The 1,153,433-nt window shown below is 41.2% G+C and overlaps 10 protein-coding genes, 5 long non-coding RNA genes and 3 pseudogenes across 40 annotated transcripts; 7 read left to right on the top strand and 11 right to left on the bottom strand.

Annotated features, from left to right (window-relative positions):
- Positions 1-28,823: 28,823 nt before the first annotated feature.
- LOC128930135 (uncharacterized) lies at positions 28,824-37,121 on the bottom strand. The gene is made up of 3 exons (XR_008477821.2): positions 36,999-37,121; positions 34,708-34,824; positions 28,824-33,032 (listed from the first exon to the last, which is right to left on the bottom strand). It is a non-coding gene; the product is annotated as an uncharacterized LOC128930135 (long non-coding RNA).
- A 10,983-nt stretch (positions 37,122-48,104) lies between these two features.
- On the bottom strand, positions 48,105-48,616 carry LOC118149208 (small ribosomal subunit protein eS24 pseudogene; annotated as a pseudogene).
- A 34,898-nt stretch (positions 48,617-83,514) lies between these two features.
- Positions 83,515-106,551, bottom strand: TSEN15 (tRNA splicing endonuclease subunit 15). The gene is made up of 5 exons (XM_008984853.5): positions 106,385-106,551; positions 103,830-103,911; positions 103,391-103,526; positions 85,436-85,577; positions 83,515-84,911 (listed from the first exon to the last, which is right to left on the bottom strand). The coding sequence occupies exons 1-5, from the start codon at positions 106,517-106,519 to the stop codon at positions 84,891-84,893; spliced, it is 516 nt and encodes a 171-aa protein (XP_008983101.1). The 5' UTR covers positions 106,520-106,551; the 3' UTR covers positions 83,515-84,890.
- Positions 106,552-106,590: 39 nt separating this feature from the next.
- On the top strand, positions 106,591-217,218 carry COLGALT2 (collagen beta(1-O)galactosyltransferase 2). Of its 8 annotated transcripts, none has more exons than XR_013529000.1 (14): positions 106,591-106,679; positions 170,926-171,036; positions 174,599-174,716; positions 176,061-176,195; positions 180,107-180,311; positions 185,850-185,969; positions 195,037-195,113; positions 199,066-199,172; positions 204,579-204,711; positions 205,806-205,933; positions 208,954-209,160; positions 210,971-213,482; positions 215,552-215,865; positions 216,809-217,218. XR_013529000.1 is itself a non-coding variant. In XM_008984851.5 (12 exons), exons 2-12 carry the CDS (start codon positions 171,023-171,025, stop codon positions 211,245-211,247), a joined length of 1,521 nt encoding a protein of 506 aa, XP_008983099.3. In that variant the 5' UTR covers positions 106,591-106,679; positions 170,926-171,022; the 3' UTR covers positions 211,248-217,218. The 8 variants fall into 8 exon arrangements, 4 of the variants coding, with proteins under 4 accessions (XP_008983099.3, XP_008983098.4, XP_008983097.4 ...); XR_013528999.1 differs by lacking the exon at positions 106,591-106,679 and adding an exon at positions 120,844-121,450; XR_013528998.1 differs by lacking the exon at positions 106,591-106,679 and adding an exon at positions 120,844-121,450 and having other exon boundaries at positions 215,552-217,218.
- A 1,281-nt stretch (positions 217,219-218,499) lies between these two features.
- Positions 218,500-522,192, bottom strand: RGL1 (ral guanine nucleotide dissociation stimulator like 1). 6 transcript variants are annotated; one of them, XM_054247899.2, is made up of 19 exons: positions 522,152-522,192; positions 396,582-396,745; positions 337,884-337,994; positions 295,435-295,643; positions 277,018-277,095; positions 265,821-266,005; positions 262,714-262,838; positions 261,612-261,827; positions 257,373-257,476; positions 253,789-253,873; positions 248,031-248,120; positions 245,737-245,823; positions 243,546-243,578; positions 241,208-241,329; positions 238,998-239,087; positions 233,358-233,544; positions 229,039-229,293; positions 224,373-224,487; positions 218,500-220,935 (listed from the first exon to the last, which is right to left on the bottom strand). In XM_054247899.2, the coding sequence occupies exons 2-19, from the start codon at positions 396,711-396,713 to the stop codon at positions 220,748-220,750; spliced, it is 2,412 nt and encodes an 803-aa protein (XP_054103874.1). In that variant the 5' UTR covers positions 396,714-396,745; positions 522,152-522,192; the 3' UTR covers positions 218,500-220,747. The 6 variants fall into 6 exon arrangements, with proteins under 6 accessions (XP_054103874.1, XP_002807750.1, XP_035136118.1 ...); XM_002807704.5 differs by lacking the exon at positions 522,152-522,192 and adding an exon at positions 521,670-522,072; XM_035280227.3 differs by lacking the exons at positions 337,884-337,994; positions 522,152-522,192 and adding an exon at positions 521,670-522,072.
- APOBEC4 (apolipoprotein B mRNA editing enzyme catalytic polypeptide like 4) lies at positions 492,755-506,241 on the top strand. The gene is made up of 2 exons (XM_008984847.5): positions 492,755-492,977; positions 503,692-506,241. Exon 2 carries the CDS (start codon positions 503,722-503,724, stop codon positions 504,829-504,831), a length of 1,110 nt encoding a protein of 369 aa, XP_008983095.3. The 5' UTR covers positions 492,755-492,977; positions 503,692-503,721; the 3' UTR covers positions 504,832-506,241.
- A 228-nt stretch (positions 522,193-522,420) lies between the features above and the next one.
- On the top strand, positions 522,421-531,695 carry ARPC5 (actin related protein 2/3 complex subunit 5). The gene is made up of 4 exons (XM_054247904.2): positions 522,421-522,659; positions 524,967-525,038; positions 527,491-527,667; positions 530,328-531,695. Exons 1-4 carry the CDS (start codon positions 522,516-522,518, stop codon positions 530,388-530,390), a joined length of 456 nt encoding a protein of 151 aa, XP_054103879.1. The 5' UTR covers positions 522,421-522,515; the 3' UTR covers positions 530,391-531,695.
- NCF2 (neutrophil cytosolic factor 2) lies at positions 527,489-598,203 on the top strand. 2 transcript variants are annotated; one of them, XM_078355111.1, is made up of 17 exons: positions 527,489-527,667; positions 537,486-537,542; positions 562,587-562,790; positions 565,758-565,840; positions 572,745-572,853; positions 578,890-579,024; positions 580,208-580,315; positions 582,585-582,644; positions 584,175-584,218; positions 585,956-586,097; positions 586,312-586,380; positions 587,476-587,551; positions 589,226-589,248; positions 589,662-589,813; positions 589,934-590,045; positions 592,909-593,086; positions 596,601-598,203. In XM_078355111.1, the coding sequence occupies exons 3-17, from the start codon at positions 562,617-562,619 to the stop codon at positions 596,711-596,713; spliced, it is 1,578 nt and encodes a 525-aa protein (XP_078211237.1). In that variant the 5' UTR covers positions 527,489-527,667; positions 537,486-537,542; positions 562,587-562,616; the 3' UTR covers positions 596,714-598,203. The 2 variants fall into 2 exon arrangements, with proteins under 2 accessions (XP_078211237.1, XP_035136124.1); XM_035280233.3 differs by lacking the exons at positions 527,489-527,667; positions 537,486-537,542 and adding an exon at positions 562,186-562,323.
- A 220-nt stretch (positions 598,204-598,423) lies between these two features.
- On the bottom strand, positions 598,424-679,034 carry SMG7 (SMG7 nonsense mediated mRNA decay factor). Of its 12 annotated transcripts, none has more exons than XM_008984855.5 (25): positions 678,898-679,034; positions 651,853-651,989; positions 650,755-650,893; positions 639,510-639,541; positions 636,730-636,847; positions 634,906-635,038; positions 626,259-626,430; positions 625,008-625,079; positions 624,008-624,158; positions 623,510-623,645; positions 619,622-619,784; positions 619,117-619,273; positions 615,772-615,842; positions 614,577-614,637; positions 611,865-611,984; positions 610,470-610,896; positions 608,500-608,644; positions 607,672-608,054; positions 606,625-606,993; positions 605,716-605,865; positions 603,690-603,770; positions 603,053-603,212; positions 601,714-601,884; positions 601,444-601,589; positions 598,424-600,819 (listed from the first exon to the last, which is right to left on the bottom strand). In XM_008984855.5, the coding sequence occupies exons 3-25, from the start codon at positions 650,856-650,858 to the stop codon at positions 600,706-600,708; spliced, it is 3,636 nt and encodes a 1,211-aa protein (XP_008983103.1). In that variant the 5' UTR covers positions 650,859-650,893; positions 651,853-651,989; positions 678,898-679,034; the 3' UTR covers positions 598,424-600,705. The 12 variants fall into 12 exon arrangements, with proteins under 12 accessions (XP_008983103.1, XP_035136110.1, XP_035136111.1 ...); XM_035280219.3 differs by having other exon boundaries at positions 610,608-610,896; XM_035280220.3 differs by lacking the exon at positions 605,716-605,865.
- Positions 678,613-711,059, top strand: LOC144580091 (uncharacterized). The gene is made up of 3 exons (XR_013529001.1): positions 678,613-678,704; positions 681,740-681,891; positions 710,860-711,059. It is a non-coding gene; the product is annotated as an uncharacterized LOC144580091 (long non-coding RNA).
- Positions 700,289-709,379, bottom strand: LOC144580093 (uncharacterized). The gene is made up of 3 exons (XR_013529003.1): positions 709,266-709,379; positions 701,918-702,014; positions 700,289-700,418 (listed from the first exon to the last, which is right to left on the bottom strand). It is a non-coding gene; the product is annotated as an uncharacterized LOC144580093 (long non-coding RNA).
- A 1,584-nt stretch (positions 711,060-712,643) lies between the features above and the next one.
- LOC144580092 (uncharacterized) lies at positions 712,644-716,955 on the top strand. The gene is made up of 4 exons (XR_013529002.1): positions 712,644-712,784; positions 715,594-715,691; positions 715,942-715,989; positions 716,827-716,955. It is a non-coding gene; the product is annotated as an uncharacterized LOC144580092 (long non-coding RNA).
- Positions 716,956-732,485: 15,530 nt separating this feature from the next.
- NMNAT2 (nicotinamide nucleotide adenylyltransferase 2) lies at positions 732,486-904,420 on the top strand. 2 transcript variants are annotated; one of them, XM_002760262.7, is made up of 11 exons: positions 732,486-732,653; positions 858,737-858,825; positions 859,640-859,707; positions 863,005-863,083; positions 866,454-866,580; positions 868,746-868,826; positions 869,511-869,555; positions 875,464-875,540; positions 891,414-891,515; positions 891,650-891,717; positions 900,005-904,420. In XM_002760262.7, exons 1-11 carry the CDS (start codon positions 732,569-732,571, stop codon positions 900,105-900,107), a joined length of 924 nt encoding a protein of 307 aa, XP_002760308.2. In that variant the 5' UTR covers positions 732,486-732,568; the 3' UTR covers positions 900,108-904,420. The 2 variants fall into 2 exon arrangements, with proteins under 2 accessions (XP_002760308.2, XP_008983113.1); XM_008984865.5 differs by lacking the exon at positions 732,486-732,653 and adding an exon at positions 847,778-848,154.
- Positions 904,421-907,854: 3,434 nt separating this feature from the next.
- Positions 907,855-969,404, bottom strand: LAMC2 (laminin subunit gamma 2). The gene is made up of 23 exons (XM_002760282.7): positions 969,187-969,404; positions 945,533-945,721; positions 938,192-938,327; positions 935,435-935,533; positions 932,668-932,804; positions 931,471-931,593; positions 930,388-930,577; positions 927,996-928,108; positions 926,807-927,025; positions 926,040-926,222; positions 925,125-925,370; positions 922,591-922,733; positions 921,356-921,512; positions 920,843-921,048; positions 919,179-919,258; positions 917,892-918,047; positions 917,024-917,168; positions 915,810-915,962; positions 914,716-914,830; positions 913,126-913,325; positions 912,488-912,646; positions 912,295-912,394; positions 907,855-909,251 (listed from the first exon to the last, which is right to left on the bottom strand). The coding sequence occupies exons 1-23, from the start codon at positions 969,263-969,265 to the stop codon at positions 908,998-909,000; spliced, it is 3,582 nt and encodes a 1,193-aa protein (XP_002760328.5). The 5' UTR covers positions 969,266-969,404; the 3' UTR covers positions 907,855-908,997.
- A 43,074-nt stretch (positions 969,405-1,012,478) lies between these two features.
- LAMC1 (laminin subunit gamma 1) lies at positions 1,012,479-1,132,873 on the bottom strand. Its single transcript, XM_002760283.6, has 28 exons — positions 1,131,984-1,132,873; positions 1,054,176-1,054,480; positions 1,049,775-1,049,905; positions 1,047,664-1,047,830; positions 1,043,367-1,043,555; positions 1,042,442-1,042,559; positions 1,041,986-1,042,084; positions 1,041,756-1,041,892; positions 1,040,907-1,041,029; positions 1,040,626-1,040,815; positions 1,040,212-1,040,324; positions 1,036,418-1,036,639; positions 1,036,119-1,036,307; positions 1,033,528-1,033,773; positions 1,032,867-1,033,020; positions 1,032,150-1,032,292; positions 1,031,013-1,031,191; positions 1,029,791-1,029,947; positions 1,026,990-1,027,195; positions 1,026,779-1,026,858; positions 1,025,661-1,025,798; positions 1,024,971-1,025,115; positions 1,023,586-1,023,735; positions 1,023,239-1,023,353; positions 1,021,556-1,021,755; positions 1,020,310-1,020,468; positions 1,017,644-1,017,743; positions 1,012,479-1,015,523 (listed from the first exon to the last, which is right to left on the bottom strand). The coding sequence occupies exons 1-28, from the start codon at positions 1,132,396-1,132,398 to the stop codon at positions 1,015,267-1,015,269; spliced, it is 4,827 nt and encodes a 1,608-aa protein (XP_002760329.4). The 5' UTR covers positions 1,132,399-1,132,873; the 3' UTR covers positions 1,012,479-1,015,266.
- Positions 1,085,189-1,085,303, bottom strand: LOC118149326 (U6 spliceosomal RNA; annotated as a pseudogene).
- A 4,513-nt stretch (positions 1,132,874-1,137,386) lies between the features above and the next one.
- On the bottom strand, positions 1,137,387-1,139,473 carry LOC118149212 (uncharacterized). Its single transcript, XR_004736533.3, has 3 exons — positions 1,139,361-1,139,473; positions 1,137,895-1,137,978; positions 1,137,387-1,137,521 (listed from the first exon to the last, which is right to left on the bottom strand). It is a non-coding gene; the product is annotated as an uncharacterized LOC118149212 (long non-coding RNA).
- Positions 1,139,474-1,143,606: 4,133 nt separating this feature from the next.
- On the bottom strand, positions 1,143,607-1,149,048 carry LOC128930063 (nucleophosmin pseudogene; annotated as a pseudogene).
- Between the last annotated feature and the right edge of the window lie 4,385 nt (positions 1,149,049-1,153,433).

The raw sequence follows: 1,153,433 nt of genomic DNA, 5'->3' as shown, positions 1-1,153,433 counted from the left end.
ACTTAGGCCTTAAGAGGTCTTATGTGTGTGCTCTCTCTCTGGCCTCTCTCCCTCTTTTTCTCTCTCTGACTCTTTTGCTGCTGGAGGATATGAGAAACAGAGACATGGAGGCAGACTTAAATCAACCCGGTCATCTTGTCAAAAGTCTCAGATATGTAAGAGAGCTCAGACAAGATCAGCAAAGCTGTGCTGTCTTGCAGCTGACTGCGAAGGCACCAATAAGCCCCGCCAAGATCAGCTCAGATCAGCAAAACCATCCAGCTGATCTTGAGACTCAGAGGAAAACCTAAAAGTTATTATATTACACCACTGAGGTTTTGAGGTTGCTTGTTACTCAGTATTATTGTGAAATTGATGACTGATGCATTCCTCTTGCCCATTATTCTCCAGCCTTCTGGAATACACCAGTCACCTCTCCACCTAAGAGTTTTTGCACTGGCTGTTCCCTCTCAATCTTCCTACCTCTAATAGCTGCATGCCTTGATCCCCAACTGACTTCAAATCTTTTCTCAAATGTCATCATCTTAGTGAGATCTTGTTGGAATATAACATATAATGTAACCTTCTTCAAACACTTCCTATATATATGTATATTAATATATATATGTATATTATATATATATAATAAAATATGTGTACATACTTTATTTTCCTTGTTCATTGCAGAGATTTTTGGACTGTTTTATTCAAGACTATATTCTTATGACCAAAATGGTATCTGGCACATAAAAGACACACAGTACATATTTGTTAAGTAAATATGTGAATGAATACGAATTCTTCACAGAATGGTAGAAGTGATGAGAAGATGTTCTCAATATTTTTTAAAAATTGGTAAAGTTAAAAATAAAACAGATTATATCTGTTTGATCTATATAACTTTTCTCCATCTCCACTACCATGATCCTATCTGTGAACTCCTGTCTGCACGGGTGGAATTACCTCCTAACCAGTATTTCTGCATCAGTCCTTGCTCCCTACAATTTATTTTTCTCCATTGCAACCCGGATGATTTTTTGAAAGGGTGAACCTGACAGACCAAAACCCTTAGCATGGCCCCATGGGCTCTTCCCCTAGCTCTCTTTGCTCATTCTCCAGTCTTCAGGTTTCCTAAAATAGTCATGCCTCTTCCTGCCTCAGGGCCTTTTCAAGGCCATCCCCTTTTCCTGCAAGGAGGATTCTTGTTCATCCCTCAGCCTAGTCAACTCCTACTCATCCATGCTTATGCGGGAAACTCTTCCCTGAATCCACAGGCTCAAGTTTCTCTGTTAGCCTCTGCTTTCTGTTTAGGTCACACAATGCAGTTGATAATTTTGGGTTTGTGCAATTACTTGTTTGAGGTCTCCTTTTTCCACTATACTGCAAGCTCAGTGAAGACCTAAAGTTATTCAACAGATCATTTGGCTAAGTTTGGCCGCAAGTTCAGCTAAACCCTTTGTAGTTGAGAGATCTGTAATGTCAAACAGAAAACAACTATGAAGAAAGGGCTTTTGCATAATGAGTTGCATCTTCCAGGAAAGACTCAGCTCCAATGATATTTTTATTCCTTTCTGAAGCCACAAAGGTCTGTTAACCACTCCTCCCCCACAATCATCATCAGCCCATTAGCAGAAGACAGTCAGAGAGAATCCTGACAGTCTAAGGGGTTGTGTTGGAGAACAGCACCTCTTGTCATTCTTGCGCTGTCATGATTTATGCAACCAAGTATTGCATTAGACAACAGCAATTAGGAACAGAAATGGACACAGCAAGAGCCACAGAAACAGTTGTGTTGATTAACTCTGGGTAGTGTATTAGTCTTCTATTGCTTCGTACAAATTACAACCGACAGTGAATTAAAACAGGATATTTATTACCTTCCAGTTCCATGGATCAGGAGTCCGAGCACAGGTTAGCTGAATCCTCTGCTCACAAGGCTGCAATCACATCAGCTGTGCTATAGTTCTTACCTGAGACTGGAGGTCCTCTACCAAGCTCATTCAGGTTACTGGCAAAATTCAATTATCTGGGGTTGTAGGAATGTGTTCCCCTTTGCCTGCTAGCTGCCCGCTGGGGACTGTGCTCAGTTTGCAGAGACCACTGACATTCCATGCCACGTGGTCCCCAGAGGCTGACAAAGCACGATGTTTGCTTTCCTCCAGGCCAGCGGGAGTGCACCTCTCTGACTTCCTCTCCCCTACACCAAGTGGAGAAAGCTCTCTGCTTTTAAAAGATTCACCTGAAAGGTCAAATTCACCCAAGATAATTGTCCTCACAAGGGTAGTGTGTCATTATATTCACCGGTTCCGTTCACACTGAATAGAACTATACAGGGCATGTGAACCACAAATGGGAATATAGGGGCTGTTTTAGAATTCTACCACAGGGCAGCTGAAAATAATAGCAAAGTGTCCAGTGCTTATTTATTGCCAGCACTGCCTTAAATGCTTTTCAGCATGTAATCTTTAAATAATGCAACATTGTTTCTATCTTGTATTTCTGTTTTGTTTCTATTTCTATTGCTTTATTTTACAGATGGAGAAACTGAGGCTTAGAGGTTGGATGACTTTGCTTCATATCACTCAATTGGTAAGAAGCATAATCTAGACTTTGAACTCTTTCTGACTCCAGAACCCGTTCTTATCCACTTTGCCTCATCAAAGCTGGTTCTCCTGTAACTAGGGGAATGAAGATTATCACTGTTTTCTGGATGCAAACAGTGGTTTGCGAAGATTAAATAACATACTTAAGACCACCCAGTTAGTAGTAAGTAACAGAGCAGCCTTCAATCTAATCTTCTTCTCAGCCCCACACTATAGGCGTCCCATGTAATTGAGGGACACTGCCAAATTGCTTGCCAACGAGAAGAAAATGTAATAAGACACCCTTCCCCAGAGACAGAGGGAACCAGTGTGTTTTCTGGCTCCAAGGCTTAGTAGAATTATGATACACGTTATCAGTTCTATTTCTTTCACCTGTAGTGAGAAGCAGAAGTGTTTTATTCCCATGCTGAGGAAAATAATCTGAACTATGGGCACCTGACAATCACTCCCTTAGACGTTTCATAACACTTAGCACCAGGAGCAGGTCCTCTCCCACTGTGGTAAGAGGTTAGTTAGTGATTATTCACTTCCCCCTCTCTGTGGCTTTACACCTTTAAATGAAAGGTGTACTGGAGTCAAAGGAAATAACTATTCACGGGTGAGAATACGTTTCCTTGGAACTAATATTGTTTTTTTTCATTACTTCTTGCTTGGAGACAAAACGGCTTTGACGCAGAGCTGTTAACTAATACAAATTATCCATTGCCAAGAGTCATCACGTCACACCATCCCCACTTGCGCTTTGGCAGCCAGGGACCAGTTTTCCCCGAGAGTGGTGTCCACCTTGTTCCCCCTGTTCTTTCCCATGACTACAAATGCAAACAGTAAACTGGGTCCACAGACAGACATTAAAAGAGCATATTGTCATTATCCCCAATACCTAATGTCTAATCTCCCCTGTCCTGCAATTGCTTTTCAGGCAAGAAACAGAAAACAGTCATCAGAAAAGTTTTACTTTACATGAAAGTGCCATGGTTTGGGTTATAACTGCACTCCTCTGTTAGCAGCCACAGCTCCCTTCCCAGGGTTGTAGCTAGCCCCAGGCACCAGGAGGACCATTCCTTTCTCTTGCCCCCCTAGATGAGGGCTGGTGATAGCTGATCACTGACACTAGCCGCTGGGACCTTCATGATCCCTTGATGGTTGCTTTAGCCCTGCTCACACCTGAGTAAATAGCTCTTTTATAAAAATACTCTTAAACCAGGAACTCTGGCTGATAATTGCTCCAAACTGAAACTGCCTTGGGAAAAATTCTAACAGTGAGAACGTGATGGCAGTGAAAGAGATCTAACTCACCAACTTCATCTTGCCTTGAACCTTCCAGCTACCCTTGTTCGTTCCTGGGCATAGGCCAAACCAACTTTGTGAGGCATTTAGTTTATAGTTTAAGACAACGACGACAACAGCCCTTTCCCAAAACAAACCTCATTCTTGCCTGGGGACCAGACTGCCTTTGTGGGACTAACAAATTAGCCACATGATTAGAAATTATGGTTTAGAAGTCATGCAGCCAGAGGACACAAGATTCCTAACTTCCCCAGTTGCTCCTATAGATAACATTACTATTTTAGAACCTAAGATTGGTGCTTGAGATATTTTTCAGACCCTGAATTCTGATGGATAAGCTGATACCAGCCAGACTGGCAAACTGAATCATTTGGTCTTGTGGCTCCTACTCAGGAATCAATTCAGTGCAAGAAGACAGCTTCAACTCCCTATAATTTCATCCTCAACCCAACCAACCAGCATTCCCTATTCTCTAGCCCCCTGTTCACCAAACTATCTTTAAAAACCTCTAGCCTCTGAATTTTTGGGCGGGCTTATTTGAGTAATAATTAAACTCCAGTCTTCCATTTAGTGAGCTTGAAGTGTATTAAACCTCTTTTTCTATTGCAATTCCCCTATACTTGGTAAATTGGCTCTGTCCGGGCATCAAGCAAAATGAACCCATTGAGTGGTTACAAATGCTTTCATAAAAGTATTGACTTCAGCAACAAGTCTAAACCTGTTTTAAAATCATTAGCATATTATTGAGGGGGAACTGGACATTGGTGCATTGCCCAAAAAACACCACACAGATTACCTTACAGTCACAAGAGGGAGAACAGAATGCTCCTGTAGAAGAAGACTGTGGTTTGCCTTAATTACTGGTCAGTACTAGAATCTCTAACGGCGAGCCAACCAAAAAATACATATATCATGGCAAAATTCAAGAAGAAGTACATGTCTCCTATGATGTAATCTGGCTAACAAGGTTTACATTGAATCCATCATGCTTTTGCATTTTACTTTCTCTTTTGTTTTGTTGTTGAAGAGATGATGTCTCACTATATTGACCAGACAGGTCTCAATCTCCTGGGCTCAGGTGATCCTCCTGCCTTAGCCTCCCAAAGTGCTAGGACTATAGGCATGAGCCACCACGCCTAGCCACATTTTACTTTCAGTTTATAAGAAATAAGAAAGTCAGATAAACAAGCTAAATGAATCCACAACGAAGCAATTCCTCAAATCCAGAAAATGGGTTGTTCCTCAGGTTAACCAGCCAAATTCATTTAACAAGCCTAATGTCATGTTTATGCTTGGAAAAGGCATAAGAAATGAAGAAATATCTATGCAATGTGTAGGCCTGAATTGGTTCCTGATTGGACAAATGGACTACAAAAGGCATTATGAGGATAATTTAGATCATCAGATGTAGACTAGATATTAGGTAAAATACGGTGACATATAATGACATGGAAAGCTTTATAAAAACCGTATGTAACAATTCATAAAATGGTGTTTTTATCATTTTGTAAAAAAAGATATGTCTGTATATACATGTATTCCTAAAAATTTTAAGGATAAACGATAGGATATTAACAGTAGTAAGCTGTGGATGGTAGGAATAGTGTATTTTTACTTCTCTTATTTATGTTTATCTATACATGGGCTGCTTTGTAATTAGGAGAGGTTTTTAATTTAGTAAGGAGAAAGGTTATCAGCATAAGTGTGTAAGTTTAACCAAAGCCAGGGGAGTAAATTGCATTGCCCAGGGAAGAGCATGTGAAAAACAAGAAGGTGGTTGAGGAAACAGCTTTTGACAACATCAAGATTTCAGAGAGAAGAATGGAAGGAGACCTGGTCAGAGACCGGAAAAGGGAACAGAAGAAGCAGGAAAGCCAGAAGAGGAGAGTGCTCCCAGAAACAGGAATGGTCAGTTTCCAAATGCTGCAGAGAGGCCCGCAGGATGAGGGTTAACACTAGGCCTCTGACCTCACAGTGGGAAATGCATGGAGACTTTTGCCCAGGGAGGGGTGAGGAACTAGAGGCTGCTCTTGTAATAAGTTGGTAATGGAGGGAAGGAGAAACATAGGCTGTTGTGCACGGGGCAGGGATGCCCATCTTTGCACAAGGAGAGCCATTGCCATTCAGGTTGTATTTTTTGTGAATGAAAACCCCTGGATCCCCATCAGGGTACACTGTGAGTGGTACCCCCTGAGGGAAATGAAAAGGAGGACCCTAGGAAGCAGGAGGAGGAACAATTTATTTGGAAATGGAGAAGAGTTAAGCACTTTGCAGAAAGTTCCAGGGAATGGAGAGATAGGAAATCTAGGAGGAGGAGGAAGGACAACCAATGCCACAGGATCCAGGCTTGTGCAGAGGAGGAAGTGAGGTGGAGAGCAGAGGAAGCAGGATGAGGCTTGCGGAGGACTGAGACAGGTGTCCTGTGAATCAGAGGGCAAGGGGCCAGCACCAGAATGTGCCAGTCACGCCTTCCATGGAAGTCGCCAGACTACAGTGATGATTAGCAATTATAAGTAGACTTTGAAAGCAACTTTTCCAAGTGGCAGTGTGCTGCGTTGGGGATTACTATGGAGCCATGCTGGCAGTTCTGAGATCATGTGAACCTCATACGCTACTGGGGAAGGGGGCTGCCAACATGATGGGATTTAAGGGATAGCCAATGACCCATCACCCCCAAAATATCTCCCAGGGGCTTCTCACAGTGACAGGCAATGGGATAACGTGAATAGATCGCGCAGTGCTGAGTCAGTGGACGAGCAGTCCATCTCTGTTATCATGTACCTTTTTTTTTTTTTTTGGCACTTCAACGAATGCAAATCATGTCTTTTTTGAACTTCAGTTTGACTTGCTTCCATGAACATTTACCAAATACCCACTGGGCAAAAAATGGCACCGTTCTCAGTTCCGTCCAGTATGTTTCATTTGATCAAGAATCTATTTAGAGAAGGGGCTGGAACATTCCGGAGTTGTGCCTGCAGTGAGAAAGATACAACAGTTCTCTATGTGCCTGGAACAGAGAAATTGCTCCCCGTTCCCGCCAGAAAAAAAAAAACCCAATAGAATGAAGGTGCCATGTGGACTGTGACAGTCCTCTTCACCCCATCACTGAACCTAAGAGCTCCCGCGTCTTCTGGCTTTCTGTCCCGTGGAGTCCTGCCTTGGTGCTGCAAAGGGTGCCGGGGTCGGCAGGTCTCAGCTGTGCACGTAACCCTCTCAACGGCTCGGGGCTTCGAGGAGACCAGCAGCTTGGCTCAGGGTCCAGCAGCTGCGAGCGCATTAATTAGAGACTGTATCCCGACCGCTCCACTTGCTATGCCGGGCGACTCTGGGACAAGCTGCTGGTAGGCGGGTCTTTTTCTCTGGTGCCTGTTTCTATACACTCATCTTCTCAATTTATCTTTCAAGCAATACCTTGCCGGAGAGGAGTAGTATCCTCCATTCCTTTGTACAAATGTGTACGAAATGTAGAGATTCCAGCCGACAGAGGGGTGGGAAGGAATGCGGCAATGGGAGAGACTGCAGGGTGGGGCTGGGCTATTAATTACAGCTCAGTGGGGATGGGGAAGGAAACGGTAACTCAGAGAGGGGCTCCAGAACTAAAAGCAAACAGGAAGGTTTTAATGAGAAAGTCCCGGAGAGGAAATGACTCAGTCCTTTGGAAAGAGTGGGCTATCCAAAGGGGGGGGCAGTCCGAAGTGGGGGGACCCTGAGGAGGAGCAAGACTTTTTTTTTTTTGGTGCCCAAAACATAGAAACCAGCTTCATTCTTCACTCAGGGATTCGAGGAGGGGAATCCTTGGGGTGGGAGCAGCTGTTGCTACAGGACTAAAAAATACATCTTGACTTTTTCCAGCAGGGCAACTGAGGCCACATGGTGAAGAATCTGTTTGGAGAAAGGACTAGAAGATTCTGGGGCTGTGCTTGCAATGAGGTACATACAACAGTTCTCCCTGTGCCTTGAGCAGAGAACTTCCCTCAAAAAAAAAAAAAAAAAAAAAAGCCAGACAAAAGAAGAACTAAGGTAAGAGAGTTTCCTGTGATCACATTATGCTCTGTGCCTGCACAGCAGAGAGGGAACACATTTTCCTATTCAAAAATCAGGGCATGGCATTTAACAAAACATATTTTTTCAGTTTCTGAATTTGTGTACATGAAGTACCTTAAAATGATATAAAAATGAAATTGTACTTAGTCATAAATTGAAGTAAATGAATTTATTACAATTACAACATTGCATGAAATTGGAAGTGTCTTGGAAAATCTGGAATGAATGAACACTTTTTTTCAACTGAAGCATATCTGACAATAGCTGAGGAACAAGTTTATTAGTTTTCCTGAATCAGTGGTTGAGGGAGGAGGAGTTAGGGGAGAACAAGTTCCCTTCTGAGAGTTGGGGTCAGGGAGAGAGAGGCCCTTGCAGTGTGTTTGAGTGAAAAGGACAAGGAAGCTGGGACCTTGAGGAACTGGCCTCTTGATTTTCAACTCCCTACCTGTGTCTCAGGAGAACCTCAGTTTCCTGATCTGCAAAGTGCTCATGGAATTGCTACAAGCTGATATCCACTGGGCAGCAGTGTCTGTCCCTGATGGGCTGTACACGAACCTTTTCTTCCTTGACCCCATCTCAGGTGATGTATGGAAAGACGCTCCCACTTTTGAAAGGTGTCCTGTCACTGAAAACACCTTGCAATTTTGCTGGCATGTGGGGATGGAATAGACATGGGCATTTGGGCCTCCTTCAGAAGGGCAGTGAGGCACAGTCCCTTCACACAGGGCAAGCCAAGCTTCGGCTGGTCAGTGCCTCTGTGCACTGGTAATGGGCTGGGCCTTTCACTGGCTGGAGAGGAAGCTCTAAACAGTCTGGGAGCAGAGAACTGTTTCTGTTGAACTCGGCTAGACCACAGGCTTGGTAATTTTGGAAGAGTGAAAATCAAGAGCAGTAAAGAAGGAAAAATTGTAAACACAAATGACCCGCAGAACCCCCAGTACATTTTGTCTGACCTGAGAAGCAGCCTTGGCAGGAAGTCTGTGAGAATCTCAATCATGATCACGAGGATCTTCCCAGCCTTGGCTGATCCAGCAGAGGGCTCCTTCTGGGACTTAAAAGGGCATTTTATAAGTTACTCACCAAGGACCTCCTGCCAGGGGTAGGGCAGAGACTCATCATTTCCACCTCAACCCAGCTTTCCATGCTGTCACTTCTGGGTACCCTGGCTTCTTCTAAAGAGGTCTCTGTCTTTTAAATTTTGTCACTTGCACTACTTGCTTCGATGACTCTAAACTTGGCATGCCATTCTGTGGCTTTGCTGCTGACTCACATGCTTTTGACTGCATTACCAAGCAAGGCTTGAAGCCCAGTCTCAGGAGGAGGTGGCCAGTGCTTCCCATTTCAGTTACCAAGGACAGCTGGGGGCTTCTGCCATCACCAGCACACTCTCTTCCTCAAGGTCTCTTTCCTCATTCTAAATTAGCCTTCAAAAAAGTTTCCAAGTGGGGCCTTGGGAGGAGTTCAAGTCAATCCAAATGAACACATTTAAGTACCTACTATGTGCCAGGCATGCTGTGGGATTCCAGGGTGTGTCAAACCTTAGTTTCTACACCCCTGGGCCTTACATGCCTAGAGAGGAAACAGTTCCAACAGGCTGGGAGTGCAGGCAGACTGATGTAATGGGAACAGTTCATTGTTCTCGTATTCATTCAAAAAATGTTTACTGAGCACCCACTATTGCCATCCACCTTTCAGTTCCTTGGGGCTATACCAAAGGGCTCAAAGATGGGATATGAAATCAGACAGAATTGAGTCCAAGCCCAGCCTTCAATATGAGCATGTTCTTGGGCAAGTCCCCTAAACACACTCGTCTCCAGATTTCTCATTTTTAAAATAGAAACCATAATAATCATATTAACATTAGTAATACTATTTTGCAGAGCTCTTGTGAAGTCGAGAGGTAGGTATGATAGGCATGCAATACATGTTGCTGATTGGTTGTTCTAAAGTAGATGAACAAATATGCATAATGGTGGAATATGCAAGTAGAGAGGTAAAGAGAATTAATTTTAATTTTTGCTGCTCATGACTCAATGGATGGGCATGGCAGAAGGAGAAATAAAGCTGCATACAGTCAGCCTTCACATGTGCTGTTTTCACATGTGTAGATTCAGCCAGGCTTGGATTTTTCCACATGTGGATTCAGCCAGTACAACTCAAAATAATGCAGTATGACTACTACTGACATAGCATTCACTTTGTATTAGGGATTACAAGTAATCTAGAGATTATTTGAAGTATACTGGAAGATATGTGTGGGTTATATGCAAATACCATATAAAGAACTTGAGCATCTGTGGAATTTGGCATCTGTGGGGGTCCTGGAGCCGATCCCCCTCAGATACTGAGGGACAGCTGTACAGACAGGTGGCATTCTAGACCAGGGAATGCCTAAAGCCGTGTTCCTCAAGGGTCCATGAGTTTTCTAATTTTTCATTTTAAAACTAGATTCTGATGATTATCTCATTTATAGAGATGCATATACATTTGACCCTTGAACAACATGAATTTGAACTATGCAGGTTTATTTAGATGTCTATTTCTTTCTGCATCTACCACCCCTGAGACAGCAAGACCAAACGCTCCTTTCCTCCTCATCCTCAGCCTACTCAATTAGATGACAGGATGAAAACCTTTACGTTGAGCCATTTCCACTTAATGAATAGTAAATACATTTTCTCTTCTTTATGATTGTCTCACAAATATCTCCTTTGCTCTAGCTCACTTTATTGTAAGAATGCAGTATATAATATATACAGCTTACAAAATACGTGTTTATCAGCTGTTTATGTTATCAGTAAGGCTTTCGGTCAACAGTAGACTATCAGTAGTTAAGACGTGGGGGAATCAGAAGTTATAGGTGGATTTTCTACTGCATGTGGGTTGGCGTCTGTAACCCCCAAGTTATTCAAGGGTCAACTGTATATACTACATATAAATATAATATGTATGTACTTACAAGCTGACACATTCTAAGTTATCTGAATGTCCAGTTTATAAGCCAGGTACTGCATGATTTCAGCCTCTATATATTAACGTGTGTATTACATGTGTAATAAATTAATGCAAAGTAAACTATTTATTTTCAAAGCTAGTGAGGAATGAAGAAAGGTGGACTTAACACAAAAATGTGTTTGCAGAGCAGGGTCCATTTTATACAAAGGAAGGTTTAGAAGTTGTTTGAATAGAGAGAAATAGAGACCAGAGAAGATATTTACATCAGGCACATGGTAAAACGGATGGACTGATGTCAAAAGCTTATGGGCTTGGAGGGTCACTGCATGTGAACAGAGATTTCATTTTACCAAAACAATATTAGGTCACTCTTCATGAATGTCATTAACTACAATTTTACTGGTTTTGTGGCTTTTTGGTATTTAAAACATAAATATGTTAGTTGTATATAAACACTAAAGTAAAATGAGCTAATACCTGGTTTTATATTGTACAAATTTAAATAACATGTGAATACATACAAATAATGTAAGTCTAATCTAGGGGTCCGCTAGAGCTCTAACAGGCAGGCTGTGTTCTCGTTTTAGGACTAGGCTGCTGGATTCTCTCCTCTCTGTAGAAGGAGAAAGCCTTGTTAGAAATGCTGCCATTTTCCAGAGGAGGGCCTGCGTGAGCAGATTCCTGGGAACATTCCAGAAGCGAAGCTATCACAGATGATCTTAGAAGGGTGCAAAGCAGCATGTACTATTGAGAACAGACTCTGTTTCCCCAGCTTTCTCCCAGATGAACTTCCTGACTCACAGAAACCTGACCTCCTATTGCTTTTCTCTACTTTTTTCACCTACTTATTCTACAAGCTGCGGATGTGCCACGTGCCAGCTATTGCACTAAGCACAGAGATGCAGTAGAAAACAACATGGACATGGTCCCTGTCCCCAAGGACTTACAATGGGATGGACCATTGTATTAAACTTTAACTCTCAACTCTCACTTCCTGTTCTTTTTCACAAACCTAAGTCTTTAGAATCATACACCAAATTCCCACCCAACTTTTGCAAATAAACAAACTTCTTTTTATTTATTCAACCACATACCTAAAAGACAGCAGGTGTGACCCAGGTGTGTCAGGGACATTTTCTCTAGGCTTTTTCTTTTTTTTTTTTTTTATTTGAGACAGAGTTTCACTCTTGTTACCCAGGCTGGAGTGCAATGGCACGATCTCGGCTCACCGCAACCTCCGCCTCCTGGGTTCAAGCAATTCTCCTGCCTCAGCCTCCCGAGTAGCTGGGACTACAGGTGCGTGCCACCATGCCCAGCTAATTTTTGTATTTTTAGTAGAGACGGGGTTTCACCATGTTGACTAGGATGGTCTCGATCTCTTGACTTTGTGATCCACCCGCCTCGGCCTCCCAAAGTGCTGGGATTACAGGCGTGAGCCACCGCACCCGGCCTCTCCAGGCTTTTTCTTAGTGCTTGCCTGATTCTAGGCTAGGTAGTTACAAAAAGCAAGGTCATTGGAATTAGGGAGCTGTGGCAACTTAGGTTGGTTCTTTGGAAGCAGAACCTGAGGCAGGGTTTTGAGGACACGAGATGTATTGATTTATTCAAGAAAAACTTGTAACAAAGGAAGGGAAGTGGGAGAGTGAACGGGGAAGAATGAAATAAGAATGTGTTCTCAGAAAAAAAGTCCAGATGTAATCCCCAGAGGACTTTAGAGCATAAATGATGTCCCAGACTTTCTTTGGAGTGTGTATGTATGTGTGTATATTGGAGGTGAGGGGGGACTGGAGGGATAACTTTCTAGCTGACACAGCTCCTGAGAGCTTGAAGGATAATTTCTAGAGAAGGGAGAACCTGTGAGCTGTCAGCTTACCACTCCTGTAGGATGAGCACACCAGCCTGATAAAGGGGATCTGAGTGGGACACCAAATGAACCCACCACACCAAGGTTCAAGTGCAGGGTTTGCCTTCACAAGTTAGCATGACCCTTATATGAGCGGATTTGACCCACTGTTGCTAGCTTTACTGATGGAGGAAGGGGCCTGAGCCAAGGAATGTGGGAAGCCTTCAGAAGATGGGGAGGGCCCTCAACACCCCACTCCTGAACCACATGGAGCAATCCATCCTCCACCTGGCCCTGTGCTCACCATGCTTGGAGCATTAACCCTAAGAATCAGTTTCTTACCTGTCTAGTATTGACACCTCTCAGGCAGTATTTCCACTCTGTATTCCATTAAACTGTAGTTTAATGGGGTGAAAATCACCTAGTGCCATAGCTGTCCCTCCCTTTCCCTTCAGACACTACAGGAAGAAGTTCTTGACAGACTAACCGAATTAGAAAATCTACCTGATTTATACTTGTGTCTTGGCAAGAAGGTGAAATCCATCATGCTTTATCCTTATTCCCTGCACCCCACTCCCAAACCACATGGAGGAATTCATCCTCCACCTGGCCCTGTGCTCACCCATGCTTGGGTCATTACCCTTAAAAATTAGTTTCTTAACGGTCTAGAATTCATACCTCTCGGGCAGTGCTTCCCAAACTGTATTCCATTAAACTGTAGTTTAATGAGGTCAGTGAATGAGGGTTGCTGTAGACAGAATAATTCACCAGCCACCATAGTCCACGTATAATCCCTGGAACCCATGACTATGTTCACTTATATGGTAAAGGCAACTTTGCAGCTGTGACTCAGATTAGGGACTTTGAGAAGGTGAGATTATCCTGGATTATCCAGGTGGGCCCAATCTGAACACATGAGTCCTTAAAAGCTGAAAATCTTTCCTGGTTGTGGTCAGAGGGAGATAAGACATAAGAAGGAGGAGAGATTCAAAATGTGAGAGGGATTTGACCTGCTATTGCTAGCTTTGCTGATGGAGGAAGGGGCCATGAGCCAAGGAATGTGGGCAGCCTTCGGAAGATGGGGAGGGCCCTCAGCTGACAACCTGCAAAGAATGGAGCCCTCAGTCCTCTAACTGCAAGGAACTGAATTCTCCCAACAACCTGAATGACAAAGGAAGCTGATCCTTCTCTTTGAGCCTCAAAAAAGGAACACAGCCCTGTGTCTTGATTTTAGCCTAGTGAGACCTGTGTCAGACTTCTGACGTCCAGAACTGTAAGACAAATTTGTGTCATTTAGCTGTTATGTTTGTGGTAGTTTGTTGCAGCAGCAATAGAAAATGGATACAGGGGCCCTGCAGAAATGTGTCTGGGAAATGATTCCATAGAACATATTGATCTTCTTGTTATGGAAGAGTCAGTAAAAACAAAACCAATAATAAAACATTAATTGAATCAAAGAGCAGCAACTTGTTCACTACGAAGAGAAAAGCTGACATTGCACTGATTCATAATTCTGTGTTCTGATAGCGTCACATGTTGTGTGCAAATAGAAGGCTGTCGCCGACTCACAGCATCCAACTCCGTTGTCATAGTTACGCTCTAAAAAGAAAGATGCCCTGACAAAGACCAGATTGGCTGTGGTATGTGATGGGAAGGTACCCCAAGGTGGCCAGATGCCTCTACATGTATGTCAGAGATGCCTTCTGAAATCTGTATTCAGACAGCTCTGCCCCAAATGGAAACACAGTCATTTAAATTTGGAAGAGGAAGAGTTGTTCTTCCATCCTAAGACAGAGGAAAACAAATATCAACAAAAGCAATATTTAAAAATGGATTTTGCCCCCAATTAAGCATTAACTGCTTTTGGTAACTTCTCATCGTCATTTCCTACCCTTCTCCCACTCAGTCCTTCCTCACTGGACACACTGGGATTCTTGTCATTTTTTTCAACATGCCAAGCTTATCCCTCTACTGAGACTTTGTTCCTGCTCTTCCCTCAGCCTGAATGCCCTTTGTCCAGATGATTGCTTGTTTCACTCCTTCCTTTCCTCCCTCCCTCCCCTCATTCAGGTCTCTGCTCAAATGTTCCCTAAGTACTTTATCTAAAATAGACACCCCTCTCCCTAACAGTGTCACTCCCCTTATCCAACTGTTATATTTCTTTATGGAGCTTCTGTTTATTTGAGCGGTTGTTTGCTGTCTCTCTGCCAGACCGTAACCTACATGAAGGCAGCCACCTTGTCTCTTGCTCACTGCTATTACAGCCCCAGTTTCTGGCAAATGTTAAGTGCCTGGCAAGCATTTGTTGAAAACATGAAGGAAGTGCATGGAGTCTTGGTCCTCTGCTGCTTTGCCTCCCCTCTCCTACTCAAACTCCAGCTACTCTACCACCCCAATTTCTTCACCAAATCCAAGTTCTTCCCCTGGCCCAATGTAATTGGTATGGCAGATTCCATTTTTCCAAAGATGATCGCCACAGTCTTATATCCCATACCACATGACCTTCTTACAAATTAATGTTACTGCCTCTCCACTTGAGAAAAATATTGGTGTTCCCTCTTGCTTGGGTGCTGCTGGTGCGTGATGGTGGGACTGTGCTGCGACACTATGTAACTTCTAAGGCTAGATCACAAAAGGCTACATAGCATTTGCCCCATTTTCTTGGGTCTCTCCCTCTGGGAACACTGCTCCCGTGCTGCAGGGAAGGCAGGGCCATATGAAGAGGCCATATGCAGGTGTCCTGACAGCCAGCCAAGCTGAGGTCCCAGATGACAGCCAGCACCTACTTTAATGTATGTGAGAAGGTCTTTGAGATGACTTCAGCCCCATGCGTTATTTGACTGTAATTCAGGAGACATTCCAGTGAGAACCACCTAGCTGAGGCTAGTCAACCCCTTAACTCTCGAGATGATAATACAATGATTGCTTTTGTTTTAAACCACTAAGTTTAAGTGTGACTTGTTGTGCAGGAATAAATAACGGAAACAGATGGGCTACGGAGCTGGCTATTAAAAGATCTAACATCTAGTCTCTACTATGCCACTCACATTCTTAAGTCCCTGGACAGGCCAAGGATTCAGTTCCAAACCTCCCAAACCATAGCACACATGGGCCATCTCTTCCAACCTTTATCCCAGGGTGATAAAGAGTTGGGGCAAACCTAAAAACCCAGCTCCATCACTGGGCTATTGCTGGGACCAATCTGGGAGGACTTCTTAGGGAAGTCAGCATCATTGGAGAGTGGGAGCTGGATAACAAACCTACGGTCGGAGCTCCTCAAATGCAGTTAGCCATCAAGTCTGGAGAATCAGTTGGAGATCAAAATATATGCAAAAAACATAGTGTCTATAGCTGGGGGAAGGCACCGGGGCTACTGGATGGGAGGATATATAGAGATGGTCATTATGCAGTGTTTAAGATCATAAGACCTGGTCTTCGGTGGACCTGGGTTTCAATTCTGACTCCACCACTTATAAGCAATGTGCCCTTGGGCAGGTCACTGACTCCCTCTAAGACCTGATTGCTTTATCTGTGAGTAAAACTAATAATAGAGCCTCCCCCATGGGGATGTCGTATGGCAGAAACAAACATGCATATCAAAGCAAGCACTGAAAACTGGCACGAGGAGAGTCCTCAGTAAATGGGAGCCTGTTTTGCACTCAGTAGATGAGAGATGGGTCATGAAGGCTCTCCTGGGGCTTGGTTAAGGTTGCAAGAGTCTGGACAATGATCTCAGAGCTGGAGTGGAGAATGCTGAAGGGGATAAGGCCATCACTTTGCCTTGGGGCTGCTGGATAGGAGCCCTGGGCTTTTATATTCCCTTGTCCTTTCCCCAGAACCCCCAGAACCACCTCCGCCTCCTCTACAGCTGCCATCCTTGGGTTGCTTTTGAGCAGCTGAATGTGTGGGCTCCTGGGACTAACACCATGGGAAAACTCCACCTCCCTTCTCTCCCATATCTCATTTGAAGGTTGACTGAAGGGCCAACTCGCAACACTTAACGTAAAAAACAGAAAATCCACTTAATGCCCTTGGTTTCCCACGAACTAGTGGTGGAGCAGTCGCATTTGCACAAAACAGCATGTACTAAAATAGGCAGTTTGCAATATTCCTGGCAGATGGTGCTAAATATAGATGCAGTGACAGATTGGCCCCACAGAACAGCACTTCTCCTCAGCATTAAGAACGTGCTGGAGCCAAGAAGCTTCTCTTCGAGCTTTTCTTTTCCAGAAGATTGTGGCAACAGCCCCAGGATCTCACCGTGCCAGGGAACCGCTAAGATTTAGACAAGTGAGGTACCTCCGAGGGTGAACACCAGCATCATGCTGAGAGCTTCCCAAATCCCAGGAGGGGTAGAATGAAACACGAAAAGGATGCAAATATGAAGGGCTAATGAACTGGATTCTATTTACTGGCCCTTTTGAAGGATCAACTCCTCTCCTGAGAGGTCTCTTACATGAGCAAAAATCTGCTGAATTATACTGCTGGAAACAGCATAGTACAATGGTTAAGGGCAGGTGATTTGACAGGAGTTCAAGCACTTAGATTTCAGCTCTGGTTTTTCCCCTCACTAGCTGTATGAGCTTGGTCAAGCTACTTAACTTTTTGGTGCCTCAGTTTTTTCATCTGCAGAATAGGGATAATAATAGTACCTACTTACTGTGAAGATTATATGACATAACGCATGTAAAGCCATGCACAGCCTCCCTGATCAGAATGATTTTTGCATAGGTAGCAGTGTTTTACTTAATGGACTGTAAAGCAAAGAGAGAGAGGTATCCAAAGAAAGGAGAGAGAGAGGTATCTAAAATGACTAAAGGATTTTAAGGCTGGGAGGAATAATTTGGATAAACATCTTTTTTTTTTTTGAGACAGAGTTTCACTCTTGTTACCCAGGCTGGAGTGCAATGGTGCAATCTTGCTCACCGCAACTTCTGCCTCCTGGGTTCAAGCAATTCTCCTGCCTCAGCCTCCCAAGTAGCTGGGACGACAGGCACATGCCACCATGCCCAGCTAATTTTTGTATTTTTAGTAGAGACGGAGTTTCACTATGTTGACCAGGATGGTCTCAATCTCTTGACCTCATAATCCACCCGCCTCAGCCTCCCAAAGTGCTGGGATTACAGGTGTGAGCCACTGCGCCCAGCTGGATAAACATCTTAAAGACCTAGAGGATTCTCTCTTAAACCTTAATGACAGTCTGCCAGTCTGTGGCAAGTACACAGTGCAGGACCTAGAAGGTGGCCTTGTGTTCAAACTTTGTCCCTGTCACATGTCATGTTTCTTTGCAGCTACGCCTCTGTTTTCCTTCTATCTAATTTTGTTCTCTCCAGAGTTTTGAGTTAGAATTTCTGAGTGTTTGTTTATTTTTAATTTATTTATTTTACTTTAAGTTCTGGGGTACATGTGCAGATTGTGCAGGTTTGTTACATAGGTATACACGTGCCATGGTGATGGTTTGCTGCATCCATCGTCCTGTCATCTGAGTGTTTATTTTATGCTTTGTGTGGTGCTAGGACCATGCCCTAAAGGCTTAAAGAAATGTTGTCTTTTATTTTATTTTATTTTTATTTTTTTGAGACAGAGTCTCACTTTGTTACCCAGGCTGGAGTGGTGTAATCTTAGTTCACGGCAACCTCCACCTCCTGGGTTCAAGTGATTCTCGTGCCTCAGCCTCCCAAGTAGCTGGGGCTATGGGCATGTGCTGCCATGCCCAGCTAATTTTTGTATTTTTAGTAGAGATGGGGTTTCAACCTGTTGGTCAGGTTGGTCTCAAACTCCTGGCCTCAAGTGAGGCCGTCCACTTTGGCCTCCCAAAGTGCTGGGATTATAGGCGTGAGCCACTGTGCCTGGCCAAACTTTGGCTTTTAAATAGTTTGTGGAGAACTAGAATACTCTCGACAGCCTGAGTCCTGCTCCTGGAGTCAGAGGAATCCTTTCTAGACAATTTTTTGGTGTAGGGGATTGTGGTATAGGTAACATCTGCAGAAGATTCATAGAATACATTCAGGGCTCTGGCTCCATAAATGACAAGCCAGTGCATGGTCTCATGGTACAGATTTGCCTAAATTCTTACACTCTGTATTAAAGTAGAAGTAGGCTAACTGCTAAACACCCCAGCATTTCAGAGGCTCAACAGAGTAAAAGGTTATTTCTCTCTCAAGCAAAGTCTATTGGCACTGGGTTGGGGAGGAGTTGGAGCGGGGTGTCTCTGCTCCATATAGTTATTCAAAGACCCAGGCTGACAGAGGCCCTGCCATTTCAATTTGTGACTTCCAGGGTTGCCTGGGAGTCATCATCCAGTAGCAAATGGAGAAAGCAAAGCAGGTTGAGATCCACAGTGGGAAGATTTCATAGGTCAAATCTAGAAGTGGGAGACATCACTTCCACTCACATTCCGTTGGCTAGCACTTAGTCACATGACCATATGTGAGGCAAAGGAGGCTGGGATGTTTCCTTTCTCTGTGTGCCCAGGAAGGAGAGGAGAAACAGGAATTTGGATAAACTAGTACTCTTTGACACACTTCTCGAAGTGTTAATTCAAAAGTAAGTGACATTTTGAAAAGACATTTTGAAAAAATTCCAGAACTTTTTTCAAATTTCCTGTGCTGTTTTCACTCAGTCTTTGAGTTGGACTTGCTAAATAGTTGCTTCTATCTATAGACACCTCTTCCTGTAAAGTCTTGTAATCAAAGCATATCAAAGCTTCCCTACAATGGGACTTGGTTGATCTGCTTCTCACAGCCTAAATTTCCTTGTAAATGCCATGGTGAATGAGTGCCTCTTTTTAAGAAGAAAATAATTATTTAAAAGATGTAGGCAGTGGGGGCGCGGTGGGGGGATGGAGACTGCAAACCACCAGGGCATGTATGTACCTATACAACAATCCTGCAGGATGCAGGATGTGCACGTGTACCCCAGAGCCCAAAGTACAATTTTAAAAAATGGGAAAAAAAAGAAAAGAAAGCTTGTTTCTGCCAATGCAAGACTCAGAGTTTTGCAATTTGCATAATTGCTGAAGTCTTAGTATAAAACCTCTATGAATATTCCTCGAATGCTGTTCAAACCTATTGTATCAACAGGTTGCAAGAGAGCCTAGCAAAGAAAAAAGAGAGAAAAGAACACTTTCATTTATAAGAGAACTAGTCCTATAATGACACAGTAAAGCTTCCCAGAGTTTTAAGCAGGAATTACCAGATGCTTTTCTCATTCTTATCTAAGTAAGTTATATGCATAGATATAATAACATTTGAATTTTTATAGCATTCTCTTACCTTTATGATCATTTTTAGGGACATTAAAAATGTCTGCAATATAATGGAAGTAAATTGTACTGCTAGGGCTTTAAAGCCCTAACAAAATATTCTATTACAGTCAAAAATCACAATAATATTGTTGAGTGTATAGTCTACTACTATAATAAAACACAAATATTATAAAATTTAATATATATTCTACTCTGTGTGTACTTTTGACACCTCTTATATGTGATTGCATTTTATTTTTTCACTAAACGTTTTTATGTACACCAGTAGTTCCAAAACTTTGTTGTGCATCAGAATGACACGGAAAGCTTGCCATAAATAGATTTCTGAAACCCACCCTGAATCTATTGATCCAGAGTGAGATGGGGTCATATGTTTTTTAAACAAGTTCGCCATATGATTTCAATGCACACTCAAACTTGAGAACCATGCTTTATAAGTCTTAACATTTTCAGTGTCTGGCATATAGTAGGTACTTTGTTTGATGGATGAATGAGTGAATGTATGAATCAGATAAAATAGCACTCTTAAAAATAAATTTGTTATTGAGACTACAGCATTAAAATAAAAATTCATTTGTTATTTACTGCCACAAATATTAAAGACTGGCTGGGCATGGTGGCTCATGTTTGTAATCCCAGCTCTTTGGGAAGCCAATGCTAGAGGATGGCTTGAGGCCAGGAGTTCACAGCCTGGGCAGAAGAGTGAGACCTCATCTCTATGAAAAAGTTTTTTAAATGAGCCAGGCATGTATGCCTGTAGTCCTAGCTACTCAGTAGGTTGGGGTGGGAGGATCACTTGAACCTAGGAGTTGAGCATTCCGGTAAGTTAGGATTATTCCACTGCAGTCCAGCCTGGGTAACATAAAAAGACTCTTGTCTCTTAAAAAGAAAAAAGTTAAGCACAAAGATAAATAATTTCATCATGGAAGAGCTGAAATCATAAATTCAATTTATTATTACAATGGTATTGCCACATTTCACTGGCATTAATCAAATTACCACTAGAATGCCAAAAGGTCACAGATGGTTACTGGAGTCATCAAGATAGAGTATGTCATACTTGCAGGGTACACAAGGATTGAGGTAAAGTAATTTTTTAAAGAAATCGAGTCTGGCTGGAGTGTAGCGGCATGATCGCAGCTCACTGTAGTCTTGAACTCTTGGGTTCAAGCCATCCTCTTGCCTCAGGGACTACAGATAGGCACCATAATGTACCATTAATTTTTAAAAACATTTTAGAGATGAGGTCTCCCTGTTTTGCTCAGGCTGGTCTTGAACTCCTGGCCTCAAGCAATCCTCTTACCTCAGCCTCCTGAGTAGCAGGGACTATAGGTATAATAGAAATAATAATTTCACCATGCCCAGCTATGGGGTGAAATTATTTTGATGAAAACACAGCATCTTTGTTTCCTTTCCTTCACTCCTTCTCCTTTCCTCCTTCCCTCCCCACTTCCTTCCTTCCTTCCCTTCCTTCCTTCCTTCCCTTCTCTTTCCTTCCTTCCTTCCTCTTTCTTTCTTCTTTCTTTGTTTCTCTCTTTTTCTTTCTTTTCCTTCATCTTTCTGTCTTTCTGTCTGTCTTTTTACTTTCTGGCTTGCTCCATCATCCAGGCTGGAGTGCAGTGGTGTGATCATAGCTCACTGCAGCTTCAAACCTTGTGCTCAAGTGATCCTCCCACCTCAGCCTCCCAGGTAGCTGGGACTACAAGCAGACACCACCATGCCTGGCTAATTTTGTAGAGACAGGGCCTAGCTATGTTGCCCATAATGGTCTTGAACATCTGGCCTCAAGAGACCCCCCACCCCCACCTCGGCCTCCCAAAGTGCTGGAATAACAGGCACTAGCCACTGTACCCAGCACAGAGTCTTATTAACACAAAAGTCTTCATGCTACCAACTGTTCTAAGTAACTCTCCATGAGAACTACTTATCTAGTGTCAAGAACAATTTCAGGATAATTCATGTAATGAGAGTTTATTATTAATTGACAAGTGCTTTACCTGTAGTGAGACTCCCCCAAAGCAAACACAATTGCAAGCTTTCAGAAAGAGGCTGCATGCCTTCCTGGATACAATATCCTCCTCGTTTTCCTCCTACCTCTCTGGATGCTCCTTCTCTGCCTTTTCAGGCTCATTGTCTTCTACTCAGCCATTAAACATCACTATTCCTCAAAGTTTTATCCTAGGTGCTTTCCCCTTCTCATTCTGTAGAAAGCGTGATGCATCTCCCAGCTTTAATGACCATAGATTTATTCATGGTGCTCAAATGGTTTTATCCAGCCCAGACTTCTCCCCCTGAGTTCCAGTTGGTTATACAGACCATGTGAGAAAAGTTTGTAACCTTTAGGCCTAACTTTCATGAGTAAAAGAAAAATATCAGTCAATCTCTTCTTTCATTTTTCATTGATTAAGCATATAGATTATGTAAAGTAACTGATATGCCAGATACATGAAAACTGTCTTGCTATCATATGACCAGCACTCAATAACAAATAGTGCATGCTGTTTTTTCTCAAGTTGTTGTATGTTACACCCCTCCAAAGCAAGATATGCATTAAATTTCAAAGCTACTCCAAGACTTGTATCTAATGTCAATCATCCTAAAATGGAACAATGCTTGGCTGGGGTCCTGAGCACCCAATCCTGGCCCAGCCACCTATGACAACTTCTCTCAGGTTTAGGAGGATAAAGTACAGAGGTAGGGGAAAACATTTCTGTGTATTGCTCTGAAGTTTTAGCCCATCCTTTCCTTCCTCACTTGTGAATTAATGCGTACTAAGATGTACAGGGTCACCTGATGCCTTTGTCTGGAGAAGGCAGCCAAATAGTCTGGATCAAAATCAAGCACAGTGGCATATTTCCTCGATACCTATATCCAGTTCTGGTCTTGAAGTGCCTACCACTTTGATAACTAGAAAATGCAAGGAGTGGCTGGGCACGGTGGCTCATGCCTGTAATCCCTGCACTTTGGGAGGCTGAGGTGGGTGGATCACCTGAGGTCAAGAGTTCGAGACCAGCCTGGCCAACATGATGAAATCTCGTCTCTACTAAAAATACAAAAAATTAGCTGGGCATGGTGGTGCAACCTGCAATCCCAGCTACTCAGGAGGCTGAGGCAGGTGAATCACTTGAACCCAGGAAGCAGAGGTTGCAGTGAGCCAAGATTGCACCATTGCACTCCAGCATGGGAAACAGGAACAAAACTCCATCTAAAAAAAAAAAAAGAAAGAAAGAAAAAGAAAATGCAAGGAGCAAGGAGCAAGCAGGCCAGGTGTGGTGGTTCATGCCTATAATTCCAGCACTTTGGGAGGCTGAGGTGGGAGGATCACTCGAGTCTGGGAGCTCAAGACCAGCTTGGGCAACAGAGTGAGACCCCATCTCTAAAAGAAAAGAAAAGAACAAGGTGAGCTGGGCAAGGTGGTGCGTGCCTGTAGTCTCAGCTACTCAAGTGACTGAGGTGGGAGGACAGTGTGAGCCCATGAGGTTGAGACTTCATTAAGCTATGATCATGTTCTTGCACTCCAACCTAGGAGACAGGATCAGAACCTATCTCAAAATAAAATAAAATAAAAATGCAAGGAGAGATAAATCCAAACAAAAAAACATGAGGAGAAAGGGAAAATTTCTCCATTTGGCCAAAAGCACTAGCAGCAGTCACCCCTTCTATGTCCCACCCTTTGCACTGAATTTCTCAGGATTTCACTGGTATTGACCCATTTCAGATTATTCCAGATGGTGGGATGAGGAATCTCGCACTCAACCGAGAGACTAGAGGGTGCCATTTGTTTGGTGAGTGTTTAGATTAAAAATATATATATTTGAGTGGCAAATATGTGGCACGCACTGTTTGTGGTGCCAGGCATACATCAGTGATAAAAACTGCCTGACAGCATGGGACCCTTATATTCTAGAATATAAATAAAATATATACTAAGTCAGATGAAGATAAATCCTATGGGAAGAAGTAAAGTAGGTATGGTGGATAAGGAGTGCCAAGCTATTTCAATAACCCGAGCAAGAAATGACAGTGCTCAAAATGGTGCTTGGAGATTTTTATACTTTGCTCTCAATAATTGATAGAACAACTAGATAGAAAAGCAGCAAGGATACAGAAGACTTAAATTTACCACTTGACCTCATTTATAAAACATTCCACTCAAGGACAGCAGAATAGATGTTCTTTTGAAGCATAGAACATTCTGCGGAACAGAACGTATGCTAGGCCATAAAAACAAGTTTCAATAAATTTTAAAGGTATGAAATAATCAAAAATATGTTCTTCAAAAACAATGCCATTAAATTAGACATCAACAACAGAAGGAAGTGTGAGGATTCACAAAAAACTTGAAAACTGAATAAAATGCTTCTATCTAAACTATTTGTCAAATAAAATGGTAGGAAAATTTTTAAATTTTTGAGCTAAACAAAAACAAATACTCAACATATCATCAAAAATTATGGGATACAGGTTGGGCGCAGTGGCTCATACCTGTAATCCCAGCACTTTGGGAGGCCAAGGCAAGTGGATCACGAGGTCAGATCGAGACCATCCATGCTAACACGGTGAAACCCCGTCTCTACTAAAAATACGAAATATTAGCCAGGAGTGGTGGTATGTGCCTGTAATCCCAGCTACTCGGGAGACTGAGGCAGAAAAATCACTTGAATCCTGGAGGCAGAGATTTCAGTGAGTAGAGATCACACCACTGCACTGCAGCCTGGGTGACAGACTGAGACTCCGCCTCAGAAAAATAATAATAATAATAATGGCATACAGCTACAGCAGTGAGTAGAGTTTAGGAAATATAGAATTATTCATGCCTACATCAGGACAGAAGAGGGATATTAAATAAATAACATAAACACCCACCATAGGAAACTAGAAATAGAGAAGCTAATTAAAGCCAAAGCAATCAGAAGACAGGAAATAGTAAAAACAAAAGTAGAAAACAATGAGACAGAAAAGAGAAAAATAATAGAGAAAAAATCAATGAAACCAAAAGGCTATTTCTTGAAAAAAATAAACAAAGTTGACAAATCTTTAGCTAGACTGATCCAAAAATAAAAGAAGACACAAATTACCAATATCAGGAAAAAAAGTGGGGCAGTCACTGCCAACCTTAAAATTAAAGGATTATAGGTGAATACTATCAACAACTTCCTACCAGCAAATTAGACAATTTATAGAAAATGGACAAGATTATAGAAAGACTCAAATTACCTAAAATGGCTCAAGAAGAGATAGAAAATATCAATCGATCTTTAGCAAGCAAAGACATTGAATTGGTAATTTAAAGTCTTTCCACAAAGAAATACACTAAATGACTTCAACCATGAATTCTAACAAATATTTAAAAAATCAGTAATTCCAATTCTTCACACTTTTGGAAAAGAGGAAAAGGAAACACTTCCAAATACATTCTATGAACCCAGTATTACCCTGATACAAAGTCAAAGACATCTCAAGAAACAGAAACCACAAACTGATATCCATTTTTAACACAGATGAAAAAATATTTAAAATTGTAAGATGATAAATCTAGAAACATATAAAAAGAATTCTATGTTATCACTAAGTGGAATTTATCCAAAGAGTTCAAGTTGTTTAGGATTCAAAAATCAATTAGTGTAATATACCATATTGATAGAATTAAGACAACCCACATAATCATCTCAACAGATGTAGAAAAGCATTTTAAAAATCCAACACCCATCAATGATTAAAAAAACCTATCAACAAAGTGTGAATACAAGGGAACTTCTTTAACTTCATCAAAGAAATCTGTAAACAACCTAAAGCAAATATCCTACTTAATATGTAATAAAAATTGAGTGTTTTCTTGTTAAAACTGGGAATTAGGCAAAGTTATCTAGTCTTGCTCCTTTTATTCAACATTATACCAAAGTTCCAGCCAATAAGGCAAGAAAAAAAATTTAAAGTTATTCTAATTAGAATGGAATAAGTAATAATGTCTTTATTCACGGATAACGTAATCTTGTATGCAAAAAAGAAATCCCAATAAATCCACACATTAAAAAAAATCTATTAGTACTAATAAATTTAGCAAGGCTGCAGGATACAGGACCAATCTACAAATATCAGTTGTATTTCATATACAGTTGATCCTTGAACAACACAGATTTCTATTACTTAATACACAGCCTTTCTTCTGTCTCTGCCACCCCTGAGACTGTGAGATTAACTCCTCCTCTTCCTATTCCTCCTCAGCCTACTCATGAAAATGACAAGGATAAAGACTTTTATGATGATGATTCACTTAATGAAGAATAAAGATAATTTTCTCTTCTTTTTTGTTTTCCTAGTAATATTTTCTTTTTTCTAGCTTACTTTCTTGTAAGAATACAGTATCTAATACATATAAAATATGTATTAATGACTGTTTATGTCAGTAAGGCTTTGGTCAACAGTGAGCTATATGCCAATTTTTGAATGTGCAGGGGTTGGTGCCCCTAATCCCTTGTGTTGTTCAAGGGTCAATCGTTTTAGCAGAGAAAAACCCAAAAATGAAATTAAGAAAATTTCATTAACAATAGCATCAAAATGAATAAAATACTTAGAAATAAATTTAACAAAATAAATACAAGGACAGGATTTGTACAGTGAAAACTAGGAAACATCGCTAAATACATGGAGTTATGTTTCATGTTAATAAATTGGAGATTCAATCTTTTTTGAGATAGTAATTCTCCCTAGAATGATGTATAGATTCAACATGATCTCTATAAAATTTCTAGCAGAGCAATTTCTTTGGTAGACATTGATAAGCTCATTCTAAAATGCATATGAAAATGCCAAGAACCTAGAATAGCTGTAATAATCTTGAGAAATAACAAAGTTGGAGAAGTTATGCTCACCAATTTCAAAGTTAAGATAAAGCTACAATAATCAAGACAATATGGTATTGGCATAGGATAGGTACACAGATCAATAGAATAGAATTGAGAGTCCAGAAATAAATTCTTTTATTTACGGTAAATTGATTTTTGGCAATTGTTAGGGCAATTCAATTCAGGCAAGAACAGTCTTTCAACTAATGGTTCTGAGACAGTTAGATATTCATATGCAAAACATAAAGAAAAAAGAATATAGACACCTCATAATATACACAAAAATTAATTCAAAACTTAATGTCTAAGTAAAATCGTAAAACTTTTAGAAGTAAACAGGGAAAAAACAGTGGCATTGATTAGGCAAATACTTCTTAGATAAGAAAACAAAAGCATAATCCAGAAAAGACAAAGCTTAAACAAAATTAAAGTTTTTGCTCTTCTAAAATGTAACATTAGACAATGAAAGGGGAAGGCAAAAACTGGAGAAAAGTTTGTGAATCATGCATCTGATGAAGGAAATTGTATCCAGAATACACAAATAACTAATAAAACTCAATAACAAGAAGACAAGCAGCCTAATTAAAAAATGGCCAAAAGGTTGGTGGCTCACGCTCATGGTGGCTCACACCTGTAATGCCTGTGCTTTCGGAGGCCAAGGTGGGAGGATCACTTGAGGCCTGAAGTTTGAGACCAGCCTAGACTACATAACAAGACCCTATCTCAAAAAAATTTTTTAATTAGCTGGGTATGGTGGCAGGGACCTGTAGTCCTAGCTACTTGGAGTTTGAGGTGAGAGACTGTTTGAGCCCAGGAGTTCAAGGTTTCAGTTAGCTATGATCATGCCACTGCACTCCAGCCTGGGCAACAGAGTGAGACCCTGTCTCTGAAAAATAAACCAAAAAAAACAAAAACTGAAAACAAGAGAAAAAAGAAAAAAAATGACCAAAAAAGTTAAATAGACATTTCTCCAAATAAAATACAGGAATAACTAATAAACACATGGGAAAAAATGCTCTAATCATTAGTCATTATGGAGATAAAATCCAAAACCAAATTAAGATACAATTACACTCTTACTAGAATAGCAATAATTAAAAGACAGACGACAATCAGTATTGATGAGAATGTGGAGAAATAGAACTCTCATACGTATGGGAATGGAAAACGGTGGAGCCACTTTAGAAAATAGCATGGCAGCTTCTCATAAAGTTAAACACATATTTACCATACAACCTAGCAATTCCACATTAGATATCTACACAAGAGAAATGCAAACACATTTCCATGCAAAGGCTTATGTATTCATGGTCTTAGTATCCCGAAACTGAAAATAATCCAAGTGTTCATCAACTGATGAAAGAATAAATAAAATATACTATGTCCATGCAATGGAATACTATTCAAAGAATGAAAAGTAGCAGACTATTGATATATGCTGCAACATAGATAAACCTTAAAAACATTATTCTAGGTTAAAGAAGCCACATACAAAACATACATGCAGATTGAGCATCCTTAACCAAAATTCTTGCAACCAGAAGTGTTTCACATTTCATATTTTTTTTTCAGATTTTGGAACATATGCATATACAAAATGAGATATCTTGGAGATGGGACCCAAGTTTAAACACGAAATTCATTTATGTTTCATATATACCGTATACACATAGCTTAAAGGTACACTGAATCATCAGAAAGCACAGGTGTCACTATCTCAGCCACCCATGTGGACAATCTGTGGTTGTTTGGCATCACTGCGTTTCCTGAGTCTAAATGTAAATGCTACCAACAAGCAATCACGTCCTTTTACTTATTCACACATAAGTACTTAACAGCAAAAAAATATGATTTATCTTTAATACCATGAAAAATGTGTTCAGGGTAACTAAGCATAGTAGCATCACCAGAATCCCTGTAGCAGCTGTCAGACAACAGCAGCAACAAACAACAGGCTTTGAGTCTCCGCCTGCAGTACTGTGTTCTGATTAAAAGGTTACTGTACTCTGTTTTTGTTTTTTTTTTTTTTTTTTTTTTTTGTAAAAAAAAAGAAACATCAGAAGCAGTTGAAGGACCAGGAAATGCGTGCCCTAGCAATGAGGAGGCGTTCTTCTGGATAGATTTTTAAAATGTTTCCTTAAGTCATCGGCCTCACTAACAGTGTTTTTTGTCATAAAAATCTCTCATTTTATAAACTGACATGATTTCTTGTTCTTTTGTGAATGCACCCTGCTCTAGTCCTTCAGTAAGCCCGTTGCATGTTTTCAGTATGTTCTCTTAGACAGTGCAGTGCAGTGTTAGTAATGTCATCTTCGTTGTTATTATTGTTGCCATCACCTCAATTCGGAACCATTTCCGCTATTTCACCATCAATCAGTGAATGAACAACTAGAGGCTTATTATGAATGTCAAAACATCTGAAATATCTACTTCTTCCAACTTACATCTGAAGATATATTTTTTGCATATGTAAGGAGGTTAGATATCATTTTTTTCTCACTTGAAATAGGGAATCCTTCAAAGTCACCCACCTTGTTCATCATCATTACTGAACGTCATTGCAGGCCAGAGGTTGTGCCAGAAACGTATAACTGTGTCTTTAATCACTGCGTTCCAAGCATTGGCAACAGCACACACAGCATCCATCATGGTGAACTTCTTCTGGAAAGCTTCCACGCCGACACCTCTGTTCACTGCTGCTAGCATGCTGTTAAAAAAAAGTTTATATGTTTCCTTTTCATTGATCTAAGGATACATGGTCAACTAATTGTGTCACATCTGGGGGAAAGTCCATGGCATAAACACTATTTTGATGAGAGTTTCAGCTGGAGGATGAGCAGAACAGTTGTCAAGGAATAACAGACGCTTCCAGTTATCATCTAGTCCAGCTTCCCTACAGTGAGCACAAGCTACTGGGACAAAACATTTTGAAACCAATCAGAAAAGATGTTCCTTGCGATACAAGCCTCTTTGTTAGCATAATAATGGACAGGTAAGAAATTCACTTCTTGAAAACGTCGAGGATGCAAGCTTTTGACTATCACAGCAAGTTTATACCAACATGTGCCTGCTTCATTAGCACATCCCAGTAGAGTTATTCTGTTCTTGGCTTCCTTAATTCTTATAGGGGTGTCTCATCAGTCATAGGCAATGTCTTTCTGGGGAAATAACACCAAAAGAGTGGTGTTTCATCAGTATTATCAGCTTGTTCTGGTGTCAGATTTTAATCAGTGATGACATTGGCAAACTTGTCAATAAATTTTTCCACTGCTTCATGATCAGCAGATGCTTTATCACTACAAATCTTTAAAAATACAATGCCACGTCATTTCTTAAATTTCTGCAGCCAGCTTGTCGAATATTCACAATTCCATTCCATTTTCAGTACCCTGATAGAGCTTTGCTTGCTTCACCGTCAGCACAGTTAAGTGGCATGTGATCACTGCAACGCTGATGGATCCACTCTTTCAATACACGATCGAGATCTTCATTTTAAACCGTATACAGGGTTTTCCTATTTTTAACAAATTCTGCTCATCACTTTGAGCATGAAAATTCCACAGTTTATCCTTGTTTTCATACATGGTGATCATTCCAACACCATACCCTTCAGTAAGACATTTCACACTTACACTGCTGTTCAGTGTCTGTTCTACAGACAAACATGAATGTGTTCTTTTTTTCTTATTACTATTACCCACATGCAGACCTTTTGAAATTTTCAACAATATCTTTATACTGCAGAGCATAGAATAAGCGAAAAAACACAGTGAGTTATGCATGTCATCTTGGCTTCCTCTGGGGCATGATGGGGAACTTGCTATTGGAACATTCGGCCTGCACCTGTCAATTTATCACCCTTCGTGAGTGTGCCTGTATGTGGGAATCTGGGCATTGGGTAGAAAAGACATATTGCAGCTGATGGGGGCTGGGTGGCTCTATTTTCTCTTGGGGAGGCTAAATAAGCTGTATGTGACATGCCTGCATTTTGACTGACTGAAACTCATCATGTGAATGAGGTCATGTGTGAAATTTTCCACTTGTGGTGTGCATGTGTAATGAAATCAGGCATCTTTTTTGTTCTTATTTATGGTGTCATGTCATGCTCAAAACATTTCACATTTTGACTATTTTGGATGTTGGGATAAGGAATGAGCAACCTATATTGTTTGGTTCCATTGATATAAAATGTCCAGAAAAGGCAAAACGATAGATATGGAAAACAGATCAGTGGTTTCCTGGGGTTGAAAGTTGAAGCAGAATTGATTGCAAATGGGCACAAAGAAGCATTTTAGGCTGGCAGAAATGTTCTAAAACTGGATTGTGATGATGAGACCATACAACTCTATACATTTATTAAAAATCATTGAATTATACACTCACAATTGGTGAACTTTTTGGTATGAAAATTGTACTTCAATACAACTTTTTAAAAGAGGCTATGTGGCTTGGATCATAGGTCTCAGAGGAGAGATGGTAAGAAGTAATAACAGATGGCAGAGGCTTTACAATAACAGGAAGCAGGTAAATGGGATGATCTGGGTTTTGATCTGGAGTCACTACATGGGTCACTACATAGGTCAATAGACCAATGAAGAAAATTCTTGTGCTTCAGTTTTCCACCATGGACTATTCTTATAAAATACTCTTATATTCTTAACCCTTTATTTTATGAATCCCATGAGGGCAGAGACATTTGTCTGGTTTTTTCACAGCTCTTCACCCAGGGCTTGTCATTTAGTAGGCCATCAATAAATATCTGTTGAATGACTAAAGAGCTGAAGAGCTGACAACCTGGGGATAGAAAAGTACCTGTGAGTGGCACTCAAGCCAGGTAGCTCTTCTAAGGCACTCAGAGTGTCACGCTAGAGACCCTTTAACCTGGATCACTTATGAGACTCAGGATGCTGTGCTCCTACACACCAGGTCGACCCCAGTTTTCCATCCCATTAGCAATACTTCACCACATCTCATGCCCATGTGTTTCAATTGGAGACCAGGCAATATTTCACCCCATGCTTTCCTATCTGAACTTTTTTTTAAAGCTCAATGTTAAAACAAATTAGTAGAAAACACCTCAAACTCACATCATTTGCTCAGCTCTTGCTATCCTGATTGCCATATTTTTCCCTTTATCTTTGGAATTTTGCTCCATTCTTTTGCATTTCTGACAAATAGAACAGAACGTCTCTGGATTGACACCTTGAGAACCTCCTTCTAAAAACCCAGCAATGAAAAGCATAACACAATTTTTTTTTTTTTTAAGAACTGAAGTCTCACTCTGTCACCCAGGCTGGAGTGCAATGGCATGATCATAGCTTACTGCAACCTCAAATTCTTGGATTCGAGTGATCCTCCTGCCTTAGCCTCTTGAGTAGTTGGGACTACAGGTGCTTGCCACCTGTCTGGCTAATTAATTTTTATTTTGTGTAGAGATAGGGTCTCGCTATGTTAGGCCAGGCTGGTCTAGAAGTTCTGGCCTCAAGGGATCCTGCTTTTGGAAGGCTTTAGCCACCCAAAGCTCTGGGATTACAGGTGTGAGCCTCTGTGCCTGACCTAAAAATGTTTTTTAAATGTTTTTAAAAGACCCACCATGCTTTACTGAGAGCATGGTTTCCTTCTATCTCCTGTTGCATTACCAGTCCATTGAGTTGTTTCACCCTACTCTGGAAGATGCATTGTCTACAGCTGCACCTGGCCCAACAGCCCACTAGAAAGGCTCTGATTTAGATCCTGCTGGGGGACCACCTATAATGCTAAGCTTGTTGTCTTGCCAGTGGTCTCCCAGACTATATAAATATCTGGAGACTTGTTTCTCATTAAATTTTAATAAGGCAAGAAAAAGAAAACCAGAACAACCCTAATGTAAAATTCCTATATGTTTGTCCCTTTAGCAGCATCTGGATTTTTATCTTTTAATGTATTTTATATACTCTTACCACACCTCCACACACACACACACACACACACACACACACACACACACACACACACATTCCCTTTTCATTTTCCTTGCCTGCTTGTTTATGTTTAGTTTCCAACCGTAAGTATTGGAGCTGAATTCTGTATTCCATCTATTAGTGTCATCACAGAAGACATCACATCTTCCCGAGCTCATTTATCATTCCTCCTCCTCTCTCAGCATCCTTTTAAATATGCGAAGTCTCTCACAGTATCGTGGTCCCAGCAGCAGTCATAGCCACACTTGTCTGCAAAGGAAATAAGGGAAAGATTGCAAGAATATGATATGAATACATAGTGTGCCTTGGAATCATGGACTCATTCATTTTTCATATGTCCAGAAAATTTTTACTAAATTCCTAATGTGTGAAGGTCACTGTGGGAGTGCTTCAAGGAATGCTAAGATATAAAACACAGTCTTTACCTCCAAGAAATTGCCACCAAGTAGTAGAGATAAAACATATGGAAGAAGAGGGCAGGGGATGACAAATGCTATGCACCAGAGTGGGGCTTCAAAGGAGAGGAAGGAGGTGGATGCTGGAGGTGGACAGGAGAGTGGCTTGGCGGTGGCATTTAAACAGGATCTTAAAAGATGAGTATGGTTTGAAAAATAGAGAAAGGGAGGCAGAGGAGAAGAAATTCTAGGGCAAGGGAGCAACATGAACAAAACCATGGAAATGAAGAGCTTATACTGTGTTTGAGGATAAGACCAAGAGTAGGGGCTCCTCCTTCATCAGAAGCACCCAGAAAGCAGAGCAACAACCCAGGTGTCCAAGTCTCCCCCAGAGATTCTGCTGCAGTGCTCTTTCCACTTCTCTCTGGAGCTGACTGAATAAGTGAATAGTAGAGCTATTAATGAACAAATGAAAGTCAAACATTTTTTGAGATGAGGTTGATGGATTTATTTTATTTATTTTACATTTAATGAATGCATACTTTATTATATGTCTTTAAATCTTTCACCAAAGTTCATTTATTCAATTTATATTTTCTATTGCAGGGGAAAGTCACATGACTTCCATGGGACTTGGATACTTTTGCTTTATGGATCTCTTTGTCCCAAAAATATTAAAATTATGTTATATAACTATGTTGGTATAATTATGAATACAATCCAATTTGGATTATGTTCTTTTTTCTTTTGATTGAAAAAGAAATTAAAACATCCTGGACCTCTAGAAGCATGTGGGACCTAGGTGCTGCACTTCCCATATCTAATGGGTAAGTTGGCCCTGTGAGTAGTAAAAAGTTTTTAAAGATTTAATAGAAAGCAAGGCTAGACAAACAGTATGGGAAAAGATTATAGAAGGCCTTGTACACCAGATTTTGAGTTTAGTAAATTTGAACTTTATTTAGGAGGCAATAAAAATCACAGAGAAAGTCTGAGCTAAAGAATGACATTTCAATATGGCAGAGCCATTATAGGAAGAAGAATCTGCAAGAGAAAAGAAGAAGATGCTGGTCAGGAAAGCTCCAGAATGTGGTCCAGACTCCACAAGATGAAAAGGGATTGAACTGTGGGTGATAGTGATGCTTGTTTTGCTGGAAGAGCAAAAGCTGACCTGAGAAAATATGTGAATTTCTCTTACAACCAACTCTCTGGGGAGGGTGGATTCAAAGATGGCTGTGTTTCTGAACCAGAACTGGGAGAATGTGTGATCAGGAACAGAAATAGCATCATCCAGAGAAGCCAGATTTGGTGGGGAATATGATGGGGTTGGTTTGGGAGATGTTTTGGGGAAGGGATACTAGCTGAACAACCAAATGGAACATCTTCGCAGCCAGGCACTTAGAAACATAAATCTGGAATTCTAGAGCACCAACATTTTAAACAATGTTCAAGTAACTTCAAGGTTCTTTAAATCACAGTACATGAATGATAAATCAACAAAGAACATTTCTAACCAACCATTCAAATATTACCTCCTCTTTGTGCTGGCTGATTTGTCCCAGTAATTATCTCCAGTTAAGGGGATCCCCCAAGTCTCCTGCTTCTTCATTCGTCTTAGCCAAGGAAAAGAGAGATTCAAATAAATTCTTCTGTAATAGAAAGTAAACGTTAGGTTTGATGAGTTCACTCTTATTGTCAATGGGCTCTAGTTAAATGAGCTAACTGGTCATGATGGGTAACTGGTTATAGATGGTTAGCATTATAGTTTTAATTAATAGAGGCTTAAAATATTTTTTTTTTCTGTAAACCTGATTAGCAAGCTGAGGCTTGCAGCATTTCAACAGATCCCAGCCAAAAAGAAGGTTGGGGTAAGGTCAATTTCAGCATTAGAGGGCAAGAAACAATTGGAGTTCATGTCTTCTAGTCTCAATGTTTATACCCTGTGAGATAGATGCAACAGTGGGCAATTTCTCCTAAGCTCCATCCGTACCCTAAGCTACCAGGCTGCTGTGAATTTTTCACATGAGAACCAGGCTACATTATAACACTAGAGTGATGGGAATATATGCTATCCCTCTAGGTGAAATCTGAGCAATCTACCCATACCTTATAAAATTCTTCTGACACATTCACACTTTTACTTTTTACCAGGAAACCAGGACATGAAATCACAGGCGTCAGTGTCTTCTGTTTGTAAAATGGAGGAAATATTAGTGGATAGCTCATGGGATGGCAGTGAAAATTAGTTAATTGCTGTACAGCACTTTCAAGAGTACCTAGTTCATAGTAAACGCTCAATACATGTTAGCTTTTTGGTTTTTATTATGGTCACTCTCATCCAGAGTCCGTCTGGTATCTACTACATTTTATTTCCTGAAAATGGAAATTATACATTATCTGCATCAAAATCACTTAAAGGGCATGTTGAACATAGATTACTGGTCCCCACCCTAAACCAGTGGAATAGAGAACTCTGGGAATGGAGACCAGAAATCTGCATTTGAACAATTATTTTATTTTATTTTACTTTAAGTTCTGGGGTGCATGTGCAGATCTTGCAGGACTGTTACACAGGTATACACATGCTATGGTGGTTTGCTGCCTCCACCCTCCCATCACCTACATTAGGTATTTCTCATAATGTTATTTCTCCCCCATCTCCCCACTCCCACTATCCCTCCCCTAGTCCCCCACCCCCCAACAGACCCCAGTGTGTGTGACAGTCCCCTCCCTGTATCCATGTGTTGAACAATTAAAAAAAAATAATTTCAACTTATATTTTAGATTCAGGGGTACATGTGTAGATTTGTTATATGAGTATATTGCATGATGCTGAGGTTTCAGATATGAATAATCCCATCACCCAGTAGTGAGTGTAGCACCCAACAGTTGGATCTTAGTCTCTCTGGAGTTTGGAACCACCAGTCTACTGGGTTTACGTAAAGTACGGATGGAATTTTCCTCCTTGGCCTCCATGTCCTGCTACCTGGACCAGATATGCCATGTATTCCAACATCTAGAACCCCAAGACCTGAGACCTGCTGATTGCTCAAAGCATGGTGGGGGCTTCGTCGGTCTAACGTCCATAAGAACACTCTGAAGACCCTCTGACTCCTGTTCCACCCCTCAGTCTTGTTCTAGAACCTACATCATGATCTGTTATGGTCAATTCCCAGCCTGCGGTCACTGGAGGAAGCCTGCCACAGTGATCAGTTTTCCTAGAAGGAGCTTTGTTTAGAGAGCCTGCTGATGCTTTGAATTTATCTTTCACCACGTCAGTCATGTCACATACACAACACATATGATTCCTGCTGCCTCCTGACTGTGAAGTATCTGATTCCCTGGCACATCACCATATCAGATGACTCATTTTGAAATGTAACTCCACTGCATGAGACATTTGAATTTAACCCATCAGAGTAAACTCACTGCAGAGCAGCTGTTGCATGTCTCATATTTCAAGTATAAGAATCTTGCCACATCATCATCATAGCAATCACAGTACAAAATAACAAATCCTGAGATGTCTGTAGGACTTTATGGCTGGTTGTCAAAGAACTTCCACACTTATCTGGCATGCTCACAATGGGAGTTAAAAAACATGAGCATCTCTTCTGCTTTATAGAAAATGGAACATGAAGTTGTTATGGGCTGGGTGTGGTAGATCACACCTGTAATCACAGCACTTTGGGAGGCTGAGGCAGGTGGATCATTGAGGTCAGGATTCAAGACCTGCCTAGCCAACATGATGAAACCCCATCTCTACTAAAAATAAAAAATTAACCAGGTGTGGTGGTACATAACCAGGTGTGGTGGTACATACCTGTAATCCTAGCTACTCAGAAGGCTGAAGCAGGAGAATGGCTTGAATCTGGGAGGTGTAGGTTGCAGTGAGCTGAGATGACACCACCACTGCACTCCAGCTGGGTGACAGAGCAACATCCTGTCTCAAAATAATAATAATAATTATTATGAAACTTAATTCAATTTACCTAACAGATTAAAGGCTAACATGGCATGTGCTTCTCAATGCAATGCTCTGACCCCTTGGTGTGGGTTTGTCCTGCCACCCCACACTGCTTCCAGCCACTGTATCACCAGGGTAGAGAGAGATTAGGAGCACCAGCTTTGGGTCCACTCTTCGAATCTTGAGTCCATCACTCACCTAGCTTTGTGATGTTGAGAAAGGCCACTTCATGGGGGTAAGGTAAAGATTCAAGGTAAAGCACTGTGCCTAGCATACAGTTAACACTCCATGGTTTTTACATGTTACTATCATTGCTGTTATTAACTACAGATGTTGCTGCCATCAGTGATGATGGTTCTGACCAAAATGGCTAAGATTCTGGTAGGACCCTGTCTCCTCTCCTACACACCTTTTGTGGGTAAGAGAGAAAAATGGTTATTATGTTCCATATTTGTCTTTCTTTGCTTTGATAAGATAGAGAAATCCTTTGAAACTTATTCTCCAATTGTCAAGAACATTAGACTAAGTTATTACTGTATGATATTATGTTTGACACAGGAAATATAATTTTTTTTTTAATCCTAGAGAACCAAATTTAAACTTTATCCTTGTCCCAACTCAAATGAGTTCAGTTACTCTATTTTGTTCCATTAACTTTGTGGCTAGTGTTAAAAACACTAAGTGCTTAAGAGAAACACTCGATCAAATGAGTGGGTGTGCTATGATCAGGCAAGGAAGAGACGTTGTATGAACTTCTGTGATACCTGCTTGGCTTGATGAACTGGTCCCTGACTGATTTCTCAGTAATAGGTAGAAATTAAGAATGAATATGTTAAATAAATGAATAAACAGAAATGATGGCAACCAGGGAATCATTTGCCTTAGATGATGTAATCATAACTTTTATTTAATCATAGTCCAGAGACTTATGAACAATCATTTATGTTATCACCACTACCTTACATACCCTTTGTTCCACATATAACAACACTTACTGGGAACTTAATAGGCCCTTGGGGGAGGCAGCAAAGGTGGGGAGGAGAATAAGCTCCCTGTTAGGCTAAGGCCACGGAGGTTCTCAGTGCAGAACACACCCCTCATAGAGGCCACATCCTGGAGGATACAGTACAGTAACACAATAACCCCCATTCTCTGAACTCCTAATGAGGGTCATCCTCTTCCTGCCTGCCACTACCCCTCCCCAGCCACCTCCCCAGCAGCAGCTGGTGCCATGGGAATTTCTCACATCTAGGCAAGACAAACAAAGCACCACACCACAGACGCTGTGTGCTGGAGTGACTGTGAGGTATAGAGAAGTGACCCATGAGGGGATGCAACTTACGAGAATAGCTCATAAGAAAATAACACTGTTACAAAAGATATTCTCAGCAGAACTATTTTTCAGAAAAACAGTGTACAGAACTAAAAGCCACAGGAGTGTTGTAGAAGAGCCAGAAATAACATCATGGAAACCATCATGGAATACTACACAGCTATTAAAAATAACAAGATTATGGAATACAAACATGTAGAAATAGTCATGCCAAACAGTGTGAAGTGGCAGGTCACAATAATCAATGTGAAAATTAATTTATATGTCTCCATCAAATTGTCAAACAAAATGCTATAAAAATCTTGCATCCTGAGAGAGTAGAATGTTTACGAATTTATTCTAGCTCAACTTAAATAGACCACGCAACTGTATTATTACATTTCTATAGCAAGGTCATTCTCTCAGTCTGGCAATTTCTATTTCATACCTCCTTCATTAGCCTCAAACTTTTCAGCCTTCTCAAAGCAGAACCCTAGGAGTGGTCTGTGACCTTCCCTCTGATTGCTCACATTGGCAAGATAATCCCTCTTCTTTGCTATGGTCCAGCCACACAGACCTTTTGGATCTTTGGATCTGCTGAGTGCTCTCCTATCTGAAGGTGCCCTATGTGCCCCCGTGCCCCACATCAGTCAAGTCAATTGAAGTTTCATGTTTATGTGCCTCCAGTGCTATCATCACTCCAGGGAGCCTGCACTCTTTCCTTCACATCACTCGGCACATTTTCTCACTATAAATCTGTTTGCATGATTATTGCTTTACTATGTCCTCCTATCCCCAAGAGAGAGCAAGCTCCATGAGGAAGGTGATGATTAGTTTTATGTGCCAACTTGATCAGACTGAGGGAGGGCCCAGATATTTGGTGAAACGTTACTCTGGGTGTTTCTGTGAGGGTGCTTTAGATGAGATTAACATTCAAATTGGCAGACTGAGTAAAGCAGAGTGCCCTCCCTAACGTGACAGACCCCATCTAACCAAGTGCAGGCCTGCATAGAACGAAAGGCCGACTCCCCCAGGTAAGAGAGAATTCTTCCTGCCTGACTACCTTTGAACTGGGTCACTGGCTTTTTTTATCTTGCCTTCAGACTCAAACAGAAACATCAGTGCGTCCTGGGTCTTGAGACTGCTGGCCTTTGCCTACACTGTCAATCCTGGTTTGAAGGTCACCAGGTCAGACTGGAACTAAACCATCAGTTCTCCTGGGTTTCCAACTTGTTGACTCATCCTGCATATCTCAGGACTTGCCCACCTTCATAATCACATGAGCTCATTATTTCTAATAAATCTCTTTTGAGATATGTATTTCCCTTTAGTTTTGTTTTTCTGGAGAACCCTGACTAATACAAGGAATAATATCTTGGCTGTTCACAGTCGTGTATCTACCTAACACCAATACAGTGCCTGCCCTCAGACTGGTTGTCTAATACAACTTTACTGAATGAATGTATGTATGCATGGATAGATGGATGGGTGGATGGGTGGATGGATGGATGAAAATGATATGAATATAATTTAATATTTATTAAGTTTTATTTTTTCTACAAAAAATTCCCTGCAGTGTATGTAGACTACTGAATAATACCTGTACTTACTTGAGTAGTGCTTTCTATTTTTCAAAGCATTTTCATATACAATAATTTTTTTGATTCTTGGACCTCTATGAGATAGATAATATTCCACATTCACATTTGAAGAAATAGGAGTTTAGATAAATTAAGTAATTTGCCTAAGCTCACACAGTGAACTAAGTGGTAGAGCAAGGTATGGTATCTAAACCAGCTAGATTTGGGCCAAGGACTTGGACTCTTCTACCTCTGCAGTTATTTGTATGCCACTATGTTCACTGGTAGGTACGTTGGTGAACATGGGAGGTCTGAAAGGCACAGAAACATTATCCTGATGGGTCTTTGTGCTACTCAGGAATGATGGGAGAAGTTGGTGCTCCAGCCTGGGGAGAGGGTCCTGTCCCTGATCAGGTGGTATTGGAAGAGTGAGGTCGTGTGCCATGGGCAGTGAGCCTCAGACATGGCTCTCAGGTCACTCATATGCAACCCACAGCTGTTGAGTGCCTCATTTTCACTTTACTCTGGTGATCATACAAAAGTCAGATCAAATGCTCAACGAACGATTATTGCACCAGTGACTCTATAGACACCAAACTCAGATACAACACAGCAGAATGGCTAAAGCATGGGATCATAGTCTAAGACCCCGGGTTGAGACCCAAAGGTGTGGCCAGAAAAGGCAAATGACATGGAGAAGTCAAGGAGAGCCAACATTTATATTCCAGCACTGACTGTCCCTCTGGCAAAGCCATGACCTCATTTATCACCTTGTTTGTCTTATCTGAATATTTACAAAAATACCAGCTCAGAGAGCAGAGGTGTGGTGGGGGTAAAATGATGACTAACCAAATGAAGTTCTGATTCTCAATTTGGATGCAGAAAATCCTTTCCAGTGCCATATGCTTTTAGTGCTCTCTTGTTATCACTGCAATTTCACATCCTGTTAAAGCCTTCATCTTCTTTTCAGCCCCTGTCTACAGCAGCTTTCCATAGAGTTTGATGACAGCTGTGTCTGTTGGGAAAATCACAGCCTCATATTTCTCTCCTCAGAAGCATCCTAGGACTGTGATACATGCCACCACTTAATAAGGTGGGGGTTGCCGGGCCAGCAGTATGGGGGATGGTTATTCCTTCCCTGAAAACATATGAGGAGATCCAGAAGCTGCCTCCAGGTGAATGGCAGGTGGTACTGGAGGTTGACTGCATAGGCCCAATGCTAAGATTTACGCCAGACAATGATGACTAAGAAAAAGTCAGAACTTGGCTGGGCGCCGTGGCTCAAGCCTGTAATCCCAGCACTTTGGGAGGCCGAGGCGGGTGGATCATGAGGTCAAGAGATCGAGACCATCCAGGTCAACATGGTGAAACCCCGTCTCTACTAAAAATACAAAAAATTAGCTGGGCATAGTGGAGCGTGCCTGTAATCCCAGCTACTCGGGAGGCTGAGGCAGGAGAATTGCCCGAACCCAGGAGGCGGAGGTTGCGGTGAGCCGAGATCGCGCCATTGCACTCCAGCCTGGGTAACAAGAGCGAAACTCCGTCTCAAAAAAAAAAAAAAGAAAAAGTCAGAACTTGAATCTCATTGCCTCTCTCAGCCTTTTTGTATTATCAAATTACTAAAGTCCTGTATTATATTAACGATATTATACATAATTATTATATTAATTATATCAATACTTTTATATTATTAAAATAATAACCGTTAATTACTTGAGAGGCCCACTATACAACAATTAGAACAAATCTAAAAATGAAAATAGCTACCATTTTTAGCAACTGGTCTCTGTTACATTTTTTCATGTCTAACAATAACTCATTTTACTAATAAGAAAAATGAAATGTGAGATGCTAAGAGATACTTGCCTAGTAGGGAGTGGAGTTGGAAGTCAGGAGGTGAAGAGTCTTTTGCCAACTATGCTATTAATTAGCTGTGTGGCCTTAGGTAAGTCTCTTTACCTCTCTGGGCTTCAGTTTCCTTTCTGGAGAAAGGAAGTGAGTGACTGACTTGCAGATGGAATAGGTCCCTTCTTGCAACAGGTGTCTTCAGGATGAATGTTATTGCTTTCTCTCATCAATGATAATTTTGGTTCTTGTTGTGAGGTTTTCTTTGTTTTTATTTTTCTTAATCCACATAACTTCTGCATTATTCAGTTCTCAACTTGTCACCTTTCAGAGTTGATTTCTTTGACCAATACTGCTAAAATAGCTTATCCTCTCTCCTTCACTCATTATATCACTTGGTTTCATTTTCTTCATGTAACTTGCTTTCTTTTCTCTCTCTTTCTTCTTTTCTTCCTTCTCTCCTTCCCCCAAGAGAATGTCAGCTCTAGAGGGGAATTATATCACCTGCTCTGCTCATGCTTAAACACTGGTGTTGGGTCTCCTTTACCAAGCACCTCACAAAGTCTAAACACCCTGGCATGCCACACCCTATTGTCACACACTTTTTCACTGCAGAATAAACAATCGATAAATATTTATTGATTAAATTAATGAATCAATCCAGATTGTCACAAGTTCATTCAATTCTGCCACAGAAACTCTAACACTGTGCTGTTCAATGTGGTAGCCATTAGTCACATGTGGCTATTTAAATTTAAAGTAATTAAAACTAAAAGTTCAGTCCCTCAGCCTCACCAGCCACGTTTCAAGTGCTCAAGAGCCATGTGTGTCTAGTGGTTTGCATAATGGACAGTGCAGAATAGAATGTTTCTATCATCACAGAAAGTTCTGTTGGAGAGTGCTGGTCTAGATTCTGGCTCTTCCTCTCCAATCCCACTGTGGTCACTCACCTAGATTCTTGTAAGAGCCTCTGAACTGACAATAGTTTCTTTCCATGCTAGTCCTTTCTCCACATTGCCTTATTTATTTACTTCATGTATTAATGCAGCAAATGTATAAGGAGGACCTTCTATACGCCAGCACTATGCTAGGCACAGAGGAACAGTGTACAAGTTAGACCTAGTCCTGACACAATGAACTCTACAGACGATGTGAGTGGCATTCTCATGTTTAAAAACCAGTGCTGGCAAGACAAGGATGCCCTCTCTTACCACTCCTATTCGACATAGTATTGGAAGTTCTGGCCAGGGAAATCAGGCAAGAGAAAGAAATAAAGGGTACTGAAGTAGGTCGAGAGGAAGTCCAGTTGTCTCTGTTAGCAGATGACATGATTGTTTATTCAGAAAACCCCACTGTGTCAGCCCAAAATCTCCTTAAGCTGGATAGCAACTTCAGCAAAGTCTCAGGATACAAAATCAATGTGCAAAAATCACAAGCAATCCTACACACCAATAGTAGACAGAGAGCCAAATCATGAGTGAACTCCCATTCATAACTGCTTCAAAGAGAATAAAATACCTAGGGATACAACTAACAAAGGATGTAAAGAATATCTTCAAGGAGAACTACAAATCACTGCTCAAGGAAATAACAGAGGACATAAACAAATGAAAAAAGAATCAACATCATGAAAATGCCCATACTGCCCGAAGTAATTTATAGATTCAACACTATCCCCATCAAGCTACCATTGACTTTCTTCACAGAATTAGAAAAAACTACTTTAAATTGCATATGGAACCAAAAAAGACCCTGTATAGCCAAGACAATTCTAAGCAAAAAGAATAAAGCTGGAGGCATCATGCTACCTGATTTCAAACTATGCTACAAGGCTACAGTAACCAAAACAGCATGGTACTGGTACCAAAACAGATATATAGACCAATGGAAGAGAACAGAGGCCTCAGAAATAACACCACACATCTACAACAATCTTTGACAAACCCAACAAAAACAAGCATCAGGAAAAGGATTTCCTATTTAATAAATGGTGTTGGGAAAACTGACTAGCCATATGCAGAAAACTGGACCCTTTCCTTACACTTTATACAAAAATTAACTCAAGATGGATTAAAGACTTAAACATAAGACCTAAAACCATAAAAACCCTAGAAGAAAACCTAGGCAATACCATTCAAGATATAGGCATGAACAAACACTTTATGACTAAAACACCAAAAGCAATGGCTACAAAAGCTAAAATTGACCATTGGGATCTAATTAAATGAAAGAGCTTCTTCACAGCAAAAGAAACTATCATGAGAATGAACAATCTACAGAATAGGGGAAAATGTTTGCAATCTATCCATCTGACAAAGGGCTAATGTCCAGAATCTACAAAGAACTTAAACAAATTTATGAGAAAAAAACAAATGATCTCATCAAAAAGTGGGCAAAGGACATGAACAGACACTTTTCAAAAGAAGACATTTATGTGGCCAACAAACACATGAAAAAAAGCTTGTCATCACTGGTCATTAGAGAAATGCAAATCAAAACCACAAAGAGATACCACCTCATGCCAGTTAGAATGGCTATCATTAAAAAGTCAGGAAACAACAGATGCTGGAGAGGATGTGGAGAAATAGGAATGCTTTTACACTGTTAGTGAGAGTGTAAATTAGTTTAACCATTGTTGAAGACAGTGTGGTGATTCCTCATGGATTCTGAACTAGAAATACCATTTGACCTAGCAATCCCATTACTGGGTATATACCCAAAGGATTATAAATTATTCTACTATAAAGACACTTGTTCATGTATGTTTATTGCAGCACTATTCACAAAAGCAAAGACTTGGAACCAACCTAAATGCCCATCAATGATAGAGTGGATAAAGAAAATGTGGCACATATATACCATGGAATACTATGCAGCCATGAAAAAGGATGAGTTCATGTCCTTTGCAGGGACATGGATAAGGCTGTAAACCATCATTCTCAGCAAATTAATACAGGAACAGAAAACCAGGCACTGCATGTTCTCACTCATAAGTGGGAGTTGAACAATGAGAACATATAGACATAGGGAGGGGAATATCACACACTGGGGATTGTCAGGAGGTGGGGGACTAGGAGAGGGATAGCATTAGGAGAAATATGTAATGTAGATGATGGGTTGATGGGTGCAGCAAACCACTATGGCATGTGTATACCTATGTAATAAACCTGCACGTTCTGCACATGTAACCCAGAACTTAAAGTATAATATAAAAAAAACCAAAACAGTGCTGGATCCCCCTTACCAAAGTCCCTTACAGTGTTCCTAGGACCCTGTGCTGTGCTCTGCAGGATGCAGCCCAGAGTCAACTCTGCTTTCTCAGGAGGGGATCAGCCAAAACAACAGTTCCTGTATGTGGGGAGCCAAAACAACAGCTCCTTTATGTAGGTTGGGGGGCATATATGGTGTGTGTGTGTGTGTGTGTGTGTGTGTGTGTGTGAGAGAGAGAGTGTGTGAGATGAGATGAGGTGAGGTATGCTGGGGGGAGAGTGTGTGTGGTCAGATGTGAAGTGTGGGATGTGTGGTGGATTATTGAGGGTGTGGTGGTAGTGTGTGTGTGTGTGTGGGTGTGTGTGGCAGGGTATGAGGGTATGTGGTGGGATGTGTGGGGTGTGTGTTGGGGGTGTATGTGTGTTGCAGGATTTGGGGGTTGTGTGGTGGGTTGTGTGGAGGGGTATGTGTGGTGTTGGGAAAAGTGGCTACCATCAGGGGGTGTGGTGGGGTGGGATATGTATGGCGGGAGAGTGTGTGTGGGGTGGGTGTAGAATATGTGTGGGGAGGTGTATATGGGAGGTGTGTGTGTGTGGTGCGTGTGTGTGAAGTGGTGTGGGGGTGTGGTGGTATGAAGGGTATGGGGTTGTGTGGGTTGGGTGTGAAGTATGTGTGTTTGCTGGGAGGATGTGTGTATGTATGGTGAGGTATGTGGGGAGTGGGGTATGTAGTGGGATGTGTGAGATGCATGTTTGGTCAGGGGATGTGTATGGGGGTGTGAAGTGGGGTATGTGTATCTGTGTGTGTGGTAGGATGTGGGGTGGGATGGCAGCATGTATGGTGTGTGTATGGGGGTGTGTGTGTGTGTGTGGTGGTGGTGTGTGTGTGTGTATGCATCTGTGCTGGCAGTAGGGGCTGCTGCCCATGGGTTGGGGTTGTGCCTTCTGGTGCTTGAGTTGGGATGCATGGAGTTTGATGGCCTGGTGCCCTACAGTTTCAATTTCACTCTTCCCCATCACCTCTCCCATGGTTCTGTACCAGGTCCTCCACCCACCACCTCACCACCTTCCCTGTTCTCTGCATGCCCAGTCATACCTCAGTGCTTTTGCACAGCCCTGTCCCCTAGCGGGCTATGCTTTCTCAACAGCTTAACCTGATGAATGCGCTCATCCTTCAAAACCCACTTCAAATATCACTTTCTGTGAATTTTTTTCAGCAACCCAGAGGGGCGGCCTTTTCTCTGTATGTCCACAGATATCTGTTATTAGATCTAGTATAACATCTGCCAGGTATACCCCAATCCCCATTTATGTAAGCCTCCCTCCAGCGGAGTGTAGTTCCTCCAGGTGAACAATTTATTTGTCATCATAGCCCTAGTGCATAAAATAGGACAAATGATTTTGGAAAAATGATAGACAGCAAATGGATGAACAAATGAGTGTGAATGTTATGAAAATGGCTGGCTCGTCTGCAGTTCCTTTGTGGGGCTGCACTGGTTCTAGAACTTCAAAATAGAACCATAACTGTCAACTTGCTCTTAACGAAGATAAAATATTATTTTTCTTCTTATCGTTCTTATTTCTTACTCCAAATGTCCTTTCTACCCTGTTTTTTCACAAGGAAACATCTTTTCTTTTTTGCTTCTAAAAGCTTTTCTTTATGATCAGCCAAAACTCTCGGATCAAATACTTCACTTCCAAATGCCATACACCCCAAGACGATCTTTCTTCTAATTGATGAAATGCCTCTTTGCTACCAAAACGCTCACCAGCCCTTCCCAACTTTGACATTAGGAATCCAGTAAGAACTGTTTTACACAAGCTAGAAATTGTTGTCGTTACAATTATTGCATTACTATGTGAGTGTTTAATAAACCAGTCTGAACCAGGTTTAACAGGTCATAATTTTTCCCAAACCTTTAAAAATACAATCAAACCAAAGGAAAAGCTCATGAAATACCCAGAGTTTTTCTCCCAGCTGCCTTGGGTGTAATCCTCTATTCACCCCAGTATGTTCTTTTTTTTTTTTGAGACGGAGTTTCGCTCTTGTTACCCAGGCTGGAGTGCAATGGCGCGATCTCAGCTCACCGCAACCTCCGCCTCCTGGGTTCAGGCAATTCTCCTGCCTCAGCCTCCTGAGTAGCTGGGATTACAGGCACGCGCCACCGTGCCCAGCTAATTTTTTGTATTTTTAGTAGAGACGGGGTTTCACCATGTTTACCAGGATGGTCTCGATCTCTTGACCTCAGGATCTACCCGCCTCTGCCTCCCAAAGTGCTGGGATTACAGGCGTGAGCCACTCACCCCAGTATGTTCTTTCCTTCCTTCTTTCTTTCTTTTTTTGGAGTTTTGCTCGTTGCTCAGGCTGGAGTGCAATGCTGCAATCTCGGTTCACCGCAATCTCTGACTCTCAGGTTCAAGCAATTCTCCTGCCTCAGCCTCCTGAGTAGTTGTGATTACAGGCATGCGCCACTATGCCTGGCCAATTGTTTTTTGTATTTTTAGTAGAGACAGGGTTTCACCATGTTTCTGAGGCTGGTCCCGAACTCCCGACCTCAGGTGATCCACCCGCCTCAGCCTCCCAAAGTGCTGGGATTACAGGCCTTAGCTACTGTGCACGGTTTTTTTTTTTTGAGACAGAGTTTCGTTCTTGTCACCTAGGATGGAGTGCAATGGAGCGATCTCCACTCACTACAACCTCTGCCTCCTGGGTTCAAGCGATTCTCCTGCCTCAGCCTCTCAAGTAGCTAGGATTACAGGTGCCTGCCACCACGTGCAGCTAATATTTTTTGTATTTTTAGTAGAGACGGAATTTCACTATGTTGGCCAGGCTAGTCTCGAACTCCTGACCTCAGGTGATCCACCCACCTTGACTTCCCAAAGTGCTGAGATTATAGGCATGAGCCACCGCGCCCAGCCCCAGTGTGTTATTTCTATGGTTCTTCAAAAGGAAAGAAGGGTCCCTGACACCCCTCAACAAGCCAGTTCAACAAGCCAATATATTTTTTTTTCACACAAAAGTTTTTAGTTTATTAATAAGCTTCTCGTGAAAAATCCACAACGGCCATAGATAACATCATTGCGGCACCTTTTACTCCTTCCGCTTTTTGCCAGCACCAACATTGGCCTTTGCAGTCCCCCTGACTTTCTTCATTCTGTTCTTGCGTTCCTTTCGTTGCTTTCTTGAGGTCTTCTTCTTCTCATACAGGCCATGTCTTGCAAGTCTATGTTTGGGTTCATTTTTCTTTGCATAATCCAGGGAATCATAAATCATGCCAAAGCCAGTTGTCTTGCCACCACCAAAATGAGTTCTGAATCCAAATACAAAAATGACATCAGGTGTGGTCTTGTACATTTTAGCTAGTTTTTCCCGAATTTCTGTCTTAGGCACTGTTGCCTTCAGTGAAGGACATCAATGACCATTTGTTTCCTCTGAAGTGGTCGGTTGGTCATGAACTTTCTAATGCGGATAGTTACTGTGTCGTTCATGATGGCGGCCTATCCTTAGACAGCCGAGGAGGAAAAAAGCAACAAGCCAATATTAATACATCCAACTAACTTGTTAAATTTTTGGGGTTCAAACAGATTTTCTTGATATTACAGGATATTTTAAGTGAGAAGATTCATCTGCTCCGTCATATCAGCAGGCACATGATCAGAGCAGGGAGCTGGATATGTTTACAAAAGCATGCAGCCTGCAGCCCTAGCTTCTTCATGCCCTCCCCAGCCGTTTGAGTTTCATGCCTTTTGCTACCTGTTGAAAAGGGCAAAGTGGGTTAGAATATATCCATAATCACCATTCCTTTGAAATACTTCAGTTAAATTTGCTAGTATTAACAGAACAAGATTTCATCATTACAAATTCCTAGTTGCTAAAATCCTTAGTCACTTAATCAGCAATACTAAGAAGCTAAGCCACATCTAGCCCTTGTTAAATCTAAAATTTTAAATACACAAAATTACAATCCTTGGCTAGAGTGTGCATCGGGTGTGTGTTTGTGTGTGTGTGTGTCAATCATCAGGGTTTCAGTAGATATTAAGCAGCCTCCAAGTGAGTGAGTGTAAAAAATAAAAGCTTGCCAGAGGCTCAAGACTTTTTCTACAGAAGAGAGAATCTTCCCTGGTTTGTCAAACTTTTGCTGTCTTGTAGCCACGAAAAAAACATGATCTTAATGTAAAGGAAGTACTATGAATTTCTCAGGAAAGGGTGTTGTGTAAGTATAGTGGTTCTGCCTCATTATCTTGGCTTAACCTAGAAAATTGAAAGCTACAGTGACACATTAACCTACCTCAAGTATATCTACAGGCTTAAGGAGGACACTGGGCAGTTGTTCTCCATCTTAGGGAAAATCAAAAGAGAAATAAAATGGATTAAGTTTCGACACCAAAGAGCACAATCATACTTAAGACAAAACATATTTGTTATAAAGGTAATTTATGCAGATTTCCTAAAGAAAGCATGAAACTTGACAACTATTTATTGAATGACTGTTGTGTAGAAGGCTAGGGTTGTGGAGAACAGAAAGAAAAGTAAGATGCATATAGTCTACGCTCTCCAAGAGGTCCTGATCTAGTTGGAAAGATTAGACATTTACTCACAAAATGATAGGTAATGTAAGATAATAACTCCTTTGACGTGCTTCTGGATTTGGCTTGCAAGTATTTTGTTGAGAATTTTTGCATCAATGATCAAGAATATGGACCTGAAGTTTTCTTTTTTTGTTGCATCTGCCAAGTTTTGGTATCTGGATTATGCTGGCCTCAGAATGAGTTAGGGAGGAATACCTTCTCCTCAATTTTTTGGAATAATTTCTCTAAGAATGTTAAGAACTATCTTCTTTGTATATCTGGTAGAATTTGGCTATGAATCCATCAGGTTCTTGTCTTTTGCTATTGTTGTTGGTAGGCTATTTATTACTGATTCAACTTCAGAGCTTGTCATTGTTCTGTTCAAGTATCAGTTTCTTCTTGCTTCAGTCTTGGGAGGGTGTATGTGTCTAGGAGTTTATTTAATCTCTTCTAGGTTTTCTAGTTCACGTGCACAGAGGTATTTGTAGTAGTTTCTGACGGTCATTTTTACTTCCACGGGATCAGTAGTAACATTGCCTTCATCATTTTTAATTGTGTTTATTTGGATCTTCTCTCTTTTCTTTTTTATTGGTCTAGCTAGTGGCCTATTTATCTTATTAATTTTTTTCAGAAAACCAACTCCTGGATTTATTGATTATTTAAATGGCTTTTGGTGTTTCCATTTCCTTTACTTCAGCTCTGATTCTGATGATTTCTTGTTATCTGTTAGCTCTGGGATTGATTTATTTGGGCTTCTCTAGTTAGTTCAGTTCCAATATTAGGTTGCTAATTTGAAATCTTTCTAACCTATTGATGTGGGCACCTATTGCTATGAATTTCCCTCTTAATACTGCTTTAGATATGTCCTGGAGATACTGGTGTGTTGTATCTTTGTTCTCATTATTTTCAAAGAACTTAACTTCTGCCTTAATTTCATTATTTATCCAAAAGTCATACAGGAGCATGTTGCTTAATTTCCATGTCATTGTATGGTTTTGAGCTATTTTCTTTGTCCTGACTTCTATTTTTATCACACTGTGGTCTGAGAGTACTTTTGGTATGGTTTTGGGGTTTTTTGCATATGCTGAGGATTGTTTTATGTCCAATTATGTGGTAAATTTTGGAGTATGTGCCATATATGGTGATGATAAGAATGTACATTCTGTTGTTTTGTGGTGGAGAATTCTGTAGAGGTCTATAAGATCCATTTGGTCCAATCTAGCAGCCCATAAAAAAGCTAATCCACTGCAATCAAGTAGGCTTCATCCCAGGGATATGAGGTTGATTCAACATATGCAAATCAATAAATGTGATTTATCACATAAACGGAACTAAAGACAAAACCACATGATTATCTCAACAGATGTAGAAAAGGTTTTTGATAAAATTTAACACCCTTTCATGTTAAAACCTCTCAATAAACTAGGTATTGAAGAAACATGCCTCTTCAAGAAGAGCCATCTATGACAAACACACAATCAACGTTATAATAAAAGCCATCTATGACAAACCCACAATCAACATTATACTGAATGGGCAAAAGCTGGAAGCATTCCCCCTTGAAAACTGGCACAAGAAAAGGATACCCTCTCTCATTGCTCCCATTTAACATGACATTAGAAGTTCTAGCCAGAGAAGTCAGGCAGGAGAAAAAAATAAAGGCATCTAAATATGAGGAAAGGAAATTGAACTATCTCTGTAGATGACATGATTCTGTATCTAGAAAACCCCATAGTCTCAGCTGAAAATCTCCTTCAGCTGATGAACAACTCCAGTAAAGCTTCAGGATACAAAATCAGTGTACAAAAATTGCTGGCATTTCTATACACCACCAACAGCTAAGCCAAGAGCCAAATCAGAAAGGCAATCCCATTCACAACTGCCACAAAAAGAATAAAATACCTAGAAATACAGCTAACCAGGAAGGTAAAAGATTTCTACAATAAGAATTATAAAACGCTGTTCCAAGAAGTCAGAGACACAAACAAATGGAAAAACATCCCATGGATGGGAAGAACCAGTATCATTAAAATGGCCATACTGCCCAAATAAATGTACAGATTCAAGAATATTTCTATCATTCTACCAATGATATTCTTCATAGAACTAGAAAAAACAATTTTAAAATTCATATGGAACAAAAAAAGAGCCCCAATACTCAAGGCGATCATAAATAAAAAGAACAAAGCTGGAGGCATCATATTACCTATTGCTACAGGGCTGCAGTAACCAAAACAGCATGGTACTCATACAAAAACAGGAAAATAGACCAATGGAATAGAATAGTGAGACCAAAAAAAAAAAAAAAAAGGCTGCACACCTATGACCATCTGATCTTCAACAAAGCTGACAAGAACAAGCAATGGGGAAAAGATTCCCTATTCAATAAATGGTGCTGGGATAACTGGCTAGCCATATGTAGAAGACTGAAGCTGGACCCCTCTCTCACATCATATACAAAAATTAACTCAAGATGAATTAAATACTTACATGTAAAAATCAGAACTATAAAAACACTAGAAGACAACCTAGGCAATACCATCTTGAATATAGGAATGGGAAAAAATTTATGACAAAGACATAGAAAGCAATCACAACAAAAGCACAAATTGACAAGTGGGAACTAATTAAATTTAAGAGCTTCTGCACAGCAAAAGAAACTATCAACAGAGTAAATATACAACCTACAGAATGAGAGAAAATATTTGCAAACTATGCCTCTGACAAAAGTCTAACATTTAGCATCTATAAGAAACTTAAATTTACAAGAGAAAAACACACAGCCCCATTAAAAAGTGGGCAAAGGACATGAACAGACACTTTTCCAAATAAGATATACATGCAGCCAACAAGCATATGAAAAAAGCTGAATATCACTGATCATTAAAGAATGCAAATCAAAACCACAATGATAACAGTCAGAATGGTTACTACTAAAAAGCCAAAAAATAACAGATGCAGGAAAGGTTGTGGAGAAAATGGAACACTTATACACTGTTGGTGGAAATGTAAATTAGTTCAACCATTGTAGAAAACAGTATGGTGATTCCTCAAAGAGCTAAAAGCAGAACCATTTTACCTAGCAATCGCATTACTGGGTATATACCCAGAGGAACATAAATCATTCTACCATAAAGACTTATGCATGTGAATATTCATTGCAGCACTATTCACAATGGTAAAGACCTAAATTGAATCCACATAAATGCCCATCAGTGACACACTGGATAAAGAAAATGTGGTACATATACACCATGGAACATTATCTTCAGCCATAAAAAAAAAAAAAAGAATGAAATCATGTCTTTTGTGGGAACATGGATCGAACTAGAGGCTAACATCCTTAGCAAACTAATGCAGGAATGGAAAGCCAAATACCATATGTTCTTACTTATAAGTAGAAGCTAAATGATGACAACTCATGAACATAAAGAAGGAAACAATGGACACTGGGGCCTACTTGAAGGTGGAGGATGGGAGGAGGGAGAGGAGCAGAAAAGATAACTATTGGGTACTGGGCTTAATACTGGGTGATAAAATAATCTATACAACAAACCCCCATGACATGAGTTTACCTATGTAACAAACCTTCATGTGTACCCCAGAACTTAAAATAAAAGATAATAACTCAAAATATGGCATAAGACAGTATACATAGGGACAAGAAAGTGGGAAAGTCAAGTACTCAGAACACTCTGAGTCCAGAATAGAGAGAGAACCTCACGGGCTGGAGGAACCGAAAATCTCGGTGTTGAGCCTGGAAGGATGGAAAGGATTTTGAGGAGAAGAGAGGAGGAAAAGAAGGTGGAGGAAGAGGAAGGGCACATTAAGAGGGGTTACCAAATATCTTTAAATTAAGCTAGATGAACAAATGCTGTGTGATTGTACTTACATGAGATATCTAGAGCAGTCAAATTCATAGAGACTGAAAGTTGAATGGTGGTTGCCATGGGCCGGGAGGAGAGGACAGAGAGCTATTCTTTAATGGGTACAGAGTTTCATTTTAGGAAGAGGAACTAGTTCTGGAGATGAATGATGGTGATGGTTTCACAACAATATAAATGTACCTAATGCAACTGATCTGTACACATAAAAATGGTTAAAATTGTACGTTTTGTTATGTGTATTTTACAACTAAAAAAAGAAAGCTTGAGGTAGCCAACCATCTGTCCATAAAGGAGTAGAGGTGAACTCTTGAGGTCTCTTTTTTTTCTATGACTCCATATTAACCATAGGTGTGGCCCATGCGACAGCAATGTGAAATGATTAAATATCATCTATTCCTGGACTGCTGCACCTTAAGAAGGTATTTAATGGCTGTGGTTGACTACCCCACAGCTTTTCTCCTCTTCCTTCTTTACACATAAAGTCCTCTTCCCCCAGAGAAGCCATTCACTCACTTTCCTAGCTTCACTGAAGGTAGATCACAAACATGGAGCCCTCTCCTGGCCCAAGGTACCTAAGAAAAAAATCTACTAGGGGGTATATTCTTAGAAAACTTTTCCACCCTATTTTAAAAAAAGAGAAAGAGCACTCTAATGGGATGGACTCTTTCCCTGTCTTCTTTTGGATGTAGTTGTGTGAGGATATTCTGTTTAGCCAAATGGCTTAGGCGGCCATCTTCCATCCACAGGGGAGAGACTAAAGGAGACAGATCAATTCATCAGGAATTGCAGCAACCCCTGTGCTGTATTAACCACTCTCAGAAAATAGACCCCCTTATTGTTTCAGCCTTTTAGTTTAATGTTCTGTTTACTGGTAGCCAAAATCATTACAATAGACAGGCTATGGTAGTACAGAAATAGCTTTGTGATGCATCGTGGGGAGTCTATATTCAGCTGGAGTTTACTCTTGCCTCCAAAAGACAAAGGTGTTTATTTCCCTTTTTCTTCACTGCATGGTAGGCAAAAGAAAAAATACGAAGAGCAGGGTGCAAAACCAAAAAGGACATCCAGCACTGGGTTTGAAAAGACACAGGATCATCAGGAAATAAGCTGATAGTAAATGAAGTAAAGAGCCAGTATTTTGCCATGTATTGGAAAGAATCAGATTCTCCTTTGTAATGGAAAAAGGTTGTATAGAAAGGAAACATTGGATAAGAGAATAAACAAAGACTGAGGACTGTGAAGATGCAAGCAAGCACTATCCAGTAGAGAATGGAGAAGGATACCAACAGTGTAGGCTAAGAAAAGGATCAGGAGAGTCCAGAGAGAAACCCAAGGTCTACACCAGACCATTGTTTTTCTCAACTCAGCTCTATAGGTTTCTGTAATCCTCAGCTAAGCTTTTTACTTTTCTTGTAAAAACACAAGTTAAGTGCCGCTCAAGCTATTGGTATGGATAGATATCAGGTCTATATGGGTCTGCTTTGATTCTTGAAATAGAGATTCTGGTACTCTTTTGTCAGAAGATCTTTCTCTCAAGGCAATCATCTTTGTTGGGATATTACAATTTGAATATTTATTAAGCACTTTTATTAGCTAGAAGTATGACTGCTACCTCCAAAGTTGATCAGACAGCCAGAGCAAGAAAGGGAAGACAGCTCCATCTGTCCATTAAAGATGCTGGCAGTCCTGAGAGAGAGGTCCAGGAAGGGGGCAATCTGTCACATCTCAGCTACACATGTCCTGTGGTACTTTAAACAGGAACCAAGATACTGTGCTAGGCAGCTGTCCCTGAGGAACGGCACTCCTTAACTCAAGGCAACTAGAATTAAACCACTTATATTTCCAGAAAGGAAGAGATGTATTCCTTAGCATGACCTACCTCCGTCCTCATGCTCACACACTAGTTTTTTTTTTAAGGGATCCTCAATTTCCCTGACAAGAAGCTAATCTTAATGCTTTACAAAGGAACACGTAAAAAAATTCAGAGCCATGAATGAATGCATACAAATATCCTCATAAAACAGAACCCCCTGTGAAATATGGCTGATCCCACACATCAGGGTTTAGTAAACCTCCCCACAAGGCTCAGCATGCTTTAGGGCTAAAAACAGAATTAGAAGCTTCAATTCATATCATCTGATTCTGATCAGGTGCAGTCTTTTGGCTATTCTCTCTGCATTCAAAGAATGTGATATTATTCCCCTGAGAGCACACAAACTTTACGAGCTTCAGACTCCTAATGGAGATATAAGTGCTTGCCTCTGGTGAAAATCAATTTCCATGGAACATGTGACACAAGCACTGCCTTTTGGGCCTCACATAAATCAAGTTTTTGTTTTTGTTTTAGAGACAGGGTCTCACTCTGTTGCCCAGGCTGGAGTGCAGTGGTGCGATCTCTACTCCCTGAAACCTCCACCTCTTCAGTTCAGGTGATTCTCCTGCCTCAGTCTCCCAAGTAACTAGTACTGCAGGCACCCACCGCCACACCCAGCTAATTTTTGTAACTCTTTGTGGAGATGTGGTTTCACTATGTTGTCCAGGGTGGTCTCAAACTCCTAACCTCAGGTGATCTGCCCCCCTTGGGCTCTGACACTGCTGGGATTACAGGCATGAGCTACCACACTTGGCCAAGTGTAATACCAGAAAGACTTTTCTCATTAAATCTGTTCTTTAGGTAAGTGGTCCTCAAAGGGCTTGTGTGTCTTGATGGTCCTTAGGGTCTTCCTGGGCTCGAGGCTCTGTTCTATTCATGTTTTCTAAAGTGGCTGTATTAGTCTGTTCTCACACTGCTATAAAGAACCACCTGAGCCTGGGTACTTTATATGGAAAAGAGGTTTAATTGGCTCTGTTCTGCAGGCTTAACAGGAAGCATGACTGGGAGGCCTCAGGAAACTTATAATCATGGTCAAAGGCTAAGGGGAAGCAAGCAGGTCTTACCATGGAGGAGCAAGAGAGAGAAAGACAGCAAAGGGGGAAGTGACAGACACACACACACACACACACACACACACTTTTAAACCCCATCAGATCTTGTGCAAACACACTCACTATCACGAGAACAGCAAGGGGGAAATCTGCCCCCATGATGTAATCACTTCCCAAAGGTCCCTCCTCCAACACTGGGAATAACAACTCAAGATGAGATTTGGGTGGGGACACAGAGACAAACCATAGGAGTGGGTGATGTGGAGCAGTGGGAATAGCACAGAGTTTGACCTGGGTTTAAATTAGAAGTCTGCTGCTTCCTCACCGTGTGATATTAGACACATTAACTCATTTTTCTGGGCACTTACCTTGTAGGGTTGATGTGAGACAATATATTAAGTAAAGTACCTAACATAACACAAAAAGATCAGATTATCCAAGTGAACTCACATAATAGAGATCTCACCCAGTATCACACTTTGCTAATAATTTCAATGAAACAAGCAATTACAAATGAAGCAGGGAGTGGCTTTAGGACCAATGCAATGTCCCAAGTCCTTCCATGACACATCAAGATATTCTGTTGCCCAGATTAACACAGATCTTCCAGCCATGTATGTGGCTCATCACCTACACAGAAAAGCACCATCAAGAAATCTCTTCATATTATGCTCAGATAGTTATATAATTTACCTGAACTTTCCTCAGAACCCATGCCCAATACAAATATAGTTTCCAAATTTTTTACAAATGAGCAATCCAGGTAGATCGGGTACCTCCTTTTAAAAGAATTCTATAGATAAGGACCCTGAACTAGCAAATATCATTAATGTGTTTACCTAGAGTCCTGTCATATGTTCATGTGAAGATCTGATTGTTACCTTCCTTCCTTCTTTCCCATGGAATTCCCTTAGGCAGCAAGAAAGAATGGATTGTAGATACGTTTTTTAACATTTCCTACCCAGCACCTAACCCAAACTAGGACTTGATGAACAGTAGTTTTTATCACATTATTAAGAATAATAATGATAATAGAACTATGCTTACACTTTCATTTTCACTGACTTACCAGGTCTTGAAGGATTCAGCCTGACTGTCTCCTGCCACTACCCATTGAGGCTTCACTTCCCCCATTGTGTGGGATTCTTATCTCTGTCTTTCCTTCCTTGTTCTATTCTGCTTTTTACCCATCGTTCAAGTACAGTCCAAGTGCTCCTTCCTCCTGCAAACTTCCAAGCCTATGTACACCCTTTTTGATATCACCCCTTTGTACCCTCTATAATCCATGATCTAACACTGAAACTAGAGTATCCTATGTTTCACTCTTTCTTACTTTTGCAGGCGTAATATTCTTTTTTTCTCTCTGAATAGATTATGAGCACCATGAGAGCTGAGAGTGCTAACTTCATTTGAGTCACCTACACAAGAAGTATCCCTTGAGCCACCTCCCCAACAAATGTGGCCCCCTTGCTATTGGTTCTATCACATTCACTTGCCATATTGTGATGATATAATAATTTCTTGTAATGCTTCATTTAATTATTGTCTTTCCTTATGGGCCGCAAACTCCAGGAGGAAGGGTCTTTTCTCTCTTGCCCACTCATATTCCTAGTGCCTGACTTTGCGCCTGGCAAAAAGTAGATAATTAGTAAACATTTGTTGAGGAAATAGGTTTTCCAGTGGTAAAACGAGGTAAAGAAGCTTATTAATTTATATAATGAACATACGGAGTATCTACTCTAGATGCTCAGGTTGCAAAGATGAGTAAGACATGATTTCAGTCATCTGGTCTCTGGACTGAAAAAGTTTGAGCCAATTTCTTTACCACCACTGTTTATGTCTTCAGATACATACAGAAGAGATTTGCAGATAAAATCAACCAAATCCCATTAATTAAACCCAATGAGTTACTAGAAGGAGAGGAGAAAAATCAACGCTTCTCTGGGAGGGTATGGGTGCTCCCTGGAAAACTTCTCCCCTCCCCTGCCCCGTTCCCCTTCCTCTGGCCCAGCTGGCCACCGTATGTACTTTTCTACTGGCCCCCAATTCATGTGAAAAGCAGTCCTTAAACTGAGCTCTAATTCAGTAGCTACTACATCTTTCTCCTGCCCCTCACCTCCATTTTCCTTGTGGGCAGTACTACATTTGTGTAGCTATATGCTAGGACCCATCTCTGGAAACCTATTTTTAGAATCAGGCAATTAGAGTAGCATTCCAACCTGTTTGTAACAGGTTTGGCCACCAACATAACAAATTCAAAGCTACATGCTAATTTACTACATGTTCAAACCAGATAATAATATATATTTAATTTTATCCATCTTAATCTCACCCTTGTAACAAAAGCCATCTATTTTCATTGTCTTTCCGAAATCAGTGCACTTAAGTGTTTTGTCCAAGGCAAGTCCATTCTTCAGTCTTCTGAGAAACAAGCAAAGCAAAAATTTGGTGGGGTATTTTTGTTAGATTTTATGGAAGCCACAGAGAACCTCTAAGAGACCAATCTCTCAGCTCCTCCTGAAAGAATTATGGAATAGAAACAGATGGATTCATTGATGATATTTTCTCAAGTATACAAAGTGACTTCCTTTCTCCTTCCCTCCCTTCTTTCTTTCCTTTCTTCTCTACTTTTTTTCTTTCTTTGCCAAATAATTATGTCATGCAACTCATCAATACCAACATCACCAGCTGCCTGCAGCCATACAGCAAAAAGATTGATTCTCTCAAAACAACCTGCTGGATGCTTCTTTTTCCCAATTAAATCTTCTTCCTCCTAATGCTCCTGTCTTTTTCTTCCCTCCTGGAAGGTTACTTTCAGGTCCCTGGTACACTCTTCAAAGCCTTTCTCGATACCTTGCCTTCCTCCATTGCCATACGTTAGTGACTATTTCTCTGCCCCTCCACTACGCTGGAGCCCTTGGAGGTAGGACTGGTGTCTCATTTGCCTTAGCATTGCCAGTGCCTTTAAGAGGTCCTGGCACATGGTGAGTGTTCAGTAAGTGTTTGAATCTAATGAATACATTTAAAAAAATGTTAAATCAGTGAACGGTCCAAGAGGTACAAAAGAAGTCAGTTTAATGATTCACGTTTGAGCACTTACTTCATCCATCTGCGATGAAGGAATAAAAAGCAAGGGATACTATAGGCAACAACAACCCATCCTGTGAAGCCAGGGCAGTGGAGAGGCAGTAACAGCAAAGGAAAATAGAGATTCCAACTGTGCCTTATGTAGTCTTTGGGGACAGTTGGGCAATGCTGATTTAAGGAAAAACTTAGGGAAAAACATAAAAAACCTCCTTCAAATGGTTTCAATCAAGCCAATGAAACCCCTTTCCATTTTTCAAAAGTCAGCACATTTTCCTCCCTCTTTATAAACCATTTAGAGCTCTGATCAATGATCCTAGATGGTTCTGTTTTTTTCAAATACATTTTAGGACCATTTCTAATGCATTCATCTGAATGGAAAATCGAGGCACAAAGAATTGCAGTTGCTCAGAGGCCTCTTCTGGCCTCCTCCCTGATCTGTCTGCAAGAGTCTACAGCCCACAGGTCCATGTAGAGGGCTTGATTGGGGTGTCCTGAAGAATGTGAATATTATTGTTAGAGTTTGGCCTAAGTCTCATCTTGAATTCCCATGTGTTGTGGGAGGGACCTGGTGGGAGGTAATTGAATCATGGCGGCAGGTCTTTCCTGTGCTATTCTTGTGATAGTAAGTCTCATGAGATCTGATGGTTATTATAAGGCAGAGTTTTCCTGCAGAAAACTGATGGTTATTATAAGGCAGAGCTTTCCAAGACATGACTTGCTCCTCCTTGCCTTCCGCCATGATTGTGAGGCTTCCCCAGCCATGTGGAACTGTAAGTCCAATTAAACCTCTTTATTTTGTAAATTGCCCAGTCTTGGGTTTGTCTTTATCAGCACCATGAAAACAGACTAACATAGTTATGAAACCAGAACCTCAGAGTTTTGGTGAGCAAACAGTCTTGAGAGGTCCCTCTTCCTGTCGTGCCTATGAATGAGAGTTAGCTGGACTTCTAAAAGTGATGGAATAATTATTAATCAAGGCTAATTTAGACTTGAGGTAAAATCTGTCTTGTACTGTAAGCTCAACACTGTGATTCCTAAAAGCAACCACCTGGCCTGCTTCCAGACTGCACAGCCTAAACCACAGAGAAGGTGGAAGAAATTTGATTATCTGATTTTATTAGTGCCCCTCAGTGCATAGTCGAGCCTCAGGCTCCCAGCTATCTAAGACATTCCCTTAGTACAGCCTCAGGATGTAAACATTTGCCTGATGGATAAGTAGTTGGCATAAGCACATTAAGTTCCTCAGAGGAAAGATGCAGTCATATTACTTGACACAAATCAATATGACGTATATACAAAAATAGGATCAGAAAAATTCAGTGAATGCGGTTTCTTTCTTTCGAATGCTCTCAATTTCTCAACAGAAGCTCAAAGTGGATTTGCACTGTTTGTTATGGGAGTTTCCAGAATTCTTCCTCTTTCCTAGAATGGTGGGTGTTTTACTAGAAGCAATAACAACGGCACTTACTGATAGCACCATTATCAATAATTATTGATATGGTATTATTGCACTTAATGAATCTTTACCTTGTGCCAGCTGCTGTACCACAGCACTTTGTTAGTTTGCTAGGCCTGTCATAATAAAATACCACAGACCGGGTGGCCTACACAACAGAAATTTATTTTCTCACAGTTCTGGACACTAGAAATCCAGATGGAAGTGCAGGAACATTCCATCTCTGCTGAGACCTCTCTCCTGGCTTGAAGACAGCCACCTTCTGGCTGTGTCCTCATATGGCCTTTCTTCTGTGTACAACAGGGGGAGAGAGAGCGAGAGCGACAAAGGGAGAAGGGTGAGAGAGATAGAGATCTCTGGTGTCTTGTCTCTTCCTCATTTTATAAGAACATTAGTCCTGTTGGATTAAGGCTCCACTGTTATGGCCTCATTAATTTGATTACCTCCACATAGGCTCTAACTCCAAAAACAATCACACTGGAGATTAGAGCTTCAGTGTATGAATTGGGGGGTTTGGAGGGGGATACAATCAGTCTGTAAGAACCTCACTGAGTCCTCACCACAAGTGTGGGAATCCAGGGGCATTCTTTACATTTTATCAGTGAATAAACAGAGGGTTAATTAATTTACCCAAAGTCTCATCACCAATAAGTATGTTGTTTTTGGTGGTGTTGCTCTTTCTTCTTACTGGGGAGAAATGGAGTTATGGAGCACTCATCTATAGAAATATGGAGTTGCTCATAGCAGTGTCAGAAGGAAACTGGCAGGAGGAGACTAGGGCAGAGCACTGAATCCACGGGCACTCTGTTCAGTAAAATAAGGCATGGGTTACTCTGCTGAGTTCTGGGGAGAGAGAGACAAAAAGACACAGTCACCCTCTTCCAAGAGGTGAGAGTCTCAGCAACAGTGAAGGAGGTCTTCCTTTGCAGGTCCTGATCTGGATAAATGTGTAAAGCAGGCAAATGGGCCCTTCATCCCCTTCCTTTGCTGAGGGGTGCTTTTGGGTTCCCGTTTGGTGCTACTCTCCTCAGAGGCCATGTCTGCCAGAGGCCACATCCAGCCTGGGAGCTAGCAACCCAGCTCACCCAGGCTCTTCAATGATGGTGGCCCACCTCTTACCCTTCCCTCATCCTCTACCCTACTGTCCGGAACTTTCTTGATCTGTCTTTCCTTAAAACATCTTTGTTTCAAGTCCCATCCCTTGAGGCAAATCTCTCAGTCCCATCCCTTGAAGAAAGGAAAGATGACAGTTCATTCATTACTTCTGGATAATATACTAACAATTTATTGGTAGTCTTTGGAGACTGATGGCTTATAGCACAAATTTCAAGCACCATGACAGGCAGTGTGGTAGAAATCATTTGATGGTAGGTGGGTTTGTCAGTGAACATCAGAACAGTTGTGAGAGAGATAGTGTTCATGCTGAACTTTTCACAAAATAGGCTGTTCCTGCTATGGCACAGAATCATGCTAAAGGGTGTATCACAGACCATGTTAATGCTCTGCTCACACACCCTAAGACAATCAGCAGAGGACAGTGTGCAGGCCAGCTCCCTCATCATGCCAAGTGGTTGGCAGCCCCCATGGGAACCTTCCAGCACCCACCCTTCCAACCTCTGCACAGCCGCTGAGGGAGGGTGAGGAGCCCATACCAGAACTGGTCTGCCTGTGAGGTGGCTGAAGAGGACAGTCCCAGCTGATTGAGTTTTCTTAACTGTAGACTCTCTTCTCTCTGGGTGGAATCTTAATTGAGGTTGGCTCTGCCAGGGCATGTACAGGGTCTTGGGAATTCAACAGAATGATTGGGATTTGATGTCAGAAATGCCTTGCTGATGATACCACATAGGAACGATGTGGCAATTAAACTTTTCTGGTTCTTATTTTCCTCATATGTAAAATGGGAGAATAACTGCCACATCAGAAAACTGTTTAAGATGATAACAATAGCGGATAAGATTCAGAGAGCGGGCATGAAGTGAATGTAGCTCAGCAACCTATGAGGGTTTATCACAGATCCCCAAACCTCTGGAAAGCAGATGAGTTTTGCAACTCAGAATGCAGAATTAGTAAAGACAACAGAGTCCATGACAGACTTTACAGAACACCCAACAGGGTCTGGGGTGGTCCCCTAGAATCAAACCCAACATTTCTGCACTCAAAATAGAAAGGTTCAGATTAGCAAGTAAAGCCTATAAATAGTTTTAATTTGAAGTCACAGATCCAGGATTGTGGCCCAGTGAACTTAAGCAACTGGCTTAATATCACACACCAAGTTTTCAACCCTGAGACTAAAGACTCTGCTTTAATTACTACACTGCCCTTCTGCAGCAATGAAACCTTCTCACCTGAATCAATGAAGATGTTAAGGGATTTGGAAACTATTCACAAGAAGGTAAAAGCTGCTTTTTGTTAATATTATTAATAAATTCATATGGATTATACCTCCCAGAAATAAATTAAAGATATGGTTGCACTTGACATATTAATGCCACAAGTACCTACCTACAATAAAGTAATAGCTACTGTTTCTCGAAAATGTGCTGTTACATGTATTTATCACATTTAATCCTCACAAGAGCCCTAAGAGATAGATTTTATTAGTATCACCCCCTTTTAGAAATGAGAATAAGGAACTTACCCAAAGTCACCCCAAAATAAGTGGCATGGCAGTGGATCCAATCAGGGTCTGTCAAAGCCTGTGCCCCTTTCACTCCACCTCCCTGTCTCCAAAGGGCAACACATGTTGCTGACCATGATTATATGGTTTGCCTAAGGTCACAGGCAGAGCACTCAGCACCTGGGCTTCGTGACCTTAAAAGGCCTGGCAGTGATTGACTTCCACTTAGCAAAAGCTTTGCAACTCAATATCATTTCTTTTTGCTGCCTACTCTTGCCACTCTGAGAAAAGAACAGTACCTAGTGTTCACAAGAAGATGCAACGGAATTGATCGAAAAGAAGATGTTATCTTATTTCAGTCCTGTTCATAGTGTTGTACCAGTCTATATTTAGATAAATGCTCCACACAGCCAAACAGGCAATAAAAGCAAGTTTAAAAGGTACTAGGTTTGTGCCAGGAAACGATAAGAAGATGCAAGTTCTCACTCTTTGCCCAAAGAATGACTATTTAAAAAACAAGAGACAATGAAAACAAGCAGTCTCAGCAATCCCAATGGTGCTTTCAGTTCTGGGGCATCTCATCATCTTGGGGCAGTTGAAGAAAAATAAGGATGTCAGAGCCCTCTTCTGTTGTTAAATAAATGAGGCCCTCAGTAGGGAATCCATCTAGGTCTCAGTTTGAACTACTTGTAAAGTCAAGGAAGAACACTGATAGGAAAGTCACGGGCTGGCCTGAGGGAGCTCCTCAATGTCCAGAGTATCAGCTACTACCCCAGAGACCAAATCTGAACTCTAGTGTTTCAGTAAGATGAAAATGAGTTTGAGAGACAACTGAGGTTTATTCCTTCATTCATGGGTTTCAGGGCTTGATGAGCAACAAAGGTCCAAGCTCCCCAGTCCTTTTGAGAGTCCCTGTTCTGGACTCCCCTAGAATGCTTTGATTCTTGCATTATTTATAGCAATGTATGTTTCAATCATTAACTGTCTTCTACTGCAGTTATTTGTACACATGTATTGTCTTTTCTACTAACTCAGAAACTCCTTGAGGACAGAGAAGAGTTCCTAGTTATTTCCTAGTCTCTGTAGATGCTAGCATCATGGTTTCTATTAAATTGAGATTTTTAAATGGACCTATGTTTCTCAAAGCCTTTTTCAGTGGTATCTTCTATAGATTGAGGACAATAATTCTTTTCCAATCCTGTGAAGCATCAGATTTCTGGACTCTGTCTAGACTTTTTCATTTCTGCACTCATACAAATGAGGTCTTACCAGAGCACATCTGTCTGGTTATATACCTTGCTGAATAGATTAAGTAATAGCCAGCCTCTCCCCTGGAGATAAAGACTTGTCAGGCACTGGGTATGCCTTTTAAATAATCACCAGCAATAGACTTACCAAAGGCTCTGCCATCTCTCTCACAGGTCTCCATCTTCCCAGACTTCAATATCAGTGTCTCTGCCGCCTACCATCCAACTGCTGAGTCAATGCAACATATCTTAGGCTTTTCTTTTTTTTTTATTGCATTTTAGGTTTTGGGGTACATGTGAAGAACATGCAAGATAGTTGCATAGGTACACACTTGGCAATGTGATTTGCTGCCTTCCTCCCCTTCACCTATATCTGGCATTTCTCCTCATGCTATGTCTCCCCAACTCCCCACCCCCTGCTGTCCCTCCCCTATTCCCCTCAACAGACCCCAGTGTGTAGTGCTCCCCTCCCTGTGTCCATGTGTTCTCATTGTTCAACACCCGCCTATGAGTGAGAACATGCGGTATTTCATTTTCTGTTCTTGTGTCAGTTTGCTGAGAATGATGGTCTCCAGGTTCATCCATGTCCCTACAAAGGACATGAACTCATAGTTTTTGATGGCTGCATAATATTCCATGGTGTATATGTGCCACATTTTCCCTGTCCAATCTATCATCAATGGGCATTTGGGTTGGTTCCAGGTCTTTGCTATTATAAACAGTGCTGCAATGAACATTTGTGTGCATGTGTCCTTATAGTAGAACGATTTATAGTCCTTTGGATATATACCCAGTAATGGGATTGCTGGGTCAAATGGAATTTCTATTTCTAGGGCCTTGAGGAATCGCCACACTGTCTTCCACAATGGTTGAACTAATTTACACTCCCACCAACAGTGTAAAAGTGTTCCTATTTCTCCACATCCTCTCCAGCATCTGTTGTCTCCAGATTTTTAAATGATATCTTAGGTTTTTCTTACATTAACCTCCACTTCAAAGTGCCCATATCTAAATTTACCAGGACAATTAACACTAGCTGCTGTAATAAATAAAACCCAGATTTTCAGGGACCTAACCCAAAATAAGTTTGTTTCTTTCTTATGAAACAGGCCAATGCAAGTGTTCCTGGGTGACAGGTAGCTGTCTTCCAGGTAGGTCGAGCTGTCTTCCTTGATTTAAGGACTCAAGGCTCCATAAATCTTGTGGTTTCATCATCTCCTAGGGGCTCTTTGTCTTCTGCTTCCAGCCAACAGAAGTGGAAAGAGACAGTAGAGCAGGCCCGTCCTCTATAAAATCTTTACCCCAGGAGTGACACACAGCTCTTACATTCTATTGTCTCTGTGTCATATGTCCACATTTACATGCAAGGAGAGGCTGGAACTGTCTCTGCCACTACTGCTAATAATAATAATAGCTAGAATATATTATGCATCTTCATTGCGCAAATTGCAAGCATTAACTATATTACATAATATACACAATCCTAAAAAGCAGGAATTATCATTATTTTAGAAATAAAAAATACTAAATATATGTATATCAATTTCTGAGCCTTGGTGACTATATATCCTGTACTATACCATACCATATATATATAAATATATATTCTGGAGCTCAGAGAAGATAAGTGACTTGCTCAAAGTCACCCACTCAGGAAGCAGCAGGTCAAGATGTGAACCCAGACATGCATCACACTTAAGCTCTTTCCCCTTCTTTTGGATCATGGAACAAGAGATACACGTGCTTTGAGACTGGAGGATAGGAAGGATTCAGGACAACAACTCAAGCTGTATTTTGAAAAGTAAGTATCTGACCAGCTAGAGTGGAGCTGAGACTGGAGAATGATGTTCCTGTAGAGGCAATGAGGGCTGTGGCAGAGGTATGTCTATGGAAGGCTTAGAAAGAATTACAATATTTAGGTGGTATTAACCAAGGGTCTTAGGAATACCGAAATCATGTTGTGAACCTCAGCCATCCCTCTCCAAAATGTCCCAGAGGGAGCTGTTCACTACAGAAAGTTGGCAAAGAAAAGAAAAGCAAGTGTCCCATTCTCAGCTGAAGGCAGTCCCCTACCCACAGTGCATGACCCTTGTAGCCGGGCTGGGACACCTGAGCAAGCCTGGAGGATCAGAGACAGAACACCTTTTCTCCCCATAAGCCCAAACTCAACTTCGAGATTTCACCACACCTCATCTGCCATCAATGAGGACAGAAATCCAAACAGATGAGAATGCTTGACCAGGCAAGATAAGAGCAAAATGTTGGCTGGGCACATCCTAAGCAGGAGGGCCCTGGCTTTCTCTCCATTCAGGCCATATGGAGGAAGAAAGGAGAAGAAAAGAGATTTAGGTCTTTAGACTGCTTCTGTAGCATACATGAAAGAGGGACAAGAGATAATACATCTTTGTATGTGACCTTTTTGTTTACATCAATTCTACTGAGGTATAATTTACATGAAAGAATATGCACCCATTTTAAGCATAAGTTGGATGAGTTTTAAAACTGTAACCAGACATGGAAACCCACCACAATCAGCATATCGATCATTTCCATCATCTTTTGCCCAAATTCCTTCATGCCCTTTTGTATTACATACCTTCTATCCCAAGCCTCAAGCAACCATAGACCTGTTTTGTCATTATAGATTAAATTTACCTTTTCTTGAGTTTCATAAAAATTCATATCGCATAAATGCTTTGGCCTCTGACTTCCCTCATTCAGCAGAATGTTTTGTGAGTCACCCACGTTGTGGTGTAGGTCAGTAGCTTGTTCTTTTTGTTGCTGAGTAGGATCCCATTATAAAGGTTACTACTGTCTGTTTATACATTCACCCACTGATGAATATTCAGGTTATTTCTAGTCTGACTGTTATGAATAAAGTTGTTATAAACTCCATGTACAGGTCTTTGTGTGCATATTATGCATGACTTTTTAGTGGGCAGCAACCAATCTACTGGCATACATGGTCCAGTGTCCTAGAATGTCACCAATCTATAGCAACACTGCCCAACAGGATAGGGCAGAGGGCGGAGGACTGGGGAGCATGATGAGGAAGCATTGCTTCTTTTCTATAAACCTAAGACATAGAGCTCGATAACATCCAAGGGGAACGCACATGAATCCCAATGAATTTCATGCATTTCCCTCCTATTTTCTCTCTACTTCCTTCTTGCATTTGATTTTTTTTTTTTTAATGTTTAACTTTGAGCACTGGAAAGAATGACTATGTTTTTGAACATGCTATATGGTACCCTACTGAATGACTTGGATGTTTCTTTCATTTGCTATTAAATATGACATCTACTTTAAGTAACCTGGCACTTATTAGAGGAGTCAACACCAAAATGTGGCCAATTGCACCAGGGTCACTTCTCTCCCACTACCACTGTGGCCCTGAATCTGCCAGGGGAATATGCCATTTTCCATATAGTCTGCTATTTTAAGTGCTTAAAAGAGGGAAGGGTCTCAATATTTCACATAGGTCCGCTCAGCTTCCAGAAGTGGGATTAGTCAACAAATAGGGCCTTAGTCATCATGTTTTTTCATAGGGAATAAAAGCAAACAAACAAAGAAAACACAACCCGCATGAGCACTGAAGGTTACAGTAGGAAATATAACCGAAAAACACAATGAAACATGACACGCACACTCACATAAAGCATTCAGATTGATGTCAAAGACTGGTGGACTGGGGGCTGATTGGAACCCACCAACATGTTTCATTTATTCTCCAGTGTTTAAATAAAATTGACATTTTGTGAAGTTATAAAAGTGGGGAAACTTCACCAAAAATTTGCACACACAAACGTAAGAACATCTGGCAAGTAGGCCCATGTTGCCACTTCACAAGAATCTGCTGGAGCTTCACAACAGCTGCTCCTTTTGGCCAAGCTCATGTGTTGTGTGTGCTTGCGTCACTCTGGTGTCACCTGGCCATGGCAGGCACTTCAGTCTGCAACCCTTGCATTAAGGTATCACCCTATTAAGGAAGAGGAAGTGGGAAGACACACTTTGCTTTAGGTGTGTAAAAGAGAGAAGGGTCTCAATACCTCCCATAAGTCTGCTCCCCTCCAGAGATAGGATTAGTCAACAAATAGGGCCTTTGCCATTACATTGTTTCTTATAAAATAAAAACAAGCAAGCAAGCAAGTAAACAGAGAACAACTCAGATGAGCACTGATGGTTACAATAGGAAACACAAGTAGAAAAACACAAGTAAACATGACATGTGCACTTATATAAGGCATTCAGGTCAAAAGTTCGAGACCAGCCTGGTCAACATGGTGAAACCCCATCTCTACTAAAAACAAAAACAAAAACAAAAAAACATTGTGTTTTTTATTCACCGACAAGGATATGTATTATCTGAGCTAGATAAAGAGCCAAATTCCAAGGCAGGAATTCTTTTCTTCTTTCTTTCTCTTCCTTCTTTCCTCCTCCCTTTCCTTTTCCTCCATCCCTCCTTTTGGCAGCAAAGAATTCCACTTATTGAACATATTACAAAAGAGGTTTTCATCAAAAAGACCGAAGTCCATCCCATCACCAGACAACTCAGAATCTAGGAGTTATTAACTTCTGATACCTTATCTAGATACTACTTCCCCCTCCTACTCCCCTTAGTGAGCTCTGGCCTTCACAACCTGGCCAGGGAGCTCCTGCCTCTAAGATAACTCTGCAGTGCAGTTCTCATGGACCCTCCCTCGCTGCTAAATAGCCAGGTCATTCTGGGCCAGGGAAGCAGGCCTCCCTAGCTGGTGCCCACAGCTCAGAGGCCTCTTCCTGAGGTGACTCCACTCTTTCTTCCTCAGCTAATTCTGCCTCTACAATAAGCTACTGAGAAGACTGAAACTTTCCACAGTGCCTGGTCATTTCATAGCAATATCATAAAATAACAAAAATTTGTGGTGGTTCTACCAGGAGCTTAGGTCTTCCTTAAGCTCCAGATTTATCTATCCAACTGTCCACTACAGATTTCTTCTCCTCCGTCTCCCATAGTATATTAACCGAAACTCTTTTAAATCTACAGCTGTAATCTTACCTTGTCAATCTCCCAAAGCAAACCATATTTTAACTCCTGTATTTCCTTTTCTTACAATTTTCCTCACATGACCTAAGCCAGAAGCCTTGGAATCATTCTAAGTGTCTCTATCTTATTACATCTACTTTCTCACATCCAAATGGCCATGGGACCTACTACAACCCACTTCCTTGTATCTCTCTTACATCGGTTCCTCTCTGTCTTTAGTATAACTAACCTCATTCAAGCTCTCACATGGAATGTTCTGACAGTCCCCCAATTAAGTACTTATGTCTGGGCTTGCCTGCTCCATCTCTACATGTTCTATACATAGAACATTGAGAGTGACTTCTAAACCAGGAGTCTGATCATGGTGCCCTTCAGCTTAAACCCTTTATTGGGCCCTCAGTTTGGACAACGGATACAGATTATGGTTCTCAGTGACCTATTCTTAGCTTCTGGCCTAGTTCTCTAGAACTGCACTGTCCACAGGTGGCTCCTGAGCACTTGAAATTGTGCTAGTCCAAACTGAGGGGTGCTATAAGTATAAAACACACCGGATTTCAAAGAGATAGTACAAAGAAAAAGGAGTCTAAAACAGCTCATTAATAATTTTTCATTGGTTATGCATTGAAATGAAAATATATTACATATACAGAGCTAAAAGCATATTATTAAAATTATATATTTTCTTTTTAACATCTTTTAGTGTGGCTTCTAGAAAATTCTAAATTACATATGTGATTTGCATTATGTTCTAGATGTTTTCCTCATCACATCTTTCTACCCTTCATCTTCCCCACCATATACCCCTCTAAACACTAGGCATGCTAAATGACTGACAGTTTCCTACAATAAGCCGTAGTATTTAGTAACTTTATACAGTCCCTTTTAAGTGAAAATAAAATGCTCTTTATAACACCCCATCCCACCTGTGATGGTTTAAAAATATTATCCATAAATCCTTTGATACTCCTGCTTTCAAAAGATAGACTTGAATACACCTCCGCTTCAGTATGGACTAGACTTCGCAACTTGCTTCCAATGAATAGAATAAAGTAGAAGTGTCAGTGTATGTGTCCCAGGATTAGGTCATCAAAGGTGTTGGAGCTCCCCTCTCTCTCTGGTCATTCACTCTGAGTGAAGCCAGCTGTAATAGCACTCATGCGGCAACCCAAGCTGACCTACAGAGAGATCCACATACCAAGAAAGCAAGGCCTCCTCCTGCCAACAGCCATGTGAGTGAACTATCTTGGAAGTGGATCCTCCAGCCCCAATCAAGCTTTCAGATGATGGAAGCCTTAGCTAATATCTTTATGGTCACCTCATGAGAGACCCTGTGCCAAAAAGCTGCTCCCAAATTTCTGAACCACATAAACTATTGTTTTAAATAGTTGAGCTTTGAGGTAATTTGTTACACAACAATAGATTACTAATACACCATCTATGCCCTGAATCTCCCCCACCCCAACTTCCACAGGAGAACAGGAAGAGAGTAGAGAAGCTGCTGAGAACTCCAACTTATGTTTTGCCTACTTAGATGTCAAGATTTGATTCAAAATCATCTTTATGAAGTCTTTCATCACAAACCAATTCCCATATGTCCATAATATTTTTTAAAATTTAGAAATATTTTAATGCATTTTGAACTTCATGTCTTAACTAAAAACATATTTTCTATTTGAGGTTAACTTTCCAAAAATATTTTTTTCTGAATATAAAAGTGATAAATACACATGGCAGAAGCTTTGGAACAATCTAAAACGGAGAGAATTTAAATCACCTGAAGTGAAACCTCACTGAGGAAAACACTGTTGGTATTTTTCATCCTTCTTTGCATACATTTTCTATAGATAAGAATATATTTCATATGCGGTTTTACATTTTGCATTCTCCTTCTCTCACACAGTGACCTCATCTCTCAGTCCCTTCACCTACTCACTTTAGTACTGACTCCCTGGTCAAACTATAGTCTATGCCCTTGTTACTCAAAGTGTGGTCCATGGACCAGCTGCACTGGCATCATCAGCTTGTTAGAAATGCAGAATCTCAGATCCCATCATGCTCTTACATCAGGACATTTGCACCTGCTGTTCCCTTTGCCCACAAGGCTGGTCCTCCAGTTATTTGCATGACTCCCACCCTCACTGCATTCTGGTCTCTACTCACATGTCACCTGCAGAGAAAAGTCATTCTTGGCCACCCTAACTAAAGTTGCATTCCTGTCACACTCTATCCCTATACCACACTTTACATTCTTCATAGCATTTGTCATCACTTGACATTATTTTATGTGTGTTTATTTGTTTATTTTATTCCACAAATATTTGTGGAATACTCACTATGTCTCAGACACTGTTCTAACCTCTGGGGACATAGAAGGAAACAAAATAAGGTCCCTATATCCCCCACTGTAATATAGGCACGTTTATATAACTATAAGTTGCTAGTTATCGTTTCATGTTTTTAATTGATTCATTCCTTCAAGAGACCTAATCCCTACCAACAACAGAAGGCTCCCTGCCATATCCCATGACTTAAATACACCCTCAACATTCTCCCTTCTCTTTTAGAGAGAACTTTTCAATGTGCTTTTGTGCTGTGCTAAGTTTAACTTGTTTTCAGTTCTAATGAATTGCCCCAGTACAGCTTCCCTGCAGTGGAAATTTCCCTTATTTAAGTCTCCCACTGTATAGCTGGTGTTATTCCCATGAAACTTATCTAAACTTAAAGGATTCCCGAAAGCGAGATTTTTTTTAAAAAAGGTGTTATAATCACCATCACCACTACTGCTAGCAACAGCAAGATCAGGTCTTGAGAAAATTTTCAAGGGGCAAAATTGTCTCCCTATCTTTTCCTGTACCTTTGCTGTGGTTTGAATGTTTGTCCTGTCAGACCCATGTTGAAATTTAATTGCCATTGTAGTCATTTTAAGAGTTGGGACATTTAAGAGGTGATTAGACCACGAGGGCTCCATCCTCATGGGCAGGATTTCTGCCATCATAAAGGGATAATTTGGCTCCTCTTGATCTCTCTTTCCCTTCTGCCTTCTGCCATAAGATAACAAAGCAAGCAAGCCCTTGCCAGATGCTGGCCCCTCAATCTTGGGCTTCCCAGCCTCAAGAAATGTGAGGTAATAAATTTCTGTTCATTATAAACTACCCAGTCTCTGATATTCTATTATAGTATAACAGAAACTATAATGATAGTATAACAGAATATCTGAGAGTATAACATAATATCAAACAATAAAATGGACTAAGATGACCTTCTTCACACCCTGCTAAACATCTAGGTCCCATTCTTTGGAGGACTGGATGTCAGCTAGTTATCATGTATTCCCTCCTAAGGTGGCAACCTGCACATCAATGGGAAGTGCTTGGAGGCTGCAAAGGGAAGGATCATTGATAGCTTATTGTGTGCTGGGCTTCATTTATCCTCACATAACCATTTCCTTGTGTGAGGAAAACACAACCCTGGAAGGATACATTTTGTCCTTCATTTTGCTGATGAGAAACTGAGATTACACAACTGGCCCATGTCGCTGTTGGCTTTCTGAAGTCAAAAGTCTGCCTTACAAGTATCTTCAGCCTCAAAACTTGAAAGGAGCACAATTCTAATGGTGAATGAACAAGGCCCATGATGGGAGGAATATGTTGCTGTTTTTAACGGGGGTAGAGGTGGAAGAGGGTGATGAGAGTGATGGTGAGAAGAAAAGATCTATGTGGCAAGATCGTTCAGTTACAGTATCACCGAAATATAGAGCTAGCGAGGATCACAGAGAGTACCTGCATCAACTCCTTTCATTTTGTGGAAGTGGAACATTAAGGTCCAAAGTGGATGACTTCTATTCATTTATAGCTAAAGGATTTACAAAAAAAGTAACATTCTTGATTATATTTATAGGTGCCAAGTTTTCTAATGATTTTCTTTGGGATGGGAGACGAGATGACCAATTTTTCACCTAATATTCAAAACCACAGCATTCCCATCTGTGGTCATTAACAGAAGTACAATCCACAATAATTGTATCATTATGTGAGAGGCATTACCATTTCTAAGTAGAGTTTCCAAATTTAGCAGCGTTCACATGTTTTCATTCCCCCCCAAAATGTTGAATAAATAAATGCATAGGTTTGAAATAGAAAAGAGTGTATAATCAAATAGTAAGTAATCTGGCCAGGCACAGTGGCTCATGCCTGTAGTCCCAGTACTTTGGGAGGCCAAGGCAGGCAGATCACCTGAGGTCAGGAGTTCAAGACCAGCCTAACATGATAAAACCCCATTTCTACTAAAAATACAAAAAAAAAAAAAATAGCCAGGCATGGTGATGTGTGCCTAAAATCCCAGCTACTCAGGAGGCTGAGGCAGGAGAATTGCTTGAATTTGGGAGGTGGAGGTTGCAGTGAGCTGAGATAGCGCCCTTGCACTACAGCATGGGAAACAAGAGTGAAACTCTGTCTCCAAAAAAAAAAGTAAGTAACCTTATCAGGCAGATATATTTTGTTTAGAAATCCTTATTTTGATTTCCTAAAACTCTAAGGCAAGTGATCAAAATATAAGAGATCTCATTTCAAAAAGCAAATCATGTGGGATGTGATTTGTCTCATGGCCTGAGAAACATGCAGCTCTGCTTTCTGTACAAAGTGGAAAGGGCAGAAAAGCAGCTGGTCCTTGCCCTCCCATTGGAATGGCAGGAATAGGATGGGGTGGGCAGTAGTCCATTTATGAACATTTGAATGCAATCAAATGAGATTTTTATTGAGCTTCTACTCTGTGTCAAGTACTGTGTTATCATTAGGTGGAATGTAAGATGATAGGTAAGATAAAATGTACCCTCAGAAAGTTAAATAAGTCTGTGAGTGTCAATATGAATTTTAATGACAATGAACACCTTCTGTTTGTAAATGTAGCCAGATAATATCTTGATATATTAACTGATACGTTTTCCCTTCTCAGTAATTCTTGTTACCTGTGAACTTTTTCCCATACAGGCTTTCTTGGCACACTGCCCCAGGAACAGGATTATGCTACAGAACACAAAAAGCAAATGACTGACTTTTGAATTCCAAAATCTAAAATCTTGGCAAAAACAGTATGTTTAGAAGGAAAGTTGATCTGGAAATGGTCAGCATTAGTTTTTCCTACCTCTATGACAAAATAAACCTAAGGGGAAAAACCTGTTGGTGGTAAAAAGTAGCAAAAGCAAAAGAATTAGAATCTTGAATGGGTCATGAAGCAGACACCTGTGGTCCATGCCCTCCGCCCTGACCCAAATGTTGCTGGTGCAGAGGAGAGAAAATAGACAGTCCAAAGGAAGTAGAGGAAATGAAAGGGAATCTGGCTGGCATCCACTCCTACCCTATACCGCCCACTGCTGCCTCCAGGCTCAGGGAAGTCTCCACAAACCCCACATATCCCAGGTTCTTAGGATCTTTCTCCAGCATATTATGAAGACAGCAGAGAATAATGTATGTCTGGGAAAGTGTATCTAGATGGAGAGGACCCAAAACAGCCTGAAAGTTCCCCAGCATATCCATGAAGTTCAGAACTAGATCAAAATTTTCCAAGTGCTCAAGAGAAATAGTCACGAGAACCCCAGATGGACCTCAGGCATTGCAGGATGATGCCCAATTCAGCCACTACCAGTGTGACTGGTGAGAAATCCTAAGGACTGATGTCTGTCCCCCAACTCTCTCCCCATCATATACTAATGCACCCTGAAAGTGCCCTAGATCTATACAAACACTCTATGTTCACAATCCCACATAGACAACTATCCATCCCAGAAGAGCTGCAACCAGGCTCCTCATAAACCCAGCTCCACCCATGCATCCATATTTAACCAGCTTCCTTCAGAAATATTCTTATAGATTTCCACTAATTTTCTATTCTTTAGGCACAACTGCTTTCTTTTTCCATTCTTAGGAAGTAAAGAAAAGGCCCAGACAACATAGTCTGTGTAACAATGTGTGGTGCATATGAAGAACAGAAAGAATAAAATTTCCAGTGAACCTAAGTTCCTGATCCATATAAGATCTCCCTTCTGACCTCTAGAACCTGAGCCATGAAATGGCAAAAAGTCCTCTAGATGGCCCATTTCCCCCAGGGGGTGCTTAGTGCCCTTTCCTTCTTGCAATGTCATTTCACTGTCTTCCCATTACAACATGAAACTCACTCCCATTAAAGTGACAGGACTCAATAGTTTGAGGCTTAACGCCGACTCCTCCTCTGTTCATACAGCTATCCAGTTGTTAAATCTACCTACTGGCTCTCTCCTTTCTATTACTGGAAGTGCTGCTCTCTGAATATTCCTTTTCCTCAATCCAGGGATGTGGCAGAACTGCACTTCCCCTCGTTCTTGAGGTTGATTGAGGCCAGTCACGTGGCTTCCTTTGGCAAGTGAAACGTGGGCAGGAGTAACATGGGCTGTTTCCTAACTGCAGAAAGCAACACTGCAGCACTCTGCTTCCTGCAGCTGGAACTGACAGCATTTCAGATGATGGAGGCCCTGTCACCCTGATTTCCAGAGTAAAGGGCATGTAATGGGCCCTTTCAGTCAGTGGGCAGATAAAATGAGCAAGCAATAAACATTTGTTAAATGAACTTGCTGGTTGTTACTGCATAATAATCTTACCCATCCTGACTAACGTGCCCAGGCTATTATTGTGGTTCAGGCTCTCTCTTCTCATCAATGGCTTTTAACACATGACACTCAAAGTGTGGTTCATACACAGGTATCAATCCATAAACTACTGCTGCACTGTAATGATGTAAGTATAGAAATTGAGAATAAACATTTAGAAATTATTGTAACAGTTAAACTAATTTGACATATTGAATCTAATAATAAAATATTTGGAATTGTCTTTCCCCCAGATCTTAACGTGATGTCTTATTTATTCATGAAGGTGCTACCAAAACGTTTGTCAAATTAAATCGCATTATTAAGTCATGATTAAGAAGTAGAATTATGGTAGAATTTCAAGGCCTTGCAGACAGATCTGAGGAATATTTGGGGTACAAGATCCTTCCTAATTGAGGTGAAATGATCATTTATAAATTTCCGTAGTTTCTCTTTGTGCCAGCACAAAATTTAGCGTCAGCAAGCAGAGAAACTTTCTGAGTTCTTCATTTACTATTAAACATTGTCTTAGGTTTGCCAACATAAAAGCAGGAACATGAATGTGTTTATCTTCTGGAATAAAACTCTGTAAATATATTGCTTATGAATATGTTCTTCAGAATGATTCACAAACAGCTTGACATTTTGATACATTTGTTCAAGTAATAGAGGATAATATAACTGATCCCCAAATCACTTCCTAACTCCCTCCAGGACTGAATAATTTCTTGCCTCTCAAAGACTCTGGCACACACTAATATATTTCTTTGCATCATACAAGAAAGAGGCAGCATAAACAATAGTGAAAACAACAGTGTGCCAGGTATCAGGAGACCTGGATCTAATCTGTATTATCCACTCCACTCACTTGCTACTACATGCAGCTATTACTTAACCACTGTGTCCTATTTCTCTCTTATGAGGATAAAAAGTTAATAACATGTAACATCAGCTCTGTTGTGAGCATCAAGATATACGGTTCTGAAGCACTTAGTGGTGAATAAAGTACAATATGATTATAATTTTGCATTTATGTATAATATTGTCCTTATAATGCTCTCAAATTATTTTGTATCTAGATTTTCTCCTTTCAAGGGAGACAGTAAGCTCCTTAGAGGTTCACTGTGCACTTTTTCTTTGTATCTGATCCAATGCTAAGCCCTTTGGGACAAATAATACACATATGATGATCATTTGAAAACTATTTATCATAAGTTGTTGAACCCATTCACCCTTAAGTAAACTACATAAACTTTATATGTCACAAGACAACTATTTCTCAGTTCACAATGAAAACAGGCTTTTAGAATTTTGGCTGTCTGAGTTCCTTGAGGGCAGAGGTCATGTCTCACCAAGCTTTGTATCCCTAGCATGTACCACAGTATCTGAGCACAGAGAAGGAGCCCAGTTTATATGGACTACATTATGTACCCCTCAAATTCATATATTGAAACCCTATCCCACAATGTGACTGGAATTGGAATAATGCCTTTAGGGAGGCAATTAAAGTTAAATGATATCATAAGGATGGGACCCTAATCTGATGGTGCTGGTGTCCTTATAGGAAAATAAAAAGATGCTGCCAGAGAGCATGTACTCTCATGTGCTGACTCTCTCTCTTTTTCAGTCTCGCCATGCCCCACAGAGAAAAGGCCATGTGGGGACCCAGCCAGAAGGCTGCCATCTGCAAGCCAGGAAAAGAGCCCTTGAGAGTCTGCTAGAACCTTAATTTGAAAGTTCCAGCCTCCAGAACAGTAAGAAGATATATTTCTGTTGTTTAAGCCACCAGGCCATGGTATTTTGTAATGGTTGCCCTAGCTAAGATACCAGTTAATGTCTGAAGATGAAGTGATAAATGAATAACCTTTAATAAAATACTTATTATTATTATTACCTCTACTTAGTACCCAGAAATCTAAAAGGCCAATCTCTGACTTTGCTTAAATTGGCTTTGGGAAAATTTTCAGACTCATTTAAACATTATAATAGCACACCCACCTACTAGACATTTGATTTTTCCATCCACTCTATTAGTGAGTACAAGCAGTTCTTATCCAAAGATCATTAAGAGGATTAGGCTGCAGGAATGGGGGTGGTAAGGAACAGAACAGCTATTGGCCAGAAAGAAGGAAAAATTGTACTATTAATTGTTCAGAGGATAACACACGATTCTGCACATGTAAACACTCAAGGTGAAATGTGGCAGATGAAGAAAGAACTTCTGTGTAGAAGAACTATAAGTTTTGGCAGGAATCACCATGCTGCAGTACTGAAGAGGCCTCCTGCTAGGGGCTACAATGGAAAAAGCGACCTCAGAGAGGAATTCAGAACAGAAATGCTCAGAAAGAGATGAAACAGGAAGCTTTGGTTAAGTCATTTGGTTTCAGGCTTATAAAAGTAAAACATTATTACAGCAAAAAATAAAAAATAAAAATGCTGACTACATGAACTGTGTAGATTACTCTTCTATTCTAATTGTAAATTTGAATTCCAAAGTACTTCTTCCTTCATGTTCTTTGCAAGAGATCTTAGGTGTTTAGTAACATTCTTCTAAAGAGGCTCAGGCAAGAGAAGCAAATACTTAGTCTGCAGCCATAGGACCTAGCTTAGCATTCCACTGAGCTGCCCTAACACAGAGGGCACACCAATTAGGGACTCTAGAAAAGAATGGCAAAGGTGGCACCAGAGAGAAATCCTCACATGCAGTTTCCCTCTTTCATGCTCCCAGCTAAAGAGGGCACCCCTTTCACAGAAAAGTGAATACTGGCATACCTGGGAGATACTGAAGGTTCAGTTCCAGATCACTGCAATAAAGGAAATATCGCAACAAAGCCAAGTCATCAATTTTTGGTTTCCTAGTGCATATAAAAGTTACATTTACACAACACTGTATTATATGGCATTATGTCTAAAAAACAATGCACATGACTTAATTTTAAAATACTTTATTGCAAAAAATGCTAATGATCATCTGAGGCTTCAGCAAGTTATAATCCTTTTGCTGGTGGAGGATCTTGCCTTGATGTTGATGGCTGCTAACTGATCAGGGTGGTAGTCACTGAAGGCTGTGGTGGCTGTGGCAATGTCTTAAAACAAGATCACAATGAAATTTGCCAAAATCATCGACTCTTCCTTTCACAAAAGATTCCTCTGTAGACCGTGATGCTTTTTGGTAGCATTTTATCCAAAGCAAAATGTTCACAATTGGAATCAATCTTCTCAAACCCTGCTGCTGCTTTATTAACTCAGTTTATGTAATTTTCTAAATCTTTTGTTGCCATTTAACAGTGTTCACAGCAACTGCACAAGGAGTAGATTCCATTTCAAGAAACCACTCTTTGCTCATCCATAACAAACAACTCATATGTTCATGTTGTCTTATGAGATTATAACAATTCAGTTACATCTCCATGTTTTATTTCCAATTCTAGTTCTTTTGCTATTTCTACCACATACACAGTTACTTCCTCCACTAAAGTCTTGAATACTCAAAGTCATCCATGAGGGCTGGAATCAACATCCTTCAAACATTTTTACCTGCTCACATGAATCAAAAATGTTCTTAATGGCATCTAGAATAGCAAATCCTTTCCAGAAGGTTGTCAGTGTATTTTGCCCAGATCCATTAGAGGAGTAACTATGGCAGCTACAGACTTACAAAATGTATTTCTTAAATAATAAGACTTCAAAATCAAATTAATCCTTGACTTATGGGCTATGGATGTATTCACAAGCATGAAAACAACAGTAATCTCCTTGTATACATCCATGAGGGCTCTTGGGTGACCAGGTGCATTGTCATTGAACAGTAATATTTTGAAAGGAAACGTTTTTTCTGAGCAATAGGTCTCAATAGTGGGCTTAAAATATTCAGTAAACCATGCTGTAAACAGATGTGCTTTCATCCAGGCATTGCTGTTCCCTTTATAGAGTACAGGTAGACTGGACTGAGCATAATCTTAATTTTAAAAGTGCTTGACTTTGGTATACAGGGAACAGGATTTTCAGAATGACAGCTGAACATTGGTTTTAATTTAGTCATCAGCTGCACTGCTCCCAGACAAGAGAATCAGCCTGTCCTCTGAAGCTTTGAGGCCAGGCATTGCTTCTTTCTAGCTATGAGAGTCCTAAATGGCATTTTCTTCCAATATAAGACCGTTCTGTCTAAATTTAAAGACTGTTAGTGAGTATGGCCACCTTCATCAATTACCTTAGCTAGATTTCTTGAGAATTTGCTGCAGCTTCTATATCAGGATTTGCTGTATCACTTTGTACTTTTAAGTTATGCAGTTTCTTTCCTTAAACCTCATGAACCAAGCTCTGCTATCTTCAAACTTTTCTTCTGCAGTTTCCTCACTTCCCTCAGCCTTCACAGAATTGAGGAGAGGGTTAGGGCCTTGCTCTGGATTAGGTTTTGGCTTAAGGGAATGTTGTAGCTGCTTTGATCTTCTCTGCAGACCACTCAAACTTTCTCCACATCAACAATAAGGCTGTTTCACTTTCTTATTCACGTGTTCACCGAAGTAGCACTTTTCATTTCCTTCCATAACTTTTCCTTTGCATTCACAACTTGACTGCTTGGCACAAGAGGCCTAGTTTTTGGCCTATCTCAGCTTTTGACATGCCTTTCTCACTAAGTGTAATCATTCATAGTTTTTGATTTCAAATGAGAGATATAGTGCTCTACCTTTTACTTAAACACATAGCGGCCATTGTAGGGTTATTAATAGGCCTAATTTCTATATTGCTGTTTCTCAGGGAATGAGGGAGGCCAGAAGTAAGGAAGAGAAATGGCAGAAAGGGCAATCAGAACACATATAACATTTATCAACTAAGTTTGCTGTCTTATATAGGCACGATTTGCGGCATGCCAAAACAATTATACTAGTAACATCAAATATCCCTGATAAAAAGATCACCATATCAGATATGATAATAATAAAAAAGCTTAAAATATTGCAAGTTATCAAAATATGACAGGGATATGAAATGATCACATGCTGGAAAAATGGCATCAACAACCTTACTTGACGCAGGGTTGCCACAAACCTTCAATTTGTAAAACACACAATATCTGCGAAACAGAATAAAGAGAATTGCAATAAAATGAGGCATACCTGCACGTATCACAGAAGCAATTTATATCTTTCACCTCCAGCACTTAGCCAGTATAGTGAGTGTTCCAGAGCTGGGGTTTATTGCTATATGATGTGATCCTGAAATTCATTTAATAAATTAGGATTTTACAATGAAAAACTAAAATACATAATTTCATATAAGAAAAAAAAACACAAAATCTATATTTAAAAAAAAAACCCACCCTATCCACCCCTACCCTAAACAGACTTTTATTTCTAAAGAAAGATCTATATTTTAAGCAAAGCATGAATCAAGTCACATATTTAACGTCAGTATAATTGTAGAGTCAGAAAGAAAAAGAGCCAGAAAGAAAAAGGGGGTGTGGGTATGTAAAACTTATTTATATTTTTATTTAAGCGATTTCCCACAGATTGAAAATAAAATTTCAAGAGCCACTTCTCTACTTAATCTACTCCTAAAGTCTGAAAATGCTGTGGTTATCCAGCAGTGCCCTCTGGTGTCCAAATGAATTGTTTTAGTTGCCTTGAGGGAAAAGATAAGCCACTATATAATCAGGTATGTCTTTAATCAGCATTCATTCATTTGTCAAATATTAACTGACAGTTTACTATATGTGAGTTACTGTGAAAAGAGGCAGGATACAGAGATATATTTAAAAATACATGATTTCTTGTTCTGTCCTTAAGTAGTCCAGTCTAACAGGGAGACAAATGTAAACTCGATTACAAAATTACTTAAATCACTTTATCTAGTTTTTTTATTAAAATGAGATCTACACAGCTGGGTGGCCTCCCTTTCCAAACAGTTATGGACCATTATTCATGTTACGATTTATCTGGCTGCCTTTGGACAGAACAACTTTGGTCAAGTACACAGGGAACATTCTGAAATAGAGTAAACATCCCAAGACATATGTGGGATTGAATCCCAGTTTTTAAAGAGTTGAGAAATGCCTTTCACAGCCAATCCCAAAAGATACGTCTGGTTTTGCAGTTATATGGGAGCCCATTGGTCAACAGATCTGACACACAAATCTGATATTCATTAGCCTTATTCTTCTTTCTGAAAATTCTATTTTTCTAGCAAATAATGTAAAACCTCAAAATGAATCAAATGAGAGACTTAAGAAATCAAGAGACTTTAAGAATTTATTATAAACTGTTTTAGGATTATTAGACCTGCAAATTTTCCACTAGAGTCACCAAAATACACATTGTTCTGAATAGATACATCTTCATGTCTTCTGGAGAAGCAGACAGAGCCTGAAGGATTTATGGAGCCCTTCCACCAAGAATAAAAGTGAAATTCAAATACCATCCAAGGAAGGAGTCAGGAATTACTACAGATGATGAATGATGCTTTATACTATTTTGTGATATTCCTAATTTTCATCATTTTCCCATTCTTGTTATTGTTGTTTCCTAATCAGCCATGAAACCCCAGTGTGTAGGCAGGACCTATGACCTGCTTCCAACGGACAGAATATGGCAAAGGTGATGGGATGTATGTGATTATCTTATACAAGATTATAAGGTCCATCTTGCTGAGACTCTCCTTTGCTGGCTTGAGAAAGCAACCAGTTATACTGAAAAGGCCCATGTGGCAAAGAACTCAGGGTGGCCTCCTGCCAAGAGCACGTAAGCATTGAGCACTCTAAAGGAACTGAAGGCTACTAATAACCATGTGGTGAAAAAGCTGACCCTTCCCCAGTCAAGCCTCAGATGAGATGGCAGCCCTGAACAACACCTTGACTGTAGGCTTATAGAAGACCCAACTAATCTGTGCCTGGGTCCCTTACCCACAAAAACTATGAGATAATAAATGTGTGTTGTTTTAAGTTGCTACATTTGTGGTAATATTATCCTGTAATGATAACTAATATAGATTTCAAGACACTTTTTAATTGTAAAACATTTTTATTATAAAAGTAATACAAATAAAAACAAACACTGAGAAAAGACAAAGTCATCCATTTACTGCTTCCCATTCCACTATAACCAGTTAGTCATTTGTCATTTTTTTATCATATGCTTGATATGTTATTTCAGCCATGATAATACCCACTCATACACTTTTGCATCTTGCAATTTTTACTTAATGTAACATTTCTCAAGTTTTTAATAATATTCATTACTAATTTTCAATAAGCACATTATGCACCATTTGTACATATCTCTTTATTGACTATTTCCTAGACCCAGGGATGGCAAACTGTGGCACCACATTTGTAAATAAAGTTTTACTGGAAAAAAGTCATGCCCGTATTGTTTATGTGTTGTCTATGGCTGCTTTTGTGCTTCATACAGCAGTGTTGACAAGTTATGACAGAAACTGTAGATTTAAAAACCTAAAATATTTACTTTCTGGCCCTTTATAGAAGTTTGCCGATCTTCACCCCAAACTTTTAAGTGGTTTACAATTTGGGTTACTAAAAGTAATGTCACTTGGAACATCTTTGTGTATATAATTTTTCATACCTTGTACCATTTGAGAGATATTAACAAAAGTGGAATAACTGGGTCTAATTAATGAAGACATTTTTAAGGCTGATACTGTGCCACACTATCTTTCTTATAATATTTAAGCTATGATATCATAAGGATGGTGTTAATAAGAATGAAAAGGAAGGCCCACAACTCTTGTGGGTAGCATGTTTCTGGTCCCTGTTACTCAAGGCATGTATGTTTACACTCTAGATGAACATATTTTGAGTTTTGATTTAAAGTTAACCAAAAAAGAGAAATAACAGTAATTGCAACAGGAAGACCAATTGAAAGAAAGCTTTTACTTTCTACTGGAGAAGAAAAGGCAGACATAAATAGGTGACAAGGTATACATGAAATGCCATTCCAAGATAGCTGCAGTGGCCAAAACGCACTGAGAGAGTTGAGTAAGAGAAAGAGATGGCAGTCTCAACAATGAGCTAGCAGTGGCAGCAATAAAATGAAGAGGCAACTATGAGTGTGGGATGACAAAAGCAGCACACAGGTTCCACCCATCTGAACATAACCTGGACATAAACCTGTATACAACTGTAATGAAACTGTCTCTAGATAAGAGAGTTTTAAGACACCATCCTATATTTTTTAATAAAGACAAAGTCATCTACCTGGGGAAGTTTTATTCTTCAGAATGAAAATCTTATGGAATGGGGAAATCAACCCTCACTATCTGAGTCAACCCTGACTATTTCTGAGATAAAAGATGAAGCAGTCTGATGGGTCTCAAATCCAATCTTGTATGAATAAAACAAGCATCAGGAAACATAGATGTCATCTTCTAAGAGAAATATTCTGCCAAAAAAAAACACTCAGGATCAGGATGGACTTTTCTCCGATAATGTAATCCAAAAGCAAAATTAGAGATATTTAATGTAATTATCCAAATTATGCCAACAAAGTATGTCAAGAAATTACATATAGCACATTTATTTTATTAAAATATTCCTGTCAAAATGTCAACCAATTTAAGATCTCCTAAAGAAGTGCTTTTCAGTTACAACTATCATTAGCCTTTACATTCTACCTCACTCACGAAATAATTAAATGGATGATGACTTCATAAAATACTGTGGAAAACTATGAAATTCTCCATAGAGTAAGGAAATCATTTTTTTTTTGGCACAAATAACTAGGAACATGTTACTTTGAACAAAATATAACCAATTTTCTGAGGTATGAAAATCAAGAGCTTTTTCCTTGAATTTTCCCTATGGCAAAGGAAGTGGCTGCTCTATGAATGACTTGAGTCACATTTAAAAACATGTCATAATCTTCCTCTTTTTGTACTTCTTGCATACAGTTACCTCAAAACTGACCTGAGGGTCTGGCAGCATAAATCCATCCGTAAGTTTATAATAGACTATTGTAGAATCAGACTCCACTATGGCCAAAGTAAAAGACATCGGCAAATCTGGATCACCTTGCAATTTTCGAGATGCCTTCAAGATCTCCCTTATCCTGAAAATAAAGTCACAATATACTTAGGAGTTGCAGTCACTCAATTAATGATAAGATCAAATACTATAAAATCTTAGGGAAGACACTGGCAATACATTATATCCATAATGCTAAGAAATGTCTGAAGTCTCAAATATAAACATGTAAGATAATGTTTTCTCACAGAGTAAATCCTGCAAATTAGAGACCTTCGGCCCTTCTCAAAAACATTCACCAGTCTCTCCTGATCATCATACCTGAGAGAATCAAAACTGTATTTGGGAAACTACAGAACTGAATAGTTCTCATCTAAATTGTTTAGTGCATCTAAATTGGCTAAGGACCCTAGGCATAATTTCCCAATTTCCTAACTTGGTATCTTATAGCAGAACAATTTGGTATTAAAGTTTGCAATGTTCAAAAATAAACGTTTTCCCCACGTTTTTACATAGAGTTAATAATTACTACTTTTGAATGGTTATATAATATTTCCTTAACCCACAATTTTACTCAATCATTCCCCTATTGTTGTAAAGTTATTTCGGACTTTTGAGGGTAGGGAGACCAGGGGAGGGTGGTGCTAATTAAGATAAGCTGCAAGGATCATCTTTCTCCACACAGTTGTTTCTCTTTAAATACTCCTGTTAAGTCTTTCTGAATACCAGAATTATTAAATCTGAGAAGAGATAGTTTTAGGGTTCTTAGTAGGTATTCTGATACAATAAAAGCTAAGAGAAAAATATAAAGAGAAACAAAACTTTTCTTTAAAAAATTTTTTTTGGTAATGTTAAGATTTTTGTTTTGTTTGCTGTGGAAATCAGTCTACCGAATCTAGTATCTAGATATTTAAAGCACTATTGGCTTTTGTTTATCACTAACTAAAAATCCTTAATACCTACTCAATAAGCCTGTGTTCAACGATTCAGTAAAATGTAAATGTCCAAGGCACTTTTTAAAAAAGGCAAATAAAAAATGATCAGTTGTTTTTTTCATTAAGCCAACCAATTCTCCAGAAGCTGAAAAGATTTACTAGCATATTAACATCCTACAACTGAAAACATAAATAACTTAATATTGTGTTTTCTTATCAAAATGTAACTTGTCCCCTTAACTTCTACTTCTCAACATTAAGTAAAAATTCATATGATCATGCTTTCCCCAGCCTGTTATTCAATCTATAAAGAATCTAAAAAGGAAAGTCTCTGCTTTGAAATATTCTTACTACAATAATTATAATGCTTTTTAAAATCTGTCGGAGAGACTGGAGATTTTAAGCATGATTTAAAACAGCAATAAACTTCTAGAAAAGCTGAAACTAAACTGCTCTTGTTAAGATATCACAGTGCACAATATATTAACATTACAGAGTGATAATTGGTTTGTTTAAACATCAGTAACAAAACCCTGCCAACCTAATACCTATCATTTATGTTTATACATGAATATAATGATTCAAGAAGACAATGAGTTTCCAAGTTTCTTTCCTCATATTCAATCCAATTCTAAAATGCCTTTGAAAGAGTTAAGTCGACAACGTGGTAACACTCAGTTTCCAGCATAACTGTTGAGCAACGTTTACTGGGTCAACAAAATCTGTCTACCTGGAAAAATCTGAATTCTTTTCCAAGAGTTAGCAAAGGATCATTTCTCTCTTAAGTCTTACTACCTTCCCCATCCTCTAAGCAAAGTTACGTATCTTACTCTATATGGAGCACCTTGTGCAAACTTGTCTCACTGTAATCACTATGTTATATTTATACAGCTAAGGGGCTATTTCCACTGGAATGTAACTACTTTGAGGGCAGATTTTTAAAAGAATTTATTAATGCCCAATATGTAGTAGAGTACTTGGGCAGAATGAACAAGGTTTTCTTAATAAAGATTTCCATAGGGCTTTAAATGTAGACTTTAAAATATGTTTCTGGTAAATTGTTTTCTAAAATGTATTACACAACTCTGTTACACTAAATAAAAATTCAACTTGTCTTGACAGCTTAGGATCATCATTTCCAGTATTATTGTAGATACAATGGTAGACGATATGGCACTCGGGACCAAAGTAGACCCTAGAACCTAGTTTTTTAAAAGTATCTGATATTTGCCTGCTTTTCATTCATCTGTTGTTATCGCTTGTTTCTATAGTAAGACTTGGTAAACTACAGTCACCTATTTTTTTATAGTTCATGAGGCAAAAGTGGTCTTGACATTTTTAAATGGCACATTTTTAATGGTCATATAAATACCTACATATAGCTTCAATTTTGTCCCTTGGTCCAAAAAGCCTAAAATATTTACTATCTAGCCCTTTAAAAAAAGGTTTACTAACTCCTACTCTGAAAAAGGTAAGAAGTGTAAAATATATTCATCAGAGAGTGTCCTTTCTTCCCCTAAATTATTGATTCAAAATTCAAAGCAGGAAGAAGTTCCACTCCTAGTTAGGATGGAGATCTCAAAAAACCACCACTCCGACCAAAACAAGCAGAACACAACTGATTAACTTAGAGATACCACATTTTTCTTTAAAGCCAAGAAGGAGATATAAACACAGAGAAATTTAAATGAACTAAATTCCAATGAGAAATGAGCCCTTCCAAGGTGAGCAGAGACCAACAGACACCCACTTCCACCCTGAGGATAACTACTAAGTATGGACACAAGTGGAGGAGTGAGCCGTAACAAGCAAGCAACTTCACAAAGAGGAACCAGTGATAGAAGGAGAAACAGCCAAGCATGGAGCTGGCACAGTGGACTCGAATTCTGAAGGACACCAATCTCTCCAGTTCACCAATTCTCCCCATGGGACTTTAGCTATGTTTACGCAACAGCATGAAAAACTGGGAGAAATGCTGAAAAACGGCAAGCAAGAGCTAATCATAAAGCCCTGGTGAGAAGAGGGGCTTGATTCTGTTTTCAAATCATCTGAAACCAGAAGAGAACTAAAGATGCAGCTCAATCCTGACCTTCCTGATTAGATAAACTAAATCAGCCCCTTCCCCTACTTGCCAGATACAGGAAAGAGTAAGTCCCTGGGGGCAGGAGGTAGTATCAACATCAGTCTCTTATTAAAAACAATGTCTAGTATACTCTGAAAAGTTCTAAGCAATTTGAACAAGCAGGAAAATGTATCGAAAATGCAACAGATCAATACAAGAAGACCTTCAGAAAAATAAGGTTGTAAAAAAATTCATACGTTGGAATTAACAGCTAAAAACTCTAAAATAATTATTATAAATGTTACAGTATTGAGGAAAAAATAGATGAAATGAGTAGCAAGTTAAAAATTTTATACAGAAAAATGAAAATTCTAAAAAAGTAGATAATTCATATATATATATATGTGTGTATGTTGAATAGACTAAATGGTAAATGAGATGTGACAGAAGAAAGCACTAGAAAACTTGAAAATAGGTCACAAGAAACCAAACTGAAGTACAAAGAGAAAAAATAATTAAAAAAATAACAATATCAGAGGCTTCTGGTATAGTATCAAATAAGTTTAACACACACATAATTGGAATCACAGAAGAAAAGGAAAGAGAACATAGAAGTAGTTGATAATTTTCCAAAATTGGTGTCTCTGAATCTGAAGTGTATCTTTTATAGACAGTATATAGTTGGATCTTGTTTTTATATCCAATCTGACAATCTCTGCCCTTTGGTGTGTTTATTCAAATTTAAAATTAATATTGGTATGGTTGAATTCAAGCCTGCCATTTAGCGATTTGTTTTCTACATATCACATGTCTTTTTTCTTCCTTTCACCCTCCTTTATCACCTTCTTTTGTATTAAGTACGTATTTTCTTCTTTTTGTAAAATTATACTTTAAGTTTTCAGGTACATGTGCAGATTGCACAGGATTGTTACATAGGTATACACATGCCATGGTGGTTTGCTGCATCCTTCCTCACCAACAGAATGGGAAAAAATTTTTTCAATTTACCCACCTGACAAAGGGTAATAATATCCAGAATCCACAAAGAACTTAAACAAATTTACAAGAAAAAAAAAAAACATCAAAAAGTGGGCTAAGGATATGAACAGACACTTTTCAAAAGAAGACATTTATATAGTCAACAAACATATGAAAAAATGCTCATCACAGATCATTAGAGAAATGCAAATCAAAACCACATTAATACATATTTTCTAGTACACCATTTTAATTAATTTTACTATAGTTTCTTGAGTTTCTTAGTGGTAACTCTAGAGATTACTACTGCATCTTAGTTTATCACAACTTATCTCAGATTAATACTAACTTGATTCTAAAAAAATAAACTGATCCAATATAGCTTTATTTCTTTCCTCTTCATTTATGCTATTATTGTCACATATTTTTATATATCTAAAACCCTGTAACATAGTGTTATAATTATTACTTTATATAATTTTCTTTTTATAAAGTTAAGGGGAGAAAGGAAAAATATATTAGAGTCTTTTATATTCACATATTTAATATTTCTGGTATTCTTCATTTCCTCGTATAACTCTCTGGTGTCATCTTTTACTCCAATATAGCTTCATTATTTCCCCTATCCTTTTTGTTAATACTGTCATATAAATTACTTCTTAATGTGCTATAAGCCTGGTCAGTTGATTTTTGACAAAGGTACAAAGGCAATCAGTGGAGAAAGTCTTTTAAAGGATACTTCAAATGAAGCTAATACACCTTTATGTCTACACATAAGATTATTAGATGAATCAATTAAATAGCACATATGAAAAGACCTTGTAAACTGTCAAGTAGCCATATTATGTAGTTTATATACCACCTTGCAAATTGAGATATAATATTTATAGATGCCCCTGCCTCCATGATTATTGCTAAAACTGAATACTAACCCAAACATACTAAGGAACACTGTGTCATTAGTGGAATCACAGAAAATGTTTATTTTCTGAAACAGTCTGAATCCCAGAAATTGACTTAGTTCTTAAAAAATTATTTCCAACTATGCTGAACTGCATTACAATTAGCTAGATGCTTATTCATAAGAATGATTTACTTTAGAGAAAGACAGTCTGATAAAGCAACTATAGATATTAATCAGAAACTTCATTACTCAGCACTGATGGGAAGTCACACTATGATAAAAGACAGCATACCACAATTGCTTCATCAATGCAATTCTTTTAGTGTAACTAAATATTTTTCTTCTTCAAAACTGGCACACCAATATCTAAATTAATAATCATAGAAAAAGACCAATTTTTATAGGCTGTCCATCTTGAATTAATTTTTTTCTACAAAGATGGAAAAGAAGACACAATGGATCAACTAAAATTTTAACTTATCTACATCTGTTGTTGTCAGTATGTACTACAATTACTTCCCAGTATTCAATATACATAAAACTCAGTATATAATGCACATAAAGCCACTGCAATGCTACAAGATGAATTTCTCTAAACATCCCTAACTGGTAGACTGTGATAAGAATGGGACACAAACAAGAAGGAAATTTATTAACACAACTTTAACACATTTTCCATTTCTCAAGATATAATGTTATTTAAATCAGAAGGTGTGTTTGTATGTGTGTGTGCGGGGGGGTGTTCCCTAAGATAAGCTATATGGGAATTCTAGCCCATATATTGAAATTTAGAATAGAAATTTCCATCTTATTCACTGCTCTTTTTCCATTCTCAATTTATATTTGTTTCCAGAGTTCTTTGATTTAAACAGCAAAACATTTTCAAACTTACCCCAAACACCCATGCAGGAAGCACTAACATTTGAAAACTAACTCAGAGTTGTAAAGGGAGTGTTGTTTTCAGAGTTGAGAGAAATCACTGTCAAAAACGAAATGTAAGTTCCCATTTCTGAGGTCTTGTTTATAGCACTTGGCGGGGGAAAGGTGGTGTTATGAATTACCAATGAATCTTCTCGTAGTAACAAAATAAAATAGTTTATCTGCCTCTGTTACTCAAAGTATACTCCAGAAGCCTTTCACAGTTTCTTGTTCAGGATCTCTTCTACTTTTCAAGTATGTTTAAAGAAAAGTCATCATCTTTTTCCCAACAAACAAGCAAAAGACCTTTCTTGTTTGTTTCTGTTATAAGGATACTGCATAAACTCCTAAAAATGTTTACTTCTCCTTTTAATCAACAGGTTATACTTTATCAATCTATTAATAACAGTAACAAAAGATTCTGAAGTTCTTCAAAACCCACATACAATTGTAAAGACGCCAAGAACAGTTAAGGATCACCAGAATACTAGAATCTCACTTAATTTCTAACAAGCTTATGGTTTGAAATCTTTAGAAATTACACAATGTTTCCTTATATGTAGAAATTTTAATAGCTCAGTTCTTTGGAAAAATATTGTGAAGATATTGTGAATATTGTATATTTCCTCACATAAATCTGCAACTATAAACAATAAAATTCTTCATAGTTCATATTGGATAGAAATCAACATATGAAAAATATAACCTATGTATTAATAATAATAGTTTCAAGTTTTCAACTCAGTTATATCTAAAGGGAAAAATTCAACCTAATGAAAAATAGATATCAATAATAATAGCTATTTATTAGCAGTAACAACATCTGATGCTCACAGCAGGTTTTTCTTTCTCATAACTGTTCATAGAGGAGCTCTGTGTACTGAAGAAAGTGATCCCAGACCTTCATATAGCTGACTTGAAAACAAGCCTGAAGCAAATACACAGTTAACACTATCTGGCTAATCCCCTTAGTCCAAGCTATTTAAGTGTTTTCCATAAAGCCTGGCACTGATTTTTCTGTAATTATTCTCAAACAGAGACTAAGTAATCTCTGGAGATTTACAAAAAGGACAAGAAATTGAAGACTACATTACTTTTAACTTCAAATGCTATTGAAATAGAACGTATCATGAGTCAAAAGCAGTATTAATTTTAACCCATAGAAAGTCTCTCCTCCTACTGTGGCCAAATAATATATGCTATAACCTTTTCAGTAAAAGGCAGTAATCTCTTGATCTGCCTCATTATGATATAATGGAATGGCATACCATAATGCAACTCTGAAACATAATGCAAAATAAGCTTAAACATAATGCAACAGAAGACTTATTCATCCACAGGCTCAGTCCCAAAGAAAAATTTCAGAGATAACAGACCATCTCCTTGAAATTTATGCCAATGCCTTCCTAGTAAAAAATCAAGGCAGCTAAAATTCTAAGGGGGTTTACTGAACAATCAAGGTATCCACTCCAGTGGGAAGTCATTATGTAATAAACTGCAAGCTTTTTTTTAAGGGTAAGAGAAAAAAAATGCTATAATCAGTTAAACGCAGCTGCCAGAAGTGGGGGTTTCACCAGCAGCAGATTTCCAAGAGGTAAGGTGAGGACACACATCCTAATATGCCAAGAAGCCAAATGACAGAAGTCATTTTGCAGTTATAAGACTTTAGGACTCAAAATAGCAGTCATTAAATGAATTTGTAGTAAGGATTACACTCTCAGAAAGTGGAAACATTTTTTTCTTTCTTTCTTTTTTTTTTTTTTTTTTTTGAGACAGTCTTGCTCTGACACCCAGGCTGGAATGCAGTAGTGCAATCTTGGCTCACTGCAACCTCCACTTCCCGGATTCAAGCAATTCTGCCTCAGCCTCCAGAGTAGCTGAGATTACAGGTATGCATCACCATACCTGGGTTATTTTTGTATTTTTAGTAGAGATGGGGTTTCACCATGTTGGCCAGGCTGGTATTGAACTCCTGACTTTGTGATCCACCCACCTGGGCCTCCCAAGATGCTGGGATTACAGGTGTGAGCCACTGAGCCCAGCTGGAAATATTTTTCAATTACAGGGAAATAATAATGGATGGTCCTTCCGGAAAGTATGGAGCATGTAAGGATTAAATCTCATAACTAAGACTATCTTCAGAAATGTTCTAAAGAGATAATTCAGTTCTAGTAACCCTTTACTCTAAAATTAATATAAGTCCTTTTCCCAAAGCACTAGAGAAAAGAGTAATGAAAGGACAGAGAAAATATAAATGAAAAATAATTCAACTAAAAAGTAAAGAGGCTATTCACAGCATTGGCAGATTGCTTCTTGAGACGTGAGACGTGTGATTGTTCTCTGTTCTCAGATGCACATCATGGTTACAGTATAAAGTATGGAAAATGGTGAAAAATTCTGCAAATGGATGGATTTTGCAGATATTCTTTTTTTTTTTTTTTTGAGAGAAAGAGAGTCTTGCTCTGTCATCAGGCTGGAGTGCAGTGGTGCGATCTTGGCCCACTGCAACCTCCACCTCCCAGGTTCAAGTGACTGTCATGTCCTACTCAGCCTCCCAAGTAGCGGGGACTATAGGCACATGCCACCACACACAGCTAATTTTTTATATTTTTAGTAGACTCACATATGAGTTTGAAGTTCATGTTAGAGGATGAGTTGGAGATAAAAATTGGGGAGTCATCGGTATATCAATGATATTTAAAACCTTGGAACCAGAGGAGGCTGCTTAGGGAGTGAGTATAATGAAGAGAAAAGCTCAGATGACTGAGCTGTAGGTCATTTAACATTTAGACGCCAGAAACCTGAAAGGGTTCAGCAAATGAGGCCAAAACATGGCAAGTAACAAAAGGGTTACTTAACCTCCTCAAATCCTCAAATTAGGTTCTTGCATTAATAGCTAAACATCTCCTATATCCTTACAGATTTGCACACTTAATTTGTATCCATTACAGAAAATAGAAACAAGCATTACAATTCCTAATATTCTGACTCAAGTAATTCTCCCACCTTTGTTTCAGGATTTCCTAAAGACTTCGCAGTGACAAAACTCTTGATCTAACTTTCTCTTACCTTTGACTTCCTTAATCCTTAAGAGGTTGCTTCTCCTGAGCTGTTACTTCCCAGGAGGAGAGCTTTTTTGTTTGTTTGTTTGTTTCATATTTTTTCTATGTCTGTCTCTCCTCCCCTCCCCTCCTTTTTCCTCCATTCTCATCTCTCTTGTATCACACATACTCACTCCTTCCCCACCCACCTGACACCAATCCAGGGCTTTCTCACCAACTGCAGGCAAGTACTCTCTCTGCCATTACTACATACCCAGTCATAATGAACTACTGGTAAATTTCAGGTTCTCTCAGCCCTCAATACCTTGTTCATGTTATTACTTTGACCAGGACGTCCATTCCCATCCCTGATCCATATTAAGTGCCTATGCATATTTCAAACATGCCCTGCAGTCAGTTTTCCCAGACTTTCTCTTTATCCCACCAGTCTCTTCCCTCTATGGTCTTCCTCAGGACCCCGTACATATATGTTATTATGTTTATCACACTGGATGTAAATGTCTGTCCATCACAGCTCTAGACTTGAGCACCTTGTAGGCAAAGTCTATGATATTTTGTACCCCTTGAGCCTAGGCAGGCAATAAATAAATAAGCAATTTAGAAAACACTGGAATAATTTGCAATTTACCTTTTTATTCTATCCTAAAACCAAATTTTGCCTCTAGATAGTATGTAATTATATTTATATTCAATATATTTAAATAAAAAGTATAATTACATGCATTTATAACATTTTTAGTTAAGGGACCATTTTGTGCTCCTAGGGGGCTAAAATGGTCATTGGAGAGGCTCCATTCTCCTACCCACTATTCTTCTCTGACACTGAGAGGAGAGAACCATTTATAATTTAGTCAGATTTGAAAGGATGAATGATTAATGTATTACTAAGGAAGGAACTACAATCCTTTGTTTAAAAAAAAGGAAGATTAATAGTTTTAGAAAGCAGTATCTTAACTGATTTTATAATTGTATATATAAGACATTTCACTTTGCTCAGCTTTTTTAAAAAACTTATTATAACCACAGATGAGCTTAAAATATGTCAACTTAGGTTTTCCCACCTCTTGAGGTTTTCCCACCTCTTGTATCTTACTGAAGAAATAAAATTTACATTGGAATTGGGAGATGACATAGGGTCTATGAGGGAAAAAAGAAACCTCTACCAGTAGTTAAAACACTAGGAAACCATTTTTTCCCTTATGATTTAAGTCCCTATATATGTTCCTTAAGATATTTTCCCATTTGCAACAATCTATAGTACTGCTACTATTACAGAAAATTGTAATACTATTATCCTAACTTTGGTATGGTATACTTCTACCATTTAAGGCACTCAACAAACACCAATAGACCCAAGGTGGTCCAAAGTGAAGTTAATCAAACTATCTGAACATAAATTTGACTTCATTTGCAATCTTAGCACTGAAAAACATCAGAGCAAGATTCCATCTCAGAAAGAAAAAATAGGTCACTAGTTTTAATTAGTACTCCTCTTGTTGCCTAATCTTTAAATTCATCAGATCTCTTTGATCTCTGTGTATCTATGAATATGATTTTATACCATTGCTGTGTCTGAGGAAACCGTACCTCTATAGTCATTTACTGAAGGTGCTACACGGATTCCTTAAATTCACTTTAGCAAAGAAACAATCTAGAATACTCTCCATATGGATACCACGCTTAAGTTGTATGGATACACAACTTTATATAGCATTATAATGCAAACTAAAAATTATTTACGCTAGCTTTAGGAAGTATTTTTAGATCAAACAAGAAATACTAGCAATTAATCACTTCATACTCCATCAGCATAATTTTCCTACCAAATAATCAGAAAAAATAATCAGAAATGGGCACTTTACCAATTTTATTCTCCCATCACAGATAAGGAAATAACATTAAATCAATATTTTCATAAGGACTAGTATACACAAGACCTTCTGAAACTTGAAAAATGTGACAAAGTGTTTTAGCTGTGATCACATATTATATGTAACAGCTTTACAGAAAACGCTAATCACAACCTGCACTTGTGCTCAAAGTAATGCATTCACTCACAGTCATTCAAATACACATTTACCCTGTAATGGGATCTGTCTACACTCTTGTCACAAAGTATGTAAACAAAATCACCAGGTCTAAAGCCTGGGAAAGTAAGTGGGAAGCAGATATTAAAAACTGTTCAGGCCTTCTTAGAAAAGCACACAGATATAACATTAAACAGTGCCTAGAATGATTGCCTTTTAAGGAGGCAGAAAATACATATACACCATAAAGTAAATAATAGAATAAACTATATAAATATATATGCCACTCTGCCACTTAACAGTCAATTGGCACTGAAACAGTGAGATTGTTTGTCATCACTAGGGAAATATTTTATAACTAAGTTGTTAACTATGTAATTGACAGAGTTTGGTTCAGTTTTACAAACAACAGATTATAAAAACTGTTTCCTTCAACAAAAGAGACAGTTATCAGGCCTTATGTGCTATAGGCTCTTTGTAAATAAGAAGAAACTGTAGCTCCAGCAAACTACCAACTCCTCACTCTACAGCTATGTATGCTACCCAACTCTCCTACTAATAAAAATGTTATTTAAGGTTTTTAGAGGAATACAAAGTATTTTTTAAAGCACTATATTCAAGCAGCTAAGCAACATAGTCTAAAATGTTGATTTACAACTGGTGTGCTAAGGTTGATTGTACAGTATGTGGCAAGTAATTTATTTCTAACAATAGAGTACTAAAGTTGGCAGGGTATTTTTAAATATAAAACTAATATTCCTGATAATATATTATCAGTCTCATGGCTGACATTCCAACATTCTTTCTTGACTGAGAGTCAAAAGACAAAGTTAGAGCTAAGAGGTCCTGGGAACAATACATGGGCCAAAGCCCATTATTATTATGAAAGAAAAAATAATGGCTACTTTTTTGGGGAAGAAAGATTATGATTGGGATGGGGCACGTTGAAAAGTTAGTGGGATGCCTGGAAAAGTTCTATTTCTTAACTTGGTTATAATTGTAAGAGTTCTAGATGTTTGCCTTATGATAACTCATTAATCTATATATTGGTATTGTGTGGTTTTCTGTATCTGGTTTCATTTACAATAAAATATTTTTAAAAACCAATAAAGCAAAAGAAATTCCAATAGCTATGAGACTAATTGAGATCTTGGTACAGCTCAATTGATCTTTTATTATCTTTTGGAAAAAGTGGGGGTACAAGTAAAAATATACTTTTAACCTCAGCTTTTCGTATGTAAAGTTAGGAGAAAACAAATACCCTATATACCACTAGGGACTTTGGTGCTGACTTAATGAAAGTCTACTTGTTAAAGTATTTTGAATATTTTAAAATACTTTGAAACTCTATAACATTCTCTGCAAATGCAAAGTACTCTTAAAACCACATAGAATAAACAATAATAGTCTCACTTCCTTGCTTAAAGCCCTTCAATGACATCATGCATTTAGTAGTAATTTTCACAATGTTCTTTGTGGAAACCTAAGGCTCCAGAGACATGCTTCAGGTGCAGGGCATCATGTACAGATATGTAGATTGTGCTCTGTGCAAGGGTACCTGGCACAAGTGGATCTAAAATCTGCCCTTCACTGTTTGCCAAGCCTTGAACCTTACTGAAGAGACATTTTTTCTTTGTACGTCAAGAGAGAGCTCCTTTTTCTAAATTGTTCAAAGATACTCTAAGTGCTAGCTGTAGCTCTGTTCAAAAGTTCCCTATTAAACAGTATCTTGTTTTTGTCAAACAATAAAAACAAACTATCTGAAAATTTTCTTCAAAGTTAAGACAAACCAGACAAACACACATATTTATAATTCCTTGATTTACAAACAGATTTGAGCATCTGAGTTCCTCTTCTGTGAGTTGCCTGTTCATATTCTTTGCCCAGGTTTCCCATCGGGAATTGTTTTGAAGTCCCAGAAGCTATTTATATATTCTAAATTAATCTCTGTCAGTTATGCACATGCTATAAATCTTCTCCCAGTATGTGAAAACTTACACATTGTAAGTGTGAATGTAAACTGGTAATAATCCTTTTGGAAACAATTTAGCAATAACCAGTGAAGATGAAGTGACATGCCAGGTGGATTGGCTCACACCTGTAATCCCAGCATTTTGGGAGACCAAGGCAGTCAGACCACTTGAGGTCAAGAGTTCAAGACCAGGCTGGCCAACATGGTAAAACCCCGTTTCTACTACAATACAAAAAATTAGCTGGGTGTGGTGGTGCATGCCTGTAATCCCAGCTACTTAGGAGGCTGAAGCAGGGGAATTGCTTGAACCTGGGAGGCAGAGGTTGCAGTGTGCCAAGACCATGCCAGTGCACTACTGCCTGGGTGACAGAGCCAGACTCTGTCTCCAAAAAAAAAGTCCCAGCTATTCTACCTCTAGGCATCTTCCTTAGGGAAACTCTCATATATGAGTACAAGGAGGTACTCACAAGGCTATTCATTAGAATACCATTAGCAATAGCAAAAAAGTAAAAACAATGATGGTCTTCATAATCTAAATAAGGTTTCACATCTAATTTTCCATCCTTTCCATCTTTTCTCTGAAATTTCACTCATTAATTTATTCATTTGCTGTCTTAAGGAATATTACTAGATACCTACTCTGACGAGACACCATGTTAGGCAGGCAGTTATGCTTAATTACCTGCAGTTGCCCGACTAAACCATGGTCTTTTACTGGCTAAAGAGACTTTTCCTGTCCTTCCTCTGGGTTTTGATGTTACTTTGTATATGTTCCTGTTAAAGTGTTTATCAGTACTCCATTATCCTTGTTATTCAATTATCTAGCTACAAAATAAGTGAAGGCAGTCCCAAATCACACACTGAATTAGATATCTGAACAAAGGGCAATTCTGTGTTTTTAGATTCCATCCAAAAATAGCCAGAAACAATGTATGTTCTAAGCTAATCTTCAGTGCTAGAATACTACTTTCTTGAGGATGTCATGAAAGTACTTGTTCATCATGGTATCCCAGCATCTAGATCATTGCCTGACACATGAGAGTCACTCAATAAACACTTGTTAAGACCAAAAAGCCCAAGCAATATTATCTGACAATAATATTTAAAAGTGAAAACAGAATCACTAATTTATATAGATGCTTTATCACTGAATAAGTAAAAACTGTTTTCATCTTAAATAAAAAGTATTTTTTCTTTCATGGCGAGTTACCCTTACATCTTCTCACCAAATACTTTTAGAACATGTTCCAGTGAATTTCTTTGCAATACAAGGATATCAAAGATTCAAAGTCAATCATTTTCTTCTCTGTGTTACTAACACAGAAAAATTCCCACATTAACTATGAAAGGCTGGAATTGCAGCATTACTATTAGATATATAATATTTTATAACATAAAGTACACTAAAAGTAAAAATAGACAAAAGAATGCCTACTATCTAAAAAATTGTACCTGTTAAAGACTGAGTAATGAAGTCACACATACACACATATACATACACAAAAGTTATTTGAATAGATTGAGTTGAGAAAATGGTATGCCCTAAAAGGCATAATAAATCTAGTATGCATCAGGCCTCATTTGTGCTATTTTCTATATTAGTGTTCTACTGCATAATATAGTTAAGAATATTTATATAAAAACAAGACAAAAAGATTTAAGCTCTCTCAGTGAAATGTAAGAGCATCAAAATGCCTTACCAAATTATCATTCCAACTAATTCTGCTCAAAGAAGAAAACAAGCTTTAGCCATTCAAGCTAGAAAAGCATTAATTACCACTTGGAAAATACTAGAAATTAACAATAGAAACAAATTTGTACTTCTAGACTTATGAAATGATTTTGATTAAAATAGGCTATTGCTTTCATTTCATTAATTTTATTTTTTAGGAATAAATGCAGGTTAATTTCAAATAGTATCTCTTTGTCCAAACAAATAATATAACATTAATACTAGCTAGGACAATATTTGTTACAGTAATTAAAAGACAGAAAGAATAATCTATGAGGAATGAATTAAGACTCTTGGATGTAGGATGGCTTGGAAATCATGCTAGTAAAAACCAGAAGATACTAGTGATTAAATTTGATGTCAACTCTAACAACTCTCTCAAACACACACACACAAAAACTCACAGTAAGGAGCTCCTCAAAGAAGCATATCAATAGTCTGGTATATTAAAAAACAATTATCATTATGAATCATAAATACAAAAAATACTTCATAGAAATATGCAAGTTAGTTTAATATAGCTTTATGAAAAATGCACAATGAAAATAATCAGTTACATTACAGTAGCTTTAATTTGGAAGGGATCTTACATATACTGGTAATCTAAATCCCTCAACAACAACAAAAAGACAAGGAAATGGAAACCCAGAGAAATTAGGTGTGTTGCTAACCATCAAACAAAATGTTAAGTGTCAGTCCCAAGAGTAGAACACAGGTCTTAAGATTTTAGTTTAGGGCTCTTTCTACCAGAATGCTATGCATTCAGTCACAGTCAACTAGAAAAAAAGTAAGTATTCATCAACACTATTCCTGCTGGAATTTAATAATCATCTTATATGCCACCCAACTACAGCTATGTTTTGATATTTCTTCCATACCCCACTTTTGGAGGTTAAGGCTCCCCTCAACATGCTCAATATTTCTCTCTTCCACTATCCTCTTGAATCCATCCTTCCTCATCTCTCAAGAATCTTGATCCATCAATAACTGCCATCTTTTTTCTATTTTCGGACTTTCTACAGGACAGCTCACATGGCAGGTGGCTTCCTTTATAGCAAGTGCAAGAGAGTGCCCAAGACAGAAGCCAGTCTTTTGTAACCTAATCTTAGAAGTGACATCCCATCATTTTTGCCAAATTTTATTCATTAGAAGGAAGTCACTGAGTCTGGGCCACACTCAAGGGAAGAGAGTTACACAAGGGAGCGAATACCAGAATCATGAGAAGCCATCTTAGAAGCTGCCTGCCACAGCTTCTAAAGAAGAAACGCATAGGGAGGCTTGCTAACCAGATACAAGGACTTCTTATGGAGCAAGCAATTAAGAAGATGTGGTATTGGCAAAAGGACAGATAAACTGACTAATGGAATATAACAGTGAACCCAGAGACAAATTAATGCATGTTTAGAACTTTGGAAAACAGCAGAAGTGATATGTCAGATAATGAGCAAAGGAAGGACTATTCAGTAAATGGAAGTAGAAAAAGTGGTTATCCATATGACAATGGTATCCCTAACCTCCTCTCACACCATTAAAAACAACAACAATGGAACTCTTAGTGAAAATATAGGTGAATATTTTTTAGACCTTTAGATAGAAAATATTTCTTAAACTAGACACAAAGATGTTGATTATAAAAGATGGATAAATATAATTATATTCAAATTAAGAACTATTATTAATTAAAAGACACCTTAAAGACAGTGAAAGATTTAAAAACTGGAAAACACAATCAAAAACTATTAATGTCAAGAATATATAAAGATTCATAGAAGTCAATGAGAAAACTAAAGGCAACCCAATAGGCAAAAGAAATGAACAGATGTTTCTTATAAATAATACATATATTAAGAAATATTCAGTATTATGATTGATGAGAGAAAGGCAAATTAAGACCACAATGAGAATAATCCATTCTGTTGGCAAAATTTAAAAGTCTGACAATACTCAACGTAGAGACAATACAGCTCCAAAGGGTCTTGATTACATTGCAGGTGAAAAGTAAATTGAGGCAACCAATTTGAAAATGTTTGAAATTACCTCCTAAAGTCAAACATTAGCAACACTCCATCATCAAGGGAGTGGATGTGAAAATGGTGGTATAATCACACAATGTAATATTATATGGCAGCCCAAAAAAGGCACAACAATGGATGAATTTTAGCAATATAATATTAAGTGTATAAGTTCAGTCATAAAAGACAAGATTTTTAAATTGAAGTTAAAAATATCTAAAATTTAAAAATTCCCAATAAACATGGAATTCAGAATGACAGTTACCTCAGGTCAGTGAGAACATGTTAAGGGACTTACAAGATTAGATGTTAGTTATAGTCAAGAACCTAGTTTTGCTTCGGGTGATGGGTACAGAGATACTTACAACATTATTAAAAATAACTAAGTAAATAAATAAAAACCAAGCATGAACTAATAATGAGAATACGTCATGAAACAAAGACATGTTTAATATAATGCTGTGTACCTAAGCTTTTTAAAAAAAGGTCCCATAAACTACATGAAACTTTCTTTGATTTCAATTAATGTTAATCATGCTCTTTACCAACTCCTATATCAAGTATGACTTCTATTACATGGTATATCTTATAATATCTATTATTTCAAATGTAATGGTCTTGCTTCCTTATCAAGAATATAAATACTTCCATAAGGCTAATATTTCTACCATACATACCGTCTCTGAAAAAGTACTGACCACAGAGTAAGTGCTAAATAAATACTTGTTCAATCCTTGATATACTTTGTATATTTGTTCCTGCCCAAATCCCATGTTGAACTGCCATCCCCAATGTTGAAGGTGGGGCCTGGTGGGAGGTATTTGGGTTATGGGCGTAAATCCCTCATGGCTAGGAGCTGTCTTCAGGACAATGAGTTCTTGTGAGATCTGGCCATTTAAAAGTGTGTGGAACCTCCCCCTCAACACATTCTCTCTCACTCCTGCTTTTGCCATATACGTGCCTGTTCTTGGTTCATCCCCTGCCATGATTATAAGCTTTCTGAGGCCTCCCTAGAAGCCACATAGATGCCAGCAGCATGCTTACTGTAAAGTCCGCAGAACTATGAGTCCCATAAACCTTTTTTTAAAGAAATAAAAAAAAAAAAAAATCTCAGATATTTATAGTAATGCAAGAACGGCTGAATACAACAGTCATATTTAACTTATTCCTCAAATAGCCAAGAGTAAAGCTATGGTTGCTGTATCCCAAACTTCTTTAAAAATACTGTATCGCTACCTTTAATGTTTCCTACTTCTTTACTTGGGAAAGGAACTTAAACCAAAATCACCTGCTCACCTGTTATGGCTGAGGGAAGCAGTGATGGGGGTAGGCACCACAGTCTGTAACCCTTCCCCTTCTATCTCAGTACCAACAAGGCAGATGAGCTGAAGTTCTGGTAATCCTACACAGTTTACTTCATGCCAGCTTTTGCCTGAAAGAGCATCATTGAATGGACAATAATGTTTATTAAAATCAAAAGATAAAAACTCCAAACTTCTGCCTAAAACTCAGCTGAGCAAATATCACTCATAACACTACCTCCTCTCTTTGCTTTTCTAGTAGTTTCTATTACTCAGTAATTCCCAATGTAAATAAATGAAGAAATTACAAAATTAACAGCAAATGCATATAAGATTGCTTATTATAATGTGAAGAATGCTATATATATCCCAATCCAATCCCCCAAACCTCTACCACAGTCCCAATAACAAAACAGTATAAACAAACAACTTACTTTCCATGAGGTCCAGGTAAACCAAGAATGCTATATAAACTTGGGTGGCATCTCCTATATCTAATTCCATCATTTCTAAATACTGAAAATTAAAATATAATTGTCAAATCGAGAAGGAAGAATTGTTTAATATTTTCTTTCAATCAACAAGTAGTCAGTCATTAAGTATATATAATCCATAAAATTCTTCTGGGTATAGTGGAAGTTAAAAGGCAATATAAAATATTATCTCTGTCTCTAAAGAACTTGCGATTGTTAAATACATGCGTACTTAACATTGTTAGGCAAATAACAATATATGACCGTGATTAAAAACCACGTAAATGGAATAAGAAACATGACACGACAGGTCAGAAGAGCTCTACTCAGAGGGACTGGTGAAAGCTTTACAGCAGAGGCAGGATAGGATACAAGTTGAGCACAGAACATTATCATTTGAGTAAATGGAGAAGTTGAGTAATAGTGCAGGTAATCACACAAAGGTGGGATTAAGTCACACGTATTCAAGGGACTGTAAAGAAACCTATCTCCCAGCAATAGAAACCTTTTTAATAAGATTTACGTTGGGACCTATTAGTAGGTACTGTGTATTTCCCTAGCCTCTTATTTATCTGTGGAGAGAGTCTGCCACAGTATCAGTCCTAGCTTCTCTACCCATTCTTTCGCACTTTAAGAGTACGGAATTATTTAATCATTAGATTTTTAAAAGGGGATTGACAAGAAACTAGAGAAAGCTGCTTCTTTCAGACAACTGATCAGCATAAGGGAAACGTGTTTCAGGGGCCTACACCTGCAGAATTCTGAAGCTGCCCAGCTATGCTGGTGACTAGGTGGATATGTGGGGCTAATGCTGAGGTGAAGTACTAGCAGACCTGCATGGGGACAGGTCCTAAGTCACATTCTCCCATCAGCTTCACTGTAACTGCACAGGTACAGGAGGATATGGGTTATTAGTTGTCTACTTCAAACATGTTGGAAAGTGACACTCAAAACATAATTTTGAGCCAGGCTGCAAGGTCTTAAGCTAAACGTGATTTTTGTCATTGAGGAAACACTGAGGATTTCTAAGCAAGAGAATAATAAAAGTGTGTTTGAGGATAATAAATCTGATACCATTTTACTGGATGAACCTATGTAATTTTTGAATGAACAAAAAGGTGAAATTGGAAAAACAAACACCCCCTATTACTTTATTATTTCTTTTCCTTTTCTTTTAAAAATCATTTTGGTCCTTCAAGAAGATAAATCAAAAGGAGAGATTTGATGGTCATGGTGTATGTACACAGCCATTAACTTCAAAATGAAAAAACTCTACAAGTATGTAAACTGAGTAACAACACCAAATCTAGATAAGGTTTTAAAAATTTGTTACTGGTGTTTAACTTATTAAGTGCTTTATAGTGCTTTCTATATGTTGAATGGCTTACAAATATTAACTAATTTAATCCTGTAGCAACCCTGTAAGTATGGACTATTAATATCCCCATTTTTCAGGTGAGGAAACTGAGGCATAATGGGATCAAACAACTTGTCCCAAATCACAAGGTTGATAAGTGACAGAATCAAGATTTAAACTGAGTCTGATTTTGAGTTCATGCTCCTAACCGTTATGCTGTCTCTCCATGCTATTGTTTCTCTTTCATGGCACTAAGTATTTCCATACTATTGTTTCTTTTTCTCACCTTTTGGAAGAATGAAGGGGACGGCATAGGAACATAAAATTAAGCAAGAGAAGCTGAAAAAGGTTAACTCTTTTCAAACATATACCTTCAAATTTTTCCGTTTTTAGACTATTATCTATGAATTATTGCTCTCTAGGAGAAGAGTACAATTCTAATAAAGTATCAGACCAGACCAGTTTTTGAGATTTTTACAAAACTCACATCTCCATTCACTTGTCTATTTACTGCTTGGAACCTTACTGGGACAAGGCAGTAATGTCTCAAGCAGAAGCACGCAGGGGACTATCTTTATCTCCCTTCCTGCTACTGTAGAAAAATACAAGTAAAATGTGAGTAGCTCTGCTTTGGGTAAGAACCTATTCAAACTTTCAAAGAAATCTGAAATATTAGGAATCTGCACCTTTGCAAAATAAAGGTGTACTCTGGACCCAAAGCTAAATGTAAATATGACTGTGCCTAAATCTTTACCATTATGGACCCCTAGAGCTTATCCATCGGCCACAAACTGTCTTGCATGGTTACTGTGAGGATTAAATGAATTCATCCCGGAAAGGGGATTTACCTAGAGAGCAAAACTAATGGAACGCTTCTTAGGAATCTCCGGCTCGAGAGGGGTGGAGTTAATGTCTGGTCCTAGGTTCCAGAATGGCTTCGGTGGCGGGTTGGGGAAGGTGTCGGAACGAATAGTTCAACTAATTTAAACAAACAAAACCGATGCTGCCTGAGGTTGGCAGCTGTGCACACCGGTCCACCTCGGTGAGGGTGGGGCGCATCCTCAGCTCTCGCGCTGAGGGAGAAAGTAAGAGGGCAGCCCGGGAGTTCTGCCTGGGCTAGGGGCCCGGACGGCGTCCTGCTCCTCTCACGCCTCCTGACCTTAGGGTGGGAGCCCATCCAGGCGTCCTCGGGGGCCCACGAGGGAGCTCCGCCGCCGTCGCCAAAGCCGTGAACACCGCCCGGACCCAGGCCGCTGCAGCCGGGGGTCGGCTCGGAATCGCCGCGCTCCTCCATGCAGCCGGTTTGGCACTCCCGTGGTGCACCGCGACCCGTGCCCGGCCAGAAACAGCTGCGCGCGCGCCTGTGGGTTCCGCTTCCTCGAGACTCGCCGTGGTTGCACGAGAAGGCTCTGAATCTGGGAGGAAAGTTGCGTCAGCCCCCCCTTCTGACCAAGGTAGTAAGAACCTGCGCGAACGCTCTCTAGTTTAGTCTCTAGTTTTGCTCTGCGTTTATTCAAATCCGAGCAAGTTCTAGCCTGAAAAATATTCAAGAGTAGCCCGCGCCTGGAAGCTCTTAATCCTCTTTAAGTCAGTGCTGCCTATAGTTCTTTGAGAAAGTTGGGGGATGTATACGTTCTCTTTGCCTTTAACAGTGGGGTCCTGGTTTCTGATTCCTGAGAACCGGAAAAGCCTTACTCAGTGCCTTGACAAAAATCTTTGAAGTAGAACCGTAGTTACAGGCTGGACCCATGTTTCAGTATTAGAGGAAACACGAGTTGCTGAATGAGTGTTCAGAAAGCTAGGATACAAACTGGCACAAGCATGTGATCTGGAAGCCAAGGATGAGGAGTTTCCGGCAGGCAGAGTAGCACATTTTAAGCATTTTTTATTTACTGTGAGCGAAATGGGAAACTGTTGGAGGCTCCTGTTATGTTTTCATAGGATCACTCTGATGTGTTGAGGATGGACTGTAGGGAGCAAGGACATAAACAGGGACTGGTGAGGAGGCTATCGCATTTACCAAGACAAGGATGACTCAAAATCCGAAGTTCCAGGCAGGACAGAAATTCAACTTTCAACCATGATAGGCTAAGACCCTACTGGACCATCCCCAGCAGAAAACAAGTTGAACACAATACAAAAAGCTGAATATACTGGAGAGTGAACAGCAGACTGGTAGGAAGGGCAAGCTTGCTTAAAGATGAGGAACTCCACAAGAACATTCCCCTCTCTGGCATTTAACTTGGGGCTAAGTGCAGTCCAGAAGTTAGGCTCAGCAGCAGCAGCAGCAGCAGCAGCAGCAGCAGCAGCAGCAGCAGCAGCAGCAGCAGGTGTGTGTATATAAAACTTATTGGTTATTCTTATCTGGGGAAGCAGAAAAGTGAAGCCAGAATAGTTTGAATTCCGAAGAGGTTAAGAAATCCCAAGGAAGGATCAGAGAGTGGATCCCCAAACTCTGTCAATCCACATCTCTGAGAGCTCCTGAACCACTCAAAACAGAATCACAGCAGCTCAGTTAAAGACAAAAAATCTGAACTGAGATCAGAGTTGTCTCCAAAGGGAGAGAGTTTGCAGTTAAAATCTAGCCAGAAAAATTACCTACGAATACAAAGGAAATAACACTTATCAGAGAAAAATAATAGAATCCACACTCTCCACTTAACACTCATAAAGTCCAGTATACTATCCCAAATTATCTGACATATGAAATTCAAGAAAATGGATTGCATACTCTAGAGTTTGACCCTGAGATGAATCAGAAGTTGAAACTGACAGATAAGGATTTTAAAGTGACCATTAAAACAATTTCAATGAAGTAAAACATGTTTTCAATGAATGAAAATCTCAAGAGACAAACAGAAAATCTCAGCAAAAAAAGAAAAAAAAAGATTTTTAAAACCAAATAGAAATTCTGAAGATTGAAAATTATAATTTTAAAAATAAAAAAATTAACTGGGTTAATTTAACAGCCAGAAAGAAATTACAGAAGAAAAAGTAGGGAACTTGAAATAGAGCAATATAAATTATTAAAAGTAAACAACAACAAGAAAAATTATCTTTAAAAAGTGAGTAGATCCACAGAGATTTGATTCAACATGCATGTAAATAACAGAAGTAGAAAAAAACAAGGGACAGAAAAAAACTGTTGAAGAAAGAGTGGCCAAAATTTCCCCAAATTTAATGAGAGACATTTGCCAGTACAAAATGCTAAATATACAACAACTAAAATAAACACAAAGAATTCTACATTTTAATCAAACTATTGAAAGTCAAAAAGATAAAGAGAAAAGCTTGAATCCATTAAAAGAAACAACATATCATACACAGGGAAAAGAAGGGCATCTATTATTGAATGAGATGTAAAGTCACACATGAAGATTCATATATTGCCCTCAAATATATTACATTTGAATGAACCTTTGCCTCCACAAAGCAGCTGCAAAACCCGAAAGAGGAAAATGGCACTGAAATTAATAGGGCCATTGAAGCATGAATCACTGAAACACTTGAATAGTGCTTGGAAGTGAATAAATCTGACTCCTAAAGATCCAAATTAGTTCATATGATGGCATTTTTAGAAGCATTAAGAGTGTTTTGTTGCTAATCTGAGTAGGGGAAAAATTTTATAAATCATTAAGGATTTCCAGCGGGATTAGGGACTATGTGAACCAGCCTCAAACATCTTCAGGAGAAGAATTTCAGCTTATGTTCAAGAAAAAAGAAATTGGAGATAGGAAAAACTAGAAGGATGAAGAAAGAACCATAAATCAAAAAAGCAACAGATAAATGCCATCCTTTGGCAAATAGATTAAATACTGTTGCTTAGAAAAAGCATGATACATTCAGGCATAAATATTACATACTTCTGACTTTTAATGTCCTTGTCTATTTAAGAGATGGAGAATGAAAAGGGAGTGTCTCTTAGCTTCCCTGTTAAGCAATGGAAACTGAAGTCTTGGTGATTGGGAATTGCTAAAAGTGAACACAAAGGATTTGGAAACACTTAGACAACCTAGTATTTACAGTGCAGAATCAAATGACTGTTGCAGCAATCTAGAGTGAAATCCCCTAGAGAACAGAGGAGAGTTTCGGTGTCTGGTAACCTGGAGGATTTCTCCTTTTGTAAAATGCTTCAATAGTTCACTTTAGAGAACCAAAGTAGTGAGAAAAAAGGCTAGATAAGAAACAACGAATAAAATCCCCTGAGTGTATTGGATTTAATAAAATTCATTGTAATCTGGCACTTGCTGACCTCATTTCCCAATGATATCCTGAGCCAGACCATTTTATTCCTACAAAAATCTGTAATGTCTAGCCAGAGACATATTAATTCAGTAAGAGTCTCAAGAGGAAATGCGAACATTAAATTGTGATGTGAATCTCTAGTGTGAAAAAAAAGAAGAAAAAGCTTTTTCACACTATTATATGAGACAGTGATCCCATGCTGAAAAATGTTGTCTAGGATTCTGGATTAGCTTTTTCATTCATTGGCTGTAAGGATGCTCATATATATCTTTTTCCTTTTTTTTTGTAACCGACACACACAATTTCCCATTCTCTGTGTTTCAAGAACAGAGAAAGATTCAAGAAAGAGAATAATTCAATATTATAAAGATGGCAATTTCCTCCAAAGTTATTTACAGATTCTAGCAATTCCAATTAAAATCCCAAGAAGGATTTTCTTAATACCTGATAAGCTGATTCTGAAATTTGGGCATAAGGGACCAAAGATAACCAAGACCCTTTTTATGAACAAAAGGAAGGAAACTCTTATGAAGTTAAAATTCTGAAATATAAAATATCTTATAAAGGTAAAGTTTTAAACAAAATTTAAATTCTTGTAAATATATCTAATTACAAGGATGTGACATTGGCACATGGATAGGTAAAACCAACGAAACAAAGTAGGGAGCCAGAAAGCAGACTCATACGAATGTGGGCAGAAGTAACACTGCAGATGCAAGAAGGGAAGGAGAGAGTGTGATTGGCTACATGGCGTGGAGGCAAACACTTTTAAATCTCTAGGAGAGAATATAAAAGAATATTTTATGACCCCAAGAGAGTGATTTCTTAAACAAGACACAAAAAACACAGACCATATGGGAAAAATTTGGCAATATAACTGTATTTCAGTTAAGAATTTCCAACACAGAGAGTGGGGTGAGGGGAAGACATCTGGAACACATAATTGAAAGAAAAGATACCCAGAATCTATAAAGAGCTCCTAAAAATCAATTAGGAATTAAAAAAAAAAACCACTCCTCGGGTTAAAAAAAAAATGAGAATAAACAGAAAAACAGATTAAAAGGCCAGCAAATATGACTTGATGTTCAGCCACATTGATTAAGAAAATGCAAATTGAGGTAAGAAGATACCTTAATTCACCAGATTAGCAACAAAAGCCAAGAGTTGGCATAAAAGTAGACCAAAGGATAGATGCACAAATCCTATGATCCAACAATTATAATCCCAGGTATATATTCTAGAGCAATTTTTTTTTTTTTTTTTTTGAGACGGAGTTTCGCTCTTGTTACCCAGGCTGGAGTGCAATGGCACGATCTCGGCTCACCGCAACCTCCGCCTCCTGGGTTCAGGCAGTTCTCCTGCCTCAGCCTCCAGAGTAGCTGGGATTACAGGCACGTGCCACCGTGCCCAGCTGATTTTTTGTATTTTTAGTAGAGACGGGGTTTCACCATGTTGACCAGGATGGTCTCGATCTCTTGACCTCGTGATCCACCTGCCTCGGCCTCCCAAAGTGCTGGGATTACAGGCTTGAGCCACCATAGAGCAATATTTTTAAATGAAATGCCAGGACCTGTTAGTGGTTGTGAAATAAATTAAGTGGGTTGAGTACAGTTTTTAAGAAGGAATTATGTAAAACATATATAAAGTTTCAATCAACAACTTGAATGAATCTCATAAAAATCTGATGTATAGTCAAACTGTTAGTTATAGAAGAGTATATAAGACATTTGATTTATATAAAATTCAAGTACAGCAGTTTCATTCATAATAACCCAGAAGTAGAAACAACCCGAATGTCTTTCCCTCTGCTGATGAATATATAAAATGATATGTCCATACAGGGGAATATTATTTAGCATTACAAAGGAATAAAGAACTCTGGCTACAACATCAATAAACCTTGAAAACAGTAAGTGAAAGAAGCCAATCACAAGGGATCACATGTTGTAGAATTCCATTTATGTGTAATGTCTAAATTAGGTAAATCTACAGAGACAAAGTAAATTAATGAGAGAGGAGGGTGAGCTGGGAGATATGAGGATTGATCACTAATGAGTATAGGTTTCTTTTTGTGGTAATAAAAATGTACTAAAATTGATTGTGATCATGTTGTATAACTATTAAAACCCTTTGCATTGTATACTTTAAATAGGTGAATTGTGTGGTATTTCAAATGCAGGCAAAACTAACACACATTTAGGAGATGTACTAGAGTTCTCCAGAGAACAGAACCAGAGAGAGAGAGAGAGAGAGAGAGAGAGAGAGAGAGAGAGAGAGAGAGAGAGGAGAGAGAGAACCAGAGAGAGAGACAGAGAGAGAGAGAGAGAGAGAGAGGAGAGAGAGAGAGAGAGAGAGAGAGAGAGAGAGAGAGAGAGAGAGAGAGAGAGAGAGAGAGAGAGAGAGAGAGAGAGAGAGAGAGAGAGAGAAAGAGAAAGAGAGAGAAACAGAAGACTTTAAGGAATTGGCTCATGTGATTGTGGGGCCTTGAAAGCCTGAAATATGTGCAGCTAGGCTGGCAGGCTGGAGACCCAGGAAAGAGCTTATGTTGCAGTCTTGAGTCGCAATGCCATCTGTGGTCAGAATTCCTTTCTTCCTGGAGAATCCCATTCTTTCCTCTTACTGCCTTCAACAGATTGGATGGCAACCCACATTACAAAGAGTAATCTGCTTTACTCAAAGTCTACTGATTTAAATGTTAATCACAATAGAAAAATATCTCACAGCAATATCTAGACTGGTTTGACCAAGCAACTGGGCATCCTAGCCCAGAGAAGTTGACCCATAAAATTAAGCTCACAGGAGGTAAATGTTCTAAACAAAAGGAAGAGATTGATTAACGCAAAATTCAGTCTAGTATTTATCTCTGGAAAATAGAAATTGTGACAAGAGGGGACCCGCGCAGGGCTTCAAAGTTAATGTTTCTCAATGTGGGTGCTGGGTATATGGATATTGATTTTATTAGTAGTATTTAAATTAGTATATTAGTTTATGGATTATATCTGTTAGTTTATAATGTATTTCATGTTTCATTAAGTATTTTATTAAAATTTTTATAATATCTAGAGTACAAAGGGATAGTAAGTTAGTCAGTGTCTATAAATACACAGTTGCATATATGCAACCTTAAATAATGCCTAGCTTTGTAAACATGAAAAGACATCAAAAGCAATCCATGGTCCAAAAAATATCCCATCTCTATCTCTAGATATTTAGTCAACATCTGCTATCAATGTGGGCATTGAGTCTCACTGAAGAGGACTGAGTACAAACCCACATTGAAAACTTGCAAATTCAAAATGCCTTATTAAAATTACCCCAAAACGTTAATCGTGGTTGTGGTGGGATAGTGGATTGTGAGAGTTTTTCCCTCCTTTTTTTCCCCTCATTTTCAACATTTTTAAAAGTCTATAGTAAAATACACTTTAATAAATCATTGAATTTTAGAGCCTTTGGCCTAGAAGGACTAATCCATCACTCCACATTCATGTTAAAATATCTCTTAACAGCGTATTTACTTGGCTTTAAATGTCCCTCCCTCCTTTCTTCTATTCCTCTCTCCTTCTCCCTCTCTCTGTCCTTTCTTCCTTCTTTCTCTTCCTTTCCTTCCTTCCTTCTTTTCCTCCCCAAGTAAAACATTCAGTACAACATTAAACAGATGTAATGAGACCTGACATTCTTGTCTTGTTCCTTATCACAGGAGGAGCACTCAGCCTTTCACCATTAAGGATGATGTTAGCTGTAGGGTTTTTGTAGATGCCATTTATTACATTGAGGAAGTTCCCTTCTATTCCTATATGCTGACAATTTTTATGAGGAGTGCATGTTGGATTTGTAAAATGCTTTCTCTGTATTTCCTGAGATTATCATGTGCTTTTTCAAGTTTGTTAACAAATTGCATGGATTGATTTTTTTCTCATTTTCTTACTGTGGTGAAATACATAAACATAAAATTTACTATTTTAAGTAGTATTAAATACATTCATAATGTTTTGGAACTGTTACCCATATCCATCTCCATTACTCTTTTATCTTTTTTTTTTTTTTCTGAGACAGAAGCTCTCTCTACTCTCTACCACCCAGGCTGTAGTTCAGTGGCACAATCTCGGCTCACTGCAACCTTCACCTCCCTGGTTCAAGCAATTCCCCTGCCTTAACCTCCCGAGTAGCTGGGATTACAGGCACAAGCCACCACACCCAGCTAATTTTTTTTTTTTTTTGTATTTTTAATAGTGATGGGGTCGTACCATGTTGGCTAGCCTGGTCTTGAACTCTTGACCTCAGGCAATCCACTCGCTTTAGCCTCCCAAAGTGCTGTGATTACAGGCGTGAGCCATCGCTCCTGCCAACTCTTTTATCTTTAAAACTGAAACCTATACCCATTAAACAATAACTCCCCATTTCTCCTACCTGCATCCCCTTGGCAACCACCATTCTATTTTACCTCTGTAATTTTGACTAAATGATTTATATAAGTTGAATCATACAATATTTGTCTTTAATGATTGGCTTATTTCACTTAGCATAATGCCCTCTAAGTTAACATGTTGTAGCATATGTCAGAATTTCCTCTCTACTTGAGGCTGAATACTATTCCTTTATGTGTATATATCACATTTTGCTTTCTATTCACTAGTCCGTAGGCCTCTGGTTTGCTTCCATATTTTAGTTATTGTGAATAACACCGCGGTGAGCATGAGCACACAAATATCTCTTTGAGAACTTGCTTTCAATTTGTTTGGGTATATAGCCAGAAGTAGAAGTGTTAGATTATATGGTAAGTCTATTTTTCATTTCTTGAAGAGCTGTCATACTGTTTTCCACAGTAGCTGTACCATTTTGCACTCCCACCAACAGTGCACAATGTTCCAATTTCTCTACACCTTTGCCAACATATTTTATTTTCTGTGCTTTTCTAGTAGCCATCCTAATGAGTATGAAGTGACAAATCTTACAGTTTTGAATTGCATTTCCTAATGATTAGTGATGTTGATAAACTTTTCATGTGCTTATGGTCATTTGTAGATCTTCTTCGGAGAAATGTTTATTCAAAGTCCTTTGCCCATTTTAAAGAAATGCTTATATACAAAATTATATAAAATCATATAATTTACTAGCTTCCTCTGTTTCTACTTCCCCTCCTCTCAGGCATGCTCTGTCCATTGTATCTCTCAAGTATGTCATGCTGTTTCATTCCTTGCTCCTGCAGTTCCACCTACCTGGAATTCCCATGTTTCCCCTTCTGTCTTTCTTTTCTTAGTCTATGCTACTCATTTTTCTTTTCTTATATTTTGAATCAAATTATTTTTTTTTTCAACTTTAAGTTCAGCAGTACATGTGCAGGTTTGTTACATAGGTAAACTTGTTTCATGGGGATTTTTGATACAAATTATTTCATCACCCAGGTATTTAACCTAGTAACCTTTACTTATGTCTCCTGAACCTCTCCCTCCTCCCACCTTCCACCCTCCAATAGGCCCCAGTGTGTGTTGTTCCCCTCTATGTGTCCATGTGTTCTCATCATTTAGCTCCCACTTGTAAGTGAGAACATGTGGTATTTGGTTTTCTGTTCCTGCATTAGTTTGCTAAGGATAATGGCCTTCAGCTCCATCCATGTCCCTGTAAAAGACATGATCTCATTCTTTTTTAATGGCTGCGTAGTATCCTGTGATATATATGCACCACATTTGCTTTACCCAGTCTATCATTGATGGGCATTTAGGTTGATTCCATGTCTTTGTTATTGTAAATAGTGCTTCAGTGAACATATGCATGTATGTGTCTTTATGATAGACTGATTTATATTCCTTTGGGTATATAACTAGTAATGGGATTGCTGGATTGAATGGTATTTCTGTTTTTAGAACTTGGAGGAATTGCCACACTGTCTTCCACAATGGTTCAACTAATTTACCCTCCCACCAACGGTGTATATGTGGGTTTCTTTCCTCCACAACCTTGCTAACATGTAACTTTTGCCTTTAGTAGCCATTCTGTGTGGTGTGAGATGGTATCTCATTGTGGTTATCCTATAATGCTCAGCCTATTACAGCTGCCCCAGAGACATTTATTTCCTCCTCTTCTTGGCTGTGGTTTTTACTTCTCTAATAATAATGTTGAGCTTTCCTTTGTATGATTCTTGTCCACATCTATACCTCCTTTTGAAAAGTGTCTGTTCATGTCCTTTACTCACTTTTTAATGGAGTTGTTTGTTTTTGTTTTGTTTTTTTTTTCTTCCTGTAAATTTGCTTAAGTTCCTTTTAGTTGCTGGATATTAGACCCTTGTCAGATGCATAGTTTGCAAAAATTTTCTCCCATTCTGTAAGTTGTCTGTTTAATCTATTGATAGTTTCTTTTGCTGTGCAGAAGCTCAGTTAATTAGATCACATTTTTCAATTTTTGCTTTTGTTGCAATTGTTTTTCACATCTTCTTCATGAAGTCTTTGCTAGTGTCCATGTCCTGATTGGTATTGGCTAGGTTGTCTTCTAGGGTTTTTATAGTTTTGGGTTTTACATTTACGTTATAAACCATCTTAAGTTAATCTTTGTATATGGTATAAGGAAGGGGTCCAGTTTCAAGCTTCTGTATATGGCTAGCTGGTTATACCAGCACCATTTATTGAATAGAGAATCCTTTCTCCATTGCTTGTTATTGTCAGATTATCAAAGATCAGATAGTTGTAAGTGTGCAGTCTTATTTCTGGGTTCTCTGTTCTGTTGCATTGGTCTATGTGTCTTTTTTGTACTAGTACATGCTGTTTGGGTTACTGTAGCCCTGTAGTATAGTTTGAAGTTGGTTAGCATGATGCCTCCAGCTTTGTTCTTTTTGCTTAGGATTGCCTTGGCTATTTAGGCTCTTTTTGGTTCCATATGAATTTTAAAGTAGCTTTTTTTCTAGTTCTATGAAGAATCTCAATGGCAGTTTTGGAATAGCATTGAATCTATAAATTGCTTTCGGTAGTATGGCCATTTTAAAAATATTAATTCTTCCTATCCATGCATGCTACTTATTTTTCAATACTCAATTCAAAGATATCTCTTTAATGAAACATTTCCTAGCTATCTCTACTTCTCCACTTCCTTATTTATGCTCCTTTTTCTATCATAACACATAAAATGACTTATAGTATTTGTGCATTTATATGACACATCTTAACTATTCATGCATTTCCAGCACCTATATCTTGGCACAGAGTAGGCACTGAGTGTTTGAAGGAATGAGTTAATACAATTTAAGGGATGCATCTATTCTTAAATGAAATATAGAAGTTTATTTTAAATTTGTATAAGCTTGTTTTGAATTGAAAAACATTCTTCTGTAGTAACTGTTACATGGCTCTTGGATGCAGCCAGAGCACAGATAAAACTTTGACACTGAGATAGTTTAATTTTAGCCTTTCCCACCTCAGTCACTGCTCTTTTCCTCCCTTAATGTTCATTCCCTTCCTAGGACCCAGAGTCCTCAAGCTTACATATCAGAAATCCATAAAACTTGCTTTATCATCAAAAAGTCCCATGCTTCAAATTAGGATCCCATTCAGTTCTCTTTATCAAAGCTTCTTATAGTCCATTTCAGTTTAGGTGCTGAGATTTAAAAATCTAATTGAATTAAAAAGATATCACCTAATGCTCTTCTCTCAAGGATTTTCATGTGTTGAAATTGGCTGGACTGTCAATTCAAGTAAATTTTACGTTTTGGATTTTAAGCTGGATAAGAAAAGTGAGTAAAACAATGCAGGCAGGTAGTGAAAGAAAGATATTTCCGTACAGAAGAAAGCAGCTTGGATAATTCAGCCAAGAGACTCTCTCTGCCCAGCAGGAGTTGTGGGGGGCTGGCCACCTTCTCCCTCTTTTTCCAGGGCAAAACATTCAAATATTAAACACTCAAATGATTGGTATTTAGCAATTTCATAAATATTGTTGAATGAAAAAATGAGGCAAGCATTTAAAACTTTTTTGCACAAGAAGAAATTGATGTTTAAAGAGGTCTAGTTTCCAAGGTCACAAAGAGAGTAAGTGACACAAGTGAGATGAAAATTCAGATCCAAATGTCAGTTACTCTTTCAAGCCTACTGCAGCTGTCCCAGAGGCACTTATTTCCTCCTCTGGTTGGCTGCAGGAGCCACAGACATCTTGAGAAGCTTTCCTGCAAGAAGTCCTCTGCCCACCTGATAGGCCCTGCCCCCACCACATTACACTAAGGGTGACAGTCCAAGAGATTTTGTTGTCCCAGAAGGAAGCCCCCTGTGCTGGAACAGTATGGAGAGGGGATATGAGAGAAAGTGCTTACTTCTAACTTAATGTAGAATCTATTGGAACAGGTAACTGGCAGTGGAGACAAAGAGATGTGTGTGTACAACCCTGACTCCATTCAGCTGTTTTTTCCATGGAAAAAGCATTATAAGCAATGAATATTTTAAAATATAATTGGCTTTTATTTTTAAATTAGTTCTTTTCAAATTAACTGTCTTATAACATCAATCTTATGAGAGAGGAAAACATCCAAATTCACATTACTGATTTCTGAAGAACTTATGGAACACATCTGTTAGTAAGATGGGGACTTAACTTTTCCCAGGCTTCCCCTCCACCACCCTACAACCATATTTACAATGACCTTCTACTGTTGCATACCCTGTCATGACCTTAACATTCTCAGTGACTAAAAGAGCACTCTAAATTAAAAGTTTTAAATAGGTGTTTTGTAAGTTATATGGCTGGGAAACCCTTGATTTTATCCACAGAGCAGTCGGTAATTATTTTAAGAGAACTCCATGGAGCCAATTTCATTATAATGTCATTAGAAACCATACAGTTTTAGATGCTTCATCATTCTTTGAAAAAATAGACTCAGATAAGCTGTTGACTTTAGGTAATTGTATTTGTCTGCTCTCACACTGTGAATAAAGACCTACCTGAGTTTGGATTTTACAAAGAAAAAGAGGTTTAGTGGACTCACAGTTCCACATGGCTGGGGAGGCCTCACAATTATGGGAGAAGGCAAAGAAGGAGCAAAGGCACATCTTACATGGCAGCAGGCAAGGGAGCATGTGCAAAGGAACTGCCCTTTGTAAAACTATCAGATCTTGTGAGACTTATTCAGTATCATGAGACCACCATGGGAAAAACCTGCCCCCATGATTCAATTACCTCTCACGACACATGGGGATTATGGGAGCTACAATTCAATGTGAGATTTGGGTGGGGACACAGCCAGACCATATCAGTAACAGAAGACAGAAATGTGGGTGCCTAGCCTTAAACTCCCTCTGTTTGCAATGAAGTGAACGAATGATAACTATCAAACCAAGTTTGGCTAAGGGGTGAGGTTTTTAGTATTGAAAGATGAGTGGAACATAGTTCAAGAAAGGGAAACAAGGAAGACAGAATGACATGGAGATTGTCTCTGTGAAAGCTTTCTAACAGTCCCACCATCACTACCTCCCCTGTGGAAATGACCACACCTTCCTCTACCCTCCTCTGTACCTGGTACATCTGTTATGGTACTTTTAACAGATGCTTAACTCTCAGTCTCTAAGACTGTGAGCCCCTTGAGAGTGGGGACAATTCCTGAAAATGGATGGAGAGGAAGAAAATGTCCATAGGCCATTAGATATAAAAATATGAAGATTAGAGAGGTGATATCTCCTAAGGTATCACCCCAGGAGACCATACTGAGTGGGAAGACTAGCACACTATAGGGAGGAACACAGTGAAGGGGCTTGGCTCAGACACAAGTAGTATCAGAGGAGATCTAGAGTGGGAGATTATGTAATTGAGGTCCAAGAAGGTGAGAATGGAAGAGTTTACTGAATCCGCCAATGCTGAGGCCACCTGTTGGTTTGCAGAACAGTATCAGTGGGGAGGGCTGATGCCATATTGCACTGTGGTGGGAAAGATAGGAGATGAAGAAGTGGAGAACACAAGTGTAGATCTTTCTTTCAGGGAGCTTGGCCAAGAAAAGGAATTGCTAGAAGAAAGCATTTTGTGTGTGTGTGTGTGTTAAGGATAAGAGAAGACTGACGAAGTATTTAGCTTGAGAGAAGGGAGTTGACAGAGATCAGTTGAAGATTCAGTAGAGAGTGAAATGATAGAGAAAAATCACAGACTAGAAAGGGAGGGGATGGGATCAAAGACCCTGTTGTGAGGAGAGACCTCCAAGTAAGAAAGCTCTTGGTAGGGATGCTAGTTGGAGACAGAGTGTTGAGGGAGTTGGATGAAGGAGACTACTTCAAAAGACAGTGGGGAAAACTTCTAATAGTTGCTGAGAAGCATCGATAACAACTAATAAAAAGAGTAAGGCACAGACCTGAGGGTGAGTTGGGATTGGAGGTCATGAATGAATGTGCACAGGCACCAAAACACCCTACGTCCTCATCCATCAAAGGCTACACAATATATCTTCAAGAGTAAATATCTAGCCAAGCTTGGTGGCTGATGCCTGTAATCCCAACACTTTGGGAGGCCAAAGTGGGCAGATCAGTTGAGCCTAGCAGTTCGAGACCAGCCTGGGCAACATGGGGAAAACCCATCTTTACAAAAAACACAAAAATTAGCTGGGCATGGTGATGCAAACCTGTGGTCCCAGCTACTTGGGAGGATGAGATGAGAGGATTGCTTGACCCCAGGAGGTTGAGGCTTCAGTGAGCTATGATTGCACCCCAAAATTCCACCCTGGGCAAAAGAGTGAAGCCCTATCTCAAAAAAAAAAAAAAAAAGAAAAAGTAGATCTCCTTTAGCACTGTATCTCGGCAGTGTAGTTTTATGTGTTAATTGGTTCTTCCTTCCCCCTTCTTTTCTTCGTTATCTCTCCTCTGCTCTCCAACATGCATGAATTTTCCCTCTTTGTTACTCTGTCAGATTGGGTCGTTTTGGAAAGAGAAAACCAGCTAAGTGAATCTATTTTTTTCACAGCCTTCCTGTGAGGAGGCTTACTGGGTTCACAGTAGAGTGAGGCTTCAGGACAGTGTCTCCCAAGGGCTTTCTTTTAGTTTCGGAGGTCTGATCTGGCTCCAAAATTCTCCAGCTCTTCAAACTTTGTGTTACTGCGTGTCTACTCAGTCAAAAATGAACTTCAGGAGAAGTTGAGTTTATAAGAAAGTACAGACATGCTGCCTTTGTTGGTGGTTAAACTTTTATCATAATCGTGAATAGTTGAGGAGACTTTTCATTTTAGAACTCTACTCATTAGTCAATAGGTGCATTATGAAAAACTGGATACATTGCATCACTGTGAAGAACTTCTGACTGCGGTTTGCAAAAGCAGAATAAATTTTCTTGGGGTTGTACCGTTATGTACACACAGACACACGCACACTCACACTCACACGCCCATTGGCAGACAGGGCCACACCTCACGGCTCTGGGGAAAGCCACAGACCTCAGAAAGCCACAGGCTCTGTACTAGTAGGAGCAGAGCCTGGACTAGAGGAACTTTCCACAGGACTCAGGGCACACAGCCCCACGGCCACGACCGTGTGTGAGCCCGAGGTGCAGGGGGGCGCCGGTGGCTGCAGGTACGCTGCGCACCAGCATCAGGGACTGGGCGGTGCAGCGGCGGCAGCCGCCGGGGCCAGTGTGTAAGCCGGCTTGCCCGGGAGAGCCGCATCCCCCTGCGGCCCCTCGCAGCCTCCTCGCTTCCCGGGAGCCGCTGCCGCTTCAGGGCCGCCCAGCGTGGCGCTCGGGGCAGGACCACCCCGCCGCCCTCCTCGGCCCAGAACATGGCTGCGCGCCCTGCCGCCACCCTCGCCTGGTCGCTGCTGCTCCTTTACTCAGCCCTGCTCCGCGAAGGCTGCCGGGCGCGCTTCGCCGCCGAACTGGACTCGGAGGACGACGGGGAGGAGCCGGCGGTTTTCCCGGAGTCGCCCCTGCAGAGCCCCACGGTGCTCGTGGCTGTCCTCGCCCGCAACGCGGCGCACTCACTGCCGCACTTCCTAGGCTGCCTGGAGCGGCTGGACTACCCCAAGAGCAGGATGGCCGTCTGGTGAGCGCGCAGGGGCCCCGGGAGGCGGGGGCGGCCTGCCCAGCGCGGACAGCGCCCGGAGCAGCAGCTGCAGGGCGAGGAAGCCGCCGGGGGGCATGCGGGAAACCTGGCGCACACACCCCCTCGCTGCCCTCGCCAGCGACGGGCGGTCAGGCTGCGGAGGGACGCGCGGGTCGGTGTGCACAGGGGGTGCTGCTGGGGAGAACGGCCCGCCGGAGCTCTGGAGGGTAGTAGGGGGGTTGGGCGGCTTTGTCCCTCAAGGGAGCTTTCATTCCCCTCCCTTTCAACTCTCAAGGTTTCGTCTTTCCCCACCTCATACTGCTGGCCCTGAAGTGAGAGGATAAGGGGCCTGTGGCCTTGTTCCCCTGTAGACGCGACAGATGGAATATGACTGTGGTGGGCCGGGGGCTCCTCAGTGGCTGCGGCGCCGGAGTGCGCTGCTCTGACTTCCCGGTGTCAGGCTCCTGCTCCAGGCTGGAAATGTGCTCCTGGCTCCCCTAGGGGGACCTGGACCCAGGGGTGGAGATTGGGCGGGGCCCGCGGAGTGTGCCCAACTTCGCCACCGCCGTGAGCCCGGTCTCCTCCGAGCGCTCCGGGCTGTCCCTGCCAGCGCGTCCTCCTGGGTCGCATTCCCCGCCGCAGATGCAAAGCGCGTGGGGCACCCTGGGCTTCCGCGTCCGGGCGAGCAACGAAGACGCCTGGGAAAGATAAACAGCCGAATAAACAAGAATTTATTTGTTTATTCTAATAGGAATTTATTTGTTATTTTAATAGGAATAAACAAGAATTCATTCCTATTAGATACCCTGAAAAGGTGATTATTCTCAATGACCTATTCCAGTGTCTACAACTCCTGTTCTCAGGATATTGGTTTTTATCTATAGTCACTCTCCACAGCCTATTGAGATAGCTGCTGTTGTCTTGCATTATGATATTCTATGAAACATGTGCTCTGTCCTCAAGTACCACTGTTAAATTTCTCTGTCAGTCTTCTTTTTTGGCGCATTGGTGTTTTTAAATCTTTCACGTAAGTCTTGTTTTCCAAATAGCTCAATCATAAAAAAAAAAGAAAGAAAGAAAGAAAGAAAGAAAGAAAGATAAACAGCCGAGTTCTGTTCCCGAAGGAAAGAAGCTTGGATCCCGTCTCTGTGTCTGCTGCGGGGAGGGACAGGGATCAGTGCAGGGTGCTGCCCACACCACCTGCAGAACTCGGTCGTCTCGCACCTTTTATAAATGCGAGGATGGGAGGGCAAGAAGTTAGTTGGTGGCCAGGCGAGTCGCCGAGGGGCTTGTGGAGGACGAGAGGGTGGACGCTGGCCAAGGGAGATGGGCTGTCAGGTATGAGGACAAGAGGACTCTGGCCCCCTGAGGAAGACAGGGCCCAGGTCACTCTGGAGCAGTTTCTGGCTCGTGTTGATAAAGGGATCTGTTTTCAGGTGAGACATATACTTAATGCAGCTGTTGGGCAAACAGAGGAGGAGGAGGGGTAAAAGCACAGCTAGAATTGGCAGCCTCAGAGTACCTGCTGGGAGAGGTGCAAAGGTGCGAAAGCAAACATGTGATATAATACAGCACTATGCTGTACACTGCTTTACTGTACACTCTGCCGTACGTGACCGCCTCGCCGAGAAGGGCATGTTACATGGAAACAGAAAACTGGGACAGCCAGGTTTGAAACCAGAAGGAAAGATTTTTTTTAACCACTTCAGTGCCAAAAAAATGAACAAATATCAGTTACCTTATTTGCTTTTTTCAAGAGATATCTTACAATATGGTTTTCATCTCTATGCACAATTTAGTTTTTTAAAGCATTACAGTGTTTGCCATAAGAAGTTGGTGAGGGGCAAAGCAGTGTCAGGCACATGTTGCTACCCGATTTATAGACATTACCTCTTTTTATCATACAGTAAACTTTTAAGAGGATATTATGATCTTTATTTTACAAAGGAAGAGACAGACTTATATCAGTTCAGTAACTCAAAGTCACAGAATTAATAAATGGTGACACTGGAATTTGAACCCAAGCTTGTCCCCAAAGGCCACCTTATAAAGGCTGGGAACATGATATAAACAAAATTTGCATAAACCTATGAACTGCAAATTAGGAGACTTGAGTTGTTTATCACTGGCTTGATATGTGATTTGGGGCTCCTTGCTTAGGATCCTTAGGCATCAGCTTCTTCATCAATAAAACAAAGGACTTGGAATAAATGATTTCAAAAATTATTTCTGTCTCTTGAATTCCATAGATTTTGCAATATAATTAGGATCCACCAGCATCAATGTACATCCTATGTTCCCCGGAAGTTCCAGATTGTATGGACACTGGTGTTCTATTTAGATGAGAGAATTTCAATTCTGCACAGATCTTGGCAATGTTTTCCTTTATGTCTAGTGTTGGAAGGTTAAGCAAGAAGTGCAAGGCCTTGGTTGCATCAGTTATTGAAGCCTCTTCTTTGAAAAATCCTGGCTCTGTCTTTAAAACACAAAGAAGCTGAAAAAAACCTTTGGAAATAACTTTCATGCACTGTTCTCTCATTTGATTCTTACTACCAGTCTGTGAAGAAATAAACTTATCTCTATTTCCCAAAAGGAGAAATGTGTTTAAAATAATTGACTTACTCAAAATTACATTTATTTATAAATTCCACACATAATAATAAGAGCTCATGGTTCTTCGAAGAACTTTACATTCATTTTCTGGTTTAAGCTTCAAAATCACCCTATCAGATATGCAGTGTTACTATATCACTTTACAGGTGAGAGAACTGAGGTACAGAGAGACTGTACAAGCACATGCTTCTAATGCATTTTTTAAATAAGAACTGGCCAGATCAGGGCTGAAAAAAGTGTATTTAGATGCATGTGTGTGTGTTTTACAGACAAATACGGCTCTTTTCATTGGGCAGTGTAAGGTGATCTGAACAGCATTTAAAGGCTTCGGGGAAGAACCAAATGATTTCTAAATCAGATTGGGGCAGGCCTATGAATATGGATATCACTGGGTCAAACTAAGTGACAAGTTGACACTTAATTTGAACTAAGTTTTGAAGGATGAGTAAAAATCTAAAACCTGGGAAAGAAAGATGGCTCTAGAAAAAGGGGATCAGCAAGGCAAACAAACAAACAAAAAAGATAATAGGGCATCAACCAGAGTTTTCTGTCAGCAAGTTCAAGTGGGTGGCGGGCCTAATGACTGCAAGTCTCCAAATGGAGTGTATTGTACCGTAGGATCTCTCTGGAAACGCTGACTTCTGGCCTGGCCCTAGGGGAATATTTGGCTGGAAAGGGTATGGGATATAACATTCTGATGGGAGGTGGTACCTCAGTTCAGGATGTTACAGCTTTGAGGTGCTTCTGCTGATTACTTGCCTTTAGTTTCTCATTCCCATGCTCTATGCAATATTCCAAGATGCCAAACTGCTTAATATCCATTCTGCAAAGTCAGCACATGCTGCTGTCAAAAATGGCTGTGAGCTACCTAGAACTTCATAAAATAGAACCATATTGAATACAGAGCCACGTGGAATTCAGCTTCCTCTGAATCTGATCTCAGTACCTCACTCTGCAGACTCACTCTTCTCATTCATCCGCCTACGGACTTGAGGAGCATCTGATCTCTGTACTAGAGGAGTCATTGAGAGGCCTGGCTCACTGATCGCATTCAGACCCTGTTACGTGATTTTTTTTTCTTACTTTAAGTTCTGGACCAGATATGTACTGCACATACAGGTGAAATGAGTATCAACAAGTTGACCTGGAAAATTCTGCTGTTGAAGAATGTCTGCAGTTATCTCAGCATCAAGTTTATTCAGATTAGGCTGAACAAGGGAAAATTTTTATTTTAGAGATACTTTGTACAAGCAAAAAGGAAAGCTTTTTTACATTTACCTGTCTGATCTTAAAATCCACCAAACTAATTGTTTCCCTTCAAATATCACAATCCTATGATAAGGAACTAAGGAAGGTATCTATTTCGTGTGTCCTAAACCTGCACTAAGTTTTAGGGAATTGGGAATATGTTGAGATGAAGCGAACAGTGAGGCATTGTGACAAGTGATAGTATACTTCAGTAGCTTCTCTTTAATTCAGTGGAGCCATAAGCAAGTAGCTTCAGCAACAGAGGGAAGGCTGACCTCATCCCTCTTAAATCTATGATTAGGGAGAGGGGGGGTCAAGTACCATGACAGTGAAACCTGAAGCATGGCACAGGGAAAGACATTTGCCCCAAATGAAACATTAAGTTTGTCGTTTGGAGAGCCTGCTGTTGCTTGTGGGAAGACAGTTGGATTCACAGAGTCTGTGCAGGCACAAGGCAATAACTGCTATGTAATTACAGAAAGATTTGGGCATTTTGTTTGCCACAGTTTTGAAAAGGAACATATTAAACTGGAAACCACTTTATGGATTTTTAAATAAAGAGATGAGCTTCTTTTGACATAAACATAAACAATGATGAGCTGCTTGTTCTGGGGGAATGATTCTAACATTTTACATACTACTTTTTCTCTGCATTGTTCGGGGATTATCTTGAATGTATCTTCACCTTTTAATGTCCAATCAGTAGCATTTTCATAACTGTTTAAAAATACTAATATATACTTTCTGTTTATGAAATGTTCAGAACTAATATCAGTGACAGTTTTCAGCACCAGTGGTAAGAATGATGCCATATTTTATCATTACAATCTTGATAGTAAATGTTGCATGTTATCTCTATGGATAGAAGTTTTGGTTTATAGTTGAAAAAGTAGATGATGTTTTAGTCCACTTTTCTCTATTAGTCTGTTTTCCTCACCTTTCTCTTCCTTTCCCCATTTCCCCAAACTGGTAGTTTGGCATGGAGGAAGAAATATATAAGCTTAAGGTCAGATAGACTAGAGCACAAATCTTCTGTGTGATTGAGGACACATCAGTAAACTCTAAGACATGGCTGCCTTGTCTTCTAATGACTGATAATAACATCTGCCTCAAAGAGTTATTGTTACAAGTAAATGAGATAAGGTATGTACAGTGTCTTTTACATGAATGCTTCTAAGTCAGTGATAGTTGTCATTTTCTTTCAATCTTTTCCTTTTTGTCCTATCTACTTTACATTTCCCTTTCAAAAGGAAGATTTTAAAAAATGTTCGAATGGAATCTCATTTGGTTTCTTCTTTCCAACAGTACCAAAAAATATTAGCATAGGAAACTATCATTTGTCTGGGTTCAGTGGCTCATACCTATAATCCCAGCACTTTGGGGGGCCGAGGTGGCCAGATTGCTTAAGCAACATCATGAAACCCCATCTCTACAAGAAATGGAAACATTATCCATGCATGGTGGCATGCACCTATAGTCCCAGTTACTTGGGAGACTGAGGTGAGAGGATTGCTTGAACCCAGGAGGTGGAGGATGCAGCAAGCTGAGATTGAACCACTGTACTACATTCTCATTCTCAACAGAGTAAGAAAAGAAAGAAAAGAAAAGAGAAAGGGAAGAAAGGAAAGGAAGGGAAGGGAGAGAGGGAAGAAAGGGAGGGAACGAAAGAAGGGAAGTCAGGAAGGAGGGGAGGGAAGGGAGTGAGGGAGAAAGAAAACTAACATTCATGGAGGCACTGTTCTGAACACTTCGGTATCAAAACTGATTGACTCTAGACAGCAACCCTAGGTAGGAGATGCCATTACATTCCACTTTATCACTTTACACAGGAGGAAACTGAGGCACAGAGAATATAAATAACTTGTCTGAGGTCACTAGGCTAATGCATGGTGGAGCCAGGATGTGACCCAGGCAGCTAACGTTGCAGACCGAGTGCAGATGGTCTGCTTAAGATCATGAAAAGACCAATTAGTTCTAGTTTTTGCTTCTGTCGGTTGGCCCAACTTGGGAAGATAAGAACGCTAGTGTTTCTTTCAAATAAGAATTGTCGTTTCCACTTGAATGACGCAAGGGACTCAGTGGTTCTCTTCCGCTGTCTTGATCATTTTGTCACTTAGTTCAGGCACTTTTTAGTTAGTGAACTCTACTCTGTTTTGGTATATTTCATAGAGATAGATTATGACTAAATTGTGGGTTGTACGTGAATATGCTGGTCACTTGCTGTGATCATAGCAACATAACAGTAGAAAGAAATTTCTCAAGTATTATTAGTGTCAAATGATCAAGGCGGCACTAATCATACACGTATGGGCTGCATTTTGGATTCATGTTGATAAAATAGTCCATTTTTCAGCCTTTTTAATTAGTAATCTTAGATTTGGCTGTCCCCTAAATTCAGCTTCATTCCAAATGATTGAAGAAATTCTCAGTCGTCTTTGCAACCTCTAATTTCAAAACGTGATTGGACCTCAGAATATTTCCTTTGTGTAAAAACTGAAGTGACTAATAAATGTCACCAATCCTGTTGTTCCAGTCATGACAACTTGCCTGCAGAATTAGAAAGGATGCCTAAATTGCCCTGGTTTTATTTGATTGAGTCCCATGACGAGGGATCTAAAACACAGGACAGTTAAGAGATTTCCACGGTGATTTTGGAATGAGATAACACAGGACAGTTAAGAGATTTCCACGGTGATTTTGGAATGAGATAACTGATTTCTAGATTTTTAGTCCTGTGAGTTGTTTTAATGCTGATTATTTTATAATGAAGATCCTTCTTGGTTTAAAGGAGCATGGGGAGTATTCTTAGCAGAGTTTGGTTTTCCCAGATTTGTTTTTAGCTCCTTTATCGAAGTGATTTTACCATGAAGTTTCTTTGTGACTCCAAATACATAAGCATGTGCTTCTTAGGTTCCTTTTGCTTGTCTGCCTCTGGTGGTCATAGGAATGCACAATGAAAGCCTTGTAACTGAGAAGGCTGCTGGTTGTCCCTTGGTTCTTTTTCCAACACTTAAACGTGCACGTGGGTCATATTGCTGTGTGGCACCGTCTCCAAGTCTATGGCACAGTATAGTAGGACTATTATAAGACTTATATAGGACTATAGTGGGACAATAAAAAGGCTTGTTTCTGCACATTTCTTCACACAGCATAACAACATACAGTAAAGTCTGAAAGAAAATCATTAGCCTATGGTCCGGCCACTACACCTATTCTCCAGTTACCATATCATGAAGAACTTTTACTGTATGTGTTTAAATTATAGCTATTATTCATCAGGAATTATAAAACATATGTATTGTATGTTTTGACATTTTTATTTCCAAAGGGTGACTTGTTCATTTAATTGCATTTAATTGATATGTTGTTAGTATATAAAAAACTGTTAATTTTTTAAAATTTGAATCCCTTAGGCTCTTTGTGGATTTTTAATAGCAATTCAGTTATTTTATGAATTTGCTCTTCTGACTTTTTTTAAGTGGAAAAGTAATATTCTTCCATAATAAATGAAAAAAATAAACAGTTTGAGTGGGAATATAACAAAAAGTAGATCTCCCATCTACTCTATACCACCTCCCAGTGACCAATGTTAACAGTTTCTCGTGTATTTTTCTAGAAAGTTTCTATGCATGTACATATATCCTTTTCATTTTAACCCAGTTATGAGTGTTTTATATATCCAATTCTGAATAAGTGCGATATTTTATCCGTCTTTCTATCCCACGTTCTTTAAACACTGCCAGCCTACCTACAGCCATGCCCTGGGTGGCGCAATAAAAGCCAGCTTCATAGAACACTGGTTCCTGGTGGCTACTCTGAAGGCCTCTCTGGTGACACCATCCATCCTGCTCTCTTGTCCTTGTCTCTCTGGCCTCTAGAAGATCTTGTCCTAATAAAAAATCTTTTTGATAAGGTGTAATATTTATCCAAAAGTTCATATATCACAAATGTATAACTTGGTAACTTTTCACACACAAAACATGCCATGTAACCAGCACCTGACCTTACCAGGCCTGAATTCATACACAGCAACTATTGTTGGAGCTGAGTAGCCACTGTCCCCTGGATTTTGTCCAGGCAGCCCAGTCCTCATCAGGCCCACACTGTGTGCACTGGCAGTTAGTCCCTGCTATCTTTCTTTGGCTTGACTTGCCTGACCCCTGTTGGCTATTGGGTGGTGACCTTTGCTCCCACCTTAGGCTGCTGAAGGAACTCCAGGACCCAAGCCGTAACTGCTTTTGGGAACCAGCAGGCTTGGCAAGCCGCCAGCAAGTGACCTAGTGGTAAAAGGATCAGAATTGTATTACTTTTTCCTTAACTCTCTACTCCTCTGGTAGAAAAGCTGTGCATTAATGTTCATAAAAATAAAAAAGAATCTCATTACAGGTAATAATTGAAAAGTCAGGCAGAATATAAATACAGTGGCTGTAATTAATTGGCTGGAAATTTCTGTAGTTCAGATCCATGAAAACACAGCATTTGTGGTAAGTGGCATTAGCCAAGTCTCCTGCATGAATTAAACCTCAGATTCGGCTGCGGGGCATTTCTTTTCCTCTCTAGGAGCACCATACAGAAATCCTTTCAGAGTCAGACGTTGAATGACAGCTCCATGACATCCTGCCAGGGCTGACTTTGTAACGTGTTTCACTTAATTGAAGCAACAATTATTATTTTAGTGGTTTGTCAAATTCAGCAAGCTAAGGCTTACCCCTGACTTGTTGGTTTAACTGATAAGATTTTGTTCCTCTGTGAGCATAATGCAAAATTATCTCCTTCCCTCCAATGCTTTCTGATTAATGTTTGAAGACCTCTTAGAAGCTATATCTTTCAGATACACAAATAATAACATAAATAATGATCTTGGGCTGTATACCCCCAAGAGTATGGTAGAAGATGAGTCTGGGGCAAGCTGCTGAGCTGAAGCATTTTCATGAGCACCTGCTTTCATTGGCCCATTGGCTTTATTGGAATAGTTTATTACCTTCCACGTTGAAATCATTTCAAGGGATATGTCAAGGGATCCTTTTTGAGGGATATATCAGGCTGCAGAGAGAAGGTTCCTTACATAGAGCTTTCCCCATATGGACTGCCAAGTCCAAAGTGCATACATTTTTGACAAGAGGGAAGTAGGACTCTTTCTTTCCAGCCCCTTTTCTTTCTCAGAGTGATTGTATATGTTTTGGAGATGGAGAGGGCAGTGGTGAAGGCAAGCATCTCATTCTCACAAGAGAGAGACAGAACCCTAAGACAGGAGGGTCTATGGAGGTACCTTGATTGGTATTCTCCCTGAAAGCCATAATAAGTGAGAAATTTCTGCTTTTTAGAGTCTTGGCAAAGGCAGCATTTTCTAGAAACTAACAGTGGAACTTAAATTCTTGGTAAAGTTGTGAAAAATGTGGTTGTGGACATTTGGGGCCATGGCATTCCCGACACGGAGTCCCCTGCTGGACTAATAGACTGCTTTTTAGTTTCTTGGTTGCCAGCCAGCCCCATAATCCTGTCTCAGCTCCACACACCGCAGTGATTATGGTTTATACCCGCCAAGATAGTAGAAAGTTGCTGCCAAGTGGAATCAGGAATTTTCATGTCATCACTGCCCCACTGAACAGTAAGCTTATATGCAGCTCCCACACCATTGCTTTCCCTGTGCTAGAAAAAGGTTGGGCAGGAGAGCATTCAGACAGTCAGACCATGTCTTGTGTTGCAAATGGATTTTGTGGAATTGGCATGTAAGGCTTGAAACAGCCAGCGTACAAAGATGGTTTAGAAAAGTACAGGCTTCTTCTCTGTCTTTCCTCAATCTTTTTAGATTTTAATAAGATTGATGGGTTACATTGATTTCCATTGTAGGCTTTTTACTTAGCAGGACAAACTATGGATTTCTAAAGCAATGGATTTTAAAAATGTTATGTACTTCCTTTTATTTATTCCACTATCGATTGTCTGTGTGGCCAGGTACTCATGTTGAAATTAGTAGTTGAGGTGGCCTAAAAGTGACTTATCCCCATTGGTCTGGTTCATTGGCCATGAGTGGACATGGTCCTTACCATGGTTCTGCCAATCCTTTAGTATAAGGCTGCTGGATTCAACTAGTGTTTCCCAAATACAGGTTCAGAGGTGGGTTTCATCACCATACCTGCAGCATTTGTTAGATACATGCATTTCTGGGGCCCATTTCAGCCGCATTCAATCAGATGGTCCACAGCAGGGGCTTAGGAATTGGTGTGCTAAGCATGTCCACAAGTAATTTGGATGCACTTCTTGGTTTGGGAACCGCAGAAGATGAGCTCCTAGAAGGCTATGTATGCACTTAAAGTACAGATCATGGGATTTTCAGTTTGGAAAATTGGCATACTCTGGAATATTCTAAATTCCAGATTCCAGATGTTTAAACCATTAAAAAGACCAAGGGGTTTTCTTATTAAGAGAAGTAGTAATGTACAGGATTACATAGGAGAAACCCAGCCAGGCATGCATCACTTGTGTGTGTGTGTGTTTTAATTAAGTCAAGCATATATGTTCTATCTCCAGCCAACAGTGGCTATTTTTTGAAATTTATTTATTATACTTTAAGTTCTGGGGTACATGTGTAGATCTTGCAGGTTTGTTACATAGGTGTACAGGTGCCATGGTGGTGATTTGCTGCATCCATCACCCCATCATCTACATTAGGTATTTCTCCAATGCTATCCCTCTCCGATTCCCCCAACCCTGCTATTCCTCCCCTAGCCCCCAACCCCCAGGCCCTGGTGTGTGATGATCCCCTCCCTGTGTCCGTGTGTTCTCATTGTTCAGCACCCATTTATGAGTGAGAACATGTAGTGTTTGGTTTTCTGTTCTTGTGTTGGTTTGCTGAGACCATGGTTTCCAGTTTCATCCATGTCCCTGCAAAAACATGAACTCAGCCTCTTTTATGGCTGCATAGTATTCCATAGTATGTATGTGCCACATTTTCTTTATCCAGTCTATCACTGATGGACATTTGAATTGGTTCCAAGTCTTTGCTATTATGAACAGTGTAGTGGCTGTTTCTAAAAAATATATTTTTAAAAAGAAAGTGTCCCAAATGTTTTGCCCACTACATGAAGCTCCTTGCACTCAAACGCAGTATAAAATGGCACTCCCTCAAACTCTTTCCTTGGTATTATCTTACATAGTGAGTTCATTAAGCCTTAAGTATTGCAGACGAAAAAATATCTATTGATGAACATATTTTAATAGATCATAGGAAAATCAAACCAGTGAATTTCCTTAAACTAAACAGAATTCATTTGAGCCACTTCAGTCCCTGTAGTCCCTAATCTTAGTTTCTTTGTTTCTCATATTTAATTTTCTTTAATTTTTCCCTGTGGCATGCCATTAAAAACTCCTCCCCTCATTTGTGATAAATGTAAACAGTCTACTAAATTAGCCTGTTTTTGGTAACTGGCAGTTTAGCCTTAATTACATGGGATTACAAAGTCCCTAAGCCTGGTGTCTTTACTAGTTATGAACTCAAAATATGGCTTTTCAGAAATGTACACAGTTCTATTCTGCTGTACAGAGGATTGTTCCGAGTTTGTTGCTGCTGCACAAAAGTATTTTTTAAGAAGTCGATATAGTAGCATTATTATAACTGCATGTACAGCAGACAATAAGGCTCTTAAGTTTATGCATCCACTTTATTTTTGTGTCTTTTTTTCTTCTCAAAAATGTGAACTGCATATGACAGCCTAGCACATCCCACCAAGAAAACAACAATCATGTGGGGATGAAGTGAGGCTGGTAGCAGTGGGGTCCCCAGGACAGTTGCCTCTAACCAAAGCAGCCTCTTTCATGTTTCATAGTGTGCAAATATGCTATTTCAGGAGCCAAGGCGATTGACATATTTCGAAAACTTCTCAGAGGGTGGTAATATGCAGTCTTGTCAAAGTCTCTGGATGAGATTTCTCTGAGTCCTTTCCTGACCTAACACTTGTCTCTTCTTGGGGGTAACCATATCTGAAGAACTTTCACATAACTGCATAATCGATGCTTCCTGGACCCTTAGCCCAACTTTCGATCTTTGTGGGGTGGCCTTAAAAAATCCTTTTCTAGGAAGCTTGTGGTATTTCATCCTGTTGAATACTGTGCCGAAGGTGTTTGCTAACTAAGAGTGTTGTCTCCTTGGGAAGGCATGTGCTTGATGATGACTGAATTGCCAAGGAACATGGCAACACGAGAGCTAGCCTTGCAAGGGCATATATTGGACCTTCTTATGAAGGAGCAGTGTGCAACAGGTAGTGAAGCAGCAGCCACCCAGGATGTCTTTCCTTTGGCATGCAGATGGCTGCCTCTTGGCTAAGGGAGCTGCATATATCAAGGCTTCTGAGCACATCTAGCCAGGCTCTGGCCAGCTCAGGATTCCTTCCTACAGTATGTGTTTTGGTGTGTTGCCCAGCTTTGCTTTTAGGTTTCCTATTTCATACTGGTGTAGGGCCTCTAATCATCTCTGGGTATTGAATTTCTGATGTTACTTCTAATGGCTTTGGAGCTTAGCTTCTTTTGTTTCCAGATTTGCATAAACAGTGCTGCCTTTGTCCCGTGGTCTTGACACAGCTTCAAAGCTTTGACTGGGCATCAAAGACACGCTGGATCCTCATTTCTTAGACATCAGATCGCAGCAATGCCAGCAGGTGACTGAAGGTTATAGCCCCACTTCTGGGCCAGTTTTCTGTCTCTCAGAGAAGATTAGGTTAGATTCGGCCAAGTCCTCTGACAATGGTTCTGAATCTTAACAGCTTTCATAAGGCCTGTGCAAATACCGTTGAACTAAAGAGGAACTGCTGCTGTTTGTCTAAAATGGAAAGGGCAGCAACTCCCTAATATTTGCTGAACTCTCCTCGCCCTCTGAGAGGCAGATTATTAAGTGTCCCTCTGGAAAGCATGGAACCTCCAAGCCCACTGGCCAGACTTTGCTACTGATATTGGTCCTGTGAGGGCCAAGACCTTATTTTCCCCATGCATCTAATCAAAATAACAGCGGTATTAGAACCAAGTTATCCATGCATGGATTGTTGGTATGTTGAATATATAGAGGCCAGTTTTGATAACAGTTCAGCTTGATCCCATCATCCAACATACTCTTGAGCTGTATCTGTGTCTCTGTGCTGCCTGATAGTTGTATGTTTAGAGAATGGAGCCTAATTTTTATCTCTGCTCAGAAAAAAAACAGCTGAGGCTGGGTGTGATGGCTCATGCCTATAATCCCAGCACTTTGGGAGGCCAGGGCGGGTGGATCACCTAAGATCAGGAGTTCGAGAGCAGCCTGGCCAACATGGTGAAACCCCATCTCTACTAAAATACAAAAATTAGCCGAGCGTGGTGGTGGGAGCCTGTAATCTCAACTACTGGGGAGGCTGAGGCAGGAGAATTGCTTGAACCCAGGAGGCTAAGGTTGCAGTGAGCTGAGATCATGCCACTGTACACCAGCCTGGGTGACAGAGTAAGACTCCGTCAAAAAAAAAGAAAAAAAACTGCCAAAAGGTATTTAGCAACATTCCATACAGGATATTCCAGTACCAGAAATATTTGATTTCTTAACTCTTTGGTCTTTTGCATTATCTGTGTCATGTACCACTGTATTTTAAGATTTTCTTGAATTCTTTGCCTTGCCTTGGTCTCCCCATCTGTACAATGAGGGCTGCATAGGCTAATCTGTAAAGACTTTTCCAGCCACCACATGCTACATATTTGAAGTTCCACCACTGACGCCATGAAAAATGAAACAATTCACTCTATTGCCACATTATTTGAGATGACATTTTGACTGTTTTCCTTTATTTTTACTAAGATTTGACTTCTTCCATTGTTTTGACTTATCCATGTCTCAAATCCTTGGTCATTAGACTAATGACTTATATCTATATAAAAATTATTAAAAAATTACTTGCCCTCTAACCTGAGTGAAAATACTATCTTTTTCATGAATCACAGCAGCAAATAAAATAAAATAAAATAAAAATAAAAGGCAATAACTTTGCGGTCCATGGGCTGGCAGTTTGTTGATCTTTTAAAGCTTCCCCACCCAGTCCCCATTTTCTGGTAAGGTTTCTAGGAGGTCTGTTAGGTGTATATCCTGCAGTTTATGGACTTAAAATGTACTCTCCTTTTATGTGGTCTCTTTGGGCCGATTGGGAGAAAGAGAAATCAATAGTGCAACTGTTTTGATACTGAATATGGACAAGTGTCTTTTGGAAATAAAAAACCAGTCCCTCAAAAAAAAAGGCTGTGATGAGAAGAAAAAAAACCCAGAGAATTCTATCAGAGGAGATAGTTCCAGGTCTGAAAACTGGGAAACCCACTGCTGTTGACTCTCGGAGTGGAGTATTTGCAGCATAAGTGTACACGTTGCAGGCATTTGTTAAAGATTTAACTTTTATCATGCATGCAAAATAAGTAAGTGTAAGTCTTCCCTAGAATGCTCCCCCCACCCCCCACGCACTTTTGGAATAGGCAAAAACAGCAGTTTGACATTTGCCCTTGTGATGGGAAACAATGTGTGTGTTTGTTCTTTGCAAAAGCTATTGATGGTTTTTGCTCAGTCTGCTGCATAAGGAAAGTGGCCTGCATGTGTACTTTGGAGATTAGAAGAACCTGGCAGTTGGAATTCAGATCTCACCAGGCTAATGGATTATTACAGGGAAGTGAGAGCTGCTCCTAGGGAAAGGCTTTACTTCACAGTGGTGTCATTATATCATAGAAATGCTAAGCACTGGCGATGCCTTCAGAGTCCAAAGGCATGAGTGCCATGGAAGGTCCTTGTAACATGAAGCTGGTTGGGGCTACCTCCCTCCCTCCTTGCTGACACTTTAATGTAGGAGCAAAAGAAAAGTCAAAGGAAGTAGAGATATGGGAGTCTGAGAATCAATTGTCTCCTGAGATTGAGTTTATATGCTACAGAAAAATCAAATCAAGAAGGCAAAAACTTTCCTTTTTAAGGAGTCTTCCCATTAGTATCTCTTTGACTTACAGTAGGGGTTCAGTTTCTAAAATCAAACCCTTCCCTTTCTGAGCTATAACTAGTAAATAGAAAAGCACGTCCTTCTGCTAGGTCAGAATTATCTCGAGAAAATACTGCTCTTTGGCTGACTCCTTCGTCCCTCTCCAGTCTTGGCTTTTCGGCTGATGCTCTCCAGCTGTAGGCCAGCTGCCTCTTTTCCCTGAAATCCGGTGCCAGCTGTTTTGAGTTTCTGAAGGGAGATTTCTCTTGGGTGCCTTGGTAACACCAGGGCTCCAGTATGAAAGCATAAAATGCTCTAATGAGTTTTCACTCTGATATCATGTCAATGTGATTTAATGGACTGAGGGTGAAACCATTTCTGCCCTGAGGTAAAATACATTTTGAAGCTTTTCTCTCTCTCCCTTGTAATAGAGTATCTGAGATTTAGCATTGCTTCCCCTACTCCCTGTATCAGTTGTCAAGTATTAGATAACAAACTGCCTTGGTGTTCTGTGGCTTTGAGCCAGAAAGCAACAGTTTCCCTTTATTATTCTGATGTCGAAAGAGCAGAGGATGAGCCACAGTCTGTGTTTCACCTTCTGAAATAATTTCTCCTGACGTGATTTTTTGTAGTGATTATAGAGTTCTCATTTTAATTTAAATCTCACTCCTCCTTGTACTAATATCATTTATTTGGCTCCATTTTCTCTTTTCTCATTACTTTCTTTCTGTTTCCAAACAGTCATTTTTCTAGGTAGACCTTAAGACTTTTCACTTTGGGGATCAAGTTTCCAACACATGAACTTTGGGGGACACATTCAAGCCAGAGTAGTCACTGAAGAGAAATTCATAGTTTCTTCAGGCTCCTCAGTTAATTTGCTGTTGGACTGATATGTTTATTTACTCATGTAATCAGTTTTAGTCGTAGCGGAAATTCAACCATCTTGGCTGAAATAATTGGGCGAAGGTGTTCTTCCTTTCACCCTGTACAAAATGATTATGACTTTAAAAAAAATCCAGACAGGTAATTCTTGTTTTCAGCAACTTTACAAATGTATTTGCCTTCTTTGGCTTTTGATCCCTGAGAAGGTAAGGGTTACACGTGACTACGGTCTTGAGTTTACTCTGGGTTCCAGAATAATACACTACCCTTTCCAGACTCCTGAACAATCAACTGTTAACAAGTGAGATCATTTTTGGTAGAAGAATTGCGTATGTCATTGTCTCAAAAGAGACGTGGGCTGCAAATCCTGTCTGGGGACCTGCTTCCAAATACTTGTTCACTCCGCCCAGCTTTGTCGGTACTTGGCATTAATCCCATGTTGACGTGCAGAAGGCCTGAGTGCTGCACATTCTCAACGGAATAGATGGTAAAACAAAACCAGTAACTCATTATTAAATATAAAGTGAAGGGGGCAGAAGTCACTTTGTGATTCTTTTCATTTATCCTGTCACTGTCTTAGTCTGTTTTGTGCTGCTATAACAGAATACCACAGACTGTGTGATAATTTATAATGAACGGATTTCACTGGGCTTATGGTTCTGGAGGCTGGGAGTCCAAAACTGAGGGGCTGGCATTTGGCGAGGGCCTTTTTGCTGCATCATTTTATGGTGGTAGGGCAAGAGAGGATGAGAGAGAGCAAGAGAGGCCAAACTTGTCCTTTTCTAAGGAACTCACTCTTATGATAATAAAGCCCCTTCCTCAATAACAGTAATAGTGTACTCATGAGGGCAGGGCTCATGTCCCAATTACCTCTTAAAAGTCCCACCTCCCAACATGACCACATTGGGGATCAATTTCCAACACATGAACTTTGAGGGGCACATTCAAACCATGGAAGTCACTGAAAAGAAATGCATACCTTCTTCAAATGCCTTAGAAAAGTAGAAAGCTTTAACGATTTTTTAAAAGTCCTTTAAATGTTAAAATAATATATAAAAATATAAGGTTTTGGAAGCCCAAAGTCTTGCTTTTTAAGACAGTTAACTGTAACAGCACCCACCTCTCCCGATGGACCCAGTGATCCTTGCCTGCTGGAGGTAGTCTTCACTCCTTCTGTAGTCTTGTCCCATGCTGATCATGTGACTTGACAATATAGGCAGAAGTGAGATGCCGTGACTTGTGAGGCAAGATTACAAAAGGCATTGCAGTTTTTGCTATGGATTCCTTGCTCTGGGGAATGCCAGCCCCAATGCCATGAGAACATCCAAGCCGTCCCAAGCAGAGGCCCACGTGGAGAGAAACCAAGGCCTGCAACCAACAGCCAGTACTGCCTCTAAGTACAACCTCAAGAGAGACTCCAAACAAGAATGTCATAAGCGCGTGACCCATACAATCTAAGAACATCATAAATGTTACTATTTGCGGTGCTGCTGGTATACATGTAGACCCTGCTCTCACGGAGTTTATGGTGCACTGGGAGAGACAGATGATAAACAAATAAGTAAACAAAAAAGATGATTTTAATGATTTTAAAAGATGTGCTAAGGAGAAAGTAAACCAGGATAATGGGGTAGAGCTCTGATAGGAGAGTACTTTGCATACAATGTAGTCAGAGAAAGGCTTTTTGAGAAGGTGCTCTTTGAGCCCCAAGGCCTGAATGACAAGAAGAAGCAACCTTGTCAAGATGTTGCCGTGGGGAGGAATGGAGAGAGTTGGGGGGAAAAAAGTAAAGAAGGTTTGTATGTCTGAGTCTTTTTTGGACTTATGTCAGATTTGCCTTCAGAATAGCATTCCATTCTTTTAGCTTCTTGAGAGAAATATGGTCAGTTTTTAATATCATCCACAACAGTATAATATGTTTTCATTTTTATTCTTACCAATCCATTTAACTATACAATTCAACATCTACCAGTTAGTGGAAAGAAATATTATTTGCTCTATGAACTCTTGTTTGTTATATTAGCAAATCTGCTGCCTTAACACCCTCTGCATCCTTATTTCACAGTGGAATTTTCTCAAACAACTTTTTCTTGGCTCTATAGTCATCAATGGCAGTGTTATTACTAATAGGATTCAGGGGCCAGTACTTTCGAAAAATTTAAGTGCTTTATTTGAAAATAATAAAATGAAACAAAACATACCACTTCAACAATAAATTAAGACCTTCTACGCTGCCATCCAGTGAGTCTAAAATCCAGGTGAGTGCTGGACACCATCAGATCTGCATTGATCTCTTCTCTTACATTACAGGACAGGCCAGGAGTCTTGGAAGGACCTGCTAATTTACAGCATGCATCGCTGCGTTTTAGGTGAATTTTTTGCTAGTTTCCTATGCTTCTACTTGTTTTCTTTAGACATGGAGCAGACATTTGCAGAAATACTTAGATCAGTGTTTTGGATCCTGCTCTGCATCTTCCCACAGAAATCATTTGACTACTGTCCACATTTGATGTTTGTTTCCTTGGTTGATGTCACAGTACATCTCCTCTTCGTTAAAAAGAGTGTTTCGCAGATTGGCTCTGGGCTAAACAGAGCAATTTGTTTTGGGTTTGCTTCAGTTTGTACTTAAGCTCTGAGTCTCAACAATGGAGTATTATTCCTCTGAAAAGCTCTTCTATCATTTTCAGTTGTTTGAGGCTTTGCTTTCTTCATCTGCTAAAATAGGAATGAGGCCACCAAACATTAAAAATGTGAATTAAGAACAATCTGCTTTAGTTGAATATTTATTTTCTATTTAATCTAGTTCATCAGGTAACAGAGAACTTTGTCAGGCCCAAGTACAGGTAAAGGGTACTCATTACTAACTTAAAAAGAGAAACCCTGTAAATCAATATTTGAGTTATGTTTCCTGCATAAACCCATTAGCTCTGTCCTGAGGAAAAGTCTCAATATGTAATTATTTCAAACCAGTGAGCTCATAGCTGTCTGCTTGGCACAGCTCAGCTCTGGTTTCTTCATGAAAAATAAGATAACTGCCAGGATTTTTTCTGTCTCTTACCTGAGCCCTCACAAGTACTGCTTTTCACCTCAGTGGACTTCGATTCTTTAAGTCAATGGCATGCATTCTGCCTCCCATAGACTGAGACTAAGAAGTGAGTTGCTATAGAGAAGCCAAAATTCGGAATAGAAAGCAATGATTCATTTCTCGTTGAAAGGAGAGGCACATTTTTAGGGACCGTGAGAAAGGTCCTCAGCTGTTCAAATTCAACTGTTGAAATTCAAGATGTTTGAAAGTCTAATCTCTACTAAAACACAAATTATGATCTGGTTTGCTTTAAGCAGATGTATGGTCCCACAATGAACCTCATTTGTTTTTTAAAATGCTTCTCCTGCTTCCCTGCATTTGGCATTTTTACTGCTTGCTACTGGCAGGAAATATTTCTTCCTTCTCAGTTTATTCTGATCTCTGCTGTCTGGAGAATCTTATGGCATATTAATTTATGAATTTGAAAGATTACATATTCATTTCTGTAGGGGCTTCTGTATCAAATTTGACTCTAAAATATCTCATGCCTTCTTAACTAGATATTTTGTGCAGTATTACCTATTACTTAATAAATATTTAAGGTAAAATGAAGAATTTGTATAGTCTGTAAAAGTTTATAGTGTTCCTTGATTTTATTAGCAATAAAAAAATTTCTATGAATAAAATTATTGTTAGGATTTGTTTTCCATTTTGTTTACTTTGCTTCTGAAGATGTTTTGAAACCTTGATTTCTGGGAATGGAATTCTTTATATGCTTCCTGGGAAAGGAAATATAACACACCAGTTAGAATAATTATTACTAGAAAAAAAGAACATTCTTCTTTCTTTTAAAATACTACCAGGCAACAAATCACCTACCCCACCCCACCCCAATTTCAAATATAGTGAGATGTGAAGAGGTGGTATTCCATCTGTACAAGTTAAATCTCTCAGATATAATTTTTTTCTTTTTGAGACTAGGCCTCACTCTGCTTCCCAGGCTGAAGTGCAGTGGCACGATCATAGTCCACTGCAGCCTCAAACTTTCGGTTAGCTATAGTTTTTAAAAAGCAGTTTCATTGTTTTCAAATATATACAATAATTTACGGTAATAATACAATTAGGAAATTAGCTTTAATTAACATATGACAGTTGTCTGCTTAATGTCTTTGTTTGTTGGTATATGAATTATTCTAACCAGTTTGTTGTATTGTATCCTGCAATTTATAACATCTTTTGCTTAATAATGAATGCTAATATTTATTAAACATTTGCTGCATACCAAGCATTATAATAATAGTTCTCATGAATTAACTCATTCCGAGCTCACAACAACCCTGTGAAACACGTATTAGTAGTAGCAGCCTCATCTCACTAAGGAGAAACTGAAGTTCAGACAAGTGAAGATTTTTCCACAGTGCCATGCTTAGGACAAAACAGTGACCTGCCCAGGCCCAGAAACAGTTAACTGTGACGCTAATGAAGCTTGCGCTTTAGTGTGCCTGCTTCAGGGGTCCATCATAATGCAGTCACATTTGTTCTGGCAAAATCTGTAAAAGGAAATTTTTTATAAGCAATGCGCTAAGACCACTTAGCCAACGTCCCCTCCATCACACTTCTTTTGGGTGGTACTGGAATGGCCCTGGACATATCTGTGATCTGGTTGAGGGGAGGTTAACTTGGGGATACATTTAGTTTGCAGTCAGTAGAATAATGTGGCTTATAGTTACTTACAGATGTAGATTATTGCTCTTGTGATTCACTTGACACACGGGAAAGGACCAAAGGCTCTGTTGTCTGGCTGGTATCAGAAATAATTGAGGGCCAGAGGAGAAACAACAATTGAAACTTGTCTCGGGAAAATACTTTCAATCATCAGACATGAAAAATTTCAAGTGAATAATTTAATTCTCATTATCTCTTGTCAAAGCAAAACTGCCAGGAACATACTTGACAATGGGTTGAGGGGAGGTTAACTTGGGGATACATTTAGTTTGCAGTCAGTAGAATAATGTGGCTTATAGTTACTTACAGATGTAGATTATTGCTCTTGTGATTCACTTGACACACGGGAAAGGACCAAAGGCTCTGTTGTCTGGCTGGTATCAGAAATAATTGAGGGCCAGAGGAGAAACAACAATTGAAACTTGTCTCGGGAAAATACTTTCAATCATCAGACATGAAAAATTTCAAGTGAATAATTTAATTCTCATTATCTCTTGTCAAAGCAAAACTGCCAGGAACATACTTGACAATGCAGTGAATGTAATTTAATATAATTATATTATATATAAATATATATATTTAATATATTATACTATTATATATTTAATATATCATACATTAATTTTTCTTAATTATTTTAATATTAATAAATAATAAATAAATTAATTAATTAATTAATAATAAGCTAATAAATAAATTAATAAAATAATTAATTAATATAAAACTATTTAATATTATACAATATATTTTATATTATAATATAATTATATAATATATAATATAATATATATAATAATATAAAACTTTAATTATAAGCACATCAGATGCATTTTTTTGGCTATAAAAATCACATGAATTAGAAGATACCAGAATTGCTGTGTTTGAAGAGCACAAACCTGTGGCAGTACTATGAACAGAGAGTATGTCCAAATATATAACATGTTCCATATTACAACACCTTAGGTTAGATTGTGTTCTAGCAGATCAAATGCATTTTAGCTTAACAGAGTTTGGGGGTTCCATTTGAAATGGCACATAAAACTGTCATCAACACAGTGAAATGGTTTGAAAGTTTTCTAAACTGTTGGCAAAACCAAATTTCCGTCAACTTTGGTTGAGGGAAGACTACATTATATTGCTTTTCTTTCCATACAAAAAGATACAGATATTTGTTATCTGAAGAGGTTGAGCATATATAAACAGCAATGTAAGGAAGCAAATTAGCAGCAGTATGTTCTGCAGTTAGGTAATAAAATATTTTTCTGGGTTTTGAATTAAAAGTGTTATAATTTCTTTTCTGTTCTTGTGAAAAATGAGAACACATGGACACAGAAAGGGGAGTACTAAACACTGGGGTCTATTGGGGGGAAAAGGGGAGGGCCAGTGGGAGGGGGAGGTGGGGAGGGGTAGCCTGGGGAGAAATGCCAAATGTGGGTGAAGGGGAGAAGAAAAGAAAGCACACTGCCATGTGTGTACCTACGCAACTGTCTTGCATGCTCTGCTCATGTACCCCAAAACCTATAATCCAATAAAAAATAAAAAAAAAAAAGTGTTATAATTTCTTTTCTCATTTTGAACAAATATTTATATATTTTAATATAAAAGTTCACTTTGAAATTTAATTTTACATTTGGAATTTTGAACCCCTTTTCTTAAAATGGGTTTCCCAGGTTATATAGGCTTCCAGCTCCGCAAGAGCTAGATTCATCCCTGCCCAGGTCTTTAGCTTTAAAGCACAGTATCTTCACCGCGGCCACACAGTGCCACTGGAGGGTGGAAGTATTCCTTTGAAACCTTGTTTTTACTTTTGATTATCTCACATACCAGCTGTTCTTTTAAAGTTCTATGTTAGTGCTTTCTGAATTAATGAAGTTTAGTGTTAACACTGAAATCTCATTGCCGATAAAAAAAATAGCATGCCCAAATTTGTAGTTATACATAGTATTTTAACACCCACATTCATTTCCCACAATAAAGTGCTTTGCAAACATTCCATATGGCTGCTTTTGCCACATTGACTTAGACAATTCTTAGTATGAGAAGTTCCACTCCAGATTTGCTAAATAATTTCCTCCGGGATCTCTGGTATAATTCAGTGAATGATAAAAATTTTAATGACTGATAATTTATAATCAAAGTGAAAAATTCTAAATCATTTCGATTCTGAGATAAATCTAATAACTAAGGGTTATAGTGCATGAAAACTCATTCTGTCACATTTTATTGACGACATATGGCCTCAGAAATCACTACATGGCTATAAATAAAACTACCCATGACAGTTTGAGGCCTGGAGTGAGAGTTCATTTTTATAGCATCACCTTTGACATTTTAACTTCTTCAGCATATTCACTAAAGTTAAGAGTGACCGTCAATAAATTATAGTGAATTAGAATATCTAATATTTAATAGTTTGACCATCACACACATCTATGGCTTCTACAGGTGGGACTTAGGAACTCCTTATGGTTTCACATAGATAACTTTTTACTCAATTTACCAAATTCTCTATGCTGCGAGGTGTTTTGTGAACTCCCTGGCTTGCCGTCTGCCACTAAAGCATCGCTTCTCCTTCACATCAGCCCCAGAGTTCCTTCTACAGCCTTTTTCCTAACTTTCAAAAAAGGACATCAAGGCAGAGGACCAGGGATCTGCTGCATGGGATCTCAGAACTTAGAATACTCCATAGGTACCTACACAGGGAGAGTGAGCACAATAGTCTTCATTTCTTCAGATTAGAAGATACACAAACATGCAGAGACATTCTTTCATTTACTCATTCACTACAGATATCAAGAATGTCCCTAATAGCAGGAACTGGACTCAGAATGAGTAAAATACTGCATCTCTCCCCTTCGGAAGCCCAGCATCTCAAAAGAAGCACAGTGGGTTCAGGAACAAGGTACCATTCTGAGAGCCTGGGGGCAAAGAGATGAGGTTAGTAACGTTGGTTAGAGCACCTGGTCATGCTGGCCAGACCTGAAAGCAACAGGATAGATGTGTATGTAACTTACATTCACATGGAATATCCCTCTGTAACAAACCTTCAGCTCTCATTCTGCCATGCCCTCTGTAATCTCATCTTATCCTCTTGATACTTTACTTGCTTCCAAAGTTTCCTTTGGTCTTTAGTTCCTTCTAGTGTGGATCAATTGCAAATAACTGAGATTCCTTTCCTTCGGCATCTTTCTTTTTTCACCCACCTAGAAAAAGCCCTATCCCAAATCAGTCCTCCTGCAGTCTCTACTTCAGAGGACTGTTCATCCCCCAACCCCACATCCATGCTAATTTTGTCACACAGAGTGAACCCCTCCACCCTCAAGTGGGCCCTCAGCTGCCCAGTGATCTTTCTGTTCTCGTAATAAGCTTGCTATTTACTCTTCTAGATCTACTTACTTCATAATTTCCATTGACATTTTTAGTAGATCACCTTGCTTCCAAATTCATCAATAAAACAAAAGCTAGTGGATGAAAACTATTTCAATTTTCTTTTCTTTTCTTTCTTTTTTTTTTTTTTGAGACTGAGTTTCGCTCTTGTTACCCAGGCTGGAGTGCAATGGCGCGATCTGGGCTCACCGCAACCTCCGCCTCCTGGGTTCAGGCAATTCTCCTGCCTCAGCCTCCAGAGCAGCTGGGATTACAGGCACGTGCCACCATGCCCAGCTAATTTTTTGTATTTTTTTTAGTAGAGACGGGGTTTCACCATGTTGACCAGGATGGTCTCGATCTCTTGACCTCATGATCCAGCCTCCTATTCTACTCCTGTTCTTCTGGAAGAGAGATTTCATCCTGTCTAAAGGAAACTTCTCATTTTTACTCTGAATCTCATCTTTTTCCTTGACCCATCCTCCCAGTAGCCTTTGCCTCATCTTCTTCCTTTGTTTAGAATTAATTCAACAGATATTTATCACTTGTTGGCATTATACCTCGGGATACAACAGAGAATGAGGCACATTGCCAGCCCTCAGGGACTTATGGTCAAACTTCTTGAGAGAATGGTCGACATTTGCCACTTTTGCATTCTCACTGGCATTCATTTCTCATCTGGTTTCCATAATCTAGTTTCCACACTCACCACTGCACTGAAAGTTTCCTTGCCAAGATCCCCCTCATTAAATCCAGTGGCACTTTGACTTCACTTTTCAGTTCTCTTTCTGCTGCATTCCATCATGTGGACCAGTGTCCTTTTTTATAACAGCGCCTTTGTTAAGATCTGCAGTTCCACCTTCCTAATTTTCTTCTTACCTTGCTGTCTTTGGCTCATTTACTCATTTCTCACTGTATGTTTCTTAAAAGTGGTGTTCCCCAGGAATTTAAATTTAGTTTTCTTTTCATTGGAAAATCTCACCTCAAGTAGTCTGGTCCATTCCTGTAGCTTCAGTTACCAAATGTATGCCTATGACTCCCAATGCTTTATTCTCTCCCTGATGGTGTCTCTCAGCTCAAGACCTAGTGACCTCCTGGCATTTTCATGTGAATGGTCCAGAGATTCCTCTAATTTATATCTCATACCGAGCTCTCCACTTTCTCATTTCTTTTCTCAACCAGCTCTATCTCCTACCTTCCCACCACCATGCAAGGATTTGCCCAAAACAGAAACATGGACCTCTCGCCCATCATCCATGCCAAGTTATAATCAATTTGTCCGTTGTTCCTGCTTAATCCTTTCACTTTTTCCTATCTGCTCTGTCACTTCCTTAGTTCAAGCCACTGTCATCTCCCGTCTCCTGATGGATTGCTCTGCCCTCTGTTTAACCCCCACCAGTTCATCCATTATCCACGGTGCAAGCTATGTGACCTTTCTTTAGGTAAAACTTGGCTGTGTTACTGGCTGCAAGGCCCTTCAAGATATAAGGGTTCTGCCAGTTTCTCCTGCCCCATCCTTCCCCATTCCTCTCTCATGCCACAATCGCGTTGAACTGCCTTCCACAGGGCACAGCTCTTTCTGACCTCTGGACCTTTGTAAATGTTCTTTTTTAGATTCAGACTACCTGTCTACTCTACATGTTTTTTAAGGCTTGTAATAGACTATACCTTCTTTGAGTAGATTTTTGCAGGTATTGAAATCTGGGCTGAGACCTATTCTGTGCTTTACCAAATCTCTCATAACACTGTTTTTTTTTTTTTTTTTTTAGATGATATTTGACTCTGTCATCCAGGCTGGAGTGCAGTGGCATGGTCTTGGCTCACTGCAACCTCCGTCTACCAGATTCAAGCAATTCTCCTGCCTCAGCCTCACAAGTAGCTGAGATTACAGTCGTGTGCCACCACGCCCAGCTAATTTTTGTATTTTTGGTAGAGATGGGGTTTCACCATGTTGACCAAGCTGGTCTCGAACTCCTGACCTCAAATGATCCGCCTGCCTTAGCCTCCCAAAGTAGTGAGATGACAGGGGTGAGCTACTGTACCCAACCACCCGTAACACTCTTAAAACTATGTTTAATTATATTTACTTTTTTGGATCTGTCCCCTAGGCTCAGCTTCTTGAGGGCCTGTCCTCTTCTTTTTGTATCCCCAAGTTCTAGCACTGAGGTGCCTCAATAAATATTCGGGAAAAGGCAAGTTATTGTAATAGATTTTCACGTCAATACTCACTTTATTTATTTGTGTTTTTATGATAAAACTGAGATTCTCAAAGACAACTAACGGTTTCCTTCAAGTTCCTCAATGGCCTATCTGGTTACAAAGTTAGGATCAAACCTGAGATCATATGCTTTTTTCAAGAAGCAGAAAATTGGAATTCTCTTCTGTGGGACCCTTTTCCTTATTTTGTTTATTTGATGATAGGAATAGACTGTATATTGAAATGTGCAGTGAAGATGAATTTTATGTTCATTAGAATTTCCATATACACACTGAAAATACACAGTTTTTTTATTACACTAAGTTCAGTAAAAACAAACTGTGGTTCATTTTTGAAAGAGTCATCCACACTTATTATGAAAATTATATGCAGTCTTTTCTCTTTTAAGAAAAAAAAACTGGAAATGTGACCCAGCATCATGTTTTCATTTTGTTTAAAAGAAAGCATTTTTTCCTCTAATAATCCTAGATGCTGTGGGAATACTACACACATGGTTGGCTTTAGATTTGATGACTATCAAAATCTCCAATTAGTTTCTTTTCTGTGTTTGTATTCGCAGTACAATATTTTACAGTGTTTCAAAATACTTTTAGAGACATTAGTCCAAAAAGGCTTATAGATTAGGGGATTCAAAAAATCATTTTTACTCATCATCCTAAAGATGGAGGCAGGAGAAATGTAGGATTGTGGACCATGATGGTCTAGATGCAGGAGAGATCATGGGAAAACTCTATTCTCTTTTGTTTGATATCTTAGTTTTCTTTATTCTTTTTGGGGGAAAAAGAGAAATGCCATCCTCAACAGGCATGAGAAAGGACAAAGAAAAATCGTTCCTTTTCTGCCCTTTTCCTTCCCTTCTTTTCTTATAGTTTTCTTGGAGATTACACAATTATGAATTCTAAAAAGTATTCTATAGTAAAAGCCAGTATGAGTGCAGAGAATGTGTAAGATTTTCATTTCCAGCCAAATCCTGCTGATCAGTTACATTTATTATTGGTTTATATAACAGTCTGGGAACATATTAACCAACTATCCAGACTGCTACCCACTTGCACCCCACATGTAGGTTTTACATATAGGATTTACACCATCTAAAAGTCAGACAAAGCAGACAACCGGGAGAGCTGCCTACTGATCATAACTATGCAATGACATTAAGCAAAGGAGAACTTTAAGATGGTGACCACTTTCATTACTGAGAGAAAGCTTCCTGACCGAGTGTTTAAATGGTGAAGAAGCATGACAGCTGACTGGAACAAGGAAGCTGGGTTTGCACCTACTGGCTGGCTCCTTTAAGAGTAGTGAGGATGGAGGCTGTCTGGGTTACTTATGTAGCAGATATCAGTAAACAAGGAAAAGCTTTTCAGCAGACAGACTGGAAGGTAACTGGAGGTTGGAATCACTCTGGAGTGAGTTGGAAAGAAACAGGAGGTTGTGCGTAGTAGAATGGTCTCTAGTAGCTGTCTCTGGATAATTTCTCTTTCCCAGTTCAGTTGTCAGACAACTATGTTGGAAAACAGGCCCTGAAATGAAAGCTTTACTGGTCCCGATTCCAGCTTTCATTAAATTGGTTCCCAAAGCAAACCGCTGGGCTGGCCCCTGCATAGCTAGCATTCACTTTCCAGCTGTGAACAATGTCTTACGTGCTTGACTAGGTAGGGAAGTGCACTAAAGAGAGAGAGGAAATGTGAATTTTATTCTGACAAGTCTTTGAATTGTTTCTTGAAAAAGCTGAAATAGCCCTTGGATCTCCACTAGCCTCTTTGGTAGATTGCTGCCACTGGTAATTATATGCCAAGTAATGGCCTCCTCCCAATTCAGAGTTCCTCACTGAGCCGCAGCATGATGCCACTAAGAATTAAAAACAGGCCTTCCTCCCCATTGGCCTATTGCATTTGCTTCCCCTGGCTATAGGGCACTACTGGCTTCCTACTCGGTGGCTATCATCCATCTCCCAGGAGCTGATGATCATTTATTTTGGTAGCCCAAAATCTGGACAGGAGATTCCACTGATGCCATTGTGAAAGCTGGCCATTACTTTTTGAGCAAAGGCTGACTGATTTCAAAGAAACCTTGAGGTTCTTTCCCCCAGATGTTGGTCAAAAGCAGGGTATTTGGTGGCCCTTGGTTTGGATATGTAGTTACTCTGTCATGTTTTCTTTCTGTCCTCATAATTGCCACTGTTCTGTGGTCATGGTTCTAGGAGGTTCTCCTACACTCAGGGCTGTGTTGCAGCTATATTTGAAAAGTTCAATATATGATCTTTCCCTCGAAATGTGGAGATTATTCCATATAGATCTCTGAGACTGGCTACGTAATAATGTATAAATCATTTTCACAACCAGTCACCTACTGTTGAATATTTAGTTTGTTTCCTTTCTTTTGATATTACCATCTTTTGATATTTGTATTATATCTTTTAATGTATGTATTTCAGTATATTTATAGGATATAGTGTCATAAGTGGTATTGCTGGGTTAAAAATATGTGATTTTTAAATTCTGGTAGATGTTAAGCCTGGTCCTTTGCATCAAGATTATTTTGGCTGAGAGTGATGAAAAATCCAAAGTAACAATGACATAAAGATAGACAGAAAGCGTGGAGTAAGAATTCAGACCTAAGTCCTTTTTTCACTGTACCAAACTAGAATAGGACCAAATTATAAACTCAGCATTTATCAGCCTGCTCGAAGATATTACTGCTTGTCTCTGAGATCCCAATACGGTTATTTGGTCCTATTTTATTTTTGTGGCATCTGCATTGTATATACAAAGATTAATTTTCTGTATGATAATTATTCTTCAAGTGAAAAATTCTCTTCCTGTCACTACAAAGCAGCAGCCAGCCTAGGAAAAGCTGCTTTTCCGCCTTGATTTCAATGGCTTAGTTATCTCTGCTGTTTCTTCTTTCAGATCTTCTAGCCTCCAGCTCCTCACACAGTAAATCCTTTCATAAAGAATGGCTGAGTCATGAAAGGGAATGTAGATGGCCTTGAGTTTATTTCCTGGTGTGGTGTCCAGCCAGGTTTCTTCTCACAGCCTGGGGCAGCCGTCACCTGACAGCAGGAGTCCTCTCCAAGCCAAGTGGACTCCATTTATTGATGGGCCCAGGCCCTCAAACCCTGCTGGTGATAGAAGCACAGCCTGTGGGACAGACTAGAGAGGAGTCCAGGATAGATGTACAGTGCGCACTGGGCTGGCTTCCAGCCCAGACTTCCAGTAGTCTAGTGTTTGCTTTCAGTAGCAGCAAAATGGGAAAATCATAATCTTCAAAATGGTATGAGGAAGATAAAATAGGAACAAGGGGTAGCAGAGCTAGAGGGTTTGAACTTCGTCATTCAAAGGCTGTACTTGGAAGAGCCTTATAAAACAATGAAATTTTCTGCCAGGAAGCATTAGGCCCACACTTTCAGACCTGTGGGGGTATTCCCAACTACACCTACGGATTTGGCCTTCTAACTTTATATAATGACTATGAGATTCAGGGAGTAAGAAGCAGGAAGCAGGGCGTTTCATGGGATGTTATAAATGAGACAGAATATTTCTATGTGATTTCAACTGACTTTCCTAATAACCAAGAGACCAAGAATAATAGTTCAATAAATATATAAATTAAATTGGTCTGAAATGATGTGCTAGGGAAAATTGGATTATCTGCATATATGAAAATGTGAAATAAGGATATATCAGTCATCTCTAGAAAAGAAAAAAGTATGTTGCTTTAAGTACAGTACAAGAACAAACTAACAAACTGGAAAATGCAGCTAAACAATTATACTGCATGCAGTATCTAAAGTCAAAGAGATGGAAACTATAAAAGAGGTTTAAGCATGTGGAAGAAAACGAGAGAAGCTTTAAAATATGCTTGTTGGAATTCTAGAATTATATTTTTAAAATATTAAGGGATAGGCAGTATTTGACTAAGGGATAGGACAGAATATGACTAAGAATTTTCCAAAATCTATTAAAAATACCAATCGTCAGATTCAGATTCCAATGAATCTCAAGCAGAATAAATAAAAAGAAAGCCACAACTTGATGCATCATAGTTAAGCTGAAAATATTCATTTTTGTGAAAAAAAAGTGGAACTTAAAAAAAGCAGAGAGAAAGGATTATCAAAAAAGAACAACGCAGTACAGCTGACTTTCCAAGAGCAGATATCAAAGCTAGGATAACATCTTTAAAGGACTGAAATACACTGTTCTCTTGGAATTCTCCACCTCACAGCACTTCCTTTCAATAAGGAGAGTCAACTGGAGACATTTTCAGATAAACAAAAATGGAGAGGATTTACTATTAGTGGATAAAGAATCACCTAAATCCATGTTCTTCAGGGAGAAGGTAAATGTACCAGAAAGACTTCAGATTCAGAAAGCAGTGATGAACGAAGACAACGTTAAACATGTGGGTGGATCCTAAATTAATTGACTTTATAAAAGGATAAAAATACTATGTAATTTAAGGGATTACAAAATCAAGATAGAACTAAAATATGATATAACAACATTTCATTTGGGATGGGGTGACTGGAGTTAAATCATTCTAAGTTCCTTGTATTGATCTGGAGAGGGTAACATTTGTATTAAATTTAAACTTTGAGTTTTAGGTATACACATCTAATTTCTATGATAACCATTAACTACTGAAGGGGAAATATAAAATGTGAGGAAAACATTTCAATCAATGAATCCATAAGTTAAGAAAAGAAATATTGGGCTGGGCGCGGTGGCTCACGCCTGTAATCCCAGCACTTTGGGAGGCCGAGGCGGGTGGATCACGAGGTCAAGAGATCCAGACCATCCTGGTCAACATGGTAAAACCCCGTCTCTACTAAAAATACAAAAAATTAACTGGGCATGGTGGCGCGTGCCTGTAATCCCAGCTACTCAGGAGGCTGAGGCAGGAGAATTGCCTGAACCCAGGAGGCGGAGGTTGCCGTTAGCCCAGATCGCGCCATTGCACTCCAGCCTGGGTAACGAGTGAAAACTCTGTCTCAAAAACAAACAAACAAACAAACAAAAAAAGTGAACAAACAACCCATAAAGTGGGAAATTATTTTCACAACAGGCAGAGGAATAGGATAGAGAATCAACAAAGAACTCATGAATAAGAGAAAAATCAAAGACCCTAACAGAAAAATGTGCAAAAATAGAAACAGGTTTCACAAAAGAGGAAGCACATGAATCACCATAAATATATGAAACATTCCACCGCCTGATCAGTAATAAGGAGATGCAGATGAATACCACAATAAGATAGAACTTCTTAGCAGCCAGGTTGGCAAAAAGTTTTAAATCTGACAGCATTCCAAGCATTGCTGTCAATATACAACAGACACTTGCATATACTGCTGATGGGAATCAATTAGTGCAACTACTTTGGAAAACAATTTGACATTCTCTAGTAAAGCTGAACATTTTCAGACCTATGACCCAGGAATTCCACTCCTAAATGCACTATTGTTCATATGCAGCAGGGGATACATGCAGCAAAGTCACTGAAGCATTGTTCGTAATTGTAAAAATCAGAAAATATGCTAAATGTCTATTGACAGTCAAACAGATCTCTAAATTATAGTATAATAATACAGTGAAGTATTGTAGCATCATCAGTGAATTTATTAACTACAGATACAAGTATCAACATGTCTAAGTTTTAAGTCAATGTTAAGGCTACAGAAAATACATGTAACTTGAATCTATTTACATAAAGTTTAAAAACAGCCTAAAGTATAGTTTGTTTGGGATTACATACATATGTAGGGAAACTATAAAGCAAGTTTGTCCAACCTGTGGCTCATGGGCCAGATGTGGTCCAGGATGGTTTTGAATGCAGCCTGACACAAATTCATAAACTTTCTTAAAAGATTATGAGATTTCATTTTGCAATTTTTTTATAGCCCATCAGCTGTCATTGGTGTTAATGTATTTTATGTGTAGCCCAAGACAATTCTTCTTCTTCCAATGTGGCCCAGGGAAGCCAAAAGATTGGACACCCTGCTATAAAGAATACTAAGGAAATTTATAACCAAAAATTCAGAATAGAGATTATTGGCCAAGAAGGAAGGGGAGTAACTAGGGAAGGCACAAAGAGGACTTCAAAGAAATCTACTTCTTAAGCTAGGTGGTATGTACAAGGGTTCATTTATCATTCTCTTAAACATGTATATAATCTTACATGATAAAATTTATAGTAAGATATATAACAATTTATAGTGTCTTACCTATACATAATACTGTTTGGGGAAGCTTTTTATTTTATGTTTATCTTCATAGCACCTCTGTTAAGAAAAACTTAGATTTTTTTCTACAGAAAATAAACTTAAGAAGTAAATTGATTTGCTTGAAATTCCACACTAGGTTGATGGTAGGCCTGTGGGCAGACCTTATGCCTCTTGTTCTATGGAGATTTTTCCACTGTCTGCCCCTGATCCACGTCATAAATTTGTTTATTCACTTATTCACTTGTCCATTCACTCATTCACCTCATATGTATTGACCCCCTTTCTGACTCAGGCACTATACCATTGAAATTCTTTCAAGGATGAGCCCAAGTCTAAGTAGTTAATATTTTGATTGTCTGAGTGGCAGTACCCTCTGGGTGCATATTCACCCCATTTATAATAGGTCATTCCCTCAATCCATGTCGTATTTGCTTTCTTAGGGTCTCAGACACCTGCTGTGTGTCCAGACCTTCAGTTTCCCTCAGTAGGTATTTCTCACTTGAGAGAGAGCTGCAGCCTTCTCCAATTAGCAACCTTGCCCTGTGTTTAGAGAAGGCCACTGCACTGAGTTTTTAAGGCAGATAAACAGTGTCAGCTGACAGGTCCTCACCTCTGGGCAGGCCTTTGTTCACGAGGTGGGGAACTCATAGAGCCTGCAGGAATGTCAAAACGTTTACTTTTGTCTGAGGCTAGATAACTTGGCAGAAAATATCCCTTTTCAGAGCTCCAGAGTCCAAAAAATGTTTTGAGCTCGGTCTTCTTATTGCATCTTCATGGAGTTTTCTGTCCATTTTGTCCCATCAGTCCTGATTTTTAGATCTCTTTGTTCAGCAATGAAGCCCAGTCACTGTCTACACCTTTAAATCACCTTATCTTTAGATGGGCATTCCAGCTTCTAGGGATTCTAAACATTACCACTTCGGCTTTCTGTATTGTCTTTCTCATATATATTTTCATCTTTCATCTGTTAGCCTGAAGGGATCACAGGGTGATTCCCCTAAGGGTTTATCAAAGGTACAAGGAAAAGGTGGGAGAAGCCCGGGTGCCTCCTCCCCAGCATGCACGCCCACTGTGGTCCAGAGAAGAGCTGTTTATTTCCTTACATTTATGGCTTGTCTTTCAGGGGTCTGACAGTGTACAGGGCATTGCATTGGAGGTCAAACCATTTGGGACAGGACTAGAAAAGAATACTATAAGATTCAAAATACAAGAAACACAAGAATCACTGACTGAGATAATTCAGATAAGAGTTTAAAAGAACAACTCAGTAAGTTTAAAAAGTTAAAAACACATTATAGTTGGGACTGAAAATAAGGACAATAAATAAGGAGTAAGAAAATCATAATAAATGGGGTATACATACTTTTTAAAGTAAAACATAAGATTCAGTAGAGAATAGGATAAGATGACAAATTAGAATACCACATAAATGTGTAATTAAAAGTATAAAGAAATACAATAAACGTACATGTATTAAGGTAATTGGAATATTTTAAGTAAATTGGGATATTAAAGGGAAAAAAATGTGAAGAAAACCCAAAAGGTTTCCTTAGAAAAACAAACAGCCAAACCAAAAAAAGAAAGAAAAAAAAAAACACACCAGCTGGAAGGAAACATACAAGGTAGGACACAAGAAGCCCTTGAGTGCTTGCTAGCCTGACGTGGCTCTGGTTTCTGGAGGCTGTGCCTTCACTGGCAGAATGTCCTGCTTAAAGAACTCTCTGGAAGCTGCCTAGGGATTTCTCCTGTTCCTCTCCCTCCACCCGCCACTCACTCAAGAGGATGTTGATTTTATTGAGTTTGACACGTGTGTTGTAGTCTACTTTACTAAGGTTTTAAGATGTTTGTTCATCTATGTTCAGATATGACTGTATTTTAAACCGTTCTTTATAGGTTTTGAGTTCAAAAATCACTTTTGCCAATAAGTTAGATTGTTAAAAAATGTTTGGTTTGAGAGTTTTCTTTTCTCTCAGTCAGGACCGAATGCCTTTTATTGGATTATAGCACTTATTTTATTGATGAGATACCTATATTTGCAATTTTCTTGCTAGAAGTCTGGAAATTTTATGTATTCAAAAATGACTATTGATATGTATTCATGCTATTGTTTTTCTTCTCTTTTTTTTCTAATAATTTCATTCTTTTCATATATGATTTCTTAGTTTTTATAATAATGCAAATATGGAAACTATGGCTTATAGAGATGTTAAGTAATTTAACCAGGATTAAATAGCTGAAGGATTTCAGAAATCACTTCACCACACAGCCTTCTGGATAAAATGGAATTTATCTATGGGCAGTATAGTCAGATATACTTGGCTTTATTTTCTATTTAAAAAAATCTGACTAAATATAAGATCCTTGATTTTATGCCATGTATTTTGTTATTACTGCCCATAAGACCTTACCACAAAGAAATCTCTTCATTTGTTGCTTTTGAAAATTCACCTTTAATTTGCAGGTTAAGGCTAGGCATGGTGGCTTATGCCTATAATCCCAGCACTTTGGGAGGCTGAGGTGGGCGGATCACCTGAGGTCAGGAGTTCGAGACCAGCCTGGCCAACTGGTGAAACCTCGTCTCTACTAAAAATACAAAAATTAGCTGGGCGTGGTGGCATGCGCCTGTAATCCCAGCTATTCGGGAGGCTGAGGCAGGAGAATTGCTTGAACCTAGGAGGTGGAGGTCGTGGTAAGCAGAGATCACACCACTGCACTCCAGCCTTGGTGACAAAGCAAGACTCTGTCTCAGAAAAAAAAAAAACTAATTTGCATGTTAATTAGGCTTGAATTGTGGATCCACTACTTACTAGCTTTGTAACTATTTTCTCGTCTATAAGACAGGGAGAATACCTACTTCCTAGGGTGCTATAAGAATTGAAGGAGAAAATGAGTGTGATTTATTTTATTGAATCCTTGTCTTGAGTGCTACATTGTACCAAAGGACTCCTGTTATGTCTGCATACAAATAACAGTCCTGATGAATATTTTGGTTCCTTTTGGATCCTCTGCTGAAGAAACTTGGGCCATTGAGTTCAAATCTGGCTCTGGTAATGCCCAATTCCCTCTCTAAACATCAGGATGTGGGAATGAAAATAAGAATTTTAACAGTGACACGTTCTGAAATAATTTACAGAAGCAGTTGAAAAATTAGGAAATTCTGGGGATGTGAACTTTGAATGTTGGAAATCGTTGGCTTCCTTCACGTAGCACCTCCAGAAGGATATGGTGGCAGCTAAAGACTAAAGCCTGCCTTAGACATGGCCTGACCTGGGGCTGGGGAAGGCAGGGTATTAAGAGCTGCCCTTGGCCTACTTGTTCCTCAGGGAGTCATTGGGTTTTTTGGGGGATCTGAAAGGGAGGTTGCAGCCTTCTCCCTGCATTGGCTAGAGCTGGACTTCGTTTATAATGATGCACACCTAATCCTCTTGCTGTAATGATGCACACCTAATCCTCTTATTATAATGATGCACGCCTAATCCTCTTACTATAATGATGCATGCCTAATCCTCTTGCTGGATTTCTAATTTGGCTTAAAAGACACACCTCAATGAAAGCCAGGAAGAAGAATTACTCACCTGTTGCCATATTTAGCATCTACCACAATTATATTTGTTTGAACCTCTGTCCTGCCAGATATTTCCTGGCTGCTGCCTTCAAAGCAACTGATTGCATTTCCCACTTTGTGTCACACAGGTTATTGGGCTCCCCTGCAGCCTGCAGCAGCTTAATACTAAACAGCGTCTGATTCCTTCCTGTTTCCAGAGCCCACATGAAAGTCAAACTTTCCAGATATGAATTATGAAAGGGAGAGAAAGGGCCCCGGAAGACATTTTACCATCTTTATCAGATTGTGTGTTTCATTTTTACTGGTGAAAAATACATATTTTAAAAATTTAGAGTTTTTTTTTGTTTAAGTAAGGACAGCATTTTTGCATCTAGTTACTCATTTAGGAAACCTTTACCCAGTGCTGATGTCAGGCACCGTCCTGAGCTTGAGGATACAGTGATGAGCAAAGACAGACATATCTCTGCCCTCATGGAGCTTCTAAACCACTAGAGGAGAGATAATATTCAATATCTCGGAAATAAATGTCAAATTACAACTCCAATAATTACTAGAAAGAAGAGATACGTGGCACCAAAAACCATATAACTGGGGAATCTGACCCATTTGGAGAGGTTGGGGAAGGCTTGAGCACCTTAGAAGTCTAGAGCCCAATATCTGTATTCTACCTTCCAGAGTCACCAGATGAAATCTGGAGCAGGCGTCTAAAAAGCTAGTGTGTCAGGCATCCTTTCAATCTTTGCTGTATTCACAGCAAGAGCAAAGATTCTTAAACCTGGCTGAAACCAGATAAACAACTTAACTGAAAGTTTTGAGAAATATTAACGCGAACAGTCGATCAATCATCATTAGGTGCCATTCACTCTTTAAGGCATCATTGAAGAAAATTATGAGCTGACTATGTTTCTGAGGCACGAAGATGGCCCATGACCCATGGGGGCTCTAAGCTAACTTAAATGTCCTGTGGCTGCAGCAGTTTTAATGTTAATGTAAAGCCTGCTGATATACCCAACACTTTGAAGACAAAGTTAGAATTTACCCTCCACTGTCTTTAAAAGTATTTCCTTCTGTTTTAAACTTCACTCCAAAGGACAGTTTCAAAATAAGCCTCTAAGAGTAGTGGTAGATGGGGCAGTCATGAGTCTAAGTGTCTGACTCATGTCTGTCTCTAATTCTTACTACCTCTGAGACTTTGGGTATGATGTGTCACCTCTCTGGAGCTGACTTTCCTCCACGGCATAATGGAGATGGTAATACTACTACATCATAGGGTTGTTGTGAGGATTAAATGAGATGTTACTAGGCTTCTAGGTCAGTACCTGGCTGGGAATGAGGACATAGCTGAGGTTTGCTCTCACTGCTCCCCTCTCTGCAGAAACGCAGTGGGTAGGCAGTAGCAACACATCTATATACTGTGTATTTATGCAGGTTCTTTCCCCAGGAGCATGTGACAAAGCCACACAGACCCTGGGAATGTTAGGAGCACATGGTGTTCCTTCCCTCTGACAGTAGTTTTCCAGAATAGAAATGGAAAAAAAAAAAAATACCATCAGAATAGCCTCCTGTTTGCCCTGACACCACGACTAAATAAAATAACTCAAAACTCCTCAAAAATTTGACTTGGGACTCTTCAGTTTGCCTGTGGATGTGAGTATAGGATATGAACATGTATCTAACACCTGCCAAACTGTGGTCCCCCCTAAATCCCCCACCATGTGAAGGAACCACAAATGAAGTGATATGGGAAGGCCAGACTGAAACTTTCCCAAAGCAGGTAAATTCAAAGCAAACATTTTTCTCTCCCTCCTGTGATGGGCAAGGAGTGTTGTTACTGGAACCAGGACAACAAGTGTTGGCTAACAGTGACTAACTGGGCTGACATTTTTTGTTAGTCAGGGCCAAGTTCTCATTCTGGGTTACTCTGTGGGAAAACAGCCTTGAATTCAGTTTGTAAGTCGTATACTTTTTCTCTTTGTTCACGTTTCTAGCCCAGCTTTCTCAATGGGGAAACAAATACTATAAGAGAAAAGTGTGATGACTTAAAAAAAAATCAGAATGATTTCTATGTGTCTCATAGTGTTCTATTACAGATTTGCTGTGGCTTTTCATTAAGTAATAGACCCTTAATACATATAACCACTATATTTTCGTTTGTACCACTGATTTATACAAGTATTTGTTCACTTAATCAACAAGCACATGCTAAGTGTTTACTTTGGACACATAGTCTGGGAGGTACAGATGAAATTAAACAGGTCAGAATGTTCTACATCACACCTTTCCTGGAAAACTCAGACTATGTGGCAGCTGCACCTGTGGATGGAGTTGAAACAATTGAATAAAATAGGCCAGCACATCATGCGTATTTTGGGCATTTCCTCTGAGGAATCAAAGAATAAATGCAGGTTCATGCTCAAGGCGATACCTGTCACAATCTGGAAAAACGTGTAATTTCAGAGAATTAGAAATCAGTTTATTTTTTCAAGGAGGGAAAGATGCTAGGGACCCAGGAAAGGTGGGGGCCTCTTCACTGTGTCCTGTACCAACCCCATCCCTGATAACTGCATCAGCCCTGACATCCCACAGCCATCTCACCTCCTTGGCTTTTAAATTCTAGCCCAGCACATTTACGTGGAGTTCCACAAACAACATCAGACTGTTTCATCCCTTTCTGCCTCCATATATGTTGTTCCCTTTTTCTGGAACATTCTTCTTTCTACCTTCCCTTAGTATCTGCTCATTCTTCAAATCCCAGTTCAGGTTTCTGATCCTTTGAGAAGCTTCTCGTGGCCCTTCCCACAACTTTCTAGTCACTCCCTCCTCCGTGGCACTTGGAGTCCATGTCATATATCCCTCGTCAACAATGTCATACCGATTTACAGTTATTTATTACACATCTGTATTTCCTGTCCAGCTGTGAGAAACTGGGTGCACTTTGACATGACTGACAAGGCATTGCCTTCCAGCAAGCGCCATGATCACTGGCACAGAGGAGATGCATAGCTGGTGTCTGTTGAACTGAGAGAACTGTATAGGTGTTTTTATAGTTCTTACTGGGCTAGGAGTTTGATGTGAAAGGAGCCATTCAACAAATATCTACAGAGCACATACTATGTGTAAGGCACTGGTCTAAGTGTTAAGGATAGAGCAGTGAACAGAAGAGACAAATGTCCCTGCTGTCATCGAGCCTAAAGTTTACTCTTTAAGCTGGACAAAGACTCAGCTAAAAAATTCTATTACTAGGGAAAAAGAGGAGAACGGATATTGAGATAATTAGCAGTCCTTGCTGTACATGTCTTTCACTTTCTGTGTGTTTAAGGGGCATGTATTATCTTTTATGCTTAAAAAATGGTAGGCTGTGGTAATTCATTTGATTGCCTTAAATGAATGTGTTGAACATTTTGGCGTATGTCTCAAGAGCCTATTTAACAAGCCGTCTTATTTCTAATTTGAGGATGCGTGTGTGTGTTGGGGACAGCCAGGGAAAGGCCAGCTTTCAAGGAAAATGTTCCTGAAAGCTCCTTCATACACCGTTGGCTCCTACAATAACCCAGTGAGCTAGGTAAATGCAGCAGATGTTACTGTCCCATTTTGCAGTTGGAAAAACAAGGCACAGAGAGTTCAAGTAAATTCATTAAGATTTCAGAGCTAACAGGTGAAAGAGCCGTGCCTCCTGACTTCATAGATACTTGATTAAGGATGTCCTTAGTGAAATAGTAATGTCAAGGAACTCAGAATTAACAGATAGCTAAAATATTTATTACCATTTTTAACTGCAGTTGTTTCCAGAAAGAAATGAATCAACGTATATCTTTCTACACAGAACATAGACCTTTCCTTCAGCTTTCCCCAGTCCTCAATCCGAGAGACCGCTTTGCCTTCACATTGTCAGCCAGTCTTCCTCCAGACAACAGAGCAGCTCCTGGTGGGGAGATCCTCCTGCCAATCATTGCTGCACATAGCTAGCCCAGTCCTTGGGCTGTGACTTGCCCTGTGGTCGTGCTGGCTCCAGTTCCCCGTGACCTCATGTGTCAGAGGCCCCATGTTTTGCTGTAGCATTGCCCAGCCAGGCCCAAGGACTGACTGTTTACACTGACCCAGCTCCTCTGCTGAGACCCGACACTTCTCGCTTTCTTGCAGCTGCCCATGTATTCCTGGACCCTTGCCATCTGCTCGTCTCGTGTACAACCACGATACTCATGGAGCAGAGGAAAGGATTCCTCTCTGCTGCATTGGAACAGAAAACTGAGAATTTCAGAAATTAAGAAAAATACATATCAAAGATGAAGTATAAATGGAAAGAAAACAAGCTTTGGAAGAGAGTCTCTAAGCCTCACATTTCTCTTCTGTAAAATGGGGATCATAATACTTACAGGAGAATTACTTTAAATGTTAAAGTTATATATGTAAAATGGTCAGCTTAGTGACTGGAACATAGTAGGTTCTCCACAAATGGCAAAGAATAAAATAAAATAAATTTTCTTTTTCCATAGTATTTAAAATTGAGCAGCCATAGTCAAGGTAAATGAAAGCATATGTCCGCACAAAAACTTCTACATGAATGTTCATACCAGCATCGTTCATAATAACTACAAAGTGAAAACACCCAAATGTCTATTAACTGATGAATGGATAAACAAAATGTGGCATATCCATACTGTGGAATATTGTTTAGCCATAAAAAGAAATTAAGTACGGATACGTGCTACAACATGCATGAACCTTGAAAACGCTATGCAAAGTGAAAGAAGTCAGACACAAAAGGCCACACTCGTATGATCCCATTGATAAAAAAGGACAAGAATGGGCCAATCCATAGGGGCAGGAAGTAGAATGGTTACCAGGGCCTGGAGGGGTGAGAGGTGACTGCTAATGGGTGTAGGGTTTCTTTTTAAGGTGATGAAATGTTCTGGAATTGGATAATGGTGATGGTTGTACAACTGAAAGACACTGAATTTTGTACTTTAGAAGAGTGAATATTCAGTATGTGAAATATATCCCAATAAAGTTGTTAGAAAGGTTTGTGCAGCAGTGACTATGTCTTAGTTGCTGTGCAAAGAGAGGAGGTATATATGGCGCTTTCAGGAAGTCTGCACTGATGCTCATTCTGTGGTGCCTGCATCATTTTTTTTCTTTCTTCCAATTCTCTTGATATTAGACTGTTGAGAGAATTGCTTACACCTTGCTCAACCTGTGCATATTTGTCTTTTCTTTTTCATTGAAGATGTTTTCTGTCTTGTGAAAGCAGCGAAGCGATATTATTGCTATCCTCCCAGCCATATCTGCAATATTTAATCACTGAAATATGTGCCTTGAGTATGTGTGGCTGGATGGACCTGGGCTATTAAGAGATGAAACAATGTGTTTTTTTTTTTAATGTTGGCTTCCATGGTTTTCAGAGAACTCCTGCCAGGCTGGAATATTTTCATGGCATTTCAGCCTAAAAGTTTTACAGGTTATAAATAGACTTTTATCTCTAAAATGTAGATAGCCAGCTCCTCTTGAAACAATTTGAAAGCCTAGAATTTCTGGGCACACATTCCAGCACAGCAGCAATCAGCTGGGGCCCACATGTGCTGTTCTCAACAGTCCTCCTTTCACACCATTGGCTCAGACATGGTTCATTTCACTTCTTTGTTATGTGCTCAGCCTTTGTAGGCATTTGGGTTGGATGGGGAGAAGTTCCCCTGAAATTGTTCATTCATTCATTCATCAAACTCATGATAAGTGCTTATTTTATAGAGAACAGTTAAGTACTGGGACAGTCCCTGGCCTCAAGGAAGAACGTCGAGTAATGAAGAAAGAAATAGAACCAGTTAATTACAATACAGGAGCAAGCACAGTGCTGGAAGCATGGCAGGCTATGGTTGCATAATTACAGATGGGGGCTGTCCAATCTAGCCTGATGTGTTTGGAGGGTGTAGAAGTTCAGGACTCCTGGAGAAAATGTTTGTGGATCCTGCTATGTCTTCTCTTTGGTACCAGTGCTTCATTTAACTAGTAACTACATGTCTTCAGGGTACATCCACAAAATAAAGAACTTAACAGAATTGGAAAATCCAATGCATTCGAGAGAAGGGGCCATGAAGAGTAGGTGAAAAGGGTGGGAAGAAGAATAAACAAGGGACAAAGGAGAAGAAAAACAGGAAAAAGGTACTTAGACAAATGAGAAACATATTTGTCTTGTCTCAGATGCTCCCACTGATAATTTCATGGAATTCCAAGGGTTGTGACTCCAAGGAGAGTTATGTGAAAATAAGCCTAAGCAAATCTTGTAGATAATGGATGGATCTTCCCATTTTTCTTTTGTTTCTTGCTGGGACATTTCCATCCCGTCATCCTGAGATGATCATATTGGTCATATTGATTAATATCCTTGACAAGGTAGAGAACTTCCAATTTGACAGGTGTTTCCTGGAGTGGTGGGGAGCCTGATGGGGGTGGCCGTTGAGGGACAGATTCGACGGCCTGAGTAAAAAGGCCAAGCCCTAGCACCCACCATTTGCATGACTTGAGCAAGTCATAACCTCTCATCCTCAGCCTTCTTTTCTGTGACAGGGGAAATAAAGATGATGAGTAACTTAGTTAATCATAAGGCTAAAAATGGGATAGTGTGTGACATAATGTTGAGAAGTTCTTAACACAAAGAGAAGAACAACATGGCTCAGAATCATGAGTATCAAAAAATAGCTCAATTATAATATGCGTAAGTTGATTAATTTTATTGAAAGATAATAATGGGCTTTTGAATCGATGGTTAACTGGTCAATCCGCAAATTTTACCATCAGGAAAAATTTAGGGATGCTGTTTAGAGGTGAAATTGATTAGTTGGTTGCTTGGATTTCTAGAATCAAATATTTATTTTTACATCACACATACCCAGCCTTCAGGTGTGCTGTGTCTATGATTGTTTCTGGGATGAAATGGGGCATACTGAGGAGGGATGTTGAGGAAGTATAAGCATTAATGTCGTTGGTGAGGAGGTTTTCATGAGAAGTGAGTTTTTCTGATTCCTTAGTTCATTGGGAAGAATTGCAACTAGTTGACTTGGTATCCATACGATCTAAGAAAAGGCTTTTGGGGGAGGAATTCCCAGGTCCCCAATCCATATTCAATGTCCTTAACCATATGCATATCTAGTTTCCACCCAGAAGGGTTCCAGATCTTTAGACAGAACTCTACCCGATAACCAAGAAGCAAAAATCAATTGGCATATTTTGATGAGTGGGTGAGTATGTCTCTCCTTTTGGCAGGTCTGCTGCTGGGGAGTCTTTCCTTGAGACTGGACACAGTGCTCGCAGTTGGCCTCCACTCTGTCCGGCAGTCCTGGCTTGCTTTCTTTGGAGCTAGTACCTGAAAAGGGAGTGCTGATAGAAACAGGTGCCACATCCACACTGGCCACCTCTCACCCTGAATGCTGCCCGTCTGCTTTCCCTCTGATTCTGCTTTTAGTCATATTTCCGCTTCTTCTTCTTCTCCAGCTGTGCAAGTCCCACCACCTCATGGGATTCAATAATATGACCTTTCTTGAAAATGAATTACAGTGGTTGCTTCCATTAGTGGAATTTTATTTTTAGGTGGAGCTCTTTATTTTCTACACCAATGAGTCTTCTTTGCTGGGTGAAAACAAGAAACGTCTGAGAGGGCAGTTCAGTGTTTGAAGTCTCCAGTTGGAAAATTCACTTTTGCCAACTCACTAGTCATGGTGAGGATTGTCCAGGTGGTGACTAACTTTGTTGTTTATTCAATTGCCATTCTCTTGCATCTCTGGAGAACATATTTTGCAGGTTCTCGGGAACCAAGATCAATAGATTAGTCGCTGCCCAGTGTGGCCATCCTCCTCTTCCACCAGTCGCAGACCTCTTCTATAGTGACAGAGGTCTAGACTTTCTGGGGTGCGGCAGGGAAGCTTAGGATATTCCCTGAGGCTCAGTACAGATGGAAGTGATCAGAAGTTCTGTGTCCTGGCTGGGTGCAGTGGCTCATGCCTGTAATCCCAGCACTTTGGGAGGCAGAGGCGGGTGGATCTCCTGAGGTCAGGAGTTCAAGACCAACATAGCCAACATGGCGAAACATCGTCTCTACTGAAACTACAACATTTTCTAGGCTTGGTGTTGCGTGCCTATAATCCCAGCTACTTGGAAGGCTGAGGCAGAGCTGCTTGAACCTGGGAGGCAAAGGTTGCAGTGAGCCTAGATCGTGCCATTGCACCCCAGCGTGGGCAACAAGAGTGAAACTCCTCCTCTAAAATAAAATAAAATAAAATAATAAAATAAAATAATAAAATAAAATAGTACAATGTCCTCAATTTCTGTGTCCCACCTGCTGAGAGATCCAGTATGCATCTTTCCTGTGATTCCAGTGGCCTCATGCTTACCAATATGAGTTTAGCCCTAACAACCTTAGTAGGACTATGGCAAAAATAAACGAGTCAGTTCTGATTATTTCTGAGTCTTAAGAGGCAAGACTTAGAAATGAAAACTAACTCCTGGAACAAGGAGAAATGTCAGTGTTTTTAGACATTGCCAGATAAATCTCAATTTTTTTTTTTGTCCATAGCCAAGCAGTAAAGCTGTCTGATCCTGCAGACATGCTGACTTCTTGGCCTGCTCTTTGTGCTCCCTTCCATGTAGCAGTGACTGTCCACCTGTTGACCTGAGAGCATCATCAGCCAAGGGGATCCCTACACATACTGTGCTCATATCTCCAATACGTGTTTCCCTTTGTCATAATTTGATTCTGAATCTGAGATTCATGGGCCTTTGCTAACTTGTATAGCTGGAGAAAACGAAGGAGGAGAAATAAGAACTAAAAGCAGAATCAGAGGGAAAGCAGGCGGGCAGCATTTAGGGTGAGAGGTAGCCAGTGTGGATGTGGCACCTGTTTCTACCAGCACTCCCTTTTCGGGCACTAGCTCCAAAGAAAGCAAGCCCAGACTCCTGGACAGAGCAGGGGCCAACCGCGAGCACTGAAGCTGTGTCAGGGCCACAGTGCCCCTAAAAGTGGAAGGGAGAGACCATGGTAGCTGGTAGGTACCAGGGCTCCTTAGAGGTAAAACAAAGTTATTGTCCCAACATGACCTTCAAAGAAAATTAAAGACAGCTCAAGAGCTGAGCTCTCCTCGCTGTCCTTTTTTGTTTTGTTTTTCTTTTGAGGCAGAGTCTCACTCTCTCGCCCAGGCTTGAGTGCAGTGGCATGATCTCAGCTCACTGAAATCTCCACCTCCTGGGTTCAAGCAGTTCTCCTGCCTCAGCTTCCCGAGTACCTGGACTACAGGCGTGCACCATCACACCTGGCTAATTTTTATATTTTTTAGTAGAGACAGCATTTTGCCATTTTGGCTGGGCTGGCCTCAAACTCCTGACCTCAGGTGATCCACTTACCTTGGCCTCGAAATGCTGGGATTACAGGCATGAGCCACCACGTCCAGCCTCTCCTTGCTGTCTTATCCTGAGTCAGAGAGACCCAGGGAAGAGAGAGTGAGTCGAGGTGTCAATTTGGTGTTAATCCACTCTAGTTGGAGAATTGAGGCAAAGATTGAGCAGTGTGAGCCTCCCAGAAACATGGTCACCCGGCCAGCCCATGTTTGTGTTTTTGCAAACTGTGGTTTTCCAGTTTGAACACTGTCAATTACTTACAGATCACCTCTCCAGATGTCTAGCTGTCCTTGCATATCATCTGTTTTCTTCAAGGAATCCACTGGTGATGTCTGTGACCTTTCTGGGTGCCTTTTCTGGTCTGATTGGGAGGAGAATGACAGATCCGTGGCAGTATTCATTTTCCACAGGGACCGTAAGGAGCCTTCAGATAGAGAGATGGGCCACAGTGTCTCAGCTCCTCCTGAGGGAGCTCACACATTCTGGGTTCTCAGCTTCCTAGCTCCATGGAAAAATCCACCTTGGCCACAGAGGTTTTTGTGTCTAGCTGCTTGTGGAGTGCTGCAGCAGGACAAGCACCGCACTGTTGCTGCCTTGTGCTACAGGGCTCTGAAACTAGAACCATTAACACCAGCTTCGGGTTTCCTCCAGAGAGCTTGCATCTGGGCCTTTGGTATCTCTCTCCAACACTCTGAATAGCCTGTGCATCCAAAGGGAAACATACTTTTGTCAGAGCGATTACAAGGCAGGCAGTTAGAAGTGTCTGCCTGGATTTCTGTGGTTTTGACTTTTTTGACAGTAGAGAGGAGAAGCAGAGAAACTTAGTCTCAAGCTGGGGCTGCAAGGCTTCCTTGGTGGGCTGGTGTGGCTTGTGCTGCTCTTCCTCCTCTTCCTCCTCTGGGAACAAGTGTAGGAGAGACTGGCCCTGCACATCAAAGACCAGGATGGATGCACCTCTCTCCAGCCACAACTGGAGAACATTTCATTTCCTCAGAAGCCTGAGAACAAAGAGAACCTTAATTCAGGGAAGTAGCAGTACAGACCATTTTTTAACTCAATAAAGAGAATATTTGAAATCTATGCTTCTGTTTTTAATTAGACGTCTGTACCTCTGTACACTACAGGCAGCTAATTTCTAAGGTTCTTCATCAGGAGTGGATGCTTAGGCAAGTTTTGGAGTTGTTTAATCTGTACACCAGGAAAATACATTTCATACGGTAAGACTAACTTTGTCAAAAGGAGTAGGAAATGCATTGATGTAGGGAAGGCAAAGAGAATTTAAGAAGTCCTGTGTAATGAAGAAACAACCAAGGAAAAAAGTAGAGGCTTTATAAATTCTCCTAGGCTATTTTTTTTCGTTTTTTAGAGATGGGGTCTTGCTATGTTACCCAGGCTGGAGTGCAGTGGCTCTTCACAGGCACAGTTGTACTCACTGCAGCCTGGAACTCCTGGGCTCAAGTGATCCTCCTACCTCAGCCTGCCATGTAGCTGGGAAGGGTGTGTGCCACTGCACCTGGCAAAAATCTCCAATGCTATTTATAAATAATTTAAGCATAATGAAGAATTCTCATGACTTCTGGCTAACATTGTGATAAGGAATTTTTGTTTTGTTTAGTTTTAACTTATTCCTCTTTGTAATGTTTGGAGTGAAGAGTAAGGTGCTTTACAGAATTCTCAGTTTCGGGAATGCTCTCTGCTTGCTTCCTATCACGAGCCCAGTGGTTCAACTCTCATTGCGCTCTTCATGGTCACTTGTTACCCTGGACATTGGTAGCTTGTGGCCGTGTGTCACAACAGATGTGACTTTCGCTGATGTTGTACTTTTTGGCACCATTACAAACTCAATGGAGCCTGTAGTCTTCTTCTGCATCACTTTCCCACCTCTGTGAGTTGCCAAGGGCTCCCCCTACCCCGTATTTGTCCTAAGATGCTCACCTGGTATCCCTCAAAACTGTCAACTTCACACATCACCTCTCTCCCTCTCCAGGCCATGGAATGTCCAGCCGGGCCTATGGGTCTTTTTCCCTCCTAGAATTTGCCATAAAGAGAGGAGCTGGTTCTCATCTAATTTCAAGAAGACACTGGAAAGTTTATCAAGTTGGCCATTGGTGTCATCTGTAGTTATTGAATAATGTTTTTAAGTAGGCTAGTTTTAATTCAAGTATCTATTAATCTTTTATCAAGTATCTATTGTTTAATTCAAGTATCCATTACAAGATAAGATTTTCAAATATTAGTTACATACCTCTATGTCCCACTTTTCTATACCTTATGACTTCAGTTGCATAGTTTTAAGTTACTTGGTGTTTTACAGAAATGTATTCCTTGTCTAAACAGAGTTCTGTTGTGCTTTGCTTTGCTTAACAATGTATTTTTCTCTCTTGAACATTCCCGAACATTCCTCTCTTAAAGATTATTTTTTTAGGAGATAAAAATGTTTTGAATATATTTAGAGGCAATTTAAAACCAAATAACTATAATGCTTCATGTTTAATGAAAAAGACTGTTTTTTATTTGTGCGTTTTATTTGTTTATTATATTTATTGAGACAGAGTCTCGCTCTATCACCCACACTGGAGTGCAGTGCACCAGTCTCAGCTCACTGCAACCCCCACCTCCCAAGTTCAAGTGATTCTCCTGCCTCAGCCTCCCGAGTAGCTGAGACTAACAGGCAGGTGCCACCATACCCAGCTAATTTTTTTTTTTTTTAGTAGAGACAGGGTTTCACCATGTAGACCAGACTGGTCTCAAACTCCTGACCTCAAATGATCCGCCTACCTTGGCCTCCCAAAGTGCTGCAATTACAGACATGAGCCACCACCCTCGCGCCTTTATTTATATTTACTTTGAATTTATTTTAAATCATCCTACAAATAGCAGTGAAAGTCATGATGCAATAGAAGCTCAGTTCTTTCATGTTTACCTCTAATCATTTTTCAAAACTGTTTTATATTTATATATTTTTTATGAAACTTTATTTTTAAATTTCAACTCCATTTTAGATGCAGAAAGTGGATGTGCAGGTTTGTTACATGGTAATATGGGAATTTCTATACTTTCTCTTCTGTCCCACTTGTCTCCTTGTGTCATTACCACACAGTTTTAATTGTAGTGACTTATTTTTTTAGTATCTGCTTTAATTTTATTCTGTGTGGTTATTAAAAACCAGGAATAGGTGTGGAATTTTGTTAAAGACCTTTTACACATTTGCAGAGATAATTGTGATTTTTCTTCAGGTCCATAAACATAGTGAATTATGTTAATGAAATTCCTTCATATTGAACATTTTTAGACCATGCTGTAGTTTCTTATTGAGACATTGAACTTTGTTAGTACTTTGTTTAAGATTTTTGTAGCATATGCATTAATGGATGTTGGTCTGTAGTTTTTGTGTGTGTGTGTATGTGTGTGTGTTTGTGTGTGTAAATCATCAGGTTTAGACATCAATATTATACTTGCAATATTAGAAGAACTTAGAATTTTCGTTTTTTTCCTACACACTGGATAACAAGCTGTATAGCATTGGAAGTGTCTAGTGTAGGGTTTAGTAGAATTTTCTCACAAAAAAACATGAGCCTAGTTGTTTTTTTTCCTCTTTACCGTCTTCATGGAAATTATTTATTTAAGCTTTATATCCCCGCAGGAGTCAATTTTGCTAACATCAATTTTTCTAGAAAATTTTCTATTATATCTAGTTTTCAAATTTATCATAGAGTTGTCCAAAGAGTTGCTTATACGTTTTTAAAATTTTTCTTTCAAATCAATCATATTGTTTCCCATCCTTACCATTTCTTATTGTTTTTTATGGTAGACTAACTAGAGCTTGTCTTTTATTGATTTTGCTCAAAGAAGAAGCATTTTAGTTTGTTTCTACTCTTTTTCTGGTTATGCCTCACAATTTTCTGGGTATGTAAAAATTAAAACATATAGAAAAATTTCCAAGAAGCTTCATCAATTGACTCTTGGTTAATTCATTTTCTGCTTACAGTGTCTTAGTGTTTTCATGTGTTTATTTATTAATACAACCACTTACAGATTCTACCACTCAGTGAGCCCTGTTTAATGACCTAATGACACAAAGATGATTTTAAGCAGTGTCTCTTACTTTAGAAATGTATTGTCTAGTGTGGACTATGAGGGAATTATTTTCATATTTACATTTTTTTATCCATGAGTAGCCATTCTTCTTTCAGTTACTCAGGGGTCTTTTGGATTTCCCTCTCTGTCTTTGGATGACAAAGCTAAACTATATTGTGCTTTCTCTCATGCAGGGCAGCCACTGATCACAATGTGGATAATACAACCGAAATACTCAGGGAGTGGTTGAAAAATGTACAGAGACTCTATCACTATGTGGAGTGGAGGCCTATGGATGAACCAGAGTGAGTAGCAAGAGCAAATTTTGTAAACTCGTTATTTATCCTTCCTCTGTAACCAATTCTCTAGGCCTTCCAGGCTTGGAGGCACATGTGACTTTCCACTGTCTTTAATTTCCGTACATATGTGAGTTCTGAATACCTGCCATTTCTCCCTTTTACGGATCTTCACAGTACCCTCTTCCTGTTTACTCCCACAGCTGCCAGCATGTTCAGGTTTTCATTACTTCATAAATAGCCATTACGGTGTATATTTTAAAATATTGATATTATTTATTCATATTTTAAACATAAACCTTTTGTATATGAAGGATCATAGTGAAAATATGTGTACTTTCTATATACACCTTACTTTTTTCAACTTATCATATCTTGATAATCATTCTATAGCAATAGTTAAGGAGCTTCATTTTCATTTTGTTTTGCTGCATAATAGCTGTTGTATATGCATTTACCATAATTATTTAATCAATCATGTTGATGCTCATTTAGGTTATTTCCAATCTTAACCATAGAAGTTCATTTCTTTCCTTTTCTTTCCCTCCCTCCCTCCCTCCTCCCTCTCTCTCTTTTTCTCTCTCTCTCCCTCTCTCTCTTTCTTTCTTTCTTTCTTTTTCTTTTTTTTCCTTTTGGAGACAGGGTCTCACTCTGTCATCCCAGCCGGAGTGCAGTGGCATGATCATAGCTCCATTGTAACCTCACACTCCTGGGCTCAGGCAGTACTCCCCCTTCAGCCTCCTGAGTAGCTAGGACCACAGGCATGCACCACTATATTTGGCTAATATTTTTGGGGGGTGGGGTGGGGGAGAGACATGATTTTGCTATGTTGTCCAGGCTGGGCTTGAACTCCTGGCCTCAAGTGATCCTCCCACCGTGGCCTTCCAAAGTGCTGGAATTACAGGTGTGAGCCATTGTGCCTGGTTACTATGGCATTTTTCTTTTCTTTTTGTTTCTTTTTTTTTTTTTTTTTGAGACGGAGTCTGGTTCTGTTGCACAGGCAGGAGTGCAGTGGCGCGATCTCGGCTCACTGCAGCCTCCACCTTCAGGGTTCAAGCGATTATCCTGCCTCAACATTCTGAGTAGCAGGGACTGCAGGCGCCGGCCACCACCACATCTGGCTAATTTTTTGTATTTTCAGTAGAAATGGGGTTTCACCATGTTAGCCAGGATGGTCTTGATCTCCTGACCTTAGGTGATCTGCCCGCCTCGGCCTCCCAAAGTGCTGGGATTACAGGTGTGAGCCACTGCACCTGGCCCCCATAGCAATTTCTTAATTGCTTCTACCTCCAAGTCATCCTACATACCATACAGTCAAATCAGTCTACCTCAAATACAAGTGAAATGATGTCCTTTCTTTATTAAAAGGACTTCACTTACTCTTCAGGACCTACAGTACAAAGTTCAAACACTTAAGACTTTAATTTTTTAAATTCCATGAATTTAGCACCAAAAGAAAATGTGCTTTATTCAGAAATGTTCCTTTTATTTCCAAACCCCATGCTGTTGCTTATGCAGATCCTGGAAGATCCTTTCCTTCTTTATAACTAACTCTTATAAAAAGCTATTCTTAACCATTCAGTTATAAATATCTACCTTTGTCTCAAGAATTGTATTGCTTATTTTCTATGACATCCTTTTTGGCACAACGATACACTTAACCAACATCGTTAATTAACTATGCAATTAGTGTATTTTTTAAAAAATAAAATGTAAGTTCTTTGGCAGGGGCTAGAGTATATAAACACTTTATATTCCCCTTCTCCCCTCACAGCCATATTCTTGGCAGGCAATAAGTTCATGCTAGTTGGATGGGCAAATAAGAACAAGAATAAATGTATTTAAAACTTAATATTATAAATGTTCCCAAAGCTACTACAGTTTTACCTTCAGGAATTGTAGACATAGAATGAACGAGTTTCCTGAATTTCTTCCAAAGACAAGTCATTTATTGAAAGTCAAATTTGTATTATAGTAATAATAAATGCTATTCCAGGACAACTTTCTGTTCTTCTAGTCTCTCTATATGTAAGAATTCTTATTTATATTATAAACTGATATTTATATTATAAATAAATACAAATATATTATGATATATATGTATAAATATGTTTATTATAAATATATTATATTATAATCATATTATAAATATATAAATTCATATTTATATAAATATATATTGTTTTATATATTTATATATTATACATATATAATATATTATAAATATTTATAGTATATTATAAATTATAAATATAATATATACATTTATATCTATATAAATATATTTATAATATATATAAAATCTATACCTTTATATTTATATAAATATATGTTTGTATTTGTATTTATTTATAATATATAAATAATATAATTTATTATATAAAATATTTATTATATAAATAATATAATTTATAATAATATAAATTAAATACAAATATAGTATAATATATACATATATATTTCTCCAATCCAAGCCCATGGACTGTATGTCATTACACAATGAAGCCTGAACACTGTAAAAGATTGTAAACACTCCTTTAGAGTGCCTTATAATGGAATTTGGCCTAAGAAAAATGGCACAGAAATACTTTGTGTGCCTTCTTGCATCTTGGTAATGTTCTCTGCCGCCAGGTTTTGACTAAATATATTATATGCCAAGGGCAGTGTGAAAAAATATCAGCGCAGGCATTTTGGAAAGGCAATATATTTAGAAAAATGAGAATTCTACTGATTTTCATTGAAAAAATAATTGGGGAAGACATTCCAGAGAATTCCTTTGCTGTACATAGTTTTGTTAACCTTATTTGTAAGTTATACTCTCATTGTTTTTCCAGTTTTTCGTTCACTAAAACAAATGTATTGCCAGTGCAGCTATGAGATCTTGAAGTGATGGTGGGTTTTGGGTTACTGCAACAGCATCAGTGTCCATGCCAGTTGGGTGCCTTAGAAAGGGTTTTGGAGGGTGCCCCAGCCCACTTGCCTATGTGGCCATTGGCGGAGTCTTGCCCTGGCTGTTTTGTGAATGTTGACAGAGATCCCATGATCTCACTTTACCTAAGATGGATCAATGTGTTAGACTATATGGAATCATTTGTGGAGACTCCAACAAGTAAAGTAAACCTTTGTTTTTCCTGGGAAACTCATGTTTTACACTGTGTACTCTTTAAATTTATTCAATGGCAGGATGTATAAAAATTGTCTGGGAACATGAGCTTTTTGCTTGGATTCAAATCTTGATTGTGCCCCATTGTGTAACATTATATGAATGACTTAACTGCTCTACCCCAATGTCCTCACCTGTGAAATGCAGAGAACAGTGGTACTCACCTGAAAGGGCTCTCATGAGAACTCACTGAAATATTTAATGTAAAGATTCCTGTATGCAGTAAGCACTGAGTTACCTGACCTCTCATTGCTCCAGTTTTCTCATCTGTAATATCAGGATGATGGTAACAATAATAGTATCTACTTTCTGGGGTTGATGAAGATTGAATGAATACATATAAACCTTTAGGACAGAGCTTGGTACCTGTAGGCATTCAGTAATGATGAGCTGTTATTATAATTTTAGGTCTTATCCTGATGAAATTGGACCAAAGCACTGGCCAAGCTCCCGGTTTGCCCATGTGATGAAACTACGACAGGCAGCCCTTCGAACTGCGAGGGAAAAATGGTCAGACTACATTCTGGTAAAAAGAGATGTTTGATTTCTTGACAACTGTCATCTAGAATGTATGCAAATCAGTCGTCCAAACCATGGAAGCAATCAAAACCGCTTTGGCTTAGGCAGTGCCTCCCCTGCTTTTTAAGAAAGGCCCAAGGAAATGTTTGGTGGTTTAAGATTGAGCTACCTGGACTTCATCTTCAGACTCACATGCATTTTTAGTGGGTAGGTGAAGAAGTGCCTGAATTATTTGGTCTCTGCCCTGCAATAGGCAGAAGAACTCTGCATACTTTTACTTCATGGGAAATGCTGTAGGTAAAGCAATACAAATTGTTCTTATAACTTTTTGGAAGAATTTGGGGGATATGAAAGAAGAATTCTGTAAAAAACAGATTGAACTGAACAGCTCTGAAACGGTTCCCTTTTGCTCCTGAATGATCTAGGGAGTAACATCTCTTGCTTGGCTTCCTGGTTGCTCCCAGCAATGCTCTGTTTGGAGATTTTATGTCCATCCCCAGTACTTCAATGACAGTGAAAATCAGCTCAATAATATATCATGCACACTTGTGACACAAATCCTTTCATAGAAGTTTTCAAATTGTACTGACAATACTTAACATTGTGTAGCTGTTTAAATGCCATTGACGTGTACAAATGTTAAACCAGGAAATTTGGGGTAAACAGATGGACTACCATGAAAATGAAGACTTCTAATTTTTTTTATGATCAAACCTACATAATGTAAAATCTGTCAGTTGATCCCTTTTTCAGTGTACAGTTTAGTATGATTTATTTTATATGTTAGAGTCTGTTGTTACAGTCTCTGTAAATAAATCACTGTTAACAGGGACTTCTAAGAATAGGAAATAGCTTCACTGGTTAACAAGGGTTGATATAATATACTTAAACAAAAATTCTACTTGTAGCATTAAAATAAATTGATAGATCTGTTTTGAGCCACTCTGGCATTACTATGGAAAAGCTAAGTAGGTCTGCCCATCTGTACCTAGACTGGGCAGTCAATAAATGTTTTTGAATGAACCTTTAATGGTTTGGGAACCATTAATATCTTGTGTTTAAAATACCAGCCAAAGTGTAGGTTGGGTCCTGGTTGAGGCTGTGCCCAGTGTGGCAGCACCAATTTATTGCTTAAGTGCCTTATGCAAAGCCCATCATACGAAAGTTAGACTAAATGTTTTTTGACTGAATGAGAACCACCTAGCTGCTCTGGGTTTCAATAAAGAGGACATAGATAACTGGTTCCATATGTCATGAGCATGCTTCTGGGATCCTTCAGAAGGGCTGGGTTATTCTCAAACTGGTACTGAACAGTACCTTTTCACCTAACATTATCCTTTTCTTTTCCTAGTTCATAGATGTCGACAATTTCCTGACTAATCCACAGACCCTCAATCTACTGATTGCAGAAAACAAAACTATCGTGGCCCCCATGCTGGAGTCTCGGGGCCTGTATTCTAATTTCTGGTGTGGAATCACCCCTAAGGCAAGTATTTTGCTTAATGAATTAAGGCTTCTAGTATTCACAAGGCAACACCCTGTCAACAGTTGCCCTAGTCACCTTTCTTTTGCTCACTCCCTTGAAACATGCATGTCATTGTGTTCCCAGAGCAATGATTTTAGGAAGGGCAGTAAACCTAGGTCCAATGCCACAACCCAGTGGGGTTCTTCTGTATTAATTAATTATGAAAAAAAAGTCTAAAGAGCTTAACTTTAGAAACTTAAAATTAGCCAATAAAGCATGCTGGAATTTGTACTTTCCCCCACCCAATTCAGGGATTACTATTTTTAATTAATTATTCTTGTCATTACAAAACTAACATAAGTATACTATAGAACAACTTCGAAATTAAAAAAAGTTTAAAAGAAAGCCAACAAAACAGATGTTCAATCCCTGTCACTGTGACAGCACCATAGGTAGAAACTTGCACATTTTTAATAACTGTATTATCATCAAGCAGCTATACTGCCATTGACTTAACCTTTATCTTGGTTTGAAAAGCATTTAAAGTATTCACAGCTTTTAACTATCGTGACCATCATGATTAATATAATTTTTCAGTGTTTAAGATTATATCCGTAGGATACCTTCTTAGAAGTGGGATTACTGAGTCAAAGAGTATGAATATTTTGATGACCTTCGATTTATGTTGCCAAATTTATTTTCAAAGAGTTCTAATAATGAAAACTTCCATAGTAGGTTGTTTTTATAAAATTCAAGTTTGAAAAAAGTTTGAATTTTTATCATTTCTTTTTTTCTTAGTAAAATCTTCAGAGTCTAGAGGTCTGTGTTAGTGAATGCTTAAGGCTGGTTGTATTTTTTATTCTTTAATGAATCAGAGAGATAAATGCAACTGATTAATGTAATATGTATCAATGTAGGATAAAAATGTGCTAAGCGAAAAAAGGTATGTTGGCCAGGTGTGGTTGCTTATGCCTGTAATCCCAGCACTTTGGGAGGTTGAGGTGGGACAATTACTTGAGTCCAGGAGTTCGAGACCAACATGGGCAACATGGAGAAACCTCATCTCTACAACTAATCAGAAAAATCAGTGAGGTATGGTGTCATGCACACCTATAGTTACAGCTATCTAGAGGCAGAGGTGGGAGGATTGCTTGAGCCCAAGACATTGAGGCTGCAGTGAGCTGTGATAACACCACTGCACTCCAGCCTAAGGGACTAAGTGAGACCTTGGTCTCAAAAAAAGGGGGAGTATGTTCAATGTATTCTCATGGCCAAAGGGCTAAAGTTTGAGTCTCCCTTTTATATTTGGTTTTGTTTTGGATGAGAAATAAGGCCCGTAGTGTGCTTATAAATGTCTAATAACTGGTTCTCTGTGGGTAAAACCCTGGTTGGTAGCACTTGTCAATTTTTATGGTTTAAATATTCCCACCATGCAAACAACTTAAATGTTGTTAAGCTAAGGGAAAAGGTTAAGTAAACTGCAATATAGCCACTTGATGATATAGCTATTACAAATATACAAAACTGCTACCTAAGGTGTTATTAGAATGCTGGGGATTAACATGATTTTTGTTTTTATGGATTCCAAGCTCCCAACATGTCAACTGGTTTGCAGAATTTCTGAAAATTTAACAGTGTGTGGTCCAGTACACCACTGGATTAAGCATTCCTCTTTTGTTGTAATTATTTCTTCCAATTGTAAGAGATTTTGGACGTATGCTATTTTTATGTCTCTTTTGAAGGCAATAGGTTCATATTTCTAAAGGCCATTCAGTTCCTTGGGATAAAACATTATATTGGTTCAAATTCATACATTTTCAGTTAATAATCCGAAAAGCATTATATTAGTTTAAATTCATACATTTTCAGTGTTTCACATGGCAGAATCACTTGAGGGTTGCTTTTAATGAGTTATGTTTTGACACCAGCAAAAAGGGTGGGTCATCCTAGTAGTCACAGCCTACACATTTATATTATCTTTTTATTTGTTTTCATGCTTAAAAGCAAATAGGAGAAATGTACTCACTTATTTTGTACGTAAAACTAAATTCTAAGTGACTTAGGGACAATTCTTATTTTCCTCCATTTATTTTTGGCTTTCTACCATCCCGTTAGTCTCCACTAAGGCAGGAATAGGAAGGACCAATGACTTCATAAGTTCAAGGCAGGCCCTGGTTTCCAGAGCCTTTAAACACATTCAAAACAAAATGACCTTGATGTTTTCTGGCCAATGAACAGAAATTATTACCAAGAAGATTCAATTTCTGTGGAAAAAGAAACACATTCGTTGCCTCTGCCTCTTTGCAGAAGACGCATTTATGCTCTCTCACTTTCATTGCTTCCTTCCTTCTCCCCCCGACTCCAAGGTTGTTCAGTGATTCATCAACATCATGGATTTTCCAAGCTTCCCACTCTGGGAATATTGTTCCTAAGCAGTTTAGAACTTTATATTTGACACAAGTCCTTAGTCATCCCTTTTAAAAAACCCGAGTTCCTTTTATCCCTTGGAAGACTGCTCATAAGCTGAAGTGTTAGGATAAGCCATAGAGAATGTTAAAGGATCCTTAAGTTAAAGGCTGATTTAAAAATCATGGTAATAATAATACTTCACCTAATGAATTGCGGTTCCCAAAATAGGTTCATTGGCCTTATCACATGTGATTCATTCTGCTGCCCTATGAGATTGACAGAGCAGCTGTTATCCCATTTTTTCAGGAGAAAAACAACTCAGGCTCAAAGAGGGTCGGCATGGGCTAAGGTGAAATGGCTAGAAGGTGGTTCACATGACTGAGACCCATGTCTTCCAAGTCCTCATTTGTGATCCTCCTCCCTTCTCACGGGGTCAACATTAGGGTTAACTCAGCTAGGGACACTCTTCTAGAATCTGAAGGGAATGTCAGAGAAGTAGATGAAGCCATAGTGCCTTATGTGCGGATGCTTAGTTACAACAGGAAATGTGACCGTCAAGTGATGTGACCGATTAATGAACACATAAGAACTTCTGCATCCAGAGTATCGTGCCCTTCAGAGGTCTGGCCTTGCAGAACCTCACACTCATCCCAGTGCACCTGCCATCACCTAGAACATTTTCCAAAATACCTTGCAAAGCTTCTACAAGTACGTTTTGTAAGCATGTTTTGTTGAGATATATCTTCATCTTTTTGGAAATGATTCGAGCTTTGGAATAAGGAAATTGGTTGTCCTGTGTGCTTGTGCAGAAGGAAGTTTCAGAAGCTGAATCCCCAAAAACTGTGGAGCGGCTGCAGCTTCACCCGAGTATTGACTAAGGAACTGCATTGAAAGAAGACCCTTATTTGTATATCTAAGTAATGCCTGTTTAATTACAAATATCAGCCGTAGTGTAATGTCACTTTAATAGGAGCCAATATTTATTGATACATTTTTGGTGCTGGGCAGTATTCTCAACAATAATCAGGTTTTATCTTACTTAAATTTTACAGCTAACCTTCTGGAGAAGATAGTGCCATCATCCCTGTGACTAAGCACAGCAAGGTGGAGTCACTCGACCCTCACCCGTAGACAATACGTAGCTGAGGTGGAATTTGAATTCTGGGAGTCTAACACAGGAACCTGTGCTCTTAACTGCTCTGCTTACCACTTCTTAATACCCATGCTTCGTATTTAATCATAAGCCAACAAAATACACTTCTATGAAATTCTTAAATCAAGAGATATGCTGAAATCAAAGTTATTTCTTATATCAAGACCCTTTTAGTATGATTTTATATGTAGACAGTATTTCTTGTGCTCACTTGGAAATTCACAGGCCATGACAAGAGAAGTGAAGGTGACTTTGTTGGAAAGCTTCTGTTTAGCTGCTGATGACTTGAAAGGAATCAGTCTAGCAAATGACTGAAAAAGATGAAGGCTTCAGATCAGAAAACACAACTCACCTACTTGCTCTTTTACAGGGCTTCTATAAGAGGACCCCAGACTACGTTCAGATTCGAGAGTGGAAGAGGACAGGCTGCTTCCCCGTCCCCATGGTCCACTCCACCTTCCTAATTGACCTCAGGAAGGAGGCCTCAGACAAGCTGACTTTCTACCCCCCACACCAGGACTACACTTGGACGTTTGATGACATCATCGTCTTTGCCTTCTCCAGCAGGCAAGCAGGTACGGGCTGTCTTTGGTTGTACTGCTCCCATGGAGACACAGCAAAATGACCAGGTCCTTTGTTTCATGCATCTTATTAAAAAACATTACATACACACACACACACACACACAAACACACACACACCCTCACATTTCAGGTAGTGAGAGGCAATAAATTATCTGCAATAACCATACCAGCACCCTCTATATTTGTGTCCCTGGGAGCACCAATGACCATGACCAAGAGCCAGGACTGGCTTCTACCTGGGAACTTACTCTATGTTGGGGGGTAACGTTGATGGGGGGACTGGTGGTGATGTTGGGAGTCATCAGAAGGTGATTGGTTCTCTGTGTTGCTACTGCATTGCAATTGTTTATTATAGAAGTCCGTTTGTTTATTAGGAAACTGTCACAGAGGCCTAACACTGGCAAAGACCACAGACTTTAAAAATAGGAGTTCATTTCTTCTTAAGAAAGTCTGAGCTACTACAGTGGCCTTGTTCCACAAAGTGTTCAGAGTCCCAGGCTTCTTGTGTATTGCTTCTCACTCTCCATGAGGAACTGCCCTTAATTGTGCAGTCCCAGGTGTCTTACCAACTCAGATGCATTTCAGCCAGCAAGGCAGAAACAGCAGGGAGAGCTCTCCCTGTCCCTTGACGGGTGTAATCCAGAAGTTGAATACAGCACTTCCATGCAAATCCCGTTAGCCAGAACTTAGTCACTGTAAGGGAGGCTCTGAATGTCATCTTCACTCTCTGTGGGCCTGCACTCTAATTTTCACCCTCTAGTAGAAGGAAAAAACAGATAGAGGCACTGAACAGTCTCGGCCTCGGTCTCTGTGAAAGGAGAGGGAAAGCCAGACTGAAGTCTTTTGTGAACCACTTGGAAAGCATTTCTGGTGGGGCCTGTAGATTTTTGAGAAAGACAAGTCAATAGGAAGGAAAGTTATTTCTCTCATTTCACCCTACACTTGCCTCAGGAGGACACAATTCGCAAGAGCAGTTCAACAGGAAGATACATGGCATCTGACAGAGCAAAGCTTTGTTAGGATAATTCAAATACTTTCCTGACAGAATTCGGGTCCCATTATCAATGTGCCAGAAATGTGTGACTTAACCACTAGCAAAAATAGGTTCACAGACCAAGAAGATGGTGAATAAGCTCACTGTGGCGATATAACTGAGGGAGGAAAAGATGGTGCAAAGATCCCTGGCAGCTGAGGAAGTGGCCAGCAGATGAGAATGTTAATACAAATTCAAGCTACAATTCACACATCAGACTGTCCGTAAAGCCATAGGCGTCCCATTCATCAGTTGCAGATTTGCTAAGAATGAGAATATTTGGTAGCAGTGGCTCAGGCTGATGTCCCCCCTCTAGCTGCTAGAGCAATTTAGACCCTTTGGCCTGGCATAGGCATTTTGTGACCTTGTGTCCAGACAAAAGCAATCCTCATAAGGATTAGAAGTTTTTTTGCAAAGATTCCTATGTCAGTGTTAATGGAAACTGCTTCTTTCAGTTGGTCGGTGATTTGCTCTGACTTCTCCAGGATGGAGACTCCTTCGAGTGCCAGTCCCTCTCCTTCAGAGATTGAAAGTGAGATATTAACAATTACACAAATGGCACTGCCTAACGAAGTCCACCTTTATAGTCACTGCACGAAGCGTTATTATGAGCCCATGCTTGAAATTATTATGATACATGGTATGAAACCAGTACCTGGATATTTGGGCAGGAAGAGTGATTCAGGCCAGGCAGGAATTTTTCAGCTCTACCCTGTGCTTGGCCTGTTCACCAGGTCTTTGTGTGTTACTGGTCAGACTTTGCAAAGGCTTGTTTAGAACACTGAAAGCAGGTACATACACCCAAGTTGTTTGGTGCCTCATTTGGGAAGAGGAGAAATACAAAAGGAAAGAGAAAAGATCAACCCTCAAGTGTTTCCTTCTGTGCCAGGTACTATGTTGGTTGGAAGTTAAGAGTTTTATGTGTGAAAACACGGCTAATAGTCGTGAAGCAGTGAAAGCTAAGGGCCAGATTGGAGGTGCAGACCATGAACAGTGCAGGGGTCAAGGCAGGAAAGGTGCACTGTCATTTTGGGGAGATGAAAGGTATTTCTTGATAACTATGAATTTTAAGGTAATATTGTACTTATCTCTAAATATCTTTTTTTTTTTTTTTGAGACGGAGTTTCGCTCTTGTTACCCAGGCTGGAGTGCAATGGTGCAATCTTGGCTCACCGTTCCTCCGCCTCCTGGGTTCAGGCAATTCTCCTGCCTCAGCCTCCTAAGTAGCTGGGATTACAGGCACGTGCCACTGTGCCCATCTAATTTTTTTTTTTTTTGTATTTTTAGTAGAGACGGGGTTTCACCATGTTGACCAGGATGGTCTCAATCTGTTGACCTCGTGATCCACCCGCCTCGGCCTCCCAAAGTGCTGGGATTGCAGGCTGGAGCCACCAATCTCTAAATATCTTTGAGAGAAACATGAAGGAGCCTGGGAGTCAAGGGCAGCCCAAGGGGTGTCTCTAGGCACTTCCTTCCTTAGTTCCAAAGCAAAGCACTTTCCCTCTTTTTTCATGAAAGATAATTGGTATTCTTTTGTTCTTACTCTCTGAGCTCCCTAGCTGTATATCATCGATGTCCCAGGCAGGATCATATAACTGCAAACCTTGGTCCTAAATCTTTCACCCCAGACTCTAGCCATTGCCCTGTATGGGTGATGAGGGCCAATCCAAGTGTTCTGGTGAGCAAGGCCTGGCCACCCTTCTAGCCCAAGAAGAGAGTGCCAGGTCATAGACGAGTCTCTGTGGCTGGAATGAGGCCAGGGTCAAGAGTTCACCTCCCATTGTGGCCAGGGATCTGGGTTCTGTGTTATGGCCACAGGAACCATTTCGGCACCAGCCAGTCATCTTCCAAATGTCTGATGGGAGTCAAAAGAGGCAACTGATAAGGGCAATGGGCAGACACATCTTCCTCCTGGACACCACTGGTAGTGAACAAAATTGTCCCCGTGTGGAGAGATGGCAATCTCCTAGTGGCTAATGCTCTTAGAACTGAACTTCCAAATCCTGGGTAGGTCGAAAGCACTTGGCCTTGGCTCTTTAGGGACAAAGATTTGGCACTAATGACTTACTGGGTGACTTTGGGCAAGTGACAGGCTGAGTATGATTTTTCATCACCAAGGATAGGGATAATTATATCAATCTGCAGTGTTAAGGTACTATGTGAGTATAAGAAAACGTTTTATATGTTTATAAGAAAACCAAAGTCCTTCAAAATGTAGCGTAATTCCCTTCTATTTTTCAAAAGAAAAATTGTTTTCCCCAGAAGCAGCTTTCACTGAGAATGCAGACTCTTTCATAGACTTTATCTGATTATTAACATATTTTCTTTTAAATTTTATTTTATCAAACTGCCCATGCACATAGATGAAAGTATTCACATAGTTACCCATGGTTTATTAAGAAATGAGTAGTCTTCTGCACACCTTGCACCATTTCTGTCTTCCAGAGGCAACCACTTCTACCTCTTTTAAATGGTCATATGGTATAATATTTCCATCCATGTTAAATTATATGCATGTATTGCTACTTCTTGATTTTCTGGCTTTACCGTAGGCATTATTTATTGACTCTCCACTATAGACACTGAGGAGTCAGCTCTCTTCCTGCCTTTTGCTCTCTGCATGCAAACACATTCTTCTCATCACTGTTCTTCCAATGTAATTTCAAACCAATCGATGGTCAGTGTTCTTGTTGTTGTAATCAAGGGAGCCTAACAACTCCAAGCTCAGTCATTTATACGCTATGATTACTTCTCGTTTGCCTTTAATTTACTTTAGAGGCTGTTTCTTTAATAGCTGCCTTTTCTTGCTTAGCTTTATTATTACTAGTAAGATCCAAAACTAATCACTAATTACCTCAAACTCCTCTCAGAATGTTCAGATTTGTCAGATGTCCTTTTCTGCACATTTGTGAAGATATCTGTCCTGAGCCTTCTAATATATTCTAATCTGAGTGGTGCTGCAGCTATCATTCTAAGGCTTATTTTTCTTCTCTTACACACTGACTCTCCTGTTCATGTTGTTTGTAATCTTTCTTACTAGTTATAATTGTCCTCCTCTTCTTCCTCCTCCTCCTCTTCCTTACTTCGCTCCTCATCCTTCTCCCACATCATCCAGTAACTTTCCGAGAAAGTATGATGGCAAGTAAATATATTATGGTCTTGCATGCCTAAAAATGCCTTCTTTGTACCCTCACACTTGATGGATAGTTTGGATAGGTATCGCACCATTTTTTAATGGAAGCCTCAGAAAGTTAAATGGTAAAATGGTTTGACTAATTAGGAGAGATGCAACTTTAATATCTTTTTCCTTCTACTTCCTGAATTCATCATGACTTTGACGCTTCCCAGAAGCATTCATGTGGGCAAACAGCAGAGCTGATGAGTTTGCTTGGTGAAGGCAAGAGAAGGAACAGTGCTTGGTAGACCAGCCTTGATTCAAGCCAGATTCAATGAAAGCAGAGAATAAAGGTTCTTTTCTTTTCTGGTTCCTCTCTGTTAATGCCATGAAACAGCTTCACCTGATTTGGCAGATGATGTAGCTGACTGGAGGAAATTTCGTCTGCATAAAGCAAATAATTCCCTCTCAGGAAATCACTGACGATTATAACAATTAACAAATCAGAGGCTTGGATACGTGGACCAGAGCTTGGCGGACTCATCTTTTTCACTAAGCAATTTTTTCATTGGTCAGGAGTGTCAATTGTTGATCAGTGATCTATATGAGACCGTCCTGATGCCTGTATTTCTAGCTTTCTGGTTGAACACAGATGCCTTACAACCACAAGTTATCAGATGGGGCTATGAAGACCAATTTGAATATGGGAAGGGTACTGCATACATATTTCTGGTGTTGCCATACTACACGTTCTTAACAGGGCATTCTGAAATGCTAACTCTTTTGTCTCTATATGAACTGATTTTGGAAGTTTCATGTCTGTTGGTTTGCTCCAAATCCATGCTTGCTAAGGGAAGAAATAAAACCAAGGAGAATCATGGAGAATTTTAGATTTCCTTTGTTTTTTCATTTTTTCTTCTATGTATGCCTAGATTTAGCTTTAATAATCTGTCAGCATGACAGAATTTTCCTGTTTGCTTTCATATCAGATGTGGATTTCATTCCGCATTTTCTCGTTACTTCCTGTAGGTGGATTACGGCGTTCCATTCTGCCCTCTGGAATGGGAATTCCTTGCCTTTCTTTTGATCCTTTCATGCCTTTTGTCTTCATTCCAGGCCATGAGTTTGCTTTTTCTTCAGAGAGAAAAAAAATCAATTTCCTCTGGGCTAAAGAATGGCCTAGTGTTTTTATTAGTCCCCAATGCTCTGTTTTTCTTTTTTATAAAGTAGCATTTTTGAGGTCCATAGACAACCCTGAAACAACTACTTATTTAATTGCAGTGTCAAACTCAGCATCAGACACAGTTCAGGTTCCTTCTCCTCACCTGTCACTCAGCAGTGTTTTCTGATTGTCAGCTTTGTCCCTCTGTTGGACCCTCAGGCATCCAGATGTACCTCTGCAACAGAGAGCACTATGGCTACCTGCCCATCCCCCTGAAGCCCCATCAAACGCTGCAGGAGGACATCGAGAACCTCATCCACGTGCAGATTGAAGCAATGAGTGAGTGACCCAGGAGCGCAGGGCGGGGATGGCTCTCATTCCATTGCCACAGTGACCACACCAGCCACTTCCCTCCTCTTCCACGTTTCGAATCTCACAGCCATCAGTCTCTCCTGGCTGAATACATAGCTATTTATTTGTTCATTCTTTCCCAAACTTTTCCTGTGGGAAATATGAATATGACAAAGTCTCTGCCTTCTGGGAGCTTCCCATCCTAGAGGAGAGCTGGGTACAAAGTAAATACTTTCCAAAGGATCTGATAAGTGCTGTCATAGTGTTTTGTGGTATGGACTTAAATTCTAACTTGGCTGCTTTCTAATTATATGACTTTGAGCAAGTAGCCTTAGTTGTAAAATGGAAATAACGAACACTTCCAGGGTTTGGGGGCACATTCATTATGGTATATGTAAAAAGTCTAATACAGAAACGGTAATGATGACTTCAACTGAGTAGTAGCTCATGATGTAACAGATACCACTGTTACATCAGAAAATGCTAAGCACTTTTTGTACATTGTCTCATTAATCCTTGCAACAACTCAATGAAGGGGTTTTATTATACCCATATTAAAGATGAAAAGAAATGAAGTGTTGTTTTAAGTACCTTGCCCTAGATCATTCTGCTGAACAAATGACAGATTGGGATTTGAACACATCTTGCTATCTCCAAAGTTCATGTCCTTCAACACTATTGTTATTGCCTCTGGGTCTGGCATGATATATGAATTGCTCTGCTCTGTTATCAGTAGGTGTGATGTACAATGGTGGCTAAAAGAGAAAGCAACCAATCCACCTAACCTAGAGAAAGATGTTGAAAATGTCTTTCCAAAGCGGGGACCATTTTCTGTCATTCGTCAGTAGAGCATAGGAGGTGTGTATGTGAGCAGTGGAGGTGGGAAGGGAGGAACAGCAGGAACTGAAGCTAGAGGGTGGACAGGAGCCCCATCAGGAGACTCTAATGTATAAGAAGCTGTTTGGGCTTTAGCTGAAAGGATAGGAGCTCTCAAAAAGATTTTAGCACAGAAATGTCAGGTCGAATTTGGATTTAGAAAGGTCACGATAGTGACAAGAGAAGTGTAGGTGGAGCGTGCATGAGCAGTGGCTGCTGGTCTCAGGCCAGAGGTGAAGAGACCACTGGACATTTCATGGCTACTGGGAAAAAGGTGGTGAGGACCTGAGCTAGAGCAGTAGCAGTGAAAATGGAGAGGAAGGAAGAGAAGCTCAGGATGTAAGCTTGTAAGGACCTAGCCAAAGGTTGGTAGTAGGTGGATAAGCAAAAGGGAGGCATAGAGAAAACTCCCAAGATCTGTCTTGAGTGTCTGAGGGTGATTTTAGGAACTTTAAATGGAATAGGACATGTAGAAAAAAGGAGGGTTTTGAAAAGAGAGACTGTGGCTGGGCACTGTGGCTCATGTCTGTAATCCCAGCATTTTGGGAGGCCAAGGTGGGTGGATCACCTGAGGTCAGGAGTTTGAGATCAGCCTGGCCAACATGGTGAAACCCTGTCTCTACTAAAAATACAAAAGTAAGCCAGGTGTGGTGGTGTACATCTGTATTCCCAGCTATGCAGGAGGCTGAGGCAGGAGGCAGAGGTTGCAGTAAGCCGAGATTGCGCCATTGCACACCAGCCTGAGTGACAAAGCGAGACTCAGTCTCAAAAAAAAAAAGGAAAAGAAAAGAGAGATCATGAGTTTATTTTTAGATCCATTGAGTTGTCTATGAGTATCTGTTTCCCATTCTCTTGCTCCTATGCTATAAATTCCTTTTTTATCATGTTAGTCTCAGGACCTACACATTGTCTGTCACCTGGTAGATACCCAGTAAATATTTGTTGAAGGACTGAATGAATGGTGATGAAATGACTGAATAAGGAGCTAGTTCACTGTGACAGTGTTTCTTGAACCAGTCCTCAGGAATCTCCTTCGTGAATTTCTTTAACACATACTTTTTTGCTGCTTTCCCTATGTTCTAGGCCCTACAGGGTATGGGTAGCATCTTATTGCTTTGTATCCCAAGCACCTAGCACAGTGCCTGGAATGCAGTTGTTACAAAAATAATATCTGCTGAACGCATGAACAGATGAGGAAATGAATGAATGAAAACTGTATTGACAAGAGCACTGACCTCAAAGCCAGAACAATGGGCTCGAACTTAGGTGCTGTCACTTATGAAGAGAGAATCACCTTTCAGGACTTTAGTTTCTGCATCTATAGAGTGGTTTTATATGCTTGAGATGAGAAAATAAAATAATGCATCAACTCCACAAAATAATGAGGTGTTGCTATTATTATGACTCCATTTAGCTCTTGATAAAGTGCTGTCCCATCATCCCTGTTTCATGGCTGTCGGTCTTGACTCCCAAGTAAGGAGAGTCTCTCTGGCCTCAGAGAGAGACCAGCCAGAGCCTTATGTTCTCTTGTTTTCTCCCACAGGGCTGAGAGTACAAGTTCTCGGTACACAGAAATGCACACGTGGTCAATAAAGATTTTAATGATTGCAAATTACAAATATGCACAACACCATGCTAGCCAGGTAGAGTTCATCTGAGAAGAACCTGTAAATTATGCCTTTCATCATTGGTCTCCCAACACATGCCACCTCTAGTGCTAAGCACTTCACATACCACATTTATTTTTATACTTACCTCCTTCTCTGAATTTTAAAAATATAGAACATAATCAAATAAGAAAATGTTGAAAAATAAAATTTTGAGAAATATGGTTTGGAGGTCCATGTAAGATCAATAAAATATTGGTAATGGCAAAATCCTATCAGTCAAGTATCCTTCTCTAATAAAAAATTAACTAAATGTTAGAAACACTTTGCATAGTACCTGGAACCCAATGAGCAGTAAATAAATGGCTGCTAATTGTGTTATTAGACTATATTGATTGAAGAATAGGAATGGAGTGTCTAATATTCTGGCTTCCCTGGGCCATACTGGAAGAAGAATTGCCTTGGGCCACACCTAAAATATACTAACACTAGCAATAGATGATGAGCTAAAAAAAAAAATCACAAAGAAAATCTCATAATATTTTAAGAAAGTTTACAAATTTGTATTGGGTCACATTCAGAGCCCTCCTGTGCCACATATGGCCTGCGGGCCACAGGTTGGACAAGCTTGCATTAGAAATGCATTTTATTCATGAGCAAACACAGAATGCCTATAATGTATGTGTCGTCTATGAAGGTACTGGGGATTCAAAACATTTTATGATCAATTTTCTGTCTTCGGGTACTTATGATTTAATAGGAGAAACAAGATAGATGTTTAAAAAAAACAAACAATGCAGTCTAGCATTTTGAGAAAGGAGAAAATATCAAAGCAATCAAAATTTGGGATAGAGAGAGATTGCTGTGGCCTGTGTGATCCAGGAGAGCCTCAAGTCCTAATGATTCTTTATTTATTTATTGCATTTTAGGTTTTGAGGTACATGTGAAGAACATGCAAGATAGTTGCATAGGTACACACGTGTCAGTGTGATTTGCTGCCTTCCTCCCCTTCACCTATATCTGGGACTTCTCCCCATGCTATCTCTCCCCAACTCTCCCCATGCTGTCCCTCCCCTATTCCCCCCAGCTGACCCCAGTGTGTAGTGCTGATTCTTAAGCTAAGCTTGGGTAAAAGTGTAGAATTTAAACAAGAGGAGTGGTACAGTGGTACAGTCAGAGGAAAAAGACTGAGAAAAGACAAAGTAGTCTCATGAGACTTTGAAGGAAAGCTGACTTAAAACAGTAGGCAGAAATAAAGTCTGGTAGGGTGGGGTGGCTTCATTGCTGTGGTCCTTGAATGCTCAACTAAAGAAGAAGGCCCATCCTAAGGAGCCGATGAAGGTGTCAGAAGAGAGAATCGGGATGTAAGCATTTATTCAAACCACACTGTACCTTGTACAAATTGTTCAAGATACTGGGCACACAGCAGTGAACAAAATAGGCAGACAGCCTGCCAATAGGAAACTTATATTCTAACACGGAGAGTTAGACAACAGACACTATATCTAGGAAGCAGACACATGAATATTTGGGAAAAGAATGTCCGAAGTGGAGTGAAGAGGACATGTAAAGGCTGTTAGACAGGAAAAGCTTGGGGTGTTCCAGGGACAAAAAGCCAGAGTGGTTGGGGTATAGAGAATGAGTTGGGTCAAGGGAGATGAGATCATGGAAGAAGAAATTTCTAGATCATGCAGAACATTCTGGCCATGGTAAGGAATTTAGATTTTACTCAAAGAGTAATGGGAATCCGTGGAAGGGTGGGGGGTGGGGGGTGGGGGTGGCCTGATGTGACTTGTGCATCTTGAAGTATCGTTTGGGCTGTGGTGTGGATACCAGAGTGTAGGGGACCAGTACCTCTCTCCTGGTGAGACATGATGGTAATTGGGATGTGAGCTATAGCAGGGAGGTAATGAGAAACAGACAGATTGAGGATATATTTTGGTGGTAGAGCCAATAGGACTTACAGAGACCTGGATGCAGTCCATGAAGGGAAGAAAGGAATCAAGAATGAGTCCAGGATTTTAGCCTAATATACCATTTACTGAGATGGGAAAGACTTTACGGAAAAAAGACTGGAAAGTGGGGAGGTAGTTTTGGCCACGTAAGCTTAAGATATTTATTAGACATTTAAATAGAAAAGTTAGAAGATAATTGGATATGTGAGTCTGGAGTTCAGGGAAGAGACTCCAGCTAGAGACAGACATTTAGAATCATCAGCATCAAAAGAATATCTGAAACCATGGAACAGTGTGGACTCATGTAGTAAAAGAACTTGGGACGAGAAGAGGACAGATCCCTGGGGAAGACAAACAGCCAGAGAGCTGAGAGGAAAAATTGAGAAGTGTTTCAAGAAAGAGCCAAGGAAAATGAGGATAAAGAATTATTCACTGGTTCTGTCAAGATAGAGGTCTCTGTGATGTCCTTGATAAGGACCACTTCAATGTGTCCTCAATGATGAGGACACAAATCCATTCAAGTGGACTGAAGAGAAGCCAATGTGGAAACAAGAAAGCTGAATCTTGATGGGATGGGGAATGGAGAAATAACATGGAGGCTGTTGGGGGTGAGAAGTCAAGGGAAAGGTTTTCCCGGTTGAGTTTGGTTTGTCTGTTTGCACCGTTTTTTCTTTTTCTTTTAAATGGAAATGTAGCAGTATGCTTGTATGCTAATCACAAGTATCCAATATATAAGGAGATCTTGACGATGTAGAAGAGACAGTAATTGTAAGACAAAAACAATACGGTTTTTGTCCTAGCCTGTAGCCCGGGACAATATTAGAGGCTATACTAGATAGAAACTTCATCTCCTGTGGCAGATTGGATGGCAGAATGCATCCGTACACATGCGGTTTGGTTGGTGGACTTCAGGTCGATTGAAAAGCTGGATCTAATTTGATTTTGAATGTTTTCTTTCTGACGTATATAGTCCAGTCATGAGCTAGACAGAGATTTTGTAGATTTCAGGAGAGAAGGCATAAGACACAATCTCTCAGAGAGTGGGAAAATAAGTTTACTGTGGGAGGACAGTTACATAACTTGGTGGTATCAAGTGCCAACCAATTTGACATCTGTGGTTGTAGCTTTGAAGTGACTCGGTCAACACAATTGTGTATGTTTCTCACAGTAGTCCTCTTGATGCTGAGTAAGTGGGCAACTGGATTTAACCAGGATTAGGGTTTTATCAGGCATCAGTGGATGAGAATTGAAAATGTTGTGAAAAGCATGGTCAGGGAGTTTCGGAGTTGTAGACTGGAGATTTAGAAATCAGAGTGGAAGGATTTGAGTGAGGTGGGAGAAGGGTTATGACAGCAATAACTAACACCTATTCAAAGTGCTCTTCCCATCTCTTTTCATGTGGTAACTCATTTAGTACATTCGAAGCTGTACAGAGAATTCGGGGATGTGCCTCCAATGGGAGATGAATGACAGGAGACCAGATCTTGTAAAGATGCTAGATTTAAATGGTTTATAAACATGAGGAGATTGCTCTTGCAAATTACAGCGTAAGGTGATAGGAAGTCTCAGGTACCTGTTCTCATATTGACATTTTGAGACAACAGCACATCATCTGAATATTACTAAGATAATTGTATTTGAAGTCAGATCTAACAGTGAGTTCCAGTTCTGCTAATCACTCAGTATTTGAACTTGGAGAAGTCTACATCTGGCTTGGTCTCAGTTTCTTTATTTGTAAAAACAATCGCCACAGAAAGTGAAGGTAAAATTACATGGTGACTATGAAAACACCTAGCAAGCTATTTAAGCCCTTAACTGTAGTGCTGAGTGTGCCAGTTATGGTTGAGAACAGAGCTGTGCAGCGGAAGATTATTTTGACAACAGTGTGAATGATTGATTAGAATAGAAAAGACTGAGACATGTGAGTGTTTGAAAAAAATAAAACACAGCCCAGGCACAGTGGGTAAGGACCTGAGGCAGGCTACAGCGATGGAAGAAGTTCAGGAGAAGGTATAGAGAAGAAGCGTTACGATTTGATCCAAGTATAGTCTGTCAAGTACTTTTCCAGATACAACTGGGCTTAAACAACTCAAATGAGCTACTCTGGACCCAGCCCAGTTGCCTGGTTGGCTAGTATCAGTGGCCAGCAAGGACTAGCTCTGGGGGTGATGTGGAGTGTGCATTAAGAGCTCCGGCGCAGGAGCTCAGACCTGTGTTCAAATACCAGCTCTATCAGCTCTGTGGTCTTGGGCAAGTTATTTAACGTTTGTTTCCTTGTCTGTAAAATAGACGCACTCGTACATATCCCATGGTACATGTGAACATTAACTATATGTCAAGTGTCACTCACAGAACTCTGGGTTCTGGGAGTGATAAGATCTCTGTAACAATGGCTGTAATTATTCACATTAGATCCTGAAACTATCCAGAAAGCAGTGAGGCCCATTGTCCCAAGTGGTAGTACAAGGGAAGGATTATTTCCAGGAAGGGATTTGATGACAGACCAGATCAATTATGAATGATGGAGTCAGAAATGACCACCGACAGAAGCCAGGACATACCTAATCTTCAAGTCTGTTGTCAGCAAAGATGCATCCTTCTCCCCGCAGACTGTTTCTTAGGTCCAATTCACTGTATCACTTTTGTTTTCCTCTGTGGCTTACTGCCGCCTTCAGTGGCAAAACTCAAGCACACTTCTCTGATATTTTTGCTCAATGATGACTTTCAGGAGCCACCCACTTGTGGCTTTTGTGCAACACTTCTCCTGTGAATGCCTAAGTTTGATGGAAACAAAGTGGCTAAAAGCAGTCTCTTTGGCTGAAATGTTAAAGCCATGTAGGCCATGTGAGTCCAATGGAGACCAGCAGCCTAGAACAGGTAACTCAAAATATAATGTCCTCCCAAGTCTCAGGCCCCAGGAGGGAAAGCTAGACAGCTTCTCAGATAATATCATGCACAAGAGGAAGCTGGTACATTAAGTTTCTTTCTCTTAAAAACCTAACCGTGTACGAGGTGGACCCTCCCAGTTGATTTTAAAAGAAACTAATAAGGAGTGGAGTGGAGCAGAAAGGACCAGACTATTCTGGGCTGCTCTTGGGAAGAGAAACACGTGCCCTGCATGCTCACAGAAATGTGACTGTGTCAAGTTTGAAGTAATGAGACCAACTCTTGTGTTTGGCCTAAGAACTCCGTCTCACTATGTTCTAGCATTTCACATCATCTGCCAATAAATAAAATTGGATGTCAGGGTTTCTGTGTAGTATCTCAGTGAAGTTAAACAGATCATACCCTTTGGACAGTGTCTCAGGATGGGCAAAGTTATGCTAGAATATAAAAATCTGACTTCAGACAATAATGACTTATTTCTTGCCATCCAAGTCTGCAGAGCTCGTGTCTTTCCTCATTGCTGCCCTCCATGTGTTGATGCGGCATTCCAGGCTGTTTCCAATTCGCAGCTGCTCCATATCCACGTATGCAGCTACGAGCTCAGTGGTGGGACAGGGACAGGGTGGGACAGGGACAGGGTTGGGGGAGCTCTTGGAGACTGGAGCAGCAGCACTGCACTGTAAACTTTCCCCAGAAAGTCACAAAGCCCTGAATAACTTCAAGGGCAAGAGAATGTATTCCTCTCCTGTGCCTGGAATAGAGGTTACAGTAGTAATGGCCATCACCCATACTTCTTTCAACAACCCAGTTACCAGCTCACATTTTAAATTTTCTTTGTATTAGCCCTTTAAGGAAAATCAAATGAGTACTTTGAATTTGTATAATACTAAAAATTCTTCAAGGCCTTTTCTGATTTCTTAACTGATATTACTTCCAATCTTTAAAATACATAGTTTGCAAAGGAAGCTTTTTTAGAGTATCAAGTAAATAAAACTTTCATTGCTTAAGAAGCAGTGTCACTCCCAGCTGGAATCTGCCCATTACCCCTGTCTCCAGTTCTGGGATGTGGGCCAGCCCTCCATGGTAAGATTCTGTTATAGCAGAGGACGTTTTGCGCACCCACAGCTAAACCTGCCTGGGTAGGATAAAAATAGTCCCACACTTTGACAATTTTAAATGTAGAGAAAAAAGTGTTTTTCAGTAAAATTTCTAGCCTATTTCTGAGCTCCGTCATCATGGGCCATAGTAATAGCTATGAATTGTTGAGCATTGACTATGCTAAAATGGTGAGTGCTTTGCATGCAGGTCTCATTTAAATTTTATAACACAGATACACTTATATTATCCCAATTTTACGCCAAAGAAATGAACTTAACAAGGTCCCCTCACTCTCCTACTCCTTCACAAACTAAGATTTGGACCCAGATCATCTGACTCTGGAGCCCTTCCTCTTAACCATTATCCTAAACTGCCTCTTAAATATTCTTGAAAAAGGTCTTAAGGGAAGTGGAGCAAATGTCACAATCTCCATATGAACAAATGTTCTTGAAACCAGTGCCCTGACCAGCAGGGTTCCCATGTGGCCACTCAGTCCTGAAGAACTGCTGCCATCATTCCACGCTCTGTATTTCCAAGTTGTACTCCAGCCTTAGAGGTCAGGCATGCGGATACAATTCTGATTTCTGACCCTTTCATTAACAAAGCACTCTGTATGTTTCTTGTGTCTTCCAGTTGATCGTCCTCCAATGGAACCCTCCCAGTATGTCTCAGTTGTCCCTAAATATCCAGACAAGATGGGATTTGATGAGGTAGGAAAGGTGTCTATATGTGTGTGCATGTGCATGTGTGTGCAGGCTTATGTGTCCGTTTTGGAACACAAGCCTGAGCTTGCATCTGAGACTCAGCAAGATTTTGCTTCGTTGCTGAAATGGCTCTGAGGTCTTGCAAAAACTACTTGGTTTTTGTTGTTCCTTAGTTACTTTATCTTTGTTTTTTTTTTTTTTGAGACGGAGTTTCGCTCTTGTTACCCAGGCTGGAGTGCAATGGCGCGATCTCGGCTCACCGCAACCTCCGCCTCCTGGGTTCAGGCAATTCTCCTGCCTCAGCCTCCTGAGTAGCTGGGATTACAGGCACGCGCCACCATGCCCAGCTAATTTTTTGTATTTTTAGTAGAGACGGGGTTTCACCATGTTGACCAGGATGTTCTGGATCTCTTGACCTCGTGATCCACTCGCCTTGGCCTCCCAAAGTGCTGGGATTACAGGCATGAGCCACCATAGCCGGGCTACTTTATCTTAAAAATAGGAGGATCATGATAAAAGGTAGTTAATTATTTACTCAGAAATAAATTACCATTTAGTAATGAAAGTAAATTTGATATTTTCTAGGAGCAGATATTGCCATATTTTTTAATCAACCTTTTAATCAAAGTTCACGAGTAAGGTGGACAGGATACATGTTTTAGATATGGAGGACTTTAACTTCATTCTGCCACATCGAGCAAGTGGAAACTATTCTGGAACTTTCTGTGCTTTATTTTCTCTCTACTATTCTTCCCTGGGAAAAGGTTGGAGAGCAGGATTGAGAGGACAAAGAAAGAAAAAAAATTGTTCTAAAATTCTGACTTTCAGCAGACAAGAACTTCCTAGTGATATTCTAAGGGTTGTATTATTGAGTTTTAGTTGTATAAGGAATGAAGCAAACATATTAAGAGGTTTCTTTCCTGACGATGTGCATAACAGATACTTGGCAGGAATTGTGACTCCACATCACCGACTCTCTCATGGGTCCCTCCTATAGCTGCCAAACAGTATTCAGAGGAGCTCGGTGGTCTAGACGCTAGGGCGGTGCCTCAGGAATCCACACACTGAGAATTCTTCCGTGGACTCTGGATATGTTGCAGATCAGCCTTTGAGCTGGGTGCTCATCGCCACTGCTTAATCGAAGGAAGATGCCTTGTTTGTCACATGGTAACATATACATACATGTCCCCAAAGTACAGTCTTCTCAAAGGGATTTGACACTGGAACTGGGAATCAAGATTTCTCCCATAAAACTGATTTAGAGCTAGACCTAAGGAATGGGGAAAGAGTATTTCATGAATATTAAATGGAGAAGAGTTAACAGCTACTATGCTGTTTCCACAGAGGGCGGAATGAGAAGAGATGAACTACATGTAGTGAGGAATCAGACTCATTCGCAAATAGTTTTCAAAAATGATCAGGGTTACAGAGAAGGTTGTCCCACACCCAGAGTGGACCAGCTTCCACATGTAACTGTAGCTGTCCTTCCCTGCATCCCTCTCTTGGTTGCCTAGGAGAAAGAACCCAAGTGTCCTTACGCAGATTTATTTTTCCTCCTAAAAACATTCCTATGAGGACCAAACCAAAGAAACAAAATAAGACAAAAACGAAGATCATCCAGGTCTGGTCGTCCTTGGGCAGGACACGGTGTAAGGACCGGGTCACTCCTAGAGCCCTTCAGGAAAGAGCTAACTCCGTGAAGTGGCACGGGCTCAGAGACTCTGCTTTCCTGAGTCTGCGGTAGTCTCCTCTCTATGGAACAGATAGCATGGTGGAGAAAGGGCTTTTCAGGGGCCTTTCTATCCTCCTAGGACTCTGTGACCTCATTGGTGGTGTCTGGGCTGCATTTGGCTGTGAGGCGCTTTTTTCTGTTTACGGTTCACTAAGTATGAGCGAACTGTCTGTGTTTTTCCTTCGTGGCTACAGTTTTATTGCACTTGTCCTGGCAGGGACTGCAACTGGATTGTTATTTACTAAAAGTCTCCCCAGACTAGAGATCTCTGATTTGGGGGACCTTTTTGGATGCATTTTTGTTGATTTTTTTGTTCTGTTTCTTCTGTTCTCCTACAGTGACCCCGGATGGTTCCATGTTTATTCCTTAGAAAATACCCTTTCCTTTCCATATCTGGAAAATTAGGGGATGAGACATGATCCGTCACAGTATGAGTCTGACTAAAACAACACAATCCATTAAGTTATAAAGTCCAAAGTAATGAGGCAAATAGAGTAACCACAGAATATTATGTTTTTTACAGAATAATTACCCAGTTAGGTAAACAAGGAAGGTAATAAAATTAGGATGCACATAATCTACTTGGCCTTAAATCAGGTGGACAATTTTTTCAAAGAGAACATCTTGCTCCTCCATCAGTTTCTATGCCCAGGGATTTATAAATGGATATAAATGACAATATTTTGCAAGGAAGGGTTGAAATTTTAGTTAGTGTAGCTTTTAATTCCATTGAATATATATATATATATATATATATAAATGACTGCATTCAGAATGACATGTGAACCAAACCTTAACACGGTACAATCTGAACTCATGACTGGTTCTAAGACAACATTTCTCCTTTATTCTGGCCATAGCAGAAAGCCTATTTTATTATAAAACACCATCTCAGATGTTTTAATCTGTACTGAATTTGAAGGATGAGTTTGTTCACCTTCCTATTTTTTACAGAACTGGACCCAGAAACATTAATGTCTTCCTCAAAGTCATCCAGATGGTTAGTCAGGATGAAGTCACTACCACCTGACTTATTTCTGTAGTTTCTGCCTTACTATGCTATGTGTCATCATTTCTCACTGGCAGTTAAAGTCACTAGTTTAACATTTAAAGTGAGTTTCTTACTGCTTGTAGCTAAAGGACCTTATTAAAACATTGATTTACCTGTAATGGCATTCACAAAGCTTTAGGTACTTCTGTGGTTCATTAAATCTGGGAATAGTGAGGACATCTTCACTATCTGTAACTCTTGTTGTCCTTATAAAAAATGAGTTGGCTGTAAATGTGTACACTTATTTCTGGTTCTCTATTCTGTTCCATTGGTCTGTGTTTTGTATGTTCTTATGTCAGTACCATGCTGTTTTGGTTACTATAGCTTTGTAGCATATTTTGAAGGCAGGTAGTATGCTGCCTCAAACTTTGTTCTTTTTGCTCAGAATAGCTTTGGCTGTTCAGGATCTTTTGTGGTTCCATGAAAATTTTAGGATTTTTTTTTCTTTTTCTATGAAAAATATCATTTGTATTTTGGTAGGAATTGCATCGAATCTGTTTATCACTTTTGATAGTATGGACATTTTAGCAATATTTATTCTTTCAATCTGTGAACATGGGATATCTTTTTATTTTTAATGTCCTTCCATTTCTTTTATGTGTGTTTTATAGTTTTCATTATAAAGATCTTTAACTTCTTTGGTTAAATTTATTTCTAAGTATTATTAATTTTTTGTAGCTATTATAAATGGGATTGTTTTTTCTATTTCTTTTTCAGATTGTTTGTTGTTAGCATGTATAAATACTAATAATTTTTGTTTGTTGATTTTGTATCATGTAACTTCACTGAAGCTGTTTATCAATTCTAATGGTTTTTTGGTGGAGTCTTTAGGTTTTTCTAAACATGGGATCATGTTGTTCTTTGATCTCTTAAAGAGCAGCTTTTTTAAACTTCCCTATTTCAAGAGAAGGGAGAACATATTTATCAATGAACATCAGAGAAACAAAGAATTTGTTAAGTCATTACAAAGAGTTGAGCTTTGCAAATAATTCAGTTTGAATTAATATAATTTACCTTAAATAAACACTGGTCTGAGACACAAACAAGTTTTCACCACAGTTCTTCCTATCCTTTCCACTTCTTCTTCTATCTAAAACATTTACTAAACTTTTCAAACAGCCTAAAAGAAGACTTGAATAATTCATGTGTCTTTTCCCTTTTTCTTCTTGCATTAGATTTTCATGATAAACCTCAAGCGCAGAAAGGACCGGCGGGACCGGATGCTGCGCACACTGTATGAGCAGGAGATTGAGGTCAAGATTGTCGAGGCTGTGGATGGAAAGTGAGTTGGGTTTCCTCTCCCCTTGCAGATGTGATTGGAGTGGGGATACGTCTTCTCTGACAGACCGTTAGTCCCGGGTGGGGCTCTAAGACTCTTTGGTCGTTAGAGGATAGTCCTGTTTTTAAAACAGCCATGTGCCACCTATAGTAGCATTTAAGTTCATTTAATCCTGTAGAGCAGGCATGAAATCCACTCAGCAGCCAGTGTTCTTTGGTCTACATTAAACTGAAGACTAACATTGGATGTGATTGTCCCATCACTGAGGGTTCTTGGAACAGTTGTGGTGTTCAGCATTCTGCGGTGTCACAGAAGGAATGTGTTCAGAATTGTGTTCAGAGTGGAATTAGAGCATCAAGTTCTGAAACTTGGGCAACCTGAAGAAAATGGATAGAAAAATGCATAAAGGTCCACATGTCCTGTTGCATGAGATGCCTGCCACAGTCTACCTGGATTGATCAGAGTGGCCACTTTTCGTGGAAATATGGCAGGAAAGTAATACAGAGAACCTAGTTACATCCCTTCTTTTTGTTTTATCTTGTTTGGCTCTGCCCTTTTATTTGACACCCTAAACTGTTTCAAGGCATGGAGTTTTACAAAATGTGCCTTTCCATGTTATATGTTGGTTTCGAATATCAGTTTCTTTGTTTTCTATTTGCATACCCCCAACTAAGGAGTATGGCTAGCAGTTGTTGAAGATTTATGACTCCCTTAGAGAATCTCATCAGTGTTTCTCAAAGTGTGATCTGAACACCCACATCAGAGTCCCCAGGGGTGGTTAAGGGGGCATCTGCCTCAGTCCCATCTCAGACCATCTGAATTATGCTCTGTGAGGCTGGACCTAGGAACTGCATTTAAGAAGCCTCAAGGTGATCCTTGGATAGGATTGCCACATAAAATACTGGGTAGCCAGTTAAATTTGTCCTCAACATCATGTAGGGGTTGGTTATACTAAAAAATTATTCATTATTTATCTGGAACTTAAATTTGACTGGGTGTTTTGTGTTTTTAACTTCCTAAATCTGTCATCCCTATTCTTGGGTGCAGTAGAGTTTAGGAACCACTGCTTCACATGCCTCCAAGAGCCTCAGTCCCATTCATAGGCCACATGGACCAGGGAAACTAGTTGAATAGAGAGAATTCTTTATATATTCTGGATGCAAGTCCTTTGTCAGATATGTAATTGTCAAATATTTTCTTCAAGTTTATGGATTATGGATTGTCACACTTTCATGATGGTGTACATTGAAGCAAAAGAGTTTTTCATTTTTAGGAAATCCAATTTATTTTTTGTTATAGTTGCTAGTAATTTAGGTGTCATACCTAAGAATCCATTGTCAAGTTCAAAGCCATGAATATTTAATTAATGAAGTTTTCTTCTGAGAGTTCTATAGTTTTATCTATTACATTTAGGTCTTTGATCTATTTGGAGCTAATTTTTGTATATGGTATGAGGCAGGGATCCACATTCATTCTTTCGCACATGGTTATCCATTTGTCCCTTCACCATTTGTTAAAAAGACTCCTTTCTCTTGTCAAATTGTATTAGCACCACTATAAAAAAAGCAGTTGTCCATAAATGTAAGGGTTTATTTCTGAACTCTCAATTTTATTTGATCCATATGTCTGTCCTTATGCCAGTACTATACTGTCTTGATGACTATAGCTTTTTATGTAAGAAGTCCTTCAATTTTGTTATTCTTTTCAAGCTTGTCGTAGCTATTCTGGGTCCCTTGCATTTCCATATGAATTTTAGAATTAGCTTGTCAAGTTCCACAAAAAAAGAAAACAGCAGCTGGGATTTTGATAGGAATTGCATTGAGTCTGTAGATCAACTGAGGGAGTATTTCCATGTTAACAATATGAAGTCTTCTGATTCATAATCATGTGATGTCTTTTTATTGTTTAGATCTTCTTTAGTTCTTTGAATATTTTGTTATTTTCAGTATACAAGTCTTGCATTTATTTTGTTAAATATATTCCTATGTATTTTGCTCTTTTGCTGCCATGGTAAATGGAAATGTTTCCTTAGCTTTGTTTTCAGATTGTTCATTGCTAAATGAATAAAAATACAATTGATTTCTGTATATTGATCCTGTATCCTGCAACTTTGCTGAACTCTTATCAGTTCTAATAGTACTTTTCCTTTGTGTGTGTATATTCCTTAGGATCTTCTACATATAAGACAATGTTATATGCCAGTTGAGATAGTGTTATGTGTTCCTTTCAAACTGGGATACGATGATTTCTTCTTCATGTCTAACTATCCTTGCTAGATCATCAAGTACAATGTTGAATAGAGCTGGTGAGAGTAGAGTTTCTTGATTTGTTCCTGTTCTTAGAGGGAAAGCATTCAGTCTGTCACTGCTAAGTATGATATTAACTGTGGGTTTTTCATAGATGGCCTTTATTGGGTTGAGGAAGTTCCCTTTCAGTCCTATTTTGTTTAGTATTTTTATCATAAAATGGTGTTGGATTTTGTTAAATGGTTTGTCTGTGTCTATTAAGATGAACATGTGACTTTTGTCTGTTAATATGGCACATTACTTTAATCGGTTTTTACATGTTAAAACAAACTTGCAACCCTGGTATAATCCTGGGATTATTAATATAGATAATAATCTATATTAATAAGTGATATTGGTCTGTAGTTTTCTTATAATGTTTTTGGTTTTGTATAAAAATAATATTGGCTTCATAAAATAAGCTAGGATGTGTTTCTTCCTCTTCTCTTTTTTGGAAGTTTGTGAGGGATTTGTGTTGGCAATTTTTAAACATTTGACAGAATACCCTAGTGAAGCCATCTGGCTTTTCTTTGTGGAAATTATTTTTATTACTTATTTGCTTGTTATAGGTATATTTACACTTTCCATTTCTTCTTGAGTAAATTTTGGTAGTTTGTACCTTTCTATCAATTTGTCCATTTCATCTTTATAGACTTATTTGCTTGTTATAGGTATATTTACACTTTCCATTTCTTCTTGAGTAAATTTTGGTAGTTTGTACCTTTCTATCAATTTGTCCATTTCATCTAGGTTATCTAATTTGTTGGCATATAATTGTTCATAGTATTCTCATATAATCTTTTTTATTTTCATAAAGTATGTAGGGGTGACCCCCCTTTCATTCCTGACTTTAATAGTTTGAGTCTACTTTTTTTTTAAATACATCAGCTTAGGCAAATAATTGTCAATCTTGTTGATCTTTTCAGAGGACTGACTTTTGGTTTTGTTTATTTTATCTATTTTTTTCTGTTCTCTAGTTTGTTTATTTCTACTGTAGTCTTTATCATTTTCTTCCTCCTGCTTGCTTTGGGTTGAATTTTCTCTTTATCCAGTTTCTTAAGATGGATGGTAAAATTATTGATTTGAAATATTCTATTTTCCTATAGACATTTGCCCCTGTAACTATATCTCCAAGTACGATGTTAGGCATCTCCCATAAGTTTTGGCATGCTGTGTTTTCATTCATCTCAAAATATTTTCTAATTTTTCTTGTGATTTCTTCTTTGACCCATTTGTTAGGAGTGTATTGTTTAATTTCATATTTCTAAATTTCCCAAGTTTCCTTTTGTTATTGATATTTAATTTCATGCCACTGAGATTGGAGAACATACCTTGAGTGGTTTCCATCATTTTAAGTATACTGAGGCTTAATTTATGACCTAGATGGTCTTTATGGTCTAAAAAAAATGGAATTTCTTAAAGAATGTTCCATGCACACTTGAAAGTTTGTATTTGGCTATTGTTGGGTGGAGTGTTCTAGATGTCTACTAGGTCTGATTGTTTTAAGATATTATTCATGTCTTCTGTTTCCTTGTTGTCCTCCTGCCTAGTTTTATTATTGCAAGTGACATATTGATGTCTTCCACTATTATTGTTGAGTTGTCCATTTTTCCTTTCAGTTCTTCCAGTTTCTGCATCATGGTTTTGAAGCTCTGTCAGGTGCATATGTATTTATATTGTTATGTCTTCCTGATGGATTGACTTTTTTATCATTAAAAAATGTCCTTCCTTGGCTCTAGCATGAGTTTTGTCTGAGATATATTTTGTCTAATATTGGCCTAGCACTGCCAGCCTTCTTGTCATTACTGATTACATAGTGTGTCTTTTTCTATTCTTTTATTTTAAACCTATTTTTGTCTTTTAGTCTGAAGGCTGCCTCTTGTAGATACTACATGGTTACATTATTTTTTAAAACTCATTATGCCAAATCCTACCTTGATTGCAGAGTTTTATTCATTTGCCTTCACTACCTTTTTTTCCAGATCCTTAAGGTCAGCCAGAGGTTAGAGAATAGGGACTTTTCAAGCTTCTCCTGGGTGCATGGACAGTTCTGAATATGCCTGGGGCCTTCTAGATTCTCAGGGATATTTTGAAGCATTTCAAACTCTCTATGGACCTCTTATTCCTGCTCAAACAACTGTAATGTTAAACAGTTGTTGTCCATGGATTTTGACAAGCGCCCTGCAGATAGTGCTGTTCACAGAAAATGAACTCTGAGTCAGGTCAAATCAAGACAAGCTCTGACAATATAGCTCTTCAGGGAGCTACCAGACAGGTTGAATAGAGATGATTTTCTGGAGGCAGGTCTTTAGGGGAGTCTCAGTCCATTTTGTCCCCGCTGGTGGCTGCTGGGTTGGTGGGTTTTGCAGCTATTGTAGTTGTAAGGCTACTGGTTTTCAAGGCTTTTGTAGGGCTGGGGAGAACAGGTTAAGATTAGGGCAGCTGTGAACTCCACAAAAATCACTGTGTTAGCAGAAATTCAGCAGTGAGTCTTGATTAAACACTCCTTGGATTATTAAGCAATAGTTTAGCCAATTTCCAGAGGTCTAGAAAAGTTAATTTTGGCAGTTTTTTTGCCAGTGTCCTTATTGCCTTTATAGAGGAGTAGATTTTCAGAGGTCCTTACTTCTCTATTCTGGAAATGCTTCCCTGCGTGTTTTGTTTTTCCGTTGTTTTTGTTTTAGGTGCAAAGGAGAGACATAGAAGCAAGCAGTTCCTCTGCTCATTCCTTCCTGTGCTCACCCTTCCAATATTCAATACTCCTACAAACCACTTTTCCTTCATTAGGAGCGTACTTATTAAACACTGTCGAAAAACTCATGATGCTGAGAACTATGTTGGGCACTATGAGGGATACACAAAAATATGATGCCCTCTCATCTTCACAGACCGTGTAATGCTGGTGTGACACATTAACCATGAGGAACTTGTAAGGGGTGAAGGGAAGCTGAGAGGTCTTTGTCTATGTGCATAGAGGCTCTGTTGGGATGGGGCAGGAGGGGGGGCCAGGAGCAGTGGGAGAGGGGTGTTTGCAGAACTTTCTCTCTCTCTCTCTCTCTCTCTCTGGCATCTGTGGTGGGGACCTTTGACTTGTTAATTTTCAGACACGTTTTCTGTGATGCAGGGCACTCAACACAAGCCAGCTGAAGTCCCTGAATATTGAAATGCTCCCTGGCTATCGAGATCCCTATTCCTCCAGGCCTCTAACCAGGGGCGAAATTGGCTGCTTTCTCAGCCACTACTCAGTCTGGAAAGAGGTAAATAATGCTGTGTTCAGATTGCAGTTTTATGATGAGGCGAAAGGAAAGTAGGATATCGTAGGTGAATTAGGGCCAGATGTAAAATGAGCCCGTAACTGTTCTGGAAGTGTGCATGAGAGCTGTTCCTGCCTTGTGTCTCCCTCTGACCCAAGACCAGCAACAGAGGGGCAAGGAGGAGTAGCTCCGGTGCCACTGGGGATGATGACAGGAGGAGACATCATGTCCTTCATGCCACACTTTTATTAATTCATTCTCGTCATTAGCAGGAATGCCTTCTATGGTACCTATTATGTCATCACTTATTAAGTGATTTTATAAACAAATCACACAGAAGTCAAGTGAGGTGGGTTGGGAAGGACAGACCACTTTTACCCAAGAAGAAATTATTAAGTAGCTTGTCTAGGGAAGAAGTGGCAGTGCCAGAACCTGAACCCCTGTCTTACAGATCAAGACATTTCTGGAGGGGGTATTTGTGTGTAGGGTTCCTGATAAAGAGTCAATTTCCACAACAAAAGAGAAAGTTCCTGAAGAAAGTCCTCTTGAACACTGTCCCCTTTAATGATCCAGTCTATGCCTGCCTTTTTTTTTCTTTAAACTTTAAGTGAAATGTAATAAATAGGTATAAAGAAGTATATAGATCAAAAGATACAGCTCAGGGAAATTTCACAAACTGAACAACACACCCATGTTAATCAGTAGACAGATCCAGAAGCAGATAACCAGCATCCCAGAAGTGCTCCCCACCATGCTTCCTTCTAGTCACCAGTCCCCAAAGGTAGTCACCATCTTGACTTCTAAAGCTTTATCTTTGTTTGTACTTTCCTTTATATGAATGGAGTCATACAGTATGTGTACTCTTCCAACATGACATTTAGGAGAGTCACCTATAAAGTTGCATTTAATTGTGGATCATACATCCTCACTGCTGTGAATATGCCACAGTTTATCTATTCTACTGTTGACGGCCATTTGCTTAGATTCCAGTTATGAACCTATACTACTAGACTTGTGACTTTTTAATACACTTTCATCTAATAAAAATTGGGTATCAAACTTTTCATAGGTTATCTTCCTACTGATGACCTTTACAGGTAATTGACCGAGAACTAGAGAAGACTCTTGTAATTGAAGATGATGTGCGTTTTGAGCATCAGTTTAAGAAGAAGCTAATGAAGCTGATGGATGATACCGACCAGGCTCAGCTGGACTGGGAACTGATGTGAGTGACAAGATGATCTTGTGAAAGGGTTCTGAGAGGCATTCAGTACTTTCCAAGGGGCAGAGAGCCCCACCTTTGCAGCCAGTAGGAGATGCAGCTTAAGCTTCCACTTATCTGGTTTTCTTTCCATAAATGTTCTCAGAAACAAAAGTGGGTAGAGGTTAGCCACCGGATTTTGCATCCTTCTACTCTTCAGGGTGGGAAACTGTGGAAGATTCTCTGAGACCTGGAATCTGCCTGCAGATCAGGGGCCTTCAGACAGAGCCAAGGTGTGGCACTGAACACTTACTTAGGAGCACAGCAGAAATCCCACCCTCAAGCAATGTGGCCCATGGAGTGGGTGCGATGCGGAAGGAGAGGCCATTTATTCAAGTGCCAAAGTCCTGTGTCATATTTAAGCCTCAGATCCTGGGAGAGCAGATTGCCTCTGCAGCTTCCGAGAAGGTGAGAGGTTAGAGGGCCAGCCAGGGAGCTCCTCTGTTGGGAAACGAGGTTGCACAAACATGGAGAAAATGGACAACCAGATGTGAGGAAGAGTCTGAGGCTGACACAGGAAAACCAGGCTCACCAAGGGAGTGCTGGCTCTGAGCTGGCATTTAGTTAATGTTCTTTGTCTACTGCCTTGGGAATCTAGTGGTTTCTACCCTTACCTTTCCCTTCCCCTTCCCCTTCCCTTCCTTCCCTTCCCTTCCTTTTTTCTCTCTCCCTCCCTCTTTCTTTTTCTTCTTCCTTCTCTCCCTCCTCCTTTCTCTCTCTGATTTTCTTTTTAAGACAAATGACACTGGGAAGCAGAAAGTTCCCAGGCATTATGTTTGCTCCCAGCTGTGTGTCAAAGGCAATTCATCAACTCAGAGCCTGCTTCTTTCTTTGGAGCAGCTGCAGCAGAGGAGCTGTCCCTGCTCCTCCCACCCTCGGGCGGAGGGATTTAACTATGAGCCCAGGTGAAATACTTGTTTCCTCAGAAAATGGGCCACTCTGAGCTCAAAAGAAACCTAGCAATGGCTCAACTAATGTGTTACTGTGTAATAAGATACCTACACTCTGTCAGATTTCAGTCATGTGGTCATGTGGTTAGACTTGGCATTCTGCGCAGTCCCTTGAGATCACTGTTTTTTCCTATATCCTCCAGAAGTCTCTGCACTTCAGCCTTTCTGATAGATGGCTCCGCAGCCTATGGTTAAGGCCTCTCCCTCATGGAGCCTGGAGGCTACTTTCACTTAGGTCTCATAATCACAGAAGACTGAGCCCAGGGAATCCAAGGTTTAGAGCTGGCATACATGCCTGTTCACATGTAGTTTGGTGGGTGCATTTCTCAGGACAAAGTACCAACAGATCCAGGAAGGAAGGACAGTTGTCTTGATAAGGATACAGGAAAAATATGTTTTCTAAATTTCACAGGTGATTGATCAAGTCAAAATATTCCCTTAAAATCTATTATATTGTCTTAAAGAAGGGTAACAGCTTTAAATTGTACCTGTCATTTTCTAAAGCAAAAAAGAAACAAATGTTACTTAAACCTAAAACGTGAAAGGTAATAAGCTGTCTGTGATTGCCACATTAGATTCTTCCAGAAAATAGTAAAAGGGAAGAATATAACAAGTCACTGGAGTCATCTAGGGACTCTTGCTCAGTAGATATATAATGCAAGCCACAGATGTCATTTTCAATTTTCTAGTAATCACATTAAAAAGGAAAAAATAAATTAAGACATATTAGTTTACATAATACATTTTACCTAACCAAACAGAATCATCATTTTGGTATGTAATTAATATTTTAAACCATTAATGACATAGTTTACCTTCTCTCTTTTTTTTTGGTACCAAGTCTTCAAAATCTGGTATAGATTTTACACCTAGAACACATCTCAATCCCGAAGCTAAATTTTCAGCTGTTAAACTATAGTCCTACCAAAACAACTTGTTTCATGAAAAAAAATAAATATTTCACACAGCTTCAACATCTCAAATTAAATTAATTAAAGTTGAGCATTAACTCTAACTAACTTTATGGCCCCTGTCACTCTAGTACCTCCCGAGTGCTCCATAAAAGTTTCCTTTCCACTGGATGAGACACCAGAAAAGCTCAGACTCTGTAATCCGAAGAGACAGTGGTTGGGGACATGTGTTTGTTGTCCTCAGAAGAACTGACAGTTGAACATATACTTGTTCTATAAATTCTGGGATGCTTTGACAAGAGGGAATCCCTTGAATGTTGAAAGAGGTTGTTTTAGGGTAAAATAGAGGATGTACTGCTTTGCCTGGCAGGCAAGAAGCAGGCAACTCCCCAGCTTGCTCCAGTCAAGCCCAATCCAACAGGTTCCAGACAAAAGTAATGGAGCACAGGTCCACAGGTAGACTAGGGAAGAGTGGCCAAAGGGGCATTGCAGAAGTTATTCACGGAGGACAGAAGGTGGCTGGGGGCCTTTCTTGGAGCAGCATGTCTGGAAGGAAGCCTGGTCACAGCTGGGCGAGTGTGAGGCAGGAGAATGTCTCTCAGGAGCTGTCATTCATATTCCCCGCTTCGGCCGCTCTGGGGTTCTGCAGACTGACGCTTTCCCCCAGCTTTCTCAGTCCTGTTTCTCACCAGCACTTGCAGCCCTGTGCAGAAGGCACCCAACGCTGATACTCTGGGGACCTGAAGACAGCAGGGTCAGGATTCTCCCATCTGGCCTTTTTTGTGCCTTTCCAACCTCTGTAAACACAGCAGGAAACCCCATCCCGTCTTTGATAAATGATCTGAAAGATCTTTTAATCTCACTATATCTTACTTTCTGGCTTGAAAACAGTCCACTAGACAGGTATAGTGGGGGTGTTGATAAATGAAGCCAGCAAAATGGCCCCAGTGATGGCAGATGGCAGTCGTGACCGGTGATAGGATCCACTTTGGGACGTGATACATCCTTTAATGGCAGACAGTCCAGGATTTCAAAGGCATCTATGTAAACCAAAGCTGTGCTCCATCCTCATCACAGCCCGATATTCAAGGTGGAATTTTTCTGCTCTGCTATTTCCTTATAGTTATATTGGTAGGAAGAGGATGCAAGTGAAGGAACCAGAAAAAGCGGTGCCCAATGTGGAAAACCTGGTCGAAGCTGACTATTCCTACTGGACCCTGGGCTACGTCATCTCTCTGGAAGGAGCACAGAAGCTGGTTGGAGCCAATCCTTTCGGGAAGATGCTGCCAGTGGACGAGTTTCTGCCAATCATGTACAACAAGCATCCTGTGTGAGTCTCCCCGAACTGCCTGCCTTCTCTTGGGCACAGCCTCTTCATGAATTATGCTCTCCGATTCTGGTAGTACTTGATATTTTCTAAAGTGTACTGCTTTGCTACATGATCTTTGCATATTAATATTAAGAGCCTGACTCAGGGGATTATCCCTTTGTACGGATGGGAAGGTGAGGCAGAGATAGTGGGTGTCCTGCCCAGGGATTCTTGTAATACCCAGTTTGTAGTTGAACTGAATGTAATGTCCTTGGTCCCCTCCTCGTCTTTGCTCTTCTTCCATAACCTCATACACCTCAAGGTGAAGGACATCTTCCCAGGCACCTCAAAATTTCCAGTTCCTTTGGCTCAGGTCATTGTGTGTACTGTTGGCTAGGCAGAGGTACCCATTTTGGTGGAGCTCACAATCTGGTCAGGAATTGAGACTCATGAATAAATCACAATATCTTGTGATTCCTGGGATCACAAAGGTGTGTAAGAGGTTCAGGGCGTGTGGACGCGATACCTGAGCATGATGTCAGTGGAAGAAGGCACTGTGATGCTCAGGGCTCCCATAGCCCAGGAGCTTACCCTGACATAGCTCTTATTAAAAGGTGTAGCAATTAATGGTTTACCTACCTGTCAGTCTCCCCAGTAAACTACAAACCCTTTGGGGCAGGAACAATCTTACACCTCTGTGTCCTAGAGCCTAGTCCAAATGCTACACATAACAGCAGCTCCTGAATCATTAATGAATGACTCCTAAATTCATTCATGGAGCAGCGCAGGTTCTAACCTTGGCCCCTTCTCTCAGTTGCTGGGTGATCTCTTCACCAGATTGTCTTCATTTTAGCTGTTGAGATTTCCTGCGCTGCCTCCAGTTCATTTTATCTCTTGTCCTCAGTAAAAGTGGAGCTCTTTGTCCTCTTGTATCTAACATGTCAGAGACTCTGTGTCCTGGCAGAAACATGGATGTCAAACCCTTATCCCCTAACCAAAAATGAAATTACTACATTCAGATGTCTCTTCATATTCTGCACAGGAGTATGAGGAGGAGGGAGGCTCCTTTACACCTGCTGGAGCCTCAGCCATGAGCAGGGAGCTCGAGTGCAAAGCCAAGCCTGCGTGCGTCCAAGCCTCCACACGGCACAGCCCCACTGCTGCTGTCCAGATCTCGGGTGTCCTATTTATTAATTCAAGAGCAGGGCATTTTTTGTAACGTGATCATGGTCTAACAGGGCTTACTTTTTAACTTTTGGAGTCAGACCTAAAATTCATCTCTTTTTGTTTGAAATGGTCTTGGTCTGTCACCCAGGCTGGAGTGCAGTGGCATGATCTTGGCTCACAGCATCCTCCTCCGCCCGGGTTCAAGCGATTCCCCTGCCTTCGCCTCCTGAGCAGCGGGGACTACAGGCGAGGGCTGCCACACCCGGCCCATTATTTTGTATTTTAGTAGAGACGCGGTTTCACCATGTTGCCCAGGATAGTCTAGATCTCCTGATCTTGCGATCCACCCTCCTCAGCCTCACCAAAGTGCTGGGATTAGAGGCGTGAGCCACTTCGCGCAGCCTCGAAATTCATCTTTTAAACTAGTCTATCCAGACACCTCAGAAATATCCTGACCTTTGTGCTTGGTAGCTTCTCTTTGGAAAGCTTTTAAAGAAATCTTTGTGTTTGTACGCTAAGGTTTTTCACAAGTGACACAATTTAAATAATGAGACGAACTCATGACAACGTAACAGGTAACCAGCAGAGCTCCTTCACTCTTTGTCCCTGTTCCGTGCGTCTTCTTTCCGCCCCCTCACGTGTCCGGGCACCTTCTTGTTTTCAGAGCCGAGTACAAGGAGCATTATGAATCCAGGGACCTGAAAGCCTTCTCTGCAGAACCCTTGCTCATCTACCCTACACACTACACAGGCCAGCCGGGGTACTTGAGTGACACGGAGACCTCCACCATCTGGGACAACGAGACAGTGGCCACTGACTGGGATAGGACACATGCCTGGAAGTCCCGGAAGCAAAGTCGCATCTACAGCAATGCCAAGAACACAGAGGCCCTGCCACCGCCAACCTCCCTGGACACTGTGCCTTCGAGGGACGAGCTGTGAAGCCTCCCTGGGAGTGTGACCCCCATCGGTGCACATCCTTCGGTTTTTCTAAAGGGCTACTCATCTGGGTGTTCCAGTTTTCTGTTTTGTTTTTAGTGGTCACAGTCATCTAACCAAAGTGATCTAATGTGATAGATCGAAATTAATATATTTTTGACAGTGGAGGGAAATAAGGAAATTCAACCCAAATTTCCCAAGATGGCTAACAGACAGGCTTTCTAGAAACCGTTAAACTGTAATCCAGACACGGAATTCCTCAGTTCACTACCCATATGACACTGATTCCCACACGAAGGTTGAACAACATGGCTTAGAGTCTTGTCCAAGAGAGTGATCACCAAGCTGTCCCATCAGCAAGTGGGTAGTCAAGGCAGCCAGGCCAGCTAGACCACACTTACTGGTCTAATTGGCCATTTTGTGTGACAAATGTGACCTTGAAAACTCCAAGCCAACTGGGCAACCTTTATTGGTCTAGTTTGTCCATTTTATATGACATTGAAAACTTTTATATGCAATGATTGGGAGACGAGAATCAGTCACTTAAAATCATATTAATTTGGCTTTTTATTTAAAGAATTCTATAATGAGCCTTATTGCAAAGTAGATTTTTTAAAAAATCTTAGTCCTTGTATGCAATAGGGATGGGTATATAGGTCTGGCTGAGACTTGGCCTGTGACCATCATGGCGGTTGAAGCTCTCATATAGAGGTGACCAGTTTGCCATGTGGATATAAATTAGTAGATAATTGACAGTTTGTGTAGGTATTTGAGGGAAAAAACTCAATATTTGGCTTTTTTAAAAATTATGGCCACTGAGTCAGGATGCTGTATTTATAAACATAAATGTAATATATAAAGGGTGAGGGCTGTGTGTGCATCCTGCCCCGTCCCGGGTTTGCACACTGCTGTGGAGCCTCACGCTCTCCACTCCACCCCTAGCCTGGGAACCCACAGCAGGTGTGCTTTTTTGAGTCACTGCTAAGAGACAGAGCACATTTTCAGGCCAGCAACTATCCTTGCCTGGCCTTTTCATTATATTTTGAATTATTTATTTTGCAAAATGTGGGGAAGACATTGTCTTTAGGATGAGGCGGAGAAACAGATGTTGCAGACTTCCACCGAGCCCAGGGGAGCAGTGGGGGTGGACATACTGTTCGGCAATCTGATTCTCCTGACTTTCCCAGCCAGGCTCCTGCAGGGAGGCCTGTGGATGGGGCTCTGAACTGTTTTGAAACAAATGATTCTCTATGTCAGGTGAGAAACCTGGTTGGAAACAAAGGGCTGGTCAACTGATTTAGGCCAGCAACCAGGGAAGCTGTTGGAATCAGAATCCTGGGCAGACACCCTCTCTTAAAAAATATCCCCTAAGAGTCCTTTCTGCTTTCTTCACACATTGATTTTATGTAAAATGCAGAGTTGGGCTGCATAATTTCTTCCCACTCCACAATCTGTCGCCCTAGTATAGATCATGGCGGTTTTCCTCTAGTGTACATTCTCACGCCCTCAATCTGTAAATTTTTGTCTCCAGAAAAACCCTCCCAGTCATCCCATACAAGCACCCTTCCTCCTCAGTGTCCATGCACCCTTCCTCCTCAGTGTCCAGGCACCCTTCCTCCTCAGTGTCCATGCACCCTTCCTCCTCAGTGTCCAGGCACCCTTCCTCCTCAGTGTCCATGCACCCTTCCTCCTCAGTGTCCAGGCACCCTTCCTCCTCAGTGTCCAGGCACCCTTCCTCCTCAGTGTCCATGCACCCTGCAGCCACATAGTGGGGCTGTGCACATGCCAAACCTTGAGCTTCACACTTAAGACTCATGGGGAGGGCCCTTCAGAGCAGAGCCCGTGGCAGGCAGTGCTGCATGTACAAGCTTAGTGAACAAACGTAAGATAAACTTTAAGCCAGATACCTAATTCTTCAGTTCACTGCCTATGTGATACTGATTCTCACATTAAGGTTAAACAGCATGGCTCAGTCTAAAGAAAATGATCACCAAGCTGTCCCATCCACAAACAGGTAGTTAAGGCAGCCCGGCAGCCTCACCTCCCCAGGTGAGGGGCGGATCCCCAGATTAGGACAATAGGCAGCTTGCCTTCCACCAGACGCCAGCCCTGACCTTCCTTCCCGACTCACCGTGGATACCGTTGTCCACTGACCAGCAAGCCGGGGCACTGAGGAAAGGGGTCTCGCCCAACTCCAAATGGCACCGCTGAGACTTAGCTGCCAAGAGCATCTGGGGAGTAAGTGGAAAATCCTTAGGTGATTCCTAAGATTTCCTTGGGTATCTGGTTTTTGTTTGCATATGTGAGTGTGTGCATGTGTGCATGGCCTTAATGATTTTTTTAACAAGGTGGGAGGTTGCTGAGGTGCTGGGGGTGAAGGAAGTTTGGGTTGATTTTTGTGTTATTTTGTTTAATAGAGAATTTTTTCTCCTGTTTCTCTGTCAGCTGGTCTGACAGATTTAAGAACTCTCATTCTTAAGAGACATTGGACTTAAATTCTAGCATTTTAGACTAGGACTGTTGTACTGTGAAGAAAGTTCTGGCTCTGTTCGCCCGGTTTGTTTCTCCCTACTCAGGCTTCAAATCCCAAGCAGTGTTCTTTTCTGGTGAACGTTGTGAGCTGCAGATGTGACTTTGTTTTTAAGTCATCTCTTCGGCAATCCAGAGGTTCCTTGACCTCATTAATTGTCCCATCTCTCCCTTTTAGTCCTAAGCCAAGACATTTGACCTTTTCAGTGTCACATGAGGTCATGAGTGTAGAGGCCTTTGCATCTGGCCCTGTCACCCGCTCTCTGCCTCTGGAGGCTAAACCCTGTCTGAATTCCTCTTGGGATCTAACGTGGGATATTCTGGGCAGACAACCGTGATGTCAGCAGTGCTGGTGCTGCTGTGTGTGGACTGAACACCTGCACTTTGCAGGGGACACACTGCGTGGGCCCCACTTGGGGTTCACTCAGGCCTGCTGCAGGAGCTCTGGAGAACGAGAAAGAGCTGACACCCAGCACCCTGCATCATCTGTCTTGCTGTGCTGTTTCAGGGTGAGGAAGTGATCAACTATTTGCCTTCTGGAGCTCTTTGTGAAAAATTAAAAAAACTTAGCTCAACGATATGATTGTCCATTGCTTCCACAGTCACTGATCAATGGCCAGCACCACAGAGAGCCCCAGGTCTGCCCTTGACCAAGGATGCTGGGGTTGGGCAGAACCATCCCTGCTATGTGATCCCCGTGGCAAATGAGGGGAGGGTGGTTGCTGTACACTGAAAAGGATTCCAGGGTATAGGAAGATGGAGGAGGGCCCCCGGTGGGAAGGAGTGGAGGTGTCCAGCTTGCATTTTGTGCCACAGGTCAGCCTATCCATTCATCAAAAGATACTGCCATACTGTGATACTGGTCCAAGGTTGAAGGGCTTTTTCCTGGGGAAAATAGCAGCAACTAAAAGAGAATCCTCGTTGGTCTCAGTGACTACTAGAATTTTTAGATCAAGCTTCTTCCTAATCTCAAAAATCATGCTGTGAACACTGCCTTGCTGCAGACCATGTGCTGGGCACTGAGACGCTCAGAGGAGTAGGTGAGGTCTCTGCTGTGTGGGGCCCGCAGTCCAAAGGGGAGCAACATAAGCAGGTAGCTACCAGACAGGATGGCTTTATTCCAGAGATGAACAAAACGGGCGGAGGAGGACTGTCGGGGCAGCTTTGCTGGAAAGGTGACATTTGGGTTGGTGTCTGGAGGGTGAATGGGAGTTCAGAAGAGGTAAGTGGGTTGGGCACGGTGGGTGGAGAAGCTGGCTAGCTAGGCGTTGCCAGGCGGGACTATGAAAGGACCTAAGTGGGATTCATGGGAACTTGGTAGGGCGGAAGAGTTAGGCATGTGTTGAGGTTGATAACAGCAAACTAGACGGAGATGCCATCAGGCTGGCAAGGTGAGCTGGCCGCCTCCCTCTGTGGGCCGCCTCATCATGAACACAGAGCCCAGCATTTCTGGGAGAGTTATAGGTTTGGTTACCTTCTTGACAGATGATACAGAGGCTTCCAGTAAAATGTTGATGTCCAAAACAAGAAATGTTCCCACTCAGCTACAAACGTGGGAATCTTAGGGTTTTTCCCACAGCTAGAGGAAATCCCTCCCACTGGTAACTATAAAATGAAGAAATGTCTTCCCAGGAGGCTTCCTATAATATGCTCTTGAGACGTTCTTGCCAACTAAACGTCAGAGGAAAGAAAGGATCCAGAAGTGAGCTCCCTGACAGAAGTTCATTTGCTAAGGAGTTAAATAATCACAAAGTCAAGTCCCTGTGTCTTTCCTACAGGAAGGGGTTCTCAGCTCTGGTTCCAGAGGCCCTGTCCTGAATGCCATGCAAGCTTCAGTCCCGCCCGCTTCTCCTTCGTGAACTCCTGTCAGTTGGTGCCTTTCCTAGGAGTTTCTCTTGCCGCAGCCACCCCTGGAGAACACCTGAATCTACAGATCAGAAATGGATTCCAATCCAGCTGGGTGCTAACTCACAAAATCATCCTTATGGCCCTGTTTCCTCATCGATGGGATGGAAATGGTTCTCAGGATAATAGGTGGCAGTGCTCTGACCCACAGCAGAATGCTCCTCAGACACTTCAAAGAACCAACCAGGTGCCCAGCTGAGGGAGGTAGTTTGTGTGAATTCACGTGACGGGAAGGCTGGGATGGAGCCCACAGATCCCAGGGATTCTCTCCAGCTCCGTGAGGCTGTGGGGGTGTCTGTCAGGAGAGCTTCCTCCATTCAGTGCCCGGCCCACTGTATACATTCAGAGTGGGGCTGATGATCCGGAGCTCTGTCCCTAAAACTTGGGCAACTTAACTGCTCTGCGTCTCAGCCCCATATCTGTAATAACAGGTCACCGACTACATGACTTAGAGGAAAACATTACAAACACTGGATTACTTGAAATGTTAAATAAGAAATTGCTCCCACAAAGGTTTCTGGGTAGAGATGTTGAGAAACCATACCCAATAATGGTTACCAAATTCTGAGTCTAAAATAATTTGCCTGGCTTCTATTTGATCTGGTGGTTTCTGTGTAAATTCTTTATATTTCCGAGGTTTCTTTTTTTAACCTGACATACATCTGTAAAGTAGCTCCTAGTTTCATCAAAGTAGGAACCACATCAGAAGAACATAAATTGTTGGTGAGTGGCTGTATATTAAAAATTAAATTAGATTGGCTGGGTGTGGTGGCTCACACCTGTAATCCCAGCACTTTGGGAGGCCAAGGCAGGTGGATCACTTTGAGCTCAGGAGTTCAAGACCAGGCTGGGCATCATGGCAAGACCACATCTCTTAAAAAAAATTAGCCAGCTGTTGGTGACTTGTGTATGTAGTACCAGCTACTCATGAGGCTGAGGCTGGAGAACTGCTTGAGCCCAGGAAGTAGAGGCTGCAGTGAGCTGAGATTGTGCTACCGCAGCCTGAGTGAGACCCTGTCTCAAAAAATAAAAAAATAAGATCAAGGCTAATTCCAGACAAAATTGAATTGTTCTTTCTAGTATTTTCTCCTTTCAGCATCTCTCTTCAACTCTTCCCTTGCTCCGTGCAGCCTCATCTCAAGCCCTCACTGCCATCTCTTCCAAACACTTTCTGACGACTGTGAACGATTGACAAACCCATGCAGCACCCTAGCAAGAAGGCGTGACCCCTCGGTGGCAGAGGCAGTGGTGTGCATCAACTCCTCCAGGCTTCTCCTGCATTTCCCACCTCCCCTGCACTCTCACTGGGGCCGGGGACTGGTCAATGGGCTATGAATGGAAGCGACAGGTGTCGCCTTGGTCTAAGGCAGCTGGGAAGTGTTGCAAGTTCTCCTTGCTCTCTTTACCATCACTGTGACTAGAAGGGAAAACTGAGATGGCAGAGTTGCAAGATGGAAGCTGCCTGGATCTACTAAGGAGTTTCCTGACTGCATTACACCGTCACATCAAAGAAAAATAAAAGTCAGTCTTAAGCTGTTGAGATTTCCTGCTTTGTTACTTCAGTCCAGCCTAGCCTAGCCCAATACATCCCTGAATCTAAGGGGGAAAGCAATGCAAAATGCAATGGAAATAACTTCCAGTGGGAATGTAGGCAGCTACAGGAAAAGAGGTTCCCAATCCCACTGAAATCGGGACACATCACGCAATATTGCATGCCTCCTAATGGTCCTGTGCTGCAGGAAGAATGCACAAATGCTCCAAAGAATACAGGTTTAAGACAATATTCCTCCAGGCAAAACATCCTCAAGCCCAGTTTCTAGAAAAAGGCCAGACAAGGGAAACAGGTTTTTAGAATGATCTTGAAAAAACAAGTACCAAAAACAAAATTCCCTTTTTTTCCTGCCCCTCCCCGTGTTACCCATTTCCTATGTTAAAACATCTACTTGGCTTTCTCTAAAAATTCCACAAGGACACAGAACATTGGATAATTTGGATCCATTTAGGTATCCTTTGGAAAATAATTCTGGAAACTTTTTAATAGCATGATAAATGACAATATTATGCATCTGTTCAGTGAAGCTTGCCTCAGACCTAATAATGCCTTTGAGGAGACTACATGTATTAATTTAAAAGGATTTCAAATGTAATTATTTGGGAATGCCTTTCCTTCCTCCACAGAGGCCCCCTGGCTTCCAGGGCACCATGGGAGGTTTCAAGAATTACGCAAGTGGTATCCATCACAAAATGGGGGGAAAGCCCCTCAGAAAAGCGACAAAATGCTAACTTGGACCCTCACTCTACATTGGATTTTATTAAGTGTCCCAATGATGGGCGCGGTGACTCATGCCTGTAATCCCAGCATTTCGGGAGGCCAAGGGGGGTGGATCATGAGGTCAGGAGATTGAGACCAGCATGGCCAACAGATGGCCATCTCTACTAAAAATACAATAATTAGCTGGGCGTGGTGGCATGTACCTGTAATCCCAGCTACTTGAGAGACTGAGGCAGGAGAATTGCTTGAACCTGGGGGTCAGAGGTTACAGTGAGCCAAGATCACGCCACTGCAGTCCGGCCTGGGTGACAGAGCGAGACTCTGCCCATAAGAAAAGCAATCTAGGAAAAGCATCATTTCCGACCGCAGTTTCCTAAGGATACTGTTCTCTCCTCCAAAGGCTCTTGCCACTTGCCACTTGGGAGGTCCCTCCAAACTCTGCCATTGGCTTTCCTTGTGCTACTCCAACCCATCTGGTGTGCTTCCCAAAAGCTTGCGGACACACCTGGAATCCAGAACCCACCTGGTTAATAACCCAGATACAACCCCTTTGGGTCTGGCAGCACATGCCAGCCAAGTCCCAAACAGTTTATTAGTTTAACCAAAAGGTAAACAGATGATGGAGATGCAGAAAGACAAGCATGCGAGCAGCTAGAAGCATTACCCGGCTGTCCACCAGGAAACAAATTTAAGACATTCAAAGTGGCATTAAATAAATGAGGCTAAGTTTTATCTACTTGGAATTTCCATTGTCTTTAAAAAAGGTAAATATATATATACACACATATATATATATATATTTACATTGCAGTATATAAATCTAGACTCTACATATACAGTATAAATACACAGGGTGAGCACAGGGGCACAACATGTATGTCTTGTTAGCCACACCCTCAAACAGGCCAATGGTTTTATATTTTCTTGTCATCACACCAAGAATACTGGGCTGAGGCTACATATGATTCAGCCTGCATGAGGGCTGCCACCCTGGCCGTCTCTCCTCCAAGCACAGAAGCACAAATCGGACAAGCATCGAAAACAAAGTGCTTTCTGACTAGCTGAAACCCAGTTGCTGTCTTTACAGCATGCAGTCCCATCTCCTGGGAAGACCAAAGGAAATCGGAGGGCTTCCTGGCCCACTCTTCGGTCCATTGCCACAAACCTCTAAACTCTCCCTGGTGTTTCTTGTGGAATTCACATGGCTGTTCACCTAACACCTATCCCGCATAACTTTTAGGAGCTGTATTATGAGACTGGGGGGAAAGTAGCTCCATGTTACAATCTGCACTCCATATTCTGGGTTTGTTCTCTTTATTTTTGGAATAAAAACTGGCATTTTGAGAATTATTTCTTGAGGGACAACATTCTGAAAGTGCTTCTTACACATGTCAATATTCCACATATGGCTTTCAGTTCAAGCCCTAGCCCAGCTCAGACTTGGAAGGAAGAGTGTGATGGTGTTATGAGAGACAAAAATGTCACTTAGCAGTGACGCTGTGATAGCAAGCATGGGAACCTGAACAAAAAACGTTATTGATTCCATCTGGAAGAATGTACCTCTTTGAGAAATGATTCCGATAGTATGTGCAGGCCCAACTCTTTCCTCATGGCTAGGCACAGTAATGCTATAAAAGTTTATAAGTAAAATAGAATGCTGTTACCAGCACGGAACATCTTTTGAGGGGCTACTAACAGGGCAGTCACCGTTCAGAAATCTTTCACAGGCTCAAAATGATCAAATGTAGTCAACCGCAGTAGAAATTTCCACCCCTGAGGAACAAATTGCACATAATATAGAGGTACTTGGATCCAGATGGCCAAAGACTCCAGACACATAGTTTGACATGCAAAAGGCAATCAGAGAAGGCAATGAAGTAGTGACATTCCAAGACAGGTAAGAGTCCAAATAAGTCACCATTCTTTTGCGCTTTCTTTTCTGGCTACGTTACCAAAGAACATGGTTATTTGTGCAGTGATTATGACATGTTCTTTGAGGGAGAAACAGAAATACGAGGGGTTGCCCGAAACTGAAATGAGTTTGTTTCAGGAGCTTGACACTTGACACTTCCAGAGGCATTGTGATGGCTAGACCAGGGGGGCGACGGGCCTCTGAAGCTCCTCCTGGCCTCCCTGGGGTAGCAGGAAGTGGCAGATGCAGGCAGAGGTTGAAGGCCACCGGCTCATCCAAACCCCTTCCAAAGTGGCCTTTCATGCAGCCTGTGGCAGTTCCAGCCTCTGCAGTTGTTTTTATCTGGTGGCACTTGATTGAGAAAGTCATCCTCTCCCTTTATAAAAATAAAGTTTGGGCTTCCTGTAATACTGGCACAAAGGACACTCTCTATCCCAGGACTGACTCCATTTACTCAGAAGAATATGAGACTAGGTTCTCAGTTTCTTCTATTTCCCTGTAAAAAGTGACCTCAGCTTCCCAGGCCATTGTGCAAATTTTTTTTTCCGTAGTCCATAATATCCCATAAAGTCCCTCTTATATATTTATATATATAGACACATACATACCAAATATGTGTGCATATATATTTTTTAAGTGTGGGTAATTCTGCATTTTAGTCTCAAGTAAGTCAAAGAGAATCAGTGAATCGTTCATCCTTTTCATGTCAAATTACTTCCAATCTCCCCACAACGCCTATCATAGTGCTTTGCACACCACAGGAACTCAATAAATATCTGCTGACTTCACAATGATCCTCGAACACTGGATGGTAATTGCAGTCACCGCAGCCTGTTCTCGGCCCCACTCTGCCTTTGGCAAACAAGGGGCCATGGGTCCCTCCCTTCAGAGGGTGATTTTGCTGTGTCTGTTACTCCAGCAGCCCCGTTTAGCTGTCCTGGGCAAAGTCAAGCTGGTCCGGCTACGCAGTTTCACTTGTTCTTCCATGGCGTTCTTTTTGCGCAAAATGAAGTCAAAGTTCACTTGGCTGTTCATGGCATAAAAGACGTTTGCTGAGTCTGGAATCACAAGTTCTGAAAAAGATAAGAAAAGGTAAGGTGGTCAGCCCAGCACTGACAATGGCAGGTGTAAACCTTGCTCAGACACAAGGCCGGGACTATGGCCCTTTGCCTCAAGAACGTGACCTGAACCAGACGGTGACCACCACCACTTCCCCCCAGAATTGGCCCCACCTTCTCAATCCCAATTTTAAAAATGAGTACAAATAAGATTTTAGAAATTCATTCCATGAACTAAATGTTCCAATAGAAAATGTTAAAGCAGAAAAAACACAGAGTAGAAAACAGAGACCAAGAAAAGTTTAAAAACATTCCAAAGACTACAGCTAGTGAGCAGCAGGACTGGATTCGAACTCGGGTTTCATCTCTCCTGTAGTCCATTTTCCACCCCAGTATGCAGATTTTCTCGAAGACTAAGAGAGTCCAACGGCATGGAAAAAAACAGAAAATCTGTAGCACTCCAGAATTCTACTTGGAATATTGAAATATTTTTTGAAGTAATCCCATCAAACCAGGATTTTATTTCCCGAGTAAAAAGTGCACATCTTCTTTTTTAAAATTTGTTTTAAGTTCTGGGATACATGTGCAGAAAGGGCAGGTTTGCTACATAGGTATACATGTGCCATGGTGGTTTGCTGCACCCATCAACCCATCATCTAGGTTTTAAGCCCTGCATACATTACGTATCTGTCCTAATGCTCTCCCTCCCACTTCCCCCAACCCCCGACAGTCCCCAATGTGTAATGTTTCCCTTCCTATGTATCTTTTAACATTTAAACTCCTTTCAACTTCGATGATTCCCAACTAGATATCTGTAATTTTTGAACAAGGATTGTTCCAAGTGTAATATGAAATCTTCAAAGTTATTTTGACTCTTTTCTTTCTTTTCTCTTCTTTTTTTTTTTTGAGATGGAGTTTCACTCTTGTTGCCCAGGCTGGAGTGCAGTGGTGCAATCTCAGCTCACTGCAACCTCTGCCTCCCAGGTTCAAGTGATTCTCCTGTCTCAACCTCCTGAGTAGCTGGGATTACAGGTGCCTACAACCACACTGAGCTAATTATTATTATTATTTTACATTTTTAGAGATGGGGTTTCACCATGTTGGGCCAGGCTGGTCTCAAACTCCTGACATCAGGTGAATTCACCTGCTTTGGCCTCTCAAAGTGCTGGGATTACAGGTGTAAGCCACTGCACCCAGCTTCACTTTTACTTTTTATTTTTATTTTTTTAATTATACTTTAAGTTCCAGGATACATGTGCAGAACATGCAGGTCCGTCACATAGCAATACATGTGCCATGGTGGTTGGCTGCACTCATCACCCCGTCTCCTACAGTAGATATCTGTTGTAATGCTCTCCCTCCCCTGGACCCCCATTCCCAAACAGGCCCCAGTGTGTTGTGTTCCTCTCCCGGTGCCCATGCATTCTCACTGTTCAACTCCCACTCATGAGTTAGAACATGTGGTGTTTGGTTTTCTGTTCCTGTGTAGTTTGCTGAGAATGATGGTTTCCAGCTTCATCCATGTCCCTGCAAAGGATGTGAACTCAACTTTTTTTATGGCTGCATAGTATTCCATGGTGTATATGTGACACATTTTCTTTATCCAGTCTATCACTGATGGGAATTTGGGTTGGTTCCAAGTCTTTGCTATTGTGACTAATACTGCAATAAATATACATATGCATGTGTCTTTATAATAGAATGATTTATAATTCTTTGGGTATATGCCCAGTAATGGGATTACTGGGTCTAATGGTATTTCTATTTCTAGATCCTTGAGGAATCGCCACAAGAAAGTATACAGTATTTAGCACTCAAGTGTAATGAGTTTTTGAAAAAACAAATAAAAAAAGGTAAAATGTGTAAGTCTAACTTTGTGGTAGTGGCATGGGGGAGGCAACCAGAGGCATATGGTTGTAAAACTGGGCAAAGTGAGTCTTAAGTAAACTTCAAACACTGAAATCCAACAGCAAGACTGATATGAGCAGGTTCTAGGTGACTCTGGTACATTCTGTGCACAAAGCCTCAGCGGAGAACAATGTGTCCCATGATGCTGCCCACATCTTAGTTACATATCACTCAGCTCTCCTCACATTCAGGTACATGATTTCCTGTTATTTTCAGAATCACCCTGTGATGCATGAGGAACCAACAGGGTTCTGTGTCTAATTAAGGACCAAGGCCCGGCAGGCCCAGCAGCTTCATTTAGGACCACACAGCGGGTGGGCAGTGCTGGGTCCAGATCACCCCTCAAGGCTCCTGGACCTTTAGACACCCTGGCTTCACCTTAGTCCTGTGTTGTAAGCAAAACGGTACAACTTGAGACCACCTTTTAGGCTCAGAATTGTAACAATAACTACATTAAAAGGTTATAACTGAGAAAGTGCTACCCCTCAGCCTAAGGTTCAGCTGAATGAATGAGAAAACTTCCAAGAGGAAGCTGATTAAGAATTTCGCCAGAGGCTGTAGCTTTTAATCCCTAGGAGAAGGTAGTATTCTAATTTCAGCCCCTCTCCTCTAAACCAGAGAGAGAGCCCTGGGTGCCATGCGGGTCCCATGGCCTCGCTTGTGGAATGCTTCTCATTTATAGGAGCCACTGCTTGTTGGTAAGCAGAGCACTTCAGGTGACCGGAATGGTCACTTTGGGGTCTGGCGGCAGAAAGGGTTGGCTTCGGTCGAGAGTATTTGCTATTCTTTCTTCACTTGGAGAAGAGAACTGTCCTGACAGTCACTGTCTGTGAAGTGACAAGGTACAGAGGAGTTATCTACCAGCCTGCTTCCTTCTCTCAGCAAATACCATCCCCGAATTCGTATTAGCAGATGATGACATGCAAGGGTGATTATTTGCGAAAAGTCTTTCATAAAAGAGATTTATTTAAATAGCACGTTCCCAAGCATATTGAAGCTGTACATAGATTACCAATTCTTTGCCTCAATAAATGTGAGATAAATAACCTTCAAGTTAGAGGTCTGTGTTATTTTTAAATTGATCATGAATAAAGATAATACCTCTCATAAATGATTAATTGAAACGATGAGAAATTACAGGAACTGCTAAATTTTAGATTCACACACAATTTGGAAACAAATTCTTGGGTAAAGGAGGTGTGTGGCCACCAAAGATGCCCAACAGACCCCCCCTACCCTCTGCTTCCTGGCACAGGGAGAGACTTCCTTCTAGAAAAGTGTTTGAAGAGCTCAGAAAGATTGGGTAGAAGAAATGCCCAGCAAAATCACAGGAACAAGAGCTGAGGAATCAGGGAGTGGTTTGAGATTCTTAATTCGACAAGCGAGGTGATGGCATGGTTGTTCATCCTTGCACTATCAAAAGCCACCACTGGGTCCCAATAAAACAATATATATCCACGTTCTGCCTTCTAAATGGGAGCACTGTGGACATGTGCTGGCCACCCGCCCTTAGAAGGAACACGCCTGCCTCGGAAGACGCCCACCTTTGTCCTCCGAGATGACCTGCACCAGCTCATATTCCTCGGCGGGGTCTGAGTCCAGATTGTGCTTCAGCATGGCTCTCTGGATCACCGCGGGGGTTTTATCCTGGCTTGTCAACTGCAAAGACAATGAACAGGTTTGTGAGTTCTCCCGACCCTCTCATTCTTGCTGTCTCGTGTTGTGATGTCTTTCCAAGAACAACGGATTCATGGAATGGGAACTGGACCAAGAGCCAGGATCCCTGGTTTCTAGTCCTGGGTCTACCGTTAGTAGCCACAGATGATGGGCGAGCCACCCAATCTCTGAGCCACCGCATCATCCGCTATTAAACTGGAGAGAACATTTTCCTTGCCCATCTCCTCCACACTGACTGAAGATCCTGTGAAAGAATATGTATGTGGGAATTGTGAAAAATGTGAAGCCTTATTAGCCCTGGCCAGAAATTATCCTCCCATGTTGAACTGCTCCTATGGCACTGGTTACTACAACCCACGGGATAAAAACGGTCACAGTTCTGCACATTGACCATTTCAAAAAGTTCAGGTGACCTGTGACTCAGTAGTCCCACTCCCAGGCATTTCCCAAGTGGAATAAAAACGTCTGTCCATGAAAGGGCTTGTGGATATATGTCTGTCAAACATTCATAGCAGATTTATTCACAATAGCTAAAAACTAGAATCAGTCTGAATCTCCATCAACAGGAAAAGAGAATAAATCATAGTATATTCATAATAGAATCCTGCTGAGCCACGGAAAGAAGCTAAGAACTGGCACATGCAGCAATGCAGACGAATCTCACAAACGTCATCTTGATCAAAAGATACCTGACACAAAACGTTACATACCAGTGGAGTCTGTTCTTTCAAAATAAAGGAAAACCCAATCTGTGGCATTAGAACCTCTAGGTTAAGAGGGGATTGACTGGAAGCACAGGGAATCTGGCGGGCAGGATGGAAATGCTCTTTATCTAGATGTACGGCAGGAGTTACAGACATATATCTAGTCCTCAGAGAATCAAACAAGATCTGTACATGTAATTACATGCAAATTATGCTTCAATCAACACCTGCTTCTAAGTGTTTTAAAAGCACAAGTGAAAGGTCTCCCTCATCCCCAGTTCTGATGTCCCTCCCTGCAGCTCTCTGCCTGCCAGCCATGTACAGGGTGTCCAGAGCAACACGAAAAGAAGGCTGACTTAGCACCATACCCTTGGGTGATTTCTTTAAATCTGAAAGAAGTGAATGAAAATTCAGATTATTCTTACTTAAAAACAAAAGCTGTTCTCACCAGGAGGCAACAGGACTACAGAAAGAAAGCCCCCCATGACTCCCCTCCGCACAAACAGAAGTCTCATTTGCTCCAAGAAACTGCCATTGTGAGCCAGAGCGTGGCAGTGCCTGGATGCCTCGCTCTGATCGGGGGCAGCAGCTGGTGTCTGTGATTCCATCCACAACGTCATTACAAAGGGACCCTTGTAGGCAGCCAAGATCTTGTTCGCTTGTCTTTTACCAAAACATCTGGCACATTCATCTACAGGGGAACAACAGGCGCACACAAAATTCTAAATGAGGAAAATACGCTTTTTGATAGTATAAAGAAAATACTCCCAAAGCCGGGTCACACCGGACTAGAAGCAGAAAGCTCAAGAAGACCTCCCTCAGGGGATGCCTGCCAGGCTCAGGTGGGTAAGTCACATGAGACAGCTGGGCCACCTCCATCTTCCCCACCTTAAACCTCCCTGGGTATGTCCAAATGAGGACAGGATGGCCAAGGCTCTCCCACGGGTGTTTCTTACTTTGCGTCATCAGAGCGATGCTGAATTGAACTAATGATTACAGCGAGCATTCACACTCCGGCACCCTCACGCTGACAGACTGAACTAGCACTCCCAGGCATCCAATGTGAACCACGTTTCATTTTAAATTTCTACTGGCCCCGATTAAAACGTTTTTAAAAAGTTATATTTAATTCAAACACCCCAAATATTACGTCAGCATATATAATCAACACAAAAATTGTTAATGAGATATTTTACTTTTTTGTACTAAGTGTTCAAAATCCGGCATATCTTTTACCCTCACTCATCTCAATCTGGAGCATTCCCATTGCAAGTGCTCCATTGCCACCTGTGGCCGGTGGATGCTGTACTGAAGGATGCTTCGGTGTCACCTTCGTTGACTTTCCTGTGACCAGAAATACTGCATTCCCTTTGTAAGGGATCTCGGGGAGACTGACTCTGTGACTGACATAATGGAGAGAAAGATCACTTCAAAAGAGTGAGGGGTACAGTGGTGGAAGACATTTTTCCGTGGTCACCGAGGAGGCAATTTGACAAGGGCTAACTGTTGTTTCTCCTACTTTTCATGGAAGGACGCTGGATTCCAGGGATATTAGTTGCTGCTGCAGAGCAAGTCCTCTAGGCCACCAGTTCTCAGTGTGCAATCTACAGCCCATGGGGCCCCTGAAATCTGTGAGGGGATCCATGAGATAAAAATTATGTTTGTAGGCCGGGCGCGGTGGCTCACGCCTGTAATCCCAGCACTTTGGGAGGCCGAGGCGGGTGGATCACGAGGTCAAGAGATCGAGACCATCCTGGTCAACATGGTGAAACCCCGTCTCTACTAAAAATACAAAAAATTAGCTGGGCATGGTGGCGCGTGCCTGTAGTCCCAGCTACTCAGGAGGCTGAGGCAGGAGAATTGCCTGAACCCAGGAGGCGGAGGTTGCGGTGAGCCGAGATTGCGCCATTGCACTCCAGCCTGGGTAACAAGAGCGAAACTCCGTCTCAAAAAAAAAAAAAAAAAAAAAAAAAAGATGTTTGCAATAATACTAAGAGGCTGTGTGTCTTTTCTGTGTGTTGACACTTGCGCAGATATTGCAGAAGCTATGGTGGATGAAAGCACTGCACTTAGCACAAAGCGATACTGTGGTTTCTAGCTGCAGCTCTATTAGCTGTCACTGTATTCTTCAGTACCCTGTACTCACAGTAAAAGCAAAAATAAAACAAAACAAATCAAAGTCAGTCTCACTCAGATTTTAACAGACTTACAGAAAAAGAGTAAAAATGGAAAACAATGCCACTCATCTCAATAATTTTTGGAAAAAAATAAAATTTATATTAACATGCAATATGTTCCTTATAGTTATTTCAAATGAATTAACATTTTGAAAGTTTCTCAGTTTAAATATCTAATGTGGTAAATATCAACAGATACAATCCTCATAGTCTAAAGCTCTTAGGAATATTAAATGCTGTTTCAGAGTAGAAACAGGTCCTGGGAACAAAAAGTTGGGAACTGCTAGTCTCGACTGACTTATTTCCATCCTCTGGTCAACAGCACACAGCGTAATATATTTCACAGAGGGACTTCCCGTGGAGCAAACTTTCTCCTGAGAGGCCAGCAATCAGAATGAGGGCACAAGAGCAGTGTGTCATCTCTCCAGAATAAGCCTGTGACATGGGCTGGCAGGATTTTCATGAAAGGTAAGTGGCACCACCTGGTGTAATAGAAAGGGCCACAGGAAAGGGTTGGCAGGAGCGGCGATTCTCACAGAGGCAGCCCATCTGCTGGGGAAGGAGGACTCTCAGGCAGAGGGCAGAGGATCTTCTGCTAATACCCTCCCGACACTCAGACAGCAAGCGCAACCTACGACATGGTCTTGGCTCTGTTATTTAGTCCATTGTGAATAACGCTTTGTGAGCTCCCTTTCCGATTAAAAGTTCCTTAAAGATAGAAATGTCTCACTCATCTCCCTATCCCCAAAGCCTGGTCCAATGACCAGTACGCAATCAATTTTTGCTATTGCTTTTCTGTGGAGCCTCCATATCACTTGTGCCATATTCAGACCTGAGCTCGCAAGTACTCACTGCACCTTCAAAGAAGAGAGTGATACAGATGAGGAGAGATGTGGAATTAGCTGTGGAACTTTGCTCCAAAGGATAATGTGATTTCCAAACATGATTATCTCCCATAAACTAAGGAGTTTATATTCCTGTGATAAACATACCAGACCTGACATATCCAAGGTTACCGCCACAAGAGGCTCTGTGTGTATTCCCAAAAGACTGCCATTGTTACAGATATTTTTGCAATTGTCCTTAGAAACACCGTTTTTACAAGAAGCTCAAAAAGGTCAGTCTCATTTACTTATAAGCATCGTTCTTCATCAACCCGAACTGCACTTCTAGCTTGGTCAGCCACTTTATTAACTAGGTTTGATCCAAGTGACTGAATGAAGTCTGCCATCAGGGGAGTACACTGCTAAGATGTGTGGAAATCCAATTATAAAGCAGACACACAGCTCCACAGGAAGGCTCCAAGAATGCGTGAAGCAGTGGCACCACCCCGCCCGAACACACTTATACAGCCACCCAAATTAATAACTTTGAAAAGGGAAATACTGACCTAAATGAGTAAGTTTTAGCATTTTTTAAGATGTGAAATTATATCCTATATGCCTTGTGTGTACATGTATATGTCTTCTATATAAATACACCATTCGGCATCTGTGCCCAGGAGAGCTGGCGTTTACACACGTGCCTTCTGTGTGAATGCAGATATGTATATGCTAACACCACGTGTGCATACTAAGGGATGGTAGTCTGAGCAGTCAACAGACACACAATCCCAATGGAAACCCGCGCCTGCGTCGGGGTTTGCTCCTCACCACGATGCTCTTGTACATGTTGCCGTTGTTGTCTTCCACGCTGATGCGGATGATGCAGGTGTCTTCGTTCTGTTGGTTGTAAACGGGAGGCAGCACAGTCGAGGTAATGGACGTCACCGAGACAGAGCGCTTGTGGATTTTGGGGTTGTTGTTGCAGGACGGAGGAGAGGAGAGGGGGTTGATTAAGGAAGACATCCCTGAGGAATTGGTGTCCATGGAATGGATAGAAGAACAGGATGAGGAGGACTCAGAGAGCTGGAAGAGTAAACACACCCCACAAGAAAACAGATTAGAACCCTGGCCAACAGCTTTGCAATTTTCAAATTAGAAGTAGATATAAAGACTGACAGACTTCGGTCATTTCCTCCAGGACAGCCCACCGCACATATGTATCTCATCCCTGGGGTAAGTACTCCAAGTCCCCATCAGTGGTAGATGCCTATCAGTGACTCAGTGTGACCTAATCACTCAATAAACACAAGAGGCAAAGCAGTTCTCTTATTTCCCTAGGTTTTAGCTGTTTTATAGAAGTTAACCAGCAGGTGGCAGCAGACACCAGAAATTGGAAGCAATATGGGTTCCTAAAGAAGTCAGAAGCTTATGGGGCTGGAGGAAAAAGCCTCATCAGCAGTTGATTGCGTCCTACTACAGTCAGATTTCATAGTGGGAGAGAAAGTTCTGTATTTTTTAGAAGTTTCTAAGATAAGTACTCCAGATTATATGGCTCTGCATTGAGTATCAGTGCTGGAAAGGCCTTGGACATCAACTGGCCCCATACCTGTTCTGCTGAGGAACCTGAGACCCAGGGAGAAAACGGGGGCTCCAGGTCCACACGGCTAGTTGACAGCACCTCTAGGACAGGAACCCAAGCTCCCTGATTCCCACTGCCATGTTCACAGAGCGAGCTCATGGCCAAGGCTCGCCTGTGGTTGATGACAAGATGAATTAACATGATATGCCGCGACCGTGGTGTGTTTAGCGCTGTGAGGCTTATGATGAGGTTTCATATAGCTTACCCCATTTTAATCCCACAACTGTCTTGTGAACAAAACGCAGAGCATTATAAAGATGAGGAGAATAAGACTCAGAACATAAAAGTGACTTGTCCAAGGGAAATACAGCCTTTAAGCCGCTTCGCCGCTTTCCGCTTTGGCTACTAGAGCCAACTGTACACATTTGCATGTTGTGTATCAAGGACAACCGAAGAGTGAAGAACCACAGTTAATGTGCTTTTCTGATTAACTATACATTTCTCATCCACGCAATGCCAATAACCAAAGAGGTACTTTTAAAAATCATTCAATTGAACAATTTAAAATATCAATTCTTATTGTAGAAAATTATAAATAATTTCCTGGAATGAGTTAGCTAAATTGTACCATGTTAATCCTATAAAATGTTCTGGAAGTCATTTATAAAATAAATAACTTACTAATTTCTTTCATATTTATCTGCCTTTCCATGGAAGTTTGGCTTTCTGGTTATCAGGCTTCTGATTAAAATGGATTCTACTGTCCTATTTCCTGCAGATTTCCTCCCATGGCCCACACATTGGATTCTACTGGACAGTTGGTTTACAGCCAGCAAGCTGATGTGACAGTTCTCATGGGTAGGGGTCTGATTGTGGCTCCATCACAATATGATTTAGTTTTTATTTGGGTTTTGGGGGCTTTTTTCTTCCTTATGTTTCCAAGTGAATCGACCTGAAGACTAAGTAATGATGGATTAGTTAATAGGGCAACTTTCCTTGCAGATATATTAGTCAAAGGGGTTCATTTTCCAATCATTCATTCGACTTTTTTACCTTCTTGTTCCTCTATCTAAACTCTATTTCCTTTGTTAGATTTTCTGTTATTCTAGGGACATTTATAGTTAAGATAAAGCCTAGAATATGCCTGCGTTATAGCAGCTCTAAACAGACTGCCTGACGAGCCCCCAAACTCCTATTGAGAATTGAAGAAGTGTGGAGCAAGTGCAAAAATCAATGTTTAGAAATCATGATGAGGGGAATGAAGAAAGGAATGCAAATCAAATGACACTGCACTTTTAAGAGTGACCTCACAGTGTAGCCTGTGGGAAAGGAAAGGGACAGCCTGGAGGACTTTTGGAGAAGGCGGCTGTCACAGGCTCTCAGAGCAGGAAGGAAATGTGGAGGTCAGCCCAGTCCAGCTATTTGCTAAGCAGGAGAAGTAAGAGCCTTTTCTAGCTAATATGCAGGGATTATGCAGCCCAGGAACTACCTGGGTCCAGGTGAGTTACTCATGTTTAGGTCTATAGAAATTTAAAAGACTCTGACAAAAGTATAAAGAATAAAGAGCCATGACTTCTGCAAGAATTTAAAAAGCCAGTGTGACAAGGGATGGGACAAAAATGAGGAGGCAAGGGGTGTACATGAGACAGCACACTGGGTTTCTGCATAGTTTTGAAAGGTATCTGGACCAATGTACGTTTCCACTGCGCCACAAGGTGTGACTGTGATTCCATCTTCTTCCTGGAGACACAGGAAGAAATCCTACAAAAATGTGGGCAACACCTCAGTTGTTGCTTTCCTACAATGTCCACCATCAGAAATGGAGCCCACAAAGCCTCAGAGGCTGTGAAAAAGTGAATGATGACACTGTGCTCCAGATTTTCACAAATCCAATGTCAAGTCACAAAGAATGACTACATCCCTGGTTGAGGAAAAATGCCTTTTGAGAGCATGGCCAGTCCGGAGGTGTCCACAGAATTCTTTCAACATTTAGATCAGGAATGATTGTATCCCCTGAATTTCAAAGCAGAAAGGTGAGAAGTACAACTAGAGCAGCCAATTAGTCATCTCAGTTTGATGAATCCTGAATATGCGGCTCCTCCTGGAGGGGCTGCATTCTGGCAAAGTCACCTGAGGGTTCCCAGATTACCACTGTTGCTTTAACACCACGTAAGCAACACACGTGTCCCCTTGAAGAGCAGCAGATAGAAACCAAATGAGGAGACTATTACCAACGTTCTACCTTATGGACCTCACCATAAGCTAAGGAGCTAGAAGTCACTATGGAGTAAGCTTGGTTAGCCAGAAACCTTCCCCAAATGCAAATTCTAGTCACATCACAGCTGACTCTCTGATCCAAACTCTTTGACCAACAGATTGAAGCAGCTGTGTCCGGAAGAGCAACACAGATCCTGATGGGATGTGGTGGCTCACACCCATAATCCCAGCACTTTGGAAGGCAAAGGCAGGTGGATCACCTGGGGTCAGGGGTATGAGACAACCCTGGCCAAAATGGTGAAACCCCATCTTTACTAAAAATAAAAAAAACTATCCAGGTGTGGTGGCACACCCCTGTAATCCCAGCTACTCGGGGGGGGGGGCTGAGGCAGGAGAATCCCCTGAACCCGGGAGACAGAGGTTGCAGTGAGCCAAGATTGTACCACTGCATTGCAGCCTGGGCAACAGAGAGAGTGAGAATCCATCTCAAAAAAAAAAAAAAAAAGAAGACTGGTCTTAAATTAAGATTTTAAGATTAAGATATTTTGGTTTTCAAAAATGTTTTATGCAATCATGGAAAATAGAAACTCTGTGGACATTCTTTTATCACCTCTCATCAGTTCTTTTTTCCAACATGGTAGAATGTGTCCTTGCTACCAAGCCCTCATCTTCCCCTGCATCTGTGTCCTTTGCACTGTGATTTCAGAGTTCTTCCCACTAAAACTGGAGCCTATTTCTCTGCCTCATGTACTTATGTAGAATGTGGCCACATGATTGCTTGAGCCAATGGACTGTTGGTAGATTTGACTCAAGTAAAGGCTTGATGTGTGCTTGTGAGCTGGGCTTGCCCTCTTGCTTGTTCATCTTAGCATGCTAAGGGCATGCACTGGGTAGCCCGTTACTCCAAAAATAATGAGAAGCAAGTGGAGCAGATATGGACCAAATCTGTGGCCTAGTGCCAAGCCCAACTCAGATGACCCAACCAGCAAATGCATAAGAGAGATAAATGGTGGTTAAGTCACTGAGTTTTGGAGAGACTTGCTATGCAACATTACTGTGATAAATGCTTAGCTAAGACAAAACATGGCACTGAGAAGCTGATACACCTCCGTCTCTGACTTTTTGCTCTAAGTAGCCCTACTTCCCCTAAATAACTTCAGTGCCATAAGCTGTGGGTATAGAACAGTATTTCAATACCCTGAACTGAACTCTTCTTTTGATGTCTGTTAAAAACATGACTTTCAAAATAACATAGAATTATCCACTTAAAAAGAGGCATTCCTTGCTGTGGTGTGGCAAACAGCATGTCAGGTGCCTACATTAGGAATTATGAGAAGGGTTGTGTATATACCTTTTTTTGAGGCTCATCGGGGGTGTCTATGGGAGTCATGGAGCCCTCCTCTGCCTCGGAGTGGTTTGACTCACAGGATGACACGCTGACAGAGTCCATGCTTTCACCAGAGCTCCCGCTGGCAGTGGACTTCGACTGCTCCTTGGTGGAAGTGGGACTGGTGATAATGTCAGACCCCAGAAACAGTCTGGAAAAAAACAGAATGCCAAGCATTTGGGCTGTTACAAATCTGGAATCCATGATTAAGCAAATATTTTGTGTTGATTAAGCCGTTGATGTTCTTTCAGTCTTGTGTATTCTGTCATGATTATTTTAGGAAGACGTTCACTATAAAGTTTCTAACAAATAGTAGTAAACATCTTGTCCCAAAAGATTATTTTCAACTTCAAAGAACACATAGATTATTTAGTATTAATCTGAACTCTTCCTAGGTCAGTGGTGCTCTACCTAGACTATTCAGCATTAATCTGAAGTCTTTCCAGGCCAGTGATGCTCTACCTTTTAACAGTCTATGGACCACACTGGCAGGATCCAAACGCCATCACCATACCCCCATCACTTCCTACCATAAAATCATCTTCACAGGCTAAGAGTGGATGGCACTGCTTTGGGTAAGAAACCAAGAAGGAAGACTTCTATTTCCAACGATCTGTGAACTACAATATCCTAAGCCCTTCCTCTATAAAACAGCTGGGTAAGAAATATTAAAAACTCTTTTTAGCTGAGCTTGCAAGATAGGAAGGGAAATCCCTATAGGCCTTAAGTGAAAAGGGAACTGAAAACCAGAAGCATGTGAGCTACTTCTGCAGCTGCTCGGGTGGGGGAGTGGGAGGCGCCAATCTTGGCAAAATAGTGATGTGGGTTTTAATGCACACACAGGGCCCAAAGATGAGGCTTTCTGTTTATGAAAGGTGGGGAGTTTGAACCAAAACTATATAGAGCCAGGACCCTCAAAGGTCTGTACCCTTAGTAAAAAGATGGGCTGGAAAAATACCTTTCTACTAGTATAGGAAGACAACAGGGAGCCTCTCTTCACCTGAGCATGGAAAGAAGAGAAATGTGTCCTATGAAGTCATGTGTTAGCTGGGACTGTGCCTCACTCCAATTTGCTCTATATGTGATTTAGGAGTTAAAAACTCAACTCTCAACTGGTGACTCCACTGGTAGACTAGATTTTTCTTAAAAAAAAAACCTTGCTGGAGGGATATACCTTCAGCCCAGGATTCAGAGAACTCCCTGATAAAGATAAACTCATGGTACAAAATTGCAAAATACATACAAGGAAATATTCCACTGAAAGAGAAAGCCAACAGGCATAATACAAAGCAGGCTTAGACTTTTGAGAAGTTCACATGTGATAACTGTCAGAACAAAACAAATAGTGTGCTTATTCATCCAACAACTAGCTGCATGTCTACCACAAGCCAAGCTACAAAAGAAGTGTTCGAAAACATTAAAGACTTAGAAGAAGAAATGGAAAACTGGAGCTCAGAGCAAGACATTCTAACAAAGGAAGAAGATACTTTGAAAAAATTTCTCTTCTAAGTGAAAAACGTGGTGACTTAAAAACTCAGTGGAAGGATTACCTAAGTGTTGAAGAAAACAATCATGAACTAGATGACAGATCTGAAGAAAGCCTTCAAAAATGACCATCAAAGATAAACACACAGAAGGAACAGTGGAAAGACATGGAGGCAACAAGGAAGCCCATATCTGTGTAGGAGGAGCTCCAGAAGACACGGAGAGGGTGGAAAAGGCCTGTATCAGAAGACAGAGTGGCTGAGAAGATTCCAGAACTGGTGAACCATAGCAGTTTTCACACCCAAGAGCCACATCCTAAATAGGATGAGTAAGACTAAACTGTCACTTAAACTAGTATATCAAAGACAAAAGAAATTTTTTAAATCAACAGGGGGCCAGGTGCAGTGGCTCCCAAAGTGCTCCCGGGACTTTGAAAGGCCAAGGCGGGCTGATTGCCAGAGCTCAAGAGTTCGAGACCAGTCTAGGCAACATGGTAAAATCCCGTCTCTGCTAAAATACAAAAAGTTAGCCGGGTGTGGTTTTATGTGCCAGTAATCCCAGCTACTCGGGAGGTTGAGGCACGAGAACTGTTTGAACCAAAGAGGAAGAGCATGCAGTGAGCTGAGATCGCAACACTGCACTTCAGCCTAAGCGACAGAGCGAAACTCTTTCTCAAAAAAGAAGGAAGACAGAAAAAGATAAAAAGCTACCGGGGTGGGAACATAAAACAGAGGAATAATAATTAAGCAGGTATCAGACATCTAAAAAGCAATCACCAAGTCAAAAGACAGTATCTTCAAAGTGCTGAGTGAAATAACAGTCAGTCTTGAATTCTATACCCATTTAGTACAATTCCAAGAAGAAGGGCAAAATAAAGACTTTCTCAGACTAAGACTGAGAGGACTGATTTACCATTAACAGATGACACTGCAAGTAGTAGTGAAAGGACAGCAGGAGTCCGGTGTGAGAAGGAAGGGCGTGCAAGGCAGCAAGCAAGTGTTGACCATAAAGTAACAACAATCACAGAAACGGCAAAAATGACTTGATTCGTTATTAAATATGTTAAGAATTATAGGCTTGAATTCCAAGAGCTCAAGGGCATTTTTGCTCTGCCTCATCTCTACCCCACCATCTCCAGCCCCATTTTTCATGTCTCCCTTTTATGACCTTCTGAGCACTACAGGGACTGTAGGGCTGTGAGCAAAACTCTGATTCTGACTGTTTTTATGGGCATTTGATATTTCCCAGCACTGTCTCCCCACCTACCTCAGTGAGTCACACTGAGACACAGAGGCAGGGCTGGCACATGCCCTCGAGTGTTGTCATGTCCCCAGTGTGACATGTAAAGACCTCTGTTGGATGTGGACAGCAAGGTCTCCCACCATCAGAGGCCACGCAGGCTGCTACCTGCTCTCGGGTAATATGAGGCACTGTGGATGGGCTGGAACATGTGCTTTAGCAGAAAGCATCTGGACGATAATCCTGTTTATCTTCACAGAAGCAAAAATAATGCCTTTGTCTTACTACTCCATGAATTACAAGATAGATCTTGAGGATGTCAACTAGTGGGCCTCCATCCATCATCTCAGAGTCTCTAGCTTTGAATTAAACTGTTCCAAGAGTAAAGGTCCTTCCATTTTGACGACTCAATAAGGTCCTGCTTTGTGAAGGTTCATTCTGGCTCAGCAGTCGGCATCTCTGACTTTCAAACTAGGCCTAAGTACCCAAAGTTTTCTCCAACCTCTTTGGATGAGCCATTAAATTACATTTCCCAGCCTTGTAAACATGCTAAGAAGAAGATCATGAAATCTGAAAAATAATGGTATACAAACACCCTTGTATGTACAAGAAATAAGATGGGGGCATGTGACCTGCTTTCACAATAGACACCCAAACTCAACTGCAGATACCAACAGTCATCCCAGCAAGATTTGACTAGTAAGAGATGTATTGAGTGCCTACCACACTTTGTGAAGGGCACAGCACCCTCGCAGTCCTGCCTTTCCTGGATTTCACAGGACTGAACACTTGTCTGTGTCAGTGAAGAGGGAGGACCCAGGGGTATTGGAGCACCTGGCGCAACACACATAGGTCTCGGGCTTGGAGAGGAGTACAGAGAAGCAGTCTCAGAAATGAGGACCGGGAGGAGGCAGGAGGACAGAGGTAGCAGCACTCAGGTTAGGCCTGCCTGCATTGAGAGCTTTTGTTTTTTTCCTCAAGAACTTCTGACTGCCATAGTGGGTCCAGAAGCTCCCAAATCCTTCTGCTGCCCCAGTTGGCAGAGTGGACACCCAGCACTGGCGGCCTGTCTGGACTCCTCTATCAGGGAGCTGGTTCCCTGTGCACATGCCAGCCTTACCAGCTGACAAGGCTTGGTAGGGCCCCTCAGATTATCTCAAGAGTTCATTCCCCCTTATCTGCAAAGATGAAAAGACAGCAAGATACTATGAAAAATCCTCCTCAAGAGCTGAGTCCAGAAGCTCCTAAAGCTAGAGTTCAGCCCACAGCAGTCATCTGAACAGAGAGGGTGAGCAAAACACAGGATTATCGTCCAGATGCTTTCTGCTAAAGCACGTTCCAGCCCATCCACAATGCCTCGTATCACCTGATAGCAGGTAGCAGCCTGCGTGGCCTCTGATGGTGGGAGATGGGAGACCTTGCTGTCCACATCCAACGGAGGTCTTTATGTGTCACAGGGCATGTGCCAGCCCTGCCTCTGTGTCTCGATGTGATTCACTGAGGTAGGTGGTGAGACAGTGCTGGGAAATAGCAAATGCCCATAAAAACTGTCGGAATCCTGATCCCCGAAATACTCAAAAAGATATTAACTAATTCATTTCACTAAAAATAATGGTGGCTTTTCAGGCGCTTATTGAAAGCTAGGCACTGCTTATATGTATATTTGTTTTGTTTTGTTTTTAGAGACAGGGTCTCTCTCTGTCATCAAGCTGGAGTGCAGTGGCACAATCATATTGACGTTGAACTCCCGGGCTCAGGTGATCCTCCCCCACCTCAGTCTCCTGAGTAGCTGGGACTACATGCATGCACCACCATGCCCAGCTAACATTTTAAGTGATTTTTTTTTTTTTTTGGTACATGATCTCACTACATTTGTCTAGGATGGTCTCGAACTCCTGGCCTCAGGCAATACAACTGTGAGAATGATAGAAAAGGTTCCTGTTCTTGGGATGGCTTACATTCTACTGGAGGAAGCAGCTAACATGAAACAGAATGAGGAGTGGACAGCAGCATTGGAAAGGGTTCTCTCTGCCAGGCACTGTGGCTCAAGTCTGTAATCCCAGCACTTTGGGAGGCTGAGGCGGGCGGATCATGAGGTAAGGAGATCGAGACCAGGCTGGCTAACACGGCGAAAACCGTCTCTGCTAAAAATACAAAACATTAGCTGGGTGTGGTGGCAAGTGACTGTAGTCCCAGGTACTCAGGAGGCTGAGGCAGAAGAATCGCTTGAATCCAAAAGGCGGAGGTTGCAGTGAGCTGAGATCACGCCACTGCACTCTAGCCTAGGCAACGACAGAGTGAGACTCCCTCCATCTCAAAAAAAGGCAGGGAGTTTCTCTCTTGGCACATACCATTTTTGCAAATATTTGAAGGAGCCAGCCATGAAGAAAGAGCATTGCAGGCCAGGCACAGCCAGTGCAAATGTCCTGGACACTGGCGAACAGAGAGCACTGTTGTTAAGAGAGGGAAGGACGCAGGTAGGTCACGTGAGGCCTAGTCAACTAGGATACGGAGTTCAGGCTTCATTTAAAAATAAAAGCTATAGGGGTTTTTACACAAGGAAGCAACATAATCTGGTATACATTTTAAAAGACCACCTAGCTGTTTAGTGGAGAATGAAGGGTTGGGTAAGGGGCAGCCAGAAGACAACGAAGAGGTTGCTGGAGTGATCCAGGCAGGAGAAGATAGTGACTCACAAGAGAGAGGGGAGGGGAAAAGGACGAAGGGTCCACCCACATGACAGAAAGAGAAACACTTAGGCACATGAGCAGAGGGCTCTCCACTTTCACTCGGGCTCAAGGTCACCCTGTTGAATACATCTCCTCTCCCGACTCTGATGGGACCGTTTTGGGGCCCTCAGAACCCCCAGGCAACACTCACAGGCTGAGTCTCTTCACCATGCTCTTCCGAGGCTTTGGCGAGGTGGTGCTGGCGTCGGCAGCTGCTTCAATCTCACACGACAGGGCATAGCTGAGAAAGAGACGGGGGTCCATGAGATGCAAGTCAGAGAATTGAAAAACACATTTAAATTCACGGGACGTGCTGGTTGTGTTTGAGAGAAGGCTCTAATCATTCAAAGTAGAGATATATACAAACGTTCTATCGTAAACATCAGGGAGTACTGACTTCACAGGCCAATTTGACACACTTAGCTTACGTGCCTTCTCACTCACCTCCACTGGCATATGGATTGAGGCTATTTAGTTCTGCAGGCTTCAAATGCAATGATGCATGTGCTTTGGCAACATCAAAAACTATCTCCCTTCTGGGACCTGACCATTCTCATCCCACTGCTAGGCCAGGGGAAAGAATCTTCCTTCCTCTGCTACCTCCCCCTCCTATTTCTTCTCTACTACCTCCTTCCTGCTCTTCTGTATGTATGTGTTTGTGCACATGCACATGTCACTAAGTTTTATCTAAAGAAAATGAAGAGACTTTGCAATCTATCTAATCTTCAATGATTAGATATAAGCAATTACATTACTGATAAAGATCTATCTATCTACTATCTCTATCTATCTATCTATCTATCTATTACTATATCCATCCATCCATCCATCCATCCATCCATCCATCCATCCATATATCTATATGTAGAGATGGGGTTTCACCATGTTGGCAAGGGTGGTCTATAAATCTTTTTTAATTGCCAAAACATCCTAAATTAAAAATGCTCTGAATTCAGACTTCTATCTGCCAGGCAGATACAACTGACACAAGCACGAGAGAAATTTATATGTGATTTGAAGTGCCTTTTACAAAAGCGTGTAGCTCTAGATGGTAGTTGTATTTGGTTACTCAGTAGGTGAGGAAGGGCGCCTGACATGACACAGCCACCTTCACCGCCTAGGCTGTAGAGTCAGGCAGAGCTGAGTTTGAATCCAAATGCTGCCATTAATTCATTCTCACACTTCTCTAAACCTTAATTTTTTTTTTGGTAAATACTTCTTTTGCTGTCAATTTCACTCTCCCTTATGATAAACTTCCAAAGAAATCCCCTGGGCTAGGGTAGGGCTGGGCAAACTTCTTCTGTAAAGGACCACATAGTAAGTATTTTAGGCTTTGCGAGCCATATGGTGTCTGTTGCAACTACTCATCTCTGTCTTTACAGCATGAAAGCAACTGTAGATGAGATGTAAATGAACGGGCTGTGTTTCAATAAAATCTTATTTATGTAGACACTGGAATTTGAATTTCAAATAACTGTTTCATGTCACAAAATACTCTTTTTTTGTTGTTGTTGTTTTTCTCCCCCCAATCATTAAAAAATGTAAAAACAGGCAGTGGGCCACATATGGCCAGCAGACCAACCTGCCAAACAGCAGACTATAGAACAGGGATTGGTGCGCCGGCCGGCAGGTGGGGCACTGGAGTGAACGTGCCTTTTTATGTCCATCCCACTATTTTGAATCTGTTCCTTGTGTCCCAACCACACTGAGTTATTACTGTTCCTCCAAATGCCAAGCATGTCAGGCCACCAAGCTTCTGCTTGTGTTCTCTCTTGGTCTGGAATGTTCTTTTCCAGTTCTTATGGCAAAATCTTCTTTCCCCTTTATAGTCCAGCCTAAATATTAATGCCTTTATGGCTTCCTTATTTTCCCAGATTCTTCCCATAGGTTCTGTAGCAATTTAGTTACCCATCATATTTCAGTTGCTCATGAGTCTGTCACCCCTTCTAGGTGGAAAGCTCCCTGGAAAGGTAACATGAGCCAACGGGAAGGACAAACAGTAACAGTGGTGGTGGTGGTAACACTGAGGACAAGCATTCTAACAAAGCTTTCCCACATAAGATTTCAGTTATGCCTCACAAACAAACGTTCTACAGATGAGCCTCCCAATGATAGGGAAGAACAAATGACTCGTTCACGGTTACAAAGATAAATACGTGGCCGAGCAGGAGTCTGAAAGCACAGCTTGGTGCTAGTGCTCAGCTTTTCCTGCCACACCATCCACCTTTGAAAACCAAGGACCTGGAACCAAGCAGCTGCTCACTAAACAGTTATTGATTAAATGACCCAGCGAGGTATTAAATGCGGCATTTCTCTTGCCAACGCTCCAGTTCTACCCTGACGAACGACAGGCCAGCCCACCTCTCCTCCTCTGTCAGGAGCTGCTGCCTCTGGAACCACTGGATGAACTTGTGCTCTGGGGTCATACAGTAGCTGTTGCAGGCAGACTGTAGGAGCTTTATTTGGGCAATCACTTCAAATTCCTAAAGCAGACGGAATACCAAAAAGGACAGAACAATAAGGCCAACCAAATATAGATCTTTTCAACATGAAAACACACCCCATTAGGATAAAAGACGAAGAAAACCATCTAGGAGGATTCTGAAATAAAGGAGCTAAGTCTTAAAACTTCTAACTCGGAATCTCCAAAGTCCTTGTACGCTTTAATTTTTAATCCTCTTTTCTCCTTGAGAAAACAATTCGTATGAACAAAACGAGCTACCAAAGCAGCCCAAACTAGTGACTGTGTAAAGTCACAGTGGCTTCCTTTTTCTCTTTTTCATTCTCATACTTGGGATAGAAAAGTGATTTTTAAGGTTTTTAAGTACTTCATAAAATATATGAAAAATTTCGATTCCTATTTCTTAAAAAATAAAGAAAACAAATAGTTTAAGTAAGGAAGCTCCCAAGTTTCCCATCTCCAACTTCTTCAACCTTTACCCCGCAACAAATAAGTTTTGGTAGGGCTTAGTATCTAAACAGTCCTGGATCTCATAAACTTGAATGTTTAGATTTCCTGAATCCTCAGGTTTTTACTATGCCAGTAAATCATCTAACTAAGTCTTTTAAAACTCACAGAGAGGCAAGTATGTAATTATGTCAAAAATTATTTATACTTCTTTAGATGTTTCAACAAAAAAATTTTTAAAGTCAGCAATGGGTATAAGCTTTAGGTTTAAGTTTTACAGTCAAACTTTCCAAAAGCTTAATATCCTAGTCTAAAAGGGAGAGAGATTACTTACCAGGGTTATTCTGAGATTAAAGGACAAAGAGGGGCACTGAGGGGGCAATAACTGAATTTTCTAACATCATAGGACATGACAGAAGTAACTCAAGACCTGGCAGATTCTTCAAGACTCAGCTTTCCATCCAGTGACCTCAACCCTTGGTCTTAATATCCTCAAGGAATACTTACCCTCATACTAAAGAGAAAAGTATAGTCTATAAGGGACAGAAAGTTTACGTCTGTCCGGGTTAGTATCTTGTTACTGACGGGCTCAGCTTGGTTTACTCCTCTACACCTTTTTGGTTTTCACTTCAATGTCATTTTCTCCTGGAAGGTTCTCTGGCACTACAAGTTGGAGATAGATACCCACCTATATACTTCTCTAAGCCCCACTACTTCTGCTCACAAACCCTTGTCACGTTGTATTTTAACGGCCTATTTATTTGTCGCTCTTGCTCCTGGATTGTGACTTTATGAGGGCAGAGAGCTCTGGTCTTTCTCTGCTGCAATTCCCAAACCCCTCATGGTAGGGAGACAGTCAGTATTCGTGGAATGTGAAAGTACTAAGGAACAATGAGAGTACTAGAAGGTGAAGTTATTATTTTGCTCACTCATTTTCCTCTGAGTCTTTTAAATATCTATTTAAATATACCATTTGAATACAAAAATCGCCGAAAAATTTCAAAACTGTTTTATCTTGAATAGCACAGTTCAGAACAGTGCTATCCACAGAAAGACTCAAATTGATGTTGAGCACACCTTCCAACATTGACAGGAAAGTAAAAGAGTAACTACCTACACCTAAAATGAAGGCCATTTCCTTAACCCTTCCACGACGTTACTCATCGGAAACCCCTTATCTTTAATAGGGTAAACCTGATTTTTATTTTAACTGGCAAATTAAAAAATTGTTTGTAGTTATGGCTGCAGCATGATGTTCTAAAACATGTAGACACTGCGGAATGGCTAAATCAAGCTACTAACATGCATTACTTCACATAGTTGTCTGAGGTTAGAATATGTAAGATTACTTACATATTCTAAGTAATAAGGTTACTGCTCTCTTAGTGATCTTCAGGTATACAATACATTGTTATTAATTATAGGGGCAAGCCGGCTACTGCTGGAAGTAACTGGAAAGGAGATCAGGAGTGGGCGGGGAAAAAGTGGGGGCCTTGGCCCATCAGGACAGGATGAGAACCCTGGATTCACCACCAAGAGGTTCTGGCCCAGCAATTTAATCTCTTGAGTCCTAGCTTCCCCACCTTTGAACTGAGGACGATAAAACTACCTCACGGGGCTCACGGGGGGACAATGCATGGGAGCATGCCAAGCAAACTGGTATATGATAAATGTTCAGGAGGTGCTAACTCATTTTTTTCTGCCTCTACAAAAAAACTCAAGTCCCAATTTCTTTCATTTTTTTTTATGTTCAAAGGAAAACAGAAAACCATAGCCAACAATTCTACTTACCCTTCTCCTTTTCTCAAAGTTTATCAGTCCACCCTAAAATAAATTAAAAAAAAAAAAAAAAGAGTGACCAACCAAGCTACTTTAAAACACAACCTTTGTGTTGTTTAGGTCACATTAAAACAGATCAAAGGAGTGATAAAGTCACAATTATCAATGATGCTATAATTATGGCTACTGTGGAAGAAGAGTCCTGTTTTGCTTTTAAAAATTTTTAATTTATTATTATAAGGCAGGATAGGCAGAAAGCCTTCTCTTGAAACGTGTGAAACCAACTAAAATAGTAATGATAAGTAACTACAAATCGGGATTCAAAGACATTTACAGAACCAGTAAAGAAAAAAGCTTGAGTAAATATTCCATTACACTTTTTTCCTTTACCAAAAGTAACTAAAACAGATGATCATTGACTCATATGGTTCATCAAAAGGGAAGTCATTTCTCTGTAGCATCATGAAAAGTTAGGTTTCAATTCTTCATCCCCTCAGCTCCTATTCTCAGTAGGCTGAATTTAACTTCTCAATCTTTGGTTACTCCCCAGAATTCCCCGACACTGATGGGTGTTTCCTGAGATAAGCTGAGGAAGAGGATGTGAGGAGACACAGAGGTCGGGAAATGCAAAACGAATAAACATGTCCACGACGCTGTGGCAAGTCCAGAGGCGAGTCAAGCTACGCGAAATAACTCCTACTCTTTCCAATTAAGAGACAGCAAAAGCAGGCTGGTTGCAATGCAAACCAGGGGTAGGATATACTCAAACGTACACGCAATCTTTCAGTCTCATTTCAAATTTGAAATTTCTTCTTCACTTAATATTTTATTGCTGCTATTAACAAGTTGTTTATCTGAGTTTTCATGTATTTTCCCTTTCGGAAAAGAGGGAGATAAGGGAAGTGGGGGTGGAGAGATGGGGGAGAGAAAGAGGGAGAGGGGGAGAGAGAGAAAAACACTTCACAGCAGGCAGCAATACAAAAAGAAAAGCATATTTGAAAAATCACAAATTTGACTAACTCCCTACCCCATCAAGTAGTCCTACTCAACATTAAAGTCTTATGGGTTTTTTTGTTTTTTTTTTTTTTTTTTTTTGAGACAGAGTCTTACTTTGGCACCTAGGCTGGAGTGCAGTAGTGCGACCTTGGCTCACTGCAACCTCCACCTCCTGGGGTCAAGTGATTCTCCTGCCTCTGTCTCCAGAGTAGTTGGAATTACAGGTGCCCACCATCATGCCAGGCTAATTTTGGGGGATTTTTGTTTATTTTTTGAGATGGAGTCTTGCTCTGTCACCCAGGCTGGAGTATGGTGTACGGTGGCACAATCTAGGCTCACTGCAACCTCTGCCTCCCAGGTTTGAGCAATTCTCCTAGCTCAGCCTCCTGAGTAGCTGGGAATACAAGTATGTGCACCACACCCAGCTAATTTTTGTATTTTCAGTAGAGACAGCATTTCACCATGTTGGCCAAGCTGGTCTCGAACTCCTGGCCTCAGGTAATTTGCCTGCCTCGGCCTCCCTACGTGCTGGGATTACAGGTGTGACCCACCACACCTGGCCTTAAAGTCTTGTTCAAACCCAAACTCACTCCTTCATAAGCCCTTCACAATCCCTCATAAGAATTAATTGTAGGCAGGGCACAGTGGCTCACGCCTGAAATCTCAACATTTTGGGAGGGCAAGGCAGGCAGACCACCTGTGGTGAGGAGTTCGAGACTAGCCTGGCTAACATGGTGAAACCTATTTCTATTAAAAATACAAAAAATTAGCTGGGCATAGTGGCACGCCTGTAATCCCAGCTGCTCAGTATGCCGAGGCAGGAAAATCACTTGAATTTGGGAGGCAGAGGTTGCAGTGAGCTGAGATCATGCCATTGCACTCCAGCTTGGGCAACCAGAGTAGAACTCCATCTCAAAAAAAAAAAAAGGAGAATTAATTGTGATCTCCTGTGTTCTCGCAATGCACTTGTTTGAATTTCTCTGACTACTAGCGATCACTGCTTATTTTGCTATACGATTCCTTCTACTGGATTTTGAGCCACTTCTCGAGTCAGTCTCTGGTGTCATTCTTTGCATTCCTCCTAACAGCTAGCGCAGTGCCATGTACTGTTGGACCTTCAAAAGATACGGACAGAAGTTTAAATTACTCTTTGGGCTATCCAGTGAGAAGGCTGCAGGCCCAATCACACCATCCACATGGAACTCACCTCGATGTAGTCCTGCAGGGCAGTGTCAAGCATGGTCAGGTCGGTCAGGAAGGTGCCCAGGTAAGGCACAGTTCCCTGCATCACGCCCTGAAGAGCAACCAAAGCAAAACTGTCTTTACTGTTATTGAAAAGTTGAAGTTTTAGGAACCTTCATGCTGGAGCAAATGGATGTATTCAAGGCCTAACTGGGGGCCAGTGGTGCCAACCTCCATGAATAACATTTTTAAAATTTCTACACAAATAGGATAGAAACTCCATGATCTGGTGTCTACCTTTCAAAGTCATGAAAACTAAGCCTCAAAGCCAGGAGATCATGCACATCTGCTCAAAAATGTTGACTGCGGGGTTTATGTTTTGCTTTGGCTCAAATGAGAAGGATGCGTGTTCTCTTTGAGAGCATGTGGACACTCCTGGTAGTCTGGAATAGCACGGGATGGTGATGGCCTCACCACTGGCTATTGTACATGGAGAAACACATACCACAAGCATATGGGGGCACTCACTATTAAAATGACCCCTTGGGCTAGACTTAGTGACTCACTCTCAAAGAACAGAGGAGGGAAAGAGAAAAATAGTAGCTTCTAAGGGAGAACCTGGCAAACTCTACCTTAGCCAAGTGATAAAGGTCAACATCATTCATGTCATCATCGTGACACCAGATGTCACGCTGAAAGCATTCATTCACTCCTGGATATGATGTGATGAGAAGGGCACTGCACTGTGTGATATTCTTCTAAAAATCCAGAAGCTCAGTCTAATCACTAGAAAACAGCAGACAACCGCCGACTGTGGAACATTCTACAGGGTACCTGGACGGACTCCCTAAGACCACTGAGGTCATGAAAAAAAAAACAAAAAACAAACAAGGAAACACTGTCGTAGACCAGAAGAGACTGGGACGACAGACAACACAACACAGTGTGGTATGCCAGATTGGGAACTGGAACAGACAGAAGATACTAGAGGAAAACTGGTGAAATCCAAACAAGTCTAGATGGTAGTTAACAGTATTATGCCGGGGTCAGTTTCTCAGCATTGACAAATGTGCTGTGGTTTTAGAAGATGTTAACAATGAGGGAAACTACTTTCAGCTTTGCAGCTTTTCTGTAAATCTAAAATTATTACAGAAGAAAAAGCTGGAAATGAAGGTGGAGGTACTTCTGCCTACAACTGCAGGGACACACTATACTCATTTCACTAAATCTCCTTCAAAATCATCTCTCTTTACGAAGCCACCAAGGCACCAATCATCCTGAAGGAAAAGTAAAAACGGGTCCCCATGTATTCCTTATCCTAAATCTCATCAAGCCAACTGCAGGAACACAAAGCCTCAACCGGGGCAAAGCCGGGCTGCTTCCTCAGCCAGACCTGCTTGTGAGGTTCACACCAAAGAGGGTTTTGTCCTTCAGGAACTCACTGTCAGCTGCAGTGTGTCCTTCCCATTCTGTGTACAAGGTCTCATCCTGAACTAAAATAAGCTACTTTTTTGTAACAGCTATTTTTAGCTTGTCTTTGAACAACCAAAAACTTTGTAACACTGTGAATGTTTCATAGGCTTCGTGTTGCAGAAGAGTCCTATCATTCAAAAACATTTCTTATGCTCAGCTTTCCCAAGAAAGAGAAAATCCTCTTAAAGCAGAATATTCAGCTTGTCAGTCTCTAATCTCCTTCCTCTGGTCTTCTACACTTTATGCTAAAAGTCAGGAGTTTAAAATAAATAACTATCTTTCAGTCGTAAGGATGGAGGCATGACGCTCCTTTAAATACTGAAAAATATAAAGATTTGGTTAGCCTTGGGATTAGTAAGGAGAGCTGGGTAAGGACTAGAGGGTTTAGAACAAATGAAAAAGATCTCTGAGTACAAGGACCAGTGCCCTGTGAAAAAGACACTCTCTTTCTCCTTGGTCACCTTGCATCAGAAGCTGACTACAGTAGGAAGCTCAGGAGGCCTTCAGGCCAAGGTGGAACAGCTCCTAAGGGCAGGGGTGGGTGGAAGAGACTGCAAGAAGGAGGGGAATCTACCTGCTGTAGACTCCCCCTCACTTCAGAAAACAACGTTTCCAGAAAACAGGATTAGCAACCCAGTGCTTACTTCCTACTGGGTGAATGGGGGTAATCATCTCTCTCCTCCAGACCTCCCAGGGCTGCTGAGAGCAAATGAGGTAGAGAATGGGAGCCCCTTTTTGAAAGCCTGGGTGCCCTGTAGACTGAAGGTGCCAGTGCCATGTGGGAGCCCAGCCACACATGGCCCTTCTCCTCTGTGAGCTGTCAGGGAAGACAAGGGCCAGACATACCATGTCCTTCTGGAGCTGCAGCCGCCTCTGGGTACGCTTCTGGTTTTCTTTCACACTGCTGTCCAGGTTTGCAAATTTTGAGGTTCCTTCCTACGAAACAGAAGTCCACACAGAGGAAATTGATATAGGGTGCCACAGTGGAGAGAAGTACAGAGGCACCTAGTTTCTCGCACACAACCCTGCACAACTCTTGCTCAGAATGCCATGCAAGATGAAGAGGCCTCCAGCAGGCTCTCATGATGTATATTACGCATATACTTGACTGGCTTGTTGCAAGTTGTCTATTTATAATGAGGCTGGTGGTCGTGTATTATCTTGCTTTTGTTTCTTTTCTTTCTTTCTTTCTTTCTTTCTTTTCGTGAGATGGAGTCTCGCTCTGTCACCCAGGCTAAAGTGCAGTGGCATGATCTTAGCTCACTGCAACCTCTGTCTCCTGGGTTCAAGCCATTCTCATGTCTCAGCCGCCTGAGTAGCTAGGATTACAGGAATGTGCCACCATGCCTAATTTTTGTATTTTTTTGTTTCTTTGTTTTGGAGAGATGGGGTTGTGCCATGTTGGCGAGGCTGGTCTTGAACTTTTGATCTCAGGTGATTTGCCTAACTCAGTCTCCCAAAGTGCTGGGATTATAGGTGTGAGCCACCACACCCAGTCTTCTCCTTACTCTGTAGGAAGATCACTTGATTTGGTTATAAAATCAATCCTCAATACAAACCAGGCAGTTCTCATAAATGAACACATTTTTACAGATCCCAAATTAAACTCAAAGTAATCAGATATCTTGAAAACAAAGATCGACTTCCTCTGTACATTTTGTGATTTCTCGATCTTGGCCTGAAATGGATGTGCCAGCATTCTGTGAAAGAACGGGACTACTTCTGTGGCATTTTTTAGCTAAATGAAACTTTTGCACCGGAAGTTTTCTGAGGAAGTCCAGTATTGTGCTACATGACCAATCCATGAAAGCCAAACTTTCATACGTCCGCAGCCACCAGTCAGTTCTTCTAAATTGCCGCCCATGTCTGGGATGCTTACCAATCAGTCCTTCCTCCTGGTGCCAGAGGACACATGGCTACCCTTTCTCTCCTCCTGCCTGTTGTAACAACAAACTCTTCTGCATAATGAGTAATCACGAGTTTGCTGACTGAACATTGTTTTTGGTTTTGCGGTTTCGGGGTCTTGTTAAGTTCTCATTTTCCAGGAACTGCATGAATGGGCGGCGGCGGGGGGGTATATTTCACAACTCAGTAGTAGATAACTTCTATACTAGTTTTTCCTTAGTCACTTTTTCTCAGATTTATATATCACCACAGCATGTGACCTTCCACTACTGTACAGCTGCAAAAGCATTTTTTTCAGTGGCTTGGCCTTGCTGATAGTGATAGAGCATCAACACGTTCCATCTTTCGCCAGCCTTAACTCAGGTCCCAGGTATACCACTGGGGACAGAACCCACAGTGACTCATTATCTATTTAAGTTCTTCCCATCACAAATGATAATAAGGAGAGCAACTGTTTAATGATCTCCTACTCATAGCCTTTTCCAGGGATGAATGAAAATAGCTTCTCCCAGACATGGTGGCGTGAGCCTGTAGTCCTAGCTACTCAGGATGCTGAGGCAGGAAGGTTGCTTGAGCCCACGAGTTCAACTCCAACCTGAGCAACACAGCAAGACCCCACCTCTAAAAAAAAGAAAGCAGCCTAATATGTGCCTTTCCTGTGCTAGGTAGTTGTGAGTCCTCACAAAATCTTGAGAATTTGCTTAGGGTTAGAAATCAATTCTGTCTGACTTTAATACGAGTGCCCATCTCTTTCCAGTGTGTTGGTCCTTCTGGTCTCCCTCAAGTATGTCAGTCATGGGCAGAGGAATAATGTATGGGAAATTTATTGTAGACATAGCTAAAATTTCTAAAGAGGATTTCTGAAAAGTTAAAAGGCTCCTAAGAATCACAGAAGAGAAGAGATGGAAGGGATCTTAACAGAGCACTTAGGACAACCTTCTCATTAGGCAGGAGAGAGAGAGACCTGAGATGGAGAGCTTGCTGATTTCACGACTTTATGATTTCATGAGCATGAGATTCCATCCCTGCTGGAGATCTAAAGACTGATGAGGGCCAGTTATTCCAAATGAGATGTAACTGAAAATCCACTCATCTCTCACATACAGTAGTTTCAGTTTTTCCTTCCTCCTCCCCAAATCTCCAACTCTGCAATGTCTCACAACACCAATCCCGCGAACCTTCTTGGAAGTTTTCATAGGCTTTTGTGATGGCATAACTCATTTTCTCCCCCTCCTCTTCTGCTGTTCTCAGATCCTCTTAGCAATTCTTCTTCTTGTCAGTCTTGTTTTTTGCTGTACTCACGTCTTTGGAAATACCTAATCTCTTGACTTTAATCATCACCTATGTTCGGATAAATGCCAAATCTCCCTCTTCCTCTATCAGTCTCCTACTCCCTCCTTCTCTCCTTTTGTCTCCCCCTCTGTCCTCCTTTTTCCCCTCTCCCTCTCTGAAATGCAAATGGCTTGGTCAAGTCTCACCTTTTCTTTATAGCCATCTTTAGCAGAGTTCAGCTACCTCATCCATGTCATTCCTGGGCTTCAGAGGACCCTCTTCTACTAGGTTTAGAAGGAGCTTGTCTACTGGTGACTCTGGATCCATCTCGGTAAATGTTGGTTAGCTTAAGCTCAGTATAACTACCAGCAATTACAGCTCAAAACTGTCACACTTGTAACAGGCTCTTGCTCTGACTTTGAGTTTAGCACGTTTTGAAGTGTCACTGAACATATGTCCCCATCAGGGTCGAATGAATTTCTGGGGCTTTCTAGTAGCCCTTTGTATCAAGTCAACCAGAAAATATTCTTGCCAAGAGTCATGAGAACCAAGATTTGGTGGCATTCTGCTTTCTTTCCTGATGTTTTGAAATTTTCAGACTATAATTCACCTGCTTAGGATTACCTAGATTTCAGAAATCATAAGGACATAGCAGATTTAAAATAGTCTTTGAGAAGAAATGAAAACATTTTAAAAAACGATTAAAAGGAAAACCACAGATTTTTGCTAATTATCATGTTGCCTGGGCCATATTATGTAAGTGGCACATTACATCTTCCCGGAAGAAGAGAAGTTAGGTCATTTAAAACTAAGAGCCCAGAAGTTCGAGACCAGCCTGAGAAAAACAGTGAGACTGCATCTTTACAAAAACTAAACTAAAATAAAACCATTGTATTATTACCAAACTATAAATCAGTATAAAACCAGAGGCAACATGTTAGAAACAGAGGCCAGTAGTGTTTTCTAGAGACTCTTTTGAGAACCTAAGTACCTTGATTCCATTTTTTAAAATGTGCTAACAATTAACACTCAGAATCATATACTTCACATGAAGAATGGTTAACAAAGATGACTGGGAAGGAACGCACAGATAGACATGGACGGCCCAAAACATTTCACTATCATTAATGATAATGCACAGACCACATGAATTCACAGCCAAGTTGTTCATTTCTTTGGAATTTGAGCCGTATCTACAAGAAATTTAACTTAGAGTACTGGAATAACTTCTGCATTTAAGAAAGGTTTATGGCATCTTTAATGTCTAGATACAGCTTTGCTTCTGAGGCTTCAGCCAGAAGGCTGCCACCAGGCAATGAGCTGCACAGTATTCAATTTATCTGCTTTGGAAGGATGACTCAGGGCTATTGGGATTTGAATGTGTGGCTCCAGTTAGTCTAGCTTCATACTGCTGACAGGGAGACCATAAGCTGTCTCCTTCCAGCCAGATGGGTTTCCATTTAAAGTATGCAAAGCCAGGGGGATGTGAAGCAGGGAGTAACATGATCTCAGCAATCATTGTTTAGTGTGCAGCTAATCAGGTAGTCCAAATCCAAAGTGAGACATCAGCATACACTGCCCTGCTCATATCACCTACTCCAAGAGAGCTAACGGTGAACATATTGTTAAAACATCATGTGAACGATAAGAGCCATCAATTCATGTAGCCAAACAATAATTTCTGAACACTTACTGCATGCCAGGCACTGGTTGGGCATTAGGGATACAAAGTGAAAAGACATATACAGCCCCTGCCTGCAAGAGACCTGCAGACCAGGAAAGAGACAGGCAATTCCAATACAGCATGTGATAAGTGCCAGGACAGAGAAATGACAGCTTCCCCTGGAGCACAGGGGAAGGCATCTAACCAGACCCAAGACTGTCACAGAAGGCTTCCAGAAAAGGAGGAGTCTACACCGAGACATGAAGGATACGTAGGACATAGGACAGGGACAGTCATGAAGACCATAGCAAATGCCCGTACAGGATCGACTAACCTAAGAGTTATCACCTGGATGCCTTTTCTTATGAACCCCACCTCTGCCTGATTTTCACTCCTACTCCAAATTTTTTCCCTAAGCTCAAATACACAGCTTATAATCTATTCATTTTCATTTGCTATGCATACTTTGGTTGTACGTGAATACAGCTCACCAAATACTAAAAGTAACTTAAATTTGCATAGCACTTTTAGGTATTTTACCATAATCAATCTTCAAAACAATCAAATGAGCTCAAGAGAGCAAACACGATGACTGGCTCCCATTTACAGAAAAGGAGATTAAGGACAAGAATCACATCTTTGGATTGCCCAGTTGAGAACTTTCCCCTATGGTAGGAAATATCACACCATTTTATAAATGTTTACCTCCCCCGTGAGACTATAATCCTCTTGAGATCAAACACTGCCTTTATTATGGTTATACCTCCAACACCTAATGGGTGCTCAACCAATATTTATTGAACTACTAATTTACCTTCTCTATGAAGCTGGACCTGATCCATCCTGTACCCTACTCCCAAAAGGTCAGAGGAAATAGCTTTATGTCTTGGTGATAAAAGCACAGGTTTTAGAGTCTCACCAGAAGGCATTCACATTTTAGCTCCACCACCTATCAGTTGTACACCTCAGGTCACTTTACCAACCCTTTGAGTCTTGACTATCTACAAAATGATGATGATAACATGGACTTTACAGAAAGACTATGAGGATAGTATTTGGTCTATGCTAGTTCCCCTCTGATGGTTGTTCATAACCTGTTAGTTTTCTTTTTGCCATTTATTCTTGTAGTGTAGTGTCTATTTACTGCAATTAGAAGGTAAACTCCAGGAAACAGGGTCTGTGTTAGTCATCCTCATATTTCTAGAGGCAGGTTCAAAGCTTTACAAATAGTAGGCATTCAACAAATGTCTGGAGAGAGAAAATGAACTAAGCTATACCTTTACCTAGTAGTGTGTCATTCCTAAGTCAGCACTTACTCGGTATTCAATAAATGCTGCTGACTGACAGACTGTGCAACTGAGTCCAAATGAAGGAAGTGGAATTGCAGGCAGGCTTGGCCTCTGTCATTCTAGGGGACGTTCTGCTGAGAAGGGGTATTCCAGGGCCTCTCACCCACCCAACTGCTGGCGCTTGGTATTTGCAGAGTAGCTTGTTAAGGAGATACATACACATATGAACTCAAGTTTCACAATCTTCTTGCATAACGGAAAAGCTAAGGGAGGTAGAAAGAAAGAGCTCAACTGGACTTGGAATTTTCTTAGCCCCAGGTTTCTTAGATTCTGCATTTTAAAAACTTTGTGCCTTCTAGTTACCTTAGGCTTTCTTCCGGGTTGAAGGAACTTCAGGAGCCCTCACGCTACTCTTCCTTCAATGAATTCCAGAGCTATGAACAGCGCAACCCAGCACCCTCACTACGAGCCTCACCTTCATCAGTAGCTCTCGGCTGGTCAAATGGTTATTATGGTCTGAGAAGATATCTGAAAGTTCTTCAAACATCAGCATTCGGTCCCTATGAAAAGGGATTAAGAAAATATTAACAGTGAAGCGTTAGGAATAACCAGACACCTTCGGCCCAGCTGTCCTCAGGACCCACGTCTAAGGAGGGATTGTGCTGATCTCAGGGTTGGTGGGTGCTGTAAACACAGATGAGGCCAATGAATTGTTTTATGTGGGTAGCTTATTTCTTTTAAGGTGTGCTTGGCCACCCATGTGGAGAGAGGTATACTTCCTAGCCATGTATGTTATAATCATAAAAAAGGATTATTCAATTAGGGCATCAAGTTGTTCAACTAGGACATATTCTTGTCAGTAAGTTAAAAAAAATTGTTAGCAACATACACAGAGCCCACAGATCTAGGAGGTCATCTTGGCAAGGCCCCTAAGTTTAGAGATGAAGACAGAACCAGGGATTTGCCCAAATTTCCATGAATAACTGCTGAGAGTTGCAGGTATAGAACCCAGATTTTCTGGCTCACAGGCTAGCATTCACTCTCAGAGTCAGAGGAGAATGTTGGAACCAGGATGGGCTCTGCAACCAGACGTGGTGAGTTCCAATTGCAACTCTCCACTCACTTTCTGAATGATCCTGGACACGCTGCTTAACTTTGCTGAGCTTCAGTTTTCTCGTCTCTACAAGGGAAATGTGACAGCGCTTTTATGGAAGTGCTAGGAAAGTGAGTGAAACCACATATGCAAAGCACCTGCTCTGCCCGCTCCCTTTCCAGGACACTACATCTCTGTCAGCCTGATGGTTTTCTCTCCACACCCTCCAGGGTTAATGAGTGCATAATTCTGAAAACAAAGAATTAATAGGGGCAATATCACTATATATGCACATTCTCATTATTATGGAAAAAACCATTATTAAGAGCCTGTTTGTTTTATAGTGAATGTAAGATTACCCTAAATAATAAGGAAAACCATTAAGCTACTCATATTTTAGAGAAAATAATTTCAAAATTAGTTATTTGTGGCCCTATACAAAGAGAAATAGGTATCCTGTCTACTGAAAGCTATAAATGTAAAGGATTATAGAGAAAGTGATAACAAAATAGGGTACCTTTTTCCACTTCTTTTTAAAAATAACAGCTTTACTGCAATATAATCCACATAGCATTGCAGTGTACAGTCCAGTGCTTTTTAGTATATTCACAGAACTGTGCAGTCATCACCATAATCAATGCTAGAATATTTTACCACTCCAAAAGGAAGCCCTCTGCCCTTTAGCTATCACCCTGTGACCCTACCGTCCTCCCAGCCCAGCCCTAGGTGACCACTGATCTACATTCTGTTCCCACAGATTTGCTGATTCTGGACATTTCATATATAAGTGCAAGTATATGACGTGCAGCTGTTGTGGCTGGCTTCTTTAATTTAGCATGTTCCTTCCATTCAGGGTTCCTTCACGTTACACCCTGTATCAGTACTACACTCCTTTTATGCCTGAATAATATTCCATTGTATAGATGCACTGTGTATAGATGCAATGGAGAACATGTAAAGTGGATCTAGAAGTGTCTTCTCTAAAAAACGGTGACAATTCTGTAGTGTCCTTGCTGAAACCAACTAAGAAACAAAGCAGGAACATGTTCTTCAGAATGCAGCTTAGAGGGTTTTTTGTTTGTCTTTAGAAAATGTTTTAAAAGTCAGCTAGAATAAACCTTCTCATATGGCAACCAAGGAGACTAAGATATAAGTTTATTACTTTTTGCTCGTGTTTTAGTCTCACACTTGCTGTGGAAGAAATCTTAGGCCGGTCACATGACTTTCCTTAGTGTTCTTTTTATCAACCACCAAAGAAAGGCAGGATTACCTTTCATGGCAGTCAGACAAGGCTGCAATGAATCCAGTGAGGCTACATTTTAACACTTGACTGTCCCTTTGTTTTTGATACTACAGTTGGGTGCGGAGTGGTGATGAGGGAAAGAAGATGGAAGTGGAGGTGTGGAGGTGTGGAGGGTAGGGACACTGCATGCTTCTGATTTTCCCACCATATTCCCCAGGGCCTACCAAGTAATGACTTTATATGACCTCATCATTCTTAAGGAGAAATGTGTACAGGAAAATCAACCAACTAATCTCTCTTTAACACACGCAATCACCTTGATTATTCAAAATAATAAAGAGAAGAAAGAACCCAAGAAAAGAGTAGTAATCAAGAAAATTGCATTGGACTTTGAAAAGCCTGCTGGTTCTTCTACTGATAGATATTAGCGTCATAAACAAAGCACGAGCTTTGGAGTGCAAGTCGCTGTGGCTTCGTCCGCTCTGTAGCATGAGGCATTACAAACACCCACTTTCATTTCTTCTTTTTACCCGTCAAAGAATCACCTAATAAATAACTCGGCTTCCATCAAGTAGACTATGCCCTGAGTGAGAATATGAGCTAATCAGCAAGCTTGAAGATTCTGGCCCTCAGTTTTCAGCATATATTTGTGAAACTCTGGTTTACCAGCTTGGGGCTCTTGCCAATTAACAGTGTCAGACCCTTAGGGCTTGATCAACTCTGAGCAAAATTAGGAAACTGAGGACGAAGACCTTCCATTCTGCCCCACTAAGGCAGCCTGGCTGGGAAGCCAGCTGGCCTCCCTATCCTAACTGAGAATGACTATACCATACGCAGTATAGACCATGCAGAATTTCTCCATTCTTCCCTGATATATCCTAACTTCCTGACTAGTTCAATCCTGGGCAGACTTGTTGAATGTAGCTGGCTTAGTTGTACTCAGGACACAATCCCCAGCCTCGAAATCTGTAGTGATAGAGAATCAGAATTGCCCCCTCCCTCACCTTTCCTTTCTTTGTACAAAGTTCTTTGATCTACAGTGAAGTTCTGGAAATGGAAGAGATGGCAGTAGTGCAACAATCAGGAGATAATGTTAGTTGTTTCAAAGACTGCACCAAGAAATATGAAGAAAAACAGCACAGGATGTAGTCGGTTAATAATTTCAGGTACTTAGGGAAGAACATTTAAAGGTTTTCTTTTGTTTTATTTTTTGAGATGGAGTTTCACTCTTGTTACCCAGGCTGGACATTTAAAGGTTTTTAATGTCCATAAGATAGCGTTTAAAATGTGGAAACAGAAAAGACAAGTAGTTTTCTACTGAGTATCAAGAACTAATATCCTATCTGCACACATTACCCCTTGAATCCTAAAACAGCTTAGGGCTTTGCAGTGAGGCTGAAAAATAACCAGAAGTAATGGCAAATTGCTATAACTTCATCATTCCACAGCCTTATCCCCCAAAATCCAGATAATAAGCACATCCTTCAAATCATCCCCAAAGCCAATAATCTTGGCTTTGGTATACTTAGAATGAGTGTGATTTTTACAGCAGCCCTGCCTCAAAAGTCACTCATGACTATGTGTAAGATGCACTCTGCCTGAAACACATAGAGGGTTTCAAAGATGTTTCTCTAGTTATATGATTCGAGATTTGAAGGCGAGGACCCATCACAACTAATTATCCCGGCCAAAAGAAAAGTAGAGTAGACACTTGGGAACTTACCTTGGGACGGCAGCCCAAGTCTTTTTTAGCCGATAGATGGAATTAGACTGCAGCGCCGAAACGATGGCCCTCAAGGAAGAAAAATTCTTCAGGAGTCTACATTCCTGTATGGGGAGTGATTAAAACATAAAAGGCATTTAACTATCAATGTTACAGTGACTTGGTGGTTTCCTGTTTTAGAGGTATCACAGCTGCTGTGAATTCTTACCACTAAATAGGCAGCTGTATAAATAGTGAACATCAAAAAGTGGCTCCTTCCTCCCACCCCAGTCATCGAAACACGTTATAGATTTTGGCACAGTATGCTTGTTTTTCTCCCGTCAATATATTTTTGTGTGTTGTTGTTACAGTTTTATAGTTTCCAGCTTTCCTAGTAAAAACAGTAATGGACGTAAGTCTACAGAGCTATGCTGGAATGAGCAACTTTCCTCAGCTGAAAACACACAGACGTCCTAAAAATATGCATGAAAGATCACTTTAGATCTTTAGATCCACAAAATGAGCCGGGCAGCAGCCACTTTGAGGTCAGATGGTACTGAACATCTCATGACCAACCCTTGCCCACAGAGGTGTATATAACTCGGCAATAAAAATTCACCACAAGTTGAACTTTGGCATTTACGCCTTTAGCCAAGGGGGAATATTTTTATACATATTCATTTGGTTTCAAATTGGCTTGTCCTGCAACCATAAACATTCAAAAACACCTTGGTACTTCAATGCTTCTAAAATAACTCGGCCTTTTAAAATAAAATTCATTTTGGCAGTGTTTTAAAACAAAATACAAAGAGAACAGGAAACATTCTGCATGCCATTTGCTGGGTAAGGAGAAAGGTTCGCTACTGAAACTTAAGCTACCATAAGAAGCCTGTAGTATCAGCAGTTAGTGACCTCAGAGTCAAAGTCCTGTGACTGAATAGCAGGGACAGCAAAACAGACAGGGAGAAAGTCCCATTCTTGGCTGGCATAGGAAAGGTAGCAATGTGAGGAGAGTGGACCAGGCCTTATGTCAAAGAAGATGCTTCATATATAGGCATGTGACAGTGTAATAGACCCAGAGTTTACAAGTGAGTACACCGTGTGAGCACGTTTGGCTTTGTGTAGAATATCTCGAGTAAGAGATCTGGAGTGATTGGACATAAATGTAAATCTCTCTGAGAATCATTTCACAGAGAAATGCTAATCCTGAATATGAAGGAAAAACAGCACACTCTAATTTAGCATGCCAAAATCTGGACGCTGAAAACTATGCCAAACAAACCCTCAAATGTTTTCTTTAGACTTAATAAAACTCATGTCTACCCTTTTTAAATGACTCAATGTCCTCCCGTTATTTAGAAAGATATAAAGAGAAAAAGAGAAGGAGAGAGAATGAAAGAGAAAACAGAGAGAGAGAATGAGAAACAAAGGAAGGCAGGAAGGCAGGGAGTCAGAGAGTCAGGGAGGCAGGGAGGCAGGGAGGAAGGAAGGCAGGGAGGAAGGAAGGCAGGGAGGAAGGAAGGTAGGGAGGAAGGCAGGGAGGCAGGGAGGAAGGGAGGCAGGAAGGCAGGAAGGCAGGGAGGAAGGAAGGCAGGGAGGAAGGAAGGCAGAGAGGGAGGAAGGCAGGGAGGCAGGGAAGAAGGGAGGAAGGAAGGCAGGAAGGCAGGAAAGCAGGGAGGCAGGGAGGAAGAAAGGAAAGGAGGGAGGGAAGGGAGAGAAGGGGAGGAAAGGGAAGCAGAGGGGAGGGGAGGAAAAAGAACAAGAGAAATGTTCTGAATTCCAATCTGGAAACTAAGCCTATGGGAGCATGGTTCAACAAAGGTTCATAAAAGCTATACTCTAAAAATCAGGAAACTTGCAATAAATAAAGGAACTCAGGCACAGATATATCATACAAATGGAAATAAACACATGGAACACATTATTCAAAAAGAAGTTTAAACTAAGGGTTTAAAGGAGTATAAAAGGCATCTGGTCCCATTTCTGGGAAAAGAGGCACCTTCCAGGAGATGTGATACAAAAGTAAAAACATACCATGAAGGGCAGTCCAAGAAAATATAGTCATATTAGGTCAGAAAAATTTATTTTTTCAAGCATCTTTTCAAAAGAAATTGACCATGATGAATGCAGGGAAAGTAAAATAAATCTTGGGAGCAAATCACCTGTAAGTCTCATTATTTTACTACATTTCCCTACACAATTTCAAAAGACACAAGGAAATGATATCACCAAGAAAAGTAAGGGGCCTTGGCCTTGTTAGCACATGATATGGGATTTGAAATATACTTCAAATGATTCAACTTGCATTTCTTATTACCACATAAACACACAATTTATATTCAATCTGGACCAAAAGTCATTGCTTGAGTCCCACTATGTCATATTCACTGATGCTGCATTCTCGCTATAGCCGGTAGCTGAATGAATTAGGGGTAGACAGTCTGCTTTTGAGAGGTGCTGTGACATTGATGGCAAAAAAAAAAAAAAGTCCTTATCCTTCTAACAAGACAGAGAAGTTCCATGCTGTATCTCACTCAGAACGTCTTTTTTTATCTCTTACTTGCTGAGCGATAAGCTCGATTTAGAATAAAAGAAATAGAATAAGTTGTTTATGCAACTTATACTCTGTTTCTTGCACCTTTTGTCATACTCTCGTCTGGAAGAACAGACCATCTGAAGACTCAAAACAAGGCAAATTCTCTGGCACAATTGTGTCTCTGTTTTTTAACCAAAGACAATAAAAGAGAATGTAACATTATGCCCTATAAATAGGGGCTTAAGGAAAAATATATTTAAGGGGATATAAAGCAAAATGTGTTTTGGTTGAGAGTTGACCCATATAGCCCAGAGCACAAATTAATATGATATTTACATAATAATTTTTCAGAATCATTGTTTTACTGATGTAATTTCTTCTGCCTAGGAAAAAAAAAAGCACCTCTCTTATCTTCAAATACCAAAAATCCTATCTATTATTCAAAGCTAATTTCAAATGTCAATTCATCCATGAAAACTTCCTTGATCACCCCAATCAGAAAATGATTTTTCTCTTCTCCACTTTTATGGTGTTTATCTCATATGGCCCTACTCCTCTACTGCCTCAGGCTGAGATAATTCCAGTATGTCTTAGCTTTCTTAATTTGAGTACAGGTTCCTGTAAACAAATAATGATGCTCTATCCTAGTATGTCCTCTAAGTACAGAATATTGTGGTTTACACACATTAGGAGTTCACAAAATATCTGGTGGCCAACTGACTGCACACTGTTGACATTTTCTCAGGCATGATATAAGATGCTGAGGGGCCATGTGCGGTGGCTCAAGCCTGTAATCCCAGCACTTTGGGAGGCTGAGGCAGGTGGATCACGAGGTCAAGAGATCGAGACCATCCTGGTCAACATGGTGAAACCCCGTCTCTACTGAAAATACAAAAAAAAAAATTAGCTGGGCGTGGTGGCACATGCCTGTAATCCCAGCTACTCAGGAGGCCGAGGCAGGAGAATTGCCTGAACCCAGGAGGCGGAGGTTGCGGTGAGCTGAGATCGCGCCATTGCTCTCCAGCCTGGGTAACAAGAGCGAAACCCCGTCTTAAAAAAAAAAAAATGCTGAGAAGTAGAGATCCCATGGCATGTAAGCAGTTCATCCAAGAGACTAGACTTCAACACCTAAAGCAATGTAATTCAGGCCTAGAAAGACTCCTCCTCTCCAACTTCAGATTTGAGGCTCTCAGAAAGAACTCAGATTAATGTGAGATCTCTCTAAGTGTCTCAGTCCTTTAGAAAAGAGATTCAGGATTCTGAGCAAGTACCAGCTCTTCAAAACTGCAGATGACGTAATGCCTCCAGGTACTGGAAGGGTGCATAGGTAATCACTCTGGGTGGAAGAGCCATCCGTTTGACATGCAGACTGTCCATTTATATTTACTGATCATGGTGCTGAAACCAACACTCAGTCTGTGGTGAATACAAAGCGAAAAGCAGGCAGAATGTCTTACTCTGGAGAGGTAGCAGTGTGAGGGCCCGTAACTGGGAAGAAGTGAGCAGGGGTCCAATTTTTAAAAAAAAAGGAGGTAAGGAAATAAACTGCCAAGTTTAGAAAGGCAACTTTTTTCTTTCTCTGGAGCAACAACAAAAATCCAGTGGGCTCTCATATATGGTCTTTTGACTGCCTTTTTAACCAAACAGCTAAGGCATTTAAAAAAGTGATGGAGTAGTCTCCTGCGTCTACCAAACACAAAGAATATTTTATAAAAGACAATTACATGGGCGATGTTGATCCACTTCTCGATGATTTTGGCTCTCTGCTGAGTTTTGAGTTCTTTGCCCCCCAGGATGGTGCTGACAACACATTTGGTGAGGGTATTGAACTGAGAGATGGTGGCACGGATTGTAGGAGCCAAGTGTTTGTTCTCCTTCTTATCTCTTCGAGACCAGATGCAGCCCAGGCAGTGGTGAGGCACTACTTTCTTGAAGAGTTGCTAGAACAAGAGAGGAACTGACTTTAAGGACAACACAGGCGTTACATGTGGCAAAGCATATCATCCGGATCATCTGTAAATTGGTATTTTGTGAAGGGCCGAATAACCCTTTTCTACTTGATGTGCCTCATGGTGTCCATTTCAACAGACAAAAGTAAATAATTAATATACCCATGGATCATGTTGATTAGAAGAAAAATCTCCACCATGTTTCATGCTGCCTTCTCAAAAGTGGTAAAACAGAAGAGCTAAAACCACCACGGTAACTCCTCACAGCCTTTTTCTTTCCTTGTATTTACCAGCTAACACCAACCTATGAAATGTGACTGCCATACTCAAATATGTCCAGCTCACAAAAATATTCAAACTTCAAAAGTACAGAAAGCACACACGGAAGTGAAGGGCCACATACAGTCACATGTGGATTCTGTGAATTTATTTTGTCCTAACTTACACTTTAACCCCTTTAAAATCTTCCAAATAAACAGTTCAGATCTTGATATATTTATGAGTGCAAAGGGAGAAAAATACCCAAGGAACAGGGTAGATTTTGTTTCACTAGGATTTGAATTCTTATTTCCCTCTGTGTCTTGAGCTCCAAGGAACAGGGTAGATTTTATTTCACTAGGATTTGAATTCTTATTTCCCTCTGTGTCTTGAGCTCCAAGTAAAAAGCGCCTTCTCCTAGAATTGCAAGAGCTCAGGCCTGAATTATTCAGATGATTGATTCAAGTCACATTTTAACTCTGCATCTGCAGGCTCAGCCTCTCTCAAGGATTCAAAAAGACTTAAATCACATTATTCCACTGCTCTCCCCAGGCTACCAGTGCCATCACTCCCCCATGTTTTAAGTGAAAATACATCTGATCACAAAGAGAAGACATACGGCATCCATGTAGGTCAGCTGCTCTGCCACGAGATCTTCTGCGAAGCACGTGAATTCTGCTGACCCTCCACCCTCCAGTTCCTCTTCCTCTTCCAGGCTGAAGGAGATCGTGTTGGAAAGCCCATCTGTTCACATATGGAAAAGATTAGTAATTGGGTGCCAGGCCAGTGTATATAATCTTATTTATAGAGTCATCAGGCTTCTTTTATTTAGGAAGAAGAGGGCCAGTCCTCCAGAATACTCACGGGGAGACAACCACAAGCACAATACATCTGAGAGCAACGGAGATCTTCCAATCTCTGCTTGTTCTTAGATTCTCTATTAAGATCAGAGCCCTCCATGCTCTCACTCTGACAAACCACTGGCTCCTAGGCCAAGGGCAGAGCCAGGACAGGCAAAGTCTAGAGAGCCCCTCATCTAGGGCTCTTTCAAACTCTTTGATGAGATTAGCTCCAGGACTAATCCAAATAACTCCTAAACCCCAACCATGCATTCTTGGTTGCTGGGCAACTTATAACCAGAAGCCTGGAAGGACTCTCCATGAAGGTGGGCCAGATTTTGGGTGATAAAATGAACCATTATGGTGTTAGAAATGCTGATAAAGCCCTCAAAATTCTCAAAATGTTCAGAGTCACTTTCAACTTTCACCCAAATCTAAGAATACATGAAGCAGAATAGTCTTCAACTAAATGCACCTGAACCTATCATAGACAAGGTCACTGATCAGCAAATCACATAGGGCACAGCCTGAAGAAGAGAAAGTCAGTACCTAGGACTCTGAATAACAAGCGGAAGGGCCCACAGCCGGAACAGGACCACCAGTCTCCATTTGGAAAGACCGGCATTGATGAAGTTTTCCTGACTTAAATCCCCAGCCTTCCTTTCCTGGAACCTCTCCCCAGTGCCGGGTTGTTTCCCAACCTCAGCCCCTTCACATTCCTCACGCTCTGTCCTGTCAAACCTGTTCTCAAGGAAAGAAGAATCTAGTTCCATTCTTTTATACCTTAGCAGAACGTAAATCAGCATGTTACCACCACCCCAGAACGTTTATATTTTGAGCCCTTTCTTTCTTTGTAGGATAAAAGACGATTAGGCATCTTGGATAAAGTCACAGTGGCTTTTCTTCATTTTCTAGGGAAAAGGAGCTTCTGAGAGTGCACCCTACACCACTTCCCCTTTGGGGCAGCATGTGGGTATCTGCCTATGCTGGTGAGAGGTATGTGATTTAAGGATTGCCTCTTTACCCAGGGCTTGAAGATCTAGATGCGAATGGGGTTGGGTTACGACTGGAAAACGTAGGAGGGGATCAATGCCTATCCCCAGAGTCTGGGACACAAACAGGTACAAGCTAAAAACAGCTAAAACCCCATGACATGGAGGCTGTTGAGCAATCTAATTTCATCATTCTTCCTCCATACAACTCTGGCATTGTTTCATTTAGTGGGGAAATTAGAAACTTGGGATCCCAAATAAAGGTTCAGAAAGGGCCTCTCCAGCCTCTTGTCAGCAAATACATAAATATATCCCAATCCCTGCAATGCAGAGCCTAACCCACTTCAACCAAGGAGGAGGGTATGTGCTAAGGGTTGATCTTCCCATTCATTCATTCATTCATTCATTCATTCATTCAGCAAACACAGCAGCCCACTGTATGTCTATAATGTTGCTGAGCACGAAAATTACATGATCCTTTCTCTTCTTCACTGCGTTTTTGCTTTTGATTCTCCTCCAGATGTAAGTAAAAACGTGAAGCACAATTTTACTTTTTAAAAACATATAGGAGAGCTTGATGCTTCTGCAGGAGTAAAACTGGGTAAAACAAGCACATGGGAACCGAGGCAATCTCCCTCTCCCCTGCCTCAGCCTGCCAAGTGAGCTCTGCCTTGCAGTCCCTGGGTTGGAAACAATGAATGACTGGTCCCACCGGTTCCCCAATTAGGCTCAGAGCCAGGGGCAGCCCCAGTGGGGATAGCTGGGCTCCAACATTGTATTTTACACTCCAGCACAAAGCCAGGCACGGAGGCCCTGAAGGGAGCTGAGGTCCGCAGCTGGAGGAGTGCCCCTGGTATTCAAACATTCCTGGCAGATGAAGTCATCTGAGATACAGAGTATTTGGCAGTCAGCGTCCAATGATGCAATTGCATTTCCCTCTCTCTGGTCCCCCAGCCATAAAAAATTCAGCAGGTATTGTTTGGAATTTAGGTCTATTTTCTTTGGAGCTGATTCAGCTTTTCTTATTGGTGCTGAGGAACATTTCCTTTCCCTCACTGATGAAGTCAGGCATCCCTTCAGGGAAATGCCTGTCAGGAGCTCCAAGTGGGTCAGCCACCATGGCAACTGTCACCCAGCACCCCAGTGAGGGGATACACATCAGGTTGGAAGGCTGTCCCAGCTTCTTTCTGACCTTTTCCACAGCCTGATAGTTCCAAGCACCTCATGACCTGCAGTGGCTGTCTTTCCTGTGTCCTTGGAAACAGGCAGTCAATTCCTCAAATAGGAAAACACAGCCACAAAAACTTCCTTTGATGAGGCTCTCAGAGATGCCAAATGATGGTGGTCTGCACTGGCAGGGGACCCGTTACAGTGATGTTTTTCCATACTGAAGGGCAGACACCTTTTCCAAGCTTTCGGGAGGGCAGGATCAGAACTGGACTTAATTCCTTGACCACCACTAGATGGGGGTGCTTGTGATGGAAGGATAGAAGGAGCCATTAAGCAGATCATAAAATGCAGATTCAGGTTCGGAGTGGTACATGTTGATAAAGGAAGATTAAAAATTCATCAAGGAGGCTCTCTTCCTGGTAACAGAAGAAACCCCAGGAAACTACTTAATTTCTCTGAGCTGGAGTTTCCGGAGTTTCCTCATTCATAAAATGAGAGAGCCAGACTAGGTAGTCTTGAAAATTCCCTTCTCTGCCTAAAATTCTAGGCTCCACAATTAACACTTCAGTAACTTTGAGAATTTTATACCCAAGCCAACCCTCCAGCATGTGTCCTTTTGAGGGTACCAAGGTTTCCTATTAGCCAGCACAGGGAGAACCATTCTCCAGCATGGAGGCTGCAGAATCAGCAGCTAGCCTTTTCCCTGTGAGCAAACAAGTACTCACTGTCAGTTTCCACTTCTTGCTTCTGAAACTGCTCAAGAAGATTTTGTGCTCTTCTTTCTGGGTCAGAGCCCGGCATCATCCGTGTGAGATAATCCAGCAGTTTCTGTAAGCAAGGGAAGTGAGGGGGCTCTCGGAAGTCTTCCGCACACTGGTCAAGCCAGGCCCTCAGTATTGAAGCGATTGCACTGAGAAAGAGAAATGGACAGTCACTGCACCCGCTGGCTATAGGGAGGCAGAACAAGGCCTGGACGCCAGGGCAGACCCCAGGGGCACCCGGGAAACTGGGCAGGTGGTCAAGAGATCAATCATCCAAAAGTTCCTAGAAACATCAGTGAATTTAAAGTACTTGAAAACAAACCAGCTAAACTTCATTGCTTTAAGTGGAGTGCTGCAGTGAAGCTGGTAAGGTAGATTTTTCTGTTTGTTTTTTTAAGGAAGCTAAACTTTGGAAAAACACATACAGGGCAGAAAAAATGGAGGTGTAGAAGATTTAGCGAATCCTGAAGAAACTTCAAAGCAATCTGTGTACAATGGGATTATGCTCAAATTAAATACCACAAAATCTGCCACCTACTATGTTAGGAAATAACTGACTGCCAGTAGGCCAGAAATCCATCTGACGAAAGGAGGTGCCTGAGTTTGGAAAGATAAATGCATAAAGTCAGGTTGACAAGGATCACCAGGGCTTCAGCATGAACACTAAAAATGTCCTCATAAAATTATCCTTTTGTTTCCCAAACCACAATGAGAAGAATATGTTTCAAGTGGGAGAAACAGTAGGTAGAGAAGTTATGTCTTTAAAAGATAAAAGAGAAAAACTTGATAAGCAAAGGTGATTTCTTCTGATGGCTCTGTGGGTCACACAGAGTCCACCTTGGGGAAGACACGGTCCCAGCGCACAAAAAGAGACAGGGTCATTTGTGTGTGCACAGCTCCCTCTGGTATGTTCGTAATAACACAGCGTGTTGTCTTTAGGTTAGGGGCAACCACTCACTGAAGGCAAGAGACAAATGGCTGAAGGATAGAAAGGGTAAAGGTTTTGAGAGCTATTATTCTATGCTTCATCTTCAAAGAAGACTTCACCAACACTCCTGGCTCAAGCACATGCCACAGTCAAGGAGAAGAACAGAATACTCTGCCTGCCCAGCTACCGGTCACCTCATACAGCCCAGGCATATTCACGGCTGACGGCTGAAGAACATGACACGAACTATAAATTAATTCATGCATCTTTTGTCGACAGAGACACAACACCTCATCTTTATAAACACTTTACCAAAAGTTTTCAGCCAAAAGGAGTTTTTTAAAGCACATTAAAAATTCTCATTATCTAATTACACTTCAAACACATTCTTTTTTAGTTAACAAACAACTGGACTATGTTATTACCCACGTATGTGAAACTGAAGGCTGGGCTTTCACAGGTGTGTCTAACTTTCTCCACATCTTGATTTCTTTCACACCAAGAAGCTGGCCCATCATCAAAGCACAAGTATAACTAAAGCCAATTTAATGCTTAACTCTTGGAATTGAAGTACAAACAGAAGGAAAATAAATGCAGCCCTGTTTTCACTACAGTGTACATCGCTGTTTCACTAATGTGGAACATTAAAGCATTTGGAACTATAATATTCAATTATCTACGTCTAAAGTAGACACATAAAACCATCCAATAAAAGTCATAGAAATAATTCAATAATCCAAATATTTAGTCCAGATTAAATGAAATTATAAACCATAATTTCATTTCCTTCCAGAAAGCCAGAAGAAATTGAAAACCTGATATTTTCATATTTCAGCTTGACTTATACAGAAAAACAGTTTTGCACCTTTAAAAAGAGGGATGAATTAATCTAATTAATACCACTACTTGCTCAATATTTCTTAATATTTCAGCGAAAAGATACTCTTATGATGACACTGATGGAAAAACAGATATGGAGAGACGATGATTGACATCATACGCTCAAGTCAAGAACAGCAGCAGCCTAACGACAAGAAGTATTTCACTTAAAAGAACACCCGGACAGAAACATGAAGTTACAGGTAAGAGTCAGTGATGGTAATATATAATTTACTTCTTAAATGCCTGTGATCCTTAATTATGATAAAATCCCTTATTTATTGCAAAAAAGTAAATTTTACAAATGTATATAAACTAAAAAAGCAAAAGACCTATTCCCTCCCTTAATCCGAATCCCATTCCCAGGACCTTTTGTTAACTGTTGGAATATATCCTTTTAGGCTTTTCTGTGGAAACATATACATATTTAAATATACATAATATGTGCGAGTGTGGTGGCTCACACCTGTAACCCCAGCACTTTGGGAGGCTGAGGCAGGAGGATTGCTTGAGCCCAGGAGTTTGAGACCTGCCTGGGCAATGTGGTGAAACCCCATCTCTACAAAAACTACAGTGAATTAGCCAGGGGTGGTGGTGCATGCCTGTAGTCCCAGCTACTCAGGAGGCTGAGGGGAGAGAACTGATTGTACCGAAGAAATAGAGGCTGCAGTGAACCATGATCACACCACTGAACTCCAGCCTGGGTGACAGAGTGAGACCCTGTTTCAAAACAAACAAACAAATAACAACAACAATATATATATATAATCAACATGGGTTTTTTTTTACTAAGCAGTATGTTACAGATACGTCATCATTACCTCTAGATCTATATTATTTGTTCTCATGATATGGATACACCATACTTAAGTATGCTTCTACTGGAAGACAGATATTTAAGTTGTTTTCAGGCTCTCACAACTACAGAATATTTGCATCCTTGCTTCCACCTCTGTGTGCTCATGTACTTCTGTAGAGCACACAGTACTTACCTCCATGGAAAGCTGCAGCCTCAGAAGACCTAGGGGAGTCCTAAAGAGGAGTCTTAGTCTAGATTGGATTGCCCTTAGGTGGACATTTTGCATTCCTCAATCTGATGTTTTTAACAAGCTCTGGTGATCTATGCATTTTTTTACCCTTTGTGACAGTGACCTTCCTGTAGCTTAGCCTAAGGAGCTTTGAAAGTTCACCACAAACTCAGACACTGAATTAGCCAGAAAAAGCATTTTCACACAAAAGAGGAATGAAGGGGGAGGAGGAAGAGGAAACAGAGAAAGGGAAAAGACATATACAAACAGCACAATAGAACGCGAGGCAGACCCCTGCCCTCCTAGTCGAAAGAGTGTTTCTCAGCATGCCAGGCAGGGAGGCTTTCTGGAAAGGCCTGGAAACATGCCCAAAGCTCACAGTAGCTTTGTGTGTGCCAGTCCTGGGAAGAAACTTTCTGTTCTTGATAGACTAAGAAGCAGATACAAATGTGAAATTTTTAAGATTTAAAAAAGAAAGTAACATCGCAAAATAATGATGAAGGAAAAATGGGATTACTGGCCAATGGTTTTTCCATCTTGCCCAGCCTGGCTCCACTCCTAAGATCTACCTTATATACTGAGCAGAATTGAGTGGGAGGATATAAAGAACCTTACCGCTGAAGGGAAATTCTAGTTCGAAGTCACAAATATACAGGAATGGTATGTCTGTTAGACTACCGAAGCCACTTGGCTCTGTACACAGACCCAGACAGGACCCTTGGAGACCCGGAAAAAGAAAACTCTAACCCTCATCCTGGCTGTGTACTGGGGAGCTAAGGAAGCCTGGAGAGGTAAGTTATCTCCACTGACCCCCACCCCCACCCCGCTCTGGGGAAGAGACATAATAACACCTTCTCCATCGACCTGACACTCACTGATCAGTTGAGATTTCAAATGATATAATGTCAATAAGGACATTTTGAGATGCCTGGAGAGAAACATAATTGTCAAGTCTTACAACTACTTGCCAGAAGTCAGAGAAGGAAGGGATTGAAAAGGCAAAATGGCTCAACAGGAAGAATGACACCGAATACAAACCATGCTATGATACGTGTGGCTTCAGGCCTGCTGGAAGAAGGTAACTGCTGTGAACACACACACACACACATGCACACACGTGCCCACACACATGTACCTTGAGGTATCCTCTCTGGGATAAATCAAAGGCATCAAACTGTAGTATTAACTGCAAGAGATGATTCTTGAACAACTTGTAGAGACAGAAGGAATTACTGAAGCCAAACTGGATGATTACTATGTTGTGACATAACCTAAACTTAGTCAGGAGAAAAGCCAGTACCTGCTTTCCTTTTCCAAAGTGATCTTTGATAGATGACAGAACAAAACTCCTCCGTCCCAAAGAGAAGTATGCTGGGCAGGTGGCCAAGGCCAGGGGCCCAAAACTCATAGCATGAGAGACAACCAAACTTGAGTTTTCTACCTCAGATATTCTCAGTAACATACAAAACTTTGTAGTGTGTGAGCCTTTTCCCACCGACTGCAATCGTCTGTAGGGGAAGGAAGACATGCTCAGATGTCACTGTTTGAAACATACTAAGACTTTTTCTTCTAAGAAAACAGACCCCTGGGGAGTATTAATTCAACAACTAAACTAATATTTGTTGAATGCCCTTTATTTCCCAGAGTCAGGAAAATAATTTATGTGATGAACATCACAATACAGGAAGTCCAGGGGTCCCAGGGAAGCACTGAACTTCAGAAGGAACTGACCTGGTCAAGGCTTTAGGGAGGGTCTCCCTGAGGAAATGATGTGAAAGCTGAGAGCTTGAGGGTTAGGAGTCCCTGGGATAAGGACTCTGGGGCGGCAATGAAGCAGAGGTCCCGCAGTGAGAGAGCCGAACTCTTGTAAAGGACTTAAAGATCTGTTGAACTAAAATTAGAGTTGGGGGAATGGAGTATGATGATATACTCATTGATTTTTTTTCTTTTTTGAGACAGAGACTCTGTCGCCCAAGCTGGAATGCAGTGGCATGATCTTGGATCACTGTAATCTCCACCTCCTGGGTTCAAGCGATTCTCCTGCCTCAGCCTCCTGAGTAGCTGAGATTACAGGTGCACTAACATGCCTGGCTCATTTTTGTATTTTTACTAGAGATGGGGTTTCACCATGTTGGCCAGGCTGGTCTCAAATGCCTGACCTCAGGTGATCACCTGCCTTGGCCTCCCAAAGTGCTGGGATTATAGGCGTGAGCCACTGCACCTGGCCACTCATTGATTTCTCAGCCAACCAGAAATTATGCCTAATAACACCTGCTTAGAAGACGAGACAGATGTGACTTGGCTGAGAGATAAAAGAAAATGGTTCAGAACCTCTAGACACCCCAGGGATCTTCAGGCACGCAAAGCAGAGAGGGCTGAGGTGAGCATTTAGGCAGCGGTTATGTGCAAACCACAGATTTTTTTAATGAATGCAGATTTTAAGTAAACCTATTAAATCATATTAAAATTCCGTAGCCAGTAAAATACTCTAGAATCGGTCAAATGTTTAATACAAATTTTTCCAGGTATGAAGTCATCTCTCCCATGATGTGAAACCTCTGAGCCAAGAAATAGGATTACCGTGACAAAAAGAATAGCACTATCCATCTAGAGCTCTTTCCCTCCCCAGAAACCTATTTGAAATAATAATTTTTTGTACTTAATCATCAGGAGAAAATAAGACGTGGAACCATTTTCGAAGCAGCAAAAAATGTTTTTCTATTTTAGGACATTCTCTGAGAACTGGATCTTCTCCTCGCTGCAGATAATAAAAAGGTAAGAAGATGTACACAGATGGTGGGCTTTTCCAGCAATGCAGTAGCTTTTGCCAAGCTCTGAGGGTGGGATCTAATACACTTTGTCCTTCAGGAAGACTGAAGCCTAAGTCAACCTTGACACTGACTCTGGGCCAGACCCTCCACCTTGTTCTCTTAATCATAGAACAGTTTTCCTCTGTTTCAGGGAAGGTTGCCAGATAGAGGCTGCCTCAGACCTCCAGCTAGATGATTTTCCTAATGACAAAGAACAAAGGAAGATACTTTCCTCAAAGAGCTTTCCTCTTTTTATTTTTCTGGAAAGGATAAAAATATGATTATCTGGACCTGTCAAGGTTGTCCTGAGTTGCTTTTTTACACTTTACATTGTCACATTTTTCAGTACTATTGGTAAGAAGAGATTCAAATACTGGAGGAGAAGTGAAAGAGGGATAGAGAGAAGACCAGGGAAATAAATGCCAACAAAGCCAGAGTCAGATCTAAGCACTAAGAAGGCAAGCGCAAAGCAGGAGCCACGGCGAAGGAAGAGAAGAGGAAAACATCCTCCACAGCAAGGAGAGGAAGAAAAGGATTATGAAAGGAAGGCATACAGAAAGACAGTAAACGTGAGTAGGAGAGGGCCAGGAGTAGGATGAATGAGCCTGAAACCAGTTACCCAAAGTCAAGGTTATTTACACCCCTGTCTTTCATTCCCAAGCTAAGTACTTAAGAGAAATATTTTCGTTTTTATCAGAGGAAAAATAGTAAAGGTCATGCATCACAGAGGTTAAGGCCTGGGTTAAATCCCAGCTCTTTCACTCATTCATGACGTAGCCTTGGACATGTTCCTTAACCTATGCCCCAGGGTCCTCCTCTGTAAAGTATGAATCATAAAACACAATCATTATGAGGGTTTAACAAGTATGTATAGTACTTAACACAGGGACTATTCCTACCAAGTAGTCAATACATTCTAGCTATTATTAGAAAAGGACATCGCCAGTCACCAAAATTATCTTTCAGGGACCTCAATAACTCATTCTCTAATTCCCCACAGTACAAGAAGGGAGTTTTCATGTTATAAATAGAACTCTATTAAAAAAAATGGCTGAGGCCTTCTACAGTTTTCACCGCTAGAACTGAGTTTCCGTTGGTAGTGACAGATGCTGCAAGGCACAAGGAACAGGAAGCAGGTTCTCCTTTGATGGGCTTAATTTGGTCTTGTTTCCTCACATCCTTCAACCCATCTCCTTCCCCAGGAAAAAGGTCTAGCGTCCACACTTCTAACAGCTGTGTGCAAACCTTGCTCAGGGTATTAATTCAATAATAAAGAAACAGCCAGGCAAAATAGCAGACAGCAATGGAAATAATAACAAACTAAAAGATCTCAGAATAATAACAATCTAAAACGTTAGTCACAATAGTGATACTCTAATCTAGTCCTTCATGCGCTTCCGCAGTCTTATTATTATGATATAGGCAAATGGGGAGGGAAATCTTGAGTATCCAAGATCCCAACACTCTTCTATACATGGCAGGCCTGAGAGCAAAAGACCCGAGTGGGAAGCCCAGGTCTTGGAGTCATTTGGACCAGAGTTCAAATATCAGACCTGTCGTTTAACCAGCTGCCTGATCTTAGTCAAAACACAAAACTTCTCTGAAGCTTCACTTTATATCCTATAAAGTGAGGAAAATATCTCAGCATATTTGTGATGGCTGAAGAAGACACAAATATAGAGTACCCAGCAGAATGCCTTGCACAAAGCATGCATACCACAAATTGTAGCCAATGGTGGTGACAAGGGCGGTGTCATCATTTTCACTGTCTGCAATGCCGCGTGGTGAATCAAGCAACACGGTCTGATTGTGGTGTCTGTTTACCTTTCTAACAGAAACATTCTCTAATGTAGGAAACCCTAGGAGATGCTCATATGACTGAGCTGTCTTCTTTTTGACTCTTCCTCCATTATTAGAACATCAGTTTCTGCTCAGGGTTTTCTACCCACGTCCCAGAAATGCAGATTTGACTTAGATTGTTAATGACTTAAAAACTATGGTTTTCATTTTTCTTTGTCCTGTATGGATATTGTAAAGACAATTCCAGACTCTGATACGGCATATCACTTCTTCATTTCATTTGTTTCACTAAAAACAATCCTCTCACAGCATAACCTTTGATTCTTCTAAATTGGAGCTTTAAACCTTGTTTTTGCTGCTCTTCACCCCTCCTCCTTTTCCCCATTTTTGTTATAATCACTCCAATTAATTTCAATTGCCTTCTTAGGGCATCTGAACTTGCAGGAATGAATATTGACTGCAGACTCTCTGGGAAGATTTTCTAACTTTCCACTATGAAGTTTCTGAGGCAGTAATGTAACACAGCCAACTTGCTTTAACTCCTGTCCTTTTTCTTTAAAGTGTGTCCAGTGTCTCGGATTACTACTCTTTACATGATCCTTAACCAGTGACTGAAATCTGGTGTCCCTGTTTACAACTTCTGGGAAAAGATTACAGAAACAATATTCGTATCTTCTGAACATGTGGAAATAAAAGAGAACGGTTTCAACAATTTGAAGTGCTACCACAGTAGAGAGTTTGAGAAAACAAAACTTGGCATTCCACAAGGAAACTGATGAGATTCAATTAAAGAAAAGAAAACAGAAACAATTTCAACCTTGCAATACTCATTAAGTAAAGAAATAAAGCATCATTTCCTGAGGAGTTTTAAATCTCTTTAAATAAAGTTATATATATATAGCGAAGGAGATATGGTCACCTCACATACACAACTCGGAAAATAAAGATTCATGTTGTAAAGGCTCTATGTGGTTAATATCCCTTCTTTACATTCTCTTCACTTTTGAATTCAATGATTGTAATAAATCTGCCCTATTGACAATTTGTTTTTTCCATCTGGTTCAGATTTTATTATTCAAAAACACAGCATTTTATCGTGTAAAAATGTCAGCAGGAAAAGGGCACAGGTAGAATGAATACAGGCAGAAATGTTTTCTTCTGTCATGGCAAGCGAGTTTCCTAATTGCTAATTAGTGGTCAGTTTAGGGATCCGAGAAATACATGTGGCACAGCTTAAATATATCAGTCTAGCCCTAACATCAGAAATCACCTTGTGGCAAAGATGCCAACATCCAGCAGCCTTGGAAGTTGAATCCTCTGCAACGGAAGACATTCTTGTGTTAGCCAGATAACTTTAGAGGGTCCTGACATTGTACAGAGCCTGAACTCTGGACTGGAATTACAAGTACTCCGCATGTGGGAGTCCCTGCACAATCTGATACTTTTTTAAATGCACCAAGAACACTAGTTGGTTGGGGTCCAAGACATCAGAAACCAACCTTTCATCTTGAATGCTTCATCTGTATTTCCACGTTTTCCTTCTTTAAAGTTCTTTTACCCTCCAAAAGGTTTAAATCTATATTTGGAAATACAGGAAAGATTGTACTTGGTACTTGGGAGCCTGGATAAAATGTAAGTGTTGCTCTATGCCTTACAGCATAGAAAAAAAAAACAGGAGAACAAACAATATTGGGGCATTTTTCTGTTCATGGTTAAACCCAATAGTGAGTCCCTGTCCCCACCCTCTCCTCCACCCGGGTCTGCAAAACTGAAGGCAACTGCCCTAAACAGGATATTTACTTCTTTTATGTCATTGGATTCCTGCTGTCAGTTTTCCACCTGAAATCACAAGAGAACAGATTCATAGCAAAGGAAAACAATGGGCATTTTGCCACTCCTTGCCTTACTCCCACAAGACAATGCTTTAGCTCAGCTCTTTATTCATGGCCCCAGTGAGCAGCTGTGATGCCACCACTGGGAACAAACAATCAAAGCTTGTGTACGTATTTCTTCCTGTCTCATCAAAACCGGTAACACACTTTCCAACAAAGAAAAGTGGTCGAAGGCACCTCTCAAAAGTCCACTCTGCTGTGTAGACTGTACCCCTGTGTCTGCTATTCATTTGAATTTTTTTAGAGAGAAAGAAGAAGCTAAATACATTTTATCTTAGACATCCCTGAACTTGAAAGGACCTCAGTGAGCATTTATTCCAAGCACTCATTTTTCAGGTGAAGAAACTGAAGGGAAGGGAGGTGAAGTGACTAAGCTGAGGTCAGATGACTGGTAAGTGACAGAGTGAGTGATAAAGAAGGAGCAGAATCCAAGTTCTCCAGGCTCCTTAACCAGTGCCTTTCCCTCTCCAAGTGGCTGCCTCTGGATCACTTCCCCATTTGATTCAGCTGATTTTAAGAAGGGACACAGATAAAGACATTTCCAAAAAGGCCTGCTCCTATTTTTATATATGTTAGGTATTCATAAAGACAGTTTCACTTGAGAACTAGAGCCTCAACACTATATAGCAGCGTTGCTTGCTTAGGCACTATTGACACTTAAGGTCAGATCATCCCTTGTAGGGCTGGATGTTCAGCAGCAACCCTGGCCTCTACCCATGAGTTGCCAATAGCATCCCTCCACCAAGTTGAGACAACCGAAACGTGCGCAAGCATTGGCAAATGTGCTCTGGAGGATGGCAATCGCCCTGTTGAGAACCACTGCCATACCTCCTACACATCTACTGATCAGCAGGAAGCCCTCAATCATTGCTGCAAGTCAGATGCCAGAGGTCTGGGATGACCAGGAAATTTGCAATACATTACAAACACATGGGAGAAGGTGCTTCCCTGATTTCCTCTGGAAAAGCCAAACACAAGGCAGTGACCCTATCCAGGCACAGAAATAATCAGGAGAAGGGTAGTTTCAGAAAAAGAGAGCCAACAACTAATAGTGAAGTGAGATGAAAAGCAATAAAAGATGTGGGAAAAAAACAGTGAGAAAGACAGAAGAAAGGGAAATGGAAGGAAGAAAGAGGCACCAGTAAGAAGGGATTTTAACATTCCAGAATCTGTGAGACAGAGCAACCCATTATAAGATAAAGTGGCATATTTTCATCAGGCATAATTTTTTAAAAGGCAACTCAGTCTGAGGAAAAGGGTCATGAACTTTCCACCAAGTCATTGTGAGACTTTAGGAAAGGACCATTGTCCCCAGAGGATGGACCCCTCAGGGGAGTTCTGTGTGAAGCTCTTTGTTAAGGCCTCATATGTTTGAAACTCTAAAACCCTTTAAAACAGTTTAGCTTGGAGTTTCATTCACATTAGCGTTCCTGGTATACAATGAATTTGAATGAGACTTTAAAATAATGAACATGACTCTTCACATCCAGGGTACAATATTCTAAACTGCTACTTCCCAAAAATCTATTTCATCTCAAAACACCCCCTTGGGACAGAGAAGCTCTGGATTATTTATTTATTTATTTTTGAGGCAAGGTCTTACTCTGTTGCCCAGGCTGCAGTGCCTGGCACTCAGTGGTTACTTAAGATACTTTTGCTGGATACATAAATGAGTATTGGTAGGTAATCAAAAAATAAGCCTCTGGATGCATTATGGGAAAAAAATCATGGCAACATTCAAAGAAATCCAAACCTCTAGTAAACTACTTTAAGATATTGTCTTGACTGACAGTTTAGAATGCAAAGAAAGAAAGGCAGACTCACTTCCTGATCACCATTTTGGACTCTGATGAACTTTGGCTTCCATCTTCTTCACAGTTTGGGCTTGTCAGGTTTCCATACCTTTACAAATAATAATGAACAAGCAAGCAAAAACAGTCAGTGGTGGAAAGCACTCTATTCAACTTCAACTACAAAGTGACAGTTTATACTTTTCGGAAGTAATTAAGGGAAGATGTATTTATGAAATAGCATTGAAAATGATGCTGTGTTATTGGTAGTTACTTAATGGATATATCTGCATATTCTAAACAGAAAAGTCATTTAACAACTAATCACACTATTTAAAACATTCTCTTAATATTAACATTTAACATTTATTTTACTTTTTAAGATTACACTAGAGTTTTCCTTTCAGCAGAATTGGCTATTACATGACATGAAGAAGGCAGATCCTCGTGAACTCTGCAGTGCACCAAGCCCCCCAGTCCAACCCCGCTCTGTGTCTATGCAAGGGAGACGTGGCTCCCTTAATCCTAATAAACAAACAGGGTGAGATTTTTCAGCTCTGTCATTGGCCATCATCATAGTTATTATGGAAATCACTCTGGATCCTAAAATTATGGCTGGGATAGAGACAAGGGCTGCAGAAGAAGACTTCTGTCTTAGCAACCAGGAGAGCAGCGGTGTCTCTACTGAGGCCACGTTGCTCTAGACACAGCAACTGCGGAGGTGGGGTGCAGGGGTCCAATTTTTAGGAAAGCAATAGATGCTGAAATTATAAAAGTTTTCTCATTACAAGCTCAAAATTTGCTCAATGATTCATGAGTCCCTACTTACACTGCTCGCTGTTCTCCCAGCTCCACATGGAGCCAACCTATTTCATACGAATAGATCATGTTTTGTTTGGTTTGGAATGTACACCTAGTGAATGTACTCTAAATTCTTAAGGAGGAGTTTTTAGTTAACTCATAATGCCTAGACTGTTTCTTCAGTTTCTCCTTCCAGCAGTACAGAATCCAGAGATTCCTTGGAGTTTCACAAGTGAGTTGTCTGTCCCAAAGTTTTAATAAATTCCATAATTGATGAGTTTATATTTTTAAAGAGCATGCTTTTGTCTTCTCCTAATGGGATTCAAGGCCCCAGTACCCTCACGGTTCCTTGTTCATAGGACTTACAAATCCTTTAAAGAATACCAGCCACCATCTGGTTTGACCCAATGCCAGTGCATCTGGTCTCCCTATCATCCCATCCTGGTAGGTTCCAGTTTGTGTCCTTAGGCACCAGCTCACCTATCCACCTGCTCCTTTCTCTAGCTCATTAGCCTTATGGATTTCTTGGCCTCCCAAAGATATTTTCCACTGGTCTCCACCCTCCCTTTTCCTCTTCATTCTGTCCCACATCTGCTATTTATGAGGCTTCCAGGGCTACCCTTTGCTCTTCCTCAGAGAAGAACTCAGATGAAGATTTACTCCACCCCAGGTGAGCAAGGCAAGGATGGGAAACAAGATTCCTAATAAATAAACAGGGCGAGATTTCTCAGTTCTATCACTGGCCAACATCATAGTAAACTGTGTCCTCGTGCTCTCTCACAGCATGCTTGGTGGTTTATTTAAGTAGGAGATACGGTGGGTGCAATCAGGAGTGGGATGTTGGGAGAGCCACTGTATCTTCCATGTATCTGAGTAGAGAGGGATCCATAAACTCTTCTCCCGCCATCTCTCAATGACTATATGTGGGGCTTAATCTTTGTTTTTGTTACATTCCATGTTAGTCCAATAATTCCCTCTCCAGTTATTGCGGAAATATCACATCTTTTTATCTTTCAAGGGGAAGTGAAAGGTAGAAATAAAAAGGGAAAACACCAGGGAAAGACACACATTTTGCTGCTCCTGATATTCTTCTTTTCAGAGTGGTTTGTGGTTTGTACTAAAAGTTCCAAGATCTCTCTACTCTTTCCTTTTGCTTTGGCTTCTCCTACTCTTCTGCTCTTTTCCTGCATTTTTTAGACTCAGAGCCGAGGTGCAGGTTTGGATGGCACCAACACCTATCACAGTTCAAGAAAGACTACGTAACTCACACTGGTGAGCCAAGTTCTGTCTCATTAACTAACCTGGTACCATCTGCAATGGCTCAGAAGACCACAGAGGTGTTTCTCCTGGCTACCATAGTGTCTACAGGTTCACAATCAGAGCGTCCGCTTGATAATAACCTGGAGACCAGTAAAGGCCGTGGATAAAAAGACACATGTGGCAGAGCACATGATCCAGTTGCTCAGCCTCAAATCTTACAGACGTACCAACTCTTCTCTACCCAACCCGTCAGAAAATCCCTTTGCTCTCCCCTCCTAACATATCCTGAATCCAAACACTTCTCATCACTTCCATTGCTTCCACCCTGGCTCCAACTACGCTATCTTGGATAGTATAAATCAAGTGTAGCCTAAATCAACACAACAGCCACTTAACTGGTCCCCAGCTTCTGCCCAGCAGCCACAGCAATCCTGCTCTGTGTAGATCGGATCATGCCGCTCCTCCACTCCAAACCCTCCCCTAAAAAGCCAAGCATGATGGCACATATCTGTAATCCCAGCTATTCAAGAGGCTGAGGCGAGAGGATCTCTTGAACCCAGAAGTTCAAGTCTAGCCTAGGGAGCACATAGCAAGACGCTTGTCTCTTGAGAGAGAGAGAGAGAGAGAGAGAGAGAGAGAGAGAGAGAGAGAGGGGGGGGGGGAAACCCTCCTATGACTCCCATCTCATGTTGAGAAAAGGCCAAAGTCTTACATGTCTCACAGGGCCCAAAATGATCTGCGGAGACCTCCTCTCACACCTCCTACAATTCCTCAGCCCTCATTCCCTTTCCAGTCTCAGCAGCCTCCTCCCTGCTCCACCCACACACTGGGCATCCTCCTGACTCCGAATCTGTGCCTGCTGCTACCTCTTCCCATACCTGTGGCACGGGCTCACTCTCTCAGCACCTTGGGTCTTTGCTCAGGTATCACGTTATCAGTGAGGCCTTCCCAGACCACTCTACTTAAAATAGAAACCAACTGTAACATTAGCCCCTTCCCTCCTTTATTTTTCTCTATGGCTTTTGACACCTTCTGATATATTGTATAGTTAATTTTGTTATTGTGCTAATTGTCCATTAGAACATAAGCTCCAGCAGAGCAGGATGTTTGCCTCTTTTGCTCACTACCCTTTAGAGCTGGCACCCAACAGGCACGCAGTGGGTACTTGTTGTGAGTGCTCTGTTGGGGTTTCAGAAGCAGATGCAGTAATGGACCTCCCAACTACGAGGTTCAGATTTGCCTCTGCAAAGGCAGCATCTGGCCTTACTTATGCTTCTACATGTGTCAAGTCCTCATTTCTAACGGCCTAGGAGCATAGAAGATTTAAGATAGCTATGATCATTCCAAAAACCTACAATTAAAAAGAAAAAACAGTTTTAAGATTTAAAGTTGAGATCTTAAAGGTATAAACTATTAAAATGCAAAACAAAAGTATGTACACTGTTGTAAAGGAGTCTTTTGGAAGTGAGATAAGGAAAGAGCCTGTAACCCTATGGAACCTAATGGACTGGGATGGAGATGATTATTTGCCCCTGCACATTTCTTATTTTTTTTTTTCTTTTCCCATTGAGAAGGGGTCTCACTCTCTTGCACAGACTGGAGAGCAATGGCACAGTCATGGCTCACTGTAGCCTCATCCTTCTAGGTTCAAGCAAGCCTCCCACCTCAGCCTCCTGAGTAGCTGGGACCACAGGCACTAGCTGGGACAACAGGTGCATGTCACCATGCCTGGCTAATTATTGAATTTTTTGTAGAGATGAGAACTCACTCTGCTTCCCAGGCTGGTCTTGAACTTTTGGGCTCAAGTGATCCTCCCGTCTTGGTCCCTCAAAGTGCTGGGATTACAGGCACAAGCCAAGATGCCAGGCCATCCCTGCAACTTTCTCATTAAGGAGAAGTAGTGCTTTACAGAAAAGAAACTACACCAGTGTTGGAATCAAGAACACTTCAATGTTCAGGCCAGGTCCTTTGAGAGTCAGTCCTATTAGATTAAGACAGTTCTGTTGATGTTTCCCTGGACCCTCTCATCGCTTCCAATCAGAAGCCAAAGTCAAGTTCAATTCACTTATTCCCGGGTAGTAAATAAAATGTGTGTATGAGTGTGTGTGTTTAATTAATGGCCATAGAATAGCTACCAACAAACTTGTCAACAATGTCAAATCCAATTTCTGCAAAGCCTCCCTAGGATTTAAGATCAAAGCTCCAACATCTTAAGGCGGCTTACCAATGAGTAACTGCCCTTCTTTAAATGGTAACTCATAAAACTTAAAATACAAATTATCAGAATGACTTTTGACATGGTTTTCTCCTGTTATCACAAGGCAAAAGAAAGATTTGCAAGTGTCTCCTAAAGTTTAACCTTATGCAATTATTTACTGCAATCTAAAAAGTACTAGGAAAGAGCAATAAAAAAGTCAATATAATGTTTAACTGGTTGCTAGTATTTAAACAAAAAACAGTTATTTCCAGAGGCGATGTCTTTAATTCCTTGGAGCCTATCGGGTAAGATAAAATGTTTAATATGTGTTTGAAGGAGAGGACTGGGTATATTTGTGGTTCAAAGAGACCCTTAGATAAAGCTTTCCCCAGGGATGGTCTCTCTAATGGGGTCCCTTTGTAACCTTTGCTCCCCAACAGGAAAGTCTCAGTAGCCTAAGAGATTCTTCAGGATCACTCCCTTCCTGGTCTGGAACGTGGCCTCCATGCCTCGTTTTCTATTCATGCTCACTCAGCTGTGCCCCTCACTGGCCTCTTAATGTTTCTTAAAAACCTCCTCCTGCCACTGTTCCAAGGCCTTTGCAGTGGGTCTTCTGGCTACTTAGAAGGCTCTTTCCCTGGAGATCTGCAGGGCCCACTTCCTCACATTCTGGAGAGTTTACTTAGTTTTCCCATTCACATTGGGCCTTCCCTAAATACCCAACCTCTGGCCCTCCATTATACCGGGTCACCCTGACCTGCTTTATTTCTCTCCATTGCACTTTTCACTCTGTCTTAATATGCGTTAACTAATTATTGATGTCCGTCTCCCCGCCGCTAGAATGTATACTCCATGAAAACAGAGACTTTGGTTTGTTTGCTGCTGTATCTTCAATGTCTAGAATAGTGCCTGTACATAGTCCTTCGTAATCGTTATTGAATGAGGTCTAAATGACTGAAAGAATGAATGATGGAATAAATAGATGAAAAGCTCACAATAGCTTGTATGGTAGGGTGGTGGTCACTGAATTCTGACTGTCACGGCTAAAATCCCTGCTCCACGAATTAGTTGTGTCTTTGAGGGCATGTTACCTAATTTAAGCCTTTTTGGCCTCATTTTTCTCATCTATAGAATGGGAATAAGAAGAACACTACTCTATAGAATTATAGGAGAACTAAATCAAGCAGTCATGTAAAGCCTTTAGCGTGTGCCTAACACATAGTAGTAAGTTCCCAATAATTATTAACTGCTATTATTATTGGATTATTTGCCCAAATCAAGTACAGCCTAAGAGGAAGTAAAGGAAAGAGAGACCTCACAGGAAGCTGCTGACTCAAGGACCCCTGGGAATCTTTTCTAATAAACCCTGGCCTCAGAACATCTTAGGCATTTTTCTGTAACTGACCCAAAAGAACATAGGTCAGGTATGAAAAAAATGTGCAGAAGCTGACCTTGACTCAGGAGAATGACATGGGTGAAATAGCCTGCAGATGTCTGGCGAAAACCTTAGTGAAGACTTTGGACTGTATTCACAGATCAGTGAGAAGTGTGGTTTTAATTACTCTGAATAATATCCTCCATGGCAGGCACCTCTCTGCCAAGTCTGACCTGAGAGCTGGGTCACGGCCACCAAGCCTACCTTGGAAAGGTCTTGTTACCACTGTGAAGTTGCTTATTCAAGGGGAAAGATAAAGGTCAAAAACAACAAGGCAGAAACTCCTTGTTCTCTTGCAGGAAAGGAAGGGGCCAACAAGACTGAGCCAAGAACTCTATGCTGTGCTTCCACTTAGGAGGGTTATTTCTTTAGGCCATTTATCCATGACTAGGAAAGCTAGAAGACCCTAAAAGAGCTGCCCTCCTCCCCTGCAGGCCTGTGCTGTGAAGGGGACTGTGCCTTCCTTGTTCTTTGACTGTCCACATTATCCCCATAATAAGTCGCCGATACTTAAAGCAGCATTAACAGCAAAATGTAGCTGGTATTCCTGCCCCACTTGACAGTTACAAAATGCTATAATATTTTCCTGGAGAATAACCTTCCCTTCCAGCCCTTAACCCACAACTGTCTAAAGAGGAGATCAAGAAAAGGACACTATTCATCCAAGGGAAAGAAAATAAAAAGGTCTCTCTTGCCACAACATATATCTCACGCAGATTTAAAATTATTTAAGTATGTCGGCTCTCGCGCTCTTGCTATTAGGTTTCTTCTAGTTTCCATTCCAAGCCTCTGTCATCTGTTTCTCTTCTCTGGCCTGTTTCCTGCACTCATGGCTTGGTGGCCCATCAGTAGCTACTCCCTTCCACTTCTAGTTCCTAACACTGCTAAACCACCAACTGCAAACACAGCTTATTAGTATACTGCAGTGGCTGCGGTACAATGATGGACAGCAGAGGAAATGGGTAGATGCGGGTAGAGGAGGCAGCACTCACACTCTTCATGAGTCTAGATTTGTCTCAGGTTTAAGATGAATTAATACATTATTAATAAATCAGTACAAGCCTGTGGCTCAGTTTTCCCCAACTACAAAAAGTTGCTATTGCAGAGCTCTTCAAGAATCTGCTGAAACATGCCTTGTAACATCAAATACAATGAATATGAATTTCGTATCACTGCATCCTTTCATTTTCAAGAATACTTTTCTTTTTCTCCTATAGCTTATAAAAACTCAACATAATATCGATCTATCTAAATGGGTGCTTACTGGCAGCTTTAACACGGGCCACAGCCAACAGAACTGTGTTCTCTAGGACTGGGGGCCTGACTGCATTATCAAGGGCTAAGTTCACAAAAAACAAATGTTAAAAAAAAAGTCAAATAAAAGAAAAGTGATATGAAAAACAAAATTAACTCAAAGCAGCCAGTATCTTCCCCTTTTAGATGTCTCAAGATACTTTTAAAACCATTAAATTTACCTGAATGAACCATGAAGTATAATTTCATTTAGTTAAGTTGATTGGTTTACTTTTCAGAGCCATGCGTAAGATCTGTGCTCCAGTTACAATAAAGCTAGAAGCAGTGCCCGTCTCTGATTCATAATGGCCACCTATGTATCCCCTGTCACCAAGCTAGGGGCACTTTGCCGAAGAGATCATAACCCAGGGTCCCTGGATGAATTTACAGAAGTCTGGGAAGTCCCTAAATTTTATGAAAAAAAAATTGTGAGGTTCTCTTTTTTCTAGAGAGAAGGTCCATAGTTTTTACAGGGGTCCATTCTTACAGGAGTTTGTGATCGATTCCTCCCATCAACTGCTGAAAAATGGTCAAAATCACTGCTTTAAATGATCAGAGCTGAATTCTAAGTGTCCAGTTCCCTACTCAGTTACCACCAATTACATTTCAGTTTCTCATCAGTTTTGTTTTGTAGTTTCCAAATGTAAGCACACTTTTCTTAAAACCTGCTGGGCAATTTTATATTCTTTTCAAAAAAAAAAAAAAGAAAAGAAAATAAGGATATTTGCATGTCCTTGCCTCTCTTTGCCAAGTGAAATAAAAAAAACAAAAAACAAAAAACAAGCTACTTCATGGCAACATTTTTATCTCTTAGGTCTTATAAATTCTATTTCAAGAAAAGAAAGCCAGCCTGGTTATGATCTGCAGCAAAGTCTTTCCAGCATCCCTTTAGAGTCTGCTTTAACGAAAGCATCAACGTCGTCTCCCAAGCTAAGGTTCTGCAGTCACCACATGTTCCTCTCCAGAATTCCCACAGTGCTGGTGGGTGACATTTGGGTCCACTTGCCAAAAGCAGATATTTATCAAAGACCACCAAGCCAGCAGGGAAGAGAAATTATTTCGATTTTCCCTCAAGTGATTATGGTTGGATATAATTCTCACACAGTACCAGATTAAATTTTTCTGGTCAATCCAATGTAACTGGCATAGTTAGAGGGAGAAAATATTAACAATGTCTGTTACATTCTGGCTCTGGCCATGCTTCCTGGAGCTGAGTGTGTGGACCAAAACTGAACAGGGCATGATGTCCTGAACAGAACAAAGATGAAGGTGGACAGCTGACCTTCAACATCCTTAAGCCTATGGCCACCAGATTTTTCAGTCAATCTCTCTGACAAGAAGTCCTTGTTTCTTATCTGTGTTGCTGCAAAAAGTTATCACAAACTTAGTGGCTTATAACATACAAAGTTACCATTTTATAGTTACATAAGTCAGAAGTCCAACATGGGTCTCAATGGATTAAAAATCAAGGTGTTTCAGGGCTATGTTCCTTTCTAGACGTTCTAGAAGGGAATCCATTCAATTCCCTTTTCTAGCTTCAAGAGGCTGCCTGCATTCTTTGGCTCAAGGCCCCCTTCCTCCATCATCAAAGCCAGCAACATAGCATCTCTCTGATCCGATTTCCATCTTCATATCTCTTTCTCTGTCTTCTGCCTCCATCTTTTACATTTTTAAGGACCTTATGATTACTCTGGGCTCACTCAGATAATCCAAGGTAATCTCCTTATTTTCTAGTCAGCTGATTAGTAACCTTAATTCCATTTGCAGCCTAATTCCCCTTTGCATATAACCTAACATAGTCCCAGGTTTCAGAGATGAGGATGTGGACATCTTTGGATATGTAAATTAGTATAAATGTTATACCTCCAATTGTTTTCTAAGCTAAACTGTTTCTCTTCACCTGAGCCTGAGCTTGAGACCTTTTATGAAGGGCATTCCCTATCAAAGTTTTTAATCCTCTTTTCTATGTTATAACCATTTTCATACCCATAGATTTTCATACCCTTTTTATAATCCTCTTTTCTCTTCTACCAACCAATAATGTCATGTTTCTCAAAGTTGCAGGGAATAAGATCTAAGTCCAATTTATCTTTTAGCAATCGACCTTTTTTTAAAAAAAAACCCTTAACACATATATATATATATGTATATATTGTGTGTGTGTGTGTGTGTGTGTGTGTGACCCCATCTAAGTTTTACATTTTTTTGTTTGTTTGTTTTGGTTTTGATTTTTTGACCTGGAAGTCATCAACAACCAGACCTAAAGAAAATCTATTTAAATTCATTTGTTCTAACAAAACCCTTAAATAACAGCCTTCATTTACTAAGAAGTTCTCACCCTAGTCAGGATATTCAATATGACTGTATGTTAAGCTGGAAAGGAAACAAAGCAATGTTAAGATTTCCTGAAAGTTTTTCTATTAAATAAATGGGATGCACATCCTGGAGCCAACCAACCCATAAATCTCAACTGTTCCATGCATGGGGGTTGGGGGAGGCACAGACGCCTTAATAGTGACCCTCTCTACTAGTTTCCATTTGGCCCTGTGGGAGGTTACTAAAATTAATTAAGAGAATGGTATGAAATTATGTTTTAAAATTTCCTATATAAGTAATGGAAGTTAAACATTAATAAATGACTCTTAGAACAAACAAAAAGTTCAGGAAAAAATCAAATTATGAGTTTCATAGTAACAAGTTTTCATGAGTGTTAATGCTATAAGACACCAGCACCTAGAGGTAACTTATGGTCCCAGTGTCACCTCTAGATGCTGGTGACACTGGGACCATAAGTCACCTGAAGATGCTCTAAGACCCTTCGTGTGGGTTCAGTTTCTAGTACGTTTCCCAGTGCTCTCTCTGCTGACAACTTCCTCTCTTTGGACCCGGAAGAACAGAGGAAAGATACTAGAAACCTTGCCTCTACTTAAAGAAAAGGAAGTACAGGAACATGAGCACTTCGTGACAGCATGAATCTAGGAATAGTTGGCAATTACCTAGAGCAATTCCAGCACTAAATAAAAAATTCAATTATTTTTAAGTGAGGTTTAACAAAAAGTAATTTGGAACATATTGTACACATCTCAAAAACACTTACCAGCTTCTCATGCTAAGAAAGCATTTGAGAAGTGAATGGATTTCTATAATGGGCTTTTTATAGAAGGTTTACTATTACCAGCTCCCAGGGGGAAAAGTTTTCATTTAAAGTGCACATTCCTTTGGGAGGCTGAGGAGGGCAGATCACGAGGTCAAGAGATCAAGATCGTCCTGGCCAACATGGTGAAATCCTGTCTCTACTAAAAATACAAAAATTAGCCAGGCGTGGTGGCACACGCCTGTGGTCCCACCTACTCGGGAGGCTCAGGTGGAAGAATCACTTGAACCCAGGAGGCGGAGGTTGCTTTGAGCCGAGATTGTGCCACTGCACTCCAGCCTGGTGACAGAGCAAGACTCTGTCTCAAAAGACAAAAAAAATACAATGCACATTCAGCCTCATGGCCTTGACAGTGATGACACGAGTCTATAGACTTGACTCTCCCACTAAACATAGCAGAGCCTGGGCAACGTTCACTGCTGAACCTTCCAAAGCACCTGCTTGGAACAGGCATGAATAATAATAGCCATTATTTATTTGTTAGACAAATAGTTCCTAAGCACCTACTGCAGGCACCATTTTGAGGGCAGAGCAATGAACAAGACTAACATGGTCTCTGAGAAGAAATAAACAAGATAAATAAGATAATTTCAAATAATAATAAATGCTGTGAAGAAAGAAGGTAATAGTAGTCTCTTAAGCACTTAATATTTTTCAGCCACTATACTAAGAATTTTACCTACATTATCATGTTTAAACCTTACAATAACTCTATAAATTATGTGCTATTTTTATTATTTTATAGATGAGGAAAACTAAAGCTAGTAAGATAAATTAACTGCCCAATACTGCAGAGCAAGTAAGGAGTGCAAAGCTGGAATAAAATTCAAATTTTCTGACTCCTCGGTCCATGTTCTTAACCGTTATATGATATGCCTTAAACCTGAATCTCATGGCTAAAAAAAAGACAGGAAGAATTGCTTTTCCCATAATATATCCTAAAATCCTGAAAAGAAAATGTCTGTTTGACATCTACGACAAAATTCTTGGAAATAAACGAAATTTCTCAAGCGTTATATCTGATCAACTCCTCTCTCCGCTGTGGAAGAACCCACCGCATTAACAAAGGCAGCTCCATTCTGCTGGTCACTGGTATGTCATGTTTTGCATATGAAAATGTTACTACTCCAGGCGACAAAAAGAATGGACTTAAGGTTTCTATTCCCACGGCGGTGCTATACTTACTTAAATCCACCCATGGCTTCTCATTTGCTATCCCTGACCCTTCAGGAAAAGCTGATTGAGGTCAGGGATTTGGCCTGAGCCCATTCAGTACACAGAAACACTCCAAACACAGAGACACAACAATGACATTTATGGCCCATCATCTAAGTGATCACCTAAGATCCTGGCCAACATCCAGTTTAACTTGGAGACAGCCCTCCAAAATATCCTATGTCTGTGTTATAGAACCTTTTATCTCCCAATGGCCTATCGATTTTAATTACATACATGTATTTACACACTGATTTGTTTAATGTGACTCTTTCTCACTAGACATTCAGCATGAAGAAGGCAGGTTTGTCCACCATCAGACACACAGCACCTTGTACAGTACATGGTACGCATAGAGCTGATCAGTATTGCCTGAGTAGACAAACGAAGAAGAGCACTGATCCTCAAGTGAACTGCTCACAACTGTGTGAAGGGAAGAGCCCTTGGGAAATGCAGTTTCCAGGGAAAATCACTTGAGGTAGTGCTGAAAAGGAGAGCTAAGAAGGATTCCTTGCAGGGCACAGTAGCTCATGCCGGTAATCCCAGCACTTTGGGAGTCCGAGGTGGGTGGATCACCTGAGGTCAGGAGTTTGAGACCAGCCTGGCCAACATGGAGAAACCCCGTCTCTACTAAAAATACAAAAAAATTAGCCCAGTGTGGTAGCACATGCCTGTATTCCCAGCTACTCAGGAGGCTGAGGCAGGAGAATCACTTGAACCCAGGAAGTAGAGGTTGCAGTGAGCTGAGATCATGCCATTGTACTCCAGCCTGGGCAACAAGAGTGAAACTCCGTCTCAAAAAATAAAAAAATTTAAAAAAAAAAAGGGTTTCCAAAAAAGGGTTTCTTTAAAGATGATACTAACAAATAAATGAAGGTGATATTGTATTCTTGGAAAGAGCTTCCAAGTTGGAAAGGGGAAGGTTTTAATTCTAGCTCTGCTACTTACTGATTGAATGTTTCTGAGACACAATTTTCTAATTTGTATACATAGGGGTAAAATAAGTGAACTAAATAAGAAAGTCTGTGAAAACACATGGCAAGCAAACATGGGAAGAAGAAATAAGTTCGAAGACCTATTGAATTAGTCTCTTTGCAACATAAGCAAGCAAATTTACATTAGATTATCTTAAAGCATAGTGCTTATAAATGGTTTCAACCTTTATCCACCCAAATGTCCTCCACTGGGAGAATTTGGGAGAATTCATTTGAAATTAAGGGAGTAATTCAGATTACTACTCGGTGCTTTCCACAGTGTGACGTGAGCGCCATCACTGGCTTGGCAAAGGTTTCTGGAGACCTAGTTAACCTCTACTCTGCTTCTTGTTGGCATTCTTTTTACTTTTCTCTTTTTTTTTAGACAGAGTTTCGCTTTGTCTAAAAAAAAAAGTAGTAGAAGGGGGTTTTGCCATGTTGGCTAGGCTGGTCTCGAACTCCTAACATCAAGTGAACTGTCTACCTCAGCCTCCCAAAGTGCTGGGATTACAGGCGCGAGCCACTGCACTCAGCCCATTCTGCTTAATTCTGATATCAGAGTGCATATCACAGAGAGAATGTTCAAGAAATAGCCCAAAAGGGAGCTATTGTGACAGCTATATTTAGAAAACTCTAGATATTTGTGCAAATATTTCATGGTTCTCAGTGAGGGTCACTAGATAAAGTAGGTTTCTCCCTACATTTGAGGTTGGGCATATTCAGTGGTATCTAACACACTTACGTTTAAATGGTATGGTGAAGAGAACAGACTTTTTTTTTTCTGAGACAGAGTCTCAGCATGTTGCCCAGGCTGGCACAATCTCAGCTCACTGCAACTTCCGCCTCCGAGGTTCAAGCGATTCTTTTGCCTCAGCCTCCCGAGTAGCTAGGACTACAGACCCATGCCACCACACCAGATAATTTTTACATTTTTAGTAGAGATGGGGTTTCACTATGTTGCCCACGCTGGTCTCGAGCTCCTGACCTCAGGTGATCCACCTGCCTCAGCCTCCCAAAGTGCTGGGATTACAAGTGTAAGCCACTGCTGCCAGCTAGATTTTTAACTAAGTGAGTATATGTTTGAAGTTAGATCAAAGAAAATTTCAAAGCCCCAACACAAACTGCTAGCCCACAATTCAAGAACTTTCTCTTGGGTTAAAAGGAAGCCAATGTGGTCTAGAGTGAACTCTGAGCCACATTGAGAAGCACAGAAAACAGGAGTCCTTGGGAAACGATCACCCTAAATAAGGGGTAAAATAAACACATGGAATTAGCTAGACATGAATTCAAACCACTGTCTATTGGCCAATCACAAAAGGCTCTTATTATAGCATAATAAAAATTGTCAAAAGATAAAACAGAAAGCCCAGAAAGCAAACAGTTCCATATGAGAAAAGCCACATTACTGGAAGTCTTAAGGGAAGTCAAGCTTGACATCAAATAAGCTTCTCTGGTGGGAACTAAACACTGCAGCATCTGCCTTCAATCCATTCTTGACTGATTATTACATGATTAGCACACGCTGGAATAGCTGCTCAGTGTGTTGATTTCTCGACAGATAAGCAAGCTGCTATTAATAAACCAAAAGAAATTATTTTTAAAATGATGTCAGAGACCCATAAACAAGCCTACCACAATCTACTGACAAAATAATATTTCAAATGCTCATCTTCAGAATAGGCAAGTTTATACAACATAATTGCTTCCTCTTAATTATAGACATTAAAAGTCTCAACAACCAATTTAAGAACCCAGTGTTTCACAGAATGCACATTTTGGTTAAATTTAATCAAGACTGAAGCCTGGTCCAAGATCTAAGTGAGGAGGAAATGAAGGAAGAAATGGTCATGTTGACATTTGTACATATTTGAACAAATCCGAATTTCCGCAGAACAATCAAAATAAATGAGATTTATTTCTCTGAACTTCTCTATCCTGTTTGATCTGTAGAACATGTTAGAAGTTCATCTAATACCATCTTAAGCAGTTATCTACTTGTTTCAGAAATGCAAGCCTTAATATTTTATCTTTTGTGGTAAAATATTAAGTACTGAGGGGTGGATCCAGGTCTTATGGATATGTAATTTGAAGCCACATGTAATCTGAGGGGTCCTCGCAAAGAAAAATAATACAAAATTAAGAACATAAAATTGTGTAGAGGGCATTCCAAGTGAGGGCCCCTGGAGGTTAAGTGCCAGTGGCCTCTTAGTAAAATCCACCTGTAAACTATCTCAAGGCATGAACCAAGTCTCGTATTTCTGAGTTCCATCCGCATGGTGTCTTGCAGAAGCTGGGTATTGTGTAGGCACAGAGTACTTGTCAATTCCATTCATTTCAGAAGCAAGCAAAAGATCTGAGTTTGAGATTTAACTCAAGGCCAAGCCTTGGCCCGTCCAAATGGTACAAAATAAATCCTAACTCTCCATCCAGTTACATCTTACATTACAGCTTGAATTAAATGCAGTTTGATTCATGTTCAATGTAGTTAGTCTTCCAGTTAGTGTTTTAAAAATACAAAAATATCTATCCTTTATAATAGAACAAAGAAAAGATTTAAAAAAATATCAAAGCTGGATGTACATGAGTCAGAGACTAAACATTCCGGTTCCTGTGTGTATGTCCTCTGTTAGGATGAACAGCTGGAATTCACGTGCACTCCTTTATTGACTGTGGACATCTGTGGCCTATTATCAATAGTCAGCCCATAAGCAGAAGAGTTTACCAATTCCAAAGTAAACCTGTAGGAGTTTTTTAATGGTTTGAACTATCTATTCATACCGCCTGCCAGTAGCAACTGTATTTTTTTTTTAATAAACATGAAATGCCAAAGACAAAATTCATAAAATTTTTCAATTTCTACTTATAGGTATGATCTATTACATAAGCAAACAAACTATAAAAGAAATGCCTCACCAATCCAAGTTTATATTCCAGGCTTATTTTGTCCAGCACTGCTATGCAAAAAACTACAGAACTTCCTATCTGTGCTGCAGCTCAAGGTATCACGACCAGATCAATGCATGGCAAAGAACAGACATTTTGTGAGTGTTCTCAAAGGTTAACATATGAATAACCATTGAGCCAAATAATCTTACTCCATATGCATCTATGAGAAAACTACTTTGAGGGAAAGTCCACTATAGTCAATAACCTTACTTATATTGGAATAGAACTTTATTATTAAAGGTATTTCTTAAGACTAATAGATATGACTACACAAAAATGTTAATGTCTTCATGAAAAATATTAATAGGCCAGGCGAAGTGGCTCACACCTGTAATCCCAGCACTTTGGGAGGCTGAGGTGGGCAGACCACGAGGTCAAGAAATCAAGATCATCCTGGCCAATGCGGTGAAACCCCATCTCTACTAAAAATACAAAAATTAGCTGGGTGTGGTGGTGCATTCCTGTAGTCCCAACTATTTGGGAGACTAAGGCAGGAGAATCACCTGAACCCAGGAGGCAGAGGTTGCAGTGAGCCGATATCATGCCACTGCACTCCAGCCTGGTGACGGAGCGAGACTCCATCTCAAATAATAATAATAAATGACTTTTAAAACTAACGGACAGATTAGGAAAAATATTTCTAACAAATGATAGGCTCAAACTAATTTCCTTAATATGCAGAGTTATAATTAGAGGATCGATAATCAGTTAAAAAGAGTCCAAAAGAAAAAACAGACAAAAGGATATGAAAAGACAGTTCACACACACACACACACACACACACAAAACACCACAAACAGCCCATAAGAATTTTAAAAGATGCTAAACCTCACTCATAAATGTAAGAAGCATAAATTCAAAGACAATGAGCTATCATTTGTCAGTGGTCAGATCATGGCAAAGATAGTTTCCAAAGGTAGAGAGAAAATATCCACAGTTCGCATGTGTGAGGGGAAAGTGAGGAAACAGGCACTCCCATTTACTGGGGACGGGAACATCATTAGTGCAATCTGGCAGTATCTTGCAAATCTAAACACTGATGTACCTTGACCCATTAGTGACTCTTCTATGAAATCATCCTATAGAATTCTTAACTATTCAGAAGATACATATTCAAAAACGCTCCTTGCAGTACCGTTTACAAAATTTAAAAAACAAATTTAAAAACTGGAGAGAATTGAAAGGTCTATCCACGTGATAACCTATTCAATAAATATTATAAAGCTATTGAAAAGATTGTGGTAGATTCATCTATAGGTGCTGATTTTGAAACAAGATTTACATTTTTTGAGCTTTCAATATGTCAGCCACTGTTCTAAGCCTTTTATATATACTAATTAACTTAATGAGTAAAAAATCTCCAAGATACACAAATAAGTAAAAATTGAAAATTGGCCAGGCATGGTGGCCTGAACCTGTCATCCTAGCAACTCAGGAGGCTGAAGCTGATCTCCTGAGCCCCAGAGTTCCAGGATGCAGTGAATGTGCCAGTGCACTCCAGCCTGGACAACAGGACAAGACCCTGTCTCTAAAAATAAAAATACATTTTAAAATGGAAATTGCAGAACAGATTGTGTACTATGATTCTATCTGTATCATAGATAAGTACATATGTCATATGATAAACATATAAACATATCATATATGATATACAGTACATAAATGTTCGTATGTATACATACATACTTTTCTATACAGTCAAAAGTGTGCAAAAAATACAAAGGGAATGGTCGGTCTATAGTGATTTCCTGGGAGGAATGGGATTGGAGCTTGGGGAAAAAAATCTTTTACTTTTTATTTTTATAATTATCTGGACTGATGAAACTTTTCACCATATACATGGATTACCTTTATTTTTAAAATGTTAATATGTGTTTCTTGCCTAGTTTATGGCCTATTTAATTTTCTTCTTACTATTTTAAAATCTAATGAATATTATTTGGGGGGAAAGTAGCAATATGAATAAACTTTAATATTTTGTATACTCTTCCATGGTGTAAGAATTGTTAGCATGAGCACTGATTACTTTTTTTTTTTTTTTTTGAGGTGGAGTTTTACTCTTGTTACCCAGGCTGGAGTGCAATGGCGCGATCTCGGCTCACCGCAACCTCTGCCTCCTGGGTTCAGGCAATTCTCCTGCCTCAGCCTCCCAAGTAGCTGGGATTACAGGCACGCGCCACCATGCCCAGCTAATTTTTTGTATCTTTAGTAGAGACGGGGTTTCACCATGTTGACCAGGATGGTCTCGATCTCATGACCTCGTGATCCACCCGCCTCGGCCTCCCAAAGTGCTGGGATTACAGGCTTGAGCCACCGCGCCCGGCCCACCGATTACTTTTAAAATAAAAAATTTAGTTAACCGACATCAATACTCAACAAGCCCAACAAAAAGCCGTATCTCATTTCCTTCCTTATGCAGGAAACCTCCGAATATAAGAGTTTAGATGAGGATTCTCCTGATTCTAAAACAATCGTTTGGCTGACAGTTTTCTTCCTCCCAATATCAGGTTGATTAAATGATATTTTTCTAAAAGATGAAGTTTAATTCTTCATAAACTTTAACAAAACAGAAACAAGGCAGAAAATCTAAAGATTAATAGTGTGTAAATTTCAATGTATAATGCTCTGCTATATGTAATATGTAGCTGAACAATACAGATCAAGGATGATATTTACATGCAGATCTGTAAAGCAGCCAATACCTGGTGACTGTTCATAGCTTTCATCACCTCCGCCATTCATAAGCTGCTTCCTGTGAGTCTAAGAATGTGGGTCTAAGTCTCCACACTTGACACATATTAGCACATCTCCTCCTCACAAGATCCCAATAAAATTCTTGGTCAATTGATTATTTACTGAATAACATAAAATTATAAAAATATGGAGAAATTTAGGGTGGCAAACAGTAAATGAAATCTATAAAGCAACTGAATCTAGATTTACACTATCTACTCTCACCTCTTCTGTAGATCTTTTAGGAGACTTTTTCTCCAGCACAGACCATAAGTGGCTCCTGAATGATCTTCTTGCCATTTGTGCCAAAGGTCATCCCTTCCTGTTAATCTTTCCTCACACATCTCTCTCCGCATACCAAGTGCAGGTGATTCAGAACCTCGTGCTCCACTCTGTAAATGGCCTGCATTTCTATCAACTCACAAAATGCTCTATGTTCTTACCTGTCCAGCAGCAGTTCCAGTACTTCTTTAGTGGAGGCAAAGCCTCTGTACGTTGACAGAAAGATGCTGATATAGGTAAAGTCATTGTCCCCAAAAGCTGTCAGCAGGTTCTCCACAAGCTTCTCCAAGGTACCAGCTTTTATGGTCCTGATCTTACAGGTCTCGTATTGACTGACTGTGTGTCCTGGAGGCAGCTGGTCCCCTTCAACCTGTGTAATAAATTAACGATTACCATAAGGAGAAACAGCTCCCTGAAGTACAAATGGAAGCATTTACATAGTTGAAGGCCACTTTCACACTGCTGGTGGGAGTGTAAATTAGGTAACCACCGTGGAAGACAGTGTGGCGATTCCTTAAGGACCTAGAAATAGAAATACCATTTGACCCAGCAATCCCATTATGTGGTATATACCCAGAGGATTATAAATTGTTTTATTATAAAGACATATGCAAACGTATGTTCACTGTGGCACTGTTTACAATAGCAAAGATGTAGAACCAATCCAAATGCCCGTCAAAGAGAGACTGAATAAAGAAAATGTGGCACATATACACCATGGAACAATATGCAGCCATAAAAAAGGATGAGTTCATGTCCTTTGCAGGGACATGGATGAATCTGGAAACCATCATTATCAGCAAACTGACACAAGAACAGAAAACCAAACACCGCATGTTCTCACTCATAAGTGGGTGTTGAACAATGAGAACACATGGACACAGGGAGGGGAGCATCACATACTGCAGTCTATTGGGGGATGGGGGGCTAGGGGAGGGATAGCAGCGGGTGGGGAGGGATAACATTGGAGAAATACCTAATGTGAGTGATGGGGGGATGGAGGCAGCAAACCACCATGGCATGTGTATACCTATGTAACAGTCCTGCAAGATCTGTACATGTACCCCAAAACTTAAAAAATAAAAATGCCAGTCTTAAAAAAAAAATAGTTGAAGGCCATAGCCTGTTAAGTTTCCCCTCATTCTTACTTATTTATCCCCTTTGTTACCCAGGCTGGAGAGCAGTGGTATGATCACAGCTCAGTGCAGCCTGTAACTCCTGGGCTTAAGTATTCTTCCTGCCTCAGTCTCCCAGGTAGCTGGGACTACAGGCTCAGGCAACCACGCTCTGCTAGTTTTCGTATTTTTGGTTTTTGTGGAGATGGGGTCTTGTTATGTTATCCAGACTGGTCTCAAACTCCTGGGTTCAAGCAATCCTCTCACCTTGGCCTCCCAAAGTGCTGGGATTAGAGGTGGGAGCCACTGCATGCAGCTTACCCTCACCTTATTTAATTTCTCTATGCATCACGTAAGGCAGTGCTGTCCTGTGAGTTTAGTGTGGTAGGGTGGTGGGGGACATATGCATGCTTCCTTCCTTTCTAGAAGTAGAGGTATTACCTCATAATGGTCACATTTGCTTCTACTTGCTCCCCTATCAAGAACTGGCATAGGTTACTGGCATAATTGTACCAAGGACATTTTCAATGATCCCAGGAATCAGGCTTAGCAAGCAAGCATTCCCTTTGTTCTGTTGCATGGGAAGTTTTCAGACTTTTTTTTTTTTTTTTTTGAGACACAGTCTCGCTCTGTTGTCCAGACTGTAGTGCAATGGTGTGTCAGCTCACTGCAACCTCCGCCTCCCAAGATCAAGCAATTCTCCTGCCTCAGCCTCCCGAGTAGCTGGGATTAGAGACACCTGCCACTAAGCCCAACTAATTTTTACATTTTTAGTACAGACAGGGTTTCACCGTGTTGGCCGGGCTGGTCTCAAACTCCTTACCTCAGATGATCCACCCACCTTGGCCTCCCAAAGTGCTGAAATTACAGGCATGAGCCACCGTGGCCACCCAAACTCATTCTTAAAGACAGCTCCTATGGTGGTGTGCGGCAGCTGGTTCATACCGGCTTTGGAGAGAAGATCATTAAATTTTGAGAATTAGTGTAAGCCAGTTGACATCATGTTGATAGCTCAAAAAATTGGCCATGGTTGAAGTATATTCTCGGTGGAAATTTAGGGAGATGGAACCATGATCTGACTTTCTTCAGTCCACAGAGGGCAATGTGCATTTTGATTCAATGTTATCAGCAATCAACAGAGCTGACTGAGAAAATGGTTGTACCAAGCAGTACTGGGTGAAGCTCTGGGGAGTGATGAAAAGGGTGAGTGGGTGTATGACCGACCCTGCCTTCCGGAAACTTGCAAAGTCTAAAAGAAGACATTTACTCATGAGAAGCAGCTAGCACATGAAAATGAAACTGTAAATGAATACTGGTAGATATAATTGTACCTTGGTAGATATAAACCATAATGCATAAAAATTCATTGGTAATAAAATCTTTACAGCTTAAAATTTGAGTATGAGGGAAGAGAATTCAAATGAAGAAAAATATTGGTGTGCCTTACATTCTGCAGTAAATCTGTGCCTAACAAATTATACAGAGATGCAATTTTAAAAGTTTAACTCATCCTCCATAGGTACTAAGGAAACTGCTCTACTGAGTGGAGGTCTATTTCTAAAGCAAAAATTATCCTAAGTGATGCAAACAATCACCAGGTGGTTTATCTGAATCGTAAGTTGAATTGTTTAATATCAGATTTTCCCAAATTTCAATAACCACATGTGAAAATTAAAGAAGAAGGGCAAATAAGAGAGAACTGATCTCTAATGATGACACTGTGCTTACTAAGTAGCATATTTGCTTTTCCTTCACCTGCCCTGTCAGAAATCAAACCACTGGAAGAAAATTAACAGATGGGATTGCTTTCAGAAAGACCGAAGTGGTGTCAACTGTTTTCAGAAGGGGGTTAGAATAGCTTAACGTCATCATGTCAAACTGCTAACAGGAATTAAAATTAAGACCCCAGCTTATGTGGTAGATGGCTTTATCTCTTTATTTAATTTTTCAAAGTTTTCTAGGGAGAGGGATCTGGTTCAGGCAAAATATCAAACGTTTCTTTAGGCCTCTTAGGACTCTTGACTCAGATCAGGTTCTAATAACTCTTCTTTATCACTCTATACATAGTTTTAGAACAAACCTTATAGTACCCATCTGTTCCCCAGAAGCTCCATCTTTACCAGAGACAATAAGTGAAAAAGATATATGGTGTAGAATTCCACATGTTATTAATTATTTGGTTCACTGCTGCTTTTAGTGTGTGCTGTATGTAAAACATTAGTTCCAAAAAAAGGTCCTATGGTCAAGTTTGGGAACTACAGAGTTCAATAAAGTTAACGACATCTCTTTACTGCAGAATTTCTTATATTCTTTAATATGCTAACGTGTGTTATCAAACTCCAGGAGAGGGATGTGTTATAGACATTTCCAAATGGATTTCTCAGGGCATCTAGCAGAACTTCAGAATGCACATACTTTGAAAAGTTTTGGCTTATTAAATTACTGTAATGCACTTAAAAATTAACTCATTTACCACTTTGCATTTAAAAAAAGAAAAATCAAAACATTATAAAATGTAATGTTAATTTCTATTTTCAAATGTTCATTCTTTTGATCTCTTTCTTAATATGAAAATGTAAGGATGTTTTGTGTTTTGTACTTTGTCACTTCAAAATACCGGGCCAAAATAATTGTCAACCTGCATGATATTCAAAAGTAGCAGTTAGAGGCTGGGCGCAGTGGCTCATGCCTGTAATCCCAGCACTTTGGGAGGCCAAGGCGGGAAGATTATGAGGTCAAGAGATCGAGACCATCCTGGCCAACATGGTGAAAATCCGTCTCTAATAAAAATGCAAAAAAAAATTAGCCGGGTGTGGTGGCACGTGTCTGTGGTCCCAGCTACTTGGGAGGCTGAGGTGGAAGAATTGCTTGAACCCAGGAAGGCGGAGGTTGCAGTGAGCCGAGATTGCACCACTGCACTCCAGCCTGGCGACAGGGCAAGACTCCATCTCAAAAAAAAAAAAAAAAAAAAAGTAGCAGTTAGGAAATATACTTCAAGATGGGAGCAGTGGCTCACGCCTGTGAGGACTTTGAGAGGCCAGCACGTTGGGAGGCCAAGGTGGGCGGATCACCTGAGGTCAGGAGTTCGAGACCAGTCTGGCCAACCCCAACTCTACTAAAAATGAGTCAGGTATAGTGGTGTGTGTCCCAGCTACTTAGGAGGCTGAGGCAGGAGAACACTTGAACCCAGGAGGCAGAGGTTGCAGTGAGCTGAGATTGCACTCCAGCCTGGGCAACAGAGCAAGACTCTGTTTCAAAAACAAAACAAAACAACAACAACAACAAAAACACAAACAAAAAAAAACAAGAAAATATATTTCAATGTCAAATGTTAACAACAACAAAAGGAATGGCTTCTCAGTGGTTACAGATAGTCAAACTCTGATTTAAATTCAGCTTCCTTACCGTGTGATATCAGTGTTCCCTTACCAAACAATTTTGAAATTTGATGATTCTTATTTTATTTACAATGGAAACTCTACATAATTACTAAATTTTTCTTATCAAAAGTCATGATTATTTAAAAGAACTAATTTTTCACTGAGTATTGATGTGTCCTAAAATTCAAACACAGAGAAAAACGCCTGTCAAAGGACCTTGATGAAGTGGGTCCAATTTCCTGGCAGAAAGCAGATTTGGCAGAAAACCAAGGTTCTCCCTTGGGAATGGCATTATGTTTCTTATTAACTCAGTTCCTTCCTTTCAGTGCTTTTTTACTCTGAAAAAATTTCCAATATGCATACATGATTCCTGTAAGTCTCTTTAACAGCATTTGTTCCTCAGTGTTTGCATCTGTGCATTAGGAAGAACCACATGTGACCTAACAAAAGGCTAACAAAATATTTTTAAAATTTAAATTTAAAAAATAATTTTCAAAGTGAACACCACTCTTGTGCCTACAATCACTCTCACAAAAAAACAACAATGCATGTTAAGTTATCAGAGCATTTGCTTAATGTAATTTTCTGTAGATTTGCTAAATATCCTAATATCTGCTTATGATGGCAGGCGAAAGATCCGATGACTTCTAATTTGCCAACATTCAAAGAGAGTACATTTTTTATGAAACAAAAAGTTAAAATTATCTGCTTACCACTGGAATTATTTTGAAATGAAACTGTACAGCAGGGAAACACAAAAAAAATACTCTGCCATATAGCCCAATTAGAGAAGCTAAAATGTTAAAAGTTGCATTTTTGCAGCATAAGATTCAATAGATCTTTAAGTGCTTTAAGAGACTAGGACCAGTTTTTGCTTATATTATCTTAGCAACTTTGAATTAAAGTTTAAGATGAAAAGGATGGAACCCTTGTCAGACAAGTGCTTAATGACCCAGACTTAGAAAGCAAGCCACAACGCCTGAGCCTGCCCTGTAGGTTAGCACGCTAACAGGAAACAGCTCAATCTGGATTTAATCATCGACTGTCGCTTTTACTGACAAGATCATGGTACGGAGACCACAAAAATGTTTCATGTTTGCTTTTTTGGTTGATCTTTGTGCCATTCGAATCCAGCTTTTTCTAAGAGAACATGTCTGAGTCCTATGGGGTAAATATCTAATGTGCCCAAGTGTCCTACCAGGTACTTTCCATAATTATCGATTTTGGTACGAGATGGAGAGAAAAAGGGGCATGTGAAAGATGAAATATGCCATATTTCAATTCTGTTTCCAGACATAGAGACATAAACTCTTTCCACCTTCTAACACATAAACTGTTAAGCAGTTGGGTGTTTCTAATTTTAAAAAATCCCTTCAATAAAAATAATATTTCAGTCATCTGACAGTTTAACAGGGAACATGTTAAGTAAACAACCTCATTACAATGGAGACAGTATGGAGTCCTCCATGCCATGATCCCTCTTCAGTGTATCAGTTCTCAGGCGTCTTGGCCTGAGCAGCAAAGTAAATAGTGAGTATTATTCAAGCTGTTAACTTCCAATGAAAATCCAAAACCCATACCAAATCCTTACATTCGTCCCCAAACACCCAAAAGTAAGTTTCATGCTCGCTTTTCAAATGCCCTACAACCACTAACCAGCAACAACAAACTACCACCATACAGGCTGAGAATCTTTTATCTCAGATTCTTGGGACCAAAAGTGGTTTGGATTTCAGATTTTTTCAGAATTTGAAATATTCCCGTTATACTTACCATTCAAGCATCTCCATTCTGAAAATCCCAAATCTAAAATGCTCCAATGAGCATGGATGTTGGAACACTTTGAATTGAGATTTTAAGATTAAGGGCACTCAACCTGTGTAGGAAAACCCACAAGCTGACTCATAAATAAGTTCTGCTCATCTCTCCATCTTACTGAAATGAATTAATTTCCTTACCATGCAAAGAAGTATATCATTATCTCAGCAGAAATACATTACATGTGTGTAATGACACAACAGAGCATGACAAGGCCAGTACATCTGAGGACTACAGTGACTATTTACACACAAGACGTTCAGAGATGTTCAGGTAAAGTCTAGAAAATACTTTAGGGCCCATGATGTCAAGCTCAACATGAGCTTCTGCTTTGTGTGAACTTCTATTAGGTTGGCGCAAAGGTGATTGTGGTTTTGGACATTAAAAGTAATGGCAAAAATCGCAAATCACCTTTGAGCCAACCTAATATTTCTGGTGTGAACTCACTTTTTTGCTAGGTTAGGGCTGACAGATAAATTACAGGATGCCCAGTGAAATTTTAATTTCAGAGAAATAATGAATAATTACACAAAATGTGGTATAACTATGTCCCATTCCATGTCTGGGATCTACGCATACTAAAAAACAACGATTTGTTATTTATCTGAATTTGAAATGTAACTGTGTTCCTGTATTTTTATCTGGTAAGTCTGGCAACCTAATGCTACTGGCATATACACAATGGCTGTCTTTTCCATTTATTCATCTACTTATTCAGCCACACATTAACTAAATGGTACTATGTGCCAGGCACTATGCAAGGTACTAGATACATAAAAGTAAATAGCATGTGGTTCTGGCAACCAAGTTGTCCAGTCTGGTAAAGGAAGCAGACACAAAGGAACCTTTACAATAAGATGTGAGTCAAATGGTGGAGACAGAGGCCAGGTATGGAGGAAGCATCAAGAGGGACCCAGTATAAAAGAGGTGTCAGAAAAGGCTTCCTGAGTAGGTTCTGTCTGCGCTGGGTTGTTTCGTTTTCTTTTTTAGAGATGCAGTCCAGCTCTAGTGCCCAGGCCAGAGTGCAGCGGTACAATCAGGGCTCAATGCAGCCTCAACCTCCCAGGCTAGGCCAGTCCTTCCACCTCAGCCTCCCAAGTCACTGGGACTACAGCCCCCCGCACCAGCCCAGCTAATTTTTAATTTTTTTTTTTTTTGTAGAGACAAGGTCTTGCTATACTGCCAAGCTGGTCTCAACCTCCTGGACTCAAGTGATTCTTTTACCTCAGCCTCTCAAATTGCTAGCATTACAGGCATGAGCCACCATGGCTGGCCTGCACTGGGTTTCACATAGTGAGAGTTAACAATGTTGGGGAGGGCACACCAGGCAGAGAAACAAGCATTAACAAAGTCATGAAAATGACATCCCAAAGTATGGAATTTTGACATGCTGAGACTTTGAACTAAAGGAACTGGAAGGCCTCACAAGCAAATTCTCTCTCTGACCTTTTCCTGCTCTCCTGTCTCCTGCCCTTCTTTCTCCCCTGAAGTGAATCATAGAAACCAGGATTCCTCCTTCCTCAAGGTGAGTCATAGAAACTAGAACCCCTTTTACCCTAAAGCAAGGTTTAAAGCCTGGAAATACTGCTCTAACCTTCCCTCACCTTTCTGTTTAGAAGCTGGCCATAAAGAAATTCTCTGAACTACCTTGTCTGATAGTAGATCTTAAGACCCTACTTCCAGAGGGGTCCTGGCCCCACATCCAGGGGGAAAGAATGCTACACAGAGTAGCCAGGAAGAATCTGAGCAGACAGGCCTTGCTGGGTTCCCCCTTAGTCTATTACCATAAGATCATACTCTTTTCATCCAATCACATTTCCACATTGTCCATTCTTCATTGACTCTAAGCATAAAAACGGGAAGTTTCCCCTGGGTTTTTGGGCCTTTATTTCTGAAGATTCCCATTCATGTCACAAAAAACCTTGACTAAAGAAATCTATTATGCTTTTCTCTCATTAACCTGTCTTTTGTTACAGGAGAGTTACGGATGACCCTTATGATGGGTGAGGAAAGACATCATACCTTTCCACCGCTACAGGGGAAAAATGTGTGGTTGCATAAGCAATATGACAGGGAAGGAATGCTTTGGCTGGAGAGCCAGCAGGAGACTACCTGATTACGGAGGACTCGAGGCTGCATGCTAAGGAGCTTAGACTCCATGCCCTGTAGGAAATGAGAGACCAGTGATGAGGTTTTAAGCATGCTCAGGGAAATCAATGTGGAGGACAGATTTGATGAGGACAGTTGTAAAGTTGGAAAAACCACTAAGAAAGTTGTGGATACTCCAGATAAGCAACTGCAAGGGCTTTAACTAGTACAATGATGACAGGAATGGAGAAGGTGGTAAATGTGAGTGACACATTTACACTAACATCAAATAATAAAAAAGATCATCATGACTTCTGATCAATTGGATGTAGAGAATAAAATGAAGAAAAATAACACGTGGTTCTGGCAACTAAGTTGTTGGGACTGTTACCTGATTTCTAGTGTGGATGGCTGGAAAGATAATGGTGTCACCTATATGAAAGAAAATTGAGGGGAGGAAGTCAGATTTTGGTGGGGTAGGGACTGAATTCCATTTTAGAATGTAGAACTTGAGGTACTCTGGGGGGCATGCCAATGGTAAGTCCAACAGGTGGTTAGAATCTAAAAGTTGGAGAAGGGTCTAAGATGGAAATATGTAGAAATCACATCAATTAAAACAGGAAGAGTAGTTGGCTAAGGAGAGTATCTGGGTGAACACCAAAATTAAGAGGGTTCCAAGTATAAAGATGGGCAGCACTAGAAAAGGCACTTGCACATGTGGCAAATTCATGTGTCATCTGATCTATGACAGCATTTCTGGGCAGAGAAACCAGAAGAAATCTTCACCACCAGATTCACATATATGCTGACATATGTACCTTTCCTCTTACTATGCAAACTCATCGAGGCCTAGCCAGCGGTATTCCGGAGCCAGCTTGAACCCCTGGCATGAGCCAAATGTGCACACTCCTCACCTCCGCGTTCAATGGCATCATGTTGGTAGTGTGAGTTCAGCCATAATGACACTATTATGCCATGAAAATTAGCAATGCTACAAATAAGGGCTTTTCTTTTGAAGGGCCAGTTTATCAGCATTCCCCTGCCCAGAAGTCCCCCTCAGATTGTGTCAATGTCAAGAGATACCTTCACACTGACTAAAAAGTTCTTCCTGTGCAAGTTCCAGTTAAGATATTTGTGTTGTCACTATGATCTTTATCTTACAAAAGATGGAAATTATGCCTCTGAACTATGAATAAAGTAGAAATGTAGAGGCAGGAGAGGCAGAAAAGCATGTGCATGACAAATGAATGCGCTCTAAAAAAAATGCAAAAGCCCCAAGAATTGACCTTGCTTGAAGCCACTTGTTAGAATGAAGCCACATGGTCAGGCTTCTATGATGAATACCCTTCATCCTCAGGAAGATACTAATGGAGCTGTAATAACAAACAATAGGCAGTGTTTTATCACACATAAATCCCATCCCCCTTTGCCATCCTGTCTCAGTAGGGTTTCCTAGATCACCCCCACAGAGTCCAGGAACCCTCCTGAAGGAAACAGGAAGCTCTGTTTCTCATCTCCTGAAAAAGAGTAGTATTCCTGGCGTCTTGGTTCAACATTAATCCATAACAGATTCTATCTTCTCTAACACAGATCTCTATTCCTGACATTCTGGTCACCCTTTAAGGATTCCAAAGTTTCCCAGAAAGCAAATTTAAATATTAAATGGATTTTAAGAAGCTTGCTGACCACATTTTTCAAATAAAATAATTTCACTTTTATCTGACACTTTTCTGCTTGAAACTCAGAAAGCTAATGACTAAAGCAAGGATCCCCAACCCCTGCACCACAGGCCAGTAGCAGTCCGTGGCCTGTTAGGAACCAGGCCACACAGCAGGATGTGAGTGGCAGATGAGCCAGCCTTACTGCCTAAGCTGCACTTCCTGTCAGATCAGCCGGACACTACATTCTCACAGGAGTGCCAAGCCTATTGTGAACTGCATATGCAAAGGACTCTTTATGGGAATCTAACTAATGCCTGATGATCTGAGGTGAAACAGTTTCAAACTGAAATGAATGCCCCTCAACCCCTGTTCATGGAAAAGCTGTTTTCCACAAAACTGGTCCCTGGTACCACGAAGGTTGAGGACTGCTGAACTAAGGTGCTATGAATTAACAGGCTCCATTTCCACTTGGGGCCAATTTACTATCGGACCTAGGCAAAAACTTAGTTTCAATGACTTGGTTATCTACTCAATAAAAGGAATAAATCACATGCAATTTTGAGAAATTCAAGGATTTAGAGTTGCGTGGAGGGAGAAGAGTTTGAACTAAAATAGTCACTGTTGCGTTTGCCAAATAAGATCATGGATTGTCATATACAAATAGTATCTGGAGTGAACTTCCAAAATTATAACTCCCTTTTTCTCTCTTTCAGAGCCTCGAATGTCCAAGGTCTTCATAACCTGAGGTCACAGGTTAACAGGTGCCCTGGCTTGCTGGAGTCCATTCTGTTTTTGTGCAGCCCAGCCAATCCCTGTCTGTAAAGGTCAACAGAGGGTAGTGAGCTTCTGTGTGACCCAATATTCTCTGTGAATGAAGCCTGCTATGAATGGAAAGGTTTCTGCACAGCCCAGAAGCTTTCCCAGTATGCCATAAATCCCACAGACAGCTCCATGGGGCTTTATCTCCTTGTAAGATTTATAAGTGCTCCTTCACCAATCCTCCAAGGACAGTATGGAGAGGGGTGGCAACTGACTGATGTTTCTAAACTTTAAGGTCAAAGTCATTCATTTGATTCTTACTAAGGAATCTTGTGCACTCTCCCTAGACGATTCCTATGGGAACATTTAGTTCCCACTATTATGATTACTTATTATCAGAATGTTAAAAAAATCAAAGCCCCACCATCCAAAATGACAATAAAATCATCACTCCCCTGGAGCTCGGAATTCAAGCAATGATGACTGGCACTGTTTAGTTTGTTCCCTTCCCCTCCAAAATGAAATCTTTAAAGTCTATGTGGACTTATAAATTCAAATGTAAAATGTAGGTTTATGGTTCAACAAAGCTCTGGGCTGCAGGGCCTCTGGCAAGTATTCTATCCCTCAGCACTGTTTTTTGGCACAGGTAATATTCCTAGATCACGGGCTGCTAGAATTGGCTACCGATCAAGCCAGAAGGTATCTTTCAAGCATGTTATCAGGTGATCAAACCTAGGGCAAGGTTCTAAGAAAAACAATTTAGTGTATCCTGAGTACCTCTCTTTGAAAGACACACTGAAGGCCAGGCGTAGTGGTACACGCCGGTAATCCCAGCACTTTGGGAGGCCGAGGCAGGCGGATCGTCTGAGGTCTGGAGTTTGAGACCAGCCTGACCAACAAGGTAAAACCCTGTCTCTAATAAAAATACAAAAAAAAAAAAAAAAAAAATTAGCTGGGTGTGGTGGCAGCACCTGTGAGCTGAGGCAGGAGAGTCGCTTAAACCCATGGGTGGTGGTTACAGTGAGCCTGAGATTGCACCACTGCACTCCAGCCTGGGTGACAAGAATGAAACTCCGTCTCAAGAAAAAAAAAGAATACATTGAAGTAAACTGGCTTTTCTTCTTAATAGCTTTTCTTCTTCATAAGCTATAAATGATTTCTAAGAAAACCATTCTTACACTGTAAATGAAGAGGAAGAAAGAAGGCTAACTTATATTTACTGAGTGTACACTATGGGTTAGATGCTCAACCCTCACCACAACGCTCTGGTGTAGAAATCATTCCCATTTTACTAGAGGAAAAGAGATTTGGAGAAGTAAAGGGTCATACCCAAAGTTACCCAGCCAATTAGACTAGGCATCAAAGCAAGGATATAAAACCAGCCCTGTCTTTCAATTGTGGAGTACTGTCTGAACACACAAAGCAATACGGTATTGTGTACTCAATCTCCATATCTGTTATACCCATGAATATCAGAACTCAATAGCCCAGAATCTACAGACCTCACAGGATTTGTGTAAGAAACAGAGAAAATTAGATAACAGATGTAAAGGCATGTTGAAAGATTACCAGTTATTCAGCACTTTACAAATGCTTTTCACTTTCTTTCCCCTACACCAACTTCTTTTACCCAAAATTAGGTCTTATTACATCAAATCCTCTCTGATATTATCCTTCTGACCTGTTGACACTGAAATCCTTAACATCTAAAGACAAAAAACATTGTTGTAGCACCAAAGACTCTCGTTGGAGTACAACAAAATTCCTCTCATTCAACATGGTGAAACCCCGTCTCTACTAAAAATAAAAAAAAAATAAGCTGGGCATGGTGGCGCGTGCCTGTAATCCCAGCTACTCGGGAGGCTGAGGCAGGAGAATTGCCTGAACCCAGGAGGCGGAGGTTGCGGTGAGCCGAGATCGCGCCATTGCACTCCAGCCTGGGTAACAAGAGCGAAACTCCGCCTCAAAAAAAAAAAAAAAAAAAAAAATTCCTCTCATTATTATAATTTCTTAAATGAATAAATTTAGTCTAAGAAAGATGGGTGAATGACTTCACCCAAGTGTTCAAAGGAAGCCGGGAGAAACTGGCGTCTGGATGAGAAATCACTGGGTAAAACACACTAGGAATCCATGGGAAGCACTCGTGTTCTGCTCTGATTTCCAGATTAATTAATTAATTTTCCTAACTGCTAGGTTTAGAAATCTACTCTCTAGTCAAAAGACAGTTTCTTTCTGTTTTCAGAAAGAAAGGGAAATGGAAGCAGAATTACAATATGATTGATTACGGGATACAGCCAGACCAAAGGGCAGATTTATAAATTCTGCATGTAAAAAAATATATAAAGAAGGTAGAATATATAAAGGCCTGATAGCTGGCAAAAAAAAAAAAAAAAAACGGGTCCAATTTGCCCAAATGAACAGAAACCAAAAAGCAAACATTTTATTCACTAGATATTAATGGTCAAAAATTTATGTAAAACAATAGGCATGTCAGTGGCTCACACCTGTAATCCCAGCACTTTGGGAGGCCGAGATGGGCAGACCACAAGGTCAGATCAACACCATCTAACACAGTAAAACCTCATCTTTACTAAAAATACAAAAGATTAGCTGGGCAAGGTGGCACGCTCCTGTAGTCCCAGCTACTCAGGAGGCTGAGACAGGAGAATTGCTTGAACCCAGGAGGTGAAGGTTGTAGTGAGCTGAGATCATGCCACTGCACTTCAGCCTGGGCAAGAGAGCAAGACTCTGTCTCAAAAAAACAAAACAAAACATAGGCTTGTCATTTGTAAAGAAAATATTTATCTCCTAATAAGATGCTCATCATTCCCAAGGCTCATGACCCACTCTTGGTATCAGTCATTAAAACAGTATTAAAAGAACTTCAGCCAGCCACGGTGGCTGACGCATGTAATCCCAGAGCTTCAGAAGGCTGAAGTGGGAGGATCACTTGAGTTCAGGAATTCAGGACTAGCCTGGGAAACATAGGGAAACCCTGTTTCTCCCATCAAAGTACTAACCAGGCCTGACCCTGCTTAGCTTTCGAGATCAGATGAGATTGGGTGCATTCAGGCTGGTATGGTCATAGACGGGAGACCCTGTTTCTACAAAAAAATTAGAAAATTAGCCTGGGTGTGGTGATATGGGCCTAACTACTTGGGAGGCTGAAGTGAATGGATCTCTTGAATGGAGGAGTTCAAGGCTACAATGAGCTATGATTGTGCCACTACACTCCAGCCTGGGCAACAGAGCAAGTCCCTGTCTCTAAAAATAAAAATAAGAGAAGAGCCTCCATTGTGCCAAAGACCCAAATGAGGTACTAAAGAAATCTATAAAAGAAATAAGAGATTTCTACTCTCTAAAATCCTGACAGTAAAGATGACAGTATGAATGTAAATTTCTTCATTTAATGACATGTAAAGAAAGGGATGTACAGAGCTTAGTACTAGTGCATATGCCACAAACATCAAATGCATGCCAGGCAAGTAAGCAGGAGCCGCACAGAGGGAATTTCAGAACTGATGGGGTAAGGCCTCTTACAACCTTAGGATTCAATGATAAGGATGGAAATCGGGGAAAAAAAAGAGGGGGGCAAGGAACTAGATTATGTTTCTAGTTCCAGTTCAGTTAATTATCAAGTACATGCTAGTACTTTCTAGCACTAGCTAACTCGGTAGTGAGCTAGGATAACTCTTTAATTGGGTTGTTTTTGTTTGTTCCTAAATACACTTGAGTAGATTCATTCATTCAGCAAATATTTGTTGAGTCTGTACTATGCAACTGCTGGAAGCCAGAGATACAACAAAGTAATAGACAGATAAGGTGCCAACTCATACAGATAAATGCACCTCCTCTACAACTAAATGAGAAAGCAGATTCGCAAGCCTTTTACTGCCTAAATCTAAGCTTCCTCTTATGAGGCCTCACCCCCTAGAGACAAAGTCTTCAAAATTACTGAGCCCCCGAGTTTTATGCTGCTGTGCTAAGAAAACATAGAGAGATATGGCTCATTTCATCATCATATGCATACTGAAGCTATAAATATAGGAAGAGCAACTCTTTCTTATCAATACTATATCACCAAAAATACTGCAGATAAGACCATTAACTGAATGGATATAATATAAAGTCCTAAGCCCCAGTTTCTCTGTGACACCTGCAGCAGTGCTGTGGTAACTTATCAATGGAGTCTGTTATTCATTTGTATAGGTCAAATCAGTTCTACTTTTAACCAAAAGGTACCGTTCAACTCCAAAAAGATGGTAAGTCATACAATATGTTCAGAAAAAGGTTCTAAGGTTTTATAGTAGTTTGAGTTTCTAAATGTAAAATATTTTAAGACTTTCTTGTGAAAAAATCACTAATAAACAATGTACATTTATGGATTTATTTGCCTGTTCCCTTAAATACACTAAAGAGTTTTCAAGAGAATGACCTGGAGTGCTGGGTAGAAACACTGATTCCTGAGCCCATGCTCCAGAAATTCTGATCAGTAGACCAGAATAAGGGGTAAGGGGTCTGCATTTTAACTAGCATGCTAGGTGATTCTAAACTGCAGAAGATCTATTGGTTACCCTTTGAGCTATACTATGCGATGTGAAAACAAGGATGAATAGGGTTTGCTGATGGGATAACAGAGAAGTTGATTAATATAAGCTTGGACAAAGGCATCTGACCTCTCTTAGCCTTAGTTTCCTCATTCATGAACTAAGAATATTATCCTCATCTTCCTTAACTCATCTTGATGTTAAGAGAGTGATTCAAAAAAATGCAGGATACACATTGAACTGCTTGAAATTAAAGAACCATATATTAAACTAAGGTATATTAACACTCATGTCAATAACCTGAGATGCTTTCAAGCAAACCATGTGATCTTCCTTGTGTGTTGATGCTATGCAGTTCAATAGGTGTTCCTACAAAAAGGGAAGGTATTATGATTAGCCTACAGAGTTTGCCTCTGCCCTCATTACTCTTTCAGCTGGTTGTCAATCCTATGGAAATATTTTAGCACTTACCTCCTGTGATACCCCTGTAGAATTGGCACTACTGATTGCCTCCTGAAACTCTGTACCTTTTGCTTATAAACATCATTTTCTCAAGAATAACAATTCCTAGCATTTTGTATATATCTCATAACAATCTTATAAAGCAGATACATTTATTATCCCGATTTTACTGATAAGAAAACTGAGTCCCAGAGAGGCTAAGTGACTCATTCCAGGTCACACAGCTAAGAAGCAGAAAAGCCAGGATTGAAATTCAAGTGGTCTGGACCCAGAGTCAGACTTAACCACGCTATCTCATCTTCCTTGAAGATCTCCTGTGAATCTACAGGCTCATCATCAGTTCCTCATCCTTCACTTACCATCAATATGGAAACATTTCTGACTGCAACCTTCTTTCCTCTTTTTCTGTACTCTTTCCAATGATCCCACACATATATCCTCATAGTTTCACTTAACACAAATATTAAACCAACTCCCAAATCTTTATCTACAGTTCTTACTTCTCTTCTGAATTCTAGACTTGAATTTCCAATTACCACATTCACCTGAATAATTCAAAGACAACTCTAATTTAATACATACAAAAGGAAATTCATTTTATTCCTCTAAAAGCTTACCCCTTTTCTAGCCTTACTTCCTTACTCCCTCATCTCCCCAAAATCCAACCTAGTCCATCTCCTACAACATCTTTCCGCTCCATTCTTATTTCTCAGCCTCACTGCCTTTGCCTTAATTTAGATCTCAATCCATAACTGGGTATGAGTAATAAGCACTAACTAGTCTCACTTGCTTGTAGACTTATCACTTCAACCACTCATTCGTATACAAAATGATCTTTCTAAAGTACAAATCCTGCTTTCAGAATAACAAGCTACTAAAGCTTAACGTGCCTATCCTATAATTCACCAATTCATTCTGGCACATTCTCAACAGAAATGAGTGTATATGGCCACCAAAAGACATAGACAGAAACATTTATTACAGTTTTATTCATAATACTCATATACTTCCCACATTAGGTTGTATTTATTTACTTACAGATATCCTCCACTAAACTGCAAAATTTTTAAGGGCAAAGACTATTCATATTTATATCTCTAGAAATTGGCCTATAACCAAGTCAGTAATAAGCTCTTCGTGAATATTAATTAAATATATGTTTTTAATCTAATGAATCTATCTAGTGACATTATTATGGTCCCTAAATAACCTTTACTTGACTCTTTCAAATTCAATCAAATAAAATTATGTACATATAAAGTCTGTACATATACAATAAAAGCATGTAATGCTTAATCCTCACCTCTCAGCTGGACTGCTAAAATAAACACCCTTGTAAATTGTTCTTATGGCATCCGTGGTGATCTTTTAAAAACACAAATCAGATGGTGTCACTTCCCTACTTAAAGCCTCCCACTGGCTTCCTATAACCCTTTGAATGAAATCCAGCCTTCTGCCAGGCCTCACAAAGCCCTTCCTACCTTTCTCCTTGAGCTCACTACCAAAACCATCTCCTTCCCTCGCTAGACCCCAAACACACTGGCCTTCTTTCAGTTCCTAAAACACAGCAAGCTCGTTCTCATGGATGGATCTTTGCATTTGTTCTTTCTCCCTTCAATGCTGCTCAGCCGGAGCATGTTCTCAGGCTGGCCCCTTATTCCCTTCTTTTGATTGAGCAGTACTTACTCAGATAAACCCCCTAAAGCACCCTCTGGTCAGTGTCACACTGCCCATCTTCCCCTGCCACACCAGATCATCTTATCTAGGCTAGTTTCTTGATAGTATTGACTTGTTTACTTGTTTGTTGCCTGTAAAATCCATGAGTGCAGAGCCCTTATCTGTCTTGCTCACCACTCTATCTCTGGTGCATAAAATAATGTCTACTGTATTATGGATGCTCAAAAAATATTTGTGGTAATGAATGGAAAAGAAAGACATACTGTAAATAAACTGTACATTATTTTAAAATCGAAATTCAATGATGTGAAACTCCATGGATACCTTGAAAAGTACAAAAATCTGCTTTTCTGAACTAAAAATTTCAAGCAAACAAAGTTAACTGGTCCCATTGCTTCACGGCAGTTGAGAACTGCAGTGAATTTATTAAAATGACTGTTCCGAGCTTTTTTTCTTGAAGCCCAATTAATTCTATATTTGGTTATCATGATTTTAAAAATTACTGAAGTCATGGGGTTTTTTTCAGCAGGATTCTTTTCCCATCAAGATTGAGACGCTGAATCAAGCTACACATAGCAAGGATCTCTCATTCTCTGGGGCTGACATTGCTCTTATTGTTCTATCTGATGTAAATGCCATTGAGCCAACTGTTTGCTTCAAAAGCAGAGTGGGAATATGCACTTACTTGACTTTTTACAACTTCAAGTGGAAGTATCTGGGGAAATGAATACACAATCTAGTCAACCAGCTACATGATATAAGCATAAATAAATACATTGCAAGAAATTTATTTGTGAGGTGTTCGACTACCTGGCAGCTTCCAATACTGTCTGCATGAAAGATGGCATGCAAAGTAAGTCAGGATTTCATCTGAAATCTTTTTAACTTCCCCTTTTTCCAATACCAGGTTTTAAACTTTGAACACAAAGGGTATTGTTTGAGGCCTCTGAATTTATAAGAAGTTTTTATCACTGAAATAATCATCTCATTCTAGAATGCTAAGTTAGGCACACTGCCACTTTATAAAAAGGCCCATTCGCTGCATCAGCCACTGAACCCTCGTAAGTGGAGGCCTAGAGCATCACTTCTTTGCCACAAATTCCACCTTCACTCATTTATTCAATATTTATTTTTTATTCAATATTTATTTAGAAATATTCCCTGAGCTTCCACTGTGTTCTGAGTACTATGACAGGACACTGTGGATACAGAAATGAACAACACAGACATACTCCCTATCCTCATGAAGCCAATATTCAAGCAGAGAAGATAATTTAACAATCAATTGTCTAATGGCAGTAGAAATCATTGCTCCCTATAAAAAGCTGCTTAAACACATAAGATGAGGGGATCAGGTTTTGTCTTTGAGATAAGAGAAATTTCACTGAGGAAACAGATGGGAATAATGAGCAGGTGTACACCAGGTAAATGGTGAGAGAGAGGATGTTTCAGGGGAGGAAACAGCATGTGCAGATGCCCTGAAGTAACTTGGAATAAAAGAAGGATGAAAAGTTGATGTAGCCAAAGGAGAGTTGAACAAGGGAGAGTGGCGGCAGCTCAGCCAGAAGAACTTTCATATTCAACCTAAACTCACTGTGAAGCTGTTAAAGGGTTTTAAGCAGGTGGGTATATCAGGATGAAATGTGAGCATAAATGTGAGTATATCATGATGAAATGAGTTTATATGAAGAATGAACTATGTGAAAAAAAGAAAATATTCACTTAGAAAACTACTGGAGAAAGCAACAGTGATGGGAGCAAATTGCCTAAAGGTGGACTGTGATCCACTTCTTTTTTTTAAACAGGGTCTTGTTCTGTCGCCTAGACTGCAGTGCACAGCACGATCATGGTTCATGCAACCTCTGCCTCTCAGGCTCAAGCGATCCTCTCATCTCAGCCTCCTGAGTAGCTGGGACTAAAGGTATATGCCACCATGCCCAGCTAAATTTTTAAAATTTTTATGTAGAGACAGGGTCTCACTGTATAGCACAGGATGGTCTCAAACTCCTGGGCTCAAGCCATCCACCTGCCTTAGCCTCCCAAAGTTCTGGGATTATAGGTGTGAGCCACCATGCCTGGCTGATCCACTTTCATCAGAAGCACCTCGGGTACTTGTTAAAGGTAGATTCATGGGCTCCACCTCCAACTTCCTAAATCCAAATCCCTATAACTGAAAAAGGTGCATTCAATCCCGGTTATTATAACAAACATTGATGATTAAGGACCATGGTAACAATACTAGAGAAGTTGCAGTGATGACAAAATGAAATAAACCATGACTGAAGTAAAGTCATCTGCTTCTACTGAGCACGGTGTTATCACTCTCCTCTCCAACTCTCTTCCTCACCCATAAAAAGGGCCCAATTTTATTCTTTTTCCATAGTCATTGACCAATACCAGTTTTATTCCAAGTAGAAGTATACGCTTGCTTTCACTTGTTCTTGACTGCAGCAGATCAAAGGAAATGAATACAGACGTCAATCAGTGTTACAAGTTCCTTTTTGACTAGCAAATTTCAGATTGGGAATTATTATCTTTGGTTGTGTTTAATATTCAAGGCCCTTTTATATACACAATCTCATATGATCCTCACGATAATCCCAGTTTATAGATGAGGACACTGAGGCTCAAACGGGACAAGTAAACTACCTGGTCACATTACTAGTAACTGACAGAGGCGAGAGTCAAACCCAGATCCCTCAGACTCCAAAGCCTCATGGAAGGAGCAGTGCCACATGGCCGAGTAGGTCAGGTCCTCCATTTACTCACTGAAGATGTTCCCATGTGCTGCCCTCTACCCTCACTCCACACATGCTAAGTAGTAAGGACCTACGCCATGTCAGATGCTATGAATGAATCACAAACTCAGGTCCCCTACTCAGCTATAGGTCAAAATTCCATTTATGGGGTGCTGGAAGGGAAAAGACATTATTGTAGGCCAATGAAATCATGGCTGTTCCATGTAACTGAAACCATTTGAAGACAAATATTTAGATTGCATATTAACAGGATAGAGATCACATGACTGGGAAATTATAACTGTCTAAATTAAATAAAACACAGGTTTCTCTTGTAATGGTCATGTCACTGGCAGTAATTGTATGTTTGGATTTTCAAAAATGCATTCTCCTCTCCTATTAAAAAAAAAGTTACAACACTTCCCTTTCCAGGAATGCGATTTAACTTAAAAGCTAAGCTAATAATCACTAGCTATTTATTCGGTGAAAACAAAGAAAGCACTGTCTCTGCAAGTGGACACAATGGTCCTGGATGTGAAATGGATTTAAGTATCTGTTGGGAGTGACCATTATATTATGTAACCAATGGAGCTGCATGAATACCTATTACATAACTCCATACTGCTTCGTCATTCTAATTAAAGTGGGGAGACTTTCCCTTCACATTCAAAAGTTTTCCTCAGTCATTACCATAGATTGCAAAGTTCAAAAACCTATATTATATTGAGCCAGGGAAATCGTGCACACAACTGTGGTATCCAATGTAAATAACGAAAGAGAGGGAATAAGAAAAAAATGTTTTCAGAACTAAGAGGCAACTGTGGAAAAGGATAAAATGTGTACAAGGCCAGGTTAAGTCTATTGTACTGAAGAGCTGTGCTTTGCAGCTATACCTTTATTGAAATACAGCATTTTTCAAATCTACTTATGTGACTTGACAGGCACCTCACAGTCATTTTGAAGCATTTACTCATTCATTTTGCCAAAAAAGACATGAGAGGCACAAACAGGCCACTGGTGTCCTACAATAAAGCCACAGTCTATGAAAGCAAAACCAGTGGGAGCGATTCCAGTCTAATAAATTTTAAGTTTAGCTGCCATATATTTCTCTGTAGCTCCAACATCTAATTCCACACCTTTGGGTTAAAGGTCTCTGAGACTGGGAAGAAAGGAGGCAAAATCTTTAACATTTCCTTCCAGTGGACCCGTAAGAAAGTTGCCCAACGTGTCAATGAGGTCAAGGAAAAATCGAATTTTAAGAAACTGTTACACGGCCAGATGTGGCTTACGCCTGTAATCCTAACACTTTGGGAGGTGAAGGCGGGTGAATCACTTGAGGCTAGTAGTTCAAGACCAGACTGGCCAACATGGCAAAACCCTGTCTCTACTAAAAATACAAAAATTAGCTGGGTGTGGTGGTGCATGCCTGAAATCCCAGCTATTTGGGAGGCTGAGGCACAAGAATTGCCTGAGCCTGAGAAGTGGAGATTGCAGTGAGCCAAGATCATGCCACTGCACTGCAGCCTGGGCAACAGAGTGAGACTCGTCTCAAAAAAAAAGGTACATTTAAATACAATGGTCATTCATGGCAGAATTTAGTGCTCAATATAGGGCTTATTTTCCCAAAGAGGGACCCTTTAAACATCAGCATTCTAAAAGCTTCATTTATTTGATTAAAATGTTACTGAAATATGTCCTTTTTCTGCCTTCAAAAGCAGAACATCTGGAGCGTGGTTTAACCTTTCATTTACAGCTCAGTAGGCCATCAATGCCACAAGGAACTGTAGGGTGTGCCCCTAGAGAAACTGACATAAACAGACGTGCTTATTCCAAAACTAAGAGACCTTATATACCTATCCACTTTTCTAATTTTTATGCCTAGTATTTAATCATCATCTCCTTCTTACATGCATTTATTCCACAAATATTCATGCGTCTTCCATCAGCTAGGTGCTGTTCTAGACTTTGGGAACACAGCAGCAGGGAAAGAATAACCAAAACCCATGTCTTCGTGGAACTTGCATTCTAATGGAGGAAGCAGCAATCAATCAATCAATAAAAAAGAAACAAATGAACAAATAAAAGGGAATATTAGATGGTGGCATTAAGGAGGAAGTAAAGCTGAAATGGAGGATAGGAGTTCCAGGGCCCGGGAGAGTTGCAATTTATTTATTTATTTAAAAAATAAGAGACAGGATCTCAATATTTTGCCAAGGCTGGTGTCATACTCCTGGGCTCAAGCAATCCTCCCACCTCAGCCTCCCAAAGTGCTGGGATTACAGGTGTGAGCCTCCGCATCCAGCCTTCATGGCTGCAATTTATATGAGTGATTAGAGAAGGCCTTACCAATGTTTACCAAGAAGGTGACATTTGAACATAGGCTTCCACTGTGATTGTCAGTTTTTGTTGCTATGAGTGTGTCTGCTTCTAAAACCCCACCTTCTTAAGATCTGCTACTTCTACTCAAGTGGAACAAGGAACTTCATTATGACTTTATATAAACAACCAACTTTTTTATGCATTAAGAATTGACATGATACGCATTAAGAATGATAGCCTCCTGGCCTTTCCTATGGAATGAGAGCTATTTGGGTAACTCAGAGAACTTTCTTATTAATGTTCAGTTTTAAAATATGCTTTGGAAAGCTGAAATGACCAAAAGTGAGGGGACCCTACTTGGTTTTAGAATACATAAGAGTCTAAGCCTATGTACTTAAAACTTTGGCCTCCCCTAAAGTCTATGACAATGAATTAGCCTGTTACTGCTTCTACCTCCCTAGATATGCTTTTCTGACTCCTAGGATAACTACTCTCTATCTTTTGGTCCCCTGAACACGACATTACCCACACTTGGCCTGCAATAGTCTTTTGTTTATCATTCTTTCTTATCGCTTAAAGTATCACCTATGTGTAAATTATACCCAAATGTACTCCTCTAACCTGAAGTCTCTTCTAATCCAGAAACGCTTCTAGCATGATATGTCTAAAATTCAAATAATTTTATCACTACCCTCATACCAGCATCACAAAGAAGTTCTTCCCAGAATCCCTGTTGCTACTAATGATACCACTGTTCTTTTTGTTCAAATACACCAAAAGTCTTGGAATTATCTTTGACTCCTCACTCTCAGTGTATAAGCACTCACCAATAGCTACCAGTGTTTTCTTCTAGGTTTTTATCTACTCTGCTGATAGAGGAATAAAAATAACTGTTAGTCCAGACATAATTATATGCTCAGTTATGAAAAATGGTTACTGCAGGATATACAGAAACATTGGCGGAGAGTGATGATGTTCTTTCAGAGGTGTCAGACACGTATCGCAAACATTAGGAAAGCATTATTATATAAACCTTCTTTAACAGGGAGGAGGCTTCAAGAAAGGGGAGACAAATATTTAAAATGTGCAATGGAAAAAGGCATCTAAAGAGATCAAGGTGGTTGTTCAGGTTTTCCAAATTATAAAAGATAGAAAGCAGGTCCCATACTCAAAGCTGTACATCTAGTTAGGGTAGCACATATTTATAAAACATGGCAACATGAAAGCGAATGGTCATAATGAACTGAGCCTTGTCAAAATTGTTAAGGTCAAGTAAAATGCCTTTTTTCAGCTGTTCTAGTAGCAAAAAATAGGAAGGGAGTGGTTGCTGATAGGTGGGGCAGTGTTCACTGATAACAGAGAAAAAGCACAACTTCTTCACTCCTCTTTTGCTTCTATCCTCCCTATTGAGGAAAATGATCTTCAAACTGGAAAGGGCAGGACCAACATGGTGAAGAGGAAACTAAAGCCCAAGATAAAGAAGGTGATAGTAAGAAAGCACTTAGCCCTTTGAGTGATTTCATGTCTCCAGGGATGGATAAATAACCTGGAAGGGCACTAAAAGGAGCGGCAGATGTGATGAGTGGAATCTTCTTTTGTCTAAAGGGTGTGACAAGAAAGTATACCAATTTTTAGGCAGGAATTAAGGTAAACTGAAAACAATGGGCTGGTAGTTCTGCCAACAACTGTTGCCAAAATCCCAGATTTGGTTTATAAGCAATGATCACTAGGAACTAACATAAAATCACTGAGAAAAACAAAACTGGCCAGGCATGGTAGCTCATGCCCACAATCCCAACACCTTGAGAGGCCAAAGCAGAAGGATCAAACTCCTCGAGCCCAGGAGTTTGAGACAAGCCTGGGCAACACAGTGAGGCCCATCTCTAAAAAAAATTAAAAAAGAATTAGCGAGGTGTGGTGGCATAGGCCTAGCTATCCAGGAGGCTGAGATAGGAGGATCTCTTGAGCCCAGAAGTTTGAGGTTGCAGTGAACTATGATTATATTGCATTCAAGCTTGTGGGACAGAGCAAGACTGTCTCTAAATTAAAAAAGAAAATCATATCAAACTAACTTTCCATCCTTTTCTAATTCTATACAGGTAACATGGAATGCTACAGACATCTATTCATTGACTTCAAAGAACCATCCCTCTCCTTAGATCTCTGTAGGAACTCAGTAAGTTGAGTAATTGTAGAGTTGGCTAGATATGTATCCAAGTCAGATGCCATGGAATGCTGAATGGTGAATGGTGAAAAAAAATGTTAACTGGTAAGTATTGCTGGGAGTGGGAATGTCTCCAGCAACGCATTGCAGAGCTTTATCTTTAGCCATGCCAAGCAAATCATTTTAATACATAGCGTAGATAATTATACAGAACCTTATTAAACTACACTGAAAGTTACAGCTAATACATTGGGTTACTGAATCAATATTTCAGATGATTAGCTAAGACTAACAAAATTAAAGTAAATTTATATTATTTATTATATTTTCTATATTTATTTTTTAATGAAACTTCCAAGCAAAGAGTTTATAAAATTTAGTTTAATAATCTCTCACGTTTTTTAAGAAAAGACCAAAGAATATTTCTGACTATAAGTCTGCGGGTAATAAATTTTTAGAGACCTAATTTAAGGTACACAGAATAACACAGTTAATATTAGGTAGAACTGTCTGAAACTGCCAATATTTAACCATTTTTAACTTATAAAAACGGTGATTTCATACAGTTCAATCTAATAGAACATTATGTGTGGTGTTATAAAAGAAGTACAGAGTGCTTTGGCTTCAGAGAAGAATCATTTACTACCTTTTGAGAAACCAGAAAAGGACTCACAGAAGTAGCATTTGAGCTAGAATTTGAGTGATGCCTGGGGATTTAAAGAGAAAGGGAATTCAGGAAAAGGAGGACATTTTAGACATTAGCAACAGTGAGAGAAAAGACTCATTAACAGGAAAATAGCCCATTTAGCTAAAGTGTGGAGCTGCAAAGGTGAGACAGGAAATCACACCGAAAAGGGAGACTGGAACTTGACTTCAGAGGCCTTCAAATCTACTATGGTAAGTGCTCTAAAATCTTACGATTTTCCTACAAAGCCCAACGACATTCGGCACATAGTAAGTGCTCAAATTTGAGTAAACGAGCGAACAAACAAATTGTCTGCAATAAGTATAAAACAAGAGGTCAGCATAAACACAGCTCCTGACTGCCATGTCAGTCCGTCATGGGAGTCACAGTACTTTTCATCCACAAAGGACCTTGATGATCCTTTAGTCTAACTCCCTCAAAAATTTTGGGTGGTGACCAACAGGACTGGAAATACTCAAGCAAAGTAGAGGCAAAAGGCTGCCTGTTCCTCTGCCAATTCCTAGGGTAATCTAATTCACCAGGGCAAAGTCTCCAAAGGAGATTTTGGTTCGGTAACTCCTAAATGTTGTACTTTTGGATTCCTTCCTGAAAATGAATGCCATCTAAGTCTACAAGTTTCAGCAAAAAAATGTTTGGTGGCTTTTGTGGGCAATTGTTTTTAAAAAGTCAAACATGTCTAAGGTATAATTTTTAAAGAATCTGGCTCCAGGAGAAAAAGCTGAAGCATTAGTCACATGGTTTACATTTCTTCCTCTTGCCTGCCAGACTTTTTTTTTTAATTAAGAAAAGAAAAATGGGTCAGCCCAAAAGAATTTTTACAACTGTCAGAGTAAATACGAGGCCCATGTAACCCCATAAACTTCGTTTTTGGAGCCTTTTCTCCCTTCTCTCTGTGGCTTACAGTGTCATTTATTTAGAACCCAGCCAAAAGCACAGCGCTGGTGACTACTCCTCCATCTTTTGTACTTTAAGGACGTGTTTTCTGTCAGGCAGGAAGAAGACTGGTGTATTCCCAGATTAGAATACAACCTCTTCTGATTTCAACAGGATATGATGCAGAGAGGATCTGAGGGTCACAGGGAACCCTGTCCAATTCATCTTGGCTCTAAGGTCAGTAGGAAATCACCCTGTTCTTAGAAAGAGTGAAATCATTTTGAAAAACTCTCTGAGAAGCAAGTAATCAGGCAAAAGTCGTTCTTGGACTCCAGGGACGTTTTAGGGCTGAGCAAACGGGTCCAGCCTTCAGGAGAGAGAACTCCAGCTATCCTCAGTTCACCCTTCACTCTGGAAGTCTCTTGAGTGGCTACTGCTTTCAGGATGAGCACTCATGTTAAGGTTTACTTTCCTGCAGGGTCTAGTTTGGCTGAAGAGCCCCAGAAGAGCTTTTACCAACCAGACCTAAAATCCAGGAGGCGTTCCTGGTACCAACCTGCCCTCTTACAGAGCAGACCAGGCCTCCTGGTAATGCTTCAGATTAAGATGGACCACCCCAGATTACTAATCTTCAAACTTTTTAGCCATGATTCATAGTAAAAAGAAAAAAGTGCATTTTACATGATTCAGTCCACACATGCACATACATAAACCAAAAAGTTTTACAATAATAACATTCTGATATTTTCTATTGCATTCTGTTCTAATTTTAAAATACTGATTTTTAGTCTACCTAGTTGAATTCAGAACCCATAAATAAACAATAAGCTGCATTTTGAAAAGTAAGGCCTGAGAACAACATTATCTAATAGAAATATATAGCTAGCCACAGGCAATTTTAAATCTGTTAGTTGCCAAATTTAAAACCTTGAAAAGAAAAACGTAAAATTAATTTTTTTTGGAGACAGAGTTTCACTCTTGTTACCCAAGCTGGAGTGCAGTGGTGCAACCTTAGCCCACTGCAACCTCTGCCTCCCAGGTTCAAGCAATTCCTATGCCTCACCCTCCTGAATAGCTGAGATTACAGGCGCCCACCACCATGCCCAGCTAACTTCTGCATTTTTAGTAGAGACAGCATTTCATCATGTTGGCAAGACTGGTCTCGAACTCCTGACCTCAGGTGATCCACCCACCTCGGCCTCCCAAAGTGCTGGGATTACAGGCATGAGCTACCCCGCCCAGCTGTAAAATTAATTTTAATAGACTTTATTTAACCCATTATACCCACAATATTATTATTTCAATATGTGATCACTATAGGAAATTACTGAGATATTTTACATTATTTTTTGGTGTGGATTTTACAAGTACAGAACATTTCAATTAGGACTGGCTATATTTCAACTGCTTAATAGGCATATATGGCTAGTAGTTACCATATTGAACAGCACAGTCCTGGAGAGTTCTGGACCCACATTTCCCAGAGCAAGAGACCTGCAATGATGCCTGGAAGCCGAAGGGCAGAGCACCAGCCACCCCAGCCACCCACTCCAGCTGAATTACATTTCACACTTGTCACACGCCCTCATCTCACATGGTGCTATCAGGGTCCTCATGCAAGCTCCACACCCCTGATAGAGGATGGGAAATTTCATGGGGGCAAAAACCAGAAATGAGGTTTGTTAACCAATAATAGGCATTATCACCTTAAAATTCCTCAAACACAAAGTCCAAACACATTCTTTTTTCTGTGACATCAGAAAAACATGACAAACATCACAAACGATTCAAACTAGAAAGCAACATTCAGAGAATTTGTTCTGAAAAAGATTTCTTGCCTATCACAAACTGAATATAGAGAATTACTGCAACTATATTAGAATGTGTGCCTGTGAACAAAATTGGAAGATAATAAGTAAAAGTCAAAAGAACTGTTATTATGGCAGAATTATATATGATTTTCTTCTTCTTTTTTTAGACAAATGGGCTAGTCATGGCGGCTCACACCTGTAATCCCAGCACTTTAAGGAGACCAAGGTGGGAGGACCACTTGAGGCTAGAAGTTCAAGACCAGCTTCGGCAACATAGCAAGACCTCCATATCTATAAAAAGTTTAAAAATCAGCCAGGCATAGCAGTGTGCACCTGTAGTCCCAGCCACTAGGGAGGCTGAGGCAAGAGAACCCTTTGAACCCAGCAGTTTAAAGCTGCAGTGAACTATGATCATACCACTGCACTCCAGCCTGGGCAATAGAACAAGACCCTGTCTCTTTAAAAAGAAAAAAGTATAACGTTGCTTCATCACTCTTTTAAGAATAGCATTGCTTTAAAAAAAAAAAAGTCTATCCTTCTCTAAAGCAAACATCTATGCCATTGAACACCAATGCAAAAAAAAGGCAAGGAAACATGAAGGAAGGGTCAGAAGCTGTCAGAGCACTTGACTTAATGGAGCCAATTACAGTTGGGACAGTGTACATGAAAGTACTTAAGAACAGAATTCTGAAATTCTAGAATTCTGAAAACCTCCAGGATAAACTTTACATTCTGCCTGAAGTAAACATTTCAAAGTTAAGAATGTAAGACCACAGAATAAAGAAAAATGTTGGCGGGCCAGAGAGCAAGGAAGCTGGGATTTACTAATGAAAATTTAAAAGTGTACCCAAATATTATGTAATTTATGGCACTTATTAAGTCTGTTTTTGCCCATGAGCACTAGTAAGGTGTACCACAGAAAGTACACTATAAGACAAGCCTACAACATAAATCTCAGAGTAATAGTCCTCATCATTAATGGGCATAACCTTCATTACTATGTTCATGGAGATACGTCAGATGCCTTCACAAAAATGTGATATGTAGGGCAAAGCCATATTGGCTTGACACTGGGTCAATGCAGGTTTGAAGCCAATTATAGGCCTCAGATATCAGATACAGTTAGATATATGAAAACCCTAAGTAGAATAACTTCAGAATTCAAAGTAGAAACTGAGTTCACAGAGGTCTAGCCTTAATCCATTACTCAAACCTGTATTTTACTAAGAAATATACAGATTAGGCCAGGCATGGTGGTTCACACCTGTAATCCCAGCACTTTGGGAGGCCGAGGCAGGTGGATCACCTGAGGTCAGGTGTTCGACACCAGCCTGACCAACATGGAGAAACTCCATCTCTACTAAAAATACAAAATTAGCCGGGTGTGGTGGCACATGCCTGTAATCCCAGCTACTTGGGAGGCTGAGGCAGGAGAATCACTTGAACCCAGAAGGCAGAGGTTGCAGTGAGCCGAGATTGCACCATTGCACTCCAAGCCTGGGCAATAACAGCAAAACTCTGTCTCAAAAAAAAAGAGGAAGAAGAAGTATATGGATTAACTCTAAAGTCCAGGTCATCCCATCTATAAAGGTGACCATCATACCTAAGTCACTTTTCATACAATCATGAAATGTGCAGGTCAAGTAATGATGACAAAGATGAGGGAAAAGCTCCGTTTCTTTTTTTATTGTATCAATACTTGGAGTATAAAATATAAGTTCAATTTAGCTGCTTCCATGTTTCCTTTTGTTTCAAAAAATTGAATTTACAATATTAGCAAATGCCAAAAAAGTCACTGAAGATACATGTTCTATAATAAAGATAAGGCCAAACAATTTATAAGATGCTCAGCAAGTACTAACTATGTCTCCGACACCATCCCAGGTTACAGGAATATGATGGTTAATTAAATATGGCCCCTCCCCTTGAAACACTGACATGAATAGGGCAAAGAGAAACACTTTTAAAAAATAGTATGATGAGTGCTGTAACACAGCTTTTGGTAAAATGCTAAGGAAACTCAGATAAAAAGACAGTTAATCCAGAAGAGAGGTGGGGAAAAGTAGAAGAGTAAAGATGACATTTGAGCTGCAACTTGAAAGGTAAGTAAGATTCATCAGTCAACCAGTGAACAGAAAAGCAGAGTAGGCAGATACGATGCCACTACAGTGACACAATGACAACAGAGCTGCACATAAATTGAACTTCACTATGGCTGACGAAACCGAGAACTCCAGATTCTCTACTAAGAACAGGACCAGTTCTTTTCATGGAGACATAACCACAGAGGTTATGTCTGGAGGTCCAGATGGAAGGAAACCTTTTAAAACATCTTTTGCCGCTGAGAAGAGGATCATCATCCTCGTGGCTGTAACAAGCTGCATAATAGTGAGTCCGGGTTGGGGCTGGGCACTGAAATCAGAGCTGCTATCATCAGCCCTTTTCATCCCAGTCACGTAAAGTTTTACAAGCCTTTATCCCTCGAGCAGACATCTCATTTGTGGGTTGTCTAGATCAACATTGAATAGGAAGTCATTTCTGTAAAGAATATCATAATCCTCCAACTCTAACCCAAGAATGTTCATGAAGAAACTCTTAAATCAACTTTAGGTCCCTGAGAAACACTTCTGTGGGAACAAAACAGCAGCAGGTCCCTCCAGGACACTCTTAACAGTATGTTGTCTGAAAGCTGGTTCCTGAGGATCAACTGGTCACAGTATCATTGCTTTGCACAAAAATGAGTGTTATCCACGTGCCTTGAGTCAGTATACAAAGAGTCCCTTCTCCTCTAGCACCACACACAGAGTCAGTAGATTCAGGAGAATTCAGTGTTTGTCAGTAACACTTAAGTAAATCACTTATTAAGCATCTTTGTACGAGAGATTTAATTTTCACTTACAGCTCTGAATACAAGGGTCATTTAGCTCCATAAGTCAGCTGAGTACAGGCACAAAAGAACAGGGAATGAATGATGGGGTTCAAGTATCTTGAGAGAGAAGAAAAAGATCTTTCGACGCTTGGGGGATCCCACATGAATAGAACGAAGGTCAGATTGTGGCCGAGCAGCCAAAGACCCTGGAATCTATTTTTAAGTCAGAAGAAGGACAGGAAGGGAACAGGAACAAAAAAAGGAACTCACACAAGACAAATGGAAAGCAAGAAGGAAGCAGCTATAATCAGCAAAGGGAAAGACAGTGAGAAAAATAGATTTTTTAAACTCTGTTCCTAATAGGGAGGCCAGGAGCACTGCTGGAAACCACTCAAAGAGAGAAGAAAACATAGAAAGCAGCAACAGGACTACTCAAAGGAAGTGTTTCAAATGCCTACATTTTATGAGGGTCAATGTTGGTCAGTTGGTAACATTCCTGTCTCTGGCATTAGGTCATGAGTTCAAGTCCTACATCAGGACTGGGCTTTAGACCAAAAGTTAATTTTCCAGCACCTATGCAAGGCTGGAAGCACTTTCCATTCCTTGGTGCATCCGTTTTACCACCCTTCTCACAGCCATTCAGAGTACCAGAAAGGAAAAGAAGAATACACGAAAAAATAGAACGTTTTCATACACAAGATACCCACTGCAATTGTCTTAAGAATCCTGTGAGTGGGGTATTCTTTCCCACGGCCAATCTACAGAAGGCTTCCTGTCAGCATTCCCAATGCAGCTGGAATCCCAGTGGGGACACGGCGGAAGCAGAGGAAGCACTACTCCTTGCTGAACGGTACCTCTCGTTAGGTAATCAGCAAGTGGGAAGAAAAGAAAGTGGACACGATGGCCTCTGGAATGAGGGAAGAAAGGCAAGACTAATGAGAAGCACTTAGGTGGTGAGTAGAGAGAAAAAAGAAAGGCCTCTAGATTAGCCAGTAAGAACCTCCTTATATTTGTACAACAACTTACACATTAAAAAGTATTTTTATTGACACTAACTCATGTGATCCTCACAAAACTCATGCAGAGTAAAAGCAGATATTATGTGGCCATTTCATAGGTGAGGAAATGGAAGATTCAGAAAGTTACAACCTCACAAGCAATTCAGCTCATCCCTGGCTTGGGGATCAGGCATTGTATTATCTAATCAACATGTGGCACAGTAAGAAATGTTATCTTTATTGCATGTAGTTTAGTCCAAGACTTGAAATTGATGGGGCAAGAACAATTTGCTAGCATCCTAAATTATGTCCTATTAAGAAAGATTAGCATAATGCTTACCAAGCAGTTTTTAGAAAAATTATTTCCTATCCTCTGATTTTTCTGTCAGAAATGGCAAAACAGAAGACAGAATATGGCCCACTGTTAAGCAATAAAATATTTTTAAAACACAAAAATAATACAAACAAATTGAAGGAATTTCAAATGTAAAATGTTATAGCCCAAGGAATAATGCAGTCTTTCATTATTCAAGGAGCCAGAGAAAATACAATAGATGTTACTTCTATTTTTTTTTTCTTTTGAGTCAGAGTTTCGCTCTTGTACCCAAGCCGGAGTGCAATGGCGTGATCTCGGCTCACTGCAACCTCCGCCTCCTCGGTTCAGGCAATTCTCCTGCCTCAGCCTCCCGAGTAGCTGAGATTACAAGCACGCGCCACCATGCCCAGTTAATTTTTTGCATTTTTAGTAGAGACGGGGTTTCACCATGTTGACCGGGATGGTCTCGATCTCTTCACCTCGTGATCCACCCTCCTCGGCCTCCCAAAGTGCTGGGATTACTTCTAATATACAAAGATCACTAAATGCTGTCATGATTGTTCCTGCCTCTCAAATGTGCAAAATGAGAGAGGGATGTCAATGACATGTCTTAAAACCTTGCTAATACTGTTTCTCAAGCAATCTGGGGTTACATATAACCTCAAGCTTCAGGGGACCAAATAAGAAAGCCACCCAGGTCTCTCCAAGGTTCCACGACAGGGTTCAAGAGGGCCCTGTCAGTGAGGTGCTGATGAGAGCCTTACCACTCAGTTAGTGAGTGCACACCATATCTTAGGCACCGTGCCAAGCACCTTACATACATAACTCATTTACTCCTCACAGCCATTCCATCAGGAAGGCACTGCTATTCTCTTTACAGGCAAGGAGCTCAGGCCTAGAGGGGCTAAGTAACTTCACAGTTCAGGCTTGTATAGCTCACATGTGGCAGAGGTGAGTTTTGCATTCAAGTCTGGCTCTAAAGCACAGGTTCTTGACCACTGCACTAAGCTACCTCCCTAGACCAGGGCTCCTGCTGAATATACCTCTGAAAAGGAATAGCAGCCAGGAGGTGCCAGTGTTTGCGAAGTCCCCAACTAGGCTAATTCCCCAGCCAGGCCTTGATGGTACTGGGCCCTAAAATCATTTTTAAAACAGATGTGTTTATTGTGTCATGTTTTTAGAAGGAGTCAACCTTTGGACAGAAAGTAGCAAGTCTTTCTCCCTGTGCTTCACAAACTAATCAAATGCTTCAATTACCTGAGTCTTCTGTTTAGAAGTATCAGTTATCTCAATACACAACTTCAAGTATTGCAATTTAATTTGTTTTTTGAGATGGAGTCTCGCTCTGTTGCCCAGGTTACAGTGCAGTGGCACCATCTCTGCTCACTGCAACCTCCGCCTCCCAGGTTCAGACTATTCTCCTGCCTTAGCCTCCCCAGCAGCTGGGATTACAGGCTCTTGCCACCACGCCTGGCTAATTTTTGTATTTTTAGCAGAGACACAGGTTTTCATGATGTTGGCCAGGCTGATGTTGAACTCCTGACCTCAAGGGATCTGCCTGTCTGGGCCTCCCAGAGTGCTGGGATTACAGGCGTGAGCCACCGTGCTCAGCCAAGTACTGCAATTTTAATTGGAAAAGTCATGACTATAAAGCATTTTATTTTTAGCCAATGTCTAATCCAGTTTCAGTTATTTTTACCTACATACTTAAATGTTCTTTTCTTAGATAAATATTGTCCACAGACTAGCTCTATCACCAGTGGTGACAGAAGTTACAGGCATAAGAACAGCATATAACTAGGGGAGAATTGCTAGCAAGAGGGTTGTGGAGAGATTCAGTTGATACAGCTGACCAAAGACATCCTACCCTTAGAAGAAAAGGTTTGCTTTTTGACTTCAAAGTGTCTTCAGAATTAAGAAACTGGAAATACTCAGCCTTGGCTTCATTTTTACAAAAGATGAAAATGAGTATTTAAATCAGCAGGAAACAAGGGGGAAAAAGTTGAATTGCTGAATTCTTTGCAGGAAAGAAAAACATAAAAAAACTTCTGAGGCAGTTTACATAGGATTAGATTAACTGTGTTGAAACAAATTCAAATGAATGGACCACAGATGGCATAAGCAATTAAATGCTAGAAAATGTAGGGTAATGAGTCTGTGAGAGTTAAAAAAAGATCTAGAACCACCACCAACTCCCCACCCCACCACAACCACCACCACTGTTACCAACAGAAGTCACCCACTGCATCATTTAAAGGAGAAGGTGGCTTTGAGGAAACAGGCCAGCCAGAGGCCCAAAGCATTGGGAAAAATGGGCAGTCACATCGGTGGAAAGGCACAGGTATTTCTACAATGATAAGACAAAAGGATCAGTGGGAAATGACATGATTCTCTCTGTCTCTGTACAAGACTGAGCTTCCTACAAGGTGGTGTCTTCTACCAAATGTTGTAAGCTTGTTCTACTTTTAGTCCTTCCTTTCTTCCTCTGTTTTTATTCTTTTTGCAAACTAAAAGCAGTTTTCAGAGTAAAGTCAAACAATCTCAATAATGACACAATTAAGGGAAACCAAGCAAAGTCAAGCTTTGATCAGCTATGTAGAAGAGGCCATGAGTGTCTTTATAAAGATGAACCAAATCCTAGAAAAATAAAATGTGAGAAGACATTTTCATATATAGGCTGTGTGTATATTTGAGCGAGAGAGTGAGACTGAGAGGTAGTAGCAATCAACGAAGGAAGCACTGGATCTTACTACAATGTTTCTTTTATACGAGGAGTGAGAATTAGCAATCAGAGTGAACCTTCAAGAGCATTAATGTCAGCAGCTAGGACAAAAAGTTATCACTGAGAATTTACAGGCATTGTGTAGGAAGATGAAAAAAGATCAGGACACTAACCATAAAATGTCTTGTGTCCCTAACAACTCAATTATAAGTTTAACTGCTGTTTTCTAAAACACAACTCTGTAATCATAGTCCTGCGGGTTCCATATTTATTCGCGCTCCATGGTCTACAGATTCAATTTGTTTGGTTTGTAGGGAAACAGAAGACTTTAAAAAAAGAAAGGAAGAAAGAAAAGGAAACCACAAGCTCTGCAAAGTTCTCTGGAATCTAAGAAGTCAAGCAGTGCTTTCTGCCTTGTTCATGGTGAGCCTAAACTGAGATTTCATCTCTAGACAGGCCACATCAGGCATGCCTGGATCTGGTCTTTCTGCCGAGCCTTCTGAGAGGAACGCAGGCATTTGCTAGTGTATATCGAGGAAGGCTGACCTGAAGTCTCCCCCGTACATTTCACCCAGTGAGAAGAGGATCACTGACTCCAGAAAGCCTTTTGCTGACCTGCTCTTTGAAACCAGTGTGCCGGCCAGGACTCCTTGCCCTGCGCCCCGCCTACACTCATCCCCACCTACCTTGTCCACTCTGCCGCCACAGCTTTAGTCAGGCTCTCATCCCTCTTTCTTGACCTCATTACCACTAAAAAAAAGCCTCCTCTGCGGTCCGCATGCTCCAGTCTGGCTCCCTTCTGTGCATCTCCCCTGCAGCTGTCAATCATTATTCTAAAATGCAAATCTGACCACACCACTCTGCTTAAAACTCTTCAATGACTATGCTATCATTAAAGATAAAGCAGATTCCATAGCTTAGCACTCCAGGTTCTCCACGACATGACTCATGCCTTTCTCTCCAGCCCCATTTCTTGCCCCTTTCCCATCAGGTTCCCTGACCTCTTCCCCAGGCTGAGCCTCACATGGGAAGCCTCATTTCAGGCCTCCATGCCTTCCCACAGGCTGTGATCTCTGATTGGAATGCTGGCCTCCAGGGCCCTAGCCCTTATTTAACTCCTACTCATCTGTCACTTCTCTACTGATGGGCCCTCTCCTCTGTGCAGCCTTCCTGGACTGCCCACCTGTCACTCTCACTTGATTTAAATGCCCGATTCTGGGCTCCCCTAGCAATGGTCACACTTACCACAATATATTGTAACTAGTTTAACTTTGTCTCCCTCAAGTTCCTCTAGAACAAGGAGCATTTTACTTTGTATTCTCAAGATTTAACATGGTGTCTGACATAATGTAGCTTTTGCTAATAAATGAATAGTATGAAGGAGAGGTTAGCAGGCTCAAATACAAATGACAGAATCATACACAAATATGCAACAGCAGTGAGAGAGTTCACACTGGATGTGTTTACTAGCAAATGACCCAGAAACTGCCAAAATCTCCAAAGAACTCCACATCAACTCTGTGGAGATAGCCACACCCATGGGCAAATCAGACACAGAGCTGAGCTTCTCTGGCGAAATGAAGCAATGCTTCTTATCTTCCACCATTTAACCAATACTTTTCTTGCTCTGTTTATAGAAATTAATGTTTTATGTAAAAAGCATATGACGGTACAAATTAGAATGTTTTACTATGTAGTGTATTTCTGCATATCTTAACATAAAATATGTAAGACACTCAAAAGATTCTGATTATTTAGAAGGGGGAAGCTTAAAGAGATTTGTATACTCCGGACAAAGGAAACTAAAACGAGTGAGATTGGACAGTGACAAATTCCAGCTAAGTTCTAAAGTGAAAAGTCACAGTATTTACCTTATTTCCCTCATTTTCTTTCTAAGAGTAAAACTCCAAGAGGCTTTTTCTTTATAATTTCACAGAAATAAGATAAAATATGTTCATAAAATTGTTTTAACATAATATATACTTTTAAGTATTAAGGAATGAATGTGCCTCTTATATTTATGCCATTATGTATCTGCTGGGTGTTGACACGTATTCTGAACTCAGTTGGGTACTCCCTGGATTGGAGAACTGAAATGGATATTCTTGATTACATGTCACATATTCCTAACACAGATCCCAATAGATTCTGAAGGCAGCAAAAGGATCCAATGTAATAATATCTCAGGCAATTCAAATTACTGTATTTTCTTGATTGGTAGAGGTGACCCTATTATTGGATTAATTATTTTAAAAACATATTTCTAAGGTCAAAATTAAAAATACTAGTTGGCTCATTTACAGATGGCTGCTAAATTTTGAAATCGACTTTCTAAAGCCTAAATTAAACATTCCAATAGACACATATAATGCAACCCAAGGGCCTGTTTTCCTAGATGAAAACAAGGATGACCAACTGTAAACTGAAGGCTCCTCTAGGGCTTATCTCCTTACGGTTCTAAAATGCCACTCCTGCACTTTCCAACCACACATAATTGCAATGCTAGCCAACACTTTAACTCATGCATTGCTGTTCTTCCTTCAACATTCAGCAGCAAGAGAGGTACAACTAGACCTCTTAGTTTTAAAAGGCACTGGGGAATGTTCATTAAAATGAATCATTGATACCTTTGTGTCCTGCTTTGTTCCATAAAGGGCGTAAGACAGCTATAATCATTATCTAATTGATTTTCCTGGCTCCCATGCCCCTCTCTTCTTCTCTGCAAGTGAACATCTTCATGTACACTTTGTTTTAAATGAGAAGCAACCATGCATTCATACTTATAAAGACAATATCAGTCCCTCAAAGAAGGATGAGGCATGATCTACTCATTCAACAAACATGTATTGAGTTTCTGCCAACTAGATGGCCATGGTTGCAAGCTGACAGTCCAACGGGAGAAAACTAAGAAGTAGTCAGGCAATTACAACAGAGTGAGGTAAATGCACAACCAGGAGGCAGAGAATGCCTCTGGAGCACAGAAAGGAGATGCCTCATTCAAAGCTGGGAGATTAGACAAGGTTCCCGGAAATGAAATTAACTGAAAACTCCAGGAACTGTATGCCATTTGAAGGCAACATGGATAGCAACAACACGGAAATGCCGGGTAGAGTCAACCCAAATAGAACATCCAAGTGAGAGTCAACGTCTCAATCCAGATGTGACAAATGGTTATCTTACCACTGTACCTGCACAACCCACGATTGGCCATGATTTCCCCAAAGGCCACATTCTATTACCTAATGTTTCTAGTTTCTTTTATGCCTACATATATTCAACTTCCTCCATTCTGTTTCACTCACTTTACCAGTCTCCCAGCTAGCCTGCATTTCAACTCAGCCCCACAAAACATGGGAAACGGTATGACAAATACTGGACACAGGGCAGAATGGCCCAGTGCCCTACCACAAGGACTGCATGACCACGGAAGTACAGGACTGAGAGGAGCCACATGCCTAACCACTGACCATTCCACTGCCCACAGATTTTGCAGAGGTGACCTAGTACTCACAATCCTGCTTGTAAAATGAATATCTGCACTTGGAACTTATCTTAGGCTTGACATATTTTTGGACCCTGAGTCTGTCATACTCTGAAGACAGCAGCATGAACTCTTGACACCAAAGCCCTTCCCTAACAGTTGAATCCTTTTACTCTGTCCCTTTGAGTATTCATCCTGAAATGGTACACTTCCTGCTTCCAGAGGATACTGATATTTTCTTAACTCATTGCTACATTATCCATTCATATATAACTACAACCCTGGGACCAAAGACAAATAACAAGTTTTGACCCTTTGCTCTTCCAAAACTTGCAAGATAAGTGAATGTCTGGGTCAAATTACTTCTTTTCTCAAAGATGGAGTCTCACTCTGTCACCCAGGCTGGAGTGCAGCGGAGCAATCATGGCTCACTGTAGCCTTGATCACCCCGGCTCACATGATCCTCCCACCTCAGCCTCCCAAGGAGCTGGGACTACAGGTACATGCCACCACACTCAGCTCATTTTTTAACTTTATTTTTATTTTTTTAGTAGAGATGGGGTCTTGCTATGTTGCCCAGGCTGGTCTCAAACTCCTGGCCTCAAGTAATTAGCCTGCCTTGGCCTCCCAAAATTCTGGGATTATAGGAATGAGCCACTGGGCCAGACCCAAAATTGCTCTTTACTGTCTCTTCCAGTTCTAAGATTTTTGTAATTTTGTGACATAATTGAAGTCATTTTTCTTTGAGAATTATCGGTGGGTAACATTATTGCAGCCTAAGATGTTATCATAAAGGGAAAACGGGTCAGCCTTTCAGTAGTATTTGGTTTTTCAAGGTTGCCGACAGAACTTCACTCTCAGTGGGCAAGGATGCAGCAGCATGTGTAAGTCAACTGGGCCTGGGACGCACTTGGTTGTAGTTTTCCAACCAAACACAGAGTTTTACTTCAAAGGATCAACTGAACACACAATTTAACAGACAGAACGGAAGAGAATGACCTAAATGTTTTGGACTGTATAATACTTCACATCTGAGGAGCTGTAAATTATTTTGCTGTCCTCCCCAAAATTGAATCTTAATTATGTTTTGAGATCTGAGTACTCGAAAATACAAAAATTATGTTCCATCTTTTAGGCATTTGGAATAAGCATTACAGACACATAACAAAGCTATGCATACCCTCGTGTGCTGCATACCCTCATACGTATCATTGTATCTTCGACCTGCCCTGTTTTTTTTTGTTGCTGTTGTTGTTTTTGAGACAGAGTTTCGCTCTTGTTACCCAGGCTGGAGTGCAATGGCACGATCTCAGCTCACTGCAACCTCCGCCTCCTGGGTTCAGGCAGTTCTCCTGCCTCAGCCTCCTGAGTAGCTGGGATTACAGGCACGTGCCACCATGCCCAGCTAATTTTTTGTATTTTTAGTAGAGACGGGGTGGCTCAAGCCTATAATCCCAGCACTTTGGGAGGCCGAGGCGGGTGGATCACGAGGTCAAGAGACCTGCCCTGTTTTAAACCTCCAAAATGAGTTAATCAATGAGATACATAGCTTCACAACAAATATCTCAATTTGCAGCTCAAGTTATCATTCTAGACATGAAGAAAGCCACATCTCTCAGGTCTTGCAAAATCTAGGGAAAAGCACACCCAAAGCACCCTCAGTCTTTTGAGCCAATGCTCTTTTCTACTACTATGGAAACAGCCTTAAGGTCCCAGGAAATTCTTCATAACAAGGAGCTAACCATCTGGGTTTGAATCTGGTGTTTACCACTTCATAGCTGTGTGACCCTGGCAAGCAATTTAACCTCTCTGGGCATTAGTTTCCTCATGTTAGAGAGAGAGAGAGAGAGAGAGAGAGAATCATAACACCACCTTCCTCAGAAGGTTGTTGTCATACTGCAGTAATTTCCTCACCTGACCTCATTCTCTAGTATCTCTAAAACTAGTTACTTTGAAGAATTTTGAAAGGGTTACTGGACTACAGGAAAACAAACATGGGGAAGCCACTCGGTTCTAAAGAGAAAGGTTTTGTAATTGCTATGGCTCAATGGGTTGAGTCACATTTAATTAAGTCTGGAATTTTCAAGGACAAAAACAGAACTTCCCAACAGGACACCTTAGACAAGAAAACATGTAGATGAGAGCTGGAGAGCACCTGGGAACTTCCAGTTAAGGAGCAGGCTGGTAGCAGTAAATCACACTTTATTGAAATGGGGGCGAGGGGGACAGATTCCTCCATCAACTAGAACCAATCTTTCCACATTATCCTCCTCAATATTTCACATCTGCTATGAAATCCAGGGTGAACTAACTCTAAACTCTGTATAAATTTGAGAACACTGGGAGAAGGGAGAGAGAAGAAAAGAAGTGAAGTCCAGTGAAGAGAACAGTCCATAGGGATTACCAAATACCTCTGAGCATCGAAATACATGACAGTTTGTAGATGTGGGGCCTATAGCATGAATCCCTCCATTTCCCATGACTTACTCATCACTAGTGTTGTATGTGGCCAAAAACTAAAACAGGCACCCAAGCAACACAGTCTCATTAGGAAGAGAAGAATAACCTGACACCAAAAAAATGTAATAACCCTTTTGAAGACAACTGGTTCAGAAGTTGTGAATCATTCTAAAATAGCTAGAGGCCAAACCACATGGACGCCACATTTAAATGAAATTCATACAACCACCAAAACAAAGTGGTGACTTGTCAGAAGTCTAGTTCTGCTTTCCCTATCCAGGTCTGCTGGTGATGCACATAATTAATCTTAAAATCATATTCTGAGGAAGGTAGGTACTTGGTAACTGAAGACCTCTAGTTCTCACTGAAAGGCTCCTGTCTTTTCAGACCACACCTGTAGATATCATTAAGAGTTTATGGCCTTCGTGGGTGATACCTCAGCCCAAAGTACAGTAGCAGGAAAGGCCTGCACTGAAGCAGCTGGGGAAGCCTGAGGCAATGAATGCCTGTGTCAGCAGACCCACGGCAGAGGAAGTGATTGCTGCCAGCCATCCGCCATCATCCTGCCTTAAATTCCCGGGAGTTACAAGTCACACATTACCTCTACTCTTAACACGAGGTCCTACGCAATTTTGTGCCCGTTCCCTCTTCACACTCCACCTCTGAACGCTGCTCAAAATATTCTGAGTTTTTGGAGACTCAAAGCCGGTAAAGATGAGATGCAAGTGCGTAAATCTTTATCACTCCTCAAGCCCATCAGCCAGAATAAGGCCAGCCAGGTGAAATCACACTTCATCCCCTCTATTCAGCCAACCATTATTTTTCCTCTCAAGGCTTTTTGGGTTGCCTCTCACTGCTTGGTCTGAGAATTACTTCTCTTTCCTGACCAAGAATCCCTTCGTTCTTCCACGTTTGACACTTCCTCAAGTAGTGATCCTGTCACCAAGCTTTCCATTTCTCACATTCCCTTTATATAGGATGTGTTGAAGGATCTACTACGTTACACCTAAAAACTTGCATGACCTGATGCAGTATTTTAGAATCTCAGTGGAAAAGAGTCTTGTTTACAGAAGCAGCATTTTTCCAAAGGCCCACTATTCTACACACAAAGTCGTGGCCACTAAGCATCCATTTGTCTCCTCCCAAAATATAGAAAAGAGATCACAATAGGAAATCTGCCACCCCTCAAAAGAGGCAGACTTGGAATGGTCTGTCTCCTGAGCCTTCTGGGTACCTCCTAGAGCTACAGGAGCAAGGCAGACACTGACAGCATCAACAGAGAGAGGGCAGAGAGAGAAAAGGGTGCCTTTTGGGCAAAGTTGCTTATGGCTCTTGCCTAAGAGAATCCCACTCTCTGGGCCTGTATTCTGTATGTCATTTTCTGCCACCCCACCCCCAATCTATTTGCCAAAGACCTCAAGATGAATCTAAGAGGATCTGAATTTTTGACAAACCTAGGGAAGATACTTTTGAAAACATTAAATACAAAAAGAGACCTGTTCAGCTAGTGCAAACACTTGATCATTAGCATTTTCTAAGGCCGAAAGAGCGGGGGAAAAAAGCCTGCCTCCGTTAAATAATAATGATATTCACAGAACAACAGACACTGAAATTCCCAGGTTCAGCATCTCGCCAGCTTTACTCACCCCCAGCCATCTTGCTCCTTTATTGGCAGCCTGCTGAATCTGGACTCTTTTGAGGGTGACATGGTAAACAGCTCCTTCCTCTACCTCTTCACCCCAGTCCTGAATCGAGCTCTGCCAAGGATGGGATAAAGAGAAAGAAAACGAGTATTTTTTTTTTTTTTTTGCCTCTCTGCTAACCACAATCTATCCCAGCTGCTCTGCTGCTTACAACAGCACTCAGGGCACAAGACGGGCTGTTCGAAATATTACCATCCGAGCAATGCACGACACATTTTGATAGAGGGAATGCTGAGATTTTCTTGGCTTGTAGCCCCTTCCTGTGGTATCGGGATCCCTGGACTTTGCCATTTAGTTATTTTTCCTAGACTTGCTCACATAAATAGTTTGTTTGAAGTCTTGCTTTTTCTTCATAAAGAAACTGCAGTTTAGTCCTGATTAACTTGTCCCTCTTAAGTGAAAGAAAAAATAATTCTTTGGGGGAAAAAAAAAGTTTGTACTTTTTAAAATGGCTCAGTCGTTGAACAAACCAGATTTTAAACTCAGACACAAACAACTGTTTAAAATGCCAAGAGTCCTCACTCCTTTGGAAGTGGTTGCTTGTCTTTTTCTCCTCATTGTCTGGAGCCCACAAAGTTAGCGGGGGTGGAAAGTTTTTATTTCCGTAAAATAATCTGGCAAGTGCAGAAAAAGCAACACATCATCAGGCAGCTTCTACTCAACTCTACGCAGCGACCCCCTGGATTTCTATGCCCCAGTTAAACCTGAGGTTTGTGTTAAAGAGCCGCTGGGACGCAGAAGCGCTCCGCGGTTCACCTAGACTAACAGTTCTTTTTCCTTCCAAGTACTCCCCTTCTGACATGCATCTGCCCCAGACACACCACAGGCAATTTGCTGAGAAAGTGGGTATGGTTGAAAGGGAGAAGATAGCAGAGAGAGGAATACAAAGCGGAGGGAGAGAGCTTTAGCTCACAAGTATGGAATCGGATCACTCCGAGGGAGTCCAAAACACGCCCAGCGAAAGCGGGAGAAGATTCCCCACCAGAGAAGCCTCGGGAGAAGGCAGAGAGCTCTCGTTACCATTTTAGCTTGCCAAAGCAATTTCATTCTCAGTTTTCTCTCCGGTGCGCGAAGGCTGCATGGTGCGCCCTGCTCGGAGGCCAACGCGGTGTCTGCTGGGCTCAGCCCCGCGGCGCCTCGCCCGGGTTCGGGTCCCGAGCGGCCGCCGCGCACAGACACGCGCCGCGCTGCCCCCGCCGCCGCCGCCGCCGCCGCCGCCGCCGCCGCCGGTGCGCGCGACTCGGGCCACAAAGGGAGCGAGCGAGCGAGCGAGCGAGGAGCAGACTCCTCCCCACGCCACTCCGTGATGTAAGGCTTTCCTGTTTGTGCTTGTGAGCACACTCTCCCTTTCTTCAGTCCCATGGATAAAGTTAGCAGGAAAGCGTCTCTCCCGCTCTGAAGGTGATTGGGAAACAACACTTTCAAGTTTATCAGGTTTCCCTGACGGTTACCAGGTGCCAAAATAGAACTGAGTGTGTGATGGAGGATCGGTGTGTGTCTTCTTCCTTCGCTAAAACAATGGAAGGAGAAAGTCCGAAAACTTCCATTATCTGCCTGTTATCTATTTTGATTTTAGAATAAGGAAGTCAGAATGACCCCAGGGAGAGCCCTAATACTAGAAGCCAGGAAGTTTTTCATTACGACAAAGGATAAGGTCAGAGGACACTAGGGTATTCCAAAACCATGCCCAGGGGCTCTACCCTTTCCTGCATCAGCCGTGGACTTCTTTTCACCACCCATTATGATAAGGCTCAATTATCCAGTAACTGACCATGGTGCGTGGGAAGGGAACAAAGCCGGATAAGGTTTTGCTGGGACTGACAGTGTCCTGGAGGTTTTGTGAGTCTTTGTGACTAGCCACCATGGGTTGAGTTGTCTGTACTGTAGGGACACTGTGGGATCGTGGCCACAGGGGAAACCTCCTCATCAGAAGACTACCAGCAGGAATTTTATCATAATGGAAAGATCTGTTTTAAGGATAAAAGATTATTACATTTTTTAGATCCAGTTTTAATAAGTCAACAGCAAGAGATACCAGATGATAATGCAGTTAAGCTTGGCACCTGCCAGAATTCCATGCCAATTGCAAACACCTTTAGGGCTCATGTGTTTCATACTATTCACCCCAGATGAATTTAATCACTTTCAATTAAAACAGGTCTCCCACTAATTGCCATACTAAAACATAAGCCTGGGCTTCAGTTAATAGTAAATATATCATGAGCTGAAATTTAGAAGATCAAGTGTGCCGATGTTCTTAGGAGAACAGAATAAATGACAGCAAGGGCACAGTAAGGAAAAACAAAAGGATCTGTGGACACTTGAGAACATCTTCAAGTCACTCAGCCAGGTTATCCTCATATAACCAGAACCTACAGGCGACTATATAGAAAGGAGATGGCCTTTTAGCAAGCTGAAGTAGTTGTTCTATAATTTAAAAAACAAACAAAAAACAATAGACTAAATCCTTCCGTGACTGTCAGGACAGAAAGTCGCTGGGAACCGCAGGAAAATCATGTGGAGGCCCTACCTCCCTGCTTGTTAAGCCATCCTCAGGACCCCAGGCCCACCACTAGAGGACTTCTTAGGTGAGCTTGGAGACAACAAAACGCAGCTGAGAACAGTTAAGCAACCTGTAAGACTAATTTCAGCACTACTTTAACCTGATTTTTGGCTATACATTTGGCAATAACTGAAATGTTTCAGTTATTCAGTTCAGTTATATTAAGCAGTTTCTTCAACCTCACTCTCCCAGGAAACCTTCCCGGGCAGAGCAGCTTATAATTCACAAGGCCCCACTCAGCTTTCAGATCTACTCACCCTTCGTACTCCACCAATTCCCTGGCTGGCCACCTGGTGTGTAAAGGGAAAAGAACTGGCTTCAAGGCAAATGGATCCAGCTGCACAACCAGCCTTGCACTGAGGGAACCTGAATGCTACTACCCTGAGCCTTAATTTCCTCATCTGTAAAATGGGACAAACATCTACCTGAAAGAGTTTGAAAGAGGATCAAATGAAATCATGCATGCAAATCATAAGCACGTGGTAAATAATCCAAAAAAGTTCCACTGTCTTCTTATTGTACTTTCTCCCAAACCGTATTTATCCATACTCACTGAAAAGCATGTTATGCTGAAATACTAGGAAATCTGAAATGATGTCTTCTCATGGAATTACTTTAACATTTCAGAGAGGTTTTCCAAGAATATTTGTATTTACACCTGATAATGTGTGTTGCAGTTTACAAATTTTTTTATATTCATTTAAAAATACTTCATCAGGGCCGGGCGCAGTGGCTCATGCTGTAATCCCAGCACTTTGGGAGGCTGAGGCGGGTGGATCACAAGGTCAAGGGATCGAGACCATCCTGGTCAACATGGTGAAACCCCTCTCTACTAAAAATGCAAAAAATTAGGTGGGCATGGTGGCACGTGCCTGTAATCCCAGCTACTCAGGAGGCTGAGGCAGAATTGTCTGAACCCAGGAGGCGGAGGTTGCAGTGAGCTGAGATTGCGCCGTTGCACTCCAGCCTGGGTAACAAGAGCAAAATTCCATCTCGAAAAATATATAATATATATATATTTCATCAGTAGGCAGTTCAGTCCATATTACCTTACTACCTAAACCTTTGGGTTAAAGTATTCCTGGTCAATATGTGAGCAGACAAACCAGTAAGCCATTTATAACTCAGTTAGTGTCTATTTACCACATTCGCCTTCCCTTGACCTAACAGAGTCCGAGAGAATAGGTCAAGTTTTGTTAAAAGGAGATCAAGAATGTTTTATAGTTCTTAGAAAGCAAAACTTGTATCTCTTTGGTTCCATTTATTCCAAAGTACTCTATTCTTTGTGATACTATTGTAAATGGGATTGATTTGTAAATTTCATTTTTAGATCATTTGTTGTTAGTATATAGAAACACATTAACTTTTTTTTTGCAATTTACTGAATTTGTTTATAGTTTTTTTTTGCTGCTACACATAAATAGCTATCCCTTGTTTATGAATTGAAATATTTAATATGTTAAAATGTCCATGTTACCCAAAACTTCTGCATATTCAGTGCAATCCCCCCCAAATCCCAAGTGTATTTTTAACAGAAATAGCAATAATAATCTTTAATATGGAACTACAAAGGATCCTGAATAATCAAAGCAATCTTGAAAAAGAAGAATAAAGCTGTCTCATGCTTCCTAATTTGAAAACATATTACAAAGCTACAGTAATCAAAACTTTAATGGCACTGGCATAAAGACAGACATATAGACCAATGGAACAGAACAGAAAGCCCAGAAATAAATCCAAGGATATGTGGTCAATTGATCTTCAATAAAGATGCCAAGAATACACAACAAGGAAAAGATAGTCTCTTCAACAAACAATATTGGGAAAACATTTGCACAAAAACTAGATCACATGCAAAAGAATGAAACTGGACCTTTATTTTACACCATACAGAAAAATCAATTCAAAATGGATTTCAGACTTAAACATAAGAACTGGAACTATACAACTCCTTAAAGAAAATTACAAATTACAAGAGTTTGGTTTCTTTGACCCTCCTAATCTTATGTTGAAATTTGATCCCCAGTATTGGAGGTAGGGCCTAATGGGAGGTGTTTGGATCATGGAGGCAAATTCCCCATGAATGGCTTGGTGCCATCCTACAAGGTATTGTGTGAGTTCTCACTTCATTAGTTCCAGTAAATGCTGATTGTTCAAAAGGAGTATGGCCCCCATCTCTCTCTTGCCTCCTCTCTCACCACATGATCTCGGCACATGCTGGCTCACCTTCCCCTTCTGCCATGAACTCAAGCAGCTTGAGGCCCTCACCAGATACAGATGTTGGTGCCATGCTTCTTGTATAGCTTGCAGAACCATGAGCCAAATAAACTTCTTTTCTTTATAAGTTACCTCCTCTCAGGTATCCCTTTATAGCAACACAAAAAAACTTAAATAAAAATATAGGGGGAAAGCTTCATGATATTGGCCTTGACAATGATTTCTTGGATCTCACACCAAAAGCACAGGCAAGAAAATTAAAAATAGAGAAGTGGAACTACATCAAACTAAAAAGCTTCTGTGCCACAAATAAAACAATCAAGAGTGAATAAACAACTTCTGGAATAGGAGAAAATATTTGCAAATCATGTCTCTAATAATGGGTTAATACCCACAATATTTTAAGAGCTTCTACAACTAAATAGAAAAAAATAACCTCAATTTAAAAATGGGCAAAACACCTGAACAGACATTTTTCCAAAGAAGACATACAAATGACCAACACATACATGAGAAGGTGCTCAACATCACTAGTCACCAGGGAAATGCAAACCAAAACTGTAATGAGACATAACCTCATACCCGTTAAAGTGGCTATTCCTAAAAAAATAAGATAAAATAAAAACTAACAAGTGTTGGTGAGAATGGGGAGCAACTGAAACCCTGATGCACTGTTGGTAGGAAGGTAAAACAGTGAAGCCACTATGGAAGACAGTATGGAGGTTCCTCAAAAAATTAAAGATAGAACTACCATATCATCCAGCAATCTCAATTCTAGGTATTTACCCAAAATAATTTAAATCAAGATCTCAAAGCAATACTTGCACTTCCATGTTCATTGCAGCATTATTCACAATAGCCAAGATGTGGAAGCAACCTAAATGTCCATCAACAAATGAATGGATAAAGAAAATGTATTATTAAGTAATAAAAAGGAAGAAAATCCTGTCATATGCAACAACATGGATGAATCTTAAGGACATTACGCTAAGTAAACTAAGCCACTTACAGAAGGACAAATACTATATGATCCCACTTATGTGAGATATCTAAAATAGCCACACTCTTAGAAGCAGAAAGTAGAATGGTGATTGCCTGGGGCTAGAGAAAGGGGGAGGTGGGGAATTGCTGTTCAGTGTATACAGAGTTTCAGTTATGCAAGATGAATAAGTTCTAGAGATCTGTATATTGTGCTTACAGTTAACAATAATGTAAGTACACACAAAAATCAGTTAAAATGGGAGAAAGATCTATGTTTAAGCATGAGTATGTTGCTAGGAATAGTTTTGTATTGTCATATTTGGTGGGCACTGACAGTAACAACAGAAAAATTCTAGCATATAAGAGGAAAGAGGTGTGGAAGAGCAGCAAACTAGGGAGGAAAAACTTTTCTCGCTTTACAGGTTTACCAGAGCCAATAAATAAAGAGCAAATGCAAGCAGCTGGGGTGCCAATTCTTTAAAAGAATCTGTCTAGAAATTGAAGTATATAATATATATACCCTATTCATTCATTTATTTATGTATTCATTGGTCTCTATGACACCACATTTTTCTACATTTTATTCTACCTCTCTGTCTGCAAGACAAAGTAAAAAATACAAAAATTATGACAGACTGTACTTACATAGGATGACATGGAGTGGTATTTATGTGTCTAGGTAAATGATGGGATATTTGGCATATGAGTTTAAATTCCAGCTCTAGATCACTTGCCAACCAAGAGTCTTACCCTCACTTCTCACAGCCTTATTTTCCTCATTTGTCTTTTGTCATGCTTATCATGAGGATGAAATGATATAAACTACATAAAGTATCTGATAGAGTGCTTGTAACATAAGAGGCATTGAATAAAAATGTATCTATCTCTTTTCCTTACACCATTTCCCTTTAATGTAATTTTGTATTTGTTTACTGCTTTTGGTTTGTAATCTGAGTGTTTTTTATACTTTCGCCTGGGTAAGAGATTACATTGCATAACAGAAAAGGACACAGTGAAAATATAATAGATATTGTACTTGGACATAAGTATGTAATAAAAACTTGTCTTACAAATGATATGTCTGATAAGTGGTTAATATCCAAAATATATAAGGAATGCATACAAGTCAATAGCAACCTAACCAACCTGCCTTGAAAAATGGAACAGAGGACCTGAACGATGTTTCAAAGAAGACCTACAAATGCTCAACAGGTGTATGAAAAAATGCCTAATATCCCTAATCATCAGGAAAATGCAACAAAAGCACAATGAGATATCGCCTTATACCTGTGGGGATGGCTATTATTAAAACACAAATGACAAGTGTTGGTGAGGATGCAGTCGAAAGGGAACGCTGATACGCTGTTGGGGAAATAAATTGGTACAGCCACTGTGGAAAACAGCATGGTGGTCCCTAAAAAATTAAAACTAGAACTACCATATGATCCAGCAATCCCATCTCTGGGTATGTATTCAAAATAATTTAAGTCAGTATCTCAAAGAGATCTCTGCACTCCCATATTGATTACAGCATTATTTACAATCGTCAAAATATTGTGGATACAATGGAGTATTATTCAACCTTAAAAAAAGGAGGAGGTCCTGTCATCTGTGGCTACATAAATGGACCTGAAATAAACCAAACACAGAAAGACAAATACCGTATGGTCTCATATGTGGAATCTAAAATAGTCAAATTCATAGAAGCAGAGTAGAATGGAGATTGGCAGGGTGAGGGGTTGGGAGAAATGTGGTGGTTATAGTCAAAGGGTACAAACTTTCAATTATACAAGATGAACACCTTCTAGAGATCTACCACAGGTCTACCACACAGTGCCTAATAGCTACCAGTACTGTATTATATACTCAGAATTTTCTGAGAGGGTTGATATTGTGTTAAATGTTCTTCACACACACACACACACACACACACACACACAAGAATATGATAATAAAGGAGGAAGTTTTGGGAAGTGATGAATATGTCTGTGGCTTGGATGGTGATGAAGGTTTCATGGGAGTATACTCATCCCCACACTCATGAAGCTGTATACATTAAATATGCACAGCATTTTACATCTCAGGCATACTTCAATAAAGTTGTTTAAAAAAGACTTGCCTTGAAGATGGCAATAGCAACATAAAATGGTAAGAAATGAGAAGGCCTCGACTTTGTCATCCTCAATCTCAACGCTGCACTATAACGTCCTACTCTCAGCTAGTCCTACTGTCCTATGCCCAGTCTTACGCTCAGGAAAGCAGTCCTGAGAGGGCAATAATAATAATAATAATAACCATGCCAAGAAAAATAAGTAAGTGAGAGGGCAGGATTTCCATTCCACACCTTCGTACTACTGAGTACCAATTGCCTCTATTTACCTATAACCACTACCTAAGCGGACTAACGTGAATCTTCTCCCACTCACTGGTAGTGGACTTTTGAATAAAACTGATAATCACCCTTTTGCAATATTTTACTCATAAACTATAATGAACATTATAGATCCATAAAAATTTTGTAGGAGGACCTACGCAAATAAATATGGTCCTTCTTGACTCCTTCCTCCAACAATATGAAAGCATTGTCAAAACACGAGCTATTTAATTCTTCCAATATCCATATGAAATGCTTCTCCCTATTCTTCAGGTTTGCAGGCTGCATTGCTTACCAATCAGCTTTCCATGTTCAGCTTTCCACTCTCACCTGGGCATATTGCTATGGTTGTTTCTAGGTACGATAACTGGGGTTTCACCTGCTTTTTGCTTGAACTTTCAATCTCGCTTTGCTAAGGGTAAAGAGCCAGGCATGTTTGGTTAAAGATGACTAGTCCTGGCCGGGCGCGGCGGCTCAAGCCTGTAATCCCAGCACTTTGGGAGGCCGAGGCGGGTGGATCACGAGGTCAACAGATCGAGACCATCTTGGTCAACATGGTGAAACCCTGTCTCTACTAAAAATTACAAAAAATTAGCTGGGCACAGTGGCGTGTGCCTGTAATCCCAGCTACTCAGGAGACCGAGGCAGGAGAATTGCCTGAACCCAGGGGGCGGAGGTTGCAGTGAGCCGAGATGGAGCCATTGCACTCCAGCCTGGGTAACAAGAGTGAAACTCCGTCTCAAAAAATAAATAAATAAATAAAAAGATGACTAGCCCTCTGAACACTCTGTAACCAGTAGGCAATTGCTTCCATTTTCTGAGGGACCAAGCTGGTTTTATTTGTTATCACAGATACACTATAAGACATGAGTTAAAAATCCTCAATGCTCTGTTATTAGATTTTTATATTTAGGCAAGCAGATTACAAGCCTGCGTTAGCCAGATGTATTACAAGTAAAGAAGAGGCTGCCCTAGGGTATAGAGAATGAAGACAGAAGAAACACAAGCAAATAGCACTCAGCAGATGGCAGGCCAAAGGCAGAGAGCTGCATGATGGCAAACATTTTTCAACCAATAGTTCACCAATTGTTGGCAATTATTCTTAATTGTTGATGATGCTCTCCTGAGGAGGAAGCTGGATACTGAAATACTATTTGTAACTTGGGCTAATGAGCATTATTACCTCATCTAATTATAGATTTCTGTAAAAGAAAAAAGAACAGCCAGCCACAATTTGGTTCACATGGTTGCAAAGATCAAAACATATAACCACCGGCTCAGAAATAACGCCAGGTTGTGTGATATATAACAAAACATGTGCAGAATGAGAGATGGGTGACTGATGCTGTGGAGGCTTTGACCAAGACTGAGGAAGGAGTTCCTGGGCAATTAGCCTAATCATATCTTTTTGTGGGACTGAAGGAATTTCCTTTTTCATAATAGTGGTATTGAAATGGTACTGAAAACCAAGATAACCTAGTATAACAAAGTAGCTAAGAGTGAAGGCTCTGCAGTTAGAGGCAACTAGATTTAAGTCCTAAACCCACTACTTCTCTCTGAGGCAAGGTCTTTAATCCCTCTAAGCTTTTTGTTTTTTTTTTTTTTTTTGAGACGGAGTTTCGCTCTTTTCACCTGGACTGGAGTGCAATGGCGTGATCTCGGCTCACCACAACCTCCGCCTCCTGGGTTCAGGCAATTCTCCTGCCTCAGCCTCCCGAGTAGCTGGGACTACAGATGCGCACCACCATGCCCAGCTAATTTTTGTGTTTTTAGTAGAGATGGGGTTTCACCATGTTGACCGGGATGGTCTCGATCTCTTGACCTTGTGATCCACCCGCCTCGGCCTCCCAAAGTGCTGGGATTATAGGTGTGAGCCACCGCGCCCGGCCCTCTAAGCCTATTTTTAAGAGAATAGGGATACAGGCTGGGCACAGTGGCTCGTGCCTGTAATACCAGCATTTTGGGAGGCTGAAGTGGATGGATCACCTGAGGCCAAGATTTCAAGACCAGCCAGGGCAACATGGTGAAACCCCTTCTTTACTAAAAATACAAAAAACAGGTGGAGGTGGTGGTGGTGCCCACCTGTAGTCCCAGCTACTCTGGAGGTAGGCTGAGGCAGGAGAGTCACCTGAACCCGGGAGGTGGAGGTTGCAGTGAGCCAAGATCGCGCCACTGCACTCCAGCCTGGCAACAGAGTGAGACTCTGTCTCAAAAAAAAATAATAATAATAGGGATACAAACACCTTCCTCACTGGCGTATAGCAGGAATTCATTGAGATAATACACATCGTGCCTTTCGCACAGTACCGAGCAACATACATAATGTTTTCTATTACCTAGACACTAGATACTAGACTCTAGATACTAGCTAATGTTGTCTATTATCATCATTATCGTTATCTGTTACAACTACATGTTAGGTCAATGAATTGCAAAAGCTTAAGAAGCTATGTTAAAAATTAGGCCCCATATTTTGAGTAGCTCAAGATTTTTTAGCTTGAAGCCAAACATCATGATACAGAGATCACAGCAAGAGCTATAAGCCCCACAAACTGTCCAGTCAATGAGCAACACTGAGTTGCTACACAACGTAGAAAAACACCATGTTTGATTTGCTTGCCCTCTTTAATTTATCCTCCACACAGCGATCACAGTGATCTCATCAAAACCCCATACTGTCATTTCCTTTTCTTAAATCCCTCCAGGGGCTCCTCATTGCTGAGAATAAAAGCCTACAGCCTTTTCATATGCCACAGGACCTTGCCCAGGTTGGCCCCTGCCTACTTCTCCAGCTTCCTTCCGCTACTTATGCTCTCTGGGCTCCAGCCACCCAAGTCTTCTTTCAATGTCTTGAATATATCTGGCTCCCTCCCTTCACAGAGCCTTTGCTCATGTGGTTGTCCATCTCTGGGACATCCTTCTCTGTTCTTCTCTCCCACCTCAGATAAATACCCTTATTACATGCTCTCTCATGGTACCATATTCCTCTCTTTGTAGCTCTATCACAGTTGTAATGTTACACTTAATTGTATGATTATTTGATAAATCTGTTTCTCCCATTTCTCCCATTAGACTGTAAACTCTTTCAAGGCATGGGTAATGTCAGTTTTTTCTCATGACTATGCCTAGCACATAGCATATGCTCAATAAATAATTTGATATAGATAGATACCATGCTATAAATTCAGTAAATGTGGCTGGGCATGGTGGCTCATGCCTGTAATCCCAGCAATTTGGGAGGCTGAGGTAGGAGGATCACTTGAGCCCAGAATTTCAATATCAACCTGGACAACACAGCAAGGCTCTGTCTCAAAAAAAAAAAAAAAAAGATCAGCAAGTGCTTAGTAATTATAATTGAATGACATAAATAAATCTTAGATATTGGCTCTACCTTAAAGTTGCTTGTACCTAAAAGCAGATGAAAGGCATAAAGAAAATGACTACATGATGTTACAAAGCCACACATCAGCAAGTACAGATTAAGAACACAGGGCAGACTAACAATGTGGCCCTGAGACACTGAGAAAATAAGTCAGGTGGTTCTTACTCTTAACGGGCCAGGTAATTTCAGCTTTTATTAAGGCTGTATTAACCACTACCTTTGAAGAAATAGAGAAATATATGTTGGGAGGAAGAAAGAGGAGTCTTCCAAATGGCTTGTTCAAAGGAGATGGAAAGAGATTGTATTTGTTTGGAGAAGTGGACTATAGAGTTCAGGTAAATGAGGTGTAAATAAAGTTGGTAGATTTTTAAAAATTTTTTCTTAAGAGATAAATAAACAGTGTGAACAAGAGGACTCTTTATTGATACGTACATATGAGGTACATGTGATGGTTTGATACAATGTGCATACAATGCGCAGTGAGCAAATCAGGGTAATTAGGATTCCATCATTTCAACCCCTCAACATTTATTTGTGTTGGGAACATTTCAAATAATCTTTTAGTCATTTTGAAATATACAATAAATTACTGTTAACTATAATTACCCTGCTGTGTTATCAAACACTAGAACTTATTCCTTCCAACTATACATTTGCACCCATTAACCAACCTCTTTTTCATCCCCCTCCACCTTTCCCAGCCTCTCTGGTCATCATCATTTTACTCTCTTTCATGAGATTAACATTTTTTTTTGGCTCCCACATGAGTAAGAACATGCAATATTTGTCTTTCTGTGCCTGGCTCATTTCATTCAACATACTGACCTCTAGTTCCATCAACATTGCTGCAAATAACAGAATTTCTTTTTTTTTTTTTTTTCCTTTTTGAGACGAAGTTTTGCTCTTGTTACCCAGGCTGGAGTGCAATGGCACGATCTCGGCTCACCGCAACCTCCACCTCCTGGGTTCAGGCAATTCTCCTGCCTCAGCCTCCTGAGTAGCTGGGATTACAGGCACGCGCCACCATGCCCAGCTCATTTTTTGTATTTTTAGTAGAGACGGGGTTTCACCATGTTGACCAGGATGGTCTCGATCTCTTGACCTCATGATCCACCCGCCTCGGCCTCCCAAAGTGCTGGGATTACAGGCGTGAGCCACCGTGCCCGGCCCAGAATTTCATTTTTTATGTCCGAATAGTACTCATGTGTGTGTGTGTGTGTGTGTGTGTGTATGTCTGTGTGTGTGTGATCACATTTTCTTTACCCATTCAACCACTGATGTACACTTATGTACATCGCTATTATGAATGGTGCTGAAATATACATGGAGATACAGGGAGCCCTTGGATATACTAATTTCCTTTGATATCCTGATTTCCTTTCCTTTGAATGGATAAATACCCAGTAGTGACATTGCTGGATCACATGGTAGTTCTTTTTTGTTTTTGTTTTTTGTTTTTTACAAAATCCTTACTGTTTCCATAATGGCTATACTAATTTACACTTCCATTTCAGTGTATTAGAGTTTCTTTTCCTCTGCATCCTATACAAATTTGTTATTTTTTGTCTTTTTGACATTAGCCATTCTTTTTTGTTTTTCCCTGATGATTAACGATGTTGAGCATTTTTTTCATGTACCTGTTGGTGATTTGTATGTCTCCTTTTGAGAAATGTCTATTCAGATCCTTTGCCCACTTTTCAATGGGATTGTTTTGGGTTTTTGTTTTTTTGTTTTCCCATTGAGTTAAGTTCCTTATATATTTTGGATATGAATCCCTTGTTGGATGAATAGTTTGCAAATACTTTCTCACATTCTACAGATTGTCTCTTCACTTTGTGGACTGTTTTCTTTGCTGTACAGAATGTTTTCAGTTTAATATAGTCCCACTTACCTATTTTTGTTTCTGTTGCCTGTGCTTTTGAAGTCTTAGCCATAAAATCTTTGCACAGACTAAGGTCCTAAAGCATTTTTAGTAGTTTTATTTACATTTAAGTCTTTAATCCATTTGAAATTGGTTTTTATATATGGTTAGAGATTGGGTCTAGTTTTATTCTTCTGCATATGAACAACCAGTTTTCATGGCACCATTATTGAAGACAGTGTCCTTTTCCCAATGTATGTTCTTGGTGCTTTTGTCAAAAGCCAGTTGGCTGTAGCTATATGGATTTATTCCTGGTTTCTCTGTTCTGTTCCATTGGTGTATATGTCTGTTTTTAAACCAATATCCTGCTGCTTTGGTTACTATAGCTTTGTAATATAATTTAAAGTCAGGCACTGTAAGGTCTCCAGCTTTGTTCTTTTTGCTTTGGCTACTCTGGCTCTTTTGTTACATACAAATTTTAGGACTGTTTTTTCTATTTCTGTGAAGAATGTCATTGGTTTTTTGGTAGGGATTCCATTGAATCTTTAGATTGCTTTGGGTAGTATGATTATTTTAACAATATTAATTCTTCCAATACATGAGCATGAAAAGTCTTTGATTGGTTTGTGTCCTCTTCAATTTCTGTATTAGTATTTTGTAAGTTTTATTGTAGAGATCTTTAACCTCCTTCAATAAATTTATTCCTAGATATTTTTTGTAGCTATCATAAATGGGATTGCTTTATTTCTTTTTCAGCTGGTTCATTATTGGTGTATAGAGACACTACTGATTTTTGCATGTTAATTTTGTATCCTGAAACTTGACTGAATTCCCTTATCAGTTCTACAAATTCTTTTTTTGTGGAGTCCTTAGGTTTATGTATATATAAGATCATATTGTATGCAAAGAGGCGGAATAGCACTTCCTCTTTTCCAGTTTGGTTCTTTTTATTTCTTTCTCTAGCCCGATTGTTCTGGCTAGGACTTCCACCACTATGTTGAATAAAAGTGGTGAAAATGAGTATCGTCATCTGTGAACAAGATGATTCTGATACTTATCCACAGGTTAGCTTAGAATGGAGAAAGGACATGGGGAGGATATTACAGTAATGTACACACCAAGTAATTAACACCTAGGCTAAGTGAGGCAATATAAGGGTTTTGAAATAAATAAATGAATCTGAGTGATATTTAGGAAAAATAAATGTTGCAACTTGATAATAGGCAGCATGTTGCAAGCAAATGATAGAGTAAAGCAAAACAAACGAACAAAAAAACCCACAAACCTACAAAATTTTAAGACTAGAACACCAGGACTGTGGTGGGGACATGAAAATAAAGAGAAAATGAGAAGTTATAAGGCTTTGAAAAAAAATATCAGCTCAGTTCTGGGGATAAAGGAATTGGATATAGTGAAGAGTGACAGAAAGGAGAGATAAGATTAAAAATGAAGAAAGTGACTTGTAAGATAATACATACATGGGAAATTATTTGAAACCATGAATTCACATGATTCTTCCTTTAGTGGAAGAGAAGCAGTCTAAAAAAGAGTCTCAAGAAGGAAAAACAAAAATAATCAGAGAAACAAGCAAGAGGGAAAGAAGAGAAAGAAGAATTTGAGCTATGAAAATTAATGCCTCAGTATCAGACACATTTAGCATCAGTCTTGGAATATAGTCAATAGACTTTAAAATACTTCAGACAGGAGATTTACTTTCTACCCTTATCAAAAAATGCTTCATATATTTTAAGAGAGCTTACCCTGTTTACAAACATACAAAAGTTTAAAAAAATTATCACCAGTTATTCTGTTCTATGACACTCTTCAATAAAACATAACCAAAGTTAATTGAAAGTCTTCGTGTGGTCAGTTACATAACATTAGAATTGCTGAATAGCTTAAACACAGTGTTTTCCCAGAAATATTTGTCTTTTGGATGAAACCAAGAATGGAAAGTTTCTTCTTTAAAGGAAAACTTTTGAGAAGGTGGAAAGAAAAGAAAAACATATATAATGGAAATATAATTGTAACAAAAATTAACCAAAATTTTACAAATATAACTACTCTTGCAGAGACATATCAAAACACAAGGAAAAGTGAATTTTACCACTTTAGAAAGTCCATCGTGGATTGCATATCAATTAGATAATGTCTTTTCAAAAATCAGAAAATATCTCATATAATGCCTTTGCCAAGAACAAATTTAGACAGATCTTTGGTTTTTGTTATTTTCCTATTAAACTGGCAGAATCAACTCATAATGACCCACACTGATCCTGTTTTGTCTAAGACATGAAGTGAGGTCTACAGAATGAAAATGTTTACTTTGGGAAAGGGGAAGGGCAAGAGTAGTTACTTTGGTTTATTCAATTTCATCTAGATGAGTGAATAACTAACGCTCTAGAAAGCTGCACCCAGCTCTCACCCCTAACCTGATTCTTCTCCCATTTTCCTCTCTCTTCATCCTTCCCTCCAGAGATTGTGTGTATGTGTTGTCTGTGCTGTGTATGTGTGTATATTGTGGGAGGGGAGAACTGATAGAGAGGGCTGGCCTTCATTTCAAACTTTTGTCATAAGAATTAATGACTTATTTCCAGAACAACATAAAGCCAACAGAAAGGCATTGTAAATAAAAAATGATGCAATGGTATTTTGTGGCAACGTGATAGCCAAGTAAGTAATATACTTTTCCTTGTAGTTAAATAGGTAATACAGTTAATATTGTTCAAAGCAAGTTCTCTTTTATAACGCCCTTCTGTTAACTTAGTGTAACCTGTGCCTCAGTAAACCATACCACCCTGGTTGAAGGCTGCTTGACCTTGGCATAAGAACCAGCTGGCATTCTTATCATACATACTCAACTAAGGCTAAGTTGCCAGTCTTTCCCACTTGAGAAGGCTTGAGGGTAAGGCGTGGATTAGACAACCAGTGAGAACTTGTTCAATTTGATTAATTCTATAAATCCATACCAGACTCAAGCTGCCTTCCAGGGTCCAGAAGGTCCTCAAATCAGTTCAAGTACCCAAAAGAAATCAAACTGGCTTTGGGTGTAGGTTCCAAGGATTCTGGGACAAAAGTGGGCCTCCCAGGATTGTGTCATGGCTGTGAACCATGGGAACAAGGGCATCACCATAGAATGTTGGAGTGTCAAGATAGAAAAGGCATGGAGCTGGGCATAGTGGCTCATGCCTGTAATCTCAACACTTTGGAAGACAGAGGTAGATGAATCACTTGAGGTCAGGATTTCAAGACCAGCCATGGCCAACATAGTGAAACCCCATCTCTACCAAAAAATACACACACACACACACACACACACACACACACACACACTAGCCGGACGTGGTGGCATGTTCTTGTAATCCCAGGTACTCAGGAGGCTAAGGCAGAAAAATCCCTTAAACCTGGGATGTGAAGTTTGCAGTGAGCAGAGATTGTGCCACTGCACTCCAGCCTGGACACGAGTGAGACTCCGTCTCAAAAAAAGGAAACAAAAAGCCTGCTTCTGACTATTAGGTTGGTGCAAAAGTAATTGAGATTTTACTTGTAATGGCAAAAATCACAATTACTTTTGTACCAACCTAATATTATCCCATTGAACAAAGCAGCCATATCTGTCCATGACTGCCTATCTCTGGACTGTTTTGTGACAAAGAAAATTCCTTCTTGTTTAAACTGGCATAAATCTGACAAGGAGGCAAACCTACATTCCAATTAATATGCCTGGTTATATGGAACAGAATCAGTAGAGGTAAAAGAGGCACTTAACCAAAGCCTTGATTATAATAATATCCCAAGAGTTACTCTGAGGTACTCTGATTCCAAATTGTTCTGGCCTTTACCTACTCATTATGTAATGAATACTTATTTTGTGACCACTATATACCAGACACTGTGCTACACATGGTAGAACTAACTTTCAACATGACACACAAGGCACCTACCTCATGGTGCTAATGGATTAGAGGGAGAAACAGACAAAGCACTTACATTACCACATGATAAATGGTGAAGAAAGCTGCTATTATACAGGCTAAGCCCATAGAATTCAAGAAAGACTTCCCAAAGAAAACAATCTCAAAGATGAGATCCAAAAGATGAGGTAGAATTAATCAGAAGTAGTAGAGGAAGGGGTGGGTAGGGGAGACAGAAATCTAGGCAGAGAAGACAGAATGGGAGGATTAGATCACAGATTAAAAAGAATCCCAGACACGGCCCCCTAGTTTACACTTGCCAAATAAGCTAATACTGCACATTTTTCCTAAATAAGAACAGGACTACATCTCCTCTTCTTGAGCATGAATTTGTCTTAATACTATAATATACTGTGTGTGTGTCCCTTGAAAACAAGAGATATGTTTTTGTTTTATTTTATGTAATCTCATAATCCCTCAAAGAATCCTCTGTCAAGGGCCAGGTAAATAAATAACTATTTTAGTGACCTCAACAGAACATGTACTGTGTGTAAAGTACTGAATTGTACATACTGGTCCTGGATCTAAAGTAAGGGAGGTATGATGGTTAATTTTACCTCAACTTGACTGAGCCAACGAGTGTCCAGATGAAGCATTGTTTCTGGGTGTGTCTCCGGATTTAGATCAGCATTTGCATCAGTAAACTCAGTAAAATAGATTGCCCTCTCTAATAGGAGTGGATATCATCTAAGCCATTGAGAGACTGAATAGAACAGAAGGAGAGGAGGAAGGAATTTGCCCCTTTTTTTTTCTTGCCTCACTGCTTGAGCTGGGACATCTCATCTCATCTTTTCATGTGCTTGGACTGGGATTTACATCATTGGCTCTTCTGATTCACAGGCCTTCTGGACTCAGAATGAATTTCACTGCTGGCTGCACACAGCAGATCATGTGACTTCTCAGCCTCCATGATAGTGTAAGCCAATTCCTGATTAAATATTTCCTATTATTTCTGTATCTGTAGTGAACCCTGACTAGTACAGGAGAGGAGACAAACAAGGGAATGAACAAAGTCAGCAAGTAAAAGGGAAGCAGGTGAATGTGGGCTTCTGTCTTAGACCATTTTGTGTTGCCATAAAGGAATACCTGAGACCAGGTAATTTATGAAAAAAGGCTTATTTGACTCATGGCTCTGCAGATACACCACCAGCATCTGCATGTGGTGAGGGCTTCAGGCTGCTTCCACTCAAGGTGGAAGGTGAAGAGGAACTGTAAGAGATCACATAGTGAGAGAGGAGGCAAGAGAGACAATGGGGAGGCCCCAGGCTCTTTTTTTTTTTTTTTTAACAATCAGCTCTTGTGGGAACTAATAGAGCAAGAATTTACTCACTACAGTGAGGATCACACTAAGCCATTCACAAGAGATCGGCCCCCATGACCCAAACACCCCCTGTTAAGCCTCACTTCCAACACTGGGAATCAAATTTCAACCTGAAGTTTGGAGGGGACAAATATCCAAACTATAGCAGCTTCTATGGAACCATCCTGACCCTAAATTTCAAATTCAAATGCCAATGTTACGGTTAGTTCCATTTAATTCAGCCATTCTAGCACAGGCCTGGCACATGTCTGGGGACAGGAATACAGGCTGGATGGAAGGGCCTCTTTCCATTCTCACTTTGGAAATACATAGGTGTTAGTACTATCCTTGATCAGGAAATGGAAGAGAAGACTAGATGTTGGGATCTCTCTTGAGAGAGGAAAAAAGACAAGTTTACGAGTACCGAATGCTGTGAGCCTTCAGACAAAGAAATCATACCTCATTAAGGCATCCTGAAGGAGACTTGAAGTGTGAGTAGTTTTAAGGTGGTGGGGTTGGGAGTTTAGTGAAGCAATGCAGGAGTGAAGAAGAGAGCAATCCAAGCAGAGCGAAGAGTGGAAGCCATAGTTAGAGGTCAAATGCGAGGCTATCACAGACCAGGCACTGGGAAGGAGGCTGCCCAATCAAGCCACCTCTTCCTCGCTCTCTGATTAGTTCATTCCATGAGTGGTATTGATGGAATATGTCACATCATCAAGTGTAAACTGTCCACTCCTGTGCTAGGATGGTTTATTTGAGATTTACACAGGATTATGTACAATTTAATCACTGCAGCATGTTTATCACCTACTTGCAGGCATAAATATTGTGTACTGGCAATAACTAGTGTTTTCTGTCACTTTTCAATTTGCAAGGTACTTCTATATACATTCTCCTAATACTTACGATGAGCCGCAAATGTAGAAGTAATACTATGTCCATTTTATGACCTAAAAAACTGAAATGTTGAGACTACAGACAATATAAATGCTGGACCAAAGTCTCAAACCCAAGTCTTCTGACTCCAAGTATCACAACACTTTAAAAAGAATGTCTTTTTTCCGATAGAACATTTGTTCACATCACTGCTACTTATAACATTATTTAGGACGTGGGCATTTAATGAAGTGCATTAGTTTTTCTTACTCATTAGTACAGATTGAGCATCCCTATTCTGACATCCAAATTGCTACAAAATCTGACACTTTTTAAGTGCCAATGTGACACTCAAAGGGAATGCTCATTGAAACATTTTAGATTTCAGATTTTAGGATTGGGAATGTTCAACTGGTATGATGCAAATATTCCAAAATCTTTTAAAAATCTGAAATTTGAAACACTCCTGGTCCCAAGCAGTTTGTGTGTGTGTGTGTTGTTTGTTTGTTTAGAGACAGGATTTCAGTCTGTCACCTAGGTTGGAGTTCAGTGGCATAGTTCACTGTAGCCTCACATTCCTAGGCTCAAAGAATCTTCCCACCTAAGTATCCTGAGTAACTAGGATGACAGGTATACATCACCATGCCCAGTTAATTTTTAATTATTTTTTTTAGAGATGGGATCTTGCAGCTGGGCCCAGTGGGCACAGTGCTGGGCTCACGCCTGTAATCCCAACACTTTGGGAGGCCAAGGCAGGCAGATCACAAGGTCAGAAGTTGGAGACCAGCCTGACTAACATAGTGAAACCCCATCTCTACTAAAAAAAAAAAAAAAAAATACAAAAATTAGCCAGCGTGGTGGCATGTGCCTGTAATCTCAGCTACTCAGGAAGTTGAGGCAGGAGAATCGCTTGAACCCAGGAGGCAGAGGTTGCAGTGAGCTGAGATCATACCACTGTACTCCAGCCTGAACAACAGAGTGAGACTCTGTCTCAAAAAAAAAAAAATGAGCGATAGGATCTTGCTATGTTGCCCAGGCTTGTCTCAAACTTCTGGGCTCAAGTGGTCCTCCTTCCTTGGCCTCTCAAAGTGCTGGGATTACAGGTGTGAGCCACTGTGCCTAGACAAAAGCATTTTGCATATTTTATTTTCTTGATTGACTGATTGAAAGGGTCTGGCTCTGTTGCCCAAGCTGGAGTAGAGTAGTGGAATCACAGCTCACTGCAGCCTCGAACTCCTGGGCTCAAGCAATCCTCCTGCCTTAACCTCCCAAGCAGCTATGTCTACAGACACATACCACCATGCCCAGCTAAGTTTTCTGTAGAGATGGGGTCATACTATGTTGCCCAGGCTGCTTTTATACTCCTGGCCTTAAGAAATCCCCTAGCCTTGTCTCCCAAAGTGTTGGGATTACAGGTGTAAGGCACTGTACCTGGCCAAAAGCATTCTGAATAAAGGATACTCAACCAGTAATTAGAGGCAAATTTACATAGTCACCAGTACTCACAAATTATGTTCTTGATGAGTGTCTCATCATATTCATGCCCAGTGCCTCTATGCTGGTTCGGGTTCATTTCACCTGGGACATCTGCCCCATTGATTCTTTCATACAATCATGCAGGCAGCTATTGTGCCCCAGGTACTGTGCTGGGTGCTGGGCATGCCATGAGGATCAATACAGAGTCCCTGCTTTCAATACAGTCTAGATAGAGGAAAGAGATAATAGGACCTCACAAATAGTGCAAGAAATGCTATAATAGAGCAGGCACACGATGTGGCCCCCAGCATCAAGGAGAGGACCCTAATCCACAGTCAAGAAGTCAGGTATGCCTACAGCTGAGACCTTAATAGGAGGCAAAAGTTAACACGTGGAAAAGGGGAGAAATGTTCAGTTCAAGCAAAGGAATGGCATGAGCAAAAGGCATGCCAAAGAATACAAAGTAACTTCACGGCTAGACCAGAAATAGTTTGATACACCTGAAGGATGAGTGCAATGGAAGTGTTGAGAGATGAGCTAAGGCCAGATGACAAAGAGGGCGGGGACCATGCTAAGGAATTTGGACTTTACCCTGGGGCAATGGAGATTACGGGGAAATTTCTTGCAGTAGAGCTACATGAGAAGACTTGTATTTGAAAAAGATCTAACTGCAGTATGGAGAAAGGATTAGAGCAGCACTGCCCCATCGGAAAATGAGAGCTGCTTATAAATTTTAACTTTTTCCAGAAGCCACATGAAAAGAAACATGTGAAATTAGTATTTTATTAGTTTATTGGTTGTATTAATTTGATTCATATAGTTTATGCCACAGTCATAGGAGGAGGCAGGGAGAGAAGTGAACACACTGGAGCAGTGTTTAGGAAGGGGAACAGCCAAAATCTGTCACAGGTGAGGACACATTTAACTCTTTTACACATGAGGATCAAAGTGATCTTTCTCAAATACAGGTCCAATTAAGATATTCCTCTGTTTTAATTTTTCCATTGTTCTCCTTTTGCCTGCTAAATAAGGCCCAGACTCTCTAGCCAGCAGTGGACCCCAACTGCTTCTCCAGTATTTGCATCCTCCCCTCCAAACAGCTGGACCGCTTTGCTCCCACCTGTAAACCCAGCATCGAAGATCAGTCATAACCTGAAGCAGAAGGCATTAAAAGACTTTGGCTCAGCACTCTGGAATGGAGTCTTGAACCATTCTTACTGCTGGTGAGGCCCATGTTCCAGGTCTGATTCCTGGCTTGGAAATCTGCCTGGTCCCTCTGGGGCTGGGGCCCAGCTTCTTGCTTTCCATTCTGCTGTTTCCTCCCAGAGCTTGGAATTCTGCCCATGAACCTGAGCATAGCGGCTGGAGCCTGCTAACTGCTGACAGACTTTCTTATTCCCTTAGTCCTGATTACATTTCTAAGTGCCACCTGTTCCTATATTTCCCGGCATCAGCACCTTCCCTCCTTGAGGCTTGTCTCCTACCTCTCAGTACCAACTTGTCTGGGTGACTGCTTGTCATCTATTGCCATACTCCTGATGCCTTGTCTGCCGGCCTAGACTTCCGCAGAGTTCCTGCTCAATCCTGGAGGGCAGATCTAGTCCCTCCCAGTTTGCCCTGTCTTTGGCAGCAAGCCAGGTCATTTCTAACAATTATCTGAAGCTATGACAATGAACGTTCAGAGCCCTGCAGATTAGAGCCCACCACAGCACTGAAACTTCTTTCTTTCTTGTTTTTTTTTTGAGACGGACTCTCACTCTGTCGTCAGGCTGGAATGCAGTGGCGCGATCTTGGCTCACTGAAACCTCCGCCTCCTGGGTTCAGGCAATTCTCCTGCCTCAGCCTCCTGAGTAGCTGGGATTATAGGCACGTGCCACCACGCCAAGCTAATTTTTATATTTTTAGTAGAGACAGGGTTTCACCATGTTGGCCAGGATGGTCTTGATCTCTTGACGTTGTGATCTGCCCACCTCGGCCTCCCAAAGTGCTGAGATAGCAGGCGTGAGCCACTGCGCTGGCCTGAAACTTCTTTCTTGATATGCCTGTGTACCCTTCCTTCCACTCCGAATAATCTCATCATTGTATGCTATTCTTGCCCCAAGACTGCAGACCTCCCTGATTTATTCCTGACGACTCCACAGCCTGGAAATGTCTTTTCCCCATTCCATCCCTACTTAACTCAGGCATTCATAATAAATAATAAACTCAAAACTATGACAATCCATAATCCCCTCCCTACTCCAACTGGAAATTACATCTCCCTCCTCTGAATCCTGTGGCTTATTATCTGGGATTCCATTGTAGATTTTATTGCATTCCTCCTTATTTTAAATGTCTTATCTACCTAAGAATATAAATATCTTGGGAATAAGATCCAGGTCTGACAACTTAGCAAAGCAATGTAGCTAGGGGAAAGGGAAAGAGGAGAAAGGGGGAGAGGGAAAGAGAGACTTGGCTCAATTTCATGAAAGGAGTAATGGTCCATCGAGGATTATTATTGAACGAGCTCACATTGTCACATGCCTGCTGAGTATCTTTAATCAAATCATTCCTGAAGCATGCAGGGTAAGGGCTCCTGTCCCTATGGACTTTAAGGAAATCTCTGTGAGTCCTTAAGTAATAATATTGGGTTGGTGCAAAAGTAATTGTGGTTTTTGCTATTACTTTTAATGAAAAACCGCAATTACTTTTGTGCCAATCTAAATACTACTCTTTATGTATGTTCCTTATTTTCTTCCCTTTGCACGTCCATTTGAACTTATCTCTTCCTGTGTCCCCTTCCCTCTCTCTCTTGCTGAATTCATCTTGGAGCCCCCACTCCCCAACCCAAGGTTTCAGAGTTCCCCAAAATGGAGCTGGAATAAATTCAGTAACCCAAATTCAAATCCCCTCAAGTTCTTCCTCTCAGCACCCACTGAGTCCACAAATAAGCAGCAGCTTTCCCCACTGACAGGAAACTCAAGGATCCTGGGAATACAGCTCTACCCTCCCCTGGTTATCTTTTAGAAATTCAGTAGCAGTGGAAAAGGTTCAGGCCAGAGAACTAGATGTTTCTGTTTATGATTAAGGTGGACGAAGTTCATTCTCACATCCAGTACAATACTCGGCCTCTTGTTCCCTGTACAGCACTGAGATCTAGACATGGAGATCCGACTGCTCTCTTTTTGTGCCAGTGTCTACACCCCCAAGGGACTGGGAGAGTTAAGGAAACTGTGCATCATTATTTTGTACTCATTTTCCAACTTTCCTCTTAGGAATTCCAAATACTTTAGAAAATATGACAGCAATCTCACAAAATTCCTGCATGGCAACTAGAGCACATGACCAACAAAAATAAAATAATTATAATCTGCCCACTACAGTATCTATTCTGTTTGCAATATTAGACATCTGAGCAGCTCTCATGTGTGTTATAATATTCCTGTTCAGCCATAAAAATATATGGTGCCAAATCCCAGGCCATGAGTTATGAAGACACAATCGTTGCAAGTTCTATAATGCCAAACAGACATCAAAAATCAAGTTTTATGAAGAAGCATTTAACTGTGATTGAACACACTTCAAAGTGCTTTTTAAGTGGTTAGTCATTCCTTCCAGCTTCCCTGTCCATGTAATGAGCTCTATTTCCCTGATGAAGCTACAGGGACTGAGGTTCCTTTAGAAGCATCAAAAAAGATTCTATCCAACCTCACAGATTTGATGGGTCTGTGTGAAGGCAGCAGAGTTGGCAATAACCTCTCAAAATCCCATGTGTCTGGGTGGAGATGGAATAGCAAATCCCTGTTTCCTGGGATATGTTTTCTGGAGTTGGAGCGCTGGTATCTTTGTGGCAGGTATCAGGGGACACAGTGTCAACTTTGGACAATCCTCATAGTTAGAACCCACTTCCTTTTCTGGCCAAGCACCTTACATCAACTTGTAAGGTGTGGGACAAGAGCTATTCTATTGATTAGCTTAAGAGCTAGATTGGGACATCACTTACTTACGTATCAGATGTTCAGAAACTAGAACACAGAAAACACTTGAAGAATAAAATCAGAAACCAGCTACATGAGTCTAGGAAAACATTATTTTCCTATCTATTCAAATGGATTTTTATGCTCTTGAGAGTGCAAATGGGTATAACCTTTTTTAGAGCACAATTTGTTGTGGTTTTCAAAATACATCAGTATGTCCATCAGAATATAGACTAGTTAAATGAAAATGGCACATCCATGTAATGGATTATTATGCGGTTGTTAGAATGAGATGGATCTGTGTGTACCAATATGAAAAGATTGCTGGCGGGGCTCGGTGGCTCATGCCTGTAATCCCAGCACTTTGGGAGGCCAAGGCAGGTGGATCACCTGAGGTCAGGAGTTTGAGACCAGCCTCAATATGATGAAACCCCATGTCTACTAAAAATACAAAAATTAGTCAGGTGTGGTGGTGCGTGCCTTTAGTCCCAGCTACTCAGGAGGCTGAGGCAGGAGAATCACTTGAGCCCAGGAGACTGAGGTCGCAGTGAGCCGAAATCGAGCCACTGAACTCCAGCAAGATACTCTGTCTCAAAAAAAAGAAAGAAAGATTTCTAAGATATATCATTAAAGGAAAAATGCCAGGTATAGAACAACATACACAGTATGATCCGTTATATGTTATAACACATATAAATATGTAGAGATGGGTATATTATACATTCAAGCATATGCATGATTTTTTTTCTTCTGGAAAGAATCTCAAGAAATGGTTAACAGTGGTTAACTTTCAGTAAACGGGCCAGTTGGGGTGGAGAAACAGCTTAACAGAGTGGAGTGGCACTTGGGAGAAAAATTGGGGCCTAGTTTAGGTTTCTTAAACTCCACAGTATTAAAAACTTAATAAATATTCCATAGCTATTCTAATGGGTTTCTAAGTTAGTGTCTTCAACAGTAACTGGGTATGTGGTCAAAGAGGGAAGAAAAAGAGAGGTTCTCAGCAGAGAAATCCATAATATTTTCATAAGTCCATAATATAGCCAGCCAAGTAAAGGGGAGGTATTCTGGTCTATGTAGAAGAAATTGGTCTCTGCAAAAAAATGTTTACTGTGTGTTAGGAAGGATGAGGAAGTGGAAAAAAGAGCAGTAACAATTGCTTCATCTAGGTTTTTAATTGAATTTGATTTTTTTCTACTTATTTCACTTCAGAAAAGAGGAACTAGTCCTTGTCTGAGAGTACGAAGAACCAAAATGCCCTAGCTATCCAGAAAGTCGGAAGGATCACTCTTATCTCTGCCCCATCTCGCTGGCCAATGGAAAGGCTAGAAAAGAGGTGCTTGGAGGGAATGCTGACAAACCCCACTTAGCAATAGGCCCTGAAGTGTGATGAATATAAACCAGCAGCAGAGAGCAGGCCTTCAAGAGCTGCTGGTGGCTCCGTTTCCACTGAACAGCATAACTCCTTTGTTTTCTTGGGCCTGGGAAAGGAAATGTCTTTCACTCTTGTGTACAGTCTTGATCTGTAGCTTCATTAATCCATTTCATGGTGAGGACTATTGTGGCATATTTGATTATTTACCCAGACAGTATGAAGAGGTAAAGCAAGACCAAGACTCAAAAGCGTCCACTGTGCTGTAAGTGTCACCTGTCACATACTTTTTGTTTGTGACACATGTAGAGGCTTTCTCTTGGCCAAAAACTACCCTCAAGCCTGTATACAAATCCTATAAAATAACCACAACTTGAACATTGTTTTTTTACCTGATGGTAATCCCATAAAGCACTGAATCTCCCTCTCTTCTCACTCACCATCCAACCATTCAGTGCAGGGGCAGAAGAGGGCAGGTTGGCAAAATGAGAAGACTTATTGGACAATTTCTAAATGCTGAAGTTTCTTCAGGGAAGCAAATCTCCTGCCCGGGGCAGGTTACTCCAGCTAGTTATAGCACAGGGCTAATGAGGCCAAGGTCATGAGCTTGTTTACCCTGAGGGCCAATTAACTTTGATCTACTTTATGGCCACATCCTGTATCCCTCAATCCAAACAGCTGTTGCAAAAATGGATGCACTTGACAACAAGGGGCACTGCTCCAAAGTAAAATAAATATAACAGTTCAAATCTATCATGCTCCTGAAAAAATGATACAAAACATATTGGAAACATTATGAACCCATTTTTCCACCAAAATAATTATTTGCAAAAAATTATGTCACTTAGCACATTAAGAATGTTCCACTCATTCGCAGGTATTCTCCCAGGGAAGAAACTGGAATCAAGGTGAGTTTTATCAGATTCTATACCATTTATATCTCACTAACTTTTACATAAAACTAAACCGAATCAACATTTTAGACACTATTTGATCTGAGCATTCTTCATGCTAATTAGATATTGATTTTCTCTTCTATAAATTGATGTTATTTGAATCAACCCAGTTTCTCCTTCACAAATACGTTCTTCACCCACACACTATGCATAAAATACCTCTGTTTTCAACTGGGTTACAGAACTCAACATTGATGCTTTCCTATCATTTAAAAAAAAAAAAGATACAAATTTACAAACTGTGTTTCTTCACACAAACTCCTTGTTTATTTAAAGTTTCCAACACAATCCACAAACCCAGACCTAGAATCAAACTTCGGAGCTATCTCACACCTCACTGTGACCTAGAATTAAATGTGGGGGCTACCTCGCACACTGTCGTAGAATTAGCATCAAAGGTCATCTTCATACTCATCTTGATATCTGAGCATGTCTTCATCTCAAGATAATAAAAGAATATTTTGGCCAGGTGCAGTGGCTCATGCCTGTAATCCCAGCACTTTGGGAGGCTGAGGTGGGCGGATCACCTGAGGTCAGGAGTTCAAGAGCAGCCTGGCCACCATGGTGAAACCCTGTCTTTACTAAAGATACAAAAATTAACTGGGTGTGGTGGCACATGCCTGTAATCCCAGCTACTCAGGAGGATGAGGTGGGAATTGAACCTGGGAGACAGAGGCTGTAGGGAGTTGAGATCCAGCCTGGATATAGCCTGGGCAACATTATGTCAAAAAAAAAAAAGGAAAGAAAGAAAGAGAGAGAGAGAGAGAGAGAGAGAGAGAAAGGAAGGAAGGAAGGAAGGAAGGGAGGGAGGGAGGGAGGGAGGGAGGGAGGGAGGGAAAGAAAGAAAGAAAGAAAGAAAGAAAGAAAGAAAGAAAGAAAGAAAGAAAGCAAAGAAATGAAAAAAAAAGAAAAGAGAGAAAGTTTTGCAATGCTCCAAATAAGAATCACCACTTCTAATGCTTGACACCCCCAAAATGGACAGCTACATGGCTCCCTTACTGATAGCAGTCTGTCCTCCAGGGGAGGAGGAAGTTTTACCTCCTTTCTGCTTCCCAGTCACCTAATAGGTATCCCTGAAAGACTGAGAGAAGAGTCTAAGGGGGGCACCAGATCCACCAGTGCCAGGTGTACAAGTCTGCCAGGGGGCTGGAACAGGACCGTCTCTTACAGAAACAGCTCCACCTATCACTGCTCATTTGTCTTCAAAGGAGCACTGAATCCAGGCATCAGGAAAGATGCCGATAATTCCCAAAAGGGTGAGCCCTCCTTTGTAATAATCTGAAAAAAGTGTCACTCTGCTCAGAGAGACTTATGCTGACCATGTATATTTTGATCCAAAACCTGAAACGTGGCTGAACCATGGATGGCATACATCAAATCAGGCTGAGGACAGAGAATTTGGAATATAGAATCCAGACCCTTTTTCCAGCCTAGATTTTACATTCTCCCCAACTTCTTTGAAGAACCCTCCCCGTTCTCCATGTGCTATCAAGTTACCCCCCAGTCTCTCTGTTTACCCGCTTAAAGGACAGAAACATATCGTATAAAATAAGATGCCCCAAATCCCTGAAACCATAAAGGATTATATATAAACATCATTTTATTTGGTAAAACTTTACATGTATATAGTTCTCCCCAACTACTTGTTTATGAGGTCACTAGGAAAACCCCTACTCTTTTATGTCTTCCCTCTCCTGTTTATCTTATATCCTCCCTTCTCCCCCACTAGCTTTTTCCTTCTTTCCTATCCTACAATACAGAGCCCCTTTTCTTCTTTACTGTATAATTCTAAACACAAGCGCTGCCAATAACCCTAAGCTATGCTGCATCATGCTGATTTGCACCAGCTGTGCCTTATGGTGGTTAACCCATGCTTATAACAGGGTCTCCTTAGATCTTCCTGTGAGGACAAAATCCACATATATATCTAAAAGTCACAACCAGTAGGGTGCAAAGTGAGCCAAAAATAAATAGATCCTGCTTTGAACTACTGATCATATTAAATAAGAAAAAAATAGAGAGCTGGAGGAAAAGAAACGCTACCCAGAGCCTCAGCTTAAAAATTTTCTTGGACACATGAAATGAACTGTAAAGATAATCTATCCCTTTAAACATCCCACTTCCAAATGAAATATTAATTTTCTCAATATTGATGGGATGGGGAGAAAGGAAGATCAGAGTGGGGAGTGGAGGAAAGACTATCATCATGAAGAATTCCAATGACAATAAAAAGTACTCAAAACTCAAATGACAATATAAAGTATTCTCCAAAATTAAAAGAGAATGGCCAGGAACTTTATCGTGTAGTTAGTTTGCAAAGCTTAGAGTCTTTGAGAAACTTACACAATTGTAAAAATCAAGTTCATAGAGCCAACAGCTGGGAATTAGACTATAATGATGTTATTCTGCAATTTTGGGCAAATCGCAATCTCAGATCATGAGTTTTCCTATGAGCTCCCTCCCTGAGGAGTCACAGGCAAGGTCACCAGATGGTTTGTGTATACTGAATTGTCTGGGCCACTTATTTTCCATTATAAAACCTTGTGTCATGGTCCTGTGTTTGAATATGATCAGACATGGCAAAGGACTGTCGTTAGAATGTAATCCTCCTTCATCCCTGCCCTAGAATATCTGTGTTCTAGATTCTCCAAACCAAACTCAAGTTGTCCTAGCTCCATAAGATAATGGACACATGCCATTGGTTTTGTTAAAAGAAAAATCTTCTGGATTGTAAAATTATTTATTAGTTTCAAAAACTCTGGCTAACCTCAAGATCAGGGTCACAAACATGATCCATCTGATGCAAGAAAACGTCAGCAGTCTAAGAAAAATAAGATAAAGTTAACTTTGTATTACAAAGCTCATGTACTTACAAGTTAGGTTCCCAAAGGCTATCTTCAAATCTGTTTCTCTGAAAGTCCAAAAAGACATTAAACAAACCACTGCTAATATCTTCTGCTGACGGTAGGCAGAACGGGTACACTTTGCCTCAGGACAGCTTCGATCCATCTATAAAAGTCCTTCAGTTGAAAATGTACAGGAGACAAAACCTCTATGCTCATTTTATTCACTTGAAACAGAGTAAGCTTCTGTCCATCAGAAATAGCAGCACCATGATTCTGGGCTCCCTGGAAACCACAGCATTCCATCAGACTTCAAGTCCTGAATTATTGGTTCCTAAGCACCACAACATTGGTACAAAAAAAATGGAGACCTTGCTATCAGTGACAGATGGGGGTCATGTTTTGGTGGATGAACTTTCCCCAGGAGGCACAAAGTCTCATAACCTTTCATGATCAGACCTCTGCCCTCCTCAAGCTTGTCTGTCCCACTCCTTCTATCTTGAACCCTATGCTTCCTCCATACTGAACTGTTTTCATTCTCCTTTCCCTCTAGCTTCTGGTGTGTGCTTTTCCCTTTCTATGGGACACTCCGTACCTCCATCTCTCACTCCCATTCATTCTCCGTGTGCCAGTTTATAAATCACTTACTCCTACACATCATTAATTACTCTTAGCTTTTTCTAATCTCCTAAATTCAGGTAAAATGTTCCTCATAATGTACTCTGTTGCAACCTTGTATTTCATTTCCTTTCAATTACTTTGATCATACGCTTAAATAAAAAAATCTGAGCCGGGCGCAGTGGCTCATGCCTGTAATCCCAGCATTTTGGGAGGCCAAAGCAGGTGGATTGCTTGAAGTCAGGAGTTCAAGACCAGCCTGACTAATATGGTGAAACCCCATCTCTACCAAAAATACAAAAATTAGCTGGGCATGGTGGCAGGCGCCTGTAATCCCAGCTACTCTGGAGGCCGAGGCAGGAGAATCGCTTGAACCTGGGAGGTGGAGGTTGCAGTGAGCTGAGATCATGCCATTGCACTCCAGCCTGGGCGACAGAGTGAGACTCTACCTTAAAAAAAAAAATTGTATTCCCTACTGAACTGTAAACTCCATGTCAGTCCTCTTCATAGCAGTTACTCAACAAATGTAACTCAACTGAATGATTCAATTCACTATTCTATATTTACAAAGGTAGGAATCAATTCATTTTTGATGTTTTATTTAATGATACCTGTCATTTTATCTAATGCTTTTGTTTTTTTATGTATTTAATATTTAGAATTGCTAAAGACATAGAAAAGCACAAATATATATAACTACCTGGAATTATATATATTTTTTCATATTACTTCCAATCATTCATTTTTACTTATATTCATTTCTCATATATAATTTTTCACATTACTTCTATTCAAGACTATTTTCAAAGAGCCAAATCTAAAGTGGTTTTGTTGTCAATCCTGAGTTAACTAGGGTGAAGAAAAATGAAAACAATATTATTAAGTCCTCGCTATATGCTGATCATTGTGCTAAATGGGTCATATACATTGGATATTCAATATTCCCATAAGGCTAGATGAAAGGACTGAGACTCAGATAATTAACTCTTCCCCAAGGTAATAAAGCCAGTGAATGTCTGACCCATGTTCAAACTAAATTCTGTTTAAATTCAAAATCCATGGGCTTTTCTATTTATTGCCTATATCTTCAAATTCTATGTTTGAAAGTAAGTTGAACTTTTTGAGCCAAAGAATTTGTTTTCATATTCATCCATTCATTTAACAAATATCAATTAAGTGCTTTCTATGGGTTGTATGCTATTATCTTGTAAGGGTACAGAACATTTAGTAAATCACTGCACTGCATTCACAAGCATTCTGGTTAATTTCGTTGAAAAATAAGAAGTTAAATGGTGATATACACCACAGAAGTTTCTTTACTGCACAAGAAACATGTAACCATTAAGGCATACAGAGGAAATAGCATTAGAAGACCCAATAGATCCCCACTGGTTATGTTACGGAAACACCAGGGGTTCAGTCTAGGTCCTGCTGCTCATGGCACAGAAAGTTAATCACTGAGACAATGAGTATTGCCAAGGAAGAAGACTTTAATCAGGAGCTGCAGCTGAGGAGACGGGAAATCAGTCTTAAATCCATCTACCTGAGGGACTAAAATTAGGGGGTTATATATCAGGGAAGAAATGTAATAATGTATGGGAAAACAGAAACTGGAGGAGTAAGGAAGAAATCATAATGAATAAAGGGCCTGATGTCTCATTGTCTGAATGCGGTGATCTGGTGAGTTTCAGTTATTTGATACCTTCTGAGAGGACTGTGGTGTCTTCTCCTGAGGAAGGAACTCAAAAATAATAAATGTAAGTTTCAAGCTTTAAGACCAGAAGGATCAATTTCTATGTTTATCCAAAAGAACTGTCTAATGGGAGTATTGGATCACTTTCAGTTAAAGATGGCAAATGACAAACTACAGTTAGACTAGATGGTCCCTCAAAGTTTCTCCCAGTCCCATAGTCATTGTGGTTGTGATGTGACAAGACTTTATAATGAGACTAGATATTTAAAAATCATCTGTCCCTTATAATTTATGCAGTGCATTGTTTTTTTTTTTTTTTTTTTTTTGCTTTTGTAACAAACAAAAAATTAGGAAACCTAGGGCTGAATAATTTGGCCCATTTCTTTATACGTCGTCTCAGTTCTCATTCTTACGGCTGCTTAGTGTCCAGCACCTGAATGGTTCTGTAGTTCAGATCTGGTACAATGATGCCTCTGCACCTTCTTCCTTGTTGTCCCTGCATCCCTTCAGAAAATGGAAGACACCATGTTCCCTGTCCAAAAGGGATTACTTGTCCTTCTATGTGTGCTTTGTATCAAGGGGCTTGCTGTACTTCTTCCGGTAAGTTCTGTTCATCTGGCAATTATTCACTTTTGTTGTGACAATACTGTCAGCAGTTTGAACTTCTCTTAGTAAATTATTATATGTCTGCACTCCCATGTGAAATCCTGACTTTTTTGCTTTCCCAAGTCTCTACAACCCTCAATTATTCCTTAAAAATAACTTCCCCTCCCACCTTGATATAATATGATTCTTCTACCACAATGTTTCAGGTCTCTTTGTTTGCCATTTTTGCTTCCTTGATCAACATTTTTGCTTGAAGCAATTCAGATTTGTTCTTGCATTGCATCCATCCTACTTAAAATGAATGTTTTCAGGCAACAATTAGTTAGTTTGGAAGCATGACCTGACTACAAGGGTAAACAAGAGTGATAAGACTCCTGCATACTAAGCACTCTTTTCATCAGGCTATGTGCTTTTGTTGTCACTGTTTTTACTACACACATGTTGTTGATTCTCAGCAATCCAGTAAAATTATAATGGTTCCTATTTTTGACAAGTACAAGTCACAGAATAAAACATGCAGTTCTGAGCCTTGGGTCTGCTCTCCTGTGACATCAGAGAAAACACCACTCATTCCCAGAAATCCTGTCACTCACATGCTCATCTCAGGGTGAAGCAAAAACAGGCAAAGATGGTTATCTTTCCATTCCTTTATTTGTTCATCAGTTAATTCGTTCAACAAACATCTCAACATTGCAGTGGTATAAACTGAATAGGATAGGTGCAGTTCCTTCTGTTAGAATCTCAGTCTGCTAGAAAAGAATATAAAACAAATAACTGCCATATAATGTGATAAATATACATAAGGAAAATGTAGAAAGAAAGGAAAAAAGAAAGGAGAGGAAGAAGAAAAAAGGGAGGGAGGAAGGAAAAAATAAATAAGGGCACACTATGTGGTCTGTGGAAAGATTAGGGAAAATTTCCAGAGCAAGAGGTGTTGTGAGAGGACCACATGATGTACAAAGGTATTGGGGCTATCAATATCAGCATGCAATTTTTTAAAAGAATGTTCACTGTTTCCTACACATGAGCCCGCCACCCCCAAAATCTTCCCCTTTCTGAAATTTTCTTCATCAACAAATTTTCCTGTAGACCAGGATTTCCCATCAAGTAAAGCAGGTAAATTCCTCAAATGCCAGAACATGCGAGTAGTTTGCAGTGAAGGTTTTTCGATTCGTACTGCTGCAGGAGGAGGTAAGTAACTTTCCCAGATACCCTACATTTGTTAGCTAAGGAAAATTTTAAGTAATGTCATTTCTTTACCATTTCTGCCCTCTTACAGTGAAACGGGAAAGGTTCCCTTGGCCCCCTCACAGGGCGTGCGATGGCGGTGTGGCTTGCTTCTTCAGTGCCCTGATGCTCAGATCTCTAGGGGAGCGTACAGACTTGGGCTCTGACCCCACAGCGGGGCCTACGGCTGAATGTTTACAGCTCCCGAAGCCCCGGTGGGCGTATGTTACAGGGTACTCTCTTAGTTTGCCGTCTATAGGCGGCTTGTGCTAACCAGCTCAATTAGACCCTCTACCTTGTCACAAGAACAGAGGGCTTTCTGTACCCCAGGTTCTTGCCTTGGTGTACTGGAAGAAGCATGGGCTTGGAGAATGAGTGCAAAGTTTAATGGAATGGAAGTAGCGTCTACCCATGTGGGAGCCAGAAGGGAGATGGTTAACCCGTTGGGCCATTGGGCAGCCGGGGCTCTCCTCCAACTGCTAGCCAAACTACGCCTCAATCTGCTGATCAATAACCTCCCGGTGTGTCCCTGTCAGTCCCTGTGCTCTTCCGCAGGTTTCTTCTTCCGCCGCTGTGCTCTCCATCCGCCTCTGTGCTCTCTCTCTTCCCGCCGCTGTGCTCCCTCCACGTATCTCTGCACAAACTCCTTGTGTCTTCTTCCGAGCCCCACTCCACGTCCAAGCCAGTTCTGTCTCTGCCTTGCTAGGGTCTCGGGTTTTCATAGGCCCAGGATGGCAGCATGGCGAGCCAAGGTGGTCTTGGGAAATGCAACATTTGTGCATGAAGTCATAAGTGCCTGTCCTCACCTAGGTCCATGGGGTTGGAGCCCTTGCCAGGGACCACATCCTCCTCTACCCAGCACTTCCCTTCCCCGCTTCCATATCATTTTTTTTTTTTTTTTTTTGAGACGGAGTTTCGCTCTTGTTACCCAGGCTGGAGTGCAATGGCGCGATGTCGGCTCACCGCAACCTCCGCCTCCTGGGTTCAGGCAATTCTCCTGCCTCAGCCTCCTGAGTAGCTGGGATTACAGGCACGCGCCACCATGCCCAGCTAATGTTTTGTATTTTTAGTAGAGACGGGCTTTCACCATGTTGACCAGGATGATCTCGATCTCTTGACCTTGTGATCCACCCGCCTCGGCCTCCCAAAGTGCTGGGATTACAGGCGTGAGCCACCGCGCCGGGCCCAGAAGATGCTTCTATTCCCTGTCATGGGAAACATTTCAGCGTGTAAGTTCTTCCCCCAAGCCCTACCTGTTTATTGCCTGGTGTCAAGCTTCTCTTGACATACAAAGTTTTCAAGGGAATATAAAGGAGACTCCAAGGTTCACAGTGAACATATTTTGGGGAAAATAGGCTAAAATAAAAGTGCTTTGCAAACTTTTTCTTAGAGAACTAAGGCCCCAAGAATGAATACTTTCCAGGCCCCAAAGAAAGTGGTCGTTTTTTCTTTGTTTACTAAATTTTACTAGTTTCCTTAACTCTCTATACTAAAATGTAAAGAAATGTTCATGTCTGGTATAGTGAAAGCAGGACTCAATCTAGGCCTGGGAGCCAAACAGAGCAGGCTGAATTGGCTGCAAATGTCCAGTAGATTTTTGCAGGAAAAAGCTCCCTAGAAATCAGTCCTACCTCTTTTTATCCTCTTGGAGAAGTTTTGCCTTTTCCCATTCAAATAACTGTCACCTGAGCAAGCTGAATCAGCAGCCAGGATAAGGTAAGGTTTATAACCCAGCCTGCTACTTGGGTTAGGAGGAGCACTTCCTCTGAGGACCACAGTGCTTACTGGAATATGGTACCACCTCATCCACAGGGGATGAAAGGAGTAGAGATAAATGGTTTTAACATTGAAACTAGCCCAACTGTCTCATAGAACTGATCTTTATGGTTTCTTTTGAATAAACATAGAAATTGACCCTTCCAGGTTTGAAATTTTTAAAAAGTTACATTTGTCTTATCTGGGTTCCTTTCTCAGGAAACCAACCATAAGACCTCCCAGAAAGTATCAAGGAACTGAAACTTAACCAGATCAACACATCTGGACAATGAGATGCCACACCCTCTACCATCATGATTGCCTGACTTCCAACTTCCTGTTGCCCAAGTACTCCTTTCCCCTCCCTAATTCCTGTTTTCTCACACATGGTTACCTTTCTTCCTTGCCACCCCTATTATTAGTTGAGGAAATGAATTTGAGACTGGTTTCCTATCCCCTCAGGTGAAGCACCCAAATAAAACCTTCTTCCCTGGCAATATTCATTTTCAGTAATTGGCTTTCTGTGTGGTAAGCAGCACAACCTAGACTGAATCCCTGGTGTTTTTGTAACAGATTTTGGTTCCCTTATTGGGAATGCATGGGCCAAGAGTTTCAGAAGCCCTTCTGTGCAGCTGCCTAACCCCTTTTTCTGGCCAGAGATAGGTTTCTGTCTCCATTACCATCGTTGCTGGCTCATACTGTATTCCTAATCACCTATGAAGAACAGCCTTTGAAATTTGTCATCTGCATCTGGACAGATGATGTCTTTCAAGGGTTACAGAGAGCAGGATCTGCTCCTCTCCATTAGGGGAATTTTGAAGTAATTTCCTTTTGCAGGTTAAACAAGCCCAACCAATTGAGAGAGAAAAGCACCTCGACTGTTTGAGTTTGGACATGCTTGGGGCTTGCTGCTGCAGCAGTTGGACTGTGTTTTCATGATTGTTTAGGTGTGTGTGCTGATAAAGTCATGGGAAATCCGAATTTATAAACTGATCTTTTGTAATACTATTTCCCCCATGATTCTTTGCAATCTAAAGAAGTGTGGCCTTTCAATGGGCCACATTTTGATGTTGAAATGAAAAAGTGAGATGGAATTTCATGTATCCAGGCTTCTATGCTGCCATTCTAAGCTGAGTCGGGCCTGATTAATACGTGATATTCTATGGTGCTGTTTGACCTCAGTGTTCTTTGGAGTGTGAGGAGGTATGGCCTTTAAAAATCAAACTGCCATGGAAACTGCCTTACCCAAAATTTTGGGTCACAGCCTTCATTAGATTACCTATCTAATGAAGGTATCTAGATACCTTTGTGCCCTGTTATCAGGGCACAAAGTGTAGCCATGTGAATGTGTTTGTCAACTGGTGAGTTTGTATTACTGTCTCATGGCTACAGAGTTCCAAAGTAAAAGCCGTGGGAGCTTTGTTTATGTTTGTGTATTATGTTTACTGTATTTATGTATATGTGTAACATTTATTATATGTTGTGTCTACCAAATTGGTTTATAAATAAAAGAGCACTCATAAGTAAACATAGCCACACATTTTTCAAGTTCATGGGGCTTAAGTTAATCTTCAATAAGTAACCTAGCTTTAAAATTATTGGTAAGATAAAAGTAGATATGACTTTGGAATTGTCAGCATACATTTTTGTCTGGGTTTTTTATTTGTCTCTGCAATATTTTGAGGTGTCAGAGTCTGGCACAGAAGGTTATAAAGCTATAAACTCAGCCAAAACAAAACGATCTTTGTTTGTGCAATGATTCTTGCCAAACAAGACTAATTTAATGTTTTTGGTTTAATTAATATAGCTGAATCTTCTGAGTATTGGTAAAAATACCCAAGTAGTTAACTTTAAGGACCTTACTGGTATTCACAGGTTACGAAGTTGTTAACAAGGAAATGATGACTAGCTTTGTCTAGTATCTCAGTTCTCATAAGTAATCTAGTTAAAATGGTTTAAAAAATGAGAAAAAATGAATGAAATAGAAATGGAATAAATGTAATTTAAAATCTTAAAATTATTTTTGATGTTCATTATGCCTAGGTAATTTCCAATTAAGAAAAGATTATGATACAGGGAAACATGTTTCTAAAAATTATGAAATGATTTTCATCTGTAAAACGCTACCATGGCACATGTATACCTATGTAACAGACCTGCACGTTCTGCACATGTACCCCAGAACTTAAAGTATAATTTAAAAAAAAACCTACAAATCAGAATTCTTTTCATAATAAAAAATGACAGTATCATGAAAAAAAATGCTAATATATGATAGTTCAGGATTTCTTGCTTCCTAGGTTTTCACTAAAATTTGAGGTTACTAAGAATAAGAATTGTAGTTAATATGTAATTCCATATATAAAATGTGCCAAAGAGGATGTGTTATTGTTGAAAAAAAGAATAATTTTATTTAATTCAAAAGTTACTGGTTGGACACAGTGGCTCATGCCTATAATCCCAGCACTTTTGGAGGCCAAGGCAGAAGGATCAGTTGAACCTAGGGTTTGAGACCAGCCTTGGTACATTGTAAGGCCTCATCTCTAGGGAAAAAAAATTCTAATTAGCACATGCCTGTAGTCCCAGCTACTCAGGATGCTGAGGTGGGAGGATTTCCTGAGGACAGGAGGTTGAGGCTGCAGTGAGCTATGATCACACTACTGCACTCCAGCCTGCACAACATATTTTTGATGCTTTTAGTCACAGTTCTATCACTAGAATTATAGCAGGTAGATATATGCAAGGAATAGCACGAACCCTTTAATACTATGGTTTGAAGTCCTACAGGCAGTAACTACTAGATACCACATAGTAGTCTTTTCATTTGTGACATGATAGAAAGAATAATAGTATGAATATCCTTTTAACTAAGCCTTGTGCTGTTAAGTTACAGAACTTTGACTCTTGGGTCTCCACAAGAAAACAATTCCTGCTAAATCTTGAACATTGATACCAGTCAAAGCCTTATCTTCAGACCTGGGAGAAAGTGACAATCAAACTGCTTCGGTGAGGCACAGGCCCAGAAATTAAAATGATTCAGTCCCTCTAGACCCAGGGAGTATTGTGGAAGAGGAGGTCATGTGAGATTGTAAGGGTCGATTTTGAGGAATAAAAATGGTTCAGAGTTTTCCTACAAATTAAACATTAATATCAAAAGCACACTGATGGAAGACCAGCATGTTGGCCCCTATATCACAATAACAAGGTTTTCTTGGAACATTAGTCTTTACTTCAATAGAAAATTGTAAAAGGTTATAAAAGGTTTATGGAAATCTTTCCTTATGGTCAAACTGATTAAAATTAAATAATGTGACGATAAAGGGGAAATCACCACCGATTCCAGAGAAATGCAAACTACCATCAGAGATTACTACAAACAACTCTATGCACATAAACCACTAAACATGGAAGAAATGGATAAATTCCTGGACACTTGCACCCTCCCAAGCCTAAACCAGGAAGAAGTCAAATAGACCAATAACAAGGGCTGAAGTTGAAGCAGCAATTAATAGCCCACCAACAAAAAAAAGGCCAGGTCCAGAGGGGTTCACAGCCGAATTCTACCAGACATACAAAGAGGAGCTGGTACCACTCCTGAAACTCTTTCAAACAATACAAAAAGAGGGAATCCTTCCCAAATCATTTTATGAGACCAGCATCATCCTGATAGCAAAACCTGGCAGAGACTCAACAGAAAAAGAAAACTTGAGGCCAACTGATGAACATAGATGCAAAAAAATCTTCAATAAAATACTGGCAAACTGATTACAACAGCACATCGAAAAGCTTATCCATCATGATCAAGTAAGCTTCATCCCAGGGATGCAAGGCTGGTTCAACATACCCAAGTCTATAAACGTAATCCACCACATAAACAGAACCAAAGACAAAAACCACATGATTATCTCAATAGATGCAGAGAAGACCTTCAACAAAATTCAACAGCCCTTTATGCTAAAAACTCTCAATAAACTAGGTATACACGGAACATATCTCAAAATAATAAAAGCTATTTATGACAAACCCACAGCCAATATCATACTGAATGGGCAAAAACTGGAAGCATTCCCTTTGAAATCTGGTACTAGACAAGGATGCCCTCTCTCACTACTCCTATTCAATATAGTATTGGAAGTTCTAGCCAGAGCAATCAGGCAAGAAAAAGAAATAAAGGGTATTCAATTAGGAAAGGAGGACATCAAACTGTCTTCCATTTGGTAGAAGTAGTGGATTGGAGAGAGCAAGATTGTGTTGCAGAAGAAAACTATGGTATTAGATTAACATTTGATTCCTGGGTGGCCATGTGGTCACCCATGGCATGGAGCTGCCCACAATGCCCCTTTTAAGCATAAAGCAGCCAGAAGGATCGACAACCATATTATCCATTATTGAGGAACTGATAAATAGAAAGAGTGGGACTGGAACCAGCCTAATTATCCCACAGAATTTATGTTTATGGTTTCTTTTGAATAAATATAGAAATTGACCCTCTCAGTATTAAAACTTGAAACATTTATGTTGGTATTATCTGAGTTCCTTTCTCAGGAGACCAGCAGGCCTCCCAGATAGTATCAAGGAACTGAAACTTACCAGATCACCACATCTGGACAATGGGATGCCAAATACCTCACCTATACCTGCCCAACTGACCATCTACTTCCTGTTGACCAATTCCTCTTCCTTACTCCTTCCTGATTCCTGTTTTCCAACACATGGTTACATTTCTTCCCTCCCATATGAGTCTCTAATTTTAGTCAGTTGAGGAGATGAATTTGAGACTGGTTTCCCATCTCCTTGGCTGAAGCACTCACACAAACCCTTCTTCCCTGGCAATGCTCATTATCTCAGTGATTGGCTTTCTGTGTGGTAAGCAGGAGGACCCTGGACTAGTCTCCCCTGAAAATAATTTGTATATCTCAACACAATGCTATTTAGTTGGGGCCAACTGTCTTCCTTTCTGAATGGTCACCCTGCACAAATATTAGCAGGGTAGTCTTATTAGAGTCAAACTACTGTGTCACCCAGTACAAATTCTGCAGGCACTTAAAAATGAAGGATCCTATAGTGTGGGGCTTTCCAGAATGTGAGGGAAATCTTGTATTCAAGCAGCAGGGGTCAAAAGCAACTATTGTGCAATTGGTAGGCCCATGTCATATAACATTCTGTACTCTTCCCCCCACTGATTCATTAAAGAATAATAATAAAAGTCTACATCTATTGCTTATTATGTACCAGGCTATATTCAGAGAAATTTACATATTATAACTCAATTAACTCTTGTAACAACTCTGTTAATATACCCACTTTATAGGTAAGGAAACTGAAATACAGATTAAGGAATTTGTACATCATGGCCAGTCTGTCTCTGGTGACCAACCTCTTAGTCCCTCCACACATTTTCCCTATTTAATAAGTATCTATTAGGTTCTCACTATGTGCCAGAAACTGTGAATAATATTGGGCACATAAAGATGAATTATGACAAAGGCCCTGCCCTTGAGAAGCTTACATTCTAGTCTGAGAGACAACAATAGGTAAATATACAAGTATAGGTATGCAGCTGTTTTCTTGTGCTTCACTTTATAGCACTTAGCAGATACTGTGTTTCTTACAAATTGAAGGTTTGTGGCAACCCTGCGTCAAGCAAGTCTTGCCATTTTTTTCAGCAGTGTGTGATCACTTTGTGTCTCTGTGTCATATTTTGGTAATTTTCTCACAATATTTCAAACTTTTAAATTACTATTATATATTCAAAGCATGATGTAGGCTGAAAAAAAATTGATCAAAGCTGTGAGAGTTCTCACTGCTTCATTGACTGGCCATTCCCTTGTCTCTCTGCCTCTCCTCATGCCCTCCTAATCCCTGAGACATAACAATATTAAAATTAGGCCAATTAATAACCCTACAATGGCCTCTAAGTGTTCAAGTGAAAGAGTTACACATCTCTCACTTTAAATCAAAAGCTAGCAATGATTACACTTAGTGAGGAAGTCATGTCAAAAGCCAAGATAAGCCAAAAGCGAAGCCTCTTGTGCCAAATCATTAGCCAAGTTGTTTATGCAAAGGAAAAGTTCTTGAAGGAAATTTAAAGTGCTATGCCAGTGGGTAGATGAATGAGGAAGCAAAACAGCCTTAATGCTGATACAGAGAAAGTTTTAGTTGTCTGGACAGAAGATCAAATTAGCCACAAAATTCCCTTAAGCAAGGTCTAATACAGAGCAAAGCCCCAACTGTTTTCAATTCTATAAAGGCTGAGAGAGGTGAGGAAGCTACAGAAGAAAAGTTTGAAGCTTGCAGTGGTTGGTTCATGAAGTTTAAGGGAAAAAGACACCTCCATAACTTAAAAGTGCAAGGTGAAGCAGCAAATGCTGATATATAAGCTGCAATGCTGGATGTGGTGGCTCACGCCTGTAATCCCAGCACTTTGAGAGGCCAAGGTGGGAGGATCACCTGAGGTCAGGAGTTTGAGATCAGCCTGACCAACATGAAGAAACCCCATCTCTACTAAAAATACAAAATTAGTCAGGCATGGTGGCACATGCCTGTAATCCCATCTACTAGGGAGGCTGAGGCAGGCAAAACACTTGAACCCAGGAGGTGGAGGTTGCGGTGAGCCAAGATCACATCATTGCACTCCAGCCTGGGCAACAAGATTGAAACTCTGTCTCAAAAAAAAAAAAACTGCAGCAAGAGCAAGTTATCCAGAAGATCTAGAAGATCTAGCTAAGATCATTAATGAAAGTGTCTACACTAAGCAACAGATTTTTGATGTAGACAAAATACCTTATATTGGAAGAAGATGCCATTTTGGACTATCATAGCTAGAGAGCAAAAGTCAATGTCTGACTTCAAAGCTTCAAAAAAGAGGTTGATTCTCTTGCTAGGGGCTAATGCAGCTGGTTACTTTAAGTTAAAGCCAATATTCACCATTCTGAAAATCCTAAGCCCTTAAGAATTATGCTAAACCTACTCTGGCTATGCTCTATAAATGGAATAATAGAGCCTAGACAACAGCACATCTATTTACAGCATATACAGCTTACTGAATATTTTAAGCCCACCATTGAGACTATCACTTAGAAAAAAAGAAATTCCTTTCAAAATATTACTGCTCATTTACAATGTGGCTTGTTACTCAAGAGCCAGAGATGTGCAAGGAGATTGTTGTTTTCATGCCTGCTAACACAATATCGATTTTATAGCCCACAGGTCAGAGCAGTTTTGTCTTTCAAATTTTATTAGTTAAGAAATACATTTCATAAGGCAGTAGCTGCCATAGATAATGATTCCTCTGATGGATCTAGGAAAGTAAATTGAAAACCATCTGGAAAGGATTCACCATTCTAGATGTCATTAAGAACATTCATAATTCATGAGAGAAGGCCAAACATTAACAGAAGTTTAAAAGAGATTGATTTCAACCCTCATGAATGACTTTGAGGGGTGCAAGACTTCAACGGAGGAAGCAAGTGCCAATGTGATGGACATAGCAAGAGAAATAGAATTAGAAGTGGAGCCCAAAGATGGGCTAAATTGCTGCAATTTCACAAAGAAGCTTGAATGGACAAGGAGCTGCTTCTTAAGGATAAACAAAGAACATGGTTTCTTGAGATGGCATCTACTCCTGAGCAAGTGGCTGTGAATGTCGTGAAATGACAACAAAGGATTTAGAATATTAAATAAACTTAGTTGGTAAAGTAGCAGCATGGTTTGGGAGGACTAACTTCAATTTTCTGTTTGTTTTTTAGAGATAGGGTCTTGCTCTGTTGCACTGCACTGGTGTGCAGTGGTGCAGTCACACCTCACTACAGCCTCCTGAGTGAGGATTGCTGAGGTTCATGCAAACCTTCACCTCAGCCTTTTGAGAAGCTGGGACTACAGAAGCACATGCCACCACACCCAGCTCTGCTTTTTTTTTTTTGGCAGAGACTGGGTCTTGCTATATTGCCCAGGCTAGTCTCAAATTCCTAGCCTCAAGCAGGAATTTTGGAAGCCACCATGCCCAGCCTGGCTTTGGTTTTGAAAGAAGTTCTACTGTGAGTAAAACGCTATCAAACAACATTGCATGCTACAGAGAAATTTTTCAAGAAAAGAAGAGCCAATGGATGTGGCAAACTTCATTAATGTCTTCTTTAAGGAGACACAGCCACCACAGCCTTCAGCAGCCAACCACTCTTATCAGTCGCAGTTATCAACAATGAGGAAGACCCTCCACCAGCAAAAAGATGATGACTTGTTGAGGGCTCAAATGATTAGTAGCATTTCTTAGAAATACAGTATTGTTAAATTAAGATAATGTACTTTCTTTTAGATATAAGGCTCTTACACACTTGAGTCTACAGTATAATGTTGGTATAACTTTCATATACACTGGGAAACCAAAAAATTTTAGATTACTTTATGGTAATATTTGCTTTACTGAGGTGGCCTGGAAACAAAACCAGATATCTATGAGGTGTGCCTGTACCATTCATGTGATGAGTCTTATGAGATAGATATGCAGAGGTGTTATAGGACCACACAGGAGCATCTTTAACCCTGGCCAGACAAATCAGGAAGGATGTCTTCCTGGAAGAGGCGATGCTTGAGCACCTTCTAATACCAACAATGAAACGTAACCATAATGAAAGCTTTCATATCCTCAGTATCCACCTTTAGATTCCACTAAGAAACTTATTAAATGCATCATGTCATATTCAAGTGATCTTAATCACAAGGAAACTTGAGATTCTGGCAACAGGGGCAGGAAAAGAATGAGAAGACAGTGAACAAATTGGAGGTATGTGTCCCGTGGTAATAGCAGGCTGTTTGGTAAGATGTGTCCCAAGGACTGTATTGTAATTTTTTTTTTAGTTTTCTGTATATTGTGATTTTTTTTTTAAGATGGAGTCTCGCCCTGTTGCCCAGGCTGGGGTGCAATGGCACCATCTCGACTCACTGCAACCTCCGCCTCCTGGGTTCAAGTGATTCTCCTGCCTCAGCCTTCTGAGTAGCTGGGATTATAGGCATCACACCCAGCTAGTTTTTGTATTTTTTTTTTTCGGTAGAGACGGGGTTTCACCATGTTGGTTAGGCTGGTCTCAAACACCTGACCTCGTGATCTGCCTGCCTTGGCCTCCCAAACTGCTGAGATTATAGGCATGAGCCACCATGCCCGGCCATATTATGATGTTTTGATGTCTTTAAAAACCTTACAACTGGGAGAGACTATCCTCCCTGGGCTAGCTAATTCTTAAAGATAACAAAAGTCAGAGAGCATGCCTTTGAGAGCATGCCAAGTAACCAATCCAGAGCCTTATCTCTTCTGTTTGGCCTGGATACTTCAGGAGACAGTATTTCTCTGCCTTAATCATCCCAGAGCCAGGTGCCAGGCAACTAGAAACTACTCCTATAGCCCAAAACCCACCAAAAGTGTTCAAGCTAACCAATCCCAAACGTTCCTCCTGCCCTGGTGCGTCTTTTCCTCAAAAACCCCAATACAGAAGTGGTCTAAGCTTACTCACTCCTGTCTTCTGCCTCATGGCCACCATCATGTCTTCCCATGCAGAACACCTCCTATCTCTAGGACCTGCAAGTATAATAAACTTGGCTTTGTGCTGAGTGTCTCTTATATCTCTTATGGCTGCACATGACTAAGCAAACTCAGAAGGAACACAAAACAAGGACATAGGAAAACCCTGATGTGATTCTGGCAAGCTTTAATATCCAAGGAAGCAACAGGAGTTCAGGGATTGGGTAAAAATAGCCAGGTTCCAAACAGACTGTTTATAATTAGACCCCAATTAATAGCTTGGGGTAAGTGGAACAGAGCTCAATTATGTAGAAGACAGAGATACAAGGAGCCTAACAGTTCTAAGTTCTATTTAAATAGTATGGAGTTAAGGGCACCATTTAAATAGGTACAGTTTTTCTGAGAAACTGGGTCCAATATGGACTGAACGTTTGTGTTCCGCACAATTTGTTCGGTTGAAAACCAAACCCCTCAGTGTGATGATATTGGGAGGCAGAGGTTTAAAGAGCCAATAAGGTCATGAGGGTGGAGTCTTCACAAATGAGATTCATGCTCTTATAAAAGGAACCCCAAAGAGCTCTCCAACTTTTTCTGCCACATGAGGACATATTGAGAAGATGGCTGTCTGTAACTCAGAGAAGGAACCTCACCAGAACTCAACTACACTGGCACCCTGATCTCAGACTCTCAGCATCCTTATAAATAAAGCTGTCTGTAACTTAGAGAAGGAACCTCACCAGAACTCAACTACGCTGGCACCCTGATCTCAGACTCTCAGCATCCTTATAAATAAAGCTGTCTGTAACTTAGAGAAGGAACCTCACCAGAACTCAACTACACTGGCACCCTGATCTCAGACTCTCAGCATCCTTATAAATAAAGCTGTCTGTAACTTAGAGAAGGAACCTCACCAGAACTCAACTACGCTGGCACCCTGATCTCAGACCCTCAGCATCCTTATAAATAAAGCTGTCTGTAACTTAGAGAAGGAACCTCACCAGAACTCAACTACGCTGGCACCCTGATCTCAGACCCTCAGCATCCTTATAAATAAATTTCTATTGTTTATAAGCCACCCAGTCTGTGCTACTTCATTATAGCAGTCCGACTGGCTAAGACTGGAAGAACTGAGATAGAAGCCCAGCCACACCAACTGAGCCAGTACTTTGAGAAATGGAAGAAGATTATGAATCAATGGGCACACTGATGTTTGTTCACACAGGCATTGCAGAGCCAAGCTCTATGAGAGCAAGATTGGTACCACTTACTGAGCTGAAGTTGATACTCTGGCCAGGAATGGTTATGGTCTGGGCAAGAAAACTAAATGTAGATTTAGAGTGATTTAGGTAGTCAACTTCATGAGGAGATAAGAGTGTAGAACAAAGGCAAATGAGAGACAAATGAATTTCAATCTTACTTTGCCACTAAACAGCTATGTATATTTGAGCATGTGCCTTAACCTCTAATCTTCATAATCCTTATGAGTAAAATGAAAATGTATCTATGGCTGTGACAAATATATTGATAAATATGAAAGCACCAAGTACAGTTCCTGACACAGAATAGATGCTCAATAAATGATATTTTCTTTTTCTTGTAACCTCACCAGACTTAATATTCCATTTCTCACTACTGATATTTGACTCATTTGTTTTACCCATCTCAGGGATTCATACATCAAAGTATTTTTATATATTAATAACTTCCTAGAAAGTAAATTTCTGTCCCTTTGCCTCACATGAAAATTTGTGGCAGAGAGAAATAGAAATTCATTCAGAATAATAAAAAAGACCCTAGCTCTGTCATCAATCCACAATTCAGCAAATAGCTGGCTCTTCACAGTTTAATACAATGCACTCCCACTACTTGCCTAAATTTTTAAAAAACTTCTCTCTTCCTATGATTTAATCTCCAAAGCACGCATGATGAACACATTACTATTTCCTCCTCCAGGAATGTGATGTTACAATGTGAGGCCCCATTCCTGAGCTGGATAGAGAAGAAGAGGTCATATGTCCAGTCTCCATATAGGCATTCACCAGTTTAATTTCACACAGAGAACATCTCTGTTCCATAGCCACAGAGAACACTGTGTATCTTAGTGGCATTCTTGTAAGACAATGAACACAGATAAGTCCAGTGCACAGTGGATGACTCAATGCAAATTCAATCAGCAATACGATAAAAAAAAAACATACACACACACAACTGTTATCCAATGATGAGTTAAATGAATCACCTTTGTACCCCAAGATGACAATATTCTGATTGATGTTACAATTTAGAGAAACAGTGTATTACCATTAAATAATGAAAATAATTCATCAGTCAATCATCAGGTATTTATTTCAACCCATGTCTAGTAGTACCAGTGCTTTGGAAGTTATAAGTGAAGTAGAATTATGACTAAGGGGGTGACCTATCAGTATGGGAATATAAATTTTTAAAAAAGAAGACAACTAAGAGGCCTGATCTCAAGGACAGACAGTCTAGCTGAAGAGAAGAATTGCTATTTGAAAAAAAGAACAACCCGAATTTTCACTACTTGAGCACTGGCTACAATAGCGTGGACAGAGAAGTGAGACAGCAATGTGGGCTAAAGATAAAATACTTCAAAACTATAATTTAAACTATAAAAAATACCTATATGTAGTAGAAAATAATGTTTTTTAATTTAAACAATAATACCTATATATAGCAGAAAATTTTAAATTTAAAAAATTTTAAATATTAAATGTTTGTAAACATTTAAATACAGGTTAATTACAGTTACAGTTAATCACTACATTCAACATGAAAATAATATTTTCATTTTAAATATACTTGACAAATTGATTTGTGACTACAAAAAAACTTTAAATGATTACAAAATGTCAGTTAAAAATATTTGCATGCAAGCAGGCACTTAATTAAATATGGCCAAAAAACAGAAATTCAACATTATCTAGATACCAGTTTCTGACCAAGTGAAGTAATTTTCAAAAGTATAAAAAATAAACTTTTAAGTTTTAAGATCACATTTTTTTTCCCAAGACAGAGTCTTGCTTCGTCACCAGGCTAGAGTGCAGTGGCATAAGCTCAGCTCACTGCAATCTCTACCTCCTGCGTTCAAGCAATTCCCCTGCCTCAGCCTCCAGAGTAGCTGGGACTACAGGTGCGCACCACCATGCCCGGCTAATTTTTTTGTGTTTTAGTAGAGACAGGGTTTCATAATTTTGGCCAGGATAGTCTTGATCTCTTGACCTTGTGATCCTCCCAAAGTGCTGGGATTACATACATTTTTAAATAACTCACAGGAGAAAGCAGGACTCAGTTCCAGGAGTACAATGGACTAACTACCCTAGTTGACTCTCTCGTTACAAATAACTAAAAAAAAAAAAGTTTATAAAATCAAATTAAAATAGCTTTTTTAATACATGACAGATAGGCAAAAAACTTAAAACTCTTGAAAGCCAAAACCTAAATGAAAGTAGACCCCACAAAGATAAGCACTGAAGTCAGCTTCCATTCAGACATCATTGGCCAAACCAGGTAAATTAAAACTTTGTTTTCTGTGACACTTACTTAATTGTCCACCAAAATTCAATTTGAATTTTACTTTCCATAGTATTGAGTCATCGCTGGTAAGTAGCAGCTTAGCCAGAGATTACATTTCCCCATCACACATCCCTCACATCTGTATTGAACAATGGGACTAATTCTCAGTCATAGAAGGTAAACTGATATAATTCATGTCTGGCCAAAGAGAGTTAATAATTGGCTGTGTCTTCTTCAACCTCTTTTTTTGTGAATTTCTAGGTGAATACAAAAGATCACCAGGTCCCAGAGGATGGTGGACCTGCAAGGAAGTAGCCTGGGTCCCTGAAGTATCATATGAAGAAAACTGGCACTCCCATCAGAAACAATAAATTGGACATAATATGATTGAGAAATAAACTTCTATTATGTTAAGCTACTTAAATTTTACACTGCATTTGTTACAGCATTAGTGTTACTCTAACCAACATGGAACTTGCTACCTTAAAGCAGGTAGGGAACAATATACAAAGCCCAGGGCTGGCTTATGGGAGAGAATCTAACAGGAAATCCCCACTGCATAAAACTGAGGCCCCCAAATGTGGTTCCCTCAGCATCAAGATAAACTAGAAATACTATGTCTTCCATGACAATACAAGGAAAGTTGACTATCTTTCTATAGGATGCTGAGGAGGGGTAGAGAGAGGGAGTCATTTTCTCCTTAGAATTTACTACTACAAGCCTTCCCATCTGTAGACGTCTAGCCTTTAGTCACATTAAGTGGTCTGAAAAACATCAAGCTAAAAATTTACTTTAAAGTGGCTTCCCACTGGTAGTGCTCCCAGAAGCAAATGCAAATTCTCTCTAAAGAAAATTTCCTTCTTTCCAATAAATAAAAAAATAAACCCACAGTCAAAAATCACAAAACTTACACAGAAACAAAACACCATGTGCAAGAGTCAAAGGAAACAACAGATAGTACACTGAGACCCACAGTTTTTAAAATTACCATACTCAGAATATAAAATCACTGCATTTACTATTGCTAGGAAAAACTACTCCATGGGTCTCTCTTGTTCCTACATGTCTTACTATATACGCCAAAAATTCAATGCCCTGACTGATCTTTACCCAGCCCATTTTTCAGGATGGGGCTTGCAGCAAGAAAACTTGAGAGATGAGCTAATACTTCCCCCTTGAATAAAACACCAGCTTGTTTATTACCTACTATAAAATGGCAAGTTTCCAAAGGTCAGTGTTTCTTTCCTGTGCAAGTATCTATCTAGACCCATTTCTAGGAATTGAAACATAGAAAACCAAAACAAACATGCTGACACTCTGGCTACTGTCTTTTGCTCTTAGCCAAGAGTCTCATGTCTTCTTTCAATATCCACAAAACTGTGGCAAGCTATGTTACAAACATGGTAAAATCTCAGACCCATCACAGTTCTTGAAAAATGTCTTAAAAAAATAAAAATATAAATAGGAAAATCAATGGTTGAGCTAAAGGACAGAATAAAGCTGAAGAGAGAATTCTGGAATTGGAAGGCACACCTAAAATTAATCAGAATGCAACACAGAGAGGAAAAAGATAGTAACTCTAAAAGAGAAATTAAGGGGCATAAGCAGAGTGAGAAAAGCATAAATCTTGTAGTTACAGAATGAGAATGAGGTAAAATTTGAAAAGAAAAAAATTGGAGATATTTCCAGACTGATGAAAGACACCAATTAAACTATTTGAGAAGCGCTCGTACTCCAAAATATTAAATAAAAGGAAACCCACACCTAAACACAGAAGAATGAAACTTCAGGACAGCAAAAAATATAGAGGTGATCTAAGTAGAGAGAAAAAAATATTACATTCAAAAGAATAGAAATTGAACATTATTGTAGCTCCCATTCCAGAGCAATGGTAGGCAGAGGACAATGGAAAATTTCCAATTTACTCAGAGAAAATAAACCATAATTCTATACTCATCTAAACTATTATTGTTAAGAGGCACACAAAATAAAGACATCTTAAGACCAAAGAGAGCAAAGGAGAGAGAGAGAGACAGAGACAGAAAGGGAGAAAGAGATGTTACTGTTAGACCGCCAGAATAGTAAGTATAAAGGAAAAAGTCAAGAGATCTCTGAGATGAGATGCATAAAGAATTGATGAGCAAAGAATAAGATTCTACTTTATATCATCTAGATTTAAAAAATTAAGAAATCTGACAATTTCAAGAGTTGGCAAGGACTGGAATAGAGGAAACTACAGATAAGAGCATAATTGGCACCACCACTTTGGAAAACAACTTGGCAATAACTTGAAAAAGATAACTTGCACATATCAACTCAAAATTCACCTAATAGGTATTAACCTGAAAAAGCTCTTCAATATGGGCAAAATTAGATATGTAGAGTATGTGGGGATCAGGCAAGATGGCTGAATAGAAACAGCTCTGCTCTATAGCTCCCAAAAAGACCAACACAGAAGATTTCTGCATTTCCAACTAAGGTACCCCGTTCATCTCATTAGGATTGGTTAGACAGTGGGTGCATCCCATGGAGGGTGAACCAAAGCGGGGTGGGGCATCACCTCACCCAGGAAGTGCAAGGGGTCAGGGAACTCCCTCTCCTAGCCAAGGGAAGCCATGAGGGACTGTGCCATGAGGGATGGTGCTATCCAGTTCAGATATTATGGTTCTCTCACAGTCTTTGCAAACCACAGACCAGGAGATTCCCTCTGGTGCCTATACCACCAGGGCCTGGGTTTCAAGCACAAAACTAGGCAGTTGTTTGGGCAGACACTGAGCTAGCTATAGGAGGTTTTTTTTCATACCCAGTGGCTCCTGGAACCCTGGTGAGACAGAACTATTCACTCCCCTGGAAAGAGGGCTGAAGCCAGGAAGAAAAGTGGTCTCGCTCAGTGGATCTCAGCCCACAGAGCCCTTCAAGCTAAGATCCACCAGCTTGAGCTTCTTGTTGCCAGCACAGCAGCCTGAAGTCGACCTGGGGTGCTTGAGCTTGGGGGAAGAAGGGGTGCCTGTCATCACTGAGGCTTGAGTGGGTGGTTTTCCCCTCACAGTGTAAACAAAACCATCAGGAAGTTTGAACTGGGTGATCCCACCCAGCAAAGCTGCTATAGCCAGACTGCCTCTCTAGATTCCTCCTCTCTGGGCAGTGCATCTCTGAAAAGGCAGCAGCCCCAGTCAGGGGCTTATAGATAAAAACTCCATCTCCCTGGGACAGAGCACCTGGGAGAAGGGGTGGCTGTGGGTGTAGCTTCAGCAGACTTAAACATTCCTGACTCCCAGCTCTGAAGAGAGCAATGGTTTTCCAAGCACAGTGCTCAAGCACTGCTACGGGACATACTGCCTCCTCAAGTGGGTCCCTGACCCCTGTGCCACCTGACTGGGAGAAACCTCCCAGCAGGGAACAACAGACAACTCATACAGGAGAGCTCTGGCTGGCATCTGGTGGGTGCCCCTCTGGGACGAAGCTTCCAGAGGAAGGAACAGGGAGCAATCTTTGCTGTTCTGCAGCCTCTGCTGGTGATACCCAGGCAAACAGGATCTGGAATGGACCTATAGGAAAGTCCAGCAGACCTGCAGAAGAGGGCCCTGACTGTTGGAAAACTGACAAACATAAAGCAATAGCATCAACATCAACAAAAAGGACATCCACACAAAAACAGCCATCCGAAGGTCACCAACATCAAAGATCAAAGGTAGATAAATTCACAAAGATGAAAACCCAGCACAAAAGGGCTGAAAATTCCAAAAACCAGAACACCTCCTTGCCTCCAAAGGGTCACAACTCCTTTCCAGCAAGGGAACAAAACTGGGCAAGGAATGAGTTTGATGAATTGACAGAAGTAGGTTTCAGAAGGTGGGTAATAACAAACTCCTCCAAGCTAAAGGAACATGTTCTCAGCCAATACAAGGAAGCTAAGAACCTTGAAAAAAGGTTAGAGGAATTGCAAAAAAAAAGGAAAAAGAAACCCATTCAAAACTGCACAACTACAGAAAACTGAACAACCTGCTCCTGAATGACTACTGGGTAAATAACGAAATTAAGGCAGAAATAAACAAGTTATTTGAAACCAATGAGAACAAAGACACAACATATCAGAATCTCTGGGACACAGCTAAAGCAGTGTTAGAGGGAAATTTATAGCATTCAATGCCCACAGAACGAAGCAGGAAAAATCTAAAATTGACATCGTAACATCACAATTAAAAGAACTAGAGAAGCAAGAGCAAACAAATTTAAAAGCTAGAAGATAAGAAATAACTAAGATTAGAGCAGAACTGAAGGAGACAGAGACACAAAAAACCCTTCAAAAAAATCAATGATTCCAGGAGGTGGTTTTTTGAAAAGATCAACAAAATAGATAGACCATTAGCCAGACTATTAAAGAAAAAAGAGAAGAATCAAATAGACACAATAAAAAATGATAAAGGGAATATCACCATTGATCTCACAGAAATACAAACTACCATCAGAGAATACTGTAGACACCTCTACAAAAATAAGCTAGAAAATCTAGAAGAAATTCCTGGACACATATACCCTCCCAAGACTAAAGCTGGAAGAAGTCAAATCCCTAAATAGACAAATAACAAGTTCTGAAATTCAGGCAGGAATACCAACCAAAAAAAAAAGTCCAGATCCAGATGGATTCACAGCTGAATTCTACCAGAGGTACAAAGAAGAGCTGGTAACATTCCTTCTGAAACTATTCCAGGCAATAGAAACAGAGGGACTTATCTTATAAGGCCAGCATCATCCTGATACCCAAACCTGGCAGAGACAAAACAAAAAAAGAAAATTTCAGTCCAATATTCCTGATGAACATTGATGCGAAAATCCTCAATAAAATACTCGCAAACCAAATGCAGCAGCACGTCAAAAAGCTTATCCACCACAATCAAGTTGGCTTCCTTCATCCCGGGATTCAAGGCTGATTCAACATATGCAAGTCAATAAACGTATAGCTTCTGCACAGCAAAAGAAACTATCATCAACAGGCAACCTACAGAATGGGAGAAAATTTTTGCAATCTATCCATCTGATAAAGGTCTAATATCCAGAATCTACAAGGAATTTAAATAAATTTCCAAGGAAATAACAATCCCATCAAAAAGTGGGCAAAGGATATGAGCAGACACTTCTCAAACGAAGACATTTATGCAGCCAACAAACATGAAAAAAAGTTCATCACTGGTCACTAGAGAAATACAAATCAAAACCATAATGAGATACCATCTCATACCTGGTAGAATGGCCATGATTAAAAAGTCAGGAAGCAGCAGTTGCTGGAGAGAATGTGGAGAAATAGGAATGCTTTTACACTGTTGGTGGGAGTGTAAATTAGGTTCAACCATTATGAAAGACAGCATGGCAATTCCTCAAGGATCTAGAATCAGAAATACCATTTGATCCAGCAATCCCATTACTGGGTATATACCCAAAGGATCATAAATCACTCTACTATAAAGACACATGCACATGTATGTTTATTGCAGCACTATTCAAAATAGCAAAGTCTTGGGACCAACCCAAATGTCCATCAATGATGGACTGGATAAAGAAAATATGGCACATATACACCACGAAATACTATGCAGTCATTAAAAAGGATGAGTTTGTGTCCTTTGCAGGGACATGGGTAAAGCTGGAAACTACCATTCTCAGCAAACTAACACAGGAACAGAAACCCAAACACCGCATATTCTCACTCATAAGTAGGAATTGAACAATGAGAACACATGGACACAGGGAGAAGAACATCACACACTAGGGCCTGTCGGGGTGCGGGGAGCAAGAAGAGAGAAAGCATTAGGAGAAATACCTAATGTAGATGACGGGTTGATGGGTGCAGCAAACAACCATGGCACATGTATCCCTATGTAACAAACCTGCACGTTCTGCACATGTATCCCAGAAATTATAGAACATATAAGAAAATGCACAAAAAGACATGTATAGTATGTTCATATCAGCATTGTTCACAGTAGCAAAAAACTAGTAATAACTTCAATGTTCATCCACATAACCATGAATAACTAATCATGCTATAACTACACAATGGCATATTGTACAAGAGTAAAAATTAATAAAGTACTACTATCTATATTTTTGTGGTTGAATCTTAAAAATCTTATAAACATAATGCTGAGTAAAAGAAGTGAGTCACCAAAGACACCATATATATAAATATGTATGTTTTTATATATACATACATATGTATGTGTATATGTGTATGTGCATGTTTGTGTAACTAAATAATAATGTTTAGGGATACAAATATGCAGTAAAGCCTTTTTAAAAAGCAAAAGGATGATTAAACACAAATTTAAGGAAGATGGGTACCTTTGCAGGAAATGTCTAGTAAAACTAAAAGTATTCATACTTTACAACTCAGCATGCCACTTCCAGGTATCTAAGCTAGAAAAAACTCTATTGTATTGAAAGAAAACTAAAAGTAAATCAACAGGAGAATGGATAAATTTGACTCTATTAATCAAAAGAATATAAACAGCAGTTAAAGATTAATAAACTGAAACTACATGTGTCATCATGAAAACAGAAACAAAACCGGGGCACGGTGGCTCATGCCTGCAATCCCAGCACTTTGGGAGGCTGAGGCGGACGGATCACTAGGTTAGGAGTTCGAGACCAACCTGGCCAATATAGTGAAACCCCATCTCTACTAAAATACAAAAATTAGCTGAGCATCATGGTGTGCACCTGTAGTCCCAGCTACTCATGAGGCTGAGGCAGAAGAATCGCTTGAACCCAGGGGGCAGAGGTTGCAGTGAGCTGAGATCAAGCAACTGCACTACGGCCTGAGTGAGAAAGTGAGACACCATCTCAAAAAAAAAGAAAGAAAGAAAGAAAAGAAACAAAAAAAAAAAAAAAAAACAAGCTGTAGAAGTAGATGTACAGTCCAGGAAATTTATAAGATGTAAATCAATATGCATATTGAATGGATACAACTACATGCATGTAGTATAAATACTGAAATATGCATAAAAAAGAAAAACACCAAATTCAGATTTATGACAAGGCCAGGACCAGAGTGAGGCAAGCATCAAGCCTAGGGTGCAAAATTTAAGGATGCACTCACTCTCAATTTTGTGCAAGTACAGGGCATAAACCTAAGAATGAGTGCTTCCTTAAATTTTGTGCCCTCAGCACAACACCCATCTCACCTTATCTTGGACCTGTTAGGTGAAATACACAAAGACTTCATCCAGCACTGTGGAGTTTATTTCTTTAAAAAAAAAAAAGCTGGGCTCGGTGGCTCACACATGTAACCCCAGCACTTTGAGAGGCTGAGGTAGGCAGATCACAAGGTCAAGAGATCAAGACCATCTTGGCCAACATGGTGAAACCCCATTTCTACTAAAAATACAAAAATTAGCCAGGCATGGTGGCACACACCCATAGTCCCAGCTACTTGGGAGACTGAGGCAGGAGAATCGCTTGAACCCAGGAGGTGAAGGTTGCAGTGAGCCGAGATCACTCCACTGCACTCCACCTGGGCAACAGAGCGAGACTCCATCCCCAAAAAAAAGTCTGTTGTGTAAGTACATCCCTATACAGAAGGTGTATATTTGCTGCTGCTGGATTTTACATGCTCAAGACTAGTTGTTATGTTACTTTCTTCTATTGGAATTGTCATAAGGTGTGAATATTAGGAATTTAAACTTGAAACACAAGTGTAGTGAAGAGTTGGCATAATAATTTCCCACAGAAGATTCCTTTTTCTTGTCACAAAATAACCAAAAGAATGGCATGCAACTAAACTTGGCAATGAGCTCCTCTCTCCCACAGCTTTGCATCCTGAGCAGAAGATGAGAATTTGGACGGGAGGGGACCAGTTTGGAATTTGTTCCAGGGGTAGCACTCTGAGCAATTTCTACTGACTTGGTTCCTGTCTTATTTCCAAGCTTAGTTCTCCAGACTTCTCATCAATTCTGTAAGCTTTTCAACATCCTCCAGCAATTCCTCATTCTCCTTAATTTAGACAGTCAATTTCTGCTGCTTGGAACCAAAAAGCCATACCAATATACTTAGCCTCACACTGTCAAAGAAGGAGTTTGTATAATGCCACTTGTTATGATTCCATCCTCAGGAATTAACTTTCTTACCGTTATTTGATTTCCCATTAGGTTTGCCTACAAGGAGAAAGTGTGCTAAACATTTTAACCTGAGTATTCCAGAAGATAAAACTCTTCTATTTGTCTTTATCAATTAGGGAATTGCCATTTTCTTTTTACATATTAGTTGCATACACTTAATTCATATGAGTTTGCCCAGAAAGTTCTGTTGGATACATGAGAAAATAAAATTTGTAAGTGTGTAAGCTAAGGACCAGACCCTAGAAAACTACCCAAGATAATGACTATCACCCAGGTAAGACTCAGAAAACAGCTGCTGGTCTTTCTGGTAGCCAAAATACCATTAACAAAGAATTCTCTGTTTTCCCTATTACATTTCTAGACTACCTTAGTTGTTTTGAAGTTCTTGCTTTGGTACCTGTCTCTGAGATGCTCTTTCCCATGTATTAAAACCTCTAGCTTTTGAGGCCGGGCCCAGTCACTCACACTGTAATCCCACTGCTTTGAAAGGCAGAGGCAGGAGGACTGCTTGAGGCTAGGAGTTCAAGACCAGCCTTGGCAACATAGCAAGACTCTCATCTCTACAAAAACTTTAAACATTATCCAGGTATAGTGGTGTGTGCCCTGTAGTCCTAGTTATTTGGGAGCCTGAGACAGGAGGATCACTTGAGCCCAGGAGTTCCAGACAGCAGTGAGCTATGACTGTGCCACTGCACTCCAGCCTGGACAGAAGAGCAAGACCCTGTCTCTAAAAAAACAAAAACATACACACCTCTAGCTTTCATTTTATTGCTGAGCTGGTAAGATGGGTACAACCCAAGCTCAAGGAAGTTAGGCTTTTCCATGATCTGGTTAATAATTCCATTCTCTTTTCCAATCTTCCTTTTATACCGCTTCATGCCTATATGGAAGTGGTTTCCAATATCTTGCCATTATGTCTGATTTTACCTTAAATATTAAATAAAAGCTTTAATTTATAATTTCCCTTGAAAGGATAGAAGTATCTCTCTGTCTCTCCTTGTACCCTCTCTGTCTCTCTCTCTCTCACACACACATAACACAAATATCCATACAAATACCAGCATTTTTATAAGTCAAATGAAACTTCAACAACAATAGGCTTTAGAGAGGGAAGAGTCATAGAAGGGCAGGCTTGAGAAAGAAGGTAGCTAGCGGGATACTCAGATACAGCTAGGCCACGGCCAATAACCTGAGGCTAAGGTGCAGATTATATGCCCATGAGCTTTAGATCTGGCTGTCAGTGCAGCCTCCTTGGCCTGGGTCACTGTGTAGTCATTAACATGCAAAAGACATACTCCTGACTTGCTTGTTCTCCAGTCATGGCTGTGCCCACAGCTCCTGAATAAAGATTTGCCAAGCTGGCCTGTGGTGCGGGCTACACAAAGAACTGTAGTCTCAGGTATGAACAAATCCAATATATTTCACCAACGGTGTCATTCAGAGTTACCTTACCTCCTCTGTCTTTAAAACTTCCCATATTCGAGCATGATCTTCCACCAGCCAGTGTCCTGTACTTTCTACCTTGGTGGAAAGCTTGAATTTAGACACCACTTGAGTAGGTTCTCCCAAAGGTTTCTCCTCCATCTTGAAAGAGGCAAACAGGAGGCATTACGGATCTGTGCAGAAAAATAAAGTAGGATACAGGTTAAAACAATGAGTAATATTAAAAGAAACATGGAAGCAAATTATCATGCTTGACTTATGACTAGTGAGTCTATTAAAGATGGTATAATAGGCATCAACTTTTATGGCCACTTTTATATTCTGAATATTCATTACTGGTATTTTAATACAGGCTTTGGAAGGTAAGAATACATTCTTATAATGGCAAACAGATGTAAATTTTAAAGCAAAGTGCAAGCCATCATCTGCCTGTTATGCCTGATCATCACGTGGCTTTGGCCTTCTCGAGGGAGAGATGGAAATGGGTGAATATAAGGCAGACCTGAGTGATGTTTTTATATTTCCATGCCAGGTGCTCCATGTAGAAGCAGCACTGGCTATGATGTCAAGAGTTTTATTCTTCAAACACGTATTATGCACTCATATACGCTATACGTATATGAGGCTCTGTGTGAGGCATACACAAATCATTCAGTAGTTTGGCTCTTAACCTTAAGAAGCTTAGAGCTTCAGGACAGAAAGATTGTAAACAATTATTAACAATATGACGTATTACAACATAGTGTGTGACGTGCCACAATAATTGTGTTTCCAAACTGCAATGAAAGCACAGAGGAAGATCCCTTTCACATTGACTGGCTGTGCTGCTTTCTTGGGCCTTGGTTTCACTAATAGTTACTCTAAGACACTATTTAAAAATTTACACCAATTTCACAAGGTCTACTTCTTTGACATCTTTCCATCTGCCACTGGCTTGTTCAGAATCTTATCATATCTTGCCTGGCTCAGCCCCATATTATCTATCATAAGAATCTCCTTGCCTCCATTCAAGTCTCCTTGAATCTTTTCTTGGTGTAGTTTTTCTAGAAAGCAAAACTGTTAATGATGTTCCATCTACCTAAAACTTTTCCTAAAGAATAAAATCCAAATTCCTTCACATAGCATCCAAGGATCATCATATCTGGCTTCATCCACCTCCCTTCTCCCACCTTGTGCACACACGGCTGCCTCCTCAGCCACCGTTTCAGCCATATGTAAGTATCTATGGACCCCAGATACATAAGATGCCCATAGCCTTTGTGACACCTTCCCTCCAATCCCCACCCCCAAGAGAATACAGGTCTCCCTCCTTTGCTACTCTGTGTACTCCAGACAAACTTCTATCATGTCACCTGTAACACTTTATTATATTTATTTTCTTTCAATTCTATTTCCCTCTTCTAGTCTTATATCTTGAGACTACAGATGGTATCATATAGAGTAAGTACTAAATAAATGTTTTATGAATTCATTAATTTAATCATTTAGTAAATCATGACGATCCACCGAAAACAAGGCAGCAGATCTTTTATATTCAAATAACAGATGTAAAAGTCAAGTTCCTCTTCCTTTTAACTTTTTTTTTTTTTTGAGTCAGAGTCTTGCTCAGACGTCAGGCTGGAGTGCAGTGGTGCGATCTTGGCTCATTGCCATCTATACCTTCCAGATTCAACCAATTCTCCTGCCTCAGCCTCCTGAGTACCTGGAACTACAGGCGCACGCCACCATGCCCAGCTAATTTTTGTATTTTTAGTAGAGACAGGGTTTCACTATGTTGGCCAGGTTGGTCTCGATCTCTTGACCTTGTGATCCACCCACCTCGGCCTCCCAAAGTGCTGGGATTACAGGTGTGAGCCACTGCACCCGGCCATTAACATTTTTATTGATTTTGTAGGCTATAAGTTCTTCATGAAAAAGGGACAAATATAACATTCATCACACACCCCCAAGCAGCCTATAATGCCAGGTGGAATTGCTCATTAGTTAACAACAGGCTGGTTTTCATGGAAATGTCTTCAAATTACGTCTGCAAAACACAGGCATTATGCTCGCATAACCCACTACCCAAATAAAAGGAAGTGGAAGTGAAATTGATATGAGTAGCAGGTGGGACAGGTCAGAGGATTTAAGAAAACCATCATCTGCAGAGGGGTTACTTCTCTGCCCTGGGGCTTCCCATGCTCCATCTGTAAGCCACGGAGAGTAAGCCCATCTGCTTGCAGAGAACAATGATGAAGAAACTGATAACCAAACTATCGTGAAGTACTTAGAAACATGGAGCACTTAATATCCTCCCACTAGGAATCAGGAAACAAAACCTACATAATTAATGATCAAAGTTCCTCTGAGTGGACACACTAATAAATGATGCTGACACATACATACACAGGAAATAAAAGGAAATAAACAAAGATAAGTCATGTGGAGATTTCAGTCCAAAAAAAAGGAAATTAAAATAAACAGGCAAAATGGAAACAGGCCAGATTAGTAGGAAAGGAAATTCCATTGTTGTCATTGGAGAGAATACTGTAAACAACAACAAATAAATCAAAACAAAGTAGGAAAACTAGATAAAATGGTTTCGGCTGTCTCCTTCGTATATTATGGAAACAAAACTGGACAAAATAGACAAAGTACAAAATCTCTTGGGAACAATGGAGCATCTGTAAGTGTAATGTGTCCCAGAGACCCCACAGCTTACTCTACTGTCTGCCCACAGCTGCTTTCTCATCTCTGCAGTGTGGGTGAAAGTTGGCAAATTTTCAGCACTGAAGACTGAACTCTACTGTGCACTGACTTCCCACAGACTTCTCCTTACCCTGTTTGGGAAGCAGATGCAATTGTGAGTTTTAAATTATCCCAAAGCACTCAGGAACTAAGGAAGGACTCAAGAGAGTTCTTACAAGGCTCTTCAAGCATTCTGAGATCCTCCACCCTATTTGAGACTTGAAGTCTTTTTTCCTCATTCTCAGTACATCTCTTCACTTACAAAAATGATCATATGTACAATATATCTTGAGCTTCCACTGCATACTAGCCACTGTGCTAGGTGTTTTCCACATTATCTGTAATCCACACAATAACCCTGAGAGGTAGATATCACCCTTTTACAGCAATGAAAAATGAGGTTCAAAGAGGTTAAATAACTTTACTACACTGTTAGAAAGTTGCAGAGTTCCCAAGTTCAAGCTCTCTCTCCTAGATCAGTTCAGGAAGCCTTCAGCTCCATCCCATTCTCTCATCACTGGTAGAATGTAACCTCTTTCTCATGCCCCTTCCTCCATAGACTAGAGCCAGAGTGTCTGTGTCTCAACTCACTGGCACAATGGTGCTCCCTTGAGAGATGGTCACATCTGATGAGTACCTAGGTAAGGATGGCATGGAGAGATAAAAACATCACAGGGGATGGATCATTCCTTTTTGTTTCTACTGCCATCTCAACTTCAACTTCTGACCAGGGTGAAGTTTATGAGTATGTGACCTATGTAGTCACACAGGGCCCCATGCTCAGAAGAGCCTCGTGCTTGGTTTAATGTCTGCTGTTGCCGTCTTAAAATTCTTAATTTTTGAACAAGGGGCCTTCTATTCTCATTTCTGAGCCCCACAAATTATATAATCAGTCCTGCTGCCAACCTGTCTTTTCCTTTTCAAATCTAACATTTTATTCCATACTTTCTTTATTCTTTTCTTTTGAGACAGGGTCTCGCTGTATCACCCAGGTTGGAGTGCAGTGGTGCGATATCAGCTCATTGTGACCACCACCTCCCAGGTTCATGCGGTTCTCCTGCCTCAGCCTCCAGTATAACTGGGATGACAGATTCCTGCCATCACACCCAACTAATTTTTGTATTTTAGTAGAGATGAGAGTTTACCATGTTGGCCAGGCTGGTCTCGAACTCTTGGTCTCAAGTTATCCACTTGCCTCAGGCTCCCACAGTGCAGTGATTACAGATGCGAGCCACTTCTCCCAGCCTCCATACTTCCTTTAAACAATTCATGCATTATAGGTTTCCTACCTATAATTCATGCATTTAGGTTTCCCTAAAAAGAGCTAGAAGTCTGTGACAGAGTCATCTTTTGTCAAAATTAAAATAGGAGACATATGTAGACTTTCCACTGATCTTGGCTCATTGCAACCTTCGCCTCCCGGATTCAAGCAATTCTCATGCCTCAGCCTCCTGAGTAACTGGGATTACAGGTGTCCACCACCACCTCCAGCTAATTTTTATATTTTTAGTAGAGATGGGGTTTTGTCATGTTGGCCAGGCTGGTCCTGAACTCCTGACCTCAGGGGATCCACTGGCCTCAGCCTTCCAAAATGCTGGAATTACAAGTGCTCACCACCAGGGCCGGCTACTTTTTGTGTTTTTAGTAGAGACTAAGTTTCCCCATGTTACCCAGGCTGGTCTCGAACTCTTGGCCTCAAGTGATCCATCCACTTTGGCCTCCCAAAGTACTGAGATTACAGGCATGAGCCACTGCACCCATTCCATGGAAGGATTTTTAAGTTCACTTTGCCTTCAAGTGCTAGAGCCCTCACATCTCCACCAAAGCTGAAGTGTTTGGTATTAAGATGTTTTAAGGTAAAGTTAAATCCAAAGATCATTATAATCAAAATTTATAAATCCTGCCTTAGAATAAATCAATAGCAGTTTAAAATGGTGAAAATATTATTATGATTATTATCAATGACAAAGTATGTCTTTCCTTAAAAAAAAAAATTATTAAAAAATGTGTGTCTTTGGGGAGGTGGGGAGGGATAGCCTGGGGAGAAATGCCAAACGTGGGTGAAGGGGAAAAGGAAAGCAAAGCACACTGCCATGTGTGTACCTACGCAACTGTCTTGCATGCTCTGCTCATGTACCCCAAAACCTAAAATCCAATAAAAAATTAAAAAAAAAAAATGTGTGTCTTTAAGGTCTGTATCTTCTTTTTTTTTTTTTTCTTTTTGAGACAGGGTCTCACTCTGTTTCCCAGGCTCTTGTGCAATGGTGCAGCCTCAACCTCCTGGGCTCAAGAGACCCTCTCAGCTAGCCTCCTAAGTAGCTGGGAACACAGGCACACACCACCACACCCCACTAATTTTTTTTTGTAGAGACAGAATCTCACTATGTTGCCCAAGTGGATCTCACCTGGGCTCAAGTGATCCTCCTGCCTCAGCCTCCCAAATTGCTAAGATTACAAGCATGAGCCACTGTGCCTAGTCTTCTTTTTAAAATATTTCCTAACACTATGCTTATAATATAATATCTATAATATGTAATCATAACTTATTTCTTGTATTCCTTCCAAATTCATCACTGACTGGAGGTCATAACATTTTCCACGGTCATAAAAAAGGGCACAGCTGAAGGCTTCATCCCCTAAGTGATCATTACGCACCAAAAGTAAATGAGCAGCTTCTCAGAGGCGAATCTTGAAAACATAGTATTAAGTGGTCATCTAAGATCACAGATTTGCCATTACTAATGTCTGTTCTTGCTATCGGATAAATATTATCTATCACTTCAATGGATGCCCTTTTTTTGAAACATGGCTTTAAAAGTAAGTGCTAGGACACAACTCCACTCAAGTCTGTATTTTATTAACCTCCATGCTGAATTTTGTTTGATAAATCAATTTGTAATTTATTGAATTTTACTTCCCTCCCTCTCTTCCTTCCTTTATTTTTTGAGATAGAGTTCTGCTCTTGTTGCCAAGACGGGAGTGCAATGGTGCAATCGTGGCTCACCACAACCTCCACCTCTTGGGTTCAAGCGATTCTCCTGCCTCAGCCTCCTGAGTAGCTAGGATTACAGGCATTGCCACCATACCTGGCTAATTTTTTGGGTTTTTTTTTTTTTTTTTTTAGCAGAGACGGGGTTTCTCCATGTTGGTCAGGCTGGTCTTGAACTCCTGACCTCAGGGGATCCGCCCACCTTGGCCTTCCAAAGTGCTGGGATTATAGGCATGAGCCACCATGCCTGGCCTCCTTCTTATGATAAATTGCATATGAGACAACCCTCTTAAATCATTACCTTTTTTCTCTCCCCCTTCCTATTTAAATATTTTTGGAAGGAAAAGAAAGTGTTTAAAATTCAGAACCTTACTGAAATGATTTGGTGCTTCTATCTTTATTTATTAGGGTCATGCTTTTCTTCTGCCTTTGCAGACACCATTATATGTGATAATAATAATATTTCTGCTTATTTCCCTTTTGCTTCTACCTGAAGAAGTCTTTCAATTTTCAAACTCAACTCAGATTTCTTCTAATCTTGAAAATGTCTGGCATTTGCCCTGTTCAGTCCCTTCCCTTGATTATTTGTTTTTCTGCCATTTCTTTCCTCCTACATTCTCTCCTCCTCATTCCTCTTCCTAATGAGCTGAGTCCCATCCAGATAAGACGTTTGTTTATCTTAATCTCCTAATATCTTCAACTCTTCCACCTAGAAGGCTATCAAGAGCAGTCTTTGCATTTTAGTTTTACTCAAAGGTTCAGAATTGCATAGTGCAAAGTGCACTGAAATTCTAGTCACAAGACCTCAGTTAAAATCATGAAGCTACAGTTAATTCTCTGTGTAACCATTAAGCAAGCCATTTCACCTTTCTTAGCCTCAGTTTCCTCATCTTCAATATAAATAGGCTGCAAGACTGCTGAGACCTCTTATATTTATAAAATAGAGCACTCACCTCCCTCAAATGTAGAAAGCAAAATTAATGTGCATTGAATTATTCTTCCAGAAGAACTGAAGGCTCCAAACTACTAAACAAAACAGTGAAAGGTGATTTCGGTGTGTCACTCATATATTGTACTTATTCCCACATTATGCATTCACTATTCAAAAGTCAAACAAACAGTATGATACTAAAATAGCCCCTTTACATTCATGTATATAATATCTGAGTTTTGACTATTCTGAGATAACCCAAAACTCTCTAACATGTAATCAATTGTAAGTGGGCCAAGGCTTTTTAAAGCTGATATTTGGACATGCTCACCCATCCTTAGCATCTAACTACTGGTTCAATGGTAGACTTCTCTAACCATGATTGCTATTGCGATATCTACAAACTGTGGGATCCAAGAAGGTCTCAAGATACAGTCTCCTGATTGTGGAGGGGGCATTATAGTGATCCCACTAGTTTATTTCTTTTGAGAACACAGAGAGAACCAGCTATCCAGAATCAAAAATTACCATATGAAAATGGAAACTGGGGCAGAGATAGATATCAGAAGGGAAGGACTCCAGAAAGCAACAGCAGAGAGAGAGAGAGACTCCTACTGCCCTGAGAAAGGAAGCACATCAGATTATTTCGTAGTGATACTAAACATTGCTTGTGTTTGAACTGGGTATAAGTCAATGTACCAGGAGATAAGAGAGCAACAGATCCCTATTGCTCTTCCTCTTTGGAATCTCAAAAGCATTTCAATCTATATAAGGCAACTAGTTACATCCTGAGTATTGCTTTCTTTGCTTTCCACAACTTACTCTGGTCTCCCCTGCTAGCCTTCCAGCTATTTGAGAACAAGATTAGACATTAGTTTGTTACACTGCTTCTATTTTTTTTTACAAAACTCCATCACCCTTTTAATAAATACATTTTTACTTTTTTATTAAAGAAAATTCACTGGAAGAAGGAATTAAGCACACACCATTATGATGTATTTTGGAATAAATGTCAATCATTGGGCAATCATTTTCAAAGGAATTTTAATTATGTAGTGTCTCACTGAATGCTGAGCAAGGTTGCACAATACTGTCTGTGGAATTAGAAGTGACTCTGAGAGCAACTGTCTCCTGTTAAATGTCGAAAATTAAAGAAGTGCAAGGCATTCCTGCTTTATTGCAGTTGGTATTTTAAAAGACTGGTCCAACTGGTCTTCAAACTGCATACTCCCTCCCCTCACTGATAGTATTTGGCAAAAGTTTTTAAACCCAGAGTGGGTTTGTACTACCCTGTGACCCTCCCTGGAGAAACGCTGCTCTTTGCTCAGCAATCCCTGCTCGACACAGAAAGCCAACACAAGGAAAACAGTTGGGCTCCCCTCCTGGTCTCCATTCAGTGCAGCCGTCTGGTCACAAATCTGCAAAGACAGACATGGGGGAGGGAGAGGAGACCTAAACAGAACAGAGCTGAGATCACAAAAAATATCCTTCAGCGTTCTGAGAGAGATAGCGGGAATTCCAGGGAACTGCCTTTTTTATGGCCTATATTTTTATTACGATTAAAAGTTCAGTAATTATGTTGCTTGAAAGCCTGAAACAAGACAAAACTGTAAATCACATGACTGTCCCAGGCTCAGATGTTTCACAATTCTGTAAACACCAGCTTTTTAACTGGCTGAATGAAGGCAAAATGCAAAAACCATTAGAAGAGCATCATCCAGTTCAACAGTCAGTCACAGGCTATGTTTTATCAAGTTGAAGGAAATTAAGCTGATTCAGGTCAGAGTAATCCTTTAGGTCTCAACAATAACAACAGCAACATTGACAACGGGACCCCCTCCATCACAGTGCATTCAACATTAACTAGGCCAGGTACTGGGCTAGCACATCACTAGCATTGGTTCATCCTCAGAACAGCCTCTGAAGCTCAAATCAGGAGAGGTTATGGAATAAGTCCCAGGGTTTCTCTCCAGTCATACTTGCCCAGAGCTGTGCCCTCACCACTCCACTCCACTGCTATCCTTTAACGGACAATGTTCCACTTACAAAATAGCATCATGTAGATGTTAAAAAATCTGAGTTCCTAGGAATCTGAGCTGTCAAAAGGATTCAGAGGTGGACATCTCATGGGAGGAATGCAAAAATCTAGAAATGTTAGTTTCAGGGGAAAAAAAAATCTGTTGAATTTACCAGTTAATACCAAAATCATTTTAACTAGCTTCCAAATGGACTAGCCCTTCCACATTTCATGTTAAAGAGCAATCTGTTCTCAATCTTTTACTTCACCATAAACAGAAGTTTAATCTATTTAATTAGAGTCACTTTATTAAGCCAGAGGGAAATGGAAGGTCCCGATGGGGAAAAACTCTTTCAAGAAAACACTGTGGGAGAGCATGTAGAGTGAGCTGCTCTAAGCCAATCCTTATCCTCTCTCATGGTCTCTAAGCAGCAAGTACACTATGATTTTCACATATACCATATACTGCTAAATATCGTTCCTGCTTCATTTGATCAGATAACACCTTATTCCATTACAGAAGACTCTTTGATTACTGTCACATAATAATGATCTAGTTAGCGTTGCTGAAGACCAAAACACCAGTTTGCTAGATTAACTTGGTGAAAGAAGCTTTATATTCAGAGCAGCATTTTTCTTCCCATCCAACTACATTGTTCCTTCTATGAATGGGAATAAACCTCTGGAATGGGAATAAATCCTTATAAGTGGTGCTAAGGCCAATGGAATGGACCCAGTACCCAACCAGCAGGGGAGAGGGAGGAAGCTATGTGCCTTGGTTAGAGTGAGTTCTACTACTGGCTCAACATGGCAAACTTTCCCATGTGGTATCCAAGACTCAAGAACCCAGATGAACACAAGAACACAGGGACAATGAGACCAAAGGGAAACCGATAGAGATGTTGCTTCCTGACTCTGCCTTTTTATAGATCTTGTGACTTTTCCCTGATGACCTGTTGCCCGAGAGTGAACACAAAGTCAAAGCCGTGTCTCACAGAATTCTACAAAACCCTCCCAAAGACTTGAGCTTGACATAACATAATGACATCTTTATCAGCAAATTCAGTAAAATCTGTTTTGTTGGTCATGATCTATGTATACTGGAGAAGATACAATCCCTATTTTTAATGAGAGCCCATTTGTCTTTTAGCAAACCCAATAAGGACACTCCAACATTAAAAACATTATTCCATGTTTTTTCCCTCTTACTCAGAGCTCTGTGAGGGTGTACTATACCAAAAAGAATGCAACTTGCATTCATAAATATGTATCGGAGGAGAGGCAGCTGTTGGGTTTAACCTTGACAGTCCATTAAGGATGAAACCCTAACATTATTTTAGAGTGAACCAAAAGGTTTTAAGCCTAAATGAAGCCTTTGAAAACCAAATTCAACTCTCAAATTTCTTTTTTTTTCTAACGTAGTCTATCCAAATGAGAAGGAATACTCTCAAATTTCAAATGGGTTTTCAAAACACATTTGGAAACTGTTTTGCATAGCAACAGAGTCAGAGTATTTTCAACTCAGCCTATGGGAAGGAGCTTACGGGGATACAATCAATAGTTACTCAATTAGAACCTATTTTTTTCTTTAAAATGGCAAATATTCCTAGCAAAACCAAGCCTGGATTTCTCATCAGGACTCACAATAGCAACAGCCATCCATCACAGTCTTTTCAAGAGCTGCATTAAATGGCTTGTGTACATCTGCAGGGCTTCTCTGTTTGATCCGAGATTATATTTTCACTAAGGTTAAGGGTTAGAGTTTTGACAGATATGGCTGTGTTCTAATTGGTCCATTTTATCCGGCCCTTTTCCACACACATACAGTATTTGATAGCCAAGTTGGTGAAATGCTTCAATTTCAATACTAACAAATGAGGGGTGGATGGAATGCAGGGCCTGAGCACTCGGTCGGGTGTCAGCTTTAGTTTCAGAGTCCATATGAAATCCATGCCAACATCTGTCTGAGCGGAAAGAGGACCATTTCATCCCAACTGGGTTGCAGTTTCTTTTCTCTTCCTTTTATTCTTCCCTCCTCAAACCTTTACAGGGCTTTCCACTTTTTTCATTGCCACAGAATGACCTTGCTATTTCCAATAAACCAAAGTGTAAACTGAACTAAGATTGTGTCTTGCGTTCTGACAACCTAGCACAATAGCAATTGGGCAAATACAAGATTTAGCAATCCTGACTTTCTAGCTGGAGGGTTAATGGACCAATCTGACTGACTACAACAAGATGGCAACTTGCAGGGACAAGACATGTAGTTTGCTTAAATCTCACCTAGCACCATGCTGTCACATGAGGGAAGGAGTCCCTAATGTTTTACATAGCTATAACCTAATTATTGTGCCAGGTGTGTATGGGTCAGGGAAAAGCAAAGATAAATAAGCCTGTGTTCTCTGCTAATCAGCCCTGGAGCTGGGAGCTCTTGATCTCAATTCCTGGAAAGTCTACGATCATATGAGAAGAAAGAGATACATTTCAAAATGAGAGATTACATTTCAAAATCATAGAATAGGTGTTAGAAGAGAGAAATACACAAGCGTGTTACACCAAGAGCTCTTTGAGGTAAGTATTAATTCCCCATCCAGATGAAACTGAAGACCAGAGAAATTAAGTGAATTGCCCAAGGTCACAGAGTAGGGTCCAAATTTGAAAACAGATCTGTCTGACTCAGAACAAAGCTTTCATTTTCATTTTGTCATGGCCCTTCAAAACTTTCACAGAATTGTGGCCATGTTATTATTTGGCTTTGTAACGTTAATGCTCAAAGAGAAACACTAACTCTCTGCAATAAGGTAGCAGGAGAAAGGCCAAGAGGGTTGTCTGAAATTTGTGCTTCTTTATCTGTGCTACCTTATCTACCAAAGCTGATGGCCAGGCCCGGTGGCTCAAGCCTGTAATCCCAGCACTTTGGGAGGCCGAGGTGGGTGGATCACGAGGTCAAGAGATAGAGACCATCCTGGTCAACATGGTGAAAGCCCATCTCTACTAAAAATACAAAAAATTAGCTGGGCATGGTGGCACGTGCCTGCAATCCCAGCTACTCAGGAGGCTGAGGCAGGAGAATTGCCTGAACCCAGGAGGCAGAGGTTGCAGTGAGCCGAGATCGTGCCATTGCACTCCAGCCTGGGTAACAAGAGCGAAACTCCGTCTCAAAATAAAAAACAAACAAACAAACGAAAAAAACAAAGCTGAGAGTCAGCTCCTTCTACCTCCCTTCGTGCCTATCACACTACCTCTGCCCTGCCCTTCAAGAGCTAAATGATTATTCCACTATTAAAAAGAAGTGGCAGAAAACAAAAGCAAAAATTTGACAGTTATTTCACTTCTCATTCACATATGTAAATTTTTGCCACACAAATATAGTAACCTGTAAGGATAATTATTTTTTAAGCCTTCTTTAAAACAACATATGGAATCTATTATAATACTCAATGACTTCACTTTTGCTTCTGCTCTAGAGATTGGTGGTTTCATGATTTATAGCTCAAGTCAATTCAGCTCTCAGGTTGACTACTCCAAATTTGCTTGACATCGTTTCTGGATAGCAGAAAGATTTTACTTTTTAACTTCATAGTGTACTGAAAAATGACTTATACACCAGCATAGCTTAAGTGAACTCAGTTACAACTTCTATGCACCCACTCCATTTCTCCACTTCAGATGGGACAAAAAGAATGTGTGAGGTCTTACATTTTACTCTTTTGTGTGCCCCTAAAAGGAATTCGGGGCTTGTTACTTTGAAAGTATAAGATCATGAACAGGATGAAGTATAGTGAAATTAGATCCAAATCATTTTGAGGTTTTACCTGAGAAATACGTACACTGATTAAGTCAGCCTAGAAATCTGTCAACAGCCTGCCTGGGTGAAGGTTGATTAAATCTCTCCCTCCTTCCCTGTTTCATTGCCACCGACCTCCAGAGTTGTTTAGATTCTACTCTAGTTCCTACTGGACCAATTAGTCAAAATTATGTTCTGTACTCGCCAAATTAAAATCTGGCAACACTAGCCTTCCATGTATAATGGACTGTCATAGTTGGTTTCACATAACCACAGAGGAAATTGAAATAGAAAGGCAGGAGCTTAGATATATTCAAGCATTACATTAGCAGTGACATCAATTTTAAATTTAAGAGTCCCTGACGCTTTAGCCTGAGCCACTGAGCCAACCTAACACACTCACTCCATTATCTCAGAGAGGGGAGGTACTGAATTTTGTGGTCCTCTGAAGGAGGACCTCTGGCTGAAACAGACCATGTTAGCACCTTCCTGTAGGTCCAGCATGGGACTTCTAGCAGGGAACCTTGGCTCTTGGTCTTAGCCAGTTTTTAAGGGGGAAGTTGCTTTGTATCACAGCAAAAAGTCACAGAAATGCCTGACACAGTGCCCAAGATGGAACAGGCTTTATACAATGGAGAAACCGTCAAAACCTTTATAATGTTTCCCTTTACTGACTCCAAGACCTTGCCCCTCAAAAACAGCAACTACTACATACAAGCACAATTTTAATGAAGGATAGCTTACATTGTCTCATGTTAAGGGTATATTCTATGAATTTTGACAAATAGTACACATCCATGTTACCACTGCTAAAGTCAAGATATAGAATATTTCCTTAAGCCCCTTCCCTGCTGATCTCACCCCATCACTGGCCGTGGGCAACCATGAACCTGCTTTCTGTAAATATATGTTAAGTTTTTCTTTTCTAGAGTTTCATATTGAATATCATACAATATCTACGTTTTTTCAGTCTGGCTTCTTTCACTTACCATGTTTATTTTGAGACTCATCTATGCTGTATATGTTTAAGTAGTTTACTCCTTTTCAGTATTAAGTAGTATTCCACTGTTAAACATTTTATTTATACATTCATCTGTTGATGAATATGTGTTGTTTCCAGTTTAAGTTACTTTAAGTAAAGTGAGAGAACACTTGTGTACAACTGTTTTTGTGGACACATGCTTTCATTTCTCTTGGATAAACACCTAAGAGTAGAATTGCTGAATCATGTGGTAACTGTATGTTTAACTGTATAAAAAACTGCCAAAACTGTTTTCCAAAGTGGCTGTATAGTTTTATATTCTCATCAGTAGTGTATGCAGGAAAATCTCAGTGGTTTCATAACCTCATCAACAGTTAGTATTTGGGGTCCTTTTAATTTTACCCACTCTAATGTTCTAATGGATATGTAGTAATATCACATTGTGGTTGTAATTTTCATTTCCCTCATGATTAATGATATTGAGCATCTAATTATGGATATATTAGTTTTCTGTATATTTTCTTTGATTAAGTTTGTCCAAATGCATCCATTTTATTGACTTTATAATTGAAATGATCATATGATTTTTATCCCATTATTACAATATGATGAATTACATTCATTACATAATTTTTTAATGTTAAGAAACCTTGTATTACTGGGATAAACATTATTTGGTTGTCATGTATTACATTTTTTAGATATTTCACTTTTGGTTTGCTAATCCTTTATTGAAGATTGTTGGTCCATGTTCATAATGAATTTTATTCTGCAGTTGTCTTTACTTGTAATAATTTTGGTCTGGTTTTGATATCAGAAAAGTGCTGACCATATAAAATAAAAGTGTTTCTCTTTCTATATTTTCAAAAGGAATTTATATAGGTCTGGTGGCATAAGTGGCACATCCTGAATCCAAAAAATCAGAAATAGGAAATGCTCCAAAATCTAAAACTTTTTGATCACCAACATGATGCTCAAAGAACATGCTCATTGGAGCATTTCAAACTTTTGGATTTGGGATGTTCCACTAGTAAGTATAATGAAAGCATTCCAAAATTAAAAAAAAAAAAAATCCAAAATCCAAAGTCTTTCTGGTCCCAAGCATTTTGGATAAGGGATTGTCACCTATATTTCTACCTTGAATGTCTGATAGAATTGATCAGGTATAAATTGACCAGGTAATAGAATTGACTAGGTAATAATTTGTTAAATTTCTGGAGACTTGTTTAATGGCTAAGCATGTGGTTTATCTTGGTAAATGTTCCACTGCACTAGAAAAGAGTGTGTATTTTACATGTGTTAAGTGAAGTGTTCTCAAAAATGTCAATTAGTTCCAGTCGGTGATTAGTTTAATTCTTCCATATTTCGATTTATTTTCTGTCTACTTGTTCTATTAATTCCTAAAAGGAGTGGTGAAATCTGCAATTATAATTGAAGATTTATCTTTTTCTCTTTCCAGATGTGTCAGGTGCATAATGAATTTTGAGGTTTAGTTATTAAGTGAATACACATTTAGTAATGTTATGCCTTATGGATTCATTGACTCCATTATTGTGAAATATTCCTCTTTAGCCTGGTATTATTTCTTATACTGAAGTGTATTTTTTTTTGCTACTAGTGTAACTAAAACAGCTTTATCTTTTCCCAACTTGTCTTTTTTGTGTATTTATACTTAAATAAATTTTGATAGACTACATATAATTGAGTTTTTAAAAATTCAGTCTTTACAATCTCTGACTTTTCATTGGCAAACTTAGATCATCTACATTTAATATATTAATATGCCTATGTTTAAATCTACCACCTGGCTATTGTTTTGTTATTTGTTCCATCTGTTCTTGTTTTTTTCCTATTTTCCTGCTTTCTTTTGAATTAGCTGAGTACTTTTTTTTATTCTTTCTTATTTTATCTCTTCTGACTGTATATTTTCAAATAGCCTGTCTTCAAGCTCACTAATTCTTCTATTTGATCAATTCTGTTATCAAGAGAATCTGATGCATTCTTCAGTAAGTAACTGCATTTCTCAACTCCAGAATTTCTGCTGGATTCTTTTTATTTCAATCTCTTTGTTAAATTTATCTGATAGGATTCCAAATTCATTCTCTCTGTAATCTTGAATTTTGTTGCATTTCAAAACAACTGTTTTGAATTATCTGTCTGAAAGGTCACATGTGTCTGTCTCTTTGGGATTGGTTCCTGGTGTCTTATTTAGATCATCTGGGGAAGTCGTGTTTTCTTAGATGGTCTTGATGCTTGTGGATGCTTATTGATATCTGGGCATTGAAGAATATTTATTATAGTTTTTGCAGTCTGTGCTTGTTTGTACCTATTTGATATGGTTCCCCACCCAAATCTCATCTTGAATTGTAGTTCCCATAACCCCCACATGTCATGGGAGGGACACAGTGGGAAGTAAATGAATCATGGGGATTGTGATCCCCATGCTACTGTTCTTATGGTAGTGAGTGAGCTCTCATGACATCTGGTGGTTTTATAAGAAGCTTTCCCTTCTTTACTCAGCAATTCTTCTTGCCATCATGTGAAGAAGGATGCATTTACTTCCCCTTCTGCCATGACTGTAAGTTTCCTGAGGCCTCCCCAGACATGAAGCACCATCAATTAAACCTCTTTACTTTATAAATTACCCAGTCTTGGGTAGTTCTTTATAGCAGTGTGAGAACAGACTAAAACACCATCCTTTCTGGGAAAGCTCTCCAGGTATTCAAAGGGACTTGGATACTGTCATCTGAGTTTGTGGTTACTGCAGCTGTAGCTGCATTAATGGACACCTCAGTAGCTCAGTAGCATTGTGGCTCTTGCAGACTTACAGAGGTACTGCCTTGATGATCTTGGATGAGATGTGGAAGAATTCTCCAGATTACCAGGCAGAGTCTCTTGCCTTACTTTTTCCCAAAGAAACAGAGTCAGTTTCTTCATCTCTCTCCTCTTCTTCTCTCTCTCTCTCTCTCTCTCCCCCCCTGTGTGTGTGTGTATGTGTGTGTGTGTGTGTACTGCAGTGCCTAGAGCTAGGGGAGAGATCACACAACCACCCCTGCGGCCACTACCACTGGAACTGTGTTGGGTTAGACATGAAGCCAGCATCTACTATAACCACTATTTGCCTACTGCCTATGTTCACTCAAGTCCCCAAGGCTCTATAATTAGCAGGTGGTGAAGCCAGCCATGCTCATTGCCTTCCCTTAAGGATGGCAAATTCTCCCCAGACCCCAGGCAGGTCCAGAGATACCATCCAGGAGCTAGAGACTAGAGTCAGAAACCTTAGGAATCTACCTGGTGCTCTATTCTACTGCTGCTGTGCTGACACCCAAACTATAATATAAAGTCCCTCACACTCCTCCCTCCCCTTTTCACAAACAGAGGGGTCTCTCCTCATGACAACCACTTACCAGGCCTGTGGGGAGTACTACAGGGCTACTGCTGATGTTCACTTAAGGCCCAGTCAGCTTGTAGTGAATGTTGCAGGCTTAGGACTCACATTTCAGGGAAGTAAGCTCCCCTCTGGCCTAGGGAAGGTCTAGAAATGCCATCCAGGAGCCAAGGCTTGGAACTGGGGACCCCAAGTGCCCACTTGGTGCTCCACCCTGCAGTGGTTGAGCTGGTACATAAGCCACAAGAGGAAGTCTCCTTTACTCTTCCCTTTGCTTTTCCCAAGCAGAAAGAATCTCTCCTCATAGCCATCATAGCTGGGAATGCACTGGGTCACACCCAAAAACCAGCACATCTCAGAGTCTCACCCAAGAACCATGGCATGTCCTACCCATCTACCACTGCTGACTATTTTGGGTTCAAGAACTCTTTAGCTAGCAAGTGATGAATCCTGCCAGGACTGGGCTCTTCCCTTCAAGGCAATGAGTTTGCTTCTGGCCCAGGGTGTGTCTAGAAATGTTATCCGGGAGCTAGGACCTGCGATAGGGGCCTCATGACTCTGCATAGTGCCCTATACTACTGTGACTGAGCTGGTATCCAAGTTGCAAGACAAAGTCCTCTACTTTTCTCTCTCCTTTCTTCAAGCAGAGAGAAGGAGTCTCTTTTGGAGCTGCAAGCTGCACCACCTTGGGTTTGGGAAGGAGCACATAAGCATTCCCTTGGCCATCCCAGCTTGTTTCTCTAGGTTGCATGCCCTCAAAATCCACCAGCTCTGAGCCCAGCCCAGCACTAGGACTTGCCTGAAAGTTTCAGTCCTTATGGCCTATATTGCCTTTCAAGTTTATTTAGAACCCCAGAGCACTTTAGCCTTTGGTGGTGAGGCTTACCAAAACTCAAGTTCTCACTGCTGGGAGGGATAAAGCCCCCCTGGCTAGAGCTGGTGTAAATGATCTCTCCATGTGCACTGGCTGAGTTCTGTCCAGTATTGTTTCCACTGTGACAGAGCACACTGAATTCCAATGCAAAGACCCACAGTCACTGTGTTCTCCCTCCTTCAAGAGCACAAATTCTCTGTGCTATGTGGCCACTGCCAGGGAACTGGGGAGGGATGGCATTGGCAATTCAAGACTGTTTTTCCTATCCTCTTCAGTGTCTCTTTCAGTGACATGAAGTTAAAAAAAAGGTACAGTGATCACTCAACTGATTTTGGGTCCTTATGAAGGTGGGTTTTTTTTGGTGTGTGTGGATAGTTGTAAAATTTGTTGTTCCTGCAGAGGACAGTTGGTGAATGCTTCTATTCAGCCATCTAGCTCTGCCTCCTGCTAGCTGAGTATTTTTAAATTCTATTTTCTCAATACTATTGGTTTATTAGCTATACAGTACTTTTTAATGATTTATCTAGGGTTTATAATGTGCATTTTTATCTTATTTTTCTACCTTGGAAAAAACATTATAATACTTTACATAAAATACAAGAATTTTGCATTGGTGTACTTCCATTTCCCCCTCATGCCCTTTATGCTATTGTTGTCATGCATTTTGCTTTTTCATATTATGAATTCCCCCAGTACACTGTTGTTGTTCGTTGTTTTAAGTGGTCTATTGTTGCCTTTTAAAAATTTTTTAAATTGAAGTTTATCCACATATTAAAAGAGTTTACCCACATAAACAGCCACTTTTAGAGCTCTTTATTCTTTTGTGTAGATGCACATTATCATCAGATATCATTTTCTTACTGCCTGAAAAACTTTCTTTAACATGCCTTCCACTACAGGTGTGCTAGCCAAAAACTCTCACAACTTTTTGTCTAAAGAAAGACATGTTTAATGTCTGAAAGGTGTTTTCACTGGGTCTAGAATTCTAGGTTGACAAAATTTGTTCCAGCACCTTGAAGATGTTATTCCATTGTCTTCTGACATGCATAATTTCTGAAAAGTCTGTTGTAATTCTTTTTATGTTGTTCCTCTATATGTAATGTGCCTTTTTTTCTCTATCTAGTTTTAAGATTTTTGTCAGAATTAATAACTTGCTGTAATTTGATAATGAAGTTCTTGGCGTGATTTTTCTTAGTTTCATGTTCTGAGTTTTTTAGCTCTGTGAGTTTATACCTTTCATAAAATTTGAAAGACATTTGGTCATTATTTCTTTAAATATTATCTCTGTTCTCTCTCTCTTTTCTTCTGAAGTCTCCCATTTACATGTTAGTCAACATGTTATTGCCCCCAGGTCTCTCTGTTTTTCTTGGTCTTTTATATCTCTGTGTGTAAGCTTCACTTTGGATACATTCTATTTCTATGCCTTCAAGTTCATTTATCTTTTTTTTTTTTTTTTTTTTGGTTGGTCTCAGCCTATTAAGTGTTCTTTCCTTCTTGGAATTCTCTCCATCATTGACTTCCATGACACAGTTCTGTCCTATTCTCTTACCTTCTGCAGTGCTCCTCCTCAGACTTCTTTGTGGGATCTGCCTTCACATCCAGCTCCTTAAATATTGGTATTCCCTAGTGTTCTGCCTTGATTTTCTTTCCTCACTCAATATTTTCTCCTTGAGTAATTTCATTTCTGTCCATGCTTGCAACTGCAATCCACAGATGCTGAATCACAAGATGAATGAAATATTCACAGACCCTGACCCTATGAGGTTTTTAATCTAGAGAGACAGAGTCATTACATAAATGATCACATAAATAATACTATCACCTTGTGATAAGTGTTTTCAAGGAAAAGCAGGCTCTTTGAGAGTGAAAGCGAGGGAACTAAACCAAGACACAGGCACAGTGTAGGTCTCTATAATGAGGTGATGTTTAAGCTGGCCCTTTGAATGAAGTGAGAAAAACACATTCCAAGCTAAGAAAATAGTATCCAAGGTGGCCAAAGGTGAAGAAACTTCATCCTGAAGAGAGGAAACAACAGGAACAAGGGTGCCTAAATTAGAGTGCACATTTGTATAATAGCAGGTTGTCCAAAAATCAGATTACAGATTACAAGATTGGTGAGGTATGCAAAGGACAGAAGGGGAAAGGCATTTTCTAATGTACTGTGGAGTTTAAAACTCATACTTACTGTTGAGCCTTTGAAAGACTCCATCCAGTATAAATGGAAGTGTGCTTGAAGTTAAGAAATAATAGCATCAGGGAAACAAATATGTAAGCTATTATAATAGGGGTAAAATGAGCATTGGGCAGTGGTAGTGGAACAATGGCAGTAGAAATGAAAACAAGACAAGAGACTTAGATGTATAGATCAAAGAGACTTACATGACGGGTGGAATGGATTTGCAGGTCAGGTAGAGACAGAGGAAGCAGGGAAACAAAATTCCCACTGAATGATTAAGAGGAAACCAGACTACATGATTAGGTGAGTTTTAGTCATGCTGAGAATGAGCAGCCTATGGCTCTTCCAGGGAATATGTTCAATGATTGGTTGGAAACAGAGACCTGGGATCAGGAAGTAGATCAAGTCTAGAGAAATGGGTACAACATCACTTTCAGCTCATATATCCAACTGGCAACTCAACATTTCCACCAGGGTATATCAGGGTTTTTAAAATTTCCCTTCTAAACTTGACCCTCCTCCCATGTTCTCTGTTATAGTCAATTATACCACCACCCATCCAGAGTTTTGTCCAGGTCATCCTTGACACTTCTGCCTTGCTCAGTACCACATCCAATCAATTACAAGTCCTTTATTTCATCAAAACATACTTCCTAAAAGTCTCAAACAGACATTTTCCTATGCTGCAGCTTCCAATGCCCTAAACCAAGTCACCCTGACCTTATCAAAACTACTTCTGACCTGGTAGTAGGTGAACTTCTACTCCCTCCCCATCTAATCCATTCTCCACACATTAGGTTCCAGGACTACTACAATGAGCAAAGAGCCACAGTCCCTAGCTTGAAGGGCCTTCAACTGAATGAAGGGAGATGATGAATAAACACCTGTAATATGGAAAAGCCAGAAGAATGACAAGGGAAATTGACAACTTAAGCAAACCGATCCTTTGCCAGTAGTAGGCAGCCCAGGGATGCAGGTCTTTGCACATTGGCAGCACCGCTGGGTCAGTTCTAACAGGTTGCATATACAGTTTGGGACCAGTGGGAATGAAATAAAAGAACAGTAACAACACTTGTTTGTGAAGAAGCAGTTCAGGGATGGTATGAATAATTTCACTTCAGGGCACACATGCTGTGTGGGTGCCAGAGGCAAAGGATTGGCTTTTCTGTGGTGTTTTAATGAGCCAAGCACAGACAAGCTGTGTACTTCCAAGCTATCTTTTTACTCTAATATTTTGACATTAAACTTTCCATTAATGATTTTTAAGGCCTTGCTATATCTCCCTGATGATCCATTAGCTGTGTTTTTCCCTTACTTCATTTCACAATTTTCCTTCTGCTATATATCGTAGTGAATCCTTCCTTTTGCTTTTGGCAGACTCTATTTTTTAAGGCTAATTTTCTACCCTCCTTTGCCTTCATTTTCCAGTTTCTAATCATACCTTCCCTCAATAATTTTAAATTCTGTCCTTCTAATGCAACCTTCATTCAGCTTCTCTTCTCTTCACCCCACCAGACCATGTTAACTTGCTCCCAAGGTCCCCTCCCCTTTGCACATTTATGTATTTATTTAGAGATGGAGTCTCACCCTGTTGCTCAGGCTGGAGTGCAGCAGCACAATCTGGGCTCACTGCAACCTTTACCTCTAGGGTTCCAGCAATTTTCCTGCCTCAGCCCCCTGAATATCTAGCATTACAGGCATGTGCCACCATGTCTGGCTAATTTTTGTATTTTTATAGAGATGGGGTTTCACCATGTTGGCCAGGCTGGTCACATACTCCTGACCTCAGGTGATCCACCTGCCTCGGCCTCCCAAAGTGCTGGGATTGAAGGTGTTAGCCACTGCGCTTGGCCTTTATCTTTTTTCTAAAATTTTTTTTATTACATTCCACAGAACACCCTTTGCAAATATTTACTTCTTCCTGTGTCACATGAAGGCCCTAAGGCCTTAGCAGAATAAACGAAGAAGCCACAGTAAGGACATCAGGAGACAGAGCCAGTGCTATCAGTTTGTCCTCAGGGAGAAACCAAGTACTCTCCTCATGATTGCATCTCCCTATATTCTAGAGATACATGTGCATAGGGAGAGAAGGAAAATCTGTAATTTCCTTGGAATGACTTCAGTGAACTACAGAGAGGAAAGCAGACCCACACTGTAGTCAAAGTGCAGGCCTGCTCAGCAAGTGTATTAATATATACTCAACTTGGACCATCAATGAATGAACGAATGTCAATCAATAACACACAAGGCAAGTAGGAAGGAACGAAACAAATATTGTAGTTTGCCCCTAAGTGCTACGCCAGTTCAGCAAAGGGCTGGATTTCACAATTTACCTTTCAGCCTGCTCTGAAACCATATGAAAGATAATAGAGTTCAATCAGCACTTACACAGTTGAGAACAAAGTTATAATACAGAAAATTTTGTTGAGCCCTTATTGAGATTGGCACTTTACATACATTATCCCATTTAAACTTCAAATTTATTCCTCGTTAAGTACTGTTTTATATATTCAGATGCTGTAGCTCACAGAACTGACCCTTCACCACATGACCAGTAGTAGCGGATCCAGGATTCCAACTCAAGTAACTGAAATTCAAAGCCCATATTCTAAGCCGCTATGCCAGTGGTTTTGAAAGTCCTTAGCTCATGTACAGACAAAAACATTTTAATAAACTACTTACCACTTGTACATTTTAGGTTGATAAGAAAAAGTTTTCATTGTGAGTTTAAATATTTGCAAATGATATAATTTCTAGTGTATGGTAACTATTGAAATATTTTAAATATCTTACACTTATGTCACTCTTTTATATGTATCCAGTGGATATACAAATACCACAGCAAATTTGATCTCCATCAGTATCCATTTAAAATATACATGAATGAGCTCTCTTTAACAGAAATAAGCTCTGCTTCCCTTCCACCATATCCATGCCCCAACCTGAGGATGTGTTTGCTCAAGAGAAGAGAAGCCCTCTTCCGTGCTCATACCAAATGTCACTTCCTCTCAGAGGTTTTCTTTGACCACCCTCCTGCTTACTTTCTTCATAGCATTTATCATCATCTAAAATTATCATGCACTTTTGCTAATTTACTTGTTTATGTCTCCTCCACTAGTGTATCAGCCACAGGGCTGAATGTATCTCAGTCATTACCCGAGTACACAGTCATTTCTTTAGCTTCTTGAAATTGTATTTCTGTTCCACCTTTGCTATAGAATTTTCTCTTAGGCCACATAGTATTCCATAGTGTATATGTGCCACATTTTCTTTATCCAGTCTATCATTGATGGGCATTTGGGTTGGTTCCAAGTCTTTGCTATTGTGAACAGTGCTGCAATAAACATACATGTGATGCGTCTTTATAACAGAATGATTTATAATCTTTGGGTATTGGGTATATATACCCACTAATGGGATTGCTAGGTCAAATGGAATTTCTATTTCTAGATCCTTGAGGAATTGCCACACTGCCTTCCACAATGGTTGAACTAATTTACACTCCCATCAACAGTGTAAAAGTGTTCCTATTTCTCCACATCCTCACCAGTATCTGTTGTCTCCCAATTTCTTAATGATCGCCATTCTAACTGGCATGAGATGATATCTCAATGTGGTTTTGATTTGCATTTCTCTTTTTTTCAAGTTTGTTGGCTGCATAAATGTCTTCTTTTGAAAAGTGTCTGTGGATATCCTTTGCCCACCTTTCGATGGGGTTTTTTTTCTTGTAAATTTGTTTACGTTCTCAGTAGATTCTGGATATTAGCCCTTTGTTGGATGGGTAGACTGCAAAAATGTTTTCCCATTCTTTTGGTTACCAGTTCACTCTACTGATAGTTTCTTTTGCTGTGCAAAAGTTCATGCCCTTTTCAGGGACATAGATGAAACTGGAAACCATCATTCTCAGCAAACTGACTTAAGAACAGAAAACCAAACACTGCATGTTCTCACTCATAAGTGGGTGTTGAACTATGAGAACACATGGACACGGGGAGGGGAACATCACACATTGGGGTCTAGGGGATGGGGGCTAGGGGAGGAATAGCAAGGGGTGGGGGGATTAAGGAGGGATAGCATCAGAAGAAATACCTACTGTAGATGATGGCACAATGGATGCAGCAAACCACCACCATGGCATGTGTAAACCTATGTAACAAACCTGCACGATATGCACATGTAACCCAGGACTTAAAAGTATAATAAATAAATAAATAAATTTTTAAAAAGGAATTTTCTCTTAGGGCAAAATAGTTTTAAATTTAAAAGTATCAGAGAAGAGGAAAGATGGCGTTATAGGACCAACTCAGGATTGCAGCTCCCAGTTAATCTGCAGAGGGTGAGTGGATGCCACATTTCCATACGAATCTTTATTGTCCACAGACTAGGAGATTCCAAGGTATAGGAGCCCCACAGGCCATCAGCATGGCAGTTAGGGCCGGCACAGCTGTTTGGGCCGAGGCCACAGTGCAGTGACACTCCGTACAAAATACATTGGTTGGGTTGCCCTGTTAAACCGGCAAGTGGAGATTTCAGAAGGCAGATTAGCACATTCATCTGATTAAATGGGACTTAAACAGAAAGCCAGGCCAGGAGATTCCTGGGCAGCAATGTGCTTTGTGCCGGCGCAGTGGGTCGCTGCACGGGAAATCACACAGATCCCGGTGCCCTTGCAGCAGGAGACTGGAACACCTGGGAGAGAGTCAACCACTCAACTTAAAAAAAAAAAGGGCTCTGAGGCAGGTAGCCAGGTGATCAGGCTCAGCGGGTCCCACCCCCACAAAAACAAACAAAACAGCAATTGGAAATGCTCGGGGTTGAGAGTTTCATGGCAAGCAAAGCTGAACCCAGGACAGTGCAGCTCAGTGGGGGAAGGGCGTCCACCACTACCAAGGCACATGACCCCTATAAAGGTACTCAGCCATTGCTGATGCAGCCTGCTGTTGCCGAGGCAACCCGCCATAACAGAGAAAGTCTGCCACTACAGAGATGGACCACCATTGCCACTGCAGTTTTAACCACACCCACATAAACAGGACTACAGGGAATTACACACAGCAGCAGGGCGGAGCCCATGGCAGCAGGGCAGAGCTCATGGCAACAGTGCAAAGACCATGGCAACAGGGCGGAGCCCACAGCAGCTCATCATAGCCACTACAGGCAAGCAGTGACTAGACTGCCTCCTTGCTGGGCAGGGCAGTGCAACGGATACTCATAAATAAAGCCCTAACTCCCTGGGACAGAGCACCTCAGGAAAAAAAAAAAGGGGGGCTTTATGAGTTCAGCTGCAGCAGACTTAAACATACCTGCCTAGGAGCCCTGAATGAACAACGGAGCTCACAGCTCAGCACTAGAGTTCCTATAAAGTACAGACTGTCTCCTCAAGCAGCTCCCTGACCCCCATATATCCAAAGAGTCACCTCACAAAGGACTGATCAGACTGACATTTGGTGGGCATCATTCAGAAACAAAGATAGCAGAAGAAGAATCTGGTAACAAACCTCATGGTTCTGCAGCTGCTACAGGTGTACCCCAGGCAAGCAGGGCATGGAGTGGACCTCAGCAGTCCTACAGCAGTGGGGCCAGACTGTTAGAAGGAAAACTAAGAAACAGAAATACTTCATCATCAACAATCTGGATGTCCACTCAGAGACCCAATCAGAAAATCAACAACCACTCAGAAGACAGGTGGACAAATCCATAAAGATGGGAAGAAACCAGCACAAAAAGGAGGAAAACACCCGAAACCAGAACACCTCGCCTCCTACAAAGGAACAAAACTCCTCACCAGCAAGGGAACAAAGCTGGATGGAGAACGAGTGTGAAGAAATGACGGAATCAGACTTCAGAAGGTGGGTAATGAGAAACTTCTGTGAGCTAAAAGAACATGTTCTAAATCAATGCAAAGAAACTAAGATTGAAAAAAGATCTGAGGAAATGATAACAAGAATGGACAACTTAGAAATATGAGTGAATTGAAGGAGCTGAAAAACACAACACGAGAACATCACGAAGCATGCACAAATTTCAACAGCCGAATTGACCAAGCAGAAGAAAGGATATCAGAAGTCAAAGATCAACTCAATGAAATAAAACGAAAAGGCAAGATTAGAGAAAAAAGCACAAAAAGGAATGAACAAAGTCTCCAAGAAAGGTGGGACTATGTGAAGAGACCTAATCTATGTTTGATAGGTGTACCTGAATTTGACGAAGAAAATGAATCCAAGCTGGAAAATACTCTTCAGGATATTATACAGGAAAATTTCCCCAACCTAGCAAGGCAGGCCAATAATCAAGTCCAGGAAATACAGAGAACACCACAAAGATATTCCACAAGAAGAGCAACCCCAAGGCACATAATCGTCAGATTCACCAGAGTTGAAATGAAGGAGAAAATGCTAAGGGCAGCCAGAGAGAAAGGTCGGGTCACCAACAAAGGGAAGCCCATCAGACTCACAGCAGATCTCTCGGCAGAAACCCTACAAGCCAGAAGACAGTGGGGGCCAATATTCAACATCTTTAAAGAAAAGAATTTTAAACCCAGAATTTCATATCCAGCCAAACTGAGCTTCATAAGTGAAGGAAAAATAAAATCCTTGGCAAACAAGCAAGTACTCAGAGATTTTTGTCACCACCAGGCCTGCTTTACAAGAGCTCCTGAAAGAGGCACTACACATAGAAAGGAACAACCAGTACCAGCCATTCCAAAGACATGCCAAATGCTAAAGAGCATCAACAAAATGAAGAATCTGCATCAACTAATAGGCAAAACAGCCAGCTAGCATAAAAATGGCAGTATCAGATTCACATATAACAATATTAACCCTAAACGTAAATGGGCTAAATGCACCAATCAAAAGATACAGACTGGCAAATTGGATAAAAAGCCAAAACCCATCGGTGTGCTGTATCTAGGAAACCCATCTCACATGCAAGGATACACAAAGGCTCAAAATAAAGGGATGGAGGAAGATTTACCAAGCAAATGGATAGCAAAAAAAAAAAAAGCAGGAGTTGCAATTCTTGTAGCTGATAAAATAGACTTTAAAGCATCAAAAGAGACAAAGAAGGACATTACAACATGGTAAAAGGATCAATACAACAAGAAGAGCTAATGATCCTAAATATATATGGACCCAATACAGGAGCACCCAGATATATAAGGCAAGTTCTTAATGACTTACAAAGAGACTTACACTCCCACACAATAATAGTGGAGACTTTAATACTCCACTGTCAATATTAGACAGATCAACCAGACAGAAAATTAACAAGGATATCCAGGGCTTGAACTCAGACCTGAAACAAGCAAACCTGATAGACAATTACAGAACTCTCCACCCCAAATCCACAGAATATACATTCTTCTCAGCACCACATCACACCTACTCTAAAATTGACCACATAATTGGAAGTAAATCACTCCTCAGCAAATGCAAAACAACTGAAATCATAACAAACAGTCTCTCAGACCATAGTGCAATCAAGTTAGAACTCAGAATTCAGAAACTAATGCAGAACCGCACAGCTTCATGGAAACTGAACAACTGGCTCTTGAATGTTTATTGGATAAACAATGAAATGAAGGCAGAAATAAAGAAGTTCTTTGAAACCAAGGAGAATGAAGACACAACATACCAGAATCTCTGGGACACATTTAAAGCAGTCTCTAGGGGAAAATATATAGCAATAAGTGCCCATGTGAGAAGAGTGGAGAGATCCAAAATTGACACCCTATCGTCAAAATTGAAAGAGCTAGAGGAGCAAGATCAAAAAAACTCAAAACCTAGCAGAAGACAAGAAGTAACTAAGATCAGAGCAGAACTTAAGGAGATAGAGACACAAAAAATCAATAAATCCAAGACCTGGATTTTTGAAAAGATCAACAAAATAGACCACTACCAGACTAATAAAAAAGAAAAGAGAGAATAACCAAATACATGTAATAAAAAATGATAAAGGGGAAATCACCAGAGATTCCACAGAAATTCAAACCATTGTCAGAGAATATTACAAACAACTCTATGCACATAAACTAGTAAACCTGGAAGAAATGGATAAATCCCTGGACACTTCTGTCCTCCCAAGCCTAAATCAGGAGGAAGCCAAAACTATGAATAGACCAATAACAAGGTCTGAAGTCGAGGTCTACCACACAAAAAAAGCCAAGGTCCAGATGGGTTCACAGCCAAATTCTACCAGACACACAAAGAGGAGCTGGTACCATTCCTTCTGAAACAATTCCAAATATTCCAAAAAGAGGGAATCCTTCCCAAATCATTTTATGAGACCAACATCATCCTGATACCAAAACCGGGCAGAGACTCAACAAGAAAAGAAAACTTCAGGCCAATATCCATGATGAACATACACTCAAAAATCTTCAATAAAATACAGGCAAGCCGATTGCAACAGCACATCAAAAAGTTTATCCACCATCATCAAGTAGGATTCATCCCAGGGATGCAAGGCTAGTCCAACATACACAAGTCTATAAACGTAATTCACCACATAAACAGAAACAAAAACCAAAACCACATGATTATCTCAATTGATGCAGAGAAGGCCTTTGACAAAATTCAACAGCCCTTTATGCTAAAAACCCTCAATAAACTCGGAATCAATGGAACGTATCTCAAAATAATAAAAGCTATTTATGACAAACCAACAGCCAATATACTGAATGGGCAAAAACTGGAAGCATTCCCTTTGAAATCTGGCACTAGACAAGGGTGCCCCCTCTCACCACTCCTATTCAATATAGTACTGCAAGTTCTAGCCAGAGCAATCAGGAAAGAAAAAGAAATAAAGGGTATTCAAATAGGAAAGGAGGAAGCCAAATTGTCTCTATTTGCAGATGACATGATAGTATATCTACAAGATCCCATCGTCTCAGCCCAAAAACTCCTGAAACTGATAAGCAACTTCAGCAAAGTCTCAGGATATAAAATCAATGTGCAAAAATCACAAGCATTCCTTTACACCAATAACAGACTTAAAGAGAGCCAAATCAAGAACGAACTGCCATTCACAATTGCTACAAAGAGAATAAAATACCTAGGAATACAACTTACAAAGAATGTAAGAGACCTCTTCAAGGAAAACCACAAACCACTGCTCAACAAAATAAGAGAGGACACAAACAAATGAAGAAACATTCCATGTTCATGGTTAGGAAGAATCAAAATCGTGAAAATGGCCATACTGCCCAAAGTAATTTACAGACTCAATGCTATCCCCATCAAGCTACCATTGACTTTCTTCACAGAACTGGAAAAAACCACCTTGAATTTCATATGGAACCAAAAGAGAGCCCGCATAGCCAAGCCAATTCTAAGCAAAAAGAACACAGCAGGAGGCATCACACTACTGGACTTCAAACTATACTATAAGGCTACAGTAATCAAAACAGCATGATACTGGTATCAAAACAGAGATATAGACCAATGGAACAGAACAGAGGTATTGGAGGCAACACAACATATCTACAACCATACAATCTTTGATAAACCTGACAAAAACAAGCAATGGGGAAAGGACTCCCTGTTTAATAAATGGTGTTGGGAAAACTGGCTAGCCATGTGCAGAAAGCTGAAACTGGACCCCTTCCTGAAACCTTACACTAAAATTAACTCCAGATGGATTAAAGACTTAAACATAAGACCCGGCACCATAAAAACCCTACAAGAAAATCTAGGCAAAACCATCCAGGACATAGGAGTAGGCAAGGACTTCATGACCAAAACACCAAAAGCATTGGCAACAAAAGCCAAAATAGACAAATGGGACCTAATCAAACTCCACAGCTTCTGCACGGCAAAAGAAACAGTCACTAGAGTGAAACGGCAACCAACAGAATGGGGAAAAATTTTTGCAGTTTACCCATCTGACAAAGGGCTGATATCCAGAATTTACAAAGAACTCAAACAGATTTACAAGAAAAAACAAGCCCATTCAAAAATGGGCAAAGGATATGAACAGACACTTTACAAAAGAAGACATACATGAGGCCAACAAACATAGGAAAAAATGCTCATCATCACTGGTCATTAGAGAGATGCAAATCAAAACCACATTGAGATACCATCTCACGCCAGTCAGAATGCCGATCATTAAAAAATCTGGAGACAACAGATGCTTGAGAGGATGTGGAGAAATAGGAACACTTTTACACTGCTGGTGGGAGTGTAAATTAGTTCAACCATTGTGGAAGACAGTGTGACGATTCCTCAAGGACCTAGAAATAGAAATTCCATTTGACCCAGCAATCCCATTACTGGGTATATATCCAAAGGACTATAAATTGGTCTACCATAAGGACACATGCACACAAATGTTCACTGCAGCACTGCTTACAATAGCAAAGACCTGGAACCAACCCAAATGCCCATCGATGATAGACTGGACTGGGAAAATGTGGCACATATACACTGTGGAATATTATGCAGCAATCAAAAATGATGAGTTCGTGTTCTTTGTAGGCAAATGATGAATCTGGAGAACATCATTCTCAGCAAACTGACACAAGAACAGAAAATGAAATACCGCATATTCTCACTCATAGGCAGTTGATGAACAATGAGGACACAAGGACACAGGGAGGGGAGCACTGCACACTGGGGTCTACTGAGGGGAATAGGGGAGGGACAGCGGTGGGGGGGAGCTGGGGAGGGATAGCATGGGGAGAAATGCCAGATGTGGGTGAAGGGGAGGAAGGCAGCAAAACACACTGCCACGTGTACCTATGCAACTATCTTGCATGTTCTGCACATGTACCCCAAAACCTAAATTGCAATAAAAAAAATAAAATAAAAATTTTAAGTATCAAATATAAATCAAAAATAATTTTTTCAGTTTCTGTCACTATAAGGCTATAAGTTAAATAATAGTTTGCTGAGTTGTATTATCAATTATGACTGGCACATAATTGATCAAAAAACATGAATATACATACTTTTCATAAATAATTACTAAACGTAAAAAGCAAAACTTTTATTATAAAGGTACTCCTTAATGAGCCAGATGGAGAAAGTATGTTTAATATCTTGAATATAAATGACACATATTTTTAAGAAATCACTTTGGTGCCCTAGAGGTTTCTACACTTGGAACAATGAGCAATGTGAGATGCAGGCTAAGTAATAGACCTTTGTTTGTAAAGGTAGAGAAGGGAACTTGTGAAAGGAGAAGTGGGAAAGAAGAACTAACAAAACTCTTTCATTGTAGATGTTCTTTGAGTTCAGAATAGTTGTAGAATGTATAAATTATGTAACCATTAATTATGTGATGTATAATTTATACATTCTAGAACTATTCTGCATACACAAACTAGAACTATTATACATAAGTGTACTAGAACTATTGTGTCTAATAATTAATATTAATGTAATTAATCATAATGTATGCATACTAGAACTACTCTATATACATACTAGAACTACTATAATTAATGTAATTAATGGCTACATAATTAATATATGATTAATGTAATTAATGGTTACATAATTCATACATACTAGAACAATTCTACATACACATACTAGAACTATTAGGTAACTATTAGGCAATAGTTCTAGTATGTTGTAATGGTTAATTTATACATACTAGAACTATTCTATATAACTATTATATATTAACATAACAGTTCTAGTGTGTTGTAATGGTTAATTTATACATACTAGAACTATTCTACATACACATACTAGAACTATTAGGAGTAGATACATGTCAACTTTGCTGGGCCATGTGGTATCCAGATAGTTGGTTTAACATTGTTCTGTGTATGTCTGTGAGAAATGTTTCTAGATAAGATTAACATTTGAATTGGCAGATTGAGTAAAGCAGATTGCCCACCCCAACTTGGTAAGCCTCATCCAATCCATTCATTGTCTTTGAGCTGGAACATTAGTCTTTTGCCTTTGGTCCTGTCCTCAGACTAATACCAGCTCTACTGGTTCTCAGGCCTTCAGGCTTGGACTAGAACTACACTATCTGCTTTCCTGAGTCTCCAGCTTGCCAACTGAAGATCCTAGGACTTCTCAGCCTCCATAGCCACATAAGACAATTCCTTATAGATTCTATCTCCATTTTTTCCTCCCTCCTTCCCTTTCTACATTTATAATTATAGAAAGATGTAGGTATAGGCAGAGGTCTTCTATTGGTTCTGTTTCTCTGAGTAATCCAGACTAATATGTACCTGAAGATAATGGTGTGCTCTATGAGCTAAGGATTGTGTGGGCTAATTGGCCAAACAATGGCAATTCTTAGTTATTTGGTGTTATGTGAAAATAAGGTGTTAACACCTAATTATTTAAGATGCTAGTGAAAGCATAGTACCCTGAGGTACTTTTAGGCTTACACCTAAAAAAAAACAGACTTGCAGTCTCCAGTGGTCCTCTTACCACACTATCCTGGGAGACAAATGGGTGAAAACCTATATATCAATCAGTTCACCAACAACGAGGGAGGAAAGAGAGGTGGACTAAATCTTTAAAGCCAGACATCCCTAAGAAAAACAAATTCAAATGTAAAATCTCCAGAATGTATGACGTTTGGGTAGTGGCATATAGGCTTGGGTTCAAATGAAGCTCTACCACTTATTGGCCTGTGTAACCTTAATTTAAACAAGTCTCCTAAATTTTCTAAGCCCCGGTTCCCTCATTCCTAAAGTAAGAATAACCATACCCACCTAGTAGAAATGGTGATTAGGACTAAACAAGATAAAATATACATAGCATGAAAATGGCTCGATCAAAATCAGAAACCAAGCTTCCTCACTCCACCCCAGTTCAATGTCTTTCTACCTGCACCAGACTACCTCCAACTTCAGTTCACACCTTGTGAGCAGTGGGTCTTCACGTATGCTCCGAGACTCGTTGGTGACAACCCACCAAGCTCTTTCAGGTGGCCAGGTGCTGGTTGGTATACTGCAGATATCAAAACTGTTAACATCTATACTCTTCCTTTTGGCCTTAATCATTTGGTACATAATTATTAAAAAGGAAAAAGACACTTGTTCCCTGTGGCATGCTGTGAGAGTGTTATGGAAAGAATTTACTGTCAGTCAGAAGGCATAAGTCTTAACTTCAGTTCTCATACTTCCTTACTCTGTGCTCCTCTGGGCTTTGGTTTCCTCAGGTACAAATCCAGGGACTTAAAGTACATAATGAGGCAAAGATTATCATTGATTCTAAAAGTCTATTTGTTCACTAATGTCTCATCAAAAACATCATCTCCCCTTAATCCTGGCGTGTGATTCTCATTTCAGTGATGTTGTGACACTGGGTGTTTCTGTGTATGCTGGCAAAGCTAGACTAGATGAATAGGTTCTCTAAATGATCTTTTATACTAAATTAGCCCTTTTAGTTGTAAAAAGAACAAGATAGACCACCTTACGAAAACTGTACATGGCCATCAGAAAGCTGAACTGCACTGTTCTCTGGCATGGGCTTGAGTATGACTCAAAGGCAAAACAATGACAACCCAGTAGTAAGGCTAAGTTAACATCACAGGGGACATCTGCATGAAATAATAAATGAAATAAGAAAATAAACATCTGCCCAATAAGAGGAAAACTTCCCCACCCATGATATGTATTCATTCAAAAAATATTTTTGGAAAGGGTGAAAAATCTTTGCATAGTGATTTCACAGAAAATCACTGTGGCGGAAACAAGCTCTGTATTTCTTGTGGCTTAAGATTTTAGCACTTATGACATCTATGCAGATGATCCCAAAAGGGAACCATGAGCCAATACTCAGAGATCACTCCTAATGGGATGTTACAACCCTTTTTTGATTCATTCATTTATTAAATGAATATTTACTGAGCACCTTAAATATATGTCAGGCCTGGATCTAGGGCCTAGGGATACAGTGGTAAATAAAATATGCAAAATCTCTACATTCGTGGCATCTTAGGCCAATAGGACTTCTATAACAAAATATTATAAACTGAGTGGCTTATAAATAACAGCAATTATTTCTCACAGTTCTGGAGACTGGAAAGTCAAAGATCAAAGCTCTGGTGGATTTGGTGTCTGGTGAAAACCCATCTTCCGGTTCACAGACAGTGCTTCCCCCCGGTGATCTCACATGGTAGAAGGGATGAGGGATCTCTGTGGAACCTCTTTTATAAGGCTTTTAATCCCATTCATGAGAGTTCTGCCCTCATGACCTTACCACCTCCAAAAGGCCCCACTCCCAAATGCCACACATTGAGAATTAGATTTGAACAAAGGAATTTTGGGAGAATGTGAATATTTATACACATGGAAATCACATTCTAGTGGCTAATTTACCCCTTGTCCTGGAATTTTTAAGATAAAGTTTCAGTCAAAAGGGTTATTATAAGAGCGGGGGGAGGGTGTGGGTGGGTACTTCTCAATACAGCTCCTTTTAAAATCCTCCCTCCCAGCCAGGTGCAGTGGCTCATGCCTGTAATCCCAGCACTTTCGGAGGCTGAGGCGGACAGATCACCTGAGGTCAGGAGCACTCGAGACCAGCCTGGCCAACATGGCGAAACCTCATCTCTACTAAAAATACCAAAATTAGCCAGGCATTGTGGTGCGTGCCTATAATTCCAGCTACTCAGGAGGCTGAGGCAGGAGAATCACTTGAATCTGGGAGGTGGAAGTTGCAGTGAGCCGAAATCATGTCACTGCACTCTGGCCTAGGCAACAGAGGAAGATGCTGTCTCAAAATAAAAAAATATCGGCCAGGTGCAGAGGCTCACGCCTGTAATTCCAATGTTTTGGAGGCCAGTGCGGGCAGATCACAAGGTCAGGAGTTCAAGGCCAGCCTGGCCAACATGGTGAAACCCTGTCTCTACTAAAAATATAAAAAATTAGCCAGGTGTGGTGGCAGGTGCCTGTAATCCCAGCTACTCTGAAGGCTGAGGCAGGAGAACTGCTTGAACCCGAGAGGTGGAGGTTGCAGTGATCTCAGACCGTGCCACAGCACTCCAGCCTGGGCAACAGTGCAAGATTCTGTCTCAAAAAAACAAAAACAAAAACCTTCCATCCTACTGGCACACAATCATCAAAGGCAAAGGAAGGCCATGCAGGTCATAGCTATGCTGTGGACTGCTCAATGCTAACCAATAAAAATCACCTCCTCACATTTGATTTGCTCACTCGGGGGTCTTTAATCATCTGCGGTGGCCAAATTAAGATTCCACAGGGACTTCTCTATCTGTTCGTTTTGTAAGAATGCCAGAAAACATTTATTTTAAACGCGAACACTTGATTTCTACAATTCCATTCTAATTTAGGAACTGGGATTAAAGTCTATATGAGACTATCGTTCTCGACTGCCCTTACTATCTCAGCCAAACTCATATTATCATATGATTTACTATGTTAGTTTCCTTGTCCAAAAAAACAAATCATCCTAGCAAAACATGCTTAATGCCACGCCTCCGAAACCTAAGCAGAATGTGGCCCATTGGTAATCACAAGTGAGTAAATAGAAATTGTTCACATGAATGCGTGTGCGCATGTGCACCCATGTGCACACACATACTCTCTCTCTCTCACTCTGTCTCTTTTATTCATTCACTCAAGCACACATGGGGAGTTCCAAAGTCACAGGATTAAATCACCGGCAGGAGTTACTGCAGCTGAACTAAAAATGAATCGCTTACAACCTGATGCTGCCCTTCTGGCCACTGAAGTTTCTCTCCCATTAGAGTTGACAATGGCAGGCTGTCAAGTGAATATCTCACGGCCTCCTCCCGCTGTCACAGGCCTCACACTGTAGCTTTACAAAGATAAAATAATAACCACATGCCAGTCAGCCCTTCTTAAACTAGTTCTGTGCAACATCTGTCGAGGGCCCTCCCAGGCCAGTTCCTGCCAGGAAATGACTACTGCCCAAGGAATGGCCAACAGTTCAAGCATAGCCCCTCACTGGGTCTCTTAGCAATTATTTTTCTCATTTCCATGGCCCTTCAAATTTGGAAAATACTTTGTGTTCATCTTAATTACATGATTTAGGGTACTTTAATCCTCAGAAAACCTTGCCAAGTAAATCTGCACTGCTACTCTAGATTTATAGATGGGAAAACTGAGAGGCTTACTTAAGACCACACAGCACTTTCCATCCGTGACTAACGATTTAGCTCTTGGGTGGATAGAGTGTCTTGTAATAGCATCTATGTGCTATCAGAGATGTCACCCAAAGTGTTAACTGTGGATGTCTTCTTCTCCTCCACCGGCCCCCACACCCTATTCCCAGCATTCTGCTAACATAGTAAATACTTGTGAGAAACGTAATGAGTTATGGCAACCAGGGCTAAGCTCAAGACAGTTGCTGAATCCACTGAGCACCACAGGTTCAACTGAATGTAGAACAGACCTCCCCAGATACTTATAACAGGACATGGAACGAATTCCCCTCCAAAGATTTCCAAGGGGAAAACTAAAGGCCCCTAGGCTCTCACCTTTTTTGCACCTCATTCAACCTTACTAATCTTAACAGGGAGTTGGAAAGACCCAGTAAGGGTGGGCTATAGTATTTCACTCCTCTCTAGAGCACTTCTCCGTCACCCCACCCCCCGTAACACCTCCTACATACCCATTAAGTGCAGTGGTGGGTAGGAGAGTTGGAGTGCTCCCAGAAAACTGCTCATTGAAGCTGGGAGTGACTGCAAGCTCCATGGACTGAACGTTACTCAACTGCATCCAGGGACTGTTCATGAGAGAAACTGACAGATGTCCTCTGGAATCTGGGTCTATGAACACAGAGCCTGGGGTCTGCATCTCACAGAAGAGTTGGCTGGAGCCAATGAGCAAAAGTAGAGTGCAGAGGGTGTGCAGCAGGCTACCCTTTGCATAATGATGTCTGAGACGCCCAGGATCTCAGTGCATGCTGCAAAGGGTAACCCAGCCTCGAGACACCTTGTGTGACCCGGCCTAAAAGGGCTGACTCAATCACAGATTGTGGGATCAACCTCCAGGAGCAGGAGCTCAGGATAAATTCCAAGAATGGTAAAGCAGAGACATCTCAAGTGAGGGGCCTCCAAAGATGCAGAAGTGCAGCTCACGAGAGAGAAGACATACATAAGCATGTCACATCTGGAAAGCATCACAGGCCAGGAGAAAGATGGCACCCAGATAAGCCAGGGGATTTTCGCCCCTTTCCATCTAGTCATCCACTTCCACTACTTCTGTGATCCTGGCGATAATGGTTTAACTCTGTGTTTCCACCCAAATCTCATCTCAATTTGTACCTGGTGGGAGGTGACTGGATCATGGGGCAGTCTTCCCCATGCTGTTCTGTTGATAGTGAGGGAGTTCTCATGAGCTCTGATAGTTCAAAAGTGGCATTTTCCCCTCCGTGCTCTCTCCCTCTCCTGCCACCATGTGAAGAAGGTCCTTGCTTCCCCTTCACCTTTCGCCATGACTCTAAGTTTCCTGAGGCCTCTCTAGCTGTGCAGAACTGTGAATCAACTAAACCTCTTTTGTTTATGAATTGCACAGTCACAGGTAGTATCTTTACAGCAGTGTGAAAATTGACTAATACACCTGGGAAACACCTGCAGCAAAAACAAGGGATGGAAAAACAAAAGAGCAAGAGGTCTGCTCTAGTCCTGCCTTTCAGAAGTTTGAGTCTAACAACCTTCTCCCTCGCCACCAGCGCCTTTCCTAACCAAATCTCTGTCCTCACCCTCCTCCCAGTCTATACAGGGACCCAGGCACTTCCGTAAGTCTTGGAGAAGTAGAGATCGTTCTCAAGTAGCAAGCTGGAACTTAGAAGAAAGTGGGAGTATGCAGGCAGGAGGATGAGCTCCCACAGCACCGGCAAGAGTATGCAGTGAAGAGCCTGCAGTACTGAGTGGACCACCTGCTGAGAGCCATGAAGGGTGGGCAACAGGCCAGGCATTGAGAAGGGTGACCATGTAGAGTGAAGGTGGTGTAATGGCTTGGTGATGATCATCACCAGGTGCGTGGGCTGCATTGATCACCATCTCACTGAGATGATCACCACCAAGAATGGCAGGAAGCTGTTCCAGTACTGAGCCTGTCTGGTCTAGATTTAAGAGCCATGTACTCCTTCTCTCTGGACTTCGTGGAGGCCCACAATAAGCGCTGGAAGGAAATCAGAAGTGGGAACCAGGAATGGGTGCCAGAGGGTGAGCCCAAGCTCCGGGAGCTCAGCTGTGTGACCATCCAGCCAAACTCCCCCAACTTAGGCCCCCACTGGATGAAGGCAGCCATCTCCCTCAGCAAAGTCAAGATCAACAACTAGCTACACAGAGGGGGCCTGATCATGTCCAACTCCTTAATAAGTATTAGCCTTGCATTTACATAGTGAGGGTGTGGCATCCACAACACATGATCACCAGTCATTGCTTTCCAAGACCTGGTCATAAATAACTATGACAACTTATCAGAATAAAGAGCCTACAGCTCAAAATTAAACATGATCCATTTGCAAAGGCTTCCCTGAATGCAAAGGAAAGAAGCAAGTACAAATATATGATGGAAGAACTTCAAGGCAGCCAGGAAGAACCCCAATCTGGGTACTCCCATTCAGTGGGTAGCTTATTCCTGGAACCAGCACCCCCTGTCCACCTGCCAACCCCCATCCTCAGTTTGGAGGCCCCACTCACTTCCTTCCACATATAGCTGTGAAAGGTACCCTGCCCTGAGGAACCAACATTCATCCTCCTACCCTAGCCCTCAGCTCATTGGAACAGTCCTCCAACATATTCTGACAATTCATCTGCATGTTTATCTATGCTCCAATCCCCTGTTCAGTTGGTCCAGCCTCAAATGCCTGCCCACATCAGCATGTGCCCCATGAGTCATAACACCAATCCATCTACTAGTTCTAAGATCCCCACTGTATAAAGGGACTGTCACAGACAGAGACACGCCTGACAGTCAGTACAATACCTCAGCCCAAGCTTACCTGGTAGCCTCATAGACAGCCATGTCACCACCATCCACGTGAATCAAGACCTTTGTCTTGAAAGATACAATGACTTTGCAACCAGTGTTCATTTGGTTGATCTCGTAGGTATAAAATGGCAGTCTCATGGGTCAAAGGAAGGAAATAAACTCTTATTATCTTAATTTTAAAATAAGAGAAAGAATACATGTTCTGCTACTTGTCAAAAAGTCCTATTACTACCTGCCACTTTGCCGGCCATCTGCAATAGCAGTGTTGTCCTGAGTCATATAGGTGAATTCAAGTATGGAAGCAATGCAGTTGACCTAATTCATCATGATTCACAGAAAAAAACTGTTTGCTAGGGTCCAGGACTTCTTCTTTGTTTCTCATATAGCATATAGATGACTTTGGCGTACCAGAATTTGTAAACTCCGACGGTCCTACTTTAGCGAGATAAAAAACAAACTTTCATTCTCTTCCTTTTTGCTTTCAAGTAGTGGTCAGGCCTCTTTTGTGTCATGTCATAGCTACAGTTTATATGCCTAGAGTTTTGACAAAGTAGCCAAAAACAATAAGCAGAAAGCATTGTCTGCAAAATAAAGACATTATTAAAAAAATAAAATATTATTATTATTATTATTATTATTATTTGGAGCTGGAGTCTTGCTCTGTCACCAAGGCTAGAGTGCAGTGGTGTGATCTCAGCTCACTGCAACCTCTGCTTCCTGGGTTCAAGCAATTCTCCTGCCTCAGCCTCCCAAGTAGCTGAGATTATTACAGGTGCCTGCCACAAAGCCTGGCTAATTTTTGTATTTTTATTAGAGACAGGGTTTCATCATGTCGTCCAGGCTGGTCTCGAAACCCTGACCTTGTGATCTGCTTGTCTCAGCCTCCCAAAGTACTAGGATTACAGGTGTGAGCCACTGCACCTGGCCAATAAAATATTATTTTTAAAAAGAAAAGAAAAGTGGAAAAATTCAGAGCCTAGCATCACTGAAAGCAGTGAGGAGGGGGTGTGGGCTTTTGGGTAGAAGCTGCTCCCTATTTCAATTCCCATTGAATTCCATCCATTTAATAAAATTGGTTTCACAAAATATCAAGATAGAACTTCAAGCTTTTCTTGATAGACCATACACCTCTGTCCTACTCTACCTCTCCATTCCCATCAGTCACACGATACGGAATAGGGAAATGGAGCATACCTCCTATTCTCTGTCATCAGTACCTTGAAAATGAGGGTTTAGACTAATGACCAGGTAATCTCCAAGGTCAGTTCCAGACCAGCTCTAAAATTAAATTACCTTAAGCCTTCAGAGAATCAAAAACCATTCTTTCATCAAATAGTTGGAAGACCCTCATACAGTGGATTGTTATTCCTCAAAACCAAAACCTGGGATCTATTCTATCAAGAACCTGTGTGTGATCTCAAGGGCAACAATCGGTCAAGCTAAGTCTCGATTTCCCCATCTGTTGCAAAAGAGTCCTGAAACCTTGCATCCATAAAAAAGAATGAGTTCATGTCCTTTGCAGGGACATGGATGAAGCTGGACACCACCACTCTCAGCAAACACAGGAACAGAAAATGAAACACCGCATGTTCTTACTTATAACTGGGAGTTGAATAGTGAGAGCACATGGACACAGGGAGGGGAACATCAAACACCAGCGTCTGTCAGAGGGTGGGGGGCAAGGAGAGGGAGAACATTAGGACAAATACCTAATGCATGCAGGGTTTAAAACCTAGATGACAGGTTGATAGATGCAGCAAAGCACCATGGCACATGCATACCTATGTAGCAAACCTGCATGTTCTATACATGTATCCCAGAACTTAAAGTAAAATTTAAAAAAAGATTCTTGAAATCTGCCTTCTGTCCATTTTCCTGAGACACAGAAAGACAGCATGTTAGATCCCATGTTTATGATACTATACAGATGCTCCTGGAGTAATACTACAAAGTTGAAATTCAACCATTACGTTCCCCTCAGAGGCTGGATCCAGTGCTCCCAACTCAGCAAAGCTACTATCATCTGCAGCCTGAAATTCCTTTCTTCCCATAAGACCACTCATCATAACTGAAGTGGCCAGTGGCACAGTTTGGTTTTTTTGTGGGACTTAAATGGGTGGGCAATTTCCTTTTACTTTGTCAGGTCTGAGCAAGTTGTGGGTAGAAGTGGGAAGAGGGATCAGAACTTAAAATTAGTCTGTTCACAGCCACTAGTACACTCCCATGCAATATGGGAAGGCTTGGTCTGGCAAGCAAAACACCACATCCGACATACAGTGGTCTAGTCAGCAACAGCAAAAACAAACAAAATGAGGTGTGAGTGCCCCAACGGGTGGGCACAACAGTATCAGAAAATTGTTAGGCAGACACTCCTAGGAAGGCCAAGAATGCAGATCATAAGCTTTGAGGAAGTCTGTCAACAGATGGTAGAACCCAGAAAGCTGGAATTTGAACTTGAAGAATGAGGAAGGGGCTGATGAATAGGTGGGTAAACAAGAACCAAGACAGTCAGAGGCTGGTATTTAAGACAGTACAAGAGACAGCATATTAGAACAAAGCAAACATTGAAACATTCCAATCAGGGCTAAAAGGCAAGCACAGGCCAGCAGCAGTGAGGGAAAAAAAATGGGGGCAGCCTGCACATATGATCTAGTGATCTAGTGGCTCTAGCTGGGGAGAGTGGGGATCCTGGATAAAGAAAACCAGGCTAGGCCTAGCCTGGATATTTATTAGATTGATCAGAATCTGTAGACAATAGGATAATATTAAAATCAAGGAATCTTTCACATTACATGTCATCACTTTTTCCACTCTAAATAAAAAAGGCTGATTACACCAAAAGATGAGATCTCTAGAACATTCCTTGGAGAACCCTGTAAGGTGGGCACAGAGATGAAGACAGAGTTAAAGTCCAACTCTGTGACCTGCAGCAATTTTGGAACAAGCCTTGATATAGGATTGTAGATGGGACTACAGTACAGTTTCAAGGATGCTTACTCAGTCTGGAGCAGTAGTATTTAAATGGTAAAAATGAATTTAAAGACATCATTTAGGGTAAGTTACATCAACGAGTGTGAAGGAAACACACTGGGTGAACCTCATTACCTCCTGAGCTACTGACCCCACGGTGAATGCGTTAGATGACCAGGCTGTCCTGCCTCTGAAATACTGGTATCATTGTCAGACATCACAACTCACAGTACCCAAGGATGGGCATCCAATATATGTGATGAATAAGATAGCTAAAATCTTTACAATTCAAGTAAATGAGAGTATAGGCGTTACAGTTCTTCCTATTCTCCATTTTTGTACACTTTGTTCCTAAAACCTAAGGGAGTTTATGGCCTTGAAAAACACTTAATACGCACATCAAAACAGAGGAAGGTATTTAAATGACTTTGAACCTAGCATTAACTCGTCCAAAATATGAACAAGTCCACAAATGATGAGTAATCCATAGGAAGGCAACTGAAAATGACTTATAAGAAAAGCAACCGAAAAAAAGTATTCAAGTAGTTCCTATAAGCTTCAGAGACAAGTACTACAAGGTAACAAAATGGCAGCATCTTTTAAAACTATGCTGGATAATGCCATATAAAGTGTTAACTGTATTAGAGCGCTGTCTCTAAGTTGCAGCATTTCAGAATAATTTGTAATAATTTTTGCAATGAGATCAGAAATGTACTTTTTGTGTCAAAGTATTTTTATTTGCTCTAAGGCAAGGCACTTGTGCAAATATTGCAGATGAGACAAAGATTTTTGTTTTGTATTGCTGCTAAAGCTTCTCTCAAGCTCACTCGAACATAGCATGGCTGTTCTACTTTAGGTATTGTGTCAGAGTATAGGAAAACAGAAATCATTTCCTGTTTCTAAAAGGGACGGGAATTAATGCAGGAAATTATTTACAAAGGTGACCAAGGAACTGAGTCCTAAACAAGGAAGAGTGAATAATCCAGGAATTAGCGACAGTTAGAAGCCACTACCACTCCTAGACCAGGAAGAGAAAAGGAAAAAGGGGTGTTACAGAACACAAGGGCTGACCCCATCAGGGTGTGCTGGTCAGTGTTTAGCGAATTGGTTCTCTGTCAAGGGAAAGCCAGGATTTGGCCTATTTTAAGTCATCAATGTGATATTAATTGAGTTGGAAAAATATAAACATGGAGTTGAAAAAAAAATAAACTAAATTGTCCCTCTTAAACTGGTGTGAGCTGGCTCACACACTAGGATGGAATCATTTGACAGAATCTGTGGCCATGGCAGGAAGCTGAAAGCAGCAGAGAGGAGGGGAAAATACCCTGGCTTCATCAAGCCGCCTCTCATCACACACCATGGCCTGCTATTGGCTCAACCCAGACAGAAAGATGCCCAAACAGGAGAAATGCAAACTGCAGGGTCCAGCCCCCCTCACAATTCACACAGAGAAGAGTGGGGAAGGGAGAGAACGGAGATACTTGGAATGCTACTGATATTTTCAACATACTCAATTAGATTAACTTAGCTATGCAGGGTTGAAATGCATTATGCTTACACCTGCAGACAAAGTAAGTATCAGCATGCAACTAAAAGTTCAAATTTGGCCTCAACATACAAAACCAACGATGGTTTTTAATCCTTGAGTAAATACTTAGCAGGAATGTGCGAAGTATACACACTGTGGTATCTAAATATACCACTGTGGTATCTGGATTGAACATCTCATGATATTACAACATACATTTAAGAGGCATTTTATGCAACACAGGGAGAATTTAAAATGATTAAAATTCCATTCATCACATTTCAAATTTCAAATTAAATGCTCACCATGCATTCAATTCATTCAGCAACGATGTCTCTGTACAAACTGTTCCAAACACTTGGCATATAGTAGTGGGCAAGATAGACAAAATCTCTGCCCTTGAGGAGCCTGCACACCAGTAAAAAGCAAGACAATGAAAATAAATAAGCAAATCATGTAAAATATTAGGAAATGATAAGCACAATAGGGAGACATAATCAATAAAATGGGGATAAAGAGTGATTCGGGGCTTTACAATTTTTAAAAGGTTGAGAGGGAACAGCCTCACTAATAAGGTGTCATCTAAGAAAAGACTTGAAAGAAATGATGAGTAAGCCATGGGGGTTGGGGGCGGGAGCAGGGGACAGTGCCCTGGGTGACAGTTGCTCAATGTATCGTAAGAACAACAAAAAGACTGCAGCAGTCAGGAAAGAGGCACTACAGATCACGTAGGCCATTGTTAAGTTTCCAGCGTTTACCATACATATTGTATTTGGGAGCTACTGAAGAATGTTTTTTTCCAAGATGGAGTCTCGCTCTGTTGCCCAGAGTTGGAGTGCAATGGCACAATCTCGGCTCACTGCAAACTCTGCCTCCTGGGTCCAAGCAATTCTCCTGCCTCAGCCTCCCAAGTAGCTGGGATTACAAGCACTCACCATCACGCTCAGCTAATTTTTGTATTTTAATAGAGATGGGGTTTCACCATGTTGGCCAGGCTGATCTTGAACTCCTGACCTCGTTATCTACTACCTCAGCCTCCCAAAGTGCTGGGATTACAGGCGTGAGCCACCACTGAAAAATGCTGAGCAGAACACTGGACCACTCAGCTGCTGTGTTTGAAACAGCCTGTAGAGGTCCAACAATGAAAGCAGGGAGGTCAACTGGGAGGCTACTAGAATGGTCCAAGCTCTAGAGAATGATGTGGCTTAGGTCAGGGTGGCAGCGGTAAAGATGGCAAGAACTGTTCAGATTCCGGATGTATTTGAAAGATAGGTATAATAGATCCGCCGAACAATTGGATGTAAGATGTGAGAGAATGACAAAAGTTCAGAGATGACTAAAATCTGGGACCTGAGAGGAGAGATGACAACTCTAAGTGGAACAGTTTTGGAGAGAAAGATCAGCTTTTGTTTTTGAACATAAGTTTGAGATGTCAGATATTTACAAGAGGTTGCATCGATTTGGATGGAACATTATTTTGTGTTCAGAGAGAGGCCTGGCCTGGAGATATAAACTTGGGAGTTGTCAATATGTAATTGGAATTAAGGCCATGAAAACGCATCAGATGCCTAATATCTGTGGGTTGAGCCTGGCAACCTTTGCCAACTGAGGTTATATGAAGAAACATTAAGACCATGCCCTAAGGCACCCATTGTATGTGATGGATTAACTTCCCTCCTGCGCACCTAGAACTAATTATTTTCCTTGGAAAAAGTTGAGAAAATAGTGTCTTAAATCATTTTTGTGTCCGTGGTTCATATGAGAAACCATGGTTGAAAAGAACGGATAGGGAGCTCGAGGCAGTCGGGACAATGGCCGTGCAGAAAGGAAACTGAGAAGTGGCCATTGAGACAGGAAGAAAGCCAGGAGAGAGTGAAGCCCAGGGGCTAAGTGAAGGAGGCAACGAGAGTGTCAAATGCTGCTGATGGATCCTGTGAAGTGAGAACTGAGAATCTGTGGACAGATCTGGCTACACAGAGGTCTACGGACCTTGACAAGTGCCATTTCAGAGAATGGTAACTGGACTGGGCTGAGGAGAGAAAAGGAAGAATGAATGATTTCAGGTATAGACAGTGATTCAAACTGGGACCAAAACTATGTGTTAACCATTTCTCAAGTGTCTGAGTCAACCAGATTGAATAACGTTTTCAGTAGGCTTAGCTTTTAAGAAAATTAAACCTATTTGCAAGAATTTATCTGTAAATCAGTTTTTTTTTCCAAATGGGGGAAAATCGAACAAAACTTTAAAATATATTAGATATTAAGTTCCAACTCACATCCACAAATCTAGACTTCAAATATTTGTGTTCATAATTAGCTTTGTTAATGTTACTGGTTAACTTGAAAATAAATAGTTATTAGAAACCTGAACTTGTGAAATAAATTCATGCTAAAATAGAATTTGTAGATTTAATATGCTGAGCTTTTACTTAAGTGTCATTTGCAGAATATTAAAAAGTCACAGATACAATCCAGTCATTTTTCTTGAACACATTACATACATGGAGAGCTTCAACCCCTTGAAAGTTGGTGGCTGACAATATAAAATATACATTCTATAGTCCTCATGGTCCACTGCCTGTTCAAATAATTTGTGGAAATCACATACATTTTCTGAAACCTGGTTTCTTTTTCTGTAGAACAAGAATGATAATACTGGAAGCATTCATTTAAAATGCTTTAAGAGTCTAGCAAGTACAGTCTCTCATTGGTAAGTGACATATTAACCCTGGACTAACTAGACCAATCAGAAAAAGTGAGATGTTGGCTGGCTTAGACAGATGGCCCAGGTGACTCAGGTGAATGGAACAAAAAGAATCTAAAATAATAGAAAGTGGAAATACAATGTGCAGAGCTCCTATCAAGGACTTTTTGGTATACTCGCCGTCAAGTCGATGCTCTCCTGGAAGTTTTTGGGAGCCATTGGCATGATGTCATATCTGAAAGAGCCCGTCCACACATGCACTGTGTCATACACACCTTCACGTACATGGCTTCAACTCTTTTCCACTAAGATCATCCAAGAGCCTTAGTGATTGGGGCATGGATACTTGAGATTCTATGGACTCTTTTGCTTTTCACTTTCAAGGCTTTCTGAAAACAGCTGCAGAAATACCAAGACCTTTGGAAAAGGCTGATCTTACTACATTTTCAGCCAGACTGCAAGCTGAGAGAAGTGGAAATATTACCAGCCTGTTTTCCTGAAATCCCTGTCAGAGCTGCTCCAGCAATTTCTTGGCTTTCCACATGACCTCAAAACAGGACAATCTCATTTTCCAAATCCATCTGCTTTTTTAGCTTTACTTCTAGCCTTACATTTAAATATGCAATCAAATCAGGCACAATAGCCCCACAGTCCCAGTAGTACCCAGATCTGCAAATCTGAGTTATCATGACCTTAGAACACATAAATCAGATGGTAAACTCAAATCACAAATCCTCTACGCGAAGGTTCAACTCCAAGAAATCCATTACCAGCAACATACTGCAATATATTTTCAGACAAGATAAAAGACAAATGCTTTATATTGAAACGCTCTTTAGCAAGGGTTGTGACTAGGGTTGGCAAATGTTGAGAATTTCAGTTAATATTATCTCATAGCTAGAGATTTCAAAGCCAGAATAACCTAGAGGAAGGACTGAAAGAAAAAATGGTTACCAATGTTTAATGTAAAGAATGTGAGTCAAGAACTTCGAACTAATCTCTCATTCACTCAATCTGGTATTAGCAGATTCAGGAAGCTGCTGTAAAAAAGCACTTCTGCACACCCCACTCCTGCCTGTGTGGAACTACACACCCGATCCACAGCTCAACACAGCGCACTCTCCTGGGGACTGCTGCAGCCAAGAACTCATGCAGCCAGTGCTCTTGGAAATAAAAGTTAACCTGCCCCTTCCCCAGAGACATAAAACTTTCTCCGATAGTCCCTCATTCAGAGCTGTTTTCTGGGCAAATGTCCACAGCAACACCCATTTAGAAAATCAGAAATCAGGTTGCCAAGGAAATGAGAAGTTCAAGAGACAATATTAAGAAAACAGGCCATGTTGTGCCATGCCTTAGCAGCCCTTCAGAATTTCTAGGAGACTGATTGAAATTTGGTTCAGGCCCAAGACACAGATGTATTCTTTCAAAGGAACAGAGTAATCCTGGGATGTCCAATCCAAAGAACACTAAAGGAAGGGTCCAGGTCAACTTAAAGTCTGATCCAAGGGTCCTCTGGCCAGTTCTGGACTGCAACCAACTTCTGTTACCTGTCTCAATTCTAATTCAAAGCAGGTGCTCGGCCCCAAAACAACGCTTTACTGCCTGGAATAGGATGGCCTACAGGTAGGGGTGAATGTCACAAGTGTATTCTGGTAAGTAACAGGGCTTCACTTTTCGTTTTATTCTGGCTCAACTGTCCACCCTCAGGATTAGAGCACAACTAGACCAGCTTCTCATCCCCCCTCATGTTCCTTCCACCAGTTGGCACTTGTGACATTAAAAAAAAAAAAGTAATGTAGAATACCACTTCACCATGTCAGATAGCATGAACTTAACAAAGAAAGAGAGTAAGGAGGGAAGGAATGATGGAAGGAAGGAAAAGAGAGGGTGGAAAGAGGAAAGGAAGAAAGACAGGTCCATTTAAAAAAGGGGACCAAATCATGTTCAGCTTCCAGGTAAAATGTGCCTTCCACCAAACTAAGAAGTTCAGAAACAGGCAAATGGCATACTTTCAGGACTCCGGCTTTCCCGTTAGGATTTACTTTGTTCTGTTGTGTGTATTTGATATGTTAAACATTTCTTTTTATTTCCCTCTTAGCATTTTTTGCTTTTTAAAAACAATTATCATATAGTAGAATGGACTTTTGGGGGCAGATGATTCTGTGCATTTTAACACATATAGATGTGTGTAAACACCACCACCATCAGGATCCAGAACAGCTGCCTGACCCCAAGAAACTTCCCGGCACTATCCCTTCATAGTCACGCCCTCCACCCTACCTGCAACCACTGATCTGTTCTCCACAAATAGATTGTTGTTCGTTCCATATTCCCAAACTCGTAATGCTATTGTTTATAGAGTGAGAGTAAAGCATCTTGTTACGATAGTTGTTTTAACTAATTATAAAAAGAGTATTCAAAATAAAATGTAAATTTATGTTAATAAGCATGAAACTATAAAAGGCGAACTGCCTGAACCACAACCTTTAATTCCAGCCGAAGCCAACCTGGGACTGGGCAGCCTAGAAAACTCAACCCTGTTCACAAAGGCCTGGACTTTCTCTCCTTCCCCAGCGAAGCTTCCTCACCCTGCTCCTGAATGGCCTTTAATCAGCCACATTTTCAGCACTGTTGATGTATATGGTTCATCTAGTCATGGCCCATTGCTCCTCATTGGGAATGGATTGCATGCTCTCCTGTGCACTAGCCACTTCTGGATCCTCCAAGTAATTTTTTCAGTTGGGCCAATCTCCAGCCTATGGCCCCAAGCCTTAGGAATGGCCATGAGGCCAATACACGTTCTCATCCCAACCTCGTCTCTAGCAAGTGGCAATTTCTGAAGATACTACATTCCTCAGCTTCCAATACAATAATCTGAAATGTCTCCACATATGTATCTGACACATGTATAACTTTATAGAAAATATAAGATATTAAGAACTCAAAAAATAGATTACACAGAATAATATAATAATATATCATAATAAAATACATTATCATTCTCATATTCATATATATAAATTATATATGTTAACAGTTTCTATAAATGAGATTAGATCACCATAGAAATTATAGCACATTTTGAACATTCACCATTTTGAATGTTGAATCATTAACAGTTGAATAGTCTATTTCTCACAAAATTATGTGATCTGAGCATTTTCCTTAATGCTTGACTTTAAGACTACTAAAATTCAACATTATTAAATTAACATTAGTTATGCATATTTCAGGTTTATAAATAAAAGATTCACAAGTTTCTAGTGTCATAAAATGTCTCAGGTCTTCCAATTAAACTGAATTTTAGGAAAAACATGGAAAAATATGGCTTACTGATGCTTAAGATATAATTGAGGTTGGCTGGGTGTAGTGGCTCATGCCTGTAATCCCAGCATTTTTGGGAGGCTGAGCTGGGCAGATCAGTTAAGGTCAGGAGTTCAAGGCCAGCCTGGCTAACAAGGCGAAATCCCATCTCTACTAAAAAATACAAAAAAATTAGCCAAGCGTGGTGGTGTGCACCTGTAATCCCAGCTACTCAGAAGGCTGAGGCAGGAGAATCACTTGAACCCAGGAGGTACAGGTTGCAGAGAGCTGAGATTGCACCATTGCACTCCAGCTTGGGGGAGAAGCGCAAAACTCCATCTCAAATATGTATAATTGAAGTTTATATACCTATTCCCTCTCTCAATACTGCTATCTTCTTTATTATCCAATTAATTACTCTCCTAAAGATAGAATTATGGGAAAATCCCCTGTTGAATTATTTGTTTGCATAAACTTAACAACTTTTTTGTTCCTCAATTATTAGGCTCTTATCAATTACATAAACCAATAATATGAAATACTTTTTTATTGCAGTTTTTCTTGGAACAAGCCAGGAAGCAAAGGAACACCTTATTTTTTCATAGATCCCTTTTCTTCCTCCTTAACTCACAATTGTAAGACGATAGATCTATCACTTCAAGGCATGTTTCTGATAGCGTAACACTCACTAACCCAGAGGCAGAAATCCACTGCTCCCACTTCTGATATATTCGCATGTCAACCTTCAGTTGGCAATGGCCCAAAAAGGAGTTCCAATCCAAATGTTTTCTGTATAAACTGAACATCCAATATTAAAAGCATCCATATCTATGGCTAATAACCAAGTCATGTTCATGTCATTTCATTTGTATGATGAAATGCAGATTTTCATGATGAGGCAAATCCCTACATTCAAAAACATAAATAGAATAATCCTTAAAAACTAACGTTTGCTGATTAAAACACTAACAAATTTATAACATAATCTCTGCCTTTGATTTAGGTATATTTTCATTTGGGCAACAATAAGATACATTTTCATTCACTTTTATTTCAGTGGTTTTTCTCAAACAGGCAGTGTGGCCTCCATTGCTTGATGATCTCTTTGGATAATCTGCTAAAGATACCACATGTTACTGAGGTGCTTTCAGGGAAAGATCATTTAATAAATATGGATATCTCTATGGTTAGCCTGATTCTCCCTCCTCTCTTCCCTCCCCCACCTCATGGAATTCTTACTTTTTTCTTTTCTTTAAGACTTCATAAAAAGATAAATGATCATAATGCTACCTATTCGTGATTACAACAACAAAATTTAACATTCTTTAAAAATCTACATCTACTTTTTTCAAAGCTAAGAATTATCCCTGGAAAACTGCTCATATACACATACATACAACATTTTGCAAATAACTCCAGGAGTTCAAAGCATCTCTAAAATCCATCCATAGGTGCAGAAAGTGTCTGTGGCCCACCAGAGCAAACACTGCTCCACAAGCCAGTTCCCACACAGCCACCCATTCAACTCCCAGCTAGCCCAAGGCTTGCCACCTCATCAGCCCTTCCTTCAGTCAATACTGCTGAGCCCAAAATAACTTATGGCTCCTCGTGAAGCCTTTCCAATCTCCTTCAACTCATGTAACTTTCTAACTTTTCAGAAACAGAGTCAAGTCTTATGACTTAGCCTTCTACTTCCCTCTAGACGATTCATATAGATAAATTGTGCCCTTCAACCTAACTGGTAAACCCCTGAAGGCAGATATGATGTACCTTACATCTCTGCAGTTCCCCCCATAGCACCGGGCACAGTGCCAGAAGCTGAATGAACGTTTTTTATTGTATAATCAACCCACCCATCCAGTCATCTTCTGAGTAGCCTCTGTCCCACCACCCCTACTTGCCCCAGAAGTATGGGGCCAGGAATCACAACTTTACAAGTTGTATCTATATTAGGCAGTGATCAGGAGCTATTACTCACTATTTTATTTATTCACTCAGCAAACATTTATTAAGTTCCTACTATACGCCAAGCACTAAGCTACATATCGGAAATACAAAAGAGACAGAAATGTAAGCAAATTATTGATGATGTGCTACATGTAATAACAGAGGTGTAGACAAGGCAGCAATAGAAAGGAGGAGAACGGAGCAACATCTATAGAGATGTTAGTGAAGTCACAGTGGAGAACAGGATGCTTGAAATAGATGCTAAAAAAAATTGGTCTGGATTTAACCAAATGAACCAGGATGGGAAATGCATCCAGGAGAGAAACAGCAAATGCAAAGACACAAATGCACGAAGCTAACAAGTCTCTTACCCTCTCCTTGCCTTCCCTGGTTAGGCCTTCCATGAGCCTCCATTTCAATCAGGCCAATTCACTTCACCTTTAGGATTATTCACATGGACTAAGTAATGGGAATTCATTTCTTAAAATTTACTAAGATGCATTTCCTAGCCAATATGAATTTCAAAATACTAAATAAATTTAGTATTGTGGGTTTGGAAATGCAATCCAAATCCACATTATGGGTTTGGAAAGAAATACATGACTGACTCAACATTCATTTTACTGGGCTACATATTTTTATAGAGACGATTTTTAATACAATTTTAATTTTAATGATCTGTCTGCCTTTGAGGGATAAAGTAACATCAGGAAAAATGGCTGTAAAGTTATTTATTCAATGTTTCCATTCCTGTATCATTTACCTCTCCAAGTGAGTTTCAGTTTCTCTGTCTGCTGGCTTTGTAAACTTCTCTTTGGACTTTTAACAGCTATGGAATCACTTTTACTGTGAAGTTTAATATCCTGCTTTAAGCTCCAAATATGATTCACATATTGCATCTTCAACATTTCTAAAACAAATGGTCTACTTGGGATTTTTTTAATTACTTTTCTCCTGAATACTTGAAAACATGCCTTCCAATATCTGGAAAGGGCACTTATTTAAATACACGCATAATTCTGCCTTGGGTTTGTCTTCCTGCCTTTTATTTTAAGAAGACAAGCTAATGATACTGCTAAACTAATTTTAAGAAACACTAATGGTATTAAAATGCATCAATAGTCTGGCTTAAAAAAAAATGTTGAAAAAATGTCAAGAACAAATGGTTGCAGAGGTGTCAGTCTTGGCACTGAATACTTTTTCAGAGACCTGAGCCTGTAATTGATTTTAAAGGCATGAAAGTCCCTGCTGTCTCTCTCTTTCTCTCTCTCTCTTCAGTAGATCCAGAGGTTTCATTTTGAGAGCCTGGAGGATGCTCCAAAATTTACACTCAAGACATAAAGTCTCACGGATGGTGCTATATAAAAGGAGTTTTTACTGTTGTTAATCTCAGATACACATAAGTAAGCAAAGATTTCCCAGGGAAGTAATTTAAAACCATTTAGAACTGTTTCATGAATCTCTGAGTTCAGAACTTGGCATGTTTGTAGCCACTGGAGTTCTGGGACCACAAAGTTGAAAACAGCAAGAGAATGAAGCCCTGGATCCTCATACCAGAATGCTGAGATAATGATAATCAGGATAATACATTACATTTGTATTGTGCTTTATAATGGTAAGAATTCTTTCCCAAGATTCATCTCATGTGATCATCCTAAACCTCCGATAGAAATAACAAGCCTGGATTTCGGAAGCAACACATCCAAGGACATGTAGCCAGCTGGTGGCAAGACCACAATCCAAACCCAGATCCTGCTGACACCAAATAACTTTCCCATTACACTAGATACAGAATGGCCAATCAATCTCTCTAACCACTCTTCCCTCACTTTGTTTTCCATTTCTTAAAAGAATCATTGATTTTTAAAAATATGTAAGATTTCAGGATCCGCAGACCTTCATTTTAAGTTTCCAGTTTTAAAATTTTATTCAATGGCCCAATATCGATTTCCTCTTTATTCAAAGTTAGCCTTACTGGAAGAAGGGCAGTCCAAAGCAAATAAACATGTTTTGCATTCCCTTCTCTTTGTTCCCTTTAACATCACTGTTGAAGCACATACTGCATGCTTCACTCAGCCAGCAAAAGTTTCTTCCCAGTCATTTGTTGAGCCTTGCTTCTCTGAGAAAGCACTGTAATTGGTCTCCTTTTCAAGTTTCCACAGAAAGTCTCCCCAAAAAGATTTCAGGGAGCATAAAATGCATGCAGCAAGGCCTAAGTGATGCTTTGTATCTAAGATAATAAGACTCTAATGCCAATCTCAAGAACACATTATTAAATAAGTTTTTCAGTTCTTTTAATGCTATACAAAAGAGCCCTAAGAAAGCCAGCAAAGGAACAATTTTTCGTGAATTCCCAACTACTGAATGAGTGCCAAACTTCTTCTATTAATTAATTTGTTCGTTTATAAGTTCAACATGAAACCTACCTGCCAGCAGTGTTCTAGGCATTGGGGATTAGGTGGTGATAAGATACAGTTTCTGCCTTGCAGAGCTTACATTCCAGAAGGAGAGTAAGACAGACAATATATCCAAAAGCAAATAATACCAGATATTGTTAAAGATAATGAACAAATAAAATAAGGTAGTAGGATAGCACATAATGGCGATGACAGACGTAGAGGGAGCAGGAAAATCAACTGAGAAATGATTATGTTAGCCCAGGTAAGAGATGAACTTATATTGGGGAAATGTAGTTAGAATCAGCACATGCTGATGGGCTGATGTCAAGCTTGAAGAACAGAAAATCTATGGGTTATTCCAAGGTTTGTGCTTGAGTAAACGGATAGCTAATGATGCCATTAGTTAAAATGGAGAACTGTTTGGGAGAAACAAGGTAGTGGTGAGGACATCAAGGATTCTCTTTATTGCCAAGTCAAGGTGTGAGATGCCACTGAGGTGGAGATGTTTTTTTAAAAAATTGCATATTCAGGCGCGGTGGCTCATGCCAGTAATCCCAGCACTTTGGGAGGCCGAGGCAGGTGGATCACGAGGTCAAGAAATTGAGACCATCCTGGTCAACATGGTGAAACCCTGTCTCTACTAAAAATACAAAAAATTAGCTGGGCATGGTGGTGCATGCCTGTAATCCCAGCTATTCAGGAGGCTGAAGCAGGAGAATTGCCTGAACCCAGAAGGCGGAGGTTTCAGTGAGCCGAGATCGTGCCATTGCACTCCAGTCTGGGTAACAACAGCGAAACTCCGTCTCAAAAAAAAAAAAAAAATTGCATATTCAAGTCTGATGCTACCTTACAATAAAATTAATTCCAGATGGATTAAAGACTTAAATATAAGACCTGGCACCATAAAAACCCTAGAAGAAAATCTAGGCAAAACCATTCAGGACATAGGAGTAGGCAAGGACTTCATGAACAAAACACCAAAAGCATTGGCAACAAAAGCCAATATAGACAAATGGGCCTAATCAAACTCCACAGCTTCTGCATGGCAAAAGAAACAGTCACTAGAGTGAATCGGCAACAAACAGAATGGGAAAAAATGTTTGCAGTTTACCCATCTGGCAAAGGGCTGATATCCAGAATTTACAAAGAACTCAAACAGATTTACAGGAAAAAAACAAACAAGCCCATTCAAAAATGGGCAAAGGATATGAACAGACACTTTACAAAAGAAGACATATATGAGGCCCACAAACATATGAAAAAATGCTCATCATCACTGGTCATTAGAGAGATGCAAATCAAAACCACATTGAGATACCATCTCACGCCAGTTAGAATGGCGATCATTAAAAATACTGGAGACAACAGATGCTGGAGAGGATGTGGAGAAAAAGGAACACTTTTACACTGCTGGTGGGAGTGTAAATTAGTTCAACCATTATGGAAGACAGTGTGGCAATTCCTCAAGACCTAGAAATAGAAATTCCACTTGACCCAGCAATCCCATTACTGGGTATATATCCAAAGGATTATAAATCGTTCTACTATAAGGACACATGTACACGAATGGTCATTGCAGCACTGTTTACAATAGCAAAGACCTGGAACCAACCTAAATGCCCATCGATGACAGACTGGACTGGGAAAATGTGGCACATATATGCCATGGAATATTATGCATCAATCAGAAATGATGAGTTCGTGTCATTTGTAGGGACATGAATGAATCTGGAGAACATCATTCTCAGCAAACCGACACAAGAACAGAAAATGAAATACCGCATATTCTCACTCATAGGCGGGTGATGAAAAATGAGAACACATACAGGGAGGGGAGTACTAAACACTGGGGTCTATTGGGGGGAAAAGGGGAGGGCCAGCGGGGGGAGGGAGCTGGGGAGGGATAGCATGGGGAGAAATGCCAAATGTGGGTGAAGGGGAGAAATGAAGCAAAACACACTGCCATGTATGTACCTATGCAACTGTCTTGCATGTTCTGCACATGTACCCCAAAACCTAAAATGCAATAAAAAATTTTAAAAAAAAGTCTGATGCTGAGTGGGGAAAGGTAGGGCTAGAGATACAAATTTGAGAGGCATTTCAAATACAGATGGTATTTAAAGTAATGGGACCGGAGGAATTCACCCAGGTATACATGTAATCAAAAGGGATTTAAATCATGGTTAGCCACGTGTTAGCTAACTTGGGCAAAGTCATCAAGCTTTCTACAACCTTTCTATGCATCATTAATGTATATCTGAACGTGCTAGGAAATCTGTAGAGCACCACAGAGTGTTGTCATCCAGTGCCCAATAAATCTAACACCACAGGAAGTGACAAAGAGCAAAACCAACAATAAATATCAAAACTTCCTATCAGGGCAATGAAATTCTCAGTTATCTGAGCAGATGAACAAAACAAATTGCCAGCAAATTATCTGGAAGAAAGTGCCACTGAGGGAAATAAACATGGGGTGCCCCTACCTCTGACCAATGAAAAGAGAAAAAAATTTTATTAATAAATGTGGCAACTAAAACTATACACCAGACTGTTAATGGTGATTACTTCCAGGGGTTGAGTTTATAAGGAATGATTAATACCTGAACTTGCATCATGAACATATGCGACTTTCATGATTAGAAAAAGAACGTGACACGAAAGGGCAATATAATAAGGAGGAATGATTTCTGAAAATAATGTTGATTTGGCAGGGCATATATAACTAATAGGAAAAAATAGCAACTCATGAACTATTTTCAAGAAGCTCCAATGTGAGACTTGGAATTACCAACAGATTACTAACACTGGTTTAGATAATGATTCATGCTAAACTCTGTAAACTAATAGTGTTGATAAGGTAAAAAGCAAACTATGAATTGGATAAACATCTTTTCAAGGTGCAGGGGATTTAAAATATAGTTATTTAGAACTATAAAGATCCCATGTATTTATCACAGACTTGGAACTAATGAATAGGTAGACATTATTTTTTCCAACTGGATTCATCAATATTTGTTAACTGTCGAAAATAATTTTCAAAAGTAGCAGACAAGCTAAAGAACACACAAAATTACTGTATTACCACATGCTAGATCTGAAGGCAATGGTATCATTATCTGATCATATTCTTGCCATGTTTTGACTTATCTATATCTGCTTACCTTATTATGTTATAGATATATCTAATTTAACCTCTAATTCTAGCTTTTACTACAAATTCGAGCTGCTGCTACAGAAAATGTTTCATGTACTGTAATGTTTCTGAAAGTATAACTGCAGTTTTTAATACAACATACAGTAACATTTAATGCAATTTCATGTAACATTAAACTCAACATTAACAGGTCTTGTAGAAAACTGTAGTCTTTGCCATGTTTGTAAAGGAAGAACCTCTAATTATATAAAACCTCTAATTATATAAAACCAAAGTCTTAAAATGGTGAGAAATACCTTTTACATCTATGTAAATCACTGAACATTGAGAATAATTTCTTTGACCCCCAAATCCATGCTGGTGCCTCTAATTGTAATTAAAGGTAGTTACCACAAGATGGCACTGCTGATCTGATTCCTAACCAGGACATCGCGTTTCCTTGCCATGTTTCACATTAAGAATCTTTGTTATTAGCAAAATTCAAGTTATTGAACTAAAGAACTGTTAAGCATTTTAAACAGGAAAAAACCCAAGCCAATTTAGAATGTTCTCTACTATATACATTTCCCTAATTTCCATTACTCTAAATCAAGTAGTCAAGATAAAAATTTAAATATATAACAACATGTAAAAATAAATATAAATAAAAGATGGCCAAATAGGAATAGCTCCAGTCTCCAGCTCCCAGTGAGATAAACACAGGAGGCAGGTGATTTCTGCATTTCCAACTGAGGTACTCAGCTCATCATTAAGATTTGTTAGACAGGGGGTGCCGCCCTCAGAGGGTGAGCTGAAGCAGGGTGGGGCATCATCTTCTCTAGGAAGTGCAAGGGATCAAGGAACTCCCTCCCCTAACCAAGGGAAGCTGTGAGGAAATATGCCAAGAGGAATGGTGACTTCTGGCCCAGATACTATGCTTTGCCCACGGTCTTTGCAACCCACAGACCAGGACATTCCCTCGGGTGTCTACACCACCAGTGCCCTGGGTTTCAAGCATAAAACTGGGCAGCCATTTGAGCAGACACTGAGCTAGATGCAGGATTTTTTTTTCATACCCCAGTGGTACCAGAAACACCAGCGAGACAGAACCGCTCACTCCCCTGGAAAGGGGCCAAAGTCAGGGAGCCATGTGGTCTAACTCAGCAGATCCCACCCATACAGAGTCCCGCAAGATAAGATCCACTGCTTGAAATTCTTGCTGCCAGCAGAGCAGACTGATGTCAACCTGGGACACTCAAGCTTGGTGGGGGAGGGGCGTGTGCCATTACTGAGGCTTGAGTAGTAGGTGGTTTACCCCTGACAGTGTAAACAAAGCTTCCAGGAAATTCAAACTGGGCAGAGCCCACCACAATGCAGTAAAGCTACTGAAGCCAGATTGCCTCTCTACATTCCTCCTCTCTGGGCAGGGCATCTCTGAAAGAAAAGCAGCAGCCCCAGTCAGGGCTTATAGATAAACTCCCATCTCCCTGGGACAGAGCACCTGGGGAAAGGGGCAGCTGTGGGTGCAACTTCAGCAGACTTAAACATTCCTGACTGTCGGCTCTGAAGAGAACAGCAGATCTCCCAGCATAGTGCTTGAGCTCTGCTAAGGGACAGACTGCCTCCTCAAGTAAGTCCCTGACCCCCATGCCACCTAACTGGGAGACACCTTCCAGCAGGGGTTGAGAGACACGTCATACAGGAGAGCTCTGGCTGGCCTCTGGCAGGTGCCTCTCTGGGATGAAGCTTCCAGAGGAAGAAACAGGCAGCAATCTTTACTGTTTTGCAGCCTCTACTGGTGATACCCAGGCAAACAGGGTCTGGAGTGAACCTCCAGCAAACTCCAGCAGACTTGTAGAAGAGGGGCCTGACTGTTAAAAGGAAAATTAACAAACAGAAAGTAATAGCATCACATTAACAAAAAGGATGTCCACACAAAAACCCCATCCAAAGGTTACCTGCATAAAAGACCAAAAGTAGATAAATCCACGAAGATGAGGAAAAAACCAGTGGAAAAAAAAGGCTGAAAATTCCAAAACCAGAACACCTCTTTTCCTTCAAAGGATCACAACTCCTTGCCAGCAAGAAAACAAAACTGGATGGAGAATGAGTTTGATGAATTGACAGAAGTAGGCTTCAGAAGGTGGGTAATAACAAACTCTTCCAAGCTAAAGAAGCATGTTCTAACCCAATGCACAGAAGCTAGCATCATAATGCCAGGATCAAGTTCACACAAAAAAATATTAACCTTAAATATAAATGGGCTAAATGCCCCAATTAAAAGGCATGGACTGGCAAATTGGATAAAGAGTCAAGACCCATCAGTGTGCTGAGAGAGACCCATCTCATGTGCAAAGACACACATAGGCTCAAAACAAAGGGATGAAGGAATATTTAACAAGCAAATGGAAAGCAAAAAAAAAGCAGTATTGCAATCCTAGTCTCTGGTAAAACAGACTTTAAGCCAACAAAGATCAACTTTGCACTTAAGTGAGCCATGATCACACCACTGAACTCCTGCCTGGTGACAGAGGAAGACCCTGTCTCAAAAAAAAAAAAAAAAAAAGATACAAAGTAGCTCAACTCACCAGAAACAAAACACAAATGATGTTGAAGGTGCCATTTAAAAATTTATTTTTATTACTTTTTTTGTATATGAACTTTAGCTCTACAACTTACACCTGGAATGTTAGGATCATGCACCTGGTGAGGTTGGCCCCTTGTCTTTTCAAGTAATCTTCATATTAAGCAAAGAAAAAAATCTTATAAAAAAAAACAAAAGCATGAAAGATACAGAAACATTCTTAAAGTTAATATGTGTTGGCCATTTACCAATTCATGCATATATTATTCAATTATAGTGCCTACTTTTCAGTAATAGATAATGTTAAGTAATACAGAAAAAAAATATTTTTAATGTTGCTGCTAAGTCAACAAAAAGTGATACAACCTCAAGTTCTTTTTGGAAGTAAGCCTAATATAATAAAGATTAAACCCACTGATTATGTATCATGATAAGGAAGGATATAAATCTATGGAGAGTGAGGAAATAATTCCAAGGAAGGCACTTTGGTTGCTGGTGCACCAATCTATTCCATAGAAAGCAAACGATTTCATTGCCTAGGAGGTCACACACAGGTGCACATATTCTTTCATTTGCATGAGGAAAAGCAAATAGACATTATAGATGTTTTATTAAAAAAACAAACTGCAGCCAGGTGTGGAGGCTTACTCCTGTAATCCCAGCACTTTGGGAGGCCAAGGCAGGAGGATCACGAGGTCAAGAGATTGAGACCATCCTAGCCAACATGGTGAACTCCTGTCTCTACTAAAAATACAAAAATTGGCACGCCTGTAGTCCCAGCTATTCAGGAGGCTGGGGCGGAAGAGTTGCTTGAACCTGGGAGGTGGAGATTGCAGTGAGCCAAGATTGCGCCACTGTGCTCCAGCCTGGTGACAGAGCAAGACTCCATCTCAAAAAAGAAAAAAAAAGAAAAAGAAAACAAACTGCACAGTTTCCCTCAAATTATTAATCCTCCACCTCCCAAAGTTCTATTTCATCCCCACCGCTTTAGAGTTTCATCTTTATGGAAATAATTGATATTTTAAACAAGGACTATGATTCATCAACAGAATACTGAATTACATGTGGAAGTATAATTTTATCACATCAGAAAGAAAAGCCTTCCAGTTTAAAATGCTATGATATCAAGAACCTCTGTTCAGACCTTCATTCTGAGCATTCCCTGTTCTCCAGGCATCCTCGCCACACAGACTGGATTCAAGTCCCAGCTGTCTGCCTCATGATGTGACAACCTTGCTTCCCTCACCCCTAAAATGGGGGTAACACCTCACAGTGATGAGACATTGACTAGGAAAGATATATATGTAAAATGCTCATAACACTGCTTTGTACATAATAAGGGCTCAATACATAGCATCCATTAAAATTTCCACAGGATGGCCAGGCGCAGTGGCTCATGCCTATAATCCCAGCACTTTGGGAGGCGAAGGCTGGTGGTTCATCTGAGGTCAGGAGTTTGAGACCAGCCTGACCAACATGAAGAAATCCTATCTCTACAAAAAATACAAAATTAGCCGGGCGTAGTAGTGCATACCTGTAATCCCAGCTGTTTGGGAGGCTGGGGCAGGTGAATCGCTTGAACCCAGGAGGCGGAGGTTGCAGTGAGCCAAGATACCATTGCACTCCAGCCTGGGCAACAAGAGTGAAACTCTGCCAAAAACAAAAAAGCAAACAAAAAAAAGGCTTTATGTAAACCCTCTCTGGTAAACCCCGTTCGGTAACTTCAGCTTACGTGGATTAAGACACACAGCAACCTTTAAGGGATGTCAGCTCCCAAGGAAAAAGGACTTGTGAATAACATGAAATTGAGAATTAATAAATACCCTCAATGACAGAATCAGAACCCAAAAGGTCGTCACAGAACAGAATGATAGCCCTAAAGGGGACAGCCTCGCCTTTGGAGTTTCTGGTCTGAAGCTAAGTTCTGCCACTTGCCAAGGAAAGGAAGTGTAGTGGTGGGCAAAGGGCTCAGGTGACACTTCAATAAAGAGAGAGAAAAGAAGAGAGATCATGTCTTCCACGTAAATCCAAAATGGATCAAGTACTTAGTGAGAGAAGATGTGGCTTCAACCTAGGGTGGCACACAACTGAGGAAAATATTAATTCTTACTGCAAAAATATGATTTGGAATAAGCAAATCTGAGGTTCTGTTAGAGCCTTTGAGAATGAAAAGGAGTACTGTTAATTACGCCAGTACACTGGTTAAAACTAGGGATACCCTGGGCACACTGGGACACATAAACACACTGTTTATACACACGCTGGAAGTGCTACACTTCTGAGCTGATGAAAGTTCAATGAATCAACAATTTGCTGATGTTGCTTTAAAAACATTTGAGATCACTCAGTGCTTATTATATGCCCTTTTCTGTCCTTTACATGTATTGACTCATTTAGTACTCACAACAAACTACAAAAATATTATGAAATATCCCAAATTTGAAACACGCTTATGTTACAGATGAGGTAACTGAGGCACAGAGAAGTTAAGTAACTTGCCCTTGGTCACTCTTCGGCTTATCCTCAGGCTTACACTGACTAAACAGAGACTCCAGAGTCAGACGCTCTGGTGCTGCGTGTGTAATCACTACAAGACACAGTCCAGGGGCCTCTGGCTCTGGAGCCTCTGTGACACAGCCTCGTCACATCTAATCACTTCAGCCTGCACTAAAATGCAGTGAAGCACATTCTGCTAACCAAGAAGAGGATAGTTCTACTGGCCCCTGTTTCAGTGAGAACACAGCTAGGGACATTGTTTTTGATTCCAGGTCCCAATTTTTCATACAAACTAGGTTCACTGAACTGTGTTCAGTATAGCAAGGAAATGTGAGACCGTGATACATATGGATGAGTGGAAAGAAATGGAAATGTTTAGTTTTGGGAAGAAAAGACTTGGTGGGGCATGAGAACGGCTCAGCTCTGTGGGTGGCTTAGGGAAGAAAAGTGAAACTTGCTCTATTCAGCAGCTTTCAAACTCTTTCGGCCACTGAGATCCAGTGCACATACATAGTCAATTATGTAATTAAATAACTATAAAATCAAGACAAAGGTTTCATGAAAACTTTACCACTTGTGATATACTCTGATATTTTCTGTTTTGTTCTACTCTCATTCTATTCTATTTGTTCTTCTTCCCCTTTTATTTATATATTATTATTACTTGTTTTTAGAGACAAGGTCTCTTTGTCACCCAGGCTGGCATGCAGCAGTGCAATCACAGCTTACTGCAATCTTGACCTCCTGGGCTCAAGCCATCCTCCTACCTCAGCATGCTGAGTAGCTGGGACAACAGGTACACACCACCATGCCCAGCTAATTTTTAAATTATTCTGTAGAGACCTATTCTTGTTATGTTGCCCAGGCTGATCTCAAACTCCTGGGCAATCTTCTTGCCTCAGCCTCTCAAAGCACTGGGATCACAGGCATGAGCCACCACGTCTGGCCTTTTTCTTCTCCCTTAATGATGGTCATAACCAATTAAAGTTATTTCACAACCTTGAATTTCAGCCTGAAATTTTACAAATACTGCTTTACATGGTCCCCAAGAAAGAAACTAAAGAGTAGATGATAGACGTCACAGGAAAGTATGTTTTAGCTCAACATAGACAGTAATGAAATAACAGCCAGAGCTGTTCAAAATTGTAAGGGGCACTTACAATTTCTGCAGGACACAGAAATTTCCCAACACTTGTGCGTGATGTAGGTATCCCACCATGGGCTGTGACTAGACTGGAAAGAATGTAAAGTGTTAGGTTAAATGGCTGAAATAAAGGAATCCTCGGGTTCTTTCCAAACCTGAGGATCCATTATTCTAAATCGTATTTTTGTAATAGTGATAATATTTTCCCTTCGACAATGTCCGCCTCCCAAAAGATTTAGATATGTTCCAAGATACCAAAAGAGAAGGAAATTTTAAAGTAGGTAGGTAGAAAGGGAGGGAGGGAAGGAGGAAGGAAGGCAGGAAAGGAAGGAAGGGAAGAAGAGAAGGGAAGGGAAGGAAGGGAAAGAAGGGAGGAAAGGAAGGGAAAGGAAGGGAAGAAGGGAGGGAGGGAGAGAGGAAGGATAAATAGAGGGAAGAAAAGAAAAAAGAGAACAAAAAGAAAGAAAACCGTATAGAACTGAAATGTTTCCTAGGTAAATTAAAGGGTTTTGCCTTCAAAATAAAGTCTAAAGCTCTACTTTTCCCATCCCAACCAAAATGTAGATTGGGTTCATGCAGAGTCCAAGGTTCCTGAGTGCCTTGTATAAGTAAAAGAAGAAGAAAAGGCATCAGAATCACTCCGGGCTCTATGATTGGCTCTGATGGTTTCCTTTTGGATCATTCTGGATGATCAGATCAAAACAGAAGAGCTGAGACTGGCTCACAAACTGATGTGTAAAATAGCTGTCAGCAGGGTTTGGTCAATTCCTTTTGACAGGTGTACACATTGCAACAATCTTCAAAGACAACTTCTGGGAGAGCCTCCTAATTCCTTTTAAAGATACTGCCAAGAAAGAAAAGATAGAAAATATGAAGATAACTCTAAATGAACACAAAATGATTGAAAGGGGGCATTAGCGCAAATCCTAAAGGATACAATCGATAGATGAAAGATGAAAGATTCAATTAGCCCACTACCCACCAACAACCTCACAACCCATCATTTCTGTGGGCTCATTACCAATACAGAGTGCACTCTTGCCACAGGTATCTTGCTTAATTCTCAAAGTCATCTTCATAACCAAATGCCAACTCCTCTGGCACAAGACCAGGGGTTATTCTCTGAGGAAAACCAATGTTTTAATAACGATCTCAGCAGAGCTTCCCAAAAGAGGTAGAAAAGTCCAAACTGGGGTAAATGATCCACCAAGTCTGCCAAGAGTCCTTTGGATACATTCCACCAAACTCGCTTCCTTCCAAGGTCTCAGAGTAAAAGGGTTGCATGGACTAGAAGAGCCACAATCCAGCCATAACTGGTTTTATTTGATACACAAGAAGATGGCTACACATGAATTAACCAAATAAAAAAAATCAAAAGGGTATCCTCAACTGTAAAGGGTATTCCCTCCTCCTGACAAAATCAGTGATTCGGCATTTATCTTCAGTTAATACTACAGGTACTAATGTTATCAATATATAATAATAGACAGTCTTTGGAATGTACATACCCAGTAACAAGAAGTATTTTTTAATTGCATTTTAGGTTTTGGGGTACATGTGAAGAACATACAAGATAGTTGCATAGGTATACATGTGGCAGTGTGAGTTGCTGCCTTCCTCCCCTTCACCTATATCTGGCATTTCTCCCCATGCTATCTTTCCCCACTCCCCACCCTGCAAAGAAGTATTTTTTTAATGGCATATAAAGTTAGAAGCTATTCGCTCAGACCATCTTGGCATCCTAGAAATGTGAATCCTAACCTGGACTCATTCCCATGGTGTTATAAACTGCTCTACAAACCCTCAAATCAGGGATAGAGAGTCCCTTGTGGAAAGATGAGTCCAGGAAATAAAGTGAAACCAGACCTGAGTTTGGCAGGTGAGTGAAGACAAAGACTTGGAAACACAAGAAAAAGAATAGAGGCTGACGTAATTCAGGTAGGTTGGAATTCAAAGCATGCCCAGACCTTGGCAACAGAGACCAGATGGATTAAGACAAGACCAAGACCAAGCCAAGCACAGTGGAGGAAAACATACAAACTCCAAGGTCCTGCCACATGGACACCTGCAAACCCAATGCACCACATCTAAAGACATGGCAGATTCACACTTGGTTCAGGCAGGCATCTGGAAAAGACGATGACCCCAAGGGGTAGGGCATGGCGACAAACGTAGAGAATACCCTCATAGCAAGACTTCTGTTTCTAGGAATCTTGTGATATAAGTACACAGAAAAACTGAGAATTGCTAAATAAAATATAACAAAGATTCTAAATGCACAGCTGAGCTTGCAAAGAAGTAAGAGAAATTTAGAACCAAAACCAGAAAAAGACATAAACATAGAACTGCTGCACTGGCACTGACATTTCAGTCACCCAGAGGGTATTTGTTAATACTGGTCACGAAGAAGTTTAGGATTTCACAGGCAGATGGAATCAACAATGAAGCCTTGGTTTTGTTCAAGGTGACGAAGTAGAACGGGGCCCTTCCCTGCCCCCATGGCCCCTAAAGGGCTACTCTCTAAGTGCAAAGACATGACAAGGAGTCTGTCTATCTCAGCCAACATGTTTGAGGAGAGAAAGAAAAAGCTTCACCAAACATGGGCTTCAAATTTATGCTACCTATATAGTTCAGGAACCCAAAGTTGAGACACCGATACTCTAAATGCACAGCTGAGTTCCGGGACTGAAAACACACTCCTATAGCGCCTATAAAGATCAAAGGCAAGTTTTCTCTAGAGCAATGGTTCCCAATCTTGACTGTGGGGTTTTAAAAACACTGATGCTTCAGGCTGGGCACCATGGCTCATGCCTGTAATCCCAGCACTTTGGGAGGCTGAAGCAGGTGGATCACATGAGGTCAGGAGTTCAATACCAGCCTGACCACCATGGAGAAACCCCATCTCTACAAAAATACAAAATTAGCTGGGCATGGTGGTGCATGACTGTAATCCCAGCTACTTAGGAGGCTGAGGCAGGAGAATCTCTTGAACCCAGGAGGTGGAGGGTGCAGTGAGCCAATCACACCATTGAACTCCAGCCTGGGCAACAAGAGGGAAACTCTGTCTCAAAAACAAGCAAACAAACAAACAAAAAAAACCCCACAGAGGCTTCAGTCTCACACTCACAGTATGAGTTAACTGTTCTGCTTAACTGATGCTTCAGTCTCATACTCACAGTAACTGAGTTAACTGTTCTGCTCCCTACAGATTAGATTCGTCTACTGAGCCTTTAAACATCAACCTGCAATCTTGATATTTAAAGGCCCAGTAGACGAATCTAATCTGCAGGAAAATTAAGAAACACTGCTCTACATAAGGAAGAATAGGTAATGGATGCTGGGCTTAATACCTAGGTAATGGGATAATCTGTGCGGCAAACCACCATGGCACATGTTTACCTATGTAACAAACCTGCACATCCTGCACATGTACCCCAGGATTTAAAATAAAAGTTGAAGGAAAAAAGCAAGAAACATTGCTCTAGAAAGACATGCCATGAGTGTAAGCCACACAGGATCCCCACCAATCATGACTTACTAAATAAAATTTTACCGCATACGAAGAAGCAATCCAGGTAAGCAAGAATAGGTAGAAATAACAAAAAGCTGAGTTAGACTCCCAAGAACTTCAGATAATAGAATTGTTTGTTATAGTCTATATAATAAGAACATTTAAATTAATTAAAGACCAAAAAACTCTAAAGCATGTAGAAATGACAAACATAAGCACTGGATTTTTAAAACCTTAAGTAGGTTAAACAGCAGACTAAAGACCTGTAGAAAGGAATGGAGAACTAGATGATTGATCTGGAGAAATTACCTAGAATGCAGCACTGAAAATGAATGCTAATTTATTTTTTTGAGAAAGAGTCTCACACTGTCGCCCAGGTTGGAGTGCAGTGGTGCGATCTCAGCTCACTGCAACCTCCACCTCCCAGGTTCAAGCAATTCTCCTGCCTCAGCCTCCCGAGTAGCTGGGATTACAGGTGCTTGCCACCATGCCTGGCTAATTTTTTGTCTTTTTAGTAGAGACGGGTTTCACTATGTTGGCCAGGCTGGTCTCAAATGCCTGACCTTGTGATCCTCCCACCTTGGCCTTCCAAAGTGCTGGGATTACAGACGTGAGCCATGACGCCCAGCCAATGCATAATTTTTATAGGCACTCCAACAGATAAATTAAGAATCATGTAGAATAAATGAGAATGTTCAACATATACCTAATCTACGTCCAAAAGAAAGAAAAAGAAAGAACGTTTTTCTGAATTAATGAAAAATGATAATCATAAAATTTGGGTTTTAAGCAGGATAAATCCATACCTAAACATAACATGGTGAAATTAAAATATCAAAGGTAAGGGCTGGATGCAGTGGCTCGTGCCCGTAATCTCAGCAGTTTGGGAGGTCAAGGCAGGTGGATCACCTGAGGTCTGGAGTTCAAGACAGGCCAGGCCAACATGGTGAAACTGCGTCTCTACTAAAAATACAAAAGTTAGCTGGGCATAGTGGTGGGCACCTATAATCCCAGCTACTCAGGAGGCTGAGGTAAGAGAATCACTTGAACCCCAGAGGCAGAGGCTGCAGTGAGCTGAGATCATACCACTGCACTCCAGCCTGGGTGGCAGAGGAAGACTCTATCTAAAAACAAAACAAAAAAAAAAAAATCAAAGGTGTAAGGAAAGTTTCTTAAAAGTCACAGAGAAAAATTATCTACAATGAAACAACTAGACTGACAATGAATTTCTCAACAGCAACCACTTGGAGGATGTTCAGAGCTCACCATATGCCCTACTGAGTCTACAGCTATAATACTTCCTCTCAGCTTGCATATACTCTTACCTAACTGGAAAATCAGATTGAACTGAGTTCCGCTCCATTTGGAAGAAATTGGAAAAAGAGAAGCTGAAAGTAGTGATAATTTAAATATCAAATTTCTTGATAAGTATGGTATCTTTGGAGATTTATTGGGCATTAGCTATCCAAATGAAGAAACTACAGTACTACGGAGTCCCATGCACACTTCATTCCCTTCCTGCTAAATGGCAAGCTTCAAAGAAACTAGTAGTCAGGCATGGTGGCTCATGCCTGTAATCCCAGCTCTTTGGGAGGCTGAGGCAGGTGGATCACAAGATCAGAAGATGGAGACCATCCTGGCCATGGTGAAACCCCATCTCTACTAAAATACAAAAAATTAGCCAGGCATGGTGGCACATGCCTGTAGTCCTAGCTACTCAGGAGGCTGAGGCAGGGGAATTGCTTGAATCCAGAAGACAGACGTTACAGTGAGCCAAGATCATGCCACTGTACTTCCAGCCTGGTGACAGAGCAATACCCCATCTAAAAAAAAAAAAGGAAAGAAAAAAAGAAACTAGTCTTCCTAAATTGATACAGTAAATACTTCCTTTCACTAACAATACCAAGTATTGGCAAGGATGTGGAGTGATTGAAATGCTCATAAATTGCTAGTGGGAATGTACAATGGTAAACCACTTTGGAAAACAGTTTGACAGTTCTTAGAAAGTTGAAATGTATTTATCATAAAACCTAGCAATTCCACTATTGGGTATACATGCAAGAAAAATGAAAACATATGTCCACACAAAGACTTAAACATGAATGTTCAGAGCAGCTTTTTCATAACAGCTGATATGGTTAGGCTTTGTGTCTCCTAAATCTCATCTTAAATTATAATCCCCACAATTTCCAGATGTCCAGGAAGAGACCAGGTGGAGGTAACTGAGTCATGGGGGCAGTTTTGCCCATGCTGTTCTCATGATAGTGAACGAGTTCTCACAAGATCTAATGGTTTCAAAAGAGGCTCTTCCCCTTTCACTTGGCACTTCTCCTTCCTGCCACCTTGTGAAGAGGGTATCTTGCTTCCCCTTCCTCTTCTGCCATAATCATAAGTTTCCTGAGGTCTCCCCAGCCCTGCTGAACTGCAAGTCAATTAAACCTCTTTCTTTTATAAATTACCAGTCTCAGGCAGTTCTTACAGAAGTATGAAAATGTACTCATACAACGGCCCAACACTAGAAACAATCCAAATGTCCACCAGCAGGTGAATAAACAGATTGTAGTATATCCATACAATGGAATATGATTCAGCATTAAAAAGACACAAACTGGTTCAGCATGTAAGGAACTTAGAAGTTGCTACTCCATCCTAACATCAAGTAAAAACTGGAACTGACTGAAAAATCAATGACTCTTCTTAGATCCATCAGAAAAGTAGAGTTGCAGGACAAACCACTGTCCCAAATATCAGAGACAGGCAGTTACTGAGAATCACAACTTATCAGCAAATAAACACCCAAGCAAAAACCTCCACAGGAACAAGTGCTGGGATAAGAAAACTTGAACTGTAATTAATGCATTGCTAGAGGCTCAGTGGAGACAACTGTAAGTTTAAAACTCCAGAGAGACCCAGTCACATGGGGCTTCCACACTTTTGTAAATTTTATGTCCAGGAGCTCTACCTCACAGCAAATATCACAGAAAAATTCCCTCATGATTCCAGCAGAGGGACAAAAAAATAAAACCAATTTTGAAATGTGCCAGGGCATTCTGTTCTTAAGAAAGCTTTGCCTCAGAAGAAACTATTTTACCAGAGCCTATTGAGGTTTTATCAGAACCTGATCAACCCGGGAAAAGGGAAATAGCCAACCCCAGCTCCCTCTAGCTTTCCACACGGAAGAAAAGAAATACTCAATTCCAACCCCTTCTAAGTCATTATATCCTGTATAAAGTGTGGGGGGGTGGGGGGTGAGGAGATGGAGAGAGATAGGGACTGAGAAACAGCGACGAAGTTCACAATTCAGGGGCATAGGCTCACCAAAAGACTGAGACCTACTCACAAGACCAAAGAACACTTCCTGACATGGTTTGGCTGTGTCGCCACTCAAATCTCATCTTAAATTGTAGCTCCCATAATCTCTATGTTGTAGGAAGGACCCAATGAGAAGTACTTGAATCATATGAGTGATTACCCTCATGCTGCTGTTTTCATGACAGTGACTGAGTTCCATGAGATCTGACAGTTTTATAAGGAGTTTTCCCCCCTTTTGCTCGGCACTTCTGTCTTGCATGCTGCCATGTAAGATGTGCCTTTGTTTCTCCTTCAGCTTCTGCCATGATTGTGAGGCCTCCCAGCCATGTGGAATTGTGAGTGCATTAAACCTCTTTTTATTTATAAATTACCCAGTCTCGGGCATTTCTTCATAGCGGTGTGAAAATGGACTAATACACTGCCCCTTCCCCCTACACCTTACCACTACATTACTTTTTTTTTTTTTTTTTTTTTTTTTTTTGAGATGGAGTTTCGCTCTTGTTACCCAGGCTGGAGTGCAATGGCACGATCTCGGCTCACCGCAACCTCCGCCTCCAGGGTTCAGGCAATTCTCCTGCCTCAGCCTCCTGAGTAGCTGGGATTACAGGCACGTGCCACCATGCCCAGGTAATTTTTTGTATTTTTAGTAGAGACAGGGTTTCACCATGTTGGCCAGGATGGTCTCAATCTCTTGACCTCGTGATCCACCGCCTCGGCCTCCCAAAGTGCTGGGATTACAGGCTTGAGCCACTGCACCTGGCCACCACTACATTACTAAAGGCCTATTTACTACAGTTCCTTTTACCCAGTACTACATCATATATACCTTTTAACAAAAAATTATAAGGCAAACTAAAAGACAAGAAACACAGTTTAAGATATGAAGAAACTGAACAAGCATATCTGAACAGAGTCACATATGGCAGAAGTGCTAGAATCATCAGGCCAGAAATTTAAAACAATTATGCTTCACATGCTAAGGACTTTAATGGAAAAAGTAGATAGCATTCAAGAACAGGTATATAATCTAAGCAGAAACATGAAAATTCTAAGAACGAAAAAGAAATCACAGAGATTTAAAACAACAACAACAACAACAACACTGTAACAGAAATAAAGAATGCCTTTAATGAACCCATTAGCAGACTGGACATGCTGAAGAAAAAGCCTCGAAGCTTGGGGACATAACAATAAAAATTTCCAATACCAAAGCAAAAAGAAAACAGACTGAAAATAAAAACCCAGAACAGAATATCCAAAAGCTGAGGGACAACTAAAAAGGGTGTAAATAGATGTAATGAAAATCCCAAAAGGAAAGGAAAAAAAGAAAAGAGCAAAAGGAATATTTGAAGCAATAAGGAGTGATAATTTCCCTAAATTAATGTCAGACACCAATCCATAGACCTAGGAAGCTGAGAGAACACAAAGCAGGATAAATGCAAAACAAAAAGAAAAGGAAAACAAACAAAAACTATGGTTAGCCATAAATATACAAACTTCAGAAAATTAAACATAAAGAAAAAAAATCACAGCCAGGTGTGGTGACTCATGCCTGTAATCAGCACTCTGGAAGCCTGAGGTGGTAGAATCACTTGAGGCCAGGAATTCCAGACAAGCCTGGGCAATACAGTGAGATACTATCTCTCAAAAAAATAAATTAAATTAAATTAAAAATAAATTATAAAACACCTTATGAACAGAGAAGCACAGATAAAAATTACACCTGATTTCTCAGAAACCATGCAGGCAACAAGAGAGTGGAAGAAGACATTTAAAGTGTTGACAGAAAAAAACCCATCAACCTAGAATTCCATACCCTAGAAGAAGACATTTAAAGTGTTGACAGAAAAAACCCATCAACCTAGAATTCCATACCCATGAAATTAACATTCAGAAGTGAAAAAGAAATAAAGACTTTCTCAGACAAGAAAAAATTGAGAGAATCTGTTGTCAGTAAGCCTGACCTGCAAGTAATATTTTAAAAGTTCCTCAGAGAGAATGAAAATGATATAGGTTAGAAACTTGGATTTACATAAAGGAAGAGCATTTGAGAATGAATAAGTGATGGTTAAAAAAACTATTTTTTTATTCGTAATTGATCTAACATGACAGTTTGTTTAAAATGATATTAGCAACAATACATTTAGTTACACACATACACACACACACACATAAGCATGTAAATAAAATAAATGACAGCAATGATACAAAAGATGGGAGGGTAGAAATATTTTATTATTACATAGGACTTGTACTACCTGAAGCCGTAAAGTGTTATTTGAAAGTGCACTTAGATTAGTTATAAATGAATATTGCAAACTCTAAAGACAATCACTAAAAAAAATGTTTAAAAAGAAGTATAACTGATGTGCTAAGAAAGAAAATACAATCATAGAGATTGCTCAAGAAAAAGTAGAAAAGGTAGAAAAAGTGTGGAAGACGAAAATAGAAACAAAGAACAAGAGCAACAAATATAGAATGGTATTAAGTAAGGTAAATATTAATCCAAATGTCAATAATTTCTTTAAACATCAATGCTCTAAATACATCAATTAAAAGACAGATTGTCAGAATGATCTAAAAAAACAAAACATGGCTATATGTTGTTTAAAAGAAGCCCACTTTCAAAGGAAAGCTGAAGTAGCTACATTAATTTCAGAGTAAACTTCAGAGCAAAGATAGTTGTCAAGAATAAAGAAGAGCATTACCAAATGGTTAAGGGATCAAACTCCAAGAAGACATACCAGTACTTAATGTTTGTGTGCCTACCAGCAGAGTATCAAAACATGTGAAGCAAAAACAGAACTCCAAAAAAAAAGATTAATCCCATATTAAAATTGAAAACTTTAACACTCCTCAATCAGAATGGGCAGATACAGCCTGCAGAAAATCAGTAGTGAAATAGCTGAACTCAATAGCACCATCAATCAACTGTATATAATCGACATTTATAAATTACTTCTTTCAATACCAGTTGAATACACATTCTTCTCAAGTTCACATAAAACACTTAGCAAATTGGCCATATTCTGGACCCTAAAACATACCTTCACAAATGTAAGTGAATAGAAATCATAGGTGTCTGCTTTCAGACCACAATGGAGTTACAACTAGAAAGCAAAAACAGAAAGACATGGAAAATTCCTGCCACGCGTGGTGGCTCACACCTGTAATCCCAGCACTTTGGGAGGCTAAAATCAAGTGGATGGTCTGAGTTTAGGAGTTCGAGATTAGCCTGGGCAACATGATGAAAACCCATCTCAACTTTTTAAAAATAAAAAAGAAAGATTGCTGGAAAATTCCAAAATACTTGGAGATTAAACAACAAATGTCTAAATAATGCATGGGTCAAAAAAGAAATTGCAAGATAAAAGTATTTTGAACTCAATGAAAATACAATGTTTCAAAATGTGGGGGATGCAGCAAAAGCAATAATTAGATGGAAATTTATAGCAAATATATATCAAATGCATACATTAGAAAAAAAGGAAGACCTTAAATTAGTCATCTAAGCTTTCACTCTAGGAAACTAGAAAAAGTAGAGCAAATTAAATTGAAAGTAAGCAGAAAAATATGAAATAATAAAAATCAGTGCTGAAATCAATAAAATTAAAAATAGAAAATCAGTGGATAAAATCAATAAAACCAAAAGCTGATAGGTTTTCTTTAGAGATCAGTAAAATCAATAAGCCTCAAGCCAAGTTAACTAAGAAAAACAAAGGACATGAATTACTAATATCAGAAATGAAAGAGGTGACATTATTACTATAGATCTCATAGACATTAAAAGGATAATCAAGGAGCGTGATGAACAATCTATGCCCACCAATTTGACAACCTAGATGAAACAGACCAACTCATTGAAAGACACAATCTTCCAAAGCTTACACAAGTTAAACAGGCAGTCTTAATAGGCCTACATCTATCAAAGAAATTGAATCAACAATTAACAACCTTCCAAAACATACAGCACCAGGCCCAGATAGGTTCATTGAATTCTACCCAAAATTTAAGTAAAACATTATAACCAATTATCTACAATGTCTTTCAGAAGATACAAGCAAGTGGAATACTTCCTAACTCACTTTATGAGACCAGCATTACTCTAATACCAAAACCAGACAAAGACATTACAAGAAAGGAAAACTGCAGACCAATATCTCTCATGAACATAGATGCAAAAATTATCAACACAAGTATTAGCAAACTGAATTCAAGAATGTATAAAAAGAATTACACAACACAACCAAGTGGGATTTCTCCCAGCTATGCAAAGCTGATTCAACATTTGAAATCAATTAATGTAATCCATCACATCAACAGGCTAAAGAAGAAAAATCATGATTTTTCCACATATCAGTGAATGTGGAAAAGGCATTTGACAAAATCTAACACCCATTAATTATTTTTAAAAACTCTCTGCAAACTAGGAATAGGGAGGAACTTTCTTACCTTGATTTTTTTTAATCTACAACTAACATCAGACTTAATGGTAAAAAACATAAAGCTTTCCCATTAAGATCAGGAACAAAACAAGGATGTCCCCTCTTACTACTGTTTTTCAACATTATACTGGAATCCTAGCTAACACAATAAGACTGGTTTAGAAAAAAGTATACAGATTGGAAAGGAGGAAATAAAACTGTCTTTGTTTTCAGATGACATTTGGATTTTCTATGTAGAAAATCCAAAAAGAATCAACCAAAAAACTCCTGGAACTATAATAAGCAATTACAGCAAGGTTACAGGATACAAAATTAACATACAAAAGTCAATCACTGTCCTATATACCAGGAGTGAACAAAAGGAATCTGAAATTAAAAACACATTACTATTTTCATTAGCATCCAAAAATATTAAATAGCTAGGTACAAATCCGACATTCTCTCTGTCTCTTTCTCCCTGTCCCAATCTTTCTCTCTCTCTCTCTCTCTATATATATATATACACACACACACACATACATTTATATATACATATATATACATTATACATATACATATATACACATATACATATATACACACATACATTTATATATACACATATGTATGTATATATACACATATATACATATGTGTATATATAAATGTATGTGTGTATATATGTATATGCGTATATATGTATATATAAATGTATGTGTGTATATATGTATATGCGTATATATGTATATGTGTATATATATGTATATGTGTGTATATATATATATATGTATATATAAAATCTTTCTTAGGAAAACTACAAAACTCTGATAAAAGATATCATGGAAGAACTAAATAAATGGAGAGATAGTCCATGTTCATGAATAGGAAGACTCAATATTCTCAGATGTTAGTTCTTCTCAATTTGATCTATAGATTAACAGAATCCCAGTCAAAATCCCAGCAAGTTATTTTGTGGATATTGACAAACTGGTTCTAAAGTTTATAAAGAAAGGCAAAAGATGCAGAATAGCCAACTCAATATCAGAAGAAGAAAATCACAGGACAGACACTATCTCTGACTTCAAGGCTTACCATAGAGATACAGTAATCAAGACATTGTGATACTGGTGAAAGAGCAGACAAACATATAACTGAAATAAAATAGAAAGCCTAAAAATGCACCCACATAAATATAATCAAATAATCTTTGACAAAAGAGCAAAGACAATATAATGGAGTAAATGTAGTCTTTTCAATAAGTGGTGCTAAAACTGGACACTGATGTGTAAAAATGAATCTAAACACACATGTTACACCCTTCAGAAAAATTAACTCAAAATGGACCATATACCTCCATGTAAAATGCAAAACTATAAAACTTCTAGAAAATAACATAGGAGAAAATATTGGAGATATTGACTATGGTGATGACTGTTTAGATCACCAAAAATACAATCCATGAAAGAAAGAGTTTATAAATTGGACTTCAATAAAATTATAAATGTCTGCTCTGTGAAAAACAATGTCAACAGAATGAGAATACAAGCCACAGAGTAGAAAAATATATTTGCAAAAGACACATCTGATAAAGAACTGTTATCCAAAACATACAAAGAATTATCAAAACTCAACAATAAGAAAACAACCCAGCTAGGTGTGGTGGCACGCGCCTGTAGTCCTGGCTACTCCGTAGGCAGAGGGAGGAGGATCACTTGTGCCTAGTGCCTAGGATTTTGAGGCTGCAGTAGGCCATGACTGTGCCACTGCACTCTGGCCTCAGTGACAAATTGAGACTCTGTCCCTATAAAAAGAAAAAAAGTAAAAAAGAAAACGACCAACTAAATTTTAAAGTAGGCAAAAGTTCCAAATAGACTTTGGTGAGACACCTCACCAGAGAAAATATACAGATGATAAATGAGCATATCAAAAGATGTGCAACATCATATGTCGTTAGAGAACAACACTGAGATACCACTACACACATATTAAAATGGCCAAAGTCCAAAACACTGACAATACCAAATACTGATGAGAATGTAGAACAACAGGAACTCTCAAGCCGTTATTGGTGAAAATGCAGAATGATATACTTTGGAATACAGTGTGGTAGCTTCCTATTAAACTAAACATAGCTCAACAATATACTCCAGTAATCGTGCAGCATTTACCCAAAAGAACTGAAAAATTATGTCCATATAAAAACCTGCACATAGATGTTTACAGCAGCTTTATTAGTAATTATCAAACTCTGGAAGCAACCAAGATGCCCTTCAGTAGATGAATAGCTAAACTGTGGTATATACAGATGAGGGAACATTCTTCAGTGCTAAAACAGAAATAAACTAAAAAGCCATAAAAGGCATGGAGGAACTATAAATACATATTAAGTGAAAGACGTTCAGTCTGAAACAGCTACATATTATGATTCAAATTATATGACATTCCAAAAAAGGCAAAACTATACTTTCAAAAAAGTGAAAATATTAGTGGTTACCAGGGGTTGGAGGGAGGGTGAAGAAATAGAGTACAGAGGATTCTTAGGACAGTGAGGCCATTATGTATGATGCTACAATGAGAGATACACATTATTATGCACTTGTCAGAATCCATAGATTGTACAACACCAAGAGTAAACTAATATAAACTATGGACTTTAGGTTCATTAACTACAGCATGTGTGCCACTATGGTGTAAGCTGCTGACAGGCCCACACCATAGTGGAACAAGTTACAATTAATAGGAGGTTGTGCATGTGTGGACACAAAAGATACATGTGAACTCTCTGTATTTCCTGTTCAATTTTTTGTGAATTGAAAACCATTCTAAAATATAAAGTTTATTTTTAAAAAAACAACAATAGGACAAGCTACTGATACACACAATCGCATGGATGAATGCTCAAAACATTACACCGAGCAATACCAAAAGAAGTCAGAGTTCGTAATTTATAAGTGCACTTACATAAAACTTAAGAAAAAACAAATCTAATCTATGGCAATAGCATATAGGTAATATTTGTCTAGAGCCATAGAGGAGGGCGATTCATGGGGAAGGGGGCAGCACAAGGAAAATGTGGGGTTGATAGAAATATTCTATATTTGGCCAGGTGTGGTGGTTCATGCCTGTAATCCCAGCACTTTGGGAGGCTGAGGTGGGTGTATTGCTTGAGCCCAGGAGTTCGAGAACAGCATGGGCAACATGGCAAAACCCCAACTTTCCAAAAAACACAAAAATTAGCCAAGTGTGGTGGCACGCACCTGAGGTCCCAGCTACTTGGGAGGCTGTGGTGGGAGGATCATTTGAGCTCAGGAGGTCAAGGTTATAATGAGCCATGATCGCACCACTGCACTCCAGCCTAGGAGATGGGGTGAGACTGTCTCAAAACAATAAAAAATAAAAGGAATATTCTATATTTTTAATGTAATGGTGGTAACGTAAGTATATACATTTGTCATAAAAGTGCACACTTAAAATGAGCTCATTTTGTTATATGTACATTATACCTCAATAAAATTTATTTTTTCTTCCCTCTTTGCCAGAAATGTTTCCCACATATGCTTATAATGCCACACTTTTCTATACTTTTTTCTCAAAAAAATGTGATTTTTCCCATGTATCTTAAGACTAGTTTATATATTTGAAATTATTTGTTTTGCTCAAAAAGTAGGATGTGATAGCAGGATTATGGTATTTAAAAAAAAAAAGAGTATGTCCTCTGGAGTTAGAGTGCTCTGGGTTCAAATCCCAGCTCTGCCAGTTACTAGCCAGATAATTTTGAGCAATCAACTCTGAGCCCAAGTTCCTTTATTTGTAAGATAAAAATTATAATACTACTAACCTAACAGGGATATGAGGCATGTAAAATTTTCACCACAGAGTATGCATTCAGTAAATGCTAGTCTCTGTTTAACTAATTATGTTTTCATTTAAATTCTTCATTATTTCCCAGCATCATCCTTGTAACAAAGGCAGATCGAGACACCATTATAAAAAAAAAAAAAAAAAAAAAAAAAAAAAAAACTAGAAACTACAGGGCAATACCTCTGATTAGCCTGGTAACAAAGGCAGATCGAGACACCATTATTAAAAAAAAAAAAAAAAAAACTAGAAACTATAGGGCAATACCTCTGATTAGCCTAGATGCAAACATTTTCAATAAAATTCAAGCAAATTAAATTCAACAACACATCAAAGAAATTATACAAACTGTGCATGGTGGCTCATGCCCATAATCCAAACACTTTGGGAGGCCTACGAGGGAGAATCACTAGAGGCCAGGAGTTCAAGACCAGACTTGGCAACATAATGAGACCCTGTCTCTAGGAAACATAAAAATAAAAATCAAAAACATCCAGGCCCGGTGGTGCATGCCTCTAATCCCAGCTACTGGACAGGCTGAGGCAGAAAGATGGTTTGAGCCCAGGAAGTCATGGCTGCAGTGGGCCATGTTTGTGCCCTTACACTCCAGCCTAAACAACAGAATGAGAGCCTGTCTTGAAAAACATAAAGATGAACGTAAATACATGAATTTTTTTAAAATAAAAAATTATTCAAAGATACTGCAACATGACAGAATGGGACTTATCCTTAGAATGCAAGATTAATTTAACACATGCATATCAAACAAGGTGATACACCAAATTAACAGAATGAAAGATTAAAACCACATATATCTCAGAAAAAGTATGACTAATTTCAACATCCTTTCCTATAAAAATATGACAAAATAGATATGAAGAAAAACTTCCTCAACACAATAAAAGCCATTTATGAAAATTCCCTAGCTCATACCAAAATGGTGTGAAAACCTGAAAGCTTTTCCTCCAAGATCGAGTACAAAGCAAGTATGTGTTCTATATAATATGGTACTGGAAGTACTACCAAGAGTAATTGGACAAGAAAAAGAAAAAACAAGGCATTCATACTGGAAAGGAAGAAGTAAAATTATCTCAGTTTATAAATGACATGATCCTATATGAAGAAAACCATAAAGACCACAAAACAAATTAAGTTGCATGATACAAAATCAACACACAAAACACAGTTGCAGCTCTTTAAACTAATAATCTATATGAAAAGAAAATCAAGAAAACATTCCCATTTGTAAAAAAGAATAAAGTGCATAGAAATAAATGTAACCAGGAGAGAGGAAAAGATGGCGCTATAGGAGCAACTCAGGATTGCAGCTCCCAGTGAAAGCGCAGAGGGTGAGTGGACGCCGCATTTCCAGACGGATCTTTATTGCCCACAGACCAGGAGATTCCCAGGTATAGGAGCCCACGGGCCACCAGTGTGGCTATTTTGGCCGGCGCCACAGCGAAGTGGCACTCCATACAAAATACCCTGGTCTGGTTGCCCTGTTAAACTGGCAATCTGAGATTTGGGAAGGCAGATTAGCACATTCATCTGATTAAACGGGACCTAAACAGTAAGCCAGACCAGGAGATTCCCGGGCAGCGACGTTGTTTCAGCCGGCGCAGTGGGGTGCCGCACGGGAAATCACACAGATCCCGGCACCCTTTCAGCAGGCGACTGGAACACCTGGGAGAGAGTCAACTATTCAACTTAAAAATAAGAAAAAAAAGGCTCTGAGGCAGGGAGCCAGGTGATCAGGCTCAGCAGGTCCTACCCCCACAAAAACAATCAAAACAGCAATTGGAAATGCTCGGGGTTGAGAGTTTCATGGCAAGCACAGCTGAACCCAGGACAGTGCAGCTCGGTGGGGGCAAGGCGTCTGCCATTACCAAAGTATCAAGTACCACCCCTACGGAGGTACTCTGCCATTGCTGATGCAGCCTGCTGTTGCCGAGGCAACCCACCATAAAAGAGAGAATCCACCATTACAGAGGCGGGCCACCATTGCCATGGCAGTTCTAACCACACCTATATAAACAGGACTACAGTGATTTACACATGGCAGCAGGGCAGAGCCCACAGCAGCAGGGCAGAGCCCACGGCAGCAGGACTGAGCCCAGAGCAGCTCAGCATAACCTCTACAGGCAGGCAGTGACCAGACTGCCTCCTTGCTGGGCAGGACAGTGCAACAGATACTCATATATAAAGCAATAACTCCCAGGGACAGAGCACCTGAGGAAAAAAAGGGGCTTTATGAGTTCTGCTGCAGCAGACTTAAATGTACCTGCCTAGCAGCCCTGAATGAACAACAGAGGTCACAGCTCAACACTTGAGCTCCTATAAAGTACAGACTGGTTCCTCAAGCAGCTCCCTGCCCCCCGTATATCCAAAGAGTCACCTCACAAAGAACTGATCAGACTGACATTTGGGGGGCATCATTCAGGGACAAAGATAGCAGAAGAAGAAACTGGTAGCAACCCTCATTGTTCTGCAGCTGCTACAGGTGTTCCCCAGGCAAGGAGGGCCTGGAGTGAACCTCAGCAGTCCTATAGCAGAGGGGCTAACTGTTAGAAGGAAAACTAAAAAACAGAAAATACTTCATCATCAATGATATCTGGATGTCCACTCAGAGACCCAATCAGAAAGTCAGCAACTACTCAGATGACAGGTGGATAAAATCCACAAAGATGGGAAGAAACCAGTGCAAAAAGGAGGACAACACCCAAAACCGGAACACGTCACCTCCTAAAAGGGACCACAACCCCTCACCAGCAAGGGAACAAAGCTAGATGAAGAATGAGTGTGATGAAATGACAGATTCAGACATCAGAAGATGGGTAATGAGAAACTTCTGTGAGCTAAAAGAACACGTTCTAAATCAATGCAAAGAAACTAAGAACTTTGAAAAAAGATTTGAGGAAATAATAACAAAAATAGACAACTTAGAGAGGAATATGAATTGACGGAGCTGAAAAACACAGTATGAGAACTCGCGAAGCATGCACAAGTCTCAACAGCCGAATTGACCAAGCAAAAGAGAGAATATCAGAAGTCGAAGATCGACTCAATGAAACAAAACAAGAAGGCAAGATTAGAGAAAAAAGTGCAAAAAGGAATGAACAAAGTCTCCAAGAAATGTGGGACTATGTGAAGAGACCAAATCTATGTTTGATAGGTGTACCTGAATTTGACGAAGAAAATGAATCCAAGCTGGAAAATACTCTTCAGGATATTATCCAGGAAAATTTCCCCAGCCTAGCAAGGCAGGCCAATATTCAAGTCCAGGAAATACAGAGAACACCACAAAGATATTCCGCAACAAGAGCAACCCCAAGGCACATAATCGTCAGATTCACCAGGGTTGAAATGAAGAAGAAAATGCTAAGGGCAGCCAGAGAGAAAGGTCGGGTCACCCACAAAGGGAAGCCCATCAGACTCACAGCAGATCTCTCGGCAGAAACCCTACAAGCCAGAATACAGTGGGGGCCGATATTCAACATCCATAAAGAAAAGAACTTTCAACCCAGAATTTCATATGCAGCCAAACTGAGCTTCATAAGTGAAGGAAAAATAAAATCCTTGGCGAACAAGCAAGTACTCAGAGATTTTTGTCACCACCAGGCCTGCTTTACAAGAGCTCCTGAAAGAGGCACTACACATAGAAAGGAACAACCAGTACCAGCCATTCCAAAAACATGCCAAATGCTAAAGAGCATCAACAAAATGAAGAATCTGCATCAACTAATGGGCAAAACAGTCAGCTAGCATCAAAATGGCAGTAAGAAATTCACATATAACAATACTAACGCTAAATGTAAATGGACTAAATGCACCAATCAAAACACACAGACTGGCAAATTGGATAAAAAGCCAAAACCCATTGGTATACTGTATCCAGGAAACCCATCTAACATGCAAGGATACACAAAGGCTCAAAATAAAGGGATGGAGGAAGATTTACCAAGCAAATGGAAAGCAAGAAAAAATCAGGAGTTGCAATTCTCATCACTGATAAAATAGACTTTAAAGCAACAAAGATCAAAAGAGACAAAGAAGGACATTACATAATGGTAAAAGGATCGATACAACAAGAAGAGCTAACGATCCTAAATATATATAGACCCAATACAGGAGCACCCAGATATGTAAGGCAAGTCCTTAATGACTTACAAAGAGACTTAGACTCTACACAATAATAGTGGGAGACTTCAACACTCCACTATCAATATTAGACAGAACAAGCAGACAGAAAATCAACCAGGATATCCAGAACTTGAACTCAGACCTGAACAAGCAAACCTGATAGACATTTACAGAACTCTCCACCCCAAATCCACACAATATACATTCCTCTCAGCACCACATCACACCTACTCTAAAATTGACCACAGAATTGGAAGTAAATCACTCCTCAGCAAATGCAAAACAACGGAAATCATAACAAACAGTCTCTCAGACCATAGTGCAATCAAGTTAGAACTCAGAATTCAGAAACTAACTCAGAACCGCACAGTTTCATGAAAACTGAACAACTGGCTCTTGAATGCTGATTGGATAAACAATGAAATGAAGGCAGAAATAAAGAAGTTCTTCAAAACCGACGAGAATAAAGACACAACATGCCAGAACCTCTGGGACACATTTAAAGCAGTCTCTAGAGGAAAGTATATAGCAATAAGTGCCCATATGAGGAGAATGGAGAGATCCAAAATTGACACCCTATCGTCAAAATTGAAAGAGCTAGAGGAGCAAGATCAAAAAAACTCAAAACCCAGCAGAAGACAAGAAATAACTAAGATCAGAGCTGAACTAAAGGAGATTGAGATACGAAAAATCCTTCAAAAAATCAATAAATCCAAGAGCTGGTTTTTTTGAAAAGATCAACAAAATAGACAGATCACTATCCAGACTGATAAAAAAAGAAATGAGAGAATAATCAAATAGATGCAATAAAAAACGATAAAGGGGAAATCATCACAGATTCCACAGAAATTCAAACCATCATCGGAGAATATTACAAACAATTCTATGCACATAAACTAGTAAACCTGGAAGAAATGGATAAATTCCTGGACACTTGTGTCCTCCCAAGCCTAAACCAGGAGGAAGCCGAAACTATGAATAGATCAATAACAAGGTCTGATGTTGAGGAAGCAATTAAGAGCCTACCACAAAAAAAAAGGCCAGGTCCAGATGGCTTCACAGCCAAATCCTACCAGACACACAAAGAGGAACTGTTACCATTCCTTCTGAAACTATTCCAAATAATCCACAAAGAGGGAATCCTTCCCAAATCATTTTATGAGACCAACATCATCCTGATTCCAAACCCCGGCAGAGACTCAACAAGAAAAGAAAACTTCAGGCCAATATCCAGGATGAACATACACACAAAAATCTTCAATAAAATACTGGCAAGCCTATTGCAACAGCACATCAAAAAGCTTATCCACCATGATCAAGTAGGATTCATCCCGGGGATGCAAGGCTGGTTCAACATACACAAGTCTATAAACGTGATTCACCACATAAACAAAACCAAAAACAAAAACCACATGATTATCTCAAATGACACAGAGAAGGCATTTGACAAAATTCAACAGCCCTTTATGCTAAAAATCCTCAATAAACTTGGTATTGATGGAATGTATCTCAAAATAATAAAAGCTATTTAAGACAAACCAACAGCCAATATCATACTCAATGGGCAAAAACTGGAAGCATTCCCTTTGAAATCTGGCACTAGACAAAGATGCCCTCTCTCACCACTCCTATTCAATATAGTACTGCAAGTTCTAGCCAGAGCAATCAGGAAAGAAAAAGAAATAAAGGGCATTCAAATAGGAAAGGAGTAAGCCAAACTGTCTCTATTTGCAGACGACGTGATAGTATATCTAGAAGACCCCATCGTCTCAGCCCAAAAACTCCTGAAACTGATAAGCTACTTCAGCAAAGTCTCAGGATACAAAATCAATGTGCAAAAATCACAAGCATTCCTATACACCAATAAGACTTAAAGAGAGCCAAATCAAGAACGAACTGCCATTCACAATTGCTACAAAGAGAATAAAATACCTAGGAATACAACTAACAAGGAACGTAAGAGACCTCTTCAAGGAGAACTACAAACCACTGTTCAACGAAATAAGAGAGGACACAAACAGATGGAGAAATATTCCATGTTCATGGTTAGGAAGAATCAATATCGTGAAAATGGCCATACTGCCCAAAGTAATTTACAGACTCAATGCTATCCCCATCAAGCTACCAATGACCTTCTTCACAGAACTGGAAAATACCACCTTGAACTTCATATGGAACCAAAAGAGAGCCTGCATAGCCAAGTCAATTCTAAGCAAAAAGAACACAGCAGGAGGCATCACACTACAAGACTTCAAACTATACTACAAGGCTACAGTAATCAAAACAGCATGGTACTGGTTCCAAAACAGAGATACAGACCAATGGAACAGAACAGAGGCATCGGAGACAACACAACATATCTACTACCATACAATCTTTGATGAACCTGACAAAAACAAGCAATGGGGAAAGAATTCCCTGTTTAATAAATGGTGTTGGGAAAACTGGCTAGCCATGTGCAGAAAGCAGAAACTGGACCCCTTCCTGACACCTTACACTAAAATTAACTCCAGATGGATTAAAGACTTAAACATAAGACCTAGCACCATAAAAACCCTAGAAGAAAATCTAGGCAAAACCATTCAGGACATAGGAGTAGGCAAGGACTTCATGACCAAAACACCAAAAGCATTGGCAACAAAAGCCAAAATAGACAAATGGGACCTAATCAAACTCCACAGCTTCTGCATGGCAAAAGAAACAGTCATTAGAGTGAATCGGCAACCAACAGAATGGGAAAAAAATTCTGCAGTTTACCCATCTGACAAAGGGCTGATATCCAGAATTCACAAAGAACTCAAACAGATTTACAAGAAAAAAACAAACAAGCCCATTCAAAAATGGGCAAAGGATATGAAAAGACACTTTACAAAAGAAGACATACATGAGGCCAACAAACATATGAAAAAATGCTCATCATCAAATCATTAGAGAAATGCAAATCAAAACTACATTGAGATACCATCTCACGCCAGTTAGAATGGCGATCATTAAAAAATCTGGAGACAACAGATGCTTGAGAGGATGTGGAGAAATAGGAACACTTTTACACTGCTGGTGGGAGTGTAAATTAGTTCAACCATTGTGGAAGACAGTGTGGTGATTCCTCAAGTACCTAGAAATAGAAATTCCATTTGACCCAGCAATCCTATTACTAGGTATATATCCAAAGGACTATAAATCATTCTACTATAAGGACACATGCACATGAATGTTCATTGCAGCACTGCTTACAATAGCAAAGACCTGGAACCAACCCAAATGCCCATCGATGATAGACTGGACTGGGAAAATATGGCACATATACACAATGGAATATTATGCAGCAATCAAAAATGATGAGTTTGTGTCCTTTGTAGGGACATGGATGAATCTGGAGAACATCATTCTCAGCAAACTGACACAAGAACAGAAAATGAAGTACCACATGTTCTCACTCATAGGCAGGTGATGAACAATGAGAACACATGGACACAGGGAGGGGAGCACTACACACTGGGGTCTATTGGGGGGGAACAGGGGAGGGATGGGGGGCAGGGAGCTGGGGAGGGATAGCATGGGGAGAAATGCCAGATGTGGGTGAAGGGGAGGAAGACAGCAAATCACACTGCCACGTGTGTACCTATGCAACTATCTTGCATGTTCTGCACATGTACCCCAAAACTGAAAATGCAATTAAAAAAAAAAGAAATAAATGTAACCAATGAGTTAAAAGATTTATGTACTTGAAACTATAAAACATTGATTAAAATAAACGGAATAAGACACACATAAATGGAAAGATGTCTCCTATTCATGGATTGGAAGTATTAATATTGTACAAATGTCTAAGTGACTTAAAGTGCTATACATATTTAACACAATCCTCTATCAAAATTCCAAGGACATTTTTCACAAGAATAAAAAAAACTATTCTAAAATTCATATGGAAGGACAAAAGACCCCAATAAGCAAAGCAATGTTAGAATCTTTCTTTTTTCTTTTTTGGAGTCTTCTGCCATCTAGGCTGGAGTGCAGTAGCATCATCTCAGCTCACTGCAAACTCTGCCCCCTTGGTTCAAGTGATTCTCCTGCTTCAGCCTCCCAAGTAGCTAGGATTACAGGCATGTGCCACCATGCCCAGGTAGTTTTTGTATTTTTTAGTAGAGATGGGGTTTTGCCACGTTAACCAGGCTGGTCTCAAACTCCTGACCTCAGGTGATCAGCCCCTCTCAGTCTCCCAAAATGTTGGGACTACAGGCAGGAGCCATAGCACCCACCCAAGCAAAGCAATCTTAAAAAAGAAAAACAAAGTTGAAAGCATCACACTTCTTGATCTTAAATTATAAAGCTTTCATTATTAAAACAGAATGGTACAGTATATTACAAAGCTATAGTAATTGAAACAGTATGGTGTAGATTATGATCTCACAGGGAACAGACCAATGGAACAGAACAGAGAACCTTGAAATAAACCCAACTGTACCAAGAATACGTAATAAGGAAAAGACAGTCTCTTCAACAAATGATGTTGGGAAAACTGGATATTCACATTGAAAAGAACAAAATTTTACTTTTATGTTATACCACCCACAAAAATCAACTCAAAATTGATTAAATATTTAAATGTAAGAACAGAAACCATAAAACTCCAGAAGAAAATACAGGGGAAGTCTTGACATTCACTGAAACAATGATTTTTTTGCATATTACAGCAAAAGCTCAGGAAACAAAAGCAAAAGTACACAAGTGAAACTATATCAAACTAAAAAGCTACCATAGCACAAAGAAAATAATCAACAAAATAAAAAAGCAGCCTCTGAGTGGGGAAAAAAATATTGTTTTCAAACCATTTATGTGATAAGAGGCTACTATCAAAAATACATAAGCAATTCACATAACTCAATAGCAAAAATAAATAAATAATTTTTGCCACACTGTCTTCCACAAGGGTTGAACTATTTTCAAATGGGCAAAGGACCTGAATATATCTTTTTCCAAATAAGACACATAAATGGACAAAAGGTACATGAAAAGGCACTCAGCATCACTAATCAGGGAAATGTAAATCAAAACCACAATGAGGTATCAACTCTCACTTGTTAGGATGGCTATTAACAAAAAGACAAGAGACAAGCATTGGCAAGGGTGTGGAGAAAAGGGTATCACTTTTGCACTGTTGGCAGGATGTAAACTGGTACAGCCATTATGGAAAACAGTATGGAAAGTAGTAAAAAAAAAAAAAATAGAAATAGCAGGGACTGGGCCAAGGTGTAGACTAGAAGCACTTCGTGTGCACTGCTCTCACAGAGAGGGAACACAGGGGCCAGTGAACACTGACCGTGTAGACCCATCATCTGAGAAAGCACATCTGGATCTATCAAGGCAGCAGGGGAACACAGACATCAGAGAGGAGTGAAGCTGGGCACCAGCCTGCCTGGGTGCAGTGCAGAGCCAGAAGAACCTCTTCAACACGGGAAAGGGTAAGTGAGTGAGAGCCCCCCAGGGGAATCATGCTGTCCACAGGGACCTGTGCAAGAATATACGTGGGAGAATCCCCCTGGCCTCTCCGAACCCCTCACCATTCTTCTAGGCTAAGGCAAAGAGCCACTTGGACATTTGCTGGGGACAATTCTGAAGTCCAAGGCACCTCTACTAACCTTAGGCCCCAGAGCCCACCAGCACCAGCACCATAACCCCAACAGAGGCCGCAGTTGCAGTGCCTGAGTTAGACTGCTCCAATCTGTCTAAGATTGCTCCACTCCTTCTTGCTGGACAGAGCAAAGATTTTGTGATAAAGGTGCTACAAGCAATTACAACAAAAACAAAAATGGACAGATGGGACCTAGTTAAACTAAAAAACTTCTGCATAGCAAAAGAAACTATCGGCTGAGCGTAGTGGCTCACACCTGTAATCCCAGAATTTTGGGAGGGCAAGGTGGGCAGCTTCCTTGAGCCCAGGAGTTTGAGACCAGCTGACCAATACAGCAAAACCCCATCTCTATTAAAAATACAAAAAAAAGAAAGAAAAAAAATTAGCGAGGCAAAGTGGCACATGCCTATAGTCCCAGCTACTCAGAAAGCCGAGGCATGAGAATCACTTGAACCTGAAGGCTGAAGGCAGAGGTTGCAGGGAGCTGAACTTGTGCCACTGCACTGCAACAGAGCAAGACTCTGTCTCAAAAAAAATTACACACACACACACAAACACAAACTAAAGAATGGGAGAAAATATTTGCAAATTATGCATCTGACAAAGGTCTAATTTCTAGAACTGAGAAGGAACATCAACAAATTTACAAGCAAAAAACAACCCATTAAAAAGAAGCAAAGGACATGAACAGATACTTCTCAAAAGTGTGGCCAACAAGCATATGAAAAAAAACGCTCAACATCATTGATCAGTAGAGAAACGCAAATCAAAACCACAATGAGATAGCATCTCACACCAGTCAGAATGGCAATTATTAAAAAGTCAAAAAATAACAGATTTCGGTGAGGTTATGGAGAAAAGAAAACTCTTATACACTGCTGGTGGGAATGTAAATTAGTTCAGCCATTCTGAAAAGCAGCATGGTGATTTCTCAAAGAACTTAAAACGGAATTAGCATGCAACCCAGCAACCCCATTATCAGGTATATACTTTAAAATATGTAAATCATTCTATTATGAAGACACACAGACTCACGTGTTCATTGCAGCACTATTCACAACAGCAAAGACATAGAATCAACTGAAATACCCATCAATGGCAAACTGGATTTTCAAACTGTGGTACGTATATACCATGGAATACTATGCAGCCATTTAAAAAGATGAGATCATGTCCTTTGCAGTGACATGGATGAAGCTGGAGACCATTATCCTAAGCAAACTAACACAGGAACAGAAAACCAAATACTGCACATTCTCACTTATAAGTGGGAGCTCAACTTTTGAGTACATGTGGGCATAAAGAAAAGAACAACAGCCACTGCTAGGGCCTACTTGAGAGTGGAGGGTGGGAGGCTGAGGATCAAAAACCTCCCTGTCAGGTACAACGCTTATGACCCCAGTGACAAAATAATCTGTACACCAAATCCTCACAACAAGCAATTTACCTATATAACAAACCTACACATGTACCTTTGAACCCAAAATCAAAGTTAAAAATAAATAAAATGATGACCTGTTTAAAAATACATATATGATGCAGCAATCCCTCTTGTGAGTATATATTCAAAGGAAATGAAATCAACATTTCTTAGGATATCTGTGCTTCCATGTTCATTGCAGTATATTATTCACAATAGCCAAAATATAGACAACGTACACTGATAGATGAATAGATAAAAACTTGTGAGAGGTATATATACATATATATACACACATATATAGCGGAATATCATTCAGCCTTTAAAAAGGAGGTCCCGACAGTTATGAAAACACAGATGAAGGGCATTATGCCAAGTGAAATAAGCTAGATACAGAAAGAAAAATACTACATGATCTCACTTTTAGGTGGAATCTTTAAAAAGTCAAATATAGAGAAACAGAATAGAACAATGATTACCAAGGGCAGTCAGGTGATGATGGAGAGATGTAGGTCAAATAGTACAAAGTTGCAGTTATATAGGATGAATAAGGTAATAATATTGTATTGTATACAGGAAATTTTCCAGGAGAGAGTTCATGTGCTCTTACCACACAACACATACCCCAAAAAAGGTAACTATGTTAGGAGATAAACATGTTAATTTGCTTAACTGCAGTAATCATTTCAGTATGTACATGCGTATCAAAACATCATTTTGTATGCCTTAAATATATACTGTAAGAATTTTTTATTAAATTCAATGTTTTATTAAATTAAATGTTTAAACTGCCATCTGCATTGTAGGCTAGCCAGAGTAATAACCCTAAACAAAAATTAGTGAACTTAGTTAAGAGTCTGCCTAGAAAGATCAGTTGTTAGAATCACTAGTTTAAAGAATGCTACAAGAGGGAATTATGACACCAAGCCAATCCAGGCATTCTTGTACTTTTCTTTCTTGCTGGTAATTTTATGCAGCAGGTTGAGAAAGCTACTTTATGCTAGGATAGCCTGTGTATCAATAATTGTAATAATAACTTCTATGATGCATTTTTCTTCTCATATCTTTTCCTGCCTACCATGATGCCAGAATTTTATAAGGGATCGGTACAATTTGAAGGGATCTGAATAACCTCAATATATTTTATCTCTACTCTTTGATTTGACTTAAGGAAGCACCAACAGAACATACGCATTCCCATGTGATACAGAAGCCTAAAATCACGAGATGAAACCCAACATCACGAACTTGTTATGTTTTGTTGGTGGTGGTGATCAGGGTCTCACTCTGCTGCCAGGCTGGAGGCTGGAGTGCAGTGGCACAATTTCAGCTCATGGCGGCTTCAACCTCCCAGGCTCAAACAATCCTCCCACCTCAGCTTCCTGAGTAGCTGCCACCATACTTGGTAATTTTTGAGTCTTTAGTAGACATAGTGTTTCGCCATGTTACCCAGGCTGCACTCGAACTCCTGGGCTCAAGCAATCTGCTTGCCTCAGCCTCTCAAAGTGCTAGGATTACAGGCATAAGCCTGTGCATCTGGCCATGAAACCCAACATCAAGGATTCAAAGCAAAGCAACTTGTGGGGAAAGAACGTAAAGCAAACACTGGGTAGTGTGGCCAGAGCATAATAATTAGATTTTCTGGTTTTCAAAAACTTGAAAAAGAAAGTGTGATGTGCTGTTTTTGCAATTTTCGGTAGCAAATAGATGCGTGTAAAGAAAAACAATAAAATTGCTGTATTTGAGTACCTTTTTAACTCTTGGATGAGTGCTAGGACTCATGCCTGTAATCCCAACATTTCAGAAGGCCAAGGCAAGCAGATCGCTTGAGCCCAAGAATTCGAGAGCAGCTTGGGCAACATGGCAAAACCCTGTTCTCTATTTAAAAAGTAAATAAAACAAAAAAATTCTTGTTCTTCTCGATTTCCTGCTTGTTCTTACTATGTGTTAAGTGAACAATAATTGTATCCTCAAAAAAAGGAAAAATGAACATCTCAAGCTTGTGAAATTACTTTAAGATCTCTTCCTAGGCTGGGCACGGGGGCTTATACCTGCAATCCCAGCACTTTGGGAGGCCGAGGCAGGCAGATCACGAGGTCAGAAGTTCAAGACCAGCCTGGCCAACATGGCGAAACCCTGTCTCTACTCAATATACAAAAAAATTAGCTGGGCACGGTGGTGCGTGCCTGTAGTCCGAGCTACCCAGCAAGCTGAGGCAGGAGAATTGCTTGAACCTGGGAGGCGGAGGTTGCAGTGAGCCAAGATCATGCCACTGCACTCCAGCCTGGGCTACAGAGCAAGACTCCATCTCAAAAAAAAAAAAAATATATATATATATATATGTCTTCCTATATTCCCATCAACATACTTCTTGAGACTGGCTTCCTCTATTATGGTGCTAACAAAACAAAACAAAAAAATAGGTTAGATATACACTACATTCTGCAAATGTTGTTATCAATTCAACATAAAGCAAAAAGCAAGTTAGTTGGTCACAATAAAAATAGTATAAATAAATATGCAAAATATTCGCAAAATGTGTGTATATAGAACATTAAAGATTTATTATTTCCTTGATAACTTTTAAATTTAATTACAATTTTGAATATAATGAGAGTAATAGTGATTCTCTATATTAATTACCTATATCCATACTTTCAATAAACAACATATATAGTTTTGTAATTATTTTTTCCCATGTTTGTTCTGTTCATATTTTTTTGTTGTTGTTTTTTTTGAGATGGCGTTTCGCTCTGTCACCAGGCTGAAGTGCAGTGGCATGATCTCAGCTCATTGCAACCTCCACCTCCCGGGTTCAAGCGATTCTCCCTCCTCAACCTCCCAAATAGCTGGGATTACAGGCATGCACCACCACACCCAGCTAATTTCTGTATTTTTAGTACAGATGGGGTTTCACCATATTGGCCAGGATGATCTCGATCTCTTGACCTCGTGATCCTCCCACCTCAGCCTCCCAAAGTGCTGGGTTTACAGGCGTGAGCTACCACGCCCAGCCTGTTCTGTTCATATATACACAAATACAGACATATAAACAAATAGAACAGAACCTAGAAATAAACCCATGAATATGCGGTCAATGATCTTTGACAAGGATGTCAAAACTACACAATGGGAAAGGATAGTCTCTTCAACAAATGATGATGAAAAAATGGGATATTCACATACAAAAAAATGAAATTGGACCTTTGTCTTACATCATACACAAAAATCACTCAAAATAGACTAAAGATCTAAACATAAGACTTCAAACTAAAACTCTGACATGAAAACATAACAAGATAAGTTTCATAACTTTCTTCTTGGCAATGATTTCTTGGACATGACACCAAAAATACAGGCAACAAAAGCAAAAATAGAGATGTGTTCTGTTTGTATTTATTGAAATGCAATTTAAAAATTTTATATCTGTTGATTTGTTTATATCTGTTTAATTACCAAAAAATAGCTTTATGTTCTATATGTTTTTTATCTTCTTTCTAAAATATCATTTTTATTAACTTTTACAAAAGTATTAGTGTTAAAAGAAAATCATTAGACAAATTAAATTTAACAGAGCTTAATAGAGCAAGGAATGACTGGCAAAGCAGGCAGTTCCCCAAACCAGAACAAGTTCAGAGCATCTCCAGCACTGCTGTATGGTCAGAGAGGATTTGCGGACAGAAAAAGGAAAGCGACATAAGAAAAATGGAAGTGAGGTACAGAAACAGCTGGGTTTGTTATAGTTTGGCATTTCCCCGATTTGAACGCTCTCTGAACAGTTGGCTGCCTTTGGCCAAAGCTTGCTGATCGGTACAAGAGTAGGTTATAGTTCATTTACACTCCAGTTAGGTTGCAGTTAGCTGTGTACGAAGAAACCTTTAGGACGAACCTAAAATATGTAAGGAGGCAGCTTTAGACTAAACTTAATTTAACAATTCCCCGCCTTTTGGTCAACCTCTTAATTTTGACACCGACCAAAACTCTAAGCACTGATGTCACTCTGTTGCCATCATAAATGTACTTATTTGGTCTTAGATCCCACCAAGGAAGAGCAGAACAGTTGGTTTTTAAGGTGGGAACAAGATTTCAGGTTTCTTTTTTGTAAGAGTTAGGGAGCCAAGGGGACTTGCTTGTGCTGGAATCTCCTGTTTTCATAAGAAAGAAAAAAACAAAACCAAACAAACAAAAAACCTGGTCTGCTTTGGGATCTGTTTGCTTTCGGAAAATTTCAGTTTACATCACATTTAGCATGAGTGACTCCATTTTGGTTTGGTCTGGTTGGCTGGGGCCTAGTGTACAAGCTCAGCCCAAAGCAAAGGCTCTCAGCACTATGTTTAACAGATGGTTTGGAAACATCAGTTGGTCCTTTCCCACAGATAGTTAAAGCCTTCTTTAGAGCATCTAAACAGTCTGTAGAAGTAAAGACGGTGTCTTTACCCTACACTTCCTCTGTTTAAGTTTTAGGAGTCACTTTTAGTTCTAAGTATTTGCTGCTGTCTCCCCTAGGATAATGAAGAAAATCAATTCTAAGAGAAAGTCTGTGGATTTAGCAAATTGAGGGTGGTCCTACAGAAAGCTCCCCACTGTTAAGACTGCGCTGCCACCTAGTGGCCATCCTGTTTATGACCCCGAGCTCAAAGATCACCCTCTGCTCTTTTGTCTCCTTTTCATCTCAACTCCAGTGCTTTTCGTATCTCATTTTTCCCATCTAACTCCTTAGTGAGTTCCATGAAATCTACTTAATCCTCTGATCTTTACTTGAAGCTTGCTTTCTAATTAGGTTCATTTTATCAGGTAGTTTGTTACTGCTACATGAATGTGAGCACTATTATTCAGTGTCAACCAAACTGCTACTAAAGTGATGAATTATATAATTAGTTGGGTACCATATGTTCAAATAAAAGTTTAACATTTTAGCAATAACTTATAAATATTTTGCTTCCTGCCACCCAAAGAGAAAGTTGCCTTATAAGCGGCAACTAGCAACACATGAGCCATCTTGCATAGACCCCAAATTGGGTTGCCAGAATATAGATAATTAATTTTTGGAGTACCAAACTGAGTAAATGTTTCTTAAAAATGTATAGCATTGTAGGAGAGTTTGGCCTTGATCTTCTTCATTATAATCTCATAATAGCTTTATATAAACAATATATATCATAACTCATCTGAATGAAGATGAAACATGGCAGATTAACAAAGGAAGACAGAATAGAGAAGAAAGGAGTCTGTTGGAGAAACTAGACCTTTCTTCCAAGCATATCCTTTCTGATACACATCAATTTAGCAAGTGAACAGGATCCATGGTCAAGGCCCTTCATTTCCTCATGATGAAACGTAGTCTTAAAAGTCATACTGAGCAACCTAAATGGAATATTGCAAACTTAACCTTCCTTGGAGTCTTCCTATATCTAACAGACAACTACCTTTTAAAAATGATAGCTAACTGGGGTTGCCTATCCCTAAAATCACCCTAAAATGCAATTGGTAAATATATTAATGGGCGAAGGCTCATTTTTCCTGTTTCTTTAGGCTTAACCTTCCAGAGACGTATCATTTATTGAGCATCTAATCCACCACTGAAGGTATACAGTGCACAGGGATGCTGGTACAGATTTTGGGATTATATTTTGTGTCTTTTCCTCCCCTCATTGGAAGCTGTCAGACAGCTAATACTTTTTTACAGAACTATCAGAACAGCTTTTGTTAACTAATATTTTTAAAGTAATGTTTGCAATATTTATCAATTATTAGAATTAAATAAAAGAGGAGCTACGAGGATCAATGTTCAGTTTCATATTTACAAGTTCATTCAGTTAGAAGATGCTAGGAAAATGGGAGCAAGAAATTAGAACAAAGGCATGACCCATGGCAAATGGTGGGGAAGCGACAGGATGCAGCAGTGACCATGTGCCAGAGAAAGCACCAAGGAAGATGAAACTGAAAATAACCGGCTGAGGAGCTCATGAGTGCACCTGAGACCCTTAGGAGACAAAAACCTCTTGTCTAGAAGGAGCACTCTGGATGAGAAAGGATACGTGCTGTTGTGTAGTCTGGAAGTTTGACAGTGGAAACAAGAGTGGCGACGCTGGGAGAAGGCAGAAGGTGCCCTCTGGGTGCTCAGTATCCCTGGGTTATTTTTAGAGTATGTCTGCTTACAGCCAGCAGTTACTACTGAATGTACACGTAGCGATCCCCACTTGCTCCTTTAGGTGGCCTGGGGAAGAGGAATGAGGGAATAATCCAGAGTGATTCACAAACAGTGAACCATGACTATCAATGTGCCTCGTGTCTAGGAGACAGTGTGGGGGTCAAGGGAAACTAAGGAAAAGAATGGAGAAGGACAAGTGGCTCTTCCGTGGGCCACAGAGAAGGGACTACAACTGATCCAGGAACAAAGCTTGTCTTAAACTGTAGGGAACCACATGCATACCAATAGCAAGAATCTCCCAGGCAATTTCTAAGAGGAGGGAAACTGCTAACACATAGTCCAGGTTTGGACAGAATCGAGAACAACCCCTTTAAGGACTGTGGGGCCCTTGGGGGAAGTCAACTCTCCGCTCCCTCTCACAGAGGGCAAGCATCCCAAGGAGAAGCCCTGGCACCTGCACAGGCAAGAGTACCACCAGGCCTGGCACCTCTCTAGACCAGAGGAAAATGCTGAAGAACAGGCCCTCAGAACTTGATACTTCAGCTAGAGGAAGGAAAACCTCAACGCATTCTCTGCAACAGTCAGCTATTACCCCTTTTACCCAGACTGGAATATGCAGTCCTGTATATTTTCATCTTTGGAACAGGTGGCTTGATATGCAAATAAAGTAACAAGTGTCAGAGCTGTATCCTAGCAGTAGCTACTTTGCAAACGTTACCATGGCACCCAGTCAACAGTGTTCTTAGAGGTAGCCACACCTCAGCAAGGTCTTTCTAACTTGAAACAGCAAAGTTCAAATGCAGGAATCGACACAAGCTGTGAAAGAGTCCTAAACCTATTATAAGGTAAATCTCTGCAGCACAACTGCCCTGTGAAGCTACTTGAAACTGGGCATGGGACTTAAAGGAATAAAAAAAGGAAACGGACCATCTCTTCTAACACCTGGAATGTGATCCAAGCCTGGAGACAAACTGATGGTAATTACAACTGCTAACATTTGTTTTTAGCTGCTAACAGATTGTGCACAGATTGAGAAGGGCAAACTCCATTCTCCAATTACTCCAGTGCAAACTGTGCCTTAACAGTACGCACTAAATCCTAGCTGAGTGAAATGAGAGCAGATTGTCCTTATGGTGTGGTTCATTTATGTTAAACTATGGAAGGCTGTCCTCCCACGGTCCCAGTCCAGGGGCCACTCACAGCCAGATGCAGAGAGCCCTCCAGCATGCTGGGCTCTACACATCTCTGTTTCTTACTGCTTGCAGATCTGTTCCACAGAGTATAACGTGCATTTCCCAAGCACAGACAAAGCAAAAGAAAAAGGTAGGGACACCAGCTACCAGGGAAACAAGTCTTAAGCAACCTGGCTGGTGAGCCAATCAAGGTTGCTGAGGGAGGCCCTGGGCCTAAACAGGGTACATTTCTACCTGGTTAGGGGAGAATAAAATGACAGATACCAAAAGTTAACAAGACAGTCTGTGATTGGTAACAAATTGATACAATAAACCATGAATTCTACAAGAGTTCAAAGGGGGCAACAGTTCTTTCCTGCTTCCTCTTCAGATGAGGGTGATCAAAGAACAAGCCCAGACAGACTGAAAACATGAAAACTTCACCAATAGGAAATTACAGTTGGTTGACACTGAAAAGCCATCATCAAGAATGAGATGACAGAGCTTCCTCCACTATGTGTCAAGGCCACTGTCCTCTCTTAAAGACAGACATCACGTATCATTTCTGGCTAAAACAGCCACAGAAGACAGGGGTGTAAAGGAAGGAGTGCTTAGAAACGCAACAGGAAGTTTCCATTTTGCTACCTTTATCTAAAAACACACAAAGACTTTTGTTTCCCCAAAGGGTAATTATGGGACTATTATATATAGTTAACTCTACATACACACCACCTTAACAAATAGTGATCAAGACAGAAAAGTGCCTCTTGGTTCTGTTTCCATAAGATTAAGCCAAATCAATCTGTATACTGTCTGTGGGTGAGTTGAAATTATAATTTGAGTAGTAACCCGGATGTCTGGTGGACCACCCAGGGGCTGACCGCATTAAGGGCACAATATTAAAAAGCATGTGAGTTTGGGCTTGGTTTTGGCAAGTTCTGATGGAGAGATCTACCCAGCCCAATGAGGAAAGCTAAGCCAGGAGGAGGAGGTCCAGGGAGAAAACAATGCTTGGGAGCAAGCAGGAAATGGTATCAGGTTTCAAGAGACTGTCAACTGCCAAAGGCTAAATCCAGCTCCCTGGAAGGAAAACTATGACAAGGTCTAGGAAGCCTCAGCTTAGGAATTCAGTTACATCAGGAAAATATAGTACTAAGGAAAAAACAAGCTAATGTCCAATCCTATGGATTAAGGTGACACAGCAGAGGCTGGGGGAAATCTAGAATCTGGTGGGTATGTAGTGCCAGAGTTGCTACAGGATATTAGCCACTGAGACAATGGTGACACGAGTAAAGTCACACTCCACCTAGAGTTGGATTGAAGCTTTTAACATATTTTCTGCCCAGAACAGGAATAGCATAGAGATGCTGCAGGTTTCAGGCTAGAGATCAAGGTGTATCAAATACAGCAATGGCTGAGCTGATCTGGGTTCAGGAAGAGAGGTGAACAAGCACTTCCATATGAGAGGCCATAATGTATTTATTAGCACAAGTGCTTAGAATTGTGACCCGATAAATGACATTTTGAGAAGTGAAAAATATATTCTGTTGCAATGGTCAGTTTACCTCATTTAGATTTCCTGCCTTATCAGTTTTGTTATCTGACAAGTAAAAAGCGAAACCATAAATACTAGAAGAAAATATGGGAAATACTTAATTATGCTTTGATGAGGAAAGCTTTTCTAAATACAATAAGAAAAAGCAAATCGTAATAGGAGACATGGGACCACATAAAAATGTAAAATTTGGGCTGGTGTGGTGGCTCAAGCCTGTAATCCCAGCACTTTGGGAGGCCGAGGTGGGTGGATCACAAGGTCAAGAGATCGAGACTATCCTGGTCAACATGGTGAAACCCTGTCTCTACTAAAAATACAAAAAATTAGCTGGGCATTGTGGCACGTGCCTGTAATCCCAGCTACTCAGGAGGTTGAGGCAGGAGAATTGCCCAGACCCAGGAGGCAAAGGTTGCGGTGAGCCGAGATTGTGCCATTGCACTCCAGCCTGGGTAACAAGAGCAAAACTCCGTCTCAAAAAAAAAAAAAAAAATGTAAAATTTGGTGCAATTAAAATATCACTGGCATAATTAAGAGGCTGTACAAACCAGATAAAAAATTAGAAACAAATATGGCAGATTTAATATTCTTGATGCATAAAGATGTCTTATAAACCATTAAGAAAATCCTCAGGGCCGTCCCCAGAGAAGATGGCGCTGTAGGACCAAATCAGGATTGCAGCTCCCAGTGAAAGTGCAGAGGGTGAGTGGATGCCGCATTTCCAGACAGATCTTTATTGCCCACAGACCAGGAGATTCCCAGGTGTAGGAGCCCCACGGGCCACCAGTGCGGCTGTTTGGGCCAGCGCAGCTGTCTCAGCGGGTGCCACAGTGCAGCGGCACTCCATACAAAATACACTGGTTTGGTTGCCCTGTTAAACCAGCAATTAGAGATTTTGGAAGGCAGATTAGCACATTCATCTGATTAAATGGGACTTAAACAGAAAGCCAGGCCAGGAGATACCCAGGCAGGGACATTGTTTCGGCCGGCGCAGTGGGTCGCCACACAGGAAATCACACAGATCCCGGCGCCCTTTCAGCAGGTGACTGGAACACCTGGGAGAGAGTCAACCGTTCAACTTAAAAAAAAAAAAAGTGCTCTGAGGCAGGGAGTCAGGTGATCAGACTCGGCGGTTCCCAACCCCACAAAAACAAACAAAACAGCAATTGGAAACGCTCGGGGTTGAGAGTTTCATGGCAAGCACAGCTGAACCCAGGACAGTGCAGCTCGGTGGGGGAGGGGCGTCTGCCATTACATAGGCACTCGACCACTATGAAGGTACTCTGCCATTGCTGACGCAGCCTGCCATTGCCGAGGCAACCTGCCATAACAGATAGAGTCCGCCATTACAAAGGCAGGCCACCATCACCACGGCAGTTCTAACCACACCCTTATACACAAGACTACAGGGAACTACATGCAGCAGCAGGGCGGAGCCCACGGCAGCAGGGCAGAACCCAGAGCAGCTCAGCATAGCCACTACAGGCAGGCAGTGACTAGACTGCCTCCTTGCTGGGCAGGACAGTGCAACAGACACTCATAAATAAAGCCCTAACTCCCAGGGACAGAGCACCCGAGGAAAAAAAGGGGCTTTATGAGTTCTGCTGCAGCAGACTTAAACGTACCTGCCTAGCAGCCCTGAATGAACAATGGAGCTCACAGCTCAGCACTTGAGTACAGACTGGCTCCTCAAGCAGCTCCCTAACCCACATATATCCAAAGAGTCACCTCACAAAGGACTGATCAGACTGACATTGGGCGGGCATCATTCAGGGACGAAGATAGCAGAAGAAGAAACTAGTAGCAACCCTCACAGTTCTGCAGCTGCTATAGGTGTTCCCCAGGCAAGCAGGGCCTGGAGTGGACCTCAGCAGTCCTACAGCAGAGGGGCCAGAGTGTTAGAAGGAAAACCAGAAACAGAAATACTTCATCATCAACAATCTGGACGTCTACTCAAAGACCCAATCGGAAAATCAGCAACTATTAGGACGACAGGTGGATAAATCCACAAAGATGGGAAGAAACCAGCACAAAAAGGAGGAAAACACCCGAAACCAGAACACCTCACCTCCTACAAGGGAACACAACTCCTCACTAGCAATGGAACAAAGCTGGACAGAGAATAATTGTGATGAAATTACAGAATCAGACTTCAGAAGGTGGGTAATGAGAAACTTCCATGAGCTAAAAGAACATGTTCTAACTCAATGCAAAGAAACTAAGAATCTTGAAAAAAGATTTGAGGAAATGAAAAGAACAGACAACTTAGAGAGGAATATGAGTGAATTGAAGGAGCTGAAAAACACAACATGAGAACTTTGCGAAGCATGCACAACTTTCAACAGCTGAATTGATCAAGCAGAAGAAAGGATATCAGAAGTCGAAGATCCACTCAATGAAATAAAACAAGAAGGCAAGATTAGAGAAAAAAGCACAAAAAGGAATGAACAAAGTCTCCAAGAAATGTGGGACTATGTGAAGAGACCTAATCTACATTTGATAGGCGTGCCTGAATGTGACAAAGAGAATGAATCCAAGCTGGAAAATACTCTTCAGGATATTATCCAGGAAAATTTCCCCAACCTAGCAAGGCAGGCCAATATTCAAGTCCAGGAAATACAGAGAACACCACAAAGATATTCCGCAAGAAGAGCAACCCCAAGGCACATAATTGTCAAATTCACCAGGGTTGAAATGAAGGAGAAAATGCTAAGGGCAGCCAGAGAGAAAGGTCGGGTCACCCACAAAGGAAAGCCCATCAGACTCACAGCAGATCTCTTGGCAGAAACCCTGCAAGCCAGAAGACAGTGGGGGTCAATATTCAACATCCTTAAAGAAAAGAACTTTCAACCCAGAATTTCATATCCAGCCAAACTGAGCTTCATAAGTGAAGGAAAAATAAAATCCTTGGCGAACAAGCAAGTACTCAGAGATTTTTGTCACCACCAGGCCAGCTTTACAAGAGCTCCTGAAAGAGGCACTACACATAGAAAGGAACAACCAGTACCAGCCATTCCAAAAACATGCCAAATGCTAAAGAGCATCAACAAAATGAAGAATCTGCATCAACTAATGGGCAAAACAGCCAGCTAGCATCAAAATGGCAGTATCAAATTCACACATAACAATATTAACCCTAAATATAAATGGGCTAAATGTACCAATCAAAAGACACAGATTGGTAAATTGGATAAAAAGCCAAAACCCATCAGTGTACCATATCCAGGAAACCCATCTCACATGCAAAGATACACAAAGGCTAAAAATAAAGGGATGGAGGAAGATTTACCAAGCAAATGGAGAGCAAAAAAAGCAGGAATTGCAATTCTTGTTGCTGATAAAATAGACTTTAAAGCAACAAAGATCAAAAGAGACAAAGAAGGACATTACATCATGGTAAAGGGATCGATACAACAAGAAGAGTTAACAATCCTAAATATATATGGACCCAATACAGGAGCACCCAGATATATAAGGCAAGTTCTTAATGACTTACAAAAAGACTTAGACTCCCACACAATAATAGTGGGAGACTTTAACACTCCATTGTCAATATTAGACAGATCAACCAGACAGAAAAGTAACAAGGATATCCAGGACTTGAACTCAGACCTGAAACAAGCAAACCTGAAAGACATTTACAGAACTCTCCAACCCAAATCCACAGAATATACATTCTTCTCAGCACCACATCACACCTACTCTAAAATTGACCACAGAATTGGAAGTAAAGCACTGCTCAGCAAATGCAAAACAACTGAAATCATAACAAACAGCCTCTCAGACCATAGTGCAATCAAGTTAGAACTCAGAATTCAGAAACTAACTCAGAACCGCACAGCTTCATGGAAACTGAACAACTGGCTCTTGAATGTTGACTGGATAAACAATGAAATGAAGGCAGAAATAAAGAAGTTCTTCAAAACCAACAAGAATGAAGACACAACATACCAGAATCTCTGGGACACATTTAAAGCAGTCTCTAGAGGAAAATATATAGCAATAAGTGCCCACATGAGAAGAATGGAGAGATCCAAAATTGACACCCTATCGTCAAAATTGAAAGAGCTAGAGGAGCAAGATTAAAAAAAAAGCTCAAAACCTGGCAGAAGACAAGAAATTACTAAGATCAGAGAAGAACTGAAGGAGATAGAAACACAAAAAACCCTTCAAAATAATCAATAAATCCAAGAGCTGGTTTTTCGAAAAGATCAACAAAATAGACAGACCACTAGCCAGATTGATAAAAAAGAAAAGAGAGAATAACCAAAGAGATGCAATAAAAACAATTAAGGAAAAATTACCACAGATACCACAGAAATTCAAACCATCATCAGAGAATATTATAAACAATTCTATGCACATAAACTAGTAAACCTGGAAGAAATGGATAAATTCCTGGACACTTGTGTCCTCCCAAGAATAAACCAGGAGGAAGTCGAAACTATGAATAGACCAATAACAAGATCTGAAGTCAAGGCAGCAATTAAGAGCCTACCACACACAAAAAAAGCCCAGGTCCGGATGGGTTCACAGCCAAATTCTACCAGACACACAAAGAGGAACTGTTACCATTCCTTCTGAAACTATTCCAAATAATCCAAAAAGAGGGAATCTTTCCCAAATCATTTTATGAGACCAACATCATCCTGATTCCAAACCCCAGCAGAGACTCCACAAGAAAAGAAAACTTCAGGCCAATATCCATGATAAACATACACGCAAAAATCTTCAATAAAATACTGGCAAGCCAATTGCAACAGCACATCAAAAAGCTTATCCACCATGATCAAGTAGGATTCATTCCAGGGATGCAGGGCTGGTTCAACATATGCAAGTCTATAAACGTAATTCACCACATAAAGAGAACCAAAAACAAAAACCACATGATTACCTGAATTGATGCAGAGAAGGCATTTGACAAAATGCAACAGCCCTTTATGCTAAAAACCCTCAATAAACTCGGTATTGATGGAATATATCTCAAAATAATAAAAGCTATTTAAGACAAACCAACAGCCAATATCATACTCAATGGGCAAAAAGTGGAAGCATTCCCTTTGAAATCTGGCACTAAACAAAGATGCCCTCTCTCACCACTCCTATTCAATATAGTACTGGAAGTTCTAGCCAGAGCAATCAGGAAAGAAAAAGAAATAAAGGATATTCAAATAGGAAAGGAGGAAGCCAAATTGTCTCTATTTGCAGACGACATGATAGTATATCTAGAAGACCCCATCATCTCAGCCCAAAAACTCCTGAAACTGATAAGCAACTTCAGCAAAGTCTCAGGATACAAAATCAATGTGCAAAAATCACAAGCATTCCTACACACCAATAACAGACTTAAAGAGAGCCAAATCAAGAATGAACTGGCATTCACAATTGCTACAAAGAGAATAAAATACCTAGGAATACAACTAACAAGGAACGTAAGAGACCTCTTCAAGGAGTACTACAAACCACTGCTCAACGAAATAAGAGAGGACACAAACAGATGGAGAAATATTCCATGTTCATGGTAAGGAAGAATCAATATCGTGAAAATGGCCATACGGCCCAAGGTAATTCACAGACTCAACACTATCCCTATCAAGCTACCATTGACTTTCTTCACAGAACTGGAAAAAACCACCTTGAACTTCATATGGAACCAAAAGAGAGCCTGCATAGCCAAATCAATTCTAAGCAAAAAGAACACAGCAGGAGGCATCACACTACCAGACTTCAAACTATACTACAAGGCTACAGTAATCAAAACAGCATGGTACTGGTACCAAAACAGAGATACAGACCAATGGAACAGAACAGAGGCATCGGAGGCAACACAACATATCTACTACCATACAATCTTTAATAAACCTGACAAAAACAAGCAATGGGAAAGAATTCCCTGTTTAATAAATGGTGTTGGGAAAACTGGCTAGCCATGTGCAGAAAGCAGAAACTGGACCCCTTCCTGAAACCTTACACTAAAATTAACTCCAGATGAATTAAAGACTTAAACATAAGACCTGGCACGATAAAAACCCTAGAAGAAAATCTAGGCAAAACCATTCAGGACATAGGAGTAGGCAAGGACTTCATGACCAAAACACCAAAAGCATTGGCAACAAAAGCCAAAATAGACAAATGGGACCTAATCAAACTCCACAGCTTCTGCATGACAAAAGAAACAGTCACTAGAGTGAATCGGCAACCAACAGAATGGGAAATAAATTCTGCAGTTTACCCATCTGTCAAAGGGCTGATATCCAGAATTTACAAAGAAGTAAAACAGATTTACAAGAAAAAAACAAATAGGCCCATTCAAAAATGGGCAAAGGATATGAACAGACACTTTACAAAAGAAGACATACATGAGGCCAACAAACATGAAAAAATGCTCTTCATCACTGGTCACTAGAGAAATGCAAATCAAAACTACATTGAGATACCATCTCACGCCAGTTAGAATGGTGATCATTAAAAAATCTGGAGACAGCAGATGCTTGAGAGGATGTGGAGAAACAGGAACACTTTTACACTGCTGGTGGGAGTGTAAATTAGTTCAACCATTGTGGAAGACAGTGTGGCGATTCCTCAAGGACCTAGAAATAGAAATTCCATTTGACCCAGCAATCTCATTACTGGGTATATATCCAAAGGACTATAAATCATTCTACTATAAGGACACGTGCACACGAATGTTCATTGCAGCACTGCTTACGATAGCAAAGACCTGGAACCAACCCAAATGCCCATCGATGATAGACTGGACTGGGAAAATGTGGCACATATACACCATGGAATATTATGCAGCAATCAAAAATGATGAGTTCGTGTCCTTTGTAGGGACATGGATGAATCTGGAGAACATCATTCTCAGCAAACTGACACAAGAACAGAAAATGAAATACCGCATATTCTCACGCATAGGCAGGTGATGAACAGTGAGAACACATGGACACAGGGAGGGGAGCACTACACACTGGGGTCTATTGGGGGGAATAGGAGAGGGACAGCAGTGCGTAGCTGGGGAGGGATAGCATGGGGAGAAATGCCAGATGTGGGTGAAGGGGAGGAAGGCAGCAAATCACACTGCCACGTGTGTACCTATGCAACTATCTTGCATGTTCTGCACATGTACCCCAAAACCTAAAATGCAATTAAAAAAAAGAAAATCCTCAAACAAAAAATAGATTAAAAAGTCAAATATATTTCACAGAAGAATAAATACCACAGAACAATAAGCATGTCAAAAACTGTTCAACTTCACTAGAAATAGTAAAGGCACACATTACAGCAACAAAGAAATACCAGCGCTCACTTCTCAAAGTGGGATAAACAACACTGCAACAGAATGTGATAAGACTGGTACACCTTACTAGGAAGCGATTTGACAACGTTTGACCTAATACTATGATTTCTAGTAATCTATACTTTTAAAAAAAGAATCTCTGACTCTTTATAGTAAAAATTTATTATATGATATATGCAATAGATAATTTCTTTATGGAAATATTCATCAAAATGTTATAATAATTAAAAGAAGCAAGAAACTGAATGTTATATAATAAAGTACTAATTAGTCATGAATATTGTATTTTTTAAAGAACTTTTAATAACATGGGAAAATGTTCATGGCACAGTATTAAGTGAACAAGCAGGGTATAAAACATGACTTTATTTATATTATACATAACATACACATATAGCAAAAAGACTGGAGTGTAGGAGGATCACTTGAACCCAGGAGTTTGAGACCATCATCAGCAACATAACAAGATCTCGTCCCTCCTAAAAAAATTAAAAAAAATTATCTGGGCATGGTGGTGCATACCTGTGGTCTCATCTACTTGGGAGGCTGAGGCACAAGTATGACTTGGGCCCAGAAGGTTGAGGCTGCAGTGAGCCATGATCATGCCACTGCACTGCAATCTGAGCGATACAGCAAGATTCTGTCTCAAAAGCAAACAAAACAGGTAGCTCCTAGGGCATTATAGGAACAATGACAACTGAAGGAATATTGTTTAAATGAAAAAATCATTACTTAAAGATCTCAGCTTTCTGAGTTTAATATCCCAGCAACTGCTGATTTGAAACATTCTAAAGAACCATATTTGCTTTCCATAATAGTAATTTTTCAAAAATCCTCTAACAAGACCCACTCACTGGAAAGAAAACTCTTACATATCAGTGAATGAGTGTCCACAACCCAAAGAATACTCAAGTGGCACTTCCACAAGTGTAAGTCTCTACCATTAAGAAAAAGAGATCCCATGATCCCAGTCTCAAAAAAAAAGGAAAATCTCCAAATTATTGCCAGTGATTTTAAGAAAGAGTTGATTTTAAATGCAAGCACACTCAATAGTTCTGCATAATACATTAGATGTTATCATATTCTGAGAAGATTATGAACAAAATGCAAAACCCTTTTTTTGTACTTCCACAATTAAAAATAATCTAGATAACCCTAGGATTTGTACTTTTACTACTAAGAGCTAATATTTACTGAGTCCTTACTATGTGGCAAGCACATAATAAGCATTTTATGTGTATTCATTTATATTATTCAATGCTCAAGACAATCTTATGAGGTAAGTACTATTCATATCTTCATTTTACAGACAAGAAAGCTGTGGCTCCCAGGTGTTAAATAACTTGCCAAAGGCCACTAAGCGGATAACTGGTCAAGCCCAAATTTAACTGCAGACGGTCTGTTTCTAGCACTTGCATTGTTAACCCATTTGCTTTACTGACTTGGAGTCTCTGAAACAGGTAAAGGTGCATAATGCCTTTCCCTTTTGTTTCATCCCCATGCCCCAGGAGTCTCAAAGAATAATGCATCTGAACTCTTTAACCTAGTCATATATCACTATCTTTATTATGCTACTTCCTTTAAAGAAAGTATGGTTTAATAAATTAATGCATCAGCTTTAGTTTTTCCTGCACTGGTTTTATACATGATTTCTCTTCCTTGTTTAGGTTTGCAGCTAGAAGACCGTAAATCTAGCAATGGAGCCCTTATATGAGGAATACCTAGCAAATCGTGGGACAATAGTAAAACCTTATTACTGGCTAAGCTTCTCTCTGGATTGCGCTAACTGTCCTTACCATATTCGAACAGGTGAAGAAGCAAGAATTTCCCGCACAGAATTTTGCCAGATTTTTGGATTCCCTTATGGGCCAACATATCATCAAACAAAACACTTCACATTTTATGAACTAAAAACTCCTTCTGGTAGCCTGGTGCAAAAGGGCCATGCTAGCAGTTGCACCGGGAACTATATCCATCCAGAATCAATGCTCTTTGAAATGAATGGCTACCTTGACTCAGCCATAGACAGTAATGACAGCATCAGGCATATCATTCTGTATTCCAGCAACTCCCCTTGTAACGAAGCTAACCACTGCTGCATCAGCAAAATGTACAATTTCCTGATTACGTATCCAGGCGTCACTCTTAGTATTTATTTTTCTCAGCTCTATCATACTGAGATGGACTTTCCTGCCTCAGCATGGAACCGCGAAGCTCTCCGGAGCCTGGCTAGCTTATGGCCGCAGGTCATTTTGAGTCCAATAAGTGGTGGGATTTGGCATTCTCTCCTCCAAAACTTTGTTAGTGGTATCTCAGGATCACATGTTTTCCAGCCCATTTTAACTAGGAGAGCACTGGCTGACAGGCACAACGCATATGAAATCAATGCCATAACAGGCATAAAACCTTACTTCACTGATATACTTCTCCAAACAAAACAGAATCCGAACACGAAAGCGCAGGTGGCTTTAGAGAGCTACGCCTTAAACAATGCCTTTCCTGGACAGTCTTTTCAAATGACGAGTGGACAACTGCCACCCAACCTACCTCCAGACCTCAGGGCTCCTGTTGTTTTTGTGGTGGTGCCTCTCATACACTTACCACCAATGCATGTGGGCCAAAACCCAAATCAACCCAGAAATATTGTAAGGCACTTAAATATGCCTCAAATGTCATTCCAGGAAACGAACGACCTTGGAAGGCTTCCCACTGAAAGGTCAGTGGAAACAGTGGAAATCACAGAACAGTTTGCAAGTAGCAAGGAGGCAGATGAAAAGAAGAAAAACAAGAAGAAAGGGAAAAAATAAAGTCTGCATTCCTACAGCATAAACCAATTACCTGGGGACTTATTGATAGGCAATAAAAACCTGGAAACTTTCTCTCTTAGGCTGAGCCAAGATGGAGATAAACTGATGCGCTAAAAGCAAACCTTGAATCATTTACCAGATCGATTACTACAAAGTTGCACTATTCTAAACATATTCCTAAAGGTTTCCATAAGCAACTTGACCTCTCTCCTTTATTTTGAAAGTGACAGTATCAAAATGGAACCATTAGCAGCTTGCTAATATTTTGGTGCGGAAAAGGAATCTCATTATTCTATTCTACCCACATCGTCTTTCCACTGCAAAAGCCCATGGATGAAATAGCTGCCTAAATTGGTTTCAGTAAAAAAATGTACTGTAAAATTGAAAAACAGCCTGAATCTACTGACATTAAGTGCTGTTTGCAAAAGCAAACCAGTGATTTTCTATTAATTGTCAGTCGTGGACAGAAGATTTTAGGCAGCTCATGTTTTTCTAAAGTGATTCAAAATAGTTTTGTGTGGGAAAAAGCTCTTCTGCTGATTACATATTGCTATAAAAATTGATTTTTGAAACCTAGCCACCTGCTCAGTTTGATCTGCCCCAGCTCAGACCTCTCCCTACCGAGCAGATGATAGAGGAAAGATGGTACATGAGAACCTGCAATGGCTCTTGTCATCACATACCATATAAAATCCAAGTTCCTCTTACTGGCTTTCAAGGATCCTCCTTTAGCTTCCAGTTGCCTTGTCTCATCAGCAAGACCAGAAGTTCCTACCGGTCAAGCACTGTCTCTCCCTTCTCTTTAGCTTTGCCCTTAGGATCTAGCACATTATGTGGCAAAATGTAGGTAGCAAGGCTGAACTGACATTGCAATAACTTTACCAATGACTATGACTCAACATCCATTCTCCACACCAGCTGAAAGCCTCCTTAACCATCCTGCAACAGATGTTTTAATTTTTGTTAGCATCTATTCCCCTTCTAATGCAGCTCCCAATGCATAATGTGTGTTTACTTCCCTTTTTTCTGACTCCGTCCTCTTCACCAGTGAATATTTGTACCTTCTCTTAAAAGCTTCTTCAAAACACACTTCTGGGAAGTGCTCCTTGACTAATTCTCTAAGCACTTAAATGAAAGCACTTTGCTTATGCTTATTTCACATTTGCTGCCACTTGCCTCTTTGAAATATGAAAGATACATTGCAAGAAAAATGTACATTTACTTGTAACTTGCTATTAATTTTTTTCTTAATACATATATATATAAAGTAATCCTAAGCTAATAAAAGAATTTGCCACGACATTAAAACATTTAATACTCCATGAAGGAGGAGGAGAAAGAAAAACATATTTTAGGAATAGCAATTAGTATTGTGGTTAAAATAAAGATGAATAAAACTTTTAAATCAAAGTTCTATTGTTAGTATGCAAATTTTATTTGCTTTTTACATATATATTTACTTTTCATTGAATTTTTTAATGTTATAGAGTTCTCACACTGCCAAACCATGCCTGAAAATTCAAACCAATGGTACAACGAAAAGCCTCATCCACCATCATACAGTATATTCATATACTTGATTCATATACAAAATCTTTTAAAAAGTTATAACAAGAGTCAGAATTTAAGTCTGCTGCTGGTCTTCAGATTTTGAGTACAGTATGCCTTTACATAATACTTCCACTTAGTCATCTCTGTTCATTCCTCAGTAACATAACCCCCAACAAAATTTTGCTGGGAAAAAATACATACTTTTCAGGGAAAATACGCAGTTCAGAAATGAAGAGACTATTTTTTGAGGTTTTTGGTTCCCAAATAAAGTCTTCAGTTTACTAAGAATCCCATTTCTGAATTAATCATTCAACCTGCCCTTGGCTAGCTCAGCTACTCACTCAAGTACATTAGAAGCAGGCATCCTGCCTGCTGCCTCAAATGTCAACATTACTGCCCAGACATGGGTGACAGGTCCCATCAGGAGATACTGTAACCCTACTCAGAGTCCAATTCCTGCATGGACACATTCATCAAAACTAAACTCCTATCTGAAAATGCTCCCACATCAAAACAGTTTCACTCACCCACTTGCTTCACTCTTGCCAATAGCAAGTCTGCAACTCAGCATGCAAATTTTAATGGAATTATTGGAATATAGTTTTACTGTGGGTATATAATGATTGTTATTTAAAGAAGCACTGTTGGGGTTTATTTTTATTTCATGAAATCCTATGTCCACGATTTGGGATACTGAGTTATAAAGATCCCAACATGACCAATCCAGCATCTCTGATCATTATTAAAACAGATCCAATTTGTTGCCATGAAATCTGACCCCAAAGTGAACGGGCTACAACATGAATCAGGCTACAAAGAATCCAACCGGAAATATGATCTGGCTGGGTGCATTGGCTCAGACCTGTAATCCCAGCACTTTGGGAGGCTGAGGCAGGCAGATCACGAGGTCAGGTGTTCAAGACCTGCCCAGCCAACATAGTGAAACCCCATCTTTACTAAAACTACAAAAAAATTAGCTGGGCATGGTGGCAGGCATCTGTAATCCCAGCTACTCAGGAGGCTAATGCAAGAGAATCACTTGAACCCTCAAGGTGGAGGCTGCAGTGAGCCAAGATCACGCCATTGCACTCCAGCCCAGGTGACAGTGCAAGACTCAGTCTAAAAAAAAAAAAGAAAAGAAAGACACACGGTTCTGACATCAATGATGAACTCTTATATTTCTAATGTGAACCTGGATATCAATGGTATATAACAAAAAAAGAACTTGTCAGAACTACAGGAAAGAAAAGTGCCTTTGGCAGTTCAATTTTTGTACTGGCTAGATAAGACTAGGGCTAAAAGATTACTGACAGGTCATAAGTGCAGGCCAATACAGCCAACCTTAGACAAAGACTATTAGAAGAGCATAAAGATATACTGCCCAAGGCAAGTAATCTGTTTCCTTAGCTATAAAACAAGAAATGAGAGCTAGTTCATCTTTAAGGTTCCTTTCAGCTCTGTCTGCTACAAGATGGCACATAGCAAAGCAACAGTTCCACAAAGTGAGATCCTGCAGTACCGTGATCAGGTTTCCTTGCTCACTACACAGCGATTCTTGGTCATGTCAGGCTGGCCTAGGGATTGAGAGTGAGAAGTTGGGTTGCTCCACTTCTCTTCAGCAAACTGGCAATGGTGATATGGAAGCATATCTCTGCCTCCGCACATAGAGAAATGACGGAAATAAAGAAAATAGAAGTAAATTAAGGTAGCTAGAAATACAATGATCTGGAGAAGGCACCAGGGTGAGAGTGAAGGGAGGGACATATTATCTTGGTGACTCTACCAAGGTCCAGGGTTTGGGGTCTTAGCTATGTACGCTCAATTACCTAGTGAGCATACATAGCTAAGACCCCAAACCCTCCTACCTACAAGGAGAATGGATTTACTCATTGGAAGCAGGTTTGGATTAATGAAGCTCTTGAAATTGACACATAAAGACAAAAAACTAATGTATTGATTTCTAGTAAGACTTATAACTGGAGAGGCAAGAAGATATTCAAGTCGTCCAGGTTACCTGGGGTATAGTTTAAGCTCCATGAAAGAACAGAAAAAGTAACCCTTTACAACCTAACTTGGGTACCTGCTTCTCATCATGAAAGTGTGTCCTTATGCTTAGATGCCTAACAGGTCCTAAAAACATTTCTTCAAAATAAGAAAATAGTTGTAGCCCCAACTTGCTGTAACACCCTTGTTAAAAAAGTCCTAACTGCATGCATATGGCATAATCGCAAAACCTACAACCCTCCAAAAAGCAAACCGTGCCTACTCAAATCCCTCTGTGGAATAGTAATGCTATAAACTGGTACGATTATAATAAATGTACAAATAGGAAACTGGAGATACACAGACTAGCCCCCAGAGAAAATAATTATTACGGCCCAGCTACTTGGGTGCAAAATGCATCATGGGAATAACGCATTCCCATCTATATGATAAACCACATCATGAGGCTGCAGGTGGTTCTAAAAATCATAACCAATGAAGCATCCACAGCTTTAAATTTGCTAGCCATAGTAGCCGCAAAGGTAAAAAATGCCATTTGCCAGAACAGACTAGCGTTAAATTATCTTTCAGCCCGAAAAGGAGAAGTATGTAAGAAGTTTAACTTATCAAACTGCTGTCTAGAAATTAATAATAACAAACAGCAGTCATAAAAATTCCCTCCAGAATGCGTATACTACCTCATGTTCCAGTACCAACCTGGAAAGGGTAGTCACCAGACTCCCTCTTTGGAAAATGGTTTCTATAGTTTAGAGGTTCTAAAACCCTAATAGCGGGAGTAGTAATCATATTAGGAAAATGCCTAATACTTCCTTGCCTCTTACCCCTCTCTTAACTGGGAGTATTCTGTCAACTATACAAGCTGTAGTAGCCAAGCAAATCACCAGCCGATTAACGGCATTAACTAAGTACCAGCCTGTACCTCAAGAGAAAACAGAACTACCTCAAAATAACACGTATAACAGTGGTGCTTTCTATGGGCTTACGTAAGGATGTTCATCTAGCTAAACCCAACTGTTAGCAAATGTCTGGATAAAAAAAGCTGAAACAAAGCCAGTATTATGTTAAGAGCCCAGAAAGCCTTACTATTACCACCTTTCCCAAGCAGGCAACTCAACAGGAAAAACAACTTAAAAATGTGTAATAGGTCTGCTCCCAGACCCACCATGCTCTGCCGGTCAGCCCCCGACAGCCTTCCAACCTTCAAACTGTCACCCTGGTTGGCCCCAGGTAGATGGCTGGTTAGCCAAAGACTGATAAGATTCCTCAGAGGAGGGATAACCTAAGACAGCCACAGTCACGAAGGGGCCATCAGGTGCTAAAAGTTCATTTTGTGCCTCTCATAGCAGAAAAGAAACTCTCAACCTGGTGCTAAAAAATTCAACTTGGTGCTATACGCTTACCATAAGCTAACACACCAACCTGCTGTCCACCAAAACTACAAAGGCATTCCTCCCAAAAGAGTTCTCTTAAAAAGCTCTACAATACAACTAACCCTCCCACCCTGACATTCAGCTACGAAGTCATAAATATGCTTAAGTAAATCTAGTAAATAAGCTAAGAGAAACACCAATCAAATTAAATCAAAAAAGAAAAAAGAAGGAAAAAGTAGATGAAAACGAATCAAAAATGGCAAACCTCTAAAGGTAACAGTAACTTAAATGATTAAAGTAGTGGTGTTGCTTTCTATTAAAGTGTTATTTATAAAAAGCAACAAAGGGGGGAATGAAGAAGGGAATTAAATAATAGCAGTAATAGTAAAAATGAAAGCTCATAATTTGTAGTTACTATATAAAAAAGCAAATTTTGCTGTGTTGTGTGTTATAAAACCTAACCCCCAGCTCTGCTTAAAACTAACTAACTCCCTGTAAAACCTACCTTATCTATTCTCTCCACATTCTCAGCAAAGTTCCCAGGCATCTCAAGACTCCTGTTTTTCTTGCTGACCAGCTACAAGGTCACAGGGTAAGAGAACACCCAAGGAATGTACAATGCGTTTCTGAAAATGCTATTTTTCAAATGTAACATACATCACAAGACATGCTACAAATTAATTTACTGTTCTTTGCTCTGGCTTCTGTAAACCTGTTAGCCGCTAGGACATCCTGGATGTATATAAAGTACCCCATTTTCTTTCCCATTTGCTCAGCCTTGGGATGCTAATCCACTGAGCCAGCGGCCCCTTTAACACAATCCTCCTGTTTCACCCAGTGGTCTCTCTGGTCTCCTGAATATTCTGCAACAATATAGCCTCTCCATGTAGATAAACTACATGGTAAGCCAAATTATCATGACGTTGCTTTGTGGATTACAGGAGTCCATTATTTGACTCAAAAGTTTAGTGCTATCAGACTCTGCTTTTATAGTGGTGACTGACATCTGCTGGCTTAGAATGAAATGGTGGGTGGGGTATGTACAAGGGCATCTCGTCCCTGGACAGTATTTAGAAGGGTCCAGACAGCAAGAGACAACACAAACCTCTCTGACCAACTCCTGTCATAGCATCAATTTTCTATGTGACTAAAAATCCATTTTCTATGTTTCATCAAGCTATAATCCAATCTATATAATACTAAATAGACTAGAATTCATCAAGCTATAATTTAATCTTGCTGATCTGAGAGCAAATCCTGTTTCTTTACACTGCCATCACATCTTTTTTTTTTTTTTTTGAGACGGAGTTTCGCTCTTGTTACCCAGGCTGGAGTTCAATGGTGCGATCTTGGCTCACTGCTACCTCCGCCTCCTGGGTTCAGGCAATTCTCCTGCCTCAGCCTCCTGAGTAGCTGGGATTACAGGCACACGCCACCATGCCCAGCTAATTTTTTGTATTTTTAGTAGAGACGGGGTTTCACCATGTTGACCAGGATGGTCTGGATCTCTTGACCTTGTGATCCACCCGCCTCGGCCTCCCAAAGTGCTGGGATTACAGGCGTGAGCCACCGCGCCCGGCCCACTGCCATCACATCTTTTTGATTCATAGTATATTCAATCCAAAAAGCTTAACGCACAGAATGGAATCTTACTCTTCTTACTGGTTTTTAAGGAAAGCCACATAAATAAATTAAAAAATTAAAAATAATAATAAAATAGATTTGTAAAGGAAAGCCACATCATAACCTATACTAATTTAAAATAATATTATTCAGCCAGGCATGGTAGCTCCTGCCTGTAATCTTATCACTTTGGTAGGCTCAGGCAGGAGGAATGCTTCAGCCCAGGAGGTGGAGGCTGCAGTGAGTTATGATCACACGACTACACTCCAGCCTAGGCAACATAGCAAGACCCTTTCTCTAAAAAATAATAATATTATTATTACTAGCTGGGTGTGGTGGCTCATGCCTGTAATCCCAGCACTTTGGGAGGCTGAGGCAAACAGATCACAAGGTCAAGAGATCAAGACCATCCTGGGCAACATGGTGAAACCCTGTCTCTACTAAAAATACAAAACAAATAGCCAGGAGTGGTGGTGCACTCTTGTAGTCTCAGCTGCTCGGGAGGCTGAAACAGAAGAATCACTTGAACCGAGAGGCGGAGGCTGCAGTGAGCCAAGACTGTGCCATTGCACTCCAGCCTGGTGACAGAGCAAGACTTCATCTCAAAAAAAAAAAAAAAAAAAAAAAAAAAAACACAATTATTATTACTAGCACTGAGTGAGAGCTATATGTCAAGTATTTGTCTAAGCACTTACATATATCAATTCGTTTAATCCTCCCAGTAATCCTATGAGGTAGATATTATCACAATACCCGCTTTACAAATAAGGAGGTGAGGCGTAGTGGCTCATGCCTGTAATCCCAGCTCTTAGGGAGGCAGAGGCGGGAGGATAGCTTGAGCCCAGGATTTTGAGACTTGCCTGGGCAATAGAGCAAGACCCTGTTCTCCACAAAAAAAGGGGAAAAAAAAGACAAATAATAATAATAAGTGTATAAATGAGGAAATTGTGGTACAGATAATTTAAGTAACTGCCCAAAGAGTAAATAAAGTTGAACCCAAGAGGTCGAGCTCCAGAATCCATGTTCTTAATCATTGTGAGTTAATGCTTCTCTAAATAATAACAATTCAGATTCACTACAAAGCCTGGAAAAAAAATCCATACTTATTTAGGACCTGTCCTGTAGCTTTTCTGTAATGCTACTCAAACCACAGTACCAATGGTCATCCTCTAAACTATAGAAGCCAGGCAGGCTGAGTGGGCTAGGGCAGAAAACTTTAGTAAGGTATAGATCCCAGAACTTTGGCCCTCCCAACTCCCCTGTTGCCCAGGACCTCATACCAAACATAAATCCCAGGATTACCTTTTCTTATATGTCACTGACTTTCAAGGATGTACTGAATCTGGGACCCGAGGCAATGGAACATTGCTTTATTGCATCGTTTAGTTAAAATTAAGTGTAAACGATTCCTCAAAAAATTAAAAATAGAATTAACATATCATTAGGCAATTCCACCTCTGGGTATTAGAAACAAGCTCTTCAATGGAACAGAGCAGAGGCCTCAGAAATCACACCACGCATCTACAAACATCTGATCTTTGACAAACCTGACAAAAAGAAGCAATAGGGAAAGGATTCCCTATTTAATATATGGTGTAGAAAAACTGGCTAGCCATATGCAGAAAGCTGAAACTGGATCCCTTCCTTGCACCTTATACAAAGTTAACTCAAGATTGGTTAAAGATTTAAATGTAAGACCTGACACCATAAAAACCCTAGAAGAAAACCTAGGCAAAACCATTCAGAAGATAGACATGGGCAAGGACTTCATGATTAAAACACCAAAAGCAATGGCAACAAAAGCCAAAACAGACTTATGAGATCTAATTAAACTGAAGAGCTTCTGCATAACAAAAGAAACTATCACCAGAATGAACAGACAACCAACAGAATGGGAGAAAATTTTTGCAGTCTACCCATCTGACAAAGGACTAATATCCAGAATCTACAAAGCACTTAAACAAATTTACAAGAAAAAAACAAACAACCCCATCAAAAAGTGGGCAAAGGACACAAACAGACACTTCTCAAAAGGAGACATTTATGTTGCCAACAAACATGAAAAAAAGCTCATCACCACTGGTCATTAGAGGAATACAAATCAGAACCACAATGAGATACCACCTAACACCAGTTAGAATGGCGATCATTAAGTCAAGAGGCAACAGATGCTGGAGAGGATGTGGAGAAATAGGAATGCTTTTACACTGTTGGTGGGAGTGTAAATTAGTTCAACCACCTGTGGAAGACAGTGTAGCGATTCCTCAAGGAGCTAGAACTAGAAATACCATTGGACCCAGCAACGTCATTACTGGGTATATACCCATAGGATTATAAATCATTCTATTATAAAGACAGAGGCACATGTGTGTATATTTCGGCACTGTTCACAATAGCAAAAACTTGGAACCAACCCAAATGCCAATCGATGATAGACTGGATAAAGAAAATGTGGTATATATACACCATGGAATACTATGTAGTCATAAAAAAGAATGAGTTCATGTCCTTTTCAGGGACGTGGATGAAGCTGGAAACCATCATTCTCAGCAAACTAACACAGGAACAGAAAACCAAACACCGCATGTTCTCATTCATAAGTGGGAGTTGAACAATGAGAACACATGGACACAGGGAAGAGAACATCACACACCAGGGCCTATTGCGGGGTAGGGGCCTAGGGATGACAGTAGTAGGAGAAATACCTAATGTAGATGACGGGGTGATGAATGCAGCAAACCATCATGGCACGTGTATAACTATGTAACAAACCTGCATGTTCTGCACATGTACCCCAGAACTTAAAGTATAATTTAAAAAGAAAAGGTCTTGGCCAGGCATGGTGGTTCATGCCTGTAATCCCAGCACTTTGGGAGGCTGAGGTGGGAGGATTGTTTGAGCCTAGGAGTTCAAGACAAGCCTGGGTAACATAGCAAGATCCTGAATCTATTTTTTAAAGTAAAGTAATTTTTTTTAATAAAACAGGACCTCAAAGAAATATTTGTACACCCATGTTTATAGCAGCATTATTCACAATAGCTGAAAGGTAGAACCAAACCAAGTGTCCACTGACAGATGAATGGATACCCGCAATGTGGTATATACATACAATGGAATATTACTGAGCTATAATAAGGAAGGAAATCCATTCACATGCCACAACATGGAACCTTGAGGTTATTATGCTGAGGTAAATAAACCAGTCAAAAATAGACAAACATCACATGATTCCACTTACATGAGGTACCTAGAGTAGTCAAATCCATAGAAAGCAAAATAGTGGTTGCCAGGGAACATGGGCTTATCGTTTAATGGGTACAGAGTTAGTTTTGTAAGATGGAAAGAGATCTGGAGATGGATGTTGGTAATAGTTGTACTACAATGTGCTTAGCACCACTTATTTGTAGACTTAAAAATGGTTAGACTTTTGTTATCTATTTTTTTTTTTTTTTGAGACGGAGTTTCGCTCTTGTCACCCAGGCTGGAGTGCGATGGCGCAATCTCCGCTCACTGCAACCTCCGCCTCCTGGGTTCAGGCAATTCTCCTGCCTCAGCCTCCTGAGTAGCTGGGATTACAGGCACGCACCACCAGGTCCAACTAATTTTTTGTATTTTTAGTAGAGACAGGGTTTCACCATGTTGACCAGGATGGTCTGGATCTCTTGACCTCGTGATCCACCCGCCTCGGCCTCCCAAAGTGCTGGGGTTACAGGCGTGAGCCACCACACCCAGCCTGTTATCTATTTTACCATAATCCTTTTAAAAAATGGAACTACTAGTTGACACCTACTGATCTCTAAATACAAAAAAAGTGACATCTTTTCTTTTAGACTAAATAATAGGAATCAGGCTCCATGTCTAGTCTCAAAATACAGAGATGAAGTGTGAAAAGCTCACAGAAATATCTCAAAAATATAGCCTTTAAAAAATCATTACAATAACAAGGTTATTTTAGGTTCACAACTTATATTTAATTACAAGCTATTATATGGTTTTATTTAGACCTTTGATACTTGTTGATATATTTATTTTTTAGAAAAAAGTATTATAATTTGGAATAATGAGAAAAATACTAAAAGCAGAGAATGGTGATTAAATGCACAAACCTCAGAATCTGACAGACCTAGTTCCCATATCATTCTGCCACCTGCTAACTGAATCTCATTGGCCATATTACATAACCTCACTGAGCTTTAGTTTACCCATTCATAAAACAGGAACACTAATTCCTAGGCCATAGAGCTACTCTGAGGATTAAATAATGCAAGTAAAGAGTTTATTTACCAAGTGTCTGACACATAATAAACTTATTAAGTGCTATTATTAATAAAATATGAACAGGATAAGGATAAACAGCAGGAAATGATAGGAGTTGCAGGATCTTTCAAATTTTATGAAAACTCTGAGTCTTAGATAGTTGCCTTATTTTCTTTAAAAAGTAAAGGTATGTTACTAGAATCTGTGATAATCAGGTTGGGGAAGAAAAAGTTTATTTCAGTATTTTGCCTAAAGAGTTAATACTGGTAATGAGATAATAAAAACGTCCATCACCATGGAAGATATTAAAATAATTATAAGAAAATATTTCATTAAAAAAAAAGAAAGAAAATATTTCATGCAACTTGCCAATAAGTTGGCAATCTAGATGAGATACATGATTTTCTAGAAACACATAAATTCTAAAATTGATTCAAGAAGAGAAAGAAAATCAAAGAAATCAATAACTATAGAAGATAAAAATGATCAAAGATCTACCTCTAGAAATATCCGCAAGCCCACGTAGTTTTGCAGCCTGTAACTGCAGGGTCTATAACTTTCAAAGACCAAATAGGATGGTAATTTTTCATCATTTAAACTATTCCAGAGCATGGAAAAAAAGGTGAAAACCTAAATTCATCTACAAAGTTAGGCTAACGCTAATATCAAAACTGGATAAAGATAGCACAGAGAAATAAAACTATGGACCAATCTTCATCAAAAACAGAAATTCTGGTCAGGCAGGGTGGGATGGCTCATGCCTGTAATCTCATCACTTGGGAGACCAAGGTGGGAGAACCGCTTGAGGCCAGGAGTTGGAGACCAGCCTGGGCAACATACGGAGACAGTGCATCTATTAAAAAAAAAAAAAAAAAATGTTAAAGTCAAGGTGCGATGGCTCACGTGTATAATCCTAGCATTGTGAGAGGCTGAGGCTGGCAGATAGCTTGTGTTCAGGAGTTCAAGATCAGCCTGGGCAACATGGCAAAACCCCATCTCTACAAAAAAATACAAAAATTAGCCAGGGGTAGTGGAGTGCACCTGTGGTCTCAGCTACCTGGTAGGCTGAGGTAGGAGGATGGCTTGAGCCTGGGAGGTTGAGGCTGCAGTGAGCGAAGATCACACCACTGGCAGCCTGGGCACCCGAGTGAGATCCTGCAACAAAAATTTTTTTTTAATTCTGAAACCATATAAACAAAACATAAACTAATGAAATCTAGCAAGTAATTAAAATAGAAATATTTTATAACGAAATAGCGTTTATTCTAGAAATGTGGGAATGTTTCAGTGCAGAAAAATTTATGAATATATTCACTATACTCATAAATTCAAAGATCAAAAACTATATGATTTTTATCATTAGATTCCAAAAAAAGGCATTTGATAATTTTAGCAGTCATTTCTAAAAGTCATAAAACAAAAGGAAATATGTCAACTGGTGAAATACCAAAGACATTTCCACTGAAATAGGAACAAAGCAGAAGAGCCTATCACCCAATTTTTCAATACTCTTTTCAAGATTCTAGCAAGCACAATAAGTGATATAAATATTGAAAAGAAGATGTAAGTTATCATTACCTCAAATATTATAATTATACACTGTGATAAGAGATGTAACCTTAAAACAACTGTGAGCATTAATAAAAGATTAAGATAGAATACAGGATTATATGTTTTGAAATCCATAGCTTTCCTTTCATATCATCATAAGGCATTAAAAAATCAAATGGAAAAAAGTCTCATTCACAATATTTTAAAAATAAGACTTACTCTTTGGCACTAAATCTTTTTTTTTTTTTTTTTTGAGGCAAGAGTACAGATTTGCAATTTTTTTAAATATTTGAGGTACTAATATATAAATAAAGGTTTGTGAAAGTCACAGATACCAGGATGAAATCACCTTTTGTCACACACAAAACTGAGCCAGGAGAGCATGAAGGAGTAGGCTTCATGATTACATGGCAAAGATAAAAGACATTTTAGAAAGTCCTGTCTTGGTTGGGTGCAGCACTTTGGGAGGCTGAGGAGGGCAGATCACAAGATCAGGAGTTCAAGACCAGCCTGGCCAACATGGTGAAACCACGTCTCTACTAAAAATATAAAAATTAGCTGGGCATGGTGGCACACACCTATAACCCCTGCTACTTGGGAAGCTGAGGCAGGAGAATCACTTGAACTTGGGAGGCAGAGGTTGCAGTGAGCCAAGATCAAGCCACTGCACTCCAGCCTAGGTGACAACATAAGACTCCATCTCAAAATTAAAAAAAAAAAAAAAAAACTTTCTAAAAAAAGAAATTCTGTAGGACTGCAGCAATTCAGATAAAATGTTCTCAAAATAACACCTGCCCAGTAACGGCATCTCCTCCTCTAAAATGACACCAAGTCTGACTTTGAATATCCAAAACCAATGTCTGTTTCCAAGCAGCTTATGTGAATTCCTTTTGCCAATAAAGTTTCCCTTTATCCTCCCTTCTTCAGATGCATCTGTAGCTTGCCATAGCTGTGCATCTCAGGTTATAATCCTCTTTTCTAATTCCCAAATAAATTCAACACATTTGCAGATTTTTTTCTCTGTTTTTTTTTTTTTTTTTTTTTTTTTTTGCCTTTCAGGTTTTTGGTTGACAAGTTTCAGTAGAGAGCTCACCATATCTACTCCACTTTAATGTGTAATCACAAAATTATGTAAAGAAAAAACTTGAAACAAAGGTTGGTGTTTTGAAGGTTTCAACACAGAACCAGTTGATGTAGGTATTCTTAGGAACATTAAATCATAAAATAATCTATGGACAAGATGCTAAAAATCTATGGACAAGATGCTAAAAATCTTTTTATATTTCAGTAATTATATTGCCAAAGAACCCTGGTATTAAACCATCCTTACCAGAATTGAAATTCTTATTTATATTTATAATATGCTTTACATAGTTGATTAACATTGATTTTGCACTTTTATTTTAAATAATAAAAATAGCTGGCCGTGGTGGCTCACGCCTATAATGCCGGCACTTTGGGAGGCTGAGTTGGGTGGATCACCTGAGGGCAGGAGTTCAAGACCAGCCTGACCAACATGGTGAAACCTCATCTCTATTAAAAATACAAAAATTAGCTTGGTGTGGTGGCATGCACCTGTAATCCCAGCTACTCAGGAGGCTGAGGTGGGAAAATCACTTGAACCTGGGAGGTGGAGGTTGCAGTGAGCTGAGATCACGCCCTTGTACTCCAGGCCGGGCAACAGAGTAAGACTCTGTCTCAAAAAAAAAAAAAAGAAAAAGAAAAAAGAAAGAAAATAAATAAAAAAGTCACGTTTCAGGATTCAATGTCTTTTCCTTTTTTTTTTTTTTTTTTTTTGAGACAAAGTCTCGCTCTGCTGCTCAAGCTGGAGTGCAATGGCACAATCTCAATTCACTGCCACCTCCGCCTCCCAAGTTCAAGTGATTCTCCCACCTTAACCTCCCGAGTAACTGGGACTACCATCCCCAGCTAATTTTTTGTATTTATAGTAGAGACTGTGTTTCCCCATGTTGGCCAGGATGGTCTTGAACTCCTGATCTCAAGTGATCTGCCCATCTTGGCTTCCCAAAGTGCTGGGATTACAGGCGTGAGCCAGGATTTTGTTGTTTGAGTAGCGACAAATTCGGGGAAGAGAACATGTTAGAATCCTTGGTTTGAAATATCGGAAAAAGAAAGACCTATTATAGAATAGCCTTATTAAAGTCTCTTCTAACTGGAAAGATCCTTGGCAGTTTGCATCATCACAGAAAATAAGGAGCTACATATACAGCATTAACCTTGAGAAAATTCAGATTCAGTCCTGCTTCAGTATTGAACTAAACCAGGTTATCTGCACCACAAGTAAAATGTCTTAAAACCTTATACATCTTTTATATCAGGGTAAGCACCCATTTGAAAAATTAAAATATGGAAAATAATATCACCTAAGATGAATTATCATGATTAACATTAAAAATTTAGAATTTGCAAGGAAGTGGAAATAATGAGTTTTCTAATTAAAAGATAATTAAGGACAGGTTTCTCCACATACACACAAAAATTTCCCTAAAGCTTTATAAAGATTTAACTAACTAATGAGGTAGAGAAGTAATTTATGTGCCCATTAAAAAATACTCAATCTCTGAATGTTAGTCCAAAATTAACTTGTCAGGTCATTAAATCATTGGCTAGAAACGTGTTGAGTACCTATTATGTACTTGGCACTTAGAACATTGTGAGACAATAAAAAATACTGCATTAGAAAATGACATTTTTCACATCTTATACGTAATATTTGGCTGGCAATTAATTACATTTAACACATTCAGCATATAGTGCAAAATTCTGAACAATCGATTCCCTTGAGCAATCGATTGTTCAAATTCCTTTTGCTATTCCCTTAAGTTTATTTCTATTCTGGGATTCTTTTGTAGTTCTCAAATAAGAAAACAAAGAATTCTAAATCAGACAATACAAAAGAATAGAAATGTAAGAGATGTATTAGCTATTGAATCCTTGTTTCCACTTGCTCTCAATAGTGCCTCTAATGTTCGATTTTCTCTTCAAAGAAAAATCTAGATTTAAAAAGAAGAAAAAGTACAATCACCTTTACATCTAGTTAGCTAAGACTGAAACTGAAAAAAATTGTAAAATAAATCTTTATTCTATGTTATATAATGCCATTCACCATATAATGATTTTATACTTTGGTATATGGCTTTTTAAAATAAATATTACCAACAGGTAAAATTTTTTCCTTTCCTGTCTTAAGACAGTCCTAAGAGAATTTTTACCAATGTGTCTGTTCATAACTTGAATGTTAATTTAAAGCAATGTTACTTCTATCACCTAAATGTTATACTTACAAAAGAGTGATTTAACTGGGAACAGAAAAATGACACATTGCTTCTTCCCAAGAAAAAGGGATGCATTCCATTCTTGAGGTCTCTCTCCCACTCTCTCTCTATTTATATATAATATACTGCATAGATAAATATACACACACGTACGTATGTATTTTTTCAAACTTAGAGAAGACTGAACATATGTATTTATATGTATATATCCAACAAATGTTTAATTTTAAAATCTCTCTTCCTCTTCTGATTTATTATTCTCGGTATGGTTCTCAAACTGTACAGTCTTTCACATTTCATTCATTCATCAAGCATGTATTGAGTCCCTTCTGCATGCTTAGCTTTATGTCAGATAGAAGGAAAATACAAAAGAAAAACTGTCTCTGCCCTTCAGAATCTTTCTAGAAGATAAAGCACCACATATCATTGAGCAATTTATAAGACTACTGCCAAAACCAATGGTACAAGTAACATGCCTTTGACATTTATGTAGAATTTTAGAGCTTGGAAACCCTTCCATGATATTTAATCCTAAGAACGATCTTGTGAAGTACACATTATTAGCTCCATTTCAGTGATGAGGAATCTGAGACAGAATTTTAAGTGACATGCCTCATTCAAATATTATGAGTGGAAGAGTCAAGACTTCAGCCTGAGTTTTCTGATTCTAAGCCCAGTGTTCGACACAGCACAGGAAACCAAAGATTGAGGTACACAACAGGGCAACAGCCAGTCTTCTGCTCAAGGTCCAACTAAACTGGACCCACACCTGAGCAGTGTCCAGCCAATGTCCAAATTAATTTTATCCTGCAAATATTTGTTCTTCAGTGTAATACACACAGCACAACTACCATTTCCTTCGTCTTAGTAGTACCTTTATCTCCTACATTCCAGAAATGGGGATGTCAAATAATTTTTTAAAAATCTGGCCTAGATGGAATCATATCAATCTTAAATCATAATATAAATCTCAAAGGTCTGTTTTCCACTAATCCTACACATTTTTCCCCAGCACTAGAGAGCCTAACTTACCCTCACCCTCTTCGAGCATTCTTGCTCCAAACAACCACCTATTTTAAGATGCCAATGACCCTTTCCCAAATTCTACAAATTCACCCCAGTTTTGTAGAACCCGACCCCAGCGCCTGCCAGGACACCTTCCCCTCCCTCTGAATGGATATGATACCGAGTTCAGGTTCTGCAGATCCCGTCGCGATGCTGTCACACAGCACTGACAGATAAGATTTGACCTTTCGACTCCGTCCTTGGGGACCTCCCGCTGGACAAGTAGGGTAGTTCCAACCCCAGGAAACGGGCTTCCTGCTCAGGAACGCAGCCCCTGGCAGCGCACAGTCCGAGGCAACGTCTTCGGCAATTAGAACGATGCTGGGCGCCCGGGTGTGCATCACTCCGCCTCATACTCCTGCCAACTGCAGGGGACTCGGTCCGGCAGCCAGTCCATCCCACCCACAGCCAAGTCCCAGCCAGCCGGACCTTACGCAGGACCCCGATGACAGGTCGTTGATGGCTGCAGCAAAAGCCAAGGCCACCCGCCGCTGCTGCCCATCGCCGCCAACCTCAGACCCCTCAGACTGGACCGGAGAAAAGCGTTTCTATGGGAACCCCTGGGAATCACGTGACGCACTCGGACGACCAATCGCCTCTTACCTCTGCCCGCCGTCCGTCTTTCTGCCCTCCCTCTCGCCCCCGCCTCCTTCGCCCCGCCCCGCCCCTTTCCTGCGGAGAGCCCGGGCCTGCGCGCTGTGTCCTGAGCCCGGGCCTGCGCGCTCCCTCCCTCGCGCGCGCTCCCCGTGGAAGAGCGGGGGCGGCGTGGGAGGCGCCAGGAGAGCGTGAACCTGAGGAGGAAGAAGCGAGGCCGGCGCGCAGGCCCAGAACCGTCCGAGTCACGGCTGCCGGCGACGCCCCAGAACGGAAGAGGGAAGTGAATCAGGCGTCGGGCAGTGGGCTGCTGGGCTGGGCTTGCTGAGGTAGAGGCAGCAACAAGAGGCTTTTGCCGCTGGTCGGGATTGGGATGTCGAAGAACACAGTGTCGTCGGCCCGGTTCCGGAAGGTGGACGTGGATGAATATGACGAGAACAAGTTCGTGGACGAAGAAGATGGGGGCGACGGCCAGGCCGGGCCCGACGAGGGCGAGGTGGACTCCTGCCTGCGGCAATATCCTTGCATTTGCCGCCCTCCCCACCCCAGCCCAGCCAGCTCTTCTTCGGGGACCCGGGCGCCTGCAGGATCCGCGGGGCACCGGCGCGGAACTGCACTCTCAACCCGCGACGAAACCTATCTCTTTGGGGTCTCCCGCTCTGCGAGGGCATGGGGAGCTTCCGTTTCCTCCCCAGTAGCCGGGAGACGCGAGGGTCCCACTCTTGGAAGCCTGCCCTCCCCCGCGCGCCTTCCACGCCCCCCGATTCCTCAGGTTGCGCCCGAGTGCCTGCCTCGGCTACGGGTCCCGCCGGCCGCGCCCTCGCGGAGCAGGGGAAGGCGGCCCGGGCTGGTGGGCAAGGCTGGTGCCGAGCGCTTAAGTTTTTCTTCCTAGAACTCTATTTTCTGGGGTCACATTCTCTCCAGAAATCTCCGATGGTGGGGACCCGACGTCTTTCCATAGTGGCTTTGTTTTTTGTTGTGTTTTTCTTATTGGTAGCATTAAGGTAGTTTATTCCTTACTGAGGGGGAGCGGGGAGATGGAAAGGTTCGAAAATTGAGGCCTCCTGTGCTTTCAGCCCATTGGCTTTAAAAAAAAAGGGGGGGGGGATTTGGCAAAGTATACATTGCACAGAATTTGTTAATCGGGGGAGGAGAATGAATACAAAAAATACAAAACTTGGAGCCTTTTACCTGCTAAGAAAAGGATAATGAAAAAAAGACGGGGAACGCATGTGGAGAATCCTTGGAAATATTTAAAATAAACCCCAATGAATAAGAAGATGAGTCATTTGTATAAAGCAGAATCATTTTTGTAATCCTAAAATTGATTCCATGTTAGTTAAAATATGGCTGTCAGTTCCTGGTTTCTGGTTTTTGCATATTTGAATATTCATCAATTTTGATTCGCGTATGCATCGGATCTTTTTTAGAGCGATGTAAATGCTGCAAAAATCCGAGGCTGTCGTTTTAGAGAATCTCGGTTACTGGGTTTGCATGCACTTCTCTTGAGTGTATTCATAAGGAAGACTCTCCTCAACAATGTCCTGTTAAATTATATTGGGGAGATGTGTGAGTGAAAATGTTTAATGGCAACTGTATTCTTTTATAAAGGCACCTAAATACAGCATTAAACATTTATCAATGTATAGGTATTGCTTTGATTGCCACAACTTTCACAGTTAGCTGTTGCTCTTTTGCATTATTTAAATACTTCAGTGCTTGGGGGTCATAAAGAAATGAGCCAGTCTACGTAAGGCATGCTTCTCTAGAAATCCCTGCAGCTTATCAACCAGAGATTTTGTGTGTGTGAGACCTTTTTCTTCAGAAGATAAAGGGTGAACATTCTTTGTAAAAACATTATTTGAGATGGATGATGTTTTATGAAACCCCAATGTATTTTAGGTAATTTGTGGTGACTCTTAAATGTTACTGCTGTATCCCTATCAGTGGATCTGCTTTTTCATCAGTTCATCTTAAAATATAAAGATACTGTCTCTTCTTACTCTTACATACAGCCAGGAAAGACAGCCCTAGTGGTGGGGTGCTGGAGATGGAGGAACGAGTGAACTCTGTGGTTTTCCTTTTAGGGGAATGGCTGAACATTCTGACAGTCTGATTGGCCTTCCGTTTCTCATGCTTGCTAACTCACTAGTGCTTTCAAAAAGAGTCTGAATTTAATAGGTATGGTCTAACACAGTTTGAATAACCTTTGTAAAATATGAGAGAAAGTATCTAAAGCAAAAACTTAGGCTGCCACCTAAGGGTCATATGAATTATTACATCTTCTATGATGCCTCTTTTCATCAATATTGAGAGATTGCTAATGTCTATCATTCAGATGGCTAATCTGCCAGCATTTTCTACCAGCATTTTAGTTAATATAGAATATAGTTCTAGTAAAAGTTTGGTCTTTACTTTTTCAACTAGAATCACATGAAAAAACATATTTTAGTTGATAATCGGTTATTTCATTTGGGGGACTAATAATTCTGATACATATCTTAGGGTTTCTTCTTAGGGTTTCTCCAGGTAATGTTTGCATATGTGTCTAACTGGGAAATGAAAGATTATCAAGGTATTCATTTGATAGTTAGAACCAGGGGCGAGCCAGTCTTTGCTTTATTAAAAAGAAATTCTAATGTTCTGTTTTGCTTTTGATATTTTGCCCTTGATTAACATCCTAGAAACCAACACATTGAATATCTGGTATTGAACATGGTAACCAAAGTAATTTTCTTTTTATATATAAAGTCTTAAGAACCGGTGGTTATAATGCTTTCCTGGGGGCCATCCTTTTGTTGCTATACCCTTAACCTCCACCACAGGAAACATGACAGCTGCCCTACAGGCAGCGCTGAAGAACCCCCCTATCAACACCAAGAGTCAGGCGGTGAAGGTGAGTGGCAGACACAACACAGTGACCTCTGAGATATCTTATTCTTAGCAAACTCTTCTGCAGTTGCAAAAAACAACAACAGTATTTTTTACCTTTTTCTATCTTTGACATAGAATAGCTTCTAATGTAGTTTGATAGGCAAGAATTTCACATGAAAAAGTAGCCCTGTAATGTAGAGTTACAATAATGCTGCGTGGTAAGACACAGTAAGTTCAAATGATAGTGAAATCATCTGTGTGTGTTTTTAGAGAAGACCACTCATGCTGAATTTAGACAAAGGCTTGAAAAATAACAAACCTTTACAAAAGTAAACAGATTGTAATTGCTTTTTAAAGATTTTTTTAAAAACATACAAATACTAAATGTTTATTGTAGAAGGCTCAGACATATGGAAAGGTTAAAAAGATAGTAGCCATAGTCCCACCACCCAGAGATGTTACTACTTTTGGGCCTTCCTATATTGTTACAGAGTTCCCTTTTGTTTTTTAAGAATGAAATTTTATAACCTGCTTTTTCAGCAGTATGCAATGTACATGAGCTTTCCTTTGCATTAAGTTTATTTCTATAGCATTTTTAACAGCTGTATATGGATAAGCTGCAGTGTATACATAATTAATGTTTTGTTATATATTTAGACTGTTTTTTTCTTGTTGTAAACCACTGAAATGAATATTTTTTGGTAAATTTTTGATTACTCGCTTTCAATAAATGCATAGCCATGAATTATTGAATCAAAGAATGCACTTTTTTTAAGGCTTTTGATATATGTGGTATTGCCAAATTGCCCTTCAGAACAGTTGTGCAACTTACATTCTCTGCAGTCTTTTACTAATTCTTAAGAACCTATTTTTACGTATTTATTTAAAATGATGTCCATAGCATCAACCGCATTGTCCATAGCTATCATGCATCCTAGGAGCTTCAAGAATCTCAATTGAATAGTAGTAAGTAATAACTTAGGTAAATGCATAATAATTATCTAGGCAACATCATGGGGAAAATTTCTTTGATTTTTTTTACAAGTCGTAAATAATGTCATTGAAATTTCATTTTTACCACCTTTTGCTTTTATGTGGGAGGTTATAATTCTGGATGCAAAGATGCTTTCCTAACTCTGATAATTGCATAATCTTTAAACCAAAGATAACAGTGGGTGGTAGAAACATTCTGTGAAGTCCTGACCAGTAGGAATGCTGGAGGTATCACATTATGTTGAATAGAAGGAGAAACGAATTGTTGAAAAGGTCAGCTAAGTGTTCCCTTTGCTTGGCCGGATAGGTAAGAAAATAACTGCTTTTGAAGCAGGCTTTTGCCAAGTAAAAAGATCATTACTAATGAACATCACTATCTTTCATATTTATAGTCAATTCATATAAATTACAGCCAGTTTTCTTTTAAGAAAAGTTGGTTTATTAAAATTTTAAAATAAAAAAGTTTTTAAAAAACATTACTTCTGAAGGATAGTTCAAGGTAGAACTTCAAATCCGCTTCCTTGTTTTATTGGGATTTTTTTTTTTCTCTTTGTGGCAAGAGTCTCACTCTGTTGTCCAGGTGGAGTGCAGTGGTGCAATCTCGGCTCACTGCAACCTCCGCCTCTTGGGTTTAAGCGTTCCTCCTGCTTCAGCCTGGGATTATAGGAGCATGCCACCATGCCCAGCTAATTTTTTTTTTTTTTTATTAGAGACGGGATTTTGCCATGTTGGCCAGACTGGTCTCGAACTTCTGACCTCAGGTGATCCCCGTCTCGGCCTTCCAAAGTGCTGGGATTACAGGAGTGAGCCACCATGCCTGGCTGTCTTATGGGGATTTTTTTTTTTTTAAGCTCAAGACATAAAATGTTTTCATGAATTGTTTTCATGAATCACCCTGATCTGTTAGCAAATCCTCTCAGCTCTTCGTTCAATTATGTCAATAGTCTATCTAGTTTTTAACCACCTTCACTGCTACTTTGCTCACCACATCCAGCCTGTATTATTGCAGTTACCTCCTAGTTGCTCTTCTGCTTCTACCTTGTCCCCTACTCCCACAGCTTATTCCCTGTAGCATAGATGCCAAAGCGAACCTGTTAAAATGTGAGTCAGATTATGGCACTGCTCTTAAACCCCTCCAATGTCTTCTCATTTCTCTCAGTAAAAGCCAAAGTCCTTACAATGCCTGTAGGCCTTACACAGTCTGTCCTCCCACAGCCTCTGACTTGCTCACCGGCTTTTCTCCAACAAATCCACTCCAACCACATTGGGTTTTTTTTCTATTCCTAGAACACACTGAACACACACTAATAGCGCTAGTCTTTTCTCTGTCTGAAACACTTTCCTCAGTTATCCCAACCTTTCCTCTTTCACGCCCTTCAGGTTCTTACTCAAATGTCACCTTCTTAATGTGGCCTTTCTAAAATTGTAAACCCTCCTCATACACATATGTCTAAATGTTCTGTTATTTATTTACCCACCAGGACCGGGCAGGCAGCATTGTCTTGAAGGTGCTCATCTCTTTTAAAGCTAATGATATTGAAAAGGCAGTTCAATCTCTGGACAAGAATGGTGTGGATCTCCTAATGAAGTATATTTATAAAGGATTTGAGAGCCCCTCTGATAATAGCAGTGCTATGTTACTGCAGTGGCATGAAAAGGTAAGTTATGAATTATAAATCTATATGACTGGTTCTTTTACAGTAGGGAATGACAGTGACAACCTCTTTCACCTAAATAACCATTTTGACTTGGTTGTACATTTTTGTTACTGCAAATAAAATGCATGAAAATTATAGTTCATATTTATGTTTACTAGGCTTAGTCTTAAGAGATTCTGATTCCAATACTTGGGTTTATTCAGCAGTGATTATTAGTAATTAAACATAATCTTGAACTTTGAATTAAATCAAAACTTTGTAAAAGGAAATAATAAAAATCAAGAATTCTTTCACAGGGACCAAAAGGTGAAAACAAGCCAAGAGTCATCAACAGACAAACAGCTAAATTGTGGTACATACAGTGGAATATGATCCAACCATAAAAATGATTGACACTCTGACACATGCTGTAACATGGGTGAACCTTGAAAACATACCAAGCGAAATGAGCCAAACACAAAAGAACAAATCTTCTAATTTTATTTATATGAAATAATCTACGATAGGCAACACAAAAGGACAGAAAGTCCTTAGAGGTTACCAGGAAGTAGGGAAAGCAAGGAAAGGAGAGTTAGTGCTTAATGGGTACAGAGTTCCTGCTTGGAGTGGTAAAAAATGTTTTGGAAACAGTTCATGGTGATAGCTACAGTACATTGTGAATGTAATTAATGCCACTGGATTTTACTTTTAAAGATGGTTAAAATAGCAAATTTTGTGTTATATGTTTTACAACTTTATTTTTTAAAGAATTAGGGGTTTGGAGGATTAAGAATTCTTAAATCATTTTTTTCTATTTTCACACGTGTATTTGGCAGTGTAGTTGCCTGTACACCATCTGTCAAAAAAAAGGAGTAGAAGGGATTTTGAACTTTGGGTAAAAAATTGAATAACATTTAAATAGAACCAACCATAAAAATATTCAGTGTTTGAAGTGTATGAGTGAAAACACACACGTAAGAAAAAAGTACATAGTAAAACTTGTTTATCCTTGGTCGAGTCACCTTATCCCTCATACACTATCAAAAAGAACTCCCATTTATGGATAGGGTAACCATTCCTCACAGTTTTCCCAGTATAGCCCCAATTTATGCCTGTTGTCCCATCATAACTATAAATAGTTACCCCTTTTACTCTAAAATATACCAGTTTGGATAGTAATTTATATGGCATCCTATTCATGGAACACTTTGTGTTGCTAGGCAACATATTATTTATGTTTTATTTCATCTTTACAACAACCCCGTGAAATATATAAATACCTTTATCCTCAATTTACAGATGAAGAGCCAGCTTTAAAACCCAGGCAGTTTAGTTCTAGTATAGCCTCAGGATTGTAGTGCACATTCATTGAGCACTTAGTATATTCCAGATACTCTTCCAAAGACTTTCTAAATATTAACTCATTTAATCCTCATAAAAATGGAGGGGAAACCTTGATATTATTCTTCTTTGGTAGCTGAGGAAACTGAGACATGTGTTATCTTCATTTCTTCCAAATGTCAGTCACCAGTTTTTACCAGTCTTCTAAGTATTTTTGAAATCTGTCTGTTCAAGTTTATCTAATGCAACTGTTCACAGCTTCTCTCCCAGTCTGTTGCCATAGGTTCCTGACTGGTTTCCCAGCTACCAGTTTTGTCTCCCTCAAATCTGTTCTCCACCCAGCCATCAGAATGATTTCTTTAAAATCAAAATTGCTCTTGTCAGTCACCTGCAGGATAAAGTCAGAGTTCCCAAGTCTAGCCTCATCTTCCATGTCATTCTTCCCTTCAGACTATAGCAGTGCCAGCCTTTTTCCTGAACACACCATATCGTTTCACACCTCTATACATTTGCTCATGATTTTCTGGTGTTAGCTTGTCACCTACTCATTGTTTTAATGTGTCATTTCCTCCAGGAAGCCTTAGCTGAAACATTCCTCTATACTGTTAATCTGGGTATATGCCTCTCCCTGGTACTTTAATAACACCCAAAGTACAACTCTCTTTTCATACATAAGATTAAAATTATATGTTTATAGGTCTGTCTCCTCGTGCTAGACTGGAAAATGCTGTATTTGTTCACTTTTATATCCCCAGCATCTGCCACAGAATACAGAGTTATTCCATAAGTATTTTTTGAACAGAGATAAACCAGAGCTCAGATCCCTAATACTTGATCATTACTTTCCATTTTTCAACTTAGAGTCAGAGTTAAAGTTTCTAAGTTCTTCGCTATTAAGCAATACCTTCTTTCTTTGGGAGAAAACAATTTGACAGAGGCTCCAGTTGAAGTACAAGTTGGGATGGGTTATCCCAGTTTGAATATTCTTCTGGCTATATGGTGAGAATGAGAGATTTGGAATTTCCACCTGTTTTGAGCAGGAACATTATGCTGCAGATTTTTTTAAACATTATTTAGAATTAATACAGAAGAATGTAAACTAGTGTCTCACTAGAATGTAGGCTCATAAGGGCAGGGACTTTTAAGGTTTTGTTTATTACTGTAACCCCAGTGTCAAGAACAGTACCGGGTATGTAATTGGTGCTTAAGAATTTATTATTTGCTAAATAATAAATTCAAGGTCTATAGCCATGCCCATTCCTTCTTCAAGAAAAATGTTTTACTTATGAGAATTGATCCTTTATGATTCTGTCAACATTTACATCTTGGTTTGTTTGTAGGCACTTGCTGCTGGAGGAGTAGGGTCCATTGTTCGTGTCTTGACTGCAAGAAAAACCGTGTAGTCTGGCAGGAAGTGGATATCTGCCTCGGGAGTGGGAATTGCTGGTACAAAGACCAAAACAACCAAATGCCACCGCTGCCCTGTGGGTAGCATCTGTTTCTCTCAGCTTTGCCTTCTTGCTTCCTTTTTCATATCTGTAAAGAAGAAAATTACATATCAGTTTTCCTTCAATGAAAATTGGGATAATATTGAAGAAATTATGTTACAATAGAAGTGTTTCATCCTCTCAAAACCATTTCAGTGATGTTTATACCAATCTGTATATAGTATAATTTACATTCAAGTTTAATTGTGCAATTTTTAACCCTTATTGGCTGGTTTTTTGTTTTGTTTTGTATTATTTTTAATTAATACTGAGAGATTTAGTCAGAATTTGAGGCCAGTTTCCTAGCTCATTGCTAGTCAGGAAATGATATTTATAAAAAAAAATATGAGACTGGCAGCTATTAACATTGCAAAACTGGACCATACTTCCCTTATTTAAGCAAAATATGTTTTTGGAATAAGTGGTGGGTGACTACCACTACCAAGCTGTAGCTCTGTCTTTGCTTGCCTCCAGATCATCTGTACTGTGGGTTTAAGTATGCTACTTTCCCTCAGCATCCAATAAGCATGGCCTCTCAGTTTCTTTGTGGTCACCCAGGGTTTAGAGCAAGAAGTCTTGCTCTATACAAATGTATCTATAAAATATCAGAGCTTGTTGGACATAAACATCAAACTTTTGTTCCAGTAATATGGCTCTGCTTGGAAAAACTGCAAATCAGAAAGAATGTGGAAACTGATGTAATTCACACTCCGGGCAGTCTCTGAATGAAATGCTACTTTCCTTAGAAATATAAAACTGCCTTAGACATTATGAGGTATATGTGTAAGTATTTAAGATACCATTTAATAGGCCCCATAAATGTCTTCAGTGATCTTCAGGGTAATTGGGATCTCAAAAGATTTGGTTCAGATCCAAACAAATACACATTTTGTGTTTTAGCTCAGTGTTTTTTAAAAAAAGAAACTGCCACACAGCAAAAAATTGTTTACTTTGTTGGACAAACCAAATTAGTCCTCAAAAAAATGACCGGTGCTTATAAAAAGTTATCATTCTCCAGTAGCTCCAAAACAAACCACCTGACCAAGAGGGAAATCAGCCTGTGATTAGTATTTACATTGGACACCGGTTTTGTCATCACTGACTTATGTGAAAACTGGTGCAGAAATTCTATAAACTCTTTGCTGTTTTTGATACCTGCTTTTCGTTTTGTTTTGTTTTGTAAAAATGATAAACTTCAGAAAATAAAATGTCAGTGTTGAATAATTTATTTTTCTCTGACTCTAACACTTATGAATGTGTGGTTAATTAAGAGGAAAGGTGGGCCGGGCGTAGTGGCTCACGCCTATAATCCTAGCACTTTGGGAGGCCGAGGCGGGTGGATTATGAGGTCAAGAGATTGAGACTATCCTGGTCAACATGGTGAAACCCCGTCTCTACTAAAAATACAAAAATTAGCTGGGCATGGTGGCACACACCTGTAATTCCAGCTACTCGGAGGCTGAGGCGGGAGAATTGCTTGAACCCAGGAGGCTGAGGCTGTGGTGAGCCGAGATCGTGCCACACTCCAGCCTGGGTAACGAGTGAAACTCTGTGTCAAAAAAAAAAAGAGGAAAGGTTTCCTGCTTCTCCACCAAGTTCTGTACTCTTAACAAGAACTAATTTGGTAGGATTTTTATAAGACTATACAGATATAAGATGATAGAGAAGAGAGTCATTAATGTCAGCACTACTGAAGCCTTTGGAGGGATTCCATAGTCCTGTGGATGGCAGTTAACACCTTTTTATATAATAACAGATATTACAGTGTATGTAATATCACTGCCCAAAGACCTAGACTAGAAAGTGCAAAGTAGCCTAGCAGCTGCAGTCATTCATTCCCAGCCTCTAAACATCTCTTTCCTACACCTTAAATCCTTTTCCTGGACTTACCTACTCATAGCAACTTCTGTTTGCTTTCCAGCTGCACCTGACTAGATTCCCACTTTAAAACACTTCCAGGCAATTCAGGGCCCTGTGGGTGAAGATGAGCCAAGCAATAGGTATTATTTTTAAATTTTACTTGGAGATGAGAACTTGCTATGCTGCCCAGGTCAGAGTGCAGTGGCTGTTCACAGTTGTGATCATAGTGCACTGAAGCCTCAAACTCCTGGCTTCAAGCAGCAGTTTGGCCCCAGCCTTCTGAGTAGCTGGAACTGCAGGCACATGCCACCGTGCCTTAGCCAATAGGTATTAGAGGTAGTCAAGTAGGTATAACATAACTGATAAGCTAAAATCAAAGCAAAAATGATACTGAATGCTTTTTCTTAAAATCCTTCTTAACGTCACTTTCATGACTGAAGTATTTGGGAAGATTCTGCAGTTCCATATTCTGTGTTCATGGAAATGGGTGTATTTAGAATCTGCCAGTCTATCATCTTTACTAAGAGGAGAGAGTAAAAATATTTAACAAGTAGTACAATATAGAGACTGAGTCAAAATGGATACCAGTTGGAAACAACTGGTTCAACTGATGCCTCCTGACTAAATGTCAGCCCAGGGTATAGTAACCATGACACAATACTATCCTTGGTGAAAAGAGTTGGGAATAGGATTAACTGTGAAAAAAAAAAAACACGTATATATATATATGCACGCCAAGGGACACTTTTAGTACAAAAGTAGTTCTTTACCTCCCATTCTTTCCTCGTTAATCTCATTGGTTTTATTATTTGTTTTTTTCTTGCCATTTTACAAAGGGGAAGAAATGGAAAACATACCCCTTTTTAGTCATTAGGTAGCAGCACCATTTAGGTAACGGTCATACTCAACCCCAGTATGATGATATTTTAAGAACATGAACATGGGTGAAATCAATGTGTAGATGGTACAACTTAACCAAATTCCTTGTAAAGCATTTACTTTGATCCCCAGGATCGTGAGGACATAACAGAAGAATAAGGCCTGAACCTTGGTCACCAGTTTGCTATCAGCCTAACTGGCAAGTAAGGTTAAGCACTTGAAAATTAACGTCATACAATTTAGCATTTGGCTGTAAATGCAGTTAGTCAATGTTGGGAGCACAATAAAATCAGAGTGGACCAGAGTATTTAAAGTGAGACATTAATTTGAGCTAATCATTTGGAAGGGCAGAAAGGACTAAGTCCAAGTAACATGAACAGAATAGAAAGATAAAAGTGACTTTAATAGTCACCGTTCTTGGAGTTTTAATGTTAACATAAAATTCTAGATGGTGTGAACTTTTAACAGGATCAGGCTTTCATAAGCTATCTCCGTAGAAAATTGAAGAAAGACAAATTATGGGAAATCATAATTTTTTATTAGCTGAAATAGACATTGACGGTCATTAAGTTTCACCCCATGTATAATGGTAAAAAGAATGGGAAAATTAAATTTTGTTAAAAGGAAGACATTTTAAGTTAATGATAAAGTAGTTATTTAAAATGGGATGGATAATTATGGCTGTTTTCATTTAATTGTTTTTGATCATTTATTACAATTGTAAATTATGTTTACTAGTGTTCATTTAAAAGTAGTTTGTTAATATTGAAACATCAGTAGTCTATCCCAGGTCCATGTGGCCCAGAGTTAAGTCTATATGAAAGGTAACAAAGATAGAATGCAAATAGCAGGAAACAAGTCATAGTATCCCCAGCATGTGGTATTTACATGGTTTTTAATTTTTCAAAGCAAGATTCTGAAGTAGATTAAAACACAAAACCTACCTTATATTGAGTCCTTACTATGTCTCAATCTCATTATATATTTGTCTCCAGAACTGAGGCTAAGAGAATATATATAATCTGCCCAAGATCAGATAGTTTGCAGGTGCCAGAACCAGGATTTCGAGTCACATCTGCTTGACTCCAAAGTTACATCACACTCAAGTCCGGAGCTGGGAGAATAAAAAGGTTTCTAAAAGAGATGTTTTTTTTTTTTCTAGAAATTCAAACCTTGGTACTTGGGTGATACTGTGGAGAGGTAAAATCAACTCAGGAGGCAATTATAGAGGCAAAAGCTGACAGACATAGGCATCAAAAGGAAGATTTGAAGATGTTCCACAGCACACAGAGCAGAGCTACTTTTTAACCATAAGTTTTGCCTGTATTTTGATGATTTTTTTAATGTATTAGAAATAGTAGTAACGAGCAAGACATGAGAAAACTGCATGCTTTAAGAAATTCAAACCCTCAGTTACTTTTTTCTAGTGGAGTTATGTATATTGTGGGTATTGACCTCTAATCTCATTTTTAGTGCATTCCTTGCTTTTTATGTTTTTGTAGATGATGTATTTTGAATAATAAACCATTTTAATTAAGTTTGTCATAATTCCATTTATCAAGAACCAGTGTTGCAATCTCATTTCTTTAGCCAAGCTCAACAGAGAATTGTTCATAACTAAAACTCGTGGGCTTAATTGAATTCCCAAGAATCATTCTGGCCCACCTTACTTCATTGTAATTGCCTGGGGCTCCATTTTGGAGGCACTCCAAATTCGAAGTTATCTCTGTCCACCCTGCTGGAAAGCCCTCACGTTCTGATATCAATGTCAGTGGAAAATAAGTTTTGGGCCGGGCATGGTGGCTCATGCCCGTAATCTCAGCACTTTTGAGAGGCCAAGGTGGGCAGATCACGAGGTTAGGAAATTGAGATCATACTGGCTAACACGGCGAAACCCCGTCTCTACTAAAAATATAAAAAGCCAGTTGTGGCGGGCCCCTGTAGTTCCAGCTACTCAGGATGCTGAGGCAGGAGAATCGCTTCAACCCTGGAGGTGGAGGTTGCAGTGAGCCGAGATCGCACCACTGCACTCCAGCCTGGGAGACAAAGTAAGACTCTGTCTCAAAAAAAAGAAAAGAAGAAAATAAGTTTTGCATGGGAAATGGGAGATCCTTGAGTTAACTCTGGGCTTGAGAAAAACAGGATCAAAATCATAGACCTGCATGGATGAGGGACCAAAACACCATTCACCAGGCATCAACCCACTAGCAAATATTTATTTATGATTTTTATGCATGGCACTGTTGCAGGTCGACTAGGCTTTGTTTGGGTTTGTACAGGATTGGATCAGTTCTAATTTTCTCAACTCTTTCTACTTCTTGTTTTCAGGTGCCTTGTATCCTTTATTTTCCCTAATTCTTTTCTTTGTTTTTTCCTCTCTCTTCAGTTCATGCATCTGCTGCTTTCCCTCTCTTTTTCTGTTTCTACTCCCCTTGCCTCATTTTTCCCATTATTTCGTGCTTGTGCCTAGGCTCTTAGAGTCATTTCTACTAATTAAATATGTTCTGCTCAAGCAGCAGGTTTAAACAATGCCTTCCCACAATTCAACTGACTTTTAAATTGCCTTTAAACTGTGTGACTACTGATTTTTACTTCCATAGGTTGCTTTGGCCAGCAATTGAGAAAATAACCTAAAATCTAAGCTTGACCAATTTTTTTTTTTTTTTTTTTTGAGATGAAGTCTTGCTTTGTCACCCAGACTGGAGTGCAATGGCATGATCTTGGCTCACTGCAACCTCTGCCTCCTGGGTTCAAGCAATTCTCCTGCCTCAGCCTCCTGAGTAGCTGGCGTTACAGGCACCTGCCACCACGCCCAGCTAATTTTTCTATTTTTAGTATGGACAGTGTTTCACCATGTTGGGCAGGCTGGTCTGGAACTCATGACCTCAAGTGATTTGCCCACCTCAGCCTCCCAAAGTGCTAGGATTACAGGCGGGAGCCACTGCACCAAGCCAGACTAACTAATTTTTAGATACACGGTTTTTTGGTTTTTTTTTTTTGGATTTACAAATAATGTCACTTTACAGACCAAGTATTTTAAAAGCACCAAAATAATTGACAGACATACCCAATTAAGAAACAGACCAGTGGTCTCTGTAGAACTGAGTACTCTAAAACAAGGCTTCTTCTGTCCATATTCCTGCCATGGGACCTCTGCCCCACTCCCTCTCTACCTCAGCCCAGTATCACTAATGCAATATGTGAAAACCCCGGTGTCAAAACGTTCTGTGCAGGTGCCTCTTGTACAATTCCAGAAACAGAGGAGGCTGGGGGAGCCCACAGAGGTACAGCATGCCATCTACCTCAAGGTGGTGCTACTTCACCACATTGATGATCCAACCACAAGCAACATGGGATTCAGCATTCACTTTAACGTTTCTGTTTTCCTTTATCATTTCGGTTACTTGAGTGTATAAGAGTAATAAACATAATGATCTATGTTTACATTTTTTATTCCTCTCTGAAACAGTTCCCTAGAATCCACACCACATGAAACACACACTGAGTAGTGAATAACCCACCTGAATTCCAAAGCATTCCAAACTCCCGTATTTTCCAGCCTAGCAGTTAGCTCATGCTCTCCAAGACACACCCTCTTGACCTTTCTGCTAGACTGCATGGGCCCCCTAAAGTCATAGTAGCTGTCTCTTACTCATTCCCCGCATTCCTTGTAGTAGATGTTCAACAAAATATCTCTTGGTTGCATAACATTGATTGAGTCGAGTCACCTAAGAAATCCTTAAGTTATACAGAGGTTTCTAGGGTACCTGAATAGAACAACACATCACAAGTACAAATTGAGAACTATACAAAGAGTAAAATAATTATTGGGTTCAAATACCCTACAGCCAATCAAATTTAGTCACAAAGAATTAAAATTCACTTCAATGTGGACAGTTAAGCAGGGAATTTATCAGCCTTAGGTGGAAATCAGAGCCACCATGTGCAGCTCCTATGGTGTTTATCTCTGCCAGAAGTCACCAGAGAAAGTGGCTGAGGAACAGAATTCCAGCTCACATCTGACCAACAGTGGCACCATGGCAATTTATATGAACTGTTTATTACTCTGTGGCATGACCTTCTAAGAGTAGAGATGTAACCCAATACCCTTTGTTTTCCTTAAAGATAATTGTTAAATTATGTCATAAATTTCTATCACCTTTCTTGACTTTATACATAGATTTTTCTAACTCTGTCAACTCTTAAGGTAATGAATAACTTGAATGGCCAGTGCCATTGACTAACATCATGCTTTCTTTTGTTTCTCCAAAGATTTAATCAAGATGCCAGGAGCAACTTTAAGATTTTCTTCAATTTGCTAAGTTAAAGGTCAGTATATTCATTAGCCAGTGGTTTTATATTTTACTCATTTTAGTTTTATTCATTTGTTTCCAAATAATTTGTTCATATTGTTCAAAATTCAAAAGGTAAGAAAGATATACTGTGGTAATTTTCCCTTCCACACTAGTTCCCCTTTTGACAACCATTATCACTTAATTCTTGAGTATCCTTCCAGATATAGTGTATGCATTTATAGGCAAATACCTATATAAGATTTTACCCCTTTGCATACATAAATACTAACATACTATAAATAGCGTTCTGTGCCTTGCTTTTTTCATTAACAATATATTTTTAGTACATAGCAAACATCCTTATTCTGTCAGAGGCATTCGAACCAGAGCAACTCCGTCTTGAATAGGGGCTGGGAAAAATAAGGCTGAGACCTACTAGGCTGCATTCCCAGATGGTTAAGGCATTCTAAGTCACAGGATGAGACAGGAGGTCAACACAAGATACCTATCATGAAGCCCTGCTGATAAAATACTTCGCAGTAAAGAAGCTGGCCAAAACCCACCAAATCCAAGATGGTGATGGAAGTGACGTCTGGTCATCCTCACTGCTACACTCCCACCAGCAACATGACAGTTAACAAATGCCATGGCAACGTCAAGAAGTTATCCTATATGTAAAAAGGGGAGGCATGAATAATTCACCCCTTGTTTAGCATATCATCAAGAAGTAACCATTAAAATGGGCAACCAGCAGCCCTCAGGGCTGCTCTGCCTGTGGAGTAGCCATGCTTTATCCCTCTATTTTCTTAATAATCTTGCTTTCACTTTGCAGACTCACCCTGAATTCTTTCTTGCATGATATCTAAGTCCCCTAGCTTGGGGTCTAGATTGGGACCCCTTTCAGGTAACAATTCTATTTTTATGACTTCATAATAATTCTATTATATAAATAAATGTACCATAATTAACCATTTCCCTTTTGATTTAGGTGGTTTCTGATCTTTTCAATTACAAACAGTGCTAGAGTGAATAGCATTATACACAAGCCATTTTACATATGTTCAAGCCTATTTGTAGATAAATTCCTAAAAGTGGAAGTTAAGGTCAATTGGAGGGCATTTAAGGGAGACATTGCTAAATTGCCTTTCTTAAAGGTTTTATCAATTATGCTTTCTCTAGCAATGTAGAAGAATGCATGTTTTCCTGCCCTTTTACCTATTCTATGTGTTTGTCATAAAACATTTTTTAATCTTTTCAAATCCGATGTTTTAAAAATGGCATCATATATTTGCATTTCTCTTAATGTAAATGAGATTGTATATCTTTTCACATTTAAAAGCCAGTTCTATTTTCTTTTCTGTATTTTTGTATTTCTATATTTTCTTTGCCCTTTTGATGATCTTTTATTGAGTTGGAGGAGCTCTTTTTATTATAGAAAAATTAACTTTTTGTTTACAATAGGAATGTCAAATATTACATTTTGAGTTTCACTTTATAATGGTTTTTACTAGGAAGAAAAAAGTTATTTTTATTTTCATCTAATTGAGTTTCTTAATCTTTCCTTACAGCATTGAGTTCAAGTCATACTAAAAAGATTTTCCCAGCTTCAAAATTTAAAAATAGAAATCTCATGAAGTGTTCTTGGGTGGGTGTTTTTATGATTTTAAATTTTAGGTTTCTTATTTTGAAATATTCATATTTTTCTTCTCAACAATTGCTGCTCCAAATGTAAACTAATGTGATTAATTAGTCCCCAAACAGAAATCTTATATAGCTCCTCATATATTGATTTGGTTGGTTTTCTTGGGACTTGAGGGTATTTTCCTAAGATAAACTACCTAGGTATTTCCTGCAGGATCTAGATTCTAGGTAAGAGACACACCAGCAACAACTAAAATTCAGTAGTAAACAAGCCATAATAGAGAAAAGAGTAAATTCATGTAGAATAACATGGGGAGCAATTACTTCTCCAAGAGAGAATGTCAAGGAAAAGGTATGAAAATGGAACCATTCCCCTGGGTCTTGAAGGCGATCTAAGAGTTTGCCAAATAGAAAAGAACAGAAAGAGAATACGAAGCTGAGGTAATAACAGAATTTCAGAATTCACACAATTAGTTAAAATTCCAGAATCCTATTCATTATTAGGATTAAATCATATTAATTAACTGATACCATGTTACCACTAAGTTTGAAGACTGGTTCCAAATTTTCTGGGTCCTCAGATCAAAAGCAAAAAAATTCCTATGATATAATACCCAGTGTTTATTCTAATGAGAGGGAAAACATCTGCTCCTGAGATACAGTCACTTATGAATTACATGTCATGGCTGTTGTCAGGACAGAAAGTACATAGGCAAAGTATAAGCTGATCGATAGTGACTCTTTGGGGAGCCATATTGAGTAGGCGATGTTGGAGCGCAGCAGGAAGGTGGACCATGAGAATCAGTGATGTCTGCCATGGGTTTTAGAAGGGTAGAATCACAACACACATTTTATTCCTGCTCTAAATGATACATAATACCTGCATTATTTGGCCCTGGCCTTTGTTTACAGTTCCATCCCCAACTAAACGTAGGACTGCCTCATACAAGTCCAGCAGACACCATTCATGTCACACAAGGAATGCTACTTATATGAAATCAGTATAACTGGGCTTCTGGGAGCTGTAATAATATTGTTTAATATTGCCTAACGCTCTGCTTAACTTTTACATGCCAACCACCAAAACTCATGCTTACATTTCTCTGCGGGTCTGCTCCATTCTTGCTTTTATCACCAATAATCAGCCTCCTCTGCTTTACCAGTAACATGCCAAAACACTACTACCAGAAGCCCCATAAGTTTTCCATCATGAAGTTCAGGCTCAGACCAAAACTGACTTCTCTTTCTCAGTTCCACTGCCAAAGTCCCAGGGAAGGATTCTGATTTGTCCAGTGGTTGAGTCTCAACTGCTGGACCAATCAGCTGAGACATAGGCTGGATCACATTTTATTTTACTAATATAGCGACTTTCATTGTAACTCTGTAGTTGGCATATAAGCACAAAAAGGCCTCAGAAGTGAGATTCTTCTTCTTCTTTTTTTTTTTGAGATGGAGTTTTGCTCTGGTTGCCCAGGCTGGAGTGCAATGGCACCATCTCAGCTCACTGCAACCTCCACCTCCCAGGTTCAAGCAATTCTCCTACCTCAGTCTCCTGAGCAGCTGGGATTACAGATGCCTGCCACCACGCCTGGCAATTTTGTATTGTTAGTAGAGATAGTGTTTCTCCATGTTGGTCAGGCTGGTCTCAAACTCCCAACCTCAGGTGATCCACCTGCCTCACCTCCCAAAGTGCTGAGATTACAATTTTGAGATACTGTGCCCAGCAGAAATGAGATTCTTATTACACAAAATAATAAATATGTATTTCATGTACAGGTTCTTCTAGGTTAGGGCCCATGGATTATTTATCTTTGGTCACTTTATGAAACTTGGTTCATAATTGGAGTCCCTTATATTTATTGAAGTATTAGGCACCTTTTGGTGAATAAATGAATATAGGTATTATTGCCCCATCTTAACAAGGTTAACTTGGAGAAGTATATTGCCTAGAAAAATATACATGTTATGGTGATCAACTAGATATAGGTGTCTGATTATTAACAAGACTGTTTTCACTTCAAGAAGGACCGCAAATAGAGCCTTGTAAGAAGTGTGGGCAACATGGTATAGTAAACAAGCTTTTACTTTGGAAAAACAGATCCAGCAAGCTATGTGGCCTCTGCCAAGTCACTTAGCCTTTCTGAGCCTGTTTCTTCATCTGTAAAGTAAATATACTATCATCTACAACATGAAATTGTTACAAGGCATAAATCAATAAGGAGTGTCAAATATCTGGCTTATCTATTAGGCTTTCAAGTAAATTATATTTCCTTTGTGTACAAATTGATGGATTGATCTGGGTTTTACCTGGATTCATTTCTCCATTTTTCATCTATCTTATGTGTATGCATTATTCTATTTGAACATACTTTTTTTTTTAAATTTTTTAGAGGGTAGACTCTGGGAGGCCAGAAACTATGTCTATAGAAATTGCTCTTTTTAAAGAATGCCAAGCAGAAGGCTGACTATGCCTGGGAATTGTAAAGATGCTATTCAAAGATCACAATATGTGGATAGGTTAACTGCCTAACCAGTCTCCTGACTGGCGGTCTTCAACCCATTCTCTACACAGCAAGGTATTTTTAACCCAAAAATTTAACATCGAAAGTATAGTTTTCTACTCCTTAAAAGGATTTAAAGTCTTCCCATTGCTCTTTGTATCAAATCCAAACCCCTTAACATGGCCACAAAATTCTGTGTGGCCTGACCTCTGTCTTCAGCCTCACTGCCCATCCTTCGTCTCTGAGTCCTAGTCACAGTAGCTTTCCCTCTGCCAGGCTCCTTCTAGCACTGGGCCTTTGCACATGCTACCTCCTCTGCCTGGAATGCTCTCCTCCTATCCTTCCCATTCACCCTCATTCAGTTTAATTTCTCAGAGAAATTGTTCCTAACCCCATCTATCTAAATTAGATCCTCCTCAGCTGGGCACAGTGGCTCATGCCTATAATCCCAGCACTTTGGGAGGGTGAGACAGGAGGATCATTTGAGCCCATGCATCTGATACCAGCCTGAGCAACATAAGGAAACCCCACCTCTAAAAAAAAAGAAAAAAATTAACTAGATGTAGTGGTGCATACCTGTGCTCCCAGCTACTTGGGAGGCTGAGGCAGGAGGATTGCCTGAGCCCTGGAGGTTGAGGCTGCAGTGAGCCATGGTCATGCCACTGCACTCCAGCCTGGGTGACAGAGTAAGACTCTTTCTCAGAAAAAAATGTATATAATAAATAAATAAGGCTCCCCTCCTAGCCTTGAGTAGATACTGCCCTTTTCCTCTGTAGTGCTGGCATTACTGTAATTTATGTTTATTATTTGTATTTTACAAATATGACTATTTGATTATCTGTGTTACCACTCCATGGCCCACTTCATGCAGACAAGCACTGTGTCTGTTTTTGCTCACCGCAGATCTCCTATGTCCAGCACCCAGTACAAATTACTTGTCTGTTACTAGACAAGGTAACTATGTCTAGTTACCCAAAAGATAGCAGGAATGCAGAAAATATTGGTTGAATAATTGGATGCTGAAGAATAAAATGGACCAAAAACGTATTTGCTACCGATTAGTACATAACAAATTACTCTACAACACAGTAGCTTAGAACAACAATAATTATTAAGACCCCTCATGTAAAATATGCATATAAAAGAGGCAGGGCACCATTCCTGGGGACTTCTGTACCCTCCCTTAGTTTCCAAATTTGGAAATCCTAAACAGTAAAGGTCATAAGAGGTGCCCTTCCATACAGATATAGTCAGTTTACATGTTATTGCCCCCAACAACATGTTTCTGCCCCATTCAAATGACTAGAAGGTCAATTTAGTTTTCCTATTATATCACTTACTACTGCTACATTAAAAATTACCATCAGACTTAGAGGCTTAAAATAACCTATGTTTGTTTATTATCCACAGTTGCTGTGGGTCAGGAATTTGAGCACAGCTAAGTTGGATCCTCTGGTGATATGGTCTGGCTGTGTCCCCACCCAAATCTCATCTTCAGTTGTAGCTACCATAATCCCCATTTGTCATTGAAGGGATCCAGTGGGAGGTAATTGAATCACGGGGTGTGTTTTCCCAAGCTATTCTCCTGATAGTGAATAAGTCTCACCAATGGTTTTATAAAGGGCGGTTCCTCTGCACATGCTCTCTTTTCTACCACCATGTAAGATGTGCCCTTGCTCCTCCTTCACTTTCCACCATGGTTGTAAGGCCTCCCCAGCCATGTGGAACTGTGAGTCCACTAAACTTCTTTTTCTTTATAAATTATCCAGTCTCCAGTATTTCTTTATAGACCTATGAAAATGGGCATTTTAGTTTTTCTACTATATTACTTATCTACTGCTACATTAAAAATTACCATAAAACTTAGAGGTTTAAGACAACGTGCTTATTATCCACAGTTGCTGTGGGTCGGGACTTTGAGCACAGATAAGTTGGGTCCTCTGGCAATCCAGTGCCAGTTTTGCACAGGTTGCTGGGCTAAGGATCTCAGTGTATCCTGCCTGGCTCAGCCCAAACACACCTCTCTTCAGAATGCTGAGATAACAAAAGATCTGTGGACCTTCTACCCTAAGCTCCAGCCTGTTCCGAGTGAAGCTCTCGGTGCTGGCCCTGCTCAGCAATGGTGCATCCATTGTTGATGGCGAACCATACCAGGGATGTAATAACAGGAGAGAGGAGAGCATCTCAGCACAAACAAAATTTGTGATGTGATACCTGCGAAGTATTCATAGATGAGTCCCCCACCCATCCTCCCTTTTATTTTGTGACTTCCCCCACCTGCCCCGCTTCCTGTGGAGAAGCAAGATGCTGCCATTTGTTCTACAGAATTGCCATGGTGGAGAGAGAACAAAAATGACAAATAGTTGGCAATGGTACACATATCCCAGTGAAAGACAGGATGTGGAGTGTTTGCTGACCAGTCTCTACTCTCCACCAGCCTCTCCTCTTCCAGCCACACCATGCTCTCACCGCCCCCCGCTCCACCCCATCAGAAGATAAAGAAGGGAGAGAGACCAGCTGGAGGAGAAACAAGAGTTACACCCTGGACAGGGATGCTGGAGTCTGGAGGAGAGATGCTCACCTCTCCCAGAAATAGGTAGCTTCAAAGGGAGACATGAAAGATCCCTGAGAAAAGTTTGGGGATTCCAGAGTAGAGGAACTTGGGTAGGTTTAAAGCTGAAGTGCCTAAGAGTGCCTGGAACTGAATGAGATTATATTTTCCACCTCCAATAGAAACAGAACTAAAAATAGAGAGTTTGGAGAAATGAAGACTTTTGTTTTTAGTATTTGTATTAGTAGGAATATGCATATTTGCCACAGAAGTGCAATTCTCTGAAATGGATTTTTTTTGCTTTAATTTTTTTGCAGATTTTTCTGCACCCCTCTTATCATGAAGACGTTTTCTAAGTCTAGAAATCACATGTTTACTAACTGGTACAGTTAAAAAAAAAAAAAAAAAAAAAAAAAAAAAACCAGGATAATTATGGTTCAGCTCCAGCCCTCTGGAAATTTTCATCCAGAATGTCAGCTTAGATACTGAATGGGAAAATAGAGGGCACTAGATTTCCCCTTTACCCTTGCCAAAAAGATGTTTCCCAGGCCCCTGTGCTCGGGTCTGCCAGACTCAATTAGGGCAAAAGAACCACATGACACTTAAGCTTATTTCAGAGCCCTTTTTACTTCCCCATTCTGAATGTGACTCGGGAGACACCCAAAAACTGGATAAGGATGAGAGGACTCCTTTTATTCTTTAACAAGTGCTGCCTGGTGGCCTGCTATGGAGCATGCAAAGAGACTGTGAATTCATGCAAAAAGAGAGACTATGAATTCCCAAGCTTGGACTCACCACCCATGCCTGGCTCTTTCTCCTCCGCCCTCCTGACTCCCTGGCCTACCGTTGGCCTCCCTGGAAATGGAAAGGCTCCACTTTTTCACCCTGGATGTGAGTGGTTTAGTTCTGAGAGCTGAATTGGGGTAATCAATTGGCCAAAAGTAACAGGTGTTTTTCACCCAAGTTCAGGAAGAGCAAATGAACCTAAGAGTAGACTCCCTAAATGGGTGATTTTACCTCCCTAAATGGGTGCTGGGTGGATGGAAGCATGGAGCCATCAGCTGAAGTGCAGAAACCTCAACTTGAGTGACTAAATGCTTGGGAAATAACTTCTAAAGCAAGAGCGATAATGACAGCCAATCAAATGCTGGCCTGAGACACAGCAAACTGGACCCCAAAGAGCCATCAAAGGTCTAGACAGGTGTTTTAGTTTCACACAGTATAAAAGGCACAGAAAATCTTAGTGAAAGCCAAGGGGCTGAAAGACAGCCAAAAACAAGAAACAGGAATCCCTTTGGTTCACTGAAGATGGCACATCAGAATAGCCAATCTGCTGGAACACTTTAATTCTGGAACAAGGCAGAATTCAGTTGAACATATGTGTTCAAAGTTTTAGGAAACTAAGCACAAGGCAGTGACATCTTCTGGAAACGGTGTCCAGCCCATACCACATAGAGCTTACGGGAATCCCCCTTATCCACACTTTCACTTTCTGATGTTTCCATTACCTGAGGTTTCAGTTACCCTGGTCAAATGCAGTCCAAAAATATTACATGGAAAATTTTAGCAATTAGTAATTCATAGTTTTAAATGCACATCATTCTGAGTAACATAATGAAACCTCATACAATCGGATCTACTCTGCCTAGAATGTGAATCATCTCTTTGTCCAGTGTATCCACACTGTATATGCGCCCTACCCATTACTATACAGCAAAAAACATAGTGTATGTAAGGCTTGGTACTGTCTGAGGTTTCAGGGATCCACTGGGGGTCTTGGAATGCATCCCCTGCAGATAACGAGGGACTACTCTATTTTTATTTTCTTTTCTGAGATGGAGCTCACTCTGTCACCCAGGCTGGAGTGCAGTGGTGCGATCTCAGCTCACTACAACCTCCGCCTCCTAGGCTCAAGCAATTCTCCTGCCTCAGCCTCCCAAGCAGCTGAGAGTACAGGCGCGCACCACCACACCTGGCTAATTTTTGTGTTTTTAGTAGAGATGGAGTTTCACCATGTTGGTCAGTTTGGTCTCAAGCTCCTGATCACAGGTTATCCACCTGCCTCAGCCTCCCTCAGCATGTAAAGAGCTGAGATTACATGCGTGAGCCAACGCACACAGCCGCCTACTGTATTTTCATTTGGCCTAGCATTGTTCACTGAATGTTTTACCCCAGCCCTTCTGTAGATAATTTCCAATTACATATAAACATTTTTGGGGCAAGGATGACATCCTAGTTTTTGCTCAAGAGACCACTGCCATATGCAAATTGGTGCTTTGTAATTATTTGAGGACTTAACTAAGTTTGCCATCAACCCTGGATTTCAGTTCTCCTTTTTCTTTTCGTAGTTAAAACAACAGTGAGAATAAGGATTGATGAGAGATTACAATGTAGTTTAGAAGATATTAATGAATAGTTACTGCAGAGATACAGCATTGTGAATTTTGCATTAACAAAATGAAAGTGAATTGCTAGACCTTGGATTGCTAAACTTAAAGCATGACCATTTGGCCTAAAGATATAAGGAAAGGCCAATCGTTAATTAGTTATCTGAATTGAGTAGGAAGTATCTGATATTTAAAGCTACTTCACGCTCAACTAAACACATTTTTTTGTTCCTCAGACAGAACTCTATCTTTAGAGAAAAAAAAAGCCCTCTGCGAAGGATAGTTCCTGTTTGTGAACTGTGCAGCGCTCTTCCTCAGGCCCGGTGGGCCAGCCCCACTATGTGTCTGAGTCTCCAGCTGGTACCCAGGTTGCTCTAGAACCTAGAATCTGAAAACAGCTCAGTGGGAATATCAGCAGGTTACACAGATTTCTCCAGAGTTAAAATGAAAGTCCCAGGGGGGCAAGATTCACCTGCTCCCTCGTCAGGCAGAGAAAATCTAGCAGTCGAGTTTGTTTCTATGTGACTTTGGCAAATTACCTTAGCAGGACTTTATTTGTAGTTTCACAGATAATCTCAGGAAAGCTAGAAGGCACCAAACTCCAGTCCTACTATTAAAGAACAGGACAATCGGCTCCTCTGCCTACATTTTCTTTTGTCTTTAGTTTGTTTTAGACAGGGTCTCACTCTGTCGCCCAGGCTGGAATGTAGTGCCACGATCACGGCTCACTGCAACCTCGACCTCCCAGGCTTACAAGATCCCCCCACTTCAGCCTCCCAAGTAAGTAAGACTAAAGGTGTGTGCCCCACACCTAGCTTATTTTTTTATTTTTATTTTTTTGGTAGAGACAGGGTCTCATATTTTGTAGAGACAGGGTCTTAGGAGTTCAAGACCAGCTCAGGCTAGTCTGGAACTCCTGAGCTGAAGTGATCCCCCCACCACAGCCTCTCAAAATGCTGGGATTACAGCCTCCCCAAGTTCTAGGCACACCCCACCCCTCTGCCTACTTTTCTGTCAACGTGCCCCAGCCCTAGCCAGAGAAGAAATCTGGGAACATGGAGATTGCCCTATGGGATTTGAAAAGGCAGTTGGGCCGAGGGAGCTCACTGACAGCATGGGTGGAGCTACGGGCCCAGTTCCTCTCAGCCAGCACATGTCTGAGGCCGAGGCAATGGGGTCAGCACCACAACTGAAACAGGAAAAACACAGCATCATGCCAGGAGCTCAAAATTCCAAATATCTTGGATATATTTTAAAGATCTGGCTATTTGTGTATTAATTTTTTACATGTATTTACCTTTACAGAAATTTGTTTTGTTCCCCAGGGTAAGGAAACATTTCTAGTTTATTTAAACTTTTTAAAAGTTAGACGGCAAGGCTGTGAATTCGAGCATGAAGTCCCTCAAGATACAATGTGCCCTGGCAGGCTCTCAAGCTGATGGAAGCCTCTGACCTCTCCAGCTCCCAACCTCTTCCCCAATTGCCAAGGTCCAGCTTTAGTCCCTGCTGCCCTCAGGAAATGACAGCTTTTGTACTTGTGTCAGTGGAAGGGTTTGGCTCTATTGGGTCATGGATAAGAACTTTAGGACACTTCTAAGGGCCAAGTCATTCCCTGCCCTAGGCGGGATAGCACCATTCCTGAAAAAAATATCTCTGCTTTTGATATTTGTTTGCTTGTGTGTTTTTTGAGACAAGGCCACTGTGGCCCAGGCTCACTGCAGCCTCAACTTCCCAGGGCTCAGGCGATCCTCCTGCCTCAGCCCCCTGAGTAGCTGGAACTACAGGCAGATGCTAATTTTTATATTTTTAGTAAAGACGGGGTTTCATCATGTTATCCAGGGTGGTCTTGAACTCTTGGGCTCAAGTGATCTGCCCACTTTGTAATCCCAAAATGCTGGGATTACAAGCGTGAGCCACTGTGCCTGGTCCATCCTGTTTGTTTGTTCTTAATAGGAAAAAATAACCAGGTTTACAGTTGAAATGTCTTTGACATGCTTTGGATTCTAGGAAAGAAAAAATTAATGAAACGTATTCAGATTCAGTGTAGTGCTGGGGAGGTGGTGATTTCTCTTTCCCTCTTCTCTACAGAGCACAGCTTGGCTTTAGAGTCAAACAAACCTGGGTTTAATTCTCATCATTTATGAGGTCTGTAACCTCAAACAAGTGATTAATACTTAACCTAAAAATTAGCTTCTTTTGCTATCAATGGGTTTGTGTAAGGAACAAATGAAATGATGCATATCAAGCACTTGAGAGCTTTCTTGGCACATGAGAACTCGTAGAGAGTAACTGTTACTGCCAGGACCTCTCCTGACCCTGAAGGATTCTAAGCCTCTGGAGCCACAGCAATCAGAGATATAATTGTCTTCAGGGCAAAGCTTGCAAAGATGTACTCAGGCTCACCTTTGGGAAGCCACATGACAGTGGGCAATGACAGTGGAAAGAAGAGGTTGTGCCAGGCGTGGTGTCCCACGCCTGTAATCCCAGCACTTTGGGAGGCAGAGGCAGGCAGATCATGAAGTCAGGAGTTCAAGACCAGCCTGACCAACATGGTGAAACCCCATCTCTACTAAAAATACAAAAATTAGCCAGGGGTGATGGTGTATACCTGTAATCCCACTACTCAGGAGGTTGAGGCAGGAGAATTGCTTGAACCAAGGAGGCGGAGGTTGCAGTGAGCAGAGATCAGGCCACTGCACTCCAACCTGGTGGCGACAGAGCAAGATTCTGTCTCAAAAAAGAGAGAGAGAGAGAGAAGAGGAGAAGGTGTTGGGCAGGTCCTGTTCATTTTTGGCAGAGGCCTGAGAACTGCACACCGTTGGTTTCAGCCTTCTGTTCCCCAGCCTTCTGTAAGATAAGGTGAGAACATGGGTAGACCTGCACCCTTTCCACTTCCACACACCAATTTGGGGAGGACGATGCTGATTGGCGGCAGCCCTCACTTCCTCTCCACATCTGTGGTGCCTGTGAGCATATCCTACATTCAAACATCTGTGTCCAGAGGAGGGGAAGTGCATGTGGAACATGGCTGCTTCTTTACCTCAGACCTCGGCCCCTTGTAGCTGGGCTCTGAAGAGCCCCCACAGTCCCTGTGACTTGACACGGATCCCTGAGAGGCCCTCGGCGTTTCTCAGCTTATTTGGTGATCTCTGTTGGAAATTAGTTGGGGTTTAGCCTAGTTTAGCTGCTGAGTTCTGTTCAGGAGGAAAGCAGCTAATGCAGATGCAGAAAGGAGAAGAAAAAATGTATTTCATCACAGGAAAGGTGTTACACAGATTGACCAAAGTTTCAGAAAGACTCGGGCCTGCACAGGCTTGGAAGCCCAGTGTGAGGAAGACACAGGCAGAGGGGCAGGGGCTGCAGACCCAGGGTTCCCCTTCTCCCTGGCTACTCCATCTATGGACAGCATCATTTATTCCTTTTCCAAGTTCAGGGAGAGCAGCCAGCCTTTTATCCTCTCAGCCCCCACTGTCTCCTCAGCTCTTCACACCCTGACTTCTGCCTCCTCTGCCCACTGCTCTGCCGTGACCTCACCATGGCCTTCAGCTTCCCTCCCCTCCCCCAGCACTCCACAGGGTCGACCGACCTCCCTGAAGAGCTGAGTCAGATATGGCTGACTGCAGTGCTCTCACTGTCCTCCTGCCTCTCTGACACTTGCCCACAGTCCCCACCCAGGGCTCCAGCAGTCTTAACTAGGGCCTCCCCAAAGTTCACTCCCCATTTATTAAAGGCCATATCAGTTGTCTTCAGATTTCTGCTCTGCGGAGACAATACGGCCAGAAGCTTGCCTTGAGAGTCACTTGTATAAAAGTCTAGGGGTAGATGAGGTCACCACTCCATTCCCTGTGGCAGCCATGGGTGTCACCAGCCTCCCAGGCACTCTCCTTTGTCTCCACAAGAAATGCCACGTTGCCTTTGGCATTTATCCACATCCATCCTCTCTTCCTATGGCTGCCTTAGCATTGTTATTTCTTGCCTGAAGTATTGCAATAGCTTCTTGTATGTTTCTTTGACCTGCTAGAAACCACCTAGAATTCAGAACACCTGTCCCCCATCTTCCTTCCACCATTCTATGTCCCAATGGACAGGAGTGGAAGGAGAGAGCACGAGAGAGACTGGAAGAGCAGTGGATGTAATAAAGAGATGTCCATGGCTTGGCACAGTGGCTCACGCCTGTAATCCCAGCAGTTTGGGAGGCCAAGGCAGATGGATCACCTGAAGTCAGGATTGGAGACCAGCCTGGCCAATACAAGGAAACCCTGTCTCCATTAAAAATACAAAAATTAGCTGGGTGTGGTGGCAGGTGCCTGCAGTCCCAGCTACCGGGGAGGCTGAGGCGGGAGAACTGCTTAAACCCAGGAGTAGGAGGTTGCAGTGAGCCGAGATTGTGCCATTGCACTCCATCCTGGGTGACAAGAGCAAAACTCCATCTCAAAAGAAAAAGAGAGAGAGAAAGGGGGTGGGGGGGGAGAGAGATGTTCACCTACTAAGCAGATTGTACTAAGCAGACAATCCAAGCAGGAAGACAGGGAAGTATGAGAAACTGTGTTTAGTGACAAATGACGATCAATTCTAAGGTAAACAGTCAGTGTTCTGTGTTCAAGGGGACTTCCACAGCATTTAATGGCCCTGGACACAACGTCATGAACTGTGTGACGTTAGTGGTACTGCAATGTGGTTAACTATTCTGCAGAGCTTTTGCGTGCTAGGAATTCTAGGGAGGAAATCGTTACAGAGAAGACTGCAGCCGAGAGAAAATTGCTTGGAGTCTGGACAGGATGGAATTGAGTGTCCACAGGCCAGCTGAGGAGGTGGCACCCAGCACGCTACCAGCCCTTTGCTCAAGTCAGCCTGGAGTAGGAGGTGGGAATGTCGGGACAGAGGATCAGCACCCCATGAAACAAAGAAAAGCTATGTTCACTTTCAGTCATAAATGCCAGTCTCACAGTAAGCCAGCAAGTTAGGCATTGTTCTGTAATCACTTTGCAGATGAGGAAACTGAAGGTTTTGAGACTTTGAGGGACTTGTGAAAGTTCACTCGAGTAGCACAAGACACAGTCAGGATTTGAATCCAGGATTTCAGACTCCAAGCATGATGCTTTGTTGGTCTGAACACAGAATAAGGAGGGCTCAGGCAGTTAAGGGCTTCTATGGAGTTCAGGGGCCCAATGGGGAAAAAATCACCAAGGTGCCTCCAGACGCAGGCTCTGACCAGTGAAGACCCCCACAGAATACCCAAGGGAAGTTGGTACTAGCCTCCCAAAGCCACTCTCCTGAGTGGCATTGACAGCATCCTATAAAGAAGGCCATGCCAGAGGAAGCACTAGGACAGATGGTGTCAGCAGAAGGGACCCCAGACTGCAGTAAAAGTAACCAAGATTTAGCCTCCTTCGATGTCCCAAGAATGGGAGGCTCCATACAGCAGCAACCTTCAAGAGCAATAGGAGACAGTTGGTAGGTGGTAGGTGGAGGTGGATGATAGGAGGGAGGAGGCCATGTGTGAGTGGTTACAGAATTTGCAGGGTCTCTATGCAAAATGAAAATATGGGCCTCTTTTTCTGAATTATTAAGATTTTAAAGATGGTGACAGCAAAGAAATAAAGCAATGGTGGGGACATTATAAGCATGGGCCCCTGTGTGACTGCACAGGTCACACTTGATTACATATTGTATCTGGCTTAATTTCAGGCTCCCATCATAAATGTGTTTACAGAGAAGGCGTGTTGAAAGGGAAAAGTGCTAGGCAGGACAAATATTCACTCAGAATAGCTGAATTATAATAGCCACCAGGCAACACACCTTTCCACATGAGAAAAGTGAGGCTGCAAGGCCCACAGCCAGCTAGAGGAAAGTCAAGCCTCAAACCCAAATCTCTTGACTCCAAAGCTCTCTCTTTCCCGGTACTCTACCTGTGACACCTTTGAATGCTGTAAGAAATATAGACTTTAGGAGCTTCTGGTAGGGAATGTGATAATTCTGTTCTGGATCAGTGTTTCTCAAACTCTAGCCCTTTACTTACTGCTTCCGTAAATTTTAGCCATATTTTCAAACCATCAATGCTGAGATTTGCTTAATATTTTTCTCTCACTGATTTGCCATTTTAAAACGTACTCTCATTATAAAATATGCTAATAATGAAATTGTGGATTTGGTGTGCTAGCTATACTTTTTAAAAAATGTACATTAGAATAAACACTCTGACTCAGTTATTCTCCTTCTATAAGTTTATCCTGTAAATATGTTCACAGATGTGTGAAATGATGTATATATATATATAAGAACGTTCGTAAAAATATGATGGTGATAACATGCTCTTGGAGACACTGTATTGGAATTGGAAAATGGGGCACTCATTATACAACAGAAAATTACACAGCCATAAACAAAGAATGACGAAGCTTTCTATGTACTGATAAGAGGCTGATATCAGTACATATTACTCTTAAAGAGTGAGATGCAGAATTGTATATCTAATGATACGTGCCTAGAAGAGGAGGGGTCAGAGGGTCTACATTTGCATATGCTTAAAACCTTCTCTGAGGGAAGAATGCCAGCAAACTAATAAAAGTGGTTTCTGATGGGCAAGAAGAGTTTGACACTGAGAGGAGGAAAATTTTTCGTATTTGTTAATTTTTGAACCATGTGAACATATTATTTTTCCAAAACAATTAAGGAACTAAAAGAAAACAATACATATTATGATAAAAATGTGTGTCCATGTAGTGCCTAAAATGATCTCACTATTGATCATTTCTGTTGCTGGGAAAGATCCCTGCATGGGGAACCATAGCTCTGATGTGGTCACCTCACCTCCCTGCCTGGTGCTCACATGAATGGGATAATGGTGTGGCTGTGAGCTGTCAAGCTCTGTCAAGTAGGCAAAAGTCCTGGACAAGCTAGGTCCAGCCCTAGTGCTGAGAAGGAAGTAGAGGACCCCATCATTCTGGGAGGCTCTTCTGTCAGATGATCTGCTGATGAGGGCCATGTTGCTGGCCGTCCTGAAGCCCAGGAAAGAGCCTAAGCCCCAGAGTGAAGAGGCTGTATCTCCCGGTGGAGAATGCACAAGCCACATCTGCACTGGTAGTCGAACTGTGACCAGATGGAAACATGACTGAAATAAAGACTCTCTAGACAATGCTTCTAATCTGAGTCAAGAGTTCTGGGGAAATGGATGTGAACACTGGTCAGTTTGGGGTAGGAGCCCTGGATGACAGATAACAGGTACTATGAACAGAAGAGGATCTGTAAGCATCTTTTTCAAGTTGGGGAATTGGTGTCAGTTTCCGGCTCTGGCCAATGGAGAGATTACCCAGGTCTCTGGGTGGGGTGGGTGGTTGAGTCAAGGACCATCTGACGCAAGAGTTGGGTGCACTTCTGTTAATGCAGCCTAAGATTGCGTTAGCTGTTTTGGCAACCACATGATTCTGTTGACTCACACTGAGCTTGCAGTCAACCCAAACAGCTAGGCCCTCTTCTGATGCACGCTTTCAAGAATTATCAAGAATTGTCGTCTTCTGATATGTGGGCAATTGGGTTTTTATACTTAGGAGCAGATCTTTACATTTGCCTTGTTTTGTTTTGTTTTTTGAGAGAGTTTTGGCTCTCGTTGCCCAGGCTGGAGTGCAATGGCATGATCTCAGCTCACTGCAACCTCCGCCTGCCATGTTCAAGAAATTCTCCTGCCTCAGCCTCCTAAGTAGCTGAGACTACAGGTGTGTGTCACCATACCCAACTAATTTTTGTATTTTTAGTAGAGATGGGGTTTCACCATGTTGGCCAGGCTGCTCTCAAACTCCTGACCTCAAGTGATCCACCCACCTTGGCCTCCCAAAGTGCTGGGATTACAGGCATGAGCTACCATGCCCGGTCTTACATTTGTCTTTATCAAACTATATTCGGAGCTTTTGTGAATCATGTGAGTCAGGAAATATTTTAATTTTGACGTAAATGTTAATACTCTCTCTCCAAACTTTGAGCTATTTGTGAGTCTGATCCAGGATGTTTAGAGAAAGGGTAAAAGCACAAGCATAATCTTCATATGTTAAGAAGATTCAGTGGACATAATGTTTAGCCAAATAAACTGTCTAAGGAATATCTTGGCGAAATATCTTACTGATATTGGCAGATGGCGCCTTCCCAATTCACCTATCAGGAAAGTCCTCTCAAAAAAAGAAAAAGAGGGAGGGGTGCAGTGGCTCACTCCTGTAATCCCAGCACTTTGGGAGGCTGAGGTGGGCAGATCACCTGACATCAGGAGTTCGAGACCAGCCTGGCCAACACGGCAAAACCCCGTCTCTACTAAAAACATAAAAAATTAGCCAGGCATGGTGGTGCTTGCCTGTAATCCCAGCTAGTTGGGAGGCTGAGGCAGGAGAGTCACTTGAACCCGGGAGGCAGAGGTTGCAGTGAGCTGAGACAGTGCCACTTCATTCCAGCCTAGGTGACAGAGCAAGACTCTGTTTCAAAAAAAAAAAATGGATTTTTTTGTTTTGTTTTGTTTTGTTTTCAGAGACAAGGTCTCACTCTGTTCACAGGCTGCGGTATAGTGGTGCAACCATAGTTCACTGCAGCCTCAAACTCCTGGGCTCAATCAACCCTCCTTCCTCAACCTTCTGGTTAGCTAGGACTACAGGTGCTCACCACGACACCCAGCTAATTTTTTATTTTAAGTAGGACAGGATCTTGCTATGTTGCCCAGGGTGGTCTCAAAATCTTGGCTTCAAGCAAATCCTCCCACCTCAGTCTCCTAAAGTGCTAGGATTCCAGGCACGAGCCACTGCACCTGGTCAAGAGTTTGTTTTGACCTGGCTTATTTTTAGTAAACTCATGCTGGTTCCTAAAGGTAATAGCTTCCTTTTAGTTTATAAATACCTTTGTTTAATAATCTATATTTTATACTTTTTTCCAGAGCCCATCCCATAAGTCTTTGATATCATTTCTAATTCACAGCTTTTAGGAAGCTAGACTCATACTTGCCCATCCATCCTGGCTCCCTGAATCTCAATACTGGTAAGATTTTAGGGATCACACTTGCAAATTTTGTCGATTCCTGGAATTGAATGAGTCTTCATTTGATAAAACGAATTTCTTTAAAGCAGCTAGCAACTTTCTCACCATCCTCTTGTCTGGGTCTTCAATTCCCTGCAGAACTAGAAGCAAAATCGGGGCTGAGCAGTTCTGCTTTCTCCCTGACATCTGTGAAAGTGACGCCATCTCCACCAAGCCATGACTCTCCCTGCTCTTCTTCCTCTGACACTAAAAAGACCTTTGTGCTGTCCTTAGTAATTTTTTTTTTTCTTCCTCAGCTCACTCTGGGCTTTGTCTTTCCTCATACTCTGCCTTTGGCCTCTGCCAAGCATTTGGATTTCTCCTTGGTCGGGAGCCATGCCTTCCATCATCTGTGCATGTCTGGCCTCCACAGAGCATTCTCAGGGGAGTCTCATTGCCTCCCAATTTCCCTCATCTCTGGATTCCTGAGTAGCACATGGTTGTGTTTGTATCTGAGAATCTCCTATCTCTCTTCAGCAATCAATTATTTTAGAGTCTTGGCCTAGGGACTGATGTCTGTTTTTCACTTTGTACTAGTCAAGTCTATTTTCAGCATACAACAAAACTAACTAGAGCAAACTTAAGCAAACACTGACATTTATTGCAAGGGTCTAAGCTTGGGGCAGGAATTTGGATGGGGCGAGGGAAAGGCTGGAACCAAAGGCTGGAAAGTTTCTCTGTCTCCTGTCTCTGCTCCTCACTGGGCATCTGTTCCATTCTCTGAGTAGTCTGGCTTCCTCTGCTTTCCTGGGCCTCAGGGCACAGCACAGTAGAACCACAGCCCCTAAGTTTACACATCTCTCAGTCCTAAATCCTGATTCACAGGAGACGTAACCTGATGAGGCCAGCTTATCAGACGCCCACCATCGTCCAATCAGCCAGGACTCAGGCAGTTCCCAGAGAAGAGAGAGGCATGTACCCTAATAGATGCCCAGTGAGGACTAATAGATGTCCGCTCTTCACTTAGTCATTTATTCAGTTATTCAGCAAATATTTATTGTATGTCCAGACACTGTTTTTGTTGTTAGGAACACTACAGGGAGAGGAAAAGGGAATCTTTAAAAATTGTGTTTTGTGGAAAATCTAATCTTGCACGGTCTCACTTATGAGTGGTAGCTAAACATTGAGTACTCATGGACAGAAAGATGGGAACAACAGGCACTGGGGGCTCCGAAAGTGGGAAGGGAGGGGGTGGGTAAGAGTTGAAAACCCGCCTGCTGGGTACTGCGTTCACTGTTTGGGTGACGGGATCAATAGAAATCCAGATCTCATCATCATACAATATACCATGTAACAAACCTGCACACGTACCTCTCAAATCTAAATTTTTAAAAAAATTCTGTTTTGCTAAATGGGCACATTTCTAACTCTTCTGTGCCCCTCTCTGCTTTTTTGTATAATGACATGATCAGTTTCTACTCCTTCTACATCAGTAACTGTGTTGTTAGAGCATCATTTCCCCTTAGATATTCACTGGCTTGGGAAACACACACATAAACTATCCTGAGACATGAATCTTCCGAAAAAAAAAAAAAAAACCTATGGAGTTTTAAACACATGGAAAAGAGATCCCTGGCTCTATGACTAGGTTGCTTTTAGTGAATGGGTACTCTAGAAGAAAGATACAGCACTGAAAAGGCCAATTGCATCCAAAAAGGAACATTACTAAGATATGCAGGCCTAGAATCCTGCCACATCAGCCATATTTCTTTTTTTACTTTTTAAATCCGCACATATGTATTAAGCCTTTGATATAAGATGTTAGGTGCCAGTTCTGTGGAAAATGTAAAGAAAGAGCCTTCTCCCTGCCCTCAAAGAACTTATAGCTAGCTGGATAGATACGGTAGAAAATAGATAATGTAATAGAATTGCTTGTGTTTTGGGGTTTAATCATAAAATGCTACAGGAATTCAGAGAAAGGAAAATTACTAAGACTAAGTTAGGTGGGGGAAGTCTTCATGTAGGAGGTGAGTCTAAGCTGACCTTTTACAGATGGACAGGATTTGGATGAAAACCAATCCAATGATAGATTAGACAGGACTAACTTGCCTTCCTGGAGAAAGAAGACTTGAGCACTGGGGCTTTCAACAGCATTGCTGAACAGGACCCCTGCTGGCTTTTCTGTATCCTCCATGTGAAATCCAGGCCAGGTTTATATCTAATAAATGAGGTCTCCTGCCTACCTCCTGAAGCTTTCCTGTCTTGTACTCAATAAAACTATCCATTCAATGTTAGATTTGAGGGCAAAAAAGTGCATTCTTTTCCCTACTAGTCTAAATGTACCTCACTTTATGCAACTAACATGATACTGACAAACTTTACAAAATTATATTTTTCCAAGTAGGATTCAATTTTCTCATTTTTCAGTTCATTTAGTTAGTTAGCCAATGATTACAGAGCACCTACTACCTCGCCGGGGCTATGCTAAACATGGTGAAAGACTGAAGGACACTGGCAGGATGGTTCTATCCTTTGAGGAGTCTAAGAAAGAGGCCTCACGTACCAGAAAAACTTAAAGAGTGATGGAACACTAAACTCTAAAAGTAGGAAAGAGGAGGTATTTCCTGAGTGCCCAGGAATAATGAATTTTATTTTGATTGTACAGGCTTCTTCCTCCGAAAAAAAAAAGGAGGGTCTTGGGAATGTTCTTAGCTTCCAGCTGAATAAATACATACAATAGTAGTTTGTAATCTGTTAACCAATCATATGCAAATCCTGCTTATTCAGGATTTTGGAATAATTTTGAAAACATGGAGATGAAACTGAGTTACCCAACCAATGCCTCAGCAAGTTTTATTTAATGAGTAATGTTTATTGAACACCTGCTATATGCCAAGCCCTGTACTAGGTACCGAGAATCCAGTGGTGTGTGTGTGAGAACGTTTTAAACAATAACTAATAGAAAATTAGGTTCGAATGACTTAAACAATAAACAAACTTATTATCTAACCAAACAAGAAATTCCAACGTAGATCAGCTTCAAATTTGTAGAAAATGTTATTTTTTCTTTTTAGAGTTGGAGTCTTGCTGTCACCCAGGCTGAAATGCAGTGGCATGATCGTCGCTCACTGAAGCCTTTGAACTCCTGAGCTCAAACAATCCTCCCACCTCAGCCTCCTTAGTAGCTGGGGCTACAGGCATGTGCCACCATATTTGGCTAATTTTTAGTTTTTTCTGTAGAGATGGGGTCTGGCTTTGTTGCCCAGGCTGATCTCAAACTCCTGACCTCAAGGGATCTTCTTACCTCAGCTTCCCAAAGTGTTGTGATCACAGATGTAAGCCACTGTGCCAAGCCAGATTTGAAAACAGACGATGCAACACAGCTCACCAACATAATTAAGAGTCTGAGCTTTTTATTTTTTCATTCTCTTTTCCTTCAGACAGCAGCTTGTTCTTAGTTGTCTCTCCTCACGGTCATGAGACAGCTGCCATGTCATGTTCCAGACACATCTCACAATGCTGTCTAGTAGAGAAACAAGTACTGTTTCTTCTCATGGCTTCAGGAAACTGGAGGCTTGAACAGAACTGGGCTTCTACTAAAAGGAGGAAGGCGAATGAACAGTGGCTGAACAGACCATCTACTAATGGCATCGAGTAATGATTAAATAGACTGCCCCTACATTGAGGGATAAAAACAATGTCACAGATGACGTACAATTACAAACTGTGGCAAATACATGATCAGAGAGATCCATGCACATAGCAAGGTTGTGGATCCAGAAAGGCCACTCTGAGGAAGTGAAAAATGAGTAGGAACTGGCCACGTAGGCTTTGGGGAAGAGTTTTACAGGCAGAGGGAAGAGGCTGGGTCATCTGAGACCATGAAAGGAGGCCTGTGTAGCTGGAGTTCCTGGGAGGGAAGGAGGGGAAATGACAGGGAATCACCCCAGGGCAGCAGGCAGGGGGCTTCCTGCATCATGGAAAGGAGCTTGGGTTATATTCTGACAGCAGTGCAAGGCACCGAAGAGTTAAAGATGGGGGCATGAAGTGATCTGACTTGTGTTTTCAAAAGCTCAATCTGGATGGAGAAGCAAAGAAATGTTAGGAGACTATAATGTTCACCCGGGAGCTGATGGTGGCTTGGCCTGGGTGGTGACAGAAGACAGGGATGGGAACTGGATGGAGACAAGCATGACTGGCTTTGCTAGTGCCCTGGGGATACAAACATGGGTTAGCCCAGGACTTCCTCCCAAGGCACATCGACTATTTGAGGGGCTAAGACTTGCATGCGCATACATTGGTGAAGAGTGATTCAGGGCCACGTGGGAGGTGCAGAGAAGGAGATGCAGGAGTTCAAAAGGGAAGATCATGGGTTTGAGAGCTTTCAGGCAGGACAGATTTCAGGGCAGTGTGTTAAGGAAGGTGGTATTTTAGCAGGCTTTCCAAGGTTGTGCAAGGTGGGTTTAAAGGTGCAGACATGGGAGAGGGCAGCCTAGAAAGAGGAACTAGCACGACGAGTCTAATTAGCACAGATGCAGGAAATGGAGTAAATAGCAGAGTTTGTATGGGACTGTGAAGGAAAGTTCTGGGGATAAGGCTAGAAAAGTCTTGGTGGTCAGATTAAGGAGATTTCTGTGTGTCAGGGTAGGATAATAAGAAAGCAAAAACATTAAAAAAAAAAAAAGTCTAACTTAGCTACAAACCCACTTGGTTTTCTCAGGAATAATGTATGTGCTATTCAAGTCCTGATTATTTATTCACTAGATGGAATAGCAATACCTCTTTCTGGCATCACTGCTACCTGCAGGTCACTTACCAATGATTTCTAATTTCTTTTAGAATGCATCCCTTCATCATGTGTTGAGTATCAGTGCTAGAAATCTTAGAATGAAAAGGTGAGGTCCCAATTTACCATGAAGAGGTAAATTGCAATAAGTATGATGCAAGTGTTTCGGTAGAGGTGGTACAAAGAAGAAAAAAATTCTCCTATTATCTGGAGTTGGGGGCTAGATTTAGCAGAGTTGGTGACATTTAGACTGGGCTTTGAAGGATGAGTAGGAGTTTGCCAGGCAAAGACATGAGCTGGGAAGGCCTTATAAACACAGGAAAACAGTCTGTGCCAAGACACACGTCTTCTTAATTCTCACACCTTAAATCCTACAAGTATTGTGATGTATACATTTTTAAGTTTTATTTTCAGGCTTTTAGGGGAAGCTTGGTGATAATGAGTGAGTTCTTTCAGTTGCTACAAGAGTTTGCATCTAAGTATTTGACCCCTATAAACATGCATTTTACCTGAAAAGAAGCCAGGATCTTAGTAAGCTAAATTGGCTATACCCTTTACCCACAGCTACTCCTCTGGGAGGTTTTACTGATTTTTAGTTTTCCAGGAAAACAAGGAAAGAACTCTTAAACCTGTTTTTTCAGAGACTAGTAAATTCATTAGTGATCAATGCAGGACCTTCATCTCTTCAATTTTTCACCAGAGGATGGGAGAAGTCATAATTCACAGTCATTTCTGGCTCCCAATTTTGACATTTGCAGGAAATTGGTTTCCTCTGAACTTCCTGGGTGTTCATAAAAGTTATTTTGGCCAGGTGCAGTGGCTCACACCTATAATCCCAACACTTTGGGAGGCCAAGGCAGGTGGTGAATCTTCTGAGGTACGGAGTTCGAGACCAGCCTGGCCAACTTGGTAAAATCCTGTCTCTACTAAAACTATAAAAATTAGCTGGGCATGGTGGCAGGCACCTGTAATCCCAGCTACTTAGGAGGCTAAGGCAGGAGAATTGCTTGAACCCAGGAGATGGAGGTTGCAGTGAGCTGAGATTGTGCCACTGCATTCCTGCCTGGGCAAGAAAAGTGAAACTCTGTCTCAAAAAAAAAAAAAAAAGAAGTTATTCAGGCCCAGATGGGCATCCAAAGACTATCTTGTCTCGAAAATTTGTTAATGACAATTTCAGCTCAAGATAAAAACTAACATATTAACACAGTCTATGGGATTATGAAAAAGTGAGCAAGGAATTCATTTAAGACTAGAAAGAATTATCCTCTTGTCCACCACTCCCATTTAGCAAGGGTGTGGAAATCAAGGCCCAGTGACACAGGATTATTTTTCAGTTGCTTTGTAAGCCGGGGACCTCTGGCTGGTGACACCCTGCCCAGGCCTCAATGGGCCACACTCCCTACTGCAGGGGATGGCCTGCCCACTCGGCTAGGTGGGGAGTTTTATTGAGTGATGAAACAGCTTTCAGTGGAAAGGGGATGCAGAGGAGGTTCCCCTACCCAAAGGCAGGAAAGTCCCCCCAGTGTGGCTGAGTCTGGGACTTTTATGGGCTCAGAATAGGGGAGGGGCAGGTCATAGGTAGTACTGAAAAGGGCAACATTCAATTGGTTAAAAGGCATTATTCAGAAAGAATCAATTGGGAAAGGGCAGACAAACAGGAACAGAAGTTCTCACTCCAGGTCATGGGTTTCATCTGGGACCAGCAGTCTAGTCTTTCAGCCTTTAGGCTGTTTTGGGCTTGAAGGTGGGGTTTCACCAGGGACCCGCCCCTATATGCCTAGGCATTTGGCTGCCTCCTGTCACTGTCACCAGGAAGGTGCCTTAATCGGCTAAGATTGGCCTGGCTCTAGAAGCAGAGCTTTGGCCAGAAGCTGCCACAAAACAGGGGTGGGAGAGAGAGGAGGAGCTGGGTGACAGAGCAGAAGCATTTTGGGGAACTGATCCTTCAGGCAGCATCTGATGTACTTCCTCTCTCCTCCACACTCCGCCCCCACTTGCCCTCTCTCTCTCTGCTTCTTTCCTTTTCTCTCTCATGGTAGGGTTATGAGTCAGTTGTCAAATGGTGGGGACATTTCCTGATACATTTGCAACACTGAGAAGTTATCTTAAGGGAGGCTGAGCCCCATTCTACACATCTGACCCAGAAAGTAAACACCTTGGGGGCCACTAGGGCAGCCCTGTTGGGGGAGACGCCCCAACCTGTCCTCTCCCTGTCTCCTGGCAGCTCTCTTGGCCTCCTGGTTCCTACCTGATCATGTCCCTGGCGGAGGCCATCAGCCTCTGGAATGAAGGGGTGCTGGCAGCTGACAAGAAGGACTGGAAGGGAGCCCTGGACGCCTTCAGTGCAGTCCAGGACCCCCACTCCCGGATTTGCTTCAACATCGGCTGCATGCACACTATCCTGAAAAACATGACTGAAGCCGAGAAGGTGAGTGGAGGTGCCTCTTTCCGGGCCTCCTGTGTGCATTTGTTATTATGATTGCAACCCCGTGGCATTTCAGAAACCTAACCTCTGGGGGGATTGAAAAGAACAAAAGTTCCCCAAGCTCCACCCCTAGAGAGCCTGATTTAACTGGTCTGGGAGGGGCCCCAGGTGGCCAGTTTTAAAAGCTCTCAGGTGGTTCTGAGGGGCAGCCAGGGTTGCCTCTTTCTCCATCTTCTACATTCAAATCATTCCACAAGCGTCTTTAATGCCTTTGTGAAGGTTGCCCTAATCATGTTTTCTTCTACACAGAACTCCTTCTGGGCACAGAATCTCTATCTGTCGCATGGCTTTACACCTGATTATTGATTATAAGGCGCCTCTTTTGGCTAAAGACTTTCATGTGCGTCGACTTTGCCTGCTCAAGAGATTTAAGGGAGGCACTTACTAAAAATAGATTTTATCCCAAGTGACAGTTCTGATCAGTTATGCAGGAGACTCTATTAAGGATGCTAGCTAGGCTGGCAAGCGGATCCTCTGCCTCGCTCTGGACTTTCAGTCTTAAGCAAGCTAGGTAGCCTATGTAAGCGTCTGGCTTTAAGCTTCCTGCATTTCTAAATATCATGAAAATTAAGTGAGACACTAAACTGTTAATGTCCTGTGGAACTGTACACCACTGTTTAAAAGTTAGTTCATATTTTTACCCTTTACTGCCAGTCTTTGCCAGGTGTGGATGTGTGGACAGATGGCTGATTCCCCAGGTCCCTCAAAGAACCAGTTGCTCCCACACTCTGACAGCAGGTAGACAAGCCTCAGCCACAGCCTTCTGACAGGAAGACAGAGGAGTGACTGAAGGGCTGTCACACAGTTTGACTAGTCAATCTCAGGCTCCAGGGCAGAGCGTGCCAGGGCCCTCCACCTCTGGCTGGAGGGAGGACAGCAGCCCCACCTCCTCTCGGGGGCCTGCTGCGGGGCTGAGTGAACAGCCCCACACATTCTGAGGGCTGATGCACACAAAGTGCTCATTGTCTGGGAGAAGAGATTGGCAGCTAGTCTGGCACAGCTATGCCAGCAGGGACTGTAGTTTCCTGCCTTGGCCTGTGGGACCCTTGGCAAGGCTGTGTGGGCCACCACTCGCCTCTCAGCTCCCAGGCCTTCACGCTCACAGGGCTCCGCTTCTCCTGGCATTCCTCTGCTTCTAGCCTTCTCATTCCCTCTGCTTTTGTTTACCTGCTTGAACCCTTCCTAGTAGTATTTTATACGCATTCTTACTTGTTATTTTAATTGTATACTATTCATGTGATAAGTGTGTCTAGTAAACAAATGTAATAATTTACATAATATCTTCATTATTTTCATTTGCAGTAAATTTTATTTCTTATTTAAACTGAATGTTTAATATATTCATAGGACTAAAAGAAACGCAACAAGGGTTAGAATTTCATAATTCCATTAGGTATTTATGTAAAAGATGTTTTGTTTTTCTTTTTTTTTTTTTTTAAGAGACAGAGTCTCACTCTGTCACCCAGGCTGGAGTGCAGTGGTGCGATGTCAGCTCACTGCAACCTCTGCCTCCTGGGTTCAAGTGATTCTCCTGCCTCAGCCTCCTGAATAGCTGGGGTTACATGCATGCACCACGACGCCTGGCTAATGACATTTCATTTTTCAAAGACGTTTCTCTTATTTCCCTATCTTTTTTATCTTCCTCAGAGCAATAAATAGTAATTACTACTCTCCTGGACAAGCTGCTCTGTTGTGTTGGACAGGAACTCTTTGTTTTACATCCTTATCACCTCCAAAAACGCCACCTTCACTTCACAGCACAGTCTCGCTGCGTCGTTTCACAGTAAAATTGTACTCTGCTCAACCTCGAAGAACCCAAAAAATTAGAGCAAATAGCAGTCAAATTCATATGAATTGGAATATGAATAGAGGACCAAAGATTTTAAAGTACTGATTTAGTAACTTTGTGCCTACTGGCTCAAAGCTTTTATCTAATTATGTTATTAAAACAGCAGTAGTAGAAATGAAAGATACACTAATGAAAAAGGAACTCAGAAGTGAGGTCATTAAATATAACTAACTATATTTTAAATATGGATATGTATTTTTCTGATTAGTATCAGGCAAATGTCTAAACTATCTATTCTGAATTCTAGTCTCGGAAAAGAAGTTCAGAGACAATTACAAAGAAGGTGCTTCATAGTATCAGGTCCATTTTTAAAATGATGAGATCCTTTGGGAAAATTGCTTTAGTCTTTCTTTTAATCTAAGAATTCTGTTAGTGATAATCCATTCACATCTGCACCCTCATAGTCTACTTTGTCTATATTTGTATCGTTGGATTTTTTATTTTGAGACAGGATGCCTCACTTTGTCGCCCAGGCTGGAGTGCAGTTCTGCTGTCACAGCTCACGGCAGTCTCCACATCCTGGGCTTGAGCGATCCAACCACCTCAGTCCCCCAAGTGGCTGGGACCACAGGCATGCGCCACCACACCTGACTAATTTTTTAATTTTTCATAGAGATGGGGGTCTCACTATATTGCCCAGGTGGGTCTTGAACTCCTGAGCTCAAGTGATCCACCTGCCTTGGCCTCCCAAGGTGCTGGGATTACAGGTGTGAGCAACCACAACTGGCCGTTATTGGATTCTTGTGTAGCTTTTCTAAGCCATATATGACTAAGAAAAGAGGAAATCAGATGGTATAGGTATGGCTCCAGGAATGTTTTGTAGATCCACAGCAGAACTGGAATGACAGTACAAGGAATGCATACTGTTGTCCCCGACTCGAGTTCCTAAATGTGAGAGGAAAGTGAGGTGCACCGTGAGAGCACAGGGTGGGCCTCGAGACGCAGGAGGGCAGACAGGAGAGCCAGGCACCGCAGAGGGCTAGGGCTCTGTGAGCTGTGGCTCATCTCACACTTCCTCACTGCCCCGCTTCATGGCCACGGCTGGTCCCTTCTCTCCGCAGGCCTTTTCCAGAAGCATTAACCGAGACAAGCACTTGGCAGTGGCTTACTTCCAACGAGGGATGCTCTACTACCAGACAGAGAAGTAAGTGGTTCAATGTTGCACCAACTGGAGAATTTCAAAGAGAGACCCAAGTGGTCTCAGTGCTGTGGACTTGGTGTTTGAGAAGTACCTTCCCAACCTCTGTTGGGAAATGTGACTGGCCCTTCTGGGGAAAGTTATGCAATAAATCAGCAGGTGAGGCAGAAGCTCTCACTGGGGAGGGAAGGCAGGCCTGCCACCAGATTATAAATCAGCTGTGTCATAGGCACGATGAGCCTAGGTAACCACCATGGACCTGATACTCAGCTGGGGTGGCACCCCCCCAGTGTCCCTGACAGGGTCACCCATGGAGGTCTGCTATAAGGCACTGAGCTGCCACAGAAAGGGGATGATAATGAAACGCATCAAAACCTGGCTTCCTCCCAGCAAAACCTGCTTCAATTCATTTGAAGAAATATAATTCAGCTGCAAAAATGAGAATACAAACTAACATTATATGTATAAGAATAAATTAATACAGATAAATAAGTAGCATATGTACTCATACAGGAAAAGTTTGCAGTAGATGTTAAATTTAAAAAACAGTTTTCAAAACAGTGTGTATAGCATAGTCCCATTTCTGTATCACAGAATAAAGTCTGGAAGGCAAAGACCAAAATATTATCAGTAATTCTCTCCGGATGGTGGGATTATAGGAAAATCCATTTTCTTCTCTCACCCTATCTGCATTTTTAGGTTTGTTTATAGTCAACATGCAATAATTAGTACAAAGATAAATAAATTCAAAATGAAAGTTAATCTCAATTCCTCCTCCCTCTCATCCTGCACAAATACCTCTAGCAAATAACAAAGGAAAAAAATTCTAAGTGATAATTTCAGATGTTTTGAGGGATGGCAAACTGACCCTTTGTAGAAATTGTTCCCCCAGGGTGTGTAAGTTCTAGGGAAGAGGAGTTTGGTTCAGGCTAATGAAGAACTTTCTTTTATTTTGAGAGAGAATCTTGCCCTGTCTCCCAGGCTGGAGTGCAATGGTGTGGATCTCGGCTCACTGCAACGTCCACCTCCCAGTTTCAAATGATTCTCCTGCCTCAGCCTCCCAAGTAGCTGGGATTACAGGCGCCCACCACAACACCCAGCTAATTTTTGTATTTTTAGTAGAGACCCGGTTTAACCATGTTTGCCAGGCCGGTCTCGAACTCTCGACCTTGTGATTTACCCACCTCAGCATCCCAAAGTGCTGGGATTACAAGCATGAGCCACCATGCCTGGCCTAATGAAGAACTTTCTAACAATGAAAATGGTCCATGAATGGTGTGGGTGGGGGTAAGGGTGAGACCGAGCATGGATGGAACAGCAGGGAGGTTGCAGACAATATCCAGACATCAGACAGAGGGCTGGGCTCTGATCCTGTGCCACCTTGAAAGACTTTGATCCTGCGGTTAGGTCAGAAACAGCCTGCAAAACCTGTGTGCGCAGCTGTTGCTAAGGGCAACCACAAGCCGCTCAAAGGACTTTAAAGATGTAGATGCAGTTAATTACCTGAAGAAGTGAAAGTAGAAGTGAGGTCTTTTCTAGAAGAAAAACCACAGACATAATGGCAGTCTGGGGAGAGAGGGAGCGTGGGATTGGGAGAAGATATCCAGGCATTTATCTTTTTCTTCCCTTCATATTTAGTTTGACATACTTATTGTGACTTTATAAATTCTTTTTTTAAGTTTAAATTTAAATTGTTTTATTTTCATGTTTGCAGGTACATAGTAGGTGTGTATATTTACGGGGCGTATGAGATGTTCTGGTACAGCAGCCATGTGTCTTGACTGGCATTTTGCCTCTCACTGCCTGTCCCCACTCTTAACATCCTTCTCTTTCTGACTCGCCCTTCCGCCATCTCCAGACCATGGAATATGCAGGAAGGCCTGAGAACAAATCCTTCAGCTGATCTTAAATCTCAAAAGGGAAACTCTAAGGCCATTCCTTAGTAAGCTCTAATAGCCTATCAAGAGGAGGGACAACTGGCAAAAGAGTGAAGGCTCCCAGAAAGAATTTTCTCCAGAAAAGGCTCTCGAGTCCCAGGAACTGGAAGGCTATGGTTTTGAGTGATTAGAAAGATCTTGGAAAGATCTAAGAAGAAGACCCAGGATTCAATTGATCTGTGATTGATAATATTAGTAGTTAAACCGGAGAGAAAAATCTACCAAATTGTATCTGTAATTCAACAATGAGGAAATTATACAAATGAGGCACTAGTCTCAACATCAAGCCAGCCTTCTTGTGCAATTTCCTAGGTGTTGGTGTTCCCCTTCAAGTTCTGTTCTTGATGATTTTCCCTTTTGCGACTACAGCAGTGTTTGTTAAATGGTAAAATGTGATTCTGGAAACACACTCTCAAGCACACACATTCGTCTATGTACAATTCAGGGGGCTGTGGATACGGAAGTCCATACGTGAACCTCGAGGATCCATTCCTGGGCAAGGCCACCCTCACCCATACGGCTGACCTCCATTTCCCATGCAGTCTGTACCTGGGATCAATCCAGGGAATGTCTCTTTCCCTAAACCTTGTCAGGTTGACCTCTTAAATATGTCTTAAGTCCACCTATTTCTCTCCATCTCCACTAACACTGCCTTGGTTGAGACCCTTATTTTTCACCAGGACTAATGCAGTCACTTCCAAACTGATTTCCCAGCCACAGCCCTTGTCCCCTCCATTTGTATTCCAGAGTGGTCTTAAAAAAAAAAGAAATCAATGCAATCTGCGTGAGAACTTCCAGTGGCTCCTATGACTGCAAGACAAAGGCTAAATTCCCTTGCCTGTTCCTATGTGGTCCAGCTGCTGCCACCCACTCATCATCCTCGGTGCCATTTCCCCTGCCATGCCCAACCACTAGGGTGGCACCTGCTCCCTCTTTGAGCCTCCTTTTCTAACATGTCTGGCCCACAACAGACATTTGCTTCCTATATATATTTGTCTTCTCTGCCTCTGCTAATTTCTTAAGAGAGGAAATCTGTACTTACTCATGCTTGTATTTCAGTATCTAGCATAGTAGTTACTCAATAAATGCGTGTTGGATTAAATAAAAGTGAGACTAGATAGTCTCTGTTTCAAGGAACTTATAAATTAAAAAGGGGAAACAAGTCCAGAACACCAGTAACTGTCATGCAAGGCAGAAGTGGGTAAATGCTGTAAGACGTAGTTTTAAATAAGTAGGATGGGGGCTAGAGAGAATTACTTCTTAATATGTGGGACGGGAATTCCCTCAGATTGGCTGGGCATGGTGGCTCACACCTGTAACCCCAGCACTTTGGAAGGCTGATGTGGGCAGATCGCTTGAGGTCAGGGGTTGGAGACCAGCCTGGCCAACATGGCGAAACCCCATCTCCACTAAAAATACAAAAAATTAGCAGCACATGGTGGCAGATGCCTGTAATTCCATCTGCGTGGGAGGCTGAGGCAGGAGAATAGCTTATACCTGGGAGGCGGAGGTTGCAGTAAGCCGAGATCACACCACTGCACTCCAGCCTGGGCAACAGAGCAAGATTCTGTCCGGAAAAAAAAAGGGGTGGGGAATTCCCTCAGCTTACAGTGGGAACTGTTGAAGGCTGATAATGTAATGCATGGAGGTTTTCTCCCCTCTATTTCCCCACTTTCATGTGTTGTTGTATTGCTCTTCCGTCATAAAGTTCCAAGAGAACAAAGTTAGAGCACATTTCTGAGTAGGTGGTGCCTCAGTGATGATCACGGTCAAGCTTTCTCACCTCTCTGGCCCCAGCCTTGTCATCTGAAAGGCAGAGGAGCTCAAAGCTGTCTTTCAGATCCTGTGCCTTACGAGTCTTAGGGCATGACGGTAAGGGTGAGACCCTTTCAAGGGAGCAGGCTTGTAGAGGCTCCATAGCAAAGCCTTCTCCCTGCTGACCGGGAAACAGGAAAGGGAGTGGACCCAAACCTCTGTTGCAGCAGCCACTGCAGCATCTCAAAGGTGTCTGACGTTTTGACTTCTTTCAGCTTGCTGAGATGCCATTATCCTGGCTGCAGGTGTATGAGCTGCGGACTCTGGACCGCATGGGGCACTGGCAGCACGGAACAAGCAGGTTTACTTCAGTGGTTACTAAGAAACCTCACAGTAGTATTACACAAATGGGGATTATAAACTCTCAAGCCTGGAGCTTGTAAAAAGCCGTGGCAAGGTTACTGCTTCGGCTGGTGGACTGACTCCCTGCCTGGGAGGAGTGGGGCTTTGGGTCCAGTGCAGCCACAGTGCCCTATGGGGTGTCACTGAAGTGTGGGTGTGAAGAAAACACCCACGCCCAGCCCAGCAGAGCCCAGCAGGAAGCTGCCAGCACCTTGGCTGCCTCTTTGGGGATGCTTCCAAATGGCTCCAAAGAGAGCCTCTGAAGAAGGGCGGGGGCTGCCGCAGCACTGCCCGCTGGCACACAGTGCTGAGTGCTATTTTGGGATTCTCATACTGAGCTTATTGCGACCCTGTACAGTGGGAAAGGAGCTGTGTGACAAAGTGGAAACCCCTCAGGACTGCAGCTCTGGGTAAACAGTGGAGAGGCCGAGGAGAGGCCTGTAGCAGGGAGCGAGGGGGCTGGGAAGCACGCCAATGCCTTCAGAGACATGCTTAAAAACGATACAGGCTGGGCGTGGTGGCTCAAGCCTGTAATCCCAGCACTTTAGGAGGCCGAGGTGGGTGGATCATGAGGTCAAGAGATCGAGACCATCCTGGCCAACATGTTGAAACCCTGTCTCTCCTAAAAACACAAAAATCAGCCGAGGGTGGTGGTGCAGGCCTAAACTCCCAGCTACTCGAGAGGCTGAGGCAGGAGAATAGTTTGAACCAGGGAGTTGGAGGTTGTAGTGAGCCAAGGTTAGGCCACTGCACTCCAGCCTGGCAACAGTGAGACTCTGTCTCAAACAAAACAAAACAAACAAACAAAAAAAAAACAAGGATACCCCCTCCCCGTTTTACAAATTAATTAATTAGGCCCTGTGCAGTGGCTCACACCTACAGTCTTGGGACTTTGGGAGGCTGAGGTGGGAGGATTGCTTGAATCCAGGAGTTCAAGACCAGCCTAAGCAACATAGTGAGACTCCATCTTTATAACAAAATGAATAAATAAAGCAAGTAATCAATTTTTTTGAAAAGGGGGTCTCACTATGTTGTCCAGGCTGGCCTCAAACTCCTGGGCTCAAGTGATCCTCCTGCCCAGCCTCTGGCAGAGTAGCTGGAACTGCAGGCTCAAGGCTCAGCCCCACCCTGGTTTTTTGGTTATTAGGCTTTCTTTTTTCTTTTCTTTCTTTCTTTCTTTTTTTTTTTTTTTTGAGACAGGATTTCACTCTGTCGCCCAGGCTGGAGAGGAGTAGTGAGATCACGTCTCACTGCAGTCTTGAATTCCTGAGCTCAGGTGTTCTCCACCTCAGCTCCTTGAGTAGTTGGGACTACAGGCCCCATGCCTGGCTAATTTTTTGTACTTTTAGTAGAGATGGGGTTTCGCTGTGTTGCCCAAGCAGGTCTACCCTATCTTTAACACAAAGCAAATGCTCTGAATAAGCTGTCAGTTCTTTCTCTCTTCCTCCCACCAGGTCCAAATCTGTAGACATCTTTTTTTTTTTTTTTTTTGAGTCAGAGTCTCGCTCTGTCACCCAGGCTGGAATGTAGCAGTACGATTTTGGCTCACTTCAACCTCTGCCTCCTGGGTTCAAGCGATTCTCCTGCCTCAACCTCCTGAGTAGCTGGGACTATGGGCACGCACCACCACGCCTGGCTAATTTTTTATATATTTTTGGTAGAGACGGGATTTCACCATGTTGGCCAGGCTGGTCTTGAACTCCAGACCTCAAGTGATCCACTTGCCTCGGCCTCCCAAAGTGCTGGGATTGCAGGTGTGAGCCACCGCACCTGGCCTCTGTAGACATTCTGATGGGCCAGGGAATTATTAGGAGGATTTTGTTGGGCTCATGTAATTCCTGGTAGACCTAGGTGGTGTCACTTCCCAGCTGAAATCCATCTGCTTAGCCAGCTCAGCAGGGAGGAAGGCACGTTGATAGTTAATGCTGAAGGTACTTAAAGTGTGTGCCCTCTGAGACCTTTAGCCAGCTCCCAAACAGGCAACAGAACACAGTGGAAATTGCAGCTGCTGGGGAAAGGGAATCCTGTGCTTCTGCCTGTCCTCTTCTCAGTGGAAGAGGCTCAGTGGCTCAGTGAATTGAAGGTAGTCACCCCTCCTTCCAGCTTAAAAAGAGGAACTTTATTTCTGGGGTACTTTTGGGTACCTTCTTCCCCTTCCCAGTAACCCAGAAAGATGTGTGGAAGCAACTGGAAAGGTCCGCTGCTGCTTAAGGAATGGCCTGCATGCATTTAGTAGGTTTTACAATCATCTTTATTAACAACGGATCCTAGAGAAAGCCCTCCTCTGATTTCCCGTATCGCTGCTGCTCCGCCCTGGGACTTACCTCAACCCTAACAGTGATGGCAAATGGAACTTCTCCCCCAGCCACACTGGCACCCGTTCCTTACGACTCTCTTGGCCAACCAGCCCTTGTGCTCAGCTCTAAACTTCCTTGAGATCAGGGTTCTACCTTCTACACCATGTATTATTTAAATAGCCTGATAATTGCGTATATGGCATTTGAAAAGCGACAAGCCAGGTTGTCAGAAAGGTGAAAGTTGTGTGCAGTCAATAGAGAAGAAACTCCCTGTGATTGTCCAAGACTGGGGCACTCGGGGTTGCTGTGAGGTACAGCCCTTGGGGGTTGGGGGGCACCATTCCCAAGGAGTTCTATGGAATCCTTGCGCTCAGGATTGCTGAAAAACTAGAACAGGTCAAAAGGAACTGAAAGGCTTCTTGTCCCAGTGAAAGAGATGGGGAAGGGAGAAGCAGACTCACATTTTATGCGGCATTTATTCTTCCATGCACTGCTGTATTTTCCCCCTCTGTCCTGCAGATACGATTTGGCTATCAAAGACCTTAAAGAAGCCTTGACTCAGCTTCGAGGGAACCAGCTGATAGACTATAAGATCCTGGGGCTTCAGTTCAAGCTGTTTGCCTGTGAGGTAAGGAGAACAGGGCCTGTGCTGGGCAGGAGGGGATCCTGGCTGGATGGACAGCTGATGGTTCAGATGCGCAGTGATCTGTTGACACCTCCAGGAGCTTGGAAAAGCCATTTTGCCTCCTCCGCCTTGAGACTCAGATTTTCCCTGAAGAAAAGACTGAGATGGATTATTTCAGGTTCATCAAGGCATTGTCATCAGTTATGTGGGGGCTTATGTCTTATTCATGTGAGGCTCAGAGGACCAGGTGAAAATGAGCCCACTGGGCTCTCTGAAGGGAAGCTGGACACAAGTGTGTTGGCTTGTGAAAATATTCACGATAATGTGCATGTTTTGTTTAGCAATTCAGATTGACAAGCTATGTGTTCAGCATTTTGCTAGCAGATCCAAAATCATGAGTTCATTGTCCAGACCTGCCAGAACCTTCCTCAGTTTCCAAGTTTATAGACCACACTCTGTACTATCCATGGATCTTACCCCATGTACTTGATTGATACCTAAAGAGAGTGAGGATAATTTGGCATAAATCTGTCCCCTTTTTCTCAAAGAACAGCTCAAGGCACATATTTAGGTAAAGATTTCTGCAGAACAACTTCTTTTCTCTATTGTTAAAAGGGAGAGTCATGACTGGCTTTGACTTTGCAGGTTCATTTACTTTTTCCAGTTGGCCCTTCCCACCCCTCCCACTTCTAAGTATATATCAGCAGTTTTGAAAACTAAAATTCCTGTAAATGTCACAGATCTTTCTTTAGAAAAATCACTGGTGCTTTAGTTTCTCAGGCACAAGAAGTCAAGTGTTCCCAGGGTCGCTCAGGGCTAATAATAGAGTCTGTAGCTGCCCTCGGCCGCTGGGGACATGTGGCCCCATCCCAACCCTGCAGCAGGCTAGCAACTTACTTCACTTCTCACATTCTGGGAAGATGGAGCTTTGCGGTGGGAATTGGCTGCCATTTGACCAGCTTCTTGAGTAGGGTTTCTCAACTGTGGTGCTATTAATGTGTTAGACCCAACAATCTTGTATTGTGGTGGAGGTGGGAGTGGGGTGCGGTATGGCCTGTGGATTGTGGGATCTTTGACAGCATCTCTAGTAGCCAGTAGCACTGCCACCACCACTCAGTGTGACAACCTAAAATACCTCCAGACATTGCCAATAATGCAATGAGAGCCCACTTATACAGATTAAACAGTTGGGGGACAAGTGGCTCTAGAAAAAGGATTATGCCACAGCAGCATCAAAGCAGAATCCCACGAGAGGAGTGTTTCCCCTGGAGTTTGGGTGAAATGGCCTGAGAGGACAAACCTACTGGCTGAGTGGCCCTGTCTGCAAGTAAGGCTGAACTTTTCAGGGTCTAAGCCCCTCTTTGTCACGTGGGAGCTTCCAGTCATTTCCCTACTTATAATCCTTCCCTTCCTACTGTGGTGCAACCCTGGCTTTGGAGAATCGCATGACTATTTTTGAAGAGTGTCAAAGTTTTTCTTGTCATCATTTCGTAAAAGCTAATTGTAGGGAGATGTCTTAAGAGAAGGTAGCTGAGAACCAAATAGGAAGTTTTAAATGACCTAAGTTCTTTCTTTCTGCACCCAAGGTCGGGGTGGGCTGGAGAAGTTGACAAATTCAGAAGGCAGTAGCTCATTGAGTCTCAGAAATAGGCCTGAAAGGAGTCCTTATTTCCACTTCCAGGATTGATCCTGGCCCCCATCATCCAGCACCAGCCACTAATGCCACAGAAACACCAACCTTGCCACCTGTCTGAGTTTGGCAAGTTCGTGTTGTTGGTAGAAGCCTCAGTTCTTTGCTAAATGAACTCTCTAGGGCTGCATAAGTCTTGTCATGACATGGCAGCTAGCATACCCCAGAGCAAGTGACCCAAGAGCAAGACAGAGTGTCAGTGTCTTTTATAACATAGCCTCAAGTGTCACACCCCCTCATTTCCATAATATCCTATTTTAAATAATTTATTTAGTAGGGCATGGTGGCTCACGCCTGTAATCCCAGCACTTTGGGAGGCCGAGGCAGGTGGATCACCTGAGGTCAGGAGTTCGAGACCAGCCTGGCCAATGTGATGAAACCCCATTTCTCATATTTCTTGGAGACTTTGCTCATTCCTTTTTATCCTTTTTACGCTATTCTTGTCTTCTCGTTTTATTTCATTAAGTTGGTCTTCAACCTCTGATATCCTTTCTTCTGCTTGATCAATTCGGCTGTTAAAACTTGTGCATACTTCATGAAGTTCTCATGTTGTATTTTTCAACTCCGTTAATTCACTTATATTCCTCTCTATATTGTCTGTTCTTGTTAGCATTTCATCAAACCTTTTTTCAAGGTTCTTAGTTTCTTTGCATTGTGTTAGAACAAGTTCTTTCAACTCCAAGAAGTTTCTTATCATCCACCTTCTGAAGCCTGCCTCTGTTAATGGAACACAGTCTTTCTCCATCAGCCCTTGTTCCATTGCTGATGAGGAACTGCAATCCCCTGCAGAGGGAGAGGCATCCTGATTTTGGGTATTCTCAGCCTTTTTAGGCTGGTTTCTTCCCTTCGTTATAAATTTATCCATCTGTCGTGTTTGTAATCACTGTCTTTCTAATTAGGTTTCTGAGTGGACGTCCAATTTTTTGATTCCCAGCGCCAAAATCTGAGCAACCCACTGCGCCGGCTAAAATGGTGGTGGTAAGATTGATGGTGCTTTTCTGCGCCAAAAACCGCTGTGCCAAGGGCCAGCAAAACAGCCGCGCTGGCCACAAGAGTCGCGGTGGTGACCTGTGGGGCTCCTCCGCTGGGAATCTCCTGGTCCATGAGCAACAAAAATTCATCTAAAAGTGTGGTGTCCTCTCCTTTTCTGTGCTTTCACTGGGAGCCACAATCCTGAGCTGCTAACAATCAGCCATCTTGGATCTCTCTCCTAATCTACGTTTGATAGGTGTACTTGAATGTGACAAAGAGAATGATTCCAAGCTGGAAAATACCCTTCATGATATTATTCAGGAAAACTTTCCCAACCTAGCAAGGCAGGACAATATTCAACTCCAGGTAATATAGAGAACACCACAAAGATATTCCTCAAGAGGAGCAACCCCAAGGCACATAATCGTTAGATTCACCAGGGTTGAAACGAAGGAGAAAATACTAAGGGCAGCCAGAGAGAAAGGTCGGGTCACCCACAAAGGGAAGCCCATCAGACTCACAGCAGATCTCTCGGCAGAAACTCTACAAGCCAGAAGAGAGTGGGGGCCAATATTCAACATCCTTAATGAAAAGAACTTTCAACCCAGAATTTCATATTCAGCCAAACTGAGCTCCATAAGTGAAGGAAAAATAAAATCCTTTGCAAACAAGCAAGTACTCAGAGATTTTTGTCACCACCAGGCCTGCTTTACAAGAGCTTCTGAAAGAAGCATTACACATAGAAAGGAACAACCAGCATTAGCCTTTCTAAAAATATACCAAAAAGTAAAGCATATCAACATAATGAAGAATTTATATCAACTAATGGGCAAAATAGCCAGCTAACATCAAATGGCAGTAATTTTAAATTTAAATTGACTAAGTCCCCAATCAAAAGATACAGCCAAAACCCATCGGTATGCTGCATCCAAACCCATCTTACATTCAAGTATACATAAAGGGTCAAAACAAAGGGATGGAGAAAGATTTCTCAACCAAATGGAGAGCAAAAATAAATAAATAAATAAAAAGAAGAGGTTGCAACTCTCACCTCTGATGGAATGGATTTTAAAGCAACAAAGATCAAAAGAGGACATGATGGTAAAAGGATCAATGCAACAAGAAGAGCTGACAATCCTGGATGTGTACGCACCCAATACTGGATACATAAGACTTGTAAGAGACTTGGACTCCCACACAGTAGTAGTGGGAGATTTCAACATCAATATTAGATAGATCAATGAGACAGAAAATTAATAAGGATATCCTGGACTTGAACTCAGATCCGGAACAAGTAAACTTAATAAACATTTATAGAACTCTTTACTTTAAACACACAAGATATGCATTCTTATCAGTACACATCACACCTACCCACAGGTTTAAATGAAATATTGGTTGGCCATTATTAAGCACGATTGATGGTATAAGGGAGGTTTTCAATACCCATTTTTAGACTGCATTCTAGCCTGGGCAATTAAGCAACACTCCCGTTCTCTCTCCTTCCTCCTCTTCCTTTTTTTCCTCTTCTTCATTACTTTTTTTTCTTTCTCTCTTAAAAAAAAAAAAAGAAAAGAAACCCCATTTCTGCTAAAAATACAAAAAAAAAAAAAAAAATTAGCCAGGTGTGGTACCGCGTGCCTGCAGTCCCAGCTACTTGGGAGGCTGAAGCAGGAGAATCACTTGAACCCGTGAGGTGGAAGTTACAGTGAGCCGAGATCATGCCATCGCACTCTAGCTTGGGCAACAAGAGCGAAACTCTATCTCAAAACAAAAAATTATTTTAGTCAAGCCATTTTAAAAATCTTAGTAATGCATCCAAACAATTATGTGTAGATTATGAAGCATAATAATAAGATAAACACTCAAGAATCTACAGCCCAACTCAAGACCTGGAAAGTATGACTACTGTTGCATTTACCATTCCTTCCCCGCCCCAGGGGAAGCATTCCCCTGGCTTCTGTGCTAACCTCTGTCTCCTGGGTTCAAGCGATTCTCCTGCCTCAGTTTCCCAAGTAGCTGGGATTACAGGTGCCCACCACCACGCCCAGCTAATTTTTGTATTTTTAGTAGACACAGTTTTCTCCATGTTGGCCAGGCTGATCTCGAACTCCTGACCTCAAGTGATTCACCTGCCTTGGCCTCCCAAAGTGCTGAGATTACGGGTGTGAGCCACAGCGCCTGGCCTGTGTTGCTGTATTAGTCTTGTTATTCATGTGGTCTGAGCCAGGTTCTGCTGGTGCTGGTACAGAGGTTGCATCTTGATCCCTCTTCCCGCCCTGTACCTGTCCAGTGTTTCAGCCTAGGGACAGTGGCAGGAGCTGGACTGGAAGGCCACACACTTGTATTTTATTCCCAACTCTGTCTGCCTCTAGAAGGGGCCTTGAGCAAGTCACTCTTTTGTTAAAGCAACTCATACTAAAACAGCATAACAATTCTTTTTTTTTTTTGTTTTTTTTTTTTTGGAGATGGAGTCTCACTTTGTCACCCAGGCTGGAGTGCAGTGGCATGGTCTTGGCTTGCTGCAACCTCCGCCTCCCAGGTTCAAGTAATTCTCCCACCTCAGCCTCCTGAATAGCTGGGACTACAGGCACTCATCACACACCCGGCTAATTTTTGTATTTTTAGTAGAGATGGGTTTTCACTATGTTGGCCAGGCTGGTCTGGAACTCCTGACCTCGTAATCTGCCCACCTCAGCCTCCCAAAGTGCTGGGAGCATGAGCCACAGCACTTGGCCAATTCTTTTTTCTTTTTCTTTCTTTCTTTCTTTTTTTTTTTTTGAGATGGAGTTTCGCTCTTGTTACCCAGGCTGGAGTGCAATGGCGTGATCTCGGCTCACCACAACCTCTGCCTCCTGGGTTCAGGCAATTCTCCTGCCTCAGCCTCCTGAGTAGCTGGGATTACAGGCACACGCCACCATGCCCAGCTAATTTTTTGTATTTTTAGTAGAGACGGGGTTTCACCATGTTGACCAGGGTGGTCTCGATCTCTTGGCCTCGTGATCCACCCGCCTCAGCCTCCCAAAGTGCTGGGATTACAGACGTGAGCCACCGCGCCCAGCTCTTTTTTCTTTTTTTAAACCTGGTTTGAACACTTTATATACAATAGTTCTTGTCCCTTCCTGACCTATTTTGTTATTGGAAGAATACACATGATGTTGCATTTATACATTCAATGGTGTTTCCTTAACACCGTGTTTGTGTTTGACGTAACTCAGTAGCAAGACTAATTGCACTGTATTTTAGGTATTCCCAGGAGAGCTGAGAAAGGGAGAAATGTTACCAGGCAGCATTCCCAGAGTATACGTGTGAGCCCTTCCCTGGCACCTTGATTTGGAGTAGTCTCAAGTTTTGTGTTGTGGTCTGTGCTTTTCCAGGTGTTATATAACATTGCTTTCATGTATGCCAAGAAGGAGGAATGGAAAAAAGCTGAGGAACAGTTAGCATTGGCCACCAGCATGAAGTCTGAGCCCAGACATTCCAAAATCGACAAGGCCATGGAGTGTGTCTGGGTAAGCGTATCGGTGATGCAGGTGGTGAGAGGAGTTCACTGGATGCTCATTTGTCTCAGAGGACATGCCACTGAGAAACTATCAAAGTGGTGCTTTTACTTTCTGTGGGTCCGGGCAACACTCATCTAAGGGTATAGTTCCACTTAAGATCTTGAATCTGTGCTAAGAAGCTGAGGCCTAGAATATGGGACGGCAGAGCTCATGCCTCACAGCGCCCTCGGAGTGGGGCCCCTTGGCAATGCAGAACAGGATGTGGGATGCTGGAGTGGTCTGCACAGACTCTCAGCACTGAGAGGGCAGAGCCCATATCTCCTCGATCACCACCGAGTCCTCACAGCCTGGCACAGTGCTAGGCACATAACAGCTCTCAAAAAAATGTTTTGTTTTGTTTTGAGATGGAGTCTCACTCTGTTGCCCAGCTTGAGTCCAGGAGTGTGATCTTGGCTCACTGCAACCTCTGCCTCCTGGGTTCAAGCAATTCTCCTGCCTCAGCCTCCCAAGTAGCTGGGCTTTCAGGCACATGCCATCATGCCTGGCTAATTTTTGTAATTTTAATAGAGATGGGGTTTTGCCATGTTGGCCAGGCTGGTCTCGAACTCCTGACCTCTGGCGAACCGTCCACCTTGGACTCCCAAGATGCTAGGATTACAGATGTGAGCTGGCGCACCTGACTAAAAAGTGTTTGATTATGTGAATGAACGAAAGAAGTTATTCATAGTTCAAGCATATTTGTGAATAAGGTTAGCTTTAAATCTGATCTTTAAAACACAGAGAAGAGGGCTCAAGTCAGTCTTTATATGCCTATCCTTGTCAGCAAATACCCATCCAAGGGAGCACTGTCATGAGCCTTGCTTGATTCGGGGCCATCCTTGTCATGGTGGTGCCGTCTACACTATGCAAGAACCCTACAGACACCACACTGAGTGGGAGAGGAGCAGTTCCCCTGGGAAAAGAGGTTGCTGGGCAAACAGCACCAACAATGTCTGCGTGACCTCTCAGCAGAAGGTGATATTGAAACCAACGATCCCTACCTTAACACCCTAGAGGAATGACAGTATCATTTGGAAAAATGCTTCTATGTGGTTATTTCAAAGAATTCTTGCATCTATTCGCTGAGGGAGGCAGGGCAAGCATCGTCACCCCCATTTTCAGGTAAGGAAATGCTACATTTTCTGTGTTACAGAAGCAGAAGCTGTATGAGCCCGTGGTGATCCCTGTGGGCAGGCTGTTTCGACCAAATGAGAGACAAGTGGCTCAGCTGGCCAAGAAGGATTATCTAGGCAAGGCGACGGTAGGTGGGATTACTCAGCTTCCCCTGAGTCTCCCATGGCCTGGGCCCTGTGGAGCAAAGTAGGAGGGACTCTTGAGAGGATGGTGGCCTCCTCGTGGCTCTGTCCCTGGGATGGCAACGAGAGACTTGTTTATAGGAAGGAGATTTGGCTGAAAGATAGGCAGCCACTTCTGGTTTATTTTCTCCAGGCTGCTCTCATTCTTCCCTTCCAGCTTGACCCTAGGTGAGAGCCAAGGGTAACTCATAGAATGCTAAGTCTTGGGGACTGAGCCAATGGAGGGAAAACACAGACATGAGGAGCTCACTAAATGTGAAGAGAGAACCAGGAAGGGTGGCTCATGCCTGTAATCCCAGTGCTTTGGGAGGCTGAAGTGGGAGGATCATTTGAGGCCAGGAGTTTGAGACCAGCCTTGCTAGTGGAGGGGCTGAGGCTAGAGGATCGCTTGAACCCAGGAGTTCAGTGTTACAGTGAGCTATGATTGCACCACTGTACTCTAGCCTGAGCGACAGAGTGAGACTCTGTTTCTAAAAAATAAAAATAAATATGGAGAGAACATGTTAAGGAAAGAGATTAGCATGGGATCCTCTTGGCTTAATGTGCCTTGTAATTCACGTTTTCGTGGGCTGAGGAATCTTTCCCCACTCCTACAGCCCTATGTTTAGACTATGTCTTAAATTGAACTTCTTCTAAATCTGGGTCTTGGCCGGGCGCAGTGGCTCATGCCTGTAATCCCAGCACTTTGGGAGGCTGAGGCAGGCAGATCACTTGAGGCCAGGAGTTCAAGACCAGGCTGGCCAACATGGTGAAACCCTGTCTCTACTAAAAATACAAAATGAGCCAGGTGCTGTGGCGCATGCCTGTAATCCCAGCTACTCGGGAGGCTGAGGCAGGAAAATCGCTTGGACCCAGGAGGTGGAGGTTGCAGTGAGCTGAGATCATGCCACTGCACTCCAGCCTGGGCAACAAGAGAGAAACTCTGTCTCAATAACAATAATAATAAATTCAGGTACATTCTTTCAGACATGATCTGAAGTGAGTCAGCAGTGCCCTTCCAAAACCACATTTGACTTTGACACATTCGTAGGGCTAAAGTTGCCCAGTGGTCAGGTAGCTGGGTCTAGCATACTAGCAGAGGTCAAGAAAGGCTGGGTTAACGGAAACACCCGAAATATCTATCAACTGGTGAATGGATAATCAAAATGTGATATATCCATGCAGCAGAATACTACACAGCCATAAAAAGAAATGGAGTAGGATGCATGATACAACATGGATGGGCCTTGAGAACATGAAGTTATGTGAAGGAAGCCAGACACAAAAGGCCACCTGTTACACAGTTCCACTTACATGAAATGTCTTGTGCAATCTCAGCACTGAGAGGGCAGAGCCCATGTCTGCTTGATCACCACTGGGTCCTCACAGCCTGGCACAGAGCTAGACACATAACAGCTCTCAGCAAAAATGTTTTCATTATTATATGAATGAATGATGAAAATCTGATTTTTAAAACTCAGAGAAGGGGGCTTAAGTCAGTCATAGAAAGCGAAGTGGTTGTTGCCAGTTTAGGGGGAAGGGGCATGTGGACTAACTGCTTAATGGGTACAGCATTTTCTTCTGGAGTGATGAAAATGTTTTGGAATTAGAGGCGGTAGTTGCACAGCATTGTGAATGTGACAAATGCCACTGAATCATTCACTTTAAAATGACTAATTTGAGCCGTGCATGGTGGCTCACGCCTGTAATCCCAGCACTTTGGGAGGGTGAGGTGGGTAGATCACCTGAGGTCAGAAGTTTGAGACCAGCCTGGCCAACATGGCAAAACCCCACCTCTACTAAAAATAGAAACATTAGCTGAGTGTGGTGGCGCACACCTGCAGTTCCAGCTACTTGGGAGGCTGAGACAGGAGAATTGCTTGAACCCAGAGGTGGAGGTTGCAGTGTGCTGAGATCGTGCCACTGCACTTCAGCCTGGCAACAGAGTGAGACTCCATCTCAAAAAAAAAAAAAAAAAAAGTTCATTTGGCGTTATACAAATTGCACCTCAATAAAAACATTATTTTAAGAGAGGAGAAAGCAAGCCTGTGTTAGCAGGGGTTGGGTGAATACTTGTTTCTTCAGTTGCTGAACTCCTAATCCAGAGGATCAGGAATCTAATCCTTAGTTACTGTCCACGTCTGAAACCAGGCTCAGGACATGAGCAAGGAGGGACACCCAGAAGAATGGAAACAGCTCTGGCAGAACCTCACACCCTCCTGTCCTTGATTTCAGGTTGTGGCGTCTGTGGTGGATCAAGACAGTTTCTCTGGTTTTGCCCCTCTGCAACCACAGGTGAGGCATTCCTGACCTTCTCCATGGGCCTGGTTCTCGAGAGCTTTCTGTGAGCATCCAACTGGGGAGAGAGACTGTGTGTGCTGAGCTGCCTTCTTGTAAGGCTCCTTCAAGTGGCCCTCAGTGCAGCTGAAGGGATCTGTCTGCCCTCCTGCAGTCCCGAGTTCCATGGCTGGTAAGGAAATGAGGCAGTGTCAGACTTCACCCCAAGTCCTCTGAAGCCGACTCTCCTGCTTCACCCCAAATGTCAGTCTTCACATCTCTAAAGAGATGTGCTGATCCTCTCTGAAGCCTCACCCATTCTCTCAGGAAGCTGAAACACAAGCGATGGAAGGCTTGTTAACAAAGCCTCTTCTTGGGTACAGGGGCAAGTGGGGAACCCTGTGGGGCCTGGGCCTGAGGTTTGGGCTCTCCTGGCTCTACCCATCACCCATGTGCAGGGGTTCCCCTGGGAACACAGAGAGTGTGAACCCTTTTTCTGCCCAAACTGGGCTTGGAGAGGTGGGCTCAGATGAACTGGATGACAGTGAAGCTAGAAATGCAGACAGTACTTCCTTGCGAAGGGAAGGAGGCGCATGTAGAGGAAGTAAAAAGCTCTGTGGCAATGAAACCATCACGGGAAGAGCACTGGCCAGTACCAGCAAGGGCGGGTTTTCTGAGCAGGGAGTGTGTGTTCCAGATCTAGAGTCTGTGATCTCTTTCTTTACAATAAAGTTGATGAAAGCCTTGCTGAAGTCCCTTCAGCTTCAGCCCAGCCAGAGGACCATGAGGGGAACACAGCCAAGATCACTGGACTCCATAGTATCCAGTGTAGAACGGGGGAGATCTTTGCCCAGTCAGTGGATCCTGTGTCAATTTTAAATGCTCAGAAGTGACCAGGAACAGTGGCTCACACCTATAATCCCAGCATTTTGGGAGGTTGAGGTGAGCAGGTCACTCGAGTCCAGGAGTTCCAGACCAGCCTGACCAACATGGTGAAATCCCCATCTCTACTGAAAATACAAATATTAGCAGGGTGTGGTGGCAGGAGAATCACTTGAACCTGGGAGGCAGAGGTTGCAGTGAGCTGAGATCACGCCACTGCACTCCAGCCTGGGCGACAGAGGGAGATTCCATCTCAAAAAAAAAAAATTAATTAAAAAATACTCAGAAGTGTCATGTGATGTAGTAGACATTAATTACAGAACAGAGCTTTTGGCAACTGTCCTAGGAAAAGGACAGAGCTCAAGGTCGAAGCACTCTTGTGACACCATGTTGCCGTGTGAGAGCTAGCCTAGAAACTAGCTCTGGCTCTAAATGAATTGCGGTGCTAGTGAAACCTGCACCTGGGGAGCTGGTGGGAGGTGTAATTTCCCAGTGTTCAGTCAGGGCGACTGTGCCCTCTCCCAAGACAGTGTTCCCATCAGTCAATAATGCATTATTTGATTTTCTGGTCTGGAAGAATGCTTGAGTTATCATTAGCCATTTGTTCTCTCTCCCTGCTTTCCCTCATTGCCTTTTGCATTTTCACTTCTCCTGAATGTTCAACAGGCAGCTGAGCCTCCGCCCAGACCTAAAACTCCAGAGATCTTCAGGTAAGTTAGATTTAAATCCATATGCAGAATATCCAGGCTCCAAGCCTGAACTGATAGCAAGAAAGGGAGGGATGAAGATGAAACTCGGGTCAGGGTGTAAATCTTGTGGAATTTTCTAGAATGTCAGGTCTCTTCTGTTATCAAGGTTAGAACAGAATGATATGGTGGGGGTGGAGTCTTGGCTGTGATGGGGTGAGGCATCGGGACCTGGCTGCAGCTACATGGTGTCCCAGTGGCCCCTGTTCACATGCACAGCCGCCCACCTGGCAAGGAGTTGTTGCCAAAGGGGAGTGGTGCCTGTGGAACATAGCTACCCTAGGGGCCAGGACGCTGACCTCAGGTAGGAGTTCAGTTTCCACTGGCCACAGCCCCCACTGATGCGGTCAAGCAGAGCTCTCTGGAGACAGGAAGCTGTAATGGCGTCCTTTTTCCTGTGCAAGCACTTTCCACTCCCTATTGGCTTGTGTTTTCTGAAGAAGTAAAGGGGAAGGACTCAAGAAAAGGAAGTCCTTCTTCTGTAAGATGAAAAACAAAGGGTGACATAACCTACAGCTTTCTTAAGAATTCCCTCTAAGTAATGAAGCATGCCTGGTCCCCCCACCCAAAAAGTAGGTTTCACAAAGTGATTGGCCTGTGCGCTAGCTCACATCTCATGCCTGTAATCCCAGCACTTTGGGAGATGAAGGTGGGCAGATCACTTGAGGTCAGGAGTTCGAGACCAGCCGGGCCAACATGGCAAAATTCCATCTCTACTAAAAATACAAAAATTAGCTGTAGGTGGTGATGTGTGCCTGTTGGGAGCTACTTGGGAGGATGATGCAGGAGAATTACTTGAACTGGGGAAGCAGAGGTTGTAGTGAGTCGAGATCACGCCACTGCACTCCAGCCTGGGAAACAGAGTAACACTCTGTCTCAAAAAATAAAAATAAATAAAAAGTGACAAAAGTACCAAAGCAACTACAAAAATGAGGGCGCTGGATGAGCTCGTTCCTAAACTCCCTGTCATCTGGAAGGGCCTGTAATTCCTACAGGAATAGACATGCTGTCTGGAAACAAGGAAGGGCTGAGGAAGAAGTAACGGAGCAGGGAGTAAAGGGAGGGAAGCCTGAAACCCGAACGCCAGCTCTCAGTCACGCCTTCCAAAGTGACACCAGTCAGAGCCCCAGAGCCTAGAAGCGTGGTCAGCCCTGAGGGAATCGACACGGCACCACCGCAGCTGGGCAGCCTCACAGCACTCTAGGAGCATCCCGCACGCTGCCCGTCACCTCCCTTCCTCACAGTCTCCTTACCCTGGCCCAGTGCTGGCTCTAGGTGGTTCTCCTCCCTCTTCTCCCACCTGTCTTTCTCGCCCAGATGGCTCTCACTTGACTTCCACCTTATGCTGTTCCCCTGACCAGAGTCATCTGATCCACCCCAGCCCAGCCGCAGGAGCTGGATGAGATGACCCAGCCAGGGACCTTCCTCCTCAGAAGGGAAGGGAGGATGAGGATTGTAAGGCCTCACTATCTAGTGTTGTGGCTTTTTAATTTTATTCTTGTCCCTCTGCATATATGGTTATGAGCATGTGTACACCAGTTTCTTACCAAGACCTCTTGGGAGCCCAGGCAGGCTCAGTGTCACCTAGGCAGTTGCAGTTAGGTGTGGAGTTAGACCCAGGCTGGAGCCAAGTCCCTGGCTCCAAGTTCACTGTGCTTGTGTGAGGGCATGTGGGCTGGATCTTGTGTCAACCCCCCGCAGGGCTCTGGAAGGGGAGGCTCACCGTGTGCTGTTCGGGTTTGTGCCTGAGACACAAGAAGAGCTCCAGGTCATGCCAGGGAACATTGTCTTTGTCTTGAAGAAGGGCAATGACAACTGGGCCACGGTCATGTTCAACGGGCAGGTATGCAGAGGACTGGGAGCAGTGTGATGGGCGTGGGATCCCGGCAGCACATGCAGTCTTTCTGTAGAGCAGTATCTGCTGCCTTCTGTGCAGACCAGCCAGATTTTTTGTGTGTGCTCGCCATCCTTCCCCAGGACTCTGGCTGTTGTGTGGTGTGGGTACTGATGAGCACATCTCTATTTTCCCTTTCTGATTCTGTGACGCTGCACTGCAGAAGGGGCTTGTTCCCTGCAACTACCTTGAACCAGTTGAGCTGCGGATCCACCCTCAGCAGCAGCCCCAGGTAATGCCATGCCAAGGCCTGACCCATTTCCTCCCACCATTTAGAGATCTCTCCCTAGAGGGGAAGAGGAGCAGTGTAAAGAGGTGCTGTCGGGGCCCCTGGAGAAAGACTCACCAGTCTTGAGCCTGCCTTGAGATGGCACCAGCTGCCCAGAGCTGAACCTGGGAATGAGGGAAAAAAGCCCAGATGTGCTAAGTTGAAGGCATCCATAGGTCCCATTGGGTCCATCCACCTTTGCGACTCTTCCTGGTCAGAAGTGACTTGGGAAGCAAAGCCTACAGTATGTGAGGGATAGGGCTTCCCAGGTGTGTCTGCTTCACCTGGAAGAAGGTCAATGTGTTGGCTGGTACAATGCCATTAGAAATGCAATGAGGCCGGGCACAGTTGCTCACACCTGTAATCCTAGCACTTTGGGAGGCTGAGGTGAGAGGATCACTTGAGCTCAGGAGTCTGAGACCAGCCTGAGCAAAATAGAGAGATGCCACCTCTATACAAATAAAAATAATATAATGAGATCTGCTTTAGAGCTTTGAATCAGAGTGGGCCTTGCCAGCCACTGCTTCTAAACTGAATCCCTTCCTCACACTTCAAAAGTCTGTCCTTCTGCCAGGCCTAGAGGGCTGTCTTTGTTGGATCTGAGCAGCCCTGTAAGTGACTCGACGGCAGTGGAGCCTGTCTCTCTCCAGACTGTGTGACCAGTTGTATATGAGCTCCACCCTCCCTGGTCAGAGTCACTATATCCAGATGCTTTGGAAAGTCTCAGATGCCTTTCTCAGTGCCCTCTGCAGTGGAAACAAGAGCTCAGTCCTACCCCACGTGCAATGGATTTCCAATATGGCTGAAACAGATGCCCAAGCAGCGAGAGCGTTTTAGCGGGTTAGGGTTCTTCTCTCCACTGTGGTTTTCGTTTTCATCAGGCCAACCCTGCCTCCTCTTTGGGGCAACATTTTCCTTTGTCTTTCTCAAATGTCAGTGCCATTCCAACTTTTAGGAAGTTATTTCCATCTGGCTCCTTTTCCTGGAGCCTCTGTAGGGGGATCTTCCCACATCCTCCCCTGCCTGGGAACTTTCATCATCACTCCCTGTTGCTTTCAGGAGGAAAGCTCTCCAGAGTCTGACATCCCAGCTCCTCCTAGTTCCAAAGCCCCTGGAAGACCCCAGTTGTCACCAGGTGAGTTGTCTTGGAGCAGCAGCCTTGTTCTGGGTGCAGGAGCATACCAGGCTGCTTCCTGAGTTCCTCTCCCCGCCTTCCAGGAAGTTCTGGTTTCTTCTTTTCCCAACATGTCACTCAGCTAATGACCACACAGCCCCAGAACCCTCCTTTCCTGCACTACCCACCCACCCCAAACATGAAATCAGTGCCCTCTCTCCCTGCCTGCTGCAGAGCACTCACCAGGCTTGGGTGAATGTAGCTGGTCTCTGAGTGACTCACCTAGTCACCAAACCCCTTGATCGTTAGGTACTGAAACCACGTCTCAGGAAGAAAAGTTGAAGTAGCTGTACAAGTTTACCTCAGAGGGGCATAGAGTGACTGTCTTCAAATGACTGAGGCACTGTATCTGGAAAAGAAACTGTTCTGTGGAGCCCTGAGGGTGAACAAAGCACCAATGGGCAGATGTGAAACAGAAATGTTCTCTCCGAAAGGCTGTTTCCTGGTGTGGAGAGGGCTGTCTTGGGAAGTGACGGGCTTCTTACCATTCACGCACTTGAAGCAGATCTTGGATAAGTGCTTGGTAGAGGTGCACAGAGTAAGTGGTTGGCCAGATTCCACATCGATGATTGCCACACATGTCTGACCATCACAATCTCTTCAGATGTCCCTTCCCCCATTTTTATTTTGAAAAACATCAGACTTACAGAAAAGGTGACAGTAGAATACAATACACTTCAGAATATCTTTCACTTCACTCACCAATTGTTAACATTTTGCACCATGAATTGGCCCTGCTGCATTCTATTTTTTCCCCCAAGCCAGTTGAAAATGAGTTACAGACTCGTGCCACTTCACCCTACATATCTGCAAAAACACAGGCCCCTGAATAATCACAATAGAATCATGGTATCCAGGACACTTAACGTTCATATAACGTTATATAATGTATATTCCATATTCAAATGGAGCCATTGCTCCAGCTCAATGTCCTTGACAGCCTTTTCATTGTTATCGTTTGTCTAGAGGCTCATCAAGGATCACATATAAACCTAGGATGATTTTGTGAATACGGGGTCCTAGGCTACTGGTTCTTGATTATTTAGGACTGGAATGAGGCTTGGGAATTCGTATTTTAGAAAAAAACTTCCCATGTGATTCTAATGATCAGCCAGATTGGCGATCAATGGTCTTTTCTGATCATGTACCCCCTATAGTAAATATCTTTGTGCATGCTTCTCTTACATAAATTATATTACATTGATATATGATGCACTTTAGGAAACATACACAAATAAAGAATCAGGTGAGGATAAGTGGCTCTAATAGTTCTTCCTATGGCCTCTGGCTCACCTTGTACTCCTGATTTTCATTGCTTTGGATCCTGCGGGTTTAACTGACTTTTGGGAGCCCCACCAACCTCGTGGGTTGGTGAGGATATGCTGGTCCTTTGATAATTACCTACAGGCTCCCTGGAAGCAGAGACTGAGTTTGTTTATGTGTTCGTGACCTTCATGCTTTCCCAGGGTTAGATGGGAAAACCACAGTTTACTAAGGTTCATAATTCCTCCACAGATTAAAGGGTAAGAGGTTGGGGGCCCTGTTTGAAGAGGTTTCATCTGTGTGTGGCAGGGGCTGGCCAAGCGTGTTCATTCATCGTCATCTTTTGTTTTACTCCCTGCTTTTTCCATTTAGGTCAGAAACAAGAAGAGCCTAAGGTAACATTTTTCCCTTGTATTGTTTCAAGTGGTAGAAGATGGGAGAGATTGGGCTATCAACCACAGACATACCTGTCTACATGTAGAAAGAGCCCCAGTGGAAGGGTCAAACCAGTTGCTACCTTAGAGTCCACGGGCGAGGGACCTCTTAACAGCCTCCCCCACTATCATGCACACATTTCCTGCGTCCCAAGATGGTGGGCCAGATCCTGCTCAAGAGGAATTCCTGTCCAAGCACAGGTCGGCTAAAGGACCTCTAGAAGGCCTTTTAGGCTGTGATGAAACTGGTTACTTATTGGCCTCTCCCCTGCTGCATGGGTACCCCAGTGCCAAATCACAAAGCTGCGGTGACCTGGGATGTTGAGAGAAAGCCTCCGACACTCAGGAGTTCCCTCTGCTTCCTCCCCACTCAGGAAGTGAAGCTCAGTGTTCCCATGCCCTACACACTCAAGGTGCACTACAAGTACACGGTAGTCATGGAGACTCGGCCCGGGCTCCCCTACAGCCAGGTCCGGGACATGGTGTCTAAGAAACTGGAGCTCCGGCTGGAACACACTAAGCTGAGGTGAGCTCCATGCGGGCAGCTGTGAGGAGTACGGTGGGGACCTTGTGCTGGCCTGGAGGACGGAAGAAGAGGATGGTGTTTGTGATCATGTTCTCTGACTTACTCATTATCCCCACCCAGCTATCGGCCTCGGGACAGCAATGAGCTGGTGCCCCTTTCAGAAGACAGCATGAAGGATGCCTGGGGCCAAGTGAAAAACTACTGCCTGACTCTGTGGTGTGAGAACACAGTGGTGAGTGCAGTGAGGGCATCTAAGCTTACATTTCCACTGGTCCACTTACTCAACAATTTGACATTTACCCAGCACCTTCTGTGTACTGGGCACTATGCATGGTGTTGAGGATATAGTGGGTTAACAAGTCACAGCTCTGCCTCCCTTTTACCTGCATCCTCACTCCAGTTGCAGCAGGGAGAGAGTTTCCCACAAGAGAAGAGCAGGCCCAGCTGGGCAAGAGCCCACAGAAAGCCTCCCGCACCCTCCTCTGCTTCCTGCCTGACTGTCAAACATCCCGTCCATCACTGTCATAGCTTAGGGCTGAGCTCAGAGCCATTCTTCACCTTCTTAAGCTGTTTCTTTTCTTTCTTTCCTTCCCTCCCTACCTCCTTCTTCCTCTCTCTCCTTTCTTTCTTTTCTCTTTCTTTCGTCCCTCCCTCTCTTTCTTTCTTTCTCTGTGTCTGTCTTTCATCTTGCTCTGTCACCCAGGCTGGAGTGCAGTGGTGCAATCTCACTGCAACCTTCACCTCCCGGGCTCAAGCAATCCTCCCACCTCAGCCTCCTGAGTAGCTGGAACTACAGATGTGAACCACCACAGATGGCTACTTTAAACATTGTTTTGTTTACAGTAGATATAGTCTCACTCTATTGCCTGGGCTGGTCTCAAACTCCTGGGATCAAGCAGTCCTTCCACCTCAGCCTCCCAAGGTGTTGGGATTATAGGCATGAGCCATTGCACCTGGCCAACCTTCTCAAGTTAACATGAGGAAGAACACTTTCCACATGAGGGTGAAAGAAAATAGCATTTCACAAAGAGATGATTTGGGTAACAACCTATTAACAACAAGTATCTACTGAGAACTTCCCATGTGAGACACTGTGCAAAGTGCATTCTGTGTGTTAGTTCTTACAATCTTCACAACTCTGTGAAGTAGACATTATTTTCCCATTTTATAATTTAGGAAACAAGGCAAAGAGAGGTCAAGCAGCTTGACCAAGATTAAACAGCTGGTCAGTACTGGGGCTGAACGCAGGCAGGCATTTTGATTTCAGGGCCTGCCTCTATTCCTAACTACCCCACTGTACTGATGGGACCAGGGCAGGCTATCTGATTAGCCTGAGGTCTTACTAGCCTGAAGTCTGACTTTCAAGTAAGAACAATGGGAGTCAGTTGGAAAGTTAGAGGCTAGAAGCATTAATGGTAGCAACAAGGTAAGACTCTGAACTCTGTCCATTGGTCTCCAGAGGAAAAGTTGCCATTTCTTTTTGTTGTTGATGTTAATTCCCTCCCACCTGTCTTCTTTCTCTAAATATACTTTTGCCTTTTACAGAATTTCATGTGAGTGGATTGTACAGTGTGTGCAGTCTTTTTGTTTCACTAGTCTCGCCCTTTTGATTGCTCAATGGTATAACATTGTGTGGATACTCATTTGGGTTGTTTGCTAGTGACATTTTTCAGCAAGGACTTGCTGAGCACCTAGGGCTCCGCAGATAGGCAGGCACGGGAAGCCTCATGTCTTGTAAACCGATGGAGGTTCAGAAATGGCATACTGTGTTACGGAAGCATGTGGTAAACTATTTAACCCGGAACTGCCAGAGGGAAGTGACACAGGTAGGAGCTGTCTTCCTGAGGAAAATGCTGCTGAGATCATCGTGATGTTTCACCGTAAAACAGTAAGAAATTCGTGAGGTGGAGGAGGAAAGGACGCATTATACAGATGGAAAGGGAACTCCATCAAAGTCAGCATCGTGAGGAAAGGGGCTCAGTGTTCCTGGATGCGATGGGGAGGGTGGAGGGAGACAGGCTGGAAAGGCGACATACCGTGGAAGGCCTTGAACACTTGGATGCTGCCATGAGCAGGGCAGAGAGTCAAGTCTTGCTTTGAAAGAATGGTTATGAGGCATATGAGCAAGGCAGCGGGGCTGAGCTAGGATAGCCGGATCTTCCTGAAGAATCAGCTCCCATCCAGTCCTGAGGCTGGAGACAACCCTGATACAGCATTAATGAGGCCAGTCTCCACTGACCGAAGCTGTTAATTTGGGCTATTTCAGAAGTTTCAGCTCTCTATTCACCTGTTTTTCTGACTTTGCATTTTTAGGCTGTGGCATTTGCAGTTCCACTGGTGTAGGGTGGAGGGAGTATCATACCAAACAGTTCATATGTGAATCCTTGGGGGAGCTGCTGTTTTCTACCTACTAGTGGATTTGGAGATGTAGAAATGAGCAAGCAGGAAAGCTATTCTGGCTCATCCTGGCCTGGAGCCACCATAGAGGCCGAGTCCTTCCTGCAAACCTCATCTTCACAGCTGGGCAGAGGCGTTTAAAGGAAGGGGGTCTTTGGTAGATTCCCACTCAAGTCAGAGACAAATGTTTCCTGGAAAAGAAAAAGAAATGTGGGAGAGGAAGAGTGAAAGATAAGGAACCTAGAGAAGGGCAGTGTGTAAATAGCCCCTGGGGATGAGGCTCCCTGGCGTTTCTGGCTGAGACAAAAGGCCCCAGTACCCTGGGGGTAGGAGTGAGTGTGAGTGTAAGGGGTCTCTTGGAAATCCGAAAGGTCACTTTAGGTTTTCCAGCTGTCTTTGCATCTTCTTAAAAAGATTCTTCCTAGAATGAGTTCTGCTGTAAATGTGAACTACTTCACTTCAACTTTTAATTAAAATTTTCCTTTGATAGGAGCTTCAACCTATTTGGTGGCTACACATAGACAACCCTCTTAAAACTCCCAACAATGTTTTTGCAACTTAATCCAGGCTCAGGAGTCACTGGAATGTTCTTTATCACTCTGCATTAGCCTTGGAGGCAGCAAGGCAGGTTCTCACTAGGAGAAAGAAAATGGGCCGGGCAGGAAATTGGGAAATTAACAGGCCCTTTATTATTTCAGGGTGACCAAGGCTTTCCAGATGAACCTAAGGAAAATGAAAAAGCTGATGCTAATAACCATACAACAGAACCTCAGCTTAAGGAAGGCAGCCAAGTGGTGGCACTCTTCAGTTATGAAGCTACCCAACCAGAGGACCTGGAGTTTCAGGAAGGGGATATAATCCTGGTGCTATCAAAGGGTAAGTGCTACTCCAAGATTATTGAAACAAATTTACATGTTAGCAGAAACAAGGTCAAGGGCAGAGAGAAGAAAACATCAATAACCTACAAACAAAACTTTGGCCCGTGTTTTCAACCTCCTTTCTAGCATTTAGCTGGAGAGAGCAAAGCTGAGTGCTCAGACGTTCCCTGTGTCTTGCTCTAGTAGCCAGGAAAGCAACAAGTAGCTGAGATTGTCTCAAAACACAAAACAAAAAACCACACAGTCTCTCTCTGTCACCCATGCTGGAATGGAGTGGTGCAATCTGGCTCACTGCAACCTCTGGCTCCCAGGTTCAAGCGATTCTCCTGCCTCAGCCTCCTGAGTTGTTGGGATTACAGGTACCTGCCATCATGCCTAGCTAACTTTTGTATTTTCAGTAGAGATGGGGTTTTGCCATGTTGACCAGACCGGTCTCGAACTCCTGGCCTCAAGTGATCCACCTGCCTCAGCCTCCCAAAGTGCTGGGATTACAGGCATGAGCCACCGCACCGGGTCGGTGGGAACATGTCAGTTATTAAGGAATGAGTATGCTTTGGAAAGCATGGATTCTCATTCCCAATGGTAACACATTGGCTGGAATCATTCTGCCTTTGCGTCAAGCCATATGACATTCTGCAAACCATAGTTCTTTGAATTAATGTACTTTTCAAAGAGAGAAGTAGGTAAATTTTGCCTTGAAAACCAGCTATTCAGAACTACCCTGTGTCTCTGGAGACTTTCTTGATTCTGTTTGGAATGAACAGACTAAAAATGGAAACAGTTTGTCTGTAATTCTAGCTACTAGGGAGGCTGAGGTAGGAGGATCACTTGAGGCCAGGAGTTCAAGGATGTTGACTGGGCAATATAGCAAGACCCACCTCTTAAAAGTGGAAAGTTCTAAGAATCCCTTGGAGAGTTTGTTAAATCAATTCCTGGGCCCAGCCTCCAGAGATTCTGATTCAGGTCTGGGCACGGGGCCTACCAACTTGCGTTTCTACCAAGTTTCCAGTTGATGGTGGTCTACTGCCTACATTCAGAGAAACACTATTCCAGCTCATGGTTTGCCAGCCTAATTCTCTACCTGGACACAAACAAGTCCCATCATAAAAGCCCTGCTCATACGCTGAGTCTGTCTGCACTACCAGTGCAAAGCAGTGAAACACTACTATCAATTATAACAGAAAATCCAATAGAAAAAGAGAGTGGGAGATTTTAAAGTAAATGGGAGAAGGCTGGGTGAGGTGGCTCACACCTGTAGTCCTAGCACTTTGGGAGGCTTAGGCAAGGTGGGTAGATCACTTGAGGCCCAGGAGTTCAAGACCAGCCTGGCCAATATGGTGAAAACCCGTCTCTACTAAAAATACAAAAGTTAGCTGGGTATGGTGGTACATGCCTGTAATCCTAGCTACTCAGGAGGCGGAGGCAGGAGAATTGCTTGAACCCAGGTGGAGGTTGCAGTGAGCTGAGATGACGCCACTGCACTCCAGCCTGGGTGACAGAGTGAAACTCAGTGGCAAAAATAAATAAATAAAAATAAAAAAAGTTAACGGGGGTAGAGAGAGTATACAAGTGTGTAGCAATTACTTAAAAATATGAGTAGTATAGGTCCGGCGTGGTGGCTTACATAGGTAATCCCAACACTTTGGGAGGCCAAGGTGGGTGGATCACCTGGGGTCAGGAGTTCAAGACCAGCCTGGCCAACATAGTGAAACCCCATCTCTACTAAAAATATTAGCTGGGCATGGTGGTGTAGTCCCAGCTACTTGAGAGACTGAGGCAGGAGAATCACTTGAATCGGGGAGGCGGAGGTTGCAGTGAGCTGAGATTGTGCCATGTACCCCAGCCTAGGTGACAGGGACTGTTTCAAAAAATATATATAGAGAGAAGCAGAGTGTTCCAACAAGAGAGAATGGTGACTCAGGGGAAGAACTGGGAATGAACACCTCCCAGTGCCACTTTCTAGTCTCCTAAACCAACCAACCAGCTCAAATGTCCATCGTTTGGGAGAGGGGGCAGGAATAAAACGAGTGAACACCTAAAACCACCTTTTGGGTAGATCTGGAGAGAAGCAGGGCACTTACTACTATGACCCATCTGTACAAGTCTAAGTTGAGGAAGTACCCATGTTGTAGCACTTCAATTGAAAGCAGGATTTAGCATGCAGTCAGGGTAGGAGGGGAGTTCAACTGCTTTCGATAGTTATGAGCCGGTTTCATCTACAAAGTGTTTCTCAAACTTTAATGTGCACGTGAATCACCTGGGGATCTTCCTAAGTGGATCCCGACTCTGGTTTGGGTTGGGGTCTGGGATTTTTCATTTCTAATATGCTTCCAGTCCACAACCTACCCTGTAAGTAGAAAGACTCGACAGTGATTTGTATTTAGAATTGCCTGAGAGAACTTGTGAACAAACTGCTGCCCAGTCACACCACACATTAAAGCAGAATTTCTGGGGGCAGGATCCAGGCACCAGTGCCCCAATGTCTGATCTAGATGGACAATGACAAACTTTGAACTGGCTGTGTGATCTGGTGGGTGGGCTTTGGAGATTATACCTAAGTTATCTGATTTTTACTGGCAGAATGGCTTTGAACAAGCTATTCACTTCTCTGGGTCTCCTTTTCCTTAGTAAAATATGGATAATATCTACAAGTTATTATGAAGTCTGAATGTACTTTCTAAGTACAATGCCTGTACTATATTAAAGGCTCCGAATAGGAGCTATTAAAATCTTTATATTTTACAAACATGTACTAACCCATCATTGGCTCCAACTCAGCTGTTTAGTGGAGTTCCCTGGAAAGAAGAAAGCTTACTAACAAACTTTCCCTTTCAATATGGTTAACCAATGGCATGTCCCTTTTCTGTAGTCAAAACGAAGATTTCCAACAAAGCTCAGGTAAAATTCTCTCCTTTCTTAAACAATTGGGCCAGGAACTGTGGCTCACCTCTGGGAGGCTGAGGTGGGCGGATCACTTGAGCCCAGGAGTTTGAGAGCAGCCTGTGGAATGTGGGGAGATCTGTCTCTAATAAATACAAAAATTAGCCAAGCGTGGTGGCACAGGCCTGTAGTCGCAGTTACTTGGGAGGCTGAGGTGGGAGGATCACTTGAGCCCAGGAGGCGAAGGTTGCAATAAGCCCAGATTGTGCCACTGCACTCCAGCTGGGCGACAGTGAGACCCTGTTGAGGGTTGGGGGTAGTGGGGAGGATGGAAATTCTATCTAAGGATTCATTGTGCAGTTTCTTTGACCTTACTTCTCCATCTGGTAACTTGCTGAAAAACGTAATTCATCCTTCTGCATTTTGCTCCGTCATCATATTTAAGACAAAATCAGTAAGATGGTTAACCCCTGTGTTCACTCTGAAACCACTTTGAATTACTGTCTTTTTCCTGTTGATCACAATTAGGGGTGGGGAAGGGTGACCGATAAAATATTCTGTGTGGAACACCCAGACAGGTTAATCTTCCTACACTGGTTTTAGAAATCGATGTGTACTTTTCCTTTTATCAGTGAATGAAGAATGGCTGGAAGGGGAGTGCAAAGGGAAGGTTGGCATTTTCCCCAAAGTTTTTGTTGAAGAATGTGCAACTACAGATTTGGAAAGCACTCCGAGAGAAGTCTAGGATGTTTCACAAACTACAAAGCTGAAAATGAAGCCCTATTACTTGTAAAAATTTAGCACCTGCTGCTGTACACTGTACTGAGACATTACAGTTTGGAAGCATTAATTATTCCCTGTTAAAATTTAACCTACTTGGCAATGACGTGAGTACCCAGGATGATTTCTTGGGGCACAGGGGTGAGGGGATGGGGACAGGTGAATGGAGGCGTTAGGGGAGACGAAAAGTGGATGGAAGTGTCTGGAAAGGGCATGAGAGGGTCTTCTAGGTGCTGATCCGGTTTTTTGCTCTGAGTGCTGGCTGCTCAGCCGTGTTCACTGTTAAAACTCATCAAGCTGTATATCTGGTTGGTGCACTTTCCTGTGTCATACCTCAATTAAAAAAACCCTGTCTTCAAAAATCAAGACACCTAAGTCTAAGCTCAAGGACCAAGTATAAATATTCGTTTCTGAACCATTACTGTAATTGACTCTGAAGGCTGGAAATACCGTTACAGGTTATTCATAAGGCATATACAAATAAACTTGTTTTCTTTTCCCATTAACTCTTGTTGCTTAAACAAAACCTGGACTGAGTTAGGTTCTCAGGGAATACAATACTCAATTCCACAGAGAACTAAAATACTGGCATTACATACCTTGTACTTCTCAGAGAGGAACGTGTTACGAACTCAATAGTGAATATGTGTCACCGACATTTAAGTGATGAAAAGCAACAGTGTTCATGAAACCAGTTGGTTAGTAGTATCTTGTTAGCTGACACCTGGCAATAGTTATGCATTGCTTCACAATGGAGACATGTTCTGAGAAATGCGTTGTGCAAACATCTATCTAGAGTGCACTCACACCAGATGCTATAGCCTACTGCTCCTAGGCTACAAACCTGTACGGTGTGTAACTGTGCTGAATACTGTAGGCAACTATACCACAATGGTAAGTATCTGTGTATCTAAACAGAGAAGGTCAGTAGAAATGTAATCTATGGGAGCATTATTATACATGCAGTCTGCTGCTGACCAAAACATTGTTATATGGTGAATGACTGTATATATTAATATGCGTAACAGAATGCATCGGATTTGGTTAACCCCATTGTCCAATTTTTCAGGATCAACTTGAGTGAAGGATTGTATAACTAGTAGACCTTAAGGCCTGGCCTTAATTCCTCTCTCTACCCGCTTCTTCGTGTATGTATTGTTTTGCCAACAATTTTTCAAGTGTGTAGGTGCTTGTGAAAAGCAGAATAAGGAAGTGAACTGCTGACCGAATCAACACCCAGGTGAAAGGCCAGCCCAGGGTGAGCGCACAGGCATTATGGCTAGCTACTGCACTGGCTTCCAGCACACAGCTGAAGACCCAGCAAGCTACCATGGGAACCTCTGGACATAACTCAAGGAAAAGACTGCCTCAGTCACAGCTACAACAGGAATAAAAATGATGGGTTGTTAACTCCTTAAGTCATTCTTTTATTAAATAGAATAATTCTGACAATCATAATTCTTTCTACTCACTTTCTATTATAATTAATTATAATGTCCATAATTCATTGGTCTGGAATGCTACTAAAAGCAAAAATAACTCTGAAAAATATTCAAGTTCTGACCATCTGTGCCTTTCCTTGCATGTGTGAGTAGCTGAAATTCTTGTCTTTTAAGTTGGATTTTCTTCAATACTTATCTTTTAGGATAGGAAAGAAATAATCGATACACAGATCTGGTTGGAGAGAACATGGTTTAATTAAAGGCAAAGCTGATTTTCAGCAGCTGCAGGTCTTGCACAGACAGACAAACAAAAAATAAAACCCAGAAAACAAAACAAAACAGAACACAAAACCACAAAAGAAAGTTTACTACACAAAACCAGTTTCTGATAAAGATTCTCCTCCCCCTCCTCATTACTCCACAGTGAGGATGATGAGGCGAGGAATCTCGCCCCGAGAGTCAGAAAACATTCCAGACACCAAATTCTCATGCAGAATGGGGCTTTAGATGGGAACTGGGTATTACTGGGAGTGAGATGGTAAACCTGGTTAGCTTGTCTAGGGCGCAAGAATGAGTGACAGTTCAAACACTGGAATGTTGCAGCTGCCTGAATGCAGAGCTCAAACACACAAACTGGGTAAAGGTGGTAGGAAAAAGGCTTGGGACAAGGAGAGAAACGTGGACACAGGGAAGAGGCTGAAGAGAAGCACAAAAGGTTTCATATTGCCATTGGGTGGGGGGCTTCACCTTTTCAGACCTTTCAAAAAAACTATAAACAAAACCCAAACACCATGTCAAACTAAAAGAGCAATAATGTAAGCATACTGGGGGGAGGGGGCTCTAACCACTCTCTCTGAAGAGCAATGAGCATTATCTCACCCCTTTTCTTTGCTGGGGTTGCCCAGACTCCAGTGACAACCGGGGCTCCTGGATGTGCTTTGCTCTACAGCTGTGTTCCAGCTCTTAAGTTCCACACTAACTCCATACACTCACACACACAACCCCTCCCCTTTGGGACAGCAGATGGGCATGTGTGTGTACACAAACATACTCACAGACACACAAAGGAGACACCTCCCAGAAAATAAACCCTACCACTAGCACAGCAATTGAACATTTAGATTGTTTCCATAATTTCCCCTTAAAATATTACTCTTCCAGGAAATGACTAACAGAAATGCTGTCCTTCTGTTTCTACCCAAGAACATTTTCAGTCCTCTTTCCTCCTAATAAATATCAAATAAAGAGTTTATTTTCCTTTCTTTCGCCTTATCCAAAATGGACGACGTCGTTTTCTTCTGTGCGTCATGTGCACATGTCCATGTTGCCTTGAATTTCACTCTGAAAGTAGAGGCTGGGAGACTGCAGCTTGGCAGGGGCCTGGGCCCTCTGTGGGCTATGCAGATACTGCCTCTTCCTTCCTCTTCAGACTGTCTTTTGGGCCCCAACTGCTGGACCCCATGCTGTTGCTTCTTGGGAAGATGTGATGTCACACACATTAGGAATAAAAACAATTACTAGCATACAGCATCAGGTAAAGAAAGGATGGAGACGGGGCAGGAGGGTGGGAAGTAGAATGGGGGCACAAAAACCAACCGAACAAAAAAGAACCACACTGAAAGCTTCTACCTATTAGAATGTGCCAGGCTGTGAATGGACTAGCCTGCCTTCTGTGAGACTGCTTGCTATGCGACTGCAAAATGTCAGGAATCAAAAACATAATTTGAAATCCTCCAGCAGTCACCTGCTAGTCCAGCCCAGCACCACCATCCACACTGCATCCTTGATTGGGGCTCGAGCACCTACAGAGTGGAGGGCATTTCCTGCTGGAGTCTCCAGGCCAGAGGAGGGCCTACCAGAACCTTCTCAGAGGCCTTGAACTCTCCCTTATGGAACACTTCCACTGGCTGAAGAGGTCGGTTCCCCATCCTGTCACCACCAGCCTCTCACAGGAGCAGTGAACGGGGCTTTCCTTGCTACACACTGACTAGAAGCACACCTGTGTATGGAAGAATTCAGTGTGATATTTTACTACTGAGAGTAATAACAATAAAAGATGTTTAGGAATAATTTCAACTACATTCTCAGTCAGCAAAGCAATCATTAATGGATTCCTATTTTTATTCCCCAAAGAGGAAAAAAGGACTGAGAAGTTCCCATTGGCTTCTCCCATCTGCCTTCCCTTCTCAGCTTTCACTTCCCATGTGGCCGGGGACATGCACAATGGAGAAGGTGAGAGGCGGTGATACCAAGTAACTGAGTGAGATAAACAGCAGTTCTTCTCTCTCTCCCTCCGGAAGGCCCCGGGGGGACGGAGAGTTCCTGATGGATTTTTCTTTTTGTTGCACTGCGAACATTTCGTGCACACTCAGCGGGCTGGTGGATTACTTACACCCTCTTGACAGCGAGAAACAGAAAAGAGGGCTGCCACCTGCAGGGGACTGTGTGGGCCAGTCCTGCAAACCCAACATGCCATGGTTTATGGAGCCTTCATTCCCAGGTTGCCACTTTGGCCTCAGTGTGGAGGGTTCATGGTGCCTTGTCCCCGTTGCTGTTTCTGCTTCTGCTGCATTAACAGCTGCTCCAGAGCGGAAGGTCCAGGATGCATCATGGAACTGGACCAGATAGACTGAAAAACAGCCCAGATCTTGTCAGCAGAGGTCAAAGGCCCAGTTGTTTGAAAGGGATTTGCTTTTCAATCCCAGTCAAATATAAAGCCATACATACAGCCCCAAAGCCCAACCCCACTGCCCCCTAAAATCCAGCTATTAGAAAAAGTCATTATGACTCTCAAAGCTGGTTAGTTTCCATTAAGATAATTTTAAACCAGAAGTGAAATCACATTTTATGTCAGGTCTTTTTACTGAAACTCAGCTGTATGTGGTACCACAAAGGGCATTTACTAGAAAGGTTTTAGGCAAATAAAACATTTCTAAAATTAGATAGTCTTATTTTGTCAGAAAAAGCTTAAATCAAACATTCCAAGATGAATCAGAATTTTCTTAACCTTAGAATGAAACTAAAACCTTTGTTTCTGTTCCTCCGAAGATACTGCTTTACCACTACTGAATTCAGAAATTAAAAATTATCACTCAAGAATCTTCTGGGGCAGACCCTGTTTCTAGGACTTTGCTATATATGTACTATGCATCAGTCAACTCTGAGCGCCTGAGAAGGAAGCCTGTTTATGAATGAAAGCAGAGACATCTTTGCTGTAATAATCTTGTGGTTCTTGTTCCTGAAATTGACTCACCTTTAGGCTTTCCATGAGAACAGCAGAGGAATCCTCCATGGAGGGGCCATGGCCTGTCCAGGGGCCACTTGAAGTGCTGGCCTGATGCCAATTGCTCTCAGAGGATGACGTCGCTGAGAGATAATCAATGCCAAACCCACCCATGGCTAAGGGATGAAAAGAGATAAGAAAAATTCAAGAAGGTATTCTATCACTGCCAATTGCCAGACCCCAGGGAAGGACAGAGTAAATTTCTTTCAATTTTGCTTGGCAATGAAATGTAGATCTCACCTGGCTTATCAGTTTTCCACCGATCTGCAGTCCTCCTATCCCTGTTATCTGGAGTCCCAATGGGTCCAAAATTGGAGAATGGAACAGAATTATGGTTGTGAGTTGGAGGAGAGCTGGGCAGACTGCTTGGGTTAGAGGAATGAGGAGACTGGCTGGCTGGTGTTGAATGGTCTATTAAATAACAGCAACATAGGATACAGTAAAGCAATGTTACAGAAACATACAAAGAGCTACAGGTTCCTGTAGATCTGCTCACTAGAATTTTACTAACAATAACCACAGGGCTTTGAAGGAAAGGGAAACTAATGGCTCCAAAGAGATCTGCTAGATGCGTTAATTTGCCCTGCTATCTAAGGCATGTTCTTTGCCTTAAAAAAAGCAAAACAAAATCATAGGCCATTTTTGTCGACTGAATGAATGCACTATTCTGGCATGACTATTTCAGATAAATATTTATTGGTCTTACATATCAGAAAGAATCTGCTAACCTTAAGAATTACTATTAACCTTATTAATAGTAATTAATTAGTAATAGACTCTATTTAATAGTAATAAACTCTATTTAAAAAACTAAAGTTAAGCCAGGCGCGGTGGCTCACTCCTGTAATCCCAGCACTTTGGGAGGCTGAGGCGGGCAGATCACCTGAGGTCACAAGTTCAAGACCAGCCTGATCAACATAGAGAAACCCTGTCTCTACTAAAAACACAAAAAATGAGCTGGACGTGGTGACGCGTGCCTGTGATCCCAGCTACTTGGGAGGCTGAGGCAGGAGAATTGCTTGAACCTAGTGGGTGGAGGTTGCTGTGAGCCAAGATCGCACCAGTGCACTCCAGCCTGGGCAACAGAAGCAAAACTCTGTATCAAAAACAAAACAAAACAAAAAAAAAGCCCTGAAGTTAAAAATCTCAATTTTAAAAAGTGCAGAGCTGAGCACAGTGGTGTGCACCTATAGTCGCATCTACTTGGGAGGCTGAGATGGAGGGACTGCTTGAGCCCAGGAATTTGGGTCTAGAGTGGGCAACAGAGTAAGACCCTGTCTCAATAAAAAGTGCAACTTTTCCTGCAAAGAATGAACATCTACAAAAAAACTGAAAAAGAGCTGGGAACCATAAGATAGATCCTCTATTTTCTCCCTTATACCTCTGCTGGCTATTGAGAGTGTAAAAAGCTTTGTCAGTAGCATTCATTACATACCCTGGCTTTTTTTTTTCTATTTCCTTTCTGGAAAAAAAAAAAAAAACCCCGACAAGTAATAGATACATTTATAATTACAGAATCTTGTTATCCCTTAATCAATTTGAGTGTACAGAAAATGCAAGGTCTATAAACAGTTAATACCTGAACTGGCAGGAAGTGATGGAGACCATGGAGTTCCTTCAAAAAGGGAATACAGAGATGTTTCCTGGGGAGCCATTGAGGGATTGAGTTCTGCTTTGGAGCTGGGTGCCAGGTTTTTCCCGTATACCTCATTGAACATACTATTATTTGGGTATCTTTCCTGAAAGTCATGACAGTCACATTATAAACTCAATGCAAGGAAAGAGATTTGAGAAAATCCAATGTCTTATTCATGGATGCTTGGTACACTTTAAGCTTTTTTTAGGAAGAGAAATTTTGAAGGCTTTTATTTCTGTTTGTGTTTCAATTTTCCAGTCAAATTAATTTTCCTCTTTGCTTTCTCTCACCCTTACATTTGCTCTATGTAAACCGCCCAGGTTGAAAATGTGAATAATTTATTTGGCTCAAGAACAGAGCCCTAAGGGTTTCAATATTAATGAGAAGTAAAGGGTTTTAACTCATGAGGTACAAGTCACTAGCATACCCCAATCAGAGACAAGGGGGATAAAATCAAATGCCTGGAATACACTAATATATAGAAAATAAAGGAAAAAACAGACATACTGAAACAGTATGCAAAAGAAAATGATCGGTCTATACTGAAAGCAAACGGCAGGATTTTTCACTGTTCACCTACCTGATTGAGAGAGAATCCGGTGAGGGACAGGAAAGAGGATGAATGTGACATGAGCTCTGAGGGTTTCTCCAATAAGGATTTCTTCAGTTCCAGAAAAAAAGATAACTCAGTTATACCTTCCATTCTTAATATTAATCTTATGATACTATGGAACTAAAGCAAAGACTATCATTTAAGCATGCCTGCATTTGCCTGTCAAGTACAATTTGAGGCTCAAAAGACGTGAATTCAAATCTGTTACTTCCATGACACCACCTAAGTGTCAGTTGCCACAGGTGAATAGAATCCTCCTTTTATAATTGAATCTAGTCAATGATTCTATTCTGGCAAGGACCAGAGAGACCCTGGTAAACTGCATTCTGAGTGTTTATGAGGCAGGTACCTCAGGAATCCCCTTGTCAACCGTTGCTCTTAAAATAATCTCAAAACAAAATGCTGAACTGTTCCAACACTGTTTCTCTCCACCCCACAATTTTTAAAACATTTACATTGGTGAATTTTAAAAAGCCTTTTAAATCCATTTGACAAATGCCTTTGTTAATATGCTTTTAAAGCAGCTCTATTTGCAGTATATATTAAAATAGTGGCTAAAAGTCAAGCTTACATTTATTGGTCTAGCAAAGTCATTAGAAGAAACAAAGCTGACTCTCTATGCTGCCACTGAATAGCTGGCTAACAAAACATTACTAAATGCCTATGACAAGTGAAGCACTTTGATGTCTATATCATTAATGTTAAATATAGGAAGAGTTACAGTCAAGGTTTTTTAACTCGTTTTTTAAAATATGAAAAACAAAACCTGAAAATACTCCCACTTGTTCTACCATCAGCTCCATTTCCAACGAAAGCAACACTAAGGGAACAGGAACAGGAACTAAGGATTAGGAAACAAGTGGACAGACAGGCACTACCCTCAGTCCTTCAAGCCACTCCAGCGTAAAAGCAGCAAGAAAGGCAAACATGCAGAGGCAGCAGTACAGCAGCTGGGCTTCCACAATCCCTATGCACTCAGTCATGACACTACTACCATTTAAGTCTCCAGGGAATCTTTTATTGCTATTATTTAATAACTTGGTATGGGGCCTCTACTGCTACCACCCAGGCAAATTCTTAAGGGAACTTCAAGTGCCAGGGATGGCAGCAATGTCATGAAAGCTGTTAAGCTTTTATTTCTCCCGATACTAAAATTAATGCATTTTAATTTTACAAATGTGTCCTTGCCCTGTGTTTATGAGAAAGAAACAGCAAGAAAGTAAAATTCACTGTCTTTTTATGTCTTATTAAGGTGTAATAAAGAGATGTATGTCATAGCATACATCTTTCTTTCCATCTTTTATACTCCCCACTCACAGTAAAATATAATATGAACACTGACAAGCATACAGAATGTTTCTGAAATGCAGGCTGAGTTCTCCGATTTTATTTTATGTGATTCTAGTTATTTATTTTCATATTTACTCAATTATGACACTCTGACAATGTTTATAATTAGACTCCTCTTCATTTTTACTCATTCTGTTCATGAATCCAATTTTGAATTTAGATCAGGGCTCTTTCTGCAATTAATCAAACAAAAAAGAGCCATATACTCTTCAATAATGTCAGCTAAAAAAAATCAAGAGCATATTTCCTATCATATTTTGGCTACATATGAGAAATAAATCTCACTGTTCCTAAGCAAGATCAAATGACACTTAAAATTTCTGAGTCCAGATAGAAATGTCACCTGAAAAGTGAGTTAATTTCTCACCATCATACCTTCTGTGTGACCAGCTCTGCAGGATTCTTTCTGGACAACACAAAAAACCAAGGTATGCCTCTAGGATTTGAGGGAACTATGAAGTCAGAAATATTCTGCTATATCCTACTACTATCTTAAGATTGGTTTAGGTAATTAGAAAATGTTTCACAGTTCTGTAAAGGACAGCCCCAGGAAGAGAAAAAAATCACCTAATCCATGTACTACAATATCTCAGAAAAGCAGCTGGGGGTTAGAGCAAGAAGCAGAATTATGTCAAATACATACAAAAAGGCTTCGTCCAGGAAGGGAGGCGAGAGGCCCCAGCAGAGCTGGGTAAAGATCAGGAGGGTTAGAAAAAATCAGCTCTTCCTCTTCCTCCAAGGCAGCCAGACTCTTTAACAGGTCCGGAGGAAGCAGAGGGGAGCTCTTGGGGTCCTAGTGACAGAAAGGATCACAGTGAGAATGCGATAAGGGATAACAAAAGCATAAAGGAATAGTGGCATAATTAGGTGGAAGAAGACAACTAAAGTCAAGGGGATGGTGAAATAGATGGTATTAGGCAAAGAGAAAAAGGCTCTGAAATGCAAAGGCAAAGTGACACAAGGACAATGATGGAGAAAGTTCAAGGTAACAGAAAAGCAAAAATACTGACAGAACAGAACACAAAAGGTTAATGTGGCTAGTGAGTAAAACAATGCAATGGAGCAAAATGATTAGCATATCTTGTGCTAACAAAGAGAGAAACAGATCTTTTAAAAAGTTACAAATATTCACCTGATTCTCATGAATAAAAAGGGCAAGGAAAGGGACCTCCACTGTCCAAGATAACTAACTTTGGTCCTCTCAGAAAGCAATTTATTTAAATATTAGTAAACCTGTTTTTAAACTTAGATGATTCAGCCCAACTGAGAGGAGTGCTTTGTCTCAGAATTCTCTGCTGTGTTAAACCACAGAGATTTCTGTACATGGTTTCTCTGCCAGACCATCAGAGTTCAAAGTCAGTCACAGAATTCTTCAGCTTCTAACTTCCAAACTAAAACATACTGTGCAATTCTGAGGAGGAAACCAAGAGCTATACCAATACTCAGTGGCATACAGTACTAATGAATAAGAGTGGCCTTTTTATAAGATCTATTTGAGATATTCAAAAGATAGTCAACCCCAGATTGTGGGGTGATAGGAAAGAACACACACCTCAAACGGCATCCTGGGCACAGGATCCTGCTCTGGACGGAAGACTGTTTGCCGTTTGCCCCTGCGGTCCATATTTGCTTGCTGTGCCATTACAGGTCTGTTATCAGCCATGCTGTAGGAAGAATCCCAGTAGAATTCTGGGACCTTGACTTCTGAGGGATTATGGTTATATGGCTCCATGGGAAAAGGCTTCATTTTTTTTTCTAGAGGCTGCTGCTGCATTACAGGAGGTTGCAATGACGGCTCAAACAGTTTTATGGGGTCTTGGGTCTGAAGGTAGTAGGGCTGTTTCACAGGCATAATTTTCCCTAATGGGCCTTGAACCTGAGGAGGATTCCACAGCTGTTTGGAGGCATCTGCCTGTTGATACTAAGAAAGAGATGCCTGTCATCAAGGTGAAGATGAAATGCAATATTACTTATAATCAATGCTAAAGAATCACAGAATGAACTTAAGTTTTTTCCAACCAACAAAACTCCAGGCAAGGCAGCAGTCTCCTTTACCTTTTGGCCTTTTCAATACGCAGAGCTTTCTGAGAACAGATTATAGGCACCACACTCACATTTTCTTTCATAAACTATTTAAGAGGTTGAATGAATGAATATATTTGCATAAGAGCGTTTGTTTCCCCTTTCTGCTTCAAGTGCTGTGCTTCACATGACAACATTTAAGATTGGTGTCACATCTGTCTTAGTACCTCATCAAGACTGGGATTCTATTTCCCTAGTAGTTTATGTTCCTATAGGAGAATTATTTGCAGAAAATCTATTTTCAATAAAACTGACACTTAGTAGCAGCCAAGGAAAATATTAAGTTAGTTAATATTTTAACTAACTAAAAATATTAGTTAAGATCTAATATTTTATCCTTTACAAAAGGAAAACATGAAACTTTCATAAACAGTAGAGACAATACTTTTGTTTTCCCATAATCACTATAAATCTAAGGAAGAAGTATCTCAAAGTTTAATCAGCACTTCTAACATTGACTCCTTCAGCGTTTCCCCTTATTTCATTCAGCTGGATAGTACACACAACTGTAACTTACCTGCTGGAATCCAGAGTGGTGAGGCGGGCTTTTCCCCAAAGCTGGCACAGCTTTTGTAGGGGATTGTTGTTGCTGAGTTAGAGCTTGAACCTGCAACTGGCTTGTAGGCTGTGCTGTTGGCTGAGCTGGTAAAGATGTAAGGGGTTGCTGGGAAGGTGGCTGTGATTGTTGAGGTCCCTGGTTCATTGGCCCTGGTCCAGAGGGCCGTTGCTGGCTGTAAGGAATGTGGGACTGTTTCCCAGCTTGCACCTGGTTTCCTGCTGGAGAGTGAGCTGTAGGCTGAAGAAAGGTTCCCGGGACAGAAACACCAGCTGGGAAGGTGTAACCTGAGCCCATAGAAAATGCCACAGGAGGGGGGATAACATATGTTGGGGGCGGAAACCCTTCAAAACAGAAGAACACAGCTTTAGTTCTAAAGAAACAGCAAAAAAAAAAAAAAAAATTCAAAATGTCAACTTTTTTTTTTTTTTTACAGGTGGGTAGAGGGAGTCTTCCAACATATCATAAAAGGTATCAGCCATGTTGTCAATCTTTAATTTGATTTTAAAAACTACACTACTGACACTTTTCCTTTATCCACTGAAGTAATCAGTATTCTATAAGTAGCTTCTGTGTTTAGTGATAGGATTTCCTTCGTAACGACAAACATGCACTTGCAATGTACACTACACAGAAACAGCTCAAAAGTAATTTTATAAGCATTAGGGCAAATATAACTTTTTATGGCTTAATAACATTACTCCAACAGAATATACATTTCTCAGTGAGTGAACAGAAAATCTTGCACAGAAAAGATTAAGTAGAAGAAATTACAAAACATGTACTTACCTGGCCTGCTGGGAAGAGGAGGGAAGGCTCCAGGGTGATGAATGGGGATGAACTGGGAGTTACTTGCTTGGGTTGGAGTTTGAGTTACCGGTGTTTTCCTGGCTTCAGACACTGGAGTCTTTCTTAATTCTGTCTGGGATTTTACCTATGACCAACAGAGGCAAAACTATCTATAATAAACTGAAACTCAAATGTATCAGAAAGAAGCCCCTATTCTTAAGAAAGTATTTAAAACCTCATTAGATCAAAAAGTACATGCTGAAGATAAATTCACCTAAGTTAAAAACGGAAAATCAAAGCAAATTATTTAATCGCCAATAAAAGATAATTATTTGATAAACTATCTTAGTTTTACAAATTATTTTGCTTTCCCATGCTTGCAAAAATCCAAATATGTAAAGGACTTTGGAGCACATTTGTTTTAAAAATGAGATACCTGACGCTAACAAGTTGAAAAAAACTTGTTTATGATCTTAAGTTGCTTGTTATGGGGCCCAGGGTACTCTATACTCTAATTCATTAAACAGCATACATGCTATTAATTAATAATGACTATTAACCCATAGATGAGGTATTTTGGCCCTCAGCTTAATTTCATCTGGGTAGCCTAAGTATATAGTCAGGCATCTACCCTCCAGCCTGCAACTTTACCACCCTTCAGAATAATAAGGATACATTCAGCAGTAAGGCCCAGGCCCCAAGATCCTACAGATGGAGCCAGAGAGAAGTAGATGTCATATGCACTGCTCAAAGTTGAGCAAAATGAGGGAAAATGAGTAGCATTTATAGAAAACTTAGGAAGAGGTACAGAGTGTGGTGATATGTTGACTCTTTCTTTAATCATTTATAGGTGATTTGAGATGGGTAAGAAACCAAAAAAGGAGATGGTATTTTCAGTCTGGACCTTATTAAGAGCAGTTATGGAGAATGGAGGCAGGCAAGCAGAAAATGCTGGGCTTATCCCTGTTACTCTGATCCTTTGGCTTTCTAGTTCATTTGGTTTTTTCCCTTGCCCTTTCCCAGAATCTCCTACTCCCCCCATGTCTTAATTTCTACCTTGTCTTTCTCTCTCCCTGATATAATCTTAAAAGGGAATCATTTTCTTATTTCTTTTTCTCAAAAAAATTAGAGAAATACATCAAAGGTACTATTTATTTGTGGGCAGCCTTCAACAACGTAAAATTTCTCATGCAAACACATTCACTTACTAAAATGTGTTAACAAATCACATGGCCACTTAAGTATTTGGTCAAACATTAATAGTATTAATAAAACCGTCACAGAATAAAGGTCTTTTTCTGTTTATATGACATCATCTTATCTACTTGGAAAAATATTTTAATAAAAATAAAGTCACAAATAACTGAGCAGTGCTTATCTTTTCCCAGCAAGAAACCTGGGTTCTTGCTTTATAAATTCCTAGGATCCAGGATAAGATTAAAGTGATATTAATACCACTAGCTGGGACAAGTATAAATGTCAAGAAAAAAAGTCTCATGTTTCCATGAAAAAAATATATATCAATATTTTTATGTGTACACACACACACACACACATTCATATATATAAAATAGTGAACCTAAAAAAAAAAACCTGCATATGCCTTAATATACTCTCGGTTCTACTGGATCTAAAGAAGACCCCAAAGCTCCACTATAGCATTAACAAATGGTAATTATATCTTCCAAAGAAAATATAATCCTGGGTGTAACTGATGGCTTTGCAACTGACCCTTTCAAACTCCTAAAGTGGAGAGAATTGACAAAGGTGTCAAATCAGGTTGACATGTATTTTTCACTCCTAATTCCGAAGAATTGCTGAAGTAACCATCTATCACAGCTCTTTATATAACCTTACTACGCATTTAAACTTCCAGGACAGTCAATTCTCATGCCTTTAGAACAAAATGAAAAGTCTTGCCTTTTGTGTGAGCCTTCCTCTACCTGCTTTATAGTTCAAATACAGCTTACCTGCACTGCCACATTCTGCTTTCCTGTTTCCTGTAACTTTTCTAAGGTGCATTTCTTGGTTTCAGTTTTCCTCTTGTTGTTGTCCTTCTTTCCATCATTCTTAGTTACAGTTATTCCTTTGCTATAGTCCCTTCTCACCTCTTTGGGAGGAAAACTTCTTCCCTGGTCTCTGTTCACTTCTCGTGGCTTAATGTTCTCTTTGAAGGTAACCATTGGCTTCTCTCCTGTGTCACAGTTGTTGCTTAAATTTCGGCTTGTAGATAGCACTGATTTCAGCCCTGGGCTCCCATCTGCAGCCAGCGACTCTATCACAGATGTTTCTTGCAGAATGAGGTTCTCTTTGGCTTCACTGGGGTCTTCCAGTATTAATTCTGGAATTTCTGTGATAAACAACAATTTCCCTACTTCATTTTCACACTGCATCAGCCTAAAAAAGCAAAAATAAATCCATATATGAAAAACATTAACTTAAAAAATAATAACAACTGAATTGTGTATGGATCCAAGTCAACATATTCCTAGCACTAAGAACCACAGAAACAGCAGGATATAATGATACGGATTCAGAAAACCCAAAAAGTAATTATATAGAAACTGAGGTTCTCATTATCACATTTAACATCATCACAACATATCCCTCTGCTCTTTCAATGTTTGCTAGTAATTACATTTTCTGGGATGCTTCAAGTACAAGACACTAGGGCCCTTGATACTTCCTATAAGGTAGCTATATATAATTCCTATTTTATAGATGTGAAAATTGAAGCTTGGAGGTGGTAAGTTCATTCAAACATGCAAGCATTTAAGTACCTACTATATGACAGGAACTTGAATACAAAAAGGAGTAAGTCGTTACTGACTTTGGAAAGGTTATAATCTACCGGGGAGATCCCAAGGACACCCACTTGGGAAGCTGCAGATCTAGAAATGAAACTCCAAGCAATGGAATTCCAAAACCTGCATTCTTTCCCCTACACTACTACACCTGGTTTTTGCTTAATTACCTACTAGCACCATCTTGGTCTGTCCTGCCTGAAACTGACCACCATGCCCAGGCCAATACAAATTACCATGACTGTGAAAGTACAGTTCAGCCAGATTTACAGATATATTTATAAATTAGAGCAGAAACTCATGATAAACAAGAAAGACAACCAAATCCTCTCTAATACACAGTGTAATGGGGAAAATGGAGATTCTAAATAAAGAGGGTATTTATTATCACTGAGTCATAATTAGATGTTGTGCTACCAACATGTTGATTTAAGAGTTCATGATTGACAATATTTATACCAAAGCTTAAAATACATAACATGTGAGGTGTGTGTGTGTGTGTGTGTGTGTGTGTGTTAAAAGGTGGTTAAAAGGGGTAGACCAGAAGCGCCATGGACGTACCTTGGCTGATTATCAGCGATCCATTTGCCTATAGAGATCAAGCGCTGCTGTCGTATTCGTCGTTGCTGACCTTCTTTGTCTCCTGTAATACCCTGGTGACCTTTGGAAAAATCCAAGTTCCTAAAATTTACACAAACAAATTATGAGAATATTAAATTGCTAAGGATATTTTCCAGGCAACTAAATTCACCTGATTATCTGTAATGGCTTCAGATTATTTTCCATATAGGTCAGCTACTTGATGTAATCAACTGAATTTATGAGAATTTATACTCCCAAAGATTTTTACAAACTATGAAACAAAAAAGATAATATACAAATTCATTATATTAATGTAGTATTTTTTACTTACATTTTACTTTTTAGTTGGGGAGATCAAATAAACCACAACTTTTTATTAGGAAAGATTCTTTTATCATTTTAAGAATAAAGTGTTATAAACACTTATCTTGCATGCTAAATAATTTGTTTGAAATGACCATGGGAATGCTAAGAGTCTCTGAGGTGCCTATTCTAATAAATAATATTAATCTATCCACTTTACAGTGGCCCATTCTAAATCAGAAAAATGTGTAAATATCATAAAGCATATAGAGCAACTCACTGATCTCAGAAGGATAAGCCAAACTGAAAAAAATAACAATTTTTCAGATTTTTCCTTATTAAACTTTTTAAAAAAAGAACATTTAAGAATTGCCAGGCAGAAGGCTAGATGCTGAGGACACAAAGATAAGTAAGAGTCCCTACCTTCAGGAATAAATAATAATGATTCAATCTGATAAGCAGCATAATAAAAACTATACAAAGAGTAAGTGACTATAGTAAAAGGAGGATGAGTTCCTTCTGAGAAGCTCTGAAAGGTTTCACAGTGTGACACCTGAGCTAGACCTTGACGAGGTATGGGTAAGTGCTTACCAGGCTGGTGAGGGAATGGCAGTAGAGGAGAAGAAAATGTTCTAGGTACAACATGAACAAAGTTGTGGAGGAATAAAAATAGGGAGCTATTCAAGGATAGCACATGGTGTATAGGGTTTGTAAATATTGGGGGAAGTTGCAGAAAAAAGGCTAGATAGTGCTGAAACTTGAGTATCAAGCTAAAAGAGACAGTAGAGCAACCAGGAATGGGTAAATCAAAATATTAGTCATGGGATATCACTGTTTCCATATTTAAAAACTGTAACTCTAGAGGCAGTGTAGAAACAGACTATAGGAAGAGAGGAACTATATGTAGGGAGGTTTTTATACTTCAAGCAAACTGGTGATAAAAGCCTGAACTATATATGAGGAAATAAGTGGAAGGAGTTGAACCTAAGAAGCATTTCAGACACAGAATTATAAAGCCCTGGTGAGAAAGACTAATGGAAACAAGGGTTTTTCAGATTTCCAGTTTGGTCATATGGATGGTAATGCCACAGGCACAGATAGAAAATAGACAAAGAAGACTGCTTTTTGGCTGACCAAACAGGAAAACATAAGCTCAACTTTTGGTCATGTTAAAGTTTAAAATGCACAAGCGATGTTAGATTGTTAGAATATGGGCCCAAACTTCAAAAGAAGCCAGAGCTGAAAATCTGGGACCTATCATCCCACAAACATAGGGATGGGTTTCATCGACAGGGAGAATGTAGAAAGTGGGAAGGAAAGGGGAAGAAAAGAATCCTGGAAAACAGCCGGGCGCGGTGGCTCAAGCCTGTAATCCCAGCACTTTGGGAGGCCGAGGCGGGCGGATCACGAGGTCAAGAGATCGAGACCATCCTGGTCAACATGGTGAAACCCCGTCTCTACTAAAAATACAAAAAATTAGCTGGGCACGGTGGCGAGTGCCTGTAATCCCAGTTGCTCAGGAGGCGGAGGCAGGAGAATTGCCTGAACCCAGGAGGCGGAGGTTGCGATGAGCCGAGATCGCACCATTGCACTCCAGCCTGGGTAACAAGAGCGAAACTCCGTCTCAAAAAAATAAATAAAAAAAATAAAGAATCCTGGAAAACAACAACATTCAGAGGCATGTAGTTTAAAAGTAATAGTGAAAAAGACTGAGTGCTAAGCATGGAAAAAATAGTATCACAGAGCTAAGGAAAAAGGTTTGATGAAGAAAGGGGATCAACAGACTCTGCTGAAGAAAATTCAATAGAATGAAGATTATAAAGAAGTCATTTGTTTTTTGTATCTAGAAGAGCACTGATAGTTTAAACTACAATAGGCTGAAAATGACTGGGAATTAAGTGGAATCAGTCAGGTTGGCCCACACTACTTTTTAAGTTTGATGAGGAAAAGATAAGGCAACATAGGAAAATATGAGGATGTAAATTCATTTTACTGTTTTAAAAGAATGGGCACACTTGAATGTTACTAGGCTAAAGGGAATTAGTTGTTAAAAAAAAAAAAAAGAAAGGAAAGAAAAGAAAAAAAGACACTGGAAATATAATGCAGAGAGAATAACGGATAGAGCAAGGTTCTTAGGGAGGTGAGAAGGGATAGGATCAAGGGCAGGGATGGAAAGGTTAGACTTTAATCTTTATTACACAGGAACTGAAGACATGACAGATACAAATCCAATTCACAACAAACTTTCACTATTAGTTGCTGTTACAAAAATAACACACAGCTAGGACAGATCAAATATTCCTCTATATCCAAGCCCAATTCCCTCTTATTTTTAATAACAACTGCAATCACTGGCAATGAAGTAAAAGCACTTCAACTATCACCTACCTGAAAGAAGGTCTCAAGGCCAAGAATCCTTGTAATTCAAACTCCTCTGGAAGTGGTGTTGCTAAAGGGTCAAAATCAAAATTTGCAATCATTTTAATTAAAATGTTGTTTGGTAGAATACTGCTCACTAAATGTTTCAAAAAATTAATACACAGAAAGTAATTATAATGCTTATAGTTTGTTCTCTACTCTTCTTTGTAGTAATCCTGATGAAAATAACTCACCTGTCAAAACTCTGCATGTTACCTTTGAGACACAGACATTCCCCTAATACTCAATGCTGAGGAGGATGGATTTGTAAAAAATTGGCAGTCTTAAGAATTCACAGTCTTGGATCTGTAATCCCAATGTTTAGATTACCTGTCTCTTTTTACTCAAAGTACTGAATAACACTGACATCATCTGAGAACTTGTGAGAAATGCAGAATCTTGGGCACTAATTCAAACCTACTGACTCATAAACTGTATTTTAAAAAGATTTGGGTGATTTATGTGCAAACTAATGCATGAGGAGCACTCATTTAACAGAAAAAAAAAAATCAGAAAGCAGCCAAGCCAGAGGTTGTTCAGTGCAGCATTAACTAAAATGGGGAAAATTTTAAAGCAACAGAGAGTGCATAAATAAGATTATAGCACTTCCATAGGATGGAATATTATGAAACCAGTAAAAGTTATGTTGTCAAAATGCTTAATGACAAAAGAAAATGCTAACAATATAATACTAAATTTCAAAATCAGGCACAAATTTATATTTGATATGAATCATTTCCTATGTGTTTGTACATGTAAGAAAAAGGTCCAAAGAAGATATACTATCATGAATAGTAAAAGGTATCTCTGTATGGAGATGTGTGTTCTTTTTGTTTGTACCAAATTTTCTGAGTTACTTTGACAGAGCAATGTCCACAATAATCTCCTTTTAATAGTAAGAATGAGGAGGAAGGAAAGACAGAAAGAATCTAAAGGTATTACACACCCTTCTGAACTCCTATTTGAATGATGCTAAATGAGAACACACTGCCAGAACTGCGAGCACATTATCTACCTCCACCCACTTACTGTAGAGCTCAGTCACTTCTGAGATATTGAATTGAAAGTCAAACATTCATCACAAAAACCTCTTCTTCTCTGGCCTCAAGCACACCATTAATGATGGAGAACTGCATCAACAACACAAGGTGTGGGTTGCCCTTACCGTTAGTACTTGAGAGGTCTTCTTCGTGGGGATGGAAGCTATTCAGAAGAGAAATCAGCCAGGGCCAAATGCTGTAAATTAAAGAAATAATTCTGACTTTATTTTTATATAAGAGCAACCATATAAGCATGAAAACGATATCTACAGGTCCTGGACATTATGTATTTTCCTCTTATTTCAGCATTTCAAAGGCAGTATAATTTTTTAAAATGTATTTTCAAAGATATACTACAAATGATAAAGATACAACAAAAGGGAAAAATTTCCATGACAGAGAACTACTACTGTAGGTCATGTCCCACGCTCCTAATTCAACAAACAGTGAAAATAATTTGTCATTTTTAAACATGGAAAACTGAATAGGCTGAGAAAATCCTAAGCAAATAAACAACATACTATGTTTTTATAAAGCTTTCACATACATTATGAGTTGTGGAATCCACTGTTAGTTCTTTAATTTGTGACAGGGTATGGTTATACCACACAAATCCCATTCCCTGTTCAAAGTGATAACACCTCTTTTTTTAATGGTACAAAAAAGTCCATCTTGTTACAACAGCCTCTCTGTTTCCTAATACACAATTTTTGTGAAAGTTTACACACGAAATATTAGAACATATTCTTTCCACTATTCAGAAGTAAGTTCTATATATGTATTTGTTAACTGTGTCCTTGGTTCCTGAGTGAGGTATGTTGGTTTATTATTTAGATTAATAAACATCACTTTACATATAAACATTTGTATCAAAATCTGTTATCTTTCAAACATAAGAGCAATTTATAAATCTGATATAATATATATGGCCAGGCAAGATTTATTTTTAGGTGAGACAAATGCAATTAGTTTGAGTGTATTTGCTAGGTTGGGAACAGATGTGATGAGTGGAAGTAGCCATGCTGATGGCTTAAAATAATTTGGTTTTGGCCTGGAAACAATTACTTTGATTTTCCTACAGTAGACTCATCTATCTAATCACGTTATCCTTAAGATAGTATGAAGCTTACCTCTGAATATAGATCAACTGATTTTTATTTAAAAAAAAAAAAAAAGCATGAGATGAGGTGCCCACGGTAGAGAAACTGGATATAAATAATCACACCATGGAAAACTGTAAGTTAACAACTATTTGGGACAGTTGTACACTTTGAAATATGAGAATATGCTACTTTAAAAATATCGACATATACCCATATCAAAAAATGAATAAACAAATATTGAAGAATCAATGTCTGCTACAAACATTTGAGGATGTAGTAACAGACAGCTATAGTAAGGTTAGTAACCTAAAAAAGAATATTATACTAGTACAATGTCTTCATGCAACACATATAAACTCTCGAGAAAACACTGCAGAAAAAGCTCATGAGTGGATGACCTATTGATATACTGCTTTACCCTGTAACTGTTTTCTAAGTAGGAAAATCACTATTCCATGTATTCATTAGCTTAAGAGAGTATGTTCTCAAAAAAGTACAAGGGAAACAAAATTCTAGAAATTGAGAAGGCCCAGATATAAGAAACTGAAGAATATTTGAATATATATGAAATTCTGAGTTCACAAAAGAAATATTGTTTTTCCATTACTTAAAAGATATAAATGAACATTATTACTTTAATGTATTAGACATGTAAGGAAAATCTTCAGTTTTGAAGAGATATCCCATGTTAGTCTTTAAAATGAGTACTAACATAATTTAAGATAGAATGAAATACCTGCAAGGGCATAATTCTAAACATCTTGGTAAATCTGATAGGAGGAAGAGGAAAGTAAATGACAGAAAAAAATGGAGGGAAAAAAATGTTTGCCAATAAAGCTATTTCTTCTGGCTGAATGTCTTTTGCCATGAGAAGAAATGGGAATATACAGAATGGGCCAAAAGGATAACTGTACAAGATCAACAATAAGAAGAAAGAAAACACAATAAAAATAATAATCCCTACCTATAAATATAAAAACTCTGTAAGCAAATGGTTAAACACGCCGTTCTTCTTTTCTAACATTACTGATATAATATACTAAACTAAACATGTTTGAGTTCTAGAGTACCCAGGAGTAGAAAAACTGAACAGCCTGAGTTAAGAAATGAACATTTTGTGTAAGGAAGCAATGTCTGAAATTCTGTATTACTAAAACCTATGCTAACATTAAAAGGAGATGTACAGAGTATATGCTGTGCTATGTTCCTAAACTCTATTCATGATAATGACAAAATATCATGGAAAGAGCTTATAGTTAACAGGAGAAAAGACAATTATGAAGCAGACAGACTATAAGGTTTTTTTGCCTTTTTTTTTTTTTTTAAAGACAGTCTCACTCTGTAGCCCAGGCTGGAGTATAGTAGCACTATCTCAGCTCACTACAACCTCCACTTCTTGGGTTCAAGTGGTTTTCCTACCTCAGCCTCCCAAGTATCTGGGATTACAGACATGCACCACAATGCCCAGCTAATTTGTATTTTTAGTAAAGATGGGGTTTCACTATGTTGGCCAGGCTGGTCTCAAACTCCTGACCTCAAGTGATCCACCTGCCTCATCCTCCCAAAGTACTGGGATTACAGCTATTGAGCCACAGTGCCTCGCCCATAGGGTCTTAAATATGGCTTCAAAAAGGCATTTTCTAAGTTGTGACGTTGGCCAATATATATGCTGAGCCACAAAGCAAAACTTTCAAAGAGACCCTCCTTACATATACCATGAAAATATGCAGGGGAGGAACTTCCTATTTGGTGCTAAGCCATCTTGAAAGTATTTATTTCTACAATCAAAGGTACACTGAAAGTTTTCATTTATCATTGTAAAATCAACAGTTCCTAAGAACTGTCAGAATTCTTTGTGAATTGTCATTGTGAGTAGCAATGACAAAGAAAATGGTGAGAATCAAAATAACTTTCAATCTTTACGCTTCAAATAAACAAATATTCAAATTGAGTGTTACTGTAAGACAACAGCAAACAGTTTGTGTATAAAAAAAATGAAAGAAATAAAAATCTCTTCCCTTCAATTCTTAAACAGAAAATTGGGGCATACTGTAATAAATAAGAAACAAACCGGTTTTATTTCAAGTTCACTTTGAAATGTGAAAAATGCCTTTTCCCCAGGACAGCAACTGGGAACAAGGGAGTGTACAGGGAGTCACAAATCCTTAAGACTAAGCCTCACATGAAGAATTCAAATAAACAAATGAAAAGCATACAAAGAAGTCTTCAGTTCAACTTCCAGAGAGTCGGCAGAAAATACAGTCTTCCATTGTTCAAATGTTGTATTTTAGAAGGCAGTTTTTACATATTTATGAATATCAAACAAACAAAGCACACAAGTTAACATGAAATTCTAAAAACACTTACTACTGCCTTTCATCCACCACTGCCTCCTGGAAGACCCTGGGTCTGAGTCTTAGCCAGTCCATGGAGACCTTGACTGCTGGAAGAGGGTAGGCGTTGTAGGACTCCTCCGGAGACTCATTCTGGAGAGGACACTTGCACAGGATGCCAAGAAAAGACACTTGAAGAAAAAAAATGTATTCAAAAAGCGTAAGAAATCTGAAACTGTGCCAGTTCAAATTAAAACATTATGTGCCTTCTAATATATTCTGTTTAACACTTAAGTATCTTCCAGTTTCTTCCTAAAAAGACACTTTCTTTCCCATATTAAAAATGTTATAGATACACTTGATGAGAAGGGGTCAGCAGATAAAAGGACAGAACTTGGGGTTGAAAGTTATTCTGAGCTTCTGATTCAGTGTATGAAATACGCTGTGCATTTTATGTCATTGTGCTTTGCTACAATGATGAAATGCCTAAGATGATGCTTTTCAAAAAACATGGCACATGTTAAGAATTTAATACTCACTAAAGAGGGCCAGCAACTGTGTCCAACATAGCTGCTCATCTTGGCTGTAACTGTGCTGCTCGGTTTCATTGCTAAAGTCACGAAGGTGATGAAGTTGAAACAGGTTAATGACAGTGACATGAACTAACTGCTGAGAGTTGAAAGCTTTTTGGAATAGCAGCCTCTGTAAAAGAAGACAGAAGTACTGCATATATTATCAAGAACAGGAACCATGTTTGACACAAGAATTAAACTGGCAGTCTGTATTTAGAACCACCATGTGTAACAGAATTACAGATGAGTAAATGGTTCTGCCCTCAATCCCAGTATTTTGATTGGGTCTAATTATTTCCAAACTGACATTCTGTCTTGAAAGGAATTAATCTAGACACCACAGAATTGTTTGAGCTTTTGTCAAACAAACTTTTTTCCCCTAGGAAACTATACATTTTTAAATATGACCTGAGAAAAGTCTTTTGAGTATTCATCCATAAATTTATACATCTTTGTCCTTTAGCAATTGTTTTATACAAGATATATACATATCAAAAAATTAAGTTGGAACCAATGACTAGAAAGCAACAGAAAGATCCAAAAAATTCTTTTTTGAACTCCGAGTACAAAAAGCATGACTTCTTAGATTTGTCATAAAATTTACTCTTTCAAAGGCTTGATACATTAAAACTTATTTTCTAAACAAGGCATAGCAAGCACATACTCTGGAACAGAGTAAATGACATATTAAAGCAACATTAAGATGTATTAAAGGCACTTCTACAACTGGTGTTTTCCCCTCTTAGAGAAGTACATGCATGAGCATCAAATTTCATTTGCCCTCTAATAACTATGTGTTCACAGTGATCTGTTAACTAGCAATATAATCAATCACCCAGATACTCTCAGTTGGTGCCTCAACGGAATTACCCTTCTACTTTAATAACTGCAATTGTTCTGGATTACCTTCAGATAAAAATACTTTTCTAACAGAAGTTCCTATTTCATCCTACACTTTAGCCATAACCAGTCTTCCTCTATCCCCAGGGAAAATTTTTGCAGAGAGCAGGGATTACCACTAGCATTATGGTGGAAAACGGATAATCCTTACTTACAGTTCCACCAGCAGTGACAGGAGATTCTACCATGTCAGAAACTTACAGCTGCCTCTGCCAAGACTACTCTGAGATTTTTGTTTTTATTTACATAAGGAACCTGAAATAGCCATAGTAAGTTGTATGATTCTAAGAGGAAAGTCTTTTATATTATAATACAATATAGTTATATTATATTAGAGAATACAATTTCCTTCTACTTGAACACCATCACAACTGTCAGTCTTCTTGCAATCTGCCATCTCATTGTATGTATATATCTAGAATGGTTAGCCCTTCTCCAAAGACATCAAGCCTTAATCTTTCATAGAAATTTCCTGAAATCCTGTCTCTTCCCCAGAATTTTCCCACAAAATTTCTCCTTCAGTCTCTACAACTAACCTTCTAAATAAGCTGACATTCATACAAATACTTAATACTGGTATAAAATTAGACTATTTAGTTATATTTCTCAAAAAGCACTGTTTCTTACAAGCATAATATGGTAATGTATTCCCTGTATCTATAAATCCATTGGCATTAATTTTAGAAGGTAATATACCACTGAAGAGGTTCATAGCCAACTAAATAATTTTCTAATATATGTACACAAGTGTTAATGAATATGAATACACCCTACTACGAACAAATGATAATGCAAGTTCATGAAGATACAGACTGTCATGTTTTCCCCTATATCTCCAAAAGCCTGGAAAAGTGCATGGTACATAGCAGGACCTCAATAAACACTTAGTGAATGAACAAGGGTTAGAAATAAGTTTATAATAATAAAGGGTTAGAAGTGAGTTTGAAGTTATTCAGTTGTAATTTCCTAAAATTTAGATTGTATTGGAGAGAATCTTCCAAGGAACAAAATCAGATTAGAACTGATACGATTTTGCTACTCAAACTTTCAACTGCAGTTGAGAAATATACTGAACTAAATACCATTAAGAAACAGCCCACCTTTAACTTACAGCAAATGTGCTACATCTCAATTCCTAGATCCCAGGCCTTAAATCCCTTAGTGGACCTCAATTTGGTAAACATGTCTTCTTAGTAGCTAAAGGTTGTTAGAAACACTGAAGCATACATGTTGATGATATTAATTATTTATATATGCTTTAGAAATACTTTAGAGAATTTACTCCACTATGTTAAAATTTCACTCCAGCAATGTTCTAGTTCAACACTGGGTAAACTTTCAAATAGATCTGCCTCATACTATGTTTAACTTTAGAGTGCTGGAATGATACTTCGAAGTATATTTTAGCAACTGCCCACCCACATTCACCAGAACTTCACATACAGAAATATGTATGTGAAGAGAGTGTTAGCGTTTGAGGTTGAATCAAATGCAAAACTTACTAGGCTCCTAGTCTAGAATAACTTACTTAGTGAAGATTTCATTAAGGTAGGGACCACCCACCAGCACCAATTTAGAGAGTATTTCACAGAACCAGAGCTGGAAGCAATCTCAAGAAGTCCTCTAGTTCAATCCCCTATTTAGTAGGACTGTACTTAAATAATCCAAGAAAGATGGCTGTCAATCTGACTCTTAAGCGCTCCAAAATGGAGAATCCACAACATCCCACAGTCAACTCCCTATCGATTTCAACTTAAAATTTCGGATTTTAGTTTTGACCTCAGGAAAGACAGATATGTTCTTTTCAAATAATCCTTCACATGTCTGAATTCTTACTATAAAAACTATTTAGACTTGTTTATTTCCAGGCTAAACAGCCTACACCATGACAAAGTTAGCTGTTCTTTTCACACTCAACCCTATAAATCATATGTCAGAGGCTAAGTATATTTTAAAACAAAACAAATGATAGCTATTTATAATTATCTAGTATAATATCTTGCATATAGAAAGTATCAACCAAAAAATGATTACCTGTAAAAACTATTTTGCACTGACTATTTTTGGCTAAAAAATAGTTTACCAGTGAATTGCTGGTAGAACTTAACTGTCCAAGTTCTACAATCTCTTCAAAGGTTTGACTTTTAGAAAACCAACAGAAATACTATGAAGCAATTATACACAATTACCCAAGCATATAGATATCTAGAAATAACCAAGAAATATAAAATGTTCTTTGAAACTGTCATTTACTGTTTAACTCAGTGCCTAAAACAGTGACTGAATAGTCAAACATTTGTTGAATAAACTGAAAAGAAAGTTAATACTTAATTTTGACTTTCCCCTTATTTTATGCATTATACTACATTTGAACTGCTAATATCTTAACATGCTAAAATGCCATTTTCACATATATATACAGAACAAAGATTAATTTTATCTCTTCAAATCAGTAAAAGATATCCCCGTTAAATGAAATCCTCATTCCTTTCCTTCAAAATACCACAATCCTGATGAATGCAACCACAGTAGAAATAATGGAACCATAGTCAAAGATGACTGCCAACAAAAAATAAAAAAAGAAAAAGGAAAAGAAAATAACGAACCTGGTTTGCAGAATGCAAATATCTATAAAGTAGGTAACATAATCATATATAAGAATGCACAAACCATCAAAAATAGTAGTTTCAAAACTGAGGAGTTATTTTTTCCATTTTGATAATTTTTGTCAAATGGCAGCTACTCAAGTGAAAACACTGATATACTTGTCTATACAGACCACACCTCAGTTTAAATTGAAGAGAGGATATATGCAAGGATTTCACATGCTTCAAATTTAATTTTTACCAATAGTTCACACAGTTAAGTAAATATAAAAACTGGGAGTCAGTTTCCTCCAAATTTTACGCTTCCTGATTTAGACAAGACAAAAATTCTCTGTATCTGAAATCTAACCTTAAACTGTTCTTCCAATTTCTCTCGAAGAGGGCTCAACTTTTCCAAGCTCTTACTCAGGTACACATGACCGTGGAATTTAATAAAGGCCTTGATGAAGTCAGAAACACCCCACTTGGTTTTCACCTCATCTCGGCTGAAATGAAAGAAAAAAATTCCATGAATCTTAAGCAGCAAAATGGCTACAACTGCTTAAGGAGGCACTGGCTTGCTAAAACAAATGAATACTTGATACACAAAAGAGAATTCTGTATTTGACTAATTTTTCAACTGCAACACACTCAAGATGAGTCAGTATTAACAGCCTGTGTACTCTTTTACTGGGACTGAATCAGATATTGACTGGTTGAAATTCAGTGACTATATAAAAATTATGACAAATCTACATCTTTAGAAATAAGAGAAGCATAGGTCATTATTTTCTGTAAAACAAAGTATAAGAGTTCAAGGCTCCAGGTTACAAAGTCCTCTAGAAAACAACAACAAAATCAACCCCACCTTTCCAGTGCTTTAGAAAGTGCTTTTTGCAGATTAGTGGAGGCAGCTGGGAAAGGGAACTTCACAGCAATGCTTCTGCAGTAGTAGAAAATTGTGGTCAGATGGTCTCCTTTGGAAGAAGCTAAGATAGCCAACTGATTGTAAGGCTGACCTACAGAAGAAAGTTAAGATTCTGGAGTAACCCCAAGAATGACAAAGTCTTGCTATCAGAATATGAATGATCAGTGTTTAAATACTCAAAAAAAAGGGAGTATTTGATAAGGTAAATATGCCTACCTCATTACAAACTGGCATAAAGTACAACGGCACACTTCAGCAATGGTACACAATATCATACACAGCTTAAAAAGTCATAATTAGGGTGGAGAGTGGCTTCACAAAGGGCTAAATAGTAAATAATTTCAGCTGTGTAGGCTAAAGGGTCTCTATCACAACCACTCAACTTTGCCACTGTAGTGTGAAAGCAGCCACAGACACTATGAAACAAGTCGTGTGGTCAGACTGCCATTCCTGCTTTAGACTCTTTCTAGAATCTAAAAGAATTTCAGTGTCTTAATTCTTATTAAGAATGGTTAAAATCATCAAATATCTGCTGTAACTTCTTTAACTCAAGAACTACTGCTAATGCCTAGTTTAGGGCCATTACAAGATTACCTTTTAGGTAATAGATTATTTTTCTGCGGGAAAAATGGTGGTATCTAAAGAAATAATTATTCTATAAGCAATTAAGGAAGCCAGAGTTGTAGAAACAATATCAAGTTATATTAAGAGACTCTATCTGTATTGCTTTACTGACAATAAGTCATTTTACTTGTAAAACAAAAATTCAGTTTACATGGAATGTACAGTTAAATAGAAAAACACGACAATAACAAAACAAAAACAAAAATACATGAAAACATGTATTGCTTTCATAAAACTTCAAAGGTGAGCCTTATCTGCCACGTTGTTATAAAGAACGAAGTGTCAGGGTCAATCTCAGGTTGATAGGCCCACTCACCATTGGAGGGGACAAGCTGAGCTGCATGCCTATAGTAGGACTCTGCCTGGCTGGTCTGGTTTCTGTATCGAGCTAAGAGGAGGAAGAAAGTTAGTTTTTAAAAAACCCAAAAAACAAATAGTAGGGTAGTATTTCCAAAACAGCTATAGTTTTAAGTTCTAAATATAATAAAGACATTAAAGTTAATTTAAAATTAAATGCAGAAAATACTTTAAAACAAATTAACTATAGGATTATGTGTGAAGTGTCCATCAGCCTTCCTTATTTGGGACATTCAGCATGTAACCAATTTTAAAGCTTACCTAGACCCCATTTTCAGGTCCTCCAGTGTCATGCATCACCAGCTCCCACTATGGACTATGCTGGTGACCTGGAGCCGGCCCACAAGAAGGGGTGAGTTATATGGCACTTAAAAACAAAACAAAACAAAATACACTATACAATATGATCTGAAAATGTATTTCTTCAATATCTTATAAATTGATTTTGAAAAATGCCTCATTCCTATCACATTAAATATGTGTGTGCAAAGAATACATTTAAATCAAAACAACCTAAACACACTATCAATGAATCTCCCTGCCAAATTCACTGCTTACTCTGATGTAATCTCCTCATGGAACCGATGATTTGTAATATTCAGAAATCTAAAATGTTCAAACTTAAAAGCAATAATGTTCTCCATTCTTTGTTATTTGAGGACAAGCAAAACATAATCCTATAGTTAATTTGTTTTACAACCTTTCTAGGTCACCTTAAAGGAATGAACGAGAATAAATGTTATGTAATATTCCCAGGTAAAATACATTTAATAGAAATACAAATTAAACTTTTAAAAAGAAAGCAAAATTAAAAATGAACTTTTAGTGCACTGGTAAGAAAGAAAGAGGGCAATTCTGCTTCAGAAGGAATAATTTACAAACCCCACCAGAGTACAGACATTTAATTTAGAAAATATTATGGCACCACTTTGAAAAATTTAGCTTTGATTACATTTTTGCTGTTTATTATTTGCCTATACTACATAAAGTCTTAATAAAATTTAAATCTTAATATGAATTCTTCAAGATGCTCTGCCAATCCCAAAAATATTGAGAAATTTTAAGTTCCTTAGAACACATTTTATAGTTTCTTCTTATGACAATCTAAATTGTGTGTGTATGCTCAGCTTAAAGGAAAAGAGTTTCTTTCTATGACTACTCCAAAGAAAAGGATGAATGTATTATCAATTCCTTCACAGCAAAGGCTCACCAATGTCTCCAAGGTGGACGAGGCAGTGCTGGCAGATATAGGAACAGGAGCTAGACTGTGGCTTCACTATGGCGCTGGTATGCGTCTGTTTATTGCTGATAATTCCCAATTGGGAAGACTTCACACGGCATGGTAAATCTACATTAAATACTGTACACAGTTCTTGTAATAACTAAAAGAAAAACAAAATTTAGTAGTAAGTCACAAGTGCTCTGAAAGTAAAATTTATAAACTGTAAGATGTGTACCTGGTATCACATGGTGCTGAAATCTGAACAAAAACTGCATGAAAATTATATGGTAATCATTCATAGGATAACCAGTATCATTCATTATAAATCATACCTTTTGAATTCTCAAGTATTACAGCAATCTAGGATGTGCATTGAAAAAAACCAGCAGCATTTTTAAAAAAAGATTATTTAACTGGATAGGATTTTCAGACATATTCAGCAAGCAAAGAAAACTACCACCCTCAGAAACACACAAAAATTATTAGATATTGGTTACAAATTTAACTTAAATGCAAGCCAAGGTATTTGTCAGACTTTAGGCACTTCTTGCAATTTATTTTCTTAAGCTATATGCCAATTCACATGTCTTTGCATATACAACAAATCTCATGGTAGTGTAGATCTTTACTGTATTAACCCACTCCTACCTCCTCTTTTCTCTGTTCTTCAAGTATGAAGGTTCTTCTTCCTAGTCAGAGTTAACTATTCTGACTGTGTGTGCCTATTGCTACATTCTTTTATGGCTCCTGTCTGTCTCCCACCTCTCCATTTTTCATCTTTGTTCAACCTCTCACATGCTTCTTTCCTATGGCCCACACACCAAATGTCTCCCACAGAAAAAAACAAGAAGAAAAAACAAAACAGAGCTAAAACACTCCCCTTGACCCTAGATGCCTTTATAGCAACCTTCTAAGGCCTCTTCCTCTTCTTGACCAAATGCCATTAAAGGAGTGCACACTTTTTATATCTGCTTTCTCAACTCCTATTCACTCCTTAATCCATTATGATCTGGCTTTCACACAATCTCTCTCCCTCCTCTCACCCAACTAACCATTACACTACTGAAACTACTTTCAGACAACTGGTTACCTAATAGCCAAATACAATAGATATTTTTCAGATATCATCTTATTGGATCTCTTTTGCTGCACTTAAAACATCTGATCTTATGGCTGATTGCTGAGCTTTTCTAATTCTTTGTATCTCCCCAACCACTCCTTTTTAGTTTCCTTCTTTGAAAGGCTTTTCTCCTCTCGCCTTGCTTGCCAAGGGCTTATTTCTTGGCTGCACACAGTTCTCCACACTGTGAGGAATATTTACTCATAGTTATTCGAAAACTTACTTTCAAGTATAGTCATTCAAATATTATTATATTCATCCAAATATGTGCTAGTATATCAGACACACGGTAAACAAGAGAGATATAAAGATGTGTAAGAAAATGTTTCCTTAAAGAGCTTGTAGCTAAATGGGCAAGTCAGGTACAAAAAGAGAGAAGAAAAAGGGAAAGAGGGAGAGAGGGAGGGAGAAGGGGAAGGGAAAGGAGAGAAGGAGAGAGACAACATGACACACAACCAATAGAATCTTCTACATTTATATATAACTTATTTCTCTAGGTTATTTGTCTTACTTTATCCCTCAGATAAAATAGTAGCAACACAGTATTCATAGGGATAAAGCTCAATTTTTTTTTTCAGAAGAGGATGTGAAAGCAGAAATAATCAAGCGACTGAACTAAGGTTATAGAATTAGAAATATTTTGATTCTATCATCACTCTAACATGTGCAGAATTCAAAATAAGACACCCTAAGGGCTTGACTCAGAAGGATCCAAATCATGCCACCTTTTTCTTAAGATAAAAATCACCTCCATAACTAAATATAAATTCTGTGTACCCTTTCTCACTAGGCATGGAAATTATTTACTACATCTTTACCTGTACTTGTGCATTTGTAATGCGCAAGAAATTCACTAACATAAAATTGCGTAAACAAAGCCAGGCATGGTAGCTCCTGACTGTAATCCCAGAACTTTGGGAGGCCAAGGTGGAAGGATCGCTTGAGGTCAGGAGTTCAAGACCAGCCTGGGCAGCAAAGCAAGAATCTGTCTCTACAAAATAATAAATGAATGAATATAAAAATAAAATAAAATAAAAAATTATCCAGGTGTGGTGGTATGCACTGCTATAGTCCCAGCACTTTGGAAGGCTGAAGCGGGAGGGTCACTTGAGCCCAGGAGTTCCAGGCTGCAGTGAGCTACGGTATACACTGCACTCCAGACTGGGTGACAGAGAGAGACCATGTCTTAAAAAAATAAATAAAATGAATAAAAAAAATAGGGTGAATAAGTTAATGCCCTGAATGGGATGGGTTAAGAAATAGAAAAAGCACAAGGTACGGGAAAAAACAACAACAAAAATACACACACACACTACACACATATAAAAACATATATATGTATATGTGTATAAAAACGTATGTATATATATGTTTTTATATATACATACGTTTTTATACACATATACATATATACACATACATACACACACACACATACATATATATGAAAAAACAAAAAAAGCAGATAACTGTTGGAAATGGCAAGAAGAAACATTAGAGGGTTAAAGAACTAACTTTAATAGGTAATGAAAAAAACAGACTGGAAAACTGGGAAAGGCTGCACATCTAGCGAAAACAAAAAAGAAAGATCACAAAAAATAAATAAAAATATGGTTGGAACATCATACAGAATGTCTTGTAATAAAATTTCTGCCTGAACCCAAGACTTTAAGTGGTCATACCAGACAGAAAAAGCTCCTACTGGCTTAATGATTCTGGGAAAGAGAGCTTTAGTTGCTTTAGAGAGAGTAACAAGATGGAACTAAAGAAGAGAAAAAGATGTTTCGTAAGTTGAACAAAACAGTTTCCTACCTTCATAAAGGTTGACCCCAATGTAAATTACTTTGTAGTGGTTTTCTCAGTCTGATAAGAACTTAGTTACTTCATTACACAGAAGTACCGACCAAGAGATAGTCCTAAGGCTGTAGCTAATAATTAATGCCTCTAGTTCTTCCCAAATTACAACCATGGTACTATAAAACTGGAAAATGAATCTACAAGCATTTGTCAACTTTCTTTTTACAGCCAGGAAGCTAAGTGCCACAGAGGTCAGTAACTTGCCCAAATGGTCACAATTAGTCAGCACTAGAGCAGTAGGAGAACAGTTTCTGGGTTCCTGTTTATCAAGCGATTTTTACACTATCCTGTGTCTCCTCAGCTCTTTATTCCATGCCAAGAATGAAAGATTGATCATGAAGATAACGGAATATTATCTTTTATACTAATACAGAAACTCAGTAATTATACTTTTTTTTCCTGTTCCTATTTTCTCAGAATAATGGCCACCGTTCTGTTCTTTGATGTTTAAAAACAACCTACAGAATGGTATATCTTTACTGTGACCAGGAATTTGGTTCTTTTTTAGGCACTATGCTTTAACTGGTTAACAAAACGATAGCTAAGAAGTTAAAACTAAACCAGCCTGGATAACAGTGAGACCCATTCTACAAAATATTTTTAAAAAGGAGCTGGTATATGCCAGTAGTCCTAGGTACTTGGGAAGCTGAAGTGGGGGAGAATCACTTGAGCCAAGGAGTTTGAGGCTGCAGTGAGCTATGATCAACCACTGCACTTTGTCTCTTAAAACAAAACAAAACAAAAAATACTATCTTCACAGAAAATGTTACTGTGGATAACGAAGCACTAGTCTCTTCTCAATCCATTCCAATTAGATATCCATCCCCAACACTCTGAAGTTACATTTCATCAATACAAAAACACCATACATTATAAGATGAACCATTATCTTATATAATATTGAGAACAAAACTGCAAGTTACTTGGTGACTTGTCATCTATTACAAACTTATCTCTATTTCAGATATGTTAAAATATGAAAAAATGTTTTAGAAATGAAGAAATATGGTATTCATTAAGTTGACCAATGACTCCCATGTTGTCAAATCTAATCGATCACTTTAAATCTTACTTTAATTCTCAGTGGCACTCAACAGGGTTGATGATTCCCTTCCTTATTCAGATGTTTTTTTCTTGGCTTCCAAGGCATCTTCTCTCTCTCTCATATTCTCGTATTGCAATGGTGGCTCCTCCTATGCTAAATCTGTTACCATTCGACTAAGTCAGTGTTCTTTACTATAATAATAAAATTTAATCTGGCCCTGATGTTTCCACTGGGCTCCAAGCTTGTTTATTCAATTGCTTATTTCACATCTCTACTTAGATGTCAAACAGGCATCCATTTTAACAGAGAAAAAGGTGCTTTCTCCCTAGTGTTCCCCATTTCAGTAAATGGTACAATCATTTGACTAGCTGCTCACATTGATAACTCTATCTGTTTTGACTCCTCCCTTACTCTGATTCCAGAAATTCAATCTAATCCATCTAATCCAAGTATGGCTAATAGGAGTTAACAGCATTAACTTCCATAGAGCTTCCATACCTGACGCCATTATCCAGGGCTATCTTTTAAAAATGCAAACCTGATCATGTTCCTCCTTTGCTTACTCTCCAATGACCTGCAACTCCTTTTTCTTTTTCTTTTTGAAACAGGGTCTCCCTGTCGCCCAGGCTGCAGTGAAGTAGCACGGACATGGCTCACTGCAACCTCAACCTCCTGGGCACAAGTCATCCTCCTGCCTCAGCTTCCTAGAGTAACCAGGACTACAGGTGTGTACCACCGTGCCTGGCTAATTTTAAAATTCTTTGTAGAATGCAGTTTCACCATGTTACTCAGCCTGGTCTCAAATGATCCTCCCACCTCAGCTTCCCAAAGTGTCAGGATTACAGGAATGAGCCACCATGCCTGGCCTGCAGCTACACTTAAAATTAAAATTCAAAACTCAGCTTTTAAGGCCATACAACAATCTGGAATTTGTCTACTTTCTCAATTTGATGGTAAGTATGTACTGCATGTATTCAAGAAAGATGTATGGAACATTACTGTTAGTAATACCATTATCTGTTTCAATTATCAATTCAAGAGAATATAAAAATGCAAGTGAGGCCGGGTGCAGTGGCTCATGCCTGTAATCCCAGCACTTTGGAAGGCTGAGGTGGGTAAATCACCTGAGGTCAGGAGTTCGAGACCAGCCTGGCCTACATGGTGAAACCCTGTCTCTACTAGAAATACAAAAATTAGCTGGATGTGATGGCACACACCTGTAATCCTAGTTACTCAGGAGACTGAGGCAGGAGAATTGCTTGAACTCAGGAAGCAGAGGTTGCAGTGAGTGTCACTGCACTCCAGCCTGGGCAACCAAGTGAGACTCCATCTCAAAAAAAAAGCAACTGAAAAGTCCTATTAATGTAGTTAACTGATATCATAATGTGAGAATAAAGAAGTTTACTGATGCTTATTCTATAATTATCATAATTGTCGAACCACTGCCTGTGGAATGCAGTTGGGGAGAATCAATGCTTATTACAATTTTTTTTTTTTAATTAATTTCAAAGAGTAGCCATGTTTTCCTTTAAAAAAACAACTTTTTGAGACATTTAAATGATTTTATTATTCCCCCACTTATAAAATGTTTTTACAAATACCATACACCCTCAATAAAAATGGTAATTCTTTACTTCCTTGCAGATCTTTTTTGATTTACCAATGTCTAGTTAAATCCTTGGGAATGTATCACATGTATGTCATGTAACAAAAAAAGGTTAACAATTATTTTTCAAGATGACAAACCAATCTGTATAATAGCTATTATAAAAATGTACTGCAGAAGGTGGATGCCTTCCCTCTCCCCCCAGCAGAGCCAGCTGCACCACCTCCTTCCTACTCCTCCTACTTTAGTCATGTTCCCAGTTCTAGCTTCTATTCATGGGGGAAGGAAAAGAGATTTGAATCAGAAACAAGACTAAGGTTTTAAAACTGAACTATGCTTCAAAAATGGAAAGCAACCAGAATGTTATAGAATCTGTCCAAGAAATGATGGGAATCTGGGAATCCAACAGAGCACAGTTGAAAGTAGTGACTGAAAAAAAGTTACCACTTTGTTAATATCCCACTGAACTGAGACTACTCAATTAATATGTAGAATCAAATTATATACATAACTTTATATGATTTTCACTTAATAACAAAACAATCTTTTCATCTTAGAAAATCTTAATATCAACCTGTAATCATTTCATGTTTCCATTCTACAGTTATGCCATAATCTAACTATTATACTCCTGTAGTACATTAGTGTTGTTTTCAAATGTTAAGATGTGAATTATACTTATCTGTTTCCTTAAATGTGATAATTTCCCTCATTATTAAATATGCACTGATCTATGGACGAAGGAAAAGGTATTGCCAAAGACAAAAACAAAAAAACAAAAACCCTGGTAACTTCTGCACTTCAAACAACTCTAAATAAAATAAAAAGGACAAAGAAGAAACTAGTGAAAAATGTTATAAATGATGACCTTTGGGAAAACAAAATGGTGTCAATAGTATTTAAACTTTCACTTTAAACTTTGTAATAATTTCAATTTGAACAACTTGCCCTCAGGAGGTAATACAATATTAGAGAAAATGCTTTATACACAAAAAAGCTCATCAAATTGTTAACAAGGAAAAGTTTACAATATGTTTATAAAACAGATACAAAAATGGATATACTGTGTGGTCTTAAATATGTAAAAAAGTATCAAAAGACAAGAAAAGCATATATTAAAATGTAATTTATCCAGAATGGGAGGACTAATAAACTTTTTTGGGACTTTGTGTAATTCACAAATTTCTTGCAATTGGTATGCATTACTTTTACATTCAGAAAAGAAAAAAATACCTATTAACGTATCATGTTTTCATTTAGACTAGGTATTTCCTTGAAGGTAAAGATTCTGTCAAATTTCCCTCCATATTCTCAGCATCTAGTATTGTGCCTTACAAATAGTAGGCTTTTGACAGCTACTTGTAAAATGAACTAACCTTTAACATCTGCTTTAAGGACCAATCCCTCTCTCCAGAAGTATCCCCTCTCCAAAAGTATCAACTTTTTGATTGCTGCTAAAAGCTGGCATTAATTTAAAAATAAATGTTGAGACTAAGAACCACACTTGAGTTCTTTCAACAATGAACTCTGATGAATGTTTTAGTCTAAGTAAAACATAAATAACCTCCGAAATGACAGCTATTTGAATTGTTCCAACACAGAGATTCTTTTTTTGGAGACAGGTCTTGCTCTGTCACTCTGGCTGGAGTACAGTGGCACGATCATGGTTCACTGCAGCCTTAAATTCTTGGGCTCAAGCGATTCTCCTGCCTCAGCCTCCAGAGCAGCTGGGACTACAGGCAGGCACCACCACACCCACTTGAACTCCTGGGCTCAAGTGATCCTCCCACCTTGGCCTTCCAAAGTGCTGTGATTACAGGCCTGAGCCGCTGTGCCCAATGGAGATTTTTTTTCTTCATTTAAAGAGATGATAAAATAAAAATGAAGCCAAAATATAGGTAGCAATGGTTAAGCAGTACTATAGTGAGAACTAGCCAAAAATTTATTTCCATGCAAGATTCTTGAAACATTCATTGTAAGATACTAATTCTTACATTGTAAGATACTAAGTCTTAACATTCATTGTACGATACTAATTTATATACAAAAATTTTGTTAATTATAAATGCTATTACAAATGGATGAGATGCTAATTTTCTAACAGATTCTGCTTAAAGAAAATTCTGGTCAAAAATATTTATTCTTTTACCTTGCCTGATTTAGAAGTTCTATCAGGATGTGACTAAGGAAAAAGAAAATCTCTGGGGACAATGAATAATAGCTTATTATTCAAACAGAGGAAAAGCTACTCACTTCTTAGTTTAATAACATCTCAAATCCAGATAAATTCCATTGTATAAATAATACTATGAAAACTCACTTGATATTACAAATTTTGACTATTTCCTAACTGGCACAACATAGCTGTTATTTTAATGACTATAGCTATATCTATAAATTCACATTTCCTCTATCTCCACTTGTAACTAATTCTACTGTTTCACTAAGACTTTGAGCTCACTATCCCTTTTCTGTTCATGCAGTTAAACTTCCAACCTTTAAGCTAAACATCAACCTTTTTAAGAGTAGAGCCTTTATTTTTTTAAAGGTCTTATGGACATTTGAATTAATTTAAGATTATAGGCTGGGCACAGTGGCTCACATATGTAATCCCAGTACTTTGGGAGGCTGAGGTGGGCAGATCACTTGAGCCCGGGAGTTTAAGACTAGCAGGGCAACACTTCGTCTATATAAAAAATATAAAAATTAGTCAGGCGTGTTGGTGTATACCTTAGTCCCAGCTACTGGAAGGGCTGAGGTGAGAGAATCATTTGAGCTAGAGAGGTTGAGGCTGCAGGGAGCCATGATAGCACCACTGCACTCCAGCCTGGGTGACGAAGTGAAAGAGGTGACCCCCCTCCCCGCAAAGAAAAGATTATAGGTGATCAATCCCTGGATGGCCCACATAATGGTCACAAGAACTGTTTACATGGGCATTAAGATATGTACAAAGAGTAGAATATTTACCACTAATAGTAAGAAAACTGGTATGCAATGCAGAACTCACCTGAGTATAGAAGCCACTAGCTGCCTCTAGGAACAGAGAAAGGTTTGCCTGAACTTCACTCCGATTCGGATTTGCTCGATTCTTTGCCTGGCCTTGTAGTGTTGTGATCTGATTCTTAAAGGCGTGATTCCAGCTGAAAACAAAATGTAATTCTATTTGGTATAGCAGTGACTCACTGGGCAGACACTGGTCCCCCTGAGAACAAGAAAGAACTGTCTGTTATAATTGTACCATACTAGAAAGTAAACCTGCATTAAAGTTACTCTCATTTAAATAACTTCATGCTTCGCTTTGAAGAAGACTAGACATGCGGTAGAATCCAACTGACCTTAGTAAACACTTACCAAATGTTCGAATCATCAGATTGTGGCTTCAGCTATTAATCTTTTAGAACTACTAGTTTATTTAGGAATCCCAGTAGAAAATCAGAACAATAGTGGCAAGATCAAAGTAAAAATAAGGTATTAACAAATTTCTACATATTGTGCCAAAAGTGAAGGACTATACCCTACCAAGTGACATGTATATGGTGGAGAGGGGAGGAAGATTTTGTAAACAGTAAGCCATATCTCTTATTTCCCCAAAAGTTATTTCCCAGAGCATTCAGTTTCACTGCTATTGAATAGTTTTGTTTATTTCTCCTGTGATAAACATTAAGAGGTTGAAATACAAGCCACATTTCAAATTTGGCTATTTAAAATAAGAAACAATATAATGCTGAAACATGACATATCAAAGTCCTATTATAAAATGCTTTTCATTAATCTAGTCATATATAGAATCAGTTTAAGTCCAGTTATGATGAATATAGTCACTCTCTAACCTGGAAACCATAGTGGGGAATAAAAAACTAGAATAAAGGGAAGATATTACTAGCTTGATTAAAAGAAGCAAACACAGATAAGAGGTTTACAATCTACCTGGAAAGTACCTGATTATCTATCAATATCAACTTCTGAGGCTCTAGCTCTCTCGGCTTTTTAATGATTTAGGAGGACAATCACTTCCTTCAGCATTTCTGATGACATCTTATCCTTGACTCTAACATCACAGGACAAGGATTTTGATGGTTGTGATTTAGCTGTATTACTAGACTTCCTAAAAATATAAAGTATCTAAGACAGATGTGAATGATAGAAAAAAACTAATCTTCACCACAACAACTTAGGGTAATGGACATTAGTAAACAGTATTCTCAATTGATTTTTAAATTTCTATCAGGCTAATGTCCCTATTCCAATTTATAAGGCAAAGCCTTCCACAAAAGACAATTACTCACTTGGGAATCTGGTTATCTGCATTTCACCCCTCATTAGAAAGAACAAGTGGAAAAGTCTAAATACACAAAATCTTTCATTTTACTGGGGGTGGGGGTAGGAAATACTACCAATTTATTAATTAAAAGGAGGAATTTTCCTTATAATGCAAATACATTTTCCTGACAGATAAATTATAGAATCACATTTACCAAAGAAAGATATTTTTAAAGACTACTCTTAAATCATGGCTTAAGTATAAGACTGACCACAGAGAATCCAAACACTCTTAGTATGTGAAATAGATATATTTGCTTTTGTGATATACCTTAAAAGAGCTGCCCTAATGACCTTAATAAAATTCAACTCTAAACATTTCTCTTCTTAACTCCCAAGACTATATCTGAAATAGTATCAATGACCAAATATCACAAATGCTAGAATTTATTTCCACTGAAAGAGCTTACTCTGCAATAGGTTGAAAAATAAATAACCAAACAAACTGTTTTAAAGTCTTGGTGAAATTCTTGATCTTACAGGGACTTCCCAAATGATAGATAATACTTACAGATCCTGCTCTACTTTCTTGTCTAAAGCGTATTCCAAATCAGTAACTAGCATTTTCTGGTACAGGTCCTGCAGAGCCTGCCTGGATGTCCAGACTTCAGCTGGACCCAGCTTAGAATCTGAGTAACAAAAACAGAAACGTAACAGTAGACAGATAAACTCCAACAGTTAAAACCATTACACCACACCAATGACTTCTTGTTCCATCCCCACAGCAAACGCTGCTCTAAATATATTCCATAGAATGCTGCAGAAGTTTAATACTACTGTATTTCAAATGACTTTTACCTTCTAAGTCTGGTTTACAATGCTTGTGTTTTCAGTTTTGAAATAACATCATGAAATGAAAGGGTTTTTTTTAAAAAAAGAATGGTTTGCCCTTTGCTTTTTGTTTGTATTTCTGCCTATTTATATAACAGGAAGCTATATGTCTCACAGTAAGCCACCTTATTTGGAATAACACACTGCCAAGTTGGTCTGCTTTCTCTCATACTGTAACTCTTTGTCCAAAGCAACGTTTTTTTTTTTTTTTTTAAAGAATTCCCACAAATGTCCTTACAGAATTTTTACATCAGCTGACTATCCAGCAGTTGCTTTGGTATTCTGCCGTTACTCCTATTCTCAGTATATTAACCCAATAAGCCAGGACAGTATTATTTTCATGAGTGGTAGACTGTTTTCCAAGACACTTTTGTGAGCAATCCACATTAGCCATTTAATGTAAACGAAGACTTAGAAGACTGGGATTAAACTGCTAAAGAGGTCAGATGAGAGACTGGGTGTAGGATGTAATCAGAAAATCAGACTCTGACTACACATAATGTAAAATAGGGACCATGCTGTCTGCCAGAGTCATGCAAGGCACATTTACCTTTGTGATCACTGGGATTATGATTGCTATAACTGACAGTAAGCTACCTCAGTAGGTGAACTGTTCAATTATATATTTCCCAAAACTAGGTGGGCTATTTAGTTTTGCTGCTACGCAATGACATAATCTTCACTCTTCTTTAGGTTTGCTATTAGTGTATCTATAGCCACCACAATCCTATTTTGCAAAGAGAATCTCCTGGATTTGAGTTAATGCTCCTAAGAGTTTACAGGCTAGTAAGAATAGAGTTTAGTATCAGCTTCTTGTTCCCAGTTAAGTTTTTAATCACTAAATAATAGAGTTAGTCAACCCTGCTTTAATTCACTTATGGCAAGAAAAAGAAGTATAAAAGATTATTAATTCTCAACTATCAGACAGTCGTTCAAATGAGTAGACTTATTATATTGGTTTCTGGGCAGCCAAAGGTCTCCTATAAAGGTCAAACCCTAAGACTATTTACTAAGGTTGTTCAATGCCTAAGAAAAGGTAAATGATACAGATAGCTTGACACTGCTCCACGTTCTGTTTTCATCATACAATAGATTATGCCAATTCAAGAGCATAATACAGTAGCTCAGAGCCAACACACTGACATACACAATACAGATGATGACAATCTGTTAACAAAGGGAAGAATGAGGTGTTATGAGTAAATATATAAGCTATTCACTCCCCCCGCCCGCCCCTTCCTTGAACAAGGTGACATGAGATTACCCATGAACTCTCAGCACATTAACCTAAGAGACTCTAGAGTTGAGAAAAAGACATTTCGATAGTCCTTTTCCACTTTGTAAATCTTAGTAGGTATGCTGTTTAATTCTTTTTTGTGTGTGAATTTCACTGCAGAACTAAATTCTTCAAAAATTTAGAAGATGATTCACTAGTACATATTCCTCTTACATTTTAGGATGGCAAATCCTGTTACGGAGGGCATACTGATCACTACACAGTTATTAAAATGTATTTTCTAATTTTGTATTTAAATCATTTACTCCCCCCCCCCTTTTTTTTTTTTGAGATGGAGTCTTGGTCTGTCACCCAGGCTGGAATGCAGTGGCATGGTCTTGGCTCACTGCAACCTACACTTCCTGGTCAAGCAATTCTATTGCCTCAGCCTCCACAGTAGCTAGAATTACAGGTGCATGTCACCATGCCCAGCTAATTTTTGTATTTTTAAGAGACAGGGTTTCACCATGTTGGCCAGGCTGGTCTCAAACTCTTGACCTCAGTTTATCCACCCACCTCGGCCTCCAAATGTGCTACGATTACAGGCATCAGCCACCATGCCACTGTGCCTCATTCACTCTTTTCAATGGCTAAGTCTGGCAGTTATTCTTCAAAAAGACCTCAGTCATTATTCAAAGCAACAAAAATATGGGAGAACAGAAAGGCAGCAAGATAGCTCACTCAATTTCAAGGACTTTCAATAGAATTTTTCTGTAAATATTTTTTCTGAAGGTTTGGTTTAGTTAATTATAAATAGGAAAAGAGTATTTTCCCAGAAAGATAATTAGCCTAATACTGTAAGATATTTTGGTTTATATGGGGTATGTTATTGTTTCTGTATGTCTTAAATCATTAATAAAAAGTTTCTTTATAACATCTGAGAAGGGAAAGAAAATTAAAATAATAATAAAAAGTTTCATTAAAAATTAAGTGATTATATAAACTAAATTAGGTAACATTCAATTCGGTATGCCATATATTAATATTATATGCAATTCTCAACAATTATTTAAGCACGAATTCAAACTATAAAAACAATAAATATTTAAAACAGACAGTAAGTTATCATCCCTTCTGGCAACTAGGACAGAATTTAGTGCTGTGGGTAATAGAAGAAAGAGGATATCCTTCCATTAATTTGATGTATAAAATATATTGTGAAAAAGAAATAAGCCAGCCAATACCTGTCATGTCAGCCTTCAGGACTTCTGCCTGCCTAGATAGAAAAAAACAATATATCAGTTAGAAACAAAACAAATGATATCAATAATACTAAAAGTTAGGTGAAAGCATATACTACAATGAAGGTATACAGCGGCTAGATCTGTGGCACTGCAATTAGTATCCCTGCTTTAACATCACTGTAGCACAAGGTCTTGGCAAATTAATGCCAATACTTAAAAGTTTAAGGACCCTTAGTGATCTCTTCTGCTAAGTAGAGTCCACTGTCTTGCTGTTTTCCTCCAAATGTGATTTACTTAAGATAGTATTAAATGATACTCATTAAATTTTAAAAAATTCTCTCAATGCTGCCAAAAAACCCTACCATGTTTCTCAATTCATTAGTCACCAAAACTATGTCAAATTTCCTCTCTTCAAGCTACTGATTCCTATGCCCTTTCCACATCCCCAAATGACAGTTCCATACCTCAGGGAAAACAAAACAATTCCCACCTACTACACACGTACTACATTTATTTAGCTTACTTCTAACTTTTTCTTGTTAAAACACTAGAGGTACTGCTCCTCTCATTTGGGACCAATAATTCCACTTAGGTATGTTCTTGCTAACCCTTCTTAAGGACTGACTGTTCCTTTGATTTACCCCTCCTCTTTCAATAATTTTGAGACTTCCCTCATTCATCTAAACCGTTCCTTTTCTTCAGTATTTTAACATGTCCAAGTATCTCACACATTTTAAAAACCTTCTGCCCCATTTTCCCCTCTAGCTGCTGCCTCTTTTTTCCCTTTCAAATTCTTCAATGCCTGTGCTCAAGAGATCCAAAACTGAACTCAAGACTCATCCCCATCCCCTACCTCTAGTTCTCTTTCTAATGTTTTTTCATCTTAACAAATGCATCATAGCTTTCTACTTGTGGAAAGCAGAAACCTGGAAGTCCTCCATGACAACTTTCTCCTAAACCCCTAACATCTATAAACTCCAAAAAATGTTATCTACTAAATAAATCTTTAATCTGTTGATTTCATTTCTTCTTCAGCCACTCTCATTTAAGAACCATCCCTTGGCTTTGTTTTCTACACTTCATTCTTACCCTTTTTCATTCTGTTCTCCCAACAGCTGTCAGAGGATCTTTTAAAAATGCAAATCTGATCTAGCAACTGTCTCTTTAAAACATTTTAATGACTTTCCACTACTCTGAGGGTAAAGAACAAAATCTAAACTGTCCCACAATATTTGACAGTCTCTGAACTCTACTTCCACTACTCTTCACTCCTTGATCTCTGTGCTCATTTCTGGACTTCTGGACTGGACTTCCTTTGCCTGCTTAATTACCACTCATCTTTATCTCAGTCAGAACATTACTGCTTCAGAAAGCCCTACCTGAACTCCATCTATATTAAGGATATTCCTATTTTATGCTCTCACAGCACTTGTAGTTTTTCTTCATATTACAGATTTTAAGAATGCTCATCACAATTCCTTGTCTACTAGCACAGCACCATGCACACAACAGACAATAAATATTTTTAATGACAGGAAAAGTATGAATCAGGCTCATAAACTCTATTTAAGGAGGTAGGTACGTAAACTTAAAAGCAAGTTGTTGTTTTTATTTTTATTTTTTGAGAGAGAGAGAGAGAGACACACACACACACACACACACACACACACACACACACACACACACACACTGGTCCTTTCTATGTTGGCCAGGATGGGCTTCAACTCCTGGGCTCAAGAGATCCTCCTGCCTCAGCCTCCTAAGTAGCTGGGCTTACAGGCACATACCACCATGCTGGGTTGAGATTTCCATTTTAAAAAGTGAACTTTTAACATGAAAGCTGCAAAATATTAAGGTTTTAAAATTTTTATTGTAAATATTGTTTTATATAATTTAATAAGTATTTAATGTCAACTGTATTAGGTTGGTGCAAAAGTAGTCACGGTATTTGCCATTTAACATGGCTTTGTTTTCTTTTAAAGTATCAGACAGTAAGTATTTTATGACTGGTGGGCCATGTGTGGTTGTCTCAACTCTTCAACTCTGCCATTTAACATGGCAAAACCCAAAACTACCTTTGCACCAACCTAATAAATTTAAGTTTCGGCCAGGTGCGGTGGCTCACGCCTATAATCCCAGCACTTTGGGAGGCCAAGGTGGGTGGATCACGAGGTCAAGAGACCGAGACCATCCTGGTCAACATGGTGAAACCCCGTCTCTACTAAAAATACAAAAAAAAATTAGCTGGGCATGGTGGCACATGCCTGTAGTCTCAGCTACTCGGGAGGCTGAGGCGGGAGAATTACTTGAACCCAGGAGGTGGAGGTTGTGGTGAGCCAAGATCGTGCCATTGCACTCCAGCCTGGGTAACAAGAGTGAAACTCCACCTCAAAAAAAGAAAAAAATATAAAATAAATTTAAATTTCATTAAAATGTAAAGCAAACCTTTTCATTCTCTTAGCCTTTAAAAGATATTTACACCTTTTTTTTAAAAAAAGTTAAGCTTTCAAACAACAATCACAAGATGGTGCTAAGGAAGGTAACCACAAGCCCTATGAAAACTAGTAAATAAATGAACAATACTTAAACAAATAACTACACTTAGTCATAAAATGTAACATCACACCAAATTCCATTACCCATATAGCCTGGCTTCACTCTTAACTTCAGGTGTTAACTTTCCCCATTAAAAACCATACACATTTGCAAAGCTGTTGGCTAATGCCTTTAAAACTTAAGATTCTACAATGAATAAAGCATACCATATACCCTTATCCTACCAATGTCACAACTGTTGCTCCTCCCCTGAAAAATTCAATTGGAGAATACTAATTATAAACCCTATACTGAGGAAGCTAGGGTTAATTAGGTACCTTTACTAGATTCAATGAATGATCTTTCATTTTGTCCCTGAGTTGCAAAGTTACAAAGGATATATTTTACTATGCTTCCCCCTTTGTTGGCTAAAAATTCACACTCAAGTATATACACGATACATACTTAGGATCATGCATCTAAACGTTGTTTTCTCATTCCAAACATGATTTGTTTTATAAAGATGAACAAACAACATTTCAGTATACTATCATCCACCTAATGATGTTACCAACTCCCAGTCACAGATTATATGGAGTATATAATGGGAACGTAATTTACAAATAATCTGCTTCTTACAAGCTGTCAGGTGATGAACTACAGTTCTTGCAGATTCTGGAGCAGGATTCCATTGATAAACGATGATCTAAAATTTTACTCCATATTTTTATTATGCTATAATGTGTCCAAGAAAAACTGTAAAACTAAAAAGTCAAGCACTAACAGAAATATTAAAATGTCACAAAAACTATCTGACAGAAACGTTAAAACATTTTGAAATTCCAGCTTTGATTCTTCAGCATGACAAGGGTAGAGATGCTTATTTCTGTGCAGTTCTTTCCTAGGTTCTGAAAGAAGTACAAGGTAATGACTAAAATAACCTTGCTAAATTGAACTGATAAAGATACTAAACGGAAAATATAACAACCCTATGGGGTAGCTATGATTATTCCTGTTTTATAAGTGAAAATATTGAAGCTCTGAGATATAAAATAATTCTTCCAGTCACAAAGTAGTCAGGAACAATTAGGTACGAATTTTGTTCTTAAATGATTCCACAAAACCCAAGTTATTTCTATTATTTCTAAAGTAGAATAACAAAATGATATGACATAAAAAGCTAATGTGGGCTTATTTTAGGAACATTGACATTGCAGTCAATTAGCCTAAATTAAAAGATCTGGTCACAAAGGAAATAGAGTATATCTAAAATTTTTATCAAAAAGACCACAAGAAACAAATTTTATACTCGAATGCAGTGGTCAGCTTGTGAATGCAATTCCCTTTCCCCTGGATCTATTTTTGTGAAGATAGTTTTACTGGAACACAGCCACATACATTCATTTACTTGTTGTCTATGGCTGTTTTCAGCTACCAAAGCAGAGTTAAAAAGTTGAGGCCGGGCGCGGTGGCTGAAGCCTATAATCCCAGCACTTTGGGAGGCCAAGGCGGGTGGATAACCTGAGGTTGGGAGTTTGAGACCAGCCTGACCAACATGGAGAAACCCCGTCTCTTAAAAAAAAAAAAAAAAAAAAAAAGTGTTGAGACAACAACCACACATGGCCCACCAAGCCTAAAATATTTACTATCTGACCCTTTAACAGAAAAAGTTTGCCATCTCCTTTGAAAAGAATGAGAAATAAAATGTCTTTAAGTTCCCAAAACAAGTTATGGTTATGAGGAATCATCAACAATAATGTCTTCAGAGTAAAAGTTTGTTTCCATTAGTTAATATTTTAATCTTGACACCAAGGGGGCTATCTTAAAAAATACAGTCTCATATAATTAGAAACAGTACTTGCAGGCCATGCTATGTTTTTGATAGAATCAACTGGCAAACTGTTTATAACAGAGTTTGGTTTATATGCTATTATCCACTAACTTTTTTTCTGTATCCTCCAAATACCCATTTAGACAGGTGGGAGGGTTAAGCTAAGAGTTACTGCCTCATAAGAAGAGGGATCTCTATCTTCCTACTCCTAAGTATTTATTAGCTTTCCTTTTAAAAAAAACAGTGTACAATATATGAGAAATCAAATCAATGGATATGTAACCCAATATAAACGTTCTCATAGATTGCACAAAATTGGCCGTATCATTATTTTACTTTATAAAGAAAAAAATATAGCCCAGGCATGATGGCTCATGCCTGTTATCACAGTACTTTGAGAGGCTGAGCCAGGAGGATCACTGGAGCCAGGAGTTCCAGACCAGCCTGGACACCATAGGAAGAATTCATCTCTACAAAAATAAAAAATTAGCTGGTGTAGTGGTGTGCACTCATAGTCCCAGCTACTCAGGGGCCTGAGGTGGGTAGGTGGGAGGACTGCTTGAGCCTACGCATTCTGAGGCTGCAGTGAGCCATGATCGTGCCACTGCATTGCAACCTGGGCAATGGAGTGAGACTTTGTCTCCAAAGAAGAAAAAAATAATACTATATCTCAATTGTTCTATGGATTTGTTATAAAGAACACCAATGAATTAACATTATAGTTTTGTAAATGCTTATACAAAAAGGCAAGAATTTTAAAATGTTTTATCTTGGTAGAGGGTATGGCAACATGAATTTCTTTTAATTCTTTAAGCTGAAGGAATTAATGAAAAAAAAATGAATGAACCAAGAATTAAAATCACCATGCTTTCAATAATAACACTATTAAATATAGCTATCAAAATATATTGTCTTAGTTATTAAATAATAGGAGAAATTAAGCAATTCTATCAGGCAATTAAAAAAAGAAAAAGTCATTAAAAAGTTGAATAAAATATGGAACACTCAGTGACAGCCAAATGTTGGAAGCTAATAAACTGAAATAAATACTATTGAAATAATCAAAATCTCTAAATACATTTAATGCATTCTAAGCACTCAGTACTATATATTATACTACAGGTACTACAGTATAGGTACTAGGTATATTAGAATGTATATATAGATACTACAGTACCTACAGGTAAAGCTAACACTATATATAGCATTTACTATTGCCAGACATTGTTCTAAGAGCATTAAATAAATTATTTAATTCACACTATGTACTATTACTGTCCCCACTTTATAGCTCAAGAAACCCCAGGACACAGAGGTTAAGTAATATCATTAGTCAAGATTATACTAAATAGTAGAAGTAGCATAGTAAATATGGCTCCAGGCCAGGCACGGTGGCTCACGCCTGTAATCCCAGCACTCTGGGAGACCAAAGCGGGTGGATCACCTGAGGTCGGAATTCGAGACCAGCCTGACCAATATGGAGAAACCCTGTCTCTACTAAAAATACAAAATTAGCCTGGCATGGTGGCACATGCCTGTAATCCCAGCTACTCGGGAGGCTGAGGCAGGAGAATTGCTTGAACCCGGGAGGCGGAGGTTGTGGTAAACTGAGATCGCAGCACTGCATTCCAGCATGGGCAAAAAGAGCGATTTAACTCTGTCTCAAAAAAAACTCCAGAGGATAACTCCTAACCATCATTTTATATTACATATTATAATAGTTCCTCTTTTCTATAAGAGTATAAGAAAAAAAATTGGAAATGTTTGATAGTAACAGTATCTAGAACTAGGGGCTTTCAATACTTAACCATTTTATGATCATTTTTCAAATAATGTTACTAGAGGAAAATACTAAAAATTGGGTTATCTTCTTTAACAAATATCTTGATTATATATACCACTTCTGTAACAATGCTGGGTAACAAATACGGGATAATCTCTTTTAAGAATATATAGTCTAATGGCTGGGTGTGGTGGCTCACATCTGTAATCCCGGCACTTTGGGAGGCTGAGGTGGGCAGAACACCTGAGGTCATGAATTCAAGACCAGCCTGGCCAACATGGTGAAACCCTGACTCTACTAAAAATTCAAAAATTAGCCTGGCATGGTGGCGCATGCCTGTTAGTCTCAGCTACTCTGGAGGCTGAGGCAGGAGAATCACTGGAACCTGGAAGGCAGAGGTTGCAGTGAGCCAATATCACACCACTGCACTAGGCAACAGAGCCTAGGCAACAGAGTGAGACTCCGTCTACAAAAAAAAAAAGAAAGAAAGAAAAAAAAAGAATATATGGTCTAAGATTCATGGTTTAAAAATGTAAGATATTTCCAAATCAGGGCATATAAAATGGGATATTCCTTCTATCTGAACTCCTGACCCCCTCTGAGCAGAATTCAGGAATGTCTATTCTAAACTCACAGCTGCTGAGGAAAAGTGAATCACTCTCTTTTATTTGGGAGAACACGCTGGGAGTATTTTTTGTTTTTGTTTTTTAAAGAAATTTAAGCGAAAGCCACAAGTTAATTGGTTCATTCATTTCATAGAGTTCTAAGAAATACTTCATGAACACAATAACCCAATTATAATTATTTATGCTGAATAATTGGCCAGACATAAGGTAAGCATGCACTTAATGTGCGCACATGCATGTACATGCACACACACAATCTATGGCTAACACATACATCATCAAGTCTCATAGTATTCATCAGAGAAAAACAAATCATATTGTTCTATTGAATTTCATTTGGAAAAGAGAATCTAGAGAAGATGTTGCTCCTAAAGGAGCTTTTCTTGCACATTTTAATAAAAATACTAATTTGTTTTCTCTTTATCGCACTTGATGGCTCATGATGTATTTTCAAATCTTCTGACATTCCAATACTCTATACTATAACATTCACTACATAATTTATATTCTTTGAAAATGTGTATCTAGTTTTATTAAGGACCAACACTGGTCTGATAATTTCTTTTTTTTTTTTAAGATGGAGTTTTGCTCTTGTTGCCCGGCTAGAGTGCAATGGCACGATCTTGGCTCACCACAACCTCCGCCTCCCGGGTTCAAGTGATTCTCCTGCCTCAGCCTCCCAAGTAGCCGGGATTACAGGCATGCACCACCATTCCTGGCTAATTTGGTATTTTTAGTAGAGATGGGGTTTCTCCATGTTAGTGAGATTGGTTTCAAACTCCTGACCTCAGGCAATCCGCCTGCCTCGCCCTTCCAAAGTGCTGGGATTACAAGAATGAGCCACTGCGCTCTAGCCAGTCTAAGAATTTCAAAGGATGAGAAGGAGTTATTCTTCCAAGCAGAAGAAATAACACAACAATAAAAAGCAAAGCTAAACTAGTGAGTGAGCATCAAATGCAAGATAGAAAGCCACAGATAATGAAGCTGAAGAATTCAGGCAGATAGCAAATTGTAAGAGGCCTTGGATGGCATGCCTTGGAGTTCAGATTCTGTTCTTTAATAGGAAACCAGTGCTGAATTTAAAGCAAGAGCATAGCATTGCTATAGTTACATTTTAAAAAGATTACTATAGATTTGACTGGAAGTAAGGAAGTGGTAATAAGGATGAATGGAAAAACCCAGATTCAAGAAATACCTGGTAAGTTAAGCCAACAGAAAGGAGGATACAAAGCAGAAGAAAAAGACTGTCACTCCCAGATTGTTAGCTCGGTCTGCTGGGTATATGACAAGGTGGAGAATGCAGAAAAAGAGAAGTGTTCAGGGCTATACTCATAACACCTAGAATAATGCCTTGGGTGTAGCAGCTGTTCACTAAAAATGTGTTCAATTTGTTGAATGAATGAATGCGTAAGCAGGCATTTAGAGGTAAGTATCAACCACAGGGAAGACTTGAGACTAGGGATACAGAACTGATGTGTGATGAGGATATTGACGGCAGTTAAAACCATGAGAGTAAATGTCATTGCCCAGAAACTCAGAAGGGTGGAGCTAGTTCTCTGTTTTCATTTTTAAAGGGCAGATGAAAGACACTCCATGAAGAATACCAAGAATAAACTGGGGAATAGCATGACACCAGAGTAGAATGGAGTACAGAAAATAAGAAAATAAAAAAGAAGAGTAGTCATCAATATCACAGGTAGCAGAAAAATACTATTAGACAAATAAGGACTAGAAAGTGTCTTGGATTTGGTGAAATAGGGGTCAATGATAGCCTTGGCAGAGAAAAGACTGTATCAGGATGCAGGGGGTTGAGGAACAAATAAGGAGAAGTTTACGTCAATTCTTAGGATGCTGGGCTGTAAAGAGAAAGAGAAGGGGGCCATGGCTAAACAGAAGTTTCTTTCCTTTTTTTCCCCCAATGGGAGATACGTGAGTGTATTTACAGTAAAGAAAAGAAGCTGGGAGAAATGGATAGGTTGAAGATATAGGAGAAAATAAAACTGACAGCACTGTTCTGAAAGAGATAGAAGAAAATAATAATAATAATACTAAGACAGGAAGAGGACTGGCCTTGAAAAAGAGTCAGGATAAAATTAGAGGTGGGTAAGGTTAAACAGAAATGTGTTAGAATTAGGAAATACTGGGGGTAGGGAGATGTCAAGAGAATTTACAGCTGTATTTGCTTAATTTCAGAGACAAAGCAGATTTGATCAGTGTCTGAATGTAAGCAGGGGGATAAGTTGAGGAGAACAGTAAATATTTGAGATAATTACGACAAAGAAAAGAATGCAGAGAAAGTGTTATGAGCCATGTAGATTAGACAAAATGGAAAAATACGAAAACATTTGGCGGGGTGCGATGGTTCATGCCTGTAATCCCAGCACTTTGAGAGGCTGAGGTGGGCAGATCACTGGAGGTCAGGAGTTTGAGACCAGCCTGGTCAATGTGATGAAACCCTGTGTCTACTAAAAATATAAAAATTAGCTAGGCATGGTCGCAGGGTGCCTGTAATTCCAGCTGTATTTTGGAAAAAGGAAATATTACTAGTAAGTACAAATTAAAATAAGTAAAAATTTTTTTTTACTCTAAATAGTCAAAATGATAACACTGGCATATACCTACTTTTAAGGAACTCTAGGTAAGGTGAAAGACACAAAGGTGTGTATATAATTTCAATACAATAAAGTTGAGTGCAAGGATAGACATAATAGCTAGAATACAACTAAAAAGAAGAGCCACTGGGGGTGTTGGAAAAGATAATGGCTGTATCCATAACACCTAGAATAAGTCTTGCCCGTGGCTGCTGTTCACTAAGAATTGTTGAATTTGTTGAATTACTGAGTAATAAAATATGAACCATACAGGAGGCAGTTTCATGTAATGGAAAATAATATAAGGCAAAAAAGACTTAGGTCTGAATTTGGGCTTTCCTACACATTAGTTGTGCTATCTTGGAGCTTCTTTCTAAGAAGAGTGTTTCCTCATCCATAAACGGAGGATAGGAACTAATTTTCAAAATTGCTGTGAGGAATAAATAAGACAAGCAAGTTACATAAAAGAACCTAAGTGATCATTTGAATAAGGAGGAGTAATCTGATTGTGACATCAATAGTTCAATGACCACCAAATTACTTTTGCTAATTTGGTTACTGACTGGCTAGTCAAGTGTCCCTCCCTCCCCTCACAGCTTCATGAGATACCTTTTAAAGGGGCACAATGGGTTGAAAAAGACATTTCAAAGTTGTGGTTTAAAAAAACCCTAGGTCCTCTACCACCACAAGTGACAAGAGAAAGATAAACAGTTCAGATGTCATGAAGACTATGTTCTTAGTATAAATAGAAAATAAAACCGGAGGTAGATACATAAAAATTACAAAATAATTGAGTAAGGATGTTTTTTTTTTCTTGTTTTTCTCCAAACATTAGTTCTGATTACATTATTTAACAAATAACATTTTTTAAAGCAGACCTGATATATCAAGCCAACTATAAATTAGAGAAATGCCACACTAACTGATAACAGACTAAACCTATCTGTTAAGAATTAACCAGTAGTCAAATAATAATGTAGTTTAATCACTTCTTGTTTGCCAGGTTTTAGCTTTCATATATTACTAAATCTTTGATTTTCACAACAATCCTATCAGGTAAGTAATAATAATAAGTAAGCCATTTTGCTGATGAGGGAATAGAGGCACAGAGTGGTTAAATAATTTGCCCAAGGTCACATAACTAGGAAATGGCAGAATGTGGGTTTCATCCTTGTAATCTAGTTCCAAAGCCCAGAGCTCATAAACATATTTAAGACCTTCTGAAATGGCCAGGCTAGAGGTATCACTCTTGTGATGCCTCTTGTAGTATAAGCTCATAGAGGTAACTATCATCTCTCAGTTGAAAGCTGCATCTTTGAGATCAAGCATCTTTTTGCATGTTCTGTCATCATAAACTGCAGTAGCAATAGTTACTAATTCACCATGTACAAGAGGGCTTCTCTAGCATACTATCATACACCTGTTTCTAAAGGCACTTGGGAGACTTGGTTGCGTCCATGCTGACATACAGAACCGTGAGCTGATGCTACCTGCACTCCTATGATTTACTAAGTATATAAAAAAAAGAAACAGGAATTTTCATTCTAAAGGATGATGTATAAGATAAATCACTTGTCCCTATGCTTAACATAAATATTCAGAGACCTCATATAAAACATAAAAATTGTTTAAATTTTCTTCAGTAAAATTGTTTAAAACTTCCTTGGACCACAAGATATAAATGCTCAAGACAAAGAAAACATATGCCAAAGTTCCCATGAAGTCACATAAATAATAAAACTTCAGCATGCCCCAGCCCGATCTTGGCCAAAATCAAATGCTTAAGTTTCTAATTTTATTAGTGTTCATAGAGTATGAATAATACACATCTCCAAAAAGAATAAAAACATGTAGAAATCCCTTATGATTTTCATCCTACCTAATATTACTTGATTTCAGATGCTCCTCTGATTTCAAGTTTTCGGTCCTCATCTGGGACTTAAATGAAACGTTTTCTCCCACAATGACTATCTGCAAGAACATCCAATTTCTCTTAAGGTAGAATGGTTTAAGACATTCTAGATAGAGGAGAGGAGGAAAATATGAGTTAACCCACAGTAACAGAGAACCCTTATGAAGAAAATTATTTTATCGTTATTTGAAATTACTTAATGTGAAAGGTAAAGGAAAAATGTCAAAGCCCTTTTCTTTTTTTATTGTTTCATAGAACAAACATTTAAAAATTCTGTCTCATATATTTCTAACAGATTCTAGTTTTACACCAAAGTGTTATTCTAATGTTCCTCACTGTCCAAAAGCTGAGTTATCTCTACAGGACAAATACATACTGATTACCAAACATGGCTCTTTTAAGATCAGTGTGAGAATGCCCTATAGAATACAGGAGCAGATGAACTCCTTACTGAAGAAAAAATATATAAAGCAATTAAAACACAATTATAGGTAGAACGAATAATGCTGAAATTCTAAGGTCAGCTGAAAATGTCAGGTTTTTCAATTCTCATTTACTGCACAAATATTTGATCATTTTTATATTGTAGATACAGTATTAAGGACTAAGTATACAATGATGAAAAAAAATCAATACGGTCCCTGCCATGGATTTAAAATTTAGTGTAGAAGACAGACCAACAAGGAAGGAGGCAGCAGTGGTTAAAAGCCTGGCTTTGGGAGTCACACTTTCGGTAACCTAATGGTATGTCAGATGCAAATCAAGCCACAAGAAAAACAGCACAATTTCTTGGGACTTCAATTTAACCCAAAGATTTGAACAAAGTTATTATTATTGCTATTGATAATTGCTTACATTTATAATTATTACATGCCAGATACAAAGCAAAATATTCTATATGCATGATCTCATAAAATAGGAGTATAATATAGTAAGAGTGTCTTATATTCAAACTGCCTAGGTTCAAACCAAGTTCTGCCATTTACTGGCTGTGTAACCTTAGGTGAATTCCTCCTCTAGGCCCCAGTTTTGTTAGAAATAAGATGGAGATAATAAAATACCTACCTCATTGAGGTGTTTTGAGGATTAAATGAGGTAACAGAAGTAAAGCACTTAGGACTGTTCCTTGGTAAGTAAGCCCTCAAAAACTGTTGGCCATTATTGTCATTATCATTTTATAGTTATTACTCCTCTCAGCAATCCTAAAAGGTAAATGCTATTATTATCCTCAGTCTATAAATTAGGAACTTAAGAACACATTACTAATCAATTCCAGAACAGAATATTTTTCATAATTCTTCACAATAAAATGTCTTAGGAGAAATTTCAAATATGTGGCAGGTCTACGCGGACTTTGCTGCCATACGTCCAAAGCATGTATTCAATCCCTGTGACTTTAGTAGCACTTTAGTGGAAAAGAATGAGATAAAATACTTTATGATAAAACTCAAGTTCCTCAGCACAGCATATAAAGTCCCACAGCTGTCCACTTTATACTTTATGAGCCAATAAACCTGAATTACTCTTAGTTTCTTGTTGTTTTGCCCCTTTGTATCCTTATTCATGCTCTTCACTCATCCTAGAATGCCCTCCCACTTTCCTCCTTGTCTGGTTAACCCATTCTTGTACTTTAAACTCAGTAACTCCTAAAAGCAGGTCTTGGCTTGGCTGAGTACTCCCAGTACATCTTAATGCCCACATCTATTATTGGACTCACGGTACTACAATGAAGTTACTTGTTTACACATTTCCTTCACTAGAGACTGTCCCATTCAATTATGCATAACATACTGCATGTCATACAAGTTGCTCAAATAAATTCCGGTTAATTTGGACTAACTTCGATAGAAGGTAAAGATCCTAAAAACTCCAGGTTTCACAAACCTGACAACAGTTTTAAAAGTCTTCACAAAAACAATCGGATAGATTTGTCATCTGAGAACCAGAAGTAACACACTTTTCCTTAAGAAAATCCACCATTTTATACAGTCAATCAGAGAAATACATAATCATTTACTTGGCTCTGTGAAATTCACATTTTGCTTTCATCATAGTGGTATCTATATAATATACAGAGAACACTAAATATTCCTGCAGAAATATAAAATCTAAAACTTCAAACAGAACATACACTCACAATCCAAATGAATGAAACAAGAAATGTAGGTTAAGCCATAAACAGGAAAGCAATTTCCCCTCACCTCAATTTTTACATTAAACAAGGTATGCCAAAACAATGCTTTCCAAAGCAATGAACCCAACGTTTTCTAAAAATAGTCCCTTTTTTTGCAATAGCCCCTGTACCTTCTTGAAATAATAGATTAAAATTAGTATCTCAATATATAAATGGTCAGGTAAGACTACCTTGGAAGACATAACGGAGTAATCAGATGCTTGCACATACAGATAAAAGGTTAACAGAATTCCAAACAAGGATACCAAAATAAAGCAAAAATATGAGTAGATACCGGAATTAAAAGTAGTGTTAATATAAGTAATAGCAGGCCAAATTTATTTGGAAATGGTAATAATATGAAAAAACTAACACTGACAAAGGGACAACATTACAAGACAAAGTATGAGGAGTTAATATGAAGAAAACAGGCTGTAACGAGCACAAGCCACAGACTGGAATAAAATAATTGTAAAACACACATTTCATAAATGGCTGTTATCTGAAACATACAAAGAACTCTTGAACAATAAGAAAACAAGCAACTCGATTAAAAAAAATGAGCCAAAACCTTAACAGACACCTCAACAAAGAAGATATACAGATGGCAAATAAGGATGTGAAAAGATGCTCCACATAAAATGTCTCAGGGAAATGCAAGGTAAAACAACAATGATATACGACTATACTATTAGAATAGCTAAAATCCAGAACAATTACAAAACCAAATGCTAATGAGGATGTGGAGCACTGAGAACTCTCATTCACTGCTGTTGGGAATGCAAAATGGTATAGTCACTTTGGAAGACAGTTTAGAAGTTACTCACAAAGCTAAACATAATCTTATCATATGACCTCTATGTATTTATTCACTTGAGCTGAAAACTGATGTCTATATAGAAATCAGCACATGAATATCATCAACTTTATTTATAATCACTAAAACCCGCACATATCATACCTGCACATGAATACCATATCAGGTGTATTTATTATCACTAAAACCTGCATATCATATCAGCTTTATTTATAATCACTTAAAACTAATTTGTCCATTCACCTACTGAAGTAACCAAGCTATCCTTCAATAGGTGAAAAAATAAATAATCTGTGGTACATCCAGACAACAGATTATTATTTAGCCCTAAAAAGAATTTAGCTATCAAACCATGAAGAGACATGAAGGAAGCTTAAATGCATGTTATTAAGTGAAAGAAGCCAATAAAAAATGACTATATACCACAGGATTCCAACCATCTGACATTCTGGAAAAGGCAAGAACTACAGAGGTAGTAAAAAGATCAGTGGTTGCCAGGAGCTGGAGGGGAGGAGAGGGGATGAACAGGCAGAGCAGAGAGGATTTTAGGTCAGTTAAAATACTCACACTGGTCCAAAGCCACAGAGGGTTCAACACCAAGAATGAACTATAATGTAAAATGAACTTTGGGTGAATATGATATGTCAATGTAAGTTCATCAATTATAACAAATGTACCACTCTGGTGGGGAATATAGATAACAGGGGAGGCTATTCATGCGTGTGAGCAAGGGGCATATGAAAAATCTCTGTATCTTCCTTGCCATTTTTCTGTAAACCTAAAGCTGCTTTAAAAGAAAAAGAAAACAGGGTGTAACCATATCATTTGACAGGTGAAAGTGCACAAAAATTAGGTTGGAAAAATAACCTGTGTGTGCGTGTGTGTGTGCGCACGCACACGCACACATGTTTGTTTTAACTCTGTTGCCCAGGCTGGAGTGCAGGGGTGCAATCACAGCTTTGGCTCCTGCTTTAGCCACCCAAGTAGCTGCAACTAGAGAGGCATGTGCCACCACATCTGGCTAATTTTGGTATTTTTGGTAGAGACAAGAGTTTTGTCATGTTGCCCAGGCTGGTCTTGAACTCCTATGCTCAAGCAATCCTCCCACCTTGGGCTCCCCAAGTGCTGGGATTGCAGTTATGAGCCACTGTGCCTGGCTGAAACAGTGCTTTACAAAATGTAAAGCTCCATATAAATTTAGATTAGGGAGAAATAAAGTTCAACTTTCTAACTTGGAACAGGCAGATAACATGAAAGATGGACAAGTTAATTAACTCAACTAGCAACAATATTTAAGATATTGTCTGATTTAACAAAATAAAATATTCTGTAAATTACTGTGGAACAAAAAGTACATTCTTCCACTTCCTAGTCTCTGTTCCAGGTAGTCTCAGAAACTGAAAAACAAAAGATACTCAGAAGTCAAACCTGATATTCTCAAAAGAGCCATTATTTAGTCCATACTTCCAGATGACAATTTAATTATCTACACAGTTCTTTCTCTTATTTTCCTGAGTAAAGAAATGGGTGCTGTGTAATAATAAAATAATTTAACAAATAAAACCAGATGCAGATTATATAAAACCTGTGATAGATTATTAACTGCTCCCCAATAAATCACACACCTCTTGGCATTTGCACCCCTGGAACTCCTCCCAATCCTGAGTTTGGCCATGTGACTTACTTTGGCCAACTGGACTTCAGTAATGTGACACTGAGACTTTGTAAGCAATGGCACATTTGCGCTTGCCCTTTCGGAACACCATCAAAACAGTATGAAGCTGAGGATGAGAGACTACTTGGGAAGAGAGACCCAGTTTTCTCAGCTATTAGAGCCATTCCAGTTGAGGGCCCAGACATTTGAGTGAAGTTGTTTTGGACTATGCAGGTCAGACTTAACTTCACCTAGATAGTCTGAGATATGGGAAACCAGCAAGCAAAATTTTTGGACATTTTAAACAAAGGTATGACATGCATGTAACTGACAGCTCCTTAAAGAGTTTTGTTAAAGGGTTTTCCTTTTGATAAAGGAAAGAGTGGGAGTACAGATATCATTTGGGAGTCATCAACATATAGATATTCATTAAAGCTCATGAGATGGGATAACATTGCCAAAGGAGTGTTAGAGTAACGAGTTTGAAAAGCTCGACCCACAGCACTCGGACCACATGTGTAGCCCAGGATGGCTTTAACTGTGGCCCAACACAAATTCATAAACTTTCTTAAAACATTATGAGATTTTTTTTGCAATTTTTTAAGCTCATCAGTTATCATTAGTGTTAGCGTATTTTATGTGTGGCCCAAGACAATTCTTCTTCTTCCAGTGTGACCTAAGGAAGCCAAAACATTGAACATTCCTGGCTAGACTGAGAAAGAAACAAATAGTAAACAGACTGAGAACCAGTGGCCAGAGAATTAAGAAGGAAATTTGTTAAACAAGTGTCCCAGAAGCCAAATAAAGAAAAAGCTTCAAGGAAAGAGGGCAGAATCAATAAATGCTCCTGATGCATACATAAAGTAAAATGACGCCTGAGAACTAATCACTGAATTTAGTCATGGGGAAGTCACTGAGGATCTTGTTATTAGAGGACAAGAACTGAGGCTAAAATTGAGTTTAGACAATCCTGTCTAGGAAAAGAAAGGCGGTAGCTAGAGAGAGATGTGAGGGTCAAAAGGGATTTTAAGATGGAATACATAACATGCTTTTTTACAGGATGGGATAAACAACAACATAGAAAAGATCCAATAGAGAAAAATAATGGGTAAATACAGTCTCATGAGGGACACAGGGACTTGTTTGAATATGCATATGTTTAAATGGAAGAAGTCCCTGAATGAAATAATAAAAAATTAATATATAGAGAAGGAAAGGTAACTAACAATTTTGGGGGATCTACTAAATGACAAATGAAACACGTAAGTCATCCTGTGTTTAGTTTTCATGGCAACCTGAGATTACAACTATTTTTTCAATTTTATGATTAAAGAAACATGCAGAGATTTTAGAAAACTTGCCCAATGCCACCAATTTTCAACACTTCATACACTAAAAGCTAAAGAGCAAGTATCTCATTAATTATGATTTATTCAGTCTGCCTTTTTTTTTTTTTTTTTTTTGAGACAGAGTCTTGCTCTATCGCCCAGACCAGAAAGCAGTGGGGCAATCTGGGTTCACTGCAACCTCCGCCTCCTGGGTTCAAGTAATTCCCCTGCCTTAGGTGGGAGGAGGATTCAAGAGATTCTCCAGCCTTAGCCTCCTGAGTAGCTGGAATTACAGGTGCACACCACCTGGCTAATTTTTGTATTTTAGTAGAGATGGGGTTTCACCATGTTGGCCTGGCTGGTCTCGAACTCCTGACCTCATGATCTGTCTGCCTCAGCCTTCCAAAGTGCTGGGATTAGAGGCATGAGCCACCACGCCTGGCCCCCAGTTTGCCTTTTTGAACAGCATAAGACACATCCACATCTTATTTCCCTTAAATCTGATAAAGAACTCTTCTCCAAGAAATCCTCCTGGTTTTAACTTTAGCATTAAGTTCTTTCCCAGTTCTCTCTCTAGGTGTTTTTCTCACTCTCTTCTTCCTCAATGTAATGTAAAACAAAAATCCTAATTTAAAAAATTTTTTATTAATAAGAATTACCAGATAATATAGGTTTACCATTATTTTCTCACATGAATTATACCGGAGAAATAAACATACAGACTTCAATGGCAACAGCGGGATCCAAATTTGATGAAAATTAAAACCCTATAGATCTAAGAAGCTCAACTGCAAGCATTTAAACACAAAAGAAAATCACACAAAGACATTTTAATGAAATGGCTGAAAAACAATGATAGAAGAGGGAGACAAAAAAATATATATTATATAAGAAGGACTAAAGATAAGAATGATGGCTAAGTTCTTATCAGAACAAAGGTAAGCCAGAAGATAACTGAATAACATCTTTAAAATACTATGGGAAAAAAATGTCAATCTATAATTTATATCCAGCAAAAATATTCTTTAAAACCTAAGGTGAAAAAAAAAGACATTTTTTAGAAACATAAGATCTGAGGAAATTTGATACCAACAGATCAATACCATAAGGAATATTAAAAAGGAAGCACTTTGGGCTGGAAGAAAATGATACCAGATGGAAGCCTTGAACTAAACAAAGAGATGAAGAGTGCCAGAAATAGTAAATATATGAGTAAATATAAAATAACATTTTGGCTTTAAAATTTATTTAAAAATTAATTTACTGCTTTAAGAAAAAAAAACAAAAAAACCCCTATTTTTTTTGGAACTTAAATACAGAATCTGTTTGACAATGGTAGTACAAACAAAAGGAAAGGAAAATGAAAATATTATACTGTTGTAACATTTTATATTATACATAAAGTTATATAATATAAAGGTGGAAAATATAAATACCAGAGCAATAAAAAAATAAAAAGAGTGAAACACAGTTCATATATGGAAGACATTAGGCAGGCATCATGGTGCATGCTTGCAGTCCCAGCTGCTCAGGAGGCTGAAGTGGGAGGATTGCTTAAGCCCAGGTGATTGAGACTGCAATAAGCCATAATGGTGTCACCGCACTGCAGCCTGGGCAATGGAGCTAGAACCTGTTTCAAAAAACAAAAAAGAAAGAAAAAAAACAAAAACAAAAACAGAGAGAGAAATAGATAAATCTATAGTTATTTGGAGATTTCAAAACTCTCTCAATACCTAACAAAAAGTAGGCAGAGAAACCAGTAAGGTGCGGTGGCTGACACCTGTTATCCCAGTACTTTCGGAAGCTGAGGTTGGGGTAGATGGATCACCCGAGGTCAGGAGTTCGAGACCACGCTGGCCAACATGGCAAAACCCCATCTCTACTAAAATCACAAAAATTACGTGGGGGTGGTGGCGCACGCCTGTAGTCCCAGTCACTCCAGAGGCTGAGGCACGAGAATCACTTGAACCGGGGCAGCAGAGGCTGCAGTGAGCCGAGATCATGCCACAACTCCAGCCTGGGTGACCGAGGGAGACTCTGTCTCAATGAAAAACAAACGAACAATACCAGCAAGGTTAGACCAACATTAAGGTTATAACTCAACAGATCCCACTGGAATTCACAGAACATTTTACCCAACAAAAGAATACACCTTCTTTACAGGTGCACATGGCAAATTCATTAAGACAGAACATATGCGGAACCACAAAACAAATCTCAGAAATGTTAAAGAATTATAGTCATAGAACTACAAATAAAAAAAAAAAACAGATAAACAGCTAGAATTGGTTGTCTAAGTTGAGGAATAAAGTTGTCTAATTCCTCAAATATTTGGAAATGAATCAAACATTTCTAAATAATCATAGGTTGCTGGGCATGGTGGATCACGCCTATAATCTCAACACTTTGGGAGGTTGAGGCCGGAGGATGGCTTGAGGCCAGGAGTTTGAGACCACCCTGGGCAATATAATAAGTCCCTATCTTTTTGTTTTACAAAAAAGTTTGTAAAAATTAACCAGGAGCAGTGGCAGTACATTCCTGTAGTCCTAGCTACTCAGGAGGCTGAGGTGAGAGGATCACTTGAGCCTAAGAGTTTGATGTCGCAGTGAGCGATGACTGCACCACTGCACAACAGACTGGGCAACGGCTCGAGATCTTGTCTCTAAAAAACAAAATAAAATAAAAAAATAAATAATCACAGGTCAAAAAATAAATCACAGGAGAAATCAGAAAATATCTTGAGCCAAATGAAAATGGAAACATATAACGTGTCAGATGCAATAAAAGCAGTGTTCAGAGAGGTATTTACAGCTTTATATGCTTATGTTAAAATAAGTCTAAGAGCATTGATCTAAGCATTTACCTAAGCATATAAGAAGCTATAAAAAAGAACAGCATATTAAATCAACAAAGAAGGAAGGAAATAATGAAGAGGAGAAAACAAAGACAGAAAATAAGTGAAAGCCAAAAGCTGATTCTTCAGAATGATTTATATAATTCTCCCCAAACTGAACTACAGTTATAAAACAACTGCAATCAGAACCCAAGCAGATTGTTTTCGTTAGAAACTGACAGTCTATTTTTAAATTTATCTGGAAATGCAAAAACCTAGAATAGCTAAAACAATTCTTAAAGAAAAAACAAAAACAAAAACAGAGAACTTAGATTACCTGATTTCAAAACTTACTAGAGATCTGTGGTCATCAAGACAGTATAGTAGTAAAAGGACAGACATGCAGAGGAATAGGACAGAACAGGTCAGAAACAGACTCATCTATTTCTACACTTAAGTATACGTGTATGGTGAGTTTTCACATGTACAGCCAATATATTTTTGACAAAGGTTTCAAAGTAATTTAATGGGAAAAGCAATTTTCTCAACAAATGATGCTGGAACAACTGGATGAAAATTTTAAAACTAGAAAAAAATTAACCTCAAACAATATACAACATCACACAAAAATTAATCCAAAATGGATCACAGACTTAATCTATAAGATTTCTAGAAGAAAACTAAGGGGTAAATTTTTACCACCTGATATGGTTTGTGCCTCCTCCTCCAAAATTCATGTTACATCTTAACCCCCGATACAACAGTATTAAGAGGTGATGCCTTTAGGAGGTGATCAGACTATGAAGATTCTGCCTTCATGGATGAGATTAGCACCATATGAAAGGGCTGGAGAGAAACAGGTAGGGCCTTTTTTGCCCTTTCATCCCTTCTGCCATATGTGGACACAGCATTTGTCGTCCACTGTAGAGAAGGCAGCAACAAGGTGCCATCATGGAAGCAGAGGATGGGCCCTTGCCAGGCACCGAACCTGCTGGAACCTTAATAGTAGACTTCCTAGCCTCTGGATTTTTGAGAAATAAATTTCTGTTGCTTATAAATTACCTAGTCTTAGGTATTTTATTATAGCAGCACAAATTGATCAAGACACCCATCCAAGATACATAAAGAAATCTTAGATAAGATTCAATAAAAGAAAAAACCTAATAAACCATATTAATCAATATTTAAAACATGTTCTTCAAAAGATACGCTAAGAAATTGAAGAGAAGCCACAGACTAGTATGTGTGTGTGTGTGTGTGTGTGGGTGTGGGGGTGTGTGTGTGTATATATAGTCACATATGTATGTACCCAAGTGTGTGTATATATATATGTGTGTGTATAACAGTTATACACACACAAATATTTATATCCCTATATATATATGTATACATACAAACCAAGAGAAATAAAAACATATGTATACAAAAAGACTTTTACAGTATGTACTTAGTTCTATTCGCAATAGCAAAAAATTAGAAACAACCTAAAGGTTCATCAAAAGCTGAATGGATAAACAAACTGTATATTCACACAAAAGAGTATTATTTAGCAGTAAAAAGGAAGGAACTATTAATGTGTAAAACAATGCAGATTAATCGCTTGGCATGTTTTATGCCAACAGAATACAGGCACAAAAGAATGCATTACATAATTCTACTTCAAAAGTTCTGGGACATGCAAACAAAATTAATATTGATAAAAATCAGTAATGACAGAGGGTTAAGCAGAGTTAAGACTGCAAGGGGTCCAAAAGCACTTTGGGCCAGGCATGGTGGCTCATGCCTGTAATCCGAGCACTCTGGGAGGCCGAGGTCAAGGATTCCAGAACAGCCTGGCCAACATGGCGAGACCCTGTCTCCTAAAAATATAAAAATTAGCCAGGCATGGTGGCACATGCCTGTAATACCAGCTACTCAGGAGGCTGAGGCAGGAGAATTGCTTGAACCCAAGAGGCAGAGGTTGCTGTGAGCCAAGATGCTGTCACTGCACTCCAGCCTGGGAGACAGAGTGAGACTTCATCTTAAATAAATAAACAAATAAATAAAAGCACTTTGGGGGGATTTGGAATGTTCTTGATTAGGGTGGTGGTTATAGGGGCATATGTTTGTCAAAATTCTTAACTATAGATTTAAAATATGTTTTATATCATAGATAATTTGATTAAAAATAGTGTATGTTTAACTAAAATGCATTATCTGTATATGCGTAAAATGCATATTCTATATTGATTAAAAAGACTGGGTATTAACAGTAGCGGTGGCAATTTAATGTTACTGAATTATTTAATCTTAACGTTTTTATTTTATTCAATGTAGATATATATTTTTAATAAGAGTTATTAAAATAAGTTTCCTATAAATCAATTTTAAAGTATTTTATACTTAAAATGCTTTCTGTATAGAAAATGTCCACAGGTAAGACTAAAATAATTTCTAAAAAATAAATACCCTTTTATATCGTCTGTTGAAGCCCTAAGTCATCTATAAACTTGCAATTAGGGTCTTTATCATTGTAGCAAATTTGCTCCTGTGTTAACATCGACCTTCCCTGACCAATCTAAGAGCTTTTTCTCAGTCCTTGTATTTCCTGAACTCTTAGTATTCAATAATATACTTTATCAGTGTTTTTTCAGACACCAGCCTTGGATCATCTAGATTGCTGGACCACATCCCAAGAGGTTCTGATTCAGCAGGTCTGAGATGGCACTCAAAAATCTATGTTTCCAGCAAGTTCCCAGGGGATGCTGATAATGCTCATCTAGGGACTACACTTTGCAAACTACTGCTCTAGAGGAACCCCTTCATTAAAACTTTTCTGCTCAGTCTTTCCTAGTCCCTCTCACATTTTTGATAGGTAATTTCTTGTTTCTTCTTTCTCCTTCCACCTAAATAGGTAGAGTAACAAAGTCATTGAGAATAGAAGTTGATCTTTATTACCATCTGGTACTTGTTCCCTAAGAAGCTGGCTCTAACGCTCTTATACTTCTGTAATTCATATTTCCCAGGTTGTAGATTCAATTCTTACTATTATTGAAGACAACTACAAAGTCAGTAATTCCAACTCGGTTCACGCCTATTTCAATTGTGTATCTGGCATCTCTCCATAGATATTCCTTAAATATTCCCTTCAGTACCCATACTGTTATTCCCCATTTCCATTAAAAAGTGCTACTATTTCTCTATGGTCAGCATCAATATCATCAATGAATATCTCTCTCACTCATTCTTCACATCTAACCACCCTTAGGGAGGTGAGGTCTCAGCCCAAGCTGTAGGACCTAGGAGTTCGATGTATGACAGCCTGAGCACCCTGTAACCAGCTCTCAAAGAAACTACACTTGCCCTTCCCAAAGTTATTTCACTTGTCCTCCTTTGCCCAGCCCAAGTAGAAAAATCTGACAAGAACCTGAGAATGAGGATCAGACCTGGGCAGAGCAGCTAGCTTTTCAGTGTCTTAACATTTAACACAGTACTTAGCACCTTAGGCATTTTATAATGCACTGAGAAGAATTAAATAATTCAAGTCCTGCTTAACTCTATTGTTTGAACTTTTTATTTTTGAGCTTCAATTACTGTATGAAAAGTGAGAGTTAATTGTGTTTATTTTGCAGGATTTTGTCAGTGAAAGCACGTAACGCATACGAAAGATATTGTGAATACTTGTGCACTATACAAAAAGGAAAAATAATTAGGGGTTTAAAAAAAAAAAAAAAAAAGAGCCGTGGCTTGGCGCAGTGGCCCAAGTCTGTAATCTCAGCACTTTGGGAGGCCGAAGAGCTTGGCGGATCACCTGACGTCAGGAGTTTGAGATCAGCCTAGGCAACATAGCAAAACCCCGTCTCTACTAACAATACAAAAATTAGCTGGGTATGTTGGCAAGTGCCTATAGTCTGAGCTACTCGGGAGGCTGATGCAGGAAAGTCACTTGAACCTGGGAGGCAGAGGTTGCAGGGGGCCAAGACTGTGCCACTGTACTCCAGCCTGGACGACAGAGTGAGACTCTGTCTCAGAACAAAACAAAACAAAAAACCAGAAAGCCTTATAAACATTTTCTTTTTCCTGGATTGACCCTTATACAGTAAACATGCTACACCATGAATACAGAACTGAGCTGTCCTATATGGCAGTCACTAGTCACGTGAGCACTTGACACGTGGTTAATGTGAGACTGAGAAACTGGATCTTAAATTTCAATTCAAATGGCCACGTGTGGCCAGTGGCTACCATACTGAACAGCACAGTTACATTATCAATACCACTGTTACTGATAACCTACTGGAGTGAAACAGAAAAGCCACACAAAACCTACCTGCCTTCCTCTATCAACTATTGTCATGTCACCATTTGAGAAACTGGATCTTAAATTTCATTTTATTTAAATGTGTTTAAATGACCATATGTGGCTAGTGGCTATCATATTGGACAGTACAGTAATACAGCAATACCACTTTTACTGATAACCTACAGGTCAAAGAGAAAAACCTTAAAACATACCCACCTTCCTCTATCAACTATTTTTATGTCACCTTTTGAAAGGCAAAAGTTCAGCCAATAGCAATTTTTGGTGAACAGATGAAAAACACACTAAGGGAAATGCCTTCACATAACAGAGCTGACTTCCTATCAGTTAGGGTCTCAGAGAAATAGCACTGGTTTATGTTAGGGTACTGGCATACCCTGAACACGGTTTTCCACTCTTGCTCTGGCTAGCAATAATCAGAAACAGAAACATATCTCATCCATCTGTGTATCTCTGGTAGAGTTTGTCAAATGAATAGAATACTTATACCAATGACTCTCAACTGTACTAATATGCTCTCTCTGGTTGATATTCTTTTCAGAAGCCCAGCATCTGAATTTCTTTTCCTATTTTCGAGAAATCCCCACAATTTATAAAGCAGAACCTGCTTCCCATTACAGATTTACCAGCTTCATGTGCAGCTAGTATACAGATACATAATTCAGGCTCCATCAACAAACACACCAACCCCACATTTAAGTATGAACTAAGGAGAGAAAGTGGGGACAGTGGCTAATCCATCCTGGATAGCAGCAGCAACTACAACCAATTTCCAATAGGGCCAGCATGAGTGGTGTTAGGGGTCAGGGATGCAAAGTAACAGATACAACTAAGGTTCTGCAAGTGTCTTCACAGGTTGTGTTCTAGGATGTGATTTGAGGCACTGTTCCAGGCTCTACAGCTATTGTGGGAAGCAGAATGGCTCCCCAGAGATGTCTACCTCCTAATCCCAGAACCTCTGAATTTTATCTACAAAAGGGATTTTTCAGGTGTGATTGGTTATGGATTTTGAGAAATGGAGAGTATACTGAATTATCTGGGATAATTGTGTCCTGTGTCAATGTGATAACAGGATCTTTCTAAGTTAAAAAGAGGCAGGAGAGTCAGAGAAGGAGAGTAATGAGGGAAGCAGAAGGTAGAGTCATGTGACTACTGGCTTTGAAGATGGAAGGGGGCCAAGAGCCAAGGAATGTGGGCAGTTTCAAAAGCTGAAAAAGGCAAGAAAAAGGATTTTCCCCCTAGACACTCTAGAAGGAATGGCATCTTGATGCCTGGTAGGACACATTTTGGACCTCTGACCTCCAGAAGTAAAAGATAACATACTTGTGTTTTTTTAACCCACCATGGTGGTAGTAATTTGTTATAGCAGCAAAAGGAAACTAATACAGCTATTGGTCCTCAATCTCCAGACTTTTCACAGCTTAAATGAGCCAGCGTTTTTTCTGTTCCTCATAACTAAGAATCTAATACTCTTCTGTATTCTTCAATCTTTACATCGACAGTGTATTAGCATTTCTTTAAAAAGACAATGACCAGCCTGGGCAACCTGGAGAGACCCATCTCTACAAAGAAAAAGATTCAAAAATTAGCTGGGCGTCATGGTGCATGCTTGTAGTCCTAGCTACTCAGGAGGCTGAGGTGGGAGAATCATTTGAGCCCGGGAGGTAGAGGTTACCATGACCACACGACTGCAGTCCAGCGTGGTTGACACAGTGAGACCCGTCTTAAAAAAAAAAAAAAAAAAAGCCGTGTGACATAAGTTTATACAGTTTTTGCTTCTTTTCATTGCTTAAATCAAGTGTGCTTGGTTTTGTTTATGTAACAATGAAGAATATTACTAATTATTCCGACCCTACCATTCCTTGAAGACTGAGATACGTCAATTACTCTGAGAAATTCATGTAATTCAAATGTCTGCAGTAAGTACAATCTCATATATTATTAGGCAACATTTACTGGGTGTCAGTATGGCTCTAAGGTTGTCCCAAAATAAGAGAAAGCCCTCCTCTTAACTGCCAACATGAGAACAAAATAGTGCACACACAAAAGGGAAACAACTAGTTATTTACCTGAGAAAATTATAAGATGATCCAAAGACAGACTTTCTAGAAGAAGGAATTTTTCAAGAGTAATGGAAAGTCACATGAAAGAAAGAAGTTAAGACTTGGAAGTGAGGAGAGGAAAGCTGTCCCTTTTCCGAGTCACAGTCTTGCTGTCTCAATTTCAGGTAACAGTATTTTTACGAGGACCAACATTAAATTCAAAGATATCAGGCCACATATAAAGTATAGCTTTAGTAATCTGTTACTTTTTAAAAGTCACAATGAATTTTCCTTTAGAAGCAATTATTAACTAAGATTTAAATTTCATACATGCAAAATTATAATCCTTAGTGTCAGAAGCTGGCACCAAAACATCTCTATGTAATAATTTTACCAAGTTAATGAGGAAAATGGAATCCAAACCTTCTACAGTGAAGTTATCCACAAAAACTGGCAAGACATTCTCTACTTGTACCATTAGCCCTGAAGGGTCAAAATTATTTTCCGCCACAATAGCCGGTTGTCAATATTCCCAAGTGTTCTAGGAAACAGACTGTATCTAAGTAGTAATACTAAAGACGAAAAGTGCAGAAAGAACAGCTATAAAAGGGAGGAACAGCATATGAACTAGTCAATAAGATAAATCAAAGCAATCTACATTAATTTATTTCAAATATATAAGAAAAACTATCTTCCCTCAGTAAGTTTTTTGCCAAAACTACCTGGTCCATTCCCTGATTATCTACCAAGAAAAAATGCATTAGGAAGGCTGACACTGATGAGAAAAGTGTTCAGATTCTATTTGTTTATAATTGTATACATTATGTTTTATATAAATAAACAAAATAAAAATAAAAACAAAAGCATACAATCCTAAGCAAATAATAATATAAAACTATACAGATAAAATCAGCCTGCTCTCTAGGTTCAAAACCCAGCTTTGCCACTTTCTTCATGTATGTCTCCTGTGCCTGTTCACCTAGCTGTGAAACAGAGCAATAGTAACATACATCTACTATTCAAAGAGCTAGTAAACACAGAATATTTGGAATAGTGTCTGGCACAACATAAAAGTGCTGGCTATTACTATGATCAATCATGTTAAAAGAACAAACAGACTCTCTGTGAAGTTATTTCTTATTGTTAGTCTATGCAAGCCTCAATGTCAGAACTGAAAAAAGAAAAGGTACGTCAGTGTATGCCAGATTACATGTGAATGGAAGCTAACCCAGAACCATATGACAAAGGGTCTAAGAGCACAATAAAGAAGGCTTTCAAATAACAGGTCAAAATGATTACTAAAAACATAATTTATAAAATCATAAAATAACATACCAAAAATAATTTAAGATAAAGGATATTAACTCAGGAGTCCCTTTCTAAGCTTCACAAAGATTTATATTAAAGGGCATACCTATATGGTCACATCAGGATATACTGCATACCTCTCCCAAATGCAACACAAAAGCAAGTAAACCCTCATACAAAGGAAATGCTAACAAATCCCTGTTAGCATTTAAAAGGAGAGAGGATTGTTCTTGGTGACACATTCATGAGAGCTGCCATCACTTGTAGTTTCACATCAGCTGCCAAAAATAGTGGAAAGACTAATTGTTATTTCAGGAATAAAGAAAGAGCATATGTAAAAAATAAAAAAGCAGAAAAGCTTCAGGGTTATTGTGATATGAGTTGGCCATCTGTATCTGTGGGTTTCTCATCCATGGATTCAACCAAGGGCAGACCAAAGAAAAAAAAAATCAGAAAAAAAATACATACATAATTTTTTTAAATACAAATTAAAAAGCAATATAGTGTAATAACTACTTACATTGTATTACATATTGAAGTGATCTAGAGATGACTTAAAGTAGAGAATGTATGCAGGTTATGTGCAACTACTGTGCCATTTTATATAACGGACTAGAGCACCTACAGATTTTGGTATTGTGGGGGTCCTGGAACCAATCTCCCATGGATACCAAGGAATTATACTGTGTATATCTTCTCATGTAATTCTCCCAGTAATTCTACCATGGCCATTTTACCAGCAGCAAAACTGAAACTAGAGAGGTTCAAGGTCATACTGCTGGTACATTGTAGGGATCTGAACTCAGGACAACCAAAATACAAATTAAGCCAAACTTATTTCAAACGCCTTGGTTCATTCAACTTGCTATGCCATGCTGCTGTCTTAGGGAGCCAAAGAGACCCATGTATGAGTTTAAACAACTAAATTAATACATTACATTAGAAAACCGGAAAGCAATTAATCTGTTACATTCTTTTCATTTCAAAAACCAGAATTTATGACCAATATGCCTTATCATTTGAGTTGTGCTTCTTAAAATGGTCTAACCTTTTTCATCAAAAAACAAAGCTAATGATTATTTCAGACAAAGTATAACACTGTCATTTTGGTTATTTAAACAGAATTTGAGGAATATGATTTCACAGAATTAGCTATTAATAGCACAAAAATTTCACTTCAAAGTATATTACACAAGCTGCATGTATGTGCACACAAAAAATCTGCAGATGTCCTAAGACACTCTTCAATATCCAAATTTATCCTATGGTGGTTCTCTTAACACTAAGCTTTTTTACTTTTTTCACTGTAATAAAAAAATAAAGTAAGTGGTCTTTAACTCATTTTTTTCATTGAATACCATTTTCCAGTTGCATTTTACTTTGATTATCTCACTACTGATTATCTCGTTACTGTACAGTATCTCAAAGGAAATCTGTTCAGGTGATCACCTGATACAAAATTAAATAATAATTCATGATCTTTCTAAGAGGCAGTATTAGTAAAACAGACACATCCAATATACTGTATCCCAACTAACACAGCACTGAAGTATTATTATATGTTTTTGGGAAGACAGAAAGAAAAAGAACTCAACTTCTGTGATCTGAGAACCCAGAGAGTTTTGGGATGAGGATATTAACAGAATATAACAGTTATAACAGACTTTTAGAATCATGCTTATCACTTAAGACAAGATACCACAGTAGGAAAATGCCATCAAGAACTGTGAGAACTAAATGCTAATCAAAGAGTCTGTTCTTTATGACTTGAAAAAGTTAAATCCAAAGACACTTCACTTAACCTTAGTAACTAAAGATTTCTGATATTTCCCCCTAATGCTATGAAACTTCTCCTTCCCACAACTCAACCTCCATTCTACCTCCTTATCTCAAGGTGAGGATCCTATAAATGAAGTCCCACGAGCCCAAAGCTGTTTTCAGAATTACTATACATTAGTCCTCCATTATCCATGAGAGATGACCCTGTGGATGCCTGAAACTTCAGGTAGTAACAAATACTATCTATGCCACTTTTTTCCTATATGAACTTACCTATGATAGTTTGACTTACAGATTAGGCACCGTGAGAGACTAACAATAGCTAATAATAAAATGGAACAATTATAACATATGCTATAATACAGGTTATGTGAACATGGTCTTCACTCTCTCAAAGTATCATATTGTACTGTATTTATCTATTTTCTGACCTACTTGTAGTTACCATTGACCACAAGGTAACTAAAACTATAGTTAAAGGAGGACTACTGTACTCACTCACACTCATCATCATCTCCCACATAAAAATTTCATAATGTTCCAAATAGCTATTTTTTTTACCTAAGATGAGGCTACTTACAAAAGTAGGGGGAGAAAATCTAAATCTTCAAGCATCTCAGAGGAAGTACTGTAGGCATTGTATGTGTCTCTCTCGTGTCCTGCTGCTCCAATAGGAATGTGCATAATACAAACCATCAATTCAAATATAAACTGCTCCCCTTAAGATTACCAGGTTCACTGAAAGAGATCCTTAGACTCCCCCCAAAAATGCAGAATGAAATATGGACTAATCAAAATCTCTAGTTTATATGACCTAATCTGACTGGTAGTTTGTTTACATCAACCAAACTCAGTCATTCCTAGAATCAGGATTCTTTCAGAGTTCTTCAAACACACTGCATTGAGGCATTTTACTCATTTTCATTCTTTGCCCGCTATACTCTTCTTTTTCCACTTGGCTAATCCTACTCATCCTTTTAAAATTCAACTCATAGGGAGTAGTGGCTTATGCCTATAAATCCAAGCAACTTGGGAGGCTGAGGCAAGAGGATCTCTTAAGGCCAAGAGTCCAAAACCAGCCTGGGAACAGAGTGAAACCCTGTCTCTGAGATAAATAAAAAAAATAAATAAAACTGAACTCAGGTGTTCAGCTCCAGAAGTTTTCCCTAAACCTCCTATGCAGGAAAAGTTCCACCTCCCTTAGTACACTCATGGAATTCCTTGAAAACATTTGACACTGTATTTACCACATTATTTTGAAATATCTGTGCCACATCTGTTTCCCTCAGGAGCCACTATCCTAAAGAGCAAGCACTGGTTCATTTTTATATTCTCAGAGCCAGGCACTGGCACAGGGTAAGTATTCCTAAATGTTTTGCGAAAACAAAACAAAATCATGACAATTTTACACCAATTATGTACACTGTACATTTAAAAGATGCTGAGACATAGTCTCAACCATACTCAGTCTAGCTACAGAGATAAGTCACATATAAAAAAGATCATTGGCCAGGCATGGTGGCTCATGAGGTCAGGAGATGGAGACCATCCGGGCCAACATGGTGAAACCCCGCCTCTACTAAAAATACAAAAATGAGCTGGGCATGGTGGCACATGCCTGTAATTCCACCTACTCAGGAGGCTGAGGCAGGAGAATTGCTTGAACCAGGGAGGAGGAGCCGATATTGCACCACTGCACTCCAGCCTGGCAACAAAGCGAGACTCTATCTCAAACAAACAAAAGATCATTACAAAATAAAGAAATTAGAAGTACCAAGTGACTAAGATACAGGCGATGATACAAAGTTCAAAGAATGCAGAAATCACCAGAATAGAAATTAAATCTTCACAAAAGAAGGTGAAGCTTAAGCTAAGCTAGTACAGAATGGCACTTCCCACAGGGGAAATGACATGGGAAGAGAGATTTAAGCAGGAATGGGTATGCCATGTTTAGAAAACAATGAGATTACTCTGGCTAAGATAGTTGGTTTCTATCAAGGAGTAAAAAGATATTATGAGGCAGAGGTAGGTGCAGGTCATTTTATGAAAGGCCAACAATACCAGATTAGGAGTTTAAGGAAGTGAAAGCCATGTACAAATGCCTTTTCAAGACTATTAATATAGAAGCAATGCAAAGATTAACTGGCAGGGGGGCAGGGGGTAGGGAACCTGAAAAAGCATCAGAATTTGTTAAACACATGTAAACTTTTGTTATTTTAACACTGACAGCAATTTTAGGAGACAGATGTTCCATTTTACAAATAAAGAAATCAAGACCCAGAAATGTTACATTTTTAGCCCACGTGGAAAGTAGTGGGTGGTGCTTAAAGCTCCAAATCAATGCTTTCTTCTTGATGCTTGCAGGAAGAACTGCAGGTAAGGTAACAGAAGAATTTTTCAAAAGAATGGGCAATGTAATCAGAATTATGGAATCTTGATGCTAAACACAACAGCCAAAGCTCAGAACACTCCATATGGCCTGTGTATGTATCATTGCCAGTATGAAATATTTGGTAATTGAGTACTTACTTGCATGCTCAGTAAAACTATTTGAGGACATATTCTCTTCTTATCCCCAGCGACCTGGGATATAGCATGGTCCAAACTGAATGTTTATTGGTAGAATGGATGGAAGGACAGATGTGAGAGAGGCGGGCACAAAGGGGAAGGAAAACAAAAGTGTGAGTGTGAGAGGAAGGAAAACAATCATCAGTGAATGAATTTGGCCACTGTAAGGTCTTTGGCGCCTTTGGAAATGTCAATTCCAAAAATTTACTCGGAAAAAAAATGGATAGATGGCAAGGGATCAAGGAAAAGTAGTCAGTAACTAAAGGAAAAACACAGATTAGGGCAAACTTGAAATGCTTAGCCATAAAACAAAGGTAAAGAAGGATAGAACTTAAAGGTAAAGAAGGATAGAGCTTAAAGGAAAATCAGAACAGGAAGGTCTTTTAAGGGAAAACTGAGATTGGTTCACAGAAGGTAAGACCAGGAAAGGGAATAATTTAAGAGTCTAAAAGAAGAGGGCCAAACAAATGAAGAAAGGTCCTAAAGGATGGTAAACATTTAAGAGCACAGTTACCTGACCAAATTCCTTTTCCCGTTTTTGAGGCCTAAAGCAGCCACCAAATCTTTATCACTCCCACATCACCACTTCTCTGTCCATAAACCTATCTTACCTTAGAAAAACTTAGATGTGGTCAGAATACTAACTAACGCCATGTATTAGATGAGTGAAATAAATTTTTTAAAAATTTATTTGGAATAAAGGAGCCATGAGTTGTTTCCTTCCTGCCTAAAATGGCGATTTGCCCAATATCCACTTTTTACGGTCCCATCCATCTTTCAGTATCCAAACCAAATCTTACCTCCTCAAAGACACCCTCTTCCCCCCATCTCCACCTCTGTTGGAATAAACTTCTTGCCTATACTTAAACAGTACCTCTGATCTACTATTATAGCTACTTAAATGTCTTTCTTTTACTTTGCCAAAAGCAAAACCCTGGTTATTGTGCTCTACACAATAAATGTTCAATAATTGCCAGTAAAACAGAGCACAGACTTAAGAAATTAAAATATGTACAAGTGTTTATAGATAATGTCTGCCCATGGTAACTAGCCGATTACTACCTAAAAGACAGCTGAAAAGAAAATCTAAAGAAATAATCTGTGGCTTAGAGGAGAAAACAAGAAAATGAACCTATGTAGTACATATATATCTTTCCTACATATATTTTCTCAATCAGTGGTTCTCAACTGGGGTTGAATTTACAATCCAGGGAACATCTGGCAATGTGTGGACAATTTTGACTGTCACAACTGCAAGGGAAGATACTGGCATTTAATGGGTAGAGGCCAGGGATACTGCTGAACATCTTACAATGCTCACGACAATCCCCCATAACAAAGAATTACCTGGCCCAAAAAATCAGTAAATGCCAAGGCTGACAAACCTTGTTGTAAACGTAGCAGACAAGAAAAACACCCAAAGTTGCCACACAGTCTACTTGAGATTCCTAAAATGTTCTTAGACAATTAGTAGAATCACCTCCTCCTTCCACTGACTAAAAACTGGGTCTAAGGGAGAGTAAAAACAACGTTCCTAAGCAGCTCCACTTACATACTAACAAAAAAGGAGCTGGTTTCAAGCTCTCATTTATCATGTGACATATTTGCCAAAATTCCACCCTTATATTGCCTTGTAAATGCTTAGTTACAATCTCTCGGACAGCTGATAAGTCTATTCATAACAATACAGCAACTAAATTAGAATATAGCTTGATTGCAAAACTTTAATGGTAATATATAATGGCCAACAGACCTACACACAGATGAATAATCTACTGTCTACAAGACATATATTTTATCATTTACTCTCTACACAAGTTCGGTTGAACTAACCCATCTAAACTTTGAGGCACTAACTAATTCGTAACACTAATACAAAAATCTGAAAGGATAGCTAGAGGCAGCAAACAATTTTTCTCAAGTATGAAACACACAAGCCCTTTTAAAGTCTGAACCACTCTCCACTGCAAAACTGCCTTATGAGAAGCTTGCAATACTAGTGAGTCCAGATCTTACTGTAACACATCATTAAAACAACAACAACAAACTCAGCAACTGCTTCTTCTACCATGAAGGCACAAGACCATAGCTGTTAGAAAGCAAAGAAATGAAACATAAGATAGGACAGGAAGCATATTTTTTTAATCTGAATGAAATCACAAGGGAAGCAGAAATTAACTGCCAAAGTAATTTATTCAGACAATATCCAAGCAGGTAATATGCTATTAACACTGTCATAACAAAGACTTATAATCCTAAAGAGACAGCCATTCGTTCAAATAATTTCACCACATTTTGCTGATATTCTGAGACAAAAGCTACTTTACATTCTGTAAAGGATGTACTTGGTGGAAAGGAAGGGGATGGGACAGAGGAAGAAGACTTTGAGGACCATGTGGATTAAAATCAGCATGTGCTCAAAGACTTCTAGAAGCTTCAGGATACAGTGACGACCTGATCTAGCATTACTAGACTCTTCTAGAACCTGGAGCCCATGCTATTTGGTTATATGTTCCTCCCAATACTCCTACTATCTTCTCTGTTCCTCTCCCCAGGATAGGATAAGGCTCAGCTTGCTACTTTATCCAACCTTATCCCCACTATCTCTCTCTGTGCCAAGATTTATAGTGATAAATTTTTATTTTATACCATATTGGATATTTTAATTTCTATTTAAATGACAACCATTTTTCTGTTGGCTTAGAAAACAACCCTGTGGCTATTATATTAGTAACAAAGTTTCTGACAAGTGAGTCACTAAAATGCAGCCTCTTCACTACAAATATATCATACCAAAAAAAAAAAAAAATACACACACACACACACACACACACACACCCAGACCCAAAACAGGTACCTTCTGGACCTTTCCTGTAAAGGAGTCTAACAGTAGGAATCCACTTCAAGTGGATCTCACTGAAACATCCACAGCATAGGAAGAAATTAAAGACAAAAGAGAACAGTGAAGGAGGATAAGGAGGAAAGTTGAAGGGAATACAGAGTGTGAACAATGCCTCTCAAAACAGCAGCAGATGTCATTCAGTGGCACCTGTGCCACCTTTTATAACAGGATTTGGCCTGTTTGACTGGTATTCCCTATGGCTATGATTATTCTTTCTCATCTTCCAAAACAACTTTGATGTCTTCTCTGTCTGGTACTTTAACACTTCCCCCACTCCTGCTTTTCCAACTTTGATATGTTAATTTCCATTTTTCTTTTTTTCAAAATGCCATTCTTTTAAAGCATGATATTATACCTCACCTATAGCCTAGCCTCACCTTCTCCTACCATCACCAAATGAACTATATTCAATACACCCTTTACTTTTATTCAACAGAGGTGTCAAAGTCTTTAAAAATCTTTCATTCTGTCATAAACCAAGAAAAATACTCTGAATTTTCCTTCAATTTGAGTAATTTGTAGTGTGATTCAGCCTAAAACACCCATATTTAAGACCATTTGTTATTTCTATAAAACATAAGAAAGTATTTTCAGCTTAACTGATTCATGTATAAGTCTTGTCAATGTATTAAAAAGATACTTACCTTTCAACAAACAAAAAATTTCATTATCCTCTTCTGCCCGGAATATCATCACCTTTCCCACACAGAGGATAGGTTTACTTCCTTTCATCTCTGCTCTATGTTTTACAACTTGAGACTAATTCAGTTCCCCCGGTGCTGAATTCTCTTTATTGGTCTTACTGAGGCTTCTTACCTTTTATCTTCATTTCTGACCCTTTCAAAACAGCCATCTTGCTCCTTGGTTTCCCACCACCCCACCATTTCAATGCCAGATATCCTAGCTCATTTATTCTAACAAATTAAAATTCAGCTGAGACAAAACGAATTTTCATCTACATGAGGCAGGATCTGTAGCTATGCAGATTAAAAATTGCCCAGTCATGATCTTCCACCACTGACAAAGGTAGGCAAGAAAAATTTTTAAAGCCAAGGTCACGAAAAACAACTGCTATACCCCCGCAACCACATCCATTCAGCAATACTCGGCATCCTCCCTGAGGTGTCTATAAAAACCAACAGTTCTATTTTCAAAGAAAGTGAACATAATGCTTCCCTAAAGACATTCTCTAGTGTCCCCACTGCAGACTTTAAATGGAATGATAATCTAAAAGAGGAAGAGGGAAATTCAGACTGCCACAAGCCTTTATTTATGATTCCCACCACCATCACCTAGGTCTCAGACTTCTAACACTTGCTTTAATTTACTTAGGACAAATGCATAATACTGAGACAAGATTGGCTCCAGGAATCTTTAAGGAACACCAGGACCTATGCCTCCCCCATTTTGCTTGTTCAATTTTAGTTGAAAAATATCACTGTATTCAAATTTTTTCTTTTCTCCCTTCTTCAAAGAACTAAGTTCATCTCAAGCTATCACTGATTCCACGCCTAAGGAAAAGTCTTCCCTACCATGTTAACTTATAAAATATAAGGTACATTAACAAGAATCCTCTCAAAGTCCACTGAGCTTCCCATGAAAAGTACCACCACTCTGCCATTTTGCTTTTCATAACTTTCTAGATCCCCTGCCACTACCTTATTTGGGACCTAAGTCCCAAAGGGAACCTTTTGTAAGGGATAGAACCTTACAAAAAAAACAAAACAAAACATAGTTTTAAAGTCTTCCCCTTCTCTAAGCAGTAGTCACTCCCAACTAATCTCAGGCTCTAGCAACCGTACTTTTCTCTGTTATCCACCACTACATCACACAAACAGAGTAATTTTCCTAACACATAGCTATGAACATATTAATTCTAACAAATCATCTCAGATTCTCCATTGTCTAGCCATTTTTACTATATACTACAAAACATGACAGGATCCTCTTAAATCAGGTCACCTTATCAGTTAGGATTTCCCTGACCACCTTGTCCAGATAGAACAGTATATCCCCGTCTTACTTTATTTCTCTTCCTAGTGCTTGTGACACCTGATATATATTTAACTGCTATGTTTACTGACTCTGTTCTTCTACTATAATATATCCTCCCATGTTCACCCTTTTGTTCACCAGTGTACTCTCAACAGTAGAATATAGTATGTTCTCAATTTGTCTTTGTGGAAAGAACAGATGAACATTGACATGAAGTCTACTATAGCTGACTTGAAGTTAGAAGACCTACATTTGAGTTAAATTTCTATGTACCAGCTATATGACCCTCAACAATTTTACCTTCTTTGGGCTTACTTTCCTCATGTGTAAAAGGAAAGGGTCAAACCTGATAATCCCCACAATTCTATCTAAGCTTTCCCAGCTGTATCACCCTACCTTCTCATCTACCTGGACTGAACATCTCCCCTCCCTCAACTTCCCTATCTACACAACTCTGCTCAGATTTCTTCCATTTGGAATTCTCCTATTCTCAATCCACATCTGTTAAAATGAATATTAAGGATCAACAATATCCTAAATGCCACTTTCTTGAAGTCTAACAAACGGCAAGCTCTGTAAAAGGAGGGTGGAGTTTTATTTTTCTGTTCTCAGATGTTGGTACAATGCCTCCCATACAGGTGATCAACAAAACAACTAATGAATCATGAGTACACGAATGAGCAAATGAACAAAGGAAGTCTTTCCTGATTCCCTCCCATTGCTCAGCTGATCTCCTGCCTTTGGACTCAAAACACTTGGTATCTTTTATGATACTTACAGTCTTGTGCTGTTATTAACTTACTTGCCTAATAGATACTCAACTGCAAATTCCTTAAGACTAATCAGCACCCTGATGGTTTCCGTATCTCTCTACATCACCTACAACAGATCATTGTCATAGCTGTATTTATTTGATATATTAAGCAACGAAGGAATATTTGAAAAAATATTCCTTTGAGAAAATAGAGCCTCAAATTACAGACATCATTCCGTCTGTCCTATGGTCACTGGGAATACATGTTGTGTTAAAATCAGGCACTCAAGCATAGTCCAAATATCTCATAATTCTCTCCTCTCCCTATCTTGCTTAATAAAACTTTACTATTTTAAAAATTATAATGGCCGCTCTATGTATCATGTAACTACACACCTCTTGAAATATACATACAGGGATCCACACACATCAATATTTTCACTTCACTAAACAGCTAAAGTGACTTTTCCACTTATTTCAGACTTCCACCTCATCCAACTCCTTCCTCCGCAAGGTATGAAACAATTAAAAAAAAAAAAAAACTTTCCATAAGGCCTGCCTTTCTTAGTTCTGCTCCTGAATGACAAAAACGACCAATTTTAAAATCTTCCCCTTTTCTAAGCAGTAGTCACCTGCCAATTAATTTCAGGCTCTCGTAACCTTATCTTTCTCTGTTATCAAGATTTTTGACCCTCTTTACCTCTGCTTCTAAGCTCTTACTTCGCGTCCATGGAACCTTTCTGGCTGCACAGAAGCTGGTGTCCTTCCATCCAATATGTTCTCGCCATCATGTACTAAGTTCCAACCTATCTGCATCTTCTTCCTGAATTTGCATCAATCGCTGCCCTCCCCCACCCAGACACACATCTCACATACACACACTATATCCATGTGTTACTCTATCTCTAACATACAAGCTCCTTATACCACTCTTAATGAATACACACGACTCTCAGAATGGCATCTTCCAACTACACTGATTCTAACCCAGTTTCTTCTGGAAAACTCAACCTTGTCCACAGTGCCTCCTTCTCTCCTCACTTCCCCATCTATTCCCCTTCTTCATCCCCTCCCTACACCGCCAACTAACTGCAGATGACATTATTCCTCAATACTCCCAACCCGAGAGTGAAGAACAAGCTTCAGTTTCCTGCGGTCTCTCTCTCCTTCTGTCTGCCTTCCTCGGTTCCCCCGCCCCAACACTCCAGGTGTGTAGACTTCCACCCCGTCCCCTACTCAAGCATCGCTCCAACCAATCCCACGCCACACCACGAGTCCCCCGCCACAGGGATCAGACTCCTCCACACCCACCTCCACTCGGGGTCGCCGCCGCCTCCCCGGACGTCTCTCTCCACCCCTCGCTAGCGAGCCCGAGACCACGGGCGCGCGCGCACAGACATTCTCACGCTTCCCCAACCTCCCTCGGCGCACCGGGACGGGCCGGCTTCTCGGGAGTTCAGCCAGGTCGGTGGGGGTTACGCATCGATACCCGTTCCGCCTCCTCCCGCAGATCCCCTTGCAGCCCAAGCCGCCCTGCCCGGCGAGGAGAGAACGAAACTCCCCCGCCACCCCGGACTTACCACCTCGCTTGTCTGTTGCTCCATGCCCCAACCCTCGGCCCGCTCCCCCTACGTACCGGGCCGGCCTTGGCACTCACCGGAGGTACTGCGCGCTCTGCAGGCTCATCCTCCGCCGCCGCGTCTTCCCGCGAAGCCTCCGTGGGTCTCTCAGGCTCCTCGGAGCGGCCCCGCGGCACCGCGGGTGCTGGCGGCCGCCGCCATCTTCCTCTCCTCCGGCTCCTCCTCGCACGGCGGGGGGGTGGGGGTGAATGAGGCGAGGGGGAGGGAGCCGGGAAAGCTGCTCTCGCTGCTGCTCCGGCCCGTGGGGCGCAGGGACACTCCGACCGGGGGGGAGGGGGAGGGTAAAGGGAGGGGGCGGGGGAAAGAGGAGAAGCGGAGGAAGGAAGTCAGCGGCGAGGAGGAGGGGTCCCTCTCGCGAGATTTCAGCAGCGCCTGTCCCTCCCGGTGATTTCCGCCTCTCTGTAGCGCTCCCTTTTGGGATCAACGAGCTGTGTGGCACCTGTGCGGCTTCTGAGCGACCTGCTGGTGGCGCCTGGTGGCTTTCTGCCAATCCACTCCTCTCCTCCCGCGCAAGAGGGCAATCCCAACCCCACCGAGAACATTGAACCCAGAAGAACCGGGAGTTACACTCAAAGTCTTCCCCCTTCTTATCACTCCAGCCGATTTCCCTCTTCCTTTTTGCACGCCTTCACTCTTCCCCCCCGGAAACGCCGCCCCTTCCTCCTACAGTTCCGCCGGGCAGTCCCTCGACTCTCATCTTCCCTCGCGTGTAGACAGTGACTCGAAGGACTCCCTCCTCTTCTCTGCAGCCCCTCCCCAAGCACACTGGGAGACTGTTAGAGGGGATAGGGTGGGGCCCGAAGAGGAAGAGAAAGGAAACCAATCGGATTGGTTAGGTAGCTGCCATGGCAACTGGAGCTGTGGTTGTATTGTCATAGTAACCGATGTGTGCGGACAGGGTGACTCTCCCCTTGGCGAATGGATTCCCAGGAAACCGCCCAGGGTTCCCCGTTGGCATCTCTTCCATCTAAAAGCCTCCCCCAAGTTGGGAATCGAGGTAGTTATCCCCGGTGATGAAGTCCACTTACTCCTCCCTTCCCACTTCCCACAGCAATTGGGGGGACAGGCCGAGGCATTCACCATGGGCTTTTCCACCCGCCTGCGGGCGGGAACCACCTCCATCGTTTCCTCTCAGAGCCAGGCGTGGAGAGGGCTGGGCCTGCGAAGAAGATGCATGGCCTGGAGGCTGGCGGGCGGCGGACTGGAGTCGGGAGGGCGAGGCGGCCTCGGCAAGCGGCGAGGAACGGCGAAGGGTTTTCCCCATAACTGCAGTGGGCTCTGGGAGGCGGGATCCCGCCAGGACGGGGTCCCTGAGGGAGGAGAGCGGCACACGACAGCCGCGATGCCTCCCCTGCCGACGCGGATAGCTGACTTCTCCTGGCGGGTCGACCCCTCCCTCAAATCCACACCGCCCACGTACTGCCTCTGGACCTAGCCGTTGCGAGCCTGGCCAGGGTGAGGGTGGGAACACATCCTAGAAGGCTAACACGTGGTTTTCTATCATTTAAGCTGGGGACGAGCAGCAAGACTGACTATCGCCATCACTCTGATAGGCACCCCACGATGGGGATCTCGCTTGATTATTAAGGGCAGACCTCCAAGTTCCTCTCTCCTCTGCAGCCTTTCCCCTCTCACAGGTCTGCAGTGTTTTAAAACTCGTCATTCTATGTCGTTGGGTGAGAGAGGAAAACATTGGATAAAATAGTATCAAGAAGAACCCTAGATACATCTGTCTGATGAAAGGAGTCTAGGAAAGGAAGTTTCATTCTTAGAACAGATCTTTTTGGATATTTATTGTTTCGTGTCAGGTTTCAGGCCAAAAAGCTGAAATAACGAATGAAGTCAATAATAATATGGAGTGTATGGGAAATAACTGGAAAATTCATCATCCTTGGCTTGAAGAAATTGACATTTTACAACTTGTATTTTCAGTTCGTATTGTGGAATCATTTAAGCAGCCATCCCAAAGTACTTTAGGATATGTCACTGTATAAAACCTTCCGAGAATGCAGCCGTCATAGGATGGTTAAAATCAGAATTTTAATGGGCTATTTTGATTTGGTTTGGTCTGGTATGGCTACATGATTTCTGCTGTCTTTTTCCATGCTATCTGAAGAGGCACTTTCAAGATCCTTCCCTGAGACCTGCACCAATCAAACTATGCCAATGTTCATTTGAAACATCAGGTATAAGTTTAGCGGAAACGAAAGTAGAACCTGCTTTGAAATAAATTCCGAGGACAGATTGTCATTAATGAAATAGAAAGTGGACTATGCCCCTCATGTTGCCAGCGCCTGGTATGATGCGGCGTGACGCGCGGCGCTTGCGGCAGTACAATGCCCCCAATCACCCGCCCGGCACCGACGCGCCACCCACTCACGGGAAAGAGAGCCACCTAGTGAGGGATTATTCTCATCTCCGCGGTGGGGTTCTGCTTTTCCTTCTACCCTGAGCGCCCAGGGATAGAGAGTCCTATTACCTATTACCTAAAATAGCCTACATTTCTTTCCTAAAATGTATTGGTTAGATATTTTTCTTTTCTCTCTCTCTTTTTTTTTAACTTAAAGACCAGTGTGATAGTATAATGATTAGATTTTTTAAATATTTCAACCTGAATAAAAATTGTAATAATTACCTCCTTACTAATCATGGTAATAGCCATTTATGTCTGTGGCACATATCTCCAGTAGAGAGTATATGAACAGATATGATCGGTTCCTGATAAGCAATCTAGGAAAATGTTACTACTGTCTTCTCATTTTGGAAATAGAGAAACGGATCAGAAAGATGAATGCTTTTGTTATGGTTTGCTGGTTTATTTATTCCATAAACATTTACTGAGTGCTTATTATATTTCAGACACTGTCCAGGTTATGATGGAAACCACAATGAAAGAGACCTGGTCCCTGTCTTGAATGAACCCACTTGCTGGTAGAGATTTCAGAGTAACAATTAGGATACAATATAAGGGAAACCGTAATTGAGGTAAAAACAAAGTAGGAACACATGAGGTAAGAAATAATAAACTCTGTGTTTTATAGCAGCTTTCCTAAGAATTTTATAAGCCTCTTCAATAGCTTTACAATATTGCTAACTAAAGAGAATAGTAGCATTTATATTTTAGAGATTAGACTTTTGATACTAATATTAAAATTACTTTCAAAAATCAATAGGACTCAGAAATATTATTACCTTTTATTTATATACTGTTTAATAGACATTTTCCAATTTCATCTATGTCTACTTGCCCTACTCAACAAACTTGTAGAATACAGATGTCTTTCTGCAATAGCTATTATTCACCTTTTTCCCCTGCAGATATAAGATTACATCTAAACCAAAATAAATTAAAGAGAAGCTTCCTTACTTACTTTAATCCTACCAGATTTTAAGTTTTTGGGTTTGTCTTTCTGGCTAAGTGATTTCATGGAAAGATCATAAGCTAACAGACCTGAGTATGCATTCCAACTCTACCATCTTGGTATCTGAACTTCGGTTTGCTCTTTGACCAAAGGAAACATTTCCTGTTATAGGTTTCCTGTGGCCTTTAACGATGACATACCCTTTTGTCTTTTTTTAAATTATTATTTTGGAGTGCAGTGGCACAATTTCAGCTCATTGCAACCTCTGCCTCCTGAGTTCAGGCAATTCTTGTGCCTCAGCGTCCCAAGTAGCTGGGACTACAGGCGCATGCCGCCATGCCCGGCTACTTTTTGTATTTTCAGTAGAAACAAGGTTTAGCATGTTGGCTGGGCTGGTCTCGAACTCCTGACTTCAAGTGATCCAACTTGTCTCAGCCTCTAAAATTGCTGGGACTACAGGTGTGAGCCACCATGCCCATCCCCTTTAGCTCTTTTATATCAAGCTAAAATGAGTAAAATAGAACTACTACAGCATAACATTATTTTGTTTTTAAACGAATAGTCTAGTCTTTTTTTCTTCTTCTTCTTCTTCTTCTTTTTTTGAGATGGAGTTTTGCTGTTGTTACCCAGACTGGAGAGCAATGGCACAATCTCAGCTCATCGCAACCTCCGCCTCTCGGGTTCAAGCAGTTCTCCTGCCTCAGCCTCCCGAGTAGCTGGGACTACAGGCGCGCACCACCACCCCCAGCTAATTTTTGTATTTTTAGTAGAGATGGGGTTTCACCTTGTTGACCAGGATGGTCTTCATCTCTTGACCTTGTGATCCACCTGCCTCGGCCTTTTTTTTTTTTTTTTTTAATAGAGATACAGTCTCACTGTTTTGCCCAGGCTGATCTCTAACCCCTAACCACAAGCAGTCCTCCCGCCTCAGCCTCACAAATAGCTGGGATTTTAGGTGTAAGACACTGTACTCAGCTCTCAATCTAGTCTTTGTCTATAATACTCACAGGTCTGAACTCACCTTCAAATCTATTGTCATCCAGTGCTAGAAGATAGACTTCTTTATTCATGACTCTGATCACAGAAAAGAACACATTATCAGGACATTATGAGTCAGATGCTAGAGATATACAACTTTTCAAAAACCTTTTATCACGTAAAACAGCCTAATAAAACCATACTTCTGTCCAAGTAAATAGAATGGCCTCTTTTCAATCAAACACTGAGTACTTGCTGAGAAGCTACTCTTAACACTCTTACCAAATTTACCCAGCGCTTTGGTAACCTGACAATTAATACGCAGCAGGCCTCCACCCTATTTGCAATAATAGACAGCCTGTTCCATTACATCATAACAAGACGTCATTTATTTTAATATTTAGCCTACATATTCTGAATGTTTCTAAATGCCATGCACAGTTAGGAACTTGATCAATCATTCTCATCAAAGTACAAACACATTTATTATCAAATGCATACTCAGTCATACTCAGTACACGATGTGTGCAAAGCTAGTCAGTACCACACCTCAAACCATAGAGTTAAGTGATTCAATCAAATGAGTGATTTATTCTCTTCAAATAGTGAGTCAGATACAAATTGATATTTAAATTCAGGTCTCCTGTTGCTCAAGATTTCTTAGATCAAGGGTCAGTAGCCTTTTTCAAACAGTTTGCCAACTGTATATTTATTCGTTCACTCCAAAGAGGGAGTCATTTAGCCTGAAGAATAGTCAGGAAGCATTGCAGACCAAGATTGAAGAAAAGAAACTTCTGATTTGGGAGGCAGTCAGGTGACACTTGGGGAATAATATTAAGAGCTCTCTCTCCCCCTTCACTTCTCCATTCTCCTAATATTTACTAAGGGAAACCTTATTATCTTCAAGGTTTCCCCCGACTCCCAATAAGCAAATACCTCTGAGAAATTACCACACCTAAAATTCCTATCTGCTGATTTAATGGACACAGACAATCTGGAGAAGACAAAAAGAGATGCTCATGGGGAAGACTGAAAAGTATTGAAAAACTAAAATAAAAACCCTAGCCTCTCTTACTTTATTGGCAGAAAGCTTTAGCATTCATGAATCTCTTTACTACCCCAAGCACAGTACTTACTGAAATTATATTGGGGTCCCTAATCTAACAGCAACATATTTCATGTCAGAGTCTGTAGAGTTACCCAGAAGTTGCCATATATTTTTCTTAAAACACCCAACTAAAGTAACATAATCTTTTAATATTTTCTAGTTTCTACTTTCCTTTTATCAGGTAGATACTACTTTGGAGCACAAAGAATGTGATACTGATATTCATTGTCATAAATCTGTTCTTCAAAACCATGGGAAACAAGTACATGCATATATATGTGCACACACTGATATGGTTTGGCTGTGTCCCCGCCCAAATCTCATCTCAATTTGTAATCCCCACATGTTGAGGGAGGGACCTGTAATTCCTACATGTTGAGGGAGGGAGGTGATTGGATCATGGGGGTGGTTTCCCCCATACTGTTCTCATGATAATGAGTGAGTTCTCATGAGAGCTTATGGTTTTATAAGTGTTTGGAAGTTCCTCCTTCGTTCGTCCCTCTCCTTCTGCTTCATGAAGAAGGTGCCTATTTCCCCTTCCACCATGGTTGTAAGTTTCCCGAGGCCTCCCCAACCATGCAGAACTGTGAGTCAATTAAACCTCCTTTGCTTATAAATTACCCAGTCTCGGGTAGTATATTTATAGTGGTGTAAAAACAGACTAACACACACCTTCCTCCTTTCCCTGGCATTATTATTGTGCCAATTTCATTTGCAATTCAAGTTAAAATGTGATAAAGATGAAAAGCAAGGAAACTTAGGACTTAGGTCCATCACTTCAAGGCATAATAAGAACATGTATCCAAGCACTTTTTTGCTGTGCTTAATAATCCTAGGGTCTTTTCTATTCTTGGAAAACTTTTACATATCAAAAACCTGCATAGTTTGTCCCATATTTGTAAAAGTAGTTCCTCCTCCTCCTCCTCCTCCTCCTTCTTGTTCTTTTTCTTTTTTTGAGACAGGGTCTTGCTCGGTTGCCCAGGCTGGAGTATAGTGGCATGATCATAGCTCACTGCAACCTTAACTTCCGTGGCTCAAGTAATCCTCCTGCCTCAGACTCTTGAGTAACTGGGGCTACAGGCTGGCCTCACCATGCCCAGCTAATTTTTTTTTTTTTTTTGGAAACTCAGAGGTCTGCTTATGTTGCCTAAGCTGGTCTTAAACTCCTGGGCTCAAACAGTCCTCCTGCCTCAGCTTCCCAAAGTAATGGGATTACAGGTGAGCCACATCATCCAGTCATATTTGTAAAAATTCTTAAGGTTAGCCTGGCGCAGTGGCAGGTGCCTATAATCTCAGCTACTCAGGAGGCTGAGGCAGGAGGATCATTTGAGCCCACAAGTTTGGGACCAGCCTGGGCAACATAGCAAGACTCGATCTTTAAAAAAAAATCTTAATATTATTGGATTAAGATGTAAGAACACATTCTGGAACAAATTAAATAGTAAACTAATGTGTACATATATTCCACATTTTAGCTATGTTAAGCTTTATAAAAAGTTTTTTTTTTTCGCCTGGCTTTAAGTCTCCATTGCCTTTCCATTACCCTTAGGATAAAGTTTCCAATCCCTAGGATGACCTGTGTTCTGGTCTCTGCCTGTCTTTTCACTGACATCCCTCCCTTCCCCCTGGTATCACCACTCTAGCTATAGTGACCTTCTGTTAAGTCCTCGAATAGGCATTGTTCCTTTCTTCTCAGAGCCTTTACATAAGTTTTTCCCTCTATCTACATAATTCTTCTCCACAGACGACTCCTCTGTCTTCCTATGCGTCAAGCCTAAATCTGAACTTCTTTGAATAAACTTTGTCTACTCCCCAGCCCCCAAACATCAGGCTAAGTTGGCCAAACTGATTAGATGTTCCCATAGCACTCTTCCCTTCTTTTTCATACCATTTGTAAATCTTTTATACTTGTAAATCATTATTTAATATCTGTTACCTCCAATTGTAAGTCCTGTAATAGTAGATGCTGTGCCTATTTTGCTTACTCTTGTATTATCATTCCTCTTGCAGAACACCAGATACAAGGAATGCTCAATAAATGTTCATTAAATCAAGGAATTAAAAAACAAAAAACAAATTAATAGAAATTTGGGAGCTGGGCACAGTGGCTCACACGTGTAATCTTAGCACTTTGGGAGGCTGAGGTGGAGGATTGTTTGAGCCCAGGAGTTTGAGACCAGCCTGGGCAACATAGTGAGAACACGCCCCTATCTCTAAAAAAAAAAAAAAAAAAAAAAAAAAAAAAAAAAAAAAAAAAAAAAAAATCTGGACCATGTGTTCTTTAGAAGTAATCCCAAAGCAGTAAGAAAAGAATTTTATTGGGCCTTGAGATAATCTGGGTAATTGCAATCATTATTACATTTAACAAGATTAAAGTTTTAACTAAATGAAATATTTAAGCAATGAGTAAAGGGCATACTTGTAAGATGAAGGATAATGCATCAGTTATCTCAACAAAGTCTCAGACTTCCATGAAGAAAAGACAGGCTTCAATGGCCAAATTATTTTTATTTAACTTTATATTTTTTATATTTGAGATTAGGTAAAGCAGTTAATTCTTTCATTATGTGGCAGGAAAGGGTGCTAGGGAAGCATGGCAAAAGAGAGGCTGATAGCCTCTCTTAATGTTCTTATTAAGAATATAATACAGAAAATTACCTTTAAAATTTCAGAAAGAAAATTGGATCAAAGTGTAGAATGGAAAGCTCAGTGGTCTCTATTTCTCACCAGAAAAGTGTTTATAAATTCTAGCAGTATTATTGTTAAATTTTTTGCCTGTAATGGGATAGGGCTAAATAAACTGTATATAGGATTTTAAGGAAAGGGATATATCCAATTTCAAAGTAAGTGTGATAATTATGTTTATGGAGGAGGCAGGTTCTGAATTTAATTAAGTGAGGCATGTAACATATGTAAGCAGCCTGGCACTTAGTAGACACTCAACAAATGTTACTGCTCTTACTGTATATAAATAGGGGGAATAAGAACTTCATACACACTCTAATTAATGTAGGTTAAATGTGTATTTAACAGCACAAAATGCTGTAGAATTGCCTTTGTAGAGAGGGAGGTACACAGCATACTGCCTCAAAACTATATGACCAGTTTTATCTTATGACTTTTCTTACATTTTCTTTCTTTCTCTTCTTTCTTTCTTTCTCTTTCTTTCTATTCTTTCTCTTTCTTTCTTTCTTTCCTTTCTTTCTCTTTTTGTTTTATTCTTTCTTTCCTCCTTTCTTCTCTCTCCTTTTCTTCTTTCTTTCTCTCTCTCTTTCTTTCCTTTCTCTCTCTTTCTACCTCCCCTTCCCTTCATTTCCTTCCCTTCCTTTTCTTTCTTTTCAACAGGGTCTCACCCTGTTGCCCAGGCTGGAGTGCAATGGTGTGATCAAGCTCACTGCAGCCTCAACCTCCTGGGTGCAACAGATTCTCCCATCCCAGCCTCACAAATAGCTAGGATTATAGGCATGCACAACCATACTGAGCTAATTTTTTTTTTTGAGGTCTCACTATGTCACCCAGGCTGTCGTGAACTCCTGACCTCAAGTGATATTCCCACCTCAGCCTCCCAAAGTGCTGGGATTACAGGTGTGAGCCACCATGACTGGCCAGTATAAATTCTTTCATCTATTTCTGAAGGATATTTCAGTTTATTAGCTGTCTTATATTTGAATGAAATGATAGCCAAGATCTGGTTCAAAGCTAAAGAGGATAAGGAGGCTCCTATGGAGCAAAGCCAGCTGCTCATGCTTTCCCCTGCCCTCTTTCAAACTAACACCTCTGGGATGGCTATGGCTTGCATGTTGTCTTACTCTTGCTCTCTTTCAAGCATTGGCTATTATGTTCCCATTATGGACGTCCAAGTCATCCAGTTCTTTGTCCAAGAGGACATGCATGGTTTTAGTTTGTTTGTTGTTGTTTTGAGACAAGGTCTCACTCTGTCACCAGGTTGTAGTGCAGTGGTACAATCACAGCTCACTACAGCCTCCACCTGCCGGACTCAAGCCATTTTCCCACCTCAACCTCCTGAGTAGCTGGGGCTACAGGCACATGCCACCATGGCTGGCCAATTTTTGTATTTTTAGTAGAGACGGGGTTTCATCATGTTTCTCAGGCTGTTTTTGAACTCCTGGGCTCAAGTGATCCACCTGCTTCAACCTCCCAAAGTGCTGGGATTACAGGCATGAATCACTGCACCCCACCAGTTTTAGTTCTTTTTAGTTATTGTTGTTGTTGCAGAAAGGTGATTTTATTTAGGTAGAGAAAAGAGAAGGAAAGGAGAAGAGGAGAAAGGCTTCCACGAAGAGTGTGGAAGGGGATTCCAGAGGGGAAAATCCTGGAGGGAGCTCCCACCATGTGGGAGGGGAAGTTTTAGTTCTTTAATAATGTCCTTGTGGTAAAACCAGGACCAGAGGGCATGCCAAATAATTGGAATCCCGACATTTCCAAAATATAGGCAGCAGTGACCTAGATGTTACGGAACGTTACCAGCTATAGAAAAAAGCTGAAATTAATTTCCTCTAAGTATTTAAGGAACAGCTAAATTTTAGCATGAAAGCACTGCAGGAATGTTAGGGACAGTTGAGTTTAATATCTATAGAGAATTTTCAATTGATGATGATCAATTCCTGTATTTCTCTGCTTTTTCAAGACAAATCTATATTGAAACTAAAACTTTACTTCTGGGAATCGTATTCATGGTGTGTCCTGCTTCTGTGGTGAGGTTCTACGAGTTGCGGATCCTCTCAAATTTTAGTATTTAGTAATGTATTCAGCCTTTCATTCAGTTTTCATAAATAGAATTTTCATTGTATCAGGTCATATGCTAGTCATTGGGGTGCAAATGATGAATGATAATGTCTTGCTCTCAGAGCTTAAGGTTTAAAAGAGAGTTAAGTAAAAGGGAAGTCATTATAGAGTAATAAATGCTGTGGTAGAGGTCTTTGGAACCATTCCACCTGAGATCAGTTACAGACATGCAATCAGATAATCCACGTAAGTGTCTCAGTCAACTGTAAACTCCTTCAGAATGAGATTTTGCAGAGTTTACCCGTTTCCATTCTATTTCCCAGCAGGAAAAGGAATACAGACAGCTCATCCTGCCAGAAAAGTGATGGAAAACCATTAAAAAAAATCTTATGCCTAAAAGATACAAAACTGTATGTGTAAAGGGAAACTATGAAATAGAATTACATAGAAAATGGTCATAAATAAAATGTTAATGGCAGTTATTTCTGAAGTAGACTACTTATGGTTGGCTTTAATTTCATACATTTTTCAACATTTCCTGCCAACCATAAAGCAAAGTTGAGGTTATTATTGTTATTGTTGTGGTGGTGGTTTGCATTATTTTTAAAGAATGACTGAACTAGATTACAGGAGCCTGAAAGCATCTTTGGAAGTTGAAAAGGAGGCAGATTAAAGATAAGTGTAGGGCTGGGCACAGTGGCTCACACCTGTAATCACAGCACTTTAGGAGGCCAAAGCAGATGGATCACGTGAGGCCAGGAGTTTGAGACCACAGCCTGCCCAACATGGCAAAACTCTGTCTCTACTGAAAACACAAAAATTAGCCAGGCATGGTGGCACGTGCCTGTAATCCCAGCTATTTGGGAGGCTGAGGCAGGAGAATTGCTTGAATCTGGGACGTGGAGGTTGCAGTGAGCTGAGATTGTGCCACTGCTTTCCAGCCTGGGCAACAGAGTGAGACTCTGTCTAAATTAAAAAAAAGAAATAAGTGTAATAGCTTTTCCCAACTGATGACTGAAAAAAAACAACAACCCTTGTTGCAGGCAATTCCCATAGCTCTAATGCAATATCAGGCGTTAATACTTATGTATGAGCAAAAATTGATAAGGATGATAATTTTTAATATGCCATTAGTGACCAAAATGCATCTTTGGTAATTTTTGGATCTACTTCTGGGAACCATCACAGCCTGAGAAAGATGGCATGCTCTGCATGGAATTCACAGAGAATTTTTTTAAGTAATAAAAGTCTAAAGTTATACCTTTATTTGCCATTTTGCCTTTTCTTACCTTTATAATTCTTTTCTCTTCCTCCCTCAACTCTAAGTCATGTCACCAGCCCCTCCCAGTTATGTAATAACTTGTATTTCCTCAGTTCTCTGGAATGTGGCCAGTCAGGAACTTCCCTTTTTTATTTTTATTTTTATTATTCCTTTTTGTGGGTAAGAAAGTAAAAGAGGTGGGAAAACTGAATTAAGAAAGAAGAAAGAATAGGGGAAGAGAGAAATAGAAAAAAAACATGAAGTCTGGAAGAAGAGAAAGAAGAGATAGATGAGCAAAGAAACACATTGCCTCATGGTAGCAATAGTTGTCAGACACCCGTCTATTATAATCTGTTTTCCACAGGAGAATTTTTTTTTTTTTTTTTGAGCTGGAGTCTTGCTCTGTCACCCAGGCTGTAGTGCAGTGGCACGATCTCAGCTCATGGCATCGTCCACTGCCCAGGCTCAAGTGATTCCCCTGCCTTAGTCTCCTGAGTAGCTGGGATTACAAGCGCCTGCCACCACGCCTAGCTACATTTTTTTTTTTTGTATTTTAATAGAGACGGGGTTTCACCATGTTGGCCAGGATGGTCTCAATCTCCTGACCTTGTAATTCTCCCGCCTCAGCCCGACGTGCTGGGATTACAGGCATGAGCCACTGCACCCATCCTTCCATGGGAGATTTTAAGAAGAGGCTAGATTCCCAGTTTGTCTTAAAAGCAAGAAAAGGGACTCTGTCACCTCTAATATATACCTCCAGACTCAGCAATCTCTCAGTTCTGAGTGGGGCATCCCTAGTTTTGCTGCCTAAAATCTGTGACAGCTGAAAATGATTCCATTTAAGGTCCAGTTCAAGAAGCTATACATCCTGAGGAACTTTATATTGCAATTTAAAAGACGGAGACTCTCCAGATTGCTTGAGCCCAGGAGTTCGAGACCAGCCTGGGCAAATGGCAAAACTCCATCTCTACCAAAAAAAAAAAAAAAAAAACATTAGCTGGGTATGATGAAGCATGCCTGTAGAACAAGCTACTCAGGAGGCTGAGGTGAGAGAATCCCTTGAGCCTAGGAGATGAAGGTTGCTGTGAACCAAGATTGTTCCGCTGCACTCCAGCCTGAACAACAGAGCCAGACCCCATCTCATAAATAAGCAAATAAAGAAATAAATGTCAATATTCTCCAAAACAGAGTGTATCATTTGAATATGGACTTTGTGTATAAGGTGAAATGTCACTCTACTTTCACACATTTTAGTACAGGTGGAAATACCATTTAAAACAAAACAAAGCAATGTAGTCCAGACAGTTGTTGTAAACTACTATTTATTCTGCAGAAACTCCTTTTTTACCCCTCAGGTAAGCTTCAGATAGGTAGCCAGGAACCTTTGAACTAAATCAAATAATCTCTTATAAGTTTTTATTTTCTCTCTCTCTTTTTTTTTGAGATGGAGTCTTGCTCAGTCACCCAGGCTGGAGTGCAGTGGCGCATTCTCAGTTCACAGCAACCTCTGCCTCCAGGGTTCAAGCAATTATCCTGCCTCAGACTCCCAAATAGCTGGGATTACAGGCGCATGCCACCACGCCCAGCTCATTTATTTTTTATTTTTTATTTTTAGTAGAGACAAGGTTTAACCATGTTGGCCAGGCTTGTCTCAAACTCCTGACCTAAAGTGATCTGCGACCTCGGTTTCCCAAAGTGCTGGGATTATTGGCATGAGCCACCATGCCCATTTGGGAATACGAATCATGTTTTCTTTACCCAAACTATCTTTTACCTTTAATTTAATAATATTACAAATATTTTTCTATTCTACCACTTTAACCTCTTTTTTTCTTTTGACAGTGTCTCACTGTGTTGCCAGGATGGAGTGCAGTGCATTGGTGTGATCATGACTCACTGCATCCTTGATCTCCTGGGTTCAAGCAATCCTCCCACCTCAGCCTCCTGAGTAGCTGGGACCACAGGTACACATTACCACACCCAGGTAATTTTTTAATTTTTTGTAGAGATGGGTTTTGCCATGTTGCCTAGGCTGGTCTCAAACTCTTTGGCTCAAGCAATCCACCCGCCTAAACTTTCCAAAGTGCTGGGATTACAGGGGTGAGCCACTGTGCCCAGCCTAACCTCATCTTTAATTCATTATACTGCTATGGTTCTAGTAGTACTTCACAAATGTGTGACTATAGAAATTCAATAAATGGAAATACAATGACAGAACTGGGTGACTTATTGGATGGGAAGGAATCAAGAAGACCCCCAGGTTTCTGCTTGGGAAACTGGATGAAATAGAAAATGTAAGAGAAGGAACAGGTTTGGAAAAGTGTATGGGATGTGGAGATAATGAATTTATTTTGGACATGCTGAACTACATTTGTCTGGGGTTGAAAAGGCTTGTGTATCTGGAGAACATGAGAGAAATCTGTGCTGAAGTTGTAGCTTTGGGAGTCATTAGCATGTAGATGGTAATTAAAGCTACTTGTGTGGTTTTCAGAAAGCTTGCCAAAAAAATGAATGAAAGATAGGAGTTTTGTCTTATAAAGAGGTGGGAGACTTCAGCAGGAAAACATCCAATATAGAAAAATCAGGGTTACAGGCCAGCCAGGCATGGTGGTTCACATCTGTAATCCCATTATTATGGGAGGCAGAAGCTGGAGGATTGCTTAAGCCCAAGAGTTTGAGACCCACATGGGCAACAAAGCAAGACCCTCATCTCTATAAAAATTAAAATAGGCCAGGTGTGGCGGCTCATGCCTGTAATCCCAGCACTTTGGGAGGCCAAGGCAGGCAGATCACCTGAGGTCAAGAGTTCAAAACCAGCCTGACCAACATGGTAAAACCTCATTTTTTCTAAAAAGACCAAAAAAATGAGCTGGGTGTGGTGGCACGTGCCTGTAGTCCCAGCTACTTGGGGAAGCTGAGGGAGGAGAATGGCTTGAGCCCAGGAGGCAGAGGTTGCAGTGAGCCAAGATAGTGCCACTGCACTCCAGCCTGGGTGACAGAGGAAGACTCCATCTCAAAATAAATAATAAATAAAATAAAATTAGTTGGGCATGGTGGCATGTGCCTGTAGTCCCAGCTACTGGAAAGGCTGAGGTAGGAGGATCTCTTGAGCCCAGGAATTCAAGGCTACAGTGAACTATGATCACACCACGGCACTCTAATCTGGGAGACAGAGCAATACCCTGTCTCTGAAAAAGAGAGAGAGAGCGAGAGAGAGAAAGAGAGAAAGGTATATAAGAGTGACGCCTCTGAGGAAATGAGAAAACATAGATTCCAGAACATAAATACAGAGAGGAAAATCTCTTCTCTGGTAGAAAAACAATGAGATGTAATTGTGGGGTTTCCTCCACACATATTTTTTTAATACCCATGCCCTACTGGATTTCAAAAGTTAAGGTTACAAAAATGTGTAGACTGAAGAAATTTAGGACAAAGACTACTTTAAGTGCAAGACTTTCAGTACCAGAATGTATTGTTTTAATGTCCCTAATTGTTGTATACATTAAGTTAGCCAGGTGAACAAGAAACAGGGTTTTATGTTCTGCCTCTGCCTGAGCCAGAAGCCCTGCAATTTACAGAGATTCCAAATAGGTTTCTGGCATTTGAGAATACAAGAAGCCTGAATTCGTATTACTAAGGAAAGCCAAAAAAAAGGTAGGAAGACCAGAGTTCCCCACATCCAGAATGTCGGAGAAAATGGTCAGAATGGTTTTGTGGAGCTCACCCTTTGAATTTCTACATCTTCTCCAAGAACTTCAATAATAAAATTAAAAGACATCCCTGGATTCATTAATAAGATAATCATCTCTGGACATCAAAATGAAAGACTGGCTGGGTACAGTGGTTCATGCCTATAAACCCAGCAAGTTGGGAGGTCAAGGCGGGTGGATCACCTGAGGTCAGGAGTTAGAGACCAGTCTGGCCAACATGGTGAAACCCCATCTCTACTAAAAATACAAAAATTAGCTGAGTGTGGTGGTGGACACCTGTAATCCCAGCTACTTGGGAGGCTGAGGCAGGAGAATCACTTGAACTCAGGAGGTGGAGGTTGCAGTGACCAGAGATCACGCCACAGTACTCCAGCCTCGGTAACAGAGTGAGACCCCATCTTAAAAAAAAAAAAAAAAAAAAAAAGATCACTACAACTGAGTCAGTGGGACTAGAGCTATGGCCTCAATGGTCTTCTGAGTCTGGAAGCAGGTAGAGGTTGGTTAGGAGTTTGAATCCTGCAGAGCAGTGGAGATCAAAGTTACCCCAAACATGGTAAGGCACCTTAGGTTCATTGTGAACCTGGAATTAGGGAAAAACTGTGACTTCTACCATGGGCTAGAGTTTGAAAACCAAAGCAAACAGAAAACAACAAAAACAGCTTAGCTATGGTGGCGGAAGGAAACAAACCAGCACACGGAAGACTTGAGCCAACCTACTTTGAGGCTCTGGAGGCAGAACTGAAGGGCAGGTCCTGAGACCCCTAGCCTGAGTGGTCTCAGCTGTACATGGACCCAACACTAAAACAGGAAACACATGGAATAAGTAGAAAGGCAAGGATAAACTGCCATTCTAGATGACCTGCAAATTACAATTTGTACACAAGGAAAGCAATACTAAAAACATCAGCCAACTCTCAACTTAGTTTTTGTTTAATTTATCTGTAAATTTCTGGAAAGATATATTTAAATTTTCCAGTATAGCTGCTGGGCTTGGTGGCATGCACCTGTAGACCCAGCTACTCAGGGGGCAGAGGTGGAAGGATCCATTGATCCCAGAACTTTCAGTTTAGCCTGAGCAACAGAGTGAGAACTTGTTTTAAAAAGAAAAACATTCTTTTTTAATTTCAATATGGTGTTGATCTGATTTTTTTTGTGCAATTCTGTTAGTTTTTGTTTTATATCATGGTTATATGGTCAGCTAGATAGAACTTCTTGGCAATTTTAAATTTCTATTATTATGTATTTTTGTATCCTTTATACTTTTTGCTTTATACTATTTTTGTTTGCTACCAATGTTCAGCTTCACCTTTCTTTTGGTTAGCATTTGCTTGCTATAACTTTTGCCTTTATTTTTAATCTTTCCTATGTTATTTTATTATGGCCACGTCTTTTGTATATGGCATCTAACTGATTTTTTTGTTGCTGTTTTTAATCCTGGCACTCTCTATTTTTAACTGAAATTCAATTTATATGAGTATGATCTATTTGAATTTATCTCTAACAATGTCTATTTTTGAGGTCTACCAATTTTTTTTTTTTTTTTTTTTGAGAGGAAGTCTTGCTCTCCTGCTCAGGCTGGAGTGCAATGGCACTATCTTGGCTCACTGCAACCTCTGCCTCCTGGGTTCAAGCGATTCTCCTGCCTCAGCCTCCTGAGTAGCTGGAACTACAGGCATGTGTCACTGCACCCAGCTACTTTTTGTACTTTTAGTAGAGATGGGGTTTTGCCATGTTAGCCAGGCTGGTCTTGAACTCCTGACTTCACGTGATCAGCCCGCCTTGGGATCCCCAAAGTGCTGGGATTCCAATATACTTTTGATTTTCTGTTTACAATGATTTCTCCTTATTTTTGTTTGTTTATTTGACTCTCCTGCCTTTTTTTTTTTTTTCTTTTTTGAGATGGAGTTTCGCTCTTGTTGCCCAGGCTGGCATGCAATGGCTCCATCTCAGCTCACTGCAATCTCCACCTGCCAGGTTCAAGCAATACTCCTGCCTCAGCCCCCCGAGTAGCTGGGATTACAGGCATAGGCCACCACGCCCGGCTAATTTTATATCTTTAGTAGAGATGACGTTTCTCCATGTTGGTCAGGCTGGTCTCAAACTCCTGACCTCAGGTAATCCACCCACCTCAGCCTCCCATAGTCTTGGGATTACAGATGTGAGCCTCCATGCCCAGCACCTCTCCTGACTTTGTTGGATTGATAACTTTTTAAAATTCCCTTGCTTTTACCTCTGCCTGTTTGAACTTTGTAGGTTATATTTTATCTATGCTTTTAGAAGCTACTCTTAAAATTTTGATATGCATGCTTAACCATTTATTTTCCTAACAATTTATAAAGTTTTTTAAAGCCAGTTGTCTTCCAGCCCCAAAACTGCTTTATCTACCTAATGTATTGGGAGTTATTGTTATCTAGAATTTTAGTTCCATATTTATCAGAACATAAACCTGTTACTATAAATCAATGTGTAATTTAACTTATCAACATAATTTATAAATGTTTGTTTTTAACCATTTGTTTTTTTAATACAACAATTTCACTCTGAATTCACTTTTCTTCTTGCTGCAATGCATCTTTTAGTAGTTCTTTCAATAAAAATGCATGTTGGTTAAAGTCAGTTTTAAAGAAAAGTTTTCTGTTTCATTATTCTTGAATTGTCACTTAGCTGGTTGTAGAAGTGACAGTTATTTTCATCTCAGTCCTTTGGTAATATTACTGCATTGGCTTCTGGTTTCTACTGCTGCTAATGAGAAGTTTGGTGTCTAATTGTCATTTTTTTTTTTTTTTTTGAGATGGAGTCTTGCTCTGTTACCCAGGCTACGGTGCAGTGGCCTGATTTTGGCTCACTGCAACCTCCACCTCCTGGGTTCAAGCAATTCTCCTGCATCAGCCTCCCGAGTAGCTGGGATTACAGGCGCCTGCCACCATGCCCAACTAATTTTTGTAATTTTAGTAGAGATGGGGTTTCACCATGTTGGCCAGGCTGGTCTCAAACTCCTGACCTCGTGATCTGCCCACCTTGGCCTCCTGAAGTGCTAGGATTATAGGTGTGAGCCACCACACCCGCCCTGATTGTCATTCTTTTATGGGTAATCAGTGTTTTCTCTTTGGGGTAGCTTTTAAAATTTGCTCTTTATCCTTGTTAGGTATCTTCACTACAGTACATTGAGGTGTGAATTTGTTTTTATTATTTTGCACTTAATATGTGACTTCATATTTTAAAAATTCTCTGCATCATCTCTACAAATATTATTTCCACATTCCTTTTATTCTCTCTTTCTGAAATTACTGTTAGATGCAGCCTTCGAGTGTTCTGTCAGTATATTTCTATGTAACAAACACACCATTCCAAAACATAGTGGCAAGAAGCAATCACTATTAATATTTTATTATGCTCACAGATTCTGCACCATAGGTATTTGAACAGGCACATCAGGGGTAGCTTGACTCTGCCTCAAGATATCCAGGGTGTCAGATGAGAAGACACTTGGAAGATTGGAGGATGTTTTACTCTCCTGTCTCTAGGCTAGAGTGACAGAGGCTGCACTCTGCTGGGATTGTAGATTGGAATACCTATACGTGACTTCTCCACGTGGTTTGGGTTTCCTCACATCAGAGTGGCCTCAGGGTAGTCAGACTTCTTATGTGGTAACCAGGGCTCCCATAGTGAGTGTTCTGGTAAACAAGGTGGAATGCATGAACTTTCATTGTCTAGCCTCACAAGTCATATAATGTCATTTCCACCTTTACTTAGTCACAAGCTCGCCCAGTTTGGGAATGCGAGAGCTAGACCCACCTCTTAATGGGAGAAGTATCAAAGAATTTGTGGCCATGATTTGAAACTGCCACAGTATGTCTTTTCTTTTACATCATGCTGAATTCTGGATAAATTCTTTACTCTTACAATTCAATAATTATTTATCTGACCAGTTTAGAGTTTATCTCAAACTCCCAGGTTCAAGCAGTCCTCCTCCCTCAGCCCCCTGAGGAGCTGGGACTACAGATGCATGCCACCATGCCTGGCTAATTTTTTAAAAAGTTTTTATAGAGACAGGGTCTCCTTTTATTGCCCAGGCTGGTCTCGAACACCTGGGCTCAAGAAGTCCTGCCTCTGCCTCCCAAAGTGTTGGGATTACAGGCATGAGCTACCATGCCTGGCCTCCATTTTCCTATGTAATTATTTTTTATATTTATCTCTTCTTTATTCATGTCTTTTGTGTTTGTTTCTTAACCTTTGATTCTTTTTAGATATTTCATTTCTTATTAATGTATTTATTTTAAAGTCAGTTTAAGATTATTTTTCAATCTGGATTTCTATTCTAGTGGAAATTGATCATCTCCAGGAAATGAAAGATTTCTATAATATCTATCTAAATACATACGTAAAAACCCTCCACCCAACAAATAGATATTCTTTTCAAACACACATTTAACGTTTATATAATTTGACCACATACCAGGCCAGCTTTTTTTTTTTTTTTTTTGAGACGGAGTCTCACCTGTAGCCAGGCTGGAGTGCAGTGGCACAATCTCGGCTTATTGCAACCTTCGCCTCCCAGGCTCAAGTGATTCTCCTGCCTCACCATGCCCAGATAATTTTTGTATTTGTAGTAGAAATGGCGTTTCACAAGGTTGGCCAGGATGGTCTCATTCTCTTGACCTGGTGATCTGCCCACTTCGACCTCCCAAAGCAGTGAGATTACAGGTGTGAGCACCATGCCCGGCCGGGCAAGCTATTTCAGAAATCACCACAGTACAGACTACATTCTCTGACCAAAATTTAGTTAAGTTAGGAATCAATTTTGGTAAGTTTGAAACTTAATGACAGACTCATAAATAACTCATGACTTAAAATTACAAACCATTTAGAAAAGAAGAACAAAGAAAATACTGCATGGAACAATTTGTATAATGCAAGTAACTCAGTCATTTGCAGGAAACATATGGTATTAAATGCCTTTATTAAAAATGATTTCAAGCAAATGAGCTAACATCTACTCCAAGAATCAGGAAAATGAGCAGAGTCATTTTAAAAAACAAAAAAAGACTGGGTGTGGTGGCTCATGCCTGTAATCTCAGCACTTTGGGAGGCCTCACTGGGCAGATCATTTGAGGTCAGGAGTTAAAGACCAGCCTGACCAACAAGGTGAAACCCTGCCTCTACTAAAAATCCAAACAAACAAAAAATAGCTGGGTGTGGTAGTGCACGCCTATAGTCTCAGCAACTTGGGAGGCTGAGGCAAGAGAATCGCTTCAATTTGGGAGGTGGAGGTTGCAGTGAGCTGAGATTGCGCCATTATACTCCAGCCTGGGTGACAGAGTAAGATTCAGTCTCAAAAAAAAAAAAAAAAAAGTGAAATTGATTAAGAAGTTAAAAAATGGATTCTTTGAGGAAATAAATAAACCTCTAGTAAGCCACATTGAAAAGCAGATAGCATAAATAAGCAATATGAGGAATTCAAAGAATATAACTAGAGATATATATATAATAGAGTAGAAATTAGAAATATTTGTTATACTGGAAATTTTGTAATATTGTGTATTCTTATGTCAGTAAATTGAAAACTGATGTGAAATCCACAACTTACCAGAAAAACACAAATTTGAGAGTTAACTCTAGAAGAAATGTGAAATCTGAATAAATCAAACATCATAAAGATAATGGATCAATAGTCAAAAGTCTCCCAATAGTCGCCTCCCAGTCATCCTTCCATCCCTTGCTAAAGAAGCCAGGCCAGATGGCTTTACAGGTGAATTTAACCAAATTTCATGGAACAGACAATACTAACTTGCACAAACTATTTTAGACAAGAAGAATAAAGGATATTCAGTTTATATTACAAAGTTAGTATAGTCTTGATACCAAAATAGGACACTCTATAGACAAAGAAAATTACAGATTTTTAATATTGACATGAAATCCTAAGTAAAGTAATTATGAAATCAAATCCAGCAAAGTATACAGGATAATACCTCAAATAAAAGTTGCTCCAAATATAAAGATAGTACTACAACTTAAAAATCTATCTGTAATTTACCGTATTATCAGATTAAAAAGTGAAGACCCATATGCTTAACTCTTAAAAAGTTAAGAACTATAATTTAAACAAAATGCTTTAGTTAACTAGCAATATTAACTTTATGTGGGTATATATGAAGAGTCTATAACATGTTTAATTATGGGACTATAGAAGCATTCCTGTTAGCATTAAGAATATAACAAGCCAGATGAAATCTCTACAATTAAACATCATACTATAAGTTCTAGTTCCTGTATTTAAGATAAAAGAAAAAGAGGTATTTAATGATTAGCAAGGAAGAATAAAAAATACGTGTGGACGGTATCATTTCTCAGCCAGAAACTCCAGGAGGCTCTATAAGAAGAAAGAAATTACAATGATTAAGTGTTGAGTAGTATGATTAAATGCATGATCAATGTGAAAAATCAATAGCAATCCTATATGCCTACGTCCATATACCTATGAATGAGAGGAAAAGATCACATTTATACCTGCAACAGAAATACTAAGATACTTAGGAATAAATTAACGCAAATGTGTAAAACCTTCATGAAGAATGTTATAAATAGCAAAGGTCAAAAAAAGAGAAGATTGGAATAAAAAGTATGCAATATGTAATACCAAATTCACAGAATAGAAAATCAATGCTATAAGAAATATGATTCTCCACAACTCAATGCAATTTCAATCAAATTTTGAACAGGATTTTTTTGTGGAACTTGACAAGCTGAATCTAAAGTTACAGAGAGAAAAGCTTTAACAAGAGCCAAGACAATTCTAAAGAAATTAAGGAAGTATAATTTGCCTTTCCAGAAAGGAAGGTTCCTGGTAGAGCTGTAGTAATTAGACAGCATAGTGGTTGTAACATGAAGAAAAGCCTTGAAGTAGACACATGTACATATGAGGCCATGACATATGATGATAGAGGAAACGTTACAAACCTAGTGGGTTTGGAGAATACTGACTTTCTATACTAAAAAAAAAAAAAAGAAAAACAGATCTCTTTCTTATAGCTTTTACCAGCAATTCTCAAACTTTTTGGTCTCAGGACTTCTTCATACTCTTAAAAATTAATGAAGGTCCTACAGAGCTTTTCTTTATATGGATTAAATCTGTCAATATTTATCATATTAGAAATTAAAATGGGGAAATCTGTAAAACACATGAACAGACAAGCACACATTCTATTAGGCATCAGAGTGATGACATTATTACATGTTGTGTAGCCTCTGGAGGACTCCACTGTTCATGAGAGAATGAGAGTGAAAAAAACAATAACATCTTAGTATGATTATGAAAATAGTTTTGACCTTATAGGCCTCATGAAAGTGTCTTGGGGACTCTACAGGTGTATCCCCATACTACAGTTTGGGGGCCACTGCTATAAATTGAATTCCAGATGGAAAAGATCTAAACCTGACATAAATTAAAAACTTTATAACTATTAAAAGAAATTATAGGAGAATACATTTCATGATCACAGGGGAAGGAAGAATCACTTAAATGTAACATCAGAAGCACAAATTATGAAGGAAAAACCTGATACATTTTAACACTCCAAATTTAGTACTTCTGTTTGATAAAATATCCCATAAATAAGATTAAAAGGAATGTCACAGTCTGGGAGAAGATAACTGTAACATACATTAAACAAAAGATTAGCATTCAGAAAACATATATTACTTTTGTAAATCAGAGAAAGATATTCCAATAGAAAAAGATGTAAAAGAAAATATGCTCAGCTTCACTCTAGTAATCAGATAAATATAAATCAAAACATCCATCAGATTGTCAAATCTAAGTCTGAAAATGTCATGTACTGGGAAGGATATAGGGAAATGAAAAAATCTTACCTTCTGTTGAGGTGTAAATCGGAACAACCACTTAGGAGAGCAATTTGGAAATACCTTGCCTAGTTGAAAATGCAAACATTCTATGATCCAGAAACATCTATAATTTAGGAAAAAAAGGTTGAAAACGTATAAGGAAACATTCATTAATGTACTTATTGAATAAATATTGATCAAGTTCTTATCTAAACCAAGTGTTATACAAGGTCTTGAGAATAAAATGATGAACAAGACAGTTCTCATGAAATAAAGACAAGCTTATAAATAAACACATATATCAGGTATGACAGGGTAAAGGGATAGGGGCTGGAAGTGCTATTTTAGGCAAGATGGACAGGGAAGGCTTCCCTGAGGTGAATTTGCGGAAACTTAGAGGAGTGGGGGAACGAGATCTGTGTGCATGTTCTAAGGAAAGTGCATTTTAGGCGAGAAGGAATGGGAGAAATGCACTTGAAACATTGGAAGAAAGGAAGAAGGTGAGGTGGGGTGGAGTTAGTGACTGGAAAGTGGGAGGAGATGAATCTGGAAGGTAGGCAAAGGCTATATCACTAAGGCCTTCAGGCCAAGGTAAGAAGTTTGGACTTTTTGGTGGGATGAGAAGCCATTGGAGGGTTTTTCTCAGGGATTTTGTATTAGTCCATTTTCATGCTGCTGATAAAGACACACCCGAGACTGGGGAATTTACAGAAGAAAGAAGTTTATTAGACTTACAGTTCCATGTGGCTGGGGAGGCCTCAAAATCATGGCAGAAAGTGAAAGGCACATCTCACATGGCAGCAGAGAAGAAGAGAGCTTGTGCAGGGAAACTCCCATTTTTTAAAACCATCAGATCTTGTGAGACTCATTCACTATCATGAGAACAGTGGAGGAAAGACCTGCTCCCATAATCCGATCATCTCCCACCAGATTCTTTCCACAACACATGGGAATTGTGTGAGTTACAATTGAAAATGAGATTTGGGTGGGGACACAACCAAACCATATCAGATACTACTGATCTAAAGTGAATTCTTAAAAGGCCACTCTGGCTGTTCTGTGTAGAAGAGACTGTAGGGCATAGGGTAGAAAACTATTACAATCAGAAAAGTGATGTTGATCTCTTGGATTGGTTGAAAGTGTTGAGAAGTGGTTGGATCCAGAATATATTTTGAAGCCAAAACAGATAACTTGATGGGGTTTTGAAATATGAGGAAAGGGGGGCCGGGCGCGGTGGCTCACGCCTGTAATCCCAGCACTTTGGGAGGCCGAGACGGGTGGATCACAAGGTCAAGAGATTGAGACCATCCAGGTCAACATGGTGAAACCCCGTCTCTACTAAAAATACAAAAAATTAGCTGGGCATGGTGGCGCATGCCTGTAATCCCAGCTACTTGGGAGGTTGAGGCAGGAGAATTGCCTGAGCCCAGGAGGCGGAGGTTGTGGTGAGCCGAGATTGCGCCATTGCACTCCAGCCTGGGTAACAAGAGCGAAACTCCGTCTCAAAAAAAAAAAAAAAAAAAGAAATATGAGGAAAGGGGTTCAAGGATGACTGAAGTTTTTCGTGGAGCACATAGGCCCAGTGCCTGGTGATGTCATTTACTGTGAGAGAGATTACTTAGTACTATATGGTGAAAAAGGATAGGAAGGGATAGTTGTTGCAATATTTGTTTGTAGCAACAAAACACTTGAAACAACCCAAGAATGAATGAATGGGAACAAGGTGTTGTGTATTCATTCTATGATATACAGAACAGAAATTAAAATAACTAATTGACTTTATATCAATGTATGGATATATTTGAAAACATTCTCCAACATCAAGTTGCAGCATATTATATCTGTATGATACTGTGTGCATTCACTTTTAAAAAACAATACAAGTTATTGTATTTTTCTACAATTATGTCAAACAAGAGCATATCAACAGGGACTAGCAGATTTGTACCAAATTTGTGATAGTGATTACTCTGGGGAGTAAGGAAATGAAAGGAATTATACTAGGAAGGACATGCTACTTTCTTTTAAAAACACTCTGAAGGAAATATGAAAAGACAATAACATTAATTCATTTGAAGTGATAAGTACATGGATGGTTTGTATTATTGTTCATACCTTGAAATATTTTGTGTGTTTTCATCAAAGGACAAAGAAAGACTGAGTGAGGTCTAGGAACACGGGCTCAAGCCAACCTCATGCAGCAGGGGAATGACTTCCTGTACACCTGAGGGCCTGAAGGAGCTGACAGCCTAACAGCGCCTAGCATGCTCTGGCAGTCAGATGGTTGACAGTGGTGATCTGCAGGCTGCCAGTGCAAAGAGAAGGTGGCTGCAGTATGTACGGCAGGGGTCTCTGAAACCCCATCTGCCCCCCTTTGGCATAATACGATCCCCAAACTCTGAAATGTAGATACAGTCCAGAGAAAGGCAGGGAATTTGCCAAGATTATATGTTAGGATCGGGGCTTGCAATTGAAGTTGAATTTATTCATAGAAAAATTAAGTATTTCATAGTGATCTAAGTTTATAGTGCATGTTTATGTTAGGAAAGAAGGAAGCAAAGATGGACAGTGATATAGTTCAATTTCTCACTGGGGAGAAAAGTGGGAAGTCTTGGGTAGAGAAAAAAGAGGAAAGGGGAAAGGCCTAGTCAACTGAGAGAACAACTGTGGTAACAATAATGAAATGAGGTGTCTGGAAGGCCAGAAGCGGTGGTCAAATGGTAAGAGGCATAAATTTCGAATTTGGGAGGTTGAATGGCTCCAGCTGATTTTAGGGTCCTGGATGTGGCCACCAGACTAGGAGGCTGAGGTCAATCAGAAGTGGAGACAACTGGCCGGGTGCGGTGGCTCACACCTGTAATCCCAGAACTTTGGACGGCTGAGGTGGGTGGATCACCGGAGGTCAGAAGTTCAAGACTAACATGGCAAAACCCTGTCTCTACTAAAAATACAAAAATTAGCCAGGCCTGGTGGTGCATGCCTGTAATCTCAGCTACTTCAGAGGCTGAGGCAGGAGAATTGCTTGAACCTGGGAGGCAGAGGTTGCAGTGAGCCAAGATCGTGCCACTGCACTCCAGCCTGAGCAACAGGAGCGAAACTCCATTCATCTCAAAAAAAAAAAAAGAAAAAAGAAAAGAAATAGAGACAACTGCAGTCTCCCGCTTTTATCCTGATTTGTATTTAGTGATTTACAAAAGAAACATTTTCCCTTTATTTTCTAAACTGTAATCATGGATGGGTTGATAATGAAAGTATTATTCTCCCTGTTCAGTACTTTCTTATTTCATGGTATTACAGAAATCACAGAATTGTGAAGCTAGAAAACTCTCAGGAGGTTATGGGCTTTCCTCCTCTTCTAAAAGTGTCCATCAGAATTATGTATGTGTAAGGCTTCTTGGTAGAAAGTGTCTTTAATTTTTTGAAGTAAGCTGCTTATATCTCAAATCACTTTTGAGCTAAGGTTAACTTATTATTTTAATTCAATACCTCTCTACTTACCTGAGTTGCAACTTCTCTATCTTTGGTTCCTGTGTTGTAAAAGAAACACATACAATTTTTCACCTATCAAACTGTCAAAGGTTAAAATATTTGATAAAATATTGTTTTGATAAAGGTTTGAGGAAATAGCCAGTCATAAATAGTTGATGGCTGTGTAAGGGATGGAGTGAAATTTGGAAATATCTTTCAAAAGTAAAAATGCGCATACATATTGACACAAATTCCATGTCTAGGTATTTATCCAAAGAGTCTATGCAATGCAATATTGTTAATAATACAAAAGATTGGCAACAACTTATATATCCCTATAAAATGGCAAAACAAAATGGCACAGGCATCCAGTTAACACCACTCAGCTATTAAAATAGCCAAGCCACTAGCTCTCCATATGGTAAATTATCTAAGATATCTTGATAAATGAAAAAATAAAAGAGTAATATGTATATTACACTACCATCTGTGTAAAAAAAGAAAAATTATATATGTTTATAAATACATATATACATTTTTATATATAGAATGTCCATGGGAGGAAATTTAAGAAATTGGAAATAGTGGTTGCCTCTGGGGAGGAAAACAGAATCACTGAGAAGGGAGAGAAACGTACTTTTCATGATATGCTCTTTTGTGCCTTTTGATTTTGTGTACATGAGTGTGTTACCCATTCAAAAATAGACAAAACAATTTTTAAGTCCACAATCATTTTTAAGCAGAGATAGCAATTTATTCATTAAACATAAATAGATACCTCCCCTGCACACACTTATGAGACTCTGTGCCAGTCATTCTTGTATTTTTGGAAAGAAATATATCACACAGTCAAGCATGGTTCCTTCAAAGAGAGCATCATCCTGCTGACTGAGTCCCTTCATATAAAGAGAAGAGGTGACTTCTCAAGGGATACTATCTGTGGTTCATTAAAGACCCATCTAACTCAAAACATTTCCTTTTGTTAACTTGTCCCAGTTCTGGAAATCCCTACCATGGAACTTCCTTTATTTTTATTTTAGGACAAAGGCATTACATTTTCAGGAAGTCCCTGTCAGGCCACAAATATGTAACCTGCTAACATTAGGATGGATTTTTTTGTTGTTGGTTCCCTATCAGAAAGCTGTTTCTTGAAAAATAAGGTTGGTTTGGTGGGAGGGAGTTTAAAGACATTGATGCATGCAGTCCTGCAGAGAAGAGTTTGCATCCTGGAGATTTGCCAAATGAGAGTTCATGGGTAGTAACAGGCAGCATGAAGGCAATGAGCATTTTGGAGCACTGAAGGAGGAGATGAAGCTTTGTAGAGAGTGTTACATACAACCCTATCCGGTTTTTATGAAGCAAGCTCTGACTGTATAGAAGGGTGAAGTCCTACACCAAAATTACAGGAAGGCCAAAAGTCACAGTAATTGAATACAGGTTGACAGTAGGCCCATGCTCTTCAGCATTTTTAAAAGTTATAACAGTAATATAACCTGCTATGAGGTGATTTTTTTTGTTTTTTTTGAGACAGAGTCTTGCTCTGTCGTGCAATGGTGTGATTTTGGCTCACTGCAAACTCCGCCTCCCGGGTTCAAGCGATTGCCCTGCCTCAACCTCCCGAGTAGCTGCGATAACAGGCGCCCACCCATGAGGTGATTTTATATACATCATTTACCCCAAAATTAGTCAACATATGTTCTGAATAATACCAATCTCTTGGAATGTAAATAGATGTTGCTAAAATATGTTGTATGATCAAATAAGTTTGGGCAACAGTAGTTAACACAGAAATTTTTTTCTTGTTGGGAGTTCTCAGAGCCTTTAACATGCAAATAGGCATTTCTCCAAGGGAAAAACAATTATGTGTTGTGCCCAAAATTGTCTTCCTATAGGACTCTTTTACATCACAGCACATGTCATGCAGTGATGTTAGGTGGGACACTTGGGCATCGCTGAACCTTCCTACTCTTGCCTGGCCTCCCATTTCTATCCTGATGATCGTTTCCACCTTGTTTTACCTTACCCCCTCCTCCAGTTCATCACATATCCTCTATTATGATGTCCACACTAGGAAAAAAATGACATCAAAAGGAATGATGACCTTCACACAAGGACTTCCTTCCCACTTATTACTATACTCCTATGTGTAAGTAAAGGCTCTGCATTTCTTGAAGCAACTGCAGTCTGTAATAAGACTAAGACCAGTGTGAGATTAGAGCAGGCCTTAATGCTGCAATTGTCAGTGAAGTCTGTCCTTTAGGTATCATGGTGCTCTCTGTAATTATCCCTCACCTTCTCTTAGGCCTCAAAAACTGGCTTGGCACTAGGGCTCTCTGAAGCAATCATTGTGTCTTTTTCCCCCTTCCACGTTTGATTCATCTAAGTTCCTAAATCTTTGAAGGCTAAAATGAAGTTTCATTAGAGTTAGAAACTCCAGACCATGAACTGCCACCAATCTATGGACAGTACCTATTGCTAATATTACATCATTTGGGACTGGGACAGCTCTGGTCAACATAATCCCCAGGGGTCAGAGATAGCAGTCAATAGTAGCACCACTTACTATTTTCCTCAAGAGAGACTGATTACCTATGTATTTGTAAAATCAGAATAAGCTTTCTGTAGCCTTAGTGTCCATCTGAATATTTTGTCTCATTCAAAAGAATCACAAATCCATCTTTAAACAGCTTTGAAAAATAATTTATTTTCACTGAAGACTCTTGAAAAAGTAGGAAAGTGATGAATCACATCACATCACAAACAATGGAACTTAGTCAAAATCCTCCTTTTCTATTCCCCTAAAGCCCCACACGGCAGAGCAGCTGTTGTCCAAATGTTTCTGCTCAGATTTCAATCACTCTCTTCACCTCTCACCTCCCTACTTTCTCTGTCCCTTTCCCCTTCCAGATCTTTTCCACTGCAAGCAATTCTTATCTTTTTTTTTTTTTTTAATGTAAATTGCTTTAGCTTCCCCTTCAGTTCTTCTTTCTATCCCTTACCACCTTTTCTCCCTGTTTCTTTCCCTGGCTTACCCTTTAGACTCAACAAGGAAACAGGAGGAGAACAGAAGAAGGGAACATGATCACTCCTTACAAGTTACTCTTTTTCTTTGACATATATAGCTTAATACATATGACATGTAACATGTAATATACAATAGATATGATATATACTATGTTATGTGATACGTCCAGCAGAGCCTCATTATAACAGTCCTTGCCATCTGTCCTATAAGGCTGCTAAATTAATGGAGCAATTAGGTACTTTTCTCTGATGCTCTAGTAACTAGTTCCCTTTTTAAAGTTTACACTTTTAACTCAGTTGCATAGCACAGTGATAATATTCTAAGGAATTTCTCCAAAGACTGTGTAATTAAGCTGTGTGCAATCAAAACAAATGGACAAAATATACGGATATTGGTCATTCATATGCATAAAGCTGTCCATCTATCTTTCCCTGGTCAGATAGTCTGAGCTCACATGGGAAGGCCCTTTTGTGTCTTATTTGTGCTAAAGAAGATAAGAAAAGCATTGAGTAAGAACTAGGTCAGCTCCCTTCCCCTGCTTATCAGTCACCAAAGCAAATTTCTTGGGCTTAGAAGTTTCATGTCTTTTAAATGGAGTCACTGTTCTTTTTTCTTTTATCCAAACCAGAAGGGCATTTGCTAATCATCTCACTTTCAGGCCAGCTTATGTATCATAGTGTGTGTGTGTATAGATTTGTGTGATTTTTTTCAAATTATTATTTTTTTGGCTTGCATGTCTAATTATTTGCAGGGCAAATACTTTATACGCAAACTCCGCAAAAACATATACTCTAGGCTGAGTATAAAATTTGAGAATCAAAAGTAGGAGTTTTTTCAGAGAGACACTAAACTTGAAAAAGAATAGAAAATGTCAGCACATACTACCCAATCCTCCTGCTGGTTGATCTTTGTCAGAGTGAAATCAGGATTCAGTGATGAGGACCACATCCTGTTGCCATGGAAACGATTGTGCTGTCACAAATATAGTACTATGACTTCATGGTAAAGAGGAACAGATGGTCTGGAAGAGAATGAAGGCCAAGGTTAGCACAATTGTTTGGGGAATAAGTCATCTTAGATCCTTTTTGGAAGTAGGTAGAAGCACAAATAATAAGCAAAAATGACTTCACTGTAGCTTTGTAAAACCACTGAGTTAGAAAGAGCTTAGTCAAGGTAAAACTACAAAGCTCTTTTCCAATGAAAGGAAAAAACATTTTAATGTAGGATGAAGCACAGGTAAGAATATAAGACAGCTTTATGAGTCCATATTCGAAAGCTGCTGCTCCACCCTTCCCCAACCTCTCACTTGACCACTGTTGATGTTGCTAGCCCCTAGAATGCTTAGGGCCAGTGGTAAGATTTAAAAAAAAAAAAAAAAGGCTGAAATAGACTGAAACAATATTTGCCATTGTTTTTACAATGCCTCATTTTTAGGTATTTCTGATTTTAGTGTTGGTTTGATTCAGACATCCTGGATCATATACCTCAAAACAGCCTTAAAACACAGGATTGGATAGTTGAGCTGGTAGGTATAGGGCCTACACAGTAAAATCAGGGGCATGTGTACCTCGCTCATCTTGCCCCTGAGTGGTCATGTGTCCAGACGGGGTTCTCCAGCCATGATGACACTCTGAAAACCAATCTCCACTGACCGGACAATAAAACCAAGGTGTCCTCAGCTACTAAAAATTGACACTGGTCAAAAGCACTAACTTTTAAAAGGGTCAGCCTGGTATCTTCTCAAAATGATGTTGTTCATTTAAAGGGCAAAGAAATTTCCCAAGCTTATTGTTGTGGTCTGAATATATGTGTCCCCACCCAATTCGTATATTGAAATCCTAACTCTTAAGATGATGATATTATTAGGTGATGAAATTGTGCCACAGAGTTGAAGAAACCAGTGAATAACAGAAATTCTTGAGCTTGTATGATGGCAGATAAGAAACAACTTGCTGAAATGCTGAAACTCCCTCTGCTTGTAAGAATAAAAAAAAAAAAAAAAAAGGCTGAAATTGACTGGAACCAACATGGTCAACTAGAGTCTTTGCAGAATAACATTTTCATTTTCACCATGTTTCCTACTAAGTTCCCCAAATTTGTAAATGTGATTCATGAGGTTGCATGAAGAGTTGTGTGTATGGCTGAGTACTTTCCAGACCTCCCTTTCTCTTTACCAATCACCTACTAATCCCAGAATCTACCCCATAACCCCTTTCTAATAAAATGACTGCCTTAAAGCCAGCACAGAGAGACAGATTTGATCTGGTCTCTTTTCTCCTTGTTGACTGACTCACAATAAAACTTTTCTCAAAAACCTGGTGCCATAGTATTGGCTTCTAGTGCCTTTTGAGTGAGCCCGTTTGCTCAGTAACAGTGGGGCCTTTGGGGAAGTGATCAAGTCATGATCTTCATGAATGGGATTAGTGCTCTTATAAAAGGGACTGAAGAAAAACCTCTCACCCCTTTCTTTCACCAGGTGAAGACACACTGAGAAGGTGCCTATGAACCAACTCCTCACCAGACATCGAATCTGCTGGTGCCTTCATCTTGGACTTCCTAGCCTCCAGAACTTTGAGAAATTGCTGCTGTTTATAAACCACCAAGTTTATGATACTTCATTATAGCAGCCTGAATAGGCTAAAGCAATTATAAATGCCATTAAAATCACTTGTCCTTAGAAACACTTTTTATTTGGAGTAGACGCAACAAGAGAGATTTCCCAGCAGTATCATTCTCTGGGGTTGATTATCAAGTGAATTAACCAAGGGGAGCTAACATAAGATACTAGCTAGTATGTGCCAGTGCAAGTACTTTTTGTTTTGGGGTTTTTTTTTTTTTTGAGACAGAGTTTCACTTGTGTTGCCCTTGATGGAGTGCCATGGTGTGATCTCGGTTCACTGCAACCTCTGCCTCCCTTGTTCAAGCAATTCTCCTGCTTCAGCCTCCCGAGTAGCTGGGATTACAGATGCCTACCACCACACCTGGCTAAATTTTGTATTTTAATAGAGATAGGGTTTCACCATGTTGGCCAGGCTGGTCTTGAACTCCTGATCTCAGGTGATCCACCCGCCTTGGCCTCCCAAAGTGCTGGGATTACAGGCATGAGCCACCACACCTGGCCACAAGAACTTTTTAAAAACCATTTATTTTGAAATAAGTTCAGATTTACAGGAAAGTTGCAAATATAGTGCAGAAAGTTCATGGATATTTTTCATCTAGTTTCTACTAATGTTACGTTATACAACCACAGTATAGTGACTGAAATTGTGAAATCATTAGTACCATACTGTCAAACTACATACTTATTCATATTTTTTGATCCTGAGATCTAATGCAGGAGACTGTGTTACATTTAATTATCACATCTAAGTCTCCCTCAATCTGTTTCTCAGTCTTTTCATGACCTCAACAATTTTGAAGACCACTGGTCAAGTATTTCATAGAATATCCCTGAAAGGGGCTTTTTCTGAAGTTTTCTCATAATTGGACTGAATTATGGATTTTTGGAAAATGGTATCATGGAGGTAGAGTAGTCCTCTCATCACATCATATTGGGGATACAGTATCAATATGACTTGTTGATTGATTATGTTAACTGTGATCACTTGGTTAAGGTAGTGCCTACCAGTTTCTTTACTGGAAAGTTATAATTTCTCCTTTCCATTAGAGAACAGATGTTATTCTATTAGAAAATTTATTTGAAACAATCAGTAAGTCCAGTCTATACTCAAGAAGAGAATTAGGCTTTACCTTCTAGGAGGATTATCAAATAACTTGTGGACATACATTTAAGCTACCACAATAATTAATAAACATTTTTGATGAGATACTTTGAGGCTACACAAATATGCTGCTTCTCCCTAAGGTTTTACCTACTAATTTTAGTGGACCTTACCTGCAGCTGTTATTACTAAGGTGCTCTAATGGTGATTTTTAAATGTCCTTCATTCTTTCTACACTTATAGTTTAGAATTTTTCTGTAAGGAAGATTTGCTCTTCTTCCCCTAATTTGTTTATTTGTTTATTGATTTACTTATTTGTACTTATTCCATACTGTTACATGGAATGAAATTACATATTTTATATATTTTTTCTTTGGATTGTAATCCAGTAATGTAATTACTAATTTTCTTGTTCAAATTGTTCCAATTTGGGTTATTGGGGGATGGTTTTGGGTTGCTTCCTGTGTCTGTTTGTTATGCCTACACAGAAAACAATCAACACTGCAAACCCAAGGCTGAGATCTTAGAAGAGGCTGCCCGAAGATTGACTCTTGCCTGACATCTGGGAACTTGGCTTGTGAAAAGTTTCTCAAAACAACATGAAAAGTCTCCTACACAAGGCTGTTTGGCCCACTTGAGGCACTGAATAACCGCTTCCTTCAGAGAGCCTGACATTTTGGTAGCTGCCAGGCAGACAGTGCCTTTTATGACTAGCCCCCAATAAATACCCTAAAATCTGAGTCTCAAGTGGGACACACACATGCACATACCCCACACACACGTATAAACACCCAACTTTATTTAGAACCACAGGATTCATTCCATTCTTCTCTGCTTGCTTGTTTGTGCCTTCTTTCTCTGACAGTGAGAAAGCTGGCTTCCATTAGCTACAATTTATTGACTCACTTGTTCAGCCTTAGTATACATGTAAAGTAGTTCCAGAACTGCTAACTCATACCCCTGCCTGAAACATAGTGACCAATTAAAGAAAAGCATTTATGTATGGTTGATTTTGCTTTAGCCTTACAGCATCCAGTTAAAACAGCTTCCCAAAGTTACTTAGGTCAGCTTCTTTCTCCCCAGCCATTTTAGTCAGGTCATGTCATACATTTGTAAGACAAATTTGTCAGTCTGCATTCCACTGGAATCTCCCCACATCCTGGTTGATTTTTAAAAAATTGTATACAGTTAATTTCACTTAGGTTATAATACATTATGTCTTAGTTAGAATAAATGTACCTTCTGTGAGTGTTGACAAATGCAGTCATGTTTCTACCACAACAGTGTTTTGCAAAACTGTTTTATTACCCTAAAAATGTCTTGTGTGACCCCTTTGCAGTCAACCTCTTCTCAACACATGGCAACCACTGATCTGGGTTATCTGTCTCTATAGCTTTGCCTTTTGCAGAATGTCCTATTAATATAATAAAATAGGTTGTGGTCTTTTAGGTCTAGCTTTTCTCACCTAGCAAAAATGTATTTAAGATTCATCTGTGTTGTTGTGTGAATCAATAGTTCATTTATTTTTATTGCTGAGTAGTATTCCATTGCATGATATACCACAATATGTTCATCTGTTTACCTCTTGAGGATATCTTAGTTACTTCTAGTTTTTGGTAATTATGAACAAAGCTCTATACATATTCATGTATAGGTTTCTATAAATACAAGTTTTCAGTTCACTTTGGTAATTACCTAGGAGTGGTATTGTTGGGTCATATGATTAAGCGTATGTTTAACTTTGTAAGAAACTGACAAACTCATTGTACCATTTTGCATTACCACAAGGAATGAATGAGCATGCTTGTTGCACCATGTTTTAACCAGCATCTGGAATTATCTTTTTTTAAGTTGCTATTCTAATAGGTATGTTGAAGTATCTTACTGTAGTTTTCATTTGCATTTTTCCCTATCATGAGCATCTTTTTATATGCTTATTTGCCACTTGCATATCTTCTTTGTACACAGCTATTGTGTGTCTTCTTTGTACAGATTCTGTTCAGATCTCTTTTTCTCTTTTTAAAATTGGGTTATTTGTTTTTCTTGTTAGGAGTTCTTTATGTTCTGGCTGCAAGTCCTTTATTGATATATGATTTGGAACTTTCTTCCCAGTCTGTAGCTTGTATTCTTATTCCACTAACAGCATTTTGGAGATGGGGGCAGGTTTGGTGGAAAAGCCAAAGCTTTTAATTTTGATAAGTCCAGTTTATCACATTTTTCCTTTTATGGATTGTGCTTTTGGTCTTCTATCTAAAAACTCATCACCAAACCCAAAATCATACATAATGCTGTTTTTCTTCTACAAGTTTTAAATTTCTACATTTTACATTGAGGTGTATGATCTCTTTGAGTTCATTTTTGCACAGATGTGAGGTCCTTCCTCTTTCCTTTCCTTTCCTTTTCTTTTTCCCTGTCCTTTCCTTTCCTTTTCCTTTTCCTTTTTTCCCCTATTTCTCTCTTCCTCTCTTTCTTTTTGTTCTTTCTTTCATTCTTCCTTTCTTTTGTTCCTTCTTTCATTCTTTGTCAAATTATTCCAGTGCCATTTGTTGAAAACACTGTATTTTCTCTGTTGAATTGAATTTGAATTTTGTCAGAAATCAATTGACTGTATATGAGTACATTTATTTCTGGGCTATGTATTTTCCTTTGATCTTTATGTATATTAATATAGTAGTATGAATATCATAATTATAATATTCTCTGTCTAGTTCTAACATCTATGTCATATCTGGTCTAGTTATGATGATTGCTTTGTCTATTCAGGTCGTCAATCTAGGTGTTTCAACTAATTATTGAAATGATCTTTGAAAGTGTAGTATTAGCCTAGATGTTTTAAATATGTTGAAGTTTTCAAATGAATCTAAGCGTTCAAGGAGAATTTTAAAGTACATGTTTATATTTTATGATTGTCTAATGTAAGATATTCTGGATCTTGTCATACAGTGTTAGTTGCCATGTTCCAGTTTACTGTATATCAGAGAATACCCATAGTAACAACATGTAATATTTAATGAGTGGAAAAACATGTCATGTTAGACTTATGTTAACTTCGCCTGTCTTAAAGTGATTATCATCGTACTCGTGTGGAATAATTTTGCCAGTTTTGCAGAAAAAATAGGTTTTTATAGTATTTACATTAATTAGACATTTTCATAAAAATGCGGTATTTAATAACTTGAAATTTTGGTTAAACATGATGAAAATGACATAGTACCATCTTATGCATTGTGGCCAACGTAATATGTAAATTTCTTATATGCATCAAGTGAAGACTAAATGACATCATGCTAGGTGTATGAATGAAGTACTGCCAGTAGATTAAACAGAGAAGAATGAGATAATTTTCACTATAACAGTCAATTTCACATTACAAGTGCATATTTTCACTTTGCAAGAATACATATAAGCAATGCAATATATACACTTGCAATGTGACAGAAAGCAAAAGGAACTCACATTACCCTCTCCTCCTCTTTTGGAATTGGCAGCCGCGACCTGAGAACTTTGAACAGAGGCAGCCATTCCATAAACTGTAAAGAGGGAACCCAGTTACCTTGGATGGCACAAGTCCCACTTGCCAAAGTGGGTAAGTGGGACTTGACACACCTCTGGAGGAAGAAGTACCATTTCTAAGTTACACAGAGGCACCAAATGGAGTAATGGTAGCTCTGGTTGAAGAATGATTTCTGGGTCAGGTGTGGTGGCTCATGTAATCTCAGGGATTTGAGAGCCCAAAGTGGGAGGATCGCTTAAGCCTAGGAGTTAAGACCAGCCTGGGTAAAATAGTAAGACCCTCATCTCTACAAAAAAAATTTTTTTTTCAATTTTTATTTTAGGTTTGGAGGTACATATGAAGATTTGTAACATAAACAGGTGTCACACAGGTTTGTTGTACATATTTTTACATCACCCAGGTATTAAGCTCAGTATTCAATAGTTATCTTTTCTGTTCCTCTTCCTCCTCCCACTCTCCCCCTCAAGTAAACCCCAGTGTCTGTTGTTTCCTTCTTTGTGTTCATATATCCTTATCATTTAGTGCCCACAAAAATAATTTTTTTAAGTAGCTGGGTTGGTGGTGTGTGTCTGTAGTCCCAGCTACTCCAGAAGCTGATGCAGGAGGATCACTTGGACCCAGTAGTTCAAGGCTGTAGTGAGCTGTGATCGCACCACTGTACTCCAGCCTGGGAAACAGTGAGATATTGACTCAAAAAAAAAAAAAAAAAACAAACAAATCCTTTCCCTTGCCAGGTCTGTTGTATCCACCAGGATACATTTAACTGCAAGTCACAGAACACATGCCAAATAGTAACTTAAGCAATTAACACATGTATCTGGCGATAGATGTCTCTGGGGTTGGGAAGTGGCTCCACAATGCCATTAATGATCAGTTATTTTCTCCACACTGACACCCTCAGAGTCTTGAATACTCATCTCATGGTAATAAAATTGCTGCTGCAGCTCCAAGGTTACATCCTCATACAATTGTACAATTGTATTGAACCCTTGTCTGTTTCGATCAGGAATAAAAATCATTCCCGGAAGTAAACTTCTCCCACGCCAGCAGACTTCCCCTCATGTACCATTGGCCAGAACTGGGTCACATATCTACACTGGCTTTAAAGAGAGCTGAGAATGAAAACCTAAAAAGGAAGAAGAGTTGGCAACCAACAGTGTCCACCGTACCCTGAAAAAAAGTTTCTTTTCTACTTTCTGTCTCAAAGGCAACCTTCAAGTCTAGTAAGAAGAAAAGCACCCCAACTACACTTCTTTCTGATTCTGGAATTCCTGTCCTAAATAACATTGTCATCTCTATACTGACATTTAACTTATTTAGACAAATTTGAAACAAGGTAAGTCTAAGTTTAAGTTTGAAATTTTTTAAATTATGCAATAATTTTAGCCACTTGCGTATTTACTACTTTAAACTGCAGCTTATTGGTAAGGCCTGGGCTAAACAGGGAAGGCCAAAAACTAATCTTTAATGATGGAAGCTTGAATGAATAAATACTAATCACCTGGGACAATTACATTTTTTTGTATACAAAAGTATCTACCAATCTTAAGCAATTTTTTTCCTGAACCCCCTCTCTGCAACCCTGTTTAAGGTATGTGTCATTTGCGCGTGGTGGGGTGACAGAAAGTTAATCAAGGCAGCAACTAAAGGTAACCTAGATAAATTAACTCAATATTGGTTTCTTACTGTATCCATAACTTGGCTTTTCTTTGTTTATACAGAAAGACTCTTTCTGTTAAAAATTTATTTGTATTCATTTCATCTTTATTTCTGGTAATTTTTTTTTCCTCAAAAGCTTTGTGTGCCTAAAAATGTGAGTGTGAATTAAATCTGCCTAAATCTCAAAGCATGGATGCCCAATTAGGATCTTGGCATGTAGAGAAATTCTATACATGAATCTTTCTCTCAAACAAAAAATTAAATAATAACTCTCTAATTATTTCTTGTGTAAATATAGATTTACTTGTATGAAGTTTGACTAATAGATAATATAATTTTCTACTTCGGTTTTTCTTAGTTTTATTATTTTCAATAGTGTGCACATTTCTCATAACAAAAGTTCCTGTTAAGACAACTTCCTCTTCACACATACACACACACACACAAACACACACACACCCTAAAGAAACAAACACTCTAAACCCCACTTTATGTTAAAAAAAAAAATCTTGCTCAAACTTGCCTTTTTCCTTAATGGAGCTTTTAGGAAACAGTATGAGTGAGGTTCATTCTTCCCCCTCTGAACCCTGTTTCTGAGATTGAGAAATTAAATCTGATCTGGGTCATTCTCATATGAAAAGTACTTTCTTTTTTTTTGACAGCATATTTAATTTTAATTCACATTATTGCTTCCGTACTTTTCGCAGAGAGGCTAAGAAAGCAAAAGATCTATCATTCCTAATTGTGCAAAGTTTGATTACTTCCGAGTACTCTTTCAGTGCCATTGATATGAGGAAATAAACCCTTTACTATGTATTAATGACACCTTCTCTATGTGAATAATTTGCTCAAATCATCTTGGAAACCACTTCAGTTCATACTCTTTAGGGCCTAAAGGAAGATTTTAAAGCATTTTCATTGCTACTGGCCTGCACTTACCTTCTGTCAGGAAGTCTTCTTTGAAAGAGATTTTATGAGCCACAGACCTCTCAAAGGCTCACAACTGAAGGGCAAGGGAGGACTTGGCAGGGGTAGGGTGGGTGAGAAGAGGAAGCATAACAAGGGCACTGATGATCATAGGCAGTGAGCGCTGCCCTACCCCACACGCCACTGGAATTCCAACTGGTGGGACTCTGGCAGGCAGTCACTTTCGGATAAGCTCATGTCCTTAGCCTGCTGGATGTGTCACTGGGCTGCAAAGTGGGGCCGTGCAGCAGCTCTTTCTGCCCTCATCCAGGCTTGGTATCAGGTGTGAGGGTCAAGAGAGATCAAGGGTAGCAGTTGGATACTCTCACTTCCATCAGAGTTCTGCAGTGGAGAGGCAGCTGTGAACCCTAATCCACAAGTCTTCCTTCAAAAAGGCAGCATGGAGTCTTACAATAGAAATGGGCCCTGGACTCAGGCAGACCTGGTTCAAATCCTGGCTCTGCCAGGTGTCATAGTTAAATGATTATGGGCAAATTATTTGATTCTGCTGCTTGTTTTCTCATTTGGAAAATGATAGTAATAATCCCTGCTAGCTTCTAAGTCCCTTCATGACAAATCCAGGTTTAGAGTAAAAAGCCAAGGTAGGGCACAGTGGCTCATACCTTTATCCCAGCACTTTAGGAGGCCAAAAGTAGTGGATCACCTGAGATTAGGAGTTCAAAATCAGCCTGGCCAACATGGTGAAACCTCATCTCTACTAAAAATACAAAAAACTAGCTGGCATGGTGGTGGGCACCTGTAATCCCAGCTACTTGGGAGACTGAGGCAGGAGAATCACTTCACCCCAGGAGGCAGAGGTTGCAGTGAGCTGAGGCCACACCATTGCACTCCAGCCTGGGCAAGAGCAAGACTCTGTCTCAATCTATCACCCAGGCTGAAGTGTAGTGGCACGATTTTGGCTCACCACAACCTCCACCTCCTGAGTTCAAGTGATACTTGTGTGTCAGCCCCTGGAGTAGCTGGGATTACAGGCATGTGCCACCATGCCTGGCTATTTATTTTTAGTGAGACAGTGTTTCACCATGTTGGGCAGGCTGGTCTCCAACTCCTGACCTTAAGTGATTCCCTGCCTCGGCCTCCCAAAGTGCTGGGATTACAGGTGTAAGCCACTGCACTCAGCTGAAATCCAGAAAGACTTTTAATAGCCTCCTGCCAGTTTCCTTTACTTCCTTCTCTTCCAAATACCCTTCCTGTACTGATGTGGAGAGTGAGAAGAGCTCCCATCTACAGTGAGGGCAGGAGAAAAATTTGTGACATCTGGCCTGTGCAGGCTGGTAGATGTGTGCACAGGGCAGTTGAAAAGAACAACACGGGCTGAGCATGGTGGCTCACGCCTGTAATTCCAGCACTTTGGGAGGCTGAGGTGAGTGAATCACCTGAGGTTAGGCATTCAAGACCAGCCTGGTCAACATGGTGAAAGCCATCTCTACTAAAAATACGAAAATTAGCTGGGGGTGGTGCCACGCACCTGCAATCCCAGCTGCTGGGGAGGCTGAGGTGGGAGAATTGCTTGAACCTGAGAGACAGAGCAGAGATCAGGCCACTGCAATCTAGCCTGGGCAACAGAGCAAGACTTTGTCTCGAACAAACAAACAAACAAAACCAACCAACCAACCAAACAAACAAAAAAACTATGAATCAGAAACAGCTATAAAGGTAAGTCACATAATATACCCTCCTTACCCACTTGTAAATAGTCTCAGAGTTTCCAAGGTGTGGAACCTCTAAATGGGCCTTTTCACCTTCAGTTCAAACAGCTATATAGCTGTATGACCCACCCATTAGTCTTAAGAGTGTGGGTGTATTTTTATGGATGTCTAATGTGCTGTTTTGCCCTCTGTACCTTTTTCTAGAGCGCATCTACAGTAAGTTTTAGAATTTCTACACACACCTCTACACATAAAGCAGCTCTCAGTCCCTGGACTCCCCTCCGCTTCTTTGAGTCTCCTCAAATCCTCTTCCCTGAGAGACAGTTGCAGCGAAGGTGAGTTGCTTCCTTCCTCTTTTCACATCTTCTTTTCTTCCAGAGAAGCTCCAGGCCCAGCTAACCCTAGAGTGACTGTTCCCTATATTCCCTGAGACAAGGACTAGTCCAGGGCAAATGCCACTCGTGCAAAGCAGGGGGGTGGGTAGAGTCCTTGTGTAGTCTCCCTAAGAAAGTGTTTTCTTCTTCATAATTCCCAGGTCAGGGCCAGATGAATCTGTGTTTATCATTGTGCCAGTTACGCAAGGACAGAGGACACTCTTCCTTTCACCTTATTCTGAAGTGTCATCTGGGCAGAGGAAATAAATCATAGAGCCAACACCTTCTAGTTCCCCGAAATGACTGCTCATTCATCCTCCCCTTCTCACACCACTTTTAAGCAGCTGTTTGTATATAGCATTGAACCAATGGGGACAGCTCACTCTTTTCCCCAAGCAAGGCCTGTTGCTTATCCACATCTTAAAGTAGGATTGACCAAAATTAAAGGAAGTGTAAAAGCTGCAAGAGAGCCATGTGACTGGCAGAGCCCAAAACCAAGGTCCCTCTGCAAAGAAGGTGTCCCACACACCATAAGTCATGACTCAAAGCACTCAAAGGGTGTCCTTTAGACTAATGTGACCTTGGAACCACACTAGCCTTTCCTTTTGCCTCAGGGCCCCTCTCCGTGGTGAGCCAGTAAGAATTTAGCCAAACTCTTAAGTATAAGATTGACACTATGGGAACGTCAAGCGAAGACTATTTACAAAATGCCAAATTTTAACTACCCGACATAGAGACTGGATCCACTTAGCTTCTTAGCTCCACTCCAGCTCACTCAGCTTCTACCCCTTGGGGACCAGTCACTGAAGATAAAAAAAACAAAGAAAGGCATCTCCTAGTCTTGAGAAAGAAAAGGATCTTTCTGACTGGGCCCTACAGCCTTTGTGTTCAGATTCAATATTGCATGCCTGTTGTCTTTGACAGTCTGAATTCCTCAGTTGTTCCTCATTCTTAAACCAAAAGTAATTTCTATAACCAACTGCCTGAAGTAGGATGCTGGAACTTGGAATCAACATTCTGACCCAGCCACCTACAGTGGCAATCTTGAGCTTACTGGGCCTCTCTTTCTTTCCTCATGTGCAAAATGCACAAAAGGGCCTGCAAACACTTAGCTCATGGAATCATTCATTGTTAAGATCAAATAAAATAGCATATGAAGAAATGTTGTGAGCTCTAAATAGCTCCACACACGTAAACAGTTATTAGACTACGTTCTTAATGACTCACTATTAATTCCAAATCTGCTCTATTTTCTTATAAAACCTGAGAGTTCTCTACTCATTTTCATCTCTCTTTTCCTAGTCATCTTCTGTCATGCCACTCAATTCATCTTTTTCAACATCTCCCTTCCTCAACTTGTGAAGCACACACACACACACACACACACACACACACACCCTCTGTCTCTCAGGTTCAAGCAATTCTCCCACCTCAGCCTCCCCAACAGCTGGGATTACAGGTGTGTGGCATCACCCCCAGCTAATTTTTGTACTTTTAGTAGAGATGGAGTTTCACCATGTTGGCCAGGCTGGTCTTGAACTCCTGACCTCAGGTATTCAAGACCAGCCTGGCCAACATGGTGAAACCCTCAGCCTCCCAAAGTGCTGGGATGATAGGGGTGAGCCACCATGCCCAGCTCATATTGTTCTTTTAAATTGCCCTGTGCACACATCTACCAGCCTGCACAGGCCAGATGGTCACAAATTTTTCTCCTGCCCTCACTGTAGATGGAGCTCTTCTCACTCTCCACATCAGTATAGGAAGGGTATTTGGAAGAGAAGGAAGTAAAGGAAACTGGCAGGAGGCTATTAAAAGTCTTTCTGGATTTCAGCTGAGTGCAGTGGCTTACACCTGTAATCCCAGCACTTTGGGAGGCCGAGGCAGGGAATCACTTAAGGTCAGGAGTTGGAGACCAGCCTGCCCAACATGGTGAAACCCTGTCTCACTAAAAATAAATAGGCAGGCATGGTGGCACATGCCTGTAATCCCAGCTACTCCAGGGGCTGACACACAAGTATCACTTGAACTCAGGAGGTGGAGGTTGTGGTGAGCCAAAATCGTGCCACTGCACTTCAGCCTGGGTGATAGATTGAGACAGAGTCTTGCTCTTGCCCAGGCTGGAATGCAATGGGGTGATCTCAATTCACTGCAATCTCTGCCTCCTGGGGTGAAGTGATTCTCCTGCCTCAGTCTCCCAAGTAGCTGGGATTACAGGTGCCCACCACCATGCCAGCTAGTTTTTTGTATTTTTAGTAGAGATGAGGTTTCACCATGTTGGCCAGGCTGATCTTGAACTCCTAATCTCAGGTGATCCACTCCCTTTGGCCTCCTAAAGTGCTAGAATAAAAGTGTCAGCCACTGTGCCCAACCTTGGTTTTTTTTATTCTAAACCTGGATTTGTCATGAAGGGGCTTAGAAGCTAGCAGGGATTATTATCATCATTTTCCAAATGTAGTTCTGCTATGACAATAATCTGGGACTGAGTACTTTGTAATAAGTAGAAATTTATTTCTCACAGTTTTGGAGGCTAAAAATCCAAGACTGAGGGGCCAGGATCTTGTGAGGACCTTCTTGCTGTGTCATTCCATGATGGAAGGGCAAGAGAGCACAAAAGAAAGCAAGAGGGGACCAAACTCACTTTTATAACAAACCCACTCTTACAATGACATCGATCTATATGAGGACAAATCCCTCATGGCTGAATAACCTCTTAAAAGTCCCACCTCCCAACACTGTTGCATTGGGGATTAACTTTCCATCAAATGGACTTTGGGGGACACACTTAAACCATAGTAAGCCCTTTGGCTGGAGTATAGAGAATGGCTGAGCAGAGGAAAAGATTACTGCAGGAAGTCCAGCCAGGAGTCTTCAGTAATTTAAGAAGGAGAAGCTGGGGAGTGGCAGAAAGATAAAGAAAAGTGGAATAATTCTGGAGATATTTAGTAAGCAATTGGCTGGAAAGTACAGTATGCATTTTTCACTGTCCTCCTTCTTTCTTTCTTTATCTCTTTATTCTTTTTTGTTAAGAAGCAAAACTTCTTTAGATAATTCACCACCTTAGGTAACAGATAGTGCTATCTGATCAGTTAGTGGCCTTCAGAAGCATATGCCCCATGTTAGATATTTAACATAGTTATTTAACATTATTGCAAATTAATAGCCACGTGGAAAAATAGATGATACAGGGACTATATTTGGCTTTTGTTTTGGTAGCCCTCAAATCCTACAGCTATGCTGCAGGTATTTCCGGTGAACATCCTTTTTCCTTTTAGAATAATCTTTTGATCTGAGCTACTTGTCCATGCAGCCATCATAGGGGTAACTAAAAGTATCATGTTATAAAATCCTTACTATTCTTCAGGTTTCTGGCCCTACTCTTCATAGTGGAACCAAATATTTAGTGTGTTCGGGGGTATTAAAAGTGAGATAGTGTCCCTTACAACCCCCGCTAAAGAGGTGGGTAAAGCAGACCTATTTTTTGGCCCCAGGCAGTCAAAAAATATCACGATGGTCCCAAAACTCAAGCTGAACTAAAAGGATTCTCTTTCTGTGATTTGAACCAAGACACAGAAACTGAGGTCAGCAGATGACAGGAACTGGAGGTCATGTTTAGTCTGTGCCATAATTGGGGCCATGAAAATTCAAATCATTTTTATGAAGCAGCAGGAACTAAGAAGCTTTCAGAGAAGGATGGTGCTGATGCATGGCATAGACAATAGATTATGTGGAGGGAAGGAGTAAGTGGGAGGGAAGGAGCAAGAGAGAAAGAATGAAGTTTAGAAGCTTCTAGATGCCAACAAGACTAGCTTGGATTCAGAGAGCATTAAGCTCCCATCTCTCACCCTCAAGAGAGCATTTCCCACACTCTTCTTAGTCCCTATAAGCTACAGCCTAAATGTCCTGAATTTATCCAGGACCACATTTCCCTTGGAATGCCTTGCTTTCTTCCATTAGTTTCTACCCTCCCACAACAATTAATAAATCTCAGTTTACTTCCTACAAGGTGCTGGACCTACAGATATTAACAAGACATTTTCAGATTATAACTTGATATCTACACTACGTATTTCCTTCTTATAGCAACACTCTATTTATTGCCAAGCTTCTCTATCCTCTGTTACAAGCCCAGTCTAAGAAATTCAGATGAAATTGGCTTTTCTTCCTATTCCCCTCCCATTTCAAGCCTAGTGTGGGCAAGTGACCCTGGTTTGACCAACCAATTCCTCTTTCTAGTCACAGTGATTGATAAAGGATGGGCACATGATCAGTGTAGGACTAATCAGAGTCTTCACCAAGACTTTTATTGGCATTCTGGGCAAAGATGCTGTCTTTCAGTGGGATTATCATCTGTAAGGAAAGTGTCACTTAGGGCTGCCAGCAGCCACCTTGTTTTAATGCAGAGAGCACTCATCTGAGAATAAAAAAAAATCACAGAGGAAAGTAAAATAAGAGATGGTGAGAGGAGGAAACAAGATCTTGATGATATAATCAGAATTCATGGATATAAGTTGTTCCTGAAGCTGGATCTACCTGTTAGACTTCCCAATCAAATAGATCAATACATGTCCTCCTTGGTTTAAACCCTAATTTGAATAGAGTTTCCATTATTTGTTTCTGAAATAATCCTGACTAATACAAGCAATTTATAAAATTTAAAAGTGGGCCAGGTGCAGTGGCTTATGCTTGTAATCCCAGCACTTTGGGAGGCTGAGGTGGGCTGATCACTTGAGGTCAGGAGTTCGAGACCCCAGCCTGGCCAACATGGTGAAACCCCATCTCTGCTAAACATACAAAAATTACCTGGGCCTGGTGGTGGGCACCTGTAATCCAGCTATTTGAGGCTGAGGCAGAAGAACCCCTTGAACCAAGGAGGTGGAGGTTGTAGTGAGCCAAGATTACACCACTGCACTCCAGCCTGGGTGACAAAGCGAGACTTCATCTTAAAAATAAATAAATAAAATAAAATAAAATAAAATTCGAAAGTGCACAGTTACTGACCTTGAACTATTTCAATTCTAGGAATAGAATGAACATGGGTTGTAAAAATTGAGACTAGCAGGTCTAATTGATGCAAATGTTTCTTTGCCTTCATTTCCTCCGAAATTAGTTTAGTTATTATGGGAGAGTCCTTAGCTCAGCTGAGACACTGTTATTTTTTACATCTGATAAATTTGGGAGTCATGGGATTGAAATTCCAAGTTAGATCTGACTTAACTACATTGTGAAATATTGACTTAATGGAAAAAATATTTTGTGTTTTAATCTCCCTGCCTTTGATTTAATACTCCCTTGAGCCAAATGTGTTTTTCATTTGGGTGACTTAAAGGAAGGAGGCAGAGATATTCTCAGATGTCATTTCAGGGAATAATTTTACTTCTTAATCAATTATACCCTTTCCAAGTCTGTTAGTACTGATTTTTCTGTCTCCTATTTTTGCTCTTGGGAAAACGTTATAAGTAGTAAGATTTTCAGCCTCAAGAAAATAATTGAAAATACGAAAATTTCAATTTGTGCCACCTCCCCCAATATCTGAAAGAAGCCATGATGAACAAATGAGCAAGAGAGTTCGCTGCAGAAATTTCTTATTTTTAATGGTGTGCAGTTCTTGCTGGTTATAGAAACCTGTGTACTTTGTTTCTTTTACTGTGGTGCCAGCAGAATTGCTATGCTTATAACTGACAATTAGGTTTTAACATTTGGGAATATAAATGGAATGAAACAGCTCATGCCTATAATCCCAGTGAAATGGAGGTGGGAATGAGGCCAGGAGTTCAAGACAAACCAGAGCAACACAGCAAGACCCCATCTCCTAAAAAAATGGGGAACATATTTCACTTGTGAATTATTATTTGAATAATTACATAAATCATAAGTCTGAGTGAAATTTTGGAGATTTAAAGCTGCAAGAAGGAGAATCTTGATCTAGGGACATTTTCTATTCCATAGACATAAAAATGTTTGCTTGTGGGCAAGAGGGAGAGAGAAATGCCAATCAGTTTAGCTCTATTCTAAAGAAAGCAGAAGAGATAAATCTGTATAAATGTGGAAAAAGAGGCAGGGTTTCCTTAGGATAATATTTTTAGTAGAAAACTGCAAAATAAATACTCAACATCTGACTTGATTCTTGAAACTGAAGGACTCTACTCCAGGAATATAGGTGTGTGTCTTTGCGTTCTTCCTATGAAGAATGATCCCTAATATTACTTTGTTTGTTTTGAGATGAAGTCTCGCTGTGTCACCCAGGCTGGAGTGCAGTGGCACAGCCTCCCATGTAGCTGGAATTACAGGCAGGAGCTACCATGCCCGGCTAATTTTTGTATTTTTGGTAGAGATGGTGTTTCATCATGTTGACCAAGCTGGTCTCAAATTCCTGACCTCAAGCGCTCTGCCCACTTTGGCCTCCCAAAGTGCCGGGACTACAGTGTGAGCCACCATGCCCAGCCCCTAATATTACTTTGGAAGTCAGCTGTAAAAACATGAAATGGTTTTACCCTAATTTGTGATGAAAATGTATAATCAATCTTGTCTAGGTAAATAGGGAGATAAGTGAGCTTATGTACCCGTAAGCATACGTAGCCACTTTGTTAGACTTCACATATGCACGTTTCTCTCAAACCCAATAGACATTTAAGTCTGCCCCTTCAGAACAGGTATTTATGGTAGGGAAAGAATGTCTGCCTTGAGCTATTAGGGAAACTGAACGGGCTCCAGCAAACTGGAAGGTTTAGGCAGTGGGAGAAAGAGTCTGCTTCTGTCTTTACAGCCTAAAGTAATATCCAGCTGTCAGAAAGTTGAAATATTGGACAAAATATTACCTATATTAAAATAAGCATCCCTGAGAATAGATCACTATATATATTAAGGAATATCTATTGTGCAAAACTTGATATTCTTACATCTTATAAACCAGCTTTCACTGAAAATAAACTCATTGTTGTGTTTTTGGCTATTTGTTTTCACTGGTTGATACAAAGACTACCGGCATATTCCCAAAGCCATTGCTCTCTAAGATTGTAACTTCCAGAAACAGTCTTGACAAATGCATAAGTAGAAACAACTAAACACTTAAAAACAAGTGGTGTTTGTATTTAGCAACTGCGAAGTTTCACCTAAAGTTGGCAATATTTTTTTTGAACAAAGTTCTTTACTCACACTTACTTTATTTTATTGAGATGGGGTCTCAGTGTTGCCCAGGGTGGAATGCAGTGGCATGATTTTAGCTCACTTCAACCTCCGCCTCCCAGGTTCAAGTGATTCTTTTGCATCAGCCTCCCGAGTAGCTGAGACTACAGTCACGTGCCTCCATGCCCCGCTAGTTATTTGTAGTAGAGACAGAGTTTCACCATATTGGCCAGGCTGGTCTCAAACTCCTGGTCTCAAGTGATCCGCCCACCTCGGCCTTCCAAAGTGCTGGGATTACAGGCATGAGTCACCGTGCCTGGCCCACACATGGTTTTATTTGATCCATATAGCAAACACATAAAGTACACTTGCCGGCAATAACTAAATTAATTTCAGTGGAAATGGAAGCATAAGAAAAATTTGCACCAGTTAGACCTGTTAGTCTCAGTTTTCATACCTGTATTCATTCTATTGCTGGTGTTGAAGTGGCTCAAGGTTGGTAACTGTACACTTCAAGATGTTTTAACTTGTTTGTATTACTTAGTACTGTTTCAGAAACAAATAACAGTCATCCTATTCAAATTAGAGTTTGCTTATTGTGTGGCTTTAGGCAAGTCATTTATTGCTAAGTCTTTATTATATCAACTGGAACTAAGCCAAAGAAGGAATTTATTTATTGATTTAATTGGGAAGTCTAATGGGTAGACCTAGCTTTAGGAACAGCTATATCCAACAGAAATTATTTCTCACTGGAGGCTGGGAAGTTCAAGATTAAGGCACCAGCAGATTTGATGTCTGTTGAGGTTTTGGTGCCTGGTTCATAGATGTGTCTTCACGTGGTAGAAGGAAAAAATGAGCTCCCTTGAGCCTCTTTTAATCCCATTTATGAGGGCTTCGAGCTGATGATCTAGTCACTTTCCAAAGGCCCTATGCATCAGTATGTTCTTGCTCTGCTCTAAAGAAATAGCTGAGACTAGGTAGTTTATAAAGAAAAGAGGTTCGATTGGCTCACAGTTCTGCAGGTTGCACAGAAAGCATAGCAGCTTCTGGGGAGGCCTCAGGAAACTTTTACTCATGGTGGAAGGCAAGGGGGAAGCAGGCAGGTATTTCACGACTAGAGCAGGAGGAAGTGTGTGGAGGGAGGTGCTATACAGTTTTAAACAAGTAGATCTCATTAGAACTCACTATTGAGACAACAGCTCCATGGGGAATGGTGTTAAACCATGAGAAACTGTCACCATGACCCAATCACCTCCCATTAGGCGCCCCCTCCAACACGGGCTTACAGTTCAACATGAGATTTGGATGAGGACACAGATCCAAACCATATCACTCTACCTCTTAATACCATCAGCTGGGGATTAGGTTTCAACATATGAGTTTTGGGGGACACAAACATTCAGACCTTAGCACCTGATAAGGTATCTCTCAGTCTGTTCTCCAATCTCTGCTAAGAAGTCCTATTTTCTCACTTAGGAACTAGCTATCATTTATTGATCATCTACTGTATGCTAGGTGTCCTATATACCTTACCTCTAATCTTCACATCTCTGCAGCTTGTTGGGCATTGTTATCCTCATTTTACAAATGTGGTCAGTATAGCATAGCAGTGAAACAAGGGAGTAGCCTTGTATCAAGAGTAGGGCCTTCAATTAAAACTGTCAGGGTTAGAATCTGGTTCCATACATACTAACAGTCTGACCCAGACCAGTTACTTAATTTCCCTGTGTCCTTGTAGGCTTATCTCTAAGATGGAATAAAATCATACAAACTCACAGAGTTATTGCAAGTGTTAAATGAGTTAACATCTGTAAACATCTTATAGTGGTTGGTTTTCCAGTAACACCTAATGAATGAGAGCTACTATTATTAATTTGGTATTCCCCAGGGTTGAGCCTGAGGACCTCCTTTTCACTCTGTATATCTGTTTCTCCCTAGGTATCCTCATCTAGTCCCATGACTATAAATATAAGCTATACTGGAGACTCCAAAATTTATATCTCCTGGCTGGGCATGGTGGCTCACACCTGTAATCCCAGCACTTTGGGAGGCCGAGGCGGGCAGATCACCTGAGGTCAGGAGTCGAGACCAGCCTCACCAACATGGAGAAACCCTATCTCTACTAAAAATACAAAATTAACCAGACATGGTGGCATATGCCTGTAATCCCAGCTATTCAGGAGGCTGAGACAGGAGAATTGCTTGAACCCAGGAGGCGGACGTTGTGGTAAGCCAGGATTGCACCGTTGCACTCTAGCCTGGGCAACAAGAGTGAAACTCCATCTGAAAAAAAAAATTATATCTTTTGCCAAACATACTTCTCAAACATTGAGTCAGCTCATGTCACTTCTCCACTCAAAACCCCTGGATTGCTTCCTATCCCTTCTCAGTGAAAAAAACCAGAGTCCTAGTCAAGACCTACAAGGCCCTATATTATCTGTCCTACTTTTTGGACTTGTCTTTGAGTATGTTCCACATTCTTTGTTTTCTTGTCAAAAACCCCCAGCACTGTTAGTCTTCCAATCTTTATACTGCTTTATACTAGCAGTCCTGCCTGCTGTATTTTTCCCTAGATATTCAAGTGACACATGCCTTCACTTCATTTAGGTTCCTGTTCAAATGCTGTCTTATCAGAGAGGCCATCCTTGACCACTGCAAATAAAAAAGGGTGTTCTTTCTTTCTCTTTTCTTCACATTCTGCTTCATTTCTCTTTGTGGTACTTTTTACCATGATGTTTATTCATTTATTTGTGGCCTGTTGTCTTCCTCTGGAATGTGAGCTGTATTAAAGCAGGGACTCTGTTTTGTTCACAGCCCCTAAATCAGTGCTTGGTGCATGGCTGACACTCAATAAATATTTATTGGTTAACTATAATTATGTCAGTTGCTTAGCTAGTGAGTGTCAGAGTTTCATACCCAAGTCAGCCTCCCTTTACAAGCTCTCGCTCTTTTTATACCACGAATCTGCGTATCATATTAGGGAAGATACAAACCTCATTAAGAATATATATCAGTTCTTAGGGGTCTTCTATTTAAACTAGAAATTTTATGCATATTAGGGTTGATCTGCTATTCATCACAATTTAACAAATATTTACTCCACACCTACTATATGCTCTTGGATAAGGAAAAAAACCAATGACCAATTCACTAATATGGGATGGAAATTTATCCAAGAAACTTAAACCTCAGGATAGGTACATATTTGTACTTGTTAATATCGAAATTAAGAATTATTGGCTCTGGCTGGGTCAGTGGCTCACGCCTTTATTCTCAACATTCTGGGAGGCTGCTGTGGGTGGATTGTTTGAGCTCAGGAGTTAAAGACCAGCCTGGGGAATGTAGTGACATCCGATCTCTACAAAAACCACAAAAAGTTAGCTGGGCATAGTGGCACATACCGTAGTCCCAGCTACTTGGGAGGCTGAAGTGGGAGGAGTGCTTGAGTCTGGGAAGTCAAGGCTGTGGTGAGCTGAGATTACACCACTGCACTCCAGCCTGGGTGACAGAGTGAGACCCTGTCTCAAAAAAAAAAAAAAAAAAAAAAAAAAAAGAATTATGCTCTATATCCAATCCATCTGCAAAGAATTATCGGTTCTTTCTGTTGCATAATCATAGAACATCTGACTTCCCTTACCATTCTCAATTTCAGTCTACTCATTGTTTAAGCCAAATTTCAAAATCTATAAAATGTATCCTGAGACCATCTACTTCTCATTTTCCTCATCTCTATAAACCCCAGTCTCAGGACAACTCCACTTGCCTAGGCAACCAGATTTTCCTAAATGCTTTTCTTGTCTTCCCATTTGCCCTCCCTTTCCACCCAGCAGCCAGAGTGATCTTATAAAAATGTAAATTACAAATCATTCCCCTGCTTAAAAGCATCAGAAGCTTCCTTTTGTTATTATTCCACTTAGAAAAGTGTCTAACTCTTGCCGTAGCCTACAAGCCCCATTTGATCTGGCCCTGATCACCTGCTGCCCAGTCTTCTATCATTTTTCCCGTTGCCCATGCTTTTCAGCCACACCAGCCTTTTATTTCTGTGAGCAAAGTAAGGCCTTCCCTGTCTCTGAATATGTAGACTAGCAACTCCTCCTGTCACTCAGGTCTCACTGAAATGTCACCTCCCCAGAGAGGCCTTCTCAGACTACCTGATTTGTTCCCTCTTCTCCACTCACTCTCTGCTCTGTCCGAGCATAAATTGCACTCACTTGCTGTGCATTGCACAATTGTCATCTAATATTTATGGTCTATCTTTCTCCAGTAAAATGGAGACAGTGACTTTGCTTTACCAGCAGGGTTTATAGCAATACGTGACACATAGTGAGCCCTCAAGAAACACTTGTTGAATGGTAAGTCTTTGTCTCAACTTTGGTAGCTTATGTAGGATCCCATCATTTTCTAATACAGTTTTAGTAACTCTGCCCGCTTCATGTTCTCTCAAACTGATAGTATTTCTTCACCCACAAAAAGGACCAATATAGCAGGGAAAGGGTTCAGATCTGCCCTGTCTCTCTGCAGCCATCAGATCAAGAGTTGGTCTCAGCTCAATAGTTTGGAATCATCAGATAAGGGAAAAAGGAAAGGCCGAAACGAATACTACTGAAATAAATAATGGTCATTTCTCACTTAAAATTTTGAGGAAGAGAGAAAGAAGAAAAACCTTAAGATCAAACATTTTTGAACTCGGAGATGTTAGAGAAAGTAGAGGGCACAGAAAAATGTTAGAGTGAGAAGGAAAACTGAATCAAGAGGAGGCAAGAGGTAGAAAGAGCTCACACCATGCTGTGAGCTCTTGGTTCTGGGCTTGGGTACTACGTCTTGCCCTCTGGATAAACTCCAAGGAAGAGAGTGATGGGGTGAAATGGGCTGGGGGCGATAGAAAAGATGGGGTGGGGCACCAGGACGAGAGAAGCTAGAATGAAAGAGAGGGACGGAGGAGAGAAGAGAGCAGAGCAATACAAAAGCAGCCTCGGATCTTGCCGGAGCTGCAAGCGTTAAGGGGAGGCGGGGAGTGACGCGGTTTGCGTCTGGAGCGGCTCCTTGGAGTCCACAGCATCCACCGCCGGAGCCTCGCCTTCCTTTCTCCCTCTGCAGACACAACGAGACACAAAAAGAGAGGCAACCCCTAGACCTGCGCGAGGGACCCACTCGCACCATGACCGAGACCACCAAGACCCACGTTATCTTGCTCGCCTGCGGCAGCTTCAATCCCATCACCAAAGGGCACATTCAGATGTTTGGTGAGTCCTCCCGCCCACCTCTGGAAGCCGCTTCCGCTCCTCTCCTTTCCCAGGCACCTGTGTTTTCCAGGGCGATCAAACGGGAAGGCGTGTGCCCCTTCGGAGGGGTGCGCCGGCTGATCCCGCTGGTGGAGGTCGGCCCCTTTATTTTGGACTCAGGGGAGGGGAGGCAGACTGCGTTTCTGAGGCGTCACTTGCCGGGGCCAGACCCGGCTCGCAGGGGGCCAGAGATGGGGGATGGGAGGGGACTGGAGACGAGTGTCATTTGGGGCTGGGCAGGGTTCAAGATTCCATAACTGGAGTGCAGCGGTGCAGTGGTTCGGCTACCAGGCGGGCGAGGACCGGGATAGAAGCAGCGGTTGGGGCGCGGAGAGGGGAGGAGGGGGTTGGAGGTAACGTGCTGTTTGTTTAGCATGGGCGGAAAGCTTGAAGGAGTTAAATGATGTATGTGCCTCGGATTCGCAAACACACTTGCGCCTGACACACCAGTGACAAGGGCTGGGGCTTCAAGATTAATTTCGGGTTTGGCTGGTGATTCTGGGCGGCCCAGGGACGAGTGTTTGGGAATTGTGGACCGTGTATTGCGCGCTCGAGGTGGCTGCTGAGTGAATGTGGAGGGAGCCCTGGTCCGCCTAGGTTGGGCAGCAGGGATCCGCTACCTAGGAAGGGGAGGGGGCGGGGCGGCGGTTGCTAGAGGCCCTGCGCGAGCCGTTGCCGGAGGATCGGGGCCCCGAGTTGGCTGAGGCTCTGCCCAGGATGGCGATGGCACCCGGAAGGCTTGCGGCGTCTAGTGTGTGTATGAATGTGCGAATGAGTGTGTGCGAGTATACGCGTGTGCGTGTTGGGGGGAGGGGACGCATCATCACGCGTTTGTTTCTTAGAAGCTCTGGGGCGTGGAGCCAGAGACAGCCAGCAGGGGCATCTGGCTGACCCGTTCGGGTTCCAGCAGCGGCAGGGGAAAGGTGATCGATGCCTACTGGAGGTCTTGCGCCACCAGTGGGAAACCACACGGCTTCACTGGGCTCGTAGGACTCCAAGGCGTGGGGATTGAGCCTTTAGACCCTGAAAGAGGGACGCGGAGGTCTCTTTAGAAGCAGGAATTGAGAAGTTAGAAGTTGGGGGTACTTTTTCTTGGAACTGAGAGAAACGAGGAGTAGGGAAGAGCGAGTGGGCTGGGGATGGGTGAGAGAGTGGGTTGGGAGGCCGTGACCTGGCCAGCCAGCAAAGCGCTCTCCAGAGGCGGTGGTGCTGAAGTGCAGGGCGCGCCAGAGCTGGATGCGGGCACACGTGTTTATCCGGAGCCCTCCTAAGGAGGTTTCGTGAAAACCACACCAGAGCGGTAAAGACAGGGCGAGGTGGCTCAAGCTAAAAATATTCATCTTTAAACTTAAAAGGTGCGCTGAACTGGGCTCTCTTGTTAAAAACCTCATGGAAAGACTATAGAACTACTTTGAGCCGAGGGCAAATCGGGTAGGCATATCTACACGATAGAAGGAGGGAGGCTGAGAGATAGCCATCCCTTCTTCACCATTCCTTCAGCTTTTAAAAGTCTTTTATGAAGAACCAATGCCAACTTGCCTGTTAAATAGGACTTCTGTTCAAGCATCAGGATAGACAAGAGCATCTTATTGGTCTTCTAAGTACTATCAGTGCCCTAAGAACACTCTAGTCTCACTTTCCTTTGATGCTGGTGTCTTCATCCCTTTCCTTTTCCTGTCTGTTCATAACTCCTCTAGCACCTTATGCTGTTGCCTTTGACCAGGCAGTGATGGGTTTTCCTTTGGAACTGAGAGAAAGGAGGAGTAGGGAAGAGCCAGTGGCCTGGGAATGAAACTGTGTGACTCTTAGAATCTATGGTAACCCAATGGGTACTACTTCTTTCTTCCTGGAGCTAGGATGTAAGTAATTTCAGTTGTTTTAGATTACAAGAGAAACAGATTTGGATTGAGAACCAAATATTCCGTCTTGCAGCTGAAGATTCTTTAATAACAGTGATAAAGGGTTTTGTTAAGTGAACGTTGTCCTGACAATTCTCCATGAGCTTCGAGGGTAGACTGGAAATAGGCATTAATTGCAGTGGAAGAGTTTAGATACAGAAAGGTGAAAGGAGACTTTTGGCAGTAGTGATTATTTACTTAGTATAAGAACTGAGGATCAGGGTAGAATATCCACAAAGTCCTTTGCATGTCCATTAAAGTACAGTTGAGAGAACAACACACATGAAAAGTATAATATATTCACTCACTATGGCTTTAAGGAGCTTATTACCTAATGAAGAATTTAGCACATAAGCAGGTGAGAACGAAGCAAGAGTAAGAACACAAAATGCACATTAAACTATTTTTGGTAGAATTTCCTATTGAAATTTTTGAGCTCTGGATAAATTTTATGATTTATTGTTGTAGAGCAGTTTCTGGTTGACAAAGCCCTTTCATCTCGGTCATGTTACTTATTCCTATTAATAACCTTATGAGAAAGGCATCATTACTTCCCTTTCTCTAATGAGAAACTAACAGAAGCCAAGTGACTTTCTTACTAACATACACAGAGGATGGGTGGCACTGAGACTTGAGCCTCACATTCCTGACTCCTCTTGCAGAGGCCTTCATATGGCAACAAAGTCAGGAGGAAGTGCCCACTCATCTTCTGACTGCATAATTCCATGAACACTCTATTTTCATGAACCATATACTTAACAGAATTAAATTGCCCATTAACTAAGTGAGATTCCTATACATGCATTTCCTTTAGATTTTTGTCTCATCTCTAAAGAAACCAGTTATTTATGAACTATTTCCTCCTTTCAAATGGCTTTTAAAATTTTATCCATGACAACATAAAAATAATTAATACAACTAAATTATCAAACTTTCGGCCAGGCACGGTGGCTCACTCCTACAATCCCAGCACTTTGGGAAGCCAAGATGGGCATATCGCATGAGCTCAGGAGTTTGTGACCAGATTGGGCAACGTGGTGAAACCCCATCTCTACAAAAAAATATAAAAATTAGCCAGGCATGGTGGTGCATGACTGTAGTCCCAGCTACTCTGGAGGCCGAGGATGGCTCCAGAGGTGGGAGCCTGGGAGGATGGCTGAGGTGGGAGCCTGGGAGGCGGAGGTTGCAGTAAGCCAAGATAGCAGCCCTGCACTCCATTCTAGGTCATACAGTGAGACTCTGTCTCAAAAGAACTTTTTTCAAGCTTTTTTAAAGGTGACTGAAATTTGTAATAAAAATTTTTTTTAAAAACAGACACAAATAGGACTTTTAAATTAGACATTTTAAATAGAGCTCCTATATCTTGAAATTCAACTTCCTACCCAAGAAAAAAGAGAAAAACTATAAACAAAAAGAGAAGTGGCGTTCAAAACTAAAGTCTAAACTCACTCTTCATCTTTGTAAAGTAGCACTTGTACAATTCTCAATATTTGTAAATTTTTTTAGAATGAGCTTTTCTTTTACTCCGAAAGGGAAGCTGAAGTTATTTCTCCTATTTGAAACTATAGAAACATACTGGAAAAATAATATTTGTTAGAAATATTTGACACTTGTATACTCAACTGTAACTAAAATGCTTTCAGGGATAAGTAAAAGTTTTCGGGAAAGTAAACCCATAAATGAATGATGTCATATCTCATGGGTATGCCTTATTACATACAAAGATAATGTGGAATGGAAGCTTTTAAAAAATGTAACTTCTTGGTTTTTAAGTATGTAGACATTATACTTTAGTGTAGCTTTCTTCATATTTATATTGCTATATTTGTCAATAAATCTGCCACTGGAAAGTCAGAGAGCAAGTTTAAATAGAAACGTAAGAAAGGACAGCTCAGATTAATTTGGCTATAAAAAAGCAGAGGAATTGGAGAATTTCTTCACAGCAGAAATATTTCCTGCTATTTTTTTGTCTTTTTTTTTTCTATTTTAATGTTTAGATATAGGGTCTTGCTCTGTTGCCCAGGCTGGAGTACAGCGACAGTGTCATAGCTTCCTGCAGCCTCAAACTCCATGTTCTGCTGGCTGCAGTTTAGATCCAGATCTACCTGACTCCAAAAACTATTTTGTTTTCACTGCACTCTGATATTGTCTCCAGAAATTACCAAAGTCTAGCGTTTTTCCTCCTTTTAAGCCAGTCAGACGCCTGACATAGAGAGGGATACCCAGGTGGCAAGGAGTTAGTCATTCAGATGAGGTGGTTACTACCAGGGAGAGCTTTCTGAAATAAGCTTCAGCGAGAACAATTGGAACTGGAAACTTGTGGCATACATTATATTTGAAAATTAATATTTCTTTGGTGGGGCAGGTGCAAAAAGATTCACAACACTGAAAAGTCAAATGGTACAAGATCTACTTGAATCATTTTCCAAGTACCCCAGCCTGTGGCATAGTAGAGTTGCGTGCTTAGGCTGGGCGCATGCTCATGGCCACCACCTTGCTCCACAGCAGTAGTCCCTCCACCAGCATCCAGGAGAATGTGACCAAAAAGAGGAGGTCATGGTGGCTGTGACAGCCAGAAATGACCAAATTCCATTCTTTTTCTGGGTTCAAGTGAACCTTTCACCTCAGCCTCCTGCATAGTTAGGACTACAGGCACCACGGGCACACCCTGGTGGCTAATTTAAACAAATATTTTAGAGACAGGGTCTTGTTATTTTCCTGAGGCTAGTCTCCAATTCCTGACCTCAAGTGATCCTCCCATATCAGCCTCTCAAGTAACTGGGATTATAGATGTGAGCCACTGCATCCAGCTATATCCTGCTTTTTGATAAGTGTAAAATAACTGAATTTTCCAGTTTTCCTATTTCAAAAACAATTTTTTTTTGCTTTGAACTGGATAATTTGAAGAGACATAATCCAATTTTGTTCTTAAAGAGTATTGAAGAAGGCCTTCTACTTGTTGCAGAATTAGAGATGCAGCCCGTACTACTACAGCTAGAAACCATAAGAAAAATGAATTTGAGTTTCTACTAATATATATATATATATATAGAACTGCTATAAATCAAGAAGCTGTTGAATATGCTTGAAATTCTTCTATTAAAAAAGTGATTAGGCATAATGTGGTACTCTTTTCCTTTGTACCACTATCTCATTTGATCCCACCCTGTAAGGTAAACTAAGTAATAGTATCATCCCCTTTCATAATTGATAAAGCACAGGTACATGTGTAAGTCATTGGGTCAAATTCATCAGTAAAAATCAGTATAGAACCACTTTCTTGATATCTAGACTCTCTCATTCATGATGTTTCTTTTTTATTCCCTTATAATTGCAATAGCACCTACAAAAGAAGAAGCCATTTGAACTTAGCTGTCAACGAAGGGTCATGAGAACCTTTCAAATGCTTTTTCCTTGGCAACACAAGCCACCGACAAAGTATATCCAACAAAGATAACTGTGTCTAACAAAAAAAGACTTTCTTTTCTGAATACTCTTCTGTTTTTCCATTTAACTGTCATTGGAACAGTCTTTCCATAACTCCTCCAAATTCCTCCTTTCTCCCCACTTTTCTGTTACCTCAGCTAACACGTGTTCATTCTTCAGATTTTAGCTTCAACAATAGTTTCTCAGGGAACCTCCACTGACTCCTAAATTATGTTTGGCTCCCCCGACATTTGTTCCCACATCACCGTATGCTTTCCGGGGGATAACTCTCATCTCATATGTTTTACGGCTGTTTCCCATGGTGGATCTTAAGCTTTTTGAAGACAGAAACAATGCCATTGATATATTTCCTGGTACCTAGCATGTAGAAGGATCTCCATAATAGTTGTTGAATAATTTTACTAAATGAATCTATAGAATCTTGTTCCAGACAGAGGACTCAGCCATGTAAAAAGGCTGGGGTGCAGAGACAGAATCCTAGAATACTAGAACAAGGATGGCTCAAGGAGAAGGGGAGTGAGAGGTGCAACTAGAGGAAGGTAGATGAAAGTCTGAACACTTATGAAGGCTCCTAAGTCATGTTAAAGAATTTAGACTTTATCCCAATGACAATGAAAAGACATTGCATAGTTTTTTTTCTGTGTGGGTTTTTTTTTTCAAAGAAAGATTTCCCTCCCTCCCTCCCTCCCTCCCTCCCTCCCTCCCTCCCTCCCTCCCTCCCTCCCTTCCCTCCCTCCCTCCCTCCCTCCCTCCCTCCCTCCCTCCCTCCCTCCCTCCTTCCTTCCTTCCTTCCTTCCTTCCTTCCTTCCTTCCTTCCTTCCTTCCTTCCTTCCTTCCTTCCTTCCTTTCTTTTTTTTGAGATGGAGTCTTGCTCTATCACCAGGCTGGAGTGCAGTGGTGTGATCTCAGCTCACCACAACCTCCACCTCCCAGATTCAAGTGATTCCCCTGCCTCAGCCTCCCAAGTAGCTGGGATTATAGGTGTGAGCCATCATGCCTGGCTAATTTTTTGTATTTTAGTAGAGATGGGGTTTTGCCATGTTGGCCAGGATGGTCTCGATCTCCTGACCTTGTGATCTGTCCGCCTCAGCCTCCCAACATGCTGGGCTGACATTGCATTGTTTTTTAAATAAAGGAGTAACATAGCCATATCTTTAAATTATGATGTAATTAAATGTTGAATGTAAATTAGTGAAGGGCAAGAATGTGGTGACCAGTTAGGCACATATTTCAGCAATACAGGATTCAAGTCAGAGAAGATGGTCACCTGGCCCAGGCTGGTGGTTTCTGGGATAGAGAATGAGTGTATCTGAAGGTTATTTAGGAGGTAAAAGAGATCTTCTTCGTTTGGTGATGTGATGAGTGGGTGATGGTGAAGTAGTAGCCCAGGGTAATTTGCAGGTTTCTGTCCAAGGTGGATGAAGAGAGAACACTAGAGGAGAAGCAGGTTTGGGGTTGGTGAGGAATGGAAAGATTCATATGTCTTTAAAATTTTGACAATATGTGTTCTAACCAAGTGCTGATATGACAGAATACCTAAATTGAAAGTTTCTTTGTGATATGGGATATCTGAGTCTTTTTTTTTTTTTTTTTTTTTTGAGATGGAGTTTTGCTCTGTCAGCCAGGCTGGAGTGCAGTGGCAATCTCAGCTCACTGCAGCCTCTGCCTCCTGGGTTCAAGCAATTCTCCGAGCTCTTAACCTCGTGATCTGTCCACCTTGGCCTCCCAGAGTGCTGGGATTACAGCGGTGAGCCACTGCCCCTGGCCAATATCTGAGTCTTATAATGAAAGCTCCCGGTAGATTCCGGTTACATTATTAAGATTTCTTCATGCAAGAAAGTTGTATTTATTAGCAGTATGGAAATAAAATGATAAAAGAAGGGTTTTCTGTTTTCTTTAACTATAAAATAGAAGATAATCGATATCCTAAATTTGACTCTTTGTTAGTGTTGAGGCTGTAAAATTGGGTATAACTGATAACAGTTCACAGAACCACTTTGGACTTGCCCATCACTCTGATGATGGCTGTGACATTATACTTAAATAGGTGCTTGAGGTTGGGCACGGTGGCTCACATCTGTAATCTCAACACTTTGGGAGGCTGAAACTAGTGGATCACTTGAGCCCAGGAGTTTGGGACCAGCCCGGACAACATGGTGAAACCCCATCTCTACTAAAAACATAAAAATTAGCCGGGCATGGTGGCACACACCCATAGTCCTAGCTGCATGGGGGGCTGAGGTGGAAGGATCACTTGAGCAATGGAAGGCTGACATGGAAGGATTGCGAGCCCAAGGAGGTCAAGGCTGAGTGAGTCATGATGGCACCATTGCACTCCATCCTGGGCAGCAGAGTGAGACCCTGTCTCAAAAAAATAAAAATATAGATGCTTGGCAATCCCACCTAATTTGTTGGGAAGCTGAAGGTACACAAGTGGTAATTCATGGATCACTCAAGGTGGTTTTATTAGCAGGAGCAGTGTCTGCTCAGGACTTAAGAATAATGGGCTGAGGGCCGAGCGCGGTGGCTCAAGCCTGTAATCACAGCACTTTGGGAGGCCGAGGCGGGTGGATCACGAGGTCAAGAGATCGAGACCATCCTGGTCACCATGGTGAAACCCCATATCTACTAAAAATACAAAAAAATCAGCTGGGCATGGTGGCGCGTGCCTGTAATCCCAGCTACTCAGGAGGCTGAGGCAGGAGAATTGCCTGAACCCAGGAGGCGGAGGTTGCGGTGAGCCGAAATCGTGCCATTGCACTCCAGCCTGGGTAACAAGAGCGAAACTCTGTCTCAAAAAAAAAAAAAAAAAAAAGAATAATGGGCTGAAAAAGAAAATGTAGATATTTAGTTCACACAAACAGATGACTCAATTTACTTTTGTCTGCTGCACTGACTGACTGAGCCTCATGTGAAAACAACTTAACTGTAAGAGGCAAATCTCCTAGCTAGAATTTATTCCAGGCGATAGGATATAATGAAGAGCAGAGCTGATGTCCTAAGAGTTTTGAAATATTTATTTTCAGTTTCTCTTCTCTTTTTTGTTTTACTTGATTCTATTCTATATTTGTAGGCCTTTCTGCCTAGAACTATCAGAATTAAGGTAATTCAAGCTATTTCTTAAATATTTATTTCTTAAATAGCTTGAATTAGCACTTAATAGGAAGCCCTTTGAAATGTTCCGGGTCTCAGAGAAACATTTCTACACAAATTTACAATTTTAGATCGAGTCAAATGAACGACCTAAACTGCGGAGGCAAACTAAAAAGCACAATTGCCAACACTCAGGTTTGAACCTCTCAGTTTCAAAGATATCCACAGACACGAGGAAAATGAAAAAGTAGACAAATAATATATTTATTTTGTCGTTTTTCTATTGTTGGGCAATAGTTTAAAGGTAATCCATTCGTGACTGGAAGAGAGAATAAAAATCCAGCTTTGAAAGTGTTTCTTTGAAAAAATTCAAGTCTTAATTTTTTCAGTATAATTGTCCTCTTGGCCACCAGTGTAGTGTTCTGCATGTGACGCTTGCTCAGTTAATATTTAATGATGCTGTGAAATGTACTTTCTTGTACAGTTCTTTCTCATGTTTGGTTTTGGATCGTCGTTAATTGCTCAGAAAGATCCTAACTACACAAAGGGATGCGTTAAATATTTTTTTTCAGGCATGGTGTGGTAGCTCATGCCTGTAATCCCAGTGGTTTGGAGGCGAAGGCAGGAGAATCGCTGGTGACCAGGAGTTCGAGGCTGTAGTGAGTCATTATTGCAGCACTGCACTCCATCCTGGGCAACAGAGCAAGACTTGTCTTAAAAAAAATTTTTTTTAAAACATATTCAATACACAAAATTTCGGTTAAACAAAGGCATTTGAAATAATTCTTTAGTATTTGATGTTACAGACTAAGACCTGATACATAGGAGTTCATTTTATAGAGAATTACATAAATTTATTTATGGATATGTTCCATATCTCAATATATGTAAATACAGCATCAGTTTACCAGGAGGGAGTTTTCCATGGGCAGAGATCTGCCAATTGCAACAAACAGGTTTGCTTTTGGGGGATAGTCTGACAGCTAGCCTCAGAAGTCTTTTAGCTTAAAAAGATCTTTTGGTGGCTTACATGGTGTGACCGAGGCCATCCTCCAGACATTGGCTCCCTCCTCCCTTTACATCTTCCAGGGTCTCCATGATTTGTGAACTCTACAGCAAAGGCAAATATTATGACCACTACAAGCCACATCATCTTCCCCATTTTTATCCTAATAATGAAGCCACTTTATTTGAGCTTCTTTAAACCATATTGCCATTAAGCTATTTCTCATTAAATTTAATGTATAATTCTCTTTAGCATTATGCAAGTGAGTCAGCCAGGAAAATTCTTATGATTGTGGCAATAAGGGGTTAAAAGAAGGCAGCAGCAAGGGAGCAAGATTCTGAGGCTAACCCCTGGAAGTGGGCAGCTAAATAGTGTCCTTTTTCCGTATTTTCTCCTGCATCAAATTGCCTCCACATGAGTAGACATGCTGCAACATATTGACCTCATTTCATATTTACCAGGCAGTAGAAGAGATAGTAAAGCATATTCCCTAGATAAGACTAAATGCTGATAGTTTTATTCTTGTTCCAGTTTCTTAGGCCAAAAACCTCGGACTAATGCTTAATTATTCCCTGTTTTACACACACTATTTATGTCCAAATGGTTTGGAATCTCTTTATCTTCAAAATATAACTAAGACCAACCACCTCTCTCCATCTACATCCCTGGTGCAAGCCACTGTTATCTTTCATTTGAATTATTGCAGTAGCCTCTTAACTAGTCTCTCTGCTTCCACTATTGGTTGCAACACTCAATTCTTAAAAATAATCAGAGTGATCCTTTCAAAATGTAAGCCAGATCTAAGTCAGATCATGTTGCTCCTTTGCTGTAAATCCTCCATGGCTCTGTATCTCACTCAATCAAAGTCAAAATCATCATCATGGCCTACAGGCCTCCACGATCAGCTACGCTGCCCCCACCTCCACCCTAACAGGTCCCTTCCACTTCATTCTTAGCTAACCCCACAGAACCTCCTTGCTTTGGCCTTGGAGTCTTTGTGCTGAATGTTCCCTCTGCCTGGAATGCCTTTCCCCCTGTAACCCATGTCTCATTCGCTCCCCTCATCCGGGTCTTTGCTCAAATGTAGCCTTCTCCTCATTGTCCACTTGGCAAATCCTACTCCCCTGCTCACATATTAAAATTGCACGTCACACACTCCCAGTCTCCCTTATTCTGTTCTACTTATATCTTTTCCCCTTTGTGCTTATCACCTTTAAACAAAGCGTTATTTCTTGTTTTTTTGTGCTTATTATTCAATGCCTGTCTCCCCAGCTAGAGCTCCTCAAGAGCAGAGATGTTTGTTTACTCTGCTCATTAATGAATGTCAGGCTCCTAAGACAGTGCCTGGCCCACAATGAGTGCTCAGTAAATGTTTGTTAAGGTCAGGCATGGTGGCTCATGTCTGTAGTTTCAGCACTTTGGGAAGCTGAGGCAGGCAGATCACTTGAGGTCAGGAGTTAGTGTCCAGCCTGGCCAACGTGGGGAAACCCCGTCTCTACTAAAAATATTTTTTAAAAAATAGCCAGGCTTGATGGTGCATTCCTGTAATCCTAGCTACTCAGGAGGCTGAGGTGGGAGGATTGGATGAACCTGAGTGGTGGAGGTTGCAGTGAACTGAGATTGGGCCACTGCACTCCAGCCTGGGTGACAGAGCCAGATCCTGTCTCAAAAAAAAAAAAAAAAAAAAAAAAAAAGTATATAATCTACGAGTGAATTTGCCCTCCTCGGACTAACCACATACAAATATGAATCTGGCTGCAAGAACAGGATATCCAGATAACTAGAAAGCGGGCATTGATAAAAATATCTGGTGGAGAAGCCTAGGATTTTGACTTTTTGTCAGAGGATTCCTGTTGGGACAGCTTTACCAGAAAAGAGTAATAGTGGATATGTCCATCCAAACTGAGAACTTTTGTGCATCGTGTATTGTTACACAGCCTGTGGAATGAATTCATTTTTTCTCCCTTGAGTCCAGGAATGACTTTTCTGGAAAAACTCAATCTATATAGAGCTGTGCCAAAATGAAGGGTACCTGCCTCTCTGAAACTTTCACTGCTGCTTCTGTCATCATTCACTTGTCAGATAAAATTTTACTATCTCAGGATGCAAAATTAAAGTAAAGTGTAAATCTATGTTAAAAAATAGTTTGTTGAATTTGTGAATGAGTGAATGTATAACCCACCAAAGAACAAAAGCAAATAAGCAAAAAAAAATCACTCCCCTCATCAGTTGTTCTTGCCTAGTCTAGATCTTACTGTGCTTCACTGGAATGCACCTGCTGCTCAAGTATTCTCAGATTTGCTGAACTCAGTTCACCTTAGTCTTATCTTCCATGATTTTGTGGGATTTGGGTATGTGCCTACTTTCTTCTCCACAGGCTTAATTGTCTGAAAAGTAAGCATTGTGGAGATCCGGAACTAAAACACTTGTTTTTAGCTCAAATACTGGAGGTTTGATCAAGTGAATTTCTATTCATATAAAACTATGGTTCTGGCTGGTTGCAGTGGTTCATACCTGTAATCTCGACACTTTGGGAAACCAAGGTGGGAGGATTGCTTGAGGTCAAGAGTTCAAGACCAGCCTGGGCAACATAGGGAGATCTCATCTCTACAGAAAATGTAAAAATTAGCCAGGTGTGGTGGTGTGCGCCTGTAGTCCCAGCTACTCTGGAGGCTGAGATAAGAGTATGGCTTGAGCCCACAAGGTTGAGGCTGCAGTGAGTCATGATCATGCCACTGTGCTCCAGCCTCTCTCTGTCAGAGAGAGAGAGGGGGGTGGGGGGAGAGAGAGAGAGAGAGAGAGAGAGAGAGAGAGAGAGAGAGAGAGAGAGAGAGACTGTCTCAAGAAAACAGAACAAAAACAAAAATCTATTGTTCTCCATGACTATTTAAATTATTATGGTTCCATTTTAAAGGCTCAATAAAGTGACACTATGGTAAGGGGTTGCGTTTTCTGATGCTTCATTTATTCTTTAAAATGTAATTTTTTTTATTTTTATTTTTAGAGACAGAGTTTCACTGTATTGCCCCATCTGGCTTCCAATTCCTGGACTCAAGTGATCCTCCTGTCTCAGCCTCTCAAAGTACTAGTATTACAGGTGTGAGCCACCATGCCCAGCCAATGCTTTATTCTTCAACATTTTTCCAACCCTTCATCTGAGTACCCACAGAGAGGTAGAAACCTCATCTGCAAAGCACTGAGATTAACCTACACCCATGACTATTCATATTTCCTTTGAAATATGTATGTGCTGATAAATATTTATCAGTGCATAGCTCATCGCATAAACTACAAGATCCTTAAAAGAAAACACTTTTTTAAAAAAGAGACATGTCATTCATTTTAAATTAAAATTAAGACAATAAATATTATACATAAAAATTAAAGCCATAATTGATTCATTTACCATGAACCAATCTTGCTAAGCACCATTTAAAAATTATTTACTTATTGTACCCCAGGGAATCAAAATTTCTAGGTAATATATCAGGTTCTCATGCTGTTAACAAGATTGACAAAGAATGGGTAAAGGCCTCAGTTTTTCCTATCACTCCATTTTTTCTCTTTATATGGAGACTAATAAACTGAATGGCTATTGATTTGGGAATACACTTAGTCTCCTGAAAACTTATCTTTCTCATTTGTAAGCTAGGCTGATTGACATAACTCAGAGGTTGGCAAACTATGGCCTGCAGGCCAAATGTGCTCAGCTACCTGATTTTGTAAGTCCTGCAAGCTAAGGATGTCTTTTTACATTTTTAAATGGTTAAAAAACATGTAAAATAACAATAATATTTTGTGACACATATACATTTCATAAAATAAAATTTTAGTATTCATAAAGTTTTATTGACACATAGCCACTCTCATTCACGTGTGTATTACCTCTGGATGTTTTTGCACTGAAACAACAGAGGTGAGTGGTTGTGGCGGAAACTTTATGGACTGCAAAATCAAAAGTATTCACTCTCTAGACATTTACAGAAAGTTTGCTACCTCTGGTCTAGCCTACTTCTGGGTGTTGGAATGGAAGTATCTAAAGGGTTTTGAAAATAGGAAGTGCTGTTGAAGTCCATTACCCAGAGAAACTGTTTAATGAACAATTTTCAGTCTAAACTAAATCTCTAAAAAGACTCATTTAAGCAGCAAATGTAGTTTCAATTTCATAATTGTAATTTTTCTGGCTGACTGGGTAAATGGCCACGTCCTTGCCGGGGATGATTTTCTGGTGTTTGGTTTACAGTGGACATTGATTCACTGCTCTGGCTAATGTTGGACATTTATCTGCTGTTGAACATTAAGTATGCTTTCTCAGAACACATTTATCCTTTTCTCGTTTCATAGCTACCTCCTTCTTTAAATTTCATATCTTACAGATGTTATATTTGAGGATTAGAAAATAAGCACACCAATTGCATCAGGCTTTTACACGGTGCTCTTGCAGTCATGTCTAGTTTTTCTGCAGCATCTCACTTCCCTGGGATCTTTGATAGCACTTGGTTTGTACCTCTCTGATAGCACTTAGCGCATTATGCTGTGGGTTGTAGCTATTTCTGTCCATGCCTCTTATTATCTATCAGACATAAGATCTAGCCAAGGTCACATATATATTTTTTGTCTCTCCTAAGGTGCCTAGCGCAGTGTTCTAGGAACATGGAAGATACTTTAAATATTTAGCAAATGGAGGAAGATTCAGAATTTCAATGTCTGGAGGAAAATAGGAGATCAGAAAAAAGACAAGCATTTAGGAACCAGAAAGTACAGGAAAACTGAGAATCACACAAGACAGGACCAAAAAGCAGGACAGATAGCAAACACAAGGTGCCAATGTCTTAGGGACTTCAAAATTGGGATAATTCTTGCCTTAAGATAGAAAAGCTCATGCTTCTTCCCAGACATGCACAGTGGGAACTGGCAAGTCATGTTTGGGAGCTATGAAGTGTGAAACTTGGCAGGAGTGAAACATATGGAGTCAAGTGTCCACTGGACACTTCAGGCAGGTGCATGGGATGTGTAGGAATGATTTTTCACTGAAGCAAAATTAGGCTTAAGAATGGGAGAGCGAATGAGAAATAATAAATAACCCATCTCTAAAAGAATGGGAGAGCAGGCGGGGCATGGTGGCTCACACCTATAATCCCAGCACTTTGGGAGGCCGAGGCAGGCGGATCACAAGGTCAAGAGATCGAGACCATCCTGGCCAACATGGTGAAACCCCATCTCTACTAAAATTACAAAAATTAGATGGGTGTGGTGGTATGTGCCTGTAGTCCCAGCTACTCGGGAAGCTGAGGCAGGAGAATTGTGTAAACCCGGGGGCCAAGGTTGCAATGAGCTGGGATTACGCCACTGCATTCCAGCCTGGTGACAGAACAAGACTCAGTCTCAAAAAAAAAAAAAAAAAAAAGAAAGAAAAAAGAAAAGCAAGAATGGGAGAGCAGTTGAGTTTTATTTTGGTTTAGTTGCTGTTTGCAAAAGGTTTTAGGTATATGGCACCTAGTGAAGGGAAGCTTTGTAAGCGACTTACTCTTTAGGCAAACAAAACAAACAAAAGTCATTGGTTTATCAATTGTAAATTTTCATCTTCAGAAATCACAGAATCTCCACTGGCAGCAGATTTCAAAATTGTGCAGATAGTCGTCCAGTTCTGAAATCCCTTTTAAAACATTTTTACAAGTATCTGTCCAATGTCTGCTTGAGGTCTTTGAGGCCCAGAGAATGCACTATTTTCCAAAGCAGCCAAATAGCACTTGGCACAACTGCACTTTTTTCAAGATTGTTCCTTCTATCTAGCTGACCCTGGGCTTCCTGAGACTCTCATATGTTGGACCTAGTTCTTTTCCTTGAGATCCATGCAGCAAGCTTAATCTGTCGTCTACTGTGAGACATTCAAATAGGTGGAGACAGCTACCCTGTCCTCCCAGCACCCTTCTGTTTTGGCTTCACAAGCTCTAGTTCATTTTACCTGGATGTCTTACATTCCCAGTCTTCATAGCATCCTGCTTTATCGCCTTTAAACATACCTGCATCGTCTACATCCCACTAATGTTCAATTCATGATGCTGCTTTCTGATGTGGCCTGATTATGCTGTCTTATCTATCATTGAACTTAGCATAGCAAGTAATCCCTTTATTGTGGCACTGTCTCTCTCTCTTTCTAACTGAATCAAGTAAGGCAAGGTATAGCTACCTGCATGTTAAAACGTCCTGACATTCTGAAAAATTTGTCATTTGGTGGACTAACTGCTAAACTATTTCAATTTATGAAAAAAAATCTAACTGATGTATCATCAAGATGTGATATCTTCCCAAACTTTGCAGGTCAGAGCACATACTTAGTTGTGTGAGATGTCAACCACACGCTGGAATAACATCCTGCCTTTGGAATAACAAAGACACTACGTGCGTTCCCAGGCAGGGCTGAGACTAAATGTTTCTGAATTCTGGAATTATCAAGTTTGTTTTTTTTTGATATTTCACTGAAAGGACTGTTTTATTAAAACAAGTTCTCTTGAGGTGAAACCTTGTTTCTGCAAAAAACAAACAAACAAACAAACAAAAAACAATAAAAATAAAAAAGTTCTGTTGAAAGCTCCAGCCAACTCTTGGCCCGTCTTAAAGTCTGTTTTGTCTGGCTTCTCCCTCATGGCCATGTGGTGGATGCTTCCCTATTCCCAGGGCTCCCATGCAAGTGGCTAAATGACCTTGTTCTCTGCAATGATGTCTTTGTCCCAACAGAGGTGGATAGTGTCACATTTACATTGGGAGAGGTGGAATCTTTTAAAGACCAAATAATAAAAAAGCCAGTTTTCTTATGAAAAATTCTAAACATATGCAAAAGTAAACAGAACAATACAATGAACTTGATGTACTTATCACCCAGCTTCAATAATCATCATTCCTTGCCCGTTTTGATTTTTTCATACCCCTACCCACTTCCTGATCCCTGCCCTATATTATTTTGAAGCAAATCCTAGAATCCTCTTGTTTCAAAGGTGAGATCCTTCCTTTCCTTTCCTTTCCTTCCTTTCTTTTTCCTTTCCTTTTCTTTCTCTTCTTTCTTTCTTTTCTTTCTTTCTTCCTTCCTTCCTTCCTTCTTTCTTTCCTTCTTTCTCTCTCATTCCTTCTTTCCTTCCCTTTCTTTCTTCCTTTCTTTCCTTCTCTTTCTTTCTTCTTTTTTCTTTTTTTTGGCAGAGTCTTGCTCTATCACCCAGGCTGGAGTACAGAGGTGCCATCACAGCTCACTGCAGCCTTGACATTCTGGGCTCAATCGATCCTTCCACCTCAGCCTTCTAAGTAGCTGGGACTGCAGGCACACTCCACCGCGCCTGGCTAATTTCTGTATTTTTTGTAGAGGTGGGGTTTCACCATGTTGCCCAGGCTAGTCTCGAACTCCTGGACTCAAATGATCTTCCCATCTCGTCCTCCCAAAGTGCTGGGATTACAGGCTTCAGCCACCTCACCCGGCCTGAGATCCTTTTAGCTGGTACATAATTGCTTCTCTATCTGACCTGCATTTACAGACAGGATGTATTTCCTCCCCATTTTGCATTTGTTTGCTTGACCATTTGGGTTGCAGACAGGGCTGGTATGGAAACATGTCCAATTCCTACCTTTGAGCAGATATAATAATGCTTCCAATCTAGACAACAGCGGGTGGCAGTTTAGCATTGGCATTGCCTTTAAGTACGGGATTTATGGTCTTTCACATCTTTCTCACATCACGGGGGGCCTCCAAGCCTTCTCCCCAGAGTAGAGCTCCTACTGGATACAATGGGCCATTCTTCCCCTGACATGGAGCATTCAGATCTCTTTCCTTTCAGAGCAATGAATGTATGTTAGAAGATGTTCCTGGGTCTGGGGTTCTCAGTTTGGAGGCCCTCGAAAACCAGTATTTCTCATCAGTCACAATAAGGGTCTGGGAACTGCTTCCAGAATTTCTAGGCATATGCATTCCCACTCAATATGACACAGGCTAGCTAAATGTAACATTACATCTCTGGGCATGCAGTGGCTCACGCCTGTAATCCCAGCACTTTGGGAGGCCAAGGTGGGTGGATCACTGAAGTCAGGAGTTCGAGACCAGCCTAGCCAATATGGTGAAATCCTGCCTCCACTAAAATACAAAAATTAGCTGGGCATGCACCTGTGGTCCCAGCTACTCAGGAGGCTGAGGGAGGAGAATCGCTTGAACCTGGGAGGCGGACATTGCAGTGAGCTGAGATTGCGCCACCGCATTCCAGCCTGGGCAACAGAGTGAGACTATCTCAAAAAAAAAACAAAAAACATTTCTGAGCTTTTGCCTGAATTATTATCAGTTTGGTGAGATAAACTCCTGCTGATCAGGAGTCTTAATGGGTAGCTATAGATATCTTTGATGAACAAAAATACGGACTTTCTTCTTCCATTTCTTCACAAGAGGAGATAAATAATTATACAAATCCTGTTCGGTGACAAGGTTGTCCCCTGTAATAGCATTTAAATTCTTGGCTTCTGTCTGGCCTGACTTGAACCTCCGTAAAGAACTAAAATAAAATCCTTCTTACTAATTCCCTAATCCTTCTCTTATGCTGCATTAAATCAATTTTTCAATGTGTATTGTCATGCAATTTTGTTATCATTTGCATTTAAATGTAGTGAATAAAGAACTCCCTGCTGAACCCCTCGTGGAATGTTTAAGCCCGACTTCCCAGTTTGCCCAGTAAATCATATGGCTATGAATATTCATTAAAAAGGCCTGAACAACTTCTCCCTGTGGAATTTGTCCTTTCCGCTACACTTGCTCTGTTAAGATTGGTTCTTTGTGATTTCATCTGTGGTCTTACTGAGCTCCCACAGTGGATGGAAGGAATGGTGGGGAGGTGGGTAAGGGCAGTCTCCTGAGTGGGGACTCCCCATGGCTACTGAGATGCTTTAATGTCATTTTTTTTTGGCTTTGCTCCTCTTCACTTGTCCCTTCTCCACACTCAATAGAACCCACAGTAATTTATACACAAACATTTCTTTTACATGAAGATTGTTTATTTTAGACTATTTTGATTAAACATTTTTTGTTGTTGTTGTTTAAAGAAATTGAGAAACAATATGTGTTGTAACCAAGCCAGTGTGAAATCACCACTGAGACAAAGACTAGGCCAAATTACAGGGTCTTTATTGCCGGCGGCCAGGGAGGACTGCCTCTCTAACCCGTGGCCCCCCGAAAGGAGGGCATTAAGACCTTTTATGCCCGTAAACCACCTCCCGGGCGGGGGGTGAGGGTGAGGGGCTTTAGACATTCCAATTGTTACTTAAGAGGTTCACAGAAGTCAAGACAAGCCTTAGTTTACACATCGCCTGCGTAGGGTGGAAATTATAGACCTTAGTTACTTATTACAAGTGGCAGGGGCCAAGATGGTGTGGGTTTGGACTGCTTGCCTGTTGTATCAGGGTTATAGAGAGCAGTTTCAACGGAAAGCCAAGGTATGATCGAGGTATGCAGCTTATGGGGCAATTACCGTGTCACATATGTTTTGGCAGTCTTAAAAAGTTTGGGAGGGAGGAAAGAGGAATAAGATATGATGTTGTTTGGCTGGATGAGGTGGCTCATGCCTGTAATCCCAGCACTTTGGGAGGCTGAGGAAGGTGGATTGCCTGCGGTCAGGAATACGAGCACCGCCTGGCTAACATGGTGGAATCCATGGTGAAACTCCTGAAATCAGGTATTAGAGGCCAGCCTGGCCAACATGGTGAAACCTTGTCTCCACTAAAATACAAAAATTAGCTGGGTGTGCACCTGTGGTCCCAGCTACTCAGGAGGCCGAGGGAGGAAAATCACTTGAACCTGGGAGGCGGAGGTTGCAGGGAGCTGAGATTGCGCCACCGCATTCCAGCCTGGACAACAGAGTGAGACTCCATCTCTACTAAAAATACAAAAATTAACTGGGTGTGGTGACAGGCGCCTGTAATCCCAGCTACTCAGGAGGCTGAGGCAGGAGAATTGCCTGAACCCAGGAGGCGGAGGTTGCGGTGAGCCGAGATCACGTCATTGCAGTCCAGCCTGGGTGACAAGAGTGAAACTCCGTCTCAAAAAAAAAGAAAAGAAGGAAAAAAAAGATACTATGTTGTTTATGCGTGACATGATGTTTCATTGCACAACAGCAGCTTTGGGGTCAAGTCCAATCTGTAGAGATTAAAGGAATGGGGAAGAGGAAAGAAAACCCAACTTGTCCATTAGGTGATGCTCAGCTTCCTTTTTCCTCCATTTTTGAACTATTCCCAGAGGGAACCTGACCAAAGACATTTGTGAGAAATTACAGATACTCCTCCTGCCTTGGGGGAGTTCAGCAGGGAGCAGCAGTGGCCTGACATCCCCCCAAAATTTTTTGGCCTGTGTTGTGAGCAACTCTACACATCCCCTCCAATAAATAATCACTATAAACTAATATATGAAATGACATTTATTGAGCATGTCAACCTAAAATAATCAAAGGTCAGAATCTAGTTTAAAGAGAGTTTATTCAAGTGCAGAGTTTGAGGATAGCCAGCTGGGCAGCACAGATTTCAAACAATGGAAGTCAGTGTTCTGAAGTGTATAAGTTTGGGATCAATTACACACACACATTTTATAATTTAGGAAACCTAACAAAATTTCAGCATCTTTCTATATAAGGCTTAATGCATAGTTCCAACAATCCAATTTGTCAAGGTGGTCATACTCTTTTGGGAAAGGTATATTTAACTTTCCACACTGAAGATGTAACAGTCTTAGGGTCTTTGGCACCATCTGAGTCTGAGTTAGGTTCAAGACAGTAAAGGAGGCAGCTAATCTCTAATAAAAATCAGTGATTTGAAGGAAGGAAGTCTGATTTCTGGTCTTTCCTAGTCACTTAAGAGTAAGAACAATGAAGAAGATTGGTCAGCCTATAATCTAAGAAACAAGTTGCAAAGATGCTATGCAGCTCAGTCTCTAGGGCTTAACTACCCTCTTAGCGTATTATACATTTAGAGGGCCCTGAAATTTTCTTTCACAAGCACTTACTATGTGGCAGGAGCTGTTTTAAGTGCTTTCCTTTTCTTACCTCATTTAATCTTTACAACAATCCATTATCATCCCCATTCAGCCAATGATCAGAGAGGTCAGGTAACTTGTGTTAAGTTCATACCAATGGGATAGGGGAGGTCCCCAAACACCAGCAGAACCTCCACCCTGGCTGGTGTCCAGGATCTTGACACTGTCGTGAGTAGGAATTCAAGGATGGGTCAGAAAACAGTGAAAGTACAGAGATTTATTGCGAAGTGAAAAGTGTGTACTCAAGAAAGGGGGCTACGGGCATATTTTCTATTCTCCTGTCACCACCCTTGTCTCAAAGCCACACAGCAAGTGTTTGGTGGGCAGAAATGTAGACTCATGTGCTTTGACTCTGGAGGCCACAGTTCTAACTACTGCAAGATGCTGCCTTGCTCATTTGTTGAGTGTGAAGGTGTTAGGAGCGGCATTTATCCGAGTCACATGGCACCAAAAACAGTATGTTAGTGGCAGCAAATCCTTACAGGTCTGCAGCAACCTCAGTTCTTTCCTCCTTAGAAGAAAGAACTTGACTGAGGGGCATAAGGCAGAGTAAGAGACCGAGGCAAGTTTTAGAGCAAAAATGAACATTTATTTAAAAGCTTTAGGGCAGGAAGTAAAGTACACTTGGAAGAGGGCCAGCGGGGTCACTTGAGAGATCAGGTGTGCTGTTTGACCTTTTGACTTGGGTTTTTTTAATGTTGACATGCTCCCAGGGTCTTTGTTCCTTCTCCGCATTCTTCCCTTGGGGCAGGCTGTCCCTATGTGCAGTGGCCTGACTAGCATTTGGGAGGGGAGCATGCGCAGTGTGCTTACTGGTGTTATATGTGTGCATGGTCACTTAAGGCGTTCTTCCCTTACCCATCGAATGTCCCGAGGAGGTCATATGCCAGTTAAACTTCACCATTTTGCCTCTTAGTGCACACGCTTGAGCCCACTTGCCCAACTCCTGAGATCTTATTAGGAAGCGGCCGATCACCAGCTTCAGATGTTTTCTGTCTGTTGGGAGACTGCCTTTCCCTGGTGCTGGCTGCAACCAATTATTATTTTAGAGAGACAGTTAACAACCACGTGACCATCACCTGATGGTTGCCTGACATTCCAGGTGGGGCAGAGGGAGACCTCTCCTGCCCTGCTTATGCTTAACTACCTACTATAATAAAGGGGCCCTCAGCACTGTGTTCAGGGCTGTGACAATGCAGAAACAGAAGGTAGCCTCTTCTGGCACTTATGTCTACCAAGTAAGCCAGTGCCAGGTTTGCAGAGAGGCTGGCACTGCTCTGAGGATCTTGCCCAAGGCAGCCAAGTGTGATAGGGCCAGAGGACTCTGCAGGCCACCAAGGAGATCCACGGACAAGCCCAGAAGACAGTGAGAGAAGCAAAAGGAAGGGGTCAGTGGCAAACTAGGAGTCACTGCTGGGAAACAGGAGAAGCCTGGGAGCAAATCTAGAAGGGCCCTGGGTGATGGGGATGAACATTGTGAAGAAGCTACACTCGCCTTTTCGCTACAGGTACAGGATCAGAGTAGACAGATACAAAGATGAAATTCTCTCCTTCTTTTACATTACGGTTGGCAGGAATGTCTACAGATTGTTATTCAATAATCTCCCTCTCCCAACACACTGTAAAAAGTGTAATGCCTGCCTTATTGGGCTGTTGTAAGAATTAAATGAGATAGGCCGGGCGCAGTGGCTCAAGTCTGTAATCCCAGCACTTTGGGAGGCTGAGGCAGGTGGATCACGAGGTCAATAGATCGAGACCATCCTGGTCAACATGGTGAAACCCCATCTCTACTAAAAATACAAAAAATTAGCTGGGCATGGTGGCACGTGCCTGTAATCCCAGCTACTCGGGAGGCCGAGGCAGGAGAATTGCCTGAACCCAGGAGGCGGAGGTTGTGGTGAGCCGAGATTGCACCATTGCACTCCAGCCTGGATAACAAGAATGAAACTCCATCTCAAAAAAATAAAAATAAAAAAATAATAAAAAAATAATTAAACGAGATAATGTGACCATATGGTAAGGCACCACCTTGGACCTCTTGGCTCTCACCTTGAGTCCCAGTGCTTCATTTCACCCCCTGCAAAATCATGGCTCCAGTCCCTATGTACTGACAGGTTATGTAAATTACAGTGAACATTTTACAAGGAAATGGCAGGTGTTATGGTGTACATCACCCACAATTTTTAAATATCCCACTCGACTCTAGGGAGAGGAAATTTTGTTCTTCTCTTAATGGGAGCAGGTTCATCTCTCTTCCTCCTGCAACTCTTCTTGGCTATGTCCTTCCCACAAAATGCCCTGGCTTCCCCTGCCCCCTACTTAGCTTCCTTAACCTACCTCTGTCTCCCTTCCTACTTCTCTAAATTCCTTGACTGGCCTGCCCTGCTCAGCAAACAAAAGCTACCACAACTAGTTAAACTCTGGTCAACTGTAGTCCTCCAAGCATGTCCCTGCATATATATAAGGGTTATAGCCCTTCCTTTCACATATGGAGTTTTTAGCACATTATCTTGTCCAGAGTAAGCGATGGATAAATGGGAGCAATATTAGCAGTTGTTGCCAGTGTGTGCACCATGATAACTTTCCTGGGCCAGTATGCAGTCACCCCTGAATGTCTGGTTGCCCGTGGTAGTGAAGGGTTGGGAGAGTGGCTGAAAGGCAAAGGAGGGTGGGTCACTGTCATCGGGGATATTGTGAGCTGGCTGGATCTCCCAGAGGCCTGCAGACATGTGGACATTGTCAGTGAGCATCGAGAAATCACTAGAGGGGCAGCCTCCTGCCAAGGACAGTTTGCTCTTCCCTTTTTTGTAAGCACTGGTGGCTTCGCTGTCAGTGAGAATGGAGTAACTTGCGAAGACATCTGCCTGTTCCTGCCGGGCAGAGGAACTCATTGAGATGTGAGCCCCTGGTGGGTTCTGCAGGGGAAGTCTAGAGGAGGCTATGCCCCTCATCTCCCTGTAGAAGAGGCAACTTTAGCCACTGCTGGAAGGATCTGGGGCTGACAGTCAGGTGGCTCTCATTCTCTATGAGGGCCGGCAAGAAATCATGGTTTTCATCCAGATTTTTGCTCCTGTCCTGACCCCATTGCCTTTTCTCACCCTCACAGAGCCTTCCACTGCAAATAATGGTGACTTAGGGTAGAGAGAGACTGCAGAATAGAAAATAATCAAATTTGCAGTTGGAAGAGAAGTCACTAATTTGCTTATTGGATACTTTCGATGACAGGGTGCTCATTTCCAGAGTGTTTCACTGCTGGGCGGCTTCATTTATTAGAAAGCTTTTCTGTAATGAATAAAATCTGTGCTCTTACAACTTAGTGTTTGTTTTGGCACTATCTTCTGAAACTCTTGACCAGGCTCTGCTTTATTTTGCTTTATTATCAACCCTATTCCCTAACCCCTAGACTGAGAATCTTGAACATCTTTGATACCCAAATGCATAATAATATAATTTGTAGCATTCCCAGCCAGCAATTAGAGGCACTGTCCATCCTGTTACCAATTAAAAATTTATGGGTAACATGTTAATAACTTATTAGTGGGCATCTCAAACTTAGCTCATTTGCTATGCTCCTCATCAACCTCTATCCCTTTTCCCTTCATAGCACTATCATCCTCTGGCTCATTTTAGATGATTCATTTATTTGTTTATTGTCTATCTCTTCTCTGAGAATATAAACTCTGTGAAAGCATAACCTGTCCCAGTCTGTGTTGTCCTGAACTGTATCCTGTGTAGGGAACAATGTTGGAATCTGGGACTCACTCAGTTAATTTTTTTTTTGTATAAATCAAGAGCCAAGGCCCAGTGCAGTGGCTCATGCCTGTAATCCCAGCACTTTGGGAGGCCAAGGCAGGAGGATCACCTGAGGTCAGGATTTCGAGACCAGCCTGGCTGACATGGTGAAACCCCATCTCTACTAAAAATACAAAAATTAGCAGGATGTGATGGCAGGTGCCTGTAATCCCAGCTACTTGGGAGGCTGAGGCAGGAGAATCGCTTGAACCCGGGAGGTGGAGATTGCAGTGAATGGAGGTCGTGCCACCCTACTATAGTGTGGGTGACAGAGTGAGACTCTGTCTCAAAATAAATAGATAAATAGCCATGTTAGGATAGTAAGGTTTCCAGATTCTGTCAGTACTCATTCAAGCACTCCAGAGAAGGGCAAGCTGTTTATTTTAAAGCCGACTGTGCAGCAGCCATGATCCTCAAGTGAGGGGACTTAGGATTTACTCCAAGGTTCATCCCAAGTTTGCACTCATCGTCTGGGTGACCTTGAAGCGAGGCATTTAACCGTTTTGAGGCTTAGCATCCTCATCTGTAAAATGGGATTGGCACCGTCTGCCCTATTTAACTCACAGGGTTGTCCTGAGGTTGACATATGACTATATAAAAGAAAGAATTTTGTAAGCTGGGAAACTATAATATGTAAACATGAGTTATGATGATGGCAACTGAAGTTATAAATTCTTGATAAAATGAAAGTGTATTTAGTCTGAGAATGAATTTATCTTCTGCTCGAGGTGAATTAATTCCTCAAGCAGCTAGGGATCATGCGATTTCTAGAGCTGCTCTCTGTGAGTTTGCTCACCGACACCACCACCACTTGAGTGCCTACTATGTTAAGACAGTCACAGAGAACAAAACGGACAAAATCCCCACCCTCATGTGTTTACAGTCTAGAGGAGGCAGAAAGACAATCAACTAAATAAATAAGGAAATGATGTAGTATGTTAGGGTTACAAGAGTCAGGAAGTAAAAAAGAAATAAAATGGTTAGAGGAATAGTGAGTATGGGGATGAGATTGCAATTTCAAAAGGTGATTGGGGCAATCACGTTAGAGCTGACTCCTGAGCAAGGACTTGAAGGAAATGCAGGATTTAGCCATATGAAGAATGCTTCCGGGAGAGCATTCCCAACAGAGGCAACAGCAAGTGCAAAGGCCTGAAACTGAGCGCTTCGCTCACATGTCCAAGAAGCCAGTGAGACTAGTATGTTTGGAGTGGAGGGATGGTAGATGGGATTAGAGAGATAATGGATGCCCAGATTGTGTAGGGCCTTATATAGCATTGTCAGGACTTGGGCTTTTACTCCAGGGACAGAGGGAGCCATCTGAAGGTCTTGAAGAGAAGTGTTACATGATTTGACTTTCCATCATATTTGTTCTGGCTGCATTGATGAGAATAGACCATAGAGGTTAAGAATAACAATGAGGGAACTAGTTAGGAAGTTACCATGTGTAATCTAGAGGAGAGGGGGTGGTTTCAACCAGGGAGGTAGATTAGAAGTAATAGGGTAGCAGATGTATTTTGTAGGGGGTATCAGTAGGATTTGTTGTTGAACTGGCTTTGGTGAGAGAGAAAAAGGAATTAAGAATGAGCCAAGGTTTTTGGCCTGAGCCCCTGGAAGAATGGAGTTGCCATTTATTGGTGTTTGTGGGGTGTCTTTAGGAAGAGCAGGTTTGGGAGGAAATATCAGGAGCTCAGTCTTGGACATGTTGCTTCTGAAAAGATGATTAGACATTCAAGTGGAGATGTTGAGTAAGCATATTCCAGCCTGAGCCAAAAATAAAAATAAATAAATAAATAAAGTCAGGAGGCATCATCATTGAGTTGGTATTTAAAGCCATGGGACTGGCTGAGAATACCAAGGGAGTGAGTGCATTAGAGGAGAGGTCAAGGACTGAGTCCTGGGGCACCGCCATGTCTGGGGACTGGGGAGATGGGGGAGAGGCAGCAATGCTAACAGTGAAAGAGCAGCCAGGGAGACAGAGGAAAATCAGAAGAGTGATGCCCTGGAAGACAAATGCCATCAGTGTTTAGGGGGCATGATCAATCATGGCAGACATTTCTGAGAGGACCATTAAGGGGAGCATGGAGAACTGATTGTTGGAGTGAACTGAAGTGGAAGCCCACTTTGCAGGCTTTGACAAGAGCTGGAATAGTAGGGACAGAGCTGGACTGGCGTGAGTGTAAGAAAGTAAAAGGAGTGTAATGGAGGGAGCCTATTTAAACATTCTTTTGAGGAGGGTTTCTCTAAAGAGGAGCAGACAGGATTTGGCTGGAGGATAAAGGTCGAGAGAAGGTCTTTGCTTTTTGCTTATTTTTTTTTTTTAAGATGAGAGAAATATCAGCATGTTTTTATGCAGAAGGGAATCATCCAAAAGATATGGAAGAACCGATGGTGCAAGACTGACAGGGGAGAAATCTTGGCGGAGTGTCCAAGCAGGTTAGAGTAGGTTATAGATACCGCGTCAAGTCAAAATGGAGGGGTTGACTTTGCCTTAGAGGCACCAACAATTCATCCATATGTCGAAGAAAAGTAGAGAATATGGAGTTACATGCAGGTAGGTGGATTGAAGTGGTGGGAGCATGGAGAAATTCCCTTCTGAGAGCTTCTGTTTCCTCAGTGAAATAGGGAGAAAGGTCATCCTTGCAGAATGAGGATGAGGTTGGGAGGATGCAATGGGATTTAAGCAGAGATAGGGCCTAAGTAATGTGGATAGAGGCATTTCTCTAAGGCCTCTGGCATTAGTTCCAGTGAGGGAACTCCTCCATGCTCACTAATGCTGCAAAATACCAGGTGGCCCTATCCCTCCTTCAAGCCTCTTGGTCAGGTTTGTGTTAATTTTTAGGTATAAGTTTTGTCTGAAACCCACTTGTGCATCACCCCAAATGATTTCAAGCTGTGGAAGCTATCAGAACTGTCTGATATTTTTAGAAATTGACTTCATAAAAAGTAAAAAGAAAAAAATGTTTTGCTCTGACCCAAGCTGACCTTCAAAACGTTCCAAATGCATGTAACATCACATGGTTGAATTTCGCCGTCACATCATTAATTAGGGAGTCCATTCTGGCCTCAAAGAGGAATTACTTGTTTCTTCCGTTTTAGACAAATGTGCTATACTTTTCATTTCTCTCTGGCAAAAGCGACTTTGGTTTATCTCACCAGGCATCTGAAGCATGAGTTATTTTGTGTTTTTTCATTTGTAAGTGTTCCTTTGAATCACTACCTTGTAAACACCAGCCAAGAGTCTTCGATTTGGGTTTTAAGAATAATTAGTATAACTACCATCAGAATCAAGTAGCCAACAAGTATTTGTGAGGCAATTATGATGTATTCTCTTACCACTGCTGCCCTGTGTAGTTCCTGTGGGAATCATAACGTGTGGTGACAGCATACTTGGCGTTAACAAAGTGCTGATGAAGACAGGATGGGATGGCTTCTCAGGCTCAGCTCCATTATAATAAGGACACTGAGGACTGAGGGAGTAGAGACAAGATTAGGGTGTAAAGGTAACTCTGACTGTTGACATTTTCTCACTGTAAGCACTAAGTGAGCACTTAATTCATTAAGATCTGTGTGTCTCATTTTCCAAGGCTGACTGGTACCGTGGACATTTTTGAGTAGCTGCTTTAACACATGTTCATGCAGCTCACCCTATTTAGTAATTTTGACATATAAACACACAGAGAAAACAGCAACGTTCCCCACCTTCTCTTACCACTGCTGCCCACAGGAACTGCCCTCTGTAGTTTATGCCTTCCAAACCCCTGGTACCACAGAAATAATGTTCTAAATGGTGATGAGTTCCTATTGTCCTGTAAAACCTTTGGTACGTGGGTCCTTTTAGATAGTTGAGAGTTTAAGAACAAAGAGAGAATGGAACATCTTTTCTTTTCTTTCTCTCTTTCTTTCTTTCTTTTTCTTTTCTTACACTCTCCCTTTCTCTCTTGCTCTCTTCCTTCCTTCTCTCTTTCTCTCTCTTTTTTCTTTCTTTCTCTCTTTCCCTTTCTCTTTCTTTCTTTCTCTCTCTCCCTTTCTTTCGTTCTTTTTTTCTTGCTTTCTTTTTCTCTTTCTCTTTCTTTCTGACAGGGTATCGCTCTGTTGCCCAGGCTGGAGTGCAATGGCATAATCTCAGCTCACTGCAGCCTCAACCTCCTGGGCTCAAGTGATCCTCCCACCTCAGCCTCCCAAGTAACTGGAACTATAGGCATGTTCCCCCATGCCCAGCTAATCTAACATCTTTAATACCTACTTTGCACAAGGTGCTTTTGTCTGTTTTGTCCCATTTAATTCTCAAAATAGCCCTGTCAAGTTGGTTTTTACCCCCACATTTATATGATAAGAAGACTTAGGTAGTTAAGAGGTTATGTAATTTGGCTGAGATAACGCAACTACAAAATCACAAAGTTTGGATTCAAATTCAATTCTTGGTATTTGACAGAAAAAACAATATTTTTAAAAGAGAAAATGATTTTTAATTTCCATGCTTCCTCCTAAGGAGGATGGATCTGAAGGGAACGTGTCCTTTGCTCAACAGAGATGACAGGTGTGAGAAGGTAAACTGGAGACTTTATATTGCTCAGCAGAATACTAAGGGGATATAGAGATTCAGGAGCCATGTCAGCTGGGAACCTGCAATGCTGGAGGGGTGACACTGTGGGAGGGTGGAGGGATGGCCAGCTGGCAGGCGAGGAGCTGGCTGGGGACAGAGATGCCTGATGGAGATCTAGGGAAGAGCAAAGTGCTGTGCTCTGCGTGAGGCTTATGCTCTCCTCCATTCCCTAACTCCCTCCTGAAATTGCCAGCAAAACCCTTTCTTTTCCTTGTGCTCCGTGTCATGTGTTTGCTTTTAGGGTAATGGAATCACGTTGGTACACTTACTCAAGGTTGGCTGGCAAGAACAAAGGCTGCCCACAAGGGTTTGGTGAGCATCTTCAAAGCCCGTTCTTTTTCAAATATCCACCTCATGAATATTTACTGAGTTATTTTTGTGTGCCAGGCATTGTCCTAGGGCACCAGAAATACATCAGTAAACAAGAATGAAACCTCTGCCTTTATGTAGTTTATAGTTGGGGGAGACTGACAATAAGAAAACAGAAAGAAATGTTATCAAGAAAAGTATAATGGAGAATTATTTTAAAAGTGTTGGAGTAGAATCTCCGTAAATAACTTGGACAGCTGTCTTCTTTTTAGAGACAGGTAACTGAACTGAGGACTAGTGGTTGCAAACATTTAACAGTTTTTTATTGATTAATTACAAGGTGCGACATCGAGTTCTAGATATTGTAGCAGGTGAATTGAACATAGGTCCTCAAGGACCATATGGTTAATAAGGGAGATATGACAAGTTTCTTAGTAATTTTAGAAGTGATGAGTTACCTATAATGCCATGAAGCTTCCAATGCATTTGGCAGAGGTGTTTTTCTTTAGGACCCTGAAATTGGCCCAGAGTGGGAAGAAAGCACCGGAAGGGTCCTACTCTGCCCCGAGTTTGCTATATCCCTACCTGCCTAATGTTTCACCTTTTCTTTCCCCAACTAAATGCATGTGCCTCCATATTCCTCAGTTTAGCAGGCTGTCTCTCTGCTCATGGCTGGTCTTTTTTCTGGTAGTCCTCATTAAAGTAGGAGAGCACAATGGTTAGGTCCATCATTTCTCAGCTCTGTCACTTGTAGCTGGACCACTTTGGGTAAGTTACCAAATCTCGGCTGTGGTTTCTTTATTAAACTGCAGATATAATTGTACTTGCTTCGTGAAGTTCTTGTGAAGATCAAATGAATTAATTTATATAAAGTAACTCGAAGAGTGCCTGGCACATAGCAAAATTTGAGCTAGAGTTAGCTATTATTAACATTATTCTGGTGTTTTTTAAGGGTTCATTATTATTATATGGACTGCCCTCACTCACTAGTACCTTAAGACGACTCGGCTGAAAATCTACCTCCTGACTCTCAATCACACAGGAAGGCCACCAGTATTGAGCCTTTGGTATTTCAGATTACAAAAAAGAGGTTTAACTCTACTTGAGACATATGAAAACACTAATGAAGTGGTATTTGAGATGAATCTTGGAGATGGGCAGGATGCAGACATTTGGCAGGGGAGAGGAGGGGAAGGCCATTTTATCAGAGAGACCATGAGCAAAAGGACAGAAGCTGGACATTTGGGGCCAGCACTGAAATACTGTTTGGTGTGATTTGTCTCAACATTGAATGCATGAGGTTAAGACTAAGAGACAGGTGTGGAAACATGGTAGGTTAGTTGACAAATTGTGGAGGCATGTCAGTGTTAAGGTTATTGGTGTTAGACCTTGTAGGCAGATTGAAAACTATTATGGATTTTTAAGGATCCAGATTTGTTCTCTGCTATAAAGTAGGTGTGTGGGTATAAGGGCTTTTTACCTCAATGTTAAATAACCAAAGCCTCTGTAATTTTCTGAATTCTTCAATTATTTTTTTCTTACTAGTCTTATCTCTCCATTAGATGCGCCACCGGGATTGGGCAATTAATTAATCACATATTCCAAATTCATATTTTCTCAATAAGAAGAGGCAAAAAAAAAAAAAGAAAAACCCCAGATAGGGATTTTCCATCATAAAATATAAACTTAGAGCTGTAGATGAAATTTTAAATAACATTTAATTCATGACTATACTTATGCAGATTTAGAATTATACTCAGTAATTTATATTAATTTATAAGTATTAATATATTATTTATATATTCTATTGTTTTTGCTTTTTTATGCACATTTTATCAATTTCTTCAAACTAATCACAGACATTTTCAACAGCAATGTCTCTGTTATCATTTAACTAAATTTTTGAATAGTCAAAACATTTTTGAATAGTTTTCCAGAGTACATCTTTGCATTTAAGTAAGTTGTTTGATAAAAGTACTTCTTGCATCCATGTATAATAAAATTTTATCATAACTATAAGCATCCCAACTATGTGTCCATTATTATAAAGAACAGTTTTGATTTTTCATTTATCCTATAGTTAGCAATCCATGAGCTCCACAGGATAACTATATATTATATTGCTTTTGTAATTGTTAAATAATTTTTTATTTTGTACAAAATGTTGACACAAGAACGTCAAGTGGAAAAGGCAGAATACATAACTATTGAATATATTCTATATGACCTCAACCATGAAATATAATATCCAAACAAATTATTTTGCTTTTAAAACTGACCTTTTAAAACTCATATATAATGGCCAGCCCTTGCTATTGTGAGGTTATTGCCCCAAAAGTAATTATTACGTTTGTGTTAAATTTCTTTGCTTTTGCTTTTTACCAATTTCATGAGATGTTTTCTATAAGCACTCAAACTTAGCCTAGATGGCAGTTGTTTTAGGTGAATATAAGTTCCCCCAAATGGTACACTGTTGTTCAGAATAAGGTAAATCAAAGGGCACCTCAAGATATTGGAGACTTTGTAAGGATTTACACATGATAACTTTGTCTTTCCTGAGGGACTTTTTTTGGTGGGGGATACCTTACCTTATATTTGGATATATATTGCCTCTTCTCTTTCATTGATAGTGCCTGGTCTTGTGATACCTTTGTTCACAGATCTTCTATGACTTTTAATCTTCTCTAAGTGGATATAATTTTGCTTAAAAGATACTCTTTGCCGGATGCGGTGGCTCACGCCTGTAATCCCAGCACTTTGGGAGGCCGAGGTGGGTGGATCACGAGGTCAAGAGATCAAGACCATCCTTGTCAACATGGTGAAACCCCGTCTCTACTAAAAATACAAAAAATTAGCTGGGCATGGTGGTGCGTGCCTGTAATCCCAGCTACTCAGGAGGCTGAGGCAGGAGAATTGCCTGAACCCAGAAGGCGGAGGTTGCGGTGAGCCGAGATCGCGCCATTGCACTCCAGCCTGGGTAACAAGAGCGAAACTCCGTCTCAAAAAAAAAAAAAAAAAAAAAAAGATACTCCTTCAGGTTGCAGAATATATTTAAAAACTATGCTGTAGTAGAGTTAAACAAAAACAAACAAGAAATGCAAAGTCCCTAGCACAGTCCTCCCTAGCAGCATCCGGTCGGTCTGTTTTTAATGTCTCTTCTCTGGAGCTTCCCTGACATTGTGACTTAGTTCCCTTCTATGCTGTCAGCATCCAGGCCTCATCCCCTCAGACCCTCATCAAAGCCTCATAGGCACTGATTTGCCTGTCCGTCTTTCTCACTAAATACGCAGCATCCCGAGGGCAGGCACTGTGTCTTGGTCTGAGAGAGGAACGATCAAAGAAGAGCGACAGGCCGGACGCGGTGGCTCAAGCCTGTAATCCCAGCACTCTGGGAGGCCGAGGCGGGTGGATCACGAGGTCAACAGATCGAGACCATCCTGGTCAACATGGTGAAACCCCGTCTCTACTAAAAATTACAAAAAATTAGCTGGGTATGGTGGCGCATGCCTGTAATCCCAGCTACTCAGGAGGCTGAGGCAGGAGAATTGCCTGAACCCAGGCGGCGGAGGTTGCGGTGAGCCGAGATCGCGCCATTGCACTCCAGCCTGGGTAACAAGAGCGAAACTCCATCTCAAAAAAAAAAAAAAAAAAAAAAAAAAAAAGAGCGACATGTCCTCGTATGACAAGGAATCATTCCAGTATCTTAGAGAGTTGGTGGAAATTTCAAATGATGCCATATGTAGACTTTAATGTTTGTTGATTCTAACTATGTACATAAATTCGGATAGTTCCCATCTGTTGCCTGAATGTATGGGTGGCCAAATCTCATGTGTGAGGTGATGAAGGGAGGACAAGCAATGTCTATAGTTTAAATGTGGAGGCTTTTCTGAAAAAAAATCCAGGCTCTGTCTGTTTATATCATATGGCTTTGGTTTTGTGATAGTACCAGGCCACACCCCTGTCTTCACAGGATATATGCAGGTTCAGCAGGTTTATAGACTAGTCATCTGCTTTGGTTTCGTTTTATCTCAATTAGACCTGTGCCTGCTGTCTTTCAAGATTATCTTCCATGGGTGTATTTTTAGATTGTTTAGCTGGTGAATACTTTTTCCAGGAATTCTGATGTCTGTGGGTTTTAGACTATTGATTTAGCTAACTTTAGCCATTGTCAAACAGCTCACATTTTCTCAACAGGCAAGCACCCACACGAGCACATATATGCCTATGGATATTCATTTTGCCAATGTTTTTGTTACATCTATTCTGCATTTTGTTGGTTGTTTTTTTATTAGAGACAGAGTCTCACTCTGTTTGTCACCCAGTTTGTAGTACAGTGGCTCAGTCATGGCTCACTGCAACCTGAAACACCTGGGCTCAAGTGATCATCCTGCCTGAGCCTCCCAAGTTGTGCCAGTTAATTTTTTTAAACATTATTTTTGGAGAGACAGGGTCTCACTAAGTTTCTCAGGCTGATCTCAAACTATTGACCACAGGCAACGCCCACCCCACCCCTGGCCTCCCAATACATTGAGACTGCAGGTGTGAGCCACCACACCCAATCCTATTCCATATTTTGTAATGGTCTTGATCACAGTATATATACAGCATCCTGCCATGCACTCTATTCAGTCATACCTAGTGACTGGCAGGGCACCAAATATACCACAGACATTAATCTTCATTGCTTTCTCTCATATTTGTGTTGCTCTCTGCCAGGAATATCAACGCCTCCTACCTCAAGGCAATGAGAGACATCTTTGAGTACAGATGTGAGCTGGGAAATTATTACAGGCCCAGAGTGATATGGTTTGGATCTGTGTCCCCACCCAAAGCTCATGTTGAACTGTAATCCCCAGTGTTGGAGTCAGGGCCTATTGGGAGGTGATTGGATCATGAGGCAGACTCTCCTTTCTCTGTTCTTGTGATAATGAAGTTCTCACAAGATCTGGTTGCTTAAAAGTGTGTACCAGCTGGGCTCAGCAGCTCATGCCTGTAATCCCAGCAGTCTGGGAGGCCAAGGCAAGCAGATCACTTGAGGTCAGGAGTTCAAGACCAGCCTGGCCAATATGGTGCAACCCTGTCTCTACTAAAAATATAATAATTAGCTGAGTGTGATGATGCATGCCTGTAATCCCAGCTACTTGGAAGGCTGAGGCAAGAGAATCACTTGAATCTGGAGGCAGAGGTTGCAATGAGTAGAGATGGCGCTACTGTACTCCATTCTGGGTGACAGAGTGAGATTTTATCTCAATAATAAATAAACAAATAAATAAAAGTGTGTAGCACCTCCTTGTTCACTGTCTTCTTCCTGCTCCGGTCACGTAACACATGCCTTGCTTCCTCTTCACCTTCCACCTTCCACCATGATTGTAAGTTTCTCTTTGGTCATGCTTCCAGTACACCCTGTGGAACCATGAACCAATAAAACCTCTTTTCTTTATAAACTACCCAGTCTCAGGTAGCTCTTTATAGCAATATGAAAATGGACTAATACAGAAAATTGGTGCCAAGAAGTGGGACATTGCTATAAAGATAACTGAAAATGTGGAAGCAACTTTGGAACAGGGTAACAGGCAAATGTTGGAAGAGTCTGGAGGGCTCAGAAGAAGGCAAGGAGATGAGGAGATGAGGGAACTTCCTAGAGACTTGTTAAACTGGTGTGACCAAAATACTGATAGTGATATGGTCAATGAAGTCCAGGCCAAGGGGGTCTCAGATGGAGATGAGGAACTTATTGGGAACTGGAGCAAAAGTCACTTTTGTTATACATTAGAAAAGAGATTAGAGGCATTATGCCCCTGCCCTGGGGATGTGTGGAACTTTGAACATGAGAGTGATGATTTAGGGTATCTGGAGGAAGAAATTTTTAAGCAGTAAAACATTCAAGATATAGCCTGGCTGCTTCTAACAGCATATGGTCATAGACATGAGCAAAGAGATTATCTGAAACTGTAATTTATATTTAAAAGGGAAGCAAAGTATAAAAGTTTAGAAAATTTGTAACCTGACCATGTGGTAGAAAAGAAAAACCCATTTTGTGGAGAGGACTTCAAGCCAGCTGCAGTAATTTGCACAAGTAATGATGAGTCTAATGTTAGTAGCCAAGACAATGGGAAAATGCCTTGAAGGCATTTTGGAGACCTTGGTGGAAGCCCTCTTGCACTACAAGCCTGGAGGCCTAGGAGGGAAGAATGGTTTCATGGGCTGGGCCCAGGGCCTTGCTGCCCTTCACAGCCTCAGAACACTGCTCCCTGTGTCCCAGCCACTCCAGTTCCAGGCATGGCTAAAGGGCCCCAGATAGGTCTCAGGCTGCTGCTCCAGAGTGTACAAGCCATAAGCCTTGGCAGTTCCACATTGTGTTAAGCCTGCAAGTGCATAAAGGACAAGAGTTAAGGCTTGGGAGCTTCTGCCTAGATTTCATAGGATATATGGGCATGGAAGGATGTCCACACAGAAGTCTGCTGCAGGGGTGGAGCCCTCATGGAGAACCTCTACTAGGGCAAGGTGGAGGGGAAAGTGGGATTGGAGCCCCCACAGAGTCCCCACTGGGGCATTGCCCCAGTGCTAATGAGAAGAGGGCCACCATCCTCCAGACTCCATGTACCTGGAAAAGCTGCAGGCACCAGCCCATGAAAGCAGCTGAAAGGGGCTGTACTCTGCAGAGCTAAAGGGGCAGAGATGTCCAAGGCCTTGGAAGCCCACCCCTTGCTGATGGGTGGGCTGGATATAAGACATGGGATCAAAGGAAATTATTTTAGAGCTTTATGATTTAATGACTGCCCTCCTGGGTTTCAGACTTGCATGGGGCCTATGGAACCTTTGTTTTACATGATTTCTCCTTTTTGGAATGGATGTATTTACCCAACGCCTATACTCTCATTGTATTTTGGAAGTAACTAACTTGTTTTTGATTTATAGTCTCATAGGTATAAGGGATTTCCCTTGTCTCAGACAAGACTTTGGAATGTGGACTTTTGAATTAATGCTGAAATGAGTTAAGACTCAGGAGACTGTTGAAAAGTGATGATTATATTTTGCAATGTGAGAAGGACATGAGATTTGAGAGGGGACAAGGGTGGAATAATGGTTTGGATTTGTGTCCCTGCCCAAATCTCATGTCAAGTCATAATCCCCAATGTTGAAGGAAGGGCCTGGTGGGAGGTAACTGGATCATGGGGGTGGATTTCCCCCTTGCTGTTCTCATGATAGTGAGTGAGTTCTCATGAGATATGGCTGTTTAAAAGTATGTAGCACCTTCCGCTTTACTCTCTTCCCCCTGCTTCAGCCACATAAGATGAGCCTGCTTCCCCCTCACCTTCTACCAATATTATAAGTTTCCCGAGGCTTCCTCAGTCATGCTTCCTGTGTAGCCTGTGAAACTGTGAGCCAATAAAACCTCTTTTCTTTATAAACGACTCAGTCTCAATTCTTTATAACAATGTAAGAATGAACTAATACACAGAGTTATCAGCATTAGAGCATGATGCAACAGAGTGTGGACTCTGGAAGCAGATGCCTGGTTTGGATCTGGTTCTACTCTTTACCAGCTATGTGATCTGGAACAAGATTGTTATTCTCTCTGCCTTGATTCTCTCATCTGTTAAATGAGTATATAATAATTTCTAACTCATAGTAATTCTGTGAGGAATAATGAGTTAAAATAAGTAAAGTGCTTAGAATAGTGCCTCAGAGAGTAACTGTCATTTTAGGTATTAGTTATTATCATTTTATTCACGTATTTTTTATTTTATTTTAGAAGGAATCTTGCTCTTTTGGCCAGGCTGGAGTGCACTAGCATGATACTGGCTCACTGCAACCTCTGCCTCCTGGGCTCAAGCAATTCTCCTGCCTCAGCTTCCCAAGTAGCTGGGATTACAGGTGTGCACCACCATACCCAGCTAATTTTTTGTATTTTTAGTAGAGATGGGGTTTCACTTTCTTAGCCAAGCTGGTCTTGAACTACTGACCTCAAGTTATCCACCTGCCTTGGTCTCCCAAAGTGCTTGGATTACAGGCATGAGCCACTGTGCCTGGCCTTATTCATTTTTTTTATTGAGGTAAAATTGTTACCTCACTAAATAGTTACCTATTATATTATATACACCATTGGCTCTGGTTACAGGGACTGACTGGAAAGGGACTGACTACTATGATCAGCCCAAATAGAGGTTGGTTTTTGATTGGTACTTGCACTTTCTCCACTTGTAGAGGTTGTGAGAGGTAAGACCCAAGGGCCTGCCACTCTTCTGTCTAGAACAGGAATCATGGGGATGCCCATCCTCCTGGCGTTTATGTAATCAGTCTCTCTCCCAGGCATCCTGGAAACCATCCTTTGACCCTTCCTAGAGATTTCCTGCCACAGTGCAGCTCATTCCATCTGTCCCTCATTCTCACAATGATTGGTCCAGTTCCTCATTATATCATCCCTGGACTGCTGAAGAAGCCTTTCCACCAGCCCCTTTACCTCCAGACCCTCATCTACTCAGAGTGACCTTTCTAAAACACGTCTCATTATGTATCTTCTCTACTGAAAACCTTCTCTGGCTCCCAATTGCCTGCACAACAATGTGGAAAGATTGTTTGGCTTTGAGAACCTCCTACAAGGTGACAAAGAAGCTCATTTCTCCATATTCTTTTTCCTCTCACCTTCTACTCCAGCTGAACTGAAACAGTGCCTACCTTTCTTACTTCATGTTTTTATTCAAGCTATTTCCTTTTCCAGCTTACCTTTCCTGCCACATTGATCTGTCGAATTTCCAATTTTAAAACTGAAGGAGAGATATTACTTTTCAAAATGAGAACTATTTTTTAAGAGCTGCACCCCTTCTGATCCCATTATCCATCCAGTCAGAATTTTTCTTCCTCTCTCATATTCCCATAGTCACTTATATCTCTATGATGATGATTAGCACAGACTGTCTCATGATATTTGTGTTTACTTATTTCAAAATTGCCTTTATATGGCTAACAAAAATTATATGATAATATTTGTCAAAATGTGTTGAACTATACACTTAAGATGGATTCATTTTATTGCATGCAAATCATGCCTCAAGAAAATTGGTTTTAAAAGAAAAACTACAGCAAAACCGTAGCAAAATAAAAATAAACAGATAGGAAAATTGAGATAAAGGAAAATAAGGATAGGAAAGTAAAATAAATTCACAGGTATGCTTAGTATTAAAAAATGCATGCCATAAATTTACATGAGCTAAAAATCTTCTTCAGAGCTTCCCAGCTGCCAAAGGAAATACAGAATTATGACCAGAGAAAATAGAGACTTCCTACTTCTGAAACCTAAACAAAATCTCTCTCATGAGCCCTTATGAAAAGAACACTGGGATACAAGGGAGAGCTTTCTCAACAATAGCCCTATGGTAAACCCCATAGGGAATTGTAGTTTGTTTCTCATAATATCGCTCAGTTCAAGTTGCTGGCAGAACATTGAAGTACAATTAAGAAAACAGTTCCGGCCAGGCGCGGTGGCTCACGCCTGTAATCCCAGCACTTTGGGAGGCTGAGGCAGGTGGATCACGAGGTCAAGAGATGGAGACCATCCTGGTCAACACGGTGAAACCCCGTCTCTATTAAAAATACAAAAAAATCAGCTGGGCATGGTGGCGTGTGCCTGTAATCCCAGCTACTCAGGAGGCTGAGGCAGGAGAATTGCCTGAACCCAGGAGGCGGAGGCTGCGGTGAGCCAAGATCGCGCCATTGCACTCCAGCCTGGGTAACGAGAGCGAAACTCCGTCTCAAAAAAAAAAAAAAAAAAAAAACAACAGTTCCATGAAGGACTAAAATATTGCAGTTCAGGTGCACAGCTTTCTAATGATTTCACTGGATTAGAAAGAAAAATTCAAACTATAGAAATGGGTGGTATGCTTATCTGTCAAGGAATTCCTTGACTTAATATGACTATATCATGAATGTATCTTTTGTTACTATTTGAAAGAGTTCAAAGCTATAGAGTCCATGACCAAATCCTGCAGTGCAATGACTGTTACCAATTAAGGAAACATCTTTGTTTTTGAAGCTCTGTTGTTAGGTGCATACATATTTAGGATTGTTATGTCTTCTCGGTGACTTGACTACTTTGTCTTTATATGTCTCTCTTTATTCTTGATAATATTCCTTGTTCTGAAGACCATTTTCCCTGAAATTAATATAACTATTCAAGCTTTCTTTTAGTTAGAATTTGCATGTGTATCTTTCTCCAACCTTTCACTTTTAACCAATCTATGTCTTTATATTAAAAGTGGGGTTCATGACTAGGCATGAGGGCTCATGGCTGTAATATCAACCCTTTGGGAGGCTGAGGTAGGAGGATTGCTTGAGCCCAGGAGTTCAAGACCAGCTGGGCAACATAGGGAAACTTCATCTCTACAAACAGTGAATAATCAGCTGGGCATGATGGCTCATGCCTATGGTCCCAGCTGCTGGGGAGGTTGAGGTAGGAGGATTGCTTTAGCCCAGGAGGCTGAGGCTGCAGTAAGCCATGATCATGCCACTGCATTCCAACCTGGGTAACAGAGTGAGATAGTCTTACATAGATTAAAATGAGGTTCCGGAAGATGGTATAAAATTGGATCTTTTAAAAAAATCCAATGTTACACTATTGCTATGTATCCATTCTTTCTTTCTTTCTTTCTTTCCTTCTCTTCTCTTCTTTCTCTCTCTCTCTCTCTCTCTCTCTCTCTCTCTCTCTCTCTCTCTCTCTCTCTCTCTCTCTCTTTCTTGAGACAGAGTGTCACTATATCATCCAGGCTGGAGTGCAGTAGTGTGATCTCAGCTCACTGCAACCTCTGCCTCCCAGGTTCAAGTGATTCTCCTGCCTCAGGCTCCCAAGAAGCTGGGATTACAGGCATGTGCCACAACATCTGGCTAATTTTTGTATTTTTAGCAGAGACAGGGTTTCACTATGTTGGCCAGGCTGGTCTCAAACTCCTGACCTCAAGCAATCTGCCTGCCTTGGCCTCCCAAAGTGCTGGGATTAGAGGCTTAAACCACCGCTCCCAGCCAGTATCTGCTTTTTAAGTGGTGTTTTTAGACCATCCATATTTTAAATGATTATTGATATGATTGGATTAAAACTTGCTACCTTGCTCAATGATTTCTATTTGTTCTAGTTTTTCTTGGCTTCCATTTTCTTTTTCTGTCTTCTCTAGGATTAACTGAAATTTTTCATGATAATTCTATTTTTTGTCTTTTTTTTTTTTTAAGACAATCTCACTCTTGTTGCCCAGGCTGGAGTGCAGTGATGTGATCTTGGCTCACTGCAACCTCTACCTTCTGGATTCAAGAGATTCTCCTGCCTCAGCCTCCAGAGTAGCTGGGATTACAGGTGTGTGCCACCACACCTGGCTAATTTTTTCTTTTTAGATAGAGTCTCCCTCTGTCATGTAGGCTGGAGTGCAGTAGCGTAATCTTGGTTCATTGCAACCTCCACCTCCCAGGTTCAAGTGAGTTTCCTGCCTCAGCCACTCGAGTAGCTGGGATTACAGGATCCCATACCATGCCCAGAGAATTTTTTTGTATTTTTAGTAGACATGGGGCTTCACCATGTTGACCAGGCTGGTTGCGAACTCCTGACCTCAGGTGATTCTCCCACCTTGGCCTCCCAAAGTGATGGGATTATAGGCATGAGCCGCCGCACCTGGACCATTTTTATCTTCTAAAAATTGACTTAGTATGTTATAAATTGTGTTTCAATTTTGGTAATTTCTGTTGACCTATCTTCAAGGGTACTGACTTACTGATTCTTCCATCAGCTATGTCAAGTCTACTGATGAACCCACTGATAAAATTCTTTATCTCTGTTTCTGGTTTTTGATTTCTAGTATTTTCTTTTTTTTTGAGATGGAGTTTCACTCTTGTTACCCAGGCTGGAGTGCAATGGCGCAATCTCAGCTCACTGCAACCTCCGCCTCCTGGGTTCAGGCAATTCTCCTGCCTCAGCCTCCTGAGTAGCTGGGATTACAGGCACACGCCACTGTGCCCAGCTAATTTTTTGTATTTTTAGTAGAGATGAGGTTTCACCATGTTGACTAGGATGGTCTTGATCTCTTGACCTCGTGATCCACCCGCCTCCCAAAGTGCTGGGATTACAGTCATGAGCCACCGCGCCCGGCTGATTTCTAGTATTTTCCTTTGATTTTTTCTTATAGTTTTCAACTGCCTGACGAAATTACCTATCTGATCCCTGTTGCTTTTTTCATTAGAGTTTTTAACATATAAATCAGAGTTATTTTGAATTCCTAATCTGATAGCTCCAACACCTATGTCATTTATGAATCTGGTTTTAGTGATTTTCTTCAGACTTTGTTTTTCTTTGCCTTATTGTTGCCTTGGACTTGTTGTTCAAAACTGGACATGTTGTATAGGACAGTAGATAATGAGGGGAATATTTTTTATTCTTGAAATGAATCCACTTTTCCTTTTGGTAGATCTTTAGTGTAGAGAGTTTATGTTAATGTAGTCAGAAGCTGGGCTGGGTTTGAAGTCTATGTTGCTGTTACCCTTAGTGCACCAAAGTCTTCCAATTCCTTTAACACTAATTTGTATTTATAGTGTAGAGTAATGTAAAAGAGGACTTTTGTCCATGTCTGTTCCCTGAGTGACTTCTCTCATTTCTGCTTGGATTTGAGTCTCCCTTTGCACGGCTCTGGAGACAGAACTGCCTTTTGCCACTCTCCCAGTTGCATTCCAGTGATGTTTTTACTTAATGCTTGACAGCATGGAGGTGGTAGGTACCGGGAGGGTCCCTTCTCTGATGTTCTGATTAAGCCTCGGTTGTAGGCAGTCACGGTCAATCTGGAACTCAGGGTTGTGGCTCTCTCAGGTGTTCTCATCCTTCTCCAGATGTAATGCTACACTCAGCATGAATTCCTGCCTCTTTACCACAGGTAGAGCATTCCTTTTCCTCTCTATTCCCTTATCCCAGCTTCAATGAATTTCCATCAGTGCCTTTAGACTATAGCTGTGTTGTGCTTCCTGCTGAATATTTCCTTCCTTGGGGAAGAGAGTGGTGACGGGGTTCCAGTATTTGCTGTTCTCCAGACAGCACCACAAGGGAAGCTTTCTCTTTGATCTTCCCGGGAAGCCCTTGGTGGGGTTCCTGAAGAAAAAATCCGCAAGGAGAACCTTGTTTTTGACAGCCAACTTAGCAGAGCTGGACTCGTCTCAAGAAAGTTAAAGCTCTCAAACAGTTCTCATGCCCAAGGAGATGGGCACTCTACCTCTGCATGAAGAGGTTGCTGGAACCCCTGTAGATAGGGCTATGATGTTTAATGGAAAACAGGCTTGTCTTCACTCTATCTACCACATAGATGCATCTTCAAGATCACAAAGTTCTATAGGGGAAAATGGTGGATTCCAGGTTTGAATTTCATAGGACAGCAAAATTAAAATAAAAAATAATTGACAGGATCAACATTAGAGTCTCAACATTTTAGTTTTCAAACCAAAAAGCACTCACCTGTCATCACATCATGTCAATATGAAAGAACATACCCACACACTAAAGTACAAAGGATATACTCCTGGAATAGTGAACAGTCCTTCACTTGAAATAAATTTAGCCCTCAATAAAGTGAACTTAATTTTTTCCACTCCTCATCATAGATCAATGGATGCTTAGTTATGGATCAGCACAAGTCCTCAGCCAGTACTCACAAACCACCGCTGTAGAGCTTGGCTGTGTTTTCATGTAGCTCTATTTTCTATATTTTTGTTGTAACCTCCCAGAAAGGAGAATCATGTCATATTCTATGTCTGTTTCTCCAGTTTGGCCCTCAGATGTGGCCCACTTAACAGGTTCTCAGCTAATAAGATTAATAATGAATAATATTACTTATTAACACCATTAATTTACTATATCAATACATTAATATTAATGGCACACATATGTTGTTCTCATAAATGTTAGCTGAATGGAACTGGATGCCAAGATAGCATGACCTCGTCAGCACTCCCTAGGTCTTCTCCTAGTACCCACTTAGGCCCACCTGGGAAAGAAGGGAATTTAATTTTTAACGTTTCATCCTAATAGCGACCTTTCATCTTAGTGAGGGACCACTCTGAGTGAGGTAAGATGCAGTAAGAGATGAAATTTCAAATGTGGTAAGAGATGAAAAAGATATACAAAACAAGAGTTTTTGCCCTTAAGTGGTTGACAATTATCTACACAGCACAGGTGTTTCTAACACCAGAGTGTGATCAGGAACCTAATTATGAACACAGTTCCACAAGAACAGAGGAGAAAGTGTTTATGTGCCCATTTACTTGTAAGTACTCTGAGAGGCTTTGTTCTGGACTTAGGTGGAGGGAGGAGAACAAACATGGACTCTTCTTTCAATGGATAGTGGTCAAGAAGTAATGCTACCAAGGTGTAAGAAAATAGTAAAGGGATTGGAAAGAGCATGGTGGTCAAGGAATTAGAAAGGGAGCAGCTACTTTTTCTAGGGGCTAGAGGAGGCTGCAGGTGGTCAGAGAATTAATGCTGACTTGGGGATATCCAAGAAGGTTTCATAGAGAAAGTGGCATTTGAGTTGTCTTTGAAGTGTAGAACTCGGATATATGTGTGTAGAAGAGAGGAATTTGCCCACAGGAAACAGCTTGGGCAAAGACATAGAGGAGGGAAAGCGAGCATCAGGCTCAGGAAACAGAAGCACTGAAGAGTAAGCGGAGAGTAGGGTGTGGAGTTGGGGGATGGTGGAGTAGATGTGGCTGGAGAGGCTGGCCAGAGCTGTACTGTGGCTGGCTCAGAGCAAGTACTCAAAAAGCATTTGTCAAATGATTGGATAAACAAAGGGAAGGACTGGCCGTGGGCTGTTACTGTTTATTTATTTTAATAGCTAATGGTGAAGAATTCTGAATAGGGAGGTGTAAGATCATATTATGATGTCAGCTCTGTGTAGAACAAAGGAGAGACAAAGCCAATGGGAGCCGGGGCATGAATAGGAAGCTGTGGTGATTGTCCTAAGAGGCCCCCTGCCCCAGTCCTGAAAGGCCTGATTCTCTGCCTCCGTGGAAAGCCAGGCTGGAATGCTTCTCTCCTTTGAAACATTTACGGATCAGTGAATGTCAACACTCGAGCTAAATGCAGAGCGCGTTTAGACACACACATCCTATTCCTAGGGAGGGGACTAAAGTCTCCCAGTTGCATTTGTGCCAGGGTCAGTCCGACTACAAGGGAGCATCTGGGGAAGTGACGCTCAGTGTGGCTGTCAGCCCTGAAGACTGTCCAAGCCTCTGAAAGTCCTAAGCTTGATGGTTCTCGTTCTGACTTCCTAGAGGAAAGATGGAAAATCATCTGATGCTCCTCTCTTAGCACTCCTCATCTACTTGGTATTGACATCAATAAACAATGAAATCACAGGATACAGATTAAGTAAATCTATTTTCCTTGCATGTGGTACAACACAGTTTGAAAATAAAAACAAATCAAATGCTCTGAAAGCAAAACGAATGTAAATTAAGATCTGGAGAAATCTGTCAGCATCTGAGCATTTATTTTGCTTTCATCTCCCCTTTAAATTAAACTAACACCATTTCCTGAAGCTCAGATGTGAATCATAGCCCCTTCTGGAAATGAATGATTACGACTCTGACCTAGTTTAAGCAGATGATCCCCCATAAGTGGGGAGAGAACGGCTCTTCCCCACAGGGTAGAAGGTACTGAAGCCAGTGGCCTCTTGGGGACAGATGGCCTGGTCTGGAATTGCACAGGTGAGGTGCCCAGAGCCAGGGGCATGCAAGCAGATTCCTGAAGTCTATCTTTCCTTTGGATGAACCATAACTTTTGTGCTTTGTATCTATTGGCAATGCTTCTTGTTAAAATAAATGGTGCCACAGTATACTGGTTGAGTGCAGACTTAGGGATAAGAGGGAATTGGTTCAGACCCTCAACCCTATATAAATAACCATGGAGCAGTTACTTAAATTCTCTGAACTTCAGATTCCTCATCAAAAATTTGGGGATAGCGACACCTGAGTTACTGTATCCAATCGCTGAAATATTGCATAAAAGTTACATAAAATAACATATAAAATGTATTTAGCAATACATAATGATTGCTCAATACAAGGTAGCACTTCTTAATTATCAATAAAGAATAAAGTTCAACTGGCCAGGTGCAGTGGCTCACGCCTTTAATCCCAGCACTTTGGGAGTCCATGGCAGGCAAATCACTTAAGGTCAGGGGTTCCAGACCAGCCCGGCTAACATGGTGAAACCCCATCTCTACTAAAAACACAAAAGTTAGCTGGACATGGTGGCGCACGCCTGCAGTCCCAGCTACTCTGGAGGCTTAGCCAGGAGAACCACTTGAACCTAGGAGGTGGAGGTTGCAGTGAGCCGAGATGATGCCACCGCACTTTAACTTGGGCAAAGTGAGACTCTGTCTCAAAACATAAAAATAAAATTAAAGTTCAGCCATCTTAACAGAAGCGGCAGAAGCTTTGGAATAAGTGCAGACCCTTGTCGTGGACACTTGTTTTTCCTTGGTGACTCTGTGGAATTTCACGGATATTCTGAGGCTTTTCCCCTAGTGGTTATTAAAGAAAGAGTCAATAGTCCCGTTAGGCCTGGTGCTGCCCCATGACAGTCAGACCCTGTTAGATTTCTGCTTATTCTGTCTCCATGGGGTCATGGAAAGGAAAAGGTAGAAGGATCTGGTGGTGTATGAAGCCCTATATAAAGGACCCTTTGGCAATCAGGCCCCTCAGATGGGATCTTAGGTTTCTGACCACATAGGGAATACTGACTTTTAAAAAGCCAGACATTTTTTTTTTTTTTTTTTTTTTTTGAGATGGAGTTTCGCTGTTGTTACCCAGACTGGAGTGCAATGGCACGATCTCAGCTCACCGCAACCTCTGCCTCCTGGGTTCAGGCAATTCTCCTGCCTCAGCCTCCCAAGTAGCTGGGACTACAGGCACGCACCACCATGCCCAGCTAATTTTTGTATTTTTAGTAGAGACGGGGTTTCACCATGTTGACCAGGATGGTCTCAATCTCTTGACCTCCTGATCCACCCACCTCGGCCTCCCAAAGTGCTGGGATTATAGGCATGAGCCACTGTGCCCGGCCAAGAGCCAGACATTTTATTCGGCAATGTTGCCATACTTTTTCCTGTTAAAGTATCAGGAAATGACAACTTGAGGAGCACACTGGGGTGAATGGAGGGAACGGCCGGGGCCTCTCTTACCACTGAGAGTTGACTGCCTCAGTAACGCAGCTCACTGGGCCCCAGTCCGAGGGCTCTCTGACCCAACAGCTTGTTTATAGAGTCTGTCGGCTGCAGGAGTGAGACATCTGGGCCTGGACTTGATGGCCTCCCTGGGCGAGCGGGCCCCTCCCATGTGGAGCCCAGAAGATGAAAGACACTTGGCCCCTCCAATTCACAAGAAGAATCCATGGAGAATCTCTCGCCTCCAGGGCCTGTGATATTAACCTTTGATATTCACTCTTGACCCAATTTCCAGGCTGACCTGCACACATGGCATCAGAGCTGAGTTCCTTTTGATGTCATAAAGTATCTTATCTCTGTAACAATATGCCTCGAAGCCCAGTTGTCCAGCTTAGTCACCTTCCAGGATCACACTTGTGGATTTTGCTTTCCAAAATCTTGGAAATTACGTAGCCTTAAAAAAAAAAAAAAAAACGGGAGAGGGCATTTTTGCTCTTTTGTTTGCACAAGGAAAACATTTGAAGAGTTTGAGGAACCAAGCAATTTTGCAGTAGGTTCTGAACTTTAGTTTCACTGAACACTGAGATCTATTATATTTTGAGGAACGGGAAGAACTGGGAGCCACACAGTGGCTCACATAGTTAATCGTTAAATTTCTATACTTGGAGGCTGAGGCTTGTTCTGTCTCACTCTTCCCGGCTCTGTCTTGGTAGCTTGCTTTCACTCCCCACTCCACTCTCTGGCTTTGCTGTTCTCCCCTTTGCCTTTTCCCGTCACTTTCTGTGGTGTGGAGTCTATTTCTCTGTAGTCATTGTTTCCGTTTCCACCTTCTCGGTTTCTATTCCGTGTCTCTGTTTTTCTGGTCTGATGGATATTCTCCCCTTCTACATTTTTTCACTAGCCAATTCCGGGCAGCACAGATCCTTGAGAGGCATGCGCTTGTTTCTGGAACCCTTACTTGTTTCAAACATCCTCCTGAAGCAGCCCCCTGTTTTCCACGAGAGTAGACATAGGTTACCTTTTGTTTGTTTCATGCTGCTCCCTGAAAAGAGGAGAAAATATGGCCGAGTATGGGGGCTCATGCCTATAATCTTAGCACTTTGGGAGGCTGAGGCAGAAGGATCACTTGAGCCCAAGAGTTCAAGACCAGCCTGGGCAATGTGTTGAGCCCCATCTCTACAAAAACTTTTTAAAAAATTAGCTGGCCGTGGTGGTGCATACGTGTGGTCCCAGCTACTCAGGAGGCTGAGGCAGAAGGATTGCTTGAGCTTAGGAGATGCAGGCTGCAGTGAGCCATGATTGCAGCGCTGCACTCCAGCCTGGGTGACAGAGCAAGACACTGTCTCAAAACAAACAAACAAAAACAAAAAAGAAGAGAAGGGACTTAGAAAGCACAGCACCTTCCTCTCTTCTTGCCTTCTAGCCAGCCACAGACCCAGCAGAGCTCAGAATAGCCCAGAGTTTCAGGCCCTTCAAATTCCTTTAAAAAAAAAATTGTTTTTTAAGGGAAGTTTTAGTTGTACAGAAAAATTGAGAGAAGGTACAGAGATTTCCCATAGACTCCCACCTTCACACATGCACAGCCTTGCCCATTATCAACATCCCCCACCAGAGGGGTACATCAGTTACAGCTGATGGAGCTGTATCTACACATTACCCAGAGGCATGGTTCACACCAGCGCTCACTCAGGGTGTTGTGCATCCTGTGGGTTTGGACAGTGTCTACTGATTGACATGTAACCACCTCCACAGTATCACATAGAATAGATCCACTGCCTCAACCATCTTCTGTGCTCTGCCTGTTCATCCTTCCCTCCCCTCAACCCCTGGCAACCACTGATCTTTTTAGAGTGCCCACAGTTTTGCCTTTTACAAAATGTCCAATTGTTGGACTCATGCTGTATAGCCTTTTTCAGATCAGCTTCTTTCACTTAGTAATCAACTTCTGGGATGAAGAGCTTTAGAAACTGTGTCTAATGCTCTAGGTGGCTGAAAGTATCAATCAAAGTCAGTCTCTCCACTTATACTACCCCTGCCCTTGGCCATTTTTTAAATTCCTGTGGAGGGTGTAGGGAAATCCATCCTGAAATATTTGTCCAGGTCATTTGTTTGTTTTTCCTGAGTAAAAACACACTGGGCACTGTGGTCAGGCACCATGCATTCACTCACTCATTGGTTCCACATGTATTTACCACACCCTCCTCAGCATGCTCCACCTTCCCTGAGGCACTGGGGCTACAGCGGGAGAGCACAACCTACCCAGCAGGAGCTGTCCAGCCTGCCCCCTGGTCAAGGGACAAAAGTTCAGGCAGGGGCTTGGCGTTTTACAGCACCAGTATTACTGGGTGCCCACCAGCCTCCCCTTGTTCTAATTGTCCTGCCAATGCTTAAGTTGCAAGAGGCATGCATATTTTTCTGGGGATTTTATTTCATTCCCTCAGAATCGATGGATCCCAACCAGTCCTTCCCCTCAACTCTGCCTCTTCCTCTTCCTCATTCCTCTTGCCCCAGCACACCTGATATGGAGAGCAGCCCCAGGCTGGCTGGGCCCCAGGGCATCCACAGAGTTTTTCAGTTTCCTTTTAGGGTGAAGTGGAGAAGTGGACCGGGAGTTCACAGTTACCGAGTTTCTGCTGTCTGTCAGACATTCTGCAGCATATGTAAGAGAGATGACGTCATCCTCGCATGAATGAAGCGGAAATGGAAACCCAGAAAAGGGCAGACATTTAGCACATCACGGAACTGTACCTGGAACCAGGTCTGTCTGGAACCAGAACTCAAATTCTTGACACTGTGACGTGTGTGCGTGTGTGTGTGTGTGTGTGTGTGTGCACGCGCGCGCGCGCCGTGGAAGTTGGTAGTAGTGGTAGGAGGTACTAGGAGGGGATAAACAGAGCAGTGGAAACCATCCCAGGCTCTTTTTCTCCACCTTGGGTCCTGGAGGGAGGAGCACGTGGCCACCCCTCTCCTGCTTCTGATCTGGCTGCAGCCATGTGTTGGGAATGCAGGAGGCATTAAGGAAAAGAGGTTCTTTTTCCTCTCCTCAGCGGGTCCTCTGTTCTCTTTAGCATGGCCTGGTAGGCTCCAGAGCCAGACTTCTTGAGTGCTAATCCCAGCTCTTCTGTTTGCTAGTGGTGTTTCTTTGGGCAGTTTATTTAAACTGTCTGTTCTTCAGTTTCCTCTTTTGCAATGGGGATAATAAGAAAAGTACCATCCTCATTCCTAGAATAGATGAATTTATTTATAAAGACAGAAAGTAGCGGGTTGCCAGGGACCAGGGGGATGTTAGTGTTTAATAATGGGTATGGAGTTTCAGTTTGAGAAGATGCAAAAGTGCTGGAAATGAAGACAGTGATGGCTACTCAGCAGTGGGAATGTACTTAATGCCACCCAGCTGTTTGCTTAACAACAGTTTACGTGTTGAAATATTTACCACAATTGAAAAAAGGAATCCCTTCCTCAAAGGACTTGGGGAGGTGAGAATGAGATTATGCATTTTAAGCACGTAAAACTGAGCCTGGCCCATATTAAATGCTTCACAAATGCGAGCTCTTATATGCTCCAACCTTCATCTTTTCCAGAGAAGTCCTGGAAACCAGGGGCAGAGCTATGTAGTACACACCTGTCACTGGCTCAGAGTTGCTGTGAGAAGGGGTCTCACAGCCAGCACCTGGAAGTGTTCCCTGTGCCCATGATTAGACAGCTGTCAGGACAGGGACTGGTGACTGTGCATTTTAATAGAAGAGCTCTCACTGCCCATGTCAAGCAGCAAGGTTATAAATGGAACACCGCTTGCTAAATTGCCCCATTTTGCACGGACTCACTTCATGAATTGCCAGCTCTGACGTGTGGCTAGATTTGATGGTTAAGCAAGAACAAAAGAACTATGAACCTACTGGGGAACACAGCCAATTAAATGGTATCAATGCAGGATGACTGAGAATAGAAGGGTGTGTTAATATTGTCATTGGCCTTGCCAACAACCATTTATGGATTGTCAACAGGGAAGGGGAGAAGGTGCTAAAGCAAAGTGCTTAGAGTTCAGATCAGGAATGGCAAGTGGCATGTTAGGGGACAGAGAAGGGAAGGCAGACACTCACCATCAATCCGGGGACAGAATTAGCACCCTTGTAAGGGGTGAAGCTCCTTCAGATCTTCAGACTTCCCTTATGCAATTCTCCCCAAACACCCCAATTCTGTTCAGATCAACAGCATTTATTGTGTGCTGTGTAGAGACCTCAGGGAGCTCAGAAGAGATCAGACAGCCCAGCCCAGGGGCAGGGAGCAGTCGAGAGAAAAGACTTCTCTGTCCTTATTCTGGCCTCCAGGATCCCTCTCTAGTCCACTGCAGCCACAATGCTGCCCCCCCAATTCTGGAGCCAGAGGACCCCATCATTCTGCAGGGACTTGCTCTCCAAGGCCCTCCCAGCTAATGGCTCTAAGACTTGTCCGTTCTAGTGCTTCTCAAGCTCTCTGTGGTGAAAGACCAGGTTTTATTTTGATTTCTCTTTAGTTTCCAATCCACTGTGAGAGCAGTACTTTTATATAATAAATGTTAATTACTAAATTAGTTTAGTAAATAGAGAATGAAATAAGAAACAAAGAGATACAAAACACAAGACCAGGTTTAATGATCACATGCAGCAGGCATACATTAACCTACTAACATCACTATGGAAGTTACTAGATGCTTACTCTTCATTTCTTTGCCTTTTCAGTTGTAGACTAGTAACAGAATGGCCTTTGCCTCGCTGGGGGACCCCATTCTGAATGGCTGTGCTCTAGGCTTGCTGGTATCTAAATGGTGTGCTAAGACAATCCACTGGGCATAGGAAGAAAATATTGGCACTTCTACTTATATTTTTATTGCATCATCCTTTAGTTTTTATCTTTGTGTGCATTTTTGATGTACACAGCACAATAGTAAAATAAGACATGCATATAATTTACAGGTTAATAAATTATATATGGCAAGTTGTGCCCAAAATCTTTTTACTGAAAGAGTTATGTGGCCAATAATGTTTTAAATCTGTCACCCTCGACTACTCACATAAAAGTTACTGCTATGCCTCTTTGAGATATCTCTTATCTTGTATTGGGCTTCTGTTAAGATTTCACCTGGGTACAGTGGATCACACATGTAATCCCAGCTCTTTGGGAAGCCGAGGCGGGTGGATCATGAGGTCAGGAGATTGAGACCATCCTGGTTAACATGGTACAACCCCATTTCTACTAAAAATACAAAAATTAGCTGGGTGTGGTGGTACATGCCTGTAGTCCCAGGCACTCGGGAGTCTGCGGCAGGAGAAACACTTGAACCTGGGAGGTAGAGGTTGCAATGAGCCGACATCACACCACTGCACTCCAGCCTGGGCAACAGAGTGAGACTCCATCTCAAAAAAAAAAAAAAGATTTCATACAGTTATACCTGGCCTAAAGTCATAATAAAATTATAAGTTATTTGCAGAACTATGTCTTATTTATGCTTATTTATGTATTAAGCTGAGAAAAGTATGGATGTGATCCCGGCACCATGCTAGGATGTGGAAATATGAAGATGTCTAGGAATTAATCTCCATTCCTTAGGGTAGACATATCTAAGTCAGGGACAGAGATGTATAAACTGATCATGCTTTTAGCGTGGCATGTGCAATCAAGTAAGCATGTGTAAGTTACAAACTTGGGGCATAAAGAGTGGTTCACTCCATTGGAGGCAGTACTCAGATAAAGATACCCCAGTGGAGCTTGATGCCTGAGAAGATGCATGGTTGACATGCAAAGCTAAGATATTTTGAGTAATAGCGTGCAAAAAGGCATAGAGGTCTTCACACTCATTGCCGACTCTCATTCCCTCCTGCAGTTGTATCTATTCCAGATCTCTCATCTTAGCATAAGATCCAGCTATGCATCTTAAATGTCCCTCAGTCCACTCACTCTGTGTATCAATGGCACCGCCATCTCTCCCTGTACCCACATCAGACTCCTCCCCATCCCACTCCCACACCCATTCTGTAAATATCTGTTTCATTCTACCCCCTTACCATGTCTCAAAGAAATTTTCTGCAGTATCGACAATGATAACACTTTTTATAAAGCAACTATTTTTGACCATTGTATGCTGGCAAGGTCAAGGACTGCCTTGGAATCCACAGTGGCTAGCAGAGTGCTTAGCTTACTACATAATACTAATACTAATTGATGATGATGATGATGATATTTAATGCTCACATGGTACTTAATTTGTGCCAGTGTTCTAAGCATTTCACATGTGATAACTCACTTAATCCTAAAAATAACCCTATGAAGTATATACTCTTATTATGCATTTTTATAGGGGAAGAAAATGAAGCACAGAGGTGAAATTATTTTCCCAAGGTGCATAGCTTGTAACAGCCCAATGTTGAGTGTGCGAATGAATACATAAGCAGGAGAATAAATGAACGAGGTCAGATAAATGGGATAGGTCATACAATGATAATTTCTTCCGTGCATGTAGTTAGTAGATTGGAGCCATTTCTTGGGTTTCTTTCTAAGGAGGTACTATTTGCTATTTCGGCAGTTGTAGTTTACCCCAGGGTGTAGTGGTGTACCAGAGAGAATGGAATCTGATGTACATGATCCAAACAAATAAGAGGATAAAACATTCCTGATGGAGAGGGAAAGGAAGTTGGCTGGTTCAAGGTGTTATTTCAGTTGGAGATATGAGTCAGGGTGGTTTATCTGCAGTCTGTGCCTGCAGAGTGATGCTGGCATCCTGCCTCATTCAGCCCTCACTACAAAAACATCGTGATAAGTGTCCCCCAGGGAGCCACATACCTGGGGTTTATACAACACCATGTCTTGGACATCTCTCAGGGGCTGTGGGCCATCTGTCACTGTTCCTTACTATTATTATTATTATTATTATTATTATTAATTATTATAGTTGAAGTTTTGTTCTTGTTGCCCAGGCTGGAGTACAGTGGCGCCATTATGGCTCATTGCAAGCGCTGCCTTTGGGTTCAAGCAATTCTCCTGCCTCAGCCTCCTGAGTAGCTGGGATTATAGATGTATGCCACCATGCCCAGCTAATTTTTATGTGTTTAGTAGAGATGGGTTTCATCATGTTGGCCAGGGTGGTCTCAAATTCCTGACCTCAGGTGACCCACCTGCCTCACTTGGCCTCCCAAAGTGCAGGGATTGCAGGTGTGAGCCACTGCGCCTGGCCTGTTCCTTATTTTTAAAACCTATTCTCAATCCCCATTATCTCCTCTATCACATTGGAACCTGGCTACCACAAACTATTGGCTATACATTTTCCCAATCTAGAAAAATGATGCTGCATGGACCTGTTTTCTGTCTTTCTCAATTCTCAATCCTCCCTGGGCTGACCCTCCATTGCCATAGGGCTCTGTGCCACTGTTCTGTGGTTCTCCCTGGGCCACTGAGACAGAAAAGCAATGCAAAGGTTCTCCTCACTCTCTCACTACCCTCTACAATCAAATAAATTTTAAGCCACCTCCACTTTTCCTGCTACTTTTATTTTCTTTCTTTCTCACAGTTATAAATACATACATGAATAAACTGCCCACTCTGATTCATAGGCTGTCAGAACTATAAAGAATCTTCAGAACACACTGATTTCTTCCTTTTACATATGAGCAAATGGAGGTCTAGAGAAGGTTGAGGACACTGTTCATGGGACACTGGGTGGATGGGAACGCTTGTTCGATTCTGGGGAACATGGGAGATAGAAATCATCCTCCCCTTGCATAAATTTATCCCTGCAGCTTCTACTTATATATGATAAAATTAAACTGTAAATTGAATTTAGTACTTTCCTGTGACTTCTCTTCCATTTTTCTATTTAGAACAACTATTTACAAATCTATTTCATTCCTTCTCTTCTCTGCTGATTTCCTTTTCCAAATTATTATTTAATATAGAATAATGAAGAGATGGGTTATGTTTTTCACTGCTCCCTTCTAGTGACTATATACAAATGAAAGAGTTGCCAATAGGATACCTGAAGAAAGATGAAACTTCAGTATCTGCTATTCCTCCAATGATGAAAACTGCTTTAGAGCAATCATTGAAATGTGACATTATTTGTAAATATCTGTTTACACATCCATCTTACCCAATGCATTATAAGCTCTGAAGGCACAAACTGTGTCATATTCCCTTTTGTGTTCCTTGTACAAAGCACAAGGTTTTGCACATAGTACTTGCTCAATCAATTATTGTAGAATTAGTGACTAAATGCAGTTATCAGTCTGGCCACACATTCAATGCTTATCCTCCCCTAATAGAATAGCCTACTTAGAGGAAATTGCCTTTGAGCTGAGCTTTCATGGAAAGAAAGACAGCACATGATACCGGGAGGAAGGAGGTTGTTTTATGCACATAGAATAAGCCAGACAAAGGCTTGGAAGCAGGAGACTAAAATTACTAGGTTGCCCATCAGGAAATTAAACAGTCCATCCATTCATTAGAGAAAGAACAAATGACAGGCCTTGTGCATTACCAGACTGTTAATAAGTAAGAGCCAGACTTGCTCTTATGGAAAGCCAGACACTGAATGTCATGTTATCCAACCCTCTCAAGCCACCCTATTCTTAAAGCCTTACTATTCAAAATTGCAGAAATCGTACAGAGTACTGGTGCTGGAATAAGGGGTTACAATTCCTCTTTTATAACTGTCTCTTTCCTCCTATTTCTCAAGCTACTGAAATAGTTTGTATTTGTCCAGATGATCTCATATTGAGTGGAGATACTGTGTGTGTGTGTGTGTGTGTGTGTGTGTGTGTGTGTGTGTGTGTATGAATGAGGGGATGCCTCATAATAAGCTTGCTGACCTCTTCCAATTGGGGTCCTTGCCTTTTAGATGTCAACTCACTCCACTTTGTCTGCTAGAATCAAATACAGCTTCCTAAGGGAAAACATGTCTAAGATGAGAGCAGAAGGATGAGAGGGTCTAACAAAATGTCGAGTATCTACTGGATGCCCCGAACTGTGTTTGATGCTTTATTCACTTGTTCCTCACAACAGCCCTGGAAAAGAGATACAATCCCTTTTTTACAGGTAATAAAGCTAAGGTTCAGAGCAATTTTTAAAAAATCTTTCTTGAGGTCACATAACTAAGTGATGAAGCCAGAATGAAATACAGGTCAAATACAGGTAAGCTTGTGATCCTTCCAACACGCCATGCTTACAATAGCAGTTACAAAATTATCCAAGACAAGCAACTAACCCAATTTAAAACTGGGGGAAAGGTTTGAACAGAAATTTCTCCAAAGAAGATATATAAATGGCCAATAAGCTCCTGAAAGGATGCTCAATATCATTAGTCACTAGGGAAATGCAAATCAAAATCACAGTGAGATACCACTTCACACCCTCTAGAATGGCTATAATAAAAAAGACAGACAATAACAATTGTTGATGAGGATGTGGAGAAATTGTATGAGAAATCAACCTTCATACAATTGTTGATTGGAATGTAATACAGCTGCCTTGGAAAATAATCTGTCAATTTCTCAAAAAGTTAAACATAGACTTACCATGTGTTCTACCAATACCACTCCTAGATATATATATGTAAGAGAATTGAAAACGATTGAAACACTAAAACTTGTCCATGATGTTTAGAGCAGCATTATTCATAACAGATAAAAAGAAAAAACCAACCCAAATACCCATCAACTGATGAAAAACTGTGCTGTATCTATATACTGGAATATTATTCAGCCATAAAAATGTGGATAGTATTGATAAATACTACAACACGGATAAACCTTGAAAGTATTTTGTTAAGGGAAAGAAGCCAGTCACAGAAAGTCATCTATTGTGTGATTCCATTTATGTGAAATGTCCAGAATAGGCCAATCTATAGGAATAGAAAGTAGAATAGTGGCCGTTAGGGAGCGGTGGGGAAGGGCGAGTGACTACTAAGGGATATTGGGTTTCTTTTTTGGGGCGATGAAAATGTTCTAGAATTAGATAGTCGTGATGGTTACACTAAAAATTCTGAATACACTAAAAATCACCGAATTGTACAGTTTAAAATTAAGAGCCCATTTTATGATAAGTGAATTGTGTCTCAATAAAGTTATTATAGAGGCTGGGTGTGGTGGCTCATGCCTGTAATCCCAGAAGTTTGGGAGGCCAAAGCAGATGGATTGCTTGAGGTCAGGAGTTTGAGACCACCATGGCCAACATGGGGAAAGCCCATCTCTACTAAAAATACAAAAATTAGCTGGGCATGGTGGTGGGTGCCTGTAATGCCAGTTACTCAGGAGGCTGAGGCAGGAGAATTGCTTGAACCCTGCAGGGCAGAGGTTGCAGTGAGCTGAGATCACGCCACTTCAATTCATCATGGGTGAAAGAGCAAAATGCCATCATAAATAAATAAAGTTATTATAGAATATGCATCTGAGACCAGAAGGCTGGCGTAAGCAAGTGTCAGGTAGCTATGCTTAGGAAAAACGCTAGGATACTGAGCACATACTACCAAGATTTAGGATTTGACAATAAAATCAAATGACTGACACAGTGCTTGCTGGGAAAGTCTGTAAATGACAGCTTCAGGGATGGGGTTCTTGATAAACAGCCAAAAAGGAGAATGAAAACACCCCTTTTGAATCTGTGGAGACATACTTCACTAAACACAAGTAATATTAGTGTATGTCACAGAGATTTCAGTGCTTGAGAGTGTACAGTCAATAGGAGACACAGCCATCATTTATAATACAACAGCATGATGAAGGCAGACTTAGTACTAGGATCTGCCATTGCCACTTTCACTTGTTCCTTTCTTTAAAAATATTTATTGAGCATCAGAATGTGCCAAGTATCTTGCTAGTTGAGTTATAATTTATTATGTTTACTTCCTCACTCATGAAGTATTAGTCTCTTCATTTTACAGGTGAAAAATCTGAGGCTCATAGACGTGAAGAAAACTGTCCAAAGTCACACAGCTAGTGAGTGGTAGAGGTAGAATTTGTGCCCAGACTTGTCTGACTCCAAAGCTAAGGGCCAGAGAGGTTTGGGCTGGAGAGTCAAGAACAAGTAGTGCCTTGCCAAGTGTGGACCATGTGGCGATGGGATAGATAAGGGAGGTGGTGATGTGAGCAACATCCAGTCCAGACTCTGCAGTCAAATGCCTGGGTTTGAATCTTGCCTCTTTCACCTCATGGGAATGTTGTGTCGATTTAATAAGTGTATGTATGCAAAAACGCTTACAACAGTGGTTGGCATGTAGTGAAGATTCAACGTGCAGAAGTTTTATTATAGCCTCTTATGAATACAAGCTCAGTGTTGTGGCTCTGAGGTTGACGATCATTAAGATAGAAAAACCCCTTTCAGGTTTACAGTTAAAACATGGTTAACTCTGGAGAGGAGGATTGGTGAAGAAGTAGGATAAATAGAGAAGAAGGATATTTTCTCTGTTTTTACAAGGTTTGAATTTTTTATAATCATGTATTATTTTTTAAAATAAAAACACCGTATCTTATAAAAATGCTTCCACCAATAAAAGAACACTTGTGCTTGGGGAAAAAATAATTCTGGAGGATCTGCATTTATTTTAATTTCTGAGGAAACCCAAAAAGTCAACCTACTGTATGCAGCCTCCGGTCCAGAGTCTTTGCAGTGAGAGGCACACTGCCAATTTTGTAGATTCGTTTACTTTACTCCCTCAGCCTGTTTTCCATTATGAGCAATTTGCTGTCATTCAATCTTAATAGATGACCTGGCAGACATTTCTAGACCTCAGCTCTGCACAGAGCACCTCTCAGATTCCTCCCTGCTAGGTACTCTCTAGAAGGAGGATGTTTACAGGAGCCTACAAGCAGGGTCTTTCTCTAGGAGACTCATGGATGGGTAGGGGAGACCTGTGAAGTGGGAGTCTGAACATTCCGTTATTGCCGAAATTTGGAGCTAAATAGAAGGAGGAAGACGAAGAGGTGAGTAGCTAGTGTCCCTCTTAGTGAGGAATGACAAGCCATCTCAAGCATCTCACCCTGGGGAGTGTAGGTAGGCTGTATAGCTTCTATCTTGCCCAGTCTAAGTTTTCCATGTCAACTTTAGAAGGCTCTTTTTCCTTGGCTGAAATTTGGCTTTCTCGTCTGTGAATTGGACTTCATATTTCCTCTGTTCCATGAATTTGGTGAAATCTATTTAGCTATGGCCTGAAATGTTTTGTAAGGCTTCTGAGAGCAAACCATTGAGCATTTTCATAATGGAAAGTGAGATGATACAGAAATAAGGACAGAGTACAGTTGAGTGATTCATTGTCAGCCTTGAAGGAATCCAAGTGTGAAGGCACTTAATTCACCTTTAGACTTAGCCCACCAGAATAGAGTCCAAAGCCAGCAAAAATTCAATGTTTTATACTTAACTATATATAAGGATGAGTATATGCTAGGAGCCAACATCAAGGACCCAAGGAGAAAGGTTCTAGAATGTTGTAAGAAAAAAAAAAAGTCTATTATTATCTTGCAGGTATCTCTAAAAGAGTAACTAGATATTGTTATATCCTAGCTAAAGTCCCAAGAATAAATGCCTCCCAGGGCTTCCTGCCCTTTCAAGAACACCTGTATCCCATCTCCATTGGACTCTGAAAAACACATGTCTCCATTTTCCCTCTCCCTCTGCTGAGCCAGATCTTGGCATGGGAGCAAAAAAAGAGGCAGCCCTGAGGTGTCTCTATCTCACATATCCCTTACAAGGACAAGATGCCCTCTGTCCTGCTCTCCTATGCTTGGACTAAGGTTTACCCAAGGCCAGTATAACCTCATACAAAGAAGGGGGAGAGTTCAGAGCTCATATGATTCAAGTTATAAAATGATCCAAGAATTTAAGAGGCAAAGACCACTGGTGTCTGAGACCACTGGTGTCTGCTTTACAAGGCTTTTCTTCTGTTCCCATCCACATGCAACCAGACAGTGTGAGAATCTGGTGGTTCACACACCACTGGGTTTTCTCTTCTTTTCTGTCTCTTGGGTGGGCAGTGGGGGAAAGGGGATTTTCTTTTTCCTGAGTTCTTCATCTCTTCACGGAAATGTTCCTAATGGCAGCGCAATGTATCTGTTATGAAAAAGTTCTTATTTTTATTTTATTTTATTTATTTATTTATTTTTGAGACGGAGTTTCCCTCTTGTTACCCAGGCTGGAGTGCAATGGCACGATCTTGGCTCACCTCAACCTCCGCCTCCTGGGTTCAGGCAATTCTCCTGCCTCAGCCTCCTGAGTAGCTGGGATTACAGGCACGTGCCACCATGCCCAGCTAATTTTTTGTAGTTTTAGTAGAGACGGGGTTTCACCATATTGACCAGGATGGTCTCTATCTCTTGACCTCGTGATTCACCCACCTCAGCCTCCCAAAGTGCTGGGATTACAGGTGTGAACCACTGCGCCCGGCCAAAGTTCTTATTTTACTGTTGGTTTATTTACTAATCTGTTGGTAAGTGTGGCATTGGGGAGGCTTGAAGGAATCCAGGATATGCCCTAGCCTCCATTTCCAAAAGGAGGGGACATTTTTGCAAATGTGATAGAATTATTAAAATTATATAAAATCAACTGTTTCATGAAATCAGCCTCATGTGTTCTGTAATTGGTATTAGATCATACTTTGAGAAAAAAAAGTCAAGATAGAAAGGAATTTCTTTAAGTATATTTGAACAACTAAACAAGCAATGATACTGTAACCATACTATTTCTGTCCAGCTGGCCTAGCTGCTCAAATTTTCTTCAAATCAACACTTACTTAGCTCTGTATCATCAGGATGCTACAACCTCTGGATCATTTGTACAGCTTAGCCTGAGTGACTAGGACTGGCTTGGCAGGGAACCTGCGCCAACGTTAGTGTCCCTCCTATAGCTATCCAGAAAGGAGAGGAAGGTGAGAAGGCAGGAAAAGGGGAGAGCTGCACATTCTTAGCATGTTGGGCCATTCTAGAAACTTCTAGGACTCAAATATGTTTAGGAAACTAAAATTGGCAGACCACGTGATGAGGGGGAAAAAGTGACGGGGCAAGTCTCCCTGTTGTTCCCTCTAGCTGGCCACCCTCCCTTTCCCATCTGGCTTACTCTCTAGCTCCCCCTTCTCAGTCTAGACACTTGGATCAAGATGTTGCAGAATACGCTTGCAATGTTTTCACCTTTGCACCTTTACTCGGGTCTTTCCCCTTTCCTTCCCACTTTTCAAGGCTTAGCTCAGAAAATCATGTTCTTTGTGAGGGCTCGCCTGAGATGTTCTAGTTTTTAAAATTTCATAGATATATAAAATTTTATATTTATATAAATGTAAAATATATTTATATATAAACATAAATTTATATATTTATATAAATTTATATAATTATAAATTATATATTTATAATTATGGATCTATTTATATAAATATAAAATTTAATATATATATATATATAACTTTTAAGTTCAGGGGTACATGTGCATGTTTGTTATACAGGTAAACTCATGTCACGGGGGTTTGTTGCACAGGTTATTTCATCACCCAGGTATTAAGCCTAGTTCCCATTAGTTATTTTTCCTGATCCTCTCCCACCGCCCACCCTCCACCTTCCTATAAGTCCCAGTGTGTGATGTTCTTTTCTATGTGTCTATGCATTCTCATCATTTAGCTCCCATTTACAAGTGAGAACAAGTGCTTTTTGGTTTCCTGTTCCTGCAATAGTTTGTCAAGGATAATGGCCTCCAACTTCATCCATGTCCCTACAAAGGACGTGATCTCATTCTTTTTTATGGCTACATAGCGTTCCATGATGTATATGTACCACATTTTCTTTATCCAGTCTACCATTGATGGGTATTTAGATTGATTCCATGTGTTTGCTATTGTGACTAGTACTGTAATGAACAAATGTGTGCATGCATCTTTATAAAAGAATGATTTTATATTCCTCTGGGTATACACCCAATAATAGAATTGCTGAGTTGAACAGTAATTTACAAGAAATAAACAACCTCATTAAAAAGTGGGCGAAAGACATGAAAAGACACTATTTAAAAGAAGACATACATGCAGCCAAAAATCATATGAAAAAAAGTTCAACATCACAGATTGTTAGAGAAATGCAAATCAGAACCACAATGAGATACCATCTCACACCAGTCAGAATGGCTATTATTAAAAAGTCAGTAAATAACAGATGTTGGCGAGGTTGTGGAGAAAAAGGAGCACTTGTACACTGTTGGTGGGAGTGTAAATTAGTCTAATCATTTTGGAAGAGAGTGTGGTGATTCCTCAAAGATGAGATGTTCTGTTGAATTTGATGTCTCTCTTCCCTGAGCCACTAAAGCCCTTGGCCTGGGCACCTGTGTTCTCCCATGTATTATTTAGTGTGATCTCCCTAAACCTCACCAATATTCTCCACATTCTGCCCTCCACCTCACCATAGCTGTCCCAAATCATACATCACAAACTTTTTGAGACATAGGTTGTGTCTTATTCATTTCTATATTATCCATAGCAGATGGCACTGAGCCAGACTACTGTGGACACTAAAAGTTAAATATTGGCTGTGAATTCTAACAGTAGACCTGATTCTATGAGTGAAAAGTTGCTTGGGTTTTAGATAGTTATTTTAAGACATACCAAGTTTAATTTAGAAAATTCCATCTTCTACTGCTATAAATGGCCCTGACAGCCTAAGAAATTTCATCTCCTTCCAAAGGTGAACATTTCTCACCCTCTTGTTAACTCAGTGTATTTATATACTATGAATACAGTTAGGCATAACCGATTGGCTCAGGCCCATAGTTTATCCAGCTGATCTTGTCCCTGGCATGACATTAGTAGGATCCACGGGGGTTCATGTTCTAATGGGACTCAGGTCCAAGCACAAATTTAAACGAAATATTTGAGATCTGGGACACACGCACGTGATGATGGTGCTACATTTTGATGCTCTGTAATTTAGCAGGTAAATGCAAACAACCCACCCATCTGGGTGGTGCCCAGGCACCCTGGGTCATTTGCTAGTATTGCTGATTGGAAAGCCTTGGAAAGGCAACAAGCTGTTAGAGGCACCCAACAGGCTGACTGTTCACAAGGCGGCTCTCAGAGTCTCTGGCTTTTATGAATTATGGGGAACAGTAGAGATAAGGGTTATGAGCAAATTATCTGTTTAGACAGAATGAGGTTCAAGTCCTGCCCTACCACTTCTGAAGAAAGAATGTAAAACAAAATACTTAATGTCATTCATGCTCGTTTTTTAATATCTGTAAATTGGAGAAATAGCTCACTTCCTGTCATTGTCCTGAGGTTTCTATGAGATTGTGCACCTCTCAATTGTGTGAGACACATAGTAAATGCTCAGGGTGTGCTACCTGGCTATTATGAGTTGACCACTTCCATGTGCTGAGTGACAGATGCTCCACCTCTTGAGTGACAGATGTTTCTCCATTGGTTCTGGCTTTTGAGCAGAAGGCATTGCTCTGTGAAGACTGTGCTGAACTCACTGTATCCTCAGTAGAGCTCTGAGATTTCCAGAGGATTTAAAAGGTTAAGAGGATAATGGTACAACCCTGGCTGTCAAAAACCTTTCCCTGACTGTCTGAGTCTGGGAGAAGGGCAGCAGAGGCTCCATGGGTTTGAACAACGTGAACTGTAACAGGCCCAGAAACACACTGTGAGCAGAATCTGGGCTGGGGGCCTCCTGGAGAGTGAGCCATGGAGAGAGTGAGCCACAGGAACCCATGCTGGGGCTACATTTCTAATCTTGGCCTCATTGGCACCTTCCCAACCAACCAATGTAATGCACATCTATTAATACATTCACTCAACAAAATTTTATTAAGTACCTGCTCTGCGCCAGGCACTGAGTTCATGGAATTTTCATTCAATTAAAGGAGATGGATGTCAATCAGTTTGCCACAGGAATAGCAACATAGGCCTGATTCTCAAACCTTAGTGTACATCAGAATCACCTGAAGCGTTTGTTAAAACACAGATTGGGGGCCCACCCGCGCCCTCTGATTCAATGGGCCTGGAGTGCGGCCCAATCGTTTGCATTCCTAAGGAGCTTCTAGGTGCCACTGGTGCTGCTGGTCTTGGAACTACACTTGGAGAACCACTACTCCATCATAACAAACTGTGAGAAGTTCTCTGCGGGGAAAATAAGAGGCTTCTGTGAGAGCATATGAGGAGGACCTAACTCAGAAGGACTCTCCGAGGAGTAGCATTTGAACAGAGCCTTGAAGGATGAATAGGTGAGAAAGATGGATGCGAGGGGTGAGAATGTGGAAACTGTGAGGAGAAAAGCGACAGGGGGAGTCGGAGAATGGATGCCAGCATAGCTGCAGCATGGTGGGTGGGCCAGGGGTTAGATGGACCATGCAGGGCCTGTGGAGAAGAAGTATTGTGGGTCTATGCCGAGCACAGTGGAAGGAGCCTTTGTTGAGCAGAAAATTGACATGTTCTCGGCCAGGTGTGGTGACTCACGCCTATAATCCCAGCACTTTGGGGACAATCCAGCCTGATCAACATGGTGAAACCCCGTCTCTACTAAAAATACAAAAATTAGCTGGGTGTGGTGGCGCATACCTGTAATCCCAGCTACTTGGGAGGCTGAGGTGGGAGAATCGCTTGAACCCAGGATGTGGAGGTTGCGGTGAGCCAATATCGCGCCATTGCACTCCAGCCTGGGCAGCAAGAGCAAAACTCTGTCAAAAAAAAAAAAAATTAAGATGTTTTGATTTGTTTGTAAAATTTAACTTATTACCACTGTATGGCAGATGTGTTAGAGAGAAGCAAAAATGGTTGTTAGGAAGCTTTTACAGAAGTCCTGGCAAAAGATGGTGGCTTTTGTGGTGGGCGAGTGGTGCCTATGGCGACTGAGAGAAGTAGGTAACTCTGAGATATTGTTTGAATATAAAACTGATAGAATTTGGTGATGGATTGGATATGGGAGAGAGAGAGGTAAAAGTTAAAGATGGTTGGCGGGCCACGGTGGCTCACATCTATAATCCCAGGACTTTGGGAGGCTGAGGTGGAAGGATCACTGGAGCCCAGGAGTTCAAGACGAGCCTGGGCAACATGGTGAGACCCTGTCTCTACAAACAACACAAAAATTAGGCAGGCATAGTGGCATGTGCCTGTAGTCCTAGCTACTCACGAGGCTGAGGTAGGAGGATCACCTTAGCCTGTCAAGGCTACAGTGAGCCATGATCTCACCACTGCACTCCAGCCTGGGTGACAGAGTGAGACACTGTCTCAAAAAAAAAAAAAAAAAAAAAAGCATTAAAGATGGTCACAGGCAAGTAAGATTGAATTATAGCAGCAGGACAGATCTGATGTTCTTCCTGAGAAAGTGATGAAAATTTCGTGTCCATATCCACTGACAGTCTTTATCTAACCTTACTCCTGTCCTTCCTCCTCTGTCATCGCTTTGTTCTCAAGCCAGCCTATACCCACCTGTCACTTGGGCTGCGTAAGCTATTTGTTGCAGCAATAGGCTATCTGAAGATAAGGGCAAGGCTCTGGCCATGCAGAATAAGACCTGTGGGCTTGGGCTCCTTGTATGACAAACATGGTGGGGAAAAAGGATTGTCCAGACACAGAGGCTCTACATGCCTTTCAGATTTTATCCACTAAACTCAAAGCATTCATCAGAGAAAGCTTATCCTTGCCATCCTTAGTGAACTGTGTGGCAACACTATACCGTGGCAACACTGAACCATGGAGTGATATGCGTTGCCCTCTGCTAGAGAGGGAATGGAGCCAATTCCAGAGTGCGGGGTTGGAGCTTCCTGACTCCCAGGTATCTCACTGGGGCCTCTTGCTCAAGCAAGTAGAAGTAGGTCATAAGCAGCAATCAGGGACAGGAACAGGATGTTCCCAACTGGAGGTTTGAATATCAGTGAGTCAAAGTGGAGGTTCCCATGGCAATGGTAATGCTACCTCTTTTTTGAGACCAGCAATCCAGCAATATGGGGGCGAGTCAACTGCTGCTTTGCAAACCTGTTGTATTTCTTCAGTTTCATCTCTAAGACTGGAAATATTTATGATGACTTGGGTCCTGGGCATTTGGCAGAGTTTCAGATGGTTTTCCACATGGTGATGTGGTCTCAGGATAGAGGCCCAGATACACAACCTCAAGGACTGTGTCCTTCCCCAGTCTGCTGCATGAGCCTCAGAGAATGATAGACTTCAAGGCTCCAATGCAGTGAGATTTTTCCAGTAGCTTAAAGCTCCTTTAGGGTATTTCAAAACCTTCCAACTTTACTGATTTGAAAAAGATATCAAGAAGAGAAGGATGAATGGAGAAGATCCTACTGACTGTTTCAGAAAGATCTCTGAGAATCTTTGCTCTAGTCTCTGTCTTTTTAAGAGGATGTATTCAGAAAAAGATGGCTAGAGCCTCCTCTCTGACCCCCTCTTCATATTCCGTTGCCCATTTGGTCAGTTGCATGCCCAGGCCATGCAGGCCCTTGGCACTTCATCTCAGCAGCAGTCAGAGAATTCTTGAATCACAGAATCTTACAGCTGGAAAGTGCTTCAGTCAGAGAGGGGTGAGCATGGGCTGCCTGAGACTTTACAGCTTCAACCAGGTGAGGCCTTCGCCACAGTGCAGGGCCTTGATGTGGTCACCATGTTCCTAGGACCAGCTGTTAGTTTTATACATACTAGTCCCATAGACAGACTTACAATAACCAGGCTTGCAATAAACTGGCATATAAATGCAAATGTCCATATTTGCATTTTATGATGGGGAATATTCTGTTTCAGTGACCAGAATTCTCACTCGCATGTGTCTTTTTTTTTTTTTTTTTGAGACAGAGTCTCATTCTGTCACCCAGGCTGGAGTGCTGTGGTATGATCTTGGCTCACTGCAACCTTCGCCTTCCAGGGTTCAAGCAATTCTCCTCCTCAGCCTCCCGAGTAGCTGGGATTACAGGCACCTGCCTTCATATCCAGCTGCTTTTTGTAGTTTTAGTAGAGACGGGGTTTCACCATGTTGGTTGGTCTTGAACTCCGGTCCTCAGGTGATCTACTCACCATGGCCTCCCTAAGTGCTGGGATTACAGGCGTGAGCCACTGCACCTGGCCTCTCACACGTCTCTTATCCAATGTCAAGCTCTTCAGGAGATTGAATCGGTAATGAGAAGCTTGGTTAGTGATCAGCGCTTCAGAGCCAAGGGAGGTAGATATTTTGAAGGCTTTTTATCTCGAAGAGAAAACTGATGAAATCTCCCTGCCCAACAACGGACACTTTTTTGGGTTAGCGCAGAATGCTTAGGTGCCCTGAACTAGATGTTCTCTCCAGGACAGCCCTGGGAAAATAAGTATTGATAAGTCTGTTCCTTCGGGCTTACATGGGATCCACTCAGACGGTGTCCTTGTTGGTTGCACAAGGACATTGGGCTCCAATGGAGTGGTGGGTTTTGCAGTATTCCAGACATGGTATGGCCAGCACATAACTGTAAAAGCTTATTGTCTTCCTCAGTCTGCACAAGATACAGAACATGCATGTTCTAGAGTTACAGCCACGTGTAGTATAGCCAAGAATGAGGATAAGAGCAGAAACAGCTTCTGAGAAATCAAGATATGTGTAGCAAAACCCACTGGATGACATTGCATGTCATTGGGTTTCAGCTCTCTGGATGTTCATATTATTTACAGTTATGTCCTCACAAATCACACCCTGGTCACCTTGTCTCCTGATTTATTGACGTTCTCTTAGGATGAGTTGATCATTCGTAGTCTCCCTTTCCAAGGGTACCCAGTTTCTATTTTCTTGCAGGGACCCTGTTAGAGCCTCCTTTAGGATTGTGGAGGACGAGTAGCTCGCCTAATCTAACACTTTAGAACAAGAATTTCCAATGCCATATCTCCAGCCTGCCTCGGCTTGAATGTGCCAACAGTATGGAATTCACCCCTCTTCTAGAGATTCGGTAGTTTCAATAAAGACCCTGGGCTGAAAGGGATAAACCAATCAGAAGATATTGTCAATGCCCAACTGTGTGTCCAGCACCTGACCTGTGGTTGAGGTTTTCTAGGTGCTGTGGGGGATGCTAAAGAAGAGCAAGTAGACCAGGAATGGGTAGTTGGCCCCTTTCCAAAGTTCTGCAGGCGATGAGGGTTCAGACATTCACAGACTTGGCAGTTTGTGTCCTTAGCACCCCTGGAGCTCATTCAATCACCTAGAATTACAGCACTCCTGTCCATCCATGGCTCTAGGTATCTGCCACTTTGATGGAAAAAGCTGAACCCTGTGGCCTGTGGGAAGAATTGTAAGGGCAAGACTGGGTCTAGCATGGAGGGAATAGTCTGCCACCGGGAATCCATGCGCCTGGTCAGAGTGTCCGAAAATCCCACCATATCTTTGGCCTTTTTGTTTGTTTGTTTGTTATAGTGTATCTCCAGAAAGCTCCTATTATAATGCAAATCATTTTACATGAAATCAGTAACAGATAAAGATGAAAGTGGCTGAGCAAAGACTAAGACCTTGACTATGAGGCACTGAAGGAGAGGATAGAGATGCTGAGTGATGATAGGTTAGCTAATTACAGTGATGGGACACAGCCCCCTGGGGCCTCGCAATCCCTAGCGCAAGATTCCGCAGTGACATTTTATTGCCATTTTGCTGACACAATTTTGGAACTGGGAAAATTTCCCTTCAGATCCATGTTGAACTCAGAGAACTAGCTCGTAGTGCAAATCCCAGATATCTCACTTGATAACTTTGTGATCTTAGGTAAGGTACTGAATTTCTTTGAGTTATACGTCGCCTAACTGTAAAAGAGAGAAAACAATGCCTACTCAGAAGGACTGTGTGAAGATTAAGTGAAATTATGTGTAATGTGTGGTGCATGGTAGACATACAATAATTCCATTTATTAATGGAAATTATTATTTCTCCTTTTATTTCTGTAGCAGCGTCCTTTAATGATGTCCATAAAGAATTCCTTCTACTCCACTCCCAAGGGTATCATCTAGATGTAAAATTGTTCACTCAAGTATTCCATGAGCTGAACTGTGGTCAAGCCTAATAACAAAAGTGAATTTTGATTAAGAAGCACCGGTCTTTGAAAGTCAGACATGCATATTCCTTACTAAAAATAACTTACATTCTTTGAATGGTAAAATTATAGTAATAAGATTTTTCACTTTCTAAAGGAGGGTCCTGTTCTTTCTTTCTGTTTTCCTTCCCCCTTTTTTCTTCTTCCCTTTTTCAGCCTGCAAGATATCTTTGAATGGATTTCTCTCAAATTTTCCTCCTAAATTGACAGGAGCTGACCAGGACAGTTCCCTGATCTCAGCTAGTGAGTGCGAACAGAGATTCCCCTGTTCGCCTGCACATGCTGGGTCATGGCTCTTGCTTGGTGTGTGGAAGAAGGAAAAAAGAAAATCTTGACCATCTCCTCTCCCCATTCATTTATTCACACCACTTAACACCCTCTATTGTGATCCCCTTGTTAGATGAGTTCCATGACGGCAGGGACTGTGCGTATCTTTCATGTCTTCACATGCTCAGTGTTTGCACACTGTCTGGTGCACAGCAGGGATTCGGTGCGTGAATGTGTGGGATGGCAGCCTGGTGGGGCAAGGTTACACAGCAAGTCCAGAATAGAGCCTAACTCTGGAGCCTCAGACTATATTCTACCAGTCCAAGCAAGAGAATCCTGATTTTGGCCCGAGAGATGCATCTTCTAGCGAAGTCAGCATTGGGATGGCTTTGGTTCTCAGAGGGGTGGGCTTCCTAGTTCTCCCTCCCAGGCTCCCAGTCTGCAAGGCCAAGATCCAGTTCCAGAAGGAAATCAATATTTGATGTTCCCTTCCTTCCCCAGCATTGGCTCAGAGCGCTAGAAATCTCATGCCCTCCTTACACCACACAGATAAAAAATCTCTCCTTTGGCTTTTACCTACTGGGCCTGGGCCCCCCCACTGCTACGGGGGATTTTAGCTATATTATTTTCTGCTGCTCTGAGTGCCAACAGCACACTCAGCATTAGACACAAACATGCAAAGACGCAGCTCTTGCCTGCCCCAAAGTCTTGCTGGGTAAGTTAAACAGACTATAAAATGCAGACTTCAAATATGCCAGAGGCAAAGGCATTTAAAATTCTCAGCGGGGGCTGAAAAGAGAACGCTTTTAAAGGCTTTTCATTTCTTCCTCTTCCTTTGCCTTCAGCATTTGAGCTGCCTGAGAGTTGTCCTGCCTCTTCTGTCTATGACCATTTAAGGATGACTGGTCCTTTTGTGAGCAGGCAAAGGCTTTGAGATATTGGCTGTGAATGTGGACAGCTCTTCCCAGGCTGCCCAAAGGAGCAGAGGCAGCTAAACTTGGCAACCAACATTTCCAAGCCAGCTTTCCATTCCACCATGCGTAATAGTGTGATTAAATTGATGATTCAGGATCTCAAGCCAGCAGAGCTCTGTCCTTTGGGAGAAATATAATCCATATGACAGGTTTTACCTAGGCTATTTCTGAACACCAGAAACCAGTGCCGAGGACAGCGTAGATCAGAGAGCTGGTGAGCTGGGCCCTTCGGGGTCAGAAGCCACCTGGGCCAGAGTTTTACAGGTAATGCTCTGGTGCACTGAGTCCATGCTGTGTTCACTTTGGTGTCCCTTTCTCCTAGCAAGGACATAACCTGGTGTCATATTCTCTCCTAAGCAATGTGAGGAGACACTACCTTGACTTCCAAGGATTTGTATCCTGATCTTCTGGTAGGGATGTTATTTCGGGGAAGTTATGTTCACCAGCTAATGAAAGCATCAAGACTGAAACAGTGAACTCAGATCTCGCCAAAACACAAGACCCCTGAAAGCGTAATACCTTCCTTCCATCTGGAATGTGTGGCAGTATGGAATGAAGGAAAGAAGTTTTTCTGTTTGTTTTGTTAAAGCAAAGGGACCTACTTGAAATGCCCCTTATTGTGCATGTGTCAGGAAAGACCTTCTGTTCCAGCAAGTCTCCAAACACTGGGCTGCAAGGCTGGTCTGACGTGTTATGCACAAATGCTTACATTTTCTCAGTCATTCCCCGACACCCCTGATCTCCTTCTCTTATTTTTGACTGAGAAAAGGGTCTTAGGAACAAATGACATAAATATTTTGGTGAATCTAATATTGGACTCAATTTTGCTTGGTGCAGTTCCTTATACACAGAGGATCCCAATGGAGGGGCACTGATGGTGGGAGAGATAGAAATGATTTAATAGTAACTCACTCAGCATTCCCAGAATAAATTACTTCTGTTCCCACTATGGCGTGTGTGTGCACTTACATACTCATACGTGTGGACATGTGCACGCATGCACAGCTTAAGAACCAACAAGCCATGTTGCTTATTCAAGGGACCATAAACCTTTAAAAGATACTTTTGCTGAGTTGGCTGTTTTAACTAAACTTCATGTCAAATTGAAAGGAGAAAACATACCAACATGTCACCCATGCTGAGAAAATGAAAGAGCAGGGCATTTTATTTATAGGTCCTGTCTTTTAAAGGAAGGCAGTCAAAGACAGACCTTTCTAAATGAATGAGAGGAATGCGGGAGCAGTGCAGGAATCCGGGAGGTATATCAGGAATCCCCTTGGGGTTACCTTTTTGTGGACATGTCCCCATTCGTTCACTCCACCTGGCCCAAGTAGCCATGGAAGGGAGCCAAGTTTCTGAGGAAGGCATGTGCTCACTCAGAGTGTCGGCATGAATAACAAGGGTTGAAGTCAACTGCTCTAAAAGAGTGTGATGACTGCGGGCCATCTAACACCTGGACAGTGGTAACACTCAAGGAAAAATCGTTTCCATTCTAACGTCTGAGACTTCATGGGAGCCCCTGCTATATGCTGCACAACTTTTATTGCATTTCAAAAATAAGCGCTACTGCAGTCACCCATAGACTCAGAGGTATTTTTAATAACTCCTATGTCCAGTGCTAAGGGCTTCAGAAACACAAGGGTAGTGTGGTAGCAGCAACAACAAACGCTTTTATAATGCTTACTACTATGTGTCCAGCACTTTCCCAAGCTTTTTCCAAATAATAATGTATTCAATCTAATTTAATTCTCTCAACAGCCCTATGAGGGAGGTAATATCATCATCATGATCATTATGATCATTTTTAGAGAAATAGGGTCTTGCTCTGTCACCCAGTGTGGAGTGCAGTGACATGATCATGACTTACTGCGGCCTCGACCTCCTGGGCTCAAGTGATTCTCCTGTCTCACCCTCTTGAGTAGCTAAGACTACAGGCATGCCCAGCTCATTTTTGTATTTTCTGTAGAGATGGTATCTCATTATATTGCACATGCCAGTCTCAAACTCCTGGCCTCAAGCCATCCTCCCACCTTGGCCTCCAGAATGCTGGGATTACAGGCATGAACCGCAGTGCCCAGCTGGGAGGTACTGTTATTTTCCCCTGTTACAGACTATAAGCCAGGAGTTTGTTCTCTATAGTAGTGAATACTCACGGAATACTCACGGAATACTCACGGAATACTCACAGAAGAAAGTGACAAGCTGCCAGAGAAGATACAAAGGAAGTGCGATAGTTGTGTGTAGGAGGAAAAGTGACTTCCCAGCCAGAAGGTCAAGGAAGGCTTTAGAGAGGAGGTGGAATCTGAGTGGGTCTTGAAGAGTGGGGTGGGTTTCTGTGTGTTTGCTCTTTCTTTGCTTTGTCATAGAAAGAAAGGGATGAGAAATTATCATAATGGGGTAAGAATGGGGTGTAGGGCTGTTTAGGCTGTCAAAAGTCAAAATTACAACATATTTAATTTAAAGATCTTAATTGACATTTATTTGTGATTCTAGAATCAGGCAACACCTCATTTTGTGAAATGAAATGAGTGTTCCGATGAGCTGAGCAGAGGAAACTGGTTTCATAGACAAAAAAAAGGCTGAGAAAAGCAGAAACAGAAAACAAAAAAAAAAAAAAGGCTGGTCATTCCAAAGCTACTTTCCTTGTAAAGGTTATAACAGAGGAGACTTCCTTATCATGCCAGCTAAAACTGCCCTGTGTGGGGACTCAGCAATTATCTCCCTCTTCTGATTTCTTAGAAGGTAACCAACATGCCTGTAATCCCAGGTACTCAAAAGGGTGAGAGAGGAGAATCACTTGAGCTCAGAAGGTCAAGGCTGCAGTAAGTCATGATTGTGCCACTGTACTCCAGAGCAGGGCCCTATCTCTCTATAAATGATGATGATGATGATGATGACAACGACGATGATGATAATGCCTCCCTCGTGGGGCTGTTGAGACGATTGAATTAGATTAATATATCTAAAACATTATTATAGTTTTGGCTTGGTAATATCGAACTTCAGCATGAGGGACTCCAGTTTGGTTTGGTCTGTTGTGGCTGGTTCAGGAGATCAGTCCCAACCAGTGGCCCTTTATAAATGTTAATTAACAAGGCAGAGGGCTGTAAGAGCAGAGGTACAGAGGTTGTGGGTTACTGGGGATGACAACATGTGTTATGGCTAGGAAACCGAAGAACAAGAGTCTGGAAAGGTAGAGGAAAGGGAAGTAAAGGTAAATTTGGAGTTCGGACTCATTCGTGTTGACCTTGAAGGTGAGATCGGGGTGTTCAGTCTGGTGGCAGAGGGAACGATGGAACTGAGAAGAAAAACCCTGGAGGCCATTGCAGAGAGAGACTACTGGTAAACAGTCCAACTGAGAGGCAAGGAGGACCTAGCAGCAGTAGAAATGGAGCTGAGAATCAGGAGGCAGACGTGAGAGGTGACAGATGATTAGATGTGGGGAGATATATGCGTTCATTTCCTGTTGCTTATAACACAGTACCTGAAACTGGGCAATTTATAAAGAAAAGGATTTTATTTCTTATAGTATGAAAGCTGAGAAGTCCCAGGTTGAGGGGCTGCATCTGACGAGGGCCTTCTTGCTGCAGGTGCTCTGTGAAGAGTCCCAAGACAGCACAGGGTATTACATGGGGAGAGGGCTGATTAGATCCCTCAGGTCTCTCTTCCTCGTCTTAAAAAAGCCACCAGTTCTAGTCCCATCATAACCCATTAATTCACTAATTCACTAATCCATGATTAGTCCATTCATGAGAGCAGAGCCCTCATGACCTAATGACTTCTTAAAGGCTTCACCTTTCAATACTGCCACATCGGGGATTAAGTTTCCTTTTATTGGTAATAATTTCTTGTTTTTTATTGAGGTAAAATATACATATATAATGTATCATGGTAATCAGAATTTCAGCACAATTTTGGAGGGGTCAAATATTCAACCACAGTGGGGGAGAAGGCAGTGGATGGAAGGAGTCAAAGATGACGTCAAGGCTTAATGACTTGAAGAGGTAGGTGATGTTAGTAGACGCAAGTCAGCTAGCGGGAGGCAGGTTGCGGTGGAGGAAGAGAAGAGAAAATTGTGTGTTAACAGTGTCATTTTAGTTTACAACAGGATGTCCAGAGGGAGATTCACAACAGGTAGAATGAGGAGATGGGGTTCTTGGAAGAGCAGCTGGGATTGGAGATGATGACTTTTTACAGTCCGTCTCCCCGCTGTGTCTCTGAACCAGTGGAAAACAGACACAGAGCAGCTGGACAATTTCCAGTGGCCCCCGGATGGGGAGGAAGCGCTGCCAGTGAGGCAGGCTTGTGCTCAATCTAAGCTCTGTCATCACTATGTGGTCCTGGAAAAGATGCTCTGCCTTTCTCAGCTTCTGAGAAACACATTTTCAAAAGAGAGTTTAAATGAGATATGGTTTTAAATGCCTCGTACTTAGTGGGGCCTCTAAGTATTCTGTTCTGCTTTGTCTGGAAGTGTTTCCAGAGTTTATCTGTGTTTCTGCTACTAAACCTCTTATGATGCCGAGGACAGCCCCCACAGCAAAGAATTATCTGGTCCAAAACGTCAGTAGTGCTGAGGCTGAGAAGGCCTGCATTAATCCACTTACTTATTATTTATAAAGCACCTACTAAGCACCAGCTCTAAATACAGTGTTGAGAATATAAAGATGAAAAGGCAAATTTGTGCTCTCAAACACCCCGACAGTATTGTGAGGAGACAGACAGGGAATCGAACAATGATATGGAAAAAAGGCATGTGCTATTATGGGGTACATACAAAGGCCGGTGGAACAGTGGAAAGCAGTGCATCGTGGTGGTTGAAGGCAGCCTCTTTGGAATGGGTCAGCCTGGAATAGAATCGCAGTTATACTGTATTTATACTGTACCACCTGGGACAGGCTATTTCACCCCTATGAACCTCAGTTTTGTCATCTATAATGCAGATGATTATGCTTGCCTCATTGTGCTATTGTAAGGATTAAATGCATTCGGCACATAACGATCAGTGCTAACACATACTAATCGGTCAATAGATGGTAACTGATGATAATGAGAGGATGAGGATGAAAATGATGCTTGCCTGCCTCAGGATTTAGGAAAGCTTCTCAGTATTTAACCCAAGGCTTGAGGGATGAGTAGAAGCTGCTACGTAAGCAACGAGGGAGAGGCCTAACAGGGAAGAGGAATCATCTAGTTCCTTCTTAGAAAACTCATAAGCAGAAAACTCGTAAGCTCTCCCCTTTTGTGCAAAGTTAACACATAAAAGAAGGATGTGTGCTGTGATTTTCTCACTATGGGTCTAAGCATCCTCTGGTCTATTTCAGAGAGGCTTTAAGTAGCTCTCTTTATTTATTTTATTTCATTTTGTTTTTATTGTATTTTATTATTTTATTTTTCAGTTTCACTCTTGTTGCCTAGGCTGAGTGCAATGGCATGAACTTTGCTCGCCGCAATCTCTGTCTCCTGGGTTCAAGTGATTCTCCTGCCTCAGCCTCCCACGTGGCTGGGATTACAGGCATGCACCACAACACCTGGCTTATTTTGTATATTTAGTAGAGATGGAGCTTCTCCATGTTGGTCAGGCTGGTCTCAAACTCCTGACTTCAGGTGATCTGCCCGCCTCTGCCTCCCAAAGTTCTGGGGTTACGGGTATGAGCCACTGCGGCCAGCCAATTTTTTTTATTAATTTGTTATCCTTTTTTTTTGAGATGGAGTTTCACTCCTGTGGCCCAGGCTGGAGTGCAATGGCACGATCTTGGTTTACCATAAACTCCGCCTCCCGGGTTCAAGCGATTCTCCTGCCTCAGCCTCCCGAGTAGCTGGGATTACAGATATGTGCCCAGCTAATTTTGTATTTTTACTAGAGATGGGGTTTCTCCAGGTTGGTCAGGGTGGTCTTGAACTCCTGACCTCAGGTGAGCCACTCACCTCGGCCTCCCAAAGTGCTGGGATTACAGGCATGGGCCCCCGCGCCCAGCTAATTTGTTATTCATTTTAAAAAATTTTGTTGAGACAAGGGTTCCACTATGTTGCCTAGGCTGGTCTTGAACTCCTGGTCTCAAGCAATCCTTCCACCTCAGCCTCCCAAAGTGCTGGGATTACAGGCATGAGCCACCTTGTCTGGTTTATGGTTCTCTTTAGGAGATCCAAAGTGCAACCCTGAGAAGGGGGCAGCCACCACTATGGAGACTTTTTTGCAGTGTGGAAGGTTTCTCACTGGGAGACAAGCTTTGCATTTCTGGCCTCAGCAGGGGCAGTGGGTGGGGGTTCCCCATGCCAAAGCGTTGGTAGAAAAAATGAGGAAGGAAGATGAAAACAACCGCATGGATGTAATGGTCTGTGAGGAAACTTCCCCTCAACGAATTCACAGGTGGGATTCCCCCTTATGTAAATGTCTTTAGGGGCAAATCATCTGAAAGAATGGAGTCCAGATTCTATCAGCCTGTATAACTACTTTGTTATGCTTTCCTGTGTGATCCTGAAAGGACTGTTTTCCTCTGAGCATTCTTTGATGGAAATTAAAGTAATCATAAATATGATCAGGAAGTAACTTGGAGTGAAGGAAACAGTTTCTCCTCTCTCTCTCTCTCTCTCTCTCTCTCTCTCTCTCTCTCTCTCTCTCTCTCTCTCTCTCTCTCTCTCTCTCCTTTTTTCCTGTTGCCCAGGCTGGGTGCAGTAGTACAGTCATGGCTCACCGCAACCTCCTTCTCCCAGGCTCAAGCAATCCTTCTACCTCAGCCTCCTGGGTAGCTGGAACTACAGGAGCCTGCCACCATGCCTGTCTAATTTTTTTTTTTTTGTATTTTTTGTAGAGACAAGGTTCTGCTATGTTGCCCAGGCTGGTCTCAAACTCCTGAGCTCAAGCGATCCACCTGCTTTGGTCTCCCAAAGCACTGGGGTTACACACATGAGTCACCATGCTTGGCCTTTCTCATACTTAACAGTAACCAGCATTTAGTGGGTGTCTATTATGTGTGGCCACTTGTCCCAAAATGCCTCACTTATATTATTCATAGTATTGTGGTTGCCATTTCAGAGCAGGGACAATTAATGAGTAGGTGCATAGAAAAGAGCGGATGGTCCTAGAGTCTCGCAGGGAGCCACACACGTGCCTTCTTGACTTGCAGCAGTCCATCCTACCACCCTGCGCAAACTGCCACAGACGAAAGTGCCAAGGACCTGGGCTTGGCTGACCTGGGCTCAAGTTCTAGCCCAGCCGCCCATCCACTGCATGACCTCAGGCAAGTCACCCAGCCTGTCAGAACCTCAGTTTCCTCCTCGGTAAACCAAGGACAGGTCCTACCGCAGCGCACAGCTCATCGTCAGGATCTCATGAAATAACGCACGTGGAGTCTTTGTGAGCCACAGCCTTCGCACAAGTAAAGCACATTAGCATAATAATCACTGCCCCACCCTTCGTATAAATCCAGGTTGTTAGATGGGGCTTCTGGGTCACAATCCTTTTGCTCCCCTGCCATTAGGGCACCTGGGGATGTTGTAATTAAACCACCAACCCAGCAGGTCATCTTTGGATTACGTGTCCTCAGCCCAGCTTGGTAGGCCTGGGAGGACAAATACCTCCCAGCACCCAAACAGGTACGCTGACATCTAAGTCAAGCAAGTTTTTGCAAAGCTTCCCAGTCCTGGCTGTCCATGAGAAGACGCTAACCCAGAGGCCAGGTGTGGTGGCTCACACTTACAATCCCAGCACTTTGGGAGGCTGAGGTGCGTGGATCACTTGAGGTCAGGAGTTTAAAACCAGCCTAGTCAACATGGTGAAACCTTGTCTCTACTAAAAATACAAAAATTAGCTGGGTGTGATGATGCATGCCTGTAATCCCAGCTACTCAGGGAGGCTGAGGCATGAGATTGAGGTTGCAGTGAGCTGAGATTTCACCACTGCACTTACAGCCTGGGTGACAGAGCAAGATTCCATCTCAAAAAAAAAGAAGCATCAGCTAACCCAGGGAAACAATGCCAGGATCAAATGACTATCAGCCACTTTGCCACCTGGGCACTAACCAGCTGTATCTATTTGGGGATGTCTTCCATGGAAGCCATTGAGAGAGGCTGGGTTTGCCAGCACAGATGTCTGCTCTTCAGAGTTTTGGCCCCCAGCAGGGAAGCAGCACCCCAGAAGGGCAGAGCCAGGAAGTCTGATTCTCTAGCCTGAGGCCCCTGGCATGGCTGGTTGGCAACTGACATTAAGGAAGGTGATGGGACCAGACTCTCTGCTCCTTGTAATCATTGTGATTGGCCTAAGTGACTGATGATCTGCCAAGGGCCTATGGCAACCGACATTCCCCTTTTATGTGTTCTTGTTTTCAGGACGCTGATGGTTAGTAATAGCAATGGACTGGCTGCTGAGGACATGCTTGTGGTTCCAGGCATTAATGAATGCTTCTAACCCCCACCTGAGGCAGACACAGCTCCCTCAGGACCTCTCACTGGGCCACCCAGAAGGCAGAGATAAAGACGCTCTCTCAAAAGAAGCTTCATTTTTTGGGTACAGATGGTACCTTCTTGGCTACAGGGCAGTTATCAAAAACGCATTGTGTAACAACTAAGTGAGATAAGCCATGTCAGTGCTGAGAACAGTGCCCAGCATATTGTAAGTGTACAATTAATATTGACCCTTGTGATTATCTTTGTCACAACAACCTTTTATCCCAGCTTTAAACGAGGACATTGGAGCTCAGACAAGGTAAATCTCTTGTCCAGGGACTTTCAGCTCTGGGATTTGAACCCGATACCGCTACTCTGGGCTGAGCTTCTGATGCTGTTGAAACTCTCTAGAGTAATGCTGCAAAAAACTCAAGCAGTGCTGTCCATGCACTGACTCTGGGTACCCATCTCTGAGGATTTAAAACTGTGATCTCAGGAACTGGAGCCATCGTGCCCACCCATGATGGGATGTTTGTTCCTAAGGGAGCCCTTGGGGGGGGGGGTACCTGGCAGGACCCCGTGAAATCAGCCTTAGTAAATGGAGGCACTTGGCTCTGATGCCCTTTCAGTCGTGCCCTCCCCACCCTGTTTTGCCCCACTCGTAGCCCAAGACAGAGTGGGATAGTCTCCAAAAGGTTGTCTGGCCACATTGCCTGACAGGACAGTTTTCAGCTGTTTCTTTCTCTTTTCCAAGCCAGCACGTCTCACCGTAGTGCTCAGCTCCTCCTCCTCCTCTGTAGCCTCCTAAAGCCAGTGCTACTTCCTAAGTCCTGGGATTAATAATAAATTGCCCTCTGAGGTCAGCTCAGTTGTCTAGGAGCAGTTTTTCAGGCTGATAGAGTGCACTCAAGAGACGTGAGTTCTAGTTTTAGCTTTTCCATTTACCAACTTGGGCAACAGTAATAATACGTGTTAATGTAACGTCGACAAAACAGTTTCTCAGACCTTATTTCATTTGATTCTCCTAAGACCGTGTGAGTCATCAGAACAGGTTTCCTTATTTCCATCTTACAGAAAAGAGCATGAGGTTAAGCACTTCATCAAGATTATACCTCTAAATGTGAAAAACAGAACCTAAATCTAAGATTTCCAAATAGAAATTCCTAAGCTATTTCTACACTGTTGTCATCTGTCCCCCAACCCCACACCTAATTTTTTCATGTGCAAAGTGAGGATATTTGGAATAAATGATCTCAAGTATTCTTTCTAGCTTTCAAGTAGAATCTAGTATCTTGCAGTTTTCAGATGCACCCTGATTCATCTGAAGAACTCAAGAGTTATAATATCTGCCTCACGGTTGATGATCTGTCAGATCTATTTCCATTCTTCTATCTGTATCTAATAGCATTTGCTTTTTTTTTTTTTTTTAAGAGATGGGGGTCCAACTGTGCTGCCAAGGCTGGTCTGGGCTCCAGTGATCCTCCTGTAGCTACAGATGCAGGCCATTGTGCCTGGCAACATTTCCATTGTTATAGTTCACAGCATACACTTTCTTTAGGGAGGGGATCAATTTGAAATCAATAATAAGAGAACAACCACTTTATTCCTTAGATTTCACTAGCAAATAAAGAAACAGCCCTACAAGTATACACACATCCCAGCATTTCCACTACTTTTGCATTAAACATCTAAGCACAGTGCAGGCCTCTATCTATATAGAAGCCAGGTTTGTGACATCTAGAATCATCTACAATGCATTTAGACCCTTGGAAAATGGCAATAAAAGCGCAAATGGATGGAAAGTATTGATGGCAAAAGGTATCTAAGTGATTAAGCATTTAAAAATGGAGCAGGAAACGATTGTTGCCAGCAGAGAAGCTTCATCTGAATCCTTGGTCCATTACTCTTGAAGAAATAATTATAAAAGCCCACAAACTGATGGCAACTGTCAATTACAGATACTTCTCAAATGTATGGTATTTTTTGCTGTGGAGAGGAGGTGGTTAAGATTATTGGTAGTAAGAAAACCTAGATTCAAGGTTTTATTTCTTAGTAAATGACTCAACCTTTTAATGTCTTGGGTTTTTTGTGTATAAGACCTGTATGACAATGATAACACTAAATAATATATCAAATGGTGATGTGGGGATTTTGAACTTTAAAGAGATAAATTGGTATTTGTATTTTCATCAGTGTAAAACATATTCATGATTTTTTAAATATACTACTACTGACAGGTAGTAGTAAACAGCAGGATTCTCTCTCTTCCTAATTTTTTTCTTATTTTTATCCCTTCATTATATCACCCTTTTTCTCTCATTGTAGAAATCTTTTTTCCCATTATTATTTTTTTTTAATTAAGGAAAAGGTTTACATAGAGTGACAAGCACAGATCTTAAATGTTCAAGTCAATGAATTTTGATAAATGCACCTGTGTAACCAACTCTCCAGTCAAGATAAATACCATTTCCATCAGCCCAGAAAGTTTTCCCCTACTCCCTTCCAGGTAATCCTTGTCTCCCTTAGGCAGCTATTCTGATTTTTTTCACTATAGATTAGTTTTGCATTCTTGAGCTTTAGATTAATGAAATTAAACAGCATACATTGTTTTGTATTGGGCTTTCTACTCCCAACAGACTTATCTGTGTTCTTGTAAGCAGCATAGTGTACCCTTTGGATTGCTGTGTAGTATTCCATTATTTGAATCTACCACAATTTATTTATCTACCATTTTCCTATTGGTGAACATTTGGGTTGTTCTTAGTTTGGAGCTATTGTAAACACGATTGCTCTAAACATTCTTGTGTACGTATTTTTGTGGTCACAGGTTTTCATTTCTTTTTAGGTAAGTATTTAGGAATAGAATTGCTGAATCATCTGGTGTTTGTTTAATTTTGTAAAGAACTACTACATGGTTTTCCAAAGTGGTTGCCATTTGACAATCCTACCAGCAATGTATGAGAATTCCAGTTCCTCCATATCACCAACAGTCTTCAGTATTGTCAGTCTTTTTAATTGTAGGTTTTCAAATCCATATGAAATGATATGAGATATAACCAGTGCGGGAAACTAGGTGAAGAGTATTCTCTCTACTCTCTTTGCAACTTTCTGTGAAGCTATAATTATTTTCAAAATAAAAAGGTTTTTAAAACATATTGGTTTTTTAAACAGGTATGAAGTGGTATCTCATTGTAGTGTTCTTTTACATTTATTTGATTTCTAATGACATTGAGTACTTTTTCCATATGGTTACTGGCCACTTGTAAATATCTTCTTTTGTGAAATGTCCATTCAGGTTTTCATACATTTTCTTTTAATTGGCTTGTCTTTTGGTTATTAAATGACCTGCATCCTAATCTATTAGGCTTAGATTTGATTGTGGCACTACCCCAGTAACACTACAGTGGTACTGTTGGTTAAAACCCAACAAGCCAAATTTCACCGGGCTGATTTAGGAAAACACTATAGTCTGTTGCCAAGGAATAAAGATAGTATGAGAAGAAATCACATACATTTAGGGAAGAATTTAGACTATGTTCTAGTTTCTCACAGAAGAGTTTCACAGAATTCAGATACCCTTGTTGTGAAGGTCTCCACCTCCTACTCTCCTTGTAAACCTCCTTGATCTCCTGAGATCATCCTGTGCCCAAAGATAGGCCAGCTTGTGGTATTCATAGATTATTTATCCAACAAGCGTTGATGGGTGCCTACCATATGTCAAGCACTGGCTAGGCTTGGGATCAAAAGATATGTTAGACATGATCCTGACTTCTGGGCACCTACAATCTAGTTGGTAAAACATATAGTAAAAGTAATGAAATAAAATGAATGAAGTACACAGGGATAACTGCAAAAAGGGGTGTGCACAACGTGGTAGCACAAAGGCACAATCAACTAACCCCACCCTGGGACACCAGAGAAGTTATATTTTTTCCCCAAACTTTAGGAAGGCTTTATATAGACATTTCTCCCATGTCTGTCCCAAGGAGATGTAGTCAAGCTGTAACTGAAGATGGCTATAGCAGAAACATCTTCAAGCTTGGCTGTAGCAAAAGCATTCATAATCAGAAAAAGAGCCTCCTCACATCACCTTGCCATGGACGGGTACAGAGGAGACTCAGGTGGTGGCCATGTTGGTGGTTCATTCACATTTTACACTAATGAATGGAGGGCTCTTTCCTTCCTATTTGCATCCACAGCCAGAGGTATAGATTTTCCCAGACATAGAGCTGGATTTGTGTAGAGGTGTAGAATAGGAAGAGGCTGTGTCATTTCTACCAGAACTTTCTAATTTGGACATCTGAGTAGATGGTGCTGCTGTTAACAGCGATGGGATCTAATAAGAAGAAGGAAACTAGTCGTTTGGGGAATTGTTATTTGGTCGTGATTGTTTGACTTTTCACAGAAGCCCAGTAAATTGGGAATAATGGAATAGTTGAGTGGATTAAATGAGGAGATATCTGCAAGGTACTTAGCAGGTTATACTTGACAATTATTATTGATCGATGTAGTGAGGAGCTGGGAGACCTGGCAGAATCAGATTTTTATGTTAATCTTATTCCAAGTTGTGCTCTAGTTCCTTAATGCTCTCCACTTAGGACAAAATGTGACCTTTTCCTGACCCGGAACAGACAGGAAGTGAGCCCAGAGCTTCCTCACTGGGGCACCCTGGAGTATCCCAACCCCACAGCTCAGCTGTCCTCGCAGTTTGGGTCAGGACCTGAAAAATGGGTAGCCTTAGGCTGGGTGCGGCAGCTCATGCCTATAATCCCAGCAATTTGAGAGGCTGGGACAGGCAGATCACTTGAGGTCAGGAGTTCAAGACAAGTCTGGCCAAAACAGTGAAATCCCATCTCTACTACAAATACAAAAATTAGCCAGGCTTGGTGGTGGGTGCCTGTAATCCCAGCTACTTAGGAGGCTGAGGGGGGAAAATTGCTTGAACCCCAGAGGCGGAGATTGCATTGAGCTGAGATCGTGGTACTGCACTCCAGCCTGGGAGCAAGACTCTGGTCTCAAAAAAAAAAAAAAAAAAACGGGTGGTTTTGTACCTACCTCAGCTGCCTTCCATGGGCCCTGTGGCAGGGGCAGACACAGATAGAGTCTTGAGTGTGTTGAAATGAACTTAGTTGAAAGAAGGGAGTCTATTGAAATGCAACAGGGCCAGGCGCGGTGGCTCACACCTGTCATCCTAGCACTTTGGGAGTCCGAGGTGGGTGGATCACCTGAAGTCAAGAGTTCAAGACCACACTGGCCAACATGGTAAAACCCCGTCTCTACTAAAAATACAAAAATTAGTCTGGCATGGTGGCATGTGCCTGTAATCCCAGCTACTCGGGGGGCTAAGGCAGGGGAATTGTTTGAGCCCGAGAGAGATGGAGGTTTCAGTGAGCTGAGATCATGCCACTGCACTCCAGCCGAGGTGACAGAGCGAGACATCATCTCAAAAAAAGAGAAAGAAAGAATGAAAGAGAAAGAGAGAAAGAAAGAGAAAAGAGAAAAGAAATAAAAGAAATGCAACAGGAAGCAAAACTTGGTGGAGAGGGCCCTAAGGTCTAATAGCCACTTACTATGGTGGGAAGGTTGAGCAGAAGACAATGGCTCATCACAACCAGAACTCAGAGAATCCTGCAATGGGCTTCAGCCTGGGCAAGAAGGGCACTAGAGACCAACACCTTTCCCTTGAAGAGGCTGTGTAGAAGACCAAGGAACATCTCCTTTGATGTTTGTTTGACCAGATTGCCCAGGTGACAGCTCAGGATGGGGCAGCCTGGGGAGACACCACCTGCTTGTCCAGTACGCCTCTGGAGGTAACTTTGGGCTCTGCAAACCCCAAGGATGGCAGTGAGTACCAGGCAAAACACAGTCTCCACGGTATGCTCATGCAGACACTTTTCTCTGAGTGCGGCTGGTGGGGGGGGCCAACGGAGAAGCCTTTGTTGCGGTGTATGGGTGGAAGCGATCCTTCCCAGTGAGTGCCCTCTTCCTTCCATGAGCAAGAGGTATCACGTACATTTGCCAAAGCCTCTGCACTTGTCTTTATCACTTCCTTTTTTCAGCTTTCTTATTTAACTGGGAACAATGAGATCATTTTCTCCTTTCAGCTTTCTTACTTACTGGGCACAATTAGACAGCATTGGTGGGTCCCTGAGATAGTTGAAGAGAACAAGTACACAGCTGGAAATGACAGAGCTAATGGCAGCATTTATAAGTCAGGAGGGGGAAGCTCCAGCAGCAGATTATATCTGAAGAAAGCCAAAAGGAGCACCATGTTTCAGGTTTATCCAGCAATGACTTGAGTTATGGGGAAGTCAAGCTTCTTAGTAAGTATATTTGTTTCCTATTTTGCTGTGACAAATTGCCAGAAGTTTAGTGGCTTAAAACAATGCACATGTATTATCTTCCAGTTCTGGAGGCCAGAAGTCCAAAACAGATTAGGTGGGCTGCATTCCTTCTGGAGGCTCCTGGGGAAAATCCGTTTCTTTGCCCATTTCCAACTTCTAGAGACCGCTTGCACTCCTTGACTCGTGGCCCCACATTACTCTGATCTCTGCTTCCTTCCTCACATCTCCTTCTCTGCCCACCATAGTAGAGTGACACTCTCAACCCACCTCCAGCTGAGTTTTCTTTTGACCCAAGGACCTCTTTGAAGATGTTCAGTCATGCCACTGAGTGCTGGGGTGACCCCACTTTTACCGAGTCCATGTATCCCCTGGAGGGTTCTCTGGGCATTGGCTTCTGCCTGGTTTTTGTTCCTTCTCCTAAAAGAGATTTGTGCAGCTGGTTGGAGTCCTTCTCTCTATAGGGTTTTCCAATGGGAGCCAGCTTCATCCCAAGTTTGTGTCAGAGCTGATGTCGTTACCTAGTAACACTGACGTCATGCCCTGGTCCAGTCATAGGGCCATCCTAAGATCATCATCTCTGAGAGCTGTCACCCTGTGGTTCCCAACAGGCTGATGGCTGCTACTGCAAACAAAATGAGAATAAATGTGCAGGTTTTTGAAGGCCCCGAAACCAGCAGGGAGGGTGAGGGCAGTGCACGCAGACCGGGACTAGGCTGAGAATTTCCCCTGGTAAGTCTGGGTCCCCAGAGAAATGGTGAGATTCAAGGAAGCTGTGGCATTTCCTCTGGTCCAGAGTAGTTTCAAAGTGAACTGGGGTGGTCCTCCTGGGCCTGGCTAGCATGTTGTCAGTCAGGCTGAAAGGCAGGCAAGTGTCTTTTTGACTTTTTATTATCTCCTCCCCGACCCCCGTGTGCAGGGCTGGCTGGTAGGAGGCTGAAAATCAGCCTGGATCTTGAATAAACCCAGGGAAATAGGAGTTAGGAAGGAAGGGTGGCAGAAAAGGAGAGGAGAGGGAGGGAAAGAAGAGGGAGAGAAAGAAAGAGAGAAACTGACCGATTGCATCTCACTTTTATTCCATGTGTTCGTACAGATCTCAAACCTCATTTTAAGCTTTTTCTCAATTCTGTTTGCCCTCAGTTTCCCCCTCCCTTTGGTTGCAGTCTATGTGACTGAGTACTCTAATTTATTCAGCATTTAGTGCTTTTTAACCTGGGTATCCACAATGATTAACATCACATCCTGCCTCTTATAATTTAATTCTGAGGTGCATCCTGGGTTATCATTTCCCCAAAAGACAGTTAGGTAAGATAAAATTGTCTATTAAAAATCCTACATTGGTGAGACCAGAGAACGCAGAAAAGAGCAGGCCTAACTTTAAGACTCTTGGCCCTGTGCATCTAGAAAATTCTAGAAAAGGCCCACTATCTTTGTGTTTGTGTTAAAAACAAACAGTTCTAACAGAAAGACGGCACTCCTGACTGGGAGGCACACATAGTGCTTTGGCAGAGCTTGCAGCTGAGGACACAGGTTTGATTTGGAGGGCTGCAAAAGTGTGCAACACGGAGGCCAGGCACCGTGACTCACGCCTGTAATCTCAGCACTTTGGGAGGCTGAGGTGGGTGGATCACCTGAGGTCAGGAGTTCGAGACCAGCCTGGCCAACATAGTGAAACCCCATCTATACAAAAATACAAAAATCAGCTGATATGGTGACGAGCACCTAGAATCCCAGCTACTCCAGAGGCTGAGGCAGGATAATCGTTTGAACCAGGGAGGCAGTGAGCCCAGATCACACCACTGCACACCAGCCTGGGCAACAGAGTGAGACTCTCATAAATAAATAAATAAATAAATACAAATAAAAAACTGTGTGCCATGGGTGAGTGGCTGGCCATGGGGTAGTCTGGCGGGTGGGGCGGACTGTGTTGCCCTAGGGAGAGAAGGTTCTGCATTACCAGCAGCATGCAGGTGCCGGGCTGTCTGGAAGGCTCAGGCCTGAGGCTGCAGCTGCAGGAGTGTCAGGTCACTAGCCCGACAGGAGAGAGGAGGGAGACCCCAGAAAGGCAGGCAGCTGAAAAAAGAAAGCCTGGTGGCTTTTCATGTAGGAAGAAAAGGTGTTTACATTCCAAGCTCCTGATTCCCTTGGCTTCCCTTGGAAACCAAACCTGCCTCTGCTTCCCTCTGACACTCAGCTTCTGGGTACCTGCCTTTCATCTTGTCTATGCAGCGCGGCACCCTCCAGCTCTCCTCTCCTTTACGTCTTGCCTCCCCTCCCGTCAGCCTGTCTCCTCCACAAGTCCCCAGCTGTGAGCTGAAAAATAGGCTTTGGCAACCCTCCCCCAGACCCTTCCCCTGCTTTTCATGCATGTTTTATGACAGCAGCTGTGATTGATGTCTGCCCTCTTTCCAGTTGCAGTGCTCAGTGCGCCATGGCCACCCCCACCTGCCCCTCATGATTTCACATGCCTCTGTGCTTTTGCTGGGAGAGCTGTGAGGGGTGTCATTTGCAGGGGCTCCCAGCTGAGTAGCAGGCTGAAAATCAGCCTGGATCTTGAATAAACCCAGGGAAGTAGGAGGAAGGAAGGAAGGGTGGCAGAAAAGGAGGGGAGAGGGAGAGAGAAAGAAAGGAAAGGAGAGAGACAGAGGAGGCTCCTTCAGCATGTCTGAGAGGCTGAGTGGTGATCTGAAGGAAACATTAGGATCATTTACACAGGGATTGGGAGCTCTGAGCCCTGAAGGAGATGAAAACGATTTTCTGCATATTTTACTCTAGATAATCTGAAAGGACATTAAAGTGGGGAGGAACTGCCAATTGGAATAGAATTCATCTCGCTGATTCTGTTTGAATTAACCATTAAAGATGCAGATTTCTTAGGTCATTAAGAAATGCCTCATTAATTCAGGAGTGCCACAGCTCTATGCTTACATTGGTGACGGGTTAACCCAGACTTCCTGAGGTGCACATAGCCCACCAAGTTTTGCTTTGGTATGGGGCAGTAACTGGCCAGTCAGCTCTGGCGCCAAAGCCACTAACAATGTTCTCACCTAGTGAAGGCGTGGTTGAGGAACAGCATGGAGGCTTCCTGGGGAGGGAGTAGGTAGGGACTGTAGTAAAGCAGCCCAAGCTAAAAGCCAGCACCTGTCCCGTCCTCCTTTGTTCTGCTCTCTGCCTGGCTGCTTTTGTAACACGGTCCCAGAGCCTGGTGTTGGGGGCCCTCTGCTCAACTGACATCCCAGGATAGTGCTAATTCCAGATTCCTCACCAAATCCTGGGTCTCCAGAGACTGCTTGATTTTATTTACCAAATGCACAAATAGAGTGCACTGTGTGCCAGGCACTGTTCAAAATGCTGTACTTACATTGACTAAAATAATGTTCATAACAATCCTATGCGATAGATACTGTTTCGATCTCCATTTTACAGATGAGGCAACTCGGGCATAAAGCCACTAAGTAGCTGGCCTGAGTCCATGCAGCTGGGCAGTGGTAGAGCTGGGATTTGAACCTGGACACTCTGGCTCCAGATGCATGTGCTCAGTCACTGTTTTGCTGCATTTCACGATGGCTCCCACTCTCTCCCCGTTCCATATCCAGCCTCCCAGTTTTGGAGGGAAGAGGAGTTGTGATAGAGTGAGGGGAGCACAGAACTGGAAATCAGAAAACCTGGATGCTAGTCTGGGTTGTGCGGCTATCTGGCCAGGTGACCCTGTGCAATGCACTTAAGCTTTCTGAGCCCCAGTTCCATGGCTTTCAGAGAAGGGAGTGGATTAGACGACTTCTGTACCTCTCTAACACTGGATGTTTGCAATGCCCCCATAGAGCACTCACCCAAGCTTGGAACCAACTATCTCTGCAGCCTCCTGGATCTCCCCTTGGGGATTATCAAGAAAAGGTAGGAGCAGGAAGGAAAGTGAATATGTTCAGTTAAAAGGTGATGGGTGGGCAGTATCTGTTGGGAAAGAGGACAGCTCATTGTGTCTCTGGCTTCTGCCCTCCGTGAGGGGAACAGTAAGGGCTCGAATAATGATTTTAGCAGGGTCATCCCCACTGCAGGCTCAGTAGGAAATTGCTAAAAGCTATTCTTATTCAGCTGAAGATTATCCAAGTAGGTCTCCTCCCACACAGGTGGTAGCAGATAGATTCCAACCACTCCTGAATGACTTGGCGGAATGCACGCTTTAATTGGTTAAAATAGACCATTTTACCTAATTAAGAGTCAGGATCAGGGAGTTTAAAGTATCCTATTTCCTCAATGCTAAGATACATGCTTTTCGTGTTGAACATTTCTGAAACCGCAATAAATCTTTACAACCAACAATATTTATCTTCAATTTAGTGTTTCTTCTCCTACACACACACACACACACACACACACACACACACACACAATTAAAATGGATGACGCTTGTTTGAATTAAGGAAATACAACAGCGTGACTGTTGCTCTAGTTTGTGTTGGTAATAGGCTAGAAATCACTTTAGCGAGAAAAGAAACTTCTTATAGATAATCATGAAACCCCATAGGCAGAAATGGCTTCTGGGAGGCTAGGAACCCTGATTTGGAAAGCTGTGGGGAACACTTGAAGTATGTCTGTCTCTCATCTTTGCCTCTGTGTAGCTGATTCATTGTTTGCTATTTCTACTGACTTGCTACCTCTGCCCATCAAGATGCACAGCACAAAAACAGACAACCACAGCCTCGCAGAAGGACCAAATCTCTCCATCTCCATGTTTCTCTGTCTCCCTCTCCTGTAATCCAAATACCAGGGGAAGGATTCCTATTGGCTCTTCTAGTTCAATCAACTGATGGTGGAATGGGAAGTACGGTCACATTTTACAAGGCAGCTAGCAAGTCCTAATACTGTGAGTCCACAGGTCAGGCTAGGAGACTGTAGATTGGGGCAGACATTGCACAAGATCTCCCCAGCAGGAGGCAAAGCTTTGTTGGTGCAGAACATTGTTCCCATGGCACTAGGTATTGGGGTTGGGAGGACAGTAGGCAGGGCTCCCAGAGATAAGTCACCAGGAGGATCGCTAGCTCTGGACGTCAAGCATGATGGTCAGATCAGCAGTGACTATGCTGATTCATGGGGCTGGCTAGGGCTTTGCCCTGATCATCATCTCTCACAGAAAGGACTAGAGATCAGAGGGTTCATTACCCAAGGGCATTGCCCAAGGAGAAGTGGCAGGAAGGCAAAAATGGCAAATTCCAGAAGAGGATTCTCCCAGAAGGGCTCATTAACATTTAGTATGAGAGAGGCTCTTTTCAGAATGCTCTTTGAGGGTCCATATTTTGCTGATCTCAGCTTCCGACTGTGTCCAAAACAATCATAGCCCCTCCAAAGCTTCTGGAGGGGAGAAGGGGTAGAGTGGGGAAGAAGCCAGGAAGCCAGGGTCCTGGCCTGTGGCATCTGACCCCTCTCCCTTCTCAGTTTTCAGGGACCTGCCAACTGAGTGTGCTTGAGTGGCTGGAGTCCAGCTGCAATGCTGTGTGGTCTGAGACCAGGTGATGGTCCTCTCCCATGACCCCCTTCTCCCTCTCTGGCCCAAGTCCTGGAGGGAGCAACCTCTCCGCCTACCCTAGAAGCTGTGGGGGCAGCTGACGTTGATGAGCCACCGACCTGGAGATTTGGCAGAAAAGCTGCTTGCTAAGTTGGAGAGGATGTGAAGTGAGAAAGAGCAGGGTTCAGTGCCAGCTCCTGTGAAACCCAGGGGAGCCGGGGAGTAGACAGGGCCAGGAAGAGAGGGAGGGAAAGCAGTAGCTTCCCAGGGCAAAAGGAAAAGAAAAAAAAAAAAAAAAGCAGCAGCCAAGAGGACTATTTTTATTTCTAATTCTCCAGGCATCATTCCCAAGAGATCTGCCCAAGTGACTCAGAAATGTCCTTGTGGCACTGAGAAATCGTCTAGTTTGTGAGTATAGAGAACTCAGTGCTGGTGAATAAACATCCCCTCAGCCACTCACCCTACCCACTACTCCATTGGAAACGATTCTGGGACATACTGTTGTCTGTGCAGTGTGCAGATATCTGAATCTGAGAAGAGTTGATGGATGCAAACAGTAAGCAGCAGCGGTATAACATGAGCTGTTGAGGTAGCAAGAAGGGATGCTGCAAAAAAATACGGCCCTTTTGGCGTACTGGATTGGTGATGCTTGAGCCAACACATCTTCATAATTCACTGTGTGAACTGAGAGAAGTTATCTTAAATTTCTGTCTCTACCTTATTATTTTAGAAATATATAATTACAGCCAGGCATAGTGGTTCATGCCTGTAATCCTAGCACTTTGGGAGACTGAAGCGGGTGAATCACTTGAGGTCAGGAGTTCGAGACCAGCCTGGCCAACATTTAGTAGAGACCAGCCGTCTCTACTGAAAAATACAAAAATTAGCCAGGCATGGTGGCGCATTCCTATAATCCCAGTTACCTGGGAGGCTGAGGCAGGAGAATTGCTTCAGCCCGGGAGGCAGAGATTGCAATGAGCTGAGATTGCACCACTGCACTCCAGCCTGGGCAACAGAGTGAGACTCTATCTATCTAAATAAATAAATAAGCTGAGCACGGTGGCTCATGTCTATAATCCCAGCACCTGGGGAGGCTGAGGCGGGTGGATCATGAAGTCAGGAGTTCGAGACCAGCCTGACCAACATGGTGAAACCCTGTCTCTACTAAAAATACAAAAATTAGCTGAGTGTCGTGCCGAACACCTGTAATCCTGGCTACACAGGAGGCTGAGGCAGGAGAATCGCTTGAACCTGGGAGGCAAGGTTGCGGTAAGCCAAGAGTGCACTACTGCACTCCAGCCTGGGGGACAGAGCAAGACTCCATCTCAGAAAAATAAAATAAAATAAAAATAAATAAATAAACAATTGTAAATACTTCTGAGAAAGGATAATGGGGATAGCTACTTCCACTCTTTCCCTCTCTGTTGTGTGACTGCAGACTAATCCTATTCATTTCTTTTTCTTGGTCTTCTCCCAGTCCTCTTCCATCCATCCAGTTATCGAGCCCTTCTTTAACCCCAGAGTCGAAGCTGCAGCAAACCTGGTGATTCATCCTCCATCGTATATTTTAAATCCATCCTCTTCTTTCCATCTATCCCCCAATGACTTCATATTTCCCTTAGAGCACACCCAACATGATATGGTGCCTATTGACCACTCCAGTGATGTAGATTCTTCAAGTTCTAGAACACACCAAATTTTCCCTGTCCTAGAGCCTTTGCTCTGTCTCCACACGGAAAGCCAAGCTTCTAAGTCTTCGCACCTGGTCCTCCTCTTCATTCATGCCTCAAAGTAAAACTATTTCTTCCTCACAATATATTTCCCCTTGCAACCATATCTAAATAGTTATCCTAACCTGTCTTTTTTTTTTTTTTTTTTTTTTGAGATGGTGTCTTACTCTGTTGCCCAGGCTGGAGTGCAGTGGCACGATCTCAGCTCACCACAACCTCTGCTTCCCATGTTCAAGCGATCCTCCCACCTCAGCCTCCCAAGTAGCTGGATTACAAGTGTGTACCACCACACCAGCTACTTTTTGTACTTTTAGTACAGGTGGGATTTCTCCATGTTGGCCAGGCTGGTCTTGAACTCCTGACCTCAAGTGATCTGCCCAACTCAGCCTCCCAAAGTGTTGGGATTATAGGCGTGAGCCACCGTGCCTGGCCTCCTCCCCTGTCTTGTGTATGCCTGATGGCTGCATTCTGTTCATTCCTCACATACCATCTTGCTCGATTTGCATGTATATGTGTGTTTATGTGTACGCTTAAATACCTGTGTGCTGTCTGTCTCCCTCCCGCAGATAATAAACTCTTGGCAGGGACGTGGCAGAAACCATGTCTGTTTGGTCCACCTCTAAACATCAGCACCTAGGCTGGGGACCCAGGATAGAAGAGATGTTCTGTAAATATTTATTTACTTTTTTTTTTAGCACCTACTATGTACTGGGCAATTAGCAAGGAATTAAAACGCCAGCCCTCCTAGGGTTGACCTTCATGACATGTGATTTAACTACTGTTTGAGCATGAAGAAAGAAAAGGCTATGGCTCTTTTAATATTGAAAGCACTCCGAAATTACATTTGAAAAACAAAACAGGAACAAGAGACTTATCTCTTTGCTACGTGTGAAATGTTCCACTAAGGAAACCAAATGAGGTGAAAGGGAGTTTTATTTAAAATCACTCCAGCCCAGGTGGAAAACCTCAGGCCTGTTGAGCCATTTTCCCCAGAGGTTTCTGGAGCGCTTTCCTCAGTCAAGCCATTACAACATTAAGGTAGCTTAAAGAAAACCGTAAGAAAGATAGTCCTGAGTCAGTTAAAGAATACGACACTTCCCATTTTTCCATCTTTTCATGCAGATAAATGTATGTATTTCTCCAGAGTATTTATGAATTTTACTTCTTAAACAAGTCGGCCGTGTTTGCATTTAACTGAAGGAGAGGGAATAAAATTCCTTTTCTAATTGAATTGAGGATAAAATGTTCAGGGAAGATTGCTGAGTTGGAGTTGGGAAGCTGAGATTGAGTCCCCTCCTACCAATAAGTCAGTCATCTCACTGGGTCTCAGCTTTTTGACTTGGAGAATCAAGGGGCTGGGCTAGATTCACTGCCTCCTTCCCACTTCAGCAGCTCAGAGTGGATAATGGCAAAATGGGAAACCCTGGGCCAGGGCCCCTTGTCACATACTCTCTACCCAGAGGAACAACTTGGTGTGACTTCCGGTTCCTCAGGGTCTACTTAGTAAGAAAGTGCTTGGTTGGCCCCCTGTCACTGAACCCACATCCACCCCTTGTTGGACATTCTGCTGGGTGGCACTGGGAGTCCAGAGATCCATTCATTCAACAAACAGTTATCAAGCACCTACTACACACAGTGCCAGAGAAAGGCGGGAGAGGAAGCTTCATGCCTTTCCAGGAGGAGCTAGGCATGTCATGGTGATGAAGGAAAGGCTAAGTCCCTGCCCCCAGGGAGTTTAAGTTTAGTGGGAGAGATAGGTAGCCAGCAAAGAAGGAAGAAGTACAGTGTGAAGAGGACAGCACTAAGGTGCTGAGATGAAGGGCGGCACAGGGAAACCATTTGGAAAGTGATCTGAGAAGACTTCCCGGAGGAGGTAGCATCCTTTTGATGGATCAGAAAGGAGGAAGGGAGATGGAGAGCAAGTCTGAAAGCAAGAAAGGGCTCAGAGTATCGAAGGAACTCAAAGAAAGACAGAGTGGTTTGCACTGGTGGTCCTAGAAGAGAGGCTTGAACAGAGGATGGTGAAGAAGGTAGAGGTCGGACCACGCAGGGCCTCCTGGGTCAAGCGTTTATTTTAAGCAAAGGAAATAGTATGGTAGGATTTACATGTCACAAGTGGGAAATTTTCCACTTCAAACAGTTCAATGTGCCAACATTTAATTTTATTTATTTTCCTATGATGAAATTCAGCTTAGCTCACTCCCGCTTGTCAATGCAAGTAGCATCGTCAGTTCTCACAGTCTCTTTTGAGTACTCACTCAGCAGTTTCAGAATTCTTCCCTTCCTCTTCCTTCTCTCTGGATGTGCTCAAAATTCCAGAGAACTGGTGTGTCTTCCTGGCATTGCAGGAGGGGCATCTGACCCATGTTGATCTCCTGCTGGCATCTGCTGCATACATGCACTTTGGTATCTGCTCTCTAGGGAAGCTGAGGAATCTCCCCTTCCTAGATCTGCCTTCGTCTCAGCTATGCCACCTCTCAGGACTCCCGTTTGAGACCTCCACCCTGAAGCTCCTGACACTGGGTCCCCTTGCCCACTTTATCGTGATCCCCCAGCAAGCCCCCAAGCTCTCAAGTCTCAGCTAACTGTTACCTGACTTTGGCTCATTCTTAAACCTCTCTCCCTCATCTGCCTAAATAAATTCCTCTTCCACCACATCCTCTGAGGCTTCCTCTCCTGCCTTTCTTTCCCTCTTAGCCTCTTAGGCCAAATCTCATCAAAGAGAGACCAAATCCTAAGAGATTCTTTCCTCTCTCGTATGGGGAGAGAGGTTTTACATCTACCTTTGTTAGTTGTGTTCCCTAAGTCACAGAAAGCAAGGATGACAAGCTGAGGGGAAGGCTGTAAGGAAGATAGTATCTCAGACCCACATCCTGCCTAAATCTCCTCACCTATATTAACAAAGCATCTCTTGCTGGTGCTGGAATCTCTGTCTCCTTCCAGAGTTGCAGAGTAGTGGGGCCCATTTCTTTGCATTCTCAGAGTTCCAAGTTTTTTGTTTTGATCCCATGCAATGGTGATGAGGGTCGGGCAGCAGCAAGGCTCCACACGTGTTTAAATGTGCTCACTTTCCAATCCATTCTCTAAGCTCCACCCTTTGGTTGTCCGAACAAGACATAGGGTCACTTGGAGTATAGTGGTGGAAGTGGAGATGAAAGAAGCCAGTGATTTTAGAAGCCGCTGATGGATGGGATATGAGGGTGAAGGGTGGAAGAGGAAGCAAGGATAACTCCCTGGCTTCTGGCTTCAGCAGTGACACTAGGCAGTGTCACCATTGTGGAGAGGGAGGAAGTGGCGGTGCAGATTTAGGGATGAATATCAAGAATCTAATTTTGCGGCCAGACTTGGTGGTTCACGCCTGTAATCCCAGCACTTTGGGAGGCCGAGGTGGGCAGATCACCAGAGGTCAGGAGTTCAAGACCAGCCTGGCCAACATGGTAAAACTCCGTCTCTACTAAAAATACAAAAATTAGCCAGGCATGGTGGTATGGTGCCATGTGCTACTCCCAGCTCCTCAGGAGGTTGAGGCAGGAGAATCCCTTGAACCCGGGAGGCGGATGTTGCAGTGAGCCTATATCTCGTCACTGAACTCCAACCTAGGTGACAGAGCAAGACTCCATCTAAAAAAAAAAGAATCTAGTTTTGTATGAATTGAGATGTTTGTGAGAGCCAGCCAAGGGAAAGATGTCAAGCAGATAATTAGATTTCTGAGACTGGGGCTCAGAGGAGAGGTCTGCAAGGTACTATAAATTTGGGAGATGTCAGCAGACAGATGGTATTTTAAATCATGTGACTGCACCTTAAATAGTCTCCAGCATTTAGGAGGGGCTTAGGCTTTGCTGTGTGGTCCTGACTGTTTCACCCTGTGGTTTGGGTGAGGAGAAGTGCTTAGGCTCCAGATGGCTTCTTGAGGGACTATGGGGACCCAGGTGGTGGATCACTGATCCCCTGAGAGCTGCCGCTGTTCAGGCTGTAGACTGTTTGTCTGATGATCTATGGGAGCTCTCAGCTGGGGACAGCAGTGGGGACAGGCACAACTTTGGAGGAGCAGGAGTAGGATTGGGGAGTAATCTGCCCAGCTGGAGGAGGATCATTCTAGATGAAAAGAAGATGCCTAGCCCTAGAGTTTCAATTGTCCCTCGTCAAGGCTGCAGGTGCAGTACAAGATAATGAAGAAGTAGAGCACGAGGCCCCCATATCCAGGTCTGACAGCCTGGGCCCACACTCCCGAACATGTTCTCCCTTAAAGGACATCACAGTCAGATGATGCAATCTCTCACATTTGCAACCCTTATAAATCCAGAAACCCACATAGTTCAGTCTCGGAGGGGTGTCACATTCGGGAAAGTCAGTTCAATCTTTGCTTATAATTTAAAAGGAATTCCATCTATACTGTGAAGGATATTAAAGGCATCCCAATATCTAGTCCAGAGAACACATCTATAATCACAGCACTTTGGGAGGCAAAGGTTGGAGGATCACCTGAGCCCAGGAGTCTGAAACAAGCCCAGGTAGCAAAGTGAGACCCTGTCTCTACAAAAAAAAAAAAAAAAAAAATCAAAAAATTAGTTGAATGTGGTAGAACATGTCTGGGGCTCCAGTTATTCAGGAAGCTGAGGTGGGAGGTTCACTTGAGCCCAGGAGGTCGAGGCTGCAGTGAGCTGTGATCACACCACTGCACTAAAGCCTGGGTGACAAATCAAGACCCTGTCTGAAAACAAAACAAAACAAAAACCAAAAAACATCTAGTCCAAGTAACATTAATCAAAATTTTTGTTTGTTTGTTTATTTGTTTGCTTTCTGAGATGGAGTCTCACTCTGTTGCCCAGGCTGGAGTACAGTGGCACAATCTTGCCATCTCAGCCTCCCTGGTTTAAGTCATTCTTCTGCCTCAGCCTCCAGAGCAGCTGGGATTGCAGGCATGTGCCGCCACACCCAGCTATGTTTTGTATTTTCAGTAGAGATGGGGTTTCACCATCTTGGCCAGGCTGGTCTCAAACTCCTGACCTCAAGTGATCCACCAGTCTTGGCCTCCCAAAGTGCTGGAATTACAGATGTAAGCCATCACGCTCAGCCAAATATTTCTGTTTCCATTCAAATACCTTACCGACTAAAGCTACTCTGGCACTACCTTTCTCTCTCACTTAAATAAATCTCTCCTACCCTAGCCTCTCTCTGGTCCTGCTTTTCTTTCTCTCTTAGACCTTTATTATGTATACAGTTTGGCCTCCATGTACATAATAAAGGAAAGAGAAAAGGAAAAATGGAAGTAATTCATCCTTTTTGCATATGGGAAAAGACATTTATGAAACTAAGTTGAAATTAAAAGATTCTGTCTGGTGGGATGAAAAAAATGGGATTTTTCGATTCAGCACATACATGTAGGTGGAATTACACTTCTATAATCTAATTGTGACCGCCCCTAAATCTTGCAGTGTTGTTCTTATTAACTCAATTTTGTAGACAGAAACCTAAGGTTCAGGTATGAGGCGATCTACCCCAAGCCACGTAACTTTAAAAAGACAGAAAGCCCGGGTACAGTGGCTCACACCTGTAATCCCAGCACTTTAGGAAGCTGATGTGGGTGCATCAGGAGGTCAGGAGTTCAAGACCAGCCTGGCCAACATGGTGACACCCTGTCTCTACTAAAAATACAAAAATTAGCCAGGTGTAGTGGCAGGTGCCTGTAATCCCAGCTACTTGGAAGACTGAGGCAGGAGAATCGCTTGAACCTGGGAGGCAGAGGTTGCAGTAAGCCAGGATCGCATCACTGTACTCCAGCCTGTGCAACAGAGCAAGACTGTCTAAAAAAAAAGGAGGGGGGTCAGAGAAAGGACTAGAACTGCTTGCCAGCACAAAGGTGGCTGAGAAATGAAATCTGCCAGTGAAAGAAATAAAAAGAAAGAGATGGCTTCTCTCTTTCCTCTCCTCTTTTTTCACTCCTCTGTTCACCAATCTCCCCTCTTTCCCTTTTGGCAACAGCAGGACAGAGGCAGTTCCACTCTATGGTAAGGAAAGAAACAGAGAAACTATGACCTCCCTGGCTCCTAGTTTCCTTATCTGTCAAATGAAGAGGTTAGAATAGATGGGTTTAGATCAACTTCTGTGAATGTTGGTGTAACCCACGTAAAACATAGCTGCCTCATGACCCAGTCCTAACATCATGATGTACTCAGAGAAACAACTGTTGGGTCTCCAGAAATGTAATTCATAAAGAAATTTTATTTTATGTTTAAGATGGAGTTTCGCTCTGTCGCCCAGGCTGGAGTACAGTGGTGCAATCTTGGCTCACTGCAACCTCTGCCACCCGGGTTCAAGCGATTCTTGTGCCTCAGCCTCCCGAGTAGCTGGGACTACAGGCACCTGCCACCACACCTGACTCATTTGTTGTATTTTCAGTAGAGATGAGGGTTTCACTATGTTCCAGGCTGGTCTTGAACTCCTGACTTCAGGTAATCCACTTACCTTGGCCTCCCAAAATGCTAAGGATTACAGGGTCAGCCACTGCACCTGGCCAGAAATTTTAATCTCTGCTAAAATCTCTCAAAGAATACCAAAAGGGTGTTCAACTCAAACTACAGCAGCACTTCAAAAACTTTATCTTTTTCTGTATGTTTCAGAAATACTTTCAGAAATTGCCTCTGAAATACTAGTACCTCTCTCATCCCTAAAAATTCTCTCTAAGCCCAGAAGGTTCTCATCTTGCTTCTCCTCTCATCTCACCCTCAGGATCTATTTATTTCTCCTTCATGAGGAACTCAGAGTTACTTTTTAGAGAAAATAAATTCACCTGGTCTGGTTTCTCTCGATTCCCTATTTTCCCTTTATCCTAGTTCAGCCAGAGAGACAGTGGCTGTCCCAGAATTCCGCTTCATGAGCAGAGAAAGGGAGAGGCTGAATACCGGTAAATAAATGACTTTCCTACCATAATAAGTCCAGAAAAATGGGAATTAGAGGATGGGAACTGCAGATGCTCAAAGACACAGAAGATCATGGAAAAGTCCCTCCCAGGGTCAACTTAGGTTGCATCCCATTCTCAGCCCCACAGCTATGGAAGTTCCCTAGTTGCTGACTCTTGTCAGATGGAGGAGGATTATGCTGCTGATTTCCCTGCTGGGGACTCATAGAATGGTGGAAGCCAAAAAGTCGAGAGAGAGAGAGAGAGAGAGAGAGAGAGAGAGAGAGAGAGAGAGAGAGAGAGAGAGAGAGAGAGAGAGATTGGAAGGGGGGCAGAAGAAGGAAGGAGGGAAGAAACTGTAATAAAGTAAAATTTCCATGCCACAAAACAAATAGCACTCGAAGATGTGTCTTCTCAGCAGGGCAGTTTACCTCTATAGAAGAGTGTGGGATGCAGGGACGGAGCAATGATGGCCACCGCAGGCTGGACAAGAGGGGAAGGGGCACTTATGCCTGATGGGACGTAGTCCCTACTGCTATGTTGTCCCCTATTGGCTAGGGTTAGCCCACACAAGCTAGACTAATCCCGATTGGCTATTTAAGAAAAAAAAATAGTAGGGGTCCGAGCTGGACTGGCAGGGTGTGTGTTTTGGTGGGAAGGATGGTTACCGGCATGTCAGAGCAGGTAGATCAGGTAGCCAGGGGTGATCAGGTGACCAGGATGAGTCAGGATGGAGCCTAGGGGGGAAGGGGAGCAGATGTGAACTGATTAGAACCGGTGGAGAAGGTTGTTTACTAGAATTATAAGGAAGTTAAACTTTAAAGAATTAAAGAATAAGGGAGCTGAACATACTAACATACTGATTCTTTGAAGAGAAACCTAGGGTTCACTATCACAAAACCAAGGATGGTACTGTCACCATGGCAAGTGGAAGCTGAAGGCAGCCCTGGCCTTGGTGTACAGAGGCGCTGCTGGGAAGGGGAGGATGACCCTGAGATACTCTTGAAGAGTGTCCCAACCTGCTCATGATTCTCCTGCTGCTTCTGAGAGAGCTGGCTCGACCTCGGGAGCTTCAGGGCCATTCTTGGGTTTACTAAATGGTTGCATATATCATCTCACTTAAACTTTACAACTGCTTGGAGATGTAGGTACTGTGCTGAACTGAACTGTTTAGAAGTCATTCTCTGGTGTGTTTATAAGTCATTATCCGGTGTGTTTGTAAGTCTGACTGGTGTGTAAACACCTCAGGGCAGGACTTTCATTTTCTCAATTCTTGTATTCCTGGTACTCAGCACAGGTACATAGCAGATGCTCGACGTTGGCGGAATGGAAGTAACCAGAGCAGATATTTTTGGGTGAGTCAGCTAGAGTCCTGAGCCTCTGGGGGTTTCCAGTGCAGTCAGGACCAGAGCTCAGCAATCTTGACTTCTGCTGCAGCACAGTTATGGGCAGTGTGTGTGGGGGGTATGGGGCATGCACATGCCTGTGTCCCCGCAAGGTGGTACCATTGCAGTGAGGAGAATGCAGCGGCTCGGAGTCCCTGTGTGATTGCCATTTCTGCCCTTATAAGCAAGTCCTTAACTTCTCATCTGTAAATTGTGCTTAATGATATCACCCCCAGTAGAACTGATGTGATGATTCAATAAATGATAACAAAATGGTGATTGTAAAAATCCATAGCTGGCCTGTACTTCTTTGCCTTTGGCTCTTTCCTGCCCCAGGCTCTCAGGCCCCAAACCTCTGCTCCTGCATTGGAATTTAGGGAGTTCTGCAAAGGCAGAAGCAGAAGTCAGCAGTTTGGGACTTGTTTGGTATGTGTCTCTACAAGCCCTCAGCAGATGGAGCCCGTGGCCTCTGGCTCAAGGCAGGAAGGACTGAAGGATTTTCCCAGGGAGAACACGGTTGTACAATGATTCTGTCCTGGCTTCCTAAACCCCCACTTCTCAGTTCTGTGACTCTCTGTCCTCAGAAATTCCTCCCCCATCGTCCTGTTTGGGGAGTTTCCTTTCTCAAGGTGAACACAGTGAATCTCTCTCTGGTTTTGGAAATCCAAAACTGGCTGGGAAAAAATCTTTGCAGAGCTGCACTGGCTTCCAAGCACAGAACTAAAGATCAGTCATTCCTCGCTGCCTGTGGGCCATCACCTCCTCAGTCCCCCTCCTCCAGTCCCAAAAACAGAGCCCCATTTCCTCATCCAGCCTGGACTTTTTCTCTGACAGATTGTGGTCTGTGGACAGGCAAGAGGACTTCAGGCCAGGGTCCGGAAGGCCTAGTAGCACAAAAATAAGAGGAGGTCTTAGGATCCAGGACTCAGGCCATGTCACAGGAACCCCAGGGCCTGCTGGGGAGGTGAGGCAGAGACTTCACTAGCTCAGGCCTGGTGTCTGGGAGTCGAAGCTCAGTTTCCCACTGTGTCAGTGGAACTCAGAGCTTCCATAGAGCCATGAGCTTTCCTCTGCCCTTAGAATAACTAGTTATAAAGGCCATAGAACAGTGCCCAGCACGTAATAGACACTCGGACATTTCGGCTATGACAACGCCATTAACCCTGTATTGTGTTTGTCTACTTGTGTGTTTGTCTCTCAGACTGGGTGCTCCAGCTGCGATTCTACTGCTTGGCATAGAATCCAGCTCACAGTGGAGGCTAATTTAAACATTTCTTTTCCTTTTAGATACTTGTCTAGAATCTGAATAGCTCCTGGCATTAATCTGGGTAGAAGCCTTTCCTTCTACTAATGACAAAAGCGTTGGGGTTAATAGACTTGAGCAGGGGTCCATGAATCCATTTCCAACCCTTGGGGTTATTTTAGGCCATCTCTAGGCCTTCACTTCTGGTTAAATAAAATGAGAGAGAAACATAGTCAATTCTAAAAGTCTTCTCTTCTTCCAAAGACTGGCAAGAGGTGACTTGATTGTAGGTGATGAGGGAGGGGGTAAGAGAGTGCATACAAATCCATGGGTCGTGGCCAGGCACAGTGGCTTATGCCTGTAATCCCAGCACTTTGGGAGGCTCAGGAGGAGGATAGCTGGAGCCCAGGAGTTCCAAACCAGCCTGGGCAGAATGGTGGTGAGACCTCATCTCCACACACAAAAACATTTATTTTAAATAAGCTGAACGTGTTGGCACATGTCTGAATCCCAGCTACTTGAGAGGCTGAGGCAAGAGGATCACTTGAGCCAGGAAACAGCCACTGTACTTCAGCCTGGGCGACAGACCCTGTCTCAAAAAAAAAAAAAAAAAATCCATGGGTCAGGCTCAGGATATGGTGGGGGATGTGGGGTGAGATGGGGGTGCAGTGAAGCCGAGCCTATTTTCTGGGATAAAAGGGCTGACCAACCAGGCCCACGCCACCCTGTGGCTGCTACTTTGAGATACGACCTGATGGCTCCTATTGAAAGGATCTACTCCATTTTGATACAGGTTACTGGAATTCCCACTTTAGAGTCATTCCTTTGGGGAGAGGCACTGGGGGCTCTTATTAATATGTATGTGGATCAGGTAACATTTACCAAATACACACAGGTCTAGTGATTCATAGTGTCAGATTACTAGGTGACATGTAGCTGAGGGCCTGGGGGATGGAGGTCTGGAACACAGGCAGCCAAGGATGCTGAATTAGAGTCATGTGGGACCAGAGGCCTGCATGAGGACTCAGTGCTGCTGGGGGAAGACCTCAACTTCTGTAAGAGGAAAGAAGGGGAATCAGGCCAGGCGCACTGGCTCGCGCCTGTAATCCCAGCACTTTGGGAGTCTGAGGTGGTCAGATCACAAGGTCAGGAGATGGAAACCATCCTGGCCAACATGGTGAAACCCCGTCTCTACTAAAAATAGAAAAATTAGCCGGGCTTGGTGGCGTGTGCCTGTAGTCCCAGATACTCAGGAGGCTGAGGCAGGAGAATCAGTTGAACCTGGGAGGTGAGGTGGAGGCTGCAGTGAGCCGAGATCATGCCATTGCACTCCAGCCTGGGTGACAGAGCAAGACACTGTCTCAAAAAAAGAAAAAGGGGGAATCAGATAAAGGGTTATTTCTAATGAATCTTACCTAGTATATAATATTCCCTATGGCAGGCTCTGCTTATGTTCACTTACCCAATGAATCAATGTTTGCTGAGTATCAACAATATAGAAGGTGCCCTGGTAAGTGCTGTGGGGGTGGAGCTGAGGAAGGCATCAGGCTGGATGAGACACAGTGCCTGCCCTCCAGTGCGCAAGCAAAGCACTCAGTCCCTCAGGCCCCCATGCCTGGCCAGCGCAGGGGCCTGAGGTGCCTGGGGGGCTGGCCAGTCCTGTGTCTGGAACTGGTACTGCAGCAGCGCAGGAAGAAATCCAAGGCTACTGTTTGGCTTAGCATCTGATCTCCACAGACATGAAAGAGAAATGGGTCAGAAAGAATGTGTGTGGGGGGTGAGGGGGCACGGATTTGCTCTCTTTTCAACCTGGAAAGCCTGCAGGGGACAGAGGGGCCAGCCCTCTCCTCTTAACTCCCCACCCCACAGAGCAGCCATTGATCTCAGAGAGGAGTCGGGGACAAAAGACCCTGGGTGACACACTGAGCCTTGCCACCCTCTCCCCCTTCATTGTTCACATGGCTCTCTGTGACCTGTGCCGAAATGAATTCCAGATTCCAGGGAGGAAGTCCCCGGGAACTGGAGCACTCAGGGTCAGTGGGGACTCTGGTCCTGTGATGTCACCTCCATTCCCGAGGAGAGCGTGCCTTGCTGCCTCAAACACCCTGATGTGCAGAGGATGTCAGGGATGGGCAGAAGCTGAGCGCAAGAAGAGAAATCCTGGCTGACCCCTCTCCCAGGGTGGGTGTTTTATTTCTAGTAATTAAGGAGAAAAAGCTCTAAGAATCAAAAATTAAAGACTTGTGTTAGTCTAAATGTGGTGGTATTTTAGTTCATGGGCTTCTCATATTTTAAAAGCAGTTTGGATATGATGTCTTTAATTTGGATTGAATTACACACACACACACACACACACACACACTCTTGATCTCTGTGGACTGCTGCTTCTAAAGGAATCCAAGACTTGTTATTGCACATGTTACTGACATGTGTGATGCATTTTTGAGTGTTCACCAATGTGGAAATAATTCGTCGGTGGTGAACTTAGTGCTATTCTTTATTTTGTTAAAACAATTGAGATATAAATGGACCCTTTAAAAACATGTATGGAAGTATTTTATTCCTACCCATGTGTCTACCCCGAGCGATCTCAGAATCAGCTACGGACACCCATCTCGGTGTGACAGACGGCCTGGTGAATATTCGCCTCTATTTTTTCCCCACAGTTTTGTTGAGATAGACCAATGATCAGAATGACAAGAGAAAAAATATAACTGGTTTAATATTAAGATGAGGTGTTAAACTTTTGATTTTTGAAATCTGCATGAGCTGTTAGAAACTTACATTCACAAAACTAGCATATACGAAATATACAACCTTTTCTCCCATAGGTTACTGCACTTGTATGAAAGAATTCTTAGGTTTGTTTGCTTGTTTGTTTATGTGTGTGTTTGTTTTTAAAGATGGAGTCTCACTCTGTTGCCCAGGCCTGAGTGCACTGGCGCCATCATAGTTCACTGGAGCCTGAAATTCCTGGGCTCAAGGAAGCCTCCTGCCTCAGCCTCCTGAGTAGCTGAGATTATATGTATGAGCCCCCACGTCCAGTGGATTCTCATCTTTAAGGTGCTTGCACTTTTACACATGTGAACACTGTAGTTCAGCAAAAGGCTGTGCACACCATGAGTGCTCGTTGAGTATTGTCAAATGTCTAGTTAATAAGGAGGAGCTAGAAACAGAGAACCACCATAGCCAAGGCTGTTCTGCCCCTGTCCTGGTTATGCCTTCCAGTTTAACCCAACAAACAGTAATTGAGCATCAGCTGGATGCCAGCCACTGAACAAGATGTTGAGGATGCAAAGAAGAATAAAGCACAGGCCTAACCTGGAGATGCTCCCAGGAAAATGGGATCAAACCTATTACAGCGACATGTATGAACTTGCGGAAGGATGGATCAATTCCAGCTATGAAAGTCATGTTAGGTGGCATAGGAGGTTGATTTTGAAGGGTTGGCAGCGGTTACCAAGGTAGGGAAGGGCATTTGAGGCAGAAGGAACACGAGTGAAGGCATATGTTGCGGGGGGGATAGGACATCCAGAAGGTTCAGGAGAGAGCTGCAGGGCTCAGATTTAAAGAGCTCTCTAGGGCCAGATGTGATAGCTCATGGCCGTAATCCTAGCACTTTGGGAGGCCAAGGTGGGCAGATCACCTGAGGTTAGGAGTTCAAGACTAGCCTGGTCAACATGGCGCAACTCTGTCTCTACTAAAAAAATACAAAAATTAGTCAGATGTGGTAGCACATGCCTGTAGTCCCAACTACTCTGGAGGCTGTGGCAGGAGAATCACTTGAACCCAGGAGGTGGAAGTTGCAGTGAGCCGAGATCACGCCACTACACTCCAGCCTGGGCAACAGAGTCAGACTCTGTCTAAAAAAATTAATTAATTAAAAAAATAAAGAACCCTCTATATATGCTCTGCTTGGGAGTTTGGATCTTATCCTACAGGCAAATATTTACACTAACTTTGAAGGCATGTAAGAGAGTGAATGGGCACCTCTGGAAACGGGCACAAGGTTCCACACGACAGACACTGAAGACTGCTTCCGTTGTTCATCTGCAATTGCTGTTGGCAGAGCCTGTCTCACAAACATGGTGCAAAGCTGTTGCTCAGCAAAAGCCACCCTGTTCTCGGTGGCTGTGACAAATCCCAGCTGCAGCTGGGGCCCTTGAAATCAGAGATTTCTGCTTCAAGATCTTTCTTCCAGCCTTCCTCTTCAGGGTGGCCATTGGTAATAATTAGTATTGATTAATATGTACTGTTATTGATGGATTTTAAAAGGTGTATTTCCCATTGGCCGAGTGCGGTGGCTCATGCCTGTAATTCCTGTGCTTTGGGAGGCCAAGACAGGCAGATCACTTGAGGCCAGGAGTTTGAGACCAGCCTGGCCAACACGGTGAACCCCATCTCTACTAAAAATACAAAGATTAGCCAGGCGTGGTGATATGTGCCTGTAATCCCAGCTAACAGAAATGCTGAGGCAGAGGCACGAGAATCGCCTGCACCCAGGAGGCAGAGGTTGCAGTCAGCCAAGATCACACCACTGAACTCCAGCCTGGGCAAAAGAGCGAGACTCCATCTCAAAATTTAAAAAAAAGGTATATTTCACAAAAAGTAATGCTTAAAAATGAAAATATCCAAACATCTAACGGAAGTGTCAGGAATATTATGTGTCTATTAAACATTAATTTTCTTTTTTGCTTGCTAACCAAATACCCGTTTATCCATGCCTAAGGAAAGAAAATCTAACTGGTTGACCCAAATACCCTGAAGCCAGGTACCTCTCTCTCTTCAGGGGTAATTACTCATGTCACAGCCTATTGATTGTTCGGAGATGTGTGATCTCAGGCATGCTGGATTCTTCAGAGTTGTCCTGCTTTAAAGCACAGGTATTTTAATAACCTTACAAGAAGTGGTTCTTTGTTCTTTGGTATTCCATGGTATGCTTATAAGCTTCTGAATTTGTCCTGGTTAAATAGAAGACCAGGATGTGTGTGTTGGGGGAGCAGGGGATGGGGGTTGCGGACTGGCAGTGGGAGAGAGACATTAGGGAGATTGAGTGTTCCATGACAACCCCACCAATGAAAACTAGAATTGGGCTTCACTGGAAAAGACACTGGTTGGGGAAGTATTGGAGAATAATAGGCCTGAATAATTACAAGAGAATGAAAAGAGAGAAAGAGAGAATAGTAGCTAATAATGAAGCAATGTTGTTACTGAACCTGCTGGCATACGTGGTTGAACCTGTCCAGGTGTGCTCTTATTTAGTGACTTAGCTCACTTGATCCTCACAGCAATCCCGGAGAGGGATGCTATCATCATCCCACCTTATAGGTGAAGAAACTGAGACTTAAGAAGGTATCCAGAGTCACAGGCTGGAAAGTATTAGAGTCAGGATTTGAACCCAGATATCGTGGGGGAATCCTTGGAAGATCCTATTGAGCAGGCCCAGACTTTTAGTCCATTTACCAAACATTCATACTTTCTTCAAATGAAAAAAGATGAGTTTGACAAACTGTCACTAATATGTCCTTTTTCAAGGAAATGCACACCGAAGTATTTAGGAATAAAAAGGCAATTACTGTTAAATAGTTTTAAAAGTAATAAAATAAATATACAGTGGGCAAAACAAATAAAGTAAATGTGGTAAGATATTATCTGGGAGATTGGTATGTGGGAGTTCTTTGTACCATTCCTGCAGCTTGTCGAAAAATCTGAAACTGCCAGGGGTGGTGACTCATGCCTACTGTAATCCCAGCTACTTGGGAGGCCGAGGCAGGAGGAGCCCTTGAGCTCAGGAATTTGAGACCAGCCTGGGAAACATTCTGAGACCTCATTTCAAAAAAAAAAATTTTTTTTAATAAAAAAAATTACAAAAGAAACCCCAAACCTGTGACTAATGTGCCCTACCAAAAAAAAAAAAAAACCAAGATTCTCTTCTACTTCATATTATGCTTATAAATTTTTTAATCTGCCATGGTGCATTAGTCTGTTTTCACAGTGCCGATAAAGACATAACTGAGACTGGGCAATTAACAAGAGAAATAGGTTTAATGGACTTATGGTTCCATGTGGCTGGGGAGGTCTCACAATCATGGTGGAAGGCAAAGAGGAGCAAGCAGCATCTTACATGGATGGCAGCAGGTTAAAAGAGAGCATGTGCAGGGAAACCCCACCTTATAATACCATCAGATCTCGTGAGACTTATTTGCTATCATGAGAACAGCACAGGAAAGACCTGCCCCCATGATTCAATTACCTCCCACCAGGTCCCTCCCACAACACCTGGGAATTCAAGATGAGATTTGGATGGGGACACAGCCAAACCATATCACATGGTTACACTGCGCAGAACACCAGGGTGTGTGTGTGTGTGTGTGTGTGTGTGTGTGTGTGTGGTGAACTACGCAACTCTTTTCTTAACTCTGTTCTGAGAAGAAGCCCACTTCTTGGATCCTGTGCAAGAAAAGTGAATCAGTAACTAGATTTCACGGTGGCCATTAATCATTCAGGTTGTAAAGCAGACCCCTGAGAAGCGGTAGGCAGGTCCTGTGGGGGAGCTTGACTGGGGACAGTCCTCTTTGTCCATCCCTGCCATTTACTCTTTCAGAAGAAAAACATCCTTCCCAGTGCCAAGACCCCAGTGCAATTAGCTTTACCTAATTATTACCTAATACTGTTTTGAATCTAGAAAATAAAAGACTGCTGAAAAATCCTTTTATTGCTTCTTGTCTGAATTATTCCCTCCCAGTTTTTTTTTTTTTTTTTTTTTTTTTTTTATAAAGAACCAGTTAATTAATTAGGGCCTGTAAGGAGAAAAAGGCTTTCTTGATCTTTGGCCAAGAATTCCCCAAATCGCTCAGTCTGCTTGTTCCAAAATCCTGTGCTCTTAATGACTGGGCACAGAAACCATTAATTCTGTCAGGTCAGGGGGAGTTTTGAAGCTTCAGTACCTGACACCTTAGACTGGAATTTGGTTTGTCAAAGCAAACTGAAGGGAGTGGATAGAAAAGGAAGAAGGCAGTTGAGCAGGAGCTGGTTCTAGACCATGGTGCCTCACTCAAGCCACGAAGGGCGAGCAGGTGCCTTACAACCTGTGTGGGTAGCTGGGAAATCCCTTTGTCATTCAGGGCATTTGTCATATGCTATTTGACTTGGTCACCTTTTCCAATAACAGTCCCTTGTGCTAAAAGGGGTGGAAAAACAGACTCTAAAATCCCAATGCCCTTGTTTTTGTTTTCTTCTCTTGGGGCCATACTTCTTCCACCTGCATTAGCATTATGAGCTTCTAGTTTCCCTTGAAAACAGAGGCCTTGTTTATGTATCTAGAACAGGATTTTTCAACCCTGGCATGGCTGGCAGACTGGACCAGATGACTCTTTGTTGTGGGGCTGTCCTGTGTATTACAGGACGCTTAGCAAGATCCCTGGCTTCTGCCAACTAGATGACAGTAGCATTTTCTTCTTACAATTGTGAGAACAAAAATGTCTCCAGACATTGCCCAATGTCCCCTGGGGGAGGATCAGCCTTGGTCGAGAATGATTGATCTAGAACCTTTTTAGGAATAGGGATCTTCCTGGTTTTCCTGGGAAACCGCTGGAAATAGGAGAGGGACCAGAGCAGGCTGGATGCATTTGACTCAAACTCAGGCTCAAGGAGGAAAGAGGAGTAATAATGATTTTATATCAGAGGCATTCTGGGAGTCAGAGTTTGCTGTATTACTCTGGTGCTAATTCTAAAGCATTAGAATGGTGTTATACTCTGCATTTGCTGTTCATGCAAGGAGCTTTTGAAAGCGGTCCCAGAATCGGGGCAGTACAGGAAGCTGACCTAGAGATACTAAGATTCAGATCGCCAGGCCAAGGTCTTTGACAATTAGAAATATGCTATCTTAAGAATGTCTGGGCGAGTCCATCTGAAACTCACCCAGGTTGACTCTCCGATTTACCTATTCCAGGCAGTCTTTCCCCTTCCTCTTTAATTAAACCTGCCCTCTCTGTAAAGGTCACCACATTCATCTTTTACATTCCAAAAACAAAGCTATGGACCGCCCAAAGTGAATTTCCATGATCCTTCAGGTGTCCACCCAATATTTTCAAGAAGCTACTGAGAAGGTTCACCCAAGATAAAATATTTGCAATGCCTTAAATTAGGGTGAAAAAGATGGGCTGGGCTGGGCGCTGTGGCTCAAGCCTGTACTCCCAGCACTTTGGGAGGTTGAGGCAGGTGGATCACTAGGTCAAGAGATCGAGACCATCCTGGTCAACGTGGTGAAACCCTGTCTCTACTAAAAATACAAAAAATTAGCTGGGCACGGTGGTGCATGCCTGTAATCCCAGCTACTCAGGAGGCTGAGGCAGGAGAATTGCCTGAACCCAGGAGGGTGGAGGTTGCAGTGAGCTGAGATCACGCCATTGCACTCCAGCCTGGGTAACAAGAGCGAAACTCCCGTCTCAAAAAAAAAAAAGAAGAAGATAAAGTCTGATCTTCCAGGGGGCACTGCAACCTTATCTTAAAAATGAACACAACCAAAATGAGTGATAAAAGTATGTGGAAGTACTTAGTAACCCACCTAAGAGCCTGAGGCTGTGGGACCTTATCCTTACTTGTACATTTTGTACAGGTTTTCATAATTCCCAGGGTCTCCTTTCTACTCTTGGGCTTGGGGGGACAGTGCTGCCATCTATTTCATAAACCGATGAGATAAAACCAGGTTGTTGAATAAATTGCTAAATTACTGGGATAGGATTTGACCAGGTTGAATACAATCACAACAAAACAATCTGTGCAATGAATGAGCTGTAACAAAATTCTTCTGTAATATTCCTCTCCACTTAATGTAGGCCTTTTCACTTTTAAAGGTAATATCATAGTTATCAAATTAAGATGCATAGTATCGTATCTAACTCAGAGTGAGTGACATGAGGCCTGGAGATGAGTGGATTCGTGCTCGTGTTATTTCTCACCTAGACTCCTGGAATCAACGGCTAATTGATCTCCCTGCCTCCACAGTTGCTCCACTACATTTATTTTCCACCCAATAGCCAATCTCTGAAATGTAACTCAGATCACCCTGCTGCTGAAGACCCCCCAAAGGCCGGGCATGGTGGCTCATTCCTATAATCTCAGCACTTTGAGAGGCCATGGTGGGAAGATCATTTGAGGTCAGGAGTTTGAGACCAGCCTGGGCAACATACCAAGACCTTGTCTCTACAAAAAATTTTAAAATGACCCTGGTGTGGTGGTGTGCACCTGTAGACCCTGTTACTCAGGAGGCTGAGCCTGGAGTTTGAAGCTACAGTGAGCTGTAATCGCACCACTGCATTCCAGCCAGGGCAACAGAGTGAGACCCTGTCTCAAAATAAACAAAACCCCTCCAAAGCCTTTGAATAAAACCCCAAACTTGGCCGGGCACGGTGGCTCATGCCTGAAATCCTAGCACGTTGGGAGGCCAAGGCAGGCAGATCACCTGAGGTCAGGAGTTCAAGACCAGCCTGACCAACAAGGAGAAACCCCGTCCCTACTAAAAATACAAAAAATTAGCCAGATATGGTGGTGCATCCCTGTAATCCCAGCTACTAGGGAGGCTGAGGCAGGAGAATCACTTGAACCTGGGAGGCAGGGGTTGCGGTGAGCCGAGATCGCACCATTGCACTCCAGCCTGGGCAACAAGAGCAAAACTCCATCTCAAAAAAAAATTAAAATTAAAAAATAAATAAATAAAACCCCAAACTTGGTCAGGCATGGTGACTCACACCTGTAATCCCAGCACTTTGGGAGGCCCAGGCGGGCGGATAACAAGGTCAGGAGTTTGAGACCAGCCTGACCAATATGGTAACACCCCATCTCTACTAAAAAAACAAAAAATTAGCCAGGCATGGTGGCACACACCTGTAATCCCAGCTGCTAAGGAGGCTGAGGCAGGAGAATTGCTTGAACCCGGAGGGGCGGAGGTTGCAGTGAGCCAAGACCGTGCCATTGCCCTCCAGCCTGGGAGACAATGGTGAGACTCCATTTTAAACCAAAAACAAAAACAAAAACAAAAAACAACTTGTTCCCAGGGCTTGCTAAGCCCTTTCTATCTGCCTATCTGCTCCTTTGAGCCTCTGACTTCCAGCACTGCAGCCATGCCACCAGCTCTCCAACCTCAGGGCTTTGTGCCAGCTGCTCCCTCTCTCTGTGGCACTTTCCTCCTGACTGTCATGTGCTGATGGCTTGCCATTTGCTGCTCTCCCCAGCAACTGACAGCACCCAGCCTCTACCCTCTTTCCCTGTGTTATTTTCATCACAGTTCTTACTATTACTACCACCTGAAGTTACTTTAGACTCACAGTTTTACTTGGTATTGTTCTGTGATTTGATTTTTCCCCCCACCTAGGGATATATCTTGGAGATCATCACATGTCAGATTAGATACAGCTATTTCATTCTTTTAAATGGCTGTATACTATTCCTTCACATGTATATAGATAACAGCTTCCTTTTTTATTCTTGATTTTTTTTACTATTTCAAATCATGCAGAAGTAACCCATCCTTTTGAATACATTTCTGTGCACATGGGCAAGTTTTTTCTGTAGTATAGATTCCTGGAAGTGGAAGTGCCAGGTCAGGGTCATGCCCATCTGCCATTTTGATAGGTGCTGACTGCCATATTGCCCTCCTAAAAGGCTTTATCAATTTGTGCACTCATCAACCATGTGTTAGAATGTACACTTCCTAATCCTCACTGGCACTAATCACTCTCATTTAAAAAACATTTGCTTTAAGTGATATACAACAGTGGTATCTTATTTCATGTCAGAATCCTAAAGGCCATTTTAACATTGTTTCATGCCGGTGTCCTCTGGGATCGTGCTTCTGGGTCAGTTGAGGGAGAAGCAGGAAAGTCCTCTATGAGCTCTGAGAGTTTCATAAGACAAATGAAACCTTTCAAAGCAGGGTCATTCATCACAGCAGAAACCTCCTCTGTCCCAATGCCAGCAGAGCTCAGGCAATAACCTGGAGAACCATGGGCCAGCCTGACGTATCCTGCATGCGGCCCTCCCCAATCCATCATCCATACACACCTCAGCTGAGGCTCAAAGTCAGTCGAAATCTGCCCAAGTGCAGCACACAACCTCCCCAACCTTGGCTCCTGTGACATTACTCAGAATGCTTTGTTTGGGCCAGGCACGGTGGCTCATGCCTATAATCCCAGCACTTTGGGAGGCCGAGGCAGGCAGATCACCTGAGGTCAGGAGTTTGAGACCAGCCTGGCCAGTGTGATGAAACCCTGTTTCCACTAAAAATACAAAAATTAGCCAGATGCAGTGGTGGATGCCTGTAATTCCAGCTACTAGGGAGGCTGAGGCAGGAGAATTGCTTGAACCTAGGAGGCAGAGATATCAATGAGCCAAGACCACGCCATTGCATGCCAGCCTGGGTGAAGAGCAAAACTCCATCTCAAAAAAAAAAAAAAAAGAAAAAGAAAAAAAGAACCCTTTGTTTGGTTTCATTTAAAGAGGAGAGAAGATCAGGGTCTGATTGCAGTCAGACCCTCCCTCTTTTGAGATGACTGCCTAAGCCGGAGAGGGTACATCTGCTCTCTCTAAGGGACAGCAGGACAAAAAGGGCAGTGAGACCACGAAAAACATCTCACTGGGGCCAGGGACAAGCTTTGCTGGTCAAAAGAAAGACTTCTTAGATTTAATACTCCCACATTGGCAAGCGGCACATTTTTTTTTTTCCAAAGAGTTTTTGAGTTTTCTTTGTCCCCCTCTACGTTCCTCCCAAAAGGAGTCATTGGAATTCCTCAGGAAATAGAAATATGGCCAACATCCCTGTATGCCGGTGCTGTGCTAAACTCTTTACACTTCTTATCTAACAACACTGTGAGCCAGATTAATATTATTACCTTCAGGATTTGAACCTGAACCTGTAAACATGTTCTGTTGCCTCTACATGGAGGTTAGTATTTTAACCTAAGGAATTACAAAGGCTTTATTTTTGGGCATTTGTAGGTTTTTGTGAATTTCTTCACTTTCAGGTTTCTTAGAGAAAAGTCCAAAATAACAGTGGAATTAATTAATTTAAAACTCTGTCTTTCTGTGTCCCTGAAATTCTCACACATGGTACATTTTCAAAGAGCTGACATTTGCAGTAATTGAGCTTCTTTGTTTCAATGCATGAGTGGTTCAGTGGTTCACTGGGCACCCTGGTTGAGGGAGGAGCAGGGTAACTAACTGTATTCACTTCCTATTGCTGCTGTAATAAATTACTGGAAACTTATTGGCTTAAAGCAACACAAATTTATGATCTTACAGTTCTAGAAGTTTGAAAATCAAAGAATATTCTTTCTGGAAGTTCTAGAGGGGAAATCCATTCTTTTGAGTTTTCTAGCTTCCAGGAACTATCTGCATTCCTTTCACCATGTTAAGATAACATATCCACAGGTTCGAAGGATTAGAACGTGGACATGTTTGGAAGGCCATTATTCAGCCTCAGCACCAGCCATCACACTTTGTTGGGGACTAAGGTCTCCCAGGACATGGGATATTTAGTGCTAAAACCAAGAAAGTCCCCTGCAAACCTGGATAGCTGGTTCCCTAGGAGGGAGTTCCATTCCATGAAGATATTCTCACTAGGGGAAGTAGAGAGGGAAGATAAACACAAATAAGAAAGCTGTAAAGGGTGGGGCATGGTGGCTCTCGCCTGTAATCCCAGCACTTTGGGAAGTTGGAGCAGGTGGACCACCTGAGGTCAGGAGTTCAAGACCAGCCTGGCCAACGTGGAGAAACTCTGTCTCTACTAAAAATACAAAAAAATTGGCCTCGCATGGTGGAACACACCTGTAATCCCAGCTACATGAAAGGCTGAGGAGGGAGAATCACTTGAACCTGAAAGGCAGAGGTTGCAGTGAGCCGAGATCACACCACTGCACTCCAGCCTGGGCAACAAGAGAGAAACTCTTTCTCAAACCAACCAACCAAACAAACAAAAAACACCGTTTTTCCAATATTATTATTTTATCTATTTATTTATTTATTTATTTTTTTTGAGACAGAGTTTCGCTCTTGTTAAGCAGGCTGGAGTGCAATGGCACGATCTCGGCTCACCGCAATCTCTGCCTTCTCGGTTCAAGCAATTCTCCTGTCTCCGCCTCCCAAGGAGCTGGGACTACAGGGCGCACCACCATGCCCAGCTAATTTTTGTATTTTTAGTAGAGACGGAGTTTCACCATGTTGCCCAGGACGGTCTTGATCTCTTGACCTTGTGATCTGTTTGCCTCAGCCTCCCAAAGTGCTGGGATTACAGGCATGAGCCACCGCGCCCGGCCCTCTAATATTATTCTTTAGGGAAAAAGCAACCTTTGACCTTTGAAAAAATTCATCACACTGCAGCCTCAGCATGGCCACGTCCTCACAAAAAGGAATCTATGCTGAATACTCTGTCACCTGTTTTACCCAAGAAAAACAAAGCTATTTCCTAGATAAAGTCTATTTCAAAGCTTGAATTATCCCTGAGTAAAGAAGCCTATATGGTAAACTTGTATTCAGAAAGGTTAATAAAAGTGTAGAATAAAATAGGCGTGCAGTTAAAAATAGAGCCTGATTCCACGCAAATGACACAGACTTGATGCCCTGACGTGGAGCCAGGGTGGGTTTCTGCATCACGTGGCCTCCTGCAGTCTTCATTCCTTCCTCCTCACCTTCCATCTCCGCCCGCCCCACTCCACTCCCCCCCCCCCGCCCAGCTATATTTAGTACCACAGTCTGTGGGTTTGGGAAAGAATTCTCTTATGTGTTTTTGAGTTTTACTGAAGAGGAAACCTTGGTTTTGTGTCATATTTTTACATATATATTTAGTTCGTGTCATATTTTTACATATATATATTTAGCTTTCCATTTCTGAAGAAATAAATACAAAAAAAAAAAAAAAAGCATTTTTCAACAATGGGTGACTTCCAAGAAGCCTGGAGCCTGCTTTGGAAAGGATGGGGGATGGAGATCGGATAGGTTTTCCAGTGGAAAGGATTTGAACAGAGGCCACGCTTCTGGAGTGACTCCTACAAGCAGGGGCACAGGAGAGGTTCTCTCGGCCTGGTCTGGCAGAAGTGACAGTTATGGAAGGGAGGGTCATAAATCATTTCCCAGCTGTGAAGACAAAGGGATTCAAATTCTCCCAAGCTAGAGGTGGTGGAGCAAACAAGACCAGCAGCAATGAGGGAGCAACTGCGCCACTCTGTGTTACTGCCTGACGGCCAGTGCGGGGCTGCAAGTCGTGGCTGCATGGAAATACAGGAGCTAGAGGAAATGCCGGTGGGTGAGGGGCTCTGGGAAGCATCTGTTACTCTCTCTGGTGAGTTCAGACAGCCTGGGGCACCTGCTGTGAGGGTGGGGCAGCTGGAGGGAGGTGCAGATGGTCAAGAAAACAGGATTCTATCTCCAGCAGAGCTTCTCAAGGTTTGCAGGGCTGCTCTGTGCATGTCTGTTTAGGGACCTCAGCCTGATCCCGTATGCATGCATGCCCAGGTGCCCCATCTGCTGGTCAGCCACTGGCCACTGAGTCTGGGTAGAAGAACGTACAGATGGGGTACACAGTACCCCATCATCCCCTTGGAAAATTCAGGTGCTATCATGTGCCTTCTGCAATCGATTGTTTCCCCTAAAAAACCCTGTTCCTATCATGTTATCTCCTCCACTTTCTCTGCAGCCTCACCTTCTACTTACCCACATCTCTCTTTCTAGCATGGGATCTTTTCTTCATTATCTGCAAAATCTCATTTTCATGCCTTTGTACATGCTGCACCCTCTTCCAGAAACGCCTTCTACAGCTTCCTATTTCCTTTGTCTTCTAGCGAACTTCCATTCAGCATCAAACCTTAAATACCCGAGACAAAAGTCCTGTAAGTATTGGGAAATCTAGCTGCCATCATGAGTCACAGACACAGGCCTAGGAAGATGTCTTTCACTCTGAAGACAAAACTGTGGTCTCACGGGCTCCACAGTGGATTGGAGTACAGGGTATGAGGGCAGGGAGGGGGCACTGTGCGGGTGTACCCTCATTCTCTGCCTAGAGGTCTAAGGACAAGTGTTGGTAGATGGCTGGCCTAGGCACGGCTGGCTGGCTGGAGGCAAAGATAATTGCTCCCTGTGGAGAGGAAATACATAACTACCCTGTATTTATTTTGGGCCTCAGCCCACTCAGCTAACAGTTCCAAGGGATGGCATGGTGGGCTCCCATTATTCCGCCTATGGGGACCATACAACCCTTTAGACTTACTTCAGACCCAAGTAGAAATCTCACTTGAAAACAATCTTAAGGCTTAGGCTAAACAACTTGAAGAGGGAGGGCCTGGCAGGATCATCTGTTTCCCCCTCCCTAGTGAAAGTGATCACCAGCTCCCTGCTTCCCAAAACTATCCGGACTGGAACGGAAGGATCTGGGACTAGAGAACCAAATCAAATAAACACTCACCTTAGGGTCGAAGATCCTATGTTCAAATCCCACTTCAGATTCCAAAAGCCACTTCTTGTCTGTGTGATCTTGGGCAAAACCGCTTAATGACTCCGAACCTTGGCCTCCTTATTTGGAAAACAGTGATTATATCACCTAACAACTCACGGAGTTGCTGTGAAATTTAACAAGAGAAAACACAGACCAAGTGCCTAACACTGCGCCTAACACAGAGCAGATCACCAATAAATGGCGAGTAAGTTAATTCCCTGGTTTGGCACTGAAAATCCCCCTCATTTGGCCGAATTCTTCCCAGCTAGCCTCCCCGCCTCAGTTTTGCAAAGGTGCTCCAGGCTGTGTGGGGGAGGGTGAGACACTCTTGTTGACAATGGATGAAAGTAGTATCATTGCTCTTCAAAGCCAAGAAAAGGAGGCTTGAGGAGGGCCTAGAGACTTCATTCCTGACTCAGTTCATCTGCTCACCTGCTTTGTCCCCCCGGAATGAGTATCTTCCTTCTGTTTTAAAATCGAGGTTTACTATCGTTTAAGTATGACAAGGCCAACAGATCGGAAGATGGCTGCCGTTGAAAAGAAAGCTGTTATAGTCACAGATCCCAAGAGGACAAGACACACCAAGCCATAGGGGGCCAGCAAGGAGGCTCCAGGGTCAGTCAGAAGGCAGAGGGAGTGGGGAAACAAGGGCAAAAGACGTTATTGTGGTTCTGAGAAGGACAGGCTCACCTTTGCCTAGTTTGAATAAATTCAGCAGCCTCTGGGGCTTAGGGGATCTCCTTAGTTGTTTGGTTCCTAGCCCTGGGGAGATGAGGGTAGGGGAATAGAGGCCCTGAGTGTGAGGCACTTAGTGAAGGTGGTTGAGGGCGTGGTTAGTCTGAATGGTTGGTTTGCATTTGAAAAGTATGCTCGAGGGCCAGTTATCTACTATCTCTAGGAACTGGCTAGAGGGATAATTCCTTCCTTCAAGGGTCAGTAAGTCCCCACAGGTCAAACATCAAAATACAGAAACTAAAAAGATAGGCCAGGCGTGGTGGCTCATGCCTGTAATCCCAGCACCTTGAGGGGCCGAGGTGGGCGGATCATCAGGTCAGGAAATCGCTAACACAGTCAAACCCCATCTCTGAAAAAAAAAAATAGTAAAATAAATAATAAAATAAAAAGACATAGTTAATAACACTTTCATCTTCTCTGCTGTTGTTTCTAGCTTAAGTCTAATCCGTTCTGGGAAGGCTTCCTAGGCCACCCTACCCCACTGGGGCGACTCCCTCCCTGAAGTCCTATAGCATTTAATGTCTCTGCTGTTCATTTTGGTATCTTACTATCTCAGCAAAGTGTGCCCTGCGGCCCTGATCAAAATCCTAGGCTCCTTGGAGATGGGAATTGTGTCTTTTACTTCTCTATGTCCCGTATAGCAACTGGCACAGAGCCTTCAACATAATAAGCACTCATTAAATTTCTGTTAGAGAATACTCAAGGTTCAGTTTAGCAGGGCCACAGGGATGATTTCTTAAAGTTTTTTCTTAGCTCCTAAGCAGGAAAACCCCTGCTAAGAGGCACTCAATGCTTGCTTTCTTCCTTTATCATCCAGCACTTGGTCTTCCTAAAATTTAGAATGTTTACAAATCCAGACACTCTTTGTGAAATTCACAAACAAAGAAAATACAGGCAGCTCCAGCGGTGGCATTTCTAATTGCAGCTGAAAAGGAAAAATGGAGTTAGTGTTGATGCTCTGACCACAGTGTTTCTTCCATTAACTCCCTAGAAGGAAGGAGTAGATGGCACAGGTCAGCCAGCTTCACTGAGTACCCAGGAGGATGGATATGTGTGTCTCATGAATTTTTATTATCGGGCAAATCACTCGTGTCATGACTGTCCTTGGTTGAACATCCAAGCATCCAGCACAGGCTATCAGGAAGGGAGATTTTCCTGGTTCCAAGTGGCCTGGAATGAGCCGAGTCACATGGTAGACCCTCAGGGTCCTGAGGACAGGGTGTGGCAATGCCCATAGGGTTCTCCTCCATGAGCACAAGAGCAAAGATGGTGACCAAACACAGAGCGGGTCTGACTTGCATGTCCAATGTTAGAGTAATTTGGCTTCTTCTTTGGGGCAGAACTGATGGACAAAAATAGACGTTATTTTGAGAGACCTGGCATGAAATTAAATTCCAGGGCCCTAACTACAGCTTTGCCAATGGGTTGGCTTTCTACCGATGTGCAGAAATGCCCTTGTCGTGCAAGTCGGAGGTGGTGGTGGAGTGGAGAAGGTAAGAGAGCCTCTTTTGTGGGTATTCTAACATGGCAGGGGCTGTTCCACCTGTCTTCAATTCATTGCTGTTTAAAATATAATCTGCAGACCTGCAGCACTGATCTCATTTGGGAGCTTGCCAGAAATGCCAAATCTCAGACAAGCCTGGGACTAGGGTGCAAGATGGCCCCCTCTAGTGCAAAATGTAAGGAGGTACCCCAAACTCAGCAACCAAGATAAACAATATTTTGGCTGAGAGTGGTAGCTCAGACCTGTAATCTCAGCACTTTGGGAGGCCAAGGCGGGTGGATTGCCTGAGGTCAGGAGTTCGTGACCAACCTGGCCAAGATGGTGAAACCCTGTCTCTACTAAAAATACCAAACAATTAGCCAGGTGTAGTGGCAGATGCCTGTAATCCCAGCTACTCAGGAGGCTGAGGCAGGAGAATAGCTTGAACCTGGGAGGCAGAGGTTGCAGTGAGCCAAGATCACACCATTGCACTCCAGTCTGGTCAACAAGAGTGAAACTCTATCTTAAAAATAAAATAAAATAAAATAAAAAGATAAACAATATTTTAAAATATCAAAGTCACTGCAAAAAATCCATGATAAACAGAATATCAGTATTTTAAATAAAGGCAAGATCTGACTCAGCACTTGAACAATCCTGCCCTACTTACCTTATGCTAATCTTGACTCTTATGTCAGGTTTCACCTCAGACCTATAGAATCAGAATCTATATTCTAAAAAGATCCCCAGAGGATTCATATGTACATCAAAGTTTAAGAAGTACAGCTTTAGACAACACAGCTCACACTAACAAATCAGAATCTTAGAATCTAGACAGCAGCGAAGATGGAACAGTATGAGCAGAAGCATCTGACTCCTTCAGCTTGCTTGCCCCTGCCTGTGTTGTACGCCACCACCTTAAAATTACAGTGTTCTATAATTTACTATGACCATTCCAAAGACTTTTTGTTTTGAGATAATTATAGATTTGCAGGAAGTTGCAAGATTAATACCGAGAGATCCCATGTACTCTTCTCCCCGTTTCCTTGAGTGGTTGCTGTCTTAGTCCATTAGGGCTGCTGTAACAAAATACCTTAGACTGGGTAGTTTATAAATAACATAAAGTTATTGCTCACACTTCTGGAGGCTCGCAAGTCCAAGATAAAGGCCCTGGCAGATGTTGTGTCTGATGAAGACCTGTTCCTGATAAATGGTGCCTGCTCCGTGTTCTCACAAGGTGGAAGGGCAAATGGGCTCCCCCAGCCCGCTTTTATAAGAGCCATAATTCCATCCACAAGGGTTCCACCCTCGTGACCTAGTCACCTCCCAAAGGCCCCACTTCTTAATAGCAACATGTTGGAAGTTAGGTCTCAACATATGAATTTTGGAGCTACAGACATTCAGACCAATTTTCTGTAACTGTAGAATATCAAAATGAGGACACTGACATTGGTATAAGGTGTATGTATAGTTTATATATGTTATCTTATCAAACGGGTAGATTTACAGAACACGCTTATTACCACAAAGATCTTCCACAGGCTACAGCTCTAAAGTCATACCCACCCCTTTCCCTGACCTACCATCCCTAAGCCCTGGAAAGCACTAATCTTAACATCTTTTACTTTTTTTTTTTTTTTAAGAGACAGAGGTCTCACTGTGTTGCCCATGTTGGTCATAAACTCCCAGGCTCAAGGGATCCTTCTGCCTCAGCCTCCAAAAATATTGGGATTATAGGCATGAACGACAACACCTAGACTTTTAACAACTTTTCGACCATGTTATAGAAATGAAATCATACAATGAGCAAACTTTTGAGTTTGCCTTTTCTTCACTCAGCATAATGAGCCATCCAAATTGTTGCACATATCAATAATTTGTTCCTTTTTTATTTTTTGAGACAGTCTCGCTCATTTTGTCACCCAGGCTGGAGTGCAGTGGTGCCATCTTGGCTCACTGCAATCTCCACCTCCCAGGTTTAAGCAATCCTCCTGCCTCAGTCTCCCAAGCAGCTGGGATTACAAGTGTGTACCACCACGCCCAGCTAATTTTTGTATTTTTAGTAGAGGCAGGGTTTCATGTTGGCCGGGCTGGTGTCAAACTCCTGACCTCAAGGGATCAGCCTGTCTCTGCCTTCCAAAGTGCTGGGATTACAGGTACAAGTCAACGTGCCCGGCCAACTTGTTCCTTTTCATTTCTGAGTAGTGTGGGTGTACCACATTTTGGTTAACCATTTACCTATCGTAGGACATTTGGCTTGTTTCCTGTATTTGATTATTACAAGTAAAGCCGCTATGAACTATTCTAACTCCTATGACTTTCCATGTACATTTTAGAATTCTGTTGCTATTTACATTTTTAAAGGTCTTGCTGTGATTTTGACAGGAAGTACACTCATAAATATATCATTTTTGGGGAGAATTAACATCTTGACTGTGTCAAGTCTTCCAGTACATAACATGGTATGTCTCTTTATTTTTTTGTTGTCCTAACCACTAGACTGTGACATCCAACTCAATAGGAACATAATCACCCAAACAAATTCAGGATTGGCAGCATCTTCTGTGACTTGCTGTGGCACTGAATTCAAATACATGTTCTGTTCCTGTGTTCACAGAGGCAACATAGATATAGTGCACATGAGGATAAAGGGTCGAAGGCATGCTTGAATAGGACTCTCAGTTAAGATTTAAAATGCATATGTCTCTACATTTATTTAGATCTTCTTTTATTTCTTTCATCAGCATCTCGTAGTTTGTAGCATACAAACCCTGTATATGTTTTATTATATTTATACCTAAGTATTTCACTTGCTTAAGAATTGCTTTGTATTTTTATTTTGATTTCCACTTGTTTGTTGCCGGCATATGGAAATGCAATTTATTTTCTCATGTTGATCTTGTGACTTATGACATTGCTGAACTCATTTATTAGTTTCTGGAGTTTCCTTTTAGATTTCTTGGGATTTCTTTCTTTCTTTTTTGAGATGGAGTTTTGCTCTTGTTGCTCAGGCTGGAGTGCAATGGCGCGATCTTGGCTCACTGCACTCCAGCCTGGGCAACAAGAGATTCTCCTACCTCAGGCTCTCAAGTAGCTGAGATTATAGGCATGTGCCACCCCGCCTGGCTAATTTTGCATATTTAGTAGAGATGGGTTTCTCCATGTTGGTCAGGCTGGTCTCAAGCTCCAGACCTCAGGTGATCCACTCACCTCGGCCTCCCAAAGTACTGGGATTACAGGCACAAGCCACCGCGCCTAGCCAATTTCTTGGGATTTCAAAGTAGATCATCAAGTCATGTACAAATAGAGACAGGTTTTTTGTTTTGCTTTGTTTATCTCTGTGCCTTTTATTTCCTTTTCTTGCCTTATGGTGTGCACTAGAACTTCTGGTTGAATAACAGCAGTGAGAGCAAACGTTGCTCTTTGTTCTTGATTTTAGGGAAAAAGCATTCAGTCTTTCACCACTAAGTATGATGTCAGTTGTACGTTTTTGCAGCTGCTCTTTATCAAGTCAAGAAAGTTTTTTTCTATTCTTGCTTTACCAAGAGTTTTTGTCATGAATGAATGTTGAATTTTGTCAAATGCTTTTTCTGCATCAATTGATAGGATCATGAGAATTTTCTTTAGCCTGCTGGTGGATTGCAATGAATGACTTTTCAAATACTGAAAAAACAGCCTTGTATCCCTGGAATATATACCACTTAGTCACAGTGTATAATTCTTTCTCTATATAGCTGGATTCTATTTGCTAACATTTTCTAAGGATCTTTGAGTATACAATCATAAAGGATATTGGTCTGTAGTTTCTTCTTTGTACTATCTTCGCCTGGTTTGATATCCAGGTAACACTGGCTTTATGAAATGAATTGAAAGGTGTTCCTTCCTTTTCTACTTTCTACAACAGTTCATGTAGACTTGGGTTTAGTTCTTTAAATGTTTGGTGGAATTTCCCAGTAAAACCACCTAGCCCTATGCACTTTGACTTTCATAATTTGATTTAATCCTCATAACAACTTTGCAAAGAAGGCATTTTACAGAAAGTTTCCAGGTCCCTTGGACTGGACTGGATGTATAGTGAGGTCAGTGAGGTGACAGGGGAAGAAGTCCAGAGCAGGAGGATGTTGGGCAGGGCAGGCATGCTAGACATGGTGCAGGGTAGAGCTGGGTTTGAATGAAGTGCTTGGCAAGTGAAGAGTTAAGAGAAGGCACTATTTGGAGGACAGGGAGAGCAAAGAAGGTCTGGCTTATTGCAGCAGAGGGTCTGTGACTGCCAAGGGCCAGATAGGAACGACCCCGAGGAGGACTGGAATGTGAATGTCCAAGAGAAACAGGGAGAGCCTGTGGAACTTCTTCAAATATCAGAAGAGCTTTGTTACAAGGCCTTTAATTTGGCCTCAGAATAGGATCTGAAAACAAGGGAAGTACTACAACTCTTTTAAAAAGCAAATGTGGGGCCAGGCCCGGTGGCTCACCCCTGTAATCCCAGCACTTTGGGAGGCCGAGGGGGTCAGATCACCTGAGGTTGGAAGTTTGAGACCACCCTGGCCAACATGTTGAAACCCCATCCCTACTAAAAATTTAAAAATTAGCTAGGCATTGTGGCACATGTCTGTAATCCCAACTACTTGGAAGGCTGAGGCATGAGAATCGCTTGCACCAAGGAGGCAGAAGTTGCAGTGAGCTGAGATCGCGCCATTGTACTCCAGCCTGGGCAACAGAGTGAGACTCTGTCAAAAAAAAAATGTAAATGTAACATATTAAAATCCCAATAATGCCAAATGCTGGTAAGAATTTGGAGCAACAGAAAGTCTCATTTATTCCTGGTGGGAATATGAAATGGCACAAACCTTTTGGAAGACAATTTGACAGTTTCTTAAAAAGCTAAACATAATCTTACCATATGATTCATATGGCTCCTGTGTAGACTCCCCAGATTATATCTACACAAAAACCTGCAGGTGAATATGATATCAGCTTTATTTATAATCACTAGAAACTGGAAGCAGCCAGGATGTCCTTTGGTAGATGAATGGATAAACTGAGGTACTTCCAGACAATAGAATATCATTTAGTGATTCAAAGAAATGAGCTGTTGAGTCATGAAAAGACATGGAGGAACTTTAAATGCGTACTGCTTGGTGAAAAGAGCAAGTCCAAAGAGGCCACATACTATTTGATTCCAACCATATGGCATTTTGCAAACGTCAAATCTATAGAAATAGTAAACAGACCCATGGTTGCCAGGGGTTTGGAAAAAGAGGAGGTATGAATGGGTGGAACATTGAATTTTTAGGGAGATGAAAATACTGGGTATGATACTATAATGAGGGATACAATTATCAAAACCCACAGAACTCCACAACACAGAGTGAATCTTAATATCGACTATGGACTATAGTGAAGAATGATGTGTCAAGTATATCAAGTGTGCCACACTAGTGCAAAATTATTAATATAATAGAGGAAACTGCATGGAGGGAGGTAAAAAGGTGGGAGGGGTCTAAACATATGGAACTCTATGTACAATCTCCTCAATTATTCTGTAAATCTAAAACGGTGTTAAAAATAGCTTATTTTTTTAAATCTAAGAAATTTCACATTGAAAGAAAAGCAGCCAAGTGCTGTGGCTCATGCCTGTAATCCCAGCACTTTGGGAGGTCAAGGCAGTAAGATCACTTGAGGTCGAGAGTTCGAGACCAGCCTGGTCAATGTGTGAAACCTGCCTCTACTAAAAATATAAAATTAGCCAAGTGTGGTAGCACATGCCTGTAATCCCAAATATTTGAGAGACTGAGGCATGAGAATTGCTTGAACCTAGGAGGGGGAGATTGCAGTGAGCTGAGATTGCACCACTGCACTCCAACCTAAGTGACAGAATGAGACTTGGTCTGAAAAAAAGAAAGAAAAAGAAGCGAGTATGGTGAGAACTTTTTCAAGTGTTAAGAAACAAGCAAAGAAATCCTGGAAACTTGCTTGTAAACTACACAGCCAGCCTTGCTGCCCAGGCCCCTTCCACTTAAAAATTCCCTCATGTAAACTCCATGCCCGAATTTTCCTCAGTAGTACAAGCTCAGGCCCTGTTGATATTCTTTTTTTTTTGAGACAGCGCTTACTCTGTTGGCCAGGCTGGAGTGCAGTGATGTGATCTCAGCTTACTACAACCTCTTCTGTGGATTCAAGTGATTCTCCTGCCTGAGCCTCCCAAGTAGCTGGGATTACAGGCACCTGCCACTGCACCCAGCTAATTTGTGTGGTTTTTTGTTGTTTATTATTATTTTTTTCATTTTCTCATTTCCTTTTTTTTTTTTTTTTTTTTTTTTTTTTACATAAAGCTCCCAGTATGTGGGAGAGGATTCCAAAGAGCTGGAAATCCCTAATTTTTGTATTTTTAGTAGAGATGAGTTTCACAATCTTGGCCAGGCTTATCTTGAACTCCTGACCTCGTGATCCACCTACCTCAGCCTCCCAAAGTGCTGTGATTACAGGCGTGAGCCACTGCATCTGGGCCCTGTTGGCATTCATAAAATGAACTGTTTTGCAAGTAATACAGAACCAGACTTTTCAACCCCTTCTTAGTTTGCCAACATTTATCGCACAAATGAAATTGGGCTTGTCTGATAAATTTGAAAAAGCAATATTGCATACCTTCCAAAGGATAAAAGGCTTTTATCTGGCCAAATTTTTTGTCTCAACCAATCAAACATGGTGGCCTTCTGAGTTGATTGCTAATTCGCTGTAGTTATGTACAAGACCCTTTCAATTTGTTTTGGTGGTTTTTCTCTTCTGAATAATTAGATGAGGCAATCAGCACATCTTTCATATTATAAGGAGACTTTAAAAAAAAAATACCACTACACCACGTTGTAATTTCTGCTAGTGACAATAGGGGTAAATTCCAATCTGTAACTCTAATGGCTGCTAATGAGGTGCTTGTTTTACACCCCTCTGAGCTAGGCTGTCTCCTCCCACAGAGAACCTTTAAAACAGGATGAATCCCCTTGAGTTCTAAATCCTTTTGCTTTGGGGGGCTGAAATCTGGTTCCTTAACCTTTTGAATCACCAACGTTTGCTTTGAAAGTTGACACTTTCTATTTAAATGGCAAGAGAGATGGGAAATAAACCTCAGCATTATAGAGCTGAGCATATTGATTTCAATTATCGCCTTTAATCCATGCCTTTCCTCTTTATAATGTATGGGTTTCTTCTCTTAATTAGAAAGAGCCAGGGATTATCTGCACAAAACTGGAAGGTTTATTGTGATTGGCGGGATTGTCTCCCCTGTCCACGACTCCTACGGAAAACAGGTAGGTTCCTTCCTGTGCCCCTCTCCTCCTTCAACCCCCTTCTCCGTGGCCTGATAGCTCCTGGCAGAAAAACTGCCCCACTGCTGTCTCTGCTAAGATTCCTGGAAACACAAAATGCCCAGGTTCATGTGTCCATCCTGCTTCCCATCTCAGCTGAAGCAGCAGCTGGAAGGACCAGCTGTTCATGACCATAGACCCACTCACAGACAGGTCAGGACTCATTGACAGAGGAGCAGGAACACCCACTGGGTGTGGCTTGGTATGGTGGATGCCAGGTTGGCAGCTGGTTATGAGTTGAGCTGCACTGGGCAAGTCTTTTCAGGATTTTAGGAGAAAACGACCTATGCCTTTTATAATCTGATTTAAAATTCATTTCCCTGGTCATCCCTCCATGCTATATGTCCTGGCAAATCTAGGAGCTCTACCAGACATTCCCCCTTTCTCCCACAGATGCACCTTGGTGGGCTCTGGGGAAACTCACCTAAGTAGCCAGACTGAGCCATAAGACAAGGCCACATTTGCTGAGTTAAGTCTCATCTCTGCAGGGCACACAGGGGCTGCTTCACAAATGGAGGCTCACCTATCGACCCCGTTGGGGTGGTATACACCACACGCCTTACGTTCATTTCCTTGCCCCACCACCATTCCAGGCCTGCCTGTGTGGCAAATGCACAAGTAAAGGGGTCACATCCCTCATTCCCTCTCACCACTAAAAAATGGCTGCACTTCAACAATGGGTGGGCTTGGGCTGGCCTCCCAAGGACATTGAGGGGAACGGAGGGAGTCTCCCAACTATTGCTCTGTTGCTTCCCAGGGCCTCGTGTCAAGCCGGCACCGTCTCATCATGTGTCAGCTGGCTGTCCAGAATTCCGACTGGATCAGGTAGGAGTGGCCTGAAGATGCCAGAGGCAGGTGCCCCAGAGACTCACTGGGAGTGCGGTGGGGAAAAAAGAAGAGTTCCAATAACAATTTGGATCCTGAAAGACTGGGGAGGCAGGGGCAAGATATTAGCCTTGCGGAGGCAATGAGGAGACCTCCAGGGATATCCCGACCTATAACGTGATTTTTGAACCAAACTAGGAGGCCCATGGAAGTAAAGAAAGAGCTCAGCACGGTGGCTCACGCCTGTCATCCCAGCACTTTGGGAGGCTGAGGCGGGCTGATCACAAGGTCAGGAGCCAGCCTGGCCAATATGGTGAAACCCCATCTCTACTAAAAATACAAAAAGTAGCCCCAGCTACTCAGGAGGCTGAGGCAAAAGAATTGCTTGAACCTAGGGGGCAGAGGTTGCAGTGAGCAGAGATTGTGCCATTGCACTCCAGCCTGGGTGACAGAGCGAGACTTCATCTCAAAAAAAGAAAAAAGAAAAAACAAACAAAAAAGAAAGTAAAGAAGGAGCTTAATGTTTCATCTGCTTTGGCATCTCTGAGTCCTGGCGTGATTCTTGGAGCTTCCAGAAGTATCACTGGGTTTGGGTGAGACATGGCCAGAAAATCAGAAATGCCTCTCACTGTCATTCCCGCTAACTTCCATGAACCCTCACTACCTTTCAGGGAATGTTCTCTGGCCTTGGCAATTTCCCATTCCCGAACTCAGGCTCCCTAAGTGTCCCACACTGGCCCCAGGAGAGAGGTGCGGGCCTGCCCTTAATGGCAGCCACACCAAATCACACCTGGTGGGTGGCTTTCCTGCTCACTGCCTTTCTGGCCAGACGTGCTAAGAAGGCACCTCCACCCCCCTCCGCTGAGCTTGCAAAGTAATTAAAGCAAGCTTCCACTAATTATGCTAATGATGCTCCCCAAAGTTCCTACCGTTATAATTTGCATGAGAAGATGATGTTTTTAAAAAATAATGGCATGCCATTTGTGCTGTAATTTTCCCCTGTGGAAAAATAAGCAGCACCTAGAGGTTTCCATGAAAGAGGGGAAGTGATGGGATGCTGACTTCAGAATGAGGGATGCAGAGAGTTCGCCGCCCGGGAAGAGTGGGGTGGGCGGGAATGAGAGCCCTGAAGGGAAGTGACAATAATAATTCAGCAGTGATCCTTGCCATTGGTGGGCAGTGATTTGTGTGACAAGCACATGCCCTTTACAGACGTTCTCATCCCCTAAAGACAAAGCTTAGGTAGAGAGACAGCTGCTTTTTCTCAGGTGAGAAACAGACCCGGAGAAATCAAAGGGCTTGAGCAATGAAATATTCATACATCTATAGGCAAGAAAGGATTAGAAACGAGGCCTTTTAACGTTGTAACCGTTGATCTTCTGGAGATGCTGGGATCAAGTGAGGAAATCACTGGGCAGGAGACTGTTACTGCTTGGAGGTATTTAGAAGATTCCAGAATAATACATTCATTCAACAACTGTCTACTGAGTGCCTACCACCTTCCCTGGGCTGCTCTGGAAAAATTAGAATCCTGGGAATTGAGATCACTAGGGAGTCTAAGAGCTGCCTCTAGATGTGGGGGTTGGCTGGGGTGGGGCACCTGACACTGGGAGCCCATTCAGCCAGGTGAAGTGTTTGCCCATCCCCAGCACAGGTGCGCTCCCGGGGCATAGGGCCTGGTTAGGGATCTAGGGGCCGCCAAGCTCCAGGCAAAAGGCAAGCTGACTCTCTAAGGGTCTTCAGCTAGTGGGATCTCATCTCCTGGCACTTTAGGTATGTGTGTGTGGTGGGTGGTGGGGTAGGGTGGTGGTTTTAAGGGGATGCACGACTGCTAAGAAGATGTTTGAGAAGGCTGAGCATGGGGGCTCATGCCTGTAATCTCAGCACTTTGGGAGGCCGAGGTGGGTGGATCACCTGGGGTCAGGAGTTTGAGACCAGCCTGGCCAACATGGTGAAACCCCTTCTCTACTAAAAGTACAAAAAATTAGCTGGGCATGGTGGCATGCGCCTGTAATCCCAGATACTCAGGAGCCTGAAGCAGAAGAATCACTTGAACCCAGGAGGTGGAGGTTGCAGTGAGCCGAGATCACGCCACTGTACTTCAGCCTGGGCAACACAGTGAAAAGGAAGGAAGGGAAGAAGGGAGGGAGGGAGGAAGCGAGGAAGGGAGGAAGGGAGGAAGGGAGAGAGAGAAAGAAAGAGAAGGAAAGAAGAAAGAGAAAACGAAAGAGAAAAAAAGTTTGAGAAATATCCCAGTTTAGCAGCTCATTATGTTGGCAATTAAGCCCCAGTGCTCCAATGCTGCCTCAGTCTGGGGCTGAATCTCTGCTCACTTCACAAGCAGTATCTTGGAGGGATTGGCCATCACTGAGTCTGCACCCTCTCATCTGACAGCCGTGCCTCACCTCCACACCCACAAGGCACCTCACTGCACAGGGAGACAGTCCGGGCTGATTCTCGAGGGCCTGCAGTCTGGCAAGGATAACCTTAGCCACCACTTGACAAAGGTCTGGCTCCGTTAATCCTTGTCACAATCCTCAAGGGTCCAAAGGAGGGTTTATTTTGTAGGTAACAATAAGAGGAAGACTCTGTACTGAGCACTGTGCATATAAAACTGACTGAGCCTTTCTAACAAAACCGTAAGCTCGTATACTGTTGTCATTCCCATTTTACAGATGGGGAAGATGAGGCACTGGGAGATCACATAACTTTCCCAAAGCCACACTGTTGCAAAGAGCTGAGGCTGGAATTAAACCCAAGCCGACTGGCACCAGCATCTCTTCCCATAAGCCTATCCCATGCTCCTCTCATTTTACAGAGGAGGAAACTTAAGCTCAGAAAAGTGCTTCACACCCAGGTTTTATCTGCTTCAAGATCTAAGCACATGGTATGGCCAGGTCTGCCAAGCTTCCTGAGCTATGATTTTTGGGAGGAAACAATAAGGAAAGAGTGTGAGAGCTGGGTGCGGTGGCCTGAGATCCCAGTGCTTTGGGAGGCCAAGGTGGGTGGATCACCTGAGGTCAGGAGTTCAAGACCAGCCTGGTAACATGGTGAAACCCCATGCCTACTAAAAATACAAAAATTCACTGGTGTGGCGGTGGGCGCCTGTAATCCCAGCTACTCAGGAGGCTGAGGCAGGTGAATCACTTGAACCCGGGAGGCAGAGGTTGCAGTGAGCCAAGATTGTGCCATTGCACTTCAGCCTGGGGGACAAGAGTGAGACTTCATCAAAAAAAAAAAAAAAAAAAAGGAGTATGAGAACAGAAACCAAGGGAAACTTCTCTCTGATGTTGTTAGGGTGGACCCTTGGGAGTGCTACCAGGACACCTGGCAGACGACCTGCAGCGTGTTGGAACACCACCGGGACCTCATGAAGGTGAGTTGGGCTGAGGCTGGGGGTGTGTGGACCACCTGGGTGCAGGGGAGGGGCTAGACCCACAGAAGCCAGGCAGAGAGAGGAGAGGGTGCCGCTAGCCTACTGACCTGCTTTCAGCCTCTGATTTCTCTGCCTGTTGCGAGAGAGACCAGCCTGTGAATGGCATGAAGGACAATGAATTAGGAACCCAAGTAGTACCAGGGGCTGCTCCCTGTCTTCTACCCTCTGTCTTGACCTCCCATTTGGGGTGTTGCTGCTGAGTGTGATGGTCAGCTTTCATCAGCTGGGAGCACGTTCAAGGTGGGATTAAGAAGATCACAGTGACAGGACTTCAGAAATTGAGGGAGGAGGAGACTAGGCAACGAAATGCAGGAGAAGAGAGGAACACTTAGGAGAGGTACAAGCCGCTGAGCCCCCTGCCTGCCTGTGGGGGCCCTGCTGGCCCCATTACTCCAGGACAGGCTGTGTGACTGAGGCATGTCACACCTGCCAGTCATTGCACCCCATTTCCCCTCATTCCTCCTCACAAGAGCCCCAGGGGCGGACAGTGTCTGATGCCTGTTTTATTAGTGGATCAAAGGAAGCAGAGAGGAGTCCACATACCTGAGGACATACAGTGAGTGAGTGGTGAGCACAGACAGGTGAGAGCTTCTGTATTTCCCACTGGGGCCTGGAGCCTGCGGCCAGGCTGCGGAGACCTTAGGGCTGGTTGCGAGGTTAGAGTGGGCTCCATGCCAGCCAGCAGCACTGGCCAGTGTGCAGAAAGCACCCTTCCCAGATCAGTGCCAACCCAGCAACTCCACAGTGACAGGACGAAAAGTAATGCCACCGATGGTGAGAAGCCTGACCAAGACAGCAAGCAGTAAATTCTGCTCACCTCCATGGACTCTGTGGTGGAGCCCTCCACAGCCCCAGAGAGCAGTCCACATGGCACTGTCCTCCTGCAGGGAGAGCCCCTCCCCCATCTGTGTCCCTACTGCCAGAGGGCCTGTCACCATCTTCTTCCTGGGGAGCAGCCCCTGACCACCCCACACTCTACCAGCTGCACAGCCAGGCTTTATCTGAACAGATGTGGAGCTTCAAAGCTCCGTTCTGGGGAGCCAAGGGCAAGTGAGGTAGAGAGGACCAGCCGGCTAGTCTCCATCTGTTGTTTTTTCCTCCCCCCCAGAATTGAAGAGAACTGATCTCCCTTCCCATTTGGCTTTCAGAATCCTTCTCACACATTCTGGCCCTTCTGGTCCCCTTCAAAGGAGGCTGACTCAGGGCCACACTAACTTGCTCCTCTGTGCTGGTCTCCACAATAGCAGTAATGAAAGACACTCCATCTCACTTTATAAGAGTGTATCAGTCAGGATAGGCAAAGGTATGCTGTGGTGACAAACATCCCTAAAAGCTCAATGACTTCACACAAGTCTATTTCTCACACTACATGTCATCTGGGGAGTCCCTGCAGAGCTGTGCTCTTTCTGGTCACATAGAAGCCTCAGACTCCATGACAGAAGGGAGGAATGGGGACCCTGTAGGCATTCCCCAGTGCCAGCCATACTGGCCAGAAAGCCTGGCTGTCATTTGCTGTTTAAATTCCAGGGCTTTCTGAATGCTCCCTGTGTTACTCATGCCCAGGGTATGAGTCTGGACCACAGAAGCTCCTCTAGGAGCCCCAGCTGTTGCAGTGATGGGCAGAGGCTGGCAGAGAATGTAGGTCACGGCCAACCCCCTGCCTTGGAGTGAGAGCTTGGAGCTGCTTCCTAAAAACTCTCAGCCTTCAAACTGCTAGCAGGCATGAGGCCGGTGTCCCTGGCATGGAGAGTAGACCTGCCACAGTGATAGATACGTGACTTAATGGGTGACTTGGGGAAACTCGCCAATGTCAAGTCCTCTGAGAACATAGGAGCCCATAGGGGCTGATGCAGGCAGGATCAGGGAAAGCAGCCAGCCATTTTCTACTTCTCTGAGATAGAATAAGTCCAGTGGGACCCACAGGGCAGCAAGAGGAAGAAACCCCTCAGCTACCAGACCAGTCAGGAAACGGGAATGTGGTGTTTTCTTTTCTGGTGGTGAAATTACAATAAATGGAGGCAGACCACCCCTTCCACCCCACCAGCCGCAGCTGGGCAAAGAAGCCCACCAAGCAGGTGTAAAGATCCCATGGTGCCCGCCCCAGCTGGCTCCCGGATGTGGTTGGATGTGACCTCCTCCTACCAGGAGCCTTACCAAGGTGACAGGTTGACCCACAAGACAAATGCCTCCCCTTCTGGGGCTCAGGGGACTCACACACTGTTCTGCCCACAGGATGGCCTGTGGAAGAGGTGCCCAGAGCATCACCCCAGCCTTGGGCCTGGGGGTCCCCTGGCAGCAGAACCCGAATCCAGAAGGGGTGGTGTGCAGGAGTGGGTGGTGGGTACCCGAGCTGCTGGCTTTTGGGAGTGAAGAAACCTTGAAAAAGCAGTGGCCCTGGTGAAGCCGAACAGATTGGCAGTTCGTCCCTTGTTTCTCCATTGCCCAACAGCTACTCTCCCCGTCCCCTCATCCCCTGGGACCAGCAGGGTCGCTTCTGGGTCAGCTGTGAGGAATGCTGCCTTATCAGCTCTGTGCTTTCTGCAACACTGACGAGGAGTAGCCGGTAGATAACTCAGGACAATGGATAATACACACGGAATTTCCGTTTGGCTGTGACATGTGTATTCACACTGAGCAGGCAAGAGGATGCTCAGAACCCACCCACCTGCTTCCCGCAGCGCAAACACACCCTGTGCTGCCTGGCACTGCTCTCCCTCTTGCTTGGCTGTGTTACTGACAGCTCTGGCCTGAAGAGGCCGCAGGTGGTGATCGTGCCTTGTGTTTGTATAACCTTTCCCAAGCTTACAGAGCCCTTTTGCAGACATGATCTCATTTGAGCCCCAAGAAGAAGTCAGGGAGGGCAGATATTCATGTTACATAGAAGGTTCCCGCATCGTCTGCTGCTGACGGAGGCCCTGCCATGTCAGGGCACCCCATAGGCACGTTGCATATGCTTGCTAGTGTGATCCTACCACAGCTGAAAAAGGCAACTATACAGTTAGACTCCTGAATTGAGGTTCAGGAGTGATGAAGTAACCGGCCAAGGTCACATAGCTAGAAGGAGGTAGAGCCCGAATTTGGACCCAGGACCCCTTATAATACCATATCTCCTGCTTTTTCCCATGGAGCTGCTCTGTCTCCTGCCAGCCTAGTGACTACATGATGCAGCTGGGTCTGGAACCCATCCCCGGGGCTCTTCCTTGGCTCTGGGTGGCCTCCCCATGATGGATAAGCAGATGACCATTTGGAGATAACTTTGGAATGATTCCCAAAGTCACGTGGCTAATAACACTCTTCTCCCTCTCCCTAGAGGGTGACTGGCTGCATCCTCTCCAATGTCAACACACCTTCCATGACGCCTGTGATCGGACAGCCACAGAATGAGACCCCCCAGCCCATTTACCAGAACAGCAATGTGACCAACAAGCCCACTGCAGGTAGGGAAACATTGATGTGTGGGTCTCAAACGTCAGAATCATGTGGAGGGCTTGTTTAAATAGTGATTGATAGGATCCACCCAGAACTTGATTCAGTGGGTCTGGGAAAGAGGACTTGTATTGTTAAGGTGCTGTTGATGCTGCTAGTCCAGGGACAATACTTTGAGAACCCTGAGTATCAAGCATCAGAGCAAACCAGTCACAATCAGAGAAAAGTGGCTGGTGGTGTGCACTCTTCTCCTGCATTTAAGTATAAACATAGGGCCCGGCCTTGTGGCTCATGCCTGTAATCCCAGCACTTTGGAAGGCTGAGGTGGGTGGGTGGCTTACACCCAGGAGTTCAAGAACAGCCTGAGCAACATGACGAAACCCCACCACTACCAAATAATAATAATAATAACAAAAATTAACCGGGCATGGTGGCTCACACCCGTAGTCCCAGACACTCAGAAGGCTGAGGTGGGAGGATCTCTGGAGCCCAGGGGGTGGAGGTCACAGGGAGTTGGGGATTGTGTCGCTGCACTCCAGCCTGGGAGACAGAGTGAGACCCTGTCTCAAAAAATACACAAATTTTAGGCCAGGTGTGGTGGCTCATGCCTATAATCCCAGCACTTTGAGAGGCCAAGGTGGGCGGATCACAAGGTCAGGAGATTGAGACTATCCTGGCCGACATGGTGAAATCTCATCACTACTAAAATTACAAAAAAAATTAGCCAGGTGTGTGGTGTGTGGTGTGTGCCTATAGTCCCAGCTACTCGAGAGGCTGAGACAGGAGAATCGTGTGAACCCAGGAGGTGGAGATTGCAGTGAGCTGAGATTGTACCACTGCACTCCAGCCTGGAAAACAGAGCAAGACTCCATCTTAAAAAAACAAAAACAAAAACAAAAAAAAACATAAATTTTAAGAAATAATTGCCTTAGCTGGGAATTAAATACACAAAATGGAACATTTTTCTCTGCATCTTCTAGGGAGGTTGAGGATCTTGCCCAAGGTCACACAGTGAGGAAGAAGCAGGCTGTGAGTCACACCCAGGCAGTCTGCACCCAGAATCGCCACACTCTTAGCCACCAATAATCCAGTGACGGAGAGCACTAGCACAGACCCAAACCTAGGACTATATGCCCAAACGATGCTCGTGCTTTATCTGCATTCTTATTTCATGCAGTAATACTGTGATACACACATTATGTTCCCATTCCACATGGAAAACATTCAGAGAAGAAAAGTGATTTGCTGATTTGTCACACAGCTCAAAAGTAGAAGAGCTGGAATTCATATTCAATACTCTCAGGCTCCAAGGTCCATGCTTTAAAATTTTCTTCCAAGCCAACTCCAAGAAACAGATTCTGATATTACTCTTCAAGCCTAGAGACCATAAACTATTACATTATTGTCTGTTATAAACAGGGTAATTCACAAAGTCAGAATTTCACAGTTTGCATACAGCTACAATGTGGAGGGCTCAGAAAAATTTTCTGGATTGGAGCCTAGAGGGAGACTTGAAAACCAGATCCCTCTCAGCCAAATAAGATGTCTAATGATTCTAAAGACCATCTGCATGGGAAGGAACGCCTTAGCCCAGCAGAAATGGTTCCAAGCATGTACTTTGCTGAGTCTCCTTGAATGTGGGTGTAACTGTCCAGAGGGAGAAGCAGCTAAGGATAGGCTTGGGACAAACCTGGGGAAGAAAAGCTCATGTTACAGAAAATGAAAGAAGCCAGAAGCCTATATGCCCTTTAATTGGAAAATCTGATCCAATTTACATAGACATACCAGCATAATACACATTTAAAACATGAAAGAAAATAAATGATATACTAACAGGTTAGCAGTAGTTATCTCTTGGGTTGAGATTGTGGGTCTTTAAGTTTTCCTCTTTATATATTTCCCTCTTTTATGTTTTCAACAACGAAATAAACATAACCAGAATACGGCTTCCAGTCAAGGGCTCACAATGTGTGTGCCTCAGACTGTGAGTGAGAAGAAGGAACTTGTGCTGTCATATTTCTGTTCTCTCTCTCTACCCTCCTGCTGCCTCCTTCTCCCACCCCTGCCCTCTCCATGCACCCTGATGTTTACAGCGGCCCCAATGCCGGGCCGGCATGAGTGCCAGTTGTGAGTGGTTCTCTCCCTCTGTCCCTGTCTGACTTGCTCTCTTCCATAGCCAAGATCTTAGGGAAGGTGGGAGAAAGCCTCAGCCGGATCTGCTGTGTCCGCCCGCCGGTGGAGCGTTTCACCTTCGTAGGTGAGGAACCAAGGACCTTGATTCCCAGTCCTGTCTCTTTTCTGTCTCTCCTCCCTTCATTCCTTCAGCAAAGAGCCTCAAGCACATTCCCCCCACCGCGAATCCTCGTGATTGTGTGTGTGTGTACACGTGTGCACACCGTGTTCCCCATACAGGTGTTGTACGTACATTGAAGGCTTGGCCTTTCCCATCTTCCTGCAGGCCCTTGCCACATTCCACCATGTGAGAAAGTTCTGCACCCCCAGTGTGCTTGTTCTTTAAACCAGGGAGTCCCTAAAGTGAGCTGGCCACATCTTGTGACTCCAAAAGCCACCTCACTAGGTTGTAAGGTTGTTGCTCTTGTGGCCAGCCTCCCTCCCACGGTCTTGGGGAAGAAACAGAAAGCACTCAGCATGAGTGTGTGTGTTCGTCACTGGCTCCCCAGCCAGGCTGCCTCATTCTGAAAGTCCCAGCCATGTGAAGTGCTGCTCCTGGAGCAGGAGAAGAGCTTCCTGTTCATTTTACACCTGACTGTGCTCCCCATTCACTCTCCTTGGGTGTCACCTGTGCAGGGTGGCACATCACCCCCTACTTGCCCTCACCCACCCCATCCCAGTAACTCCTGCTGAGGCCCTCGGACACATTGAGTGTTGGGGACCAGGAAGCCGCTTCCCTAATGCCCTTCCTTCCTTCTTTCCTCCACAGATGAGAATGCCAATCTGGGCACGGTGATGCGGTATGAAGAGATCGGTGAGTGGGACTGTGAAAGTGGGGAAAATGGGGACATTTGGAGCCCCCTGCCTTCATGGCAGGAAACATGGGGAGCAGAGAGGCTTGAAAACCTGGGGGTGTTTTGCAGCAGGGTCTCCTCTCAGAAGAGGGACCGCTTCCAGGCTAAGATTGCACTTGTAGTCAGCTCCCTTCAACATCTCCTAACTGGACTCCGGCCAGCTCCCAAGGGATAGGACTGGTTCAGTTGGTGATTTTCCCTTCAGAGCCTCCCCTCCCTTTTCTAAAAGACATGAAAGTTGAGCTTTGGCACCAGCTGGAGAGACCCTTCTTTTGAGCACACACACTGCGCACAAATGAGGCAGAAGAGCCCCCCCACCCCCGCCACCTTCCTCATTCAGTGTTGAAGACGGTGAAGTAGAGAGGGGACCGAAAGCCGCCTCCACACCTCCTTCGCAGCCTTGGGCCAATCTAAGGCACTCCACTGTCTGTGTGAGGGCTGCCTGCCAAACCCAATACCAGAGCAGGCCAGGGCAGGCCTGAGCCGGTGGAGGGTGGTTACCCAGCTGTCAGGGTGGGAAGGAGTTGATGACCCCTACAAGCAAGCTGAGAACAGATAGGAACACTGAAATCTTCCCAGGGTTTCAGAATGGGTGAGGGAGGCAAGTGGGAGATGCAGGCGTCTGAAGCTGGGGAAAGGACAGGGAGACGTCAGAATAGAGCTGGGGCTGGCGCAGGTACCAGGGGACAAGAAGGGTCAGTGACATCAGGAATGCCTGGCGCTCTAGGGTGAGGCAGCCTGGTGTCCACCCGCTCAATCTTGAACATCCAGCTGCAAAGATCCTCCAAGCACCCCCTCCTGGTACTCTTCTGTCCAAGCACTGGAAGTTAGGGCTCCCGCTGCAATCCTGAGAGGCAGGGGTTGTCCTGAGCACCTGGTTCTTCCTGCAGACCCAGCAGATGTGACGTCATTTCAAGGGGCTTCTATGGGTCTCATCCTCTCATCTGAGGTGCAGTGCTGTCCCTCAATCAGCTCAGTTGGTTTCCTACAACCATTTGTAAAGTTTTCAAGATTTTTTTTTTTGGAGTTTCATTCTTGTTGCCCAGGCTGGAGTGCAATGGCACGATCTCGGCTCACTGCAACCTCCACCCCCTGGGTTCAAGTGATTCTCCTGTCTCAGCCTCCTGAGTAACTGGGATTACAGGCATGTACCACCACGCCCAGCTAATTTTGTGTTTCTAGTAGAGACGAGGTTTCTCCATGTTGGTCTCCAACTCCTAACCTCAGGTGATCCACCTGCCTTAGCTTCCCAAAGTGCTGAGATTACAGGCATGAGCCATGCACCCAGCCAGTTTTCAGGAATTGTGTGAACTAGTTTTAAATATAACCATTAATAAAAATTAAGTTATATTATCTTAAAAAATTAAAAACAAAAAGAATGAATATTCAAAATCCCTCATTTCCTAATTATTTTACTATATTTTAATATCCTTTTTTTTGAGACAGAGTCTTGCTCTGTCACCAGGCTGGAGTGCAGTGGCCTGATCTCGGCACAGTACAACCTCTGCCTCCCAGGTTCAAGCAATTCTCCTGCCTCAGCCTCCCATGTAGCTGGGACTACAGGCGTGCACCACCATGCCCAGCTAATTTTTATATTTTTTAGTAGAGATGGGGTTTCACCATGTTGGCCAGGATGGTCTCAATCTCTTGACCTCATGAGCCACCCCGCCTCGGCCTCCCAAAGTGCTGGGATTACAGGCATGAGCCACCGCGCCCAGCCTGTTTTAATATCCTTTATTGACCAGCACATCAGTCTCTGAAGACCACAGGAAGGAGCACCTGCTTTCCTGGTTGCTCCCCAAAACAGGCAGGAGCATTTGGCTGTAGGTACTGCAGCCCTAGAATGCCCATCGGGCAAGGATGGGAGTGAAGGTGCCGGGCTAGGCTGAAAGCTCCTGTACTCCACTTCCCTGCAGTTCCAGCGTGGCCGAGACCTGCCGCCTTCCCACGCAGTGAGCTCAGAGCAGCCTTAGGACTTCTCATTGTATTCCATGTGTATTTCTCTTTCCATTATGGCAAGCTTCAGCCATAGCCTTGCTTGCCTTTCCAGCACCCAGGTGGGTAGATCAGGCTCTCTCCACCCTGACTCAAGGAGTCCCTTCCCAGAGAGGACACAGATTATCAGTGCTGCACAGCGCACTGCTGTGTTCACATCCATCAGCTCACCGCTACCTCTGGAGGGGCAGGGGTCTCTGCTTACTCTTCTTGCTCTGTAGCATTTTGGAGTTATGGTGAGCCAGGGATGGAAAATGCAGCTGGGGAGTGACCTCTCACCTCCGGCATTCCCAGGCTCTGTCTGTCTCCCTCCACATCCCCTGTGCTCACTGAGAGGGAGGGTCCACTTGCATGTGACAGAGAAGGGACAGTGGTGGGGTGAGAATGAAGAACACTTAGGTTCTGAGAAAGGAGAGCTCAGAAGGAGAGTTGGAGACCAACATGGAGAAACCCTGTCTCTACTAGAAACACAGCTGTCAGATTGGGCTCAGGTCCTGGCATGGTTCCAGGTGGTAGCTGTGTGCAGTGGAAACTGGGATGGACTGCAGGGCCTGGGCTTCACATAGCCGGGATTCCTGGGAGAGGAGTGTGGACAGAGAGCTGCATTCTGGCTCGTGGCCCTGGATCAGGGTGACCTGGGGAAGGAGGCTGGCCCAGAGAAGCTGGAAGGGAGCTACTCTGCCTCCGGAGTCTTCATTCCTGTGCTGTGTGAGGCCCTGGGGCTCACATGTCCCCCTCTTTGATATTTCCTTGCACACTAAACGAGGAAAAGCAGTTTTCTCCTAGCTCCATTAGCATCTGTTGACCCTATTTACATGCTTCTAAAAGCTAACTGCTCCTCCCTGGCTGCCCCAGGCTACAGGCTGGTGGGTTGGAAAGTTGCCTTAGTCTCAGACACAAACTGGGAGAAGTCACTGCTGCCCTCCAGTGACCACACGTGGGATCTCAAGCCTGGCTGGGACTGCTTGTCTGTGACTTAAATGTTTGTGCTGGTCCTGTAAGAAAAGGTGACAGTGACCCCACTCTGGAACTCTCTGTGCTTTGACTTAAAAAAGAAAAGTGCTATTATATTTGGTTGGGATACTGCGACCCTGGCTTGGGAATAGGAAAGAGATTCATTTTCATGGCTGTAAGCAGGGATTTTTAACCTTGGCACTAATTGACATTTGGAAACAGATAATTCTGTGTTGGGGGTGGGGGGCACATTCCTGTGCATTGCAGGATGTTTAGCCGTGCTCCTAGCCTCTACCCACTAGACGCCAGTAGCACGCCGCCCTCCCCCTCCAGTCCTAACACCCGAAAGTGTCCACACATTGCCCAGTGTCCCTTGGCAACTGCAAAATCGCCCTGAGCTGAGAACCACTGATATAGGGAAAGCTGAGGGCCAGCACGGGCCTTATTGACGTGACCGTCTAATACAGGACTGTCCAATCTTTTGGCTTCCCTGGGTGACACTGGAAGAATAATTATCTTGGGCCACACATAAAATACACTAACACTGACAATAGATGATGAGCTAAAAATAAAAAATAAAAATGAAAGCCGGGAGCCGTGGCTCACACCTGTAGTCCCAGCACTTTGAGAGGCCAAGGTGGGTGGGTCATGTAGCGAGAGATCAAGATCATCCTGCAACACACTGAAACCCTGTCTCTACTAAAAATACAAAAATTAGCTGAGTGTGGTGGTGCGTGCCTGTAGTCCCAGCTACTTGGGAGGCTGAGGCAGAAGAATTGATTGAACCTAGGAGGTGGCAGTTGCAGTGAGCTGAGATCGTGCCACTGCACTCCAGCCTGGCTACAGAGTGAGATTCCATCTCAAAAAAAAAAAAAATCGCCAAAATAATCTAATAATGTTTTAAGAAAAGTTTACACTCTGGGTATGGTGGCTCATAACTGTAATCCCAGAACTTTGGGAGACCACGGTGGGTGGATCACTTGAGGTCAGGAGTTTGAGACCAGCCTGGCCAACTTGGTGAAACCCCTTCTCTACTGAAAATACAAAAATTAGCCAGGTGTGGTGGTACACGCCTATAATCCCAGTTACTCGGGAGGCTGAGGCAAGAGAATTGCTTGAACCTACGAGGCAAAGGTTGCAGTGAGCCACGATTACACCACTGCACTCTAGCCTGGGTGACAGAGCAAGACTCTGTCTCCAAAAATAAATAAATAAATAAATAAAAGTTTACTAATTTATTTTAGGCTGCATTCAGAGCCACCCTGGACTACATGTGGCCTACAAGCCACGGATTGGACAAGCTTGATCTAACTGGACTTTTAGGTAGCCAGAATTACAGAGACGTGCCCTTTCAACAGAAAACTGACCTAGAAGCCCGGGTGGCTCCCAGAAATAAGCCCAGCCTGGCTCCTGTCAGACACAGCAAGCGTGCTTCCTCTCCACCGCTGGGGAGTTGGGTCAGAAGTCCCATGGCGCAACACAGAGGCGCCACTGACTCAGGCCAACATTTTTCCCTGTGACCCCTTGCTGCAAGAGCAGAGGCCCTGATAGCCAGCACAGCCATCCCAGATTGCCCGGAAGGCAGCCTGCAGGACCTCTGCTGTCAGCTCATCGGTTGCCTCACCCATTCAACATGTCTGAGCACCTACTGTAAGCCAGTGACTCTGCCAGACCCTGGGGCTGTAAGGAAAAAGCAAAACCCTGCACACAAACAGATCATTAGACTAAGGTGTGATGGAGAGGAGACGAGACAGGCTGCAGGAATATTTCATCGTCACCATCCCAGCCCTCAGTGGGCTCCTGAGGTGAGAGGGCTGCCCTGTCCCAGGGACCATGAGATGCCGGCATGCCCACCCTTGGCCCAGCAGCCTCTCGCCTGCTTCAGGAGTCCCACCTAGAAACTCATTTTGCAGCACGGGACCAATTCCCACCTGAAAGTCCTCCTCAGGGTCTTAGGCAGGCAGGGCCGCCCGAAGCTTCTCTCATCTCTCACCTTGGCCTCAGGGTGGCAGGGCCTGTGCTGGCAGCTGTGTGTAGAAAGCTGGAGGTGACCTCAGTGCAGGGCTGCCTTGCTGTTTCAGACGACACGCCCGCCAGCCTTGGTCTCTTGCTGGAAGAGCCTGGGATGGCTGGGAGCCTCACTGTGCTCCACCCTGAGCCACCTCCTGGGCGAGGACACTCCTCACAGTGTTCCCAGAATGCTATTCCCCACTGCTCAGTTATTAAGTGAATCCACTTGCTGCCTCATTTAAACAGTGGGCCTCACTGGGATAATTCAGCGTGGGCTTAATGAGGGAAGAAAAACAACTGACAAGCAGGAAGTGCGCCTGGGTGCCAGGAAAAGTACGGGCACCGTGAGGGGCCTCAGCCTTGCTCTCAAGCCCTTTGCTGGGGCAGCGGCCTTGTGACACATTTGATATACTCAGCTACCTCCAGGTACACTCCATGTCCCCTCACACCCCCTACCATGGCAGGGAGACAAACTCCAGACAATGCACAGTAGCAGAGAATCCAAACTCTGTTGACGTTCGAGCTTGACAGGGAGCAAGAAAGGGGACCTCAGACCTTAGACAGGGCGTGTCGCTGGCTCAGCCACTGTTGCAGTAACGAACCATCCTGGCTTAGCCCTGAAAGATCCATGTCCTGGGAAAGCCAGAGCAGTTGGTCACCCTCTGTGACCTTCTTCTTTCATGAGTAATTCCTCCCGCAGGGAATGAGGGTACTGTGGAAATGAGCCCAAGGGAAAGGGGAGCAGGGGTTCTGCACTGCACACACCCTGGTGCAGGGTCAGCTGGGAGAACCTGGCCCCACAGCCCCAAAGGTGCGAGAGTTATGTATGCACCAGGGGAAGAAGGCTGAGTGTCGAATGCTTCCCAGGCCTTCACTTACTCCCTTTGCAAACTTTCCTCCCCTCCTCAGAGCTGCGGATCCTGCTGCTGTGTGGTAGTGACCTGCTGGAGTCCTTCTGCATCCCAGGGCTCTGGAACGAGGCAGATGTGAGTAGCAAGGTTATCGCCTGGCACGTACGCAGCTGGGACTGGGAGGGATGGGAAAGGCGCGCTTGGTTCTGGCCTCCTGTCTTCACTTCTGAGCTCCTAAGAGGGCAGTCCATTCACATGCTATGGTAGAAAATTCTCACCTACCCGAAAGCTTTATCGGCTACTGCATTTTTACACTTAACTCCTCCTCAAGCTTGCTCCAGTAAAGCCCCTGGGAGAAAAGCAAGCTGAGTCATACGGTATCTGGCTCCAAATAGTGCTTGGGATATGCGTTTGTGTTGCGGGTGGGGAGCAGAAAGGGAGAAAACATCTTTGTCGTTTTGAGATTATTGTGTGTTTTGTTTTCCTTTGATTCCTTTTGAAGAGCTGGTAAATACCACCCTGGAATCCTCTCAACAAGAGAAAAGGGGTCCAGAGGGGAGAAGTGCATGACAAGAGGTGGGCAGGATCCTTGGCAGTTGACTTGGCACTGAGGGAACCCGGAGGTTAATCTGACACCACTGAGGAGCTTGGTGACACCTTTCGTTGCCGGATCTGACTGTGACGATCTCAAACCAGCTCACCCATAAATTACTCACTCTTCACACATACATTCATTCTTATTCTTTCACTAATTTGTTCACCTGGTGGCCTGAGCTAGCGCCCAACCCCATAGCTCTATGGACATTGAATTCCCAAGGCAGCAATTCTAGGCGGAATGTTTTTTATTAACTTACTGTGTGACTCTGGACCTGCCTCAGTTTTTTTTTATTATTATTATTATTTGTAAAATCTATAGAATGTTATCTATAGCATTCTGAGATTTTAAAGAAATGTTGTACCATACAATCCTTGCCCCTAATAGATGGCATGACATACACATATGAAATATTTTCGTGTACATTTATGTGTCTCTGGACAGAGAGAGAGAGGCAGGACAGAGCCAGTCAAGGTCAGGCTCAAGATTCAAGTTCTACTCCCACACAGCTCATGACAAAATATATTATTATTATTATTTTGAGACGAGTCACTCTGTTGCCCAGGCTGGAGTACAAGTGGCACCATCTCTGCTCACTGCAACTTCCACCTACTGGGTTAGAACAATTCTCCTGCCTCGGCCTCCTGAGTAGCTGGGATTACAGGCACCCGCTACCACACCTGGCTAATTTTTGTATTTTTAGTAGAGACGGGGTTTCACCATGTTGGCCAGGCTGGTCTCGAACCACTGACCTCAGGCAATCCGTCCGCCTCAGCCTCCCAAAGTGCTGGGATTACAGACGTGAGCCACCACGCCTAGCCAACAAAATATATCCTAATTTTTGTTTTTTTCCATCCCTAAAATGAGCATAAAAATAGTACCTACCTCCCATAGGTTTGGAAGGTGTAAATGGTATTATCTATTGAAAGTACCCAGGCCGGGCACAGTGGCTCAAGCCTGTAATCCCAGCACTTTGGGAGGCCGAGGCGGGTGGATCACGAGGTCAAGAGATCGAGACCATCCTGGTCAATATGGTGAAACCCCGTCTTTACTAAAAATACAAAAAAATTAGCTGGGCATGGTGGCGTGTGCCTGTAATCCCAGCTACTCAGGAGGCTGAGGCGGGAGAATTGCCTGAACCCTGGAGGCAGAAGTTGCGGTGAGCCGAGATTGTGCCATTGCACTCCAGCCTGGGTAACAAGAGTGAAACTCTGTCTCAAAAAAAAAAAGAAAAAAAGAAAGTGCCCAGCTGGTGCCCCTGACATGCAGTCATGCTCAATAAAGCTAAGAAGTGAATTTGCTTAAATAGACACACAGATACGCAAGCTATTCACGACGAAGGGCGTAAATGCTAACATGCTGTGGTATAACCAAGATGGCAGGGACAGTTTCAGGGAAGTAAAGTATACTGTGTGAAATATACAGTCCTCTCCACCCTGGAACCACTTCCTCCAGGTGAAATCTTAAACCTCCTTTCAGTTCTAAATTAAGTGGCTTAATTAGCTTTTGCTTTACTGCTACTTCACAAGGGGCTGTGAAAGGCAAAAGTAATGCCAGGCAAAGTTCTATACAAGAGCTCAGCAAAGCTCTTTCAAGAATCCAGGCAAATCTGGGCCATTGCCTGGGCCCCGTTTTACTGCAGAGGCCTGGGCAGTCCTGGAGGGATTTAGAGGAATAAGGTCAGTAGCTGCCGCACAGCCTGGAGTGTTGCTTGGGAGCAGGAATCCCTGGGGACTCTTTACTAAGTGTGATGGGTGAGGAGCCTCCTCTCCAGGGCAGACCCAGGCTTCCTGGAGCGTGAAACTTACCCAGTTTGGGGCCTTGCTGCAGGCCCGTCCCTCTCTGCTCCTCCCAGTTAGATTGCCAATTTAGATTGGAGGCACTCTAACTTCACTCCAAAATGACTGGCCTTGGTGTTGTCAGATACCAATGGTAGAGGACCAGGGAGACGAGCTCCAGGTCTCTCCTCTTCTGGTCGGTCCCTGGTGCTGAGACCAGGGTTGGCTGGAAAATCTGAGAAACATTCAGTGGCGGTTGATTTACCAGGGATGTAACCACAGAGGTGGAGTAAACCCATTGAGTCAAATGTGTTCCCACTTGACCACTTGGCAAGTCCCAGCCCTGACCCTCTTCTCTTTCTAGATTCACAGGGAGATCATAGAATTTTTGTCCCATCTGAGTGGTTGTGGAAAAAGGAGAGGGATTCTCCTATCCCATTTCCAACCTCCGGTCTGAGATAGATGACTTTGGAACATCCTCTGGAAGCCAGGGATGGATGAGATAAGATCAGGTGACCAACTAGTCCCTGTTTCTGCGAGACTTGCCTGGTTTTAAAACTGAAATACTCGTATCCTGGGGCCTCCATCAGTCCTGGGTTGGCCACCCTGGAGTCCCAGGACACCCAGCCTAGCTATGCTCAGAGAGTACCACAGTCCCAGGCCAGCAGGGACCCTACATCTAGCTTGTCCAGGGTGGTGAAAAATCCAGTCCCCTGCAGAGGCAGCAGAAGGATTTGGGTGAAGCAGACCCTCAAGCTTGCTCCAGAGGGCTTTTTAGAGCCTGGAGCTGACCTGCTTCCCATCCTGCCAGCCAACTGCTCAGTACCCACAGCCGATCTGCAAAGTCCTTAGAACCACTGAGTGAGCAGAGATGGTGCCACTTGTACTCCAGCCTGGGTGTGGTGGCACGTGCCTGTAATCCCAGCTACTCAGGAGGCTGAGGCAGGAAAACTGCATGAACCCAGGAGGTGGAGGTCGCAGTAAGCTGAGATCGCACCACTGCACTCCAGCCTGGGTGACAAAGCAAGACTCCATTAAAAAAAAAAAAAAAAAAAAAAAAACAAGAAAGAAGGAAGGAAGGAAGGACGTTAGGAAAGAAAGAAGGAGCTGGCAGAGGAGGGTGTGGGGAGCATGAAACTCGTTAGCACCTCAGTGAGTGGTCCACTGCCCTTATTTGGGGAGGGTTGGATCTCAAGGTCTGGAAAAGGAACATCTGTCAGGAGTGGGTACAGGGTGGGCTCTGCTTATTGTACTAGCAAGTTCTACCGCTGCAGTTTGCCTGGAAACGGCCTGTTTTAGGAATTTCAGTTCCCAGCCATGAGACCCCTGGAAATGAGATGTGTGAGACCTGCTTGTTCCAGGTTCCATTCGTTTGTTATTCATTCATCCCTTTCTCAGAGCGTATTTCTTTTTATAACCTGGTGCCCCGAGTGATACTTGTTGAACACAGACCTTTGCTTGGAGACCATGAGGCCAAAACCCTGAAATCTGCTGTTAAAAGAAACACTTCAGCTGAATTAAATTTAAAAGACCTTAATTTAGCAATGAACAATTCATGAATCAGGCAGCCTCCCCTGTCAGAGTAAGCTCTCAGACTCCAGCACAGCCACGTGGTGGAAGATTTATGGACAGAAAAAGGAGAGTGATGTACAGAAAATGGAAGTGAAGTACAGAAACAGCCGCATTTCAACAGTTTGAACAGTTGGCTACATTTGATTGACCAAAACTTGGCGATTGATTGGTACAAATGTAGGCTACAGTCTGTTTAGACCTTCACTTGTTATGGTTCACCATGTACAGAGAAACCTTTAGGTTGAACTTAAAATATGCAGGGAGACAGCTTTAGGCCAAACTTGATTTAACACTGCCCTTGACCGGGGACAGAAGGGCAGGAGGGAGGTCAAAACTTCTTGGAAAAGTCCTAGGCACTGGCCCCACACTCCAGTCTCTCATATCTTCTCCAGCATCTTCAGAAAGAAGGCAGGAGGGAAGCCACTGGTTCAAACAGGTCTGGGAAGAAAGCTCAAAGGGGCTATGGAGCAGCCTGCCCTTCAGCCAGGCCAGGAACCAGCTGAGCCCATCTGCTGAACAGCTGGACTGCCAGGGCCTCCTCCAGTACCATCTCCTACTCCACTGAGTCAGTTTTGCTTTTTCTTTCACTTTGGATTCCTGAACCAAAGTTCTCCATCCAGAAACATAATTACGTGACTAATGGGATGACCCCATCCCCACCCCTAACACATCCCTTGTGGCATTTCCCACTAGGCACAAAGATCCATTATCCCACAGCAAATTCTGACCTCTAACCAGTGACACACCCTTCCTCTCACATTCCATGGAGAAAAAATTCCATACATAGTCATCGAGTTTCTCCCAAGTGTAATAGAATAGAGTTGCTGTATGTCCTGGAAACTGGCACGTCCACTCTGGATTTCTGAGGGAAATCCAGATCCAGACTTCTGGACCAGCCTCAGAGATCGGAACCCAGCTCCCAACACCTCACTGCATTCCCCGGTTCTTTGTTAGAGAACCAGTGTCCCTCAGGAGACCTGCTCCTTTGCTTTGCTGCATCCTGCTACCAGCATCAATGCAGGTATTCAGGCAGGGATCAAGGACTACGGGAAGCCAAGGCCAAAGGCTACAGGGTCAACCATGGGCAGATTTGAGCAGAAGGCATTTGCACTCACTCCCCTCCCCAAAACAAAACCCGCTGTCTAGGGATCTGATGCTGCCAGCTGCTTTGTCCATCACTGCGCCCAGCAGGCAAATCAATTCTGTTTCAAGGCTGAGCACATTGGCTCACACCTGTAATCCCAGCACTTTGGGAGGCTGAGGCGGGCAGATCACCTGAGGTCAGGAGATCAAAACCAGCCTGGCCAACATGGTAAAATCCCATCTCTACTAAAAATTTAAAAATTAGCCAGGTGTGGTGGCAGGTGCCTGTAACCCCAGCTACTCGGGAGGCTGAGTCAGGAGAATCACTTGAACCCGGGAGGTGGACATTGCAGCAAGCCGAGAGAGTGCCACTGCAGTCCAGCCTGCGTGACAAGAGTGAAATACCATCTCAAAAAAATTGTTGTTGATTCAAGCATTTCTTTCTTCAATCAATAACTCTTTCAACAAATACTTATCAAGCGCCCAGGATGAACGTAGAATGTATTTATCTTTGATGCACTTACAGTCTAAAAGTGTCTGACTTTTCTCTCTCTCTCTCTCTCTCTCTCACTCTCTCTCTCTCTCTCTCTCTCTCTCTCTCTCTCCCCCCTTTTCTTTTCTTTTCGACAGAGTCTCACTCTGTTTCCCAGGCTGGAGTGCAGTGCGCAATCTCAGCTCACTGCAACCTCTGCCTCCCAGGTTCAAGCGATTCTCCTGCCTCAGCCTCTCGCGTATCTGGGACTACAGGCACATGCCACCACACCTGGCTAATTTTTTGTGTTTTTAGTACAGGCGGGGTTTTACCATGTTAGCCAAGATGGTCTCAATCTCCTGACCTTGTGATCCGCCTTGGCCTTCCAAAGTGTTGGGATTACAGGCATGAGCCACTGTGCCCAACCTATTCACTTATTTTAAAATACTTATTGAGCACCCAGCCATGTGAGAAAACAAAGGAGATATTACCTGACTGTGCACTTGGCTTTCCGGTGGGGAAGACAGACAATAAACATTTGGATTGTTTCTCATGGATTATCTTATTTAACACCTAGAACACTCCTGGGAAGTGAAATCTCTATTTCCATTTTGTAGATATGGAGACCAAGGCTCAAATGGATTGCTGGGTTGTGACTAGTCCAAGACCACAAAGCTATTGAATGGCAGAGCAGGACTTCAAACAAGTCTTCAGAGCCTTACTCCAGATAGACAGACAAGATAGACAGGTGGGAATAACGCCACGTATCTTGTGCTGCCGGCCACAGGGGAGGACATGACCCTTGAGCTGGGCTTTGAATGGTGAAGAGGACTGGGTGAAGTAGGTAGAAAGATAAGAGCTTTTGGAGTAGGGAGCAGGGTGTGTTCAGTAGGGGAACACCCACGGAATTTGGGGAGATGGTTCTGGTTGGTTGAAATTAGGGGATCCTGGTATTTATTTGGTATTAACTTTTGAGCATGCAGCACAATCATTAAGTTTAATAACTACATGTATTAGCTGCTCTCAAGAGTATTTGCATTTCAAGTGAGCAAGTCAATATTTAATCCGAAAGAGTAAAAACCTGGGGATGGAACATCAGTCACCAGATACGGCCACTGAGGAATTGTTTTATCTTTCTTTTTTTTTTTTTTCACTCCTCAGAACCCAGCATTCCACAGGCTGGTTCTAATTGGCTGTATCCTACATTTTTCCAGCCAACCAGCCATGGGCTAACTGCTTCCTACATCCATCAGCTATGGGAAAACAACCAAAGAAAATAAACAGAGGAAAGGCCTGGGGCATTAGCCACTCCAGAAGAAATCCCAGGGCCCCAGGATAAATGGAAAAAAGACAAACATTTGGCTATTCAGGCTCAGATGGTTTTTATCAGAGAGTCCAGCTCCAGCCAGGAAGCCTGATGGACTCTTGCACCCCAGGGATTAGGCCCTCACACTGATACCACTGATACCAAATTACAGGCTCAGAGGAAGGAGGCTCAGGTCCTACCAATGAGGGATTCTGGTTGTTCTCGTGTGAAAGGCACTGTTGGTTTGGTTTCCAGGCTGTTGACTTGAGTCTGGAATCCCCTGCCTTTCCACACCCCCAGTTAAGTTGGCAGTGGAGTGGGGATGATTTCCTCTGGGAAGCCTCTCTTAAGAATGGTTCTTTCTCCTTTTTTTGCATTAAGAGAGCCATCCTGGAAATGCATTTCCACCTGCTGGACTCTGACCCTGCTAGTTTCCATCCAGCCTTCCCTCCAGAGAGTGGCAGGGGCCAGAGAAAGGTGGAGAATCCTTTACTGAAATGGAGGGAGCATGTTTTAGAAGCTGCTCAAGTACTGCGTGGCTTTGCCAAAGTTCCTTCTTTGCATCTTTTTAAACTCATCCAGAAGTATACTAAAATTATATACACTAAGGGTGATGCAGAGTAATGAATTGGAAGGTGCCAGCCTCTCAATGCTGTGGTAAGCTGGTAGCGGTGGTAAGCTGGGGGCACAAATAAGGGGGAATATATTTTCAAATAGAAATATTTTTTAACCAAGAACATTTCAAGTCTCTAAGCTATGAGTCTTAAAAATGGATTTGGAAGAGGTGTGATGTGAAGGAAAGAGTCCTCAAGGCAGACCAGAGTAGATCCCACTCACTTGGTGGCTGTGCAGTTTGGACAGGTTATTCAGTCTCACTGAGTCTTGGTTTCTCCACCCATGAAGTAGGAACTGAGGCACAGATCTCCGAAGATAGTTGTCGTAAGGATTCAATGTGATGAGCCCCCAGTACTGTGCATTTACATAGCAGGAACCTTGATCGATGTTTCTTCCTCTCCTTCCCGGTGGCCACATGTGCCTCCCTGACTATCCTTATCTGGAGGAGAAACACAGGTGGGCCGCAGTTGCTGATGTACTGTACCCGAGAAGAGAGCGCTGTTTGGGAGGGAAGGTCAGGCTTTGGCTCACTGATCTCAGTATGGCCCTGTGGAGGATCTTGCCAGTTAAGCCTGCCAGGGAAAATCCACAGACATTGGCTCCTGCTGCTAACGGAAGTCAAGTCCTCTGTTTAAGACACTCTAATGGCATTTCTTTGTGATTGGAATGAAACCCCGTCTTCATCGTGATCTGGTCCTTGTCTACTTTTCTGACCGCTGTGTGCCCGAGTGCCATCTTGTTTATTTGATCAATTTTCCCCGCCTCAGGGTCTTTGTACTAGCTATAGCCTTCTTGGGAATCTTCTTCTCCTAGATATCCCCATGCCCTTCACTTCTTATCACTTAGGTTTCAACATAAGGGTCATTTTGTTTTAGAATCATTATTACTGAACTCTACTTGTTTTCTTTTTATTTACTTATTTTTCAGAGACAGGGTCTCACTCTGCTAGAGTGCAGTGGTGCCATCATAGCTCACTGCAGCCTTGAACTCCTGAGCTCAAGCAATCCTCTTGGGCTCAAGCAATCCTCTTGCCTCAGCCTCAAAAGTAGCTGGAACTCAAGCATGTGCCACCACACTCAGCTAATTTAAAATAAATTTTTCTTTTTTGTAGAGATGAGGTCTCACCACCATGTTGCCCGGGCTGGTCTGAAACTCCTGGGCTCAAGTGATCCTCCCACCTTGGCCTTTTAAAGTGCTGGGATTACAGGCATGAGTCATCACACCTTGCCATGATGTTAGCTTATTTATATATTTATTTGTTTATGATCTCTCCCTACTTGAAGGTAAGCCCCTTGAGTGCAGGAAACTTGCCTGTCTTATTTGCCAACACCAGAGCAATGCCCAGTTCACCATATACACTCAATAAAAGTTTGTTGAATGACAGGGTGATTGAGGACAACTTGGTTGGAGGAGTTCAGCTCATAAGAGAGTTTGCCTCCACCATGGGATGTGGCCCAAATTTTGCTAGTTACCCATAATATATCAGTTACTATAAGATATTAGCCACCCAGTAGTAACCTACCCTTATCCTCACAGCAGTAGATACAGTTGAAAATAATCATTTGTTTAATGTCTCACACTAGATAGTGATCTGTCCAAGAGATGACGCCATATCTGTCTTGCTCAATGCTGCATCCCTGGTGTCTAGGAAAATGCCTGGCCAAGACAACAAGTCATCCACCCACTGAAAGCATCCCCTTAAATCCAGCAGGGAAGGTCTTGAGATTCAGCCTCTTGGAGGGATGAGCGAACTTGATGTTCCTTCCAAGAGCTCTGCTGCCTGGGTCATGAGTGTTTTCTCTTCCAAGGCCAAGTTGCTTCCTGACTCAACATGTCTCATATCCTTCCCTCAGATTCCCCACATTTGGGGAAGCAGAGTCTACCCCCTCCCACTTCCTCTCCCCATCCCTATCCCTGCCTCCCCTGGGGAGCCTTTGACCAGAAGATGAAAAGATAGGATCAAAGCCGTGCCTGTGAGCAGGAAGTAGACGCAGGATGAATGTCACAGACCCCACCTCTGAGACTCAACACAGGCCAGTGCCAAACTGAAGGCCACTGTGTGCTGCAGGGGAAGAAGATTGTGCCCTGACCCTTCCCACGGTGTGAGGTCACATTGGTCACCGTCAAAAATGAAATTTACCCAGTAGAGTAGAATTGCAGGACAGTTCTACCGCATTGGCCACTCACCCGCCCCACCCCCAAGGGCAAGACCCACAGAGAGCTCTTCGTGAAGACAGGAGGTGCTGGTCCCCTCGTGCACAAACAAGAGTTCAGTCCCAGAGGCCTGGGCACACTTCTGCAGGCTCCATAGGAAGGGGATCTCAATGCCCTATGCTTCCTGGGGTCAGATGTCTGCCTTACATCCCCCACTCCCCAGGGCACAGGGGGAATGTCCTTAGTCATGCCGGGCTTCTCAGAGGTGCTGAGGTACCTGTCCTGTGAGTACCTCATTTTGACCCCATCCTAAACCAGGCCAGAATATTAGCAGCTTAGGCAATTGCCCATGTGATTTAAAACAATTCCTGGCCAGGCATAGTGGCCCACGTCTATAATCCCAGCACTTTGGGAAGCCAAGGCGGGTGGATCACAAGGTCAGGTGATTGAGACCATCCTCACCAACACTGTGAAACCCCATCTCTACTAAAAATACAAAAAAAAAAAAAAAATTAGCCGGGTGTGGTGGCGCACACCTGTAGTCCCAGCTACTCAGGAGGCTGAGGCAGAAGAATCGCTTGAACCTGGGAGGCAGAGGTTGCAGTGAGCAGAGATTGCACCACTGTACTACAGCCTGGTTAACAGAGCGAGACTCTGTCTCAAAGAAACAAACAAACAAAAGAACTCCCAAAGGTGGGAGCTTTGTAAAGGGAGCGGCTCCAGCCCCTGACACACCCTGTATCAAAATTTCTCAGGTAAGGTCTGGGAATCTGTTTTGTTGTTGTTTATTTTATTTTTTTCACAAATAATACTTTCTATTTGTCACCCTTAAAAGTCTGAATTTTAACAGATTCTTGGTCCAGTGGCTCTTATCCACCAGCTTGTTCCACTTTAGCTCCTGTCTCGCCCCCAGTAGTTTTTCCAGAGCCACTATCCTCATGGTGAAAGTAGTGGCTCTGGAAAAACTAATGAAAACATTACGGGGAAGACAGATTGGCAAGCCTTTTCTGTTTTCCAGTGCTGTCTGGGACCAATTTATTGAACACTTCTTTCAAGTCATTTGTCCACAACAACCCCCCAGCCCCCCACCCCGTCGTGATTACCATCATCTTCTCCTGGATTTGGCAGGCCTGTTGGTGCTGAGCCTAAGAGGTCTTCCATATCTGATTGTTGCCTCTTTTTAGTAAAATCAACACGGACTAGATGAAGCTAATAGCCGTTGGTAGTCTTGACATCAACCTGAGCTTCAATCCTGGTCTGCCTTTTTTTTTTTGAAGACGGATTCTTGCTCTTGTCAGCCAGACCAGAGTGCAGTGGCACAATCTTGGCTTACTGCAGCCTCCACCTCTCAGGTCCAAGTGATTCTCCTGCCTCAGCTACAGGAGTAGCTGGTATTAGAGGCGTGTGCAACCACGGCCAACTAATTTTTTGTATTTTTAGTAGAGATGGGGTTTCACCATGTTGGCCAGGCTGCTCTCGAACTCCTGACCTCGTGATCTGCCCACCTTGGCCTCCCGAAGTGCTGGAATTACAGGCGTGAGCCACTGTGCCCCACAGGTCTGCCATTTTTTTGATCATGGAACACATTTTGTCACAGGTAAGATCCATACCATGGAAGTGAGTCAGGCAGTTTTTGCGCTGGGGATCTTCAGCAGTCAGCTTGAATTTTCTAAATGCAACTTTAGCATTCTGCAGATTAGCAAGACTCACTTCACACACACAACCCTTGAGGCTATCCCAACCCCATGCAATTTTGGTTTCTTGCATCCTTGGGACTGATGTTTTCCATTATTTCTTATGTGGAACATATAGTTGGTGTTTCCACACCATACCAGTCTTACAAAATGGATCAAGCGCTCTCTTCTTGGCCCCTTTTTGCCAATTTTGTAAAGCAATTGTTCTTGCCAGCCACCTTAGTGCTGCCTAGAGAACCAAAAGGGTGAAAGTGCAACTCTGGTGAGAATTTAGGCTTCAGGGGTGGGAGAGCACAAGGGATGCAGGTTTAATTAGAGTGGCCAGAGAGGATCTCACCAAGAAAGTAATATTTAAGTGAAACATTTCGAACCAAGGAGCAACATAATTTGGCTTATATTTTAATATTATCAGTCTGGCTATTGGAAATAGATCTAAAAAGGCAAGAAAATAATGAGAGACCAGAGCAATCCAAAGGAGAGATGATAGAGGTGAACTAGTTTCCTAGTTCTGCAAACTTGGTGGCTTAGGATAACACATCTTTATTCTCTTACAGTCCCGGAAGTCAGAGTCTGAAATAGGTTTTACTGGGTCCAAACCAAGCTGTTGGCAAGGCCATGCTCCCTCCAGAGGATCTAGGGGAAAATCGGTTTCCTTGACTTCCAGCTTCTAGAGCTGCATTTGTGATATTCATTGGCTCACGGTCCCTTCCTCCAACTTCAAGGCTCACAGTGTATTCTTTCAAATCTCTTTCTGCTCCATCTTCTCATTATCTTCTCTCTTCTGGGTCCAGCCTCCTTCTGCCTCTTGTAAGGGTACTTGTTATTGCTTTTAGGACCTGCCCAGATAACCCAGGATAATCTCAAGATTCTTAGTTTAATCATATCTGCAGAGTCTCTTTTGCCATATTCAGAGGTTCCAGGGATTACAACCTGGATATCTTTTGGGTTCATTATTCATCTTGCCAGAAGAGGCTTGGACCAATACAGAAGGGATGGACATGGTGAGAAATGAGCAGATTCTTGGATTTGTTTTGAAGGTAGAGTCCACTGGACTAATTTATAGACTGAATGTGGGATATGAGAGAAAGAGAGGAATCAAGGAAAATATCAAAGCTTTTTGTCTGAGCAATTATAAGAGAATTTCTATTTATGAAAAAGGTTATAGAAAAACCATTTCTTTGAGGGGAGTGGTTGGTTTAACTGTTTACATTAGTGGGTCTAGGAGCTTATGGACATACTATGTTGGCAATGCCCTATCCAAGTTGGCATGTTGAGAAGGCAGCTGATCTATGAGCCTGCAGTTCAGGAGAGAAGTTAATGCTGGAAATGTTCATTTGGAAGAAAAAAAAATGTTCTTTTGTGTGCTTTTAAAGCTTTGTAATTATGAAGGGTGTGAGTGTAGATAGAAAAGAAAAAATGTCCAGGGATGGAGGCCTGGAGGAGTCCAGTGGCACAAAGTTACAGAAAAGGAGGAATTAGCACAGGGGGCCAGAAAGAAGTAGCCAGCAGCCAGAGAGGTAGGAGGAAAACCAGGAGAGGGTAGTGGGTGAAGGCAGGCAATGGGGGGTTGGGGTGGGAAGGACAGCTGAGCTCCTGGAGGGAGACGGGTACTCATTGGCCTGAAGGCACATCTCACCAACTCTAGCACGTAGTACCTTCCCTTTCCTAACATGCATACATGCATACACACATATGTGCATGCATGTGCACACACACACAAATACCCTCCAGCAGGAAAGTTGTTTCTAAGCAGTGCAGCTTATTGAGTAAGGCCTGATTTGGGGGGCAGGGGATCCAGATTTTCTCCCATAATCCTCTAAACAGTTGCCACAAAAACAGTTTCTGGCCAAAGGAGCAGAGAGCATCTGCAGTCTCTGGCCTGAACCCCTGCCCTGATCCCCTGAAGCTGTAGATCTTGTCTCATATATCCTGTCTCCCTCGACCCATCTGTGATTCCCAGGGACAAGTCTGTCACCGTTTTTGGAAAAGGAAAACATCTTAAGCAGAAAGGCCTCCATCTGCTTGCCACCCACTGAACAGCCTGGCACAGTTATTGATTGGGCGCTCAGATCATTAGGTACTGAGTAGAGAGCAGCAGCTGCACTGATGTCACCCACAGGGCAATTCCCCCACGAGGACTGCTATTCTGAGCCATTATTTTCATGATTTAAACTAGAATGCTCACTTTAGATAGACCCATTATTACAAACATCATATATGAAACATTCATCAGGTTTACAGAATCAATTTAAAGGCAGATCCTACATTGTGCAATTTATACTAGATTATGTTGAGACATCTACATAACCATGCAGTTCCGGGATCCCCATGGATACCAGCTTGGATAGATTCTCTCTTCTCCCCTCCTCTGCCCTCCTTTCTCTTCTCCCCTCTCCTCTCCTCTTCTCCTCTCTTCACTTTTCTGTCTCTTTCTCTGCCAGTTTCCCCAGAGCTTTAATTCAATACTTAGCCCACTGGTTCAGCAACGTTGTTGCATACTGATATCATCTGGGGAATTGAAAGAGATACTGCTGCCTGAGTCCCAGCCCCAGGGATTCTGGTTTAACTGATCTCAGGTGTGAGCTGGGCTTTGGAACTGTTTAAGTCCTTCAGGTGATTCTAATGTGTAGCCAAGTTTGAGAACCAGTGTCTACAGAGAGTCCCAGTGCAGTATCCTAAACGCCATGGCAGAAGGAGCTGGCTCTAACTCCAACTCCCTGCCCTGCCTCTCCCTACCATTTCTGGTTTATAAGACAAGAGACTTGGTATCAGTTTACCTGATCTGAACACCAACAATAGTTGTGCTGTGCTGTGCAGTGCTCAATATCTTCCAGATTACATGATCCAGAGATGCTCTGATGGTCTACACCTAGCTTTCTAACTTCTCTCTACAACTTTCCTCCACTTTCAGCCGATTTTTAATTTTAGCAACATCAGCACTCCAGCTTCAAGTCTAGGTCCATTTGTAAGCAATAGGAGAAGAAGGGTAAAGGTGGACAGAAGTATTCAGGAGTGCACACAAACACACACACACAAAACCAATAAATCAGGCTTAGAAATGGAATTCTGCTGGAGAGAAGAAATCCTCTGCAGAAATCCCCTGGAGAGAAGAAGGGACCACCGTGCCCCTGTATATCTGTTTCTGTGCCACTTGTTTAGAGAATTATGGGAAAAAATCTGGGTCCCTGGCCCTCAAAGCAGGCATTGTCCAAGATCTAAACTCTAATATGCCCAGGCCAGATCCAAGTCTATTAAATGCCACAACTTTCAGGCTCTTTCAAAATAAAAAATTGGCACAAATTTCCAGAAAGCAACTTGGTGATATGTCTCAAGAATTATGTCCAGTTTATATTAAATTATATCATTTATTTTCCTAAGGAAATAATCAGAGATGTGATAAAATATTTATGTATAAAGATCTTCATTAAAGTGTCATGTATAATTGCAAAAATCAGAGGTAACTGTCCAACATTGCACAATATAGGACCAGTTTAATATAACATAGTATAAAATATACAGATTGTTATGTTTCCAAATAATTTTTAACAATGTGAGAAAATGCTCAAAATACAATACTAAATGAAAAAATGTAAGTAAAACGACCAATTTTATGGTTTAATCCAGTTGTGGATAGAGACACCTATTTTCAGAAAGAAAAAAACTACAGAGATACACTAGACCATTCATAGTCGTTACCTGGATTGTGTGGTTGTAATTGATCAATATTTTTTTTCTGGATTCCTAAGCTTGCATTGCATCCACAGTCAGAAAATAAAAATGTTATTTCTTTTGCATGAAAAGAAGATTTTTGGCTAGGTGTAATGACTCATGCCTGTAATCTCAATACTTTGGGAGGCTGGGGTGGGAGTATCACTTGAGCCCAGGAGTTTGAGACCAGCCTGGGCAACATAGCAAGATCCCCTCTCTACAAAAATAAAATAAAAAAGATTAGCCAGGCATGGTAGTATGTGCCTGTGGTCTCAGCTCTTTGGAAGGCTGAGGTGGGAGGATTGCTTGAGCCCAGGAGGTTGAGGCTGCAGTGAGCCATGATCGTGCCACTGTACTCCAGCCTGGGTGACAGACTAAGACCATGCCTCAAAAAAAAAAAAAGTTTCATTTCTCATATGGAGAAATGAAAGCTTCTATCAACTGATCTCTGAAGTGACCCTAATAATGATCATCATCTCCTTACCACAGCCTGGGTACCCAGTGATGCATTCCAAGCACTTGTTGCTCTTGGCTGCCCTTGAGTCCCCCAGCAGTTTTTATGAGGGTGAGATAGAAAAGTGTTTAGTCCCTCTCATGATGTCCCTCTCTTGACATCCACCCGAGGGCTCAAATATGCTTGCTGAACAGAGGGGTCTCTTTCACTCCGGAGGGTGTTTACCAGGTAAGGACGTGATGTCATTCATAGGATTCTGCAGCATTGTGCACTCAATGGGAGCCTCAGGAACTGGAGAGATCTTGCCCAGACATGTAAGAATTGATTTATTCCTGACATATAGAGTATTTATTAAGTGACTTCTGTGTGCCAGGCAATGTTTTCACTTATTCTGTTAACACTGTTAAGGGTGTTCCTTGAAGGAGCTGGCTGATGGGGCTGAGAAAAAGGCCAGTTTAGGACTAAAGCCTGGGGTTCCATGTGGAATAACGGGAGAGGATTCTGCCACGCTAAGTCATTGCTTTGTAGGAGTTTGGGCTTATGGTTTTACCAAAGGGTCCTCTCTCTGTTTCTTCAGATGGAGGTGATTGTTGGTGACTTTGGGATTGTGGTGGTGCCCCGGGATGCAGCTGACACAGACCGAATCATGAATCACTCCTCAATACTCCGCAAATACAAAGTGAGTCCTCCGTCCTGCTAGTGCACCTCTGGGATGTGGCCCTTCTCTGAGAGTCCTGGCAGCTGGAGGAATGAGAGAGCAAAAGGACTTTAGTGGGAGGGGCTGGCAGCTGACTCTCTCTGCTCTGTCCTCAGAACAACATCATGGTGGTGAAGGATGACATCAACCATCCCATGTCTGTCGTCAGCTCAACCAAGAGCAGGTATGTTTGACCAATGGCCAGAGAGACTTTAGTCAACCCAGCTTACAAGTCTCCACATAACTTTCCTCCATCAAAGATGACGCAGAGATTGAGGCAGACATCTGCTGCCCTGGTGTTTAGCTTCGTGTTTAGACCTCATTTATTCCCAGTCACTTATTCTTATTTATTTATTTATTTATTTTTGAGGCAGAGTCTCACTCTTGTTGCCCAGGCTGGAGTACAGTGGCACAATCTTGGCTCACTGCAACCTCCATCTCCCGGGTTCGGTTCCCGGAGATTCTTCTGCCTCAGTTCCCGAGTATCAGGGATTACAGGCACACACCACCACGCCTAGCTAATTTTTAGATAATTAGTAGAGATGGGGTTTCACCATGTTGGCCAGGGTGGTCTTGAACTTCTGGCCTCAAGTGATCTGCCCACCTCAGTCTCCCAAAGTGCTGGGATTACGGGCGTGAGCCACTGTGCTGGCCTCAGCCATTTAATTTTAAATGGGGAGACAGTCTGTTAGCTAGTCTTAGCTGCTTTAAGGGGAGAAGAGGGTGTTTTCAGTTTGGACTCTTTAGTTGGAGGTGCTTATAGAATAATGTTTGCTAAGGGTATAAGATAAGCTGCCAAAACAAAAAGATTCCAATATTCAGAGTTTTAAATAAGTTAGATGTTTAGTTCCCTCTTACTGAAGTCAAAGATGAAATCTATGGCCTTATCCACATGAAGCTTCTGTCTCTGGGTGCACAGCTGCTGCAACAGTGGTCCTTCTCAGCCAGCGGGAAAAGGCAAGGTGAAGCCCATGGCAAGAAGCTTTGCCTTTAAGGTGACCTGGAGTTGTGCATACCACTTCCCTTTGCATCCCACTGGCTCGAGGGTGGAGGACGGCGGACGGCTGGGAAATAGACTTTGTAGTTTAGCAGCCACATGCCCAGATGAAACTCAGGATGCTCTATTATTAACCCAAAGAAGGAAAGAATGGGTATTAGGGGCCAGTTAACAGTCTCTACCACAAACCCAAAGTGGAAATGTTGAGTGGAATGGTGAAATATACAGAATATAGAGGCCTAGAAGTGTAAAACTGCAAGCCACGAATGTATACATGTCATTTAAAATTCTAGATATGGACAAGCTCACAAAAAGAGTAAGAAGAGAAGACTGTGGGGAATATTGCAAACATTTTAGCATTTGATAGAAAGTTAAAGGCAGTTCGAAATCACCAGCAGTGGTGGACCAGAAGCCAAAGTGAGAGAGGGTACAAAGATGGAGAACATTGCCATCTGTCACATCTTTCATAGAAATCAAATGAGACCAAGACTTTAAAAAGTAATTGTCTTCTTCCCTGAAAGGCAATTACAGAAACATTCATAAGGGTAGCATCCACTGTGAGGTGAGGGCAAGAGCAATGGGCAGTAAGTGGAGAGTTGCAGGATGTGGTTCCGAGCATGGCTGCACATTAGAGTCACCATGCAGAGTTACACAACGTACAAATTCCTGTGTCCCACCCAGGCCCACTAAATCCAAATTTGTGGGGGATGGGCTTAGGAATGTGCTTCTGAGCCACAAGTATACACACTTTTTCAAAAAGTTTAACTATGTGAGGAGGCACTTAGGGACCTAGCTTGCAAGGTCAGAGTGTAACCACCCAAGGGGTTCACGTTGCCCAGTGCCTAGACAGAGCCAATTCATCAAGACAGGGGAATTGCAATAGAGAAAGAGTAATTCATGCAGAGCCTGAGACTGGAGTTTTATTATTATGAATATCAGTCTCCTTGAGCATTCAGAAAGCAGAGTTTTTAAGGATAACTTGGTGGGTCGTGGGAAGCCAGCGAGCCGGGAGTGCTGATTGGTCAGAGATGAAATCATACGGAGTCGAAGCTGTCTTCTTATGTTGAGTCAGTTTCTGGGTGGGGGACTGCAAGTTCAAATGAGCCAGTTTATTGATTTGGGTGGTGCCAGCTGGTCCATCAAGTGCAGGGTCTACAAAATATCCCAAGCAGTGATCTCAGGAGCAGTTTAGGGAGGGTCAGAATCTTGTAGCCTCCAGCTGCATGACTCCTAAACCAAAATTGCTAATCTTATGGCCAATGTTAGTCCTACAAAGGCAATCTAGTCCCCAGCCAAGAAGTAGGTCTGCTTCGGGAAAGGGCTGTTACTGTCTTTGTTTAAACTATAAACTAAGTTTCTCCCAAAGTTAGTTCAGCCTACACCCAGGAATGAACAAGGACAGCTTGGAGGTTAGAAGCAACATGGAGTCAGTTAAGTTAGATTTCTTTCACTGTCTCAGTCATAATTTTGCAAAGGTAGTTTCAAGGACAGTGCATGCATTGAAGGCAGTGAGCTGGTCTCCAGGGAGATCTCACAGGCAGGGCTCAGATGCCTGTTAGAATCTAGGTATGTAGAGAAGTATATGAATTTTTACAAATAGTTCATTTAGGTCTGACACCTAGACTATTGTGTTAGGAGAGAACAAGAAGCAGCCACACCAAGGCTGGAAAAAAACTGCAGAAGCCAAAATGTGTCACTGGAGTCCTTCATGCCTGTTGGTGCCTTTCCTCCATGGACTTCTGTAGGAAGGAAAAGATGTAGTGAATCCCAAAAATCCCTGGAAGAGGATTCAGACTTTTGAGGCCAGCATGCAGAGGAACCCAAAAGGAGTAAATAAGGATAGTTCTAAGAGGGAAGCTTCTGACAATAAATGCTCACATTAAAAAAAGAAAGACCCCAAATAAATTACCTAGCACTAAACCTCAAGGAACTAGAAAAAGAACAAACTAAACCCAGAGGAGGGAAATAATAAAGATTAGAGAAAAACGAAATAGAGAATAGAAAAAAATTAATAAAATGAAGAGTTGGTTTTTTGAAAAAAATAAAATTGACAAACTTTTATCTAGACTGAAAAAAAGAATCAAATATATAAAATCAGAAATGAAAGTGTAGACATTATAACAGATGTCTCAGAAATAAGACGGATCATAAGGGATTATGACGAACAATTATATGCAAACAGATTTGGTAACCTAGAGGTCATGCATAAATTCCTCTAAAAATATATTCTGCCAAGGTTGAATCAGGAATAGCCTGAACAGACCAATAACAAATAGATTAAAGTAGTAATTTAAAAATTCCCAACAAAGAAAAAGCTCAGGACCAGATGATTTCAGAGCTGAATTCTAAAGAATAATTAATTCAATACTTTTTTTTTTTTGAAACAGAGTCTCATTCTGTCACCCAGGCTGGAGTGAAGTGGCATGATCTCAGCTCACTGCAACCTCCGCCTCCTGGGTTCAAGTGATTCTCCTGCCTCAGCCTCCCAAGTACCTGAGACTATTGGCACCCGCCACCATGCCCAGCTGATTTTTATATTTTTAGTAGAGACAGGGTTTCACTATGTTGGCCAGACTAGTCTTGAACTCCTGACCTAATGATCCGCTCCCCGCTCAGCCTCCCAAAGTGTTGGGATTATCGGCATGAGCTGTAATCTTAACTTCTTCAAAGAAATACAGCTGGAAGGAATACCCCCCTAGCAAATTCTATGAGGCCAACAACCTTGATACCTAAGCCAGATAAAGACACCACAAAAGGCCGGACACAGTGGCTCATGCCTGTAATCCTAGCACTTTGGCAGGCCAAGGTGGGCAGATTACTTGATGTCAGGAGTCCAAGACAAGCCTGGACAATATGGTGAAATCCCATCTCTATAAAGAATACAAAAATTATCTGGGGATGGAGATACATGTCTGTAATCCCAGCCACTTGAGAGGCTGAGGCAGGAGAATCACTTGAACCCAGGAGGCAGAGGTTGCAGTGAGCCGAGATCACACCACTGCACTCCAGCCTGGGAAACAGAGTGAGACTCTGTATCAAAAAAAAAAAAAAAGAAAAGAAGAAGAAAAATGCCCCAAAAGAAAGGAAAACTGTAGGGCATTATTTCTGATGAGCATTGATGCAAAAGTCCTCAATAAAATATTAGCAAATTGTCCGGTGTGGTGGCTCATGCCTGTAATCCCAGCACTTTGGGAGGCCAAGGCAGGCGGATCATGAGGTCAGGTTTCACCTGGCCAACATGGTGAAACCCTGTCTCTACTAAAAATACAAAAAAGTTAGCTGGGCATGGTGGCATGTGCCTGTAATTCCAGCTACTCTGGAGGCTGAGGCAGAAGAATTGCTTGAACCGGGACCCGGGAGACAGAGGCTGCAGTGAACTGAGATTGTGCCACTGCATTCCTCTAGCCTGGGCTACAGAGCAAGACTCTGTCTCAAAAATAATAATAATAACAATTAGCAACTTGAATTCAACAACACAACATAAAGCTTATACATCATGATCAAGTGGGATTTATCCCTGGCACACAAGACTGGTTTAACATGTGAAAATCAGCCAATGTCATACATCACATGAATAGACTGAAAGATAAAAACCACATGACCATATCAGTTGATTCAGATAAAGCATTGGACAAAGTTTAACATCCTTTCTTGATAAAGATTTTTGGCAGTTTAACTATAGAAGGAAAGTTCCTCAACACAATAAAGGCCATTAAAAAAAAAAAATCAAAAACCCGTAGCTGCCATTATAATCAATGGGGAGAAAATGAAAGCTTTTCCTCTAAGATCTGGTGTAAAGCAAGAATGCCCACTCTCCACTTCTATTCAACATAGTACTGAAGGTACTGTCAATGGCAATTAGCTGGGCATGGTGGCTCATGCCTGTAATCCTAGCACTTTGGGAGGCCGAGGTGAGCGGATCACTTGAGGTCAGGAGTTTGAGATCACCTGGCCAACATGATGAAACCTCTTCTCTAATAATACAAAATTTAGCTGGGCGTGGTGGCATGTGCCTGTAATCCTAGTACTCAGGAGGCCGAAACAAGAGAATCGCTTGAACCCAGGAGGCTGAGGTTGCAGTGAGCCAAGATCCACCACTGCATTTTAGCCTGGGTGACAGAGTGAGACTCTGTCTGAAAAAAACTAATAAACAAACAAAAAAAACCCTTAGGAATAAATTTAACCAAGGAAGTGAAAAATCTGTACATGGATGAAAGAAATTGAAGATGACAAAATAAATGAAAAGTATTTCATGTCCAAAGATCAGAAAAGTTAACATTGCTAAAATGTCCATACTACCTAAGGCAACATAAAGATTTAATAAATCCCTCATTTATCAAAATCCCAATGGGGGCATTCATACTTCACAGAAATAGAAAAATCAACCCTAAAATTTGCTCAAAACTGCAAAAAACCCTGAATAGCCAAAGCAATTATGAGAAAAAAAGTTGGAGGCATCACATTTCTTCATTTAGAATTATATTATAAAGTTATAGTAATCAAAATAATATGATATAGGCATAAAAACAGACACATAGAGCAGTGGAACAGAATAGGGAGGCCAAAAATAAATCAAACATATACGGTCAACTGATTTTTGACAAGGGTATCAAAAAGACACAATAAAGAGAAGATAGTTTCTTCAATAAATGGTGCTGGGAAAACTGGATTTCTACATGCAAAAGAATGAACTTGGACCATATCTGACATCAGTCACAAAACTCAGCTCAAAATGAATAAAGGACCTAAATTTAAGACCCGAAACAATAAAACTCCCAGAAGAAAAAATAGGGGAAAATCTCCTTGAGATTGATCTTGGCAATTATTTCTTGGATGTCACACCAAAAGCACAGGCTATGAAGGGAAGAAGGGAAGGGAAGGGAAGGGAAGGAAGGGAAGGGGAGGGGAGGGGAGGGGAGGGGGAGGGGAGGGGAGGGGAGGGGAGGGGGAGGGGAGGGGAGGGGGAGGGGAGGGGAGGGGGAGGGAAGGGAAGGGAAAAAAGGGAAGGGAAAAGAAGGAAAGGGAAAAAGGGGAAGGGGAAAAAAGGGAAAGGGAAAAAAGGGAAGGGAAAAAAGGGAAGGAAAAAGGGAAGGGAAAAGGGAAGAGAAGGGAAGAAGGGAAGGGAAGGGGAGGCGAAGGGAGGGGAGGGGAGGGGAGGGGAGGGAGGAAAGAGAGAGGGAGGGAGGGAGGGAGGGAGGGAGGGAGGGAGGGAGGGAGGGAGACTTCAAACTAAAAAGCTTCTCTACAGCAAAGGAAACAATCAACAAAGTGAAAAGGCAACCTATGGATTGAGAAAAAATATTTTCAAATCATATATTAGATAGGGATTAATATCCAAGATTTATACAAAAAATCTTACACAACTCAATATCAAGAAAACATATTACTCAATTAAAAATTGGGCAAAGGGGAAGGGTGTGATGGCTTATACCTATAATCCCAGCACACTAGGAGGCTGAGGTGGAAGGATTGCTTGAGGCCAGGAGTTACAGACATAGTGAGACCCTGTTTGTACCTCTAACACCCCTCTGCCCCCGCCAAAAAAAAAAAATTAACCAGGCATAGTAGCACATACCTGATGTCCTAGCTGCTTGAGAGGCTGAGGCAGGAGGATTGCTTGAGCCTAGGAGTTTGAGGCTGCAGTGAGCCACGATTGCACACTGTACTCAAGCCTCGGCAACAGAGTGAGACTGTCTTTCAAAACAAAAACCAAAAAAAAAAAAAAACACACATACACCAGACTTGAGTAGATCTCTCCAGAGATGACATAAAAGTTGCTAACACGTGCATGAAAAGATGCTCAACATCACGAATCACCAGGGAAATACAATTTAAAACCACTGTGAGATTCTACCTCACACCTGTTAGAATAGCTATTATCAAAAGGACCGGGCGCAGTGGCTCAAGCCTGTAATCCCAGCCCTTTGGGAGGCTGGGGCGGGTGAATCACGAGGTCAAGAGATGGAGACCATCCTGGTCAACACGGTGAAACCCCGTATTTTGTATTAAAAATACAAAAAAATCAGCTGGGCATGGTGGCGCGTGCCTGTAATCCCAGCTACTCAGGAGGCTGAGGCAGGAGAATTGCCTGAACCCAGGAGGCAGAGGTTGCGGTGAGCTGAGATCACGCCATTGCACTCCAGCCTGGGTAACAAGACCAAAACTCCGTCTCAAAGGACAAGAGATAAAAATGTTGATGAGAGTGTGGAGAAAGGGAACGCTAGTACACTGTTGGTGGGAATGTAAATTGGTATGACCATTACAGAAAACAGTATAGAGGTTCCCAAAGAGATTAAAAATGAAACTGCCATATGACCCAGCAATCCCTCTTCTGGGTATATACCCAAAGGAAATGAAATCACTACCTTGTAAAGATATCTGCATTTCCAAGTTCATTGTAGCATTATTCACAGTAGCCAAGATATGGAAACAACCTAGATGTCCATCAATGGATGAATAAGGAAAATGCAGTGGACACACACACACACACAGGAATATTATTCACCCTTAAAAAAGGAGATCCTGCCACAACTTGGCTGGACCTGGAAGACATTCTGCCAAGTGATATAAGCTAGACTCAGAAAGAAAAATATTGCATGATGTCACTTACATGTGGAATCTTAAATAGAGAACAAAACAGTGATTACCAGGGTCAAGTGTGGAGGGCAGAAAATGGGGAGATATAGCTCAAAGGATACAAAGTAGCAAAAATGTAGGACAAGTTGAAAGAGCTAATGTGTGACATGATAGCTAATAATACTGTATTGCATTTAGGATTTTTGCTAAATTAGTAGATTATTCTCACCACAAGAAGAACAAATAGGTATCTGAGTGAGAAGATGGATATATTAATATTAGTTTATATATTAATGTAGTTCTACTATATTAAACTATATTACATAAATAACATAGTAATACTGTTATATAAATATTAACCCTACTATATAAATAATATAGTATAATATATAAGTTATTAAAAATATAGTAAATATATAACACATACTATATTATACGATGTATATAATATACATGTATCTTACAACATCAGACTGCATGACTTAAATATACACAGTACAATTTATTTGACAAAAAAGAATAGTAAATACATTAGATGCCCACTCTGTGTCTGGTGCTCTTCTAAGTGCTTTGCATAATGACTTATTTAATCCTTTGAATAACGAAATGAGAGTGGCCCAGATATTACCCTCATTTTACAGGAAAAAAGCTGAAGAACAGAGGGCCTTAAATAACTTGCCCAAGGCCTGTCACCTAGGAAGTGGCAGAACCACGACAAAGGGCATCACCAAAGTGGGGAAGGAGTTGTGGAGGCAAGAGGGCTTTTCCTAATACAGAACCATTTACTCAACCTGAGCAAAGGCTAGAAATGGGGGGTTGGAGAGACAGGGGTCAGGCCAGTCCTCCTGGCTTTCTTTGGGTGTGGATGTCCATCTGATTGTCGTCTCTTCTTGTGCAGGCTGGCCCTGCAGCATGGGGATGGCCATGTTGTGGATTACCTGTCCCAGCCGGTCATCGACTACATCCTCAAAAGCCAGCTGTACATCAATGCCTCCGGCTAGCAGCTACACAGCGCTCGGCTCCCCGTTCCCCTCGTCCTCCGCCAACACAGTGGCCCCTCCATTTCTGTCAGCCCCGTTTCTCTCCTGCCTCTCTGTTTCTCCATCTCCTCGTCTTGACTGTTTCCCCTACTTGCTGACTTAACCCCCCATAGTGTGGGGACCTGCAGAGAACCATGGCATTCCCTATTCCACAGTCATCTTTGGACAGACTTTCCTCTAGTCTCCGGGTTGGGGGTGGGTGAGGGAATGGGGTGGGAGTCGGGGGAAGTGCAGTCCTTGGAGATGTACTGGTGTCCGTCTCCCAGCATGCTCTAGGGAGGCGGCTCTGGTGCCCATCCTCCCAGCATGCTCTGGGGAGGCGGCTCTCGTGCCCATCCTCCCAGCATGCTCTGGGGAGGCGGCTCTGGTGTCCGTCTCCCAGCATGCTCTGGGGAGGCGGCTCTGGTGCCCATCCTCCCAGCATGCTCTGGGGAGGCAGCTCTGGCTCTCGCCTTCCCAGCATGCCCTTTACTACAAAGGGCTATTTTTCTTTTCTTTCTTTTCTTTATTTTTCTTTGTTCACTCCTTGTAGAACTCAGATGAAATCAGTCCATGGTTCTTTATGTTTGTAGTCTTGATGTGTTCCTGTGGTATTACTTCCCCTCTGATAGGACACTATAGCCAGCCTCAGCACTCAGTGAGTGCATCAGGGCCACACCCAGTAGAGAAGGCCAAGCAACCTCCACTTCTCCAGCACCACACACACACACACGCACGCACATGCTCACGCGCGTGCACACACGCACGCACACATGCACACACACACAGCAGTAGCAGCAGCAGCAACTTTTGATCAAGATTGAGATTTTCAGGTTCTGAAACCTGGGAGGCAAATCTGGGTTTTCTCAGAAAAATTTGAATCTATTTCCTTAGTTTCAAAGGACCATTTTCCTGATGCTTTGAGCTATGATTACACACAGCCAGTCCATCCTCATTTCCTGGTGGCATCTGTTCGTTTACTTTTGATGGCACAGTGCGAGTTCCCTACCAGCCGGGGATTTCCAAGGGACCATTGGAGGCCATGCTTAGACACATTCCTGCGTCTGAGAAGAATCACATAGGCAGGACCTGATCCAGATCACACAGTCATGTCTTTAAAAAAAATACTAGGAGTCCACTCAACCCTGGAGGTCTTTGCTAATTGGAATTATTTATTATCCGTTGGGCTGGGAAAAGTATCTTTCATCTTGTAAGTCCCGGATGACCAAAGACAAAGCAATTTGTTGCCCTGATGGTAACTGATGATTTTCACCCTCTCCAGCTGAGGTAACTCAGACAGTGCCTGGGGTCAGCTCATTCTTGAGAAGCAGTGCCTTAGCCTTGTTTCTGTGGTTGGTTCTAGCCCCTGCAGAGCCCAGAAGCTGCAGGAACTGTCTGAGAAAATCTCCCTAACAGAGGAGTGGGTTCCCTGAAGGGATATCTGGGAGGGGTCAGGAGCCACTAAATTGTTTCACTCCTTTTTCCCCGAATTTTCTACCTTCCTTTCTGCTCCTGCAGACAGTTTCGCCAGGTTGTTAGCGTCTCGTGCGTGTCCTGAGAGCCATAAGGAAATTGCTCTCTTGTGCTTTGTGTCTCTCATCCAGTCTCTGGCTCTTGGGTTTCTGCCTTTGAGAAATAGTCCCTGAGTGTTAGGATACTTTTATCAAAATCGAGTACCAGCTATGGCCAGGAGGGGCCAGGTGAGATCTGAAAGCAAAGACAATGATCTTTACCACACATTTCACATCTGCAACATCCTTCAATTGCAGGAAAAGGAACTTGATTTAATAGAAGAACATGATAGAGCAGCATCCAAAGGGTCTGTTATTCCCCTTGGATTTTTTGAAATAATCTTCAGAGGAAGGAAGGAAAATCCTATTTTTGGGTCTCAGTGTTTGACTAGGGATCATGAAATAATAAACTGAAAAAAAACTTGAGAGTTCAGTTGATCCAACACTTTCCTTTAAAAGGTGAGGGAGCAGAGGCCCATGGGATTAAATGGCTGGTCCAGGTCAGCCAGCAGGTATAGGGCCTGACAAGAGGATATTGTTTCCCTGACCCCTAGGCTGTCATAACACACCCTCCATTTCCTCATGTTGCTGACCAGGTGCCCATGTGATTTCTACACTTCCCAAGCCTTATCCTGGCATCTTTCTCTTAAATTATGTCTGTCCCAGGTGCTCCCCACACTTAGGCTGGTAATGCCAGTCCCAGGGGAGGGTGTGACGGTAAGGAAGGCCACTGCTAGGTTTCCTTTAGAAATAAAGAGATCTCAACAACTTGAAGGAAATCCCAGAAACTGATTCCATGAATCCAAGAAAGAATTGCTTTGTGGAAGGTGAAGGAAGACCCAGAGAGTGCTCAGGATGATGCTATTGCTGAAGAAAGAAAGATGGAAGAGCCTTTGTCCAGGCAGAACAGTCATAAGCCAGGAAATGAAACAAAGGAAAACAGGAGCCTGAATTTCCTGGGGAAACATGGCTTGTTTAAGGACCTGGAGTTATGGATGGAATTTATGAGGATCCACATGAGCAGACGCAGACCTGAGGAAGGCTTGATTAATTTTATTTCTTTGGTCCACTCTGTTACTAAGCTCTGGTCAATCCGCATTTGGCCTACACTCTGCACTCTTAGCGTGCGGTTGGAAGGCATGTGCGAGTGGAGAGGGAAGGTGAGATGAATCAAGACAAAGAACAGGTGCCATAGAAGTAGATTTCTAGGAGTGAAGTGGGGCAGATCTTATCTTTGGGGATGACAGGCGCTGTACTGAAAACAGGTTTCCTATTTAATATAAAAAGAAAGTGAATCTTTTTTTGGGTAGAATCATCCATTCCCCACTCCACCCTACTCTTCATTTGCTGGGAAAAGGTCAGAGTACAACTGAATCCAGAACAGGACGTTGTGACCGTGACCCAGCCACAGCCAATACCAGAAAGATGATTTGGAGTCTGAAGTGGTGCCCCACGTGCCAACAGGATAGCCTCTGGGCCCTGACTTCGCCTCTGGGGTCCTGCTCCTTCCTGTAAAGCCCAATCCAACACTAGCATGGCTCAGAGGTTGTGTGAAAGGCATGAACTGGAACAGTTGTGTCCAGAGGGGTCTGGAGCTTTGTTTCCTGCCTACCAGCAAAGTGTCCCTCCCATTTTTCTTAAAGTGGCTGATGTAAGAACAGGCAGTAGGAAAACCCTTTTTGTCAATGACTGTCCTTAAGGAATGGTCCTCTGGGAGGGCTGTGCTGCTAGTGGGTACCTCAGTCACACACCCCCAACCCCGGGTAGCCTCTAGAGCCTTCTTGCTTTCATTTTTCTTGAATGTACATAGGAACAGCGGGGAAAAGTCTCTTACTGAAGTGCCTGAAACCCAAAGCTGGAGCTTCTAGAGACGCCGTTCTTCCTGTCTCAGCTTGGCCAGCCTTTCAACAGTGTTCTCTAGTTTCAAGCTCCAGCTTCTCAGAAAGAATTAAAGAACTTGCTGTTCAAATTAAGTAGAAAGTGAGACTCAATAACTGAAGTACAGCAAAAGGGAGAGAATTACAGGGAGAAACAACTTGTACTTTAGCAGCCCAAACCTACTCTCCCCAAACTCTCTCTCTCTTTCACACACACACACACACACACACACACACACACACACACGCACACTTTTAGGGGACTAAGAGAGAGAAGCATGTTATTACATTTTACTCATCCAAACAGTAATGCAAAAATAAAACAATAGAATATGCAAAGCTCAGGATCTCTCCCAAGGCTACCTACTGCAGGAGGGCCAACAGGTGGGATGGGAAGAATGGAAACAGGGACCGATTTTGTAGCTCATACAATTAGGACACCTTAGGAATAGCACTGTAGTAATGGCGATGAATATGCTCTGCCAAACTCATCCAGTCTTCACCTTCTTATAGCTGCCCTGTACACTCGCCTCTTCATGTGGTCTCTTTGTAGCGTGAGTTTGGAGTGTCCTATTAGCCTGTTCTGGTTAGGAATGAGTTAACGGCTCTTTCCCTCCATCTTAGTCTAGTCCTGGGGCTGAGGATTCAGCTGGATCCACATGGTCTGGAGGGTTGGCATGGGGAGGGGGAAGCTTTTTTTGAATCACTTTTTGAACACATAATCTGCCATTTTAAGAGTAAGATTTGCTTTATGGAAATCAATTCATTAATAAAAAATGATATTCAAGTTGCAATACCATTTCACAGTGAAATATTTTGAGTAAAATTTTGTTGCTAGAATAGTCATGGGCAAGAGTTTTATGCAAAATGTTTCAATTATGTTAATAAATAAGACAATGCTACTAGACTCCTGTGTCTTGGTCTAGAACCTTCTCTGTGGTTTGCAGCATTAATCACTTTTTCTTCATAATCTTACTTGGCAGGACACAACAGTTGTAACATGTGCTTAGAACAAGCGGTTTCCTGCCTCATTCAGCCCGTGCCACATGTGTAATATAAAAGTATATGTAGCCGCACCCAAGGATGATAAAGGGAAGAATAATTAGCAATTTTGTAAACTTGTCTCCTTCATTATAAAAAAATTAAATCTTAGATCTTGACTAATTTGCATAGTCCAGTGTTGGTTAACTTTGGCTCCTTAATGAAATTCGTACTTTATGAAACAAAATTATATCTGTGAAAAGTAAAAACTTGAACAAGTTTTTAGCATGAAAGATCTTAACTGAAACAGAATTGTTAAACTCGCAATTTTCTTTGGCAATGAAAACAAGCAGAAGTGAATCGTTTGTTAACTGTTCAATCCTGCTGTCATTATTAGTTATTTCACTTTCAGTCATATCACACAACGTGTATCGGGTTAGGTGTGAATGGTGACTGCCATTAGCTAATTATCAGATATGATTCAGAAGGTGAGACAGTAATTCCCTGTTAGGCCAGCTCATTGAAGGATTAGCTGTTGGTTAGATTCATTTTTTAAATGAATCATTCAGTTCTTGGAGTTCTTAGTATTTTTTTCATATATATATTTGCTTAAAATTGAGATGTGGCAGCTTTGTGTACATCCACGTGGGTTTCATGGCACATGATCATACTTGATATGCCTGTAAATTATCACTTGTGTTTACATTTGCTATTTTGTTCACAAAGCCAAACACTGCTTTTCTTCCCTTGTCCTGAGTACATAATCATGAGCGCTCATTTATTTGTTTTTTGTTTGCTGGGTTTTTTTTTGGTTTGTTTTTTTTTTTGAAACAGAGTTTCACTCTTGTTGCCCAGGGTGCAGTGCAATGGCACAATCTAAGCTCTCTGCAACCTCTGCCTCATGGGTTCGAGTGACTCTTCTGCCTCAGCCTCCAGAGTAGCTGAAATTACAGGTGCCTGCCACCATGCCCAGCTAATTTTTGTATTTTTAGTAGAGACGGGGTTTCATCATGTTGGCCAGGTTGGTCTCAAACTCTTGACCTCAGGTGATCCGCCTGCCTTGGCCTCCCAAAGTGCTGAGATTACAGGCATTGGGCCACTGCACCTAGCCAAGAGCTGATTTAAAATGAAATATAAACGCTGGTTTAATTTGCTAACTTTAAAATATATATACTAAATTAACATATGTGCACATACACATTTCTTCCCTTATGACCTATATGTAAGCTTTAGATCTTTGGATTTCCTAGAAAGTGCCATGTAGCCAATAGTACAAAGAAAGGACAGAAAAATTCTAATCTATGTGGTTCACAGCAAGAATCCATAACATTTCCATCACCATGCAAAACATTAAAAGAAGACATGATAAACATATTCCTGGTCCTTGAGACTTGTTCAAAACGTTGAATATTATTACTGAGTGTCTTCTTATCCTTTTCTCCAGCCTGCTAAGAGGCTGAGAGAAGTGCTAGAGAGTACTGACAAGAAACCACATCATCAGAGAAGACCAGAAATACATCTGCTAAGAAGTTATAGTCTATGGGTAGTTTCATTTCTACCCCTCTCCAAACAGAAGTCCCTAAGAGTTAAAGCAGAGGATGATGTATGTAATAGCCTACCAACAGCATGATTAACCATAAACTCTCAGAATAGAAGTACAAAAAAGCTTTGCTATGAACTACTAATATTGAAAAGAAATCAGAAGGAAAGCTTCCTTATTTGGCAGGGTCAGCTCAAGGACTGACAACATGAGGCTAAGGCCTGGGGAAGCCACATCCCCTTCTCTCTTCTTAGAGATAACTTTTCCGGTCCTCAGAAAAGAGAGAATTATTTCTACACCAAGGAGTGTCTCGTAAGTCATTCTTCTATTTCTATCTGTACTCAGGTATCATCTCCCATTTGTCAGGGAAGACAGTCTTAGGACTTTTTAAACAATCTATCCAATTGAGGAATCCTTTTATGATTGATTGCACATACCACGGTTATTAACTAATGGGATCCCTCACCAAGTTTCCCAGATCATGTACTGTCTAATCTTACACTTGGACAAGACAGTCAATCACTGACAATGCATTTTCTCCTTTCATAATGTAGAATTGTCACTGAGAAGTGGCTTCCTAACATGGGACTACATCTTCTAGACCCCTTTGCATGGTAGATGTGATCGTTGCGCTGGGTTTTGGATGATGGCATATGAGGCCCTTCAAAGTCTGGCCTTCCTATGTGTCTCCTTCCTCCACGTTCTTGTCCCTTTCCATCAGCCGGTGACAACCAGCTGGAATGGCCACAACCCTCCATCCCCCAGGCAACTTTAGAAGTCACATGTTGTAAATGGCAGGGCCTCTGAAATGACTGCAGAGGGCCACCTGCCATCCTGTTACCCACCCAATCTATTATGGGATAAAGAAAGTCTATTGTGTTTATTTCATATTTTTATGTCTTTGTCACATAGCAGCAAATCCTAATTTATATATATACATTTTCTGGGCACTGGCCATTAATTACAGCAAGAGATCTGTTGAATGTGTAATTGGGTATGCCAAGACAGGATTACAAATTCATTTTCATGGAAGGTAAAGCAAAGTGATCAGAATTTGGGGGTCAGTGTGGACAGAAGCAGAATTCCTCAGCCACTTGGGTAGAGGGCCAATTCAAGATCTTAATTTAGTACATTTTAACTTCTTAAAAAGCATGACATATGCACCACAAACTATTAATTTTACTTTCATTTTATAACTGATGAAAGAGATAGGAATGTTAATTATACCCCCCCCACCACCACCCAGCTACAATTGTTCTAGAAATAAATCTTTATGCTTAGGAGACAGCATCAGTTAAACCTCATAAAATCCCATTGACAGCATCATCAATCTCTATGGTTGGAAAGGGCAAAGTAAGATGCTCAGAAGTAGGAAATGAAGATGCTAACTCTAGGACCTATTGCCATTTCTGTGGTATTATCCTTTCTATTGCTTTGGTACTTCCATCATAGGCTTAGAGTCAGTAAATCAGAAACTGACCCCAGGCATCTAACAATTGTTCTTTATTTAAAAGCATATTCAGGAAAATCCAAGGAAATACAGAAGCAAGGCAGCACCACAGTCTTCCCAGCTGAGGTGGAAGAACCTCTGGTTTCTCCAGCAATTCCCATTGGTGTTATCATGACTCAATAGTCTGTTGCAATCAGTTGTAGTTCCAGAGTGACAGCTGGAATGCAAAGAAATGTGCACAACCCAGAGCTCTCTCAGCTTTGCCAGAACTCAAGTGCCCCCGTGGGAGGGTCTTGTAACATATGTTCTGTTGAGCAAAGAGGTTGCAAACCAAGCCGTTATTGCAATAAACACTACTGTGACAAACAAGGTTTGTAAGTTTAAATTTATTTTTAAAAAATGCTTGTCTTCCTCACTAGACAATTAACTCTATGAGGGTAGAGACTGTGTCAACGCTGTGCCACCCACCCCTGGCAGATAGTAGTTACTCAATAAATATATGTTGGAAGGATGGATGGAGGATGGAAGGATGGATGGAAGGATGAATGGAGGGATGGATGTAACTCAGTTGAAGTGTGAGTAGGAGGGTTCTCTGTTATGGGTAGAGGGAAGAGAGGGGAGATTGAGAAAATACAATAAAATACATTGATGCCTATCATTTTTGGTGTTTGAAAAGTAGGATTGAATTAGGACTAATACATCTAGAGAATTTTACCTCTTTCAATGCACAGGACACACTTTTCTATCACTTTGAAACCAAAAAAAGTAAATGTCTTCCCAATATTTGCTTTGCTTTTGAAATGCTTTAATAAAAATGCAATCTCTAAGTTGCGAAGGCATCATTAGGAGAATGGATATCATGCCCAGGTCCAGAACTTGAAGGTGGCAGGCACCATTGCTTGAAATGGGCCTGCCGTATAGGTCCTCACTCCAACGCTGCTCACATCTTCCAGCTTGAAAGTGGAGAACGTGTTCACATGCTGGTGGTAAGTAGGAGGAACTCTGATCACCAAGAAGCTTGCAGTGGACAATATGAGGCAAAAGTATTTGACTGGCCACAGCGTGACTGGGTTGCACTCTGTTCTGACATCAGGAAGAATTTTATGCCTGGGCAAAGTCAAAGTTTTTTCCTTTAGTCACATTACTTCAAGAATAAATTGCCTGTAACCCAACAGTACATGTCCAAATTCCAGGACTCCATTTATAACCATTCTGAGGCAAACATCTGCCTGTGCAGTTTCCTTCCATCCAGTCTATTCTTTGGGGTGCAGATCCTTGGTCAGTCTCACACGCAGTGTTATCTGCCTCACTGCCCAACAACAGGAAGTAAGGAGTATCATATTGGTGCAATAAGACAACCACCTGGCCACAGGTTCAGGGATGGGGTCAGGTCAGTTGACCTGAGCATATCCATTAAACATGTTCAAATGTCCCCACCCACCCACATGACATGGCTCCTGAGCCCTGAGATCTGTATCCCAAGAGCCTCAGTTGAGAAATCTCTATGGCAGCTTCACTGTTGCTCAAGAGCCTGGGTATTGTAGCAGCCTGGGGGCAGGTTGTCCCTAATGTTCTCCAAGTTCTTCACATCAGCCAGAATCCCATCTATGCTTGTCTCCAGCAAATGGAGGTGTCCCCTCTGCCGGCGTGCCCTCTCTTCCAGCTCTGACATCATGGGCCGCAGTTGGCTGTTGATCTGGGTCTTGGCTCGGGAAAGCTTCTGCTCCAATAAGAACAACCCCTTTTCATCTACACTGGCAGGCTGGTCTATTTCAGGGAATGAGACAGGAGTTAACACAAAAAAGCTGTGAACACGTGTCCCCTTCTATACTCATAACTAATCCCTGTTTCCACTTGCCTAAAGCAAATAGTATGCCGTGAATTTTAAAAGCTCATTTTGAATTAGAAATAATCGAGAAAGAGTTCTGAAAGAGCTAGCCTAGTTACTGGGCTATGAACAACACTGTTCAAGACTCTGAGCTCTCTAATTCAGTAACATGATGTCTAGAGTTTTCCTTTCGTGTTAGGGTCAATAGTTTATGCTCTGAAAAAAAAAAAAAGAAGAAGACTGAAGGTCGTTGGGGACTGAACACTATCCAAGGTGTTTGCCTAACATAGGTCACTGCTAGGATTAGAATCAACTCCAAATTATGCTTTCCGAACCACCCTTAAGAAATATCTCACTGTTTTCTATTAGAAGACCTTTAGAAACTGGCTGAGTTTCAGGGTTGTAGAGGCCAAGGTGTGCTTTGCCATTTGGGGAATGGATTCCAGCTGCTAAAAATTAATGTCAGACATTGTTCCAGCCTGAAACAGTGGTAATCTAGCTAGATATTATTTTATTTCCAATATAAAAGGTAATCACACTTGTTCAGGTGTGATTTACCCATAGACAATCTAAAATTAATGTCAGTATCGGCCCGGTGTGGTGGCTCACGCCTGTAATCCCAGCACTTTGGGAGGCCGAGGCGGGTGGATCACGAGGTCAAGAGATTGAGACCATCCTGGTCAACATGGTGAAACCCCGTCTCTACTAAAAATACAAAAAAATTAGCTGGGCATGGTGGCGCGTGCCTGTAATCTCAGCTACTCAGGAGGCTGAGGCAGGAGAATTGCCTGAACCCAGGAGGCAGAGGTTGTGGTGAGCCAAAATTGAGCCATTGTACTCCAGCCTGGGTAACGAGCGAAACTCTGTCTCAAAAAAATAAATAAATAAAATAAAATAAGTGTCAGTATCAAGGGCACCTGGCCAGACCCATTTCGTTCAAATAGGTTTGAGTGGCCCTTGGTCAACTCAAACACAAGGTCAAGTTACCTCACATATCTGAGCTGAAGTGATAGTATTTGACGGCATGAGTTTATTAATTAAGAAACTACAACAATTAATCTCTTGAGCTCCAGGACTCAACAGAGCACACAGAGTAGAAACAACACTGTAACGAAACTGTTGATCCAAATGGATCTGTCTTTCACGTGGGGTCAGGGAGAATTTAAGCATTTAGGATTTTATGACATGCAGAGGAAGCAAAGTAAGCTTGGGAACAAAATAACCTTGTCTATGGGAAGGTGGCATGAGTTACTAGAAAAGAGCACAAGCATTGGAGGCAAAAGGATCTCAGTCTGGATCCTGCCTCTACAATTTACTATGTAACCTGTGGGACGTTATTAACATCTGAGCCTCAGTTCAGTCCTTCATGAAATAAAATAATAAGAATGATAACACCCACAGTAGAGGACTTTTACAGGACAAACGATATTTCATATTATGTATGAAGACATCTGGCGTGGCACCTGACGCTCAGTACATGTTTAACAGCACCCTCTACCCCACTCTCCCTACTCTCGTATTCTCTTTGAAGGGCTCATTAGTGTCATTAACTTTTTTCAGAACACTAAACAATGCTGCTAAAGTTTCAACTGGGGAGGTTTTTGTTTTTTGTTCTTTATTTCCTTTTTTTCTCAATCCTTTGAGGGCATTTTACTTTTTTTGGGCTCATTGGATCGCAAAGCAGACCCAGGACTATACAGCACAGATGATATTGGCCTCTCGGGGTATTGATGACACCCACAGAAAAATCCAGTTTTAAAGTTGTTCGACTGAACTGGAATAGCAGAGCCAAGCCTTTTCCCGAATATCATTAGAATCTATGACCAAATCCCTAGTTCCACATCTGCTGCAGTCCAAGCTTGATAAATAGTCCAAATGAAGGTTTGATGTCAGCTCTATCTAACTCCAGAAGTTTAACCAAAATCAGTTTTCTTTTTGGAGTGATCCTGTAGGGAAACCTGATTTTCTGCCATCAGATCTTCCTAAAATTATTTTATGGGCCTACAATCGTCACATTTCTTCTGGGTTATTTAACACAGTTCCTTTATCTTACTGGTTACATCAAGGTATAACATTGGTCTGGGGAGGAACAAATAGTAGAATCGCAAGCGAATCTTTTTTATTTCTTTTTTTGAAACAGAGTCTCACTCTGGTGCCCAGGCTGGAGTGCAATGGTGTGATCTCAGCTCACTGCAACCTCCGCCCACTGGGTTCAAGTGATTCTCCTGCCTCAGCCTTCAGAGTAGCTGGGATTACAGGCGCCCACCACCACGCCTGGCTAAGTTTTGTATTTTTAATAGAGACAGGGTTTCACCATGTTGGCCAGGCTGGTTTTGAACTCCTGACCTCGGTGATCCACCCACTTCAGCCTCCCAAAGTGCTAGGATTACAAGTGTGAGCCACCGCAACCAGCTGGCAAGTGATCCTAGACTTCACAGACTGGGAGACTCTTCCTTCACGTCTTTCCAGCCACCACTCTACTGCCTTAGAGCAGGCTCCTGTCATTTCTCTCCTCAATTATTTCAACAATATCCTAAGTGGCCTCAACCTGCCTTCTGTCTAACCCCCCTTCAAACTCTCCTCCACTTGGCTGACCTAGTGATCTTTCTGAAATATACAGTGGTAATGTTATTCTTCTGCTTAAAACTGGCCACTGTCTTCTCAGGATCCAGGCCGGACTCCTTAGCAGGATTCCCAAGCTGTCTTGTGTTCTGTGACGTTGGTTGCATACACGCAGTTCTTTGCCCCACAGACCTTTACCCCCAAGTGCAATAGGTATTCAGTGATCCATCTTCACGATGGTAAAATGGGGTCCTATAAATGTAAGGAACCTGCCCGAAGTATCTGGGCCTGGAAACAAAGCACATTTACTGACATTTTTAAGGAAAGCTGAGAGCCCCCTTCACTGAGGACAGGTATAGTGAGTGCTCTGGAGCAAAGCCCTGGAGCATTGAGCTGGAAGGTGGTGGGTACTTCACATACCCATCAGATGCAGGAGGCCGTCCAATGTGTTGAGCGTGTCTTGGATTGTAACCCCAGCCTTCTTGGCTCTGGCATCAACTCTCTGGGCTTCTGTAATCACCTGAGGACAAATAAGCACAAACCAGCCTTGAAAAGATATTTTCCATGGTGGCAAATTGAAAGGGATCTCCCGTGGAAAGCAACAGGAACTCACCATCTGTACTGCGTCCACATTCGCGTCAAACTCCAGCTCCTTCCTTTCCAGCTCTCCTTCCACTTCCCTCATCTCACTCTTTAGAGAGGCCAGTCCCTTTTCCATAGCCAAGGCTCCATCTGCTGTCACATTGGCTTCCAAGTTCAGACTCCCAATCTCCTGAGAGAAGAAAAGGAGCCAGGGATGGAAGGAGAGATAGGGGTGAGGCACAAAAACATCCTAAAGACAACCATAGAAAAAATACAGCTGCAGCTGATCCCTGATGGAGTAAGTTAGTTGAAGAATGAGAGAATCCGACTTGGGGACACACCCTTTGCCAAGTTCTGCCTCAAACAAGCTAATCTGGGGGTATGATTTTAGGGACTAGGAAGGTCAGTACCGAGACACTGCTTCCCTCTCAGTTCAGTGCTCACCAAATGTTGAACAGAGTTAGGAACCATTTGGGAAAACCCAGAGGACAAGGAACATCCTTCTCTGTCATGCATCTTTGCTGCCATAATCTTTTAATCTGGGGCTGCCATGGGCCACGACAGGGCTCTGAGCCTTAGGGGTCAAATAAGCTCAATGCTCTCCTTCCTTCCATACCACCCTTGTGTTTGGTGCTACTGGCACCAACACACATGTCGATTTCTCTTCACCTTTTCTATGTCACTGGAAATCTCCAGGGCCTCCCCTGCCCCATTCTTTGCCCTCTGCGCATCAGCAGCAGCACTCCCCAGGGCTCTTTCTGCTTGCTGGGTCTTGTCACTGGCATCTGCAACCTTCTGGCTGATATAGGAGAGTCTCTTCATGGCTTCTTCAGCTTCTGCTTTTCTACCTTCCACCTGCAGGTCAAACTCTGAAATGAAGAAATAAAAAAAACTGCCATGAAGATGAAAGCAAACTTACAAATAAGTGAAAAAGGCTGACGTTGTAAAGAAAAATTCCTGGAAGAGTGTTATTACTGACTGGGGATGAGGGTGTGGGAAGTTGCAGCTGGAATTAACTTTCTTATTTAAGAGAAAGCATCTTTTATTATTATTATTATTATTAGAGATGGGGTTTCACCATATTGGCCAGGCTGGTCTTGAACTCCTGATCTCAAGTGATCTACCCACCTCAGCCTCCCGAAATGCTGGGATTACAGGCATGAGTCACTATGCCCAGCCGAGAAAGCATCTTTTTTTTTTTTGAGACGGAGTTTCGCTCTTGTTACCCAGGCTGGAGTGCAATGGCGCGATCTCTGCTCACCGCAAACTCCGCCTCCTGGGTTCAGGCAATTCTCCTGCCTCAGCCTCCTGAGTAGCTGGGATTACAGGCACGTGCTACCAGGCCCAGCTAATTTTTTGTATTTTTAGTAGAGACGGGGTTTCACCATGTTGACCAGGATGGTCTCAATCTCTTGACCTCGTGATCCACCCGCCTCGGCCTCCCAAAGTGTTGGGATTACAGGCGTGAGCCACCGCACCCGGCCCTGAAAGCATCTTAAAAGATGCATTGGAAGGGTTATAATTATTTCTTTGCTTAGAGAAACCAACAGTCAGCCTGCCCTGAGTTCTGCAGCACTGCAATTGTATCAAAACTGCAGAGTGGATCAGATTTAAGTAGAATCTTTGAAGCCCAAAGCATCAAGCCAGAGCTTTAAGCCCTAAGCTCCAATGATAAGAATTGGGGAGAGGTACTTTCCATGAAGAAAATTCCAAGATTTTAGAAATGTTTCTTTTTTGTGTTTTACTGAAGAAGTCTGAAATTTTAGGTCTCTGCAAGACACAAACCCAAATCTCCTGGGATCTAGATGCAGTGACAAAGGTTGCTCTGTTACCACCGCAAAGAAAAATATCAGTTCCATACTGGAACCAACCAGACTACAAAAAAAAGGAAAAATGTTTGCACAGTAGTGGTATGTTGCATCTATGAGGGACCTTGGAGATCACATAGTTTAACCTTGTCTCTTTAAAGAGGAAGATACTAGGTTCTCGAAAGGTCACGTGACTTGCCTATGGTCACACAGCTAGTCTGGCCTGGTCAGGTGGCCCAGCAGAGATCAGAACTCAAGGCTTCCGACATCTAGCTTTATTATTACTACTACATTAAATAGTAATGTATTAACATTTTCTTTAGAAGGATATTTACTATCTATTAATATCCCAATATATCTGCCACTTAGAGAGATACATGAGAATTCAAAGGAAATCAGTCATGGCTATACCCTTAAAATACTCGAGTGACCTGAACCATGAAGTACTAACCTCTGAGGTTTTTAAGGATGCTCTCAACTTCATAAAAAGTGGCATTGCCCATACTTAGTGCTTCTTGTGCTCTGTTTTTAGCAAGATTGGCACGGGAAAGCAGCTGATCTGATTTCTGTAAAAAGGCAGACAGAACAAGATTAGAGGAAATACATTCCTGCTGGAAAAATCGCTCTGACACATTTCTCTTCATGACAGCAGATCACTGTGATTCACTGCAGAGTCTAGGGGTGCTGTAGCAAACCCCTCTACAATCTGGGACAGAGCAAACTTTGTAAGTCCACAACACATTCCATATAGAGAACGGTCAAACTCTAGTCTACCATCAGGAACAGGAATAGTTTTATAAATCAAAATTTTTAACTCTAGATATTTCCTGAAGCCAAATAGTAGATTGAATTAGACGAAAATTAGACCCAAGAGGTCTAGGTCCTATTCCTAGGTTTGAGGGCTGACTCAGTGGGTGGAGCTGAGCTAATCATACCAAGATCTCTGCATCTCTGCATTGCACATTTATCCAGTAATAGGTTTAATATGGGAGAAATTCTTTCCAGAGACTAGGATTTGGGTTAAAGAACAAGGAAATGGTTAATCAGAAGACTAAATACTCTTCTCACTCTAAAACAGGAACAGTCAACATGGAGAAAAAGCTGAATGGTTGAACAATATTACGGCACTGCCACAAGCAGTGACTTCATTGTTAATTTTTCCAGAAGCAGGGTCTTGCTCTGTCACCCAGGCTGGAGTACAGTGGCACAATCATGGCTCACTGCAGCCTTGAGCTCCTAAGCTCAGGTGATCCTCCTGCCTTAGCCTCTCAAGTAGCTAGGACTATAGGCATGTGTCACTACGCCCAGCCATTTTTTTTATTTTTTATTCTTTGTAGAGATGGGGACCTCACTATGTTGCCTATGCTGGCCTCAAACTCCTGGGTTCAAGTGATCCTCCTGGCTCAGCCTCTGGAAATGCTGGAATTACAGGAATAAGCCACCACACCTGGTCAGAGAGCTTTTGATTATTCTTCTTGCTATATGTATTCATATGGTAGGCCGTCAATACATGTTTATTGAGCGAATGAATTAACAAAAGAATACCTCTCTCCCATTCTTTCCATTCTGTAAGAGATGCTGTATTTCTTCTTCCCAGTTTCCCAGATCCTTTTGTGCACGCTTGAACACATCCATATGCCTGGTCACCAGGCTTGAGAGCGAATCAGCTTTTTGTTTGATCCTCTTTACTTCTTCTGCCTGTGAGCCCGAAGAAACCAAGAAGTCTGACTTTCTGCTTACCAGTTGCCATGCCAGCCTTGTTAGGACCTGGCACCATTGTTTGAAAATAGCAACAACCTTAAGAAGCCAAGAAAATAGTGACTAGCCATCCAGGCCCAAAACCTAACAGAAATTAGCCAATATGCCCAATGAAAGTAAGGCAGTAGGTTCCCCAAATGTCAAACAGGCTTTGTCTCTGTTCTTTTTTATTTTTTAAATGTTTACATGTTAGTTTATATATTCATGGGAACATATATCCATGGGAATTGTGAGTTTTTTTCTGTAGGTAGTAAACAAAATCTTCTTAATCTAATAAGTTTGGAATTGTGAAGGGAAATGATGGCAGAAACAATGCAAAACTTTCGAGAACCAGTCATCTCAGAGTGGCTGTACATAGAGAGATTCTATAGGTTGGACTGAAGTGTAAACAAAAAACTTTATAATAATTTCCCACAGGTTTCAGCAGTCCCTAGAACTAAGGAAGATATATAAAACTTTTTTTTTTGGAGGCAGAATTTTGCTCTTGTCACCCAGGCTGGAGTGCAATGGCACTATCTCAGCTCACTGCAACCTCCATCTCCAGGGTTCAAGTAATTCTCCTGCCTCAGCCTCCCGAGTAGCTGGGATTACAGGCACCTACCACCATGTCTGGCTAATTTTTTGTATTTTTAGTAGAGATGGGGTTTCACCATATTGGCCAGGCTGGTCTCAAACTCCTGACCTTAGGTGATCCGCCCGCCTCGGCCTCCCAAAGTGCTGGGATTACAGGCATGAGCCACTGTACCTGGCCATATATAAAACTTTTAGCCAGTAATAGGTTTAATACGGGACAAAGCCTTTCCAGAGACTAGGATTGGGGTTTAAGAACAATGTATATGAGATATGAATAATGAGAAGGCTAGATACTCTTCCCACTCTAAAACAGGAACGGTCAACATGGAGAAAAAGTGGAATGATTGAACAATATTATGGCACCTCCAGAGAATAAAGTATTTATAGCACTCCTTCTGTAATCAAGTACACAGGCCAGATACCCTCACCTGAATGGATTGATCATTGAGTCCCTGAAGCTGAGACACCAAATCCAGGAGGCGGAGACTGTGCTGATAAGACCTGTCTGCTTCAATTTCCGCTTGAGGGGCCTCCCTTGTCAACTGCTGGGCCAAGGACTTGGTTTTCTCCAATCTAGTGTTGGGGGGTGGGGTGAGGAGAGATTGGTAATAAAAAGAGGACTTTGAGAATTCTTTTTTTTTTTTTTTTGGGACAGGGTCTCATTCTGTTGTCCAGGCTGGGGGCAGTGGCACAATCTCAGCTCACTGATGCCTCAAGCCATCTTCCCAATTCAGCCTCCCAAGTAGCTGGGACTACAAGTGTGAGCCACCACACCTGCCCCACCCCCCACACTTTCTTTAAATAAAAGCAAAATTTCATCTTTGTTGTCTTTAAAGTACGTAGTTGAAATAACCAGAAGAATCAAACAAAACTACTTATCAAATATGTGTCCCTCTCCACTAAACATAAGCCTTTTCATTACACAGGTTAGGTAAGAAAAATTCAATCCCAAGATCTACACTTCTTGATAACAGAAATGTATTATATTATTTTTTTCGCATTTTTATATCTCCTCATGCCATCAGATGGGTTTACTCACACCCTTCAAACACCAGAGGGTGACCATACCTTCAAGTATTGTAATCTCAATCAAAACATAAATTTTATTCAGACTAATGAATCTTTTCTTCTCCCAGTCTTAAAGATAACTGCTTTTCCCCAAAGTAAAACTCTCATGCCTCTTATTATCATTAACAATATATTTTTATGGCTAACACGGTGCCCCTCAAGTACTAGCATTATACCCTGTGAGTATCCAAAGTATAATGATCCATGAGAGGACCCGTAGGAACGTACTTTTCCACAAGCCCTTGCACCACTGCATGGTCCGGGCTACTGCCTCCGCTTCCACCTCCTTCAGCCAGTGCCTTGAGCACCAATGAGAGGGCTTGTTTGGAATAGTCCTCAGTTTCCCTTGTCAGTTGCTCCATGTTACTGGCCGACTCAACGTGGCTGAAAGGATTAAAAACAAAAGAATAAGAGTTTTCACAGCAAAGGGCTTCCTTTCAGTTATTTAGTTAAACGAAGGGCAAAGAGCACGGGAGCTGGTTTGATTTAGAAAAACCCTATAGAACTGACCCAAATGATATGGAATTAGAGGTGCTATCAAGAAGCAGAATTCGCCTCGTGTCGTAGACCTTGTGGTGATCTTTTCCGTTTATAGCATAATCATTGGAGGCGCGGAGCGGGGTGAGGGGTGGAGATGGGTGGGAGCAGTCTCGGGTGATAAAACACTGCATCTGTAAGCTGTTAGCTGCAGGAAGAAACCTCTAGGTCTTATTTCTCTCAGGATCCATCCCCTGCTCACTTTTCCTTCAACTCTAAACTGGGGCCACCACTAGGGGGACAAAGCCTGTCTATAAAAGTTTCCTGGATACTTTTATATTGAATACTCCTGGTTCTAAAAAGTGCTTTTTAAAAAAAAAAAAAAAAAAAACCCAAAGAAACAAAATAAAACAACAAGCTCAAGAGGCAGCTCATGTTACAAATACACAAATCAGCCCTCTTCCGCAGACTGAATTCCACTTGGGATTAACAGAGCCTGCCATCCTGCTGAGCACTCTGCTACCAGCAAACCTCTTAAACACCATAGGATTTCTAGTCAGAGCCAAGGATGAAGGGAGCTGCCTGTTATCACTGGGGCCCTGCAGAGCCGGTTTTCAGGAGGAAGTTCCCCCCTGCAGTCTCGGCCCCCACAGGCTAACAAACAACTCGTTGCTACTTGTTCCCAGGCTTGGTGTGGGAGTCCCTGCAAGCTGCAGAGCTTTCTCTTCCAAGGGCTGATTCATTTCACGTGGCCCAAGGAATCACATCTTGACACACACCACAGCCGTACTGTGAGTCATGAGGAAATGTGGGAAAGAAACACCCTCACCCCCAACTCCTGCCAAATGACCCTGCCCAGTGGCCACTTACATACAGTAAAACCCAAGTGGTTAAAAACTGGCTTCAGGGTAGGCAATGGCTGCAAAGGGGACTGGAGAGAATAACTATGATGCTTGGGTCTCGAATGCCCTACAGTCTTATTCAAGTCTGGCCTTGCAGAGAGGGCTTAAAGCAGAGGTATCCTCTAATGCTGCTCACCTTTCTGCTAATCTTGTGGCCTCCTGAGCCAGACTTTTAAAGCCATTTGGCCCCACGTAGTGGTCTGAGGCAGGAATGTTCTGTGGGAAAAGAAGAATTGGTTAAGGCTTTGCTCTTGGCCATGGAACTTAAGCAGGTGCAGTATCTGTCCTATCAGAACCACTTGTCATTAGCCACGTAGGGTTCCACACCCCAACACTTACACCATGCCTCTATTCGCCATCATCATTCTGTTTCCGAAAAGTATGCTTAGGGGCCGGCTGCGATGGCTCAAGCCTGTAATCCCACTTTGGGAGGCCGAGGCGGGTGGATCACTGGAGGTCAGGAGTTTGAGAACAGCCTGGCCAACATGGTGAAACCTTATCTCTACTAAAAATACAAAAATTAGCCTGGCGTGGTGGTGGGCGCCTGTCATCCCAGCTACTCAGGAGGCTGAGGCAGGAGAATTGCTTGAACTTAGGAGGCGGAGGTTGCAGTGAGCTGAGATCACATCACTGCATTCCAGCCTGGGCAATAGAGACTCAGTCTCAAAAAAAAAAAAGTATGCATAGACAAGAAAAAAGAAATTCAAGTTCAAAAAAGTCTTTATATAGATATAGATGCATTAAAATATATACAGATTTAAAAACTCAAAAAAAAACCCAAAAATTATTTTCCTGCTGGGAGCCCCAAAAAATTAAAAATATATATACATGTGCTTATTTTTATATGTATTTAAAGTCCAGTAGAATCTATTCCAAGTTTTAACAGTGGTTATTTGATAGTAATGGGATCAGATAATTTTTATTTATTTTCTACAATAAACATTTTTGTAATAAGAGAAACAATCAATACACATTATCTTTAATGTGACTTCCTCATTAGAGTATCTGATTATCATTCCATTTCCTCTATTCATCTTCCATCCATCCATTTACATTATTGTTACCATAGCCTTCTTTATGCAGAAATAGAAGAGTGCTCAATCAAATCTCTCCCTCCTAGCACACTACAAACTACATTAAGAAAATCATACTGGCAGCATTTTTTTTCCATTTTCAAAACCACGTCTTTATTGGGCTCCTTTCTTCCCTCCCTCCCTCCCTCTGTCCTTCCTTCTTTCTTCCCTCCCTCCTTCCCTTCCTCCTTTCCTTCCTTTCTTCTTTCCTCCCTCCCTTCCTCCCTTCCTCCCCTCCTTCCTTTTTCCTTCCTTCCTCATTCCCTCCATTTCTTCCTCCTTCCTTTCTTCCTTCTTGCCTTCCTTCCCTTTTCATTCATTTATTCACTAATTTATTCATTTCTTTATCCATTCATCCATGCAGCAGATATTTACCACAGTTATACATGTGCTGTAGGCCGAGAATGCAAATATGAAGTAAAGTAAATCCTGCCCTCTGGGAGCTAACAAGCTAGGAGATAGGCAGAAGGGAGGTGAGACAGGGCCAAGATGAGGATGTAGTTAGAATAAATGAACTAGGGAGAAGAACATAGTGCCGTAAAATGGAAAATTGCAGAAGGCCAAAGACATAAATAGATGTGACTGTTGCAAGGAAGAGAAGTCCAACCACCTGTCAGGTAGACTAGAAGAAAGTGAGCCAGTGAGAAAGAAAGTGAGTCAGTGAGATATACAAGTAGATCTCCCAACACAGCAGTAATTCTGAACACCCTAGCCCAGCAAAACCTACAGTGTTTCTTAGGGAAGCTTCATTTTCTGCCAAGCTCAGCTGCATCTGAGTGATGAGCCTGCCAGTATCCTGAACTCGGTTCTGATACTGACTTCCCAGGGCTCGAACTCTTTCCACAGTCATCTTGAGGTCACCCAGGCGACTCTGGTAGCTGTTCTCTTGGCTCCTCACCTTGGCCAACTGGAGACCAAGGGATCTGCTAGCACCTGAACGCAAAGAAGGAAAGGGAGCATGAGCACTTTCTAGGTCAGCATAGAGTTAGCAAACATAAAGGAGGGTGGGCTGGCTACGGCAAAATGACAAAAACCCAACAGAGCAATGCATGCAACTGTTCTTTTATCCCCATCATTCAGGTCCCAGGAGGAATGTCACAGACAGTCCTTCCACTTCTGCAAGGACTGGTTAGAGCTATCTGCTGAACTGGTATCCATAGAAGATTCTATGACCTTGCGAAGCCACTCCTGCTAGGACTACTAATTTTCTCCTGTCTGAAAGGAAGTTGGCCTTCCTCACCTTCTGAAATCTGGGCTTCTCTCAGAATGTCCCGAAGGGCCTGCTCAGCCTGCTGCATCCTGCCTTCCAGCTCTGTATCAGGCACTGCTCCACCACCACCCTGAGCCTTAGAAATCAGGGCCTCCATTCTTGGAAGCTGCTGCATGAACTGATCCATCTGAAACCAGAAAGGAAAGATCTGAACAGAGCATGGAGACCATGTACCCAAGGGGTAGTCCAATACCAGGTACCCAGGGGATAATACTGAAAGTCCAGAAATGCATAGCATGTCACGGTGGTTAAAATTTGAGACCCTGGGGCCTAGAGTCTGTGAGTTTGAATCCTGGCCTCCTCCTCACTAGTTGTATGACCTTGGGCAAGTCTTTTTTAATCTATAAAGTAGGATAATGAAAATAAGGACAGTGTCTCGTAAAGTTATTACTTGGACTATCTGAGTTAACATCTGCAAAGTTCAGGCTTTACTGTGTAGTTAATATTTGTAAAGTGAAAGCAGTTGCAAGCTAGAGACAAGAGAGCAGTGCCTGAAACGAAGGAAATGAATAAAAGGCTTGTTAAATAGATCAGTTCAAAGACAAGTGGAGTTTGTTCCACATTTGGAGTTCTGTTTGGGCCTTTGTCTTCCCCAACCCTCACTCCAGGAAAAAAATAGTTAATAATTAACAACATCAAGTTCATTTTTCTCTGGAATTCAGATGAGAAGTTTCCAGAGGCCATTCCTGTTTGGAAAGCCTTGACACTTTCTGGACTCTTGATAACTTTTATGTTTATGTTTTTCTTCATTTGTTTTACAAAGACATCTGTTGAAAAACAATCAAGCTGGAAAGTGACACATTACAGTGGGGAGAGCACTGAATTCAGTTAGGGGACATGGGTGGGATTCCCAGTTCCACCTAGCTATATCACTTTGAAAAATGTCAAGTATTTTGAGACTTTATTTGACCAATGAAACCAAGATCAGAGTACTTTCCCTTTTAACTCCACTAAGTTGTCACGAGTACCAAATCAAATAGTATCTGCAAAAGAGATTTTTTAAATGGTACATATAAGAACATAAACCTGAAGTATTATCATTATACAGAATTTTTTTAATACCGCAGTTTTTAAAGAAATAAATAGTAAACACCACTCCCATCCTTAGGAGACTAGGAGGGTCCTAGACCTGTGACAGAACTACCCAGTGGACACTTAAGAATTTGATTCTATGGGGTTGGGATGGCAAGGGGAAGAATGCATACCTGAATCTTCACTTGATTATAGCAAGCTGGACAGCTGAATGCTCCATGCTCACAGTTGGGGCCACCAAATCCTGGCTTGCAAACACAGGTGCCATCACCTCGACACTCTACAGGCTCGGAGCCTATGGGGTTGCAGTTGCAAGCTAGAGACAAAAGAAAGACAGATGGAGCATTCACGTCAAACTAGTCTAGAGACTGGAGGTAGAGCAAAGATACAAGGAAGGAGATCAAGTCTCCAGCAGCAGAGAATCCTTCTTTGCCCTTGTCAATGCGACTTGTGTGAGAGTTGTCTCTTGACTGTGCCTCCATGCACCTTCTTAATACAGATGGGTCTTAGGAATCATGTGGAAGGTTTGCTTGATGTGTGTGGATGCCCAGAGATTACAGCCTTTCTGGCGGCACTCATTTTCCTCCCCGTTAAACTGAAAGCCTGTTAGATATTCTACAGGCACTCTGGCTTCGCTTTCAAGGCAAATAACATTTCTTCTGGGCCCATTACGTGCCAGATGTGGACATCTCCCTCTATTTTGCAGATGAGGAATGTGAGCTCAGAGAAGCTGAGTAATTCACCCAAGGTTACTCAGCAAATCAATGGCAAGCTACAACGAGAGCTCAGGAAGAGCCAGTGTTCTGTCCTCTGTTCTACGGCCTTTGGTGTAGGAAACACAGTAAGAAAGCAATGCCTTTACTCATTCAATCAAATTGATTACACCAGGTTCTGTTACAGAAGTTAAGAATATGACAGCGGGTCAGACACTTCTCTGATGATTTCCGTGATTCTCTGGGTGACTGAGATTCTCTGGGTTCTGTCTTCAGTGCTCACAAAACACTGATTGCATATCTAAGTGTGTTGTCATTGTTTGCATACATATTTGTGTGTCTCCCTTATTATCATAGAGATTCTTCGAGAGCTGGGATGACTTATTCATCATGACAGCCTCAGTATCTAGGTCCACACTGGACACATGGTATGCACTTGAGAAAGGATAGCTGAGTGAAAAAATGTATGGTGTAAAGCCAGTGAAATCTTTGTTAGTAACCTAGAATTACAGCTAGAGTTAAAGACCGAATATAGTTAGAATCATAACTTGAATTATAGTGTTTAGAGTGAGCTTTCTTATATCCACCACTTCGAGTTAAATGTTCATCATATATATGAGAAACTGAGGCTCAGAGGGATTAATTGACATAATTAGCATAATATAATAGGGATGTCACGAGACTGGATTTGAACTCAGTACTGATGTCATGTGGGTTTTTCCCTTCATGAGGTGCTTTCTAGAACATCACAGCTAACCTGGAGGTTCGGGTCTGGGCTGGTCTGGCCCCGAATTCCCCAGGGGATTTGTACCTTTAAGTAGAAGCCTCAGGTTGCAGTTCTCAAGCACTTCAAGGTAGAGACTCTGGTGTGAGTGGAAGGCTGTGAGCTTCATGCAAATCTCTGGGTCTTTATGAGGAACCAAGAGTCTTCCAACCTGGGTGTCCAGAGTGGCTCTGGACTTTTTTTTTGTTTTCTTTTGAGACAGAGTCTTGTGCTATTGCCCAGGCTGGAATGCAGTAACACTATCTTGACTCACTGCAACCTCTGCCTCCTGGGTTCAAGAGATTCTGGTTCCTCAGACTCCTGAGTATCTGGGATTTACAGGCAGCCACCACTATGCCCAGTTACTATTTGTATTTTCAGTAGAGATCGGGTTTCACCATGTTGGCCAGGCCAGTCTTGAACTTGCAACCTCATGTGATCCACCTGCCTCATGCTTCCCAAAGTGCTCGGGCTACAGGCGTGAGCCACTATGCCTGGCCCCACTCTGGACTTAATAAACAAAGTCAGAGTAAACAAACTCCTGAGTTTTGGGCACCAAGGTCAGCCTGGGACTGAGGGGTGAGTCTGTGGGGCAGGCCAGCTCCTCTAGAACTTACTTTGCCTCTAGAATATAATGTGCAAAGATGGAAGGAAGCGCTGGGCAGGAGGACCAGTCTGTACATTCCTGCTTTGATCTGCAGCAGCCCTGAGGAATGCTCCACCATAGCTGCTGCTTTGAAGCCGCCTCGTTAGGAGAACTTTCGACTGTTACCTTTCTATACATCAATTAGGATGACTTCCTGAGAGAGTCTCAAACCGCTTTACTGCCCACCACCCTCCCTACCTGAGTTTGCTCAGGCTTAGTCTCCAGTCATTTATTACTGTCCTACAACAGGTTTGGCAGCCACTTCCCTGCCTCCCTATCTTGGGAGTGGGTTTAGGATGTTGGCCCCTTGTTATCTCCCCTTCCACGCAGGAATGTAAACCTGACCTTTTCCACTTCTCCCACCCAGCTTTAACCCAGCTCTGTCTTCCAGAGCCTGGCCACAGGGGAAACCTGTCTGAAGGCCTTTGACAAGTGAAGAAAGGCCCAGGGTGCTCATGGGCCAGTTTGGTCAGAGAACCAACATAACATCACAATATGAACTGCCATTGCCCCTGCTCCGACAGCAAGCAAGCACATGTGGGCACAGGCACACACAGACACAGCCTGCCTGGGGTACAGTCCTACCTCGACACTTGTTTGCTGGGTTGGGAGCCAATGGATCCCCAAAGTAGCCTGCTTTGCACTGGTCACAGTAGATGCCGGCTGTGTTGTGGATGCACTTCAAACACCTGCCTGTCAGCCGGTCACAGTTCCCAGAGGCACTGGGGTCCACGTTGTTGTTGCATTGACAGGGCTGACAAGGCCTCACTGAGCCATGTTCACCAAAGGGGTCTCCAAAGTAGCCATCGGCACAGAGCTCACAGCGGGCACCTGGGAAGGAACAAAAGACCAAGCCCAGGCTGACATCCATCTATCGGGAGCAAGACCAGATGCAGAGGCCTAAAGTTGCAAGTCACCCTCTAGAAGAGCCAGAGAAATGTGCTTCCCCAGGGACCCCAGAACAAAGCCCTCAGGAGCAGGCATGCAAGGCCGCACTGGCCCTCTCACTCCATGCCCACCGCAGGTTGTGGAACACAGCAGCTCCACTAGGAGGCTTATCTAGCTGGCTGGGAAAAAGCAGGCAGCTCCACCGAAGTAGTAAGGTTTTGAGCAATACCCCCAAGACTGAAGAATCCATTCTTCTTTCAGACCGCCCAGCAGAAGGATGTGACATTTAAGAGGTCGCTAAGTTTTCCCTCTTTATCTTAGATCATTAAGAAGCAAACCATGTGCTTGGTCTGAAAATGTCATCTTCTAGTGACAAACCTCTCAAAACAGCTTTAGATGTTTTCTCCCATAATTACACTCTGCTCTTGCTTAATCCAGTTCACTTCTTGGGCACTGCGATATCTTATCTTTAAGATATTATCTTTAGAGTGAGCACATTTAGGTGAACCCTGAGTCATTATAATTTCCTAGAAATTCCTCGGAAGCTATTTCCACAAATTCATGGCATGAGGACAGGCGGAGGCAGGTGACAGAGCAGACCCATGGCCTTACCTGTGACCCCAGGAGGGCAGTTATTGCACACCACCTCCTCCGTCTCTGGCATCACCGAGCAGCTGAACCCATTACGGCAGGGACATGGCTTGCAGCTGCGGGGGTCATGTGGATCATTGTAGAAACCAAGTGGGCAGTCAGCACACTCAATGTCAGGATTCTCATCCCCTGAATAACAATCTCCTGGGAGTAGAAGAAGAGTGGAGGGGCAGAGAAGTGAGCAGTGTCAGACAATACATTTCCTTCAACTTGGGTCAGAGTGTAGAATGTCAAAGCTGTCCTTTTTGAAGCTTTCCCCAAAGTGCCTGAGCACTGGCATTCAGAACCAAATCTAAACACTGCCAAGACTGAATCTCACCCTCACTCCCCTATGCTAAGGAGACACCCACTTGTTTCACTCTCCATAACTTAACACTGCTCCCCATGTTCTCTGTGGCCTGACACCATTTGTCTGCACATTCATTTAGACCCGGACTTGTCTTTGATCTCCCCACACAATTCTTGCAACTTGACACCAACTCTCCTACCCAGCACTGAACCATGACGACCATTTCCTGTAACATGGCACCTTTCTCATAACCTTGTGGCATTTCCACAATGAATAGGATTGAGTGTAATGAGGCACCATGTCCATCTTCCCTGACTCTAGCTCTGCTCTCCTTAATCCTTTCCCACCTCTGATGTGAGTTCAGCCATGGTCTTTCTTACACAGCTCTCTCTCTTCCACAGGACACCCAGCCACCTGGTCCAGATGTCATTTCACTCACCTGTGTCTGGATCACAGGCCCCTCCCCCTTGGCAGTTACATGGAATACAGGTGCCAAAAGGCCCCAATCTCGCTGAATCTCTCTTGTAGCCAGAAGCACAATCCTGGCAGAACTGCCCCTTGTACCCAACAGGACATATACACTGTTCAACCCAGGGTGCTGGGGCTCCAGAAACAGGGCGGGCTGAAATCAGGGTCACATTGTCAATGTACCCAGTACCTGCAATCAAGAGAACAGATTAGAAGTTGTAAGTGGTACAGCCTAAAGATCTCAGGTCAGATCTCTCTTGGGATTTTATTTTTCTTAAGTCCCTAACAAAGACAGGTGGTGTTCATACATCATGCCACGTAGAGAGGAATAGCAGTCTCCCATTGTGACTGAGCACACAGGCTCTGGGGTCAGAAAACCCAGGGCTTAAATTCTGACTCCACCCTCACTAGCTGTGAAAATTGGGCAAGGCACCTAGCCTCTCCAAGACTGTGTTTCCACAACTATAGACAAGAAGTAACAATGGTATGTATCTCCTATGTCTGTTGTGAAAATTAAATCAGACAATGCATATGTTATAGTGTACCTGGCATACAGTAAGAGTCAATACGTTGTTAATAAACACTTTCTGCTTCCGGCTTTATGTGCTTGCATCAGTGACATGGAAATGGTGCGTGCTAGCCACACTTCCTTTTCACAGGAGGTGAGTGCAGTGCAGAAAAGCTTAAGGAACTCTTGTTAAATAATTCAAATTGGTATTAGGAGAACCTAACATGAAGTTCAAAAAAAGGGAATAGAATACATGATGATCCAAACATGGTAGCATGGAGTATAACCTCAAAAGGAAAAGCTGCTCAAGGGATAAAAAGGACTGTGTTGTAGGTGCCATTTCCTAGCTAAGGAAATGCAGCCACTTATTGTACATTATCTTCCTCAGCTTTAATAAAAACTCAGTGGCCCTTTTAGCAAGGTTGCATCCATCATTCACTCTTCTTTGGTGCTGGGTGCTGTCATCTTTTTAGAGAAACATTTAAAAAAAAAAAAACTTCCACAATGTAAAACTTTAGATTGAATCAAAGACTCGAAGTCAGAATCATCAAGTAACTTATCTACTCATTTGGAGACTGCTACCACCTTAGAAAGCTGAACCAATTAAACTAAAACCTAAGAAGAGATAAATTAATTTTTCTTAGCCACTTACTGTATTCTCCATATGTAGCTCGGATGTGGAGGGCTGTGAGGTTCCGCAGTAACCTTCGATACTCAAAGTAACTCAGCTGGGGGCTCCAATTACTGCTTCGATGCTCATTTAACCTGCATAATTTAAAATCAAAAGCCTTAAAAATCCAATTCTTATCACATATCTACCTGTTATAAGGGGAAAGAGCTAAGCCCCTTTCTGGTCCTTCTTAGAAGGGGGCACAGGACTGGGAGCCACCTTTTCATAGGCATGTACATAGACCTTCCTCACTCCATGGGGAGGACAAACCCCAGAGGAAGTGACAGAGGGCATCCCTGTGTGGGAAGTCCAGATCCAGGGGTGACATCACCTGAGGCAATGTTGATCCCAAGTCCTCAGACACCACTTTCTATTCTTGGCCACCCATAAGCTAGTATTAGAAACATCTCTGCATTCCAGAAGTTCTGATTCTCAAGAACTACCGTTCATTTTTTAAAAAAGTCATTTCTTTGTTATGTGAGCACATTTTACCTACTTTTTTCAAAAATCAGTTTCCACTTTTACATTGTCCACATATAATACTTTTTCATTTAGCATCATAGCGGGGCTCAGTGCAACATATCACCAGCCCCTGTGCTATTCTTCTAAATTTTGTTTTGTTTTTTACTGAAATATCCAGGAACAACTCTACCCACTTTCATTTTTCATTCACTGTTAGCACAGAAGACTGACTGAATCCTTTTGAAATAATTTACTAGAGAAAACATTGGTCATTTTTCTTTTTAATCTACTGAGAGAAGTGACAAGATATTATATCATCTCTTGGGTTGAATAACAGGAAGCTGTGTCAGGCTGGAGGACACAAAGACAACAGGGAGAGGTGGTCACCAGCCAGCCAGGGGAGTCGGGAGACAAACAGTTGTAATACGATGCCACGAGTGCCATAACAAATGCATGCAGAGTGCCATGGAAACACAAGGTGACTGTAACTTTACTTGGGATTCTGAGGCAAAGGAAGAACACGTGAGCTGAACCTCAAAGAGTAAGTTCGCCAAGCCTAGAAGGTGGGAATGGGCATTCCAGGCAGGAGAGCTGTGTGCGTGTGTATATATATCATTAGAACACGTATACTCGGATATTTGATACATTCTTTGTTTGTGTTCTGTGGGTCTTATTTTCCCTGTTGCCATTACCTCTGCCCTGGGTTAGGCCCCCAATCGCTCTCAATTGAGCCACTGTGAACGTGTTCTGATGGTCCAGTTAAGGGCCCTACCCAACTATCATCCATATGGTGCCTGTATTTGCAGCTAGCCTTCATACCTGACAATCACACTTCTCAACTAAACAATCTCTCAATGGCTCTGCATCATCTTTCCAGCATGGACAAGATCTAAGCTCCTTGACCTGACATACAAGGCCCAACATGATGGGTCCTTTTCCAACCTTTGCAAACTTATCTGCCCATCTCCCCTATACATGCCATATTCCAGCCATAGATATTGCTTGCCAGTCCCCACTATATGATGCCTTTTTGCATCTCCACATCTATTCACATGGGAAGGTTGCCCTTCTCTGATTTTTCTCCCTGGAAAAGCCCTATTGAAGGTTTTCCTGACTCCTCCAGGCAGAATTGGGCACTTTCCAAGACCCCATGAACATGCACCACCCCAAAGCAATTATCCTACTGTATTATGCTTGCTTTTTGACATGTTATATATCATACTAGACCATGAGCTCTTGGAAGGCAGAGACCATGTTCCATCTTTATTTCCCAGGCTCCGATGTGGTACTGAGCACTTAGTAGGCACAGCCCCCTTCCCCAACCTCTCTGCAAACACCATGCAGAATTCCTGTTCTACACAATACCATACAATCCCTGTGGACACACACAAAGCCATCCATAAAGTCACTCCCACCTCTCTCTCCGACCTCACTTCTCACTGCACTCCTCTCACCGACTTCAGGCTCTACTCATGCTCAGCCACTTGGGAATTTTCTAAATGAGCAAAACTTCTTCAAGCGTTGCATTTCCTTTGCCTTGTCAACCTCTCCTCCCTTTTCTTTCCTTAGAGGGCTGCCCTTCACATTTGTCAGGTGGTCCTGAGAAGCCCTCCTTCATCACTCCAGTGTGGGTCAGTCATGCCTCCTGTATGTGCTCAGAACTTTTGTGTCCACCTTATCTATTTCTGTCCCTACAATGTAATTATCTATTCATTTTTCTCTCCCATTAGCCTGTCAGCTGCTCGAGGGAAGGAATCATGTCCTGTCTCAGCACATAGCACTCTGCATGGTACATAAAAGGTGCTCAGAAAAGCTTGTTGAACGAATGAATGATGACTGAATGAATCAACAATGGACTCGAACTTTAATCACAGTTCGCTCTAATTGACCTACTTGTGGTCTCTCTTTTTACCTGAATGTGTAAGTCTTGGTGAGCCCGCAAGGCAGTGTCTTGCCAAGTGGCATCAAGGGAGCTGTAATCCGTAGACCAGCACCTTCCAGGATCACATCGTGGGCAGATGGATGTCTGCCTCCTCTGTCCACACGGTAGTCAAAAGACAGGCTTTGCCCATAGCTCACCTGTTGATTCCCAAGAAATTTGGCTGTGAAACAGAGTGTTAAAGGTTGAGATCAGTTGTGAAACTGGAGAGGCAAACACATGCAAGTGTGCATTGGTGTCGGCAATTTCTGTGGAAGTCCTATGTCATCCTGCCCCAAAACTCCCTGACAGGAGAGTCAGGACCTGGTACTGGGCATGGCTATGACGTGCTGGGCTCTGAAGGAGGGTTACTTACTGAAATGATAAAAGGGCCTTGTTATGAGACAGTTCTATCTATTAGATGGTTCGTGGTGTGGCCCTGATGACAGACTGCTTTATAAAAACCCCAGGTCTGACAGCATAGCACCATTTGTTATATAATGCTTTAGTTTACAGAATGCTTTCACCAATATCATCACATTCGATGGTAATAATTTTGGGAGGTAAGCATGACTATTCCTTTAACAGTAGAGAAAACGGAAGTCCAGAGAAGTTAAGAGAACATCTTATCCAAGAATCACATGTTACCTAAGGAAATGAGCTGGGACTAGAATTCTAACCAGTCCACCCAGGAACATACCATTGACTGATTTTTCTTAACTTACAAATATTTGAAGTTTGAAGAAATGCTTTGTTTTTGCTTTCCACCTGCTTCTCAATAGACCCATAGGTTTGGCCACATTCCTTGATTTCTTGCCTTGATGGTAAACGTAGAAACTTCCCATTTGATTAAAGGAGGCAGCTCAGCCAGGGTCTGACCTCTGGGACACCCCATTCTGCTCTGTTGGGCCATTTCTTAGTGACTTTCAAATCAGGCTTAAGCCCCAAGTCTCTTCTGGAGATGTTGCTACCCTGATCGCTAAATGATATGATTTCCACAATTCTAACTCCATTTCTCTATCTTGACTTCCTAGTCCTATAAGCTGGCTTCTATAGAAGAAATTATTCCTCACGTACCAGGAGCCACAAAATAGACAGGGTCTGACCGTCGGGCTGAGCTAAACACGTCTTGATAGCGCTGCGACCATTGGAGCTTTGCCGGAGACCCGTTTCGTTGGACAGCCTTCCAGCCATCAACATCTGGAACACAAATATAATCAGTCTGCATTGGGCAAACCCTCATCGTCTATTAAGTTAAACAAGGCAAGATTTCCCTGCCAAAAGGTCCTAGTGGTGAGTAGCAAGTGGGGTTTTCTCAATATTTCCACATTTGTAAATGGTCCTTAAAATTCTCCATGTACCTCTCTATGTGGGTCTCAACTTCGCTGCTCCCACTCTACAGCTGCTATGATTTCTCATTTTGAGTCTGACTCTTGTGATAAGAGAGCAGGTTTTCTTCTGCCTATAATTTGCATTTTTTGTATTTACATAAACAGGGTCTGATCTTAATGAAGTAAAAGAGTCCAGTCTTTTCAAAGGGGAAACTCAGACTCAGAGTTGAAATAATATCAATTTCCAATATTTTTATAGAGGGCTCTGTAGCTTGGTAACTAATTTCACATAAATTAACTCATTTATTATATGTGAAAATAGCATTACTAGAGAATGTGAATTCTGGAAGATTCTTATACACTCTCCAAACCAAATGAATGATTCCTTTGTGGTTTTGAAATAGATGGGGATGCAAAATTCAGGGAAATAAAAATCTGGTCTCTTTTGAGTTATTCTTTTTTTTGAGATGGAATTTTGCTGTTGTTACCCAGACTGGAGTGCAATGGCACGATCTCAGCTCACCACAACCTCTGCCTTCTGGGTTCAAGCAATTCTCCCGCCTCAGCCTCCTGAGTAGCTGGGACTACAGGCACGCACCACCATGCCCAGCTAATTTTTGTATTTTTAGTAGAGATGGGTTTCACCTTGTTGGCCAGGATGGTCTCGATCCCTTGACCTCGTGATCCACCTGCCTCGGCCTCCCAAAGTGCTGCTGAGTTATTCTTTTAAGTTACATTCACTGGTATGAGTGAACTGTTTTCAGCCTACGACTTTTTCAAGACACCAGGGTATGTCTGAGTACCCTGACAAAATAATGTACATTAAATACTATAAGAGACTTGCTAAAGAGAATCCATCCTGTGAATACAGAGCTGGTTGCCTATAAGCAAAAAGCCCTACACAATATTCAAAAACTGAAACCTAGAAAATAGAAGGCTTTACCCTGATGAAAGGTAGAGGTGATCGTATGAACACTGTAGTCTGCAGAGCTGCGGCAGCTGGCTGAATGCCCATAGCAGAAACACCGGGTACAGCCCTCAGGGTTCCCTGCATCTAGGTGATAGTAACCTGGTCCACACCTGCAGTGGCATTGTAGAAATCAGGATATTATAGGTTATTTTTTATTCTGTAGAGAGAATACAATGAATGAGACAATCTATCTCTACCTTCTCTCCCACCTGGCTCTATTAATTTTCAAAGGAGGGAATACCAGGTTTCATATACCACCCCCACCCCCAGACCACCAGATGGAACAATCACAACTCCCCAGATGAGACAGCATAAGGAACATTCACTCTCTGTTCCTCTGGTAGAGCAGAGCCACGTTTGTCTTGGTGGTCTGACATCTGAGTAGTTGGCCCATCCTTGGTAGGAAATTGAGTGGTGGTCAGATGAGCAGAATGGGTGCGGGCAGGGCTATGCAAAGCTGCCCTGTCCTGGAGCTACTGTTTAATGGGGAAAAAGACTGGGAGGTGGGGACCAGGAAAGGTGAGGCTCCTGTCTCAGCACCGCTCAGCTGTACTGACCCTCTCCCAAGACCACTAGGTGTGGATCCCCATCCCTGACTCTTGTACCTGGGCTCTGGCTCACTAGGGAAAAGGGCAGGTGAGGATATGACAGAGAAAAAGGATGGCGAAGACACTCTCCAAAAGCCAGGTGCAGGCTTGCCTTCCACCTCCGCTCCCAGCTCAAGCCCTCCAGTGGCTGCTATGAGGACGGTGACTGCCAGGGGAGTCTTAATGCTGGAGTCACAGAGAAGAAGGCAGGGGAAGCTGGGGAGGACTTGTTTGTCCTCTGCTCAAGTTAACGACATCCTTTCAGGTGAAATCATGTGAAATAATGATACTTTCAAATCATTTATTTAGTGCTTATGTTGTGCTGGCAGCTTGTGTGTACTCTCTCATTTAACCTCCCTCCAATCCTATGAGGAACTGCTATTTCCAGATTCTTAGATGAGGAGACTAAGGCCAAGAGGTTAAGAAACTCTTGAAATATAGCAGGTAAGTGGCTGAGGCATGTTGGAAACTCATGTACATCTGCCTCCAAATCATGTAGTCTAAGCCACTGCAGCACATGTTAGGGGGCGTGTTCTGAGTGCAGTATCACAGAAAGGCAGGGTAGCTATGAAGAGTGGGTGCTTCAGAGAACAGCTGTAACCAAACAAGCTTTGTTTTTTCTCTAACAGCAAGAGTTTAAAAAATTATTATGGTTTCTATGGAAAGAAAACCTGCTGATTAAAAGAGATTAAAAAACACGGAAGGAGAGGAAGGGAGGAGTGGGGAGGGAAGAAAAGAAAGGGGAAAGGAAGGGAATTAGGCGAAACTAAATGATTATGTTTAGAAACACACTGGGGTGATAAATTATGAGGCAAAGAAAGTGATTACCATAAAAGTCAGAAGAGAGATCATTTCTAGGGAGGGGAAGGGCGTTGTCACTGGGACACAGTTTTAGCAGAGGTTTGTTTGTTTATTCATTTCTCTATTTATTTTTGAGACAGAGCTTTGCTCTTGTTGACCAGACTGGAGTGCAATGGCACGATCTCGGCTCACTGCAACCTCCATCTCCAGGGTTCAGGTAATTCTCCTGCCTCAGCCTCCCGAGCAGCTGGGATTACAGGCATGTGCCACCACAACCGGGTAATGTTGTATTTTTAGTAGAGACGGGGTTTCTCCATGTTGGTCAGGCCGGTCTCGAACTCCCAACCTCAGGTGGTCCACCTGCCCCGGCCTCCCAAAGTGCTGTGATTACAGGCATGAGCTGCCATGCCTGACTGGGAGAGGTCTATTTCTTATCATTGGTGGTGATAACATGTATTTTATGTGGCATTCTAGTTCTGTGTTTTATTTTAAAATTCAAGAGGCTTTCAACAAGTGACTTCCCTTTTAACACTTAAGCTTTTTTTCCCTGCCTTCACCTCAGCAGTCAGGAACCCCTGAAAACACAAGAAGCTAGGAGTGTAGTTGGCATTTCCTCTGCCCAGGTGTAAGTGATTGGCAGGGTGCCAAATAACTGCTTTCTTACTTTTAAGGAAATGAAGAGGAAACCTTTGCTTCTGACGCCAGATTCACAGCCCTCTGCTCGACAGCCTCCAGGAAGGAAGAGTTTAAAGCCTGAGCACAGTTGTACTTAAGGCACGTCCTGCACCGGCAGCTGCGAGGGGTGGTGTCACTGCTTCACCTCCTCCAGTGTGGCTTGGCCCAAAGGGCTCTCCCCTCGTCCTACCAGCCCCACTCCCATTCGTGTGTGTGCTTGTAACTGCCATCCTATCCCCGGGGCGGTGTCTTTTCTGTATACCATGGTTATATATGGCCATATGCTGTTATAGGCCCACTTACAAGAATTTTCCCAGCATGTTTAATTAGGCCAGGCCTTTCCTGCAACCAGCCTGAGTCCCAGGATCTCACTATGGATTTCCACTTCATACAGAGCACCTGGGATCCGGAGCCAGCTGGTGAGGGGAATCTCGGGGGCCCTGTACCTCTCCCACAGTCAAAACAAAGAGAAGGGACCCAGACCACTGTATGGAGTCCAGTGAGATTTGAGGGCGCAGTGTTATTTTTTTTCAAGCTTAGTTTTTGAGGACAAAGAGCAGGAAGAAAGTCATCGACATTTGTCAAGTTTCCCTTCTCCATAATTACACTCAGAGGATTAATTCTCATGCTAGTTGGCAAGGGACTCTCTGCTGTTTGTAGGGCCACGGTTCACAGACCTATCACAGCGATCTCCAGTGACAGCTGCCTTGCAGACACAGCGGCCCCCGTCACAGGGCCCTGCGATGCCAGCTGGGTCACAGTCACACTTGGAGTCTCTGGGAAAGAAGAAAAAGAAAATTAGGGACATGGTTCCAAATGCTTCACAACTATGCACATAAAATCAGCTGCTCATGAGCAAACATGACTAAGCTGGGCAAGTCCTTCTTCCGTGAGGCTTCTCCTAGCCGTCCTCACCGGTGCATACCTCTTTCACACACCGCAGGACTCACTCGCCAGCACCAATGCCGCTCAGAGTGGACTTGGCGGGTGGCAGCCAGGCCGAGAACTGTCTGCCACTCCTAAAGAGAGCAGGGGTTTGCGCCAGACTGTAAATCAAGTTCATCACTCAGCTGTTTAATTTACTTTGGTTTACTGTTTGACTCAGTTTACCTTTCTTAAAAAAATTATCATTTGTTTTCCTATTGTTTAATTAAATGATGTCTGCTTTTCATCATGACTAATTCCATCTACCTGTTATTTTATTCCATTCAGTTCTTTCTCTTAGTAATTCCTTAACTGAGATATAATTCATATGCCGTGCAATTCACCCATCTAAAATGTACACTCCAATGGTTTTTAGCTGATTCTCAGAGTTGTAAGCCATCAATATTAATTTTGGAACATTTTTATCATTCCAAAGAGAAACCCTGTGCCCTTTAGCAGTCGTGTCCCCCACGCAGCTACATTTCCTCCCTCCAGTCCCACTTCCAGCCCTCGGCAGCACCAGTCTACTCTCTGTCTCTCCCGACTTGCCTATTCCAGACATTTTCTACGGAATCATACCATAAGTGGTCTTTCGTGACTGGCTTCTTTCGCTTAGCATGATGCTTTTGAGGTTCATCCATGTTATAGCATGTGTCAGTACATAAATTCTTTTTGGTGACAGAATACATATATTCTTTTGGTTACTGTTTTCACTTTTCAGCTATTATGAGTAATGCTGCTATGAATGAATGTGTGCAAGTTTTCGTGTAGCTATCTACCTTCTCGTTTCTCTTGGATATATACCCAGGAGTGGAATTGCTGGGATTGCTGGGTTTAATGGACTTTGTTTGTGGCAAGACTTTCTCAATGAAGGTATCAGAGCTTTCACTGAATTCTGGCACAGTCTCCCTGTCTCGTGCCTCCCTGCCTCTGTCACTTCCTTCGCATGCAATCATGTGTCTATCTCATTGCTCATAAACCAAGTTTGTTGTCTCTTCTCTACTGATCTGTTCCTCCTCTGCCTGCCCTATGACCCCACCCATATCCTGCCCAAACCTGGAGTCCCTTGACCCCTCCCTCTCCCTCAAATTTCTCATCCAGTCACAGGCCAAGGCTAGCAATGCTTATGGCTAGAATTCCTTTGCCAATTGTTATCTTTGAATTCTCATGGCCTCCTTCCTTCTTAGCTCCCTCTCTACTGCTGATCTGGACCATTTGACAAACACGTATTCAGCATCTACTGGGTGCTCAGAACCAGGGATGCTAAGAGAAATAGAAACAGTCCGCATTCCATAGGAGCCCTGTGGCAGGGCAGCTGTGTGGATTGCAAGGGCAGCAGGCACAGGGCCAGCTGCAGGTGCACTGAGCACCCTCAAGGTGCCTCTTCCCACTCCAAGCATGGGGACACAGAAGCAAACAAGACAGAGCCACTCGGGGCTTACATTTCAGTGGGAAAAATGGACAAGCATGAATAGAAAGCAAGATATGGAGTGAAACAACAGAGTGAGAACACAGAGGGGTGGGACTGGTGCAGGAAGGCCTCTGTGACAAGATAGTGGGGTGGGGATGAAGCAGGAGGCACTGCGCGGCTCTGGGGAAGGCAGAGCACTCCAGGATGCACCTAGGTTGAGGGTGGAGAGGGACTAGGGCCTTGCAGGACCTTGATAAGCTTTATCTCATTATGAGTTGGGGGGTGGAGCTAATCGAGGGTTGTGTTTTCAAAGAGTTACAAAAGAGAAGTGGGGCAGGGGTGATCTCTGAAGGCCATCTGAAAGGATCAGGGAAGACTGGACCAGAACAATGGCCAGAGAGAAAGACAACTTGGAACCTTGATAACTGGGACAATGCAGTATGGCTGGAGGGCAGTTTCTGTCCCAGCAAGGAGCCAGCAAAGTGAGCAACAGGATGCACCTCCTCTGTGGGAGTCTTGCTCGCCAATGCCCAACACTTCACTGCCAAGGCCCCGCCAAGCCATCCCAACACTTACCAGCTCTGCATCTCTGCAGACTGGTCATGTGATGTTTAATGCATACTCACCTTCCAAAAGAAATCTGAGCTGAGATACAGGACATTCCAAACTAAAGGGGATCAAGATGATGCAGAAAAATTCTACCCAAATTCACTGAGGCCAAAATGGTCCTAGGGTCCCAGGTTAGTTGAAGGACTCTTTGCCTCCTCCCTTCTAGTTCATCTAGAGGGAAGCAATCGCCAAGGTGAAGAACATGGGCTCTGCAGCCAAAACTCTGAGCTGAAGTATTAGGTCCAGCCTCACCAGTAACATCGGGCTACTTAACCTCACATGGCTTAAGTTTCTTATCTTTGAAATGCATATAATGATAATCCCAACCTCTTAGGGGTATTGTGAGGGTTAAAGTGGATATCCCACATCACGTACTCTCAAAGCACTGTTTGGCACAGGATAGGGGCTCAGTAAATACAAGTGGTTGCTAAGGTTTATATAATTGCCATAACCAAGTTAGTGACAGCAAAGGTGGGATGCAGACGCTCACAGCAGTGTCTGGTCTTGGGTGCACCCCGCGTCCGTGAGCATGTGGAAGCCTGGCAGACATCGGTCGCATCTGCTTCCTGTCACACCCGGTTTACAGCTGCACCGTCCGGAGTTGTCACATCGAGCACTAAGAGAACCTGAAACCAACAAGGTAGGGGAAAGGAAAGAAGAAGAGGAAATATTTAATTTATATGGCATCGGAAGCAACTGTCACCTTATGGGTGCTCCATAAACACAAGTGAGAAGGATCAGCTGCTGCCTTCAACGGTCACTTCACATCACCTGAGTATTCTTCCACCCGCCAGGGACGGTGCTGACAGCTGAGGATGTCTTCCTCACGGAGAGGAATTAAATTACTCATAAAAGCATTCTTCTTTGTCTGTCTGCTCTGATTTTAACGGTAGATAGCATATAGCACTGCTTTTTAAAAGAATCCATCAAATCTTAAGCTCTCAAGGAAAATTTGTGAAGGAGCACATTGGCCTCCTAGAAGAGGGTCTGCATTGGAAAGTGGACAACATTCTCCTTTATCCCTGGCGGGCAAAGCCATCCTTTAAGGGTCAGTGCTTTTATGGTATGATTTTTAAGGGCATAAAAAGGCCTATTAATCAAAACTATCCACCTGCCAGGAGTGCTGGAGAGTCTCCTCTGCGGCGCGCCCCCTGTGAGATGTACCCTGTATGTCTTACCTAGAGGACTGTACTAGTCTTTTTTCTTTTTCTTTTTCTTTTTTTTTTGTCTGAGACAGAGTCTCGCTCTGTCACCCAGGCTGGAGTTCAGAGGTGTGATCTCCGCTCACGGCAACCTCCACCTCCTGGGTTCAAGCGATTCTCTCCTGCCTCACCCTCCCGAGCAGCTGGGACTACTGGGACTACAGACTGACTACTACAGCCTCCCAAGCAGCTGGGACTACTACTGCCACCACACTCCACTAATTTTTGTATCTTTAGTGATGATGGAGTTTCACCATATTGGCCAGGCTAGTCTTGAACTCCTGACCTCGTGATTCACCTCTTCGGCCTCCCAAAGTGGGATTACAGGCATGAGCCACCATGCCCAGCATGTACTTGTATTATGATTCTGCTTTTTACAGATACGCTCTTAGTCGTAAATGGGTCCTCTCAGATTGAACGTTCGTGAAAAATTCAAGGCAACAAAATGTGTCACTGTGGGATGCCGCCACGTCTCACCACCTGCCTTTCCACACTCACTCCTGTTCCAGCCTCCACCTTCTCTCACCCGGGCCCTGCCTCATGCTCTCCTCCCTGACTCCATCCTTGCCTCTGCACACTCCACAGAGAAGCCAGATGTTCTTTTAAAATGTAACTCAGATATTTAGGTCCTCTGGTGGCCCCCCACTCTTAGCGGAATAAGACACCGACTCTATCACAGCCTGAGAGCTCCTACCTCTCTTACCTCATCTCTTAACCTCCTTCACTAAGTTCCAGTGACCCAGCTCTCTTGGTTCAGGCAAAGTGTTATGCAGCTTCCCTCAAGGTATTTGCACTTCCTGCTCCCTCGGTCTGGAATGCCCTTTCCTTAAACTTTCCCTAGTTGGCACATTCTCAGCACTCAGGTCTTGATTAAATATTACTTTTCTAGAGAAATCTTCTCTGACTCCTGCATCTAAAATCCCATCTCACACCTACCCCAGTCCTCAGCCCTACTTGACTTAGGATGCTCTCACCTTATGTCACCTTCCATATTCCCACTGCCCAGCATCATGCCTGATATGAAGCAGGTGCCCAGAAATCTGTTCAATTAATGTGTGTATGCCAAGGAGGAGGGCTGGGCTGTTGTGGAAGGAGCTGTGAGAAAGCCAAAAGATGAGGTGGAAAGCTAGCTGGGTACACCTCAGCTACCTTATCATTCCCCTGCAGTTCAGTGGAATTGTAAAATAATCTGTCTATTTTAAGTATCTGTAATGATTAGGCTATTCAGAGCCTAATGAAGCCAAGGGAACATTGACCAGTCTCTACATGTTTGTTTTTTAAATCTGTTGTCTTTTTGTGAACTTTTAATTCACTAGTAGAATTCAAATCAATAAAGATATCAGTTCTGTGCTGTATGAAGACTTTATGCAGCATGTGGAATGTGAAATAAATGAGTCACATTCACAGTTTGAGTCAATGAACATCTACACGTCAACTTTGTAAGGCTTGCAGGGGCCTTCAGTGATAACATAAATGACATTTTTTGAGCACCTCCTTAGATGTTGAGTTAGGCACTTTATATGTATTAGCTCATGCTATTTAGTAGTGAATTAAAAGTTCACAGCAGAATAACAGATCAATTTCTGCATAATAGGAACTCTCAGAGGTTTAGGCAGGCAGTGACAAGTTCAGACCTGCAGTTAGAAAGAAAATGCTAGAGCAGTCTGCAGGTGGCGTGGAAAAGGCAAGACTAGCTTGTCTCCTCCTATACCATAATGGCCTGGATTAGAGGGGTCTAGGTGAGAAGAAAAGGAGGGAAGCATTGTGAGAGCCACTGTAGATATAGAACACAAAAATTAGTGACTCTTGGGTTAGGAATGATGAGGGAGAAGGGATCACATTGATAACACTCAGGTCCCCAGAGTGCACACCTGGCTGGACTGTGATGCTATTTGCCAACCAGGGAAGGCAGGAGGAGGACCAGGATCTCAGGTTGAATCATCAAGAGAAGATAATCAGTTTAGTTTTGGATATACAACTGGAGTCTCCAGGGGCATATAAAGGTGGAAATGTTCATCTGGAGCTCAGAGTCTAGAGATGAAGATCTAAGAGCCCTCAACACACAGGCTGAATAGGAAGCCATAGTAGATGTGAGATCAGTCCAGAAGCAGATAGAGAAAGGACAGGAAGTGGTGAGGACAGAGATAGAGCCCATCTATTAAGAGCGAGGATGACCAGAGAGGGAGAAGTCTCAGGATAGGGTCTAATCGAACAGTGAGCAATGGAAGGCAGGGAGGAGAGTCTAAGGAGGGTGAGGGGAGGAGGAGAGAAGGAAGGTTTTCAGAGCTTAAGGCAAGAGAGCATGTAAACGAGATGAGAATGAAGACAGCCTATTTGGTTTGATGTTTAGAGACTTCGTGCTCATTGCTCTGTGAGTAGTCAGCAGAAGGAAGGAAAGTTTCTTTTTGAATAATGCCCTGATAAGTCGCATTAAATAGAAGTCCCTCAAGATGAAATTTGGTTGTTTTTAACATGAATGGATGCTGATTTGGGGACCAGAAACACATTTTCCCCCACTCAAATTAATGGCACTTACACTTTCTACTTCAGAAAACTCTCCCTGCAGTAGTTTTTCAGATGTCAATTATTTTTATAAAGTGGGGAGGACGGTAATGCAGGCTCTAATTACGAATATAACTAACTTATTTCATGCTCCAAAACTTTCAAAATAATAGCACTGGGTCTTCAAAGTCTCACTCAAAAACAAAAAACAAAAAACCACCTGCCCCAGTTTCCACATCATGAACTGTACTTAGGGATGAACAATTGGTTTTAAAGAATAGATAAGGAATAACTTCCTGTTTCAAATTCGTGTCCCAGTAAGCACATTCATGGTTTATGTAGATATGGTCCACATGCATTTAAAGACTCAGGAAGGTATTAAAAATGATTAATATTTAAACTTTAGGGCCGAGCATAGTGGCCAATGCTTGTAATCCTAGCAGTTAGGGGAGGTTGAGGCAGGAGGGTTGCTTGAGCCCAGGAATTTGAGACTGACCTGGGCAACATAGACTCTGTCTCTACAAAAAAATTAAAAATTAGTCGGTCATGGTGGAACACATCACTAATCCCAGCTACTCAGGAGGCTGAGGCAGGAGGACTGCAGGAGCCCAGGAGTTTGAGGCTGCAGGAAGCCATGATGGGGCTACTGCATTCCAGCCTTGGCCACAGAGTGAAACCCTGTCTCAAAACAACAACAAACCCAATAAAAACAAAACAAATAAATAAGAAAATATAAACCAAGATAGTTTATATCCTTTTGAGAATCCTTTTAAAAATATATACACTTGCATTTAAAAAATGTCTTAAATAATAACTATGTTAGAGTCTGAATATACTGTCAGCATCATAGATATGTAAAAAAGTAATAAACTTAAGAAAGTCCAATATCACATAGACCTCAAAACTTTAGCTGTCATGGGAGGAAGAAACTTTCACACACAGTGAATTTCAAAGTACTTGCAACAGGTTATCAGGGCTTAAATATGGGGTTGGAAGAGCTGAAGCTAAGTCAGCCCTGTTACTGAGCCTGCAAAGTCATCATCTAAAAATAAGCCTAGTTGCTACATTTATGGGAAATCAATGTAAAGTCCGAAATTGGTGACTGCTCTGGGTTTATTAATGCCATTGGCTTCATTTGACATACATAAAATGACAGCATTTTTGTGGTAAGACATGTTCTTTTGCATTTGAAATTAAATATACAACAAACTCCCCTGTCAGGTTATTATCTGAGAGTGAAAAATAAGCTCTGGCTAATTGGGAGACTGAGAAATCACACAGGGAATTCAACTTGTGCCAGTGGTCTAGTGACATGTGCAGCTGGGAGTAGCTGGGGACAGCGCATGCTGGGAACAATCTCTGCCACCAGAGGGTCTTTCAGCCTTGGCAATTTGGACCCTGAAAGTTTGGTTTCTTCATCTCTTTAACAGGGGATGTGGGATGTGTTAACAACATGTTGTCAGACTGTTATGAGGACTGAAAAGGACATCACCTATGAAAACGTTTGGGAAAATTATAAAGCAGAGTCAGATCTTAGGAAATAATATCCATTGAGCTTTTTGTGTACACATAGGCTCCTTTTGGGCATAGAAAAAGGCCACTCTGATTTTTTTTCTTTTATATGGAGGGAATAAGAGAACTATTCTTGGTCGGAAGATCTGGCTTACAACTGTAGTTCTTGCAATCAGTGGCTGGAAGACTTTAGGCCATTCAGTAACTTTCCTAGGTCTCAGTTTCCCCGCTGTCTTCATAAGAAAAACAACTACATCAATTAACAATTTACTGAGTTGCCTGCCATGTGCTTGTCACACACCATTTTGTCTCTGCAGGATCCCGTGACGTGAATATCATGATCTCTCTCCAACAGATGAGGATGCTGGAGCACCAAGAGGTTAAGGAACCTGCCCAGAGTGACCTAGTGGTGGTGGTTGTGTCCAGATTTGCACCCAGGCTGCCTGGCCCCATAACCCACCACTGTACTCTACATTATTACCGTCAATGTCAACAAACCTGCTCCTGAACTCTTACTCTGCCCCTTAGCTCTATAACCTTGCACAAGTTTCTTCCCTCCCTACCTAAGTCTCTGCTACATCATTTGTGAAATGGAAAAAAACAAACAAAAACAAAAACATAGCCTCCTTTTTATAAGGTCATTTGTGAAGATTAATTAATTACTGGATTAAAAGCATCTAGAAAAGTGCCTGGCACAGGGCCAGCACATGCCACATGCTAACTGTCATGTAAGACATAAATCAATATTGAGCTGCACCACTTCCTACCAAGCTGTTCCCACTGAGTCTGGGATATCTATTCCGCAAATAAAAAGAAGGAGCCAGTTTCTCTATCACTGGGCAAGCAGTAGACTACATGCTGAAGCAGAAGAGATGGCATGGTAAATCCTTCTTTACCATCTCTCTGTGCTAGGCAGCAGGATCCTGGTCTACCCTGAGACTAATAACCTTGTCTTCGGGCCAGGCTTTCCAGCTGAGCCAATTACATTTCTAGTTTCATTCTCACTCATCATTTCACTGGGATGACCCAACTCTGGTGACTCACAAAGACGCCACATGACCTAAGGCGATAGGAGCTCTTCGGAGAGCTTAAATGCCCATTAAAATGGAACAATTTGCTTTTTAATTTTTTTATGAAGTTCTTTGATTCATAGGGAGGACTTCGAAGTCCAAATGATTCTGGATGCAGATTCTACACTACAAAGCTAAGCAAATCTGAGTCAAACCATATCATTACGTGAATCTGGGGGGTGGCTGGTGGGATATAGGTCTATCTCACCACAGGGTCACCCAGTTTTCTATAAGACTCCCAACCCACTCTACCAGCAACTCATGGCTGCCCCAGAATCTGCCCATTTTTAGATTCCTTCAAGCTGCAGCTATGAATTGGATCTACAGACCTATTACACTAAGTCCTTGCCATGCAGTAAGGCTATATGCTTTAAGTGGATCAATATACATCATAGATGCTCTTAAACACTTTCTAGAAAAGAAAAGTAGATAATGCTAAGAAAGATAATAGACAAGGCCGGGCGCGGTGGCTCTCGCCTGCAATCCCAGCACTTTGGGAGGCCGAGGAGGGTGGGTCACGAGGCCAAGAGATCGAGACCATCCTGGTCAACATGGTGAAACCCCGTCACTACTAAAAATACAAAAATTATCTGGGCGTGGTGGCGCATGCCTGTAGTCCCAGCTACTCAGGAGGCTGGGGCGAGACAATTGCCTGAGCCCAGGAGGCAGAGGTTGTGGTGAGCTGAGATTGCGCCATTGCACTCCAGCCTGGGTAACACGAGCAAAACTGCGTCTCATAAATAAATCAATCAATAAATAAAAATAATAATAAAAAAAGATAATAGACAAATGGGTCATCAAAAAAATCTTACTTACAGAATCACTTCTCTCTCCTCCTTTACATTTGCTAACTTGTCTTTACTATCTGTCCATAATGAATATAGCAGAGTGTGTGTATCTGTGTGCACAGCAAAGACCTACAGTTCTATGAATATAGCACTGGGTGGGATACTTAAAAAAAAAAAAAAAAAAAAAACTAGCTCTCCTATGAACCAGACACCCTATTGGGTGCTTCCTATTTGTTATTTTGTTTTCTCTTGTTAGCAACCTAATGAAAGAATTTAATTTTCCTATTTACTTGTCTGTGTCCTTTATTAGTATGACTTCATATTGCTAGCACCTAGCACAGCACAAGAAACAGATCTAATTCCTTATTTTTCAAGAGGTTGGTCGAACAAATAGTTATGAACATGAAGAACGATCCCTGGAAGAGTGCGAGCTTCCTTTGTCATCTGCCTGGAAAAGTTAATAATGTGACCCTTGGTATTAGAATTCAAGACAACATGCCCTAAAGGTCCCATTGGTTCCACCAACCCCTACTTAAGAGAAACATGTTTCCTTTCAGATTGAAACTGCTAGAAAGACCTGTGTCTGTTAGGTTTGGGTTGCCCCTGAAGCGGAACATCTCCCTCTTGGCCTGCTTGTTTCCCCGGTTTTCTTTTTTCCTCCCTTGTTCCCTTCCTTCTTCTTTTCCTCCCTCCTTCCTTCCCGCTTATGCCCCCACCACTCCATGTCCCTCTCCCTCTTTCCCCGCTTTTCAGCTACCTTTGGAGTTACAATTGCAGGGCAAACAGCGGTCTCTTTCTCTGTGCCGGTAAAAGCCGTCCTTGCACCTCTCGCAGTGAATGCCATCAGTGTTGTCATTGCAGTTGAGGCAGCGGAATCCATGGCCAGTTTGTCTGTGAAGTTCCTGATCGAAGATACACTGCCTGGACTTCCCATTGCAATCACAGACTGGGGAGGAAGAGTACAAAAGAGATTGTCAGAAAAAAACACCTTGGGAACAGTTCTAGCAGGTGTTTTTGTTCAAATTGATAGAAATTATGCATGAGTACTATATGGTCATCTAAACTACTTGATGGAGGAAGGTAAGGGAGTGCAGTGGGCAGTGAGGAGACCCAAGGACATCTGTTCCATTTAAAGGAAGCAGCCACTATGCAGTGCTGGTGGGCTGCTGCCTGGGAGAATGTGGGCTCAGCATTGCCAGGCTGTCCTGTTCCTCAAGAGAAACCCAAAATGTGAAATTATATTTTTATGCAGATACTTCTGATTTAAATGTTTGCAAGGAGTTCATTTAAAAACATTGCAATCCCATAGAGCAAGTCTGTGGGCTGAAAGAGACCTGAGGATGGGTAGCTGTGGACTCAGCACAGCTGTCTACCAGCCCATGGTGTCGCTGCTCAAGATACACAACACTCATCCCTCGGTGCCCATCAAGACGAAGAGCAGACATGACTATCTGGGCAGGTGTCTCCTCCCAAAGCCAGGTGGCCCATGAAGAATGACCTTTCTCAAGTGTTCAGGAAGCCCATCCTGCAGATGTTCCAAAGAGACTCACAGAGTGACTAACATCTTCACGGGGACCCGAACGGCAAAGGAGGCGACACACAGAAACACCCAGCAGAGTACCCGGGAAGCTGAGACACCAAAAAATGTTTGCGTCAAGATGATGGGCTGTCAGGTTAAAAGGAAAGGATCAAACACCAATTCTGCTGTTTCCTCGGGCACATCCATTTTCTGAATCTTCTTTTTTCTTCTATATAGACTGCATTATCTGCCTCCCTGGATTGTAAAGAAGATCCCTCTGGGAAAAGAATATCAAGTGCCTTTGCATATGCGGTTTCATGCAGGCCACAGAAGGTACTGCCACAGAAGGTACTACCACAGAAGGTACTGCCTCAGAAGGTACTACCACAGAAGGTACTGCCACAGAAGGTACTACCACAGAAGGTACTGCCACAGAAGGTACTGCCACAGAAGGTACTGCTACAGAAGGTACTGCCACAGAAGGTACTACCACAGAAGGTACTGCCTCAGAAGGTACTACCACAGAAGGTACTGCCTCAGAAGGTACTACCACAGAAGGTACTGCCACAGAAGGTACTACCACAGAAGGTACTGCCACAGAAGGTACTACCACAGAAGGTACTGCCACAGAAGGTACTACCACAGAAGGTACTGCCACAGAAGGTACTACCACAGAAGGTACTGCCACAGAAGGTACTGCCTCAGAAGGTACTGCCACAGAAGGTACTACCACAGAAGGTACTGCCACAGAAGGTACTGCTACAGAAGGTACTACCACAGAAGGTACTACCACAGAAGGTACTGCCACAGAAGGTACTGCCTCAGAAGGTACTACCACAGAAGGTACTACCACAGAAGGTACTGCCTCAGAAGGTACTACCACAGAAGGTACTGCCTCGGAAGGTACTACCACAGAAGGTACTGCCTCAGAAGGTACTGCCTCAGAAGGTACTACCACAGAAGGTACTACCACAGAAGGTACTGCTACAGAAGGTACTACCACAGAAGGTACTGCCTCAGAAGGTACTACCACAGAAGGTACTGCCTCGGAAGGTACTACCACAGAAGGTACTGCCTCAGAAGGTACTACCACAGAAGGTACTACCACAGAAGGTACTGCCTCAGAAGGTACTGCTACAGAAGGTACTACCACAGAAGGTACTGCCTCGGAAGGTACTACCACAGAAGGTACTGCCTCAGAAGGTACTACCACAGAAGGTACTGCCTCAGAAGGTACTACCACAGAAGGTACTGCCTCAGAAGGTACTGCTACAGAAGGTACTACCACAGAAGGTACTGCTACAGAAGGTACTACCACAGAAGGTACTGCCTCGGAAGGTACTACCACAGAAGGTACTGCCTCAGAAGGTACTACCACAGAAGGTACTGCCACAGAAGGTACTACCACAGAAGGTACTACCACAGAAGGTACTGCCACAGAAGGTACTGCCACAGAAGGTACTACCACAGAAGGTACTGCCACAGAAGGTACTACCACAGAAGGTACTGCCACAGAAGGTACTGCCACAGAAGGTACTACCACAGAAGGTACTGCCACAGAAGGTACTACCACAGAAGGTACTACCACAGAAGGTACTGCTACAGAAGGTACTACCACAGAAGGTACTGCCTCAGAAGAGAAACATGAAGCTTGGAAAGATGAAGTAACTGGACCCAGTAGGGAACTGAGATTTGAACCTCTGCCTGATGCCAAAACCTGCCTCTCCTCTCTTCCCTAGGCAGGCTGTGTCTGTTGGCCATGCTGCCACATAGAGAACCAGGGTCGTGACTTACCCATAGAGCTGACAAAGTCAACAGACCTTCTGCGTGGCTCCCTGTGCAGGCTCTGTGTCAGGCACTGATGATACAAGGGGACCACATACTTATTTATTTATTTATTTTTTGAGATGGAGTCTTGCTCTGTCACCCAGGATGGAATGCAGTGGTGCAATTTCAGCTCACTGCAACCTCCCCGGTTCAAGTGATTCTCTTGCCTCAGCCTCCTGAGGGGATTACAGGTACATGCCACCACCCCCAGCTAATTTTTATATTTTTAGTAGATATGGGGTTTCACCAATGTTGGTCAGGCTGGTCTCAAACTCCTGACCTCAGGCGATCCGCCTGCCCCTGCCTCCCAAAGTGCTGGGATTACAGGCGTGAGCCACTGCACCCGGCCATGACCATGTACATTTAATGGACCTGCTAAGTGACTGCCTTAAGATAATTTCTTTCTTTCTACTTTGGATGGCATTTAAACTAGAAAAGTCAGCTAGTATCTATCCAAAGCGTACTCTGTTTCTAGGGCTCTACATTAATTAGCTCGGTTAAGTCTCACAACAACATTTTAACATGGGTTTTATTATCCCCATTAAATAGGTGGAGAAACGGATACTCAGAGAGACTGCATATCTTCTCTAGGGTCACACAGCTAAATGGCAAAGATACAATTTGCTCCCAGATGTTCCATTTTATGTTCCTTCTCAAAAATTGAGTTTCCCATTGCATGGAGACATTCTTTTCATAAATCCCTAATAGAGGGTCATTCCGCTTGGTTTTTGCTAACAGAAACATTTTTATGGTGTTTTAAATCTACCTCTCTCCCTGTAATTTTCATCATGTGTTTTTGCTCTTCCCTGAAAAACAATATACACACACAACACACACATACATACAACATTCATGCACACACACACAGACACAGACCACACACACACACACACACACACCCCTACTCTCTTTTCATTCTTTGATTTATCCAATAGACAAAAACTTTGGATGTTGTTTTACATCCAAAGTGTCCTGCATCATCAGGCTTTGGCAAATCTGAAGATAACTATGACACCTCCCTCCTTAGTGTTTTACTGTTTGAGTTAAACTAGAGATCTGTCATCTCCAAGTCTTTCAACCACTTCCTGTGTCATAATTTCCAGATTCTTCTTGTCTGCCATCCTAGAAACAAATTCTAATTTCCAGTGTCCTTCTTCAATGATCAGTACTTCAAGTGTGATTTGAACAGCTTGGCTTTTAACAGGACTAGATATTTTTATCCCATGGGCAAAGACTAACATTTTAATGAACTTACAGCATATTACAGTTGCACACAATTCAAAGTCCCAGGGCTTTTCTCAGAACTAGTGCCAAGCTGAATCTTTCCCAACCAATTCTTGTGAAACTGATTTTTTGGATCTCCAACAGATGTGCCACACAGCTGTCATGTGCTGTGAAATTTGTACCAAGTACATGACTATGTATGTACTGGAGCTAAATTCACTGTTCAGCGGTCCTGTGAGGTTCTTCATCTGGCTAACCCAACACCCTAAAGCCTTCCCTGCTCTAGATGCCTTTTGGAAGCAATCTCAAAATAACTACAGATTTCTCATTGTGCCTTTCTTATTTAGAACATGGACTGGGCATAGTGGTTCATGGCTGTAATCCCAGCACTTTGGGAGGTGGAGGAGGGTGGATCACCTGAGGTCAGGAATTTGAGACCAGTCAAGCCAACATGGTGAAACCCCAGCTCTACTAAACATATAACAATTAGCTGGGCATGGTGGCAGGTGTCTGTAATCCCAGCTACTTGGGAGGCTGAGGCAGGAGAACCACTTGAACCTGGAAGGTGGAGGTCACAGTGAGCCAAGATTGTGTCATTGTACTCCATCCTGGGCAACAAAAGCGAAATTCTGTCTCAAAAAAGAAAAAAGCAAGAACATACTTTTTGGTGGTAAAAGTTAACTTCATAAGGCCGATTATAATATATTTATTCAGAGCTATCTCTTCAAAATAGATAAACTTGTTACAATCTTTTTATATCATGTCCCTCTCATCTGTCTCTCCTCATCTAAAGCTCTACTTTGAAAACAATGGGTGTCCTTCTTTTATTTCATTTTAATTTCAATTTTTTTGAGACAGGATCTCACTCTCTTTCCCAAGCTGGAGTGCAGTGGCACAATCTCAGCTCACTGTAGCCTCGACCTCCTGGGCTCAAGCGATCCTCCAACTTCAGCCTCCCAAGTAGCTGGGACTCCAGGCATGTGCCGCCACACTGAACAAATTTTTTTTTTTTTCTGTTTGTTTGGTTTCTGTTTTTGTAGAGACAAGGTTTTACCATGTTGCCCAGTCTGGTCTTAAACTCCTGGATTCAAGAAATCTGCCTACCTCAGCCTCTCAAAGTGCTGGGAATTACAGGTGTGTACCACCGTACCTGGCCTATTTTCTTTTGTTTTATTTTTGAGATGGAGTCTCACTCTGTCACCCAGAGTGGAGTGCAGTGGTGTGATCACAGCTCACTGCAGCCTCAACCTCGTGGGCTCAAGCCATCCTTTCACTTCAGCCTCCCGGGTAGCTGGGGTCACAGATATGCGCCACAACACATAGGTCAATATGTTACTTTTTGTAGAGACGGGTTCTCATGGTATTGCCCAGGGTGGTCTTGATTTCCTGGCCTCAAGCAATCCTCCCACCTTAGCCTCCCAAAGTGCTGGGATTATAGGCATGAGCTACTAGGCCTGTCCCATTGTCCTTTAAATGCACAGCCTTCAATAGAGTTGCATTATAGTTCCAGGGACAGGAGGTCTTTAGCCAATATCTCCATTCCAGAACCTGCCCAACAGGTTCCAAGCCTATTGCATACATACCCCTTTCTCTTTCAAATGGATGTCCCTTAAAGCCAAGAGCTGTGCCATCTAGAGTGAGGGAATGTATGCGCCTCATGTCTGGGGAGCATATTGGCCTGGGTATCTGCATTGCTTGAGAACTCCATGAAGACACTCTACAGCCTTGCCTGCAGGACTCTGACGTTACCAAGCTGCCCTGAGATTAAATACCCAGCTGCAATGCACTTAACTCAATACTGAGTCTTTGAAATTCTTCCACCAAGAGAATGATGGGAGAGCTAGTTCCAGGCTCCTTTTGCATGGAATGATGCTTTTTATCATTGATGTGTTTGAAATATGGTCTCTCTCAAATCATCTCCCAAATTGAGACTAACTTCCCTAAAACCATTTATGATTTACTCTTGCAACTGGGGGAGGGGGGAGACTTTAATAATTATAATTCTAGAATATTCCTGAAACCGGGCTTAATAAAATAGCTTGTACGTGGTCTTTTTGTCTGTGATCAACACCTGCCCAACTACTACCATGGGCACACTGGTTGCCAAAGGGCACTGCCAGGCCTAGAGTAAGACAACAGGAAGTGGTAGGGATTCTACCCAAAGGGCGTAAGAAGCAGCACTCCACCCACCCCCTGCCAGTTGTAGCCACATGCAATGAATGCCTGCTGTAGTCAGCATCAACTCTTCTTTTAAAAGAAGACAGAAATCTGGCTTTGGGATTGAAATCTACTGATTTTTTAAATTTTGGCCAAAATTTTTTTTAAAAAATCTTTTTGAAACAAAGCTATGTCCGCAGGCAAATATTTGCACTCAACTCTGCAGTTCTAACAGGTAGAAAACACATCTCATGCTTCTGAAAAAGGAAAAATGAAGCCCTATTATATCACACAGTGCCTGGCCCATGGTAGGCATTTAGTGGTTATTTTTGTTTGTTTGTTCTTGAGACCGAGTCTCATTCTTTTGCCAGGCTGGAGTGCAGTGGCGTGATCGTGGCTCACTGCATCCTCCACCTTCCAGGTTCAAGGGATTTCTCCTGCCTCAGGAGTAGCTGGGATTACAGGCGCCCACCACCATGCCAGGATAATAGTTGTATTTTAAGTAGAGACAGGGTTTCACTATGTTGGCCAGGATTGTCTCCATCTCTTGACCTCATTATCCGCCCGCCTTGGCCTCCCAAAGTGCTGGGATTACAGGCATGAGCCACTGCACCTGGCTAGTGCCTTTTTTTTTTGGAGACGGAGTTTCGCTCTTGTGACCCAGGCTGGAGTGCAATGGCGCAATCTCAGCTCACCGCAACCTCTGCCTCCTGGGTTCAGGCAATTCTCCTGCCTCAGCCTCCTGAGTAGCTGGGATTACAGGCACACACCACCATGCCCAGCTAATTTTTTGTATTTTTAGTAGAGACGGGGTTTCACCATGTTGACCAGGATGGTCTCGATCTCTTGACCTCGTGAGCCACCTGCCTCGGCCTCCCAAAGTGCTGGGATCACAGGTGTGAGCCACCGTGCCCGGCCTGGCTAGTGCTTTTTTAAACAAACAAACAAATGAATGTTCTGTTGAACTTAAAAAATCCATAGATGGGCATCTTGTACCTTCCCTGAGTTCTAGGCAATGGGATACACACAGCAGCAAACAAAACCAACAGAGGTCCCAGCCCGCATGGAGTTTACATGCAGTTTGGGGGTAAAGGACATAAACAAGATAAATAAGTAACATTGAGAGAGAATATTAGGATAGTGATGTCTGTTAAGGAGAAATATATGAAGCAGCGGAAAGGAATGGGAAGTTGGGAGGTAGTGAGATGTGTGGGCAGGACGGTGGAAAGGGTCATATGCCCGTTTGCTGTTTTATTTCTATTTTCATACTTGTCCGGTTCATGATCTTTGTCCATTAATCTATTGGGCACAGTGTTTTTCTTATAAATTATTTGCATAACAAATATATCAAACTATATACCTATCACTTCATTGCAGATTTTCTTTCACCCTTTCCTGGTAAATCATCTTTCTTTCCAAAGTGCCTCAGCAGTAGATTTCATTTTGCTGATTTAAGCCCCCTTTTCCCACTTTTTTCTTTTATCCTTGGTCAATGAGATGTATATTTAGTTTATTAATTTATTAACCATCACATCTAACAGGGAGGCTATACTGGGTGCTTGAACACTCAGACTTTATGAGCCAGTAAAATTGCAAAGAAGGAAGTTGTTAATTTTGTGTGTGTGTATGCGTGTGTGTGTTTTTTTTGAGACAGTCTCACTTTGTCGACCAGGTTGGAGTGCAGTGGTGTGATCTCGGCTCACTGCAACCTCCACCTCCTGGGTTCAAGCGATTCTCATGCCTCAGCCTCCTGAGTAGCTGGGATTACAGGCATATGCCACCATACCCAGCTAATTTTCGTATTTTTAGTAGAGATGGGGTTTCACCATGTTGGCCAGGCCAGCCAAGGGTGTTGCTACTGTTTCGTTTTGCCAAAGATATTAAATACTTATTTAATACCTATTTGCAGCCAGGCACAATGGTTCATGCCTGTAATCCCAGCACTTTGGGAGGCCGAGGTGGGTGAAACACCTGAGGTCAGGAGTTCAAGATCAGCCTGGCCAACGTGGCGAAATCCTGTCTCTACTAAAAATACAAAAGTCAGCCAGGTATGGTGGCGCATGCCTGTAATCCTAGCTACTTGGGAGGCTGAGGCAGGAGAATTGCTTGAAACTGAGAGGCAGAGGTTGAAGTGGGCCATGATCATGCCATTGCACTCCAGCCTGGGCGACAGAGTGAGACTCTGTCTCAAAAAAAAAAAAAACGATTTGCCTGTGTCAGGCATGTATCATATTATCCATGTTTTCCTGCTTGGACAGGAATCAGTGCACGATCTGATTGACACGTCTAAAAAGAAGAATGTTATGGAGAAACGGATTTAGGGAGGGTGGAAGCAGGGAGTGTCCCTACAAAGGAAAGAGCAAGCCTAAAAGCCCCAGGTGGGAAAGAGCTTGGTGCATTCTAAAACTCATGCAAGAATGTGTGTGTTGGACCCAGGTATGGGTTCGGGACCTGGCATTAAGATATCATTGCAGATCCTCGGAAAAAAAAAATCAGATTGAACCCTGAACAGACCTGAGGCCGTTCCCGGGTCAGTAAACAAAACAAGCAGGTTTTTCTCCATCTTTCGCTGAACTCTGGTTCTAGGTTCTGTCCTTCATGCCTTTGACTATTCATTTGTACAAAGCCAGGGACACCTCTTCAAGGTTTCATCCTCTCCTCTCTCTGCCCTCTCACTCCAGCTCCCCCACAATCCTTGACTCTGCCAGCCAGGGTTCTCTCCACAGCCAAAGAAATGAGACTCTGCAAGTTCACCTGAAGCCCTACATAAACCCATCTGAAACGGAGTCAGATTGAGTCAGATTTTCACGCATTTCTTTAAGTCTAGTAAAGTGTGGATGGTAATTGCATCTGACTGCTGTATGCTGCTTCTCTGGCACTGAAGCATTTATTATAATAATAACTATAATAGCACACAGTCGCTGACCCTCAAGGTGCTTCTTAGGAAAGACCACCAGGCAGCCAGACGCAGGCTGGGCCACCCACTACCACCCACGCTCACTGGAGACACAGATCAAAGCAACTGGAGCACCTCCTTAAACAATAGAGTGAGGCTGGCAGAATCCCTGCGGCTCGCTTCCCAACACTCCCACCCCTCACTAAAACACGCAGCTCCAACAGGTTAGGACAGGAAGCACAGGGGCAAAGGCGGTTTCCCAGCTGTGGCCTTAGGAGAATAAAAGGAAACAGAAAATATTTCCTCAGGTTGTACTCAGGGCAAGGCCTTGGAATAATCACCATCAGTAGTAACAGTTCATCGGGATCTCATTTTAAATTTCCCATAAGAAATAGTGCCCTTTTGAGGCATACAATTATGATAAATTTCAGTCACTTGGCATACATATGATTGTTTGTGTATAAGCAGGTCCTCTTTCTATTGTTCTTTTTCTTTTTTTGCCAGATGGAGTCTCGATCTGTTGCCCAGGCTGGAGTGCAGTGGCGCATCTTGGCTCACGGCAACCTCCGCCTCCCAGATTCAAGCAGTTCTCCTGCCTCAGCCTCCCAAGCAGCTGGGATTACAGGTGCCCACCACACCTGGCTGATTTTTGTATTTTTAGTACAGAGTTTCGCCATGTTGGCCATGCTAGTACTGAACTCCTGACCTCTGGTGATTCGCTCGCCTTGGCCTCCCAAAGTGCTGGGATTACAGGTGTGAGCCACCATGCCCAGCCCTGTTTCTATTGTTCTAAACTGAAAAACATGCTCTGCTTTTCACTAAGGTGATCTAATTGCTACCTTTATAAAGCTGTGAAGTCATCATGCTTCTTAGCGCTTTAACAGAAATGATAAAATTAAAAATCCAGACTCCTTTCAAAACTCTGCAGATGTAGCCCCTGTCAACTTTACCAACTTCACCTCATCAAGAATTCACTGGGCTCCAACACACAGATCTAGGCTGCACTAACCCTTTCCCACCTCTGGCTTTTAGGCTTGCTGTTTCCTTCATCAGGAGCGCTCCCTGCTTCCAGCCTCCCTAAATCCATCTCCAGGTACAGCCTTCTTTTTAGATGCATAAATCAGACTGTGCACTTCCCTGTGGATAACCTCTGACAGCTTCTCCCTCTTGTGACTGCCCAGAGCACTTAATCTTCACCTCTCTCAGCATTTGCCTCATTCTATCCTGTGTCATCATTGTTTATATCTACGACTTATTTCCTCTACAGCATTTCTCACCTTATATCCCCACGGTACCTAATGCAGTGCTTGGATGGATGGATGGATGGATGGATGGATGGATGGATGGATGGATGGAAAGATGGTGGACAGCATGATGGATAGAAGGAGAGAGAAAGGAAGGGAGGAAGGGAATGAGAGAGGGAAGGAAGGAAGGGAGGGAGGGAGAGAGGGAAGAGGAAAGGAAAGAAAGAAGGAAGGAATATCGACTCTGACTCTTAAGAAAAGCCAAACAAGAACCTGAACATACAGAAATCTCTCTGAAGTCCAGAAGCCTACTTTCAAATTTCCCCAATACAATACACAAAGTTTCCATTGTCTATATATATGGCATTCAGTGTAAAAAATCTAATGTTTCAACCAAAAACTATCCATGATGACATAGGAACAGAAAGAACTGTGAGAGGAACATGAGATTTTCAATGAGATTAAGAGTCTGGGACTTTCAGGTTGCTGCTCGTACCAGATGAACTATTTCCACCCCAGGACTGCCCGCCTTTCTGTGGTCTGTGAGCCCAGAGCTGCAATGCTTTCTGCCTGCCATCTCGAAGGGAAGCCAGGCCAGGGCTGTGTGGGAGGAGGGCCAAGGGATGAGGCAGGCCTCAGAGCATGAGATCTGTTTGCAGCACTCAGGCAGCCTTGATAGGTAGTGTACTTGGCGGTTCTATGGGAAGATGTCAGGAGCTAGGAATTTGAGCATCATGTTTAAACCTGACAGCGTGTGCTGGCTGCTATTACGTAGTGCTTTGTTGCTCTTGCTACCATTTCAGCTGCTTAGTGCACTAAAACTGATTGGGTGAAACAGCAGCAAGTTTATATAATGTTACCTGTAATCTCCCGTGAATGAGTCCAACTATAAACCATTTAAGGACAATGCTCCACCTGGCGCAGTGGCTCACACCTGTAATCTCAGCACTGTGGGCACTTTGGGAGGCCGAGGCAGGAGGATCACGAGGTCAGGAGATCAAGACCATCCTGGCCAACATGGTGAAACCCTGTCTCTACTAAAAATACAAACAAAAATCAGCCAGGCATGGTGGTGCATGCCTGTAGTCCCACCTACTCGAGAAGCTGAGGCAGGGGAATCGCTTAAACCCGGGAGGTAAAGGTTGCCGTGAGCTGAAATTGTGCCACTGCACTCCAGCCTAGTGACAGAGCAAGACACCATCTCAAAAAACAAAACAAAAAACCAACAAGGATGATGCTCAATTCTCTTCCTTACTTGGAGAAAAGTGATGTGCCCTATGTTTCCTTTCCTGCATTTTGTGTCCCTCATTTCCTTTCTGAGACATTGGATCTTTTTCCCTCCTTCCTTTGTACAACTCTCTTCCCTTGGATATGATGATGTCATACTACCAGGTGTCTGCCTGCCTTCTGATCTTCCCTATTCAAGTCTTTGCGGCTCCTCTCCTTAGCCCCACTCTAAATGTCAGTGCTCCTCGGGGCTTGGTTCTTAACCTCTGCAACTCGGTCTCAGCCTCTCTCCTCGGGTGATCTCATCCATGGCAAGGGCTTCAATAACCATCATGGGTGTTGACATCCCAAGATACTTCCTTGGCCCAGACTTCATCCTCAACTTCAAGTCCCCATGGCCGGCCATCCACTTTATTTATTTACTTATTACTTTTACATTTCTTTTTTTTTTTTAGAGACAAAATCTCACTCTATTGCCCAGGCTGGGGTGCAGTGGCACAATCTTGGTTAACTGCAATCTCTACCTCCCGGATTCAAGCAATTCTCCTGCCTCCCAAGTAGCTGGGATTATAGGTGCACACCACCTGGCTAATTCTTGTATTTTTACTATAGACAGAGTTTCGCCTTGTTGGCCAGGCTAGTCTCAAACTCCTGACCTCAAGTGATCTGCCTGCTTCACACTCCCAAAGTGCTGGGATTACAGGCATGAGCCACTGCGCCCAGCTCACTTTACATTCCAACTGGTTATCTCAAAAGTTCGTTACATGAAACCTGTTTAAAACCAAACTTGTGATTACCATGCCTTCAAGTCAGAAAGCTGGAAGCTATCCTTACAGGTGCTCCATCTTTCTCACCTGCCTATTTAACACAGAATTTTGTTGATATAAGCCACTAAATATCTCAAATCCAGTCAAGCCCATCTCCACTATGGCCATATCTAGACCAAACCTCAATCATCTCTCACCTGACACCACTTTCTAACTGAAGTCCCTGCAACTTCTTTTGCTTCCCTTCAGACTCAGCAATCAGAAAATCTTTCCAAAATACAAATTATATCACTACTTCTCTGCTTAATATTCTCTCATTTCTTTCCTTTCCTTTGAAGTTAAGCACCAGAAATCCTCAATATTGCCTACAAGGACTATCATGGTCTTATCCTATCTATTTTTCCAGCCTAATTTCATGTAACGCTCACCACTGGGACATCTTCATCTCTCTTCCATTCATTCATATACACTTCATTTTATGTCTTCATTTACTCTGCTTCTTAAAATTCTTGCTTTGTAAAAGAAAATCGTCATGGTGGGCACAGAGGAGTTGGGGACAGAGACGAGTCAGTAACAATCTCAACTAGTCCCCCATTTCATTTCTTTCAAAGAAGTTACTCTAAAAACCGAATCTTAGTATACCTCATTGAATACCACTCCCTTCTGCTGAGTCGAAAGACTGCTCTCATGTAAACTGACAACTCCTTTAAACTCAAAGATAGCAACTTGAGCCTCCATAAAGTCACCTATAATGAGGCCTTTCAATGGAAAGTCCAAATATAAAAAGCTATACTGAAGATGGTGAATAAAATTTCAGTTGTGTATACCAGCTTTAAAAAATCTGGCAAAGGTTGTTCTCAGTATGAAAGCAATTACTGAGAGTGTTCTTTAAATAGAAATCTATCCTAATGTATTTTTAAAATTTTTAGCAGCCAGGTGTGGTGGTTCATGCCTGTAATCCTACCACTTTGGGAGGCCGAGGTGGGTGGATTACTTGAGGTCAGGAGTTTGAGACCAGCCTTACCAACATGGTGAAACTCCATCTCTACTAAAAATACAAAATTAGCTGGGCATAGTGCCACGTGTCTACAATACCAGCTATTTGGGAGACTGAGGCAGGAGAATCACTTGAATCCAGGAGGTGGAGGCTGCAGTGAGCCAAGATAGAGCCATTACTCTCCAGCCTGGGCAACAAGAGCGAAACTCCATCTCAAAAAAAATCATTTTTTCAAAAATAAATAATTTTGACAAATATTCAGATTGCATATTATTTATGCAACCTATAGCAGGATACTCCTATCCAGGACACATCTGTCAGTGTGATACACCTATCAGTGTGATACCAAAGGCATCAGAAGCTATGATCCTCTTCGTAAAAATCAGTGTCTTCAAATCTGAGATATTCAAGATGAAAAGATGAATATTTTTATTGTATTTACATGTGATGATAAAAATGCTTATAAGGATTTTTCTAGTTTTAAGACCTCCCACATGGAATTTTTCTTTCCAAGTTTTAATATGTTTCTCAGCTTAAGCAGATATTTTAAAATAAAATCTGAATACTTCAGCATTTAAACTGGCCTTGAACTTTATTGTTTAATGTGTGAACATCTGCTTCCAGTTTTATCTTTTAAAAGAATGTCACAATATATTTACTAATTAGAATAAGAAAACTGAAATGGTACTTCTCTCACTAAGGTTTTTAACTGAATTCAGTCTTCCTTCTCAAATTTTTCATAGCCACATTTTAAGCCACCACAGCCAGACAACTTTGTTTCATTTAAATAAAGGGTATGGCACCAGTTGACATTTGAATGTCTAAGCAATGTGAGTAAGGCTGCAGCAGGAAGTGCTAGGATGAGAGGAACAGCAGAGCTCAGTTCTTTAATCACATGGGCAATTTTGAATCATAAAGTATGGGTCAGTCTTTTCAACTCTAAATAGTCCAAAGTCATCAATGAAACTCAGATCACTACCATTTCCTTTTGAATGATTATGGCTTCAGAGGAGACACCTGTTTCACTGAGAGTTCATAGTACATTATATTACAACCTAGACTTGGGAATGTACCCATGTGGACCACAGATGACTCAGCCTAGTGAGGACTCCATCAGCAGTTCACACCTGGAGATGCCTTCCGCTGACACTGTACTGGTATGCCAGTGGCTAGGTAGACAATGAGAAGAGGGGAAGAAAGTCCCAGTGAACACCATGTTGTATCTGACTAGCAAAGGAGAGGAGGGTAGAGGTGAAGGCTGAGGGTTCAGTCTGAGTAAGCTCCAAGGTGAAAGGGAAGGCAAAGTTAGGACACTAGGGAGTTAGCTGGTGCTGTCAAGCCACAGGCTCTACCACAAGACAGCTGTTGTCACTGCAGCATAGACTCAGGAAGTGATTGTGGCACGATTCTATATGAGAGCAACTACCTGCATGGAACTCCACACTCTTCTGACCACAGAAATAGAGGATTCCACATTTCTGTGAAGTGACCTACAAAGAAAAGCATTCCAGTATAGAAAGAACATTCGACTGTTATTCAAAGAGCATAGTGTTCTTTGGACATTTCTTGCAGGGCCTAGAAATAGATATCATATGCCCCTCTAAGAAGCAGTTAAAATAAAGGGAATCAGAGATTCCAGGAAAGCTAGAGGTAAACACTTGAAGCAAAGAGGACCAAAAGGAAGGAAATCATGTATGATGTGTCTGAATAAAGAGAAGTTAGAAAGGACATTCTAATTTGTACTAAAATGCCTTTTGAAGATAATTGGAGTATATATTAACCATGATTTTTCAGTTATTTAAATTTATGTTTCATTGGTTTCTTAAAAAAAAAAACAATAAATGTTCCTTTTTAAACCCTTATTGCTTTTGTGAACAATACTTTTTTGTGCAAGGAGATGAGGCACAGATTTTTTGCTGTCACTACATCCCTTCACAAACATACAAGCACTTAGGTATGTGTGTGGGCTGACTACATACCATTCATTATATAGTTCTCAGTCTTCACAAAAGAACAAGGGTAATTCATGTACATTTGCAATGTTGGGAAAATATGCATGGAGTGCATTTATAGCATCTTCCTTACAGAATTTTTTCTGAAAAGAAAAATCTATCTGAAAAGTATGAATTAAAACTGTATTGCTAGCTGGGTATGGTGGCTCACGTCTGTAATTCCAGCACTTTGGGAGGCCAAGGAGGGCAGATGACATGAGGTCAGGAGTTGGAGACCAGGCTGGCCAGCATGGTAAAACTTCACATCTACTAAAAAATACAAAAATTAGCTGGACGTAGCAGTACATGCCTGTAATCCCAGCTACTCAGGAGGCTCAAGTGGGAGAACTGCTTGAACCCAGGAGGCAGAGGTTGCAGTGAGCCAAGATTGCACCACTGCACTCCAGCTTGAGTGACAGAGGAAGACTCCATCACAAAAACAAAAACACTGTATTGCCTAAAATCAGAAGAATGAATTAAATGAGCTCTTATGAACCGAACTACCTTTATACATCCATAAAGAGAAGTAACAAGCATTTTGAGAAGAGACTGGACCATGAAGACACCATCAGGGAGCATCTTACATCTCAATAGAACAAATATGGTATTTCTCCACTACCACTTCCTATGGCAGGTGCACTGTGGCCCCTCCCCTGCTCCCTGCAGATCTCAGAATGTGAAGATCCTCTCCTAACATGCTACAATTGTCTGGAAGAGGCAAGAGCAGCATCTTCAGATTACTGTTGGATTCACTGCCTTCCCAAAGTAGGCCAGGCTATTTGGGATAAAAAATTATTATTATTATTATTATTATTATTTTGAGACGGAGTTTCGCTCTTGTTACCCAGGCTGGAGTGCAATGGCGCGATCTCGGCTCACCGCAACCTCCGCCTCCTGGGTTCAGGCAATTCTCCTGCCTTAGCTTCCTGAGTAGCTGGGATTACAGGCACGCGCCACCATGCCCAGCTAATTTTTTGTATCTTTAGTAGAGACGGGATTTCACCATTTTGACCAGGATGATCTCGATCTCTTGACCTCGTGATTTACCCACCTCAGCCTCCCAAAGTGCTGGGACTACAGGCTTGAGCCACCGCGCCCGGCCCAAAAAATTATTTTTAAACACTAGGAATCCCCTACCAAAAACTATCCTTTTATCACGAGCAAAATAGGCAGAGACTTGAAACAGCAGTAAATATGTATAAAACTTATACGGCATTCTGGCCATGAAACTGACCTCTTCCTGAGAGACTCCAAAACTTAAATGGTCAGTAGCAGGGAGAGAGAAATAACGTCTGGACACAACTAAGTATATACAGATAAAAATGTCAACAGTCATTAAAGAACAATGATTACAAGACAGAAAGTCTTATCGCAGTATATCAACTATCCTATTTTTTAAAATGGAGCCACTTGGTGCCAATTCCAAGCTGACAGCAGAGTGGAACAAAGGGAAGAAGAAACTTGGCAATTTGAAATCTGTTCTTTTATTAACGTCCCATGAACTAGAGCTGTGCTGTTGTTCTCTGATATTTTTAAAGGAAAGGCCAATATATTGACTCACATACACAAATGGAGACTTCTGAAAAGACAGGAGATAGATGTCTCCATTAGAAACACAGGTGATATTTCAACAATAGATAAAGGTTCCATCAAGCTTGAAAATTAGTTTAAATGAAAATTCAGGCCAGGTGCAGTGGCCCACACCTGTAATCCCAGTACTTTGGGAGTTCAAGGAAGGCAGATCACCTGAGGTCAGGAGTTTGAGACCAGCCTTGCCAATATGGTGAAACCCCATCTCTCCTAAATTACAAAAATTAGTCGGGTGTGGTGGCACATGCCTGTAATCCTAGCTACTCGCGAGGCTGAGGCAGGAGAATTGCTTGAACCTGGGAGGCGGAGGTTGCAGTGAGCTGAGTCGTGCCACTACACTCCAGCCTGAGTGACAGAGCAAGACTCCAATTCAAAAAAAAAAAAAAAGAGAGAGAAAAATGAGAAATATGCCAAGGAATTATCTCAGAAAAAGAACATTAAACTAGCAGCTGAAAGCTGGCCTTGGTCAAGGCAGTAACTCTTCTGTGCCTTGATTTTCCTATCTAAAAAAGGAGGACATGTGCTGGAGCCCAGCTTTGCTATGACCAACAACAAGAATTTGGGCAGTTAATTTACCTCACTGGGTGTCATTTTTCCCATGCATAAAATGAGAGGCTCTTGTAGAGAACCCCTGAGGCCCACTCTTATTTTAGTTCTACGATACTGTAATAATAGAAAAAAGCAGTGAAACATAAAATATTTTGTAAGAAATGCCCCACATCAATGCAGCTGAGCATTTGGATGATTTGTCTGAGTTTTAAGTTAGTTGTGGGAAATGATTTGGCTGCAATTTGATTCTTTTCTAATGCGGAGATACATTCCCCCACAATAAATAAAAAGACACAGTTAGAATTCTGTGAATATAAGCCCTGAAGAAGTCCAGGATCCATGTACCTTTGGCCAGTTGATCTCCACCCCTCACCTGATACAAAAGAAGGGAAAGACTCAAGTTCTTACACAGATCAGTGTTGGAGGAAGAACCATTCTCTCCTACTTCCATAGTTGTGACATAAAGAAGCACACGCTTCTTTGGGAGTTACATACGCAGACATACAGTCACCCACAGACAGAAAAGACTTAGCCTTCGGCTTTGGACATGATTCAAATATTACATCACCTATCTGGGGATTATATTAGAACACAGCCCAGTAATGATTCAGTCACCTACTAGGTTTAATTTGTGACTAAATGAGAGTATTTCAGAATTCATGAAGCCCCTCTATTTCTACACCGATCTTTTTTTTTTTTTTTGATATGGAGTCTCACTCTGTCGCCCAGGCTGGAATGCAGTGGCATGATCTTGGGCCACTGCAACCTCTGCCTCTCGAGTTCAAGGGGTTCAAGCAATTCCCCTGCCGCAGCCTCCCGAGTAGCTGAGATTACAGGCACACGCCACCACACCCAGCTAATTTTTACATTTTTTTAGTACCAATGGGGTTTCACTATGTTGGCCAGCCGGCTGGTCTTAAACTCCTGACCTCAGGTGATCCGCCCACCTCAGCCTCCCAAAGTGCTGGGATTAAAGGCATGAGTCACCGCACCTAACCCTCTACACTGATCTCTAATAGATGATTCAAATCTTGCCCTTACAAATTTCTCCAGAACCAAAAAAAAAAAAAAAAAAGTCATTAAGTTTGAGCCATTAAGAACTTCAATGGGAAAATATTCCCAGGATTTTCTCAACATCTTAACTTTATGCCCTGACTTTCCCATAAAGGGTAATCACAAATCAACAATCTTTCTCAGCTTCTTAGGCCAGTGGGGCTGAACCAGTGGCTGCCCCAGTTTAGAACACCAGAATTTAAGCCCACATGGGAATTTACAGCCCACCTCCAACCCAGTTCTATAGCTCTGCTTACTGTATATGCTTGAATATAAGGTAGAGTTTTAATTTTTCCAAAATTATCTCTCAGGAAAAAAAGATCATATTTAAGTCCTTTCAAAATCTTGCATATTATAGGGTACCTTCTCAATTACTTTATTATTGTTTGAAGAAGATACATTAAGCTAAAATGGCCTCAATCAATGTATTGGAGACTTATCAGTAAGAAGGGGGACCAGCTATCTAAACAATTCTCATAATGGTGCATGCCTTCATAATTGTGAGTGCTGAAAGTTGTTGCATATAAGCCTTTTAGAGTGATTATGCTGTGAAGATCACAATATACACTGAAGGATAAATGATGTACTTTCCAGTGACCACATCAAAAACAGATTCAAACAGTACTATATCTCAAGTCATCTGGTGAGATGAATATAATAGAATATAATTTGAATATAATCACATCATGAAATGTTAGTGAACAAATCAATACTTCTAAGTATATTGTTTCATCAATTATGTGACTTTCAATATATCTGTGTAATTAGTTTACTAAATTAAATATAAAGAGACATTTGACTACTACATCTATATTGCTAAATGTTTTCATAATCAAGTTGCCCAAATCCTTTCTTTGGATGTGAGGGAAGTTCTTCCCATTGGGAAATGAGAGATCATCTTTGTGGGGTCATCCTACATTTAAGTACATTTTAGAAAGCAATAGATTTGCTGAGTCTGTATGTGATGAGCTCTGGTGGATGAAAAAGGCAAGAAGGAATGACACGAGATCCAATCTTGAAACTGCAACCTGCTTTGGGTTCCTTGTTTCAGTAGGTAAAACTTGGGGCTCATTTCTGCTGAGCAGAAAGGCTCCTCAGCACCTTTCTTGGTCTGATGAAGGAGAGTAAAAAGGAGCCCCTTCAAAAATGTTACCACTTAAAACACAGAAGGCGATATACCAAATTCAGTACTGACAGGGCAGTTAGCCGTAACAATAACAGTAATCTATTAACATGTAGTGGGTGCTTACCAGGTAAGGTACAAAGTGCTTTTTGTGTAATGGTCATTTCAATTTATTATCCTTATTCTAGAGATGTAGAAGCCAAGCAGCAGGTGAAGTCGTTTGCCCAGGTCCCACAATATATACGTCCCACAGTGGTACATGACAGGGCTGGGATTTGAATCCAGGCAGTCTTACTCCAGAGCCTGTACTTTTATGTATGATGCTATACCACTTCAATGATTTCAATAACAGAATCTATGAGGAAGCATAAATGTTTCCAGGGATCCTTCCTCTATCCACAGCATCTTTATTCTAGCATCAGGGCATGGGGAAAACCAAATTAGTGATCTATAATAATTGTGGACTCTGATTTCACCATTCTAGAAAAACAATTGCTTCAAAACTCACATGACGGCTGAATCCAGGAGTGTCATGTTAGTCCTCATTCTTTGCATATGCATATTTGGATATCTGAATACCAGTTATTTCTGCCATGTTGCTGACAGCCTTCCTCTGACTAACAAAACCCTCTCCTTCCTTGATTCTCCTCTATCCTCAGTGCTCATTCCTCTTGATTCTGCTCCCTTGTTCCTCTATCTCTTTTTTAAGTGTCGAGGTTTCTTTTACCTCCATATCCTAGGCAATCTCATCTGTGGTCAACACTTTGCTTTCTACCTGTGAGCCTCCAAATTTATATCTCGAATTTCTCTTCTAAACTTCAAAATCATAGTTCCAACTGTTCACTGGAACTGCTGGGCATCTCTATATGCATCTCAAATTCAACAGATCCCCACAGGAACTCACTCCTTCCTCACTACCCACTGTCCAACCTTGTTCCCAAATCCGATCCCTCTTTTATTATTTTTATTGCATATTTATTTTATTTCTTTAAATTTTTTTTTGAGATAGGGTCTCGCTCTGTCACCCAGGCTGGAGTGCAATGGTGCAATCACAGCTCACTGCAGCCTCCCCCTCACAGGCTCTAGTGATCCTCCTGCCTCAGCCTCCTAGAGGTGGAGTTTCTCCATGTAGCCCAGGCTGGTCTCAAACTCCTGGGCTCAAATGATCCACCCACTTCGGCTTCCCAAAGTGCTGGGATTACAGGCATAAGTCACTGGGTCTGGGCTGATCCTTCTACAGTCCTCATCCTTTAATGGCATCACTGTCTAACCAAGTACAAACCTAAAGCCTTGGAACCATCTTGGACTCTTCCTTATTTTTCACAGCTTTCCCGTACACATATCCCTATATTAGATCACCAGATTCTTTATATTTCACCTTCTAAATGTCCCTGTAATCTTTTTCCTCTTTGCTTTCATTACCATGATGAAAGCCTTCATCATCTCTCGTTTGAATTACTGCAGTCATCATCTGTCTAGCTCCCCTAGCTCCACTGCATTCTCTAAGCCCTTGAGTGGATGACCTTTCTAAAACTTGAATCCAGTCACACTCATTCCTGCTTATGAACCATTCACAGCTCTTCTTTGCCTGCAGGCACAGCCTGGCACATAAAGCCCTTCACGTGCATATTGGTGGTTATGCTTCTAGTCTCTTTCTTATCTCTTTCTCAGTCCTTCTCCAGTCCTACCTCCTACTGTGAACTAAGATCCAGATCATTGGAGCCACATGCCACTTTAGCTCACACCAGGCAATCCTATCCTGAAGGGGAGCCTTGGTCTTTCTTTATGATCTCTGGGCATAAGAGTTCACTACACTGTACTGTTGGCTTTGGACTTTTTAAAGAAATGTGGTTCCAGGCATTTTTAAAATGATTTAAAGTGATTTTTAATTTTTTTAAAGTGATTTAAAGGCACTTTACAATCATTGCTCATCCTTTCAAACACTCTATAAGGTTGAAGTACTATTGCCTCCATTTAACAACAAAGAAGTGAATAGCAAGTGTTACTAATAAGGAACTGGTAAGTGAATGAACCAAAATGTAAAGCCAGGTCTGGCTGACTCTAAGCCTGTGCTTTAGCTGAGTCCAGCCCTGAAAGTCTTGCTGATTTCATCTATTGCCATAATTTCTACTGCAAGGAAACAACCAGGAAGCAACATCACTGCTTTAGGTTCTCAAATGTGCGGCCCACAGGACACTCAGACATGGTCACTTTGGGACATGGCGGGTACCATATTTTCAGTCCAACTTCTAGCACATCCCAGCATCCCATGAATGAAAAAGCATGTGTGTTCTACTCTGACAACAAACTTCACATTCCCATTGAATCCCAAAATGAAGGACTCTAAGGAAGGAGAATAAAACTTTAGTCTGTCTCCAAGGAAGGGGAAAGTGGAAATGAGCCTCAGTGGCATTTCTGACTTCAAGAGGTAGATGGATGCCCAGAAGCTGGTCTGTCTTTAAGAAGTGAGAGTCCTAGCTCTGTTCTCTTAAGCCTGATTTTATTAAACAATCGATAGCATCCTACATATTTATTTTTCTTCCTTAATGCTAACACACACATATGCATTCAACTATAGCCAACAAGAAAATTGCTTCAATAATTACTTCTCATACATAAAAGATGTATCTTATTTCTTTATTACTTTTATCATGTGGCTCAAAAAGCTCCAGCCTAAGAGCCCATGGATCAAGCACCAGTTTAATCTCTGCCAGTGGCTGCCTGTGTGGCCCTGAGAAACACGTTTCCATTTTCTCATTTTTCAAATCAAGAGATTTCAAGTAGTTGATCCATAAGCAGTTCCTTTAAATTCTAATAGAGACTAGTCTTACTTTGGGGCTGTCTTCCATTAGGCTGAGACTTCTTATCCTAGCCCTAAGAGAATCTCTAACCTACATGATCATTTTCAGAACCTTTTATTTATCACTTTATTTTTTTGAGACAGAGTTTCGCTCTTGTTACCCAGGCTGGAGTGCAATGGCGCGATCTCGGCTCACCGCAACCTCCGCCTCCTGGGTTCAGGCAATTCTCCTGCCTCAGCCTCCTGTATTTATCACTTTTTAAAACTATATATATTTAAGGTATACAAGATATTGTTTCAATATACACAGTAAAAAATTAACATATTCATTATTTCACATAGTTACTCCCCTCCCCCACCTTTTTCTGGTGACAATCATACATGGTTTTGAAAATGGTAGTCAGAAATGATGGGTTAGAAGCTAATTCCAAGACTATTTTAGACAAAAAGAATTGTAGCAATGCATTCAAACACATGCTCAAACATTTTTCATGCCATTCAAATCCAGTTCAGGCCAGCATCACCCGGACTGCACAATAATATGGGAATAGCTTATACAATTCCATGTGCATGTGAGCATTATCTCATATTCATGCACCCACATGTGTGGAAATGGCTCTTGACCTTGGACCTATTGAAAAATGACTGAAATGCCATCAGGTGCAGGAGGCAATATAAACATAAAATACCAGGGCAATTAAACAGGCATATATCGATAGAACTAAGTGACAAGGAAAACACCCATAAAGTGTTGTCATAGCTGACACATGCATACAGTTAACAGTTGCTAGGTTCTCACAAAGTTTTGTTTACATGAACAAAACTTATGCATGAGAGCCAACTAGGTGCCCTAGATAAGATCAGATGATGTATGACACAGGTGCCCAATAAATGCCTGTTGAATGAATATTACATGAAAATACTATGAAAAGTAACATTATGCAAAAGTTAAGGGTACTACTAACACTCTGAAGTCTCATTTCTCCATCCCAAAGTTGAAACATGAATTACAGGATTATTGAAGAGGTTCCTTTGCAATCTTTGTGGTGTCCACAGTCATGGGAAACATTCCCACCAAAACCTCTTTAATAAAAGCACACACTGGGGAAAGAACGTATATAATAACGACGTATTACTCATTAAATGGGGGCCAGGTGTGCGTCCCTTGGTCGGAAAAAGAAATCAAAAAGGAACATTTTTAAAGTAAGGAAGATCCTCTTTTGGCACAGCCTATTGGCTTCCTATTTTAAAAAGCAGACAGGTTTATACATTCGTTTCATTTAAAATGAATCTCTGGAGAAGCCCCAGCTAGGGGAGGAGAAGGGAGCTCTAACGAAGTTCTGGACAAAGTGGGAATCCTCGGAGGCACGTTCAGCTATCACCTTCTGCAGAGAAAGGCAGGTTCTCAGCCCAAGGCTGAGACGTTTCCTCGCGGAGGCCGACTCACCTTCCCTCCTGGAGGTGGCCCGGCCTGCGGGCAGGAGGAGCGAGAAGCAAAGGCAGCAGCCCAGCCAGAGCGCAGGCATGGTGGGGCCGGGCCGCGCCGTCTCGGTCTCCGCTGCAGGGGTCGCTGCCCGGCGCCTCGGCTGGTGGTTCTCACTCTGTGCTCCGCTGTGCCTTCCTTTCCCTTGATCAGGTGGTTTTATCGACTCTTCTACCTGACTCAGTCCTGACAGGAAGAGAGTCTGTGTTTCAGGGTGTGACTCACCTGTGAATAAGGAGGACCCAGCCCTCCAGAGGCTGACAAACACACGAGACACACGGGGCTGGAAACGCGCTCCCCGCAGCCGCCTGCTCCCCCTCGCCGCGAGGAGGGCGCACACCTGGCCCGGGCCAAGGGTGTGGCACAGAGGCTGTGGCCCGGGAGCCTTCGCCTGGAATGCGCCAGAGTCCCCGGAGCCCTCCTTCTCTCCCGGGGTGGTCCGGGGCAGATTCACAGAGGTAGGTAGGAGCCCGCCCCTTCCTCAAACTGGGAAGCCCAATCTTAAGTGCCCTAACTCACAAATAAGCAGCAGCCCAAATCAGCTCCGGCTTAAAGGACATCAAGGAAGACAAGTCAGTCTGAGAGTCACAATAGGGTCCTCTCCACTCTCCAGCTTAGGGTCAACCTCTCTTTGAAATACAGCAGCCTCCTTTCTCCAGGCTGGAGCAAGGAGGGTTCCCCTCCTGGTCCACATAACTTCCTGATTAGCCGGGTTAGCAACTCATAAAGTTACCTGGTGACTGGCCAACCTCCCTATAAAGACTGAATATCGTTTTCGTGTGTGTGTGTGTGTGTGTGTGTGTGTGTGTGTGTGTGTTTTGATGGCATCATCAGAGCACACTGCAGCCTCCAATCCCTGGGCTCAAGCAATCCTCCCACCTCAGCCTCTTGAGTAGCTGGGGCTACAGGTATGTGCCAACACAGCCAGCTAATTTTTAAATTATTTGTAGACATGAGGTCTTGCTGGGGTGGGCAGACTGATCTTGAACTCCTGGACTTAAGTAATCCTCCTGCTTTGGCCTCCCAAAGTGCTGGGATTATAGGCATGAGCACCATCCCCGGCCCACTTTATATTCCTACCTAGTATAGCATCTAGCTTGCAGTTGGTGCTTAATAAATATTGGGTTGAATTAAATAAGACAGACGATCCAGACACCAAACTCTTTCACATCTTAGAGTGTATTTCTCAGCCATTCTCCATGGGCACTAGAGAAAATATTTGTTGAGACCAACTGTGAATGTCATCCACAGGTGAGGAGAGTAATACCTAGACAACTGCAAATCTTAGTATAAGCTATATTGTCCCTACTCCTAAGGAGGCTAGGGCAATAATTCAGAGAGGTGGCTGTCAAGGAGAAGACTTTGATTCCTGCTAGTGATTTAAAAATGGCTAGAGCTTTATATATACACAATCTGTCCAAGACAACCAACCCTTCTTCCCATCATCGAGGCCTACAAAGCTCCCCAGTAAACAGCTGTTTGCTGACTAAATCTGTGAATATTCTCTAGACTGTGTTGTGGATGGCAACAACATAAGATAACAAACAAACCATCCCGGACATAAGTGTCAAAGAACTTTGGTTCATGGATGTCATGGAGACCAGCGTGGGCTGACTGGGATAGCGAGGGATGGCTTTGTATGGAACGTGGAGCATGAACTGGGTGTTAGGAATAACTAGGGTCGAATACGGCACCCAAGAATGGCAGGCGCAAGACAGGTTGCTGCAAACTGGCTGGACACCTACTCCAAAATCTCCAGCAACAAAACCTGAGGAATAGAAAAGAAACTCCAACTTTCTCACCCAAGGCTTGATCCTTTTCTACTCTGCCTAGGATTCAAACAAATGACACAAATATTCTTCTCTTTCAAAACTCAGTCTGCAGCTATGGCTAAGGTTTCAGTTCACAGAGACCAGGTATTTAGAATTTTTCCTTCTAGTCGCTGGTGCCTTGCAGAAGCTAAGGTCCTGTCCCTGAGTCCCATCCATGTTGTACAATTTACTACAGTCCTGCAGGAACAAGGAACAGGGACCTACGAAATAAAGTCTTGAAGGAAGATTTCATTTTAGTACAGATTGCTATAATTCATTATATCTTAAAAGTTGGAACAGATGTTTTCATCTAGCATCATTTTTGGACAGTGATAATGGCAATACAAACACATGTAATGCTTACTATTTGTCAGCTGCTGTTGTAAATACTTTATCACATTAACCTTTTAACCTTTAAAACAACTCTATGAATTAGGTGTACTATTAATGTCCCCATTTTACAGACGAGAAAACACAGGCATGTGAAAGTCAGGTAACATGCTCAAAGTCACACTGCTAGTAAGTTACAAAGCCTAGATTCAAAACCAGGCAAGTGGGCTTCACAATCCATAAGCTCTTTGTTAGGTCAGATTAAAAAGACAAATTCACAACACTGAATGAATTCAACATGCAATCAAAGATTATTTATCAACGACCATTATAACCTGGCCAGATTGTAAACTATCAACTCTCAAAGGACTCTGAACAAATATTTCTAATTTTTCCCAAGATGTTAGTTCTGGAAGGAGTCTCGGAGGCCATCTGGACCAGGGGCAGCAAATGGTCAGCAGGCCCCTGGGCACCAGACCCACCAGCAACGTCTTTATGTAAACAGTGCAGGATTTTAAACATATTTTTAAAATGTAAATGCTTTAGGGCGGGCACTCCCCAAATTTCAGTTCCCACCTCTTCGCATCGCCTTATTTTGGGCTTCTCCATACATCCAAACACCTGTCTGGCTCAGGCTTGACACCCCCGCTCTGGTTTCCTACCTTACCTTGCTCAGGGACAATATCGACCCCTTTCACCAATCTGAGAATTCTTCTCAAATGCATTACTGAGGTCAAGAGTGTTAAAAGTTGAGGAGGCTTGGGCAGGTTCCCAGGGCCAAATCCTGGCTTCTGCTCATCAAGGAGGTTACTTTGCTTTCTCTGATCCTTAGTTTCTTAACCTATAAAATGGGGATAATAATAAAACACATATTTAGTAGATTTATTAGAGTTAATGAATTATCTTGGGCTCAGAACAGCACCAGGCACATAATATGTACTATACAGGTACAGCCATAATAAGAATAATAATTATCGTTTTAAAAATTATTATTATGACTAAGCACTAATCATTTTTCTGTTGTTATAATTACTGACAAATACCATATGAGAAAGATGAAATTTTTGCTTCAACTCTTCTACTAATTGATTATTGAATCATAATTTTAAAATTTTGTGGAACTCTTGGCCTAATCCAGGTTCACGCCCAGATTACCAGTATTTACTTGGAAGCTGTTAATTAATTCATATTTTTGCTGCATATCTGTAAATTTCCTTTACATACAGATTTTTCTTACCGAATATTTCAATTATTATTCTTTTTGAGACAGAGTCTTGCTCTGTCACCCAGGCACAGTCTTAGCTCACTGCAACCTCCACCTCCTGGGTTCAAGCAATTCTCTTGTCTCAGCCTTCTGAGTAGCTGGCATTACAGGCGTGTGCCACAATATGCAACTAATTTTTGTGTTTTTTAGTAGAGATGGTTTTTGCCATGTTGGCCAGGCTGGTCTCATACTCCTTGACCTCAAGTTATCCACCTGCCTCAGCCTCCCAAAGTGCTAAGATTACAGGCTTGAGCCCCTGCCCCTTATTTTTTACCTTTTAAGTCCAGGGGTACATGTGCAGGTTTGTTATATATGTAAACTTGTGTCATGAGAGTTTGTTGTACAGATAAATACAATAAAATAAAGGGCCAGGCGCGGTGGCTCACGCCTGTAATCCCAGCACTTTGGGAGGCCGAGGCAGGCAGATCACAAGGTCAAGAGATCGAGACCATCCTGTCCATGGTGAAACCCCATCTCTCCTAAAAATACAAAAATTAGCCGGGTGTGGTGGCACGTGCCGTGGTCCCAGCTACTCGGAAGCCTGAGGCGGAAGAATCGCTTGAACCCAGGTGGAGGGTGCAGTGAGCCAAGATTGCGCCACTGCACTCCAGCCTGATGACAGAGTAAGACTCTGTCTCAAAAAAAAAAAAAAAATTAAAAAAATAAAGAAAACAGACACTTTTGTTTCTGTTTTCTCACAGGGAAATACAAACAAAAAAGACAAAATAAATTGAATTTCAGGTTGGGAGCAGTGGCTCATGCCTGTAATCCCAGCACTTGGGGAGGCCAAGGTGGGCAGATTACTTGAGGTCAGGAGTTTGAGACCAGCCTGGCCAATATGGCAAAACACTGTCTCTACTAAAAAACACAAAAATTTGCCATGTGTGGTGGCACATGCCTGTAATCCCAGCTGCTCGGGAGGCTGAGGCAGAAGAATCGCTTGAACCCGGAAGCCTGAGGTTGCAGTGAGCTGAGATCGTGCCACTGCACTTTAGCCTGGGCAACAGAGAGAGTCTCCGTCTCAAAAAAACCAAAACAAAACAGTGTTTGCATAAATTGTGTGACAAAACCAGGCCTGACATCTCTGCTGGTTTGGATCAGCACTAAGCTGCCAGCTCAGACCTTTGAGCAGAGACACTTTGACAGGAGGACCCCTCTTCTGGAAACCTGTCTGTTTTGGCAATTTACAAAAAGTAAAAGATGCTGTTTGAAATGTTTCCTTAGGGTCACGCATTTTAAACCCATCTCAGACTTTTTTTCTAGGAAGTGAGCATTTGGATTTTCATCTGATCCTCCCCAAAGCTGTCCATTTAGAGTGTAACTCCTGGTGCTGGTGAGGATAAAGTTCTACGCAGAGGTTCTCCAACCACAGAGCGGAAAAGGACTGGGGCATTCCCACGGGGTGTGGCCAGGAAGGCTAGGCCCCGGAAGTCCCCTTTGTTCACTGCTGCTTTTGTAGCCCAGTCATCGCCCAGGAGACTTTTCTTTCTTCAGTGCTGTGTAAATCATTTCTCAGAATGGTCCTCTCTCCACCCAACCCCCAAAATAGAATTATAAGTAACATGTTGATTTTTCCCTTGAGTTCCATCATTACCTTAGTTTACTTTCAGAAGGAATGTCTGGCATGTCACCCGCTTTCAAACTCACTTATGATAAAAACTGAAGCACCGGCTGTTAACATGCCAGCAATAGACAGGGCTGTTGGTCCCTGTTCCCTGCCCTTTAAAAAATCTCCCCAAAGAGTTCTAATTATGCCAGCATTCACATTACAAATTTAAATGTAAAATACAGCCATCAGGAAAAAAAATTTTTTAACTCTCCTTTGTTCTTAATTGGTAAAGGAAAATGTCCATAAATGGAAATGGTTCAGTGTTTCCTGGATCGTCTGGGTAAATTCTCTGAGGCTGGCCGGACTCCAGAAAACAATGTTCTCTGAAGCAAAACCCTGGCTGAAGTGGCAAGCTTCCATTTTATGCACAAATGTATGTGGTATGCCCACAGCTAGTTTTCAGGGAGCGGTAAGAGGCCAGACCAGAATGAAAATAATGCCTTTTATTTATTAAAGGGACATAATCTTTTTTCTGTGGTTGGCTGGTGGTACACCTGGGCCAGAGATGTGGTGGGAAATCAACACACGAAGAACTTCATTTGTATCTTTTTTGGTATAGCTATTATAGGCAGAAATATTTAAATCAATCATTAGTTTAACAATACAAAAAATGAGGCCAGACACGGTGGGTCATACCTGTAATCCCAGCACTTTGGGAAGCTGAGGCGGGCGGATCACTTGAAGTCAGGAGTTCATGACCAGCCTGGCCGACATGGTGAAACTCCATCTCTGCTAAAAATAAAAAATAAAAAATAATTAGTCAGGTGTGGTGGCATGCACCTGTAGTCTCAGCTACTTGGAAGGCTGAGGCAGGAAAATTGCTTGAACTTGGGAGGTAAAGATTGCAGTGAGTTGAGATCCTGTCACTGCACTTCAGCCTGGGCAACAAAGCATGCCTCCATGTCAAAAAAAAAAAAAAAAAAAAAGAGGGAGAGAAAAAAAAAAGGGAAGGAGCACAGAGAAAAGGGGCATATACTGAGAGAAAGCAAAATAGACATAGAAAGAAACAAAACAAAACAAAACAGAGGGCAAAAGCTTCTGAGAGCGGGACATTTAGTAGATTTCAAGAGTGTGTCAGCTGTTGTGTTCCCATAAACTGATTTGGTCATCCACGCATCTGTGAAATGTTGATTAATAGATGAAACATTGCCCCTGGTTCCTCAACCATGCTTATGCTTGGGCCAGATATTTGGATTTGATTGAGAGACGCAAAGGAGACCACTGCAGTGAAAATTCTTATCTGTATTGCAGTGATGGAGGTCAGGGCTGTATCGCATGCTGACTTGACAAGATAAGCTAGAAATGAGGGGTGGCAGGGAGGGTGGGGAGGGATAATATGGGGAGAAATGCCAGATATAGCATGTACCTAAAGTTAAATTAAAAAAAAAAAAGAAATGAGAGGTGACTATCCTTAGATCAGAAATCCTACCTCTGCCTTTGTAAAGAAGAAATAAATTCAAGAAACAGTATTTCTAAATGTATTTCTAAATTTAAATCGAACATTTCCACCTTTAATAATTTAAATTACAAGGTATGAAAAACTCTGTAGCATTTAGAAACCTGTCCTCTGCTTCTAAATGGGAAACTTTGGGCATATTTTTATGTCGGATAATAACCTGGCCAATTACAATTCTAATAGCCAAACTTTAGTGAATATTCTGCATGTGCCTAGCTCAGTGATGAGAGCCTTTATAAGGGATAAGGAGTTCACTGTTCACTACTGCCCCTGAGGCAGGCGTTATTATTATTCTCATTTAGAGGTTGCCCAGGCTCCCACACAAATCCACGCCGATACCTCTTTCTAGAATTATTATTCAACTACAATATAAAAACAAATTAAGCCACTCACTGAACAAATAAACTCTTCATATAAAAAAAAGTTTGAATTGGATCTTTAACAAAATATGACATGCCTATTCCTTAACATATACTACACTCTATATAGTCACCCCTCAGTAGCAGGTAAGCAATAAGCAAGGTTTGGCTATTAGGGGTACATTTTCCTTGTCATCTTACCTTTTGTTATTCTTCAGTGTATGACGACTTCAGATTCTTATGCAACATCCTTTTATATCATCCAATCAGGTCTTGCATGGTTTTCTGTTGGTCTGATACCTTAATCCAGATATAAGAGCACTTTATTAAGTAACTCAATTCTTGAACGCCTTAGAACAATTGGAAGCTATTTTCGGCATAGTGGAAAGAGTCGGAGCCATGTGCAAGAGCTCAGGAATTTAGCAGCTATATCCCCAAACTCAGCTTTTCTAGGGCTTGGTTACACAGAAATCCCCAAACATTCCTGCATGGTTCTTTTGCAGGAAACCTGCAGATTGGTTATTCCACTGTGCTGCAATGATGGAGAGAGCTACAAATAATCACAGAAAAATCTAGAGATCTTCCTCACTAACCCAAAAACTTCTCATTGCCTCAGTATGTTTATTTATAGTAGGAAAATTAATTCAGTGATTCAGTCAACTTAAACCAAAATGACACATTTGCCTCAACCACCTGGCTATTTTAGGAGAATTTATTTTAGGACTGAATTATCTGGACAATTATTTCAGTGCTCTGTTTTTTATTGTGTGAATACAAAGTAAAACAGGTTTAATTGCCATTGCTTTATCAGATTAACTAATGCCTTTGCTATTTTCTTTCCTCAGGGTCCTCTGTTAATACAACCCTTAGAATTAACTTAGAAAGTTTCAACGTAAGCAGAATACAGCTACTTGGCTTTGCAACAGAATTGTTTATATGGAACTGAATACATCTGTGTGTCTCAGGTAAACATAAAGTGGTGTGAAAGGAAAATAAATCTTGGGGCTCCCCCAAATCACTAAGCCAAAGGGAATAGTCAAGCTGGGAACTGCATTACACAAACCTGCCTCCCATTTTGTTTCTAAATAAGATAGTTGCAAAGATAAAAAAGCTACAGGCCAGGCGAAGTGGCTCATGCCTGTAATCCCAGGACTTTGGGAGGCCAAGGTGGGTAGATCATGAGGCCAAGAGATAGAGACCATCCTGGCCAATTATGGTGAAATCCCATCTTTACTTAAAAAATACAAAAATTAGCTGGGCATGGTGGCACGCACCTGTAGTCCCAGCTACTTGGGAGGCTGAGACAGAAGAATTACTTGAACCTGCGAGGCAGGGGTTGCAGTGAGCCAAGATCGTGCCACTGCACTCCAGCCTGGTGACAGAGCAATCAATCAATCAATCAACCAATCAATCAATCAATAGCTACATACCTCCCTCACAATTTGCCCTCTAGGAAATTCCTGTGGGCCCCAAGATCAAGTTCTGTTGAATTTCACCCTGACAAGGTACACTGATGGCTTCACGGGTACAGAACAAAGGACAGAACTTAAAGGCATCCCTCTACTCACCTGAGACAAATGCATTTCTGATCACTTCCTCTGCCATATATTTATCTGATGTAAAAATGCAGATTCACTGAGCTAGAAGAATACCCTTGCATGTGAATGGCTAATCGAAGACTCAAAAGAATGCAACTGTTTGCCTCTTATCTATACTCACCTTTAAAAAATTCCTTCCTCTTTCCCCTTAAATATTGAAGCCCTCAAAATCATCTTTGGAGAAAGGCATAGATCTGTCTTCCAGGTGTAAATTGTCCTTAACTTTGGCTTCTAAACTTCTAAATTGATTGAGATCTGTCTCAGATACATTTCTGGTTTACAGTGAATTACACTTATGCTGAAAATTCTACACACACATGGGTATGTATTACTTGAGCTCTACTAGAAAATATCCTATTAAGTAAGATTTGGGGGACTTTGGTTGATTTAGTTTTTAGGTTTTAATCTTGCACTCTATATTATCTTTTAAAAGGGGTAGAGGGTGCAATTCTAAATCTTTGGACCCTTCAAGGCCTAATGTAAAACCCATCTTAGAAGAAACTGTCTCATTGTTATCTGTATACTAATCTTTCCTGTTGGAAATTTCTGAAGAATTTTTGTTAACTTGATAAATACACTTATTTTAATAAAAATTATTTTAATGAGATTCCTTTTAGAACCAGATCTTGTCTAACTAGTCAACCACATTGTTGATTTTTCCTCTGCAATACAGACAGAGCTGAAAGAGTGATAACAGAAAATGCCATGTTGATTCAGACCAACGTGCCCTCACATCGAACCAAGCTGTATCTGACAGAAGCAGCAGTGGATGTTTTGGGAGTGGCTTGTTCTCATTGCACCAACTTCAATGTTTAGGAAAAGTCTAAAAGATCCTGATACTCCCTAATTCACATGCTATGGAATTATCATCCAAACATTTAACCAACTCTTTTAAATATCTGTATTTTCTAGGTGTTATTGGTCTGATATATAAAATCAGCTCTCTTTTATTATATTATTAATACAAGGTCCTCACAACTATCACTGGTTCTAGTGCTTTCGGAGTTGCTAAATCCTTTTTTCCAGTCTCTTAAGATTTTATAAACTTTATTCATATGTTCCCTTGCCTTTCAGGCTGAAAAAAACCCTACTTTCAGACTCTTCCATAACCCTGTCCTGGTGATGATTTTGGTTACTTTCCTTAGGAAGTTTCTAAGCTTTCCCATGGGTTTTGACAATGAACAATCAGATTGTAAAAATTTCTTACGTTTGAATACACTACAGCTTGTATACTCGGGCATAACTTTTTCTGATGGGGGTGGGAGAGTGTTCCAGGCAGGTCACCTAGTATGATTAAGCCCAGCACCTGGCATCTGGCACAGGATGGTTCAGAGGGTGGGACTGGCAGAACACTGAAATTCGGCACAGAGGTTACCTTGCCATGCCATGTACCCTGGCACAGGCCTGCATGCATCTAGAGGAAGGAAAACTTTTCTCTAATTTCTCTGCTCATAGAGGCTCTTTTAATTTAATTTAACTTTTTTTTTTTTTTGAGATGGAGTTTTGCTGTTGTTACCCAGACTGGAGTGCAATGGCATGATCTCAGCTCACTGCAACCTCCGCCTTCTGGGTTCAGGCAATTCTCCTGCCTCAGCCTCCCGAGTAGCTGGGACTACAGTTGCGCACCACCATGCCCAGCTAATTTTTGTATTTTTTTTTTTTAGTAGAGACGGGGTTTCACCTTGTTGACCAGGATGGTCTCGATCTCTTGACCTCGTGATCCATCCACCTCGGCCTCCCAAAGTGCTGGGATTATAGGCGTGTGCCATGATGCCCGGCCTTATTTTTTATTTTTAAGGGTCCATAGTAGGTATACATATTTATGAGGTACATGAAATACTTTGATATAGACATGCAATATATAATAATCATATCATGGAAAATGAGGTATCCATCCCCTTAAGCATTTATCCTTTGTGTTATAAACAATGCAGTTATACTCTTTTAGTTATTTTTAAATGTATAATCAAATTATTATTGACTATAGTCACCTTGTTGTGTTATCAAATACTAGATCTTCCTCATTCTTTCTAACAATTTTTTTTTTTGTACCCATTAAACATATCCACTTTTCCTCTTCTCCATACTACCCTTTCCAGCCTCTGGTAACCAATCTTCTACTCCCTGTCTCCATGAGTTCAATTGTTTTGACTTTTAGCTCCCACAAATAAGTGAGAACATGCAAACTTTGCCTTTCTGTGCCTGGCTTATTTCACTTAATGCAACAACCTCCAGTTCCATCCAGGTTGTTGTAGATGACAGGATCTCATTTTTTTCTTATGGCTGAATAGTACTCTATTGTGCATACATGCCACATTTTCTTTATCCATTCATCCGCTCATGAACACTTAGGTTGCTTCCAAATCTTGGCTATTGTGAACAGTGCTGCAACAAACATGGGAGTACAGGTATTTCCTTGATATACTGATTTCCTTTACTTGGGGGTACATCCAGCAGTTGGATTGCTGGGTCATATGGTAGCTGTATTTGTAGTTTTCTTGAGGTACCCAGAGAAGCTTCTGTCTGCTAGCCCTCTGCCTGGAGGGGTCACATTTTCTAATTTGCACCCAAGTGTCTGTTGAGCACGCCTTGCCCTCCTCCTCCGCCATCAGCAGCAAATGAAAACCAAAGGATCAGTCTACATGACTTCTTGGTATGAAGCTGATAATTCAGATCCCATCATTTAATAATTCCAGTTTGGATTGTTTTTAATATAATAATACCAGTTTTCATTGAATTTCATAAGTCATCTTTCTGCTTACTCTAGTTCTTATGAGCTTTTCCAAAAGGTTACTTTTTCTCTGCACTGATTTCATATTCAGCATCAACTTCAGTGAAATACCATCTGGAAGATTAAACCATATATTATGTGTTCCAGGTAATTTGCAATCATTGTAGAAAACATTGCTTACCATACCAATCTTTGGGGGGAATATCTCTTCCAGCACATTTTCCTTCACCCAAAAAAAAAAGCTGCCCATTCTCTCTAAGCAGTTCTGTACATACAGCAAAATATTACCTCTAGTTCTGGGGGTACCTAAATTTTTTAAATAATTTTTGGTGTAGAATCTTAGTAGTTTTTTGAACGTCTAGACAAATGGCTATTGCTCTATCTTATCTTTAAATTCATTGATGTTCCCAAAGAGCCATTTTAGTGTGGTCCTGTCTCCAGAAAACCATGCTTCCTTTTCCAGAGTAGGTTGCTTGCCTCCCTTTATGAGAGATTCTATCAGCCTGACTCCCTGTCTGTATAGGGGAATTAGAATCTCAGGCAGCTCTATCCAGTGAAAATTTCTGCAATGATGGAAATGTTCTATATTTGTGCTCCCTAATAGGGTAAGCACCAGCCACATGTGTAATGTGACTGAGGTGCTGAATTTTTAATTAATTAAATTTTAATTTTAATAGCCATTTGTGGCAAGTGACTACTTAATGGAATAGTACAGGTCCAAGGCCTTCTCTGGAACCCTTTTCATGAATGGACGTCACGCTAAGTCCCTCCTTCACAGTAATTGCTTATAACAAAATGCTGCTGCTTCTTGTCAGCAATCCCATAGCTTCTTCCCCAAGTTCTTGTGAAATTAATTATCTTATGTGTTACATAAATTTTTCTGACCCTGAATTTTTTATTAGTAAATATTACAGTTTTGTTTTGTTTTCCTTAGATAAGGCCTCGCTCTATCATTCAGGCTGGAGTGCAGTGGTGTGATCACAGCTCACAGTAGCCTCAGCCTCCTGGGTTTAGGTGATCCTCCCACCTCAGCCTCCCAGGTAGCTGGAACTACAGGTGCACGCCACCACACCCAGCTAATTTTTGTATTTTTTTGTAGAGATGAGGTTTCACTATGTTGCCCAGGGTGGTCTTAAGCTTCTGAGCTCAAGTGATCTGCCCACCTCGGCCTCCCAAAAGTTTTGGGAATACAGTTGTGAGCCACTGTACCCAGCCAAATATCACTTTTACATTAATAAACCCCTGTAAACTAGATGCCTAGAACTTAGGAGTAATTCCTTTGCTCCTTTTAGTTTTACCTTCTTGAGACTGGTATTTGGAAAGTTGTGTATATTTTTGTTTCCACAATTGTAAGGCATTCACACTTTGCCTAGGAAAGTTGCTGTATTTGAAGGGTATCTTGTGAAAAATGAAACGGTTAATGTTTGTAAAATGTGTACCAGAAAAATGTGTTTAAATTTTCTTTCTAGTACAGTCTTGAAAACTTAGGTATTATAATCATCTACAAATGGAATTTACAAAAAACAGTCATCACAATCGCAGGTTTCAAAGAATATGATCTTTCAAAAGAAAATAATATACAGGAAAGAGAAAAAGGTGCTTGTAATCTGACTTTTCTGGTGACTGTAGGCTAAATTCTTATATTAAAGTCTGACAAATTTATTTTATTGAGATAATTTTGATAGAAAATCTTTTTTTTTTTTTTTTTTTTGAGATGGAGTTTCACTCTTGTTGCCCAGGCTGTGAAGCACAACGGCTCGATCTAGGCTTGTGGCAACCTGTGCCTCCCGGGTTCAAGCAGAGAATCTTTTATCTCAAGAAAATATTTTGCTGTGCTCATTCTTTCATTTACTTGTTCAATGAATTTCTTGGATTATCTGCTATGAGCCAGCATTGTGGTAGACACTTGATAAGTAATACGGTGCCACCCTACATAATCTGTGGGAAAGGATACGTCCTAGGCAAGAAAAAATCTTACTATGGTACAGTTTCAAGGCTTTTCCTGATAGAGTAAGTTCCGTTGCAAGAGAACTATGAATGAACCACTTCAATCTCTCTTTCTTTTTTCTTTTCTTGAGACAGGGTCTCATCCTATCAGCCAAGCTGGAGTGCAGAGGTGCAATCTCTTTTCACGGCAGCCTCAACCATCCAGACACAAGTAATCCTCCCACCTCAGCGTCCCAGGTAGCTGGCACTACAGGCACACGCCATGAAGCCTAGCTAATTTTTTAATTTTTTGTAGAGATGGGGTTTCACCATGTTGCACAGGCTGGTCTCAAACTCCTGTGCTTAAGCAATCCACATGCCTTGGCCTCCCAAAGTGCTGGGATTACAGGCATGAGCCACTGCACCCAGCCCCACTTTGATCTTTCTAATAAATGACTACTCAACTGTTTAAGACTATAAATCAGCTTGATGAATAGTAAGGGATCTTAAATATTACTGTCTTTGGTATGCTGGGGACAATTGGGCTTGTCAGAGAGTCTGTAGGCTGGGGACTCTTCCAGTGGTTCCCATCTTTCTCATCTTCCTCAGAATAAAACCCAAAGTCATTCTGTATCCTCTCAGGTCTTATGTGACAGGCCCTGCTCCACCCCTACCAACTCATCCTCTGCTGTTCTCTCCCTCATCCTTTCTGCTCCAACCACTCTGGTCCCCCTGCTGTTTTCCAAACAAAGAAGCAAACTCCATCTCCAAGCTCATCCCCACCTGAAGGTACCTACAATCACAGACCACCTCCCGCCCCTGCCTTGTTAGCTTCTATTCCTTTCCTTTGCCTTTTTTCTTATTACTTATCCCCTCCCAACATAAGATTCATTATTTATTATTTGTCTCCTCTTATAGAATATAAGCTTCATGATGGCAGGGACTTTGCGTTGTAGCAAGCATGAAACAGTGCCTGCCTCTTAGAAGGCCCTCAGTAATGTTCTTTTCGAATGAACAAATGATACATGTTTTGTACGTATTTTACTAGGTTGAATCACTCACCTTTCTATATCTAAGTTTAAAGGAGAGAAGTTGTACCTTATTAAATTGCCCCTTAAGAATGTTAGGAAAGGCTGGGTGCAGTGGCTCATGCCTTTCCTAATTTTGGATCACCTGAGGTCAGGAGTTCAAGATCAGCCTGGCCAATATGGTGAAACCTCGTCTCTCTAAAAATACAAAAATTAGCCAGGTGTGGTGATGGGTGCTTGTAATTCCAGCTACTCAGAAGGCTGAGGCAGGAGGATTACTTGAACCCAGGGGACAGTGGTTGCAGTGAGCCGAGATCACAAGGCTTCACTCCAGCCTAGGTGACAAGAGACTCTGTCTAAAAAAGAAATGTTAGAAAGATAATTAATGTTATTCAGATTTGACCTGCTGGAGGACAAACTATTCTAAAACTCAAGTTTTTTATTTTATTGAAATAATCCCAAGCCATACATTCATACAACTAAAATGAATATAGAAGAATGGCATACAACTATAATAGAAATTCTATAAGAACCAGTAAACCTCAAAATGAGATAATGCTGCAGGGCACAGTAGCTATGCCTTTAATCCTAGCACTTTGCGAGGCCTTAAGCAGGTGGATCACCTGAGGTGAGGAGTTCGAAACTGTCCTGGCCAACATGGTAAAACCCTGTTTCTCCTAAAAACACAAAAATTAGCCAGGCGTGGTGGCGAATGCCTGTGGTCTCAGCTCCTCAGGAGGCTGAGGCAGGAGAATTGCTTGAACTCGGGAGGCAGAGGTTGCAGTGAGCCGAGATCATGTCACTCTGCACTTCAGTCTGGGTGACAGAGCAAAATTCCATCTCAAAAAAAGAAAGAGATAATTCTTATGCTGATGCTTATAAATCATTCCTTATGTTTAGAGTGTGAAGATTAAGAAGGAAAGAGACTTGCACATAGACCAAGGGTGTTAATGGAAGGCAGAGGGAAAGTTCAAATCTTCAATGCCTCTTTGCATTCAAATTCTCGGTCTCAGCACAGGGAAAGTGTCCTTCAATCCAGGTATTCCACAGTGCCATAAATGAAGGGTCATTTAAGCAAAACTTCTGCTACACTTTAAACGTCTGTCCCCTCCAAAACTCATGTTTAAACTTAATTGTCACTGTAATGGTATTAAAAGGTATGACCCATAGAGGTGATTGGGTATTAAACCACCCCCACGGGTTAGTTTAATTCCTTTTGTAAAAAGGAGTTTTAGGAATGGATTCTCTTTCTTGGCTCTTTTGCTCTTCTGCCATTTGAGGAAAAATGTTCCTCCCTTCTGGGTAATGCAGGATTTAAGGCGCCATCTTGGAAGTCATAATCCAGACCTTTCCAGGCACCAAACCTACCATCACCTTGATCTTGAACTCCCAGCCTCCGGAACTATGAGAAGAAAATCTGTTGTTTATAAATACCTCATTTCTGGTATTCTATTATAACTGTACAAAACAAACTGAGATACCTTCCCTGTCCCCTGGCAAACCCACATTCACCACTTGAGGCAGTTAAAAAGTTAGTTTTTGTTCTCTATTTTTCATGTTAATTTTTAATCGTGGGAAGGAAATTTTATGGCAGTAGGAGTTAACTAACTCACTTCAATATTCGCAAACTTTGAGAGCCATAAACTTATTTTTAAACTTTCCATCGGCTGGGATACATTTATCTGCAAGTTACAGAAATCTTAACTGAAATGGCATTTATAATAAGCACATTTACAGGCTTACATATGGAAAATCCTGAGGATGAATGGAAAATAGAGTTAAATTATCCTATAGTTCAATAATAATATAATAAAAAATGTAAGTTCTATCTTTGTCTTTCATCATCCCCTTCATCCGAAAGCTTGTTCTCCTCATACATAGTTGTAGACTGGGTGCCAGTAGTAATCAAGGTTGGGCAATGTGCATATTTTTGTAAACAGGAGAGATCAGACCCTCTCCCTCAAACTTGAAACAAAAATATTTATTGATTGAGCCCATCATATGCCACCTCTGAACCTAATTATCACCAGGAAAATGCTTTGTGCTGATTGGTTTAAGCCTGGGTATGCTAATCACTAGCAAAAGGGATGGGATGGTTATGACTGGTTTAGGCCAGAGGTCAGCAAACTGTAGATCCAGGCCAAATCCTGCTTGCCAGCTGTTTGGGGGAAGTTTTATTAAAACACAGTTATGTCTTCCTTTGTTTATGGCCACTTTTACTGCAACAGCAGAATTCAATAGCTCCAACAAAGACCATGAAGCCCCAAAACCTCTACTATTTACTCTTTGGCCCTTTACAGAAAAAGTTTGCCAAGCCCTGGTTTACATTAACGTGGGTCTACTTCGGCCCTGTGTTTAATTCCCTCAACTATGATACTCCTACACAGAGAGGGAAAGTTTGGACTCCATGTGGATCTCCTCCCATGTCAACCTAAGGTTATTTTTTTCTTTGGCTCTTTCCTAAGCAAAGCTGAAAAAGAACTGAGCACACAAATTTCAGAATGAAAGCCTTTACTTTCAAAAGCACATTGACTCCAGCAGTATTTCTGTCTTCCAGAGTGATAAGTATCCGTTCCTGACATTGATCTGTGTTCCAGCCTTGACTGTATATTGTTTTGTTGGATTAACTTGAAGTTATTTGTTAATTCCATGGAACCAGACTATCCAAACTATCTGCCAGATCTTCAACCCACCAACAGAGTTAGATGGAATTCCCCAGAGTCCTGCTGCAGTCATAGAAGAAACATCAGCCCTAAAAATAGGGCACTGCTTTGCAATGCCTGGTCAGTCACAGGCAGAATGGCTCCTTTCCACGTTCACATCAGTGATTTTCTTTTTTTCTTTTTCTTTTTTTGAGTTGGAGTCCTGCTCTGTCATCTAGGCTGGAGTGCAATGGCACAATCTTGGTTCACTGCAACCTACGCCTCCCGGGTTGAAGCGATTCTCCTGCCTCGGCCTCCCCAGTAGCTGGGATTACAAGCATGCACCACCACGCCCTGCTAATTTTTGTATTTTTAGTAGAGACAGGGTTTCACCATGTTGGCCAGGCTGGTATCTAATGTCTGACCTCAGGTGATCCACCCACCTCAGCCTCTAGCAGTGATGGGATTGCAGGCATGAGCCACCGTGCCCAACCTCACATCAGTGATTTTCCAGATAGGTAAGTGATTTCCTGTCCAAACAGCAATCTGACCTTTCTTTTAAAAATAGCTTTTCTGGATATCAGCCCTTTGTCAGATGGGTAAACTGCAAAAATTTTTTCCCATTCTGTTGGTTGCCGATCCACTCTAGTGACTGTTTCTTTTGCTGTGCAGAAGCTGTGGAGTTTCATTAGGTCCCATTTGTCTATTTTGGCTTTTGTTGCCAATGCTTTTGGTGTTTTGTTCATGAAGTTTTTGCCTACTCCTATGTCCTGGATAGTTTTGCCTAGATTTCCTTCTAGGGTTTTTATCGTGCCAGGTATTATGTTTAAGTCTTTAATCCATCTGGAGTTAATTTTAGTGTAAGGTGTCAGGAAGGGGTCCAGTTTCTGCTTTCTGCACATGGCTAGCCAGTTTTCCCAACACCATTTGTTGAACAGGGAATCCTTTCCCCCTTGCTTGTTTTTGTCAGGTTTATCAAAGATTGTATAGTTGTAGATATGTTGTGTTGCCTCCGGTGCCTCTGTTTTGTTCCATTGGTCTATATCTCTGTTTTGGTACCAGTACCATGCTGTTTTGATTACTGTAGCCTTGTAGTATAGTTTGAAATCCGGTAGTGTGATCCATCTGACAAAGGGCTGATATCCAGAATTTACAAAGAACTCAAACGGATTTACAGGAAAAAAACAAACAAGCCCATTCAAAAGTGGGCAAAGGATATGAACAGACACTTTACGAAAGAAGACATATATGAGGCCAACAATCATATGAAAAAATGCTCGTTGTCACTGGTCATCAGAGAGATGCAAATCAAAACCACATTGAGATACCATCTCACGCCAGTTAGAATGGCGATCATTAAAAAATCTGGAGACAACAGATGCTGGAGAGGATGTGGAGAAAAAGGAACACTTTTACACTGTTGGTGGGAGTGTAAATTAGTTCAACCATTGTGGAAGACAGTGTGGCGATTCCTCAAGGCCTTAGAAATAGAAATTCCATTTGACCCAGCAATCCCATTACTGGGTATATATCCAAAAGACTATAAATCATTCTACTATAAGGACACATGTACATGAATGTTCATTGCAGCACTGTTTACAATAGCAAAGACCGGGAATCAACCCAAATGCCCATTGATAATAGACTGGATTGGAAAAATGTGGCACATATACACCATGGAATATTATGCAGCAATCAGAAATGATGAGTTTGTGTCATTTGTAGGGACATGGATGAATCTGGAGAACATCATTCTTAGCAAACTGACAGAAGAACAGAAAATGAAACACCGCATATTCTCACTCATAGGCGGGTGATGAAAAATGAGAACACATGGACACAGAAAGGGGAGTACTAAACACTGGGGTCTATTGGGGGGAAAAGGGGAGGGCCAGTGGGAGGGGGAGGTGGGGAGGGATAGCCTGGGGAGAAATGCCAAATGTGGGTGATGGGGAGAAGGAAAGAAAAGCACACTGCCATGTGTGTTCCTACGCAACTGTCTTGCATGCTCTGCTCATGTACCCCAAAACCTAAAATCCAATAAAAAATTTAAAAAAATAAATAAATAAATAAAAATAGCTTTTCTCATTTATTTTTATTATGACAAGAGCAATGCATGTCCATTGCAGAAACATTAGAAACACAGATAACCAAAGGACAAAAAAAAAAAGAAAACTTGTCACCTTCCCACACTCCCAGGGAACTTTAAAAGTAAACAGTATGTTCTGGAGATGTAGTCTGCCCTCCAGATGGTCTGAACTGGCTTTGACTTTTCCAGCAGGAAGTCAAAATGGAAGATTTTAATTTTTAGCTCCTATATTCATGAAGTTACTAAATGGGCCTATTCTTTGACTAGCCTTTCCAAGGGTCTTTATTTTTATTAAATTGTGAATTTTCTGACTGTTTAAAGAAATTTATGGAAAAGGGCAGGGTTTGAGAAGTTGCTGTTTTGAATAACTTATTGTTATGTACACCTTTTAGAGTCTTACGTACATCTCTTTCAAATATGAAAGAGAACCTATTTCTCTTCATTTGGACTAGTACATCTAATTCTATCTCATTTTGTACATAAAAGGGAGCCAACTTTTCTGAAATATAGGGTTGGGAAAGTATGCTCAGCTTCACGAATCCTCATTTAGGCACACCTGTGGGTTTACTAATGCTCATTATAGAAACCACTTGAAAGTGCCCCAACACTGGTTTGTTTCCAAGACATCAAATGGGAACAACATCAGTTTTAGGACTAGAATCGACTATAGGTTGGGATTCAGTACCATCCAGGTCCTGCAGTGATCTGAGTGTAGGATTTGGGCCAACGCTGTAATTTTAACCAGGCCTTACTTCAGAGAGTGGTGTTTTCCCCTGCTCCAAGCACCCACCCCACATGCATTATTTCTTGATGGAGTCTACACAGTACAGCTGACACCATGGGTTGTAGTAAACTGGACCATTCTTATCCTAAGGATAATTCTGTTTTAAAAAGTATGAGCTCTGAATACCTGGAAGAGAGGTGAATGAGGTTAAAAGCATGCTGGCTCTGGGACCCGGGCTGTCTGAATTTGAATCCTGGCTTCATCCTTACAGGCAAGGGATCCTGGGCGAGGTCCTTGACTTCTCTAGATCTCATTTTCTTCATAGATACAGTATTTCACAGAGTTGGCTGCTGTGAAGGAGAAAGGCAATACATGGGCTACAAACTTAAGCCCAATATACTATGTAAGTATTAGCCCTACCATTATGGGGGAACGGGAAGGGGGAGTCACATCCAGAATGGGGAAGCTGGAGCTCTGAAATGCACTTCTCTTCACAACATCACCTGCTGCATAATCCATATTTACAAGGTTCCACCTACCCAGAACTGCACAGTTCATGACTAGACTTTCTGCATCAGGTTGACTCTGTGAAAGCAGGGGTGGGTGTGATGGGTGGGGTGGCTGGAGTGTTGTCTTTCAGTCAAGTAATTTTTTCCTTAAACAGATTTTTTTTTTTGCACAGCTATAAATTTACAGAAGATTGAGAATATAACTGAATTCCCATACATGGCAATTCAGTTTTTCCTATTACTAGGGGAATTATTAGCACGCCACATTAGAAAGGTACATTTGTTACCATTAATCAACCAATATTGACACATTATTATTAAAGTTCATATCCTCTTCATACATTCTTCAATTTTTACCCAGTGTCCTTTTTCTGTTCTAGGGTTCCATCCAGGATATCACATTACACTTGGTTGTCACCTTAGACTCCTCGTGGCTGTGACAGTTTCTCAGACTGTGTTTTTGATGGCCTTGATAGTTTGGAAGAGGAATGGTCTGGCATTTCATAGAACATCCCTCAGTTGGGATGCGTCTGATATTTTTCTCATCATTATAATAGAACGGGGTTACTGGTTTTGGGAGGAAGACCACAGAGGCAAATGCTATTTTCATTTCATTGTGTCAAGAGTACATGCTGTCAGGGTGACTTCTCACTGATGGGGTGACTCTGGAGCCCCCGGGTGAAGGAGAGTTTGTCATGTTGTCCACAGTAACACCCCTCTCCCCGCCCTTTTTCATACTGTGCTCTGAGGGGAAGTGGCTCTGTGCTGCCTGCACTTAAGGAGTGGGCGTTACCCTGCACCTCCTTCAGGACAGAATAGCTACAGAAGTCATCTGCCACTCTTCTATGGGAGATCTGTCTTTTCTCCTCAAGTAAGTTTTCCCATCTAGTCTTGGCTTGAATGAATTATTTTATTTTCACTGAACGCCGGCTAAAAAATAGCATGAAGCCAATTCCCCCAGATTGATGGAATTTTCTGTTGAGTGCCACAGTTGGCAGATCTGGAATTAGTAATTCCTTGCTAACCCTATACGGAAAGACCAAAAAATGAATAAGGACTTAACAATAAAATGAGTGGGATGGTCAAAACCAATATAAATGAATTGCTGTGAGCCGAATGGAAAATCATCCTTTGGCAAGTTCCAACCGGTTACCTCTGCATGCCCTGAGAATGTGCTTTCCGTGTTCCAGGACACTGGGCACCCTTCGGAGGCATGCATCCTGCCCCTCCCCGAAAAGGAAGCAATCTCCATGCCTCCCTTAAAACACACATGCTCAGACTGTCCTAGGATTACCATGCTCTTAAAAATCATCCCCCCGCACACACACACCCTTCTATTTATTTAGAATAAAAGCCATGTCTTACTTAGAATAATTTGCTGGGTAGCCAAAAATCCACTTGAACTTTTCCTTGGAGAGAATCCTTCCTTGTAAAACTAAAAAGTATACGCTTTGGGTTGTGCATTTGAAAGAAAATGGGAGAAGATTATTGTTGGATCAGCCTGTAAAGTTTCTACATCTGTTTGGTCAAACATTAGCTACCATTATCTTCATTCTATCAGTATATATATTTTTTTCTCTGAAAGCAATTCAAAATTTGCTCCCCATACATGAAACTCACAGACATAGGCTAGTGTTGTACATTTCTCCAAAGTTTACCTTGAGATGGAAAGACCTCTAATGTGCTAGCAGGTTCCTTGCACCCACCCCCTCCTTGGGTCGGGCACAGCCTAGTTGCAGCATTCCACGGCTCTGACACATCTCCTTGGAAACCTACCCATTGCCTGGTATATAGCAACCTGCATTCCCCAGTGACAGAGACCTTGATTCCTGTCTTATCCTGTTCCTCCATGCTTTCACACACATCTGAGGCCAGGCCTTCCTTTTAATCTATTATCTCAGGCCATTAAAATGAGCAGAAAGAAAAAAAGCCCTTAAACAGTGCCAGTGTAATTGTGGCGAAGGTTCTTAAAAAGAATTATCATGGCCATTTCAGAGCCTCCTCAATTTCCCCATTTCCTGTAAATGCAGCAAATGGAGAACTGCCAGAAAGTTCAGGGAAGGAGATGTTGGGCTCGCAGGTGGATTCTGGCCAACTAAACCCCTGATGACAGTATTTTTCTAAAGGATGGCACTCCATTTCCAGATTAGGCACAGTCCCACCTTCATTTAACAAATCAGGTGTCCTCACTGTGTCACCCACTGGCTAAAGCATGATTATCATCATCCTTCTGGGAGATTTTGGATCTCGTCCATTCTTAACCATTATTTTTATTCAGCACTACAGTTAATACAGACAGTATAAGTGAAAGTTTTGCTCACCCTTTGCTCACTTGGAAATTTTAGAAATCTTTATTTTTTAAAATGAGATTATTCATATGAGCTTGTATTCTTCAGATATTTTTTCTTTTTAATTAACTCAATTGCTCGATGGGATTGGGGGTGGAGGGGAGGGATCCAGCCAATCTAAGGGCTTTGATTAATGTTTTATAGGTAGGTAGTGTACCTACAGAGGTACACCAAAAGAATACCAATTTGCAGAATGCATATGCAACCACAAAAGGAAATACAGTAATCTGATATTTGGTTAGATTAAATCAGATATCCCTATTTAAACCACTGGCTTTACAGAAATTACTCAAGTGTACTTCATCAACCCCAAGCATGTACACTAGGGTTCATGTGGGATTCAAACCCACCTTTTTGTATCAAGGAGTCTCATCAAGTGTCCGTCATGTGTCTGTGTGCAGGATGCAAAGAGCCGGGGCATCCATGAGTCACGATGTGTCATTCATGGCCTATGGGCTGCCAGTGAACAAAGATTATATTAGGCTTTAGTTGAGAAATAAAACTTCAGAACAATGTACTGAAGTGGCTTCAACTAGGACAGGATTGAAAGAGAGAAAAATGTGATTACTTAACCAAATAAATTCTCTAGTAAAACACCTACCTCAGCTATTCACTACTGTGATCCCATCTAGATGGTGCCATTTCAATCAACTGTACTTCTTCCACAACCTCAGTTTCAAGCACCCCATCTCTAATCACCACCGCTGATTCCTGAGTGCTCAGACTTTAATAATGCCTCCGCCCTGGAGCCTACAATCCATTGAACCTGCCACCTTTGCACTTCTCCCATCTTCCCTTTCCATCACAGCCCTCCTAACCCATCTTAAATTCCATGGTCAGTCATTAGAGTCCGTCCTTCACACACACCCACAACTTACTGCCTCACTTTGAATTCATGTTCATTAACTTCAAGGGGTTCTTAAGACACCTGGCCATCAGATCCATTTCCCCAGTCCATTGCTCTCCTGTTCCCCTCAAAGCCCATTTCATACTTTCCCTTTTTCTTCAAGCCTTCCACATCTCCTTTCTCATGTCACTCTCTGCTAATGACTTATTTCCTAAGACACACAAAAACACAGAAGCACTCAGAAGAGAACTTCTGCCACACACTTCCACTGCCACATCCCACAATTTGCCTACCTCCACCTTCCCCACCATCACGTAGCCCATCTCAGGCCAACAGGAGGGCCCCTCCCTCACCTTCATCGAGGATAGCACTCAAGGATTCACTACCTGCATCGTTGGCTTTTCTCCCTTCTAGGATATTGCCCACCCACCTACAAACATGCTATTGGTTTTTCCCCTCTTGAAAAAACAAAACAGGCTGGGTGCACTGGCTCATGCCTGTAAACCCAGCACTTTGGGAGGCTGAGAAGGGCAGACCATGAGGTCAGGAGTTTGAGACCATCCTGGTCAACATGATGAAACCCCGTCTCTACTAAAATACAAAAATTAGCTGGGCGTGGTGGCGTGTGCCTGTAATCCCAGCTACTCAGGAGGCTGAGTCAGGAGAATCTCTTGAACCAGGGAGGCAGAGGTTGCAGTGAGCTGAGATTGCACCATTGAGCCTGGGTGACAGAGCAAGACTCCGTCTCAAAAAAAAAAAAAAAACTGCTTTGAACCCACGCTATACTTTAGCTTCTGCCCTATTTTTCTGCTCCTCTCTATGGCAATTAGGTTTTTGCCTCCACTGTTCCAGTGAAACTGCCTATATGCAGGTTTCCAGGGCCTTCCATGTTGTAAACTCAATGGCCAGTTCTCAGCCATAATCTCCTTGGCCCTATCAGCATCATTTAACATAACTGATCATTTCTTTATCCTTAAAACACTTTCTTGGTTTCCAAGACATTGTGCTCATGAAGCATCTCCTTCTCAGTCTACTTTGCTGAATCCTTCTCTGTCGACCTCTTCACATAGGAGTGGCCTCTTACTGTAGAAGCAGCACTGGAAGCTCAGGCCTTGTATCTCTTTTATGTCTATGCTCAATCCTTTGGTTTTCCCACCTAGTTTCAAAGCTTTAAGCATATCTGCTGAGGACTTACAAATTTCTGTCTTCAGCCTGCTTGCACAGCTGTCCTGAACACAATGCTCACGCATCCAACTGCACAATCAAATCTCCATTTAGATGGATAATTAATATCACCAATGTCATACACACAAAGCTGAACTCCTGCGGTTCTGTGCCCCTAGACCTCTTCTGCCTTGGTCTTCCATATCCTTGTTCAGTCCAAGCATCTTAAAATCATTCTTGACTCTTTTCTGTCACAGCAAATCTTGCTGTCTTACTCTGCCTTCAGATCAGAATCAGAATTGGATCACTTCTCATCAGCCTCCACTGCAGTCATCTTGACTCAAGCCCCTTGTCTTTGCATGGATAATTGTCATTGCATCCCCTCTCCTCTCCCTATTTTTGCCCTTGTCCCACTTTGGTCTACCCTAATACAACTGCCAGACAACTCCTATTATAGTATGACTCAGGTCATGTCATTCCTTGTTATAGAGGTATCCAGGACATTCTATCTCACTCTGAGCAAAAGCCAGTCTTTGTGATGGCATCAAAGCCAACACCACCTGTCCTGCCCCACCTCCCACCCCATGAGTCTCACTGTCTTCCTTCTCACACAGCCCAGCCATGGGCCACTTCCACTGCAGGACCTTTGCCCTTGCTGGTGCCTCTGCCTGGAACGTGCTTTCTCTAGATATCTATGTGGATCCAGTCTTCAATCAAATGCCATTTCCTTAAAGAGGCTTTCTCTACCATCTTGTATAAATTTGCAAGCTCTCCCTACCCCCAAACATGTTCTTCCCAACTTTATTTTTTCCCAACTTTATTTTTCTTCATAAAACTTTCTCTGCTATTAGACATTGGTATGCAACTTAGGGGCAGTATACCAGGGAGGTGGAGATATGGGTAGGTCCTAGAGTCAGTTTGCCTGAGTTCAAAGCTTGACTGTTCATGTACCAGGTACTCAAGATGGAATCTCTCTATTCTTCACTTTTCTCATCTGTAGAATGAGAATAACCATAGTACCCATTTCATCAGGTTGCTGGCTTAATATTTGTAAAGTGCTTAGAACAGCATCTGGACCATATTAGGTGCTACATGGTTAGCTAACACTGTATATATTTCATCTATCTTTCTTTTATCCTGCCTCCCCCCACTGGAATATGAGTTTCATGAGGACAGGCATTTTTGTCTGTTCTATATGCCACTATAGCCTTATCATACAGGACAGAGCCTCATCTAGAGCTGCTTCTCACCATATATTTGTAGGACGGCAGGTCATTGTAGCTTCTTAGGTACTCAAGAGTCAGTAAGGAACCCTTGCTGAAAATTTTCTTAATAGAATGATGTGCATTTTAACAACAACTAGAGTTCTGCTGCAGACATTGGCACTGGCCTAGATAAATCTGCTAATCATTCACAGATGGCAAGCCTCTTCTAGATTATTTCAGAAGTCACAGAAAAGACTCTCAGAATGCTAGGTGGGCATGCGCCCTTCCTATTTTAGTACTAGGTCAATAGCTATCAAAAATATAATTTTCTTTTTTGAGACAGAGTCTCGCTGTGTTGCCTAGGCTGGAGTATAGTGGTGTGATCTTGGCTCACTGCAACCTCCGCCACCCGGGTTCAAACGATTCTCCTGCCTCAGCCTTCTGAGTAGCTGGGATTACAGGCACACACCAACATGCCCTGCTAATTTTTGCATTTTTAGTAGAGATGGGGTTTCACCATGTTGGTCAGGCTGGTCTCAAACTCCTGACCTCGTGGTCCACCCTCCTCAGCCTCCCAAAGTGCTGGGATTACAGGCGTGAGCCACCACACCTGGCCCAAAATAATTTTTTTAATAAAAGGGATCTAACTGAGGTGTACTAATCATAAATCAAAACCTCTCTTCCTTTGAGCTGGAGCTGCAAGGAAAATAAATAAATATCAAAAAAATAAAAAACACAAAACCTCTCTCGGTGTTTTCTGACCCGAGTATTCTTCACAGGGCCACTTTAGGAGAGTAAATATCCACAGAGTACTCTGTGGCCCCCAGTCAAATGGGATCCAAAAATATAGGACACAATTATTCTGTGCCAACTCCTGAGCTCCAGGAAAAAGGACTCAGAAGGGTAAGCTTAAGAGTTCATATCTTTCAACTCGATGAAATAGCATTGTTTTGGTTGTTGTTGCTGTGTTGTTTTGTTTTCATAAAAACAAACCTAGCACCAAGTCCTGGCTGAAAAGTCGGGGTCTAAGTCCTTGCCGTTCAGTTTGTGTTCTGTTTGGTATGATACACACTTGGAGCAGGCTCGGGTCTGAGAGCAACCCCAAAACTACCATTTCTGATATGCAGTTTGATAAGGATGGAGGCGGAAGGAATTCTCTTTTAAGAAGTGATGTTTAAGAATGGAGTTGTGCCTCTTCCATTTTTGAGACTAAAAGGCTTAACTGAAAAGATAGTGAAGGCTCTGCCCAATCCAGCCATTCATAGGTGAACACATGCCTCCGGCTCTTTTTCTTCCTTTGGTAAAAGTCTGATTCTGTAGCCTCTGGCCATGTTCAGGCGGCAGGGCACTCCCCTGGGAACCACACCCACCTTCATCACGCAGTGAGCACACCAAACAGGTTCGCCTGGCTAGACGGTGGCTGAGGTGTCTGCGGCAGAGGGAAGTACAGTCATGCACACGCCCGATGACGGAGCCACCGATGGACACCTCCACATGATCCTTCAATTGCTCTGCTATCCCCTGGCTTAAAATAAACAGAATAACTGCACAAAGGTGGATTTCCTGTGTAAGGAGAGCAGGGCTCATGGGCCCCTTCCCAGCCCTGTGCTTACTTTTGCAATCGTATTTTATTTTTTAAAGAGGACTCACATATTGTACAAGCCTCAGGCCCCACAAAAACTTGTTTGCCATGACTGTACTAAATTTTGTAAACTGTTTCATATACTTACCTGTTTATGTGAACCACTTTATAAGGTTGTGTTGTGCCCATTTACCAGAAACACAGGCAAGGTTGAGAGATAACCTGAGTCCACACAGCTAAATTGTCCATGAACTATGGCCACTCAGTAGGGCCTAAGGGTTAATTGAACTTGTTTTGATGTCTTTAGGTATTTTTACTGGTTGTCCTGATTTCAAATGCATCTCCCACATTAAAAGACCTGGCTCTCTTTTGTTTTATGCTCATGGAACTGTTCAGAACAAATGTGCCAAATCCTAGCAGTAGAGGGTATTGATGAACCCAAGGAAGCCAAGCCCATTCTACTATCTCTCAGCCTGTTCACATCTATGAAGAGAAATTGCCATTTAGGCCTGTAATCCCAGCTGTCCAGGAGCCTGAAGCAGGAGAATCACTGGAACCCAACAGGCAGAGGCTGCAATGAGCCAAGATGGCGCCACTACACTCCAACCTAGGTGACAGGTTGACACCGTCTCAAAAAAAAGAAATTGCCATTTATAAAACCTTATGAAAAGTACAGAAACCAATTAGGAACTAAAATGCTTATATTAAAAGATTTTAAAAATCAGCATCAGTTGTATCATTCTCCACCTAGTTTTTCAGAAGGCTTTTGTCTTCCATAGATGGAACATCTTGATTAATTAACCAAAGAAATATTTATATAATACTTACAGTATTTCCGTATCTTAAGAAACTCAGAGAAGAGTTAACATTCTTGTTTCTAACTCTGTGATGAGCACAGGCACATTCTGCACTTCTCTCTTCCTAATTCAAAGAGGCTGCAGCCTGTTTCTTAGCAAGGGCAGCTGAAAGTAAGGATAATGTCTGGTTGAGTCCAACATGCAGACACATAAAATATACAAATGGTGAAAGCTAACACCAGGGGAAAATTTTTAAGAACCAGTACACTAGTTACTAGGTATATTAGATTGTGATGAAACACTTGGGTTGGGGCTTAGTAAACCCAGACTGTTCATCCCTCTACCTCTACTGTCTTGTTCAGTAGGTCTAGGGTGGGTGTGAATGAATTTCTAAGAGGTTCCCACCTGAGACAGATGTTGCTGGGGCCAGGGCCTCACTTTCAGAACCACCACTCTTGGAGATGTTCTGGAGTCCACAATCCTGTGCACACACAAACTTTGTCTTATTTCCTATTCAACCCTCACAAAGCTCAGTGCAAGAGCATAATAAAGCCCTCACTAGTTTTTGACAGACCTTTCTTAGAATTTAATAAGACACCAGTAGATTACCATTGGTGTGCTTTTGATGTCAACATGGCAATACCTTCGTACTTCAGGCCTTGATTAATGACTAGCCACTTCTTTAAAGCCTCAAATAAGCAATGAGAGCCTGAAATAACCAAAAACTTGCTGTGTTGTCATTGTGTGTGTGTGTGTGTGTGTGTGTGTGTGTGTTTCTTTTCTCTTTTAAATTTTTTCCTTTTTTTTTTTTTTAATTGTACTTAGGTTCTGGGGTACATGTGCAGATCATGCAGGATTGTTGCGTAGGTACATACATGGCAATGTGGTTTGCTGCCTCCGTCCCCCCGTCACCTATATCTGGCATTTCTCCCCATGTGATCCCTCCCCAACCTCCCCGCCTCCCACTGTCCCTCCCCTAGCAGACCCCAGTGTGTGATGCTCCCCTCCCTGTGTCCATGTGTTCTCATTGCTCAACACCCACCTATGAGTGAGTTCATGTGGTGTTTGATTTTCTGTTCTTGTGTCAGTTTGCTGAGAATGATGGTTTCCAGATTCATCCATGTCCCTACAAAGGACATGAACTCATCGTTTTTTATGGCTGCATAGTATTCCATGGTGCTTATGTCCCACATTTTCCTTGTCCAGTCTATCATCAATGGGCATCTGGGTTGGTTCCAGGTCTTTGCTATTTTAAACAGTGCCACAATGAACATATGTGTGCATGTGTCTTTATAACAGAATGATTTATAATCCTTTGGTTATATACCCAGTAATGGGATTGCTGGGTCAAATGGAATTTCTATTTCTAGGTCCTTGAGGAATCGCCACACTGTCTTCTACAATGGTTGAACTAGTTTACACTCCCACCAACAGTATAAAAATGTTCCTATTTCTCCACATCCTCTCCAGCATCTGTTGTCTCCAGATTTTTTAATGATCGCCATTCTAACTGGTGTGAGATGGTATCCCAATGTGGTTTTGATTTACATTTCTCTAATGACCAGTGATGATGAGCATTTTTCATATGTTTGTTGGCCTCATATATGTCTTCTTTTGAAAGTGTCTGTTCATGTCCTTTGCCCACTTTTGAATGGGTTTGTTTCTTTTTTTCTTGTAAATCTGTTTTAGTTCTTTGTAGATTCTGGATATTAGCCCTTTGTCAGATGGGTAGATTGCAAAAAATTTTTTCCCATTCTGTTGGTTGCCAGTTCACTCTGATGATTGTTTCTTTTGCTGTTCATAAGCTCTGGAGTTTAATTAGATCCCATCTGTCTATTTTAGCTTTTGTTACCAATGCTTTGGTGTTTTAGTCATGAAATCCTTGCCTATGCCTATGTCCTGAATGGTTTTACCTAGGTTTCCTTCTAGGGTTTTATGGTGTTAGGTCTTACATTTAAGTTTTTAATCCATCTGGAGTTAATTTTAGTGTAAGGTGTCAGGAAGGGGTCCAGTTTCTGCTTTCTGTACATGACTAGCCAGTTTCATTAAACAGGGAATCCTTTCCCTATTGCTTGTTTTTGTCAGGTTTGTCAAAGATCAGATGGTTGTAAATGTGTGGCATTGCCTCTGGAGCCTCTGTTCTGTTCTATTGGTCTATATCTCTGTTTTGGTACCAGTACCATGCTGTTTTGATTACTGTAGCCTTGTAGTATAGTTTGAAGTGAGGTAGTGTGATGCCTCCAGCTTTGTTCTTTTTGTTTAGGATTGTCTTGGCTATGCAGGCTCTCTTTTGGTTCCATATGAAGTTTAAGGTGGTTTTTCCAGTTCCATGAAGAGGGTCATTGGTAGTTTGATGGGGACAGCATTGAATCTATAAATTACTTTGGTCAGCATGACCATTTTCATGATATTGATTCTTCTTAACCATGAGCATGGGATGTTTTTCCATCTGTTTGTGTCCTCTCTTATTTCTTTGAGCAGTGGTTTGTAGTTCTCCTTGAAGAATTCCTTTACATCCTTTGTTAGTTGTATTTCTAGGCATTTTATTTTCTTTGTAGCAATTGTGAATGGCAGTTTGTTCTTGATTTGGCTCTCTGTAAGTCTGTTATTGGTGTATAGGAATGCTTGTGATTTCTGCACATTGATTTTGTATCCTAGACTGCTGAAGTTGCTTAACAGTTTCAGGAGATTTTGGGCTGAGATGATGGGGTCTTCTAAATATACAATCATGTCGTCTGCAAATAGAGACAATTTGACTTCCTCCTTTCCTATTTGAATACCCTTTATTTCTTTTTCTTTCCTGATCTGGCTAGAACTTCCAATACTATATCAAATAGGAGTGGTGAGAAAGGGCACCCTTGTCTAGTGCCAGATTTTAAAGGGAATGCTTCCAGTTTTTGCCCATTCAGTATGATATTGGCTGTGGGTTTTTCATAAATAACTTTTATTATTTTGAGATATGTTTCATTGACACCTAGTTTATTGAGAGTTTTTAGTATAAAGTGCTGTTGAGTTTTGTCAAAGGCCTTCTCTGCATCTAGTGAGACAATCCTGTGGTTTTTGTCTTCGGTTCTGTTTATGTGGTGGATTACATTTATAGATTTGTGTATGTTCAACCAGGCTTGCATCCCCAGGATGAAGCCTACTTGATTGTGATGGATAAGCTTTTTGATGTGCTGTTGCAACTGGTTTGCCATTATTTTATTGAAGATTTTGCATCTATGCTCATATTGGCCTGAAGTTTTCCTTTTTTGCTGAGTCTCTGCCGGGTTTTGGTATCAGGATGATGTTGGTTTTATAGAATGATTTGGGAAGGATTCCCTCTTTTTGTATTGTTTGGAAGAGTTTCAGCAGGAGTGGTACCAGCTCCTCTGTACGTCTGGTGGAATTCGGCTGTGAACCCATCTCAACCTGGACTTTTTTTGGTTGGTAGGCTGTTAATTGCTGCCTCAACTTCAGCCCTTGTTATTTTATTCAGGGTTTTAATTTCTTCCTGGTTTAGGCTTGGGAGGGTGCAAGTGTCCAGGAATTTCTCCATTTCTTCCAGATTTACTGGTTTATGTGCATAGAGTTGTTTGTAGTAATCTCTGATGGTAGTTTGTATTTCTGTGGAATTGGTGGTGATATCCCCTTTATCGTTTTTTATTGCATCTATTTGATTCTTCTCTCTTTTCTTTCCTTCTTTTTTTTTTCTTTGAGACTGAGTCTCACTCTGTAGCTCAGGCTGGAGTGCATGGTGCCATCTTGGCTCACTGCAACCTCTGCCTCCCAGGTTCAAGTGATTCTCCTGCCTCAACCTCCCAAGTAGCTGGAACTACAGGTGCCTGCCACCACGCCCAGCTAATTATTTGTATTTTTAGTAGAGATGGGTTTTCACCATGTTAGCCAGGCTGGTCTCATCCGCCTCGGCCTCCCAAAGTGCTGGGATTACAGGCGTGAGCGACCACACTGAGCCATCATTGGTTTTACGAGGACAACATCACATTATAAGAGTGACCAACAATGATCAGCCAAAAACTAGAACATAGAAAATGAGCACAGGGAGCATAAGGGTTCTCTCTGGAAACAGAGACCACAGGGCTGGGTCTCCAGGACATCTTCAATACACAGAGAGGAACAGATGAGAGGAAAACCAGAAAAGCTCAACTTCTCAGTGGCATGTCACTGAATCTCTGTCCATGCATTTTCATATTTAGAGCAATGTCCCCAAACTCATTTTCTAGATTACACTCTCTCCAGCTAAAACTATACCCTTTCATACAAATAAAATTTGTGCTTCAAAGAGTTCTCATAATGAACAGTCCTGAGCATTCATTATATATTGATTAGATATATTTCCCTATGCATTTTTAATTAACATGATCATGTATTTCTATTTCATGAAAACACAGTTTCCTCTATTTTTGTGTGTACCGTAGTCCCCACTTATCCATGGTTTTGCCTTCTGTGGTTTCAGTTAACCTGCAGGCAATCATGCTCCAAAAATACTACATGGAAAATTCCAGAAGTAAATAATTTTTTTTTTTGAGATGAAGTTTCGCTTTTGTTTCCCAGGCTGGAGTGCAATGGCGCAATCTTGGCTCACTGCAACCTCTGCCTCCTGGGTTCAAGCAATTCTCCTGCCTCAGCTCCCCAAGTAGCTGGGATTACAGGATAGTGCCATCACACCTGGCTAATTTCATATTTTTAGTAGAGATGGGGTTTCACCGTTTTGGTCAGGCTGGTCTTGAACTCCTTACCTCAGGTGATCTGCCTGCCTCCACTTCCCAAAGTGCTGGGATTACAGGTGTGAGCCACTGCGCCAGGTCTTTAGTAATTCATTTTAAGTTGTGTGATAAAATCTTGTGCCATCCTTTGTCCTACCCAGTACATGCATCATCCCCCCCGTCCAGTATACCCATATCTTATATGCTGCCTGCCCCTTAGTCACACAGTAGCCATCTCAGCAGATTGCTAATATAGCATATTATAGGGTTTGGTACTATCTGTGGTTTCAGGCATCCACTGTGCATCTTGGAACATGTCCTCTGTGGATAAGGGGGTGATTACTTCATGTTTTATTTTTTGCTGCTTTCTCTTAAGCTTCTCAATATAGAAAAAATTGCCTTTGTCACAGTGTAAAACCCATAGGTACCAGTAGGGTAAGCTACAAAAGCCACAGGTGTTCCAAAAGTATTTGTTGATAACGCATTTTCTAAAAAGCAGTCGTTGTCCATGCAGAGGGAAAAAGCCATGTCCTGTGAAGCCAATTAGTCTAATGAGCTATTTGCTTAAAGTTTCAGCATCATTTTTGAGAGTTTTACATCCATTTGAACAACTTAGTTTTTGTTATTTTTGTTACTCTTGGTAAATGGTGTTTTGAGAATTAAAGGTCCTAATTTTGCTTCTGGTAGAAATAGCTGATTCCCGTACAAAGGCAGGGAAGGTACAAGATTAGCCTGAAATGTCTTGATGTGCCAAAAGTAGCACAACGTATCAGAGGATCACAGGAGCCAACCTAAAGACACTCCCACTCAAAGGAAATAATTAGCAGAGTGAAGAGACAACCTACAGACTGGCAGGAAAACTTTGAAAAATATGCATCTGACAAGAAGTTATTATCTAGAAATTACAAGAAACTCAAACAACTCAACACCAAAAAAGCAAATACGGTTGACCCTTAAACAATGCAGGAGTTAGGGATGCTGACCCCTATGTAGTCAAAAATTTGCACATAACTTTTAACTCCCTTCAAACTTAACTACTAATAGCCTACTGTTGACTGAAATTCTGAATGATAACATAAACAGTGAATTAACACATTTTGTATGTTACATATACTCTATAATTACAACAGAGTATGCTAGAGAAAATAAAACATTATTAAGAAAATCCAAGGCTGGGTGTGGTGACTCACACGTGTAATCCCAACACTTTGGGAGGCTGAGGCAGGCAGATCACAAGGTCAGGAGTTCGAGACCAGCCTGACCAACACAGTGAAACCCTGTCTCCACTAAAAATACAAAAATTAGCCAGGTGTGGTGGTATGTGTCTGTAACCCCAGCTACTCAGGAGGCTGAGTCAGGAGAATCACTTGAACCTGGGAGGTGGAGGTTGCAGTGAGCCATGATTGTACCACTACATTCCAGCCTGGGCAACACAGTGAGACTTTGTCTCAAAAAAAAAATAAAAAATAAAATAAACAAAATCCTAAGGAAGAAGCAGCACATTTAAAATACTGTACTGTATTTATAAATACCATAAATTTACATAATCCCTTTATAAGATGAATCGTTTGTCTGAAATGGCAGACCTCAATCTACAGTACATGTCAAGCAATTCAACTGTCTCTTATAACATCATGACTTTCACTTGCTTCTTGGGAGCACTTCCAGTGTCACTAGTGGCAGTTTAAATGGGTCCCATGATGTTATTCGAGGTTGATGATATTGCAGTAAACATGATGGCAAATATGTGGGAACTGCAACAACCACTTCTTTCTGTGATACACAATTTACTGAAGAGATGAACGGCTCATGTGGAGATGATTAGTGTCATCGGGTGTTTTAAGCAGACCCTCACAACACTTGAGCTCATAGCAAGAGCAACGGGAGGTGGCAATAGAATTATCACAGTAGTACAGTATATATAGTACAGTACATTTTATGCAGTTATGATTTAATACTGCATCTTTATGTTTGTTTACATTTCTCTTGACAGTAAATGGCACCACATACGGAATGTGTTTGTGTGTGTAAACTGTAATAAATTTTAACTTTTTTTTCTTTGAGATGGAGTTTTTGCTCTTGTTGCCCAGGCTGGAGTGCAGTGGCAGAACCCAGAACCTCTGGGTTCAAGTGATTCTCCTGCCTCAGCCTCCTGAGCAGCTAGGATTACAGGCACGCACCACCATGCCTGGCTAATTTTGTTTGTATTTTTAGTAGAGACAGGGTTTCACCATTTTGGCCAGGCTGGTCTAGAACTCCTGACCTCAGGTGGTCTGCCTGCTTCAGCCTCCAAAGTGCTTGGATTACAGTGTGAGCCACCACACCTGGCCTTAACTTTTTATAATAGATTTGTATACATCTTATGATAGTAAAAGTTAAAATAGATTAGTGTCTACATACATCTTATGCATTCATGACATACTAACTTTTTCTCATCTTAAAAATATTTCTAGGTTAGGTAGTTAATCTGTGAGCTTTTTCAAATTGCCACACATCTCCAAAATATTTTCCAGTGTTTCCAATGCAAACCCATGTTGTTCAAGGATCAACTATAATCCAATTTAAAATGGCAAAGGACTCAAATAGACATTTCTCAAAAGAAGACATTCAAATGATCAACAAGTACATAAAACATATACTAATCACTAATCATCACGGAAATGCAAGCCAAAACCACAGTGAGATATTGCTTCACCCCAATTAGAATGGCAACTATCAAAAGGGCAAAAACCTAACAAATGATGGTGTGGATGTGGAGAAAAGGGAATCCTTACATACTGCTGGCAGGAATGTAAATTGGTACAATCATTAAGGAAAACAGCATGGAGGGTCCTCAAAAGCTAAAAATAGAACCACCAGATAATCCAGCAATGTAACCCCTTGAAATAAAATCAATGTGTCAAAGAAAAATCTGGACTCCTATGTTTATTGCAGCACTATTCACAACAGCTAAGATAGGGAATCAACCAAAGTATCCAGCAATGAATGAAAGGATAAAGAAAATGTGGTGTATAGTATATACACAATGGAACACTACTCAGCCATAAAAATAATGACATCTTGTTATTTTTGGCAATGTGGATGAAGCTAGAGGACACTGTGTTAAGCGAAATAAGCCAGGCAAAGAAACACAAATACAGCATGATTCACCCATTTGTGGAATCTAAAAAAGCTAATCTCACCGAAGTATAGAGTAGAATAGTGGTTACCAAAGTCTGGGGAGAGGAGAGAAGAGAGGCAGATGAGGAGATTGGTCAAGAGTACAAAATTACAGAACTTATGAGAATAAGTTCTGGTGTTCTACAGCACAATAGGGTGATTCTAGTAAATGATATTATCGTGTATATTTCTACATTTCTAAATAACTATAAAAGAAGAGGCTAAATGTTCTCACCACAGAAAAAAGAATGTTTGAGGTGATGGATATGCTGAACACCATAATTTGATCATCATCATTGCATGTATCAAAAATTCCCTCTGTACCCCCCAGATAATGTACAATTATTATGTGTCAATTAAAAACAAAGTAAAAAAATACTCCCATTGGTCAAATATGGGACAATTAGGAATCAAAATAAAAATCAAGAATATATTGTACCCCATTAAATAAAAGGAGACCCCATGAATCTAAAATAATATAAATATATAAGTAAATAAATAAGGTAGAAGTGAAAGCTCTACCTCCAGCATAATGCCAATTAATACATGCCATATAGAAAGAATGATGAAATTAGAAAATCTCCATTTAGCGGTTATCATCACTGGATACTAAAACTGGTGGACAAAAATGTGGGGAATAACAGGATATTCACCTCTTGTCTCAGAATATCTTCTCTCAAAACACATATTTATTACAAAGAGTAACAGAGTATCTTTACAATGAAGACCTGGAAGATACCACCCTAATCAAATCTGAGGGTTAACATTGCCAGTAATGACTTACGTGTATCCTGATTCAATGTATAATTAAAAAGAATTCAGCATCACTTCTATGATCTCCCTGCCAAAAGCTTAACATCTGAATCTAATCAAGAGAAAACATCAGACAAAGCAAACTGAGGCTCATTCTTCAAAATAACTACCCTCGTTCTAAAAAATGTCAATGTCATGAAATACAAAGGTATTTCATGGAGCTATTCCAGATTAAAAGAAACAAAGGAGACAAGACAGGTGAACACAATACATAATCTTGGATCTTCTTTTGCTATAAAAGATATTATTGAGACAAATTGTGAATTAGTTTTCTATGGCAGTCATAACAAATTACCTAAAACTTAGTGGCTTAAAAGAACACAAATTTAAAGGGCGGGGTGTGGTGGCTCACACCTGTAATACCAGCACTTTGGGAGGCCAAGGACGGCGGATCATCAGAGGTCAGGAGTTCAAGACTAGCATGGCCAATATGGGGAAACCCCATCTCTACTAAAAATACAAAAATTAGCCAGGCATGGTGGCATGTGCCTGTAATTCCAGCTACTCAGGAGGCTGAGGCAGGAGAATCACTTGAACCCAGGAGGTGGAGGTTTCAGTAAGTCAAGATTGCGCCATTGCACTTCAGCCTGGGCAACAAGAGTGAAACTCTATCTCAAAAAACAAAAAAAGAACGCAAATTTATTACTGTATGGTTCTATGGGTTAAAAGTCAGATGGGGGTCTCTGTGCTAAAATTGTGGTGCCAGCAGAGCTGCATTCTTTCTGGAGGCTTTGGGAGACCCATTCCCTTGCCTTCCCCAGCTTCTAAAGGCTGCCCACATCCCTTGCTTGGCTCATGCCCTCTTCCTCCTCCTCCAAACCAGCAATGGTGGGCAGAGTCCTTCTTAAATTGTATCACTCTGATCTCCTTTTCTGTCTTCCTCTTCTTAGTAGAAGAGCCTTTTGATTACACTGGGCCCACCCAGATAGCCCAACATAATCTATGTTAAGGTCAGCTGATTTACAATTTAATTACATCAATAATCTAATGCACTCACAAATTCTACGAACTGAGAATTGGCACACCTTTGCGGGGCAGGCCATTATTCTGTCTACCACATATAATAAAATCTGAATAATGGCTGTAGATTACATTAAAAATATTGTATCGATGTTAATTTCTTGATTTTAACAATTATACTATAGTTATATAAGAAAGTTCTCTGTCCTTTAGGGAATACATATTGAATTATGTATGGGTAAAGGGGCATCACTTCTGCAACTTAAAACCATTTTCTCTCCTTATTTGTGAGAGCCACAGAGAGAAAAGTACAAAGCAATTGTAGTAAAATATTAACACTGGAGGAATCTGGGTAAAAAAAAAATACGGAAATTTTTTTGAACTACTCTTGCAATTTTTCTGTAAGTCAGAAATTATGTCTTAAAAAATTAAAAACAAATCTTTCTAAGTAAATTTCCTATATCTAATATAGGATATATATCTAATAAATGATAATCTAATATCTAATAAATAATACTCTATATCTAATAAATATAGAATAAATGTGTGGCATATTATCAATGCCATGTTTATTCAGATGGATACTTTAATATTTCTTTCTAAAAATTTTAGGGTATTTTATTAAGTTGTTTAATGTCATTATTTGCAATTAACTATGGATATATTATACATTGGGAAGTCTTGAGCATAACATAAAAGTAAAATCAATTATTTTGGACTTCAAATTCCTGTTGCCCCTTAACTTGGGTATTAATGTCAAATATTCTGATTTTCTGTTTTAAAACCCAGTATTACTTTTAAAGTGGGGCCTTAGGAAAAAAAGATGTTTAAAAGTAGGCAAAAGTTTGTACCTTAATTAGCAGTACTGCACCAATGTTAATTTCTTAGTTTTAATAAATGTGCCATAGTTATGTCAGATGCTAGTATTGGGGGAGGCTGGGTGAAGGGCATATGGGAACGCTCTGTACTACCTTTGTAAATCTTCTGCAAATCTAAAATTATTTCAAAATAAAAGGTTTTAAAAAGTAGAAAAGAGAAAAAGTCTTCCATAAAAATACAAAATAATCTCATCATTTATAAAATGCTATGACAATGGGACTTATAAAAGAAGAAAATTACACAAACTGAATAAAGTTATTAAAAAGCAAAAAAGGGCCGGGCGCAGTGGCTCAAGCCTGTAATCCCAGCACTTTGGGAGGCTGAGGCAGGTGGATCATGAGGTCAAGAAATCGAGACCATCCTGGTCAACATGGTGAAACCCCGTCTCTACTAAAAATACAAAAAAATTAGCTGGGCATGGTGGTGCGTGCCCGTAATCCCGGCTACTCAGGAGGCTGACGCAGGAGAATTGCCTGAACCTGGGAGGCAGAGGTTGCGATGAGCCAAGATCGCACCATTGCACTCCAGCCTGGGTAACAAGAGCGAAACTCCGTCTCAAAAAAAAAGCAAAAAAATAGGGAAATGAAAATGGTACAAAAATATTCCAAAGAGGGTTAAAATTTAGGTGAATTCCCTCAATAAGCAAAATTATCCAGGTGAACTAGCCTTACGTGCCTTATCCTTGAGCCTAAGAAGGGAAAGAGAAAGGGAGAAACAAGGGCAGGAGGAGAGGGGTGTGAGCTGTGTGGTGTGTGAGCTGTGTAGTGTGTGAGCAGGAGAGGGGTGTGAGCTTTGTGAGCAGGAGAGGGTGTCAGCTGTGTGGTGTGTGAGCAGGAGAGGGGTGTGAGCTGTGTGGTGTGTGAGCAGGAGAGGGGTGTGAGCTTTGTGAGCAGGAGAGGGTGTCAGCTGTGTGGTGTGTGAGCAGGAGAGGGGTGTGAGCTGTGTGGTGTGTGAGCGGTAGGGGTGTGAGCAGGGGAGGGGTGTGAGCTGTGTGGTGTGAGCAGGAGAGGGGTGTGAGTTCTGTGGTGTGTGTGGCCAAGGCTGCTTGAGGGCAAACAGGTTCCATGGAATAATTCTGTGTAATAATTAAGTGGTTCCTTAGTACTGGGAAAGTTGCTAATATATTTAAATCTGCCTTGCTCTCTCCAAAAAAGAGATTTGAGGCAGCTTATAATAAAATACAAGTACATTTCCTTCATAAAAGGAAAGTGGATCCAAATCATGAGAGAGAATAAGGCAATATGCTAAACAGTGGTAAGCGTGGTGGAACAGCAAACCATGCCTTGAACTTCCCCCTTGGCCAAATAAAGACTCTCTTCAAAGGAGGGACAAATGAAAGAAAATAATTATGAAGGTGCCTTAAAACATACAAGCTATCTTGATAATGCCAGTCCTTCCTCACTTCTTCAGAAACTTAAGAGAACAGCCTATCTGAAATTTACGAGGCAAAACTCTCCCTGGCCAGATCTGATCTCCTGTATCAGCCCAACCGAGACAGCTCTGAGGGCAGACTGTCTGAGCCATGAAGGATCAGCAAGTTGTAACACAAACCCCTCTGACCACGCTGCACATATAATCATTGAAATCATAGCTGTGCCTCCTGAGCCTTTATTTTGGACGCTGGCTCAGCAACCCAGAAACTTATAATCCACCCTAGGACAGCACATCTCCCAGACATTTCTGCTCATGGCTGATTTGTGCTTACTCTGCACTAACCCCAACACAGAGACCATGGTCAGGAAGGAAAGAAATGTCCATGGAAAAAGTGGCTGGGATCAACAGAAAAGTGTAGGGAAAATTAGGATACAATATCCTAGAAGACAGACACTGAATATTCAGAAAGGAATTGCATTAGGAATTCTTAACATAAACAAAATTAACATGGAAAAAAATTTGATGGTTGCATTTAGTTACTGAAATGACAAAGGATCTCTGTATTAGGACAGATACCATGGGATGGGCCTGAAAAGCATCGGTCTGAAGTTCAGGTGATTTCTTTTGTTAGTAGCCAAGGTGGAAAGAATTATGGGAAGATGGAAGGGTTGCCTCAAACCAGGCATGTTTCATGGAGAATCACTTAAATTGATTTGAACTTACTCATGGGAACAACAGTGTAATAGAAGGTCACATTCTTGATTAAGGGCCTGATCCTTGACTTTTTATAGAAATAAACAAACTATACTGAGTTAATCATAAATAATACACTTTATGGCCAATATTAATTACAAGGCCTGCTAAAGTATACATGCAAACAGGATAAAATACCAAATTAATTGGTTGATTGAAATTTACTGGGACCATTTCCAGGAATTAGAGAAAAAGGAAATTAATGTTGGGCTGCAGGAGGAACTGTGTGGAAAACCTGCTTTGGGAACGGTGAGTCTGAGGCTGGGAGCCAGGGCAGTGGGCCTTGCAGACCAGATTGCACTAGCTAGTTGCTGACCACATGACAGTGTATGTGGTGTGTGCTGTGCCATATAATACAAGACTGTGGCTTTGCTTATCTTTCTGCAAACAAGAGGCCAATCTGTGCTTAAGTGGGATGTTGAGAAAGCAGAACGCTGTCAGGAGCTGAGAGAGTGCATTAACAAACTGCCATAAGACTCCCTCTCTGGGCACAGCAGAAAAAAATAACAGGTATGGGAGCGTAGGTGGAGAAGGCTACCTTCTCACTATCATACAACCTGAGTATCTACTGTATATCTCCTAGCCCTGAGGATAACACAAATAACACAAACCGTGATCTTTGAGGGTGGGAACAAAGTGGGAGGGAAAGATGAGAGACACCTGAACTATAGAGTCCATGGGCCATTCTAGAAGACAGAGCACAGCTGGAAGTGGTGGACACAAGAAGGACTGGGCAATTCCAACACAAGAGGTGACCCCTTGACATTAGGCTTTCCTGTACTGGGTAGAGGAAAGAAAGGACATTCAAGGCAGAGAGGAGTTAAGGACATGGAGGTGTGGTAATTTTTGAAATGTTGAGGTTTCTAATATTTGAATTCCTAGTCAGAGGCTTTTTGCTTTTCATTGGATTTAAAGAAAAATGACTGTTTCGTAAGTATGCGTTTGATTTCCATTATTTAGAATTCATTCATGAGTGTAGAACAAATATAATCATTTTAGAAGACTCAATACAAATGCAAGGCACCATAGTTATCATAGGTCCCTAGAACCAGTGGAGCCTTGAACAGGTAAAAAGCTTATTTTTTACTCTACACTAAGCAGGTTTAAATGTAAACCTGCTTAGTGTGAACAGGCAAAATTACCTGCTATTTATAATACCCTTGTTTCTGTTTCTATAATCTACAGGCCTGGAGAGATCTGACCCTTTCCTCGGGCCTGTCCTTCCTTACCTTATGAAGATATCCACCTGCTTTCCCACCGCCTCACATTGCTGGGTTCCTGGGGTCTTCTTCAGGCATTCCATGTTGAGCTTAATGGAAGTGGAGCTGATGAGTTCAGGTGTATTAAGGGGCTAGGACGTTTATTTATTTATGGAGTAAACCTCTGGGGATATTCTGAATTAGATTTTGCTAGTAGCAACTTTTGAGAAACTGCTGTCCTGAAAATGACTGATGGAATAAGAGCAAAATTTTAAAATCTCACTCATCACTCTGACAGTAACGATAAAGGAGATACAGCTGCATCTGAATTAGATCCTACAAATGATAGGAAACAGTCCTCAATTAAAGTTAAAAACAGGGCATGTCAGAAGCTATTACAGTACTAGTAATTAGTGCCCTCTAAAGCTTTCTCAGAGGAAGTCTAATGAGAGGAGTTCAGGTTCTTCTTTACAGGTATCATTGTTAAAACAATTCCTAAGATTAAGAAGGTGGCATGGAATCCACGGGGACCCAAGACAATAAATGGAGCATCAAAGAGTAAAGAGAAGCCTTTGCAGGCCCAAAGCTTCCTGCTGTTCTCTGTAGCTCCCAGAGTCCTCACCTGGTCTCAGGTCACTTCAGATGGGTCCATCTTCCAGAAAGAGTGGGGTAAAATTACCCCATTCCAGCCTGCTAGTGCAGCACATTACTTAATTTTTATTACAACATTTGCTGATTTAGGAAGTCCAACAAATATAAAAATAGTTTCCTTTTTTTTTTTTGAGACAGACTCTTGCTCTGGAGTGCAGTGGCATGATCTCATCTCACTGCAACTTCCACCTCTTAGGTTCAAGCCGTTTTTCTGCCTCAGCCTCCCGAGTCACTGGGATTACAGGAGAGTACCACCATGCTCAGCTAATTTTTGTATTTTTAGTAGAGACAGGATTTTACCATGTTGGTCAGGCTGGTCTCAAACTCCTAACCTTAAGTAATCTGCCCAACTTGGCCTCCTAAAGTGCTGGGATTACAGGTGTGAGCCACTGTGCCTGGCTGTCAGTTGCTACTGAGTAATGGGCCTCCCCCAGAGTTCCAGTAACTACAGCCCATAGGCACATGGCCTGCAAAACCTAAAACATTCACTATCCAGCTCTTTACTGGAAAAGTTCACCAACTTCCAGACTACACTAAGTATGCCAATTTGAGAGAGGCAAATAGACAAAAAAAGTAGGCAAGTATATATACTATATACATATATATGTATGTATACAGTATATATACTGAATTGTTCTAGGGAAAATAAGTCACCCAAAGAAGACATCATGTATGGCTTTTCATTCATTATACCTTTTAAAACATCTTATATCCCCAGTATTACACTCAGGCCACACCAAATATAAAGGGTTACAAATATTCAGATTTTATTATAAATAAAATACTGTTTTTCTTAAAACATAAAAAATGCCAAGTGTTGCATTTTATTAACCACCCTGGAGAGCAAGGCTGTAGAGATTAAGGCAAACAGCTAAAGTGAAGGCACATATAAAAGGTCCACAGTTGGAATTCAAAGGAAAAAATTCAGGGAAAACTAGCAGTATAATAATCCCTGTGTCACCCAGCATTCTGCAGCAGCCATCCTGTCAATGACGTTACATAAAATACAGATAACTGGAGCTAGACAATAAAATAATGGCTGTATTGCAGGAGTGTATTTAAGGTATCATCTTGTAACGAACCTTTTATTTTAAAAATAAAATTCTGTTTAAAAAATATACCACACAGGTGGGGGAGAAAAGAAAATAAAAAAAAGTTACAAGGAAACCAAACCAAACCGCCCCACTGTGGCCTGAGACTTGCTGGAGTGAACTTCTCCAAACTAGCTTGGCAGTCAATCTTCAGTCTTTTTCTGCAACTTTGACCAAATGCTGTGTTAGGATGTAGCCACTTAGTGAAAGGAACTAGCCAGGAAACGATGAGAAAACTTGGCAAGAGGGCACCACATCTCCTACCACAGTAGAAGAGGCCTGGGAGAAGTAGCAGAGTGAAAGCTCTGGAGTATGCAGGTCAAAACACTTGTGGTAAACTCTGGTACACCCCAAGCAGATGGAGACAGGAAGTGGGATCACCAAAAACTAAGTCACACCACCTCTCCCAGTCTACCCATCAGTAGCACTGTTCCTGATGCCCTGAAAGTGCTCAGTCAAAATGCATTCCCTTATACGATTGAACCATCCAGCTCCAGCAATTGCCAGAAAGGGCATTTCTCCCTCATTCGTGGCTAGTCCCACTATGGTGTCAAAGATCCTCTTCAGCAAACTTTTCTAATCCTACCATAGCTTGTCAACCTGGTGTTCCTGCTCTGGAACGTTGTAAAACCATCATGCTGCAGGTTAGGATCATCAGGACTACAATGGAAGAGGACCCAAGTTACCCTCTTTACAGCGGCTGGGCGTGGAGGAAAGCAAATATATTAATTTTAGAGAATGGAGATGCTGCAAACACAAGGCAGAGAGAAAAGTGGGGAACGAGCACAATCCAAAGAATTCTAGATGGAAGGGAAGGAGGTATTCAGATACATTGTGCCAGTGAAGAGGAAAAATTGAGTGACGTGAACAGACAGTGCCATTCTAGAAATAGGACCAAGTATATTTACATAAATTCCTTATTCTATAATCATGATAAACAAAACAAAAAACATTCACACAAAAATATAAATTTGAAATAATTAATAGCACCAGTGTGTCAGATAATAGTTTCTGTCCCCTCCCACCCCGCCCCTGCTACGCAAAGTACAAAGTTGCATAGTGTTAAAGGCTATATATGAATCCCAAAGGTGGGTTGGCAGGAGGAAGGGTGTGTGTGGCAGGGAATTGTCACACTGTGATCTTAAAACCACAGAGCTGAGGATCAAAAGTCGAGAAGCCCACTAGGAAACTCCATGTAAGGGTCTTCCCTCTACACTTAGAGGGAAGGTTTAGAGTGGATTTAAATCACAAAGTGCAGGAACTCAACAGTGTTGGCAGCTGTGTGAAATACTGAGTGCAAGTATTTGCCACCAGGATTTGGCAAACAATGTTTTTTGAGGGATTCAGGAAGATGGAAACATCAGAAGAAAACTGGAGCTAAGGGTCAAATGTCTCATCTCTCTCCAACAGAAGAACAAATGGATACATGGAATTCTGACAGTACAAGCTGCCATCTAAGTTTTATCCCTTTGCTAGAAAAGACTAGGGCAAGGAGGCTTGTTTTTCTTTTTTGTCAAGACCTTAGGGATTAACTGTTCCCTGCCAAATACTTAACACTCATTCCAAGACTAACCTAATAAAAAAGCTGTAAGAATTAGTTTGATTTTGAAAATAAAACTTCAGTGGTTATCATATCCCTATTTCTTCTGTGTAAGTTCCATTTATCAAAAGATGTCTATTGGTCTACTGGTGAGTGCAAGCTGCCCATCCAGATTTAAATTATCAGCTGCCCAAAAGATCTGAAAAAAGTTTAGTCAACTAGTAATATACTAGAAAAATCTTCTTCAGCCATGTTCACTTGGAGACTTTTATAAATAATTGCATCCTGACCCATGGATGGCTCAGTGTCCTATACTCAAAATAGCTAAAAGCACTGATGGATGGCTACCGACATTCTAAATGACCAATACCTTTGGCACAGGATGTTTATTTCCTTTTGCTTAGAAGAAGAGGGGCAGAAGATGCAGATGCATTTTCTTTATCCATGGACTGGATATACTGGCCATCACAATGCTACTGTTAGTAGCCAAACTTTTCCTTCATAGAAACAAGAGTACTGAGACTGAGGAGGTTCTGCTGGTATCGATGAGACAGGGGAGGGCTACTTGCTCTGCCCTGGCATACATGGACTCACATGATGTGCTTATGCCACCATACAGTAACGTAGGATGCCACATCCTCATGCAAATCAGAAGGGAAAGTGTGGGTAAGGTAGCAACGTGAGTAGAAGAGAGACTTTATTAGATAAAACCCTTTGTTCCCGATTCAGGATGTTTAATTTGCTTCTCTTTCAACTTTGTGACTTTTCCTGGTTCAAAAGGACAGTGGTGGAGAGCAGCAGAGGAGTAGGGGGTCTGAAAAATGTAATCTTTGTGTCAAGGCACTCTGTGGCCTCACAACTGCCCCGTCAGAGGGATGCTGCCTTCCAGCCCTAGAGACGCTAGGGCTTTTCAATGGATGGGGTGTTGAAGCAGCCAGATGGTAAGGTCTTCCTGATGTCTTCCAGATTGTGAATGTCCTTCATAATCTCCTCGATATCTCGGTTATAGTCCATGATGGCAGCCTCCTGCTTCTTGGCTTCATTCTCCAAGTCAGACACTTTCCTATCAAGATCACTGACCTTCATTTCATCTTTGGCTTTGTTCAGGGTGCCTTCAATCTCATTTAGCTTATTCAGGTCTACTGTGTCCAGCTGTCCTGGAGGGTCAGAAAGTACACAGAAGAGAACAGACACATTCAGTAAGAATGATCTCTTCACATGTACCTCCACTAGCCTCTAGGCCCAGCAGCTGCCACTCTGCACAGGTAGCCCTGCAAATGTGACTTGCCGATTGCTGATGTCAAACAAGGGTATAAACAATGCAAACCAAGTACAAATGCTGACCTAATCCAGCAGGGATAGGTCTGAGCATATAATTAATATCAAGTTGGATGTTTTCTTTCTGAGACAATGGTTTTTGCAGAATGTTTCCTAAATGCCCAGCTACTATGTTCTAGACCTTAAGCTTCACTTGTGGTTTTGAGGGTTATAACATTTAATACCTTTTCCAGGTATATATATGTAATCTATGTGTCATTTTAGCGCCATCAAAGATATACAAATCTCTCAGAATGTTTCCTAAATGCCCAGCTACTATGTTCTAGACCTTAAGCTTCACTTGTGGTTTTGAGGGTTACAACATTTAATACCTTTTCCAGGTATATATATATATAATCTATGTGTCATTTTAGTGCCATCAAAGATATACAAATTTCTGAGAACCCCTCAGCTCTCAGAGATATTCCAGGGAAGATGGGTGAGTTCTGAAGGTCACTTTCTGCTTTCAGGAGTTAGACACTATTAGAAGCCTTCCTATGAAAAATGGCCAACGGTAAAATGCCGAAATAATTTCAACAGGTCTTCACTTTAAGCTTAGCAAGAAAAAGAGATTTTTTTGAAAGAAATGAAATGTTTCCATAACAAAAAAAGCAGACACAATGGACACCACTTCATGCATATTTGACTTGATTAAGTCTCACAAGACCATTTTACATCAGCGATTCTCAGATGTTAAATAATTTGCCCAAGTTTGCACAGCCGATAAACAACAAAGCAGAGATACTAACCCAAGTCAGACTAATGTTAAAAGCCTAGCTATTCCACAAAAAGCTTTCTCTTCTAGCTTACTTTCATTTATATCCATCTGTTGGCACATAACTTATTATTCTTGACAGTTGAGAGCGATAAAAAATGCCCCCACCAGAACAAAATGCACCAGTCTTTAAAGGCCAGCAAATTAAAATGTAATGCCTTGCTACAAAGAGTCTTGGCTGGAGTGTTGACGCTTTATAATGGAGTCTGGTGAGCAAAATGCATCTGTCCTAAAATGAAGCCTGCTCCCTATCACCCTATCAAACTGGATTAAAAGGTCTCCGTATGCACAGATTTCCTTGAAAAATCAAGGGTTTTCTCTCTGGTGGCATGAAAACTTTCCCCTCATCAGACTGTCCTTATTTAGCAAATGAAGAGAATTCCAGGCAGTGAAGTCATGACCAGTTTTAAGTGTTCTTTTTCTTTTGAGACAGGGTTTCGATCTGTTGTCCAGGGTGGAGTGCAGTGGCGTGAAAACAACTCACTGTCACCTCAAACTCAAGTAACGCGCCTGCTTCAGTCTCCCGAGTATCTACAACTACTGGCGCATAGCACCACACCCAGCTAATTTTTAAAATATTTTGGAGAGAGGAGGTGAGATCTTGCTATGTTGCCTAGGCTGGTCTCAAACTCTTGACCTCAAGCTATCTTCTTTCCATGGCTTCTTAAAGTACTGGGATTACCAGTGTGAGCCACCACACCCAGCCTAAGTGTTCTTTTATTCTACTGTTGAAATTCTGCCAGCAAGATGAGTTAAGAAAAATCACTGTTTAGTTGTACAATGATCCTGGACCATAAATGCTACCCTAGCTGGCAATATATCTTCAAAACATAAAAAGAAACTCCTTAGACCAGTGTTCTATTTAGGGCAATGTCCACAGAAGGTAACCATCATATTAACACAGCCTGAAGTCATGATTCAGGTCACACTCTAAAGCTGATGAATAATCAGTATGGTAAAGAACTAAGTTGCTCTTAAAGGCCCTACCATGCGAGACAAGCATTTATTTTATAAGGCTTTCAAAACAAGCAAGAGCAAAAGGAAATATTAATAATTTAATGAATGACTTAAAATGGATTCATGTAAACCTCTATCATCTACTTTTGAGTGATCTGTACTATATCATATCCCAAGAACAGTAGAAAAGATTCGGAGACTGACAAAAATGACTCTATGGCTACGTACCCAGCTGCTCCAAGAGGTCATTAATGATGTTGAGGAGGCTAGTAACAGAGTTTTTGGCTTTTCTGGCATTGATCTCAGCTTCTTGAGCAGCCTGTGAGGCCTGTAGGGAAAAAACGAGGCAAACAGTCCTGACTGTATGTTGTCATCTTCTTTAAATCTTTTTTCCCATGACCCAACAAATCTAATTTCCAGAGTTTTTTCCCGCTTTTCTAACTTAGGAAATTGAAATCTCTCACTGCTGTTTGTTTTTGTTTGGTGGGGCTGGTGCGTATCTTCACCATAAGGTGTTGTTATTTCTGCTACATCTATACTAACTCACTATATTTCTATCTCAAAAGTTAATATTATCTCCTTTTCTCATATTCTCACTCAATAATATATATGGAGGCATATTCACAGAAAAACCCATTAAGCAGAAACAAGTTATTTTTTTAAGGATGATTATAGAAACTATGTTTCAGAACCAAAACATGTCCTTCCGGACACTCTTAGGGACTTATTAGAAATGGCCTGTTCCTAGAAAAATTTCGTGGTTAATAAAGCTCTTCTGTAAACTCCCCTTCCACATGCAGTGATCCAGCCACAATCTCCCTGACACACATACTCATTTATTACGGCAATATAATTTACATTTTAAAAACCAAACAAAGGTAAATACACTTGGGAAATTCCATGAAACCTGAACAAATAACTGTGCATGAGTCATAGGAAAGAGCAATGGAAGAGGAAGTGTCTAAATATCAGAAAACAGATGTTCTCACAAATAAATCTAGTTGAGATTTAAGTGTGTGGCTTTGAGCCTCTGACCGCACAATTGTTTTTCCTAGTTTTGGTCAGGACAACGCAAACATTTTGGGATCAAAACAATGTGAAGATTTTAAAAAGAACAAGAAAGCAAGGCCAAAAAAAAAAAAACCTTCACAAATAAATGATTAATCTCTGTCCAAATGGCAGCTGTCCTTATTGAGTGTCCACAAGCTTGTCTGTGAGTGTAACAGGAGGGAGAAAGGACCCTGCCAGGGCCGGCCAAGAGCGGTGTCCCTGCATTTAGCCTGTGGTCTCCGCCTCCTCTTCCAGAATGAAGCTATTACACTTTCATTCTTCTGGTTAAAAAACACGTTACAGAATCAAATAATACTGGCCAAATGCTGGCCTTTCAGAATTGACAGAAATGCAAATGAGATAGTACATGTGAGGGTAGTTTTTTTCCTTAGAAGTTATGGACCAAAAATAATAAAAGACAGATCTTCTGTCACCCTTTGAACTAAACCTGTACCCTTTTTTGAAGCTACTAAATAATAGAATGTTTTCTTTTTCAATGTGCTCTAAATCAAATGTTTCTACAACCATATTAAAAATGAAATCCAAATATGCCCAACATATGTGAGAAATACCTAATTTTTTACTTTATGGGATTTTGTTTTCTTTTTTGAGATGAAGTCTCCCTCTGTGGCCCAGGCTGGAGTTCACTGGTGCGACCTTGGCTCATTACAACCTCCACCTCCCAAGTTCAAGCAATTCTCCTGCCTTAGCCTCCCAACTAGCTGGGATTACAGGCGCCCACCACCACACCCAGCTAAGTTTTGTACTTTTAGTAGAGACACAGTTTCACTATGTTGGCCAGGGTAGTCTTGAACTCCTGACCACAGGCGATCCACCCACCTTGGCCTCCCAAAATGCTGGGATTACAGGCGTAAGCCACTGCAACCAGCCATCTTTATGGGAATTTGTACTTGAGCCACACCATGACAGAGAAAATCAGGATAATCCAAATCAACACCACCCCCCATATTGCACCGTGCAACCCTGTAAAAGGCATAATAAAATCAGGTGTTTGCACAGGGACAGTTTGCTTTATCACCTCCCTCGAGTCTTTACTGAGGTTTGCAGGCTTTGTATTTCTTTTTTCCATCCCAAGGTGAAAATGACCCACAGTGAGGGACTCTGTTTTTTGGCAGCAGTGAAAGAAGACCTCTTCCTTACCACTGAAAGTGAGCAAGTAAACAAGCTCATGTATGTCATTACCGTGACTGCTACACCCAACTGGAAAAAGAATATTCCTACTGTGACTCCACAAAGTAAAACATAGCATAGAACAGAAAAATGGACCTTAGTTCTTCCTTGGGCCATCCATTCACAAGTCAATTTTGTTATAAATGGTGCCATGCACATATGTTATCACAAAAGGTGAAACATTAAACTAGATGTAAGTTTGATATGTTTTGGTGGGGTGGTGGACAATGCCATCTTCAAAAATTTCTTATATACGAGAAACTTGTCTTTGTCTCTAAGAGCAAGGTGCTGGGAGAACAAGAACAGGAAGAAAATTAACTTTTCATTGGATTCCTTTTTAATTAACATTTATGAATTACCCACTGAAAAATACAAACACATACTTTTTAATCTCCTAAAACCTCAAACGTGTAAAGCAATTGTTTTGCTTTTAACTGAGGAACTTTGGGAAAGGACAACTGTGCAACAAAAATACCTGGCAGAAGATCCAAATTCTTTGTCTTCTGTGTAAGCTACTAACCCAATTCTTGACCAGACAATGTGATGAAAAACAGAAGTCAATATGAAAAAGACTCTTCTCAACAAGTGGGGGATCTTTATTATTAGATACTGTTCACTGGCTGCCAATGAGCAGCTATGCCAAAACCTCTTACCATCCCTGCCATCATCATGTCCTGGTCAGCGTCATCTTGTTTTCTCTTCAGCTCTTTTTCTGCTTCCTGTAGTTGCTTCAGCATATTGGTCACTTCATTATCCAGATCTGTAACTTCTGCAAAAGCTCTTTCAGCTTCTGCTTTGGTGCTGGTGGCATTCTAGGCACAAAAGCAAATTGCTATTTTTTTTAAAAAAGCTTTCCTTTTTCTCAAGTATGCTCCCACTCCCTTTATAATTTGTAAAATGGCTCAAAAATATAATCTAGAAAGAATAATATATTGATTTATACTATTCTCATGACTTACATTATCAATTTGGTTTCTAAATAATAGTAAAAAAAATAACATTACTACACACATAATAACATTTTGTATTTTATCTAGCACTTTCATTTGTATCCTCTTCTTTAATCCTGAAAACTTCTGTTCTATTATTTCTATTTTTAGTTGAGGTCACACAGCTAGCAAATGATAAACACTGAATGACATACATTTTCTACCATATCATATTGATTAGATGCTTTCACCGAGATAATAGCATCATTTCACAGCTAGCTTGGTTCCTTCTTGGCAGTTCATCATAATATACAAAAAAGACCACAATCCTGAAATATGAGTATTTAAAAAAATATAATTAATCCCAAAGCCAACTGTTCTAAGGAAACTAAGAGGTTTCTGTGATTCTTAAATATCTAATTCTGAAATTGCTCCAATCTCTTCTTTAAATAAAACAAACCTTCAAGACTGACCTTGAAATACGAGAAAGCCAGACTAAAAAAAATTATTCTTTAAATCCTAGCAATGGCAGCTACAGGAAGTCTCTCCTAGGAGGGGCTTACATATGGCAATATGCTTGAAAAGGGGGCCTGAAAGTTGTATTGATAAGGCATACTACACATTATTGAAATAAATACCACCTGTCTATGTCAAAGAAGAATGTTTATTTAGAAAAAGTCTGATTTTTTGTGGGAATGGGCTCTTCTTTTTTTCTTTTGTGGGCATGAAGCCAGACCCCACACTGAGACAGAATAGAAATTTTAGAGTAAAGCACCATTTTACTGATTACCCCTCCTCAATCGATGTGGATACCTACTGTCATGCCTAGTCAAAAGAAAAAAAATATGGTTTAAGACAATTTTACTGAAGTTGAGGAAAAAAATCTGCAAGGGCTCTGAGGGTCTGGAAAGAAACTGGAAGGTGACTAGGGAAAGATATGGACAGGGACTCTCAGAGGAGAAACGCACACCTTTTGGATAGCACTCGCGATCCTCTCTGCCTCGTGGGCCTTGTTCTTGGCCTCGGTGGCATCTGCTGCAGCGTTGCCCAGGGCCTGCTGGGCATCCCTGGTCTTTTCATTGGCTTCAATGATGGTCTGGTTGATGGCAGGAATCTTCCTTAGTGCCTCCTCTGCAGCTGTCTTGTTATCGTTCACGCGCCTATCGAAATCTGAAACAAGTTCAAGAACACATTTGAACTAAACTCCCAACAACTAACAAGGGGACCTTTCAGGGAGTTCCAACTGGATTTCGTTTTATGAACAATGGAAGTCAGGGTACAAAATGAAAGAAAGAAAGCATGGACTGAAATTTTAGAAATTATATATCTCTACAGAAAAGGTCTCCCAGTTAGTGTTATATAACATTACCTGTTTCTGGAAATAGAATTCTTACTTGAACAATGTGCTTTAATGCAGAGCCCTGAGCATCCCACTACCACCACCTCAACCAGTATTAAAAGGTGCAATTGGGCCGGGTGAGGTGGCTCACGCCTGTAATCCCAGCACTTTGGGAGGCTGAGGTAGGTGGATCACGAGGTAAAGAGATAGAGACCATCCTGACCAACATGGTGAAACCCCGTCTCTACTAAAAATACAAAAATTAGCTGGGCATGGTGGCACATGCCTATAGTCCTAGCTACTCAGGAGACTGACGCAGGAGAATCACTTGAACCTGGGAGGTGGAGGTTGCAGTGAGCTGAGATCACGCCACTATACTCCTACAATCCGGACTGGTAAAGAGTGAGACTCCATCTCAAAAAAAAAGGAAAAGCTGCAATTTATTTAGTGTTTATTGTGTGTCAGGTACTGAGCTAAGAGTTTTATGTGTCTTTGACATAAAATAGGCTGTATCATTTCTATAAGAAAATTAAAGATTAAAGAAGTTAGATGACTTGTGGTGCAGGGTTTTAAACCCACTGATACCAGAGCCCATATTTTGAACTTCTTGTTTTTCTTTTAGAGACAAGGTTTCACTCTGTCATCCTGGCTGGAGTGCAGGCACAGTCACTGCTTACTGCAGCAGGGATCCTCCAACCTCAGCCTCCCAAATATCTAGGACTACCAGTGTGTGCCAGCATGCCTGGCTAATTAAAAATTTTTTTTTTGCAGAGATGGGATCTCTACAGTGAGGAACTGGTCTTGAACTCCTGGCTTCCAGTGAGCCTCCGACCCGAAGTACTGGGATTATAGGCATGAGGAGCTACTGTGCCTGGCCCATACTTTCAACTAGTATCCTGTAAAAATTCCTTATTTATAGAACCTATGACTATTTTATCAGACATGAATTCACAGTTGCTCAGTGAGTTGGTAACATTTCTCTTTTATCTGGAGTAATGGGAAAAAAAACAAAGAATCAGATGCCACTGGCAGTGAAAATGAAAGATAATCTCCATTTACCTATATAAGTTATCTAAATAGGCATACTGGTTATGTGTGTTAGCCTAATAAGAAAACATCTTTTTAAAAAAAAATCCATACTGAAGTATGCAGGGATAAAATGACATAAGCTCTGCGATTTCTCCTTGAAATACTTTAGCATGAAAAAAGTAGGGAGTTGCGGATGAAGTAATAAATATGGTAAAAGACATGATTTTTTTAAAAAATCACTTTAGTTGTGGATGCATTTGCTCCTGCTAGCTCAGTCTTTTCTACCTTTAAGGTTGTTGAGAATGTCATTAGCTTCTTGTAAGGTATTCCGTCCCTTCTTTGCAGCTTCCTCGGCGAGGGCCTTGGCAGCATCAGCTCGGGCTAGGAGTTGGTCCGCGGTCTGCAAACACATGGCAAATCAGGGGATGAACCCTCCAAAGGAAATCCCTTCCGTCTCCTGGACAGAAAAGACTCTCCAGAGGTATCGCCTGAGACTTGCCAGCATACAACATGTTAGGCTGCTCTCTCAGCACTGTGGTCTGCCATCTCTGCAAATATGGTGTCATCACAGACACACTTGGACTGTTCAAATGTTGCCTCAAGACATGAAGCAACCTGCAAATCAAACCAACCTGCTGTTCAGTCTTTCCTTTCTCCAGAAGGTTCTTGACTTCAAGTTCCTTCCCTCTCATGTCTTCCCTGAGGTCCTCATAATCTTTCAACTTCTGGTCAATCAGGCGTTCCAGATTCTCAGCTTCCATCTTAATGTTATTCGCTTCATTCTGTGAAAAGCAAGTAAGATTTTGGACAAAACTTTGGACAAAACATTTAAACTAATGAAAAGGTAGGCTTAGAAACTCTCTAACACCTAAAACTCAATTGATATTTTTTAAGAACTGCACAGATCAAGGTTTCATGAACTTTTTTTAAAAATGAGATATACTCTACACACACTGAAATTCACAGCCTCCACATATAGTTTGATGAGTTTTGACACATGAATTTCTGTGTAACCAAACACCCCAATCAAGATACAGAAGACTTCCATCACCCAAGCAGCTCCCTTTTCTCCCTTTCCAGCCGATCTCCACTCCATCTTTCCAATGCTGCGCCTCCCAACGTTCTGATTTTTATCATCATAGACTAATTCTGCCTATTTTCTACTTCTAAATATATAGAATCAGACAATCTGAACATATCTAGAGACCTAAACCTTGATGGCAAAAATCAAGTCAACACCTCAGATATAAGAAGTGAAACTTAGTAAATCTCAAGCTTAATGCAAAAAACTACCATTTATACAGAGCTTGGAGTTAGGATCCACAATTAGAGAACAGATATGAAATAAAACCCTACCAATTCCAAAATATCTTACCTGCCCCAGAACTTCCTGCTGTAGTCCTTTAATTAAACCTTTCTCTCTAGGTCTCTACCAGACAGTGCCTGGGAGTAAATGTCTCCATGTACTCTGCTTTAAGCAATTCAAATATATTATTATAATTTGGATTTGTACTAAAGACTTAAGAGTGATTGTTCATATTATTAAAGTAGTCTTTGTTATTTCATGTTTACAATCACAGGATTCTTAATCTTGGTAAGTTTTTGTTTTTTGAAGAGATAGAGTCTTGCACTATTTTGACTAGGCTGGTCTGGAACTCCTGGCCTCAAGCAATCTTCCCACCTCACACAGACTTGGGAGAAAGATAAGAGTGGGGCTGTGTGTACAGGCTGTCCTCATAACTCCACTGTCTTGGAGTCCACAGAGCTTAGCTGGGAATTCAAGCAATTCTCCTGCCTCAGTCTCCCAAGTGGCTGGGATTACAGTAATTCCAGGGTTGGGATTACAGGCGTGAGCCTCCACACCTGGCTACCTTGGTAAATTCTATTAGTGTATGTGAAATAGACTCAACTCTTCCAGCGAGCCAGTGGGAGGACAGAGGGAGGTGCAGAGCAGTCTGCTGTCACATGACTTGGGGGAGAGACAGGGTGACGCTGTGCGTACAGGCTGCCGCCATACCTCCAGGGTTTCCGAGTCCACAGGGCTCAGCTGAGCCACACTGGCATAGATCTCCACAGCTTTGTCACCAGCCCTTTTGGCCTCCTCATGTACTCGGGCAGCTTGTTTCTCCAGATCCCGTGAGATGTTCTTCGCTTGTTCATACCTAAGACACAAATAATGTGATTTAATGAAAATCTTAGCTGCTTTTAGCATCTTAATGTTAATCAGATTAACATGATCATATGATAATATGCCCAAAACCTCAAAGAAAATGCTACATTAAAATGCTTTCATTTTAATACCAACATTTTGCATACATTTACATTTTCTCTTATCACTTCTATTTATAATGCGTGGTTTACCATATACTTTCTTATTTCAGACACCCTTTAAAGATTTATAGTTCAATTATGTTTCCTCTACTTACTCTATCATATTCTTTCTCTTCTTTATTTATGCAAAATTTTAAGTATCATGGCTCATCTTGTTACTATTCTTTGTAATTATAGTAACTGAATCAAACCAAATTTCTGTGGCTCCACATGTCCTGCGCTATTTACTATATGCCATTTCAAAAGCATGATTAACAAAGGAAATCTTACAGCATGAATACATGCCCTGAATCCACCAGTATTTAATTTTTCATTGAACTAGTGTTACTTACTAGAATATCTAAAGGGCTGCAAATCACATTTAAATCATACTCACTTTCTATTAAGCTCTTCAATCTCAGATGCTGTTTGATTTTCTCCTGCCAATGTCCTCAAAAGCAGGTTGTATGCCTCAGTCGATGTATCATTGGCTGTCTTCGCCACTCGTACAATGTCATCAGCTTCTTGTTTATGACTATACAGATAAAACAAATAAGCCATGAAACAATCATCTGATAGGGAAATAAGTAAAATTTAGGTAATGCTTACTTTATTATTATTATTTTTAAAAGGGAGTCTGACTCTGTTGCTCAGGCTTGAGCGCAGTGGCATGATCTTGGCTCACTGCAACCTCTGCCTCCTGGTTCAAGCAATTCTCCTGCCTCAGCCTCCGGAGTAGCTGGGATTACAGGTGCATGCCACCATGCTCAGCTGATGTATTTTTAGTAGAGATGAGGTTTCACCATGTTGGCCAGACTAGTCTCGTACTCCTGACCTCAGGTGATCCACCTACCTCGGCCTCCCAAAATGCTGGAATTACAGGTGTGAGCCTCTACACCCAGCCTACTTTATTATATATACATATACTAACATGGGCAAGAATTCTACAAATATTGGAAAACCTCCTTCATTTGGAATTTTGTGATCAGTTCAGTGGGGCTGAATTTATGAATAGCATTCTATAAACTGAGATGAGAATATTTTCCAAAAAAACTAATAGCATAAATTTATAAGAGAAAAATGTGTATAATTCTTCAGAAAAAAGACTTTTAAGTTTAACTATTTGAGAGTAATTTACATAGAAAACTGTGTATGCTAGCAAGAAATCATTTATCTAGCTACAAACACAAATCCCATGCCTCATCTTTATTAACAACAATCTGCTATTTTCATTGTTACTGCAGCCTTAAGTTAAAAATCTAAAAATGTTATGGTTTTTTTCGAGATATATGATTTCTCTTCAAACCACTGTATTCTAATATTCAAAGAGAATATTCTAATTTCAAAGTAAAAGGAAGAAAAGAGTACACACAGCTGATAATGTCTTAAAAAAGAGAGCAAACTTTGCAAAAGTGCATTATGGGGAAAGTGTTTATAGATTAATGAGATAAGACAACACACACACAACATAAGGGAAGCCACAACTTAACCATTAAACAGGGATCTAGAGATTACCGTTCAGCGAGCTTTCGAGCCTCTTCTGCCAAAAGAGTCATGTTGTTTGGGTCCCCTGTAGATTCTGGCTGAGTGACTGACTGCAGAGGGGACAAATAAATAGATGCAGGGAGTCGGTTTGGTTGAAGAAGTACTCCACTGTCAGTAACAGACTTGCTATAAATCCCAAGGGTCTCCCCCATCCCCACCTCAGACATTTGCAATTATTTACCACGTTGGCAGCAGCGACTTTTGCTTTCTCAAGTTCTCTGGATGCGATTTCAATCAACCGCTCTGTGCTCTCTACATGGGCACGTGCTTGTTCAGCCAAGTTTCCAGTCTCTTCAATGGTATTCCGGATATTCTGTAAACGGCTAATTTGGCTGGACAGAGTGTTATTCACTCTCTGTAGGCGATCCAGCAAATTCTGGTCAACATCTAAAATGGTTTGCAGAAGAAAGTCTGTAAATTATCTGAAGAGGAAAATATCTCACATGAAATCTGAGGCCTTATGTATCTTTACTCTTCTGAACACAGCAGCTTTCTGCCAGGTTTCTGCAAAGCCCTCGGTACAGCTGGACAGCCTTTACCACACCCAGTAGGTCCTTCATGGTATACTCATCACACTTCCCCAACCGTGTGCCCACCTGCTTACTTGACTATGAACTCTTCTTTCTTACTCATCATTATACTGCTGGTCTTATCCAGTGGTTGGCAAAAAGACACCCAAGGAATGTTTGATGAAGGCAAGAAAGACTGATTTTAATATCCTAGCACATGCAATTTAGTCATTAATATACAATGTTGTTAAAAATTCTGCCAGCCCTAAAAGCCGAATGTTTTACAAAACCCAGAAAAAACTAGGTTTAAAACATATGTTGAAGTATGGCAAGTTAAACTCATTTTAAACTAAATAGACCCTTGCTGCCACCCCCATACCCCAGCATATCAGTGTAATTTCTTTCAAAATGATCTCTGTTTTTGAATAGTTCTTCAAATTATTCTTTATTAATATGCCCATTCAACTTAAATCTTATACTCAGGTCCTAACAAATCAAAGGATAAATATAAGCCTGTTATTAAAACTCATATATCATAAGGTTTTATTAATATATAAAAGCCATTCAGTAAATTGACTAGTTCATATTTCAGCATCATGCTCAGCGTTGGGGTCTAAATTTTCTCAGGAATGTGAAAAAAAAAAAAAAAGATGAGAAGTCAAAGGTAGGACCAATAAAGATGAATATAGGCTTGGAAAAAACTTGGAAGTGAGGCCATCAAATCCATGTGCAGAGATGATACACTATAAATGGTGGTCCTGCTTGAAGGGTTACTTAATTCTTTGATAATGTAAAAAGTTTTAAGAAAATACAAAGACAATTTCAGATCACAAAAAATCACTTAGATTTAGGAGACATAAGCCCCGCCAATGAGGTTATAGTAGCCCCTTCTCTTTTGACCTTCAAGAATGTAATAGATACTGATCTCTCTTCTAATTCTTTAGAGAAACAGTATCTGAAAAGAGAATAGATAACCTAACCAATTCCAAGTGTCTACTTGCAAGATCTAACTGTACCATATAACCGCCTTTCAAATCTGCAGAATAAATACAAATTTAAACTACAAATGAATACTTAAGGATAGTCTCAAAAGATAAATAGTTATGAAGACACTTTCATTTTTAACAGAAAGGTCAGCCAGGAACTGCACAACTCAGGTTTTAAGGGGAATGGATTTTAATCCCAGTCCCACTATGATGCTCCCAGAAAGCTGTTCTCTGCTTTTCATTGGTCTCATCAGATAATGTGAAAAGGACTAATCTAATTGCAAAGAACCTTAGAAATGGACATAATATATAAAACATACTTTAGTATAATGTGTCTTTTTTTTTTTTTTGAGATGGAGTCTCACTCTGTCATCCAGGCTGGAGTGCAGTGGTGCATTCTTGGTTCATTGCAGCCTCCACCTCCTGTGTTCAAGCAATTCTCCTGTCTCAGCCTCCCAAGTAACTGGTATTATAGGCACACACCACCATGCCTGGCTAATTTTTGTATTTTTAGTAGGATGGGGTTTCACCATATTGGTCAGACTGGTCTCGAACTCTGATGATCCACCTGCCTTGGCCTCCCATAGTGCTGGGATTACAGGCGTGAGCCATCATGCCTGGCCTAGTGTAATGTTGTTAGCACATCTGTTTGCTAATTAGAACATTAATAAGCACACACTAATTTCTAATGTTTATTTTGCAAATACCAAGTGTTATACATTCAGTAGCTAGATGTTAATACTTGAAAACAACAATTTTACCTTATGAGAATCCTAAGGAAAAAACACAATGCATAAAATAAATTCTCTCTCACTAGAATGATGGAAAATCAAAGTTCAAATTTTTTACCTAAAAATAATGTATACAAGGCTGGGTGTGATGGCTCATGCCTGTAATCCCAGCATTTTGGGAGGCCAAGGCAGTCAGATTATTTGAGGTTAGGAGTTCAAGACCAGCCTGGCCAGCATAGTGAAACAACCATATCTACTGAAGAAAATACAAAAATTAGCTGGTGGCATGTGTCTGCGGTCCCAGCGACATGGAAGGCTGAGGCAGGAGAATTGCTTGAACCCGGGAGGAGGAGGTTGCAGTGAGCCAAGATCATGCCATTGCACTCTAGCCTAGAAGACAAAGCAACTCTGGCTCAAAAAAAAAAAAAAAATGCATATGAAAACACATGCCTTTAATGATTTTTAAAACTATTTTAAGACGCCTTGTAATAGAACAGCTGGATAAAATGCTTCAAATTTGAATATCAAGTCATTTTTTATGTGTTGGAAAATCACCCTATGCTTACTGTATCTTAAAGCAGTATATTTGTCTGTTTTTTGAATTAGTGTTTAAAAAATGAAATGATTTATGGTCTACAAGTAGTTTAAAAATTTAGAAAGAATTTTATAAAACCATACTAATTAACCTTGCTTTAGGAGCCACATCTAAAGATTGGCCCATCTCACAGAAGTCACCCATAATTCAATCATGCGTACCTTTGACATCCTGGGCCTCACGAAGAAGGTCCATAACTTCCCTCTCTGCTTCCTTTAGTCTATCCTCAAAGGCTTGATCTGTCACCATCTCATCCCCAGTTCCAAGGTTTGCCATGAGACTCTCTAACTCCTGGAGCTTCACTCGATGATCAGCAACCTAAACATAAGGAAAAAAGAAAAGGGAAAGGTAGGACATACAAGTATTCTTGAAGAACTCAATCATACTTCCTGCAGGAATCATGGGCACTCTATGAATATGTAGGTCTACCCACTCCATGCATGTCTACTTCTAAAGAGAAGACATGGCTAGTTTTTCTTTATTTTTCTAGCTTCAAAAGAAAACCTTCAGAGCCATTCCTTTGATTTTAAACACTGCATGCTGATGATTCTTCAGCTCTGACCTCTCCCTTGAGTGTCAGATTACCTTCATATCTCCACTCAGCTCTCTGATAGGTATCTCAAACTTAATATCCAAAATTATACCTCTTACCTGTACTCTCCCTGTGGAATCTCCATCTCAGTAAATAAGCTACCTTAAGCAAAAAAACCCAAGAGACAACCTTATTCTTCTCTTTCCCTATCCTGTCCCCAGACACGCATATTTATCGGATCCAATTGAGGCTTCCCATTAAGCCCCACTCCTAACCATCATTCTTCACACAGCAGTCAGAGTGCTCCTCTTAAAATATAATCTGGATTTCCTAGATTTTAAGAGTTTCTTCAATGCATTCTTATTGGATTTGAGATAAAATCTAAGCTTCTTACTATGGTCATCATGGTCCTATAAAACCTGTCTCCAGTCTTATCAGTCTTATCACAGAACCACACTCTCTGCACTCAGCAGGCTCCAGCCACTCTCCAGCTCCCAGGCCTCGGTACACCAGGTTCCTTCTACCTGGAACAAACCTACCATTACTTTTCACTTGGTTCATTCCTTTGTATCCATTAGATCTCACCTTAGATGAATTCTGTAGAGAGGCTTTATATAAAGTAGTTTCCTTCAGATATTCTCCATTTGTATTCTTCCTGGCACTTACCTCATGAGGTATTTGTTTTATTTATTTATTTATTTTTTATTATTTGCCTCCCAACTGGAACATAAGTCTTTAAGAACAGGGACCACATCTATCTTGTTCACCACTTTTTCTATAGAGTTAGTGCACAGTAAGTTTCCACTCAATGTCTGCTGGATGAATGAATGAATGCACTATTGACAGCTTACCTTATCCTTTACCAGCCGGTAACAAGCCGGACATTCCTGGCAGCCAGGCCACGATCGATTGTAGAAATAGTTTTCTTCACACTGGTCACAGCGATTTCCTACAAAGCCTTCTCTGCATTCGCAGCGACCATCATCTTTACACTGGAGTGAAAGAGACCCCTCAGGATGACAGTCACAGGCTGCAGAATAAGGAGAAAATAATACAAAATTAGCAAAAGAAGGAAGAGCATATCTCTTAATTCAGACTGATAGCAATAAGCTGACTATACTACCATTATAATTTTTTTGAAAAAACAGGACCATTTATGAGATCTTAAATAGTAAAGTCTGTTTAGCAGAGAAAACTGACATTTTTAAAGTCAGAATGAGCTTTTAAGTAAAATGTACAACCTTTGGGACACACTTCAGATTACTTAGTAATTAGAGAAGTTATAAAACTATCAGTGCTCTTTTCATGCACTTCAAGAATTCAATTCTCCACTGTTTAATTTCTCTAAGGAACTAGAAAACCCAAATACTAATGCTTCTTTTGCATTATCTTATAGTTTGTTTATTCACTGTGTTCTCTGAACTGAGCCAATTACTTATGCTGCATTCCACAGGAGAAATGAAGGAATTCAGAAAGCAAAAGCCAATCCGTTCTGAGGCCCAATTCCAGGCAAGTGTTTATGCCAAGGAGAAGCAGATGTTTATACGTAATCATACCAAAAGGGCCCCAAGGGTGGGAAGCAACTACAGCCAGCAAGTCAACAAACACATTGTGAACAGAATCCTCCACTATTTCATTATCTGCACTAAGAATGCAATCAATAAAGAAGTTTCATTAACCACAGTGGGAAAGCTGCGTAATCAAAGGAAGACTTCCTTGGAAAAAATAAAAGATTAGAAAAAGGAAGAATCAGAAATGCTATAAAAGAAAACATAGGTAAGGTGGCTGCAAAGAAACCAGAGAAGCCTTTGATCTGCAGAGTTTTAGAAACGGATAATATTCACCAAATAAAGCATCTATGATGACTTAGGTATAGCCTTGACTATGGGCTAAGTGGCTAGACTGAGGCTGTCAAAGTCTTTTCTGGCCTTAAGATACTAACTGGAATTAGGGGAGGCTTAGAGTTGTATGCCACCAACACTCCTTACGTTTGCAGCCTTCAGGTCCAAACCCAAAGTGGTTGACCTCACAGCGCTCACAGTGCTGACCAGTGATGCCAGGCTGGCACTCACACTGGCCGGTGCGGATGTCACACTGCCCATTGGTGGAGCCCAAGGGATGACAGTCACACCTGAAAATGAACACAGGAGGACATTTCTCAGGCAAAAATAAAATCAGACTTTATGCAAACCTTTTTTTTTTTAGTATAGCACTGATGTAATTTGTAACTTGTATCAGAAAATTGAATGGTAAGGGTGACTAAGATGGAATGGTAAGGGTTATTAAGCCCCTAAGGTTCCAGTAATTTTCATGAGTGCTATTCAGAACCTCTTTTCCTAACTTAACTGCTACCACTGCTCTTCAACCTGGGACTGTATGGACACTAAGTAGGAGTTTTGACAACAGAAGTTCCCAGGCTGCATCCCTGGAGGGTCCGATTCTAAGAGCCTCAGAAAAGACCTGGCAATTTGTACTTTTAAAAGGTTACTCAAGTTATTCTGGCAAAGCTGGGGCCACTGTGCTCCACTCCTTTCTTTCATTAGCTTTATTACAATTCTTCAGCATTGCCTCTGAAGGATGTCTTGCCTACATTAGGCACTCCAGTAATTTCTGAATAGTCAGCTATTAAATGTAACTTACAAAAATTCACTTTTTTACAGTAGAAAAAGCAAAGATTACTTCCACCAAAGGCACCTATGTCTCACCTCTCACAGCCTTGCCCACTCTGCAGGTTGTAGAATCCAGGGTCACAAGCACCACAGTCCCGGCCAGTCACATGAGGCAGACATTCACACTGCCCCGTCACAGGGTTACAGCTGCTCTGCTGCTTCACTGTTCCGTATGGATTGCAATTGCAGGCTAAGCCAGGAAGACAGAGATAGCAAAAGACACAAAACACCTGAGAGAAATACTAACATATAAGCGATCCAAAGAGATTCTTTAGACTTGTGATGGTAGCTGCTGGTCACATGTGGCTACTGGGCACTTTAAATGTGGCCAGCTACTCTGTATTGAGATGTGCTATGTGAGGTACACACTGGATTTTGAAGGCTTAGTGTGAGAAAAAACATATATTTCATTAATAGTTTTCATTGATTACTTATTGAAATAATATGTTGGATATATTAAATAAAATACATTAGTCTTCATTTCGCCTGTTTCTTTTTACAGGACCACAGGTGTAAGCCAACATGACTGTCATTCTTTATACATTTTTTAATGCCATGACTAGAAAATTTTAAATGACATAAGCGGTTCACAGTATATTTCTAGTGGACTAAACAACTCTAAGTATTTTAAGAGAATACAAGAATTCTCACAATAAAGGGGCATGACTGTGACAGAATCTGGTCAAAGGCTGATTACCTTTGCATTTGTCTGCTGGATTGGGAGCCAGGGGATTTCCAAAAAATCCATCTTTGCACCGGTCGCAATAGAAGCCAGCAGTGTTATAGATGCACTTCAGGCATTCTCCAGTCAAGCGATTGCAATTTCCAACTGCGTTGGGATCGATGTTGTCATTGCACTGGCACAGGCGACAAAGTCTCACAGGGCCATTTCTACCCAGGGGGTCTCCAAAGTAGCCATCATCACAGAGTTCGCATCTCTTACCTGGGGATGAGACATTCTGATGTTGTGAAAGAAATGCTTTAGACATTTTTGGTGCCAGATTACCACTGGCCAGACAGTCTAATGTAATCACTGCATGAAAAGAAGACGGTGCAGTGGAGAGCAGAGGACCTGGGCTGTAGCCCTGGCCCTGGGCCAGACCAACAGAGTGACCTTGAGCACAGCACTATTTCCTCACTAGAAAGGAAGCACCTGGTCTGACTACTTCACTTCAACTGTTGTGACAATCAACCCAAATCATGTATTAAAAGTGCTTTATAAATCAAGCCCAAGATTTATAAACCTCTCCAGTCTCAAAGGATGGCACATTCATATATGTTGTTTTGGCAGATGATATTAAAAACGCTGAAGTGCCACTCTTGACACCATAAGTTTCCCACACATCAGGGTGAGCAGAACCATTCTCTTAAAAATGTAATAGGCATGTGCAAATCTTGTTAATCAGTATCAATTGGTACAGAATCAGGGCATGTTGAAAGAGAACTTAGAAATCATCAGTTGCTGCCTGCTTATATTAAATATTATAGCCCAGGGAACAGAGAGGGTAAATAACTTGCCTGCAACCAAAGAGCTGACAGGCAGAGGGAGAGCTAGAATCCAGGGCTCTTTGCACTGTAGTAAACTCACCACTCTTCATCTTTCCTTTTCTACTTTCCTACCATGATTAGCTCATGATTTCTTTCTTTCTAACCAGTAGGGTCTGAACTAGCCTAAAATTTCTGGTGAATCCAAGATTTATTAATTCATTTAACAAGCATTTTCTGAGCATCTACTATATACCAGCACTGTTCTACGTCATTAGGATGATATGAGCAAGGTGGCCAAGGTCTCTGCTCTCATGAAGCTTATACAGCGATTGGTGAAGACTGATACACAGACTTACAAATAAACAAGATTACTTCAGATAGGGATAAGCATAAAAAATTTAAACAAAATAGAGCAACATGATGGGATGAAGGTGAGGGCTACTTTGTATTGGTGGGTAAGGAAAGCCTCTGTAAGAAGGAGACATTGGGATGGCAACAGAAAGACAGAAGAGACCAGCCAGGATAATATCCAAGAGAAGAAAGTTTCAGACAAACTGTCTTGTTTGTTAGCCATAGAGTAGTTCAAACCCATTTAGGACCATGGAGGTCACAGTAACAGATCTGGTTTTAAATGTAAGTGCATCAAGAAGCTATTGAAGGGTTTAAAAGTGGTATAATCTGATGTACATTTTTAAAGAACCGTTTTGGCTTTCAAGTGGAGAACGGATCCCTTGTAGGGGAGCAGGTGAAGCAGGGAGGGCAATTAGGCAATTCCAGGTGAAAGATAAGAGGTTTGAACCAGGGTGGTGACAGTGGAAGTGGTGAAAAGTGGTCAGATCTGAGATAAAATCAGTAAGATTTGCTGATTGTTTTTAGGACATGAAAGGCAGATAAATCAAGTATAAGCCCTAAGGTTTCAGCTTGAGCTAATGGCAGCACATTTACTAAGATGAACAAGATTGTAGGAGAAACAAAGGGTTGAAGAAAGAGGGAGGAAATCAAATATTTAATTTGGGTTTGTTTGAGTTCCTTTAGCTATGTGAATCAAGATCACAGCAGAAAACGGCTGACACAATCAAATTAGCATGGAGTGTAGGGAAACTGCAAGGAGAGTGTGGCACTTGAGGCAGGCTCCATACCCTGGGCCTTGGGTGGTGGGCAGAGCACCTAGCAGAACCTGAAGGTAAAAAGGGCTGTTTGGAGAAGGCCTGCCAGACACTGAGAACTTTGATTTGAGGTCATCAATCCACAGAACCCCATAGAGAAGGGGCCATGGAATAAATACTCTGTCCTCGCCCTCCTCCTTCTCAGTGAGCTCCTGTATGTACTTCCTGCTGTCCGAACTCAAATGCAGCATTTGACGCAGTGTATGCAAGTCTCAGTCAGGCTGGAGAAAGGTGAACAGGGGTGTGGAGAGGCAAGTAGAAGGCTTCTAGCCCATCACCCAAGTGGAGATGGCCAGTAGGTAGATCAGGAGAGGTGCCAGGGCTAGAAATACAAACTTAGCTGTCACAGATAGAGAAAGGCTTTTGAAGCCTCAAGACAAGATTTGATCACCTAAGGGGAAAACAGTAGATCAAGGTGGCATGAAAGCCCTTGGTTGTGAAACCGAGGCAATTGGGGGGATACCCAAAAGAGAGAGAAAGGAAACAAGAAGAGTGAGCCTCAGCTTCCTATTAGGAAAAACCATAATCACTGAAACTGAACCAAACACAAAGATCCTAAACAACCCCAAAGCCCCTTTCCCCAGGTCTTTTAATAGAATGGAACACTGAAAGCAGATGGATCGAGCAGGCTTACCAGTGGTGCCAGTAGGACAGTTGGTACACACCACCTCCTTTGTCTTGGGGACAACAGCACAACTTGAGCCTCCAGGACACGGACAGGGTTGGCAATCAGAGGAGGTGCCCGCAGTTGAATCTCCATAGTACCCATCACTACACTTCTCACAGTGTGGGCCAGCTGTATTGTCTCTGCAGTTACAAACACCTGTTTGGAGGGTGGGTGTGAGAAAACAGGCAAGTGAGTAAGACATCGAGCACTTTCTACTTAACTGCTAAAGAGCACCTAGGTCTAAGAGCTGCCAAAGATCATCTCACCTGTCTCAGGGTCACAGGCCTCACTGTGTCCATTGCAGGTGCAAAGCACACATGGACTGTATGGTCCAAGACTCGGAGTTTCTCTTCTGTAACCTGAGAGGCACATCTCACAAAATTGCCCTCCATATCCTACAGGACAGGTACAGGACTCCACCCAAGTTGCAGGGACTCCAGTCCCAGGACGAGCACTTGCCAGGGTGACATCATCCAAATATCCAGCACCTGTGAATGGTGAGAAAGAGAAAATCACCAAACTGGACTGTTTTCCAAAACCCTGTGTAAAGTCAGTAACACTAAAAAGTAACCAGATACCAAATTCCAGAGAAAACCAGCCCTTAGCTTAATTGGGCTCTGATAAACTGAAGAATATATCCACTTCTGTCCACTGGAGAAGACAATTAGAAAATAGCATTTAGAACAATCATGTGGTACTGGGTGCTAAGTATCTGGAGTGATGATATGGCACACTTTTATTTATTTATTTACTTTTTTTTTTTTTTGAGATGGAGTCTCGTTCCGTCTCCCAGGCTGGAGTGTACTGGTGTGATCTTGGCTCACTGCAACCTCTGCCTCCCAGGTTCAAGCAATTCTCCTGCCTCAGCCTCCCAAATAGCTGGAATTACAGATACGTGCCACCATGCCTGGCTAATTTTTATATTTTTAAAAATAGAGATGGGGTTTCACCATGTTGGCCAGGTTGGCATCGAACTCCTGACCTCAAGTGATCTACCCACCTGGGCCTCCCAAAGTGCTGGGAATACAGGTAGGAGCCCCCATACCCAGCCCAAGTTTTATTTTTAAAACACACAAACATACCCCTAGATTTGCTGAATTTTACAGTCCTCACCAATGTGAAAAATGAAAAGCATCAGACAATCATTTGGGGTGAGAAGAAATATAAGCAAGAGTGTAGGGGAAAAGAAGAGTTTAAGTCTATAGCCATTAAGCAGTGTTTTCGTTCTTTTGCTACAAAAGCAGGAACTGACTACAGAGTTCAAGGATAAGACAGAAGGGAAAGCACCGTCAACAGGTAATACTCAGGTTATTCAGGTTATATAATTTCTGCCCTCTGCAAAAAAAAAAAAAAAAAAAATCCTCAAGTAAATTTCTAAAACTCAGGGTTACTTCGTACAAGTCACAACTACTAAAAAGTCCAATGCTTTTCCATTCCTATAAGAAAACAGAGGAAACCTTCTATTGCCTTAGACCAAGGGTTCATCCAATCCAGTGGTGCCCTTGATACAAGCACCAGCAGGAACATTTTATCAGAGAGGCAGGCCTCAGTAACATTGACATGTTGCCCTGTCCATTCCACTCTAGTGTTTTGCAGTCTTATGCTTCAAGTGTATTTTTCATGTCATGAAATAGCACTTGCTGTTTATAAAATTCATTTGAAAATTGACCACCTAAGGCTGAAGGACACCTCTTATTACTGCCTATTCAAGGCATAGCACTTCGGTATGTTTTCAGGTTTCTCTTGCCCAATTAGATCATGAGATACGGCTTTACTGGTTACTGTGCTTTCAACTCTAAACATCCTTAAGTCTCCCCATTCTAAAAATACTTTTTCTTCAATCTTGTTCCTATTTCCAAATTATAGCCCATGTCTTTTCCTTATAGCCAAACTTCTTAACAGAACATTCTTTATTTTACTTCCTCAACTTCAAATTACTTTTTAAAGCACTGTGATCTTTCGGTTTTGACACACTTGTTGCGGTTTTTGTTTTGTTTTGTTTTGTTTTTTAAAGATAAATCTCCCTCTGTAACTCAGGCTGGTGTGCAATGGCATGATTATAGCTCACTGTAGGCTCAACCTCTTGGGCCCTCAGCCTTCTGGGTAGCTAGGACCACAGGTGTGTGCCGCCATGCCTAACTAATTTGTATGATTTTTTCATAGAGACAGAATCTTGTTATGCTGCCCAAGCTGGTCTTGAACACCTACCCTCAAGCAATCCTCCTGCTTCAGCCTCCCAAAGTGCTGGAATTACAGGCACTTTGGGAGGCCTGTAAGCCATAAGCCACCATGACTGGATGGTTTTAACACTTCTTAAAAACAACAACTCACTAATGATTAAGGAATCATCCAGTCCAAAACCCAATGATGCTAGCTTCCTAAACTTATTGTTTCTCTTCCTTACAATCTTTTTCTCCCTTGGGTCTTATTTATTTATTTATTGTAATTTTTTTGAGGCAGGTTCTCACTCCATTGTCCAGGCTGGAGTGCAGTGGCACAATTACCACTCACTGCAGCATTGATCTCTCAGGTTCATGTGGTCTTCTCACCTCAGCTTCCTGAGAAGCTGGGACTACAGGCATGCTCCACCATAATCCACTAATTTTTGTATTTTTTAGTAGAGATGGGGTTTTGCCATGTTGCTGTTGGGTCTTAGTACATGGACCTTAACTGTTTCCAGGATTCCATCCTTCTTTCCCTTCTATATTTTCTGTCATGTTTCCAAGTTTAAAAATTACTGCCCATATGTTGACAACCTTCTAAATCTGGATCTCTGGTCCTAATCTCTTCCTAAACCCCATATTCATATTTCTAACTACTTATAAGACATTTTTATCTGGATATCCACACAGGCATCTCAAAAATCAACACATCTCAGCCACAAACACCTCTCCCAATACCACATCATCACTAATTCCACCTCCCAAATAGCTGTACCTTGCTAAAGAAGAAGGTCCTTGTTTAAAACATTTTCTTAAGAAAAAAATTTTTGGCTGGGCACAGTGGCTCACGCTTATTATCTCAGCACTTTGGGAGGCTGAGGCGGGTGGATCACCCGAGGTAAGGAGTTCAAGAACAGCCTGGTCAACATGGTGAAACCCCGTCTCTACTAAAAACACAAAAATTAGCCAGGTCTGGTGGCATGTGCCTGTAATCCCAGCTACTCAGGAGGCTGAGGCAGGAGAATAGCTTGAACCCAGGAGGTGGAGGCTGTAGTGAGTTGAGATTGTGCCAGTGAGTTGAGATTGTGCCACTGCATTCCAGCACAATTTTGCTCTGGATAACAGAGCAAATTTCCGTCTCAAAAAAAAAATGTTTAAGTCTTAAACTCTTGTTTACCTAAAGTAATAACAAATATTCATTCAATAATTTATGATTTTCAATAAGGTAACCGATGACACTAATTATAATTATATAACTGTAAATAAAAAGAAATGAAGATGAGGCAACTTGAGCTAGCAGAATTATAATTAGATTTTTTTTTTTTTTCTGAGTTAGATTATCATTCTATTGCCCAGGCTGGAGTGCAGTGGCATGATCTCAGGTCACTGCAACCTCTGCCTCTTGGGTTTAAGCGATTCTCATGCCTCAGCCACCCAAATAGCTGGGATGACAGGCTTGCGCCATTCTACTTCGCTAATTTTTGTATTTTTAACAGAGACAGAGTTTCACCATGTTGGTCAGGCTGGTCTCAAACTCCTTGCCTCAAGTGATCTGCTTGCCTCAGCGTCTCAAAGTGCTGGGATTACAGGTGTAAGCAACTGAGCTTGGCCTATAATTAGGTATTTTTTTTAACAAAATCTATTTATATACAATGCAACCTCAATTGACCTAGTGATTATAAAATAATAAAATAATACTATTTACTAATATTACCAAATTTGCTCCAGGTCCTTGAAAACAGTTTAAAAGTGCATTGTTCTTATGTATAATTCATGTATAATGCGGTCGTTACGCACTTCTTAGTGTTATAGCATTAGGAGAGAGAAACTTTTGCATTATCATGAATCTTTCTACCCAATCATCTTTTTAAACAACTCTCCTAAATTATATAACTTACTTCTCTCACTATACGTCCCACGGATCTTGATAGAGGTCAAGTTGTTTAGGAGCTTCTGAAATTCGAAAGGGGTAAGAGCAGGCCTCCAAGGGTAATCTGTTGCTTCATGGAGTCTGGAGAGAAAGAAAGGGCCACATTAACCTCTGTTAGGACAATTCTGGATGTTGGGAAAACATTTTTCATTCATTTTTTCCACCAACGATGCAACGCTCTGACAAAATCAAATCAGAAATGAGACTATTGGTTTGGTAGTACAACTAGAAAAGATAAAAGTAAACAAAGGAAGTCTCCCCTTTACTAAATCGGCATGAGACCCAAGTTTTTCTTTAATGTTTATCTAGAGGCCAGTTAAACTTAAAGATACCACTTTCACAATGTTTGTCAAGTCTCAGTTTACAAAGAAGGCTATCTTACCTGAAGACATACTTCACAGTGGTCTCACTTGGATAGGAATTGCCCTGAGCGATCAAGGGCACAGACACTCTTAAGCCAGCTCCCTCAAGCACAACGTCTTCTGCAGAGAGACGAGTATCTCGCCTGTCCACTCGAAAGGAGAAGGAGAGGTTCTGACCATAACTCAACACCTGCTTGCCCAAGAACTTTGCTGAAATGCAGACACAAAGGTGGGCAAGAATGTGACATTGAGATTAAACAGAAGCACACAACAAATCAGATTGCTTTCTAGCCTTACTTACCTGGAGCAATGAAGTACCTAGGAAAGTAGCTGTCTGAGATCACAGCGATATCTTGCCTCTCAGAGGACCACTCAAGAGATGCTTCAGAGCCATCTCTCTGTTCCACACGCCACCCATCCTCATCTGCAGGCATAGAAGGAAAACACAAGCACTTTACACTGTAAGCATCGTGAATTCGTCCTCTATGTACCATGAAAATGTGTAAGACCACACCTTGTATACAGAAAGGCATCAATAAACCTTTTCTGTTTTTGCTTTTTTTTTTTGAGACGGAGTCTCTTTCTGTCACTAGGCTGGAGTGCACTGGTGTGATATCAGCTCTCTGCAACCTCCGCCTCCCAGGTTCAAGCGATTCTCCTGCCTCAGGCTCCCAAGTAGCCAGGACTACAGGTGTGGCACCACTATGCCCAGCTAATTTTTGTATTTTTAGTAGACACAGGGTTTCACCATGTTGGTCAGGATGATCTCAATCTCTTGACCTCATGATCCACCCACCTCGGCCTCCCAAAGTGCTGGGATTATAGGCATGAGCCACCATACCTGGCCAATAAACATTTTTGAATAAACAGATCCTACAAAGTACCTACACATGCTATGCCACTCGAACTAGATTTTACTTTATTACTATTTATGGAACATTTGCAATCACTATTCATCACAATACATTCTAAAGCCAAAAGTACATTTTCATTAAATTAAAAGTCTAAACTAAAAAAACCATACATGTTAAATAACATAAGGTATTGCCAACCATCAAAAAGCCCTCAAAGAGTTACTGGTGTTATTTTTTAAAATATTCTAAGTGTAGTCTCACAGTTATAACAGGTTGGGGAATGAGGTCTAAATTACCAATCTGAAAGGTAGAGGAGATAGAATAAGCACTGTAGCCAACAGCATTTGTACAGACAGAAGAATGCCCAAAGCAGAAGCAGGGTGTGCAACCCCTAGGATTAGATGATTCCAGATTAAAAAATCCAGGTTTGCATCTGAAAAAGATTAAGACGGCATCAGTTACTTTTTTTTTACTTGAAATATGATAACAGAGAAAACACAATGCAGCTAGAGAAAGAATGCACTACCTTTCACAATTGAAACCTTCCACATTGTCTTTGCAAACACATCTTCCTGTTTCAACATTACATTCATCTGTGCTGCCAGAGGGATCACAAGAGCATGACCTATTCAATGGAAAATGGACAAAACAATCAGAGATGGGAGAAAAATTCTACCGTTAAAGTCAACCTTTGTTTTACATGTTAACAGATTTTTTTTAAAAGAAATATACATAGAACAAAATGGATCCCAAAGTCGTTTTTATATTTGGTTTTAGTCTAAGATCGTCGTCTCATTAAAACTCTGCTTACTCTCTGTACAAACCAAATCCCTTGTGGCTCACCATTACAGCTAGTCCTTAGTCTTGTTGACAATTATTACGGGAAAAATGTTACCCAGCTGCCAATAAGCCACAGATCTATTAATATGTGTTGACTATATATAGATTCTGCCCCCTTCTTCTGGTTTTGCAAATATTTTACCTGCATCCTGCCTCAGTAAGAGAATGGAATCCAGGCCGACAACGGTCACATTTGTCCCCCATCACTCCTGGCTTACAGCTGCATCTGCCGTAACTATCACACTGTGTGCTCAGAGAGCCTAAAATGGAAAGAGCTTATTGTCAAACACAAATTCGGCCAGATACTTAAGTAAAATCAATGTGCTAAAGAAAGATAACTGGTAACTAAAAGCAATGCCTGAGAACAGGTATGCAATCTCCTGATGGTCACAGAGAGAATAAAGACCAAATTTTAAATCAAAACTTTCTCAAAATCACACCCTTTTAAGCTGTGGGATTTTAAGTTTCTAGATACACCCTAGGACGAATCTACTCACTCATATTGAAAAACACAAATCACTTCGTACCCAGTGGAACACTGCACACAAGACCAGTTACTTCTCTGTGGGAGATCACAGACTCTTAAGGCCCATGTCTAGAATTTAAGTATATATAGGCCTAAATGACAAAAATAAAGGTCAAACTCAAGTAGAACAGGCGGGACTAAGAATGCTGTGCATCTCTGTACACACACCAACATGCTTAGAATAGTTCAGCACTCTAAGGAGATTAGACTAAACAAAATCGTTAACAAGGAAGAACTCACAAAGCAGTTAACCTTTTACAGTCAAAGTTCAAACGGTCTCTATGATCCTGTCGCTAATTATTTACAGAACCATTACTCAGGCCACCACCCCTGTCTTACACACCAGAAACTCATCTGAAAGTTCAACTTGGTTAAAAAAGGTGGAGGCATGGGGTAGAGACAGATCTTGGCTCATTTCTGTGTTACAATAATGTATACATCTCCACACTTAGCTGTGCAAATGCCTAGGAAACAAAGCTTTCCTTCCCGGGGGTCCAGGGAACTATCATTTTGTCTTTTAATCCATCCTCCTGTCACTTACCCACAGGACTACAGTGGCACGGAGAGCAGGCTTCATTGTTTCCAAGGCGAAAGAAGTTCTCCCGGCATCTCTCACAGTGGGCGCCATCTGTGTTATCCTGGCAGTTGGTACAGTGGCCCCCATGGCCAGTAGAACGATATAGTTCAGGGTCAAAGTAGCATTCCTGGGATCGACCATTGCAGTCACAGGCTGTCAGTCCAAACACATGAGTTACACCAGATCTGGGTACCTTTAAGAACAGCATTTTAAGACTGAAATGCAAACATAATTTCCCACATCTCTGAGAGAGAGAGATGGTGGTAGACTAAGAATGACTACCAGATGCACTGGTTGTCATCTTGTTGTTCATTAACAACAAGAAGGCCAGGTGCAGCGGCTCACGCCTGTAATCCCAGCACTTTGGGAGGCTGAGGCAGGCAGATCACCTGAGGTCACAAGTTCAAGACAGGCCTGGCCAACATGGTGAAACCCAGTCTCTACTAAAAACACAAAAAATCAGCCAGATGTGGTGGCAGGCACCTGTAATCCCAGCTACTTGGGAGGCTGAGGCAAGAGAATTGCTTGAGCCTAAGAGGCAGAGGTTGCAGTGAGCTGAGATTGTGCCACTGCATTCCAGCCTGGGTGACAAGCACAAAACTGTCTCAAAAACAAACAAAAGACCAACAATGAAACCCCACCGTATGTCAATAAAGGGTATATATAGCCAGATGCTAAAGAAATGTTCCTCCCTCTAAAAAACAGCAACATCATAAGATACAAAGAATTCCTGTATTTAGAAAAGAATCTGCTGCCAGCTAACTGCTCATATACAAGTAAAAGTCAAGTCAATTACAATTATCCTGAATCTTTAGCCTTTATTCAGTATCAACTCCAAAAACAAGGTGGCATTTTATATGCAGGCTTCAATTTACCTTAACGTTTTAGGCCTCAGATGAGTCAAAGACACTAACTTCCAAAGTGCCAGATTATTTATATATCTAGACTGGGGTAACCTGAGACATATGGGTTAAAATTAGTGCCTCGACAGATGAAAGGAGAATTAAAGAGAAGTCTAGGTCTTCCAGAAACATCCATGTACAGGGAAGCCTCAACTCCAAATGGGTGGTCAGTTAAGTAGCTATATTCTCTGCAGAGCACAACCATATTTTAAGACCAAGTATCTGCAGTCACAGAAATTCCTTACTACCCTTATAATAACAGGATTTTTTTCTGCGTTATTGATTCTTCCCAAAATACAGACTGTATCTTGAATAGGAAATAAAAAGAAGTTTTATTTGGTTTCCAAATAGAACAGGATGTTGTTTTAAAAAATATTTGAATTAATCTTTTTTTGAATAAATATTTCTTTTCTAACACAGACTTCTTCCAACCAAAATCATGAACGTATTTTGATTTGTTTGTTTTCTGGAGACAGGGTCTCACTCTAGAGTGCAGTGATGTCACTATAACTCATTGCAGCCTCAAATTCCTGGGCTCAAGTGATCCTCCTCCTACCTTAGTAGTCCCAGCTGGGACTACAAGTGTGTGCCACTATATTCAGCTAATTTAAAAAAAAAAAAAATTTTGTAGAGACAAGTTCTTGCTATGTTGCTCAGGCTGGTCTCAAACTCCCAGGCTCAAGTGATCCTCCTGCCTCAACCTCCCAAGTAGCTGAGAATACAGGCATGTGCCACCATGCCTGGCTAATTTTATTTTTTATTTTTGCAGAGACAGGGTCTCACTATATTGCCCAGGTTGGAGGCAAATGAGTCTCCCACCTTGGCCTCCCAAAGGGCTGGAATTAGAGGTATGAGCCACCATACCCGGCCCCTTTTGTTCTTTTTCTCTCTTATGATCAGTTTTTTATAGTACGGTATTATAACAGAAAACTTTTTTTTTTTTTTTTGAGATGGAGTCTTGCTCTGTTGCCAGACTGGAGTACAGTATCGCGATCTCAGTTCACTGCAACCTCTGCCTCCTGGGTTCAAGAGATTCTCCTGCCTCAGTCTCCTGAGTAGCTGGGACTACAGCCGCTCACCACCATGCCCAATTAATTTTTGTATTTTTAGCAAAGACAGGGTTTCGCCATGTTAGTCAAGATGGTCTCGATCTCTTGTCCTCATGATCCAACCGCCTTGGCTCCCAAAGTGCTGGGATTACAGGCATCAGTCACTGTGCCTGGCCAATAGAAAACTTTTTAAAAAACTTGTTATTGCCACCAAAAATTAGAGTTTTGTTAAGTTAGTTTTACAGTGCCCTTTTCCTTCTTCATTAGCTATTTCTCTTCCCTCAAGCCGCCTTAACTTATCCTTCAATCAACCAAGCCCAGCCCACCTGAAGATCTGATGTTCTGAAACTGTGAAGCATAGTAACACCCCTGTCCACACTGTCCCAACCCACAGCTAAAGCAGATGCCACAGCTCCCGCCTGGAGAGAAGGTAGTTCTCTTTCCTAGCCCCGACATCCTGACAATCATGCAGTATTGTCACGACATCCAGAAACTTCACTCTTTGAGGTGTCACAGTACTGAAGGGACCAAGGAGAAAAGCAAATTAACTTAGTTCCTCATCAAAGTCCTTTCTTTAGCTACAGTACTAAGTTAATTTGGTAGAGGTGAACTAGCAATGTTTGGTTTTTTAAGTAATTTCTTGGATAGACTGAATAGACATTATTCAGCAGAATGCTTTTCAAGCATACATGTCAATTTATTTAGATGCCACATCTTAGTAGTATTTCATTCTTGTACCAGCCTTCATTGTATAGCTTCCAACACTGAATATTACAGTTCAGTAATGGAATTAAAGTCCTTACAAAAGTTAGAGGAGGCTGTTAAATTTTACTTGCAAATCTCAGGATTTGTTGAAAAGACGAGTAAGAAACTCTAGGCAGCTCAGTATAAACTGTCATGGGTTAAGATAGTGGTACCTTCTAAGGGTTTCTGCCAATAATTTTTCTTTTTTAGATGGAGTCTTGCTCTGTTGCCCAGGCTAGAGTGCAGTGGTGCAATCTCAGCTCACCGCAAGCTCTTCCTCTCAGGTTCAAGCAATTCTCCTGCCTCAGCCTCCCAAGTGAGTAGCTGTGATTATAGGCATGCGCCACCATGCCTGGCTAATTTTTATATTTTTAGTAGAGGTGGTGTTTCACCATGTTGGCCAGGCGGATCTCAAACTCCTGGCCTCTGGTGACTCTCCCCACTTGGCCTCCCAAAGTGCTGAGATTACAAGCGTAAGCCACCGCTCCCAGCCCCTGCCAATAATTTCTGCCAGTTAATAGTGTCTTCTTTCTTATTCTCTATTCTTAAGAGACTGTGATAAAGAATATTTGTAAGGACATAAGAAAATTATTGCTGCTTTAAAATCATGATTACAAGGTTTCCTTCTCCTGACATTTCTTTCTCTATCTGTTCAGAATAAACCACAACATTATGAAGGGATAAACAATGCTTTAAGTTTTCAAATTTTACCTTTTTCTAGGAATACTAGGACCTATTCATCCCAAAGCTGCCCACCTCTCCACTGGGGAAGTGGGAAAACTCTCCCTGTTGTACTCTTTGATGAGATAAAGAAAAAATAGTTTTGAGAAATAATCTTGTGCGGCTGTGCGCAGTGGCTCATGCCTGTAATCCCAGTACTTTGGGAGGCCCAGGTGGGCGGATCACCTGAGGTCAAGAGTTCAAGACCAGCCTGGCCCACATGGCGAAACCCTGTCTCTACTGAAAACAAAAATTAGCCAAGCATGCTGGCGTGCACCTGTAACCCCAGCTACTCAGGAGGCTGACACAGGAGAATCACTTAAACCTTGCAGTGAGTTGAAATCAAGCCACTGCACTCCAGCCTGGGTAACAGAGTGAGACTAGCTCTCAAAAAAAGGAAATAATCTTGGAATTGCCATCTTAGCCTAGAACTCGTCATATTTAATACACGTTAATCAACTACCTTGACTGCCTGAGCACTGATAAAAATAAGACTATTTTAAAGGGGAACAAAGAAAACTAGAGGAACCATATTTTGGAGTAGGCTACACTGGCCCAGTATTTGGATCTAAGCAAATTTCTAAATCTTGCAGATGCTGCTCCATCTCTGGCACATGTGCTCATGAAGGAAACAAAACCCACAGTTTGCCTTTACAGTGAATTGTCCTCATCTATGACTTTCCTCTGATTGAATACAGTTTACTGTTCTACTGTCTCAAATTACAGACAAAGCATGGCCTTTCAGAGCTTTCCTTTCAAAAAGGAATAAAAGGAAGTCACCCATTCCTTCTTCCACCCTTGGAAGTCCTCAAGCCAATGGACAGACTGACGCCAAGGGGCACTCACGCAGGCATTCACTGGCACTTTCTGCAGTTGCCCTCCTCCACGGCCGGTCATTGAAGAAAGGAAGACACTTTTCACAGTCTACTCCATATGTGTTATGTTTGCAATTACACACCAGCTTATCAAATTCGTTTTTCATACACTCACTTGCGTGTCCATTACATTTACATCTGGGGAGAGAAGAGACACTCCAAAAAATGGAACGGCTGCAAAGTCCCAGAAACACACACACAAAAAAACTAACTACACAGAGAACTAAAAACAACCTATGAATGCTTTCAAGTTTTACCATTCAAAAGTGTAAACTGAGGAACTGAGCAAGATTAAGTAATGGCTGTCTGAATTTTCAAGGATGAAAAAAAATTAAACAAGGTAGCTTTACTTAGCAGGGGTGGGGATTAACCAGACATGAAAACAAAGTCCATAACAATTTCTGAGGATATCTTCAGGATCTATTCCTGAAGTCAAACCTGTGTGTCAAGAACAGCAGAGTGTAGTGGTTCAGAAAAGCATAAACTCTGAAGCCAGGCTGGCTGGGTTTGAAACCCTCCCCTGTCACTTACAAGTGTAACTTAACTTCTGTGCCTCACCTGTAAAACAGGGATGATGATAATGCCTATTTCATAAGGTTATTGGGAAGATCAAGGAGTGCTTTATTTACATGCTCAGGATTGCACCAGCACAAGATAAGTCGAACATCAGCAATTATCTATCATAATGATTTTAAAGTATTCCAACCTAAATGCGGTGAGACACATTAGATAAGTCACTACCATATGGATGTCTGGTAGTCAGACTAATATTCCTCAGGGTGTCTGGAGCAAGAATCCCTGAAGGAACCCCTAGACGCCAGTATGATAATAAACTAAGGACTCATGGAAATTCCCATGAATACTAATGTGCACCGTGGAATAGTAATGTTGCTCTCATCTTCTCTCAAGCTCTTATCCTTGACTGCTACACAAACTTTGATGCCCCCATGACCTGAAATTTCACATATCTATAACCAAAGTCATCAGTTTAGCTTATCTTCATTTTATTAATGGTACCCCCATTCTCCTGATCACTAAACCTTAAAAGCACCTTTGACTAAAGTCCTGATAATTTTTCCTTCACAATAAAATGCACCTATATGTTCCTTTCTATTCTGTTGCCTAACCCAGCATCATATCAGGAATATAAATTCCCTCAATTGTACATTACTTTTACCCTGTTTGCACATTAATCCTCCTGGCCCACTTATCACAGCCCTACTCCAAAAATTCTGCCTGATTTCTCATTGGTTACGGTTCCTATCAACTTTCACTAAGCACCAATCCCATACCAGGAACAATGTAAGCAAAAGTAAGTTTTCTGCTCTGGGGGTATCATGGTCTAATACAGAGAAGTTAAGTCCAAGATTCTTCGCCTGCTGTTTAAGGTCTCTGGCTACCAAACTATCTTTCTGGTTTACAACTCTACAAATTCATAAGAGATTTTCCTTCAGTTAAATGGGTTTATACTCTACCATCTCTAAACTTCTGCTCATGACATGTCCACTCCCTTGTATCCAACCCAGGAATTCTCTCCTTACTTATCCAAAGCCTTTAAGACCCAGCTCAGATGACATCTGCTTCCCTAGCCTGGCAGTTTTGAATCATTCTTGATGTGTGGCATCTTTTCTACTGCCGCTTTATCTATTTTTTAAAAACAGGTGACTACCAGTATTTTAGTTTTCACATATTCATACACTGCATACCCTGTTCCTTTGTAAGATCCAAGGTGAGGACTTCTCAGTAAGATAAGATGAGGCTTACCCTTCCTCAGGTGCTTCACAGTGCCTTTGCACTTAAATTGTCACTAGGAATTCCCTAAAAGTGTTGATTTGACAAGGTTTTGGAAAACCTACTTGCTTAGTTTCCAGAACAACGAGAAGATCTGACAGTGAAAATATCCTAGGCTGCTGTCTGTCTTTCCAGCCGGGTAAGCGTTATCACATAAGAAGGAATGCCGCTCCTATTCTTGGTGGAAAAAACATCTAACAATGGTATTAACATAGTTGTAAAGAAGCTGCTGGATTCACCTCCATGCCAAAGCTCCAAATGCTTTCAAGACTAATTTAATACGTTACTTACCTGCCACCCACAGCAAAATCAGAGATCGCATAATAATAGGACTTGAGAACTTTCGGATCGTTAAACACTTCATCTCCAAAAGTGTTCAGGCGATTAAGAGTTACTCTGATGTCAGTGGCAGTTACCCATTCCTGTCAGGAAGCAAAAACAGAAACATAGAAGTGGAGGGACTGCAAATGTGATATAAATGTGACAAAGTGTTCTAAATTGCTAACTTATCATTTAACTTATGTCCTCTTCCAGCACTAACTCTTATTATAATACTCAATGACTTCTATAATTTTCTAATAGTGTTCTCCTTTTTGACTCTTCCCTTCTTTGATTTGTTACTTTACCACTCAGAGTCTCAAAAAGGATGCTAACTAATTTCTTTGCAAGGCTGCTGAGAGGCTTAAATAAAATATAATGTGCAGCATACATTAGGGACTCAATACACATGTCCCTTCCCTCCATCCTGCATCTGCACCCCAAATCCAGTCAGGGAGAACAGCTCAGAGCTCATGGGGCACTGCACTTGGATCAGAGATGCTGCTCATTGCCTGTGCCGGCCCATTTTTGTAGCATCTATTTCTCCCTGCCAACACAATCCCCTACTGACAGATCTGGGGGAGATGCCCAGGTACTTGCTAATAAATTATTACCTGGGCTTGAACCAGCTGGATGTTGTCTGTGTTTGTCTTGACCCTCCCCACAATATCACCTTCTCTCTGAGGCCTTCCCTGGCCACTTATCTAACATTGCTACCCCTCCCCAGCTCCCTATTTTCCACTCTCACTTTATTTACATTGTCTTTTTCCACACACACCCTCCCCTTCCCACCGTATTTGAAGTACCATGAGGGTAGGAAATTTTTGTTTTGTTCAGTGCGATTTCCCTAGCATGCAGTAGGTACGCAAACTATTATTTGCTAAGTGAATGAATGAATTTGAAAAACCACAACTGATCAAGTTGGTAGGTGTACCATAACAGCAGAAGACAAGAAGGGGGGCTATACAGTTTTTCCCTGGGTTTTATGAGATCTAAACTCTTACTTGGAGCTAATTTTAGGCAGATGTTTACATGTGTGGTAGAATGCTATACTAATAATCCCAGTGAATCATGTCTGCTAGGGCCCACACCCAGTGCAGTCTCTTTCTATGCTGACTCTTAGGTTTGGGTGTGTGACTGGTTTTGGCCAAGGGTACACCAGAAAATGTCATATAAGCAGAGGCTTGATAAGTACTTGTGCACAGGGACTCACCCTCCCAGATCACTTCCGCCATGGTGTAAAGCCCAGTCAAGCCTCCTGATGACAAAGGACCACAGGGAGACAGAGACCCAGGCCCCAGCTAACCTGCCAGGTGAGTGACCCACGCTAACAAAGAATCATAAGAAATAACAAATCAGTTATATAAAACCATTAGGTTTTGGGGTGGTGTATTACATATTACCACTCAAAGATAGCATTTCCATTTTAAGTTTTTGCTAGGGACTGCACAACAAAATCACCTTTGGAGACATAACGAGCAAGTGCAGAGGTGCAGACGTCTATGTTTTCAGAAGGCTCCAGGTGAGTCTGGGAGGCACACCCCTGATTTGGAACCACTGCCTTAAGCCACACCAAATACCTGGCATATAAAACAACATGGAGAGCTCATAAAAGCTAATCTCCACGAAGCCTTCAAGCATAATTAGAAAGGAGAAGAGACGATGATTTCACCATATCCAAACTTGGAACTCCAATAACAACTCCTACTCATGTTCACAACGGTAGGAATCTTTTAGTGCTCTGTAATGTAAATAGCTAAACATATCTCTGTTTAATGCTTATTATGTCTTCTACAGGCTTCATCCTTATCACAGCTCTCTTTGAATAACAGCTTCTTAAAAAGCTAAGCCATTTTTCTTCCTAATGGGCATCTTTGAAGAACAGATCCTGGAGCTAGACCTTGAATGCTTTGAATCCCAGTTCTGCCACTTAAACTGTGTGATTTGGGGCAAGCTATATCCTTTCTCAGCCTCTGATTCCTCATCTGTAAAATAGAGACAATAAAAGTATCTACTTTACAGAGTTACTGTGAAGGTTAACTGAGCTAAAAAAATCAAAGGGCTTAAAACAGTGCTTGTCACATTATAGTATGCTACAATAAGTGCTTTAGTAAATGTAAATTATTATCATAAATCAATGTATGTATAGCAATACTTATAATATGGTGAAACTAGGAAGGGTTTCCTTCCCCATCTAGGAGATTTCAGGTTCTGCAGGGAGGTTCAGGGAGCAATGAAGAAAGGGAGAAAGGCAGGAGTTCTCTCTCCTCATTGTCAGATCAGCTAAAAGTCAAATTAGCTCAACCTCCTTGGCAACTGGTTATCAGAGCTAGAGCTCTTACATCCAGAGACACATAATTAATGTTACTGCATAATAAAACTGACTGACCACTTCTATGCAGATACCCATAACATTTTTTTTAAATGCCAGGTCATAATTCATAACATTTTTACCACACGTAGTCTCATTACCACATGGAGTCTCACTAGTCTCTACGGCATAAAGCACAACAAACATCACAATTCCTACAATTGGGGGAATGGCTCAAGACAGGCTGACCAGGTGTACAGTTATCAAAGATGCCAGAAAACCACAGTTACAACTTTGTATCACTGCATTTTCCTATTGACTCCACTGTTCTTTCTATTGTTGCCTCATCAGGACAGGAAAATGCAATAATTTGCTGTAGGAAAGAAAGAAGTCTGGCAAATATTTGCTAGCTAATCAACTTAAAGAGTATTTGTAGGTCACCTTTCCCCTGGGCATTCAGTCTTCTGCTTCTTCTTTTTCTTTTCTTTTTTTTTTGAGATGGAGTCTCCCTTTGTTGCCCAGGCTGGAGTGCAGTGGCATGATCTCTGCTCACTGCAACCTCCACCTCCCGGGTTCAAGCAATTCTCCTGCCTCAGCCTCCAGAGTATCTGGAATTACTGGTGCCTGCCACCATGCCTACCTAACTTTTTTTTTTTTTTTGTATTTGTAGTAGAGACAGGGTTTCACCATGCTGGCGAGGGTGGTTTGACCGCCTAACCTCAAGTGATCCGCCTGCCTCGACCTCCCAAAGTGCTGTGATTACAGGCATGAGCCACCACGCCCGGCCCTGCTTTTTCATCTATCAAAATCAGCTATTCTCTCTGCCATTTATTTTAAACACAACCTATCTCCATTGCAAGAAACACTTTTTTGCAAGGCCTTAGCAAGCACACTCACTACTCTCCATAACCTGAGAATTTACCGAGAGCTTTCACGTTGGTGCTCTCCCAGCAGCATACAGAAATACAATGGAAGAGGGGGACAACTGGACCCCCAGAAAAATATGTTCTTATTTTTTGTCACTGTCCAAAACCAATCAAATTAGAAAGAGAGCCTTTGAACATAATAATGGATTCCAGAGAGAAAGAACAAGAAGATACAAAAGTAGAAACCTCAGAAAAACAAGTATTTCCTACTTAAAATATCACAATTGCTTTTCATATAATGTACACAGCATTTGAAAGCCTATTATTAGTCTTTCTTATTTCAGTCAACTGATACATGCTGTCCCTATGTGGTTGCTGACTTCAGCCACATGACAGCAGCATCTCCAATCCTGTGTTAAGGTGCTGAGTATGGCAGGCGGCTCGCCAGCTTTTCCATAATCAAATAGCCAGGACATATGAAAAGTTCGCAGAAATCTGGGCAACACATAAGAATTCCATATTATGGTGTATAAGGAATACGTATGTAGAATTCATGAGAAAAAAATCTTTCTCAAACAGGGAAAAGTTTCTGTCAGGATGTTTAAGTACAATGCCATGGGTACCTAAATTAATATCCTGTCACTATCGCCTATCCTTTTATGTGATGAGGACTTTCTTGAATGATCAGCAATGGTGCCAGACAAACCTAATCAAAATTTTCTTGTGTAAAAATGAAAGAAGATGGCATTCTCAAATACCTTGCTTCAATTGTTCCCCGTTGCTAATTTTTAAAAAAATACTTTTTATTTTGTCAAATCAAAAAAGATCCAAGAAAACTGCGTTATTAGGTCAAAATGTTCTCTTCAAAATGTCAGAAGGAAACTGTTTCCACCTCAGGTACAGAGATTAAAGTTAAAACTGTTTGACTTTAAAAAAAAAAATGTATAAAGTTTACATCCCAGAATAGACCTGCAAGGGCATAAGAACAAATATCAACCAGGCAGCCGGAACAAAACCACTTTCCTTCACTTACTCGTAGCACACAGAGAGCAGAATAAAATCCAGCTGTCTGCGTTGCAGAAGTCTTCTCTGATCCTGTACCTCAGAGATGGGACCACAGGCCCTGCTACAATAATCTTTCCGGCATCTTGCATGTTGTAAAACTAGCTGGCTTCAAGCCAACCTGGGAGAACTTACCTGCAGCACAGGGCTATTGTCAAAGTTATAGGCGCTGGGCCTTCCTTCCAGGGTAGAAAAGGCCACGTTGCCCCCGGTGAGGGGAGAAATGTCACTGAACTCATCAGTACACAAGGCCTGCTGCTCATCCCCTCCTGTCCTGATGAAGCCGCGGTTTGCCTTCAAGTAGGTGTTCTCGCAGGAACCACTGTAGTACTGGTAAGGAACCCAGGGCCCGTCTTCCCGCGTTCGTTTGTAAATGGCAAAGCTCTCTGGGCGGCTGGTGTGGAACTTGAGACGCACATAGGTGATGTCAAAAGCTTTCCCTGTGGGACAAACACATCAAAGGTCATAAGTCATATGTATGAAGCAAAAAATTCCCTCTATTCCCACCTAAGTTTGGAACTTGACAAAAGATACAGATCACCTTGTACACATTAAATTAAGAAGACACCAGAACAAACAGCATATTGGTTGTGTCCAACAAGCTATTCTAAAACAGGAAACTACCTATTTTCCTGTAAAATGACAAATTACAGTTGGGTCTGTAAGTGGGCTCATAAAGGCCTGTTTGTGACATGCATTGTGGAAATTTTAAGTGTAATGAAATCTGGAGGCGTATGTTAGTACTGTATTTATACTATTAATTAAAACTAAAATGGAATAAAAAGCACATTTATTCTTAATGCTGGTACTTCAGCAAAAGCTTAAATAAAAGATAAAAAAGCAAATATATGCTGACTTTCTAAATGGCTCTCCAGGAACTTCAAGACTTTAAAAAAACCTCATTCTCTATTAACTGTAGCATCACTCCTGATGCAAGAAGAATATCATCCGCACTATTCTTCTACTTATCTACCAAGTTAAGATACAGACATCTGAAGAAGGGAGAAAGACAGTGTTTGCGAAATGTAGCAGGGAGTGAAATAAGAAAGAGGAAAAAAAATTTCCTTCAGTAGATGAACAATGAAATGGGGGGAAAAAGAGAAGGGAGAAAGGAGGTTGTCTGAATATGTTCAAAAGAGAAGATATGAGAAATGAACTCTGAGCAGAGAGGAAAAGAGAGTGGTCACTGGGGAAGACAGTTCCCTGCAAAAGGGGAGTATGGTCTTATGGTCAGGATGGCTTGGTTGCCAGCCAGTGTGTTTTCACATGAGTAAAAGAAATAATCACCATTCAGTCACACATTGGGTCTTGCTATCTCTAACAATATCTATACTTTCCTACTTCTGTGTTATAGTGAAGATCACAGTTTGGTCAATAAGCATTTGTTGGGCACTACTCTGTGCTTGGCTCTGTGCTCCAGAAATCGGGGGAGAGAATTGATAGACAAAGGGATCCTTGTACTCAAGGAGCTTACAGTTTTTTCTCCCTAAGCCAATTAACTCAAGAACCATCCTAACCCGTTCCTACAAACCCACAGAACAGCAACTTCTGTGCTCTCAGAAGTGTTGAGAAGAGACTTCTGGCACTCTCAGTTCCTCGTACCCACTAGTCCCTGAGACAAAAAGCGATTCCTCATGTGTGGCCTGGACTCCGCTTTGTCTCTCTCTGGCTGCTGGCTGGAGTTCCCCTCTCTCCCCTCCTGCACTCAGTGCAACACAGTGGGGTTCTGCCTCTGCGTGGGGCGCGGCCTGCTGCTGTCCTGCTGCTGGATCTGGGATGAAGCGGATGAGGTCAATTCAGGGAGCAACAAAGCAGAAAGCCCATGCAAGCTATGTGTCCAGGCCACATTCCTCAACTGAGCGTTCACCATAATAAAACTGATAGGATGAGCCATATCTGACTATGTCTCAACTGGCGCAGATCTTAGAAGAGGTTGGATTAACTGTCCCCCACATACATGAGACATACTTGCACACACACGAGCTTCAACACAAAGCCATGTGGCATGATGGGAAGAACACAGGACTGGGCATTTTGAGACCTGAGTTCAGGTCCTGACTCCCTCCTTTACTAACCATATGATTTCTGCTCTGCCATTTTCTCTTTGTAAAGATGATGACAATCCCTGCCCCACCTACTTCAAAAGTTGTTGGAAGGTCAAACTAAGATCTACACATACTTGACTACTGTAAAACTATGTATCAGTATAAGGCATTACTACAATAGGGTTTATAAAGAAAATTCCTGAACTAGGATTCTGAATATGTTCACACAAAAGGACCTGACTATTCCTGGTATGGTACAAATATGAATATTCTACCTAGGATGCAGGCATTTTGCCTAGATACAGGTCACACAAATACAGTTTACATACCTCCTGTTAAAAGAATGCAAGTTTTACCTGTATCTCTTCATTGTGTCAAAAATGTCAAGATGTCACCTTTGAATAAGGGCAAGGTTATAGTAGAGTTATCTGTGGCATTCCAGAGACTATCTAAGACATTCCAAAATGGTTAAATAATGTGGTTTTACTCATGAGTAGGTGGCCTAGACTGTTCAAAGGCTCACTGACTAGTCTGTGGATTACAGATTATCCTTGCTTCTCTATGTTCTCTCTAGCTTTCTGATATCTCATTGTTCTTTAGCAGCCCAACAGCAGCAGACTGGGCCAAAGGACAGAAGGTAAAATAAATCAAGCCATCCTACATTTCAATCAACATCTGTAGTACAAAGCCACACTCTGAAAGAATCAGGCACATGTCTATTGCTGCAGCCATGGACACAGAGCCATAAGTAGCAAAATGTGCAGAAAGCAATTACACTGGCATTAAACTTGGATGCAATCTTCTTACAGGTGCTGGCCTGACCTTGCTGGCACTGAGCTTCATTTTAGGGCCACCTTTTTCATGCCAACCTACAGCCACAGCTGGAAATAAGGGAGCTCTGTGGCAGTCTGTATGGAAGTTCACATACCTCCATGACACGAGAGCCATGTGCACTGCCCCCAGTTGCAGTCAACCCCACAGCGCATACAGGTAACTACAATTTACAAATCATCATGAGACAATTCCATGACAGGGGAAGTGCATCATGTTTGGAAAGCATGGAGAAGGTCACCTAACCCAGATCTGTGAGTTCAAGAAATGCTTCCTAGAGGAAGTGGTATCTAAGTCCAAGACATGAGGAATGCTTAAAATGAGCTAACCAAACAGGCACCCATCGTCCAGGCATGTATGAAATGCCATGTATGAAAGCCCAGAGAACACAGAGGAGTGCTCACTGGAGGGATTAGAGTTGTCTAAGGTAGTTAGAACTAGAGAAGTGGCTGGAGATGAGGCAAACAAGAAGCAGAGCACACCAGGCTACACTCATGTTAAGGAGCAACTTCAGCTTAAATGCAATGGCCAGCCACTGCAGGCTTTAAACCAGGAACTACATGATCAGGTTTGATTTTTAGGAAGATTAGTGTGGAGATTAGGCTGGAAAGGACAGGAATGAAGATAGGGAGGTCAAGAAGATGTGGCAGTAATCAGGAGAGACAAAAGAGGCTGAACTACGATTGGGAACAGAGGAATGGAGAGAAATGAATGGATCTGAGTGAGGTTCAGGAAGCCGTTATCACTAGTAACTTGGTAACTGACACACTGCAAGGGTGATTGGGAGCTGCTCTGAAAGTCTCCTCTACTTGTACCTGTTAGTACCCCGTTTCATTGTCAAAGCTGCTTTTTCCCATTCCATGAGGTGGGAGGATTAAGAATAACATTCAGTTTTCTAGTTTAAAATGAACCAGGTGGAGGGTAGTTACCATTCACCAAAATACAGAAGAGAGGAGGGTGTGCAGGACTGGAGGTGGTGGCAGGGGCAGGGGCAGGGTGCGAAGATGAATTCAGTTTCAGATATGCTAGTTTTGGGATGCCTGCAAGTCATCCAGAAGAGGAAATGTCTGTAGAGAGCTGGATGTGAGCAGTCTGAAGGGCCAAGAGAGAGGCAGAGACTTGGGACTCACTATGTAGATGGACACTGGAGACTTGAGTACAGATGAAGCCCATGGTGCAAGTGTGTTGCGTGAAAGCCTGACTTCTGAGACCACCCTTAGGAGCACAAACGTTCATAGCACACACAGAGGGAGATGGTAGTAGCTATGAAGGGGCAGCCAGTGGGAGGAGGGCAAGTAGAAGAATAAAAATGTCACAGAAGCCCAGGAAAGAGCTTTTCAGGAGGGAGGAGTCAACGGGGTTCAAATCTGCTAGGAGAGTGCTAAGTAAGATAATGACTAAGAAGTGTCCATCAGCTTCAAGTCACAGAGGTCATGGCTGCACCAAAAGCAGTTCCAGGGGCAGGATGGCAATGGTTGGAATTGAGAATGGGCTGGGTATGGTGGCTCATGCCTGGAATTCCAGCATTTTGGGAGGCTGAGTCAGGTAGATCACTTGAGATCAGGAGTTAAAGATTAGCCTGGCCAACATGGTGAAACCCCATCTTTACTAAAAATACAAAAAATTAGCCAGGCATGGTGATACGCGCCTTAATCCCAGCTATTTAGAAGGCTGAGATGGGAGAATCGCTGGAACCTGGGAGGCGGAGGTTGCAGTGAGCCAAGATTGTTCCACTGTACTCCAGCCTAGGTGACAGAGTGAGACTCTGTTTTAAAAAAAAGGGAATTGAGAATGGACAGCAGGCAGGCACAGTGAGTGCAGTTAGTCTACCATTACCATGTGGTCTAGTTAAGAAGAGGAAGATGGGAGAATGAGGGGAAGATGATATTTAGAAGAGTTACAGGGCCAAGGGAAGACTTGATTTTTCTTTCTTTTTTCTGATAGCAGAGATGAATGTGTATTAAATGCTATTGTACTTGAGTCAGCAGAGAGGGAAAGGTGAAAAACACAAGCTGGAAAACAAGAATGGGATTCTGTGTTTGTTGGGAGATTGGTTCTCTGCAGAAGGAAACCTGCCTCTTTGCTGTCTGTCTGGATGCATGTGCAAAGTGACTTCGTAGCTTTTAAGGGACAGAAGATGAAATTTGAGTTTTACTGAAGACTTTTTCTGTGTACTGAAACTAAAGGATACCTGCTAAAGACTGATGGCAATGCCAGGGAGTAATGCTGGCTGGGGAATATCTGAAGAGAGTGTAGAAACCCTGTAATAGCCACTGTAAAGACCAGCAATGATGGCTGCTGACTAGAAAAAAGAAGGCTTACTAGGCAGAGACCAGGAAGCTGAGAAGAGAACAGGAGGCCATGTCTTTGTACGGACATCTAAGTGGAGGTGTGATTTCTACGGCACCATTCAGCATCCCCTCCGCCAATGTAACAGAAGGACAACAAGTCAAGGGAACTCAAGTTGCTTCAAGGGATTTGGAATCCAGTCTGGATAAATAAGAGAGCAAATACAGAAAATGGAATAGAGGGATCAAGGTGGGAGGTATGTGTGTTATCAGGAATTACCTATAACCAGAACTGGAACAATAAAGGGCTCTTCATTCTGTTAAACAGCTCCACCTGAGGGTTACCATGTCCTCTCTGTCACCATACTTCCCTACTCTGTCCATCCTACTTATTTCACAATTGACAAATAAGATCCAGTTAACGGATAGATGAACAGAAAACAGGACCAGGTTTTCTTTATTTTTTTCTCGAATGGAGTCTGGCTCTGTCACTCAGGCTGGAGTACAGTGGCGTGATCTCGGCTCACTGCAACCTCTGCCTCCCTGGTTCAAGCAATTCTCCTGCCTCCGTCTCCTGAGTAGCTGGGATCACAGGTGCACACCACCATGCCCAGCTAATCTTTGTATTTTTTAGTAGAGACGGGGGTTTCACCATGTTGGTCAGGCTGGTCTTGAACTCCTGACCTGTGATCTGCCCACCTTGGCCTCCCAAAATGCTGGGATTACAGGCGTGAGCCACCGCGCCCGGCCAGGACCAGGTCTTCTAATTTCCAGTCCAATGATGCTACTAGATTATCATCATGCTGTGGGAGCAAGTGAAAGTAGACAGTATGACTTTAAGGTAAAATAGCCAAGCCAAACAATTAAGGAAAACAGTTAAGTGCAACTATTCAGCCAGAACATCTTCAACTCCTTACCTCACATTCATGCACACGAAGATGAACCATGGATTATACACACCACCAAGAACATGTTTAGCTTCTGAGTGCTCTACTGTCCCTTTCCCTCCCCCGCCATATCCCTTCCATAAACAAAAAACTCAAGGGCAGATGTTTAGAATGAAGCACACAAAATTAACCAATACTTCCTGCTCTGGGTCCTACAGTTCATGCTGGCTGAGGGAATGAGAGGAGGGGAGCAGGCTGCCTCAACAATGAGAATCCAGCCTTTGTTCACACAGGACCAGGCCAAGGAATTCTGCTTTAGCCTCCTACGTGGTGAACTATTTCTAATCTCTCTGAGTAGGGGAGAAACTCTTCTTGTCTTAGAATTGGATTCAAGTACTGACTGCTGGGGAACATAAATGCTTCTCTGTTATGTGCTGCTCAGAAGAATTCCGTAAGGATCTTGTGAAACAACCTCCTTTAGAGTTTAGTAATGAATGACAATGGCCATACAGAATTTTACAAAATTGCAAAATGCACTTCCACAGCTTGAATTAGAAAAAGCAAACTAATTCATTCTAAAGTATCAAATTAGGAGTCACTGGTTCACTACTGTTCTTATGAGTTAACTCTTTGGAAGTCAGAAAAGGAATGCTCTCCTTGAAGCCAGACTTGATCTTAGGAATATAAAACTTTAATAAAGTTGTAGTACAAAGTCAATTAGAGATGGGGTGTGTTTAGGCTACTAAATGGGATTCTCCAAACAGTTAATACAAACAGTAGTCACAGAAAGCAACTATTTGAAAATGTTTTCAATTTTGTTAGCAAAACTGCTGGCTGAAACAAGAGTTCCCAGGACAACGTATCCAGCTGCACACCAGCTGTTACTGTTCCACCTCCGAGGATGGATTGCACAAATAGAGCCTCACCAATTAAGACGACCCAGGGCCAAGTTAATACTGACTGTGGGACTCTGAAGCAGACATGGGCAGGCGATTGGAAAGCACTATAGAACAACTAAGCCCTTCGGAATATAACAAGATGATCTGGTACAGCGCAGTCGCTCCAGCTGCGGAAAAATCCAGTCCTCATTATTGCCTGTTGAAGGGCTAGTTTCTATTGACTAAAACTCATCTTCAAAACGGTTTGTTTTTAAAAACTTATTATCCTTTTCCTTTCCGCTAAATTTCTGTACTCCCTTTTCATGGTCTCTCTCTTGTCAAGCAGCCAAATGCCGATAGTGCGAGGGGACAAGCCCTTAGAAAGTATATTTACATCGGCACAACTTACAAATAGGGGCAAAGTAACCTTACAGCTTTGTATAAAATAGTAATTCCTAACTAAATTTATGACAACAAATGCAATGGAACTTTGAATTTGAGAAAGTATCCTTTTAAATGAATGAACAACAAGCTTCAATCGTCATGTTTTCTGAGTACAGGCAATAAGCACTTCCTATCACACTTGGGCCACTGTTAATGACGGACGGAGACACTAAGATGAGCAGAGACGGAATACGGAAAGTCTCAATTCTACGCTGCCACAATGAAATACAACAAAGCAGCAGGTAAAACAGAAGATATCATTTTAGAACTTTTTAAAGCTAACAGAATTCTATTTATAAAAGCAGTGGTATGATTATCATTATGGAGCTAAGAGGGAAACAAAAGCTTTAAAATAGATGGCATGATTTTGGAGAAGATAAACCTATAATCTCCACGGAAATTACATTTTTCCATGAAGTATCAAATTTAAAGTTTAAGCCAAAAAAGACAATTCTCTTTCCCTATCACCCTCAAAATATTACTTGCTGCTATGGTTAAAAAAGATCACAGCACTAACCTGATGTAGAAGTTCTCGAAAATGAAATCTTTCTGCTTGCATTACCTAATTGCAATGCCCCAAAATGCCATATACACTTCAGTAAACTGAAGGGCCAAAATTGATTTAGCCTATCATGGTAATTAAATATGTGATCATAAAACAACCATTACATGAATAGAAAGAGAATTCTTAACTGAATACTAACAAGAATGTCAAACACCCTCGGAGAATAATTTTAAATAAGTGCATATCACTGTTAGAGGGTACAATTTCCACTATCAAAACATATGATCAATTCATCCTAATCTGCATATCTTTGCCATTTTATTTGATTTCTCATCAAAAAAGATAAGGTTCCCAAGAGAAAGTTTAAACCAAGAACTGGGGAATATGCCTTATTAGCCTAAACCCCATGCTTCCGAGACTCAATACCATACCTAATTCATGATGGTAGACCACAGGCATGAAGAAGTCCTCGAGCGGGGCTAAAGGAACAAGGCCAGCATTCATCCCAACTCGTGCAAACTGAGGCAAAAAATCCACTCACTCTGCTGAACAAAGTTCCCACTACAGTTTTGACTGACATGAGATTTAACAGAGTCACAAAGAAGGCAACTAAGTTAATTATAACACTAAAGAAACAAAAAAGCAATTAAATATAAGCTACATAAGTAAAACTCACATGTTAGAAATATGTAATTGTTAAGATATGAAAAAGACACCATAATTTTATGGGAAGCAATTTCTTGTTCTGTGATATTCATATACTATTGAGAGCTGGCTATAGTTTGGCTTTTATCTATAACAGAAGGGTAAAAAAAAAAAGGTTTTTTAAGTGAGAAAACAATCTAATTAGAAAAACAAGTTCTAATACCTAGTCACAATGGTATAGTAACAGACTAAGATCAACTCCAATAATCCCACAAAGTCACAAAAAGTTAACCAATAGTGCACTTTTTTATTCAACAACTACTTGCTAAGTAAATTTAAAAGTCCACTGTGATGTGCTATTTAAAATACTCCAATCCTTCATTTTGCTAGAAAGCCTTTTATTTTTTAGGTCCATTCCTAGTAAACTTGTTCCCTAATTCCCCTAGATCATGTACTAGTTGCATCTGTCCTCAAAAGAGGTAATAATTACAAGTGCCATAAAATAGCTTACATAGTAAAATGGTTTCCACCATTTTCACAATCGCTTATTAATTTCTTGCCACAGCCACCCATTAGGTGAAGGTTAACAGTTATGACTGGTCTTGATAATTGCTCAAGTCCAAATTCTTCTATTCATTCAACAATTATTTGCTGAAAACCTACTATGTGCCAGTCCCTGTTCTAGGCACTTGGGCTACGCCAGAGAATAAGACAAGGTCTCAACCATGTAGAACTTAAAGTAGGGAGCATGCTTGGGTAAGGGATAAGATTTTAAAATAAAAATAAACATTCTGTGTGTCAGTTAACAGTGAAAAAACAAGTAGAAATAGAAAGCGTGTGGGGAGGCTATTTAATTTAGCATTATCACAGATGGTCTCATGACATAAATAATATGATATCTGAGCAGAGCCCTGAAGAAGTAAAACCATGCAACATCTGAGGGAAGAGCATTCCAGGAATGGCAAGTGCAATACCCTGAGGCAGGTGCATGCTGGCAAGTTCCAGGGAACGGTGAGGAGGTCAGTCCGGCTGAAGCAGCAGCAGCGAGTAAGGTGGAAGGTATCAGGAGATGAGGTGAGAGAAGCTGAGAGAGAGAGGGAATGCCAGTATGGAGAGCTCTGGAGGTCACTGTGAGACTTGGTTTCCACTCTGAATGAGATGAAACCCCACTGGAGAATTTTATAGAAAGGAGTAACAGGCTCTGACTAGTATTTCAAAAGGATGACTCCGGTTGCTGTACTGACAAAAGATTAGAGAGGGGATGATAGAGAAACAAGATGAGTTAGGGGAGTTTTGTAGTAATACAGCTAACAAATAATGGTATTTTGGACATATTTTGAGGGTGGAACAAACAAGTTTTACTGATGGACTGGATATGGGGTACAAGCTTTGCTTATACAACTGGAAAGATGACGCAGCCATGGGGGATGGAGAGCAAGAAACTGGGAGTTCAGCTTTAGGTAACAAAAAAATTCAGGTAACAAAAGGCTTCTGACCCCGGTGTTGCACTGTGGAACGAACTTAAGCTCTCCTGATTTTCACATAAGTTGAAGATGCCCATGAAACCTCTAAGTGAAAATATCAAGTCAGCAGTTAGGATATACACGTCTGGAGGAAGCCGCAGCAGGAGAGAGGAATCTGGAAGTCATCAGCATACAGCCGGTATTCAAAGCCATGGGATTAGAGGAAAACAACTAGGGAGTGGATATACATAGATTGGAGACAGGTAATAAAAACAATTTTCCAAGTAATTTTTCTTATTTATTTATTTTCTGTTAGGGACAGGGGAGAGCTCTATCACCCAGGCTGGAGTGCAATGGTACTATCACAGCTCACTGCAAACTTGAACTCCTGGCCTCTAGCAATCCTCCCACCTGGACCTCCCAGGTGGTAACACTGGATTAGAGTGGGTCTAAGAGAGCCCCTTTCTTCCACAAATATGTTGACTAAAAAAGCCTTCTCAAAGATTTCCTAAAGAGAAAAGGCATCATATACATTTCAAGGATCACTGTAAGTATCCAGACTAAAAAGACTTAACCGGTACCCAAACAGTTCAAAACCTACAGGAGCTCTGGAAGGCCTCTTCCTGTTTGAACCAGTCCAGGTCTGTGCCTTCCTGCTACAGTAGTTCCCATAATCTGGCCCACAATAAGGTACCAGACTGGCTATCAGAATCACCCAGAGAGCTTTGGAAAATACAAACTGTTGAGCCTCATCTCCACAAGTTCCATTCTGGTAGGTTTTGGGTGAGGTCTCAAACTCTGTATTTTTTTTTTTTTTTCTTTTTAAACTTCATGGTCTGTCACACAGCCCTTCGGAGATCCTGAGAACATGTGCCCCCAGACTCTGTATTTTTTAAAGCACTACAGGCAATTTTTATGAACAATTACAATTGAGAAATACTTCCCTACTGTAAACTCTTCTGCATCCTGGTTCCCCTCCTTTAAAGATTCAGGCGGCCGGGCACGGTGGCTCAGGCCTATAAGCCCAGCACTTTGGGAGGCCGAGGAGGGTGGATCACGAGGTTGAGAGATCGAGACTATCCTGGTCAACATGGTGAAACCCCATCTCTACTAAAAATACAAAAAATTAGCTGGGCACGGTGGCGCGTGCCTGTAATCCCAGCTACTCAGGAGGCTGAGGCAGGAGAATTGCCTGAACCCAGGAGGCAGAGGTTGCGGTGAGCAGAGATCGCGCCATTGCACTCCAGCCTGGGTAACAAGAGCGAAACTCCGTCTCAAAAAAAAAAAAAAAAAAAAATTCAGGTAACAAAAGGCTTCTGACCCCGGTGTTGCACTGTGGAACGAACTTAAGCTCTCCTGATTTTCACATCAGACATTTCAAGGTTCCAATTTATTCATGTCAACTATAGACATAAGCAGTAAACCAGAGTAACAGTAGTCTATCTTCTTTAAGACACACACCGATGTTAAAGTCAACAGGGATACTCACTCCACGTCCAAGGAAGTCTGGGGGTGACTGCACCATCTGAACCCAAATTCCCCAACATTTTCCTCCATGCCAATTTCCTCTATCATTTAACTTGCATTCACAAGGTCCTAAATCCTAGGCAAGTAGAAATACACACTTGATTTTTTTAGAAAACCTATCTACTGCTGGGGATTTTACAGTGGATGTACCCTTTACAGGCAGGTATTGGTAAGACTCCCTGTAAACCAAATTTCCCACCCACTCTGACATCTGTGCGTCCTTCCTATAATAAAATAACAGGACCACCAGCCGTTCTCAATGGTAAGGGATACAACTGAAAGCAAAGAGTTAACTTCTGCTTCAGTACACTCAAAATGATAAGAAAACACTTTTTCTTCTTTGTCTAGAAGCCTAGACTTGTTTAATCCCAGTCTGTGTCGGGTAATGTTGGCATTTTCAGGGAGGGTGTTACATTCTGTTGGCTACAGACTAGCATAGAAACATTTATTTTTCAGAGAAGAAATTCTAGGTATTTAAAAAATATACATTAAAAGGGGTGCGTAAGTCCAAAGTGCCAGATGTTCATATAGTAATTAGAGAGGGAGAGGAAGGAGGAAGGGGAAGGAAAGGGAGGAGGGAGGGAAAAGATGAGTGAGAGAATGGGGAGAGAATAAGATTGAAGAATTATAAAAACACTCTAAAAGTCCAGACTTGATATTCTGGATTTTAAATTATCACACATGTACAGCTAAGCTATAGGGCATGCTTTCTTTTCATTTTAGAAACTCTTTGGGTCACTGATCCCGCCTCCTCCCAGACTCAAGCATTAAGACACACTTCAATGGCCAGGCGCGGTGGCTCAAGCCTGTAATCCCAGCACTTTGGGAGGCCGAGGCGGGTGGATCACAAGGTCAAGAGATCGAGACCATCCTGGTCAACGTGGTGAAACCCCGTCTCTACTAAAGATACAAAAAATTAGCTGGGCACGGTGGCACGTGCCTGTAATCCCAGCTACTCAGGAGGCTGAGGCAGGAGAATTGCCTGAACCCAGGAGGCGGAGGTTGCGGTGAGCCGAGATCGCACCATTGCACTCCAGCCTGGGTAACAAGAGCGAAACTCCGTCTCAAAAAAAAAAAGACACACTTCAAGTAGCTTAGAATCTAAGACAGAGGCTAGCAAACCATAGCTGGCAGATCAAATCTAGCCCACCACCTATTTTTGTAAACAAAGCTTTACTGAAATAAAGCTATGCTCATGTGTTTGCACACTGTTTAACGCTGCTTTTCTGGCTCCAAGGGCAAGGTTGGACAATTGTGGAGACTAAAATATTTACCATATGTCCTTTTACAGAAAAAGTTTGGTGATCCCTGATCTAAGAAATCAAAGAATATGAAAACAAAGATTGCTACTAAAACCTCTTCTACCTCTCTTCTGCAGGGCATGGTTTTAAAATATGGTCCAAGGAAGTTTGAATTTTTCCTTTACTGTCATTTAAAAAAAAAAAAAAAGCAGAAAGAAGTCCATTCAGAAATTTTACAAGATTTAATTCAATTACATTTGATACCCCTAGAATTACCTATGATTTCACAGAAAGAAGCACTTTCTTTCTTTTCTTGACAAGCAAAAGATTAGCAGGTAGGGGAGGGGATAGGGATTTGATGCATTTCAAAAAATCGAATCTGTAATAATATCCTTTAGCTCTTATACAGCTCACAAAAATGAACCAGTGAAGCAGAAAGACAAGGAAAACAACACTCTTGGAAAAAGTGACACCATTTTTCCAGCAGTGCCCTCTCTTATACCCACCCTCCCCCTTCCCCAGGCAGAGGCATAATAAGCAGTAGTTGCAGTGAAGGGGGGAAACTGATTACTCAAGTCAAACAGCAATCGTAGCTGGGACAGCAAGAAAAATGACATGTTAAAATCTGCAAATAAAGTGGAAAATGCAAGTAGATCTCATTTAGATCTCCACAAGAACCTCCCTCCCTGTTCTCTGGGTAGGAATTCAGTCCTTCGCACAAGGCCTCCTTGTACTTCTGCTCTTCTGAGCGGATGGACAATTTACATCAAGAAAGTGCCCTGCCAGCTGGCACTCTCTCTACAAGTGACTGATTGTGAGCAGATGCCTTCATAAGTATAAACGAATACACCCCCTTCTTCATTTTTCATTCATCCACCCTCTTTTGCAGAGGAACAAGAATGTACACTCTACACACTCTCCTTTGGAAACCAAAGTTAGTGTTCTTCCTATCCCTTCATCTCTCATGGGCTGTGCTTGAACTTGCTATTGTGTTTCTGATTAAATTATACCTTCCACAAAATAGTTAAAATGTATGTCATCTCCCTGGACTACATGTAAATAGTCTTGCACTTCTAGATGCATCTGCTTATTTTTTCTAATGACTGTTATGAGACCAAATTACAACAAATGTAAAGGTCTTAATTGGCTTTGTGATTCCAGAATTGAGCAACATCTTACTCTGTAAAATAGAATGAGTGTTTCAATGAGCTGAGCAGAGGAACTGGTTTTATAGACAAAAAAAGTCTAAGAAAAGCAGAAACAGAACAAAAAGCAGATTGGTTGCTTCAAAAGTTACTTTCCTTTTAGGGTTAAAACAGAGGAGACGTCTTATCATGCCCAGGTAAACCAGGCCCCTTTTCACTGGTTGTTGTGAATCTTCTGCTTATTTAAACAAATCAGGCCTGTTTCAGGATTCAGTTTAATTATGTGGCATCTAGAATGAACAACTCCATTCTAGTTTAGTCTGGTCTGCTGGGGTCTAGTGCAAGAGGCTAGTCTAAAACAATGGGCCCCCATAAATTTTATTTAACATGACTTAGATTAAAAACTTATGTCCTAGAACAGCCTCAATTTATAATATTTGATAATCTGCCACAACAAAGAATAGTTTCAATCAGAAGTCAACCTGAATTACTGGTGTATTCAGTGTTATACATTAGTCATTTTTTAAAAAGCTTCTTTCTAGTTAAATCACCTTCCCCTTAAAGCACATTCTCATTTCGGAAATTTCTTTGTTTTAAATTTATCTTTAATTGGAAAGTAGTTAAGAGTTTGGCAGATAAATATCAAATGTCCCTTTACAATGAGGAGAAACTTTATGCAATCATGTTTGAAACTGTTTTATAAAGTATGTATATAGCATATTCAGTGAAGGTGTCTTGAGGGTAAGGAGATCACATGACAAATTATTTACACAGCATATTACAGGTAGGTCAGTCGGGTTCCCAGTACTTCAAAAACATGGACCCTTTAATCTGCTCTTCCCTCTACATTGAGAGCAAACATTAAACAGTGATATCAGAAGAAATGTTCTTCAATCCATTCTTTGCCATATTTCAAACAGACAGCACTGCAGCTCTCCTCCACGGGAGTATTTCATATGCACCCACAATGGGACTTGTTCTACCTTTCTATTTACATTCTGGAGAACAGCCAAAGTCCTTTCTGGCTCTTTGATCTGATGCCAGAAACTTGGTATCCAACACCTACGTAGAAGAAAATCCCTTAGGAGCTCCATGACTAAAGAGGAGGTAAGAAAAAGATGGAAAGTATTCTATAAACCCACCCACCCTGTATCCTATCACTCCCCAGCTTAAGAATCTATGTAGCTAACTTGATCTAATGCACACTCCTCAGGCATGTTATCACAAGGCATCCATAAGTCTAGACAATTGTGCTGCATTTTCTATCTCCAAACCACATCCTACAATTCTCTAATGTAAACTGAAACCGCTGTTCCAGTCTTGCCATCTTTATTATCCATAAGCCACTTCTCACCTCTAAGCCATTCTCTAGTCTTCACTCCCTCCATGCCCTATCAATCTTTCCAGGTTTGGTTCAAGTCCACCATATCCATGCCACTTTCAAGTTGTGTTATCATCTTACTTTTCTGAACACAGAGCACTCATTATAATTCACTACTTGAGTATTTATTCTTTTGTGTTTCTTTTCCCCAGTAAGAGTTTAACCTACTCAAAAGCAAGGAATATATACTTTTGGGTAGGCTCTATAATAGTGTTTTTCAAGCTTTTCTAACCATGATGCAAGTAAAAAAGACACTTTACATTGCAACCTTTAACACACACCTACATACACAATTGAAACTCAAGTTTGATAAAATAATACAATACTATCCATGATGCAACCTGATATTCTATTTTTTCATTCATTTGCTTGAATATTCTGGTTATAGCTCACATGATGCAATCTGATATTCTATTTCATTCATCCATTTGCTTGAATATGCTGGTTATAGCTCACTGAATTGATGCACGATTTGAAAAACACTACAATCCCTAGGACACTGTGCTTGATAAATATTTATTTATAGTAGACTGACTCATCTACCAAACAAAACAGGCTAGAATTCTAAAGCAAGATGGTATTTTCTGGATATTGCCAAAAAGCTCATGATGATGCCTTTCAAGGCTTGCTTTCATATTTTAAAAACAAATCAACATTAAAAGAAAACCACTGTATATGGCAGCCTTTAACAAGATAAAATATCATTTTCTGGCTGGGCTCCGTGGCTCATGCCTATAATCCCAGCACTTTGGGAGGCTGAGGCAGGTGGATTACCTGCGGTCAGGGGTTCAAGACCAGCCTGACCAACATGGAGAAACTCCATCTCTATACAAAATTAGCTGGGCATGGTGGCGCATGCCAGTAATCCCAGCTACGCCGGAGGCTGAAGCAGGAGAATCGCTTGAACCAGGAGGCGGAGGTTGCAGTGAGCCGAGATTGTGCCATTGCACTACAGCCTGGGCAACAACAGTGAAACTCTGTCTGAAAATACCCTTTTCCTAAAGCTACGTAGCAAAAATTCCATTTATTAACATAGCGTCCTCAAGAGGGCAAGAAGCCTCTAGCCCTCTAAGGGATCTTAGAGGAATTTAGGAATGAGTCCCTGAGGTTCCTTTTAGCAGCTCTGGCTTTCCAGAACTCCTTCAGCCATCAGGATGTGATAAGCTTTCATGATAGCAGCAAGGATTTCCTCTCTGTGAGATGGATAGACTGAGGCCCAGTGCGTAAGGTTAGATTTCTACTAAAAAGAACACATCTGGATAATTACTGTCTCATGCTTAGGACACTTTTTTCATGGTATGATCAGTACCTGGTATTATCCCCTTTATCTTTTGCATGTTTTATGTATATGTCACACATATACCCGCATAAGAATGTAAGCTTTTGAGGGCCAGGACTCTTATCCCCTGCTATCTCTTTATTTCGAGGTATGTTTTTGTTGTTGTTTTTTATAGGGAGAGAATTGTCTAACTTGTAAAACAAGCAGCAACCCAACAGGAGAAAGAGAGTGAACCCAGATGAGTCTGACTTGTTGTTTGATTAATTCAGTCAATGATTCATTCAATTTACAAACATATTCTGAAACTTACTTGCCTGTGTGCCAGGCAAGACGTTGGGTACCAAAGATACATCCATAAAATAAGGGTGAGTCCCTGCCCTAAATGAATTCCATATGACAGATAAGATAAGATACAAATAATTAAGATACACAGTGAGGTAAGTATCCTACTAGGGAGTAGGGAGCAATCATATCTCAATTTTCCCAAGTGTAAAATAAAGAATTTATACAAGATGAACTTTAATATATAAATCTAGCTCCAAAGAGCCTGACTATACAATCTTATCTGTTAGATTTCTCAGAGTATCTCTATAACTAGATCTTTCCAATACTTTCCCCTTTCTCATAGTAACATTTTAGAGAAACGCTAAAATGCCACAGGAACTGATTTTGCAAAGATGAAGGACATCAGAGACATGAAATATCAGCTGACTTCCAATCAAGTTAAGACTTCAGTAATTTTCTGACCCTCTACAATGCTTTTGCCAATATTCTGTACTCAGTTGAGTTCTATATGCCCAGCTGCAGGTAAGTTTGTATGGAATAATTTGCAATGAATAACAGAAGACAAGGTTCTATTTTAAAGGCTTAAAATTTTCTAATGATAGGGTTCTCAAATAGTTGTTTCCATCTTTGGAAGAAAACAGGTAATTCTTGATTTCTATGTCTACAAAAGATGAAGCAGTGCAATCTGTAGGCTCCAAACAAATAATCCAACATCTCTGCCCATATCTAGCCATGAGGGACAAGTGACACGTAACGTTTTAGAATAAATTCTTCAGAAGCAAGAAAGAATGAATTCTCTGCTCTTGCGTCTATTGCTTGAAAAGGTAAATGTCTGAATCCTTTTGAAAATTAGCTCAATTTACAAAACAGCGGAACTAAACTGGACTCCCACCACTGCCTGTCTCATTCATTCTTCCACAAGTTTGGGACAAAAACCTCATTGACTTATGCATGTAGGAGGATTAGAATTGCAATGCGGCCATGTAGCACATTACTGCACAGTGTGTCTGCCCTGCTAAGGCAGCCTTCTCTAGATTTGTCTCCCTACTTTCCTTCTTTCCGCAATATAATTTCAAGTCTACCATACAGTATAACTGTGTAACTTAGCATAAATGAGACTTGCATATATATACATATATACATGTATACACATATACATATAGGCCTCAGATAGATAGAGAGATAGATAGATAGATAGATAGATAGATAGATAGATAGATAGATAGATAAATAGACAGATTGATTCATTGATATAGGCATTCCTGTTTTTATTGCCTGCTTACACTTACTGCTGTTCCCAACCCTTCTAAGGCTCCCCTAAAAGACCTAAGTGGACACAATGGTATGCTAAGGATCAAGCACTCCAAGTTCTTAAATGTATAGTGTAAAAGGAAAATATTAGTATGAAAACTGAAAGGCATATGAGAAGGAGAAAAAGAGCTAAGTGGTAGAAAACAAGAGCAACAGAACGATAAGGCTAAGCCAATCATGACCGATTTTCCACACCTTTAGAATTTATAAAGCATATTTATAAACTTTTAAAGTGGCACTTACTTTCTAATTTAATTTTCAAGCAGTACTAAACGTTTACACTAATGGAGCCTCTATAAGGACGAATGTGTTCCCAGCCCTCAAAAAGCATACAGCCGGGGGACACGGGCTCCTGTCTGCAATCCTAGCAATTTGGGAGGCCAAGGTGGGCAGATCACCTGACCCCAAGTGTTGGAGACAAGCCTGGGCAACAATGGCGAAACCTTGTCTCTACAGAAAAAAAATACAAAAATTAGCCAAGCATGGTGGCGTGCACCTGTGGTCCTAGTTACTCAGGTGGCTAAGGTGGGAGGATCCCTTGAGCCTGGGAAGTCGAGGCTGCAGCGAGCCATGTTCACACCACCGCACTCCAGCCTGGGAGATATAGCAAGATCCTAACTAAAAAAAAAAAAAAAAAAAAAAAAAAAGGGTACAATTCAGTGAAACTACCAATCAGGGAGCAACACAGAGCAGAGATAAGCATTAGCAAAGCATTAGCATTTGTGCTAAGAATTAGCAAAGGTACAAACAGGAAAAACTGAGCCCAAATGGATGATTTCATAAACTTTTAAAAAGCAGTTACCATCAAATTTACATGTCTTCTTCTGGATAAGTAATAAAATATGAATGGATGGTTTTGACACAGTGGACCAATAAAATATACACCCTCAAGTACATTTTCTCTCAGGACTCTCCTGATGTTTCCATAAATGATTTTAAGAATATTCACATTGAGTAAAGTGCCTGGCATTGTCACTCTTAATGCCACAATAAAAAAGGGATTCCTTGTAAGGAATCCATAGAGAACTTAAATACATGTACAGATAGGGACAGAGGCTAGTTCCAAATACTATATATGCCTGAATATAATGAAAGAATTTCTCCCCTAAGTTGTCCTTTCAGAAAAGAGAGAACTGACTTATCTTCTAGTTCTTACAGAACTTCCCAATCACATCATTTTAGACCACCAATTACTGTGGGGAAACCAAATCAGCTTAAAATGACTTTAAATAATACAAGTTTCAGAAGTTTATTTGGGATATATAATGTAAAGTGTTTTGTTTCGTTTTCTTTTGCTTTTTCTTTTAAGAGAAAAAGAAATTAAACAAGGTTTATGTAATCATTCTTAGGAGGTATGGCTTTAAAATTAAAAGTGCTGAATGTTGTAAATAATATGCTTTTTAAAGAATATTTTAAGGCAGGAGAGTGAGTAGTTACATTGTAAAGATCCCACATATAATCCAATAAGAGAAATGGGGAGAAAAACTATCCTAATGTTACATAAATAACTATGCATGGCTTGAGATAAAATTTCTAGTGACAGCAATCTTACACTAATTTAAAAAGTACTGTATTACAATTTATTCATGAAAATGAATACAATATGATTCAGGAAACTATGCTGATGACTAAAAAGTGACTTTAATAACTACTGATATCAAAGATACATGTAAAAAAATTGGAATAAAATTATCCCATAAAAAGTAAGAATGTGGAAAACAATCCCAATTTTGTATATATGTGATTTGAAACCCGTAAATTAATAAATTAAATATTTGTAAGTAAACATCTGGTTATTTCACCTATATTCTTAAAATTTTTATACCTTCAAGTTGGCAAAAACCGTTTTAAGAATCTTTTAAAAGGAAAGGAAAAATGATAAATAGCCTAATATTTTACACATACTTTGTAGTAAATTTCATATTATGATTCAAAAGAAACAAGATGGTATCCCAAATGGGATCCTGTGTGAGAATGACCTATATTTAACTGAGCAGTACCTAAACCAGAGCTTCAGTCTCAGGACATACCAGCACATATTAGGCAGCACATGGGCAGCTGGCTGGCCACTCCTTCAGGTGTGATTATTACTGTTTCTAGACATTAGCTACAAGTCACCCAGATGGAAGGATGCCTTGCTTAAGATGCTTCCATCTGCTTGCCATTTTACTCTTACTTTACAAAAGAAAACTCAACTTTAAAGTTGAGATCTGCCTTTAAAGGCAGATAGATCATCATCAACACTAATCCTGTGGAATAAAAGAGCATTTATATATAGCAAAACCAGGTAATCTACCCTTGATGGTAACAGAATAATGTAAAAGTTCTGTTCTTTATCTGCCTTGCACCAGTTCAAAGTTATTGATCTTTCTTCCCTTCTTCCACGTTCTCCCACTAGAACAAGTCACTGTGAAGGCCACAAATGTTTAAAAACTCAGTATCACACACAGCAGAAGCATAAGCGTTTCACTAACTTCTCACGAGCTATGTTTTCTGAGGCCAGAGAACTCTTGCTCCACCATATGACGACATTACAAATGATATTATCCACATCAAGGTTAAGGCTGGCAGAACCTCACAGCAAACTACCCTGACCTTAAAGAGCACTGTCCAAAGTCACAGTCCTAACTTGACTCCCAGCATTGGGATATGGTTGTCATATGGTTGACACTAATCCTGATAAACCCCCAATTAAGACATCTTTACAGGCCTAGTTACATGCCTAACATGACAGAGATATTTTCATCATCGGTACTAATGTAATGAAGCACATTAGTGCATAATCACATTAACAATGTAACTCCATTTCCAGCAGCGATTCTAAAATGTAAGATAAAGTTTCTGGGTGAGCTGTGGTAATTTGGAGATGGGAAAACACTGGGAAGCCCTTGCCCTTCAACTCCTCTGCGCACAGGCACACACACCTGTCGCCAGTCACATCCTTTATCCTGAGCCTTCAAGCTTCATGGTCCTTTGCCATAAGGACATTGCCATAAGGGTATCTCCACAAGGAAATCACCAAAAATACATTTAACATCACAATGTCTTTAGGATTCAAAAGCATTACTACTCTCATTCATTGATGGTGGGAATGCAAAATGGCATAGCTGCTTTGAAAGACAGGCAGTTTCTTACAAAACTAAACACACTTTGTATGATAAATGTATGGTAATCCACTCCTTGAATTCACTCATCTGAGTTGAAAATGTAGGTCCACACGAAAATCTGTAAACAGATGTGTTTATAGAAATTTTATTCACAATTGACCAAACTCGAATAAACCATATTGGAGGCAACCAATATGTCCTTCAGTAATTGAATGAATAAACTGCAGTACATGCATACAATGGAGTATTATTCAGTGATTTTTAAAAAATGAGCTATCAAGCCACAAAAAGATAACAGAGGAAACTTAAATGCATATAAGTAAATGAAAGAAGCTAATGTGAAAAGGCTACATACTGTATGACTCCAACTAAATGACATTCTTGGAAAGGAAAAACTATGGAGACAGTAAAAGGGTCTGTGATTGCCTGGAGGTGGGGGAGGAGAGGAGGATGAAAGGCAGAAAGAGGACTGTTAGGGCAGTGAAACTATTTTGAATGATACTGTAATGGCACATGTCATGAAACATTTGTCCAAATCCTTAGAATGCACAACACCAGGAGTGAGCCTAACCTATGGACTTTAGGGGATAATAACATGTTAATGTTTTATTGATTATAACAACTGTGCCATTCTGACAGGAAATGTTGACAACTGCAGAGGCTACATGTGTGGTGATCCAGGAAGGAAATATGTGGAATTTCTGTACTTTTGACTTAATTTTTCTGTGACCCTAAAAATGCTCTAAAGTTATTTTATTTTAATTTATTTTTATTTTTTTGAGGTGGAGTCTCACGCTATTGCCCAGGCTGGTGTGTAGTGGCACAATCTCGGCTCACAGTAGCTGGGACCACAGGCATGTACCACCATGCCTAATTTTCCCATTTTCAGTAGAGATGGGGTTTTACCACGTTGGCCAGGCTGATCTCGAACTCCTGACCTCAAGTGATCCATTTGCCTTGGCCTCCCAAAGTGCTGGGATTACAGGTGTGAGCCACCACACCTGGTTATAAAGCTATTAATTTTTTAAAGAGTATTACTAAATTTCTTTTAAAAGACTTGTTGTAGAAGCCAAACGAACTGTGTTATCGCCTTTCAAAGGCAATTTACATTCAAAACATCAGTACTACCAAAAAGTTGTCTAAGACCAGCTGTTAGGTGCAAATCAGCAAAGCCAAGGATTGTGTTGAAAAAAAAAAAACTACTAAAAACTAAAACCTGACACAAAAGAGTTCTTATTTAACATAGGATTCAAAACACTGGCATCAAACTACAATGGCTGAGATTCAACTAGCTGCTGAGTATGGAAAAAATAAACAGGAACAAACAAAACCTCTGATCCCCAGAAGGTCTGACTCAACTCAGTGACCAGTAAGTGGAGCTGGGGTTATGACCAATGGTCCTAAGCCCCAAGGCTGGAGCTCAGGAGATAAGAGATCTAACAGAGAATCCTGAGCTTCCAGAGAAAGGGAGGTGACAAAGGTGGGGCTAAACTGCTGAAGATTCCAGGTATACCCATTACCTTACCCCACCCTACCCCACCCGATCCTGTAAAACTTTTTGTTTTTCTTTTGAGACAAGTCTCTCATTCTGTCGCCCAGGCTGGAGAGCAACGGTGCGATCTCAGCTCACTGCAACCTGCACTTTCCAGGTTCAAGCAATTCACCTGCCTCAGCCTCCCAAATAGCTGGGATTACACATGTGCATCACCACGCTCAGCTGATTTTTTGTATTTTTAGTAAAGATGGGGTTTCACCATGTTGGCCACGGTGATCTCATACACCTGACCTCAGCTGATCCACCCACCTCGGCCTTCCATCCAAACTGTTGGGATTACAGGCATGAACCACTGAGCCCAGCCCCCCTCCCCCCCACCCCCCTACCCCACCCCCCCACCCCCGCAAAAAACCCAACCTTTTTAACATTGTCATGGATGGCACTATCATTACTCAATGAGATCCTGAGTACCACTGTAAAATCACTACAGCAATAAAAACATTTATGTTTCCTTTCAGCAGAATTCTGTGTAATCTATTGTAAAAACAGATAATGCTGGTTAGTTATTTCAAGTAAAATCACCTGATCTATAGCTTTTCAAATTCAGAATTTTTATCAGTCCATTAAATGCTGATTTGGTTCTAGGGAACTGACTTGTGATACCCAAGCTAATTTAAATACTATAACAATCACATGAAAAATTTTAATGGAAGTTATTTTTGTGAAAACAACAGGAATAGATATCCGCACAGGGCAAGTCCTCATAGAAGATCAGATTAGAGGGTGAGGCTCACGTCTCTAACACCAACTACTTGGGAGGCTGAGGCAGGCAAATTGCCTCCCAACACTTTGGGAGTCCAAAGCAGGCAGATCATTTGAGATGAGTTCGAGACCAGCGTGGCCAACATGGCAAAACCCTGTCTCTACTAAAAATACAACATTAGTCAGGTGTGGCGGCATGTGCCTGCAGCCCCAGCTACTTGGGAGGCTGAGGCAGGAGAATCACTTGAACCTGGGAGGTGGAGGTTGCAGTGAGCTGAGATAGCACCACTACACTCCAGACTGGGTGACAGAGTGAGACTTCATCTTGAAAAAGAAAAAAAAGGACCAGATTAGAGATCAGAAAGTTGATTGGTAACAATGAAACTGGAGAAATTTTTTTTTTAAAGAGCTAGTCAACAGAAGCAATAACACTGAGAACAAGCAACAGGGAAGAGAATACAGGGAAAGGCATTCTTGCAAATAGCCAGCATTGTCTGCTATCATTAGTCTTCCCTCTCCAAAACTACTCAACAGGGTTACCTCTGGGATCACACTGCAAAATGAAAATGCTATATAATTATTCTGCCGGGTACTTCAAAGGAATCATTTCCCTAAGACTTTCAGCAAGTATACATGCTTTCCGATAAATTAGACAAAAGCAACCCACATTGTTCTCCAAAGTATCTCTTAATCACATCTGTTACCAAAATGAACTCTTGAAGGCAATCTTGGCTACTTCAAGAGACTGCAGCGAAAAATCACTAGGTAACAACTAAAATCAAGAAGTCCTTCCTTAAGTACCTGGGTATAAAGTTATACTATTTTTCTGTGTTTAAGTATTTAGGACAAGGTACTAGACGGTAAGGAGACACATAGTGGAGTCTCTGAGAGAAAAAGTAATTTTTCTTCTACTTGTGTACCAATATTTTGAATGCCAGTGATTTTCTCTACAAATATATATCCAAGCTTCAGTAATCAATGGTCAAACCTACGACATTAGAGAGTATATCCATATGATGGACTGGCAACAGATGGCATTAAAGAGGAAAAGCAAGTGGCAGACTGACTTTGTCTTGATGGGAGATTTGGTGAAATACGGTCTGGGTACACTGTCTCTTCCTAAAGGGCTACAAAGGTAGGATATGCTGACGTGTGAGGGAAGAACTAGGGAAGAGAAAAAGGAGGCTAACCCCTGCTACCCTCTCAGCCAACTTGGTTCCACTGCTTCCCTGGGCTGATGGACACAGGTGGTACAGGAGGATGAACAAATGAACAGTCATGGAAAACACTGAAGGAGCAAAGCACTGAGGTGCTTTCCCTTGAGTTTCTCATTTTTCATAAAAAACCTCATTGCACCCTTTTGTTCCTTACTGCTAACAATTAAAAATGACAAACCTCAGTTAGACAAAATGTCCTTCTTCCCTGCTCAGGGATAAAGGCATATGAAAGGGAGCTGAAAATGTGAATATAAAGTGTGTCCAACAATCACAAAAAAAGCTTGGAAAGCACACAAGCTTCCAAAGGGTAATGGAATTCTTCATTTCCATCTTTCTTTACTGTGGAAGCATAGTTACAGGTTTACTGTTGGAAAGGAACTGCTAAAGAAATAAAAAGTTCTCTCTGTAACCACAGCTATAAGATACAGTAAAATGACAGAATGAGGTTTTATGAACCATTGCTTATGACAGCTGCAGAAACATTTAGGGAAATTGACCAGACAACATAATGTCAAATCTACTGATTTCACATGTCCCAGAGTGCCAAGAAATTAAGAAACTGTTACTGTAAAAGCTCTTATTCTTCCTCTCCATAAAGAAGGTGGCTGAAAGTCACAAACCAAACATTTCAAATACCCAGAACTCAGGATCTGTTTGAAAGGAAATGAAGTTTTAAAACCTCTCCCAGAATATGAGGGTTTTGCTCCATCAAATGCGTGTGGCTATTCATTCCAATCACTGTACTACACAAACCAACACCACACTAGAAATGGGCTAACTCTAGAAAGTGTAAATTCCCGATTTCTGGGAGGAGCGTGGAGTCTAGATCATCATATCCAAAATGAGTAAACAAGAGGTCGCTTGGGATGTGTGAGAAAATATTAAAAACATTATATTTAGTTTTGTCACATCCTTCTCAGCTATTTCCTATCCTTGTGATATATATATATTACTATACAATATATGTGCATTTATTTATAAGTATAAAGCAATATACAGGCATTACAGGAATATGCCAAGAAATACTTTATTTTACTGCTAGTATGCTTAATCAAAGTTTAGAGACCACAGGACTGATAGCCATTCAGAACCCATACTTGTAAAGTGATAAAAACATCAGATAGGCCAGATGTGGTGGCCCATGCCTGTACGCCCAACACTTTGGAAGGCCAAGGTGGGTGGATTGCTTAAGTCCAGGAGTTTGAGACAGGCTAGGAGACATGGCAAGACCCTGTCTCTGTAAAAATTAGCTGAGTGCGGTGGTGCACACCGGCAGTCTCAGCTACTCAGGGCTGAGGTAGGAGCCTGGAGAGGCTGAAGCTGCAGCGAGCCGTGATCACATCACTACACTCCAGCCTGGGTGGCAGAGTAGGACCCTGTCTCAAAAAAAAAAGAAAGAAAAAGAAAAAACAACCCACATCAGACAGAACTTTTCTGAGGTAACCTGGGAGTTCATTTCCTTTTTCATTCTTGCTCAAATGTACCTATAATTTTAATAACGTATCTTGGAAAATATTTTCCATTAGATAAGGAAAATATAAGCAGTGGGAGAAAGCTTGTTTCAGTATAATTTGTTTAGTCTTAAGTGGGATTGAGGTTGTGTTTGAACTTGGGAGAAAATAAAAACTAAGTGAGATAAAGGCCAATGTATACACCCAAGGTAGATAAATGGAAGAGGTTTCAGTTACGTCTATTCAATTACCTAGTATTCAGGTAAAGTTTCAGTTTTCTTTTTTGCAGCACTAAATAAAAAATTTCCAGTAATTCACAGTACGACTGGGGATTAAACATATAAAACTAACAGATCAGAATGAAAAAGATAACTCATAAAGTGTCAAACACCTCCCATAATAAAACAAAAGGAAGAGGTGTTCCCCGCAAGAGAACCTGTAACTCAGGTTCAGTATTACTGTACAATTATGTTCATGCAGAATATGTCTTCCCTTCCCCAGGTTCTTATGGACTGCGGTCTTTCACATGCTGACAGTGCCGGCTTTAGACCAGGACCCGGTGAAGAGTGGCAGAATGCTAATAAACCACAACTAAGTGGCTTTATTGCTTTTGTCTTCTATTCATGTCCAAGGGTAAACCACACACTGTATGGTAAACTTTTACGGTATATTTTTTAGATAACAGCACTTGTTTTACACATGCAAATGCCTTTCTTAGATTCCAAATACTCAGCCTTTCCTGAGTTGTAGGTCCATAAAACTCAAGAGCATAGAAAGTCCTATTAAATTCACTGCTTTTCTGTATAAAAATACTCTATGAACAGAAATTTGTGAATACTTGGTGATAGTAACCTGTCAGTCTGTAAAAGATACATGTGACTAATGTTACAATGTGTTCTATTTGAATAACTGCATAATTTCATTTTTTTAGAACAGAAAAATAAAGAATACTTTCCATTTCACTAAGCTAGTATAACTTTGATACCAAATCAGATAAGGGAAAAAGGAGTAAGAAAAACTACAGGTCAACATGTAAAAATCCTGCAAATTATACCCAGCAACAAAATTTTTTTAGTTCCAGAATAATAAGGTTGTTTTCTAATCTATGTAATCTATGCCATTTTTTGTTGTTTCCAGTAGCCTGATCTTTAAACTTGTCCTTTTTTCCTTTGAGCTTACTAAACACAAATTTCTATACCTGAAACTTGGATGTCTGCTTCTCTTGTCTATGATTTTGCTAGGTTTTCTTTCATTTATAGCCTATTTTTTAATATGCCTAGTCATCTCTGACTATGTGCTGGACACTGTTTTTTAAAACATTCATACACATATATGTGAGTACTTTGAGGCCTAGTATCTTGCTCCAAAAGAATATTCAACTGCTTATACCAGACACCTGCAAGTAACACCAAACTGGCTTGACCTTACCACAAGTTCAAGTCTTGAGTGCCCCTGGGTTACCCAAGTGATGCAAAGCTGGCTCCAACTCCACTCACAGAATGGTGTATTTCTGCTTTCCCTTTACCCAGAAGATGAAAGCTTTTTAGAGAACAAGCAGAAAGGTTTGGAAGGGTTATCAGACCACCTATCTTTGAAAGGCTTTGAACTCTGACTCTGTCTCCCTATAAGGCTGCCAAAACCTTTGTTTTTATAGCTATCTCTTTCAGATTGGAAAAGGCATTCAAGGCTTACTTCTGTGGTTCCTAACTTCTCCTAGGTTTATATCCAGAAATTCTTACCTATTTTGTTAGCTTTCTGAAATTTTTTTTGTCCCACAGAAAGGCTACTCTAAAAAACCTAACTGAATATTACCAGAGGCAAAAGTAAGTCCTCTCTAGCAACATATAAAAGTAAATTTAAGGGCCGGGTGCAATGGCTCACGCCTGTAATCCTAGCACTTCAGGAGGCCAAGGTGGGTGGATCACGAGGTCAAGAGATCGAGACCATCCTGGTCAACATGGTGAAACTCCGTCTCTACTAAAAATACAAAAAAAATTAGCTGGGCATGGTGGCACGTGCCTGTAATCCCAGCTACTCAGGAGGCTGAGGCAGGAGAATTGCTTTAACCCAGGAGGTAGAGGTTGCGGTGAGCCGAGATCGCGCCATTGCATCCAGCCTGGGTAACAAGAGCGAAACTCCGTCTCAAAAAAAAAAAAAAGTAAATTTAAAACCCAAAGCTTCAGTCTAAATGCTACTAAAACACCAAGAAATGATGCTACAATGATGTCCAGCTGACTCTGTCCTCTAATCCAGCAGTCTCCATCCTTTTGGCAGCAGGGACCAGTTTCAGGATGATTCAAGCACATTACATTTATTGTGCACTTTATAAAATAATTATACAACTCATAATGTAGAATCAGTGGGTGCTCTCCACTTGTTTTCCTGTAACTAGATGGTCCCATCTGGGGGCGATGGGTGACAGTAACGGATCATCAGGCATTAGATTCGCATAAGGAGCACACAGCCCAGATCCCTCGAGTGCACATTTCACAATAGGGCTCACACTCCTATGAGAATCTAATGCTGCAGCTGACCTGACAGGAGGCAGAAGTCAGGCGGTAATGCAAGCAGTGGGGAGTGGCTATAAATACAGATGAGGCTTCCCTCACTTGCTGCTGCTCCGTTCCTGCTTATGCAGCCCAGTTCCTAACAGGCCACAAAGTGGTGCTGGTACGGGGCCCAGGGGTTGGTGACCCCTGCTCTAATCTGCAATACCCAAAATACATCAATAATCACACAATACTCTCTCAAACAGCTCCCAGTAACAGCAACATGGAAAAAAATCTCTTCCACCACTTCCCAGGATCAACTGAGGCATTCATTCTAGAAATGACCATACCCATAAAGAAAGGTCTTTGCAAAAGGAACACATGTTGAAAACCTGAGGAAAGAGAGCTCTCGATGAAGCTGGCCAAAGCAGAGAGATGTATAAGTCAGCCAGGACCCTTGGAGTTTAAGATAGTCAAAGAGCTGTCTGCAGACCCTCCAAGGACTACTTGAATTAAATGTCCCCATGCCTCACGGTCTTTGGAATGTATTGTAACAAGATTTCATCTATTCTCAGAAGCTCACTATGGTCACATTATTACAAACAGTGCCTCCAAACAGCAGACTTAAAAGAATTCCGAAAGTCAAACTATCTATATATTGTTTGCTCTTAGCTCCAAACCAAACAGTTCCTTTAAATTTCAAAGAGTAACTTTTAAAATATATTTTACAAGGCATAAAAATTCCCCCATGTTCACCCAGGCATGTGAACCATAACTAGGACCAATTAGCTTCTGCTCTAAACACAATTTTCACTGTTCATGGTACTTGTATTTCCATAACATAACACTGCATTGGAGAATGCAGAACCATTGTTCCAGGATTTGACATCTGCAAGCCTCTGATCTCAACATTTCATCAACTAAACAGAATATAACCTTGTTTTCCATGTGTTTTGCCTGAACAAAGCTTACCCATCACACATACCTTCTCCCTAAGGCACACACCTTCTTGTGTTTGGGAACATAAGACAGCATTTCAGCACTATGCTTGAGGGTCATGTTAGGCAGTGAAATCACCAATAAAAAGGACAAAAAATGGGGAAAATATGGCACTAAATAGACTGAGAAAACGATACTTATTTACAGTAGGTCAGCTGAAACAAGAGGGCAGATCATCACCTACTTTCACTTCAGCTGAGAATGTGTGTTTCAGGGACTCACATTTTTCACTGCTCTGTAGATGTCCCCAAATCATCACAAAAGCACCATAAAGACTGATTTCTGTGGTTTCAAATAAAGTTTAGCAAGTAGGCAAACACGCAAATATCAAACCTGCAAATGATGAGGTCTGGGTGTAGAGTCTACACAGGAACCTCAGAGAGCTGTACACTTGTCTTCCCAGGGTCCAGAAAAACAAAGACAGTACTATGCTTGCTATTATTCTGAATTATAGCTATATCTGGATACAGCTTTAATTTTCAAGTGAGAAACTCCACAGGATAATAGCTACAGAACACAGTGTCAAGTATTTTCTTCCATCCACGTGTAGACAAAACATCCACACAGGCACAATCCCAAGTTACTCATTATCTTCCTTTCTGCATCAATCACCAATTTCCTAAGTTGACAACATACACACACACACACACAAACACATACACACCAACTTTCAAACAGAGAGATGTTTCCTGGATCAGTCTTTTATGGGACTTGGAAAAAAAACAAAACAAACAAACAAAAAAAACCCAGCTTCCTGACATATATAATATGATTTCCTAAACAGCAATCTTTAAAAGTACTGTTACTTTGTATAGCGACACAGCAGGTGGCAGGCTGTGATGAAACAGGAAATGAGAACAAATGTCTCCCACACACATTTGCAGACCACCACGGGGAATATATCAGCACACAATCCCACATCTTTATCATCCAACCAACCACCATCTGTAGGATTTCTCTTCCTTTAACTCACCCCTACCCACTGCTCGTTACCACCTGTCCAACAATACTTTACATATCAACAGAAGAAATTTGCTGAGGGTGACATTACATGGGAACTGAGAACCCTCACTTAAGATTTTGAGAAAGACCCCACTGAATTGAAGCGGGGAAAAAAAAAAACCTAAATTAAAGTTTATTTTCTCCTTAAGCCCCAAATAAAAAATATGAGAAAGGTTTTCGTAATTATTAACTAGATATGGCATTTATTCCGTTTCCAGTTATAAAAATCTAATTGGAGCTCTTATCTCACCACCCTAGACATTAAATACAAATGGCGGTGGTACACCCTTTAAATCATGGCCCAGATGACAAAGGAAGAACACACAGACATTACCATCACCCACAAAACTGGAGTATCTCAGGATATCCAGGCATCCACAAGGCATCCCAGTTATCCAAACTCTGTGACAGGCCAGAGGGATGCCTAGAGAGCCAAGACTGCATAAGAGGCTCAGCTCTGAACCCCAATAGAAGCACTGGTTGGTTCCTGTCCCTTTACTTAAAATCATAGCTATTCTTGCGCAGAGGCCATGCTAATCTTCTCTGTATCCTTCCAATTTTAGTATATGTGCTGCCGAAGCGGCACACAAATTCGTGAAGCGTTCCATATTTTTATTAGTTCAACCATTGTGGAAGACAGTGTGGCGATTCCTCAAGGCCTTAGAAACAGAAATTCCATTTGACCCAGCAATCCCATTACTGGGTATATATCCAAAGGACTATAAATCATTCTACTATAAGGACACATGCATACGAATGTTCATTGCAGCACTGTTTACAATAGCAAAGACCTGGAACCAACCCAAATGCCCATCGATAATAGACTGGATTGGGAAAATGTGGCACATATACACCATGGAATATTATGCAGCAATCAGAAATGATGAGTTTGTGTCATTTGTAGGAACATGGAAAATCTGGAGAACATCATTCTCAGCAAACTGACACAAGAACAGAAAATGAAATACTGCATATTCTCACTCATAGGAGGGTGATGAAAAATGAGAACACATGGACACAGGGAGGGGAGTACTAAACACTGGGGTCTATTGGGGGGAAAAGGGGAGGGCCAGCGGGGCGGGGGAGCTGGGGAGGGATAGCCTGGGGAAAAATGACAAATGTGGGTGAAGGGGAGAAAGGAAGCAAAAACACACTGCCATGTGTGTACCTATGCAACTGTCTTGCACGTTCTGCACATGTACCCCAAAACCTAAAATGCAATAAAAAATTTTAAAAAAAAAAGAAAGAAAAAATAATTTATTTATTAAAAAAATCATAGCTATTCTAAAGGTGGGAGGAATAGGATTCCCAAGCCTCCTAACTACCTTGTTTATAGGTCAGGAAACAGGCCCAGAGACTAAACAATTTGCAAATATAACTAGTGAATCTCAGAATGAACTTTACGACTAGCTATTTACCTTATAAATGGGCTATGGAAGGATGATTTACTAGGCAATTATGGCCAAGTCTAAGAACCTCCTACCTAATTCCACACACATCCTACAAGCCAACCCATTCATTCATCTGTCTACTCAATCTTTTAGCAATCATTTATGAAGAAACTGTGTGCCGGGCACTGTGCCATCTCAACTACTTAAAATCACTCAACCGGGTCATTCTCTTTTCGGGCTCAGTGCCTTGTCCACGCTATCTACCTGGATTGCCCTCCCTATCTCTTTCAACTCCCATTCCTACTTCAATGATGGTGGCTATCTGGAGAAGCATTCTAAAAACAGGTTCCTCAGAAACCACCACAAGATCAGCAAAGGGCCCAGGAGGTGCAAGGAGCACCCAGCTCTCCCCTCAGACTCAACTAATGCTCCTTCTTTCTGTTACCACACAACTATGACATCCCAGAAGGTCTAGGCTGTATTTCTGTAAGTTGGGGGACTGACTGCATTATATTTCTAACTTCCAAAACAATCTGGTTGGATACTACGAGGAGGAGGCATTCCCTCACACACTGGACACCCACACCTCTCTTCAGGCTTTCTGTTTAACATATCTTTCTCTCCCACTCCAAATTCCACTGAAACAACAGAATAAACAGCATAATATACACCTCCAACTAGACTGCAATCTCCTTGAGAAATTACCTTTCCTGGATCTCCCAGTGCACAGACATAGGACATTACATTTTTTAATAATTAGGTTTTACATATTTTGATAAATAGCTAATCATCTGTCTAACTTTGAACATGTATTAGCACAACAGTGATAATGAAACTCCCTATTTATTGTTCCCAGACATACACAAGGCTGTTTTGAAAATATGGCAAGAAACGCAAGTTAAAATGTTTATATGCTAGTGTATAAAGGACCCGGAATCCTGACAAGGAACCTAAAACTATTAACTGAGTTCAGATGTTGTTGTAATACATAATGTAGCAGGTACAGTACAAAGTCTGTAATATGAAGGTACATATTGAATTTTAAAACACATATACCAGGTAGAATTCAACCTGACTTTAAATTTTAAAAATTAATTTTTTAAATGAAAAAAATAATAACAAAATCACCAGGTCATTCTGTACTAAACTCTCTAGAATAAGAATACTGTTAAAACTTTACAGTTCAAGGTCAAATTTATTTTTCCTAAAGCTCAATCAGGGTGATAAGGTTTCTAGTAATAAGTGCAAACCACTACCTGGATATCATTTCAAACACCCGAAGATCAGAGAGTTAACTACAATACTCATGGAAAGCTACTCCTGGAAAGAACTTTGTTTTGGGGGTTTAAGGAAGCTCAGATCTAAAAAGGTTAAAAGCTCAAAATCAAGGTCACATCCTTCTGGAAAGAGACTAGATATCTGAGTCCCTGCCCAACACTCTTGTCCTTTTTTTTCTCTCTGTGTGACAAACTGAAACCTACTTAGGTTTGTCCTATTACCGAAACCCACATTTAGAGTTTATGCTATAAACTTTGACAAAACCTTAAAACACAATTTCAAAAACCTTTATCCCTTGAACAGGCATCATGAAAGTAAGAAAAGCACAATACTGAGATCTTTACTTCCCTTGAACGTTTCACACATTTTCCAGGCACCATAAGGGCTTTGAGACGGTAATATCCAAGTTATATCTTCAAGTGCATCTCTCATTTTAGGTAAGCTACGGTTTTGAGATACCAGGTTAGCGAAACAGAAAAAAAAATAACAAATATCTGACAAGCCCACTTCTTCTTCAGTGCTTCCAGTACCTCCAAGTGAGAAGAGAACTTCCTTAACCAGAGTTATCAACAAAAAGCCCTCAGCAAACACCATGTTCAACAGTGAAACACTAAAAGGGTTCGTTATTTAAAATAAAAAGCAAGACAAGGAATGCCCAATTTTAGCACCTCCATTCAAGTCCATAAACTACTACCTTCATGGCAAGTCTCAGAAATTCTCTGGCAGCACTTCCCTCATGGGACATAACCTGAACATGGCCAAGTGAGGAAAAATGGGAAGAGTCCAGCATAGCTTAGGCTCCAACCTACAGCAATGTGTGGGAACATGTAGACATCCCTTCAACCCAAACCGCCTTGATCTACTCAACTAGAACACAGGGATAAAGAATTTATCAAGTTCCTATTACCTGCGGACAAAAAACAACAGCTTTAAGAAGGACATGTAAATAGATAGAATGTTATGAAGAAAGGGGATACAGTAAAAGGTACGAAAAAAGACTTTGAAAAACACAGATGAGAACGCAATTAATTCTGTTCTATTTAAATCACACAACTGTAGTACAGATCAAATGAGGTAAGACATGTAAACCCTTTATAAATGACAAATTCTTCCACAAATAGGAGTTACATTAGTACCAGAATATGTAAGTTGGCATCTGCATTTTGATGCATCTCTATTCCCTAGAGTAACTAGGATGTGGCATCTGAATTTATTTTGTATCTATTGTATACATTTAAAACGTAAAGCCACAAGAGATTTAGATTAATGTGCCAAATGTAATATACCTGGTGAGAGTTCTCTGAGAACTTTATTAATAATTCAAATAGCATAAAATTCACCCATTAAAAATATACAAATCAGTGGTTTGTAGCATATTCAAAAGGCTGTGCAACCATCACCACTATTTAATTCCAGAACATTTCATCACCCCAAAAAGAAACCCCATATCCACTAGCAGTCCTCCCCATCCCCTCCTCTCCCTACCAACAACTCCTCTGTCTCTATGGATTTGCATATTCTGGATTTTTCATATAAATTAAATCATACAGTATGTTGCCTTTTGTGCCTGGCTTCTTTCACTAAATGTTTTTAAGGTACATCCATGTTGTAGCATTTATCAGTATTTCGTTACTTTTTTTTTTTTGAGCCAATCTACTTGCAGCCAATCTACTCAATCAATCAATGAATGTTCCAAAATTATTTGAGCCTCAAGTTTAAGAACTGTAGATGCAAATACTCCTTTCCACTCCTGCCACTTCCTATTCTCACTTGATGAATTAAAAAAATACAACCTGAAAATGGCATTTCATCTGTTACTATTTCTATCTTCTGAAGCACAAATATTCAAATGCATCAACATTTTAAAATCTTACCTTTGCTTGGGATAACAGTAATAAGTTATCTAGTGTTCACGATATATCAGATACAGTTCTAACCTACTGCAAGGATCTCATCATTTAACCCTCTAGTGTTCACAATATATCAGATACAGTTCTAACCTACTGCAAGGATCTCATCATTTAACCCTCTAGTGTTCACAATATATCAGATACAGTTCTAACCCTACTGCAAGGATCTCATCATTTAACCCTCTAGTGTTCACAATATATCAGATACAGTTCTAACCCTACTGCAAGGATCTCATCATTTAACCCTCTAGTGTTCACGATATATCAGATACAGTTCTAACCTACTGCAAGGATCTCATCATTTAACCCTCTAGTGTTCACAATATATCAGATACAGTTCTAACCTACTGCAAGGATCTCATCATTTAACCCTCTAGTGTTCACGATATATCAGATACAGTTCTAACCTACTGCAAGGATCTCATCATTTAACCCTCTAGTGTTCACAATATATCAGATACAGTTCTAACCCTACTGCAAGGATCTCATCATTTAACCCTCTAGTGTTCACAATATATCAGATACAGTTCTAACCTACTGCAAGGATCTCATCATTTAACCCTCTAGTGTTCACAATATATCAGATACAGTTCTAACCCTACTGCAAGGATCTCATCATTTAACCCTCTAGTGTTCACGATATATCAGATACAGTTCTAACCTACTGCAAGGATCTCATCATTTAACCCTCTAGTGTTCACAATATATCAGATACAGTTCTAACCTACTGCAAGGATCTCATCATTTAACCCTCTAGTGTTCACAATATATCAGATACAGTTCTAACCCTACTGCAAGGATCTCATCATTTAACCCTCTAGTGTTCACGATATATCAGATACAGTTCTAACCTACTGCAAGGATCTCATCATTTAACCCTCTAGTGTTCACAATATATCAGATACAGTTCTAACCCTACTGCAAGGATCTCATCATTTAACCCTCTAGTGTTCACAATATATCAGATACAGTTCTAACCTACTGCAAGGATCTCATCATTTAACCCTCTAGTGTTCACAATATATCAGATACAGTTCTAACCTACTGCAAGGATCTCATCATTTAACCCTCTAGTGTTCACAATATATCAGATACAGTTCTAACCTACTGCAAGGATCTCATCATTTAACCCTCTAGTGTTCACAATATATCAGATACAGTTCTAACCCTACTGCAAGGATCTCATCATTTAACCCTCTAGTGTTCACGATATATCAGATACAGTTCTAACCCTACTGCAAGGATCTCATCATTTAACCCTCTAGTGTTCACAATATATCAGATACAGTTCTAACCTACTGCAAGGATCTCATCATTTAACCCTCTAGTGTTCACAATATATCAGATACAGTTCTAACCTACTGCAAGGATCTCATCATTTAACCCTCTAGTGTTCACGATATATCAGATACAGTTCTAACCTACTGCAAGGATCTCATCATTTAACCCTCTAGTGTTCACAATATATCAGATACAGTTCTAACCTACTGCAAGGATCTCATCATTTAACCCTCTAGTGTTCACAATATATCAGATACAGTTCTAACCTACTGCAAGGATCTCATCATTTAACCCTCTAGTGTTCACGATATATCAGATACAGTTCTAACCTACTGCAAGGATCTCATCATTTAACCCTCCTACAACCCTGGAAGTAAGTAGTATTAACAGCCTCATTTTAAACACAGAAATTAAGTAATTGAAAGGAAAGTAGGTCTTGAACTCAGCTAAACTATAAGGCCCACAATATCTTTTTTTTTTTTTTTTTTTTTGAGGCGGAGTCTCACTCTGTCACCCAGGCGGAGTACAGTGGCACCATCTCGGCTCACAGCAACCTCCACCTCCCAGGTTCAAGCGATTCTTGTGCCTCCAGAGTAGCTGGGCTTACAGGTACTCCACCATGCCCGGTTAATTTTTGTCTTTTGTAAAGATGGCATTTCACCATGTTGCCCAGGCTGGTCTTGAACTCCTGGGATCCTGGGCCTAAGTGATCCTCCTGCCTCGGCCTCCCAAAGTGCTGAGATTGCAGGCATGAGCCACTGCACCCAGCCCCACAAAATCTTTTCTCTGACATCATGAGTCTGAGTTTTCTCCATTCAAATCAAATCAAGAAACTAAATACTAATCACAGTTAAATACATTTAATTCCCAAGGAAAACATTAACAGGTATGTTTTGAACCCTAAAAACAGTAAAATCTTAAACACTAAGTTGTTTCTATATACAAACTAGAAAACATGTTCTAGTTTGCTGTCAAACCGCTTTTGCATTTTGTGAAAAAGGGATAAATTTAAGAGATGGTTAATAGAAAACTGGCAGCAAAAAATAATATAATACAGCATTCTTATGGGCTAAGACTATAAACTATAAAAATACTTTTGAAAGTGTTAGAATAAGGGCAATGTATGATGGGTCTTGTAGAAAATGTTGACTAGAAATCTTCTAATTTCACTCGCAGTACTGAATTTCCCAATATTCCACTAAAACTGAATCAAAATGCACATTAAGTTAGATGGAAAATCATGAGGTGGGAAAGTCAATATTTACTTACACTGTGTCTGAAATTCAGTGATTGTTTTAAAAAATCAGAGACACTGAAATGATGACAAAAGGTAGAGAGAAATTAGTCATGTGTGCAATTATGGGGTGCTTGTTTAAACACTGCTGAGGGTGGTGGAGTACATAATATAAAGCAAGTGTACTGGTCCCTGGCCTGTGAGGAACAGGGCCTCATAGCAGGAGGTTAGTGGAGGGTAAGGGCATTATCGCCTGAGCTCTGCCACCTGTCAGATCAGTGGCAGAATTAGATTCTCATAGGAGCACAAACCGTATCGTGAACTGCACATGCAAGGATCTAGGTTGCACACTCCTTATAAGAATCTAATGCCTGGTGATCTGAGGTGGAACAGTTTTATCCCAAACCATCCCTCTGCCTGGCCCATGGAAAAACTGTCCTCACGAAACTAGCCCCTGGTGCCAAAAAAGATTGGAGACCACTGATATAAAGTACATGCCTGTGTCCCCTTTTTTTCTCTTTTTGAGATGGAGTCTCTCTCTGTCGCCCAGGCTGGAGTGCAGTGGTGCAATCTCAGCTCACTGCAACCTCTGCCTCTTGTATTCAAGCGATTCTCCTGCCTCATCCTCCTGAGTAGCTGGGACTACAGGCATGTGCCATCATGCCAGGGTAATTTTTTGTATTTTTAGTAGAGATGTGGTTTCACCGTGTTAGCCAAGACGGTCTTGATCTCCTGACCTTGGAATCCACCCACTTCGGCCTCCCAAAGTGCTGGTATTGATTACAGGTGTGAGCCACCGTGCCCAGCCCATATGTCACTTTTCTAAAAACCTAAAAAAGCCATGGATTGTGAAACGCATCTTGCCCTGAGTGTTGGATATGTGACTGAGACCTGCAATAATTTAATATCTACTTCACAGAGTTCTTGTGAGGATAACGAACATAACATAGTAATACAGTGCTTACATACAGTAGGTCCTCATTAGGAGTCAGTAGCCACTGCTAACTTCCTCAACTAATTTGAAGAAGATTAATATCCCTAAACCTTTCTGGTTTTGATTTATTCTTCATTCTCACCTAAATAATTAGTAATTTGCTTAGGACAACAAATGAGTACTAGCTTACTGTTTCTTACCTTAGACTATAATATCCTAAGTGCTTGAAAACAATTAGCTTACATTTCAAATTCATTTCAGCATTGACGACTGGGACAACTGTATGCAGTATTATTCTTTACACACACACACACACACACACACACACACACACACACAAACAATACAAAATGAATAATCCATCAACATGCTACATCATCTCTGGCAATAAAGTCATAAAAAAGGCCTCTTTTAAAAAAAAATCCATTTTCAATTTGGTACTAAGAAACTCAGTATTCTCAGATACTTTTGATCTATCCCCTAGCCCCTAAGTAAGGTTACTTACTAGGAAAGAGGCCCTAAGCTCATCTCCCATTATGCTACGGGAAGCTTGAGTTAATGGACTCCAATCCACTTATTTTCTGGGAGATTTATCAGAAACCAACAGCTATAAGTCTCTTTTCACCATTCATTTTATTACAGCAGCACCCATGTGAAGCTCTCTAATAATAGATTTTCTGAGTCCTTTCTGCTATCATGATACCCCCAAAACTACAAATATTAAGGTCAATACTGGCAAGCTAAAAATAAAAATTTTTAAAAATATTGACAAGTACAAAACAGTCAGTAGGAAACTATTGCCAACAAAGAAATGCAAAATATACAATTTATAGTTATGTGGTCAACTTTAGGAGACATACTCATCATTTTATTAAATTAAAATGAGTGCTTTAAAAACACACTGACTAAAAAAGAATTCTAAGCAAAATTGAAAAATCATACAGAGGAAAAATTTTTAATTTCTTAACAAAATCCCAGAGCTACTCAGTAAATCATCAATAATTAGACAAAGTCCTAGATGTAAAATCTATAAGAATATGACTACTTTATAGCTTTTCTAGAAAACTATTCCGTTTTAACAGACACTGGTAACAAAACAAGAAAGTACACTTATGATGCATTCTTAGAATGTACTTAACTGTAATGCAGAACTTCAGAAAAGTTGTATGCCAATGACTAAAACACAATAAACAAAACTTATTGGCCCAAGATCTGTGGCAGATGCTTTTTAGGATACCTCAGTTAACTTCATCCAACCCTCTGGTAGCATAATGTCAATTGTCTTTTTTAGCTGTTCAATTACAATATTCTTAGAAACAAGAACTCTAAAATTAAGAGTGCTAGATTTTGACTAAATTTTTCCCATAAACAATACAAAGTACAGTACACTTGTGTAAAAGGATATAGTTTAAAAGATATAAAGGAAAATTTTAAAACTTTAAAATGCAATATAAACCTAAACTTATAATAATAATCACTATGAAACAGTGAGTTATCATGTATTGAATGTCACTATATGCCAGTCACTTCGGTGGGAGTTTTACAAGCATTCTCTCGCTTACTAAAGTAGCTTGATAAAGTAACACCTTCTTTTATAAATATGGAAATTGAGGCTCAAGTTCAAGAAACCTCACCAAAGCCACACAAACTGTAAATGGCATAGCTGGAATTTATTTGAACCCAAATCACCCAGCTGCAAATCACTGGTTCTTTCAATACCATTGCCTCTCAAAGTAAACAACTACTTTTCATTCTTCTCAGAGCTCCAGATATCCAAAGATATATTCACACTGAATCAAACCTAATTTTAAAATATTGTTAATGTTTCAAAAATTACAATTAAAAATATACATGTGATGATTAATCTCATGTGTCATCTTGGCAAGGCTACAGCATCCAGCTGCTCGATCAAACACCAGCCTAGCCATTGCTTTTAAAGCATTTTTAGATATGATTAGTATTTAAATTAGTAGACTCTGAGTAAAACAAATCCATATTGTGGGTGGGCCTCATTCAATACGTCAAAGGCCTTAATAGCAGACTTAAGTTCCAGAAGAAGAAATTCTGCTTCCAAACTGCAATATAAAAATTTTGGCTGAGTTTTCAGCTTTCGAACTCAAGACTACAACATCTTAACCAAATTTGCAGCCTGCTGGCCTGCCCACAGACTGTAGACTTGCCAGCCCCTATAATAACAAAAGTCAATTACTTAAATCTCCCTCAATATATATGTACAGTCTCTTTTTCCCTCACTGTATGTACAGTCATGCACTGCATGACAGTGTTTCAAAGATGAACCACATATAAGACGGCGTTCCCATAAAATTATAGTACCATATTTTTACTGTACCTTTTCCTATCTTTCGTTATGTTTAGATACACAAACACAGCAGGTCCTTAAGTAGTGACATTTCGTTCAACATTGTTTCATTCGACACTGTTCAGTTACAGTTTTGATAAGAAAAAAAAATCAGGTCCCAGCCGGGGCCACTGTCCATGTGGAGTTTGCACATTCTCCTCATGTGTGCAGGTTTTCTCCAGGTATTCCAGTTTCCTTCCACATCCCAACGATGTGCATGTTAGGTTAACTGGCATGTCTAGATGGTCCCAGTCTGAGTGAGTGTGGGTATGTGTGTCAGAATGCACCCTGCAGTGGAATGGCATTTCTAGCAAAGTTGGTTCCTGAGCTGCTGAAACAGGCTCCAGCTACTTATGACCCTAAACTAGAATAAGTTAGAAAATGAATACAAATTATTGTAAGCTACAGATTCATAGCATATACGGTAATCATATAAACGCATGATGCAGTACAAAAGTGCATGGTGACCTGCCATATTTGTAACTTCATTTTGGTTTTTTGGTTTGTTTTTGAATTATATGGTAATAGGAGGTGCTCCTTACAATTTTCGCTTTGCAAACTTTATTCCTTGATTTAACCCCCCACCACTATGGCCACTGTTACTTACTGATTCACCAAAAATTGGGTAAATAATTGTCCTACTTGTTTTTGTTAATCTTTTTTAAATGTATATATAACACACGTTGATTTCAAAGTTTAGTTTTAGAAGTGTTTATGTTTAGCTATGTTTCTGTGACCAGAAGTATGCCACAGGAACTTAACTTGTTTACATCAAGTTAAGCCTATGGCAAAACTGGTTTTCCCACATCATTTCATTTTAAGTAGTAGTTACCAAAAACCTATTGAAGACACTAAGCGAGGGCATACTGTACTTACCAATGTGTTACAAAGGCCTCCAGTATTCAATACAGTCACATGCTGTACAGGTTTATAGCCTAGGACCAATGGGCCATCCCATATAGCCTAGGTATGTAGTAGGCTAGACCATCTAAGTTTGTCTAAGTTCACCCTATGACATTCACACAATGACAAAATCACCTAACAATGCATTTCTCAGAATGCACCCCATTGTTAAGCAATGCATGCCTATATATACATATATATAAAAGCACTTGCATCATTACTGCCCTGTACCATGCTCCAGTGCCAGGGAAAGCCCAAACACACCTGCTTGGCTGGTGCCTGCACTTTGCCATAGTTTAAGAGTCAATTCTACATAATAAAGTTTACCCACTTTGCTTCACAATACCTAATAGAGATTTCAAATTTCAGGTCTGTCTCTTTTATACTTAAAACCTGACAATAAAACTTTAATTAATTTGTCATTCAAAGTAAATTACCATAACCCAGAATGAACTATGTGAGAGGTAAACATTATCCAAAGGCAGGGGGGTGGGGGGATCTGTATGAAGTATGATGAATAAGCAAGCTATTATGGAAATAAAATCAAGAGCATTATTTCATATTACCATCTGGGGAAAATTTCAAACAATAATACCCTCTGTATTTAATGAGTTCATCTGATGTATGAATTTGACTAAACTTTTCATAATGATTTAAATTGAACTGATGAGATAGATGTGTTTCTATCTTGCCTGTGTGTTTATTTCTGCAGAAAAAAATAAAAGGAAGATTTTTATAAGACATTACAGTGTACTGTTTAAAGCAATGATAGGAGAGACCAAGAAAATAGCATGGCCCCTACAAAAGCAACTGCTAACATGTGTTCTAATGGTTAATTACAAACATCAGATGTCAGCATCTTCCAAATAGTAACAGACAATGCCATCTAAGCTGTCAATTTCACTAAGGCACCTTGGAAGTTCTTACTTCCAGGGTACCAATACCCATACATTACAACTCCAAATTCCAACGTCTTCTCATTTGCTTTGTGGCAATGTGCTGATTTAAATATTTCTAATGAGGTGTTTTTTTAATAAATCACTTTGGTTGATCAATTATGTTAATTACCTATCTCTGAAATAAACCTCATAGGCATGAACTTGCCTATCTTGCTGAACAAGCTCCAATCTTACTACACTAAGGACTGCAGAAAAATATTCATTTAAACTTAACATGCAAAACAAAAGAAATTTGACTATTCTGGAATTTTGAGTAAAAAGCTGACCGGCTTCTGACTGTTTAAGTAACATCTTAAAATGTTACAAGGTACATTCAAAAACTGTTTTTCTGCCAAACAATGAATATTAAAGTTGGATGTGGAGGCATTCACTAACTCCCTTCCTGCCCTCAAAATATACTTAACTGACAATTACTGTGGATGTCACTAAATATGATTAGTAATACTGCTTTATTTTTTTTAATTTTTATTTTTTGAGACTGAGTCTCACTCTATCACCCAGGCTGTAGTGTGGTAGTGCAATTTCGGCTCATTGCAACCTCCACCTCCTGGGTCCAAGCAATTCTCATGCCTCAGCCTCCTGAGTAGCTGGGATTACAGCACGCCTCACCACACCTGGCTAATTTTTATAGTTTTAGTAGAGATGGGGTTTCGCCATGTTGGCCAGGTGGTCTTGAACTCTTGACCAGATGATCCGCCCGCCTTGGCTAATACAACTGTAAAACAAAATTTCCTCCTAATTATTTCTCAAGTTTTCTGCACCCATATAATCAAACGGTGCCCTGAAACTGCAAGATAAGCTATTTAAAAAGCTATTAAAGATCCACATCGTAATTTTTATCATGGTCTGACAAGAAAATAATGACGGTATTGATGCAGTAAAAAAGCTATTAGTATCTTCGTATCTTTGAAACTTTGAACTTTTTAAATTTTGCAAACAAAACATATAGAAATAAGTTATAAGATGAAACCAACTTTACACCTGAAATTTAATGTACCAAATGCAATAAATGTATATAACTGAACACTATTCTTATGTGTTTTATATATTGGGAGTCTGATTTCATGGGATAAAGGATTCTGTTACCAAGAAGATCTAAGAACTGCTGTATGCAAATGTGCAGAGTCAAAGAGTCAACGGGCACTATATTCAGAAAAAAGACATCGGCTTCCTTCTCTGCCATGTCCCAATGATGTACAGTGAGACAAATTAATTGCCCAAAGCCTTAATTTCCTTAATAGATTATTAATATTTACTTTACCAGGTATTGTGAGCCTTCAATAGAAATGATGTCTGTGAACAGGTACTCATTAGTTATTCCCTTCTTCTATGGCCTCTGTGCATTTACCTCAATACTAAATGAAAATAAGAGACAGAATGTATCAATTAGATCATTTATATTTCAATGTGCCAAATTCACAGAGCAAAACTGATTTCTGATTAGAATTCCTTTTGACATTTTTCATAATCTATGAACAAAAGACTTTATAGGAATATCTCAAAGTAACACCTAACTTAAAAGATATAGGTACTTCTACAAAAAGAAATAAAGATATAGGTGGTGGTTTCCAGTAAGCACTGTCAACAACAACCACCATAACAAAATGTCAGGAAACCATGTTATAATGAGACTATAGGAACATCTTGTAAATGCCAAAGACAACTGACAAATTATTTCCCAACTTTCCTTCTGGGCTCACAGCCCAACAGAGATGAGCCTACGGGAAGAAAAAAAAAAAAAAATCTAAAGACAAAAATTAATACTGAAAGAACTGTTCCTTTGACAAATCAGAGTAGAAAGATCAGGATTTAGGCAGAGTTTTTAGATAATAACTACTAATAACCAAAGACTCAAATGGAAGGACTATTTTTGAAGGGGGTATGGAGGCTGGGAACCTTGGCACACCAAAATGTTTGAAACCTACAAGTGAACTGGTTTGCCAGAGTTTTGTGATTTGCTGTTTTCAGTGTCTCTCCTTTTGCCTTCCTGACTGGCATCACCCTAGTCCCACCCCCCTTATTAACTCACATCTGGATTGCTGCAATAACATAACCTAGTATTCCAGGATCCAAACTTTGCCTCTTTCAATCCACTAGACTAATCTTCCTACAACTGTGCTATCTAACCATGCCACTTCCAACAAAAAAACTAAAGTGGCTCCCTTTCCTAACACATCTCAATTGGTCTGCTTTCATATTCAAAGCCTTCCATGAAGTGATCATATCTTCCTACCTCTATTTTACACAAACCTACTTCTCAATCTTTTCTCAAACTGTCTCATTCTTACCATCACAATAACACTAATTTTGCATCCCTATTTTGCTCGTACTGTTATACCAACCTAAGATAACTTCTGTATTTCTGCTTTTCACCCATTCATTCAGTCATATAAGCATCTAATAAGCGCCTACTCTGTGTCTGGAATCAACCTAGTGCTAGGAATACAAAGATGACTAAGATCTAGCTCTTGTCCCCAGGGAATGTAATGATAATTAAATGAGTCAGACATGTAAACAAATCGTTAGGACATGGTGTAGTAACCACTGTAACACTGTGTACAGGGTACTATGGAAACACAACAGGCATAGTGAGTCACTGCAAGAGAAAGTAAGACATGAGAAGAGCCTGGCCCAAGAGACTTCATTGTGGAAACGAAGTTTGAATTGAGTCTCAAAGGATGATGAAAGCAGGAAAGAGGAACAAGGTAAAGGGGTAATTCCTTTTCTTTTCTTTTTTCACTTGGGGTCTTGCTATGTAGCCCAGGCTGGACTTGAACTCCTGGGCTCAAGCAATCCTCCTGCCTCAGCCTCCTGACTAGCTGGAACTATTGGTGCATGCCATACTACTATTTTTTTTTTTTTTTTGAGACCGAGTTTCGCTGTTGTTACCCAGACTGGAGTGCAATGGCACAATCTCAGCTCACCGCAACCTCCGCCTTCTGGATTTAAGCAATTCTCCTGCCTCAGCCTCCCCAGTAGCTGGGACTACAGGCACACACCACCATGCCCAGCTAATTTTTGTATTTTTAGTAGAGACGGGGTTTCACCTTGTTGACCAGGATGGTCTCGATCTCTTGACCTCATGATCCACCCACCTCGGCCTCCCAAAGTGCTGGGATTATAGGCGTCAGCTGCCCAGCTGCCATCCTACTTAAGATAAACATGAAAATGCACAGCATATTCCAGGAACTGCCAGAGATAGAGCATAAGTGGAATGCAAGGAGCAAGTAGGAAAGACACATTCACAAGGACTTAAAAGTCTGGCTACATGATGAGGGTGATTTCTAAGCAGATAGTGACATGATCAGAGTTGAGATTTTTAAAGACTTGCTTTGAAAGGACTCTCCTTTCAAAATCAACAGAGCCCTCCCTACTATCACAATGCTCACGTTTCCTTCCTTGCTCCCCTTCCCACTTCAGGTACCAGAATAGTAACTTCTGCCATCATGGAACACATGATGCCCACCACACAGTGCCAGACACTTCTGACGTGCCATCTCATTTAATCCTTACAACGTCTCTATAATTAAGGAACCTATAGTCAGAGTAATCAAATGTCTTGCTCTAATGCACATAGTTTGTAAGTGGTAAATGGCATCCAAACCTAACTTCAGATTCTGTGGACTTCTCTGAATATGCTATACACGACCCCAGCCTGAATCGCACTCTCTTCATCCTCTCACTATTCCACATCTGGGTCCCCTATGTTTCTTATAATTTGCTCCCGGACCCAGTTCAATGTCCAGAGTTGCCACAAATTAGTTGTAGACTTACACTGAGCAAGTCACTTAGCTTGGCTAGTTTCTTAACTGAAATTAGGTGCCTCTCAGAGCATTTCCACTATCTCCTGCCACACAAGCAGGGTTTTATTTTGTTTTGAGCCAGAGTTTCACTCTTGTTGCCCAGGCTGGAGTGCAATGGCATGATCTTGGCTCACTCCAACCTCCACCTCCCAGATTCAAGCAATTCTCCTGCCTCAGCCTCCCAAGGAGCTGAGATTACAGCGTTATTATTACAAACCACAAATGCTGGCGTATATCAGGGCAAGTGGGCTTATCCAGTCTGGGATGCCAAGTTACATCATAATGTAACTTATTAATAGCCCATCAGTAAGCATTCAGAACATCGTTCAAACAAGGAAACTGAGCCTGAGTTAACAATATCATCAACAATGAAGCCTCTCCCTTATCTCTGAGTAGGTTTTTAATTTTGCTAATACAGCCTCCTCTAAGCATGGATGTTCTGCCTGTGAAGACCTGAGCTAGAGGCCACTTCACTACCAGATGAGGCTAAGAAAACACACATGCACTAGGCTGCAGGGAACACAATAGAAGCAATTGCCTATGCACAACAAAAACAGGGCTTGTCATATCATAGTTACCTTTCAAGAAACTCTTCTGTGAGATGTTTTTTCCAAGGGGAGAAAATTTTCATGTTATAAAATAGAACAATATATAGATATTACCTTACTTGAAGAGAGCCCTTGCTGCTTCAATTGCAGCTGACAGGTTTTTCCTTTAAAATACACGTAAACATGTAGGTAGCTTTTTGTGAGTTTTTTTCTCCCTATTAATCACCTTCTCTCATGCTCCAGGGAAACCAGTAGGTGGGCCAAAATTCCCACATGTTTTTGGAAAGGTACTTGGAACACCCACACCCACAGACAGAAGAAATACTTCAAGTCTACATAAACAGTCCTAGGAGATAATTTGGGTAACAAGAAATATTAGTATAAGACAAAATATTTACATATTGAGACATAAGAAGACATTATAGAAAAATGGGAACCATGTATAAGAACCAGAGAACTTAAACCCGAATCTTTTAAGATGTGTTTTCTAATGATTCATTCACACACCAGACTCCCAAATCACCAAATCCATCATTCTTCATTTCAGTGAATATTTACTGGAGATAGAAAACAATATGAAACTCTACTATCCAATAACTGTCTAGAAGAAACAAAACCTGCCAAGAAAATTGAACTAACCATAGAGGAGTCTTTATCACAAAAAGCAATGATTTCAAGAAGCAGACAGATACAAAAAGGTATAAAATTGCAAAACATTGTAAAATTTAGTCACCCTCAATATCCTTATGTTACAGATATGAAATACAACTGACCAAAAACTAGCATCCACTCAACTACAATCCACAGACTTGAGATAAAATCCTTAAATTGCCTCTTTAAGTACACTTCCAAGAACCTGCTATATTTAGAACAGAAATGAAGCAGCCAATAGAGACGAACTTTTAGAAAACTACATCACAGACAAAAAATAAATATCCTCTCATGTTAAAAAAAAGAATGAGAGAACCTCTTTTTAGAAGGGTCAAATATATTCAATGACATAAACTGATGGTTTATTTTTAGAAAGAGATGAAGTCTGCTATTATTTGTCAAACCAGCAAATCCTTCTAAAGAGGACTTCCAATTATGATTCAATTCCTATGTACTGAAATGCACATAAAAATATATAATATGTTTGGTTAAAGCATATAATTGTGTAAGAAGGAAAAAAAGAACATCTTCAATAGAAATTAAATGAGGGTAAATACACAACATATATTTTCAACTTCCCAACTCTTCAGGTTTAGGCTACAGTTTGACAGCTGTCAAAAAATTTTTTTTTTTTTTGAGACAGAGTCTTGCTTTTTCACCCAGGCTGGAGTGCAGTGGCATGATCTCGGCTCACTGCGACCTCCCCAGACTCAAGCAATTCTCCTGCCTCAGCCTCCCAAGTATCTGGGATTACAGGTGCTCACCACCATGTCTGGCTAATTTTTGTATTTTTAGTGGAGATGGCGGGTTTCACCATGTTGGCCAAGCTGGTCTTGAACTCCTGACCTCAAGCGATTCACCCGCCTTGGGCTCCCAAAATGCTGGGATTACAGGCATAAGCCATCGCACCCAGCCATCAAAATTTTTAAATAAATGTGTATATGGTTTGGCTAGGCACGGTGGCTCACACCTGTAATCCCAACACTTTGAGAGGCCAAGGTGGTGGATCACTGAGGTCAGGAGTTCAAGACCTGCTTAGCCAACATTGTGAAACTAAAAACACAACAATTAGCTGGGTATGGTGGTATGTGCCTGTAATCCCAGCTACTTGGGAGGCTGAGGCAGGAGAATCACTTGAACCCAAGAGGCAGAGGTTGCAGTGAGATGAGATTGTGCCACTGCACTCCAGCCTGGGTGATAGAACAAGACTCCATCCCCAAAATATTTTTTTTTCTTTATAGTTTGGTATAGTTCAGGAAGTTTTCAGAGAGACAGGCAACCTAGTGAAACGAGAGACTGGCCTGCCTCATGCAATCTGCTTACCCATCAAAGACAGCAAAGGGAGTGGTAAGGAACAAGGGCTGACCAAATAAAGTCCCTCACCACATTCAGAAGGCTGTGAAGCAGACATCATTGTGCCTTTGAAATATAAATAAATACACCTGCCACTACCAAATACCTTTTCTTGGAGAGGGTACAGGAGAGAACAAGGTAAGAACACCAATCTGTGTTTCTCCGAATCTGTTTCGTCTTAGTTCTTGTGGGGAAACAGCATTTTGGAAAGCTCAAGAACCTCACACTGCTTGAGTTTTCCTTATCCCTACAGCTTTTCAACAGCCCAACAGGCTGTGAACTCCCTGAAAGCACAGACTCTTTTATGAAGCTCACAGTCCTCAAAGCTTTGTATACAGGACATGCTTAGTAAGTGTATATTTATTAATTCATGTGTTACAATTTTAAATAAAATAGAATTACTCATATATTATACCTAACAATTAAAGTAAAACAGGCATATAGCTTGTGAACAGAGTACAAATCCAGAAGCAGCTCTCTGTCCCATGAAGTGCAAGTCTGCATATATAATCTCCTATTTCCAGGTTTCTGTGTTTATTCTGGTGTTTGTTTGTTGTTTTATGGACTCAAAAACAGAGACAGTACATAGGGTGGTGGAGAGAGCACTAGTCTAGAAGTGGGAAACCTGATCTTAGGCAATTGCTATCTCCCTGGACCTCAGCTTCCTCACCTGCATAATGAGGGTGGTCGGCTAAATGACTTCTAGGGTCTGCAAGGTCCTTTTATGCCCCCTCATGGACTGGTTAAATGCCAAACAGGTATTACTGGAAAAATTAAGGACAGATCAATGAGTTGGTGGGCGGGAAGTGGTGGAAGAACTCTTCAAGGAAGAAGACAGCTCAGGTCAGGCCTTGAAAGACAGTGGGACTCGTCTGACCCCAGACCAAATCTGGTAAGGTCATACAGGGAAGAAACAGAAACTGGGAGCAAGAGGAGCCCATATATGGCAAGCATCAAGTATCACAGAAAAGGAAAAGGAAGCAGAGTGTGGATCAGTCATGGGGTGGGTGCTGCACTGGCTGCTCTATGTTCATCATTCTATTTAATCTTTACAGTCCCATAAGGGAAACACGATGGTTCACTTTTAATACCTGAAGAAATTATGGAACTTTATATCCAAGGAGGCCTGTCACATGGTGGCAGGCAGCTGAAGCACAGCCGGCCTGAGATCCATCTGCCTCCACAGCCATGCTCTAACACCTGCACCACACTGCCCTTTCAGAAGCACTGGGGAGCAGCAGAGGAGTCTGGGCCAGTTCTGCTCCATCCTTACTAAAGTAAGAGGACTGAAATATAAAAATATAAAAATGCCACTTGATGCTCATTCAATACACCAGAGACTTTTTTTTAATGGATCAGAGGTTTATGCATTGCCCAGGATAGCCTCGAATGCCTGACCTCGTGTTCTCATGCGCCAAGACAACTGGCCTGAACATCCCACCTCCCGACAGGAGACTTTTTAATGCAACAGTAACTCTATAATACCTCTCTTCCAAAAAGTGTCCCTAGCTAGATCCTCAGTTTTATTAAGCTCATGAAAATAATCATCGATTGTATGTTTGCTTTGCATCAAACACCACATAAACACTATTAATGCCTTTATTTCATTAAATCCTCACATAAATCCTACAAAGTAGGTACCATTATTACCCTATTTTTTACAAACAAGAAAACTGAGGCTTCAAGAGGCTAAATAAGTCACCCTAAGCAGGTGTCAAGTTCATAGCTGAGTCAATCCCTATTAAATGGTTATAAACATCTATCACCACATTTCACACACTAGGAAGAGAAATGATAAAGGATGCGGCCAGGTGCGGTGGCTCACACCTGTAATCCCAGCACTTTGGGAGGCCGAGGCAGGTGGATTACCTGAGGTCTGGAGTTCGAGACCAGCCTGACCAATATGGTGAAACCCTGTCCCTACTAAAGATACAAAAAATCAGCCAGATGTAGTGGCGGGTGCCTGTAATCCCAGCTACTTGGGAGGCTGAGGCAGGAGAATCACTTGAACCCAGGAGGTAGAGGTTGCAATGAGCCGAGATCATGCCATTGCACTGCAGCCTAGGCAACAAGAACAAAACTCCATCTCAAAAAATAAAGGATGCACAAAATTCTCACTAATAAAAGGAATAAGATGGCAGAAGAAAAGGCAACGCAGTAGAGCACAAAGAAGAAATCCTGATACCATGAGGAACCACTCACCTCCGGACGTGCTCCTCTCCAGTAGAAGAGGGGGTGAAGTGGAAAAGCCTCTAAGGCTCTAGGAAGGCTGTATCGTAGGAGTCTGTGAATAATCACTGACTTCCTCTTAATCAGAGCCAAATGTTCCCACATTGAGTTTTGTGGTCTCTGAGCCAGCTACAGTGTCTAGCATAAAGTAGACACTAAAGAAATAAAATGTTCTATGTTTTTCATCTAAGTAAACTTCAGGCTAAGAGAAGCAACCTTGCAATATATGGAGTAGGTTAATTTTGAAACCCTAAGCCATCAGTTCGTTAACATGTCAAAAGACTTTATTTACCCCTGTTTTTTTCTCAATATAATAGAATATCAATCAGTATCCTAGGGACTGTGTTACAGCACTGTTGCCGTTAGAATACTGGAAATGACCCACAAATTTAGGAAAGAGTAACAAGTGGTACCAGTGCCCAAAAGTTGTTAATTACAGCCACATTGTATAGATGACATTTTATTCTGAAGCAGGCACAGTGTGATTCAGAGAACAGCCTCTATAACCAGAACACAGCCTGACTCCCCAGAAATAGGTGTGTGACCTCTATGTGCTTTCTCTTCCATAAACTGGGAGAGTGCTCCATCAACACTGCGTTGTGCTGAGGATTAAATTAATCTAAGAAAAGCACTCAACACTATGCCTAGCACATAGTAGCTACTCAATGAATGTTAGCTGTTAAGTGCTAATATTAATGACGCTAGTCTTACAGATGCACCTAAAAATCAATGAAATTGGAAGTGACAGAATCATTTAGAACAACAAACCAACCCACCTCAATAGGCAGTATTATTTGTTGAGAGAGCATTCTGCAAAACGCTAGTGATGATGCTTAGAAAATTAAAAGTAACGTTTGAGCAAAAACTATAGATTTCACCTACCTTAACACCTTTTCTCTATAATAAAACCTATCTTTGGCCAGGAGCAGTGGCCCATACCTGTAATCCTAGCACTTTGGGAGGCTGAGGTGGGCAGATTGCCTGAGCTCAGGAGTTTGAGACCAGCCTGGGCAATATGGTAAAATCCCATCTCTACTAACATGCTAAAAATTAGCTGGGTGTGATGGTGTGCACCTGTAATCCCAGCTACTCAGGAGGCTGAAGCAAGAGAATTGTTTGAACCTAGGAGCGGAGACTGCAGTAAGCTGAGTTCACACCACTGCACTCCAGCCTAGGTGACAGAGCAAGACTCTGTCTCAAAAAACAAAACCAAAAACCTATTTTCATTATGAATGTTTTGAATTATACAAGATCTTCACAAAATGTAAATGTTCCGATCAGATTCATCCACTGATGCAGTCTAAGGAACCAATTCTTCCAGGAGAGCTGATGAGCCTCAGACTCAGACTCTTACCATTCAAGCACCTATTATGCAACTCAGTACTTTTCAAACAACCCATTCATTTGAAATGAAGAAAATAAAAAATAAAAAACAGATCCAGACAAGCATTTTTTTAAAAAAGTTAGAAATGAATGGAAAGTATCAGAGCACAATATAGGAAATAATGGTTAGACTTTCTTAGAGAAACTTGTATACGCACTGACTAGGTAGCAACGTAAAATATAGTTCTTGGCTATAGCTGAAAATATCTGGGGAAAACATGATCTATTAAAAATGGACATGAAAACCAAGTTTTTCAGCAAACTATTCAAGTTTTTACATTTAATGCACTGGAAAACCTTAACAAGAGATTTGATGTATAGCATTTTTGTCCCATAAATTCAAACAAATAAATTCAGAATGACTGATCTCTCCCTCCTTGGACATGAAGCAGAATTACAGATAACTCCAACCAACACTAGGAAGAACAGGGTAATCATTGTGCAAGTCTCTTGCCTCATTTACCTGTGTTTGGATAAGAAAACCCACATACTTTAAAGACAATAATTCTTTAAGTTCCCAAGCTCTATGCACATCACCCCTAGAGAACATGAGTGCAGCTTTTTTCAGTATGCAGAAGAAAATGGAAATGGAGAAAAGGTTTTCATTTAATCCAAATAATTTGATGAACACTCTTATGCATTATGAATAAAAAAGACCTTCTCTATCCTCAAGATGCATATAATTTACTAAGTGATACATTACTGCAAGACAAATACCCCAAAATCCAATCAGGCTGTGCTTAAGGTGAGGAAGAGGGAGGGGCGTGAGTAGGAGGGATAAAGAAATGAACATTTAAGAAAAAGAAAGTCAGTGGCCAGGCGCCGTGGCTCACGCCTGTAATCTCAGCACTTTGGGAGGCCAAGGCAGGCGGATCACCTGAGGTCAGGAGTAAGAGACCAGCCTGGCCAACATGATGAAACTCCATCTCGACTAAAAATATAAAAATTAACTGGGTGTGGTGACACATGCCTGTAGTCCCAGCTACTCTGAAGGCTGAGGCACGATAACTGGTTGAACCCGGGAGGTAAAGGTTACAGTGAGCTGAGATCATGCCACTGCACTCCAGCCTGGGCAATAGAGCGAGACACTGTCAAGAAAGAAATCGAGAGAGAGAAAGAGAGAGAAGATAGATTAGCTTTTTAGTATGACTTAGTACATCTTGAGAGAGATGGGATGACGAGTGGAAAGCGAGGTCATTTTGAAACACAGAGCAGAAAGAAAAGGGATGAGAACACAAAAATGGATAGGCAGCTAGCCAACACATGCAAGAAAATGGTGGAAGAGGAAGTGGTAGTTACGCAGTTGCAATTGGGGACTGTGTGTTTTGACAGGTAACAAAAGAATGATTTTTTTGTCACAGGAACAAGCAGAAACTAATGAAAGGAATGATTTTTTGTCAGAAATGAGCAGAAACCAAGAATACGAACACAGTTTGTTTCATTTACAGCTCTCCTGGAGAACACCCTGAATGTGGGTCCCTGCACCTGTCTCTCATTCATTAGACACACAGGGATACTGACCAGAAAAAAAATTCCCCTTTAGACACAAGATCCCTGTGATAACTTGGTTTAAAATTTCTGCCAAGCCTCAGTTAGAACTCTGAAATGCATAGCCTCAGGATATTTCTGGCTCCTCTCCCATTGCTCTCTAGTTAAAGCCAAAGAAAAGTGTAACTTCCGTTGGGCTTCCACGGGTTCTTCTAAGCAACCATTCCAGGAAGGAATAAAGGCTGATTCCCCTTGGGCAAGAACAGCGTAGGCGCTCCAACTCAATAACCCCAGAGACTCAGTAAGTGTTCCAGTTACCTACTGCTGCACAGTAAGCTACTACAAAGCTCAGTGGCTTAAAACAACCACCATTTTTATCTCATTATTTGAGAGTCAAGAATTTGGGAAGGGCTCAGCTGGGTGATTCTTGTGCTCCATAGGGTACTGACTGAAGTCACTCAGTGGTATTCAGCTGGCAGGTGGGCTGATTATGCCTGGTGCTTTGACGGAAATGAAGGAAAGGCTGGACACGGCTAGGAATACTCACCAGAAATGCCTGCCCATGTCCTCTCAGATACGGTGGTCTCAGGGTAGTTCAACTTCTACATGGCAGCTCAGGCTCCAAAAGGCAGGTGGAAGCTGCTCATCCTCTCAAAGGCTAAGCCTAGAATCGCCATATTGTCACATATACTATCCATATTGGTTAAAGCAGTCCCAGCCCAGTCCACACTCAAAAGGAGGAGTGTCAATGCATTTGTGGTCATCTTTAATCCATCATAAAGATGACCACAAATGCATTGACACTCCATCAAAATCAGAGTTGCATCCTAGACAGCCATGATTTACTAACTAATGAATATTGAGAATTAAACACCTCAGACAAAAAAATAATAATAATAATTTGAAAAGAGAACAGGAAAGGTAATTCTCAGAGCAACAGATACTCTCATAACCTGCTAACTCAGAGTTTAAGACTGAAACATCTAAAGGCCTTAAACGTATCCATGTCTTTTAATTCAGTAATTTTATCTTTGTTTTCTTGAGATGAAGTTTTGCTCTTGTTGCCCAGGCTGAAGTGCAATGGTGCGATCTTGGCTCACTGCAACCTGCGCCTGCCAGGTTCAAGCAATTCTCCTGCCTCAGCCTCCCAGGTAGCTAAGATTATAGGCATGCACCATCAGACCCAGCTAATTTTGTATTTTTAATAGAGATGGGGTTTTACCATGTTGGTCAGGCTGGTCTTGAACTCCTGACCTCATGTGATTCACCCACCTCGGCCTCCTGAAGTGCTCGGATTACAGGTGTGAACCACCGAGCCAGGCCCAGTGATTCTATCTTTAAGACTCTTATCTATCACATTTTACAAGACAACATTTTAACAAGTCCCATACATTTAACACTCTTTGTTCCAAGTCTTTCAGATGCAATCCTTTCTCAGATTATAAATAAGATTTCAGAGGGTGTTAGACAGCTTTAAAGAGAAAGAGAAAAAAGACCTTAAAGTTCACAGTATTGACACAAAAATATAAAGACTGGCCTATAACATCTCAGAAGCTTGAGAAATGTATCACACTCTGTAATCAAAAGTGATTTAGTTATGAAGACCAAAACAACCCAAGTCCCTCTATCAATGCTTCCTCAAGTTACCACTGGTTCAGTTTGCTTTGTTTTTTAGGGAAATACAGGTATAATCAAATCTTCAGTGGATTTTATGAACGCAAATGTTTCCATTTTCCAAATTACCACTTATTGCCTCAAACAGTATGAACAGCAACTAATTTGGTAGCTAATTTTACCAAAGAGTTGAACAGTATCTATATACTGCCTAATTTGTCATTTTAGAACTATTTTAATTCACTGAAACCTGTCCCCAACACATTTCTTAAAATGATTTCACAGGAAAAGAAGTTGAAAAGTAAGCTGAAAGAAATTGTTTTCATATCATACCTCTACAAACAAAGAAAGTGAGGTAGCTTATAGAAATAAATATTATGCAACAGAATTAAAAACGGCCTCCACAATTATAAAAGAGATACACTTTAAAACATTTCTCACCTATCAAATTAGCAGAGCTTTGTAAAACCATATTTAAAGGGAATTTTAAAAAATATATTTTGTACATTGTTCTAATCGACAAAGAAAAAAGTAAGAGTTAAGGCTTGGTACAGAGAAACAAAACTGTCATTACAGAGGACTACCAACATAGAAACCCAACAGAACCTAAAGACAAATTATTAGAATAAGACAACCAAGTGGTTGCAAGATCAATATACAAAAAAAGTTATATTTTTATATACCAGGGACAGAAGAGTTAGAAAGTGTAATTTAGAAAAAATTATAATAGCAACAAAAAATAAACTGTATCTAGGAATAAATCCATCAGGAAAAGAGCAAGGCTGATGAGAAGAAAACTATTAAACATTATTGAAATTCAATACAGAAGATATAAATTATGCCATATTCGTGGAGGAAAAAAACACAGATGTTGATTCAATACAAATGCATATACAAAGTCAATGCAACTTCAGTCAAGATGCAAATAGCTTACTGAGGAACTTGACAACCTGATTCTAAATTTCACATGGACAAGCAGAGGCCTAAATATAGCTATAATATTTCTAAAATGGAAGAATAAGTTGGAAAGGAAATTGTCCTAGAAGATAAAGACAATGCATATAAATCAACTCCAGATAAACTTAAGTGTAGAAAGGCTAAACTTTAGAAGATCCTTAAAAGAAAACATAAGAAAAGATTTCTTACATAAGACCCAAAAGGGCTAACTAGCAGAAAAAGTACCCACAAATCTGATCGCATTAAAATTAAGAAATTTTCTTTAAAAGATATAATAGAAAAAGTATAAAAGACAAATTATATGCTGGACAAACTGGAACATAAGGAAAACACATTACTGATAAAAGATTAGTATAAAGAACATATGGGCCAGGCGTGGTGACTCACGCAGTAATCCCAGCACTTTGCGAGGCCAAGGTAGGCACGGCAGATCACAAAGTCAGGTGATCAAGACCAACCTGGCCAACATGGCGAAACCCTGTCTCTACTAAAAATACAAAAATCAGCTGGGTGTAGTGGCGTGTGCCTGCAATCCCAGCTACCTGGGAGGCTGAGGCAAGAGAATCACTTGAACCCAGGAGGTAGAGGTCGCAGTGAGCCAAGATCACACCACTGCACTGCAGCCTTAGCAACAGAGCTAGACTCCAAGAATATATGAAGAATTCTATAAATCAATATGGGAAAGAAAACATGAAGAAACATTTTGCAGAAAGGAAATATTAAAGACCAATAAATACATGAAAAGATACTCTCCTTTACAAATAAAACCACTTAGATATCAAATGGTCAAAATTTGAGAATTCTCACAATACCCAGTGTGGATCAAGAGGCCTGTTGACACTGCTGGGCGAGCAACGAAACTAGCACGATCACTTTGATAAACAATTTGGATTATTTTATAACATTGAAAAACTCATATGTTATGACCCAGAAACCCAGGTAGAGAGAATTTCACACATAGGCATCGGTAGACATGTGTAAGAATGCTCATAGAAGCATTCTATTTGTAAAACAATAGGGGAAAAAAAAATCCATCAGCAGGATAATAGAAAATTTAGCTGTCGTATAAGCTTAACCAGGCAGAAATGCAAATGAATGAACTATAGCTACACTTCAGAAATGTACTGAACTTTTTCAATCGGCAAGTTGCCAGTTACCATATATAGAATACCATTTTTACAAAACTCAAAAACAAACAATACATTGTTTAGGAATTATAAAACTATTTTCTTTTAAAAGCAAAAGAGTAAATGAAAATCCACAGTAATAGATACCTGGGGTGAGGAAAACTGAAGAAATGTTCAGTTCTAATCTACTTCATAAGGAAGGTTTCATTTCTATTTCATATTTATTTGCACGAAAACAGAATACTTCGCTGCATAAACAATTATCTATTTTACCTTGTACTGACCTGTAAGTACAAAACAATTCATATTAATCAACAACTGGCCATATATTTTTTTTCATTCAAGATGGAGTCTTGCTCTGCAGTCAGACTGGAGTGCAGTGGCAAGATCTCAGCTCACTGCAGCCTCCACCACCCAGGTTCAAGGGTTTCTCCTCCCTCAGACTCCTGAGTAGCTGGGATTATAGGCATGTGCCACTACGCCCAGCTAATTTTTGTATTTTTAGTAGAGACAGGGTTTCACCATGTTGGCCAGGCTGGTCTCGAATTCCTAACCTCGTGTTCCGCCCACCTCGGCCTCCCAAGGTGCTGGGATTACAGGTGTGGTGTATATAAAAACAAAAACAAAAACAAAAAAACCCTACTGAGACGATTCTATTTGTTACTAGTGAACATTTGGTAATTATTAGCCTAGGTGACAATGGATTTTCCTCTCTGAGAAATAATCCCTGGGTTCACTGGCAATCCGTATTAAGAATTTACAAGGGAGGTATTATATTTCAATAACCTTCAAAAGACAAGAAGGAGGCTTTAGTAGATCTTTACTTTTTTAAAAAAAAAAAGCATTTAGACACCAACTTCATGGGACTTTATAGTTAGTAAAACAGAAATGTTTAAAAGTCTCAGTGTGAGAAACTCTGCTACCCTAAAAAAAGAAAGGTATTTAACTTGGCATTGTGAATCCTGGAAAGGAAGACAACGCTTCTTAAAAAGAAACAATTTTATGGTTGGTTTCAGCTATTTTCCAGTTCTTAAAGGAAAGTTCAAGAGAACAAACAGACAGGACTTCTATTATTACTGTCCACAACAAGGGGGATGTCTTAAATCTTGAGAAAATAGCTTCATGGCCTTTCTCCAATTGAACACAGCTCTTTCAAACACCCTTCCAAAGTCATAGTCTGGACATATTTGTTTAATGTAGTCCTATGCTTCTCTATCAGTTTACAACTGAGTCATCTGATTCATCAAGAGAGCCAAAGAATAGTTAAATGCCTATCGTTTTATGAGTCAAGTACCAAGCTCCACATTACTGACCTAATGGTTTAAAACATGGTTCCCATGCTGGGCACATATGAAAATAAATAAATAAACAAAAAAGAATCCCAAAGAAGGTGGTATGGCCAAGTGACCAGTGAGTGATACAGTCAGCACTGCTGTATGACACTTCTAGGATGTGGGGAAGAATTTATAGAGAAGGCATTTTTCTTCCAAAAGAAACTGGGACAATAAAGCCCAGAGGACAACATGATGTATTTTGGGCGAAGGACTTTGCACAAATAAAAGGAATGAATTTGACTTTAAAAAAAAAAAAAGAAGAAAAAAGAAAGACGTCAATTCAAGGAGACTGTAATCTTTTAGAAAGCAAAAACCAAGCTGACAGAACACAACAGGCAAAAGCAATCATTTGTAACCATTTACACAGTCATCCTCAAAATCGAGTAATTATATTTAAAGATTCCTAGACACCGATTTACTAAGGATTAAAAAAAACTGGACAGAAAGAAAGTTGTGATAAGCAGGTAGGTAAACAGATAAAGAGCAGACAAGGACACAGACATCACCAAAATCACCTGCCTCTGAGAACAAGAATAACAGAATAACTTCTAATTCAAAACGTATCTCAAATGACATGGTTTTAAGAAAGCCAGGTTTCTAACAAAACTATGCATAGGAGTGTCATTAAAGATGACACTGCATTTTAAAAAAGATTTTTAAAAGACAATGCCTTTGTACAAAAAACAATCAAGAGAGAACAAAAATTGAACTGATGTCGGTAGAGGAACAGAAATACATTTCTAATAGGTCACATTTTATCAGCATTCAAACCTATTTCTTTTCTTCTTCTAAACATTTATATAATGCCCTATTTGTAGTTCTAAATATTGTTACCATAATTTAATAACCCATTCAATCAAATTCTTAGAACATGTCAAAATTTACCCTTTCAATGAAATGAAATTTCCTATTCAACTTTACCTGCTTATTTAGATAACCAATTTACCAGATGCCTATTGCTCATATTTTATATAGTCTTTAGTTTTATCACTATCTGTAAAAGTGATATAACTTGTATAATCAAATGTGATATAAGTCCATAATCCTTCACCTGTGATTCTAAATTCAAAAAGCCCTAAACAGCAGATTTTCATAATGTGTGAGAACAAAACATGACCTGGTGTGAGGCTGATAGCCTTTCATCAGCCTATTTCCTGTGAATTCATTTTAATGCAGATATATTCAATTGTTTGGAGAAGGGGGGTACTGCTGAGGGTATTATGTAACATACACTCATCTTCCTAAATCTACTAAATCATAAGTACCCCACTCTAAGTTGCAGATCTAATTAATGGTTAAAACATAGTTCCTGCCTTCAATGAACTCACACTGAAGAAAAAAATAAATACATGTTTAAGAAGATTCCACAACAAAACTGTACATTCAAGTCACAAAAAGCATTCATGTATCACTTCTGGAACTCTCATTCCTAAAAGACATCTGGATTTTAAAACAGCTCTGATTTGTCTGTCACAGCTGAAGGTAAACACCATCAGCTGCATCAAGTAAATTGAGACAGTGGCTATGTGGGACGTGCTCCCCCAAGGCAGATCCACACGGAGCCCATCAGTGTAAGCACACAACACCAAGAAGGTACCGTAGGATCTCAGAGCCAGGAGAGGGCCGGGGGTGTGAACACTGAAAAGGTTAAAGAATAAATCCATTCTGCAAAGGCAGGGAGTGAAGGCTGAGCAGTGAGAAGAGCAGAATGAGTACACACTCTTTCCTCAGAGGCTCTTTTCCTGAAAAGCTAAGGTTTGTGAGGATCCACAGTGAGCATGGTCACTATTTTTCTAGATCCACTCCCTAAAACTGCCAGCCACAGAATGGGAACCCCTAAAGACTCTCCAGAAAGACCAAAACTTGGGAGAAACCAGATTCTTGAGCACAGGAGTTGGCATAGCAGAGCTGTCTGTCAAAAATCTGTTCTCTCCCCACCAACCCATCCATCACAGTAATAGATCTGTGGCCAGGCACAAGACCACCAGCTAGACTCCATTCCCCAGCCTCTACTGTGTTTATGAGGTGGTCAAGTGACTAAGCACTCTCTGGTGGCAGATAATACACTTCCAGGTGTTACAGCACTTTTGAGAGTTAAGATTTTCAAGTCTTAAGATTTAGGCACACATTCCTCAATATCTTCTCAATTGGAATGCATAGGGGCCTATCATCCAGCTTCAACCATTCACATAAGCATGATATCCTAAAGGATGCCAGATTATTTCCACGAAACACTCATGAGTCCCAGAATGTCAGTGTGGAGAACTGCCCTGCTGTCCTGAACCACTGACCTCAGAATTACCACCTGAAGGAGAAACGAACTTCAATGATTTAAAAACTGCTTTATTACTGGGGGTCTTTGACACAGTGGCTTCCTCTTTATCTAACGATGCTGGCGAGGAAACTAAACCATATACTAGCCATTCTAATCCGCCCATCCAATTTCAAAAACCCTATCTATAAGGCAAATTCCATCACAAGAAAACTAGATGAGTACAAGAAAATCCTGTTTCTTGTACTCATCTGCATTCTGTGGCCATAGCCTCAAAGAGGCAGAAATTCACCCATTCAGCAAACTTTTTCGAGCCCCTACTACCATATAAAAGGTATACTGTACACCAGGGGCATAAAAGTCAGTGGCGGGGTGGGGGAAAGCCAATGAAAGCCTTCCTAGGTCAGGTCCTTTATACCCAGAACTAAAAGCTCTAGGTTAAAAAAAAAAAAAAAAAAAAAAAAAAAAAAAAAAAAAAAAAAAAAAAAAAAGCTTTTTACCCAGAACTAAAGCTCTAGGTCTTCTCTGCCCCATCTCTAGTACTTTGCAGTACCTTTTGCATAACAGGTGCTTAATAAATATCTGTAAGTGAATAAATTAAACAATCTATGAATTCGTCTTATCCCTGATGAACTCTGCTACTGGGGGAAAGAGAGAAAACAATATAATACAGCACACCTCACATCCTAGGTATGCACTATACTTACCAGATTTCATAAGTGAATGGACATATAAACATCCAATGACATAAATGATGTATAAACATCAAATGACATGAAAAGATGAACCCAGAGCTCCCCCTTCTTTAACTTCCAGATTTAATTTTCATTTTTAAATCTAAAATCAAAATTCATTTCACTATTTCTGGCAAGTCCTTCATCATAAAAACAAGGAATCCCAAGGTCAAGAGGAATCCTAAAAGGTCACCAGATAAACATTCTGGGAAGTCATTTATTTTGATCTGCTATAGTCATATCTCCTTTGCAGTCACATATCCATCTCTCAGACCACTTTATGTTTTGTCTCTGAGTGTATTTGTTGATACACACATTCTTACTCTCCCACTGGACTGCATGCTTTTTAAGTGCAACCTACATTCTTCTTTATCTCATATTCCTCCAGTGCTCAATAATCAAAAGCTCTGCATAAAATCATCTTTTTTTTATTTTTTAGTTTTTGTTTGTTTTGTTTGTTTATTTTTGTTTGTTTGTTTTAACCCTGATTTTTTTTAAAGGGAACAAGTTCCAAATAAACAAACCATCTCATTTGTAAGCTACAGAATGTCCGTATTTCGGGAACTGTCAGATTTCCCTGCAGATGTTTGAAACCTAGAATCATCAATAGCTTTTCCTGTCCCATCTTTTGTTCCTCTGACAAGGTTACTGTGCTTCCCTGAGACTTCCTGTTTGAATAACCACACACTCGGGGTGTTCAAACTCCCATGTGTCCATTATCCACCACAAAAGGGACCTGAGGAAGTAACCAGGCAGTTGAACACAAAATGATGTATGAACAAAAACATCTGTGTGTTAGCGGGAGGCACAAAATGACAGCAGGGATCCAGGCAATGCTGTGAATTTCAAACACAAGGTCTCTTCAGTCAGGCATGGTTAAAAGGCTGCTGACTCAGAGCATCAGTTGCCCATTTCATAATTGAAAACCACTAGTGATGTGAAGTCCCTGTCTACTTACTTTCAGAGTCTCACCCCCAACACCATCCTCCCTCATCAATAGTTTCCCTCGAGGGAACAAAGCAGCCTCTCCTCTCACAGAAATGTCAATACCATCTCATAAGGTTTCACCGAAAATTCAATACCTATTCTATTTCCCAATCCAAAAAGCAGATACCTCCCTTCCCCCAGGGGCTCTGAAAGGAAAAACAAAGGGAAGCACAGATAGAGACAGACACACAATATCACATGAAAGACAGCACAGAAAACAAATCTATACTACAAACATCTGGGAAGTACGTTAATTCCAGAATCAGTCTCCATCTTGCGATGTCCTGGATTCCCCATCAACGTCTGTGCCAAGACATAAGAGCTCTAAAGTGGACATAAGTTCAAAATCCAAACCTGATTAGAATGGTTACAAAACTGAATGATCCTCAAGTCTACCAGGAGTCGATGCTCTTTCAGGTTATGTGGATAAAAGGCTGAAAACAACAATAAACAACACAGCAAGAGCCTCTAAAGCAATCCTGATAAAGTAAACAAACTTTACTACAGCTGCATCACAGATGTTCCCACAAATGCTCATAATCTGTAGAATTCTAAGAATTTATAGTCTCCAATAGACTTTCTATCCCATGAACTTATCTAAAATACCACAAATTCAAAACTATGTATGGACTGCTCAGAAAGTTAATCCCAGACACTGAAGGCCACTGATCACGACCTTTTATCCATGAAGGGGCAATCAAGTGACCAAAGCAATTAAGTATACAATTGCTCTTTTGGTTTCTAACTAACCCTCCCCCAACCCCACCAGAATCTTTACCCTTAGTCCCTTGTTTATTCCCACCTCCAAAAGAACATAATTTTCAGAAAAATTCCAGCATGCTCCTCTCTGTCGATCATGATCTAGAATTTTTTTTAGAAAAAAAATCTTAAAACTTAGTGGCATTAAAACAGATGAAGTCATCACACCATCATAATAGGGGTATGATGGATGGGAACCACTGAGGAATGGCAGCACAGATGCACAGGTCTATGGGTAAAACTGCGAACCCAAGGCAACTACATCTACCTTAAATTATTTGATAAGAGATTAAATAAATTAAACCAGGTCCCATCCCTAAAACTTTTTTCTTTTCTTTTTTTGTCAGCTTAAACTCTCCTAAGTCTATTTCCAACTCCAAAATGTTATGATTTTATTATTTTAGCCACATACTCTTGAGTCCACTGGATGCCAACATTCCAGAAAACCAAGAGTCTAAATGTTGTAAGGAGTAAGTTCAGAAAACTTAAACTCCGTATCTTGATCTAACCATTTTACATTGCCAAATTATTTATTCCTTACAGTTTTTTTAAATAATAAAATGGTCATAGATTTTGAGAACATATGGGCAGTGGATTCCTGCCTCTAACTCGGAGTTGTGATGCCAGGGCAGGAAAATATCACTTCCCAGTCCCTGCCAGTGAAAACTCAAAAAAATCATTGGGAAATCACTGGGATCCCTTCATTCTCTCTGAAGAAAGTTGATGGAAAGCCCTGAGAAAATATTTACGCATTTATGTTTTACCAACTGGCTGAAAACAAACAAAAAAAACCAGCGGAGGAAAAGGAGGACAGTGAGGACTTTTAAACCCAACACTCAGCCTTCTGGTGTAGCACAGGGTGCCAATCACTCTCCCTGTAAGAAAGAAAACTGAGCAAGAGCATTTAAAAATCATCTGTGGGTCGGGCATAGTGGCTCATGCCTGTAATCCCAGCACTTGGGAGGAGGCGGCGGATGGATCACCTGAGGTCAGGAGTTCGAGACCAGTCTGGCCATGGTAAAACCCCATCTTTACTAAAAATACAAAAATTAGCCGGGCATGGTGGCATATGACTATAGTCCCAGCTACTCAGGCTAAGGCAGGAGAATCGCTTGAACCAGGAAGCGAAGGCTGCAGTGAGCCAAGATCATACCATTGCACTCCAGCCTGGGCAACCAAGCAAGACTGTCTCAAAAAAAAAAAAGAAAGAAAGAAAGAAAGAAAGAAATACAATGTATACTAAGCAGGTCTATAAAGAAAGCAGAAAAGGCAGGGCAGTGATTCAGTAATAATCAGTATATTTAATTAGTAATTTACTGTATATAATATATACAGTAAAAATTGGTATATTTAATCTTCCAGCTCAAACCTGTAAAATTCTACTATAATAATAAGAGTTTTGACTTTTTTAAAAAAGGGGATGAGGGGTGAGGGTAGAAAAACAATCCTAGAATTTTTTTTTTTTTTTTTTTTGAGACGGAGTTTCGCTCTTGTTACCCAGGCTGGAGTGCAATGGCGTGATCTCGGCTCACCGCAACCTCCGCCTCCTGGGTTCAGGCAATTCTCCTGCCTCAGCCTCCTGAGTAGCTGGGATTACAGGCACGTGCCACCATGCCCGGCTAATTTTTTGTATTTTTAGTAGAGACGGGGTTTCACCATGTTGACCAGAATGGTCTCAATCTCTTGACCTCGTGATCCACCCTCCTCGGCCTCCCAAAGTGCTGGGATTACAGGCTTGAGCCACTGCAACCGGCCACAATCCTAGAATTTTAAGTAGAGATAGAGTGTGGTGGCGGAGCAAAAGAAAACACATTGAAAATATATGTCCTAATGGGAACTATGATCCCCTTCTTCAAAAATAAAGCCAAAAAACATTACGGTATCTAAGTCCTCTGATTGAACCTTAGCCCAGCAACACTCTGGGGGAAACTCAATTGAAAAGGAGGGAGGCAGAAAAAGGGGAAGAGGGAAAGCGAGAAGGAAAGAGAGACTTACAGATTTGTAAATTCACATATACAGACATCAAAGTGAATGGTATCGCTTCTGAACCTGAAAAATGTTAACACTGACAAAGCTCCTGGGACTATTGTAGCTATCTATCCATCAATCAACAAAAGGTGATTAGACCTATTCAGTTAGCAAACTTTAACAACAAAACATATCATGTAAGAGTTAGCATTTACTTGGAGCAGAGAGGGAAAGAACTAGAATGCAGAAATAGACCAGGAGGCCTTATCTTTAATAAGTCAGATAAAGTAAGCAAGTGAACTAAACTCAGCAATTCTCAACAACCAGAAAGAAGTCATGGATAAGGCAGAAAGGAGATAAGGTGGCGTTTCCTGTATAAATGAAAGCACTGATCATCCCTCAGGAAATGGGTTAGGGTACACTTTCCCTGTCAGACACTGACAAAATCCAGGACCTCATTCTGAAATCCAATAAATTCCTCAGAAATTCCTAGAACGGTTAACAACTGAATACTATACAACTATTCAGAATTTGGAATTTGGGAATTCAGAATTTGAAATTTGGGAATTTGGTCTAAATATTCAAAACCTGAGGTCAGGAGTTTGAGGCCAGCCTGACCAACATGGTGAAACCATGTCTCTACTAAAAATACAAAAATTAGCTAGGTGTGGTGACAGGAGCCTGTAATTCCAGCTATTCAGGAGGCTAAGACAGGGCAATTGCTTGAACCCAGGAGGTGAGGGTTGCAGTAAGCCGAGACCATGCCACCACTGCACTTCAGCCTGGGTGACAAGAGCAAAACTTGAAAAAAGAGAAGAGAAGAGCACAGGGGAGGGGAGGGGAGGGGAGGGGAGGGGAGGGGAGGGGAGGGGAGGGGAGGGGAGGGGAGGGAAAAGAAGACATCCTTTTTCTTCACAAGTAAGTGCAATGTCATTTTTAACAGAGGATCCAGTTAAAAGAATTCATTCAAGTGAAAAGTGTGAGGGTCGTTGTTCAGGAAACATGGACACTGAAGAATGGTGCTCAGCACTCCCCAGTGTTGGAAAAGGTGAGAATCATTTATACAGGCAGAAACAGACATTTTCTATATAAGGCTAATACACAGATGAAGATTTGATTGGCTACTATTATATTCTAAGGGGGTTGTTTAACATTCCATTGTAAAACAGTAACAATCACAGGGGTCTCTACCTTCTGCTTCATTTAGTCTAGGTTTGAATAAAGAATTATATATAACGTCGCAACACAAGGGTCCCTAAGCAAGAGTCAACACACCAGAGAAGAAAAACAGCCATGTTATGTGACTCAATTTCCAGGGCCTAACTTTTCCCCTAGGCGTAATAAATTTTCTTTTCACAGGCAGGGCACACTTTTCCTACCAATAGACACTGACAAAATCCAGGACCTCCTTCTCAAATTCAATAAATTCCTTAGAAATTTCTAGAAGCATTAACAGCTAAATTCATACAACTAGCACATATGCCCCAAACCTAAAATTCTTCCATTGAAAACAATCCTCAGCTGGACATAGTGACTTATACCTATAATCCCAGCACTTTGGGAAGCTGAGGCAGGAGGATTGCTTGAGGCCACGAGTTTGAGACCAGTCTGGGCAACATGGAGAGATCTCAACTCTACAAAAAAACTAAATCAGGTAGGCATGGCCTGTAGTCCCAGCTACTCAGGAGGCTGAGACAGGAGGTTTGCTTGAGCTCAGGTGTTTGAGGCTGCAGTTAAATAGGATCATGCCACTGTACCCTAACCTGGATGACAGAGCAAGACCCTATCTAAATAAAATGGAGAGCGAGCGAGAGAGCAAGAGAGAGAGAGAGAGCAAGAGAGAGAGAGCAAGCGAGAGAGAGAGAGAGAGCAAGAGAGAGAGAGAGAGAAAGAGAGAGGGTAGATAGATAGATACAGAGAGAGAAAGAAAGAGAGATTTTTTTTCTTTGAGACTGAGACTTGCTCTGTTGCCCAGACTGGAATGCAGTGGGGCAATCTCAGCTCAGTACAACCTCCGCCTCCCAGGTTGAAGTGTTTCTCCTGTCTCAGCCTCCCGAGTAGCTGGGAATACAGGTGCACGCCCCCATGCCCAGCTAATTTTTTGTATTTTTAGTAGAGACGGGGTTTCACCGTGTTAGCCAGGATGGTCTCGATCTTCTGACCTTGTGATCTGCCCACCTCAGCCTTCCAAAGTGCTGTGATTACAGGCGTGAGCCACCGCACCCAGCCTTTTAGATCTTTATTCAAACAACTCAGTCTTCCTGGAAACACCCTACACTCATGTCCATTACTTTTCTTTAAGATCCAGGAAGCTTCTCCTGGCTGACTTCAATCCCTACTCTTCTAAATGCTCTGCAGGTATGCTCCCAACACTTTAAAAAGTTTCAACTGAATTATTTTGCCAACAGGTCAATGTTTTTGTCTGATCTCCTCAAATACATTACAAATAAACGTATCTTTGGGATATAAAAAGCATCTTTGATACCTATCACGACTCACACATCTCATACCACAATGTCTATGAGTGAACCATTTTCTCCCCAGCAGTCTTATTTACATAAGTCCTTTGTCCACTAATTAGAATCAAAATGCAATAAGCTCATCTCATTTTGAGTGTGTAGATCTTTTCAGATTGGAAATATTTCATAGCTTTATAAGTTTCTCCAAGAAAGCCACATAATTCACATTTTTTATCTCTAAAACGCTTAATAAGAGAAAGCCATTACCTAGAGCATGTTTAAATGAATGAAGATGGGGTCTTCCCATTATTTAAGCAGTATGTGGAACATTTACATTTCACCATGTAAATTAAATAGCAAGTTGTATAAGCACCACATTGTGACCAAAGCATATGCCATACAAAGACATTCTTAAAGAATTCTCTAAACCTGCAGCAAAACCCACAGACTTACCATTTTACCACATCAAAGGATGAAGCATCAACCAAAACCACTACCTGCTTAAAGTGAGGTGAGAACAGAGGACAGCTCTTCCCCAGGCTTTCCAAGCCCCACTGCCTGAGGCATCTATCAAACATGATTGTATGAGAGGGCTCTGCAGGTACTTCAATAAAAACGGGCTCATAACTCAATTAAATCCAGCCAGTTCACTGATCTGATCACTCAACAAATATCTATTAATGCCAGCAACTTGTAGTAGAGAGGAGAAAAACAGTAAGATAAATATAGTTTAGATGATGAAGCCTCAAATTATGTTCTCTCCTATTCTCCAAAAACCATATCAAAAACAAACAAAATCAACTATAGTATATTGTATTACCATTGGCTGAAAGTTTCTTCATTCATTTTTTTATCTGAGGAATAATTTACATATAATGAAGTACACAAATATTAAATGTATAGCTCTGACATTTTACATATGCATATAACCGCCACCCAACTCAACAACAGAATACAAAATCAGAACTTTAAAAAAGGGGAAAAAAGAGACTGGTCATTAACCATGTCTCTGAAAACAGACAGGTATCTGTATAGCCATTGCCACAAACAGTAATTCTTGTTAGCAAAAACCTTCATACATACACAGTATTGCGATTTATCACCATGAAACAAAATTTACTCAGTCCTTAACTCTATATAAGACCACGTACCAAATTAAAGAAAAAAAAAAAAAGAGGCCAGGCATGATGACTCATACCTGTAATCACAGTACTTTGGGAGACCAAGGTGAGAGGATCACTTGAGCCTAGGAGGTCAAGGCTGCAGTGAGCTCTGATTGCACCACTGCACTTCCATCCAGCCCGGACAACAGAGTGAGATCTTGTCTCTTAAAAAAATAAAAAATAAATTAAAAAAAAAAAAGGAAGTAATGTGAAGAAGGGATTCTGAATTAATATCTCCTCCAACTTTCAAAATAAAAAAATAAAATGACAAAAATCTAAAAATAAAACAGTCTAATGTTGCCCTCAATGTAAGAGGAAGCCGCCACACACAGTTGGAAACAAAGAATAAAAGAAGGCAACAGAGGAAACTCCTGAAGTTTAAAAGAAATAAGGTAAATCCCCTTATTCATTTCCCAGCCTTACCATAAGGTTTTTCTCCCACAAGAGATCTGAGGGTGCCATTGTCTAAGAAAGAATGAAGTCTGCTTTATTTTATTTCATGAATATGTAGCTGTGCCAGGCTGACTGGGCCCACTTATTTCAGGCTGGCCCCTAGAAGAGCACACGCATAGAAAGGCAGACATACTTAATTACTGCCACCCTAGTCTGGTGCAGTACTCTAAAATCTCAGGAACATGTCTATAAATGGGTTATCTGGTAATCCCTATTAGCAGCTGTCAATTTTAGACCCAAATGAGCAAACAGTCTAACTTTATCATGTCACAAGAAAGGAGACGCTTGCAAATCCCAGCAGGGCCCTCTTACACAAGTAGGTTGTTGTGGGTTTTTTAAATCTTTTTTTTTCTTATTTTAAAATTATTTTATTTTACCCTATTCTTCTCCACACAGCAAGTTCTATCTTACACAAGTCTTACAGCAAGCAACCAAGGCAAAGTAATAGAAACAGCACAAAATCACTTTCAAACTGACAACTTAAAAGAAGAAATACTAATCCCATATTTTTAAAATCCTTCACAGAAATTTTCAGCAGTAAAAATAAACAGGCCAGGCACGCTGGCTCACGCCTGTAATCCCAGCACTTTGGGAGGCTGAGGCGGGTAGATCATGAGGTCAACAAATCAAGACCATCCTGGCCAACATGGTGAAACCTGGACTCTACTAAAAATACAAAAAAAAAAAAAAAAATCAGCCAGGCATGGTGTCAGGCACCTGTAGTCCCAGCTAATCAGGAGGCTGAGGCAGAGAATCCCTTGATAGGAGATGGAGGTTGGCAATGAGCCAAGATCCTGCCACTGCACTCCAGCCTGGCGACAGACCTAGACCGTCTTAAAAATAAATAAATAAACAGCTCTGCTCTAAACTTTAACACTTTTCCCTAAAACCCAAATACAACGGGGTAGAGCTGTCAATAAAGTCCAGCAGGAAAAATGAACAAGTAAAGAAGCAGGGCTGGGCACAGTGGCTCATGCCTGTAATCCCAGCACTTTGGGAGGCCGAGGAGGGTGGATTACCTGAGGTTGGGAACTCAAGACCAGACTGACCAACATAGAGAAACCCTGTCTCTGCTAAAAATACAAAATTAGCCAGGTGCGGTGGTGCACGCCTCTAATCCCAGTTACTTGGGAGGCTGAGGGAGGAGAATCACTTGAACCTGGGAGGCAGAGGTTGCAGTGAGCCAAGATTGCACCACTGCACTGCAGCCTGGTGACAGAACGAGACTCCATCTCAAAAAAAAAAAAAAATACAGAAATAAAACCACATACTACATTTAACACTAGCTAGTACAGTGGCATATGCCTTATAAAATGGAGGGATGGCACTGATAAAAATAAACGCAAGCTCAGAAGTATTGCTGTGACGAATTTAAATTAATGTGCAATGAATAATTCAGGCATTCATTTATTCACTCACTGTACATATATTTTATGAACACTCTGTCACTGGAGACAGAATGCCTCCAGCCTCCACCCAGATGGTTAGTGAAGTGAATCCTCTCTGTGCATCTCTCACTTAGGACTTATATAACATGAAAGTACTGCTCTAGAGCAGAGGTCAACAAGCATGTGCTAGGAGAGCCAGAGAGTAAATACTTCAGCCTTTGCGGGCTGGGACCTATGGAGTCTGCCACCAGTTACTCAACTCTGCCTTTGCTATGTAAAAACAGTCACAGACAGTGCTTTGTTACATGAGCTAAACTGTGCTCCAATAAAACTTTATGGATTAATAAAATTCAAGCTTCATGAAATTTTCACGTCACAAAATATTATTCTTCTAATTTTTTCTAACCAACTAAAAATGGAGAAATCATTCTTAGTTCACCGCCCATACAAAAACAGGTGGCAGGCCTGGACTGGACTTGGCTGAGAAGACCATCATTTATCTAACCCCACATCGAGAGACATGGGTCTCTGCATCTAAACCTCATATAAGAATGAGGTCAGGGCAATGTCCGATGAATCACTACACATCCAGGAATTTGCATTGGTGCTAATACGTAAGAAGCAAGTAACCAATATTAGTCATCTTTAACTTAACTAAAAGATTACTAAACTCCCTGACTCGTCCTTCAAAAACTTCATGATTTAAAGGAGAAACAGACAAGTAAAGAAACAGGTAATTCTATGTGATAAGGACGGTGATAAATACCCACAGGGTGTCGTGAGTGGGAGACCTAATCCAAGCCAGGGAGTGGGGCAGAAAGGGGGGAGAGAGAAAGAGAAACTGGGGAAGGAGTCCCAAAGGGTATTGACAGGGAGAAGTGTTCCAAACCAAAGAACAGCCCTGTGAACACATGAAGTGACAAAAGCCCAGAGGTTAAAAAGGTCCAGATTCTAAAGTACGCTGTACACCATGCCAAGGAGTTTGGACTTTATCCTAAAACCTTCAGGAACCACTGCAGAATTTTTAGCTGCAAAATTATATGATCAGGTTTGCATTTTAGAACCATCATCACTCAGTCCAAAGGATGGCTGCCCAAATATAAGGGGCAAAAGTGGAGGCAGACAGCACACTAGTTCATTAGGAGGCTGCGGCAGTCATCCAGGTGAAATGCAATGGGGACGTAGAGTAAGGCAGAGACAAAGAAGATGGAGAGACAGATAAGTATCCAAGAGATATAGTGTCTAGATATAAAAGGTAAGAGTAGAGTTGTAGACAAATTATAGTAAGGATTGGTGGGAAAGAAAAGCGTGAAGTTATAGCTACCCAGAAGTGACCCACCTCACAGCAGTGGATCCTATCTGTTCACTAGAGAAGTCTTCACTCACGAAGCCTGTCAAGCATGGTTCTTTGAGGAGAGACTTCGGAAACATCAGTTGAGATCTTCAGTGTCAGACAGCAGTGTAGCTCATTGAGACAGGGAAGACCAAAAGAGCTTTGAGGTGGGTGAGATAAGCAGTGAATTTACTTTTAAATATGGTCTCTGGACACCCCAAATTGACAATAACCAACATATTTTTAGATCTGGAAAAAGAGCTGACTAGAAATACAACTTTAGAATTTAAAAATTGACAAAATTGCAAGTAAAGCCTTGAGACAAACATGAGTTCATCCACAGAGTGTGAATAGCATGAAAAGAGAGAAATCCAGGAACATAATAAAAGTGAGTACACAGGAGAAAAAAACAAGGAAAACCAAAGGAGTCTGGTATCTCTGAACCATGGTATACACGGAATGTTTAAAGTTCCTTAGAATAAACTAGACATTCTTTTGAGAGGCTTGCTACAGAAGCTGCAAGGACCAACGCAATGACTACAGAGTCAAAGACCCATTTCCACCATGACTTTTGGCAAATCACAACCTCAGGCATCTTTGCCTTCATTGCCTTGTGAGAAATCTCATCAGTGATAAATTGATAAGGCCTTATGAGCCGTAAAATTATACAAACACCCTTGATTTACTATTGTAATGGCATGAGTGCGTAAATTCCTAATAGAGTATCATCTTCTGAAGACAGGACCCTCAATCTTCTACATCTTTCTATCAGGTATAGTGGTATGTATTTCAAGAGTATTTTTTAAAATGTTTGCAGAATATCTGGCAGCAACATGAGAATGTATGCACAGGAGGAAGGAGTTCATAGCAAAAGGCATACCCAGCTTTCTAAAATTATTAAGAATTGAAATAGTCAAAACTTGATTCCTCCCACAAATGTGACCAATGACAAATGAAAGAGGTGAGTGGGGTAGGACTTATATAGCTCCAACTTCTCCGCTAATGTGTAAATACTTGTGAATGCCCTTAGAATGGAGAAGGAATTTGCAGAAAAAGCAGTGAACTGTAGAACAGGAAAACAGCCAACAGCAACTTTATAAAACTGTGTTCAACAACTGCTGGCCATTAAAGAAGAGCTCCTTAACTTCTCAAGTTGAAACCTGCAAAATGTAAATCAGGCCTTTGTGAGACAAACTAAAATAGTGTCCCCTCCGGGTGCACAAATACCACAGTGAAGTCACCATAGTGAGCTGTTCCCTGACATAGTCAGAACCTACCTTGCAAAGGTTTTCCTGGGGGTGGGGAAATTGCCATTTGTTCCATATTAAATACATCCACACTCAGCAGAGGACCAAAGAGAATAAAAGGCAATGGCCTTATATATCAATTATTCTGACTTACACACACACAAAAAAAGATATTCCGATATAGATTAAAAAGCTTCATTTAACCACTATTGGTTCCTACAGTTTATGAGGAGCTTGGAAACTAATCTGGTCTCAGCGCTAATTTTAGGAGTGCCATAAACTTTGATTGGGTTGGTTTTAAAAGCACTCTTTTCCTTAATCAAATTGTTTTTAGAAAGAGGAAAAGCTACCTTTCTCAAGATTAGGACCTGTCTGCCAAGTTTCCATCCACAATTAATTAAAGGAGTTGTTTAATAAAAGGCAAGTCCTTAGCTACAATCTTAGCATCAAGTACCTGATGCTGATAAAAACTTACTATAACTTACAAGACATAAAAGCCAAACTTTTTAACAACAATTGAATAATCCATCCAGAAGTCGAAAGCGAAACAAAAAAGACGTTTTAGGAAAGGTTGTTGAGATTTCTCCCCACAAAAAGCATAAAGTGCAGTTCTGGTTCGCAGAGCAACTTTAACTCTTTTTATCCGAGGATGCACTGCACCCTGCACCCTGGATTACTGTATATGGTGCTTAAGAGACGGCTGCGTTCAGAATTAACGCTGATTTTCCTGGCTTTAGTGCAGCAAGTGATGGTACTGGTACAATGATCAGATCTGTATTTGCCATCTGTTAAAATACACATCAGCCTTCCGAAAAGTACCAGTTAAAATGGTTCTATAATTTTATATATACATGCGTATGCATAAAAAATTTCTAGAGGGTCATATTAATATACAAAATTGTGAAGGGTGGTCTCCAGGGCATGGAGCTTAGCAGCTAGTTATAAAGAGACTCACTTGTCATTATACTTATTGTCTGAATTTAAAATGTCACGTTTTATTTTTATAATTAAAAAAAGTCAGTGCCAAAACACTTACATAACTACTTACATTTCTTATGTATGATTTGAGGGCTTATTTTAAAGTTTACTGTATTTAAAGCTCAACATTAAAAGGAAGGCTAGAAAAGCGGTGGCTAGACCTCATTCTTTCACACTGCTCATTTCTAGTTTCACATGCTCTGTAAGGGCAAAGCACAATATGCATCACTTGTTTAAGGGTATGTGAAATTTGAACTGGAAGGGAGATTTAATAGATGCACAAAACAGTCATGGTACTTGAATTCATGGGAAATAATCAGTTAGCTACAGCCCATGGAATAAGCAGGGTTAGGGAGTGAATATGCTGAACATCAAAACACACAGTGACACACAACACCTTGCCTATTTGTCATAAATTGTTGATCAAAACATACATGTATACATATAATCTTGTCATTAAGGAGGAGGGAGGGGGAGAGAGAAAGAGAAACTTCAACCTCACTACACACAAACCTTCCCACCACCTCCATCACACATGACTTCTTCCAGGATGTCATTTCTGATCCAAGAACAAGTCAAGTAACCTAGTGAAGTTTTTATCAACTGTCTTAACTACAAAGTTTAAAGTACATATTTTTATAGTTAATCACAATACTTGTATGAAAATACTTTAAATATCTTTTAACTTACAAGTTTTAACTCATAGTTTTGTGAATTTCACTTAGCAAGAATATTAACAAAAGTTGAGGAATATTTCAGCAAAACCAAGTCCAAGCATAAAATATTTTATAGTAAAAAAGTGATGTTAGAGGTAAACTCTACGATCTCTTTTGACCTTTTAATCAACCATGACCCAAAATCAACGTATCTGCCTCCCAGTGGAAGCAATCTAACTTACCTGATACTGGCTTACTCTACCACATTGTCTTTGCAACAGGGGAGTAATCACTGAGCAATCTATCTACCTCTGCAATCACCTTAAACAATCTTTAGCTACACAGTGCCTACAAGAGAAAATTCAGAGAACCAAGACTGACAGCCCCACCTTTATGTAAATAAGAGACTGTTGTTCAGTAATTGTCAATTGAATCTCAGGCATCCGAGATGTGAAACATCAGGCAACGCCTTTTCTTTGAAAATTTTAAAATCTGAAAATGAACAAAATTAAGACTTCAAGAGTATTCAAACTTGAACATAGAAACTTCAAGTCAAAAATTAAACAAAAATACTTAGATACAAATTTCAAAAATAATTTTGGCCAACTTAAAACATATAATAGGAGAAAATAAAAAGCAACTGCACAGATCTTAGGAAACCCTCAGTCACTAGCTATGTCTTTAGAAAGGCATCTGTTCAAGACACTACTCCTCCTATACATTTCCGATACCTTTAAAAAGTGAACTCAGTGTACTTTATTTCTTCAATCCCTGAAAAACAGGTACCTCAGAGTAACATTTTATGAAATTATTTTCAAAATGTTTCATTTGTTTAATGGCTCAACTGCAAATAAAATAGTATTTACTTACTACAAAGATGTTAAATAATTCTGCTTTTCTAACACTTATTCCACACACAATAGTTTAATCCCACTTTTCAAAGTACTTTTTGTAAGTCAGATTCTTTCTCTGGAATCTTACATAAAGTTTAGTGTACCTGAGAGCAGCAAAACCATGATCAAAAGAACCATTTGCCTACACCATGTTCCTTTCCAACACCCCTAAGTGATATTAGCCTCCCAGAATTACCCTCCCTTAACAGAAGAATGGCTTGGGGCAGTCTGTTCTCTGTTAGTTCATTAGTACCAGCTATTGGTAATAATCAAGCCTCCTAAGGCAATGGGGAGTGAAGCGCTAAGTCAAACGTCAGTTTCTCACACATCGGTTCTCTGTTAAACACAATAACGAAACTTTCTGCTTATTTACGCATCTCGATGAAGAAAAACTTACCTAGATCAAACATTATTTTTGGTACTTCCTGACACACATGTCCATCCTCATCCACTGCCCTGCCATGAAGTTTTCTATACATCCCTTTCCTGATTTCTGAAAATCACTTATACGTGTTTCTATACTTGCTTTGAATGAAAGCAAAAGGGAACACAGTAAAGGAGAGGCTTTTTACCCAGGGACAAGGCTGTGCCCAGCAATTACAGTGAGTGCACTTCCTTTTGTTTATTCTGCACCAGGATTAGCAGTAACATCGTTTTGTGGCTCTTAATTAAGTCTGAACAGCTCTAAAGAACGATAACTTCAAAAGTGAATTTATATTTTAATTATACACAGGCAATATAGGCAGCGAAGGCATTTGCTCCCCTCAATTTCCCTTAACTCAACAGACCAATCACCCTCAGCCCTGGAGAGATATCTAAACATTTTAAAGGCGGACCTTCTGGTTTCTGATCCAAGAATGCGTTGTGATGGCCTTGGTAGCAAAGAGAAAAGCTACGATGAGAGTTTCCGATTAACGCTCAGGAAAAAAAAGGGGGGGTGTGGGGGAGACCACAATCCTAACAGCCGAAATGCAATATAATCAGAGCCAGAATCCCGTTAAGTCAGAAAGAACAGGAAAACAGAGAGACATCTTGTGCGGAACATCCCGGCCCTCACGGGACGTTAAAAGCGAGATCTATTTAAGAAGTTGGAGAAAGGAGTTTCTGTGTGGCCCATGCCGGGGAACAGAGAGGCAACACGCGGCTGTCTGGGCCCGGGAGGCCGGCCCCGGAGATGAAGCCGGTCCGGGAGCTGGGCTGCTGGCGAGCAGTAACAGGGGTCGGGGCTGTCACCGCTTACCCAGGTGCAGTGTGAGGTTGATGGAGCTGGGGTACTGCACCCCGGCCAGCATGGTCTGGCTTTGCCACCAGGTGGTGTCGGCCTGGTTGTTGTAGTCGGTCAGGAAGGCTGCCCCGTGCTGCAGGTGGGGCTGCCCGGCGTCGCACAGGTGACAGGACTTGGTGACCCCGGTCACCCCGGTCTGCACACAGTACTCCTCGGGCGGAGTCCCACACGTGTTGGTGGCCACCACGGTCACGTTGAAGGCGGCGTTGACGAACTCCGGCATGCAGCGCTGCGGCCGCCCGCCCTCGTCCGTGCACTCGTCCATGGCTGCCCGGGCACAGCCCGCCGCGGCGGCAGCCAGCACAGCCAACACCGGCCAGAGCCCCCCCCGGGGCCGCAGGGTCCTCGCGGCCCGCTGGCTACCCCTCATCCCGCCGCCCGCACGCTGGGCCAGAGCGAAGGCAAGAGCACGGGCACGTTCCTCTCGCCTAGCGGTGTCCCCCGGAGGCCGCTCCGCTGCTTGAGCCGGGGGGCCCAGGAGCCTGACTCCGGGGCGGGCGGTGGCGGCTGCTCGCGCCGGAGAGACTGACGGGTGGGCGCCCCTAGCGAGGACCGCGCTGCTCGCCGACCACTGCCCCTGCGCGCCGCCTCCGCGCCTCCCTCACCACCCTGGGAGCAACCAGCACTCCGCGCCGACCCCCGACTTCCGAGCGCGTGCCCGAGCGCGCGCCCCCGGGGAGGAAGGAGCAGGGGGTGGGGTCGGCAGGGTGGGGTGGGGTGGGGTCTGGTTGAGGAGAAAGCCCAACCCAGTCTCCTCTCAGCAGCTCCGGCGGACCCCGCGGCAGCTACCCGGCCCTCCGCACCCCATGTACTGCGTGTCAGCCCGGGCGCCTCCAGGCGGCGGCGGGAGCGGGGGCGGCTGCGTCTCGCGCTCGGGCCCGCGGCGCGCGACCGGGGAGGAGGGGCGCGTGGGGTGGGCGGGGAGCCGGGGAGAGGTGGGGAGGGAAGGGAAGGGGAGGGGAGGACGGCGGGGTGGTGCATGCCGGGAGGGAAGGGCGGCCTCGCAGACCCGGCTCCCCGCGCGGGAGTCGCCGGGGTCCCCGGGCTCCGCGGCCTAGGGAGACTCCGGGTTGGGGGAGGGCACCTTAGAGGGGCGATGCGGGTCAGGAGGTCCCTCGGGGTCGGACACGGGGCCCGGTTCCCAGGTGGACTGCGGCAGGGGGGTCCCCGCCCAGCCAGGTGTGGGTCCCACCCGGGATGCCGGGGTCCCTGCTCCACCCCTCCAGAGCAGAGGTCCCGGGGCGTCCAGGGGGCCGACATAGGCCTTGGAGAATCAGAAGAGCCTGGTCGCAGCAGCCAGATGAGTTTCGTGAAGCGATTTCCTGCCGCTAAATTAAAGCGTAGCCAGTCGTTTTACCCGGGCAAGGAAGGAAGTGAAAAGGCTGGGAATGGAATGACATTTTTCCCTTGGGTACGCACGACCCACTGCGAAATTCTTCCACTGTGTTGTTTGTGTTCCTCGGCTTGCCTTTAAAAGACTCGAAATTATCTGGATTCTGACATCCTCCTTTTCGGGCCTGCTGAGTCACGGAATATTCTGAGTGCCAGAATGACTCAGTTCACAGAACCTGAGCCAGAAGATCATGAGTTTTAGTCGCGGATCAGAACCTGGGCGCTTACCCACGCAAACAGACCAGGACAGGGAGGCAGCAGTTTGAAACCCTGGCGTCCTCAGGCAGAGAGGATGCACATAGTGGATGACACGGATTTGTTTTATTCTAGCTTTTCAAGAACTTGATAATAAGGTGCGGATAAGTACACGGCAAAAACAAACACATGCCTGGTTTCGGACCCTGTTGTCCCGTTAAGATAGGGGTAATGTGAATCTGAAAACAAATAAGTATATGTTAAGTGACTCTGGATAGAGTAGGTGTTAGACGCAGACTGCTAATTAGGAAGACCTTAAGGATAATGTTCTGGTTGGATGAAGAAAGGAGGGGAATCCAGGGACTTGTTACACGGCTGAGCTTACTTAGCAATTATGTTCATCACTGTTCCGTTTATTTGATGAGATGGGTGGAGATTATGCATGGTTAAAGTGCCTCACTCTTGGCACCTTTGGGAGAATAAAGTTGTGGGGACTATAATAATTTTCAGTCCTTTCATATTTGAGTTGAAGCAAAATAAATACATACATTTATGCCTGGAAGGGATTATATGCTCTCTCAGCCCTTCATTGTGCTGGAGAATGAATGAGAGCATATAGGACAAAAATAAGGATGTTAGTTGTAAATAAAGCTACAGATTTGTAATAAACGTATTTATTTATATTTTAATATATGTATTAATGAATTTGCATTATTACACAATTTTAGTACTTTGTTATATAGTGGCCAAAGCGTGGGTCTCTGTTTCCAACAATCAAAATAGATAAAGAGACCTCCCCGGAAAGATTGTGAAGTCAACCAAATGGGTTTTTGTCATTCCTGCCTTTTGAGTCCTAATGTGCAAGATTAACTTCAAGATGTTACTTATGCAAATTTTCCGTAAATTGATTACTAGAGCCCATCTGATATTTGTAAAGCACTTAGAGACCTTGAATTAATCTCTCAATTCTCTTGCCTATGGAAATATGTTACAGTGACAAACATTTATTTTGAAAAGAGGTAAAGTGTAACCAGCCAGTGGGCTTGATGATAAAAATTATATTTCGTTATTTGGATCTTGATTCAAACAAACCAAGGGTTAAAACAAAATTTTTAAGACAATTCGAGAAATTTGAACACTAGATGTTTGATGATATCAACAAATTATTTTAGCCTCCTGGAGATGCCACAGCCTACTAAATAGACTTGGTATTTAAAGAAAACAAAGTTTCCTGGCGCCCTGGCCAAGATTTTCTTTTACTGCAGGTTGTCCTGTTCTTCAAAAAACTCCAGAGCCTTTCGAATGCCTGTTAAGTGCTTAGAAATTGCATTATCAGCCAGGTGCAGTGGCTCACACCTGTAATTCCAGCACTTTGGGAGGCCGAGGCGGGCAGATTGCTTGAGGCCAGGGTTTGAGACCAGCCTGACCAACATGGCAAAACCCTGTCTCTACTAAAATTACAAAAATTTGCCGGGCCGGCAGAGGTCGTTGGCTTATGCCTATTATTCCAGCACTTTGGGAGGCCGAGACGGGCGGGTTGCTTGAGGTCAGGAGTAGGAGACCATGGTGAAACCACGACTCTACTAAAAAATACAAAAATTAGCCGGGCGTTGTGGCGAGCGCCTGTAATCCCAGCTACTCGGAAGGCTGAGGCAGGAGAATCGCTTGAAGCCAGAAGGTGGAGGTTGCAGTGAGTCGAGATCATGCCACTGCACTCCAGCCTGGGAGAAAGAGCGAGAATGTGTCTCGAAGGAAAAAAAGCCGGGTGTTGTGGCGCATGCCTGCAATCCCAGCTACTCAGGAGGCTGACGCGCAATTGCCTGAACCCAGGAGGCGAATATTATAGTGAGCCGAGATTGCACCACTGCACTCCTGCCTGGGCGACAGAGTGAGACTTTGCCTCAAAAAAAGAAAAGAGAAAAGAAACAAATTCCATTATCTACCAGACATGGTCCTTAGAAGAAAAATGTGAAGATACGGGGAAGATCTTATTCGGGTCCCTCAAAAGATGATCTCAGTGCCCAATCTTCAGTGCCTCTATGCAGCAACAAAGGCAGGATGAGGAAATGTAGTTGTTTATTGTACAGGCAACAGAGCTCCAATTAAAAAAAAATATCCCATTTAGATCTCCAGAGAACAAAGATTTCTCCCTTCACATCTATGTAAATAATTTCAAGGAAGGATGCTGATTGGCCCGGCTTTGGTCACCTGGCATACCCCCAAAGCTAGGTAAATAGAATACCGTGTGTGGGGTTTGACAACCCACCAGAAAACTATGAAATGTGGGAAAAGCAATTGAAAGGAAAGCTTGCTGTTGCCAGAAGAGGGCAAGTTACAAGGCAGAAAAAAAAAAAAAACCACGGATGTCTACCACAGCAGGATGTAGAATGTGCGATATAATTAGAAAAATAATTTAAAAGTTTGTATTGACCTTTCCATTGCAACCTTGTCATTTTTTATCTTTTTATAATTACCGATGTGTTTTATTTTTCCAGTCCTTATTCTTTCGGACCTCATTTCCTTGTATTCTTCCCAAGCCTAAGCACTGCTATACTATATGCTTTATCTTTTTATATTTAGAAATGCAACCTAAACATGATAATTATTAATAATGATTGACAATGTCAGCCTATATTTACATTCTGTTACACTTTTCAAAATCACACTGAAGTGGCCAGGCCCTGTGGCTCACACCTGTAATCCCAGCACTATGGGAGGCCAAGGCGGGCGGATCACTTGAGGTCCAGAGTTCGAGACCAAACTGACCAACGTGGAGAAACCCCATCTCTACTAAAAATACAAAAATTGGCCAGGCATGGTGGCACATACCTGTAATCCCAGCTATTCAGGAGGCTGAGACAGGAGAATCGCTTAAACCCGGGAGGCAGAGGTTGCAGTGAGCCAAGATCTTGCCAATGCACTTCAGCCTGGGCAACAAGAGTGAGACACCATCTCAAAAAAAATTACACTAGCAAAGAATATTATCACCTGTGTAAAGCTGAAGAAACTAAGGCACAAAGAGATTAAGTCTGTAGACAACTAGGAGCAAAGTCAGGCCAGGAGCCTGCTCTTTCTGGCTCCCTGACCAACGCTCTTTCCTTTTCTGTTATGTAAAGGTCATGATAGGGAAGAGGATAAAAGAAGAGCTTTCTCACATTTCCAAGGTTTTTAGGTTATCAAATAAGAATTTAAAATTAGGTAAAAATTAATGTGATACTGAAAGAGAATGACATTATCCCTCTTCAAAGTTGCAATGACTACACATGATACTTTGTGTTAGGTTTATAGATCCCGCCTAGGTCCTTGGTACAAATCCAAACATAACAAGATAAGGTATCTTTTGTGGCGAGCTCAGGTAAAGACAGGATTCCTCTTGTATGAGGTAAAACCCTTTCTTCCCACCCAGCCCTATGCATCCAATTCTTTTTTTTTTTTTTTTTTCTTTTTACAGAATTGCCCAAACTGCTTTATTTTGAAAATAAAAATTAATTTTCTAATTGACACATATTTGCCCATATTGATGGAGCACATAATGATATTTTGATACATACAGTGTATATTCATTAAATGAGAATGATTTTCATATTTTTTTTTCAAGCCCCCCACCCTGGAGTGCAGTGGCACAAACACAGCTCGCTGCAGCCTCCAACTCCCGGGCTCCAACATTCCACCCACCTCAGCCTCCTGAGTAGCTGGGACCACAGGCATGGGCCACCATGCCTGACTATTATTTTTTTTACTTTTAGTAGAGATGTAGTGTCACCTTGTTGGCCAGGCTGGTCTTGAACTTCTGGGCTCACGTAATCCTCCTGCCTCGGCCTCCCAAAGGGCTAGGATTACAGGTATGAACCATCGTGTCCAGCATCATTTCTTCTTGTTAAGTACATTCAATATCCTCTCCTCTAGCTATTTAAAAATATATTATAAATTATTTTTAACTATAGTCAGTCTATAGTGCTGTATGGAACACTAGAATTTATTCCTCCTAACTAGCTGTAATTTTATATATTTTAAACAATCTCTGTCTAACCCCCAGCCCACTACCTTTCCCAGCCTCTAGTAACCACTATTCTGCTCTCTACTTCTACAAGATTAACTTTTTAGCTTCCACATATGAGTGAGAACATGTGGTATTTGTCTTTCTGTTTCTGGCTTATTTCACTTAACATGATGTCCTCCAGGCTCATCCATGTTGCTATGAATGACAGGATTTCATTCTTTTTAATGGTTGAGTAGTATTCCATTGTGTGTGACTGTGTGTGTGTGTGTATATACATACCACATTTTCTTTATTCATTCATCTGTCGATGGACACATAGGTAGATTCCATATCTTCGCTGTTGTGAGTAATGTTGCATTAAACCTAGGGAACACATATATCCTTGGTGTACTGATTTCCTTTCTTTGAATATATATCCAGTAGTGGGATTATGGATCATATGATAGTTCTATTTGTAGTTTTTTGAAGAACCTCAGTACTGTTCTCCATAATGACTGTACTAGTTTACACTCCCACCAGCAGAGTATAAAGGTTCCTCTGTTTTTATCCATGCATCTAATGCAAACTATCTTTATATTGTGATACTGGTTTTAAAAAGGAGACAAGCCAGGCGTGGTGCCTCACGCCTGTAATCCCAGCACTTTGGGAGGCTGAGGTGGGTGGATCACGAGGTCAAAAGATCAAGACCATCCTGGTTAACATGGTGAAACACCGTCTCTACTAAAAAAAAAATACAAAAAATTAGCTGGGCATGGTGGTGCGTGCCTGTAATCCCAGCTACTCAGGAGGCTGAGGCAGGAGAGTTGCCTGAACACAGGAGGCGGAGGTTGCAGTGAGCCGAGATCAAGCCATTGCACTCCAGCCTGGGTAACAAGAGCGAAACTCCATCTCCAAAAAAAAAAGGAGACAAGTGGGCCGCAGTGGCTCCGGCCATATGTCCTGGCGCTTGAGGAAGCGAGGCCATGAGTTCAAGGCCAACCCGAGCAACGTTACAAGCTCTCATTGATTAACAAAAAAAAGTAGACAAAAGGACACATCCGTAATTCATAATATTTAAACCAGAATTTTATTTATGACAATATACAAGTACAATAAAAGGAAATATTTCCAAAAATGTGTAGCAAAGACCAACCTCACCCCTACTCAAAATTTTCCCATGCAGAAAAGAGAGAACTTCAGATCTCAAAAATCTTATTATTCTACTAACCAATGTGAATTCTATACCACTATAAAGAATACAGAAAATCTTTTATATGTAGACAGCATGGTTTTATCATGGGAACTCAGAATTTCCTTAATAAGTTGTTGACCCTAACAGGGTCAACTGATTACTCTTAGAAAGAAATGGTAAAACTTTCTTTAATTTTTTTTTTTTTTTTGAGACGGAGTCTCAGTCTGTCGCCCAGACTGGAGTGCAGTGGCATGATCTCAGTTCACTGCAACCTCTGCCACCCAGGTTCAACTGATTCTCCTGCCTCAGCCTCCCAAGTAGCTGGGATTACAGGCGCCTGCCACTGTGCCCAGCTAATTTTTATAGTTTTTAGTAGAGATGGGGTTTCACCATCTTGGCCAGGCTGGTCTTAAACTCTGGACCTCATGATCCACCCCCTACCTCGGCCTCCCAAAGTGCTGGGATTACAGGTTTGAGCCACCACCCCCGACCGGGTAATTCTGTTAAAACCAAAACTATTATTACTGGTAGTTTCCCCCAGAATTTAGTTGCCTTATATTAAATAGTTTATTACCTCATTCCATTACGTCAGTATAGGAGGGTGTGCCTGGAAGTTATATTGTTCAAAATTAGAAGTTCACAGCTCTTTGAGTAAGATTCTTCTTTGGGCTGTGGTGGAATGTTTATAACACCAGCTTTAAAAATTTTTTCCAGTTGAAATTATTATGGTCCTGGCACAGAACTTAAGGGCCTCCATCTCCAGTTTATATCTGTATTTGAACAAATGTTAATTACTTTTCTTCCCACTCAAATTGAATTTATTGTAACAACCAAATTAAAGCAAGATTTTAAAACATTTCCTCCATAATTCTATGCACTAAAATGGCCTTTTCATTTATCAGAACTCTCTCTCCAAGTTTATATCACTCTTTTGTTGTAATAGACATCTTTTGTTGAAATTCAGCATAGATAGAGAAAAATACAAAAAAGCCAAGGGTACAGTTTGAAAGTTGGATGGGGGACTCACAAAGTGCATGCACCTCTGTGATCACTACGTAGGTCTGGAAATGAAGTATTACCCTAACCCCAAAGCCCTGTCCTGTCACTGGCCAGTCAATATCCGCCCCTTCTCCTCAAATGTCACTTCTCTTCTTACTTATGTCACCATGGATTTGTTTTGCTCAGTTTTGAATGCTATTTAAATGAAATCACATTGTATGTTGCGCGGGGGTGGCTTCTCTTGGTCAATATTAGGTTTTAACATGTAGTCAATTGAGGTATGTAGCAAAAATTCCTTATATTTCTTTGTTGTATGCTATTCTATTGTACAAATACACTACAATTTATTTATTCATTCTACTGTTGGACATCTCAGTAGTTTCCAGTTTTGTGAGACTATTCTGAAGAATGTTACTATGTTATTATCAATATTATTACTTGTCTTTTGCAGATACATTTTTTACACACACACACTTTTGGTGGATATATACCTAGGAATGGAATTGTTGGGTCATAGGCGTAGGCATATACTCAAATTTGGTAGACACTACCAAACTGTCTTCCAAATTAGTTGTACCAATATTTCCTCCAATCAGCTGTACCTAAGAGTTGCTGTTTCACCCCATCCTCAACCATACTTGGGATTTTTGAGTGTTTTAAATTGTAGCTATTCTAGGCTAATGTTATTTTGATATTGGCACAGAACTTGAGGTACTCTAACTCCAGTTTATATACATATTTGCACAAAAGATAAAGTATGTGTATCATTGTATGTGTATTATTTAATTGGTGTCTTTAATTTCTAAGTCCTTGATTATGAATTCAATTGGCCTCCTTTTCATATATTTATTAACCATTTAGGTATCTTCTTTTGTGCTACTACTTTATGTTCTTGCTAATTATTCTATTGAGTTATCTTTCTCTTTCTTATTGATTTGTAGGGATTCTTTCTATATTTCAGATGTAGTCCCCTTTTCTGGTGCTATGTGTTATGTATGTCTTCTTTGTGGTTTGCCTTTTCCCTCTTTTATAGTGTCTCTCCTTTTGAAAATTTTATTGTGGAAAAATTCAAACATAAGCTAACGTATTGGTGGGAATGTAAATTAGTTAAATCTCCATAGAAAATATTCTGGAGATTTCTCAAAGAATTAAAAATAGAACTACCATGCAACTCAGCAACCCCACTACTGGAGCTATCTACCCAAAGGAAAAGAAATAGTTTTATCAAAAAGACACCTGCACTAGTATGTTTATCACAGCACTAATCACAACAGCAAAGGCATGAAATCAACCTAAGCGTCCATTAACAATAGATTGGATAAAGAAAATATGGTGTGTATACACTATGGAATACTATACAGCTATAAAAAAGAACAAAATGATGTCCTTTGCAGCAATGTGGTTGCAGCTAGAGGCCATTATCCTAAATGAATTAATGCAGAAACAGAAAATCAAATACCATGTCATGGACTCACTGGTAAGTGGGAGCTAAACAATGGATGTTGATATTCTAACTTCCTGAGATGAAATTCTAGATAATGAATTTTAGCCATTTTTTACTAACACATGCTAAAGGATATAGATTTCCCTCTAAACACCACTTTAGCTGCATCTCATTAATTAATTATTATTTTTTTTTTTTTGAGACGGAGTTTCACTGTTGTTACTCAGACTGGAGTACAATGGCATGATCTTGGCTCACTGCAACCTCCACCTTCTGGGTTCAAGCAATTCTCCTGCCTCAGCCTCCTGAGTAGCTGGGACTACAAGTGCACACCACCATGCCCAGCTAATTTTTTGTATTTTTGGTAGAGGCGGGGTTTCACCTTGTTGACCAGGATGGTCTCAATCTCTTGACCTCGTGATCCTCCCGCCTCAGCCTCCCAAAGTGCTGGGATTGTAGGCATAAGCCACAGCGCCCAGCCTATTTTTTTTTTTTTTTTTTTTTTTTGAGACAGAGTCTCTCTGTCCTCGAAGGTGGAGTGCAGTGGCATGATCTCAGCTCACTGTAACCTCCACCTACCAGGTTCAAGCAATTCTCAAGCCTCAGCCTCCTGAGTAGCTGGGATTATAGGCGTGAGCCACCACACCCAGCTTAATTTTTTGTATTTTTAGTAGAGACAAAGTCTTGCCACTTTGGCCAGGCTGGTCTCAAACTCCTGGCCTCAAAGTGATCTGCCCACCTCGGCATCCCAAAAGTGCTGGGATTAAGGGCATGAGCCACTGCACCTGGCCGCATCTCATGACTTTTGATGTGGCTTATTATTATTATTAAGTTCAAAATATTTTCTAATTTTGGTTACAGTTTCTTTTTAGCCCATAGGTTATTTATATGGGTTGCTTAATTTCCAAACATTTCTAGTTATCTTTCTTAGTATACTATTTGTTATAACTATATATTGTTATTTAACAGTAAATAACTGGGATCTTGATTTTCTTCCTTGCATGGATCATGGATTCTGTCCTAGTTGTGCTTTAGAGAGATGAAAAAAAGGACTCAGTGGTTAGAACAAATTGGAAAAGGAGGGCTGGCAGCAGAACCTGTCTGACTCACTACTCTGAGGAGCTACTACAGAAATAGCAATGGTCTTTCAGTAGCAAAGAACAATCATTAGAATTGATGCCTTGAAATTGAGTAACAACCCCTGGGTTCCTGGAATTGCCATAATACGGGGACCTCAGAAAGGAAAGATATTCTTATAATAAGCAGGATAGATATTTGGAGTCATATTACTACTAAAAATACGTGACCGTAAGTTATCCTCCAGCTAGTGAAACAGGAAATAACATTTTTCATTTGATATCATACTTATCATTTCATACTGCATTTGATATTTAGGAGACACATATATAATTTAGTCTCCCTTAGCCAGGCATGGTAGTGTGAGTCTATAATCCCAGCTACTCAGGAGGCTGAGGCAGGAGAATCACTTGAACCCAGGAGGTGGAGGTGGCAGTGAGCCAAGATCACACCACTGCACTCCAGCCTGGTCAACAAGAGTGAAAACTCCATCTTTAAATAAACAAACAAATAAATATATGTCTCCCTAATGTGAAAATAATACCCATAGCTAATATTCACTCAGCACTTACTATATATTAGATACTTTTCTATGACTTTTGCCTCTATTATTTTAGTCCTCTTATTTGTTATTATCCTCATTTTCAGATGAAGAAACTAAAGCACTATGATTTTAAGTAGCTTGTCCAAGGTTATTCAGCTGCTGGTGAAGGCCAAATTCAAAATGGGGATGTCTGACATTAGAGTCAATGCTCTTACCCTCTTTGTACAACAATAACAAATACTTAGAGTTTGTAGCAATAACATTTTAAGTGCTCAGCATATGTTAAGTTATTTAATCATTGCAATAATCCTATGAGATATTTAGTTTTGCTATAATCCCATTTTATAGGTAAGAAAACTGAGGCATAGAAAGATTCAGTAACTTACTCAGGATTGTATTGCTAGTAGGTGGCAGAGCTGAGATTCAGACATGGGCAGTCTGTCTGCAGTTTCTGTCTTCACCATTACATAATACTGCCTCTCAAATTGTATTGACTTATCAAAGACATGGCAAGTGTCAAACATTGGTTCATATGTATGTTATACTATCAGTCACAAATTAATATTCACCAAGGTCTGATAATTATGTCAGAAATAAAACATTTATCTTTAAATGGATGTTTTGCTAATAAATAATTTCTTCATAAAGTTTTTTGAATTTTCAAATGTAAAAATATAATTTATAAGCATAATAGAAATAATCTGCAAACAATAATGTTGATAAATATCATTACACAAAAATATATGTATTCTCAGTTTGTATTCTGTGGCAAAAACAAATCACTGTTGTAGATAAGATCAGCTCAGGGAAATAAAAATTCAATTTACCTTAATTTGTGCACACAGATTATTTCTTCCATGGCTGCAATCTGAATTATTAATGTTAAAACTTAAACTTTAATGGTAAACCACTCAAGGACTTCATAAATACACTGTAGAGACAAGGTTTATTCAATGTTAGTTCCACAGGAAGGGAAAAAGAGTCCATTTTTATCCATGTCAAGCCATACTCAAGTAAGCTTAAGGGCAGCAAAGCCAAAGAATCCCCTCCCCATACATCACATTTAAAAAACTGTTCAGTAAATTATACAGTAATTGATGTCCTTCAACTGTAATGGAAAGTGGCTCACACCTGTAATCCTAGCACTTTTGGAGGCCGAAGTGGGAGGATCATGAGTCCAGGAGCTCAAGGCCAGCCTGAGTGACATGGCAAGACCCAATCTCTACTAAAAATACCAAAAAAATTATAATAAAATAACTGGGCATAGTGGCACATGTCTGTAGTCTCAGCTACTTGGGAGGCTGAGTGGAGGATTGCTTGAGCCTGGGAGGCAGAGGTTTCAATGAGTCAAGATTGTGCCACTGTACTCCAGCCTGGGCAACACAGTGAGACCCTGTCTCAAAAATTTTCTTTTTTAATTAAAAAAAATTTTTTTAAATGTTAGTGTGCCAGGTATAGGACTTTAAATCCTTTATCCAATCATTTTTTATTGCAGTAATGATAATTTCCTACTGATCTTTGACCTCCTGTCTTTGGTGTATTTTCACTGTATATATTTGTTATCCACACAGGATATGCTTTTCCAAAGCAAGGATTACTACTGATTCAAACTGATTTTATGGAAAGGTCATTCCAGGAAGTAAGTTGACATCAGAGAACTCACTGAATACAAGAATGACATTTTCATTCAAAGAGCTAGATTATTTTTTGGATGTCCAGTTTATATGAGCATCCACAGAATTTTTTGGGCATAAAGCACCCTTGTCTTATTTTAAATAGCATCTGAACATTTGTGCTAATGGAAACATTGATTACTTACTCCAGAATGAGTTGTGGAAAGGACAGTCTGAATAGAAAAGAATTCTGTGACATCACTGCCACTTTCACAAAGAAAATAATCCAGCCTATAAAGCAAGAATTCACTATATAAGGCAAGTAAACAAATAACAGATTTTGAAACTTTAAGCTTTGAAAATCATTTGAAAAATCAAATGATTACCCCCAAAGAATTCTTCTTAGTGTTTCACAAAATAAAGAGCCCATGAACACTCAGCAAGATCAAAGCAAATTGCTAAATTTTGGGACATGAAAATCAGCAGAATATTTTTTAAAAGCAGACAGATCATTTGAGGTCAGGAGTTTGAGATCAGCTTGATGAACATGGTGAAACCCCATCTCTACTAAAAATACAAATAATTAGCCGGGCATGGTGGTGCATGCCTATAATCGTCCACTACTCACTAAGGGGGCTAAGCAGGAGAATGGCTTGAACTGGGAAGGGAGAAGTTGCAGTGAGCCGAGGTTGCGCCACTGCACTCCAGCCTGGGTGACAGAGTGAGACTATCTCAAAAAATAAATAAATAGATAAAAGTAACTCCCTGGAAATTGGCACCTTGGTAATAATCAACAGCCAGAGTGATTTTAAAAAGAAAAAAATTTAATTATTGTAATGGACTGAATGTTTCTGTTCCCTCCAAAATTCATACATAGAAGCCCCAACTCCTAACGTGATGGTATTTGTGAGAGGGGGTTTTGGGTGACAATTAGGGTTAGATGGGATCATGATGGAGAGACCCTATTTTGGTGAGATTAGTGCCCTTATAAGATGAGGCACCTGGCCCGGAGAGGTGGCTCATGCCTATAATCCCAGCACTTTGGGAGGCCGAGGCGGGTGGATCACAAGGTCAAGAGATCGAGACCATCTTGGTCAACATGGGGAAACCCCGTCTCTACTAAAAATACAAAAATTAGCCAGGTGTGGTAGCGGGTGCCTGTAATCCCAGCTACTCAGGAGGCTGAGGCAGGAGAATTGCTTGAACCCAGGAGGCGGAGGTTGCGGTGAGCCGAGATCACGCCATTGCACTCCAGCCTGGGTAACAAGAGGGAAACTCCATCTCAAAAAAAAAAAAGATGAGGCACCAAAGAGCTGGCTCTCTCTCCACCATGTGAGGACATGGTAAGAAAGAAGGCAGCTGTCTCCAAACCAGGAAGAGAGCCCTCACGAGGAATCAAATTGGCTGGTAGCCTATTCTTAGTCTTCCAGCCTTCAGGACTGTGAGAAAATATGTTTCTGTTGTGTAAGCCACCCAGTCTATGGTATTTGTTATGGCAGCCCAAACTCCTTCCAGATTTCAGTAGACACAAAATGAACGAGCTTCATCTCAGAAATTGTGACCGTTTGTATGTACTAAAGATGAACCTACTTTTTTTCTAAATCAGTGTGGAACCTAAAAGTAAAAGGAAGTTATATCCTAAAATGCCAAAGTTTGTGACAATACAGTAATCACTGCCCTCTAAAATATACCATTAAAAGTAGTTCCTTAGTAACTCAGTAAATTCAAGTAATCAATCACAACAACAAAATGCCAAAATCCTGTGTGCCTACAGCTCTAAGATATATTTCAGCTCTGACATGCTATAATTGTATGTATTTGATGTTTAATTATAGTAATCATTAGAATGGATTTTCCTCGCCCAATATGTATGACATTTGAGTATTTTCATGGAAGTTAGGTTTACAAACTAAGAACAGTACTTTTCCCTCATTTCGTGTATAGGATAATTTTAAGCAACAGGATAGCTTTACCATCACCTGAAATACTGGAATATTTCTTATGCTGGAACTTCCTTCTTAAGACTCTCATTATAAAGACATCATGCCAGGAGAGGTGGGTCACGCCTGTAATCCCAGCACTTTCGGATACCTACGCGGGTGGATCACCTGAGGTCAGGAGTTCGAGACCCACCTGGCCAACATGGTGAAACCCCGTCTCTACTAAAAATACAAAAATTAGCCAGGCATGGTGGCGCACACCTTTAGTGCCAGCTACTCGGGAGGCTGAGGTGGGAGAATCACTTGAACCTGGGAGGTGGAGGTTGCAGTGAGCTGAGATCATGCCACTGCATTCCAGACTGGGCAACAGAGCAAGACTTCATCTCAATTTAAAAAAAAGACATAATATCAATGTCTCTTGAGCACATGAAAGAATCGTTGTCATCAGGCTGTCCCCTTGGTTGGCTTTATGCACCATCCTGAGTTATACAGTTACATGGCAGCACTGAGGCTACCAGAAAATAGAGTGTGTTTCGCACTGCCATGGCAGAAATACCAAGCCAAGAATCCCTCTTAGCACAGCAGAACAGGGCAATGACCAGTGACACACAAAGAATACATCTGTGGTATGCCTGACTTCATTCAGATAGGATGTTTCTTAGATTCCAGATCAAGAGCATTTTTTTTTTCTTTTGAGATGGAGTCTCCCTCTGTCTCCCAGGCTGGAGTGCAGTGGCATGATCTCAGCTCACTGCAACCTTCACCTCCTGGGTTCAAGCCATTTTCCTGCCTCAGCCTCCCGAGTAGCTGACATTACAGATGCGTGCCACAACACCAGCTAGTTTTTATATTTTTAGTAGAGACGGGGTTTCACCATGTTGGCCAAGGCTGGTCTCCAGCCAGCTCCTGACCTCAGGTGATCAGCCTACCTCCTCCTCCCAAAGTGCTGGGATTACAAGGAATGAGAGGAGCCACTGTACCTGGCCAAATAAATTATATCTTTCTTTTCTTACTTTATTAAAATGCTGAGTTTTATTTCACATGTATATTTTTGTCTCCCCACCATTTGCATATCTAACCTCTGCTACTGATACGTTCTATTATAACATTCCATACATACTTAAAACCAAGCAAAAGGTGAAGTTCCATCTTTAAAAACTAAAGAGGCATTTTGGACAATACATTCTTGGCAATGAAACCTGAACAACACTTACCAAACACTTTAGGAAAGTTCTCACTCGTCATTATGAAAGGACAGCCAGATATCAATTGCTACAGAAATGAAATAAGATGGAAAATTTTTAACAAATTATTTAAACTATTTTCTTACTAGAGATCTTGAATAGCCACCTGGTCAGTCATCCAGAAGCAATTCTTCACATAATTGATGAACTTGTCTTCCACTTTCGGAAGAGAACCACTTTTTTCTATACTTGCTTGTATTTTTGTTTTAATGTCTTCTACGGAACTGGATCCTTTTGATATTTTAGGAGTTTTTTCCTGTTTTTTTTTTTTTTTTTTTGAAGGATTCTTGTCCTTTTGATGTTGGCATTGATGGTTTTGAGTATTTTCCATTCTGATTTGACTTTCCTGCATTTTTGGCTGGAGTATCTCATATAGATTTCTTCACTGGAGCTTTTTCTTCAGTTTCCTCATCATCTTCATCTTCATCAGCAGCAAGTTTTACTTTTTTCTGTGGAATCTTGCTACCACCTCCAGGGGCAGACTCCTTTCCAGACATATTGAAGAGTTTCACATCCTCCTCCTCTTCATCTTCCTCCACAGCTACTAAGTGCTGTCTACTAATATGCACTGGCCCTGAACCACACTTCAACCATAAGACCACTGATGGTGTAATTTCAAAGCCCCCAAGGGAAACTTAGCTGTACACACATTTTCAAAGTTGCCAGTGTTACTTTAATTGGACTGCCTTTGTAATTCATTGCCTCTGCTTCAACAATGTGCAGTTCATCCTTTGCACTAGCCCCTACACTGACCGTTCTTAAAGATAACTGGTGCTCATTTTCATCATTATCCACCTTAAAATGATAATCTTTGTTGGCCTTTTGTTTACAACTGAAAAGATAGTTCTGGGCCTCAGGGGGCTCGTGTCTGTGTCTGTCAAATCTTCCATCGGCGTCAGCATGCACTTAGGTGGGAGAAAAGATGGACGGAGATAAATGACCACTGCTCAAAAGAACAGCTGCGCAGGATGGAATCACACCAGGGGATAAATTATATCTTAACATTAACTTATTTCTAATTAGTAAATGCAATTTACCTGGGATATTGTGGGTTTTCAAAAAAAATTTTAAATAATGTTAGAGAAAGTTATTTTTCTTCTCCATTTTTGTTTTTAATGTGCCTTACATATTTCAAAGCCCCGTTAAGTATGATTGACTCAGTTGTTACTTTGGGAGATGGAGGCAGGCGGATCACCTGAGGTCAGGAGTTCGAGACCAGTCTGGCCAACATGGCAAAACCCTGTCTCTACTAAAAATACAAAAATTAGCCAGGCATGGTGATGCATGCCTATAGTCCCAGCTACTCGGGAGGCCAAGGCAGGAGAATTGCTTGAACCCAAGGGGTGGATGGAGGTTGCAGTGAGGCGAGATCACGCCACTGCACTTCAGCCTGGGTGACAGAGCAAGACTCTGTCTTTAAATAAATAAATAAATAAATAAAAGTATGATTAACTGAGTTGTTAGGAAAAATGAATCTTGGGATAGAGCCCAACAATCAAGAAAATGAACACCAAGCACCTTGTACCTCTGACTCAAGCCTTAGAAGCCTCCCCAAAGTTCATTTCTCCCCCGAGGCAAAGCCAGTATCCATTCCAGCATCTGTCTGTGGGGCATTTCTACCATCCAGCTTTCACTCTCATAAGCTAACCCTTGCCAATCCTTCAATAAATTAAGTGATCTCTAAATGCAGAGCACTATGCTAAGCACCTGGAGGTTACAGGTATGAGGAGAGGCAAGTTTCAAAACAAAAAGGGATCATGGTTTCAATTGTAGGAGAATTTATAATTTAGTCTAGAAGATAGAGTATATAAATGTAAAAATTATTCAAGCACATTTACAAAATAACAAAAGCTTACATGATATTATATAACTCAAATGTATAAAGTGGGTATGAATTAACATGCAAAGAGCTTCTGCCCCCAATAAATGAGTGAATAAATCAGCCATGAATTAGAATTTTAAAGGTTGCAAGGATTGTAGGCTAGCATAAAGGAAAGGAAAGATCATTGCAAGTAAAAATATACACTGATAAAATATTTTTGGATATATGGAAAAATTCATATCTGCTTGAAGATCTGTGGTTGCTTATCTATTCAACAAACTCCTATTGACTATATACTCCTTTCCAGGTATTCATTCATTCAATAAATACTTGTTTACTGCTTGTTTTGTGTCAGTCAGAAGCTGGAAATAGAGGAGTGAATAGGAGAGACAGGGCTATGCTACACCCTGAACACATTTGAAATTTAATGAGTAGGACAAACATTTAAATAAACAATTACAGTAAAGTAAGATGGTATATGATATAAGAAATACAGCCACTACTGGAAATTATTGAAAGAAATACTAAATACTAAACAACTGGGAATTATTTAAACATGGAAGTAATATGATCATATTTGTAAATTTTTAAAAACATTTCTCTAATTGCCAAAGAAAAATGAATCACAACAGAGTAACAGAAGAGAGCCATTTAGATAGCTGGTCAGCAAAAGGAACAATCATCAGATTAAACAGACAACCCACAGAATGAGAGAAAATATTTGCAAACTGTGCATCCAACAAAGGACTAATGCCCAGAATGATAAGGAACTCAAACAAATCAGAAAGAAAAAAAAAATCCCATCAAAAATTGGGCAAATGACATGAATAGACACTTCTCAAAAGGAGATGTACAAATGGTCAAGAAACATATGAATTCACATCACTAATCATCAGAGAAATGCAAATTAAAACCACAATGAGATACCACCTTACCCTAGCCAGAATGGTGATTATTAAAAAGTTAAAAAACTAGTCAGGTGCGTTGGTTCATGCCTGTAATCCCGGCACTTTGGGAGGCCAAAGTGGACAGATCGATCACCTGAGGTCAAGAGTTCAAGACCAGCCTGGCCAACATGGTGAAACCCCCATCTCCACTAAAAATACAAAAATTAGCCTGGTGTGGTGGTACGTGTCTGTAATCCCAGCTACTCAGGAGGCTGAGGTAGGAGAGGATTGCTTGAACTCAGTTGCAGTTAGCTGAGATTGCACCATTGCACTCCAGTCTGGGTGGCAGAGCAAGACTGTCACACACACACACACACAAAAAAAAAAGTTAAAAAATACATGTTGACATGGGTGTGATGAAAAGGGAATGCTTATACACTGCTGGTGGGAATGTAAATTAGTACAATCTCTATGCAAAACAGTATGGAGATTTCTTAAAGAACTAAAAGTAGATCTACCATTCAGTCTAGGAGTTCCACTCCTGGGTATCTACCCAAAGGAAAAGAAGTCATATCAAAAAGACACCTGCACACATGTTTATCGCAGCACAATTCACAGTTGCAAAGATATGGAACCAACCTAAGTGCCCATCAACCAATGAGTGGATAAAGAAAACATGGTATATAAATACCATGGAATACTACTTAGCCATAAAAAGGAACAAAATTACATCTTTTGCAGGGAATTGAATGGAGTTGGAGGCCATTATTCTAAGTGAAGAAACTCAGGAGTGAAAAACCAAATACTGCATGTTCTCACTTATAAATAGGAGCTAAGCTATGAGTATGCAAAGACTCAGAAGGGGGGTGGGTGGGAGTAGAAATAGGGATTAAAAAAACTACAAATTGGGCATAATGTCCACTACTCGGGTAAGGGGTGCACTAAAATCTCAGACTTCACCCCTATATAATTCATCTGTGTCACCAAAAACAAATATATAGATATAGATATAGATATATAGATGTGTGTGTGTGTGTGTGTGTGTGTGTGTGTGTATAAAGAAAGCTGGTGGCTGCCATTCTAGTAAGAGGTAGAAAGTGATGAATGAGAGAATGGAGAAACATGGCAAACTTAAGACATACTTGGGAGGTAGAATAAGAACCTCCAAGGTATTTCCTGGCTTTAGAAGCTTAAAAAGACATAATAAATATAATTCTGTATTCTGGATTGAGTAACTGGGTTAGTGATGATGTCATTTACTAAGATAGGAAGCACTGGAAGGAGAACAGGTTTGGAGATTAAGTTTGAAAATGCATAGTCCAGTTTTCACGTTCAATTTTGTTTATAACACTGCATTAGATGCTAAATAAGGAATAGTGTCTGACCTTGAGGGTTAACAGTATAGAATAATATACATTATTATAATTTTGTAAAATAAAAGGCTAAATAGAGATACGCAGGATGTGAGTTAGGCAAGTTAGGGGAGTTTACGCTGTAGTGAATAAACTTCAAAGCTCAGTAACCAACAAAATTTTATTTCTTTTATTTATTTATTCATTTTTTGGAGACAGAGTCTTACTCTGTTGTCCAGGCTAGAGTGAAATCTTGGCTCACTGCAATGGCCACCTTTCGGGTTCAAGCAATTATCTTGCCTCAGCCTCCCGAGTAGCTGGGATTACAGATGCCCACCACCGTGCGCAGCTAATTTTTGCATTTTTAATAGAGACTGGGTTTCACCATCTTGGCCAGGCTAGAGTCAAACTCCCCACCTTGTGATCCACCCACCTCAGTCTCCCAAAGTGCTGGGATTACAGGCGTGAGCCACTGCACCCAGCCCAAAAGTTTATATCTTGCTTACATAAAGTCTAATCCATGTTCAAAAGACTTCCCAGAGCAGTTCCCCCCCACTTTTTGTCTGTTTAGGCCATTTCCATCTTGTGGTTTTACCTTCTCTTCACAAGACCTTTACAGTTGCCAAGAGAAGAAAGAGTTGGAGGGTCATGCACCAACTCTTAGGTGTTTTGGACCAGAAGTGGCATATCTCCATACACTTCCACTCACAGCCCTTTGACCAGAAGTCACATGGCCTTACCTCACTGGAAAGGAGCTGGGAAATGTGCATCATAAAGAGACTCTATTCAATGAGGAGCAAGAATCTCGCCACAGATATGAAATGGGAGTGGTTAATTATGAGTCAAGACATCTTTCAGAGAGAGACAACATTTGTGCTGGGAGTTAAAGGAAGCCTTAGGATTGGCCATGTAAGGAAGGCAGAGGAAGGACTGCAAACTATAGGAATATCACATACAAAAACACTGAAACATGTAATAGTTGGATATGTTGGAGATGTCTGGGGAATAGTGAGAAGAAATTGACAGAGTAGAGGTTTTCAGGGAAGTAGAAGAAAATAGATGATTATACAGATTGGGGAGAATACAGATATGCTAAGGATGTTGTATTCTGACATCTAGATGAGGGTGAACCACTGGTGGTTTTTAGGTAAATAAATAACTTTATCAGGGGCAGTAAAACCATCTAGGAGACTATCATATAGTCCAGAGAGGTGAAGAGGCTCAACCTTCAGAAGAGGCCATAGAGGTTATAATAGATGTATTATATATGTAGATGTAGTATATATATAAGTAGATATAACAAATATATCTACTTAGATGACAGAACGGGCATATGAGTCAAACTAAAACCAGTGACATGTGAGGGTGAGGGAGAAGGAGCTGTGGAGAATGAATTTGAGATTTCTAGCTTGGTCATTTCAATGGATGGTGAAGCCATTAACAAAAGTAGGGAAAACAGCCACTGGAACAGACTGAAGAGTAAAAATAACTTTTTATGCAGTTAGAAATTCAAGCCTTTTGGATCATCCTTTGTTGAAGTTTGTTTACCAAGAATAAATCTATAACTATGTTGTAATAATATTTTTCTTAAAATTAAATTCCTTGTCTACGGAAGCACTGGAAGAGTAGACTTTGTTATTAGCTAAAAACACCTCCCTTCTTTGAGTCTTAGCCCAGTTTCTCTTGCCTACTGGATCTGATGTGCTTGGAGCATGGAAGCATCTG

This window comes from Callithrix jacchus, chromosome 18, assembly GCF_049354715.1.
Source record: "Callithrix jacchus isolate 240 chromosome 18, calJac240_pri, whole genome shotgun sequence".
Taxonomy (NCBI): domain Eukaryota; kingdom Metazoa; phylum Chordata; class Mammalia; order Primates; family Cebidae; genus Callithrix; species Callithrix jacchus.
This window is presented reverse-complemented; position numbering and strand designations above follow the sequence as displayed.

What these genes read in the sequence shown, in the direction of transcription:
- ARPC5 (XM_054247904.2), top strand. Translation starts at nt 522,516, where the DNA reads ATGTCGAAGAACACAGTGTCGTCGGCCCGGTTCCGGAAGGTGGACGTG. An exon ending in TGGACTCCTGCCTGCGGCAA is followed by an intron (nt 522,660 to 524,966) that starts TATCCTTGCATT and finishes ACCTCCACCACA; the next exon opens with GGAAACATGACAGCTGCCCT. An exon ending in TACTGCAGTGGCATGAAAAG is followed by an intron (nt 527,668 to 530,327) that starts GTAAGTTATGAA and finishes GTTTGTTTGTAG; the next exon opens with GCACTTGCTGCTGGAGGAGT.
- COLGALT2 (XM_008984849.5), top strand. Translation starts at nt 121,188, where the DNA reads ATGGCTGCGCGCCCTGCCGCCACCCTCGCCTGGTCGCTGCTGCTCCTT. An exon ending in AAGAGCAGGATGGCCGTCTG is followed by an intron (nt 121,451 to 170,925) that starts GTGAGCGCGCAG and finishes TCTCTCATGCAG; the next exon opens with GGCAGCCACTGATCACAATG. An exon ending in ACAAGATGGGATTTGATGAG is followed by an intron (nt 195,114 to 199,065) that starts GTAGGAAAGGTG and finishes TTCTTGCATTAG; the next exon opens with ATTTTCATGATAAACCTCAA.
- NMNAT2 (XM_008984865.5), top strand. Translation starts at nt 848,016, where the DNA reads ATGAGGGAGCAACTGCGCCACTCTGTGTTACTGCCTGACGGCCAGTGC. An exon ending in ACGACTCCTACGGAAAACAG is followed by an intron (nt 858,826 to 859,639) that starts GTAGGTTCCTTC and finishes GTTGCTTCCCAG; the next exon opens with GGCCTCGTGTCAAGCCGGCA. An exon ending in GATGCGGTATGAAGAGATCG is followed by an intron (nt 869,556 to 875,463) that starts GTGAGTGGGACT and finishes TCCCCTCCTCAG; the next exon opens with AGCTGCGGATCCTGCTGCTG.
- NCF2 (XM_078355111.1), top strand. Translation starts at nt 562,617, where the DNA reads ATGTCCCTGGCGGAGGCCATCAGCCTCTGGAATGAAGGGGTGCTGGCA. An exon ending in CGGTCATGTTCAACGGGCAG is followed by an intron (nt 586,098 to 586,311) that starts GTATGCAGAGGA and finishes GCTGCACTGCAG; the next exon opens with AAGGGGCTTGTTCCCTGCAA. An exon ending in AATCCTGGTGCTATCAAAGG is followed by an intron (nt 593,087 to 596,600) that starts GTAAGTGCTACT and finishes TCCTTTTATCAG; the next exon opens with TGAATGAAGAATGGCTGGAA.
- RGL1 (XM_054247899.2), bottom strand. Translation starts at nt 396,713, where the DNA reads ATGGAGGAGAAACCTTTGGGAGAACCTACTCAAGTGGTGTCTAAATTC. An exon ending in TGCAGCTCCAGAAGGACATG is followed by an intron (nt 245,824 to 248,030) that starts GTATGTCTGGCC and finishes GTTGCTCTTCAG; the next exon opens with GGCGTGATGCAGGGAACTGT. An exon ending in CTCCTGACAGAGGAGGAGAG is followed by an intron (nt 239,088 to 241,207) that starts GTGGGCTGGCCT and finishes TCTCTTTCTCAG; the next exon opens with CTATGCCCTGTCGTGTGAGA.
- LAMC1 (XM_002760283.6), bottom strand. Translation starts at nt 1,132,398, where the DNA reads ATGAGGGGTAGCCAGCGGGCCGCGAGGACCCTGCGGCCCCGGGGGGGG. An exon ending in GGCCTGTGACCCTGAGACAG is followed by an intron (nt 1,036,308 to 1,036,417) that starts GTGAGATGATCT and finishes CCCTCCAAACAG; the next exon opens with GTGTTTGTAACTGCAGAGAC. An exon ending in ACCGGCTGGTAAAGGATAAG is followed by an intron (nt 1,029,948 to 1,031,012) that starts GTAAGCTGTCAA and finishes CCTTATGTTTAG; the next exon opens with GTTGCTGATCATCGAGTGAA.
- APOBEC4 (XM_008984847.5), top strand. Translation starts at nt 503,722, where the DNA reads ATGGAGCCCTTATATGAGGAATACCTAGCAAATCGTGGGACAATAGTA.
- LAMC2 (XM_002760282.7), bottom strand. Translation starts at nt 969,265, where the DNA reads ATGCCTGCGCTCTGGCTGGGCTGCTGCCTTTGCTTCTCGCTCCTCCTG. An exon ending in GCCACAAGATTAGCAGAAAG is followed by an intron (nt 918,048 to 919,178) that starts GTGAGCAGCATT and finishes TAATCCTTTCAG; the next exon opens with CCACGTTGAGTCGGCCAGTA. An exon ending in TTTCCAGTGACATAGAAAAG is followed by an intron (nt 912,647 to 913,125) that starts GTGAAGAGAAAT and finishes TTCTTCTCTCAG; the next exon opens with GAGATTGGGAGTCTGAACTT.
- SMG7 (XM_008984855.5), bottom strand. Translation starts at nt 650,858, where the DNA reads ATGTTCTTGCAGATAGTCATTGTGGGAGAAAACGTTTCATTTAAGTCC. An exon ending in CTGAAATCAAGTAATATTAG is followed by an intron (nt 639,542 to 650,754) that starts GTAGGATGAAAA and finishes TTTTCTATCTAG; the next exon opens with GCAGGCAGAAGTCCTGAAGG. An exon ending in TCAGCTTGTCCCCTCCAATG is followed by an intron (nt 624,159 to 625,007) that starts GTGAGTGGGCCT and finishes TTTCTTCTGTAG; the next exon opens with GTCAGCCTTACAATCAGTTG.
- TSEN15 (XM_008984853.5), bottom strand. Translation starts at nt 106,519, where the DNA reads ATGGAGGAGCGCGGCGATTCCGAGCCGACCCCCGGCTGCAGCGGCCTG. An exon ending in GGATGGGCTCCCACCCTAAG is followed by an intron (nt 103,912 to 106,384) that starts GTCAGGAGGCGT and finishes TTTAATTTTCAG; the next exon opens with TATTTAGAAATGATGGAATT. An exon ending in TTATGCTGCCAGACCCTCAG is followed by an intron (nt 84,912 to 85,435) that starts GTCAGTTTTGAG and finishes TTTTTTTGGCAG; the next exon opens with AATATTTCTCTTAGAAGATG.